Genomic DNA, 964,812 nt, shown 5'->3' with positions numbered 1-964,812 from the left:
ACGGGACATGCCGCAAAAGTTCAGCTTATTGGACGCAGTGGCTTAAATTCCCCAACAGGGGAGGAAAAAAAAAATAAGAATTGTCATGTGTCTAGTCGGATCATGCTGCCCGTTTAAAGTATTTGAGCTAACGAGACTAACGAAACTCCTGTTACGCAGGGGCCGTTCAGGGGCGTAGATATCGATGTTTGCCAATATGTTATATGAATCGATTTCACCTTTGAGCAATTTTGCAACAAAAGTGGCTTGCGACGCATAACGCCGGTCCTCCAGAGTATCGATCCCCAATAAACGACAGCGTTCCACATATGGAGGCAGGTTTTCCGGATCACGCCAGGGAAGATTTCTCAGGGCATATCGCACGAATTTCTTCTGCACGGATTCAATTCGAGTGATCCAGCTTCTGTGAAATTGACACCATACCACAGCAGCAAATTCCAGAATGGAACGTACCAGAGCACAGTACAATGACTTCAAGCACAGTGGGTCTCTGAATGCTTGGCTCATCTTAAGAACAAACCCAAGCTGTTTGTTTGCTCTCGAGACGATGTCGTTAATGCACGTTGAATGTCAGCTCTTCGTCTAGCAGAACACCCAGATCACGGACACATTGCATTCGTTCTAGTGTGGTTCCGCACAGTGTATATGGGAAACGAATTGGATGTCGCTTCCCACTGAACTATATAACATGGCACTTTTCTACACTGAACGTCAAACAGTTTCTTGAGCACCACGATTCGAAGGTATTTAGTAGCACCTGCAGACAATGACAATCGTCCAATCCACTAACAACGATGTATACTTTGGCGTCATTGGCATAAAAGAGTCTGGTCCCTGGAGGAAGAATGAGAGATGCATCGTTGACGAAAAGCGAAAACAGTAGTGTTCCAAGGTTGCTCCCTTGTGGCACTTCCCGAGCAGGAGAAAATAGCTGAAGAATAACTAACTCAGGTATGGAAAACCGAATACCTACAACCTGAATGAGGTATTAAGTAGCCCTGCATAAGAGGTAAAATACCTAAAATAATAACTAGTGTGTATTCTGTGCATAGCGCGTGAATAATGACATCAGGTATGGTAATACCTAAATAATAATCGGTGATTTTTCCATACAAATAGCGAGTTTTCCATAATTGAATAATACCTCAATCAGTCCTCAACACAAAACCAATAACTCGTTGAGGTATTGTATCGATACCTACAGAATACCAAAACAAGTTATTTTCAATACCTGGACAACCGACCAGTACCTTGTCTTGGTATGATACCTGATTTTGGTATGCTCCAGTTATGTGGTAGTTATTCATTCCTGCTCGGGTTCGGATAGATTTGTGAACGGCCTCGATTCGCACGTGCCGATCTTCACACACAGTGATCGTCTGGTAAGGTATGATTCGAACCAATCAATAAAGCCAGCTGTTACACCACATTTTGCATTTTGTTTATGGAGAAGGATTCGATGATCTACGCGGTCAAATGCTGCTTTGAAATTGCATCCATGGCACGTATGCATTCGGTTGAAAATCGACAAGGTTGGTGACGACGGATTTTTTAGGGGAGAATCCATGCTGATCTGTAGAGATGTAATGTTTGCAGCTATTGAGCAGGGAGTCGTTGATGATGATTTCAAAAGCCTTCGAACACACGCATAGTGAAGTAATACCACGATAATTACTCACGCCATGCTTATCAACTTTTTTAAAAATTGGAAAGAGATAAGATCTTTTCCAACTGCTCGGGAATACACACTGCCTAACAGAGCGATTGAAAAGAATTGTCAGCGGTATTTGCAAAGCTGAACATTTCTTCAAAAGGGCTGCTGGGATTCCATCTGGTCCTGGGCTGTATGAAGACTTCAGCTTTGATAAATACTGATCCTGCTACATTCTGCTCTGAAACCACAAACTTGTCGTAGTTGAAGGCGTCACGTGGAGTATCTTGTGAGGCAAGCTCAACCTGCGCAGACCCAGCTACGAAATTGTTGAAGGCGCGTTTGAACTGTGCAGCAAAAAGTTCACATTTATCGGCGGCACAGTTGGTTGTTACCTCATCAAGGTACATTGATGTTGGTAGGCCGTCTTTATTTCTTTTGGAGTTTACGAATGACCAAAAACGTTTTGGCTTGGTTCGGAGGCTCTGCTCTGTTCGAAACTTGTATTCTCGAGTTGTCCTGTCCAAATATAATTTGGCTTGTTGCGATCGATGATTACAATAGTAACGCAAAGCAGACGATCGGCGGCGTTTCAGCAGACCAAGTCGACCATTGTACCAAGGCGGTTTGCTGGGCGGCCGTCGCGGCGGGACGTGTGTCGTAACTGCTTGCAACACGGAGTTAGTGAAGAATCCAACAGCCTCGTCAATATCTTCCATTAACTCGAGCTGGCTCCAGTTGATTTGCATCAGTTCTGCATTCAAAGACTCGAAATCAGCTTTTCGAAAGTTGGACAAGCGACTTGGACCTCAATCGCTGGATGATGATTGTCAAGCGCTGTCAGCGCTACACCAGCTTCGGAAAGCGAAATATTCTGCAAAACTGCGTCATTAACAAGAACGAGATCGAGTGTCGAGTTGCTACTGTTCACCACAGTATTACCCTGGAAAAGCCCATGGAAACAGAATCCGTCCAATAGTGCCGAACTCGAAGGACACAGCCGGAAACGATGCAGATCTACCGAAAGCTGATTGTCTATATCCACGGACCAGTGGACATGAGACAGATTGTAATCGCCAAACTGGAGCACCAAGTCATTATCCGACAGGTTGTTGTGGACAGCAGCTATAGAGTCGATGTGACGATGAATGACATCAAGGCCGTTTTTTCGATCTGGCGGGAGGTAAAACACACCGATGCTTACGTTGTTAGCAGGCAGTATGACGTTTACCCAAACTTGTTCCAATCGGTCACTAACGGGCGCCGGGTTCAACGAACAGTTTAAATGTGAAGAAACAGCTATCAAAACTCCTCCACCCCTTGACTTGTTGCTATTATGTGCGCTACGGTCTGTTCTGAATACAGAGTAATCGGCCCCAAATAGTTGTGAAGAAAAAACACGATCATCTAGCCCAGTGGCGTAGCCAGAAATTTTCTCTGGGAGGGGTTTTCAATGGTCGTCGCAAAGCGCTTTATACTGAAAATTTGTTCCACAAATTTAGGCTCTGGGGGGGGTTAACCCTAAAACCCCCCCCCGTGGCTACGCCAAAGATCTAGCCAGGTCTCGGTTAGCACAATCACGTCGTAATCCAGCTCACTGACGGCCAAGAGGGGGATTGTGTTCATGTCAAACGACAGAGAAAGGATACCCGTTACGTGAATAGATCACCTTATAAAGCTGCGTTACGGCGTAAGATCTACCATAACCAATTTTGATTTCGTAATTTTCCAGCTTGGTTTAAATGCAGGAAAATTATAAAATCAAAATTTGGTTTACGTTTCTGTGTTTTGTTTTTTTTGTATATTGTTTTCCACTACCAATATACCATTTTTTCCGTGTTATTTGCTTGATTTTAACTTCAACTTAAATAAAATAACGATTTGTTTCAGTGCTGTACAGGTAAATAAGGTTGTAATTGTAATGTACGTCAATTAACATTTTAGTGGCCACCCAATAACGGGAATGCTTTTAGCAGCTGATTAAAAACAATAGAAGCGTCCATAGAGTAAACAATTTTTAGACAAAACCATCGTCTATCTATCCACAAAGTCAGCGTATTTTTTATTTTGTGTCAACTTATTCTGTTCTGCAGAAAACGACATTGAAACAGGAAGCACTACCAAAACGCCTTGGACGGCTCTACTGATTGCTCAAAACAACCGTAAAAAAGTTAATAGTAAACCATTATAAAACTAGAACCCGCCCGGTTTTGAATGAATTCCACATTTCGGCATCCCAAGAAACAGATCCTGAAGGAAATAGAGGAAAACTAGCAAAACCAATAAGCATGATATCATTTCACATAATAAAATCTTCTTTTGTGACATGGGCTGGAAAAATCAATAGAATGCCTTGTTAAATAACAAATATTTACATCAAATCACATTTACACATTGAACAACATGTAAATGGTTCGTTATAAAAAAATAGTACAAAAAAAGTTCAACAATGAACCGCAGTGCACAAATTACATCGACACGTTTTGGTGATACAGAAAAATAACATTTTTTGGAAATTTCTATAAATGTCATTTACGGGAAAAGGCTACAACCAAAGCAAAAAAAAAACAAGTCAGTATCCCCATTTTTTCTTATTACTGTTTGAGTGTATAGATGCTAGAGGTAGCTGAGAAACCATTTATTTTGACCAACGTACGATTTCACAGACGCAGAAAATGCGTGAAAGTAAACTCTGAAAAGTCGTACAAAGCAGTTGCTCCAACATCACTGCAAAAAAATACTGTACAAATTACTACGTTCAACTTTCTTAAATTTTATATTTTCCATGGACGTACATTGTTAAACCTTTATGATAGTTAAATTCAGATTGCCATTTTTAAAGATCATATATTTTTAAGAGCACATTCAAAGCATTCCCGTTATTTAGTGACCACCCGTTATGTATCATAATCATAATATTTATTGTTTCAGGTAAAATCAGGTAATTGGTCAATTATATAATTAAATATATTCAAATTATATGATACTTGGGATATTGGGAGGGGTAGCCTAAGGAAGCTAAATGAACTAGTTTCTGGACTGGGGTGTCACGAGATAACAACCATCGTGTTGTCTTCCGAAGGTCTCCAGTAAATTTAGCTTACTCTGCTACAACAAACCATCAGGTAGATCATTCCCTTCCTGTATGACTCTGCAGCCATACCCGAGCAGAGGAAAATATCATAATAATAACAACGGAATCACAAAACATGTTTTTATATCTCGGTTTGTTATTATTAACTTATTAAGTCATCACCGTTCCATAACATATTCTGTTGGGCAATCTTATTTTGTTATGATCGTGCTCTTGGTATATTGGTGCCAACTTATCAGCCTTTTGTTTTATAAGCACATTGAAAAGTATACCTGTTTTTTGTCCCCGTTTCAGTTAGGTATGAATACGAAAATAGAGAGTGTAATAGAGTGTTAGCCATTTTATGAAACCTTTTGGATGAACTGGTGGAATTCAACGACGGACAACACATTTTCGACAAAAAGGTAAAAAAATAAGTCATCAAGAACTCCATTGATTATTTTTAGACATTTTATTTTTATTGATTTCACTACATCGAGCCCACATAGATTAACTAGGATAAATGTGTTAATCAATGAGGTAGTAATGTAAATTAATCTTATAAACAATGAACCACCTAATAAAGGGTTTCAAAACGACGGTAGTTTTTCATCGTGAGTTGTTTGGAAAATAAACTAGAACTATTGTTTGTCTCTGTTTTCGATAAGAAATCGCTTGCGACAACAATAGCGTCCCAATTATGAATGAAACATTTAACAATAGATCCTATTGTTGCGTATCCCATTGAATGCATATGGGACTTTGGAGGAGTTTCTATCCGCGACAGAAAAAAAAGCAAATTTTGTTTTCAGATTGTTATTAATAACGAATTCATATCAAAATTTGTTATTGAAATATTTTCAAAATTCGCTGTTATTAAGTTGTTATTGAAACTAACAAAACATGTTATTTAACAGGTCTTCCAGGAACATTTTTTTGTTATAATATTTGTTATTTTGCCGCTTATGACAGCCAAGTTTATAACAGGATATGTTATGTAAATAACATGAAAATAACTCGTTCCGCTACTCAGTTATTTTTCCAAAATAACACATTTTATTATGCTGTTGCTATTCCCTTCTGCTCGGGTACACACCAAACGCTTTCAGCAATATTTTGCTGAATTTTGCCGAGCTGAAGGGTCTAGCAAAACTTTTTGCTGAACTTTCTGCAAAGTTTGCTGAATTTCAGTAAAACATTATTGCTGATCAGCAAAGTTTACTGAACAAATCAGCAAATTTTACTGGATTTCACCAATTTTTTTGCTGAAACCTTCAGCTTGGCAAAATTCAGCAAAATTTTGCTGAAACCCTATATCGATTTTTGGTGTGTAGGGTTGTGTTTCTACTCGTAGTAATCCAACTTTGACTGTTTCGGGGAAAATCGGACGGTTGAAGGTTAAGACTATTGCTCGGGTTGGTTCCTTGTTGGTCTTAAGAATTCGTCGTGCCGCAGTAACTCTTTGGGGATGTAGCTGTTCTACGATGTGCTCCTCGCTTTTCTTCATCAGATCGAGGGATATTGTTACACAACGACTCGAATTAAGGGTTGGGTCAAGCTTGATTTCTATTTCCGTACCATCACATAGTTTGGACATCTTCAGCAGTTTTTCCATCTGAAGCGGTTTCCTCGTACATATCACGTAGCGACTGCACTGAGCTTCGCTTTTAGCTGACTCAATTGGTCCAACAAGGTCTTGAATACTCTTTCCGATGACGAAAGGCTCGGTTGGTAGGCTTATTCCACCTTTTCCTGTCATGATCAAAGTGGTGATAGCTCCGAACTCATTTCTCCCACACTTGTGGAGGCCATATGCCGCTGTGCTATCTCAGTGCACGCTGATCATATGGCTGGTCAGTGGTCACCCTAAACGCTAATGTTAACCGCGTGTAGTGGCAGCAGTCACCTGCTGCCTACCCCGGGTGCGGTGGGAGAGGGAGTTAGGGATGGATACTAGCTTGGTTCAATCGGTATTTTCACTGAATCAATGGCGACGCACGGTTTTCCACTTCACTGCACTGCAGGGTTCGTCACTTGTTAGTTCAAATCTTTTCGCTACTTAATATCGTCAAAATGGGGAAGTACTATTATGTACCGCGAATGGAATCGCACTTCTGAAGTATGATACCCTGGTATCGGGCTCACTTCGAGACGCGATAGTTACGTTACACACACTTGTAACACGGGTTTTACCGCCGCGGGGCGTAGCGCTAGAGAGTTTCTTGCCGGGAGGCGTAGCTCTACTTTCTTTAGGGAAACAGAAAAAAACTTCCAGACACATACATAGAGGTTAAACAGAACGACTGTTATCTTCGGCTGCTGAACGTGAACTCACTGTTATGTTCGCATGAATAATGTATTCACTGTACTCCATTCTCCACCTGTAACACAGTGAATACATTTTCAAAGTAAAAATTTCGGTTTTGAACGAGAAAGCTGCTTTTGAGTTTTCAATTATGACGAATATATTGTCGGACCGCCACCAAACCGGACGACGCACAACCGAGTTGGGACGTGACCTGGCTCGCGACGTTTTCTGAATCATTTCTGGAGTGTCATTAGCAATACAGCGGCACTAGTCGCGAAAAAGCTACGACACTTGTGGACCAAGAAAATGACAATTTTTGATTGAATGTCGTCTCCATTCCAACCGGATAGACAATATCAATGACAAATTCTTCAACCATGGTCCGTTGCACAAATTTATTCTGGCCTGCCTACTCTCACACGAAATTTGACGTTTGAGAGGTGCCGACACCGCTCAAACGTCAAATTTCGTGTGAGAGTAAGCAGGCCAGAATGAATTCGTGCAGTGGACCATAAGGTTTTATTTTGATTTTGTTTTCAGCTGTGTTTCCAAGGAGATTTAGAAACACATGGAGGCGCAAGGGTGTTGGTACCTTGTTGGTTGCTGTCGGTCCATGTTAAGAGCCATCTTACTAATAGAGTTAATAAACTATAGAGGACGAATGTCGCTGCTGTTCCCTTTGTTCTCGTTCGCAAACATGTCGGGTATCTATCTGTCAAACTGCATACTTTTTAGCTTTGACACTTATATCACTGCCTATCTCCGCCAGCAAGAGATGTTGCGGCAGCGACGCCAGCGACATTCTTCCTCTATAGTTTATTACCTCTATTATCTTACTCCATGGCAGATAACTTCTGTTTGCATCACTTCCGTCTTAATGAACCAACTTTTAAAAACGCTAAAAGTCGATGAAAGTGCGTTAGATTCGTGAGTGTTTTCGCTGAAGTATCAAGCAAATACTGTTTAATTGTTGTTAATGTATGTCGTCTCTGGTTTGACAAAACAGTGCCACTAGGCTCGGTATTTCCGGAGCTAAAATCAATAACTTTGAAAGGACTGTGATATTGAATAACCAGCTAGTAACCAACGTAATAAATTTCCATTTGTTTAATTTATTCATCATTTTTAATTTTTAAATTAAGTAATAAATATCTTATATTTTCCCTTTTGGTTTGAATTGTTATTTTTTTTTGCATTTTTTCTGTTATTTCATTTTTTACTTAATAATCAATAATCGTAATCATAATAATAATAGTTGTTTTCTTCTTTCACTACATGTTTCTTCTTCTGCTCGTCATTTAACTTTCATCCACGCTCGTACAATATGTTCGCATGTTTCGCTTCGCATTTTGAGTACAAGAATTTCCTCCCTTCGTTAAGTGTGGTAAGTAATGTTAGTTTCTTTTTGCATTAATTGTAATTTTCATGTTTCCCTTTTTGCATCATTCAACTGTTCCTTCTTCTGCTTCTTTTTAACCATCAAATCGCGACTATGTACATTTAGAATTGTTTCCAACACTCTTCTCTCGTCTTGATTTTTTCTTATTCTTACTTTTATTCCTCGCGTTCTCGGCAGCGCTTGCTTGGTTGAGTGTCGATTGTTTATACCCTGCCCATGTATTGGTTTACCCCCACTTTATTCGTCTCGATTTTTACACATCGTTTTTACTCTCGTCAGCCATTGTTGGTTGCGGTTTTGCGTGAGTCTGTCTGTGTATGTGTGTGTATATAGTTACCGTTTATTTGTAAGTCGTGTCCGATCAATGGAAAATGTAATTGTGTTTTGCCTGTTTCGAAATGTGAAATTCCATAACTTTGCTATATTCGATAAAATTGCTGCTTGCTCTTTGCTACTATTTCCTTTGCTTTTTTATGGAACAAATGAAGAGAGGAAATGCTGATCGTTTCGCCGATCACGCTCGAGTGCGCTGGATTGGGGTTCGTTTCTTTTGTATTTTCAACTAATAAATTTAAGATATTCATAAATCTCTTTTACATTAATTATGTTCTGAGTAGTTTCATTAAGTTGCCACTTATTACTCTCATTCTTTTTTTGTTTTGTTGATTACTGACACTCGTATTGTTCGAACTCGTTTGAGCTTCTCGCCTCGTGGTTGGCGAGGGAGACAGATCTCAAAATTTTAACTAACATAAAGATAAAAATATAACTGTTTCTCATATTTTTGTTTCGAGTTTGTATCGATTAGTATACTAAATTCAGTGCGCCAATTAATCCAGAAACTGCCAGACTGCTGGTGAAAAGGGGTTTGTCTGTCTATTGGTTTGGCTGACGTCTTATTGGCACATCTGACGGACTACTTTACTGTATCATGGAACCTAACTTCAGACTGTTTGACTACATATTTTCAAGTCATTTTGACAAATTACGCACAAGTAAGATAAAGACAAAAATATCTTCTTCCTTGTTGACCTTGTTGTCGGCCATGTTAGCTCTGTCAAAATGATCTGGAAATTGTCAAACGTTTTAAGGTTAGGTTTATTGGTGTAATAAAGGGTTGGCCAATCATTACCCAAGTAACCATGCTGTTGAAGCTGTACGTATTTTGCGTATATAAAACGCATATATTGGCATGCATTGCCCTACATTAACCATTAAAGTTGAATTAAAGTTGCAAGTGGTGCCACTATTGCTGACTTACGATTATACTGGTATAATCGTAATTCAACAATAGTGGCGCCACTTCCCACTTTAATTCAACTTCAATGGTTTATATAGAGTAATGCATGTCAATATAGGTATATGCGTTATTTATGCAATACGTACAACTTCAACAGCGTGGTTACTTGGGTAATCAGCGCTGATCAGGGCCTACTTTGCCGCATGGCGTCTTGTGAGTGTGGTGACATCTGTTTGTTTACGTTAGTTCCCTGGCAGTGGTGAGCAGATATGACGACGTCACCGGATTCGTTTGGATGTGTGTTTGTGTTTAGATCAGAAACGGGATTTGTGACCGAAGTTTACCGAAGGAGCAGTCTCTGGATTTGTGTGAGATCGTGTAGTAAGATGAAAACGAATCAAGAGATCTAGTGGTAACTTTTATCATTAATCGTAGCCTATTCCTTTTTGCTTCCGATTGATTTTGAAGATTTAATCTGGTGAGCATTAGATGTACATTTGTATGTGAGTGGTTTAGCGGTAATAAGTCAACGATTTTGCTTTGTTCAGTGTGTATATTGTGTGTTCGTGTGTGGTTCATATGCTGGCGTTATTTCGAAATGGTTGCAAATTATACTCGATATAATTTATTGAGTTTTGTTTCACTAAATTTAATTTTATTCTATACGTTTTGTTTTAAAAACCATTTTGGCAGTGCATCAAAATTACAATATTATTTATAAGGGTTTTTACTTGGTATTTCATGCATAGTCGCTATATTGTTTCGTTTCAGTTTCTTGCATCGTATTTCCATCAACAAATAGTGAAAAGCATATAACTGAAGGTTATATAGATTATGTTATCAGTGGAGCTAACTTAACTGAATTGAGTTCGCCACCTGATCGATGTTGAACGAACGCGTTTCGGGAGAACATCTGTCACCGGGAAGTTCTCTCCTGGAGGACCAGATTAGGGACCAGATGGCAAAAAATCTACAGAACAGAACAGAACGTCGTAGAGTCTTGGTGTGACCTTTCGATGCCTGGGTTTAAACCTATAGGCTTGAACTGTAGGGTTGACGATGGGCACATAGTGGATGGCTGACCTTAGCGCTACTATAAACCGGCATTCGTTGAGTGCTTAACTTGCTGTTCGGCATTCGTTGAATGCTTGATTGGACGCCCGTTATTGGATGTTAATAACGACGCCCAGTCCGATGACTGGGTGACGGTCGGGTGTGTGACGCAACTGTGCGTGTGATGCTTCAATGCCAAGGCGATCACAACTCATAGACTACAAGACTCCACGCTGGCTTTGAACTAGAACACTAAGCCCCGCAGTTGGTCGTACTTCGACAATGTTAGTCAGATGGGAAATACGAATGCCTGGACGATACCTACAGCATAGTCATGACCAAGACGAGAGGCTCAATGGCACCCAGAAGTGTTGCCCTGAGGTGCAGAGAATGATGGAATCCCTTTTCCAGCATCACGAGATGCGTCCATGGGCTCTTGCTCCGTACAGACAAGTCGGCTGAAGCCTGGCCGACCAGGTAAGTGTGACAATCGATGAACTAATCGCAATAGTGAAGTTGAGGGGTAAACAAGGCACCGGGTTCGAATGATCTTCTGGTTATAGCTATCGAGGCGGCCATTGAGGCTCGCCCTCACTTACTCAGAATTGCTATGCAGAAGCGCCTGGACAGAGGCAAATTTCCGGAGTGGCGGAAAGGGCAAAGGTTGGTTCTGTGACCGAAACACGGGAAGCCACCCGTAGACTCTACAGCACTGGACACCTCCGATAAGCTGTTGAAGTGGGTTATCCTGCCAATGATGTCGACGGTCTACACTGAGAGGGTAGACTGGGTATACGGAAGGGACAGTCGACGTGATGACCAAAAGGCTCCAGAACAAGCGGCGAGGAATCCGCTATTATGCGGTTGTCACGTTAGATAGTGTCAGATGAACCGCTATTTTGAGTGTCATACACCACATGGGAGCCCCGGGAAGGCTGTGGAAAATCTATGACACCGAAGAAGGAGAGAAGCTACCATAGTGCCGAGCGGGTACCCTAGAGATCAATCTTCAGCCCAGATCTATGCAATGCAGAGTACTACGGTTCTCCTAACCACCGGATGTAAAATTACGCTACGCCATTCGCTCGTGGAATATGGCGAGTCAATAGAGGCGCTTAAGTGAACTGCGACGCACTCGATAGGTATTGTAAACGATCATTTCCAAGCGTTGCTGAAGGGCTGCCTACTAACAACTTTCTCAAATTTTCTATCACCGACTGCAAGAGAGTTCGTGGGGCAATATCAGGCTGGATTCTTGGGTGAACGCGCTACAACGAACCAGCTGTTCGCCATCCACCAGGTATTGCAGAAATGCCGCGAATACAACGTGCCCACCAGGAATGGGAACACTCACTTTCAAAGAGTTACACTCACTTGCTATTTTCTCAGTTCAGAAGTGTGTAATCAAGAAACGATGTATGGACTACTTTTGCTTTGTGGTTTTGTCTAAAACTTTGCCGAATAGAGTCGTCACACAAATCCCAAAGTCGTGACAGAGCTGTGAATGTAACTCTCCACGAGGTGAGTGTAAAAAGTTGCCTATCCCAAACATTTCGGCCATCCCCTGTATTTTCGTGGTATTCTAGAAGATTTCTGCGACATGCAAAAAGAATTCCCAAGTAACCACTAGATACATAAGTCTGCTAATTTCATTAAATGGGCCCTTCTGCAAAGTATAATGGTTAAATTGAGCTACAGTGTACTAAATCACTCCTAAATTGCACCACAGGCCCACTAAATGCCAATAATCGGATTGACGGTCACTTGGGTTCTCAAATATGATAAGACAATCCCCCTATTTCTAGTTAGAGTTATCCGTAATGAAATTACTTCGTCAATTCAGTTTAAGTTTGCTCCATCAAACGTATTTTTTTCTAAAAACTTGGCAGTCGTAGACATAAACCAACCTCAATTCTTCCAATAAGAATTTGATAACTAGAAACGTTAGCGGATGCATTTAGAATATTTTCCGTCCGTATCGTTCACTTATTTCTCCACCTTCAATGATTACTATTCGCTTCATTCGGCTTGAGGGTTTCGTATAAAACAACAATTCCATATTTTCAATACGTTTGTATAATTTATCAAACCTAAACGATTCCGATAACAATAATGTTCAATGATTTACAGCTTCTGCATTCATACACTTAGGCTAGTATCACAACCGAACTAAATTTTATGATAAATGTTATGCTTTTCAGTTTACCTGTTAAATAAGCTATACCTGTTAAACAAGTCCCGAACGAAAATCATCTCATTTCAAATCAAAAACAATAATTTTACACAGAAAATTTGTTCTACTTTTTAGTAGGTTTCGATTTTTCCCTATATAAATTCCATCTGCTTCCTAGTGACTGCCGGCATCTGTCTGTGGGATTGAGTTTGACGATTTCATATCTAGGTGCTAACGACTGGCCTTTTGAGTTTTTTTTCTTTTAGTTGTAATACTTGTTGCTATCGTTCTTTATCGATCGATTCCTCTCAGCAGTGTTTATGTTCGTTTTTGTTGTTGTTTTTATTAAAAAAGAACTATTCAACAAGTTTAGAGTATAATTATTTTTTGTTTTTTTTTCGAGATTTTTTTCCGCAGTAAGGGCTTAAAACGTTCTGATCTTTGCGTTCGGAAATTTTCAATTTGTTTTTTTTTCTCTATACAGGGTCTTTGTTAAAAATTAATGATTCAATAGTATTTTTGGGTTCTGATATATCTAGTTATTTTAGATGTTTTACTATTACACCGTTTTATCACTTTTTACATTTTTGTTTTAGTATGTGTGTGTTTTGTGTTTTTATATTTACGTGTATCTTAATTATTTTAATCATATTGTGAGAGAGCAAGAGAGCCGGATCGAACCCAGCATGTCACACCCTTGCTCACTGCCTAAGTATTTAATTAATTTGTGCAAAGACAAAGCTACTTATTTCATATTTTCTTGTATTTTTGTAAAATAAAATATCAAAAAGTGTACAAAAAACTTAATTTCGATTATTTACCATCCTTACGTGTTGTATTTCACTTATGCATTAATTTTATGTATAGTGTATTGACTACTTAGTATAATATTTTATCTTTTTAACGAACTGGTCCTTAACTGCCGATGTCTTCGCGCTATCGGAAGATCAGTTCGCTTCGGGGTTAACCTATATTTAGAGTTGGGCTGTCGTTCTCCAGAATGTCTGGAAACTGTCGGCCAAACATAACTTCCGAAATTTCTACCCACGGTAACATTCGGTTATTTGATTAGACTAAAATTTAATTTCCTACTGCTCATGTTTCTTACTGTTAGGCTTAGGTATACTACAAATAGCAAACATTATCCTAAATTTAGCTACTTTTTCATTTAGTTAAAATAGGCTTTGCTTAAGGTTACCGCTTTGTTTTGCTTCGGGCCATTTTGAGTGTGTTTGTTTGCGTGTGTTTTGATAGTCTTTCATACAAACCCGAAGTGTAAACAAACAAACGAGCTTGCATCACTTGATCGCCCCGGTTTACAGGCGATTCGTTTTTGACGAATGATTAACGAAAAACCTATAAATAGTACACATTTATATCTACTTGAACAAAAACAGCAGGCACACTTACCAACGCAGCGTCCGCATTCGACACTAGTGGCTGCGATCACTCACTCACACTCGCTCACAATCATCCCTCTCTCTCTCGAATCACAAAACTCTTTCGCTCTCGCGTTCTCCTTCCCTACTTTCGCCGATGAAAACGATTGTTTGTTTGCTGTTCCTTCTGGCGGATGTAGTCGGCGCATTTGCGAGCCCTGGTACGCACGACCCTTACCAGCCCGTGGATACGTAGCGAGTGGCTCACGTTCCTGCGCCAGCGGGCCGATCCAGTGCGGGCACCACGCCGACCGCTTCCGGACCCGGTTAGACTGGCACTGCTACTGGTAGTGGTGGCATCGTTGAAAGTTCCCGTGCCACCCGTACATTCCTCGTTAGTCGCGTTGCTGCTGTAGTACAGCGGACAGCCGTACAGCTCTTGACACTGGGCACAGGGCTGCGGTGGTTGTCCGTTGGACTGCTCTTCCGATTGCGCAGGCGATGGTGAATGATGCTGGCATTGTTCTTGCTCCCGTGCGAGGTTCGAGTACGCATGGAAGTATAGACGGTTCTGGGCCGTAAGGTTGATGTGATAGGACTTGTTGTAGAACTGAGATGCAGCTGCTGCTGTTGCCGACGAAGCGGTTATGCTGAATGGAGCCTGCTGCAGATTGAGTGAGACCGAACTTCCCAAACGCTGTCGATTGTCAACGTTGACATCCAGGGTGTTGTTGTTGATGCTGGTTGTCGAACGAGTGGTGTTCAACCGAGTCCTGGATGTTGACGTGTTCAACAGCTTATCTTCGCTGGTGTTTTGATTGATGTTGCGATAGGTTTGATTGTAGCTGCCCAGAAAAATGGACGAAGATGACGTTGACGATGGTGACGAAAGGTTCTGGCTGAGGTTAACCGAGTTCCTCGTCAGATTCGTTTGCTTTTCGAAGCGTTTCAGATCCGGAGATATAATGGAATACACGTTCGGTGGTGTAGTGCTTGTTGATGTAAAGATGTTCCTTTGTTTCAGTTCCAGTTTGTTTCCAGCGGAGCAAGACAGCGCCACAGAGTTGTTCAATCGTTCCTCGCTCTTACTCATGCTACTTTTTCGGCTACTCTTAGGCGTATCACTGGTTTTGATCAGATAGTCGCAGTTATCTACCGTGCATATATCGTAATTACTGTGGTCTAAAAAATGATTTGTGCAACAGTTTTCAACAATTTCACTCTCGTGATGGAAAATTATTGCATTTGCTTCATCGTCGTTCTCGGCCCGCCAAATGGAAACGGTTTTGAACTCGGACGATGCTGACGGTGAAGATTTCTTGAGCAATTCTTCAATCTTACAGCTGGATGAACTACTTTGAATAGCAGCCGGTATTGGTGGCAACGGTTGTTCCTGGATACAGTTCGGGCTGTAGTCGTTGTCGCTGCTATCGTCGCGACGCCTTTCACTGGCCGTCTCGCTCACGTCTGCTCCGCCGGATTCGGTTCCACTTCTTCCGCGACCACTGCTTCCGGCGTCCACCAAACTCGATATTGAACTGATTCGGGATTTGTTGGATTTGCTTTCATCTAACCCGGCTAGAAAGTTCCACTTGATTCTTGACGGCGAGTGGAACACTTCCGGAATGTTGACGTCAATGTCGTCGAACTCGTAATCGTTGGCCGCAATCTCGGACAGTTGGCCAATATTTTCAATCGTTATTTTGGACGGTGTAAGGATCATCTGACTGCCCGAATTGCCGTTTTTTGCCCCTCGTTCGCCGACTTGCTGAAGCTGTCGTTGAGTGGTGGATGTTGTTGTGCTAGTCGTAGTCGATTCACCCGGTTGATCGCTCGACGTGCTCTCGATGATCGACAGGATGGATCCGTTGATGCTGGCATCCTGCTGACTGTCATTGTAGTCACTACCATCACCTGGCTGAAGTGGTGGCAATGGAAGTGGCTGCAATCGAGACTTCTGCCCTATTATGTGTCGTTTCTCTTCCTCTTTTTGTTTCATTTCTAGTGCCGTCTGAATCTGCGTTTGGGCCTGTATCTGGCGAATGTTCTCTCCACTTATGGAGCAATAGGAGTTTTCGCTTTCGTCGGCAGTTGTGTAGTAGCTGCACTGGAATCGTGCTGGGTTGATGTTGAAGTTTGAAATGGTGGCGTTTGAACCGCTATCGTGTAGGAATGATGGTGATTCGTGACCTCCTCGACCCCGAAAAGTCTGTTGTGAGTGATGAGAATGGTGAGAGCAACAGCTGACACCACTGAGCGGCGTGGCCCGCTTGGAACGACTTCCGCCACTTCGTGGAGTGCTTCGGTTGCTTCGGTGACTGACACGCGATGTACAGCTCACGTTCGACGGCCTTCGGGACACACTTCGGTTCACGACAAAGAACTGTTGAATCTCTTCGTCGTCGTCCGTAGTGGTCAGATTACCTCGCGAACAGTGGCAGTTCTCGACGTACATCGTCGAAGCACTTTCCGCATGGCGCTCGTCTTCGGTGCAGGTTGCCGTGGTACCAGCGGCTTCCTCTTCCGGTGTTTCCTCATCATCGGTTCTCGTTTGCCTAGCGTGGCAGCTGGCGCTGCTAACGCTACTCGTTTGACGACGGTGACGGTGATGGTGATGGTGATGACTGTGACCCGAACTGCTGGCAGTTTCACTGCGCAGGCTGGTTCGGCTTCTGCTCAAGCTGTCACATTTCCGGGTCGTACCCGGAGTCGTGTTGCGGCTACTGCCGCTGCACGGTGCGTGATGGTGATGCTTCGATGACATGGATGATGTTCTACCGTCGTTGATGGGTGCTCGCTCCTCGTCTTCATCGTCGTGCTCTATGCTGACGTACTGCGAGTTGGCAAACGAGCTAGGGGTCAAGGCGGTGCTCTTCAGTCAAGGCCCTGTGTTCTGGCAGACAGGTACTTGCTGATGATGGTGATGAGGCGCACAGGTAGCAGTTCGCATTTGAGTATTTCTTGCGTTTTCGGAACAACGCTCGGATGCAGCTGCAATTCCGCGGGGTAAGGGGTGGGAAAAAAGAAAATTGTTAGCGATCTTTTTTTCTAATACATTTAAAATGTTAACTATTATGAATTGATGGGGCAGCACTGCCTTATTGTTCCGAAGAAACATATATAATAACAAACATGTCAAAGAGCGCATGCATTCATGATATATCGTAATAATGTAAATCTATTTGATTGGAAGTATTCATGCTTTGCTGGAAAATACTTAAAAAATTGTTCAAAGAAAAACTTCTACTGAGTAATGAAGGACAACCATGAGTCGATTTAAGTATTTTTTATAGTGGAATGATGTAGTGTAACCCTACTGTGATTGTGTTCTTAGTGATTATGTTGTGTAATGTGTATCAATCTATTTTGTACTGTTTTATTCGTGTCATTCAATGCTCCATTTAAAAGTTGCGTCTTACCAGGTTACGACAAACCTTTCCAGTGTTGGTGAGTTTGGATTCGTGTATCCTGAATATTGGTTTTTAACTGTTGAAAGTGTGTAGGTCAGTGGTTTTCAAATATAAGCAAGGTATTGTGTTAAGTTTATTGACTAAAATTTTAAAGTTTTACAATATTTGCATTGCAATGCGTTACAAAGATTTCATCATCTGGCTGTAGAATATCCATTCGTCCTCAAAGGATATTGGGAGACCCTTGTACTTTTCAAAAGTTTCAGAATCGAAGATATCTTCTTTGAAGCTCGGAGCTAAGGCTAAATACTAATTTCATATTTGTGTTGTAGGTGTAGCAGTCGCCTACGAATTTTACCTAAAAACTGAATCCGAATCCGTGCTCAGATTTGCTCTAACACGTCACAATTTTGAGCTATACCTCAATTTATAGGGCAAAATGTGCGATTTTGGGCTTTTTTGACTGCAAGCCATTAAGCAAGGAAATATTTTTTTTAAGCAATCAAAAGGTTAATTGGTCAATTAACATCTAAAATAACGACTCATGCAAAATATTTCGTTTTACCAAATCGAATTTGATAGTTTTAAGCGATTTATGTTAGGTACGATATTTCCCATACAAGTCACCCTCCAAAAGTTGCATGCAAGTTTTCATACTAACATAAAATGCTTAAATCTATCAAATTTGATTAGGTAAAACGAAATATTTTGCATGAGTCATTAATTTAGATGTTAATTGACCAATTAACCTTTTGATTAATTAGAAAAAAATATTTTCTTGCTTATTGGCTTGCAGTCAAAAAAGCCCAAAATCGCATATTTTGCCCTATACATTGAGGTAGCTCAAAATTGTGACGTGTTAGAGCAAATCTGAGCACGGATTCGGATTCAGCGGCCCAAAATCCTTCGGAGACACATAAGTTTGCTCTTGAGACAAAACAATGTTGCGCTGTGGTACCAATTTATCAACATCTAGAACTAAAGTTTAACTAGTCTAATCGCCGAATGAATGGGAGAACTGCTGCTAGAAAGCGAAAGTGGATGGTTTTTTTAGTGATCCATTTAAAGCCGAATGAGTTACGATAGCACAGAGAGTTGAATAAAAGTCGGCGGAATGAAAAGACACTAAAGCGTGCGTTGATGAACTCCATCGAAGACCTTAAGAGTCGCCGACAATTGCTAAACCTCAAGTAGCGTTCCTGTTAATTTTGTGCTTCTCGACGTACCAAATTTTATTACTTCAAGTATTCGTATCTCCAACCAATAGACAATCAGGTCATTTCTGGGCCATTTATCTTACCCCTCTATACGTGGGTTGATCCAGACGATAGCAGATTGATAGTCAGATTCCTTATAGGTCTAGTGGCATCGCCCGACTTCCAGAACCCATCCCGATCAATGTTGGTTCCTTTCTTCTTCAGACTCTCTTCGGCCATTTTCAGTCGCTTGATCTCTAAAGAATGCGCAGCTGCCCTAACACCAAGCCGTTCCGATCGGTGCAGGGCTGTCGAATCGAGTAGCAGCAGAAGCCCTTTCCGCGAGTGACTATCGTAGTTGATGTCGCGGGTGGGCCAAAATCTGAGAATCAGGACACCACGCCGCCAGTGATCACAACCAGTGTACGGTGAGATTCAAAAGGCTTTCGACGATGGTTCGATCAGTAGCTTATCAGTTAGGCATGGTACACGAATTACGTAACGCTAAAATCGACGATTTCAGACTCCCCCTCCCCCCTTGTAACGATTTTTGTATGAAAACCAAAAATATTTTGTATGGTTACATTTATTACGTTTAGCAATTGTAGATGTGTTTTGAGATGCTCGTGACATTTTTTTCGCATCCGCCCGTTTGTTACGCTGACGATTCAGATTGGTGCTACGCCATCCGGATGGTTTATCCCGCGAATGAATGGTTGTGTTACGTGTAATTGCTACGCCATCCGGAGGTGTTTTACGCGTGATTGCATGCCATTGCCATTGGTGCCGACGTTCGTATCGAGAGTGCCGACATTTATACTCAGATTCGCGTTTTACCATCTGGTACTGAGCGATTCCAAGCAACACCATCAAAATTAAGGAAAATTTTTAATTCATGATTTTCTATTGAACTGAAACTTTGCACAGTTTTTCAGTTCCATCTAAATCGCCATTTTTCGATATCAAATTTTTATTTAGAGCCACGACTAACTTTTCAAAAGGGTGTATGTGAAAATGGTTCAAAAATATTCAAAAATATGCACAGCAAAAACGGATTGTTCGATTGTTATGAATTTTTCAGCAAAGTTAGATAGCTAAATGGTGATTTCTAAGAAAATATACACTGTGAAAAAAAATCTATTTTATCATTGAAAAACATCATTTTTGTCACAAAAACTCAAATATCTCAAAACCCTATCTTTTTACCAACTTGAATTTTTTAGGGAAAACGGTCCATTGTATTAACAATCTACCATAAAAATTTGGTGATGGTAAACTAATAAACAAAAAAGTTATAACATTTCAAAAATTTCACAATTTTTACATTTAGTAAAAAAAATTTTTCTGTGTAAATTATTTCGGCCGGGAATCGCGATTTGATGCTGATTTTATTGTTCAGCAAAGTTAGATAACTAAATGGCGATTCCTAAGAAAATATGCACTGTGAAAAAAATCTTTTTTAACATTAAAAAATATCATTTTTGTCACAAAAACTCAAATATCTCAAAACCCTATCTTTTTACCAACGTAATTTTTTAGAGAAAACGGTCCATTGTATTAGCAATCTACCATGAAAATAAACAAAAAAATTTCGACAATTCAAACATTTCACAATTTTCACATTTAGTAATAATTTTTTTTTAGTGTAAATTATTTCGGCCGGAAATTGAAGTTTGATGCTGATTTTATTGTTAATGGCCTTGCGTGAGTAAAACAAGTTGTTTTTATTATATATTATATATACATATAATATACTATGTACCGTAATGTTCCGATTTTATCACGCCCTCCGCGCATTAGTCGTTTATTCATTAATTTGCTGTTACATTTGAGGACAAGTGTTTTCCCTCTTCTTCAAGATGAATGTTGAAAGCGTGTTTTGCAACGTTAAAAATATTGAAATGGGTATAGATGTTGAAGAATATTACAGGGCATTTTTGAAAAGGGGCGTAATTAAATTGTTTAAACAGATGTCGCTGATGGCAATTTCTCAGTTGTTGTCGTTTTCGAACTTCCTGCGTCCTGCTTTACCGATGATATACAGATGGCTCGTTTGTCAAATTTTAGACGGCAGGACGTGCAAATGCGTAATTTTGTACACAATGTGGACATTTGGGCATAACCAGTCTCTTTCAGTTTATCTATGGTGCTTTCGGTGAGATTTCGTAACTCTTTTGAACATTTTTTTTCATCAAACGGTCTACAAGAGAGCGTTGAGTTGAAGACCTTTGAGAAAGCGACTGTTCATCTTGTTCGTTAGATTATAATAAACAAAATCACTTATTAATTTTAACTTACTTGGTGGCTGAAGAAAAAAAAAATACTATACAATTTTTAATATTCATAGCGGTAGTATTTTTTTGTTTTTTTCGTGAGCATTGTCAGGTATGTATACAGACAAACAAACGTAACACTGGCGAAATTTTCATTGACCACGCCTTCAACGATCATTTTGAATCTTGGTTGTGGCTTTCATAACAAGAAGAGCGCCCATCGTTTTTCTTTGCGTTTGACGTTTCACACTAGCGCCTTCTGATGACGATATTGCACAACGCAGTGTTTCGTGAAACATTTCCACCAGGTGGTGATAGTGTGAACTGGGCGATGAATTTTCACTAAAATTGTTCTAGGCGTTTCGTCTGTTTGTCTGTGGTATGTACCTCTTATGCATTTGTTGTTGTTGAAGTTACTCGCATTCTTCCGATCATAAAGTCTGTTCTCTACACACTTAATTTTGATTACCGAGTTCGGTAATTTTTTGACGAGATTAAAACTGCTGAGCACCGAACTCGTTCAGCAAAAATGCATTGTTTACCTTTTCCATACGATTTTGACAGTTGTTTTACTGAGCCTCAGTAAAATCGATTACCGAAACTACCGAGATCGTACTGCTGTTATAATCTCGTCAAAAAAGTACCGAACAGGCAATTCAGAAATAAGTGTGTAAGAGGGATTTTTTTTGCGGATAAACTAGACGTATACGCGTATAAAAAACTTTTATTATACAGCTTTTGTCTTAAAAATAAATTCAATTCCATTTTTCTTATAATCAACAGCTTTTCAACACTATCAAGGGATTTTTTCACCAGTCACGTACAATAAAAAGTATGACAATCTCAATATTTTTGATCACAACACTGGATCGCGTCTAAGTTTCAAATAGATACTATAGTAATTACGAATAATCAAACTAAAGTATCATGAAAACAACTTGTTTAATTCAGGCGGTAGCCTTTACAATAAAATCAGCATCAAAATATAATTCTCGAAATAATTTACACAGAAAAAATTTTTTTTTTGTTACTAAATGTAAAAATTGTGAAATGTTTGAAATGTCATAACTTTTTTGTTTATCAGTTTACCATCACCAAAATTTTATGGTAGATAGCTGATATAATGGGCCATTTCCCCTAAAAAATTGAAGTTGGTAAAAAGATAGGGTTTTGAGATATTTGAGTTTTCGTGACAATATCATATTTTTTCAAAGTAGAAAAAGAAATTTTTTACAGTGTATATTTTCTAAGGAATCATCATTTAGTTATCTAACTTTGCTGAAAAATTTATAACAATCGAACAATCCGTTTTTGCTGTATAGCTTTTAGAATATTTTAGAACTATTTTCGCATACACCCTTTTGAAAAGTTAGTCGTGAGTGAATATGAAGGTTTAATATCAAAAAATGGCGATTTATATGAAATTGAAAAACTGTGCAAAGTTTCAGATATTTTTGAAATGGTCGCTCAGGATCGACTGACATGACTCCGTGGAATTCCTCTACTTGATTCGGTAGTTTTTCGGTTTCAAAAAGTTTGTAGTGTGACTCATTAACAAGCTCCTGATTTGCGGTGTGTACGTCTTTGGCTGTGATATGCCAAGCTATCAGTGATTCACGTGTGAAGCCAGAAATCAACCGAGTAGCTGCACATCCGATGAAGCGACGATTATTCTAATGATGACGGAGGCAAGACGACGAGCAAACTTGACAGAGCTGTTAAACGTTTCCATGGTGATGGAAGCGCTACCTGGATGTTTTCTGGTGAGATTGTTCTAATTACATATTTATTACCACAAACATTGAACTAAATACGCGCCAGATTCAAAGATTATCTTTGAAACAGGAAGTGTGTTTGCAATATCATTATCCATTTGATAACGGTACTGCACACATGCACACATACTGCACATATTCATCTAATTTAACTTGTTTTGAGTTCGACGAAAAACTTTGATGCTTAATAATATAAACAAAACATAATATACCAATTCTGGGGGGATCATTTGGTACTGTAATGTTAATTTTAATGTTATAATTTTTGATAATTTTGAAATATGTATTGCTGTAATAAGGGGGGCGGATTAGTATTTTCTTTTCGTTTCAGAGAGCGAGTAAAGGCGCTTAAGCCTAGGCATAAGGGCCAGGGCATCAGGGGTAAATACCTGTGTCCCATCCCAGGATTCCAAGGACCAAGGAGTGACATTAACCTTCTTAGCAACTTCACTCCCACCGTTAATATTTCATATTCATGCTTCGTATACGGAACGGTTGGTACGAGATGTCCCCGTTCTTTGATTTCAATTACAATAACAACGCTGCACAGTAGGCCTGACCGCTTTAATGTTTGTAATACATCTCAGATGTGCTGCAAGGATTAATAATGACAAGAAAAATGATGGAATTAGTCGATTCCACCATTTTCCAGGATTCTTTCAATGAATGGCTGTGTATGTGTAGACTAGACTAGACTAGACTAGAAAACCAAAAATATTTTGTATGGCTCGTAACGCTAAGCTAGACTCCCCCCTCCCCCTATAGCGTTACGTAATTTGTGTACGATGCCTTAAGGCTGCAGTTACCCGACAACCCTCCTTATTTCGGATTTCAATACACAAAATTGCATCATCTGTGCGAGGTCTGTCTGGACTTGTCACCGCTTGCAATCGTTTGGGACCGATAAGCTTCTACCCTCCACTGAGCCTACATAATTAAGCTTAATGAATTAACTACATCGGCTGTTTTCCTACTCTCCGCACCGACCAATGTGGCGCTAGCTTCTATGCGCGAAAAATCGCTAAAAGTAAATCGCAAAAATATTGTATGGCTTGTACCATCTAAAGGCAAGTTTATCGAAGTGGAATACTTTATTCGAAAAAATATTTGGTAGTGGTTGTGCACAATGGTGACCACTATTAAGCCTACCAAATATTTTTTCAGTAAAAGCTTTCTTTTTCAAGTAATTCAAGTTTAGATGCTTTTCACCATACAAAATAAAATGGATTTACTCCTGCTGATCAACTGTGGGTGTGCGCCAAGCGGGTAGTCCATTGGCTGAAACCAAATGCACGAGGTTCACAGAATTTCTGTATCAATTTTTAGCCGAGCTTCAATTTATGTGTTTGTTTAATTTTCATATTTTTTGCTGCGAGGCTATGTTTCATCTTGCACTCTTTTGTGCTGCAGATATGAATGACATCTTCATTGTAAATGTCATTTTGTAAAATATAAAACCTTGAGTGTTTTGTGGTCAAGAGTAACTAAGTTGTTTCACATAATTATATAGTGGAAATGGATAGGGTAGAAGCACTAGACTTCGTCACTGCTCTAGTATTCACCCCCTCTATATAAATTCAATTTTTATGTATGAAATGGCAAAGATTAGAGCAGAATTTTAGGGGGGGGGGGGCGAAGTTTAGAGTTTTACCCTAGATATTTTAAACTACCTCAATCATATTGGGTTTGCTAGTTATAACTACCCTTTATCGATGCGTTTAGCTGTGAATATTCGATCTATGTGCCAGCACGAGAAGTAGAGGTGGAGGGGAAGATCCTCGACGAAACGCTGACGTGCGAGGATATCAAGAGCGGATTCGGACGCTTTAAGAATAGATCTATCCCCGATGTGGCAATCCTAGATTGTAAGCGGCTGTCTAAGGCTTCAATTGAAGGGAGTAAGAAAGTGTACTCGCCATTAGCGTTTTTTCGAGTGACTTTCCCAGGTTCCGTCCTCCCAGAATTTGTAGCCATTGATGGTGCTTTTTACCCAGTGCGTCTTTTTAGGCCGAAGGTATTCAATTGTACCAAATGCAAGCAGTTTGGTCACAGTGATAGCTCATTTAGAGGACTCTTGCACACAGGAAGCTAAAAAGTGTAGCTACTGTGGCGGAGATCCACATGACTTACAAGATTGGCCAGCTTATAAAAGACGCATTCAAAATGAGAGTCGCTCTATCATAAGGCGCTCCAAACAGGCATATGCGGAGATGGTGAAATCTTTTAAAACACCAGAATCCGTGTCTGAATCAGCTGTCCCAGTTGAAAATCCCTTTCACGAGTTGTCTTCTGATGATCAGGACGATGACGAAACTGATGAGGGTGGATCTTCTTCGGAGGTACACGCACCTGGAAAAAGGAAGTTATCATCTTCCCCAGGATTGCGCCGAAAGGTTTTTTTTTTTTTTTTTTTTTTAATTTCTTTGTATTTGTGAATTTTAACTTATTGCTAATTCTTCACACGAAAGGTTTTTTTGAAATCTTCCCTCAAAAGTTTGCCTAATATGAAAGGAGGCGGAGTAAATTTAAAAACTCCGAACAAACAGGCCCCTTATTACTCAGTTCCATGCTGCAGTAAATACCTAGTGAATCCGCCTCCAACTGTTAAGTATACTTCAAAAAGAAGCATTCGACAAAGTAGCAAAAAAAAAAAGGCTAAAAAAGCTCCACGAACTTCAACTAAGCCCCCCAAGCCCAAACGAGGACTGCTTACTTTCAGGGTTCTTGTGGATCGCTTATACATATCATGCCTTTGGCTTTCCGGACACTCTTCGAGGCATTGTTGATATTTTATCCCAACAGTAGAAGAATATCTTCGGAATTTGATACAATCATGGCCCCTCCTTGCTTCGATCATATCTTTCGGAGGATAATTCATCAAAAGAGGTGCAAGATATGATCACTGTACTGCAGTAGAACTGTCATAGTTTAAAACCTAAATTAGACCTGTTTAAATTTTTGGTTCACAACTCAGATTATGATATATTTGCACTTTGTGAAACATGGCTCTCTTCTGAAGACGAACTCAACTTCCACGATTTCAATATTATACGCCGGGATAGAGATGACCATTATGGGGGAGTACTATTGGGGATAAAAAAATGTTACTTATTTTATAAAATTCCGATCCCGACTCATCTTGGAGTAGAAATTGTCGCCTGCCAAATAAACGTAAAGGGTAAAGATCTTTGCGTAGCATTCCTCCAAGTATATCAGTTAACCGCCGTCATCTTTGGAATACAGTTTCTGCACTATCACATCCAGTTTTAATTCTGGGTGATATGAACTCACATGGTACTGGGTGGGGCGAACCATATGACGATCGTAGAGCGGCTATTTTCTATGATTTGTGCGACGATTTCACTTTGAACGTTTTGAATACAGGTGAAGTGACACGCATTGCATCCGACGGTAAAGAAAGTCGGCTTAACCTTTCTCTGGAAGCAAGTTCACTATCATTCGATTGTTCGTGGAATGTGAGCGAAGATCCTCATGGTAGTGGTCACTTGCCCATTATAACCACCATAAACATGAATGGAGATAGGTCAAAGTAATAGCTATTCAAAAGCCTGGTAAACCAGCGTCTGATCATAATTCATACCGCCCAATTGCTATGTTATCATGTTTAAGGAAATTATTAGAAAAAATGATCCTATCGCGACTCGACCATTGGGTTGAATCGAATAACTTGCTTTCAAATACACAATTTGGGTTTCGCAAGGGCAAAGGAATAAACGACTGTCTGGCGTTGCTTTAAACAGATATTCAACTGGCGTTTGCGGAAAAGGAGCAATTGGCTTCAGTTTTCTTCTATATTAAGGGCGCTTTTGATTCAGTTTCCATAGAAATATTGTCAGAAAAACTGCACAATAGTGGAATTCCAGGCATTTTAAATAATTTCTTGTAAAATTTGTTGTCAGAAAAACATATGAGTTTCAATCTCGAACAACTGACAACTTCCAGAATTAGCTACATGGGCCTACCCCAAGGCTCTTGTTTAAGTCCCTTGCTTTATGATTTCTACGTGAAAGACATTGATAGCTGTCTGGAAGGACAATGCACGCTAAGACAACTTGCAGATGATGCTGTGGTTTCTCTCAAAGGCCCACATGCAGAAATGTTGCAAAGACCATTGCAAAATTCCTTAAACAATCTTTCCATTTGGGCAAGAAATTTAGGGATCGAGTTTTCTCCGCAAAAAACTCAACTGGTTGTGTTTTCTAGAAAGCGGAACCCAGCCCAACTGAAACTCAATCTTTTGGGAATAGAAATCGACCAGTTTTTGACTTCGAAATACCTTGGGGTCTGGTTTGATTCAAAAGGCACTTGGGGTACCCAAATCAAGTATTTGGTGCAAAAATGTCAACAAAGGATCAATTTTCTACGCACAAAATAAGTTACCGGAACATGGTGAGGTGCTCACCCGGAAGACCTTATAAAACTTTACAAAACGGCTATTCTCTCTGTTATTGAGTATGGCTCTTTCTGCTTCCACTCAGCAGCAAACTGCCACCTAATAAAGTTGGAACGAATTCAATACCGTTGTTTGCGTATTGCTCTCGGCTGTATGCACTCAACGCATAATGCGAGCTTAGAGGTCCTTGCAGGGGTGAAACCTCTCCAGAACCGCTTCTGGGAGCTATTGCTAAGGTTACTTATCAAGTGTGGAGTGAGCAACACACTTGTTATTGAAAACTTCGAAGAAATGCTCAGTCTGAACATTCAATCAAAATTCATGAGAATTTATCTGTTCTACATGTCATCTGACATAAGCCTACCAAGTTATAATCCTCCCCGTGTATACTTCACTAATGACAGTACCTCTGTTAAATACGATCTGTCCATGAAACAAGCTATTCATGGAATACCAGATCAACTTCGATGTATATCTATTCCTCGCATTTTTAACGAAAAGTACCAAAATGCCAATTCCTGTAAGAAATTCTTCACTGATGGGTCTCGTATAAATGGATCCACTGGTTTCGGTGTCTTCAATGAAAATTTCACCGCCTTCCGCAAACTTCAGGAACCTTGTTCGGTTTATGTTGCTGAGCTGGCAGCAATCAATTTCGCTTCGGGGATGATTTCCAACATGCCCGTAGACCATTTCTCCATCTTCTCGGATAGCCATAGTTCGATTGAGGCACTCCGGTCGATGAAACCTGTAAAACATCCATCTCACTTTTTTACAAAAATAAGGGAGCAGATGGGTGCACTGGTCGAAAGATCATACAAGATTACCTTTGTATGGGCCCCCTCACATTGCTCAATTTATGGCAATGAGAAGACGGACTCTCTCGCAAAGGTGGGCGCACAGGAAGGTGAGATCTATGATAGAAGAATTTCACATGATGAATTTTTCCATTTTCTTCGCCAGAGTTCTCTTCAAAGTTTGCAAAATGATTGGCGAGATGGCCAGCTGGGACGGTGGTTATATTCCATTATTCCTAATGTTTCCTTGCGAGCGTGGTGGCATGGTTTGGATGCAAGTCGAAATTTCATTCACGTAATGTCAAGGCTTATGTCCAACCATTACTCGGTAGATGCGCATTTACACAGGATTAACCTCGCGTTGAGCAATGTTTGTACTAAGTGCGGTTCCGGTTATGATTACATCGACCACGTAGTTTGGCAATGCCCGGATAATGACGCCTCCAGAGCACTACTTTTGGATACCCTTGAGGCCCGAGGTAGACAACCCTTTGTTCTTGTGAGAGATGTGTTGGGCACTCGCGATGCCACTTATATGCTATGGATTTACGACTTTCTTCGTTTGTCTTGTATAAAGGTTTAATTCTCTTGTGTTTTCTCCCCCAGTTTTTTCTCTGTTTTCATCTTTGTGTTGTTCCTGGCCATCCAGCAGATGAAAAGCCTGCTACAATCTGGTGCTGAATCACTGTGAAGACAACGAACACGCCATTACGTTATACCTTCCGGATGAGCTTCAGAGAACCCTTACCCCAGTCCTTACCACTAGAACTAGATAAAAAAAAACTACCCTTTATCTCCATAATTTTGATATTACCGGATGTCATGGACAATGCATGGTATTCCAAGTAACCAGAAGTTCAGATGTGCGGAGACTTAAGGAGAAGGAGGAACATCAGAGAATACAAATATGGCTGCCATAATGGCCGACTTGGATCCCTACTCACGTTTTCAAGAGCTCCAATCTTAAAAATTCGTAAACAAATGCGTTCGATTTGGAAAAGCTACCTCTTTTTGCAAGTAAACAAAGCCAGGATAAACAAATGTGGCTTTTTTCGATGCCTCGATGTTTCAGCTTAACCCTTTGGAGCCGGAGGGGTCATATATGACCCCAACATAGAAACGGCTGTATAATTTCATCCATTCGATAAACCAGAATACTGTCTTCGGCAAAGTTGTTGCAAATTGAATCTTCTAATAGGGAAAAATGGGAATATTTGTATTTGGGACTTTATTGATAGTGTAGAATTAGCGACTAGTTAAAATACACATAAATAAAAACAAAAAAAAAAAACTTTATTGATAACCTAGAACATCCTAAACACCATGAAATTTGGAAAAACGAAATAATTGACATACCAGTTGTTCTAAAAGCTGAACTTGGATGTGGATTACGTTTATATGTATTTATTTGGCCTTTGTCAAGAATATCAAAAGGTGTTTCTTATTCTGGGATGTTCTAGGTGTTCCAAACTGTCCTATAGTGAAGTCCTCCAAATCTACAAGAACATTTTTATGTATTTTTGCCGCAAATATTTGCTTTGCATAAACTACTGGGATCCGTGAAGTTCTTGACATCTACAATGTCATTTAAAGACACTATAGGGATATTCCAGGTCAGCCAAACTACCTTGGAGTTTAGGACTTCAGGTCTACACGCGTAACAGTATCCATTTCAGTTATACTGAGTAACGCCACATAATCAACCGCAGTTACTGGAGCAATCTAAAACCTACTAGTTTATTATAAACCTTTGGGACATTCAGGGTCGTCCAAACTATTCTATGATGAAGTCCTTCAAATCTACAAGAATAACTTAATGTGTTTTCGTTATAATAATAATAGTATTGCATAATCTGCTGGGATCCGCGAAACCCTTGAAATCTTTAATGTCATTTAAAGACACTACAGGGATATTCCAGGTCAGCCAAACAAACTACCTTGGAGTTCAGGACTTCAAGTCTACACTCGTAACAGTATCTATATCTGTTATACTGAGTAATGCTGCATAATCATCCGCAGTTACTGGAGCAATTTGAAGTCTACTTTATATTATTATGAACCTTTGGGACATTCAGAGTCGTCCAAACTATCCTGGAGTTTAGCCCTTGATAGTAATAGTAGTTATTCTCACAATGAACTTTGAATTGTAATCTGTTAACCCCCTGGCATATCATGAGTCAAGGTAGTTTTAAGATCACGTTTGAGATATTCCAGATCAACAAAAATACTTCGGAACCCATAGCTTCAAGTCTACACCTGTGATAATAGCTTTTGCCACTACTTTAAGTAGTGTTACATAATCCACTGTACCAAAGTAGTTATAGGAGCAACAAGCGTTGTTATATGTTTTTGGGATATAATGGACTTTCTTACTGTTATGAAGTTTAGTGGATAAAAACAGCCATCGTAATTTTCAGAAGACTTACTGGACATGATAGATTACAAATCGCAGCTTTTAATTAAAGAAGTTACCGTTACACCCGCAGACTTAAGGATCTATACTCAAGAACAGATTGGATGACCTAGGATATCCTGACTGATCTGATGCTGTCTATTGAACTTTCAGAAGACTTACTGGACATGATAGATTTCAAATCGAAGCTTTGTATAATGAAAGAAGTTGCCTTTACACTCGTAGACTTTAGGATCTAAACTCAATAACAGTTTGGATGACCTAGGATATCCCCACTGATCTGTTACCATCTATTAATCTTTCAGAATACTTACTGGACATGATAGATTACAAATCGTAGCTTTGTATAATAAAAGAAGTTGCCTTTACACTCGTAGACTTAAGGACAAACGTCTTGACATCCTGCGTTAACAGTGCATCAAAACTTCAAACGCACAAATCTCAAGAAGCATTTTATTATTCAGGTCTTGCTCGCTTGAAATAAGCTTAAAATAAGAAGATCAGGTGTGCTGGTTTTGTTTACGAAGAGATTTGTGCCCTCAAAATCGTGAGTAGGTGCCAAAGTCGGCCATTTTGGGATTCTAACAAGTCTGTCCTTAAGGAACTGAACTCAAGAATAGTTTGGATGACCTAGGATATCCAGAAAAAATATTCTGCATGATAGTCTACAATTTTTATGCTAGTGACCACCAAAACTACAGAAAAACGAAGAAAAAACTCCATAATAACACTTGGAAAAGTTCCGGCTTCAAAGGGTTAAGCAGCTATGATAAGGTTTTCCTGCTGCCTTTTTTTGAGTAACTTCAGAACTTGGAAGTTCACTGTCGTATAGCCTTCCTAAGCTGCTTTTAACGAAACTTTCAGAACATAATAAGTGTCTTTGCAGACTGTGCAACATGTCTGAAATTACCTTCAAATTTATAAGTTACACCTACGACCATGTAGAATTGAACCGAATCCTCCTGCGTGACAGCCTGTGTAGCTATTGTAGTGCTGTTGTAGATACTTGAACTTGACAATGCTAAACCAAAACTTCACTCCTGTGCAAACATAGCCGCCGAAAAAGAATTGAATGAAGTCGTATTTATTGTCTTCTATTAAACTTTGTTTATTGAGTTGTTTTTTTTAGCAAAACTAACAATAAAGTCTTCCTTAGAACCTTGCTTAGAACATCAAGTTTCTGAAATGAACTTCTAGGTACTAGAAAGAGTAGCATCGTGACCAGTTTATCCTTCAAACAATGAATCTTGCTGGAGCTTCGCACAGAAGTATCACTGATAGCCTTAAGCATAAGCAGCAAGAATGTTCCATTCAGAACTTCGTGGAACTTAAAAGCACAGACAAACAGACATATCATTTGGAATAAATTGCGATAAAATTAATCGTCACCAAAACATAATCGCCCAATGCTAAACAAGCTGTGTTACGCAAACCACTCAGTAGGTGGCGGTAGTGAGCAAACGTCAAACAGGAGCAAAAACTATGCGAGCGCCGTGACCGAGTGAATTGCGAACTACAAAATATTTGAACTAAACGTTAAAAGGGTAACGATGAGAAGTGAGTGGAGTGAGACGTCTGTTTGTCTGTGTTAAAAGTGTATATTCTCATGAAAACCGGAGCTTTTGGTTACTTAGAATTTAGAATGGTATTCTAAATTAATACCAAATTGCTAAGTATTTATACGAGAGCAACAATATTTCGTTGCTTTATAAACATTAAGGGAAAATTTATAATCTTTTTTTTATTTGAATCTTCTAAATTGAAAACCACTGTCTGTGTAATTGTTCTGTAAATGTATGGTATAAAGTGTTCTTGTAAAACTGCAGTCTTCATCCAGCAGCTTTAAGGTTCAATCCATTTCCCAAAAGGATCGAACTGAAACCATTAGATATGCCATACATACCTACTTACAGCATGCGAAAAAAATAATCATAATTTGACTCAGTCGGACACCGAAAAAGGATCGCGCACAAACGAGGAAACAAGGGGAAAACTCATTAAACTATGCTCCGGTCAGTGTATGGGATTGGTCTCCGAATTAAACCCTCCTATGGTCATCCCGAAAGCGCACCCATTATTTTAATATTACACATATCTCACAATCGGTGGTCTGGTCGTCAGCTGGTTTCTACTGGTAGCAATCCACAGGGAGGTGGGCGATCCCCTACCGCCGCGTCCACATTCACAGGGGATGCGGGGGTTCCATGCGGTCAACCACTTGACCCACGCCATGCAGCTCTTGATTACGTTTAAGCAATAAATCGAACATAATTAAAACTGAAAACTGGTGTATGAAAGCAACAGCAGCGTTGCGCGCGCTCGATTGGTCTCATTGCATTGGGTCAGCACGCCGCGCGCTGCCTGTAGATTGCCTCATTTTGCAGCCCAGTATTATTATTCTGCGGAAAATTAAATGTGGGATAGTCTCTGGGCGGCCCCCTCCCCAGGAGCGTGTATTTTCTGCATCACAGGTGTCGGAGGTTTGCGGTTTCGGTGGTTTTTCGATTGTGATGTTTTTTTTTGTTTGTTTCTTGAAATCCATTGACCTATTGTGTGCTGTACCTTGATTGGAGTACGATTCTCCATTTTTAAGCAGGGAATTAACGTTTGTGGCATATTTACATGTAGGGTATACCGCTAAGTTCTTATGATTAATATGTCTATTAAGTCACTAGTTGGAGGCAATTTATTAAGAATTATTATAACATATACAAACATCGACTCTTTTAACACCTCTTTCAGGAGGTATTCAGTTTGTATGTTAATCAGATTAGTAACAAATAGAGAGAATTGAATAACGCTGTTCATATGGTGATGCTTTCGACAGCCATAGTTCGTCGGAAGGATCATTGTACTTTATATAATAAATTTCTACTAAAAATAGAAATAAATTTGGGTATCCTAGTTAAGTTTAAGTTCAGTTGTAAAGTTCTCCTTTTTTCAGAATATTCTCGATTGATTCTTGATAAAATGATTCATAGAGATGATACATGTATTTCTAATTCATGGTGTTCTATTTCTCTATACGGTTTCTGTTATCACGAAATCCGGCTAAATAGTCGAAGCCCATTTTTCTATAGTACACATCATTTCCAGCATTTTGAGCATTTAGGATAGCCTTATTGATCAGGCTTCCAGTGCCTAACTTTGAACCTTATTGTCAGATATTTTCACATGTAAAGCTCTAAAGAAGTTGAATGTTCAGCATACCGTAGAAATTCAAATCTGCCAATGAATGATCATAGGCAGGGCGAAAGTATTGTGATTGCCGAAGCTCAGGAAAGCATGGATTGGAACGGTATGCGAAGGTTTTAAGCAATGTAACGTGGCACAAAACTGCAACACCTCCTACAATGACCGGAAAAAAAAAAATAATTGAAAGGGGTGGTTACCTGGTAAAAGAAGCACTTCGAAGATTTGTTGAATGGTAATAATGAAGGAATACGTACCTACACTGCACCTGCCTACGGGCAGTGCAACAGATGTAACGATCATATATGAAATCCAGCAGAGGCTAGTCTTGTCGCAGCAAAAACGTGATCTTTGTGTTCGACGTTGACTGCACAGGGCATACCAGGTAGGTATGCAGGCCATTGTGGATTCGACTTCGCAGTTGCTATTCTTTCGTCAACCAATCAAGTTGGATCTAAGCCTGCGGACTGGAAAGAGGTCCTAGAGAGGTTCGTAGTAGACACAACTTGCGTGTTAACAAGTCAGGTATAGCTCCAGACTAACCCAAATACAAAAATGTCGAAAAATTCCACGGGGCGCACTCTAAATCGTGCTATTGGATGAGAAGAACAATCTGAGAAAGTTTCAGCTCAATCGGTGAAAAAATGAACTGGAGCAAATGAGTTGAAGGTTTACATAGGATTCTCAGCCCATATATATGCGAAAAGGAAGACCTCACGATTTGGCACAGAATCAAAAAAAAAAATAGTAGTTGATACTCTAAGGAACAACTTTGTAGAAGATCATATCATGATAAATCCTAATTTAGTTGCTGTTTTAGTTAACGAAAGCTGGGTGAGGACCTCTGACCCCGTTTACTTTCGGTCGTTGCATGTAGCACGTGTTTGCCGTTCGAATCTTGTGCGCTACATCATAAACAGCTATGTAATTCTTCATTGTCTCGATACCGGTCCACGTGCGTGAACAATTGAAATGATCGACAAAATAGCCGCCTAGGATGTAGCGCGTAAGTTTCGAACGGCAAACACATGCAGCACGTGACAACCGAGAGTAAACGGGAACGGCTTCAAGCCCGTTTGCAGTTGATCATCAATATGACCTTGACCTTCTTTTCTCGATTAGCCAAGATAGCTGTGTACCTAGTGTCGGTAGCGGTTGTCTCAATTGGTTTAGAATAACACTACGGCCCGCTGTTCCGGTGGTAAGAGTACACTAACAGGGCTATATGCTTATCGTGCTGGCTAGGGGTTTTAATAAAAACCTAACCGCTAACGGAGCCTGCGTGAGTACCAGGGCACCCTCCACAGTATTTGCCCTCACTGCGCTAACCGTAGCAATGACGCAGTGGACCTTAAGTCTCAATTCCGAGGCTTAATAAAAGTGGATAAATGCATGTTTTCATGAACGGAATCAAGTTTGTTACAAGTAAACCTTCATCACGAAAAAGGTGCTTCTGCCGTTTTGAGTCGAAGGTTAAAAAAGAAGGACTGGAAGTGGCACATATTCAAGAGCCATGGTCCAATAAACGGAATATTCTAGGGGTTCTGACACAAAATAGTAAACTATTTTATAATGAGCCACAAGTTTCTCCCAGAACTGCTGTCTTAGTACGTGTAACTTTAAAATGCTATCCTATTACAGAGTTTATCAGAAGGGACATTCTTGCTATCATGGTAGAGGTACCAACCACTAGGGGTAAAACTGAGATCGCTGTGGCTTCAGCTTACTTTCTTGGTGATGTTCTTGAGGTACCTCCTCCTGAGATAGCATCTTTTGTTCAATTCTGTGAAGAAAACAACAAATCGTTTATCATTGGCTGTGACGCCAATGTGCACCACACGGTTTGGGATAGTACGGATATTAACAGTCGAGGTGAGTCACTATTAGAGTATCTGTCTTCCAACAATATAGACATTTGCAATAATGATGATAAACCTACTTTTTCAAATGCAATCAGACAAGCGAGGTCTTGGATCTTACACTTTGCAATGCTGCAATCTTTGACAAGATCACAAACTGGCACGTGTCAGATGAGATTTCTTTTTCTTATCATAAATACATAATCTTCAATTGGAGTGGTGGAGATTATTATAGAATTGCATTTAGAAATCCCAGGAAGACAAACTGGGATCAATATGTAGAATTGTTGAATACGCATATATTTGCAATTGGAGAAACTATTGATTCAACCCAACAGTTAGAATCATTTTATCAAAGGGTAAATGACAGTATCATGAAATTCTTTAACAGCAATTGTTCCACCATACAATCGTCTTCTACTAGAGACGTGCCATGGTGGAACTTTAAACTGGATTGCCTTAGAAAATTTTCTCGTAAAATGTTCAATAGAGCGAAACAAACGGGGAATTGGACTCAGTATAGGAAAGCCCTGACTGAGTACAACAACGAAATTCGAAATTCTAAAAGAAAATCTTGGGTACTGACATGTGAAAACTTAAACAGTACTCCTGTAGTTGCTGGACTAGAAAAAACGCTTACAAAAGATCATGCAAATGAATTGAGAAGTCTGATGCGTGACGATGGAGCTTTTACCAAATCTCCTCGTGAAACTTTATATTTAATGATGGAAAATCATTTTCCAGGTTCGGTTCTAAGTGTGGATTCCAATGATACTATATATCTCCTATTATAAACTCTACGGAGTCAAATAATACAGTAAACACCGCCTCAAATGTAGCTGATGAAATTTTCACGAAGGCCTGAGTGGAAAATGCAATTAGATCTTTTCAGCCTTTTAAATCTGCAGGAGATGATGGGATATTTCCAGCACTGATTAAAAACGGAGAAGCGGTGTTGGTTCCGTCACTAATTGAGATGTTCAAAGCTAGTTTGAGATTGAATTTCGTTCCATCAAAATGGAGACTTTTATACCAAAAAAGGGGAAGCGAGACAAGACACATCCGAAAGCATATAGACCAATTAGTCTTTCTTCAGTTTTGTTGAAGACTATGGAAAAGGTTTTGAAAAATTTTCTCAATTCTTCTTACATAGAAGAGCATCCCCTATCTGACTTCCAGTTTGTTTATCAATCTGGTAAGTCAACGGTTACGGCACTTCATTCGCTAGTAACAAAGGTGGAAACAACGTTGCGCCTTTTTAGATATAGAAGGAGCATTCGATAATGCCTCCTATTCATCTATGAAGCGTGCCATGGAGAATAAAAGTTTCGACAAATGTATCATAGTACAGTGCTTGCAAAAAGAGAAATCACCTCTGAGCTGGGAAGTTCTTCTATAATAGTAAGGGCAACAAAGGGTTGCCCTCAAGGAGAAGTTCTCTCACCACTAAAGTGGTTCTTAGTTGTAGACGATCTTCTAAGAAGCTTGAAGGAAAAAGGTTTCAAGGTTGTGGACTTTGCAGACGATATAGTCATAATAGTAAGAGGAAAGTATGACGAAACTGTTTCGGAGATAATGCAAAGGGTCCTAAACTATTATAATACTCATTCATGGTGTATTAAGGGGGGCCTTAGCACCAACCCATCAAAAGCTTTTTGGCTTGGAGGGATACAAATTCATCCTAGTGATCGAGTCAAATACTTTGATTGATTCTGGATGCCAAACTGAACTGGAATGTTCAAATTGAGTCCGTTATCGGTAAAGCAACAAGTGATTTTTGGTTATGCTCCAAAAATATTGGCAGAAAGTGGGGCTTGTGGATTTATATTGCCGTAATCCACCCAAAAGTGACGTATGCTTTGTTTGTCTGGTGGCCAAAAACAAAAGAGGCTACCACGCAATCAAAGCTTCAACGTCTTCAACGTCTTGCGTCCATTGCTGTAACAGGAGCGATGCGCAGCACTCCATCAAAAGCTTTAGATGCGATTCTCAATCTGCTACCTTTGCACGAGTATGCAATTAGAAGCACTAAAGGAACTGCTGAGACTTTATCGAGTTGAAAAATTTATGCCAGGTGATCTTGTTGGTCATCTGAGCATTTCACAATACTTCCAAAATAGGCCTGTAATGAAAATGATTAAAGACTGGATGAAACCTGTGGAGACCATGATGTTCCCTACAAGTTGCACGAAACAACTCGTGCAGATTTGGAAGTCGGAGATCCCACTGTTTGTCAAGGATCAATTAAACTCTATACAGATGGCTCAAAAGTTGGAATAAAAACGGAAGCAGGAATCTACGGCAGTGGAATACAGATTTCAGTGGCGATGGGACACTATTCTACGGTATTTCAAGCGGAGATTCTTGCTATTTTGAAATGCGTTAATATCTACCTTGGGAGAAAATACAGATATGCAAATATTTGTATTTTTTCAGGTAGTCAAGCTGCACTGAAAGCATTGTGCGCTTACAAATGTACTTCAAAGCTTGTCTGGGAATGTATTCTTTCACTGCGCAGGCTGTGCCAAGGAAACTCTGTAAACTTATACTGGATTCCAGGTTACTGAGGCATTGAAGGGAATGAAATGGCAGACGAGCTTGCTAAAAGTGGTTCCAATTTACAGTTTGCTGGCCCATTCTGTGGTATATCAAACTGTTCAATTAAAATGGACCTGAAATGCTGGGCTGAGCAGAGGGTGATATCCAATTGGATGGATGTCAAAAATTGCAATCAGTCAAAACGATTTATAACACCAAATGCTTATAAAACGAAAAACCTCTTAGAGCTCAACAAGAGAGATCTATACATACTAGCGTGGTTCAAAAAATCGTTTTTGCTCCACACCGCTTATTCGATTCATAATCAGATTCTAAGTCTTCTCCCAAAAAATGAGCTGATTTGGTTGAATATTGAGAGTGCACAAGCCCTTCAAAGTTTGATCATGATGATTACACTATTCGATAGGCATCACTGCAATTAGCCTTGAAACATAGTAGTCATGATTTATGTGTGCTATCTTTGGCGCCATGTGCAGCAATATTGCCTGCTGGGAAGCTGAACGATCACTGTTAAAGTTTCACCAGTTGGATGAAAATCGATAACTAATTAATGAGGCGTCCGATTTGAATGTGGTCTTCAGCAAAGTTGTAGCTGATAAAGTAGCCTAGGATTACCAAGGGTCAACTTATACCCTAGGGTACTTGGGAAAATGCTACGGTCAATTGAATGAAAAACGTCCTTTTCCCATACTAATTCCCATACAAACTTTGAAGGGCTTGTGCACTCTCAATTTTCAACCAAATCAGTTCATTTTTTGGGAGAAGACTTAGAATCTGATTATGAATCGAATAAGCGGTTTGGAGCAAAAACGATTTTTTGAACCACGCTAATACATACACTGGCCTAGTAATTGGACACTGGCCGAGCAGTGAAAAATATTGGCTAGATTCGGAGTGATATCTGTCGTTTCTATAATACGGAACGTGAAACCTCGGGACATCTGCTTTGCCGCTGTGGTGCTTTATACACGCGCAGGCAAAGATTTCTAAATAGTGGTTGATTGCAACCCAGTAAGATCTGGTCTACAGAACCTGGGAAGGTCTTGGAGTTTATTGATTCCATTGCACCTGACTGGGAGACGACGCGTCGTGACAGAAGCTGTTTACTTGACATATGGTAATTAGCCAGCTAGATGCGAATATCAAAACGAAACATGCCACAAAAGTTCGACTTATTGGACGCAGTGGCTTTATTTCTCCAACAGGGGAGGAAAAAAACGGAAACAGAACCCAAGTAACCAAAAGTTCGGTTAAAATAGCATGTTTGGGCTTAATCAGCTATTCTAAGGAAGATGAATAGCATTCTATTCAGCCCACTTTTTAAGTAATTAACCGAACTTGGGCTGCAAAACGGTGAGTCGATAAGGAGAGCGTCCAATATAGCTCTGGTCCTCACAAGTTCCTACCTCATGCTTCCACGGGTCAAGCGATGACAAAGACCGCCAGCTAAGAGTTGTGTGCTTAGCTGGTAGTGCAGCCTGGGCACTGTTGTCCTTCTGACTTCAGCTAGATTGAGGAGGTACCGAGTGTCTGTTCACCAAGGAGGTGCGGCTCAAACAGCGTCTGTTCTGGCATCCAGCGACTGAGTAAGAAACGCTGCACCACGCCCAGCTAGATCCAAGGTGGTAGCTTCATCAGCGTGGTCGTCCCAGTGTTGGTTGGGACGTTAAACAGAACTAGCACGATGGCCCTCCGGCGAGACAGGAGTGTTGGCGTAGGCCCAATAAGCCACCCGTAAAAATCCCCATTGCGAATAACATAGGAGAAAATACGACTCGATACAATCGGCAAAGACCCACGCGACGAAATAAGGACTAAGATTGGAAACTTGGAACATGGAATTGCAAGTCACTAGGTTTCGCAGGATGTGACAGGATAATCTACGACGAACTACATCCCCGCAACTTCGACATCGTGGCGTTGCAGGAACTTTGTTGGGCTGGACAGAAAGTGTGGAAAAGTGAGCATCGAGCGGCTACCTTCTACCAAAGCTGTGGCACCACTAATGAACTGGGAACAGGATTTATAGTGTTGGGCAAGATGCGACAACGTGTGATCGGGTGGCAGCCGATCAACGCAAGGATGTGCATGTTGAGAGTTAAGGGCCGTTTCTTCAACTACAGCATCATCAACGTCCACTGCCCACACGAAGGGAGACCCGATGACGAGAAAGAAGCGTTCTACGCGCAGTTAGAGCAATCATACGATGGTTGCTCGCCGCGTGACGTGAAAATCGTTGTCGGCGACATGAACGCGCAGGTAGGAAGGGAGGAAATGTACAGACCGGTAATCGGGCGAAACAGCCTGCACGCCGTATCGAATGATAACGGCCAGCGATGCGTAAACTTTGCAGCCTCCCGTGGTATGGTAGTCCGAAGCACCTTCTTCCCCCGCAAAGATATCCACAAAGCCACCTGGAGATCACCCGACCATCAAACAGAAAACCAAATCGACCACGTTCTAATCGACGGTAAATTCTTCTCGGATATAACCAACGTCCGCACATACCGCAGTGCGAATATAGATTCGGATCACTACTTAGTCGCTGTATGCATGCGCTCAAAACTTTCGACAGTTATCACCACGCGTCGAAGTCGAACGCCGCGGCTCAACATCGAGCAACTTCGTAACGTAGAAGTGGCTCAAGACTACGCGCAGCAGTTAGCAGTGGCCCTACCAACGGAAGAGCAGCTTGGCGCAGCTACACTTGAAGATGGCTGGAGGGACATCAGCCATAGGTAGTACCTCGGCTACAGCACTAGGCTTCGCGACTCCGAATCACAGAAACGACTGGTACGACGGCGAATGTGAACAGTTGAAAAACGAGAAGAATGCAGCATGGGCGAGAATGCTGCAACACCGTACGAGAGCGAATGAGGCACGTTACAAACAGGCGCGGAACAGGCAGAACTCAGTCTTCCGGATGAAGAAGCGCCAGCAGGAAGAACGAGATCGTGAAGCGATGGAAGAGCTGTACCGCGCTAAGGACACACGAAAGTTCTACGAGAAGCTGAACCGCTCGCGCAGAGGCTTTGTGCAACAAGCCGACATGTGCCGAGATAATCACGGGAATATTCTCACGAGCGAGCGTGAGGTGGTCGAGAGGTGGCGGCAACATTACGATGAGCACCTCAATGGCGACGTAGCAAGCACCGAAGGTGGCGTGGTAACAGATCTAGAAGTATGTGCACAGGACGAAAGACTTCCGGCCCCTGATCTTCAAGAGATTGAGGAGGAGGTTGGCCGGTTGAAAAACAACAAAGCCGCTGGAGCAGATCAACTACCATGCGAGCTTCTAAAATACGGTGGAGAAGCACTGGTGAGAGCACTACACTGGGTCATTACCAAGATTTGGGAGGAGGAAGTATTACCGGAGGAATGGATGGAAGGTATCGTGTGTCCCATCTACAAAAAGGGCGACAAGTTGGATTGCGGGAACTACCGCGCGATCACACTACTGAGCGCTGCCTACAAGATACTTTCTCAAATTTTATGCCGCCGTCTATCACCGATTGCAAGAGAGTTCGTGGGGCAATATCAGGCTGGATTTATGGGTGAACGCGCTACAACGGACCAGATGTTCGCCATCCGCCAGGTGTTGCAGAAATGCCGCGAATACAACGTGCCCACACATCACTTGTTCATCGATTTCAAAGCGGCGTATGATACAATCGATCGAGAACAGCTATGGCAGATTATGCACGAATACGGATTCCCGGATAAACTGATACGGTTGATCAAGGCGACGATGGATCGAGTGATGTGCGTAGTTCGAGTATCAGGGACACTCTCGAGTCCCTTCGAATCTCGCAGAGGGTTACGGCAAGGTGATGGTCTTTCGTACTTGCTATTCAACATTGCTTTGGAGGATGTAATAAGAAGAGCGGGGATAAACACGAGTGGGACGATTTTCACGAAGTCCGTTCAGCTGCTTGGTTTCGCCGATGATATTGATATTATTGCTCATAAATTTGAGACGATGGCGGAAACGTACATTCGACTAAAGAGTGAAGCCAGGCGAATCGGATTAGAGGCTTTCCACAAAGCAGCACGAAAAAAATCCACTTTTTTTAATTTTGCATTTTTGATTTGCATATAATTTTGCACAGCTGTTCTAATCAATATAAATAACATTTTTTTCATATTAAAACTTTTTATGGAGTCTCGACTAACTTTCAAATAGGGCCTATGAAAAAATGGAACACATGCGAATGAAAAATCATATCTCTGAAACTGCTTGTTTGATCGGAAAATTGTCTTTGGCAAAGTTGTAGATTAATAAATGGTGGCTCTCAGAAAAATACACAATACACATTGAAAAAATTATTTAGTTTTTCTTCCGAAAAAAAATGAATTTTGTTACTAAAAATTAAATATCTCAAAAAGCTATTTTTTTGCCTTCGTGATATTTTGTGAGAATAAAGTTCATTCTGTTAGCTACCATCTGTAGAAATTTTATAATGGTAAAAAATGTACAAAAAAGTTATGGCACTTTGAACATTTTCGGTTGTGTGTTTTTTAGAGTGTATGACGAATTCACAAAAACTCGCCGTAGGGGTTTGGCAAAACTATCTCAGAATCCGATGGAATTTCTTAGGTTTAAAGACTATGTATTTTAAAGCAAGATTGCATACGTTGTTTTTTTTATGTATCTAGACTAATATTTGAAAAGGGCTAAAGTATTTGACCGTTTTTTACTCAATATAACTTAAAAATGACATTACCTACAATAAAGTTATGTATGGGTGACTTTTAGATGATCATGTGAACTTTTATAACATTGAAAAATGTCAATAAGCTTTAAAAGTCAAAAAAATGCAAATAAGAAAAATTATTTCAATTTGCAAAACATGACATTTTTGTTATTATTGAAAATTTTGCCATATATCGCAAGATGGGCACTTTTGAAGAAAAGTATTTTTGAGGTACCGTGATTTCGGGTGAAATTGATAATTGGGGTGAAATTGATTGACGTGAGGGTCATTTTCATTTGTTAAAAATATTGCTTTAAACTTAAAACAATTTGTATAAATTGACCATCATCTGGCTAAAGGATTATTGAATGATGAGTTACATGTTTTACAGTCAATTAGTCACATATTTCTGTATTAAATTAAATATTCGTTATTGCGTGTTTGGCGAATCTCAAATACCCTTTCAAACTTTTGTTACCGTGGCTGTATCGCACATGTAATGAATATTCGAATGGATGCTTTTAGCTGCCAAGTATTTGCTAAACACGATTTCATCATCAAAAATTTTATAAATATTCGAATTTATACATAAAATTGCACTTTTCCGGAAGTAATCCCTTTTTCAGTATGAAAAGTGCATACTTTAAGGCGTTTTCATAAAATTTACTAAATTTAAAACTTGAATAATTAAAAATTGAGAAACTCGTCAAAGTTTTGCGTAACATTTCGCATACTGGGGTGGTTAATTCAGGTGGAAAACATATTTTTGGCACATGCAAAACATATTTGTGGTTCGCAGTGCAAAGCAAGAAATTAGGCCCAGTGTATCGATTTCCAGAAAAGATTATAAGTTTCCAGCTTGGTTTACAGTGACTACGATCGTGTCGATTACCGGTGCGCTGCAGCGACAAGTGAGACGGGGTAGGAAACATCCAGCATAGCTGGAAAAAAAATATGCAGAGCCGAAAAAACTCCGGCGGAATCCGAGGTGGAACAGTTTTCCGCTGCGGGGGTGGGCCTTGAGCTACACAATAGCATTCGTTGCTTTGCGTTTGCGTTGATTACAAGTAAGTACGTTGAAATATTATAGTGAAGCAAAGTGTACTTGTGAAATTTACACAAGCTGTGGCTGCTGAGCTCGATTTCCGAGTGATTTAATTGAATGAGAATTTCCCCCGAGCTCCGCTGCCGCCGAAGTTCAATTGAAGATCACTTTTGGTACGGTTAATATTTATCTGAACTTTGAGTAGTAAGTTCAAAACAAGTACGAAGCAAGTTCGAAACGGAACTTTTCAAGATGTTGGTATATGTCCAACTGAACTTTATTTGTGCTTTAGAGCCACGCAAAAGTTCAACATGAGTTCGGTTAAATTTTAATTGAACTCTGCTCAAAAGTTCAAAAAAAGTTTTTTCTGGAGATCTTTTCTACTTTAATGTCGCTTTGAAGAGAAGTCTAAAGCTTGCACATGTACTTCCAAGTTCATAAACAATTCATGAGTAACTTTTTGGAGAATTAAGTTCAACGAAGCCGGAATTGAACCAAACTTGAACTTCTGAGTTCGTTCTTCAAGTGGTATCCGAACTTTTGGTTGCTTGGGAAGTCCTCATCCAGATTTCGTTAGCCAAAACAGCAACAAAATTATGATTTATCATGATATGGCCTTTTACAAAGTTGTTCCTTGGGGTATCAACTAAATTTTTTCAATTCTGTCAAATCGAACACGCCAAACCGGCATGCTGAATAAGAGACTGGAGGTCATCCTTGTCGCATATATTTGGGCTGAGAATCCATATTCCATACAAACCTTCAACTCATTTGCGCCAGCTTATTTTTTAACCGATTGAGCAGAAACTTTCACAGATTCTTCTCATCCAAAGGCATAATTCTAGAGGGTGCCTGGCGAATTTTGTCAATTTTTTTCTCACCATATAGACACTCGTGTAGACAGAACAAAAGAGAGTGGGCGGACTCCTTAGCGAGAAACCGCAAATACCGGCGTCTCCTCTACAATGTCTCACGTCGCCTTTAAATGAATTTTAAAAATAGTCCCCGGCCGCCAAACATTCTGAAATTTTGGATTTCGACTAATTTTTAGACGGAGAATACGATTATGAAATAATCTGAATACCCCTAAAGAACCCAATTCCGGCCGAGTGTCTTAGGGTTCGTTCAAATATTACGTAACGCTAAAGGGGGAGGGAAGAGGCCTAGCACTGTGTTACGCTTCATACAAAATTTCAAAATTTCCCGTACAAAAGTTGTTATGTGGGGGAAGGAGGGGGTCTAAAATGGCCATATTTTGCGTCACGTAATATTTGAATGAATCCTTAGTTAAGGTACCCAAAATGGATGCCCTGACCGTATGCGATAATTAGCGGGGAATCATGTTAGTGTTGGTACATTTTTTTCAAAGTGATCCTTAGCCGGATACAGGAGAAGGTTGACGCAACTCTCCGACGGCAGAATTCTGTCCCGGACGATCTAGTGTGGACCATATTATCACGCTCCGTATACCGTATCATCTTGGAGCAAATCAGTGAATTCCAAGAGCCTCTCTACCTGGTTTTCATTGAGTACGAAGAAGCTTTCGACCGACTCAATCACGAAAATATGTGGGTGTCTCTTAAAAAACCATCGGCCTCATTGAAGCACATCATAAGGCATTTTCGTGCAGAGTATTGTACAATGGTGTCGAATTCAAGTTTACGGATTGCAGTTAGGATTTCGACGTCCATTGTAACCTTTGAGAACCAGATTGAGTCCTTTGAATCCTAGGGGACTGGAAGCGATTCTCCTACTACAAGATCTAGGGTTCTTCAATCGGCGTAGATTCACGGAGCGAGTTTCAACCCACCAAGAACCTACAAAAGTAATGAAAAGTTTTGAGCTTCGTTCACTCGTATTTTTTTTTTTGAATTTTTCATTGAAATTCTTATCTATTCTATAGCATTTCAATATTCCTCAAGTATGGTTTCTTCATTTCATCGTTTTTGTTTTTTTTTTTCTAGTCATAAATCTTTTGTTTCAATCATTACTCAACTAACAGCTCTCGAGAGATACCTTGTTCCCAAGCACCGGCATTCATCACTCACACGGTTCCAACCGAGAACTCAACGATGCCATTTCCGTCATCCCGCCAGCCTGTTGGATAGGGGGAGATTGCTGGCTACTCAAAAGTGGTCCGAAAATTAATCCACGCAGGAGCGCAGACCGTTACTGTGACGTGATGTGATGTGGTTGGTGGCAGGTAAGTGGCGTGGATGAATTTTGTACTTTTTTTTTGTTTGCATAAACGAGCCAAAGCGGGTAGCAGAGTCCCGGGTTTTGTTATTGGCAAGTTGGGACACCCATCTATAGGTAGGAACGTGTTTTTGGTTATGATTGATTGATTGCTTGATTGATTGATGGCCGTTGCACAAATAGCAGCACCCAGGCCCAGGTATACTGTATGATGAGTGTGTTGTGGTACACACTCGTTTGGTCGGAATTGGCTCTGGGGCTACCACGCGGGGAGCCGGAGGTCCTTAGGGACCTGCTGGAGGTGTAAACCAACCGGACCGGGCGGTGCGGTGAAGCAGGACATGTAGGAAAGAAGAGAAAAAAGTAGAAGAGAGAAGAGAAAGTTTTGCTCAGATGAAAAGCTAGGAATGTTGGTATGTTTTCATTGATTGAACGGGAGTGAGTGCGGTTCAAAATTTGGGGAAGCAAAAGTTTTTAATTGCAAATGCGTGGATTAACTTTCGGTACTTTCGGTTGAAATGAATTGCCTATGCGTGGTAAAGGCACTCGTTGGTTACGTTGAGTAGGTTTTGTTTGAAATTCTTGGTGTTAATTTATTTCTAATTGTTCTGCTTTCCATTAGTTTTTCATTTTTCTCAGTTTGTTGTGTATTGTAACATTACGGATTGTAAACATTTTCCTGATTCTTTTTGATGTTTTAGGATTTTTTTCAAATAGTATACAAATGCTTGAATTACGATTATGTACATCCCATTGCATTATCCATAGAAACAAGATCGAAATGTTTTGGCTTTTTTTGTTTTCTTATGCTGGCCTCGAAAGGAGGCAATCGATGCTCCGAAAAAGGGGGGTTAGGTTGAGGGGGGTAGACAAGAGAAAGGGCTATGGGTCCGCTCGTCCTTTGTACTTCTTCCTGCGTATATAATCGATTCGTGCTGCAAAAATCATCATTTTGCAACTCGATGCATATAGGATAACTAACTATTGCCATCGTCTTATTAGTATAAATTTGAAAAGATGATAACAAGTATAATGAAACATAGTACAATTTATTATTAAAGTGACAACATTATCCTTTCCTCAGATAGAGTTTATTTTTGTCATGATTTCTTTACCTGAACGTTAAGGTGTTAACTGAGAAAAATAATAACAACATTTAGACAAAGGCTCGAACATTATACGTAAACAAAATCAGAATAAGTAGCACCGAACCAATTATATAGATATTTTCATATCCAAAAAACTTCGATCACGTTTTTGTGTCTGATGCAACACTGTCCAATGCTAAATGTTCCCCAAATATTTCATTCCACTCACATCCCATTCATATCAGCACTACAAATCGGAACCTAGAAGAAAAATATTCATATACCTGAGGAAACTATCCGTCCGTGCGCCGAGTGCCGTCGAAAACTGTCCCGTGGGGCTATCCCACTACTGCCGTTGGAGCATCCACCACTTGTTTCATGGCGGTCACCGCCACCGCCACTACTACCGGCACCGAGGGGTGCTCTCCGGCCCACACCGGGTGTCCTTCGTTTTGGCATCGGTGAGCAAGTTGTACTAACCACGGTTGGTCCCGTCGTTCCGTAGTTGTACCGACCGGAACCGATTGTCAGGGCGTCGGTGCCATAGCCGGTACTAAAGTACTGCGTCCCCAGGAGGTTGGTGCTATCGCCCACCGGGTATGGGCCCATCTCTCCATCCAGCGTACCCGTCGTGCCGAACACACGCGATGTGGGCCCCAGCAGGTTGGCGTCCCCTACCGGATAGGGCCCCATCTCACCGTCCAGCGTTCCCGTCGTTCCGAACACTTGGGATTGCAAAATTGGTAGTCTCGATTGGATGTTGTGAATTGTTTTTTTTGAGTGAATATAAATGGCAACTCTAACACGCAGGTGTCGTTTTATTTGCGGTATCACACACTGCTAGGTGGTTTAGTGTGAAGAATGAACACAACTTGGAACTGGTCTACTACTGATAGCGGGCGGGCGCGGTCTACGCTTCGCCGTGGTGACTGAGATAGAGGTTAGAATGGCAGCGCACAGTAGCATCAGCTAGCAAACGTAACGACGAAGACGTGTTTGATACAGAGAGCGCACGTGGGATTGTCCTGTGTGAGCTCTTGGTGAGGGCTGGTGCTGAGGCAGTTTTTTTTGCTGTATACATAAGGTTGTGGGACACTTTTTCTCGCTTCTGTACAAAAGCTTTCGCGATGGGTGGTTGGTTGGTTGGTCATTTCAACTTTTGTGCTGACTTGTTTCATGGCACAAGTTTGTATTCGTTTTTTTTTATTGTACAAAACTACGACCCGCTTGAGACACTTTCGGTTGGTCGCTCAGTGCCCAAGCGAACTAACTCGATTCACTTCTATATGGTGTGTAGAATGGTTTATCTTACAGCTAGGGTGAGGTGGAACTAAAATGATAAAGAAATACTATAACTTAAGGAGTGTTTGTGCTTGAGCCAGTGATTCTCAAAAAAAAAAAAAAAAAATGTGCAGTATTGTGCCATGTAAAGTATTGAATTTGTTTGGACATAAACAAATTCCATAGAATACAAATCTACAAGCCAAAACACATACGAAAAGTTCTGAGACAAATTAAATTTGATTCCCTTCTACTCATGACTGTTTGCTCATTTGCTCTACACCCCAAATATGACTGACATTTATATGCGTCTAAGAGATAGCTTGTATCATTCAGGATAATGAATAATCGACTTTTAGCAACAACAATGAACTCTTACTTAATGGACGATGAAAAACTGTAACCATACTTAACCCGTACTCAGCGTTTAACGCCGGTAAAGTAGCAGGGAAAGCAGTATTCCGTCATTATTAAAGACGACGCCGAATTACAGATAGCCTTACGTATTACAAGCGTTTCATGAGAGGTGAATTGTCTCGGAGAAATGGGTAAAAACTTTGGACCTCGGGTCTAAACAAGTAGGCTGCCACCACAACAATGACATGCCAGGAAGTCTTCGGCGTGCCAAATGTGTGATTGAAGGATCAAGTTCGACCGGAGACTGGACGGTGCCGGTATGACCTGCGTAGTCAACTTATGAACCTTGGGACCACTTCTCAAGTCCACACGCCAGCTTCTCTGTAGTTTTATAGACGATATAAGCGATAGTCATTGAAGCGGTGTTCCAATCAAAACATCTCTACACATCCTCTGTGTGTTACACTGTGCAAAACAACTAGTGTGTTCCACAGATTCTTTAAACCCTGCGCACACCAAGCAGTCCGGAAACCCGCATGATACTATCTGGAGCAGCCATGGTCTGAAAAGGGCTAGTGCTATGTGGAAAATTACTTCCCATGGCACGTACTTTCCAGCTTACTAGGGTAGATGTCGGTCTAAAGTGCCTACCCCAAGCTAGGCCGCCATACCTAAGTATGGAAGACGCGGCACTCACCAGAAACTTGCGTTTACTGGTATACACCGCAGGATCATTGGACATCATCCAGGACAGTGCCACTATGGCTGAGGAGGCACCTTTGTAGGAGTAATCGACATGGCTACCAAAGGTGATCTTATCGTCGAACGTCACCCCCAAGTGTTTGGCGAAGTGCGTCGAGGTTATATTGCAATGACCTTTCCCAATCAATGCATGCTGCTCTGACTTCTGGTTGTTCACAACGACCATTTTAGTTTGGTGGTGAGTCAATTCTAGTTTCCTTATTCCCTTATTCACAACCGCGATCTAGTTTGCAGTCATCTACACCTCTTCGAATCATTCAAAGTATACTACAGTAGCAAAGCTGGTGATGGCCACGCCCACAAAGCCTTGTGGTACTCCTGAAGTCATGCAAAAGAACTTCGGATCGAGCTGTGTCGTATCTCAGTACTCGATTCAAAAAAATAGTTTTCGAAAATCTTCAGGCTTTACTCATAGCTAGGAGCATAGGAACGCATCCCCTACTGCGAGGATAGCAAATTCCATCCTTCTTACGCTGGGGAGGTATCTCCGCAGTTTTAGTAACCAGAAACATAGATAGTGTCTAAGGGTGCTTAGACACTATCTATGTTTCTGGTTACTAAAACTGCGGAGATACCTCCCCAGCGTAAGAAGGATGGAATTTGCTATCCTCGCAGTAGGGGATGCGTTCCTATGCTTCTCCTTCCGGAAGCCGAACTACTTGTTCGAGAGATCATCTACACCCCAAGCATATTGATCTATATACCGACGGGTCACCGGGTGGTTTCTTCGCCTTTTGCAATAAAATACCATGATTTGCCGCCTCCAAACCTTTGTGAAAACTCATTTACTCAGATATTCACTCCATAATAGATCTGAACATCTCGGCAACCTTTCACAATCCCCAAAAGCATATCGATTACCCTCCCATGATGCCATGATTACCCACCGAAAGTTGACCAAGGACTCGGGACATGACGCGGGATGAGCCCCTCGATGATCCCCTTCAACATCACTGGAGACTGCTCGATGGGAGTAATTAAACCGCGTATCTTAGCCATTGGAACCCGGCCAAGAATAACACTACGAACCACTTGTTTCGGAGGTTGAAGTCCACCAAACTGGGATCCCATTCTTACGACTGTGCCAAGAGGTGAATAGTCGAAGGGGTACGATGCTTACGGCAGAGCAAAATCATGACGTACTGCTGAATATACTGAAGTCAATCCAGACTGAGATCTTCGCATTCGTGGGGAGCCCACATAAGATTCGCCGCTGCAAAAGCCGCGCTCAAGACCGAGATACGAACCCGTGGGGTGACGCCTACAGGATCGTTATGGCCAAGACGAGAGGTGTGATGGCTCCTACAGAGCAATCTCCAGAGATGTTGGAGGGGATTATTGGAGGACTTCTTCCGCGTCATGATCCTAGTCCATGGCCTCCTTTCGTAGGACAGCCGGGGACTGGGGCTGGTGATGAGGAGAGGGTCACGGATGTGGAACTTGTGGGGATAGCTAAGTCCCTTAGCGTAGGTAAGGCCCCAGGTCCGGACGGAGTTCCGAACCTGGCCTCAAAAGTAGCTATTGCAGAGGCTCCCGAGATGTTCAGGTCTGCTATGCAGAAATGCCTGTACGAGGGAGTTTTCCCAGAAGCTTGGAAGAGGCAGAGCCTGGTACTATTGCCAAAGGCGGGGAAACCACCCGGAGACCCGTCGGCATATAGACCAATATGCTTGATTGACACGGCGGGGAAGGTGCTCGAAAAGATCATCCTCAATAGAATGTGAGGGCGAAAATGGTCTTTCGAGCAACCAGTACGGCTTCCGAAAGGGGAGGTCCACCGTTGTCAGTTACAAAAACCGCCGAGAAAGCACTCGAGCCTAAGAGGAGGGGAATTCCCTTCTGCGCGGTAGTGACTCTGGATGTAAGGAATAACTTTAATTGCGCCAGCTGGGCTGCTATTGCCGATGCGCTCTTGCGTCTGGGGATACCGGCGTACCTGTACAAGATTCTCGAAAGTTACTTTCAGAATCGTGTACTAGTTTACGACACGCAGGTGGGTCGGAAGTGCTTTCACATAACCTCAGGAGTCCCACAAGGTTCCATCCTGGGTCCGGTGTTATAGAATGTCATGTACGACGAGATGTTGAGGTTAGAGTACCCAGTGGGAGTGGTGATTGTCGGATTTGCCGACGACATTCCCAACAAACATTTTTGTTGTATAAGAGTGGAACAAACCACTCTTAAGCAAACTTGAGCTTAAGAAACTGTTATTCAGCTAGTTCTGTTTCTTGGGTTAGGCTCGAAGTCTACGGTGAAACGATCGAGGAGGTAAAGTTGACTACCAACCACTCGATCAAGGTTGTGGAGGCGTGGATGCGGTCCAGGAAACTGGAGCTGACTCACCACAAGACAGACAACCTGAAGTCGGAGCAGCAGACGGAGATCAGTGTCGGAGAGTGCACTATCCTGTCAAAGCGCTCCGTCAAACACTTGGGCGTGATGATCGACGATAAGCTTACCTTCGGTAGCCACGTCGATTATGCCTGTAAAAGAGCTTCCACAGCTATTGCGGCACTGTCCCGGATGATGTCCAATAGCTCTGCGGTGTACGCCAGTAAGCTTCTGGCTAGTGTTGCTACGTCTATATTTAGCTATGGCGGCCCGGCGTGGGGCACCGCGCTAAGTACTGAATGCTACCGACGGAAGCTGGAAAGTACTTACAGGCTTATGTGCCTGCGGGTTGCGAGCGCGTACCGTACCGTGTCACACGACGCTCTCTGCGTCATTACTGGTATTGTGCCTATCAGCATTCTTATCAGTGAGGACATGGAGTGCTTCGAAATGCGCGGCACAAGAGGCATACGCAGGACTGCAGGATGGCCTCTATGGTCAAATGGCAGCGCGCGTGGGACAGTTCTATAGGTTGATACCGAGGGTAGATAGTTGAATTAATAGGCGCCATGGGGAAGTTACATTCCACCTAACACAGGTCCTTACAGGTCATGGTTGCTTCCGACAGTATCTACACAGCTGAAAGTCTCTCTAATAAAGACAAATCAATCAATCAGTATCTACACCGTTTCGGGCATGCGGATTCTCCCGAATGCCCAGTGTGCAATGGTTTAGAGGAAACGGCGGAACACGTTTTGTTCGTGTGCCCGCGTTTTCGCACAATGCGTGACCGCATGCTTGCCACATGCGGGGAGGACACAACTCCGGACAACTTGGTCCAGAGGATGTGTAGGGATGAGTTTGGTTGGAACGCCGTTTCAACGGCTATCACCCATATCGTCTGGGAGATACAGAGGAGGTGGCGCGTGGACTCGGAGAATGGCTAGTCCAGATGCAGTACAAGAGGTGGTCCAGGGGTTCGGAGTCGGCTTCGTAGGTCATACCGGTGCCCTGCGGTCGAGATCGACCCTTACAGCGATTAAGTGGCCGCGGAGAGAAAGTTCCGGTAACGGTGCTGTCGTGGCGTCGGTCTACTGGGTTGGATCCGAACCCGCGGTTGGAAAGGGGTCCCCGGCAAGGGTCGGGGCAGGTGGAGACCCTGCTGTCAGCAACCTTCTGGTGCAGCTGATAGGGCCTGAAGGGTAGTGATACCCTTGCTTTCAGCAGGTCAGATCAGGTTGCACGTGGGCATCAGTTCTTGATGTCTGCAAAGCAGTTGAGCGCGGGCGGGGTTGACCCTGCCCGCCTTCCGAGGACAAAGGGAGTGGCGAGGACCTCACGGGAAACTGGCTAAGCGCCAGCATGTTACCGTGATGGACTCTCCAGAGCGAGTCATCGATGTTCGTTGCTGCTAGGCTACGCAGCTAACCTTGAGGGTGCGATGTGCACTAGACCCTCTCTGAAGCAATACCTTCTTGGTGGTTCCGGAGAGACGTAGGGTTTGGCGACCATAGGAATGTGTTTAGTGGGTACGAGGAGAGAGTAGTTCTGGCTTTTACTTTTGTTGTAGAAGACGGCCTCAGCCCCACACTACCCTAACCTTCCTGTTAGGGTGTCTGTTGAGCTGATTATCCCCCTATGGTTTAGAAGAAAAAAAAAAAAACAGGTGGAAGAAGAAGAAGCCAAAGAAGAGGCCAGGCAGAGTAGTTTTCAGTAGTAGGGATAGGGGTGACATTCTCTTCATCAAGACCGACGAGATCAAGTACTCAGAGGTCCTGAAGGCGGTCAGCAGCGATGCTGAGCTCCGGATCTGGTACCTTTGACTGGAACACCACGTGCAAGGGCCCCGCTTACAATTATTTGGCGGAGAAAGTCCTGGGCGAATGAGTAGACGACATTCACAAGACGCGACACGCGAGACAAGACATAACACTTATCGTTCTTACAATCGTCAAAGGGTTAAAATTACCTTTGTTGTCGACCGGTTTCGGGTGCGATGTTACCCATCCTCGGGACAATGTCCGACTGGCTACGTCGAATGATTGTACGTTGTTCGTACTCGTCCGAGATGAAGAGAAATCAGTTGATCGTCGTCGTTTTTACCAGGCCAAAAAGACCTGATGTAATAGGGGGGTCATCTTCGTTCATCAATGGCTGCGTTTCGTTTAATATGAGCATAGGCTCCCAGGCATTGAGATGCGAAGCCTTTCTAACTGCCTTGATCAGTTTCGCATTCTTCCAGTCTATGCTATGCGTAGAAGCTACCGTATGTGCTGCAACTCCGGATTCGTTGGGTTTGTTGTTTTCCACTGCGTTTTTATGTTCTTTCAAACGTACCTTGACCTTGCGGCGTGTTTGACCGATGTAAACCGCCGGGCAGTCGTTGCAAGGTACCTGATATATGCCAGATTGCTCTTCCGGTGGGACTTTGTCCTTCAAGTTACACAGTAGATCGCGTAACGTGTTGTCGCTCTTACACTCCCGTTCAAAAGTTTGGGGTCACCCCCTCAAAAACATGTCATTTTTTTAGGCCCATATCTCCGCCAATTTGCGTCCGATTTCAAAACCCTAGGTTCCATTCTAAAGATAATAAGTCAAAGAAACTTTGAACATGATTTAAAAGAAACTTTTTCAAAAAAAATTGTATGTAAACTTAACCCAAAGTTGCCAAATTTTCTAAGAAATGAATATAAACTTACTGCAGTGTTGCTGAAAGTTGGGTCGACCAAAATTTAAGATGAGAGCGGTAATATGACCCATTTTCTATTAGCTTTCATTTGCTTTTTACAGAACTTAGCTAAAAAATCTAGAAAAAAAGTTATTAAGTAAATTAATCCTTGATGTCATCGACCAAAAGTTTGGGGTCACCTCTCAATATGATGTATCGGTCAAAAGTTTGGGGTCACTATCGTAAAACATGGAAATGTGATTTGTTGATATCTTTGTCATCTTTCATTAAATTTTAATTCTTCTTGGCTTATTTGAAACAAAATGAATAATACTTACTGCATAGACATTGAACCACACATATTTGTTGAAATTTACATACTCAAACTTAACGTAAAGTTGCCTCATTTTTTGGGGCGTGGTAAAATGTGCTAACTTTACATAACATTTTTATATACAAAAATCGTTAAATACGTTAAGTTGAAGACATCAAACGTAAATTTAGTTAATTATCTTTGAAATGAGCCAAAAAGAATTAAAATTGAACTACAGATGACGAAGATATCACCAAATCACTTTTCCATGTTTTACGAAAGTGACCCCAAACTTTTGGCCGATACATCATATTGAGGGGTGACCCCAAACTTTTGGTCGATGACATCAAGGATTAATTTACTTAATAACTTGTTTTCTAGATTTTTTAGCTAAGTTCTGTAAAAAGCAGTTGAAAGCTAATAGAAAATAGGTCATATTACCGCTCTCATCTTAAAATTTGGTCGACCCAACTTCCAGCGACACTGCCGTAAGTTTATATTCATTTTTTAGAAAATTTGGCAACTTTGGGTTATGTTTACATACAATTTTTTTTGAAAAAGTTTCTTTTAAATCATGTTCAAAGTTTCTTTGACTTATTATCTTTTGAATGAAACCTAGGGTTTTGAAATCGGACGCAAATTGGCGGGGATATGGGCCTAAAAAAATGACATGTTTTTGAGGGGGTGACCCCAAACTTTTGAACGGGAGTGTATGTACAACATGAAGTCCTTGTCGTCGGAGTGTATTTTTAATTGGATTTGTGACTTTCGGGTAGAATGGGAGACTGATTCTTTTAACTTCTTCTGTTGCAGGTTGTAGGGTCGTGATGTTCTGCCGGCGTATTTTCCGTTTATGTTTTTGGAGAATTTTGTCTACGAAACCCTTATCGTAGCCGTTAATTTCAGCTGCTTTAAAGATCCGAGACTCTTCGTTAAATTCAATGTTATCCATGGGCACGTTGTGGAGTCTGTATGCCATTGAATGAAATGCAGCTTTTTTCTGTGTGCCGTAGTGGTTAGAGTAGGCAGTAATGTATCGATCGGTTGATGTTGGCTTTTGATAAATACCAAACTTTAGCATGTCATCATCGTTTCTACTGATCAGTAGATCTAGGAAGGGTAATTTTCCATCAACCTCCTTCTCGACAGTAAAGTTAATAATGCTGTGCTGGGAGTTAAGCATTGCTAGCGTTTGGTCCAAATAGCGCTCTTTGAAGGCCGGGGGGGGTTGCAAAAACATCATCTACATAGCGCTGCGGAACAGGAATAGCTTAGTCTTCCGGAGGGAGAAGCGTCAACAGGAGGATCGATATCGCGAAGCGATGGAAGATCTATACCGCGCAAAGCAAACACAGAAGTTCTACGAGAAGCTGAACCACTCGCGCAAAGGCTTTGTGGCACAAGCCGTCATGTGCCGTGACAATCACGGGAATCTTCTCACGAGCGAGTGTGAGGTAGTTGAGATATGGCAGCAGCATTACGAAGAGCACCTCAATGGCGACGTTGCAAGCACCTTCTGGCCCCTGACTGAAAAATAACCTTTGACCGGAAAGGATAAAAGTCGTTCATCGATGTTAGTTTCTGTAGCCCTTGCCTAGCAAGTAGTTCAACTTGGATGGTAGGCTATGCCTGCACTCACAGCGTCCAGCTGGCAGCTCGCTGCAGTATGGACTACAACAACAGCAGACAGCGCCGAAGGAAGGGGCAATCAGACCAAAAGGTGAAAAACATTATACTTCAACGACAAGGTATTCAGGGAGGCGCTCCAACGTGAGCGGTACTTACTCGGTGTAATCGGTAATCAGTTGGAAGCGATGCTGTAGCATACATGCCACTATTCTTAGGAAATTCCGCCCTAGAAATGGGAGAACATCGGCGTTCTTGTGGACGCAAGCTATTGCGAACCTGCGCTGCGCCTGTCTACGGTCATGCCGACGGATTTAGTGAGCACGTACTGATGAGGAGCGGGATGAGCAACGAGTGCCGTTTCCGGCTACCAAAGTCGCGCTCAAGACCGAGATAAGGACAAGCAAAAGTGCCTGTGTAAAGTGCCAATAGGACCCCGTGGGGTGACGTCTTCAGGGTCGAGACACTCGTCTGCGTGCGTGCGTGTACGTATGTATGTGTATGCAACAGTACGAAATAAAACTTGCCACTTTTTTATAGCAAATATCACCTGATTGAGCCAAAACATTTACTAATAGATTGTGGTTCAGCTCTATCGAAATTTGTTTGGATAATGTTTTTTTTTAACTATTTCGGAGATATTGAAAAAGGTGTGTATGTTTCCACAAAAGAAAACTCATTCCCACCAGAAAGACAACTTCATCGCTAGGTAAATTAGAATGACCCCATTTTGCGTTGAGAATCACTGGTTCAATTTATACAAACATAAAATTAAATAAAATAAACTGCAGATATTTATAGTGCTGATATTTCTTGACGCATAGTGATCAAATAAAAGTAAAGAAAGTGGTATTCTGCAACCGAGATGTTTGCTGATCTACGTTCTACGTTTTTTTGTCATCATCGTTGGATAGTGGAACCACCTCACGCCCAACTCTCAAATAGTAGAGGATTCTGGCGCCACACCGTATCACATGGCTCTTGATGGCGGCACGGCGTACGTAGTTGTTAGAGGATGACAAGGCCACTATTTAGGTATTCAAAGTGTGCCACACTACTGGCTATAAAAACATATGTGTGTATTAGGGGGCCTACACACCAGTCAAACGGTTGGTCAAACATCGTGTGGCCAAAAAACAGTTCGCTCAGATTGACGCAATGTTTGTCACAATCTATCAAACATAGCTCAAGTCTGAGCGAGTTGTTCGACCGTGCGGCCAGGTTTGACCAACCGTTTGATTGGTGTGTAGCCCCCCTTACAGGATGTGTCACTTTTGGCGGCATCGTCGCCTGGATAACGTGCGGTGTGCTGCTGGTGGTATGGTGGTGTAGAAGGCAAATGCGGTGAAGTTTTCTGTGAGTTTGCTGATGCAATGCAGATTTTTAATGCTGCGCCAAAAAAAAAGCTGAGGTTGGGCTATGCTTGTGGGCGATATGTGCAGAGCTGATGGAGCAGCGTGGCGAATGGCGATTGGTGTTTCCTTGCTCGGCGGGGAACTTTCTGTACGTGAGATGAAATTGCTAATGGATGGTGCATGGCGATAATACATTTTTATTGGAAGCATATTTTTGCCACAAGGGTATGCAATTTGGCAAAAGAAAGCTTTAGGGTTTTGATAAGAATGCTGTTTGTTTGCTTTTTCATGTTGATAGAAGTGCAACGAACTGTCGGATAGTGGATGCAAAAAGTAATGTAAACTGAGCACCAAGAGGTGTGGAGTCTTAATCTTAAAATGCTGTTTTACTGCTCTATGGCACGAACATTTGGTTGCGCAACCAAACAACGTATGAAGTCAACGAGAAAATATGCTAGAACACTAATCCCGAGATCATCACATCACTAATCCCCATTTCCGATTCATCCCACCCACACTACTTCCCACATTTCCGCTTGTTCCCTACAATTTAGTGCAGACCTGTTCAGCACTTCTCATTTGCAAAAAGCCGTGTAACGATCGGTGTACGTGTTTAGAATTTTATCGCACCGCTGCAGTATCATAGCATTTCCACATTTTTCCTACACCACATTGCCCTTTGGCCGGCTTCTCCCGTGAAGATAACGCACACGCTGCCCTACGTGTTCTCAGGTCATGGTTGCGCTCTTCCGCCGCGTCACGGTCGTCGATGGAGGTGCGCGGCGGTCATGACTCACAGTCCTAGTTCAGGGGGCGTATCCTCCTGCCAACGCGTATTCAATCCTCCTGACTGCTAGTGTGAGGAAATCTGCGCTCGTAAAGCCGGAACCCAAAGACGAAACAATTAAGATAAAAACCGGAGGAACTGGGGCGTGCGTGTGCCAAAGGGCAAGACAAGATTGCTGCGAATGAGAAGGAGTGTACGCTCGCTATCTACTACCCCTAGATACTGGAAACAACGGCTCGGCAGGCAAAGACGGAACCGGAGACGAACAAGGAAATGAAATGAAATTGATACGTTTGAGTTGCTGGGCAAGTGGTGACCAGCGACCCGCAATGACGGGACATCATCTTTGGTGGAGAGAGGGCGGGGAGAGAAACGTGGGAATTATGCTGGCCTTCAGCGATTTCCTTCTTTGTTACATCTGGAAGAGGGGGATTCAAGACGGACAGCGCGGTTTATACAATGTCTTCATTGCAGGATGTGCCAGTGAAATTATGAATACATTTTTCAGATTCAAGTATAAATCTTGAATTAGAATGATTTTTGTAAAACACTTAACAACATTCGTCGAACACGACATAAATACATAGGTTTAGTTAGACAAAACAGCTTATCCCAGGTCACAGCTGAGGAATTTGTCACCCCAGATGATAATATTCGGGTCATTATTTGAGGATCAACAGCAGATATGCAAACGACAGCAACTACGAGACGAACCAGCGCTCCACAAAGACCACAGTACACACGTAGTTCCGTGAGGCAAATCGCTACTGTGCTAAAAAGTACAGTAGCTTACTAAGCATCCTTAACCAGGATATTTTGCCATAGGCCACATACAATCAGATCATCTACTGTGTATTCAACTATGGTGGATCTTGTCAAAACGCTTAGATTTTGGACGCACCCGCAAAGAGACCGCAAAGATCGTGTACGCCTCAGAAAACAAAAACCAGCGTGAATGCGAAGCTAACTGGATAGCCGGATATTGCAAAAGTTAGTCGATTAATACAGTACAAGTAAGGAAATCTATCAACCAGGCTTCCGGTGAAATTGTGAAGCCCGCTGAACTCCGTGATCTATCGGAAGTCAAAATAACTAAGATTGTCGACGTCAACGCCCACGCACCTCGGTTGAGTACTCTTGCGCAAAGATTGTGGCTAAATGTACAAGTAGAGGATCAAGGGCTGACTTTTCAACTTCAGCTTAATAAACCTGCACAGTCCTCACTCCGGAAGCACTGATGATGACAAAGACGCATTTAATGCGCAGCTCGAACGCGAGTACGACCGCTACCCAAACCTCGACGTCAAGATCATCATAGGAGACCTATGCATGCACCCTTAGGTAGGCCAGGAGCAGGATGTCAGACCAACGATTGGATAGTTCAGCGCCCACCAACTGATGAACGAAAACGGCCTACAACTCATTGGCTTCACCGCCTCCAAAAATATGACCATACTTAGCATCTTTTTCCAACGCAGCCTCCCTAATCGGATATAACCACAACAGACGGAATCACAAATCGATCACGTTCTGATTAACGGATGATACATCTCCGACATTATCGACATCGGGACCTATCGTGGCGCTAACATCGACTCCGACCACTATCTGGTGATGGTGGCGAGCTCGATGTGGCCCCTCTAGAGAACTGCTGGAGAACAATGAAAGCAGCCATCAATGATGCAGCCGAGAGCACTATCAAGTATGCGGAAAAGAGTCGACGAAATGAATGGTTCGACGAGGAGTGCATAGCGATTTTAGATTTGAAGAACGCAACATGGGTGGTAATGCTGCAGCAAGGAACCTGGCAGAACGTGAAACATTACCAAAAGAAGCGAAAACAGCAGACCTGCCTCTTTCGGGAGGAAAAGCACCACCTGAAAGAAGCGGAATGCGAAGTAATGGAACTGCTGTGCCGTTCCCATGAAACACGGAAGTTCTACTAGATGATCAACGCATTTCGCAACGGCTTCGTGCTGGGAGCCGAATTATACAGGGATAAGGAAGGGGGCCTCTTGACGGATGGACGTGAGGTGATCGAAAGGTGAAAGCAGTACACTAAAACCTCTTCTTATGCATGTTATTTTTATGCACTTTTAATTTATGCACCTTTTATATGCCCTGCATAAAAAGAGGAAAAGCTACTCAGAACCATTATTGCGCATAGAATATTTAATAATGACGGGAAGTATTGCAACGGCGGCCAAGGGGTGTTTACAGAGGAGAGCAAAGGAAGGTTACAGGTTCATTTTGGAGTGTTTCCGAAGGTCTCATGTGCGTTTCGTGGGGTCCGAGTGGGTCTTAAAGGGGTTTCGGAGTCATTTAAGGATATCTCAGAGCATTTTAGGCTGGTTTCACAGGGGTTACGAAGGCGTTTTTAGGGGTTTTGGTTTAGGAAGATTTTTATGAGGCATTTCAGGATGTTTCAGACCATTTTCGGCGTGATTCAGAGGCGTTACGGAAGCGTTACGGAGGAGTTTTCGGGGTGTTCGGAGCTTCTCAGGTGCGTTATATGGGGTCCGAGGGGGTTTAAGGGGCATTTTGGAGGCATTTTAAGACGATTCAGAGAATTTTCGGCGGGATGCAGAGGCGTTACTTAAGCATTACGAGGAATTTTCGTGGGGATCAGAGCCTTTCAGGCAGTGTCGCGAAGCATCAGCGTACAAGTCACAAAAAAGCTGATAAACACCAAACTTGTATCACCCTGTCTCTGCGGTTTCTGATTCGCTCTCTCTGCAGTCGCTAACACCAGAAAAGACAGAGTCCCATCCAGTGTTGGTAAAAACTCAAATTCTCAAATCTCATGGTTGAGTTGTTTCACGCGCGATTCTTGACTCGCCAAACTCACCGCCGAAAAAATCATGCATGAGTTGACTCATGATTTCACTCATTTCTTTATTTCTTGGTGTTCTTAATGTTTACATCGAAGTTTTTAGGATTGCATGATAGAACAAAATCAAATCTAGCGTACAACAACATTGAATGCCGTTCAAATTGATTTGGATTCGTTTTACAAGCGAACGAGACTTCGGCGCTTGACTCGTGAGTGCGAGATTTTGCAAGAAATTCTCGCGCGTGAGAAAACGATTCAGAATCGCGTGCGAGTTTGCTCACGCGGGAGCGGTTCATGAGTGTGCTTTGAGTGTGAGTTTACCAACACTGGTCCCATCAATGTCACCCAGTCACCCTTGTTTTGCTACAATCATATATCATGGATACGGCTCATGTGAGTGCATGAGCCAGCATATAAAACTATGCATGTGTATTATCACAAGCACGGTACTACGTCATAAATCCTGTTCGTTTTGCATAGCTCAGTTTAAACGCACACATTGAGCGCACCACGCAGTTCGCCCTGGCTACGGCAAACGCTCTCACTTCGCCCGTTAGGGGAACAAAGCCCAAAATGCCAAGATGGGGTAAAATGGCCCAACTCATAAAATCATTCCTGAATGGGACTTGATCATTACTATTGGTGAATGGTGTCAAGATATGTTTGCATCGAACATTCTTCTACATAGAAGCTAGGCCACCAAACCCACGAAAAATCTTTTGATTTCCCAATGAAAATTGGCAACTTCCGGTTTTCGTGCTTGCAATTAAGGTTTTCTGGCGATTTTATTACCAGCCAAGTCCAACGAGATTGAGGCGCACATGGAGACGCATGGTTGTTGATGTCTACGCTTTCCATGTTAGGGGCCATTCAAATATTACGATCATCGTTTTGCGGGGAGGGGGGTAACACTCCATTTATTGAATATACCAAAAAAGCAAGACAGAGGGCGGAAAGGGCCCATATAGCCGAGGCGGTAAACGCACGGGTATTCAGCATGACCATGCTGAGGGTGACGGGTTCGATTCCCGGTCGGTCCAGGATCTTTTCGTAAAGGAAATTTCCTTGACTCCCTTGGGCATAGAGTATCTTCGTGCCTGCCACACGATATACACATGCAAAATGGTCATTGGCAGAGGAAGCTCTCAGTTAATAACTGTGGAAGTGCTCATAGAACACTAAGCTGAGAAGCAGGCTTTGTCCCAGTGAGGACGTTACGCCAAGAAGAGAGAGAGAGAGAGAGGGCGGAAAGGAATCGGAAATGCCCGAAAACTGATGGACGTAATTTTTGAATGTTTTCATGAAGTGGCATCTTACCCCATGGCAGATGGGCTTTTTGCACCACTTCCGTTTCACGAACCAACCAGTTTTTTAAGTCGCTAAAAATCGATTAAAATTCAATAGTTTAGTGAATATTTTTGCTGAAGTATCGAGCAAATATTGTCTAGTTGCTGTTACCACTTTGAAAGCCTAACAAATGAGGCTAATTATCATTGAAACCGATGAATGTTTGAAAAATGGCATTTTACCCCACTTGACCCTATGCATCGTTGCTCAGAGAGATTGATTCTCTCGCAACCCGCCTGAAACATTCTCAGCATCTGCTATCGCTGCAAAGCTGCGAAGGGTGGAACCCACAACATGTTTGTCATTCCAGGCGTGACATGCTAGCTGGTTCGTATCACTTTGGGAAGGGTGACTCCAGAAAGCGGTTCAAGTGATTGACTCGTGATGGTCGCGATTATTCGCATGACTGCTTTCAGGTGCGTTACATGGGGTCTGAGGGGGTTTAAGGGGGATTTTGAAGGCATTTCAGGACGTTTCCGAGCATTTTCTGCGGAATTAAGACGCGTTATGAAACCGTTACGGAGCAGGTTTGGGGGGTGGTAGGGGGGTGCGTTACATAGAGTCCGAGGGGGTTTGAGGGGGTTTTGGAGGCATTTCAGAATGTTTCAGACCGTTTTCGGCGTGATTAAGAGGCGTTACGAAAGCGTTATGGAGGAGTTTTCGGGGGGTTTGGGGCCTCCCAGCGGCGTTACATGGGGTCCGAGGGGGTTCAAGGGGGATTTTGAAGGCATTTCAGGACGTTTCAGAGCATTTTCTGCAGGATTAAGAGGTGTTACGAAAGCGTTACGGAGGAGTTTCGGGGGTTTTCGTAGCCTCTTAGGTTCGTTACATGGGGTCCCCGGGGGGTTTAGGGGGGTTTTTGAGGCATTTCAGGAAGTCTCAAACGGACCGAAACGTCGAGAATAATCAAAAACTAGTGTTTTCCATTCCCCTTAAGACTGCGAAGCCAAACCGTTACAGTACATAATCTCAGTCGTATCCAGAAAGAAACATTTCAGGAAGTTTCAGAGCAGACTCTGAAATACCTTAAAACGTCCCTCAAACTTTGCAACGCCCTTCAAAGGCTCCTGAGATCCCTTTAATTGCTCCTTGGAACGCCCCTGAAACCCACTTAATACTATTGAAATACCCCAGAAGTCACCGTAATCTCATGAAAACACCAAAAAATCTTGGCAGAACATCCTTAAAAGGCTCCTCAAATCCCCCGAAACAATCCCTTAAAACGCCCCTGAAGTTCCTTGGAACCCCCTTTTTGGGCTCTCTGGCAGTTTTCTGGAAATCCGTTTAGCCCCACCTCAACTGCTCAGGAGCAAGCCGTGTTCTCGCAAAATAGATTCTCTAATTGAAGCCCAAACTTAATTTATGCTTAAATTTCCCTCTTTATATGCCTTTTTAAATTTATGCATATTTTTAATTTATGCAGTCCCAGCCATGTGCATAAAAAGAGGTTCCAGTGTACTTCGAAGAATACCTGAATGGCGTGGAGAACGTAGGCATGGGAGACCACGACAATGGAGGGAACGACTACTTCAATGCAGCAGAGGACGGAAATGAGCCATCTCCCACGCTGAGGGAAGTTAAGGATGCCATTCTCGAAAGGGTGAAAAAACTTCGAAAGACAAAACGTCGAATGCCAAAACGTTGAATGCCAAAACTTCGAAAGAAAAAAAAAACGTCGAAAGAACAAAACGTCGAAACGTGAACGATTGGGCTCATTCTAAAAAAATAAAGAACTGACTATTTACTTAGATCACTCGTTTTCGACGTTTTATCCTTTCTACCTTTTGTCCCTAAGCCGCTATTCACCAGCTCAAAACTAACAAAGCAGCTGAAAAGGTTGGTATCGCAGCTGAACTCATCAAGATGGGCCCAGAAAAATTGGCCACCTATCTGCACCGGTTGGTAGTTGGGATCTGGGAAACCGAAAGCTACCGGAAGAGTGGAAGGAAGGAGTATCATTTGGAATGTGAGAACTTCATAGAGATCACCATTATGAGTACTGCCTACGAAGTGCTATCCCAGATCATCTTCCGTCGTCTGTCACCTCAGATCAGATCATCACCGTATTGTAAATCCTCCAGAAATGCCGTGAATACCAGGTCCCAACGCATCATCTGTTCATCGACTTCAAACTGGCATACGACAGTATCGACCGCGCAGACCTATGGAAACCATGAACGAAAACGGCTTTCCTGGGAAGCTGACTGAACTGATTAAAGCAACGATGGACGGTGTCCAAAACTGCGTAAGGGTTTCGGGTGAACTGTCGTCGAGTTCATTCGAATCTCGCCGGGGATTGTGACATTGTCGATTGGCCGTGTCGATTTTTGCAAAATTGCGAATACACAATCCCGAATAGTCACAAATGGTTGCAAATGGACCTAAATGAAGCCCTGCAAAATTTAAAAATTCTAAAAAATCGGTAAGCTAGTCCGCAATCGACTTGAAGTTTTATATGGGAATTTTAATTTTTCAGTATGGGGAAATCCAACTTTTCAAACTTTTGAAGAAAAAGGCACATTAAAGCAACTCTAAAAATCCGCTCCCCCCCTGAAGATTTAGTGCATATATTAGGGAACATTTTGTTAGAAGACAACTTTTTACTTGCACTTAAGATAAGGGCGTTATTAAATTTCGAAACAATGGACATTTTATTCGCATGATTTCTAGCTTCTTTAATTGGCATCACTGCACGTTTTGCGTGTTGAAGAGGGTGGTAACAGCCATCTGCGGCGTCACCACCCGTCGCTGGATGGAGACGCAAGTACCTGATAAAAATGAGATAGTTACAATTGTAAATATTCTTGCGATATTGCTTTATAAAAACTTGGTATCTTCGGCAAAGTTGTTGGCATGGTCAAAAGCTGTCCCGTGATGAACTAAATCATTGGCAAATCAATCGCTGGGCGGCGCTAGTGTGCATACAAACTGCATGCAAAAGTATTAACGTATATGCGTGTATCTCAATAACGTGATAATTTAACTGTGTGGTGTCTTCGACAAAGTTGTTGGCTGGGCCATGGGCTGTCCAGTGACGAACCAAGTAAGTAGGAATTCAACCGATAGGTGGCGCTAGTGTGCATACAAACTGGATGCAAAAGTACAAACGTATATGTGTGTATCTCAATAACGTCATAATTTGAGTATGTGGTGTCTTCGACAAATTTGTTGGCTAGACCACGGGCTATCCAGTGACGAACGCAATACAGTCTTGACTCCTACTACACGGTTAGTTCGGGGGTGCAGTAGGAATCCGTGTTGTAGGAATCAAAGAGCTTATGGGATTTCGCCTAATTGGTTGGTTGGTTAGTGGTTGCTTATGTTCACTCGCTAGTAGAAGCACTCATAAGTTATCGCTTGCGATATCTAAAGATCTACTTCATTTGGAACAATGCTGTCTTCGGCAAAGTTGTTCAGTAGGTCAAGAACAATCTGGTGGTTAACCAATTAGTTTGTGATTCCGCCGCTAGGTGCTGCTAGTTGTCAAGTAAAGTTTCAAACTTCTCTAGTTCGCGATCCAGATCAGATAGAAAAGTGCCGTCTTCGTCAGAGTTTTTCGGGAAGTAAAAACCTATCTGGTGATTCAATATTTAGTTGGTGATTTCGTTGCTAGGTGGCGCTAGTTGTTAAGTAAAATTTTAAACTTCTTTAGCTCGCGATCCAGAGCAGATAGAAGAGAGTCGTCTTCAGCAAAGTTCTTCAGGAAGTCAAGAACAATCTTGTGATATAACAATTAGTTGGTGTTTTCGCCACTAGGAGGCTCTAGTTGTCAAGTAAAGTTTCAAACTCCGCTATCTCGGGATCCAAAGCAGATCGAAAAGTATCGTCTTCGACAAAGTTCTTCAGGAAGTCAAGAGCTATCTAATGACTTAACATTTAGTTTGTAATTTCGCCGCTAGGTGACGCTAGTTGTCAAGTAAAGTTTCAAACTTCTATAGCTCGCGATCCAGATCAATTAGAAAAGTGCCGTCTTCGAGTTTTTCAGGAAGTAAAAACCTATCTGGTGATTGAACATTTAGTTGGTGATGTCACTGCTAGGTGGTGTTAGTTGTCAAGTAAAGTTTCAAACTTCTGTTGCTCGCGATCCAGAGCAGATAGAAATGTGTCGTCTTCGGCAAAGTTCCTCAGGAAGTCAAGAGCTATCTAATTAAATAACATTTAGTTTGTGATTTCACCGCTAGGTGGCGCTTTCTGTCAAGTAAAATTTTAAACTTCTCTGACTCGCTATTCAGAGCAGATAGAAAAGTGTCGTCTTCGGCAAAGTTCTACAGGAAGTCAAGAGCTATTTAGTGAATTAACAATAAGTTTGTGACTTCGTCGCTAGGTGGCGCTAGTTGTCAAGTAAAGTTTCAAACTTCTTTATTTCGGGATCCATAGCAGATAGAAGAGAGTCGTCTTTGGCAAAGTTGTACAGGAAGTAAAGAACAATCTTGTGATTCAACATTAAGTTGGTGATTTCGCCGCTAGGTGGCACTAGTTGTCAAGTAAAATTTCAAACTTCTCTAACTCGCGATTCAGAGCAGATAAAAAGGGTCGTCTTCGACAAAGTTCTTCTAGCAGTCAAGAGCTATCTAGTGATTGAGCTATAAGTTTGTGATTTCGCCGCTAGGTGGCGCTAATTGTCAAGTAAAGTTTCAAACTTCTCAAGCTCGCGATCCAGAGTAGATAGAAAAGTGTCGTCTTCGGCAAAGTTCTTCAGGAAGTCAAGAGTCATCTTCTGATTAAAAATATAGTTTGTGAATTTGCCCTTAGGTGGCGCTAATTGTCATGTAATGTTTTAAAACTTTATCTCAGGATCTATAGCAGATAGAATAGTACTGCCTTCGGCAAAGTTCAACAGGAAGCCAAGAGCATTCTGGTGATACAACAATAAATTAGTGATTTAGCTGCTAGGTAATGCCAGGCTGCTCGGAATCCATAGCAGATAGAAAGTGTTATCTTTGGCGATTTTCTTCAGAAATTATAGACTATAGAACAACCTGGTGATTCAACAATTAGTAGGCAGTTCGCCGCTACGTGGTGGTAATTGGCAAATAGAATTTTGAACATCTCTATCTTGGATCCAGACCAGGGTTGACAATCGTCGTTCTCTTCGCCATTGCTAGGTGGCGTTAGTTGTTAAGTAAAATTTTAAACTTCTGTAGCTCGCGATCCAGAGCAGATAGAAGAGAGTCGTCTTCGGCAAAGTTCTTCAGGAAGTCAAGAACAATCTTGTGATTCAACAATTAGTTGGTGATTTCGCCGCTAGGTGGCACTAGTTGTCATGTGAAGTTTCAAACTACGCTATCTCGGGATCCAAAGCAGATCGAAAAGTTTTATCTTCGGCAAAGTGCTTTTGAAAGTCAAGAGCTATCTGGTGATTCAACATTTAGTTGGTGATTTTGCTATTAGGTGGTGATTTTGCCTCTAGCTCGCGATCCAGCGTAGATAGAAAAGTGTCGTCTTCGGCAAAGTTCTTCAGGAAATCAAGAGCTATCTGGTGAATTAATAATTAGTTGGTGATTACGCCGCTAGGTGACGCTAGTTGTCAAGTAAAGCTTCAAACTTCTCTATCTTGGGATTCAGAGCAGATAGAAGATGGTTGTCTTGGGCAAAGTTCTTCAGGAAGTCAAGAGCAATCTGGTGATTCAACAATTAGTTGCATGAAGGGCTTGCATTTTTAAGAAAAATGAAATCTTTCGTTGTTTAGTTTTGCTCTTCGCTCAAGTGCGCTAAGCAACGAAGCCCAGACAAACAGACGTAACTTTTAGAGGGAATTCATCAAAACTTTTGCCCGGTATATTTTCCATGAGCACACAGCCACCTGTTCGAAGAACCGCTCGAGATACTGTCGATTGCATGATTCAGCAACGTGTACACTGGCAAACGTCAAAACGATCGAACACTAGCGCCTCTGGTGGAAGGATTGTGGAAATTAAATGAAATTTAAATTGATCTTCAAATGCACGTGCCTGGATCTGGATCGCGAGCTAGAGAAGTTTGAAACTTTACATGACAACTAACACCACCTAGCGGTGACATCACCAACTAAATGTTGAATCACCAGATAGGTTTTTACTTCCTGAAAAACTCTGACGAAGACGGCACTTTTCTATCTGATCTGGATCGCGAACTAGAGAAGTTTGAAACTTTACTTGACAACTAACACCACCTAGCGGTGAAATCACCAACTAATTGTTACATCACAAGATTGTTCTTGACTTCCTGAAGAACTTTGCTGAAGACGATTCTCTTCTATCTGCTCTGGATCGCGAGCTAAAGAAGTTTAAAATTTTACTTAACAACTAGCGCCACCTAGCAACGAAACCACCAACTAAATATTGAATCACCAGATAGGTTTTAACTTCCTGAAAAACTCTGACGAAGACGGCACTTTTCTAACTGATCTGGATCGCGAGCTATAGAAGTTTGAAACTTTACTTGACAACTAGCGTCACCTAGCGGCAAAATTACAAACTAAATGTTAAATCATTAGATAGCTCTTGACTTCCTGAAGAACTTTGCCGAAGACGATATTTTTCGATCTGCTTTGGATCTCGAGATAGCGGAGTTTGAAACTTTACTTGGCAACTAGTGCCACCTAGTGGCGAAAACACCAACTAATTGTTATATAACAAGATTGTTCTTGACTTCCTGAAGAACTTTGCTGAAGACGACTCTCTTCTATCTGCTCTGGATCGCAAGCTAAAGAAGTTTAAAATTTTACTTAACAACTAGCGCCACCTAGCAACGAAATCACCAACTAAATATTGAATCACCAGATAGGTTTTTACTTCCCGAAAAACTCTGACGAAGACGGCACTTTTCTATCTGATCTGGATCGCGAACTAGAGAAGTTTGAAACTTTACTTGACAACTAGCAGCACCTAGCGGCGAAATCACAAACTAATTGGTTAACCACCAGATTGTTCTTGACCTACTGAACAACTTTGCCGAAGACAGCATTGTTCCAAATGAAGTATGTAGATCTTTAGATATCGCAAGTGATAACTTATGAGTGCTTCTACTAGCGAGTGAACATAAGCAACCACTTCTACATAGCGCCTCTATCGGCCAAATTGCCAACTAATTGGATGTTAGTTCGCATTGTGTAGTAGATCTATTCTAATACTACAACTTTGCCAAAGAAAGTATGGTGCTATCTTGTAATACTCCTGATATATTCGCTCACACCCCCAATTAGGCGAAATCCCATAAGCTCTTTGATTCCTACAACACGGATTCCTACTGCACCCCCGAACTAACCGTGTAGTAGGAGTCAAGACTGTATTGCGTTCGTCACTGGATAGCCCGTGGTCTAGCCAACAAATTTGTCGAAGACACCACATACTCAAATTATGACGTTATTGAGATACACACATATACGTTTGTACTTTTGCATCCAGTTTGTATGCACACTAGCGCCACCTATCGGTTGAATTCCTACTTACTTGGTTCGTCACTGGACAGCCCATGGCCCAGCCAACAACTTTGTCGAAGACACCACACAGTTAAATTATCACGTTATTGAGATACACGCATATACGTTAATACTTTTGCATGCAGTTTGTATGCACACTAGCGCCGCCCAGCGATTGATTTGCCAATGATTTAGTTCATCACGGGACAGCTTTTGACCATGCCAACAACTTTGCCGAAGATACCAAGTTTTTATAAAGCAATATCGCAAGAATATTTACAATTGTAACTATCTCATTTTTATCAGGTACTTGCGTCTCCATCCAGCGACGGGTGGTGACGCCGCAGATGGCTGTTACCACCCTCTTCAACACGCAAAACGTGCAGTGATGCCAATTAAAGAAGCTAGAAATCATGCGAATAAAATGTCCATTGTTTCGAAATTTAATAACGCCCTTATCTTAAGTGCAAGTAAAAAGTTGTCTTCTAACAAAATGTTCCCTAATATATGCACTAAATCTTCAGGGGGGGAGCGGATTTTTAGAGTTGCTTTAATGTGCCTTTTTCTTCAAAAGTTTGAAAAGTTGGATTTCCCCATACTGAAAAATTAAAATTCCCATATAAAACTTCAAGTCGATTGCGGACTAGCTTACCGATTTTTTAGAATTTTTAAATTTTGCAGGGCTTCATTTAGGTCCATTTGCAACCATTTGTGACTATTCGGGATTGTGTATTCGCAATTTTGCAAAAATCGACACGGCCTATTGTGACAAGGTGGCGAACTCTCATGCCTACTATTCAAAATCGCTCTGGAAGGTATTATACGACGAGCCGGGCTAAACAGCCGGGGTACGATCTTTACAAAATCCGGCCAATTTGTGTGCTTTGCGAACAATATAAGTATTATCGCCAGAACATTTGAGGGGGGCAGAGCTGTGCTGCCGTTCTACGCATAATTGTCCCACGTTATATGGGATTCCCATATAACATGGTACAATCGGGCGTAGAACGGCAGTGTACACCCACCTGAAACGCGAAGCAGCAAAGATGGGACTGTTGGTGAATAAAATGAACGGGGTTGCTTTCGAAATGGTGGAGGATTTCGTCTTCGTCGGATCCTTACTGACGGCTGCCAAGAATGTCAGTTGTGAAATTCAAAAGCTCATCATCAATAAAAGTCGTAAAGATTCACCTTCGCTCCAAATGCATCGGTGATCTTCTACGAGCACGAGACATGTACCAAGCCCGAGGAGAACGCGTGCTAAGGATGATCTTCGACGGTGTTCAGGAAAATGGCGTATGGCGGGGAAGGATGAACCACGAGCTCACTTCACTTTATGGCGAACATTGCCAAAGCCCGTCCGCTATGGTTCTGTATTGCCGTTATCTCCCTCAGCAGAGCTTTCCACCAAAAATAAAACGTAAAACCCCATACCTTCTTTATGGACGACTTGAAGCTGTTTGCAGAATCAGTATAGAGACTTGTGAAGCAGTGATATTCGGATTGAGTTCGAAATTGAAAATTGTCGGTCATCCCATCATTTCCGGGGTTGAGTAGTGGATATACATATTTCCGCAACGTCGAACAAAAGTTGATTGTGAATACAACGATCAAGAAGGAGCTGCAGACAAGGTCTTGCATCGTATCAGTTAACCTCGACTCGACCATTACAACGTTGTTACCAAGATTGCGTGCCTATTATCTATCTATATATATAAAAATGCTGTGGCATACGTGGGATCGCGCATAACTTGCGAACGGGTGGTCCGATTTGGGTCGTCCAAGTTTTGATCCGTTAGTTTTCACCCAAGGAAGGTTTATGAGGCCTAAAACATGGGAAAATTGAGAGTTTTTGAAAATCGGGTTTTCATACATTTTGAACGGGGACTTGGTCGCTTGGCTAGAGACTTGAAACGTCAAAAAACGCAGTAGGCAAGACAAAGTTTGCCGGGTACAGCTAGTTAATTGTAAAGTACAATTTGATGGGAAAAATTGTTCCCTACTGCAGGTAGCAATTGGACTCGATTTTGAAAAAAAGTTGCATAAACTGATATCCCCGTTCGTGCCAACTGGCTCGACATTCTGCGGTTTACGTGAAAAGAATAAAACGGCTAATTCTGATCAAAATCGCTGTATCGTTCGACCAAAATATCCAATGATCGTTTTTCAAGATATCGCAATACCACGTCCTGGCAAAGATCCTGGAGGAGAACGTTCTTATATATTATGTTGTTTCTCCGCCCGGCGTCTCTGTTGTGGTCCCTAGGCGAGTATGTGTTTGAATATCTAAAGACGTTTTCGGTTTTGTAGCGTTTTTTTTTTTTAAACTCTTAAACACTAAGCAGCCTTCAACAAGTTGTTGCATATAGGCCTGCAAGGAACTACTGCCTAGTAATGTATGTATTTCAGCAAATGAAGAGTGGCGATTCAACTGGCACATCCTGTACCAGGCGGGGTCGAACACATTCTGATTCCAGACATGAGCAGCAGCAGGTTCCATCTGGTTAACCCAGGAAGGCCCAGGGCACCTTCCTCACCCCCTCTCTCACAAAGCAACACGCAAGCGTCTTCAGCACCAACCGGAAGACAAGGATAAAGCAACTTCCCCGACTTAGAATGGGCCAGCGAGCAATGAGCGTTAAATTTAATGACAACTACAATCATTCGACGAACCCGACGAAATGACCTCGCCCCCTAGCCATGTCCGAGTATCCCATTTTTACTAAACCGAACGATGATGACGATGATGGGCTTGGTAGTGACGGGTCTCGTCTGGTTGGAGCACTGCAATGATGGGACACGGCCGCCGAGTGGAGTGGATTTAATCTTAAGCGGTCGCTTAATGAAAATGGTTAACCTTGGATGCGTGTGTGCGAGCTGGCGTTGACAGTTGATGTGTGATAAGCTGGTGAGATTTTTATTTTCGGTCGACCAACTGGCTTATTGATGCTTTCGGATGATGATGATGATGGAGCCAACTTGATTGACTGTTTGCGGGTTTATGTGCAGTTTTTGGGTGTGGGGGGCGTGACTGGTGTTGTGAATGTTTCTGTTTGGGAAGGAGGGCATGCTTATTAAGCGTATGAATATCTACTGTAACTGTGATGAAATTGTGAATAACTGAAAAGAGTAGTCTGTACAGAATTTAAACTTTATGCTTTTCCTACATACTACATATGCATGTGAGTGAAAACTACTATATCTTCAATAATAACACAAATAGAGAGCAGTTTGGAATGAAATTGGTTTCAAATGCATAAAATGTTCATTTAAAAATATCATGTGCCCTTAGCTTTGGACATTTTGTTTAGGTGGCGTTTCAGCTGTCTTATTAATCAAGTAAGTATTAATTCAAGATGTCAAGCAAGGACTACAGTCTCGGGGCCTGATGAACCCCGCTGCTTGCGAGTCAGCCGCGTAGTCACCGGGTTAGGGTAGGACCACTACCCCAATACTTCAAGGTGTCAAGCGACCCGTGGCGAGGAATGAGTGATCAAGTTGGTGAAAAAGATGCTCGATCGTTAACGGAGCCTGTGGGGTACCTGGGCGGGCATCCCCCACAGTATTTTCGTCCCTTACTTCGTTAATGCAGGGCTATGGCGTGGTGGGTGGGCCTCCATTCCCGTGCTACTCGTGGGATTAGGCATGAAAAACAATTTGAATATAAACCAAAATCAAACAGGAGGAAGTGGTAGTGGCGACTGGCGAGGCCAACTCCTTCGCAAGAAGCGGGTTGTGAGGTCTCCGATAAGGAGAAAAGGAGTAGGAGCGGGAAGCTGCGCACGCAGCTCCAGCGGGGGAGCTCCGATCCATACCTTGGCTAGCCAGCCGGTGGAGATACCGAACGAAGCGTGGTTGATGAGGGTCATCAACCAAAAGAGAAAGAATACCCGCGATCGAGGTGGCTGAGCAGCAGTTTGGCAAGATCATCGACTTTGCGCCCACAAAGTCCAACATAAGTAAGGACCTGGAAAAAGCCCTGTAGCGACTTCGTAAGTCGATCCACGATACCAAGCTGGATCACGTGAGACTCGTGAAGACTACAAAGGTTAGTTCAAGTCTACCCAGAAGGAGGCTTTCGCTTTCGCAGGAAGCCCAAAAAGTGCGGCGGATGCAACTGCTCGTGATAAGCACTCGCAGAAGCGGGTGAGGCAGCCGTCAGGTAAGGAGCTGTCTGGCGGTGCCTGCAAGGCTAGGAAAATACTAACCCCCCAAGTTCGGCAGTAATACCGGCAAGTCAGACACCAGCCTGGCGTCCCGGAAAGCTGGGAAGGGTAGGCCTGAAAATACTGGACCGTCCCGGATGGAAGGAAACATAGGGTTACGGCCGTTGTTAGGCCCTCAGCAACCACAGAGTAGGGTGAACCAAGGGGGAGGAGCCCCCTTTGGACAAACGTCGAGTGGAAGAGGAAGATGAAAAAGCCGCAGGTCGCGAAGGACAGGGACGAAAATCCAAGTAGGCGTAAAAGCGTAGGTGCCAAGCGCGAGAAAGGCATCACGCTCGTCATCAAGACCCAACAGTCTACACGGGAAAAAATCCGCTGCATGAAACCTGCTAAATGAGTCATGATTGCGCGTAAAATGTGTGTTTTCATTTTATAAATATACACCACAAAAAAAGGTCATAATTTCATGACTCATGTTGCCGTAACGTCACCTTGGCGTTACGTTTTTCATGTTTATTGACAAAAATTTGTAAGTTAAGTCATGATATCATGCCCATGCATACCAGAACTATTAACTAGATTCATAAAACCAGAAGCGGTATTCATAGAACTAGTAGTTGCCATTTATGGTTCCAGTTTTATTAGCGAAATTTGGTAAGTCGGTTCATATTATCATGAAGTACGTACTCAAACTATGAACTAAATTTATGAAAGCTTCAGCATTACTCATGGTGCAAGTATTTGTCATTTATGGTACTGCCCAAGCAACACACATGTTATAATAGAGTTACGACAGCGCAAGTGTATAGAAGTTTATTTTACGTAATTCTAACATTGTGTTGAAATAACGTAAAATAAACTTCTATACAACCAAAACTTGCGCTGTCGTAACTTTTATATAACATGTGTGTTGCTTGGGTGGATCGGTTTGCGAAAAATGGTAGTACTGGTCATGTTATCATAAAACATGTTCTAAATGTATTACGTAATGTTATAAAAACATAAGCAGTATGCATGGTTCTAGTATTTGTAATTTATGCTATCGGATTAATTGGTGCAAAGTGGCATTTAAGGTCATGTTATCGCGAAGCACGCACTCTGAAATCATGAACAAGATTCCTGAATATTGAAGTAATTTTTATGATTCTGGTATTTGTCAATAATACCGTATTTTTTCTTCTGCTGATGAAGCTGGCCAAAATTTTGTGCCGGAATTGTGCGTGAGCTTGATTGTTCTGCTGCTGATGAAGCTGGCCGGAGTTTTGTGCCGGAATATGGAGATTTTTCACTTTCAACTTCTGGACTGTAGTTCAATAATTATATAGCACAGACAAACAGACATATTACTTGGAAGAAATTTGTTTCAAAAACATCGTTTGGCATCACACTAGCACACTCTATAATGCACAATCCGAAGCATTCGTTTGCAGGTGTACTATCCTTCGGCTCGATGTAATAATTTAGCAGGTGACGACTCCCCCGTGGCGTTGCCCATTCATGAAAGATGAATAAAGGTTCACGATTGAGTCATTTTATGTAAAAATTGATCGGCGTCGCATTCATTTCTCTCCAAAAGTGAGACGTTATGTAGAAACAGCAGCGCCACCATGACACATGTGAACACAGTCCGAACCACACTAAATTTTCAAAATGACCGTTAAATCGTGCGACAATTGCGATTTGAGTGGTATGTCTGTTTGTCTGTGTATATAGTTTACTACTATTTAAGTAAGAACAATTCACTACACTTTTTCGAAAACCAAACAAAAATCTCACCGGAAAACACTGCCGCTCACAAAAGACGCCTTGACAGAAGTGACAAAAATGGCGTAGGTGATTCTGCGCGAGGGTTTGCGTAACGCTTACAGTGCCTATATTCGTTTGTTGTGATTCATGATTTTATGACTCTGCGTTATGTTCATACGACTCAGCGTCTAGTTGAGATGACTCAGCGTCATAGTTTTATGACTCAGAGCCATGCTACCATAACTCAGCTTTTTGGTATTCAATTTATGAAAACGAGCCTAATTTTTTCATAACGCTTTTGACGGCCATGGCTTTTGTTGATGGAATCAGTTATTATTATTCATGATAATCGTTGTTAACGTCACGATATCATGACTTGTAGTTACAATATCATGAAGCGACAAGTTTTATGATTTCATAACATTTTAGTCATGGATCCGGCAACGAATTTTTTCCCGTGTAAGTACTCGGACGTCTTGAAGGCGATGCGAAGCGACGCCAAGCTCGTGGATCTGGGAGCCGACTCGTACTCGTACGGGCGAGATGATCCTGGAGCTGCAGCGTGATGGGGAACGCAAGGGCGCCACCTACAAAAGTTTGGCGAAGGGGTTGAGGTGAGGACTCTCACACAAGAGGCGACTCTGAAGGTGAAACACCTAGACAAGGTAGGCTGGTGCGTATGCCATTTACGAGCCACCGGAGGTTTGTTTCAGGTGTCTGGAACCTGAACACAAGTCATAGGACTGCAAAGGTCCTCACAGGAGCAAACTTTGTAGGAGATGCGGCGCCGAAGGCCATAAGGCACAAGGCTGCACGAGTCCACCCATTTATCTAATCTGTACCAGGAAGTTCGTGAACAACAGGCATCCAACAAGTGGTCCAAGGTGTCCGGCATTCAGAAAAGCCACAGCTGATAAATAACAGTGCAGGTAACCCAGCTGAACGTGAGCCACTGTGACGCAGCCCAGCAACTGCTTTGTCAGGCAGTTTATGAGGACAGATATCGTCATCATAGCGAACCCGTACCGAGTACCCGTCGGTAATGGAAATTGGGTCGCGAATGGGTCCGGAAATATGGACGACGGGTAAATACCCCGTGGTGTCTACTCTTTACGAGGGCTTCGTGGCCGCCAATGTTATTGGGGTCTTCTTTTGTAGCTGTTATGCGCCTCCGGTTTGGTCTATCGAGCTGTTCACGCAGATGATGGAATGTATGACGACCGTGCAGACATGGCGAAGGTTAATGATAATAGCGAATGACTTCAATGCCTTGGCCGTGGAATGGAGCAGGAGTTTCTCGAGCCAGCGCTACAGCGGGTCAGATCATGCTAGAGCACTGATTCCCAACCATGGCTCTCGGGCCTTCCCAGTTTGTTGTCACCCCGCTTTTAGTAGATCAATCGAAGCGTGCCTGCAAGCAATTGGTGGTCACAAAACGAAAGTTGGGAAACTATGTGATAGAGCCACTGATCATGCTAGTAGATGTCGATCTAGCTTATGTCGGTACCAAAGGTACATGTAAGCGGATGAACCCATGTCATTCAGTACCGCCCGAACAGCCGAAACGGAGCGGAGTCGATCATCGACGTTAATTTTTGTAGTCCTGGTCTAACAAGTAGTTCGAACTGGAGTGTAGACGATGCCTACACACACAGGGTTCATCTGGCAATTCACTAAAGTATTGACTACAACAACCGCAGGCAGTCAGTGGGTAAAGGATGCAGCGACTAGGCCAAGTCCAAACCCTCCTAGGTGGAAGTCATCATATTTTAACAACGAGGTATTTAAGGAGGTCCTACGCAGTCAGCGAAACCCACTCGGCCTAAGCGGGGACGAGCTGGTTCATTTGCGTTCATTCGATGCGACCAAGGCAATTTCACCCAAGTAATGGGAGACAACCGGCGTACTAGTGGACTCAAGCGATTGCTAATCAGCTAACACGACTGCCTACGGGCCCGCAGGTTGATGCAACGAGCACGAAATGAGCGACGGGTGGTATTTGCTGCTGCCGAAGTCACCGAGATAAAGGCAAGCCAAAAGGCCTGTTTGGAAGGTCTCCGCCAGAGTGCCAATGCAAATCCGTGGGGTGATGCCTACAGGATCTTGATGGCCAGGTCAATAGGTGTCATGGCTTCCACAGAGCAGCCTCCAGATATGTTGAAGGCAATCATCGAGGGGTTCCGCATCATGATCCTAGTTCTTGGCCTCCTTTCGTAGGACCGCTGGGGACTTGAGCTGGCTATAAGACGAGGATCACCAATGAGGAACTTGCGGGGATTTCACTTCCACTTTGCTCGTAGGAGTCGGTCATCAATACATGAGGAATTCTGATCCGTGGAAGTTCAAGATCTTTTGTAGTCCACCTGATATAACTCCAAACGGTTTTCTGGGATTCCATTAGGAGCTTCTTCTGGGATTCTTCAAAGAGTTCCTTAAGGCATTTTTCCAGATCATCCTCGTGGGACATGCCCAGGAATTTCTCCAGCAGGAATTCACTTAGTAATCCTTAGTAGGAATTCGTGGAGGAATGATCAGATGGCTTTCCTGGAGTAATGCACAGATGAAATGCCTGGAGGAATCCCCAGAAGGAGTTTTAGAAGGAATTCTCAGAACAAGCTGTATAGTGAAAATTAGGTTACATAAAGTTTTGTTTACAGAAAAAAAATCTGCAAAATTATCAAGACAGCTGAAATGTTACTTTAGGTGTCTGTTGAAGTTTTAAAACTAAGAAAATGATACATTTCCACCGAAACAGTCACATTTTGTGCATTCATCTGCTCAAATAATGATCTCAAATATTATTAGAGAACATATTAGTGATGGTTTATAATGGTGTGTATTGATTGGAAAAAGTATGAGTTATATATGAAAAAACGTTGACAAAGCTTAGAGTTGCAGTAAATTACATGTACTTATGGTAGAAAGGGTTATTCACATTAAGTCACAGTATAGTATAGAATATTTAGCAGTATAAACGACAACATCGAATGCACACGAATAAAACGGATTTTTTCTTCTAAGATATCGGAGACGTGAGATATGAAATCATAATGTATATTCGAAAATTTCAAACTAAAACTAGAAGTGACAATCAAAAGCATCCCTACAAGTTTTTTACTTGTTTTGTAATGTTTGTAAAAGCTTTGTGTGTTGTTGTATGGTAGTTTTTGCTTCCCTCATAGGTAGATAAAGATAATTTACACAGAATATAAGTAAAAGTATACACGCTGCACTGAACAAAATATGTACGTAGTTTTTGTTCATGTTATCATATAGTTTTGTTTTAATAAAAGAGATTCGAAGAAGAGTATCAAACAGTACAGTAAAGTACAAAAGCCGAAAGATCAAGTGTGACAGTTTTTACAGATAGACTAAATAGAGACAGACATACAGTATAGTCTAAACGGGACACAACTAAATATATGTATAGGTACAAACACGCTGACAGAAAACAATTGGTATCTCTTACGTGAGTCGTGCTGGGTCTTTTCCTCGGAGATCATCAGCGCGGCACGTTCGATGCCCGAGTTCATACTCTGCGGCTCCAGGTTATTTACGCAGTTTAGCATACTCCTGAAATTCGCACACTCTACGATTATGTAATAAGTGAATATTATCAGATTACGGATAGGTTGGTTTGGAGGGTTTTTGGAGGTTTCTTTTCTGCTTTTCTTTTTTTGCTTTGGTTTAGACTTTTTCTTTTGGTTTTATTTCGGTGACTTCTTCGGACGATTGTTACCGAATGCTTTGGGTTGGTTGGATTGAATTTATAGCAGTTTTGTTTGAATTTGGGTTTGAGTGTTTAGGCAGATTTTTACAGCGTTTTGTGTTTTATTATACAAGAATTGCGGTGCTCTATTTATATTGGTTCGTGTGCTTGTAGAGTTGATTCAAACGCATAGTCTTGAACCCAGGTATGTTTAAAAGGATTCTGAAGTACGGTAGATCTGGTGTGTAGTAAGCCAAACTTGCTGGCATGACAGTTGCGTGTGTCAGTTGACAGGTTTCGGGGTACAACACTTGGTTTCGGGTTTGTCCTAAACTGGTAATTGCTACTTAGTTAGTGGTTTGTGTTGTTGTGTTTGGTGTGCTCGTCGGTGTTGTTCTTAATAGAATGTACCAAAGTGTGTGAATAAGCTTTATTGGTAATTGGCTGTGCGTGATAAACGACATCTTGAATTCGAATGGTGATGGATGGAAAGGTCTTCGGTACATGCTATGTCGGGGTGCCCTTCTACAGTTATTAGGCGTTGAGCGATTGGGCTATTTACAATTAGCAGTCAAGCGTATACTAATCAAAAGGCAAGGTATTGCGTGTTGATTCAGCTTAACCCGTAAACACCCGGGACGATCTACTTTTGGAAGAAATGCAATATCTTCTTTGTTTTAAAACATTTTACCCCGGATTTTTTTTTATAGTCAAGGGGAATAGTTGTGCTAAGAAGTGCATGGTACCTCCCCCCTTTGCACCCTCCCCCCTTTTGCGGGGAGCCGAAAATACGTGGCTTTTTTTTTGTATTTTTTATAAATTCTGCATGTTTTTGCTCAAATTTCATCGTTTTGCTAATCATCAATAGTTTTCACTGATCCTAGACATGCTATGTATTACTACCCATCATAAACTGTTGAAGTTTTGATCCCAGAGCTATTCTAAGGCCTCCAAAATACTCCGAAGTTTGTGACACAAAGCTAACATTCTCAACCAAATTTTATGCACGATGAATGATCACAGAACATGGTCTACGGTACTCAAAAAGCCTCAAAACACCCCTAGAAAATTTGCGGTACATGACTTGGGTGATCTAGGTCATCCAAACTACTCTGGAATTTATTTTCTTAAGATCTATATGCATCTACCATCGTTTGTGTTCACTCTGTTCAAGAAATTTAGTTACGTTGATGTCCATTAGATCTCACTATGCTATGAGCAACTTTATATTGTGGTAGTTGGTCATTCCGTGAAATACAAATGGCCTCCAATACTCTTTGAAGTTTGGGTTACGATATCTACATACTGTATCATGCTTTAGTTGTGAAAAATGTTCGTGGAATGTAGTCTATACTGATGATGGAACCACAGTGCATATCTATAATGCTTTTGGTACACTCATGGGATATTCCAGGCTTTCCAAACTATTCTGGAGTTAGGAACTTCGAGGCCTACAGGCGCTACTCTTGTTTTTCTTTACTCTAACGGCATGATTCTTTCACGATTGTGTCTGTTGCACCTTAATATATTACGAGTATCTCCATTTGTTGCTACTTGGGTGTCTACTGGCATACAAATGGGCCCAATGTATTTTGAAGTATGGGTCGCAATATCTGTAAATCTTAGAATATTTTTATTGTAGCGAATGCTCGCGGAATATAATCTACGCTACTCTTAGAACCTCAGAGTGCAATTCTGGTAACTTAGCAACATTCACTTGGTGATCTAGGTCATCCAAACTGTCCTGAATTAAGACCTTCAAGCTCTACAAGCTCTACTCTTGTATCTCTTTACTTTATCGATGTAATTCTTCACCTCTGTTGTAACTCATAACATGTTGAGTATTTCTTTGTGTTCCTTGTGCATTCACTGACATACAAATGATCTTTATGGTATTTGGAAGTGCCGGAAATTACCCAAGAACTCCTCTAGGCGTTCCTCGGAAATTCCTCCAGGAGTCCATCAGAAGTTCATCGTGATGTTCTCCAAGAATACCTGTACGAGTTTCTAGGGAATGTCTCAGGACTTCCCGTGAAATTCTTCTGGAGATTCCCAGCAGTTTCTCGAAAATTTCATGCTGGAATTCCTCCGAACGTTCCTCAGCAATTCCTCTGAAAACTCCCCGAGGATTCCACAGAAGTCCCCTAGAATTCTTCCAAGAATCCTTCCCTAAGAATTTCACCAGAGAACCCTCTAAGATTTATGCCAGAGTTTCCTCCAGAAATTCTTCCAGGGAATACTCCAGGAATTTCTCTAGGGATTTTTTCCGGGTAACTTTCTCGGTTAATTTCTCAAGAAGTTCCTCCAGGAATACCTCCAGGAATTTCTTCTGGAATAACTGATAATTAATCTATGAATTCATCAAGGGATTCCTTTAGAAACTCCTCCACGGTGTCCTACAGAAATACTTCCAGGAGTTCCCCCAGGAATACCTCCAGGGATTCCTCCACAAAATTATCCCAGTATACCTCCAGCAATTCCAGCAGGGGTTCTTCCCGGAATTCCTCACAGGGATTCCTCCTTAAAGTCTTTCAGGAATTCTATCAGTCATTCCTCCAGGAATTCCTCCAGAAATTCTTTCTGGATATACTCCAGGATATATTTTAGAAATAACTACAGCAAATACTCCAGGAGTTCCTTCAAGATTTACTCCAGGAATTTCTCTAGGAGTTACTCTACGAATTCCTTCTGGAATAACTACAGTAAATCATCTAGGAATTGTTCCGGAAAACACCTCAAGAATTCCTTCATGGAATATTCTAGGAATTCCTCCAGGAATAACTGCAGGAATTCCTACACGAATTGCTGTAAGAATTACTACAGGAATTTCTCCAGAAATCCCTTCAATTCCAGTTCTTGTGGGAAATACTTAACGTGAATTCAGAATTACTTGCATGAATTACTCCATGAATTTTTACAGGAAATACATCATAAAATCCTCCAGGAATTCCTCCAGTAAATAAAAATTGAACATAACTTCAAAATTTCCTCGCTGTTCAAGGAAATTCTTCAGGAATTCCTCTAAGAATTTCCCTGGAAAATTCATTAAAATTTCCTTCACAAATTACTACATGAATTCTTGCAGAAAGTACTTAAGGTATTCCTCCAGAGAATTCTCCAGACATTTCTTCAAGAAACTTTTGAAGATATTCCAGGAAGTATTCTTGTAGGAATTCTGGAAGGAATTCATGAAAAAAAATCTTCAAGGAATTCCTGGAGAAATCCCTAAAGAGATTCTTGGAGGAATTCTTGAAAGATTTCTTGGAGGTATTGCTGAAGGAATTCATGGAAAGGAATTCTAGAAGGAGGTATTCCTGTAGGCATTTCAGATGGAATTTCTGAAGGTATTTATTGAAAATCCCTGAAGGAATCCCTGGCAAAATTCCGGGACGGATTCTTGGGGGAATTTCGACACAAATATTGGAGAAAGGTCTTGGAGAAATTCTTATTAGAGTTCCTGTTGGACTTCTTAAAAGAATTTCTGGAAAATTCCTGGACGGATTCTTGAAGGAATATCTGGAAAAATTCCTGGAAATTTTGGAGAAAGTTTTGAAGGAATTCTTGAAGTATTTCCTTGAGAAATATTGGAGGAATTCCTGGAAGAAGTCTCGGAGCAGTTCTTGGAGAAATCCTTGGAGTTTTTCTCGGTGGAATCCCTGCAGTTGTCCCGGGAGTATTTTCTTGAGGAATTTCTGGAGGTTTCCTGAAGAATCTAGGAGGTATTCATAAAGGAATTTCTGAAGGATTTTTTAAATGATTTTTTGAAGGAATTTCTTGAAAAATCCGTGGAGGAATTTCTGGCGAAATTCTTGAATGGATTATTGGCATAAATCTTAGAGGGTTCTCTGGTGAAGTTCTGAGGGAAGGTCCAGTAGGAGCTTTTGAAATTCTTGGAGGGATTCTTGGAAGAATTCTAGGGGACTTCTATGGAATCCTCGGGGAATTTTCAGAGGAATTGCTGAGGAACGTTCGGAGGAATTCCAGCATGAAATTTTCGAGAAACTGCTGGGAATCTCCAAAAGAATTTCACGGGAAGTCCTGAGACATTCCCTAGAAACTCGTACAGGTATTTTTGGAAAACATCACGATGAACTTCTTAGGGACTCCTGGAGGAATTTCCGAGGAACGCCTAGAGGAGTTCTTGGGTAATTTCCGGCACTTCCAAATACCATAAAGATCATTTGTATGTCAGTGGATGCACAAGGAACACAAAGAAATACTCAACGTGTTATGAGTTACAACAGAGGTGAAGAATTACATCGATAAAGTAAAGAGATACAAGAGTACAGCTTGTAGAGCTTGAAGGTCTTAATTCCAGAACAGTTTGGATAACCTAGATCACCAAGTGAATGTTGCTAAGTTACCAGAATTGCACTCTGAGGTTCTAAGAGTAGCGTAGATTATATTCCGCGAGCATTCGCTACAATAAAAATATTCTAAGATTTACAGATATTGCGACCCATACTTCAAAATACATTGGGCCCATTTGTATGCCAGTAGACACCCAAATAGCAACAAATAGAGATACTCGTAATATAATAAGGTGCAACAGACACAATCGTGAAAGAAACATGCCGTTAGAGTAAAGAAAAACAAGAGCAGAGCCTGTAGGCCTTGAAGTTCCTAACTCCAGAATAGTTTGGAAAGCCTGGAATATCCCATGAGTGTACCAAAAGCATTATAGATGTGCACTGAGGTTCCATCATCAGTATAGACTACATTCCACGAACATTTTTCACAACTAAAGCATGATACAGTATGTAGATATCGTAACCCAAACTTCAAAGAGTATTGGAGGCCATTTGTATTTCACGGAATGTCCAACTACCACAATATAAAGTTGCTCATAGCATAGTGAGGCCTAAAGGACATCAACGTGACTAAATTTTTTGAACAGAGTGAACACAAACGATGGTAGATGCATATAGATCTTAAGAAAATAAATTCCAGAGTAGTTTGGATGACCTAGATCACCCAAGTCATGTACCGCAAATTTTCTAGGGGTGCTTTGAGGCTTTTTGAGTACCGTAGACCATGTTCTGTGATCATTCGTCGTGCATAAAATTTGGTTGAGAATGTTAGCTTTGTGTCACAAACTTCGGAGTATTTTGGAGGCCTTAGAATAGCTCTGGGATCAAAACTTCAACAGACTATGATGGGTAGTAATACATAGCATGTCTAGGATCAGTGAAAACTATTGATGATTAGCAAAACGATGAAATTTGAGCAAAAACATGCAGAATTTATAAAAAATACAAAAAAAAGCCACGTATTTTCGGCTCCCCGCAAAAGGGGGGAGGGTGCAAAGGGGGGAGGTACCATGCACTTCTTAGCACAACTATTCCCCTTGACTATAAAAAAAAATCCGGGGTAAAATGTTTTAAAACAAAGAAGATATTGCATTTCTACCAAAAGTAGATCGTCCCGGGTGTTTACGGGTTAATTATATGTAGCGAATGGTAGAACACGGACCTGTACATTTAGTAATATATTCATGTTTCTTTTCTATAAATTAGTAATCTTAAGCAAAATAAACGAATAAAAATTACAAACAAATCTTTTACGTAGTTCAACCACATAGTTCCAACAGTCGATTTATATACCCATGTGTTTTACCCCTATTAGCCATTGCCACAATCTTTTCCTCGGCCTGGACAACGATATCGATGGGATCACAACAACTCCGCACACAAAACCCTCCCCGAAGGTGTTGAAAATGACTATAATTTCTCAAGTGAGACGCGTGACCTCGGCACCTTTCCGAGGATCTCACGTAATACACCTCTATATTGCTGCTACTACCAACCCCTATACTTGCCCATTAGCTCTAACTTTCTGGGATGATGGCAGGCTAAAGCGTGAAATATGAGTACTTGTTCACCGGTGTTGATTTACATACATACATACTAGCGGAGGCAACGGCGGCTATGGTGGTACTGCTAATGCCTAGGGTCACGGGAAAAGGTCTATTTACACAGTACCCAGCCAGCAGTAGGTTAATCCAAGCATCGCGCAGACGGAAGTGTGGAAAAACTTTTGCTCAAATATTGGTAAAGTTTTCCCCACCTGGGTCTGTGACCGGGTGCGGTTTGGTTCTGCTGGGCTGGGCGTGACGGTGGGGAGCAGGTGGGGGGAGGGAGAACGAATGCGGTGGCAGTCTAGCGAAAGCACAGCATTCTAAAAAGTTGTACGTTCTAAACGTCAGAGACACGACTCCGGCGAGAATGAACTGTACTTTTTTCGGAGCTGCTGGAACAGTGGTTATCAACCTGCTTTAATGGCGTATCCCATGAATGATGATTGAGAATTCAGGTAGTAGGAAAATCAGTGAAGTTCTCATATAGGCGTACTCGGTATATTTCTGGCAGCTTTGTTCTCTTCGTCATTGGGTGTTTTCTTAAACATTTTGAACTCAAAGTTTACCTTAAATCTTTGACAACTAAACTGAATTACACGACCAAGCTTCAGGCAATTTGGACGACAATAATCCCTCAGGACCAGTCCATAAACTACGTAGAGGGGATCTGGTAAAAGTCTACGGTTCAGAAAAAATAAAAAAAAAATATGTCTATTGAAAGGGGGTGGAGGGTGTATGCGAAGGGGAAACATGAGTCAACGTATAGTTTATGGACAGCGCTTTACGAAGAGAACACAAATCCTGAAAAGTTGTGGAGTTTTTCGTGTTTTTTTTTTCTGGTTTTTTTCTGGAACTCCTCCAGATATTTAATCTGGGATCATTCAAAAAGACCTTTCCGAGACTTCTCAAATTGGAAATTTTTAAGACTTTAATGTGTTACTCCTCCTAGTGTTTCCGGAAGATTTCAAGGAATTGCTTTTGGGATTCTGAGGTTCCTCCAAAAAAGATTTTTTTGGGATTCTTCAAGAAGTTTCTCCTCAGATTCTTCAATGATTGTCTCCTGGGCTTCCTCAAGAAGTTTTTTTCAGGGCTTTCTCCTGAAGATCCTTCTGATTTTATTTCTAGATGTTACTTTTGGAATCTCAGGATCTAAAGGAAGGACACACGAAGGATTATGCCAAAAAAGTTCAGCTTATTGGACGCAGTGACTTAATTTCCCCAACAGGAAAAAAAAAGGATCTACTGAAGGAATCTCAAGAATAAAATAAGGAAAAATCCCTATATAAACGATTTCCTTGAGCAATGAATTCCTCCTTTCTGGAGAAGTGAGAAAACAAGCAAGATAAGAAAGATTCGGTATTCTGGAGTATTTCCAGACGTAACTGCAGGTGTAGAAAAAACTCCCTGAAGCAACTCCTTGAGGGATCCCAGAGAGAACAGATTCTAGATTCGGAGAGGGACCTATGCTTGGTCTCAGAAGAAATATCTGAAGAAATCCTAGAACAAATTCCTAGAAAATCGTCATTTCATATAGATCTCTTTGAGAAATTCCAGACAGATTGTCTGCAGGACTTCAAGTGGAAATTTCTGAAAAGAGACAGAAGAAACCCTAGGAGGAAAGAAAATCCAGAAGGAACCCTCAGAAGAAAAAAACTTTGAAGTATTTGAGAAGGATCTTCTGGTGGACTAACAGAAACGATTTCTGGAGGAATCCCAGAAGGAATTCTTGGAAAAATGACTAAAAAAAATGCATGATACATGCAAGAACAGAAATTCTAAATGAAGTGTCTAGCAGAGTTTCACGAATCGCAGATTAATCTTCTGACTAACTAAACCAGATGACGAAGAGCCAAGAAAGTGGCAAATGTGACAAAACCCGGAATATCCTTTACCAAATTCGTCCTATATCGTCGTGAATTAACATGATATTTGTCAGAAAACTGATCACTTCTTCGAGTTAAGCAAGTGGTCGCAAGATACCGGAATGTGACCAGAAAAATGCTCAAATTAGCCTTTAATTACTATGTATGGTAAATTCTTGAAGGTTGTCATGCCGCAAGGCAGATTTCATGAATGATCGGAAATTGGGCATTTCCCCGAGGCAACCAGGTGTCTGAAAGATTCCGGAATAAAGTTACAAAAAAATCCTGAAATAACTAAAAATAAACTTATTTTGTAAATTCATGATGTTTGGTATGTCGAAAAGCATGTATTGGCATGCGTACCCTCACCCGGAGTCTATCTCACGATACCTCGGAAAAACACCGGAGCCATGTGGCCCATGACGTTTTTGTTCCAGATATAGAAGCTTCAACCATTACTGGTTAGTTTTATTTAAACTTTTTGAAAATTTGTCCAGAACTAACGGAAATATGATGCTTCAGGAACGATAAAGTTATTAGGGTTGAACAAGCGGAGATTTAAGGGACAATTTGGCGAACGTTTATAATCATTTTAATTCCCAGCTAGGTGATTACTGTTCAACATCTGGAAAATAACATTGTTTTGTTTTAAACATAAGAAATTGAATCCATTAAACGCCTCAATGTCGAAATCCAGAATGGAACAAATGTCCAGATACGGATTCTACGATTTCAGGGAATCTATTCATATAACAAAACGAAATTTTATGAATTTTTCAGGTTTTCCAGAGGAGTCAATTTCAATTTATCGATTTGGTGAAATTTTTTGGATAATAAATCTTACGCATTTTCCCTTTACATTTTACTTAATTTTTGAGGGCTTTTTTCTGGATAGTTTATGAAAAGTATTTCATAAAAATTGGACTTATTGCCTAATTTCGATGTGAAATTTTTCGAAAAAGAATTAAAATTGAAAAATAAGCCCAAATTTTATATATTTCTAAGAAATACCACCAAATCGTCTAGTTGTTTCTAGAATTTTTCCATGCAAAACTTTTTAAAAAATAATGCAAAAATTGGTTAAGGAATATTATTAGATTTTTATCAGATTTTTTTGGGGCAATGTCAAGAAATAGCTTTGACATTTCAACCGAAATTTTCTTTTAAAAAAGGAATACCATAAAACATGCAGGCGTGCAATCAGTATTACCACAGACCGCATGACCGTTAAATTCCATACATAGTTTTGAAATTGGACTTGGACTTGTCTGTTCTTCTGGTGGAGTAGTAATTTGAATAAAAATCTTACAAAAACCCGAAACTACGATTACTTATCAGCAATCTTTTTGTATATATAATAATGAATTTTTGTCTGTTTGTTTGACCTTAATGGACTCGGAATCTACTAAATCGATTGGTGTGAAGATTTGCATGCAGAAGTTTTTTTTTAGACAGGGGAAGGTTCTTAACATTGATTGAGATTCCTCTTCTCTCTCGAAAGGGGCTGTCATGCAAATAAATTGGCGGGCGACTTCTCTATGAACAGTACGACGTTCGTCAGGACAGTTAGTTTTGAATAAACATGGGCGGTACCGATTATCCGGGCTATTTCGATGATTACTTTTCTAAAACTTTTTCAAGCATGAGGAATTCCTTCAAAGATTTGTATAAACATTTGATTCATCCAGAATTTGTTCTGAAATTCCTTTAAGAATTTCTCACGTTATTCTCTACAGTCTACTTTACATGATTTCTTCTGGCGTTTCCCAGTTCATCCAAATTTTCATCCAGCGGTTGTCAACGTATAAGCGAATATAAATAGTCTCTTCCTAAATTTTGCCGGTTATCTCAGGGTTTCCAAATTTTCTTCCGATTTTTTCCATAGATATGATTCAGAGTTTCTCGCTGGATTCCTCCCAAAAATCCTTCCGAAATTTATTTAAAGTTGTTTTTCAGGAATTTCCCTTTGTAGAAATAGCTATCCAACAGTTTCGTTTTTTCCCGAGATTCTTACAGAAGTTCTTCTAGGATTTTTTCCTCAAAGATTTCCGACATTTCTCTTGGATGTCCTCGTGGGATTTCTCTTAGAGGTTCTCAGTGTTCTTACTTAATATTTCCGTCCGGTTTTATTCCCAGAACTGTTTTTCGGATACGCCCCAATTTTTCCCAGGATTACTTTCGAAATTCCTCTCGAATATTTTCCAATAGATCTTGCGGAGTTCTCTAAAAAAAAACAAAAGAAATTCCGGAAGGAGCACCCCGAATTTTGAGACAATGTTCTTGAGTATTTCCGGACGAGTTCTGGAAATAACATCGAGAAAATCTTTAAAAAATATCTCAAATTCTTTAAACAACTGCGAGGAAAAGCCTGGAAAAAGCTCTAGAAGAACACTAGTTTACAAAATAAAACGAAAGTCTTGAACTTCTGTCATTGACCAAAATTTTTGAAGCACAATTTTGCGCTGATTTCGAAACCGCGCTTCAAAAAATTTGAAGTAGAGCAGTTTTTGAGTTTTAGCTAAATATTGAATTTTAAAATTTTTAAACATATGGAATTTACAAAAATTTAAATATCTTGCGTTTTGTTCAACCAATTTCAAATCTATTTCTATAAATTAAAAGCTGAATACAATACCATTTGATCATCTGAATGCAGTTTTTGCGTCAGATTGATGAAATTCAAGAAATTGGCGAGTTTTTGGGACAATCTCCTTAAATTTTAGCCAAATTTCCAAAAATATATGAAGAAATGTATTTTTTGAAATAAGAAAAAACAATCTAAAAATTCTTTCTCAACGTTTATTTGACATATCATATGTAGGCGAGTTACAGTAAAAAATTCAGCTCAATCGGAGCTTTGATAACGGAGAATGAGATGTGTAAAGTGAGCGACTATGCTTAAAAATAGAACAAAAATCAATTTTAAATCATCATCCTTGTATGGAAAGTCGAAAAAATTTCCGCTTTACTGTATTTTTTTTCCTTCACGTTTTCGAACTCAGGGCATGATTCTACACCAAAAATGATCATCAGCTTACCGAGTTCAAAAATGCTGTAATCTAGTGGAATCCACGGAAAGAACTCCAGGTGAAATTTCAGCAATAGCACCGGCAGAAATTCCAAAAGGCAATTCGATGGAAAGCTCAAGAGAAAGCGTAGAAAAACTCCGAAACCATCGGCAGCAATCTTCAGAGAGAACCGGGAAAAACTCTAAGAAAAACCTCAGGTGAAACTTCGAAAGGTGGAACTTTGAAATTAATACTTTAGAAAACATCCTGGCTGAAGCTTCTGTAGATATTCCGGGGAAAAATCTGGAAGAAAAGTCACGGTAATTTCGGAAATTTCTTGAAGAAATTTCGGAAACAATCCAAAAAAGAAATCTTGAAGAAAATTTGTGAAAATCTCCAAGAAGCCCCAAGAGGAACACCGGGAGAAGCTTTCATGAGAAATCCCAAGAGAAATTCTAGGAGAAATTCCGCAACAACATCTGAGAGAAGCTTTTGTGGAGATCTCGATATAAATTCTGAATAACAAATCTATGAAAACATCTTTGGGGAAAACGTAGAAAGAACTCTGGAAAAAATCCCACGGACTCTTTGAACAATACCAGAAAAAACTTTAGAAAAAATTCTGGACAACAATTCCGTAGGATTCTCGTGAAAATTCCAGGAGTTCAGTAATCAAGGAAGAATTCAAGAAAGAATTCTTCAAATCTTGGGAATATGACGGTAGGAATCCGGAAAAATCGCCAGGAGGAACACAACTAAACAACTTCCAGAAAGAAAATTTGAAACAATTTCTGGAAAATCCTTATAGAGAAATTTCTAGATGGATTTAACATTCCAGATTCAGCCGTGTCCACATGGAATTGAATACATCTTGTCAGAGTCGCTGGCTTGCCGGATATGTATATCTACTAGATTTGGAGCAATCTCCTTGCAAATTAGGTACTTCTTGAAATACCACAGGTCTCATCTGACCTACAGTAGTGGCAGTATAGTTACCTCATGCAGATAAAAATAGTATTCGTTATCATTTCTTAGGTTCATTCTAAACAGAATCGCTTAAATTATTGATTATTTTGATTGAGACTCTGCTATTCAGATATGAACTTGTTTCAAACTAGTGCACAATGGGTCCAGAGCCGTATTTACGAAGACAAAAATGTTTGTGCCTAAACCATAAGTTTTAGATACATGGTGTCTTTGGGAAACTTTCTTCTTATTTATCGACCTTTTTTCTCATTGTTGTGAAATTAGGGTGGTCCCTCTAGTTTCGCTGATCCAAACATCTGCTTTTTAATAGTTTTATGTACGTTCACAAAATGTTCTACAAAGTTGTAAAAGAACTTATTTGGAGCAAGTTTGCCGAAGAAAGCATTATTCTATCTCTTATGGTTCCTAACTTATAATTTTTTAAAAGATTCATGTTAGGGTGATCGATGAATTTCAGTTTTCCTGAAATAACTTTTAATGCGTTCGTTTCTCGTAAATACTTCGTCCCGAGCACTTTTAGAACTATCAACGACGCATATTTTTTCCAAAGAGCTCAAAGTTCTAACTCTCATAGTTAAAAAGATATTGGCATTTTTCTTCGAAAAATCACTTTTTTTTTCAAAATGTCATATCTCAAAAAGGAGCAAATGGATTTTTAATCTCCCGGTTGCATTAGAAAGGTCGTACTCTGTTCTATTTATGGTGAAAAAACTGTAGGTACCTTTTTTGTTTAAAGCTTTTTATTGAATTTTGAAAATACGATTTTTTCATGGAAAAGCAGTTCTAATTTTGAAAATCGATGAGATACAAACTTGGCGTCTTCGACAAAATTGTGAGTTTTTGGCTGCTATAAAGGTGCCCAAAACAAAGTATTGCGAAAAAATCAACACATAAAATTATATTGAGTAAAAACTGATTTTCATATGAAAAATGACACATTTCAAGCAAATTCAACTCGTCTTTGTTAGATAGATCAAAGTAGCTTGGGAAATGGTCATCCATTTCATTGTAGAACCAATGTTTATTTATACTGTCATCACTATTTAGGCACAATGTTGATAAGATATTGTAAATCATGTAACTTTGATAGGCTTTTACGTTAACATAAACATATACTAGTGATTGACTTTTGCACTATCCATACATTGAAGTGATAGAATTGAAATTAAATTGATGGAAATCGGCTCAAAATCACATTTTAAGTTGAGTTCATTGACGAATTATGGATTATATGCAAATTTAAACATTTTCCACATGGTTACTTCGATCTATCTAACAAAGACTAGTCGGGTTTGCTGAAATTGTTCCGCTTTCCATACGAAAATCTGTTTTTACTCAATATAATTTTTTGCGTTGATTTTTTCGCAATACTTTGTTCTGGGCACTTTAATAGCATCCAAAAACTCACAATTTTGACGCCAAGTTTGTATCTCATCGATTTTCAAAGTTACAGCTGCTTTTCCATGAAAAAATCGTATTTTCAAAATTCAATAAAAAGCTTTAAACAAAAAAGGTACCTACAGTTTTTTCACCATAAATAGAACAGAGTACGACCTTTCTAATGCAACCGGGAGATTAAAAATCCATTTGCTCCTTTTTGAGATATGACATTTTGAAAAAAAAAGTGATTTTTCGAAGAAAAATGCCAATATCTTTTTAACTATGAGAGTTAGAACTTTGAGCTCTTTGGAAAAAATATGCGTCGTTGATAGTTCTAAAAGTGCTCGGGACGAAGTATTTACGAGAAACGAACGCAATAAAAGTTATTTCAGGAAAACTGAAATTCATCGATCACCCTAACATGAATCTTTTAAAAAATTATAAGTTAGGAACCATAAGAGATAGAATAATGGTTTCTTCGGCAAACTTGCTCCAAATAAGTTCTTTTACAACTTTGTAGAACACTTTGTGAACGTACATAAAACTTTTAAAAAGCAGATGTTTGGATCAGCGAAACTAGAGGGACCACCCTAATTTCACAATAATGAGAAAAAAGGTCGATAAATAAGAAGAAAGTTTCCCAAAGACACCATGTATCTAAAACTTATGGTTTAGGCACAAACATTTTTGTCTTCGTAAATACGGCTCTGGACCCATTGTGTAGTGGATTCAGATATTAACCCTCCAATATTTTTTTTTGATTTTGATCTAAATATCAATTTTCGTCATTTAAAATTTATTCAAACATGTTTTAAATTCGCAATGTGAATTTCGGTTTTTAATTTTAATAATTTTTACTTCTGAACATCACTACACTTTTATATTTTTTCCTGGAACCCTTCTGGTTTAAAACCTCTATAATAAACGCAAAAAAAAATCCTGGAAGCCTATTTGGGATAGTATTTTTTTTTAAAACGAAAACATTTCGAGATTTGGTGGAAAATTTTATTTTTCTTGTAACTTAAAGAAAAATAATTTTAGAGTGTATTCAACTCTCATAAACTCTTTCACCATAATAGAATGATTGAGGAAAAAATTTAAATACGTTACAATTAATTTGTCTCTTTGATTCAATACAAAAGAAATAATGATATCAAAAGGTGACCAAAATATCAATTTTTCAATGATATACAACAATGTAAATACGCTTCAATCATTTTGAGATGTACAAAACAGTCCTAGATATCAGCCACAAATATACAAATTTTGATTGCCCGGGAATAAAAATACAAAATCGATCAAACTATACCCCGTTAAAAGGCGGGGTTGGGCATCAGAGGGATAAACATAAAAAAACTCTCAACAAAAATGAGAAGTATCTCTAAATAGAATAAATTAATAATGGATTACACCAAAAATTTGATCGTTTGATCAGCACCAACCTGTGATCAGATTACACTGAATTCTTTTTTTACACGACTTTTTTTCACGCGATTTTATTTTGCACGACTTTTTTTACGCGATTTTCTCGAAGTTACGCCACTGCGCGATTTTGGTCATTTGCGGAGGGCAAATCGCGTAAAAAAAATTCCCTTTGGATTTTTTTTGCGCGAATTCTCGAAGTTACGCGAACTTTTTTTACACGATCTTTTTTTTTTGCGCGAACGCATCCATCGCGTAAAAACAGAATTTAGTGTATAGATTCAATCTTAAACTGAATGCTCTCCAAAAATTTGGAATGAGGTATTTTTAAAACCTAAACCATTAACATTTCAAAAAAAATTGAAAAACTTGAAGGGTACCAGATTCTAATTAAACATTATTCACGAGCTGCAGCAGGGATCATTTAATCCTCCTAAGATGTTAGGTTTTCCGCATCACGATGGCGTAGTGCACGTTTAGCTTGGCTGTCTGGGTCATATAGACCCCAACATCCTTATAGGGTTAATTATGAACAACAAATATTTTTTGACATCATCAACTTCCCCAAGCATCATTTTTTCAGCCAAAATGACTAGAAGAGGTTCTTAGGACCATCATAAAATCGAAATAAAAGGTATTAGTTTTTATGGTGGTTCGCAATACCTCTACAAGATTTTTTGGTCATAAAAATGTTAATTGGGTCGGAAAGTCAAAATCCAGAACAAAGCATTGCGGAAACACTTTTTGATGATAAAAGAAACGCGTTTTCCTCGACCGTTTTCACCATTTATGAAGTTCAGAAAGATAAGCAGGGATAACAGTTCCAAATCTTACGGATATTATCAAAAAATACTTTAAAGATTATTTTATAATTCGATCCCAGAATTTTTTTGGATGCGTTTTTCGTCCCTAAGTTATGCTCAATTTTGTAAAAAAATGTCCATAAGTTTTTTTGAGACCATATATCAAAATCGTAGCAGACACAAAGTTGTTTTCTATCAAAATATTTAAATATTTTTTCAAAACTTCAAAAAGCTGACAAATATAAATTTATTAATATTTTGTTTTAAGTAACATTTTTTAGTCAAATAGCCAAGAAGAGGTTCTTAATACCGCCATAAAACCATGGTATTTGGTTTTATGACGGTTCTAAACATCTCTTCAAGACCAGTTTGTCATCAAAATGTTACTTGGGTTATTTTTAATAAGAGAATTTACCGCTTTGCGGCATTCTACTCTGAACTACATTAGTGAAGAACTTAACCTAAATAGTAACCAGAAAATGGTCGGCGTTAAGTCAGAGGGGACCAAGTAACAAAATTGACGAAAATTAGATTTTAAGGGCATCCGATTAAGAATTACTTAAGCTACTTGGAACATTCACCCAATTTTCTTAATGTTACTATTAACGAGAGTTATATCACAATTTCCTTTTGATTGAACTGCAAAAATCGATAATAGTGTGCAGTCAGAGTGGACCATATGCTTGATGTCAAGAGAGTTGAAAAAATATGTATTGGTTAGAATCCAATAAATAAAATAATTTATCATCAAAATGTGATACGTTTCCAAATCGTATGACTCCCTAACGTATTTTCTGATGATTATTGATAAAAAAAGCACGTGAAATTTCCTTTTATTATGGTCAATATCGTATTTTACAGATCATCGTGTTGAAGCATATTGTGACATTTCGCGTGCAGACAGAGTGGACCATGTGTCTCTAAGAAAAATAGTTGAAATTACCTTATTCTTCGTAATCCTTTCCAAATCAAAATATGTTTGTTTAGTAGCTGTTGGGCATCATATTGAAATGTACCAATACCCGTTTCATGAAGAAATTGATTTTACCGATTATTTAAGAATTGTGTACTTGGTTTACTCTGTCTGAACGAATTTTTGAAAAGTGCCAGTCCTCTGAATAAATTATTATGAACTGTGTAACTACAATATTTCAAAAACGTACCGAACTATTAGAATACATTTAAAAGTAGTTAGCTATTAAATGTTCAAATTGAAAATCCTTAAATAGCTCATAATTTGACTACCCTTCATGTGATATTGAACTGTTGTACTTGGTCCACTCTGACTGAACATAAAAATTGAAAATGGTTATCAACAATGTAATAACAGAAATAACAAATTGCAAACTTCCTGCTCACATTATACACTACTCCTATTGACTGTTTTCCTGCTTGTGCATTATTTTTTCATCAAATATGTAAAAACATAAGTGAAAACTGTAGTTGGTTGAAGATTTTCCAAAAACCGTTCAGTCAGAGTGGACTAAGTACAATCAATTACTTAGCAATTTCTCGGTTTCAAGCATTATTTTACGTTTTTTCGCGATCAATACAGAGCGATGTTGTGATGAATAGTTATTAAGATATATGACAAAAATTCAAGAACATTTGTTGAAAAACTCAAAATTTATAGAGTTGCAAACTTTAAAGTCGTTTTTCTAGAAATTAAGTAAAAGACACATGGTCCTCTCTGACTTAACGCCGACCAAATAGAAAAAATAAAAAAATATAATCTAACTTGTTTCATAAAAAAGAAAGAATTTATTTAGAAATAGTATGTTTCGGTATTCAAAGAAAAGTCAATTTCGGACAGCTTTAAATAAACAAAAAGAGCCCTTTTTACGAATAAAAAAGGACATATTTAAAGAAAATAACTTACAAGTTGTCTTTAAAAAGAAACATTTTTGAAAATTTTACGGCATGTCCAAACTTATGCTTATCAAACAATTGCCCGATGTTTTCGCTCAAACCTGGTTGAAAACCACTGTTCAAGATGCTTATTGTTTACCGGTAAGTTAGGTAAGGTGAGGCGAGGCAGGCACGGGAGGGCACGGCTCACGCGTGGGTGATTATTCGGGGAAATTATTTTTGAGAAAGTGAAAATAAATTATAATGAGTTGTGTACTTTGCGGGCGACGCGACGGAGGGGAGAATGGTACGGTTGATGCTTGACGGGGAGGCGTTCGGAACGGATGAAATTGAGCGAAATAATTTTTTCATTGATATACTCTGGCTTTAAGCTTGGTTTGTAGCAAGCGGGTGGATTGTTGAAATTTGAATAAATTGGTGAACAGTGATATGCAGTGATTAGAAACATTAAATAATAGAACACATATTTATTAAAAGTATAATTATTTAATCTTAACGGATAAGTACTTAATCTGAACAAGAAATACTCATAAGGAGAAGTTGATCATAAATGGGAAACAATTAACTTAAATAAATTGAAAACGGCGTTTTTTCTATGATAAGAAGCATTGAACAACATAATCTACAATCTTTCATCGTATTTCTCTCCACCAGTAGGCTTAACATTAGTCGAGGAATCTGGTGGACTGGAGTTGTTTGAGTTGTTCATCGGAATTGTATTGGTATCGACGGTGTCTCGGCTTTCTGTGTCTTCGCTAAAATTAGGAAACAATAAGGCATAAAATAAATAATAAAAACAAAAAAATCTAATGTTCGGTGTATTTTGTGAGTAATTAGTAGTTAGTATTAGCTTGGATAGTAGAAGTGCACATTTGGTTGATACCATCTAAAATTGGTTCTAACGAGTGCTCAAACGGGCAATATTCTGACGTGATCAGCAGGGAGCAAGCGCAACCAAGCCAAGCCAAGTGAGAAAGAGAGGAAATCTAAAGTCAACTGTTACACCAAAAAGGTTACCTTTACCAAAACATTGTGCTAGTAGTTTGCTAGGGGCGGCAAGCAATGCTCGGAAGAATGTCCTAAGTTGGGTAGAACATGGCGGCAGAGATTGAGTTTCGCTATGGTTCGGTTTTCAAAATACATTTGGTACCGGCAGTTTGTTTGTTTCGAGTGTTACCGATAGAGTGCGGAGATGGGAGAAGAAAGATTTGGTTCGTTCGTGTTAGGATTTGAGTGTTTTTGTTGTTTTCTGAAGGATGATGATGGTGATGTCTGTGGTATCGATGATCACACGCGCTCATTCAAACCTGTCTCGCAAAACTGTGGAAACAACGAAAATTTTAAATTTTGTATGACATTTTCATTTTTTTTTAAAACGTGTAGACAAATTTCAAAACTTGCATTCTTCTTATGGCGATAGCTTTAGTAGAAATTCCTGCTTACAATCTTTTGGAGGAGTTTGTATAGAATTCAAACTAGGATTCCTCACAAAATTCTTTCCTTTTTTTGCTGATTGTGCCTGGTGTTTCATTCTGCATTTCAATTATCTCCCAGAGCTCCTCACTGGATCTATCCCTTGTGTTCCCGGGATTGCATTCAATGTTTGCTCCGGAATTTCCCTAGGATTACCTCCCAGGTTTTCTCCCAAATATGTTCACAGGATTTCTTCCAGGATTGTTTTAAGAGATTGCTTCACAATAGATCCATCCGGAATTTTCGCCACGACATTCTTCAAGAGTTTGTACCAGGATTTCTACAGACGTTTCTCCCGATTTTTTTTTTCAAGAGCTTTCCCTGAGGTTTTGACAGGAGCGACTTTCGACTTTACTGCAGACGTCCCCATAGAGATATCTTTCAGCCATGTTTCTCTTAGAAGTTTTCCAGGATTACAATATTTCACTGGCATTTCCTCCAGGAAAGTTTTCAAGTGATGTCCCCGAGTTTGTCTCTTTGTCTCAGATTTCTTTCAAGTTCCTCTGGGTAACTTCTGCAGAAGTTTTTCCTGAGATTTTCTCTGCAATTATAAATTACATGTTTGGTTTTCAACATAAATTATGCATTTACTCCTTTAAGGAATGTTACAGTATTTTCAAATTTCATATTTCTTTTTCGAATGAATTTTGTTTTCAAATGTTTTATTGAGTCTCTGGGGTTTTCAGAGATTCTCAAACGATGTATTGGCATTGGCGTAGCTGTGAGGGGGGGGGGGGGGGGGGGGAGGGGGGTGTAGTTGTCTGGTATATGCATTGATTCCACATGGTGGACTTCCAGAAAGAATTCCTGGAAAAATCTGTAGAAGAATTGTTGGGGAAATTCCGTGGAACTATCTCGGGAAGAATTTCTGGAGGAATCCTTGAATGAAAGAATCCCTAGAGAAAACTTTGAAGAAATTCCTGAAGGAATTCTTAGAGGAATTTCTGAGGAATTACTGGAGAAATCATCGGAGAAATTCCTGTAGAAATCACTGGAAAAATACTTAGAGGAATCCTTGAATGAATTCCTAGAGGAATATCTGGAGGAATCCGTGAAATAGATCCTGAAGGAAATCCTGCAAGAATTTCTTGGATAAATTCCTGGCGGAAACACTGGAAGAATTCCCAGAGAAATCTTTGGGAAATTCCTGGAGGAATTCCTAAAGAAACTCCTGAAAGTATATCCTAAAGAATCCCTGGAGGATTTCATGGAGATATTCCAGTTGAATTATTGGAGGAATTCTTGAAACAATTCCTGGATCAATATCTGGAGAATTTCCTGTAGGAATTCTTGAAGAAATAATTCTTGGAAGAACTCTTTGTTAAATTCTTGGAGGAGTTTCTGGAGAAATGCCTGAATGAAATCCTTGTGGAATGCCTGGAGGTATTACCTGGAGTAATTCCTGGATAAATTTCGGGTGGAATTTTTGGGGGAATTTCTGAAGGAATCCTTGAAGGATTTCCTTGAGGACTTCTGAAGAAATCATTGAAGGAATTCCTAGACCTAGAAGAATCTCAGGAGGAATTCATGCAGGAATCCTTGGAGAAAACTTTAAATAAATTCCTAGAGAAACTCTTAGAAAAATTTTTAGAGGAATTTCAGAGGAATTACTGGAGGAATCATCGGATAAATGCCTGGAGCAATCTCTGGAAAAATGTTTAGGGGAATCCCGGAAAGAATTCCTGGAGGAATGTCTGGAGGAATCCGTGAAATAATTCCTGGAGAAAATCCAGCAAGAATTTCCTGGATAAATTCCTGGAGGAAACCTTGGAGGAATTTCCTGAGAAATCTTTGGGAAATTCCTGGAGGAATTCCTGAAGAAACTTCTGAAAGAATTTCCGAAAGAATCCCTGGAAGATTTCATGGCAAAATTTCGGTTGTATTTCTGGAGGAATTCTTGAAACAATTCCTGGAGGAATTCCTGGATCCTGGAGGAGTTCCTGGAGAAATGCCTGGATGAAATCCTGGAGGAATGCCTGGAGGAAAACCTGGAGTAATTTCTGGATAAATTCCGGGTGTAATTTCTGGGAGAATTTCTGAAAGAATCCCTGAAGGATTTCCTTGAGCATTCTTGTAGAAATCATTGAAGGAATTCCTAGAGGAATCTCAGGAGGAATTCATGCAGGAACCCCTGGAGAAATTCTTGGAATATTTCCTGGAATAATTCCTGGATAAACTCCGGGGGGAATTCTTGGAAGAATTTTCGAAGGAAATCCTGTGATAATTCCTGGTGGAATTCTTAAAGGAGGAGTTCCTGGAGGAAATCCTGGAGGAGTCCTACAGAAATCCCTGGAGGAAGTTCTGCAGAAATGTCTGGAGGTATTCCTAAAGGTTATTTCTGGAGGAATGCCTATAGCAATCCCTAGAGAAATTCCTGAAGACATGCCTGTATTAATTGCTGGAGGAATCTCTAGAGAACTTCCTTCAGAAATCTCTAGAGGATTTCCTGGAGAACTTCCTGCATAAATTCCGCGAGGAATACCTGGAGAAATTCCTGGAGGATTTCCTTGAAGAATCTCTGAAGCACTTTTAGGAGGAATCCCTGGCGAAATTCCTGGAGGAATCCCTGGAGGAATCTCAAGAGGAATTCCTAGAGGAATATCTACAGGAATTCCTAAAGGAACCTCTAGAGGAATTCCTAGAGTAATCTCTAGAGAAATTCCTGGAGGAATCTCAAGAGGAATTCCTAGAGGAATCTATAGAAGAATTCCTAGAGGAAACTCTAGCAGAATTCCTAGTGGAATTCCTGGAAGAATCTTCGTAGGATTTTTTAGAGCAAATCCTGCAGGAATTCTTAAAGGGATCCTACAAGAATTCTTGGAGTAACTCCTGGAGGGATCCCAGGAAGAATTGTTGAAGAAATCAAAGGATCAATTACTGAGGGAATTCCAGGAGGAGTTTCTGAAGAAATCAAAAGAAATCGCTAAAGTTCCAGAGGAAATCCTGGAGGAGTTTCTGAAAGAATTCCAGGTGCAATGCCTGATGGAATCCCAAGAAGAGTTCTTGTAGGCATTCCGGCAGTTGTTCCTGAAAGAATCACAGAAGAAAGTTCCGGGCGAATCCCTGGAGGGATTCTTGAATGAATTTCTGAAGAAATTCCTTGTGGAATTCTTAAGGGTATCTTAGAAAAGCTTTCTTAGCGAATTCCTTGAAGAAGTTCTATACTAATCCCTGGATAAAAAATCTGAAGAAATCCATGTCTACAGTAATTTCTGGATGAATTATTGAAGGAGAACTTGTATGGGCCCCTAAAGGGGAATTTGTACAAAATTTTCAAGAAATTCCTGAATTATTTTTTAATAATCTCTTGTAAAATTTTCTGAAAGAATTTCTGGAAGACATTCTTGCAGAAACACTTCGAATCATTCCAGATGGAATTATTGGAAATTCTTGTAGAAATCCCTGAAGGAATGCAGGAAAGATCTCTGGAGAAATTTCTGAAAGAAACCTCGAAAAAGGTACTGGAAAAATCACTGGAGAAACCTAAAGATAACCCAGGACAAATTCCAAGAGGAAATATCTGATGGAATCCCAAGATAAATTCTTGAAGAAATCTCTGGAGGAATCAATGATGAACTCACTGCAGCAAGCTATGAAAATAAAACCCTGGAGGAATGGTTCATTCTCATATAGTTTACGAAACTAGGAACAAATTTAATACAGTCATTGAGGTATTAATATAATACAGTCATTGCCGATTTACGTAAGAATACGTGCGGAATCACTAGAAAAAAATCTGAAAGAATGTTGGATGATTTTTTGTAGGAATCCCTGAAAAAAGTTTTTAATGAATCTCTGGAAGATAGCCTAATAAAAAATCCCTTGAAGATTTTACGAAGGAGGAGGTTTTATCAAAATGAATTCTAGAAGAAATTTCAATATGAGTTTTGCTCTGCAAGAATGCCTGCTGCAATCACGTAATGAAATTATGCAAGAATCTCTGGAGGAATCCCTGCAGGAATATCTGGAGAATGTAAGTCCGGGAGACATTTCAGCAAGAATTTCCAATAAAATTCATGGAGTAATTCTTGTAGGAATTCCTGGAGTAATTCGTAAAGAAATACCTGAAGGATTGCCTGTAAGAATATGTGGAGATCTCCTGGGAGAATTTCTGAAACAATACTTGGATGAAATTTTGTGGGAATCTCTGAAAAAAAATTTTTAAGGAATTTCTGGAGGATTTATAAAAATCTCTTGAAGGCTTCTTGAGGAAATCCCTGGAGCAATTTCTGAAGGTAATTATAGAAGAATTTTACAAAAAAAACCTCTGGAAAAATTCTGGATGAAATAAATGGCAAATTCTCTTTCGGAATACCTGGAGAAATTTCTGGAAGAATTACAAATTTATATTTTGGAGGAATTTATGAGGAAATTCAAAAGTTTCTCTAGAGGAGTTCTAGCAGAAATTTATGGAGCAAACTCTAAGGAACATGAAACAATTTCGAAAAAAAAAATAGTGGAAGATTTTGTAAACGACGAGAGAGATTTCTTCTTTCTAGAGGAATCTATAGAAAGTTTTTTGAAGAAAAATTTGGGTCAAATATCTGAAGAAACCTAAAGACGATTTAAAAAAAAACGAGGAAGAATTTCTAAAGGAATACTCATAGGCATTTCTGAATGAATTCCTGGAAGGATTTCTAAAGGAATCTTTGCAGGATTTTCTACAAAAATCCATACAAATCCAGGGGTTCCTAAGTAAACTTTAAAGATATTTTTGCAGGAATCTTTTTAAGAATTTCTGAAGGAAACTCTGGAAAGTTTGTAAAGAAATTCTTTAAAGATTTTATATGAGAAATCCAGCAAAAATAAAAAAAAATAGGAAACAGAAGTATGAATCCCTATGAATTCCGGCTGTTCGGGCTCGAAAGAAGTTGATCATCAATATTAATTTCTATTCCCGATCAGCCTAGATAGCCGTGTAGTGTCGGTAGCAGTTCCTTCAACTGGCTAAGAATAACACTACGGACCGTCTGTTCCGGTGGTAAGAGTCCACTAACAGGTGACCCCTAATTCATGGTGTCAAGCGGCTTAATGCGTACCGTGCCTAGGAATGAATGGTTAGGGGGGTCTAATAAAAACCTAGCCGCTAACGGTGCCTGTAGAGTACCAGGGTACCCTCCACAGTATTTTTGCCCTTACTGTGTTAAACGGAGCAATGACGCAGTGGACCTAATTTGTCTCCGGGATAATCGACTACTTTTCTTAAGTCTCAATTCCGAGGCTTACCAAAAGTGGGTAAATGTATATTTTCATGACTGGAATCAAGTTTGTACAGGTAAACCTTCATCATGCAAAAGGTGCTTCTGCTGTGTTGAGTCGAAGGTTTAAAAAAGAAGGACTGAAAGTGGCGCTTATTCAAGAACCATGGTCCAATAAACGAAAGATTCTTGGTGTTCTGACACAAAATAGTAAACTATTTTATGATGAGCAACAAGATTCTCCCAGAACTGCTGTCCTAGTACGTAAAACGTTAAAATGTTATCCTATTACAGAGTTTATCAGAAGGGACATTGTTGCGGTCATGGTAGAGGTACCAACCACTAGGGGTAAAACTGAGATCGCTGTGGCTTCAGCTTACTTTCCTGGTGATGTTCCTGAGGTACCTCCTCCTGAGATCGCATCATTTGTTCAATTCTGTAAAGAAAACAACAAATCGTTCATCATTGGCTGTGACGCCAATGCGCATCACACGGTTTGGGGTAGTACGGATATTAACAGTCGAGGTGAGTCACTATTAGAGTATCTGTCTTCGAACAATATAGGCATTTGTAATAATGGTGATAAACCTACTTTCTTAAATGCAATCAGACAAGAGGTCTTGGATCTAACACTGTGCAACGCTGCAATCTTTGACAAGATCACAAACTGGCACGTGTCAGATGAGATTTCTCTATCTGATCATAAACACATAATCTTCAATTGGAGCGGTGGAGATTATTCTAGAACTGCATTTAGAAATCCCAGGAAGACAAACTGGGATCAATATGTAGAATTGTTGAATTCGCATTCATTTACAATGGGGGAAACTATCGATTCAACCCAAAAGTTGGAATCATTTTCTCAAAGAGTAAATGAAAGTATCATCAATTCCTTTAACAGCAGTTGTCCCACCATACAATCGTCTTCTACTAGAGACGTGTCATGGTGGAACTTTAAACTGGATCGCCTAAGAAAATTTTCTCGTAAAATGTTCAATAGAGCGAAACAAACGGATTGGACTCAGTGTAGGAAAGCCCTGACTGAGTACAACAACGAAATACGAAAATCTAAAAGAAAATCTTGGGTGCTGACATGTGAAAACATAAACAGTACTCCTGTAGTTGCTAGACTACAAAAAACGCTTGCAAAAGATCATGCAAATGAATTGGGAAACCTGAAGCGCGACGATGGAGCTTTTACCAAAACTCCTCGTGAAACATTGGATTTAATGATGGAAACCCATTTTCCAGGTTCGGTTCTAAGTGTGGATTCCAATGATACTATATCTCTGGAAGGTGAAGGATGTCCTAGTATAAACTCAATGGAGTCAAATAGTACAGTAAGCACCGCCTCAGATTTAGCTGATGAAATTTTCACGAAGGCCAGAGTGGAAAATGCGATAAGATCTTTTCAGCCTTTTAAATCTGCAGGAGTTGATGGAATATTTCCAGCACTGATTTAAAACGGAGAAGCGGTGTTGGTTCCATCACTAATTGAGATGTTCAAGGCTAGTTTAAGATTGAATTTCGTTCCATCAAAATGGAGACTTGTAAAAGTTATCTTTATCCCGAAAAAGGGGAAGCGAGATAAAACGCATCCGAAAGCATATAGGCCAATTAGTCTTTCTTCAGTTTTGTTGAAGACTATGGAAAAGGTTTTGAAGGATTTTATCAATTCTTCTTACATAAAAGAGCATCCCCTGTCTGACTTCCAGTTTGCTTATCAATCTGGTAAGTCAACGGTTACGGCACTTCACTCGCTAGTAACAAAGGTGGAAAAAACGTTTTCAGCAAAAGAAATAGCTCTATGCGCCTTTTTAGTTATAGAAGGAGCATTTGATAATGCCTCCTATTCATCTATGAAGCGTGCCATGGAGAATAAAAACTTCGACCAATGTATCATACATTGGATTCATACTGTGCTTGCAAAAAGATAAATCACCTCTGAGCTGGGAAGTTCTTCTATAACAGTAAGGGCAACAAAGGGTTGCCCTCAAGGAGGAGTCCTCTCACCACTAATGTGGTCCTTAGTTGTAGACGATCTTCTAAGAAGCTTGAAGGAAAGAGGTTTCGAAGTTGTTGGCTTTGCAGACGATATGGTCATAATAGTGAGAGGAAAGTATGACGAAACTGTTTCGGAGAGAATGCAAAGGGCCCTAAACTATACACATTCATGGTGTATTAAGGAGGGCCTTAGCAGTCGTAATTGTCCCTTTCACTAGGAGAAGGAAGATCAACCTAAAAGCTTTTCGGCTTGGAGGGATACAAATTCATCCTAATGATCGAGTCAAATACTTAGGTTTGATTCTGGATGCCAAACTGAACTGGAATGCTCAAATTGAGTCCGTGATCGGTAAGGTAACAAGTGCGTTCTGGTTATGCTCCAATACTATTGGCAGGAAGTGGGGCTTGAAACCAAAAATGATAATGTGGATTTATACTGCCATAATCCGCCCAAAAGTGACGTATGCTTCGTTAGTTTGCTGGCCAAAAACAAAAGAGGCTACCACGCAATCGAAGCTTGCGAAAATCCAACGTCTTGCGTCCATTGCTGTTACAGGAGCGATGCGTAGCACTCCATCAAAAGCTTTAGATGCGATTCTCAATCTGCTACCTTTGCACGAGTACGTGCAATTAGAAGCAAAAAAGGAATTGCTGCGACTTAAACGAATTGAAAAGTTTATGCCAGGTGATCTTGTAGGTCACCTGAGCATTTCACAATACTTCCAAAATAGGCCAGTAATGAAAATGATTAAAGACTGGATGAAACCTGTGGAGAACCATGATGTTCCTTACAAGTTGCACGAAACAACTCGTGCAGATTGGGAAGTCGGAGGTCCCACTGTTCGTCAAGGATCAATCAAATTCTATACAGATGGCTCAAAAGTTGGAATAAAAACGGGATCAGGAATCTACGGCCCTGGAATACAAACATCAGTGGCGATGGGACACTATCCTACGGTGTTTCAAGCAGAGATTCTTGCTATTTTGAAATGCGCAAATATCTGCCTTGAGAGAAAATACAGATATGCAAATATTTGTATTTTCTCAGATAGTCAAGCTGCACTAAAAGCATTGTGCGCTTACAAATGTACTTCAAAGCTTGTCTGGGAATGCATTCTTTCACTGCGCAGGCTGTGCCAAGGGAACTCAGTAAACTTATACTGGGTTCCAGGTCACTGCGGCATTGAAGGGAATGAAATGGCAGACGAGCTTGCTAAAAGTGGTTCCAATTTACAATTTGTTGGTCCAGAACCATTCTGCGGAATATCAAACTGTACAATTAAAATGGATCTGAAATGCTGGGCTGAGCAGAGGGTGATATCCAATTGGATGGATGTCAAAAATTGCAATCAGTCAAAACGATTTATAACACCAAATGCTTATAAAACCAAAAAGCTTTTAGAGCTCAACAAGAGAGCTCTATGTACATACACTGGCCTAGTAACTGGACACTGTCCGAGCAGGTATCACTTGAAAAATATTGGCCAGATTCAGAGTGATATCTGTCGTTTCTGTAATACGGAATGTGAAACCTCGGAACATCTGCTTTGCAGTTGTGGTGCTTTATACATGCGCAGGCAAAGATTTCTAAATAGTGGTTGCTTGCAACCCAGTGAGATCTGGTCTGCAGAACCTGGGAAGGTCTTGGGGTTTATTAATTCCATTGCACCTGACTGGGAGACGACGCGTCGTGGCAGAAGCTGATTACTTGACACATGGTAATTAGCTGGCTAGATGCGAATATTTAAACGGGACATGCCACAAAAGTTCAGCTTATTGGACGCAGTGGCTTAAATTCCCCAACAGCGGAGGAAAAAAAAATGAATCCCTAGGCCTAGAAGGATTTTTGAAGGAATATGTGGAGGAATCATTGAAGGTATTCTTGAATAAAATTTCAAATTTTATCCTTGAAAGATTTTTTGGAAGAATATCTGCAGAAGTTTCTGAGGAAAACTATAAAATATCACTTTTATAACTTTTGGATGAATATTTTTACTTATTTCTGAATAAAATATTAGATACCTTCCTGAAAGTCTTCCTGCAGGATTTTGTGTATGAATCTTTCGAGAAATTCCAAAAGGAATCTGAAAAATAATTTTTGATATGGTTTTTTTTATTTGAAAGAATCCCTAAAGGAGTTCCTGCTAGAATTCCTAGAGAAATTATTTCAGAGTTTTTTTTTCAAGAATCCTCCAGAGGAATTTCTGAAAGAAGTTTTGGAAGATTTTCTGAAAGAAACCCAGCAATAAATTCCGAAACTTGGTGGAATCTTAAAAAGTAATTGCTGAAATATTTTATTCTGGAAAAAAAAACAAAAAAAAAAACAAAAAACTCACGGGTGAGACTGAGCTGAATGATTCCTGCTAGATTTACAAGAGTTCAAGCGCAAAGAAACAATCACTGGAAAAAACAATCGTATTAACTGAAAGAGCTTTGTCTGAATATTTTCCAATACCTTTTGTCAACACAGTAAAATATTTTAATGAGTAAGAAGAGTGAGAATGTTTAAAAATTTAAAAATTGGACAGGCTCTTGAACATCTTTGAGAGTCTCAAAGGATGACTTTACGGTTATCGAGGAAGGGGAGGAATGTTAGTACGATGTCCGTTTTTACTAGAGATCGAGTATACATTTGCGCCTACACAGTTGTCGTGGGAACGAATTTTTGTTAGTGTGAAGGAGTGGAAAGTCACATGATTTCACATGATTCACCTTGGCAATGATGCGGGGTCTGTTTTAAATAATTCAAAATTCTTACGGAAATCCGAGTGAGGACCACTCGAACTCCTGCAGAAATTTTTATATAAATTTTATTAGGAATTTCCCCACAAAACCTTCATGGTATTCTAAGAAATTTTAGAATTTTACAAATTTCCCAAATGCAGAAGAACGTGCCTAATTTTTCGTTATATCCACATGCTCATTCTCATGAACTCATTCAGACAATCCTAAACAATACACATTTTTAGCACTCGCCTAAACATTCGTAATGTATGATTATGTACGATATGAAAGCTAATGATTTTCAAAGTTGAAACCGATTGACGCAAGGACAAGTGTAATAACGGGAAGCAGCAACATGTTTCGTACACATCGACCTATTAAACTATCAATCTCGCACTATTTTGTTAGTGTTTCTTCCTCAACACAAACAACAACTACAACAACAAACAACAGAGCTCTGTGGCTAATGAACGAACTTATTGATGCAATCAATCCCAATTCAATTCAATTCATTTACAAACATCGAAATCAACTGATAGGGTAATCAAAATGCGCATATGTGCAGGCCGGCAGGCAGGTGTAGGTACTGAGTGGCGTGGACCATGAGCAGTGAGATGAGCCATGGCGGTATGGAAAGCCAAATTGGAAAATATGTGATTAAAACAGAGCGTGAGAGAGTGAGGAAAAAAAAAATCAGCTTGATTAAAACGTGTTCAGTGGCGTTCGGTGAGGTGCGGTTTTTTTTTTTGCTCGAATCTAGGCGGAAATTGGGTGTGGTTTTGTGGTAAATCAGTACACGAAGCCGAGAAAGGAAAATGAAAAGCACGTGAAACGGCGAGGATTGGCGCCAATTGTCCTCGCGCTTTAAAACTGTTGTAAATTCATGTCCACGCGGTCAGTCTACTGCTGCACACGGCGGCGTGTGGACTATTATCTCGGGAATTATCATATGAGTAGCAGGCACATTTGTATATGAAATAATCTGATAATATTTGCTCGATAATTGTCATTGATGTATCGCGTTTGAATTTTCTTCTGGTCTCCTCCCCGTGTAAATACGGGAACCTCCGGACTCGCTCACTGAGTCACTAGGCCACTAACGGTTTACAATGGGACAAGAACGAGATTTCGTTGGTCAAATCCTGTAGTGGTCTGGGCATTAATTTGCTTCACCTGGCAAAATGTATACTTATCTCAATGTAATTGGATTTATTTTAAAGTTTTTAAGAAAACTTGAGTGAGTTTTTGAAAGTCTTGAATTCATCAATTCTTTAACCCTTAAAGGATGTGGACAATTTTTTTGCATAGATTTACCTATAACTTTTGACCCAGTGGGTGGATTTTCAAAACCAAAATGTTTTATCAAGGGGATTAGTTGTGCTATCATATGCATATATGGAGATTATGTTATGCTAGAACATTTTGGAGAAATAGCTGGAAATGTAGTGTACACCACTTGTTCTTCATTCGATTCCGCGTTATATTTCTATGTACATGTGATATATTTCAATGGAAATTGCACAATCTTCTTTGTTTGGGTTGGGGCTGTGAGACAGAAATGTCTTATGTCCTTTTACAGCTGTAACATAGATCTCCAGGTTATCCAAAACGTCCAGAAGTTTTGAACTTTATCTACTGAATACAAATAATTGTGTTTACTTTTTTAATCACTTGAACTTGCTGAATAACATTCATATATACATTTTGAAACATGAAATGATGGTAGTCATGACCTGGTGATGTTCTAGGCAACTTAAAATAGCTCTGGAGTTCTGATTGTAAGGCCTTTATCTGTAATACTATATCAAACTTATGTATGAATGTCAGAACTGATTTCGTTAGATCCATACATGTAAATCAGAGTATGAAAGACTAACTGCACATCAATGGCGATACCTTAGGCCATCCAAATCATTCTGGAGTTAAGGCCTTTATATCTATACCCGTAATAACGCATCGGGAGCATTTCAAACTTGATATAGTACGTTTTGGTAGTCATAGAGGATCAGTTGCATCATATGATACTTGTATACACATCATAGAGGCACCCTGGACCATTCGAACTATTTTGAAGATGAGAAATATGATTTGAATTTGAAATGGTATATCAACAAAAGTGCGCAAACATCAGAGTTTGCCCATTTGATTCATACACATAGTGCAAGCCATGGGAGAGGAGTTTCCAGAGCATCAGAGATATCTGAGGTCACTTTTCAGTATTATGTGGTTAAGGCCTTCAGATCTACACTCCTAACAAAGCACCCTACACGTTCAAATCTTGGTGCAGTGTGTTTTAGTAGACATAGATGATAAGTTCGACCATATATCATATGACTTAAAGCTTTTCTAGATCATCCAAACCATTCTGAACCTAAAATATACGGTTTTCATTTGTAATGACCTATCAAGTGCACTAATATCAGCATTTATCTCATTTAATTCAAACATATAATACAAGTAGTGGGAGATAAATTTCCAGCTCATCAGCGATATCTGAAGCATCATTTTTTATATTATATGGTTAAGGCCTTCAGATCAACGCTCGTAACAAAGCATCAACTACACGTTAAACTCACTATAACGCGTTTTGGTAGTTATAGATGATCAGTTGATTCACGTGAAAATTGAATATACATCTTAGAAGCTTCCCGGATCATCCAAACTATTCAGAAAATGAGACTTATAATTTGCATGTGTAATGGTCTATCAAAAGAAGTGCACAAATATCAGAATTTGCTCATTTGTTTTATACATATAATGCTAAAAATGGGAGACAAATTTCTAGTGCGTCAGGGATTTCTGAGGTCGCTTGACATAGCATATGGCTAAGGCCTTCATATCTACAACCCGTAGCAAACCATCGGCTACGGCTCGTGCACAAGAAAAAAAGACAAGGGAGGGGTTTTTCGTAGTTTTCGTAAAAGCGGAGTGGCACCTAGTTTATGGAATTTCGGAAATGTGAGGGGTTTAACCCCCTAAACTCCTTCCTTGGGCACGAGCTTGCATCGGCTACATTTCAAACTTAGTGTAGAGTATTGCAGTAGACATATTAGATCAATTCAATCATATTTCTTGTATGTTAGAGCACACATATCAGATTTAATACTTATTTTCATATATGTACTGCAAGTAATATTATGCTTTGAATTTGTAGACATTCTTTCAAAGGAACTTCTGAACAAAACCCAAATTAAAAGTTGTTGCAACGCGCATGGAATAACATGAATCGCTGTGGTTCATTTTTTTCTTTGTTCACGAGATCCACTGGCGTAGCAACGGGGTGGAAAGGTGGGGGTGGGGTTTTAGGGTTAATTTGTGGATCAAATTTTCAGTATAAACCGCTTTGCTACGAAAAAATCTGCTATTGTTTCACTTCACTCTATCAGCATAATTCTTTCACGATTGTGTCTGTTGCACTTCATAATATTACGAGTATGTCTATGTGTTGCTATTTGAGAGTCCACTGGCATACAAATGGACCCAATATATTTTTAAGTATGGGTGTCAATATCTGTAAATCTTTGGATATTTTTATTGTAGCGAATGCTCGCGGAATATAACGGTACTCTTACCTAGAGCCTCAGAGTACAATTCTAACTTTGCCACATTCACCGTGTGATCTAGGTCATCCAAACTATTCAGGAATTAAGACATTCACTCTGCAAGCTCTACTCTTGTATCTCTTTACTTTATCGATGTAATTCTTTCACGATTATTTCTGTTGTATCTCATAATATTTTAGGTATATAATTGTGTTATTTTTGCATCCACTTACATAAAAATGATTTTAATAGTATTTTGAAGTGTAGGAATTTACCCAAAAAATTCTCAGAAATTCATCGTAATATTCTCTCCGAGAATACCTCTACGAGTTCCTAAGAAATGCCTGTAGGAGTTCCCGTGAAATCCTTCACAAGGTTCCCGGCAGTTTCCTGGAAGTTCCTTCAGGGGCTGTTCTGGAATTCCTCAAGAAGTTCCTCGGAAATTACTTCAAGAAACTTTTGAAAAATCCTGCAGGAATTCCTCGAGAATTCCTCCAGGAATTCCACGGGATTTTCTCCGTGATTTCTCCAAAGATTTCTCCAGGAGTTCATGCAAACCATATGTCTCATTTTCGGAATAGTTTGGATGATCCGGGAAGCTTCTAAGATGTATATTTAAGTATCACGTGAATCAACTGATCATCTACGACTACCAAAATGCATTATAGTGAGTTTAACGTGTAGCCGATGCTTTGTGACGAGTGTGGATTTGGAGGCCTTAACCATATAATATAAAAAAATGACGCTGCAGATATCGCTGATGTACTGGAAATTTGTCTCCCACGACTTGTATTATATGTTTGAATCAAATGAGATAAATGCTGATATTAGTGCACTTGATTGGTCATTACAAATGAAAACCGTATATTTTAGGTTCAGAATGGTTTGGATTTCTAGAAACTTAAAGCTTGATATGATATATGGTCGAACTTATCATCTATGTCTACTGAAACACACTGCACCAAGTTTTGAACGTGTAGGGTGCTTTGTTACGAGTGTAGATCTGAAGGCCTTAACCACATAATACTGAAAGGTGACCTCAGATATCTCTGATGCTCTGGAAACTTCTCTCCCATGGCTTGCACTATGTGTATGAATCAAATGGGCAAACTCTGATGTTTGTGCTTTCTGTTGATACACCATTTCAAATTCAAATCATATTTCTCAACTTCAGAATAGCTCGAATGTTTCAGGATGCCTCTATGATGTGTATACAAGTATCATATGATTCAACTGATCTTCTATGACTACCAAAACGCACCATACCAAGTTTTAAATGCTCCCGATGCGTTATTACGGGTGTAGATATAAAGGCCTTAACTCCAGAATGATTTGGATGGCCTAAGGTATCGCCATTGATGTACAGTTAGTCTTTCATACTCTGATTTACATGTATGGATTTAACGAAATCAGTTCTGACATTCATACATAAGTTTGATATAGTATTACAGATAAAGGCCTTACAATCAGAACTCCAGAGCTATTTTAAGTTGCCTAGAACATCACCAGGTCATGACTACCATCATTTCATGTTTCAAAATGTGTATTTGAATGTTATTCAGCATGTTCAAGTGATTGAAAAAGTAAGCACAACTATTTGTATTCAGTAGACAAAGTTCAAAACTTCTGGACGTTTTGGATAACCTGGAGATCTATGTTACAGCTGTAAAAGGACATAAGACATTTCTGTCTAACAGCCCCAACTCAAACAAAGAATATTGTGCAATTTCCATTGAAATATATCACATGTACATAGAAATATAACGCGGAATCGAATTAAGAACAAGTGGTGTACACTACATTTCCAGCTATATCTCCAAAATGTTCTAGCATAGCATAATCTCCATACATGCATATGATAGCACAACTAATCCCCTTGATAAAAACATTTTGGTTTTGAAAATCCACCCATTGGGTCAAAAGCTATAAGTAAAACTGTGCAAAAAAGTTGTCCACATCTTTTAAGGGTTAATTTTAAAATTGAAATGTTTCCAAAATACTCCCTTCTGTAATTACTTATTGCAATATTTTGTGTATATGCTTCAGATGGCATTCGATTAAATTGTAGAGGATTCGGGACATAATGGACACCCTGTGCAAATGTGTGCTTTAAGAGGTTATATATGTTAAAAGGCGTGAAAATAAGGAAAACTTTGAATTTTTGTAAAAGTACAGGGGATGGCCTATATGTTTGGGAAAGGCAACTATTTTTGGTCAAATTTTGACTGTTTGTCTGCCTATTATAAGTGCATCATTGCATTGGTACACATTTAATTGGTTGATCTTTCACGAAGCTAGTACTGTTCAAAATTTCATAAAATTCGATTCACTGGTTTCGGAAATATGACTATTCAAAACTTAGATGTCTAAAAAATAGTGTTTTACAAGAACGGTTAACCAATCCTGCTCAAATGGGTACCAATGAGCACATTTAATAGGTTAACACACAGTCAACATTTGAGAATTTTTGATGCACTCCATGAAAAGTTACAGCATGTCGATTTTTTTTGTGAGAGAAGACCCATCCCAAACATTTTGGTCATCCCCTGTATGTAGTCAAATTTCTTATTTTTTTTTCTTACGTCATATATAGCACAATATTAAATGCGTAAAATCAGCTTGAGAACTTGAAAAAATAGTACTAATTCCTAATTCATAACAGTTTCAGTAAAACTGGTGAATATTTCTATTTTCTAAAATATCATTTAGAGGTTACGTTAGGGATTTTTTTTTATTAAAAAGACCCTATCATAAAATTAAAAAAAAAGAATAATTTTTTTTTTAATATTATTAATATTTTTCAACTTTTGATTTTTTTTTAATTTTTTTGTATGGACTGCTATATGGTGAATATTGTGTTTATGTTGACGGCATAGCCTTTTTTGAGTTGATAAGAGGTTATTTTTTCGAGCATTTTTTATCAACATTTGCCAAAAAAATATATGCGCAATTTTTTTTTTCAATTTCTAACCACGATAATTTTATCTGTTAATCCTATTCATAAGTGTTATCTATGCAGTGGCATACGTGGGACCGCACGTTATGCACTTGCGAACGGAAGGTTCAATTTGGGTCGTCTTAGTTTTACTCTGTTAGATTTCACCATTTCGATCTTGTGGCCGTCCTTTTCATGCTCATGTTACATCTGTCAAAATGACCCGAGAGTTGTCAGTCATTTTGAGGTTAGGTTCATTGGTGTAATAAAGAATAGAAAGTCCAGAACTTCCCAAAGCTTAGTAAATTAAATTTTCTAGCTCTAGCATAACACAAAACTTCAGACTAATCAATACAATGCAATGTAATTGTCAAGGTAATTAAAACAATTTTCTAATTGGAAGATTTTGTATGAAACTCCGGCACTGTGGTGCATAGTTGCTCGAATAAACGTCGATTGTTGTATAAAATTGCCAATTTTGAGATGCTATGTAAATATATTTCCTTAGATGAATTGAGGTTAAATTTTGACAGCAATAAATACAAAATTCAGAAGTAAAAAATAATACGACTTTTGGGCAGTTTTGTATTCTTCGTCTTGCTTCCAAGCTGAGTTATGTGTATGTTCAAATTTCAGGCAATTCGGCCCACAAAAACTCCCCATGACGAAGAGAACAAACCTGCCGATAATACCCTTCGTCACCCTATGATGTTTTGAGAATTTGCATAAAAGAGGGTCATTTTTCAAAAATTGCACTGGCGGAACCCCTAAATGATTTTTTAGAAATCGAAATGTTCTACAAGAATGCTTCAAATATGCATATCTTACGTTTAAGGATTGAGCACCTTGATATTTCGAACATCGATTTTTTTTTGGGACAGCCTATTCAACATACTTTTAGAACAAAACGGCTTTGGTGCATATCTGCCATAAAATTTTTCAAAATTTTAGTCACACGGTTGTCCTTATCACTTCAGTTAAGCTGAATAAGGGCGGGATTATAAAGATGTTATTAATTGGTTTAAATTTTCACCTATATGGTTTCGCATGCCGCATACACTCATCTCTGAGCTAACTACTAGAGATGTATGTGCTATCACAATCGATGTATCTGTTGGAAACCTCAACAGGAAATACGTTTATTGTTCGGTGTATTTACCGCATGATGAACCATCCCCTACGGATGCTTTCAAGCAAGTCATTGCATACTGCACTTCAAAAGGCCTTCCGCTAATTGTTGGTAGTGATGCTAATGCTCACCGTATAATCTGGGGCAGCTCAGACATCAATTTGAGAGGCTCCAGTTTGATGGAATACTTAAGTAGTACAGATCTTGGATTAGTTAACATAGGCAACCACCCAACCTTCATGGTATCTGCTAGAGAGGAAGTGTTAAACATAACGCTTTGCTCTAGCAGAATTAGTCACGAGCTGACCAATTGGCATGTGTCAGATGAAGAATCTTTATCTGACCACCGCTACATCTTGTTTGAACATGCGAATGTTACTTCGCAAACTTTGCGTTTCAGGAATTCCCGGTCAACCAACTGTGATCTCTTTACCGATTTGATTGCAGCCAAAATTCATGGATACTCACCATCCATTGACAATCCAAGTGATTTAGATGATGCCGTTGATACTACAACGGCATTCATCATGGAAGCTTTTGAAGAAGCTTGCCCTCTGCGGTCTGTGAAGACCACAAGAGGAATCCCTTGGTGGAACTCTGATCTGGCGAAGCGCGAAGCTCAGGAAGCAATGTAGAAAGAGTTGGAACAGACGACGTTCTGCTGGATCGGAGGCTTTCAGGTCGGCTCGCAAGGCCTACCAGAAAGCTCTTCGGTCTGCTGAACGATCCGGCTGAAAAAACCTTTGTACAAATACTTCCAGTCTGAGTGAAGCCAGTCGGTTGAATAAAATCCTTGCAAAATCTAAGGATTTTCAAGTAAACGAACTTCGTTTGCCAAATGCTGATTTCACTTCCTCTCATGAGAAAGTTTTGAAATGTTTGTTCAGTACACACTTCCACGGATGAACTTGATGTCTTTTCTTGTAGCTATGATTTTTTAGCTTCGGCTTGGAGTATCATAATTTTAGAATCGATTGAATGGGCACTTAATAGTTTTGCTCCTTTCAAATCTCCTGGGGTAGATGGGATTTATTCTATTTTGCTTCAGAAGGGATTTGATCACTTCAAACTTGTTTTGAAACAACTACTTGTTTGCAGTTTTACTACAGGGTATATTCCCAAATCCTGGCGGGATATTACTGTAAAGTTTATCCCGAAAGTGGATCGTGCGTCGTATGAAGAAGCAAAGAGCTTCAGACCTATCAGTTTGACCTCTTTTCTTCTGAAATGCTTAGAATGCATTGTCGATCATCACTTCCGTCATGTTCATCTGGCCAATGTGCCTTTTCATGTGAACCAACATGCTTACCAATCTGGAAAGTCCACTGTGACTCTTTTACATAAAGTTGTTTACGATATCAAGAAGGCAATCGCTGAAAAGTAATCCTGCTTGGGTGTTTTCTTAGATATCGAGGGTGCTTTCTTCAACGTGGCTTTCGATGCCATTTTGGAAGTCGCACGGGGTCATGGTATATCACCAATGATTTCCAATTGGATTCACCAAATGCTCAAAAACCGGCATCTCTTCGCGACATTGCGCTAATCTGCGACTAGGAAATTGAGTGTTTGTGGATGCCCCCAAGGGGGAGTCTTATCCCTGCTTTTGTGGAATCTCGTAGCAGATACGCTCTTGAGGCAACTCAATCATAGCGGTTTTCGTACTTATGGTTTTGCTGACGACTACCTAACATTGTTAGCTGGTATGTGCATCAGCACCCTTTTCGACCTGATGCAAAGCTCTTTTCAGGTAGTTGATGGTTGATGTCGCTAATATCGCCTTTTGGTAAAGCCAAGTAAAATATTTATCATTCTTTTCACAGAAAAGCGAAACCGTAATAACGTTCGACCTTTGCATCTTTTTGATTTTGAAATTGTGTGACTGAACACTGTTCAGTGAACAGGTAAAGTACGTTGAGTTTGTTTTCCTGTACAACATAGAGAATCAATAAATATTGTTTGGCCTTAGGCAATGCCGGTGAACCTTTGGTACAACTTGGGGTCTAAAACCCAAGTATATCAAATGGATTAACACAACTGATGTTCGTCCAATATTGGCCTATGGCTGTCTTGTGCGGTGGCAAAAAAGCAAAAGTGAGAACAATCCAATCAAAACTAGATCGATGGATGTGCTAAATGGCATTGTCTGGGGTGTTCTCTTCAGTGCTCGAAGCTCTCTTTGATGTTGCCCTACTACATATTCATCTTAAGGACAAACTTCTTAACATCCCGCTTTAACAGTACATCAAAACTTCAAACGCACAAATCTCAAGAAGCAAGCTTCACACAATAAAGTATTCTATTATTCTGTTCTTGCTCACTTGTAATAAGTCTAAAATAAGAAGATCAGGTGCGCTGGTTTTGTTTACGAAAAGATTTGTGCCCTCGAAATCGTGAGTAGGTGGCAAAGTCGGCCATTGTGGCGGCCATGTTGGGATTCTAACAAGTCTGTCCTTAAACAAGAAGCAGTTTCTTGCACTTACCGCTTATGGGTACTCGGTTTACTAGAGGAAATTTCTGTGAACCGCAGATCAACACACACCTCATTGTTTCCAGTTTTGATGAACTTGGAAAAGTGGTCCTTGCTCCAAGTGATCTTACGATTGCTTGTAATTTTTCTCAAAATCCCTTCCCAGGAAAAGTGGATATTTGGTTACCCGGAGAGAAGTATTTCAGACGGTGCTGGTGTCCACTCTCGTGAGCTAAGGCTACATCAGCCTTACTCACTTCGTAGACACTGCACCGTTTTTCAGGCTGAAATCTTTGCTCTTATGTGTGGAGTGCAATCAGCACTTCAGCAACACGTAATGAACAAAGTCATATATGTACTTTTTTCAGATAGCCAGGCTGCTATTAAAGCACTTGCTTCGGCAAACTCTAGGTCAAAGTTAGTTATCGCTTGTCGAACTCAAATCGAGGAGCTGAATTCAGCAAATGCTGTTCACCTTGTATGGGTGCCTGGCCATTCTTCAATCGCTGAAAATGAATGATGAGTTAGCTTGCACTGGAGCATCACATGACTTCATTGGCCCTGAGCCAGCTATTCCGATATCGAAGTGTTGGGTAAAGCATCAGATTGACATCTGGGCTGCCACTCAGCACAACAATATTGGAATAGTTTGGAGTCATGTCATCTGTTATAATGTTTATTATTCGTTTCACCCAAAATAGCCAATCCAACTAAGCATATCTCCTCTCCAATATTTATCATTTTTTTCTGCGTAACGTTAAACCCAACGGCTTGAATTAAATTAGTGTTGCCCATTTCGTCCCGGATATCCATTATGTCCGAACCTTCTATAACATTTTAGCAACAAGCATGCATTGTTAATTATTTTTCTTTTCAATTTATAAATTGAGTTGAGCTTAAGTACATTGAAAGGATTGGTTGCAAATGACAATTTAGCCTAGAGAAATGTATTTGGTTTGGATGCTTCTATTTTAGATATAGAATTGATCTAGTCGTTGCCGTAACATATGAAAGTTTATTATTGTTATTATTATTATTATTATTTTCTCTAAAGCTAGGGTATCGCGCCACTTGGGCGTTGGCTTCTATATTCGTCTGTTTTCCACTATAACTCAGTCAATTTTGAACCAATTGACTTGAAATGTTGTACACGGGTAGATACTATACCTATCTCACCACATTCCAAAAGTTGTGTCAATTGGTTCAAATTTGACTGAGTTATAGTGGAAAACAGACGAATATAGAAGCCACCGCCCAAGTGGCGCGATTCCCTATGTGTATTGATGACGACTGCTTTGTGGAGTTTTTTGGTACTTTTGTAGCATTTTCAAAGAAACGTTGGAAACGTAAGATTTATACATAGTTCTTTTTGATCCTCGAAGGAGACTTAAACGCTACGGAACTATCCGAACGCTTTACACGCCCAGACCACTATATTTGTCGGCCAACAAACCTAAGTTTCTGTCCCGTTGTGCAGCGACCAAATGAGTCAATGAGCACCAATGCTGGTGAGGAATGAGGAAGGATGGGAATTATGGGATCATGATGGAGAATCCCACTCGGAGGTGGACAGCAAGGACAGGCGGGAAGGCGTGAATGGACGTGGGTGATTAATGTGGAAAATATGAAAACAATTTCGATATCGATATTTCTGGCGATAATTGACAACTAATAATTTAAATTATGCATCATCGCTAGCCCTCTACAGTGGCCGGGAGTGGAAAGAATTATAAATTTAAAATTGAAAAGTTCGAAACTTAATAATTCAGAAACGCAACTGGGTAACTCATGCACCAGAACAGGAATAATCGAACGTTCGAAATAAGCCGGTAAATTGAGAAAGAAACAGAACCCAAAAAAGTGCGTTCACTGGCTGACTTTTGCGATCAGTTTTGTCCAGAATTTTGGAAAAGTTTGAAAATGGAGTCCACAGGGTATTGGAGGAAGTGGAGAGTTTTGGAATGCGGAAATGTTCCAGGAATGGGACGGTTTGAAGGATTGTGGAATGTTGTTGGATCAACAGAAAGTAACTTACCCGTACAGTCTACTATCACGAATATGTCTATGAATAAAACAGGAAAATGTTAAGTTATTGTTTCTTGTTTTGTGAAAATTATATAAAGTACAGATAATTGAAGAAAAATAGAAAATGAATGTAAATATTGTGCAGATGTTCCCACTGGATTGAAATTACGAATTGTCGACTTTTGTAAATTGTGATACCGGCGCGTACCTGTAAACTGTATATCTCGTTTAACCAAATTCTTCCCTTGTTTAAAGTCTAATTTGTATCTCCTAGCGTCCTTTTATCCGGACTGTTAATCCAGTTGGTTAATCCAGTCCAAAAATAATGCAACTCCACCTATTCGCTGTCCAGCTTTGCATTGTTTGATCAATTCTAGACTTACCGGCACCTGATCAGAGAGCAAAACATCAGAATCGACCAAATACAATAGAAGCGAAATTGTATTGGTAGCCGTGACGAGCATGCTTGACTCCGCCACAGGACAATGGTCACGTAAATTTCTGCAAAATCTCGGAAACCAGGCAACAAACGATTGGAATCCGCTTCTATTAGGCAAAACGATGCGATGGAAGAGCGGACAAGCAGACGTAACCGTTAGTAAAAAATAAATTCCCGATCACTTCATACAATTTTGGGTAATACATGCGCCTTTTTTTTTTTTTTTTTTTTTTTTTTTTCTAATAACAGAATCAACTTTGACAAGGTGAATCTAAGACTTACATGAAACGTTTCGATTGATTTTTTTTTGCAAGGGCTAATAGGTATATGTTTTTTCACTAACTAGCCCAAGCTTTTATATTTTTTACGAATTTTATTGAAATAAATTTATATTTTATTTTTTATGAAGTCTTAAAATAAGACTTGTTTGTGGTAAAGAAAACATCCAATAATCTTTTGTATTTCATACGTATGGTTTCGTAGATACGATTAGGTTTTTTTTTAAAGTTTTTGGTAAAACTATTACAATAGCCCAGCTTTTATAACTTTTGAACCGCGAAAAAAAAAGTTACCAATATTCAGGCTGCATACATCTAGAGCGTTGTTTAAATATTCGGTTTATAAATGCCATAGATTCAGCCCTTGAAAGTTAAAAAGTGCCAGAATAAATTTCTCAGTGTTACGCCTGTTTGTCTATGCTAACGACAGCAAGCTTTTGCGGAAGAAAGTTTTAAAATAATGGGGAACAATATTTTCTCCCCCGTCCGTTTGACCTTTTGGTTGGCAGGGAAGTGGGAGGTATGTACGTATTCCTTCCTGACTGACTACAACAGATTGCAAGGCACCCAATGCTGGATTGGGAGGGTTCCGGTTCGTTGAAAGTCAATTGGTCGAATATTATTTCAACGAATTGGTGTTTAATAGGGTATAAGTACTGTAATATTTCTTGAATGCATCTGGGTATTATTAGGAATTTTGCTGTTGGTGAATGATTTACTCCCGGTAGGCTGATTTGTTTCCTTTTTTCTTTTGGTTTACAATACAGACTTCAACATTTTCGTTAAATTAGGTAAACTAAGCCGACAACAATGTCTGATTAAAAAAAAACAGTTTCCTAAAAAATTAAAATAAAATAATTTGAAAAAAAAATATACAAATGTAGAAATTAGTTTAAAGTAATGGATTTTTCTAAAGAAACATCTGATCTTAAAATGATTCGAAATTTGCTCTAAACAAACTGGAAAATGGTTCGTACAAATACAATATTTTCCTAGTTAAATGTTCTGCAACTCGCCTGGAACGGAACCCCGCCCTTCACCTGGGTGGGAAAAAGTTTTCTGTCGAGTGGTTTGCGAAACCCGAAATTGGAATTGGAAGGTATCGCCGTTGTCGTCGTCGTCGTCGATAAATTCGGGCAGCAAAGTTTTTGGCCCTTTCGATAACGTATGATTGGTGGAGTGAGTGGCCCGAGGAAGTTGTCGTTTTGTGGTGGAAATGTGCAGTATGTGTTGGAATTTTTCGTGTTTTTTTTCTTTCTACCTTTCATTTCATGTTCGAATCTTGCGGTCGAGAGACGAAACTGAATTGTTTATTATGATAGTTTGGAAGTTAGTTTTGGTTTATGATGGCAAAGTTTTGAGATTTTTTTTTGCGATTTGGTTGGGTTGATTTCTTTTCAGAGTCCCCGGAGGGAAATGTGGATCATAGTTTTCTGATTCTGCTGATTTGAGAAGATGCTTCGAATGATGATCACAATACGGTTAGTGGGTGATTTAATTTTATAGGGGGATTTGGGAAAGTGCTATTAGTTTTTATGACCTTACGATTTGCAATGGCTTCGATGTGAGAGTTAATTAGTTTAAATTAGCAGTTAGTAATTGGAGTGGTTTAGGATTAAATTTTCTATAACTTGGATCTTTTATTTGAGAGGTGGTCTATTTGTGTGGTGGATGTGAGTGTGGTTGTGCATGTGAAAGATAAATGGTACGAAAAGATCTTACCTTCCATTCCCGTGCCTAAATAGAGCTAAAATTTCTTCGAATGTTTTGTTTTTGGTCTCAGGAACCTTTTTGTATGTAAATATCCAAAATATTGCTAAAAATACACTAAACGGTAGGAATGTATAATTTTCCAAGGCAGTCTGAAAGAGAGAAGAAAGGTGAAAATGCAACATTAGTTCAGATCAAAATATCATGATTTATTAGTTTAACCCTCTAATACCCAAATTTTTGATTTTGATCTAAATATCATTTTTCGTCATCTCTAATCGATTTACACATGTTTTGGAAGATGATTCTTTTCAATTCTCGATTTCGTGAATTTCAGTTTTTGATTTTTCTAATTTTTATTTTTGAACATCTCCACACTTTTATATTTTTCCTGGAAGCCAATTTGGGGAACGGATTTTTTGAGATGAAAACATTTTAGGATTTTATGATTATTGAAAACTTCATTTTCCGTGTAATTTTAAGGAAAATAATTTTAGAGTGTATTCGATTCCTTTAAACTGTTAAACAGGAATAGAATGATTTGGGAAAAATTTAAAATATGTTAATTGTAGCGATTCAATACAAAAAAACAATGCTTTCTAAAAGGTGACTTAAACATCAATTTTTCAATGATTTAAAAAAATGTAATACGCTTTAAAATACACCAAAAACCATTTTGAGATATACAGAACAGTCCTAAATATCAGCCAAAATTATAAAAAAATAATTTTCCACGAAACAAAAATTACAAAAATGCTCAAACTATACCCCGTCTAAAGGCGGGATTGGGTATTAGAGGGTTAAAATATATAGCTTTTGTTTTGTTGTTCAAAAATAATTGTTTCTTCAAGTCTTTTATCTATTCATTACCTTATTTTTATTTATTATTTTAAATAAATTTTAACTTGAAACCTTGCATCGCTAACTTGGACAACAATCCATCATATGAAAAAAGAAGTTTTATGGGCAAATTCTGCCAAACAACGTCTTTGGTACATATTTCCCAAATGGAGGAAAACGTTCCTCTGGAGCCGACTTTCTGATATCTGATAGTTATTGGAGGGGGCTGATAAGTCTGATGCATGAAATGCTGAATTTTGGAAACTAACTTAAGTGTGCACAGACCACGTAAATGAAATATTAAAGTCGATTGTTAGGATTTATTTTTGAAGAACTGTTTCACAAAACTCTGGAGCCGTTTCACATTTGTTTGAGAAAATGGTTTGAGTTGACTTTTTGATTGGAATCAGTATCAAAACTATTGCAACTATACCGTCCTTAAGGCAAAACTGGAAACATTTCCTCATACCTTGATCCTTCTTCTACATGTGTACGAAAACCGGTTTTGAAAATATTGCTTCGTTATTTTTAAAAAAAGGAAATGCATCCAGTTTTGGCTTAATAGTTTTATCAGATATTCATTGATTGATTGATTTGTCTTTATTTAAGAGACTTTCAGCCCTTGGCTGGTTCGTCTCTATCCTAAAAATCAGATATTCAAGTGTTTATGGTGGGCCTCTTTGAAAATAAATATTGTTGCTCCAAACATTTATCATTGAAATTGAAAATTCTTCCAGTTTTTTTATGTTTTTGTTTTCTGGCATTCAGGTTTTATCGCCATTTGTGAATTGGTGTGTATTTGAGCCCTCCGAGTAACGGATTTTTTTTTATTGTATGGGTTTGGACCGAAGAGTCTCAGGTTTTCATGAAACTTTTCCCACAGACAGGGTGCATAGATATATGAACAAAAAAAAATTGATGATGATTAACCTGGGCTTGTTAGGGGAATATCTGTAAATAAAAAGAAAATCGGGTTAAGTACGGTTCCTTTGAATTCCACTAAGAATTTGCATCCTTTGACAGATACGTATTTCGACCTCAACTGTAAGGTCGTCTTCAGTGTCTTGTACTTGACTCGACTCAATTGACTGTACTTGTCGAGTCAAGTACAAGACACTGAAGACGACCTTACAGTTGAGGTCGAAATACGTATCTGTCAAAGGATGCAAATTCTTAGTGGAATTCAAAGGAACCGTACTTAACCCGATTTTCTTTTTATTTAAAAAAAATTGAGAAAAATTCAGGGTCGCCTATTTTCTCGGAAACACAGGTGGATTTTTTTTATTTACCCCTGATACTACTTTGAAAAATCATAACTCAAGAACGAAGCATCGTAGAAGCAAAGTTTTTTTTTATAAGAAATGAAAGAAAATTTTCTCAGAAAACTAAAAAATATATGAACTGGACAAAGTTTTCCACAAAATTTCCACAAAAAGTTTTTGGAATGCACTTTTTTCGTTCCTTAGTTATGGCCAATTTTGCGAAAAAATACCATATAATACAGGCTTACATGGTCATTTTTCTCAAAATTGATCATAACTCTAAATTTTTTACGAATTTGGGCATAGTTTTTCCGGCTTTTCTTTAAAAATTTTCTCAACAGTGGGAAATTTTGTGGAAAACTTTTTCCACTTCATATTTTTTTATATTCCTGAGAAAATTTGCTTTCATTTTCATTAAAAAACATTGTTTTACAATGTTTTGTTCTTGAGTTATGATTTTTTTCAAAAAAAAAAGGCTTATATGTCACATTTGGACATTTTTAAACATAATTGGCCATAACTCAAAAACGAAAAAAAGTGCATTCCAAAAATTTCAGCAATTAAAGCTTATGAAAGATCCTTCTCAGAAATATTTTTTTGAAAATTTCCACGAGTTCGGTCATAGTTTTTCCGGCTTTTCTTTACGAATTTTATCAACTTTGGAAAATTTTGTGGAAAACTTTGTCCAGTTCATATATTTTTTAGATTTCTGTGAAAATTTGCTTTTATTTCTTATAAAAAAACTTTGTTTCTACGATGCTTCGTTCTTGAGGTATGATTTTTCAAAGTAGCATCAGGAGAAAACAAAAAAAAATCCACCTGAGTTTGCCGGGAAAATTCAGGCGACCCTGAATTTTACTCATTTTTTTTTGTTCATATATCTATGAGCCCTGTCTGTGAAAAAAGTTTCATAAAAATCTGAGACCCTTCAGCCCAATTTGTACGATAATGAAAAAAATGCCTAATAGTTACAAGTTACTTGGAACTCGATACCCTTTGATACCTTAGCAAAATTGCATCGTGGAAAAACGTTGATGAAAATTATCCACTGTGTAGCTTCTCTTGACAACTTGTGTATTGTGAATGTTTTTAAAAGTCGATCAAAAATGACTAACCATAACCATGTTTCATCAACATGGTATTGGTTCCATTCGTTTTTCATTGTTTTTGTGAAATTTGCACATTTCCCGGGATCTCGGGAAATCCCGGGATTTCAAAAAAAAAATCCCGAATCTCCGGTTTTTTTGTCCGGGAAACAAGATCCTCTAGCTGGAGGGATTCCTGTAGGAATCCTTGGAAAATCTTGAGACAACTTCTTGGAGGCAATCCAAGTGACATTTCAGGAGAAATTCCTACACAATCGGAAGCAGAAATCTTGAAAACTCCCCGAAGGAATCCTAGAATAAGTCCTAAAATAATCGTTGAAAGACTTGAGGTAAAACAATCCCTGGAAAAACTTCAACTCCCTTGAAAAAAGCAATGAATAACTTCTTGAAGGATTTCTTGGATAAAAAAAGAATCTCAGGACATATTCCCAAAAAAAAAAACGCAATATGAATTTTGATAATTTCTAGGCTTTAGTATTCATCGCTATAAAATTACCTTGGAGAATTTGCTGCAGCTGGAGGAATTTCTCTTTAAATCCTTGAAGTAATTAAAAAATCTTCACCAAATCCTGAAGAAATTCTTGGGTGCATCCCAGGAAAAGATGATGGAATGATTTCTGAAATTTCTAAAGGAATCCATGAATATTTTTTGCAGAGATGCAGAGTGGAATTTCTGAAGGAATCACTATAGGAATTCCTAATGCAATCCCTGGAAGAATTCCCAGAGGAATCCCCGAAGGAACTCCAGGAGGAATTCTTTAAGAAATTTCTGGAGGAATTTCTGGAGGAATTGATGCAGGAATGACTGAAGGAAACTCTTCGAAATTCTTGAAGGAATTCTAGGAGGATCCCTGAAGGAACTTCCGAAAGTATGAAATAGATTTTCAGCCCGCTGCTGGTTCATCTCCGAGAAGAATTCCTGAATGAATCAATTGATGAATTCCCATAGCAACTATGGCTGGAATTACAGAAGTAATTTCTGAAGAAATCTCTTGAGGCATTTTCGGAGAAATTCTTTAAGGAGCTTTTAAAGGATTGCCTGGAGGATATCCTCGAGAAATTTCTGGAGGAATCTTCGGAATGCCTGCAGGAACTTCTGGACAAATTTTTGGTGGAGTCCCTGGAGGAATCTTTGGAGGAAACCCTGGAGGAATTCTTGGAGGAATTGGAGGAATTGGAGAAACCGCTGTAAGAATTTCTGGAGAAATACCTGGAGGAGCCAGGAGAAATTTCTAAAGAAATCACAAGAAGAGTTCCTAGAGGAATCCTTACAGGAATACCTTAAGGGATTCCTGAGCCGAGATTCTTGAAGTAATTCCTGGAAGAAATCCTGGAGGAATGCCTGGAGGAATTCTGGGAGGAATCCTTGGAGAAGTTTCTGAAGAAATTCCTTGGGAAATTCCTGGGGAAATTCCTAGAGAAATTTCTGGAGGAACTCGTGAAGTTATCACTAGAGGAATTTCTGAAGAGGTTCCTGGAGGAATCCTTGGAGGCATCCCTGGAGAAATCTCTGGAATCACTCCTGGAGTATTCATTGGAGGAATTCCTGAAGGAATTCCTAAAGGAATACCTGGAGGAATATCAGGAGGAACTTCTGAAGGAATGCATTCGTGGTGGAGAAATGTCTGGAGGAATTTCAGAAAGAAATGCCTGGAAGAAGTCTCAGAGGAATCCCTAGAGGAGTCTCTGGAGGAATCTCAGACGAAAACCCTGGGGGAATCTCTAGAGAAATCCCTGAAGGAATCTCTAGAGCAGATCTGGAAAGAATCCATGGAGAAATTTTTGAAGAAATCTCTTGAAGAATTTCTGGAGGAATTTGTAGAGAAAATTCCTGAGGAATCCTTGGAAGTATTTCTGGTGAAACTCCTGAAGCAATCCGTTAAGGAATTCTTGGAGAACTCCCTGCAGGAATTCCTGAAGGAATCTATGATGCAATTTCTGGTGGAATCTCTGGAGGAAACCCTATAGAACTTCTGGACAAATGCCTGGCGGAAGTTCAGTAGGAATTCCTGGAAGAATTCTTGGAGGAGACCCTGGAGGAATCCCCGGAGGATTTCCTGGAGAAGTCCGTAGAGGGATTCTGGGAATAATCCCTGGAGCAATTTCTGAAAATAAACCTGAAGGATTTCCTGGATGAGTTCCTGGAAGGAAGCCTGGACGAATTCCTGCATGAATCTCTGCATGAACTTCTGGAGGAATCTTTAGAGGAATTCTGGAAGGAATCCTTGGAGAAATATCTGAAAAAAAAACCCTTGAGAAATTTCTGGAGGTATTTCTAGAGGAATTATTGGAGGAATTCTTTGAGGAATCCTTGGGGAAATTTCTAGAGGAATTACTGGAGAAATCCTCGGAGGAGTTCATGTAAGAATCCCAGGGAAAACCCTTGAAGAGATTCGTGGAGGAATTTCTGGAAGGATCTGTGAAGCAATTCCTGGATGAATTTTTTGAAGAATCATGGGGTATTTCCTAGCGGAATCCTTGGAGGAATTTCTGAAGGAGTGCCTGGAAAAAATCAGGATGAAATCCTGGAGGGATGTCTGAAGGAACTCTTGGCATACCTGGAGGAATGCTTGGAGGAATACATGGAGGAATCCCTGGAGGAATTCGTGGAGGAATCCTTGTAGGAATTCCTGGAAGAGTTCTTAGATAAATTCCGAGAGAAATTCCTGTGGAAATTTCTGAAAGAATCTCTGGAGGGTAATCTTGAAAAAAATATGTAAAAACTGCTCTAATTTCTGGAGGAATCCCTGGAAGAATTCCTGGATCATTTCCTGGGGTAATTCTCTTGAGGCATTTTCGGAGAAATTCCTTTAGGAACTTTTGAAGGATTGTCTAGAGGATATACTGGAGAAATTTCTGGAGGAATCTTCGGAATGCCTGCAGCAACTTCTGGACAAATTCTTAGTGGAGTCCGTGGAGGAATTCTTGGAGGAATTCCTGGAGAAAACCCTGGAGGAATTCTTGCCGAAATCCCTAGAGGAATTATTGGAGAAATCGCTGTAAGAATTTCTGAAGAAATACCTGGAGGAGCCAGGAGAAATTTCATAAAAAATCACAAGAAGAGTTCCTGGAGGAATCCTTACAGGAATACCTCAAGGAATTCCTGAGCCGATATTCCTGGAGTAATTCCTGGAAGAAATCCTCCAGGAATGCCTAGAGGAATTCTGGGAGGAATCCTTGGTGAAGAAATTCCTTGAGAAATTCCTGGAGAAATTCCTGGAGAAATTTCTGGAGGAACTCGTGAAGTTATCACTAGAGGTATTTCTGAAGAGATTCCTGGAGGAATCCTTGGAGGCATCCCTCGAGAAATCTCTGGAATAACTCCTGGAGTATTCCCTGGAGGGATTCTCGAAGGTATTCCTAAAGGAATACCTGGAGGAATATCTGGAGGAACTTCTAAAGGAATGCATTCGTGGAGGAATGTCTGGAGGAATTTCAGAAGGAATGCCTGGAAGAAGTCTCAGAGGAATTCCTAGAGGAGTCCCTGGAGGAATCTCAGATGAAAACCCTGAAGGAAACCCTAGAACAGTTCTGGGAAGAATCACTGGAGAAATTTTTGAAGAAATTTGTAGCGAAATTTTTTGAGGAATCCTTGGAAGAATTTCTGGTGAAACTCCTGAAGGAATCCGTTAAGGAATTCTTGGTGAAATCCCTGCAAGAATTCCTGAAGGAATCCATGATGCAATTCCTGGTGGAATCTCTGGAGGAAATCCTATAGAACTTCTGGACGAATGCCTAGCGGATGTCCAGTAGGAATTCCTGGAGGAGACCATGGAGGAATCCCCGCAGCAATTCCTAGAGGAATTCACGGAGAAATCCCTAGAGGGATTCTGGGAATAATTCTTGGAGGAATTTCTGAAAATAAACCTGAAGGATTTCCTGGATGAGTTCCTGAAAGGAAGTCTGGACGAATTCCTGCATGAATCTCTGCATGAATCTCTGCATGAATTCCTGGAGGAATCTTTAGAGGAATTCTGGAAGGAATCCCTGGAGAAATTTCTGAAAAAATCCCTTGAGAAATTTCTGGAGGTATTTCTAGAGGAATTATTGGAGGAATTCATTGAGGAAACCTTGGAGGAATTACTGAAGAAATCCTCGGAGGAGTTCATGGAAGAATCCCAGGGAGAACCCTTGAAGAGATACGTGGAGGAATTTCTGGAAGGATCTGTGAAGCAATTCATGGATGATTTTTTTGAAGAATCCTTGAAGGAATTCCTAGATCAAATCATGGGTTATTTCCTAGCGGAATCCTTGGAGGAATTTCTGAAGGAATGCCTGGAAAAAATCAGGATGAAATCCTATAGGGATGTCTGAAGGAACACTTGGCATACCTGGAGGAATGTCTGGAGGAATATGTGGAGGAATCCCTGGAGGAGTTCGTGGAGGAATCCTTGTAGGAATTCCTGGAAGAATTCTTAGATAAATTCCGAGAGGAATTCCTGTGGAAATTTCTGAAGGAATCTCTGGAGGGTAATCTTGAAAAAATCCTGTAAAAACTGCTGTAGTTTCTGGAGGAATCCCTGGAAGAATTCCTCGATCATTTCCTAGGTAATTTCCGGAGGAATTCTTGAAGGAACTCCTAGAGGATTCCTTGAAGAAATTCCTGGATGAAATCCTGGGGAAATACCTGTAGAAATTCTTGAAGGAATCTATGTAGAAACTCCTAGAGGAATCTTTAGATGAATTTCTGGGGGGATCTCTTGAGGAATTTTTAGAGGCACAGATAACAGGTTTTTATCATGTAAAAAAATATTTTAAAAACTGGGTAAACTAAAACAATCGAATTCGTTGTATTGTCATCTATATAACGAATTGTTGCAGTAACAGCTATCTAACAGGAATTGTTTGTCAGTTGTACTCAAGCATCATAAATGCGAACGTTGAGCCATCTCCAAATGATAGTCAGTTAAGTTACTTTTTTTATACTGATGACGGTTAATAGTGTTTACACACATTTCGTTTGTTAGCATAAAAATCTGTTATCTGTGCTGGAGGAATCTGTAGAGGAATTCCTGGAGAAATCTCTGTAGGAAGTTTTAGAGGAAAACCTGCATGAATTCCCAGAGGAATCCCTGCAAGAACACACATAACACGCGGCGCGAGACAGGAAGAAAAACTGCAAGAACTTCCAGAAAAATCCCTGGAGGTTTTTTTTTTGAAGAAACCCTGGGAGAAATTTCTGAGGGAATTACAGAAGAAAGTTCTGAAGGAATCCCACCAGGCAGTGCTGAAGAAATCGCAGAAACACATCTTGGAGAAATCCTGTAGGAATCCTAAGAAGAGTTCATGGAGGAACTCCTGGACGAATCCCTGTACCAGTTCCTGAAGGAACCCTTGGAGGAGCTTCTGAAGAAACCCCTGAAAGAAGCTTGGAAGTAATCATAAGAAAAATTCCTGAGGGAATCTCTGAACAGTTCCTGGACGAAGTCCTGGATTAATTCCTGGAGGAGTTCCTGAAAGAATTTCCGAAGGAATTCCTGGAAGAATACTTGGAAGATTAAAAAAAAAACAATCCTTGGAGTTGTTCTTGAAAGAATCACTGAATGAATTCCCTAGTGAATCCATGTAGAAATTCATGAGTGAATTCATGGAGAAACTCTTGGAGGAATACCTGGAGGAATTCCTGAAGAAATCCCATGAGGAATCCCGGAAGCAATCCCATGAAGATTTCCTCAGGATATCGCAGGAGAGTGAACGAATTTCTGAAGCATTTCTGTAGGAATCTCTGGAAAAAAATATGAAGGTATCCATGTCTGCAGTAATTTCTAAACGAATTATTGAAGGATTTCTTGGTTGGACTCCTAAAGGATTTTTTGTTCATTTTTTTATGGAATTGCTGGATTATTTTTAGAATAATTTCTATTAAAATGTTCTGGTACAATTTCCTGCAGAAATACTTCGAATAATTCCAAATGGAACAAATTGAAACGAATAATTCCAAATGGAACAAATTGGAACGAATAATTCCAAATGGAACAAATTGGAGTAATCTCCAGCGGAATTCTTGAAGAAATATATACGAATTCGTCTATGCATCCTTGCAGAAGTATCTTTGAAAATTTCTGAAGAAATCGTGGGAGGAATGCCTGCAGCATTTCTTGGCACCAGCCCTGAAACAATAATTATCCTACCGGAATCTCGCAAGACGCCCATGGAGGAATTCACGAAAAAGAAATTCCTGGAAACGTCACTTGAGGAATTCCACAAAATTTACCCATTTGGTTAAGCTTGTTATTTGGTTAAATTCTATGAAAATACTGAAATGATGCTTTTTGAGAAATACTTGGCGAAATTTACTGTGGCTTAAAAAAAAAACAGTTTGATAATTATGGTTAAAATTTCAAAATTTTTCAAAAATGTTAGAATTTCTTGAGATAATTTTTCTGCAGCTCTGAATTATTAATAATCCTAAGTTTCTCAAATTAAGAATTAAAAGAAAAAAAATGGCAGGTACGGGGGACATGTCACCCTCCTGCCCCCTCTGGTTACGCCCATGGATCTTTGAACAACTGCTGAAGGCAGCATTCTGAAATATTGTGGGATTCTCAAGATATTCACTTGAAAAGTACTGCTCCATAAATAGAACGCTGAGGTTCAGAAAACCACGTAATCCAAGATCCCAAACACCACTCTACATAATCAGATATATAGTACTCACCTTTAAACTTGGGAAACCAATTCCAACAACGAAGTTCGCCATCCAGTTGACCAGCACCGCGATCGCCATCGCGCTCGGCCGCGGCCCCTGGCTGAACAGCTCGGCAGTAATCATCCACGGAATCGAGCCCGGCCCGACGGCGAAGAACACCACGAACGCCAGCGTAGACACCACCGACAGGTAGGACATCCAGTCGATCATTTCCTGCACGTAACCAAAAAACTCCTAAACTATGGCGTGTAATAGTCCGTTTGCGTTCCCGCATTTTAAAGGCTTTTTCTCGGGGTATTGGGGGCAGAGCGTTCATGATTAACAAAAATTTTAATCATGATTAATCATTGATGATTAAAATTTTTATTTCAGTGATTTTTGATTATGATTAATGATTAATTCGATTTTGAGGATGATTAAAGATTATGATTAATGATTAAATTTGGTTTTATCTGTGATTATTGATTATGATTAATGATTAAAAATGGCTCATTGATTAAAAATCATGATTAATCATGATTAATCAATCACAAAAACTGGAAGTGATTAAAATATACCTATTTGTTGTTAAAAATATTTTTAAAGTTTCAAAAGTAAAAGGTAACTCTGTCTGGGAGATTTTTGAAAGAAGAATCATAAATTATAATATTTAGAACAGCATTTAAACCAACTTTAATTGAATAATATATTTTATATTTTGAATCATTTTTTGGTGATGAATGATTAATGATTGATTAACTTGTTTTCTTATGATTATGATTACTGATTAATGATTAAATTGCGAAAAAAGTGTGATTAAGATTAATGATTAATGATTAAATGAGATTTTTCTGTGATTATGATTAATGATTTTTGATTAATCTTAATCATTAATCATTAATCATGATTAAATTTATGATTAATCATTAACGCTCTGATTGGGGGGAAGTTTGTTTTTATAGTTTAGTTATATTTAGATTCTTTTTAGATGTTAGTCAGTAACTGAAGACAAATACAAGGACTGTTGAAATTCAATCCGGAAATGAACCATACCGAACCCAAAAGAACCAAAGACATAACCTAGGATTTGTAAATAAAGGCGCGGATCATGTTTTCGGTCCGTGTTTGTCCCATTCTAGGTACAGAATAGTATTAGTTGGAATAATGAACGTGTTAGCAAACAAAAACTTCAGAAACATAAAAAAATACTGTCGTTCTAGGGTTAGTTGTCATTGAGCATTACGTTGTGAAAAGTTGCATAATTCCCTTCGGATCAGTTGTGACTTGATTTTTTGAAGTAGTATTGGTTTTGGTTTTTGATTGAACTGAATTGCCTATAGTAAAATTTGAAGCGGTACAATACTGATATAAAAAGGGCTTTGTCTCGATTTTGTTCGAAGAAAATGAATGGTTGTGGGTTTTGAAGCCAGTTGATTTGGTTTGCTTTGTTTCGATTGGCAACACTGCAGCGTGGTCTTTGTCTGATAGAAGCTGCTTGATCTTTTTTTTTACAGTTTCGTGGATGGTTCGTGTGGACTTTTACCGTGGGAAGCTTTTCAGTGTGTATATAGCTAATTTCGCAGCAATATTGTGAAGAAAAGCTCAAGCAATATTGATATTTACACTGTTATGTATTGAGTGAGTCTCTTATGGGCAATACACGGAAACTAAAAACCATTTTGATTCTAATTGAATCTAACATTTTATCTATGCTTTGTTTTCCGTGCAGAGCTTGACGTCTAAGCTTTGTTCCGTGTGTCAGTGATAGCGTGATGACGTGTGCAGCAGTGTTGCCAATTTACGCGTGCTCGTAAGCAACGGATCCGAGTGAACGAAAACACTAAGACAAATCAACGCCTTCGGAAGCGGTGAAGTATTCAGGGATTTGTATTTGTTAAATTAACCGTTTTGTTTTTGCATAGCGCGCGGTGTAAATAATGGTAATTTGAGGTGGAGGTTGAGCAAACTAATTTGATTGTTTTCCGTTTTTTGTGGTAGCTGAATTGTGAGGGAATGATTCAGAATGTTTGTCCAAATAAAAAAAAAAAACGAAACAGAAACGTAAAAACAGTGAATTGAATGGGGAAATATTTTACAGCTCCCTGAGCAGGGGTCGGAGGATGCTATTTTTCCAGGCCAACGTTTGAGCGACGACGTCGACGGCATAGGGGAATGCGCGGAGCGAACCAAAACACAAAGGAACATAAATTGATTCCGCGAAAACCGGACGGTCTATTTTTCCGACGAATTCCGCAAAGCCACTCTGGGATAATGGAGTTAATTTATGGCTTTTTGTCGATGAACTGATGACCCAGTCGGTAGAGCAAATGGCCAAACCAACGACCGGCGACCGCGTCGTCGTCGCCATCGATGTCCTCATCGATGGGAGAGCTTATGTAACCACCCGAAATTCCGCATGGCGAAAACACGTGGCTGGCCACCCCCTTGCGGCGAGACTGAGAGCCAGGGCAGGGGTGCCAGAAAAGGATTGGATTGATTAAATTAATTTAATCGAAGTGGCACGCAAAAACTCCCGTTTCAACTCTAGTCAAAAGGATAAAAAAAACTCGAGGGGAAGTCAGTGTTAAATGCCCCATACAGGTAAAACCACGTTGGTTTATCATTTGTTCATGATCCATCAGTAGAAGCAATTCAGTCTCCATCCAATAGACATTTCAGGACAATTTTTAGTATGTCACATAGACCATTTTACCCAGCCTGCGAGATCCAACGACGCACAGAGACAATGATTCCTCATCAAACGATTGGCTGGCCATTGGCAGTGCCCTGCCCTCCCGATCTACTGCTGCTGCTGCTGCTTGTAGTTTATGGGTGTCTGAGTCTGACGGCCAACGCTGGAGGAATTGTTTGAGAAGAAAACAAATCGAACAATGAAAATGACAAATGGCAATCAGGAGCGCTTTTTTTGGAGCAACGCAACGGTTTGGTTCTGAACCCGAATTGTTTGTTTGTTGCATGTGGTGGTGGACAGGTTTTTTTCTTTTCTCTCCCCCCAAAAATGGGTTATGGGGCATACGGAATATATTTGATCGAAAGTATCAATTCTAGCGTAACATTTGAAAATGGCCTATCTGCTTTTTGTAAACAAATATGTTTTTGCCTCTGTAAAGCCTATTTGCATTAACCCACGGACATACGCAAAGCAGATAGGCCCTTTTCAAATGTTGCGCGAGAATTGGTCTGGGCTTGGGCCGTAGTCTTAGTTTTTATTTCACCAAAAACTGGGATCCTTCGACACAAACCATACAACTACAAAGAATAACTACTTAGACTAATTGTTACCTTTGATAAAGAGTATGTTACACAAAAAAAGGTTAATGGAATAAAATTTAAAAAAAAAGAATATGTTGCTTATTATCTCGGAGAACTCCAACAGGAAATCGTATAAACAATTCCTTGAAACATCACTAAATCCTTTATATCATTCTTGGATGAGGTTTTCATGGCTTTCTGATGTTCTGAAAACTTGTTCAGTATGTTATTAAGCATCTATTTCTGAAGACGGTGTTGCCATATTGTTATTGTTTCTACGTGATTTTTTTAGTATTTCTTTGAAAAATGACCATTTTGTATAATGAGATATCCAGATATCACGCAAACTTGCAAAAAAGCCAAAGCATAATGTAAAGATGAATAAAAATGCTATCTCATACAGGTAAACTAATAAGTTGCTCTTAGTCTCTTCATACTTAAATTGTGTTTGAATATTATAAATTTCTCACTTTTGAAATAAACACTGAGATCGTTAAATCTATTAGAAAATGGTTTTCGTTGCTTGGGATGTTCATGTGACTGCGGCAGCGCACAGTGGTTCCATTTGTTCAGGGAAGCGGTCATAAATCATTTTCTTCGTTTTTTGAAGGGCAGAATCATTATAAGTGACCAGAAATAGCATGTTATGACTAAAAAAGGATATTTCAGTTCATTTTCATGATCATCACTTGAAAAATATGAACTTTGGCCTTTTTATGATACATAAATGAAAATATCATTAAAAAACCTTTATTTTGCACAGAAATCAGTAATCAAATATTTTTAATTATTATGAAGATTGGGTCGAATTTTGAGGAATTTCTGCTAAGTATTGCACGTTAAAACATGTATAGCACGACTGTATCATAATAGATTCTTGTGCATAGAAACAGTATTAGAATTATAATTGTGATTTTATTAGTAAGTTCTATTTCTACTGCAATAAAATAAATATTTGAAACTGAATATTTTTTCAGAAATAAGGTAGTTTGCATTGTCGAAACACAGAAAAAAATCATCGCATATCGAATTAGTATGTATAACTACAGTACCTAATGCCGAAAAGCGATAATTCTGAAACAATAGTAACAATAGTGCAATTACAGAGTCAATTACTTCTGGAAATTATTTCAAACAAATATTCAGGATTAATTCACAAAACGTACGTAAAAGGAAATTTTTCAACCATACAAATATTGCTTTACACAGTTATATGTCATATAATTCATGGGCCTGCGTTTTGCACAATAAAATAGATCCAAGTATCTGTCCAGTCGTATTTGTTTCTTATAATTGCATTGCAACTGCTATCCAGTAATATAGTACATGGAATTTAAATCATGTATAGCTCTAACCCAATAAAAAATATATACAAATACCCCTCGTCATTGCAATTTAATCAGCGCCTGCTATTTTAAAAGAAATCAATTTGTACACTAAGATTTAACGTTAATGAGTTTATCAAATATTCCGATTTGGGAAGGGAATATGAGGAGAAAATACGCTCTTTTAGTAAATATTACTAAAAGAGTGTATTTACGCCTTCTTCTTCCAGCACTACAGTATTAGGTACTGAATGGATTTTGAGGAAATTTTTTAAATGTTGGCAGCAAATGCAAAACTTCTTATCAAATTCCACAATTACAGAGGTAAGTTTTGACGAGGCCAAATACGAATGGTTGTTATGCAACTATCGAGGTATGAATACCTCAATACCTCCAGAAGTGTATTTTTTGTTCATAATAAAAAAAAACATTTCCAAAGATTGTTTTCAAATAAAATAACCCTCAATTATTGTAAAAAGCTTTGAAATATCTCCTGTAAAAATTTCAGTCATTTACCAACATTTAAGACAATTCCAGAAAATCTAGTATAAATATATAATTTTGTAAAAATAAAGGGGAAATTTCAATACATCCCGCAAGCTTGTATGCAGATATTTGCAGCTACAATCTTCACAGATTGATTCTCCTACTCAAATCTGATCATTTGCTGGCGGACGATTGATTAAATGTGGTTAAGAACATGTTTGAAATGTTACATGAATTTGTATTATGTATATATTCTATTGGTAAAATTATGTGCCTATAACTCACATCCCCATTGGTCCAAAAACATCCAGATCCGGTTTTTAGCGCTTCGAATTGGAAGATAAACATCTATTCTGATTCTCTGCGTTGAAAACCAATTGAAAATCTACTTGCTTTTGTTATACGAAGACGCGGAGTACAACTCAAAAGTCATGTGATTTTTCGACAAATTTAAAGAATGTAAAATTGCATAACAGTACCCACGCTCTCATGCCAAATATGCAACAGAAACTTACATAAAAATGGATTTTCTGCATTCTTGGGAACATTATTGATTTATAAAAATTATACAAACTCATAAATTAGACAATCAATTTTTCGATTTTTGGCCTATGGCGGTACCACTGTGCAGCGTTTATAAATAGACAAAAATATTATGCTACTTTTCAATGAATATTAACATTTTCGAAACTTTTTGAGACTTTTCGAGGTGTGGCATGATATAAAAACGACTCTTTAACATAAAAAAGCAAAACCTAAAAATGAAAATATGGCATCACTGTCTCATGCCGAATGATGTATTTTGGGATACTAAAAAACGCATATGAACATCCCAAGCAACGAAATCCGGTTAAAATAGATTTATCGAATTTAGAGTTTAATTCAACTTTAAAATGTGAGAAAATGATAATTTTCAAACATAATTTAAATATCGAAGAGACAAAGAACAACTAATCGGTGGGCCTGTATAAGAGAGCTTTTTTATTCAACTTTTCATTATGCTTTGATTTTTTTTTGCAACTTTGCGAGATATCTCATTATTTAAAATGAACATTTTTCATAGGAAATCTTAAAAAGAACGTAGATACAATAATAATATGGCTGCACTGTTTTCAGAAATAAAGATGCATAAAAACATATTGAACAAGTTTTCAGAACATCAGAAGCCATGAAATTATCCAAGGAAAATATAAAGGATTTAGAGGGTTTTCAAGGTTTGAAGGGGTTGTGTATACTAAATTTATTTTTCAAAACAAAACCCCCTCCTCTACCCCCTTCGTACGGGATTTTCCTATACTTTCTAAATTCCTAGTTTATTGGGTTTTCATTTTTATTTAACAACGGAGAAATATTTTTAAAATATGTTTCCATACGCATTTAGTGGAGGATCAAGATATCTCCTGATTTTTTTTTTTCAGGAGGAAAATGGTTATAAGTTTTTCATACACAGTGAATCAAACAATTTACTTCACAGCGACATTTTCGTCATTTTTTTTTTGTTTTATTCAAATGCTCACTAAAATTTTCACAGTGAGTTATCTATACATTGAAGGTGATTTGCTGGAATTTTGAGTAAAATCAGATGAAATTTAAAACAAAGTTTTAGAACTTTTAGAAAAACTTAGACGACATTTGAACAAAGTTTTAAAACATTGTATCTCAATATGTACAGTCGGAACACGCTCGTTGAGCCACTACCTCAGCCCAACCAACGAATTCGATTCGCTAGTTGAGTGAAGTGACAGCAGCACAAGGGGCGTGCGTATTGTTTTTTTTTTTTAATTATGTTTATGTTGAAAGTGAAAAGTAAAATTTATCAATTTGTTTTACATTTAGAGCAAATCTGATACGTTTTGCAAGATACATATATGGCCATTGCGAGAAATAATTATTTTCTCCCATTTTTAGTCGGTGAAGTGAAAATAGATTTAAATGAAACCACCAGGACCAAAATGCAAGCACAAAACGCTTTCAATGATTGACAAAATAAAGATTGCCGATGTTTTGAATTTGTTTCGAAGTAATTGTACATATTGTTTTTTTTTTTTTAAGAAATATGAAAAAGATATTCTTTTCGATTATCAGTAAAGTTTAAGAAGCCAAAAACTCATTAGCTCACCCCTCGGAATTACAGATTGGTTGTTATTTCCAGTTTGACATTGAATTATGACATTCAGGTGCTTTTAGTTCGCTGACAGCTACTAACGGAGCCCCAACTAAAAAGCCACCCAACTATTAAGCCCCCAACCAGCGGTTCATGACTGTACTGGATCGAACATATTCCAGCTTATCTGTGATGAGGCTTATGCTTAAGGCTTTCATATGTAACTTCGTTTGGGGTTTCATATTCATCACAAAAAATATGACATCTCAGTATGTGTTCAATGCATCATTTGGAAATTTATCATATTTTGACAAAAGTGCCAAGTGTTGTCAACGTCTAAAAACTCTTTTATTGTAATATTTTTTTACAGAACCTACTAAACAATATTTGCAGAACAGATTATGTGCATTTTTAGAAGAATGAATGCGCTTTTAAAACTGGAAATTGCTTGGCAGATTACACAGCGCAACATTTTTTGTCTCAAGAGCAAGCTTATGTGTGTCTGACAGATTTTGGGCTGCTGAATCCGAATCCGGGCTCAGATTTGCTCCACCACGTTACAATTTTGAGCTATACCTCAATTTATAGGGCGAAATATGCGATTTTGGGCTTTTTTGATTGCAAGCCATTAAGGCGAAACTGGAAGCATTTTCTCATATTTTTGGTTTTTGATTTTTTATAAAATAACGAAGCAATATTTCTAAAATCGGTTTTCGTACACATGTAGAGTATGCATCAAGGTATCTCCTGAATTTTTCCCTGATGGAAAATGTGTTTCGTTTTTGCAGAAACCTTTTTTTTTATTTCTTTTTATTTGTGAATTTTAACTTAAGCTATTTCTTCACACATTGCAGAAACCATTTTTTCGTGAAATTTTGTTCAAAAGTGGTTTCTGCAAAAACGAAAAATATTTTTCACCAGGAAAAAATTCAGGAGATACTTTGCTCCATACTCTACATGTGTACGAAAACCGATTTTGAAAATATTGCTTCGTTATTTTATTAAAAATCAAAAACCAAAAAGTGAGGAAATGGATCCAGTTTCGCCTTAACCCTTCAGCACGCGCGCTGTTGTAAAAAGTACAACACTACCAAAAAACCTCGCTCGTCTTATGCGGCGCGAGCGCGGTGCAGTTTCGGTTGCTCGATGGCGCGCATCCTCGAAGGTTAAGCATGGAAATTTTTTTTGAAGCAATCAAAGGGTAAATTGGTCAATTAACATCTAAATTAACGAATCAGGCAAAATATTTCGTTAAACCAAACCAAACTTGATAGATTTAAGCATTTTATGTTAGTAAGTAAACTTGCATGCAACTTTTAGATGGTCATTTTTATGGGAAATATCGTGCTTAACATAAATCGCTCAAAGCTATCAAATTCGATTTTGTAGAACTAAATATTTTGCACAAGTCGTTTATTTAGATGTTAATTGACCAATTTACCCTTTGATTGCTTCAAAAAAATATTTCCATGCTTAATGGCTTGCAATCAAAAAAGCCCAAAATCGCGTATTTTGCCCTATAAATTGAGGTATAGCTCAAAAGTGTGACGTGCTGGAGCAAATCTGAGCCGGGATTCGGATTCAGCGGACCAAAATCCGTCAGAGACACATAAGTTTGTTCTTGAGACAGAGCAATAGTTAATTTTTGTTACGCTGTGTTATATGTGCATAATATGGTAAATTTAGAAAAAAAAAATCCAACAGCTACGCAAGCAGATTTTTTAAATTTTTTTGTAGTAAAAAAATGAAGCTATACAAGATTCCATATTGAACTTTCTAGTGTTAATTTCCCCTCCAATAATTTTGATAAAAAATTGAAAAAAATTACTATTCATTGCGATACAAAGTATTAAAATTTTGTTTATTATTCGGCCAAGTTTAACTAAAAGTTCTATAACTTTTAGAAAATTTATTCGATCTTGCTCAAAACTTCACCAATGTTTCTCTCGTTTATAATCTATTATTAGTTGAATTTTTAGAACTTTTGATTCACGTATAAAAAATTATAAACATTTGAATGAAAAATGATTTTGACGACAAAATCGCTGTACGGACAATTGTTTGATACGCTGTAACATTTATTTTTTTGAAATTTCTTTTAAAAATGGTTGCAGATGTAAACTTTAACATCTGTGTAAGGAAACTGATTATTATTTTTTCTTCTTTATTTAATAAAAAAAAAAACAAAAAATGAGAAATCGCTCCCGTTTCACCTTAAGCCTGAACACATAGCGGAACCTCTTCGGCACGCATACCCTCGAGTAGGGCAAAGAGATGAACCAGCCTAGGGCTGAAAATCTCTATAATAAAGAAATAATAATAATAATCGAGTAGGGTAGTTAAAATTTTCAGCCATTTCTGCGGTGATTTAATGGTGGCCAAAAGAAAAATTGGTTTATATTGGAATTACCGTAAAACGGGGCATCATTGATCAACGGGGTAACATTGATCGGCTTGACCGACCTCATGAAATGTTCAAACAAGCATTTTTCATTGAATCAGTTTCTGCTCTCGAATGGTATTTCGCAATCTGTTATTATTTTGCTATTAAATGACAGGTTCATCATGAAAATTGAAAATTGAAACTTGTATAAAAATGCGCTTTTTCAATAAAATATACGATTTATTTAAAGAAGGCTATCAATTCCTTAAGCCATTGCACAGTGTACAAATTCGAGCGAAAAAACGGACGCAATTCAGTTCCAGTCGCTAAGCAATCGACAGATACCCATTCTTAAGCAAAACATTCCGGGGAATCGAATGGTGCCAACCCCTTTCCTGAAAATCGTCGCCAAGTGTCTCATTTTGGCCATTTTCCCCTAAATTTGTCAAAAATGCTTGAACATATTAAACTTAAATACAAAAAAGTTTGGAGGAACCCTGTATGTTTCAAAAAAACTACATGTAGCAACTTGGTTTAGTAAATGTTTTTCACTTTTGATCGCAATAAGTGTCTCATTTTGTCCAATATCCCCTATAAAATAAGAATATTTGAGAATTCCGGATAATTTTAAACAAAAACCATGCAAAGTAGTTAAAAATCATGCTACTGCATGGAGAAACGCCAAACGGGTTCTGTCTTGTCCATCACATTCAGAGATGTTGTCCCATTCTATCAAATATCCCTTATAAATATGGAATATTTGAGAATTTCGGATGAATTTCAACAAAAAAAAAACCAAGCACAGCCATTCAAAAGCCGTGATACTGAATGGAGAAACCCCAAACAGATCATCTCTTGTCCATCGCATTCAGTGATGTTGTCTCATTTTGTCCAATATCCCCTATAAATTAAGAATATTCAAGAATGTCAGTGAATTTCAATAAATAAAAAACCATACTAAGTCGTTCTAAAATCTGATATTTTTTGTCTTTGATTATTTTTATGTATTTTTAATTTGTAGAGAAAAAAGGACAGAATGAGACATCATTTCTGAATATAATAAACAAGAGATGATCTGTTTGGGGTTTTACCATTAAGAAGTACGACTTTTGAACGATTGTGCACGGTTTTTTAAAGAAATTCATCTGAAATTCTCAAATATTCCTAATTTATAGGGGATATTAGATAAAATGAGACAACATCTTTGAATGTGATGGACAAGGGACGATCTGTTTGGGGTTTTCTCATTCAGTATCACGACTATTGAACGACTTTGCATTTTTTTTATTGAAATTCATCCGAAATTCTTGAATATTCGTAATTTATAGGGGATATTGGACAAAATGGAACACCATCTCTGAATGTGATAGACAAGACACGATTCGTTTGGGGTTTTACCATTAAATAGCAAGACTTTCAAGCTTTGCATGGTTTTCTGTTCAAAATCATCAGAACTTCTCAAATATTTTCATTTTATAGGGGATATTGGTTAAAATGAGACACTTATTGTGATCAAAAGTGAAAAACATTTGCTAAACCAAGTTGCCTGTCATTTGTACATGGAGTTTTTTGAAATATTAAGGTTTTCGCCCACCTTTTTTGTATTTAAGTTTGATATGTTCAAGCATTTTTGACAAATTTAGGGGAAAATGACCAAAATGAGACACTTGGCGAAGATTTTCAGGAAAGGGGTTGGCACCATTCGATTCCCCGGAGTGTTTTGCTTAAGAATGGGTATCTGTCGATTGCTTAGCGACTGGAACTGAATTGCGTCCGTTTTTTCGCTCGAATTTGTACACTGTGCATTGCTACCTTTAGGCGTTATTCGCGGTTTGGGGGATTTTAATATTAAAATAACTCAAAAAGTACATAACTTATCAGAATTTGGACAACATGTTCGAAATCAGAGACCTCAAATTTAGTAAGTAAGGGTATTTTCAACACATACGAACATTGTTCACTTAGGTGATCAATGTTACCCCAAATCTACAAAATCAAAAATTAGATTAAAAAGTTTATTTAAATATGTTTTAAAGTTTCACGATATTTTTTCGTGTAGCTAATCACATACTCAGAGGGAGAGTACTTGTTTTAAAAAATATGAAACTTGTAACGTTTGCTTTAACAAGAGAATTATTGAAGAAAAATCGAGAGTTCTGATCAATGTTACCCCAGATTACGGTATATATTATATTCACTCACATGTGCATCTTCATGATGTCCTGCAAGATGTGTAAGAAGGTAATACGCATACATAGATTGTATGTCTAAGGTCTAAGAAAATTCCACATACCCCACCTACTTTGGAAAATCATAACTTAAGAACGAAGCATCGTAGACACATTTTTTTATGAAATCATGAGCAAATTTTCTCAGCAATTGAAATAAAAAATTCAAAACGAAAATTGTTTTCCACAAAATTTTCCACTGTTGAGGAAAATCAATTGGAAAAGTCGACAAAAATATTTACAAAATCCGAAAAAATGCAAAAAAAATATTTTTTTTAAGGAAATTCTATAAAATTTTCAAGATGTTTTTCGTTTCTGAGTAATGTGGTCGAAAATCAATTGTGTCTACGATGCTTCGTTCTTAAGTTACGATTTTTCAAAGAAAACGGCTCATAGAGGGGTAACTCTCGCTGAGACCGGCCCACTATTTACACCTTGTCTTCAAAAATAATTAAGGTGCCGATTTTCTGAAAGTCCTCGCTAAAAAAGTAAGGAAAATGCATTTGGTCACTCAAATTGATGGACCCCCTGTTAGTTAGAGCCGCAACATTTTTTGCAGACACCTCGATTTTGGTCAAATGGTGGCTCATTTAAACCGTTTTAACTGGAAAGTTTTTCCAAAATCACCAAATCACTTTTTCATGTTTTACGAAAGTGACCCCAAACTTTTGGTCGATGACATGAAGAGTTAATTTTCTTAATAACTTTTTTTCTAGGTATTTTAGCTAAGTTGTATAAAAAGCAGTTGAAAGCTAATAGAAAATGGGTTATATTACCGCTCTCATCTTAAAATTTGGTCGACCCAATTTCCAGCTACACTGCCGTAAGTTTATATTCATTTTTTGGAAAATTTGGCAACTTTGGGTGAAGTTTACATACAAAATTTTTTGAAAAAGTTTCCTTTAAATCATGTTCAAAGTTTCTTTGACTTATTATCTTTTGAATAAAACCTAGGGTTTTGAAATCGCACGCAAATTGGCGGAGATATGGGCCTAAAAAATGACATGTTTTTGAGGGGGTGACCCCAAACTTTTGATCGGAAATGTACAAAGGCACCTGCCGCAAAATTTGGGCAAATCGGAGGTTCGTTTCTGTTTTTGACTATTTCTCAATGATGTGGGCATTGCTTTTTAGTGTTTTGAAAAGCTTAAGCCTTCAGCTTTCCATTAGTGGGTTCAGATGTTAAATTCGTGTTCGTAAACACTGCGAAATAACACTGCATTATGTAAACGGCCGACACCGGGCCCAGTGCGCAAAAGTGACATGGTTTACAAAACGGTAAATAACTTTTGGAAGGAAAAAAAAAGACATCTCTAATTTTTTTTATATGTTATGTAAAAATGTCTCAGATTTCAATAGATGCAAAAAATTTGAAAATCGGTGGTTGCCATCATAGTGAAAAAATGTTTTGGAATAAAAATCCAAGATGGCGGCCAAAACCAATATGGCCGACCCAACTTATTATTATTGTATATAGTAGTTCTATCTTTCCTCGTTTTAACAACAATTCGTTTTGAGGGGGTTTTTGGAAAAACTTTCGAGTTACAACGGTTTGAATGAGCCACCATTTGACCAAAAATCGAGGGGTCTGCAAAAATTTTTGTGGCTCTAGCAAACGGGGGGTCCATCAATTTGAGTAACCAAATGCATTTTCCTTACTTTTTTAGCGAAAACTTTCAGAAAATCGGCACCTTAAACATTTTTGAAGGCAAGGTGTAAATAGTGGGCCGGTCTCAGCGAGAATTAGCCAGAGCACATCTGGACAATTTCCATAAATTTGGTCATAACTCAAGAACGGAGAAAACCCACGTTTTGAAAATTCCACAGAATACGGCTTATGTAGTTCTCTTCTAAAGATATTTTGTCTGACAATTTTTCCGGACTTCCTAATTAGTTTTTTCGACTTTTCCAACCGCTTTTCCTCATCAGTGGAAGATTTTGTAGAAAACAATTTTCATTTTACATTTTTTTTCAATTGCTGAGAAAATTTGCTTATGATTTCACAAAAATTAATTGCGTCTACGATGCTTCGTTCTTGAGTTATGATTTTTCATCGTTGGTGATTGATTTCCACTGGAGTTTTCCGGAAAATTAAGCAACCCTGATTTTTTTTTCAATTTAGTGTTTGTTCATATATATGTGAACCCTGCCTGTGAAAAAATCAAATAATTCTGAGAACCTTCGTACTAATTTGTACGATAATAAAAAAATCCCCTTAATATAGTAGGTGGAACATATTAACCTTCATGACCTTACGATGTGTCAAAAGGTTAACCCCTAGAATGATAGATTAGGGTCTTTGAAATAAAAGTTCCATATATGAAAACTCGATCAAAAAATATTTAAAGGTTGCACGCATCAATTTTACGAAAAATGGGAAGTGAGATAGAAATTCGTTTTTTTCCACAAGTTGATTGATTGATTTATCTTTGATTGCCCTTGGCTGGTTTGTCTCTATTTTTCCACAAGTGAAGCGTGTTTATGTTTCCAGCTAGTTATAGAAGATGTCATTATGAGAAAACTTGCTGAACAACATTTTGTTCTATTTGCTCGATTTCTAGATATATGGGCCTTTATTTGTAAACGGCTCTTTAAAATCAGTTATTTTATAGTAACTTTTTTTAGACATTTTTAAGAATTTTTAAATATTCTACAAGGTTATTCAATATGACAAAATACTTATTTCTTATGAAGACGGCAACATTATAGCTATGATATTTTTTAGATATTCAAGAATTTATGTGAAAAATAGCATTTTTCACTGCTTTGTAACATTTACTGAGGCGAAATGGAGTAAGACTTTTAAATTTAGTATGAAACAAGTTCATAATAGGTGTATTATTTCTGTCATTGAAAGAAACGTGTATTTTACCATTAAGTACAACTTTGTAGACACATTCCACGCACTTCTACACTGCGGTTTTTGAACTTCATTGAACGATATTTCCGAGCTCTTGCTGTCGATTTTGATTCTTTTTGTACCAAAATGAAGATAATTACTTATATTCTGCGAATAATACCTGAAACTTTGATACCTGTTTTAAGAAAGAAGCAAATTTCTTGTCGTTCGGTCAAAATTCGTCATTTTCTGCGATGGTGTCCCGTTACGCTGTATTTCTTGATTTCTTTCGAACTAGAAAGGTCCAATTTCCAATTAGAAAGCATAAAATGAATCTTCTATTCAAATGTGATCGTTTAGTATGCTGGTTAGCATGTATTTAACAACATAACAGTTTTTGGAAGCAAAAGTTTAATTCTCGTTCACAACGTAATGCGTGGAATGTGTCTGTAGAACATTCGAAAATCTCTAAAAATGTCTAGAAAAAAAATACAGAAAAAAATACTAGTTTTAAGGGGTTGTTCACAAATAATGGCACATTATCTCTAAATATTGCGCAGATAGAAAAAAGTTTATTCGGCAAATTTTTTTATAATGATATTTTCTACAATATCGCCGAAGACATAAACACGCTTTCTGCACTTACAAAACTACGAATTTCACTCATACTTTTAGTGATAATTTTCAATAAAGGGCTTCAACAAACCAAACAACTTCTTCAGAGAAACCGAACCTCTCAAATCAGGTCAAAAATAATTATGATCATAAAATTGGGCCTTTGGAAACAGCGCGGACCCTAATGTATCGTTCTAGTGGTGAGCAAGTCAATTTTTTGACACTTTTTCTATTTGAAACACTCTATTAATACAGCCTTAATCTCCTCTTCAATACGAATAACTGCTCATTCACTAATATTTGATGTCTCAATTCTCTGTCAAGATATTTCAAGTACTTTTGCATTGAAATTGCCCTTGTGAATGGTACTTTTAGAAATGGCTTTCATGTTTCAAAAATAATAAAGAATTTTTGTTCGGCACATTTTATTGAAAAATATAAAAGAAATTATTGTATATAAATCTAAAAAGTTCATACGGTCCATTCACAAGTCATAGTTTTAAAACAAATTTCTCACAAGTATGTCTGGAAGTTTATAGACTTTTTTTGAAGCAGCCAAATATTGATTTGAAGTTGCAATCGGGGTAAAATGGAATATTTCTTGTGGGTTTACGAGACTACCACCGTTTTTTCCCTTGTCATTTTTTACATGACAAATACACATTTGATGCCGTTCTAAGCCAGCCATTTCTAAAATGTGCCTTTTTGGGTTCTCTTTTTTCTTCCTTACAAAAAACTAGTCCACCCTAGTCCACGCACACACGTTTTCGGTCGATGATGGAGATGTACGCTCCATGATATTCGCGGGCTCGAAGGTATTAACTCTTTGCTCCCCGTCGTCGTCGTCGATTCCGATCCGATCCGTTTCGGTCTGGTCACTTTCCGTAACGATAATGGGGGGGACGATACAATTTATTTAAACGGAACTCGTTAGTTCTGCACGGTGGCGGTGCATCATCGTCGTCGGTCGACCATTCTCCCTGATGCATCGCGTATCGAAATAAAACGGGGAGGTCGAAGTTCGAAACTCAATTTGGTGAAATTAAAAGACAATAACGCGCAGCCCGTCGATGAGCGGCGATTGGTGGGTTTTTATTTTGGGGGAGATTTTTTTTTTAAACTGCGCTTTTTTTTCTGGTGGGGAGATGTGCGCGTTAATTCCGTTGAAAATTGGCCGCATTCAGAAATCACCCTGTAAGGATTATCATCAGAGACGGGGGGACGAAAAAGGGACGGCGCGACATTTAATGCTTCTCGTGAATGGGAATTTTCAATTTGAATAATCAATTAATAAAGTAAAATCAGCAATGTTTATCATTTTCGTTGGTCGCCTTGGATGCTGTCGGGTAGGGTTAATATAAGTGGAACGAGGGAGAATAATTTCACAAACCGAAATCAAGAGAAATGGGTCTGCATTGTGGGATTGTGTGTGACGGTCGGGACGGGGAAATGACGAAAAGAAATATGAAATATAAATCATAAATCAAACGAACGTGAGAAAGTGAGTGTGAGTGTGTTGTGATAATTGCGTGACGAAAATTGTGTTTCGATTTTTGTTTCGTTATTTCCGAACGTTTGAACGTTCAGTTTAGTACAATGGGTGGGGTAAAAAGCCTAAAAAACCGAGAGTACGTCCTGTTTATCCTATCCTACAGGGGCAAGACGCTTAAACGAACGAATCATTTGGAATTTTGAATAAAGTATGCCTTAGAATGGCTAGTAGTTTTCAGTTGGTCGTCTGTCGTTCTTATGTCAATGTCGTTGTTCATGTTCAAGTGTTCAGGTACAATAGTTACGTGTCGTACAATGTTGCTTTTTTCAGATATTCCAGAGTTTGTGCATAATTGAATATAAGATCTGCGACGATTGGTTTGAGAAGGTATCCAGGTAAACATTTTTAATTTCAACAGTTTTTACATTACTAGGCATAAGACGGTACTAGGTATATCGCAACAGCTTCTGGTACGTATGCAGAGTGTCAAGGATTGATTCGCTGGCCCATACCATCTAATTTGTAGTTTTCTACGATCTCAAATGTTCATTAGACTGAGTCAACATTTATAGGGAAAAATGAGTAATATGTGATCGTATCAACCTGGAACATTTTATTTTCAAATCCATACTAGTGTCCGAAACTGTTTAGCAAAATTTGGGTTCGATTGGTTGTGCCTCCGTATGCCGCATTGCGATTGAAATTTGTATGGGATATAGTGTGGGAAAACCTGCTAGGTATTTTGCATTTTTCTCATAAGAGGTCTAATTTTTGCTTAAATTATTCATGTAATGCTGTTTATGCATGATTTACGTTTTGGAGGATACTTTGACTAAGAGATGCCAATTTTTGGCCAGCGTGATACCAAATTTACCATGTGAAATCATTTCCGCTAGAATGACCAAGAGTTAAAACTGTTTTCACAAGCGTTGAATCACTTTGCGGTTTCGACAGAGTTTTTCAGCAAATCCTAGGCTATACTTTACATGATTTGGGTAGACATTTGTTTAAACTTACGGAACAAAAAGTGCAAAAAAGTACGTTTTCCCTTACCACATTCCATATGAATTTCAACCGCAGTGTGGAAGACGGGGACGCAACCACTTTGCATAGCCATCGCTAGAAGTAGAAACGAAAAAATACGTCTCCCTTTCAACTTCCAATCCAATCAAGATCAAACTTGCTAGATCAGTTGATAGTGTTTCGAAAAATCCATTCGGTTTATTCATTGTTATTGATTTGTATTTGAACCAGCCTTAGGCTGAAAATCTCCCTAAAAAAATCTTATAATAATAATTTCTGGCACATTGTCAAAAAACGTGAAAGGGTTTAATCGAGGAAAATGAAAAATTTTCAATCTCGAAGATTTGGCTAAATTTTGAAATAATTTTCCATATACATAATGTAGCTCATCTCATGAACTGATCATTACAAAATGAATTAGTAAATGGGCTGCTAAAAGGATTTTATACTTGTGAGGGATGGCATGAACAATTTTTCAACAGAAGTATGAGTAAACCAAAAAAAAACAGTATAGTTTACTCTTAAAATTGATACTGAGTTTTGTAGATCATGGAAATTCTCTGAGATCCACAATTTTGAAACGCTAGAAGACTTATTTAATCAATCAGTTCCCCGTTCCATTTGTTCAGCAGGCTGCTCCCAATTACATCCTACTCAAAACAAAAAGTTGAAGCGCTGTTTATTTTATTTTTTTGTTTTTGTATTTTTAGCTAGAAGTGAGTTCATATGATAACAAAAATGACGGAATTTATCAGTACCTTTATTGCTTCGCTGTCAAATGAGATGAATTTGGGAGCGTTAGCTTACTAATGGCTGGCTGAACTTATCACAAATTGAGAATTGAACTGTCAAAAAAATCGATGTTTGAAAATCAACCCTTAGAGGTATAAAAGATATGCATATATAGGGGAAGGCCAAAATGTTTGGGATATGCAACTTTTTTTCTTTCACAAAAAAGTTCAACATGCTCTAGCTTTTAAATCGGCTGAGAACAGATTTTTTTATCGCAGCTGCCTTTTTCCGAAAATAACTAACTGATGCTAAATTTTACATGAACTTGTGGCAGAACTCGTCAAAAGTAGTGTCTTCAATTTTATGAAAACAATCAAGAGAATTTTCATTTCATTAATGTCTACATTCTTGAAGTTTTTGATCAAATATAACACAAGTTTACAAAATAAAACGAAAGTCGTGAACTTCTGTCAACGACCAAAATTTTTGAAGCACAATTTAGTGCTGATTTCGAAACCGACCTTCAAAAAAATTAAAGTAGAACAGTTTTTGAGTTTTACCTCAATATCGAGTTTTGTAACTTTTCAAAATATGTAATTTACTAAAATTCAAATATATTGCGTTTTGTTCAACCAATTTTAAATCTTTTTCCATAAATTAAAACCTGAATACAATACCATTCGATCATCTGAATACAGGTTTTGCGTCAGATTGATGAAATTCAAGATATTGGCGAGTTTTGGGGACAATCTTCTTAAATTTTAGCAAAATTCCCAAAATTTTTTGAAGAAATGTATTTTTTTTAATAAGAAAAAAACAACTTAAAAATTCTTTCTCGACGTTTATTTGACATATCATATGTAGGCGAGTTACAGTAAAAATTTCAGCTCAATCGGAGCATTGATTACGAAGAATGAGATGTTTGAAGTGAGCGACTTTGCTTAAAAATAGAACAAAAATCGATTTCAAATCATCAACGTTGTATGGGAAGTCGAAAAATTTTCCGCTCTACTGTAATTTTTTTCCTTCGCGTTTTCGAACTCAGGGCATGATTCTACACCAAAAATGATCATCAGCTTACCGAGTTCAAAAATGCTGTAAACTAGTGTAACAACTGAGGGGATCAGAATCAAAGGGATGTAAGAGACTATTTTGTCGATTTTAAGCTGAGCATACCATGAAATTTTTCAGATTTCAAGCTTTCAGGAACTTTATTAAAACTGTTTCTACGATGCTTGAAAAAAATTACAATAAGGCAAAGAAAATTGGGTTGATTTTGACATTCTGTATATTTTGTATGGGATGAAAAATTGGTCAAAAACTTTAAACCAAGCTCATTTACTCGAAAGTGGGTTTTTGTCACTTACACTTCTTTGCTTTTAACCCCCTCAACTAGGAGATTCATCAAATGTTGAACCATAAGTACTGGAATTTTCGTTTTAATTTGCTTTTTTCGTGTATAATTTCACGGTAGTAGAAACATATCCAGTGATTGCCTAGAAATCAGGATAAATGTTGAATGATTTTCTTTTTTAAATCCAATGAGAGTTTTAGAAGGGTTTCGGGGGGTTTCCCGGGGGTTTCAGGAATATTTTAGATGCGTATCAATAATGCTTTTTAGGGAATTTCATGAGGGTTCTGAAGGGATTTCCGCGGGAGACTCATCTGAAATTCCTAGAACGCTCCTCCGAACAAACATAATTGCTGTACAATGGATGAACAAACCGCTTTGAACTTGTTAAAAAAAAATGTAGTCGAAAAAGCTGTTATTTAGCTATCATCGTTACTTGAGCTGTAACTCTCTGAGAGCCATATAACATCCCTGAAACGCCCATGAATCCTTCTGGAACCCCCTGAAATGATCCTGGAACTCTGCTGAAGGGTCTTTAAACCCTTTGGAACGCTCTTGGCATTCTGGAAGCCCTTGAGATCCCCTAGAACACTCTTGGAACGCGCTGAAGCTCTCGTAAGGCTCTGAAATCCCTTGAAAACCCCTGCAGCACTCCTGAAACTCCCTGGAACATCCCTGAAGCCCCTTTGAAAACTTAAACGACCCTGAAACACCCTGGAACGCCCTTCAAGTCTGTTGAATAACCTTAGAACGCCACTGAAGCTCGAAAACCTTGCTAGAAGTTCCAAGGAAGCGGTAAGAAACTCACTTCGAAAATTAGCCAAAATTGGCCCCTGAGATTTTCTATTAAATATAAAAATGGTAAGAGATGCCTGTAAGTGTCGGCGTGTTGGCCGATGAATTTCTGATTGATCTCGAGTAGAACCTTATAAATCTGGAGTTGGTACCCTCCCCTATTTTGGCCATTGCTTTGAAATATCTGAAAAAAAAAACCCAAGTTAATCCACCTAGCGGTGCTGGCGCCTTTCTAGTGGCTTCGAAAAGCCATTTCAACAAAACTCAAGTAAGTGACATGTTGATGAATACAGTTTCTTACCGAATTTGGAACTGCCATCTTGCACATTCTGGTCGCCATTTTGGACTCCGGACATCTTCCCCATACCAAATATATACACCCATATTTCATGGATTTAGGACCTAAAACTCCATTGAATAGCAGCCATCTTGAATATTCAGCCGCCAACATGGGTTTTAGACCGCCATCTTGGATATTCTGGTCGTCATTTTTGCACTCCGGACATCTTCCCCATACTAAATATACCCATATTGCATGGTTTTAGGGTCATAAACTACATTAAGTAGCCGCCATCTTGAATTTGGAGCCGCCATCTTGCACATTCTGGTCGCCATTTTGGACTCCCGAAATCTTCCCCATACCAAAAACATACACCCATATTTCATGGATTTAGGACCAAAATCTCCATTGAATAGCAGCCATCTTGAATATTCAGCCGCCAACTTGGATTTTAGACCGCCATCTTGGATATTCTGGTCTCCATTTTTGGACTCCCGACATCTTTCTCATACCAAATATACCCATATTGCATGGTTTTAGGGCCTAAAACTACATTAAATAGCCGCCATCCTGGATTCTAGACCGCCATCTTGGATATTCTGATCGCTATTTTTGGACTCCGGAAATCTTCCCCATACTAAATATATCCATATTGCATGGTTTAGGGCCTAAAACTCCTTTAAACACCGCCGTCTTGAATTTGGGATCACCATCTTGGATTTTAGTCCGCCATCTTGGATATTCTGGCTGCCATTTTGGGACTCCGGACATTTTCTCTTTACAAAATATACACATATTGCATGGTTTTAGGGCCTAAATCTCCATTAAACTGCCACCATCTTGAATTTGGAGCCGCCATCTTGAATTTGGAGCCGCCATCTTGGATGTTCTGGGGGCCATTTTTGAGTTCCGGGCATCTTCCTCATGCCAAATATATCCATATTGCATGATTTTAGAAGCAAAATTTTCTACCGCCATTTTGGATTTTAGACCGCCATCTTGGATATTGGGCCGATATTGGGGATTTTCTGGTCTACAGTATTAAATTCTGCACAAAATTCGTCAACCATGCTGAAGGTTACAAAAATCGGCGCAGCTTTATGTGTCGCATGATGGGGCTTGGTTCAGTTTTATATATGACCAGTTTCACCGGTGCTGGTCCGAATCACTAAAAAGGCCATAACTCCGGAACGCCTTGACCGATCCTAACCATTTTCAATAGCAAACAATACGGTAAAATTCTGGTTCGATTCGTGCTAAAATCCGTATAATCGGTTAATGGGAAGTGCCTTAAATGTGAATGACCTTTTTTGTACACAGACATAGATACACACATACACACATACACACATACACAAATACAGATATCATCTCAATTCGTCAAACTGAGTTGATTGGTATATGTAGCGACCCTGCGAGCCTTAAGGCAAATAGAATTCTATCGAAAATTCGTTTTTTGAGTGAACATACATATAGCCTTTCAGTACATTTTGGTGTATGAGAAAGGCAAAACGTAGTTTTAAGATCGTCATTTTGGCTAAATGTACGATATCAAAAAAGAAAAGATGTACCATACCTATTTAGGATATTTAGCTACCATCAAAATGGTGTCCAACCATTTGGCCGAATGTCGTTTAGTCGAACGCCATTTGGCCGAATGCCATCTGGATGAAAAAGTCGTTTGGCCGAATCATGATCAAAAAGTATTCAAGAAAGTTATGTCATTCTAACTGCCGATATGATCATTGATATTCAGGTTTTAGTTGGTGTTGAAACTGCCAATATTTTATCAAAGATTTTTCCTTCTTTTAATCATAGTCTGTTCTTTCGAGTTATACTGGGACGGGGAACTGTAGCATGGTCACTTAAGTACATCATTCATTCAAACGGCATTCGGCCAAATGGCGTTCGGCCAAATGACCCAGAATCCATCAAAATTTCACAAATATCCGTCCAACCATTTCGAGAAACCATTTAAGAAACGGCACATTCCACGCACTTCTACACCGTGGTTTTTGAACTTTATTGAACATTTCCGGTCTCTAAAGTTTGTATGAAAAATTGCAATGGGATTTCTTGATGTTTCACCTTAAGCCAGGAGCTAGATTCTTCCTCCGAGTTTTTTTACGGGTTTCGAGCTGTGATCAAAGTTACATTTACTTTTACCTTGCACTTGTTCTTTATTTAGCCATACTATCTACCTCGAGCCATTTCTGCGAGTCAATTCCTGCTTCATAAAAGGTAATTCTAGATTCTGACTGCATACATAGATGGAAACATTCAGAGAGCACTTTCATCGCGATATGCCTCTTTCTTCTCCATGAAATATCTCTCTTCCGGAGGTGCTGAACTGGGGATGGGAAATGTTTCGCCCTCTCCATTCATATGGGTGTACATAGGTATTACTTCGGAAAAGCAGCCAGCAGCAGCTAGGTTCGTTGCCGGCACCCGGAAGCCCTATGTTGGGGAAATCTTTTTCGCCATTTTTCCAGAGGCTCCCCTCCGGAACGGGAAATAAATCTGCCATTTCCTTTCATCTGGTTTTCGGGCTTCCGCTTCCGGATGCTTTGCAGCAAGAGGCAGAATGCGCGATGTGACCACGGGTTGTCGTCGAGCGTCTCCTCTTTGGTTAGCAAGAAGGTCCAGACGAGATGGATTCACTGCTGCACCCGACTGACAATGTCAGAATTAGTGTTTTTCAACTGACTTTAGGGTAAAAAATGCCATACCTAAGTCTTATTATAACTTCTACATGACTTGAAAATCGTGCATTTTTTTTAATCTATAGATTTCTGTTCTATCATTAGACGAACATTTTCACCACAAAATACGAATGCTAAAGATTATACCGAAGCTTCGAATGCTCGAATGTTGGAGTTTTACAGGCACATACCTGGTATGAACTTTCATTAGAATTTTGGTTTGCTGACAAGTCTACGGTCTCTCATTGGCTTATTTATGGACTATCTTATGGTTTTCAAAACATAACTTGAAAACCACTGATCCAACCCGTCCGACCACCAGACGACGATGTCTTAAAGGAAAATGTGTTTACGTGGTGATTTTTATTTATTGCCATCCACCAAACCAAGCCGTATACCTTTTAGCGTAGTTGGGTCGGCTTCTCCGTGGATAACGACGGTTGTTGGTTGTTGCAATTTGCTGGCCGCAGAACACGGACGGACACGGTTTGGCACATCGTATCTTTTCAGCGATGGTTTCCCACCCGCCCGCTCCGAAATCCGTTTAGTGGTTTGCGGCGGGAACATAAATTTCTGCAACAATTGAATTGCTCCGGAAAGGATGTGCAATTGCATGCCAGTTGGGATTATAGGCGTTCGCTGCTTGAAAGGATGTGGAATTTGAGATCGAATGGCAAGTGCAATTTGTGGGGTTTCGGCAATTCGTCTTCGGTTGCTTCAATGCTTACAGTTGGATGTGTTTTCAGTTGTTCATCCAAATATTGTGAAATTTCAAAGCGTTTTTGAAAGTTACTGCATTTTTTTTTTAAATATTTACCGATTTAACAGCAACAAGTGCGAAACAACAGATCAGAATTAGAACTTGGGATGTATTAACCCTAGCCCAACAGGGTGAACTGGCACAATTACTAGCCAATGAAGCATGTCGTATGAAGCTTGAGATCCTAGGACTGACCGAACTTTAGAGAACACAAATTCACGTCGGGCCGAATTCTGCGATACTCTGACCTACAAGGCTAATATGCTCCTCGTCTCCGTGGAGTTGGTTTCCTGCTCAACGCTGACACCCACGCTGTGCTCATCACCATGCGCTCAAGTAGGAACCTATTAACGATTACATAGTTGTGGTCATATTCAGAAAACGGTTTCGAAACATTACCATGATCTAATGTTACGCGCCAACCGATGCTGCAAGATAAAGAGAACATTTACAGTCAACTGAATGCTGTCGTGAATAACATTCCGAAAGGTGATATCAAAATCCTCATGGGCGACTTTAATGCGAAGGTTGGTTCCGACAACTCGGACTATGAACACGGCATGGGACGCCATGGTCTCGAAGAATGAGCGAGAATCGAGAGCTGTTCGCAGAGTTTTGTGGCACCAATGACTTAGTGATTGACGGACCGCTCTTTCCCAATCGACAAAGTGACATAGGTTTTTCGTGTTGGTGTCATGGAAAATCAAACCGACCACATCTGCATCAGCTGGAAATGGAGACGGAGCCCAGTTGATGTACGAAACCAACGAAGCGCCGACATTGCGTTCGATCATCATTTCTTAATCGGCGAAATCCAGCTGCACATTGCTAGGATCCATTCACAGGAGAATAAAATAGGGCGCCAATTCAACACACGCCGAGTGGAAGACGCTGCAGGGAAAAGGTCCTACGTCGAGGAGTTGGAGAACCATTCAGCGGATATTCCGGAAGGAGGAAGCGTAGAAGATCAATGGAGCGCTATCAAAAGGATTTTATCGCCACCAGCGAGAATAATTTGGGTGAGCTACGCACCCAGAGAAAGCAGTGGATCACAGATGACACATGCAGGAAGATAGAGGAGCGAAGGAATGTCAAAGTCGCGAAAATACGAGGAGCCAAAGCCGTAGCCTGTCCGCGCTATTCGGCACTTGAGAAGAAAGTGAAACGCTCATGTAGACGGGACAAAAGAGCGTGAGCGGACTCCCTAGTCGACGAAGACAAGAAAGCTGTAAGTACCGGTGACATTCGTCTTCTCTATGATGCCGCACGTCACATTAGTGGGGCTTAGTTGAATGCTACGATGCCTGTGGAAGACACGTCTGGACAGCTATTGACCGAGCCGTCTGACCAGCTGAAACGCTGGTTCGAGCACTTTGAAAACCTCTTTGAATATCCAAGCATGATCCGCCAAGAGTTCGACGCATTACCCGTGTCAACACCCAAGCTCCATCATTGCAGGAGATAGAAACAGTCATCCGTAGCATGAAATCAAACAGGGCCCCGGGGGACGATCGCATATCAGCCGAAATTATTCTGCAACATATCCTATATCCGCCATATTTCCGGTCGACTGGGTGCAATAAGTCGAGTAAAGGTGACCGAAAAGGGTGTCCTGACTATGCAATAATTGGCGGAGTATCTTGTTGCTTTGCATCGTTCTCAAAGTCCTCTGCAAAATGATCCTTAACCGAATACAGGAGAAAAACAGCCGGAGGAAACTTTTCGTCAAACGAAAAATCCTCCACTGGTCCACTGGGTGTTCCGTGATGTTGTCCATTGCCTAATGTTAATGAATGTTCAGTCTGTGCAACCTCTGGTTGAAGACGGTGTAGTGTTTTTCCGTTCGGTGTCTTGTCCGATCCCATCTGGATCGTTCCTTATCGTAATCGACGAGATCCTGGTAGGTGCGATTGACCGTGAACCAAATCGTGGATTAATGTTGCAGCCCATTACAGTAAAGCCTCTTTTTATACATGTTATTTTTATGCACTTTTAATTTATGCACCTTTTTATGCCCTGCATAAAAAAGGGGAAACCCACTCAGAACCAACATTGTGCATAAGAATATTTAATAATGACGGGAACTATTGCAACGGCGGCAGGGAGTGTTTCTAGGGGAGAGCAGAGGAAGGTTACAGGGGCGTTTCAAGGGGTCTCAAGGGGTTTCAGCGGAGTACCAGGAGATCTCAGGGAGGCTTTTGGGGGTCTGAGGGGGTTTTCGAAGCCTCTCAGGTGCGTTATATGGGGTTCGAGGGGATTTAAAAGGGATTTCAGGAAGTTTCAGAGCATTTTCGGCGCGATTCAGAGGCGTTACGGAAGCGTTACGGAGGAGTTTTCGGGGTTTCGAAGCCTCTCAGGTGCGTTACATGAGGTTTGAGGGGGTTTAAAGGGGATTTTAGAGGCGTTCCAGGAAGTTTTAGAGCATTTTAGGCGGGATTCAGAGGCGTTACGGAGGAGTTTTCGGGGTTTCGGAGCCTCTCAGGTACGTTACATGGGGTTCGAGGGGGTTTAAGGGGGATTTTTGTTGCGTTCCGGAAAATTTCAGAGCATTTTCGGCGGGATTCAGAGGCGTTATGGCGGAGTTTTCGGAGTTTCGAAGTCTCTCAGGTGCATTACACGGGGTTCGAGGGGGTTTAAGGGGGATTTTAGAGGCGTTCCAGGAAGTTTCAAAGAATTTTCGGCGGGATTCAGCGGTATTACGGAAGCGTTACGGAGGAGTTTTTGGGGTTTCGGAGCCTCTCAGGTGCGTTACCTGGAGTCCAAGAAGGTTTTCAGAGAATCTTAGAGGCATTTCGGGAAGCTTCAGAGGATTTTTAGAAACCCCATCACATGACTTTTGAAACGCTACTGAAATACTCTTTGATTTCAAGGTGTTGAAATCCCCTGATACAAACCTAACCTAAAATGCCTCGAAATGCCTCTGAAATCTTCGTAATCCCATTGAAACGCTCTTGAAATCATCATAATCCATTTGAAATACCTCTGAAACCCTTTGAATGCCTTTAATAGGGCTCATAAATCTCCTGAAACACACTTGAAACTCTGTTGAAACGCCCCTGAAATGCTATGAAACGCCCCTAAAACCTGTAGGAACGCCTTTAAAATGTTCCTGAAATACCTTGAAACTCTTAAATTACTCTGAAATTAATGAAATATCTTGGAACGCCCCTCAAGCCCCTTGCAACGTCTTGAAAAGGCTCCTGAGATCCCTTGAATAGCCCTTAGGATCCTTTGAAACGTCCCTGAAACCCTCTTAATACTATTGAAATACCCCTGAATTCCCCGTGATTCCATTGAAACGCCATCAAATCTTGGCAGTTACCCCTTAAAAAGCTCCTCAAATCCTCTGAAACAAACCCCTAAAACGCCCCTGGAGTCCCTTGGAACCCCCTTTTTTGGGTTCTCTGGGAATTTTCTGCAAACCCCCTTAGCCCCACATCAAATGCCCAGGAGCAAGGCATGATCTCGCGAACTAGATTCCCTCATTGAAGCCCAAACTTAACTTATGTATGAATCTTCCTCTTTTCATGCCTAAATGACTTCGAATTGGCTGATAACGTTGCTCTCGTAGCTCAACGGCGCTCTGCAGAGCAAGTTCGATGATCTTGCCAATTGCTCATCAGCGGCAGGTCTTACCATCAACGTCAACAAGACCAAATCGTAGGATGTAAACACGGTCAAGGATGTAAACACGGCTGGGCAATCAGTGGAGATTGTTGAAAGCTTCCCATATCTTGGTAGCCAAATGGCGGCCGATAGTGGCACCAAAATCGACATAGGTGCACGGATCAAGAGGGCTGTCTTTGCGAGATTAAGATATGTATGGTAAAATAAATAACATTAGTCGACGCACCAAAATCCGAATTTTTAACTCGAACGTGAAATCTGTACTATTTGAGAACACTCAACGGTAGTAGGTCTTCATTAACAGATGTCTTCGGTATATACAGTGTATCAAACAATTGTCCGTACAGCAATTTTTTGGTCAAAATATTTTTTTATTCAAATATTCATAACTTTTTTTTACGTCAATCAAAAACGCTGAAATTTGGACCAATCATGAATCATATATTAAAGCTCCATTGGTAAAATTTTGAGCGAGATCGGATAAGTTTTCTGAAAGTTATAGAACTTTTAGAAAAATTTAATAGATTTTTGAATACATATTTAAAACATTATATCTCAGTATGTACTCAATGAAACTTTTTCATTTTTTTGTGTCACAGCTGATACCTAAGGCTCTCATATGCAGGTACTTGAGAGGTTTTCTGTTCACTACAAAAATATGAAAAAATGTGCTCATGATTGATAAAAATTTCAGCGTATTTGATTGATGTATGAAAAAGTTATGATCATTTGAATGAAAAATTATTTTTTATCAAAAAATTGCTGTACGGGCAATTGTTTGATACACTGTAACTATTGGAGAACCAACATGGGAAATTTGGTGTCAGACTCTACGAGCTAGCTGTAATACCAATAAGCAACGTGGAGGAAATCAGACAAGAATACGAGTCAGACTCAATGGCAATGGCCCCAGTGACGAAACAGAACTTGCTATTGAATGCTCGGCATATATAGAACTGCAGACCCTTCAACTTCTTCAGGAGCACCCGCATACTCGTCGATCTAGTGTCTAAGTCACGACAATCATATATATTTTGTGTTTGAGGAACGTGAGACCTGTTGCTAAACGATATACTCTCGCTTGCAATAACTATCAATCCTTTCATGAAAAATTATATGTCAATTGGTTAGTGTACATCTTTTCATGGTATGTTTCATGCATAACATCAACAATTTACAATACGACTAAATACTAGAATATTAGTGCTGTTTAATGTTAGCTAACTTACCTTCATGCCCTATGTTGCAAGTTACCCCACAGATGGGGAAACTTGCAACAAGCATGTATTTCGCACTTCCTGATTAGGTGGCAACGTATTTTGGTAAACCAAGAGCTGCATAGTATTCTACTTGGGGTAATTAGCGTACACGATGCTTCACAGGATGTTTCAAATGTTTAGATTTTCAATGATATTGTTTCAAAGGCGAAAAGTGTTGCAAGTTACCCCATTTGACGGTATTCAACCCCATTCACAAGAAAGGCATCTATTCGGAATGCGAGAGCTTCCAAAAGAATCCTTTTAAGAATACCGCCTATAAAATCCCCAAACTCAGATCATCTTCCGTCGTCTGTTGTCGAAATCGAATGAGTTCGTGGGAAGTTATCAAGTCGGTTTTATCGATGGTCGCTCGACAATGGACATAATCTTTAACCTATGGAAAACCTCCAGAAATTCCTTGAATACCAGGCACAAACGCAATAACTCTTCATGGACTTTAAGGTGGAATACGATAGTTTCAATCGATTGGAGCTATAGAAGATCATGGACGAGAGAGCTTTCCTAGGAAGCTTACCAGAGTGATCAAAATAGCGATGGACGGTGTGCAAAATTGCGGAGGTGTCAGACAGTCCAGTTCATTCGGGTCTCGGCGATAACTTCTACAAGATGAGCTCTGTGAAGTTTGTATTTGCATCCGATCTGTTTAGCCACATCAAGGCCTGGAGCGTAGAGATAATGGGTGGACCAGGTGAATGGCGATATACCGAGCGTTGAGCTTGAAGCTGCTATTGCGACAAATTGTCGACATGGGATGTAACAAGTAAAAGTATGTTGAGCAAACCAAATAAGGTAAGCATTATCTTTCTGAAAGTTAATGCTATCATCATGTGAACAATTGTTCAATTCCATTTCTACATTCAAACAGAACTACAACAAATCCCTATTCCTGATCTTTTCCCAGAATCGGGGCACCGGCACAGTTAAATACGACCACAATATAAATTCCGATTTGTGGTGGGTGCGAATCCGGCGCCGACGACGACGTCCAATGCACACGCTCAATTTTACTATCTACGGTGGAAATCCCGCGCCTCACCATTAACAACATCCGGATGCAGGCCGGCCAACCAACCACTATACACTATTATTCGGAATGTGCAATCTACGGCTGATGATGATGGTGGTGGTGGTGCTGCTGCTGTTAAAGCACAGCAATGGCAGACCCCAGCAGCGACGAGAGGTGTAAATGCGAAAGATCTGATATGGAACTTTTCGGGATTCGGCAGCTTGCAACCGGTCGTTCTAACTACGTATATAGACCGACCCGGTCCGGGTGATGGTGTGGTTGGAGCTCGCTCTCTCTAGTAATATGAACTGAAAATCCAACCGCCTTCTGGTGGGTATTTTACCCGGGATTCCTTTTAGTGGTCGGTCGATTGTGGGCATGGTGAAAAAATAAAGAGATATGGTTTGCCATTTCCCGAGCGATAAATATTGAATTCCTTCGAGCGGTTTTTCGCGTTCCACAACAACATCCCGGTTTTGGGAGCTTGCGGTTTGGCGCTAGCAATTAATCCTGATGAAATCTGGTGAAATATTTTTCTAGGTTTTTGGTTTGCCGATATGGGAGGCAAATTTACGTGCGTTCAACATACTCAGGCGCCTTGATTTTCACGCTTGTCATTGGCTTGCTTCCGGAATCTCTCGTATATTGCAAAACAATCACTAGAGAAATTCCTGAAACAATCCTTAGGTAAACCCAAAAACAATCATTAGAGGATTGAGGAAACATTCTTGGAGGAATTGCTAAATGAAGCTCTTGAGGAGTTTCTAGAACAATCCCGGGAGGATTTCTTGAAGGTAACCCTCGATTCATCCTTGAAGAATACCTTGGGCGATTTTGTAGAGCATGTTATTGAATATAGTTCCCGAAAGAAGATGGATTCTTCAAGAATTCGCAAGAGGGATTGCTTGCAGAAACTTTTGATGGACATCCTTATGTATCCTTGGGAAATTCCTGATCAATTTCGTGGGTAAATTTTTGAAGGATTTTTTTTTGTAGAATTTTGTAACTATTTCCAAAGGACACCCCATAAAAATGTTTGGAGTTCCCTGTAAGAATTCCGGAACGAATCCTTCAGAAATTCCTTTCGGGATTCTTTTAGGAATTTCTTCTAAGATTCCTTCAAAAAGTCCTCCCGTCATTCCTACAAGAATTCTACCTGGGCTTCCCTCAGGAATTCCTCCTGAGATTCCTTTTTTTTTGTCTGTATTAACGAGATTTTTAACCCTAGGCTAGTTGATCTCGGGACCCACGCTTGACTTCCCTTCCGAAGGAAGTACTCACATTTTGTGAGTGTGTCGGGAGTGGGATTCGATCCCAGGTCCTCGACGTGATAGTCTTGTGTTCTAACCAGCACACCAGGTCCACTCCACCTGAGATTCCTTTAAGAATTCCTCCTAGGATTGCTTCAGGAATTCCTCCTGAGATTCCTTTAGAAATCTCTGCTAAGATTGCTTCAGGAATTCCTCCTGAAATCCTTTCAGAAATTCCTCCTAGAATTTCTTCAGGAATTCCTCCTGAGATTATTTTAGGAATTCCTCCTGGGATTCCTTCAGGGATTTCTTCAAGAATTCTTCCTTGGATTCTTTCAGGAATTCCTCATGAAATTCCTTCAGGAATCCCTCCATAGATTCCTTCAGAAATTCTTCCTAAAATTCGTTCTGGTATTCATCCTGACCTTTCTTCAGGAATTCCTCCTGGGATTCGGTCAGGAATTCCCCCTGGGATCCTTCAGGAATTTCTCCTGACATTCCCCTGGGATTCCTTCAGGAATTCTTCCTGAGATTGCTTCAGGAATTCCTCCTGAAATTCCTTCAAGAATTTTTGCTGGTATTCCTTCAGGAATTCTTCCTGGGATTCCTCAAGGAATTCCTCAAGGGATTACTTCAGAAATTCCTCCTTGGATTCCTTTAAGAGTTCCTCCTGGGATTTCTTCAGGAATACCTTCTGGGATTCCTTCAGGAATCCTTACTGGTATTCCTACATAAATTCCTGCTGGTGCTCCTGGGATTCCTTCAGGAACTTTTTCTGAGATTTCTTCAGGAATTTGGGATTCTTTCGGAATTTCCTTCAAGAGTTCGTTTTAAGAAATTCTTCCTGGGATTCCTTCAGAAATTCCTCCTTGGATTCCGTCAAGAGTTCCTCCTGAGATTCCTTCAGGAATTCCTGCTGGTATTCCTACATGAATTCCTGCTGATTTTCCTACAGGAATTCCTCCTGGGATTCTCTCATGAATTCCATCTGGGATTCCTTTAAGTATGTCATCCGAATTTCTTCAGAAATTCCTCCCAGGATTCCTTCAAGAATTCCTTCTGCGGTTTCTTCAGGAATTCCTTAAGGAATCCCTCCTGAGACTCCTTGAGGAATTGCTCCTTGGGTTCCTATAAGAGTTCCTCCTGGGATTTTGTGAGGAACTCCTTAAAGGATTTCTCCAGGAACTCCTTAAGGGATTTATTCAGGAACTCCTGCTGGGATTTCTTCAGGAATTCCTTCTAGGAATCCTTCGGGAATTCCTTCAAGAGTTCCTCCTGGGATTTCTTTAAAAAAAAATCCTGGGATTACTTTAGAAATTCCTCCTGGCATTTCTTCAGGAATTTGGGATTCCTACTGGAACTCCTTAAGGAATTCCTGCAGGTATTGCTACAGTAATTCCATCTGGGATTACTTAAGGAGTTCCATCTGGAATTCGTTCTGTAATTCCTCCTGAGATTTCTTCTGGTACCGTAAACCGGGGTCAAATTGATCTTCGGGTCGAAATTGATCAGACGTTTTTCCGTTAGATGAAGTATGTTTTAAATAGTTTTCCCACATGTATCGTTTAGTATAGGATTCCTACATCACGATACTTGGAAGGAAACTATGTAAAGTATGCTGGATCTAACTGAAAAACGTCTTATCAATTTCGATCCGGAGATCAATTTGACCTCGGTTTACGGTATTCCTCCTGCGATTTCTTCAGGAATTCCTCCTGAGATTCCTTCAGGAATTCCTCCTGAGATTCCATCAGGAATTTCTCTAGGGATTATTTTAGAAATTACTCCTTGGATTCCTTCAAGGGTTTCTCCAGGGATTTCTTCAGGAATTCCTCTAGGGATTCCTTCAGGAACTTCCCCTGGGATTCCTTCAGGAATTCCTTTTAGGATTCGGGAATGCCTTCAAAGGTTGCTCCTGGGATTTCTTCAGGAATTTTGTCTGGAATTTCTTCAGGAATTCTTCTAGATATTACTTCAGAAAATCCTACTTCGATTTCGTCAATAGTTTCTCCTGGGATTCCTTCAGCAATTCCTCTAGGGATTCCTTCAGGAACTCTTCCTGGGATTTATACAGGAATTTGAGATTCCTTCTGGGTTTTCTTCAGGTTTTCTTCCGGAAATTCCTTCAGTAGTTCTTCCTATGATTCCTTCATGATTTCCTCGTAGAATTCCTTCAGGAATTCCTCTAGGGATTCCTCGTTGGATTCCTTCAGGAATTCCTTTTGGGATTTATTTGGCCATTCCTACAGGAGTTCCCAGTTCGTAAATCATTGTGTGGAACAAATCGTATATTTTCATATATTGAATCAGAATTGTATAATAATACGTATATTTGTTGACAATGATTGCGTAAAATCGCATTTCATGCCAAACTAAATTTCATTTGCGATTTTGTTTCATATAGTCGTCTCCGATCATAAAAGGTGCGAGATGCTATCGGTAGGATCGCACAGAATCGGATATAATCGTGAAAAAACATACATTCTTAGTGTTAAGCAGCAAGATCGTTAGCATCGTATATATGATTTCTTTGAATCGTGGAATTCGTCGCTTCACATCGTATATGAATCTACTAAATCGAGCTTGCTTCCTAAAGGTATGATGAAAATCGGTGAAATCGTATACAACTATAACAATATTATATATTGATCGTTTGCGTCACACTTGCGTCGTATACGAAGTGAATGAAATCGTAGAAATCGTATATTCATTTTTGGAGTCGCATATGATTGTTACTGCACTTTTTATAGTCGAATCTTAATCTCGGAAATCGTAAATGGTTTTGTTTACATATTTGTATGGTGGAGAAAAAGAAAAAAATGGTAACACAAACTTGTATTTTTGTTGTTGTTGACACATTCCAACCATGGTAGCAATAATTTCAACCAAATATATAGGTTTTAATACTAGCTGATGACTTACAATAAGTGATGTGTAGATTCCAACAACGATGCGAATTCCGGGCCTCTTGCACGGCACCACTTTTGGTGCCACTCATTGCACAACAACAACGCTCCCACCACAAGTCACGCACCGTATCATGCTAGTTTTTATTCGTTTCATGCCATTCACTTTGAACTCTCTATTTTCAACTTGGCAATATGGCCAATAGAGATAACGCGCAGCTCTCAAACAAAGGACCTAAGTTCGATTCCCACTGAACACCAATTGGTTTTTTTTAATTTGAAAATCTTGAGTTTTTATATCGGTACTCTCAATCGTAATAAGATCATGCATAATCGTATATTTAGACGGATGAAATCGGCGAAATCGTAGAAATTTTTCGAGAAATCGTAAATTATGTTGGATGAAATCGCAGTAATCGCATATATGTTTCGATATTGCCTCCACTTTAGTATGTATATGCCTGTTTCGTGCATTGAATACGATTTCTTTGGTGCTATATATGTGTGACTGTTTCAGTTGCAATTTCGATATAGTAACCAAATTGCTGGCTGGGTTCCCCCCGGGATTTGGGGGAATGCATTGAGAGATTCTTTTAGGAAGTCCTGCAGAAATTTATCCACAAATTACTCAATCCAGGGATCCTTAGGAACTCCTTTGAAGATTTCTTAATAGATTTCCTTCGGAATTCCTCTAGAGAATTTCTTTAAAAATTTCTCCAATGGTTTCTTTTGAAATGTCTTTTGCTTAGGAATTCCCAAAGAATTTCCTGAAAAACTTTTGGAGGTATCATCCAAAAGTTTTCTAGGGAATCCTTTGGGAATTTCTAAGCAGTTTTATGTGTTTTTTTTTTAATTTAATTCTTCTAGAGATTATTTCAGGAATATACAAGAGAATCCTCTAGGAATTCAACCAATATTCCTTTTGGCATTTTTCAGAGGCTCCTCCATAAATATATATAGTAATTGTGTTAGAAAACCTTTTTCTGAGAGTTTATAAAATTTCTTGAAGCACTTATAGATTCTACAGTTTTAGAACTTTCCAGCAGTGTTTCAACGACATATTCTCTTTGTTTTAATAATTTTTCAACAACTTTAAGAAAGGTTTATTTTGAAGTTTTAAAAGAGCTTTTTCAAAATATTTCCTTAAATATCTTCTACAGTAGTTGTAAAATCTAATATAAACAAGTTAGTTCTAATAAAAACCTTAAAACATAAAAGAAAGAATCCTTGGAAGTATTCATAAACCTAAGCCTTTGAAGATTAAAAAAAATATTTGCGTAGGACGTCATACCCATTATAAATTTATGGGGCTGTAATTTCAAATTATGTTTTCTTCGCGCATATAGTATGTTCGGAAACGCTGACATTTTTTCGCTAACTAATGTGTAATAGATACCTTCTCAAACCAGTAGAGTTCCTGTACAAATGAACATTGTTCACTATACTTCTTTCTGTGCTTAGCTTTTTGTTCCTAACTACAATATCCCATTTGTTAAACTCTAGCGAAACATTTGAAAAGTGCTTCCGGATCTGATTATTCCACTTTTCATAATTTCCGTGATCATAAATGCAGAAAAAGGCTGGAAAAGCCACTCTTCAAATGTTCCGCCAGAAATTGTAAACCCAGCGAACTCTATAGAGGCGAGAAAAAATGTGACATTTTTGTTTCACTACCCCCACATGGTAGCTGAAGAAAAAAAAACATCAAACACTTTTCCCTCGGCAGTTGACGAGTGATGACGGATGCTGGGCTGGCGATGCTGACGGCATCATTATCCCTGAAAACCCGGCCCGGAGGCGGAGTGCACAAACGTCGAAGATCTACTAACACACTTTGCACTCTTTGCTTTTCGTTTGAAATTATTATGTGATTTTTTTTTCGTTCTCTCTGGTGTTGTTTGATATATGTACCACCCTGCTGCAGTATGTCGGGGTGGGTATAGGTATCTCCGGGACAGTCACGTCCTTGGTTGTTGCGCCGTTTGTCATGTGATATCGTGTGTACGTCTGTGTCTTTCCGGTTCCGGCGCGAGGTATACCTACTACGTTCGGGGTTTCGTATTTGTCTGGCCTGGTTTGCGTGCTCGGCGCTCTATTGCTACTGCACGCCTGTACAAATGATTCGTTTATTTAAGTAATAATTTTATGTACAAATATTTAGAGAAACAAGCGGAGAAGCAACACTGCATACGTGCTAGATTTGAAAAAGTAGGAGAGAAAATGGAACGAAAAAGGATCCAAACACTGCTAGTGCTACCTGGCGAAACGGCAACGGTGGTAAGGCTCCGTCATGCGATGGACTACATATTTGTAACAATATATAAACAGAGAGCTACAGAGTAACATAGTGGATCGAAACAACTGTGGAGAAATGTAACCTTTATCGAAAGTGTCATGCATGTCTATTTGAATAACGTTTCTGTAAAATAATTGCACTTTGTTTCATAAAAAAATATCAAACTAGTTCATGCAAATCTAAGTAGCGTTAGAGAAACACAAAACTTGAGGTGAGGTTGAAAACAAAAGGTACTAAAAAGGCTAATTTGACTTTAAAACCGTGGAGCTTTGGGATACAATATACGTAACGCTAAATATGGATTTATTGGAAATTCAATATTCATACTCCAACGTATATTCTGTATATTGCTATTGAGTAAATTATACCTTTAATTCTTCTAAAACACTCGACTGAGTGGCCCTGCTGAAGCATTTCTCGACCGAGTGGTCATGCTAAAACAAATTAGCTCATGGTTTTGTTGAAATTTTCGGTAGTTTTCTAAAATTCTTAACAAGATTTCTTCAGGTGAAATTTTCATAAAGCTTCACCAATATTTGTACGCACGTTTCATTAGAGTAATCTCTCTCTGGCAGTAATTCCCACAAATTTTAGACATAACATCAATAAAATCTCTACCATTCTCCTGAAATCTTTAATACTCATTCTTTATCATTGCCGAAGCTACCATTAACCCTTGTAGGATGTTGGGGTCAATATGATTCAGACACACTCGCTGAACGTGCAATACGCAATTGTCGTGCGCATAGCTTAACAGGGTAATGCATATAAAAGGTTTTGCAATGGTGTGATTGAATGTATTGCAATCCGTTACGGGGTTTCGATATTGCAACTTAAATAATGGAAATAATTCATATAACGTAAAACGTAATTGTACATTCAAAAACGCCCGCTGGCATTTCCCGCTTTGACTTGTAGTGAAATACCAAGGGGCTCCATTGAATTCTTCCCAGCAGCAAATGAAGGAGTAGGAGGCGCGTGGTAGTTTAATGGGTTGATTCCATATAATCAGCGCGCAATGTCTTAATTTCTGTGCGCTGCAAATTACGGAATCTTTCCAAATGTGGACAATCGTCGTTTTTTACGCTTTTCTTTTGGCAATATCAGCTGTTCTTGGGCTTTACATGTTCAGTTTTAGATCTAGTTTGCTTGTATCTAACGGAAACCTCCATAATATGTTGAAATCGCGTGAAGGCGTTTTGCCCCCGGGGGGCGTTATGCCCGCAGTTCCCCTACCATGTGGTGACATATAATGACATGATATCAAAAAAGTTTGTTGGTGACAAAACAGATGTTCAATTTATTACGTTCTCATCAGTTCGAGAATAATCGATAATTATTAATCCAAAATCGAAACTGTTCCCGAGCAGAAGAGAATAACAACAGCATAACAAAATGCGTTATTTTGGCAAAATAACTGCATAATGGAATTAGTAATTTTCATGTTATTAACATAACATATTGAGTTATAAACTTGTCTGTCATAAGCGGCAAAATAACAAGTCACATAACAAAAATTTGTTCATGAAAAATCAATTTAATAACGTGTTTTGTATGTGGCAATAACAACTTAATAACAGTGAATTTGGGAAATATTTCAATAACAAATTTTGATATTAAAGAGTTATTGATAACATTCCGAAAGCAAAATTAGGGTAAAAACTAACTTTTTTTACTCATTTTTGGGTAATTATTTTAAGTGTGTTATTCTATTTTTAGAAAATAATAGGTCATATAGAAAAAAAAAATTCGAATTCATTATAAAACTTACAAACATGGACGGGATTTGAACCTGCAATCCTGCTATCGTAAATTTTCAGTCGCCTTTACCAATGAGGCTATCACAGCACTTGCAGTGAGGGACGATAGAAGCTTTACTGGTTCTACGTATTGCCAGTTTCCCTATTCCCCCATTTCATGTTTGCCAGTCGCAGGACAAAAATAGACAGAGATTTGAATGCAAGATCAAACAATGAACCTCTCTCTCTTACCAACAGCGCTATCGCGGTGCGCAGACATGTGCACTGTAACACTAATAACAGTGGTGGCGTTCGCAGGGCCCGTCGTCGGCTGTTTCGGAACAAAGAGAACGACGAAAAAGTTGCTAGTCGACTATTTATGATTGAGCTTCGTCATGGGATGCATTTTGGCGGCGACAAAGATTCTTTCCAGACGGAGACGATTTTTTTTTTTATTTTTTTGTTTTGTTCGCGTTGTGAGAACGGCGATTATACACGTACCTACGTGAGCGAAGGTAAAAGGTTATTATATCATATGCCGATATGATTACTTCTTTAGTTTTATTCTGTTTTAGATTATTTTTAGTAATGAAAAAAGATATTTATGACATAATGTCAAACAATATATGATCGAATAATAATAGATCGAAAGAAAAAAGTTATAATAGACAAATGCAATCATCAATTGAGCAGAATTGTCTGTATAGTTGACATTTTTATTGATTAGAATTATTTAGTAGGTACCATATTTGCTATCTCCACTCTCACTAACATTCATTACTTCGTAATACATAGTCTGTTCGGTACTCTTTGACGTTATAATTAGAGGTTAGAATAGCAGTACTGTTAAAATGACATATAAATTCAACTAAGTTTACTCAATTTTGAGATAAAAAAAAACTCATTTGCAGATGTATCACTTTTTGAAGGTAAAATTTTACTTAACCTATAAGAATTGGGAATCGTAGAAAAGTGATAGGAATTTGGCACCGTAACGGGACTGGGATATTGAAAGAAGGAAATTAACACAAAGATAAACATATCAATAGCTATGATGCTATATTTACCCAAAACTCAAATTATAGCAATGAATAAAATAAAAAATACGGAAGAGTCTGATGAAATTTCTAGAAGTTGCAATGCCTTTATTTTTTACTTCATAATATGAAACAGCAGACAATAAAATAAAGAAGGTAAACGATGTAATGGTTATATCTGCGATGAATTTTCTCCGATTTTGACAATATTGATCTCATGTGATCCAGATTTATTTTTTCCATCAACAACAAATCCGACTGAACCGATCTGGTCATCGTGAGTTAAGAAAAAACCCGAATCGCCATACACGTGGAATTTTCCATAGACCAGCTGCAATTGGCTTCTTTAGTGGTGTTGAGATAATTCCATATTCACAATCTACATGCCAAACTGAGCCGACATCCAAATTTTCATGAACTTTGGGGCCCGGGAACCTATTTAAAAATCGATTTAAAGTTTGTATGGGAGCGATTTGTCGAATCATCCCTCGTCGCATTTCGTACTGGGCGGAGCTGTCAAGCAGTTGCCCAGCTGTCAAAAGGTGATTTCAAAAAATCTTTTTGTAATTGAATTTAGGTATCAAAATAAAGTTTTAAAAATCTGAAAAAAATCATACTGGCTTAAAAAAAGGTGCTCTATCGAATAAAATAAAAAAAATCAATATATTATTCTTAATTAAAAAACCCAATTGGTGATTGGTACAAATTAAGTACCTTACCAAGAAAAAAAATTTTAAATTTAAATTTATACGTTCAATATGTAGTCCGTCCAAAGTCTTACACCGTACATCAAACCTTTTTAATTAGATTTTGTTTTAGATTTTATAAAGGCATTTTAAAATCTTCTCCTGTGTGGTAGGGATAGGATTTTTCAAAACACCATCGTTCTTCTTCTTCTTCATGCACCATCAAATCACCAATAGCATATCTGCCCAGCCTAGGCCCAAAGTATTGACTTCAAAGTAATCATTACGAAGCATAAATGTCAATTTCTTGATTTTGCTTTGGCTGACCAAGCCAAGGTTGACCGTAGCATTTTCATAATTCAAATCTCAATTTGTTCATCGAGCACATGTTCTGTTGTGCTGCACGTGGATGTCAAAGCGTTTTCAACAGTGTAATTACGAAGCATGTTTCACGATAGACCATATCTTTTCAATACGCTAACTCCAACAACGCCGATATTAGAATAGAGGAGCTTAGAAGCAAGTTACAAAAACCCACTTTCGAGTAAATGAGCTTTGAAGTTTTTCCCCAGTTTTTTCATCCCATTCAAAATGTATGGAGTTTCAATATCAACCCAATTTTCTCTGATTTACTGTAATTTTTCTAATCATCATAAAAATAATCTTTGAAAAGTTCCTGTGAGCTTGAAATCTGAAGATTTTTTTATATGTTCAGCTCAAAGTCGACAAAACGGTCACTTACACCTCTTTGCATCTGGGCCCCTCAATAACATAAGGATATGTCCCGAGCAGAAGGAAATAACAACTCCATAATAAAATGCGTTATTTTGACAAAATAACTGAGCAATGGAATCAGTTATTTTTATGTTATTAACATAATATATTATGTATTTAACTTGTCTGTCATAAGCGGCAAAATAACAAAAATCATAACAAAAAAATGTCCTCAGGTTTTGGAGATATCCAGGTGAGTCAGGGTGATGCAATATTGTTGCAATACTTTTTGTGAGTCCGTACTTATGACGGGTTGTGCACCTGAAATATAATAATGCACCTTATGTTTAATATAAGGTATGGTAAATGCCACAAGGGAGATAGAGTGCCATTTTTTTGAATTGACTAGTCTTCTGGTATAAAGTTTATGGTATTTTTCTAATAAACCTTTCAATAAGTTCCTCCTGGAATTTTACCAAATGATCGAAAACATGTAAAATGGCTCGTTGGCGTTGTTGGAATTGTGAAATCAATTTCTTTCGGATACAGGTCTCTCAACTCCGCTGATCAATGTTGGCTCTACTATCTATAACACTAAAACATTAAGCTGAGAAGCTGGTATACTATCAGTTAGGATGTAAGGCCAGAGAGAAGAGGAAGGTGAACAGATGAGATTATGCATAAGCTCCTCATCACGGAATGCTGAAAACAACGTAAATATAATGATGTAGTTTTCATTTCAAAACTTGTTGTCGTTGTGGTATTGATGATTAAATGTTTTCGTACACTCTATAGTTCAATAATAACTAAATTTGTTTCACAACAAAACATATTATTTGAATGTTGATTAATGAATGTATACCAATACCGTGCCCATAACAAAATAAGATTGCCCAACAAACGATGTAATGGAGAAGTAATGCCTTGATAAGATAATGATAGCAAACCAAGATATAAAAACAGGTTATGTTATTTCGTAGTTATTAATTTGATATTCTCCTCTGCTCGGGTTTGATGGTAGATTTATAACAGCATTGTCGTGTTTACCGACTCGAAGTTCCCCCTCGAAAATCGCAATGCAAGGCTTTAAAATCTAAAAACTATTGACGTACGATTTTTGTGTACAAGTTGAGCGACATAGACTTAGTTGCATGTGGTGGATTGTCGTAAAAAATGCAAGTTGTTCCAGAACCCTGGGCTTTGTGTTTAGGGTGGCGAAAAATTTCACCGGCATTTACTGTCTAAAAACGCTTTACTACTTCCTCGTCAGATCAACGCTGGAATACGGATCATTTGTCTGGAGTCCTAACTACAATAATGGTACTGAGCGAATTGAATCAGTTCAACGTCGATTTATCCGTTACGCGCTCTGAAGGCTGCCTTTCAAGTTACGAAAGCCGGTGTCAGTTGATTGACTTGCAACCAGGCATCCAGCATCCGACGACGGCTTCAGGCCATCCTAAATGCTAGGATTGTGTAGGCTAGCTAGCCCCTGGGCTGAGACGAAGGTAAGTTTGCATGCCTCTTAGCCTTGGCAAAACTCTAAACTTGGAATATTCTAAAACCGTTTTCCCGTTATAAAAGATTTTCATGGTAAAGTTAGGTGGGGTTTCATGGAACTCTCAAATCTCAAATGAAATTTCCACTAATTATTTACATTTACAAAATGTTCTCTGAAATTCTTCACGATTTTTCAAAACAAGTTTTTGTTCAACCTTTACTAGAGCTATAATGAATAGGGTAGCGAACCACTTTGGCAGCGGGCGGTATTTTGGGCACTCTTCGCTATAACTCAGTCAATTCTAAACCAATTGACTTGAAATTTTGTACACGGCTAAATACTCTACATATCTCATCGAGTTCCAAAAATTGTGTCAATAGGTTCAGAATTGGCTGAGTTATAGCAGAAAAGTGAGGGTTCGATTCCCGCTCCGGGTGATGAAACTTTTCGTGAGAATAGTTTCTTCTCCGTATCCACTGGTGCATGCTCCGTGTGTCCCTTGTCTAGTGTAAAGTTTAATTCAGTCTGTACAGCCTCTGGCTGAAGACGGTGTCCGCGTCTATTTAAAAAAAAAAAAAAAATTAAATAGGACCCCCGCCGAGATGGTTCTACTTCCCTACCTGAACATAAATTTCCTGAACTTCCAGTAAGTTTTTATTGAAATCCTGGACAGAGAGGATGTTTTCGTAAACCTTTGATAAGATTTTCAGGTCAGGAAATAAATTCCATATTTTTTTTCTGGAAGCATATTGGCAGGAACATCTCGAAACTTTCAAGAGTACACATTTTATTTCAAATATGTAGGTACCAAGATCAATTTTTTTGGCGAGTTGCGGTGGCTTTGGCCCAACAAAAGCATTGAAAACGATTTAAGAGTTATACAATTTTGTACAGTTTTTTACGCTAAAAGGAATCGAAAAAGCTTTGCTAAAAAAAACGATTTTGTTGAAGTAATTTAACGAAATTTGAACTGAAACTTATTACTTTCATAGGTTTTGAAAAAAAAATACGTTATAGAGCACTTATGCTTAAAATCAGGGTTGGAGACCATCTGTTTCGTCACCGACCAACGACGAAAAATTAAAAAAGTTTGTCAGCAAATAAAACTCCATCACTTGCATCATCATCAGCGACCGACAAAGAAACCACGACGAGGATGAACCGAAAATGAAACAGGGAGCTATAGTTTTCGTCATTCTCTGTTGTCTCCTTTTGCAACGACGAAAAACGAACATGTTTTCGTCACATGGCATCCCATTGCAGTCAAAAGGCGAACCAGTCAAACTTTCATTGACGATTTAGCCTCAGTCTTTCGGGGAGGTGTTGAACTAGCTCTGATGGTATGCTTAATTGCTGCCAATCCGAAGGTTTTTGGTTCGATTCCGGATGAAGGCGAGTTTCATTTTGGTATTTTTTTTTTCTGATCTGCAATTCCCGTGAGGCTGATTATTCGTTCGCCTGCCCTGTTCGGTGCAAGCCACTCAACGAAAATGCCAATAAAGAGAAACGGCAAAACTTTTTCGTCGCGATCAGCAAACTGACTGACGGTGTTTGATGAAAAATATTTAAGAGCTGCTGCCTCAGTGACGCAAACTTTTTATTACCCGTTGTCGTCAGTGATTATGCTTCAGCTCCGATGACTATTAACAACCCTGCTTACAATTGTTTGGTCTTTTTATCTCTTTTGTTTTTCCAAACGTCAAGGTAAGGCAACTTTTTTTTCAAACTACATGTAGCAAAGGCTTGAGCGATATTGTTATAAGTGTATTACTTAACTTATGTCAAGTGGCATTGTCATCCCTATAATTTACAATTTGTCTGCGTTCTAAAATCGATTCTGAAATCATATGTTTTAAATCGAAAGTTTAAAAAATGTGATATTTTTATCAATTTTTCTAACGTTTTGAAAACCAAAAATGAGTTCAAGTTGTTGCTCGCATTTGCAGTTAGATTTATACACCCAGTTAAGTCAGAATTTTAGAAAAAAAAAACACCAAAAATCAGCGGAAAATCCAATTTTTGGCAGAAAACCACCAAACATTTGATAATCCCCACCGAAAAAGCTGTTTGAAATTGTGATGAATTTCGGAAAAAAAACGAAAAGAGATAGGAAAACATACTAAAAATTTATAAGTTTATATAAGTATTCCGTAACGTAGGTTTATCAAAACCTATGAAAGCGATAAGTTTTAGTCCAAATTCCCTAAAATTACTTATGTTAACATCAAGAAGAGTTGTTAGAAACAAAATACTATTGGATGGTCTCGAAATTCCTTTTAAAGGTTTTAAACTACAGGTACACACTTATTTTTCTTCTATTTTATTGGAATCGCTTATTCAGCTGTTCTGCTTCCTGTTAAAGTTCACAATACCAAAATTTATATCCGTAGTATTTCTAAATTGTTTAAAAATAAACAAGTATACCAAATTTCAAATTACTTAGATATTAAGTTTTGTTCTATCGACCCCAAAAGAATCGGTATCAAAAGGCCGGCTCCAGAGGCACGTTATCCTCCATTTGGGACATTTGTGCCATCGCCATACATATGAGCCTATTTCATCATTTACCTGAGGGAGAATGGGACAAGGGATGGGAATTGGGAAAGGGAAAGGTAATGAAATAGGAAGGGGTGCCCTAGAAGAGGGAATGAACGCCTAAGCGCAACGAGAGCTCATAGCCCATACCACAACGGGGTTAATCAGTGCCCTGAAAAGGACACTGTAAAACGCATAAGCGTAAAAAGAGCCTATAGCTCATTGGAGGTAGCTTGCGACGCCATGCGACTTTCAATATGACATAGAAAGGCACGTCATCAAAAGCCTCCTCAATATTCAAGAAATCACCCCAAAAGAAAGCGAGAGAGACAGCACATGTTGAAATTCCGTTATTGGAAATTTTTTAGTTAAAAAATGGTTGTTTCAAAATTTAAAGTCCGTATTTCGAGGCTCTTCAAATGACATAAAATTCCCAAAACATGTATGGAGGCTAAAGAAACATGATATTTTTTTTCGATGAAAAAAAAAACTCGATTCTAATAAAACCGATGGTTTCTTAAAATTCTTAGGGCCAAAAATGTGCCCAGAATTGAAATTTAAAAATTCAAATCGTACCAGCATGTTGGTACAAGCCTGAAAAGGGCAGCATAGACATGTGTACCCTAGTTGCGTTTCATCGGCGCAGTTGGTCGCTTAAGCACCGGCAACACATACGGTTCGTTGACTAGTGCATCAATTTTCCTTAAAACAACAACCCATTCTTGCTCCTTCTTGATGACAATGGGTCAAGGGAATCGAATTTGTTCCGCATTGGCAACAAAGCAAGTTAATTAAGTTCTGGTCAAAGTTGATACTACTTACCAATTATATATTATATGATGGATAATGAGTTTGAGGTTCTTAAAAGTAAGCATGGGAAAACTCATTCGCTCACGCGAATGCCGGCGATGCAAAATAGCAAAAAGAACGCCAACAACCCAATACTGAGTGAGAGCACGGCGCACTAACGTTGAGCGCATAGTGGGTAAGGTGCGATGCAAAGAGATAAGAGATCGGATAAGCGTCGAAGCACACTCTGTGGAAACTATATGCAGAACGCATGAACCGCACATAGTAGATGAGTTGCGATGAGTGCGGAGATGCGATGGAGCTGCTTCGACGCATGTGAACGCAAGAGAAAGCAAGAGAACGCTTGTCGGGTATGGATTTTATTATTGCGCTCGTTGTGTATGTAAAGCAATGCGGATTTAATGTGTTGGGAATGTTAGTAGGTAATATAAAATGCTTTAATATGTTGTTGTTTTTAAACATAACTCAAATCTTTCTCAAGTGACTTGCATTTTGACGATCTAGTCGTAATAAAAAATTATCATACTGTCTATCGATTGCCATGTAATAGTACTTTACGCAACAAGGTGCAGAATGACGATTTTTACCGCACGAGCCGTACATTTATCCAACGAGGCTTGCCGAGTTGGATAATTATGACGAGTGCTGTAAAAATCGAGTTCTGCACCGAGTTGTGTACAACGTTTTTTGCAAGTTCATAAATTAGCACTTGAACGAAATTTTTCATCAAACTGCATACTGATGCTCATAGCCATGTTTAAGAAAATCTGATCATAGCAGGTTATACTGTACAGTTGTCACAATTTTTCAAAATTGCATCCAGAAAGCATCAAGAAGTTGATCAAAACTGAAAACAGTGCTGTAATGGTTCATTACGCAACGCAAATCAGTGCTGTAATGAACCAATCATACTGCTTAAAACCAAAGAACACCGAATACAAAATTATAAATAATAATTAATTTCTCCTAATTTTAAAAATAATTCTCATAACATTCAACAAGGTATGTATGGTTATTAGCGTGGGACACAAAAAGACATTTAAAATAGCACAGTTGATATGGGACCAAAATGGAACTCAAAAAGTATACAGGAGTTGAAGTTTTTCCATTTTTTATATTTTCCCATATAAACCGTGTACCAGGCTAATGGTTATGGTTGATGTATAACATTATGGGTTTCACTCATTACGGGCTAAAACAACTTTTGTTGCTACGGTTTGTAAAAAAAATGTTCATACTGACAACAATGAGTCATTTAACTAATCACTCTTAGTAATGTACACTGTACATATTTTTGTGCGAGGAATATGTAAGAATATGAATATGTTATGAATATTATTCAAACATGGAGAAATAATAGTGTGAGTTCATTAAACATCATTCAAAAATGAAACAAAAACAACGTATACATTTTTTAAATTGGATGCACCATCTTTGTTTACTCCTCCGTTCAACATCCATTTTCTCCGAATTTCAAATGAATTTGGTTGCATACGGTGTTTGGCGCAGTTATGTTTCAATAACGGTTGCAATTTGTAAATTTTTAGAGACATGTCATGATTTATTAAAACTTTTACACATATTTATTGAAGAATTTCAATTTATTGCTTGTGTACTTATTAGAGACATCTTTTCTCGTAGATATCGCCGAAAATTTTGTAATAAAAAAAAACCTATACCCTTAAATAATACATACCTGCCGATTTTTTGTTACATTTTACCGAGACCAGCACAATCAAGTAGTCTATAAAATGTTCTAATGCCGAAAATCAGTATAACAGTCTCATATTGATTTAAATTGAAATCAACACTCAGATAGCCCAGTACAGAAAGTAAAAATATGTGTATACAATAGACCTGTTCACTTTGAAACTTTTTTTCTCCGATTCTCCGTGACACATCAAATTATCAATCCACATGTAAATCCAAGTCTTCAGTCCAAAATTGAGCCAAATTGATAAAGATTTAAAGGTGTATCAAATCGATTTTGTGTTTTTTTAGACGTTTTCACAGAAATTTACTCAGAAATTCACTCTACGGTTCGAAACAATGCTATGATGCCAAATTGCAATGAGATGCAGTGCGTAGTTTCATCAACTTATAGCAGGATCGAGACGCAAAAAATGCTATTCCAGGACTCGAACCTTGAATCTTCGAATCCACAATCTCATGCTCAACCAACTGCACCAAATTTAAACTGATGCAGATGAGAGAAAGAAGTGTAATGACGTTTAAATCATGGGTAACTTTGTTTTATTTTATGCTGGCAACTCTGTACAATGTTTAGTATCAACGTGACAAACTTTTGATAATTAGTCAATGAAAACGAATTTCTACACTAAAATGATGTATGGAGAAATGTAACGTAACACATAGGAGCAATAGCTCATAAAATTAGTCACCTAAAACAATGTAAAATTACATAACTTTTACATGAAAAATCGTAAGAATATTGTATTTTTTAGTGTTTTTTTTAACGAAAATTGTTGAATAACTTTGAAATACGCAATTTAAACACCGTAGTGTCTTCGGCAAAGTTGTAGAGTATTGTTCTAACTATATTTTAACGGTATTTTCGGTACCTTTTTGGTGAAATTTTCTGGATATTGAAGTACATTTTCGTGAAAATGCTCGAAAAAACACAAAATCGATTTGATACACCTCTAAACCTTTATCAATTTGGCTCATTTTTGGACTGAAGCCTTGTTTTTGCATGTGGATTGATAATTTGATGTGACACGGGTAGGTCAAAAAAAAGTGAACAGGTCTAGTATACAAAAGACATCGCTCACGCGGATATAATTACATTTTATACATTCTTTTCTTATATAATTAATTCAATAATCTCAATCTTGTACAGTTATATTAGATTTTTTTTTGAACAGGTCGGTTTTTGCTATTGCAACAGGATCAAAACTCGACTGTTATAGCAAAAAAAAAAACGGCTCGCGCAAAACAAAAAGCGGGTGCATTTTATCTTTCCGCTCTTATAGATGAAACGATCATTTCACTACCCACATCCAAAGAAGCGCTTCAACATATAAGCGACTTCATCGATCAAATCACGCGAGTCGTTGATGCGCACGAAATAGGCGAAAAAGGATGTGAAAACAACATGCGCACCCTCATTGAAAACCTCATGCACTATGGCCTATCAAACATCCCTCTTCTCATCTCATAACTTATCGCATCCGATCGCATCTCACCTTACCCACTATGGTCACAGCCTAAGAACGAACGCAACACAAACGGCTCGCAACCGACGCCACCGAAGCGAATCAGGAGAGAAACAAATAGAGTGCGAAACGAATCAGCTTGCATCGGTGTACAACGGAAAGAACGTTCGCTCTCTCAACTACCGAGTGGCATTCAGCTGATTGAATCAAAACACACTCACTGATTCAATTCCCAGTACTGAATGCTACCACTGAACGCTAAATAAACGTTCCAACATGAATGCTCTCGCACCCGACTCAGAACGCAAACATTCGTTCAATCTTGGTTCGTTCGCCTTCGGCACTCAGATTCGGTAGCGATTCATTCGGCCCTCGTTGCTTGCGTCGCCCGGTGCTCGGCGATTAGAAAGAATGGGCAATGAATGTGGAAAGATTTTGCTTGGCTAGGGGAGAAGCACACTCGCATCAGATTGTGTGTGGATGTGAGTGAGGGATACGCAATAAATGAATGATTTTTTCCCATCCTTGCTTAAAAGTATCAATCCACCTAAAAGTGTGATGATTCATCGAGCCTTAAAAGTGGCATTATAAAAGGCTATATTTCCAAGCTTTTCGATGATTTATCAAAAATTAACTAATTGCTCTAGAAGCCTAATTTTTTGACAGGAACTTCTGGCAATTACGAGGATGACACCATCAAATTTTTAATTCAATATTCGCAATATTTGATGAGATATTTCAGATAATGTTTTGACCCAATCTCGCCCCTCTGACCCATCGTCACCACCTACGACGGTATTATTATTAGTAAGTCGCACAATCGTAGGTTATACAGTCCTGGACCGCTGTTAGGAGGGTAGCCTCCTTCCCGACCTTTACCAAAGCACAAAGAGTTGGGCGTAATATCTGACTCTTAGACAAGATTGACGCAATTCTCCAAAACGGTCGAGTGCTGCCCTGGCCACGTCCTTGCGACAGCTGAACAATTGGAAAGAACGATTAACTGGACTCCTAAGAAAGTCATAGATACCGGGTTTTTCGGGCTGTTCGGGCTCGTTTGGAAGTTAACCATCAATGTTAACCCTCGAGCAGTCGCGTCTTTGACTACCTACAGCGACGCCGCGCTCACGCTGTGTGCCACAAGAGTGCATTTTTCATGGTGCGTGTACTCAGTACACGACGCGACCGCTCTCGGGTTAACTTCTTTTTCCAATCAGCCTAGATAGCTGTGTAGTGTCGGTAGCGGTTGTCTCAACTGGCTAAGAATAACACTACGGACCGCCTGATCCACTGGTAAGAGTCCACTAAACAGGTGACCCGTAATTCATGGTGTTATGCGGCTTTATGCTTACCGTGCCAAGGAATTAATGGTTAGGGGGGGTCTAATAAAAACCTAATCACAAACGGAGCCTGTGGTGAATTAGGGCGTCCTCCACAGTATTACGCCCTTACTGCACTAACCGGAGCAATAGTGCTGTGGACCTTGCGTTTCTCCGAGATAATCAGTTGCCCTTCATAAGTCTCAAATTTGAGGCTAAATAAGGGCGGGATTATTCAAATGTTGTAGATTAGCTTACATTACTACCTATACGGTTTCGCTTAATGCGTTTTCGCTATTGGCGTTTTTCAATTGACACCGATTTGGTTCGTCGTTGATGTTTCCTTTTTGTGCTGTGATTGTGAAGAGTGTAATCCTGTCTAGTTTGGGTAGTGGCTACGGCTAGGAAACCTCAGATCAATTTTTAGCGTAAAAAGCGTGCGTAGCCCAAGTGGCTCTACTTCGAAAAGTTCATTTTCGTAGGGTAACTTCTGTATAGGTTACCTTGTAAACCCAGTTTGCTTTTTTCATTATAAATGAAGTGTCGTGCCTCGAGCATGCTATACCTATCTTAGAATAACGTTAACAGTATGTTTCAACATTTCCTTATGGATGCCTTCAAGCAAGCTCTTGTATTCAGCATATTTTCGCTGGTGTTTGGCAGTATTGCTACGATGATTACATCATCTTAAGTAGCGTAAACATTAATTTGAGATGCTACAGTTGGATGGATTACTTAGGTAGTACAGTTCATGGACAACTTAACATAGAATTGCACCTAATCCAACTCTGCATGGGCAGAATTTGTCATGAGTTGACTGATTGGCCTGTGTCAGATGAGGAGTCTCCATTTGACCTTCTTTGCACTTTTGAGTGTTCCTTTGCAAAATTTGCATATTCAGGCGACCCTGCTCAACAAACTAGGGAACCTGTACTAATTGGTTGCGACCACATTTTATGAATAACTCGCTTCCATTGCTACTCCAAGAGCGTTTCATTGTGGTTTTGTACCTACAACGCCCTCCATTGTGGTATACCATAACTATTGCTTTGAAAGAAGCTTGTCCTCTGCGGTCTGTGCGGACCGCAAGAGGTATTCCTGAATGGAACTCTGATCTGTTCAAGCTCAAAATATCTTCGGATAAACCATTCTTTTCTATAGTTACGAATCTCTTGCTTCCGCTTGAGAATTATAGCTATATAAACGATTTTGTGGGCCCTAAAAAGCTCTGCTTACTTCAAATCTCCATGTGCAAGTGGGTGTTTCTCCTATTTATCTTCAAAGGGATTTGAGTATTTCAAACATGTTTTGAACTCTTGTAGTTTGCTATTGGGTATTTTCATGGCGTGAAATTACTCCATAGTTTTATCCCGAAAGGGTGCGTGCGTTGTATAAAGAAGGAATGTGTTCCAGATTCATCTGGTTACCTCGTTCTTTCTGAAATGCTTGACACGCATGGATTACTGCACGAATTTATTCTGGCTTGCTTACTCTCACACGAAATTTGACTTTTGAGCGGTGTCGACACCTCTCAAACGTCAAATTTTCTGTGAGAGTAAGCAGGCCAGAACAAATTCGTGCAGTGGACCATTGTCGATTATCGTCATCTGTGATGTTCGTCTGGCAGACATGCCTTTTCATGTGAACTCACATGCCTCCCAATTTGGGATGTCCACAGTGACTCTTTTACACAAAGTTGTATAAGTTTTAAAGAAAGCACTCGCTCATACGTAGTTTTTGCTTGGGTGATTTCTTGAATATTGAGGATGCTTTCGATGACGTGCCTTTCAATGTCATATTGAAAGTCGCATGACGTCGCAAGCTACCTCCAATGAGCTATAGGCTCTCTTTACGCTTATGCGTTTTACAATGTCCTTTTCAGGGCACTGATTAAACCTGTTGTGGTATGGGCTATGAGCTCTCCTTGCGCTTATGCGTTCATTCCCTCTTCTAGGGCATCCCTTCCCAAGTAACACACTTGTCACCTAAGAGTCACGGCGGCGCAGGTTTTTGTTGCGCAGAAGTCACTGTGACTTACTTCTAACAAATAAATACTTACTTGCTAGAAGTAAGTAACAATGACTTTTACGCAACATAAACCTGCGCCGCCGTGACTCTTAGGTAACAAGTGTGTTACTTGGGTTCCTATTTCATCACCTTTTCCTTTCCTAATCCCATTCCATCCCTTGTCCCATTCCCTCAGGTAAATGATGAAATAAGCTTATATGTATGGCGATGGCACAAATGTCCCAAATGGAGGATAACATGCCTCTGGAGCCGGTCTTCTGATACCTGATACCTGATACCTCTACATTCTTTCAGGCGTAGGTGTCACGAGAACTTGAAGGTTGTTAGTGGAAAGATAAATTCCAAAGGATACGAGAGGTCCACGCTCATGTGCACATAATATTCCGATTGTGTGAAATCAGCTGCCGGGTTACTTAGAATCTTAGACGTATTTCATTTCCCAGTACGGAGAATTGGGCTTTAAAATTAATGACCTCATCTTTTTGATCAGGACAGTACGATGGGATAATCTGATTATATGATTCACCGTGTTTTCTACGGCTGTACCGTAAACCGGGGTCAAATTGATCAGCGGGGTGAAATTGATCATTCGGGTACTACATTGTAATTCCATACTAGGAACTCTTAAGCGTCGTGATGATCTTAAACTTTTTACGTTATCTGGTTCGTAGATGTCTTGAGATGAGTGTAGAATTTTATTTTTTTAGAAAAATGTTAGTTTTGCCTTATTTTTTTTAGGAATTTGCAATGTATTACTCATTTAGCTGAAATCATGGCTACTAAACAATCGATTGCTAATAAGACTTCCCGTAAATTTTCTGTTTTAACATTTTCGTGGAGCCTTGGTTGGAAAGTTATGTAGCTAATAAGAACATGAAATAGTTAAAAAAAAGTTTATTTTATGTTGAAATAGTCATTTATTGTGACAGAAATCATTTATTTCAAATGAAATTGCCTACCTGTAGGCGTTTAAGGGGAAATTTCAAAATTTAATTTTGCATTTAATGTAATAAATTCACTAGTTGTAAGATTTTAAACGCGTTATTCGGTTTTAGAAGGGCAAAATTAAGCGGACAAGGAAATTTTCCTTTCCAACCGATGCTTTATTGTATACTGATCAATTTCGCCCCAAAGTGGCATTTCCAATTTAATGATATTTGGAGTTATTTAACTTAAAGTTTAAATTTGTTGAACAAAATTCTGTCACGTGGTTCCATGGAGATCAACTGGGTACTGATTTTACAGAAATTCTTTTGACAATATTTGGAATTCCACTAATGTTATTCGCAAAAGTTGTTTTAAAGTGATCAATTTGACCTCGGATTACGGTACTAAATAATCCATATCAATCAGCTTTAACAACATTGTGTGACCGAGACTTTCGTTCGTCCAAACTTAACGTGAGTACACACTATCCAAAATAGGAAAGATTCAGTGTGCTACAGCTTTGCTTGAAGCGGAAGAAAAGCACGTTAAAATATGCCTTCGTGTGTATGAGAGTGTTTGTACAACGCAGCGTGCAACAAGAAATATAGGACAAGTAACATCCCCGTAGTTATTTCTGGTGGGTCCCAGAACTGCCAGGCTACAATATGCTAGACATGCAAATTTCGTGTAACTGATTTTTTCCTTCTCTACTTTAACTGGGCGGTAGGAAGGGAGAAATGTTACCCGAAGATTGTGAGGCGACTTGGCGTGGCGTGGCAAGACTTTGTTTGCCTCAAGTTTAATGAAGGTTCTCGCTCGGCAGCCAGTGCAGTGGATGTGGAAGTGACTGACGACTGTTGGCGTGGCTTTGCATCGCATGGCTTAACAGCTGGTTAGTTGGCTGGTTTAACTTTTCATACACACAATGTACGTATAATCTAACTTATGCCCCGGTTCGGTCGGCTGACAGTAGGTAGGTCGGGTGCAGAAGAATGATGATGACGATGATCACGAGATGGTTGCCCGGAAGATGGGAACAAAGTGGGTCTAGATAGGAGTTTAATCTTTTCTGTGGGGAGCGGAAAGTTTGGAATGATTTCGTGTTTGGTTTACTCCCAGTAATTTTTAGTATCTTTTTGTTTGAAAAATAATTACACTAACTTGGCAGGATTTCTCGGAAATCCTTGGCAGGATTTCTCGGAAATCCTTGGCAGGATTTCTCGGAAATCCTTGGCAGGATTTCTCGGAAATCCTTGGCAGGATTTCTCGGAAACCCTTGGCAGGATTTCTCGGAAATTCTTGACAGGATTTCTCGGAAATCCTTGACAGGATTTCTCGGAAATTCTTGACAGGATTTCTCGGAAATCCTTGGCAGGATTTCTCGGAAATCCTTGGCAGGATTTCTCGGAAATCCTTGGCAGGATTTCTCGGAAATCCTTGGCAGGATTTCTCGGAAATCCTTGGCAGGATTTCTCGGAAATCCTTGGCAGGATTTCTCGGAAATCCTTGGCAGGATTTCTCTAAAATTCTTGGCAGGATTTCTGTGAAATCCTTGGCAGGATTTCTGTGAAACCCTTGGCAGGATTTCTGTTAAATCCTTGGCAGGATTTCTTTGAAATCCTTGGCAGGATTTCTGTGAAATCCTTGGCAGGATTTCTCTGAAATCCTTGGCAGGATTTCTCTGAAATCCTTGGCAGGATTTCTCTGAAATCCTTGGCAGGATTTCTCTGAAATCCTTGGCAGGATTTCTCTGAAATCCTTGGCAGGATTTCTCTGAAATCCTTGGCAGGATTTCTCTGAAATCCTTGGCAGGATTTCTCTGAAATCCTTGGCAGGATTTCTCTGAAATCCTTAGCAGGATTTCTCTGAAATCCTTGGCAGGATTTCTCTGAAATCCTTGGCAGGATTTCTCTGAAATCCTTGGCAGGATTTCTGTGAAATCCTTGGCAGGATTTCTGTAAAATCCTTGGCAGGATTTCTGTAAAATCCTTGGCAGGATTTCTGTGAAATCCTTGGCAGGATTTCTGTGAAATCCTTGGCAGGATTTCTGTGAAATCCTTGGCAGGATTTCTCTGAAATCCTTGGCAGGATTTCTGTGAAATCCTTGGCAGGATTTCTGTGAAATCCTTGGCAGGATTTCTGTGAAATCCTTGGCAGGATTTCTGTGAAATCCTTGGCAGGATTTCTCTGAAATCCTTGGCAGGATTTCTCTGAAATCCTTGGCAGGATTTCTCTGAAATCCTTGGCAGGATTTCTCTGAAATCCTTGGCAGGATTTCTCTGAAATCCTTGGCAGGATTTCTCTGAAATCCTTGGCAGGATTTCTCTGAAATCCTTGGCAGGATTTCTCTGAAATCCTTGGCAGGATTTCTCTGAAATCCTTGGCAGGATTTCTCTGAAATCCTTGGCAGGATTTCCCTGAAATCCTTGGCAGGATTTCCCTGAAATCCTTGGTAGGATTTCCAAGAAATCCTTGACAGGATTTCTCTGAAATCCTTGGCAGGATTTCCCTGAAATCCTTGGCAGGATTTCTTTGAAATCTTTGGCAGGATTCCTCTGAATCCTTGGCAGGATTCCTCTGAATCCTTGGTAGGATTCCTCTGAATCCTTGGCAGGATTCCTTTGAATCCTTGGCAGGATTTCTTTGAAACTAGGCCCTTGCTATTTTGCTTAAAAAATTAGCTAGGTTTCTTTGAAATCTTTGACAGGATTTCTCTTGAAATTGAGGTATCCTTCATATAAAACTTAAATAACAATCAACAATCAAGTTGTGAACAAAACAAATTCTAGCGTACTCACTCACCGTCGCATTAATAATGAGAAATCAACCTTTCGTGAAATATCTGTGAGGCAATCGCGAAATCATCCCTCGTCCTTGTTTGCTTCCAGCACGGAGTCGACTCTAACAATGCTATCTATCTATGGAGCGGTGGTTGTTCACAGCTTCAAGCTATAGTATATTTACACATTCAGCATTACTAGAGATTCTAAGGGAGTCACCAGTTTTAACCACCAGTACCTACCATGTCACAGTGGTTCAAAGTAGAAGAAACGATTTAAATTGATTCACTTCGCACGTTACTCATGTAAAAAAGAACGGGAGCGTTTGATTGCTAATGGCTCTACATTATGAGCATCGCAGTTTTAGTTTCTTTTTGTCAAAAATTGTGTTCAAGATTTTACAAACTTCAGTATTTTTCGAATCGTTCAAAAATCATTCCAACACATGATTGGGATGAACCGATTAGTAATTGCTTAGAGTGATTTTGATAATGATTTGCTGTAAACTTTACTTTATGAATACTTGCAATAGATTTCGTGATTTTCATATAGGTTTTAAGATGGATTTCAAGCTGAAGCTTTTGGGCGCTATTTGCTTTAGCAAACGAACCACTCTGCATGCGCGCAACTGAATCGCGGCATCGTGGTCGTCGTCGTCGTCGACGCCATGGCGAAAAACTATTCCATTATGCTTTTCCTCAATTGGATAATTCCATTGTATTCAGTCCATTATCCTTCGGCAAACAACCAGGCAAGAATTGTGGCAAACAGCAGCAGTAGTAGGACCTAGCATCCAGCCAGCCAACGGCGCGCGATGGTCCGTATTTTATGTTCCCGTTGGAGCTCCCCCACGGATTGAGCACAATAGAATCCCTCCCAAGACGCTTTTGTGGAGTCGTTTTTTGCAATAGTTATGCTGCTGTAGATTGCTTACTCCAAAAGACTCCACCAACCCCAACTGGTGGCGTCTTCAGCCAAATCGGAGCAGCAGGAATAAGGTGCTTCATATTTCTTTAATGGGGTAATAATAATTCGCTTGAGTGCTGTCTGTCGAGACACACCGAAACTTCTTGACGGTGGGGCGTGGTGTTTAGCGAAGGAGCTAGTCCTGGTTCCGCCTAATTATCCTATAGATATTCCAAGAGCTGTGTACCAATCTATGCAGAGTACATTGAGGCAATTGCAATAGATTCTTACTCGTCTTCAGAGGATGTTATTTGCGCAAGGAACAATCGACGCAGTTTGTCGATTTATCGTTTCCTTGATTTCGAATTATGAGCTTGTTGTCTTTTGTTGGTGAAAGCATGGGTATGGAGGAAGTTTGGTGATCGTACAATTAGAGCTGAGTAATATCATACAGATAAATTTATAATGCTTTGATTCCATAAAATTACATGCATGAAGCGATCAAATTTAGCATTATTATTACCGTCGTTGGAGGTGTGAATGGGTCAAAATGCATACTTCCACATTCATTGCTCAATAACTTTTGCTTCTTTGCATGAAAAATTCCTTTGATCACTGGAATGTGATCTTTAGTAATGCATGTACAAATGATGAAAACATATTTGGAGTGCACCATATTTCCTTGTTGTTTTAACAAGTGTATGAAAACTTGATGAGAATGGGTCAAGGGAATCGAATTTGTTCCGCATTGGCAACAAAGCAAACTATCTAAGTTCTGGTCAAAGTTGATACTGCGCACCAATCATATATTATATGATGGATAATGAGCTTGAGGTTCTTAAAAGTATCAATCCACCTAAAAGTGTGATGTTTCATCGAGCCGTAAAAGTGACATTTATAATAGGCCTTATCTTCAAGCTTGTTTTTTCGATGATTTATCAAAAATTAGCTATTTGCTCCAGAAGCCTAATTTTTCAACAAGAACTGCTGCCATTTACGAAGATGACACCATAAAATTTTTGATTCAATATTCGCAATATTTGATGCACTATTTCAGATATTTTTTTGACCCATTGTAACTTCCAATCCAACGACGGTATAATTTATTAGTAAGTCGCACAATCGTACATAGGTGATACAATCTTGGACTACTGTTAGGAGGGTTGCATCCTTCCCGTCCTTTACCAATGCACATAGATTTAGGCCAAATGTCTGACTCTTAGACAAGATTGACGCAATCCTCCAAAACGGTCGAGTCCCTGGCCACATCCTTGCGACAACTGAAGGAAAGGAAAGGAAGATGTGCTGGACTCTTAAGAAAGTCATAGATACCTCTACATCCTTTCAGGCGTAGGTCTTTCGGGAACTTGAGTATTGTTAGTGGAAGGATAAATCCCAAAGGATACGATTGGTCAACATTCATGTGCACATAATATTTTCGTTGCGTGGAATCAGCTGCCGGGTTTCTTAGAATTTTAGATGCATTTCATTTATTCATTTAGTATTACATCAAATTCAAGATAAAACTGAATCAACAATATTTCTCCATAATACACGATTCGTGGCTCTCCATCCTCGGTCACGCCCAATGCTCGCCAACTCACGCTCCACCTGGTCTGCCTATCGTGCTCTCTGCGCTTCACGCCTTCTTGTGCCAACCGGATCAGTAGCGAACACCAACTTTGCAGGGTTGTTGCCAAGCATTCTTGCAACATGCCCTGCCCGCCGTATCCTTCCGGCTTTGGCCACCTTCTGGTTGCTGGATTCGTTGAGAGTGCAGCGAGCCCGAGGTTCATATTTCCCCGCCAAACACCATTCTACTGCACACCACCGAAGACTGTCCTTACCAAGCGTCGCTCGAAAACTACGAGCGCTTGCAGGTCCTTCTCGAGCATGGTCCATGTCTTGTGTCCGTAGACGACCACCGGTCTTATTAGCGTTTTGTACATGGTGCATTGGTACGTGGGTGAATCGCAGCTTCTTCTGGAGCCCGTAGTAAGCCCGATTTCCGCTGATAATGCGCCTTCGAATTTCGCGACTCACGTTGCTTTCAGCCGACAGTAAGGATCCGAGGTAGACGAATTCCTCCACCACCTCGAAAGTATCCCTGTCTATCGTAACATAACTACCAAGACGGATCCGGTCGTGTTCGGTTCCGCCTACCAGCATGTGCTTTGTTTTTGAGGCATTCACCACAAGTCCGACCTTTGCTGCTTCACGTTTCAGGCGGATGTACAGCTCTTCCACCGTTCCAAATGTTCTGGTGATAATGTTCATGCCGCAGTAGGTATGAGAGTCCGTCACCTTGTCGCAGTCCTCGGCGAGATTCAAATGAACTGGATAGCTCACCCGAAACCCTTACGCAGTTTTGCGCATCGTTCATCATTGCTTTAATAAGTCTAGCCAGCCTCCCAAGAAATCCGTTTTCGGCCCTGAATCTCCATAGCTCTGCGCGGTCGATACTGTCGTATGCCGCTTTGAAATCGATGCACAGGTGTTGCGTTGGGACCTGGTATTCACGGCATTTCTTGAGGATTTGCCGTACGGTAAAGATCTGGTCCGTTGTCGACCGGCCGTCGATGAAGCCGGCTTGTTAACTTCCCACGAACTCATTTGTTTTAGGTGAAAACGACGGAAGATGAACTGGGATAGCACTTTGTAGGCACCATTCAAAATAGTGATCGCCCTGAAGTTCTCACATTCCAAATGGTCGCCTTGTGAATGGAACAGATTACCCCTTCCTTCCACTCATCCGGTAGCCATTCGGTTTCCCAGATTCTGACTATCAACCGATGCATCCAGGTGGCCAACTTTTCTGGGCTCATCTTGATGAGTTCAGTTGCGATACTATCCTTACCAGCTACTTTGTTGGTTTTGAGCTGATGAATGGCATCCTTAACTTCCCTCAGCGTCCGCCACTGCACTGGCGTGGTCGTTTCCTGCATTGCCGCGGTCTCCCGTATCTACGTTCTCTACGCCATTCAGGTGTTGATCGAAATATTGCTTCCGCCTTTCAATCACCTCACGTTTATCAGTCAAGAGGCATCCGCCCTTATCCCTGCTCCTGCATATATCGGCTCGCGGCACTAAGCCGTTGCAGGATGTGTTGAGCTTCTGGTAGAACTTCCGTGTTTCTTGGAAACGGGACAGCAGTTCCATTTCTTCGCACTCCGCTTCTTCCAGACGGAGCTTTTTCTCCCGAAAGAAGCGCTTCTGCTGTTTTCGCTTCTATTTGTAACGTTTCACGTTCTGTCGGGTCTCTTGCTGCAGTGTTACCGTCCGCGCTGCGTTTTTATCCTCCTGAACCGTTCTGCACTCTCCGGATATGGGATATGATCCCATCTTTGGCATCAATAAGCCATGGTAGCTTGGTCAGATGGCACGGAATTCATAAAATATGATAGGTTGCTGCAAGGGTTTGGTTGGGTGTGGCGAGCGGCCTGATTCTATAGGGACATCGCCAAATTAATCTACATAAAAATGTGTGCTTGCAAAGGCAATAGTTCATGAGGTTCGGTAGGTCATGCGCTAGGGCAAACCCTTTCAGGTCGGTAAGTGGTCAAATTCCTGTGGGCAAGGACTTTAGTCCGGAACAAGGTCAAGCAATCCCACACAGAATGGTTGTCGTTGTCATGGGTTAGCATTGTAAATTTATGAAGTTTGATAGGTCGTGCGCTAGAGATTAGCTCAGGTTGGTAAGTGATCGCATTACAGGGGACATGGCCTACAGTCCGGAACGTGGCCAAGCTATTCCACATAAAAACGTTGTCGTATGAAAATTCATAAATTTTGATAGGTGCACGCCATGGTTTGGCTCAGGTGGGTAATTGACTACTTTCCTGGGGTGTGGCATATCTAACATGGCTATTCTATGTAAACAGTCAAAGAAAATTCTGTAGAGGACCCTAGACAAATCCTATTGAAGAACATAGAAAAAAATGCTGAGAATCCCAGTAAAAAAATTGTGATAAAAATCGTCGAGACTTACAATGCAATTCTATGAGTAACCTCAATAGCACTGTAAACCCTCCAAAGATGTTAAGCAAGACACACCACAATGAACTAACTTCAGGTGGCCAAAAATCGTAAATCGACTTTATTCAATTTGAGATTTAGGTTCGGTAGTTGAAAGTAGACCACTTGGACCAGTAAACCTCAGAGTTTGCTAATCCCTATACTTATCGAGATATTGGCCGCAGAATGAGACCATTGCCAATTTTTGGTAAAATGAATGACATGTTTAACTTCGCATATCTTCGGCTTAAATGAAAAATGTTAAACTATTAAAGTAGTTTCTAAAAGCTTGCTTATTAACCTTTCGAATGGCGTATCAGACATAGAAATGTTTATTGTATTAAATGATGCCACATTCAAAACACAAAATTTTCTCCATACAAACCGTTTCATACAAAAAAAGTGTCGCACAGTTTCGCTTCGGGACTACCTCTACGTCTTTGTTTAGGATCCCTGGAAGACATTGAAATCAAATTTGGCTGCTACTAGCTACTATTCTGGCACGGTAAAGGCTGGGTATGCTGCGCAATTCAGATCCCATTGTGATCCACTAGCCTCTGCCCAGCAACTCCTATCCCTACCTCCACGCGGTACCGGCCGGAAACTATGAGCAACCTTAGGGAAGATCGGGTAACCAACCCCGGTGGGAACTTTGGTCGTAGGCTGACAGGGAAGGGGGGGTTTGCTTCGGCAAACCTGAGCGTCTGTTCTCCAGGAGGAGCGGCTCACAACAGCGTCTGATCCCAATGTTAGGGGCGGCTGATCTACGTCCGAGTGCCAGGGAAGGACTCTAAGCTCAACTGTGCACTATGGTCCTCCGGAAAGTAGGGGGTTGGTGTCAGGCCCTACGAGCCAGCCGTAAAAAAACCATTGTAACGGAAAATCAGCAACAGAATAATACGAACCGAGACCAACGGCAACGACCCCAACGAACAAAAAGGACTTGCGATTGGAAACTCGGTACGTGGAACTGCCGATCTCTCAACTTCATTGGGAGCACCCGCATACTCGCCGATCTACTGAAGGACCGCGGGTTCGGCATCGTAGCGCTGCAGGAGGTGTGTTGGACAGGATCCATGGTGCGAACGTTTAGAGGTAATCATACCATCTACCAGAGCTGCGGAAACACACGCGAGCTGGGAACAGCTTTCATCGTGATGGGTGATATGCAGAGGCGCGTGATCGGTTGGTGGCCGATCGACGAAAGAATGTGCATGTTGAGGATCAAAGGTCGATTCTTCAACTTCAGCATAATAAACGTGCACAGCCCACACTCCGGAAGTACTGATGATGACAAGGACGCATTTTACGCGCAGCTCGAACGCGAGTGCGATCGCTGCCCAAGCCACGACGTCAAGATCATCATAGGAGATTTGAACGCTCAGGTAGGCTAGGAGGAGGAATTCAGACCGACGATTGGTAAGTTCAGCGCCCACCAGCAAACGGACGAAAACGGCCTACGACTCATTGATTTCGCCGCCTCCAAAAATATGGCCATACGTAGCACCTTTTTCCAACACAGCCTCCCTTATCGTTACACCTGGAGATCACCACAGCAGACGGAATCTCAAATCGACCACGTTCTGATTGACGGACGGCACTTCTCCGACATTATCGACGTCAGTACCTATCGTGGCGCCAACATCGACTCCGACCACTATCTGGTGATGGTCAAACTGCGCCCAAAACTCTCCGTCATCAACAATGTGCGGTACCGGCGACCGCCACGGTACAACCTAGAGCGACTGAAGCAATCGGATGTCGCCTCAGCATACGCGCAGAATCTCGAAGCCGCGTTGCCAGACGAGGGCGAGCTCGATGAGGCCCCTCTAGAGAACTGCTGGAGTACAGTGAAAGCAGCGATCAGCGACGCAGCAGAGAGCACCATCGGGTACGTCGAACGGAATCGACGGAACGAATGGTTCGATGTAGAGCGCAGAACGGTTTTGGAGGAGAAGAACGCAGCGAGGGCGGTAATGCTGCAGCAAGGAACTCGACAGAACGTGGAACGTTACAAACAGAAGCGGAAACAGCAGACCCGCCTCTTTCGGGAGAAAAAGCGCCGCCTGGAAGAAGCGGAGTGTGAAGAAATGGAACTGCTGTGCCGTTCCCAAGAAACACGGAAGACACTATCCCCGTGTCGAAACGTCGGGTGAATAATAAAACTCGTGTTTTGAACCCTAATCTGTGACTGGGACTGTGGCAAGGTGACGGACTCTCATGTCTACTCTTCAACATCGCGCTGGAAGGTGTGATGCGACGAGCCGGGCTCAACAGCCGGGGAACGATTTTCACAAAATCCGGTCAATTTGTGTGCTTTGCGGACGACATGGACATTATCGCTAGAACATTTGGAACGGTGGCAGAACTGTACACCCGCCTGAAACGCGAAGCAGCAAAAGTCGGACTGGTGGTGAATGCCTCAAAAACAAAGTACATGCTGGTAGGCGGAACCGAAAACGACCGGATCCGTCTGGGTAGTAACGTTACGATAGACGGGGATACTTTCGAGGTGGTGGAGGAATTCGTCTACCTCGGATCCTTACTGACGGCTGACAACAACGTGAGCCGAGAAATTCGGAGGCGCATCATCAGCGGAAGTCGGGCCTACTACGGGCTCCAGAAGAAACTGCGGTCGAAAAAGATTCACCCACGCACCAAATGCACCATGTACAAAACGTTAATAAGACCGGGGATCCTCTACGGGCACGAGACATGGACCATGCTTGAGGAGGACCTACCTACAAGCACTCGGAGTTTTCGAGCGACGCGTGCTAAGAACGATCTTCGGCGGAGTGCAGGAGAACGGTGTGTGGCGGAGAAGGATGAACCACGAGCTCGCTGCACTTTACGGCGAACCCAGCATCCAGAAGATGGCCAAAGTCGGAAGGATACGGCGGGCAGGGCATGTTGCAAGAATGCCGGACAACAACCCTGCAAAGCTGGTGTTTGCAACGGATCCGGTTGGCACAAGAAGGCGTGGAGCGCAGAGAGCACGATGGGCGGACCAGGTGGAGCGTGACTTGGCGAGCATTGGGCGCGACCGAGGATGGAGAGCGGCAGCCACAAACCGAGTACTGTGGCGTACTATTGTTGATTATGTCTTGCCTTAATGATGTTGAACAAATAAATGTATGTATGTATGTAACTACTATTCTGCAATTCCAATCAAGTTTACGGAGATGATTGAGATATTGCCATATAAAATCACCTTATTGGCCATTAAATACCTCTGAGGAAATATTTGGTCGTCATGACCGCTTTTTTCGCTTTATCAATCATAGTGGAGTCTTAATCTGGCCTTAGATCTCTTAGCGAAGCGTGTTTTCACTTATTAGAATTCATTTTTTAAAAGGGATCAGAAATCCTTAAACGCCTAAAAGTATGCAATGGCCTTGTAATTTAATGCTGTTTGAAACTGTCGTGTTGAAACAACCAATTCAACATGTTTCTATATACTTAAAGCATAAATCCCACGAATAGGAGCAAGACATTATAAAATTGACGCGAAAATATTTTAGGACACCTATTTGTATGGAGCCGCCCCATAGTGCAATGGTGTAGTGTACGAAGCCAGTCTCTTTGGCAAGGATGGGAACACTCACTTGCAAAGTTTTACACTCACTTGATATTTTCTCAGCTCAGAAGCGTGCAATCAAGAAACGATGTATGGACGACTTTTGCATTGTAGTTTTGTTAAAACTTTTCCAAATAGAGTAGGGGTCGCACACGCATACCGAAGTCGTGAGGGAGCTGCGAAGGCAACTCTCCACGAGGTGAATGTAAATTACACTCACCTCGTGGAGAGTCGCTTTTACAACTTTGTCACGACTTTGGTATGCGTGTACGACCTCTGCTCTATTCGGCAAAGTTTTAGACAAAACCACAATGCAAAAGTCGTCCATACACCGTTTCTTGATTGCACGCTTCTGAGCTGAGAAAATAGCAAGTGAGTGTAACTCTATGAAAGTGAGTGTTCCCATCCCTGCTCTCTGGGTCACAATGACTCAAATTTCTTACTATGGTTAAGTACATAATTGAGAATACTGATCAGTGCTGAAAATGTCATTTCAGCATATCGAAATTCAACCACATCCAGCTCATTTTAGAAGCTCAACCTGAGAATATGGTATATAAAAAACTTGTGCGGTTAGATCAGCTCTACAAGAAAGTCATGGAAAAAAACGATATTTTTCGAATATTTAAGATAAATGTCACGGACTTCCTTTGAAAAATGCCAATGATATTCATGGTGAATTCCTAATTATTCCTTAATTCTTGAATAATCTACTAAAAGCTTTAAACCTTTAAATCTGACTGCACTGCACATTATCCTGCAGTATAATGAATCAAAGGTACAATTTATAGAAGCAATCTTTTCTAAAAGCGAAAAAGCATTTCTAGTTCACTATCACATGACCGAACATCGTTTCTAATTGGTGTGAATTCTGATAAACAAGCAACCCATTACGAAAGGGGGGAAGGTCCTCAACTCATAAGTAGTCGTTGCCGAGAAGCTTTGTCAAATTTCGTTTCAGTCAAACTAGAAAGGCTAGTAAAAACGGCAAAGAAGAAAAAAAAACCAACACAAGAAATGGCCAAAAGTTTCCTCCGCAAGCAGGAAGGAGAAAATGGCCAAACCGGAGAACCCGAACAACTCGAACAGCCTATAAAAGTGTGTTTAGTGCACGATAAGAAACCCCGGGCAGAAATTAAGAGAAATGAACGAAAAAAGGCGGAAAACTGGGAAAACTTTCTCGCACTGCGGAGACCTTGACAGCGGGGTGGTGGTGGTTATAGAGGTTCAGCTCGGGTGGTGACATTGTGAGTGTGTGTGCCAAGATTCGGTGATGGAAGGTGCCGCCAGTCAGGTTCTTCTTTGGTATGGCGGCGCGTTCGAGAGTGCCATAGGTAAGTGAATGGGGAAGAGGTTCGGAAGGACCCCATGGAGGGAGGATTGTTTGCCTAACAACCATCACCCGCCGTCTAGTTGGAGGAAAGTGGCACTCAGCGGGATGCGAAGTGGGTGTGGGAAAGCCTTAGGAAAACAAAAACATGCAGAACTTGACGTGCACAAACAATTGGTTGGAATGTTTTCCGGCTTCCGCCGATATGTTGGCATTGGGGTGGATGTGGTTTCTGGGGTCTCGTGATGGGGGTTATTTACTTCAAGTCACATTCATTCATATCACACATTCTCTTGAGCGTTTAGTTCAAAGTCTAGTTGAATCATCTATTCATATGGGTTATGCATTGTATTATGGACAAAGAAATTGGCTTCGACATCATTCCATAATTCAATACAGTTTGTTCAAAAATCTACTCCATTAATCCTTGTCTCAATCAAATTTATGGACTTATTCAACCTTAAATCCTCCACAAAACAGTTAATCACTAATCCGCTTTACATTACCGAAAGAAGCACAACATCAAAGCTTGTGCCGCATTTCCCAGTTCCTCAAATTACCCCCCAATTAGCAAAACCACCCACTTGATTTTGTTTTCCCACCATCGACCACGAGTGAGCACGACCATTCGGGTGACACTCGAACCTTGAGCACAAAAGCGAACCACAACTAATCACCAAGCCAAAACCGATTAGTGTGCCAAACTACATAATTACACAGTTTGTGGCCTTTCCCCCCTTTTCCAAACCTTTGAATTTCCCTTAGCCTTTTAGTCAGGCATGACCGCCCATGCCATGGTGCGCGTTTTCTTTGTGCCCGCAGTAGCGCGTTACTTTTGTACATTTGCTTCTTTCTTACTTTCGCGGAAAACTCACTCACATCAAACGAATTCGTAGCTGTGGATTGGCGGTGTTACATACCACTCTTTGCTGTTGACATCAGACTGCCACCAGCTGAGATTGGGTGAAAAAAGCTGTGTATGTAATACATTGTAGCAATTTACACACGATTTCATTCATTTCTCCTGCGTCAGGCGTTCACTAGTGTGTTGTTTTGATAGTGAATTGCATATGCAGGGGATCAAACTTAAATATTCAGTATAGGAACAAAGTCAAAAATGACAAGGTGGGGTAAAATGGACCTACTCATAAAATCACTCCTGAATGAGATTTAATCATCACTATGGTGGATGGTGTCAAGATATGTTTGCATAAAACATCCTTCTAGAGGTCAATCAGGCAAACCTAATGAAAATTGACAACATCCGGTTTTTCTTGCTAGCATTTAAGGACAAACGTCTTGAAATCCCGCTTCAACAAGACATCAGAACTTCAAACGCCCAAATCTCAAGAAGCAAGCTTCAAACAGCAGTGCGTTTCATTATTCTGTTCTTGCTCACTTGTAATTAGCTTAAAATAAGAAGATCAGGTGCGCTGGTTTTGTTTACGAAGAGATTTGTGCCCTCGAAATCGTGAGTAGGTGCCAAAGTCGGCCATTGTGGCGGCCATGTTGGGATTCTAACAAGTCTGTCCTTAAGGAAGGGGATTGATCAAAACAAGGAGTCGCATGGTTGCTGATACCTACGCTATCCGGGGCCGGGTCACAACGTCCGAGGCCATACAGTCCCGGACATTAAGTCGCGTTTTTTTGCGAAATAGCGTCCAAAAGTTTGGATGCGTCATAATATCCTATGTGCCTTCTTTCCTTGGACTTCGTGGCGTATCTGCAAGGTCGGACGTTATGCCCCGGAAAAATGCGCCATAAAGTCCTGGGACTTTATGGCCTCGGACGTTATGATACTGCGCCACGCTATCCATGATAGGAGTCATTCAAATATAACGGCCATAGTTTAGGGGGGTGGGTTCTGTAAAAGTGTGACACGCCATGTATTGAGTATACGAAGAAGCGTGACAAAGGTGGAAGGGGGTCTGAAATGCCCGAAACATGATGGACGTAAATCTTGAATGTCCTCATTAAGTGTCATCATACCCCATGGCAGATGGCCGTTTTGCACCACTTCCGTTTTACGTAGGGTTTTTGACCCCATTGCCGGCACTATAGGTAAACAAAATTGTTGTTGTTGTTTGTTTATTACCAGGGATTTTAACCTTTTATGGGTCATTCATCCCGTGTAAACAAAATTGTGAAGTACCTCACAATGAAACGACCGTTTTCGTCCACATCTTTCATCTGAATCAGATACCTTATTGCTGTGAACTTGTTGCTAACAGTGATTGTTGTGAAGATTTGCGGTAGATGATTACTCACGGAAGTGCGTTTGGACCAGTTTTGTAGAAATTGTCCAGATGTTGGTTGATTTTCGGCAGACTCTATGTTTTTTTTTTAATCTGTATTTACGAGATTTTTAGCCCTATTCTAGTTCATCTCGGGACCCACGCTTGACTTCCCTTCCGAAGGAAGAACTCACATTTTGCGAGTTTGTCGGGAGTGGGATTCGATCCCATGGTCCTCGGCGTGATAGTCAAGTGTTCTAACCATCACACCAGGTCCGCTCCACATTCACTATTATTAATTTGCACAAAATTGGTCATAACTCAAGAACGGAGAAAAACCATATTTTGAAAATTTTACAGAATATAGCTTATAAAATTTCCTTTCAAAAATATATATATATTTTTTTGGATTTTTTTCGGACTTTAAAAACAGTGTCTCCGATTTTTTTAATCGATTTTCTTCAATAGCGGAAAATTTTATGGAAAACAAGTTTCATTTTGTATTTTTTTTTGAATTGCTGAGAAAATTTGCTTACGATTTCACAATGCTTCGTTCTTGATTTTTCAAAGTAAGTTGGTGTCTGTGGAAAATGTTTGTTTTCCACTGGAGTTTTCCGGAAAATTAGGCGACCCTGATTTTTTTTTCCAATTTAATTTTTGTTATTTATATATGAACGTAGCGTATGAAAAAATTTCATTGAAGTCTGAAAACCTTTGTACCAATATGTACGATAATAAAAAAATCTCCAGAAGCTAAATAGGATTGCTTCGTTTTCAGTCGGTGATGCCCCAGCGTGGTTCGATTTTTGTTTCCCTCCGGTTCGCGCGCAGTGTTGGCAAGTGGGATCGACAGCGAACCAGTGCAGAGCCCCATTCGCTCGTCAGATCGTTGTCGATTGCGTTTGGTATTGTCTCGTTCGAAAATGGAACCAATAGACACATGGATGTTTCAAATCATCCTTCAACCTTCATATATTTACTTAGCGTTAGCGTTAGCGTAGTTACGGTATGCTTCATAAACAGGATACTAAAAACATTCATGTACCTTTTGCTTATCTTACTCGGATTGCTTTTCGGAACAAAGCCGGGATCAAGGATTAGCCTGAAAAGCTGGCGATGGGCACATGGCATTGGTTGTATACAAAGATGGAAGAAAATCACTTCTAACGATAAATGACACACGATACGAACAATCAAAGGTAGCCGTTGCTCATGCGGTAGCATGATGCGACACCCTCGCACTGTGCACGCATCACAGAACAATCAATGCATCTGATGCACGCTTTATCGCGGGATCTATCGTTATCGGATCGTGTTACAAGTCGCGATAAACTTTATTCAACACGATTAATGCCACTTATACACCCGGAACCCGAATTCATGACCAGGAATATTACACTCATATACATATCGTAAAGATTCAGCAACAAGAATGCACAAAAAGTGATTGATAATCGAAATTTATCATTTAGGCTTCATGATAACGATCGCATCGCGGCCGCACATGCCGAGCGATTCATTATTCGCGGAGCATGGTTTGTTATGAATGCTTGACGACAAAATTCTATCGTTGTTGCTATGATCACGCGATGCCTTCCAACCGCGACACATTTGGGATCCTATCATGATCACTAGATTTCCATCCTTGGTTGTATACTTGGTTACTATTTAATATTTTGTAAGCCGGCAATCAAAAAAGTTTTTTTTTCTATTTATTATTTTAATAAATATGTTTCTGCTCAGTGAGAGGCCCTAGCAGAACCGATCCCTCCAGGGTCATCGGAACTTTACAATAAATGCTTGGAACGCGCGAAAAAAAAAAAAAAACAAATTAATCCACCTAGTGGTGATAGTGCCTTTCTCGTGAAATATGTTCTCATGATCTTTCCGTCGACGTAAGCCGATATGTTCCTGAATTCTAAGAATACTTTATTTAGAAAAGCAAATCGTCGTCACGAAACATAATCGCCCAATGCTAACCGCTGGCTGGATGGAGGTAGTGAGTAAACGTCAAACAGGAGCAAGAACGGTGCGAGCGCCAAAGCATCCAATTCGCGAACTGATGCATATTTGAATCAACCGTTGAAGACATAAACAATAGGTAATAAGTAGAGTGAGACGTCTGTTTGTATGCGGCTTAAATTTATTCAAGATTTTGTTCTCTAACACATATTTATCGCTTGCATTGATTTTGTTCACTTTCGTAGTGTCGGCAAATCACCAAACGCTGTTTCTGCAACCCAACCGATAATCTCTAATATGGTCTGAGCCTGTTTTCTTGCTAACCATTTCTCAGGTTTTTAAAAAAATCCGTGGTTTTATGAGTTTGGGTCACTGTTACATTTGGGACACCCGGAACTAGTTCCAAGACACAACCGATAGTCCCAAAAGTGGAACGATACAATGTTCTTACGAATCGTTTATCAGGCTATTGAAAAAGCTGCTATTTCATGTACCATCTTATCCCGCTTATTTGACATTCTTTAATACGACACTTTTTAATTCGTAGCCCGCTCAGTCGACATTGGTCGAAGTAAAAATGTTCAAATGTCACAGTGATCTACACTGTAAATGCGAATGATTTGTGATTGTGCTGATACTCACACATGCGGCAGCTCCTCATGCAGCTGCTAGTTCCCGAAGTTAAAATTTGGTACTATCCTAGGTACTATCCAATATCTGATCCGCCTGAAACTCCGGAAACCAACAATTGTACAAAAAAAAAACAACTTTATAATTAGTACCACCACAATATCTGCAGGATTTGTGTTCAATAGCAAATCCGACAATCAAAACAAAAACTAAAAAGAATTTCCAAATTGCAATGAACGAGATTGTGTAGGATGGCCAGTTTGTCGAAATAAAAGTTTACCCCGGTAATTCGACAGCAATCAGTGTCGAATTGGCGGGGTGTCACGATACCGCATACATGAGTTTGGCTCAATTTTTAATTATATGTACCACTACCGGTGGGACACCCAGAACCAGTTCCGAAACTGTACCGATTGTCCCTAACGTGGTCTGCATGGGTTTGGTTAACTTTTATATTTGACCACTTTCAGCGGAACACCCAGACCTGGATTCGGAACACTACCGGTAGTCTTAGAAGTGGTCTGATACCATTTTGTTGCTGTCCGTTCTTCACGTTATTGAAGAAGCCCCTATTTATTGTGCCGCATACATGCGTTTGGTTTCCTTTTACATTTGACCATTTCCAGCGGGACACCCGGAACTGATTCCGAAGCACTACTGGTTTTCCCAAGTACGGTTTGAGCCTATTTTCTTGCTAAGCATTCATCAGCATATCAAAAATGAAGTGAATTGATGTGTCGCAAACACGGGTTTGGTTCACATTTATATTTGGCCACCTCCGGCAGAGCACCCGGAACCGGTTCTGGATCACAACAAATTCATATATGGTCTGAGATTATTTTCCTGCTTATAGTTCATCAGTGGTTTGAAAATGCCGCGGTTTGATGTGTCGCATGCATGGTTTCGGTTCACTTTTATATTTGTCCACTTCCAGCGGGACACCCGGGACCGGTTCCGGATCACAACCGGTTCAGATGTGGTTTGAGAATATTATCCTGCTTATCGTTCATCAGGTTTTCGAAAATGCCTCGGTTTGACGGGTCGAGTGCACGGGTTTCGTTCACTTTTAAATTTGATCACTTCCGGTGGGACACCCGGATCTGGTTCCGGATCACAACCGGTTCAGATATGGTCTGAGATTATCGTTCATCAGATTTTTGAAAATGCCGCGGTTGGATGCGTTGCATGCTTGGGTTTGGTTCACTTTTATATTTGACCACCTCCGGCGGGACGCCCGGAACAGGTTCCGGAACACTACCGGTTCAGATATGGTCTGAGTCTATTTTTCTGCTTACCGTTCATCAGGTTTCCCAAAATACCGCGGTTTGATGTGTCGCATGCATGGGTTTGTAGCATTTTCATTTTTGGCTCCTTCCTGGTCCGGAACACCTAAATGGCCATAACTCCGGAACGGCTGGACCAATCCAAACCATTTTCAATAGGAAACAATGGGACCAGATTCCGCGTCGAATGAACAGTCGGTCATTGAAATCGGTTGAGGTTTACTGCCAAAAAGTGACGTGAGTTTATCTGTATACATACATACACACACATACATACACATACACACATACACACATACATACACACACACACACAGACATCACAGCGGCCACCTGGCGGTTCGCTACAGTATCGACTACAATAACAGCAGACAGCGGATAGAAGAAGAGGCGGCTAGGCCAAGGCCAAACCCTCGCAGGTGGAAGACATCATACTTCGATGAAGGGGTATTTAGGGAGGCGCTCCGCCGTGAGCGAAACTTAGGGGGGGGTGGGGGTAAGACGGACCGGGTGGGTAAGACGGACCACTAACTAGTTCTGTCACTTAAGAGCTGAAATTTGTTTTTCTTTTACGATTAACTCTATCTTCTTATCAGTTGATGATTATTAAACCACTCCATGAGAGAATACATATGTCAAAAGTGCAAAAAATAAACAATTATTTACCTGGCTACATGCTTTTGTGATGGGATCTAATTTTGAAGCGGCAATAAATAAGCTTTTTTAACATTAAATTGCTAAGTTTTCGCATTTTATTTTGAGTTTCCCAGTTGTTTTAAACTGTTCCGTCCTATACACAACGAAATTCAGGTAACTTTCATGGCTTATGGGTAACCGTTGTGGAATAAATATTTTGCGTTGCGTGGGGGTAAGTCCGCCTTGAGGGTGGGTAAGACGGACCGTGTTGGGGTTACTTTGATAGTGCCATGAGAAACACATTAAAACCCACACATTGTTCACAGATTGAAATCTATGGAGTACAAAAATGATTGTGGAAGCCGTGTAAAGCATTTTATATTGATTTTTTGTTTAAAAAATCATTATATTTGAATTTTTGTTGTTGGAACAGTTTGCACTTCGTAAAATTACCAGAGCATTGCATACTGTTAGGCGTTTACCAGTGTATGGATGTTTCCAATTTACAAAATGGACTTTAATTTGCAAAAACACGTTTCGCTAAGAGATTCAAAGCCAAATTTAGATTCTACTATGATTGATCTACCGAATATAAACGGCCATGAACATCATTTAACACAATTATTGGCTTATTAGCTAATTTTCCACACGTGTCCATCTTACCCACCCTACCGGTCCGTCTTACCCACACTGATGAAAAACATACATTTGGAGATTACTTTTTAATTATCTCAAAAGTCATGGAAAATCAAATTTTATTGCAAAATCGACTTGCAGACTGTAAAGTACCTTAGTTGAAGTAAATAGTATGGAGGTAAAACTTTAATAATCTCATTGTTTACACAGTCAAAATAGAGTGTTTCCTACGCATGTCCGTCTTACCCCCACCCCCCCTAATCGGTTTAGACGGCGACGAGCTGGTAGCGGTGCTCTCACGTGTGATGCGACCATGCCTAGGCGAGTCCACCCTAGAAATGGGAGGCCACCAGCTTACTGGTGGACCGACGCGATTGCGGACCTGCGCCGCGCCTGCCTACGGGCTAGGCGGCGGATGCAGCGAGCACTATCAGAGGAAGAGCGAAACGAACGGCGGGTGGTGTTCGCCGCTGCAAAAGCCGCGCTTAAGACCGAGATAAGAGCAAGCAAAAAGGCCTGCTTTGAGGGTCTCTGTCAGAGTGCCAATACGAACCCGTGGGGTGACGCCTACAGGATCGTTATGGCCAAGACGAGAGGTGTGATGGCTCCTACAGAGCAATCTCCAGAGATGTTGGAGGGGATTATTGGAGGACTTTTTCCGCGTCATGATCCTAATCCTTGGCCTCCTTTCGTAGGACAGCCGGGGACTGGGGCTGGCGATGAGGAGAGGGTCACCGATGTGGAACTTGTGGGGATAGCTAAGTCCCTTAGCGTAGGTCCCTTAGCGGAGTTCCGAACCTGGCCTTAAAAGTAGTCATTGCAGAGGCTCCCGAGATGTTCAGGTCTGCTTAGCAGAAATGCCTGGACGAGAGAGTTTTCCCAGAAGCTTGGAAGAGACAGAGCCTGGTACTATTGCCAAAGGCGGGGAAACCACCCGGAGACCCGTCGGCATATAGACCAATATGCTTGATTGACACGGCGAGGGAGGTGCTCGAAAAGATCATCCTCAATAGAATGTTGCGGTTCACCGAGGGCGAAAATGGTCTTTCGAGTAACCAGTACGGATTCCGGAAGGGGAGGTCCACCGTAGACGCTATCTTGTCGGTTACAAAAACCGCCGAGAAAGCACTCGAGCCTAAGAGGAGGAGAATTCGCTTTTGCGCGGTAGTGACTCTGGATGTAAGGAATGCGTTTAATAGCGCCAGTTGGGCTGCTATTGCCGATGCGCTCTTGCGTCTGGGGATACCGGAGTACTTGTACAAGATTCTCGGAAGCTACTTCCAGAATCGCGTACTAGTTTACGACACGGAGGTGGGTCGGAAGTGCTTTCACATAACCTCAGGAGTCCCGCAAGGTTCCATCCTGGGTCCGGTGTTATGGAATGTCATGTACGACGAGGTGTTGAGGTTAGAGTACCCAGTGGGAGTGGTGATTGTCGGATTTGCCGACGATATTACGCTCGAAGTCTACGGTGAAACGATCGAGGAGGTGAAGTTGACTACAGGGCGCCAGCTGGTCTGCTATTGCCGATGCGCTCTTGCGTCTGGGGATACCGGAGTACCTGTACAAGATTCTCGGAAGTTACTTTCAGAATCGTGTACTAAGGAGTGTATCGTAAAGTAGTTGAACATGTTTAAAATAGCCTGAAAAATAGTTTAATACAACTTTTAAGTAATTTTATTTTTGGAGATACTCTACGAATCCTTGAAAAAAGAAATGGCTTTTATGATTTTCTAAAAATGTTTTTTAACTGGGATTTTAACCTAGATTACTGAACGCATGTTTTTAAATTTTTGCAAACCTTTTAAAAAAATTTAAATTGCGAAAAAAGTTCGATAATGTTCGAAAATTGTTAACTTTTTTGTGCAAATATAATAAGCTCCAGAATACTCATGATATAGGCAAATTATTTTTTTTTCAAGAAAAATCTCCACTGCATTTAAGCGCAATTCTTAAAAATCAAAAAAGGGCAATTTTTGAGGGACCCCTTTTTTCTATGCTCCTCCAAATCATGTTTACGCAAATAAAAAATACATAAAATGAAAAATTCGCATTTTTTAAATAGGGTATGTTTTTTAATTTATGGACGAGTAGGTAAGAGCAAAAAATAGAATTTTATAACCTTTTAAGATATTAAAAGCAGAACTTCAAAGTTTGACCAAAAAATAGACGTTTTTTGGAGTGGACCATTTTGTAGATATAGGAGATTTTTTTTGTCGAAAATATGAATTTTGAAAGTCGGTGTTGAATGATATGTTATGTGTATATAACTGTTTCCAGATTTTTTATCGTACAATTTTTACTCGCTACAGATTTTTGAAATGTTGAACAATCTTAGCAAAATTGCATTTTGTGCAGATTTTTATTTTGTGAGGTGTATTCATTTAACCATATTTTCAATAACACTAAACATTTTCAAATTTTTTCCCAAGGTATTCTAAACTTAACTATATTGTGAAGATTTCATAGAAGAACCGAAATGAAAAGACGAACCCAGCTTCGAGATAGAGCATTCTGAACATTTTCAACTACTTTCCGATACACTCCTTAGTCTACGACACGTAGGTGGGTCGGAAGTGCTTTCACATAACCTCAGGAGTTCTGCAAGGTTCCATCCTGGGTCCGGTGTTATGGAATGTCATGTACGACGAGGTGTTGAGGTTAGAGTATCCAGTGGGAGTGGTGATTGTCGGATTTACCGACGACATTACGCTCGAAGTCTACGGTGAACCGATCGAGGAGGTAAAGTTGACTACCAACCACTCGATCAAGGTTGTGGAGGCGTGGATGCGGTCCAGGAAACTGGAGCTGGCTCACCACAAGACAGAGGTGACGGTTGTTAACAACCTGAAGTCGGAGCAGCAGACGGAGATCAGTGTAGGAGAGTGTACTATCCTGTCAAAGCGCTCCGTCAAACACTTGGGCGTGATGATCGACGATAAGCTTACCTTCGGTAGCCACGTCGATTATGCCTGTAAAAGAGCCTCCACAGCTATTGCGGCACTGTCTCGGATGATGTCCAATAGCTCAGCGGTGTACGCCAGTAAGCGCAAGCTTCTGGCTAGTGTTGCTACGTCCATACCTAGGTATGGCGGCCCGGCGTGGGGTACCGCGCTAAGTACTGAATGCTACCGACGGAAGCTGGAAAGTACTTACAGGCTTATGTGTCTGAGGGTTGCGAGCGCGTATCGTACCGTGTCACACGACGCTCTCTGCGTCATTACTGGTATGGTGCCTATCAGCATTCTTATCAGTGAGGACATGGAGTGCTTCGAAATGCGCGGCATAAGAGGCATACGCAGGACTGCCAGGATGGCCTCTATGGTCAAATGGCAGCGCACGTGGGGCAGTTCCACCAAAGGAAGGTGGACCCATAGGTTGATACCGAGGGTAGATAGTTGGATTAATAGGCGCCATGGGGAAGTTACATTCCACCTGACACAGGTCCTTACAGGTCATGGTTGCTTCCGACAGTATCTACACCGTTTCGGGCATGCGGATTCTCCCGAATGCCCAGCGTGCAATGGTTTAGAGGAAACGGCGGAACACGTTTTGTTCGTGTGCCCGCGTTTTCGCACAATGCGTGACCGCATGCTTGCCACATGCAGGGAGGACACAAACCCGGACAACTTGGTCCAGAGGATGTGTAGGGATGAGTTTGGCTGGAACGCCGTTTCAACGGCTATCACCCATATCGACTGGGAACTACAGAGGAGGTGGCGCGTGGACTCGGAGAGTGGCTAGTCCAGATGCAGTACAAGAGGTGGTCCAGGGGTTCGGAGTCGGCTTCGTAGGTCATACCGGTGCCCTGCGGTCGAGATCGACCCTTACAACGATTAAGTGGCCGCGGAGAGGAAGTCCCGGTAGCGGTGCTGTCGTGGCGTCGGTCTACTGGGTTGGATCCGAGCCCGCGGTTGGAAAGGGGTCCTCGGCAAGGGTCGGCAAGGTGAGATCCTGCTGTCTGCAACATACGGGTGCATCTGATAGGGCCTGAAGGGTAGTGATACCCTTCCTTACGGGCAGGTCAGATCGGGTTGCACGTAGGCATCAGTTCTTGATGTCCGCTCAGCAGTAGGGCGCGGGCGGGGTTGACCCTGCCCGCCTTCCGAGGACAAAGGGAGTGGCGAGGACCACTCAGGAAACTGGCTAAGCGCCAGCATGCTACCGTGATGGACTCTCCAAAGCGAGTCATCGATGTTCGTTGCTGCAGGCTACGCAGCTAACCTTGTGGGTGCGATGTGCACTAGCCCCTCTCTGAAGCAATACCTTCTTGGTGGTTCCGGAGAGACGTAGGGTTTGGCGACCATAGGAATGGTTTAGTGGGTACGAGGAGAGAGTAGTCCTGGATTTTACTTTTGTTGTAGAAGACGGCCTGTCAGACCTACACTACCCTAACCTTCTGTTAGGGTGTCTGTTGAGCAGATTATCGCCCTATGGTTTAGAAGGAAAAAAAAAACACACACACACGGACATCACCTCAATTCGTCAAGCTGAGTCGATTGGTATATGTGACTTGATCCTACGGACCTTCTATCAAAAAATCATTTCTGGAGTGAACATATAGCCTTTCCAGTACACTTAGTGTACGAGAAAGGCAAAAATATGATTTTTTTTAATTCTTAATCACTTAACCTAATTTACAGCTCTATTGTCCACTGGGGCACTACGTGAGCAATTTCAATTTACAGCTGCACTTACATTTTGTACAGCGCCTAGATTCTATTCTACTTTATCGAACTGGTTGCCTTTCTGCTGCTTTCACTTTTTCTACTTTATACCTAGTAGAATGATGAGCACAAAGGATGATGATGGATGGCCGTTGTTCCTTTCCAGTCCGATTGGGGGGTCCATTATGAGTAGCAGTTCGCCGATGTCCAGGTATCCGGGTCCGTTTGAGCCATGGGGCTCAGAAGTGGGTCAGTGTAAGTTGCTCTCGGGGGAAAAGCAACTGACGAAAAATTGCAAGTGCCGGGGCTGGGAATCAAACCCATGACCATCCGCATATGAAGCGAACGTGTGACCAACTACGCCACGGGCCCCGGCTCAAAATTATGAATTGTTCCATAAACAATGAAAACTCTCCATTACTTTGATCTTCTGCACCACTGAAATAGTGCAATGTGAAGTAGCATTGAATAACCGAATTTAAGTTATAACAAAATGGACAATTTTCAATTTTTATGGAGCAATTCATATATTATACGGTGCAGTTTGATAATATGTATGGAGCAGGTAACTTTTTTCTATGGAGCAATACTCAATTTTCTATGGGTACAATTTTCATTTTTATGGAGCATTTGTAATTCAATATGTAGCATTTGTATTTTATTATGGTGCATTTCCGATTTATTTATGGATGCAAAGTTGCACTTCTAATGAGAAAATTTTATGTTTTACTGGTACGTTTGGGGCCGTTCATAAACCATGTAGACTTTTTGGGGGGAGGGGGGGGGGTCTTACCAAAGTCTACGCTCCATACAAATTTCAAATTTTTTGTATGGACGGAAGTCTACGAGGGGGGAGGGGGTTGGGGTCTGAGATGGCCAAATTTTGGTCTACGTGGTTTATGAACAGTCCCTTTTCTATAAAGTATGGAACGTTTTCAATAATTTAGGGATAATATTACACATTTTTATAAAACACTAGCTGTCCCGGCAAACGTTGTCTTGCCAAGCTGTGGCGGTTTGACAACTGTTGAGGTCATCGTAGCAACGCACTCTAGATTGATTTAATTTCGATCACGCTGAATTTCTTCCCGGCTCATAAGAAAATCAGTATTTTCACAATTTTCAGGTTTTTTTTAAAATGATTTTCGTAACTTTTTGTACATATAAACACAGCCACCATGAATACGAATCAAACCATGCAAGATTCATCCTTATCGGTTCAGCCGTTCTTGAGTTTTGTTGCCTCAAAGGGACTTTAAACTCATTTTTATATATATAGATAGATATGTTCATCTTTTATGGAGCGCGTTTTGATTTTCTATGGAGCGTTTATAGCATAAATAGACTGCCTTAAATTGTACAGTGTTTTATTTTGCCGATTTCGTGCGCTTTTTTAATAACGTTTCAACCGTTGATTTTTGCGATATAGTTTCTTCGGAGAAGTTTTCACATAAGACAAAGCGCATCTATTGACATGAAGAGTTGGATGATCAATCCTCCTACAAGTAAGATGCAAAAAAAATCAAAAAATGCTGATAGACGTTTCTTATCCTCGGCAAAGTCGGCAAAATGCAATTTTGAACAACTTTATCAAAGACACCATAATGCAGAATCTCATACTTTACGAGATATATTGCGTTGTATGTGCATGACCCCTAGAAATCATATATTTCATCATAACTTTTTAACGGGATTTTTTACATTTTTTGCGACTTCTACAAAGTTGTTTCAAATGTAAAAATACATGTTTTTGCTGAAGATCAAAACACGCTAGCTTTTGAAATGACAGAGTTATTTACAAATTACTGATTTTTATAGGGTAATTTTGAACTCGTCTTGAGTGCATAATCTTGCTGAAAACCCACACGTTTATCGCTTTGGATATGAAGGCTTTATAATTAGTTTATCATAGGTATTATGTTTAGGAAGAAAAAAGCATTTCATAATGTTCACCAGAATGTCACCCATCTTCTATTCTGTGTCCACAAACCATCTTTCCCAATGCTATTGCCCAAACAATCGATTTGGCTGTAATAAGACCAAAGAAACGATCTCCCTCATTAACTCGGTGCAAAAAGAGGTGATTGTTTCTGACACTTGATGTGTGCTGAATCGGGTGTATTGTTTGCAGCGACAATTACGGGCCGTTGACCACCCACCCCCGAAATTCAGGTTTCGAGACGTTTATGTCACCCTCGCTCGGTGGGACTTGAAACCCTTGAAACCCAATACTTTCTCGATTGCGGACAAACTGGCCGTGTGGGCAGCTTGGCGCTTTGGGATGGTTCCGTGCTTCCGTTTTCCCATGTTTCTTCGGTACCCAAGTTAAGTCTTCTAATAATGGCCCAGTCATTAGCGCCACTGGCTGTTACTGGCTGTATGATGGGCGGCAGTAGGAAGACGATGGCGATTCGATTCAAGGAATTGTCGTCCTTTGCCCGTTCGTGGCTTGCTGAAGCTTAAAGACCGGCCCAATAGGACAACGGCAAAACTCTCCAAGTAGGAGGACAAGAAAATGCGGCAGTGGCACGTTTTTTGGAGTGGGAAAGCAAGGCCATTTGCCCAGCGGAATCGCTGTTTTTGATAATAAATGTTGTGATTTTTTCTGTGTTTTCTTTGGTTTTATTCTCTTGCTGGTTGCACAATAAGGACGGAAGTAACTAACGATTTTTTGTTAATTGGATGTCTTGTGATTCGAATCAAGCGAAATTTAATGAAGCTTAAAAACTAGCAGGAGAAAAACACGTTTTAAAGGAATTATCCGTTGCAAGGATTCAGCCTCCAGGTAACAAAAAATATTAAACAAAATTAAAGAGATTTTTCAAGCTGAAAAACATATTGACATACAACTATGCTTTCCAATTGTACGTACAATACCTAACGTAGTAAAACCCATATTCACACAATAGGACTACGGAACTAATGGCGTCCGGATGACCCACCTACCGACCAACACACAAACATTCACAACTTATGAGTCACGTGATGTTCCTCATTACTACACTAAGGCGGCACAGCTTGGGTATTGTTTTTAATTAAACTCGAAATAAGCAACTTTCTGCACGCAAGCCGTTTGCTGTTGGCTGTTGAATGAGGCCTGCTTCAAGTTAGTTTGGCTGAAGTTTTTTTTCTTTCCCTCGTCTAGTTGCGTGCCAGGTCAGGATAATTTCCCGTGTGACAAGTAATGTTGTCATATCGAATAAACTGTTTACGCTTCCGAGCAGTTCCAGCTGGGATGACATTGATTTAAAGAGGTAATTTGGACCAATTAGTTGCTATTCATATTTTGCTGCCCGTTTCAATGCTTAAAGTTGGAACTCCCAAGCATCGCAAGTTTTTCGCTGCCTTACATCCAATTCAGCTATTTTTTATCCTTGAAAAGTTGGTATATACAATAAGTTTATTGCTTTCCAAAAATTACCACAATTGATTAAAAGATTACTAACGACACCTATGTCAGTAGAGGACCTCTCCGCACTTAGGGTAAAAAATATAATTTGGACATGTATATAATTTGGACATGCACTGCGATGTATGTCTTGTTCCGGAGAGCTAGTAAAAGTAGATACTTCTGAATATCGATTATTGGGTCAAATAGACCCTATGCTGATGACTTACGTTGATAATACGCTTAACAATTAAGAATTTACTTCAAAACTATCGAAAATGTAAAATGTTTCACTAAAACCCCTCAAATGCACAGGTATGCAAGACGACATACACTTCACAGTCACATACAATATTCACCTCAAAATCGTTGAATTGATAATTGTAAGAAATTTAAAAGCCTTGTTGCAATGAAAAATGTTCAATAAAGAAGCATTGGGCAGCCAATCTCTTAACATTCATCTAGAACGCTTAAAATAGGTGGTGTCCAAAATACATTACAAGTTTTCTACTGTAAATATATTTTGGTCATCTGACGAGCTACATGGGGATGCTGTGCGATTGCATACTTGGAGGCGTATTCTGTGGGTCTGGAGCAGGGCTGAAAATCGTCGCCGTACGACCAAAAAAGTCGACGACGAGAACGAAAACTAGATCGTCATCGTTGCTCGTTCCACATCGGATGACTCATTCAAGCCAGCGAATCGTCGTGAAGGGCTTGCGTCGTGACGAAAACAAAATCTTCATTCGCTTTGTTTCGCTCTTCGTCCAAGTGCATCTAGCCGACGGAGTCAATGTTGCCACCAGCAACACTTCGTCGTGACGCCCGCAGTCGGCGACGAAAAGGCTAATCGTCACCGTTGTTTTTTCGGACGAAGATTGTTTGATTGTTATCTTCACGCAGTGGTGACGAGAAGGACGATTGTCAACCCTGGTCTGGAGGTATTTTGTCGATTTTAACAAAAACTGTAATAGTTATCAAAATATATGCCTGTTAAGCGGAGAAATTTGATTATTTACAAGAAAATATATGTTAATTTATGCTACTTTCATGATAAAGCAGTATTCATGGCTAAACATGAAGATAATCGCCCTGTCCAAATTATATATACCTGAGGGTGTCCAAAACATATATTCGGTGTCCAAAATGCAATTCTGACAGGCGATTGGAAATTGTGATTTTCTCAGCTTAAAATGCGTTCGTTAAGCTTTTTATCACCAGGAACGCAAAGTACAATCATATTATAAGCGTAATAGTAACTTTGCAAAATAATCAATTCTTTTCTAAGAAAGCTAGGGTATGATTTTTCTAACGTTCTCTTCAGCCTGTCCAAAATACATGAATTACCCTACCAGCGTTTTGTACATGAGCATTTCCAGCACAAACATGAAAAATGCCATTTTTGGCTCGATTTTTTTATTTGTTTGATATTTTGCTCATGTGCTGCATTTCATGAATCATTTACTTTTGCATCAGCGCATAACCATTTTTCACACCTAACCTTTGAAAAAGGCGTAATTTTATTCTGCAAAAAATATAGTTTAAACTTGAAACCGGTTTGTTGGATTGAAATGATGTCTTCGAGGATGTTTGAGGATATCCTTTTCGGGATGGAGCGAAAAAAGTGAAATCTATGTCCATAAACCACGTGGTCATGGGAGGGTTCGGCCAATGATCATTTTGTATGGACTAATTAAAAATTTTGTATGGACAAATGACCACGCGGGGGAGGGGGGGAGGTTGAAAAGTCCCAAAAAAATGACCACGTGGTTTATGGACAGCCCCTTGGGAGATCGCTCTTTCCTCACCAACCAGTGCACAAAGTGACATGGGTTTCCCGTGATGGCGTCACGGAAAATCAAATCGACCACATCTGCATCAGTCGAAAAAAAATGGAGACGAAGCCTTCTTGATGTGCGGAACAAACGTAGCGCCGACATTGCGTCCAACCATCACCTTCTAATCGGCGAGATCCGACTGCGCATTGCTAGGATCCATCGACAGGAGGAGAAAATCGGGCGCCGGTTCAACACACGCCGACTGGATGACGCTACGGTGTAAAGATCCTTCGTTGAGGAGCTAGAGAACCGGATATTCCAGAAGGTGGAAGCGTAGAAGATCAATGGAGCGCCATCGAGTACGCATTCATCGACACAGGCGAGAATAATTTCAGTGAGCTACGCACTCGGAGAAAGCAGTGGATCACTGATGATACCTGAAGGAAAATAGAGGAGGGAAGGAACGCTAAGGCCGCGATGCGATAAAGCGAGCGAAAACAAGAGGAGCCAAAGTCGTAGCCTGTCAGCCCTATTCGGCTCTCGAGAAGGAAGTGAAACGCTCATGTACACGGGACAAAAGAGCCTCCTTAGCCGGTGAAGGCGAGAAAGCCGCAAACACCGGCGACATACGTCTCCTCTACTATGTTTCACGTCGCCTTAGTGGGACCAACATAAATGCTACGATGCCCGTGAAAGATACGTCTGGACAGTTACTGACCGACTTCGATGACCAGTTGAAACGTTGGCTCGAGCGCTTTGGAAATCTTTTTCAAGTGTCGGCCACGCCACCAACACCTCAGCATGATCCGCCAAGGATTCGACGCATTACCCGTGTCAACACCGAAGCTCCATCAGTGCAGGAGATAGAAACAGCCATCCGTAGCATGAAATCAAACAGGGCCCCAGGGTTCGATCGCATATCAGCTGAGATGATCAAAACTGACCCCGTAGTATCTGCACAACTACTGCATCAATTATTCTGCAACATATGGGAAACTGCGACATTTCCGGCCGACTGGATGCAAGGCGTCTTAGTGAAGGTACCCAAAAAGGGTGACCTGACTGTATGCGATAATTGGCGGGGCATCATGTTACTGTGTGTTGTTCTCAAAGTCCTCTGCAAAGTGATCCTTGACCGGATACAGATGAAGATTGATGCAACTCTCCAACGGCAGCAAGCAGGATTCCCTGCCGGACGATCTTGTGTGGACCATATTGTCACGCCCTGTATCATTCTGGAGCTAATCAATGAATACCAATAGTCCCTCTACAAGGCATTCGAAGGAGCTTTCGACCGCCTCAATCGCATAAACATGTGGGAAGCCCTCAGGCGCAAAGGTCTCCCTGAGAAAACTATCGGCCTCATTGAAGCACAGGCTGGCTGGCAATTGCCCAGGATGGAGATCTTTCAATTTGGCCCTCTACACCACTGTGAGCGCCCAGGACTGAAAGTAAGTTTACTTTGGTGGGATCCGTAAAAGATCCGTAGAAAATCGCCGTACAGATTTCTGAATTAATCCATGAAGCGAATTCTAAGGTAATCCATTATATGTTTTCACAATGAATCATTGGAGAAATTTCTGGAGGAGTCTCTAAAGGAATTTCTGAAAAAAAAACTCTGGAAAAACTCTTTTTTCTTTTTTCAGGAACTTCTGAAACAATCCATAGAAGATTTGCTAAAAGAATCCCTTAAGGCAAAACTGGAAGCATTTTCTCATTTTTTCGATTTTTGATTTTTTATTAAATAACGAAGCAATATTTTCAAAATCGGTTTTCGTGCACATGTAGAGTATGGATCAAGGTATCTTCTGAATTTTTTTGAGGTGGAAAATGTTTTCCATTTTTGCAGAAACCATTTTTTTGTGAAATTTTGTTCAAAAATGGTTTCTGCAAAAACGAAAAACATTTTCCACTACAAAAAAAATTCAGAAGATACCTTGGTCCATACTCTACATGTGCACGAAAACCGATTTTGAAAATATTGCTTCGTTATTTAATAAAAAATCAAAAACCAAAAAGTGAGGAAATGCTTCCAGTTTCGCCTTAAGAAGTTTATGATGAATATTTTGTTTAATGAATTTATGAGATATTTCTAATGCAATCCATTATGCAACTTCGAAAGAATCTATGAAAAATTAACAGGAATTTCTAAAAGAATTTCTGAAAAAAATCCTGGATGAATTTTGTAATGAAAACGTGGATGATTTTTGTTAAAAAATCCAAATGAATGCTAGGATGAAATTAACAAGAATAAATTATTAAAGAATCTACGGAAGATTTATATGGACTAATTTTTGTATAAATCCATTGAAAATTTTCTAAAACGCTCTCTGGAGAAATTTCTGAAGCAATTCATGCTAGTTTTTTTAAAAAGAATACCGAAATGTTCCCTACTATCCAATAAATCTTAAAGGATATAAATGAAAAACCGATGTTTTGAGGGGAAAAAGTAGTATAATTCAATTCAGGGGCATTTCTCGAAGATTTATATAGGCTTTTTGTAAAATTGAAGAGTTTGGAGTTTTAATTGGCCTGAGGTTAACCGTGTGTGGGAATTGAAGTGGTAAGATTTCCAAGCTGTTCAATATGTATTAAGTATTTAAAAGATGAGTTCTAAAAACTAAATCTGTTCTTATTATGTAAACTGACGAATGTTTTTGCCTTTCTCGTTCACCAAAGTGAACTGAAAGGCTATATGTTCATTAAAAAACGAATTTTCTATAGAAGGCTCGGAAGGTCAAGTCACATATACCAATCAATTCAGTTCGACGAATTGAGATGATGTCTGTATGTGTGTTTGTATGTATGTCTGTGCGCAAAAAGAGTTCACTCACTTTTAAGGCACTTCCCATTGGCCGATTTTTTGGATTATAGCTCGAATCGAACCGGAATTTTACCGCATTGTTTGCTATTTTAAATGGTCCGAATCGGAGTTATGGCCGTTTCAGTGATCTGGACCAGTACCGGTAGAACTGACCGTATATAAAACTGTACCAAGCCTCATCATGCGACACATCATACTGCGGCGATTTTGGTAACCTTCAGCATGGTTGACGAGTTTTGTGCGGAAATCAACACTGAAAACCAGAACTTCGACGGTGTCAGCTCAAAATTCAAGATGGCAGATTACGGCTGTATAATGATTGTTTAGGCTCTAAAATCATAAAATATGGGTATATTTGAAATGTAGAAGATGTTCGGTCCGGAGTCCAAAAATGGCGATCGAAATATCCAAGATGGCGGTTGTTTAATGGAATTTTAGGCACTAAACCCATGCAATATTGGTATATCTGGTATGGGGAAGAAGTCTGGAGTCCAAAAATGGCGACCAGAATGTCCAAGTTGGTGGACTTAAATCCAAAATGACGGTTAAAAATTCAAGATAGTGGCTTTTTCTTAAGAGTTTAACGCTTAAACATCAAAATCCAGATAAACAATATGACTTCTAGTGCCATAAAATGGTTTTTGTTAAACGTATGAAAGTTCGATACAGGTAATCTTTGTTATAACGAGCCCCTCATTTTGCTTCGATATTACGTGCAACAATGATTTTTTTCCAGTAATAAACTCCAGATAAACTGGTTGATCGCAGTAGCCTGTTCGCGCGAGTGGACGTATTGAAAATTTTAGCTGTCTGTTTTTTCGCGTTCGTTGATTTTCACTTGGCTTATGGATACCAGATTTCGCTGAGACAAGAGTTTTCAATTTGTTACACAATATCCTGCCTAAGTTCAACGAAGGAAAACGATTCGACGTTGGTGAGTTCAAGCGGTAAGAAGGTGAACCTGCAGGTGAACAATTTACATTTGAAGAAAATGGATTCCCTTCCTCCCGTTGCGTTTTGTTGCGGATCGGTGTCAACGGTGTCATCTCGATTTTGCGATGGACGCCCGAAGCCCAATGAACGCCATTTCGAGGGAATGTTCCAGAAGCTGTTCCCGAATGCGAAGCTTAACACTGATCTCTGGGAGGAATTCATTGCTGATGCGGAAGCGATTTTCGACCATTTGGGAAGTTCCACGCTGTATAAGGCTCACCATGTCAATTTTCCGATTGCGACCGGCCGAAACCCTCTGCTGAGACGATCGGCCATGAATAGCTGAGGACTGGAAATTGTGTTTTTGTGCGAAGTCAGCGACAGACGTGGAGAGGTCGTATAAGCAGCTATAAGAAACAAAAGGACTTTCCTTACTATCATTGGATTGAGGAAACTAAGCAGAATCAAAACTTGAGAAACTGGTGAGTTAGTTCCGATTAATCTATTCAATATTTCTTATCAATCTTTTCAATGTCAAACGCGTTGATAATAAGGTTTGGCCAGCTGGGCTAATTGCATATATACATCTATGCAACATTGAAGTTGTTGTATTAACGAATAATGATTACCATTTTGTTTCCAGGATTTGTTCAGGTAAATTTCCATAATTTATATTGACGTACATACCTAAACAATTGTATATCCCCATATTTCGTATATATTACTCAACCATATAAAACTAAACAAATCGGAGCGTTTGGTACGGTATGTCCACGCATCCTTCCATCCCTGTAGATTCTAGAATTGCTTCGATTTTTAGATTTTTTACAAAAATCTAAACAGTTCTAGCATCATCTTTGCGGTGAACACAACGTAGTAGGCCTGGCCGCTTTGATACTTGTATCATATTTTTGATATGCTACAAGCATCAATACTGACAAGAAAAATATTTGGGCGTAATCTAACCCAAACATTTTCCAGGATGCTTTCTCGTACTGGCTGCGTTTGTGTTAGATTAGATTAGATAAGATTAGTAATAAACTCCAGATAAACTAGGGGTCACTCGAAACAGTGTTTTGTTGCATCATTAGCCTTGTAACCCAGAATTTATGCAAATTGAAAAATATAGTATAAGTTATATCGAAGCACAAAAAACGAAATAACTTTTTCGTGAAAACTCATGTTTTTTTTATTGGTTTCTAATTTCACCGAAATCTTTATTTGGAGTTAATTTAACACTTAAAGTCCGAGGTGGTAAAAACTCCCGCGAACTACCAAGGGTCCAAAAAAAGTAGGAAGTCCAACTTTGACAAGGCATTTCTCGGCCGTTTCTCAACCGATTTCAATACTTTTTTTTGCGATGGAACCGGACAGGTTTCAGGATCATCGTCCATTTAAAAAAATATAAAATAGATGCGTCTACCCAAAGTTATTAAGCAAAACGCACTTCCTACTTTTTTTGGAAGCGCATTTTTTGCGTACATTGATCAATAAAACAAAATTGAAAGCGATGACATATGGTTTTTTCGACTCTAAATCATGCGTACAGCTGGAGTGAACATGTTTATGCAAAATTAGTGATTTTTCAGTACACTGACATTTTACCTTAATCAAAAAACTGCTAAAATACCCTATTTTTCTCATAAAATAAGCAATAAATCAAAATTCAAAGCGATGACATATAGTTTTTTTGGTCTTAAATTGTTCGTAGGATTGTACTCGACATTTTTGATGAACAATGAAAATGTTCTACTTACACTCTTACTTTGTTTTACCCGGAAAACTACGAAAATTCCATACTTTTTACACAAAGTAGTCAACAAAACTAAATTTAAAACAATAACATGTAGTTTTTTAGGCTTGAAATGTTCGTAGCAGTTTGGGGGACATACTTGAAGAATAATAGTGATGTTTTCATTACACTCAAATTTTGATTCAATCAAAAATCAACGAAAGTACCACATTTTTCACGCAAAGTGGTTAACAAAAATAATGGCTTACAATGCAAAGTAATTTTTTACCTTTAAATTATTCTACTGGACGTACTGGAGCGTACTGGACGTTCTTGATGAGTAATAGTGACGTTTTCATGACACACGTAATTTATTTTACTCGAAAAGCTACAAAAATACCATAATTTTCATACAAAACAGTCAATAAACAAAATTTAAAGCCATAACATGTTGTATGGCCTTAGATTTTCCGTTGCAATGTACTGGGCCTGTTTTTGGTAAAATGTTGATGTTCACTTTACACTAATATTTTGTTTTGCAAAAAAAAAAAAAATGTACGGAAATACCACAAAAAAGCGAATAAGCCAAAAGTTAAAGCAATGATGATATGTAGGTTTTCAACTTTGAATTTATCGTATTAGTTTAGTGGATTCGTTTGAACAACCCTAGTGATGTTTTTATTACACTCATATTTTATTTCACTCGGAATACTAGGAAAATACCACATTTTTCACACAAAGTAGTCAACAAAGAAAAATATAAGGCAATGTATTCTGGTTTTTTGCCTTGAATTTTTTCGTGAAATGATGAACATTGAACAATAATGCCGCCTTCATGACACTCTTAATTTATTTTACCAAACAAGTTTGTAAAATACCATAATTGTCTTACAAAATAGTCAATAAAACAAAATTTCAATGTCATGTAGTTGTTAGTCTTAAAATTTTCCGTTAGAATGTACTAGAAATGTATTTGATAAAAATGTTAAGTTCACATCACATCCACATTCTGTTTTACTAAAAAATCACGAATGTGCCGTATTTTTCACACAAATTAGCCAATAGCACAAAATTCAAAACAAACACATGCAGATTTCTATTACTGATTTTTTTGGTACCAGTTTCAGGTTACCTACTACCTGAAAAAAAAATACAAGGCAAACCGAAAATCCACCAGGGATTTTTTTTATTTGTTTTTATTTGAGTCCATTTGCATCTCCTGAACATGCAGTAGCAATCACCAAAAAATAAACGGAAATCCCGTAAAAATGAAAAAAAAGTTACGAACTTAACTGGTTTCCAAGGTTAAGGTTAGGTTATGTGTCTTTATTAGAAAGATTTTCAGCTTTCTTTTATTCCTGTTTCTTGGGATTCCTCTTCAAATTCCTCTCGGAGATTCTTTCGTATACCTATCGACATTTTCACCCTAGATTCAAACAGTTCCTTCCGGAAAAAATCCTGGAGAATATTGCAGGATTTCTGAAATCCAAATATTGTCTTCTGAAGGTTTTTATGGGAATCCTATAGATTTTTTTGGTTTTCCTTGGATTTTTCCTCCTTCGTTTTGCTCCTTGTTCGTTTTGCGAAATTCGTTAATTTCGTGGAATTTATTCTCTTTTCTCCTGGAATATACCTCAGATGTTGGCGTAGTATTTCTCTGAGAGTTTCTCTCGGAATTTCTCTTGAAGGTTTTCCGCTATTTCTTCCGGTAGTCCTCTTGGTACTTCTCCATGAGATTTTTCCGGAATTTCTACGGTTTTTACAGAAACTCTTGCTGGGATTTCATCTAAGGCTTCTCCCGGATTTTAAAGGAGTTTTTCACGAGTTTTCTAAAGGAATTGCTTCTGGGATTTCTGCCGAAGTTTTAAGAAATTTCAATGATTTTTTTTCTGGAGTGTCTCCCCGGATTTCACAGAAGTTTCATCCGGGATATTTCATAAAGGTTCTTGCGAGAGTTTTTTTTTTAGTTTCACCTGAGATTACTCTCGGAGTTTGTGCTCTAGAAGCTGAAATACAGAGCTCCAAACTTAAGCATTTTGTATGAAAATCGGTCAATGCGTCCAGTTTTGTACTTTTCCAGGAGTGTTTCTCGGAAAACCTCCTGCCTGAGATAACCTACAAAAATCAGTGTTGTAAATTCCCGGAGACATATCGGAATGAATCCACGTGTTTTTTGCGAGAAATTCTGCAATAAGGAACGCAAGAAACTTCGGAAGAAATTCTGAGAAGAACTGGGAAATCTCGGAAAAAAGCTATGTTAGGAAATATTTAGAAAATTCACGAAAGAACTCTGAAAATCTCTAAGAGAAATCCCGGAGAAACTCCGGATGAAAACCAGCGAAGAAATTCATTAGAAATATCGGAAAACTCTTTGGCAGAAATTCCAGAAGTAATTATCGGAAATCTCTTAAAATATCGAAAAACCACGGAAGGAACTATTAATAGGAGCAAATAAAAGAAAAACACTTTGCATGGGACTTGGGATGGAAACTTGAGAGAACTGGAGAAAGCCAAAAAAAAACTTCGAAACTGCTCCAGGAAAAAAAAATAAGAGATTCCTGAAAAAAATATATGGTAATTTTCTAAATGATTCTTTGGTGGATTCACTGAGAAAATCTATGGAAGGTTTTATAAATGAACCCTTAGAGAAATAGAACCCCTAAATAAATATCCAAGAAGAAATATCTGGAATATTTTTGGAAGATTTTCAAAAAGAATCCACGACAAAATATTTTGAAAGAATCTTTGAAAGATATCTTAAAATTTAAATGCACCTTTTGGGAAATTTCTGAAAAACAAATGTATATAGAAGAGTTTCTGAAGCAATACCGTAATACGGGGTAACTTTGATAGTTTTTCAGTAAATTTCTCTAATATTATTCCATGTATTTTTCCTGATTGAATAATTTTAAAACAAGTACTGGCGTCTCAGTTATAATTGAAATGTAAGGATTGGACAGTTTTAATTGTTTTGTATGATCAATATTTTTATGTATATGAGCGAGAATCACATTTTCATTTTGGGGCAACTTTGATAGTGCTCTGAAAAACATATTAAATCCCAAAAAATATTACAGATTGCAACGCAAAGGGTATCAGCATGATGGGAAAAGCCGTATGAAACATGTTAGGTTAATTTATTGTATCAAAACATGAAGAATTTTATAAAATTATAAATAACAAAGAAAGTCAGTACTCCACCTGAGTGAGAATCTCAGTGCTTTTAGCTATCAAAAATCATTAGCTGTGTAAAAATATATTTTTTATAGTACATCAACATGTGACTATATGCTGCGCATAGTAAGTTCTCTTTATTTGAGTTGTTTTTGATTTTTTATAAACAAATTTAGAAAACAACGAGTGTAATTGAAAGACCACTATTGTTTATCAAACAAGTCTAGTACTTTTTTACAAATAATTTCATGGTGAAAAAAAATTATAATGCATTGACTTCAATTTTTGGGCGCAAATTGTGGTATTTTCCTAGTTTTTGAGTGATATAAAATATGAGTGTAATAAAAACATCACTAGGGTTGTTCAAATGAATCCACTAAACTACTACGATAAATTCAAAGTTGAAAAACTACATATCATTGCTTTAACTTTTGGCTTATTCGCTTTTTTGTGGTATTTTCGTATATTTTTTTTTTATAAAACAAAATATTAGTGTAATGTAAACATCAACATTTTATCAAAAACAGATCCAGTACATTGTAACGGAAAATTTAAGGCCATAGAGCTACATGTTATGGCTTTAAATTTTGTTCTATTGACCGTTTTGTATGAAAATTATGGTATTTTTGTAGCTTTTCGAGTAAAATAAATTAAGTGTGTTATGAAAACGTCACTATTATTCATCAAGAACGTCCAGTACGCTTTCACGAATAATTTAAAGGTAAAAAATTACTTTGCATTGTAAGCCATTATTTTTGTTAACCACTTTGCGTGAAAAATGTGGTACTTTCGTTGATTTTTGATTGAATCAAAATTTGAGTGTAATGAAAACATCACTATTATTCTTCAAGTATGTCCGACAAACTGCTACGAACATTTCAAGGCTAAAAAACTACATGTTATCGTTTTAAATTTAGTTTTGTTGACTACTTTGTGTAAAAAGTATGGAATTTTCGTAGTTTTCCGGGTAAAACAAAGTAAGAGTGTAATTAGAACATTTTCATTGTTCATCAAAAATGTCGAGTACAATCATACGAACAATTTAAGACCAAAAAAACTATATGTCATCGCTTTGAATTTTGATTTATTGCTTATTTTATTAGAAAAATAGGGTATTTTAGCAGTTTTTTGAGTAAGGTAAAATATTAGTGTACTGAAAAATCACAAATTTTGCATAAACATGTTCACTCCAGCTGTACGCATGATTAAGAGTCGAAAAAACCATATGTCATCGCTTTCAATTTTGTTTTATTGATCAATGTACGCAAAAAATGCGCTTCCAAAAAAACTAGGAAGTGCCTTTTGCTTAATAACTTTGGGTAGACGCATCTATTTTATATTTTTTTTAAATGGACGATGATCCTGAAACCTGTCCGGTTCCATCGCAAAAAAAGTTTTGAAATCGGTTTAGAAACGGCCGAGAAATGCCTTGTCAAAGTTGGACTTCCGACTTTTTTTGGACCCTTGGTAGTTCGCGGGAGTTTTTACCCCATAGGTAGTTTATGTGTTAAATGGATTTTTCGAAGGCACGAGAAAGGCGCCATCACCGCTAGGTGGATTAATAAGGGTTCTTAAACATAATTTTAGTGCGTAGATATTTTTTGTTTGCAAAATATGTAAAAAAAATGCTTGATCGAAACAATGTGAGATTATTTACATTTACAAGCCTTGCTTAATAATGCCCACATTCTAACATACTCCTAGTAATTATCAGTGCACTTTGTTTGGTTTTGTACTAATTGGTGCATTATTAGATAAAATTGAGTGTACGCATTATGTAAGAAAATCTACAAATGCGAATGTTTCTCCGTTCAATACTGCAAATTCATTGCCATCTAGTTATTACCTATATAAGAACCATCAATTATGAAAAAAAAAAATCACAGCTTGTTTCGCCGGTTATGCCAGTGGCTTCTTAACAAATTTCTTCAAAAGGTTCTCGAGAATTGAAATAAGTTTTCCGGTTTGAAAACTAATCGCATCCAATTCTTTTAACATTTCTTTATGACTCAATCGATTTGGTTTGCCTTTGCTCCATTCTAACATTGTATGCAAACAAATCATTTAACCCGATTGCAAATTGCGTGATTAAGTTTTCATTCTCTTGCTCTTTCTTCTGCACACCCAGACACATACGACAGGCATACTTTTATTTACAAGGACTTCAGTTTCGTGAGGTAATACAGGGTGAAAGGAACGCAAAACGATAACATCAAAATCGTTTAGAAAAATGTGCTTGGCAATGGATTGGGTACTTTCAAAAGGATAATGGCATCGCGTTAAGAGCGAGTTTTGTGAGCACATTCTCACATTGTCATGCTATTTTTGTCGTTTCTATTGGCTTACTGCAACTACAACTAAGCTGGAAAGCGAAAAGTGCAAAATATAGATACTACGGATTGTGAAACGTAATCGCTCATCACCATTTGAAATCATTCAAATATTTAGATATTGATATATGATAACACCGAACTAACAAACATTAGAAAATAAAAACACCATCAACAATAACACCAACGGAGGGAAAAGAATGATGCAAAAGGTATGTTGTTAATAAAAAGATAAATTGTTAGAGATAGACAACGAGCATATTGGAAAGGATAGATATACAGATCATCTATATGTTGTTGAAAACAGAACCCGAAAAAACAAACTTAGAGACACTATAGAGGTAGTAGGCATACTGGAATGGAATACATATCGCCGCCACAAACGCGCTCTCGTCGTCGAGGAGAAATTTATTCATAAACCCAAAAGCCCCGGTTCGCTCCCGTTTGATGGCGTGGACTGTGATGATGATTGTTGTCGATAGGTCGTCCGGGGCGGGCCTCGTCGGTTGGTTTTCAGTGCTAGGTATGTGGGTGCTGTTTTCCATTTTTGCGATGGTTGGCATATTTTCACCTCGAGTGCACCACCATTTGATATCGCTCGATCGGTGATGTTATTATTATTTAACTATCATCGGATAGTATAGATAGACACCATGCCCCGAGGTACGTTGCAAACGATGAGATGAAACGTTATTTCCGACATGGTTGGTATTTATTTCTATTTTTTTTGTGGAAATACTACGGTGAAGCCTGCAGTGCAGTTTTTTTTATTTGTTCGGCTAGCCAAAATTCAGGCTCAATTAGATTCATTTTCCGTCTAGGAGTTGGGAAATTGATTTTTGCAATCAACTCACAGCTGTTGGTTCAACTTGATTGAATTTGGTTCAAAGTGGATAATGAACTCAACAATCAAATAAACTAGTGCAATGGTTGAACTTCGGTGTTACGCAGAAACTTCAAAGGAAGTAATGTTTGAACCTTGTATTATTGATAAAATTATATGCAGCGTAAAATTTACGAAAAGAATTAAAACGTCAACTTTTCCACTGGTTATTGTTGCATCTAAGAAAACAGTTCATTTTTAACTTTAAGATATTGAAGATTTAAATAAACACGTGGCGACCAGGTAAGGAAATTATTGGTTGGTTTGCTTTCTTCTCTTCGTTGGCCTTTCCGTATTGCTGTCGCCATTTCAATTTTTTTCTCTCTCGAGTAGCTTGTGCGGTCGCGTGGTTATGGTACGCGCTTGGATACATTTTTGTAGAGGGTTTGAATCTCGTTGGCGGCAAAATTTTTAATATTTTTCTTCTAATAGTACTAGCAGACGATACAGTCGGATAGCGAAAATGAAAAGAGCGATTTCCAGTTTTTAGCTGTGTTTGGTCGTGGACAACAACAGCGACCGATAAACATTTTCCGCAGAAAATAAATGATCGAAGAATCGTTCGGTTGCTCGAAAAACGCTGATTTTTGTCTAAATTTGCTGATAATTTCATTCCCTTGTGGTGACCTATGTTTGCAAAGTTGCGCTCAGCATAATTCATTTTTTGTGAAAATTTACTTTGTTTTCAAATAAGAGAGAAACAGCTTTTAAGATGGTTATTGCGTTTATAAAAACATCCTACGTGCCGCTTAAAAAAAAACAAATAGGAACGTGCTTTAAAAACCAAATAGGAATATGTTAAATAAATCCGTGGGGAAATTCATAGAAGTATCCTGAAGAAAATCTTGCATGAAATTTTGAGAAAATGCATCTGTGTATAAATTTTCACAAGAACCCCTGGAAGAATTTCTGCAGGAGCTTCTGAAGGAATCCATGACAAATTTTCAAATGCCTTCGGGAATTTCCGATACAATCTCTGAAGAAGCTCGTAATACAATCATAGAGGCGTTAGTGAAAGAACGTACCGGTGGAGCGGACCTGGTGTGATGGTAAAATCGCGTGACTCTCACGCCGAGGACCTGGGATCGAATCCCACTCCCGACAAACTCGCAAAATGTGTGTTTTTCCTTCGGAAGGGAAGTAAAGCGTGGATCCCGAGATGAACTATAGTCTAGGGCCAAAAATCTCGTTAACTTTCACGTACCTGACCCCCAACATCTCATTTTAGAAATGCTGGCATTTCGTCAATTTTCATCCAACTTTTTTGAAGTTACCCTCAATCGATCATAAATTGGTGTAAGTTTTTTTTCACACAAGTGGCCATGCAATGTCCGGACCCATTCCGGAGTTATTTCGGATTGTACTGGGGTCAGGTAGGGTCCGAAATGGCTAAAAATTATTATTTCGTGTGTTATTGTGTTTGAACCATAACTAGGGATGTAGTACCGGTAGTACCGGTACCGAAAATACCGGTATTACCGACCAATTTTTGGTACCGGAATACCGGTACTGACTGAACCTTGGTACCGGTACTTTCGGTACCGCGAAATCTCTCCCAAAGTGCTGAAATCCGGTCATTAGTAGCCAATATACAATAGAAATATTAAATGAAAACATTTAAAACCAAGTACTCTGATAAACAAACATTTTATATATGCAACCTTTCTGCAAATCAAGAATATCATAGCAATGATTGATTTAACAAACGTTGAATTTTGGAATCGGATTTACTAGCTTAGAATAAAATTTGTTAGAATGGAGTTTCTTGTTATTTCTTCAATTTTTTTAATCATCAAGGAAAAATAGCTGAATCTTCTTCTGTCTTCAACTTGGAGCAATTTGATTTTTGTACATGTAAGGTTGTTCCTGTTTCATTTTGGACTGACCAAGATACTGCCTGTGAAACCCCACAGAAGCTGAACAATAGCTCCAAAATCAGTTTCATACATGATCTTGTTCCGACTTTTCAAACCCTCTAAGAAGAATACCCTCTTTGAATGAGTGTAATCAGTTTTGTACCTTTTTAAATTAAAAATTAAAAGGTACAAATCTGATTACACTCATTCGAAGTTTCATACAACTTATTTTTTTCTATCTTTTTTATTTATCTATATATTTTTTTTTGTTTAATTTATTCTGACGTCCCTGAAAACCGGATTTCACAAATGCCTGGTAAATTGTAGATTTTCTGTGCAAAATAGATTACTCTTCATTTTAGTAAAAAAAATCCCAGTACCGAAATACCGGTACTCACCAAAAGTGGTCGGTACTGCGACCCTTAACCATAACCATAGATTTTCAGTGGAATTTTTATTGCGAAGAATAAAACACAACTGCGATAATCAGATTTGAATAAGTTAACCCATCCGGATCACCGTGACAGGTTCCGCGGGGGCCTCATTGGGGACACTTTTGGTTTTCATCCAAAGCATGTCGTGCGACATATCAAACTTCATGATTTCGAATGACTGAGTCAGAAACGATACCCTGAAGTCTGTATCAACTAAAATGGCTACCCCGGAACATCTAGCATAAGTTCCACGGGGGTGACATCAGGGACATTTCTGGTTTGCAACTAAAACATGCCGTGCGACATATCAAACTTCATGATTTCATGAGAATGGGGCAGAAAAAAATGACTGAAGTATGTAGCAACTGACATGGCCGCTCCGGAACACCTGAAACAGGTTCCGCGGGGGCCTCTCAAACACAATAACACAAGAAATAATCTCTTTTAGTCATTTGGCAAAACAGACCCCTCCCCCACCCCCTGACCCCAGTACAATCCGGAATATCTTCGGAATGGTTCCGGATATTAAATGACCACTTGAGTGTATTCAACTTGCACCAATTTATGAGATTCTTACATAAGGATTCATTGATGCTTCCAGAAGATCTATTTGAAACACCTTAAAAAAAAATCTGGGATTTTTATAGGATTGATTGATTGATTTGTCATTTTTATAGAGACTTTCAGCCCTTGGCTGGTTCGTCTCTGATTTCTATAGGAGTTTCTTAGAAGATTCGCTCTAAAGCTCCTTTAAAGATTCCACTAAAATTTCAATCAGGGATTTCTCCGGAAACTCGTTAAGAAATCTTTCCAGAAGTTTGTTCAGTATTACCTGCATTGGTCCTTCACATATTCATTCAGGAGGATTCAGCAATGCCTCCAGAAGTTTCATCATGGATTTTTTTTTTTTCAGAAGATCTGTCTGCTGTTCTAACAGGAGTTTCTTCAGATATTCTTTCAGGAGGATTCGGAGATGCCTTCAGGTTATCCACCAGTGATTCATTTCATAGCATAGCATTCCCATAGCAGGTCCATCACTTTCATGTCTAGGAAGTGTCCAGGAGTTCCTTCAGGAATTCTTTCTGAAGTTTCTTCAGTTATTCCTACAGAGTTCCTTGAAAAGTTAGTCCAGGAGTTTCTTCAGGTATTCCTATAGAATTCCAATCGGGGATTTCTCCTATCTTTCCATCGAGGATCTTTCTAGTAGTTCCTTCAAGGATATCTCTTCAATAAAATCTACATAAAATCTTTCTGGGATGCCTCCTGGATTTTTTTTCAAGGAATTCTGGTGTTCTGCAATAATTCTTTCCAGAATTCCTTCTGGGATTACCCTATTACCCAATTTCTGCAGTCCTACATGATTTTTTTTTTCAGAAATTTCTCTCTTGAAGTTCCTTCCTGTATGCCTCCCGGAATTTCTTCCCCCTAGTAATATTTTTTAGTCGAGTAGGTTCCAAGAATTTATAAACTGCATTATAAAACTAAAAAAAATCATCTGGGTTTCACGGCGATTCCCAAAACCTCTAGAAAGCATATGAGAAATCAAAATGCTTCTTAGGCGAGGATCCCTTTCAGATTTTTTTTGTGTATTTTAACTAATGCTAATTCTATAGACAGCGTATCAGGTGTGGCATCAGGCTGCATCAAGACGGAGCGCGGAAGGTTGGGAATCTGAGAATCATAACTCTCAGACACGTGAGTACAAGTATGTGTGTGCTTGGTATGAATGAATGCGTATTTACAAGCGTGCAAACTATGTTGGTAGGAAGTGTCGGTCACATAATGCTAGGTATGTACAGGTATGTAGGGATACACAGAAGAATTTAATTTATATGGATGTATTTGTTTTTCCAGCAAAAAGTTTTCATGTTGCGTGTAGGTAATTGACAGTTTTGATCGAATTGTTACATAAAGAACTCAGACAAGTAACAGGCGGTAACAAGATCGCACTCCAGGATTTGTCGCGAGATCGAGTGATTTTTAAATTTGAAAGCAAGGAAGACCATCATTCACTTTGCTCGACGTCATTCGACAAAATGTTGACAGGTTTGGAGATCTGAGTTTAGAAGAATGGGAAGAGTTAGCAGGGGACAGAGAAAAGGTCAAAAACAAAATCAATGAAGTTTACGAATTAGCGGAATCCTCGGATTCAGATGAATAAACCATAGGGAGGTTGAGAATAAATGTGCGTGTGAATGAGCTGTGTTCTACTTTATTTAGTGAAATATTGAAAACCTTAAATAGTAGAGTTTTATGTATTTCCTTGCTGTGCATGCATCACTCCTGTATGCTATTATATTTTTATTTTGTACAATAACATACTCTCTTTCAGGAATATCAAGGTAAGCTCATTTAACAGATTTGTAAACTGCCTATGAAATACCAACTGCGCTCTAAACTGTCGTGTAGAGCTCCTCGTAACAATCCCACCCTACTAACACAAATTCCCTTTCCTTAGCGTTTACGGAGATAGTTTGGGTGCCCTGTATCGTCCGAAGTGAACGTTAAACTAACATTCCTACCCTTTCCTAGCGATTGTAAGGACGTGGCCAGGTATACAATGTGATGCTTGTTTTGACCAATTATAACACGTAGAAAAATGCGTTAATCCCAAACGTTATTTTAGCGACAATACGTGTTACTTTTCAAAACCTATAGAGCTGAGCATTGTATAGCCACCCACGATGTGTACAATCGCCTATGCTATGCTATGCTATGCTATGCTTTAACTAATGCTAATTCTATACTTAACCTTCCAGAAATTTCTTCGAGGATTCTTCCTGGAATTTCTTCGGGATGCGCCAGGTAGATTTCCAGAGATTCTTTCAGGAGTTCTTTTGGGGATACATAAGTTCCTTCAGGGATAAATCCATAAGTTCCTTCGAGGATTCCTGCAGTATTGTAGTTTTGTCAGGTATGCTACAGAAACTCCTTCAGGAATCTCTCCAGGTATTCCATCAGGGATCTCCCCATTAGTTCCAGGAAGATTCAGGGATGCCTCTAGGTGTTTCATCAGGGACTCATTCAGAAGTTCCCTTAGCTTTTCCAACAGGAATTCCCTCAGGTATTCCTTCAGAAGTTCCTTAAGAGATTATTTCAGGAGGACTCAGAGATGCCGTCAGTAATTCCTCCAGGAGCTCCTTCATAAATTTCCAAAGGAGTGTGAAGAATTAGTAATACTATAAAATTCAAAAATTATAAAAAAACAAAATCGGTGATCTTTCGGAGATTAGTCTAGAAGCTCCTCTAGAGAATTCTCCGGATGTTTCTTCAGGAATTTTTGCAGGATCAGGGATTAGTCCAGGAGTTTCTTCAGAGATTCCCATTGAAAATCCTTCGGGATGTCCGCTTCGAACTCTTTCGGTAATGCCTCTGGGAATTCCTTCAGGGATTTCTTCTGGAATTCCTTCAGGATACCTCCTGGATATCCTTCGGAGACTCCTACAATTTCTTTCAGGGATTCCTCCTGGAACGTTTCGGGAATCATATATATAAAAGCCCAGCGTTGTCTGTCTGTCTGTCCGTAACGCTTTGAAATGTTTCGTTGAAATGTTGTATCAAACCATAGTTGTATCAAATTTTTAAAAGGTACGAGAACATTCTGGATGTTTTTTGACTTTCTAGGGATAATAAGAAGAACCTTCTGGAACGTTCTGGAACATCAACATTCTAAAAATTCTAAGAACGTTCTGGAATGCTCTAAAATATGGAACTTCTTAAATTTCCGAGAATGCCCTTGAAGTTTGTGGACGCTTCAGAAAGAAGAAGAAGAAGAACCTTCTGCAGCATTATGGAACACCTTTTTTTGGCGTAACGTACCAAGTGGGACAAACCCTGCTTCTCAGCTTAGTGTCTATGAGCTCAGTTATTAACTGAGAACTTCGGCTTCTAATAACCACTTCTAAGTTGTTAAACGTTTTAGAAAAGAACCTTCTAGAATGTTCTAGAGTATGAAACTTTATTATATTGGGAAAAAGAACGAGCAAGGAACCAAAAAAAACCTTCTAGAATGTTCTGGAACATAAAAATCCATAAAATTTCCAGAAACCTCCTGAAAGATACTAAACGTTATAAAAGTGAAACAATCATCTGAGATATTCTGGATATCACACTTCCTCAAATATCGAAAACTTTCTGTGCGTTACTGAACGTTTCAATCAGAGAAAGGAGAAGAACCTTCTGGAATGTTCTGTACACTTTTCATTCTTAATTTCAAGAACTTTCTGGAAGTTAATGAAAGTTCAAGAAAGAAGTAAAGGGCCTTCTAAAATGTTCTCGAACACCAAAATTCATTTAATTTCAAGACCTTTCTAGAGATTACTGAATGTTTCAGAAAGAAGAATAATAATCTACGAAAATGTTCTAGATAATCAAAATTCTTAGAACTTTCGAGAAGTTATTGGACAAAAACAAGACAAAGACTTTCTTCAAACTTTTTCAAATTTACGAAAAGTGTCTGAGAGTTTGTGAACGTTCCAGAACGAATGAGAAATACCCTTTAAGAAGGTTCTGGAACAACCAAATTCATTAAATGTTTGAGAAATTTCTGGAAGCTACTGAGCATTCCAAATGAAAATAGAAAAATCTCTAGAATATTCTGGAACATTATACTTTCCAGATGTTACTGAATATTTCAGAAAGAATTAGAAAACTAACCTTCTGGAATTTTTTGGAATAATTTTTTAATGCCGATTATGTTCGGGGAGTTTGTCAACGTTCAAGAAAAAAATGTTAAATGGACCTTCTGAAAAGTTCTGGAAAATCAGAATTCATTAAATTTTGAGAACTTTCTGGAGATTACTAAACGTTCAAGAGAGAAGCATTCTGGAGAGAGATTCTGCAATGTTCTCGAAAACAGTTTCATTGAAGAAGTGTAACTGGAATTTTAAAAACATTTTTTTCTAGCTAACGTGGCTAGCCACGTCGGGTCAGCTAGTTTTATAATAGATTGATATAGATGTGAAATTCCTCCAGAAATTCTGTTAGAAATCGCTCCCGGTATTCCTTCAGAAATTCTGACAGGAAGTTGCAAGCACATCTCCAGGAGAATTCAGGGATTCCGCAAAAGTTTCTTCAGGAACTAGTCCAGGAGTTCCTTCTATGGTTCCTCCTTCCTTTAGGGATTCTTCCGGGAGTTCTTCCAGGAATCGCTCCTGGATTTCTTTCGGAGATTTTTTTTTTAAGAATTCTTCAGGGATTCCTCCTGGATATTCTTTGGGGAGTCCTCCTGGAATTCCTTCATGGGATTTCTCCTGGAATTCCATCAAAGGTTTTTCCTGGAAGTCCTTTGGTGATTCTTCCTGGGGTTCCTGTAGAGATTCATTCCAGAATTCCTTTGGGATATCTCCTGGATATCCATCGGAGACTTCTGAGTTTCTGAAGGAATGTCTGGAATAAGTCCCACTGACAGAAACATCCTGCACGTTCCTTCAGGGATTTCTAGGAAATCGCATAAGGATGCACGCAGTACATCGTATAAAGAACTATATACGGCGGAGGGACAATTTTCATCGCATGGGATGTATTTTTTTTTACTTTTTTGGACTATGAATCTGGCAAAGTCGTATAAACAAACAAATGAACTTTTATAAACTATGGTCTATGAATATCGTAGTTAACGATATGTTGATGTTTCAGTGCGATGATCTTAACTAATTCGATTCGACCAAGTGTGCGAGCGAATTTGCAAAGTGTCAAATGAATTCGTAAAGTTGCTTACTACGATGATTACACGACTTCGCTTGGTACTTTACATTACATACATCCGCATTAGTGTACGAATGAAATCACATAATCAAGGATGGAAGAAAATCACTTCTAACGATGAATGATACACCATACGAACAATCAAAGATAGCCGTTGCTCTTGCGGTAGCATGATGCGACACCCTCGCGCTGTGCTCGTATCACAGAGCAATCAAACATCTGATGCACGCTTTATCGCGGGATCCATCGTTATCGGATCATGTTACAAGTCGCGATAAATTTTATTCATTACGATTATGGCCACTTTTGCACCCGGACCAAAATTCATGATCTGGAATATTACATTCATATGCAGATCGTGAAGCTTCAGCAATAAGAATGCACAAAAAGTGATCGAAAATCGAAGTTTATCATTTCGACTTCATGATAACGATCGCATCGCGGCCGCACATGCCGAGCGATTCATTATTCGCGGAGCATGGGTTGTTATGAATACTTGACGACAAAATTCTATCGTTGTTGCTATGATCGCGCGATGCCTTCCAACCGCGACACATTTGGGATCCTATCATGATCACTAGATTTCCATCCTTGCACATAATTGTAATTTTTTTTTTTTTATCTGTATTAACGAGATTTTTAGCCCTAGGCTAGTTCATCTCGGGACCCACGCTTTACTTCCCTTCCGGAGGAAGAACTCACATTTTGTGAGTTTGTCGGGAGTGGGATTCGATCCCAGGTCCTCGGCGTGATAGCCAAGTGTTCTAACCATCACACCAGGTCCGCTCCACATAATTGTAAAAATAAACTCATTGAAGTGTGCATACAAACCCGCATAAGCTAGAATAGTTTACGTTGGCATAATGTGATTTGATATATGTGATAACAATGAATGACTACGGATGTAGTGCCAAAAAACTACAAGAAATTGAACAATCATCACTTACAAACTCATTATTTTTGTTCTGTGGCCTAGCCAGAAAGGATAGTGGAAACAGAGCGGGAAATCCCGCTTTGCCGTTTTAAATGTCAGATATTGTGCCGAACTCCCGGCGAAGGTAAACCAAGTGCATTTCAATAAACACTGAGGTGAGTTAGAATGTCGTGATAATTAATCAGGTTGTTTCACAAGTAGTGTTAAGTTTTGAGTGGGATTCGATAATCCAAAGGTCATTTGTTCAATACTGAGGTGACAAACATTGTTTTTTTTTCGAATATTATTAAATCGATCAAGATGCTATATAACGTCACAATAGTGCATATCGTACATCGCATAACATATTGCTTCAAGTCATATGGCGTTATTATTTTTCTGCCAATGCACGTATTTCGCCTACACTTTTGCACGCATAAGGCACTTTCGCTCCATCTTATGCGATGTTACATTACCGCATAAAAGTACGTATAACACGGTCATAACCCTAATTATACGTGCAAATTGGTTATCTGGATAGTATCCATTTGGCTTGGTTAGCCTAAGTAAAAATCCTAAGTAAAATCAAGAAAGTAAATCAAGAAACATATGGAAATTCATAAAAAATACTTTATTTCCCTTACGAAGGAAAAAAAAACACCTTTCATGGTTCTGTTTAAGGTGGGATTCGATTCGAAACGCATATGCATCGCACCAGATCCACTCTATATCGCTTTTAATGATATGAGCGATTAATCAATGGATTTGACTGTATGATGTTCATTATTGAAAGTACATATTTTACCATGCCAATAATGCTCATTGCATGCTTAAAGCTGTCGTTTGCGTCAAATATTTACAAACCATGTTCAAAATGAGATGTGATTTCAAAAGATCCTTTCAACCCAGAGGACACAAGGATCAATAATCGACTGTTGATAAATATTTGTTCACTGTGAATGAAACACCACCGTAACACCGTTTAAATTTACTGCCTCGCACATTTATTAGCTAGCTGGTCCATTCATTTGGCCTATGTTTTACATTCCACGCGAAACCGCAAACATTCCAACCAACATACCAATGGCGTATATTTCCCATACAAAAGAATGAAAATGTGCCGAACCAAACGACCCTGTGCCAGACGACGATCATATTCGCGCGGGTGTCCTTCACCTACCCCACCGCAATCCCTTCGGTTCAAAACTAGCCAAACCACAAAATTGAACAGCATTCGCATGCAAACGCTTTCGCCCAATGGGTAATAAATTTCACCTCGAACTATTGAAACAAAGAAATATGGGAAAATAGAGACAGATAGATAGATATAGGAGATGCAAGAGGTATACAGAGAGAGCATGCGTTTCTGGCGACAAGTATTCAATTAATTAGCGATGTCATTTGCCCTCCTCATTCGACCCTAGTTCCCACCTAGCTTGGAGAACCAGGGAACCAATATCCCAAAATCGAATATTTTTAATTATTTTTTGTCATCTTTGTTGCAGCTGCGTCCATGTATCATGGTGGGTGGATGAGAAACATGCAACTGCAGTTTCAATTCACAACCCGAATTTAGGAGTGTCCTTTTTCGATTACAAGCTAGCGAGGAAATTGCCTTCCGAAACATGTGAATATAAGGTAGGTTACCAACCAATTATGGTCATAGTATTTATATGGCACAAATTTCCCAAATTGAGCAGAACATGCCTCTGGAACCGACCTACTCATACCTGATGGTCTTAGAGTCCCTTTGTTCTTGAAAGTGTAACCTTTTTTGCGTTTTTAAATGTCGAAGACTGTTAATCCACATAATAATTCAAAATCTATCTTTTTTTTAAATATTTGGAGAACTCAGTCATAACCAAAAATGGATCTCTATGTGGCATTTTTGTAGCCAATTTTTTGTACGTATTTCTGCGCAATTAACATTATCTGGTATCTACAAAAAACGTAACCAACATGTCCATATTCAGTTCAGCTACCTCACATGATACCGGGTTGTGCTGCAGGTGTTTGAAAAACATTTGTCTCGGTCGCAATAAATCACAAAGAAGGGCAAATGACGATCACTTGGCTCGCGGATGATGTTACGTACGATTGGTTGTTAGCGGCAGCAGCAGCAGTCAGTGTGAGACCACTACAAACTGTCCGTCCAACCTCTAACATCATCCGTTTGCATCAGCTCTGTTTTTTTTTCGTTCCTGCCGGTGAGCTCCCGGTTTGTTTTGTTATGCTATACATGTATAGGGTTCAATAGAATAACAATGGAAAAACTTGCCTTTATTAAAAACGATATCGTTATGAATATTGAAAATATAAACATTCCACCTAATCCGTATAAATGCAGTGTCCGTCGACCGGTTCTATCCATTAGTGGTATTGATACGAGTGTCATCACAACCTGTACGAGTCAAACGAGGAAGAAAAAAGAGAGAGAAAAAATCAGTCGATAAATGTTGCTTTTAAATTTAAATGTGAGTTTGAACAGTTTTTGAGGTTACGTGCACTTGCGGTTGTCAGTTGTACCTTAACCTTTTTTTGCTTGAATTCTTCCAAGCGTTATTATATAAGCTTCTTAAGCTATTGCTATAGTTTTGAAAATGGAAAAAGATACTGGAAGATATTTTACTCGGATGTGCTAGGTCATCGAAACTGTCCTTGAGTTTCCATTATGAAGTCTACGGGTATTATAGTAGCATTTAAAATTATACAAAGCTGTACCTCTAGCAATCTTATACCTGCTTCTACAACTAAACGCAACACGATAAAATTGAATTTGATAACATTATATTTTGAAAGCATTATTTGACTTTTCAGCACACACGCTGTTATATTTTTGTAAAATTCGATGAAAAAATCCACTAGCTTGGGTTATGTTATCCAATCAAACTTGGAATGGGACAAATTTGTGTTGCAACAATGTGGGAAAATTTATGGAAAACTTCGTTCGTTACAGCTTACTGCTTCTCTGTTGCCTACGAACACTAAGATTAAGTTGTTCAAAACTCTTGTTTTACCGTATTTTATCGCGTGTGATTTTTTGTTAATGCAGGTCTCAGCAGATACTTTAAATCGCGTGAGAGTTTCTTTAAACGCTTGTGTTAGATATGTTTTTAAACTTTCACGTTTTAGTCATGTTTCACATCTTCAACCACGACTGTTAGATTGTTCATTCGAGAACTTTTGTAAACTGCGTTGCTGTCAACTAGTTTTTAAACTTGCTAGCACAAAGAAGCCTGAATATTTATATACAAAATTAAATTGTTTACGTAGCGGCAGCGCAAGGTCGAAAAAATCGCGATACCAAGACATCATACCACTAAGTTCGGCAATAGCTTTTTCGTAAAGGGTGTTTCAACTTGGAATTCTTTGCCTAATGATTTGACGCTAATTAATACGGGGGCAGTTTTTAGAAAGAAATGTATAGAGCACTTGGGTTAAAATAGTAATTTAAAATGAAGTTCACTGTTTAAAATAAGACAATAATGGGCGGCACTTCTTCTATCGATGAATTCATTGTAACATTTAAAAAGACAATATGTCTTAAGTTGCTTATTAATGAATGATATAAATAAATAAATAAATAAATAAAAGCTCGCCTGTTCTACACAAATCAGCGTCATAATGATTTCCTGGTGGAATTCCTGATGAAACACTAGGATAAATCCTCAAACAATTGCTAGAGCCAACTCTCAAAGTATTCCCGAGGATATTTCTGAAGAATCCCTTTGACAAATTCTTGGAAAAATCCTTGAAGGACATTTTTAAAATACCCTCAAAACATACTTGTAAAAACTCATAGAGGAATATCTGGAATACTTCCTCAAGACATCCATGGATAACTTCTTGAAGGATTTCTGATATTCCTTTGAAAGATCTGCAAGAGGTATTCTTGAAAAAGTTCATGTAAAAGATCTCTTGGACAAAATTGGGAAAATATTTCTGGATGCCATCTTGGGGAACTTTTTGCCTCATGGACATCCCTTCTAAATAATCTTAGAGAATCTCAATAAAATTCACTGGAGAGTAACTCTCGCTGAGATCGGCCCACTATTTACATCTTGTCTTTAAAAATGCTTAAGGTGGCGATTTCCTTAAAGCCCTCGCCAAAAAGTAAGGAAAATGCATTTGGTTACACAAATTTATGGACCCCCCGTTAGTTAGAGCCACAGCAATTTTTACAGACCCCTCGATTTTTGTCAAATGGTGGCTCATTTAAACTTTTTTAACTCGAAACTTTCTTCAAAAACCACCTCAAAATGAAATGATGTTGAAAAGAGAAAAGATAGAGCTAATGTTTACAATTACAAAAAGCTGGGTCGGCTCTGGTGTACTGTACTGGTGTAGTACTGGTAGTACACAGGGTCAAATGTTTGACAAGGAAAGAACTCAAGGAACAACATCAATTTGAAGCGGAAAACGCAATGGGGCCGGCAACGGAATGAGGAAGCACTGCGGTATGTACTAAAAAATCCGCAAGTATGCCGCTGCGATAAAACACAATGAGCGCGGATTTCCTGCGGTTAATTTGTTTCCTGGAAGAAAGGAATTATGTGAGAATCTGCAGCATTGTTCTTGCTCTGTCTTGCTCTATCGAAAGAAATCTGAGGTTTCCTAGTTCTCGGAATCCTCGGAGGAATTTCTGGAAGAATCCTCGGAGAAATTCCTGGAGGAATCATCGGAAGAATTCCTGGAGGAATTCTTGGAGAAATCTCCGGAGGAATTTCTGGAGAAATTCTGGGAGGAATTTCTAGAGTAATCGCCGAAGAAACCTCCCGAGGAATTCCTGGAAGAATCTCCGGAGGATTTTTTGGAGCAATTCCTAGAGGAATCTCCGGAAGGTTTTCCCCGAGGAATTTCCGAAAAAAATACTGCAGAAATCTCCGGAGGAATTTTTGGAGGAACTATTAGAGAAAACTCAGGAGGAATTTCTGGAGAAATCTCCAGTGGAATAGAAATCTCCGGAGGAATTCCTGAATGGATACCTGGAGGAATTATTGGAGAAATCTCCCTGATACCACTCCTGATGTAATCTTAAAAGAAAATCCTGGAGAATTACCTGAAGAAACTATAAAAGGAACCCAAAAATTTACTCCTGGAGAAGATCTAGAAGAATTCGCTCGGAAATGCCTGAAGGAAGTCCTGAAAGTATTCTTGGAGGTATGCCAGGAGGAGTTCCTAGTGATATGTCTTAAGGAGTGCCTGGATAAATTCCTGGAGGAATCCCTGGATGAGCTCGTGGAAAAATCCCTTGAGGAATTTTGGGAGAAATCTCTAGAAAAAAATCTGCAGAAATCCCACGAGGAATTCCTAGAAAAAAAAATATAGGAGGAATGCATGGAGGAATTTCAAGAGAAATTCTAGGATGCGTTCCCAGAGAACTCCCTGGAGAACTTTCTGAAGGAATTACTGTAGGAATACTGTGGAAATCTCTAAACAATTCCTGAGCGAGTTTGGGAGGAGTTCCTGAAAGAATTCCAGGAGGAATTCATGAAGGAATCCCACGAATCCTTGGGTCAATCCCTACTGGCAGCATAAACTGTCATTTAGTTTTCAGATTTGTGCTTTTGGAAATTCGGGGTATGGCTTTGTCATATCTTAACCTTACCGTACGTTGATAATCACGGAGAGTTCTTTCATATTCTGATTTATCGACCGTATTCTAATCATTTTATGGCTATACCGGTCTTTTTCGATTGTACGACATTTCCCCGAAAACCAGTACCCCGAATGAAGTTTCCCCGAAAGTTATTTCCCCGAAAAACGATTCCCCGAACGAACCGTTTCCCCGAATGGACCGTTTCCCCGAATGTACCGTTTCCCAGAAATATTTATAATACTATTTTTAGTACTGGTTTCTAATCATTTTCTTGATTAATTCCATTGTCTGAACTAGTCATTGAAACGAAGTAGCGGAAAGTTAGCCTGAGTACAAAGTGTGCTGATGTGTAGTCTTTAGAAAGATATCAAGATCATGGAAACTTTCACATCTCATTGATATTGTGTATTCCCTCTTACCATGAATTCTTCGAGATATAATGTTCTTCATGATGCTTCAATGAGGTTTGCTTTTTTTAAAATATGGGTCGTTCTTTTCTGTTGTACTGATTGAAAATGGCATGGCACTCAATTAAGAACACGCTCATCATAATTTTCCCTTCTTTCATTCATAGGCTGTTCTTTCTATTTATTTTTAATTTTTTAATCGATGAAAACGCCCTTTAACCCTTCCGTTACCAACCCCCCCTAACGAGAGTGCGAAAAAACACTCTTTTCGTTATAACTTTTTTGTTTTTCAATATTTTTCGACCAAATTTTGACACAATAAGCGGATATCCTTCTAATTCAAGGATTTGCTAGGGATTGTTGGAATGGCCACCTGGTTCCATAGTTATTCCGGAATCAAAATGGGTCATTCGATTTGGCCATTTTAGAAAAAGTAAATTTTCGATATGAGAGCCGTTCAGTTTTCAGACCTAAGTGCACTAGAATGATAGAAAAATTTGACTAGAAGTCCATCCCGGGCACTACGTGCCATGGAACCCGTTTTACGGATGTTCCGGGGAACCGGTTCCGGGGTCAATTTTTGAATACGATTCAATACCATCATGCGACACCTCAAACTTCGTGGTTTTTCAAGATGCATCATTCTATGCTGTTTTGGCGTTGTCTGAAATACCGTTGGCCATTTTGGAACCGGTATTCGGATTTCCCGGAAATTGGTTCCGGTGGTTCCGGGGTCCAATTTTCGAAAATAAACAAACACCATCATGTGACATATCAAACTTCATGATTTTGAAAATTATGGCATTTTATCATAATGATTGGCCACTTAGGATACATTTGGCCATTATGGAAGCGGTATACAGATTTTCCGGAATCCAGTTCCGGGGCCAAGTTTTGAAAATGGTTCAATACCGTCATGCGGCATCTCAAACATCGTGATTCTCAAAATACATCATTCTGGGCTAATATTGCGTTATCTGAACCACTGTTGGCCATTTCAGAACCGAGAGACGAACCAGCCAAGGGCTGAAAGTCTCTCTAATAAAGACAAATCAATCAATCATTTTAGAACCGGTATTCGGATTTCTCGGGAATCTGTTCCGGTGGTTCCGGGGTCAATTTTTCGAAGATGAACAAACGCAATCATGCGACCACGACCGGAACCATTGATTGCTATCCGTATATTTATGCTTTTAACCAGAAACTGCCACTGTTGGGTATTCATTCTGTGAATGCATCCAGGAATGCCTTCCGGAGATTCCTCATGGAATTCCGCAACCTCTCCAAAGAATTCCCTCCGGAATTCATCCAGGAGATTCCTCTTGAAGGATGTTCTTCCAGTTTATTCAATCCAGCGAGCTTACCAAAAACTCATTCCGAGGATTCCCCTAGGAGTTTCCTCCGAAAAGTGTCACAGGAATTCCATTTAGGAATTCCTCCTGGAGTTTCTTATGGAGATTTGATTCCGGGAATTCATCCAAGAATTCCTTTTAGACATGCTTCCTGGATATAGTACGAGTGCCTCCAGAAAATAAATACAGAGAATTTTCCAAAAACTCGCTTCGGGCGATTTCGCGTAAAATGCTTCCGAACGCTCTTGCAAAAATTATCTCCGCAAACCCCGGAGGTTCCTCCAAGAGTTTCTTCCGAAAATTCAAACACGTATCACCTAAAGAATATCTCCAAAAATTTTTGTTTCCACCAAAGATTCCTTCAGGAGCTCCTCCGTGAATTCCTTCGAAAGTTCCTCCAAGAATTTCTCCAGGAAGTTCCCCCTGAAGTTTTTATGAGTTTATGAAATTTTATGAGAATTCCTTCGAGACTTCCTTCGGGAAATTTTCCAAGGATTCCTCCAGGAATTTCCTCAAAATATTCCGCCAGGAGTTCGGTCGAAAATTCCTCCTATAGTTCATTGAGAAATTTCTTCAGGAATTCTCCCAGTAAGTTCCTCTGGGAGTACCACCGAGCATTCCTCAGGGAGATCCTCCAGAACTCCCTCCAGGAATTCTCCCTGGAAATTCTTGCGAGAGTTTCTCCTGGAATTGCCTCAAGAGCTCCTCCAGAAGTTCTTCAAGGAATACTTGTAGGAGCCCCTCCGAGAGTTCCCCCAAGAATTCTTCAAGGGAGTTCCACCAATAGTTACCGGGAGAAACGCCTGGAGGAATTTCCGAAGGAATTCCTGGATGAATTTCCGGAGGAATTCCTGGAGGAATTTCCGGAGGAGTTCCTGGAGGAATTTCCGGAGGAACTTCCGGAAGAATTCCTGGAGGAACTTCCGCAGGAATTCCTGGAGGAACTTCCGGAGGAATTCCTGGAGGAACTTCCGGAGGAATTCCTGGAGGAACTTCCGGAGGAATTCCTGGAGGAACTTCCGGAGGAATTCCTGGAGGAACTTCCGGAGGAATTCCTGGAGGAACATCCGGAGGAATTCCTGGAGGAACTTCCGGAGGAATTCCTGGAGGAACTTCCGGAGGAATTCCTGGAGGAACTTCCGGAGGAATTCCTGGAGGAACTTCCGGAGGAATTCCTGGAGGAACTTCCGGAGGAATTCCTGGAGGAACTTCCGGAGGAATTCCTGGAGGAACTTCCGGAGGAATTCCTGGAGGAACTTCCGGAGGAATTCCTGGAGGAACTTCCGGAGGAATTCCTGAAGGAACTTCCGGAGGAATTCCTGGAGGAACTTCCGGAGGAATTCCTGGAGGAACTTCCGGAGGAATTCCTGGAGGAACTTCCGGAGGAATTCCTGGAGGAACTTCCGGAGGAATTCCTGGAGGAACTTCCGGAGGAATTCCTGGAGGAACTTCCGGAGGAATTCCTGGAGGAACTTCCGGAGGAATTCCTGGAGGAACTTCCGGAGGAATTCCTGGAGGAACTTCCGGAGGAATTCCTGGAGGAACTTCCGGAGGAATTCCTGGAGGAACTTCCGGAGGAATTCCTGGAGGAACTTCCGGAGGAATTCCTGGAGGAACTTCCGGAGGAATTCCTGGAGGAACTTCCGGAGGAATTCCTGGAGGAACTTCCGGAGGAATTCCTGGAGGAACTTCCGGAGGAATTCCTGGAGGAACTTCCGGAGGAATTCCTGGAGGAACTTCCGGAGGAATTCCTGGAGGAACTTCCGGAGGAATTCCTGAAGGAACTTCCGGAGGAATTCCTGGAGGAACTTCCGGAGGAATTCCTGGAGGAACTTCCGGAGGAATTCCTGGAGGAACTTCCGGAGGAATTCCAGGAGGAACTTCCGGAGGAATTCCTGGAGGAACTTCCGGAGGAATTCCTGGAGGAACTTCCGGAGGAATTCCTGGAGGAACTTCCGGAGGAATTCCTGGAGGAACTTCCGGAGGAATTCCTGGAGGAACTTCCGGAGGAATTCCTGGAGGAACTTCCGGAGGAATTCCTGGAGGAACTTCCGGAGGAATTCCTGGAGGAACTTCCGGAGGAATTCCTGGAGGAACTTCCGGAGGAATTCCTGGAGGAACTTCCGGAGGAATTCCTCGAGGAACTTCCGGAGGAATTCCTCGAGGAACTTCCGGAGGAATTCCTCGAGGAACTTCCGGAGGAATTCCTCGAGGAACTTCCGGAGGAATTCCTCGAGGAACTTCCGGAGGAATTCCTCGAGGAACTTCCGGAGGAATTCCGGAGGAATTCCTGGAGGAACTTCCGGAGGAATTCCTGGAGGAACTTCCAGAGGAATTCCTGGAGGAACTTCCGGAGGAATTCCTGGAGGAACTTCCGGAGGAATTCCTGGAGGAACTTCCGGAGGAATTCCTGGAGGAACTTCCGGAGGAATTCCTGGAGGAACTTCCGGAGGAATTCCTGGAGGAACTTCCGGAGGAATTCCTGGAGGAACTTCCGGAGGAATTCCTGGAGGAACTTCCGGAGGAATTCCTGGAGGAACTTCCGGAGGAATTCCTGGAGGAACTTCCGGAGGAATTCCTGGAGGAACTTCCGGAGGAATTCCTGGAGGAACTTCCGGAGGAATTCCTGGAGGAACTTCCGGAGGAATTCCTGGAGGAACTTCCGGAGGAATTCCTGGAGGAACTTCCGGAGGAATTCCTGGAGGAACTTCCGGAGGAATTCCTGGAGGAACTTCCGGAGGAATTCCTGGAGGAACTTCCGGAGGAATTCCTGGAGGAACTTCCGGAGGAATTCCTGGAGGAACTTCCGGAGGAATTCCTGGAGGAACTTCCGGAGGAATTCCTGGAGGAACTTCCGGAGGAATTCCTGGAGGAACTTCCGGAGGAATTCCTGGAGGAACTTCCGGAGGAATTCCTGGAGGAACTTCCGGAGGAATTCCTGGAGGAACTTCCGGAGGAATTCCTGGAGGAACTTCCGGAGGAATTCCTGGAGGAACTTCCGGAGGAATTCCTGGAGGAACTTCCGGAGGAATTCCTGGAGGAACTTCCGGAGGAATTCCTGGAGGAACTTCCGGAGGAATTCCTGGAGGAACTTCCGGAGGAATTCCTGGAGGAACTTCCGGAGGAATTCCTGGAGGAACTTCCGGAGGAATTCCTGGAGGAACTTCCGGAGGAATTCCTGGAGGAACTTCCGGAGGAATTCCTGGAGGAACTTCCGGAGGAATTCCTGGAGGAACTTCCGGAGGAATTCCTGGAGGAACTTCCGGAGGAATTCCTGGAGGAACTTCCGGAGGGATTCCTGGAGGAACTTCCGGAGGAATTCCTGGAGGAACTTCCGGAGGAATTCCTGGAGGAACTTCCGGAGGAATTCCTGAAGGAACTTCCGGAGGAATTCCTGGAGGAACTTTCGGAGGAATTCCTGGAGGAACTTTCGGAGGAATTCCTGGAGGAACTTCCGGAGGAATTCCTGGAGCAACTTCCGGAGGAATTCCTGGAGCAACTTCCGGAGGAATTCCTGGAGCAACTTCCGGAGGAATTCCTGGAGCAACTTCCGGAGGAATTCCTGGAGCAACTTCCGGAGGAATTCCTGGAGCAACTTCCGGAGGAATTCCTGGAGCAACTTCCGGAGGAATTCCTGGAGCAACTTCCGGAGGAATTCCTGGAGCAACTTCCGGAGGAATTCCTGGAGCAACTTCCGGAGGAATTCCTGGAGCAACTTCCGGAGGAATTCCTGGAGCAACTTCCGGAGGAATTCCTGGAGCAACTTCCGGAGGAATTCCTGGAGCAACTTCCGGAGGAATTCCTGGAGCAACTTCCGGAGGAATTCCTGGAGCAACTTCCGGAGGAATTCCTGGAGCAACTTCCGGAGGAATTCCTGGAGCAACTTCCGGAGGAATTCCTGGAGGAACTCCTGGAGGAATTGTTAGAGAAATTTTTGGAGGAATTCCTGGAGGAACTCCTGGAGGAATTGTTAGAGAAATTTTTGGAGGAATTCCTGGAACAATTTCCGTAGGAATTCCTGCAGGAATTTCTGGAGGAATTCCTAGAGGAATGCCTAGAGGGATTCCTGGAGGAATTCCTGGAAGAACTTCCGTAGGAATTCCTGGTGTTTATCTTCGAAAAATTGACCCCGGAGCCACCGGAATCGATTCCCGGGAAATCTGAATACCGATTCTAAAATGGCCAACAGTATTTCAGATAACGCAATGTTAGCCCAGAATGAGGTATTTTGAGAATCACGATGTTTGAGATGCCGCATGACGGTATTGAACCATTTTCAAAACTTGACCCCGGAACTGGATTTCGGAGTATCTGTATACCGATTCTATAATGGCCAAATGTATCCTAAGTGGCCAATCATTATGATCAAATGCCATAATTTTCAAAATCATGAAGTTTGATATGTCGCATGATGGTGTTTGTTTATTTTCGAAAATTGGACCCCGGAACCACCGGAACCAATTTCCGGGAAATCCGAATACCGGTTCCAAAATGGCCAACGGTATTTCAGACAACGCCAAAACAGCATAGAATAATGCATCTTGAAAAACCACGAAGTTTGAGGTGTCGCATGATGGTATTGAATCGTATTCAAAAATTGACCCCGGAACCGGTTCCCCGGAACATCCGTAAAACGGGTTCCAAGGCACGTAGTGCCCGGGATGGACTTCTAGACAAATTTTTCTATCATTCTAGTGCACTTAGGTCTGAAAACTGAACGGCTCTCATATCGAAAATTTACTTTTTCCAAAATGGCCAAATCGAATGACCCATTTTGATTCCGGAATAACTCCGGAACCAGGTGGCCATTTCAACAATCCCTAGCAAATCCTTGAATTAGAAAGATATCCGCTTATTGTGTCAAAATTTGGTCGAAAAATATTGAAAAATAAAAAAGTTATAACGAAAAGAGTGTTTTTTCGCACTCTCGTTAGGGGGGGTTGGTAACGGAAGGGTTAAGCACATAATACCTTTAAAACGAGTCATCGTGATTGTAGTAGTAATCTGCTAAAGTTCAATGTCAATGTAAAATACATGATCCAGATGACTTCAACTTAAAGTCTTAAAGTATTCCTGCTAGCGAAGGAAGTATAGGAGCACAATTTTAATGTGTGTTAACAGACTTTAAAACAAAAATCAATGTGTTTGACAAACAGATTTGAAGCTAAGCACTCTTCAGTTTTTTTGTAAATCAATGGATCAATCATGGCCGAAGTAGCATTTAGAGTTGACATTTCTACAGAACATATTAGTAGTTAGACCGCCGGCAATATTTTGAAAGAACAGTATATGATGAAAGAAGGGAGAATCTTTGATGAAGATTTCTACTATAATGCCTATAGATACCTACTAGAACAGTCGGTCACAAAATAAAAAAAATATAGCAACAGTAAAATTACTGATGATTGATTGAGCTATTCAACTTGAAAGAACAGCCTATGATTGAAAGAAGGAAAATTTTATTAAATGAAAGGCTATCAATCTAGCCAAAAAGACGCTGCTGGATCTTTAGGCAGAAGTATGTCAGGCCGAAGTACGTTAGGCTGCAATCATTAGGCCGAAAGTATCATTACGAGAGACGAGCATCATTACGATTGAGTTGGAAGACAAAAAAAACAGTTTGATCATATATAACCCAATACTTAAAAGAATAGCCGATTTCTTAAAGAAGGGTAATCTGTCATGGGACAGTCAGTGGTTTGATAAATTACTACCGTCAATAAGCTATGCAATATTACAACTAAATACAACTGCGTGTTATAAAAAGAGGCGAAATTTTCAGATGGAATGTTGGCAGAGTGATCACTTCCCAAGTAACATTGTTAAGTCAAATACACTAGAAGAGGTTCTTAGAATCATAATAAAACCAAAATAATAGATAGACAAATTTATGGCGGTTTTCAAAACCTCTACAAGACTAATTGCCTATCAACATGTTACTTGGGTTGATCATCAGTTCTTCAGTAACCATACGCGCCAACTTGTGACGTAGTTGGGGGGGCGAGGCCTCTCGAATCCAATCAAATACGGAAAATACCGACGCAGTTCAGCTTATTTAGGCATATTCACGTGAAAACTAGTGCATTAAGCTGAAAAAAGTAGAATGTTGTCCAATTTTTGAGAGCTTCGCCCCCCCAACTACGTCACAAGTTGGCGCCTATGTCAGTAACAGTATAACATCAACATCAAGAAATCACCTATGTGAGAAAATGGAAAAGGATAAAAGAATATTGTAAAAACATGGAAGTATATCCCAGTATCCATAGAATTCCCTAGATCCGAGGAATGTAAAACACTCAAAGGACTCAAACATCATCAAAGCCTTTGAAAACAAATTTTAACATCGTTTATGAAGAAAATTAAGAAGACGGACTACTGACCCACTCTACCCTATGAACTTCAGCTTCGCAAGCCGTTCGACTTAACGTGCTTCGGTCTGACGTACTTTGGCTAAGCGTACTTCGTCCTAAACACCGGATGCCCCTAGTTGTGCATTGGGTCAATGTTAAATGGCATATGCAATAATCTTTTCGGGGAAACAGTACATTCGCGGAAACGGTACATTCGGGGAAACATTTTTCGGGGAAATGGAACATTCGGGGAAACTTCATTCGGGGAACTGGTTTTCGGGGAAATGTACAATCGTCTTTTTCTACTCATAGTGTAAGGGAGTAGAGATCAAAGTGGATAATGAAACGATAGATATGATAGTATTCGCTAGGTTGCGAACAACCTACACAGATAAAAATAATGAGATTTACACGTCATGTAAACTTCATTTTAGTCTTGTAAACTTACTGTTATGATGGTTTACATGATATATCATGTATATTTGCGTTATATGTCATGTAAACACTCAGAGTCATGCTGAATTACATGACATACACTACCCGCCATAAATATGGAATCGCATCTTCTAGTATTGCAACACCCCAATTGAATATTGCAGCACCCCAAAAAGTTTGGCATCACCTGAAAACCTTATGATTTACTAAACTATATCTCAAAAACCGTATCCTCTGCAAAGTTTAGACCTTCGGCAAAGTTGTTCAGCAGGTTTATGACATTCAAATGGTGAAATGTTTGGTACGTAATTCCGCCGCTATGTGGCGCTAGTGTGCATTTAAAATGAAGTACTTTGACATGGTTTATCTCAAGATTCTGACCACCTAGAATGTTCGTGTCTTCAGCAATGTTGATCAGAAGGGTTATGGCTATCAAATGGTGGTAAGTTTAGTGCGTAATTCCACCACTATGTGGCGCTAGTGTGCATTTACAACGAAGTACTTTGACATAGTTTATCTCATGATTCTGACCACCTAGAATGTTCGTGTCTTCAGCAATGTTGATCAGAAGGGTTATGGATATCAAATAGTGGTTATTTTAGTGCGTAATTCTGCCGCTATGTGGCGCTAGTGTGCATTTAAAATGAAGTACTTTGACATGGGTTATCTCAAGATTCTGACCTCCTAGAATGTTCGTGTCTTCAGTAATGTTGATCAGAAGGGTTATGGCTATCAAATAGTGGTAAGTTTAGTGCGTAATTCCGCCACTATGTGGCGCTAGTGTGCATTTACAACGAAGTACTTTGACATGGTTTACTCAAGATCCTGACCACCTAGAATGTTCGTGTCTTCAGCAATGTTGATCAGAAGGTCTGTGGATATCAAATGGTGGTAAGTTTAGTGCGTAATTCCGCCGCTATGTGGCGCTAGTGTGCATTTACAATGAAGTGCTTTGACATGGTTTATCTCATGATTCTGACCACCTACACACTTAAAACAGAATGCCGAGATCGGCTGTGCGGATCTCGGTTAAAGTTCATTTGCTGAGATCTCGGTTAAACGCTTGACGTTTAATGTTTGATGATAGCGGCACCCATGGGTGCTGCTATGAATAAACTTGACTTTTTGCTGATATCTCAGTTAAATTGCGATTGCCGAGCGCTCGGCTGTGCGGATCTCGGCAAAAGAATGAAAATTAGCCGAGCTCAACTGAGTGTGTAGAATGTTGGTGTCTTCAGCAATGTTGATCAGAAGGTCTATGGCTATCAAATGGTGGTAATTTTAGTGCGTAATTCCGCTGATACGTGGCGCCAGTGTGCATTTACAATGAAGTACTTTGACATGGTTTATCTCAAAATTCTGACCACCTAGAATGTTCGTGTCTTCAGCAATGTTGATCAGAAGGTCTATGGCTATTAGATGGTGGTGATTTTAGTGCGTAATTCCGCCGCTATGTAGCGCTAGTGTGCATTTACAACGAAGTACTTTGACATGGTTTATCTCATCATTCTGACCACCTAGAATGTTCGTGTCTTCAGCCAAGTTTGTCAGGCGCACTATGGCTATCAAATGGTGATAAGTTTAGTGCGTAATTCCGCCACTATGTGGCGCCAGTGTGCATTTACAACAAAGTACTTCGAAATGGTTTATCTCATGATTCCTAGACCTACCTGTGCGCCGACTATATTTTGCTCGGCGGTAGCGTGATGGCCATTTTTGGCCGGCGGCGGCGGCGACACGCCGGTGGCAACTTTCGGTGACGTGAATCGGCGTGACCAAAATTTGACCATAATGTTACATTGAAAATGCAAATAAGTTATCATTACGCTCTAGAATTTGTAGTCTGAGCTATTTCATGACCATTGATTACATAAACTATTGATTGAATGAATACCTTTCGTAAGTCCTGTTCACATCCGTTGCTGCGACCAGTGATTAGACCTACTGTGGCAATACCCGCATCCTTAGTGTACTTCATGTTGCAAACCTGCATTGCTATTAAAGGCAATACAATAGAGATTTTGCTACAATTTTTGATTCATTTATTTAGAGGGAAGGAATCTCGTTTCTTCAGGGAGGAATCTCAGAAGGAATTCCAGGAGGAACCTTGAAAGAAACTGGAAAAATCCATGAAGAAAATTCTGGGCTTATATCTGCAGGAACTGCTGTATGAAATCCTGAAGGAACTACTGCAGAAATCTCTGATTGTTCAAGAGTCTAGAATCTGTCTTAGAGAGATCCCTGCAGAAACTTCTAAAGGAATCATGATTGAAATTTTCGAGGAATTTCAGAAGGATATCCAGGGGGATTCCATAAATGAATTCAAGAAGAAATCCTAAGGGATTTACAGCAGAAATCCTCGATGGAATTCCAGCGGGGATTTCTAAGGGAATTCGAGAAGAAATCCTTTAAGCAAGGATTTCTGGGAGGAATCAACGAAAAATAGCCAGGAGAAATTCCGAAAGATTTTCCAGCAGGAAACCTCAAAAGAATTCAAGTGTGAGTATAGAAGAAAATTAGAAAAAGAGTCACCAAAGGAATTCTAAGAGGAATCAACGAAAATTACCTTAGAGATAGGAGGAATCCCCGAAGGAATTCCAGAAAGAATCTTCGAAGGAATCTCCCAAGAAATTACAGGAGAAATTTATGCAGAAATCCCAGCAGGAGCCACCGAAAGAACTTCGGAAAAAATCTTCGAAGGAATTTCGAGCGGAATCCTCAAAGGTTTTTCAAGAGGAAACCCCCAAGATTAACTTCCATAGGAATCCTCGAAAAAATTCAAGAAGGAATCCTCGAAAGAACTCTAGGAATAATCCACGAATTCTAGAAAGAATTTCCGAAGGAATTCTTGGAGAAATCACCGAATAAATTCAAGAAGGAAACCCTGAAGGAATTCCAGGAGGAATTCCATGGAGAATTTAAGGAATTTAAGGAATCACCACAGGAATTCCAAGAGGAAACTTCAAAGTTTTTTCCAGGAGTTCCCGTGTCAATTTTAGGAGGAATCCCCGAAGAAATATCAGGAGGAAACTTTGAAGGAAGCCCAGCAGGAATCCACGAAGGAGTTCCAAGACAAATCCCCGAAGGAACTCTAAGAGGATATCTCGAAGGAATTCCCGGTGGAAACCACGACGGAATATCAAGAGAAATCCCCGAAAGAATTTCAGGAGGAATCCATGAAGGAAGTCCAGGAGGAATCCCCAAAGAAATTCCAGAAAGATTTTTTCCAAGTAATTCGAGGATTCAAAATGAGGAACCATCGAAAAAAAATAGAGGAAACCTCGAAGAAATTTCATGAGGAACCCGTGGATAAATTGAAAAGGAATCATCGCAAGAATATTAGGGGGAATCCCCAGAGGCATTTCAGGAGGAATCCCCGCAGGAATTTCAAGAGCAAATTCCGAAAATAATCCTGCGTGAATCCCAAAAGAATTCCAGCAATTATCCACAAAAAAATTCCATCAGGAGTCCAGTAGGAACTTCCAAGGGAATTCGGGTAAGAATCTCCAAAGGATTTCAATAACGGATCAACGAAAAATATCCTCTGAAAGAGTTCCAGGAGAAATTCGTGAGGGAATTCTAGGAGGAATCACCGAAGGAATTCCAAGAGGAATCCCCGAATGAATTCCAGAAGAAATTCCCCAAGGAATTCCAGTAGGAAACCCCGAAGAAATTCTAGGTAGAATCCCCGGAGGAATTCAATGAGAAATTTCTGGAGCAATCTCCGAAGAAATTCGAAGAGGAATCACAACAGAAATTCCACGAGGAAACTATAAAGGAAATCCAGGAAGAACCTCCGAAGTAATTGCTGGAGGAGTTCCCGCATAAATTCCAGGGGAATCCCCGACGGAATGTCAGGAGGAATCCCCGAAGAAATTTTAAGAGGAATCCTTGAAGGAAGTTCAGCAGGAATTTCCGAAAGAACTCGAGGATCAATTCCCGAAATAATTCCAAGAGAAATCCCCAAAAGAACTCTAGGAGGAGACCCCGAAGGAATTCCAAAAGAAATCTCCGAAAGAATTCAAGGAGAAATCTCCGAAGGAATCCCTGAAGGAAGCCAAGAATGAATACTTTGACGGAATTCCAGGAGGATATCCAGAAGAAATTTCAAGAGAAATCTCGGAAGAAATTACAGGAGAAATCCCTGCAGGAATCCCAGGAGGAAGAGGAAACCCCATAGGAAGTTCAGAAGAAATCTCCGAAGAAACTCTAGGAGAAATCCCCGAAGAAATTCCAGGAGGACTCCTGGAGGAATTCTATGAGGAATTCCTGGAGGAAATCAAGGAGGAATCTCCGTAAGAATTCTAAAAGAAATCATCGAAGAAATTCCAAGAGAAAACTACGAAGGAATTTTAAGAGAAATCCACGACAGCGTATCAGGAGAAATCCCCGAAAGAATTTCAAGAAGAATCCTTGAAGGAATGCAACATTAATTTTGTTTGTGCACTGATCACCGGCGCGAAAAATAAAAACCGGCGGCGGGGCAAACTGCGGCGTATGGCCTAGGTGATCAGAATCATGAGATAAACCATGTCAAAGTACTTCGTTTTAAGTGCACACGGGCGTCACATAGCGGCGGAATTACGCACTATATTTACCACCATTTGATAGCCATAGACCGTCTGTTCAACATTGCCGAAGACAAGAACATTCTGAGTGGTCAGAATCATGAGATTAACCTTGTCAACGTACTTCGTTGTAAATGCACACTGGCGCCTCATAGCGGCGGAATTACGCAGTTAACTTACTATCATTTGATAGCCATAGACCGGCTGACCAACTTTGCTGAAGGCAAGAACTTTCTTGGTGGTCAAAATTATGAGATAAACCATGCCAAAGTATTTCGTTGTAAATGTACACTGGTGCCACATAGCGGTGAAATTACGCACTAAACTTTTCACCATTTGATAGTCATAGACCGTCTGATCAACATTGCTGAAGACACGAACTTTCTAGGTGGTCAGAATCATGAGATAAACCATGTCAAAGCACTTCATTGTAAATGCACACTAGCGCCACATAGCGGCGGAATTACGCACTAAAATTACCACCATTTGATATCCACAGACCTTCTGATCAACATTGCTGAAAACACGAACATTCTAGGAGTTCAGAATCATGAGATAAACCATGTCAAAATACTTCATTTTAAATGCACACTAGCGCCACATAGCGGCGGAATTATGCACTAAACTTACCACTATTTGATAGCCATAGACCGTCTGATCAACATTGCTGAAGACACGAACTTTCTAGGTGGCCAGAATCATGAGATAAACCATGTCAAAGCACTTCATTGTAAATGCACACTAGCGCCACATAGCGGCGGAGTTACGCACTAAACTTACCACCATTTGATAGCCATAACCCTTCTGATCAACATTGCTGAAGACACGAACATTCTAGGTGGTCAGAATCATGAGATAAACCATGTCAAATACTTCATTTTAAATGCACACTAGCGCCTCATAGCTGCGGAATTACGCACTAAACTTACTGCCATTTGATAGCCATAGGTCTTCTGATCAACTTTGCTGAAGGTCTAAACTATGCAGGGGATACGGTTTTTGAGATACAGTTCAGAAAGTGATGAAGTCTTCAGGTGATGCCAAACTTTTTGGGGGTGCTGCAATATTCAACTGGGGTGTTGCAATACTAGGCGATGCGATTCCATATTTATGGCGGGTAGTGTATAATGTAAGTTTACATGATATTTTGTGACATTTACATGATATATCATGTAAACTTCTGTGATATCCCACGCCCCAATCATGTGCATCATATGTCACACAATTTTACATTCTCTTTTCGATCTGTGTAGAGTTATGGTGTACTTTATCTTCACCAGGTTGCGATCAGAGTCGATGTTAGCGAAACGCCAAAGCAACACACATGGTTATAAAACAGTCACGGCAGCGCATGTGAGAGCTGTACGGAAATCACTGTGACATACCGTCAAATGGGGTAACTTGCAACACTTTTCGACTTAGAAGCAATATCATTGAAAATCTAAACATTTGAAACATCCTGTGAAGCATCGTGTACGCTAATTACCCCGAGTAGAATACTATGCAGCATTTGGTTTACCAAAATACGTTGCCACCTAATCAGGAGGTGCGAAATACATGCTTGTTGCAAGTTTCCCCATCTGTGGGGTAACTTGCAACATAGGACATGAAGCTAAGTTAGCTATCATTAAACAGCACTAACATTCTAGTATTTAGTCGTATTGTAAATTTTTGATGTTATGCATGAAACATAACATGAAAAGATGTACACTAACCAATTGACATATAATTTTTCATGATAGGATTGATAGTTATTGCAAGCAAGAGTATATCGTTTAGCAACAGGTCTCACGTCCCTCAAACACAAAATATATATATGATTCTCGTGACTTAGCACTCATTACAAAATGTCAACAATGATTATTGTCATTTCTTGAACAGGGAGAGTGAGGCATCTTCAAGTAGTTTTCAGTTTGAAGTGGTGTTTGGCAATTTCAGCTAAATTAACATGATTGAAACACACCTATTCTACTTTGTAAATGTCAAACTCGCTAATTTGGGTATTAAACTGAAATAATTTACTCCATCCATTCATAATTGATGTTGGTGATTGCTTTACAGCGTTCATAAACAAAAATTGAACTTTTAACATGATGAAACATGAATGAAACTTCATAATGTGGTATTTCCTAACAATGTTTGAAGGTCACGTGCAAAAAATGTAGAAAATGAATTGTCATTTGAAAATAACCGCGTTACGTAATCAATAAATGATCCATTTCAGTTATTTCTGTCAAATATATCGTGAAATAAAGATAAATAATAGAAGGTTTTGTCAAATTCAACTGTTGCAAGTTACCCCATAGTGGTTGTCGAATATAATAATGATTTTTTGCATTACTTAGTCGATAAGTTTATCAAACTTTTATCGTTTAGCTAAGCTTACTATTAGGTACCCTAACTGCAAGCAAGGTCATCAGACTTATCGCACTTACCATAAGGGAGAGGTCAAGCACGATTTTCATACTTGTTTTTATGGCATAAAATGAGCAATCCGTTTTAACAGTGTAGCTAAACCATAAACAAAGAAACAAAGCTAATTTTTATACTAAATCGATCTTTGATACACATAATCTCTTTAACCGAAATAGTAGGGCATACTAGTTTTCATTTTTATTAGAAAATGCTTCACATTTAGTGTATGTCATCGTGTTGCAAGTTACACCGCTGTTGCAAGTAACCCCGTTTGACGGTACTACGCAACCCTTACCTGCACTGCCGGCCGTGACTGTTTTGTGACCATGTGTGTCGCAGTGGAAATGTACCCAACAAAAAAAAAATGTGTGTTGCTTGGGCGGTAGGTCCTGACGTCGATAATGTTCGTCCGTCCATCAGGACGTGTTCGATTTGGGATTCCGTATGTTGTGGTGATATCCAGATGGAACGATATGGGAGGCTGTGCTGGAAGTAAGTGCTACGTAAAGCCATGTTCTTAGAGACGGCGAAATCAATCAGTCGTCGGTCATTCTCGTTGGTGAGCTGATGAGCGCTGAACTTTCCAATCATTGGTCTGAACTCCTCCTTCTGGCCAACCCAAGCGTTTAAGTCTCCTATGATGACCTTGACGTGATGGCTTGGGTAGCTATCGTACTCACATTCAAGCTGCGTATAAAATTTGTCCTTGTCATAGTGGTTCCGGTGTGCGGGCTGAGCAAGTTGATTATGCTGAAGTTGAAGAACCGACCTTTGATCCTCAACTTGCATTCTCTTTCGTCGATCGGCCACCAACCGATCATTCGCTTCAACATGTCGCCCATCACTATAAAAACTGTTTCCAGCTCGCGTTTGTTGCCGCAGTTCTGGTAGATGGCATGGATACTTCTAAACGTTCGCACCGTTGATCCTGTTCAACACGCCTCCTGCAGTGCTACGATGTCGCACCCGCGGTCCTTCAGTATATTGGCAAGCATGCGGGTGCTCCCGATGAAATTGAAAGTTCTGCAGTTCCACGTGCCGAGTTTTCAATCGTAATTCTTTTTGTTCGCTGGGGTCTTTGGGGTTGGTCTCTGTTCTTTTCTGCTCTACGGAATAGTTTGGTTGGTCTTTAATATCCCAAAAGTACGAATGACTGTACAATTCCAAAGTGTCTTAGATTATAGCTGGATCACTGGCCAAGCAAAAACAACTGGTGTTACGACCTTAGATGCCAAAGACTAAACTCCAGGATTATTTAAATAACCCTGAGTATCCAAATAAGTCCAGTAACTATAGTTGATTATGCGACGCTACTCTATATAGTGAATATGGTTGCTATTACTAGTATTGACGTAAAGCTCGGATCTCCAGTAGTTTGGATGACTTAGTACATCTCTACAATATCTCTAAATGGCATTAGGTTTTCAAGAAGTTCATGGACCCCAACAGATTATGCAATGTGAAAATTTGTTACTACGAAATAAGTGCTGTAGATTTGCAAGATTGTATTTCAGAACAGTTTGGAATACCTAGATCATCCTAAGACATGAAAGCCGCTCAATGCTCTTAACTCTTAAAATTAACTCATATCTTATCATTTCTATATATATGATCTGAGAGATTCTAAATTAAGCATCTTTACGTCATGTCATTGAAATGATAAAAACATTTCTACGTTGACTTCATTTTTTCAACAGCTGGATAAGGTACAACCGACAATACACAGCGATTCATTTCAATCTAAATGGGATGAATTCGATCGTTATGGTTACAATTTAGTAGTAGTGGTTTGCCATGTGTGTTGTTGCTGGAAACCATTTTTATTCCCAAACAGGTCACTTACCATTATTGCACCGATTCCTATTGTGGCAAATTTAGCACTTTCCTCCGTTAGACCTGAGCTCATGAAGAGCGACGTCGAGTAGTAGAATACCTGAGCGGGCGAGGGGAACAATCGAAATTGAAAACGGCTTTTAGTGATTTGTGGTGACAGATTGTGAAATGGTGGTGAAAATTTAATGGCATTCGGTGCTAATAAGGAAACCGAGCTCTTCACGTTGGCATGGCATTCCCGTTCCGAAAGGGGGGTGTTTAGGAGTTTTCTGCCTTAATAAATCACAATTATGTAATTGTTTGGACAGTGCTGATCTAATAATCGACATTCCCATCGATTGGGGGTAATTTAGCGTGCTGTCACTGGATGATTAACCACGTGACAAGAAGAAGAAAAGAGTTGTGATTCATGGAGTGGGATGCTTGAGGTTTTGGACACTGTTGATAAGACACTGATAATAATTGTGGGGAAAACTTACGGCGTTAATTCCACTAAACTGCTGACTCAGCTGCATCACAATTCCGATGATGAGTGGCGCCCGCAACGTCGGCGAGCATATCAGTTCGATCGTAGATATGCTGCTTTCCGACTGCTGCGCCCGCTCTTCAGCACGCATCTCTTCGATGTCTTCCTCTACCTGATTGGACGCCCTTAACCGCCGTAGGGCTGAGAATTTGTACGTAAAGAAAAACAAAATATGAGTTGTTGAAAGTTTTATTTACTTGATTCTTATAGAACAATATAACTAAGACTGGATCATTAAAGAATAGGAAAATAGGTTGTAACTTGAGTTCCTCTATGACGAATGGAAATTTAGAAAGATAATGTTATCATTATCAAACTAATGTAAACTTTCAGGTTCTTACAGGGGATAGACAAAATGATCGGGATAGGCAAAATTTTAACTTTTCATAAAATGTCCAACTATTTAGCTGTAACTTTTTGAAAAGTGTATCAAATATTCTCAAATTGTTACTGTAAGTTGATCAACAAGTTGTGTATCAGTGGTCAAGATTTTGAAAAGATCGAGCCATTCTGTACGAAGTTATATAGATTCTAGGAAAAGGTAGAGTTATCCGATAGCCAACTTTGAGCTGTTATATCTGCGGATTAAATGAACCGAACGAAATGAAATTTTAGCATTTATGACTTATATAATGAGCTAAAAAAACTTCTGACTAAACTTTAAATTCTTAACACGGAAGAAAATTATAACGATTACATTATTTTTTCAATAAAACACTAAATTATCCAAAATTTCAACAAAGTTTCGGAATTTAAGATGCTAATTCGAGTTTATTTCAATTCCCTCTAATTGACTTGAATATAAACATGTTTTGAAATAAAGTAGCAACATAGCCGGCAATAAATTGTGAAAGAAATGGGATAAATATTTAAAATAGACCAATTTTTTTTAAAAAATCAAAAAATGAATGAAATCGCTATAACTCTTTCTCTTATTCATAATTTCAAGTTAAGTCAAATGTTTTTCAGAGCTCATTATATAAGTCATAAATGGTCAAAATTTCAATGCATTCGGTTCATTGAATCCGGAGATATAACAGCTCAAAGTTGGCTATCAGATAATTTTACCCTTTTCTAGAATCTTCATAACTTCGTGCAGAATAGCCCGAACGTACCTTGTGAGCATTTTTTCTAAACTCAATATTCCCAAGTAACATTTTGAAGGCAAATTAGTCTTGCAAAGGATTTCAGAACCGTAATAAAACCTGATACCTTATATTTTATGATGATTTTAAGAACCTCTCTTAGTCTATTTGGCTAAAAAATGACATTTGATTATGTATAAATCCCAAGATATTCATCACACTGTCCAACAAATAGGACGTTTGTTGGATATGGGTAAATTATAACTACAACCATGTGTTCCTTTTCTGTATGATCCATGCTTTACACCGATGAGCAACTTACCTTTCCGCGCTTCTTCCTCCCACTGTTTCGTAATTAGTAAATATCTAGGTGACTCGGGACAAATAGGTAAGAGTATTAATTGTAATAAAGCTGGACAGATGGCGAGCCCTAACAGCACGGGCCAGCCATCATTTGTTCCTAAAATTTGTTCTATACCCAGTACTTGTGATAATAATAATCCTACGGTCACAGCCAATTGGTTAACGGTACCTAAACCACCTCTTAAATTTAATGGAGCAATTTCAGATATATACATTGGTACTAATGATGTGTTTAAGCCTGTGAATAGAGAGAGAGAGAAAGACAAAACGCAAAATTAATCAGAAATCAAACGATCCAACCATAACCAGCGATAAAATGAGCTTACCACAATTGACACCAATTATAAATCGTCCGAGGAATAGAATTTCATAGGAATGACTCATTTTCGTGAATCCCATCAGGCATGCACCCGCGATACCGAGCACGTTGTTAAGCAACAGGCCACCCTTCCTGGAAGGCAGAGAGGAGAGAAACAGTAGAAAATTAGCGAAGGGTTGGAAGCAACTAAATGAATCGGATATTGAATGTCGTTTTTTGGTTGAAATAAATGTAACATTTTGTCGTTTTATTTATTCCAATGATAGTAGTACAAACAGCAAGTATTATTATTTTCAGCTTTATTTGGGAGATTTTCAGCTTGAGGCTGGTGCATTTCTAAACAGCAAGTACATTTACGTATTCTATAACGCTGTTTTTTTGTGTGGCTATAATTGAGGCTATCTTCCAATCATAAGACACTTTCATTGGTACGTAGTGTGCTGCATATAGTAAGTGGTAGTACATTTAGGGAGACTCATCAGCGCTACTTTTGTAAGTAGCGAGTACAGTTTTCCAGAATCTAATTCAGCTGCAGCTGCAGTTATTTTTGAGAATTTGCTTTCGATCTTAATTATCCTGAATGTTACCTGCAAACACTGTCTCACTGTTGCCTATCTTCCTCTATCGTTATACACCGTGCCTAGGTTGCATTGTATCATAATCTATTACATTGTATCTATCCGTGGCGTCGAAGTGCTTTGGGTGTTCGATGTTGCAAATTATGCAAATTTTCCGGGTTATGATTATCTAATATTTGATTTACGCATACACGTGCACGTATTGTACCATTCGTGGCTGTATCGTAAACTTCAGCCTCCCAAAAGCTACCTACTGCTGGCTTCCGAGTTTCAGACGCAGAGGAAGGATGATGCAGCGCACCGGCTGACAGTGGAATATTCATGTTGTGCAATATTGGGTGATGATAACGTGCTATTAAATGCATCACTGCAAATTGTGTCTGTCCACCAGGTGACGCTGCTCATCGTTGCAAAACATCTGCTGTCAATGTTGTCCCAATTCAAGATGAATGAGTGGATCTTAAAGATGTATTTTTAACCCTCTAATGGATACCTGGGGTCCATTGGACCCCAGAGCCACTTTGAAGTGGTCGCAAAAAAGTTTGGATTGACACATCGGTCCCGTTTTCACAGTACCTTCAAACTACACCACGATGAGTTATTTGTGCAAAAATAACAAATATTTCATGGCGTACTATAAATTATTTTTATGTCAAAGTTGGACCGGGCGATTTTGGTCCCCTGGGGTCCATTGGACCCCACGACACGAATGATTATATCTTGTGATCGTCACTTCCTAGAATAATGCTGTCTTCGACAAAATTGTTCAATAGACCAAGGGCAATCTTGTGACGAACAAATTGAATTGGAATTAGCCCAATAGGTGGCGCTATTGTTTATTCAAATTATGGATTGAAAGTTAAATTTAGCTTGAATATCTTGAGATTCGGAATGTATAGAAAGTTTGTGTCTTCGGCAAAAGTGTTCAATACATCAAGGATTATTTGGTAATGAAAATTATTTTAAAGTTTTTCTGCAAAATGGCGCTATATGCCGAGCATCCTAGATTACCGAGTGGCAAGCGTCCTCAAATAAGTACGCTTCTTTTGAAGTGAATATCTTGAGAATAACACAATATAATTACATTCTGTTCACAATACCAATACTTCCAATTTGGTGGATAATATACTTCAGAATTGACTCACCCGGATACCTCCAGGAATTCCTCCCAACATTTCTGAAGGAACTCCTACCAGGATTCTTCCACAAATTAATACAAGGATTCTTTCAGTAATTCTTCCCGAGGTTCCTCTACGATTTCATCTGGGAAATCCACTTAAAGCCCTCCGGAAATGACTCCCAAAACTACATCAGGAATTCCACAAGGGATTCAACTAGGAATTCGTAAAAAGATTCTTCCACAAATGCTTTCCGAGATTCCTCCACGAAATCCTCCCAGAATTTCTTCAGGAATTTGTCTCCGAATTGCTCCCGGGTTTTCTCCAGAATTTCCTCCCGGGTTTCCTGCATGAGTTTTTCTAGGAAATCCACTTGAAATTCCTCCTGGGATTTCTTCAGGAATTCCTCCGGGGATTCCTCCAGGAATTTTTACCGGTATTTCTCAACGAATTTCTCCCGGGATTCCTGCAAGAATTCTTCCTGGCATTCCTCCAGGAATTCCTTTCAGGATTCTTTCAGGAATTTCTCCCGGGATTCTCCAGAAATTTCTCCCGGGATTCCTCTAGTAGTTGCTTTCGAGATTCCCCTAGGAATTTCTTCCAGGATTCCTCCAGGAACTCCTCACGGGATTTCTCCAGGAATTTCTCTCCATGAGTTCCTCCCGGTTACGGGAAGGAAACGTTGAAATTTACATTCCATTTTATTCGATTTTTCATGAAAATATATTTCGTATCACAGAGAACAGACATCCAAGCCTATAGAAAATTGTCTCGAAAGCTGTCCAAGGATTCAATTTTTTTAGCGTTGACAACACTAGCGTCACCTATGCGGCAAGTTGCTACAATTAGTGGTGAGTACGCATATCTACACTTGTGTTGCCATTTCAAATGAACGTTTAATTCCTTACACAGTTTTGAAACTGAGCTTGGATGTCTGATCTCTGTGCTGTGGAAAATTGTGTAGATTATGATCAAAGTATAGTTGTATATATCCCATAATCTGTAATATAGACACTATAGATTCCATTTCCTTTCCAAAGTGCAGACAACTGTAAGGGGCCGTCCATAGAAGTGGCATTTTAGGGTGGTGGGGAGAGTCTCTGATTATGCTACGAGCCATTTTTTAGGTATGGGAAATAGGGGGAGAAGGCGGGTGTCAAAAATCGTCAAAAAAATGCTACGTCATTTATGGATGGCCCCTAACCAAGCGATCTATCAATTCGTTTAGCCAAACGAGATTTACGGAACGATAACGACTGTGGGTTGTGTGACGTCATTTTCTATTAGTACACACTAAATTCACTATAAAACACTCTAAAATTACGTAATTCAGCTATTTCTCCCCAAGTCTGTAGATTCTATAGTGTCTATATTCAGTAGGTCCATGTCCTGCCAAATAACAGCTGTAGACACCATCTCTATAAATTATAAGCATCCCGCACCAGCGTCTCCCAATAGGAGAGTTCGTATCAAATGGCTCATCAACTGAACATTTTTTAACCTACCCAACAACAGTTCGCATTCAAGCGCCGGTGTGAATAGACGTGCTACTGTGCAGAAGCGTTTATTTGGTGTTCAACTGAATCGTTTTTTATTGTTTCGGCCGGTGCTCGGCTGCCTATTGTAGTGTTGACCTTGAGTCAGTTCATCGTTATCGGTTCAGAAAAAAGGAAAAATGGAATCTCGAAATGTACACGCCAATTGTGTCAAGGTCCAGTTCGGACAACAATCGAAAATGCCATCGGACAAGGAGGTTTTTGCCTTCTTTCGAAAGCGTGGATGGGCTCCGGAATCCCTGAGTGCTATGTTCCGTGAGCCCAGGGAGTACAGCGTATACGTGAAGTTTCAGTCTGAGGAGTTCATGAAAGCAGCGCTGCTGAAGTGTCCGCCGACTGACACATTCGCTTATGACAACGGTGAGACGGCACAGGTGTCATTTGCTACGGCCAGGGGCGACTTCCGATATGTGCGTCTTTTTGGGCTGCCAATCGAAGTTGACGAGAAGCACGTGGCAAACGTGCTGTCCAAGTACGGTAAGATTCATCACATGGTTCGGGAACGGTACGGACAGGATACAGGGTATCCAATACTCAACGGTGTGCGTGGTGCACATATGGAGATTTCCACCGCCATTCCTCCTCAGCTCCACGTGCAACACTTCCAAGTTCGCGTGTTTTGCGAGGGTATGCAGAACAAATGTTTCGTCTGCGGCAGTCCGGAGCATGTTAAGGTGAACTGTCCGAAGAGAGCTTCTGTCTCTAACCGTCTGAGGCATAGCGAAGCAGGCTCCACATCCTATGCTGGAGTGTTAACAGGAGGATTTGCAAATCAGCGACCATCTACATCCGACGACAATCGGGACAAATCTAAGCAAGGGAGCGAAGCTCGTGAGGAAGTGGCGGACCCAACGGCAGCTGCTAAGGAGCCAAGTGTGTCCACACTAACCGGAGCGTCAGACGATGTGCAAGTGACATCGTTTCAAGGAACCAACAAATCTGGGACGCAGGTGCCAGTTCCAGCGGCGCGCACTCATCTTGAGCAAATCGAGTCACAGGGGAGTGCGATGGTGCAGCAAATGGAAGGAACAGAATGGAGTACAGCGAAGAAGCGAGGACGCAAGTCGCGAGTAGACGAGTCCACAGCGGCCAATGTTTCAGATTCATCAGAACCCGAAACTCCGAAACAACGTTTGCTGGAGAAGCAATCAGTGCGAATGCGATCACGAAGTCAACGCAACCAGAGTAAGTGAAACTAATATTGTAAGACTGTGAAATGAACTATTCGATGAACATTGCTACTCTCAATTTGAATAGCGTCAACACAGACGTTAACAAATTGATATTCAAGGATTTCGTCAAAAACTATGATATCGATATACTGTTTTTACAAGAGGTTGTTTTTTTAAATTTTTCGTTTCTTGGATCACATACCGCTCTTATAAATATAAGTGAGGATAGGAAAGGAACAGGTATTTTAGTGAAGAAGAATTTAAGCTATAGCTCTCAGATATTTGATTCGTCCGGTAGGATAACATCAGTCGTTATAAATGGGATTAACTTTATAAATGTATATGCCCACTCCGGGACGAATAAGAAGAAAGAAAAGGATGACCTGTTCCTAAACCAAATGACAATGCACATTAGCAAAACCAATTGTGAATACTCAGTTTTAGTAGGAGACTTCAATTGTATATTAGATCCAAATGATTCTACCAGCTCTGTAAAGAATTACTCGAATGGCCTTCGTAGTCTAGTTGAACTCTTTCAGCTAAAAGACATTGCGCAACAGCTCCATCTAGAGAAGTTCACTTTTTATCGTGCCGACTGTGCTTCTCGGTTAGATCGATATTACGGACCACAGGCTTTCGTGTCTCGGGTGCGTGATGTGAAAACTATAGCGGTACCATGTTCAGATCATCATTCAGTGCTATTGAAATTGTCCGTTCAGCAACAAGATCTCAATAGAGGGTACTGGAAAATCGATTCGACACTACTGTCGGTACCAGAGGTAAGTCAAGCGTTCAAAAATCAGTATCAGCAGTTGAGGGGTAGATTGGAATATATGGATCTCAGCTCGTGGTGGAACCACGCTTCCAAAGCCAAAGTGCGTAGCTTCTACAAGGGTGAATCATGGCGTTCTTATCAGGCAGAGCAGTGTCAGAATAGTGTACTGTACTCTCGATATCAGGATCTGATCAACAGAAGACTGCAGGGAGAAGATGTTGCTGAGAAAATCAAGATGGTAAGGAATCTTATGATGGAACAAGAAGACGCCCGTCTCAAACGTCTCCAGTCGAAAGTTTCAGAATCATCGCTTATGGAAGGAGAAAGAATGAATGTCTACCAGGTGTCCAAACATTTGCATAACCACCTAACACCTGTGATTCAATCTGCGGGAGTAGGTGGTTTGCAAAATAACCGTCCATCGATGACCGAAGTACACAGCTATTATACCGACATCTTTGCGGAAAAACAACTTCCAATGACCGTTCAAGCAGAAACCCCAATCAACTACATCACAAACACGTTAGATGTAGAAGATGCAACTGGACTGACTCGACCAATTACAGAGGAAGAAATTTTGCTCACTCTAAAACAGTGCACGAAAAAGAAATCTCCTGGACCAGACGATCTAACATACGAATTTTACCTAGAACATTTTGACCTTCTTAAACATGACATGTTACAATTGTTTAATTCGTACTTGAGTGGTCAGTCAACTCCACCGAAAGATTTCTCCGCCGGAATAGGCATCATTATTCCAAAAAAAGGAAATGTTCCAACATTGCAAGATCACCGTCCTATTAGTCTATTAAACACGGACTACAAACTGTTTACAAAAATTCTTTCGAAACGGATTGCGTTGGTTTTGGATCGGTTATTGGGCCCAGGACAATGTGCAACCGTGGATGGCAGATCCTGTACAGACAACCTCAAGGACATCAGACGTCTTGTGACACGTTCGGTTGAGTCCAAACGATTCAAAGGATTTCTACTTAGTGTAGATCTAGAAAAAGCTTTCTACAATGTGGATCACGCTTTTTTGTGGAAAGTGCTCCAAAAATTTAGTTTTCCGGCGGGTTTTATACAATGTCTAAAATCCTTGTACAATAAAGCTACCTCCAAAATTCTTTTGAACGGGTTTTTAACACCAGAGGTCAAAATACAATCCTCGGTACGGCAAGGATGCCCGCTCAGTATGACCCTTTTCGTGCTTTACGTCGAGCCTTTGATTAGGAACTTACATGCTAGCGCCAGTGGTGTTCTGGTTTACGGAAAATTCCTGAAAGTGATAGCATATGCCGACGACATTACTATTTTTGTCCGAGGCCAGGACGAGCTGGATTTGGTCATGCAAATCTTAGAATCGTTCACTCAACATGCAAGAATACGGGTGAACCTACAAAAATCATCTTTTTTGAGGCTTAACAATGCAAGATCTGGTCCACAGAAAGTACGTGAGGTGGATGAGCTGACAATTCTGGGTGTCATTTTTGCTGGATGTTGGTCGAAGGTCATCGATAAGAACTATTCAAAGCTAATTAGAAGCATCCAGTTTCGCCTGCTGACAAACGCACAAAGGAACTTAAACATTTTGGAACGTGTGTGGATTCTGAATACATTTGTACTCTACAAATTGTGGTACATTGCACAAGTTTTTCCGCCAAAGAATTGCCATTTGGCCAAAATCAAAAGCATGGTCGGAAATTTTCTATGAAGTGGATCTGTTTTCAGAGTGGCTAGAGATCAGCTCTATCTAGATTACGGTAGAGGCGGTCTGCGTTTGGTTGATCCGGAATCTAAATGCAAAGCTCTTTTTGTGAAGAACATTTTGAACCTGCGTAATGATGTAGCTGAGGAGAAGTATTTGCTGGATATTCCTAATAATGGACGCCTGACGAGAAATGCAAAAGAGTGGATTGAACTTGCGCGATTGATTGACCAGGAAGCCAACCCAGAAGTTCAATCGTCCAAGCAATTATATTACAAGTTCCTCAGAAGTTGCGAGATTTCAGTGAGGGTTGAAGACCATTTTGCGGATGAAGATTGGTTCACCCTTTGGAAAAATACGAGCTACAACTTTCTCTGCTTCGAGGACAGATCCAACATATTTCTACTGTTGTAATGATGTGATAGCGAATAAAGAAAAACTACTGATGTATAAGGTAGGGAGACTTTCTGATGGAAATTGTGAAAGTTGTGGTGTACCTGACTCAAATTTACACCGTGTCACAGAGTGTAATAGAACCAAAGAGATCCGGCAGTGGACGGAACAAATATTGAAAAATAGGCTTAGAGTAAACTTTTCAAGAATAGATGAAATTTTAAATTGGTCGATTGACGAAAATGATCTTCAGCAAAAAGCAGCATTATGGTTAGCAATGCATTGCATCAGTTGGAGTGTCATAGTTTGTTTTGTTTTCAAAAGAGCATTAGGGAAATAAGATGGACAAACAGAAGAACATTTGCGGTTCATTTTGGTAATAACTTGAACATGTGTTAGAATAAGGTAGTTTTAAGTAAGTTTTGTAATGAAAATAAACAATCAATAAAAAAAAAAAACAACTAAGACACCATTTTTCTAAGAAATCAGGATCCTGAGATTTTATGAGATAAAAAATTTGCATGCTATCTAGCACTGCCTAGTGGTGAAATATCGAATCAAACGGTCCATAATCTATAAGTTCTTGACCAACCAAACAACTTTGTCGAAGACATCAACTATATAAGTAATCAGGATCCTGAGATATATGAGATTTAAATTTTAATAGTGTTACGTCTGTTTGTCTCTGATTCCTCTTGGGTTTATTCAAATATTACGAAACGCAAAATTTGACAACTTAAGGGCTCCTCCCTTCTCCGTGCAACAACTTTTGTATGGAAAATTTTGAATGAAACGTAACACAGCGCTAGACCACCTCCCACTCCTTTACGTTACGTAATATTTGAATGACCCCTTTTAACCCGCTGGACATATATGTCTACTCGTCTACAGCAGTGCGATTTACCCTATTGTTTCGGTACGTCTTGTCCTTGTCCGCTTGTTTAGGTACTTTATATTCTGTAGATCGGGGGCATTTTTCAATGCTCACTAGCACCACCTAGCGGAAACTTCCCGAACTAAATTGTTCATCACTAGATAGGCCTTGATTTTCCTAACATCTTTGCTGAAAACATCACCCTTTCAAATAGTAAGGATCACGAGATACGCGAGAATATATGTTGGGGTCCAATGGACCCCAGGGTCCCAAAACGGACCTTCATTTAAGGTATCCTCTTGAGGGTTAATTAAGTGGGAACACATACACTGGGGAAGTTGAAGGAATCGTTTTTACTACACAATGCTCATTCGATTCGTAATTCCGTGTGGTAGAGGGTTATTTTAGCCCTGGTACTGCTAGGCTGGGCTACTCAATCAAGTACAGGGTGCGTGCGGTAATTTTGCACCAACCTTCAACCAGGAATATTTCATCAAAGGGTTGCAATTAAAATATAAATCCCACATCATCAAATGCACCATTTTTCTAGTGAACTGTGAAAAATATAAAACCAATAATAATCAAAAACGTGGTGGTATGAGAAAATATTTTCAGATCCTATGTTTTACACTAGCGCGCCCAATAACATTTCGGGTTCAACTATTTGTTGTGTAAATAAGACGAAATCACTAAAATGTAATGTGTAAAAGCCCGATAATGATACACGAGACGTAATGATACAGATATGCTTCAAAAATTATAATTTAAATAATAATCACAAGTGAGCTGCAGTTGAGTGGTCAGCATCCCCACCTGTGGATCCTTAGGTTCCATGCAGGCTGTCGGCGATTTTTAAAGGAAAATTGTTGGCAAATCTTATCTGATATTGTTTTGATCTTGTAATATGTTAACGAGCCATAATTAAGCACTTCGCCATTCTAGATTTTGATATTATATCTGACGTTTTACCTCTTATCTCAATCAAACCAATATCAGCTTTTGCTATTCAGTAATTCAATTTGTAATAACGTAATGTGTTATTCGTTAGATTTTCACCTACTCGGGGAAACTCTTTTCCTCTTTCGACCTACTTTCGGAATAAACTTTACAGTAATATTCCGTCATGATTTGGGAATATAGTCTGGAAAAAAAAAACTGTTATTTCAAACAAGTATTTTTTTCCCAAACATGTTTGAAATAATAAAATCTTGTCTGCAGCAAAATAGGATAAATCCCATCTGCCCCAGGAAATTTAAAAGGAGTGAAACTATACAATTCTATAGTTCTGAAACTCAGAGCCGAAGCTAGAAAATTATAACTACAAAGACATCAGGTTCATCCGAAGATGAAATATCCACGCATCAGGGGAAGTGTGTACTGAATAAACATTTCAGAACTTCCTCATCAGAGGAAGTGGAATCGCCATTTGGTAAACGAAGTTCGTTCACTCGGAAATCCTTAGATTTTGCAAGGATTTTGTTCAATCGACTGGCTTCACTCAGTCTGGAAACATTTGTACAAATGTTTTTTCCAGCCGGATCGTTCAGCAGACCGAAGAGCTTTCTAGTAGGCCTTGCGAGCCGACTTGAAAGCCTCCGATCCAGCCGAACGTCGTCTGTTCCAACTCTTTCTACATTGTTTCCTGAGCTTCGCCAGATCAGAATTCCACCAAGGGGTTCCTTTTGTGGTCTTCACAGACCGTAGAGGGCAAGCTTCTTCAAAACCTTCCACGATGAAGGCCGTTGTAGTATCAACGGCATCATATAAACCACTTGGAGTGTCAATTGATGGTGAGTATCCATAAAATTTGGTTGCAACCAAATCGGTAAAGAGATCCCAGTTGGTTTACCGGGGGTTCCTGAAACGCAAAGTTTGCAAAGTATCATTCACATGCTCAAACAAGATGTAACGATGGTCACATAAATATTCTTCATCTGACACATTCCAATTGGTCAGCTCGTAACTAATTCTGCTAGAGCAAAGCGTTATGTCTAACACTTCCTCTCTACCAGATACCATGAAGGTTGGGCGGATGCCTATGTTAAGTAATCCAAGATCTGTACTACTTAAGTATTCCATCAAACTGGAGCCTCTCAAATTGATGTCTGAGCTGCCCCAGATTATATGGTGAGCATTAACATCACTGCCAACAATTAGCGGAAGGCCTTTTGAAGTACAGTATGCAATGACTTGCTTGAAAGCATCCGTAGGGGATGGCTCATCATGAGGTAAATAAACCGAACAATAAACGTATTTCCTGTTGAGGTTTCCAACAGATGCATCCATTGTGATAGCATATACATCTCTAGTAGTTAGTTCAGAGATGAGTGTAGCAACGATTGCGTTGTCGACAAGCACACGTGCTCGAGGCATGACACGTGAGTTTGCCATTTCATTTTTATTGAAAGTAGCAAACACCGGGTTCACAAGGTTTCCTGATAGAAATTCCTCTTACGAAAGTAAGGTTCTTGGACTAACGCTACTGGGGCTGTACCATTTTGCATAAGTCTACAAAGATTGATCATAGCTGTTCGTTTGTGCTGACGATTGATCTGAGCTATCCTAACCGTAGCCACTACCCAAACTAGGCAGGATCAACTCTTAACAATCACAGCACAAAAAAGAACAGCAACAATAAAGCCAGATCGGTATCGATTTGAGTGCGCCAAAGGTGAGGATGCACAGAGTACACTGTGTAAAACGCATAATGCGAAACCATATAAATGAAAATTTAAACTAATTAATAACATCTTCATAATCCCGCCCTTATTCAGCATCAAGTGTGAGATTGAAAAAGGGCAGCTGATTGTCTCGGAGAAACACAAGGTCCACCGCACTATTGCTCCGGTTAGCGCAGTAAGGGCAAAATACTGTGGAGGGTGCCCTGGTACTCTACAGGCTCCGTTTGCGATTAGGTTTTTGTAAGACCCCCCTAACCATTCATTCCTAGGCACGGTAAGCGTAAAGCCGCATAACACCTTGAATTAGGGGTCACCTGATTAATGGACTCCTACCACTGGAACAGGCGGTCCGTAGTGCTATTCTTAGGCAGTTGAACTAACCGCTACCGACACTACACAGCTATCTAGGCTGATCGGGAAAAGAAATTAATATTGGTGATCAACTTCATACGGGCCCGAAAAGCCGATTAATGGGGTAAACTGGGGTGTAGTTGATCAGTAGGGTGAACCTGATCACTTAATTACCCGCGGATATCGACTTTCAAGGAAGCAACAATTATATTTTATCCATTCGCATTCCAATGACGTAACATTAAAGTGGAATGGTAACTTCCTTGAAAGTATATATCCGTGGGTGATCAGGTTCATCCCAATGATCAACTACACCCCAGTTTACGGTACGCATGTTAATTTTCAGCATTTCTTTATTATATTTGGTGATATCGCGGAAGAGTCGTTAAAGTGAATTTTGATGCTAAGCCGCGGACCTGTTCAGGCTGTCTATATGCACGACAGCACTTCTGCATGTGTTCTAGCTAATTCTTAAATAAATTTTGTCTCATGCCAGTGAGAAGGAATCCCCTTGTGACAAACTCTTTGCAGGTATTCATAGAAGAATTTCTTAAAAAATGCCAAGTAATAAATTCCGGAGCAGTTTTTGCAGGAACTGCTGAGATAATGTTTAGAAAAATTCCGGCATCCCCGATAAAAACATTTGAAAGAATCTCTGAATAAAGGTTTGAATGTAATATATAATCTATTTAGAACTTTTTAGAGGAATTCCTAAATAAATGTCTGAGAAAATCCCTAAATATATGGAGTTATACATGAAGGAACCTGTGGAGAAATGCCATCGAAAATAATTTCAGATTTGAAAATTGTTCAAAATTCAAAAAAAAAAACACGAAGGAAAACATGCACAAGCTTCTATAGGAATTTTTAAAGGAATTTTCTAAAGAATACCTGAAGGGAACCCAGGAGAAATTTCTTAAGAAAGCTGTGGACTAGTTTCAAGGATTTAAAATAGGCATTCTCAAAAGAATCTCTAGAGGAATATCAGAGGGATGCATGGATAGGAATGCATTCTAAAGGGATACCTGGAGAAATCTCTTGAGGAATTCCATTGAAAGGATCCCAATTGAATTTCTGGCGATAGCCCTGTACGTAATCGTGGAAGAAATTCAGAAAAAAGCACATGGGAAGGATTGAATTTTAAAATAATTCTTGGAAGACTTTTACTGAAGTTACTGAAAAATTTCGTAAAACAATTATTTATGAAGGGATTTCCTTAGAATAATCCTCAATTTGTCGCAATATTAAAGTATAATATCCATGGAGAATTAGAAATATAATTTTCACCACAAAACAGATCGCCACAAACAAATCTCCTTAGCCTCTAACTCGCTGCACCTGTCTTTTACAAGCTCAGAATAATTTTTAATGAGTTAAAAGGTTATTTTAAAAAATATCGCGATTCAGCCTAAAATATTACCAGGGCTGACAAATTCGTGCCCTTACTATATTGCATAAAAATAAGTATTACCTTCCGAACCGGTTGGCCATCCACCCGCCGCTGAAGCCCCCGAGCATACCACCGATGGCAAAGATCGACACCGCCACCGAGTAGAGCTGCTGGATGAACTCCTCGCTGATGTCCTCCCCGTAGCGGTCCTTGTAGACATCCTTCATGAAGTTCTCGATGTTCACCTCGGGAGCATTGATGACGCCGGTATTGTAACCGAACTGGAGCATCCCGAGGACGGCCGCAAAGATGGCATACGTCAGGAAGAACGTGAGACCCTGTTCGATGGGGATGCGGAAAATAAGGGGTTTCCGGTTAGATCAATCACTGTAAGGGTTGGATGAAAATGGATGCATGACAAATTGTCGACAAGAAATCGATAAGATTTTTTATAAATTTAACGCTAATGGATTTACGTTTTGTAATGCTTTTGTTTTTACACAATTACCAAACCCCTATTTACTTAAAAGAATTTTAATCTTTTCGACGCTATTCCTTTTCGGCTTCTTGTCCCGCACTCCATTACAAAGTTATTTTTCCATCAGGCGATTTGTTTTTTCGAGCAAAATAAAACCATCAGTTGGGATAACGAGAAATAAATCTTTATTACGAGATGATATAAATAACATAAAAAAACGGAACAGAAAACAAATCCATCGAAACGCGGATTTGTTGTAAATTCACAACTGGCATAACATTGAGTAACCCAACCAAACAACGCAGTGAATCGATAAAAAACGATTTGCGAAAGTGAAACGAAAACTTTGTTGCCCAACCGACGACCAGTGCAGTGACGGCGATGTTCATTACCTTCCAGCTTGTGGCGAGGTGGGTTGAAGCGGAGTCTAAAACAAAAGAGGAAAAAAAGTAACAAACACATAAAAAACATTAAATAAATGAAATAAAATGGTAAGCCGGCTGGATTTTGCATGTTTGGTAATTTTTTACGCATCCAGTCATGTGCCTCCACAAACAAGCATAAATGTAAAAACGGGAAAACCGAACTCGATGGGAGGGGAAGCATTGGGCTGATATGTGTTGGGTACTGACTTGCTCCAGCAGGCGTAATTTTCGCCGGTGCGTGTGCTCCTCCAGCCGGTCCACGTACTCCCGCAGCTCTTCGATCTCCTCCTTCACCTGTTGCACGGTATCCAGCTCATGCTTGATTTGTACCATATCACGTTTCACCTGGATGGGGGAGAGAGAGCAAGGGTGGAAAAATAAATATCATTATTTCAGTGAAAATGGGGCGGAATGCAAAAGTTTACACTTGACATTCATAATGAATGTGGAATTTTGGGGAACAGTGGAGACGAATATGAAGCATGATATCCTAAATGAGTCAGGTACGGGAAAAATTAAATTGAATGACACAATAACAGTCATTTATGCAATGAGCATCAAAAACACATTTTTACAGTGATTTTTACCGAAACTTTGAAGAAATGTCTGGAAAATAATTTGGTGGAATTTTTAAATTATTTTCAGGATGTTTTCCTTATCGAATTTTTGGATTCCTGAAAGAACATTTGAAAGAGCTCCTGTTCAGACCAGTGAAGAGAATTGTCAGACAAAAGAGGCACAAAACAAGCAACAAAGAAGGTGCGACGATTTGTCTTTATCCCTACTGGTGACAGATAATGACATGATCTCGAAATTTTTTGTTGCAGACAAAACGGAAGCTGAATTTGTTGCGTACTTTTCAACTCGTGAATAATCAATTATTACTAACCCAAAGTCGAAACTGTTTGATGATAGAGCTTCACCAGAGTTGCAGTGTTTACCGACTCGAAGTTACCGTTCGAAAATCGCAAAGCAAGGCATAAAAATCTCTAAACTCGTGGTGTACGATGTTAATCCCATTATTTTCAAGTTGGGACAAACTTATGTCGCATGGGTTGTTTTGTCGCAACAAATACAGGTTGCGACATTGTCATTATTGTTGCGCGACGGTTGAATGTTTATTCACTGGTTCAGACTATTACTGCATATGTGTAACATTTGCATTTGTTATTAGCATTTAGTTTATATTAGGGATTATCGCTCAATTACAAGTTCTTTCAACTAACTTAATACAAATTTGAAATTTGTTGTAGGATTTGTGAAATGGATATCAAGTCGTAACGTAGTCAATGAGACAAAATGTAAAAAAAACATAAGCATAAACGTTTCAATCATTTCATTTATTTAGTTAACATCAAATTCATGATATACTGAATCAACAATTTGCCGCCAAAATACTCGATTTGCAGCTGCAGCTCTCCAACGTCGGTCACGCCCAACACTCGCCAGATCTTGTCTCGCTCAGTCCCACCTACCAGCATGTACTTTGTCTTAGCCGCATTCACCACCAGTTCAACTTTCACTGCTTCACGTTTCAGGCGAGTGTACAGCTCTGCCACCGTTACAAATGTTCTGGCGATAATGTCCATGTCGTCCGCAGAGCACACAAATTGACCGGATTTTGTGGAAATTATTCCCCGGCTGTTGAGCCCGGTTCGTCGCATAACACCTTCCAGGGCGATGTTGAATAGTAGGCAGGAAAGTCCATCACCTTGTCGTAGTCCCCGTCGAGATTCGAATGAACTGAATAGTTCACCCGAAATCCTTACGCTGATCTGCACACCGTCCATCGTTGCTCTTTTCAGTCTGGTAAGCTTCCTGGGAAAGCTGTTCTCGTCCATAATTTTCCATAGCTCTGTGCGGTCGATACTGTCGTATGCCGCTTTGAAGTCGATGAACAGGTGGTGCGTTGGGACCTGGTATTCACGGCATTTCTGAAGGATTTGCCGTACGGTGAGGATCTGGTCCGTTGTCGACCGGCCGTCGATGAAACCGGCTTGGTAACTTCCCACGAACTCATTTACTTTAGGTGAAAGACGACGGAAGATGATCTGGGATAGCACTTTGTAGGCGGCATTCAAAATGGTGATCGCCCGAAAGTTCTCACACATTAACTTGTCACCTTTCTTGTGGATGGGACAGATTATCCCTTCCTTCCACTCCTCCGGTAGCTGTTCGGTTTTCCAGATCTTGACTATTAACTGGTGCAGACAGGTGGCCAACTTTTCCGGGCCCATCTTGATGAGTTCTGCTGCGATACCGTCCTTACCAGCCGCTTTGTTGTTTTTGAGCTGGTGGATGGCATCCTTAACTTCCCTCAGCGTGGGAGTTGGTTCGTTCCCGTCCTCTGCTGCACCAACATAGTCATTTCCTCCGCTGCCTTGGTCCTCCGTGCATACATTCTCTTCGCCATTCAGGTGCTCGTCGAAGTGCTGCTTCCACCTTTCGATCACCTCACGTTTGTCCGTCAGGAGGCTCCCGTCCTTATTCCTGCAGATTTCGGCTTGCGGCACGTAGCCTTTGCAGGATGCGTTGAGCTTCTGGTAGAACTTACGTGTTTCTTGTGAACGGCACAGCAGTTCCAGCACTCCGCTTCTTCCAGGCGGCGCTTTTTCTCCCGGAAGAGACGGGTCTGCTGCTTCCGCTTCTGTCTGTATCGCTCCACATTCTGTCGGGTTCCATGCTGCAGCATTAACGCCCGCGCTTCATCCTTCTCCTCCAGAACCGCTCTGCACTCCTCGTCGAACCAATCGTTTCATCTCCGCTATACGTACCCGATAGTGCTCTCGGCTGCGTTGTTGATGGCTGCTTTGACTGTACTCCAGCAGTCCTCTAGAGGGGCCACATCGAACACACCCTCGTCCGGCAACGCTGCCTCGAGGTTCTGCGTGCATGCGGTGGCGACATCCGGTTGCTTCAGTCGCTCTAGATCGTACCGGGCGGCCGCCGGTACTGTACATTGTTAATAACGGAGAGTTTTGGGCGTAGTTTAACCATCACCAGGTAGTTATCATAGTCGATATCGCGCCACGATAGGTCCTGACGTCGATAATGTCGGAGAAGTGCCGTCCATCAATCAGAACGTGGTCGATTTGCGATTCCGTTTGTTGTGGTGATCTCCAGGTGTAACGATACGGGAGAAGGTGCTGGAAGAAGGTGCTACGAATGACCATGTTCTTGGAGGCGGCGAAGTCGATGAGGCGTAGGCCATTTTCGTTCGTCAGCTGGTGGGCGCTGAACTTTCTAATCGTCGGTCTGAATTGCTCCTCCTGGCCTACCTGAGCGTTTAAATCCCCTATGATAATCTTGATGTCGTGGTTTGGGCAGCGGTCGTACTCGCGTTCGAGCTGCGCGTAAAATGCGTCTTTATCATCATCAGTGCTTCCGGAGTGAGGGTTGTGCACGTTTATTATGCTGACGTTGAAGAATCGGCCCTTGATCCTCAACCTGCACATTCTTTCGTCGATCGGTCACCAACCGATCACGCGTCTCTGCATGTCGCCCATCACTATAAAAGCTGTTCCCAGCTCACGTGTGTTGCCGCAACTCTGGTAGATGGAATGATTACCTCTAAACGTTCGCACCATAGATCCTGTCCAACACACCTCCTGCAGCGCTAAGATTCCGAACCCGCGGTCCTTCAGTATATCGGCGAGTATGCGGGTGCTCCCGATGAAGTTGAGAGATCTGCAGTTCAACGTACCAAGCTTCCAATCGCAAGTCCCTTTTCATCGCAATTGGTATCGGTTCGCATTCTTCTCTTGTTGATTTTCCGGTGCTAGTCTTTTTTACGGCTGGCTCGCAGGGCCTGACACCAACCCACTAGCCCAGGGAGCTGGGCTTACCTTCCCGGAAGCTACGGGTTCTGCATTGGCATTTCCTCCAACTACAGTGCTAAATAGCTCGGCTCAAGCGCCAGTCTTCGCCGGGGGTGGTGTTTTTAATGGGCGCCCAGGAGATAATATTTTACCTGAGCTTCCACCCCACGATCTGCTCATCCTTTTTTTTTTTCAAATAAATAATATCAGTAGGTGTTCTTCAGTTATTCAATTTTTAATAGCTGAATAAGCAACTCTTAGGGTTTTCAAACCTATGTAGGATAAACTAAAAGAGCGTCAACTGAATAATTTCTGTTAAAGCTTTTGTACTAGTCTTTGAAAGTAATTGGAATACAGTCACGCAGGAGAATAAAAGATTGTTTAAGAAAAACTGTCTCTAGAATTTAAAAGTTTTAGAAAACGGCAAGAAGTTTCTTGTTTTTTTAGACTAACCAAAAAATATATGGATTTGTATGGATAAAATAAAAGGTGGAAGAATTTCTAGACATATCATTGTAAATTAGGGTGGCCCACAATCATAAAAAAAACATAAAATTCGAAAAGGGTCAAGTTTTTCTTCCTGAATCAGTTGTTCAACCAGAAGCTACGTTTAAAATTTGAGCGATATCTATTAAATTTAAGGGGACGCTTAACGAGCTTGAAGTCTGTATTGAAAAACGTGGCCAAATGCATGCAGAAATATTATGTTTATGATTTTGCCGCTAGTTGGCGCTGTAAGCGTTCAATTTCCAAGACCTTTGACATTCTTGTTTATTACTATATGCCAAAAAACATTTTTTTATATATTTTTATTATCGAGACTTTCAGCCCGAGGCTGGTTCGTCTCCGCAAAAAACTTTGTCGAAAACCGCAAAATGATCCGACGCCTTCGAAAAAAGTTATTCCCTAGGCAAAGTGAGGCGAAGCATTGAGATTTCATTATTGATATTATTCCTTTACGTGTACTGGAAAAACAAGAATTATGTTTCACCTGTGTAGGCCATCCTATTATAAATATTGAAAAGAAACTTTTATCAAATCTGTAGATTTTTCAAGATGTGAAAAGACGCACAAAATATAAACACAAGCTTAGTCTTGACACAGATTTTTTGCTGTGATGTTTTCTTGATAACTGACCAAACTAACTTGGGCGATTAGTTGGCAGTTTGATGTTCTATGAGTACTTCCACAGTTATTAACTGAAAACTTTTTTAACCAATGGCCAGTTTGCATGTGTACATAAGGCCGTCCCTTATTTTGCAAAAAATGGAAATGTTATAAGTTCGTTAGTGGAAAATGATCGTTTTAACTAAGAAATGATCGTGACAAAATTTGAAGTCCGTATCTCAAGGCTAAGTGGTCCCTCAATGGGCTTAAAGTTGTCAACAATTGTATGGAACCAAAAAACATGAAATTTTTTTGGCGTAAAAATACGCTATTCTTCTAAATCCAGTGAATTTTGGACCCTGAAGGGCCGAAAATGTGCTTAGAATTGCGATACTTTTACTCGTTTTTGAGTTATTGAACAAAATAGGGTAGGTTTCCTTCGGAATCTAAACAAATGGTCAAAAAATGCTGATTTTTCGGTTGTTTTTTTTGTCAATAACTCGGAAACGAGTAGAGATATTGCAAATCTACGCACATTTTTGGGCCCTCAGGGTCCTAAAATCACCGGTTTTAGTAGAATATCGTATTTTTTTTGTCGAAAAAAAAAATTCATGATTTTTTGGCCCCATACCATTTTTGACAACTTTAGGCCCCTTAAGGACAAACGTCATGAAATCCCGCTTCAACAGTGCACCAGAACTTAAAAAGCACAAATCTCTCGAAGCAAGTTTTAAAGAACAGTGCATTTTATTATTCTGTTCTTGCTCACTTGTAATACGCTTAAAATAAGAAGCTCAGGTACACTGGTTTTGTTTACGAAGATATTTGTGCCCTCGAAATCGTGAGTAGGTGTCAAAGTCGGCCATTGTGGCGGCCATTTTGGGATTCTAACAAGTCTGTCCTTAAGGGACCACGTAGCCTTGAGATACGGACTTCAAATTTTGACACGATCATTTCTTAGTTAAAACGATCATTTTACTAATGAGCTTATAACATTTCTATTTTTTGCAAAATAAGGGACGGTCTAGTGTACATCTTGTCTGCCCACTATGCACAAGGAAGTCAAAGAAATTTTTACGAAAAGTTCCTGAATCGACCGAGAATCGAACCCGTCACCCTCAGCATGGTCATGCTGACGTTATGTGGTGTTGCATTTAAAGGACTGTATAAAGAGAAACGTATTAAATGATGCTCAATTTTATTTTCTTAGTTACCGACTACGAAATCGTAGGGTTTAAAAAATGAGCTTTTTAACCTGACGTTTCGACACGGGCATAGCATCTTTCTCAGGAGAAACTGTAGTTGGGAGTCGTAATGTAAATGTATCTTTATAGCATTTTTGCTTGATTCCTTACATAAACATGACCATTTTCAAAATGTTTTATCTAACTGTAACTGTCGCTTATTGTGTCGTTTTTGGTACATGCTGTAAAGTAGGTGTGTATGTGTGTTTGTGTGTGTTTTTTTAATTACTGTTACTCACCTCCGAGACCTCGGTCTGGCAGCTCTCCACCGATTTGGTGAGCTCCTGCAGTTGCGTTCGGATCTCGCAGAGGGCGACCGTGGTCTCGAAGTGCCGGTCACCCCGCTGCAGATCGTCTAACTTGGCCGACAGATTCATGCTCATCACGCTGACCTGCTTCTGCAATCTGGTTCGGTTGAGAGATTGGTGGAAAATTGAGAGAAGAGAAGATCGAGGACGTTAGTATTCTTTTGGTTGAACAAATAAGTTAGTGTTAAGCTAAATTTGACTAAGGCGATTTCGACGGGATGGATGGATGGGATGGTTTTGAGAAAGTGGAAGGATTTCAAACGAAACAAATGATAATGAAACAAGAAACGTTGTGACTTTGATCAATAGATCTTTAAGAACGAAATTGTTCAAGTGGTTCGACAGAAAAGGGAAAACAGAATGATGACTGAGCAATTAGCGAGCGAAATAGATTCTACAAACTAGTATCAAACAGTGGGTCTAGCAATAAATGCAATTGAGTTCAACGTAGCAAATGGTTCCTGTCCTGGAGGTCATTTGCAGTGGTTGATGATGGCGGTTAAATATGTGATTCGAGCATAGCAAATTTTAATATACAATATTGGTGACTGACTAACAAGCGACTTTTTTTTTGTTTCGCAACTATGTTCATGGGGTGTTTCACCGTGAGAAACTGATAAATTGAGATACTGAGAGATTGTCTTCGTCGGATGGAAAACTTTTCTCCCTGGATGGTGACATTTTGTATCTTTTAATGAATAGAAAACTTTGCTGAAAAGTTTTCCACTCAGAAATGGAATGTTAACTACCTGTCATTTGGGGATGGGAGATGCTTTACACGTGTATACATAATGGGAAGGATGATGAAAGCAGTGGGTGGAGTAGTTCCCAAGTCAGGGCTGGCTTTAGGTGATGAGGTGTTTTATTGAGTAACACACTAGTAATGTACTTTTGATATGTTCGAAAATGGCACACATGTCCAAGGTAAACATGGTCCTAGGTTCGCTCACATTATCCCAATCGTTCTGGCCCGGGACTGACATGGGTGCGTAACCTTCATTGTTCCATTCAGCGATAGGAGACGAAAAAGTTGCTAACACTTTTGAGAACTAGCTCTGGGAGGAAACAATTTTACCATTTTGCCCGCAGCTGTCGAAATATATTAAAATTCATAGCTGCTCGTGGCAAGAGCGTCATGCCAGTTGTAATGATGCATCTACTCCTAAATACGGGATAGAGTCTCCTTTGACTGTGTTCGTAGGAAACCTGGGAAGGGAAAACTAGCTAGATGTACTTTTCCTCACTTCTGGAATACTTCACGAGCGCTGCCTGTTTGGTTGTTGAACTTTTCGGTCGTCGGAAAAGAAGGAAGAAGGATCAATTTTTGACTCTGTGTGTGCCAATGAAACTTGTGAGTGATTTACCGGTTTCGTCTTTTGCGTTTGACTTTTGCAATCTGGTCTAATGATGGAAGGGGGGTGGGGGAGGAAATTTTCTCGAGAAACAAGGGGGATCTAGCAAGGAAGATTGAAAGAGAGTGTCAGGCAAGCAAACTAGTTTCAAGTTGCTGCAGCGTTGAAAATAAACAGGAAATGAAAAATGAAATCATATGAATGGAAGAGGGACTTTCTAGTTTAGCTTTGTTGTACATATCTTAATCTTAATGATAAACTTTCTCACCTGTTGCTAAAATGTGCAAACACAATGCCTTTTGTCTTTAGAAAGGTTGGCGTTTGTCATGCTACTTTAAATAACGTATGGAAATAAATTAGATTTTTTTTTTTGCTTATTTCATTTTCATTTATTTAGTTCACATCAAATTCATGATAATACTGAATCAACAATTTGCCGCCATAATACTCGATTTGCAGCTGCAGCTCTCCATCCTCGGTCACGCCCAACACTCGTCAGATCACGCTCCTCCTGGTCCGCCCATCGTGCTCTCTGCGCTCCACGCCTTCTTGTACCAACCGGATGGTTAGCAAACACCAACTTTGCAGGGTTGTTGTCCGGCATTCTTGCAACATGCCCTGCCCACCGTATCCTTCCAGCTTTGGCCACTTTCTGGATACTGCGTTCGCCGTAAAGTGCAGTGAGCTCGTGGTTCATCCTTCTCCGCCACACACCGTTCTCCTGCACACCGCCGAAGATCGTCCTTAGCACCCGTCGCTCGAAAACTCCGAGTGCTTGCAGGTCCTCCTCGAGCATCGTCCATGTCTCGTGTCCGTAGAGAACCACCGGTCTTATTAACGTCTTGTACATGGTACATTTGGTGCGGGGGTGAATCTTTTTTGACCGCAGTTTCTTCTGGAGCCCATAGTAGGCACGACTTCCACTGATGATACGCCTTCGTATTTCACGGCTCACGTTATTGTCAGCCGTTAGCAAGGAACCGAGGTAGACGAATTCTTCTACCACCTCGAAAGTATCCCCGTCTATCGTAACATTGCTGCCAAGGCTTGTCCTGTCTCGCTCAGTTCCACCTACCAGCATGTACTTTGTCTTAGCCGCATTCACCACCAGTCCGACCTTTGCTGCTTCACGTTTCAGGCGGGTGTACTGTTCTGCCACCGTTCCAAATGTTCTGGCAATAATATCCATGTCATCCGCAAAACAGACAAATTGGCTGGATTTCGTGAAGATCGTACCCCGGCTGTTGAGCCCGGCTCGTCGCATAACACCTTCCAGGGCGATGTTGAATAGTAGGCAGGAAAGTCCATCACCTTGTCGTAGTCCCCGTCGAGATTCAAATGAACTGGATAGCTCACCCGAAATCCTTACGCTGTTCTGCACACCGTCCATCGTTGCTCTTATCAGTCTAGTCAGCTTCCCGGGAAAGCTGTTCTCGTCCATGATTTTCCATAGCTCTGTGCGGTCGATACTGTCGTATGCCGCTTTGAAGTCGATGAACAGGTGATGCGTTGGGACCTGGTATTCACGGCATTTCTGGAGGATTTGCCGTACGGTGAAGATCTGGTCCGTTGTCGACCGGCCGTCGATGAAACCGGCTTGGTAACTTCCCACGAACTCATTTACTTTAGGCGAAAGACGACGGAAGATGATCTGGGATAGCACTTTGTAGGCGGCATTCAAAACGGTGATCGCTCGAAAGTTCTCACACATTAACTTGTCGCCTTTCTTGTGGATGGGACAGATTATCCCTTCCTTCCACTCCTCCGGTAGCTGTTCGGTTTCCCAGATCTTGACTACTAACTGGTGCAGACAGGTGGCCAACTTCTCCGGGCCCATCTTGATGAGTTCTGCTGCGATACCGTCCTTACCAGCCGCTTTGTTGTTTTTGAGCTGGTGGATGGCATCCTTAACTTCCCTCAGCGTGGGAGTTGGTTCGTTCCCGTCCTCTGCTGCACCAACATAGTCATTTCCTCCGCTGCCTTGGTCCTCCGTGCCTACATTCTCTTCGCCATTCAGGTGCTCGTCAAAGTGCTGCTTCCACCTTTCGATCACCTCACGTTTGTCCGTCAGGAGGCTCCCTTCCTTATCCCTGCATATTTCGGCTTGCGGCACGTAGCCTTTGAGGGATACGTTGAGCTTCTGGTAGAACTTGCGTGTTTCCTGTGAACGGCACAGCAGTTCCATTTCCTCGCACTCCGCTTCTTCCAGGCGGCGCTTTTTCTCCCGGAAGAGACGGGTCTGCTGCTTCCGCTTCTGTCTGTATCGCTCCACATTCTGTCGGGTTCCATGCTGCAGCATTACCGCCCGCGCTGCATCCTTCTCCTCCAGAACCGCTCTGCACTCCTCGTCGAACCAATCGTTTCGTCGACTCCGTTCTACGTAGCCGATAGTGCTCTCGGCTGCGTTGTTGATGGCTGCTTTCACTGTACTCCAGCAGTCCTCTAGAGGGGCCACATCGAGCACACCCTCGTCCGGCAACGCTGCCTCGAGATTCTGCGCGTATGCGGTGGCGACATCCGGTTGCTTCAGTCGCTCTAGATCGTACCGGGGCGGCCGCCGGTAATGTACGTTGTTAATAACGGAGAGTTTTGGGCGCAGTTTAACCATCACCAGGTAGTGATCGGAGTCGATATTAGCGCCACGATAGGTCCTGACGTCGATAATGTCGGAGAAGTGCCGTCCATCAATCAGAACGTGGTCGATTTGCGATTCCGTTTGTTGTGGTGATCTCCAGGTGTAACGATACGGGAGGCTGTGCTGGAAGAAGGTGCTACGAATGGCCATGTTCTTGGAGGCGGCGAAATCGATGAGGCGTAGGCCATTTTCGTTCGTCAGCTGGTGGGCGCTGAACTTTCCAATCGTCGGTCTGAATTCCTCCTCCTGGCCTACCTGAGCGTTTAGATCCCCTATGATGATCTTGACGTCGTGGTTTGGGCAGCGGTCGTACTCGCGTTCGAGCTGCGCGTAAAATGCGTCTTTATCATCATCAGTGCTTCCGGAGTGAGGGCTGTGCACGTTTATTATGCTAATGTTGAAGAATCGGCCCTTGATCCTCAACCTGCACATTCTTTCGTCGATCGGCCACCAACCGATCACGCGCCTCTGCATGTCGCCCATCACTATAAAAGCTGTTCCCAGCTCACGTGTGTTGCCGCAACTCTGGTAGATGGTATGATTACCTCTAAACGTTCGCACCATAGATCCTGTCCAACACACCTCCTGCAGCGCTACGATTCCAAACCCGCGGTCCTTCAGTATATCGGCGAGTATGCGGGTGCTCCCGATGAAGTTGAGAGATCTGCAGTTCCACGTACCGAGCTTCCAATCGCAAGTCCCTTTTCGTCGCTGTGGTCGTCGCCATTGGTTTCGGTTCGCATTCTTCTCTTGTTGATTTTCCGGTGCTAGTCTTTTTTACGGCTGGCTCGCAGGGCCTGACACCAACCCACTAACCCAGGGAGCTGGGCTTACCTTCCCGGAAGCTACGGGTTCTGCATTGGCATTTCCTCCAACTACAGTGCTAAATAGCTAGGCTCGAGCGCCAGTCTTCGCCGGGGGTGGTGTTTTTAATGGGCGCCCAGGAGATAATATTTTACCTGAGCTTCCACCCCCATTTTTTGCTTAGTTCCCAGCTAAAATGCATTGAATGAGGTTCAACGATTTTTCGTGTTATGTTTTATCAAATGTTCAAATCCTTATAATAAAATTATTTTTATTTATCAATATTAACCTTCCGTAACACGCGCGGTTGGCTACCTGCATCAGCACCACGCTAATGCTGAGTAGAAAAAGCGAGATTTTTTCAACGTGTTGTACAAAATACAACAGCGCGATCGCTCGAGGGTTAATATGCCAATTGAAATTCGTGTTAAACTACATTATTGTAAAGGGGTGCTACACTTCTTCAAATTAAACCAAAACATCAAACGCTCCCAAGAATGCCATTCAAGATGCATCGAGTACAAGATTTTTCAGTTTGATGTTACCATAATTACACTTCATGTTAGCAAACATATGAACCAATATCTACCGATATTTTGTATTTTCTCTCTTAAACTTTCAAAACGTAAATATTGTAATTAACCCTCTAATACCCAAATTTTTTATTTTGATCTAAATATCATTTTTCGTCATCTAAAATCGATTTAAACATGTTTTGGAAGATGATTCTTTTCAATTCTCGATTTCGTGAATTTCAGTTTTTGATTTTTCTAATTTTTATTTTTTAACATCCCCACACTTTTATATTTTTCCTGGAAGCTAATTTGGGGTACGGATTTTTTGAGACGAAAACATTTTGAGATTTTATGACTATTGTTGAAATATTATTATTTAAAAAAAATTTCACAGAAAATTTTATTTTCAGTGTAATTTTAAGTAAAATAATTTTAGAGTGTATTCGATTCCGTTAAACTATTAAACAAGGATAGAATGATTTGGGAAAATTTTAAAATATGTTAATTGTAGCGATTCAATACAAAATAAACAATGACTTCTAAAAGGTGACTAAAACATCAATTTTTCAATGATTTTAAAAAAATGTAAATACGCTTTAAAATACACCAAAAACCATTTTGAGATATACAAAACAGTCCTAAATATCAGCCAAAAATATAAAAATTTTGATTTTCCACGAAACAAAAATTACAAAAATGCTCAAACTATACCCCTAAAGGCGGGATTGGGTATTAGAGGGTTAATTTGGAAAAATATGATAAATTAATATGGTGAATTAGGCGTTGGTTTCCCAGTTACTTATTGATATACAGAATATATACAATATGATCGGGACTGGAAAATTTTGCACTATTCAAATAATGTGTATCTAGGTGTAGCTTTTCGAATAATGCATAAAAATTCTCTAATTTTCACATTTAGTTGACTAACGATTACTCTATCATTGGTCCAGTTGGCAAGATGGGCCTATTATACATGAATTTGAAGCGATTCTGGCAAAATGCGTAGTTCTATCATAACCATTTAAAATCTGTATCATCACATCATCGGGTTCAATGAACCAAATAAACTTTGAAAAAGGTTTGACAAAACTTTAAGTTTTTATAGGTTAGAAAAATGAACGCGATTTATTTTTATTTTATGAAAAATACGAAAATTGGTCTACTTGCAACATTATTCATATTATTTTTTTCAATTTATTTGACGACTGTTTTGTTTTTGCCATTCAGAAAATATTAGCGTTCATTTCAATAAGATGTTTTTGAAGTGTACTAAAATTGCCATCTTGAATTTTGACACGTTGAAACTTTGTCTTTTTTTTATTATTAAAAAAATATTATAATGTTTTTCTTGGTTGTATGACAAAATGTCGAAGGTCAAAAGGTCAAAAGGTCAAAAGTTCGGAAGAAAATAAAAAACAACTAAGACAAAAAGTCGAAAGGTCTTGCATCTATTGAACTTTATGTTCTTTTAGCACATCCAAAGCTATTAAAGCTGGAGATTTATTAGCCGGCCGTTGAATTAATGTGTAATTATAAACAGGAAGTTGACAAAATTACCAGATCGGAACGGGCCAGAATGGCCTTGTGGGTATTTAAACGGACAGTGGAGGATTTTACGGTCATGCTAACATCATCATAACACCTTCTGAATCTGTTTGATTCTGGCTTTATTTATAATAATATATTTATATTAAACTTATATTGTCTAGGGATCCAAAATTCGACCGTTCATAACTGTAGAAGTACTCGTAGAAAACTAAGCTGAAAAACAAGCCCTGTTTTATTGGGAATGTTACGCCAAGAAGAAGAAGCCTTTGATCATTAGACCTTTTGTCCTAGTTATTTTTTTTTTCATTTCGGCCTTTCGACCATTCGGCCTTTTGTCCTAAAACTTAATTTTATTCGGTCCATTGAAACCGGTAACGTAACAGTTTGAAATTGACACACAAATAATTTTGTATTTTACTAATATCCCCTAACTTTATGCAAAATCATGCTTAAATTTGAACTGGATGAATTTACACAATATCCCTCCTAGTCTATTTTAAATTCCTTAATTTAAAAACTGGAAAAGTTCGAGAAAAAATCGGGAAAACCTCTGGAATTCATGTTAGTTATTGGGAGTTCCATCATAGACTCTCGGACGACTTCTAAAGTTTATACAATCCTCTAATGATATTAGGGTGAATAACGTTTAATTTGATTTTTGCCAGCGTGTACTGCGTTTTCGACGTTTTCACCATCAGTCCGACCTTTGCTGCTCCACGTTTCTACCACCATTCCAAATGTTCTGGCGATAAATTAGGTCGGATTTCGTGAAAATCGTGACCCAGCTTTTGAGCCCAGCTTGTCGCTTAACACATTCCAGGGCGATGTTAAACATCAGGCATGAGACTTCATCATCTTGTCGTAGTCCTCGGCGAGTTTTTTTTTACATCGTCCATCGTTGCTGAGCTCCTCGGCGCAGCCGTTCTCGTCCATGATTTTCCATAGCTTCCTGCGGTCGATGCGTTGGGACCTGGTATTTGCGACATTTTTGGGGGATTTGTCACTCGATGAAGATCTGGTCTGTTTCCGATGAAGCCGGCTTAATAACTTCCCACAGCTCATTCATTTTACGTGGACGATGAAAGATTATCTGTGGTGTTATTTTGCAGGCCGCATTCAGAATTCAGAATTGTGATCGGAATTTCTTATACTCCTACTTGTTATCTTTCTTGTAGATGGGGCAAACGATCCCTTCCTTTGACTCCTTCGGTAGCTGTTCGGTCTCCCAGATTAGGACTATTAGCCGGTGTAGGCAGGTAACCAACTTTTCCGGACTAGACGTGTGCGCCACCGCGCCGATGAGAAATCGGCGAGAAACGGCGTGCGGCTTCCCCAAGTTATCAAGAACCAAATAAACTATATTTTTTAAGGAGTGTTCTACCTATGCACTGATGGAAAAAGTTTATGGTTATGTTGTTTGAAGCCGATCCAGGAAGCATCGGCGTGTCGGCGTGGTAATCGGCGGCGGAGGCGTGAAAACCGCACGCCGATCGGCGTATCCCTTCTCAGAAAGACTACCATCATCTAAACCAGAAAATTTCTGCAGCAGCACAAAGCTGGAGGTCCACTTGCTGTAATCCAATCATTAGAAAGTAGTTAACTTTGTTCATAATTCGTAGACATTTTTTGGCATTGTAGATGGGTTACCATCGAGAGCCATACCGGAATTCCAGCGTAGCGGAAAAAATGAACGTTATACCCGAAAACTACAATCCCACGCAAGGAATCCTGGCCAGTCCTGCAAAATATCAGTCTCAGTGCCTGTTTTTCAGCCGAAAATGAATTACTGCGGCGGTCGTTTTCAGTTCCTCGATGTGAGAACTGACAGAGTCCGAGAGCTCCATTCGTGAGCGACTCAACAAGATCAATTCCCAGTCATCCGCACACTACTCATGCTGAAAAGCCATTCGTCTCAAGCGGTGGCTTGTAAGAGTGAGTGCCCCATTACCCCATATTAGGTTGTCCCAAAATTGCACATGGTGAAAAAGCTTGGGGGCTCACCCTGCAAATGATAGCTGAGGGTGTTAGAAACAAACTTTTGTATTACGGCAACTTTCAGAAATGACGTTTAGAGGTCGCCCCAGCGAGATTTTTGAAAAAAGGCCATTTTTCGTAATTAATTTCATACAAATAATTTTTACCGTACAAAAATTGGCAATACCCACTATTTTTATATTTTTTACAGCTTGATATGGATCCAAACTTATTGGGAAAAATAATTAACGACATGTTTTGAAAGTAACTTTTTGATACTAAATTTTTGAATTTACTAAAATTTATCATTTTTTGATATACTGTGCATTTTACCCATCATAAAAAGTATCTGAACCTAATGCTAATTTAAAACAATTTCCATAAAAAGATAGGAAATCTTATGAGGAAAAACTTTGCCGAAGTCAGCATTGCGTTTTTTCTATCCGTTTTAGAGTTATTCAGGATTTACTATTTGGTGAAATTTGAATTTTCAGGTATTTTTCTAAAAATGTCACATAAGAACTTCTTAAAAACACATACAAAGTAAAAAATCACGTATGCTCAACAAGTTTTTGTCTTGATTTATTAGGTTCAGATACTTGTTATGATGGGTAAAATGCACAATATATAAAAAAATGACAAATTTCAGTAAATTCAAAAATTCAGTATAAAAAAGTTACTTTCAAAACATGTCGTTAATTATTTTTCCCAAGAAGTTTGGATCCATATCAAGCTGTAAAAAATATAAAAATAGTGGGTATTGCCAATTTTTGTACGGTAAAAAATATTTGTATGAAATTTATTACGAAAAATGGCCATTTTTCAAATATCTCGCCGGGGCGACCTCTAAACATCATTTCTGAAAGTTGCCGTCATACAAAAGTTTGTTTCTAACACCCTTAGCTATCATTTGCAGGGTGAGCCCCCAAGCTTTTTGACCATGTGCAATTTTTGGGACAACCTACCCCATATGCTACCACGGGTAAAAACACTCAACTACAGAAAATTGATTGGAAATTTAGCCCTGCCAGTTCTCGTTTTCAGCACGCTGCGTGCGAGTGTGAGTACCTATTTCATTTCGCTCCCGTGTTGCTGATCGGAAAACAACATTGACAGGAAAACCAAAACGGAGAAAACGAAAAAAGCAAAATATCGCTATCATAAAGCACTGTCGAAATATTGCAGCACTGGTCTTGGCTAGAAAAATACGCCCAAACTAATACCTAATGAACCGCACCGATATCAAAGTGGAACAAAAATGACTCTTTCGCATCCGACGTTTTATGTTTAAAGAAAACATTTTTGATTTGTTGATTTTGATCGGCCATGTTCTTAGAGGCGGTCGAAACAATCAGTCGAAGGCCGTTCTAATTCGTCAGCTCATGGGCGCTGAACTTTCCAATTGTCGGTTTTAATTCTGCCTCCTGGCCAACCTGAGCGTTTAAGTCTCCTATGATGATCTTAACGTCGTGGTTTGGACAGCTATCGTACTGGTGCGTAGAATCCGTCCTTGTCATCATCACTGGTTCCGGTACAAAAAGTTACATTCAATTCATATTCTCTCAGTTCAGAAGCATGCTATTAAAAAACAGTGTACGGCTTGTAATTTTATCTACAAGGCATCGTACACAAATTACGTAACGCTATAGGAGGAGGGGGGAGTCTACACTGAGGATACTGATCGTATGATTTTCATAGTTTGCATCTTATGAATCAGTAATTTTTATTTTTTTCATCATTTCATAGTTCTCGTATGCTTTTCATACATTGAAAAGCGAAATCCATACGACTTGTCGTATGAAAAATCTCATAAGAAGCATCGTATGAAAATCATAAGATATGTTATGAAACACCATTGCTAAAAAACAACAAAACCTTTTATTGGCTTCTAACCACTTCAACTTCCGAAGCGTCGATGGGCGAATGAGTAAAGCACGCACTCGCTAACCTTGACGTTTCTGGTTCGATTCCAGGTTGCAATTTTTTTTAATTTGTGCAAAATATTTCATAGAAGTATGTATGATAGTCATACGACATAATTTCAGATTTCATACGTTATTTCATACGTTTTTTTTTTTTTTTTTACTTATTCGTTTATTTGGAAGGCTCGGGCGCCACTTGGGCATAACAGAGCCGAAATCATCTTTACATATTTTTTTATGTTGATTTTACATGTTGTTTTTTAAATTTATACTGACTTAATACTAGGTTAGTTTTGGGAGCCGAAGTACTCGCGGCTGTTTCGAGGTTAGGGATAACAAATATATAAAGTTGGAAAGGAGGGAATTAAGGGACTTATACTAAATTACTTGCTATCTTATACTAAAAACCTTGATGGGACCGACTGTCCTGATCTGAAACGGGACTAAACAGAAAGGGCTTTATCGGAAGACAACGACAAGAAGAGGACAAACGGAAAGGGGGGCAACGAAAGACAGGGAGCGAACAACAAAACCAAATTTCGGGCAACGAAAACAAGGAACGTACGAGATCAAATTCTGAGATCAACACGTTTCAAAAACTGGTAAATAAGATCCATGTACTCCAAATCAAGGCCTGCCAACACTTCTCTAACGGGTTTCTGTTGTTTTCCTCGGACCCGGAGAGTTTCATACAGCTCAGATCTGACTTCACGATGCTCATCGCATCCCCACACGACATGTTCGATATCCTGGTAAGCCACGCCGCAGACACAGAGATTGCTTTCCGAGAGCCCAATACGGAAGGTATGTGCGTTTAACAAATAGTGGTTGGACATCAGCCGACACATTACACGAATGAAATCGCGGCCTAAATCCAACCCTTTGAACCATGGCTTCTTCGATACCTGCGGAATGATGGAGTGCAACCATCTACCCATCTCTCCATCTCTCCATTTGTGTTGCCAGCTGATCAAGGTCTCCTGACGGGCTAATGCAAAAAATTCGTCGAAGGCAATTTGACGCTCGTAAATATCGCCTTCGCTAGCGCCCACCTTAGCCAGAGAGTCCGCTTTCTCATTACCCGGAATTGAGCAATGTGAAGGGACCCAAGCTATGGTGATGGTGTATGAGCGTTTGGACAAAGCACTCAAGACTTGGCGAATTCCATTCAGGAAGTACGCTGAGTGCTTCATCAGTTTCATTGACCGAACAGCCTCCAGAGAACTTAGACTGTCGGTAAAAATGAAGTAGTGCTCAGGTGGGAGAGTGCGAATGTACTCTAAGGTATAGTATATAGCCGCTAGCTCAGCAATGTATACCGAGCATGGCTTTTGAAGCATGAAGGTGGCGCTATGAAATTCGTTGTAGACACCGAAACCAGTCGAATCATCGGTTTTCGAACCATCTGTGAAGAACTGTCTGTCCCCGCTAACATGCCCGAACTTACTTGCAAAAATTTGTGGAATACACACGGAACGAAAAGATTCTGGTATTCCGGTGATCTCATCCTTCATGGACAGATCAAAATCCACAGAGGAACTGTCGAAGTCTGAGAAGTTATCACGATTGGTGTTAACCGGAGATGGGCTTACCTCCAACGTCATGTACCAGTAGTACACACTCATAAAACGAGTTTGAGGGTTCTGTGCAAGCAGCTTTTCGAAGTTTTCAATGACCAATGGATTCACAACCTCGCATCGGATGAGGAACCGGAACGATAACTCCGCAAAGCGGTCTGTCAGAGGCTGTACACCAGCAAGTACCTCTAAGCTCATAGTGTGAGTTGAGTTCATGCAACCTAACGCGATCCGAAGGCAACGGTACTGAACCCGTTGAATCTTCAGTAAGTGTGTTTTCGCCGCGGATTGAAAACAGAAGCTACCGTATTCTAAAACCGACAGAATGGTTGTTTGGTACAGCCTGATCAGATCTTCCGGGTGTGCTCCCCACCATGTTCCGGTAATAGTTCGCATAAAATTGATTCGCTTTTGGCATTTTTGTATCAGATACACAATGTGCTTCCCCCAGGTGCATTTAGAGTCGAACCAGAGACCAAGATATTGAGAAGACATGCTATGAGTGATTGTCTTACCCATCAGAACGAGCGGAAACTTAGCCGGTTTGTGTTTTTTAGAAAAGACAACCATCTCAGTTTTCTCCGGAGAGAACTCGATACCCAGCTTGAGAGCCCAAGTGGACAAATTGTCCAAAGTATCCTGTAATGGTCCTTGCAGATCAACTGCTATTGATCCCGTTATAGAAACAACACAGTCATCCGCAAGCTGTCTTAACGTGCAATTTTCCATGAGACAATCATCTATGTCTCTGACATAAAAATTGTAAAGAAGGGGGCTTAGACATGAACCCTGGGGGAGACCCATGTAACTAATTCGTGAAACTGTCAAGTCACCATGAGCAAATCTCATCTGCTTCTCAAACAGCAAATTATACAAAAAGTTGTTTAAAATTGGTGAAAGGCCACTTTCGTGGAGTTTGTCGGAAAGAACATCGACACAAACTGAATCAAAAGCCCCCTTAATATCCAAAAACACTGAGCCCATTTGCTGTTTTTGAGCAAAGGCAAGCTGAATTTCTGAAGAAAGTAACGCAAGACAGTCGTTCGTTCCTTTGCCTCTGCGGAAACCAAATTGTGTATCTGACAACATGCCCTTCGATTCAACCCATTTGTCCAGTCGAAAGAGAATCATCTTCTCCAACAACTTCCGTAGGCAAGACAACATCGCGATTGGACGGTACGAATTATGATCCGACGCGGGCTTCCCTGGTTTTTGAATAGCTATCACTCTCACTTGCCTCCAATCATCCGGAACGATGTTGTTATCCAGGAACTGATTGAACAAGTTCAACAAGCGCCTCTTAGCGACGTCGGGGAGGTTTTTAAGCAAGTTGAACTTGATGCGATCCATCCCTGGAGCAGAATTGTTACATGAAAGGAGAGCAAGTGAGAATTCCACCATCGAAAACGGTCTATCCATGTCATCCCTATCTTCGGAAACGTTACGAATTATTCGCTCCACGGGTACGGAATCTGGACAAACTTTTTTTGCGAACTTGAGAATCCACCGGGGAGAGCTTTCCCTATCCTCGTTAACCGACGACGCGTTACGCATTCTTCTCCCGACGTTCCAAAGAGTTTTCATCGAAGTCTCGCGCGACAAGCCCTCGACGAAGCGACGCCAATAACCGCTTTTCTTCGCCTTGATCAAGTTCTTAAACTTGCGTTCAAGGGAAGCGTACCGCTCAAAGTTTTCGACCGTACCGCGTTTACGAAACTCTTTAAACGCCGCGGATTTCTCGCGATAGATTTCTGTACACTCACTGTCCCACCATGGATTGGGGGGTTTCCTACGAACCGACGGACCTGGTACTGGCCGACGTTGTGCCTGAAGCGCGCTACCGATGATCAGTTCTGAGAGAAACTGATACTCTTCCCGCGGTGGAAGGACTTCTACAGATTGCACACCGTCGATGATTGCTTCCGCGTACTTCCCCCAGTCAATGTGTTTCGTGAGGTCATAGGTGATGTCAATAGATGGAGGCTGATGTGGGCCATTGGAAATAGAAACAACGATCGGCAGATGATCACTACCATGGGGATCCTGGATAACCCTCCATGTGCACTCCAGCGATAGTGAGCTCGAACAGATTGAGAGGTCTAATCGGCTGTCTCTAGGACTGCCATCTTTAGCTGGAGGTGCCACTCGCGTAACTTCCCCAGTGTTCAAAATTGTCATGTTGAAGTCGTCGCAGAGGTCATATATCAAAGATGAACGGCTATCATCGTACAGTTCCCCCCAGCCTGTACCATGGGAGTTAAAGTCTCCCATCAGCAGCCGTGGCTCAGGCATAACCGAGCAGATGTGAGCGAGATCTCTGCGAGATATCGCAGTTCTCGGTGGAAGATAAATGGAGGCGAAACTTAGGCTTCTCCCCCGGATAGTCACTGCACATGCGACGGCTTCAATGCCTGTCATCGGGTGTAAATCGACTCTATAAAATGAGTGCTGCTTTTTGATCCCTAAAAGCACCCCTCCATACGAGTCGGATCGATCAAGGCGGATGATATTGAAATCGGTAAAAGGTAGGGTCACATCAGGTGTCAGCCATGTTTCGGAGAGCGCAAAAACATCGCATTGTAAATTGCTAAGTAAAAATTTAAAAACGTCTAATTTCGGTACTATACTACGACAGTTCCAGTGTAGCACAGAAATCATATCTTCGACCTCGGGGGTTAAATTAGCCATCGAAAGATACGATTGTCGCAAGAAGAGGCATTTTAGAAGCCAGCTGCTTCAAAAGAGGGGACACACAAGGAAGAAGTCCTTTAATAATGTTCTTCACTGAGTCGGGAGCATTGAAGAAGTTCAGAATGATGTCTACGATGCCAGACAGCGTAAACATCGGAGCACCAAGGGGATGTTCCTGGTTCTCTGAATGCTGTCCCTCTGGCTGAGAAGTCGAAAAAATTGGAACATCTGGGATTTTTGATGTTCCTGGGAGCGAAGGAAAGTCCCGTTCATCTTGGATTTTGAATCCAGGAGGTGAACGTTTGGTGCCTTTCTTAACACTCCTAGAATTTGTCACGGTGGGTTGGGGGTCACTGCTAGGCAGATTCCGAGGTTTTTTGGTTGGTCTCTGGAGCCTCATCCGTTTCCTCGTTTCACCTTTGAAAACAAAGGGAACCCCGTCTCCAACCTCAGAGTCAGAGCCCTGATCATCGAGAGACAAAGACGAGTAGATGTTGCGTGATTCAACGACCGGAGCAGCTTTCTTCAGCATCTCGGCGTAGCTTCGCCTTGAACGCTGCTGCAACGACCGTTTTTGATGTTGTTTTTGCTGTATGTACTTCGGGCAGACATTGAGATCATGTGGACGGTCACTGCCACAATAAACACACTTGGGCGGCGTTTTACACGCACCGTCCACATGTCTCTCCCCGCATGTTGCACAGCGAGGTTTGTTGCCGCAGTACTGGGCAGTGTGGCCCAGCTGCTTGCAATTGGTGCAGTTCATAACCTTTGGTACATACAGCCGCACAGGTAGCCGAAGTTTGCCAATCACCAGCAGGTCTGGTAATGCTGATCCGGAGAAGGTCACACAAAACTCATCCGATGGTGTGTAAACCTTTTTCTCGCCCTCCTGGCAGACCGAATGCAGTTGCCGGCAGTCCAGTATCTGGACAGGAGGAAGAGAAGGGTTCTTGAAGCGACCACAGCCTTGCATGATCGTTTCGCAGGTCAAAGATCCTTCGGCGACCTTCCCCGAGATCTCGACCTGATGGCTTGGAATGTAAACGAAATATTCAAGTGTGAAGAGCTCATAGGCCACAATCTCATTAGCCTGCTTTCGGTCACCAACCGAAACCCGAAGCTTTCCTGTACCAACCATGTCAATGGCGATAACAGAAGAAAACCGCTTTGTCAAGTCCTTGCTAATCTGAACGGTGTTCAAACGTTTGCCTTTGGGTCGGAAGAAAACAACATATGGCCCGCCAAAGTCGGGTGGGTAGGCCTTGAGGCGGGGGGACGTCGAAACAGATTTACTGTTGGTGTCCATTGCAGAAGCGTCAGGGTGAAGGGAGACAAAGGGATTAGCATTTACATCGCCATGTTGGCTCGAGCAATCCGATGCCAATAATGTAGCTTCGTTAATGCGGTACGACGTACCCCCGCCATCTTCATCATCGCCCATTGTGGTAGCTAACTACCACCACGGGGCACTCAAAAATTAACACTATCACGGGGACGAGGAATAATCGAAAAACAAGGGACAAAAATAACGCTACAGGAAAAGTGAGAAAAAAATGCTTATATACCAAATTAAATCTAATCAAAGAGTCAGTGGAGAGGGGGAACAACGAAGGGTAACTTTATGTACTTATCTTTGTGCACTCTGTATAGCCACAGGCTCGACGACGACAGCGATCGGATCGCCCGCACTGGGAAGAGGCGAGCTGCTGCTGAGCGCCCGTCACGCTCTCTGCTCTTCTCTCGGTGGGCTGCTGCTGTCGACGACGATGAGCTTGGGTACTCACTGGAAGAACCCGATCACGGCCGCGCGAGCGGCGTGGTATGCGGGGGGTGCTGCACTGCTGTGCTCAATAATCGGTCAATCCGCCACGTGATACAATAAAAACGTGAAATTTTCTCAAACTAACTGAACTTTTGCGGCAAAAATAGTGGCCTAGCCAACCGCACTCGTCCCACTAGGGATAACCACTTAAACACTTGATCACTCGGAAAACTAGCGCTTTGGAAATTAGCTACCGAACTGGGAATATCTGGAGACAAACCGGACGAACGAAAAGTTGCGACTGTCTCACACGAACGCTCGCCAAAGAGTGATTATTTCATACGTTATCGGTATGGATTTCATACGTGAGTGTTATGAAATTTATACAGTAACAGTATGACAATAATAGTTGGTGCTTTGAATTCAAAATCATAGTTCGTAACTATGATTTTCGCAAGAAATTCTTGTGGCAAAAAATCATAGTTGATTCGTATGATTTTCGGAGTTGCAGTATCCTCAGTGTAGCTTAGCGTTACGAGCCATACAAAACATTGTTGGATTTCATACAAAAAGTGTTACAAAAGGGAGAGGGAGACTGAAATCGCCGATTTTAGCATTACGTAATTTGTGTACCATGCCCAAGTTTGTCGAATCAAATAAGGGTCGCACACGCATACGAAAGCCGTGAGAGAGCTATCAAGCACCTCTCCACGGAATGAGCGTCATTTACACGATTCTCTTGACGTGGCAAGTGCCATTATGTCCTTAAGGACAGACATGTTAGAATCCCAAAATGGCCGCCACAATGGCCGACTTTGGCACCTACTCACGATTTCGAGGGCACAAATCTCTTCGTAAACAAAACCAGCAAACTTTAGCTTCTCATTTTAAGCTTATTACGAGTGAGCAAGAACAGAATGATTAAACGATGTGTTGTTTGAAGCTTGCGTCAAGAGATTTGTGTTTCTGAAGTTCTGATGCACTGATGAAGCGGAATGTCAAGACGTTTGTCCTTCAAATAGAAGATCACCAAAAGCGTGAATGTAGCTAGTCTGTCGTTACTGGAGTAGCATCTATAGATTACTGCACGAATTTAGTCTGCCCTGCTTACTCTCGCACGAATTTTGACGTTTGAGCGGTGTCGGCACCTCTCAAACGTCAAATTTTCAGTGAGAGTAAGCAGGCCAGCATAAATTCGTGCAGTGGACCATGGGTGGTCAATCAAAGCAAGCTAAGCTAAGCAAACTTGTAGGTAAAATTACAAGCTAACTAAAAATTCTCCATATACTGTTTAAGCATGCTTTCCGCAGTTCAGATTGTAGCAACTTTTTGCAAGCGAGTATTTTCGTCCCTTGATTTATTGCGCATTTCCCACCCCTTTGAACCCCTTTCGTAGTTAGTTTAGTTAGTATAAGTGTGGAATCGTGAATGAATTTTGCATTGAATAGTGTCATTGTCGTGTCGCAAAAGGCACTGAAACAATTCGATGCAATATCGCAGTTTTATTCACGATCCCGCACTTATAATTATTGCGAGAGGGGTCCAGTAGGGTGGGAAATGCACAATATATTGTTTTGGAGGTTAACATGTATTTACAGCACCAAATACAGAATTTGGTTGAAACATCTTTCGTTGTCAGCAAACTGTTGTGATCCAGCAAGAAGCAAATGAGCTTACGTAGGGCACTTATCGGTATAACTTGGAATTTTGAACACGGCTAGATACTATACGTAGGGTCTGGGACCATTTGGGCAGGAGCACCTATTTTGGGCACTTGCTGCTACAACTCAGTCAATTTCAAACCGAATGACTTGAATTTTTGTACATGGCTAGATACTGTGCCTAGCTGATCGTTTCTCAAAAATCAAGTCAATCGGCTGAAAATTGACTGAGTTATAGCAGCAAGTGCCCAAAATAGGTGCTCCTGCCCAAATGTTCCCAGACCCTATCTCAGCGCGTTCCAAAAATGTTGTGTCAATTGGTTCAACATTGGCTAAGTTATAGCAAAATAACTCCAAAATAGGAGCCCTGCCGAGATGGTTCCACTTCCCTATGAGATTACAAACGATGGATATAGAAAAGATCTTTGGTAACGTCATGCAGTTTTGTCAATCTCTTTGAATTATTACTACAAATGTCTTCCTATGGACAATATTTCAACATTTTTGAGTACCAAAACATCATGCAAACAGACGAAACAGTCGTGATGGACTAGTCGCTCCACCATCAGAAAGAGATTATAGATGATGATGCCAAACTGGTGAATTTGTTTAAAGACTCAGAAATATAGATAGTAATACACAGTAGCTACCAACTTGAATTGATAAACTACAAGAGAGCAAAAGAAGACAAATCGAAGCAGAAAGACTCTGTGATTTTTTCCTTTCAATTCCCGCTTCTTTAAGCAACATTCATTCATATTGATTGCTTTCCGTCCAAATTGAGCTGATAATTTGTAGCTCTGTTTGTTTGCGTTCGCGTTCAGTCTGATTTTCTCATTGACTGAACATGTCTGCGCCACTGGCGACACGAGGCGACTGAATCGTAAAGGGAAAAAGAAATACTCGGAAATTATACTAATAGAAGTAAGGTTGGCATCTGTAAGGAAATATAGGAATCAGAAATGGAGTGGAAAATTTCTCTTGGAAAGGACTGGATTCAGGAATCGATATTCGGTATATTCTAGTTGTAACACACGGCTTCGGTTACTTACCCGTAAGAAATATCACCGTACGACATTGTGAATTAGTTTACTTTACTATTTCCTTCTTCCTTCTTATAATAAATGATTACTGTTCTATCCAGGATTGAATCCTGTATTTTGCTATATTGTGTTTTACTTCACTCGTGAATCAGCGCGTTGTATCTATATAGTCTTTTGAGGGGACCCCCGGGGGATCGAACCGAAAATGGTCGTTTTAGAGATCAGGTTTTGTTTTTGGGGGGAACTCAACGCAGCATGAGAGCTTGAAAGGAACTTTCTATTTCTCGATTGGCTTTCGATTTGGTGAGTTTTTTTTTCTTTTTCAATGATTTTGTGTCTCTGTCTCTCTCCTTAATGATTTTTTTTCTATGATTCTCTCTGTACTACGATGAAGGGGGTTTTCTGGTTTCTACTTGCACCGTTATTGCGAATGTTATGTTTTTCTTGTTTTGGATCACTTATTTACTGAGAAAATCATTGTTTTCTCCTCGATGCATTATTACCGCTATACGAAGCTATAACAGAGAGAAAAGGTTCCAATCAATGGGGTTGGCTGAGGGTATGTTCGAGGTTAAAGGGTTTACGGTAGCGGGAAAAATAATCATCAATATCTCGAAAATATCTCTTCTATCTCACTGGTTGTGCAATCGTCACGCTCTAGGTGTTGTGTTTTTGGGGATTGCCACCCACCCAATACACGGAACATTATCTAACACACCATCTGAATCGCAACGAACATTGCCAAATTGCCAAAAATACGAAAGCTTACATTCGTACTTTCCCAATCGATTACCGGCTTTTCTTCTAATGAGTTGGGCTACAACACGATGGACGCTCGGTAAACTATTATAAGTGTAACACATAAACTATTATAAGTGTAACACATATGATTTTATGTTATTGGCATGAAGAGAATTGTTGGTTTGGCGTTGATTGAAGAAAATTATATTGTAATTATAATAAATTATAGTTATGATTCAATGGTTTCAAAACTTACTAGTCGGACGCTGGAAAGCGTTAGAACCTCTAAATGACACTTTATATATCACAATAGATCAAATATTGGTCGAATTGGTATATTTCCGAAACAAAGAAAACAAAAGAAGACATGAAAATTTCGGAGCGCAAAATATGTAAGAATGTTAATAAAAGAAAGGTTAATGATAAAAATTCAGTTTTACTTTACATATCACACGTTTCATCTGTGACACATTATTTCCACATGGAAACCCACATTTTTGCAGACCAGACTACTCCAAAAGCTTTCAAGATGCTGGACGTTGTAGTGTCAACCATATTAATTGAGCAAAATGAATCGATTGTCATATAATGATTTTTATCTGACACATGCAAATTGATCATCTTTTAACTAATTCTGCTGATGCAGAGCATTATGCCAAATACGCAGGCAAATAGACGTAACACTAAGAACAATTCGACACTGATTTTTCATTTGGGCCTAACTGACACTTTCGAGTTCTCTTCATCGATCCTCTCTTTTTGTTATCACAGAATGTGTATTGCGTTTTCCAAAGATTTCTTGGTTGAAATGCGAAGAAGACGACTATATGTTGCTATAGAAACAAAGAGAATAATGATTTTGTTTGTTTTGATTAAGTTATTAGCGAAAGAGAGAGTCGACGAAGAGAAATCGATCAAGTCAGTTAGGCCCTTATGAAAAATCATTGTCTAATTATCTATCAACTCCATTATACAGTTCACACTACCTGTTGGACACGTTTTCCGATGTGCAATAACATTATCAGAAGGTGCATGTGTTAAATGTCAAAAGAAAATAAAAACGATGCGCGCACCTCCGATTGTGAAGACCACAACTATGAAGATTTAAAATGATCGTTAAAAGCGTAGTCGATGTAAATGTTGTCAGTGTTACGTCTGTTTGCCTGTGTCTCATTTACTTCTTCTGTGGCATACACCATGAAGGTTGAGCGATTGCTTTTATTAGATAGTTTTTACCAAATGCAAAGATAAAATATCAAACTCTCATCGTGGTAATATGTAACATGTTACACTTCAAGGTGCTGTTCACTTATATTTATGGAAGAAGCCCATGTTTTTGATGAACAGGCTCCATCATTCACCCCATTTATGGAACATATTTCTTGAACTCCCATGCCTCGGTGGTAGTCGTGCTCATATCAGCCAGTTTCCACGTCTCTGCATTGCTCAGTCGAAAGGCCGATTTTTCTCGTTCATTTGCGAAAAACGTGGTCCCATTTTTCCCCGGCTACTGTTGTAACAAAGGATGAGTTGAATATAAAAGTAGCACAGGGACCAGCAGTCACAAGAAATATAGAACACAACGGCGCGGCGGCGGTAACCGGGACAGGTTAGCTAGCAACAATGACATTCCAGAGGACCTTTGTGCGCTGCTGTCCTCTTGCCATCGTCGTTGGAGTCCATTTTTCTCCTCAGCAACATTTGTACACGGTGGTGAACGGACATTCTTGTAGTGACCCACTCATGGATGATGGCAGCCGAGCGCACGTTTGCAAAGTGTTGCCGTTTTTGGCGGTGCAAAATGTGCGTCCCTAGCGATTGCCAGAAGCGACCGTCATCATCCGCCGTGGTCACCATCACGACGACGACGACGACACGAGACGAGGGTCTGTCCGTCCATCCAGCGTCCGTCCGTTTGATGCGCATTGTCCCGTCTGTCTGTTTTACTTCGAAGGAGATTGCTTCTGCTGGCTTGGCCAGGACACAAAAGACTGACGAACGAATGGATGACAGCGGTTTGAGCTCTTATCACACTTTTGCCAGCCATTTTTTTTTTTGCTTTTTTGCGCTCTGAGATTGCAACCAAATTCCGCGTGATATTAAAACACAAATCGTTTGTTTTTCTTCCGACGCTGTTTTCTACACCCGCAGCTTGGAGAACTTCGTAGAAGGACGACAATTTGATGTCCTTTGTTGCACTTTATGAAGTAGAATTTTAATTTGCTTTGTGCTTTCAGGGGAAGCAATATTTGAAATTGAGCTCGAATAGGTATTGGACTTTCATATTATGTCTTCAAGATCAGCTCTATTCGTGATTTATTGTTCAATTTTGTTATTATTATTATTATAGAGTTTTGGCACTTCTCAGCAAAAATTGCTGGAAACTTTCACCTACCCCGGGCAATCGGAATGCCAAAGGGGATTAGGCTCTGTGGATCTCATTAGCCGGTTTTTTAGCTTATCCTAATGAGTCTGCTTTTGGATGTACTTTCAGTTGTGATGATTCAGGAACCGCCTAACTATACTACAGGTTCCAAGAATCACCGCTTTCAGGATGCTGTTCAGGTCCTTCTTCAATTCCAGCTCGTCTAGGGACCTCAGGAGAGATTTAGGGACAACTCCGGTTGCCGAGAGGACAACCGGAACTATACGGACGTCCTCCAGGTGCCACATCTGCTTCAACTCCTCCGCTAGGTCGTGGTACTTGGTTATCTTGCCGGAGAACGTTGATTGGACATTATGGTCTAACGGTACAGCGATGTCGATGAGAGTTACTCGCTTCATCCTTTTGTCGAAAACCACAATGTCAGGCCGGTTGGCACGAATGAGGACGTCCGTAATGATCTCGCGATCCCAGTACAGCTTTATGCAACTATTTTCCAGAACCGGGTCCGGCTGGTACTTGTAGTAGGGTACAAATCTGTCGACCAAGTTGTGCTTTAAAGCAAGCTGTTGGTGCACAATCTTGGCAACTTCGTTGTGACGATCGAGGTAAGCTGATCCAGCTAACACTGAACAGCCTGCAACGACATGCTCGATCGTTTCCCCTACTGAATTACACTTCCTACAACGGTCCTCCACGTCCTCGTGCAATATGTACCGCCGATAGTTCTTCGTCGCAATTACCCGGTCCTGGATGGCTACCATGAAACCTTCTGTTTCTGAGAACAGGTCACCCCGCACCAGCCACGCGTTTGACGCCGCCTTATCGATGTGCTCGAGTTCCAGTTGATGGGGGTGTGTCCCATGCAACTCCTTTTGCTTCCACGTTACGATCATCTCGTCGACGGTCTTGATGTCGCAGTTCAGCTGATAATCCTCCTGCGCCAGATGCAGGGCGCTGTAACCGTGGTCAGCTTCACATACAGTGCGGTACATTTCGTGACGGTTCTGGCTTTCTACGAAATATGCCCGCAGCTGCTGGATCTGGGAGACACATAGTGCCTGGATATCGGTGACGCCTCTTCCTCCTACTGCGCGTGGCAGGGTGACTCTCTCAATGGACGACTTTGGATGGCGCATGCGGTGCTTGGTGAACGCCACTCGTACTGCTCGTTCTAACGCCTCGAGGTCAGTCTTGGTCCACTTTACCACCCCAAAGCTGTAGGTCAACAGGGGCACAGCAAACGTGTTGATCGCCTTCACCTTGTTGCCGGCTGACAGAAAGCTCCTCAGAACACAGTTGACACGATGCAAGAACTTGTCCTGCAGTTCCTTCTTGATCGCTGTGTGGCGAATACCTCTAAGTTGCAGGAAGCCGAGGTACTTGTACACTTCGCCTTCAACCATATTCCGAATCTCCTCCTGTTCGTTGACGCGGAAACAGCTGGCGTCCACTACTTGACCCCGGCGAAGATGGACTGACCGACATTTGTCAATTCCAAACTCCATCCGGATGTCGTTGCTGAACACCGTCACAAGCTGCAACAGTTGATGCAGCCTCTGTACTGATTCCGCAAACAGCTTCAGGTCGTCCATAAAGAAGGTGTGGGTTATTCTTGTACTCCTTCCCCCACTTTTCAGTTGGTAGCCATAGTTGCATTGGTTGAGTGCTCTGCTGAGGGGGTTCATTGCAAGGCAGAACCATAGCGGACTGAAGGTATCGCCTTGAAATATACCCCTCCTGATGCTGAGAGTTCTGGACCGCAACACAGCTGTTCCGTCGGTGATTTGTAGGGACGTGCTCCACATCCCCATCGCGTGTTGCATCAGCCTGATGACGTTCCCGTCTACCTTGTACAACTGCAGCACCTTAAGAAGGTACGAGTGCGGCACTGAGTCGTACGCCTTCTTGTAGTCGATGTACGCCATGCTCAGGTTCCTCTGCTTATCGGTGGCTTGACCCACAATGACTGCATCTATAATGACCTGATCTTTGCAGCCTTGCGTGTTTTTGCGACACCCTTTTTGTTCTTCGGTCATCACGTTGTTGGCATCGCAGTGGGTTTGTATCCTCCTCGCTATCACCGACGACAGCACTTTGTACAGACTCGAAAGACACGTTATTGGTCTGTACTTGCTGGGTCAGCTGTGTTTTGGTCCTTCGGCAGAAGATAAGTGATACCCCTGGTAATGAACTCTGGTAGCTGCGTGGGGTCTTCTAGCACCATGTTGAAGCATTCCGCCATCCGCCCGTGGATCGTCGTGAGCTTTTTATACCAAAAATTGTGCACGAAATCGGGTCCTGGTGCAGCCCAATTTCTGGTATACCGGGTAGCCTCGCGTATATCCTGAGCGGTTACTACGACCGCGGTCATGTCTCCAACTCCATCACACTGTCGCTCTTCTTCTGCCAACCACATCCCATCGTCGCTGTGCTGGACAGGGTTCTCCCATAGATTGGCCCAGAACTGTGTGACTTCGCCAATCTCCGGAAGGCCTTCTCCATAGTCAGGCTTGTCGTTTCGGATGCAGTTGTAGAACTCTCTTTCGTTAATGTTGAACATCCGGTTTTGTTCCTTCCGCTTCGAACATTCTCCATAACGCCGCAGTCGTTTCGCAAGAGCACTCAACCGCTGTACATGGGTGTCGAGGATCTCCGTAATGTTGACTTCTGTGAGATCTTGGAGTTCTGCGGGCTTCACAATTTCAGCAACATAACGAACTAGCCTCGTTGATCGATTCCCCTGCTTGTACTGTGTTAATCGACCAATCTTGGTCCGCAATGTGGCGATCCGGTTCTCCAAACGTCGCATCCACGCGGGTTTCTGTGTGCTGGGGCGTGTGCGACCTTCACCGTCGCCTTGCGGGCGCGTTCGCAGTCCCAGCGTCTTGACAACAGCCACCGCAGCTGAATACACCGTAAACTGCAGATCCTCAAGGTGCTGTACGGTCTCCAAGTACTGTGGCAAAATATCCTGGTTTAGGATGCTTACTGCACTTGTTAACCGATAGGAATTCCGCAGCTTTGGTATTCGGTGCCGGGACATGGGGTCTGTCCCACGGAACTGCGTGACTGCTGTGGCCATGTGGAGCGCTAGTTCGTCTCGTAGTTGCTGTCGTTGCATATCCGCTGTTGGTCCTGGAGCAGTGGGTGCAGTCGTATCACGACTCTCACTCGCGTTCGATGCATCCAGCCCGTCAGAACTCCTTCTCGACGTATCGCTTGATCTTGTCCTCTCCTCTCCCAATTCCCTCTGCGCTTCCAGCTTGATGCACTCCACTTCTGCAGCTGTGAGCATATTATGAGACATAATTGCTCGCTGTCGTGTGTACAGCTTGTTCAAGTCAAGCTGGTTCGCAAAGCGAGGGAATCTCTCGTTGAACATTTCCAGCATCCCTGATCTGCCGGACGTGTCCGTCTCCATCCTCGTTATTATTATTATTATTATTATTATTATTATTATTATTATTATTATTATTATTATTATTATTATTATTATTATTATTATTATTATTATTATTATTATTATTATTATTATTATTATAGAGTTTTGGCACTTCTCAGCAAAAATTGCTGGAAACATTCACCTACCCCGGGCAATCGGATTGCCAAAGGGGATTAGGCTCTGTGGATCTCATTAGCCGGTGTTATACTTATCCTAATGGGTCTGCTTCGGATTTCAGTTGTGGAGAATCACCGCTTTCAAGATGCTGTTCAGGTCCTTCTTCAGTTCCAGCTCGTCTAGGGACCTCAGGAGAGATTTAGGGACAACTCCGATTGCCAACAGGACAACCGGAACTATACGGACGTCCTCCAAGTGCCACATCTGCTTCAATTCCTCCGCTAGGTTGTGGTACTTGGTTATCTTGCCGGAGAACGTTCATTGGACATTATGGTCTAACGGTACAGCGATGTCGATGAGGGTTACCCGCTTCATCCTTTTGTCGTAAACCACAATGTCGGGCCGGTTGGCACGAATGAGGACGTCCGTAATGATCTCGCGATCCCAGTACAGCTTTATGCAACTATTTTCCAGAACCGGGTCCGGCTGGTACTTGTAGTAGGGTACAAATCTGTCGACCAAGTTGTGCTTTAAAGCAAGCTGTTGGTGCACAATCTTGGCAACCTACGATTTAAACGGCTACGCAGTCTTGTAATTTGGGAAAACGAGGTTTATTATTTGCCCGACGTTTCGACACTGGGGTTTTGTGTCATCTTCAGGGGTAATTAATTTTTCGTTTTGGGTCTTATGTTTCGTCTAACTGTAACTGTCTTGTCGAGTTGTTGTTGGTACATGACTTATTTGGTTTATCTAGTTTTGCAACGGACTGTACGCGTTTGGCGCAAATCAACTTCTAACAACCCCCCCACATATAATTATATATAATTATATGTGGGGGGGTTGTTAGAAGTTGATTTGCGCCAAACGCGTACAGTCCGTTGCAAAACTAGATAAACCAAATAAGTCATGTACCAACAACAACTCGACAAGACAGTTACAGTTAGACGAAACATAAGACCAAAAACGAAAAATTTATTACCCCTGAAGATGACACAAAACCCCAGTGTCGAAACGTCGGGCAAATAATAAACCTCGTTTTCCCAAATTACAAGACTGCGTAGCCGTTTAAATCGTAGATTAAAACCCTCAGTCGATCCTCCAGAAGAGAGAATCTTGGCAACTTCGTTGCGACGATCGAGGTAGGCAGATCCAGCTAACACTGAACAGCCTGCAACGACATGCTCGATCGTTTCTCCTACTGAATTGCACTTCCTGCAGCGGTCCTCCACGTCTTCGTGCAATATGTACCGCCGATAGTTCTTCGTCGCATTTACCGTGTCATGGATGTCTACCATCAAACCTTCTGTTTCTGAGAAGAGGTCACCCCGCACCAGCCACGCGTGCGACGCCGCCTTATCGATGTGCTCGAGCTCCAATTGATGGGGGTGCGTCCCATGCAACTCCTTCTGCTTCCACGCTACGATCATCTCGTCAACGGTCTTGATGTCACAGTTCAGCTGGTAATCCTCCTGCGCCAGATGCAGGGCGCTGTAACCGTGGTCAGCTTCACATACAGTGCGATACATTTTGAAATAAACGACTAGCTCAGCGGTCGGGTCGGCTCTACCTTACTCGAAATACTCACCGATACCTAAGTGGACCAACACAACGACAGAAGACGGACAAGCATGCATCCTAGGGCTCAGCAATTTATAAATAAAAAGAAGCTTGGCTTCATTTTAATAATTTTCTTTTATTTAAACATAAAAAGAGGAAAGGAAGGGTGTGGGAGGGGAAAATGGAAAAAGGTAACGTTGCGGCCGTTCAGGTTCGGTTGGGGCCCATGCAGATGATGATGACGTAGAGAGAGAGAGACAGAGCGTTTGGTGGCATACCTTATGTGACGGGATACCGGGTGCAGAGGTGCTCACGGAAGGGAGAAACCACATTGGTCCCCACACGAGCGAGCGGGCAACTCTGCCAGTCGAGCCCGGGGGTACCTCCGTATCGTTCGGTTTCCCGCACCTTTACCGTGTGTGATAGCCCGAAATGACGAGCACCGTGGCTCAGGAACGATGACGTCAGGGCTTCAGCGACTTGATCCTCCTTGCCGCTATCCAGGGATGCGTAATGACGGCCACGACCGACCGATCGCCGTTCGTAGATGGCACGTGTTCCCCCCCCCGGAAACCAGGAAATCTCGAGTGTTGGGGTATATCCGGAGTCTCGGTGAAGGCAATGACCACTTCCGGGCTTCCGTGGCTTGATCCTCCTCGCGCCGCTATCCAAGGCTCCGTAATGGCGGCCACGACCAACCGCTCGCCGTCCGTAGAGGGCACGTGTTTCCCCACGGAAACCGGGAAATCTTGAGTGTAGGGGTCTATCCGGTGCCTCGGTGAAGGAAATGGTCCCACTTGGGCGATTCCGGCTTGCGACCAACCTGGGTGGTGTCTTGAGGGTCCTGGCCAAGATTTTTTCGAAAAACGTCCTTTCGTGGTGGATGAGGCCGACAAATTGTCCAACGTGGCCGACCGCTTTAGATGGGGGTCGAACGACTGGCACTAATACCGGGAATGTCCGGTTTTTCAGAACAACACTTTCACTCCGAGTCAACACTGTGTCCCGGTTCTCCGAGACCAACGAGGTTCATCCACCGATATTCAGGAAAACGTGTACTACTTGTGACCAAAGCTTGCTACTTTTCGTGAGTCGAATAAAATTTCCGTCCGATCCTCTTCGTAGCTTAGCACACACTCCCTCCAGATGGGTCCCAACAATTTCCTCTAACGACGCGCTCTCCTCTCTCATATCGCTCTTCTCTTCTGCTCTCAGCCTCTGATGACTCCCGGAAATGGAAAAACGCTCCCATGCCCGTCCGTTGGGGATGCTAGCCGTGCTCCCTTACACTCGGCGACAGAATTAGTTGTTGTTTAGTATGATTAGTTTCATTTATTTTTTGCAGATACCACTAGAAAAACTTCGCAAGCGCGATTTACGTTTGTCCAGCGGTTGTTTAAATTAAACTTCATGCGTAGTTTGTACAAATATATTATTAGACATATTAGCGAAGATATTAAAAAAAATAACAATAATTGGTGTTGAATAAAGCAAACGAATATAAACCAAATAATTAATAAATTGAAAAACCTGATTGAGCCCTCCTACTGCCAATAGTTTAACGTAATATAATTGAACGATGTATTTGATTTTCTCTAACTACCTGAATGGAAATAATATTTTACAAAAAACTATGCCTGCATGTCTGCACTTTCGTGATTGTTGACGGTCATTGGACGGTAACAATTTCATGACGGTTCTGGCATTCTATGAAATATGCCCGTAACTGCTGGATCTGGGAGACACATAGTGCCTGGATATTGGTGACGCCTCTTCCTCCTACTGCGCGTGGCAGGGTGACTCTCTCGATGGACGACTTTGGATGGCGCATGCGGTGCTTGGTGAACGCCACTCGTACTGCTCGTTCTAACGCCTCGAGGTCAGTTTTGGTCCACTTTACCACCCCAAAGCTGTAGGCCAACAGGGGCACAGCAAACGTGTTGATCGCCTTCACCTTGTTGCCGGCTGATAGAAAGCTTCTCAGAACACAGTTGACACGATGCAAGAACTTGTCCTGCAGTTCCTTCTTGATCCCTGTGTGGCGAATACCTCTCAGTTGCAGGAAGCCAAGGTATTTGTACGCTTCGCCTTCAACCATATTCCGAATCTCCTCCTGTTCGTTGACGTGGAAACAGCGTCCACTACTTGACCCCGGCAAAGATGGACTGACCGGCATTTGTCAATTCCAAACTCCTTCCGGATGTCGTTGCTGAACACCGTCACAAGCTGCAACAGTTGATGAAGCCTCTGTATTGATTCCGAAAACAGCTTCAGGTCGTCCATAAAAAAGGTGTGGGTTATTCTTGTATTCCTTCCCCCACTTTTCAGTTGGTAGCCATAGTTGCATTGGTTGAGTGCTCTGCTGAGGTGGTTCAATTTGCACGATACTCCGCCTTCTTGTGCCAACTGGATCTGTCTCGAACACCAACTTCGCAAGATTTTTGTCCGGCATTTTTGCAACATGCCCTGCCCATCGTATCCTTCCAACTTTGGCCACCTTCTGAATGGTTGTTCGCCGTAAAGTGCAGTAAGCTCGTGGTTCATCCTTATCCGCCACTCACCGTTCACCTGCACAACGCCGACGCGTCGCTCGAAAACTTCGAATGCTTGCAGGTCCTCTTCGAGCATGGTCCATGTCTCGTGTCCGTAGAGGACCACCGATCTTATTAGCGTTTTGTACTTGGTGCATTTAGTGCGTCGGTGAATCTTTTTAGCTTCTTCTGGAGCCCGTAGTAGGCCCGACTTCAGCTGATAACACTGCTCGACAAAATTTTACAAGATTTGGTGTTATAGGATGAGAAAAAAATAACAGGGGTTTGGAACCCTAGAAGTGTCAAAGAGAAAGAATTTTTGAAAAATATTGGACCGGGCCTTCACAGTTTAAAACCGAAGTTTGTATGGAGAACTTGGGGTGTTCAATTGATATGTGCAATAGAGGTTCTACCCCATTACCCCGAGTGCCACTACCTCGAACGCCATTACCCCGAACGCCACTACCCCGAAAGCCATTACCCCGAATAGGCCATTACCCCGAAAGCCGTTACCCCGAATGGGCCATTACCCCGAACGCCACTATCCCGAATGGGCCACTACCCCGAATGGGCCACTACCCCGAACGCCATTACCCCGAAAGCATATTTTTAGATGGGCTATTCTGATGATGGGTATTTTATATTTGTATTAATTTAATAACATTACTGACAGCTTTAATACCAGAAGATATCATTGTAAAGAATATCCTTAAAACAAAATAATGGAATAATACGTAATAGAGATGATCTTGTATGAGATAGAGCTGTCAGCAAAGGTCCTTCAAATACTGGCTATCGATATTGGCTCATTAGGCCGAAAAGACATTTGGCCAAAGTATCACTAATAAGTCTAATGATCATTAGGCGAGATCAAATAAAACAAATTGCAAAATAGGCTCGGAAAGAACATTTTATAGTTAGAAAAAGAAAAAAATCTTTTAAGGAGGAATAGACGATTTGGTAATAAAACTCTATAACAGTGTAACTTAAAAAAAAACATTCCTAAAATGTGATTGATAGGTAGGCCGCCAATAAGGTCTGCAAGGATATAACTAGAAAGAACAGCATATAAATTAAAGAATGGCAAATCTCCAATGGGACCATTAATAAACTACGTAGACCGAATTTTGGTCACCTCGGTCCTCTCCCCCTCCTCATCGTAGAATTTCAAAAGACAATTACACCGTCTTCGGCCAGAGGCCGCACAGACTGTACATTACTAACATTAGACAATGGACAACACGTATAACACTCAGTGGCCCAGTGGAGTATTTTCTGTTTTGACGAAAAGTTTTCCTCGACCGGAGCGGGAATCGAACCCACACTCCGAGGCATGCGAGATACCTAAACGACTAACGCCGCTAACCGCTCGGCCACGAAGTCCACGATTTGTTCATACAAAAATTTGTAAATTTGTATAGAGCTTAGAATTTGGATAGACCCTCTGCAAAAGGCAACATGGCTACCAAACAACTCTGTAACATATAAGTCGAAAGAACAGCCCAATTTTAAAAGAAGGAAAAACACCAGATGGAATTAATAGAGATGTGTCGCCAATTAACCCGGTAACAACGTAACTAGAAAGAACAGCCTATAACTTGAAGAAGGGAAAATCTCATATACAGTAAGCAGCTTTCACTCCCAGTAAACTTTATAAGTGCAGCTAGAAGAACAGCCTTTCATGAAAAGAAAAGCTACGGTTTAGTCGCCAGAAAAAAAATAGTTAATTTGGTCCAACTATGCTGGATCTACCTTGCTAAGTGAACTGAACTGAATATCAGAAATCCAGTCCAGTACTACAATCTTGAAAACAATTTTAGGGCTTGGTGTTCTGGAAACTGATAATCGAAATCAAAAGAAATCTAGTTGCCAGTTTGGCCGAAAGTCAATTCTAAAAAATTTTACTTGAAAGAACAGCCTATTATACAAAGAAGAACAAATCCGCTGTGGAGTTAGTTATTCGCATGCAAATAAACTACGTAACACTCAAACTCGAAAGAAAAGCTTCTGATGAAAAGAAGGAAACACTTCTATAAATAAATTAACAGTTTGGCTACCATACAATTCTGCAATAGTACACAGTTGGAAACTGCAAACTCAAAAGAACAGCCTATTTTTAAAAGAAGGCAAATATTTGAAGAAGTGTACTTTGATAACCAGCTCAATCGTTTGCCACCAGTTTACAATCGTACTTGAGGCCAACCAACTTTTGAAAGAAGGGAAAATGTCAGTTTGAAATACTTGTAGTTTTTATAGCCATAGCTATAAGTTCAAAAGAGCAGCTACTTTAAAATATGGAAAATTTGTCTTTACTTGTCTTCTTAATTTCATTGCGTTTGCTGCTTTCGTTTTTACGAACCTTGATTTTGCATGAAGCACAACATACGGGAACCTAAGGGAAACGGAACCTATCTTAAACAATGTGCTCCCATTGTCATGCTATCTAAAACGAAGTAAATAAGAGCTATTTGATTTGTGTTTTATTTTTATAGTTTTTTGACTCGTTACAAAAAGAAAACGGAAAAAATCGGTACATAAATCGTCTGTTTAAGAATAGAATTAACATAGGGGCATAGGATGGAGAAGAGTATTCATACCTACACTAGTTGCTGATTACCCTTTTCTAACTTATAATTACCTTCATGAACTTCTAATCGGTCACCACTTTTTTGGTGATCTCCTGAACAATTCGGGGTAATGGCCCTTTCGGGGTAGTGGCTTTCGGGGTAATGGCTTTCGGGGAAATGGCTTTCGGGGTAATGACCCATTCGGGGTAATGGCTTTCGGGGTAGTGGCCTATTCGGGGTAATGACATTCGGGGTAGTGGCGTTCGGGGTGATGGCGTTCGGGGTAAAAGGGGTGGAGCCGCAAACTCAAAAGAACAGCCTATTTTTAAAGAAGGCAAACATTTGAATAAGTTCAGTTTGACCACTATAGGGAAGGGTGGAGAAGAGTATTCATACACTAGTTACTGATTACCGTTTTCTAACTTATAACCATCAACTTCTAATCGGCCATCACTTTTTTGGTGATCTCCTGGATGATTGGGGGTAATGGACCATTCAAGGTTGTGCTTTCGGGGTAATGACCCATTCGGGGTAGTGGCTTTCGGGGTAGTGGCCTATTCGGGGTAATGGCTTTCGGGGTAGTGGCTTTCGGGGTAATGGCGTTCGGGATAGTGGGGTGGAGTCGTTCCAGGTGTGTTCGCAGAGGTTTCATAGGGTTTCCAGGGCGTTTCATACATCCATGATATTACCTGAAACTCTGAAACTCTTTGAAACACCTACAAACCCCGGAAAGCCCTCCAGAACCATCCTGAAAACCCATAGAAAGCCTTGATACGCCTTGAAACTCTTTGGTAAACAAAGCCCCATATGTTGATTCTTTGTGCTATATCGATTGCTCTTGTCAATCACAGAACAGCAATTACACATTCTACGGTCATCAATGCTTAGCTCACACTTCCATAGAACTAAATTGTAATTTATTTTTAAGATAATATTGTTGTTGCAAGAATGCCATACAAACACAATATCCCTTAAGTTGTGCAGTTAACAAGACGTAACTTTGCGGCGCACAAGTACCCACCTATTACATCCTTTATTAAATATCTCTTTCTTGGCAAGTTTATCGTTGCCCTTTCTTCGCTCGTTATCTAAATGCAAATTCCATTTCTGATCGTCGGTACTTTCGTACGAAGACCGACTGGCACAAGCCATTGCATTGTGCAGTAAATGCACTAAATTCAATTTTTACCCAATTGCCATGCATGAGCCTGGTGAATATTCCATGCAAGTAGAATCAACCCCAATTGGAAATTTGATCGGAAACTGAACTACGTTAAAATACGCTGCTAGATTGGTCCATGAGTAAAAGCTGAGCAGGAGGGGACGGTATGTCTAGTGTTTTTTAAGAGTTTATCCAACGAATGCATTCAAATTTATGCCAAAGAACCCAAGTAAAATTTTTCAGTCGACTAGACTCGAATAGGTTCCTAGAACTAACATAAAACCAAGGTTAAAGATAAGAGGTTTTATACCGATTCTGAAAACCTCTACAAGACAAATTGGGCATCAAAATGTTACTTGGGAAATAGTTTTATAAAAACTTTAGCTATTTTCAATGAACTATGTAAATTGTATACCAAGCAAAAATTGTAAAGGTATTTACAAAAAGGGGTACATTTGTTTCACCAACTCTACAAAAAGGCAATACGTGTATATATAGATGTCTAACTATCGCAACAAACTTTTACGTGAACAAAAGAAACACCGATAAAAACGCCCCAGAACTTAAGATATTATCGCAACAAATGGCCCACTAACCAAAGGGTGATAGAGAATACACGGAGTGCTTACGATGAGTGCCAGCCTCGTAAAACGCATCAAATTGTCAGCATTTTCCCAACTCAATTAGCTAATTGAGCTATCTTCCAATTAGTTCGGTTTCATACCTTCGCCGGTTCCAGGTCCGCGGAAACTTAGGCGGGGTATCTACTTTGGTATACGTTGGGGCCGAGCCAGCAGCATCAGTTCAGCTCAGCTCAACCAGCAGCCAACAGCAATAAAAGCAGCACAGTAAAAGTATATCATCATGTTTGTGCTGAGCTGTCCCACATTTCAACAGGCGAGAGCCAAAGCAGGCTCAGACTGCAAGCACGGATAGCGTAAAAGGATGAAACTAAAATGATTGAATTAGCTTTAATTGCAAGAAAAATTCCGCGGGGTTCTACGGCTTCCTTCGGTGACCGGCCGTTCAGAATCTCAGAGAAGTTAAAAAAGAACTTTTGTGCCTTTTTTCTTTCTTGATGTTCTTACGAGAGAGCATGTCAAGTAACACGCCAGTGACCTCACTAATAATAATGTTATTTCCATGATTTATTCTGAAAAACTTTTAATTAACTCTGCGACATGCTTTCAGTGCTGGACTGGGGATGATTGTTTCTATGCCAAGAATGTCCATAGATTTCAAGTAAAAAGTGAGAAAATCTAGCCTTTGATGATTGTTTAGCATTATTATTGGCTTGACATTGATAGTTTTGGGCTACCGTCATATTCTATTTTACATCTTTAAAATTACCTCATTGTTTTTTGTTGAATAAAATTGAAAATCTTAAGTTTCTCTCCTGGCGGCGTTGGTTCAACTGGTTCCACAGAAATTCCATGCTGGAAACAATGTACGAGTACAAAATTCTGAAATAGGACCGTACAATATTTCAATTAGCCCTATATACGGATATATGGAACGAATGCTCATGAACACGTCTGCAAAATCAAATTCCAACTCTGAAATTTGCTGATACCAAAAAAATACCATAGAGCAAAGTCGATTTGAAAATCTTTTCCATACCAAAACCGAAATCTCTTTTCCTCATCTCTTTCCTCCTTATGTTGGTCAACAACTGGGTCAAGGCTATATGGGAATTCAACCTGGGGCAGAGAAAAATAGTTTAACCGAAAATTAAATTATCCAAGCCCATCTCCGGATTTATCCCAACCGGTCGGTACCTACTCCACATACGTATCTGTCCAATACGATTTGTGCATGCACCCTTGGATAGCGCTGCACTGCTGGCACTCTCTCACTCTCCCTCTGTGTACTTCAATATTGACTTTAGATTTCGAATTGTTCCGCTTCAGCACCGTTACCGTCACCACCCTTCCGGGATCGAGGCCCAATTGATGTTGGTCAACTTTGGAGTACAGTGAGTTGCATAGTTGTTCGCACGGGGATTTGTTCATAGTTTTTTTTAAGTACTCTCATTATTTTTTCAGTTATTTTCAGCTTTTTTAAGCTATTGAAATAATGCACAAAAAAGGTTTAGTCTACACATTTATGACCGTAATACGTATAACCGATACACGAATTTAATCTTAAATCTTGAAAATTTCCTTGTTTTTTTATTTTATACAACAAGAGAAGCTTTCAGCATATATCGCTTTCTCCAGGTTTTGAAAACTTGATTTTGACACCTAAAATCATTTTGAGCATTTCCAGTTCAACGCACGAATCGCGTAGACGTGACCTTTAACCCTTTAATATCCAAATTTTCGATAATAATACAAATATTATTTTTCGTCATCTAAAATCGATTTAAATATGTTTTGGAAGATGATTCTTTTAAATTCTCGATTTTGAGAATTTCAGTTTTTGATTTTTCTAATTTTTATTTTTTAACATCTCCACACTTTTATGTTTTTCCTGAAAACCTATTTGGGAGACGGATTTTTTTTTTAGATGAAAACATTATGAGATTTTATGGTTATTGTTAAATTATTTTTATTTTTATTTTTTTTCATAGGAAATTTTATTTTTCGTGTAATTTTGAGAACAATAATTTGAGAGTGTATTCGATTACCTTAAACTATTTTACTGTGATACTGTGATAGTAAATAAAATATGTAAATTGAAGCGATTCAATACAAAATATACAATGACTTATGAAAGATGACTAAAACATCAATTTTTCAATGATTTTTATAAAATGTGAATAAGCTTCAAAAATATAAAAAAATGATTGTCCACGAAACAAAAATTACAGAAATGCATAAACTATACCCCGTCAAAAGGCGGGATTGGATATTGGAGAGTTAAAATGAAATTTTGCCTATGTATGAGCTTCTATCTGAAAATGTGTTTCGTTTTATTTGTTTTGCACCTAACATTTGATTTTTTTTTCATCCTAATTTTCTTCTTCAAAAAGCTATAACTCGAAAACGGTTTGTTGGATTCAAATCAATGTTTTGGATTCAATCATGTTTGAGAACATTTGAAGGACTTTGAGAAAAAAAAAACCACTGAGAGTAATACTCATCGCGGATCTATGTTAGATGTAATATAATTTTCCAAAAACCTTATCCTTCGATTTTTTTAAAATTATTTTTCTGTAGAAAACTGATTTTTAACCTCAAAATTTGCCAAGTAGTTCAGGATAGTCAAAGGCTTCTATTTTTTTTTCTAATTTTTATTTTCATTCGATTTAAACGATCAAGGAGAAACAATTTTTGAGATTTTTGTCATCAAAATAGAATCTACATACAAGTTCCGATGAGAAAACAATATATATTTGTTTCCTATATCCAACCATACTTAAGGTACAGCGAATCAAAAGAAAAGAAAAGAAAATTGAACATTGTTAATTGTTTTTCGAGATGGTCTAAAAATTCAAATATCTTAGAAATAATTGCACCTTTTTGATAAAAAAAAAAACTGTAAAAAGGTAAAACTGCCTATGAAATCACGCAGCCTGCTTTTTAAATCTTGTAGAGCTATTATTAAATTATCAAAATACATTATTTCATCAACAAAAACACAACAATAAAAAGGTTGGAAATCAAAACTACATCATTCGCGATTTACATTGTTTTCCGTGTTGGTGAGCAAGTGCGTGCATGTTTGCATCTATTCCTCTGCTTACACTCTTTCTGACATTACATTCTAACTGGGACAGAGTCGGCTTCTCTGCTTAGTGTTTCAAATGCTTTTCGAAAATTATGACCTTTTTTTTCGTTTCATTTTTGTGATATTGAAAATTTTCAATGAAAGTACTGAAGATTATTTTTACTTTTATCTTCAGAAAATCACCTCGAAGTTCTAGAGGAATCGGCGCGACACGGACACAACACTTATCGTTCTTACAAACATAAAAAGTAATTAAACATTTACCTTTTCGTCGACCGGTTTCGGGCTCGATGTTGCCCATCTACAGAACGATGTCCAAAAGGTTGGACATCGTCCTGTAGATGGGCAACATCGAGCCCGAAACCGGTCGATGAAAAGGTAAATGTTTAATTACTTTTTATGTTTGTAAGAACGATAAGTGTTGTGTCCGTGTCGCGCCGCGTCTTGTGTGTGTTCTTACGTTAGCACGAAACCTAAAAAATGAGTTCTAGAGGAATCTTCTAACAAATTCCCGGAGTAATTTTCTAGAGGTCTCTTGGCGAATACATTATAGAAATTAAGCATTTGTTAGAATTTTTAGAGGAATCATCTAAAAATTCCTTGAGAATCTTTTAGAATAACGCCATGTGGCATCCTCGAAAAACATTTCGGAGAAATCTTGGAACGAATTTTTGAACAAATGATGGGTGGAATCTCATAATTTGAAGCAGAATTCAGGAGGAATTTCCAGAAAAATCTCTAGCGGAACCCTTAAATAAATTGTGAAGATTTTTCGAGGTAATTTATGGAGAATTTGTGATGGAATCCTCAAAACAAATTTAAAGAAATCTGACGACGAATTTCTGGATAACCTATCCTCGGAAACATCCCTGGAGAAAACATAGAAGGAATTCCCGAAGAAGTCCTTAGGACATCGATAAAGGATTTTTTCGAAAAATCTTGAGAAAAAAAACTGGTGAAATCCCAGTAGAAATTATCAGAGGAAGTTCTGGAGAAGTTCTAGTGAAACTTTTGTAGGAATGCGAGCAGAATGATGTAATCGATGTAATTCTTGAATCAGGGGAAAAAATCATCAAAGTTTTCAGAAAATTGCAATTATCTGGGAAATATTTTCAATATGACAAAAGAGTTTTGCAAAACCTCATACACCTGTCGAACATTCTCAAAAATCTTCAGCTTTAGCATAGCATAGAACTCTTTGTTCGACAACTGGCCAGGTCCCCACGATCAGCGATGATCAGGAGGAAATGTTTATTAGATACCTACTAGCTGTCCCGGCAAACTTTGTCTTTCCATGTTGTGGTGGTTTGACAATTGTTAAGACCATTGCAGCACGGCACTCTATAGTGGTTTCAATTGGATCGTGTTGATTTACCTTCCAGCTCATAAAAATCAGTACTTCCTTAATCACCTACTTTTTTTAGTTGATTTTTGTAACTTTTTCTACTTATAAACACAGCCACCATGAATACGAATTGACCCGTGCAAGGGCCATGCTCATCGGTTGATCCGTTCGTGAGTTTTGTTGCCTCAAAGGAACTTACAACTCATTCATCTACTCATAATATGTCCAAGTTCTTGAGCCGCACTCCAAGACAATTGAAGTAGAACAGTTCAGTTTTTGATTTCCAGATGGAAGAGACTTTATGTATGTATAAATTACTAAAACTTATATATTCTGCTTTGTAATGATGCAATTTGAAAAATTTGAAAAATTTGAAATAATAGCTGGATAAATCTCCAGAGGACTTTTAATGGTCACTGTAGAGATATTTTGGAAAAAAAAACTCTGAGATGAATATATGAAACGCTCTCTGGAGGAATTCCTAAAGAGTTCCTTGGAGAAATTTCTTTTGCTACAAATATCACATTTCTGAAGGAACCGCTGAATATCTGAAAAGATCCGTGAAAGATTTTCTGAAAAAAAATTCTTGGAGAAATTTCTCAAGAAATCCCTGCAAGTTTTTCTTAAGGAAGCTCGCGAGGAAGTTTTTTCTTTAAGAATCTGAGTGCTTGGAAGATGAACTGGAAGAATTTCTGGATTAAATGGATAAAAAAGACATGAAGGTGTTCAGCCAGATGAGGCTGTACAGATTGAACGAAACTCAACACTAGATAACAAACACAAAACAGATTACTAGCACCAGCAGATACGAGCAAGAAACATTTCTTCCGAAAAGCTTCATCACTTGGAGCGGTAATCGAACCCTCACCTCATGGCATGGTATGGTTATGCGCTTGGTGACGCTAACCGCACGCTAACAAGGCCTGGAATACTTTCTAATGAATTTTGTTTTTAGAAATTCCTGGAGGAATCGTTATACTAATTCCTTAACTGCAGAGGAAATCTTTAGAAGTAATCGCTGGAAAAATTCATGAAAGCCGCTTTGGATAAATTTCTTAAGAGAATTCTGGAGAATTTTCTAAAAGAGTTCATGTATAAATTTCTGAGAAATTCAATGAAAGATTTTATAACGGAATACTTCGGAAAATTCTGAATAAATAAAAGAAAAAAAATCCGGAAAACGCCTCGAAGGGCAGAGATGGAAACACTCTCATCGTGAATCAACTCGCGAGTGTAAAAGCAACAAACGGTTAACTCACGGTGCCGAGAGTAAGCCGTGTGTGGGTTTATTCGCACCCGCTTGCTTCACGAGTATGAAGCAAAACAAAAACAAAAACACTCATGAATTTTTATTCGCGAAGAACAAGTGGAGATGCGGGAATTGCATTTTAGTGCGATTTTAATGGCAAAACAAGTAAGAATCCATCAGATAGTAGTGTTTTGTGCTTTATTGTTCCTGAAAAGTTAATCTGTCGGCCGTGTAAATTCGTTTTTTCACAAAATAGAAAAATGTTCAGAGCTGCTTCGCGAGTCAATCACGAGTGCAACCAGCTGCGTTAGCTCGCGAGTGAAGGAAGTGCGAATATATTCTGGCTTCTGTTGTTCACGAGTAGAATAGCTTTGCGTTTGTGTCTACTCAGCTGCATTCCTCACTTTTTTCCATCCCTGTCGAAGGGTTGAATGGAAGATATTCTGAAGAAATACTAAGATTTTTTTTCCTAAGGAAGCCTTTAGAGGAATTTTTTGAAACTTTCTTGGATTTCTGAATGAATTTGCTAAGGATTTTCTAAAAATGGTTCTATAACATTTACCCGAAAACCATTTATCCGAAACACATTTACCCGAATGACATTTACCCGAACGTCATTTACCCGAATGCGACATTTACCCGAATGCGACACTTACCCGAAAAATGCAAAAAAAAAACCGTGGACATGGTCCCCATATGATTTGTCAATAATAAATATGTTATGGCCCGGTGTTATATAGCCGGCTTTCGTTAGACCTTATAACACAAGTTTACAAAATAAAACGAAAGTCGTGAACTTCATTCAACGACCAAAATTTTTGAAGTATAATTTAGCACTGATTTCGAAACCGTGCTTCAAAAAATTTTAAGTAGAGCAGTTTTTGAGTTTTAGCTCAATATTGAGTTTTACAACTTTTAAAAATATTAAATTTACCAAAATTCAAATATCTTGCGTTTTGTTCAACCAATTTCAAATCTTTTTCCATAAATTAAAAGCTGAAAACAATACCATTCGATCATCTAAAGGCAGGTTTTGCGTCAGATTGATGAAATTCAAGATATTGGCGAGCTTTAGGGACGATCACCTTAAATTTTAGCCAAATTTCCAAAAATATATGAAGAAATGTATTTTTTTCAATAAGAAAAAAACAATCTAAAAATTCTTTCTCAACGTTTATTTGGCATATCATATGTAGGCGAGTTACAGTAAAAAATTTAGCTCAATCGGAGCATTGATTACGGAGAATGATATGTGTGAAGTGAGCGACGTTGCTTAAAAATAGAACAAAAATCGATTTCAAATCATCAACCTTGTATGGAAAGTCGAAAAAATTTCCGCTCTACTGTAATTTTTTTCCTTCGCGTTTCCAAACTCAGGGCATGATTCTACACCAAAAATGATCATCAGCTTACCGAGTTCAAAAATGCTGTAAACTAGTGTAATCATCAGGCCAAGTGTAGACGTGTGCGCCGAAGCAGTTTTCACCGGCGGCGGCGTTTATAGTAATTTGAGGCAGCGGCGGCGGCGACGCCGGCGTCACGCCGTTCACCCTATTCGGCGGCGGCGGCGGCGGCGTAATCGGCGTGACCTTATTTTTTCTTATTTTTTTAGCGAGGTGCTACTTTTAGTCATTTGAAAACGTCAATACTGAATAATTTGTTTTCTGCACTTAAGTTAAATTTTCATCAATTTTGTGTGAAAGGTTTAAACGTATGTAAATTAGAGGTTTCAATAAACACTATGCTTATACGAATTATGTTATAAATTTTAGAGAGAAAACTTGAGGACTTTTACCAGGAAATGTTTAAAGGATTCCTCTAGATAGAAATTCACAACGTCGTACACGCAGAAAAATAAATTGTAAACACAATTAAATTCTAGTTCAAATCAACCGATTTTTCAGTTTATTATAGCGACAAACTTATTTCTAGTTTAAACTGAACTGTTCTATTGTTTGATATTACAAATATTTTCATTTGTCGAAATTTGTGACAGTTTGTTAAAACAAACAGAGATATGGTATTTTCAACATGAAATAATGCATTGATTCAAACGACTGCACTTTTTCCACTAACAAACCCGGAATGTGATTGTGTTGGTGACGGCAGCAACTGCGCAGCTCGGAAATCTATTTTTAGACCGACGGTAAGCGGATGGGGAGGAGCCCGACTAAAAAAATACAAAAAGGCGAAACCGATCAACTTTTTGTGGATGCTGTCGTGAGAGTACCTGCGCGTTATCCATCACGGCCAAAGCTGCACTTGGAAGTTGGTGTGATGGATTTGCTACACCTTCTTCGTTGTGGCGATGTTTGGGTAAACATTTTATAGATGTGTGAGTGCTTTCGGACCATGTTTATGGTTTGATTTTGTTGAAACAAATGAAATTTTTGACATTATATGAAATGATGGTAATCGGTTATTTTTATCGATAAACTCTAAATGAAAACAATTAAATATAACTAAAGAATAAGTAAATTCTCAGTTTGAAAATCAACCATGCGTTTTATTGTTTTAAACAAGCGCCATTTTTCTGCGTGTACGTCTCTTCGAAGGATATTATTTTTTTAACTCATTTTAGTCTTGGTAAAATATGATTTTTTTTTGTTCTGTTACGGTTCTTTTCAGAAATACCTCCAGGGATTATATAAAAACCTTTCTTCAGGAATTCTTTCAGATTTTTTTTCCGTTGGCCCTTAAAAAATCCCTATTCTTCATTACACCAACGAACCTAACCTCAAAATGACTGACATTTCTCAGGTCATTTTGACAGATGTAGCATGAGCATGAAAAGGACGGCAACAAGATCGATAAAGTAGAATATGATATCCGTCTTTTTCGCGCATGTGTGTGGTCTGTCAAAATGACCTGTGAATTGTCAAACATTTTCATGGCTAGCTTTGTTGGTGTAATGAAGAATAGAGTTGAGGAAATCTTCAGAAATCACTTCATGATTTATTTCTCAATGTTTCTCCAGGAATATCTTTCCTTGGAATAACTGCACATAGTTCTCCAGTTTTCCAGGAAATTTATTTTTGCGATTCCCCCAAGAATACTTTACAAGTTCTTCTAGGAAAATTGTATAAAGGAGTTTTATTCATCAATACCATTCAGACGTAGTGCAAGACATCCTTTCAAGAATCCAGGAGTTTGTTCTAAATAATTGTTCAAAAATTCATCAGGAGATTTATTCAATTATTCTAGTACCTTTGTTTGCGATTTCTGTACGGATTCCCGAAGTGTTTTCAAAGATTCCTTCAGAAATTTCTTCATGATTTAATTCAAAAATTCTTCAAGGATGTCCTTTAAAAATGCCTTCAAGGATTTTTTTTAACTTCTCAGATATTCCCCCAACGCTATATCAGGAGTTTTTTTTTGGTACCTCTCTGTTGGGGAAATTAAACCACTGCTTCCAATAACTGAACTTTTGTGGTGAATCTTAGGAGCTCCCCAGGGACTTTTCCAGGAGCTCCTCCATCGATTGTTTCTGAAACTGTTTTAATGAAATCAAATTTCTTTAGATATTCTTCCAGGTAACCCTCGAAGAATAACTTCTGCATGTTTTTTTTTTGTAATTTCATAAAATACTACTATAAATATCTGTGGAGTAATATCCCAAAGAAATCCCGGAGTAATCTCTACATGAATCCTAGGAAGTATTCTGAAAGAATCGAAGGAGGAATTCCTAAAATAAAACCTCTTGGCATTTCTTTGGTAACCCCTGACGAAACGTGGAGAGCTCTTGAAATAGTTTCCGAAGGAATCACTGGCAATTTTCTGAAAATTAAAAAAACATGGAATAATGTTTGAGGAAATCTCTTACTGACTTTCATGAACAATCCTTAAACTACTAAGGGAGTCTTAAGTGATATTTCAGAAGGAATTCTTTAGTGAGCTTTAGTTTAGATAATCTCAATAAGGCTGACACAAATTTCGATTTTCTCGTATGTCACCCCCCCCCCCCACGCAAAATTTTGGTAGGAATTCAATAATTTGAGGGGGGACACAAATAATTTTTTGAAGAAATTTAAACATTTCAGAATTGCCAGGAAATTTCTTAATAATTCCTAATTGTTTGGGTGTTTTTTCCATCAAAAACATCAAAAACATTTATTTTTTCATCCCCCCCCCCTTGACGAGTCAACGAGTTTTGTGACAAAAGAAGAAAATGCTATTTGTTCTGACCTAAAAGAATTTCAGAAAGAGTCCTTGAAGGAATTTTTGAATAAATTGTTCGTTTCACTCCTGAAGAAATCCCTAGCGATATTTTTGAACGAATCCCTGCAGGATTACGTGAAAGAATCCCAGTGAATTTCCTGAAATAATTCTAGAAAGAGTTGCTAAAGAAATTTCTCAAGATTCTCCCTCAGAAAACGTTAGTGGAATTCCTACAAAGACTTATTACTAAATATTTAGAAAAAAAAATCCAAGGGAAATCACTTACCAAAATTCATGGAGGATGTTCGGAAAGAATTCCCGGAGGAATTCATAAACATATTTTTGAAGGAATCCCTGAAAGCATGTCTGAAGAAATACTCTAACTTCTGTTAATGATTCTAGAAATTTACAACATATGTAAAAATTTCTAGGAATTGTTACTGAAAATATTTCTAAATTTCTTAAAGAATCCGAGTACAAATTCGTTATGTTAGCCTTGGAAAAATTTCAGGAGGCATTATTGGTAAAATACATGGAGGAATACTTGAAGGAACTCATGAAGCAATCTCTATATGATTTTTTGTTTTAGAAATCACTGAAAAAATATCTATCGAAGCAACCGATGGAGAAATTCCTGAAAGAACCCTGGGATAACTAGGTAAATATAAGGGATAGATTCCAAGAGTGTGACAATTTCAGAAAAGGTCGAATACGAAAAGAATGCCATAGGAAGTAGGTGGGTTGAAAATGGTAAATTTTTGTGTCATCTAATTTTTGAAATCTATCTATATATATAAAAATGAGTTCGAAGTGCCTTTGAGGCAACAAAACTCACGAACGGGTGAACCGACCAGCATGATTCTTGCACGGTTCGATTCGTATTCATGGTGGCTGTGTTTATAAGTAATGAAAAATACGAAAATCAACTAAGAAAGTAAGACCATTGATAAAGTACTGATTTTTGATGAACTGGGAAGAAAATCAACATGATCAAAATGAAACCAATCTAGAGTGCTGTGCCGCAATGACCTCAACAGTTGTCAAACCATCACAGCTTGGCAAGACAACGTTTGCCGGGACAGCTAGTTTCTAATAAATCAAAGGAGCCATTTTAGGAGGTACTCCATAGAAATTCTTTGGAATATTTATGGAAGAACCTAAGATTCCCTCAAGAATATTTCTGTTGGAATATTCAGATTTTTCTAAGAACCTTTGAATAAATTTCTACAAGAATTCTGGACTCTTCATTCTCCAAAAAAAAAAACGATGTTAGAATGTCCGAAATCCATGGATAGTTTTCTAAAAGAATCACCGGAATAATTTCTGAAATAATCCATGGAGATTTTTCTTGGGCACGGATTTTTTTTAGAAAAATTCATAATGAAATTTCTGGAGTGTCCTCTAAAGGAATTTCGATAGATTGCATGGAATATATGCCTTCGAGAATGTCATTCGTAAATTACCATGAAAATGTAGGAGAATGTGTTTGTGAACCTTACTAGAACACCGCCAAGAATTTTGTTGATAATCCGTTACGGTTTACAAAAGTGACTCACCTGGACTCACTCAAAATAGAATAAATGAGTATCTTCAAAGTATTGCTGTAAGAAATTATTAAAGTTAATCACAAATGTTACAAAACATTTACAAGAAGAATTTCTAAAAAAACGCCTAATATTCACAAGAATAGTTAATAGTAATAGATACCGTTAAAAAATTACCATTTTGATTGCTATCAGGTTTAAAAATGTGTTTCGTAGAATGTTGGCGAGAAAAAAAAATCTTTGTCGTTTTCTCATCGGCGTGGGGAATTTTGTTCGGCGGCGTGGAAAAATATGAACAGCGGCGCGCCGGGACAATTTAACTGGCGGCGGCGGCGTGGAAAAATCGTCAGCGACGGCGACGCGGCGCGGCGGCGCACACATCTAGCCAAGTGATCATCAAGCACTCTGGTACAGGACTAACTGGCGGTCAAAATGCAATTTTAATTTGAGGATTTTTTAATGTTTTGTTTTTTAACGTCTCCACATCACAAGCCCGAATGCCAACCCGAAATCATTCAGGAGGTCGCTCAAAAAGTGTTCACTGTGGACAATTTATTGGAAGTTGATAAAACTTAATCAGTTAGAAAAGAGTAATCCTTGGGCAATCTTTAGCAACGTTGTGATTCATGAAAGGTTTACTTGGAGGGAAAAATTAGCATAAGTTAAAATTCCCTAATAAAAAGAAATAAAAAAATAAGGGTTTACGGAAACGTAAGAAGCAAATGCAGTGCATTTAAGAAAATTGCAACGAAGGGAAAGGTTGTTGATTTAAACAGTTTGCCTGATATTCAGCGTGCATATCCGATGGCCAAAGACGATGTACTTGTCTACTCAAATATGGATCCTGAAGAGCTCAGTATGCTTACCTAACCGGCCTTTTTTGAAAATATTGTGTTCTCTTAAAATATGCATAAACATTTGTTATTGGTGCTAATTCTGAATCATATTTTAATAAATAATTCTCCCTTCTTTTTATTATTGGCTGTTCTTTGGAACTATAAAATGCTGTTACAATATAGTTGTTGAAGTGTTTATTTGAGAATTCTTGTTATTGCAAGCTATGACTGTTCTTTCGAAGTTATTCCTTTGAAAGCTATAAGTATTTTAATCTGAAATGTTTCCTTCTTTTGAATGCTGAATGTTCTTTCAAATAGACGATCTTATAACCATACCCTTACGAAATTCGTTTTTATCATAATTCATTTGGTTTTGAGTTCTTGCCCCAGACCTTGTCATATGGCTAGCTTTCTGATAAGCGAGAATGCCCGAAAAGACATCGAGCCATTCGGCTAAAAATCATTCATGCCGAAAGTCATGAGGATGAATGCTAAATTGTCACCAAGAAGTTTGAGATAAATTGAACTATTTTTAGCACAAATGAACATTCCAATGTAATTACTTTTTCATTACCAAGCTATTACATTTTAACAACACAGGCTGCTCTGTCGTGTGCAGCATAGTTGTCCCATGATAATAAGGATTCCCATAGAACAGCGTTTCTCAAACCATGGGTCGCGACCCACTGGTGGGTCGCGGGCTGATTTTTGGTGGGTCGCGAAGGCTTGGGCGATATTATTATAAATGTCTTAATTAATTTATGTCAAATGAAATTGCTTGCCATTTTCTTATATACAAATACTTTCTTGGAGATTTGGCAGAGTTATTTTTATAAATTCGGTGTCTCCTTAGCTCTTTCAAAATTTTGTAACGTCTAAGTCTGGAGTAAAATGAATATTGAAATTACTTTCTGGGTAGTGAAGATTCAAGCTCAGCAGTGAAAATCTGGGTTAAAATACCAAAAATTTAATAAACACCAAAACTAGCAAAAATTACCAAACTCGACAAGAAGCCTTACTTTTACCAAACTTCAATGAAGCAAAATTTCCGTAAAATTCTGCTAAATTTCGATAGTTAAAATTTTTACAAGAACCAGAAAAACTGAAAAGTGATTTTAATGAAAATATAAAGTTTAAATTTGCAAAAAAGTGACAGATTTCTTGAAAATACGTGCTGGTGGGTCGCCAAATTCTATAAAATTCAAAAGTGGGTCGCAAGCTGAAAAAGTTTGAGAACCCCTGCCATAGAACATGGGACAACTATGCTGCACACGACAGTGATTTGGACTACTTATATACTTTTATATACTCGGTCACAATTTAGCAGCCATAATGCAAGGATTCTCTACTTCTTCTAATATTTGCCTTCATTTTGAAATAGGCTGTTATTTTGAATTTGCAGAGTCCAACTGTGTACTGTAGCTGAGTTGGTCGACCAAACTGGAAATAGAGGCTATTTTTCGAGTTGGAATGTTATATAGTTTATTTGCAGACGAACTTCTAACTCCATGAAAGGTTTGTCCTTCTTTGAATAATAAGCTGTTCTTTCAAGTTAAGATTTACACAATTGACTGGTGGCCAAATTAGCAACTTGATAAAATATTTTCCTTTTTTTAGAATAGACTGTTCTTTCGAGGCCTGCTAGTCGATCGATCTATTATTTTTTCGGCCAAATGACCACTTGGTTAGTATGCTTGGCTTACTATCCATTTCTCTACCTATAAAGGTGTAATGACCCATTCGGGGTAATGGCTTTTGGAATAAAGGCCTATTCGGGGTTATTAATTTCGGGCCGTGGCATTAGGGGTAATTTGGTAGAGTTTCTTTTACAGAAATAGTGTAACCTCACTAAGTTCTTTGGTGGTCAAACTATTCCTATCTTTCGGAGATTTTTCCTTCTTCTCTTCAAAGGCTGTTCTTTCGAGTTGTACTGCTGCATATTTTATTGGCGTTCGAACTACTAACTGTATATGAGTTTTTTTTTCTTCTTTCGATCATAGGATGTTCTTTTAAATTACATTTTTACAGGATTGAGTGATGGATTCCAAGTCTACACCTAAGAATTTTCCCTTCTTATAATAACAGGTTGTTCTGTATCGTGAATAAATTGCAATTATCAAAGTTTTTTTTTAATGTTATGTTGATTTGCCAAGGGCTGTTCTCTAATCGATTCGATCTAATGACCATTCGGCCTACAAATAGAGTTTTTCTCTTGTTTAAATCATAAACTGTTCTTTGCTTATCGAAAGAACAGCTTATAAATCAAAGAAGGGTAAATCTCTAGAGAGAATGCCAACAGCAAACACAAAAAATATCAAGCTGCAGTGATTAGTTTTATTCAGGTGTTTACCCTGGAGATTTTCCTGAACAAATCTTTGGAAAATTTTTGAACGGTATGTTCAGAGAAATTTTTAGAGAGATCACTAGTAGACTTCTTGAAGGCATCAATGGAGGGGCTTCGGATGAATTTAATGAAGTAATTTATGAAGTCCTCTACGCAAGATTTTCTGAAAGAACTCGTTTGAAGGATTCCTATGAAGCAACTCAAGAGAAAAATTTCCGGAAGAAATTTTTATTAGGGGAGAGAATCTGCTATAGATTTACTAAAGACATCCTTGGAGAAATTTCTAAACAAAATATCCAGAAATATGTCTGAAAAAATCCTTGGTTAATATTCCGAAAGAATGTCTGGAATACTTCAATACACACTCAAAACAGATTTGTGGGCTCGGCAAAATCGCGCGCACCGAGTGCGCAGCAAAATCTTTAACTGGTATCTGAGCAAAAAGTGAAGTTTGTAAGCTGATTCTCAGCAAAGTAATCACCTTATCTAAGCAATGCAATGAGTCAAAATTTTTGAGAATTGGGCAAAATGGTTGTTCGCTGATTACTCGGCTGCTGTGTGGATCACACACTTTTTCGACCCACTGTGAATTGGACCGAAAGTCCAGCCCAGCCTCTTCTGGCTTTGTGCCTTGGAACTTTCCTGTCCTGGGCGAGTTCCTCCCCTGAGGTGATGGGGTTGCATCAGTCGGTGTCTGAACCTCGGCTCGTTTTCGTCCCCGGAAAGACCGGACATGTGGCTAAACTTGTTATCAACTTTCGTCCAACCATCCACCATGGCCATGGCCATTGATCGACCGTTGGGCGTTGGATTCCAGCCCACTGACTGACTGACTGCTGCAGCCTGATGCCTGGTTTGGGGTTTGCCTCTCTCTGTTTGCTTGAGTTATGCTGATTTTTCCATTTATTAAAAGCTGCACTCCATTTCGAAATGGAAATTACGATGGTGTTATGGGCCTTCCGCCTGTCGTCCGTCCATCGGCTCGGCTGCTGGTCTGATAGTTTTCGATGAGCCCCTCACGACAAAACGAAACGTTTTACACTGCAAACATTAGCATGGGAGGTGGGCAAAGTCAGCCGATTGGACGAGAGTTGAAGGCTGAGTTTGAGTGAAATTTAGAAAAGATACCTTGGATGATGGGCTGGGTGATTGTTGGTTTCTAAAATTTGAATTAATTTCCTTGTAGTTCCTCGATGCGACATGAAAGTTTAAGTAATGAGGAAATGAGATTTTAGACGTACACGGTAAAAAATCTGCACTGTGATATGAACTGATTGGCACTTGAATTTGCACTAATGTTCAATCAGTTTGTTATCAATTACATATCATTTGACAAATAACATCCAATGCCTCTTCAATTTTAATGGAACATCACATCAATTCGTTGTTGACAATGTTTGGATTCCAAAACTAGAATTTAAAAAAATGTGTTCAGCCGCAGCCAGATTCGATACCAGGACCTTCAGAGTCCCGATCAACTGTTTTACCACTACACTACTTCAGGTCTGTTGGAGAGACGTGAATCGAAGCGAAGCACTTTCTAACACCTGTCATCTATATTTACTTTTATGCCCAAGACAGCCATTACCAAATCAACAACTTTTCACTTTGGATCGTATTGCTTTTTACAGTAGTGCAAATCGAAGGGATTTTCAGTTGATTTCTCCGGTGGGTTTGTTTTGGTCCTCAAATCAACACTGACAGCATTGCGATTTAAAAGGAAAAGCATTTCTGATCATGTTGATTAGAAAATTGAATAGTCAAGGGATTTTTCCCTTACATTGAGCGTGCAGATTTTTTACCGTGTATAATACGCCATTTCATTTGAAAAAATAACCAGAATGGATCCTTATTCTCAAATCTGAATACCTAGTAGAAACAGCGGTATGGTATGCTCACTTTTTCTAGATGTGACTTTTTTCAATAAAAATTAAATACTACTCATGTATGAGTTACTTTCCGTAAAGGTTTTTCATGCAATTTGTTTTGTATTCTTCATCTAACTTTTGAAAAGTACATATGAAAAACCCTAATTTTATTCTTCCAAAAATTGTCACTGGGAAATGATTTTTTGGTTTGAAAGATTTTTTTTATTAAAGAGATGTTTCAGGTTAATTGAACGGCCCATAGATAACATACACTGAGAGTAAGTAATACATATTCATTGCGCATCTATGTCAGATCTCAGTGTTTCATTTTTCTACTACAATTTTTACGTACCGTAATCCGGGGTCAAACTGATCACTTTAAAAAAACTTTTGCGGATAACATTAGTGGCAATTCAAATAATGCCAATAGAATTTCTGGAAAATCAGTACCCAGTGGATCTCCATTAAACAATGTGACTGAATTTTGCTCAACAAATATAAACTTTTAGTTAAATTACTGCAAAAATTAAAAAAAAATGAAGATATCACTTTGGGGGCGAAATTGATCAGCAAACAATCAAGCATCGGTTAATAAGAAAAATTTCCTTATCCACTTAATTTTGCTCTTCTAAACCCGAATAACGCGTCAAAATTCTTACAACTAGTGAGTTAGACACTTAAAATGCAAAATTGAATTTTGAAATATCCCCCATTAACGCCTAAAGGTAGGCAATTTCCTTTGAATTAAGTGATTTCTGTTACAAAAAATGACATTTTCGTCAAAAAAAACTTTTTTTAACTCACTTTTTCAAAAAATAAAAGTCTAAACTTATCTCTAGACATCTATAAACTAGATGACGTAATAAGTTTGAGATCATTGCGACGCTTAGAAGTTCTTGGTATGCAATTACAATGCAGTACCTAAATAATCAATTTGACCCCGGTTTACGGTAGCAAACTGACTTCCAGACTCATAATTTGCCAAGTAGGCTGGAATAGCCAAATGCATTTAACTATTTTTTTTCTCGATTTTTATTTTTCAACGAAATAAATAACTGAATAATATGTAACAAAATATGCAATCATAGCAAAATAAGTTCTTCCTGAGCAGGAATGAATAACTGACACATAACTGTAGCATACCAAAGTCAGATATCATACCAAGACAAGGTATTGGTCGATTATCTAGGTATTGAAAATAATTATGTTAACATGTTTTTGTATTTGATAAAATACCTCAACGAGTTATTGGTTTGGTGTTGAAGACTGCTTGATTATTATTCAAGCAAGTATTATTCAATTATGTGATATTAGCTATTTGTATGGAAAAATCGCCTATTATTATTTAGGTATTGCCATACATGTTGTCATTATTAATGATGTGTGCAGAATATACACTAGTTATTATTCTAGGTCAGCGTTTCTCAAACTATGGGTCGGGACCCACTGGAGGGTCGCGGGCTAAACTTTGATGGGCCGCAAAAGCTTGAGCGATATTGTAATAGATGTCTTACTTAACTTGTGTCCTACTGCAAAAAAAAATGATATCTTGGAGAGTCTATATTAACATTAGGAGTTTATAATTTACACTCAAGTTCAGCAATTTGAAATTCAGCAAAAAAAATTTTAGTTGAAATTAGCAAAAAGAAAAACCATATTTCGACAAGAAACCACCGAATGTTTGATAATCTCAACCAAATTATTTGTTTATTTTTAACAAACTTCGGCAAAGTTTAACTTCAGTAAAATTTTGATAATTTGAACTTTTACAGATATCAGAACAGCTAAATAAGGGATTGCACTTAAACAGAAACTGCTGAGGGTGACGGGTTCGATTCCCGATCGGTCCAGGATCTTTTCGTAAAGGAAATTTCCTTGACTTCCTTGGGCATAGGAGTATCTTCGTGCCTGCCACACGATATACGCATGCAAAATGGTCATTGGCAGAGGAAGCTCTCAGTTAATAACTGTGGAAGTGCTCATAGAACACTAAGCTGAGAAGCAGGCTTTGTCCCAATAAGGACGTTACGCCAAGAAGAGAGAGAGACTTAAACAGAAACAAAATAAACGTATGAAGGATAAGATTACAATTTCAAGGAGACTTTCCAGATATTCCAGTTCTACAATTAAAAAAAAAAATAAACTAAGCAAAATGCATGGCTTTAACCCATTAACGCCCGAATTATGCCACAATCACAGTAGATGTCTGATTTTTTCTGGAGTACCTCTACCCCATGATAGAAAGTCATTGCAGTCATTTAAACGGAAATCTACGGTGAAAATTTCGTTTTAATACACAGTGGGGCTTATGCACGTGGAACGTTGAAAAAATATTTTTCTAATTTTTTTTCGCAACTATTTTCTATGAGCTATGTAAATCTATTTTAGATGACTGATCATAGTTGATATTCTCCTAATAAAAAAAGTTACAGTTTGAAATGTTCTAGAAATGGATTACATTAGTAATAACTAAATCAATCTGCTAGTAACTTATCAATGGATAGTTTTCAACAGTTTTTAGACATTTCAATATGCATCATTCTAATAATTTCTATATATAATGGGTTGATATTCGGCATTCTAGTAGTATATCCTGCCCACCGTATCCTTATGGCTTTGCGAGCACGTGGCTCACCCTCTCCCGCCACACACCATTATCTAGTACCGAGCGAAAGATTACCTTAGCACTCGTCATTCGAAAACTTCAAATATTTGCAATTGTTCTTTGAGCTAGGTTTATGTTTCATTTTTTTTTATATAAAGGACCACCTTGTGAGCGTTCTGCTCATCTCATTCTGCCGCGCAGAGCTATGGAAAATCATGGGCGAAAACGGCTTTCCTAGGAAGCTGATTAGACTGATATTGCTGTGTGCATTCGAAACGCAAATATCAAATGCAGGAACACCAAATGCGGTAAGATTTTCTAACAAGTAACCCGATGTCAGTGGGATCATTTACATCCTAGGTTGGTGGTGGTTTTGGATATGGTTGCTAATTTGCCTTTGGTAACACTGTGTTACCGCGTTTGAAGCGCATTTGGGCAACGTTTGCATCTTGAACGCACACAGCAATAAAAGCAACAATGGAGGGTGTGCAAAACTGCGTAAGGGTTTCGGGTGAACTATCCAGTTCATTCAAATCTCGCCGGGGACTGCGACAAGGTGATGGACTCTCATGCCTACTCTTCAACCATGCTCTGGAAGGTGTGATGCGACGAGCCGGGCTCAACAGCCGCGGAACGATTTTCACAAAATCCGGTCAATTTGTGTGCTTTACGGACGACATGGACATTATCGCCAAAACATTTGGAACGGTGGCAGAGCTGTACACCCGCCTGAAACGCGAAGCAGCAAAGGTCGGACTGGTGGTGAATGTCTCTAAAACAAAGTACATGCTGGTAGGCGGAACCGAACACGACCGGATCCGTCTGGGTAGTAATGTTACGATAGACGGGGATATCTTCGAGGTAGTAGTGGAATTCGTCTACCTCGGATCCTTACTGACGGCTGACAACAACGTGAGCCGTGAAATTCGGAGGTGCATCATCAGCGATAGTTGGGCCTACTACGGGCTTCAGAAGAAATTGCGGTCGAAAAAGATTCACCCACGCACCAAATGCACCATGTACAAAACGCTAACACGACCGGTGGTCTTCTACGGACACGAGACATGGACTATGCTCGAGGAGGACCTGCAAGCACTCGGAGTTTTCGGGCGACGCGTGCTAAAGACGATCTTCGGCGGGGTGCAGGAAAAAAGGTGTGTGGCGGAGAAGGATAAAACAACGAGCTCGCTGTACTTTACGGCGAACCCAGCATCGAGAAGGTGGCCAAAGTCGGAAGGATATGATGGGCAGGGCATGTTGCAAGAATGCCGGACAACATGTCTGCAAAGTTGGTGTTCGCGACAGATCCGGTTGGCACAAGAAGGTGTGGATGTGGAGCGCAGAGAGCACGATGGGCGGATCAGGTGGAGCATGACCGACGATGGAGAACGGCAACCACGAACCGTGTATTATGGAGAAATATTGTTGATTCAGTTTTATCTTGAACTTGTTATAGGGGTATTAGGGGCATAATGGACACCCTAAGCAAATGAGTACGTTAGGCCGGTATAACAGTGTAAAACCTAACTTATTATTAGTTGACTTACAACTTCAACTTGTTTCCTACGTCTTTCAATCATTTACAGCAGGTATAATGTCTTTATTGTGAAGAAATAATGAATTGAAAACCGTGTGTTTTTCAGGGCTGTCAAGAAAGGTACGGGGCGAAATGGACACCCATCGGGGCATAATGGACACCCCTGCATATTTTATGCTGTATCTTTGATAATATCGACCAGTTAAGTAATTTGCCTACGGAGATCAATACCACATATATAATACTCCATCTTAGATGAATTTACATAACATCAAAGTTAATTAAATAAATTTTAGGCCAAAATAATCGGATTGATTTTTTCCAAACTCTCAAAAACTCCTAACAGTATGCAATGCGCGTACATCCATCCATAATTGCCAGTGTTCATTTCACCCCGAATCGACTACAACATTAAAATTGCTATTTTAAGTAAATTCTGATCAAAAATGAAATACTTCATCCATTTCTAAATCTTCGTATACATGTAGATAAGCTGACAATTCACTTGTTGGTATGGTGGACACACTCAAACACTCGTAATACCTTATTTGCTACTGCTTCGAAATTATAAGAATTTCACCATATGAAAAACATATTTCAATTTCAATGATATTTTGGTTATTTTGGAGCAATATAAATGGTACTTTTGAAAAATAGAACCATGACTTAATCCTTTACACTTATGCATTAAAAGTTTTACATAAAAGTTAACGGTTTCGGCAAAAACAGGGGTGTCCATTTCGCCCCGGGTGTCCATTATGCCCCTAATCCCCCTACTAAATAAATGAATGAAATGAATCAACATCTCATTCTCATCTATCTTAGCTTCTTCCGAAGCTCACAGTGGAAACAATTTCCACTGAAGATGCGTGATCGTATTTTACGGATGACGTAATTTACAGCTGTGGTTATATGGACCAGAGTCCTTTATGTAGTTCTATTCTCGAGATGCACAAGTTCAAAATTTCTAAGAATCATTTAAGCCGCCTAACGGGAAAACATAAACCAACCCATTCATCATCGGATAATAACTCTCCTGAACGAGCACAAAAAAGAGAGGAGAATGGAAGACTTCATTTTCATTTTCCACGGTATTAGCAATACTTACTAATCTGTGAATAGACCATTGTGCATTCAAGTCTTTTGGCCTCTAACCAAATTGCTGGGCGCTAGGTGATCAAATTACGTTCAATCTATCTACACCTATTTTGCATGAAGCCGACCAATCAGAGGCACGTTGGACCCAAACGAATGTCTTTGAGATGAAAGTCACAATAAACCTGAGTAAAGATAACAAATTGATAGCTCATAGCACGTTTTCGAAAATTACGTTATCATTAGTTCAAGTTGATATTTAGTGAAATGAGACGTCTGTTGGATACCTAGCTGATCTTGTTATCAATCAGTTACCATGCAGTTCTATTTCATTGTAGCGGACAAACCTACAACCAACTAGTTCACTAATAGATAGCTCTTGATGTCTGATCGACTTTGTCGAAGTCAAAATTCTTCTATGCAGTCTGATTCTCGCGATACAGAAGTTCAGAATGTTTAGAGCTCACTAGCGCCACCTAACGGATAAACCCAGAACCAACTAGTTCACTATCCGTTGATCCGTTGATGATCCTTGATATACTGATCAACTTTGCCGACGATGAAATTCTTCTATGTAGCCTGATTTTCGAGATACAGAAGTTCAGAATTTGTAGGGCTCACTAGCGCCACGTAGTGGATAAACCTAAAATGAACAAGTTAACTATCCATTAGCCCTTGATGTCCTGATAAACTTTGCTGACGAGTAAATGTTTCTATGAAGCCTGATTTTCGCGATTCAGTAGCTAAGAATTTTAAAAACTCACTAGCGCTACCTAGCGGAAAAATCTTTAACCAACTAGTTCACTATCGGATAGATTATGATGCCCTGATCGACCTTGCTGAAGGAGTAATTTTTCTACGTAGTCTAATTTTCGAGATCCAGAAGTTCAGAATTTTTAGGGCTCACTACCCGGGTAGAGGCTAATGGCAAACAAAGGTCAAAATAATAACTGGTTTTGCCATAATATCTCGTTTTGCCATTCTTCTGTTATTATGAAAAACTTAAAATGGCAAATCAATAGCAAAATATACAATCATAGCAAATCTTGTCGTTGATATGTTATTCATGAATAATGCTAAATAACACATCAATAACAAAAATTATTATCATGGTAAAACTTGCAATTTAGCACCTTTTATAATGAATTGTATAAAATATCAAAACAATAACATAATTTACATTCCTAGCTAAATTTGCCATTATTTTGATATTGTGAGAAATTATTTATAAACATTAGGCACCATAACATTGTATATTTCAAGCATAACTTTTCAATTCGACGTATCTCGCAAAAGTAAACAAATCCGGATTCTCAGCTGTGTGTTTGATTCGCATTGGATTCTATTTGATGCACATCAATTTATGTTAATTTAGAACTCAAACAATTAAAGAGTATACACAAAATAAAACTGTTTTTACATTGATTGATGAACTTAAATTGTATTGAAGAAAAAAAAATAGCTCATTTTACCTTTCTTCTGCTACTTTGAAAAAAATAACTGAATCTACCATTATTTTAAAATTGAATTTATTATTATTATTTATTTATCTTTATTAAAGAGATTTTCGGATAGGTCATGGTGTCCTGATCGACCTTGTCGAAGACGAAATTTTGAAATTCTTCTATGTAGTCTGATTCTCGAGATACAGAAGTTCATAATATTTAGAGCCCACTTGCGCCACCTAGCGGACAAACCTACAATCAACTAGTTTTCTATCGGATAGCTGTTGATGTCCTGATCGACATTGCCGAAGACGATATTTTTCAATGTAGTCTGATTCTCGAGATACAGATGTCTGGAATTTTTAGGGCTCACTAACGCCACCTAGCAGATAAACCTTGGACCAACTAGTGCGCTATCAAGTAGCTCTTGATGTCCTGATCAACTTTGCCGAAGGCGAAACTCTACTATGTATTCTGATTCTCGAGATACAGAAGTTCAGAATTTTTAGAGCCCACTTGCGCCACCTAGCGGACAAATCTACGATCAGCTTGTTCACTATCGAATAGCAGATGATGTCCTGATCGAGATTGCTGAAGACAGAATACTTCTATGTAGTCGGATTCTCGAGATACAGAGGTTTAATTTTTTTGGACTTACTAGCGCCACCTAACGGGTAAGCCCAGAACCAACTAGTTCACTATCAGATAGCTATTGATGTCCTGATGATCAACCTTGCCGAAGACAAAATTCTTCTATGTAGTCGGATTCTCGAGATATAGAGGTTTATTTTTTAAAGACTCACTAGCGCCACCTAACGGATAAACCTAGAACCAACTAGTTTAGTATTGGTTAGCTCTTGATGTCCTGATCGACCTTGTCGAAGACGAGATTTTGAAGTTCTTCTATGTAGTCTGATTCTCAAGATACAAAAATTCAGAATTTTTTGAGCCCACTTGCACCACCTAGCGGACAAACCTACAATCAACTAGTTCACTATCGAATAGCGTTGATGTCCTGATCAACTTTGCCGTAGACGAAATTTTTATATGTAGTCGGATTCTCGAGATACAGAGGTTTAAATTTTTCAGGACTCACTAGCGCCACCGAACGGATAAATCTAGATCCAACTAGTTCACTATCGGATAGCTATGGATGTCCGTATCAACCTTGCCGAAGACAAAATTCTTCTATGTAATCGGATTATCGAGATACAGAGGTTTACATTTCTTTTGACTCACTAGCACCACCTAACGGATAAACTAAGAACCAACTAGTTCACTATCGGATAGCTATTGATGTTCTGATCAACCTTGCCGAAGACGAAATTCTTCTATGTAATCGGATTCGCAAGATACAGAGGTTTAATTTTTTTAGGACTCACTAACGCCACCTAGCGGACAAACCTACAATCAACTAGTTCACTATCGGATACCTGTTGATGTCCTGATCAACTTTGCCGAAGACAGAATTCATCTATGTAGTCTGATTCTCGAGATACAGAGGTTTATTTTTCTAGAGCCCACTAGCGTCATCTAACGGATAAACCTAGAACCAACTAGTTCACTTTCGGATAGATATTGATGTACTGATCAACCTTGCCGAAGACGAAATTCTTCTATGTAGTCGGATTCTCGAGATAAAAAGGTTTAAATTTTTAGGATTCACTAACGCCACCTAGCAGATAAACCTAGAACCAACCAGTTCACTATCGGATAGTTCTTGATGTCCTGATCAACTTTGCTGAATATATTTTTTTTTCTATGTAGTCTGATTCTCAAGATACGAAGGCGACAGTATTGGAAATGGGTGTTGACGAAACACCTGTCAAAGCACAATGTTTCGTGATCACTAGTGCCACCTACTGGAGCGAATACGTACTAAATTACGTACTATCGAAGAGTCCTTGATCTTCTTAACAACTTTGCTGAAGACACCAGTCTTCCAAAATGCTTCATTTCTCCGCAGTTATCGCAAAAGTTACTGATCTATAAATAGATCACTGGGCGTTCAAGGCATCTGATCTATAAATAGATCACTGGGCGGAAATGGGTTAACTTGAAAGTACATTTTTGAAGGTCTTCAAAAGCGCAAAATTGCCACTATGTCTACAAAGAGTTTGACTCATGTTACATGCTGGTGGGTCGCCAAATTCTATTACAATTTAAAGTGAGTCGCAAGCTGAAAAAGTTTGAGAAGCCCTGTACTAGGTATTTTACCTCTTATGCAGGGCTTCTTAATACCTCATTCAGGTTGTAATACCCATACCTGAGTTTGGTATTCTTCAGCTATTTTCTCCTGCTCGGATTCTGACCATCCTAAGTAAAATAACATCCAAAAGCATATTTTGCAACTATTACTTGTTTTGTTTTGAATGGGTTAGCATTTATTTTATTATAAATAGAATATTGATGAAAAGTAAATGTTGTTATTGGTTTGTTAGGAATAAAAGCAAAAAGAACAGAAAACAATAACTCACTTTGTTCCAGAAAAAGGCAAATAATAACATTTTGCTTAGTTTATTTTTTTAAATTGTAGAACTGGAATATCTGGAAAGTCTCCTTGAAATTGTAATCTTATCCTTCATACGTTTATTTTGTTTCTGTTTAAGTGCAATCACTTACCCAAGTAACACAGAAAACATCTTTTCAAATCCACATTTCCAAACATGTAATATAGATGTTATATATGAGTTCCAGAAAACATATTGTGTTATTTTTAAGCACTAATTTCGTTTTTCAAATACAAACAACAAAAATAAATGTTCTTCACTCATCGGTTCCATCATATATAAAATTTCCTTTTGAAATGCTTTTGTTTAACACTACTAGAGCATCATGACGAAAACATATCGAGATAGCAGCATTTTTTTTCAGCATTCAACATACACATTTTTAGGTATGCTCAGATCTCTGTTCCAAAAGCGAGGCAAGAAAGACAGTTCGAACTCAATCGGCTATCCATCCGCATCAACAAGATATATCCGCACTATATCAAACTATTTGGCTTCGTTTATCATCAATGTTGTGATTGCCTCTTGAAATGAACATTTTTAACACCACCGTCCTGTAGTGAACGTCTGCATCCATTTGTCAGCTTCACATGCTCTATCAGTAAGCTGGGCTGCCTTGTTCTGCTAGCCAGTTTCCTTATTATTATCTTCCGTTGAATACATTTTCAGAAGCACTCTTGGATTATTCCGAATGCGTTAATGGATTGGAAATCCCACGGAAGCTGATAATACCGACAAGGATTTTAATCATCACAAAAGTAAACAACACAATTCTTGACAATAATACTTTGACATTTGACAGTCTAGCCTCATCAAAGAATAAGTTATAATTTAGTTATTTAAATGTTGTAAATGACGGTGCCAAATCAAAATTAATACTTTCATGTGCATATGTTGAAGAAATGTTATTCAGACGCATTATAAATGATGACGAAACACCTAACCAAAATTCATTGTTGGATTGCTGTCTCAATGCATTTTGAACGTTATTTCAACTTTATTGCAAATCAAAGCTTGTAGACATGAATAAATTCTTCCGTAAAACTCTTCACATTACAGTACCGTTCACAAATATCAATACGTGTACTTTATGAAACAAAAATGTGAAATAAATTGACATTTAGTATTTTCCTTCGTTATCCGATTGATCTAAATAAATTACGTAAAAAAACAAGGTAATATTTCATATATTGGTTTAACGTCATTTGTACGAAGTTATCCTTTATCCTTTAGGTTATCCATAATGATGACATAACATGGTTCTGATTTTTCGCGGACGCATCCATTGCGTAAAAATTGAACTAAGTGTATATGTAACAGCTTTAATGTTAATATTTTGATAACGGAAACCGTGTCGTGTACTTTCATATTACTAGTGAATCATATCACCTACCAGAGGTGGTTCCAAGATCCACACCTTACCCTACCCTACTAACAAATACTCCTTCCCGAGACAACAGTGGGGATGCTGTGGATCCCACGGTTTCTAGCAACAACGGTTGTCGAACTAACATTCCTTCCCTTTTTCCGATGACCGTAAAGACGTGGTCAGCGCCGTTATTGGCTTTAAAATATTGAACTCTCGAATTGTGTACATTGAGAGTGTGTAGTTAGTCTCAAGCACCATTCATTGGATCTCTGTGCAACTTCGCTTGTTCTGGTCAATCACGGAGTAGCAACTACGATGTGTACGGTTATCTTTAGTTTGCTTTGCTTTGCTTTACTGAGTGTAACTGATAGCAATATGGTTCTCTAGGAAAAGTTGTTCAGAATTTAGTGCTTCTCAATTTTGTAGAACATTTCATTATGAAAACAATGAAAAATTGTCATTATGATCTTGGGAACCATTTGCAATTTCACAATATGGGAAAAAAAGTTCAAAAATATGAAGAAAGTTTCCCGAAACTAAAACCAATAGTTTAGGCTTAATTTTTTCCAGAATAAAAAAAAAACAAAAAATGGAACAGTTAATAGAATAAGTTTCAATATAACAACATTACCACTACCTCTGATATTTTTATCATAATAAATGAATCATGTACATTTTATTTCGAATCGGTTTAAATATTTCTGAAGAGGCCATTTTCGAAAAAAAATATCTCAATTTTTGTTACAATATATTATATATCACAAGAATCTGGTAATAGCATTGAACTAGAAATTTGAATCTAGTATGCAAAAAGTGTCATCAATGATACCAAAACCAACAATCTTCTTCTTGCCATATGGTCAATGTGTACCTCCGGTAACCTAGCACCTGTTTCTATTTGTCATCGTTTTTTTATTAAACAAATTCAATTCTCTATCACTAGACACTAAACGTGCGAACAGGATTCACAAACAGAAGTCAGCTGAAGATCGACAAGAACAGGCAACAAGTGGAATGGAGTTAACATACAAACAAAACCGTTTCTAAGCTGACGATGGACAATGATAAGAAAAGTAAATGACAACTATAATACTGGGGGGTAATGTCGTTCGCATTCACGTTTTTTTTTTTCAATCATCAAAACAATCACAACATCGAACGGCTACAGAGAGAGTGGCAATCTGAGTGGGTGGCTGCGAAGGGTGTGTTGGGTTGATAGATAACGCGGGAAACAATGGCACAAAGAAATGTGTGAAAACCAATATCAATTGGAATATGTTTTCATAAAAAACGCTTCACAAAGCAGCATTCCGTTAAAAAAGGATGAATTGCAATTCACGCGAGCGTTTGTTCGTTATAATTCGATCTTTGATAAAACATAATTGAAGGATGATTGGCTCTCGTGGCGATGTGTGTGTGTGGGTGGTGAGGGTGCAGAATGTCACACAGTTTTCCACTGCGATTGATTGGGATTGGAACGCACATCTCGGGAGGAGAAATACACACACACCAAACTGTGTTGGAATGAGTTGGAAAAGTGTTAATCAAACTGATGAATGTTTGTCCATCGAATGAGAAGCACGAAAATTGAGACATTCTGCTTGTTTGGTATTCCACTCTGGTGGATGGAATGATATGAGAAGAGATATGATGATTAAAAACTGAAAATTGAAATGAAACGACTTGGAAACTGTTTCTGGTTGCAATGAACATGGATAACACATGGATTTATCTATAGAAAAGTGGGACCATTACAAGTAGTTCAAAGGTACTTACTCGATAAGCAATTGACGCAGTGAGTCCTCATCCTCCCCATCGCTACGATTGCTCTTGCGAGAGCCAATGGAAGCGGTTCCGTCGTTTCCTACGTATCCTGATCGCTTAAGTGAACTCGCACGGGATGAACGATGATGCTGTGAGTGCTGAGCGGATGACGATCGCCCATCGTCTACGCCACTGCTGCGCTGCGAGTCGATCGATTGGGAACGGTAGACTGTGAACGGTTGATGATATCAGAACAGAAGGCGTGTTAGTTTGTTTGTAAATATGGGTGGTTGAAATGGAGAAACTGATCTTCAAAACGATTTTTGAGATTTTTGGCATGCAGCAATGGCTAATAAGCACTTCGAAATAGAGGTTGAGTAAAAAAAAACGTGACTCTGAAGCAAAATAGGATAAATCCCATCTGCCCAAGGAAATTTGAAAGGAGCAAAGCTATTAAGTACCCACTCAATCGATTCTATAGTTACAATACTCCGAGCCGAAGCCAGGGAATCATAACTACAAAAAAAGACATCAGGTTCATCCGAAGATGTAATATCCACACATCCAGGAAAGTGTGTGCTGAATAAGTATTCCAGAACTTCCTCATCAGAGGAAGTCAGATCGCCATTTGGCAAACGAAGTTCGTTCACTCGGAAATCCTTAGATTTCGCAAGGATTTTGTTTAACCGACTGACTTCACTCAAACTGGAAACATTTGTACAAAGGTTTGTCCACTGGGGAGCTTTCCTGTAGGCCTTGCGAGCCGACCTGAAAACCTCCGAACCAGCCGAACGTCGTCCGTTTCAACTCTTTCTACATTGTTTCCTGAGTTTCGCCAGATCAGAGTTCCACCAAGGGGTTTCGCTTGTGATCTTCACAAACCATAGAGGGCATGCTTCTTCACAAGCTTCCATGATGATGAAGGTCGTTGTAGTATCAACGGCATCATCTAAACCACTTGGAGTGTCAATGGATGGTGTGTATCCATGAACTTTGGCCGCAACCTAATCAGTAAAAAGATCCCAGTTTGTTGACCGAGGATTCCTGAAACGCAATGTTTGCTAAGTAACATTCACATGTTCAAAAAAGTTGTTGCGATGGTCAGATAAAGATTCTTCATCTGACACATGCCAATTGGTCAGCTCGTGAATAATTCTACTAGAGCAAAGCGTTATATCTAACACTTCCTCTCTAGCAGATACCATGAAGGTTGGGCGGTTGCCTATGTCAAGTAATGCAAGATCTGTACAACTTAAGTACTCCATCAAACTGGAGCCTCTTAAGTTAATGACTGAGCTACCCCAGATGATATGGTGAGCATTAGCATCACTGCCAACAATGAGCGGAAGGCCTTTTGAAGGGCAGTATGCGATGACTTGTTTGAAAGCATCCGTAGGGGATGGTTTATCATGCGGTAAATACACCGAATAATAGACGTATTTCCTGTTGAGGTTTCAATTATGATAGTACATACATCTCTGGTGGTTAGCTCAGAGATGAGTGTAGCAACTATTGCGTTGATGACAAGCACACTGGCTCGAGGCATGACACGCGAGTTTGCTATTTCATGTTCGGAAAGTAGCAAACACCGGGTTCACAAGGTTTCGTAGATAGAAATTCCCCTTACGAAAGTAAGGCTCTTGTACCAAGTAGCCAATACCCAATCAGGTAACAGGTATCAGTAGGTCGGCTTTAGAGGCACGTTCTCCTTCTTTTGGAAAATTTGTGCCATCGCCATGAACACGAGCCTATTCATCATTTACCTGACGGAGAAGGGAAGGAAAAAGGATAGGACAGGAGAAAGGACAGGTACAGGAATAGGATCGTCATACACGCAAAAGCGTACCACAATGGGTTCAAACAGCGCCCTGAGAAGGGTTATCTGTGCGCATAAAGCGTACAGAAAGCCTATAGCTTTTTACCACAGCGGGTCAAGAACAGCAGAACGTCCTGAAGATTCAGGTTTCTGAAGTCAGTTTCACTTAATAAGTGTTTTCCGAGTACTCGGAAACGCAGTAGCGCAAAAACTGGACAGTTACATATCAAATGATACGAAGTTCCATAATCGGATTCACAGCTATCACAGGCAAATGAATCAGCTTGCTGAATATTCGCCATGTGATAGCTGAGTCGGCAGTGGCCAGTCAATGCTTTGACCAGCATGCTGCAATTCTGCTTTGACAGATTTGTTAGATACTTTGCAACCCCTAGAGATGGCTCAGTACAATACGATTTTGTTTAACAACATGAATCCAAACTATTCCAGTATTGTTTGTGCTGAGTGGCAGCCCAGGTGTCATTCTGAAGCTTTACCCAACACTTGGATACTGGAATAGCTGGCTCAGGACCAATGAAGTCATGTGATGCTCCAGTGCGAGCTAACTCATCAGCCAATTCATTTCCAGCGATGGAAAAATGGCCAGGCACCCGTACAAGGTGAACAGCGTTTGCTGAATTCAGCTCCTCGATTCGAGTTCGACAAGCGATAACTATCTTCGACCTGGAGTTGGCCGAAGCAAGTGCTTTAATAGCAGCCTGGCTATCTGAACTGAAGTATATTACTTTGCCCATTACGTGCTGCTGAAGTGCTGATTGCACTCCGCACATAAGAGCAAAGATTTCGGCCTGAAAAACGGTGCAGTGTCCACCAAGTGAGTAAGACTGATGCAGCCTTAGCTCACGAGAATAAATACCAGCACCTGCTCGACCTTCGAGAAGGGAGCCATCAGTGTAATATACGATGCCGTCTGAAATACTTCTCTCCAGATAACCAGATGTCCACTCTTCCCGGTAAAGGAAATTCGTGGAAAATGTCCTATATGGAAAATTACAAGCAATTGTAAGATCACTTGGAGCAAGGACAACTTTGTCCCAATTCACCAAAAGTGAAAACAACGAGGTGTGTGTTGAACTGCGGTTCACAGGAGTTTCCTCTAGTAAACCGAGTACCCATAGGCGGTAAGGGCAAGAAAGTGCTTCTTGTTTGAGATGAATGTGTAGGGGCATCTGGGGTAATACGCACTGTCGAGGCAAAACGCACCCTCTTGATTTTTCAGGAATTATCGGTTTTGGAGCTTTGAAACCTTGCCAATCTAATAGAACGTCCTTATAAATGAGCACCTGGAAAATTTTACATAGGGTATGTGTACCGTTCCTTGGCCTAATATGCCAACCGCCTTGACAATTTTGACCATAACTCGTGAATTAATAGCAGTATAAATTATGTGTTCACTCTATCACGCACTCTAGGCAGTGCATGTTTCTGCAATTGGAAGCATATTGGCGTAAATATTCAAGAACTTGCTTATTTACATTGAAAAGATTCGATGCGATGGTATGCAATGTTGGTCTACGGTACAAAAACTTGCCTACTAGTGGATACAACGTTGGCCTATTGCTGTCCAAACGCTAGAACACCTTATTCTATGTTTTTTTTTTATTTCTGCTGAAGTATTATCACTGTTTGTTCACCAATCTTGCTTTCAAATAACATTTTCGGAGCCAAATTTTCACATAACTATAGATAAATCTCTTAAACTAAAGTTCTTTCTTAATTTAGTAACGATAACAATGCAACCCCATTATTGTGTTATATTTTTACAGTCACCGCACACAAAATCTTTCTTCCCGTTCGTTCTTTCTGGTTCATTCGCAAGCAATGTGGTTGACGTCACTTTTTCGGTATTGTTGACGTCACTTTATTGATGGGCCAAGATTTGGGTACATAGTGAAAAAAATGTCCTCAATATTCGGCCCACATTTAATTTGTAAAATAGTTATTTTTCGTTGAAAACAAATATACAAGATCAAAATAGCGTCTTTGATCGTCGCATAAAATGTTCAGTTATCGAGAAGTCAATTCGAAATGTTCCAGAATCAGGCCATTTATGATCATGTGTATAGACTACCCACTAAGCCGAAGAATCATGGCGTCTACAAAAGCTAAACAAAGTGACATTTTCATTCAATTTTAATGCTCCAAAATGCTAAAATGAAATGTTACAGTTGTTTGGCGCATAGCTTTCCCGATCTCCAGTTATGCGTGTTAGTTTTTGGTTAACGTTAAGATAGGCCGAATGAGGGGACTATGCCAACGAAGCATCCCGATACCCTATCTGCGTTACGTAATAAGTGAGAAAAATGAATTAAATCAAAACGCAGGTTTCTGATGTAATTTTTCCGATCGTTTGTCGAACGATTTGATGGTAAAAACCGACCAAATATCTTAAGCTGTTGTATTTATTCAGTTAATTGAGGGTAATACTAAGCGTAGAAATAAAAACATAAACAATAATGTACATAAATTATATATTTTAAACAATTTTATTTTTTACTCTTGATTGGGGCAATATGCACTCCATGTGTTGGGGCAAAACGCACCTATAGAAAGCAAGCTGTAATCATATCTATGAGCACTGTGTAAGTAATCGCAAATGAAATTGAGCTATTATTCGTCTTTAAAACCTTAGAAAACATGCATTCCTCTAAAAAGGGAAAAGATTTATAAACTCGACAGGGCATCTTGCCCCAATGTTGTGGTGCGTCTTGCCCCTTTGTTTGAGTGCATTCTGTCCCATTGCTGTAGTGCATTTTACCCCGAGCATGGGTGCATACTGCCTCGCATAAACATACGAAGCCGTAATGTTGGTCTTCACAAAAAACGTTATTTTCAAAAGCTATACTATATTAAGGCCAAAGTTTTGTTGGAGATCGCTTAGAATGCAAGTATTTGCAATGAATGCATGCATTAAAACAATAAATTATTGTCCTTTTATATGCATTTGGACGCATCTTCCTTAACTGGTGCATATTACCCCAGAATCCCCTAGTGGGGCAACGTCAAAGAGAACTATGAGCGGTGCCATAGGAGTTGAAGAGAACGCTCCAGACATCGCCATTAAGCTCACATCCTTTGGAGATGGCCTAACTTTGATTGGACCGTTCTCACTTCGCCCTTTTGCCACCACACAAGACATCCATAGGCCAATATTGGACGAACAACAATTGTGTAAATCCATCTGATATACTTGGGTTTTAACCCCCAAGTTGTACCAAAGGTTCGCCGGCATTGCCCGAAGGCCATACAAGCTTTCTTGATTCTGAACTCAACATGAGGTGTCCAGGAAAGCTTGGAATCAAGAATTACTCCAACGTACTTTACCTGTTCAGTCACATTGATTTCAGAATCAAAGAGACGTAAAGGTCGAACACCATTACGGTTTCGCTTTTCCGTGAAAAGAACAATAGATGTTTTACTCGGATTTACGGAAAGGCCATATTGGGGACACCAACCCTCAACTACCTGAAGAGCGTTTTGCATCATGTCGAAAAGGGTGCTGATGCACATACCGACTAACAATGTTAGGTAGTCGTCGGCAAAACCATAAGTAGGAAAACCGCTATTATTAAGTTGCCTCAATAGCGTATCTGCTACGAGATTCCACAAAAGTGGTGATAAGACTCCCCCTTGGGGGCATCCACAAACACTCAATTTCCTATTCGCGGCTTGACGTAATGTCGCGAAGAGATGTCGGTTTTTGAGCATTTGGTGTATCCAATCATTGGAGATATACCATGACCCCGTGCGGCTTCCAATATGGCATCGAAAGGCACGTTGTCAAAGCCACCCTCGATATCTAAGAAAACACTCAAGCAGGATTGCTTTTCAGCGAATGCCTTCTCGATATCGTAAACAACACTACCCAAACTAGGTGAGATTAAACTCTTCGCAATAACTGCACAATAAAGAACAATAGCAATAAAACCAGATTGGTATCCATTGGAAAACGCGAAAGGCGAAAATACACAGAATACACTGTGTAAATCGCATATTGCGAAACCACATAGATGAAAAATCAAACTAATTAAAAACATCTTCATAATCTCGCCCTTATTTAGCCTCAAGTGAGACTTAAGAAGGGCAGCTGATTGTTTCGGACGAAAAGATAAGGTCGGTTAGCGCAGTAAGGGCAAAATACTGGCTCCGTTTGCGGTAAGGTTATATTAGACCCCCCTAGCCATTCATTCCTAGGCACGGTAAGTATAAAGCCGCATCACACCATGAATTAGAAGTCACCTGTTGGTGGATTCTTACCACCGGAATTCATAGTGAATTGAGACAATCGCAACCGATCGAGAAAAGAAGTAAATATTGATGATCAACTTCATACGGGCTCGAACAGCCGTTAGGAGGCTCCCGGGTATCCCGGGTTTTTCGGGATTTTGAAAACTATATCCCGGGAAACGGGAAATTACCTCAATCTTGGGATTTTTTGTCCCGGGATGAACACTCTAGATACAGGCCAAGTTGTAGTAAAAATGGTAAGAAAAAAAAAGAAGAAGGTTATTCTGATCTTTGGGCTCATCGACATTTTTATTTAGACCATTCGACCTTTTGACCTTCGAGCTTTTGTTTGACAACCGTTCTTGCTGTTATTGTCAAAGTTCTGATTGTTTTCATAACTGTGCACTAGTACATTTCTATACCTGAGGCGATGGAAGAATCAAAATTTCTTTTCGTATGTTTCTACACAGCTGTCCGTTCTCCTATAGCTTGAAAAAAAAAAACTTTGCGAGAAAATCATTTGATCACCGGACGGACGGTTGACTGTTAGTCTGTAACGACTCTTGATTGTCTCAGTCATCTGAAGATGGAAACTTACCTTATTCATGTTTTATTTTAGAGCTGTAAGTATGTGTCCATCTGCATTGTGTTAGATTACCGTCGCAAACCAACCAGAATTGCTTTAGTCTGTGTCAGAGCTCAAGCCCTTTTTGTTATCCCAATGATAGAAGGAGTTCCTCAAATTTGAGAATATCTTCAAGTCATCAAGCTACAGCCTGAAATTTTTCGATTCAATCCACTTATCGAACCTACTATATCTCGACTCATCCCAAAATGATTGCCTCCAAAGACCTCGTTCAAACGCACCTTTGAACCCTCGGTCGAGCCCAGTTCTGATAAGTCATTCTCTGGAGTGCAATGAATCAGCTCCTCATCATGCTTGGTTTTTTCGCCTGCTCTCAAAAACTCGGAAGCTCGTACTGTCTCGTCGGCAGCAACCGACAACGATACGGTCTAATCTTTTTGTCGGATCAGAACGAGTGAAACATCGATTCCATTGAATGTTCATTAATTTTCTATCAAAATCGACTTACCGAGACCATTGGCAATGACCAGCACACTCCAACCGGAATGGCGGATGGATGAAACTGGGGGGGTCAAAGATCGATGACCACACCGATAGTAGCTCATTGCTTATGCTTGGTGCAGGCATAAGAAAATGAGAATGAGATAAGACCTTTTTGTCCGCACACACATACCTGCAGGACTCGGGTGTGGTGCGGTGCGTGCCTCAATGTTCGGAAAGTTCATTAAGAAAACACCGGGCTTAACTGGAAGTGCCTATGAAAAGGTCAGACATGGTTTATCCTTCCGGAGAACTTTGCTGCAGCCTTTTTAGCTAATGAATCAATCTGTATGGCGGCGGCCGTCCGGGGAGCTAAGAGCTGGAAGAATTATGGAGCTACAAAGGAACGATACCGGGAGCTTTACTTTTCGAATAGATAAGATGTTGGATTTATTGCGAGATGGTGAATCTTGGCGAACAATATTGAGTAATGGTAAACTTGTAGCAAACAACATCGGTAAGGTATTATTGTCTTGAGGAAGTCTTAATGTGTGAAATATGGTAAGGGGTGTACTATAGCTATAGTTACCATAGATGAGTATATGAAGACTGAAAATCCCTTTTTCAAAAGAACGAGCTTTGTTGATTGATGCAATAGCTTATGACCTTCAACGTATGACGATGTTATGTGCGTCATAGCAATACATTGAACATTACTTTATAACGTTGAAAAAACGGCAATTAAAGATAGAAATTATGAAATTGATTCTTATGAAAAGGAATGTTTTTTTTACACAGCGTGTTTTACTCGCAAGTATCCTAGAGCACAGAGTTTCTTTGTGCCTGCCATACGATGTACACACGCAAAATCAGTTAATAACTGTGGAAGTGCTCATAGAGCACTGAGCTGAGAAACTTAGTTCTATCTCAGTTACGCCAAGAAGATGAAGAAGAATGTATTTTCGGGAGTTCACGTGTGTTCTACAAAGTTGTACTTTGTGACAAAATTCACCTTCTTCCACTGGGATTCCTGCAGAAGTTACTTCTGTTTGAATTTTACCAAGAATGTCTGCTAGGATTCCTTCAGAAATTTCTAATGTAGTTCCTCCAGAGAAGGATTCCGTGCCGGTCGATGCTGTTTGGGTTACATTATAAGGGTGTGTCTGAGCTGAGTAAATCATCGGCCTCATTGAAGCATTGTACGAGGCATTCTCTTCTGCCTATCCGGGTCATCGCTGAGCGTGAATGAAATCGTGAGCTGCTATGGCAGTCTATCACCACAGACGCACAAACGTAACACTCTTCAAAACAGCTTGACACATGCATTCAACGATCAATTTAAATTTTATTTGAGTTCCGCGATCCTTCCAGCAGAGGCGCTTGTGATCGAATGCTTTGACGTTTGCCAGTGTACTGTATACGTTGCTAAATGGTGCAAACGTGTAGTACTGTGCGTGTTAGACAAACGTCAAATCGCAATCCATCATGGCCGACAGTGTCTCGCTTGGTTCTACCAATAGATGGCAGTGTGTTCATGAACAAAACATCGGGCAAAAGTGTTTATGAATTTCCTCCAAGAGTTAAGTCTGCTTGTCTGTGCTGGTGGGGCAGGGGTGGGGCTTATTTTCGAAGATTGCTCCAGAAATTCTTCTTGAAATGCCTCCGGGAATGCCTGCCGGGATTCCTAAAAAAGTCCTCGTAGGATTCCTCCAAGATTTCCTCCTGGGATTCCTTCAACTCCTTAGAGGTGGTGTTTCTGCAGAAATGTCTCCTATGATTCGTTCACAGATTTCTTCAAGGATTCCTCTTGGAGTACATCCAGAAATTACTGTTGGAATTCCTTCCAGAATACCTACTGGAAATTCTCCAGCAGTTCTTGCTGAGACTTCTCAAGCATTTTCACCTAGAATATCTCTTGAGAGTCCTCAAGGAATTCCTGAAAAACAAAGAAAAAACCGGCGGATTTTCACCAGAAATGCCTGCATGAAACCCAGTAGCAGTCCTGAAGTAATCTCAGCACTAGTTTTCCACAGGAGTTTTAAAATCTTCAGTAGGAATAACTTTTTTTTATTCAGTTTCGTCAACCAACGTAGGCTAGTACATATACATACAATTTTTGAAAAGAATTATTCCTGGAAAGTCTAGAGGGAATCCTGGAGAAGCCTTTTGAAAAATCGCAGAAGAAACTTCTGCAGGAATTCCAAAATAGGGAAGAAGGTAAGCCAATGAATGGTTATGGGGAACCATGAAGAGTGGTCAAAGAGTTATCAGGAAAGGTCAGGAAGCTAAGTAAAGCCTGCGCACTTTAGAATCGGTACACTTTCAACCGGCTGCAGATCAAAAACGGTTTAATCTAGAAAAAAAATGTTGTAAGAAGCAAATGAAGTTTATTTATTATATTTTGTAGGAAAAATGTGAAAAATTCAGTTATTATTTCTTCAAGATAAAATTTTGACCTGATTGTGAAATTCATGCCATTTTATTCTGCACAAACCAATCGTCAACATTTGCAAATTTTACAGCTTACGGGCTGATATTTCCCCAAGAAACAAAATTATATTTATCAAAGATATGCTCAAAACAAGTTACGACATTAAACTCTTGACAAATATGGTTCACAAGACCATAATGAACTTATAGCCTTATTGTCCATTCACGCTATATTCAAAACATAATTTTACTCAAAGTATTTTTTATGAAAAATATTTCCGGGGATCGTTTTTTGGATCTACAATTCCCCAATTCAAGTTCATATCGAAACCTGGATTATTTTTGGAATTATTAGAAGTTTTCCCTCACAGTAGTTTAAAATTAACCCTCTAATACCCAAATTTTTGATTTTGATCTAAATATCATTTTTCGTCATCTAAAATCGATTTAAACATGTTTTGGAAGATGATTCTTTTTTATTCTCGATTTCGTGAATTTCAGTTTTTGATTTTTTTTTAATTTTTATTTTTGAACATCCCCACAATTTTATATTTTTCCTGGAAGCCTATTTGGGGTATAGAGTTTTTGAGATGAAAATATTTTGAGATTTTTCGATTATTGTTGAAATATTTTTATTTTAAACTTTTTTCATAGAAAATTTTGTTTTCCGTGTAATTTTAAGAAAAATAATTTTAGAGTGTATTCGATTCCCTTAAACTAAAAAAACTAGGCTAGAATGATGCGGGAAAAAAAATAAAATATGTTAATTTTAGCGATTTAATACAAAATAAACAATGATTTCTAGAAGGTGACTAAAACATTTTTTCAATGATTTTTCAAAAATGTAAATACGCTTTAAAATACACCAAAAACCATTTTGAGATATACAAAACAGTCCTAAATATCAGCCAAAAATATAAATAAAATGATTTTCCACGATACAAAAATTGCAAACATGCTCAAATTATACCCCGTCTAAAGGCGGGGTTGGGTTTTAGAGGGTTAACAGTCGTAAGGCTAACTCCTCATAATAAGCCTAAAATAAGATAGTTTTCATGGATAAAACACTGAAAACCATATTGATTATGGAACTATAGATGTGATTCTATGATCACAAATAAACTTTTGAGTACATTCAGTTTTATTAAAAAAAAAAAGTTAAACATTTCACTCCATCAAAACACTTCCAATGAATTTCGTCAGCAATACTCCATACAGCTTTCGAGCTACGACTATTTATATTGTTCTGCATCAAATCATTGATTTATTGTAACTAATAGGGTATCGCCAAAGAATAAGAATATCAAGAAAGCCCACTCCGCTGATGATCGGGGGGACACTACCGCAGAGCTATCTGCGGATGAAAGTTCAACCTTCATACAGTAGTGTGCGTTACTGATTGTATGTGGATACCAAAACATTCGCACACCACCTTCTCTTATGATAAATCACGAACACTGTTACATAGAGCTTCCACCTTGAAACGCTTAGAGAGCGCCACTTGTCTTGTCGCTTGACGCTTATATAGAAAAAGACAAGAGAGGGCATTCTTTCTATTTTTATTCTTTGGTATCGCGCTACTTGGGCGGTGGCTTCTATATTCGTCTGTTTGCCACTATAACTCAGTCAACTTTGAACCAATTGATTCGAAATGTTGTACACGGGTAGATACTATACCTATATCACCACATTCCAAAAGTTGTGTCAATTGGTTCAAATTTGACTAAGTTATAGTGGAAAATAGACGAATATAGAAGCCACCGCCCAAGTGGCGCGATTCCCTACTATTCGTATAGTATCCTTCCCGTATGCGTATTTACCGAACTAAAGTTTATGCGAAAACAACTTTTTTGACTTTAAATATCTATGCAAGCCTTTGATTTTTCATAAAACCCTTCAAAGGCTTAACATAGCTATGGGAACGTCCATAAATTACGTCACGCTTTGAGGGGGGAGGGGGGGGGTTTCAGCAAAGTGTGACGACTCATACAAAAATTTCAGAGATCCCATCCAAAAAGTGTGACATAGGAGGGAGGGGGATTGAAAATGGTAGAATTTTGCGTGACGTAATTTATGGACGTTCCCTATATTGGAAATTTAAAAACACTCATGGAATATTTAACCTCCCTTAATCAACAATCATAATACCAACAACTATTCTATACTGCGTAATTGGTGGGTTTGGTAATTATATATTCCTACACAAATCTTGAATCTGACAATGATTGGTTTTTTCTCAATGTGTTCAGAAAAAACTGGCACAATTTACGAATTCAGATCAAAAGTTCATCTTAAAATATAAAAACAGAAAATTTTATATTTTTCTTACAAACTACGATAGATGGGCTTCAATTGCTTCTAACAACACTTTTTTCCAAGCGACACCGTTTTTGAGCGGCAGTTGGTTGAAAGTGTACCGATTCTTAAGTGCGCAGGCTTTAAGCCGAAAGTGATCCATGGAATGCCAGAAGAGATTAAGGGGTGTTTCAAAATGGAGAGTTTGAAGGGGCAGCTAAAGGAAACTAAACAAGCTTTATGAAGATAAGAGTCACAGGTGTATTTAGGGGTATTTTCAGGAGGCGTTTCAGGAAGGTTTCAGGGAGTTTTCAGAGCAGTTTTTCCTAAGAGGAGACCCCCTGTAAATCCACTTAAATCCAACAGGAGAGGATGAGAGAGTTTAAATGGGGTTAAGGGAAGTTCCGAAGAAGCTTCAAGAATGTATCAAGGAAGCTGAAAAGTTTTTTTTCAAAAGTGTTTCAGTGGCTTTTTAGAGGAGTTTAAGTGGCAAGAGAACCAAATGGTATTCAAACGATAAAAGGGAGAGATAGGTTTCAGAAGCAAGGCAGAGGAAAAAGACTTGAGGGTTGAAGGGAAGGGAAAGGAGGGTTTTGGGGTCTGCAGGAGAGTTTTGAAAAAGTTTACAAAAGATGGGTGATAAGAAAAGTTCAAAGAAAAGCCATGCGTGTTTAAAAGGGTCTTAAAGGATAGATTGGGAAACATAAGCGGGCGGGGTTTCAAAGCGGGTTAAGGAGATTCCATGAGAATTCCATGGAAGAAAGAATAGTACAAGAGAAGTTTCAGGAGAAGTGCAAGAAGGGTGGAATGAGTTTCAATGTAAGTTTATATAGGACGGCAAAAAATATTTGGAAGAGGGTTGCAGGAGAGTTTCAGGGAAGTTAAATGAGGGTGTGTAGCAAGGAGAGCTCAAAGTCATATACAGCTTATCGCGTTAGATAATTTTTACCGAAATCTCAACTGCTGAGTGTTCGGTAATGGATTTTTACCGAAATTCTGTAAAAAATACAACATTTCGGTAAAATGTTATCGTGTATCTGTCAAACTCTAACGATGTTCGGTAAATGTTGCCAGTTTTACCGATTTTTTCCGGTAAACAAAACTTAACAGTAAAATATTACCAAAGTCGGTGATTCTTTTAAGTGTGTAGTGGGTTCGGATGACGTGAGGGGAAATCCAGGGTTCAGAAAGATAAAGAGAGTTTCAAAAATATTTCAGAGGTTTGTTTTGGGAATTTTATGAAACTTTCAGGCAGGTTTCAGCTGGTTTAGGGCTGGTTTCAAAGTTTTTTTGTTAGTAATGTTAATGGGTTTTAAGGGTATTAAAAAAGCCATTCCAAGACATTTACGTTACGCTAACAGCGGTTTGAGTAGAATGAAGAGTTTTAAGTGGTGATAGGGAAGGTGGCTTGATTCTTAGGAAAGCCAAATGAATTTTCAGAGAATTCAAGTGAAATTTTCACAAAATTTACCGTAACTCAAGAAAGAAAAAAAGTCCATTCCAAAAATTTCAGCTATCAAAGCAAATTGTATCCATAGAAAATTGAATATTGCTCGATAGGAAAATTAAATAAATAACACCATAAATTGCACCATAGAAAATAGACTAATGCTCCATAAGTATTATAAAACTGCACCACATAAAATACAATTTGCTCCATAAAAAATGAAAATTCTCCATAACTTTAAACATTTGCACCACTAAAGCAGTGCAATGTAAAGCAATTCAGCCCTGTCGAATTAAATTATGAGAATATTCTATCTATGGAGGATATTCATTTTTTATGGATAATACTTATGGAGAATTTTTTATTTTCTAGATGTCCCGGCAAACGTCGTACTGCCTGCTTACTGTGTTTTTGACAACCAGCTCCAAGTGCCGTCCAAAACGGAATTTCAGATTTTCCCGTTTTTCTCACTTTCCCAAACACTTTTTCCAGTTATTTTTTCGCACGAAATGAAGTATGTCCGTTGACCCGTTCCCGACCCTATTCGTGACATACAAACACCATTCCATTTTTATTTATACAGATAGATTCGCATTTTTCTATGGAGCATTTCTATTTTATTATGGAGCATTTCAGTATTATTTATTTGTGGAAAATTTCACTTTTAATGAGAAAATGTAATGTTTTACCGGTACATTTTTTATAAAGTATGGAACGTTTTCAATTATTTATAGTTAACATTGCACATTTTCATGGAACATATGTTCTTTCTTTATGGAGCGTTTTTTGATTTTCTATGGAGCGTTTCTATTTGTTTATGGGTGCAATAAATAGGCTGCCGTTTTCGTTAAAACAAAAAAGGTTATTATGCGGTTTTCTTGTGTGTTTTGAAGATTCGATCAGTTTACCCCGAAACAAAAAGGTCAATCCCAAAGGCACTTACCGTCCGGGCGCAGTCGTATTGGAGGTGAGGTCAGCTTAAGCGTTGATGACAGGGCGTGCGAGTCCAGGGGCCCTCCAAAGACATACTCATACGTAGCTTCCTGACTCAAGGTTGTAACTGGAATGCGGGTGAAATAATCTTGTTGGTTGTTTACGGTTATTATTGGTGGCATGATACTTTACGTGAGCTGATGGCAAGTCGTGGATGAAAAATTTTCAACTGATAATCTGGTTATCAAACTCATAAAGGTACATCCAATGGAGAAATGAGGACTGATTCGATATACAGGGAAGTAGGAACTCATAAAAGGTACTTACATGAACTCATATTTGAAGCAAACACTTAACGAAATCATACCAAGAACAGAAAAGGCACTATTACATCCATCACGGTGGTAAGGGAGGTAACGAGGAGTTTTGAAGGGAGTTGCATGCTTGCGCGGATGAAAATGGCGAAAAAAGTAGGAACACTATTAAACATCTAGAAAAAGTTGGGCACACTGCAAAATTATTTTGGGAACCAACCTGGAAACACTGACAGCGGCTGCAGCACTTGGGTCGAACGTAACGGCGGTGGCAACGGCGGTAACTGTGGCTCCGGGCCGTTCGAGATGGAAGACGGAGGAGAGATCATCGAAGGGTCGCCGTTTGCCGCCATAACATGGAGACGGCCGGCTGGAGGGGTTTCAATTGGCGTTGTTAGTAGGATGTGTTAGTAATGGAACCGACCGAGAAGGAGATAAATTGACATTAAAGTTAGGATTAGTATGTGTTAGTAAGTACATGACAGGTTATATAGGATTCAAACAATTTGATATGTCGTATCGTAATAAGGCTGACACAAATTTCGATTGTCTCTTATGTCACCGCCCCCTCGGAAAATTTGAGTCAAAATTCAACATTTTGAAGGGGGACACCAATAAATTATTCAAAAAATTTTCAAATTTTAAGGTGAAATTAGAGTTGCACAGAAAATTTCTTAACAAATCCGATGAGTTTATAGATTTTGCCGAATTGTTTGGGTATTTCTTCATCAAATACATTTATTATTTATTGTCCTCCCCCTTAGCGAGCCAACGAGTATTGTGACAAAAGAAGAAAATGAGTTTTGTTCCGGCCTAATTGTTAATTGTAATGAGGTATGTATGTAATAACTAAATAATAACGAATGTTATACAGGGGATAGACAAAATTATCGGGACAGGCAAAATTTTCACTTTTCAAAAAATGTTCACTTAGCTGTAACATTTCGAAAAGTGCATTAAATATTCTCAAATTTTCACTGTAAGTAGATAAACTAGTTGTGTATCAGCGTTAGCGATTTAAATTGTAATATGCATATGTATAATATGCAAAAACAACTATGAAAACTTCATACAATACTTGTCTCGTCAAGAATTCCTCCATGTTTACTTTACCTTTAGCCTATAACTAAGGTACATGTGTGAAGAATTTGCATTTGTTGGAATTCGTGAATAAAAAGAAATAAAAGGGACACATTCAGGTTTTCTATTGTAATCTTCACATGAGTTTCTTTTCAAATTCAATTATTCTAATCAATATTAGAAAGAAAAGAAAAAAAATGATAAAAATGAGGCAAGTATCTTCAATGTCCTTATCAACAGTTAAGCGACAAAGCATAGAATCAGAATATGTTTTACTTTAACCTTTCGCGATTGGCTGTAATTTTAAGAAACTTCTTCATTCCAGTCACTAAACCAAGGAATGGGAATAGATTCTCCCTCCTACAGCACATGCATAATTAAAGAACCATTACACGAGTACAAATTTAAAACCCCTCCGTGGGCTATATGTTTTCTTGAATTGTTTGCTAGCGGCACTCCCAAGTTATTCTTCCATAATAATTAAATTAAAACTTTCCAACGTGCACACAGTTCCACCGAAACTGGCATCCTCAGAAATAAAGTGCATCTCTCCATGAAAGAAACTTGCCTTTTTCACAACTATACGTCTGCCAGTACCTACGCTGCACTGCTAACAACCCAAGATTCAGGAGTTTTTGTGTGTTGTTTATGCCCCCGGGCACGATATTTACCTTATTCACCAACAAAGGTTTCCTTCCGCTTTTTACTTGGACTGTTTGTTCCACATTTTCCTCTGGTGATTCTGGTTGGACCGGGAATGTTTCAAGATGCATCCCATGCCCAACGATCGATGGGAGGAGGAGAAGGACGAATCGTGTGCATGCTCCGCCGCTCTCTGTGCATGCAAATGCTTCATATTTCAGCCAACCAACCAATGCAACGGCAACGCAGGGGAAAATGCAAACTGCATACCTAGTCTGCAATGTTTATGACTGTGGCACACAGCTCAGCAACAAGCACGCCCTGGCCCATTCTATTGGGGCAGGGTGTGTTGGTAGAAATATGGCTGTAACGTGCCCAATCGAAATTTGTATGTCTGAAAAATAAATCATTTTTCGTATGAAATGTACAAAGCGCTGTAAACTGTATAAGATAAACGAATCTGCCAACTTTCCAAGGAGTTCCCATGCTGTCGAACCGGTAAACGCACAGGTATTCAGCAAGATCCTGGAGGAATCCTCGGAGGAATATCTGGGAATCCCTGGAAAAATTTCTAGAGGAGTTCCTGGAGGAATTCCTGGAGCAATTCCTGGAGGAATCCCCGGAGGAGTTCGTGGAGGAATACCCGGAGGAATTCCTGGAGGAATACTCGGAGGAATTCCTGGAGGAATACTTGGAGGAATTTCTGAAGGAGTCCCCTGAGGAATTCCTGGAGCAATTCCTGGAGGAATCCCCGGAGGAGTTCCTGGAGGAATACCCGGAGGAATTCCTGGAGGAATACTCGGAGGAATTCCTGGAGGAATCCCCGGAGGAATTCCTGGAGGAATCCCCGGAGGAATTCCTGGAGGAATCCCCGGAGGAATTCCTGGAGGAATCCCCGGAGGAATTCCTGGAGGAATCCCCGGAGGAATTCCTGGAGGAATCCCCGGAGGAATTCCTGGAGGAATCCCCGGAGGAATTCCTGGAGGAATTCCTAGAGGAATCCCTGGAGGAATTCCTGGAGGAATTCGTGGAGGAATCCCCGGAGGAATTCCTGGAGGAACCCCCGGAGGAATCCCTGGAAGAATTCCAGCAGGAGTCCCCTGAAGAATTCTTGCAGGAATCCCCAGAGGGATTCCTGAGAGAATCGTTGGAGGAATTCCTGGCGCAAACCCTTGATGAATCCCTAGAAAAATTCCTGGAAAAATCTCTGGAAAAATTCCTGGCGGAATACCTGGAAGAGTTCCTGGAGGAATTCCTGGAGGAATCCCTGGAGAAGCATGAAGAAAAAAAAATGAATGGAGAAAGAGTTCCTGAGGAAATCCGTGGAGTAAATTCTTAGGGAATCCCTGAAGGAATATGCTAGTCACAGTATAATATCTGCGCATCCTGTATCAATTCGGTTCTCCTACGGCACAAGTCTTCCTCCACAATGCCCCCATCTATCTGCTTCCGCTCTCAAAACGGAACTCATTGTTTGCTCAGTGAGTGCGCTTGCTGTAACCAACGCCGGTTGAACGTGAATAAATAAATATCTGGTTCCGACAGGAAGGCGGCGAAGGCACTGAGCAAGGGAGCAGCGGGGTTGTTTTCTAAATAATATCTTACGGCTGGTTGCCTTGGCATAGAAGAAGACAGCAAAGCGCATACCCCCATTGTTGCTGCTGCGATCCTTGGTCCATTCCGATAAGGAACGGACTGCTCGAGATTGGTGAAATTTTTCGCTCGGTTGACCATTTGCTCTCCGGTTTGCTGCTGGCTCGCTATGGCTAAGGAATCTCCCTTCCCGATCCGATAGCAGCATCATCGTCATGTGCACTCGATATGGGAATTGATTTGCTGGAAAATTATTGGGAATAGAAGCAGTTGGTTTGATGTTGTTGGGAGCGATACATAAACTGCGAAACCTTATCTGGAATGTTCGTTGCAGGTGCCGTGTAAGAATGAAATATTGATCTTTTGTCGGATATCAAAGTAAGGATTTACCTTAAAATCATCTACCTGTGAACTAAGTTCCAAGTTTACTTTTGTCGAGACTAATCTCAGACACTTCGACAAGATTGATGTAATCCTACAAAGGTCGAGAGCTGCCGTGACCACGGATGCCCCGGTCACCTAAGAAAGCTGTAGAAAGCTCTACGACCTCTAAGGCCTAGGAGTGAAGGGGATGTGGGTTTTTACTGAGAATTTAAGATTTTTGCATTTAAATGAATATTCATTTATTGAACTATAATATGGATAATACTACACTAGCAGTGTTGCCAGCTTCTAAAGAAATTTGTAACCATAAAGTAAAACCCATGAGAAAATGAGTAGATGGAAACACCGTAGATAAAGTGCATTTTAGAGGTCAAAGGATTGTTATACGTAGTTCTACTGCCCTTGAATTTTACAAATACAATCATAGAATGGTTTTTCTTCAAAAACGAAAATCTAGCGATGTACATGTTGAACCGATTGAATGTCAGTATTTCTTCCATGTTCAGTACCACCAAATAGCATTCCCTCATGAGTTCAACGAGCCCTTGTCATGCAAACATGCAGTTGTTCTAACGACTCGGGAGCGCAGCGTCTTACACAGACACAAAAACGACTCCAAATTATGCTGCAGTTCATAATTCACCGAAATCGACTTGTTTACGCGACACGGTGCCAATACCAGTTGGACCAACAACCGGAGGAAAAAAAACGGTCGTTTGTCGTCGCTGGCATAGTCTGGCCGTCACAGTTCCAAACGAAATGAAAATCTCCGCAACATTTGTCGGAACGGAGTGACGCAAACATTGCAGGTGGCGGCGCGTCTGTGGTCGGCGGTGTTGGTGGCGGTTGGAAAAACTTGCTACGTTTTTCTGTTGAAAACCCAGCAAATGGCGACTGATGATGATGACGGTTTGAATAATTTCTCCGACCTGGGACGATTACTGTTATTAGTGGGTATTAGGGTACTACACGCATGCACCGGCTGGCTGTGGAATTCCGCTAAGTTGGTGACCTCCTCGCTATCCGCACAGCAACATACATTCTGGCAATTCCATGAATTCGTTGGCACGAAGCTTAGATTAATGAGCTTTACAAATGCTGGTTTAATGCAACTGTAGAATACATTTATTTAGGCAACGGCCACATATGCGGGATGAAAAGGGTACTCATTTTCCAAACCAGTGCTGTGCAGGACATTTCCGCAAGGAAGGAATACACGCTTGACCCATATGCTTGCAAGCACAAATTTTAAACATTTAAATTATAAATGGCACATTCAATTGTTACCCGGCAGGAATGATTTTTAAACTCGCATCTTGCGAACTTGTAGGTACGGGCATTGTAGTGCACTAATAGTAATAGTATACATCCAGGCTTCACTTTTAACAATTCCCGCTCTCATACTGTAATCCGCACATAATCCTCATCAGGACAGAGGCTCTGAGCCGTAAAATTCGGTCAATCGTGCCCAATCTGGATCGAATATTGAGTAGACAGTGTCGATTTCGAGGGTCAGGTGACACGGGTTAGTGATGAATTCGTTTTCCAATGAACTTAATCCGTATTCAGTTTCTGCAGGTTTTCTTGCAAATGTGTTGAACATCGAACGCCAAACCTGGGAGTTTCTAAATAAATTCTAACCGAGCGCAAATAATGGTGAGTCGATAACTTGGCTACCACGTCTCTAGTCCTCACTAATTCCTATTTCACGCCTACATGAACCAGTCGAAGACAAAGAAAGAGTTGTGTGCTTCAGGACAGCTGGGATTACATCCCTGGGGCTTGACGAGCCCTTCAGTTCGAGTCAGCCACGTAGTCGCCGGCTAAGATAGGACTACTATCCCCATTTCAAGGTGTCAAGTGACCCGTGCCGAGGAATGAGTGATCGAGAGTGCGGAAAGATGCTCGATCGTCAGTCTTCCCACAAACTTGACACATGTTCAACTTCTGTACGTTTTCTCGCACTTGTGTTGAACATCAAACACCAAACATCGGAGTACCCGTGTTTGCTGCCGTACTCCGTACCGAAGAGTACACGCTATTTTTTTCTCGCTCATCGGCTGTGTTGGCAACGCACAGAGCGCTGCAACACATGCACAAATGACCGAATGTGTTTAAAATGTGTGCGCGCCACACACATTCCATGTGTTCCCGGCCTCATACTCATTTTTGTGCAGCTCGGTGGAAACGGAACAGTCAAACGTCTCCCGAGCCGCGGCCAAACAGTTTGGCACATGTAAACATGAGGTGAATTTTCGGGATTTTTTCCATCGAAGAGCTGGAAAGCAGATGGAAATGGAAATGTTTTTGACGCATTTTCAACGGCTTCAGCTATTCGATGGAAATAATCTCTGAAAATCATGAAAATTGAATCTTTTTTTCTAAATTTTATAAACAAAAACTAATATGGAAGCGGATTCCATATTCCGGGCGTTCCACAGAATGTGTGTTTTCCACACATGACAAGACTTCATGCACCCGAACACATGAATGTGTACGACCCATGCAACACACAAAATGTGCGGCATGTAAAGAGGGTCGATTTGAGAGCGACCAACACAGCCGCTGTGTCGGTGTGAGTTAGCGTGTACTCAAGTACAAAACTTGTGTACGTACAGAAGTACAAAACGAAAATCGATTCGAGCACAAACCGAGAATGAAACCCGAAGCGGCGTTCGGATTGGCAAACGATTGGTGCCGAACTGTCAATCGTCGTTCGAGAAAGTTCTTTTTTGCACGATTGCTTCCCACTTCGTTTCGCACGGTACACATGTACTGTACAGATGTTCGAACTTGTGTTTGAAACGAACTTTGAACATAAGTACACGTTTGGGTACAGATTTGTGTGTTGCGGTACGAACGCACAGTCAGAGTACAGGCGGAGTATAAATACAGCAGTACTTAGCGAGTTTGATGTTCGTTTGGGAAGACTGTCGATCGTTAACGGAGCCTGTGGGGTACCTGGGCACCCCCCCCCCCCTATCTTAAAGCTGGGAAGGGTGAGCCTGAACGGTTTCTGCGTGAGGAGGGACGGATAGCGCCATCATAGCGGACCCATACCGAGTATCCACCGGCAACGACAATTGGGTCGCGGATGGGTCCAGAAAAATGACGGTGATATGGACGACGGGTAAATACCCCGCCCTCGAGTTGGTGTCTACTATCTATGAGGGCTTCGTGATTGCCAAAATAAACGGGGTCTTCTTCTGTAGCTGTCATGCGCCTCCGCGGTGGTCGATCGAGTAGTTCACGCAGATGCTGGACTATATGACGACCGTGCTGACAGGGCGAAGGTCGGTGGTACTAGCGGGTGACTTCAATGTCTGGGCCGTGGTATAGGGAAGCCGCTTCACGAACTAGCGGGATCAAATCCTGCTAGAAACACTGGCCATGTTAGATGTCGACCTGGCTAATGTCGATACCAAGAGTACCTTTAGTCGGAACGGTGCGGAATCGAATATTGACATTACTTTTTGTAGTCCTCGCGTAACAAGTAGTTCGAACTGGAGAGTAGACGATAGCTACACTCACAGCGATCACCTGGCGGTTCTATACAGTATCAACAACAATAGCAGCAGGCAGTGGGTTAGGCCAAGTCCAAGCTCTCGAAGGTGGAAGACATCATACATCGACGAAGGAGTATTTTCATTATAAGACAATTCACACCTTCAGCCAGAGGCTGAACAGACTGAACACATTACTTATACTAGACAACGGACAACACACAGAACACCCAGCGGCCCAGTGATGATGTTTTCGTTTGACGAAAAGTTTCCCCCGACTGGAGCAGGAATCGAACCCCCATTCCGAGGCTTACGATACGCCTAGACGTCTGTCGCCGCTAACCGTACGGCCACGAAGCCCACAAATGATTTTGGTAGGCTCTCCGCCGTGAGCAAAACCTTAAGCCTGTATACGCAATAATCGAGACACAGAAGTACGGCTGTAGCTCTGTAGTGAATCGGTAAAATTGGCCAAATAATTGACTGACAACTCTTTGGTGTATGTTTATTATTTGTGCCAAATTTCATTAAAATCGATGCATTACTTTTAACTGTGGATGAAAAACAAACAGATGTGCTTTTAAGCATTTTGTACAATCATGACCAATTTTCATTCGCATGGTAGATGGTTCTTTTACGCTACAGTTCAAAGTTCTGTGATGATAATTATGAAATTTCATTAGCAGTTATGATACTTATAGAGACACTTTCTTGTAAAATTTCATCAACTTTTATCAATTGGTTTGAAAGCTACAGATGTTGATAAAGTGAGTGTTAGTGAAAATTTTTCGAGTTTTTCATATGCGATGTTTGCCTATTCATAAATTTTGAAATTCTCTGCCAATTTTCATGAAATTTTCACAAAAGGTAGTTGATTATGTGTATTTTATGTCTGCAAAATTGAATAATTATTGGTATAGTACTTTCAATAGTACAATCGAAACAATAAAGGGTGATGACTAATTGCTGTCTGAGGGACTAAAATCACGTTCAGTCCCAATACATGTTTTGACTATAAAATTAATGATAGTCCATCGATTTTTTTGAAATTTTGCCTATGCAACGAATGTACAGGGGATGGCCAAAATGTTTGGGTGCATCCAAAATTCTTAAATTTTGACTGTTTGTCAACCTATTATACGTGCATCATTGGTACAAATTTGGGCTTGATTGATCAATTTTTCGCGAAGTTAGAACCGTTCGGGTAAAACACTATTATTTAGACAACTAATTTTTGGAGTGTAGAATTAGCAACTAGTTAAAATACACAAAAATAAAAACAAAATAAACTAATTTTTGAACTAGGGTAAAAGCACTATATTTCGCCCCCCTAAAGCATTGAACTATCCAAATTATTGAGTTTCAACATATATTTCCGATAATATCTATGTTTCTTTGGTGATTCTTGCTAATTATCCTTCAATCAGTGGTAACCCAGCTCAAAAGTACCATTAAATAAAGATTTTATTCATTAAAATAACAATTTTCAATATTGATTTGTGATTTATTTTTCGCCCCCCAGAATTCAATCTTCGCCCCAGCTCCGCTCTAATTTTCACCCCCTACAGTTGCCCATAAATTTTCCTTAACTCGATCATGGCTAGCCTTAAAATTTTATTGAATACGAATTATCTCGGCAAGCTTAGTATACTGTCTTCTTCGTTTTTGAGTTATCCAAAGCAAGCTCCCGTCTGAAAGATCAAGAAAAAATGATTTTCCTGTATGCATATTATTCGCCTCCTTGAGTTTAAATTAACAGAATAAAACAATACATACATAGATCAATAGATAGATAGTAAAGTAGAAAACATGGGCAACTAAAAATTACGTAATAATGGGGTACGTACACAAATTACGTCACGCTTTGTGGAGTGAAGTGGGTGGTCTGTTGACGTCCTATGCAAACAAATAGAATGGAAGGGATGATTTTGAAATGGATTTTTTTGCATTACATAACTTAAGGGGAACATCCATAAATTACGTCACGAAAAAAAATATCTATTAGGGGCCCTTAGGGCTACTAATTTTGAAATTATACACTAGATATAACAATATTTGCGAATTCGGCGGTTCTCGCACAGCTGCTGACTGTACAGCAAACTCACTGAGATAATAGTAAAAAGTAACGTTTGTCAGCTGATTCTCAGAAAAAAAAAAACAAATGGTGAATCTGAGTAACAAACTGTCAAATTGCTGAGGGATCGATAATATTGTTTTTTACTTAGTGCTTGGCTGCGTGAATCTTGACGAAAGTTAAAAAAATGCAGGGATTTTGTGAATCCAAAATGAGTGTGCCTAATAAATCTGGCGTTCGGTTTGAATAAGTCCAATCTGCATAAGAATTTCAGCAAATTTACGACTTATTCAAATCGAACGCCAGAAATATTCTTATAAATAAAATGCGTCAAAAAGATTTTATAATTTGAAGCACATGGAATTCAAGTGATTGACAATCTTTCATAGCTGTTGCGAATAGTTAAATGAGAGTTGAATGGAAGTTCATTACTAGCCAAAGCGAAAAATGCCAGCGGACGTTTCGCCCCGTAAAGCTTTCCAGAGTTTGAACAATAGTGTTAGTGATAAACCCTCGTGAGTGAAAGAGGCGCGAAATTTATCACCAATTGTTCACCCCATGCAAAGTCTTTCAAAATCAATTCTATTTTCTCTCCCATTTTTTGTATTTCTCTTCATCAACGTGAACATAGTTTTAAACAAGTTTAGAAAAGTTTGACTTTTGGATTTTTTTTATATTCGACAGAAAGGTCACTTATATCCAGACTCCTCAATTATTTATTTGATTCGGTAAATTTGCGTCACGCAAACCAAAAATTAACGTCTTTTATACAGAATAGCAAACTATCCTTCAAAATAGATTGTGCGGGCATTCCCTTATAGAACACGACAGTTTTGAACGTTCGTCCCACGAGCACTTCCGAAAATCGCCTATTTTTGCCATCACACCAGACTTTACAGTCAAATGTGTTAAAAGTGACAGATTGGCACGTGCTCTTCTGGCTGGCTTGCTCGCATTTCATTTTCGTTGTCTTCCTTGTTGCAACGATGACAGCAATAAGTCGCATCAAAAATGAAGTAGTTTGTGTGATAGCAAGGAGACTAAATTTGACGAGGATCCTTGAAAATTGCGTTTAAAATTAGGTGTCGAATCGACCTTCGAATTCAGTTTGCATAAATGGTACATTTTGCCCCACTTTCCCCAACCTCACAAAGATCAACTTCACCTCATTCGATACCTCCACATCCGAGTTCAGTACGAGAAAGAGAGGGGCGAAAACTGAAACACGCAATACGAGTAGAACGGGACAAGGGATTTCGCCAGGGGCGAAAATTGGACACTTAAAATTTTGTGCTCTAATTTTCGCCACCTATTAAATAGCTAAAAATTGATAAATTTTATCAATTTAGCTGAATAAATCACCTGCTGTGTATTCCTAAGACTTGTATGAATATCAATGTTCATTATTTTGGGTTGGAAGAGTTGATTTTGTATGTCTTCCCAGGTTCTGATTTTCGCTACTGTTTGCATTGCGTTGAAAAAAACATACATCATTGCCATGACTATTTTACAATCGCTAATTCAATCGATTAAGTTTTAGGTTTTGTGGAATATTATTAGTGCACAAGATTGATTTTTATTTGCTCTCTCAGATACGTTGAAAAGCAAACAACAATCTACCTAATTAATCACAAAAACTACGAATGTTTTATAAAGGGGGCGAAAATTGGAGAGGGGGCGAAGACTAGTGCATTTACCCTATCATATTTCGGAAACCAGTGAACCGAATTGAATGAATTTTTTAACGTTTATCAACAATATATTGATACTCAATACGACATTATAAAATGTAATATTTTCTCACGGCGAATTAAGTTATCCCGGATTGAAATTTTTACCCATATAGAGGAAAATAAGTCAAATTTACAATAGCACACATAAATTACTAAATGTGTTCTTCCTTCAATCTAAATAGGCTCTAATATATCTGATTAGAGATAACTTGAGAACAGAAGTGGAAAATCTTTGGATATCAACACTAAAATTTATTGACATTGATGTAAAAAAATATTTTTTTTCGAGAAAAATCCAAAAAGTGTCAATCCATGATAACTTTTTTCAACTTTTAAAAAGTACCTATATTTTAATAGTCTGTAAAGCATTTACATATTGTTAGTGTACGTACAAAATTTCATTCAATTCGGTTCACTGGTTTCCAAGATATGACACCTCAAAAATGAGTTGTCTGAAAAATAGTGTTTTACGCGAACGGTTCTAACTTTGGGAAATATTAATCAATCGAGCCCAAATTTGTACCAATGATGCACACATAATAAGTTGACAAGCAGTCAAAATTTGAGATTTTTTGATACGCTCTATGAAAAGTTATAGCTTGTTGAACTTTTTTGTGAGAGAAAAAAAAGTTGCCTATCCCAAACATTTTGGCCATCCCCTGTAGATGGAGAGGTTTGTGTTCAAAATTTCAGCCATTTCCTTTGCCAAATTCAAAAGTTGCATAGCTGGCAACTGGGTCTCCATTTAGCCGAGTGGTTAAGGCTATGGATCGCCAATCCGGAGACGGCGGGTTCGATTCCCGTTCCGGCCAGGAAAATTTTCTCGACTCCCTCTCGACTAGAGCCATAAAGAAGAAGAAGAAGAAGAAGAAGAAGAAGAGGAGCTGGCAAGCAAAACTAGGGACTGTACAAAATTCAATGGCACACATTCTACTCTTTCATTGCTACAACAAAAAGTACTGCACCGATTCACATGAAATTTTGTCGGTGAAATGAGCACATCTTAAGATGTTATTAGGCCAAATTTGCACAATTTTAATGTATCTATTACATATTTACAGCTGTATTTTTGTGTACCGATTATTGCGGATACAGGCTTTACTTGGTTTAAACGGCGACGAGCTGGCAGCGGTGCTCTCACGTGCGTGCGACGCGACCATGCCTAGCCGAGGCCACCCTAGAAATGGGAGACCTCCGGCTTACTGGTGAACCCAGGCGGTTGCGGACCTGCCGCGCGCCTGCCTACGGGCTGACGTCCATGATTTGAGGAAGAGCGAAACGAACGGCAGGTGGTGTTCAGGGCTGGCATTTCCTCACTCACTGCGCGCAATGCGCAGTTTATAAACGCAAAGCGCAAAGAGCAGGCGGCTACGCAATGATAAATAAAGAGAACGCAGTGAGCAAACTCACACGCAGAGAGCAGTTTGCCATTACACACTGCGTTATTTGTTCTGCTCACTGTGAAAGAGTGTGAAAGTAAATTGACAATGAATGAGGCGAAACGAAGTGAAATCAGAGACAAACAGACGTAACACTGACGAAATTTGCTTCCTATATTTGTCAAGATCCTGTTTACTTTGAGAATTGATGTTTTCGGTAAAGTTGTTAGGCTGATCATGGGCTTAAAGGTTATGGATCGTTTGATTCAGTATTCCACCACTAGGTGGTGCTAGAGAACAAACAAATTTTATATTTCATATATCTCAGGACTCTGATCACTTAGAAAGTTGGTGTCTTCGGCAATGTTGTTTGGTAAGTCAAGGGCTCAAAGTAAATGGACCACTTGTTTCGAAACTCTGCCACTAGGCGGCGCTAGTTACACATTTGCAAGATCATGAAAATGATTGATTTTTTTCATTAAGTATTCAACATGCTGTAATTTTGTTTTCTTTGAACATATTCAAGTCAAGTCAAATGTTTTACAAAGACCAATATGTTAGCCGTAAATGTGCAAAATTTCATTTCATTCGGTTCAATAATTTCTGAGATATTGCAGTTTAATGAAAAATACTCAAATATGAATCATTTAACTAGAATCGCTCCAACTTGATGTAAAATTATCCAATCAACTCCAAATTTGTACCATTTAGAGCTAACTAGTTGTGCAATAAGCGATAAAAATTTGAGATTTTTTGGTGCACTCTATAGAAAGTTACAGCTTGCTGAATATTTTTGCGATAATTAATGAAAGTTGCATGCTTCTTCTAATTGATAACTAGCACCACCTACTGGCAGTATATTGAAACAATTCACCAATCAACTCAAAGGCGTTAACCAACCAAACAACATTGCCGAAGACACCATCTTTCTATGTGATCAGAATCCTGAATTATATACAATATAAATTTTGTTTGCTCTGTAGCGCCGCCTAGTGGAGGAATTTTTAATCTAACGAATCATAATTGATAAGTTGTTAACTAGCCAAACATTTTTTTCCGAAGACATCAACTCTCGAAGTTATCACGATCATGAGATATTTGGTAGAAAAAAACTCGTCTGTATTACATCTGTTTGTCTCTGACATAACAGAAATCACAGACAACAAGATGTGACACTTGTGAAAATATCATACCGTATATCTCAGCACCATGATTACTTAGATAGTTAGGGTGTTTGACAAAGTTGTTAGAATAGTCAAGATCTTGCTAGTGATAGGCCGTTTGGTTATAAATACCTCCACTAGGTGGCGATAGCGATCAAGCAAATTTTATAATCCATATATCTCAGGACTCTGATCACTTAGAAAGATGGTGTCTTCGGCAATGTTGTTTGGTTGGTTAAGGCCTTTCCGTTGATTGGTAAATTGTTTCAATATTCTACCAATAGGTGTTGCTAGTTAAAAATGAGTAGAAGCATGCAACTTTAATTATTTATCGCAAAAATATTCAGCAAGCTGTAACTTTTTATTAAGTGCACCAAAAATTCTCAAATTTTTATCGCTTATTGCACAACTAGTTAGCTCTAAATGGTACAAATTTGGGCTTGATTGGATAATTTTACATGAAGTTAGAGCGATTCTAGTTAAAAAATTCATATTTGAGTATTTTTCATCAAACTGCTATATCTCAGAATTTAGTGAACCGAATGAAATGAAATTTTGCACATTTACGGCTAACATATTGGTCTTTGTAAAACATTTGACTTGACTTGAATATGTTCAAAGAAAACAAAATTACAGCATGTTGAATACTTAATGAAAAAAATCAATCATTTGCATGATCTTGCAAATGTGTAACTAGCGCCGCCTAGTGGCAAAATTTCGAAACAAATTGTCCATGAACTGTAAGCCCTTGTCCTACCAAACAACAATGCCGAAGACACCATCTTTCTAAGTGATCAGAGTCCTGAGATATATGAAATATAAAATTTGTTCGGACACTAGCGCCGCCTAATGGAAGAATTCCGAATCAAACTACCCATTACCAGTAGGTCCTTGACCAGCCTAATAATTATGCCGAAAACACCAACTCTGTAAGTTATCAGGATCCTGAGATATATTGGAAGAAATTTTCGTCAGTGTTACGTTTGTTTATCTGTGATTTCTGTCATACCAACTGCGCAATGAGCAGCGCAATGAGTATGCGTGCATCATGTGTCCTTTACTCTTTGCGTGAAACAGATACATTACACACTGCGCCAAAACGCAGTGCGCCTCAAAGAGCAAAAGATCCGTGAGAATGAGCATCCGAACGCAGCACATTCGTTTGTATTGAATGCGCGCAGCCAGTGGCTCACTGCGTTTTTACACTTTGATGAGAATTCCAGCCCTGGTGGTGTTCGCCACTGCAAAAGCCGCGCTGAAGACCGGAATAAGGGCAAGCAAAAAGGCCTGCTTCGAGGATCCCTGTCAGAGTTCTAACGCGAATCCATTGATGATGCCTACAGTATCTTGATGGCGAAGACGAGAGGTGTAATGACTCGTACAAAACAATCTCCAGATGTGGTGGAGGGATCATCAGAGGGCTCATTTCGTAGGACAGGACTGGGGCTGACGATGAGGAGATGGTAACCAATGTGGAACTTGCGGAAATAGAAAAGTCCCTTAGCGTAGGTAAGGCCCCAGATCCGGACAGAATTCTGAACCTGGCCTTAAAAGTAGCTAGACAAAAGAGTTTTCCCAGAAGTTTGAAAGAGGCAGAGCCTGGTTCTATTGCCAAAGGCGGGGAAACCACCCGGAGACCCGTCGGCATATAGACCCATATGCTTGATCAACACGTTGACAGGTTGATCCCGATGGTAGATAGTTGGGTTAACAGGCGTCATAGGAAAGTAACATTCCACCTGACTCAGGTCCTTTCAGGCCATGGCAGCTTCCGACAGTATCTTCATCGTTTCGGTCTCCCAAATGTTCGGTTTGTGAAGGTTTAGAGGAAACGGCGGAACACGTCTGAAGCAATGCCTTCTTGGTGGTTCCAGAGAGACGAAGGGTTTGGCGACAATAGGAATGTGTTTAGTGGGTCGAGGAGAGAGTAATCCTGTCTGTTGAGCAGATGTTCCCCCATGGTTTAGAAGAAAAAAAAACTAGCAGGGATGATTGCTAGATTGACACTGTACAGTGAAGTTGGAAGGAAGGGAAATCGCTTTTTCATCCCGTAACCGTTTCATGGGATGGCTATGAAGAGATATAAAAATAGAAAAGAAAAATACAAAGTAGGATGAAATCAGAGATTGAACTGAAAACCTTCCACATACGAATAAGAAACGGTAGGTTGGACCACCATTTCCGTCTGTGTTCATATTTAAAAAAATAAAACTATTCAAACCTAAACATAGTATACCAGTTATCGCACTACCTAAGGAAAACTATTTCTACAAAAATAAGAAGAAGACCGACAAATGCCATCGATATGTCAAATGATTGATTAGTTTTCATACTTTACAGAAAAAATATAAAAGTAGAACCAAAACTACATTTACTACATTACGGCGTGTGCTAATGATGGGAACCCTGTGCCAGTTATGGACACATTTGTTAATTTGGGTTCCACTTCGCACTATTTACATGCATTGCTTATGGGATTAGCCATAACTGGTACACTATGGCGAAATAGGGTGCAAGGAAGCCGAGAAGTTGAGGAAAATGATTTATTTCTATCATAATTTGAGCAAATTGTGAAGGGTGACTGAGCCTAACTCACATTTTTAGTGTTCTTTGGCAACGCCACAATAGTGTTCACTATTCAAGGAATCTGACAATATTGTTTTTATTAGCCCTTCAACGATCGTATCTGATTATTGTCTTCTTTTTCTTCTTCTTCTTTCTGTTTTGAGTTATCTGCTAACGGCGCAGTGGGTTGGGCCTGTTACAAGACTATATTCCCAATCTTTACTGTCATGACTATAAGTAAACATTCATTTGTGGGCCTGTTTTGGTTTACTGGGCTGGACATGCTCCATTCAGACGGCCGAAGCAATTTCCCTAGGACCTGTTGCCGGATTAAAAGTAACCAGACCACCATATATGTGGCGAGAAGCAGCTATCAATTCGCTATCAACCGCCATCGCCATCAAGATTGAATTGCACTCCAACAAGAAAGATTAATTTGTCCCATGGGGGTCATTCCAAGTGATGGTAATTATGTGCTAATATTAGCGGCCCATTCGTGATTTGTTAGTTGCGCAATCGTAGATCGAAGCAGAAAAAAAGGCCCATCCGAATGGATTGTGGGCTTGCTTAAATGGGTACTATTAGGGTTAATTTCTTCCTTGATGGGTTGGATTTATGAGCCAACTACTGACCTAGCCTTTTTTATTTGGAAAAATCTTTGTCGTTCAATGACGATTTACCTCTTCGAACTGCATTGTCTAGAGATTCACATATAATCACCACAATCCATTACCAACGTGCAGCCAAAATATGCTGGAATTTCTGAAAACAAAAATTTGCAACAATTTGAAAGATTGTTTCAATGAAGTGTAGCCATTACAAATTGTTTTTTATCTGTAGTAACGAGGCTAGTTCTTCTCGGGACCCACGCTTTACTTCCCTTCCGTAAGAAGAACTCACATTTTCCGAGTTTGTCGGGAGTGGGATTCGATCCCAGATCCTCGGCGTGATAGTCAAGTATTCTAACCATCACACCAGGTCCGCTTCACCTAAATTGATAAAGTTAGTAATTTGAAGTAGGGGCTGTAGTCAAACGAGGTGCAGAAGAAATTAACCTTCACGTACCCGACCCCCGACAACTCATTTTCAAAATGCTGGAATTTCGTCAATTTTCATCCGATTTTTTTGAAGTCGCCCTTAATCGATCATAAATTGGTGCAAGTTTCCTACACTCAAGTGGCCATGTGCTATCCGAAGTCATTCCGGAGATATTCCGGATTGTACTGGGTCATGGGGTGGGAAAGGAATCTGTTTTGCCAAATGACTAAAAAGTGATTATTTCGTGTGTTATTTTGTTTGAGAGGGTCCCGTGGAACCTGTTCTAGGTGTTCCAACTAGCACCAATTAATGATCGATTGAGGGCGACTTAAAAAATCGGAGTAGAATTGACGAAATGTCGGCATTTTGAAAATGAGTTGCCGGGGGTCGGGATGTGAAGGTTGAGGAGAGCATTTCGTATTGTCCATGTCCTTTCCAAAAGACTAATTTTGAGGCTGAATCCTACATCGTATCACAAAGCTATACTTAGCTTATCGTTCGTATTCTGTCGAATCTCGATTCCAATGTCCATTTGCCTTACCGGTAATTAATCTGACCACCGACGCTCGAAAATCGTTTAACTCATTCCGCTAATTCTTAACGCAAGCGGTCGACCTGATGTACCATCCAATCGAATCATCCTTACATAGGTAACTGAACGCAACCGAAGCGCAACCAATCCTCAACGCACAACACGAACTGATTTGAAGAATTTTCTAATCGAGTAGACAATTTTACATTCCATCCAGCTGCTGTTGTTTTCGCGCATTCAGAGGTCCGGCTTAGCAATCTTGGGCCGTCGTCGTCCGTGGTTTTTCAGCTGAGTACTTCCTTTGTTGGGGGGAAGATTGCTCGGAATTCATGTACAGACAGCAGACCATTCTATCATTGATACGAGTTGGAAAGAGCACTATGGGCAACCGTTGATTGAAATAAGGCAAAATTTCGTTTGAAACTTTTCTCTGAAAAAAGTAGCAAGTAACGTTGAAAGTTTTATCCAAGTTTAAAGTCAGTTTTAAAACTTTATTTCATAATTCTAACCACAACAAAACCTCTATTTCACAGATTTGAATTTTCAGTTTTTTCAGAAATTTCCCACTGTGCAGTGCCATAATCGCATTATACTACTGCTGAGCAATAGGCACACATTCACATTTTCGTTTACATCAGAAGAGGTAAAACGACGGCGCACTGGTGGTTAGCTGGCTTCGCTTGCTTACCCATTCATTGTTCCGTTCTGCATCGGAACTCGCGGAGAGCAAGGATGAACCACACCGCACCGCGGCCGCTATGATTACCTCCTCTATCAGTATTCCGCAAAATACTGTGTACCTATTTCAGGGGCTCTCAAGACATCATGAAGGTAACATCCTATGCGATATGCATCACAACAACAGACGCAATCGCAAATCGAACACGTTCTGATTTACGGATGGCGCTTATCCGACATTACCACTTCCTGGTGATGGTCAACTAGGCCCAAAACATTCCATCATCAACAATGTACGGTACCGGCGACCTCCAAGGTACAACCTGGAGCGACTGAAGCAACCGGACAGCTGGAGTACAGTAAAAGCAGACATCAACGACGCACCATCGAACACGTGGAAAGGAGTCGACGAAACGAATGGTTCGACGAGGAAGTGTATGTAGAGCGATTACAGAGATGAAGAACGCAGAACGTGGAACGTTATAAATAAACAGAAGCGAAAACAGCTTACTCGCCTCTTTTGGGAGAGAAAGCGCCGCCTGGAAGAAGCGGAGTGTGAAGAAGAGAAACTGCGGTGCCGTTTTCAGAAACACGGAAATTTTACTAGAAGCTCCACACCTCCGGACGGAGTTGTACCACGAGCCGAAATATGCAGGGATAATGATGGGGGCTTCTTGACGGACGGGCGTGAGCTGATTGGGGTAGAGAATTAAGGCACGAGAGTCTAAAGAGGAAATGCCTACGTCAGTGCAACATAGGACGGAAATGAGCCAACTCCCACGCTGAGGGAAGTTAAGGATGCCATTCATCAGTTCAAAACCAACAAAGCAGCTGGTAAGGATGGTATCGCAGCTGAACTCATCAAGAAGGGCCCAGACAAGTTAGCAACCTGTCTATACTGGTTGATACCCAGGAGATCTGGGAAACCGAACAGCTACCGGAAGCAGGGATGGAAAATGTCACGAAATGTCATGGAAAAAATGTCATGACATTTTTCTATTTACACCACTTTCGGTGTAAATTTCGGTTCGTACACATCACCAGTCCATAGCGTTGATAAGTTATGGATAAACAATGTTGTCAGCAATTAACATTTCCGACTAATTGTGTTGTTTAGTGAATAAAATATTGCCATTTTCTATAGCCTGATCGATAGAGCTCATTTTTCTGAGTATAACGTGATTTTATTTGATTCCAATAGCTTTGTTTTGATGGTTAAAATAACAAAACAGTTTTGATTTTCGTGGATAGAATGACAGTTAAATCGATAAAATGACAGTTCGACCCGAACAAAATTTTTTCCCATACAAACTTTAAATGCATTTTAAAAATAGTTCCCGCACTCCAAAAAATATGAAATTTTGGATTTCGACTAATTTTTGGATGGAGAATCCGATTATAAAATAATCCGGATACCCCTAAAGAACCCAATTGCAGTGATTTAGCAAATAACAAAATGACATTTCCCATCCCTGACCGGAAGAATGGATAACACCGTTCATCACTAAATTTTGTTATGGGATGAGAAAAAAGAACAGGAGTTTGGGACGCTAGAAGTGTCATAGTGGAAAAATTTTTGAAAAATATTGGACCGGGCCTACACAGTTCAAAACCGAAGTTTGTATGGAGAACTTGGGGTGTTCAATTGATATGTGCCTTAGAACGCGCTGCATATATTTAGGCGTTAGACAATAACGAGACTAACCCAAATACCTAAAACGCCTAAACATATGCACGGCACGCTCTAATGCACATATCAATTGAACACCCCAAGTTCTTTATACAAACCTCGGTTTTAAACAGTGAAGGCCCGGTCCAATATTTTTCAAAAAATCTTTCACTATGACACTTCTAGGGTCCCAAACCCCTGTTATTTTTTTTCTCATCCCATAATACCAAATTTTGTAAAATTTTGTCGAGCAGTATAACGTGGGGAGTGGGGTAATCTGACCTATTTACACGAAAGGCGACCATTTGGAATGTAAGAGTTGCAAAGCGATCACCTACAATGCTGCCTACAAAGTGCTATCCCAGACCATCTTCTATCGTCTATCGTCTAAAATCAATTAGTTCATGGGAAGTTATCAAATCTGCTCTATCACCGGTCGGTCGACAACAAACCCGATCTTCACTGTACAGCAAATTCGCCAACATTGCCGTGAATACCAGATCCTAACGTACCAGTAATTCATCGAGTTGAAGATGGCTTACGGCAGTATCGGCCTCACAGAGCCATGGAAAAATATGAACGAGAACGGCTTCTGCGAGAAACACTTAAAAATAATTAAAGTGACGTTGGACGGTATACTGTAGACGCTCGTAGAAATTACTCATGTATCGCCCGACCTGCTATACTCACACGAGAAATCAATGAGAGAGCTGTTTGGGACTAACAGGTATCTTCAGTGTACGAGTATCGATTTTCTTCTATTTCTAGACGTGAATGGTGCCTGCTACATCAGGTTGCAGGTCAATGTGGTGAAGGATACCCGACTAGAAGATTCTAACAAAAATATAACACAATTATAAAAAACCATGATATGTATAACTCATTGTGATATAATCATGTATAATATCTTTGGTGTTTGGAAATATTATAACTCAATTGTATCATATTATGTTATAAAGTTCGTCAAAAACTCATTGTGAATTAATTTAGTTTTGATTCTTTGACATTCAGAACATCATTTTACACAATTATATCAAAATATGATAGAAACTAGTTTTCTTGAAGCTAAAACTTATATCATATTGTGTTATAATTTTGATCTGATTATAACAAAATAGGTTGTTATTTTGATTAGACCGATGTACCTTTTGTTACATTATTATTATTATTATTATTTATTAAAGACACTTTACCACGTTTGGTAGTGGCATTCGTGTCTCTTTTGTTACAATTTCAGTTATTTTTACATTATCCTGCATCTAATTTATAACATAATAAGTTTAGAAAAATTTCATAACATCATATCACAACGTGTTATAATGTTGATATATTTTTCTAGTCGGGTAGGATGCCACAAAAGTTCAACTTATTGGACGCAGTGGCCTAATTTCCCCAACAGGAGAGGAAAAAAGCCTGTCTGCCAAGGCGTCGGCAGTAGTATGCAAAGCAAGTGCGGAAATGTGATGGATCTGAGAAGTATGATTTTACATTAATTTTGAGAAAGTTTCTTCAGAAGCTGCTAAGAAGGGATGGACCTTCAAGTTAAGAAAATTCTTCAAAATGAAACTGCATTGACAGGATGTCCACTTATAAGACAAAATAGAATAAGCTGGGTTTCCAGGTATTTTTTCAGGAGAGAGCTGTAAAAGTTTATGAGTTACAAAAATCTTGCGAAAATGAAACAAAAAATGGATAAAGAATATTTACAGATACCAGATTTCGAGAGATTGCTTTGTATTTACACTGATAAAATCTTGATAATACACATTCCAACAATCAGGGAAAAACATTCAATTCCACAGACCATATGACTGTTGCTCCTCACACAGTTTTGAAACTGGACTTGGATGTCAGCCCTCTATGCCGGTGGTGTGGTATAGTTGACATTTCGATGAAAATCCCACGGAAAACTGTAAATTACGCTATCATATCAACAATGAACCGATTATCTTGCCTATTCCGATGAATATCTCCCAAAAACTCTTTCACTAGTTGGGGATTTCTTCAATGATTTGTTTAGAAATTAGATTGGAAATATATTCAAAAATCGTACCAATATTGTTTCTAGAATTTTCTTGAAATGCTATCCATGATTATTCCTTATTTCTTCCAAGATTTTTCCTTCGATTCCTACCAAAATTTTTTACACAAATTCTTATACAAATCCCCGCAAGATCTTCCTTGAAGTTTAAGTTTCTTTTACTGGAGGCTTGTCGGAGTTTTTTTCCTGGCTTTTTTTCAGTTTTTCCTAATGTCTAAGTTTTTCTCAGGATTTCTTTCGAAGTTTCTCCAGATCTTTCCAACAGGTCTTAGCGGAATTTCTTTAGCTTTTTTCGGAGTTAGTTGGCTTCTTTCCGATGTTTCTCCGGATTTTTTTTAAATTGAAGTAAAAAAATAAAAAAATAAAAAAAATAAAAATAAAATATGTAAATAAAATTTGGAATAATAAAGATAAGTATTCCGACTATGGACATGACAGGAAGTGTTTCATTAGACTGCGTTAAGATAGTGTTCGAAGGTTTATGTTGATCCTAGATTCATGATTTACTGTCTCAATTATTTGGCCAGAACAACTATTTACAAGGAAAATTCAGAAAAAAAAGTTTTATAAGAAATCACAAAAAAAACGCTCTAGAAAAGATCCCAGGTGAAAGCCCAGGATAAATAAAAAAAACTCCGAGAGACATCTCAAGACCAACACTGAAAGTAATCTACTGAGAGAAGTCCTAAGGCAAACCCCGAGAGAAGTATCGCGTGAAAATTTAAAATAATTCCTACGAGATCCTTTAGGGAATATCCTAGCTGAAACTCTTGTAGAAATCGAGGGAGACACTCTAAAAGAAAGCTCAAGGAAATTTGTGGATGCAATGACAGGAGAACCATCGGAAGAAATCCAGGGGGAACGGGTGAAAAACCCCTTTATAAATCCTTGGAGAAGATCTAGAAGAATTACGAGGAATAAATCCCGTAGAAACTCTGGGAGAAATCCCGGGAAGATCTCCTGGGGAAGTCCCAAGAGGAACACCGGATGAAATCATGGAAAATCTTTATGAGGAATCCCGAGAAAAACTCTAGAAGAAATTTCGCGACAACACACACTGTTCCCAAAGGTTTTCATGATCATAATAATTGCGCATCTGGGCATTTTTTTTATTATTGAAGAAATGTAGCCGAAGGGTATCAGATTTTCATGAAATTTTTCCCACAGGCTGGGCTCATGAATATATGAACAAAAAAAATTGAGAAAAATTCAGGGTCGCCTATTTTTCCGGAAAACTCAGATGGAAATTCTTTGTTTTCTCCTGACACTACTTACTTTGAAAAATCATGAAATGAAAGCAAATTTTCTCAGAAATCAAAAAAAAAAATATGAACTGGAAAAAGTTTTCCACAATTGAAAAAAATCGTAAACAAAAGCCGGATAAACAATGCGAAGGTAGTTTCATCATAAGCTTTGATGGCTGAAATTTTTGAAATGCACTTGCTTTTCGCTCTTGAGTTATGGCCAATTATGTGAAAAGTGACCATATATTGAGTTTTTTTTTTTTGAAAATTTCCCGCTAGTTCGGGCATAGTTTTTCCGGCTTTTCTTTATGAATTTCCTCAACGATGGAAAATTTTGTGGCAAACTTTCTCCCTTTCATATTATCTTTTATTCCTGAGAAAAATTGCTTTCATTTTCTAAAACAAAACTATGTTTCTACGGTGCTTCGTTCTTGAGTTATGATTTTTCAAAGAAAAGGCTTATATGACACATTTGGACATTTTCCAATAAAATTGGTCATAGCTCAAAAACGAAAAAAAGTGCATTCCAAAAATTCAGCGATTAAAACTTATGAAATAACCTTCTCAAAAATATTTTTTGATATTTTTTTACGAGTTCGGGTATTGTTTTTCCGGCTTGTCTTTACAAATTTTCTCAACTGTGGAAAATTTTGTGGAAAACTTTTTCCAGTTCATATTTTTTTTTTGGATTTCTGAGAAAATTTGCTTTCATTTTCTAAAAAATGATGATGCTTCGTTCTTGAGTGCTGTTTTTTAAAGTAAGTAGTGTCAGGGGAAAATAAAGAATTTTCACCTGAGTTTTCCGGGAAAATAGGCAACCCTGAATTTTCTCAATTTTTTTTTTGTTCATATATCCATGAGCCCTGCCTGTGGAAAAAGTTTCATGAAAATCTGAGACCCTTTGGCCCAATCCCGTACGGTAAAAAAAATGCTCACATGAAAAGTTGATTTTAGAAGATTAGTGTTAGCTGCTTGGTATGTTGGAGCCCTTCTTTAGAAAGTATTTCTAATGTGATAATGAAGTTATTTTTTCAAGATTGAAGACAGCTTGTTTATATTTTAAGGTGAAGATATGACTAAGTCATGCCTGGAATTTTCAAGAGCACAAATCTGTAGAACCGAATATCGGTTTGTGCTGAAATGTTGATCGATCGGTTACTTGCTGGTGATGATTTGTAAATTGTAAATTTGTAGAAAATGTCATCATGAGAAATCTGTCCCTGCAAACATTTGTTCTATCTGTTAAATTTTTAGACACATTGGGCATTTTTTTTTGAACCAGTTTATTTGTAGTAACTTATTCTAGAAATTTTAGGGAATCTCCAAATATTCTACAAAGTTGGTTTGCATTATAAAATACATGATTTTTTTTTTTAAAGAGCTGGTTCGTTACAATATCGATACAACACATTCAATATCAATTGAATATCAGTTGAAAAACATCATCCAATGCCTCTTTAATATTAATGGAAGTTCACTTCAATTTGTTGTTGTCAATGTTTTGATTTCAAAACAAGAATTAAAAAAAGTATGCCCCCGCACCCAGATTCGATATCAGGACCTTGACTACTTCACATCTGTTAGAGAAGTGCGAATCGAAGCAAAACACTTTCTATTACCTGTCATCTATATTTACTATCATGCCCGAAGCAGTCATTATAAAACCAACAGCTTTTCAGTTATGTTATACGATAAAATACATGTTTTCTTTGAAGACCTAATACTTTTTGAGTTTTATGAAAACTTCATTCACGAATTAAAGTATTTTACATCTAGATTTGAAGTAAACTAGTGTCCAGCATGAGTTGCAACACAATTAACACCTATTGTAAACTTGTTTCAGATTCAAATAAAAACCTTGTTCCATTTTGCCTCTATGAAAGTTACAAAGATATGGAAATACCTTTTGATCAAAAATTCTTCAATATCTCACAAAATACCAAAGCTACACTATTGCAGTCACGAGAAGAAACACGTATTTTATCATATAAAACAACTTTGCAGAACATTTTTCACGAGTGTCTGGAAAAAGTTACATCAAGTAAACTGATTTTAAGAAATCGTTCAGAAATTATTACATCTCTGAAAACTGAGCAGATAAAACTACACAGATCGAAAAAAGAGTGTAAAATTCTGTGACATATGATGCACATGATTGGAGCGTGGGATATCACAGAAGTTTACATGACATATCATGTAAAAGTCATAAAATATCATGTAAACTTCCATTATATGTCATGTAATTCAGCACGACTCTGTGTGTTTCCATGACATATAACATAAATTTACATGATATATCATGTAAACCATCATAACACTAAGTTTACATGACCAAACTGAAGTTTACATGACGTGTAAATCTCATTATTTTTATCTGTGTAAATTTGATTAGGCAAATTTTCTAAACGTGAAATTCTTTACAACTTTTCTGAAGACATAAACACGCTATCTACACTTATGAAAAAAAAATCAAATTTCTCTCTCACTTCTAGGTGGATTTAAAACATTAGTAATACTTTCAATAGAGGGTTCTAATATACCAAACAACTTCCTTGAAGACACTCAACCTCTCAAATCAACTTTTTCATAGGGATCACGAAATTGGGCCTTCGGAAACAGTGTGCCTCGTTGGATAAACCCGAGCAGAGGGGAATACCTTCCAAATACCATGCAAAGAGCAACCTGTGCTCTAATACCAAAAATTGTATTTGCTATGTTATTCTACGAAATTTTATAAGAACATCATAATAACAATTGGAGGTATTTGACCAGAGTTTGGTATTGATGCGGTATTTGTTTATTTAGCAGTGAAAATGACCGAAGAACAAGTTTTGCTATGATATCTTAGAGCTATCTAAAAATGTTTAATTTAATAGCATGAAATGCTATACCTTTGTTATTCAATACCTTCTAAATAACAAAAACTAGACTCAAAATTTTAGGTATGCATTCATTATCGATATAACAAGACTTGTTATTTTCTAGGTGTTTCTTATACTAAATTATGGTATTCGTTTTTGTTATTTCGGCACCAACATTTCAAAAGGGCATAACTGCTTTTGCAACCAATGCCTTCTCACAGAGCTGTGGGTCGTATTTCATTCATCTCACGCAATTCACATCCATTAATCGAAAGAGGAGGATTTTATCTTTCTATTTGTGCTAGTGGATTACTCGAGAGGGATGGGATACGCTCCACAGCTTTGTGAGAAGGCATTGGTTGTAAATGCAGTTACGCCCTTTTGAAATGTTGGTGCCGATTTTGCCTCTTATTACAGCCTTATGAAGGGCATATCGAGGTATAATGGCATTCAAGATTAATACCATTATATGTTATTCAGTTGTTATTCTTTTTTGCTCGGGAATGTACGACTCGTGCTGAAAAAATCAACTTATTTCAACTAATTACATAAATAGTTATTATGCAATGATTTTTTTTCATAATGCAGCTCATTTGAGTTGCGTAATGTTCATAATGCAGCTCAAATGAGTTTCATTATGAACATTATGCAACTATTTTTCTTTATGCAACTCATTTCAGTTGCATTATAAACCAAGTTCGGAAAAGTTGGCCATTATGATACCAAAATGAGTTATATAAAACAGAAATTATGACACTGAATTGCATAAAATTTTGTATGGAACTCGTTGCAAAACACGATTTTTCAGCACTCTTCGAATTTATCAAACTTGGCAAGCCTCGTTGTTTGACGTCGACTCGTGCTGAAAAAATCAACTTTTTCCAACTCGTTACATAAATAACTATTAGGGAAGTGGAACCATCTCTGATGGAACTGATCGGAAGTCAGCTTTCTACAAACAAATAATAAACAAAAAAAAACGAAAGAGTTTTTGAAAAATTGGATTTTTATGACAACATAGATGATTTTTTTCTTTCAATGTTTTTTTTTTATCCTGAAACATCTTTGAAGACAACATTTCAATCCAATAAACTGTTTCAAAGTTATAATTCTTTGAAGAAGTGAATTGCACATTCATCATAAACCCTTTTCAAAAGTTTGATCAGAAAAAAAATGATGTTATAAATACTGATGCAAAAGTTAATTATTCACGACAACCAGAGCAAAATCAAAAAGCATCCAAATTCATGGCTTTACGGGGGCGTCAGAATCATCAATCATTGCTGTCGAACTTTGAAGATGCGAATCTCGAGTTTTACTGCATCAACTGAAAATTTGATCATTTATATGCTTACATGTGATTATCAATTGACTAAGTTTTCAGTTAGATCAGTTCACTGGAACAGGAGATTTGCATCGTTAAAGGTTCGAGGGTAATGATGATGAAAAAGACTGAAGATAGCAAAGTTAATACGGTGTCCCGTATCACCTTAAGAATGTCGAGTCAAAAATGGCTTTTTTCGTATTTTTGATTGGAAATGCTTTGAATATTACAAATTTCCATAATTTTTGATGAAAAATTCCATTGATTCCTACAGATTTCCAGTCCGAAACCTTAATGTTGGAAAGTTTGACTCTGGGTAAAAGCTTTTTCGATTCTTATTCACTTCTTGATTGAGAACCACTGACTTACTCGAACGTTGGTTGTAGGTGGATGGGATATTGGCCACGCTCTAAGGGGCCAGAATTGATAGCCTAACTCTTCCCGGTTTAATACATTCGCACGGCAGTAGACTACTCCGTTCCGCGCGCTATCTATTGAGCAAAGCTGAAAGAACCGAATCGGCTACCCACTTCTCACCACCCTCCGTTTTTCAAGTATTTTGCTCATTTCCGTGTTCGGGGAGATTTTTATGGCTCTTGCAACCAGGTCGGAGGAAGATGAGCTTACGTGGAAAACGACGTCCACGATGGATCCACGGAGGGAACGGGTAATTGAAAATTGCCTGATGTAGAGGAGGGTTGCGTTGCCATAGGATAGAAGTGTGTAACATTTGTTACCGTACTGTTGGTTGTTTTCGAAAACAAGGCTACATGCTGAGCCACTCAAGATTGGACACCAACCGTGGCACGGACTACGAGCTACTGAATCGCTAGCATTTCGAAATGGATGGTGGAAATGTAAAAATGGATTTCTCCAATTTGTTCGAGTTTAAACTGAGATGGGAAGGGTGTGTCTATTTGGGGCTTTGCGGCCAAGAGCTACTACAAAGCAGTAAACTGTGTATGAGTACAAAGTACGGAGTCTTGGATCGTGAACCAATTTCCGCTCTTGTTAGTCGTACTGTTCGGAGGAACAGGCACTGCAACACTGAGCAGCTTTTATACAAGTTTTTTTTTTATTTATATCCTTCTCCTCTCTCTTCTTTGAGTAACGTCCTCTTTGGAACAAAGCCTGCTTCTACAAGGACTTTCAGTTGTTAACGGATTTCTTTCTCTACCAATGATTATTTTGCATTTGTATTCCGTGTGGCAAGCAATTGCCATTACTAATACTTGCAGTTTATCGGAGATGCATTACAAGCATTAAAGCGGCTAGGTCTACCGTGCAGCGTTTTTCATTTCACAATAAAACCGGTGAATGGGTACATCTACCATTAATATTTCAATTTTCTACTGAATCAAAATCACGCCCGAGAAAAATAACGCATCACAACCCCACCTCCGAACTTTCTTTCTTTCGGGATGTCTTAATTTTTGACATCGTCCGTCACCCCAAATTGACCGATCATTGGCGAACAAACAATCAGTCGCTTATCGGCCATTACTCACCACATGTGACACCCAGTCAAATCGGCATATCATCGTGTACCGAGAAAAGCAGCCGAAGCTCTTAAAATAAGCATTTGATTGACATCCGCCAGGGCCTGGCACGGGCCCCCTCACACTTTCCCCGGCATCGTCGTCGCCGTCCTGACAGTAGTAACCCAAAGTGTCAAGTGATTCATAAAGTGATAAATGATTCATAAATTTTACTTCGATCACCACACACCCACGCACCACATGGCACCACACCAAGGACCACGCATTGTTTTCCCGAAACGAAACGAGTGCGAGCTGCTTGTTGTGGTCGAGTTGGCCCAATCCAGTGGAAAAGGACTCTTCAAAGCTCGCACACACGCGCTTCCTCATCCTTCCTCCACGTTGCTGTTGACTGCCTGGATAGGGCACAATACACTTCCATATGGCGTAGGTATTTTGAAGAGACATCGAGAGTAGGTCAATCAGTGTGTTCGATTCCGATAATAATAGAATAGGTGGGAAGCGGCTGGTAGCTTTCTGATTTACAGTGTTCTGTCAAAAAGAAAGGCTTTGTGATTCGTGGTTTCCTAGAAAAAATAACGAGCAAAAGAAGGTTTTGCAAATATCGCCCTGCTTGGGCCAGTTGAAGAAACGGAGTAAAACTGATTTGCTCAAAGATACGCGTTTATGGTTCTAATTATATGCAGGCATCTGTCGTGTAGAACCAGAATTTGGTGTACATACAGTTATCGTACAGTACATACATGAAATCGATTACACTCCACACTGCTTATTGGATTTGTAAGCACTTTCTATACTTTCTCCCAACTTCATCACGACAATGCATTTTTTAACCATTTGTTAACGCATTTGTTAACCCTTTAAAGCCATAATTTTTCCAAGCGTTATTATAGAGTTTTTTCTACGTCTTTACGTGGTTTTGGTACTCAACAGCATAGAAAGGGTAGAATATGATGCAGAATATTTTTTTCTGGATATCCTAGGTAATCCATTTGTGATACGAATGCACCACGAAAATGGTGTAAAGTATCACTAATAAACAAACAAACAAACAAACAAAGTCATCCAAACAGTTCTTGAGTTCAAATCCTTAAGTCTACGGGTGAAACAGTAACTTATTTTATTTTACAAAGCTATAATTTGTAATCTATCATGTCCAGTAAGTCTTCTGAAAGTTCAAAAGACAGTATCAGATCAGTCGGGATATCCAAGGTCATCCAAACTGTTCTTGAGTTCAGATCCTAAAGTCTACGGGTGTAACGTAGCTTCTTTCATTATACAAAGCTACGATTTGTATTCTATCATGTCCAGTAAGTCTCTGAAAGTTCAAAAGACAGTATCAGATCAGTCAGGATATTCTAGGTCATCCAAACTGTTCTTTACGAGTTATTTATTTATTTAGCGTTAATAACAATTATAATAAAACTGAATCAACAATTTTTCACCATAATATTCGGCTGCAGTCCTTATCCTCGGCCGCATCGCACATTTGCATTCAACTTTGTGCTGAAGATGTGGCTTCATCATACCTTAGCTGGAAGTTCTTAGTTGTAGGAAAGTTCAGAAATCCTGAAATATCTCAAAGGTATTTTGGAAAGGGCTCTTAGTTTCACAGAAATTCACGGATCTGGGTGGGTTAGACTAAATAACGTTACTATTTGTAGCACAAATAATGACTACAACGAATGCAGATCTCATAAAATGTGTTTCATAAAAGTGTGAATAAGCTTAAATGTTTTAAAGGCACATATATCATTACTTAGTGTAGCCGCGGCTAGCATTGCAAGTGTAGATATAAAATTGTGCACTCCATGAAAGATTGGCTGATCTAGAGAGTATCACAAATCTATCACGAAGTAACTCTTGAGAGTTAAGAGTTTCATGGACCATATTTGATTGTGTAACGTTACTATCTAAAACGAAATCAGTGGTAGTTTTTATCAACTAAGCTGCATGGCAGTAAGGATGACCCAAAATGTACCAAAAATATATAACAACGCTTATTTTTCCTCGAGCTAGTTTGGTGAATACAGTGGATGTAACACCATTAAACGTACTGACAAAAGCTATTATCACAGATGTAGACCTGAACCTATGATCTCCGAAATAGTTTGATTGATCAAGAATATCTAAAAACTATGTTGGAACGACTCATGAAATTCTAGGGGGATTACGGATTACAGCTGGATTTGTAATGTTACAGTTAATTGTGAGAATAACTACTGTTAACTTCAGGACAGTTTGGACGATCTTTAATGACCCAAAGGTTCTTAATAATATATGGTAGACTTCAGGTTGGTCTTGTAATAGCAGTTGATTATGCAACGTTACTCAGTATAGCAGATATGACTGCTGTTACGAGTGAAAACCTGATGTTTTGAACTCCCTATATTGTCTCCAATGACATTTAAGGCTTTAGGAGCATCGCGGATCCCAGTAGATTATGCAATGCTATTATTTATGGCGAAAACACATGAAGTTATTGTTGTAGATTTGAAGGACTTCATTATAGGACAATTTGGACGACCCTTGATGACCCAAAGGTTCATAATAATATATACTAGACTTCAAGTTGGTCAAGTAACCGCAGTTGATTATGCAACGTTACTCAGTATAACAGATATGGATACTGTTACGAGTGTAGAACTGAAGTTTTGAACTCCAAGATTATTGGGCTGATCTGGAACATCTCTATAGTGTCTATAAATGACATTGTAGATTTCAACCCAAGTAACAATCAGCATGCCTTGAAGGTTTATTCATGTTTTATCCTGGTTTTATACGAGCATGTCAAAAAGCTAGTTGTTCCAAATTAGTTTTATGTGGTAGTTTTTTACTTTGAACCTTTGGCGTTCCATAAAACTATCATATAACTTCTGCTATAAACATCTTCAATTAAAGACTTGCCAGTAGAAATAAATTGGTTTTATCACTTGTTATATACCATTTCAATAAAACTTGTATTTGTGGTTGTTGTCGGAGAGATTTTTTTGTAAACAAATACATAAAACTGTGAGGCAATGTATAAAACCAACAAAAGATTTCGTAGCCGTACCATAAACCAAAATAATGCTGTGATAAAACCGCTAGTTCTATCATAAGCTCAGTTATGACTACCTCAGGACGGTTAGCCCTATTGGAGGAATCATCAGGAACACAGAGTTTTATCAGAAAAATATGTCGCCTAGCCGGGATAATTCATGTAAATACAGCAAAATTATTGCTCATTTTTATGATTTCACGTACAGCTTAAGATCAAATTAAACCATACAACACGTTTCCGTCATTTTATTTCGTCAGAAAAATTACATATTTTTTTTAAACTCCGCTGTATTGAAAAAACCTTTTTTGCACCCAATTCCACCGAGTAAATTAAATGCATTTAACTTCCAAATTTTGCATAGTTTGTGTGGCGCACTTAGTTTTTGTCATTATCACAGTCACATTCACCACAAATTTTCCGTGGCATGTCTCCTGACACGTATTAAATAGGAAAACAAATCTGAATTCCATATCTGCATCTTTCCAATTGATGGCTGGATAAACAACCAAGCATAATTTATTCTGACGATCGAACATTGAGAGTGAAAAATAATCAAAACAATTATTTGACAAGTCAGAAGATGGTTTTATTTAGAAGATTGATAAAACTATGATACAACCCGAAATCCTAAGCCGGTTTGCACACGAAGTCCTGTAGACCCTAATAAGACTGGGCCAACTAGCCAGAACGTGGGCTGGTTGAGGCATGCAAGAACTCGAGAACATTTTCAAGTCGGCATCAATGGTTTTATGTTTAGGATTTTTGAATCGCTAAAAAACTTTGATAAAATTAAAATTGTTACTTGGGAAGCGCTTCACGGATCTCAGTAGATTATGTAATGCTATTATTTATGGCAAAAACACATAAAACTATTCTTGTAGATTTGAAGAACTTTACTACAGAACAGGTTGCAGCACCTAAAACATCCGCTTATATAATACACCTTTTAATATTCCAGACGAAGGTTAAATGAATGCATATGAAGGTAATCCATATCCAAATTCAGCTTTTAGAACTACTGGTATAACAAATATTTCATTTCTCTAAACTTTATGGTGGTCAGGATGTTCTAGGTTGTCAGTAATGTCTCAAATACAAATATTTTTATTTTTCCTCAATAGAGGACTCAATTTGCAACAACTTTGCTCAAGACCTAGCTCAAAACAATTCTGTTTTATTGAATGTGTGAATTTATACAGCCGATTATATGTCGGGGTCATATACGGCCCCTCCGGCTCCAAAGGGTTAACCCGGAGCGTCCAACACAGCTCTGGTCCTCACAAGCTCCTACCGCTTGCTTCCACGGGCAGTGGCGTAGCAAGGGGGGGGCGATGGGTGCGGTCCGCACCAGGCCCCTGATTTCAGGGGGCCTTCAAATCAAGGGAGGTTAATTACACTAGTTTAAATAAAGTTCTTCAAAGAACGAAAGATTTCTATAAGTTCAACACTTCGCAGAACTTTTGATAGGTATGTGGGGGCTCCTTCGTGATTATCAAGAGTTTTATGGAATGGAGCACACAAATGGCACCGAAATTAAAAGAAACATGTGTTAGAGTTAAAATTGAATTTCACGAAATTCAGTATCGATATGGAAGTAAAATTCATGAGCATTGTGAAAACGTCCCTGGTATGTATCCTAATAACAGGACCAAACATAGTTGTTCACTTAGCTTAAGGTAGCAGCTGAAATTTATGGGCCGCAGTTATGAAAATTAAGACCATGTCAGGTCAAAACCGTAATAACAATAGTTTGTCGATTTTGTTTTGCTTTCGTATGAAAAATAAGTGCAATCAATATATCCAACGATTTCATCAAGTATTTCTTTCCAAGTATTCCTTGAAGGGTTTCTGCGAGAATTCCTTCGAGCAACGTAAATACTTACCTTGCTTTCGGGGATATGTATTACGATTTATCTAGCAGTTACTTCAAATACTTCTACAAAAAATCCTCTAAGATTTACTTCAGAACTTTTTCATGGATTGCTTCAGAAATTCTTCTAAGCATTGATTTTGGAATTCTAGAATTGATTCAGGAACACCTTCAAGAATTTCTACAGGAATTTCTTCAAAAACTTATCAAAGAATCCTTAAAAAATTCCTTCAAGGATTATTTTTCACGAATTCCTTCAGGAATACCTCTTTGCATCCCTTCATAAAGTCATTCGAAGATTATGTCATGAAGTTCATCAACGAATCCTTCAGATGAACATTAAGGGATTTCTTCAAGGATTCTTTTGAAGACTTCTCCAAGAAGGAATCTTGCAGGAGTTCTTCATGGAAAATACCTTTGATGAATTTCCGAGATCATGCTTGATCGGGTAGGGATCTCGAATGGATTCTTGTGAGATTTTCTGAAGGAATTTCGGAAGAATCCCCGAAAGAATCCCTGTAGAAATGCTTGCAGGAAGTTTTGAAGGAATTTTGAAAGGAATCCTCGAAGAATCTTGTAGATGAATTCTAACATGTATTCGGAAAGAATCATTGGGATGATTTTTGAGATATCTTTGATGACATTCTTGACGGATTACTACACAGCCCCCACTCGCATAATAGTCCCATATGAACAGGAAACCCAGCAAAGATGGAAATGTTATGCGAGTGGGGGCAGTACAGTACTGTGAAGTTTTAGTAGAAGTACTAGAAGTACTAAACGGCGAACACGATGAAATTGCCACACAGAAAATATTGTATAACTTTTGATTGCGTTCGCTAAAATAGTATATTATGTGTAGCTAATACCATAAAATTTTCATTAAAATCGGTATTGGCGGAGATATCGTTGAAATAAGGAAATTGCCACTTGAGAATCTTGTGCAAACAAACATTTTGGAAAATATCACTTTTTTGCCGTTTCAACCCTGGCGCCATAGGCGAAACTACTGGGGGTGCCGGGGGTTCCAGGCACCCCCTAGAATTTGAAAGCGTTGCTGTGAGATATGGGGCGATGAATGATGAATGGATGAACTAATGAATATTTTGTTTGAAGAGCACCCCCTTGGCAAAAATCGTAGTTTCGCCAATGCCTGGCGCCAAAAATACTGAACCGATTTCAATGAAAACTTTTATGTACGTTAAGTATGTATGTAGAAGTAATTTGTCAAAATTTCATTCATCCAATTGAATGATGCCGTTAAAAAGTTACAGTCATATATGTCGCACTATGTCACAATAAGCAGATGTGGTTTTTGGTATAGTGAAATTCAAACTGCTCTTACTTTGAAAGTACTCAACAAAAATGGCTGAAATTTTCACTGTAAACAGTTTAACACAACAATTGTACACTGTCAAAGTTAAAATAGTGCACGCGGAACTAAAAATGGTCAAAAAGTACCTAAAATTTACCTTGAAGCGATTTGAGCTTTGGATATTTACTAGAAAAAGTACTGAACCGATTTCGATCAAATTTTTACCACTTAATTGATACTATGTTATGGAAATCGAGTGAAATTTTCAAACGTTTTGATGAGGTATCAAAAAAGTTATAGCTTAAGTATTTTTTTTGAAATGGGTGCACAAATTTTCTAAAATCTCATTTTATGATATCGACAATATATGCGCCAATACTCAACAACTCAACCGATTTTAATGAAAATTTTATGGTACTAGCTACACATAATATACTATTCATGGTCAAAAAATTAGCTATTTTGACGAACGCAATCAAAAGTTATACGATATTTTCTGTGTGGCAATTTCATCGTGTTCGCCCTTTATGAGGAATCACGTAAAGGATTCCTGAAGAAATTTTGAAAGCGAAGGAATGTTTGGAAAAATTAATTATGAAATGCCTAGATTATTTTTCAAAGCAATAAATGGTATAAACCCCAAAGAATTCCTCTCAAATTCGTTGATGTTGATTTGCAAAAGAATTTCTATAGATTTCCGTGGAGAAATTTTTGATGGAAGCCTTGGTGAAATTTCTTCAAGACCCCCTGAGAGAATTTGTGCAGGAATCCTTTGGGGATGAATGTGTTCACCCTTGCAGAGAAACGTCCCTGAAGAAATCTTTGTAACGTAGCTTGAAAAAATCCTTGGAGAAAAACAAGTCTCCACTGGAATTTCTTAAAAGATTCATGATCGAATCGTGAAAGAGCATTGAAAAAATGCCTAAGGAATCTTTGGACGATTTCATACAGCAATTGTTGGAAAAATTTCTGAAGAAATCTTTGAAATGCTTGAACAATGCTTCGTAAGAAATCCTTGGAAGTTGAAGGCCTTTCAAACGATTTGTGGCATTGCAAAAAGAATTCTTGCAAGAATTTCTAAAAACAAATCTTGAAAGAATTCCTCTGGGAAATTTGCTCAAGGGATCATGTGGGGTAGGCCCCAAAGGAATCGTTTGTTGAAATATTTAAGGAACTACCTATGGAATTCTTGGGAATACATATTACTAAAGAAATTCCTTCAGAAACACTTGAAGGAGTTCCCGAAGCAATCGTTGTAGTAATTTTTGAAGCACATCTTGGAGGAATTTGTAAAGAAGTCCTTAAAATTATTCCTAGACGAATCGTAAAAAATATCTAAGAAAGAGTTCTTTGAGTTCCTCATTTGGAACAATTGCTTGATGAAATCCTTAGAAAAAAATTTTAGAAGCTTCGTGAAGAAATTTCGGACGAAATTAATGTTATCTCTTAGTAAATCTTTAATGGTATCAATAGGTGGAAACCTTGGAAGAATGCCTTACGAATTCATAAAAAAAAATCCAATAAAATTTCTTGGAGGAATTTCATTGAGAATTCTTGAAAGAATTCTTACATTTTTTTATTAGAATTTTCCTTTGGAAATTTCTTTTGGATCTTTTTCAGTAATTGCTTTGGAAATCTGTGCAGCAATTTGTTAGGGATTATCTTTGAAAATTTATTTGGAAACTTTTCGGCATCCTTTATTATTTAAAAAAAATCTTTGGCAATTGGCTCAACTATTGTGTTCGCAATTCCTTTGGTAAAAATTATCAAGATTTTTTTAGGAACTCTGTTTCAAGTTTCATTGAAAACTCCTACGGCAATTCTTTTGAGAGTTTGTTAGGCAATTCCTTTGGAAACTTCTTTGATCAGTTCTCGGCAATGCTTCAGCAATGGCTTTGCAAACTTGTTCAGAATATTTTTTCTACCGAAATTTCTTTAGAAATTCCATTAACAACTTCTCGTTGGTTTTTGTTTTAACAATTCGTTTGAAAAATTCTTTGGTAATTACCTTGGGAATAAACTTACTTTAGAAATGCATTCGGCGAATTTTCTGTGAGCTGCGCTGTGGATTTTTTTTTTTTCTATAATTATAGCTTTGGTTGAGTTTTTTTTAACAAAGCCTTTGGAAATCCTTCAAGTCATTTTTATTGGATTTGATCCTAAAATTTCTATAAGATTATTTTTGGGGGTTTCTTGGAAATTTTTTTGGAAACTATTTCGGCAGTTCTTTTGAAATTTGGTTCGGTAACTCATTCGAAAATTTCGAAATTGATTTATGTTTTATTTTTAAAAATATCTACGGCATAACTTTTCGAAATTCTTTGGGCGATAGCTTTGGAAATTTATCAGGCAAACTCTACGATATTCTCTTCAGCAATTTTTTTGGAAGTTTCACTGGCAGTCCCCTTGCTTATATACTTGACTATTACTTTTGTAATTCTTTCAATAATTCCTTTCGAAATTCATTAGGCAAGTACTTTAAAAATTTCTTAGATAATTCATAAATTGAGGCTGCCATTTTAGAAAATTTTTCCGTTAATGCCTCAGAAAATTTCTTTCGTAACTCCTTTGGAAATTTCAACTGATAATTTTTTACGGATTTCCGTCTATTGGTACATTTGAGATTTTATTAGATACACCCTTCCGAATTAAAAAAAACCAAGCATTTACAATGGAACGGCTGAAGAAAATCTCAATGAATTACATAAAGAATTTCCGAAAATCTAAGGAAGTTCACAAACAATTTCATAAAAAAAAACACAAAAATTGTTTGAAGGAATACCAGTAGATTTTTTTTATTTGCCACTGTTCTTGGGAGAATTTCTGTGAGAATTCTTGAAAGAATTCTTACAATTTTTTTATTTGAATCAGTTGAATTTTTGAAGAAATCGCAAGAGAATTTATTGAATGAACTTATAAAGAAATCTTTGGAAAAACTCCTGAAGGAAGTTTGTGAGCAATTACTAAAGGCATCTTTGAAGGAATTTTGAATAAATCCTCGGTTGAATTCCTAAAGCAATCCCTGGAAAAGCCCAAAAGTAATCTTCTATAAAGCTCTTGGAGAAATTGTTGAATAAGTTAAGATAAGAATGCTTTATCCGATTGTTGAACCCTTCGTAGCAGTTCCTAATAAGATCTTTGAAGAAATTCTAAAGATTTGTTTAAAGAAATATTTGAAAAATCCTTGAAAAAAAATCCCGTAGGAATTTTTGAAGCGATTTCTGAAGAATTCTCGATGGGTACCCTATATGAAATCTTAAGCTTGCATTAATCATTTAAAAGATGCTTATAGGCACTTTTAAAGAATTCTTGAAGAAAGTGGCAAAACAGTCTGAGGAGGAGTCCTTGTAGAAACTTGTGAAGTAATCATTTGATGTTATCTTATCAAATCAGATATATATTTCTTTATTGTTTAAGCATATACGCTCCTATTTTGATCCTACTGAAAACAAAGGAATGAAGTTGCAATAGACATTTTTAGAAAAGCTTTTAGAGCAATGCTAGCAAAAATTCCTGAAGGAATACTTGGGGAAACTTGTAAAGTAGACGAATTTTAAAGAATTCGTTGGAAGAAATCTAGAAGGATTTTTGGAAAGAATTCCAACAGAAGTTCTTCTCCGAATTTTCTTAGAGGAACTTCTGTATTGATCCTTGGAAGATTTTTTTTAGGTTATTGAATGGATTCTTTTGAAATTTCTTGGAGGATTTCTAGGATCAATCTCTTAATAAAACTTTAGAGAAATTCCTTGAAGAATCTTTGCAGATTTAAAAAAAAAAGCGTTGCAGTAATTCTTGAAGGAATCCTTGGAAGAATTTCTAAAAGAATCTATGGAAGAAATTCTTGAGAAATCTTCAAAGGAACGCTAAGATGATGTAATGAATAATTGAGGAAATGCCAAGTTAAGTTCTTGGATAAATCAATGGAGAAATGATTTACTTCCGTGGAAAATCATTCAGGGGATATTTGGAGGATCTCCTGAAAGAAACTAGGAATGTTTGAAGAAATTCTAAAAGGACTTCGAAGCATTTGCAAGAATCTTTTGAAGTACTATGAAGTGCTTTTGAAAACATCCTCGGAAATAACACTGTAAGAATACATGGAAGAGTGTTTAGAGAAATATTGAATGACACCCTTGCATTAATCACTTGAAAGATTCTTGAAGATAAATTATTATTCAAGATAGATTTTTTCAAAGAAAATGGTAAAGCAATATTTAAAGGAATTCATAAAGGATTACTTGATGCAATTCTTAAAGAAATTGTTTAAAAAAATCGTCATAATTCTTAGAAAAAAATCGTACGGTTTAACACCCAACCCCTTCCCTCCTTGTGCACGGGCTTGGCGCAGGGACATCAGCCTAACATAGCAGAGGAGGTGCCAAGCGAGAAAAATGCGACGCGCTCGTCGACGAAGGGATATTAACCCTTATGTGGCCGACAGGGTACCCGGGTACCCAGCGCCCATTTAAAAAGCACGGTGTAGAAAAAAGCAAAAAGTTTGTCGGACACATAACGGTTAAGGGAGGCGCTTCACCATCAGCGAAACCTGCTCTCGCGTGCGTGAGATGCGACTATGTCGAAAAGTTCATCCTAGAAATGGGGGACCAAGTGATTGTGGTCCTGCGCCGCGTCTACCTACGGGCTAGGCGGCGGATGCAGGAGCATGAACTAAGGAAGAGTGAAACGAACAGATGGTGGTGTCCGCCGCTACAAAAGTTACGTTGAAGACCGAGATCAGGCCAAGCTAATTAGCCTGCTTTGAGGCTGTCAGAGTGCCAATGCGAATCCGTGGGGTGATGCCTATACAGGATCCTGATGGACAAGACGAGAGGTATAATGGCTCCTACAGAGCAATCTCCAGAGATGTTGGGGGATCATCAAGGGTCTTTTTCCGCGTCATGATCCTTATCCTTGGCCTCCTTTCGAAGAACAGCCGGGGAATGGGGCTGGCGTTGAGGAGAGGGTCACCGATATGAATCTTGTGAGGGAAGGAAAAGTCCCTTAGCGTAGGTAAGGCTCCAGGTCCGGACGAAGTTCCACCTTGGCCTTAAAAGTAGCTATTGCAGAGGCTCCCGAGATGTTCAGGTCTGCTATGCAGAAATGCCTGGCCGGGGGAGTTTTTTTTAGAGATTTGGAAGCGGCAGAGCCTGGTTCTATATTGCCAAAAGCGGGGAAACCACCCAGAGACCCGTCGGCATATAGAATATGCTTGATCGACACGGTGGGGAAGGTGCTCGAAAAGATTATCTTCAACAGAATGTTGAAGAACACCGAGTGTATAAATAATCTCTCGAGCAACCAGTTCGTCTTCCGGAAGGGGAGGCCGGCTGTAGACGCTATCTTGTAGGTTACAAAGACCGTCGAGGCACCGACGAACCGACGTGACAGCTGGAACAAATAAATTCAAATTTGTTGTCTCGGACGCCATGATGAAAAATAGCCGAACTCTACCGCCACCTCGGTAACGGTTCGCGTTTATTTGATAGCTTGACCCCAAACCCCCGTGTGTTAATATAGGAAAAGGTTCGCGTCTGTGCTGATTTGCCAGAAGCGTTCGCTCGCTTCGCTGGGCAACCGTTAAATTTGAGGGGGACAGTTTTGAAACACCACTGTCACGTCGGTTCGTCGGTGGTCGAGGTAGCGCTCCAGCGTAAAGGAAGAGGGATTCGCTACTGTATAGTAGTGACTCTGGATGTAAAGAACGCGATCAATTGCGCCAGTTAGGCGGCTATTACCGATGCGCTCTTGCGTCTGGGAATGCCCGGGTACCTGTACAAGATTTTCGGAAGTTACTTCCAGAATGGAGTACTAGTTTACGGCACGGACCTGGGTCGGAAGTGATATCACATAACCTCAGGAGTCCCGTAAGGTTCCATCCTGGGTCCGGTGTTATACAATGTCATGTATGATGAAGTGTTGAGGTTAAAGTTTCTGGTGGGAGTTGCAATCATCGGTTTCGCTGACGAAATTACGTTCGAGGTCTACGGTTAATCGACCGAAGAAGTGAAGTTGACTACTGCCCACTCGATCGCAGTTGTGGAGGAGCGGATGAGATCCAGAAAACTTGAATTGGCTCACCAAAAATACTGAGGTGGTCGTTATGAACAACCAAAAGTCGGAGCAGCAGGCGGTGATCAGTTTAGGCGATTGCACTAGCACTTCGAAGCGCTCCGTCAAACACTTGGGGCTGATGATGTACGATAAGCCACGTTGATTACGTCTACAATAGAGCCTCCACAGCTATAGTGACACTGTCCCGGATGATATCTACACCGTGTCCAATAAGTTCTCATACAAAATACAAATTTAGAAAATATAATTTTATTTCACATCTGTGATTTATATTTTCAAAATAAATGTATGTATTGAAAGCCCACAAAATACTGATTGAATAAAGCATATGGTTTAAAATAACGTTATTTTCTATTTGTTTGTATGAGCCAAGCAGTACACTTCCGTTTCCTGAAATCCGTTTGCTCCGGCACGCAATAAAAATGTTCCAAATGATTCTAATTCTACGGTAGTTAAATAAAGTTCATAAGGTAAAATTTTGAGTTTTTATCCCAAGTATTGTACCAAATGGATATACTCAGGCTAAAACAATACAATTTTAGTAATCATATGGTAAGAAATTAGCAAGTATGCTTAACTAGTACTGATTTCCTTGAAAATGACCGTTATATTAAAGATAAACATCATAAAACATAAATTTTGAACAAAATCCACCACAATAGGGACACAAGCATGTTTTAGAAGTGAGAATGATGTGAATGAACAAGATAAGATGCAGCCATACTTCTTTAACACATCAAATTACATTAACACACGCAATTTAACATTTTTGTTTAATTTACGTTTTATTTTGTACAACATAAAACGGCTTCGCTCCTCACAAAAACAGAACCTGATATTTTTTCTCTTCTGGTCATAGTTGCTACTAGCAATGGTGAGGGCAGTAACCTAATTTGTTTCAACTTAAAACCTTTACTCGTTGAAATGAGACGAAATATCAATGACATGGCGTGCGTGCCAGCTGAAATGGACTTACTTACGACACATAATCGATCAGCAGAGAAGGATAAAGTACAATTAATTCCAAAACATATGCTGTATGTGATCAGTGTTAGTTGGCCTTTCAATAAATAAGTTTACTTTGAAAATCCTAATTGCAAATGTGAAATTAATTCAATTTGATTTTGTATGAGAACTTATTGGACACGGTGTAATAGCACTGCGGTGTATGCCAGCAAGCGCAAGCTTCTAGCTAGGTTGCCTCGTGCATACTAAGGTATGGCGGCCCGGCTTGGGCATGACGCTGAATACCAAAAGCGACCGTGGTAAACAGGAAAGTTCTTAAAGGCTTATGTCCTTGAGGGTTGCGAACGCGTACCATACCGTGTCACACGTCACGCTCTGCGTCATACCTGGAATGGTGTCTATCGGTATCCTTAACGGGGAAAATATAGAGTGCATCGAAGTGCGCGGCATTGGACCCATATGATGTCAAACCCATCATCTTTTTTTAAAACTTACATCTATAGGGTATGTGAGCCATTAGTAATCTCACGCTCCCATATTCATCCTATTCGAAAACAAGCGATTACGGCACCGATTGATTCCGTTCTTTTTGTTTTCATGGGTGCTCACTTCTAACAAAAAATACAAAAATAAGAAACCAAACAAACAGCGCTTCAATCCCTTGTTTTTCGTAGGATGAAAATGGGAGCCACATGCTTAATAAGGGAACCAATACCCTATATATAAAAATGAGTTTGAAATTGCTTTGAGGCAACAAAACTCAAGAGCGGATGAACCGATCAGCATGACTCTTGCAGGGTTCGGTTCGTATTCGTGGTGGCTGTGTTTATATGTAGGGTATTGGTTCCCTTATTAAGCATGTGGCTCCCATTTTCATCCTACGAAAAACAAGGGATTGAAGCGCTGTTTGCTTTGTTTCTTATTTTTGTATTTTTTGTTAGAAGTGAGCACCCATGAAAACAAAAAGAACGGTGTCAATCGGTGCCCTAATCGCTTGTTTTCAAATGAGATGAATATGGGAGCGTGAGATTACTTATGGCACACATACCCTACAAAAAGTTACAAAAATCAACCAGAAAAGTTAATAAATTAATAAAGTACTGATTTTTCATGAGCTGGGAAGAAAATCAACACGATCGAAATGAAACCAATCTAGAGTGCGGTGATATTTTGAGCTCAACAGTTGTCAAACCACCACAACCCGGCAAGACAAAGTTTGCCGGGACTGCTAGTTATCGATACTTGCGTCAGATAAACTTAGTCACTAATAAGAAATCTGTTTTGGGTTTAGCATCCACCCATGAACACCACTATTTGAAGACGACTGTACCGAATCTACAGGACTTCAAACGAGCCAGAAGTAGATTCGGCGTTCACTTCACACAATCTAGCCCGCCTGAACGACAAGGCGTCAAAGTGAAACATTATCACCTCCAAAATTGGGCCCTTTTATGTGTAGTGCGGTGCTTCCTCTCCACACCCGGGCGGACAGGTGTTTAGTAGTTTATTGATTGATAGTTTTATCGTGCCAATGACCATTTGATGGGTGTTTTCCCATGGATACCTACTCTGGAACGGCCGGCAGGACTGGTCGGGTCGCACTCCTTCCCAAATTGAAATGTGGTCAGCGTAGGCTTACCGCTTAAATACATGGCTGAGGTGCTGTTTCCAAATGGGACTTATTGTCTCGATTGACTAGAACATGGGAAAGTCAGTAGACACGAGACTCCCAGCAACGCCATTCGTTTGGAAGTTCTTGTTTCCCGGAAGGGTGAGAGTGCCTTCTGTCCGTTCGTGTGATTGATGGAGTTTTGATCCTGATTTAGGAAATTGATGGGCAGAGTGCGTGCTTGCGTGTTGGAAATGTGTGATGTTTTCGCGCTTTCTTGATGGGGTGCGTTTTCGTTCCGTTGTAATGGTTCGAGGAATCGCTCATGTGTCGGGACTCTTGATGCAAGAAAGGTGCGTGTTGCTTGGGACCTGCACTTCTACCTTGCACGATCGGCACTGACTGAATTGTGCATGCTCGCGAATCAGTAATGAAGTTGTTTTGACGAACACAATTACAACACAGCCAGACATTCAAATTCAAGTACATTTAAACCAGAACCCTTTGTAAATTTTACTACTCATCATCTCGTGCATTTCACAATAAATGGCTATAGGAATTATGAATGATGTTATTCTTGGGGATTGTAATGCAATCACAGCACTAATACTGTCATTTTTTTTAGAATTCAGTTCAGTTGAAATTCTGCCAAATAAAATGTTCAAAATACTGGACAACTGGACTCCACCAAGCAGCTCTGCCTCAATATGAATCAACCTACACAGATATTAAACGCCAATGAAGTTTGATGTGAATAAAAATCGCCATTACTGTCAGTCGCCATCGGCCAGAATGATTGTCAACCGTGCGACAGCACCTGGCATAGCTCACCAAAGCGTCAATTTCCATTTGGTTTTCTCCTAAAAGCATCACCTGCCTGCCCAGGCCGATACACCAACTGAACTGTGGTGCTGTGTGCCGTGCACCGATTGGACATTGACATGAATAGATTGCGATTTTTTCCGTTCAATTCTCTCACCGAGCCGCCGCGTCAAGCTGGCTTTTGGGTATGCCGCCGCCGCCGCCGCCATTCCATCACGGGGGGAATCATGGTTGAACGATCGCCGCCATCATTTCAAAAATCGCTGATTTGAAACGAAAATGAACCACCTACCCCGATGCGATGGCTGATGGATGACGAAGATTTTTACGGATGGTTGTGGCTTTTGCATCAAAGCGGAACAGGTGACACTGTCGACTTCTTTTATTTCGGTTTCGGTTCACCAAAATGATATGTCGCTAATTCGGGCCCAAGCTGTCAGTTTTGGCGGTAATATTGGCGAAAAATCGGGCTTTGTCAGCGCTGGCAGTGAATGTGGGTCTGTCGATTCGGATTGGTGGCATTCACTTTGACAAATGAGCTCATCACGAGAGTCGGTAATTGGTTTATTTTAATTTGGAATTTAGGTTTGAGATAACAGTCATTTAATGCTTTAAAGGCTTTCCAGTAACACCAACAATTCTCAAATTTTGGCTATTAGGTAAATAACTAGTTGTAGTTGTAGTTGTAGTTAGGTAAGATTGGATGTTACCAAATGAACGTAGAACGATTCTGGTGAAATGCTTATGACAGCCGTGTTTGAATTGTTATATATCTAAAATTACGAAATAAAAAAAATCCATCTCACAATTCTATAAGAATATCTATCAGGGATCTTGGAAAATATCCCTCTCAAGATTGTGTGAGAATCCTGTTCAAAATATTGAAGGATTCCCTTTCAGGATTTTGGGAAGTACTCAGGGTTCTTATTATTATTACTTTATTATATAGATGTTCAGCCCTAGGCCAGTTGTTATTTCGCTTAAGATTCTAGAGATTCTAGTTCTAGGGTAATTCCTTTTAGAATTATGAGACAATGCCTCTTTACAATTACGAGGGACAACTTTTCAATATTCTGTGGTATTCCCAACACGAATAATTGAGGGTGTGAGGTTTCCTCTCAGGATTCCAGAGGTATTCCCCTTGGAATTCTGAGAGAATCACTCACAGTTCTGTAAGAATATCTATCAGAATATTTGGGAAATCCCTGTCAAGATTCTGGCAAAATCCTTTTCAGGATAGTGGAAGAATTCCTTTCAGGACTCTAGGAGGTTCTTCTCAGCGTTCTAGCGAATCTTTCTCAGGATTCAGGGAGATATCCTCTCTGGATTCTGAGGGAATCCCTTTCTAGATTCTGGTGGAATTCAAACCCTAGAACAGTTTGGATGGCCTAGAATATCCCAACTGATCTGATACTGTCTATTGAACTTTCAAAAGACTTACTGGATATAATAGGTTACAAGTAGTAGCTTTCGGGCGCGATTATCCAGCGTCACGGGTTCAAGAAACAACAGGACGATGCGTTTCAATATCCAGCGCTTGTCAGCCGAATGGGTTGCTGCACAGTACCATCAGAAACTAGACGAGAGGATAGGAGAGACCAAAGGATCTGTCAACCTGTAACGAACGAAAAGAACGCCGCCAGAAGTCGAATGCTAGTGGCCGGTACCCGACAGCGCAGGAAGCGGTACAGGGTGGCAATATCAGAAGAGAAACGAATCCACCACAGAAAAAAACGGCAACACGAAGAGAGTGTTATTGCTGAAGCGCAGGAAAGTATGGACAGGAACGATATGCGGAGGTTTTATGTAACTGTCAATGGCACGCGGCACAAGACTGCGTCAGTGCCCGCCATGTGCAATGACCGGGAAGGAAATTTGCTGACAGACAAAACAATGCTGGCGGTCAGGTGGAAGGAGCATCTCGAATACTTGTTGAATAATAGCAGCGAAGGAGCACCCAGGTATCAGGTATCAGTAGGTCGGCTCTAGAGTGTAACGTTTTGACGTTTTTATTCTGTTTAAGTAAAATATAATTTGAATTCAGTTAGAATAAATTGTGATATTTTTTGAATATTTTGATTTTGATTTTAGAATTTGTTTTTTTTAATTCATTATTAGTTTTTATGGTTATTTTAGTTAGTTTGTAGTTTTTGACGTTTATTATCTTTTTAAGTAAAATCTTAATTGAATTGGATTCGTTGAATTTGCCTTAGAGTTTGAACCGTTTCATCTAGTATAGATTATCCGTTTCATATATGGTTTGTGTCTAGGATAAGCTAATGACGATTCATGTTACGTATCTTATAGGACTTTTTCGATGGCGTTAAATAGTTTTTACGGCCATGTGCGATTTGAATTTGGCGCACTTGTATATAATAGTTTGTAGATTCAATAGACGACTGCTTCAATAGCAGGAAATTTACTTGACTAGAGAAATCGACTTGACTCCATCACTTGATAGTTGAGTCGGCTGGAGAACAGAAGCGAGCTTCGGCGACCTTCTGCCAGTTTTAAGTTTTGTTAAGGTGTGTAGTGTTTTGTAGTACCGTAATCCGGGTTAACATTGATCAGAATCTTCGATCTTTCTTGAATAATTCTCTTGTTAAAGCAAGCATCACATGTTTTATATTTTTGAAACAAGTACTGGCCTTCTGAGTATTGATTAAGCTACTCGAAAAAGTATTGTAAAACTTTAAAATATGTTTAAATAGGTTTTTTAATCTAATTTCTGATTTTGTTGATTTGGGGTAACATTGATCATGTCAGTGATCAATGTTCGTTTGTGTTGGAAATACCCTTACTTACTAAATTTGGGGTCGCTGATTTCGAATATGTTGTCCAAATTTTTACAAGTTATGCACTTTTTGAGTTATTTTAGGATTAAAATCCTCCAAACCGCGAATAACGCCTAAAGGTAGGCAATGGCTTAAGGAATTTGATTGAATTGATAGCCTACTTTTAATAAATCGTATAATTTATTGAAAAATAGTATTCTCATAAAAGTTTCGGTGATTAAATCCAACTCTAGGATATCATATTGAAGTAAGACAGTGATTTCGAACCTCATATTGTATCTAGTATTCATGCCATGCATGATTTTTTGACAATGTATCTCATTGCGTTACGAAACACACTTATGGAAAAATGGATTTATTTCATTGTTTATGAAATTCAATTATCATGCATTACATGCCATTCGATAGCTGCATAATAATAGATTACGATATATCATTTGATAGCAGAATCTAATCTATATATATAAAAATGCAGTGGCATACGTGGGACCGCGCATAACTTGCGAACGGATGGTCCGATTTGGGTCGTTTATGTTTTGTTCTGTTAGTTTTCACCCAAGGAAGGTTTATGAGACCAAACACATGGGAATATTGCGATTTTTGCGGGTTTACATACATTTTGAACGGGGACTTGGGCGCTTGACTAAAGACTTCAAACGTCAAAAAACGCAGTAGGCAAGACAAAGTTTGCCGGGGACAGCTAGTTCAATGTAAAATGCTTGTTTGAACATTTCATGAGGTCGGTCAAGCCGATCAATGTTACCCCGCTGATCAATGATACCCCGTTTTACGGTAATGTAAATTTGTTAAGTAGTGCCGTTTGAAGTGAATTAGCATTAGCATTAGCATTAGCATTAAGCAAGTCGCACAAATTCGTAGGTGGTACAGCCCTGGATCGCTGTTATGAGGGTTTCATCCTTCCTGTCCGTTACCAAAGCACAAAGATTTGGGATGCCGTTTGAAGTGAATTTAAGATTAATTGTCTTTGTTTTTTTCGTTCTGTAGTGACTTAAATTATGGTTTTTGTCGCCAGGGGCAGACGCTCTGTTCCCTGTGCGTTTAATTGTTGTTAAAAAAGTTAATTATTATAATTGAATTCGTTTTAGTGTATGTTGTTTAATTTTGTGTTCGTCTTTGGACCCTAGCGTTCAAAAGACGCTTTTTATTTTGGGCTTCAAGCCACCTTTTCCGTGCTCTATCGGTGCTCTACCTCGCCCGTCAAACGGAGTGAGGGCATACTTCCGGCCTACCTGCGTGCGGTACACGTACGATCGGGCAGAGTACCGGACTGCCGACACCCCCTCCGCAACGTTAATTCGGCGAGCAGTTAGAAGAGCACATCGAAGTCGACGATTGGCCAAGAGAACCACCGACAACGAAGAAAACCTGCGCAGGTACGTCAATCATGGCCATGATCACACACACACATACACACACAATACATTTGACGAGCATTTTGTGAACAATATACGCGTTAATGAATTCAATTGTTTTAGTTTTTCTATGTTTCTATTGTTTTTTTTGTTGTTTCTTAAATTATCGTTTAATGAATTCACTTCAACGACTCGTACTTGTTTGCTTGTGGTCTTTTTTTCAGTTTTTAGTTTTTATTTGAGTAAATTTCTGTTATTGGTTCAGTTTGTCAGTTTCGTGTATTAGATTTTTGAGTTTTTAGTTGAGCTAGCGGCCGTTCGAGGGAGCCCTTGAGGTAGGAGTCGTTCAAGTCGGGCAAACTTTGATATGAACCGGTGGTCTCTCGTTCGCGAGGGTGGCGCAAAAGCCACCGCGTTTTAACAAACTCTTGAGCAAACTCGACGAACGGTTACAAGAGGCACGTTCTCCTCCATTTAGGAAATTTGTGCCATCGCCATGAACACGAGCCTATTCATCATTTACCTGACGGAGAAGAGAAGGAAAAAGGATAGGGCAGGGGACAGGTAAGGGAATAGGATCGTCATACACGCAAAAGCGTACCACAATGGGTTCAAACAGCGCCCTGAGAAGGAGCGGAGAAGGAGCACCCAGGAACAGGATCAACACAATGGATGACGGTCATGCAGTGGAACCACCAAATCTGGATGAGGTTAAAAAGGCCCTTAAGGAGCTAAAAAACAGCAAGGCTGCTGGGAAGGACGATATCCCGGTCAAACTTCTTAAGCACGGTAGCGAGCAGCTACATCAATCAATCCACCAGATTATTATAAAGAATTGGGAGGATGAAGAATTGCCCACCAGTTGGTTGGATCGCCTCATATGCCCAATCTACAAGAAAGGGCACAGACAGGAGTGTGCCAATTACAGAGGGTTTACCCTTTTAAATTCGGCGTATAAGCTACTGTTGCGTGTCCTGTTTAACAGACTGCGACCTGTTGTCCTTCGTCGGCGAATACCAGGCTGGTTTTCGTGAGGGCCGATCAACGACGGATCAAATGATTATCCTGCGGATAATCCTAGATAAATTTCGAGAATACAACTTGCAGACTCACCATCTGTTCATTGATTTTAAAGCAGCGTACGAATCAGTGAAAGGAAATTAGCTTAGACAGATAATGTCAGAACATGGTTTTCCGGCGAAACTAATTAGGCTGATACGCGCAACGCAGGATGGATCAAAATCAAGTATTCGGATCGCGGACGAAGTGTCTACATCATTTGTAACCTTGGATGGATTGAAACAGGGGGATGCTCTTTCAAATTTATTGTTCAACATTGCACTCGAAGGAGCGATTGGGAGGTCAGGCGTGCAGAGGAATGGCTCTATCATCACACGGTCGCACATGCTCCTCGGGTTTGCGGACGATATTGATCTCATCGGCATCGATCGTAGGGCAGTGGAGGGAGCTTATGCTCCTCTGAAGATGAGACAGCGAGGATAGGCATGACGATTAACTCTACCAAGACGAAGTACATGATAGCGGGTAGAGACAGAAGCAGGCCTAGTGGTGTTAGTGCTGAGGTAGTGATTGATGGGGATGTGTTTGAAGTTGTTGAAGAATTTGTTTATCTTGGAACACTTGTGACATGTAACAATGACGTTTCCCGTGAAGTGAAAAGGCGTATTGCAGCTGCGAATAGGGCCTTTTACGGATTGCGTAGCCAGCTTAGGTCCCGTAACTTGCAAACGCAAACAAAATTCGCTCTGTATAAGACGCTGATTCTTCCGGTTGCCCTCTACGGTCACGAAGCGTGGACGTTAAAGGAGGTAGACCGAAAAGCTTTTGGAGTTTTTGAGCGCAAAGTGCAACGGACAATTATCGGTGGGAAACAAGAAAATGGAGTGTGGCGCAGACGCATGAATAACGAGTTTTACCAAGTTTACGAAGATGTGAATATTGTGAAACGTAGAAAATACGGCAGACTTCAGCGGCCTGGACACGTAGTGCGATTGTTGGAAGAACGAATTGCGAAAACAATATTCAGCAGAGAACCCGGTAGAGGTAGGCGACTTCGTGGGTGGCCGCGAACTCGCTGGCTGCACGCGGTTGAAGAAGATCTACGATCCCTACACGTTCGGGGAAACTGGAGGAACATCGCCCAAGACCGACGAAGATGTTACTTTATTAGGCTCGGCGTTGGAGTAAAGTTACTTTGTAGCCAACAAGATAAGATATAGATACTTGGAGGGCGTACAGAACCTCGAGGATCTGCAGTTTACTGTGAATTCCGCGGCGGTGGCTGTTGACAAGACGCTGGGATCACGGACGCGCTCGCAAGGAGACGGTGAAGGTCGCACACGCACCAGTACATAAAAACCCGCGTGGGTGCTACGTTTGCAGAACGTAGCGGATCGCTACAATGCGGACCAAGATTGGTCGATTAACACAGTACAAGAAGGGGAATCGATCAACTGACAATACTGAAGTTGTGAAGCCCGCAGAACTCCGAGATCTCACAGAAGTTAACATAACGTAGATCTTCGACACCCATGTACGTACAGCGGTTAAGTGCTCTTGCGAAACGGTTATGGAGAATGTTCGAAGCAGAAAGAACAAAACCGGATGTTCAACATTAACGAAAGGGAGTTCTACAACGGTATCCGAAACGACAAGCCTGATTATGGACAAGACGTCACACAGTTCTGGGCCAATCTATGGGAGAACTTTGCCCAACACAGCGACGATAGCGTGTGGTTGGCAGAAGAAGGGCGAAAGTGTAATGAAGTTACCATCCAGGATATACGCGAGGCTCAGGTATCAGAACATCGATTCAGGCGGCACGTTCGCGAGGCTACCCGACATACCAGAAATTGGCCTGGTGCAGCCCCGATTTCGTGCACAATTTTTGGTATAAAAAAAAAACTCACGACGGGCGGATCGCGGAATGCTTCAACAAGGTGCTAGAATACCTCACGCAACTACCAGAGTCCATTACCAGGAGTATCACTTAACTTCTACCGAAGAACCAAAACACAGCTAGTCCAACAAAGTACATACCAATAACGTACCTTTCGAGTCTGTCGTCGGTAATAGCGAGGAAGATACAAGCGCACTGCGATGCCAACAACGTGAAGGCCGAGGAACAAAAAGGTCGTCGCAAGAACACGCAAGGCAGCAAAAATCAGCTCATCACAGATGCAGCATTATGGGTCAAGCCACCGAAAAGCAGAGAAACCTGAGCATCAACTACAAGAAGGTGTACGACTCAGTACCGCACTCGTACCTTCTTCAGGTACTGCAGTTGTACAACGTAGGCTGGAACGTTATTAGGCTGATTCAACACGCGATAGTGATGTGGAGCTTGTCCCTACGACTTACCGACGGAACAGCTGTGATGCGGTCAAGAACTCTCAGCATCAGGAGGGGGATATTTTAAGGCAATACCTTAAGTGCGCTATGGTTCTGCTTTGCGATGAGCTCTGCCCTACCCCTCATCAGAGCACTCAACCAATGCAAATGCTCTACCCCTCAGCAATTATGGCTACCAACTGAAAAGTGGGGAAAGGAGTACAAGAATAACCCACACTTTCTTTATGGATGGAGTTTGGAATTGACAAATGCCGGTCAGTCCATCTTCGCCGGGGTCAAGTAGTGGACGCCAGCTGTTGAAGGCGAAGCGTACAAATACCTCGGCTCCCTTGCAACTTAGAGGTAATCGCCACACAGCGATCAAGAAGTTCGCAGGACAAACTCTTGCATCGTGTCAACTGTCTTCTAAGGAGCTTTTTTGTCAGCCGGCAACAAGGTGAAGGTGATCAACATGTTTGCTGTGCTCCTGTTGACCTACAGCTATGGGGTGGTAAAGTTGATCAAGACTGACCTCGAGGCGTTAGAACGAGCAGTAAAAGTGGCGTCCACCAAGCACCGCATGCGCCATCCAACGTCGTCCATCGAGAGAGTCACCCTGCCAAGCGCAGTAGGGGGAAGAGGCGTCACCAATATTCAGTCACTATGTGTCTCCCAGATTCAGTAATAGCGGGCATATTTCGAAGAAAGCCAGAACCGTCATGAAATGTACCGCACTGTATTTGAAGCTGACCACGGTTAAGGCGCCCTGCAGAGGATATCTCGTAGGGAGAATAACTCTCAGGATTTTGGGAGAACAATCTGTGGAAGAAGTCTACTCATGAATAAAATAATATCCCTCATTCTTCAGAAATCCTCTTTAGGATTCCAGGGGAATTTCTCGTTGGATTATGGGGGAACCTCCGATATCAGGAGTAAGTCCATCGCAGTCTAATATTCAGTATGAAAGTCAACAACAAAATAATATGAACCCAGACCAACGACAACGACTCAGCGAACAAAATGGACTTGCGATTGGAAACTCGGTACGTGAAATTGTCTACTGAAAAAACTACTGAAGGATCGTGGGTTTGGCATCGTGGCGCTGCAGGAGCTCGACAAGATCCTAGGCGCGAACGTTTAAATCCACCAGAATTGCGGCAAGACACACAAGCTGGGAACAGCTTTCATCGTAATGGGCGACATGCAGAGGCATGTGATCGATAAGTAGCCGATCGACGAAAGAAAAGACAGGTTAAAGATCAAGAGTCGCTTATTGAACTTCAGCATAAGCATACTCATTGAAAGTAGGTTGGGAACCCCTGTCCCATATAAAATCAATGGAGCAGTGGTTGTCAACCTACTTTTCTCAGGGTCGTTTACGGTGGTTCTCCCGGACAATCTTCCCGTGTATATTTGGTGGCAAGGCGGACAAATACAATTCAAAATGGCAGAAAAAGATTCTTTGCATGGAAAATAATCTTAAACAAAGAACAGTTGAGGTTAAGAAGGCCATACACAACATTTATTAAATAAACAAGAAACGGAAAACTCTATTTGACGGTTTTTTTTACTTTATTAACTTTTAGCGCTCACCTTGCGGCCGATCGTTGACTTCGTTGGCATGCATGGTCGACGACTCCGGAACATCGTTCAGCGGGCACAAAGGGGAACTTTCTTTCTTCTTTCTCCTTCTACACTTCCAATTTCTTCTCCTCTTCTCTCTTCTTCTTGGGGCTTGGGGTTTTCACTGTGGTTTCCAAACGTTTCGAAAAACCCGGTCGCGTGTCGGTAAGGCCGATTGTAACGGTGGCCAATGTCCCAGTCCGGGGAGTGGTACTAAAGAGCGCGCGTTTGTGGCCGATCAAGCGAGCATGCACCAATAACCGGACAACCACAGGTTTGACGAAATGCCATTGTTCACGGGTCTTCCACAATATGTCCGGTTGGCCACAATAACACTATTCACAAATAACTGCAGTTAATGGCTCGCTTGATCACATGGCGTACGTTAACGATCACCAGCAAAATCTAGGAAGGTTAAAACTAACTAAATTGTCTGGGGTGCACTTTTTTTAACCGTTAGTGGTGAGTTTCCGGTGATCCGTACAACTTTTAATTTGTTTTAGATGTTTAATTTTTAGGGCATTTTAACTGTGGATTTTGGTTTTACATCTATTATTCGTAGTTTTAATATAGGTTCTTATTGAAAACTTCTAGGCTCTAAAGACACTTCCTACACACTGTAACGGAACTACGAGGAACTGCCGCGGTCAGTATGGTGACGATCTAGCTCGCGGACCGACACTATCACGTCACCCCCCCCGGACTTTTAAAAATTACTAGAGGCCTGGCTCTATTCCGCGGCAACTATTTATAGCTCCACATGAGCCAGCACATAAACCCCGAACATACCCCATCATAATTCATAGCTGACGATCATACTTCCATGACGATGATGACGATGATAGCAGACACGATGAAGGACGAAGTTTGACGGTTCGGGAACACAGGCAGAACAAAACTTACACACTAGAATGATTGATGTCCCATACTACTTTAAACATTTACTCCGACAAATTGGCTGCATGCTTAGCCTTAACAAACGAAAAGTCCCTATACACTTGTTCCGCATATAGTAATAAATTTTGTAAATGAATATGGAAAAAAAACTATGAAAAATAAAAAATCTGAATAAATAAATAATAAATAAAATAAAAAAATAAATAAACTTCTCAAAAATAAATAAATAAGAAAATAAATGAATATATGAATAAATAAATAAATACATAGATAAATAAATAAATAAAAGCGGAGACAGACAAATATTTTGACATTTAGACATTTAGAGTATGACAACACGAACAAAAATAACAATATTTTTATTTCTTTTCTCAACCTTCAACTGGCCTTGCCACCAAATATTTTATTGTGACGATTGAACGGTCACACAGGATTGCGGCAAGACACACAAGCTGGGAACAGCTTTCATCGTAATGGGCGACATACAGCGGCGTGTGATCGATAAGTAGCCGATCGACGAAAGAAAAGACAGGTTAAAGATCAAGAGTCGCTTATTGAACTTCAGCATAAGCACAGACCACATTCCGGAAGCCTGTAGATGACAAGGACGCATTCTACGCTTAGGGCGAACGCCATGATACAACCTAGAGCGACTGAAGCAACTGGATGTCACTAGTATACGCGCAGAATCTCGAGGCGGCGGTACCAGACGAAGGCGAAATCGATGTGGCCCCTGTAGAGGACTGCTGAGGTACAGCAAAAGCAGACGTCAACGACGCAGCCGAGAGTACCATCGGCCATGTGAAAAGGATGGAACGAATGATTCGACGTGGAGTGCAGAACGGTTTTGGAGGAGAAGAACGCAGCGCGGGCGGTAATGCTGCAGCAAGGAACCCGGCAGAACGTAGAATGTTACAAACAGAAGCGGAAACAGCAAACTCGCCTCTTTCGGGAAGAAGCGGAATGCAAAGAAATGGAACTGCTGTGTTGTTCCCATGAAACACGGAAGTTCTACCAGATGCAGCAGAGGATGAAAATGAGCCAACACCCACGCTGAGAGAGTCTTAAAAATAAGGTAGGGATAGTATCGCCGCTGAAGTCATCAAGATGGGCCTACAAAAGTTGGTCACCTGTCTGCATCGGTTGGTATTCAGGATCTGTGAAGCCGAACAGCTACCGGAGGAGTGGAAAGAAGGGGTAATCTGCCCCATTCACACGAACGCCAGCCATTTGGAATGTGAGAACTTCTGAACGATCACCATTTTGAATGCCGCCTACAAAGTGCTAGACCAGATCAACTTCCGTCGTCTGTCATCAAAAACGAATGAGCTTGTGGAATGTTATCAAGCCGGCTTCGATAACGGACCAGATCTTCACTGAACAGCAAATCCTCCAGAAATGCCGTGAATACTAGGTACTAACGCATTATCTGCTCATCGACTTCAAAGCAGCGTACGACAGTATCGATCGCACAGAGCAATAGGAAATCATGGACGGAAACGGCTTTCTTGGGAAGCTGACTAGACTGATTAAAGCAACCATGGACGATGTGCAAAACTGCGTAAGGGTTTCAGGTGCACTATTCAAGTCATTCGAATCTCGTTGGGGACTAAGCCAAGTTTACGGACTCTCATGCCTACACTTCAACATCGCTCTGGAAGGTGTAATGCGACGAGTCGGGCTCTACACACTGGGCACGGTTTTCACGATATCCGGTCAATTTTTATGCTCTGTAGTGCATATGACATGGACATTATCGCCAGAATATTTGGAACAGTGATATGCTGTACATTAACCTGAAACGCGAAACAGCATAGGAGGACGGACTGGTGGTGAATGCGTCAAAACTAAAATATATGCTGGTATGCGGAACCGAACTCGACCGGAAGTAATGTCACGATAGACGGGAATACCATCGAGGTTGTGCAGGAATTCATCTACCTTAGATCATTACTACCGTACTAACAACAATTATTACTATAAGGTGGACCTACTATGGACTCAAGAAGAAACTGAGCTCCAAAACGAATAAGTCTTGATTAGGCATCAACTTTTGAGCTCTATGTATGCAACATCTATTAACTACCATGCGCCTCCTTTTTCTTCCATTGCTGCTGTAAATAGTGGGAGTTTTGCTACACCAGGCCTATTGCCCTGTCCAATTTTGTAGCACTTCTTGCAGAAAACACATTTTTGACTTGCTAATTTATTGGATAGATTTAAAAGTAGACGTCTCATATTGAAACTAAGAAGCTATCGTTCAAAACGAAAGACACCCCATGCATGCGTTATACTCCGGTTTCCCCTACTTCCGATCAATTCGTCCATCTCCTATATGATATAATTAGAGTACCCTTAGAGTCTATCCCAGCTGGGAAGCAAAGTCAACAAAAAGTAGCCTTTGATCAACCACGCTCTCGAGTCAACAACCCCAAGCTCAAACGACTTGGATTATCGGGTCCTTAATATCCGCAAACACGGCCACCATGATTAACCACTAATACTCACGTTGTTTGCCCCCGCATTTAAGCCATGTTATCGCGCTCTGTACACGATTAGTACCTATTGGTTGCGTATTAGATGAATTGTTGATTGAAGATAAAGAAAGACAAAGCCGGGAACGATGTAAAGGTGACTTGCGTTTCCTCATAGCTGGCTCAATGATGTTCACCCCCCTATATCGCATCGTACACCCGTTACACCCGTATCGAAAAGGGGGAGAACATTTACGCGCGTTCCCCAACCACGAGGAGCGAGACCGCTCAGCAAACAATCAAACGCAACACAGCAGCGCGCGCTCGACATCCTTTTATGTTGCCGAGTGGAAGCCATTTGAAATTCAATCGATTTAACCCGATAGGACATTGACATACCGATTCAAAGACAAGAGGCACTAATGTAATTGTCACTTGACACGCGATGCCTGCTCGCTACTTGCCGGGTGAGTTGCTGGTATCATCAGTCAATGGTGGTGCTGTGATATTTATACCTTCCTACCAGAGAGTAGGTTGGTATGTTAATTGTGAACTGTGGTTTTTTCTGCGAATTGCTTGTGGATTGCCAAATTTATCTGAGTTCAGGATGTGGTAGTGGCTTCATTAACAAAATGTAGTAATTAGGGTTAATGTTTCAATAATGTTCATACATTTCTAGCGTTTAATATCTGCAGTGATCGATGTTCTCTTTTATTTTTTACGGTCTGTTGGAAAAAAAAAACCTGTATAATTTCTACTATTTACACTCATTGCACAATTATGGGTCACACACAATTATTAGTCACTTTCCACTTTAATAGATAAATACTAATCAATTGCAAGCTTTTATTAGCCATTATCATTTTTCGTTCATGAGTTGATTGTTTTGTGTCACTATACGTATCGCACACGGGTTTATACGTCAAAAAATACATATTTTCAGTAATTTTTTGTTCGTCGTAAAACTATCTGTTAAAGTAACGCTTCGATTGTGAGCATCAGAAAATGCGTGAGCTGCTTTCGTAAGCTCAGTAAAGGCGAGCTTTAGTGATTTTCAAGTACGAAATGGTATCGTCACCAGAACAAAGGTATAATTTACGTTCTAATTGTAGAAATTCATGTGACTGCAGCTAATTAAAGCTTATTTCAGGCAAAATTTAAGTGACTCGTTATTGTGCCAAGGAACACCGAAAATTACACAATTATGGGTCACTTTTTGTGCATCATAATATTGAGAGTTCTGCGTCCATGGGCATTGCATACTTTTAGGCGTTTATCAGTGGTTGTTTTGGAGATTTTGTCCCAATTTTGAAAAATTGATTCCAAATCGTGAAAACACACTTCGTTAAGAGGTTTGAGACCAGTTTTAGATTCTACTATAGTTGATCTATCTAGAATAAGTGACCATTCATTGAAAAAATAGACAAATCATTATTTTTCAGCCGATTCCTCTTGAGTGACCCATCTTCTTCTTCTTCTTCTTCTTGGCGTAACGTCCTCACTGGGACAAAGCCTGCTTCTCAGCTTAGTGTTCTATGAGCACTTCCACAGTTATTAACTGAGAGCTTCCTCTGCCAATGACCATTTTGCATGTGTATATCGTGTGGCAGGCACGAAGATACTCTATGCCCAAGGAAGTCAAGGAAATTTCCTTTACGAAAAGATCCTGGACCGACCGGGAATCGAACCCGTCACCCTCAGCATGGTCATGCTGAATACCCGTGCGTTTACCGCCTCGGCTATATGGGCCCTCAGTGACCCATAATAGGCAACAAATTGACCCATAATTGTTACACAGCCAATTTTGACCCATAATTGTGGTTTTCATTATTCACCAACATTTCAGTAATTTTCACCGGCTAAAGTTAATTTTACAAGCAGATTTGTATATAAAACAATAATAAGGAGTTTCAATGAAGAGAATCTATATATATAAAAATGAGTTTGAAGTCCCTTTGAGGCAACAAAAGTCACGAACGGCTCAACTGATCAGCATGGCTCTTGCACGGTTCGATTCGTATTCGTGGTGGCTGTGTTTATATGTAATAAAAAGTTACGAAAATCAACTAAAAAGTAGAAAAACTGTGAAAGTAATGATTTTTCATGAATCGAGAAGAAATTCAACAGGATCGAAATGAAACCAATCTAGAGTGCTGTGCTAAAATGACCTCCACAGTTGTCAAACCACTGTAACCTGGCAAGACAAAGTTTGCCGGGACAGCTAGTATAAAATAAAAATAATGAAAGTGTTATTTTTGTATGAAAAACGATTCATATTATGAAATGATTGTTCCTTGAGTGACCCATAATAGTGCAATGAGTGTACACCTTGTCTTCAAAAACGTTTAAGGTGGAGATTTTCTGAAAGTCCTCGCTAAAAAAGTAAAGAAAATGCATTTGGTTACTTAAATTGATGGACCTAACCCCCCCTCCCATTAGTTAGAGCCACAACAATTTTTGCAGACCCGTCGATTTCGGTTAAATGATGACTCATTAAAACTGTCATAGCTTGAATGTTTCTCCAAAAACCACCTCAAAACAAAAGGTTGTTGGAAAGAGGAAAAATAGAGCTATTATTTACGATTATAAAAAGTTGTATCGGCCACATTGATTTTGACCGCCATCTTGGATTTTTTTACCAAAACTATGTTTTCACCACTACCACCGATTTTCAAAATTTTGCAACGCCACTTTGGGACTGTCCATTAATTACGTAACGGTTTATGGAGGGAGGGGGGGGGGTTTGAAAAATCTTACGCACCATACAAAAATTTTTGGGTTCTCATACAAAAAATCTTACAGTGGGCGGGGGAGGGTGTGTCGAAAAATCGCTAAAATTCCCTTAAGTAATTAATGGACATCCCCAAAGTGGCGTTGCAAAGATCTGGGGTCACGGGCCATGTTGATTTCACAAGAACCGAAACATTGATTGATTGATTTGGCTATATTATATAGACTTTCAGCCCTTGTTACAATGGCCAAGGACTGAAAGAACCGAAAGTCCGAGGAGAAGACATGAATGGTTTTTGGATTCTATATTTTAAGGAGCACTAATTGTAATGAAGTGGTGTTATGAAGCTCAGGGGTTTCCAATCTGGGGTCACGGCCCATGATAATCTTTTAAGGATCTAAAGTGCGATGGGAATATGAAAATGTTATTCAGATTTTGAGTCTCAAGAAGCAACTACTACATAAAGTGGCGTTGAAAAACTCATTGGTTCTCAAGCTGTGGTAATGGGCCAGGCTGATTTCGCAAGAATCGAAAGTCCGAGGAGAAGGTGTGAATGTTTATGAGATTGTGCGTCTGAATGAGCACCTGGATAAGGTCGAGTTGGCGTTGCAAAACTCAGTGGCTCCCAAACTGGAGTCACAAGCCATGCTAATTTTGCAAGAATCGAAAGTCAGAGGAGAAGGTGTGAATGCTTTTTGAACTATATATCTCAAGAATCAAAAATTGTAAAGGTGTTGTAAAGCTCAGGGGTTTCCAAACTGGGGTCATGGCTCATGTTAATTACTCAATAATCTAGAGTTTCACGAGAAACTTTAAATGGTTTTCAGATTCTGCGTCTCAAAAGCTATAATTAAAATTGAGAGGCGTTGTAAAACTCAGTGGATCTCTAGCTGGGGTCACGAGCCATGCTGTTTTCGCAAGAACCGAAAGTCCGAGAAGAAAGGGTGAATGTTTCTTTGAGATTGTGTGTCTCAAACCTCTGAAACGCCTCCGAGACCCCTGGAGTTTCTGTTGAATCCCTTTGAAAATCCGTGAAACGCCCCCTAGACCACCTGAAACGCATCTGCGACCCCCTGGAACTCCCTAAGAATCCCTGAAATGGCATTGAGTCCCTCTGAATCGTTACTGAGATCCCCTGGAACTTTGTTTTGAACCCCCTGAGAACCACTGAAATGCCACTGAGACCCCTGTGGCCCCCTGAGAACCCCTGAAATCACCTCAGAGCTTCGTTCTCACATTAGCGGTTCTTGATAAGTTCGCGAAGCCCGTGACCACAAATTGAAAACTACTGATATTTGCAACACATCTATATTGAAGGTACTCTTCTTGAGACGAATAATTCGAAAAACATGTTCACTTAGCACTTTTGGTTCTTGTGAAACTCTTGTGGCCCTTGAACCCAGATTGAAAACCACTGAGTTTTGCAACACAACCATATTGTAATCAGTGCTCTGTGAGGTGTGAATTGAAAAAAAAAAACAATTTTATCCGATCCTCCAATTTATATTTTTTCAGAATTTTGCATGGTCCGTGACCATGAATTGGAAACAACTGAACTTTAAAATGCATCTGTATTAAAGATACTACTAGATCATAGCTTCCCAACCTTCGTTTCGCGACCCCCCAACCGCTTGCAGGCACGCTTCGATTGTTTTACGAAAAGCGCAGTGACGACAGACTGGGGGGTCGCGTTGGGAACCGTGGTATCAGGTATCAGTAGGTCGGCTCTAGAGGCACGTTCTCCTCCATTCGGGAAATTTGTGCCATCGCCATGAACACGAGCCTATTCATCATTTACCTGACGGAGAAGGGAAGGAAAAGGGATAGGACATGGGAAAGGACAGGTAAGGGAATAGGATCGTCATACTCGCAAAAGCGTACCACAATGGGTTCACATAGCGTCCTGAAAAGGACACTGTAATAACGCATAAGCGTACCACAATGGGTTCAAACAGCGCCCTGAGAAGGGCACTGTAATAACGCATAAAGCTTAAAGAGAGCCTATAGCTCTTTACCACAGCGGGTCAAGAACAACAGAACGTCCTGAAGATTCAGGTTTCTGAAGTCAGTTTCACTTAATAAAGTGTTTCCCGAGTATTCGGAAACGCAATTGCGCAAAAACTGGACAGTTACATATTAAATGATACGAAGTTCCATAATCGGATTCACAGCTATCACAGGCAAATGAATCAGCTTGCTGAATATTCGCCATGTGATAACTGAGTCGGCAGTGGCCAGTCAATGCTTTGACCAGCATGCTGCAATTCTGCTTTGACAGATTTGTTAGATACTTTGCCACCCCTAGAGATGGCTCAGTACAATACAATTTTGTTTGACGACATGACTCCAAACTATTCCAGTATTGTTTGTGCTGAGTGGCAGCCCAGGTGTCAATCTGAAGCTTTACCCAACACTTGGATGCCGGAATAGCTGGCTCAGGGCCAATGAAGTCATGTGATGCTCCAGTGCGAGCTAACTCATCAGCCAATTCATTCATCAGCCAATATATTACTTTGCCCATTACGTGCTGCTGAAGTGCTGATTGCACTCCGCACATAAGAGCAAAGATTTCGGCCTGAAAAACGGTGCAGTGTCTACCAAGTGAATAAGACTGATACAGCCTTAGCTCACGAGAGTAAACACCAGCACCTGCTCGACCTTCGAGAAGGGAGCCATCAGTGTAACATACGATGCCGTCTGAAATACTTCTCTCCAGATAACCAGATGTCCACTCTTCCCGGGAAGGGAATTTCGTGGAAAATGTCCTATATGGAAAATTACAAGGAATTGTAAGATCACTTGGAGCAAGGACAACTTTGTCCCAATTCAGCAAAAGTGGAAACAACGAGGTGTGTATTGAACTGCGGTTCACAGGAGTTTCCTCTAGTAAACCGAGTACCCATAGACGGTAAGTGCAAGAAAGTGCTTCTTGTTTGAGATGAATGTGTAGTGGGGCAACGTCAAAGAGAACTTCGAGCGCTGCCGCAGGCGTTGAAGAGAACGCTCCAGACATCGCCATTAGGCACATCCTTTGGAGATGGCCTAATTTTGATTGGACCGTTCTCACTTCGCCCTTTTGCCACCACACAAGACATCCATAAGCCAATATTGGACGAACAACAGTTGTGTAAATCCATTTGATATACTTGGGTTTAAGACCCCAAGTTGTACCAAAGGTTCGCCGGCATTGCCCGAAGGCCATACAAGCTTTCTTGATTCTGAACTCAATGTGAGGTGTCCAGGAAAGCTTGGAATCAAGAATGACTCCAACGTACTTTACCTGTTCAGTCACATTGATTTCAGAATCAAAGAGACGTAAAGATCGAACACCATTACGGTTTCGCTTTTCCGTGAAAAGAACAATAGATGTTTTACTCGGATTTACCGAAAGGCCACATTGGCGACACCAACCCTCAACTACCTGAAGAGCGTTTTGCATCAGGTCGAAAAGGGTGCTGATGCACATACCGACTAACAATGTTAGGTAGTCGTCGGCAAAACCATAAGTAGGAAAACCGCTATTATTGAGTTGCCTCAATAGCGTATCTGCTACGAGATTCCACAAAAGAGGTGAAAAGACTCCCCCTTGGGGGCATCCACAAACACTCAATTTCCTAATCGCCGCTTGACGCAATGTCGAGAAGAGATGTCGGTTTTTGAGCATTTGGTGAATCCAATTGGAAATCATTGGAGATATACCGTGACCCCGTGCGGCTTCCAATATGGCATCGAAAGGCACGTTGTCAAAGGCACCCTCGATATCTAAGAAAACACCCAAGCAGGATTGCTTTTGAGCGAATGCCTTCTCGATATCGTAAACAACTTTGTGTAAAAGAGTCACAGTGGACTTACCAGATTGGTAGGCATGTTGGTTCACATGAAGAGGCACGTTGGCCAGATGAACATCACGGATGTGATGATCCACAATGCGTTCTAAGCATTTCAGAAGAAAAGAGGTCAAACTGATAGGTCTGAAGCTCTTTGCTTCTTCATACGACGCGCGACCCACTTTCGGAATAAACTTCACAGTAATATCCCGCCAGGATTTGGGAATATACCCTGTAGCAAAACTGCAAACAAGTAGTTGTTTCAAAACATGTTTGAAATGATCAAATCCCTTCTGAAGCAAAATAGGATAAATCCCATCTGCCCCAGGAGATTTGAAAGGAGCAAAGCTATTAAGTGCCCATTCAATCGATTCTAAAGTTATGATACTCCGAGCCGAAGCTAAAGAATCATAACTACAAGAAAAGACATCAGGTTCATCCGAAGATGTAATATCCACACATCCGGGGAAGTGTGTACTGAATAAACATTCTAAAACTTCCTCATCAGAGGAAGTGAAATCACCATTTGGCAAACGAAGTTCGTTCACTTGAAAATCCTTAGATTTTGCAAGGATTTTGTTCAATCGACTGGCTTCACTCAGACTGGAAACATTTGTACAAAGGTTTTTCCAGCCGGATCGTTCAGCAGACCGAAGAGCTTTCTGGTAGGCCTTGCGAGCCGACCTGAAAGCCTCCGATCCAGCCGAACGTCGTCTGTTCCAACTCTTTCTACATTGTTTCCTGAGCTTCGCCAGATCGGAGTTCCACCAAGGGGTTCCTCTTGTGGTCTTCACAGACCGCAGAGGGCAGGCTTCTTCAAAAGCTTCCATGATGAAGGCCGTTGTAGTATCAACGGCATCATCTAAATTACTTGGAGTGTCAATTGATGGTGAGTATCCATGAAATTTGGCTGCAACCAAATCGGTAAAGAGATCCCAGTTGGTTGACCGGGGATTCCTGAAACGCAAAGTTTGCGAAGTAACATTCACATGTTCAAACAAGATGTAGCGATGATCAAATAAAGATTCTTCATCTGACACATGCCAATTGGTCAGCTCATGACTAATTCTGCTAGAGCAAAGCGTTATGTCTAACACTTCCTCTCTACCAGATACCATGAAGGTTGGGCGGTTGCCTATGTTAAGTAATCCAAGATCTGTACTACTTAAGTATTCCATCAAACTGGAGCCTCTCAACCGCTTGCAGGCACGCTTCGATTGTTTTACGAAAAGCGCAGTGACGACAGACTGGGGGGTCGCGTTGGGAACCGTGGTACTAGATGAACAAAAAAATTGCACTGCTTTCTAGAACTTCCAATGCATGAGAAATTCCCGTGGCATCATATTGGGAACCAATGGGATGTATTCAAGTAAGTTGATCCAAAGGCGTTGAATCCGAAAAACATTGTCATATCGTCATCATACTTGCGGTTCTTGAGATATTCACGTGGCCCATGACCATAAATTGGAAACCACTGATTGTTTTTTCAGCATATGTATCTGTATTTGAGATACTGATCCTAAAGATGATCAATCCAAAAATATTTACCTGATTCCGCTTCAGTTCTTGGGAAATTCGCTTGGCCCATGACCGTAGGTTGAAAACCACTGAACTTTGCAAAACTGCTAAATTATTGATTGTAACTAAATGACTTATAACCTTATTCACAGGTTAGAAACTTTCAAATTTCAATCTTCACAACTTACCTTACCAATCAGGCTAAGGCCGGGGTGGCCTCTGCTGTACATAGTAGCCGCCTCCACTCCACTCGGTCCATGGCTGTTTGTCTCCAGTTCCGCACTCTGCGTAGGGTCCGCAGATCGTCCTCCGATCGGATGACTCTCGATCGTGCACCGATCGGATGACTCTCGAGAACCATTTTAGTCGGGTTGCTATCCGACATCCTGATGACGTGACCCGCCCACCGTAGCCTCCCGATTTTCGCGGTATGAACGATGGTTGGTTCTCTCAGCAGCTGATGCAGCTCGTGGTTCATTCGCCTTCTCCAAGTCCTGCCTTCTATCTGCACTCCGCCGTAGATGGTACGCAACACCTTCCGTTCGAAAACTCCAAGGGCGCGTTGGTCCTCTGCACGTAGGGTCCATGTTTCGTGCCCATAGAGGACGACCGGTCTAATCAGCGTTTTGTAGATGGTTAACTTCGTGTTACGGCGAACTTTATTCGATCGTAGAGTTCTGCGGAGTCCAAAGTAAGAACGATTTCCTGCCACAATGCGCCTCTGAATTTCTCTGCTGGTATCGTTGTCGGCGGTCACCAGTAAGCCCAAGTACACGAATTCTTCAACCGCCTCGATTTTATCACCGTCGATATGAATTCGGGGTGGCGGGCGCGGTGATTCCTCCCTGGAGCCCTTTGCCATCATGTACTTTGTCTTCGACACATTGATGACTAATTCGATTCGCCTGGCTTCACTCTTTAGTCGGATGTACGTTTCCGCCATCGTCACAAATTTACGAGCAATAATATCAACATCATCGGCGAAGCCAAGCAGCTGAACGGACTTCGTGAAAATCGTCTCACTCGTGTTTATCCCCGCTCTCCTTATTACACCCTCCAAAGCAATGTTGAACAGCAAGCACGAAAGACCATCACCTTGCCGTAACCCTCTGCGAGATTCGAAGGGACTCGAGAACTACGCACATCACTCGATCCATCGTCGCCTTGACCAACCGTGTCAGTTTATCCGGGAATCCGTATTCGTGCATAATCTGCCATAGCTGTTCTCGATCGATTGTATCATACGCCGATTTGAAATCAATCGATGAACAAGTGATATGTGGGCACGTTGTATTCGCGGCATTTCTGCAACACCTGGCGGATGGCGAACATCTGGTCCGTTGTAGCGCGTTCACCCATAAATCCAGCCTGATATTGCCCCACGAACTCTCTTGCAATCGGTGATAGTCGGCGGCATAAAATTTGAGAGAGTATCTTGTATGCAGCGCTCAGTAGTGTGATCGCGCGTCAATCTTCACAAACAAATTTTGATACTGAAAAAAAAAACGCTCCCCCAATTTTCTAAATAGCGCTCCCTCTAACTTATCAGGTATCAGGTATCAGAAGGTCAGCTCCAGAGGCACGTTCTCCTCCATTGGGAAATTTGTGCCATCGCCATGAATACGAGCCTATTCATTATTTACCTGAGGGAGAGGGAAGGGAGGAATATGGGATTGGATAGGGAGGGTGAGGGAATAGGATCGTCATAATCGCATAAGCGTACCACAACGGGTTCGAACAGCGCCCTGAAAAGGGCACAGTAAAAACGCATAAAGCGTAAGCCTATAGCTACTTACCGCAACGGGTCCAGAACAAAAGAACATCCTGAAGAATCAGGCTTCTTTGGTCAGTTTAACTTAATCAAGTGTTTACCAAGTACTCGGAAACGCAGTTGCGTAAACACTTTATAATTACATATCAAATGATACGAAGTTGCATAGTCGGATTCTCGGGTTAAGATTTACAAATGAAGCAGCCCGTTGAGGCTTGTCTTGGACAAAATCATAAGTAGGAAAACCCCACCTTACTTATGCTCCCCCAATTTACGCTCTCCCCCTTTTTTGTACTAAATCAGAAAAAGAAAGTTACTAATGCATTTTATGAAGTCAATTCAATTTTGTTCAAATATGTATGTTATGTAATTGAATAGAAAACATGTTTGATTGCATTTACTGAAGGATTAGGAATATTTCAAATTTATCTAATTTTTTTTCAGATAAATTTGTTGGTGCTGCCATCAGATTGGTTAAAGACTTGGTTAACGAAATAAAAAAAAAATAGAAGGGAGTTCCCAAAAGCTTCCGTTTAAACATCTTAGTTCGTCAAAAACTTCTGAATTTAACAATAAATACTTCAAAGAACATTGTTAGACATGTCTACCGTTTGCTAGAAAGTACACTAGAAATTTAATCAAACGTTTTCCCAAGAATTCAAGCAAGAGCAAAGCAAAGCAACATACACGTACACATCGTAGTTGCTACTCCGTGATTGACCAGAACAATCGAAGTTGCACAGAGATCCAATGAATGGTGCTTGGGACTAGCTACACACTCTCAATGTGCACAAATCGAGAGTTCAATATTTTAAAGTCGATAACGGCGCCGGCCACGTCCTTACGGTTATCGGGAAAAGGGAAGGAATGTTAGTTCGACAAGGAGTATTTGTTAGCAAGGTAGGGTAAGATGTGGATCTTGGAGCCATCTTTGGTAGGTAATATGATCCACAAGTTATATAAAAAACACGACACAGTCTTCATCCCGATTATGATTTATTTGGTCGCGATAGTAAGGGTAATGCACGTACGTCAACGGTTGTTCTATATTAAACGCGTCACCGCATCGATCGTTAACACTACCGTGAAAATCGACTTTCCCACGAAAGTTATCGCGCGCTTCTAATTTTGCATTCAATTTTCGCGTCCGTATCTTCCTACCGAGAAAACCGACCAACTCACGGAAATAGTCGTGCGTTTCCCACAATATTGAACTTAGAGTATACGGAGAACAAACTTTCAAGCTTAGACAGCTATTTTCGAATTATGTATTTTACTAAGAGTTGTCCCATGTGTTACCTGTGATCGACAGCCGTTGAGGTAATTAAGCCAATTATTTTAAATTTGCTCAATGATTGTTGCGAACTGCAATCACTTTCTTCTAACATTTTTATCGCTTCAATATTAGGCCTGCACCAGAACTACACACTAAGATCAGCTCGGTTTTTTCCCCATCTTTTTACTGAGTTCTCAACAGCAGATTTAACTCGGTACGCTCGGTTATTTATTTTGCGGATATTCTGTAAATGAGTTACCGAGCTCAGCTCACAAACTGTCAAAAGTTACTGAAGCACGGTAAATATCGTTACTGGTGAACGGTAAATACGATTACCGAGTGTACCGAAATAAATCTGCTGTTGAAAACTCAGTAAAAAGATGGAAAAATACTGAACTCAGTGAAAAAATTACTGAGCTGGAACATCTGAATCTTAGTGTGTACAAGATTAATTTGCAGATATTACAGACTTCAGGAGTCCTCATGAAAAAGCATTGGCGAAATTATCCCAACTTCTTCTAGTATGAAAAGAAAAAAAAAACTTGGAATGATCTCACCCAGTTCCAAATCGTCGGATGACCGCAACAACTCCTTAACACCTTCAATTTTCTGCAATACTGTTTGCTACCAAGTGTGCATCCATTTTTATCACTTCACGAGGAAGGAAAATGTGCACCTGCCCCAAACACGTGTCACTCCTCACTAATTCCAATGCAACGCGACCGAGATTTTTATCGCAACTGCCACAAACAAGCGTCACTTTTCGTTTTTTCCGCCGAACAATGCAACCCGATCGAGATCTCCATCGCAACTCAAATGTTTTCCCAAGAATTCTTACAAAAAAGTAATGCATTAAATATCTGTATGAATAGTGTCAACATTGGTACTGGGACTAGCGCCATCTTAGATGTTATACCATTAATCATTTCAAACTTTATCCAAACTTTTGACAGCACCAGCCGTCTCCTTTTTCCCAGCTACGCTTACGGGATTTGATGTTGTATGTGAAAAAATAATACAGCCAGTGATTGGATGCTTTAGGCAAACGATCAAGTTTTATTTATTAAAGATCAGGAATATGATTCGTAACTTTCAGTGACTTACTAAAGATCATCAAATTACAAAGATACAATGCAAAACGAAAGAAACAATAAATGGCTTCTACGCACTGATGCCCATTTCTTCTCTGTTGTGACGAAGCGATACGACATATCAAATTGGTTATCCTATGTGGAATGACTTGACAGAAACTGAAAGGCAATATCATCTTCTTACTCACCTTAATAGACAATCCAGCCATTTCGAGCATCCACCAGTAGTATAATAGATTGCGCTGCTCCTGCTGATGAGAAGGATGGTCGTTTTTGTCACTGGGATGTGATGAGCATAGATGATTCAGACGACTATTTCGGATAGATGATTTCTGGATTTTACAACCAGGTGTATAGGCCAGATGAAGTTATCTGGGTTTGAATTCAAATTAAGAAACACAACACTTGACACAGTCACTTTAACTATCGAGAGATTCCTACGTAAATTCCAATCAACTACTGAACACACTTCTGCTTAATCACTCTTCACTCAATGTTCGAACCTGCAAAGAGAAGCAAGCAAGCACAAAGAATTTTCCGTTATGAAAGGAAAGAAGAAAAAATGCAACAGCTCAAATCAACTCAAAGACGGAAACATCCCACTAAAACTATTCATCAACACTGTCACTCCCACAAGCCCTCCCGCAGGCTCTGATTTACACAAAAAAAAAAACAGAATCTTACTTTTTCCACCGGCAAACAGCTCCGAGCGTTTATTCTTCACCAAAGGCGCAGCACCGCTCTCTGTTTATTCACAATTTCCCTCAGCAATGCCCAAGCTTTTCCATTCCACACACTTTTAGAAATCGCCCGAAGAAACTCGTCGCGCGACTCACTTCACTTCACCAACCCCCGCTCACCAAGAGTCGTCCGATCTGATCCGATCCGATCCGAGCACAACACTTTCAACACTACACTTCCGTCCGTTCGTCCGTCCTTCCGCTGGTCCGTATCTCCAGAAGGCTTGACCGTAAAGTATATATTTGTGATGGTTGCCTGTCCGTGTCCAGGCTGGTTCTGACAACTCAACAGCGCAACAAACACTCCACCGGACCACCGACCGAGGTAAGGAGACGATGATGAGAGGGCGCAAAAAAAAAACGGTCTTTCAAACAGTTTTCGTCATTCTTCCGGGAGGGAAGTCATGTGCGGGGGTGCGGTGATGTTTCCTGGAGAGCTCCGTTGCACGACGACGTCCTCCTTCGACCAGTGCAGTGTGAATGTTGTTGCTCTAGCAATTTCCGGCTGTTGCACTCTTTGATTGGAGGAATGACTTTGAATGCAGCAACATCAACGGAATTTGACCGGATTCACGATGCGGTTCGGGCACTGTAACGAGAGGGGGAGAGAAAAAGTAGATTGAAATAAGGGTGTTGTACTTGTTGATGTTTGATCTGAATGGTTTTAATTAGGGGAAGTACAAGATGGTACAAGAATCGGAGTGGCTCTGCAAGCAAGAGCACAGCAGTTTCTGAAGAATTTGCTAAAACAATTTTTACAATCTGTTGAAGCTGTTCTGAAAATCATTAGAAAAACTCTGGGAGGATTCCTGCAGATATCCTTGGGAACATTGCTATAATGAACACCCCAAGCAAATGAGAATATTAGGCCTGTATAATAGTGAAAAACTTAACATAACATAACTTATTATCAATTGGCTTACAAGTTTAACTGTTATACGTATTGTTGCCTACGTATTTAAATCATTTACAGCAGCTAGAATAACTTTATTGCGGAGAAATGATGAATTGTATACCGTGTGTCTTTAAGGATTGGTAGGAAAGGTACGGGGCGAAATGGACAATTTCCTGATGAAATATCTAATTAAAAGTTACAGCTTAAAGTTAAAACTAAATACTTCCGTGGGCTGCAAAACGGTGAGTCGATAAGGAGAGCGTCCAATATAGCTCTGGTCCTCACAAGTTCCTAGCTCATGCTTCCACGGGTCAAGCGATGACAAAGACCGCCAGCTAAGAGTTGTGTGCTTAGCTGGTAGTGCAGCCTGGGTACTGTTGTCTTTGTGACTTCAGCTAGATTGAGGAGGTACGATCCGAGCGTCTGTTCACCAAGGAGGTGCGACTCAAACAGCGTCTGTTCTGGCATCCAGCGGCTGAGTAAGAAACGCTGCACCACGCCCAGCTAGATCCAAGGTGGTAGCCCCATCAGCGTGGTCGTCCCAGTGTTAGTTGGGACGTTAAACAGAACTGGCACGATGGCCCTCCGGCGAGACAGGAGTGTTGGCGTAGGCCCAATAAGCCACCCATTAAAATCCCCATTGCAAATAACATAGGAGAAAATACGACTCGATACAATCGGCAAACACCCACGTGACGAAATAAGGACTGCGATTGGAAACTTGCAACATAGAATTGCAAGTCACTAGGTTTCGCAGGATGTGACAGGATAATCTACGACGAACTACATCCCCGCAACTTTGACATCGTGGCGTTGCAGGAACTTTGTTAGACTGGACAGAAAGTGTGGAAAAGCGGGCATCGAGCGGCTACCTTCTACCAAAGCTGTGGCACCACCAATGAACTGGGAACAGGATTTATAGTGTTGGGTAAGATGCGACAACGTGTGATCGGGTGGCAGCCGATCAACGCAAGGATGTGCATGTTGAGAGTTAAGGGCCGTTTCTTCAACTGCAGCATCATCAACGTCCACTGCCCACACGAAGGGAGACCCGATGACGAGAAAGAAGCGTTCTACGCGAAGTTAGAGCAAACATACGATGGTTGCTCGCCGCGTGACGTGAAAATCGTTGTCGGCGACATGAACGCGCAGGTAGGAAGGGAGGAAATGTACAGACCGGTAATCGGGCTAAACAGCCTGCACGCCGTATCGAATGATAACGGTCAGCGATGCGTAAACTTTGCAGCCTCCCGTGGTATGGTAGTCCGAAGCACCTTCTTCCCCCGCAAAGATACCACAAAGCCACCTGGAGATCACCCGACCATCAAACAGAATATCAAATCGACCACGTTCTAATCGACGGTAAATTCTTCTCGAATATAACCAATGTCCGCACATACCGCAGTGCGAATATAGATCCGGATCACTACTTAGTCGCTGTATGCATGCGCTCAAAACTTTCGACAGTTATCACCACGCGTCGAAGTCGAACGCCGCGACTCAACATCGAGCAGCTGCGTAACGTAGAAGTGGCTCAAGACTACGCGCAGCAGTTAGCAGTGGCCCTACCAACGGAAGAGCAGCTTGGCGCAGCTACACTTGAAGATGGCTGGAGGGACATCCGATCCGCCATAGGTAGTACCTCGGCTCTGGCACTAGGCTTCGCGACTCCGAATCACAGAAACAACTGGTACGACGGCGAATGTGAGCAGTTGAAAAACGAGAAGAATGCGGCATGGGCGAGAATGCTGCAACACCGTACGAGAGCGAATGAGGCACGTTACAAACAGGCGCGGAACAGGCAGAACTCAGTCTTCCGGATGAAGAAGCGCCAGCAGGAAGAACGAGATCGCGAACCGATGGAAGAGCTGTACCGCGCTACGGAAACACGAAAGTTCTACGAGAAGCTGAACCGCTCGCGCAGAGGCTTTGTGCCACAAGCCGACATGTGCCGAGATAATCACGGGAATATTCTCACGAGCGAGCGTGAGGTGGTCGAGAGGTGGCGGCAGCATTACGATGAGCACCTCAATGGCGACGTTGCAAGTACCGAAGGTGGCGTGGTAACAGATCTAGGAGTATATGCACAGGACGAAAGACTTCCGGCCCCTGACCTTCAAGAGATTGAGGAGGAGGATGGCCGGTTGAAAAACAACAAAGCCGCTGGAGCAGATCAACTACCAAGCGAGCTTCTAAAATACAGTGGAGAAGCACTGGGTCATTACCAAGATTTGGGAGGAGGAAGTATTACCGGAGGAGTGTATGGAAGGTATCGTATGTCCCATCTACAAAAAGGACGACAAGTTGGAGTGCGGGAACTACCGCGCGATCACCCTACTGAGCGCTGCCTACAAGATACTCTCTCAAATTTTATGCCGCCATCTATCACCGATTGCAAGAGAGTTCGTGAGGCAATATCAGGCTGGATTTATGGGTGAACGCGCTACAACGGACCAGATGTTCGCCATCCGCCAGTTGTTGCAGAAATGCCGCAGATACAACGTGCCCGATCATCACTTGTTCATCTATTTCAAATCGGCGTGTGATACAATCGATCGAGAACAGCTATGGCAGATTATGCACGAATACGGATTCCCGAATAAACTGATACGGTTGATCAAGGCCACGATGGATCGAGTGATGTGCGTAGTTCGAGTATCAGGGACACTCTCGAGTCCCTTCGAGTCTCGCAGAGGGTTACGGCAAGGTGATGGTCTTTCGTGCTTGCTGTTCAACATTGCTTTGGAGGGTGTAATAAGAAGAGCGGGGATAAACACGAGTGGGACGATTTTCACGAAGTCCGTTCAGCTGCTTGGTTTCGCTGATGATATTGATATTATTGCTCGTAGATTTGAGACGATGGCGGAAACGTACATCCGACTAAAGAGTGAAGCCAGGCGAATCGGATTAGTCATTAATGTGTCAAAGACAAAGTACATGATGGCAAAGGGCTCCAGGGAGGAATCACCGCGCCCGCCACCCCGAATTTTTATCGACGGTGATGAAATCGAGGCGGTTGAAGAATTCGTGTACTTGGGCTCACTGGTGACCGCCGACAACGACACCAGCAGAGAAATTCAGAGGCGCATTGTGGCAGGAAATCGTTCTTACTTTGGATTCCGCAGAACTCTACGATCGAATAAAGTTCGCCGTAACACGAAGTTAACCATCTACAAAACGCTGATTAGACCGATCGTCCTCTATGGGCACGAAACATGGACCCTACGTGGAGAGGACCAACGCGCCCTTGGAGTTTTCGAACGGAAGGTGTTGCGTACCATCTACGGCGGAGTGCAGATGGAAGACGGGACTCGGAGAAGTCGAATGAACCACGAGCTGCATGAGCTGCTGAGAGAACCAACCATCGTCCATACCGCGAAAATCGGGAGGCTACGGTGGGCGGGTCACGTCATCAGGATGTCGGATAGCAACCCGACTAAAATGGTTCTCGAGAGTCATCCAACCGGTACAAGAAGACATGGAGCGCAGCGAGCTAGGTGAGTCGACCAAGTGGAGGACGATCTGCGGACCCTACGCAGAGTGCGGAACTGGAGACAAACAGCCATAGACCGAGTGGAATGGAGACGGCTACTATGTACAGCAGAGGCCACTCCGGCCCCCAGCCTGATCGCTTCCGAACCTTCCTTAGAAGGATTTCTAGAAGAAGGCTCCAAGTGAGAACTCCTGGAAGATTCCTAAAAAGAAAAAAAATCGTTAGAGAGATTCCCATAAGGAATTCTATAAGAAATTCCTGGTGGATTTCCAATACGAAGTCCTGGAGGATTCTTACAAGAAACTTCTGGAATATTCCCAAAAATACTTATTTTGGATTGTCACAAGGAACTTCTGAAGGATTTCCATAAGGAAGTCCTGAAAGCTTCCCCAAGGAACACAAAGAGGGAACACAAAGAGGGCACACAGGAAGCGCTTTAGAATTTACAGGAATTCCTTCAGGAGTTTTTTAGTAGAGATTTTTCCAGAAACTCTTTTTTTTTAATTCTTCCAGGAGTTCGTACTGGGAAAACTCCGGGAAGATCCCTGTGTACTTCACATCAGAGCCAACGCAACGTTCCCCAACAAACTTCAATGATAATAGTTTCACATCGATCCTACTAGAGATGCAACCTATCCAACACAACTGCTAGATCTTTGTAGGCTATTCCATTGTTCAGATGAAATCTATCTCTATGGCAGTGATGCCAGTTTCACTCAAACACTTGCCAACTCGCGGCAACAATCCCAGAAGGTTCTAAAGGAAGATTCCAAGAAGGAACTCCAGGAAGATTTCTAGAAAACCTCATAACATTAAGGGCGAACGGGACGATCAAGGAAATATCCGCCATTGCTCTGTTGCTACTAAGATGGTAATATCAAATTCTACTTCATATTTTGCAACAAAAACCTATCATTGTGTATGCTCACTTGCAGTGCATTTGCTAATTGGTTTTCAGCATCTTCAGTGCGATAGAATTCGAGATTACCATCTTCAAAATTGCGCGGCAAATTGATGAAAGAGAGGCAAGATAGGAAAAAAAGCACGGCGTCCCGTTTCACCTTAATACCGTTTGGGTTTGACATGATGTCATTTTTTTTCAAATATACAGGGGTGGCCAAAATGTTTGGGATAGGCAACTTTTTTTTCTCTCACAAAAAAGTTCAACATGCTATAACTTTTCATTGAGTGCATCAATCTCAAATTTTGACTGTTTGTCAACCTATTATATGTGCATCATTGGTACAAATTTGGGCTCGATTGAACAATGTTTCGCTAAGTTAGAACCGTTCGGGTAAAACATTATTTTTAGACAACTCATTTTTAAGCTGTCATATCTCGGAAACCAGTGAACCGAATTGAATGAAATTTTGAACGTTTATGAACAATATGTGAATGCTTCACAAACTATTAAAACATAGGTACTTTTTAAACGTTGAAAAAAGTTATCATGAATAATTGACACTTTTTCAATTTTCTCGAAAAAATGTATTTTTTTTCATAAATGTCAATAAATTTTAGTGTTGATATCCAAAGATTTTCCACTTCTGTTCTCAAGTTATCTCTAATCAGATATATTAGAGCCTATTTAGATTGAAGGAAGAACACATTTAGTAATTTTTGTGTGGTATTGTAAATTTGACTTATTTTCCTCTATATTGGTAAAAATTTCAACCCGGTATAATATAATTCGCCGTGAGAAAATATTACATTTTATAACGTCGTATTAGGTATCAATATATTGTTGATAAAAGTTAAAAAAAATCATTCAATTCGGTTCACTGGTTTCCGAGATATGACAGTTCAAAAATTAGTTGTCTAAATAATGGTGTTTTACCCGAACGGTTCTTACTTCGCGAAAAATTTATCAATCGAGCCCAAATTTGTACCAATTATGCACATATAACAGGTTGACAAACAATCAAAATTTGAGATTTTTTTTATACACTCTATGAAAAGTTACAGCATGTTGATTTTTTTTTGTAGGTAAAACAAAAGTTGCCTATCCCAAACATTTTGGCCATCCCCTGTAGCTTATCTAAATCAATTCCGCTTATGGGTGTTGTTGCACTGAAAATATATTTTGTTTCATTGTACGAAATCGCTCGTTATGTTTGCAAATGTCATTCGTTGTTTTCTGCAACGAAAAGCTTCGTAATGTGCATGAGTTCTTTTCGTACAAAATTGCTCCGACACATTTTTCTGTCTTTTTTTTTGTCGGAATGACATTAAACATGCCTAAAAAAATACCACACATTCGTCCACTTGGATATCACAGGCTTCGAATCACGTATCTTCTGATTGATACCTACCAGTGCTAACCACCCATCTGTGGGCGCTTGTTGGAACCATCCGAAAACAACCAGAACGCTTCCTGTTACCGAGAACGTAACGCACCGGGCTAAACGTAGCTTAAGACGTTCCAATCAGGAACGGTCCCCCGGTTTCGAGAAGGTTGCGCTGTCAAACGCCGTAGACAATGCGAAAGAAGGAGAATGCGATAACTGTCAGAGAGATGATGATTCGGCAATTTAGATGGAAAAGTAGGATGAAGGTTCAGAAAAATAGTTATCGAAATATTCAGTTGTTAAATTGATTCTATAATACCGTTTCGTAGTTGGTAGATTATATCTTATCCGTAAGTTTTTGTACTGATAAAATTTGTTTTGAATTTCTAATGATTAATTACACGGTCCGACAATTTTTTTTGCCCAGCTCCAAATTTTACCTTTTCTGATTCCTCCCGACTAGAAACTCACAAATCTGAAGTTTTTGACCCTCCCCCTCCTGGGAGAGGGGAGGGGCATTGATTTAAAATTTTGAAAAATCGAAAAATTACGAGGTTTTTCGATCGCCATTTTGGCTAAATGCACGATATCACAAAAAGAAAAGGTTGACCACGGAGCTTTAGGGGTTGTGCAACTACCAACAAAATTTCACGAAGATCCGTCAAGCCATTCTCGAGAAACGGTGTTTTTACGAAATGATGTTTTAAAGATTTCTTATATTGCACGTAAAGAATCCAACTACTATATGGAACAATTTCTGATTTAACTATGCCGTTTAGCATCATGGTGTCTTCGAGAAAGTTTTTCTCTACACTAATGAGCTTCTTTTAACTGTAACGGTTTTTCTCCGGTGGACCAAACAAATCAATCAAGACACAATCACTGAGTGAACCACGAACGAAATCTCGCCATAAAACTTGGCTTAAGCGCCAATCCCCAGTGCGAGGATTGCCAAGTCTCAGATCCAGGTTTGCCCGGTAACTCGTCGGCCTCGTCGTGAGTCCACACCGTTCTCGCGAAATATGTTCGCAGTTCACTTTAAATCACAAGCTAAAATCATCAAAAATACTACAAAATCAACCAAAATCACATCTAAAGAAAAAGCAAACTATATTTAGAAATCAAAAATTCTCGTCACATTTACTTCTGCTCTACGATTGGCCAATCAACGATACTACATTGTTTTTTTTTTCGTGTACACTCTTCAATTCTTCGCATGCATCTACTCACGACCTCGACGGACGCCGGCAGGATGAAGTGCTGCTCGATACTCCCGCAACCGACCGCTTTGCGCTGCAGATGATTAACACTCATCACTAAGCTTCTAGGGTTTACACTTTTATATCACTTACGTCGGTTGGTTTGGTGCTCTGCAAACTAGCTGGCACTCCAAGATCTGCGCAGTCCGACATGACGATTCTGTAGACCACCGCCACCCCACTTGATGGGAAAAAAGATTTCATATAACTCTTGCCAGGTTTGATTGCAGTTAAAACCACAGATCTCCAACCTGATCTGTTTGACCGTTGTTGGCGAGGGGTGGGTGGAGGATGGTGAGTGGACGATAGCGCCGACTGCACGATCCGGGTCTGCTCGGAGATGTTCACTCGTCGACAGTAGAACCACGAGTGTCGACAGCTTTCCGTCTGCGAAGCCATCGAAGCGATGAAGCTGGATGGTAGGCTAGCAATTGGCTACCTACAACGAACGCCGTCCAGTGGTATGGAAACGACGGCTTGTCGATCCTACACAGCCAAATGGATCTCTTGGCTGGTGCTGCTGGCTTGGTCGATGTTAGCCAATCGACAAATACTTTCTGCCCCGTTCACGATTTGGGCTCTGTTTATATAGTTTCGCAAGTACCGAAGTCCGGTACCGTGATTTCGGGTGAAATTGATCAGTGGGGTGAAATTGATCAACGAGAGGTCCATTTTTATTTGTTAAAAATAACGTTTTAAACTTAAAGCAATTTGTGGAAAATGGCCATCACCTTGCTCAAGGGTTATTGAATGATGAGATTACATGTTTTACAGCCAATTAGTAACATATTTCGGTATTAAATTCAATATTTTCCGAAACTGCGTGTTAGGCGATCTTCATAGACACTTCCAAACTTTTGTTACCGTAGTTGTATCGCACATGTAATGTACATTCGAATGAATGTTTGTAGATGCCAAGTATTCGCTAAACACGATTCCGTCATCACAAGTTCTATGAATATTGTAATTTATGCATAAAATTGCATTTTTCCGGAAGTACAATATTGATACACATAATTAGTGAGAAAATTGCATACTTTTAGGCGTTATCTTTGGGTTTATTAAACTTTAAACTTAAATAATAAAAAAAATACTAAACTTGTAACAGTTTTGCAAAGCTTTTCGCATTCTGGGGTGGTTAATTCAGTTGGAAAAATAATTTTCAGCACTTACAAAGGCATTTCACTGACTGATCAATTTCACCCCGAAAGTAAAATTTTTGATTTTTTATTCAAAATGATATTTATTATAATAAAATGATTTGCTGTAAAAGTTTCCACCTTGTTGACTGATGAAAACCATGGTCGTACTTGTTTTAAAGCATTGAATCTAACCATATCGACAAACATTCAAAATTTAGACGCAAAAAACTGCGAAAAGTGATCAATTTCACCCGAAATTACGGTACCGCCTATCATACACTAGACGAGAACTCTTGATTCAGAGGTATGAATATTTTAATGTGTGCGCTAGGCGCACTGTGTCGGAATCAAAGATAAACTGAAAACAAAATCATTACACTCATTTTTTCTCGGGGTTAAACGAAAGAAAATTTGTTTTAGGAAATTTTTTTCGGGTTATCTTTGGTAGGTATACTAATTCAATTTTATCAATCCTAAACGCTATTTGCAAATGCTTCAACGCAACATCGAAGACTTTATTGCATCCGATCTTCCACAGACGACTTACTAAAACAATATGCTTCAAATCTACTTTTGAAGACCTAAAAACTCCTGATCTTACAGAAAAAGTTTCAAAACTCTTATTATATGCTTCGAACTAGTCTTCGAAGACTTGAAGTCCCTTCACGAAATGCTCCTGACCAACTACAGAAGACTTCTATATTTCAACATAATATTCAAAAAAAACTAACATCAATTCAACAGACCTCCACCGGATCAACCAAGAAAGGCCCCACGTTGGGCGCCAAATGTAACGGTTTTTCTCCGGTGGACCAAACAAATCAATCAAGACACAATCACTGAGTGAACCACGAACGAAATCTCGCCATAAAACCTGGCTGAAGCGCCAATCCCCAGTGCGAGGATTGCCAAGTCTCAGATCCAGGTTTGCCCGGTAACTCGTCGGCCTCGTCGTGAGTCCACACCGTTCTCGCGAAATATGTTCGCAGTTCACTTTAAATCACAAGCTAAAATCATCAAAAATACTACAAAATCAACCAAAATCACATCTAAAGAAAAAGCAAACTATATTTAGAAATCAAAAATTCTCGTCACATTTACTTCTGCTCTACGATTGGCCAATCAACGATACTACATTGTTTTTTTTTTTTCGTGTACACTCTTCAATTCTTCGCATGCATCTACTCACGACCTCGACGGACGCCGGCAGGATGAAGTGCTGCTCGATACTCCCGCAACCGACCGCTTTGCGCTGCAGATGATTAACACTCATCACTAAGCTTCTAGGGTTTACACTTTTATATCACTTACGTCGGTTGGTTTGGTGCTCTGCAAACTAGCTGGCACTCCAAGATCTGCGCAGTCCGACATGACGATTCTGTAGACCACCGCCACCCCACTTGATGGGAAAAAAGATTTCATATAACTCTTGCCAGGTTTGATTGCAGTTAAAACCACAGATCTCCAACCTGATCTGTTTGACCGTTGTTGGCGAGGGGTGGGTGGAGGATGGTGAGTGGACGATAGCGCCGACTGCACGATCCGGGTCTGCTCGGAGATGTTCACTCGTCGACAGTAGAACCACGAGTGTCGACAGCTTTCCGTCTGCGAAGCCATCGAAGCGATGAAGCTGGATGGTAGGCTAGCAATTGGCTACCTACAACGAACGCCGTCCAGTGGTATGGAAACGACGGCTTGTCGATCCTACACAGCCAAATGGATCTCTTGGCTGGAGCTGCTGGCTTGGTCGATGTTAGCCAATCGACAAATACTTTCTGCCCCGTTCACGATTTGGGCTCTGTTTATATAGTTTCGCAAGTACCGAAGTCCGGTACCGCCTATCATACACTAGACGAGAACTCTTGATTCAGAGGTATGAATATTTTAATGTGTGCGCTAGGCGCACTGTGTCGGAATCAAAGATAAACTGAAAACAAAATCATTACATAACCTGTTGGTAAACATGATCAATCCCCCTAAAAGTGAGATAGAAAATTTACTTTTTGAATTTTTCAAGATACAAAGTTGATGTCATCAAAAGAGTTGTAGAAAATGCTGTTCTGAATAACTTTGTCGAAGATGCCAAATTCGTAACTCCGTTAGTTTTCAAGATACGTTACGTTTTTATTACCAGTGGCTCCTTGGAAGTGTTTTTTCCTCAATAACTTTTTTCACTTTTGATTCCACAATTCTATTCTCACAGTCTCCAATAGGTCAATCATTTTGACTTTCTAAAAGAGACAATTACTTGTACTTTCGCATTTGAATGAGATAATTTTCATGCAATTACCTATAAAGTAGTGCGGGCAAAAGTTCGCACCTAACAGCTTCTACAAAATAACTATTGAGGAGAAAGACATTAATTTCGTTTTTATTGCTCAACGATTCCCTATCATGTACTTAACTTTTTTTTGTAACGGATTTTGTTCTGCCGTGTTATCTAGATGGCCATGAAAACAAGTTCATTCTATGTAAACATTGCACCGAACAAACGACAAATAAGTGAACTTATGCAAAAGCTCATATTTTCTTTGAAAAATATTGGATCATATTTTATTTTTATGTTGACATTACAGCAATTAATTTTAACCCTTAGGATAGGGCTGAGAGAGAAGACAGCTGGCTTCGATTGCGTGCTACTTAATGTCAAGGAGAACCTGTCACAAACTGTCACCACGAGCCGAGCAGAAAACGCACATTGATGATGTGAAGTGGCCAAATACCTATCAAAAAGAATTCATTAAAATTTCGCTTCGTTTGTTGTAATTAAAAAAGATACAAGATGATGATCAGTTTTCCTCAATCAGGGCAACGAATCCATTTATTATCCACGCTCTGTTGCTGCGAATTCATAATGCAAATCATTTTGACCAATTATAAATTTTTAAATCATTGTGCGGCACACAAAATTGTTCAGAGAAATAAGAAGAAGAAATGTAAACATCGGAGCAGTCAGTGAGCGATCTCCTCTCTCTCTCTCAGGAATAGGGGTATAGTTTGAACATTTTTGTATTTTATAGCTGATAGTTAGGATTGTTTAGCATATCTGAAAATAATTAATAATGTCTTTTGAAGCGTATTTCCTTTTTTTATCATCAAAAATTTATGTTTTGATGATCTCTCATATTCAATTGTTTCTTTTGTATTAAATAGCGACAATTTACATATTTCAAAATTACCCCCAACCATGATATCATCGTAAAATAGTTATGCGGTATTGAACACTAGCATTATTTTTTCAAAAGTAACACGAAAAATGAAATTTTCCTAAAGAATATTTTAAAATCAAAACATTTTAATAGTAATCACAAAATCTGAAAATGTTTTCGACTCAAACAATGAGAACTCAGGTGGAGCGTGACTTGGCGAGCATCGGGCGCGACCGAGGATGGAGAGCGGCAGCCACGAACCGTGTATTATGGAGAAATATTGTTGATTCAGTTTTATCTTGAATTTGATGTAATACTAAATAAATGAATGAATGAGAACTCAAATTGGCTTTAAGGAAAAATATAGTAGTATAGGAATGTTAAAAAAAATAAAATTCACAAAATCACGAATAAAAAAGTATCTTCAACCAAATCACGTTTAAATCGATTTAAGATGACGAATAATGATGGTGAGATCCAAATGAAAAACACACATTTCGTTGCTATAGTGAAAGGATAAACATGAATTAACTTGAAATAAATGGACTTTGTACCATTAAACTATCTTTTATCATGTGCGAACTTTTCACCAAGTAGAGTAAGAGGGGGGGGGGGGGGGGTTTGGCAAAAGTTCGACCCTAGTTGAAAATTCAATTTTTCAAGAAATCGAAGCAGATAAAAATAAATGAATACCGTGTAGTGATTCTACCAACCATGAGCTAAAATTTTGTTGAACAAAGTTACGCCAAATATCTTTTCAATTTTGAGTTACAACATTTTTTTTTCAACTTTGATCGAATTTTCTCACTAGTTCCATCATTTTTAGAGATATTATGTACATTTTGCAGAATTTTAGGGTTTTACCTAAAGTTGCCACATGACTAGAACTTTTGCCCCACTATTTGTAAAATATAATTCCCAAATATTTTTTGCAAAAAGTTATACATGCTAAAGCATCTTCAAAATATACCTAGTTACGCTCCAAAATAAAATATCGAGTTCGATTTCATTACAATTCTATTCCATGCGTTGGAAGGACCATTGCATATTACAATTTTTTTTTTATCAAAAACCAACATTTTGTCATAACTTTTAGAAATATTGATCAACTTTCATAATTTTTGGAGTAAAAGACTCCTTTCCAAAAAGGCTTCGAACAACCTTGATACCCGAAAGAAATAATTTGAATTAAGCTCAAAAACTTCAAAAGAAACTCTCGCCCCACTCGAACTTTTGCCCCATTTTACTCTATGGGGCAAATGTACGCATTGAAGTACTTGCATTAAAAGTTTTATTACTAGAGCTACAAAAAGAACTCGATAAAATCTAGTGCTATGTTTTGAAGGTTACATGATAGGGAATCGTGAGGCAATGAAAAACGAAATTAATGTCTTTCTCCTCAATAGTTATTTTGTGGAGACTGTTAGGTGCGAACTTTTGCCCCGCACTACTTCATAGGCAATTGTAATCAAATTATCTCATACAAATGCGAAAGTACAAGTAATTGTCTCTTTTAGAAAGTCAAAATGATTGACCTATTGGAGATGGTGAGAATAGAATTGTGGAATCAAAAGTGAATAAAGTTATTGAGGAAAAAAACACTTTCAAGGGGCCACTGGTAATAAAAAAGCAACGTATCTTGAAAACTAACGGAGTTACGAATTTGGCATCTTCGACAAAGTTATTCAGAACAGCATTTTCTACAACTCTTGTGAAGACGTCAACCTTGTATCTTGAAAAATTCAAAAAGTAAATTTTCTATCTCACTTTTAGGGGGATTGATCATTTTTACCAACAGGTTAAAAGAAGCTCGTTATTGTAGAGAAAAACTTTCTCGAAGACACCCTGATGCTAAACGGCATAGTTAAATCAGAAATTGTTCCATATAGTAGTTGAATTCTTTACGTGCAATATAAGAAATCTTTAAAACATCATTTCGTAAAAACACCGTTTCTCGAGAATGGCTTGACGGATCTTCGTGAAATTTTGTTGGTAGTTGCACAACCCGTAAAGCTCCGTGGTCAACCTTTTCTTTTTGTGATATCGTGCATTTAGCCAAAATGGCGATCGAAAAACCTCGTAATTTTTCGATTTTTCAAAATTTCAAATCAATGCCCCTCCCCTCTCCCAGGAGGGGGAGGGTCAAAAACTTCAGATTTGTGAGTTTCTAGTCGGAAGCAATTAGAAAAGGTGAAATTTAGAGCTGGGCAGAACAAAAGTTGATTTTTTGTCGGACCGTGTTATGTACATGCTCATTGAATATACACTCCCGTTCAAAAGTTTGGGGTCACCCCCTCAAAAACATGTCATTTTTTTAGGCCCATATCTCCGCCAATTTGCGTCTGATTTCAAAACCCTAGGTTTCATTCAAAAGATAATTAGTCAAAGAAACTTTGAACATGATTTAAAAGAAACTTTTTCAAAAAATTTTGTATGTAAACTTAACCCAAAGTTACCAAATTTTCTAAAAAATGAATTTAAACTTACGGCAGTGTCGCTGGAAATTGGGTCGACCAAATTTTAAGATGAGAGCGGTAAAATGGCCCATTTTCTATTAGCTTTCAACGGCTTTTTACAGAACTAAGCTAAAAAATCTAGAAAAAAAGTTATTAAGTAAATTAATCCTTGATGTCATCGACCAAAAGTTTGGGGTCACCCCTCAAAATGCTGTATCGGCCAAAAGTTTGGGGTCACTATCGTAAAACATGGAAAAGTGATTTGTTGATATCTTTGTCATCTTTCATTCAATTTTAGTTCTTCTTGGCTTATTTGAAACAAAATGAATGATACTTACTGCATACACATTGAACCACACATATTTGTTGAAATTTACATACTAAAACTTAACGTAAAGTTGCCTCATTTTTTGAAGCGTGGTAAAATGTGCTAACTTTACATAACATTTTTATATACAAAAATCGTTAAATATGTTAAGTTGAAGACATCAAACGTAAACTTAGTTAATTTTCTTTGAAATGAGCCAAAAATAATTAAAATTGAACTATAGATGACGAAGATATCACCAAATCACTTTTCCATGTTTTACGAAAGTGACCCCAAACTTTTGGTCGATGACATCAAGGATTAATATACTTAATAACTTTTTTTCTAGATTTTTTACCTAAGTTCTGTAAAAAGCCGTTGAAAGCTAATAGAAAATGGGTCATTTTACCGCTCTCATCTTAAAATTTGGTCGACCCAATTTCCAGCGACACTGCCGTAAGTTTAAATTCATTTTTTAGAAAATTTGGTAACTTTGGGTTAAGTTTACATACAAAATTTTTTGAAAAAGTTTTTTTTGAATCATGTTCAAAGTTTCTTTGACTTATTATCTTTTGAATGAAACCTAGGGTTTTGAAATCGGACGCAAATTGGCGGAGATATGGGCCTAAAAAAATGACATGTTTTTGAGGGGGTGACCCCAAACTTTTGAACGGGAGTGTAGATTGCCTTCGCGAAACAACCTCATAAATAGTATCGTCCTTATAGCTAGAATATTGGCCCAAACTAATTGAACTGTGAGTAATTTCATGCAAACAATTACTGTAATTTACTTAAAGCCTAATCGGTGAACTTCATACAATCTTTAGGGCAAAATTCACGCAAAATTGTCTGTCGAACAGAAGTAGCAAGTGTGAGAAGAGTCACCGGAATTGTAAGAATAGTTTATTATGTAAGTGATCAATTTGGTAATATTTTTGTAATTTTAGCTTTAGAGCATCGTTCAATAAAAGGAGAACTGCTAAAAGAACCGTGATTTCCTCTGGGCTACTTCGATGTGACAACACTTTCCACTTTGGTTCTGTTTATAAATAACTTTTACTTCCAACCGAGAGCATGTTTTCTTTCCTCTTCTCGCACACGCACCATCATATGCTCATGCAAACAGGTTGCTTTGTTTTTGCTGCGATCCAATCAATCGTCAGTGATGACTGCAAAACTTTGTACATTCTACGAAGCAAAATTTCCTTTTTACGCATGGTTAGTAAAAAACGTTTGACATTTGTATGTTTTGTTTTATTCTACACAGCTGGAGCTAAAATCTACGAATGAGCAAGTTGACCGCGTGTCGGATTCGTGATTTCGTACATGATACTACTCCATGTGTATTGTTTCAGCATGGTGGTACGAATGGACCGTACATTATACGCAAATTGCTTTCAATTTACGAAAATTAGTTTTACGAAACATATTCGTTGAGGTTTAACGAAAGAATATTCTGAGTGTGGGTTCGGATATCTTTTTGCCACGCTCGAACACCTATTGATAGCAGCTTTTGGTGTAGCAGCTTCAATGCTGTAAAACATAATTTATTATCAAATGGTTAATACTATTTCTATAAACTTACATCTTAGTGTTGTTCGCGGCCTGCAATGGATCCTACACACTTAATTTACAATGCCGAATCTCGGTTTACGTATGCCGAGATTTGCACAGCCGAGTAGTCAGCTAAATGTTTTCGTGAAATCTCAGCTAATAAATCCCGAGAATCAGTATAACATGCCTCGTAGCCAAGCAACCTACCAGTTTGTTTGCTGACTCTCGGTTAAAATTTAGAAACCGAGATCCGCACAGCCGAGCTCGGTGAATAAAACTAAGTGTGTACTTCCAATCATTAACTGATTCTTTTTAACAAATTCTCTTCTTTACTTTTTCACTCAGTGTTGCCAGTTTCACAGACCTAAATCTACCACAACAGGTGTTATATCAGTTTATTCTTACTTGTTGTTAAATCGAATATGACAGATATACGGCCTAAACAGCTCTCATATTCGCAAAAGACAGGAACAGTATTGAATAGATTGGTGTCCTAATCCATTGAACAGGAAACAACAGTCAAGTGTGTGCTAATTATCGAAAGGTATAACCTATCTGATTTTGGCGTGCACGATACTGAAACAGAGTGAGATCTGTTGAGGAGCCTTTTGTCGGTGAATACAAGGCAGGTTTTCATGAGAACAAATCAACAACGGATCACTTGTTTAACTTTCGGATTATGTACATATAAGCATGGCATGATCATAAAGAATTGAGTAACAACCCGCTATGAGAGCTTAAGCTGTATTGAAAACAAAATGGTTTACATACGGATTAAAGGTTTTAAATTAGTTATCTTTAAACAATAGGTGAAGTTTAGTACATTTTCCAACTATAATTTTCACCTGCAATGATGCAAAATTTTCACTGTATTGATTCTAGCAGTACCTCGCCGCTCGACTATGAATTTTTAATAACCCGATGCAAAACACTCGCCCGTGATACAAGGTCCCGGCAATTACTTGGGATGTGCGCTGGAAGGAAACTAGGCCATCCGGCTTCATATCTGACTCGGTGCAACCGCCGCTGCGTAGCTACGACACGGAACGAAACGGGCAGATGGGTACAAGTGCCTGTCATCGCGGGTTTCATCGATCCGATCGATTTATGGAGGCATCACCATCAGGATATTAATGGTGAGTGCTGCTGCGAGATATATTTTCAGGAAACCTCATCGAGTAGGTACCTTCCTATATCGAGCTCTAGCTGGCGGCAGCAGACGACACTTATTTTAAAATTGATGAGCCCAGCCATAAAAGCTAATTCGACACAAAATTTGCATGACATCACGATAGAGGACCCTTTATCGAGTGAATGTGGGTAAGTTACTGATTGCGCCCATAGAATGCGTGTTTAGAAATACGCCAGTGTGCATGTTGTCTTTCATTCGAAACATTTGTGCAATTTCGTTCAATACATGAAAATTATTAGAAAGTAACATTAATTTTACTTTCACCCAAAAAAATCTAAATTACTTTCAATAATATCCAAATGAATTGTATGAAAATATTCATGTAAAAAATTTAAGGAAATTTTATGATTTTTTTTTTCTGTTTATGTTTTAATTCATTGGTATCATTTATTCATTTTCCTATGACCACAAGAATTTGTTTTTACATGATTTTAATGCACTTTAAAATTTAATAAAAAGAGCATCTTCCTGTATCTATAAGATTAAAAAGTTCATGGCCGAAAAGTGTAATCATTTTTATAGAAGCCATTTTCATTTTTAACCTTCCAGGAGGCGCGCCATCAAGCAGCTAAAACTGCACCGCGCTCGCGCTGTATATGACGGGCGAGGTTTTTAGGTAGTGTTGTACTTTTTACAACGGCGCGCGCGCTGAAGGGTTAAGAATCAAAAAATCATAGCAAAATAATAGCGAAAACCTCTTACCCCAAACCCGATAGCCATAGATAAATACTAAGCCCCGGACGTGTTCCAGAACGAGTGATGCGGTTCGGCAGTAAAATTACACGATAATTTATTCAATTTCGCTAATTTATCGGCTGCCGAGTTAATTTTGGATTCAGCAGCATGACAACGAGGACAGACTGCGGAAATTTATGCAGCTTCCAATTTGGCCTGATTGACGGCGATGGTGGGTCGGTAGGTACAGGTAACGCTCTACTGATGGGTCGAAATGTGTATTGGTGCACTGTAATTAGAGAAGTACACTGCTGAGTGGAGCCTGAAGGGTGTTATCCCTCCGCGCCGCTATCATCTCATCAGTCTGTGAATGGCGGAAATTAAATAGTAATTCAAGCCGATTCAAAAAGTGCAACTAACGAAACTAGTTCATTATTCAGTGGCAATTAGTTCGCGGTGCATGGATTTTCATGATTGTGTCTTTAATTACTGGCGAGGTGCTGCAAAAGTTTCGAAAACTCATTATGAATCCATTAAATTCTGGTGAAACCACTAAATTTTGAGACACACGCTATTTATCGCAGTCTTTTTTTAACAAAGGCGCTATGCGGAGAATTTCGGGAAAACTCATTCTGCTGGTCATATGACAGCTTCGTTCCTACCATGCATGCAGGGATAGGTCCAGACTAAATGAGAAAAACTTTCCTCATCGCAATTATTTATATTTTGCGGACGACGAATTGTACTTTCATTCTGAGCATTTTAATTAATATGCGAACTAAACTCTGCCGCCACCACTGGTAGCTCTTGCCCGTTCAGTTTTCATCACTTTATGAATGCCGAATTCAACCAAAAGCTGAGTGAGTTATTTTTTTTTCTCCATCGTCACACCGTTGTTAGATTAATTCTACTGAAAAAGTCTCCCCGAGCACAGTGGTCCAGATAAAAAAAAAATCTAACAAATATTGCAAAATCATAATGAGCCACAAGTTAGTAATTTTTATAGAATTTTTATGGCATTTGGCCGTCGCAGCAACCCATGATTTGATGTACGGTCATACGCACTTACCAGAATTAAATTGAGGAACAACAGCGATGATCCTTACCTCATTCATTCTAATGACGATCCGAATGGAATCGAACAAAACGTCGTTGTCCTTCATGATAGAGAAGTCTGAAAGATTGTTCATTATCGATGATCACCATGCAGGGGGACTAAGACGCAGAAGTGTATCAGCAAAAGCCTCCCAAGTGGTATTATTGAAAGCGTTCCTTGCATCCAGAGTAACTACACAGAAGCAAATCCCTCTCCCCTCACGCTGGAGCGCTGTCTCAGCAGTCTTTGTAACCGGCCAGATAGCGTCTACGGTCAACTTCCTCTTCCGGAAGCCGAGCTGGCTGCTAGAGAGACCATTTACACTCTCGGTGTGCCTTAATAGTCTGTTGAGGATAATATTCTCGAGCACCTTCCCCGCCGTGTCGATCAAGCAAACCACTGCACTGGCATTTCTGCATAGCAGACCTGAACATCCCGGAAGCCTCTGCAATAACTAATTTTAAGGCCAAGTTTGGAAGTCCGTCCTGATCTAGGCCCCTAATTATGCTAAGGGACTTTGCTATCCACGCAAGTTCCTCATCGGTGACCCTATCCTCATCGCCAGCCCCAGTTCCCACCGGTTGGTCCTCCGAAAGAAGGCCAAGGACTAGGATCATGACGCGGGAAAAACCCTTCGATGATTCCCTCCAATATCTCTGGAGACTGCTCTGTAGGAGCCATTGCACCTCTTGTCTTGACCATCACGATTCTGTAGGCAACACCCCACAGATTCGTATTGGCACTCTGACAGAGACCCTCAAAGCAAGCCTATTTGCTTGTCCTTAGCTCAGTCCTCAGCGCGATTTTCACACCGGCGAACACACCTGCCATTCTTTTCGTTCATCCGCCGCCTAGCCCATGTGCAGACGTGGCGCAGGTCCGCAATCGCTTGAGTCCACCAGTATGTCGGTGGTCTCTCATTTCTAGGGTGGACTTGCCTAGGTATGGTCACATCGCATACGCGAGAGCTTCGCTACCAGCTCAATGTAACGTCGACAATTGATACCGCATAAAGTACTTTTGGTACCGGCATGAGCCAGATCGACATCTAGCATAGCCACTGCTTCTATCAGGATCTGACTCCGCTGGTTCGTAAAACGACTTCCCCATTCCACGGTCTAGGCATTAAAGTCTCCCGCTATTAGCACCGGCCTTCGCCCTGTCAGCACGGGTGTCATACAGTTCAGCATCTGCGTAAGCTGATCTAAATCAAACACTTGAATAGACTCGTACAGCCTTGTGCCTTGTGGCCTTCGCCGCTACATCGCCTACACATCTTGTTCCTGTTAGGGCCTTTCCAGTCACATGACTTGTGTCCTGGTTCCAGACACCTGAAGCAAGCCTCCAGTGGCTCGAGTAAGGTCAGTTTGTCCAGCCCACCTTGAGTTTCCCTACTTCAACGGACTTGTTAATGTTTGTCACAGGGAGCTGTACCAAGGCCACTGACCCTGCTTGGCCCTTCCGTAGTCTAACGGCTACGATGGCCACCTGCATCTGGCACTGTTGCCACAGTCCCTCCGTGCAGTTATCTTATCGCAACCCCCTGTTCCCTTCCATCCGGAACGGGCCGGCCATTTCAGTCCACGCTTCCCAGCTTTCCGTGATGTCTAGCTGCTATCCGACTTACGGGCATTACTGGCGACCTTCGGGGTTATTAACCGCCTAGACTTGCGTAAACCGCCAGGCAGCTCTCTTCCTTATGGTTGCCTCACCCGCTTCCAAGAGTGCTTATTAAAAACAGTCACATCCGCCACACCCTTTGGTCTACCTGCGAAAGCGAAGGCCTCCGTCTGGGTACCAATACTGCAAATAATCACCTCACGAGTGCTCAAACAACTTATCAACTGTATTTTTATCGCGTGAGATTGAACTGTGCAATGATCAGCGATGAGCAGAGGCAAAGAGATGTCAAAACAAACATGATGTAACTCACAAACGATTTTGCGCACATCTGGCAGAGCCGTTACACGCTCGCCCGAACAGCCGAACCATACCGAATGGGTTGGCTTTAGAAGCTATGGCACAAACGTTCGACACGCACACAGAAGCAACATTCGCATGCACCGTACATACATACATTTATTTGTTCAACATCATTAAGACAAGACATAATCAACAATAGTACGCCACAATACTCGGTTTGTGGCTGCCGCTCTCCATCCTCGGTCGCGCCCGATGCTCGCCAAGTCACGCTCCACCTGGTCCGCCCATCGTGCTCTCTGCGCTCCACGCCTTCTTGTGCCAACCGGATCCGTTGCAAACACCAGCTTTGCCGGGTTGTTGTCCGGCATTCTTGCAACATGCCCTGCCCACCGTATCCTTCCGGCTTTGGCCACCTTCTGGATGCTGGGTTCGCCGTAAAGTGCAGCGAGCTCGTGGTTCATCCTTCTCCGCCACACACCGTTCTCCTGCACACCGCCGAAGATCGTTCTTAGCACGCGTCGCTCGAAAACTCCGAGTGCTTGTAGGTCCTCCTCGAGCATGGTCCATGTCTCGTGCCCGTAGAGGATCACCGTTCTTATTAGCGTTTTGTACATGGTGCATTTGGTGCGTGGGTGAATCTTTTTCGACCGCAGTTTCTTCTGGAGCCCGTAGTAGGCCCGACTTCCGCTGATGATGCGCCTCCGAATTTCACGGCTCACGTTGTTGGCAGCCGTCAGTAAGGATCACATTCGCATGTACCGATACCATGCCAATAAAGCGATAAGGGTGGAAGCATATTCGTTGTAAAAAGTAGATCGCATCATTTCCCGAATGTTTTCACCAAATAGCAAGCTTGCTGGGTAGACGTCATAACCTGTGCTTTCGCCGGTTTTGTCGCTGTTGCAGTTTCCACGAGCTTCTGTGGTCTTGCTTGGCTTCGTACATTGACTTTCGAAGTCGCAACAGGGCCAGCTTGAGATCCTTGCTTATGTTGGACTGCGTGGACGCAATGTCGATGATTTTACCAAGCTGCTGAACAGCCACCTCCATCGAAAAGAGCCCGTCTCGCTTTTGATTGATGGCCCTCATCAACCACGCACCGTCAGGCTTCCGACGCTGGTACTAAGTGCACAGCTCCGTACTCCTACTTCCTCTCCTCTCCTTAACGGAGACCTAGCCAACTCGCTTCTCGCGAAGGAATTAGTCTCAATACTACTACCAAATCTAGATGATTGTTGAATTTTCGAACTTATAATTTGATCCCACGATTAGCACGAGAAAGAATGACCACCACGCCAGAATCCTGCATTAACGCGGAATGGAGCGACATCCTGTGGGGTGCGCAAGTACACCGCCGACTCCGTTAACGATCGAACATCTTTTTCACCCCCTTGATCAATCATTCCTCGGCACGGGTCACTTAACACCTTGAATTGGAATTAGTAGTCCTTTTCCTAGCCAGTAAATACACGTGTGCCCCGGGGCAGTAGTGTGGGACTAATGCCGTCTCTACAACAAAAGTATAAGTCAGGACTATTCTCTACTCGATCCACTAAACACATTTCTATGGTCACCAAACCCTTCGTCTCTCCGGAACCACCAAAAAGACATTGCTTCGGAGAGGCGCTAGTGCACATCGCACACTTAAGGTTATCTGCGTAGCCTGCAGCAGCGAACATCGATGCCCTGCTTTGGAAACTCCATCACGGTAGCATGCTGGCGCTTATCCAGTTTCCCGAGTGGTCTTCACCACTCCCTTTGTCCTCGGGAGACGGGCAGGGTCAACCCCACGCCCACGCCCAACTGTTTTTCAGGCATCAAGAACTGATGCCTAGTGTAACCAGATCTGCTTTGCTGAAGGTAAGGGTATCACTACCCTTCAGGTCCTAGCAGCTGCACCAGAAGGTTGCGGACAGAAGGGTCTCCACCTACCCCGACCTTTACTGGGGACCCCTTTCTAACCGCGGGCTCGGATCCAGCCCAGTAGACCGACGCCAGGACAGCAACGCTACCAGGACGTTCTCTCCGCGGCGACCTAATCGTTGTAAGAGTCGATTTTGACCGCAGGGCACCGGCATGACCTACGAAGCTGACTCCGAACCCCTCTTGTACCGCATCTGAACTAGCCATTCTCCGAGTCCTCAACGCGCCATCTGCTCTGCAGCTCCAAGACGATGTAGGTGATAACCGTTGAATCGGCATTTCAGCCAAACGCATCCCTACACATCCTCTGGACAAGATTGTCCGGAGTTGTGTCGCCCCGCATACGGCAAGCATGCGGTCACGCTTGTGCGAGAACGCGGGCACACGAACAAAACGTGTTCCACCGTTTACTCTTAACCAGCACGAACAGGGCATTCGGGAGAACCCGCATGCCCGAAACGGTGTAGATACTGTTGGAAGCAACCATGGCCTGAAAGGACCTATGTCAGGTGGAATGTTACTTCCCCATGGCGCGTATTAATCCAACTATCTACACGTTGAATCAACCTATGGGACCACATTCCTGTGGTGGAACTGTCCTACGCACGCTGCCATTTGACGATGGAGGCCATCGTGCTTATGTTTCTTGTGCCGCGCATTTCGAAGCACTCTATGTCATCCCTGATGAGGATGCCGATAGGCACTATAGCTGTTGAGGCTCTTTTACTGGCGTAATCAACGTGGCTACCCAAGGTGTGATTGTTGTCGATCATCACGTCCAAGTGTTTGACGGCGCACTTCGATGAGACAGTGCAATCGCCTACACTGATCACCTCCGCTTCCTGTTCCAACTACCGGTTGTACACAACCATCACCTGTTTTGTGATGAGCCAACTCCAGTTTCCAGGACCTTATCAACGCCTCCACAACCTTGTTCGAGTGGGTAGTAGTAAACTCCACTTTTTTTTATCAACTCATCGTAGATTTCGAGTGTAATGTAGTCAGTAAAGCCGACAATCTCCAATCCCACCGGAAACATCATTGCAGCGGCAGTAGCCCAACTGGCGCTACTAAGGAATGTGATTATCCTTACATACAAAGACACTACTGCACAGTATCGAATCCCTCTTCTTTTACGCTGGAAACCCGGCGGGTTTTGTAACCGACAGGATAGCGTCTACGGTTGACCTCCCCTTCCGGAAGCCGTAATGACTACTCGAAAGACCAATTGTACCCTCGGTGTGCTTCAACATTCTATTGAGGTTGATCTTTTCGAACACCTTCCCCGCCGTGTCGTTCAAGCATATTGGTCCATAAGTCGACGAGTCTCCAGGTGGTTTTTTCCGCCTTTGACAATAGAACCAGCCTCTGCCTGTTCCATACTTCTGGGAAAACTCACTCGCCCAGGCATTTCTGCATAGTAGACCTGAACATCTCGGGAGTCACTGCAATAGCTACTTTTAAGGCCAGGTTCGGAGCACCGTCCGGACCTGCGGCCTTACCTACGATCAGGGACTTAGCTATCGCTGCAAGTTCCACATCGGTGACCCTCTCCTCATGGCCAGCCCCAGTCCCCGGCTGTCCTACGAAAGGAGGCCAAGGACTGGACTAGGATCATGGCGTGGAAAAAGCCCCTCTAACATCACTGGAGATTTCTCTGTAGGAGTGTGGGGCGATCTACTGGGTTGGATCCGAGTCTGCAGATAGAAAGGGGTTCCCGGTAAGGACCGAAGAAGGTGGAGGTCCCATGTCGGCAAGTCCTTCTGTTTGATTTCTGAAAAGGCCTTAGCTTTGAGGAGAACAAATCGCGGGGTACGCAGTATCAGTTCTTGCTACCTGCAGGCAGAGCAATTAGAGATAGGCGTGGTGACACCCCTACCCACCTTCCGAGAACAAAGGGAGTGAATGGTAGGCCACCAAGGAAGCTACTTTGGTGTCCTTCTAAGAGCGTGTCATCGATGTCATTGCTGCATGGCTACGTAGCTAACCTTGAGAGTGCAATGTGTACTAGCATCTCTCCGATGCAATACCTTCTAGGTGGTCCCGAAGAAGCGCAGGGTTTGACGGGCAATGGGGAACATACGATGTTGTGAGTTGCTCCTAACCTGGAGAACAAACGCTTAAGTTGGCACAAGCAAAACATCCCTTCTATGTCCGCCTACTACCAAAGTTTCCACCGAGGTTGGTTTCCCGAACTTCCCTAAAGTTGCTCGGTGAACGGCCGATGCCACGACTCACGAGGAGGTATGAAAGAAGTTGCTGGGACGAGTCTAATGACCTTAATGAGGTCTGTATTACGCGTTTTCCGGCCTTCACCGTGCCAGTGTACAATCAAATTCTGTGATTTAATTCTACAGATATGACGTGTTCTACTTGTGATACAATTCCAGTAGAAACTCTTAGCTTTCAGCAATATAATTTTCTACTTTTTCCTTTCTCAACAACTCGTTTTCTGTTCAACGCACCCAGAAATATAAAGCAACCCCAATCGACTGAAACCATCCTTAACCTCATGTCCTAATCATCGTTGGGAAGTGACACTGCACAAAGGCTGTTACATGCACAATTGCGTCACTTTTGTCGACGTCCGTCGTCGTCGTCGTCGTCGTCATATTCCACTTCCTGGGTCTGGGTGCGTTTGACGTCGACGACGACGTGGTCTTCCTCTATCGGGTTGGCTGCTGTAATCTCGCATGGGCAAAGTTCAGCTTCTCTCTGCCCTGGGAAGGAGGATCCAAGCAGAAGTGGTCATTCTCCATTTCACGATGATGACCATGACAGCCAGCCAGCACCCGGAGCCGACGGACGATATTTGCCTTGCGGGTCATTTCTGAGCGTTTCTGACAGTAGCAGCAGTAGCAGCAGCAACAGTATAGTTCCCAGAACCAGCGAGCAGAAGTAATTACTTGCATTTTTATGGGTGAAAAGTTTCGTGACTGCTGAATTAGGGTCAGGGAGCTTAAATAGGATTTCTCGACTGTTCGTCCGGTTCGAGCTGGTGGTGGGTGAAAGTTTCGACCTGGGGGCGTCGAGAAGGGGCGAGTCCCGAAGAGAAAAACACATTTCATTTTCGTGCTGATGATTAGTGGAAAAGTGGGATGGAAAATTGAGTTTCCAGCCAGAACGAGCAGCTCTCCAAGGTGGAGCGAGAAAAACGAATGGAAACAATGCTAGCTAGAACGGGCAGGACGACCATCGATGAAAGTAAGATTGGGTCATTGATGATGGAATGTGATTAAATTTTGATGACATTGCGGTCTGGATTTTTTCTTGCCCGAGTCTAGACTGAAGCGAAGGCAACCAAAGCCAAGAGGAGGGTTGTAAAATTGGTATTTATTGGGTTAGGATAATAGCTATCAAACTGTTTTTGTTTATGGACTCACATCGATGTTTTATGGTCTGGGATGGCCGGATACAAAACCCATTTGGAATGGAAGTAATATGGGTGTACGGTTGTTTCTTATGGATGTAAATCAACCCTCTTAAAAGGTCAGATTATTTCGAAAACACCCACAAGAACAAACCATGATGGATTTAAAAATGCTAAAATAAGTACCTCAACTTTCAATTGACCTTTTGAAGACTACCACACAACATTACCACACGCAATTAGATATGTAAAGCTTTGATTGTTTCTACACCAAGTGTACACAGATAAAAAATAATGAGGTTTACACGTCATGTAAACTTCATTTTTGTCATGTAAACTTAGTGTTATGATGGATTACATGATATATCATGTAAATTTGTGTTATATGTCATGTAAACTCTCAGAGTCATGCTGAATTACATGACATATAATGGAAGTTTACATGATATTTCATGAAGTTTACATGATATGTCATGTAAACTTCTGCGATATCCCACGCTCCAATTATGTGCATCATATGTCACAGAATTTTACCCTCTTTTTTCGATCTGTGTAGGCTTGGCGCGGCCTCGTGATCGTGAGGATGACATGTTCGCTTTGAAGCGGAAGGACCGACGTGGTTTTCCCCCAAAATTAGGCTGACCATCCGTCCCGTATTTAACGGGACAACAAAATTTTCAAACACTCTTTACTGGAGCATAGTTGACGTTTTTAACTCAATTATTCGTTCTTTCCAGCTGAAATAGCATTATCAACAACATGAAGTTCTGATTTTGGACATTGATTTCCTTCATGTTGAGTTGCCAAAATGTGTCCCGTATTTAAACGGGACAAATCTGGTCAGCCTACCCAAAATGCAATCCGCAGCAAGCAATAGGAACCATCAAGTTCAAGGAAATGCCTTTGAAAGCAAAAATTACGATCTTTCGGAATAACAGTAAGTGGAAACAATCATTTGTGAAACCGCAGCTGATAAAGGCAGAGTTACGCCGGAAAGAAAGCATAAAGCTTCTAGTTTCAGCGTTCATTGGATAGATCGTCTGTGTGACACGCTCTATAAGCAATCGCTCTACATGGTGGACGGTGTCGTAGAAATTACCCTAGAGCAGAGGGCTTTTTTTATAATCTTTATTAGTATCTCAATCAATTTTTACATTCTTCAACTTAATCTAGGTGTTCTGTGTATTATAACACACTATCATCCTAATTTGGTGAAATAAATTTAAGCTATTATCAATACTAATTAATAATATATTACATTTCATTTGCTGTAGCAGTTAAGATTTTTTGCAGGCTTTATTTTTCACCTGCGTGTCAGAAATACATTTTTTCAACTTATCCTAACCCTACCCTAACTTAAACTAATTATACAAAGAACTAATCGTAGCAATAGAAGACTGCAACGATTTTTGACGAAAGTTGGCAATGATTTTAGTTGACATCTGTTCCAATGTTTCAATATTAGAAATTTGATGCAAAACATTAGTGCTATACCAGGGAGGCAACTTCAGAATCATTTTCAAAATTTTATTTTGAATCCTCTGAAGTTGCTTCTTTCTGGAATTGCAACAGCTCGACCATATTGGGACAGCGTACAACATGGCCGGTCTGAAAATTTGTTTATAAATCAAAAATTTGTTTTTGCGACAAAGTTATGATTTTCTATTAATAAGTGGGTATAAACACTTAATGTATTTATTGCACTTAGTTTGAATACTTTCTATGTGGTTTTTAAAAGTTAAGTTTTTATCTAGTAAGAGCCCTAGATACTTAAATTCTTCCGACCAATTTATTGGAGTTCCCCTCATAGTGACAACATGTCTACTTGAGGGTTTCAAATAAAGAGCTCTTGGCTTATGTGGGAATATGATAAGTTGAGTTTTGGGAGCATTTGGAGAAATCTTCCATTTTTGCAAATAAGAAGAAAAAATGTCTAAACTTTTTTGCAATCTACTACAAATGACACGCAAACTTCGCCCCTTGGCTGATATACCTGTGTCATCTGCAAATAACGATTTTTGACATCCCTGTGGCAAATCAGGTAAATCGGAGGTAAAAATATTGTATAAGATTGGTCCCAGTATGCTGCCTTGTGGAACACCAGCTCTTACAGGTAATCTATCTGACTTGGAATTTTGATAGTTTAGTGTTCGATCCGATAAATAGTTTTGAATAATTTTAATAATATATAGTGGAAAATTAAAATGTTTCAATTTTACGATCAAGCCTTCGTGCCAAACACTATCGAATGCTTTTTCTATGTCAAGAAGTGCTACACCAGTGGAGTAACCTTCAGATTTATTGGAACGAATGAAATTCGTTACCCGTAAAAGTTGATGAGTAGTCGAATGACCATGGCGGAATCCGAACTGCTCATTGGCAAAAATAGAATTTTCATCAATATGAATCATCATTCTATTTAAAATAAGTTTTTCAAAAGTTTACTGATAGATGACAGTAAGCTAATTGGACGATAACTAGGAGCTTCGGCAGGATTTTTGTCAGGCTTCAAAATTGGAACAACTTTAGCATTTTTCCATTTTTCAGGAAAATATGCTAACAGAAAACATTTGTTAAATATATTAACCTAAAATGATAAGCAACTTTCTGGAAGTTTTTTGATGAGAATATTGAATATTCCGTCATCACCCGGAGCATTCATATTCTTAAACTTCTTTATAATAGATCTCACTTCGTCCAAATCAGTGCCCAATGAATTGTCGAAAATGTTCTCATGATTGAGAATGTTTTCGAATTCGCGGGCAACCTGATGTACTTTTTGACTACCCAAGTAGCACCTGCAACTAAAATGGAAATGCTCATCGTTGCAAACATGTTGCAACTGAGTTTTCATGAAACAAACAAAATTAAAACCTAATAAAATCCTGTTGTTAATGCCAAACTGAGGTGTAACAGTTTTATAACAACTACCAAAATGAAAACAAACGTCATCATTAGTTGAAACTTGCGAAACCAATTTGTAACTGAAGTATAATCTGATTGTTTCAACAAATCTTAGTTACAACCGTTTACAAACCAAATCAACCAAAACATTGATTCTGATTGTTATAAACATGTTGCACCTGGAATTTATTTAGAACATAACGAACAATTTTGACAGGAGAGGTAGAAGTTCCAAAATGTGCAGCAAAATGTTTTTTGTGATAATGAAAAATATAAAATGCACTTTAAAAAACCAAAATGTTTCAAAAATAACGAAATCATGTACAAATAAAATGTAACCTTTTCTTAACAAATTTATCGACATATTCCAAATTTTAAAAAATTTAAGTGGTAAAATAGAAAAAAATCTGATTGGAAGTATAATATTGACCCAATAAAAAAAATCTGCCTCATTTTCGCAGTACTGAACGACTGGTATCTACCACAGGGAAGATTTGAATATATGGGGTTTTGAGGAATCTTACGTAACGTACAAAAATATTGGGAGTTTCCCACGAAAATTTTTACAATGGGTTAACATTTTTACAAAAAACGTGAAATTTTCGTTACGTAATAAATGGACAGCCTCTTGTCGACGTAAATGGGAAGTACACGTCCAAGTGTCTGCTTATTTGGTTGTTTATGCCCTGCACGGAAAGTTCAAACTACCTTATTTTGGGTCGATTTTACCCTAAAATGAGTATATCAAATTGATAAGTTACCCAAAATTAGGTTGTTTTTCCTCTCTCCCCCACAGATGTTGTCGTAAATAAACAGAGATGCGTCTATCCAACGGGAGTCCTTGAGGCCAATAAGCCAATTTTGGGCAAATGTAGATTTATCCAAATTTGGGTTGAATGAAGGGGGTCTTGGGTTGAATTTACCTACTCTTGAGTGTATTTTTAGCTGGAGGTAGGGGCAATTTACCTTGCGTGAGTTTAATCGATTTACTCAAATGTTGACTTATTCGGCCGAGCTATGGGATTGCGTCAAAAGCATCCAATTTTGGGTAGTTTGGTAATTCCGTGCACCGCGTGCAGCATTGTTGTACTTTGTCAATGCGGATTCCCATAGACATGATTTAGCAAATAGTATCTTCCTAGGTTTTAAAATAATTTTCAGCATTTTACGGTTGCATTAAATAAGCTGCTGAAATACACTCCGTCAAAGCAATATGGCGAGTAATTTTTACCACAAATGCCTAAATTTTCACTCGCAAAATGATAGGTAGACTGAGGCGCGTTGAGAATACGGAGCTAAAATGCGTAACTTATCGATAAATCTGGAACGGCACACAAATTGACGTTCTCGGTCAGCCTTATTTGCGGTATATTTATGCACACAATTTAATAATCACATGAACGAAACTGTTGATGCATTATTACTGGCAGTGACGAATGTGGTGCCTAGTTGACTAGTTGTCGAATCGGTCACCATTTTTTAAGTCGACTATAAGTTGTATCTTGGTTATAAATCGATTGCGTATTAAAACCGTTCATATCACGAATGGATGTTTTATATTGGCTCCACCTCTTGCGCTTTGTTGGTTGCAATTTAGTCGTTAATAAGACGATTGGTTCAAAAGGCATAACTTTCAATATGGTTGCATACAAATTACAGGAACTTATTAATGTCCAAGTGTGTTGCTTGGGTAGTGAGACCTATACTGAAATTATGCGCACTTTCAAACTCACGGTGCCCCCACAGACCGTTATTATAAAATAAAAATGTCCATCAAAACTAAGTTCAGGGATCGAATCCTGGGTCCATTCTGCAACTCTGGGCAAATTTTTAAAATAATCCCTAGGAGGAATCTCGAGAAATCTCGATTTGATGTTTTATACTAAGAAATTTCAAAGAAATCCATGTTCAGATTGAACAATATCGCTTAAATTCCTACAAAAAATGTCCCCATAGTGCTTAAAGTTGTTTCAAACCAGTATATAGTTACTAACGTTACTTCAATTATATATGTTTACTACTCACCTGACTCAATTAACTAAACTGACATAAGTATGTTTTTCTAAGCCATGCATGGGTTTTAGCGTAAGTATTGAAAAAGCGATTTTTTTCCGCATTGTTTTATGAACATATTGAACAACCATTATATATGAACATCCAAATGTTATACATGTTTACTACATCCATTCAATTCTACAACATTTGCACTCCAATTTTCATAACAATATCAGCGTTCACTGTGGAGTTGTGGCAATAAATGTGAAACAGTGTTGAAACACATTATTTTTCCTATGATTTTCTACTGGGTTAATTAAGTGCGTTGTGGTGTGCCTCTGTGCTCTGTTGAGATAAAACCGATCAACAATGCATACTGATAAATCTTTCCTTATCAATGTATGGAAAACTTAACAGATTTGAAAAAAATATGTTTTTAAAGTTGAGTGCGAATTTTAAAGAAAATCAGTTGCATCGTATTTCTCCTCGCGTGAATTATATTCATTCAAAAATGTAGCCAACTTTCAAATAAATAGCGCTATACAGGTAATAGACAAAATTATCGGGACAGGCAAAATTTTCATTTTTCAAAAAAATGTTCAACCAGGTACACCTTTTACAGTTACAACTTTTCAAAAAGTGCTTAAATATTCTCAAATTTTCACTGTGAGTTGACCAACCAGTTGTGTATCAGTGGTTCGAATTTGGAAAACATCGATCTTTTCTGCGTGAAATTATGGATTCTAGAAAAATGTATAATTATCCGATACTCAACTTCAAGCTGTTATATCTCCGGATTCAATTAATCGAATGCAATGAAATTTTGACCATTGGTGTACTACTGGATTTTTATTTATTACATACTAGCTGTCCCGGCAAACTTTGTCTTGCCTTTTTGTTTTGTCTTTCTCGTATTTTTTTTAAACTGTTCAGCTAAACATAGCACCGCACTCTAAATTGATTTAATTTCGGTCGTTTTGATTTCCTTCCCAGTTCATGGAAAATCAGTACTGCATAAATTTTGTTACTTTTCTAGTTGTTTTTCGTAACTTTTTGTTACATTTAAACACAGCCACCACGAACCGAACCGTACATAAGTCATGCTGATCGGTTCATCCGTTCTTGAGTTTTGTTGGCTCAAAGTAACTTCAAACTCATTTTGAAGCATGTAGCATTTTTCATTCAAAAAATGTTCAAAATTGTAGGCTATATCAAAGCAAATCAAAGATAAACTTACTCATCGTAGTTGCTACTACGATTGACCAGAGCAACCGTAGCTGCACAGAGAACCAGGGAGGGTGCAGGTACGTCAAACTCGAACAAACTACGCCTACCTAACATGCATCGAGCGGGCTTTCAACATTTGAAAGTGAATAATGGCGCCGGCCACGTCCTTACGGCTTACGGTCACAATAATAATATCGCAATGAAAATTCGAGTGCAAATTGTAAACATGTTGTAGAATTGGGGAAATTTTTAATGTATAACATGTGGAAGTAAAATATTGGAAACATTTGGAAGTGAAATATGTAAAAAAAATATGAAACAATGATGAAAAAATATATTTTTAAATGCGTTCGTTAAAACCAGTGCATGACTTTAAAATAACATACTTAAGTCAGTTTAATCAGTTAATAGAGTTGGGTGAGTAGTAAATAAGTACAATTGAAGTAACGTTACTAAGTATAAACGGGTTTGAAACAACTTTGAACAGTTTGGGGACATTTTTTGTTGGTATTTAAGGTGAATATATAACGAACACTTTGAATTTTCGAAAGCAAAAATCTGAAGAACCGAGGGTTGGTTTGCGCTGAAAAGTTGATCGATTGGTCTCCACCAGCGGGTCACCAATCGATCAACTTTTCAGCGCATTCCGTGTTTTGGTTCCTCAGATTTGTGCTCTTGAAAATTTGAGGTATGGCTTCGTTATATATTCACGATATTGTCTAACCTGAACATGTATTTCTTTGAAATTTCTAAGCATAGAACATCAAATCGAGATTTCTCGAGATTCCTCCTAGGGATTATTTTAAAAATTTGCCCAGAGGTGCAGAATGGACCCAGGATTCGATCCCTGAACTTAGTTTTGATGGACATTTTTATTTTATAATAACGGTCTGTGGGGACACCGTGAAACTGTTATCCTCTTTCAGCGCAGGAATAGGCTTCTGAGGTTTTTTAAAATTTTTTGTCAATTTCCAAAACGGCTTAGAGCCGGGGTTTAATTGAGAAACTTTATTTGTAATTTTTTTTTTTGTTTCTCAATTCGGTGAAACGTTTTTTGATTTCCTTCTGAAGATCCTGCCAGATTACTTTCAAAGCAGGATCTCGAGTTCGTTGGAATTGTCTTCTTCTCACGTTTTTAAGACGGATCAGAAGTTTCAGATCGTCGTCAATAATAACTGAGTCGAATTTGACTTCACACTTTGGTATTGATGCGCTTCTAGCTTCGACTATAGCACTAGTCAAAGTTTCGAGAGCATTATCAATATCAAAATGTGTTTCCAATGAAACATTAACATCTAAATGGCTATCGATGTGTGTTTTATATGTATCCCAGTCAGCTCTGTGATAATTGAAAGTAGAGCTGATGGGATAAAAAATCGCTTCATGGGAGACTTGAAATGTTACAGGAAGATGGTCAGAATCAAAGTCAGCATGAGTAACCAATTGGCTACAATGCTGACTTGAGTCAGTTAAGACCAAATCAATTGTTGAGGGATTTCTAGCAGAAGAAAAACAAGTGGGGCTATCGGGATATAGAATAGAAAAATATCCTGAAGAGCACTGATCAAATAAAATCCTGCCGTTTGAATTGGACTGAAGATTATTCCACGAACGGTGTTTCGCATTAAAATCACCAATTATGAAAAATTTGGACCTGTTGCGAGTTAATTTTCGCAAATCAGATTTAAGAAAATCTATTTGCTGGCCAGTGCATTGAAAAGGCAAGTAGGCCGCAATGAAAGTATGTTTACCAAAGTTTGTTTCAACAGAAACACCCAAAGTTTCAAAAACTTTGGTTCCGAATGATGAAAAAATTTGGTGCTTGATGCGCCTGTCAACGATGATAGCAACTCCACCACATGCTCCATCTAGGCGATCATTTCTATAAATTAAATAGTTTGGGTTTCGTTTGATTGAAGACCCAGGTTTTAGATAAGTTTCAGTAATAATTGCAATATGCACATTATTAACTGTTAAAAAATGGAATAGCTCATCTTCTTTGCCATTTAGAGAACGAGCATTCCAATTTAAAATGTTCAAAAATTTATTTGGATCCACTACCAAAACGTAATCCAATTACTATTTTATGTGATGTGATCGAGAGTGGAGAAGCAGAGGGAATGGCGTTGAACCCGTTTGCGCGAAGAGGACTGGCGAGATCGCCACTACGAGGGACTGGTGTACCCACAAGCAAACAGAGGCGTGCCTCAAGTTCTTCGAGTAAGGACACAAGTCGTAGGCGCGTTTAGGCCCTGGCAGGAGTCAAACCTGCAGGGGGTGCGGAGTAGAAGGCCACATCGCCGGGAAGTGCAACTCGGCACCAAAATGTCTGCCTTTCACGGCGTATAAGGGCCACACGACGGGCGGGCTCAAGTATTCAGACACGCGAGGAGGTCGAACCAACCGACGATAATGCAGGTTACACAGCAAAATCTGAACCACTGTGAAGCCACACCGCGGTTTTTGCGGCAGTCAGTCTTGGAGTTAAGTACAGACATCGCCCTACAGCCGGACGTATACCGCATACCTCCCGATAAGGGGTACTGGGTAGTGGATACGGCCAAGCTAGCGGTGATCTGTATAACCGGTCGTTTTCTGGTCCAGGAAATAATTTCCACGTTGCATGAGGGCCTCGCAATGGCGAAGATCAACGTGGTGTAAGGGATTGCGTCCCGTGGTCATCGTCGAAGGCTTCAACGCCAGGGCGATTGAGTGGGGTTGGGTAGCCGTTTAACTAACGCTAGAGGCTGGGCTTTGGCTAGACTGAACGCGGATGTCGCGAACGTTCATGAGCAATAAAAAAAAACCTACAGTCGGAACGGTGCAGAATCCATCATTGATGTGATCTTCTGGAGCCCGGGTCTATACCCTAGCTCGGACTGGTGGGTCGCCGATGGATGCACGCACAGTGATCATCTGGCGATTCAGTACTGGGTAGAAGACGGAGGAAGACGGCCACAGCCGAAGGTCATCGACTGTCATCGAGGATGGCTGACCTCGCGCATCAATAAGCCGGCATTTGTGGAGTGATTGCCTATGGAGAGTAACACCTACGATCTATCCAGCGATGATCTAGCCGGAACTCAAAGCCGTGCATGTGACGCTTGCGATGCCAAGGCAATCGGGTCCGGACAGAATCCCGACAGAAGCCATCAAGACGATCATCGAGGCTTGCCAGAGGCGAATTCCCGAAGTAGCGGAAAAGGCAAAGATTGGTTCTACTACCCAAATTCGGAAGCCACCTGGCCAGCCGTCGGCATACAGACCTATCTGCCTTTTGGACGCAGGTGTGAAACTGTTGGAACGGATCACTCTGTCGAGTGTCGAGTGAACAGTCATCTGGTTCGGTTTCCGGAAGGGTCGGTCGACGGTGGACGCTATTAGGGCTGTAACCAAAACGGTCGAGATAGCGCTCCAAAAGAAGCGAACGGGAATCCTGCTTTTGCGCGGTGGTCACGCTGCACTTGAAGAACACCTTCAGTAGCGTCGGCTGGGCCGCCGTTGAGTGCGCCATTCACCACATAGGCGTCCCGGATAGCCTATGTCGGATACTGGAGAGCTACCTTTATAATAAGGTGCAAATCTATGACACCGAGGAAGGCGGTAGGAGCTACAACATCACCGCGGGGTACCACAGGGTTCCATGCTGGACGTGGTACATGGCGAGTCGGTAGAGGAAGTGGAAGTGACAGCAACGCAAGCAAATGGCATAGTGGAGGACTGGGTGAGGTCAAGAAAGCTGGCACTCGCGCACCACAAAACAGAGGTGGTGGTGGTAAACAACCGCAAGTCTGAACAGCAGTCAGCCACAGGCGGGGATCAGCTCTAAGCGCTCACTGAAGCAATTGGGGGTCTTGATCGACGATACGCTGAAATTCGGAAGGCACGTGGAATACGTCTAAAAAAGAGCAAACATAGCGATAATGGCATTGTTAAAAATAATGCCAAATAGCTCCGAAGTAGTCTCGAGCTAGCGTAAGCTGCTCGTGGTAGTAGTAATCTCCATATTACGGTATGGTGCCGCTGCATGGTCGAATGCGCTAGTGATCAACCGAAACGTAAAGCGCCTCCAGAGAACCCACAGGCTGATGTATCTTAGGGTGGTCACTGGTCAACGCATACCGCGCGGTCTTGAAGGGCGCGATATGTGTGCTAGCGAGTATGATGCCCATAGTACTAAGACAAAGAGTACCTACTACGATCGAAGCAGCATAAGAAACGCGAGACGGATCGTCAGAATATCGTCTGTTCAATGAAGTGGCAGGGAATGAGATTTCAGTGCAAGGGGAGATGGTCACAGGCTCATACCGAGCGTGTCTAAATGGACGAGCAGCCTCATGGCGAGGTGAACATTCACTTGACACAACTTCTGTCAGACCATGGGTGCTTCAGATGGTATCTGCACATAGATTCGGTCACGCAGGCTCCCCCGCATGTCCGAAGTGTACAGACCGCGGAGCATGTGCTCTTTGAATGCCCACGCTTCGTGGAGCAAAGGTAGAGTATGCAGGAGATATGCGGTAGAGATATTACCCCGGACAACATTGTTGAAAGGATGTGTACGGGGGTGGACACGTGGGATTCCGTTACTTCCACGGTCTCCCAATTCGTACTTGAATTACAGAGAAACGAGCCGATCAACAGCAAGTTGAGTTGTCCTCCCCATCTGGAGCTTAAGTCCAACGGGTAGTCTATAGTACTGGCCAGGACCCAAGCTTCCAGGGGAAAGAAGACAACTCAAGGCGACAGCTGGTGGAACGCTTACCAATAGAGAGTACTCATGAACGGTCTTTCTTCGTCTTGAAGTCATCCCTAACGGGCATATCGCGAAGGTAAGGAAGAGAGTGAATGATGTTGTAGTGGGTCGAACCCCAGTACCCACCTTTTGGGTATCTGATCAGCAGATTTCCTCATTCCATACAAAAAAAGGACGTGGGGTGAGTGAGAGGGACGTTGTTCTTCCCGCGGTCGAGGGTGAGTCTATGGTAAGCCATCAAACAGACCGAAGTCCACAAGTAACCTTAGTATTATGCAGTATTTTTATTTTATTTGGTAGATGAAAAGGGCTTGAATTGCGTGTGATGTCCTCCTGTCTTGCTTACTGGTGTTGGTGTCGTGCCCATAGTAAGTGGCAACTGAGAGTGAGGGCATGTGAAGTAAGACTGTGACGAGGTATATCATTGATTCCATTATTGAAATTCATTAACCAAAACGAGTAACGAATTGGTGATGTGCTGCTTCTCTAATTTATAGCCTATCCACTACTGTTACGCAAGTGACGAATGATTTGATTTGCAGTCAAACAAAAGTCGTTCCGCGCAAAAGTTAGGCCCACCAATTGCAAAGATCCTCGTTACTATTCGACCGTTATTGAAATTTATGGAAAATGACACTCCTAAAAAGCATAATCGACTAGCGGCTGCCACTTACGCCCTCCAACTCGGATGGAACCACTCGCCGCTGCTTTTTGGCAGCGGAAGACAAACGTTACTGCAGACACACTTTCGGAATTGTTATTACTGTTCTTCGTCGTCGTCGTGGGGTTTGCTTTCGCCCTGGTTGGTGAAGCTTCTTATTGCCACCGCTACGCCGCCATTCAAAGCATCATGCACGCAAAAAGCGGAAACCAGAAGGCGGTTGTTCGCTTCTTGAGTTTTTCTGTTTTCTTCCTCTATGTCAAACGACACTTCCGATTCCGATGCGATGCGACGACGATGATGATGGTTGACGGCAAAGGCAAAGGATGGAAGACGACGCGCCTGGGAAAAGCAAGCAGTTGAGACAGCTGCTGTGATTTCGAGTTGTCATAACAATAATTTTCGCTGGCAGTAGAGCCGGCGCACGTGTCGTTGTCGTCTTCGCTGGTGTAGTGTGCTACTTAAAAATGGATTTGTGTGATTCTTCTGACTGTCGTTTTTTTTGGAGGAAGAGAGGTTCTAGTCTGACGTGGGTTACGTGTTCTGACAAATTTTCTAAAAAATAGAATTTTTAAATTGTAGAAATCAAAATATTCTGGTTTCCGTATCACCTCCATTATCCAAGTATTTTGAGAATTTGATGATATGCATTTGCTGGTTTTGGTTAGCGCATCGTATAGCGTACGCCTGGCAATGGAGGGATGCATATATGAGTTGGTGAGTTCATTTCATGCTGTTAAAGCGCGTTGGTACGAATTTATGCTAATTGAAGAAATTTTTTTGTTAAATGTAAAATTTTTGATCGTTATATTGTAAACAAAACAAATTTCATTTTTTCAAGCTCTGTTTTAGTACAACTTTTATACTATCGTTGTATTCTGATACGTATATATACACTCCCGATCAAAAGTTTGGGGTCACCCCCTCAAAAGCATGAAATTTTTTATGCCTACATTCCAATTTGCGTCCGATTTCAAAACTCTAGGTCTCATTCAAAAGATAATAAGTCAAAGTATCATTGAACTTGATTTAGGTGAAACTTTTTAAAAAATATTTGTATGTAAACTTAACTCAAAGTTAGCTAATTTTCTAAAAAAAAATGAATATAAACTTACGGCAGTGTCGCTGGAAATTGGGTCGACCCAATTTTAAAATGAGATCGATAATATAACCTATTTTCTATTAGCTTTCAACTGCTTTTCGCCGGACTAGGCTAAAAAATATAGGAAGAAAATTATTAAGTAAATTAACTCTTGATGTCATCGACCGAAAGTTTAGGGTGTGTGTGGTTCAAGGTCTGTGCAGTAAGTACCATTCATAATGTTTCAAATAAGTTAAAAATAATTAAAGTTGAATGAAAGATGACAAAGATATCAACAAATCACTTTTCCATGTTTAACGATAGTGACCCCAAACTTTTGGTCGATGAAATCAAGAGTTCATTTACTTAATAACTTTTGCCTAGATTTTTTAGTCAAGTTCGGCAAAAAGCAATTGAATACTAATAGAAAATATGTCTCATCTTAAAACTTGGTCGACTCAATTTCCAGCGACACAAGGGTAATTTTCCAATTGTTGCACAGCTAAAAATTCGCCAATAGTTGCACACCCCATAATAATAACATGGAGTGTGCAACAATAGGCGAGTTTTTAGCCGTGCAGCAATTGGAAAATTACCCTACCTTAAGTTTATATTATTTTTTTTGAAAATTTGTCAACTTTGTGTTAAGTGTACATACAAATAATTTTGTAAAAGTTTCATCTAAATCATGCTCAAAGTTACTTAGACTTATTATCTTTTGAATAAGACCTAGGGTTTTGAAATCGGACGCAAATTGGCGGAAAAATATGCCTCAAAAAATGACATGTTTTTGAGGGGGCGAACCCAAACTTTTAATCGGGAGTGTATATAATGTATCTACATTTAGTGAAAGAGAGGATAACTACTCAAGTAGAATAAGAAAATGACTGTCAGATGAAATCATGGCTTACAAGAGATACTTACGTGCATCAAAAAGCATACTTCTCTCTGTTTCAGTATTATTATCTTATTCTCCCAATCTCATTACTGGAAGAAGTTCTGCTGCAGAAATCCTTGAGATTCACAAAAGAATTTCTGTTCAGAATCCCTCATGGGATCCTCAAAGAAATCACGGAAGAAATTCGTTCTGGAAGCTCGGCAGGACTCCCTGGAAGAGTAATGAAGAAAAAGAAACAAAAAACAAAATCCCGAGTGGAATCATAAGAGAAATTCCTTGAGGAATGTTAAAAATCCGAGAAGTATTTTTGAAGGAACCACAGCATGGATCCTGGCATGAATACCTGAAAGACTTCCGCAAGATTCCCTGAAGGACTATTTGAAAAGAAATACAAGGAGGAATCCCTGAAGGAATGCCAACTAGAACATTTGTCAGTTCAAGATTTTCTAAAGCTATCCCGGCAGAAATTCCTTAAGAAATCCCGGGAGGATTTCCTAAGGGAATTCTGGGAGTCATATCTGAAAGAATCCTGAGAGGAATCTCAGCTAGAAGCACGACTTAAATATTCACTGAAGAAATCCCGCGAGGAATTAATCATAAATTTTTAATTAAAATCCCGGGAGAAATCCCGAGGGACATCCCTGAAAAAAAAATCCGAGATGCATCTGTCAAGGAATATCAGCAGGTATCCCAACACGTATGCCTGAAAGAATTATACTGAGATTCCCTGAATATAATAGAAATCTTTGAAAGCATATCAGGAGGAATTCACAATTAGCGATCACTCTATACCTGAAGGAAGCCCGGGATGGGAGCTCAACAAAAATCCCTCAAAGAACCATAGAAGAAATCCCGGAAGGAATTGTTAAGGAAATCCCTAAAAAAACTCGGGAAGCTTTTTGAAGGAATCTCATCAGAAATTCCGTCCAGAATACCTAAAAAATCTAAGTTTGCCCGATGAAATCTCGGCAGAAATCTATTTTCTTTTATGTTCCTTTTTGGGAGGAGTCCCTAATGGAAAAACATCAGGAATTCCGTAAATAATCTTTGAAAGAGTTCAATCCCTGAAGGAATACCGAATAGAATAACTCAAAGATTCCTTTCAGGGTTTTCTAAAGCAAGCCCTGCAAAAATCCCGGAAGAAATCCCAGCAATTCCGAAAGGAACATGTGAAGGAATCCCGGAAGGAATCCTGGGAAGATTCTAGAGAGGAATGTCTGAAGAAGTTCCGGAAGAATTCCTGAAGGTATCTCGAGAAAACCTCATCTTATCTAACCCTTGACGTCTTACCGTCCATCTAACCGTCTTCCCTACCTTCTATCCCAAAATTCTATCCCATGATTCGTTCTTATCCTCAACTCTACCCTCTACCCTATCCTTCTCCCTACATTCTACCGTACTCTATATCCTAATCCTTCACCATATGCTCTATACTATCCTTCATTCTATCATCAACCCTAACCCTGTACCCTACCATCTACCCAGCCTTCACCCTTTTACTGATCAAGTTCGATCGATACCCGAATAGAAGATTCTATCAAAAATATAACATAATTATAACAAACCATGATATGTATAACTCATTGTGATATAATCATGTTAAACTTCATTAGAGCTTAAAAATATTCTAACTCAATTGTATCATATTTTGTTATAAATGTTGTTCAATAACTCATTGTGAAATAATTTAGTTCTGATTCTTTGACCTTCAGAACATCATTTTACACAATTGTAGCCAAGGTTACTGATAGACGAAAATTCTCGCGAAAGCCAAACAATTAATTTCAGTGTGTATCGTCCCAAATGTTCATCATAGAAACAACAACTCGTTCATTTACTCACAAAGGCGTGAATGAACTCATCCAGCGTGAGTGTGTTGCCCGCCAGCTAACTGGAATGAAAATTGCGAGAGCGCTCTCGAACTATTTTCCATTCAGCTGCGAGAGATAATCTGCTCGAAAATATCGTGCTGATTCTCAGCTTTCATTCCGATTCCCACTCACGGCGATAATCGATTGTGGCATCGGCAGGAGCATGGGGAAGATTTCGTCAGAAGCCCGTTTGTGTGCATTAGGGTTCGGAATTATGTAGTCAGAAATAAAGTTATAAATGTGTTTGGTAGATCGAGGACTGACATTAAGGGTTCGTTCAACAATTACATAACGGAGATAAAGAAAGCCTAGCGCGTAACGCACTCCATGCAAAATTTAAAAAAAAATTGAAAATACAAAAGTTGTTTCGTACTTGGGGGTTTTGGGGCTTAAATTGTCAAATGTTGCTTTCTTTTCGATTGGTTAGCAACTCAACTGCATGAAGATTTCAAATCTCGGAATTGATTAATTGATAAATATCCCGGGAGTGGTTGCGTCGTGTACTGATACACGCATCATGAAAAAATGCACGCATGTGGCACAGCGTGAGCGCGGCGTCGCTGCAGGTAGTCAAAGCCGCGACTGCTCGAGGGACATTTATTGGACGAATGGTGTATCCGGTAATAGTTATTTATGTGACGAGTTGCAAAAAGTTGATTTTTTCAGCACGAGTTGTACATTTATCCAACGAGGCTTGCCGAGTTGGATAAATACGACGAGTGCTGAAAATATCGAATTTTGCAATGAGTAACATACAAAAATTTATGCAATGATTTTTTTATTATATGACTCATTTGAGTTGCATAATGTTCATAATGCAACTCAAATGAGTTGCATAATGAACATTATGCAACTATTTTTCATTATGCAACTCATTTAAGTTGCATAATGAACCAGTTCGGAAAAAATGACCATTATGATACCAAAATGAGTTGAATAAAATATAAATTATGATACTGAATTGCATAAAGTTATTAAATAATTCAAGGATTTACAGAAGATGGATCGCTTGATTCGTAAATGTAACTCTTCCGCTGAGTGGCACAAAAAAGCAAACAATTTTTCCAATTACATTGTTCCTATCTAAATGGTCTGGATCATGATATGTGATGTATTAAATTTTAGTATGTTTGTACAATTTTTGATTCCTCCCTTCTCCCTCAGAGAAGCATGTTCTTTAACTATGTAATATGTATACGGTCCGACCCATAATCGTAGAGGGAGTCCACGCTTCCTAAAATTACATCTTTTTTACTCTTCAAGCAAACATTGCGGAAAACACCATCCTCTTGTGCTTTTACCAGTGCATTTTGTATAACACAAGTTTAACTTGTAATACGAGAACGACCAATCCACGCTCGATGAAATGACCTTGCCAAAGGCACACACCTTCCGGTTCATCAGTTAGGTTTAAAATACCGTTAGAGTTGCTTACCAAGGTCATATTACTGTAGCGCAAAATATGTGTCTCAAATATGTAAATGCATCAAGGTATAAAAATGTGCATCTTTGGTGAGCATTATTTAAAGACACGGTATCGATACCGCGCTGCTTTTCCTTTGAATCGGCACTCGCGGTGATAAATTATTATCAATCGCAGTGAAAATTATCGCCCGCGATAATAACTGTTCCAGTTTTCGCTTTTTTCGAATCGTTCAATTTCGAGCAGCGGTGCGAGAGTTGTGATCGATGAATGAACACCACTTCGAGAGCGTGAGTATCTTTGTTTACAAGCGCCACTGCAACTAGCGAGAGTTTTCCTCAGCTAGACAGTGACAGCTGAGTTCATTGCATTAGCGATCAAAATATGCACGGTGAGCTTGGGAATGCTTATCGGCTAAAAAATCATGGTGAGTGCTCCACGATACGATTATTGGTAACCTTGTGTAGCAAAATATGATAGAATCTAGTTTTCTTGAAGCTAAAATATGATATAAATTTTAGCTTCAAGAAAACTAGATTGTGTTATAATTTTGTTCTGATTATAACAAAATAGGTTATATTATTTTGATTAGACCGGTGTACTTTTTGTTACAGTTTCAGTTATTTTAACATCATCCTGAATCTAGTTTATAATAAAATAAGTTATAGAAACATTTCATATCATCACAACACAATGTGTTATAAACTTGATATATGTTTCTAGTCGGGTAGATACCCATATTGCATAATTCTGTGATGGTATCATAGCTCAAATTACCACTCCGTGGTCACCATCTGGGATTTCAAAATACAGTCAAATATCTGTTTTTGGCTTCTACTCATCGAGTCTGATCGATAGATACCCATGGTGCACGGTATCATACCTCAAACTACAATTTCGTGGCCGCCATCTTGGATTATTGTTCGTCATCTTGGTTTTCAAAAATGGCGTCGGATTTTTATTGTTGGGTTCTACTCATCATACCGTATCGATAGATACCCATATTGCATAGTGTTCGAAGCGGCATAGCCGTTAAATAGCATATATTCTTGAGTGTTGGCAACCATCTTGGAATCCAAGCCGTCGTCTTGAATTCCAATACCCCTATAACCACCTCGACAACCTAAGGAATGTGTTTGCCAAATTTATTTGAAATAGCTTGACCCATTCCAGACTTACTCCGGAAGGTGCGTACATACATATAAATATACAAACATACAAATAGACAAACATACAAACATATAAACATACATAAACATCACAAACATACATAAACTTTCACATCGATTTTTACTTTACCCATTATGTCTGATCGACAGATACCCATATTGAGTTCACTGAGCCTGAAAGTTTTAGACAGCACAGCAGGGTCGACTCTCAACAACTTGGTGCAAGTTTCTCGTTTTCTTCAAGATGAAAGTTGGAGGCGCGTTTTGCAACATTAAAAATATTGAAAAAGCGTAGAGATTTCGAAGAATATGTAAAAGAAGCATTTTTGAAAAAGGGCGTGATAAAATCGGAACAATACTGTATCTGAAGCCGCATTGTAGTTAAATACATTCTGGAGTTTTGGCAGTCATTTTGGAACCTAAACCGCCATCTTGAATTCCAATATCGATATAGCTACCAACAACTTAATGAATTTGTTTTCCAGAGTTATGCCAGAACATACATACCATGTCTGCCGAAGACATGAACTAAAATTATTAACTCTAGAATGGTTGCACTGTTGTATTTTGTACTACACGTTCGCTTTTTGTATTCTGTATTAGTGTGATGCTGGCGGTGGTAGCCAACCACGCGACGGAAGGTTTATCATTGTTAAGAATCCAAGGAAATAAATTTCTTTTGCATTGTAATGAAGCTCATAGACTGTGACCATATGTAATCTTTGCAGCATCGTTTACGCCACCTAGCGAACCAGTCACAAGCTATATTGTCCACTACGAACAAGGTATGGATGTAGAGAACATCTTCTCTAAAGAAAGTATATGTCCTACTGGGCGGATATGGGTTAAGCGCAGGAAAACAAGATTACAAAAATAGACTGTGTATGTTATTCAAGGATCGGTAAATTCGCCTCACTCCATTCATATTCACTCCTCTTTGCTGAAGCGAATCGAGAAAGATGCAGCAAACGGATAGTCGTGATCAAACACGCAATCCCATCACCAGTGGGAAGCGATGCACAAGCTGGTTGACATGGATATTCGTGGCCGATCGTCGCAGTTTGGATCTCAAGCGAATGAATGAATGGCGAATGGTGACGAATGCTGGTGAACGATCGAAGCGGCTATTATCATAACTAGAAGAGAATTTCTGCATGTAATGCATACGTTTTTAGTGTATTGTTGTTAGCAAAGAAAATAATAAACATTTTTTGAAAACTTCAAATATTCGTACGCGCAATATCACTCACGAATCGCATCACCTCTCCATCGCTTGCGATGCGAATGTGGACGAATGTTTAAGGTGAAACGGGACGCCGTGTTATTTTTCCTATCTTGCCTCTCTTTCTAACAATTTGCCTCGCGATTTTGAAGATGGTAATCTCGAGTTCCATCGCACTGAAGATGTTGAAAAACAATCAGCATATGCACTGCAAGTGAGCATACACAGTGATAGGTTTTTGTTGCAAAATATGAAGTAGAATCTGAGATTACCATCTTAGTAGCAACAGAGCAATGGCGGATATTTCCCCGACCGTCCCGTCCGCCCTTAAATTCCATGTATGGCTTTCCACCGTTCGCCGGTGTTTGCTGTCGTCGCTGACAAGTAAACACACAAACTGAAGCGACAACCGTTCGCTGCTGACTACACGGAAAAATATTAAAACCCAAAGAATAAGTTTTAAAAACTCAAATTTGGCTAAACTGCGTTTAGTTTTAACTCAAAGTTGGGTTGTTTTCTCCCTCGCCCCACCGCAATGTTGTCGAAAACAAAGAGAGAAGCACCGACGCATCCGCTGCTCTTCCGTGGAAGAAGCCAAATTTGGGTTTTCTTGAGTTAACCCAAATTTGCGTCATTTGAGGCCTCCGTTGGGTGAAAATAACTTACCAGTGGGTTAATTTTTTTGCCGCTCTCAAACGAGAACTACTCACTCACCACTTTCGCTGTTTGACGCAAATTTGAGTTATTCCACGGAAGACCGGGATTGCGTCAAAACAACTTAAATTTGGGTTGATTTGTAGTTCCGTGTATATTCGAGTGTGGAAGAAGATGAAAAGTGGAAATCAGGAACCCTGATGTTATTGTTATTCAAGTGATATAGGGCACTGCATTGTTTTGATTTTGTATGGGATTTTGACGTTTCTTGGCCTTGTTGTTTACAAAATTTCTATAAGAGTGAAAGAGAAGGAGATAATTTCATGCAGTGCCCTATACCGTTACTATGATAACGCTAACACTTGATAGTCTCACCCGGTAAAAAATAAAGGTCTATTGAAACCTTTCAAATAATAATAAAATATCAGAACAATTCATTACACCAGTGCTAAAGAATAAATTCAAACATCTCACTATTCTCACATCACGATGCATCGCTACCATCCACTTGATTCAGCGTCATTAAACAGTCATTTTAGCCTGCACTTTCACGCCAAGCACTTTGCATAGTGTAAGGTACACGTGTGTATCCTTCTGCCGCGGCTAGCACCACGGAATGGTCATAAAATTTTATGGCCTTCCAACATGATGTCGCGATGCTCGATGTCACTGTTGATAATGTAATGCTCCCATTATTACCCATTCTCGATGGTTGCACTTGACGACCACCCCTCCCTCCTTGGTCCCATATAGCTCCCCGTCGTGGAAGCCCTCGCTTCGGTTCGGCTGCCTAATCAGGTGAGGTGCTACTGCTGTTGCTGCGGCAGATAGATTAGAACCAGTTGACTGACCCTCGAAAAACACGTTCCCAATGTTCGACAACATCGGTAATTAATTGGTTTTCAATGCGACACTCGTGCCACACACGACGCTCTTCCCTGGCCGCCGCTACTGTGGAATCAACAATTATCAGCAATATGTTGCTGGGCACACTGCCAGGAATGGCACGATGTGTGCGATGGTTAACAATATGCGCGGTTCACGGGAATCGAGCGGTCGAATCTGCAACCTATCGCCTATAGAATACACAAAATGCTTACAATTGTAAATTCCCCGTTTTGCTTTCAATTTAGCCCATGTAAATTTGAAAAATTAATTTGCTTATGTGGCCCATATAGCCGAGGCGGTAAACGCACGGGTATTCAGCATGACCATGCTGAGGGTGACGGGTTCGATTCCCGGTCGGTCCAGGATCTTTTCGTAAAGGAAATTTCCTTGACTTCCTTGGGCATAGAGTATCTTCGTGCCTGCCACACGATATATACATGCAAAATGGTCATTGGCAGAGGAAGCTCTCAGTTAATAACTGCGGAAGTGCTCATAGAACACTAAGCTGAGAAGCAGGCTTTGTCCCAGTGAGGACGTTACGCCAAGAAGAGGAGAGAGAGAGGATGTTGACCATAAGAAGTTTGTTTTCTTCACATGCTTCGTGGTCTAATAGCGACTTCTACATATATGTATGCAAAAGGCTTTGGGTTCAATTTCTGGCCCATCACTTCCCAACGATTTTGTATCTTTCCTTCTGCTTTTTCTTTCGCATACAACTCAAGTTCAGTTATATGGTCATTAGACTGGGTCAACAAAGTCGATTTTTCGGAACAAAACTTTTTCGAATCATTTTAGCGTCCAAAGCAACTGTGCAAAATTTGGGAGCGATTGTTCGCTTCCCCGTACTCCTCATAGCGATTGAATTTGTATGGAATTTAGTATGGGAAAACGTGCTTTTTTGTATTTTTATCATAAATTGAAATTTTTCATCTAAAACGATCTAACTAATGACGTTAAAGTATAGCTTAGGGTATGCCGAAAAACTTTGCCGAAGACCGCAAAGTGATCCGACACTTGTAAAAAAAGTTACAATGCACAGATTGCCCGGTGGTTTTTAGGCATTTAACATGTGAAGGAATAACATCAATAATAAAGTCCTAATTTTTGGCCTAAGTTACCAGGTGAATAACTTTTTTCACAAGCGTTGGTCACGTTGCGGTCTTCGGCAAAGTTTTTCGGCATATCCTAACCTAAGCTATACTTTAGCGCAGCGTCATTAGTAACATGGTATTAGACAAAAGAACTCAACTTATGAATGCAAAAAAGTACGTTTTCCCATACTAGCTTCCATACAAATTTCAATCGCAATGGGGAATGCCCATCATTTTTAATTCACAGCATCCAGGTATCAGTAGGTCAGCTCCAGAGGCACGTTCTCCTCCATTTGGGAAATTTGTGCCACCGCACAGCATAGTAGAATCTATCATATGGCTACCTTCGAATTGGCAATCTCCGAGTTGTGCCGCATCATCTTCATACACATCTGAAAACATATTCTGCCTAGTAAACGGCATCAGCGCACTAACGTGAACCTCTGTCAAACAACTATTTCCACTCTAATCTTCGCATGAACTTGCGCAGACGCAGTGAACTCAACGGCCGGCTATGCGTAAGTGATTGATATCATCACTAAGTACCTACCCCCTTTCTCATATCGACCTTAAATCTGGCGTAGCAGGTATCATTCGTGTCTAAAAATAGAAGATCATCATGAGTCACACAATACTGAAGAGTTCTGAGCAAACAATTTTTGGTTCCTTGTGTAACTGTAGACTGTAATCTGGATTTACTTTGTTCTGGCTTGCAGTCTTAATAAGTTGGCCTACGAATTTATTATCTTGGCTCCAACGTTTCGATCCCGATTTGGATCTTCCTCAGGGATCTAATTTTATTTGGTTTACAGACAGAGACATGATACATTAATTATTAAAAGTGGTTTTACATATAACATAAACTTACAAAGAATTATTCGTAGCTGTCCAAAAACATTCAGCCTGTAGTGTTGTCTATGTTTCGTTGTTGCATGGTCCTATGAAAAGTGTTTGTTTTAAGTGTCATATTGTGTGGTTTGCGTCCTAATTTAAACTTACGGTTTGGTGATCTAGTACTACCATTTATACGCCTCCACTGTGTTTTTTTCGCCCACAATTCTATATAACACTTTACTCACTGTCTAGCTGTTCAACTTCAATCGTCTGTAGATGTAACTGTAGACTGTAGACTGTAATCTGTAGTTGATTTGACGATACTGGAGTTGGAAGCTCCAGAAGCTTGAAAAACTTTTCATAGTTTTGTTTCAAACATACTGACTTTCAAATTTTTGGCGTTTAATTTTCAATATTTTCTAAAGAAAATTGATTTTTTTGAATAAAAAACAAGATTTATAAAAACAAATGCAAAACTTTTACCATTTATAGGAAACTTGTTTGTTTACTGAAAGTCAAATTTAGAGAAGTTTGAAAATTACAGCAAATGCAAATTTTGCTTGTTCCTAACATTTTTTTTTATTCCCTATAGTTATAGTCATTTGATGGTAGCAAAAACATTCTTCTGGTCGGATGTGCACCATCATCATCATCATCGTCGTCGTCGTCATCAGCATCATATGATCTCTCTACCCAACCGCATCTATTTCAGGACCCTTTCTCCGCCCATTTTGCATTCAAGCAGCCCATTGTTCGGGCCCTACCTACCACGTCGCTCGGCCAGGTCAGGCAGGCAGGATAGTAACTCGAATGCTAATTCAACCGATCCGGTAGGCATCGTAAGCAAAACCACATGAATAAACTCACACAAAAGAGTAATGACTCGAAAAATGGAATATTAAGCCGTATTTATAGGTGTAGATGTGGTGCCTACGGCTGCCGGGCTAGGTAGACTGGCCGGCCATTGGTCAGTGGGTAAGTTTGCGTAAAAATATAAAACTTTAGGGTTATAACCCTTAAGGCATCATAATCCGGAAAAACATTTATTAATATTTTTGTTTGAATCATTCAGAAGTATATCTTCGGTAGGTATATGTGCAATGCGTTCTTCATTTTTTTTTCATTAGTTCGTGGCTTCGTGGTCATGCGGCTAGTGACACCAAGCACTTATTCGCACCGTGCTGAGGAGTGTAAATTCGATTCCCGCAGCAGCTATCAGGAAAAGTTTTCGGCTGTGCCACAGGGTGTTGCATGCTAGTCTGTTGTCTAGTATCGTAATTCCTTCAAAGAGCGAATATCTCACTGGAACATTGAACGTGACCGTCTCTTAAATAAAAACGCTGAAACCTCTTAATCGTAAGAAAATAACTTCAGGTAAATTTTCTTTGGTATCTGTATTGCGGTAACATTACCTAAATGGAATTCTATTGTATTCAGAGCTGCTGGGAGACTTGAAATAAGGTTTAGGCAAGGTTTTCGAGAGAGGCAGAGCGGAGAATTGATGAGCATTTCAGGCGAGTTAATGTTAGAGCGGGAGAAAGTCTAAGAACTGCTTCCTTAACCCTTTGGAGACGAAATTTTCACCTTTCTGGGTGCAACCTCGCTGGTTTAGAACACGTTTGTGATGGCCGATTTTCACGGCTGGGCACATATGACCCATCCGTCCCCGAAGGGTTAAGTGACCATTAGATCTACAAGCATAACTAGTAATTATTTAAAGAACTGTGAACAAAGTTCATGCTCACCCAGCCTCATGCATACATATTCGGTTGGCCGGGGCTTAGGGATATCAAGAGCTTCGGAGCCTTTAGGATAAGTCTGAGTCTACAAGTTTAACTAGTGATCTCTCACTGTATAACGTATAAGGCTTGTATTCACTTTCTACACGTATTTCATTATAGACAAATACTTTGTCGAACATGTGAAAACACTGAGAACTCTGAACAACGCTTAGAAATAGTTACAACAAAAGAAATGGTTTTAGAACAGTTCTAACAAGTTTCAGTTTCTAATGAAATTTTGTACAACTTTGCCCGTATACAAATATGGCGACCAGGGAGGGGTTTAGAGAATTGTTGAGAAAAGACGGAGGGGTGTCTAGTATATGAAACATGGGTAGTGGGAGGAGTTTAACCTTCGAAACCCTTCCTTGGGCACGGGCTTGGCAGATGGCATAATCATGTGCTTGTAAAAAACCTATTTCACTTCTCGAACGATTGATTCCCTGACTAATATGTGCTTTGAAAAGCAGGGCTTTAACGAACAAAACTTCTTCGAAGGTACCATTCTTTTAAAATGAATTTGTCTGATCCACAACTAACTTGCTCACGAATTTGGACCTTTGAAAAGCGTAGGTAATGCAAACATATCACATACTTTGAAGAAACCCGAGCATAACAATCATGTTTGATATATAATACATCATTACATTTCAATTATGTAGTTACCATAGACTAATTATTTGCCGATGAGTTGTAACCTGAAAGAAAAAGATAAAGACAAATGTTAATAAATTTGATTCAAGCATTAACCATTTAGATAGCAAATGGCTTAGAAACAAGGCTAGTTTTGTATAAACGGTAATGTGTTTTTTTTATGGGCGATAAAATGTACGTCATTTGAACAATGATAAAATCTATCAAATTATTTGGTAAAAGAGAGATGTTCCTTCCTTTTATTGATTCATATAAGATTATTAAAAAATACTCATCGATTTTCCTGTAATCCAACAAAACTGAGCTTTTATTGCATCGCTCATACAAAGTATTTGGGGTATAATAATCTTTTATTAATTTTCTTCAAATTTTTGTTATCGCATCCCCACTGAGGAAGAGCCTGATTCCCAGAGTTCTAAGGGAAGTTGCACAGTTATCAATGTAAAACTTTCCTTGTAGGCTTTGCTTTCGTGCGATGGCAGGAAATGCCCTGACATACAACGTACGTATTGTGAAATCACGAAAGTACCCTAAATTGAATTCAAAGTCAGCATCTTTTAAACATTTGCTGAAATCCGTTGAAGAACTCCTGTCGGCCTATCTAACAAAAAATGTCGGAGAATACTCTCAAAACCATTCTTGAAGTAGTAGTATTTTCTGGAGAAAAAAAAATCCTGGAGCAATTCTTGGAAGAATTCTTGGAAGAAATTTTGGAGGAATCTTTGGAATAATGTCTTACGGGGACTGACTGGATTTACAGAAACTGTATGTATTTTTGGGTTTCAGTCAAAGAAAAGTGTTGATTATTCTAAACCATTGTCATGATTTAGATGATATAGAATAATCAACGCTTTTTCTGTGACTGAAGGCCGAAACAACACCAAGGTTTGGAATAATTCTTGTAAGGATCCGATAAACTTTTTTTGCAAAGAAAGTCTTGGAGAACTTCTCGAAGCAAATCTTGAAACAATTTATGGAGTAATCCTTGAAAAAACCCTAGAGGAGTGCTGGATAGAATTTCTAGAGAAATCCTTGGAAGAAATGCTAGAGGTATTCTTAAATCAATTCACTGAGTATGTTTCTTCAATTTTTTTTTAGGAATCCTTGTAGTAATTTTTTTCAAAACGACTTATCTTACGTTAAGAGATTCCCTTATCTCCCTTTCTTAGATTACTACTACATGACAAAACCATTTTCATTTATTTCTTCAAAGAAAATTATTATAATTTGTTGATTATAATCTATTGGACTACAGAACACAAAACGTAAAGGCGGTTTAGTTTACTAAAAGAAAAGGCAAACAAAGCGAGGCTTTCTTGATCAATCTTTTGGACAATTCCTAGATGCATTTTTAAAGAATAACATTCCCATCCTTGAAATTTCCTAAGAAAACAGGTTCGTTTAGGAAAAAAAAAAATACTATTTCGAAATAAAGCAAACACAAGATGCTTCAACTTCTTGAGGTTTGTGCTAACGTAAGAACCTCGACAAAACATATAAAACGCGACGCGAGGCAGACCACAATATTGTTATTGTTATTAATTTTTAACATTTATAGTTCTTACAACAAATTAAAAGGAATTAAATCTACCTTTAAGATCGACCAGTTTCGGGCTCGACGTTGCCCATCGACAGGACTGGGTCGGACATCGTCCTGTTGATGGGCACCGTAGAGTCCAAAACCGGTCGACTTAAAAGGTAAATTTATTTCCTTTTAATTTATTGTGCGAACTAAAAATGTTATGTTCTGTCTCGCGTCGCGTTTTATGTGCATAACACAAGATGTTCCAGCCAGCAGATTATTCCGAAAAAGACAAACAACACTTAGAGAAAACTGAGTTCAACGATTGGAGCCCAATCAAAAATAAAATTTTGTTGAATTCTTTCTTTCTTTTATTTTCATATTTATTAATATGTTCCTGGTGCAGTCACTTCAAGAATCAATAATTTCTCCAGGAATTTTCAAGAAGTCTTCCAAAATTGTTTTGTGAAGTTCTTACAGGAGTTTTATTTGAAAAACCTCAAAACAGCAATTTTTACAAGTATTCATCTTGGAATTTCCTTAGAAATTCCTCCAGAAATTGATTTGCGAGTTTTTATTTATTTATCACTCCAAGAATTTCTTTAGGAATTTCCCTAAGTCTGAGTTCACAGAGTAAGGTTTTTTTTCATACTAAAGTTTTTTTTTTCAAGTGTCATCCTCTTTTTTCGGGATAATCAGCTAGCTCCAGGAACATCTTTTGTTCGCTTAGTTAAAAAAAAATCCTAAGCGCGTCTGTTTTCTTACAGAATTTCAAGAATCATTAAAAATCATCAATTAAATTTCTGACATTATCAGGTACCGTAAAACGGGGTATCTTTGATAATGCGGGTAACTTTGATAGTGCGACAGGCATTGTATAGTTCATCTTATAACTATGATTCCTTCAACCAGTTAAGAAAAAGGCATACGTAGATCAATATTATACATATGAAAGTTCATCTTAGATATATTTTCATTAAAACCTAGTTTATATACAACGTTTTGGACAAAAATTAAAAATTGTTGATATTTTTGTTATTTGTCAACCCCTTCAAACAATCTTTTATACGACTTCGTTTCAACTATTTTTTCAATGAATGGACTCTTATTCTCGATAGATTCATCATAGTAGCTTTCAAATCTGACCTTGAATCTCTTAACGAAGTGTGTTTTTACGAAATGGAAGCATTTTTGTAAATTGGGACTAAAATCACCATACATCGATAAACGACTATAAGTATGCAATGCCCTTGTAATTTTATGTAGATAAATCTGTGTTGTTCAATATTTGTTAATAAAACATTCAAAAACTACTTAAAAAAGGAAAGCTCACCATGAATAGCATGTAATCATATGTTGTTGTGCCGTTTAACATATACTTTTACAAAGATAATGATTTTGATAGCTAAATTCACTTTGTTTTTCACTCAGTACTTCGCAATTTCATTTTTTTTACGTTAAATTTAGTAAAAATCAATGCTTTGATATAAAAAAATCAACATGATATATTCCACAAGGCTTCTCCTATCACGTTCATACTCCTAAGACTTCAATCTGTGCTGATTTTTCAAGATTTGATGTGTTTTTCAGGGCACTATCAAAGTTACCCCAAAATGAAAATCTGATTCTCGCCAATATGGAAAAATAAAAGTCAACTAAAATATTTAAGATTATCGAATCTTTCAATTGCAATTGATAACTGATACCCCAGTACTTGTTTTAAAAGTATAAAACTAGGGGGAATACTCTTACATGGAAAAATAGTAAGAAAATTCGCTGAAAAACTATCAAAGTTACCCCGTTTTACGGTACCATTCAAAAGAGATAGCTTCTTGCAGAAAATATCATATTTTTCTTGGCATTTTCCCCAGCCTTATCTTCAAAGAATAAATTTCAATACAGATGCATATTTCTAACATCTTTAGACTTTTACTGGAAGGATATAGCCTCAAAAGTCGTTAGTGATTTCCCCTAGAATTATCAACTTTCTCCTGAATTCACCAATCTTCTCTAGATAATTTTTTTTTTTGTTACCAACTTCTAACTGAAATCCCAGTTATGTTTTCTTTTTCTATAGGAATCCCATTAGGCATTCCTGATGAAATTCGAAGAGGATTTTTTTTATAAATTTCTTTCTTTAGAAATTCCAATCTGGGATTGCTGAAAAACATTCTCCAGGGTTTCTTCTCCTTCTGCCATTGCATGAATTTGCTTATTGGGAGGCCCAGAGTGTCGAAACCGGAACGGGGATCGAACCAGCCGTCTCCAGAACGGCGATCCATAGCCTTAATCTCTAGGCTGATTGGAGACCCCAGGTTTCAATTTTTATGTCATTTAAATCCAGATGAACTTACGGATTTCAGGTATCAGCAACTTCACAAAAATAAGCCGCTGCCTATTGTTCCAGAAATTCCTCTTGGGATTTTCCCAAGAGCGTCTGCGGGAATTCCTCCAGAAAGAATCCATCAAGAAATTCCTCATGTGACTCCAAGGATTCCTCCAGGAATTCATCAGAGAATTTCTGGATCACTCCTCGGTTTTTTTTGCGGGGTTTACTGCAGGTATTCTTGATTGGACTCCTTTAGCAATTCCGAAAGGTTTCCCGTATTCCTCCATTCAGAGATTGTTCCAATGATTTTTAAAGGAAATCATTTAGAACTCTTCCAGGAATTCCTCTAAGTATTCCTACTAGAAATATTATTACTAAAATTGCTTCAAACAGTTATGGTGGAAATCCTTCAGAGTATTTTTTTGTGTTTCCCATGCAAGGGCATTTCTAAGGAAAGGAAAATAATTGGTGCAGGTGAAAATGTTTTAGAAATCTCAGTAAGAATTTCTAGAAAAACTCTAGTAGAAACTATTTAAAGAATTTAGCAATAATTTTTGAATGTATTCAAAAAGCAATTTCTAGAGAAATCGTTAAAGAAATCTCTCTAGAAACTATAGAAGCAATTACCTAAGGATCTTCAAAAAGACATCCTGGACTTCCATTATGGAGGAATCCAAGCAGATATTCTCAAATTTCTTAAGAAATTTCAGCAAGACTTCCAGGCGGATTTCCGCCAAGAATCCCTGGAGAAACTCCTGAAGCAACTCCAACAAAAATTCTCAAAGAAATCTTAAGAGGATTTCCAGTTAGAATACTGGGAGCATCTCCTAGACTGATTTCTGAAGAAATTGAAAGAGTCCTGGAGGTATTCCAGGACGAATTGCCCGAAGAATCGAATCAAGAATACCAGGAAGTGCTTTGAGAGGTAATCCCATAAGATTTTTTTGGAGAAATCCCAAGAGGAGTTCCTGGAGGAATCACATAAAGAATTCATAGAGGAATCACAGCGGAAATTCTTGGGGAAGCCCCAAGAGGAATTTTTGAAAAAAAAATCCCCAATTCAGTAATTGGACTCCATCGGCAATTACTGAATAAATTCTAGGATTCCTTGAGCATCCCAACAAAAATTATTAGAAAAATTCAATGTAAAATTTCTCGAAGAATCCTCGTAGAAATTATAACAAGATTTTTTTTAAGAAATCTCTGGAGTAATCATAGCAAGATTATTAATGGAATCTACACTGTAATTGCAGCAATTATTTCTGGAAGAATCCTAGGATATGTACACCATATTGCTAAAATCAATATTTGAGGCCGCAAAAATGGATTACGAATTTGAATCCCAGACAGGTACATATGGTAGTTCCGAAAAAACCCAAACTGTATACAAATATATGTATAAGAGCAATACGAATAGAGTAAATGTAGTTGCAACTCATAAGACAAACCCAGCTGTGCATAGAAAACCGGCCCTTTTCATAAAAATCCGACCTTGTGATCCACCGGAATGACTCTGGCCACAGAGAGTATTCCAAAATTCTCAGTCCACTTTTACAAAAATAAAAAAAAAAGTCATGTTTACGAGTATACAGTAAAAAAATACAAATGCGTTAAGCATTCGTTGAACGGCGACATTTTTTGTTCGCTTGCTCTGACTGACACGAGTTTCCCGAGCAAAGGCGGATAACAAAGTGTTCTCCTTTGAATATAAACTGTGCTTACGGTGTTATCATTTTGATATTTTTGTTATCTTTTTGAATTGATGATAACCAACCAGATGATAACAAATTTAGTTATTTAGAATTTTTGGTCTATCGCGATAACATACAAAAACTAAATGATAACCAAATGTGTTATCTGTTTACAAACGCATATTTCAAAGCTTACCCAAAACTGAGAGTCTGATGACCCTCGGAGCTAAAAATAGATTCCGCTTTCCACCTTTAATGCGACTGCAGTACGAAAGCGTGCCTTTCTATTACTCTCATTCTCACTGAGTTCCATTGTTTAGGGGCTGTTCATAAACCACGTACACCAAATTTTGACCATCTCAGAACCCCCCCCCCCCCCCTCGTAGACTTTTTTCCATACAAAAAATTTAAAATTTGTATGGAGCGTAGACTTTGGCGAGCCCCCCCCCTCCCCCCAAAAAGTCTACGTGGTTTATGATCGTCCCCTTAGGGGCTATTAGCTGCGACCGACAATCACTCGATCAGGGTTCGAGACCCGCCTGAGCGCAATAGTTGAAAAAATTGATTGTAAATTATGAGAACCTTTTTTCAATTGCTGATGATATCGGTAAAGTAGATTTTTAATATTTTGGTCGATAAAATAGCTCTGAATGATAACTAAATTATAACAAAACAAGTTATCAACCAGCTGTATTTTTTTATGTTGATAACTAAATGTAATGTTGAACAAAATATCTATTGTATAACACAATTAGTTATCAACACGAACTCGATGATAACTTAACTTCTTATCATTTTGGTATTCGAGAAGTAAATTTTAGTTATCAATTTTGTTATGATGGCTCTTAATTCAACCTAAATGATAACAAACTCAATTATCAAACGAATGATAACCAGGTAACAGAACTTGTTATCAGTTTGTTTTTCGCCTTTGCTCGGGGTATGTGTGTTGTGTTGATGAACACTAAAGTAGATCAATATTTCTAGATGACATCAAGTTCTCAACAATCCGTCGCAGAATTTTCGCGCCTTCACACACAAAGTATAACACAATAAAATATATTATTTCCAGTTAAAATTTTACAATCTTTAAACAGAGTCGTTTCTACCAACATCCAAACGAACAGAAAAAAAATCTGCTTCCTTCGCAAGGGCCTTCATACAAAAAAAAACGCACTCTTCGCCATCATAATCACAACTGTAAACTGCATTTACCCGACAACAGTAACCCCGTAATGTCTCGTCATAATCGTTAAGCAACAAAACAGCAGGAATAAGAACGACGAGTAGCAAGCCAGTCTGAATACTTTATTTATCGTCTCGTCCGTCTTCTATATTTTCCGGAAAATTTAACGATCTACCATTCGAATTGGTCACACACCCCAAGTCGAGACATTCGCTTGTAAGTTGGCAATTGTTGGCCGTTGGGTTTGAGTGGTCGCTCGGATGTGCAATTTGCCAGAGATATCGTAGGCATTGTCTGGAGTTTTAGGGGTGTTAGAAATTACCTACGTTTTAGCTTATGTCATAGGTATGAGTTGATTAATGAAAACTTGTTTTCATTATTTAAAAATAGGATTCATCCATTACGGAGAATTCTTCAGCGATTACCAGCGATTCAATTTTCAAGCACCGTTGTTGCGCGGTGTCGCCGGTGTCACATTCTAATTTTTTTTCTGACATTGTCGCACTGCACCATTATTGTTTTGCTTTATTCCTTGTTGTTGTTTTATTCACAGACAAACATCGAGATTACGTCATTATCAGTACAAAGTGTGACAAAGGATTGTCGGCGTCATTATATTTCACACATTTTGTACATTCTATGGAGCATTCGTTCAATAGACTGACCAATCCCGGACGGGCAACGAAAACTGGATTTCAAGTATGCAAAGTGGTACTTACTGTAAAGCTGAGTTGTCTTTAGGTCCATGCTTTATGCACCACGTTTTTTTTTTTATCTGGAGGACATTTTATTTTTGGAAGCCTTATCATGCCCTCCGGGAGCAAGTTTAGGGATGAATGCAGTGGCAGCTTTTATCGTTATTGTCGCTGGCTGTCTCGGAAGGATGTGAAACGACGTTGGCAGTTTTATTTATTCAAAACATTGCTTATCGGGATGAATTCGGGGGATGCCAGCTGCTTGGTGTGATGCCATTTCGTGGAATGTAAAGGCACAGCACATACATTTATGGCGCATAAAACTCATGTGGTGCTGCGGTGGGAAATTCCTCGCTGCGCCTCTAATGGAAGCCGTTGGGTTCCGCTTTTATATGCTCTTCCGACCAACCTGCCACTGCCATTAGCAATTTGTTTGGTGCTTTTTGTACCAGCTGGAAAGGCAAGAACAGCATCGCTTAGCCTCGTATGTGAGAGTTTGAGTGGGCGGAACTAGGAGTCAACACTCCCACCATTACCCACCTCACTCGTATGCGCATAATTTGCAATTAAAAGTAAATTTTGTTTGACCTCATTGCTCTGCATCTGGGGTTTTTGCATTCGGATTCGACGGATCATGGCAGCAGTGCTTTGCCACTCCACACTACCGGGAACCATCATAATAATCCCCCAAACGAGCTTTAAATTAGAACCCGGAGCGAGAGGGCTTCAAAGTCTACGAACCTACAGCTGCGGTTGGCTTTGCCCTTCCAGTCTAGTGGATTATTATGGACATTATCGCTAATCTAGAAATGGATTTCTAATTAACGCATTCGGAATGAGCTCGTATTCAAAATAAATCAATTAGCTGGAAAACCTCCGACAGAAATTATTGCCCACCAGATACCGGGGCCCTTCCTCGTTCTGGTAGCACTCATCTCATTCATTCAGCAGGACGTGGAGGGGATGGTTCGAGTGGTCCGTGTTATGGAAAGTAGATATTCGTTTGATCACTTGGGACTGCACATTTACAGGGGGATTAGATGCTGATGGTGTAGTTTGTGGAATTATGCTCAATAGAGTAATCAAAAGCCGATGACGGAACAAAACCTAGTAGTACCTACTGTGCTTGAGGGCCTCTCTGGCTCAGTTCAGTTGGAAAACGCGCTGTTACCGAGCAAAAGTGATAACCAAAACCTCCGTTTGGGAAGGTTTACATGCAGATTCGGCTGATGCAAGTTTTTTTCATTCACTGTATAGATAGAGAAAAAGTCACCCCGGAGTTTTTTGGGGGGAGAGGCTGTTCGATTCCGTATGAAGTTGATCATCAATATTACCTTCTTTTCTCGATCAGCCTAGATTGATGTACAGTGTTGACGGTAGCGGTTGTTTCAATAGGACGTGATTAGTGAAGTACTAGATTGAAAGTAGTGAGCTGGATTTTTGTATGGTGAGATGATCAATTTTCCATTTCTGCAATGAAATGGTGCAAACAGCGTGGGTATTAAGATTTCTTGCTGAAATCGATGCTGCTTGAGCAAAAGTTTGGATAACTGCGCTGTTGAAGTTGCAAGAAGCATTTTGTTACCGTTGAGAAACGCTAACTTTGTTTATTAGTTCTTAAGAATAAATTTGTTAGTATTTGTTGTTATATTGTATGTTATCAGGTATCAGAAGGCCGGCTCCAGAGGCACGTTTTCCTCCATTTGGGACATTTGTTTCATCGCCATACATATAAGCCTATTTCATCATCTACCTGAGGGAGAATGGGGCAAGGGATGGAATGAGTTTAGGAAAGGGAAAGGAGATGAAATAGGAAGGGGTGCCCTAAAAGAGGGTATGAACGCATAAGCGCAGCGATAGGTCATAGCCCATACCACAACGGGTTTAATCAGTGCCCTGAAAGGGAGCATCCATTAAGTACGCCACGCTAAAATTGAGAATTTTCGACCCCCTGAAACTGAAGCATCTCAAATTAATGTTTGATCTACTTCAGATGTTGTAATAATCGTAGCAATACTGCCAAATATCAGCGAAAAGATGCTGAATACAAAAGCTTGCTTGAAGGCATTCATAAGGAATGGTTGTAACATACTGTTAACGTTATTCTAAGATATAGCATGCTCGAGGCACGACACTTCATTTATAATGAAAGAAGCAAAACTGGGTTCACAAGGTAACCTATACAGAAGTTACCAGTGTGTGGATTTTTATCGCGAACCACTGAATGGTCCATGCTCAGCAAGTGATACATTCGCGAATGTAACATTTCATGAACCAACATGCTCGGGAACGCTCCCCGAAATGCTGTTCATTCTCTTGCCCGGTTCGATACGAGAGCGCAATCAAGAGAGAAAATGCTCGATGACGCTAATGAAAGCGATGCATTCGGTAAGATTATTTTATTGCCATAATTCTTTTTTTATTGTGACTACACAACCTGCAACGTCATGAATACAGTTAAATTAAATAGTATTTCACGTTTTTAAAGCGAAAACGCATTAAATACTGATGAAAATAACGATTATTCACAGTTGCCCCAAGCCAACGATGAGCGATCATCGGTAAGTGTTACACTTAGCGATGCCCGCTCATCGCCGCAGCTTGTTTATATCGGAGTATCCTCTTTGTGTTCCTTCGTGAACCATGCGACTCGACGAGAGAACATACACCGCTTGGTAATTGAAACAGAACCAACAGAAGGGAAGAAAAACTGCCGAGTGGTTCACTGATCACTTTTTCGTCCAAACACTGGAAGTTACCCTACGAAAATGAACTTTTTGATGTAGAGCCACTTGGGTTACGCACGCTTTTTACGCTGAAAATTGACCTGAGGTTTCCTAGCCGTAGCCACTACCCAAACTAGACAGGATTACACTCTTCACAATCACAGCACAAAAAGGAAACATCAACGACAAACCAAATCGGTGTCAATTGAAAAACGCCAATGGCAAAAACGCATTAAGCGATCCCATATAGGTAGTAATGTAAACAACAACATTTACAACATTTGAATAATCCCGCCTGTTGGAGTATTAGGAGAGATCAAGTGACAGAGTCCAGGAGTTGTGTGACTGAACAACTTTTAAGCTGAAATATATTTCATATTCACTTTCAATGTTATACAATTTAGATTTCTTACATTTCTGTATACTACTCTCACGCAAACTGGCTCCAACAGACCGACAAACTATCGGCTTTGTTCTAGATGAATTATATTTTATCTATAATAGCACTACAAATCGGCAAACTACTCTCGTTCCATACCAATTGGACACTGTTCCATTTGACAGAGCTAGAAATCTTTGGAAGGATGTAGCAATTGTTTGCCAATACCTATTGTCTACAAATATCTGCATGTGTATTTATTGCGAGGGAATGACCAGTTACTTCTCTTAATCATATCTAGCGCACAGTGTGCGCGGCAACACCGCCCTTATTTTGCCTCAAATTGGAGACTTAAGAAGGACAACTGATTATCTCGGAGAAACGCAAGGTCCACTGCCATTGACGTAACTAGGATTTTTTCCTGGAGGGGCCCAGGGGGGGCCTGACTTGAGATGAATTGTAAGCGGGATGGGCGCCTGATATGTGAATATGCAAATTGGTATTGTAGTTTTGAGTAATCAAAATGACTGTTTTAGATTTGTTCATAGTTTCGTAAACTATATGAGTACGAACAATTCCTCCAAGATTTTTTTCCATAGCTTGCTTCAGTGATTCCATCATGGCTTCTTCCAGAAATTCAATCAAGAATTCATCTAGGGACTCCATAAGACATTTTTTCGGGGATTTGTCCTGGGACATCTTTAGAGGTTCCTCCAGCAATTGTTCCAGTGCTTTTTTCGAGGTTTCCTTTAGGAATTTCTCCAGAGATCCTTTAAGGCATTTCTGCAGGTATTCAGAGATTTCTACAGGGATTTCTCCATATATGCTTCCAGAATTCTACTAGAGATTGCTCCAATAATTACATCTGGAATGATTCGAAGTATTTTTGCAGGAATGTATTCCATAAAATCTTTTAGAAAATTTTACTCAGAGATTATTAAAAAATACTCCAAGAATTGTTTGAAAAAAATTGTACAAAAAACCTTTAGGGATCCTAGTATTCCTTCAACAATTACTGCAGGCATTGATTTCTTCATTTTTTTTTATCCAGGAATATTCCTACTAAAGTTCTTCCAGGTATTCGCTAAGAAAGCTCTCCTGAGATTCCATAGAGTTCCTCATGAAATTGCTTCCGGGATTGCTCATCGGGTTTCTTCAGAAATTACTTCGAGTTCCTCCAGGGATTCACCGGAAATTTCTTCTGTTATTCTTTCAAAAACGAATTCCGGGATTATTTCAAAAATGCCTGCAAGAACTCTTATTGGGATTCCTTCAGAAACTCCCCCAGGAATTAATCCAGGAATTCAGGATTTCCTCAAGAATTTTAGCGGTTTTTTCAGTATTTCCTCTAAGAATTCATCAGAAACTCCTCCTGGAATTCTCTCAGAAATCGAACTTTGTATTTCATCATAAATCTTGAGATTCCTCTAGAAACTCCTCAAGGGATGTCTTCGGAATTTTTCAACAACTATTCCAGGTATTCCTCCTGCCAATCCTCTAGGATTTTATTCAGGCATTTCTCCAGGGACTTCTGCAAGAGTCGGACTGTTGCCCATCGGTCAGACATCGTCCTGTCGATGGGCAACAACGAGCCCGAAACCGGTCGACTCAAAAAGGTAATTATATCTCCTTTTTAACGTTTTGTAAGAATAATAAGTGTTGTGTCTGTCTCGCGTCGCGTGTTATAAGTGTCTTCTGCAAGAGTTTTACCAAGAATTTCTGCGAGAATTACCCCAGGTATTTCCTCAGGAATTTTTCTGGGAATTTATTCTAGAATGGATCCAGGAATTCTTCCAGGGTTTCCTCGAAGAAATAATCTAGGAATTTGTTCTCTAGGGTTTCTTCTACACATTCCTCCAAGAATTATTTCATGGATCCCTCTAGAAATTCCACCGATGATTCCTGCAGTAATTCCTCCTGAAAATCCTTCTGGAATTCCTCCAGAAATTCCTCCTGGCACTCCACCAGAAATTCCTTTTAGAATTCCTCTAAAAATTTCTCCAGGAATTCCTTCAGAAATTTCTCCATGGATTTCTACCAAAATTCCTCTAGAGATTCTTCAAGTAATTTATTTAGGGATTCCTCAAGGTATTCGTTTAGGGATTCCTCCTGGAGTTCTTCCATTAATAGTTCTACGGAATTTCCCCTTTAAGGATGCCTCCAGGAATTCCTCAAGAGGTTTCTTACCCAAGTAACACACTTGTCACCGAAGAGTCACGGCGGCGCAGGTTTTTGTTGCGCAGAAGTCACTGTGACTTTCTTCTAACAAATAAACACTTACTTGCTAGAAGTAAGTCACAGTGACACAGTGGAGAAAGCTGACCAACGTAGAATATCCAGGTAACACACCCCCGACCAGAATCCCAACCGTCCCCATAACTAATGCACCACCATCTCGCTCCCAAATCGCCCGCAGGACCCCTTGTATTTTACCTGGGTGAAGTCCGTAGAGTGCGAGTAGTCGACCGAGACCCTTGCGTGGTCCTACCGCCTCTCAGTCAACCGCAGTTCTCGAATCCTACACCCGAGACTGCAGAAGTAGGTCGCCTATCCTGCTGGATAGAACCGCCCATCACCGTGCCGTTACCCGACGGTGAGTGAGTGCCGCCATTTTGCCCGGAGCTTCGCGGCATCGTCAAGGCAGCGACCGCGAACGCTCGGCAGTTAGGCCACGAACGGAAGCAAACGAGGAAGAGGAAGTGTTTGGGGCTCCGCAGTGCCTCAAACGGGAAATTCTTCCTCGCAAGAAAGAACACACGGGAAGTACTTTCACACTAAAGCACTTTATTCCTCTTAACTTGGCGTTGTCTAAGCCACGTCAACGCTTATAAGTATACTTCACTTCACTTAACACTTGACCGTTAGCCGGGTCAGAATAAACTGTTTTCGCAGTACGTCGGTCCATGTTCGCTTTTATAGCGCTCAAAAATGTTGCACGACAAGAATTCGAAAACTCCAGAACAATCCGGAAATCTGGTGTCACTGCAACACACGCGGTCGGCTCTCTCCGCGCGCGATGACGGCGATGATGATGATGACGCTGAGTTCCCGACGGTGGCGGTGGCGGCAACGCGCGCGTTCACTCACGAGCGCGTGTTTACATCGATGAGTGGCGATGATGGTGGTGCCGGCGGCGGGTGAGCAACTTGCTGCTGATGATGGTGCTCCCGCGTTTGACGTTTTTCATTTTCTCTTGCGTGATAGGGGAAAGTGGGGCACATTTGCCACCGGAGCGTACTTGTCGGTAGCGAACATGCACCCCCGGGCTGGAAGTCATCTGAAGCACTGCAATGTGGATTGCAGTTGTCTTCGATCGGTAGAATGGAGAGTTTGGAAATCGCTCGTCGGTATGTTGTTCCGTCAATCTTCACGTCGACAGCTCGCATCACTCCTTTGTGATGGCTGGGATGCAGCACATAGATCCGTTGGCATGGTTCGTTGGATTCCATACGTTGAACTTCATCCGCTAGCGTCTCATGCTGGATAACCTTCACGATGAGTTCCAGAGACTCTCGTAGCTCTGAAATCGTCGGACGATGACTGGCAACGCGCTGTGAGGCGTTCTTTATTCGGCAGTTTCGAATGAATCGCTGCAGTTTTAGAAATGAGCTGTATTTCGAAAACACCGGCAACTCATCTTTGTTGGTTTCGGATGCAGTGACGATCGGTGTTGCTCTAATCTCCGGGATGTCGTACTCTACACTCTGCAGAAACTTGGGTCCCGTCCACCACAGATCGTTGGTACGCAATGCTTCTGGAAGCCGTCCTCGCGAGACGACGTCAGCCGGGTGTTCCTTCATTGAAATGTACCTCCATTGTACACTCGACGATCCCATGAGCAGCTGTATTTTCTCAATACGGTTCCACACGAAGGCCTGCAGGGATACCAACGGTTTCTTCAGCTTGGCGATGTTGATAACCGGGGAAAGAAGGCCAATCAGGTCGAAGAGCTTCCTGATTTCGGGTAGCACAGATCGCTTGGTCGGAGGTTTCAAATAGTCGGTAAGATTATTCGCGTCGAATGCAAACTCATCCCTCAGTCGACTCCAAGGCAAACCCAGAGTTTTCATGACTCCGTCACAACCGTCACTGAGATTTACCAATTCCTCACGATCTGATTCAGGGATGCGTTCAAGCAGCTTCGGAGAGTTGGAGCTCCACTCATGAACAGGGAACCCAGCGGATTTCAGCATTCCAATAAGCTGGGTCTGGTATTCGATGGCTTCGGCTACGCTATCAGCTCCAGATAAGATGTCGACGTAGCAATCTTCTCGGATGATGTTCGCAGCGATGGGGAAGGAGTCGGCCTCGTCGATACTCAGCTGCAACAAACACCTTGTCGCGAGGAATGGAGCGCACGCTGTTCCATACGTCACCGTTGTTAACTCCAGTACCCGAAGAGGTTGCGCAGGATCATCTCGCCAGAAAATCCTTTGGAAGCTCGAATGGGCTGGAACTACCTTGATCTGCCGACACATCTTCGAAATATCAGCTGTGAAAACAAAGAATTGCTTGAAGAAGCGAACGAGGATAACGAAGATGTCGTTCTGCACTGTTGCTCCCACCAGAAGAGCTTGATTGAGAGCAACGTCAGATGGCGAAGCCTTGGCTGATGCATCAAAAACCACACGAAGCTTTGTACTGGAGCTCGATGGACGAAGTACCGCATGATGGGGCATGTAGTAACGGGGTCGACTCGGTGCATCGCAATCCTCGAAGATCTCTCGGCAGTGTCCCTGGGCTTCGTAGTCGTCGATGAACTTGCTGTACTGGAGTTTGAGAGCAGGATCCTTCTTCATCCGCCTTTCGAGGGAAAAGAAGCGACGCAGGGCTAACTTTTGGTTGTCCTTTAGCTGGGGAGGATATTCTCGGAAAGGCAGCGATACAACATATCTGCCGTCCACGTCTCGATAGTGGGTATCCTGAAACTTCTTTTCGCATTCCTCCTGGTCCGTAGGTTGATCAGCATCGTTGACTTCTTCGACTTCCCAAAACCTTTTCATGGTCTCGGAGAGTGTGCTGGCTGTGGATACGTAGCACTGCTGATCGTTCTGTTCTTCCTCGACGTCACCAGCGACCACCCATCCAAATTGCGTCTCCTGGAGGTCGGGCAAGTCCTCTCGCAGCTGGATTCTTCCCAATTTGAGCAGTCGGAGGAAATGGGATACGCCAAGCAGCATATCGATTTGGCCAGGCGTATTGAACTCGGGATCAGCCAGAAACACGGATGTCGGAATCGGCCACTTCGAGATATCCAGCTGGGTCGTGGGGATGACTCCTGTCACCTCGGGAATCACCAAGCATTCGACCATCGTTGAGAAGTCAGTGTACCTGGATTCGACTGCCACAGACAACTTCTCATGAGCGCAAGTCCTGGATGCACCTACTCCCGTAATTGGTACAAGCGTTGGAGCCCGGTGTACCGCCAGACGATCTGCCATACTCCGTGAAATGAAGCTCATCTGCGATCCAGAATCCAGAAGCACACGACAGGGTACCTTCCTGTTGCAGAGGTCTCGCAAATTCACCAGAGCTGTCATGAGCATCACCGTCTTCTGTTCCAACGGTTGGTTGTTCGGAACAGCCGTGTTTGACGATGATCGAGAAGGTAACTGCGATGGCGACGCCGGTTGGTTCACTGGAGCTGTGCTTGCCTGCTGTACCGGTTGAGCGAGCTTCTCTGGTGATGGCTTCGGGATCTCATGCAGAAGCGTGTGGTGCCTTCGCTGGCACTCCGCACAAGTCTTCCTGGATGGGCACTTGGCGGATCGATGTCCTGGACTTAGACAGTTGAAGCACAGATTCAACTCCTTTACCTTCTCTGTACGTTGCGTTGTTGTCCACTTGTTGAACATAGGGCACTCGAAGTGGCGATGATCCTCGTCGCACAGTAGACAACGCTGAGGCTTGCTCGTCGGGGTTGCAGCGTGCACTTTCTGGCTTGTAGACTTCGTGTTGGATGGCCTGAAGCTTCCTTCCTTCGTTGTAGATGCTTGGTGTTGACGGTTCTGAAATCGCTCCAACACCTGACACTCGTTCTGCAGGAATTGCATGGTCTTGTCGAAGTCAGGCAGCTTACCGTGCTCCTGGGTCCTCTCCCACAGCTGAAGTGTCTGGTCATCCAGTCGGGCCGTGATGATCTTTGTCAGCAAGAGACCAGACATCGCGTCGACCTTTACGCCTTGATACTCTAGTCCTCCGATGTGCCGGTTGACCGCCTTGACCAGCTCCAGCAGGTCTTTGTGGTTCCTCTTCGCAATCGGCTTCAGCTCCAAGAGACCCGCCAGATGGGTGTCAACGATCACACGAGGATTTTCGAACTGGTCTTGAAGCTGCTTCCAGGTCTGCTGGAAGTTATTCTCCTGGATCATTTTTGCTGTAATCCATCCCGACGCTTCGCCGAGTAGGGCCTTGTCAAGATGGTGCAGCTTCATGGCGTCGGATTCGTTGCTGCGCACGACGATGTCCTCAAACATTGCTCGGAACTTCGGCCAATTCTCCACTTTCCCATCGAAGCTGGGAATCGGAGCTCGCAACGGTTGTTGGTGGATGATGACCTGTGGGTTGCCGGTTGCCATTGCAGGAGCACCACCGGCAGTCAGCTTCGTGGAGAGCCGCTCGAGTCGATCCGTCGCTTCGATATGCAGCATGTCGAAAGCCATCTGCATTTCACCCTGCTCCTCGAATTTGGACGGCGGTGTAGCATCCAGCACTTCTCGGTGAGCTGCTTCGTACTCCTGGTAGTGCAGCTCCAGCCTCTTCGCGAAGACCCTCAGCAGTGAAGGCGTGATCTTCGTCAAATCGTCCTCTGCTTCCTGCAGGGTTTGGTTGATCATTGTGACCTTCCTCTTGATTTGGCCACGGTGATAGATGAGGGTCTTGACGTCATCCATCTCTTCCTTCTTCTTGTCCTTTTTCTTATTCTCCGATTTCGGTGTGTGATTCAGAGGCGACATCTCTCTTCGTCACACGCACTTTGTTTGGGTGGGGGGTTACGACCGACGGTTGGTCGAAGTTCTCCTCTTCGGTGTCCTCGCAGGTTGTCACCGAAAGTGCCGATCTCCTCTGACCGACGGGGATCCTCGGCTGGTCTCCTTGTTGACCAGGGAAACGTCGCACTTGTGCCGATCTCCTCACTGACCGGCGGAAAATCCTCCAGGGGAAAGGGCCCCGTTTCCACTGATCACTCCTCGATCAGCAGAAATCCTCCGATGGATGGTGTCTTTGCCGGCGGCAAAGAAGACACCGTTGGTGCCGATCGTCCACAGACCGGCAGGGATTCCTCGACTGGTCGCCTCGATGACCAGCAGGAGTCGATGGTGAACCGGGGACTGTAGGCCGGTTCCACTCCACGGGCACTGAATCCGGTTCGGACGGACCAAATGTTGAGGGCTCCGCAGTGCCTCAAACGGGAAATTCTTCCTCGCAAGAAAGAACACACGGGAAGTACTTTCACACTAAAGCACTTTATTCCTCTTAACTTGGCGTTGTCTAAGCCACGCCAACGCTTATAAGTATACTTCACTTCACTTAACACTTGACCGTTAGCCGGGTCAGAATAAACTGTTTTCGCAGTACGTCGGTCCATGTTCGCTTTTATAGCGCTCAAAAATGTTGCACGACAAGAATTCGAAAACTCCAGAACAATCCGGAAATCTGGTGTCACTGCAACACACGCGGTCGGCTCTCTCCGCGCGCGATGACGGCGATGATGATGATGACGCTGAGTTCCCGACGGTGGCGGTGGCGGCAACGCGCGCGTTCACTCACGAGCGCGTGTTTACATCGATGAGTGGCGATGATGGTGGTGCCGGCGGCGGGTGAGCAACTTGCTGCTGATGATGGTGCTCCCGCGTTTGACGTTTTTCATTTTCTCTTGCGTGATAGGGGAAAGTGGGGCACATTTGCCACCGGAGCGTACTTGTCGGTAGCGAACAGGAAGGAAGCCGTCGTAGTGTCGACGGACGAGAGGGACGAGCCAGCGACGAGGAAGGAGAATGGTGAAAGTGGTTGCGGAAAAGAAGAAGGGGGCCCGCCGACCGTAAAAGGGAAGAAGAAGAGGATAGGAAGTTAAGGTACGAGATAGGCTGTAAGGAAGTGGGGGAGGAAGTAAAGGTACCTGTGTGTAAAAAGTTTTAATAAAGTGGTAGAAGTGTTTGTAATTCGGTACTCAAGTGTTTTCTTGGTCGCGGTGAGTCAAGCGCGTATGCCGACCCTGAGGCAGTTGTAGAAGTGGGGGTCTCATTGATGCCGGATAGGGGGAGGCCCCAATTGTTACACTTGATTGTGAAACGTGGCTGACCTGCAAGAAGTGAATTGTCTATAAAATCTAGGATAAAGTGCACGCTTTTGGAAGAATATGTATCAATTTAGTGACATTGTGTCTACAATTTGGGCCCAGTGATCATTTTATTGGTATTTCTCCTAAAGATCCCTTTATTTGATGGATTTTGATGAAAATTCACCTCATGAGGATTGCATGAGTGGTCATCTGGATATATTCGAGAGGAGTATTTCAGACGGTATCATATGTTACACTGATGGCTCGAAGGTCAAGCAGGTGCTGGTGTTTATTCTCGTGTGCCAAGGCTGTATCAGTCTTACTCTCTTGGTAGACACTGGACCGTTTTTCAGGCCGAAATCTTTGCTCTTATGTGCAATCGGTACTTCGGCAGCGCGTAATGGGCAAAGTAATATACTTCTGTTCAGATGGCCAGCCTGCTATTAAAGCACTTGCTTTGGTCAACTCAAAATCGAAGATAGTCATCGCTTGTCGAGCTCAAATAGAGGAGCTGATTTCAGCAAACGCTTTTCATCTTGTATGAGTACCTGGTCATCGCTGGTAATGAAATGGCTGATGAGTTAGCTCGCACTGGAGCATCACATGACTTAATTGGCCCTGAGCCAGCTATTCCTATATCGAAGTGTTGGGCAAAGCTTCAGATTCACACCTGGGCTGCCACTCAACACAGACAATACTGGAATAGTTGGGAGCCATGTCGTCAAACCAAATTGTATTGCACTGAGCCATCTCCAAGGGTGGCGAAGTATCTTACAAATCTGTCAAAGTGCGCTATTTGAACCCATGTGCGTTAGTGCACTCTTCCAGGGTGTTTTTCTTCCTATTTCCCTACCTGTCCTTATCCCCATCCTTATCCTTTTTTCGTCCTTTTTTCTCAGGTAGATGATAAAATAGGCTTTTATTATGGCGATGTGACAAATGTCCCAAATGGAGGATAACGTGCCTCATACCTGATATTTGATACCAGTACGGAAAAGTGTACCATTATGATACTGAAACGAGTAAGTAAAAAAATATGATACTATATTGCATAATAGTAGTTTACGCAAAAAGGTGCAGAATGACGATTTTTACAGCACGAGTCGTGCATTTATCCAACGAGGCTTGCCGAGTTGGATAATTACGACGAGTGCTGGAGAAATCGAGTTCTGTTCTGTCCCGAGTTGCGTACAACGTTTTTTGCAATTTCATAAATTACCCTTGAGGATAGTTTTCAACAAAACTGTTTCGTCAAACTGCACACTGATGTTCATAGCCAATGTTTAAGAAAATCTGATCATAATAGATTATACTGTGCACTGCCGGTGGAAGCATAATTGTCACATGTGCATTTTTGGCAATATTGAGATTTTGCAGCCTATGATCATGTATCATGGTGTACTATCATATAGGGAAATAAAAATAGGTAGTTTGTTCCGAAAATTGTTGAAAAAAAGCAACGCCGATTTGTCACATTCTGAAAAGTGGACGCATGAACGTCACGTTTCATTGTAAATCCTCCCTCCTCTTCTTGGCGTAACGTCCTCACTGGGACAAAGCCTGCTTCTCAGCTTAGTGTTCTATGAGCACTTCCACAGTTATTAACTGAGAGCTTCCTCTGCCAATGACCATTTTGCATGTGTATATCGTGTGGCAGGCACGAAGATACTCTATGCCCAAGGAAGTCAAGGAAATTTCCTTTACGAAAAGATCCTGGACCGACCGGGAATCGAACCCGTCACCCTCAGCATGGTCATGCTGAATACCCGTGCGTTTACCGCCTCGGCTATATGGGCCCTTGTATATTGTAAATCCTATGAAATTTTAAATCGCTCTAGTCTAGTCTAGTCTAGTCTAGTCTACACATACACAGCCATTCATTGAAAGAATCCTGGAAAATGATTGAACCGACTAATTCTACCATTTTTCTTGTCATTATTAATTCTTGTAGTACATCAGATGTGCATTACAAGCATTAAAGCGGCCAGGCCCACTGTGCAGCGTTATTGATTTTACAAGAAAGCTATAGAGTGGGGACATCTCGTACCAACCACTCAGCCTTTCGAAAAGCAAAAAACCTTGAAAATCGGTGGGGGTGATGATGCTAAGACGGTTAATGTCACCCCTTGGTCCTTAGTTTCCTGGGATGGAACACAGGTGTTTACTCTGTATCCTGGCCCTAATGCCTAGGCTTAAGCGCCATTACTCGCTCTCTGAAACGAGAAAAAAAAGTGTAATGATCCCTTCCCCAAACGATAAATAATATGATAAATACCGTCAATGGGGGTGACAATGGGTCTGGGGGGTGAGATTGGGTCAAAACGGAGAAACATAAAATTGGAAATAGCTCATCAACTATCGCTAATTTATATAGTAAACTTTATATTATTTCAAAGAGAAGATGTTTTACACGTCATGATGCAGAATAAGATGTTTGGCAATAATTGTTTTTTAGTTAAATTTGTGGCTAAACTTATATAATGAAACTACTAGTTTATCACTCTGAAAAAATTTCTTCTTCGTAATGTTTCACACAAGTACCTAACCATAAATTGTCTTATTTGTGGTTAGCTGTAGGTATTACCTGGTTGATGCAACGAAAAAAGCGGGCTGTCAATGCACTTTTCATTTAAAAATTCAATATTTTTGACCCTATGTCTAAATATTAAGAATGGGGGTGAGATTGGGTCAAGCAAGTTATCGAGTACACATAACCTTAACTAAAAATTCAACTTGTTATCCAGTCCCCATTTGACGTTAGAGTGGTGCCATGTTTACCGTATCTTCATAAAAGCACGTCTTTTTATCGAAAAGATGTCGAAGAAGAGTCAAGCGAGTGTGTTCATACGTTTAGTGCCTAAAATCATTTATAACAATAAACTCATGCGTTTGGACAGCTCCTCTGATCATCAGCTAATCTTTAGTGTACTGCAATATCGTAAGCTCACAAAATAGACTTGATGGCGTTTTTCTTCTCCACTCATTTTTCAAATTTCAAGGAAATATCGTGAAACTACCAGACGGTAGTGGCATTCAGGAAATACCGGGGCCATAAAACCGGTAACATGACAAAATTTCGAAAGACGAACGAAAATCGATTTTTTTTTTCAATAAATCTTTCAATGCATCTCTCCCTCATTGTAATCCCCCCTCCTCTCATGGAGGTTGACACTTTAAATGAGGAGATTATGGTGGCTAAAAATGGCGATGCAACATACAAATTTTATTTTATCAAATTTCAACAATTTTTTAGATTGTATTAGTCCTTTTAGGTGAATTAATCATCTTTAAAAATTACCTAAGTTTTCATTCGTCATGGTTACATTGTATTTTGAGTAGGTTTACCAGATATGATCAATAAAATTAACTTGTATTCTTAAATAGGCGACTTTGAATACTTTGACCCATTCTCACCCCCTCTAAGGGGGGAGATTGGGTCAATTTTCAGTCATTTGTAGTTTACTAGACAATTCATATAATGTGATACTTTCTTGCTAAACTATCATTACCATATAGAAGAGTCTAGGGTATGTGTGCCATCAGTAATCTCATGTTCCCATACTCATCCTATTCGAAAACAAGCGATTACGGCACCGATTGACTCCGTTCTTTTTGTTTTCATGCGTGCTCACTTCTAACAAAAAATACAAAAATAAGAAATAAAGCAAACAGCGCTACAATTCTTTGTTTTTCGTAGGATGAAAATGGGAGCCACATGCTTAATAAGGGAACCAATACCCTACATACCAAATAAAAAGTTATTCCGACTTCAACTGCATTTGTTATTTAACAAACAATCTTTGTGTATCCTTTTTTGACCCATTCTCACCCCCAACGACGGTAGTATGGAAAATGTCAGTATAATTATAACAAGTTTCAGACAACTTCACAATGCACATCAGAACAAACTCATAAAATTAGTAATTTGTAGAAAATATTGCAGAATACCTAATTTTCATTTACCTGAATAGACTTGAAATAGCATTAACTAATTATATGTATATAAAACCACCTCATCTCACCAAATTTAAACTTTGTTACACCGCGGATGGACCACAAAAATCCTGCTGGCTTGCTATTGCTTGAGTTGCTATACCCATTGGCCCATGACCGGTCCACAGGAGTTACCACGAAGTTTGTTTCGGATCTTCAAGCTGCTACTCGCGTATTTACGCGTAAAACTTCAACCATTGTTTATGATTGAAGTCTCCGAGCACCATCCGAATGAAGAAGAAATAAAAAGCCTCCGATTCACTCCTCCGGGCAGTCAGTTATTTGCCGGATTGCACCAGTACAAAAAAACACTTCTCGCACAGATTGGAAATGTAGCACTACTAGGCTGCAAGTCCATTCCAAAATCTGCTTTAAACTGGCACAAACAAACACTCCACAGTCCACACAATCATAATTACATTTTTAAATCAATTGTAATTAATCACAATTTTTGAGTGTCCATCATCCAAATTGGTTAAAAAAAATGACAGCAGCACGACCAAAACACAGCACACAAATTTTCTTGCGTCCTTCCTCGCGCGCGGCACACTTCGATTCGAAATTTTAAAATCGCTCTAAAACAAAAACTACACGCAAAACAAGAAAAGCTACCAAAAATTGAGATATGCCTTTTCTTCCAATTTATGTATTGAAAACGTACAGAAAATGTGATAAATCATAATCCATTCGTTGTATTAAGATGCGCTACACGGTTCCATAGCTTCCATATCACTACCATCACTACACACAAACACCTCCATTCAAACCCGAGAAGTTGAACCGGGTTGCGTCTAAAAATAACTTTCGCTTCGCTGCTGAGCTTCGCGTCCTATTGTCTACATGGAATTTTCCACTTGCAAACAGCAACCTGCTGGATGCGGGCTTTTCACTGCACAATGGGTCTAGAGTCGTATTTACGAAGACAAAAATGTTTCTGCCAAGCTCTGTCATTTCATTAATCTGCTGATTAATTATTCTCTATACAATATCAGAATGTTTTACAAAGTAATAGCAAATTTACAAAATAAAACATTCGATTGATTTGATTGATTTGTCTTTATTAAAGAGACTTTTAGCCCTTGGATAAAACATTCGAATCATTAGAACTTTTCGAAAAGTTTTCAATAAATTGCAACTTTTTTGCCTTTGGTCATATTTTAGTCGAGTCCAACGATACATGAAGACCAATACATTAGTCACAAACTTTCAAAATTTAATTTAATTCGGTTCGCTTAGTCCTAAGGTACAGTTATTTGATAAACGGAAGTCAAAAACTAGATATAGATAGAAGGGCTCTAATTTCGTGTAAAGTTGAATAATCAATCAAGCCCAAATTTGGACCAATTAAATCAAACTCGTTGAGGAACAAGTAATCAAAATTTGAATAGTTTTGGTGGACTTTATAAAAGGATACAACTTGTTTTAGGCAATTTTTAAAACTTAGCATGCCTTTGTATATACCACTAGGCGGTGCTAGAGGTCAAGCAAACTTTAAATTTAATATATCTCAGAATTCTGGTCACTTACAAAGTTGTTTGGTAGGTCAAAGGCTTACAGGTAATGGTCCACTTGTTTCGAAATTTTGCCACAAGGAAGCGCAAGTTACACATTTGCAAAATTATGGAAATGATTGTTTTTTCGTAAAGCAATCAAAAGGCTGTAATTTAGTTTTCTTTAATTATATTTAAGTCAAGTCAAAGGTTTTTCAAAGAGCTATATATTAGTCATAAATGTGCAAAATTTAATTTCATTCGGTTCACTTAATCCAGAGATATAGCAGTTTAACGAAGAACACTCAAATATGAAACATTTTACTAGAGTCGCTCCAACTTCATGTAAAACTATTCAATCGAGCTCAAATTTGTACCACTCATAGCTAATTAGTTGTGCAACTAGCAGATTATATTTGAGAATATTCCCTACGCATTATAGAAAGTTACAGGTTGCTGAATATATTCGAGATAATAAGTAAAAGATACATGCTTCTACTAATTTGCAACTAGCGCCGTCTACTGGCAGAATCCTGAACCAATCAGCTAATCAACTGAAACGCCTTAATATACCAAACAACATTGCCGAAGGAACCAACTGTCTAAGTAATCAGAGCTCTGAGATATATGGAATATAATAATTAATTTATCATCAGCGCTACCTAGTGGTGGAATTTTGAATCAAACGGCCCATCACCAGTAAAACCTTGGCTGGCCTAACAACTTTGCCAAGTATAGCGAATATTTAAGTAATCATGGTGCTAAGATGTACGGTATGGAAATTTCGCCAGTGCTACGTCTTGCTGTCTGTGATATCTGTCATACCAGAGACAAACAGACGTAACACTGATGAAATGTTTATACCAAATATCTCATCATCCTGATTACTTAGAGAGTTGGTGTCTTCGGCAATATTATTTGGCTGGTCAAGAACTAACAAATGATGGGCCGTTAGATTCAAAATTCCACCACTAGGCGGCGCTAGTGAGCAAACAAATATTATATTCCATATATCTCAGGGTATTGGAATATGTAGTACAAACTATAAGTTCTCGGCATGTCTTCCTGAGGGTTGTAGTGTATTTTCAGCTGAAGCCTATGCACTGAAAGAAGCAGTAGCAATGGTAACAACTAATGAGCCGACGATCATCTTAACCGATTCAGCAAGTTGTCTGGACGCCATTCAAAAAGGGAAATCAACAAATCCATGGATCCAGGCTATCGAAAGTGAATCTTTCGAGAAAAACATTGTGTTTAGTTGGGTTCCTGGACATGCAGGAATTCATGGAAATGAGGAAGCAGATAAGTTAGCTAATGAAGGACGGAGCAAACCCCCAATCAGAATAGCACTCCCAGCTCAAGATGCTATACGGTACACTAAAAATCTCATCTGGTGTGCCTGGGAACACGACTGGAGACAGGCATGGACACAGCTTCGTCAAATCAAACCAAGTGTGACAAAGTTTCTCGACAGATACAGTGCATCTGAACAGCGAATTTTAACAAGGTTACGAATCGGTCATACTCGCATCACGCACTCGTACTTGATGGATAACACATGTCAGCCGGTATGCAGATTTTGCGGAACGGATCTTAACGTTCAGCATATCCTTGTCGACTGTTTTGGATTTACTTCAGCTAGGAGAAATTGTGGAATTAGTGGAACTCTTTCGGAAATTCTTGGAAACGATGACAACGAAGAAAAATCAGTGATTAAATTTATAAAAGAAATCGAAATGTATAAAAGTATTTAGTTTTAAGTTTTGCCCGACACGAATGCCCACTTTTGGGTAAAATGTCGTAAATAAATTATAATAATAATAATATATCTCAGGACTCAGATCACATAGAAAGTTGATGTCTTCAGCGATGTTGTTAGGTTGGTTACGGCCGCTCAGTTGATTAGCTGATTGGTTCAAGGTTCTGTCAGTAGGCGGCGCTAGTTACGAATTAATTGAAGCATGCCACTTTAATTTATTATTTCAAATATATTCAGCAAGCTGTAACTTTTTCAATAATGCAGCAAATATTCTCAAATTTTTCCTGCCAGTTGCACAACTAGTAAGCTATAAACGGTACAAATTTGGGCTCGATTGGATAATTTTACATAAAATTGGAGCAACTCTAATAAAGTAGTTCTTATTTGAGTGATCTTCGTTCAATGAATTAACTACATCGGCTGTTTTCCTACTCTCCGCATCGACCAATGTGGCGCTAGCTTCTATGCGCGAAAAATCGCTAAAAGTAAATCGCAAAAATATTGTATGGCGAATACCATCTAAAGGCAAATTATTCTAAGTAGAACACATTATTCGAAAAAATATTTGGTAGTGGTTGAGCACAATGGTGACCACTATTAAGCCTACTAAATATTTTTTCGGGAAAAGCTTTGTATTTGAAGTAATTCAAGTTTAGATGCATTTCGCCATACAAAATTAAATCGATTTACTCCTGCTGATCAACTGTGGCTGCGCGCAAAGCGGGTAGTCCATTGCCATATCTCTGGATCAAGTGAACCGAATGAAATGCGACATTGCACAATTATGACTAATACATAGCTCTTTGAAAAACCTTTGAATTGACTTAGACACGTTCAAAGAAAACAAACTTACAGCTTGTTGATTACTTGACGAAAAAAGATCAATCATTTGAATGATTTTGGAAATGTGTAACTAGCGCCACCTAGTAGACCATTAACTGTAAGCCCTTGACTCACTTAACAACTGTAACCGGTGGTTCCATAGTTTCTTGCTGGCTCCACCATCAATCCTTATTCTCCTCCCGAACCCCAATATACCCTTTTGAAAAGTACCACTAGGAACTAATCGAACTCACTATAGTCGATACGTCGCGAGTGAGTGAGCGTTCCGCTTTCCAATCATGCCAGGTCAGAGTGTGTCAAAACCTGAGTAGTGTGAACAAGGCCTAAAAATATTTACTAGACCGATTCTTGTACCAACCCACAGATGGTGCACCGGTAGATCATGGTTGCCAAAATACAGCATAAAAGCATAGTGGTCAAATACAACCTTAAATATGAAAACGGATTTCTTATAAAAGGCTGTATTTGACCAAAATCTTTCTCTTTGTCCACGATTGATCCTCGAACAGTGCAGTGCGCGTGCCTAGATCTTTTCTTGAGGTCAGAACAATAGAATCTCGTGAAGTGAAAGTTGTATTAATTCTTGGTTTTCTTTTCTTAAAATAGGATTAAAAAGTACAAGCACAAGTGTTAGTAAAAGTAAAAACTACTGTGTAAATGTCAAAACTACTGTGTTAAATGTAAAAATCAAAAATGGTTAGTGTGAGCAAAATGGAAAATTATAACCTAAAACTAATTGATTAAAAACTTATAGCTACGAAGAGTTAGACGAAGGACAACAAAAGAACGAAACACAAGAACAGTTTAAAACAAGAAAAAGGTAAATTTTCAGTGTACAACTGTGCCAACAAGTGTAAAGGCTAGGAATGACGTCACGGGTGATTAATGTGGTGGTCAGGTCCAGCGAAAAGGGCCTTTTTCTTTTCTATGTCTTTCTCCAAGACAGAGCTCCAGATCTTCCGGACGGACCGGCTCCGTCAAGGACGAGCGTCGTTGGCCACCTGTACTTGGCGGCATCATTCTCCAACCGCCATTTTGAAAACCCGGTCAACGTCAGAAACCTATTGTTTGATATGGAACACTCTGCGGAGAGCTCAGGCTACAGTGCTTTGGGAAACGGCCGAATTCTCCGCCGTCCAACCGCCCGAATTTCTCCGTTCCTAGGTTTGGAACTCAGATGGTCGAAGCTTTATCGGAAACCATCCGTCTACCATCAACTCCGCCGGCCCAGGGCCGGATCACATCTAAAGGCGAACATAACCTCGAACCCCACCGGCAGAAGGCCGGTAAGCCAGCTATGTAACCCACACTCCGGATCCGCTGCAGCGCACAAGTAAGAACCCCACCCCATGTGACGTCATAGAATACTATGTTAATAAAATTGTAAATACGTATTAGCCTCAGCGTTAGCTTATTTAAGAAAGCAGCCCTGGGTTATATAAGTTTCACTTCTTACCATATTCGTTTTGGTCCAGCTTGGGACATTCATTCCTCGCTGTTCGTTAGATCTTTTGTGTCGGGTGTTACCCCCCCCCCCCCCTTTACTTTAGCTTTCATGCAGTATTAGTTATCTGTGCTTCTACAACAGCAACTTCTTTGGGCATGGTTTTCACCACCCGTTCCTGCTCGAATTGATACGGCTCCACGGTTTGTGTATGAGGAAAGTAAGTTTTGAACGACCCTGAAATCCCACCCGATGAGCAAGCACGTTACACAACGTTGTCGAAGACACCAACTTTCTAAGTAGTGAGAGTCCTGAGATATATGAAATTTAAAATTTGCCGATTATTATTGGTGAAATTTCTAATTAAACGATCCATCACCATCCATCATGGCATCGCAAATAAAATTATTAGAAAGCAGATTTTTGAATCAGTTTAACCAGACGAACCACCCTAACATAACAATAATAGGGAATAGGGTCAACAATTGAAAATAAACTTTCTAAAACACAATATGTGTCTAAAAACTTAAAGCTGAAGCTTAAACAGTTTTGTCTTCGCAAATACGGCTCTGGACCCATTGTGCAGTGTGGCGGCTGTATCACTTCCATCACCAAGCCACGTTTGTGTTGATCATGATGGCTTTCAGCCTCTTCTCTATTCATGTGCAGTTATAGCCGTGCTGGTTAGAGCGCAGGATACCGTGTATCACCATGATAGTGTCTCGGTTCGATTCCCGCCGCCGCCCTTATTTCTTTTTAAACATGTATTGGTATTTGATGCCGCCGCTGCTGCCATGATCAGTCTAAAAATAGAACAAATAATGAGAAACCAGTGCGACAGAGCACACGCACACATGCGAAATTTTCCTTTTCCAGATTCTAGGAAGCCAATACAATTTTTGGTATACTGCCACCTACCAATTTTTGTATTTGCAAGGCCCTAATACAATATTTGTATATGTTTCATACCCAATTGTATTAGAATCTGCCAATCTCAGGTTGCGTGTAGTGCTCAAATTCAAAATTGGTTGATGTTAGAACACGATTCGGCATTTATGCTTCATAGTTGAGGCAATTTTCTTTTTCGAACTTTGGACGCGATTTTCTCGATTGTCTGTTTTTGCACATGTGACATTTATGCGTCCCCCGGAAGTGCAGTTGTCACAATTTTTCAAAACTGCGTCCAGAAACCATCAAGAAGTTGACCAAAACTGAAAACAGTGCTGTAATGGTTCATTACGCAACGCAAACCAGTGCTGTAATGAATCATTACAGCACTGTTAATTAGGTGTGGGAAAGTAGGCCTTTTCCTGTCAGATTTGCGTGAGGTAAAACAGCCTATTACGATGAGAAATTGCAAAAAATATATTTTATAATGCAGAATTAGGAAAAATGAGCCTCATTTTTTAATATTCAATTGCAATTCCAATTCTCCCCCAAACCACGTCGGATTGAAGATTTCTGCATTCTAATTTCACTAAAAGCTCGAAACATTCTGCACAAATCCAAAGCCCAAAATCATAGCCCGCCCTTCATCCGCAAATCGGGGCACGTTCTCTACGTTTAGAGGCCTATACGAAAAAGAGCATCCAAACACGGAGCACAAAGATACCTTCATGTGCGGGCTGGGCGCACGTGAAGAGAATAAAAGACCACCCTGGCAGCCATATTCGGGCGGCCGTGTATGCAACTGTTACTACCGGGGCTCTTCGTGCCCTGCTAAACCATAAACCTTGGCCCTCGTACAAACACTCTTGTGAGGGTCTATGTATGTGGAAGAAGCCCTCGGTCACTACGCCGCCGCTGTTCAAAGAGCTGCACAGCCTTCGATAATGGCGTCGGTAATCACCAGACTGGAGTGGTGGCGGAGTGCCAGCAGGAGCCCCAAGCAAACGAGGATACTTCGCTTGCTCGCTCGTTCAGTCGGTCGTCGTCGTCGTCGTCATCGCAAAAAGATCCTGCAGGAGAGTGTACCGGGCAAAGAGCCTTTGGCAATGGTTCCAACGACCCTTATTGTACTTGCTTGCTTATACGAGGCATCGGGCTTGTGTTGTTCATATACGTGCACCTTTCGGTGTTTTGCAGTTTGGTTTTTTCGGCACCGAACACAAAATCTGCCTATCTCCTATCCTGCTCGAAGTACAATGCAATAAGTCATTGTACTTATGGCTTAAGTGTTTTCCGGCGCTCATAAAAGGATAGCATGTATGTAGTCGTTTTATGCTTTCGCCACACAGTTTTGGGATCTTTGCCGTTGCTGTCGGTCGTTTCGTTGGGTGGGCCGCAGGAATGAGGAAGATGGTAAGCTTTGGGTTGTCGAAGCTACAAATATGAAACCCACATCCAACGATGATACCTTCCAGAGCAGCAGAACAACGAACAGGCTGGAATCGTTAGCTGGCTAAGATTGTTGTTGTTGCTGCTATAGGAGGTGGTGCTCTTTCCAGCTATTGGGCTATTGTTTTTGTACATCAACAGGACGAAAAACTTGCAGCAGCCTGCATCCCAAGAAGAGCTTGCGAGGGAGGTGAGAACGTGCTTTAGCTTTTGGAAGAATTCTATTTTCTTGTTCGATGCTGTTCAGGTCCTTTGTTTTAGGGATCAGACTGAGGAACATTATTCGAATTGTTGAACATTATGCTACGGGATGGATTATCAGTATTGGATAAGTTTTTTTTTTTTTTTTGCTTCAGTTGGAACATTGTAAGCCATTGGTATGCAATCGATTTTGCATTGTGTGTGATCGTAATGAGAATAGGGCATTGTTTCTTTTCCTTCGATACTGCTAAAAGTAATCAGAGTTGGTTTGAATACCAAAGACTGTATTCAGCAAAACATTAGGCACTAAAACTGTTTTAATGTAATGACCTGGGTATTCAGAATGAACATGGCTGATAACAAGGGCGTAGCCAGCTTTTCGGTCAGGGGGGGGGGGGGGCAAGCACCCTTACCAAATTTGTGCCTACTTGCTTCTACATCTATACGCAATACGATGAAATTGAATATAATAACATTATATTCTAAAAGCATTATTTAACCCTTCAGCAGTCACGCTGTTGTATTTTGTACAATACGTTAAAAAACTCGCCTGATCTACATGATTCAAGGTGGTGCTGGTAGCGGTGAGCAATTTTTGGAAGATTAAGGATTTTTAGGACTATAATTTCCTGGAGCAGTCCCTGGAAGACTTCCTGTATAAATCCCTGGAGCGATTCATACAGGAACGCCTGGAGGAAGCCCTGTCTATAGAATCCCTGGAGGAATTCCCGGAGGAATTCCTGGAGAAATTTCCGAAGGAATCCCTGGCAGAATTTTTGAAAGTATACCTGGCGGAATCCCTGTATAAATTAGAGAAATATCTGAAGAGGTCTCATAAGGAAATCCTAGATAAATTTCTGGGGAAATTCCTGGAGTAATTCTGGGAGGAATCCCTAGAAAAAAATCAGAACAAATTTCTTGAGGAATTTCTAAAGGAAATCTTAGAGAAATTTCGAAAATCCTTGGGGGAGTTCGTGGAGAAATCTCTGAAGGAATTTCAGGAGGAATCCCTGAAGCAATTCCTGGAAAAATCTGAAGAGAGAATCCTGGAGAAATGCCTGGACAAACTTTTAAACAAATTCCTGACGTAATTGCTGGAAGAATTGTTGGATGAGACCTAGTGATGAGACCCAACTGGAAATCCCAAATAATTTCCTGGAGAAACTTCTTGGATGAATTCTTGGAGCAATCCCTGGAAAAAAAATACTGGAGAAATCTCCGGAGGAATTCTGGGAGGAATTGCTGGAGAAATTTCCGAAAAAAAAAATTACTGGATGAATTTCTAGAAGAATCTCCAGAGAAATTCATGGAAATTTATATTTCTATATCTGAAAAAATCCCTCAAGAAATTCCTGAAGCGGAATTTCTGAAGAATCTATAGAATCTTTGGAGGAACTTCTGGAGGATTTCCTGGAGGAATCTTCGAAGGATTTCCTGGAGGAATCCATGGGAAAATCCCTGTAGAAAATCGTGCAGAAATCTCGGAGGAATTCCTGAAGCAAATTCTGATGGAATCTTAGGAGAAATTCCTGGAGAAATGCCAATGGAATTGCAAACAAAATTTATGAAGGATGTCCTGGGGTAATTTCTGGAGGAATTCCTGGAGGAGCTCCTGGAGAAAGTCCAGTATAAAATCCTGGAGGAATGCCTGGAGGAATTCCTAGAGGTATTTCTGTGGAAACTGCTGGAGGATTCTATGATGAAATTCCTGGGAGAATCTCTAGAGGGATTCTTGAAAGAATTACTGTATAAGTTTCTAGAGGAATATTCAGAGCAATTCTGGCAGATTTATATTATTTTTCTATTTCTGAAAAAAATCCCATGTGAATTTCTGGCGGAATTTCTGGAGGAATTCCTGGAGATCCTCTGGGGGAATCCTTGAAGGAATTTGTGAAGAAATCTCTGGAGGATTCTGTAGAGAAATTCCTGGAGGAATACCTGGAGGAATCCCTGAAAAATTACTAAAGGTATTTCTGGAGAATTTCCAGCAAGAATTTCTGAAGAAACCCCAAGATGATTTGCTGGAAGAATCCTTAGAGCAACTTCTGGAGGTTTCCTGGAGGAATCCTTGGGGAAATTCTTGGAGAAATTCGAGGAGAAATCCCTGAATTCCTGAAGCAATTCGTGAGGGAATATGAGGAGAATTTCCTGGAAAAGTGCCTGGAGGAATCCCTAAAAAATTCTTGGAGAATTTCCTGGAAGAACTTCTGAAAAAAATCTCAGAAGATTTTCTGGAAAAATTCCTGGAAAATTGCTGACGTAATTTCTGAAGGATGTGCAGGGTCAATTCCTGGATCAATTCCTTGAGTAATGATGAATTAATGAAGAAATTCTTGGGGTAATTTCCTGGAGAAGTTCCTGGAGATAGTCCTGGGTTAAAACCTGGAGGATGGAGGGATGTCTGGAGGAATTTTTGGAGGTTTTCCTTTGAGAATTGCTGCAGGAATCCTTGAATAATTTCTGAAGGAATCTTTGGAGAAATTCTTGCAATAATTACTGGATGAATTTTTGGGGAATCTCTAGAGTAACTCTGGGAGAAATTTCTGAAAAAAATCCCATGAGAAATCTCTGGAGGAATTTCTAGGCAAATTTGGGGAAATTCGTGGAGAAATCCCTGGAAAACTCCCTGAAGATGTTCCTGGAAGAATTTTTAGCGAAATTGCTAGAGGAATCCATGCCTGGAGGTAAATCTACAAGAATTCTTGGAGGAATTTCTGAAAAAAATTTAGAAGGTATATCTAGAGAAAATCCTGGTAGAATTATTGAAGGAATCCCTGAAGGATTTCCTAGAGAAATTCCTGCATGAATTACTGACATAACTTATGATGGAATTCCTTGATTATTCCCTGGTGGAATTCCTGGAGGAATCCCTGAAGAAATTCTGAAGAGGAGATCCGGGAGCAATTCATGGAAGAAATCCTGGAAGAATGCCTGCGTGGATTTCTGAAGGAATCCCAGGAAGAAATCCTGAAACAATCACAGGAGAAACTCCTGGAACAACTCCAGGGGAATTCCTGGAGGAGTTTCTGGAGGAATCCCTGAAGCAACTCCTGGAGAAATATCTGGTTGAATTGCTGGAGGAATCGCTGATAAAAATTTCTGGAGAAATCTCTGCAAGAATCCAAGGATGAATCTCTGGAAGAATGCCCGGAAAATTTCCTGGAAGAATGCCTAGGAGACTTCCTAGTGGAATTCTTGGAGGATTCCCTGAAGTAATTCCTTCAGAAATCTTTGGATGAATTCCTGTAGGAGTCTCTGAAAAAAAAATCCTTAGAAGAATCCCTTGAAGATTTCCTGGATAATTTTCTGTAGGAATTCTTGGTGGAGTTCTTGGAAGAATCCCGGTAGCAATTATTAGAGGAATCTCTGAAGGAATGCTTGGAGGAAGTCCTGAAGGAATGCATTGAGGAAAACCTGGAGAATTTCTTGGAGGAATCTCTGAAAAAAAAAACTTGCATGAATTCTTGGAGGGATCCATGGAGGATATCCTAGAGGCATGCCTGTAGAAATTCCTGGAGAAATCTCCAGAAGAACTCCTGAAGAAATCTCTAGAGGAATTTCTGGCGGAGTTTTTGGAGGAATCTCAAGATGAAATTCCTAGAGGAATTCCTGAGAAAATTCGTGGATGGATCTCTTAAAAACTTCGTAGATGAATACTAGGAAAAATTCCTGAAGAAATCGCAGATGGAATTCTTGGAAAAATTCTGGAGGAATTCTCAGAAGAGTACCTGATGAAACTCCAGAAAGAATCCCGGAAGCAATTTCAAGAGAAATTTCTAAAGAAATTCCTAAACAGTTCCTGAAGGAAGTACTGAATTATTTCCTGGAGGAGTTTCTTAAAGAGTACAAGGATGAATTTCTGAAGGAATCTTAAGAAGAGTTCCTGGGAGAATTTTTGTAGAAATTTTAAAAATAGGTTGTTCCAGAAAGAATCACAGAAGGTATTCCCGTGTTAAGCCCTGCAGAAAATCTTAAAGGAATCCATGGAGGAATTCCTGGAGGATATCCTAAAGAAACGCCTGTAGGATTAACGGAGAAATTTCTGGAAATACTCCTGGAGGAATCTCTGAAAGAATTCCTGGAGGAGTTTCTGGAGGAATCTCTAGAGGCATTTCTGAAGGAATCCCTGGATGATTATTTAGAGGAATCCCTGCAGCAATTCCCAGAGGAATCCCTGGAATAATTCCTGGAGGAATCTCTGAAGAAATTCGTGGAGGAATCCCTTGAGAAGTTCCTGTAGGAATCCCAGGAAGAACGCCTGAAGAAATTGCAGATGGAATCCTTGAAGGAATCCTGAAGGAATTCTAAGAAGCATTATTGGAGGCACTCCTTGAGGAATTCCGTTAGCAGTTCCTGAAGGAATCACTGCAGAAGCTCCTGAATAAATCCAAGGAGGAACCCCGGAAGCAATTCCTAGAGGCATTCCTAAAGGAATCTCTAAGCAGTCCATGGAGGAAATACTGGATAATTTCCTGAAAGAATTTCAAGAGGAACTCCTTAAAAAGTGTTCCTAGAGGAATCGTTCGAGGATTTTTTTAAATAATCCCTTGAGTTGTTCCTGAAAGAAACACAGAAGAAATTCCCGGGGTAATCCCTGGAGAAATTCTTGAAGGGAAACATGGAGAAATTCCTGAAATTACCCATGAGGAATCCAGGAAGCAATCCCATGAGGAATTCCTTAGGAAATCCCAGGAAAACTTTCTTAACAAATTACTGGAAAAAAATATGAAAGAATGCATGTCTACAATAATTTTTGGTCGAATTATTGTTGGACTCTTTGGATGGACTACAAAAAAAAATGTTTTGTACAATGTTTTGAGGAACTCCTGGATTTTTTTTAGCAAATCTCTGATAAAATTTCCTGTAAGGGCTTCTGGAAGATATTCCTGCTGAAATATTTTGAATTATTACAGATTGAATTATATCTCTAGTGGAGTTCTTGAAGGAATATATGAAGAAATTCTTGAAGAAATCTCTAAAGGAATACTTGCCTCCTCTCCTCTTCTTGGCGTTACGTCCTCACTGGGACAAAGCCTGCTTCTCAGCTTAGTGTTCTATGAGCACTTCCACAGTTATTAACTGAGAGCTTCCTCTGCCAATGACCATTTTGCATGTGTATATCGTGTGGCAGGCACGAAGATACTCTATGCCCAAGGAAGTCAAGGAAATTTCCTTAACGAAAAGATTCTGGACCGACCGGGAATCGAACCCGTCACCCTCAGCATGGTCATGCTGAATACCCGTGCGTTTACCGCCTCGGCTATATGGGCCCTACAAGAATACTTGCAGAAATACCTAAAAGAATTTCTGTTGACATTCCTTTAAGAAACACTGAAGAAATTCCTGGAGGAAATCTCGAAAAAACACTGGAACAATCACTCGGGGAATCTCTATAGATATCCCAGGATAAATTCCCGGAGGAATGTCTGGTATAACCCATAGAGGAACTCTTGAAAAATTCTCTGGGGCAATCTATGATGGAATCACTGACGGAAGCTATGTAAAAAATCCTGGAAGAATTCATCGATGCATCCTTGCAGAAGTATCTATAAAAAAAATCTGTAGGAATCGTGGGAGGAATACTTGATGCATTTCTTGGAACAAAACCTGAAACAATCACTATCGGAACCCTGCAAGATGCCCATGGAAGAATTCACGAAGGAAAAACTCCTAGAGAAGTCTCTGAAATTTCTGAAAGAATCCCTGAGGAAGTTTCTGAATAAATGCCTAAAGAAATTTTTGAAGGTGTCCTTAAAAGTATTCGTAAAGAAATCCCAGGTGTTTTGCTCTTAGCATGACGTTTTTTTTGAATTAAATACTAGTGAAATTTCGAGTTGCAGTATCACATAACTGTACTCTATAGCAGCATATGGTTCTACAAAGTCCTTCCTTTTCCCTACCGGAACCGGATCCGGCATATCTGGAAAATTCTGCATGCTGTTTGCATTCCATGAATAAACATCACCAAATTTAGCCATTCAACCAAGCTTGTTATTTGGTAAAAAAAAATCTAAGATAAGATTGAAGTGGTTCTCTTGGAGAAATATTTGGCGAAATTTCCTGTGGTTCTCAAGTAAAAAAGGTTTTATGATTGTGGATGAATACCTAAATTATTAAAATATTAATTGTTTTGAGAATTGTTTTCCGGAACTCTGAATTATTGATAATCTTTGAATTGGCTCAATATTAAAAAAAAATAATCTTGCGGCCAGGGGAGGGCCACGCCCCCCCCTGCACCCCTCTGGCTACGCCTATGGCTGATAATGACGGATTCAATTCCCGGTTGGCGCAGGAACTTTTTGTACAGGAAATTTCCTTGACTTCTTTGGGCAAAGAATATTTCCGTGCCTGCCAGACTATATAATGCAAAATAATGCAAGCTTTCAGTTAATAACTATGGAAGTGCACATCGCTTATGACAAGCATCCGTAGTAGTAGGTCATGGTTGCTTCCGACAGTATCTACACCGTTTCGGGCATGCGGATTCTCCCGAATGCCCAGTGTGCAATGGTTTAGAGGAAACGGCGGAACACATTTTGTTCGTGTGCCCGCGTTTTCGCACAATGCGTGACCGCATGCTTGCCACATGCCGGGAGGACACAACTCCGAAAAACTTGGTCCAGAGGATGTGTAGTAGGCCGTCCCTTATTTTGCAAAATTTAGAAATGTTATAAGTTCGTTAGTGGAAAATGGTCGTTTTAGCTAAAAAATGATCGTGTCAAAATTTGAAGTCCGTATCTCAAGGCTAAGTGGTCCCTCAAGAGGCCTAAAGTTGTCAAAAATTGTATGGGACCAAAAAAACATGAATTTTTTTTCGACAAAAAAAATACGCTATTCTACTAAAACCGGTGATTTTAGGACCCGAAAGGGCCAAAAATGTGCTTAGATTTGCGATATCTCTACTCGTTTTTGAGTTATTGAACAAAATAAGGTAAGTTTCCTTCGGAATCTAAAAAAATGGTCAAAAATGCTGATTTTTCAGTTGTTTTTTTGTCAATATCTTGGAAACGAGTAGAGATATCGCAAATCTAAGCACATTTTTGGCCTATTAGGGTCCCAAAAATACCGGTTTCAGTGGAATAGCGTATTTTTTTTGTCGAAAAAAAATTCATGTTTTTTTGGTCCCATACAATTTTTGACAACTTTAGGCCCCTTGAGGGACCACTTAGCCTTGAGATACGGACTTCAAATTTTGACACGATCATTTTTTAGCTAAAACGATCATTTTCCACTAACGAACTTATAACATTTCTAAATTTTGCAAAATAAGGGACGGCCTAATGTGTAGGGATGAGTTTGGCTGGAACGTCGTTTCAACGGCTATCACCCATATCGTCTGGGAGCTTCAGAGGAGGTGGTGCGTGGACTCGGAGAATGGCTAGTCCACATGCAGTACAAGAGGTAGTCTAGGGGTCCGGAGTCTGCTTCGTAGGTCATAGCGGTGCCCTGCGGTCGAGACCGACCCTTACAGCGATTAAGTGGCCGCGGAGAGGAAGTCCCGGTAGCGGTGCTGTCGTGGCGTCGGTCTACTGGGTTGGATCCGAGCCCGCGGTTGGAAAGGAGTTCCCGGCAAGGGTCGGGGTAGGTGAGACCCTACTGTCTGCAACCTTCGGGTGCATCTGATAGGGTCTGAAGGGTAGTGGTACCCTTCTTTTGCGGGCAGGTCAGATCGGGTTGCACGTGGGCATCAGTTATTGATGTCTGCTAAGCAGTTGGGCGCGGGCGGGGTTGGGCCTGCCCGCCTTCCGAGGACAAAGGAAGTGGCGAGGACCACTCGGGAAACTGGCTAAGCGCCAGCATGTACCGTGATGGACTCTCCAGAGCGAATCATCGATGTTCGTTGCTGCAGGCTACGCAGCTAACCTTGAGGGTGCGATGTGCACTAGCCCCTCTCTGAAGCAATACCTTCTTGGTGGTTCCAGAGAGACGTAGGGTTTGGCGACCATAGGAATGTGTTCAGTGGGTATGAGGAGAGAGTAGTCCTGGCTTTTACTATTGTTGTAGAAGACGGCCTCAGCCCCACACTACCCTATCCTTGATATTAGGTTGTCTGTTTGCAGATTATCCCCCTATGGTTTAGAAGGAAAAAAAAAGGCATTCGTAGTAGCGTCAGGTAAGGAGCAAATAGACGGCGCTCGTATAACCGAGAGATTGTCAATCCCGATTCGGGATTCGCAAAGTTGAAAAGTCGGACCCGGCCAGGCATCCCGGAAAGCTGGGAATGGTGAGCCTAAAAAGGTAGTTGCGACCTTGCGTAGGTCCCCAGGCGCCACAAGTTGAGCGAGTCGTGGGAAGAACGCCCTCTGTGCCTATAACACTAGTGAACAAGCCAGCAGAAGAAGAAATGGAAGCAGGACCTCAACCCATATCTTTCCTTGATACATTTTTGGTGACGTAAAATAACTAATGAATTATATCTTCGTTGTTTATGACCCGATTTTCAAAATGTTTGAATCAATATGACCGGTAACGATTCTAGTTTCTTTATCTGGAGCATAAAATGCTGATGATTAGGGGTAATACACATATTATGTCACGCAAAAATCGTCCTTTTTCAACCCAACCAATATCATATTTTTTTGTACGGGGCCTCATTATTTTTTGTAAGGGTCGTCACGTTCTAGAAGAACGGACAGTTTTGCGTATTAATTGGAAATGGTGTTACCTTTTCTTCGTTTTCTTCTTCTTTAGCATTAACTCCCAACTGGAACAAACCTGCTACTCTTAGTGTTCAACGAGCACTTCCACAGTTGTTGGTTGAGAGCTTTGTCTGCCAATGGCCATTATGCATGTGTATATCAGACACGAAGATACTCTATACCCAATGATGTCAAGGAAATTTCCATTGCGATAAGTTCTTGGCCGGTTGGGATTCGAACCCATCTTGCTAAGTATCCATGACCACCACCTTGGTTATTTTGTGCTCTTGAAATATTGAGTTATGGTCAAGATTATGGTTAATTGCAAACAGAAATTTCTAAGTTATATTAAAGACAAGGTTTCTAGAGTACAAAAACCCAAAAGCTCCATGAAACGAAATGCTTATGCTTTGCATTCACCCTATTGAAACTCAAAGTTCAGCAAATTGGCCGAAAATGAATAGAAACCCCACATTCATGTGAATCGAACCGCAAATGTTAATCGTCAGTACATGTGCAAAGGAATCCATTTTCCCCCGAAAAGAGGGATCGATATGGCTCAATTGCTGCATCCGAATGTTTTCTAAATCGTCCTTGCCGGAAGAAAGCATGCTTCTTAAAAGGTCGATTGATTTCCGACCGCCTCCGCTCCGGCAAGTATAGAGAGTTTCAGGATTTCAATTAATTCAGCTCCATGATAGCTTGCGTACTTTTTTTTGCTTCTTACAAATTACTCTGAACGATTGGACAATTTAGTTGCCAGAATGGAAGAAGAAAATCTGTTTTTCGTCTCGGGACGAATACTGGCGGAAGCGTTCCAATGGATAGGAAACCGAATCCGTCGAAGAATTATCGAACCAACTGAACCGTACCAAATGGTGTTCTTCCGTTGGGGGTTTTTGAATAGGAAAAACGAACTTGGATTCATTCACCTATCAGATATGAGTTTCTGGAAGTGTTATGTAGTTATATATTGGGGGCGACAGAACCGATGAATAGACTCCAAATAGCTGTTCTGTTCTAGAACAAGATTCATCCACGTTTTCCGTAAAAACAGCGACTTGGACTCATTTTGACCCATTCTTCGGTGACAGCTTACAAGAACCTTCCCTTCTGGGATGGACAAACGAACGCCGGGATTTGCCAGCATCACTAATTTATGGCTGATCAATTCGCAACCGGATGGGATGGGTAGCATGTTCTGCACTCGGTTCTCCCTCACTCGGCTCAATGGGTCCCGCATAGAAGCGACGACGAATGTGAGTTGCCCAGCGCTGGCTCAGCCAGACACGAACACTGTACTATAAGCTTCAGGGCGGACGGAAGAAAATATATCTTATTTTAATCAGCTTCATGCTAGCGGCAACGGTCCGCAGTACATTTCTTTCCGGGCGAATTACATTGACTGCAGTGACAAACAGGGCGGCAATGGAATCAAAAGATTCTTGTGAAGTAATAAACGGACGATGGCGAAATTAGAGTTATGGGAACATTTTTATTGGGAATGACTGATGAATAAATCGCAACGGAAATGTAAAGCCGAGTTAAAAATAAAAAAGTGTATTTTCCCAACTAAAATCGCATATCAAGATTATATCAAAATTATAACAACTGCATCAAGAAATAAATCAAGTTGATCTACTGATTCTTCTGGAATACCCCTCAAAGACTTTGCCCATACAAAATTTTCCAAATGTGTATGCACCGTAGACTTAGACCAGATCCCTCCGGGAACTTCTTCCAGCATTATTTCAGGAGCTACTTTAGGGATTGCTTGGAACTATTATCAGGATTCTTTCGTAAACTTCTTCCGAGATTCCACCGCGACTCCATCAGGGATTCCTCCGGAAACTTCTTGTGGGCTTCTGTCAGAAATTGTTTCTGGATATTTTCAGGAACTTCTTCCGGGATTCCTTTGGGAACTCTTATCTTAGAACTTCTTCCAGGAATTCTTTCAGAAACTGCTTGCTTCGGGATTTCTTCAAGAACTTTTTTCATGATTTATCTAGGGACTCTTTTCTGATTTTTATCAAGAGTTCTGACTGGAATTCCTGCAGACCCTTCTAAAATTCCTCTGGAAACTCATTCTCGAATTTTTTAAAAATATGTTTCTAATGAAAATCCTCCTGGAGTATTTTGAGGAATTCTTCCAACATTTTTTGTTTATGGAATTCCTCATTAGGTGTCTGCAGGATGTCCTTAAGGAAAAATTAACTAATTCCTTCTGGTTTTCCTCCAATACAGTTCCTCCCAGTGAATCAAAATTCAACCATCGCGCAACAATAATGACAATGTCGCAACCTGTATTTGTTGCGACAAACAAACCCATGCGACATAAGTTTGTCCCAACTTGAAAATAATGGGATTAACATCGTACACCACGAGTTTAGAGATTTTTAAGCCTTGCATTGCGATTTTCGAACGGTAACTTCGAGTCGGTAAACACTGCAACTCTGGTGAAGCTCTATCATCAAACAGTTTCGACTTTGGGTTAGCAATGATTGATTATTCAGGAGTTGAAATATACGCAACAAATTCAGCTTCCGTTTTGTCTGCAACAAAAAATTTCGAGATCATGTCATTATCTGTTACCAGTAGGGATAAAGAGTAATCGTCTCACCTTCTTTGTTGCTTGTTTTGTGCCTCTTTTGTCTGACAATTCTCTTCACTGGTTCCTCCCGATACTCCAATTTTCGGAAATACGTTCTGGAAGTCGAAAATAATCTCTTAAGTTATTCCAAAAGAAGCTATCGGGAAAATCCTGGATGGAATTTCTGGAGGATTCCGAGATCTCCTTGAGAAATCCCGATGCACTCCCTTAGACTTCCAGAAGAAAACTCATATGAAATATTGGAAGGAGCTCCTGGATGGGTCCAGAGGGAACTTCTGAAGGAATCTTAAACAGAATCTTAGATAAAGCTCCCTGAGGATTTACACAATGGAATCCTAGATGAATTCTAAAATAAGTTTGTGGAGAAACCACGGAAGAAATTCCTGGAAGAAATTCAGGAAAAATCGATGTTGTAATCCTAGGAGGGAATATCGGAAATAATTTCTACAGAAATCCATAAACAAATCTCTTGTAGAATCCAGGGAGTACTTAAATACTCCTGGAGAAATCCTGGCAAGAGCTTTTCAAGAAATCCTACACGGAGCCTATTGAGAGCATACTGGGAATCTCAGAAAAATGTTCTGGAACAATTGTGTGAACAAACCGTGAAGGATGAGGAATTCTTGTGGAATCCCAGAAAAAACTCCTGGAGGCGTGTCACCATCAAGTCATAAATCAGATCACTTCCCCCCATATTTTCAATCAAATCAAATCACACATGAAAAGCTGGAGCTATGCTCTTTAGCAATCTTAGAATACTTTGGATCTCTGAGAGAAGATTTTATGTACACATATACTGGATATACTAGTCTCAGAACATTATCATATAGAAATGTCAATTGATGTTTTCCCAGAAGGATCCCAGGAATAATTCTTGAAGGTATTCTCGTAAAACCCTTGAAACTTTTACTGGAGGCAACCCACAAGGTATCCGTGTAAGAATCCCAGAACAAATTCTTGAAGAATTTCATTTACACAGCAAAAAATCCTGAAAATTACACCCGACCTAAAATAAATTGCATATAAATATCAAGTTGATTTCACTGAACTTTACATTGAAGAATTTCTTGTATGATATGTTGAATACAAGCTTCATACTGAGAGCAAGCTGTAAATTTATAAACACATGGAAAAATGTGTGCGATATGACGGGGTCCTTTTGTTACAGGTGATATGCTCTAACATTTTTAACTGTGTAAGTATTTCCGGAGAACTCCCAAATAATAAAATTCTTGGGAAAAAATCTGGAATTCACCTGAAGAAATTCCTGGATGAACCACTGCAATGTGAAAGAAAAGTCTGGAGGAATTAAAAAAATAATTTCTAGAGGAATTCCTTGTGCATGAAGTACATATTCCTTGAAAGTAAGTCACAGTGACTTCTACCTATCCAAAATCTGCGCTGCCTTGACCATCTATGACATGTGTGTGGCTTGGAAGAATCCCTGAAGAACTATTGCAAACATTCCTGATGGAATCTCTGCGTAAAATTTTTGGGCAACTTCTTAGAGAAATTCTAAGAAAAAAATCTGGAGGAATCCCTATACATAACTCGGAAGGAGATCCCTGGTGAAATTCCTGAAGGAACCCTAGGAAAGGACCTAAAAAAATCGATGGAGAAAACCCTTGAGGCATTCCCTTAACCCTTGAGGCACTTCTTAACCTTACGTAACTCGCGCGGTTGACCCTCACCGCCAGCACTACACCAATGCTGAGTACAAAAAGCGAGATCTTTTCAGTGTTGTACAAAATAAAACAACGCGATCGCACGAGGGTTACACAGTCTCTTGTCATTTTTTTCTGGAATAAAATCTGAACTTTTTGAAGTAGCACAATCAAAACATTACTGTAAAACTCCTTTAATAATCTTGTTACATTTGTAAAGTGGTTGTTAAATTTGTAGAATAGTTTAAGAATTCGACGGGTTCTTAAAAAATCAATGGAAAATTTCTTGAAGAATTTCTTAGAAAAAAAGAACCTCGGATTCCTGAAAGAATCTCAGGATTAGTTTCTGAAGGAATTCCTTTGCATGAGCTGCAGGCGATATTCTTGAAGAAATTTATGGGCCATACATTTTTTAGATGGATTCCCAAGCAAATCCATGGGTGAACTCCTGAAAGATTTCTTGGAGATACTTGACTTCTTCAATAATTTCTTGGCAACTGTATACATCACTCCAAAATTATCTTATAGAATTCCTATACAAATCTCTGGAGGAATTCCTTCAGAAATCCATGAAGTTTGTATGTAATTCTGCAGAAATTCGTGGATGCTCTCCTGCAAAAGATGATGAAAGACTTTATGAAATTTCAAAAGAAATTCAAAACTTTAAACGAAAAGAAAAAGAATCACTAGAGGAATTCCTGGAGCAATCCCTGGATTTATTCCTGAAGAAATCCATGGAGGAAACCCAGTCAGAATTCCTGGAGAAATTCTTGAAGGAATTTCTAAAAGTATATCTGGAGGAATCCCTGAAAAACATATTGGAACAATATTTGCAGGAATTGCTGGAGGTATTCCTGGAGGAATCCTTGGAGAGATTGCGGAAGATTTCTAAAGGAATTTCTGGACAAATTTCTGGAATACTCCCTGGAGGAATCCCTGAAGCAATTCTTTAAGGAATCTCTGGAGTAAATCCTGGAGGAATCCCTTGAAGAATTTCTGGATAAATTCCAGATGGAATCCCTGGAGGAGTTCCTGTAGGAAACCAATGAGAAATCCCTGGAGAAATTATTGGAGAAACCCTTAAAGGCAATTCTGGAAGAATCCCAAGTGAAATTTCTGGAGGAATTCTTGGAGGAATCCCTGGCGATATTTCTGAAGAAATCTCTTGAGGAATTCCTGGATGAATTCCTAGAGGAATTTCGGAAGGAATTCTTAGAGGAATTTATAAAAAAAATCCTGGAGGAATCCCGGAAAGAATTCTGGGAGAAATCGCTGGAAGAATCCCTGAAGAATCCTGGAGGAACTTCTGGCCGAATTGCTGGCGCAAACCTACAAGGAATTGCAGGAGGAAACTCTAGAGGAATTTCTACAGAAATCCCTAAATAAATTCTCGGATGAATTTTTGGAGAAATTCCGGGAGGAATTTCTGGAAGAATCCCAGGAAGAATTCCGGCAGAAATTCCAGAAGAATTCCTGAGGGAATCCCATGAGGGATTCCTGAGGGAATTCCATAAGGAATTTCTGAAGAAACCCCAGAAAGTACTTAGAAAAAATTCTTAGACAAATTTAGAAGGGAATCCAAGGAAGAGTTCATGGGGAAATCTCTGTAGCAGTTGCTGAAGAAACCCCAGGAGGAATTCCTAAGAGAATCCCTTGGAATCCCTTAACAATTTCAGGAGGAAGTCCTGGAATTATTCCAGGAGGAGTACCTTAAAGAATTCCAGGAGGAATTTCTAAAGGAATCTCAAAAAGAGTTCCTGGAGGAATCCTTGGGGGAATTTTTAAGATAGTACCTGGAGTTATTTCTGAAACAATCACAGATGGAGTTTCCGAGTGAATAGCTAGAGGATTTCTTGGAGGAATTTCTACAGAAATACCATGAGGAATCACGAAAGCAATCCCATGAGGAATTCCTTGGGAAATCCTAGGAGAGCTTTCTTAACGAAATCCTGGAAAAATTTCTGTCGGAATCCTTGAAAAAAACTGAATACAATCATGACTGGTAGTAATTTTTTGACGAATTATTTAAGAAAACCTTTGATGGCCTCTTAAAGGACTATTTGTATAAAATGATTGAGGAATTCCTGAATATCTGGTTAAGTTTTCTGAAAGAATCCCTGGAAGAATTTCTGGCAGTAATATTTCGAATAATTTCAGATGGAATTATTGGAGCAAACTATTGCAAATTTATTGTAGAAATATATGTAAGAATCTTTGAAGAAATATTTGGAAAAATACCTGAAGGATTATTGGATATCTATGGGAAAACCCCTGGAGGAAATTTGTCGATGTATCCTTGCAGAAGCATCTCTAAAAATTTCCGAAGAATCGTGGGAGGAATTCCTGAATCATTTCTTGAAACTAAGGCTAAGAAAATCAGGACTAAAGAAACTGAGAAAATCAGGACATTTCATGTGTTTTCTCGAAAATGAGTAAAATTCAGAGGATTTGTTAAGAAATGTTGGCCCTAATTAGTCCAATCAGGACATGTCCTGTTAAATCAGGACGGATGGTAACTCTACTTGGAACAAGCCCTGCAATAATCACTATTGGAATCCGTGACGTCCATGGGAGAATTCACGAAAGAGAAACTCCTGGAGAAGTCCCTTGAGGAATCCCTATTGTTTTCTATATTTATACGTTATATTTATCTATATATTCCTGTTGGTGTAAAATAACCACACGTACCCTATATTGATACTGATTAGCAGAAGAAAAAACACAATGACAGACTTAGGCACAACAGCGTGACATTACAAATCTAGCAACAATAATGACTCAGGTCTAGCCTTGTCTATAATTACCCATCGTTATAATCATTCACCGCTTGGAGCAGAATCGTAGAATCTCTATTACAAACAGACGTACCACGGATGAAATTTCCATCAATCGTGCTTTTGAAGATCATTTCGAGAGTTCCTCAAATCTTATTTGTGAAACTAGTTCACTAGTGGATAGTTGTATTAACACAGTCACGGATTTTCAAGAAACCCATCCTAGGTGTTACGTTTGTTTGTCTGTGGTTCGCTTATCAGCCAATCTGCAACAATTACAGCTTCGTTTAAAAAGTGTGGAACCGCGAGCTTCCTGTTGCAGATCGGGTAGGCGAAATGTTTCATTCAACTTCAATTTTTCAATACATGTGTAGGAAACGTTCTTGGTTTTAATTGTAATTAGCTTTGCAAAAATATGTCAGAGCTTACCAGTAATTTTTATTGTATTGTGACTAAGGAGTCAATTTAATTTAAGAAGCATAAAAGAATAAGTAATAACATCTTTTATCACAAAACAACTTCTTAAAATCCTAAAGATTTATATTACAGATGATTTATATGGACTTTTGTATTTACACTTTTGTGATTACACCCTTATACTGTCTAGTGTCGCCGTTGAATAGGTTACTCAACAGCACGATCGGCCATAAGCTCAGATGTGACAATCGGGTACTTCAAATGATAAGCTTCTATAATAGCATGTGCTCGACGCACTTGAAGCTTGTTTTAATTATTGTCATCCTCTTGATAACGCTTTTTTACCAGACAACACAATGTCGAACATGACATATTTCAACTGGGTGAGACACTAGCCCAGCGGGAGATATGCATAAGATGCACATTCACATTCCATACATTCCGGTTATTTCTATACCAACCTTGCTGTTCGTCACTCAAACAGAACTGACCGGCAAATTGTTGCGCACCTAGTAGAAATCTCCTCACTTTTGCACCTGTAATTTGTATCGGTTCACTTCCACACTCTTTCGCGGTATTCCCAGATCGTAACAAATCGCGATTGAAAACATACATTCGCGACGACGACGACGCGATACACACCTGACCGGTTTTCACTTTCCGATCGTCACGCTTCTTCACATAAACAACAACAAAACTGATCTTACCGACTGGACTGGACTGAACTGGGTGCGCGCGATCACCAAGAGCGATCGTTACCTATACCACCTCACCGGAGTGTGCGTCTACTTTGCATCAAAACAAAACTTCACACAGAATGCAGATCATTTCAGATGTGATCTTTCCAATTTCTAGAACGGTTTGTCACACGTATTCAGCGTTATCGCTTCACTGGTAATTAGCGAGAAATAAATTACTGTAAAACGACCCGGAGATATCTACCGCGGCAAACTGCAATATTCCGTCAAAAACCACGTTACACGTACAACATCATCGAAGCCAAACGAGCACGTTCGTATGCGCCTTCTACACCGTTCGTTCGTTTGTTCACTGATCGTCACTGTTGAGTTGAAGTGGAACTGAGTACCCCATTTGCTTAGCTTGCTCCCCGTGATGTGGAGGTGAGTGAAGCGTTGTTGATGTTGGTAGTGCACTATCATTCATACATACATCATATGGGAAGCGAACTGACAGCCGATACACGGCTGTGAACCAGGGATGCCAGATGTGAAGACATGTCTTCAAAATGAAGACATTTGAAGTTCTGTGAAGACATTTATTTTTGTGAAGACAAAAAGAAGACATTTTAAATTTTGTGAAGACTTTTGAAGACTTTTGAAAGCTGAAAAATAATATTTATTTATGTTGTTATTCTAAACCAATATTTCAAATCTTGGAACAATTTCAGATGAAATGCGTTTCAATTTTTGTAGATAAAATTTTAAACTTTTAAAACTTTAAGCTTACAAATTCCTTATTTTTCGGTCTTCATATTGGCGGAAATTTTGAAGCAGTTTTCAGTTAAAATACGAATCAAATTAGATTACCACCATTTCATGGAAATTTTAGGAAGCATGCTGAACTATTGAATTAGTTTCTGATCAGCAATTGTTTATAGAAAATAAAATTTTCATCAACAAAATTCCTCTGGATTCAACTGAGTATTCTAATTTTTCAAAAATCTCTAAAAGCAGAGGTTGTTTCTAGAATATTACCAAGGTTTTTTTTTCGGAAATTCTCCCCAGAACTCCTAATATTTGTCCAAGCCTTTTAAGATTTCTCCAGTAGTCCCTCGGGAATCTTTCTAGAAGTTCCATGAGATTTTCTTCAGGATTTTATCAGAAATACCTTCAAAAGTTTCTCAGGAATTCTTCTAGGTGCTCCTCGGATATTCCACCTGGAGTACCTCAGAAATTCTTTCAGTTCCATGGGAATTCCTCCAGGAGTTTGCCGAATCTTTTTTTTTCAGCAGTTCCTCGGGAATTCCTCCAGGAGTTGCTCGGGAATTCTTCCATTAGTTCCTCGAGAAATCCTTTCTTGGAAATTCCTCCAGAACTTCCTCGGGAATTCATCCTGGAGTTCCAAGGGAATTTCTTCGGGAGTTTCTCGGGAAATCCTTTCGAAGTTCCTCGAGAATTCCTTTAGGTGTTCCTCGAGAATTATTTTAGGAGTTCCTCGGAAATTCTTTCAGGAGTTCTTCGTGAATTCCTCCAAAAGATCTTAGAGAATACCTTCAAGAATTCCTCGAGAATTTCTTCAATGAGTTCCTTGGGAATTCTTCTGGAGCTCCTTGGGAATTCCTCTGCAAGTTCCTCGGGAATTCCTTTAAGGGTAAATCCTCCAAAAGTTCCTCGCAAATTCTCCTAGAAGTTTCTCAGGAAAGTTTCTCCATGTATTCCTCTGAATTCTTCTAGGAGTTCCGCAAGCATTCCTCCTGGAGTTCGTCTAAATTTTTCCAGGTGTTTCTTGGGGAATTCTCTAGGAGTTACTCGGGAATTCTTTCAGAGTTGCTCGGGAATTTCTCCTTCAGTTGCTCGGAAATTCTTCAAAAGATTCTCGGGTATGCCTCTAGGAGAACACCTCTAGGAGTTTCGGAAATTCCTCCAGGATTTTCTCGATAATTCTAGAATTTTTTCGGGAATTTCCTCCAGAAGTTCATTGAGAATCCCTCTAGCATTTTCTCGGGAATTCTTCTAGAATATTCTCGGGAAATGTTTCAGGAGTTTATCAGAAATCCATCTGGGTATACCTATGAATACCTCCAGGAAATCGTCGGAAACTCCTGGAGTAGGTTTTCTAGGGACCAAGAGTAAATCTCAAGGAACTGCCGGAAAAGAACCTCGAAAAACTATGAAGAAATGCTCGTGAAATTCTTGGAGGGATTCCCGAGAAACATGTAACTCCTCAGAATATTCCCGAGGAATCCCAAGAGGAATTCCCAAGGAAATCCTGGAGGTTTTTCCGAGAAACTTTTTGAGGAATTCTTGAAGGAATTGACGATGAACTTCTGGAGAAATTCCCGAGGAACTCCTGCAAGAATTCCCGAAGAACTTCTGGAAGGAATTTACCGAGGATTTCCTGTGGAAATTACGGAGGATCTCTTGAAGGAACTCCTGAGGATCCTTGGATGATTTCTAAAGGAACTCCTGTAGGAATTGTTGAGGATCTTTTGGAGAAATTATCGTCGATTTCCTCCATGGATCTCTTGAGGAAATTTCCGAGAAACTGCTGGAGGATTTGTCGATGATCGTCTGAAGGAGTTCTCGAGGATCTCCTGGAGGAATTCTCGTAGAACTCCTGGAAGAATTACCGAGGAGCTCCGGGAGGTATTTCCGAGAAACTCGTGGAGTAATTCCCGAGCAACTTCTGGAGGAATTTGCGAGAATTTCCTGGAGGAACTCCCGAGGTTCTCCTGCAGGAATTCTCGAAACTCATGGAAGAATTGTTGATTCGATTCAATTTCGATTCGACCTCCTAAAGGAATTCCCGATGAACTCCTAGAGGAATTCCCGAGAAACTCTTGTAGAAATTTCCGAGGAACTCCTGGAAGAATTATCAAGGAATTCCCGATAAACTTCCGGAAAAATCCCGAGGAACTCCGACAGAAATTTCCAAGGAACTTCTGTAAGAACTGCCGAGCACTTCCTGGAGGATCTCCTGGATGAATTCTTGAGAAATTCCTGAAGGATTTTTTGAGGATGCTCTGAAAGAGTTCCCGAGGATCTCCTGATGGAATTCCTAAGAGCTCCTAGAGGAATCCCCGATGAATTCCTAGAGAAGTTCCCGAAGATTTCGTGGAGGAATTTTTCTCGGAATTTCCTAAGAGCTTGCCTAAGAGCTCCTTGAGAAATTCCCGAAGAAATCCGGGAGGAGTTCCCGAGGAAGTCCTGGAGGAATTGGCTTCTTTAGCGGTGTTGAGATAATTCCATATTCTGAATCTGCATGCAAAACTGAGCCGATATCCAAATTTTCATGAATTTTGGTGCCCGGGAACCTATTTAAAAATCAATTTGAAGTTTGTATGGGAGCGATTTGTCGAATCACCCCTTGTCGCATTTTGTACTGGGTGGAGCTGTCAAGCAGTTGCCCAGCTGTCAAAAGGTGATTTAAAAAAATCTCTTTGAAATTGATTTTAGGTACCAAAATGAAGTTCTAAAAATCTGAAAAAAATCAGAGGTGCTCAGAAAAAGGTGCTCTTTCGTTTAAAATCAAAAAAATCGATTCATTTTTCTTAATTTAAAAACCCAATTGCCGAGGAACTCCTATAGAATTTTCCGAGGAACTCCTGGAGGAACTTGTAAAAGAATTCCTGGGAGAATTCTCGGGAAACTCAACTCCTGAAGAAATTCTCGGGAAACTTATGAAAGAATTCCGGTGTAACTTTTAGAGGATGTTTCGAGGAATTTCTGGCACAATTTTTGAGGATCTCCTGGAGGAATTCCTGAGGATCTTTTGGAGGAACTGCCGAGGATCTGCATGAGGTCAAGCATGAGGATTTGCTGAGGATCTTCTGCAGGAATTCACGAGTAGCTCCTGGGAGAATTCTCGAGGACAACTTGGGTGAATTTCCGTGGATGATCTGGAGGAATTCCCAAGAAACTGATGAATTCCCAGGGATCTTCTGAAGGTATTCGCGAGGACTTCCTGGGAGAATTTCCGAAGGAATTCCTAGAGAAATTCCTGGATTTTTTGTGGAACTCGTGAAAATAAATCCGAGGAACTTGTAAAAAATTTATCGGGAAAAACCCTTAAATTTGCCATGGAAATTCTGGAGAGAAGCATGCATTATTGCTCGATGACCTCACGGTATATTTCTTCATTCAAACCTAAGTGAGAACATGGCATAAATTTTGACTTCTAACAGTATTTTATTCTAAAGCCACAATATGGGGTGTGAAGACATGTGAAGACATTTTAACGTGCCTTGTGAAGATATTTGAAAATTTTACCTGGCATCCCTGCTGTGAACTAGCACTATTACGGCGGTGAAATGCTGTGTGACTTTGTAAGTGGCAAAGATGCTATAAAACAGTCTTCCAGATGTATCGCATCTTGTGCCGATTGGAGATGTACCGTCTAACGAGGATGCTTGCAACACGTGATTGCTTCTCTTGTCGTATCTATCTCTACAAAGCAAAAAAGCGGATTGATGATTTAACAATGAAAGTTGAAATAATCTTCAAAGATAATTTGTTTATTATGCACAAAGTACGAACGAGAGTACGATAGATGGAATGATCATAAAAGGTAAAATTGTCACTTAAAAAAATGATCGAACGGTTGCAGCTTTTCGTACAGTGCATAAAAATTCAACTGTTTTCACTTTTGGTTGATCTACTAGTTGTCTATTAATGGTCCTAATTTGTCTAAAACCAATAATCTGCAAAACCAATAACTGAATTTTCAGTAATGAATTGCTAGAATCCATCTCAAACAAGTGCCTTATCAGTGCAAACCACTGGATATTTCCGAAAATTGTATTGCTGAATGCATTCACCATGGCAAAAATCAGCAAAAATTGCTTGTTATCTGCCAAAAATATCAAGGATGTACATAGATTGACTGCTGGGATTTCTTCAGGAATTTTTGCCGGAAATTTTCCAGGGATTTCTCAAAAATGTCGTCGGTTTTAAGTTAGAAATTCTACTATACTTTCCTCTTGGGATCCCTCTTGGGATTCCTCCAGGAACGTATGCTAGGATTGCTTCAAAAATGCTTCCGGGGATTGCTATAAGAATCCCTTTGGATTTCCAATAAATTTCAAGATATTTATTCTGTGATGCCTTCAGAAAATTTTCTTGAGATTCCTTCAAGAGTTTGTGCTTGGATTTCTCTAAAAAATCAAAGCTGATATTCCTGCAAGATTTTTTTTTAAGAATTTCTACAGAAACTCTTCTAAAGAAGTATGCACAAGTTCTTGTAGTATTTTTATTTCAATAATTTAACTAATACCGTAAACCGCGGTCAAATTGATCAACGAGGTGAAATTGATCAATCAGGGACTACATTGTATTCCATTCTAGCAACTTCTATACATCGTTATGATCATAAAGTTTTTACGTCATTCAGTTCACGGATGCCTAGAGATGAGTGTGGACTTTTCAGTTTTTAGAAAAAGTCAATCTTACATTTCCCGAGCAGAAGAGAAAAACAACAGCATAACAAAATGCGTTATTTTGGCAAAATAACTGCATAACGGAATTAGTAATTTTCATGTTATTAACATAACATATTGAGTTATAAACTTGGCTGTCATAAGCGGCAAAATAACAAGTCACATAACAAAAAATTGTTCCTGAAAAATCAATTTAATAACATGTTTTGTTAGTGGCAATAACAACTTAATAACAGTGAATTTGGGAAATATTTCGATAACAAATTTTGATATTAAAGAGTTATTGATAACATTTCGAAAGCAAAATTAGGGTAAAAACTAACTTTTTTTACTCATTTTTGGGTAATTATTTTAAGTGTGTTATTCTATTTTTAGAAAATAACAGGTCACATAAAAAAATTTCAAATTCATTATAAAACTTACAAACGTGGACGGGATTTGAACCTCCAATCCTGCTATCGTAAATTTTCAGTCGCCTTTACCAATGAGGCTATCACAGCACTTGCGGTGAGGGACGATAGAAGCTTTACTGGTTCTACGTATTGCCAGTTTCCCCATTCCCCCATTTCATGTTTGCCAGTCGCAGGACAAAAATAGACAGAGATTTGAATGCAAGATCAAACAATGAACCTCTCTCTCTTACCAACAGCGCTATCGCGGTGCGCAGACATGTGCACTGTAACACTAATAACAGTGGTGGCGTTCGCATGGCCCGTCGTCGGCTGTTGCGGAACAAAGAGAACGACGAAAAAGTTGCTAGTCGACTATTTATGATTGAGCTTCGTCATGGGGTGCATTTTGGCGGTGACAAAGATTCTTTCCAGACGGAGATGATTTTTTTTTAATTTTTTGTTTTGTTCGCGCTGTGAGAACGGCGATTATACACGTACCTACGTGAGCGAAGGTAAAAGGTAATTATATCATATGCCGATATGATTACTTCTGCAGATGCTGTTTAATTTTATTCTGTTTTAGATTATTTTTAGTAATGAAAAAAGATATTTATGACATAATGTCAAACAATATATGATCGAATAATAATAGATCGAAAGAAAAAAGTTATAATAGACAAATGCAATCATCAATTGAGCAGAATTGTCTGTATAGTTGACATTTTTATTGATTAGAATTATTTAGTTGGTACCATATTTGCTATCTCCACTCTCACTAACATTCATTACTTCGTAATACATAGTCTGTTCGGTACTTTTTGACGTTATAATTAGAGGTTAGAAAAGCAGTACTGTTAAAATGACATATACATTCAACTAAGTTTACTAAATTTTGAGATAAAAAAAAACTCATTTGCAGATGTATCACATTTTGAAGGTAAAATTTTACTTAACCTATAAGAATTGGGAATCGTAGAAAAGTGATAGGAATTTGGCACCGTAACGGGATTGGGATATTAAAAGAAGGAAATTAACACAAAGATAAACATATCAATAGATATGATGCTATATTCACCCAAAACTCAAATTATAGCAATTGCATAGACCTAAATATTCCCACACACTCCGATATTCAAAGTTCAAATATTCAACTGAAACAAAAATGCATTTCACCCATCATTCCCAACAGCTGCCCGGGGGGGATTTTAGATTCAATTTTCATCGTAGGCGCGTCATATTGGAAGCAACGAAAATCGCACCATTCGTTATTGACCTAGTTTTTATAACCCATCATCGTCCGGTGGTGGCCGGGTGCGATCGTGTTGCAACGCGCTAGGTCCGGTCGGTGTGATGCAATTTCAATTACGCTTGGGACAACGATGGGTAATGAACCCGAAAGAATGATATGGAACCGCGACATCCTATTGACCGGGTGCTTTGTTTTGGAGAATTTGGTGCCAAATTCCAAAGACGATGAGGATGATGATGGTAACGATGATGATGATGGGGAGAATGATAATGACGTCGATGGTGGGGTTCAATTCTTTCACACACCCAAGCCTTGTATACGCTCAAGTGAGGCGGGGCTAGAAGATGTAGGCCTTGGTGTAAAGATTCTCAGTAGGTTTTGTGCGAACACGCCCAAGTCAGGCGTGGTTAGGAGATTTAAGTTTTTCGTTGGCATTAAGATTCTTGGTAGGGCTTGGGATACGCCCAAGATAGAAGAGTCGTGATGTTTTCAAGAAGAGAAAGTTTTTAATCTCGAAGAGGACAAGTAGGATACACACTAAACGCTTTCAGCAATATTTTGCTAAATTTTGCCGAGCTGAAGGGTCCAGCAAATTTTTTTGCTGAACTTTCAGCAAAGTTTGCTGAATTTCAGCAAAACGTTACTGGTGATCAGCAGAGTTTACTGAACAAATCAGCAAAATTTTGCTGAATTTCAGCAAAAATTTTGCTGAAGCCTTCAGCTCGGCAAAATTCAGCAAAATTTTGCTGAAACCCTTAATCGATTTTTGGTGTGTAGGTAGAGGTCTAGGTTTTGGACTTATTAGTATTTTCATTTGGTAGGGTTTTGGATACGCCCAAGTTGGTTCGGGCATTGTTAGGATTTATCATGACATCTTCGGCAAGACGAGAATGATCGTAGGAATTTTAGACACGCCCAAGCTGGTTCGGGTATTACTAGGAAATTTAGGCTATAAATACGGAGGCTTTGGCTTCAGTCGGGGCCAGTAGTCGGGGAGTTCGGTGACAACGTTAACGCAGGCAGCACATCGGATAAGTCTTGAGCTCCCATGTGGGACATTTCTAGATACTGTCCAAATAAAGGCTGTAGGTAGGACGTAGTAGTCGGGTCAAGAAGAAGCTGGAAGTGTCTCTAGTAGTTCGGTGAAGAAATACTGAAAATGTTAGGGTAATATAAGAACAAGTGAATCGTTGTAATATAAGTGATGGTTTGTGATACTTCAATATAGTTTATTAAAATTGTGTCGGACTGTAATGAAATGAAAGATATCACATTCCGTGTAGTGTTTAATGCTGCCCCTGGACGGTACAGGGCGCTTCACAATGAATAAAATAAAAAATACGGAAGAGTCTGATGAAATTTCTAGAAGTTGCAATGTCTTTATTGTTTACTTCATAATATGAAACAGCAGACAATAAAATAAAGAAGGTAAACTATGTAATGGTTATATCTGCGATAAATTTTCTCCGATTTTGACAATATTGATCTCATGTGATCCAGATTTATTTTTTTTCCATCAACAACAAATCCGACTGAACCGATCTGGTCATCGTGAGTTAAGAAAAAACCCGAATTGCCATACACGTGGAATTTTCCATAGACCAGCTGCAATTGGCTTCTTTAGTGGTGTTCAGATAATTCCATATTCACAATCTACATGCCAAACTGAGCCGACATCCAAATTTTCATGAACTTTGGTGCCCGGGAACCTATTTAAAAATCGATTTAAAGTTTGTATGGGAGCGATTTGTCGAATCACCCCTCGTCGCATTTCGTACTGGGCGGAGCTGTCAAGCAGTTGCCCAGCTGTCAAAAGGTGGTTTCAAAAAATCTTTTTGTAATTGAATTTAGGTATCAAAAAAATCTGAAAAAAATCATACTGGCTTAAAAAAAGGTGCTCTTTCGAATAAAATCAAAAAATCAATATATTATTCTTAATTTGAAAACCCAATTGGTGATTGGTACAAATTAAGTACCTTACCAAGAAAAAAATGTTAAATTTAAATTTATACGTTCAATATGTAGTCCGTCGAAAGTCTTACACCGTACATCAAACCGTTTTTAATTAGATTTTGTTTTAGATTTTATAGAGGCATTTTAAAATCTTCTCCTGTGTGGTAGGGATAGGATTTTTCAAAACACCATCGTTCTTCTTCTTCTTCATGCAATATCAAATCACCAATAGCATATCTGTCCAGCCTAGGCCCAAAGTATTGACTTCAAAGTAATCATTACGAAGCATAAATGTCAATTTCTTGATTTTGCTTTGGCTGACCAAGCCAAGGTTGACCGTAGCATTTTCATACATAATTCAAATCTCAATTTGTTCATCGAGCACATGTTTTGTTGTGCTGCACGTGGATGTCAAAGCGTTTTCAACAGTGTAATTACGAAGCATGTTTCACGAGAGACCATATCTTTTCAATACGCTAACTCCACAACAACGCCGATATTACTGCGCCACTTGGGCAGTGGCTGGTATTTTGGGTACTTTTCAGCTACAACTCAGTCAATTTCAGAAATTTAGCAAAACCTCGCGCCGCCCAGCAGGGACTTTGTTTTGTACACATTACAGCACCTCCATGTCACGTAATATACCACACCTCTTATCAAATGTGATACCGTAAGCGTACCATACTTTGCGCACCTAGGGCCTAACTTTGCGCACTTTTCAAAAAATCGTTAAATAGTATTTCTGGTGCATTATGCAAACTTTTTCCCACGGAATACTAGCTAATGATATGGGGCATGCACTTTGTCTCAGTTTGGATGTAATGATAAATGGAAGAGGAAGACAAATTGATGAGTGAATATGCAGTTGCTTTCCCTAAAATGCTGTAAATAACGTTGTAGAATGACGTAGGTTTTGTTTCAAAATTTGTTTTAGTTTAGATAGCAATACCATAAAGTATTTGTGCACTCTCAATAATACAATAATAACCAAACTTGTTCCACAACAGAATGTAATATTGAAATGTTATTTTAGGGCTGCATACCAATTGCTTGGTCATAACAAAATAAGATTGTTCAACAAAACATGTTATGGAAACGTAATGCCTTGATAATTCAATAATAACAAAACAAGATATAAAAACAGGTTTTGTGATTTCGTAGTTATTAGTTTGATATTCCCCTCTGCTCGGGTTTTAAGGGTTTTCAATGTGTTTCTTACTTAGATGAAAACGTTGGTACTGAACAATCAATTGCCACTAATATTACCTGTAAACCATCTGTGTTAATATTTTTATGGAACCTTGATTGTGATGTTATGTAGCTATTCTAAACAAGAATCAGTTATTAAAGTTTTGTATTTCGTAAAAGTAATTTAATGTGGCTGAACTTGCTTATTTCATATTAATGACTTCCAGTACCGTAATTCGGGGTCAAATTGATCACTTTTAAACAACTTTTGCGGATAACATCAGTGCCAATCCAACTATAGCCAAAATAATTTCTGTAAAATCAGTACCAAGTGGATCTCCATGCATCAGAATTTTGATCAACAAATTTAAGCTTTAATTTAAATAACTCCAAATATCAAAAAATTGGAAAGGTTACTTTGGGACGAAATTGATCAGTATACAATTAAGCATCGGTTGGAAAGAAAAATTGCCTTCTCTGCTTAATTTTGCTCTTCTAAAAGCGAATAACGCGTTTACAACTAGTAAATTCAATACTTTAAATGCAAAATTAAATTTTGTAATTTCCCCTTAAACGCCTTAAGGTAAGCAATTTCATTTGAAATAAGGGATTTCTATCACAATAAATGACTATTTCATCATAAAATGAACAAATTTTAACTAAATCATGTTTTGATTAGCTACATAACTTTCCAACCAAGGCTCCACAAAAATGTTAAAACATACCATTTACGGAAAGTCCTATTAGCAATCGATTGTTTAGTAGCAATGATATCAGCTAAATTGGCAATGTATTGCAAATTCCTAAAAAAAAATAAGGCAAAACTAACTTAACAAAATAAGTCTACACTCATCTCTAGACATCTACGAATCAGTTTACGTTAAAAGTTTAGGATCATTACGACACTTAAAAGTTCCTAGAATGGAATTACAATGTAGTACCCGAATGATCAATTTCACCCCGCTGATCAATTTGACCCCGATTTACGGTATTTATCTAGATTCTAGGGATTCTTTCTGGAATTCCTTTTAGGATACCTGCAGGAATTCCTACTTAACCCTTCAGGACTTGCGCCGTTGTAAAAAGTACACCACCAGCTAAAAACCTCGCTTGTCGTATGCAGTGCGTGTATTAAACAGTTTTAGTATTAAACAGACGCGCGTCCTGAACGTTTAAAATCCTCCAGAAATAGTGCCGAGAATTCATCCACAAATGTCTCTGGGAATTTCTTTAAAAAATCACAAAAATACCACCTGTCTGCACCGGTTGATAGTCTGGATCTGGCTGGTCGACAACGAACCAGATCTTCACCGTACGGCAAATCATTCAGAAATGTCGTGAATACCAGGTCCCAAAGCATCATCTGTTCATAGATTTTAAGGCGGCATAAGACAGTATCGACCACAGAGAGCGATGGAAAATCATGTAATAAAACGGCTTTCCTGGAAAGTTTACTAGATTTATTAAAGCAACGATTGATGATGTGCAAAACTGCGTAAGGGTTTCGGGTGAACTGTCCAGTTCATACGAATCTCGACGGGGTCTGCAACAAGGTGATGGACTCTCATGCTTATTCTTCAACATCGCTCTGGAAGGTGTGATGCGACGAGCCGGGCTCTACAGCCGGGGAACGATTTTCACAAAATCCGGTCAATTTTTTTTGCTTTGCGGGCGACATGGACGTTATCGCCAGAACATTTGGAATGGAGGCAGAGCTGTACACTCGCCTGAAACGCGAAGCAGCAAAGGTCGGACAGGTGGTGAATGCCTCAAAAATAAAGTGCATGCTGGTAGGCGGGACTGAACACAACTGGATCCGTCAGCGCAATAATCTTATGATAGACGGGGATACCTTCGAAGTGTTGGTGGAATTCGACTACCTCGAATCCTTACTGATGGCTGACAACAATGTGAGTCGTGAAATTCAAAGGCGCATCATCAGAGGTAGTCGGGCCTACTACGGGCTCCAGAAGAAGCTGCACCATGTACAAAACGCTAATTAGACCGGGAGTCCTCTACAGACACGAGACATGGACCATGCTCGAAGAGTGCCTGCAAGCACTCAAAGTTTTCGAGCGACGCGTGCTAAGGACGATCTTCGGCGGTGTGCATGAGAACGGTGTGTGGCGGAGAAGAACAAAGCACGAGCTCGCTGCACTTTACGGCGAACCCAGCATCCAGAAGGTGGCGGAAGCTGGAAGGATACGGTGGGCAAGAATGCCGGATAACAACAATGCAATGTTGGTGTTGGCGACTGATGCAGTTGGTACAAGAAGGCGTGGAGTGCAAAGAGCATTGAGCGTGACAGAGAATTGTTGAATATGTCTTGTCTTAAATGTGATGCTGTGTAAATAAATGTATGTACTCAAATAACTTATCCAGGAATTTCTCTTGTGATTTCTTCCGGAAATTCTGCAGAGATTCTAGAAATATTTTTTGAGAATTCTCCTGGGATCGATCATTGAAGCCAACTTTTTCGCTATACTTGCCGCATCAAAGCAAAAGCGCCACCGTATATGGACTGTAACACAGTGACATCAGTCGAGTTACGTCAAACACACAAGGCTATGGTGGCACTATCGGTTCATTTCATAGCGGCCGCTTTAGTTATTTTAGTGATGTATTCATGCCATAATTTTTCAATCCATTTCTGCTGGAAACCCTCTAGGAATTGCTAAGAAATACCTCACGAAGTTTTTCCGGGAGTTCTCCGTGGTTTTCTCCAGGAATTTTATCTGGAACCCTAACAAGGATTTCTTCAGAGAGTCATTAGAATTTCCTACAATAATGACTCCTATAATAGGAACTATTTAAAGATTGCGATTTGTTCGAAGATTGCAAATTGGAAATCGAGAAAATATACTCATGGTCTTTATCCGGGGACTCATCTACATTAATAACTTGACCGGCAAATCATTTTCGGTAGCTTTTGTTGTTTTAAAGCAATCGGATGTCGCCTCAGCATACGCGCAGAATCTCGAAACCGCGTTGCCAGACGAGGGCGAGCTCGATGAGGCCCGTCTAGAGGACTGCTGGAGTACAGTGAAAGCAGCCATCAACGACGCAGCAGAGAGCACCATCGGGTACGTGGAACGGAATCGACGGAACGAATGGTTCGACGAAGAGTGCGGAACGGTTTTGGAGGAGAAGAACGCAGCGAGGACGGTAATGCTGCAGCAAGGGACTCGACTGACCGTGGAACGTTACAAACAGAAGCGGAAACAGCAGACCCGCCTCTTTCGGGAGAAAAAGCGCCGCCAAGAAGAAGCGGAGTGTGAAGAAATGGAACTGCTGTGCCATTCCCAAGAAACACGGAAGTTCTATCAAAAGCTCAACGCATTCCGCAACGGCTTCGTGCCGCGAGCCGAAATATGCAGGGATAAAGACGGAGGCCTCTTGACGGACGGACGTGAAGTGATCGAAAGGTGGAAGCAGCACTTCGATCAGCACCTGAACGGCGTGGAGAACGTAGGCATGGGAGCCCACGGCAACGGAGGAAACGATGACGCCAGTGCAGCGGAGGACGGAAATGAACCAACTCCCACGCTGAGGGAAGTTAAGGATGCCATTCATCAGCTCAAAACCAACAAAGCAGCTGGTGAGGATGGTATCGTAGCTGAACTCATCAAGATGGGTCCAGAAAAGTTGGCCACCTGTCTGCATGGGCTGATAGTCAGGATCTGGGAAACCGAACAGCTACCGGAGGAGTGGAAGGAAGGGGTATGTAATCTGCCCCATTCACAAGAAAGGCGACCATTTGGAATGTGAGAACTTTAGGGCGATCACTATTTTGAATGCTGCCTACAAAGTGCTATACCAGATCATCTTCCGTCGTCTGCCAGTCTAGAACGGACCAGATCTTCACCGTACGGAAATTCCTTCAGAAATGTCGTGAATACCAGGTCCCAACGCATCACCTGTTCATCGACTTCAAGGCGGCATAAGACAGTATCGACCACACAGAGCTATGGAAAATCATGTAAGAAAACAGCTTTCCTGGAAAGCTTCCTAGACTGATTGAAGCAACGATGGATGGTGAGCAAAACTGCGTAAGGGTTTCGGGTGAACTTCCAGTTCATTCGAATGCCTACTCTTCAACATCGCTCTGGAAGGTGTGATGCGACAAGCCGTGCTCAACAGCCGGTGAACAATTTTTACAAAATCCGGACAATTTGTCTGCTTTGCGGACGACATGGGCATTATCGCCAGAACATTTGGAACCGTGGCAGAGCTGTACACCCGCCTGAAACGCGAAGCAAAAACGGTCGGACTGGTAGTGAATGTCTCAAAAACAAAGTACATACTGGTAGGCGGAACCGAACACGGCCGGATCCGTCTGGGTGGTAGTGTTACGATAGACGGGGATACTTTCGAAGTGGTGGAGGAATTCGCCTACCTCGGATCCTTACTGACGGCAGACAACAACGTGAGCCGTGAAATTCAGAGGCGCATCATCAGCGGAAGTCGGGCCTACTACGGGCTCTAGAAGAAATTGCGGTCGAGGAGGACCTGCAAGCACTCGGAGTTTTCGAGCGACGCGTGCTAAGGACGATCTTCGGTGGTGTGCAGGAGAACGGTGTGTGGCGGAGAAGGATGAACCACGAGCTCGCTGCACTTTACGGCGAACCCAGCAATTAAGAAGGTGGCCAAAGCCAGTAGGATACGGTGAGCAGGGCATGTTTCAAGAATGCCGGACAAGAATCCTGCAAAGCTGGTGTTTGCAACTGATCCGGTTGGCACAAGAAGGCATGGAGCGCAGAAAGCACGATGGGAGGACCAGGTGGAGCGTGACCTGGCGAGCATTGGGCGCGACCGAGGATGGAGAGCGGCAGCCACAAACCGAGTATTGTGGTGTACTATTGTTGATTATGTCTTGTCTTAATGATGTTGAACAAATAAACCAGGTTCCAACACACAACCTGTTCATCGGACTCAAAACGGTTTACGATCGTATCGATCGCACTTGGCTATGGAGGGTTATGGGAAAGAACGGCTGCTGCGAGAAACTTAGATCGCTTTCAATCGTAGTAGCCGATTGTAAACAATTCCTTTGTGTTAAATAACTGTTTATGTTACAAACAGTCAACCCAGGTCAACCCTAGTCAACCTAGTCCAAGAGTGTTCTACCGATAAGCATCTCGTCACTGCGAGTGCGTAGCAGAACAGTTCACTAGAACTGTGTATCGTTTATAGTCTTCTGCGAATCCCACGTGTCCTATCGAATAAATCATCCTTTGACACGTCTCCGGAGATTTTCTTCCGTCCATCAGGAGCCACGACGACGAACCGAATAAAAGGGCAAAATAAAGAAAAGCGTTGCCGCGTAGCTAGGTCGAAAGGAACCATTTTGGACCTTGATTCCGCATAATTTCATCATTACGAGTCACCGCAATCACAATTTCACCTTCTTCGCTGGGCTGGGTTGGGCTGGGCTGCGGCTCGAGTCGGAACCCGTAATCAAATAAATCCGAGCATCCGCACAAAAAGGTGAAGCCGAACCCTTTTTTCTCGACCCTCCGCCCCATTATTGGCGCGAATTCTGACGAAACCGGGTCATAAATCTAAATTTGCGCAATTCAGTGGATCGGAAAAAAAAGAGTAGCGAACAAAAACCGAACGACTCGCTACGCTATCAGTGACCGTGAACTTTTCAAAATGAATCAACAACTGTAGTATGCGAAAATGTGAAGAAAGTTCATAAAATAAGCCTCCTGAAGCCTCCGAGCAACGTGTTAAGCCGGATTCTGCGAAACGACAAAAACGGCCAAAAACCCATTTCCGCTCTTACTGCCGGTAAGGAATAACTCTGTAATGCCTCCTCCAGTGGAACTCCGAAAAATGATACAAAAGTTAACATCGATCGATCAAGAAAAACGGTCAACCAATTATACTGGATCCGTTGATGTTGGTTTGCCACCGTCTTCGATGGGAAAAGGTATGTTTGTGGATGATTAGAAGTTAGATTTGAAAATAATGTATTCATACAGAACACATATGCATTTTCTCTTGATGTTTGTAAATTATAATCATACAATTCTTACATTGTTTACCTGATTGCCCTTAATTTTTGAATAATCTCTCAACCCAGTAGACTACACTGCAATTTTTTTTTTTCATTTTTGGTCAACAATTTAATAAACATGTATTTTATAATTTTAAATTTACTTGTCCCGAACTACTTTCCCAGTCAAACTTATAACGTTATCTAATCCAGGTCAGCAGGAGAAACAACAAGGAACCAAATTTATTCGGCCTTGTCATCAGCGTTCACATCGCGAGCAGCAACAACATAAGCATCTGCAGCAACGTCAGTCTCGAATCCTGTTTGATGGGATACCTCTGAGCTCCAATACTACAACTCGCACCAAACACCAACAAAAGACGAGTGATAATGTCAATCAGCCTAACAAGAAGAACCCGGTGGTAAAAGCGCACCTGGTTGAAATACCCAAAAGAAAAAAGGTTGAAGATAGGCTAGGACTAGGGCAGCATCAGAACCCGAAAAGCGTAACAACTGGCAGCGAGCATGGAACACGGACGTCCACGGGTACGGGAATGTCACTGGCGCAAATCAAATCAAAGGTTAGTCTGGTGGGCGGGAATGCTTTTTGTTAATGTGGAATGTTTGATTCCGTCAAGTGGGGTTCAAGAAATGGGAACCAGATAAATGTCACTTTGAAAATTTAAAAATTCCCATGCCAAAATCCAAAAAAAGCTAAGAATCGACAGCAACAAACCATCTAAAGCTTCTTCCAGTAGACTTACTAGAGACCCAGGTGGAAAAGTGTACGCTTTGTAAAATTCATTATTTAGTAACTATCAAGTTTTATATTGCCATTAATGTTATCTAGAAATGCTATTCAAGTATGACAATCTTCTCAACAAGAAGCCGTCCACCCACTTGGTAAGAGCTCTCAGAATAAATCCCAGCCGGAGCTGAAGACCTACAATGAGGGTCACTGCCCGCGTAGCATCCAAGCGTATTATGTATATCATCCAGAAAAGAAGTGACATTTCTCCTTCATTCCCCGCCGGACGCATCAAAGCAAAAATTAATCTAATTTAATCCGGTCCAGTGACATGGCAAGAACGGACGCACACGCACACACATCGACAGGCACTTTCTTTGGAACTGATAAGGAAACATGAGATAAGGGGATGCTTCTGACGTTACCTATGATTGCTGTTTCTTACAGTTTCTCTCCCCCCACCCAAAGCAGCATCTTCAAACGAGTGTGGGGGCTGATAGTATAAGGATAAAGTATCCTGCTTTGTGGCAACTGACGTTGTGGAAGTGATTTGTTGTTTTACCTGGAAGGAGATGATAAGGAAAAAGATGTTAGCATAAGTGCGTGCAGGGTTGGTTCTTATTAAAGCTCATATTCTTTAAGGCGAAAGAATGATTTGGTTTGAATTCAGTAATAAAACGCAAATATGGTTACAACTGCAGCTGCTACAGTAATAGTTCAATTTTATCAAACTATTTTCTATTTTATTTGTTTCATCAGTTTCGTTATCTCCTTCGTTTAGTTGGTTCCTTCCATCTTCTATATACTATATTTTATCCTCTATCTTCTATATTCTATCCTCTATCTTCCATCTTCCATCTTCCATCTTCCATCTTCCATCTTCCATCTTCCATCTTCCATCTTCCATCTTCCATCTTCCATCTTCCATCTTCCATCTTCCATCTTCCATCTTCCATCTTCCATCTTCCATCTTCCATCTTCCATCTTCCATCTTCCATCTTCCATCTTCCATCTTCCATCTTCCATCTTCCATCTTCCATCTTCCATCTTCCATCTTCCATCTTCCATCTTCCATCTTCCATCTTCCATCTTCCATCTTCCATCTTCCATCTTCCATCTTCCATCTTCCATCTTCCATCTTCCATCTTCCATCTTCCATCTTCCATCTTCCATCTTCCATCTTCCATCTTCCATCTTCCATCTTCCATCTTCCATCTTCCATCTTCCATCTTCCATCTTCCATCTTCCATATTCCATCTTCCATCTTCCATCTTCCATCTTCCATCTTCCATCTTCCATCTTCCATCTTCCATCTTCCATCTTCCATCTTCCATCTTCCATCTTCCATCTTCCATCTTCCATCTTCCATCTTCCATCTTCCATCTTCCATCTTCCATCTTCCATCTTCCATCTTCCATCTTCCATCTTCCATCTTCCATCTTCCATCTTCCATCTTCCATCTTCCATCTTCCATCTTCCATCTTCCATCTTCCATCTTCCATCTTCCATCTTCCATCTTCCATCTTCCATCTTCCATCTTCCATCTTCCATCTTCCATCTTCCATCTTCCATCTTCCATCTTCCATCTTCCATCTTCCATCTTCCATCTTCCATCTTCCATCTTCCATCTTCCATCTTCCATCTTCCATCTTCCATCTTCCATCTTCCATCTTCCATCTTCCATCTTCCATCTTCCATCTTCCATCTTCCATCTTCCATCTTCCATCTTCCATCTTCCATCTTCCATCTTCCATCTTCCATCTTCCATCTTCCATCTTCCATCTTCCATCTTCCATCTTCCATCTTCCATCTTCCATCTTCCATCTTCCATCTTCCATCTTCCATCTTCCATCTTCCATCTTCCATCTTCCATCTTCCATCTTCCATCTTCCATCTTCCATCTTCCATCTTCCATCTTCCATCTTCCATCTTCCATCTTCCATCTTCCATCTTCCATCTTCCATCTTCCATCTTCCATCTTCCATCTTCCATCTTCCATCTTCCATCTTCCATCTTCCATCTTCCATCTTCCATCTTCCATCTTCCATCTTCCATCTTCCATCTTCCATCTTCCATCTTCCATCTTCCATCTTCCATCTTCCATCTTCCATCTTCCATCTTCCATCTTCCATCTTCCATCTTCCATCTTCCATCTTCCATCTTCCATCTTCCATCTTCCATCTTCCATCTTCCATCTTCCATCTTCCATCTTCCATCTTCCATCTTCCATCTTCCATCTTCCATCTTCCATCTTACATCTTCCATCTTCCATCTTCCATCTTCCATCTTCCATCTTCCATCTTCCATCTTCCATCTTCCATCTTCCATCTTCCATCTTCCATCTTCCATCTTCCATCTTCCATCTTCTGTCTTCCATCTTTTGTCTTGTGTCTTGTGTCTTCTGTCTTCTGTTTTCTGTCTTCTGTCTTCTGTCTTTTGACATTTGAATGTCCGTGAACTGAACAAAATCAGAACACCACTGTAAGTAACACTCATTCCCCCCTTCCTTACAGCATGCCTATCATCACATTGCACCATCGCCCATCGGAACACCATCAAGACCACCATCAACAGCAGCATCGTCGTCATCGGCAGCATCGTCAGCGTCATCATCCATCACCACACGACCAACCAGCTCGGTTATAGCCCTTCGCCCACAGTCCCGACAATCCCAATCCAGTCGACAAACTGTGACGAGCAAGTCATCGGAACCTGGCAGTATTAATTTATTCCGTTTCCATCCACTGAGGACCCTTCAATTTTTAACGCTCGAGCTCATGTCCAAACTGAAGGCACTCGATCTCGAAGCCTCTTCACCTTCCGCTAGTGGCAGTCCAGGTAAGTTGAATGGGTTCTCATCGAGTGGTAAATTTAATTTTCTTCTCCGGTCCAGAGCTTGGTTCGCAGCTTATCGGGGTTCTACCAGATGACAATCAGCTTCCGGATACATACTAGCAAGACGATGGTTTAGGGTTTCTATAAGGTAATCCAACAACTTATGCTGGTGCATCTTTGAGCTTTGTTTTTAGGGACTCTTCCCACGTTCAGAAATATCTCCCGGGTTTTCCTTCAGGATTTTTTTCCGGAATCTCTTAGATATTGCTTCTGGGAGTCTTCCCATGATTCCGTCAGTGATTCATCCCGAGTTTTTTATGGGTTTTATTAGAGATTTCTCCCGCAATTTGTCAGGACATTCCTACAGTAACTTCTTTCACGAGTTCTTCCCAAGATTCACACAATGATTCCTTCAGGAATTCTTTCCAGGATTCCTTTACAGATACTTACCAAAATGCCTTGAGGGTACTTCATGGATTCTATAATTATTCTCGAGATTCGTTCAGGAATTCCTTCAGGGATTTCGTTCAGGGGTTCCGATAGGTTTCTTTCCAAGATTTATCTACGGATTTCTTCAAGAATTCCTCCCAGGAGCCGTTCTGAGATCTCCAGGGATTCTTTAATTTATATCTTTCAGGATTCCTTCAAGGGTTTCTCCCGGGATCCTTTCATAGATTCTTCTCAGAATCGCTCATAAGCCTCCAAGAATTTCAAAACAAAATCCAAATACAACAACGAACCAAGTATTAGCTATAGACAAATATTCTACAAGGGGGCAGGAAAATTCCTCAAATTAGTGTGCCTAAATTTGAAGTGTTAGAGGAAATAAGAGTGGTAGAATAAATTGAAATAGAATTTAAGAAAATTGCCAGACATTGAGAACTTTTTTCGTGAAATAATGTCTATTTCATTGAAACTTGGTTGTTGGTCACACTTATCATGCTTATCTAAGGTCATGTCGCATTGGGCATCACTGAACAACTATTAGATTAATAACATTACTCTTTCGCTTTGCGTTCCAGACATCTATTAAAACAACGGCCAGTTGTTATGTTCCCTCCCATCCCGGAAACATTAGTTTGGTAGAACTTCGCACTAAAATTAAGCCATTTCCAAACACCACTAAATAAATTACTATCAATCATGAGTTACAAATCCAAACTCATTTTAATATCCTTCCACCGCGCGCGCGTCCTCTCCCCGGCCAGACCCCGCCACGGAGCACGCCATGAAAATATATAATTCAGAAAGCGTATAACCAGAGGAAAACACAAGAAAACTAATTTCCTCTTTTGTCTACCGTGGCGCTGTGTGTATAGAGCTAGGTACTCCTAGGGAGTCCTGGTACCATCCATCGAGCAACGGCGAAACCGAGAGAATCTATTCCGCTCGGTTGTCGCTGGCTGGGTTTGCATGTTCAGCTTGGTTGCTTCCCAGTTTTGGCATCTCCGCAAGATTGGATCGGAACACAAAAGGAACAACGGAATAAGCTGGCACTTTTACCTTCAACCACCACCCCCACCACCGAAATCAAGTCACTTCGTTCGGTGCCGGTGATGGGAGGTTGGAGGACGAAAGGTGATGCTATAGGAAAACTTTCAATCCGTAAAAGCTCATCCCGTGTCTATGGTAGTTTTGGGAGGACTGACTGCATCGCTATACGGTGTGCAAGTTCAAGGCAACTTTCCTCTATCATGCAAGAGGATGAAGTGAGCTACTTGCTATTCCACTACAACATTGTACAACGATAATGACGTGCTGAACGCTTCCAGCGATTGCGCTCCGGTGTAGTAGTGTTATTCATGAATTAAATTACAATAAAAATTTCCAACGATCTCGTTTTCATCAACGGTGTCATCTTTTTCTGCACTGTTACAATACACGAGCAGAAAATAGGATGCATAGGATCAACATATTTACATTTAATTGTTCAACAGCATTTATTAAGATGAGACATAATCAACAATAGTGCTCCTCAAAACAGGTATACCTCGATTTAGTGGACCCTCGATTATATAGACCCTCAATTTTATGTCCTTCGATTTTATGTACATTTTACCTCGATTTTATGTACATTTTTTTAATGGCAAAATTTTTAATATTCAATCAATTTAAATCTTGCAGTTTGTATCCTGATGACTTATAATGGAGGGGTTTTCAGCCTTTTGACACGCGGAGCACTTCATATCAATACATTGTTGTGTGGAGTACCCATAATAGCGGCAAAGCATACCTCATGACTTACTTAGTTTTATATATTTACCTTAATCTCATACTTCCCTTTTTGATTTCATTTTTTTTTATAAATATCTCTGGCTTTGTGGATGATCACGATAAGCGGAGTATGTGGGACAATTTTCTGGTGATATTTTTTACAGATCCCTGAGCAATGACAACATTTTTGGCAGATGCATGCAAACTGCTCATTCGCCAGACTTTTCCTCGAAGTTTTCTAACAAACTTTTTTCAACATATGACTTTCTCATCGAGAATTGTATTAAAAAGGTCATTGTAATGCTTCGGTAGATTACTGACAAGATGTGTGATAAATTATTTCTAGTGCTGTCATTTTAGAATCCGAGCTAGTTAGTCGAGGTTCTCCGATTTCAGTGTCCCTTCACGTGTTCATTCCCAAGGATGAATTCCTGGAGGAATCTTTGAGGGAATCGCTTGAGAAATTCCTGAAGGAACTGCTGGAACAACTTCTGAGAGAATCCATGAAACAGCTTTTGAATAAATCCCTGCCGAAATTCCTGAAATAATTCTAGTAATATTGAAGATGTCTCTAAAGATATTTCCTCAAGTATCGCTGAAGAAATTTCAGAAGGAATTTAAAAAAATCCTAAGAAGGAATTTCTGGGAAATGCTTAGAGGAATACCCGGCGGAATTTCTGATGAAATCTCTGTGTTTATTTCTACAGGAATCTTTCTACAGGAATCTATGCAAGAATGTCTTCCAGCCTTTCCATAGCAATCCTCTGCAAAGAAGTCTGCAAAATCTTAAGAAAAAGTTGTGAAGTAATCCTCGAAGCATTTTCAGAAGAGTAATGTCTTGAAGGAATATCTAAAGGAATGTAAGGAAATTTCAGAAGATTCCTTAATAATCTCTTACAGAATTCATAAAGCAATCCTTGGAGATAGTTCTTTAGAAAGCTCCCGAAAAAATTTTGAAGGAGTTTTGAGTTTCTGATTCTCAATGTATTCACGAATCATATTCTAAAAAAAACATGGAGAATTTTTGAGAAGGATCATGGACGGTTTTCTAGATGAATGCTTCGAAAAAAATCTGATGGAATCTCTATTAAAGAAATCTGAAGAAATTCGTAGATGAATTTCAGGAACAATCTATGCAAGGTTTTTTGAATCCATGCAACACTTTTGGAAGCTATTCGTCCAAGGCTTTTTTAAGGAGTTCTTGGAGTAATTTCTAAATGACATTCTAAAGGAATCCATAGAAGTTTTTGTAAAAACATTTTTGACTGAATTTCCTTAGAATTTTCTGGATGATTTTTTGAAGTTAATCTACGAGCAGTTTCCAAAGATTCTCCTTAAGAATCCCTGGAAGATTATTTCAGGAAATCGTGTAAGATATTTTAAATGAATCCTGGGATGGATCTCAGCAAGGGTCCATGTAAAAATTATCAAAAAATCTGTGGAAGCTTTTTCAAATTAATCCTTGGAGAAATTTGAAATCTCTGGGGGAAAATCAAAAGATAGTTTTGAAGAATTTATTAGTTGAATTAAAAAAAAGTCAAAATTTGTGAAGGAACCCCCAGGGTAGTTTCTATAGAAATCACTGCAGAAAATTCCTGAATGGATCTTACTTTTTTAGGAGTCCCTGGAAGAATTTCTAGAGAAATCCCAGGAGGTTTTTCTGACAGAAATTCAGATTCAAAAATATCCCTGGAGTAATTTCTTAAGCAAACCCCGGAGGAAGTTTTGGAATAAATCTTTGGGCGATCGTTTGAGAGAAGGCTTAAAGGAGTTTCCGAATGATTCATCGGAAAAACATCTAAAAAAGTCTCGAAAAAAAGGAAATTTCTGCAAAGGGAGAATTTTTACAAAAAAAATCATACACAAACCCTAATGGAATTTCTGAAGGAATTGGAAGTTGCTGTAGGATTTTTTTTTGGTGAAATCCTTGAAAGAATTTTCAAAGTAACCACAGTTCTAATTTTTGGAGGAAGTTTTGAATCATTTTCTGAAAATTGTTTCTGAAACTTTTATTAAAGGAATCACTGTAGAAATTTCTGATTGAATGTCTAAAGAAATTTCTAAAGGAATCTCTGAACGCGTTTTTTGTATGAATTTCTTCAGGAATTTCTGCCCAAATTTATGGATACTTTTTTGGAAAAAAACTGGTGGAAATTCAGAAGTAAATCATGATAAATGCTTTGAAAGAAATTTTTGTGAAATTTATAGAATAGAATAAATTACTGAGCAAATCTCTCAAGAAAATTTCAGAATGAATCCAAGGAATTTCTCAAATAATCTTTGAAATGATTTGTTAAACATCATGGAGGAATCGGTTAAGAAATTCTTGCCAAATCTCGTTAAATAATTCTTTTTAACTCTTCTGAAGCAACACATGGAAGAATTTCTGAAATATTCTGTAACATGATGATTTGATGAGGGAAGCTTTATTCGAAGACCGTCGTAATAAAGTTGAAAATTTTACATTCACTTAATTTTATTTAACACCTCAGAATTGCAACAAAAGGCGACAGAGCAGATAGCGGTACAAACCAACACTACTCATACAGAAAAATCGATTGGCAAATACAGGACAACCTGTAACCACGCTTTATCAAGTGCTTGTCACGAATCTCTTAATTTCCGAAGAAGCTCCTTGCGGAATTGCAGATGGGATCTCTGGAAGAATTAATTAAGCAATTCATGAAGAAATTCCAGGATGAATATATCCTCGAAGACATTTTCAAAGGAATCCCTGAATAAAATTCTGAACTTTTTCATTTTTGGAACATTTATGCAACAAAGTTATTGTTTATGTCCATTGCTCAAAATATTGGTTTTTTAATCAACCATACACAGTTTTGGAGACGAAAGATTTCGATGGTAACACAATAGCAAGAAAGTAGTTTATTCGTTATTCAGCGAGAATTACTAATACATGCCAAAAACTCCGAGCCTTTTATCGAAAACTCAATTTTCATGCGATTTTTATATGTTTTGGTACAAAATTTTAATAAAAATAAAAAAAAATTTTGCTTCGATTTTATGTAAAATTCGATTTTATAGACATTTCAAAAATTGAAATGTCCACTAAATCGAGGTATGCCTGTACTCGGTTTGTCATTTTTATCCATGATTTTCCAAAGCTCTGTGCGGTCGCCACAGTCGTATACCATCTTCAGGTCGACGAACAGATGATGCATTGGGGTATTCACGGCATTTCTGGAGGATTTGCTCTACGATGAATGTCTAGTCTGTTGTGAGCACTACACTGGGTCATTACCAAGATTTGGGTGGAGGAAGTATTACCGGAGGAATGGATGGAAGGTATCGTGTGTCCCATCTACAAAAAGGGTGACAAGTTGGATTGCGGGAACTACCGCGCGATTATACTACTGAGCGCTGCCTACAAGATACTCTTTCATATTTTATGCCGCCGTCTATCACCGATTGCAAGAGAGTTCGTGGGGCAATATCAGGCTGGATTCATGGGTGAACGCAGATGTTCGCCATCCGCCAGGTGTTGCAGAAATGCCGCGAATACAACGTGCCCACACATCACTTGTTCATCGATTTAAAATCGGCGTATGATACAATCGATCGAGAATAGCTTTGGCAGATTATGCACGAATACGGATTCCTGGATAAACTGATACGGTTGATCAAGGCGACGATGGGTCGAGTGATGTGCGTAGTTCGTATCAGGGACACTCTTGAGTCCCTTCGAATATCGCAGAGGGTTACGGCAAGGTGATGGTCTTTCGTGCTTGCTGTTCAACATTGCTTTAGAGGGTGTAAAAAGGATTTCCACGAAGTCTGTTCAGCTGCTCGGTTTCACTGGTGATATTGATATCATTGCTCGTAAATTTGAGACGATGGCGCAAACGTTCATTCGACTAAAGAGTGAAGCCAGGCGAATCGGACAAAGTACATGATGGCAAAGAGCTCCAGGTAGGAATCACCGCGCCCGCCACCCCGAATTTATATCGACGGTGATGAAATCGAGGTGGTTGAAAAATTCGTGTACTTGGGCTCACTGGTGACTGCCGACAACGACACCAGCAGAAAAATTCAGAGGCGCATTGTGGCAGGAAATCGAGCATACTTTGGACTTCGCAGAACTCTACGATCGAATAAAGTTCACTGTAGCACGAAGTTAACTATCTACAAAACGCTGATTAGACCGGCCGTCCTCTCTGGGGGCACGAAACATGGACCCTACGTCCATCTACGGCGGAGTGCAGATGGAAGACGGGACTTGGAGAAGGCGAATCAGCTGCTGAGAGAACCAACCATCGTACAAACCGCGAAAATCGGGAGGCTACGGTGGTGGACGGGTCACGTCATCAGGATGTCGTATAGCAACCCGACTAAAATGGTTCTCGAGAGTCATCCGACCGATACAATAAGACGGGGAGCGCAGTGAGCTAGGTGGGTCGACCAAGTGGATTACGATCTGCGGACCCTACGCAGAGTGCGGAACTGGTGACAAACAGCCATGGACCGAGTGGAATGGAGACGGCTACTATGTACAGCACAGGCCACCCCGGCCTTAGCCTGATCGGTAAGGTAAGTAAGGCACCAGATATCGTATCGTTTATCAGGCTTTTTATGTTTGAGACTTAAACCCTTATAATAAAGCCGCAACCTTGAATTTTGAGCCGCCATTTTGGATTTAAGTCCGCCATCTTGGAAATTCTGGTCGCCATTTTGGTCTCCAGAATTCTATCTCATACCAGATATATGTACCCATATTGAATGATTTTAGTGCCTAAAACTCCATTAAACAGCCGCCATCTTGGATATTGGACTGGTTGCTATATTTCGGGAATCCTCCTTATACCAATTATACCATCATTGAATGATTTGTTAGCCCAAAACACCATTAAATAGCCGCCATCTTGATTTTTGAGACGTCATCTTTGAATTTAGATAATCATCTAGAATATTCTGGCCGCCATTTTCGGATTTCGGGCATATTTTCCATATTGTATTTATACAATACCTATATTGCATGGTTTAAGGCCTAAACCTCCATTGAGCAACCGCCATCTAGAATTTGGACCCACCATCTTGGATTGTGGGCCACCATCTTAGATATTTGGGTCGTCATTTCTGGATTCCAGTCATCTTCCCAATACCAAATATATTGCATTGTTTAAGAGCTTAAAAAACCAACAAATAGCCGCCGTCTCGATTAAGGATTCATCATCCTGGAGTTTAGACCGCCATCTTGAAGATTTGTTTTTTATTCTTAAACACTTGACCTTATTCACAGTTCTTTTGTCCACTTTGGCACCACGTGAGTGATTCCAATAGGCAGCTGCACTTACATTTTTGGGCAACGCCTAAATGTATTCTATTATTCTTTTATATGCATTTTAAGGAACTGGATGCTGTTTGCTTTGACCCACTCAGAAACCCCCCTCCCCTCTAATAGCATTTCGTTCATACATTTTTTTTCCGAAATTTGTATGGAGCGTAGACTTTGGCCAGACCCCCTCTCGTCCCCCTAATAGTTTACGTAGTTTATGGACAGGCGCTTAGAGCGATAGGTAAGCTCAAAAGAGGGTCAGGTGTTAGCTGCTCTCGGGGGAAGAGCAACTGACGAAAAATTGAAAGTGCCGCGGCTGGGACCGAATCCATGACCATCCGCTTATGAAGCGAACGTGTGGCCACTACGCCACGGACCCCAGCAATCCCATCTTGTATATTCTGGTCCGGACTTGTAATTTGGAGTCCGGACTTCTTTCCCATACCAAATATTTCCTTATTACTTGGTTTTGGAGTCTACAAAACCATTAAACAGCTGCCATCTTGATTTTGGATTCCAATTGGAAAAATTATTCAAAAAAAAAAAAATATCGATTGATGTGTCTTTCAATGTTGCAAAGAAATTGCTGAAGGTATTCCCAGTATTTCCAAAATTTTAAAAATATTTACCGAAAAAAATCCAAAGATGTAAAGGTGCCATTAGACTGTTGCATTATGCCAAATATTTGCCATTGAAGTTCGACATTTATCCATCTTGCTATGATTCCTGTTGTGTTGGTCATTTGTTGGGCATGTTTGGCCAAATATTTGTCACGTCTAATGGGACCTTACGCTTTTTAGCTTGCATTGAAGACTAGGTTTTCACTCGTGTATCGATGAAATAAAATAAAAAAAATATTTTTTAAATCAAATAATAGCTGTTAATCAATAATACAGTTCAATATTACTTGAATTCTGTGTATTGTAATTTCTACCCCTATGTATAATTGAACATGATACTACAGGGGATGGCCAAAATGTTTGGGATAGGCAACTTTTTTTCTCCCACAAAAAAAATTCAACATGCTGTTACTTTTCATAGAGTGCATAAAAAAAATCTCTAATTTTGATCGTTTGTCAACCTATTATGTGTGCATCATTGGTACAAATTCGGGCTCGATTGATTAATTTTTCCCGAAGTTAGAACCGTTCGGGTGAAAAACTATTATTTAGACAACTAATTTTTGAACTGTCATATCTCGGAAACCAGTGAACCGAATTGAATGATTTTTTTAACGTTTATCAACAATATATTGATACTTAATACGACGTTATAAAATGTCATATTTTCTCACGGCGAATTAGGTTATACCGGATTAAAATTTTCACCCATATATAGGAAAATCAGTCAAATTTACAATACCACACAAAAAATACTAAATGTGTTCTTCCTTCAATTTAAATAGGCTCTAATATATCTGATTGGAGATAACTTGAGAACAGAAGAAGAAAACCTTTGGATATCAACACTATAAATTATTGACATTGATGTAAAAAAAATAAATAATTTCGAGAAAAATCAAAAAGTGTCAATCCATGATAAATTTTTTCAACGTTTAAAAAGTACATATGTTTTCATAGTTTGTGAAGCATCTACATATTGTTCGTGTTCGTTCAAAATTTCATTCAATTCGGTTCACTGGTTTCCGAGATATGACACCTCAAAAATGAGTTGTCTGAAAAATAGTGTTTTACGCGAGCGGTTCTAACATTGCGAAATAGTTATCAATCGAGCCCAAATTTGTACCAATGATGCACACATAATAGGTTGACAAACAGTCAAAATGAGATTTTTTGATGCGCTTTTTGAAAAGTTATAGCTTGTTGAACTTTTTTTTTTAGAGAAAAAAAGTTGCCTATCCCAAACATTTTGGCCATCCCCTGTATAAATATAATCTCCTCTTTCCATTGCATTTAATTTCAATAATTATTGTGCAATTTAGAACACTGAAGGGAACACAAACTTTCCTAGCTGATTAACCGCGGCAATCTTCACATGTATCAGGTATCAGTAGGTCGGCTCTAGAGGCACGTTCTCCTCCATTTGGGAAATTTGTGCCATCGCCATGAACACGAGCCTATTCATCATTTACCTGACGGAGAAGGGAAGGAAAAAGGATAGGAGATGGGAAAGGACAGGTAAGGGAATAGGATCGTCATACTCGCAAAAGCGTACCACAATGGGTTCACATAGCGTCCTGAAAAGGACACTGTAATAACGCATAAGCGTGCCACAATGGGTTCGAACAGCGCCCTGAGAAGGGCACTGTGATAATGCATAAAGCGTAAAGAGAGCCTATAGCTCTTTACCACAGCGGGTCAAGAACAACAGAACGTCCTGAAGATTCAGGTTTCTGAAGTCAGTTTCCCTTAATAAGTGTTTCCCGAGTACTCGGAAACGCAATTGCGCAAAAGCTGGACAGTTACATATTAAATGATACGAAGTTCCATAATCGGATTCACAGCTATCACATGCAAATGAATCAGCTTGCTGAATATTCGCCATGTGATAACTGAGTCGGCAGTGGCCAGTCAATGCTTTGACCAGCATGCTGCAATTCTGCTTTGACAGATTTGTTAGATACTTTGCCACCCCTAGAGATGGCTCAGTACAATACAATTTTGTTTGACGACATGACTCCAAACTATTCCAGTATTGTTTGTGCTGAGTGGCAGCCCAGGTGTCAATCTGAAGCTTCATCCAACACTTGGATACCGGAATAGCTGGCTCAGGGCCAATGAAGTCATGTGATGCTCCAGTGCGAGCTAACTCATCAGCCAATTCATTTCCAGCGATGGAAGAATGGCCAGGTACCCATACAAGGTGAACAGCGTTTGCTGAATTCAGCTCCTCAATTTGAGTTCGACAAGCGATAACTATCTTCGACCTGGAGTTGGCCGAAGCAAGTGCTTTAATAGCAGCCTGGCTATCTGAACAGAAGTATATTACTTTGCCCATTACGTGCTGCTGAAGTGCTGATTTCACTCCGCACATAAGAGCAAAGATTTCGGCCTGAAAAACGGTGCAGTGTCTGCCAAGTGAATAAGACTGATACAGCCTTAGCTCACGAGAATAAACACCAGCACCTGCTCGACCTTCTAGAAGGGAGCCATCAGTGTAACATACGATGCCGTCTGAAATACTTCTCTCCAGATAACCAGATGTCCACTCTTCCCGGGAAGGGAATTTCGTGGAAAATGTCCTATATGGAAAATTACAAGCAATTGTAAGATCACTTGGAGCAAGGACAACTTTGTCCCAATTCACCAAAAGTGGAAACAACGAGGTGTGTGTTGAACTGCGGTTCACAGGAGTTTCCTCTAGTAAACCGAGTACCCATAGACGGTAAGTGCAAGAAAGTGCTTCTTGTTTGAGATGAATGTGTAGTGGGACAACGTCAAAAAGAACTTCGAGCGCTGCCGTGGGAGTTGAAGAGAACGCTCCAGACATCGCCATTAAGCACATCCTTTGGAGATGGCCTAACTTTGATTGGACCGTTCTCACTTCGCCCTTTTGCCACCACACAAGACATCCATAGGCCAATATTGGCCGAACAACAGTTGTGTAGATCCATTTGATATACTTGGGTTTTAGACCCCAAGTTGTACCAAAGGTTCGCCGGCATTGCCCGAAGGCCATACAAGCTTTCTTGATTCTGAACTCAACATGAGGTGTCCAGGAAAGCTTGAAATCAAGAATGACTCCAACGTACTTTACCTGTTCAGTCACATTGATTTCAGAATCAAAGAGACGTAAAGTTCGAACACCATTACGGTTTCGCTTTTCCGTGAAAAGAACAATAGATGTTTTACTCGGATTTACCGAAAGGCCATATTGGCGACACCAACCCTCAACTACCTGAAGAGCGTTTTGCATCAGGTCGAAAAGGGTGCTGATGCACATACCGACTAACAATGTTAGGTAGTCGTCGGCAAAACCATAAGTAGGAAAACCGCTATTATTGAGTTGCCTCAATAGCGTATCTGCTACGAGATTCCATAAAAGTGGTGATAAGACTCCCCCTTGGGGGCATCCACAAACACTCAATTTCCTAATCGCCGCTTGACGCAATGTCGAGAAGAGATGTCGGTTTTTGAGCATTTGGTGAATCCAATTGGAAATCATTGGAGATATACCATGACCCCGTGCGGCTTCCAATATGGCATCGAAAGGCACGTTGTCAAAGGCACCCTCGATATCTAAGAAAACACCCAAGCAGGATTGCTTTTGAGCGAATGCCTTCTCGATATCGTAAACAACTTTGTGTAAAAGAGTCACAGTGGACTTTCCAGATTGGTAAGCATGTTGGTTCACATGAAGAGGCACATTGGCCAGATAAACATCACGGATGTGATGATCCACAATGCGTTCTAAGCATTTCAGAAGAAAAGAGGTCAAACTGATAGGTCTGAAGCTCTTTGCTTCTTCATACGACGCGCGACCCACTTTCGGAATAAACTTCACAGTAATATCCCGCCAGGATTTGGGAATATACCCTGTAGCAAAACTGCAAACAAGTAGTTGTTTCAAAACATGTTTGAAATGATCAAATCCCTTCTGAAGCAAAATAGGATAAATCCCATCTGCCCCAGGAGATTTGAAAGGAGCAAAGCTATTAAGTGCCCATTCAATCGATTCTAAAGTTATGATACTCCGAGCCGAAGCTAAAGAATCATAACTACAAGAAAAGACATCAGGTTCATCCGAAGATGTAATATCCACACATCCGGGGAAGTGTGTACTGAATAAACATTCTAAAACTTCCTCATCAGAGGAAGTGAAATCACCATTTGGCAAACGAAGTTCGTTCACTTGAAAAACCTTAGATTTTGCAAGGATTTTGTTCAATCGACTGGCTTCACTCAGACTGGAAACATTTGTACAAAGGTTTTTCCAGCCGGATCGTTCAGCAGACCGAAGAGCTTTTTGGTAGGCCTTGCGAGCCGACCTGAAAGCCTCCGGTCCAGCCGAACGTCGTCTGTTCCAACTCTTTCTACATTGTTTCCTGAGCTTCGCCAGATCGGAGTTCCACCAAGGGGTTCCTCTTGTGGTCTTCACAGACCGCAGAGGGCAGGCTTCTTCAAAAGCTTCCATGATGAAGGCCGTTGTAGTATCAACGGCATCATCTAAATCACTTGGAGTGTCAATTTAAAAGACACGGACACCGTCTTCAGCCAGAGGCTGTACAGACTGAACGAAACTTAACACTAGACAACGGACACGACATACATTACGAGCACCAGTGGATACGAGGAAGAAACATTTCTTGCGAAAAGTTTCATCACTCGGAGCGGGAATCGAACCCTCACCCCTTGGAATGGTACGGCTATACGCTTGGTGACGCTAACCGCACGGCCACGAGGCTCCACAATTAACAACACAATTGATGGTGAGTATCCATGAAATTTGGCTGCAACCAAATCGGTAAAGAGATCCCAGTTGGTTGACCGGGGATTCCTGAAACGCAAAGTTTGCGAAGTAACATTCACATGTTCAAACAAGATGTAACGATGGTCAGATAAAGATTCTTCATCTGACACATGCCATTTTGTCAGCTCATGACTAATTCTGCTAGAGCAAAGCGTTATGTCTAACACTTCCTCTCTATCTGAAGGTTGGGCGGTTGTCTGTGTTAAGTAATCCAAGATCTGTACTACTCAAGTATTCCATCAAACTGGAGCCTCTCAAATTGATGTCTGAGCTGCCCCAGATTATATGGTGAGCATTAGCATCACTACCAACAATTAGCGGAAGGCCTTTTGAAGTGCAGTATGCAATGACTTGCTTGAAAGCATCCGTAGGGGATGGTTCATCATGCGGTAAATAAACCGAACAATAAACGTATTTCCTGTTGAGGTTTCCAACAGATACATCTATTATGATAGCACATACATCTCTGGTAGTTAGTTCAGAGATGAGTGTAGCAACGATTGCGTTGTTGACAAGCACACATGCTCGAGGCATGACACGTGAGTTTGCCATTTCATTTTTACTGAAAGTAGCAAACACTGGATTCACAAGGTTTCCTAAATAGAAATTCCCCTTACGAAAGTAAGGTTCTTGGACTAACGCCACTTGGGCTGTACCATTTTGCATAAGTCTACAAAGATTGATCGTTGCTGTTCTTTTGTGCTGAAGATTGATCTGAGCTATCCTAACCGTAGCCACTACCCAAACTAGGCAAGATTAAACTCTTAACAATCCCGAGATATGACACCTCAAAAATGAGTTGTCTGAAAAATAGTGTTTTACGCGAGCGGTTCTAACATTGCGAAATAGTTATCAATCGAGCCCAAATTTGTACCAATGATGCACACATAATAGGTTGACAAACAGTCAAAATGAGATTTTTTGATGCGCTTTTTGAAAAGTTATAGCTTGTTGAACTTTTTTTTGAGAGAAAAAAAGTTGCCTATCCCAAACATTTTGGCCATCCCCTGTATAAATATAATCTCCCCTTTCCATTGCATTTAATTTCAATAATTATTGTGCAATTTAGAACACTGAAGGGAACACAAACTTTCCTAGCTGATTAACCGCGGCAATCTTCACATGTAACTCGAACGGAAACCTTGTCGCATGGGAACACTTTACCACCCAAACATAAGCTGATTTCATTAAATTGTCACTTTATGTAGTTCTTCCTTCAGTTCAAATCTCCCCCCATACCCCATCCTGAGAATCCGCACACCGCACCCCATATAGTTCCTTGACGACGATAACGACGTTTTCCCAAACTTGCATCGAAACTTTCCCATCCTAGTTGAACAAGGGCGCTTCCGTTCGATGTTCCACTTTGTTCCCCATTGGACGCAGCTGGGAAAATGTTTTCCTTTCCGGATCGGTGGGGGAATGGGTGAACTCGCGATACGCCGCCCAGGCCGTCACTATTCGCCTCCCATGATGCCACGATACCACGATACCATCTCCGGTTGCGTTGATTCGAACTCGAAGATAGGAAATAGAGCTTGTAGGTCACGGGGAACTGCGAGCTCTCGTTCGCATGAAGACATTAAATGTAATGTATTTAACTTTTCTTTTATGACTTTTTCTTCCCCCGTATTGCTGCTGCCTGGTTGGGCTCCGCTGTCGACGTCGTTTCAGTCACCTCTACGCCAATCGAGAGTCAGTAAATTCAGTGTTATTCTTTGTTCGTTCTTTGTCTCCTTTCAGAGCTCAAACAGTTGTACAAAATTTCCAAGGAGATTCTAACGGTAGTGAAAATATTAACGAAGAGAGAGGATGAAGATCATAAGCCAACCGGTAATTGTAAACGTTGCGAGAAGGTGAGTTCTAAGCTAATTTTATTCTGCTTCAATTATTTATGGAAATCGTGCGAGAATGGCAGGGCACAGTAATGGGAGAGCTAACGTTATAAGACAAAAAGAGCAGTATGGCTACACCAGAAAAAAAAAAACTTTCGGAGTTTTTTGGTTGCTCTGCAACAGACGAACAAACTCAAATTTCGAGGACCAAGTGATAAATTTGAAAAAAAATCGCTTGCTTTGGTAGGGTTCGAACTCTCGATTCGTTATCACCCGCCTGGTCTGCCCATAACTGCATAACAGTCACATTCGACAAAAGTAGGCATTGTACAAAATAGAGTATAAAGTTTGCAACATGCGCTAGTATGGAGACGATACGAAATTTCAAAAATTTGTCAATATTTTAAAATTCATCCTTTTGCAATGAAATTTTCTACAGCTTTTCTTTTCTGCTGGACGAATAGTTAAAAAAATAATCAGACCAAAATATGATTGATATTACGCTTTGACACCAGTGTGTATTTCCAGTGTGACTGTTATGCGGTTACACTCATCAATTTTAGCCAATGAGACAAAACGACTTGGTATTTGTTTCACATTTTGCAGAACAAACTTAAAAAGTTCATTTGGGTGGATGAAAGTACTGATGATTGGGAGATGATCCCCGGTATTAACTCAATATTGGCAAAAAATGCAAATGTTACAATTATGCAGTTATGGGCAGTGGTGCTATAATCAACTAAGCCACAGCACAAGTAATGATTCTGCGGATTATGTAACTTAACCGGGTTACAACTTTATCCCTCCTACGACTTAGATGTGAATCTCACACACGCTTGCGATAAAGCCTTCGAAATGATGAACGTGAGCCAAGTGTTCCAAAGTACATGGTCATATGAACCACTAGTAAATCGTGTAGCAGCCATTAAAAAGCGTTAATTTTCCAGAAAGCATATTCTGTTACCTTCGGCATGACATTCATTTGTGTATCTATATATATAAAAATGAGTTTCAAGTTCCTTTGAGGCAACAAAACTCACGAACGGCTGAACCGATCAGCATGGTTATTGTATGGTTCGATTCGTATTCATGGTGGCTGTGTTTATATGCAGGAAAAGTTACGAAAATCATCTGAAAATGTAAGAAAAATGATAAAGCAATGATTTTGCATGAGCTGGGAAGAAAATCAACAAGATCGAAATCAAACCAATCTAGAGTGCGTTGCTTGAATGAGCTCAAAAGCTGTCAAAGCACCACAAGATTGGCAAGACAAAGTTTGCCGGGACAACTAGTAAATAATATTTATGAGATAATCCCTTTGCCGTCTATTCCACATTGACTACCAACCTCAATTGATGTTCTGATCCAGAAAAACAAAACCCGTAAACGCCTTGTAAACTACCACCAAAGTCGCAACGCAAAAATCAATATACCACCTCCTCGCCAATCCCCGCTTGGATTAGCCTTTTACATCGGGGCATAATTTATTCAACACCCTTTCGGCTAATGATTGACAGCTTGGCGGTTTTCCATATGTTGGCTATACGACTCTCACAGCCGCCGCCCCTACGGAAACCGATGAAAACAATCGAGGTTGTTACAGACGACGACGACGACTTGGGCTCTACGGCTCGATGGCTGTTTGCTCATAAATTCAAAGACCTTTGCCAATATTACGCCAACATGCGCACACGTATACCTACCTAGGTCGTCGGTTGGCGGCTGGCATACACACACGCCCCAGTCTACGACTACCAACCATCATTGCCGCATCAGGCAGGGACTCGGGGAGGATCCGCGTTATACCACTGAAGGTGGCGCCCACCTGACTGCCTGCGTTCATGGCCACCGAACCGACGACCATCCGACCGACAGACCGACCGACCAGGTGGAACGATAAGTCATAAATCCTGAAACAAATTTGCTTCCAAATACCATTTTTCCGTTTTCCTGGATCTGTTGAGCCGATCTGCCTGCCGGTGAAGTCTCCTTCTCCCTGCCCGGTGGTGGTGGTGGAACCATGCGCCACGTGTACAAATCTATTGGCCAACAGTGGCATTCAGAAGTTATTTGACATTTTTGCTTTTCTCGTACACCAAAGTGTACTGAAAGGCTATATGTTCACTCAAAAAACGAATTTTCGATAAACCCAACTCATATACCCAACTCAGTTCGACAGCTTGAGATGATGTCTGTATGTGTTTATGTATGTGTGTGTATGTATGTCTGTGTACAAAAAAAGTCACTCGCTTTTAAGGCACTTCCAATTGGCCGATTTTTCGAATTAATACATATTACATTTTTTTTATGTTCGACACCTCTCATCGGGTACGAGGGGGTCTCGAAATAAGGAACAAACAAATGAAATAAGAAAAAATATTTTTGAAAATTGGAAAATTATACCCAATATTGAAGAAATATTTTCCAAATATTGAAAAATTGTTACTTGAAAACATTTTTTTCTATTGAAAATAAAGTCATGGGTCGCTATATTTGTTTCACCCCCTCAGTTGCAAATTAAATATTTGCCTCTGCCTTATAGCTCGCATCGAACCGCATTGTTTGCTATTAAAAATGGTTCGGATCGGTCAAAGCGTTCCGGAGTTATGGTCCTTTTAGTGATCTGGATAGCACCGATAGAACTGTCCTTATATGAAACTCAACCAAGCCCCATCATGTGACACATCAAGCTGCGGTGATTTTTGTACCCTCTAACATGGTTGACGAATCATTACAATTGCTTATTACCAAGATTTGGGAGGAGGAAGTATTACCGGAGGAATGGATGGAAGGTATCGTGTGTCCCATCTACAAAAAGGGCGACAAGTTGGATTGCGGGAACTACCGCGCGATCACACTACGGAGCGCTGCCTACAAGATACTCTCCCAAATTTTATACCGCCGTCTATCACCGATTGCAAGAGAGTTCCTGGGGCAATATCAGGCTGGATTTATGGGCGAACGCGCTACAACGGACCAGTTGTTCGCCATCCGCCAGGTGTTGTAGAAATGCCGCGTATACAACGTGCCCACACATCATTTCTTCATCGATTTCAAATCGGCGTATGATACAATCGATCGAGAAAAGCTATGGCAGATTATGCACGAATACGGATTCCCGGATAAACTGATACGGTTGATCAAGGCGACGATGGATCGAGTGATGTACGTAGTTCGAGTATCAGAACACTCTCGGGTCCCTTCGAATCTCGCAGAGGGTTACGGCAAGGTGATGGTCTTTCGTGCCTGCTGTTCAACATTGCTTTAGAGGGTGTAATTAGGAGAGCGGGGATAAACACGAGTGGAACGACTTGAACGTTGAATGCAACGAGCGAGGTTTTTTGGGGCTGTTGTACTTTTTACAACAGCGCGCGCGCTGGAGGGTTAATGTTTGATGATAGCGGCACCCTTGGGTGCTGCTATGAATAAACACGACTTTTTTCTGATATCTCAGTTAAGGACATAGTTGCAGGGGTTTCAAAATGATAGCGAGTATGGCAGAAAGTCCCCCCTTACACCTTACTCCCCTCACCACAGTCATCGAATAGCTTAGAGGCTGGTGAACAAATTATCCAAATTTTTCTTGCTTAGCTTGTAGAAATGCACTCAGGTTGCTACTTGTGATCAGGGATGGGAACACTCACTTAGAAAGAGTAACATTCACTTGGTATTTTCTTAGCTCAGAAGCATGCTATCAAAAAACAGTGTATGGAGCACTTTTACCTTGTGGTTTTATCTAAAACTTTGCCGAATACATTAAGGATCGCATACGCATACCAAAGTCGTGAGAGGGCTATGAAGGCTAGTCTCCACGAGGTGAATGTAAATGATTGTTCGACATTTCCCCGAAAACCAGTTCCCCGAATGAAGTTTCCCCGAAAGTTTTTCCCCCGAATGTACCATTTCCCCGAAAAATGTTTCCCCGAATGTACTGTTTCCCCGACTGTACCGTTTCCCCGAAAAGATTATTGCATATGCTATTTAACATTGACCCAATGCACAACTAAGGGCATCCGGTCTTTAGGACGAAGTACGTCAGACCGAAGTACGTTAAGCCGAATGAGTTGCGAAGCTGAAGTTCATAGGGTAGAATGGGTCAGTAGGCCGTCTTCTTAATTTTCTTCATAAACGATGTTAATATTTGTTTTCGAAGGTCTAGAAGATGTATGAGTCCCTCGAGTGTTTTAAATTCCTCGAATCTAGGGAATTCTATGGATACTGGGATATACTTCCATGATTTTACAATATTCTTTTAGTCTTTTCACTTTTCTCACATAGATGATTTCTTGATGTTGATGTTAAACTGTTACTGAAGAACTGATAATCAACCCAAGTAATATGTTGATAGGCAATTAGTCTTGTAGAGGTTTTGAAAACCGCCATAAATCTTTCTATCTATTATTTTGGTTTTATTATGGTTCTAAAAACTTCTTCTAGTGTATTTGACTAAACAATGCTACTTGGGAAGTGATCACTCTGCCAACATTCCATCAGAAAATTTCGCCTCTTTTTATAACACGCAGTTGTTTTTAGTTGTAATATTGCATAGCTTATTGACGGTAGTAATTTATCAAACCACTGACTGTCCCATGACAGATTACCCTTCTGTGAGAAATCGGCTATTCTTTTGAGTATTGGGTTATACATACATGATCAAACTAGGTTTTTTCTTGGCTTTCAACTCAATCGTAATGATGCTCGTACGGCGTAATGATACTTCCGGCCTAATGATTGCAGCGAAACGTACTTCGGCCTGACATACTTCTGCCTAAAGATCCAGCAGCGTCTTTTTGGCTAGATTGATAATTTTTCATTTAATAAAATTTTCCTTCTTTCAAACATAGGCTGTTCTTTCAAGATGAACTGCTCAATCAATCATCAGTAATTTGACTGCTGCTATATTTATACATGTTTATTTTTTTTGTGACCGACTGTTCTAGTAGGTATCTATAGGCGGTCTAGTAGAAATCTTCATCAACGATTCTCCCTTCTTTCATCATATACTGTTCTTTCAAAATATTGCCGGCGGTCTAACTACTAGTATGTTCTGTAGAAATGTTCCAAATGCTACTTCGGTCATGATTGATCCATTGATTTACAAAAAAAAAACTGAAGAGTGCTTAGCTTCAAATCTGTTTGTCAAACAAATTGAATTACATTGATTTTTGTTTTAAAGCCTGTTAATACACATTAAAATTGTGCTCATAGACTTCCTTCGCTAGCAAGAATACTTTAAGACTTAAAGTTGAAGTCATCTGGATCATGTGTTTTACAATGATAATGAACTTTAGCAGATTACTACCACAATCACGATGACTCGTTTTATAGGTATTATGCGTTTAAAGGGCGTTTTCATCGATTGGAAATTCAAAAATAAATAGAAAGAACAGCCTATGAATGAAAGAAGGGAAAATTATGATGAGCGTGTTCTTAATTGAGTGCCATGTCATTTTCAATCAGTACAACAGAAAAGAACGACCCATATTTGAAAAAAGCAAACCTCATTGAAGCATCATGAAGAACATTATATCTCGAAGAATTCATGGTAAGAGGGAATGCACAATATCAATGAGATGTGAAAATTTCCATGATCTTGAAATCTTTCTAAAGACTACACATCGGCACACTTTATACTCAGGCTAACTTTTCGCTACTTCGTTTCAATGACTAGTTCAGACAATGGAAGTAATCAAGAAAATTATTAGAAACCAGTACTAAAAATAGTACACTAAAACCCCAATTTACGCTCACTTCTTTTGCGCCAAACTCAATTTGCGCCCCCCGATTTACGCACTAATTCCCAAATAACGCTCCCCCCATTTACGCACTAATTCCCAAATAGCGCTCCCCCAATTTACGCTCCTTAGGCGTAAATTGGGGTTTTAGGTATTCGGGAACAAGTAACATGTGATACATATGATATATAGAGGGTTAGGGTAGAGGGTAGGGTAGATGGTTAGGGTAGAGGGTAGTGTTAGATGGTAGGGTAGAAGGTAGGGTAGAGGGTAGAGTAAAAGGCAAGATAGAGGGTAGGGTAGAGGATTAGGGTAGAAGGTAGGATAGAGGGTTGGGTAGAGGGTTGGATAGAGGGTTGAGATGAGAGATGAGACATGAGAGATGAGAGATGAGAGATGAGAGATGAGAGATGAGAAATGAGACATGAGACATGAGACATGAGACATGAGAGATGAGAGATGAGAGATGAGAGATAAGAGATGAGAGATGAGAGATGAGAGATGAGAGATGAGAGACGAGACATGAGAGATGAGAGATGAGAGATGCGAGATGAGAGATGAGAGATGAGAGATGAGAGATGAGACATGAGAGATGAGAGATGAGAGATGAGAGATGAGAGATGAGAGATGAGAGATGAGAGATGAGAGATGAGAGATGAGAGATGAGAGATGCGAGATGAGAGATGAGAGACGAGAGATTAGAGATGAGAGATGAGAGATGAGAGATGAGAGATGAGAGATGAGAGCTGAGAGATGAGAGATGAGAGATGAGAGATGCGACATGAGAGATGAGAGATGAGAGATGAGAGATGAGAGATGAGAGATGAGAGATGAGAGATGAGAGATGAGAGATGAGAGATGAGAGATGAGAGATGAGAGATGAGAGATGAGAGATGAGAGATGAGAGATGAGAGATGAGAGATGAGAGATGAGAGATGAGAGATGAGAGATGAGAGATGAGAGATGAGAGATGAGAGATGAGAGATGAGAGATGAGAGATGAGAGATGAGAGATGAGATATGAGAGATTAGAGATGAGACATGAGAGGTGAGAGATGAGACATGAGAGATGAGAGATGAGAGATGAGATATTAGAGATGAGAGATGAGACATGAGAGATGAGAGATGAGAGATGAGAGATGAGAGATGAGAGATGAGAGATGAGAGATGAGAGATGAGAGATGAGAGATGAGAGATGAGAGATGAGAGATGAGAGATGAGAGATGAGAGATGAGAGATGAGAGATGAGAGATGAGAGATGAGAGATGAGAGATGAGAGATGAGAGATGAGACATGAGACATGAGAGATGAGAGATACGAGATACGAGATGAGAGATGAGAGATGAGAGATGAAAGATGAGAGATGAGAGATGAGAGATGAGAGATGAGAGATTAGAGATGAGAGATGAGAGATGAGACATGAGACATGAGACATGAGACATGAGACATGAGAGATGAGAGATGAGAGATGAGAGACGAGACATGAGACATGAGAGATGAGAGATGAGAGATGCGAGATGAGAGATGAGAGATGAGAGATGAGAGATGAGAGATGAGAGATGAGACATGAGAGATGAGAGATGAGAGATGAGAGATGAGAGATGAGAGATGAGAGATGAGAGATGAGAGATGAGAGATGAGAGATGCGAGATGAGAGATGAGAGACGAGAGATTAGAGATGAGAGATGAGAGATGAGAGATTAGAGATGAGAGATGAGAGATGAGAGATGAGAGATGAGAGCTGAGAGATGAGAGATGAGAGATGAGAGATGAGAGATGAGAGATGCGACATGAGAGATGAGAGATGAGAGATGAGAGATGAGAGATGAGAGATGAGAGATGAGAGATGAGAGATTAGAGATGAGACATGAGAGGTGAGAGATGAGACATGAGAGATGAGAGATGAGAGATGAGATATTAGAGATGAGAGATGAGATATGAGAGATGAGAGATGAGAGATGAGAGATGAGAGATGAGAGATGAGAGATGAGAGATGAGAGATGAGAGATGAGAGATGAGAGATGAGAGATGAGAGATGAGAGATGAGATATTAGAGATGAGAGATGAGATATGAGAGATGAGAGATGAGAGATGAGAGATGAGAGATGAGAGATGAGAGATGAGAGATGAGAGATGAGAGATGAGAGATGAGAGATGAGAGATGAGAGATTAGAGATGAGAGATGAGAGATGAGAGATGAGAGATGAGAGCTGAGAGATGAGAGATGAGAGATGAGAGATGAGAGATGCGACATGAGAGATGAGAGATGAGAGATGAGAGGTGAGAGATGAGATGAGAGATGAGATGAGAGATGAGATGAGAGATGAGATGAGAGATGAGATGAGAGATGAGATGAGAGATGAGATGAGAGATGAGATGAGAGATGAGATGAGAGATGAGATGAGAGATGAGATGAGAGATGAGATGAGAGATGAGATGAGAGATGAGATGAGAGATGAGATGAGAGATGAGATGAGAGATGAGATGAGAGATGAGATGAGAGATGAGATGAGAGATGATATGAGAGATGAGATGAGAGATGAGATGAGAGATGAGATGAGAGATGAGATGAGAGATGAGATGAGAGATGAGATGAGAGATGAGATGAGAGATGAGATGAGAGATGAGATGAGAGATGAGATGAGAGATGAGATGAGAGATGAGATGAGAGATGAGATGAGAGATGAGATGAGAGATGAGATGAGAGATGAGATGAGAGATGAGATGAGAGATGAGATGAGAGATGAGATGAGAGATGAGATGAGAGATGAGATGAGAGATGAGATGAGAGATGAGATGAGAGATGAGATGAGAGATGAGATGAGAGATGAGATGAGAGATGAGATGAGAGATGAGATGAGAGATGAGATGAGAGATGAGATGAGAGATGAGATGAAAGATGAGATGAGAGATGAGATGAGAGATGAGATGAGAGATGAGATGAGAGATGAGATGAGAGATGAGATGCGAGATGAGATGAGAGATGAGATGAGCGTTGAGATGAGAGATGAGATGAGAGATGAGATGAGAGATGAGATACAGTGGATCTCAAGCAGAGGTCACGGGCCATGCTGTTTTCGCATGAGCCTTAAGGCCGAGGAGAAAAAGTGATTATGTATCTCAAGGGGTATTTATTACAATGCTCTGGTGTTGTAAACATCAGGGGTTTTCAAGCTGGAGTTACGGGCCATGCGAATTCCTCAAGAATCTTAAAGGCGATGAGAAAGTGAAATCGGCTTTTCAAATTATGCATCTCAAGCAGCATTATGCAATAGGGTTCCGGGCTTTTTGCCGGATGCTGTTTGGTCAAACTCCATTTGGCCGAAAAGGTCGTTTGGCCGAGTGCCGTTTGGCAGAAAAATGCATGATGAAATAAAGTGACCATGGCATTGTTTCCCGTTTCAGTATATCTCTAAAGAACAGCCCATGATTCAAAGAACGAAAAAGCTTTGATATAATATCGGTAGTTTCAACGCCAACTTATCAATGAAATTCAATACAGTTTCTTACCGATTTTGGCAACACTCGTTTTTGGCAACAATTTCTTACCGTTTTGGGCAACACCCGATTTTGGCAACAATTTTTTACCGATTTTGGCAACAAAAAATTTTGACCAAAAATTTTTACCGAAAAATCGTTTGTATTTGTAAATCTAGTGTTATTTTAGCCTTACTTTTCTTTAAAAAATCAAAATTCATTAAATTTTCCAAAATCGATAATTTTACAAATCATGACGTAATTTATTAACGTCACTTACAGGGATCGTTTTAAAGCTTGTGAATAGTCCATATTTATGATATAAGCCAAATATACGCATAAAAGTTGAAAATAATCCACAATTTTTTTTACTGATTTTGGCAACACCCCAATTTGGCAACATAATATTAACCTCGTGTTGCCAAAATCGGTAAGAAACTGTACTAGAAAGAATAGCCTATGATTAAAAGAAGGAAATACTTCTGATGGTCATATTGGTAGTTAGGATGTCAAAAACTTCCTCTGAATTCTTTTGATCATTATTCGGCCAAACGGCATTCGGAAAAACGACCCTATCGGCCAGATGGCATTCGGCCAAACGACATTTGGTCAAACGAACTTAAACTTTGCTCTTCTTCCTAGCACTTTCGGTTCATGAGATATTCACGTGGCCCGTGACCATAGATTGGAAACCACTGATTTTTCAACATATCTATATCAGAGATACTAATCCTTGAGATGATCAATCCGAAAAACATTTGCTCTTCTTCCTAGCACTTTCGGTTCTTGAGATATTCACGTGGCCCGTGACCATAGGTTGGAAACCACTGATTTTTCAACATACTGTATCTATATCAGAGATAATGATCCTTGAGATGATCAATCCGAAAAACATTTGCTCTTCTTCCCAGCACTTTCGGTTCTTGAGATATTCACGTGGCCCGTGACTATAGGTTGGAAACCACTGATTTTTCAATATATCTATATCAGAGATACTGATCCTTGAGATGATCAATCCGAAAAACATTTGCTCTTCTTCCTAGCACTTTCGGTTCTTGAGATATTCACGTGGCCCGTGACCATAGATTGGAAACCACTGAATTTTCAACATATCTATATTAGGGATCTTGATCCTTAAGATGATCAATCCGAAAAACATTTGCTCTTCTTCCTAGCACTTCCGGTTCTTGAGATATTCACGTGGCCCGTGACCATAGATTGGAAACCACTGAATTTTCAACATATCTATATTAGGGATCTTGATCCTTAAGATGATCAATCCGTAAAACATTTACTCTTCTTCCTAGCACTTTCAGTTCTTGAGATATTCACGTGGCCCGTGACCATAGATTGGAAACCACTGATTTTTCAACATATCTATATCAGAGATACTGATCCTTGAGATGATCAATCCGAAAAACATTTGCTCTTCTTCCTAGCACTTTCGGTTCTTGAGATATTCACGTGGCCCGTGACCTTAGATTGGAAACCACTGATTTTTCAGTATATCTATATCAGAGATACTGATCCTTGAGATGATCAACACGAAAAACATTTGCTCTTCTTCCTAGCACTTCCGGTTCTTGAGATATTCACGTGGCCCGTGACCTTAGATTGCAAACCACTGATTTTTCAATATATCTATATCAGAGATACTGATCCTTGAGATGATCAATCCGAAAAACATTTGCTCTTCTTCCTAGCACTTTCGGTTCTTGAGATATTCACGTGGCCCGTGACCATAGATTGGAAACCACTGATTTTTCAACATATCTATATCAGAGATACTGATCCTTGAGATGATCAATCCGAAAAACATTTGCTCTTCTTCCTAGCACTTTCGGTTCTTGAGATATTCACGTGGCCCGTGACCATAGATTGGAAACCACTGATTTTTCAACATATCTATATCAGAGATAATGATCCTTGAGATGATCAATCCGAAAAACATTTGCTCTTCTTCCCAGCACTTTCGGTTCTTGAGATATTCACGTGGCCCGTGACCATAGGTTGGAAACCACTGATTTTTCAACATATCTGTATCAGAGATACTGATCCTTGAGATGATCAATCCGAAAAACATTTGCTCTTCTTCCTAGCATTTTCGGTTCTTGAGATATTCACGTGGCCCGTGACCTTAGATTGGACACCACTGATTTTTCAATATATCTATATCAGAGATACTGATCCTTGAGATGATCAACACGAAAAACATTTGCTCTTCTTCCTAGCACTTCCGGTTCTTGAGATATTCACGTGGCCCGTGACCATAGGTTGGAAACCACTGATTGTTGCAATACAGCTACATTGTGATAAGTACATACTCCCTGAAGTGCAGAATGCGAAAAACCTTTTTACTTTATCCTCACACCTTTGATTCTTGAGAAATTCGCTTGGCCCGTGACCGTAGGTTGGGAACCACTGAAATTAGCAAAACTGCTAAATTATTAATTGTAAATGAATAACTTATAACCTTTGCATAGGTTAGGTACTTTGTGATTTCGATCTTCACAAACAAATTATAAAACTTAAAAAAAAAACACTCCCCCGATTTACGCACTAATTCCCAAATAGCGCTCCCCCGATTTACGCACTAATTCCCAAATAGCGCTCCCCCGATTTACGCACTAATTCCCAAATAGCGCTCCCCCCAAGTTACGCTCCCCCAATTTACGCTCCCCCCGTTTTGAGCGTAAATTGGGGTTTTAGTGTATTATAAATATTTCGGGGAAATGGTACATTCGGGGAAACGGTACATTCGGGGAAACGATACATTCGGGGAAACGGTTCGTTCGGGGAATCGTTTTTCGGGGAAATAACTTTCGGGGAAAGTTCATTCGGGGAACTGGTTTTCGGGGAAATGTCGTACAATCATGTAAATTACACTCACCTCGTGGAGAGTTGCCTTCAACGCTCTGTCACGACTTTGGAATGCGTGTGCGACCCATACTTTATTCGGGAAAGTTTGAGATAAAACCACAAGGCTAAAGTGCTCCATACACTGTTTTTTGATTGCATGCTTCTGAGATGAGAAAACAGCAAGTGAGTGTAACTCTTTCCAAGTGAGTGTTCCCATCCCTGCTTGTGGTAGACAACTGTATTTCTCATTCGTCGGGAAGCACTACTTTTAATTTTTCGCATTATTTTCACAATTTCGTGCCAAAAAAAAGTTTATGAGTTAAAATTGCATTCATTAATATCACCCCATAACACAATAGTTTTCTACAGTCAGAGAGAGAAAGTGCGAGAGTAGAGAGGAGAGAGTTGTCAAAAAAAAACGTTAATAAAGTGGCGTACAATGGGATGAATTTTAACTATATTGGGCAAAGCATGAATTTAAATCAGATTGAAAATGTTTTATAAGAACAAATGGTGTCGGCGAGCAAATTCAATAGATCATGTGGGTGCAAAAATGCAAAGGTATAACTGCTTTTTAGTATGGCTCATTTTTGCCGATTTGTTTTCGCTTGTTTGACCAAGTTACACCTCACTGTGCGCCGTCCGATTTTATTGTTTTGAGTGGGTGGTTAGAGCGCTTGCCACACAATGTACAAATTCATGCAATGGCAGGCAAAGAAAGCCCTTCAATTAATAACTGTGGTAGTGCTCAAAAAGAAGGCAGGCCAAGTCCCAGTGGTGACGTAGAGTCATGAAGAAGAAGAAGAAGAAGGTATTCGGGGTAATGGTATTCGGAGAACTGTTATAGGATCAAAAAATGGCTACCAAAATATTCAAGATGGTGGTCTAAAATCCAAGATGGCGGCTTGAAATTCTGTTTAATGAAGCTTTAGGCTCTAAAACTATGCAGCATGGGTATATTTTGTATGACTAAACCAGCAACCAGAATGACCTCTAGATGGCAGTCGAGTAACCAAGATGGTGACCAGAATTTCCAAGGTGACGGACTTATATCCAAAACGGTGACTCAAAATTCAAGATTGCGGCATTTTTAGTTTTAGGCTTAAACATCAAAAGCCAGATAAACGATATGATTTCTAGTGCCATGAACTGGCGTTTTGTTGAACGTATGAAAGTGCGATATTCATATTAACATGTCACTTAAATTTGGTTAAATTATAAACAATTAGCTGTCCCGGCAAACTTTGTCTTGCCAATCTTGTGGGGGTTTGACAGCTTTTGAGCTCATTTAAGCACCGCACTCTAGATTGGTTTCATTTTGATTGTGTTGGTTTTCTTCCCAGCTCATACAAAATCAGCTTTTTTTTTCAATTTTCTTAGTTTTTTAGTAGATTTATGTAACTTATTCTACTTATAAACACAGCCACCATTTTTTTCCTCCCCTGTTGGGGAAATTAAGCCACTGCGTCCAAAAGGCTGAACTTTTGTGGCATGTCCCGTTTTGATATTCGCATCTAGTCAGCTAATTACCATGTGTCAAGTAATCAGCTATTGCCACGACGCGTCGTCTCCCAGTCAGGTGCAATGGAATTGATAAACTCCAAGACCTTCCCAGGTTTTGGTGTTGAGGACTGCTTGAGGTATTATTCAATTATGGAAAAATCGCTATTTGTATGGAAAAATCGCCGATTATTATTTAGGTATTGCCATACCTGATGTCATTATTCACGCGTTATGCACAGAATACACACCAGTTATTATTTTAGGTATTTTACCTCTTATGCAGGGCTACTTAATACCTCATTCAGGTTGTAGGTATTCGGTTTTCCATACCTGAGTTAGTTATTCTTCAGCTATTTTCTCCTACTCGGGAAACGACAGATATCGCTCTGAATATGGCCTATATTTTTCACTGCTCGGCCAGTGTCCAGTTACTAGGCCAGTGTATGTACAAAGAGCTTTGTTGAGCTCTAAGAGCTTTTTGGTTTTATAAGCATTTGGTGTTATAAATCGTTTTGACTGATTGCAATTTTTGACATCCATCCAATTGGACATCACCCTCCGCTCAGCCCAGCGTTTCAGGTCCATTTTAACCCTCGAGCAGTCGCGTCTTTGACTACCTGCAGCGATGCCGCGCTCACGCTGTGTACCACAAGCGTGCAGTTTTCATGGTACGTGTACTCAGTACACGACGCGACCGCTCCCGGGTTAATTGTACAGTTTGATATACCACAGAATAGTTCTGGGCCAGCAAACTGTAAATTGGAACCACTCTTAGCAAGCTCGTCTGCCATTTCATTTCCTTCAATGCCACAGTGACCTGGAACCCAGTATAAGTTTACTGAATTCCCTTGGTACAGCCTGCGCAGTGAAAGAATGCATTCCCAGACAAGCTTTGAAGTGCATTTGTAAGCGCACAATGCTTTTAGTGCAGCTTGACTATCTGAGAAAATACAAATATTTGCATATTTGTATTTTCTCTCAAGGCAGATATTTGCGCATTTCAAAGTAGCAAGAATCTCTGCTTGAAACACCGTAGGATAGTGTCCCATCGCCACTGAAATTTGTATTCCAGGGCCGTAGATTCCTGCTCCCGTTTTTATTCCAACTTTTGAGCCATCTGTAAAGAATTTGATTGACCCTTGACGAACAGTGGGACCTCCGACTTCCCAATCTGCACGAGTTGTTTCGTGCAACTTGTAAGGAACATCATGGTTCTCCACAGGTTTCATCCAGTCTTTAATCATTTTCATTACTGGCCTATTTTGGAAGTATTATGAAATGCTCAGGTGAACTACAAGATCACCTGGCATAAACTTTTCAACTCCTTCAAGTCTCAGCAATTCCTTTTCTGCTTCTAATTGCACGTACTCGTGCAAAGGTAGCAGATTGAGAATCGCATCTAAAGCTTTTGATGGAGTGCTTCGCATCGCTCCTGTAACAGCAATGGACGCAAGACGTTGAATTTTCGCAAGCTTTGATTGTGTGGTAGCCTATTTTGTTTTTGGCCACCAGACAAACGAAGCAAACGTAACTTTTGGGCGGATTATGGCAGTATAAATCCACATTATCATTTTTGGTTTCAAGCCCCTCTTCCTGCCAATAGTTTTGGAGCATAACCAGAACGCACTTGTTGCCTTACCGATTACGGACTGAATTTGAGCATTCCAGTTCAGTTTAGCATCCAGAATCAAACCTATGTATGTATTTGACTCGATCACTAGGATGAATTTGTATCCCTCCAAGCCGAAAAGCTTTTAGGTTGATCTTTTAACGGGTTGATGCTAAGGCCCTCCTTAATACACCATGAATGTGTATAGTTTAGGGCCCTTTGCACTCTCTCCGAAACAGTTTCGTCATACTTTCCTCTCATTATTATGACTATATCGTCTGCAAAGCCCACAACTTCGAAACCTTTTTCCTTCAAGCTTCTTAGAAGATCGTCTACAACTAAGGACCACATTAGTGGTGAGAGGACTCCTCCTTGAGGGCAACCTTTCCGTGCCCTTACTGTTATAGAAGAACTTCCCAGCTCAGAGGTGATTTCTCTTTTTACAGCCACCATAAATACGAATCGAACCGTGCAAGAGTCATGCTGATCGGTTCATCCGTTCGTGAGTTTTGTTGCCTCAAAGGGAATTCAAATTCATTTTTATATATTTAGATAGATTGTAAGATCACTTGAAGCAAGGACAACTTTATCCCAATCAGAGAGTAAAAAATTCGAAGATTGAAAGTGAAGATTGACATTCTCATTTTTTCATTCGTGTTTGGCCACATTCATTGTCAGCTGAATGCCTCTCTTTTTTCATTCAATTCTCTGTCACGAATATTTTTTCGCACGTTGTAAAATGTCCAATTTCTGTAAACAGACGCACAATCCGACTTAATGGACAAATAGAGAACATAATTAATATTCTAATTAACTACTATACACAAGTTTTGAGGTAATTGGAAGTATAATCGGGAGTTACGGTCCAGTTTTATTTGTCAGTGAAAATTGTCAGTGACAGAAAAATGAATGAATAGGTGAAAAAATTCATTCACCAAAATGAATTTTATTTTGATCCCTCTGTTGAGAATCTTCAAAATTCACGTTGAATTTCAATCATTGAAAATGAAAATTTTAATCTCTGATCCCAATTAACCAAAAATGGGAACTACGTGGTGTGCGTGGATCTGCGGTTCACAGGGGGGTAACTCTCGCTGAGACCGTCCCATTATTTACACCATGTCTTCAAAAATATTTAAGGTGGCGATTTTCTGAAAGTCCCCTCCAAAAAAGTAAGAAAAATGAATTTGGTTAATCAATTTGATGGACCCCCCGTTAGTTAGAGCCACAACTATTTTTGCGGACCCCTCGATTTTGATCAATTGTTGGCTCATTTGAACCGTTATAACTCTAAAGTTTCTCCAAAAACCACCTAATAACAAAATGTTGTTGAAAAAAGGAAATATAGAGCTACTATTAAAAGTTATAAAAAGTTGGGTCGGCCATATTGATTTTGGCCGCCATCTTGGATTTTCATACCAAAACTGTTTTTTCACCATGCTGGCAACAGCCGATTTACAAAATTTTTACGTCAATCGAGAGCGGGGACATTTTTACACAACATATCAAAAATTTAGAGATGTATCTTTTTTCTATCAAAAGTTATCTGCACTTTTGTTAATCACGCAAAGGTTGCGAAGTAATATTCACATGTTCAAAAAAATAAGTAGAGATGGCCAGATAAAGATACTTCATCTGACAATTGCAAATTGGCCAACTCATTACTAATGCTGCTAGAGTAAAGCGTTATGTCTTACATTTCCTATCTAGCAGATACCATGAAAGTTGGGCGATAGCCTATATTAAGTAATCCAAGACATGTACTACAATCTTAAGTATTCTATCGAACTGGAGCCTCTCAAGTTAATGTTCGAGCTGCCCAGATGATATGGTGAACAGTAGCATCATGCCAACAGTTAGTGGAAGACCTTTTGAAGAACAATATGCGATGACATGTTTGAAATTATGGTTCATCATGCGGTAAATAAACCGATCTATTGACATATTTACTGTTTAGATTCCCAACAGATACGTCAATCGTAACAGCACATACATTTCTGGTAGTTGGTTCAGAGACAGGTGTAGCGACAATAGCGTTGTTGACAAGCACACATGATCGAGGCATGACACGCAAGTTTGTCATTTTATTTTCATTCAACATAGTGTTCACAAAGTTTGCTTGAAAGTAATTCCCCTTACAAAAGTAACTAACGTGGACTAATATCACGTGAGCGGTACCATTTTGCATGGGTTTGCAAAAATTGATCGTTGCTTTTTTTAATGCTTGAGATTGATCTAAGCTGTCACAACCATAGGCACAACACAAACCAGGCAGGGTTAGATACTGCAATGATACAACCTTATCCGTATCGATTGAAAACGTCATAGGCAAATATACACAGAGTACACTTAGTAAAACATGTAATGCCAAATCATACAGTTAATAATTTAAACTTATAATCAACGAACTCATTATTCAACCCTTATTAATCCTCGAATTCGAGACATAATAAGAGTAGTTTATCTCGGAGAAAACGGCACTGTCGCATCGCCTAGTGCGTTTCCTTCCTGACATTTTTTCGAGCGCTACTGTATTCCCAGTGGAAAAAAGTAAGGGGGTACCTCCTTCCTCTTCCTTTCTGCTTACAAAATGATTGCAAAAGCTGAGTGAAACATCAATCAATATCGGTTTTCCATAAGCTTCCATAAGGAGGAAAGTGTGCTCGATAAGCAGCAGCTGCGTGTAGCCTGTTCCATCCCCTGTACCAAACCACTCTTGGGGAGGTTCCCCCACAAGGTTCTTCTTGGCGTATTTTGGCATTCAGTTGAGTTTCCAAGTAAAAGCTCAAACCAACAGATGGTGGAAAAATAACCGACATCCATTGATTACGTAACGCGAAAAAAGTAGCAAGTCTGTCATCCCCAGTTTTGTTTGCCGAATTTTCCGTCGTATTCATGAAACTCTTCCAGGCGTCGTCTGTTTTCCACTTCCGTTACGTAATTCTCGACCGGCACCCACCATGCATATTTACTGGCTGTCGTGTTCAATAATAAACCAACAACAACAGCTGCTGCTGCTACGGCTGTGCGTGGTATTCTGCGAAAGTCGTTTGTGCTCTACCTCCGGATTGGATAAGTAATTATAACGCAATTTGTTACCATTTGCGGTTTTCGACAGCATTAACAAGTCCGTAGTCGTACACACAACAATCAACCTCCCATGTCGTTTCGTTTACTTTGTGCTTTTTGGATTTTGACGTTACTTCGGCATTATGGCTAAATATGGCAATGGTAATAAAGTTTGCCTTCATGGAATATGGTCCGATTGAAAGAAGGCTTTGTGGATGGTTGAAATTCCTTATATCATACGAATCCCACGCCAATTTTTCAGAAATTGCCAGTACTTTCAAGGGCGTTTCAACGACTGGAGCGTTTCAAAAACGTTGATTTTAAATAATTAAGATATATGGAGACATGAAGTCCACCACATGCACCATCTAGTCGATCATCGACTAGAGTTATCTTCAATGGCTAAAATATAAACGACTCATAAGAAAGTGATCATTCGTAATAAATAATTCCAAAAGTCCCAGTGAAGAAATAGGGGTGTAAGCAGTAATAAATAACAAAAGTTCCATAAACAAATAGAAGAATGCATAAATAAATCAAAAGTTTCCATAAATAATTGATTTTTGAGCAATTGAAAAAGTCAAAAATGCAATGAATAATTCAACTGTTGCAATAAAAAAAGCCAATTTTCCCACCAAAAAACTTCGAATTTTCCATAAATAAATTCGATTTTCCCATAATAAATTAAAAAAATCACTATAAAAAATTATCAAAAAAGCAATAAATAATTCAAAAAGTGCAATAACAAAAAAAATAAATTATCAATAAATATCAAAAAACGAGCAATAAACGTAAATGCATTCTGAGCCAAAAATTATACAGACCATGCGGCGAAGCCGCATAGAGGATTGAGGAACTGAGGCGGCAGAAGGCCGCCGAAGTTTCCGATATCCGAGGCACCGCAACTGCATCGATTCGGTTCTAGGCAAACCACAAATCCAAGAATTTGCCCGGTATAATGCAAACATAGATGTTATCCCTTTTTAAGGTCCGACGAGCGATAGCGAGTTCGGACAGCAAGCAATTGCTCGGTAAATTGCAATCATAGTTACGCAAGCTTTTCAGTCGTTTCAGTCATATCAGTGCGATTCAGCATTTCACTGTCTCATCATTTCCTGCATTTGTTTTTTATGGGTAATTTCGTCATTTTTTATTGCATTTTTTGAATTTTTTATTGCTTTTTCGATATTTTTTAATTGTGAATTTTCTAATTTATTATGGAAAAATCGGATTTATTTATGGAAAATTCGAAGTTATTTGGTGGGAAAATTGGCTTTTTTTATTGCAACAGTTGATTTATTCATTGCATTTTTGACGTTTTTAATTGCTCAAAAATCAATTATTTATGGAAACTTTTGATTTATTTATGCATTTTTCTATTTGTTTATGGAACTTTTGTTATTAATTACTGCTTACACCCCTGTTTCTTCACTGGGACTTTTCGAATTATTTATGGGAAATTTTGTATTTATTATGGAACGTTTAATTGTCTGCCTATCTTCAATATGTTGTTCCAAAAATATGTATGTTTTCTAATCACCATATTAGGGGGCATCCATTAAGTACGTCACGCAAAATTTGGGAATTTTAGACCCCCCCTCCCCCCTTCGTACGGGTTTTTCGTATACCTAATACATTGCTTGTCACACTTTCCGAAACCCCCCCTCCCCCCTATGAGCGTGACGTACTTTATGGATGCCCCCTTAGTGAGTTTGGATACGACTTTTCAGAATAACTTACAAGAATATTTCACATTAAATCAGCATTTATGAAGGACTCACTTAACTACATTAAACCGTAGACAATAACTAATATCATTTCTTAAAGCTCACACTCACATTCTGCATATTAAAAAGCTCCACCTACGCATGTTTTGCCAAGCGATGAAGTCAAGCAACTCAATAACATCCTGTAAAACAGCATTCGATCCTTCCGCTCATGCATTGAATCATACACGGAGCAGGCGAAATAAATTTACTGCAAGAGTGCTACAGTTGCGTCTTTACGTAATAACAATCTTCCGGCGTGCTCGATATTTCACTCTTCGGGTCCTAGTGGTAGAGCATCCGGAGCATCTCCGGTGTCGTCGTCGTCGTTTACCCACCTTGGGGCAAAGTATGTGGTAAGTTCATGCCGGGGCAACCACAGAGCCCAGAAAAGCGTACGCCATACGCCACGGGAGGTATTCCCTTTTAAGGAAACCACACGCCTCTCGCCCGGGGTTGGCAACTTTAGATGCAAAGTACCTTCGAACGAACGAAGAACTCGGCCATGTCTGCTTGCCTGCTACCTACTACTAGTTGGATGAGCAATTTATGGGAAATAGCTCAGCATATTCATTCATTCATACAACAACCAACAGGATTGCAGGAGTCAGCAAGCCAAGGCCGCGTCGCTTTGCCGATGAACATCAGTGGTGCACAGTGGGACTGTTCTGCGTGAGGCGATTCAATTCTTTGGCAAACATACTCGTACGTTACGTCATTAGATGTCTTTGAACGATTTGTTGTGACAAACTAGGTTAATACTTTAATACTGGAATAGAACATCTCTTAACTCAAGTTAATGCTTGCTTTCACAATGATATACTCAATCGGTTTGATGTGAATAGCATAGATTCAGTAATAGTGATGGTAACAATGGCAACGGCAGCCAGGAGACGTTTATAGAGAGAGGGGGAGAATAAAAGGAGGTAGCAAGACATTTCAGAGAGTCTCAGGGGTTTCAGGGAGTACCAGGAGATCTCAGAGACGTTCAAGGGGGTTTCGGGGTCCTCTCACGGTTCCAGCTTCAGAGGTTCCAGGGAGTCTTAGAGGCGCTTCAGGGAGTCTCATGCGGCTCCAGGAAAGTTGCAGCGTGTTTCAAGGGTGGTTTTATGGACATTTCTGGGAGTACCAGAGGATACCTGGTAGTCTAATCAGGGGCGTTTAAGGAGGTCCCAATGATGTCTCAGTGGGTCTCAATGGGTTTCAGAGGGTCCCAGGGTGTTCCAGTGGGCTACAAATGGGGTCTCTAGGGCGGTTCATGGGGTCTCAGGCATACCAAGAGGTCTTATTTGTTTTTGGCGAACGACTGGAACTATGATAATCGGAGGAATTTGGCACTCTCAGTCTTACAAAATCAAACGATTTATTTTAATCTGCCCGACGTTTCGGCCATGGGATGTGGCCTTTTTCCCTTGAAAAAGGCCACATCCCATGGCCGAAACGTCGGGCAGATTAAAATAAATCGTTTGATTTTGTAAGACTGAGAGTGCCAAATTCCTCCGAGGTCTTATTGTGGATGCTATCGATGTTAATTGTTTGGTTTTTAGCAGTCTTCAGTGTACAATCAAAACTGCATATGTTTTCTATGCCCGACGTTTCAATGGTCTATACCATCTTTCTCAAAGGATCTATTCAAAACTTGAACGAAATACAGGAAAAACTGCAAAATTTGCACACAAAACTTACAGAAAAATCGTTCTTCGACTGGTGGTATGAAATGCACATAGAATGTAACCAAATTTTGGACGAACTTCATCACCACCATAATCCCGTTAAAATGCTCTTGAAATCCCCGTATTCTAATTCAAATGCCTTTATCCCTTTGCGTTCAGGGTGTTCCTGAAATCTTCCCTGATACGACCCTGACTTGAAATGCCTCTAAACGCCTCTGGATCCTTGGTAATCTCATTGAAGCGCCCTTGAAATACTTATAGTCAATTTGAAATGCCCCTGAAATACGTTGGAATGCCTGTAACCCTTTGAAGCCGGATTTTTTCCATGCGTTTATATATCCCTTTCGTGACGAACCAGCAAAATTGTGCTGTTCAGCATCAACAGATTTACATATTTTTTCATCTATTTATTTATTGTTTTATTTAATGTATAATGTTTTAATAATTGATGATAACTTCTTTCATCATACACAGCTACGATTTGTATTCTATCATATCCAGTAAGTATTCTTAAAGTTCAAAAGGCAATATCAAATCAGTCGGGATATCCTAGGTCACCCAAACTGTTCTTGAGTTTGGGTGACCTAAAGTCTACGGGTATAACCGTATAACTTCTTTTATTTGTATTCTATCATGTCAGTCTTTTGAAAATTCATTAGACTATGTATATGGGTGTCTATAAGTGTAACTGGTACTTCTTTCATTACACAAAGCTATGATATGTCTCACAGAATACAATGAGAGACTATGGCATAGCTTGGGATATTCAGATTAGTTCACACTGTCTTGCAACATGCAACATGGAGTCTACAGTCGTTATAATATCTTTTTTACTGTTTTGAGTAACACAACACTACCAACCGTAATCATTGTATCTATTTCATTTATGTAACGTTAATAACAATTATAATTAAATTGAATCAAAAATTTTTCACCACAACACTCGGTTTGTGGCTGCAGTCTTTATCCTCGGCCACATTTGCCTTCAGATTGCTGCTCGAGATGCGGAAGTTCTTAGTTGTAGGGAAGTTTCGTAATTCTGAAATAACTCAAAGGTATTTTGAGATGGCTCTGAGTTTCACAGAAGTTCACGGGTCAGAGTGGGTTAGCCTAGGTAACGTAACTTTTTATAACCCAAATAATATTGCAAGAGTAGATATAAAGTTGTGTACCCCAAGAACGATTGGATGAGCTAAATTATCACAAATCTTTCATGAAGTGACCTTGAGAGTTAAGAGGTCCATGGATCCTATTTGGTTGTGTAAAGTTACCATCTAGTCTAGAACGAAATTACCTCATGTTACAGTGGTTGTTTTTATCAACTATACTCCATTACAGTAAGAATGACCCACAATATCCCAAATATACATAACAGTGCTTATTGTTCCTCGAATAACTTTGGTAAATGTGGAGCGGACCTGGTGTGATGGTTAGAACACTTGGCTACCACGCCGAGGACCTGGGATCGAATCCCACTCCCGACAAATTCGCAAAATGTGAGTTCTTCCTTCGGAAGGGAAGTAAAGCGTGGGTCCCGAGATGAACTAGCCTAGGGCTAAAAATCTCGTTAATGCAGATAAAAAAAATAAAAAAAAAACTTTGGTAAATACAGTTGATGTAACACTACTTAACGTACTGGCAAAAGCTAGTTTGATTGATCTGGAATATCTCAAAACAATCTTGGAATTACTGATGAAATGCCAGAAGGATTACAGATTGCAGTTGGATGTGTAATGTTACAGTTCATTGTGAGAATAAGTAATGTTACTGTCAACAGCTAAACTTCAGGACAGTTTGGACGACCCTTAATGTCCCAAATGTTCATAATTATATATAGTTGACTTCAGGTTGGTCCAGTAACCACGATTGATTATGCAACGTTACTCTGTATATAATATATGGCTGCTGTTATTGTGAGTGTAGACCTGAAGTTCTGAACTCCAAGATAGTTTGGCTAACTTGGAATATTCCTATAGTGTCTTCAAATGACAGTGTAGATTTCAAGAACTTCACCGATCCCATTAGATTATGTAATGCTATTATTTATGGCGAAAACACATAAAAAATTTCCTGTAGATTTGAAGGACTTATGAACGTCTAGAACATCTCAGAATATAAAACACCTTTTGATGTTCTTGACAAAGGTTAAATGAATAAATATGAACGTAACCCATATCCAAATTCAGCTTTTAGAACGACTGTTTGATGTCAATTATTTCGTTTCTCCAATCTTGATGGTGTTCAGGATGTTCTAGGTTGTCAGTGAAGTCTGAAATACATTTGTTTCCTTAACCCTCGAGCGATTGCGGTGTTGTATTTTGTACAACACGCTTAAAACATTTTGAAACGTTTCGGAAATACCCTGGAACTGCTGGAATGCCTCTGAAATGCTTTGTAACGTCCTGTAGAAGCTTCTTAGATCCCTCTGAATCGCACTTTAAGTCCCTTGAAACGTCCCTGAAACCCTCTTATTGCTATTTAAACAACCTCCTGAAACACCCCTAAAGCCTCTAGGAATCCTCTGTTTTGGGCTTTGTGGGAACTTCTTGGAAACCCCCTTGGCCTATCTTAAAAGCCCAGAAGACATGTTCTTGCGAGTGAAATTTCCTTATTAAAGCTCTGACCTATTTTATGCACAAAATTTCCTATTTGTATGCCCTTTTTAATTTATGCACCCCCACCCAATGACATTAGAGTCTCCAGTGTAATGACAAGGTTTTCTGCAATAAGGCCGAAAAACCACACGGAGGTATCAGTTCAGACATCCTAGTTCTACATTAGGACTAGGACATTTGTTGCAAAACGATTTCGCAATTTGGATCTCATCGATTGACATCCCATTTAGGGAGCATCCCATAAGTACTGTAACAACAGTACTGTCGGATTACACAAGAAAATCAACTGTTTTAAACACACAACAAAAAGAGTGCAAACTAAAGCCGACCGATCAGCAGACGGTTCAACCCCAGACTGACTATAACGAATGATCGTTGGAAAGATCTTTATTGTGCTGAGCCTCACTAGAACGTTCGTTACGTCTCCCCTCGCCAGAACGATCATTCATCTCATTCGATTCTATTTTAATTCTCCTAGGATTTTAAGATTATCGCACCACACTGACGTAGTACATGTTCAGTGTGCCTGTCTGGGTCGTATTGACCCCAAAAGGGTAGTGGACATATTTTGGCCCGGGGAAGGTATTTTGGCTCACCTTGGAAATTGTATTACATTTATCATATAATCTCAAAATCAACGGCAATTTTTAATTGAAAATCTTGGCAAAGTTTTATGGGAAGTTCCAGTTATAATTTGCCAAGATTTTGTAGAGATTATATGGTAGATACAATGAAACTCCCAAAGTGGGCCAAAATACGTCCACTACTCTATCTTACTAGAGTTAAATCAGTGGTGCTCAGGCTGAAGGATACCACGGGCCAAATTTACAATTTGGGATCGACCGGCGGGACGCATAGAAAATCGATGAACAAAAACAACAAAAATAACCATTTTACAACATATTTATTGAAAATCTAAACCGTTCAGAACTTGTGTAAGGGTCAAACTTGCTTCATGTAGTTTTTATTTTTTCGTTAAGTGACAAAAATTGACTAATAACTGTGATTCTACAATCAGAACTTCAAGTTTTTTTTTGTATTTTAAGGAAAACAAAACACAATTTAGATTCATAGGCTTGCTTTAGAAAAAATGTTTGAGTTTCAAATTAAAATTTAAACAAACAATTTAGGAATCGCTCATAGATTGCCTTGAAACCACTTCAGAAATTTCTCATGCAATTTTTACATGCATTTCTTCTGAATCGCTCCAAAAATGCTGGATCTACTTTTGAACTTTATTCTGGTGTTGGTCCAGAAGATTTTCAAGCAATTTCTTTAACAGCTTATCTTGAAATTGCTTATTCAGAAAATTTTCTGGAGTTTCTTTTAGTATTTCTAGAATTTCTTTGGAACGCCTCCCAGAACTTTTCTTGGATTGATACCTTTGGAATTGTTCTGAAGTTACTTCACGAATTTTCATGAATCTTTTCCAAGTATTTCTTCTAGAATAGCTTCCGGATTTTTCCTAAAGCTTCTTTAGAAGTTTTCCTGGAGTTTCTCGAATATTTTAGTGAAGTATTTCCATAAGTCTCTTCTGAAGTTGCAGCTAAAGATTTTTATTAAAGTCTTTTAAAGTTTTCTATGAACTTCAACATAAACCAGAATGTTTCATAAATATTTCTCAAAGTGCCTCCAGGAATGCTCCTATGCTGCTATCGAAATTTATCTTAAAGATGCTCCGGGTTTTTTTCTGCTTGAGATTCTTTACAATTATTTCTGACAGTTTCTTAAAAATTATCTTTTAAAGTTGCTTCAAGATTAAAGTTCAGATTTTCCTCAGGCGTTGCTGCCATTGATCCTGGATTTGTAGTTTTTAGAATATATTTTGTTGCTCCAGGAATTTCTTCTAAAGTTGTTTGAGATATTTCAGCTACAGTGACACCGTGGCACCAGAACTATTTTTTTCGTGACTGGTTTTGTGGCTTAACTATACGACGCCGGAATATTTCGGAGTCGTGAGTTCCAATCTTACCAGAATGGATTGTTCTTTTTGTATTTTTAACATTTTATTTGTGTTTAACTGAAGGAGTTATTCCTAAAAATCGTTCAAAAATTTCTGTAAGTCTAAAAGTGTTCCACGGGCCGCAGGGCTTGGAGGGCCGCATTCGGCCCGCGGGCCGCAGGATGAGCACCACTGGGTTAAATACTGTCAAATATCGTTATCAATATTTCTCAAAAAATATTCCTTTACCATAATTATTTTCGCCCTCTTTTGGTAAATGTTGTTCCACTATGCATCACCACCATCAATGTTCCTGCGTAGGCAACGGCTGATGATAGAAAATTGAATTTATTGTTGAACAAATGATAGGAGTGGTAGCCGTCTTCAGAAAATGGCTTGCTGGCTATGATGACGATCATCAACCATCGCCAACCTCTCCGGTGGCATCAGCCAGTATGTACAGCATTGCCGGCGCTACCGGTTTGGGTGCAGCTTGGAATGCTTGTTTTCTGAGTCCGAAACCGAGACGTGCCGGTGGAACAGGCTGTGGTTCCCGGAGCCATCTTCCCACAGAGCGTTCGGAACACGAGAGTTGTCCTACAACTGCCGGATATGAGGATGAATGGTTTGCTTGCACCACACCGGGAACCTGTAAAAGCCGGCAGCACCCATCAGCATACGGTCGGACGGTCGGTCGGTGGGTAAACTCTCGACTCTCGAGGTGGTTCGGATAAAATATGTGCGGTTTGGTTCTGACAGACGAAGGTCTTGCTGGGAAAGTGCTTCTACATCTAAGGTAATGTGAATGGATTGCGAGAATTGAAGAGTACGGAACTAAGTATCACTGAGCCGGGGTTGGAGCGGAAGCTGATGCCCTCGACAAGGTGTTTGCGTTTACAACTGTAATTATTTTGTCTGTCTAGTCTAGTATGTTTGTGTAACGAACCGACATTTGTTTGATTTAATCTAACCGGTTATAACCCTTATCTCATATTGGTACACATTGTTTGAAGTTGATTGGTTAAGGGTCAAACAGTTAGGATTCCATAATATAGGCGTTTTGCTTTTGCTGTCTTGCTCTTTACGAGTTGAACATTTCAAGGAATTGCGATTCTTCATCTTCAACCTTGATATTTGAAACTTCATTATATTTCCTTAGCGAGAAAGGAACAATGGCAAAAGTAACGAAAGCTTTTCACCAAGCGATATAACCTCTCCATAAATTACGGCACTTAACATTTCCAAGCCTAACTTCAACTGGATTGTCACTGACTCAACGACAACGCACAGTCAAATCCAAAATGCACGAGACCAAGCCCCATCGTGCTGCTTTATAAAGCCATAATATTAATTATACCTAATTGAAAAAGTTTCAACAAACCGTTTTTAAACACAATTTTCCCATCCAATCTGGGTGGCGATTGCGCCAATATGCGTGCTTGTGTGCATGGTTTACTGCGAAAGTGTGCAGATAAAGACCATTTTGTTTCGCGAATATTAGCCCCCGGTGCGGTGGGTGCGGTGCGGTACATTCGCTTATGACCTGATGACTGCCGGTGCTTGAACTTTGGAGAACAGAAAAATATAAGCCAAGCCAAGCCAATTGAGTCATTGAAAACGAATCGAGCGCACACAGGAGGAAAAGTTTGACCATTAACGAATATAATGTCCTAAGCAGAGCGGTGCACATTAGTGCGGCGAACGAACGTAAATCACTTGAATTGAGGCTCACAGCCACACAAAGTTAGCATACGTAGTGGTATAGTAAAGAGCTGCTGCGGTCTAGATTGGTCGTTATCTCTCTTATGGATAGCAAATAACGGGACCCATAGAAGTGTAAGGGAGGTATTTTGGACCACATTAGGAAGTGGACGAACGACATGCCCTGACCACCGTATCATCCTGACTTTGGCCATCTTCTTGATGTTGGGTTCGCCGTAGAGTGCCGCGAGCTTGTTGTTCATTCTTCCTCGACACACACCTTAGCATGGGCCATATCGCGGTTCTGTAAAGGACCATCGGTCTTTTAAGCGTTTTTCCTGAGCAATATTGATGAGTAGACATGAGAGGCCGTCACCATGTGGCAGTCCTCGACGACATCTGAATGAATTGGATAGTTCACCCAAAATCCTTACGCATTTTTGCACACCGTCCATCGTTACTTTGATCAGAAAAGCCGTTCTCGTCCATGATTTTCCATCGCTCTGTGCGGTCGAAACTATCGTATGCGGAGTTGAATTTCCGTCCTCTGGTACACTGACGTAGTCGTTCCCTCCGTTGTCCTGATTTCCCGTGTCATCGTTCTCCACGCTATTCAGGTGCGCATCGAAGTGCTACTTCCACCTTCCCATCTGCTCACGCCTGTTCGTCTCGAGTCTCGCGCTAATATTACTGCACAACTTCTGTGTTTCTTTAGATATAGCATTTAAATTTACATACACTTCCTGGCGACGTACCTCGGCTACAGCACTAGGCTTCGCGACTCCGGATCACAGAAACGACTGGTACGATGGCGAGTGTGACCAACAGTTAAAAAACGTAAAGAACTAAAACACGGTGGAGAAGCACTGGTGAGAGCAATACACTGAGTCATTACCAAGGTTTAGGAGGAGGAAGTATTCCCGGAGGAGTGGATGGAAGGTGTGTGTCCCATCTACAAAAAGGGCGACAAGTTGGATTGCGGGAACTACCGTGCGATCACACTACTGAGCGCTACCTACAAGATACTCTCTCCAATTTTATGCCGCCATCTACCACCGAGTGCAAAAGAGTTCGTGGGGCAATATCAGGCTGGATTTATGGGTGAACGCGCTACAACGGACCAGATGATCGCCATCCACCAGGTGATGTAGAAATGCCGCGAATACAACGTGCCCACACATCACTTGTTCAACGATTTCAAACCGGCGGATGATACAATCGATCGAGAACAGCTATGGCAGATTATGCACGAATACGGATTCCCGGATAAACTGATACGATTAATCAAGGCGACGATACATAGATCGAGTGATGTGCGTAATAAGAGTATCAGGGATACTCTCGAGTCCCTTCGAATCTCGCAGAGGGTTACGGCAAGGTGATGGTCTTTCATGCTTGCTGTTGAACATTGCGTTAGAAGGTGTAATAAGGAGAGCGAGGATAAACACGAGTGGGACGATTTTCACGAAGTCCATTCAGCTGGTTGGTTTCGCTGATGATATTGATATTATAGCTCGTAAATTTGAGACGATGGCGGAAACGTACATGCAACTAAAAAGTAAATCGGATTAGTCATCAATGTGTCGAAGACAAAGTACATGATGGCAAAGGGCTCCATGGAGGAATCACCGCGCCCGCCAGCCTGAATTTATATCGACGGTGATGAAATCGAGGCGGTTGAAGAATTCGTGTACTTGGGCTCACTGGTGACCGCCGACAACGACACCAGCAGAGAAATTCAGAGGCGCATTGTGGTAGGAAATCGTGCTTACTTTGAACTCCGCAGAACAATACGATCGAATACACGCCGTAACACGAAGTTAAATATGTATCAACAAAACGCTGATTAGACCGGTAGTCCTCTATGGGCACGAAACATGGACCCTACGTGCAGAGGACCAACGCACCCTTGGAGTTTTCGAACGGAAGGTGTTGCGTACCATCTACAGCGGAGTGCAGATGGAAGACGGGACTTGGAGAAGGCGAATGAACCACGAGCTGCATCAGCTGCTGAGAGAACCAACCATCGTCCATACCGCGAAAATCGGGATGCTACGGTGGGCGGATCACGTCATCAGGATGTCGGATAGCAACCCGACTAAAATGGTTCTCGAGAGTCATTCGACTGGTTCAAGAAGACGTGGAGCGCAGCGAGCTAGGTGGGTCGACCAAGTCGAGGACGATCTGCGGACCCTACGCAGAGGGCGGAGCACCATACTAGATTTTGCAGTTATTTCTTCAATCAAACCAATATCAGTTTTTGTTCTTCGCTAATTCAATCAGTAATAACTGAATATGCTATTCATTAAAATTTTCCACCTACTCGGGTAGGAAATATTTAAAACTTTATCCCTTCGACGTTTTCACGTTTGATTTTACGTTACATTTTTCGTTCCATCTCACAGCATGATCTCGTTAAATATCTGTGCGTATACTTGAGCTGCATATATGGGCTCTCTACCATGCATCAAATTGGTGTAGCTTCTATCATTTCCGAAAAGCGTCTCTTCATAACAATGCAACAGCATGGATTGCATTCTCAATTAAATTTACCAACGCCAGAACAATACAAATGAAATCGGTGAAACCCCCATCCACTTACACATATCCCTTTCGTGACGAATCATTAAAGTTGTGCTGTCGAACAATAACAGGTTTGCATTTTTTTTTTCATCTGTTTAGTCTTTGTTTTATGTAATGTAAACTGTTTTAATAAATGTGTCATTACTTATACTTGCATGTGTGCAATAATGGCGTTGTATGTGAGATTTACCAGAACAAGTTAAACAAAAAGTGGTTAAAAATCGCAAAACATGAAAAAGTTTTAACTGTTGTATATTTTTTTTCCAACTTATCAAGATAATCCAAGCGACAAATTAAAAGATAAAGAATAGTCCTTCCAAATTAGGAACAACAATTGTTTTTTTGTTAGAAAATCTAAGAGTTCTGGAGAGCCAAAGTTGAGCCATTTGTATGGAGATTTCACTTTTTTGCGCTCCGTCTCGAAAGGGATATTTAGTTATGTCTATACCTACTGTTTTCCGCAGCTAAAGACTGTGCTTCTTCAGAAAACAATGCATGTAATCCATACAACGGCAGCGGAAGGTGTCTATTGAATTTCCAAGCTCGCGCTCATTCAATCCGCAGTCTGAAGGACATACCTTTCTCCTAATGTGGTTTCACCCATCTTACAATAGGGTGACAATGGGTATTATCGGCAGGTTTGTTCTCTTCGTCATGGGGGGTTTTTGTCAGCCAAATTGCCTGAAACTTGGCCATATAATTCAGCTTGGGAAGGATTTGAGACCAACTCTGAGTTCAATATGTTTCAAAAAAAAAAAACAAAGACGAAGAGAACAAAACGGCCAAGAATAGGTAATTTCCCCTATACTGTTGAAGAATAGTTCAAGGCGGAATGTGTGGAGGCAGCGCCGCCACTGGTATTGGAATGTTCATTCCCCGAGGAACATATTTACATACAATCCAACGACACACGCGTGCTTTGCGGCGGTTGCAACAATGCGGATGCCGCTTTTCATGCTAAATTAAGTTCGATTCTGCTAGGTTAGAAATTGTAGTGGAAATTTATGTGACTAACATGAACCGCAAGTCGTCAGTATTTCTATCAAAAATATCCTTTCAGCTGTACTAAAAAGATTCTTAGTATGACTGCTCCAGTAAATCCCAAATTTCATCTAGCCGGGACTAGCTGTCCCGGCAAACGTCAGTCGCCATTTTTGGGTTTTTCATGCAACGTACAATATATATATAGATAGATATATAGATTTATCGCAAAGTAAACATTAGATAGCGTGTCAGACGATAATAAGAAGATATCTTATAATTTGCGAATCTAGGATAGTGTCCAGTCCCAAAAGATGAGATTCACAAACTAAATCAAGCTTAGCATGGTGTTGATGAATGGACGTGAACATGATTTGAAACAAATTTCGACTTCCCTAAGCTGTTGTTCTGCAGGTTTAATTATACTGTGCCATACAAACATACACGATAATGCGAGTGTAAACACATCCACAAATCCTTACTCTAAGGAAGCAGTTACGCCAGTTAGGAACATGAATCAGCGGTGGCCCTCCAGGTTGCACTCATTCCAACAAACCGACGAAACAGGATGCGAAACCGTACCGTCGTCTCCAGTGAATCCGAACGAACGAAACATCGGCGCAATGATTCACTCACCTGAAAAAGAAGATAAAACAAACGCAAAGTTAGTATGTAGGTATACGGATCAGAGATGCGAACGGTGCCGGGGGGAGCAACCGTTGTGCGAGCACGTACAAAGTTATATGAACGGGGAATATCTATTTCATCACTGTTTAAGACTTGTTCCGCCCTCGCCCCAGGGCCAGAAGAAATGGAAGAAATTGGGAATGGCAGCGGCGTCGTTGCAGAAGCACAGAGTAAAATTAATTAATATACATTTTATTTCACTTTGTGTTTCACCTCGTTCACCTCTCACCAACTCGGCCCCGGCCCCTGCTGACACTGTCAGCTGAGTTTCATCTTGAAACCGAGAGAAATGGCTAACTGCTGTGGGACGGTGTGTGTCAAAAGAGGGGGTGAGGAAGTTTACCATTTAATGGAGGTCAGTTCTTTGGAAGCTTTTCATTGCGAGTGCAGTAAATGGATGCTGATCAGTGATTCTCAAAGTGGTATTTAGAACAGAAAAAATATATTGTGCTGATTTCATGTGTAATTTAAGTAGGTAGTTCTATTATACTTGTGGGCTAAAACTCCTGAGCTGTCAATGTTCCCAAAAAAAATAAATTCTTCAACAACTTCAAACACATCCCCATCACACACTACCTCAGCACTTACACCACTAAGCGTGCCTCTGTCTCTACCCGCAAGCATATATTTCGTCTCGATAGAGCAAATCGTTGAGCCTTTCTTCGCTGTCTCCCTCTTCAGGTAAACATAAGCTTCCTCCACTCTACTCGGTCGACGCCGATGAAGTTAAAATCGTCCGCACAGCCGAGAAGCATGTGCAACCGTGTGTTATGACAGTGTCATTTGCATAGCCAGTGCCTCTAGCAGGATCTGATCCCGCTTGTTCTTAAATCGACTTCCCCATTCCACGGCCCAGAAATTGAAGTCATCTGCTATTACAACCAGCCTCAGCTCAGTTAGCACGGTCGTCATACAGTCCAGCATCTGCGTGAACTGCTCGACCGACCACCGCGGAGACGCATAACAACTACAAAAGAAGACCCCGTTTACTTTGGCGACCGCGAAGCTCACATTGGTATTAGACACCAACTCCTCGACGGGGTATTTACCCGTCGTCCATATCGCCGCCAATTTTCCGAACCCATCTGCGACACAATTGCCGTTGCCGGCGGGTATGGCTCCGCTATGATGGCGATATACATCCCCACTCCGAAACTGCCTGACAAAGCAGTTGCTGAACTGCATCACAGAGGTTCAGCTTCAGCTGCGTTACTACCTGCACTGTTGAATGCTTGTTGTTTGTAGATTTGCAGTCTTGAGCCTTATGGTATTCGCCGCCGTATCGCCTATTAAACAGTTTGCTCCTATCAGGGCCTTTGCAGTCCCATGACTTGTATCCTAGTTCCAGACACGTGAAGCAAACCTCCGGTGGCTCGTGCAAGGTCACATGGCATACTGACCAGACCACCTTGAGCTTCCCTACTCTAACGAACATTTTAGCATCCACCACAGATGGCTGTACCAAAGCCACATGTGTCCCTGCGTGTCCTTCCGTAGCCGAAGCGCTACGGTGGCCACCTTGCACAGTTGCCGCAGTGCCGTGACGAGCTCTTCCACGTTAGTAATCTTATCAAGGTCTTTGACCTTCAGATTCACCTCAACGCCCTCACTAAAGATCTCTTCTGCCAGACATTTTTAGACGGCGCCCTTGCGTTCTTTATCGCGCTTGAATGTCAAGATCATTTTACCTGTACAAGTTCGTCTGATACTGCGCACGGCGGCTCCCAGATCCACGAGCTTGGTGTCGCTCCTCCTTGCCTTCAGAACTTTCGAGTACATACTTGGTCTGTTCAGTCTTGATGGCAAGCGAGTGACCTTATTCATGCTTGGCACCTGACCCCCCCCCACCCCCCTACGTTTTCCAGGCCTGTTGACCTATGCTTGTGGTTCCTTCCTTTTCTTCTACCTCTCTACTATGGTCCAAAGGGATGTCCTCCCCCTGACTAGCCCTGTCTTGTGGTTGTTGAGGACTCATTAATGGTCGCAACCCCCCGTTCCCTTCAATCCGGGACTGGCAGAACATTTCAGGCCCACCCTTCCCTGCTTTCCGGGACGCCTGACTGGGGTACGTCTTACCGGCATTACTGCTGGGCTTCGGGGTTGGTAATCGCCAAGTCTTGCAGGCACCGCCTGGTAGCTCACCTGACGGCTACCTCACACGCTTCTACGAATGTTTGTCAAAAGCAGTCGCATCCGACACACTTTTAACCCTTTGAAGCCGTAATTTTTCAAACCGTTAATATTGATTTTTTCTACACTGTTTCTGTAGTTTTGGTGGGCAGTAGCATAAAAACGGTACAATATTATGCAGTATATTTTTTTCTGGATATCCTAGGGCATCCAAACTATTCTTGAGTTTAGATCCCTTAGTCTACGGGTGTAGCGGTAACTTATTTCATTATACAAAGTTACGATTTGTAATCTATCATGTCCAGTAAGACTTCTGAAAGGTTAATATACAACATCAGATCAGTCGGGATATCCTAGGTCATCCAAACTGTTCTTGAGTTTAGATCCTGAATGTTGAGAGAGTAACGCCCAAGTAACACAGAAAACATCTTCAAAAATTAAAATCTCAAAAGATGGATTATAAAAGTATTATAAGTGAAATATAAAACATCTTGCACAGAAAACAAGCTGTAACTAGGGTAATGGAGGTATTTTGGACCCCTTTAGGAAGTGGATGAACAATTCAGCGAAAAAAGAAAGTTTTCCCTTCAAAATATGGATAATTTCAGTAGGCATTACGTAGAGCAACATGTTTTCTGTCGAAAAAGGCCAAACAGAACTTAAAATTGTTGTATTAAATACAATAAATATCAAAACTCCTGAAGGATCTCGGGCTTGTATTTTGGACCACCTGATTTTATTTTGGACCATCAAGTGCACATATTTTGGCCCACCAAACTAAACTTCAATTGATTGATGAAATGAAAGCCACCTCAGCAAAAATTTAAACATAGTTAAAACTACGTGAAGTTTACATCTTTTCTATTCATTTTTTAGGCAGGGAACGTAAAATTACGTAACGGTAAAAAAAGATGAAATGTTGTTGCAATTGCCAGTTTTTACGCATTGTAGTATGATGTTTCATAAAAAAATGTTACGCAAAACGTGTATTTATTAACTATTGCATGACGTCAGTCACCATGCATGAATTACGTAACGCTTTCTAGAAGTGTGAAAGTTTAGTGATTTTGCTAAATATAAAGGCGTTCCACACATATTGTAATGAGTGGAAAGGCCATCAAAAATAAAGTAATTTGAATGAAACGTAAATTGTCAAACGTACATTGTCAAACGTACATTAGATAACACATTTTCTCAGTCATCAACTGATAGCCGAGAAGGACAACTTTTCTAAACTAGGTGACTGAACACCTAAAAACTTCAACTTGTTGAAAAGTTGTTAAAACACAAATCAAATCAAAATTTTTAACTTGGCGAAAAGTTGTTATAACAAATCGAACCCACAACAATCTCATTGTAAAATAAACGTATAACAACCCAGATCACGGGAGGTCCCAACTTATTCTTTTTATCTGTTTTTAGAGTACATTAAATACATTGGCATGAATATTTTCTCCCTTAAGAAGGAACTGGAGAGATGGATCTGACAGGTGGTCCAAAATATGTTCACATCTGATTATGTTGAACATATTTTGGCCATAGCTCAAACCTCCATTTTAGTAAATATTATCGCTCCACCGAGGTTAAGAACAGTTTATTTTGAGTTCTTACAATACCCTAACTACATTCACATGAAATAAATATTTATTTGTTAAATTTAATACCTCTTCGAAGCCGACTACAAATTTGTCACTTTCTTTATTTTTGGTGCTTTTCCGTGCGTTTCATTGGAAGTGAAAACATTTTCTCTATTTTTAATACTGAACAGCATATTTAACTGACATTCAAAATAAAGGCCATCACATAGTTGAATACTTTTCGTGTTCCAATTAAAAATTACCAAGATTTAGTAGAGATTATGTGATAAATATCATGAAACTCCCTAGGTGGGCCAAAATACCTGCCCGGTCCAAAATACCTCCACTACCCTATGTTATCCGATAACATGCAGAACAAAACATGGAATCGGCTCAAAGCAAGTGTGAAATACAATAATTGAACAATTATACAACACTTGCTGTCCCGATTTTTGACATGCAGTTTCCCGCCTTTCTTGCATAGAAAACGTCGAAACCGTGCACAATTTCAACATTTTTTTTACGTACCAAGATTATTGGAGTGGGCTTTGCCTGCTCCGACAATTTGTATGATAACGCTGTGGCTAGTAGGATATCTATTATTGGACTGACGATGGAAATAGTTGGCTCCGAGTACTAGTTGAATTCTAACAGGATCAACGCACCAAGGATGAAATGTGAGATGGAAGGTGGAATCACGCATCCATAAAACTTCTGCTATTTTGTCCGGACCACTTTCCCATCCCTGTTCTATTTGCTATTATCCTTTTGCTTGATGAACATTGAACATCCTACCCTGAACACATTCCAAAACTCAACGCGGGCGGTGTGTGCTGTTCTATATGTAGGAAAAACACTATAAGACGCAAAATCGCTCAATGTACTCGCCTTACCTTAAACAAGGAAATATTTGTACTCAACAATAAGCTTTTAGCTTGAGGATCATATCAATCTTCTCACGAAATCTATAAAATATAATGCGAGAACCTAGAAAATAGCAAAACTGCGCGATTGCTTACGTCAATGTTTTGACGTTTGACAGATTTTGATTCGTTGAGGAATAAGTTGTATTGTAGTTATTTCGGCGTTGCACGAAGTATTTCGTTCTGTTGTATGTTGAAAATGCTCAACTATAACTTATTTTTAGCGCTATTCTAACTTGTTTCACCGCTTATTGCCAGCAACTTTGTGGAGATGTAATTTTAACGTTATTTGAACTTCTTCTTAAATCGAAGTTTTCATTCACCTAAAAAGTATTCAGGTTATAGTGCCGGGTGAAAATATTAATACACAATGAACAAAATAATTAAACTGTCATCTAATTTCACCGATTATTATTCTACAAAAAAAAATTGGTTTCAGTATAAGATTTAACGAATCTCTTTTGAAACAAAAGTAACAACGATTAGAAGAGTCATATACTGAAATATAATTATTGTTGAATTTTAAATCACGGTTTATTTTTTTTGAACGGCGCTATACGCTCGACTGAAAAGCAGCCATGATGTTTACTGATGTGGCATTGGAAAAAAGTCTCACAAAGCAGCACCATTTGATTTGTTTATGATGCATTTTTAATTCAACTCAGAGGCGCATGCAAAATGGGAGAGTAAAATCAATGCTTTCACCATAAATCTTGAGCCGCAGGTGAAACAGTTCTTTTCCTTCACTGACTATGACTAACTGCATAATTTATGATCAAGTTATTTTCATGATGTGTTCATGTGATGGACGTCTATTGGCATTATTCCATGGAAACCATTTCTCGGATTGAGGTTGTATTTTTGAATATATTATTTCTCTTGTTTTTTTTCTGTCATTTGCGATGCATCACATTCTGAACTCACTGTCTGTTTAATAAATGGTTTATGTAAGTTTTATCACTAACCGAAAATCTTAATTTCAACACTAGCGTGCACAGGGGGGGGCAAGGGGGGGCACTTACCCCCCCTTCTATAAAAAAATCTATGCACCATTTTTGCAATTCTTGAACCTTGGATCTTACCACGCAATGGTGAGAATCACTGAGGTATGGTGCACCATTGACACATACAATTTCTTAGTATCTCATGCACAACCATGATCTCAGAATCATCTAGGCTAAACTCACGCACCATCTTCTAACTAATCAGTGATGACAGCACCACATTTGAAAAACATGCACCATTTTGGCATTTCGTATTCCAAAACTGTTTTCCATGTACGTGAACCATTGTGACTTCGGCACCACATTGAATTCTAAGCACCATTTTTGCAATTCGTGCACCCAGCCACACAAAATTGCACTACATATGGAATTTGTTGAGTATAACTGAATCATGGTAAAACTAATGCACCATATAGACATCATGTAGCTTCTTTGCATTCCATGTACCACCATGATGATCACATAAATATCTAAGCACCATCTCACGCGTCATCTAAGCATTTAATTCACATTTGAATTTTATAAGCTCCATTTTGCATTTTCCTACACCAAATTGTATTCCATGTACCTGATCCATGTTGACTTCCGCACCACATTGAATTCTATGTATCAAATTTTGCAATTTTTAATTTTGGATCTAACCACCCAATGTTGAGAATCACTGAATCATGGTGGCAACAAATGCACCCCTGATACATACAATTTCTTAGTATTTCATGCACAACCATGATGTTCTCAGAATCATTTTTAGGCTAATCTCGCACCATCTTTTAAATAATCAGTGATGTCAGCACCATATTCGAATAACATGCACCATTTTGGCATTTCGTATTCCAAAACTGTAATCCATGTACGTGAACCATGGTGACTTCGGCACCACATTGAATTCCAAGCACCATTTTTGCAATTCGTGCACCTAGCCATACACAATGTCGAGTGTTGCTAAATAACGGTGACAACTAATACAGCACACTAACACCATGTACCTTCTTCAAAGCGTCCACAGAATGATCTAGGTATCCACGCATTATGCTGATCTCATGCACTATCTTTTAATCAACTAGGAATCTAATGCATCATACTGATATGCACCTTCATTAAATTTCATGCACCATCAAAGCTTTCCAAGCACCATTTCAGCGTTCATTATATCATGTAGGCATCTGATGCACCATTATGTTGTGAGCATCACATAAAATACTTTTATTTTGTATTCTATGCACCATTTTTGCAATTTGTGCACCTAACAATGCAACATGTTGATAATCTTTGAATAACGGTGACAACTAATGCAGCTCGCAAGCATCATACGCCTTCTTCCAAGCCTTCCATGCATCATTTTGGCATTCATTATACCATCTAGGTATCTTATGCAACTTTATGATGTTGTTTACATTTGAATTTGATGTGGCATTTCGCATACAAAATAGTATTCCACGTACCTGGAACATGTTGATTTCTGTGCCACATTGAGTTACCTGCACCTTTGCACGAATTGCAAGTGCACCATAATATGAAACATGACAAGTATAACAGAATCATGGTGAAGCTAATGTACCATACAAACATCATGCACCACCATGATGTTCACAGAATCATCTAGGGAACATCTCACGCACCATCTTTGAATCAAATATGTGTCTAATTGCGAAATAATGCACCATCGTTAAATTTCATGCATTATTAAAGCTTTTAATGCGTAATCGTGGCGTTCACTATATAATCTAGGCATCTATTGCACCATTATTATTGTACTAGCTGTTCCGGCAAACTTTGTCTTGCCCAGTTGTGGTGGTTTGACAATTGTTGAGGTCATCGCAGCACCGCACTCTAGATTGATTTCAATTCGATCGTGGTGATTTTCTTCCCAGCTCATAGAAAATCAGCATTTTCACTATTTTCATGCTTTTTAGTTGATTTCCGCAATTTTTTTTACTTATAAACACAGCCACCACGAACACGAATCGAACCGTGCAAGAGTCATGCTGATCGGTCCACCCGTTCTTGAGTTTTGTTGCCTCAAAGGAACTTCAAACTCATGTTTATATATATATATATAGATGAAGTTTCGTACATCGAAATAGCATTTCTTGTACGATGTCAACTCTAATGCATCATACTGACATCAAGCACCATCTTTGGATGACATGCTCCATATTAGCATTCAATGCACCATACCAATGAACTGTTATTATCAGAAGATCATATACACCACGGTGACATCATGCACCTTTATTGCCTCACGCAATTTGATTTTTATGCAGCACCAACATTTTTATGTTTACACCATCTCCAAATCTCATGTTTTATCTTAGCATTCTATAAATCAAATTGCAATTACTTGCCACGCATGCATTATCTCGACGTTCCCTTGATCATTAAGGTATATAATGAACCATACTCACATCACACACCTTTTTAAAATTCTATACACCTTCTTGGTGTTCATTGTATCATACACAATTGAATTTTATGTACCATTGTGTGATCGGCGCATCAAAATAGCATTCCGTGGATCATTTTAAGAATCACTTTACCAGCTCGAGAAGTATCTGGAGTAATCCGTGGAGGCATTCTAGGAGAAATCCCTGGAGAAATTTCACGGGGAATCCTTGAAGGACTTTCTGGAGGAATCCCTGAAGGCATTCCTGAAGGAAACCTTGGAAGAAAGCCTGGAGGTTTCCTTGTAAGAATTCCTGGAGGAACTTCTGGAAGAATGTCCGGAGGAATTTCTGCAGGAATCCCTGAGGAAATTTCTGGAGGGACATTTGGAGGAGTTTCTAGAAGAATTCATGAAGGAAGCTATGAGAAATTCCTGGAGAAATCCATGATGTAATCCCTGGAGGTCTCCTGTTAGCCTAGTGGTTAAGGCTGTGGATTGCCAATCCGGAAACGGCGGGTTCAATTCCCATTCCAGTCGGGAAACTTTTCTCGACTCCCTGGGCATACTGTATCATTGTAGTTGCCTCACAATATACAAATTCATGCAATGGCAGACAAAGAAAGCCTTCAATTAATAACTATGGAAATGCTCAAAGAACACTAAGTTGAAGACAGACAGGCCAAGTTCCAATGCGAACGTCGAGCCACAAAGAAGAAGAAGAATCCCTGGAGGAATTCCTGAAGGAATCCGTGAAGGAATTACAGGATGAAACACTGGAAGGGTAACAGAAGGAATCCATGAAGGAATCTATGAAATAATTCATGGAGGAATTCCAGGAGGAATTGCTGGAGGAATTTCTGAAGGATTTTTTGGAAAAAAATTTGTACATGAATTTGTGGAAGAATTACTCAAAAAATTCAATGACGAATCCTTGCAGAAATTACTGGAGAAATCTCTGGAGGAATTTGTGGAGCAATTTCTGGAGGAATCAGTGGAGGCATTCCTGAAGGAATTTTTGGAAGAATCCGTGAAAAAATTCTTAGCGGAATTGCTGGAGGCATTCTTTTGAGAAATATTGGAAGAATTTCTGGAGGATTTTCAGGAGGAATACTTGGCTGAATCCCTGGAGACATTCATAGAGGAAATCTTAGAGAAAGCTTCGGAAAATTCCTGGAGAAATCCTAGGAGGAATTCCTGAAGGAATCCGTAAAGGTATTCAAGGATGAATCCCTGGAGAATTACTAGAGAAACTACTGGAAGAATCCCTAGAGGTTTTTCTGGAGATATTGAAAAAAAATGTAGGAATTCCTGGAAGAATTTCTGGAGGATTTCCTGAAGGAATTCTTTGAAAAAAATCTGGAAAAATATTTGCGGCTTCCTGGAATGATTAAACGAACTCCTCGAGCAAAAGAATTCCTAGAGGGATTTTTGAGGAATTCCCGAAATAATTCCTGGAGAAATTCCTGGCGAAATCCATGGATCAATACCTGAAGAAATTTTTCGAGGAATTCCTGGAACAGTTCCAGGAGAAGTTTTTTTCCGGAGAAATTCATGGATAAATTTTAGAGGAATTCTTGGAGGAATCCATGAAGAATTTTTAGATGGTTTTCTGGAGCAATTAATAGATAAATTTTTATAGTTGTCCCAGGAGAAATTTCTGGAGAGATTCCTTGAAAAATTCCAGAAAAAAATCCTGAAAAAAATCTGCAGAAATTTCTCGAGGAATTCCTGGAAGAGTTCCGGGAGAAAATTCTTCAGTATTTTCTGAAGAAATCCGAGCAGGAATTCCTTTAGAAGTCGTTGTAAAAATTCTGGGAGGAATCTCTGTAGAAATTCCCGGAAGTATTCAAGATGGAATTAACGAAGGAATTTTTGAAGGAATGATGGAGGAATTCCTGGAGCAATTTCCGAAAGAATTCTTTGAGGTATTTTTTGCGAAACATTCCTGGAGAAATTCCTGGAAGATTTTCTTGAGGAATCTTTGGAGAAATTCCTGGAGGAATCCATGTTTGCATTCCGGGAGGTATTTCTGGATAAATTCCTGAAGATTTTTTTGGTGGAATAACTAGAGAAATTCCTGGATGAATTCTTTAAGGAATTTTTGGACAAATGTTTTTGGAGGAATGTCTAGAGGAACTCCTCGAGGAATTTATGAAGGATTTTTTTTGAGTAATTCCTGAAGAAACTCATGGATTAACTCATGGTGAAATTCCTGGAGGAATCCCTAAAGGAATTCCTAGAGAAATACCCAGAAAAGATACGGGAAAAATCCCTGCTGTAATCCTAGGAGGGATTCCTGAAGGAATCTGTGAAGGAATTCAAGGATGAATCCCTGGAGAATTTCTAGAGAAATTTCTGGAAGAATCCTTAAAGATTTTTTTGGAAAAATTCCTGAAAAAATGAAGGAATTCCTAGAAAAATTTCTGCAGGATTTCCTGAAGGAATTCTTTGAAAAATTTCTGGAAAAATATTTGCGGCTTCCTGGAGCAATGATTTAAGGAGCTCCTCGAGCAATTTCTGAAATATTTCCTAGAGGGATTTTTGAGGAATATCTGAAAAAAATCATTGATGGAATTCCTGGCGAAATCCATGAAGGAATCCCTGGAGAAATTTTTCGAGGAATTCCTTGAGGAATTCCTGGAACAGTTCCGGGAGAAGTTTTTTCTGGAGAAATCCGTGGAAAAACTCTTGGGGGAATACCTAGAGGAATTTTTGGGGGTATCCATGAAGATTTTTTTTAGGATTTTCAGGAGCAAAAACTAGAGAATTTTTTATAGTTGTCCCAGGAGAAGTTTCTGGAGAGATTCTTGGAAAAATTCCAGAAAAGAAAATTCGGTAGAAATCCCTGGAAAAAATTCTCGAGAAATTTCTGAAAGAGTTCCGGGAAAAATTTCTTATCTGGAGAAATCCGAGCAGGAATTCCTTAAGGTATCCTTGCAGAAATTCCTGGAGGAATCCCTGTAGAAATTCAAGATGGAATTACTGAAGACATTTTTGAAGGAATGAATGGAGGAATTCCTGGAGGAATTCCTGAAAGAATTATTTGAGGTATTTTTTGCGATACATTCCTGGAGGAATTCCTGGAGAAATTCCTGGATGATTTTCTTCAGGAATCTCTGGAGAAATTTTTGGAAGAATCCATGTTTGCATTCCGGGAGGTATTTCTGGATAAATTCCTCCAGAATTTTTTAGAGGAATTCATTTATGAATTCTTAGAGGAATAACTAGAGAAATTCCTGGATAAATTCTTTAAGGCATTTCTGGACAAATATTTAAAGCTTCCTGGAGGAATGTCTGGAGGAACTCCTCGTGGAATTAATAAAGGATTTTTTTAGCAATTTCTGAAGAAACTCATGGATGAATTCCCAAAGAAATTTCGGAAGAAACCATGGAGAAATCTCTGGATGAATTCCTGGAGAAACTCCCGGAAAAGATCCGAGAATTTTCTGTAGGAATTCCGGCAGCAATCCCTGGAGGTATTTCATGAGGATTCCATGGAAGTATCCCTGGAGGAATTCCTAGAAGTGTTCTGGTAGAAATTGATTGCGGATTATGTGGAGGATTCCGTGAAGGATTTCCCGGAAAAATCCCTGGATGAATGCCTTGAGAAATTTCTGGTGGAATCCAAGGAGGGAGGAATTTCTGAAGGAATTCCTGAAAAAAATCCTGGAGAAATTCCTGGAGGAATCCATGGAGGTATCCCTGAAGGAATTCTTGGAAGGGTTCCGGGAGACATTCCTTCGAGATTGTCTGGAGAAATTCTGACAGAAACTCCTAGAGGATTTTCTGGAGTTATTCCTGGAGGTATTTCTGGATGAATTTTTGAAGAAATTCATGAATAAATCGTTGAAGGAATGAATCCCTGAAGAAGTCCTTGAGAATTTCCTGTAGAATGTTCTGAAGGAATCCATGGATGAATTGCTCGAGAAATTCCAGGAGGAAATCCTGGAAGAGTTCCGGTAGAAATTCCTTTAGGATTTTCTGGAGGAATCTGTAGAGCAATTCCTTGAAGAATCCCTGGAGGAAATATTGAAGAAATTCTGGCAGACATTCCTAGAGGATTTTTTCTAGAAGAAATTTCATGAGGAATCTCTGAAGGAATTAATTCTGGAGGAATTCCTGGAGGTAATTCTGGAGTATTTACTGGAGGAATTATTTGGGGAAATTCTGGAGAAATACATATATGAGGCTTCGTGTAGAAATTTCTGAAGGAACTCCTCGAGGGATTTCTGAAGGAATTTCTGGAGGAATTTCTGCAGGATTTTTTTAAGAATTTCTGAAGAAATGTTTCAACGAATCCCTGCAGGAACTCCTTGAGAAACTCCTAGAAAAAGTTCTGGAGGAATTCTTTGAGGAATGCAATGAGAAATCCTTGTAGTTTTGGTGGAAATTCCCAGAGGATTTTTTCCTTCCTTAAGAAATTTCTGAGAGAATTCCTGGAGGAATTTTTGAGGAATTTCTGAAGAAATTCATGGATGAATCCTCGGAGGAATTCCAGAAGAAATGCCTCGAGAATTTCCTGGAGGAGTCTATGGAGGAATTTTTCGAGGCATTCTAGGAGGAATTCCTGGAAGAGTTCCGTTGAAAATTCATCTAGGATTATCTGGAGGAATGCGAGGATCAATTCTTAGAGAAATCTCTCGAAGATAAATTGTAGGAATTCTGACAGTCATTCCAAAAAGAAAATTTCAGGAGGAATCTCTGGAGCAATTATTGTAGTATTTACCAGAGAAATTATTTGAGGAATTTCTGGTGAAATATATGAGGCTTCCTGGAAAATTAATGGAGGAATGTCTAAAGAAACTTCTCGAGTAATTTATGAAGGAATATCTGGAGGAATTTCTGAAGACATTCATTATTACATCCCTGGAGGAATTCCTGAAGAAATTTCAGGAAAAAATCCTGGGGAAATTCCTAGGGGATTCCGTGGAGGATTCCCTGGTGGAATTTCTCGCGGAATCATTCGAGGAACTCCTGGAGGAATTCCTGGAAGAGTTTCATGTGAAATTACTTTAGGATTTTCTGGTGGAGTTCATGGATGAATTTCGGGGAGAAATCCCTGGAGGCATCTCGGAGGAATTTCTGGAGGAATGTCTGAAGGAACTACTCGAGCAAATTGTGAAGGAATATCTGGATGAATTTTTTGAGGAATTTCTGAAGAAATTTATGAATGAATTCTTGCAGGAATTCTTGGATAAATTGCTGGAAAAAATCCTGAAGAAATACCTGAAGGAATCCGTGAAGGATTTCCTGGACAAATTTCTTGCGGAATTCCTCGAGAAATTCTTGGAAGGGTTCCGGGAGACATTCTTGGGGAACTCAGGCAGAAATTCCTAGAGGAATTGCTGGAGGAATTTTAGTAGTTCTTCCTCGACAATTTTTTGAAAGAATTCCTGGTGGAATTTCTGGAGGATTTTTTGTGGAATTTCTGAAGAAATCCATGGATGGATCTCTTTTAGGAATTCCTGATGAAATTGTTTGAGAATTTCCTGGAGGAATCCATGGAAGAATTCTTGGAGAAATTTCTTGAGGAATACCTGGAAGAATTCCGTGAGAAATTCCTTTAGCATGATATGGAGGCATCCGTGGAGGAAATATTGGGGGAATTCTGACAGACAGACTTTCAGGATTTTCCTAGAACAATGTCAGGAGGGATCTCTGGAGGAATATTAGGAGTATTTACTGGAGGAATTCCTGGAGGATTTATTTCTGGATTTTCTGGAGAAATATATGAGTCTTCCTGGAGAAAAGTCTGAAAGAACTCCTCGAGGAATTTCTGAAGAAATTCAGTAATGAATCTCTGGAGAAATTCCTAAAGAAATTTCTGGAAAAAAAAGTCCTAAAGAAATTCCTGGAGGATTCCCTGGTGGTATTCCTGGAAGGTTTCTGGAAGAAATTCTTTCAGGATTTTCTGCAGGAACGTGGAGGAATTCCTGAAAGAAATCACTAGTTGCATATTGGAGGAATTTCTAAAGAAATGTCTGAAGAAATTTTTTTGAGGAATTCCTGGAGGTAATTTTGGAAGAGTATTTACTGCAGGAATTCTTGGAGGAATTATTTGAGGAATTCCTGGAGAAATATTTGAGACTTCCTGGAGGAATTTCTGAAGGAATTATTGGAAGTTTTTTTAGTGGGGGAATTCCTGGAGGAATCATGCACGAATCTTTGGAGAAATCCTGGAGGAATCTCTGTAGATTGCAACAAGGATTCCGATCAAAATGTTCTATCTAGGAATTCTGACATTCTCCAATTCTAGCATCCCAGGATCAAAATTCTTTCGCAACGACAATATTTTTTTTCTATAATTGATAATTTTTTCGATATTCTCCATTGTATTTGATACGTTTATAAAATTTTATGAGAGTCGAGATAATGACTTCATAATAAAGTTTCGTAATGCCTTGAAATCATCACCATCCGAAGCCTTCTCCAGAATCCCAATATGAAGTACTTGGCGATGTTAGCACCACAACATGTTGAAACCCCTACTTGGGAATTCATATTGGGTGTAACACCATAATTCTATTTTGCACCATGATCATACATATGTTGCACCATTATTATGGTGCCCCCCCCCTAAGCAAGAACCCTGCGCACGCTAGTGAATTTCAACCTTTGCAATGAATCTGCAATGTAAATGTTATATGCAAGTTATATCAACTAGAAATAGCTGAACTACAACCACTGATTGTGTTTGTATTATATTAGTCGTTTGCAAGTTTTTTCCATCTTCGATTAACTTTGGAATAACAAATAAATATTTTCAAGTTTGATAAAGCGTACCTATTAGTACTATAAGCGTAATAGAATACATCTCCCTACATTTTGAAAGATGTTTTATAAGCCGCCATTTTTTGCGCTGTTTTGATGATATAAGTGTTCAATATAACGTAGATAATACAAGAAAAATACAATGGACTAAGCTGGAAAGGTGAATTTTCAACAGTTATACAACTAATGGTGTTACTTGGGCGGTAACTTCTTTCATTATATAAAGCTACGATTTATAATCTATCATGTACAGTAAGTCTTCTGAAGGTTCATTAGACAGTACCAGATCAGTCGGGATAACCACTATCAAGAGCCAAATTTCAGGATGATTTTGATGAGCCTCAATGTCCCAAAGGTTCATGTTAATATATAGTAGACTTCAGGTTGGTCCAGTCACCGCGATTAATTACACAAGTTTACAAAATAAAACGAAAGTCGTGAACTTCTGTCAATGTCCAAAGTTTTTAAGCATAATTTAGTGCTGATTTCAAAACCGTGATACAAAAAAAAATTAAGAAGAACAGTTTTTTAAATTTGGTTCAATATCGAGTTTTACATTTTTTTCAACATAGAATTTACTAAAATTGAAATATCTTGCGTTTCGTTCAAATAATTTTAAATCATTTTCCATACATTAAAATCTGAATATAATACCTTTCGATCTTCTGAATGCAGGATTTGCGTCAGATTGATAATTTCAAGATATTGGCTATTTTAACCCTTCAGCGCGCGCGTTGTTGTAAAAAGTACAACACTACCAAAAAAACCTCGCTTTTTGTATACAGCGCGAGCGCGGTGTAGTTTCGGTTGTTTGATGGCGCGCGTCCTGGAAGGTTAAGGGAAAATCATCTTAAATTTTAGCAAAATTTCCGAAAATATATGAAGAAATGTATTTCTTCATCCCAAGTAACATTTTCAGAGCTGATTGAATTTATTTTAGTTTTATGAGAGTTTTATAACGGTCGTCGATAATGCCATCGGTATAAGTTTTATCAAATACTAAAAGCGTCCTATAAAGCACGAAAAAAAATTTCATATGACTCAATCATGAAGCAACCTGTTTGATTTATAAAAGGTTTTATGGCGGTTGTCAAGAGCTCTTTAAAATGAACCTTGCAGGAGTATTCACTGCGTGAATTTCATGCCAGAAGATGCACTATGTCATATTAGGTGGCTAAAACTACCTCCATCCCTTTCCCCTCTTTCAAAATTTTTGGTTAAAAAATAAATAATAATAATACCTCCATCCCTAACCATGACTCAAATGCATAAGATATTGAAGTATTCGTTGGTTCATAATACGCCTTTTATTTTATATTTCATCTCAAATAAATGTCCTTTCAATAAAATATGATCAATTTGAAGTCGTTCAAATATTACTATTTGCATATTTTGGCCATTCATAGCCGACCATAGTGAAATGCTATTTATGGTCGATCAGAGCGCCATCTCATAAAGAGTAGTGGAAACCAGAAGTCGGCTTATTACAGTCTTAATATGGTAATAACACGACCGATTACACTTATACGGGCTCTGATAAAGAGTTAATAGTTTTATCGCCAAACGCACTTTTTTCTGGGAAGCTGCTGCTGCCATATTGCAATGTGTAACTTTTTCCCAGCGCAAAATCAATAATTTCGTCAGAATGATACATACCTTGATAATTTCATCCATATTTTACTGCAGGCTGAATAAAGACACAATCGGGAAGGCCGTTTATGGGGGATCAGGTGAATAAAAGAATCATTTCACGTTTTCTCGAATGAAAATTTTCTGCAAACAAATATCTAATTTTGAGGCGCGCTAGTTTTTTGCACCTATTTTTACAACTTTAACGGTAAAATTCGTTTCTCACACACTTTCTTACTACGGAAACCACCACCAGAGTCACATATTATTATGAATATCAGCTTGGAATTATCGTGGAACATCGATTCTATGATGGTTTAGATGGGAACGCCAGTTTGTTTACCTTTTCTTGTACAATTGAATGAATACTGAACGTCAAAGTTGTTCGAATAAAAACGAACACCATGTTGGTTTTGTTGCGTTCTTATTGTTGCTCATAATGTTTCTTTGAAAACCTCAATAAGTGTGGTCCACTTGGCGTTCTTATAGCGGTTGTCAGAAGGTTGTAATGGAATAGTTAGCTTTATTAGCAGTTTTATAAAATTTGTCATGAAAACTGCTTATAGAACATTTTAAAACTTAAAATGTTACTTGGGATATGTGTGCCATCAGTAATCTCATGCTCCCATTTTCATCCTATTCGAAAACAAGCGATAACGGCACCGATTGACTCCGTTCTTTTTGTTTTCATGGGTGCTCACTTCTAACAAAAAAGTACAAAAATAAGAAACAAAACAAACAGCGCTTCAATCCTTTGTTTTTCGTGGGATGAAAATGGGAGCCACATGCTTAATAAGGGAACCAATACCCTATTTAACATACAAAAACATTTAAAAAATTCTTTTTCAACGTCCATTTGATATATCACATGTAGCCGAGTCACAGTAAAAAAATCAGCTCAATCGGAGCATTGATTACGGAGAATGAGATAAATGAAGTGAGCGACTTTGCTTAAACATAGAACAAAAATCAATTTCAAATCATCAGCTTTGTAAGGAAAGTCAAAAAAACTCCCGCTCTATTGTATTTTTTTTTTTCGCGTTTTCGAACTCAGGGTCTTTACCAAAAATGACCATCAGCTTACCGAGTTCAAAAATGTTGTAAATTAGTGTTATGAAACGTTACTCAGTATGGCAGATATAGCTGCTGTTACAAGTGTAGACTTGAAGTCCTGAACTCAAAGATAATTTGGCTGACTTGGAACATTCCCATAGTGTCTCTAATTGACTTGTGAGATTTCAAGAGCTTCGCGGAGCTCAGCAGATTATGCAATACTATTATTTGTGGCGAAAACTCATAATTTTTTTCTTCTAGATTTGAAGAATTTCATTATAGAACAGTTTGGACGACCCTGAATGTCCCAAGGGTGTATAATAAGCAAGTAGAGCAGATTGCTCCAGTAACTGCGGTTGATTATGCAGCGTTACTCAGTATAACAGATGTGGATACTGTTACGGGTGTAGACCTGAATTTCCGAACTCCAAGGTAGTTTGGCGACCAGGAATATCTCTGTAGTGTCTATAAATGTCATTGTAGTAGATGTCAAAAGCTACACGGATCCCAGTAAAGGTTATGCAATGCTATTATTTGTGTCGAAAATATAAAAATTATTCTTGTAGATTGGAAGGACTTCACTATAGGAACACCCAGAACATCCCAGAATATAAAACACCTTTTGATATTTTTGACGAAGGCTAAATGAATACATATAAACGTTATCCACACCCAAGTTCAGGTTTAAGAACAACTGGTATGTCAAAGATTTCGTTTTTTTCCATGGTATTCAAGATGTTCTAGGTTATCAATGAGGTCCCAAACACTAATGTTCCTATTTTTCCAACAGAGGATTTAATTTGCAACTACTTTGCGAAGACAGTATTCTGTTTTATCGAATGGGTGAATTTATACAGCCGTTTTTATGTTGAAGTCATATATGACCCCTCCGGCTCCAAAGGGTTAAAGCGAATCTTCGTAGATATCGAAACCTTTGTATTCACGTACTCTGTCGCTGCTGCATTTCTCACGAGTATCACGTGATCCTGCTTGGCATCGTTCATCGACTTACGAAGTCGCAACAGGGCCGTTTTCAGGTCCATACTTATGTTGAACTTCGTGGACGCAAAGTCGATGACCTTGCCAAGCTGCTGGTCAGCCACCTCAATCGCAGACAGCCCTTCTCGCTTTTGGTTGATGGCCCTCATCAACCACGCTCCGTCCAATATCTCCACCGGCAGACTAGCCGGCGAATGGGACAGAGCTTTACCGCTGGAGCTGCGTGCGCAGCTTCCCGCTCCTGACTCCTCACTTCTCCTTAACGGAGACCTCGCCAACTCACTTCTTGCGACAGGATTAGCCTCGCCACTGAGAGAACCTTAACACTCCCTCCCCCTTTCCTAATTAATCCAACTCAGGTCCAGGTACCTGAGAACATCTGTTACCCAGATGTCCTTATAACCATTCCAGAAGACGATTGATGATGACTGAGATATTCAGTCTCTCTAGTTTCGCACTTTGAGAAACACTTCTAAAGATAAACCGATAAGCACCTCACACGGCAGCCAAGCGTGGGACGAGATGGAGCGTTTTATTTCACATTCAAATCTAGCTTTTCAGTGCTCAGTGTGAAGAGCGCTGAGAAGAAATCCCAAAGGACACTACTATTCGAGGGATCAGGGCCGGGCAGGCAACTGGCGGAGAATATCTGCTGGAAACTGAACTGATTAGTGCTGTACAGTTTTGTACCCTGCTGCTCGACCTCGCTTCGCCAGACCAGACCTATCTGGCTGCTGGCTGTTGCGATTGCGAAACGAGGGAAAAGATTAATTTTCTTCTCAATGCCTCCAGGGACGATCATTATCGTTTTGCGTTTTGCACTGCCGCCGCCGAGAAAGGGTTTGAATGGGATTTTCTTCGGAGCGAACGGAGGCGGTGGTGATGCAGCGCAAGCAACACACTATCACTGCCACATTTTGATACGGGCGGAGTCAAAGGATACAGTGAGGATACAATGAAACTCCGTCAGCTCGTTGGAAAATCTTGAATTGATAATCATATTTCATTTTTGGGTAGAGCTTTTCAAATCTCAAAAGTAAAATCAGTTTATCTAAATCACGCCGGCGACGGACATTGCTTGATGATGATACCCTCCGTCTTTGTTTCCTCGTTGGTAAATGACAAATTCTTTGGAATTAGTTTCTTCCCAGCAGTCAAGCAAGAATAATTAAGTGCTAATGAGAGTCGTTTTCCCGGTCGAATAGTTTCCGCCAACTGTGGGGGCAAAGATCGATATCGGTCGTACAGAGGTGTGCATAGGAGAGCCTGACAACCTCCTGTCAATGATTACAAATGATATGGTAGTGACCATGTGTAATCTTACACATAACTTAAATAACATATCTCTGGATATGTCAATATCATAAGTTAATCTTAGATCCACATCTCTTTGGGTTCTATTACAAACAAATACTCCTTCCCGAGATAACTAAGGGTAGCTCAGTGTCTAGTAACACCACAACGGTTATCGAACCAACATCCCTTCCCTTTCCCGATCATCGTTAGGATGTTATCGGTGCCGTTGTGGCTTATTAAATTATGAGCTCTCTAATACTTCATATTGAGAACGATTAGCAAGTCTCAAGCTCCACCCATTGATTCTCTGTGCAGTTTCGATTATTCTGGTCAATCACGGATAATAACCACATCTTGATCACACCTGGTCCACATTTTGAAATTTTCCAACACTTCATTAAAAGTTTTATAAAAACAAAAAATGGCCTCAAGGTTTTAAGGATGCTGTCGCTATACCCTGACCACCCCCAACATGCCACTGGAAAAAGTTTAAATATCCTTGTACAAATACCACAAACCATACAACTTACAGGTTCAATAGAACTACCCCAACTGGGGCAGGAAACTCAGATGGGTACCTACCGAAGCAGACCGGGCCGGCTCTAAACTCAGAACAAGAAACCGGTCCAACCTCGAAACCGTTGATTGATCGCAGTAATTAAGAACAGCCCGGCATGGCAACTCCAGGCCGTAGGGCGGCAGGGTGTGCTAAAGGTACCTACGTCAGAAAGTTTCCCGGTAAATCCTTCCGTCTCTGCCCTTTCTCTGCCGGCGGCGGTGACTGGGGGCGGGCTGCATTGCTTCATGAATATGTTTTGTTTGCCATCATTCCTGCTGGAAGCAAAAAGGCAAACCACCTTTTCATAACATACATATAGGGAAGGAGTTACCTTGTAGTACGTAAATACTTTGCAGAAGTCACGCAATTACATTGTCAAACAGTTGCGAAAGGGCGGAAAGGGGTGCCCTTTACACTGCGTACTGTTGGTTGGCACAGGTGGGTCTCGGAAGGGGTGACTTGGTTGGCCAAACGAATGCCATAGTGCGGTCGGTCATGTTGTGGTAATTAATCTGCTGCTGGTTGAATTAAATAGTTCGATGCGTATGAGGTTTATTAACAATGAGAGTTTTATGTCTTTACATTAGCATAAGTGGATGAGTCAGATTGATTAGCCGTAAACGTAAGAAAGGGAATGTCCCTGACGTGGAGTCGTGGAACCATGCTAGTGAGTCATAAAGCAATAAAGCAGCGTCATAAAATCATGATTCGGAACAAATGACTGCAAGCTTTCTACTCGTCATACAATCCTGTGATGCCTTTCATTGCTTTGTCAAGTAAGTATTTGTTTTATATGCAAAATTAAAACTTCCTAGAAAAGATGCTTCTTTTTATCTAACTCAATTTTCTACTTTCGAATTCATAAGTAATTCATAAATAACGCATTTTGTCTTAAACATTTTCCTCATAATTTAGAGAATATGTGGCATGATTTCATGCCATAACTTATCCTTTTAAGCTCTCAATATGAAAAACCTTACGACAAGGTAATGTTACGGAAAAACAAGTCATGATAACATGCCGATTTTATGGTGTATTTTCATAACATATATAAAACGCACATTTTTCGATACCTCATGACTAATTTGTCATTCGACCAGTTTCGTGTTTCCGTTTTTTTTTTCGTGTACACGTGTGTTTCTAGCTAGTTTAGTCTAATAAATTTGTTCACAGATACTTTTGAACCTATGAAAATCTTTTTGCTCTTTATACATTTAAAAAATGAATTTCTACCTGCCTGTCTGTCTGTCTGATCCATACAGGCTCTAAAACAAGTTACATTTTAGGATTATTTGAAAGTGACTACTTTTAAGGGAATATCCGGATTTCCGGGAATGAAAGGTAATTTTCACTCGCTTTCTTGGTATCATCTCGATTAGTGTTCCACCGGGCCACAGTTTCATTTTCCTGCAAACTCTACTTGAAACCACAGCACGTTCAAATACTTGCACGGCTACCGGTTCTCAAACCACGAGTGACGGTAAGAGACCGCGATTGCCACCTTCGTTCTCCCTGCACTGTGGCTCGGAATGGATGGACACCGGTTGGAAATGCAATGTCAAGACATGTTTTTTATTTGCAAATCGCATATCCTTTTTTTTTATTACGATTTAACAAATGTGATAATTAGTGGAAAATATTAAGGATTCCGTGTGATGCACACGTAATTTTAAAAACTACGATGCTGAAGTAGTGTTTTACATAAAACCTCATAACTAAAACTTCTTGATACTGATTTTTTTTTTTCAAATACCCTATATACCCCCCGTTTGACCACTGTGAGCTCCACGCCTCGCAAATGAATCATTTCATTACTGAAATGCTGCACAGCACGCGTACACCGTCGTCACCGTCATCCGTTCATGTCTCGGGCTAACACGACCTCAAACAAACACAATTATCAGAATACATAGGGCAACGTCACCGTGCTCGTCGCCATCATGTCTTCCCTCTTCATGGGTACCTACCTAGAGGTACATATTCGCATCTTGTAAGGAATCTAATTTTCCCTGGGAATGTCGGTTGTTTGGTCGTCCGTCAGTCACGCAGCGCTGCGTTGTCGTCGTTTCGACACCATTTCGTGTGCAAATATTCGCGTGTCTTGTAGGTACAAGGGCGACGTGGAAGCAAATCTTCTTGTCTCCTCCGGGAATTCATCTGGGCGGGATCGTTGCTACTGCTTGTCTTGCTTATAGTTTTCCATCGTTGGACTGCACAGTGGGAAAAATCGACCCAAAAAACGGATCTTTTAACGCCGCTGGTTTCGGTACGTGAAGTTGACCATTTCTGACGTAAAAAAATACGAGAAATCGATTGGTGCTAAATTCATCCACCGCACGGTACGGGAAGTGGTCCATTTTGCCCCATTTTGCCCTTTTTTAATGCAAAAAGAGAATCAAAATGTACTTTCAAACAACTAACATGACTGTAAATCGTTGAAAATAGCTGCAGGTGTAATTAGAGGTCAATAGAAATCATAAACATCCATATAAGATATTTTTAAAAGCTTATTTTGCCCCATATGCCCCAACAACTTGTGGACATTCACATTTTTTCCTAATTATGAATGGATTTGTAATGTTACTTATTTGAAGTGATTTGTTTGGCATAAACAAAAAGCGCCAGATCTATTTTCACCAGAATCATCTTCGGCAGTTGTCCGATTTGCCCCATTTTGCCCTATTTTCATGAAAAAAAAATAGATTTCAAATGTAGTTATGAAAAACAAATACTGCCATAACACGTTGAAATTAGCTTTAAAAAAAATTGGATGCTAACAGTTATCATGCATATATATGAAAGATATTTTCCCTATTTTACCCTACATTCCCCTAAAACTGCTGGATAATAACATATTTTGCATGGTTTTGTTGGATGCAAAACATGAAGTCCTGGATCATTTTTGATATGTACAAATGTGAGTTATCGATTAATACTAGGATCTTTCTCGGAATGGTATAAATAGCTATCCATCTCACCCCAATTTGCCCTGATTTTTTATGTAATGAATAAATTAATTTGCCCTGATTTTTTGTCATGTAATGAATAAATTAATTTCCCTTATTAGCATTGGCACTGTTATCAAAAAGACATATATATGACTTTTTCTATAATTTCAGCTTTTGATGGGGAATTAAGGGCATAATAAGCATTTTATAAAATATGTCAAATATGCGCTAAACTGATTAAATATAGCGTGTTTTAATGCACCAAATTATATACATACTTAAGATGCCAAATTTAATTAGTTGTGTACATATTTGCCATTAATTTAGATTAAGATTAATGCTTATTATACCCTGAATTCCCCACCAAAGTCATATTCTTAATTGTCCTTTTGATTACATTGGTTTCAGTAGTCCATCAATTCGGACACAAGCAAATATGGGAAATCAATTCATTCATGAAGCGACAACATATCAGGGCAAATTGGGGTAAAATGGACAGCTATTTGTACCCTCCCGTGAATGATTCTAAAGCTAATCGATAATACGCATATGTATACATCAAAAATGATCCAGGACTTCATATATTGCAACCAGCGACATTACAAAACAATACAAAAAATGTTATCATCCAGCAGTTTCAGGGGAATGTAGGGTAAAATAGGGAAAAGATATTTAATATATGCGCATGATTACTGTAAGCTTCCAATTGCAACTAGAACTAATGTCAACTTTCCATAGTAATATATGTTTCTTATAAATAATTTTAAATATCATTTTTCTATGATAATAGGGCAAAATGGGGCAAATTGGACAACTACTGAAGATGATTCTGGTGATAACAAATCTAGCGCTTTTTGTTTATGCGAAAGAAAAACAAATTCAAATCAGTAACATTAAAAATCCATTCATATTTATGTAAAATTCACAATTTCCAAGTTGTTGGGGCATATGGGACAAAATAAGCATTTAAAAGGTTCTTTCATGTATGTTTATGATTTCTATTGACCTCTAATTACACCTGCAGCTATTTTCAACGATCTACAATTGTGTTAGTTGTTTGAAAGTACATTTTGATTCTCTTTTTGTATGAAAAAAGGGCAAAATGGGGCAAAATGGACCACTTCCCGTACCGTGCGGTGGATGAATTTAGCACCAATCGATTTCTCGTAATTTTTTAGGTCAGAAATGGTCAACTTCACGTACCGAAACCAGCGGCGTTAAAAGATCCGTTTTTTGGGTCGATTTTTCCCACTGTGGACTGGTATGGATTACCAACTTTAAACTATGAGGTAATATTATACCCAGGGATGGGAACACTCACTTGCGGAGAGTTACACTCACTTGATGTTTTCTCAGCTCAGAAGCGTGCAATCAAGAAATGATGTATGGACGACTTTTGCCTTGTGGTTTTGTCTAAAAGTTTGCCGAATAGAGTACACGGAACCGCCAAACTACCCAAAATTGAGTTCTTTTGACGCAATCCCATAGTTCCGCCCAATAAGCCAAATTTCAGTAAATTGATTAAACTCAAACTAGGTAAATTGCCTTTACCTCCAGCAAAAAAATATACTTAAGAGTAGGTAAATTCAACCCAAGACCCCCCCCTCATTTAACCCAAATTTGAGTATACCTACATTTACTCAAAATTGGCTTATTGGGCTCAAGGACCCCCATTGGGTAGACGCATCTCTGTTTGTTTTTGACAACATCGGTGGGGGAAAGAGGGAAAACAACCTAATTTTGGGTAACTAGTTTATTCGATATACTCAACTTTGAGTAAAATCGACCCAAAAATTAGGTAGTTTGATTTCTCCGTGTAGGTGTCGCACACGCATATCAAAGTCGTGACAAGCTGTGAAAGCGACTCTCCACGAGGTGAGTGTAATTTACATCCACCTCGGGGAGAGTTGCCTTCGAAGCTCCTTCAACTCTTCGGTATGCGTGTGCGACCCCTACTCTATTCGGCAAACTTTTAGACTTAATCACAAGGCAAAAGTCATCCATACATCATTTCTTGATTGCACGCTTCAGAGCTGAGAAAACATCAAGTGATTGTAACTCTCTGCAAGTGAGTGTTCCCATCCTTGATTATACCTTTTTCTTTCTGGCATAACATGAAATAGTGGTCACAGGCTGGGCATTAGTAAAAAAAATCTCTATTTCATCCATCGATATTTTTCTCAGCTTTGCTTAACATTGAATGAGTAGCTACTTTTCAAATTTGTATTCTGCTTACCCAGGTAATCAGTAAGTATTTGAACAAGCCGTAGAGCAGTCCGTATTATGCATTTGAACTGTTTGTTGCCCTACATAAGCAGTTCGATTGCATAGCTGCCTTAAATTAGCATAAACTGTGCTGTTCAAAAGCTTTTGGCTATTAATTAGCATTTCAACTGTTTGAGGTGTTATTGCTTGGAAGCATTCAGATTGCTTTTTAACTGCTATTGAAATGCTAAGAGCAAAGAGTATGTGAGACATGTTATGTGTTTGACAACGCATGATGTCTTTCTCTCTCTTACAGAGTCTATGCCTCTGTTGATAATTTTGTATGTCTGAGTTGCATATTTTTTTTGTCTGTATTAACGAGATTTTTGACCCTAGGCTAGTTCATCTCGGGACCCACGCTTTAATTCCCTTCCGAAGGAAGAACCCACATTTTGTGAGTAGGTCGGGGTGGGATTCGATCCCAGGTCCTCGGCGTGATAGTCAAGTGTTCTAACCACCACACCAGGTCCGCTCCCAGTTGCACATTCGTTTTTCCCTTTCTCATCCAAAAGCTCCGCAGCAAACATTGCACAGCTGGTTTGAATTCAATGAGATTCTAATAAAGGTGGGGAAGATGATGCTTCGTGCGCGTGAGATCCATGTCTGGTGCAAAACTTGCCACTACTACAAGCAAAGCGAGCTCCCATTAGAACGCGTGTCAAATAGTGACGTCACTATTTGTGTTTACATTTTTCTTTCCTTACTAATACATCTCTTCTTATTCCCCATCTGTAATATACTCTCATTCGTTTGAATTGGGAACATGGCCATCGAAAAATTATCATTTCGTCCAAGACTTCCTCGAAAAATATGTGGCAAACCGGTGGATGCTTTGGCGGGTCATTGGACTATTGAGAAGTGGGAATTATGTGGTAAATCGAAGTGGTAAAGTAATTGCTTTGTACTTAATGGAATTTCTCTGTGAAAACATTGTTTGGGGTGTTGTAACTAAAGCTGCTTTCCACTCACTTATTTATATTGGTGGTAAAATCAGTGCACGCCATCGGAACAGCTGTAGCCTATCCTGGAGTGTGTAGCAGAAACTCGAGCAGCATAAATAATTCAGGAATCACCGGATCGTTAGTTCAAACACCAAAAACTACAAACACATGCAAAAAAGTACCACCTAAATCAACAGAAGTGTATTTTTATTTTGTTTTGCTCGATGAAGCGTTACCGGCGTTACGCTTCTTTGACATTTTGATATGACGTTCCTGAAGGTGTTGCACTTAGGCAGCCCGTTATTTTACCAAAACCTGCCGTTGGGTAGCACTATAGGCGTATATACGGCCAATCAGCATTAAATGCCTTATCATAAGAGCAACTATAATGCTGCAGGAATGCTAATTTAAATGCTTACTGGTTACTTGGGTATGCTAGTCTCTTTCAAAAACTGCTAGGGAAGTGAAACCCTCTCGGCAGGGCTTCTATTTTAGGCACTTCTCTGCTATAACTCAGTCAATTTTAAACCGCATTGTTTGGAATACAGGTACTCTTCGATTCATTATTTTATATGGTAGTGTTGATGTATTCGACGTGAAATTATCCCCAAATAATGATTTCGGTGAAATTCTCAAAAAATAATGAAAAACGAGAATTTTCACGAAAAACTCATTTCGTTTTTTGTGCTTCGATACAGGGGATGGCCAAAATGTTTGGGATAGGCAACTTTTTTTTCTCTCACAAAAAAGTTCAACATGCGATAACTATTTTTAGAGTTCATCAAAAAATCTCAAATTTTGACTGTTTGTTAACCTATCATATGTGCATCATTGGTACAAATTTGGGCTCGATTGATTAATAATTCGCAAAGTTAGAACCGTTCGGGTAAAACACTATTTTTCAGAGAACTTATTTTTGAGCTGTCATATCTCGGAAACCAGTGAACCGAATTAAATTAAATTTTGAACGTACACTAACAATATGTAAATGCTTCACAAACTATTAAAACATAGGTACTTTTTAAACGTTGAAATAAATTATCATGGATTGACACTTTTTGGATTTTTCTCGAAATAATGTATTTTTTTTACATCAATGTCAATAAATTTTAGTTTTGATATCCAAAGATTTTCCACTTCTGTTCTCAAGTTATCTCTAATCAGGTATATTAGAGCCTATTTAGATTGAAGGAAGAACACATTTAGTAATTTTTGTGAGGTATTGTAAATTTGACTTAATTTCCTCTATATGGGTAAAAATTTCAACCTGGTATAACTTAATTGGCCGTGAGAAAATATTACATTTTATAAAGTCGTATTGAGTATCAATATACACTGAATTCTTTTTTTACACGACTTTTTTTTACGCGATTTTATTTTGCACGACTTTTTTTACGCGATTTTCTCGAAGTTACGCGACTTTTTTTTACGCGATTTTGGTCATTTGCGGAGGGCAAATCGCGTAAAAAAAATTTCCTTTGGATTTTTTTTGCGCGAATTCTCGAAGTTACGCGAACTTTTTTTACACGATCTTTTTTTGCGCGAACGCATCCATCGCGTAAAAACAGAATTTAGTGTACTGTTGATAAACGTTAAAAAATTCATTCAATTCGGTTCACTGGTTTCCGAAATATGACAGCTCAAAAATGAGTTGTCTAAATAATAGTGTTTTACCCGAACGGTTATAACTTCGCGAAAAATTGATCAATCGAGCCCAAATTTGTACCAATGGTGCACATATAATAGGTTGACAAACAGTCAACCTGAGATTTTTTGATGCACTCTATGAAAAGTTATTGCATGTTGATTTTTTTGTGGGAGAAAAAAAGTTGCCTATCCCAAACATTTTGGCCATCCCCTGTATAACGTACATTTTGCTTTGATATAACGTACACTAATTTTTTCCTCAAATTGCGCTAATTTTAAGTAACAAGGCCAATGCTGCAGCACAGCATTGATTTGAGTAATTTCATAGTTTATCAGAGTGTAATATAAAAATGTTCAATGTTGTACGTTATATCGAAGCAAAATGTACATTATATCGAATTCGCTATATCGAGGGTACGTTATATCGAAGAATACCTGTACGTATAGTATTGTCTTGTACAAAATTTGTAGTCAATTTGTGTTGAATTGACTGAGTTTTAGAGAAAAACTGCCCAAAATAGCAGCAGGTGTCCAAGTGGCTCATAACCCTACATATTCTCAAGAAACACGAAAAATTGACCACAAACTTAACAAAACCGTGAGCCGAAATCTGTAAGAATAAGGATGGAAGCCTCTTAGCGGATGGACTTGAGGTGGTTAAATGGTGAAAGCAACACTTTAATGAACACCTGAAAGGTGTGAAGGCCGCAGTCACTGGGGACCAAGACAAGGGAGGAAACGACTATGTCAGTGTAGCAGTAGAAGGATACGGAAATGATCCATCGCCATTGCTGAGAGAGGTTAAGGATACGCCGGCTAAAAATCCATAGAGCTGCTGAATTTAAGGAGAAACTGGAAGCATTTCCTCACTTTTTGGTTTTTGATTTTTTAACACTTAAACTACTGAGGGGGTAAAAACTCCCGCGAACTACCAAGGGTCCAAAAAAAGTCGGAAGTCCAACTTTGACTAGGCATTTCTCGGCCGTTTTTCAACCGATTTCAAAACTTTTTTTTACGATGGAACCGGACAGGTTTCAAAATCATTGTCCGTTTAAAAAAATATAAAATAGATGCGTCTACCCAAAGTTTTTAAGCAAAAGGCACTTCCTAGTTTTTTTGAGAGCGCATTTTTTGCGCACATTGACCAATAAAACAAAATTTAAAGCGATGACATATGGTTTATTCGACTCTCAATCATGCGTACAGCTGGAGTGAACATGTTTATGCAAAATTATTGATTTTTCAGTACACTGATATTTCACCTTACCCAAAAAACTGCTAGAATACCCTATTTTTCACATAAAATAAGCAATAAATCAAAATTCAAAGCGATGACATATAGTTTTTTTGGTCTTAAATTGTTCGTAGGATTGTACTCAACATTTTGATGAACAATGAAAATGTTCTTATTACACTTTTATTTTGTTTTACCCGGAAAACTACAAAAATTCCATACTTTTTACACAAAGTAGTCAACAAAAGTAAATGTAAAAAGATAACATGTAGTTTTTTAGCCTTGAAATGTTCGTAGCAGTTTGGGGGACATACTTGAAGAATAATAGTGATGTTTTCATTACACTCAAATTTTGATTCGCTCAAAAATCAACGAAAGTACCACATTTCTCACGCAAAGTGGTTAACAAAAATAATGGCTTACATTGCAAGGTAGTTGTTTGCCTTTATATTATTCGTGAAAGCGTACTGGACGTTCTTTATGAGTAATAGTGACGTTTTCATGACACACTTAATTTATTTTACTCGAAAAGCTACAAAAACACCATAATTTTCATATAAAACAGTCAATAAAACAAAATTTAAAGCCATAACATGTAGTTGTTTGGCCTTAAATTTTCCGTTTCAATGTACTGGACCTGTTTTTGATAGAATGTTGATCACACTAATATTTCGTTTTATAAAAAAAAATGTACGAAAATACCACAAAAAAGCGAATAAGCCAAAATTTAAAGCAATGTAGCAATATGTAGTTTTTCAACTTTGAATTTATCGTAGTAGTTTAGTGGATTCATTTGGACAACCCTAGTGATGTTCTTATTACACTCATATTTTATATCACTCAAAATATTTGGAAAATACCACATTTTGCACACAAAGTAGTCATCAAATAAAAGTGGGAGTCAATGCATTATAGTTTTTTTTGCCATAAAATTATTTGTAAAAAATTACTAGACTTGTTTGAAAAACAATAGTGAACTTTCAATTACTCTCGCTGTTTTCTAAATTTGTTTATAAAAAATCAAAAACAACTCAAATAAAGAGAACTTAATATGCGCAGCATATTCGGGCTGTCCATAAACCACGTGGTCATTGGGGGGTGAAGGAAGGGGGGGGGTTTCGGCCAATGACCATTTTGTATGGACAAATAAAAAAAATTGTATGGACGAATGACCACGCGGGGGGGGGGGGGGGGTTGAAAAGTCCCAAAAAAAATGACCACGTGGTTTATGGACAGCCCCTATGGTCACATGTTGATGTACCGTAAAAAAATATATTTTTACACAAATAATAAATAATGATTGATAGCTAAGAGCACTGAGATTTTCACTCAGGTGGAGTACTGTACTTGTTATTTATAATTTTATAAAATTCTTCATGTTTTGATACAATAAATTAACCTAACATGTTTTATACGGCTTTTCCCATCATGCTGATACTCTTTGCGTTGCAATCTGTATTATTTTTTTTTTGGATTTAATATGTTTTTCAGAGCACTATCAAAGTTTCCCTAAAATGAAAATGTAGTTCTCGCTCATATGAAAAAAATATTGATCACCCAAAACAATTAAAACTGTCCAATCCTTATATTGCAATTATAACTGAGACGCCAGTTCTTGTTTTAAAATTATTAAATCAGGAAAAATACATGGATTAATATTAGGGAAATTTGCTGAAAAACTATCAAAGTTACCCCGTTTTACGGTATTGTTTCAGAAACTCTTCTATATAGGCTCAGTGCACCAGTTATGGCTATAGTACCTCAAATTCGCCATAGTTGATTTTCAATCTTTAACGATACAAATCATCAAGAAAAAATATGTGAACAATAGATCACGTTTATAAAAGATGATTGCACTCATTCAAATATCACATTTTGCTCAAATTATGATATAAATAAATCATTTTCCTTAAAATTTCGGCTTCCTTGCACCCTATTTCGCCTTAGTGTACCAGTTATGGCAAATCCCATAAGGAATGCATGTAAATAGTGCGAAGTGGAACCGAAATTAAAAAGTATGTCCATAACTGGTACAGGGTTCCTATCATTGGCACACGCCGTAATAAATAGTAAAAGTGGGTTTGGCTCAGATTTTATATTTTTCCTGTAAAGTATGAAAACAAATCTATCATTTGACATATCGACGACGTTCGTCGGTCTTCTTCTTATTTTTGTAGAAGTAGTTTTCCTTAGGTAGTGCGATAACTGGTACAGGCACCCTACATTTGTTTTTCAGAAATTTCCCAAAAGGTGCATTTATATATTTTAGGATATCTTTCAAAGATTCTTTCAAAATATTTTGTCGTGGGTTCTTTTCGAAAATCTTTGAAAAAATATTCCTGAGATTCCTTCAAGGATATTTTTAAAAACATCAAGTATTCATGCGGAACCCCTAAATGTTCTATTTCTCGAGGAATTATTTTAGAAAACTTTTGAAATGTTTCCGTGAATTATTCCTTTGGGTTTTCATCAGAAATTCCTCTAGCGATTGCTTGGCAAATTTCTCCAAGGATTCATTTAGAAAACCTTCCATAGATTTTCTCAGTGAATCCACCAAAGAATTATTTAGAATATTATCATATGTTTTCAGGAATCTCTTATTTTTTTTCCTGGAGCATCTTCGAAGTTTTTTTTTCTCCAGTTCTTTCAAGTTTCCATCCTAGTTCCCATGCAAAGTGTTTTTCTTTTATTTGCTTCCATTAATAGTTCCTTTCGTGTTTTTTTTTAATATTTTTAGAGATTTCCGATAATTACTTCTGGAATTTCTGCCAAACAGTTTTCCGATATTTCTCCTGAATTTCTTCGCTGGTTTTCATCTGGAGTTTCTCCCGGGATTTCTCTTAGAGATTTTCAGAGTTCTTCCATGAATTTTCTAAATATTTTGAGGCATGTCGGACTTCGGATACAGAGATATATCTTCACAACGCGACTACTCGGTGTGGAGTTACGAATAGGAATGAATTTTATTTTACTTGACACTTAAGAACTAAGTTTTGAGTACAGCAGAAAATAGGAAGTAGGTAGGTTAAACAAGAATGGCAGAACGACGCGCTAGAGTTGTTTGGTAAACTACTCGAGTCTTGCATATGCGTGTAATTTATTGCGCGCATATGGAAGCACTTTAAGAAGGTTATGGAAACAAGGAAAAGGTTTCGTTACTGACTGCATGTTTTGGTAGGCAAAGAATTTGGATGGAGGTTTCGGGTTTTTTGTGTCACGCTGAGAAAGTGTTTAATTTATGACGGAAAGTTATATTGTTTTATGATAAAGTCCGAGAAATGTTGAAACGAGATTTACGAGATTTGTGGGAGAACTGTGCCACGACACCTCCCTCCTTAGGAAGAATGGTGTAACCATTCTAAATTTTGAGACAAATTATAGGCTTTATGCGGTCGTTTTAGCATTCTGTTATTCTTGATTTTTCAGGATTTTTGCTTAATTAATCTTGTTCGATGGACTTTCAAAATATTAGCAGTTGTTTGATGTTTTATAGTAGCATTTGATTCATCTAGATCTATTATTATATAGGGACCATCTTGTACAATATCTAATTTTCTTCTATTTTCCAATTTTAAATACACTTTATCTCCAATGCTCAATTTTGTTGGTGTTACATCTTTATTTGCTTCTTCTGTTCTTGATAGTTTGACATTCTCGATTTTTCTTAGGATTTCATTGTGTATAAACTGTAGTTTATATCTTATTTCATTTACGTATGAGTCGTGGTTATAAATAGGAGTGATTTGGTCTAGATTTATCTGATCAAATGTATTTACGGGCTTTCCAAATACTATTTCAAAAGGGCTGTAATTGTGTTCCGAGTTGGGAGTAGTATTATAACTAAAGCAGTAAAAAGATAACCATTCATCCCAATTATCTTTAAGATCGTTGACAAAGATTCTCAGATATTCGTTTAAACATCTGTGATTCCTTTCCAACGCTCCCAAAGTTTGTGGGTGATATGCTGTTGCTAGAATGCGATCGATATTGAGCAGTTTACAAACTGATTCAAAGATACCTTTGTACTCTGTACCTTGATCTGTTCGAATTGCTTTCATTGGTCCGTATATCAAAATACATCCTTCCACTACTGCTCTGGCAATCGTGTCAGCTGATTTATCCGGAACAGGTATAGCTATGACGTATTTACTCAGATCGCATTGTATAGTAACTGCGTATCTGTTTCCTTTGCTACTCATTGTGAATGGTCCAATCGTATCTATTGCAACTATGTCGAATGATTTGCATGGAGTTGAAGTTTTTATCATTTTACTTTGAACCGACGAAAAATGTTTGTTCCTTTTACAAATTTCGCAGGATTTGACATATTTAGTAACTAAATATTTCATATTTGACCAAATATATAAATTTTTCAATTTTTTGTACAATCGGTTAATACCAACATGACCTCCGATTGGTGTACTATGGTAATGTTGTAAAATAGCTTGAATTTCGTTTGGGTTGTTTATTTTTCTAGGAGGATGATAAATGATAATTTTAATATTTTTCAAAACTTGATTTCCTATTGTTTTGAAATCATTGATACTTATATAATTAAATATGGTATCGCTAGTCGAAATAGCAATACACTCATTTTCGATTTTATTTTGTTTCATTAATTGTAGGGTACCCTTTTCAATCAGCTTAAATATTTCTGGCAAGTTAACATTGTTAATTGTGAGACCTAACGCTAGAGTTAGACTCGTTTTGAAATTTTTTTCGAGAAGAATTGCCATAGTTGATTTATTTTTATTTTGATGTAATGAAAATTGCAATTTTTTTTGTTTATGTATTTGTTCATTGCTAACTGCTTCATACACGTGGAGTTGATCAGGCTCCGGTACTCTGCTTTGTATGTTATTGTTGACTAAACAAGGTTTGCGTAGCATTGACCTGGTCTGTACTTGTAAAATGTTAATTGACTTTAATTTATCTGATGTAATATTAATTCTAGACAATGCGTCAGCCACAACGTTACTTTTACCTGGGACGAACTCTACTTCAAAGTCGAATTCTTCGAGATCAATCCTCATTCGCGTCAACTTTGAAGAAGGGTTCTTCATTCCAAAGAGGTAAACTAACGGTCGGTGATCAGTACGCACCAAAAATTTACGACCTAATAAGTAGGGTTGATAATGCATGATAGCCCAGTGAATAGCGGCTAATTCTTTCTCAATGATGTGCTTATTTGCTTCGCCTTTTGTAAACGCGCGACTGGCGAAAGAAACAGGTAGATCATTGCTTCCATGCATTTGGGACAAAACTGCCCCGCAAGCGAAATCTGATGCGTCTGTAGTCAATATAAATGGTTTTTGATAATCTGGATACTGTAATATTTGTGGTGAAAGTAGCATAGTCTTTAATGTTTCAAAGGCGGACTTGCATTGTTCTGACCACACAAAAACTGTATTTTTTCTTAATAATTTGTTCAAAGGACAACAAATATTTGCAAAACCAGGAATAAATCTCCTGTAATAATTACACATGGCTACAAAACTTCGAACTTGGTCTGCGTTTTGAGGTTGTGGGTAATTTTTTATTACATCAAATTTTGAATTATCAGGCAAGATACCTTTATCAGTGATTTTATGACCTAGAAATGTAACTTCTGCTTTGAAAAATTTACATTTTGAAGGGTTCAGTTTCAGGTTTCTTTGCCTGAAACATTCGAAAACATTCCTCAAGTTTTTCAGATGGTGTTCAATTGAACAACCTACGACAATAACATCGTCAATGTACAAGAATGCACACTCGGGACTCAAGCCACTGAGTGCTATTGACATCATTCGTTGGAAACTGTTTGGGCTTATATTTAGTCCAAACGGCAATCTTTTATACTGAAAATGTCCACGTTCCTGCAACGAGAACGCGGTGAACTCTCTGGAATTTTTCTCGATCTCAATCTGGTGAAAACCTGACATGAGATCAAGCGTCGAAAAATATTTGGCTCTGCCAAGTTGATCGAGAATATCGTCAATCCTTGGAAGAGGAAATTTATCCGCAAGCAATTTTTTGTTCAATTGACGAAAATCAACTACTAATCTCCATTTCTTTTCGGAAGTAGTTGACTTCTTGGGAACAAGTAATAATGGTGAGTTGTAACTAGACACCGAAGGTTCAATTATATCGTTTGCAATTAAATTATCTACTTGACGACAGATTTCTTCCTTGTGACACTGTGCATTCCGGTAGTTTTTAATGTATACCGGTGATTTATCTTTTAGGCTAATTTTTTGTTGATAAAAATTGTTACACGTTAATAAATCATCCTTTAAACTAAATATATCATTGTATTCGTGACATAATTGTTGTAAAGATTGTTTGGCGGATGCAGGTATATCGTTAAAATTTAGTTCTGCATTCAATTTTTCGATTCTATCTGTATTATTACAGTCAATTTTAGCTATGTAAAAGTCGTTAAGATTGGAAGTTTTTAAATTAAAATTTGCAAGTTGCACAGGATATTCATTAGTGTTTATAATTTTAGCATAAGGTGCGGAACTATTCACAATGGCGTTGGCACAAAACACGCCTGGTGCAAGCTCAGCGGAATTAATTATGACATCTCCATGAACATTAAAATTGTTTATCAATCTAAATACTTCAGATCTAGCTGGTATCCACGCAGACCCATTTAGATTATTGCAAATTGGGATTTCAAGTCGGATGTTATTTACGTATGCTGCTAAAATCCACGTATCGTAATTTATTTCACATCGGTATGTAGTAAGGAAATCTCTTCCCAGTATACCGTCAGTTGGTATCGGGAAATCGTCTTCTATCAGATGAAACAGGTTATTCACAGCTGTATTTTGTATATAAGAAAAACAATTGATTGTTCCTCTGCAAGTAGCTTCACCGGGTGTTATTCCGCGTAAAACGCAAGTATTATTTTGATTAATTGATATTGGACGTGAGATACATCGTGTTTTCAATAATGAAATGTCTGCTCCTGAATCTACCAGGAACGAACAGTTTTTATTAGATACGCTAATTGGCACATTAATGAAATTGGAGGCAGCTACATTGATTGTGTATACTGCCCTACTGTTCCAAAAAAAGGTTGATTTGGTTGAGTCATATTCGGTGGTTGTACTGTATTAGCGTTTGCGAAATGCTGACCTTGGCTTTGCACGCCCGGGGGCGGATTGGGAAAAACGTTTTGCATTGGTGAGCTCGATTGATTGTCAGCAAAATATATTCTGTTAAATTGTCGCGGATAACCGCGTGCATGACCACGGTTGTCTGTTCGGTAACGGTAGTTGTTGTTATTTGGGAACGGTCTACTTTGATTGTTATTAAAACGTATCGGGTATGATCCGTAACGCTGATTACTTTGATGGGAACCACGAGGAGCAACATTATAGTTCCCTCGGTTCTGAGTTTGTCGTTTTTGCATGATTCTTTTTGAATTTACGTGGAATACACGATTCATGCTGTTACTGGACTCGACACTATCCGGTAGCTCATTTACTTTCTGGATTGCCTCTTCGATTGTCGAAAATGTTCCTGCTTGCAGTATTATTTTTTCTGTCTCGTTAGATGTACTGTTAATCAAAGTTTCCAAACCTGCTTTGGTGGCTAACTTTTTAGCGGTCGCGTGAGGAACATTCTCTCTCACGTAAATATTGGTAAGCTTATTGCAAAGAATTTCCACTTCTTGACAATATTGTTGTTTTGACAATCCGCGTTTGACTGATTTAATTTTTGCCAATATCTGTTCTGCAGTAGTTTTACTTTCACAGGCAGATTTGATGAGATCAATCATCGCATCAATAGTAGTCTCTTGGATATTGTTAGGTAATGCATCTCGGGCTTTACCTGAAATTCTCGTTAAAAGGAATAGCTTTAACGTTTCGTGTTGTGCTTGGGTATACACCTTTTTCAAAAATTTTACACCGTCAATGAAAGCGGAAAGTTTTTCGGCATCGCCGTCGAATGGCATCAAGACCGATGCAGCTAGCTTGGCATCAAAAGGATTTTCGGTGGCCATTTCCACTTGTTTTAAATTATTAATTTTGGTTACTTTCCTAACTCGGACACTTTCTTTAATATATTCTATTGCGTTTCTTGATTGTCTAGTAAAAGTAAAAAATTCTTTATCTGGAATTTCGTCTTGGTTTTCTAAAAGAAGCTCATCTATTTCAGCGAATAAAATGATAGCCTTATTAAAATGTGCGTCAAGAGTATTACTGGAAATATTTTGATTTATAGATTTTCTAAAATGCTGTTCTATTTTTAGTAGAATTCCTACTTTTTCGATAATGGCCCTTTTCGGCATAACATTAGGAGATTTATAAAGATTTGTTCTACTTATCGTTTACTGCCAGTGTCCATCGCCACCTGTTGTTTCGCTGCATGTGCTGGTTCTGGAAGAGCGGCGGTTTCAGCTGACATCGGCATAAGTCTGCTCTTGGTCAATGCTACCTTTCCGATGCTTCTCGAGCGGTTTGACACACACGCATTGCACTATGTTCGGGTTCTGGTTGTGTAAATGTTCAACATCGTAAGAGGTGAATGTCACTAAATTCTTCCTTTAGGAATACCCACAGAAAGTATCCCACTATTAAGGATGTTAGCAAAATTGCTACGCTTAGCCAGGTCTTCATCTTTTCACTCATTTCGTCTTATGTTGTCAGTTCACTTAAATCGTTCTTCTTCACTCTTCACTAATTTGACTCCCTCTATGTTTAGCGTCTAAATGTTCGCGTACTTTTGTCCACTGTCTGTTCTTGTTCTTCGATTAATGCGCTGGTGCCGTAGATGTGGTGACGTTATTTAGGCTTATTGCCCGATCAACGACCCTTTGATTTTTGATTCGCTCGTACTTGACGATGAGTCGATACACTAGGAACAAGGTGGCTACACATATCACCGTTAGTAGAATGTATGCGATTAATTCTACCGATTTGGCGGTTTTTTTTTTTTTTTTTATTCTTATTCACTTAACCTAATTTACAGCTCTTTTGTCCACTAGGGCACTACGTGAGCGATTCCAATTGGACGCTGCACTTTGTACAGCGCCTACATGTATTCTATTCTAATTCAACTATATCGAACTGGTGCCTTGTACTGCTTCAACTTTTCTACCCTGTCCACGGTAGAATGATGAGCACGATGATGCTGATGTTTGGCTGCTGTTCCTTTTCCAGTCCGATTGGGGGGTCCATTATGAGTTGCGGTTCGCCGATATCCAAATTCCGGGTCCGTTGGAGCTATATGCTCCGAAGAGGGTCAGGTGCCAGCTGCTCTCGGGGGGAAGAGCAACTGACGAAAAACTGCAAGTGCCGGGGCTGGGTTCGAACCCATGACCATCCGCTTATGAAGCGAACGTGTGGACCACTGCGCCACGGGCCCCGACATGGCGGTTTTTTCACTATGCACTTTTTCTTTTACGTTGCTGGCGTTGATGATACTCACGATCTGCTCGTGAGTCACCGGTTTCGGGGTTGACGATTCGTTTCCCATAGCTTAAGCTGCACTTTGACGGTTATTATTTTTGGACGACGTTTGCACTTCTGTCGCATGGATTTTATACGAAGGCGCACTTTAATCACTTATCTCTCGTCACGGTCAGCCATGAGGCATGTCGGACTTCGGATACAGAGATATATCTTCACAACGCGACTACTCGGTGTGGAGTTACGAATAGGAATGAATTTTATTTTACTTGACACTTAAGAACTAAGTTTTGAGTACAGCAGAAAATAGGAAGTAGGTAGGTTAAACAAGAATGGCAGAACGACGCGCTAGAGTTGTTTGGTAAACTACTCGAGTCTTGCATATGCGTGTAATTTATTGCGCGCATATGGAAGCACTTTAAGAAGGTTATGGAAACAAGGAAAAGGTTTCGTTACTGACTGCATGTTTTGGTAGGCAAAGAATTTGGATGGAGGTTTCGGGTTTTTTGTGTCACGCTGAGAAAGTGTTTAATTTATGACGGAAAGTTATATTGTTTTATGATAAAGTCCGAGAAATGTTGAAACGAGATTTACGAGATTTGTGGGAGAACTGTGCCACGACAATTTCCTACCACAGCTTTTTTCCGAGATTTCCCAGTTCTTCTCAGGATTTCTTAAAGAGTTTCTTGCGTTCCTCATTGCAGAATTTCTCGCAAAAATCACGTGGATTCATTCCGACATGTCTCTGGGAATTTACAACAATGAATTTTGTAGGTTATCTCAGGCAGGAGGTTTTCCGAGAAACACTCATAGAAATGTACAGTACTGGACGCATTGACCGATTTTCATACAAAATGCATTAATTTGGAGCTCTGTATTTCAGCTTCTAGAGCACAAACTCCGAGAGTAATCTCAGGTGAAACTTAAAAAAAACTCTCGCAAGAACCTTTATAAAAAATCCCGGATGAAACTTCTGTAGAAATCCGGGGAGAAACTCCAGAAAAAAAAATCATTGATATTTCTTAAAACTTCGGGAGAAATCCCAGAAGCAATTCCTTCAGAAAACTCGTGAAAAAACTCCTTTAAGATCCGGGAGTAGCCTTAGTTGAAATCCCAGCAATAGTTTCTGTAAAAACCCGGAAATTCCGAGAGAAACTCTAAGAGAAATTCTACGACAACATCTGAGGTATATTCCAGGAGAAAAGAGAATAAATTCCACGAAAATTTGTCCGGACAAAATGCATAAAGAAAAATCAAACGAGAGACTCTGAGAGCAAACATGAGAAAACCTCTGGAAGAAAATCTATAGGATTCCCATAAAAATCTTCAGGAGACAATATTTGGATTTCAGAAATCCTGCAATATTCTCCAGGAATTTTTCCGGAAAGAACTGTTTGAATCTATCGTAAAAACGTCGATAGGAATACGAAAGAATCTCTGAGAGGAATTTGAAAAGGAATCCCAAGAAACAGGAATAATTTCATGTGGTATTTTCCAAATATTTTGAGTGATATAAAATATGAGTGTAATAAGAACATCACTAGGGTTGTCCAAATTAATCCACTAAACTACTACGATAAATTCAAAGTTGAAAAACTACATATTGCTACATTGCTTTAAATTTTGGCTTATTCGTTTTTTTGTGGTATTTTCGTACATTTTTTTTTATAAAACGAAATATTAGTGTGATCAACATTCTATCAAAAACAGGTCCAGTACATTGAAACGGAAAATTTAAGGCCATACAACTACATGTTATGGCTTTAAATTTTGTTTTATTGACTGTTTTATATGAAAATTATGGTATTTTTGTAGCTTTTCGAGTAAAATAAATTAAGTGTGTCATGAAAACGTCACTATTACTCATAAAGAACGTCCAGTACGCTTTCACGAATAATATAAAGGCAAACAACTACCTTGCAATGTAAGCCATTATTTTTGTTAACCACTTTGCGTGAGAAATGTGGTACTTTCGTTGATTTTTGAGCGAATCAAAATTTGAGTGTAATGAAAACATCACTATTATTCTTCAAGTATGTCCCCCAAACTGCTACGAACATTTCAAGGCTAAAAAACTACATGTTATCTTTTTACATTTACTTTCGTTGACAACTTTGTGAAAAAAGTATGGAATTTTTGTAGTTTTCCGGGTAAAACAAAATAAGAGTGTAATAAGAACATTTTCATTGTTCATCAAAATGTCGAGTACAATCCTACGAACAATTTAAGACCAAAAAAACTATATGTCATCGCTTTGAATTTTGATTTATTGCTTATTTTATGTGAAAAATAGGGTATTCTAGCAGTTTTTTGGGTAAGGTAAAATATCAGTGCACTGAAAAATCAATAATTTTGCATAAACATGTTCACTCCAGCTGTACGCATGATTTAGAGTCGAAAAAACCAAATGTCATCGCTTTAAATTTTGTTTTATTGATCAATGTGCGCAAAAAATGCGCTCTCAAAAAAACTAGGAAGTGCCTTTTGCTTAAAAACTTTGGGTAGACGCATCTATTTTATATTTTTTTAAATGGACAATGATCTTGAAACCTGTCCGGTTCCATCGCAAAAAAAAGTTTTGAAATCGGTTGAAAAACGGCCGAGAAATGCCTAGTCAAAGTTGGACTTCCGACTTTTTTTGGACCCTTGGTAGTTTAGGAGTTAATAAATAACGAAGCAATACTTTCAAAATCGGTTTTCGTGCACATGTAGAGTATGGATCAAGGTATCTTCTGATTTTTTTTTTGTAGTGGAAAATGTTTTTCGTTTTTGCAGAAACCATTTTTGAGCAAAATTTAACAAAAAAATGGTTTCTGCAAAAATGGAAAACATTTTCCACCTCAAAAAAAATCAAAAGATACCTTGATCCATGCTCTACATGTGTACGAAAACCGATTTTGAAAATATTACTTCGTTATTTAATAAAAAATCAAAAACAGAAAAAAGGAGAAAATGCTTCCAGTTTCGCCTTAACAAGACGAGCACAGCAACGTTGGGTACCTGTTAGTGTTAGTTAATAGTCGGTGCATGCATAGTCAGGATCATTGAGCAGCTATCGGTGGAGTGGCAGGAAGGATTATACGGCCTACACAGTGTTAATCCAGATCATGTATTCCGCCAACTATCCCCAAACACGCATCAGTTCGTGAGAAGTTATCAAGTCAGCTTTATAACAGTGCTGCGTAATATCAGTCTCGTTAGTCGACTACTGATGTTGCAACAGCTTCACTATCACTGTGGACCGAATAAAAATCAAGAAGACAATCATTACATCCAGTCTTGCTAGCGATCACAGTCCTTGACACCTTTCCATCGAAATTCGATTACCTTTGAAAATTTGCGCCCCAAATCGTATTCTGAGTTAGCATCCTCTGATATTACAATGAAATTTTCTTAGAGTGTAGGTCTTGAGTATATAAGCTACTTTGCATACTTAATTTCTTCAAAACTTATCTTTTCTTAACTTAGACTGTCTTTTGAAAAGTGAAAAAGTGTTGTATGGTTGATTATCACAAAATAAGTCAAGTTTCAAGAAAGAAATATTAAAAAAATATCAGCTAGGTTTGCTTAGTAACGCTAAACCAAGTTAAATGTTTATTAACTCACAAACGTTTCTAACATTTTTCTGTGTTGAAATTATGTGTAAAACTTTTAGAAACATTACCGTCATGCGGGGCTTCTTTGTACACTTTTTCATGGTTTTTCAACTTTATGACATTATAACTCCCAGAGTAGTGAATAGATTTCCACAATTTTTACACATAATAATCGTGAGTATGTATGTAAAATGTATGCAAAATTTGAACTAAATCCATCAATACACAAACAAGTTGTTCATACACCAATCGGAGCTACTTTGGACATGTTTAACTATAACAAAACTGCTTCTAAAATTCCAGGGTTATTTGGAAAACTACATTGTGCCAATACTGTAGTATCATACATGATTTCAATAAATATATGCGCTTTTATATAGTTCTGCGCTACCTTTGGTATTATGAGCAGCGTGATCTTGTTATATAGATAGCCTGAAAAAAGGGATCATCAAACCTTTATTTAGGTGAAACGGTCATTTATAATGTATAACGATACAAATATTCGATTGTATATGCAACATTGATACATTTTGAATGAAATGATCAACCCTTTGAAATTTATGAACTGTAGCAACAATGCTTACAGAACAAATGTTTTGATTCGTTATGTATATTTTATTGGTTTATTCGATGTTTTTTCGCGTCCTGACAAGCAATAAATGGTCTATTTGAAAAATAATTTCAACCAAATCAAGGGAAAACTATTGCTTCATAATAGTCCCAAAGACATCAAACACACGCAGAAAAATAAATTGTAAACACAATTAAATTCTAGTTCAAATCAACCGATTTTTCAGTTTACTATAGCGACAAACTGATTTCTAGTTTAAACTGAACTGTTCCATTTGTTTGATAAATACACATATTTTCATTTGTCGAAATTTTTGACAGTTTGTTAAGATAAACAGAGATATGGTTTTTTAAACATGAAATAATTGATTGATTCAAACGACTGCACTTTTGCCACTAACAAACCCGGAATGTGATTGTTTTGGTGACGGCAGCAACTGCGGCAGCTCGGGAATCTATTTTTAGATCGTCGGTAAGCGGATGGCGAGGAGAACGACTAGAAAAAGACAAAAAAGGCGAAACCGATCAACTTTTTGTGGATGCTGTCGTGAGTACCTGCGCGTTATTCATCACGGCCAAAGCTGCACTTGGAAGTTGGCGTGATGGATTTGCTGCACCTTCTTCGCTGTGGCGATGTTGGGGTAAGCATTTTATAGATGTGTGAGTGCTTTCGGACCATGTTTATGGTTTTTATTTTGTTGAAACAAATGAAATTTTTGACATTATATGAAATGATGGTAATCGGTTGTTTTTATCAATAAACTCTGAATGAAAACAATTAAATATAACTGTGGAATAAGTAAATTCTCAGTTTGAAAATCAACCATGCGTTTTATTGTTTTAAACAAGCGCCATTTTTCTGCGTGCAGATTTGAACCATGTTTTGAATTCAAAAAATCCATATTCAAAAGTGTCCAAAGTAGCCCCGCATATCAAAAGTAGCCCCGCACGACGGTATGAATTATTCTTCCTAGTCCATATAGGACTAAATCTGCTGAATATACCGTCAAGGCGCTAGTCACCGTGGGGGCTCCATTCACCGTGTGCCTTAGAATATGTTTTCATTATTTCTATATTACGATTCAATGATATGACAATTTTCTTCCAATTTCACCAATACAACACTAACGTTTTGGTACGTTTGTTGTCAAAACGCTCATTAGAAACATTTAAAACTATCATTTTGACACTAAAGTTTGTTTACATGAAGCGAGTTTCTGCTCGTTCACTGCATTCATAGTGAAAAAACGAAAACTGCGCTAAGGTGATTTAAGCGATAAACTAGATGTAGTAACCTTTTTATGCCACCAAGAAGCAATTAAATTCACATATCAGGTAAGTATTTTGCATTACCGAAGCAAGTTTAACAAGAAAATACGATTACTCGTACTTTTTAATTGAATCAAAAGGGCACGGTAAATGGATACCCTACAAATCAATGGTCTCCATTCACCGTGTCCCATATTGTCCCATATTGTCCCATATACCTAGAAAAAAAAATGAAAATTTGAACATTCGTTTTTCTAATAAAGTCTTGCAAGTTGTTTCTTGAAATGAATATAAACGAAAAAAATTCCCGTGGCTGCGTTATTTTGACCATTTTTAAACAAAATAGAATAAAATTTCTAATACACGATGAATGGGTCCCTACTACAGAATCAGGCGACCTTACTACCCTCTACTTAATGTACTATATCACCAAATTTTGTGAAAAATTTTCTACTTCTGTGGATATTGCTTTAATTTTAACCTATAATGAAGACAATTAAAAGCGGCACCAACAATGTTTATAAGACTGGTGTTAAATGACAGCCCTTATTTGCCCCGAATCCTTTTAGATCCACGGTAAATTATGCCTTGACGGTATACGTTTTGTTATAACGTTTGTTTTAGTCGATCAGTTTAAAATTTATGTGTGCACTTTGAAATTGATCTCCATAGTGATGAGAGCACTCAAAAACGGGGAGTATATTTCAGTCCACAACCCTCTGACTTTAATTTTCACTGGTTTAGTTTTTTATAACAAAAGACATTGAAAAAAAAATAATTTGGACTTGAAAATAGTTTTCGTTAGAAAAACTTATTTTCCTTAGCAGTGCCCATCTTGTGGTATATGGGTGGTTGATGGAGAACACAATTAGCTATCTTGAGACAAAATTTCATCGAATTAAAAAATGATGCATTTTTCAAATCGACTCATTTTTGGAAATGTTTTTTTTTTACAGTGTAGGACCCTACTTCAATCTTTTTTCGATTTTTTCTCGTTAAACTTGACTTATTTTGTGATAATCACCCATACAACACTTTTTGTAAATGTATTTTTTTTTTTATTAAACCTATTTAATTCGGTAAGGAAGGTTTAGCCCTTTTCAAAAGACAGTCTACAAAGGCACACTGAAAATTGGCACAAGTAGAGATGTGCTCTGCGACTCCCAATTGTGTAGACCTCGATTACCCAGTCAACACACGATCGCATATGATGTTGAATAGGATGCTAAAGTGGAGGCGATATGCGTACACTTTACACGCGGTCAAATGGAAGCATGTACGAATATGGCCTCCACTTTAGCATCCTATTCAACATCATATAAGACTTTGTGTTATCTGGGTAGATAAGCCACTTTGCATACATAGTTTCTTCGAAAATTATCTATTATCGTCGCAGCACCAAACCGAAGTCGCGATTCGCGCGACATGCGAAGTTACCGCTGCCACGGTGTGTTGAAACAGGATTATTATCGCACTTTCATGAACCTAAAATATTTTTTCGTTATAAGTTAGCCTTAGCAGTATATATTAAGATTCTGGAGGATAAAAAATCTTTCATCGGGGAAAATTAAAATAAATTCGATTTTAGTAGTTTATTACTTTTCTCATATGATATGGTATTACGCAAAAATCTGATGAACCTAAACTCCGCTAGAAAAAGTCCCCTTCCTAATAATAAATGTGAATCTATTTAGAGAGAAACGAATACAAAAGTCTTTACAACGAGTTTAAATTTGTTTGGCATTCGTTTCATGTGTCCAGCCCACTACAGTCTGCCAAAAATACTAAATCATTAAATTCTACTTCTCTTCCATTTGTCTGGCACATAGATATTTGTAATGGAGTTAAACAAATACTTCCCATTAGTGCGACTCATACATTTGAGGAAGCACCATATATCTGTGACTCATACCATTTTCAGCACATACCTTTCATGGGCACATTTTCCTGAAATGGCGGGTATTAATTGCACATATTTTGCATCTCAAACCACATCCACATGGATATTTGCCAAAAAGTGTAAGTCAACTATACTGAGTGTACGTGACTTATTTGTAAAAGTTCTGCCTCTGATCTGTTAAGGACTTTCGTCCATACAAATTAGAATTTTCAAAGTCCATACAAATTAAAATTTTCAAATCTCCTTGTTACTTATAAATTGATACCTTTAGGGTTAAGTGGGCTGTTGAGTCTCAAATAACAAAAAGTTGACACAAAAAACATTAGATTGGCGTTGTCATATTATGTTAATGCATTTGAAAATGATAATTCAACATTCTGTTTAAAATAAGGTACACAGGGGCAAGTTAAAACGAGTGAAATAAGATGAAACAGCGGATTAACGTGATATTATCTAGTCATGATAAGCAATTTGAATTTCATTACATTTTTTTTAATCAAACAATCATTTGGTCAAGAATAATTATACAAATGGTATTGAAATCTTTTTCAAAACATCAAAAGTTTTTATTAGGAATTCACCTTACCAATGAAACGCATGCTTGATATATGTCAATGTGAATGACATCTTATAGCATAAGTCTAAAATATATTGAAAACATATCAATTTGCAAGTAATACGATGAATTTCAATAATAGTAGTCTCGTGTAGTGATTTTTTTTTCTATTTTCGTAGTTTTACTTTTCAAGACACTTTGGTCTTGATAAAAACTTCATGCATTATAATGGTTTCTATGTTATGACTGCATAAAATAAAGTTTTTTTTCCCAAGTAAAATTCCTTCTTTTTTGCAAAATGAGTTTGACAACAGATTTAGTATCCCAAGTAACAATTTTGGTTTTATGCATTACTCCAAGAGTGTTATAAAGCAACACTGATAAAACCCTGGTCACTGCAAATTAATCTTCAAAACCTCCACCAAAACCTCTTGTAGATCAGAATATGTCTAGTTGGCCCACCCTGGAGAAGGTTGTGAAATGTATGTATATACTCGCAATCAAAACAAAAAGGTAACACGATCATTGCTTTGAAGACCTTTTGAAAGCCAAATACAAACTGAAAATAAAACAACACGGCTTTTGTGATAGCCATGATAATGCCACTTTACCTAGATGAAAGCTGTTCTCACTAGAAAATGATTTTATCGTAACATTTTTGAATTCATAAATTTCATTCGGCTTTAACAGATTAGTTTCCATGAAAGAAAAACAAATGAAAACAAATCCACACATTTTAACTGAAGTGCTTTCTCCTGTTTTCAAAGTGGAGTATTTATCAGCCAGTGCCTTTGTTCCATATGCGCAACGAGATTTACAGTGAAATATACATGAAAATATGTGAAATTCTAAGTACCCCCTCAAAATTCCTTAAATTTTAAATAATTTTGAAAATTAAAAAAAAATCTCCCCGTGACAATGTTTATTAGAAAATATTTTTTTTATATATTCGTGTGTTTGTGTGCTATTTGTGTGTTTCCAGATGTGGCATACATATTTTGATCACCTAAAGTTGCATCATAAAGTCAGCTAACAGTAGATCTCATTATTAGAATAAATAGCCAAAGAAAGTGAAACTAATGGACGTGCTACAAACAAGTATTTTTCCTTAGCAATGTTGTTTTGCTTTTAAGAAGTCCGAAAAAAGAGCACAATGTTTTGATTTGGCATTTATTGATGCCATACTGTTGTATTAAATGTCACTTGTAGATCGTTTAGTTATTTTTCTGCTTTTATGCTAACCAAGCAGCATTCAGCATTATTTTGACAGCTGAGGCAGTGTTTTCATTTCATCCAGGGTTCAATTGAGGTTGAGTAATTTCTTCTGTTCATTTTCTACTATTTTTATGGATTTGAACCGACCAAAAAGGCCGATCTGTAGATCGGTATACCTTATATTCCGTGAAAGCCGTGATTGACTACTTAATATCTTAATCGCTTTACCATCGTTCGTGTGTTTTCATGTGCCCAATTGGTTGATATGTAGGCTATTTGATGTGGTTCATTTGCGTCTGTATGTATGGCTATTGTACGTACTGGTACTGTGATGTCAAGTGCGCAGACCACTCGACGGGAACTTGTAATCAAGAATATGTATCGGAATGCTTCTCGTATAAATGATGCCGGTGGCGGTGATCTCCGACGGGCCGGCCGTAAGTATTTGACGATGGGTGACATTGACTCAACACCTGTATGTTTCGATAGCGGAAAGCGGTGCATTTCATAATAAGGATGAAACACAATATTTCATAATATTGTTTTGAGAAAAGAACGCAAAGTTGTGCAGCAATATACCTACTTCTGGGCGTCTACATTAATTTGTTCGTATTTCTCGCTTAAAATGTGTTTTCCCAATAACAACATGTAAAAAATGAATACAGAGTGATGTATTTTATAAAACCTTTTTCCCAGGCCGGATAGCAATACATAATGCCATTTCCCCTGTGCTGAAACCGATTAACTTTAAAGTGGCTTTTGTAATAGTATTATGCAGTATTATGCAGTATTTTATCAAGGCAATTTTAAAATCATAATTTCCAGTTTTATTATGATGGCTTTATGAATGGCTAGAGAACCTCTTTTAATTAAACTTTAAATCCCAGCAACCTTTGACTTCATTGTTTGGCTGAGTATGGTTTAGAAAACATCTTGAGGAGCAGAAATAAAACTTGACAATTTTGCATCAATAAATGAACTATCTAAACAAATTAGCACGTCAACTGCTACAATAAAACCGTTATAAATACCAAGAAAAGCTAAAAGGTTGCTGATTTGTTACTTGGGATGGGGAGAAATGTCACTTGTCCTTGCAGAGCGTGACAAAAACGAAATAAAAAGGAATAGTGATTAAAATTACTAGTCATAAAACTGAAAAATCACTGCACTGTACTTACAAAGTGGAAACTATCCATTAGAATTGAATTAAAAAGTCACCCGTACACTCGATACCTTACAACTATCTTCTATATGTTACAACTATTTAGCAATCAAAATCTCTCCAATGATTCCGAAATGAAGCATAAAATAACTAATAAAAAATCTTAAAAAGTTGTATCGAAATCTCAAATTGCGTCAATCTTGCCTCACTTTGCATATTACTGTTTGTTGTTTTTTTTTATATTCTATGACATTTCCAGAACATTGATGTCTTCTTAATCTTGTTCTACATTTTCAATTTTTATATTATATGTAAATTTAGTTAAATTTGTTCTCAGCATAAACAACAATGAACATATTCAACATGAACATATCTAAAACTAAGTAAAAAGAAGATAGAATTAAGGACTGTTCCTTTTAATTGCACTACGATTTTGCATTCTTTGACAGATACGTATTTCGACCTCAACTGTTAGGTCATCTTCAGTGTCTCGTACTTAATCCGAAATTCTTTTTACGTACATGTATTCCGCTAGCATGCCCAGGTTCATCATCATCATATCAAATCTATTCTCCAAGGGCTGATTTCTTAACCTCGGATTAACCGAAAAACAAGGCTTACCCATATAGCTCAACGCTGTAGTCAGAGTGAAGAAATCGGCCCTATGTGTTCAACATGCAAACAAAAGTATTCATAGGATAAATTTTCACTTTTTAGTAAAACATCGAGCCCTGCAAAATCAGAGCACAATATACATAAAAGTTCTTATGATATTCGAAGAGCTATCAGTATTTCTGCCAAACTAGAACAAAACAACTAAATTTACAGTTAGCATGAATGTTGAAAAATACGCCTGAATCAGTCACCATATTTGTCTAATGATTTCGCAATCGAATAATCTTTCGTGGCCGTCTGATCGTCGTTTAGGTGTATCGTTACATGGTTTGGCATGCAAAGTATGTGCAACTAATACCCGCCATTTCAGGCAAATTAGCACATGAAGAGTATGTGCTGCAAATGGCACGATTCACAGGTGTATGGTGTTTCGTCAAATGTATGAGTCGCACTAATGAGAAGTATTTCTCCATTACAAATATCTATGTGCCAGACAAATGGAATGAAAGTGGACTTTAATGATTTATGATTTTCGGCAGACTGTAGTGGGCTGGACACGAACGCCAAACGAATTTGAACTCGTTGTAAAGACTTTTGTATTCGTTTCTCTCTAAACGGATTCAAATTTATTATTAGGAAGGGGACTTTTTCTAGCGGAGTTTAGGTTCATCAGATTTTTGCGTAATACCATATCATATGAGAAAAGTAATAAACTACTAAAATCGAATTTATTTTAATTTTCCCCGATGAATGATTTTTTAACCTTCAGAATCTTAATATATACTGCTAAGGCTAACTTATAACGAAAAAATATTTTAGGTTCATGAAAGTGCGATAATAATCCTGTTTCAACACACCGTGGCGCTGCGAAGTAAATTTCAACTGATTTTTGGCATTGCGCATCATTCAACTAATTAGCACTCATCCGAATCGAGTTGCGATTTATACGTCGATGATGAAAAGTCAATTTTTGCACTCCAGGTCACTTCGGATTTCATCCAAAGGCATAATATGTTGTTTTTTTTTAAAGAGCCAAACTTTTTTTCATCGATTTCTTTAACGTGTTTAATAAAAATGAGATTTCCTACGAAAAGTGTTGAGTTCTACTTCTTTATAGCTCGACGTTCGCATTGGAACATGGCCTTAGTGTTCTTTGAGCACCTCCACATTACTAATTGAAGGGCTTTCTTTGCCTGCCATTGCATGAGTTAGTACATTGTGTGGCAAGTACAATGATACACTATACCCAGGGACCGACCGGAACGGGAATCGAACCCGCCGTCTTCGGATTGACGATTCATAGCCTTAACCACTAGGCTAACAGGAGGGCTAACTGAATGGGTTAGTTATCAAGTATAAAAACATACTTTAAATATACTCAAATTGAACTCTTCACTAGAAAAATCATTTTTTTTAAATACAAAGTCGATTAAAAAAAAAAACAAATTTTGTTAGCAACGCTTTTTTTTCTTAAAAATGACAATTTGGTGATGTTTGGACGGTTGGAAGAAAATATTTTTGCCTATCTTGAGCCAATTTTCATCGAAATCAAAAATGTTATTTTGTAAAATTGACTTTGATTCTTTTTAAATGATTTTGTTAGTGCTCATTTAACCCAAGTAAGATGTTGGGGTTAATATGACACAGACAGGCACGCTGAACGTGTACTATGTCATCGTGGTATAAAAAAACCTAATATCTTAGGAGGGTGTTATATGCAACGCAACTCGTTGCAAATCTCGATTTTTTCAGCACTCATCGTATTTATCGTAATGTACGACTCGTGCTGAAAAAATCATCATTTGGCAGCTTGTTGCATAAATAACTATTATGGGCATTAGACCTGTTCACTTTGAAACTTTTTTTCTCCGATTCTCCGTGACACATCAAATTATCCATTCACATGCAAAAACAAGTCTTCAGTCCAAAATTGAGTCAAATTCATAAAGATTTAAAAGTGTATCAAATCAATTTTGTGTTTTTTTAGCCGTTTTCACAGAAATTCACAAAATTGCTCCGAAAGGGTGCCGGAGATAGTTAGAACAATACTCTACAACTTTGCCAAAGACACTACGGTGTTTAAACTGCGTATTTCGAAGTTATTCAACAGTTTTAGTTAAAAAATCACGAAAAAACACGATATTTAAGTCATGCAATTTTACATTATTTTACGAGACTAACTTAACTAGCTATTACTCCTTTGTGTAACGAACATTCAAATACCGTATTACCCCGCTAATACGACACCGACGGTTGTCGAATAACCGGGGTAAACTTTTAATTCGACAAACTGGTCATCCTACACCACCATGCTCATTGAAATTTGGGAACTCTATTTTTGTTTTTGTTTTGATTTCCGGGTTTGTTATGAAACATAATTTCAATAAATATTGCGGTGGCGCGAATAAAAATCTCGTTCTTTCTACGATTGTTGCCATCCTCAGTTCATCCCGGTTGGTCTCCAGGCGATAAGGGTGTTGAATAGCACTCACTCAGAACTTCCGAAATTAGCGGCTGCAAGAGGAGCTGGTGTGGGTGCGAGTATAAACGCAATATCAAACTGTTTTGCATTTACAGTGTACAACGCTGTAACAGTTGAACACGTTTTGATTCGACATGTGTCGAATAAGCGGGGTACGAATTAAAAAGTGTCGTATAAAAACGTGTCGAACTAGCGGGGTAAGACGGTACATGATAAACTTTTTTTCTTTATTTGTAGCAGTTAGGATGATGAATCTGCCATGACTTACAACCAATCTCCCAAATAATAATGATCGGGGCCAGCCAATTAAGCCCATTCCACGACCAGCTAGATAGTTTACTTGTTGACAATAAATCGTGTCGACGAGATCAGCTGGGCGAAATATTGAGCATCTGTTTGATAACGATCTATTTAGCTAAAACAATTCAATACGATGATGGAACTGCTTCTGGATGCAACATTTTTCATACAACTGTGGATGGAGCTTACTTGTATCTATCTACCCACAAATCAACACAACTACACGATGAAGGGAAACTTCATTCTTACTATGCACTCTACGGTTTCGAAACAAGGCTATGATACCAAATTTCAATGAGATGCAGAGCGTAGTTTCTTTAACTTATAGCTGGATCGAGACGCAAAAAAAATCCTATTCCAGGACTCGAACCTTCAATCTTCGAATCGGCAATCTCATGCTCAACCATCCGCACCAATTTGAAACTGATGCAGATGAGACAAAGAAGTGTAATGACGTTTTAATCATGGGTAACTTTGTTTTATATTGTACTGGCAACTCTGTACAATTTTTAGTATCAACGTGGCAAACATTTAATAATTACTCAATGACAACGAATTCCTACACTAAAATGATGTATGAACATAATGATCGTAATACATAGGAGCAAAAGCTCATTAAACTATTCACGTAAAACAATGTAAAAATACATGACTTTTACATGAAAAATCGTAAATGTATTGTATTTTTTCGTGATTTTTTAACGAAAATTGTTGAACAACTTTGAAATACGCAATTTGAACACCATAGTGTCTTCGGCAAAGTTGTAGAGTATTGTTCTAACTATATTTTAACGGTATTTTCGGTACCTTTTCGGTGCAATTTTCTGGATATTGGAGTACATTTTTGTAAAAATGCTCGAAAAAACACAAAATCGATTTGATACACTTCAAAACCTTCATCAATTTGGCTCATTTTTGGACTGAAGCCTTGTTTTTGCATGTGGATTGATAATTTGATGTGACACGGGTAGGTCAAAAAAAGTGAACAGGTCTAATGGGCATGTAGTGTTTCAGACCGTTTTAGGAGAGGAGATGGTCAGAGACTTTTAAATGCGTTGCAGTGTGTTTCAAGAGATTTTAGAAAAGATAAAGTGGTCTTAACTCAAAGATGAACTTCTCGGCGGTTTCAGAGGCGTTTCAAGACGTTTTAATGCATCTCAGGAGGTTTCAGAAGGGCTTCGGGGACTTCACAGGCTCTCAGGTGAGCTCCACGGGGGGTTTCCGAGGCATTACAATGCGTTTCAAAGCGTTTCAGGACGTTTTGGAAGGTTTCATAGGGGCTTTATAGGCTGTCAAGTGAGCTTCATGGGGATTTCAGGAGGTTTAAGAGGCGTTACATCGCGTATCCTTATGTTCCCGAAGGGTTTTAGGGTGCTTCATTGGCTCCCAGCTGCGCTTCACGGAGTATATTTTAAAGTGTTTCAGGTGCTTTAAAAAGAGGTTCTATATATTCGTGACTACTTGCTCATGCTTGTAGATCCGATAACATGAAAGCATGACTCACATTCAAACTAAGTTTTGCATGTAAATCAGATAACACAGCGCAACATTTTTTTTTGTCTCAAGAGCAAACTTATGTGTCTCTGACAGATTTTGGGCCGCTGAATCCGAATCCGGGCTCAGATTAGCTCCAGCACGTCACAATTTTGAGCTATACCCCAATTTATAGGGCAAAATATGCGATTTTGGGCTTTTTTGAATGCCAGCCAGTAAGCATGGAAATATTTTTTTTAAGCAATCAAAAGGTATATTGGTCAATTAACATTTAAATTAACGACTCATGCAAAATATTTCATTTTATCAATTCAAATTTAATAGTTTTAAGCGATTTATGTTGGGAACGATATTTCCCATACTGCCGTGTGCAGCATAGTTGTCCCATGTTACATTTTGTCGATTTTGACTTTTTTTCGCCAAACGGTCTATTTTTACGTATTCTTTTAGAAACTGCCCTCGGTTAGTACACTTTGTTCGGAAAATCTATAAAAACAACATCAAGTCAATTTGTCCCATGTTCATTTTTGTCATCATAAGCTGTCCCATGTTCCAATTTTCAGCATAAGCTGTCCCATGTTCAATTTTCCAGCATAAGCTGTCCCATGTTCAATTTTGCAGTAGTCCCATGTTCTATTTTGCAGCATAAGCTGTCCCATGTTCAATTTTTCAGCATAAGCTGTCCCATGTTTTTTTTCTCAGCTTTTAAAGCTAAATTGGAGTAAGCTATGAGTAACCAGTGGAGGGTGTAATCAGTAACCAGTCCAAAGATGGCGACCAGAATATCCAAGATGGCGGTCTACAATCCAAGATGGCGGCTCAAAATTCAAGATGGCGACTGTTTAATGGAGTTTTAGGCTCTAAACCATGCAATCTATATATATAAAAGTCAATGTATGTATGTTTGTATGTTAAATTGTATGTTAATGTGTATGTAAATTTGTATGTTTGTTTATTTGTTTGTTAAAGAGGTGGTTATAAGGGTATTGGAATTCAAGATGGCTGCTTAGGTTCCAAGATGGCGGTTAAAACGTCAGAGTGCTTGCTATTTAACGGTGAATCTGTTACGGATACTATGCAATATGGGTATCTATCGATCGGGTTTGATGAGTAGAAGTCAAAAATCAATATCCGACCCCATTTTGAAATCCAGGACCATAATCTAAGATAGCGGTCACGGAATGGTGTTTTGAGCAATGTTTCCATGAAATATGGGTATCTATCGATCGGACTTGATAAGTAGAACTCAAAAATGGATATTTGACACCATTTTGAAATCCAATATGGCGGACCATAATCCAAGATGGCGGCCACGGATTGGTGTTTTGAGCTATGATACCATGCAATATGGGTATCTATCGATCGGACTTGATGAGTAGATGTTAAAAATCGATATTTGACGCCATTTTGAAATCCAAGATGGCAGACCATAATCCAATATGGCGGCCATGTAATGGTGGTATGAGCTATGATACCATGCAATATGAGTATCTATCGATCGGACTTGATGAGTAGAACTTAATAATCGATATTTAACGCCATTTTGAAATCCAAGATGGCGGACCATAATCCAAGATGGCGGCCATGTAATGGTGGTATGAGCTATGATACCATGCAATATGGGTATCTATCGATCGGACTTGATGAGTAGAATTCAAAAATCGATATTTGACGCCATTTTGAAACCCAAGATGGCAGACCATAATCCAATATGGCGGCCATGTAATGGTGGTGTGAGCTATGATACCATGCAATATGGGTATCTATCGATCGGACTTGATGAGTAGAACTCAAAAATCGATATTTGACGCCATTTTGAAATCCAAGATGGCGAATTATCATCCAAGACGGCGGCCACGGAATGGTGTTTTGAGCTATGATACCATGCAATATGGGTATTTATCGATCGGACTTGATAAGTAGAACTCAAAAATCGATTTTTGACGGCGTTTTGAAATCCAAGATGGCGGCCACGGAATGGTGTTAAGAGCTATGATACCATGAAATATGGGTATCTATCAATCGGACTCGATGGGTAGAAGTCGAAAATCGATATATGACGCCGTTTTGAAATCCAAGATGGCGGATTACAATTCAATATGGCGGTGGAATGGTGGTACAAGCTATGATACAACAATCGAACCTCCATGAGTCGATGTTCCTTGACTCGATATCGACTCATGGAGGTAAATTTTTCCATACTGATTTTTTTTTTGATTGCTATGATGGTCCCTTCAAACGGCTTCCTAAAGAATATCGTAGGACTTGGAAAGATATACGAAGCCTATTTGAAATTCAAGATGGCGGACCATAATCCAAGATGGCGGCCGTAATTTCAATGCTGACATCCGATAACATTTTGTAATACATGCGATGCTGCTGTATAATAAAGGTTTTCATCGATCGGGTTTGATGCGATGAACATAAATCGATATCCGATGAGGTTTGGAACACTAAGATGGTGAACCGAAATCGGTAACGGTTGCTCAACATCATTTTAAAATCTAAAAAGGAAGAAAACTATCCCAAAGAAGTATGTAGTAGTTTTACCCATGTTATCATGCAATATTAATATTTTTTTGATCAAAATGTTTTGAAATAACAAACCAGTACTGGATCAGCTTACAAATACATATTTTATGTGGAATAGTCGATATTTACTTATGTTTATGGGTTCTTCAGCAATAAAAAAACATTTTTATTGTTTCTTCTACCACTTTTCATCATTCAATTTGATTTTTATTTAAAAACGTTTTGTAACACTTTTACATAATTTAGTTTTGATTTTTAATTTATAAACTTTTTCTAACACTATTACATCAGTAAGTCTTGACTTTTAATTTATAAACTTTTTGGGTGGGTTAGGGGTGTTGAAAAATCGTGAAAATTCCCTTACGTAATAAATGGATAGCCCCTTACAGTAGGTACTTCGTCCAGAAGCGACCAAATGGAAACTACCCCCCTCAATATCGACCTAATCAACTCAAAATTAGTTTCCCGCACGCACCTCTAAGTTGGGTGGATTAAACTTACTTTATGGTACTTTCTTTCTCCGTGTATGCAATGTGATACCAGTGACGTCATACTCGATTGGCTGTAATGGCGTCGGACATCGATTCTCAACATCTACTCGTCGAACCCGTTCCGAAAATATCCATATTTCATAGGTTTCCATTGATGTCCAGAAAGCGGAAGCCTCCATCTTGGATTTCAAAATGGCGTCGGCCATCGATTTTCAACATCTACTCGTTGAGCCGGTTCATGAAATTTCCATATTGCGTAGGTTTCCATTTATTTCCAGAAACTGGAAGCCGTCATCTTGGATTTCAAAATGGCGTCGGACATAGATTTTCAACATCTGCTCGGCGAGCCCGTTCTGGAAATATCCATATTGCGTGGGATTCCATGGATTTGCAGAAACCGGAAGCCGCCATCTTGGATTTCAAAATGGCGTCGGACATCGATTTTCAACATCTGCTTGTCGAACCCGTTCCGGAAATATCCATATTGCGTGAGTTTCCATGGATTTCCAGAAACCGGAAGCCGCCATCTTGGATTTCAAAATGGCGTCGGACATCGATTTTCAACATCTGCTTGTCGTGCCCGTTCCGGAAATATCCATATTACGTGGGATTCCATGGATTTGCAGAAACCGGAAGCCGCCATCTTGGATTTCAAAATGGCGTCGGACATCGATTTTCAACATCTGCTTGTCGAACCCGTTCCGGAAATATCCATATTGCGTGGGTTTCCATGGATTTCCAGAAACCGGAAGCCGCCATCTTGGATTTCAAAATGGCGTCGGACATCGATTTTCAACATCTGCTCGGCGAGCCCGTTCTGAAAATATCCATATTGCGTGGGATTCCATGGATTTGCAGAAACCGGAAGCCGCCATCTTGGATTTCAAAATGGCGTCGGACATCGATTTTCAACATCTGCTTGTCGAACCCGTTCCGGAAATATCCATATTGCGTGGGTTTCCATGGATTTTCAGAAACCGGAAGCCGCCATCTTGGATTTCAAAATGGCGTCGGACATCGATTTACAACATCAACTCGTCGAGCCCGGTTCGATAATACTCACATGGATTTTTAAAAATTATTTTGGCAATTTCATGAAATGGTACGTTTCACCCCTCCCTCCCCAAAGTCCTCCAGAAATCCTAACAATACTACATGAATTCTAAAAATTCGCCGGGAATGCCGAGAATGTTTGTGTGAATCCTGGACATTCTCCGGGAATCCTGATAACATCCAACATGGGACAGCTTATGCTGAAAAATTCGACATGGGACAGCTTATGCTGAAAACTGAAACATGGGACAGCTTATGCTGAAAATCTCGCATGACATGGGACAGCTTATGCCGATAAAATCCCGAAATTTGCTAGATTTATCGGCATTACAGTCCCACCAGAGTTTTTATTTAAAAAGTTAAAGTAAATTTAATTTCTATGAAATTTTTGGTTCATACTTCAATGATAAATACCAATTCTAACGCTCTCCTGATGAATTCACTTTGATTTTTTATTACACTTGTTCGTAGAGAGGGAAACAAGGCTGGAACTTAAAACGCGTTTTTCTCGGTTTGCTGTTTTGTAACATGGGACAACTATGCTGCACACGGCAGCATACAAGTCATCCTCCAAAAGTTGCATGCAAGTTTACTTACTAACATAAAATGCTTAAATCTATCAAATTTGATTTGGTAAAACAAAATATTTTACATGAGTCGGTAATTTAGAGGTTAATTGACCAATTTACTTTTTGATTACTTAAAAAAAAATCCATGCTTAATGGCTGGCATTCAAAAAAGCCCAAAATCGCATATTTTGCCCTATAAATTGGGGTATAGCTCAAAATTGTGACGTGCTGGAGCTAATCTGAGCCCAGATTCGGATTCAGCGGCCTAAAATCTGTCAGAGACACATAAGTTTGCTCTTGAGACAGACCAAAAGCTAATTTTTGTTACGCTGTGTAATTTATGCTCAAGAAAGTTTATAGTAGGTAACCTTAAATAGAGCCAACCCCCTCATCTTTTTTTCTCTGAACACGCCTAAAACTGTTTCACAATCAAATTCCATTTAGGTTACGTTTCCTTAATGGAGGTTCCTTAAAAGATTTTCCTCAAATGGAGATTCCCGTGTAATAGCATTTTGAACTGCAATTAAATGAGCTTGAATACATATTTATATTAAAAAAAAAAGGTAATGGTTGTACCGGGCCCCAGTATGGTTTTAGCATAGTACATACAGTCTTGTTTGTAGTGTTGTCGTATTCTGGTCACGCATGGGCATGGTATATATATTTTTCTGTTATTATAATTCCAATCAGTCTTGAACGATGAAAGCTTAAATCCCTAATCCTAATTTTAGATTTCGAGCAAAAGCCATTTCATCGCCCTTGAGAAAGCGTATCTAAACACGATTAACCAAACAAAAACCAACCCCGGAGACGTAGGCATAGCCAAACACAGCTTTGACCCTTTTTATCAGAACGTGACTTGTCGAAAAAAGTGCTAACACTCGCCTTTTCTCCCCTCCCCGATGCGGTGTTTGTCATTTCAGGCCAAACTTGTGACCCCGTCTAACAACGGCGGTGAAGGCGACGGCGACGGCACAAAGCAGCCAACGGAGCAGTTCCAGCCGGAAAGCTCCAATCCGAACCCCACCACCACGGAGCCACCAACCGAACCGCACCAACAACGGCGGCGGCTGGAAGGGGAAATTAAGCGATTGCAGACGATGATAAGTGACAAACAAACGCTCCAAGACGGCCGTATCGTCGATCTCAATCGGAAGCTGCAGGAAGCCACCAGTCGCTGCCGGCGTCTCAAACACACCCGGAACGAGTCGGAGAAGCGCCTGCTCTACGCACTGGTCGAGAACGAACGGTTGAGAGTAAGTTTTTCGTGGGTTAGGGGGAGGAAGGGCGGGGAATGAGGAGAAAAAGTTTTAGACGTATCTTGCCGCCACCACACGGGCAACTTGAAGACGTGGTATGTGCGTTCAACTAAATTCAATGGTGTTGAAGAAGGAGTTGAAAATTTACCCAACTCAAATGGTTTTGTTGAGGATTGGCTGTAGTTGAAGTTCTGAATTCCAAATGACCTAAATACAGTGGCAGACATTCGTTTAGGTGAGTCCTGTAGTAAATAGGTTGTTTGTTGACAAGCACACATAATCGAGGCATGACATTCAAGTGTGCTATTTCATTTTTAACAGAAAAAAAGAGAGTTCACAATGTTTCCTGGATACTAAGAAAGTTTCCCTACTTTTAGACTGTCTGTTCAATTTCCAACAAGTCTGCTAATTTTAAGCCTTGTTGTCCCTTTATGCTGAAAGTTGATCTGAGCCATCCCGGGTAGAGGTGAAGTACTGGCGATCAAAACGTGATATTGGTTTGATTGATATAAGACAGCGGTTTTCAGATCGTGTACCGCGGTGCACTTGGTGCACCGCTAAGCCATGACAAGTTATTTTTATTCATGGAACAAGTCTGCCAAAACTCTTCTAATAAATATCATATTTTTCCAAGAACTCGTAATGGATGTTCACAAGAACCTACTCTTCAAAGCATCTTCAATGTATCTTCAATAAATGCGCTAAAAATCTCAGAAGAAATCTAACTAATAATACCAGAGAAGGAATCTATCACTGATCTCGAAAACAGGTGAACACACAATTCCTTCCAAATTGGGTTGTTTAGTGAATGAAATATTGCTATTTTCTGTGGCCTAATCGAAAGAGCTCATTTTTCTGAGTATACCATGATTCTATTGGATTTCAATACCTTTGTTTTGATGGTTAAATTAACAAAACAGTTTTAATTTTCGTGGATAGAATGACAGTTCAATCGATAAAGTGACAGTTCGACCCGAACAAAAAAATTTCCCCATACAAACTTTCAATGCATTTTAAAAATAGTTCCCGGACTCCAAAAATTATGAAATTTTGGATTTCGACAAATTTTTGGGCGGAGAATCCGATTATAAAATAAGCCGGATACCCCTCAAGAACCCAATTGACAAGATGGCCTGGAAATAATTTATCAAAAATTTTGTAAATATATGCCAAAGTTCTGGAAATAAAACTGCCAAGTGTCTTGCTAGAATTTTTTTCAGAAATCCAGTAAAAGTCTTGGAAAAACGTCTATCAAAAAAATTCTAGTAGCGATTCCCTAACCTCAAACCTACCTGTCCAACGAACATAAATTCTTGAATTTTGTCATCAAATTAGCTCGTAATTTGTAGCAAATCACGAAAATTGTCGTTTCCGTTCATTTTCAATTTGATTCTGATCCTGAATTCTCCGCAAATTCCAGTTTTAGAGTCGTTGAAGAGGTAAAAAGTAAGGTTACGAGACGCTACTGCTAGAAATAATTCAGTAGTCTTGGAAGGACTTTACCTAGGTTCTTAAAAACAAAACACCACTAATTCGGCTCAAGATTTCATTAAGCATTTATAAAGATCTTGTCTGAAAGTTTCCAGAAACATTCTGAGCAAGAAATATTCCTAGGCGAAAAACTGTGTCACTTCACTATGCTCCAATAAGTGATCAAAAAACGTAAGACAGTGTCATAATTGCTGGGGGAAAACTAATGACGAGTGTATGCTTGGGATTGCTATGAAAAAAACGAAAGCATTTTGGCAAATTTGGAATTGTTTCTTTTTTTTTAACAATAATGAACATGTGCACCGCGGAGCGATTCATCTCCAAAAAGTGCACCGCCAGCCGGAATGTCTGAAAACCCCTGATATAAGAGATAAAAGATCTGGAAATAATATCTGAAAAATGTTCCTGGAACATCTGAACAATATCAAAATGTGATATTTCAAGATCAAACGAATAGCTTGCTGCTATTGGTTAGATCTTACAAGATCTGAATATGATCTGATGATGATGTTCCAGGAGTAAATTTTAGATATTATTTTGAGATCTTTTATCTCTTATATCAATCAAACCAATATCACATTTTGATCTCAATATCATAATATGCTATTATCGAGCTGGATATGAACCCGGGATATGAACCAGAGCCAGTACCCAAACAAGGCCAGATTAGTCAGTCATATCAGAGAGCAAAAATACATCAGCGATAGATAAGTTGAAGACTAACAACATATTTAAGCGGTCGTGTTTAATGTGTGACATCAATAATTCTTTGTTATTGACCAAACATCTTCGACCTCTTCTTATCTCTTCCTCAACAAAAAAAAATAAGAGCAGTTTCTCCTCAAAACCCAAGCATCGACCATAACCACCCTGAAGAGCGATTTCAGCGTCATCGAAAATCTCACCCATCAACAAATTGACCTTTTGCCGGATCGCAACACTCGGAGCCCTCTCTCTAATGCAGCCTGCCACAACACGAGTGCCACTCGTGGGGAGGAGCACGACAACAAAGCATCGACGAACCCCATCAGCAGCGCCATCATCGATAATCACCATTGCAATTATCGGCACCCTTCCGGAAGCGCAGCAATCCCTTCATCGTCGCCATCGTTATCACCGTCGTGCACTCGCCTCACCTCGGCCGTTACGTCCGATGATGACTGTTATCTAGGGTGAGACTGCTTTTTATTTGTAATCTTTGCTCTTGGGCCATTTACATGGTGTGAGAAAATCACAACTTTGAGCCTCAAATCAATATCATTACTCCTGGAGGAATCTCCGGGGAACTCCTGGAGAAATTCCCCAAAGAACTCCTGGAGGAACTCCCCATGAAACTCCTGGAGGATGTCCTGGAGCATTTCCCGAGGAACTCCAAGGAACTCATGGTGGAATCTACGGAAAACTTCTGGAGAAATCCGGGAAACTCCTGGAGACATCCACAGAACGCTCTTGGAGGAATCCCCGAGGAACTCCTGAAAAATCCCCGGGGAACTTCAGAAGGAATTCCCGGGAGCTCCAGGAGAAAACCCCAAAGTACTCCTGAAGGAATTCCCAGGAAAACTCTTGGAGAATTTCCCAGGGAATCCCTTGGAGGAATTCCCAGGGAACGCTTGGAGGAATCCCAAGGGAGTTCCTGAAAGAATTCCCGGGAAACTCCTGGAAGTATTTCCGGGGAACTCTTGAACGAATGCCCGGAGAACTCCTGAAGCAATGGCAATTGATCCCCAGGAAACTTCTGGATGGATCTCCAGGGAACCCCTGGAAGAATTCCTGAAGGAATCCCCGGGAAACGCATTGAAGAATCCTCGGAGAACTCCTGAAGGAATCCCCGGAAATCTCCGGAGAACCCATGGAAGAATCCCCCGGGAACTCCTGAAGGAATCCCCGGGAAACTCCTGGAGGAATTCCCGGGGAACTCCTGGAGGAATTCCCGGGGACTCCTTGAGGATTTTCCGAGGCATCCTGAAAGAATATTCGTGGCACTACATGTTCAATCGAAAATAAGTCACACCCTACTGAATCTCCACAATTCCGCTAGCGGCAGCAACAGAAATCAACTTCTACCTTTTTCCAGCCCTGGTATGCAGCAGCAGCAATCATCAAATGCCGATACCACCACGACCACCACCAGCACACAGGAAAACCCCGATGCATGCATGGTAGCAGCGGTGGTGGCGGAAAAACTCAGGAAGCTAAGGCGTCATTATGGCTTTAAAAATATCGCTGAAAAAGAAAGTGACGACGGTAATGATGCTAACGACTTGTCACACTCCTCCCCAACGTCTTCTTCCCGCTTCTGCTCTTCATCGACTCCGACAACAACGGAACCACTATCGGTGCCACTAAAGACGACAAAGACACTCGACGACAACATCCTGGATGCTGCTGCTGCTGGTGCTGCGGCGCTCCGATGCAAACCACTGCCGCCACCGCAAGGATGCAAGCGTGGTGCAGCTATTCGCGAGAAAGGTGCAAAAAATGGGTCACATTTCAAATCAGCTCCACCGAAGAGTTCTGCTGCACCGCCACCGCCGGAAAAGCTAAAGTCATCGAAATCTATGCCATCATCGATAGAATTCGTATGATCAAAGTAAGTTAATTTGATTGAATTAAATGTCGTCGGTTTGTAATATTCAGGTGATTTCGATTATTTGACATAATGGTTCAATTGATTCTAAAAGAAATTGAATTCAGTGAGTGGAGCCTCCATGAAAGTTTCATAGAACTACTTCTGCCATATAGGGTGACTAAGGGTATTATCGGCAGGTTTGTTCTTTTCGTCATGGGGGGTTTTCGTGGGCCAAATTGCCTGAAATTTGGGTATATAGCTTAACTTGGTTGGGAAGGATTAGAGGCCAACTCTGAGGTCAACAGGTTTCAAAAAACGGCCGAAAATGTGTACGTAAGTTCCCCTAGTCGTTTTCTCGTAAAATTCGCATGTGAAATATTTGTTTTAAAGGATTTTCAATCCGTTTTACCTTTAACGTTTTAATGGTAAATGGTATTGGTAAATTATGAAAAGTGAATGTTTCAACGGTTACTCCAAACTCTTATCATTCATGCCAACAAACAAAATATGTAGAAGATATATCAGTAAACATCCCAGAGTTTGACCTTTTCTTCAGTCTGCCGTTCGATTGCTCTTAAAGCTACGAGTACAATCCGGCACAAAACAGGCTCCAAATCCACTTGAGCTCCATTGGCAATTTCCACACAATTACAAACTGTTAAGACATATTTCTCCTTCATAGCACTCTCATACCTTACCGTTCAATGCTCTTTTTCTTCCGCTCCATCTCTCAACAGACCAGTCAAGCGCACAATTTTGATTGATTCTGATTGTGAGTTATCCCAATCGGAACCAGAGCGGCGACCCGGCACCGACAATGATGGAGGAGACGAAGGCAATCAGAAGAACCATTCCAATGGCACCGATTGCCCAGTACCATATCTTGGACCCAAAAATAGATCGTCGCTATCGGCCAAATGTATTGCCATGGCTGTGTGTCCCGGGTGGGAGAGGTTGAGAAACTATATTATGTTTTGTAGTCTTGTCTTGCTATCATTCTTGTGAAAAGCTTCTCTAGTAAAAGTCAATTTGCACTTTAAGTTTGTAATTATTTCAAAAATATAGTCGGTTCCTATGTAACTTTGACTCCCATTGCAATGCCTTAATCCAGTACCTATAGGAAAGATAACAGAAACAATGGAAAAACTGGAAGGCCCATTTGTTTTCTTCTATAATCAATGGCAGAATAACTTGCTCAAATGATACGGATATCCGAGCGGATTTGGGAATGGTGACCACCTCCAACAGCCAACGAAAGAGGCCGGACTACAATCCCCAATCTACCAAACCATTTCCATTTGCTGTATAGCCTGTTCGACTAGTAAGGGTTCACCAAACAGTAGGGTGGGGCTAATTTCAAAAAATCTCTCCGATATATGATTTCCCAAGTGGTAACCCAAGTAACATTTTAGGTTTTGTTCGGATCTATAAGAGATCTCCATAACCAATTTTATAAAACTTGCAATAAAACTGATTTATACATCAAAACCTCTTGATAACCTCTTTAAGAGCATCTTCCGGCTAAGTGGACCACTCTCGGAGAGGTTTTGCAAACCACATTGAGAGTAGCAATAAACTCGTTTTGAAACCTAGCTGAAAAATGTTCCATTCTCGTTTGTTGTTGTTTTTTTTTTTTCAACAAAAACTATGACAGCTCAAGATGCAGAGAAGCTTCTGCGATGGCACGTAAAGTTCAGGCAATACATCATTCGTAAGTAGAAAGCGATCATTTCAAAGTAATATTTCAGTAGTTATTGTGTTGGTAGGCTTATGCGCATTCGAATTTACCGTGAATATTGGGGGTGCAGAATCGAGTGAAAAGTGTTAGCTCGGGCTCGCCGGTTGGGGAAATAAAGTGCCTATTAGTGTGTGGGTTTTGGGTTCGCGCGAAAACGGCATTCCGGCTGGTGATGCTACGGCGAAGCATCACCAGTGAAAAGTGCCGATTAGTGTGTGGGTTTTGGGTTCGCGCGAAAACGGCATTCCGGCTGGTGATGATACGGCGAAGCATCACCAGTGAAAAGTGTTAGTCGGGCTCGCCGGTTGGGGAAAAAAAAGGCCTGCCGCGTCGTCGTCGTCGCCGATTTGGCTGTGCTCATTTTCGTACGGGAGGTTTAGTGTGATTTTGGAGGCAAAGTGAAAAAGCCGCTTTTTTTATTCGGACCGGCTGCGTCGTCGTCGTCGTCAATTTGAATGTCCACATCGTCGTACCCGTGTGTAGTTGTAGCGGTTCAGTGTGATTTCGGAGAAGAGGCCAGTTAGTGGAAGATGCTGTAGCACATACGCACTGGACACTTCGAAGGATGATTATTGGTGAGCTCTTTCCATTTTATCATAATAATTAATGCTAAAGGATTTATACAATTCTGCTCTGGTTTTTGTGTATTTATCTAACAAATATTGAAAAGTTCGTCACATCATGTGTCGGCGTTAGTACCCAATGCACATCTAGTTGATAATGAATATGTTTCTTTCATTTTTTGCATTTACATAAAAATTTGAATGGTTTGTCATCTTCGGTGACGACATTTGTAATATTTTAGTCAAAATGAATAAATGTTTTGACTCAAGTCAGAGCGTTGATGATTGATCATAAGTTTAATCATGATTGGTGATTATTGATTAAGATTAATCAAAATCATTAATCATTATCACAAAAAAATCTCATTTAATCTTTAATCATTAATCCTAATCACACTGTTTTTGCAATCTAATCATTAATCAGTAATCATAATCATAAGAAAAAATATCAATCAATCATTAATCATTCATCACCAAAAATGATTCATCATATAAAATATATGGTCCAATTTCAATTGGTTCAAATGCTGTTCTAAATAATATAATTTATGATTCTGTTTTCAAAAATCTCCCGGACAGAGTGATTTATCATGATTTTTAATCAATGACTCATTTTTAATCATTAATCATAATCAACAATCACAGATAAAACCAATTTTAATCATTAATCATAATCTTTAATCATCCTAAAAATCAAATTAATCATCATCAATCATCAATGATTAGTCATGATTAGAATTTTTGTTAGTCATGAACGCTCTGAAGTAAAGGTTGCATGAGAGTCCGTCTTGGTTCGTCGTTGCATCGCGTCGTCGTCCTGTGTGCATGCTCATCTTCGTACGAGGCGGTTTAGTGTGTTTTTGGAGGCAAAGGAAGTGCCGCTTTTTTCATTCGGATCGGCCGCGTTGTCGTCGACAATTTGAATGTGCACATCGTCGTACCCGTGTGTTGCTGTAGCAGTTCAGTGTAATTTCGAGGCCAGTTAGTGGAAGATACTGCAGCTCTGGTTTTTGTGTATTTATCTAACAAATATTGAAAAGTTCGTCACGTCCTGTGTCGGCGCTAGTTCCAAATGCACATTTAGTTGATAATAAATAAATTCCTTTCATTTTTTGCATGAGCACAAAAATTTGAATGGTTCGTCATCTTCGGTGTCGACACTTGTAATATTTTAGTCCAAATGAATAAATGTTTTGACTCATATAAAGGTTGCATGAATTTCTGGAAAAAGAGAGGGTCGGTAAAAGATAGACGGCAAACCATGCGGTAAGATCTTTCTGATTTATTTATCACGTGTTATTTTGTTAATACTTGTGAATTGATCACGTTCAGCATTGTCACGCGCGGAAACGCAAACTACAGATGCGTCGGTGTTTAGCATTGTGTTCTCCTTAGTTGCGAATGAATAACTTATGTAGGGTGAGTTTTGAGGCACGAAAGATCGCGTTCGTCGTCCAAGGTTTAGAAGGGTATTTCTTCGCGAGCGCATTATTAATCGCGAATCAAAACATTACACTCGTTTACCACGACAAAATCCTCAACACATCTCCATTTCCCCTGTCCAAACTCCTAGTGATTTCTCGTAGTAACGCAGAGAATTCCTCGGTTATTGGCCTAAGCGAGAATCACGTCATCACTTCCTTCCCTATCCTCAATTGACCTGCATTCGGACGCGGCCGGCGCTGGTATTGCTTATTGAAAAGTATTGGGATTCCAGCATTTACACAATGAAGAGAAAGCTAATCCCAAGCACCATCTGTTGGTTCATTGTGTAAATGCAGTTGTCCTTGCAATAACAGAGGAGCAACCGCGGGCGGTCAATCATGCTCATGCTCATGCTCAATATTGGGGGTGCAGAATCATAAAATTAATGCGCTTCGAAAATAGTGAATATTATCATCTTGGAATGAAATAAATCAATTTTTGAATTTAGTAAAACTATCTCGAATCACAAGAAAACTCAGCAGAGAGAGTTTATTTATGTGAGCATGTTATGAAAATGGTGACAAACTATCAATTTATTGCTTATTTAAGCAAAATTAACTATTTTCCATTCACGTTAGCTAATTATTCAATATGGCGACGACCATAATCAGCGAAAATAAAACGAAAGCAAGTTTACTTTTATGATGACCGCAATAAACCTAGCAGTGTCGTAGTTTCTGCTTTTCCACCAACAGATGTCGTTACTAATCGAACGGATCGCCATCTGTTGAGAGTTTTAACAGTTTTGTTGTGGTAATAATGATTGCCAGAAGGTTTACATATCGGAAAGTTTTGTTTACTCTTAAAATATGTCTTTATTAATATATTTAAGTATACTATAAAACATTTTATCAATGGTTTTCATAAAAGCAGTCATAAAACTGTGAGGGTTCTATACTATTTCCCGGAAAGACATTTCCCGGAAATCATTTCCCGGATACCCCATTTCCCGGAAAACCATTTTCCGGAATGCTCCATTTCCCGGAATGCCTAATTTCCCGGAAAGGCAGATCTAGGAAAACCTGAGACCTCAGAAGATATTTTAGAATTTTTAAACATGATTTTGTTCTGTGTTTCTTATTACGACTAATTTTATCAGTTGATGATCAATTTACAGACAATCGAGCCTTAAACTTTTTTATATTTTTTTTTCAAGATGGTAGAACTTAATAAACGAATGGAACTCAGATTCTCGTTTCAGTTCACTTAACAAAGTAGAGCCAGCATTGTTGAGCCAAATGGATATATTTTGACTGGCTTTTCAATAAAAAAAAAACGTTCTTCCTTTTCGTCAAAGGCTGTTCTAGGTGCATTTATATAGTTGAACTGCTAACTGCATAGGATATTTGCCCTTCTTCAATTTACAGGCTGTTCTTTCTAACGGTGTAACGTTACAGAATTGATTCGCGCCCAATTTATCAATTCCATCTGGTGTTTTCCCTTCTTTAAAAATGGGTTGTTCTTTCGACCTGAATAAACAATACGTTTTAAGAAAAGGAAAAATATCAGATAACGTTAATAGTTTGGCCGCCAATCAAATACGCAACGTTGTAGCTAGAAAGAACAGCCTATTAAATGAAGAAGGCCAAATTTCCTATATAGAAAGCAGCAAGTGCCAATAAAACAACCAACATGTGTTTATTGGCACTTGCTGCATTCTATATAGGAGATTTGTCCTTCTTCATTTAGTATGCTGTTCTTTCTAGTCACAAAGTTGCGTATTTGATTGGCAGCCAAACTGTTAACGTTATCTGATATTTTTCCTTCTTATAAAAATGTGTTGTTTTTTTTTCAAGTTAGCCTGTTACAGAATTGTTTAATTGCCAACAGTCAATTGCACCTTTAGAGATTTTCCCTTCTTCTAGCAATAGGCTGTTCTTTCAAGGCCTGTTTTTCGATCGCTTTCGTTTCAATCTAGCCAAATGACAATTTGACTTAGTACTAATGTGGCCAAATGTATTTTCGGTCTAATAAGCCACACCAAGTCGTTAGGAAAAAAGTTGAAGTTGGCCTCTTGTTATTTACAGTTTTATAGGTTTAGTATCAAAAAGGCAAAGAACATATGAGAGAAACAATAAGAAGGTATAAGAGGGTGAGTGCTACAGATAAATTTAAAACAGTATACTCTTCTTTGAAATAGAAATTCAAGTTTTGACTTCCTCATTTTTAAAATTTGACATTTCGTCTATCATTTTTTTTTTCATTTCAACGTTTAATTTTTTTTGTTTTTTTGTTCACGTCTGATGTATAGGTTTCAGAAGTGTTGTCGAAAGACGAGCAGACTTTTCTGTTTAGAATATTGACTAATCCGCAACCCGCCTATAGAGCTCGCAAATAGTATGGAAACTTTGAACCAATAGCACTAGTTTACAAAATAAAACGAAAGTCGTGAACTTCTGTCAACGATCAACATTTTTAAAGCATAATTTAACGCTGATTTTCGAACCGTGCTTCAAAAATTTTTAAGTAGAACAGTTTTTGAGTTTTAGCTCATTATCGAGTTTTACAACTTTTTCAAATATGGAATTAACTAAAATTCAAATATCTTGCGTTTTGTTGAACCAATTTTAAATCTTTTACCATAAATTTAAAGCTGAATTTCATACCATTCGATCATCTGAATGTAGGTTTTGCGTTAGATTGATGAAATTCAAGATATTGGCGAGTTTTTAGGACGATCTCCTTAAATTTCAGCATAATTTCCAAATATATATCAAGGAATGTATTTTTTTCATTAAGAAAAAAAAAAACAATTACAAACAATACCATATATAGGCGAGTTACAGTAAAAAGTTCAGCTCAATCGGAGCATTGAATACGAAGAATAAGATGTGAGAAGTGAGCGACTTTTCTAAAAAATAGAACAAAAATTGATTTCAAATCGACAGCCTTGTATGGAAAGTCGAAAGAATTTCCGCTCTACTGTAATTTTTTTCTTTCACGTTTTCGAACTCAGGGCATGATTCTACACTAAAAATGAGTTCAAAAATGCTGTAAACTAGTGTAGTATACTGGTTACAAACTATGCGCAAAATGTAACTGCTACCATTTTATCAGATATTGTTTTCTTTCGAATGTTATCTTTTGAAATTATAGCTGCTAAATGAGTCTGGGAATAGCGATAATAGTTTTCCGGGAAATGTTCCAATCCGGAAAATGGGTTTCCGGGAAATGGGTCATTCCGGGAAATGTTTTCCGGAAAATGTCTTTCGGAAAATGATTTTCCGGGAAATGTCATAGAATCAACTGTGAGTTTTAATTATTGCTGTAATAAAACCTTAATAAAAATCAAACAAAACCAATCTGCAATGGAATTGTTACTTGGGAAGTTATCTACTAGTCAAAATAAGTGAGCTGTACAAAAATAAGCGATGATATTTAGGGGTGGCGCAAAGAGTTCAAGTAAAATTTTTGCTAGAGCAAACCTTCAAAAAACATTTCAAATTTAATTTTCAAACATATTTTTTCTAGACTAAATCGGTGATTCTAGTACCCAATTGGACCAAATTTGTGCTCAAAATTGCGATTTTTTTTCTGGTTTCTGAGATATTTGAAAAAATGTTTATTTTCAGTATTTTTTGGGTTGGATACCAAAATATGACTTTTTTTTAAATATCTCGGAAACCAGTGGAGCTATCGCAATTTTGAGCACAAGTTTGGCAAATGGGTTTCTAGAATCACCGATTTAGTTTAGAAAAATTATGATTGAAAATTAAATTTGAAATGTTTTTTGAAAGTTTGTTCTAGCAAAAAATGCACTTACGCCTCCCCTAAATATCATCCGAAATCGCTCTTTTTTGTACAGCTCACTTATTTTGACTAGTAGATCACTTACCACTTGGGAAATCGTATATAGGAGAGACTTTTTGAAATTAATTAAACAGGGTAACCCCAATTCAAGGTGTTTAAGACTCATGTCGAGGAATGAATGATCGAGGAGGTGAAAAAGATGCTGGTTCTTTAACGTAACCTGTGGGGAACCTGGACAGCCCTCACAGTAATTTGTCCTTTACCATGTTAATGCAAGAAGAGCCCAACAAACATTATTGCTGTACAATGGATTAGTAAACATCAGCTTAATTTTGAAAGTATTGGCTGAATATGCTGTTATTCAGTTATCTTTGTTACATGGGAGATCATGGGTAGAGCGTGGTTGAAGATGGTCATCAACAAAGATGGTCTTTTTGTCATGCGGCAGCTCGATTCCATCGTTGACTTTGTTGGACGTTTGTTGGAAGTCCCGTCTTCCATCTGCACCCCGTCGTAGATGGTACGCAGCACCTTCCGTTCGAAAACTCCAAAGACGCGTTGGTCCTCTGCCCGTAGAGTTCATGCTTCGTGCCCATGAAGGACTACCGGCCTAACCAGTGTGTTGTAATTAATTAGTCCAAAGTAAGCTCGATTTCCTGCCACAATGCGTCTCTGAATTTCTCTGCTGGTATCGTTGTCGGTGGTCACCAGTGAGCCCAAGTACACGAATTCTTCAACCGCCTCGATTTCATCATTGTCGATAGAAATTCTGGGTGGCGGGCGCGGTAATTCTTCCCTGGAGCACTTTGCCATCATGTACTTTGTCTTCGACACATTAATGCCTAATCCAATTTCATTTTTAATCAGATATACGTTTCCGCCATCGTCGCAAATTTGCGAGCTATAATATCAATATCATCAGCGAAAGCAAGCAGCTGAACGGACTTCGTGAAAATCGTTTCACTCATGTTTATCCCCGCTCTCCTTATTACCCCTCTAAATCAATGTTAAACAGCAAGCACGAAAGCCCATCTCCTTGCTGTAGAGTAGATGTGACGCTCAAGCGTAACAATAGCGTGCTCGAATACAGAGGGTAGTCAGACGTTTATGTACTTGGGGATATGTAGAGAGGAAGAGGCAATAAAGAGTTCAGTTGATTGTTACACACCAAGCGACGTGGTTGACTTTGATTCGTCCGAAGACACTACACTTGCCGTAGCCCTCTGCGAGATTCGAAGGGACTTGAGAGTGTCCCTGATATTCGAACTACGCCAAACACTCGATCCATCATCACCTTGATCAATCGTATCAGTTTTTCCGGGAACCCGTATTCGTGCACAATCTGCCCTAGCTGGTCTCGATCGATTGGCACCTCCATGAAATCATAGGCGATTTGGACTTTGTCTTCCCGTACACAGTTAGAAACAATCACCGACTTCGGTAATGTTTTACCGAAATCTCAACCGTTAAGTTTGTTTTACAGGAAAAAATCGGTAAAGGTAGCAACTTTTACCGAAGTTCGTTTGAGTTTGACAGATAAACGATAACATTTTACCGAAATTTGTTAGTTTTTTACAGAATTTCGTTAAAAATCCAATACCGAACGCTCAGCGGTTGTGATTTCGGTTAAAATTACCGGACGCGATTAACTGTGTATGTACTGCGACATTTCAACGACAGCGATCAGACCGTTCGTCCCAAGAGAATTCCGAACCTCGATCATCGCAAACCCCCCCAACGTCTCTAACCCTGGAATACGAGCAACAGTTCGGCTAGTCGCAGAACGCTTCGTGTGGCCGTCTCTCCGACGGGATTGCAAGAACTTCGTCGTACACTGCACTGCCCATAATCGCATAAGAGTAACATTCGACAAAAGTAGGCATTGTAGAAAATGGTGTCCAAAGATTCAACTTTTAATAATATGAAAATGAACCTAAATTTTAAAAATTTCTCAAATTCGTAATCAATCGTTTTGCAATAAATTTTTCTATAGGTAGCACATTTTATATGCTAGACGAATTGTTAGAAAAAAATTGGACCTGATTATGATTGATAACACGCTTCAAAGCCAGTCTATTTTTTTTCAGTGTGACTGTTATGCGGTTACATTTTTCAATGAGACAAAACGACTTGGTATTTTTTTCATAAATCCTAGAACAAACTTTAAATTTTTAGTCAGGTAATCGAAAGTACCGTCAAATGGGGTAACTTGCAACACTTTTCGACTTTGAAGCAATATAATTGAAAATCTAAACATTTCAAACATACTGTAAAGTATCGTGTACACTAATTGTGCCGTCAACACCCCTCGGTGCAGCGACGCCGCTTGCGGGGAACACTTTCTAACAGGCCGCACATGAACAGCTTGTCAAGTGTGACAAGATGTGATAGAAGTGTCAAAGCGATCGAGACATGCAAGTCATCGAATGTTGATTTCGTCCTCGTAAGGTCACAATATCAGAAAAATTTGTTAAAAATTTTAAATACTTATAAATTTATTGGCAAGTCTTATATCGAAACTGTGAATTTGTACTTAAAACTAGTGATCTGAACTGAAGAAATTCTAATCGCAGATTCACAAGGATTATCGATACAAATACTTATGAATTATCACCTGAACTTGATTCAAAACTAAAACCTAAGGCATCTTCGATACGATTCCTCTCTAATCTGTAGTGCGATCACTAAAATCGTAAGTTGTTTACATTTGTTATCATATAACCATCACCACCATAATAAAATTGAATTTTGTAGCTTGAAGCTAACACCATCCAAAACCGTGTTTGCTGTCGAGATTTAGTGACTACCCGTCCCAAAACTAATTACCACGAGTAGAATACTATGCAGAACTTCATTTACCAAAATACGTTGCCACCTAAACAGGAGGTGTGAAATACATGCTTGTTGCAAGTTACCCCATATGTGGGGTAACTTGCAATATATGCCATGAAACTAAGTTATCTACCATTTAACTGCACTAACGTTCTAGTTCTTGGTCATATCATAAGTTTTGATGTAATGCATGAAAAATGCTTTGATAAGATGCACAATAACCAATTTAAATATGATTTTTCATTAAACGGTTGGTAGTTATCATAAGCGAGAGTATATCGTTTCACAGCAGGTCTTACGTCCCTCAAATATAAAATATTTATTGATCTCATCACTCAGTACAAGTTATAAAATGTCAACAACGCTTAATTTAATTTGTTGGAAAGGTAAAGTGAGTCATCTTTAGGTAATTTTCGGTATGAAGTGGTGTTTGGCCACTTCAGCTAAAATAACATGATTTAAACACCCATTCAACTATTTACAAAGTTTGAAGCCGTCAATTTTGGCCTTCTATTGGAATAATTTATACCATCTAGGTTCAGAATAGATGTTGGTGATTATTTTAGAACGTTCATAAACTGAATTATTCTTTCATCAAGTTGAAACATGACTGAAGTTTCAAGATATGGAAGTCTTTTACAATGTTTGAAAATCACTTGCAAAAATGGTAAATTTGAGTTGAAATTTGAAAGTGAACACGTCACGTAATTAATAAATGATTCATTTCGATTATTTCTATCCGAAATATCGTGATATGAAAATAAATTATAGAAAGTATTATTAATTTCAGCTGTTGCAAGTTACCCCATAGTAGTTGTCGAATATGAAAATGATTTTTTTACATTACTTAGTCGATAAGTTTATCAAACTTTAATCGTTGAACTAAGCTTACTATTAGGCACCCTAACTGCAAGCAAGGTCATCAGACTTATCACACTTACCATAGGAGAGAGGTAAAGCACGATTTTCATACTTGTTTTTATGGCATAAAATGAGCAAACCATTTTAACAGAGTAACTGAACAATAAACAAAGAAACAAAACTGATTTTTTGACTAAAATGATCTTTGGTACGCATAATTTTGATAACCGAAGTGGTGAAGCATACTAGCTTTCATTATTATGGGAAAATAGTTCACATTTAACGTATGTCATCGTGTTGCAAGTTACACCGCTGTTGCAAGTAACCCCGTTTGACGGTACTTGTGATTTGATGATGATCCCCGATATTAACTCAAAACCTGCAAAAAATGCGAATGTTACAATTATGCAGTTATGGGCAGTGCATCCCGTGTCAAAAAGCAAAAGTACACATAGGTACAACAAATCACCAATACTGCAGATCACCATCCCGAGCGAGAGATTCGCTCACGGACCCCTTCCGCCAGCTGATGGGTTCGTTTGTGTGTGGAGTTCTTCACCGAAGTTCCCACGAAACCACTAACACCAGAGTTGGTTATGGACCTCAAGACGACCATGGCCAAACTTCGGCCGACACCCATGAGCAACCATTCCAAACACCAACCCTACATCCAGAAAGATTTGGCTGCTTGCTCGCACGTTTTCGTCAGAGTTGGCGCAATCAAACCGCCACTAACATCACCGTACGATGGCCCCTACAGAGTGCTACGACGAAAAAAGAAGGTGTTTGTCATCGACATCAAGAGCAGAAAGCAGGCTATCTCTGTTGATCGCCTCAAGGCAGCACACATCCAAACAACCGAACTACCAAGTCAGTCGACTGATGCCACAAGGGATAATGCGTCTCCATCGAATAGCCGGGACGTAGCTGAGCCACCGCCATACAAGACCAAATCAGGACGTCATGTGAGGACACCCCGTAGAGTTTGGTAAAGGGGGAAGTACTGTGGTGGATTACATCTTACATACAGCAAACACTCAACACATACACACAACATCCATTCATCAATAATGTACACACAGTAGCTACAGAAACGATCGATCATATGTAAATATAATTAGTAATAAATTGACTCTTGAACCGACAACACGCAACTCTTCAATCTCGAAGCTATTGGTCTACCCCAAATTTCTAACCATCAATAGTTACAGCAGGTATGAACAAAATATGAAGAAATGTTCAAGATACATAAAAGTTCGACAGTAATTGAAATTATGATCCCGCACTTTGCCCTGGTCTGCAATAGATGTATTAACAGGCAATAGGGTTGTTTAGTGAATTAAATATTGCTATTTTCTTTAGCCTAATCGAAAGAGCTCATTTTTCTGATTATAGGGTGATTTTATTGTGTTCCGATTTCTTTTGTTTTGATGGTTAAATAAACAAAACAGTTTTAATTTCCGTGGATATAATGACAGTTCAATCGATAAAGTGACAGTTCGCCCCGAACCAAAAAATTTTCCCCATACACATTTAAATGCATTTTAAAAATAAATCCCGGGCACCAAAAATGATGAAATTTTGAATTTCGACTTATTTCTGGACTGAGATTCCGATTATGCAGTAATTTGGATACCCCAAAAGAACCCAATTTAAAATTTTAGATTTTAGATTAAGACACAAGATATCTTACACACAAAATGTTTCGTTTCATTTCACAAAACTCTGTCTTTTTCCCAATACTTTTCTATTCGATCAGCCAGACCTCTTGTAGTACAAAATCCAATGATAAACGTGATTTCAGCAAGACCAATAAATGATTGCGCCAGTCCGGATTCCCAGCTGAACCAAAAACAACATCACCAGCAACCAGCCAGCACCACCGGCACCGTCAGAATACGAACGGCTAATGACATCAGTAGCTGATGGCAGCGAACCTTCTTCTTCACCGAGAAAAGGCAAAAAGGACAGCAGCAACAACGCTGGCAACGGAACCGGCAGCGTGGAAGAAAAATACCCAAGGGATTATGGTGATAAATTTGAGCGGCGTGAAAGTTGCCTGCTCCAGTTGCCTTCGTCGCTGCCGGAGAAAGAGCTTTGCCAAAATCGTCCGATAATAGGTCAGATTAGACAGGGTCGCAGCGCAGTGCCGGTGAGAACGACGACGACGAAGCAACCATGCCAGGAAATGGAAACGGAGGAAGTGAAGGTTTCTGAAGAGAGGAGAGGAACGGAAAGTCAACGTGGCTGTCGCTAACGAGTCGGCTTCCGGCCCACGGCAAACGGAGGAGTTTTCTATTGACTTTGGTAAGTGATGTAAATTTATTTCAATCGGGAAAAGCTGCACCACTACTGTCGTCGCTAATGCCTTCCATGTGCCCCAGCTGGTGGAGGTTGGTGGAAGAACAGAGAAAATGCAGAGATAGTGCGTCACTTTGCGATACGGGAGGAGGTGGCAACACTGATTCCCGCATCTAATTAGCTTATTTCTGGCAGGCAGCTGGTACTAGAATGCACAGTGGTACTGTGATAGCTAATGTCTGTATAAACTGGTCAAATATCAACACAGATCCCTACGATGAATTTTACGATAATTTCACTAAATGAAAATATGTACCACCATAGATTCAACTTATCATCGTGTTGAAAGAATATTGTTGAGAGAAGTTTTACTTTGATAATGATTTTTTGAAGTTCACAAATACCTACTAGAAAAACGAAAAGAAATTTTGACCAGTGACATCTTTCAGGATACCAATCAGAACACTTGAGATACACTTGAGAATCAGAGAGCATATTTGAAAAAGTTTAAAGGCGTAATGCGATGTCACCATGCCATGCCCATAGAAAAGGGAATTTTGCTGCCTCTTCTTCTTCTTCTTCTTCTTCTTCTTCTTCTTCTTCTTCTTCTTCTTCTTCCTTTTCTTCTTCTTTTTCTTCTTCTTTTTCTTCTTGATGTTCTATAAGCACTTCCACAGTTCTTAACTGAGAGCTTCCTTTGACAATGACCATGTGGCAAGCACGAAGATACTTCATGCTCAAGGTAATCAACGTAATTCCGATTACGAAAGGTTCCAGGAATGTCACTTATTCTCTATTAAATATCGCTAATTCAAGATTCGTATTGATCTTTCCCAAAACAAACAGAACCACTGTGAGAATGTTCGCTATTTATCTGGAAGGGATTTACACGGACCGAAGATTTTGTCAATAATGTGGGCTGACAGGGATTGCGATTTTCCGGGGGAAAAAGTTTTCCGCATCCGGTAATTGAAGTTTCACTTGGCAGCAGAGCACAATCGTTAGCTTGCCCCCCTGGAAGTTAATGGGATGTCGAGCTTAGTGGCGCTTCGTGCTCTGCTGGTTGTTAGTTGGATGGTTGGTTGAGATGAGAGCATTTCATTGGAAGTAGGTAGGTATTTAGGTAACGTAAATGGTTTAGTGGCAAAATAGGTTTCCGGAAATCTCCTCTAATGGGTAAACTATGTGTTTGGGGTGCCGTTGGGACTACCGAGCTAACTTATGCTTGCGGAATCTGCCGTAGTTTTCACACATTCACCAAACATAATTAGGCGCAATTAAGGTGACAGTCCAATTCATGATTTTCGACAGAAACGAAATGCCATGGGCGATACTAGTACATCTATGCGGTATCACTTTGTTAATGTTTTCGTGCGCCTAATTATCGGTTTACATGAAAAAATAAGCTGTTAATATGTATGCTTGTTAATCGTCGCTATGCTTGTCTCTGACCTAATTTGGCTTACATGCCTCTTCGAGTGAACCAATCCAAATTAAAATGTGTTTCCAATGATTACATATTTGGTGAATTCAATTGTTCTTCCGTGTATTATTCCGTTCCATTTGTCCTGATGAAATTACTTTGGGTTTCCTTATGCTGTTGAAGCAGCTGAGGCTTACCTGAAAAGATATAAGATGAGAAATACACAATCATTTTTTTTTTGTTTGCAAACAAAGAAGACTTAAAATTATTTTCAATTATACCATCTAGTTAAAATAAAAAGAAAACGTTTAAACATTTTCATTTGTATGAATCTCAGCGAAAGAAATTCTCCCAACCGGCCAGTTTCAATTTATGTCATCAATAACAATCAATCCGCCAGCACAATCAATTTCAGTTGAGAAAAAAGTATCCACGGAAGAACCCACAACTGCAATCGGATCGCTTCAGTCGCGTCACAATTTCCCGCTCAGATGTTCCCCCGCAGGGATCAAGACAAATCCAATCTCGGCACCAATTTATTATCCTTCCTCGCTCCAACAACCGCGCCGTGCCGTGGTCCATCCCGCGGCGCGGTGCGGCGGCGGAACCAGCTATAGATACCAAGACCTCGAACTTTCCCCCTGAGGGAAGCAAATAGGTAATCCTTAAATAGATCACTCACTCGTTACACCGTCGCTGTCGCCGTCGTCGTAGTAGGTACTATATTGGTGAGTACGCGCGATGGCCAACGAAGGAAAAAGCTCCCCTTCCGTGGCCGCGTGTAAGGACGACTAAGGAAAAGCAAGCTTCTTGGCTGCCTGCCTGCGGTGAGCAAGATAAACCGCGCGCTGCAATAAAATATTGGCTCACCTTGATTCAGTTCATGTAAAATCGATTTATTTTCCATAGTAAACGTAGACTTGTACAAACTTTTCTTGCGCTTGAAAACGGCAGAAGAGTATTGTCATCATGAGAAATGGTATTTATGTTGTTTTGTTTATTTATTTAACGGCTTCTACATTTCACCGCCTAGGCATTAAAATCACCCGCCATGGTCCACTGCACGCACTTATACTGGCCTGTTTGCTCTCACAGAAAATTTGACGTTTGGGAGATGCCGGCACCGCTCAAACGTCAGATTTTCGGTAAGAGTACGTAATCGTTCCCCGGCTGTTGAGCCCTGCTCGTCGCAGCACACCTTCCAGAGCGATGTTGAAGAGTAGGAATGACAGTCTATCACCTTGTCGCAGTCCCCGGCGAGATTCGAATGAACTGGATAGTTCACTCTAAACCCGAAATGTTGCTTTAATCAGGCTAGTCAGCTCCCCAGGAAAGCCGTTCTCGTCCATGACTCCCATAGCTCTGCGCGGTCGATACTGTCGTATGACGCTTTGAAGTCGATGAACAGGTGATGCGTTGGGACCTGGTATTCACCGCATTTCTGGAGGATTTGCCGTACGGTAAAGATCTGGTCCGTTGTCGACCGGCCGTCGATGAAGCCAGCTTGATAACTTCCCACGAACTCATTTGTTTTAGGTGACAGACGACGGAAGATGATCTGGGATATCACTTTGTAGGCAGCATTCAAAATAGTGATCGCCCTGAAGTTCTCACATTCCAAATGGTCGCCCTTCTTGTAAATGGGGCAGATTACCCCTTCCTTCCACTCCACCGGTAGCTGTTCGGTTTCCCAGATCCTGACTATCAGCCGATGCAGACAGGTGGCCAACTTTTCTGGGTCAATCTTGATGAGTTCCGCTGCGATACCATCTTTACCAGCTGCTTTGTTGGTTTTGAGCTGGTGAATGGCATCCTTAACTTCCCTCAGCGTGGGAGTTGGTTCATTTCCGTCCTCCGCTGCACTGGCGTCGTCGTTTCGTCCGTTGCCGTGGGCTCCCGTGCCTACGTTCTCCACGCCGTTCAGGTTGCTGATCGAAGAGCTGCTTCCACCTTTCGATCACCTCACGTCCGTTCGTCAAGAGGCCCCCGTCTTTATCCTTGTATATTTCGGCTCGCGGCACGAAGCCGTTGCGGGATGCGTTGAGCTTCTGATAGAACTTCCGTGTTTGGTTGAATAACCTATGCATACCCACAATCCACACGGGTAAATTCTGCTCCCAAAAATCATAAAAACGACTAATGATTTCATGAGCCTAGTTTATTTTTGTTTTATAAAAATACACCATGATTTATAATCACTATAGTATGATCCATTGGCTCGTAACGCTACCAATGCGTTACCTTTTTCCTGAAATCATAAAGATAAATCATATTTTTGAGATTTTGAATCATGGTTTCGGGTGCGCATCGTTTATGAATCTGAGGACCATGAAGTTAAATCATGTTATTGAGATTTCTTATCATGGTTCCGGGTGCGCATCGCTTATGAGTGTGGTGGATTTGAAAAAAAAATTGCAGCCATTTCAGAGGTGATTTAATGATGACCCAAAAGCAAAATATGTTTCGATAGTAATTACTATGAAGAATTATCAATAGCACAGAAAGATGCGATTGGGATGGTGCTGGTGTCGTTTGACCGGAACAGGAATGAAGCCGTATCGGGATCGAACGGATCCGGGGCGAGTAATGACAGCCGCAGCCGGTTAAGCTGGAATGAGAATGATGGCGTGCAATCGGATGTTACTTAGAAATTATTTTTTTTTTTCAATCATTAGGAAGAAATTTCAACACGCTTTTTTTACTCACGCGTTGCTAAACAGAGCCGGTACAGGAATAGAATCGGACACTGCCAGGACAGTGCTTGCGTCGTTTTTTTATGCGGCCGAAACTATGCAGTCGGGATGAGGCTGACGTCGTTTGACGGCACCGGAACTGGAACAAATGAAGTCGGAATGGAATTGGACAAGGAATGGCAGCCACGTTTGATCTAGAACAAGAACGATGGTGTGCAATCGAATTTAGAAATGAGTAAAAACAACGTAAGAAAACATTTTCAGCACATTTCACTCACCAGTTTCTTTGAGAGAATGGTTTCACGAAGAACACACTAGAACGCTAATATCACAATAAAGTGACATAATTATTGAATTTAAAACTATACTTCAATTAAAATAATGGCTTTTTTCATTTTTTACACCAACGATACCACACACAGAATGACCATGTTTTGACATGTGTGCGGAGTGCGTGTAACGCTTGATAATTTGCATGAGTTCTAGCTCATAAAAATAGTTGCAACGAATCATGATATTAGTTGCTCAGATTATGAAACTATGATTCGTGATCATGATTTTATAAAATGACAAATCTTTATGTTTTATAATTTGCGAATCATAAAAATAGGATCAGATTTGTTTCCGTGCAGTCGTTGGAGCTGTAGGGGGCCATCCATAAACCACGAGGTCACAGGGGGGGGGGTGGTCTGCCGAAAGACCACGAAAAGCCACGGAGGGGGGGTGGGGGGTTGTTGTCACCAAACCACGTGTTTTTTTTATTTGGTGTTTTATTTTTCCTGTCTGATCCAAAAGCATAAAATCAATTTTTATTCAACTGACTATACTGATTATTCCTGTCCACAGCACGAAAACTTATGTTGTCCATCTAGAGTCTGTACGAACAAACCACCTGTATCCTAGGAAAAAAATAACATAGGGAAAGGTCGAGCTTTGACAATAAAGAGTCTTTATTAAAGACGTTTAGTGCACTTTAGCCTTCCGTCAGTCGCGCGGTTGGCTACCACAGCTGATGCAGAGTATCAAAAGCGAGATTTTTTCAACGTGTTGTACAAAATATAGGTTGATGAGGAAATTCAAAGAAACTTTTTCTTTTATTTTGAATACTTTTCCGCTTTTTTCTCATAAATATTGAAAGTTGCATGTTTACAAGGTCAGATACAAGTTACAGTTCGCCTAAAATTATATGTCGTATATTTCTCTTCTAGCAGTAATAAAATAATATGATTTGAATTCAGGAAAGGAAAAGTTAGAGTGATTTTATTGACGATAAACACAATTCAACTGGCAAATGGACGTCATCCAGGATAGTGCCGCTATAATTGTGGAGGCCCATGCGTAATCGGGATAACTACCAAATGTGAAGCTATCGACGATCATCACCCCTACCTGTTTCATGGAGCGTTTCAAGGGTACAATCATTGCTTCAATCACCGCTTACAGCTCAGACTTCCGCTTATTTACAGCAACCACCTAAGTTTAGTGGTGAGCCAATTCCAGTTTCATATACTACTGCAATCGTGTGGGCAGTAATCAACTCCATCTGTTCGATCGATTCACTGGTGTCCTCTAGCGTAATACAATTAGCGAAGAAGACAATGCTATCGGCAAGAACTCTGTGTCTGGAGAAGTCAACAACTGCCGGATTGGAAAGGAGGGATTGTCTGCTCTATCCATAAGAAAGATAACCATTAGAAAAGTTAGAACTCAAGCGATCTCTGAATGCCGTCTCCTAGTTTGTGTATCTCCCATCAATTTCCTTCGTATATCAATCTAAAACGAATGAATTTGGAAAGAAGTTATCAAACCATCTGCATCAACGGCCGATCTAGATTGAAAGATGATATTCAACGTACTGGTACTGTTGGTAATGCTCCTTGCTTGATATGGATGATTTGAGAAACATTTTCAAATTCACGTTTCTCAATATTGTCAACCTACCTACATATTATCTCATTTACGCCCATCGAGCGGAAATTTTTGGGATTCAGTGCATGTCGAAAGAGAGGAAGGAAAGGGCTTGAATTAAGTCTGGCTCAAATAAGGTGAACATAAATTGAGGCACAAGTATACTTTGATATTGTTTTTAAAATATCTGTAGGGGTATTCACTAAGCAGCGTAAACCGCTAATTAAAGATTATTTTGATTAAACGTCAAGATCACCAAAGCAAACTTTGAATAGCAAAAAATCATGGCTTACGTAGCAATTTCATCTGTTTAGTGAGTCCCCTTAGTATTTTAAAATTAAGTTGTTGTAATTGTATCATTTTTTTAAGCGCTAGCTATTTAAAATGTTTTCAATCAAATTTTCAGGAACTTCGTATAGAGCTATATAAATTGCACCAAAGATACTTCAATTCAGTGATTCAGTGGTTTTGCTATTTTTTGATCTGACACTGATGTCTGCAGATTGGTATCCATATGCTTGCGAACTGATATTCTGGAGTAAGTTCTTCTTGTAGGTGAATCAGCCAAGATATTCCTCGTACATTCCTCGTATATTCCTCGCACGTCCCCCCAGCCAGCCAACAGAGACCATCAAATTGAGGAACGTGTGTAAAACCAGCAAGGTACACTTTGCTCCACCGCATTCCGTGAACCGTCGAGAGTCGGTTGGATGGTTGGTTGGTTCGTTTGTTGCTTGCTTGGGGATGCTACTGAGAAAGGATTTAATGTTAATCCCGTAGCAGAAACAGCAGTCCCCCTCTCATGTAGCAACGCCATCAGCCATAGAGCAGAGGAAAACTTCGATAAGAATGAGCCGAGTGAACCGAGACTAAAAGGTATTGACGGAGAGCTTTCGTGAGCTTGTCGAATACCGGTGCGATTTCTCGGGTTTCAAATCTTACGTTGTCGGGCTAAGGAGACCCCGGACCCGGAGTCGACCGGGCGCTGTCTTAGAACTGTGTGTAAAGAGAAAAGCCAACTTGCTGCAGGTGTAACGGTACCGACGATACCAAGAAGCAAGATTGATTATTTAATTTTTGAAATACGAAAGAGAAACTGTGAAACATGTAATCGGATCTTGCCTTTATCGAGATGGTTGTGGTAAAACGGTAGGGATGGAACAAGAAGGGGCCCGTATTACTTTCTTTCTGCGGGAATCGATACACTCCTTTATCTTGATATTGGATTGATGTGTAATGAAAATTCTACAGATTGTTGCAACAGCGGGCGCTCGAGCAAACATCAACCAACAGTCAGACAGTGTTGCATGCATGTTGAAACAAAGTTTTCTGCTGCAACGAGGGTTTCAGGCGATTTTAAGTTTACCAGGAATGATCGATCAAATACGGGTATATTCGTGGGTGCTGACTGCTGGTATATGCAGTCTCGCTAGACGCAGTCATGAATATTCATTACGTGATTTGATTACGTGTTACAATGAAAGGAAATGGTTATACGGTTGCCTGTTGAAAATGAATGGTTAGAGAATAGTACGAGTGCATCTTGTCGTCCAACTTTTCGAAAATTTCATACAAATATTATTTTCTGTTTGTTGAGCAAAAGTTTTTTTTATTCTTCTTTCACTTAACCTAATTTACAGCTCTACTTACACTTTGTACAGCGCCTAAATGTATTCTATTCTAATACTCTTAAACTCAAAAACATATTTTAACAACTCCACTTGTTTACACGGGGGAAGGGAGAATACGTCCCAATCCAACTTTACGGACAATACAAAAATTTTAGGGATTTTATTCAAAACAAAAATGTTACACGGGGGAGGGAATAATAAAAAAATCGATTTTATCATAACGTAATACATGGATGCTGTCTTATAAGTTCAATCGGAAATTTAAATTAGGGGGATTATGGGCATAATGGATCCACGGGGCGAAATGGACACCCCTGTTTTTGCCGAAACCGTCGACTTTTATGTTAAACTTTTGATGCGTAAGTGTAAAGGAACAAGTCATTGTCGGCAAGCCTCGTTGAATAAATGTACGACTCGTGCTGAAAAAATCAACTTTTTGCAACTCATTAGGGGCTGTCCATTAATTACGTAAGGGAATTTTTGCGATTTTCCGACACCCCCTCCACCCCTTGTAAGATTTTTTGTATGAGAACCCAAAAAAATTTGTATGGCGCGTAAGATTTTTCAAAAAAGAATTTATTCTACAAGAATTCTATGGAATTTATCGAACTTTGTTTCGAGGTGTAATCGGCAAAATCATTCGTTATACCATATCTTCTCATAAGAATTAAACGTTTCTTACGGTTTCTGTAAGCGTGAGGGTCCGAAACAGCGCGCGGAAACGGTTCACAAGGCGGACAAACTACCGGCGAACTTGGGGGAACCGGGATCGAATTAAAAGACACGTGTTACTTTAACAATTCAATTCGTACTACTATCTTTGGCTATTCATATGGGGGGTTTATATAATTCGGCAATACAAAAGGCTGAAGGCCTAGAAAATTCTACACACAAATCAAATGGAGGAGAGAGACAGAGATTTGGGAGGCTGCAATCGGCGGTTGCATTATTCTCTGGGCAAATGAGATATCTTTTTTCTGCTGCTGCTGCGAGTAGGGTAGCGCTCCTCATTCTCGTCCCAACATAATCCGCCCACCAAATTACGAGTAGGAATTTCCACTCCATGTCTTCCTGGAACGAATTCATCACTGTCGAGTGGGCACCGGCGCAGCTTCCTGACGTCCCGGCGAAAAACACCATTGGCTGTCTTGACCGACACTACTCGGACACGTCCGTCGGTCCCGGGGAAAAGCTCCTTAATACGTCCCAGGAGCCACTGTTGTGGCTTCTCGTTGTCGTCGACCAGTAGAACAAAATCGCCTACCGAAACGTTGGGGGATGAGGCCTGCCATTTCACTAGCCGTTGGAGTGCAAGTACGTACTCGGACTGCCACCGAGCGCGAAAATCCTGGGCGACTCGCTGAACGTAGTTCCACCTTGACAAGGAACTTATCTGCTGCTCCAGATGGTTGACCTCCGGGAGGGCATCGAGAGGACGCCCGATCAGGAAGTGCGCGGGCGTGAGTGGTTGATGATCCGCGGGGTCATCCGAAATTGCAGAAATCGGACGCGAATTCATACACGCAGCTACCTGAGCGAGGAGAGTGCTTAATTCTTCGAAGGTGTAGTTATAGTTACCTCCGATTTTGCTGAGGAACCCTTTCGCCACTTTGATTCCAGCCTCCCACAATCCACCGTGGTGAGGAGATCGCGCGGGTATGAACAGCCATTCCACACGTCTGTCGGTGAGAAAGTCGTTGACCTCGTCGCTGTGTTCGGTCGCATCGATCTGTTGATAGAGTTCACGAAGGGTTCTGGCCGCTGACCGAAGATTCGTGGCGTTGTCGGAGTACATCTTGCTGGGAACTCCGTACCGACTGGTGAACCGGGTGAAGGCAGCGAGGAAAGCCGATGCACTCAGGTCGGTAACTGCCTCCAGATGCACCGCCCGCGTTCCGAAGCAAACAAACAGTGCAACGTAACCTTTCGATGGTACAGCCCCACGAGTTCTTCGTCCGACGATGCTCACAGGGCCGGCGTAATCAACGCCCGTGATGGTGAACGGTGGGAGAGGTTTCAAACGGTCCGCTGGTAACTGTCCCGTTTGTTGCGTAATCCGGGCTTTGGCTCGGTTGCACTTTACACAATCGCGACAAACCTTTCGAGCAGCGCTGCTGCCGCGTAGTATCCAATACCGAGTTCGAGTGGCGGCTAGCAATGACTGAGGGCTACAGTGGAGATGCTCTTGATGATCGTGCAGAAGAATGAGCGAGGTCAATATTGAGTGACGGGGCAGCAAAATCGGATGCTTGTTGTCGTAGCTCAAGTCCGATTGCTGCAGCCTTCCGCCCACCCTAACGACACCGTTTTCGTCCAGAAATGGATTGAGTTGATGTAATGGGCTGCTTCGTTCGACGGCGAGATCTCTTTGTAGTCGGCTGAGCTCGCTGGGGAAATGCTGTTGTTGTGTGTGTTGTAGGTACTTTTCCAAAGCAAAGTTTATCTCAGCTGGAGAGAGTCGTGGAGAGCATCGGAACTCCGGGTGTCCGAAACGAAGAATGCGAGCGGTGATACGGAGAAGGAGCTGTAGATTCGGGTAGTACCGAGCCATCATATCATCCAGGAAACGATTTTCGTAGACCGTGAAGCATACCACAGCTGCGGTTCGCTGCTCTCTGTCTAGCTGCCCTTGCTCGATATCGTCGAGATTGCCGTTCGGGGCTGATTCGTTGTCGGCCTCCGATGGATCCCAGGTTGGCCCATGCCACCAGAGAGTGTTTTGATGAAGCTGTTCGGGAAAGGCACCTCGAGAGATCATATCTGCCGGATTGTGGAGAGTGCCTACATGACTCCAGTTGATAGAGGGTAGATGAGTGGAAATCTCTGCAACACGGTTCGCCACAAATGTCTTCCACCGGCCAGCCATGCCAGGACGACTTTGGAATCGGAGAACGCTCGCACCTCGTAGAAGTCCGTTGCCGACAGAGCAGCTCTCACGTTAGAGATCAATCGCGCGAGAATAACTGCTGCACACAACTCAAGCCGGGGTGTGGTGGTTCTGCCGTTGCCGATGGGTGCCAGCTTCGATTTTGCACAGAGAAGATGCGAGGAAGAATTTCCATCGTTATCAACAGCCCGAATGTAGATGCAAGCGCCCATGGCCACATCGGATGCGTCGCAGTAGCCGTGCAGGTAGAGACGAGTCCAGCTGCGCATGTCGATCACATGGCGGGGAATCTGAAACGAGTTGAGAAGCGAGAACTTTTGCACCAATATTAACCAATCGTTTGTTAACTCACCGGGGGGAGTTGCATCCCAGGCCACCTTCAGCTCCCACATACGCTGCATCACCAGCTTTGCCTTCACGATGATCGGTGCAAGAAGGCCGAGCGGGTCGAATAGGCTGGCGATTTGCGATAGGATGTTGCGTTTTGTGGGCTGAAGGATCTCGGTAGGTTGGTAGGAGAAATGGAGCTCGTCACTGCACGGCTGCCATTGCATTCCGAGGGCCTTGATAGTACAGCTTCCGTTCTCTTCGATTGGGATCTTCAACTCCAAATCTGCATCAGGAACTCCTTCTAATACTGCAGCACTGTTCGAGGCCCATTTCCGGAGATGGAATCCGCCGGACGCAAACATTTCGGTTAGTTGTTCTCGTAGTAGCCTTGCTTCTTCTTCAGACGATGCTCCGGTGAGTACATCATCATCCCCTTTTCCGCCTTCTCTACTGCTGCCGGATATTGTTGCCGGTATGATCCTAGGAGCTCTTTAACGCATTTTGTGGCCAAATAGGATGCGCTTTTAGTCCCAAAGGTGACGGTATTCAGATGATACTCCCTTATCTCCTCGTCCTTGTCCCACCTCCACAGAATTTTGAGGAAGTCACGATCAAGCTCGTTCACCCATACCATGCGATACATTTGTTTTGCATCACCAACCAGCACGATAGATGGGAGGCGAAATCGGATCAAAATATTAATCAACGAGTCTTGAACAACGGGGCCACACATGAGTACATCATTCAAAGAGAACCCACTGGTAGTCTTAGCCGACGCATCGAAAACGACTCGACATTTGGTGGTCGTACTCGATGATTTTACCACACAGTGGTGTGGGAGATATACTGACTTGTTTGACGGAGAGGCATCTTCAACGAGTGACATGTGACCGAGATCGATGTACTCACGGATGAACTCATGATACTCACTTTTGAGCTTTGGGTTACGGTCGAGCTTTCTCTCTATGTGAAGCAAACGTTTCTCCGCCATTGGCCTAGACTCACCAAGCTGATTAGGGTCGAGACGAAATGGGAGACGAACGATGAACTTCCCTGTCTTATCACGAACGGTATGCTCGGCGAAGTGCTGCTCGCATCGCTGTTCTTCTTCGGTGAGATGGTTGGATGCTGTAGCGTATTCTTCTAGCTCCAAAAATTTGCGTACCTGCTGCGAGAGATCGTCATCGGTGGAAGTCAACAGGCAGGTTGAAACGTGAGATCCAATCGAAGTGTTGGGTTCGTGGTACCGACCAGCGACCACCCAGCCGAGTTTGGTGTTTTGAAGTGTGGGTAGGCTGTCGTCGATACTGAGGGCGATTTTGCCAGGCTCGAGCAGCTGAAAGAATAATTCCATTCCCAGTAAAACTTCTACCTTACCCGGGCGATGGAACAGAGGATCTGCCAAGTGTATTGCTCCTGGAATGGGCCAACCGTCGATGTTCGCTGGCTTGCAAGGAAGCATTTTGGTGATTTTCGGCAACACCATACACGATACGGAGGTTCGATAATCCGTGCAGCGAGAGGAGATGATGATTTCGGCACACTTGTCAGCGTGCGCTGGTGTGGAGAAGATGCCTTCGAGGTCCATGTTGGCAGCTACTGTTTTGAGGCCGAGTCGCTTGATGAAATCATCGCTGATAAAGCTGACTTGGGACGGGCAATCCAAAACGACACGACAGGCGTGTGGCCGTCCCTGGCTGTCCAGAACATTGATGGCAACGGTGGCGAGTAGGACGCTAGACGCATCGAGGCAGGATGGTGAGTCGAGGGCCGAAATCAAGGACTGTGCTGATGATCCTGAATTTGCAGGGGCCATGACGGACGATGATGCTGCTGGTTGTGGGCTTGCTGATGACGACGGTGGGTGCAATAAGGTGTGGTGAGGTAAGTTGCATTTCCTGCAGGCACCTGATTTGCAGCTCTCACCGGGATGTATTTTCAGGCAATTGTTGCACAGCTTCATCCTATTGACGTGAGCGAGTCGGTCGTCGTGGTTCATGTGAATGAACTTACCACATTGGTAAAGATGGTGGTTTGGTTTGTTGCAGACGTTGCAAAACGGAGGGTTCGTGGCGACGAATGCGGTAGCACCTCGGGACTGCGGTGGAGTCCTTGTAGGTTGCTTGAAAGGCACGCTGGATTTGTGGCGAACTGGTTGAGCAGATTGCAGAGCAAAACTGCGAGATTCGACGAACTTGAGGAAGCACTGAAGATCGATGTTTGCTTCATCCATTTCCGCCATCTTTTGGCACCACAACTGCTTCGTATCTGGATCAACCTTTTCGCTTAAGATGAACAGGAGCCACGTGTCACGGTCTTCCCTATTCATGGCATGGAGGGCACGAATAACCTCGTCCGACACGTCGTGGAGCAATCGCAAGCCGTGAGAAGAGGGGAATGTCAGCGTTGGCTGCGCTAGAAACCGCTTGATATGCTGATTAGCGATCTCACGTGGCTTATCGTACCTGGATTTCAGCTTCGTCAGTGCCGGTTGGTAGTTGGCATCCTCGATCTTGAGGTGAGAAATCAAGGACGCCGCCTCACCAGCAAGGTTGGTTTTGAGGAAGTACAGCTTCTGGCTGTCCTTCAGCGTTGGATTTTGATGCACCAAGCTGTCGAACAGGTCGTAGAACGATTTGCCATTCCATATAATTACCGCTGAACACGGGCATATTCATCCGAGGCAGCTTTAGATCCGAGAGAGGGGATACGGCGGCGTTGCTGTGTACGACAGCAGATGAACTGGAGCCGGCGGCCATGTTGGAGGACGTCACTCGGCGGAACTTGCTGAGAAGCAGCACTATCGCGATCCTTCACAACCTTTAGCATTTTTTATAAACGGTTTTTCAGCGACATGTAGCATGCTTCAAACTTTCCTTGGCGGTGCACTGCATCATCATACGCTTCTTCTTCCTCACTCACATCCAGAATCTTCTTATGCACGGCACAAAAGGCCGCCCACACCTCACTTAAAGCGTCTAGTTCAATTTGCACATCGACTTCTTCGGCCGCTTCTGGTCTGATTTTCTCCACCGTATCCGAAATACGTTTCAGTTGCGGGTCCAGCGATTTTCGTTCGCGGATTAGTCGATCCATCTTGGTGGATTTTGCGCACTTATTGTTCACAGTCACTGATCGTTTTACACCTCACTTGTTCTGCACCACTGAGATGCCAAATGGCAGAAGCACTCGGGGCCGATACGGCGGCGACGGGGCCAAATTACGGGCACTAGCGGTCACAGATAACGCGGTTCGCGGCGAATTATTCGCGATCCGGCTCGATATGCATATGTAACCATATGTAAGCGTGAGGGTCCGAAACAGCGCGCGGAAACGGTTCACAAGGCGGACAAACTACCGGCGAACTTGGGGGAACCGGGATCGAATTAAAAGACACGTGTTACTTTAACAATTCAATTCGTACTACTATCTTTGGCTATTCATATGGGGGGTTTATATAATTCGGCAATACAAAAGGCTGAAGGCCTAGAAAATTCTACATACAAATCAAATGGAGGAGAAGACAGAGATTTGGGAGGCTGCAATCGGCGGTTGCATTATTCTCTGGGCAAATGAGATATCTTTTTTCTGCTGCTGCGAGTAGGGTAGCGCTCCTCATTCTCGTCCCAACAGTTTCCTTAACCATTTAGTTTTAGATTTGATTTGTCTTTACTGGTACAAAAATAAAGGTCTTGTGATGTGTGGAGAACAAGCATTAAGTTCAAATTCGCATAAACAAAAGGGAAATATGTTGTAAGAGGAGTGAGGGTTTGTTGATCGAGATTTTGCTTTGGAGTAAAAATAAAGTAATTCAGAACAACTTTGCGGTGCGAGAATTTCACCAGCTAAATGTAGTTCAATATTTTTTTATCTGTATTAACGAGATTTTTAGCCCTAGGCTAGTTCATCTCGGGACCCACGCTTCACTTCCCTTCCGAAGGAAGAACTCACATTTTGCGAGTTTGTCGGGAGTGGGATTCGATCCCAGGTCCTCGGCGTGATAGTCAAGTGTTCTAACCATCACACCAGGTCCGCTCCACATGTAGTTCAATTCAAAAATGGGAATATTGTTAATCTATCTATTCAAAAATACGTAAATTGAGTTAACATGAATACAGGTTCTTACAGAATAGACAAGATCTTTCCTGCCTGCAACCTAAGCTGGTTCTTCGTGGGTGTCTCTAAGTAAATATACGACGATATATAGTTGGACCAAATTTCGAACAAACAACAGCCCTGCTAAACAAATAGCCTCCGGTCAAATGATGCAGCATGAAAAATGGAAAATTGGCAATACGAAGCAGTTCAACTTTGATCCCTGCTACGTCCTGCGTCTGTCCTACGACCAGTCAACCAACCCGGCAGCATCCCACCGAACGGAGTGGCAAGCAACCGTCCGTGACTGAACTCGATGCCAATAATAAAGTCAAAAGAAGGCCCTCCTTGTCCTGCCTTCTTCCTAAGAATAGCCTCTGGCCAGGCGAGGGATAAAATAGATCCAAAAAGAAAGCACAACGGACTTTGTGCTAGACCTAGAAAACACCACTCACTTCACTTTTGTATGCTCGATTCCTTCTTTGCCTTAGTGGATGGGACAATCTCACCTACACGTTATATGGCCCAGCCTGTAGTCGCTGCTGGTGGAACGGCAAAAATGTATAATGTCTATGGGAAGCAAAAACAGCTTTTGTTTCGGAAAAATGTTCCACTCCCGTTATGCTCAATTTTCTTCCTCATCTCCAGCAGGATATAGAATGTGTATTATGTGCTCCACGAGTCCTCCTACATCGCCATTCGTCGCACTTGGCTGAACGCTAACACAACAGAAAATAAGAAAATTTTCTCCATTATTTTTTTTTGCTAGCATTGCTCAAATTGCAGTAACACATATTCGCTTTCGTGTCTCCACCCACGAAAGAACCGACTATGGGTGGTAAGGAGGACTGTGGAGACGCCACTGTTGGCCAAAAGGGTAAAATGGGCTAAAATGCTAACTTTATGTAAAAACATGGGCGAATGCATTGAAATATTATTATACGTATCAGGTATCAGAAGGCCAGCTCCTGAGATACGTTATCCTGCATTTGTGATGTTTGTGTCATCTCCATGTATACAAGCCTATTTCATCATCTACCTGGGGAAGAACGAGATATGGGAAAGGAACTAGGAAGGGGAAAAGTGATGAAATAGGAAGAGGTATCCTAGAAGAGGGAATTAACTAGAGCTCATAGTCTACAGGGTGATTGGTTCCGGACTTTACACAATTTTAGGGCAACTAGGTCTTCAAAAGTTATGAAAAAATGCCCAAGGAACATAGGGTCGGATATCACTGCTAAGTGAGTTATTCACATTTTATTTTTTTCATATTAGCTCATTTATGAACCCCAATATCTCAGGAACTGAAGGTCGTACATTAAGCATAAACGCTCGAAACGAAAGCAAATGAATTCATCTTTCGTAACGTCTCTGACATTGATTTGGTAAAAACTACTTCAAAGGCTCAATTTTCAAAAAGTTTGCAAAAAGTGTCTAAAAAATCAGTCTTTTTAAGATATTTTTGAAAAATTTTCAATGAATAAATAACTTCTGTTAAAAAAGTTCTTCTACAAAACATGCAAAAACTTGTTCTCTAAAAATGTTTCCCTGACAGCAAAACTCTATCTTTTGTAGATTACGCAAAAAAATATTTTAAAAGTAACCCTGCATAAACTTCATGCCAAAACAATGGTCATCACCTGTCATCACCCTATCAATTCGCGCGTTCGTGTTTTGTTGCTCCACAGCAAGTTGGACATTTTTGTAGAAGTTGGGGATGGGGATTTTAAAGAAAAGTTGGGGATTTTTAAGGAACGTTGGGAGTTTTATGGATATATTGGGCAGAATAAAGAAAACTTAGGAATCATAAGGTTCTTCGAGGAGCATTATGCCTCTGGGAAATCTAAGCAGCAAATTGGGAATTTTAGGAGAAGTTGAAGGTTTCTAAGAAACGTTGGGGATTTTTGGGAGTTATTGGGGAGGATAAAGGAAACTAAGGAATTAAAAGGGTATTCGAGGAGAATAATGCCTCTGAGACATCTAAGCAGCAAGTGGGATATTTTTGGAAAAGTTGGGCATTTTAAAAGAACTTGGGGATTTGAGAAGATGTTGGGCATTTTATGAGAAGTTGGGGGAAAAGTTGGGGGTTTTAAGGAACGTTGGGAGTTTTATAGAGATATTGGGCAGAATAAAGAATACTTAGGAATCAAAAAGGTCTTCGAGGAAAATGATGCCTCTGGGAAATCTAAGCAGCAAGTTGGGCCTTTTAGGAGAAGTTGGGGATTTTTAAGGAAAGTTGAGGATTTTTGGGAGATATTGGGAAGGATAAAGGAAACTTAGGAATCATTGGGGTCTTCGAGCAGAATGATGCCTTTGGGAAATCTAAGCAGCAAGTTGGATATTTTTTGGAAAAGTTGGGCGTTTAGAAGAAGTTGGGGATTTGAGAAGAAGTTGGGCATTTTAGGAGAAGTTGGGGATTTTTAAGAAAGTTGGGAGTTTAATGGAGATATTGGGCAGAATAAAGAATACTTAGGAATCAAAAGGGTCTTCGAGGAAAATGATGCCTTTTGGAAATCTGTGCAGCAAGTTGGATATTTTTCGAAAAGTTGGGCATTTTAGAAGAAGTTGGGTATTTTAGAAGAAGTTGGGCATATTAGGAGAAGTTGGGGATTTTTAAGAAAGTTGGAGATTTTTAAGGAACGTTGGGAGTTTTATGGAGATATTGGGCAGAATAAATAGTACCACAAAGGTTTAGTCAGTGCCGTGAAAAGGGCGCTGTAGAACGCATAAGCGTATAAAAAGCCTATACATCATTGAAGGTAGCTTGTGACGCCATGAGTCTTTCACGATAAACACATGATCGAAAGCAGCCTCAAAATTAAAGAAACCATGCAAGCATCAAACGTTGTGCGAGTGCTTTCTTGAAAACGTAACAACAATGTCTAAAAGAGTCAATTTGGACAACCCAAATTGTGCATGCCGGGGCCCGTGGAGCAGTGGTGACACGTTCGCTTCATAAGCGGATGGCCCAGCCCCGGCACTTGCAATTTTTCGCAGGTTGCTCCGCAGAAGTGTAAGTAGAGCTACCGATTGGAATCGCTCACGTAGTGCCCTAGAGATTAACTGATGAACGGTGTAACGATATGTTTACATTCGGAAACCCATGGATGTTTTTTTTTTCAATTTCCCTATGCAAAACGATAATTTTTTCGTACATTTCGTAAATATTTTGAAGTGAATACTTTCCTACCGGGAGCTGTTATAAGGGCCTATCCATAAACTACGTAGACTCTTAGAGGGGGACGGGAGGGGGTCTGGCCAAAATCTGCGCTCCATACAAATTTCGAAAATTTTGTATGAACAAAAGTCTACGGAGGGGGAGGGGGGGGGGTGTCTTAGATGGCCCAAAATGAGTCTACGTAGTTTATGGACAGCGCCTAATCTTATGGGTAGTACGGTAGTACGCAGATCGCAAGAAATTTCTTGGCCTATCACGATGCGTGGAAATTTTAGGCAAGGAATCGCTCAAGAAATAATAAAGCATCGCTTTATTCTGGATTCTAGTACGAAGACGAAGCTGAAACGAAACGTCAAATCAAATGGAGCTTGCTGTGTCAAAATTCTTGACCCTTCCGGTCACGGAAAAGTAATGCACTGAACGAAAATTACTTGAGCGATTCCGTTTGAAGTGCATACCTTGCATTAATAGTACAGCAGTTAAAAGTAAAGAGAGAAAATACTAAAATCCAATACTAAAAAAAATCTAATAGAAACAATAAGCTTTTAATTACTACTGTTATTAAAATATCGAACGAACCACAAGTTTGTTTTTAGTTTGGTAGGGGAGGAAGGGGTAACCCCGTCACCTTAAGCATTGGGATTATTCAAAATTTATATAAGAGGTAATTTGATATTTTAACTACACAGAATGTTTGATTCATTAGTATTTTATAAAATTTGTGCATTAAAATTTTCAAAATATGTTTATTTTACCGAATAATGTACATAGCACAAACATATTAAATATTGATGTTGTTAATGCAGTGCGGGTAAGACCGTCACCCCTATGGGGTAAGTCCGTCATACCTTTTTGTCAAGATACTTTAGAAGATTTTAATTTGAAAATGTTTCCAACATATTTTTGATCAGTTGTGATGGTTTACCTATTATTCTGATCAGTCTTTTTTTATATGATCGTTAATTTTTAGGTATATGCGACATGTTGCCAAATAATGAAAAATCTACTTAAGCGATCATGCCGTTGTTCTCCATGTACATCAGTATAACTGGGAAGAACAGCCAATGATTTAACCTTTCACACCGTTGTAAGAAGTACATGCTACTCGTTCGTTCTCTTCTTCTTTTTCTTCTTGCATTACGTTCCAACTGGAAAAAGCCTGTTGTTATGCGTGTTCTCTGAGCACTTTCACAGTTATTAACTGAGAGCTGCCTCTGCCAATGGCCATTTTGAATGAGTATATCGTGCGGAAGGCACGAAGATATTCTCTAGTATATGCCCAAGAAAGTAAAGGAAGTTTCCTTTACGAAAAGATCCTGGACAGACTGGAAATCGAACCCTCACACACACGGTCATACCTCAACGTAACTTTAAGCTTGATATAACGATCGGCTCCGTAAAGAGATAAACGTAATTGCGCCTCGATTAACTGAACTATATAAAAATAATAATGATTCTATTTTGCCCGTCCTCAGGTGATTCCTTGAAGAATCACTGGAGGAATACCCGAAGAAATCCCAAAAAGAGTTCCTGAAAGAATCCTGGCCGATGAGTGACGGGCTTACCCGAAAAGTCAACTTTTCTTAAATTGCACCGTAATTCTTGAAAAATTGTTGAAACTGACCTTTCGATGAATCTTGGCACTAAAGAATAGCACAGATGAGAATACATGATTGATTAAAATAAATTTCTATACTTGTTTTGTAATCTAGAGGCTAAATTCTACCGACGAAAAATTACTTCCACCGTTGGTGCAACAACGTGTGCGTTTGTTTTGTTTATTTTCTTCGCGTTTGACAGGTCAATGTTGGTACCATGTGTCTCAAAACAGTAAAAATGGTAAAAACAAATAAGGTGTGTGGCCAAAAAGCTACTAACCCAAGTAACCAAAAGTTCCGCTTCCCATGACAAAATGCACTTTCAAGTTCCGCGAAGTTCAGTTAAAGTTCCAAATGGAACTTTCTGGCTGCTTAAGAGGCTAACGATGAGCCTTGCTGGAACTTCGGTCACAAGTTCCGACGAGGCTCAATGTTAGCCTCTTAAGCAGCCAGAAAGTTCCATTCGGAACTTTATCTGAACTTGGCGGAACTTTAAAGCTGCTTAAGATGCTACTCGGAACTTTGTCGGAACTTTCAAGTTCATAGAAGTTCAGTTCAGTAGCATTGTGTTTCAATGAAGATTAAATTTATTTTTTTACAGAAAACAACTGTTTGAGCATACACGAATAAAAGACAAATATGAATTTATCAAATCAATGAATACTAGGCTTGACCAAAAAAAAAATTGTCGCACATCGGATTCGAACCGATAGTCGCTGCGTGAGAACCCTACGCTCTACCACAGTACTACACTTGTGGTTGAGTGAAGAGCAGGTAAAGTCTGACTTGAATCGATTTTCTGTCGACAGCTAGTTTTGCACATTTGTACAGTAGTGAAGTTAACTTGACATTGTCAAGTGTCTTCAGCAGCGCAGCGGTAAGTCAGCAGGCTATCACGCAGGAGGATCCAGTTCAAATCTACATAGCAGCATCATGTGTGAAAATATAAGTATCAGAAGCAATTTCCAGACATGAATCGCAAACACCTACCAAACAGGGTGGGGTTGTGATTCTGAAAATCACATTTTTGTTTCTGCATGAATTTTGTCAAAGTTCTGTCAGAAGCTGCTTAGAAGGCTATCCAGCGCGCTTATGTGAACTTTCAAGTTCCAAAATTACTTAAAAATGAAGCTGCTTAGAAGGCTAATGAGCAACCTCGAACAAGCTGCTTAGCTTATAAAGTACCCTTTTATCTGAACTTTTGGTTACTTGGGAAATAACTATTTTCTGGTAGAATCATTGGGGTGACGGGCTTACCCACCCTGACGGTGTTACCCGCTTTTCCCCTATTCCTGATTTTGGTATTCATTAATGTTTTTTTATTTCAAGCTAGCTGTCCCGGCAAACCTCGTACTGCCTGCCTACTGTGTTTTTGTCATACAGCTCCCTAGAGAAGTCCCCCGCAACTTCATCTGTATGGGAGCCCACTTTTCCAGAGATCGGAGGAGTCTCACACTATGCTAAGAACCTTCTCCGGCCCCAAACCCTCCGCATACAAAATTGTACGCCAATCGGTTCACTTTGAATGCTCTCAACGACACGAGCAAATACAATATGTAAAATATAGCATTTTATACCACATCCCCCTACAGATATGACGATGTTCTGGACCATATCAAGCGTTCCAGCATCATTCCGACGAGGCCGAAGCTATTTTATCCTCATATTCGTATTGTACCAGTGTGCTTCACATACACAACACACTATCCTGGGCCGGGCGCATGATGCCGTACTAGGTAGGTGTGTACGAAGAATAGTCTTTTCTTCCGGTGATCCAAGAGTGGTGGTGGTACACGAAATATGCTCTATGATAAGCTACCACCACCAGCAGCAGCAGCAGCAGCCAGCCAGCCCGTCGTCCTTATCGCATGGCTTAAGGCTAAATCCCTTCTGCTCATCGAGGCAGACACAAACACACGGATGATCGTCTTGGAGCAGCAGAGGTTCTAGAGGTCCTCGGGGCCGACGAGAGGGCAAGACAGCCGGCTTACGTTCATTGTCGAAGAAATGTGTTATTTCATTTAGTCGCTCATTTTATATTCCTACTTTATTTAATAGCTGTCTGACCCCATTTCGTGGTTCTTTGGCTTGGGGACATCCTGGCAGTTGGTTTGTCGGAATTTGAGGTGCAGAATGAGTTGAATCCACTACACACACTGACACTGTACACCTTTGAGTGCGTTATGTTATCTTATAATATTCCACTTTATCTGGTTATAAATGTTCTAGCTCCAGGGAAACAAGCTAGGTTGGTGCATACAATTCGTCGCTTTGTTCGGAATCAACAGCAGTCCGTCAGAGCAGTTTCATTCATTACATTCATATACATTAGGAATTGGACATAGATGTATTCCTGAAGAACTCCGTGGAAGGATTCCTGAAGCAATCTTTGAAGGAGTTCTTGAAAAAGTTCTTAGAGAAACAACTTAAGCAATTATTGGATGAGTTTCTTAAACTGTTTTTTAGAATAATTGCTGGATGACTGTCTGACTGTTTCCTGAAAATAATTGTTTAAGAAATCAATAGTGGGTTTTGTAAAGAAATCTTTGGAGAAATTTTTAACCTTCTTAAAGTGTACATCAATACTGCAACATTGGACCATGCTCCAGATTGGGAGAATGCGAAGCTAGTGAAAAACGTTAGAAAAGCTGCTCAACTGAACGCTTCGGAGTTCATGTAGGGGAATTGGGGCCTAAGCGTTTGTCGTCTTTTCCAATAGAAATATGACAAAATCCTTCTTTTTCACCCCGTGACATCGTACATGGTAATATATTCTAAGAGTGCTAGAAGAAAATATTGATAAAAAATACAATTTTCTTACATTATTTTCGATTGCAAATAATGCAAGAAAACAGAATCATGAAAAATAGTGTGGGTAAAATGAACAATCGACGGGGGTAAAATGAACATGTCTTCAAAAACTAGCTTAAATGTTTAATTTCGATATATTCAAGTATAGGTCAACAAATTCAATGTAAACTTTATATGCTACACTTTTAAAACTTTTGATATAAAATTTGGAATGTGCTGGAATCATTATTTTTAAAAAATATACTCAAATAAGCGGTTTTTAGGATATAAATCCTATTTTATAAGCGTAAAATAGTTTTTTCTTAATTTTTTGCTCTAGTTGTGTCAAAATATGTATTCTAGATTTCAATATACCGAGATTGCACAAAATTTTATAAAAAATGGATAGTTTGAACCACCTGTTCATTTTACCCCCAAGTCATGCTGGTTTTAAAGTTGTTCCTAAAATTGGATTTAAAGCATAACCTAAGTTTTTTTTTTCAACTGAATATTGTCTTTTGGGAGTACATTATTGGAATATGACATTACATATGTCATAATTTGCGAAAAATATACGAATGGACCTTAATTCAGATAAGCTCAATTTTACATCAGAGCATATTTTTCACGTGGTTTTTGAACTTTTCGTTATAATTAAGTGGTTTATTTAATTTTAAAGTTCAAAATCTGCAGAAGTATAATGATTTACAGTATCACACAGAATCCAATCGTTAAAACATGCAGAAATACGCTTATTGCTGTAAAACACCACCCTGTTCATTTTACCCCCCCTGTTCATTTTACCCACAATTCCCCTACATCGCCACAGCTGACCGTCCTCTTATGAATGAAGACGATTCTCCAATCAACTCTCCTCTCTTCAATTTGACAAAACTGAGAATACAGTGAAATTTCAATAATATCGACGAATACTGTGCAGTATGATGATATTAGTGCATTGCGTTATCAGTCGGACCTCGTCCTGTCGATGGGCAACATCGAGCCCGAAACCGGTTGACTTAAAAGGTAAATTAAAACCAGCGGTCGGAATTTTCGCTCATTCTCACGAAAATAGTATTCTCCCTCACGCCAATTTTCGGCGAAAATCTGGCTTGAGAAATCTCCCGCACAAAAAGCAGAGCGAAAACATTTTTTCACTCACTCCCAAAGGTGCGAGAATTTCGTTTGCCCTTTGTCGGCCGATTATGTTGTCTTTCCTTGACTCATATGACGCCGAAGATGATTGGTTTTATGCACTATATTTTCTAGACCCTCTGTGTGGTTGGCGTGGTGGTGTGGATAGAGTGCGCGTGTCGCGTATGTTTTTAGTAATGATCCAGGTTCGAATCCCGTCGCGGGCACAATTTTTGTTAATCTGCTTTGAAAAGATTTTCGTGAAAACTGGGTGAGAGAAAATTTAACAGAACGAAAAGAAATTATCTGCAGGTTGAAGCGATTTTCAGTTATCATGAATCGCTACTCTCGAAAGAAGTGCTGGAGAGGAAAAGTGTTCCTCAAACAAAATAGTGAAAATAAGCTCTCCCGCCGCCGTGAGGATAGCCATATTTCGTATCGCTGAAACGAAAATTACGAACCCTGATTAAAACCCTTTTAATTTTCTTGTAAGAACTATAAGTGTTGTCCTGTCTCGCGCCGCGTTCTTTGTGTGAAGCCCCATCATGCGACATATCAAACTGCGGCGATTTTTGTAGCTTTCAGCATGGTTGACGAATTTTGTGAGAAAATCAACACTAGAGACCAGACATTCCACGATGTCGGCCCAAAATTTAAGAAGGCAGCCTAATATGCAAAATGGCGGCTTCAAAATCAAGATGGCGACTCTTTTATGGATTTTTAGGCCCCAGAATCATGCATTATGGGGTATATTTAGTATAGGGATGATATCAGGAGTTTAAAAAATGGCAACCAGAATATCCAAGATGGCGGTTTAAAATCTAAGATGGCGGCTGTTCATTGGTGTTTTAGGCCCTAAAACCATGCAATATGGGTATATTTGGTATGGGGTAGATGTCTGGAGTCCAAAAATGGCGACAAGAATATCGTATTTGGCGGTCTTAAATCCAAGATGGTGGCTTAAATTTTAATATGGTGGCAGTTTAATGGAGTTTTAGGACCTAAAAGCATGCAATATCGGTATATTTGGTATTGGAAAGATGTCCGGAGTCCAAAAATGATGACCATGGCGATCCAAGATGGCGATCTAAAATCCAAGATGGCGACTGTTTAATAGAGTTTTAGGTCCTAAAACCATGCAATATGGGTATATTTGATACGAGGAAGATGTCCTAAGTCCAAAAAGTTGACCAGAATATCCAAGATGACGGTCAAAAATCCAAGATGGCCACTCGAGTTTCAAAATGGCAGCTGGTTAATGGTGTTTTAGGCGCCGTGCAATATGGGTATATTTTGTATGGGGATGTATGGGTTATCTGGAGTCCAAAAATGACTACCAAAACATCCAAGGCTAATGGCTGTTTAATGAAGTTTTAGGCTCTAAAACCATACAATATGGGTATGTTTGGTATGGGGAAAATGTCTGGACTCTAAAATGGCGACCAGAATATGCACAATGCCGGTCTTAATTCCAAGATGGCGGTTGTTTAATGGTGTTGAAGACCTAAAACCGTGCGATAGGGGTATATTTGGTATGAGGAAGATGTCCGGAGTCCAGAAATGGTGACCAGAATATGCAAGATGGTGGCTCACGCTATGTCCAAAGGGAAGTATTATGAATATCCAATGTACCTCAAATATTATTCCCTAGGATCGTTGTTTTGGACTTCTAGTTTCCGAATCTGTTCATCTTGGGTTTTTTTAATTTTTTTGATTTTTTTTCTATTTTCCCATACAAATATCGAAATAGGTCATTTAAAGGTCAATTTCGTCCCATATAAAAATATATGGGAGAAAAACCCAAGATGGATTATTTTAAACCACACTTTTTCTGAATCTAGAGGTCCAAAAATATGGTTCTAACGAATCACTTTTCATGATACTTCCCTTTGGACATAGCGTGCGGCTACAAATTCAATATAACGGCTGTTTAATAGTGTTTTAGGATCTAAAACCATGAATATACAATACACAAGATGGCGGCTCAAAACCAATATGGTGGCTGTTGAATGGAGTTGTAGGCTCTTAAGCCATTCAATATGATTCGGAGTAATGGCTTTCAGTCTGTGGCAATTCAAAACGGTTTCTTATGTTTTCAACCGACGTTTCGGACGCATTTATTGTGCCTTCTTCTTAGGAATTAACTTTGTTCCTTAAGTTAATTCCTAAGAAAAAGGCACAATAAATGTGTCCGAAACTTCGGATGTAAACATAAAAGTCCGTTTTGAATTGCCACAGACTGAAAGCCATTACCCCGAATCAACACATATCACAGTCGTATCTACAGTGTCGGACAAAACAATAAGACCACCAGCCATTTTTCATACATAATGGTCAAGTTTGGCGATGTGATGCTCGGTTTATAGTGAACCAATTTGGCTGAAATTTTGACAGTCGCCATGGAGTTACGTGAATTTTGATTTGTATTTAATTGAGTGAGTTCTGCTCACTACATCAAAAGTTACAGATATACGAAACGACAAAATAATAGGAACACTTTCAGATTGCCATTATCAAATGATATATTAGAATATCTGATACTTGATGATTGATAAACAAATATTAAGATTAAGGATGCCATTTAAACTTGGGGGCATTTTTATTAAATTGACCACAAATATCCATCATAAAAATTTGGTGTCAGAATTTTGTCGCACCGGATATCTCTATCTTTGGAAGCAGTGAACAGAACTCGATCAATTTAATACAAATCAAAATTCCCGTAAATCCATGTCGGCTGCCAAAATTTCAGCCAAATCGGTTTACTAGAAACCGAGTACCATATCGTCAAACTTGATCATTTTGTATGAAATAGGACCGGTGGTCTTATTGTTTTGTCCGACACTGTATAAGAAACCATTTAATATGGATATATTTGGTATGGGGAAGATGACAGGAGTTTGAAAATGTCGACCTGAATGGCAGCTGTTTAATAGTAGTTTAGCCTTTAAAATCACGAAACACCCGAGCAGAGTAAAAAAGCTCAATATTAGCATATTTTTATACGGAGATCAAAAAGTGATATTTGTTTGTTTGAGATAAGAGGTAAAAGTACTGAAAATAATATCTCAATTTTACTCCTGGAACATCATCATCATAGCACATTTAGTTCTTGGTAAGATCTAACCAATATCAGTGAGCTATTAAATTGATCTTCAAATATCAAATTTTACTATTGTTCAGATGGTTCAAGAACAAATTTTTGCTATTATTTTCAATACTTTTACCTCATATCTCAAACAAACCAATATCACATTTTGATCGTCAGTACTTGACTTCTGCCCGGATATGGGTAATGGGTATATTTTATATGTAGAAAATTTCCGTCCGGAGTTCAAAAATGGCGGCTATTTATAGAGTTCGAGGCTCTAGAACCTTTCAATTTGGGTACCGTCAAACGGGGTTACTTGCAACAGCGGTGTAACTTGCAACACGATGGCATACACTAAATGTGAAGTATTTTCTAATAATGATGAAAACTAGTATGCCCTTCTATTTCGGTTATAGAGATTATGTATACCAAGGATCGATTTAGTGGAAAAATTAGTTTTGTTTCTTTGTTAATTGTTTAGCTACACTGTTAAAACGGTTTGTCCATTTTATGCCATAAAAACAAGTATGAAAATCGTGTTTCACCTCTCCCCTATGGTAAGTGCGATAAGTCTGATGACCTTGGTTGCAGTTAGGGTTCCTAATAGTAAGCTTAGCTAAACGATAAAAGTTTAATAAACTTATCGACTAAGTAATGTAATAGTTATTTATGTAACGAGTTGCAAAAAGTTGATTTTTTCAGCACGAGTCGTACATTTATCCAACGAGGCTTGCCGAGTTGGATAAATACGAAGAGTGCTGAAAAAAATCGAGTTTTTCAACGAGTTCCATACAAAATTTTATGCAATGATTTTTTCATAATGCAACTCATTATGAATATTATGCATTTATTTTTCATTATACAACTCGTTTCAGTTGCATTATGAATCAGTTCGGAAAAGTTGGCCCTTATCATACCAAAATGAGTTATATAAAAAAAAAATTATGATACTGAATTGCATAAAAATCATTATTATATTCGTCAACCACTATGGGGTAACTTGCAACAGTTAAATTTGACAAAATCTTCTATTATTTATCTTCATTTCACGATATTTTTGACAGAAATAACCGAAACGGATCATTTCTTGATTACGTAACGAGTTCATTTTCAAATGACAACTCATTTATTACATTTTTTTGAACGTGATTTTCAAACATTGTTAGGAATACCATATTATGAAGTTTTATTCATGTTACATCTTGTTAAAAGTTTAATTTAGTTTATGGGCGCTTCAAAACAATCACCAACATCAATTCTGAGCCTAGATGAACTAAATTATTTCTGCTGAGTACCCAAATTAACGACTCTGATATTTACAAAGTTCAATAGATGTGCTTCAATCATGTTATTTCAGCTGAAATTGTCAAACACCACTTCAAACTGAAAACTACTTAAAGATGACTCACTCTACCTTTTCAAGAAATGACAATTATCATTGTTGACATTTTGTTACGAGTACTATGTCACGAAATCCATAAATATTTTATATATGAGGGACATGAGACCTGTTGTTAAACGATATACTCTCACTTGAAATAACTATCAACTATTTCATGAAAAAATATGTGTCAATTGGTTAGTGTACATCTTAACAATGCATTTTTCATGCATTTCATCAAAAATTTACAATACGACTTAGCACTAGAATGTTCATGCTGTTTAATGGTAGCTAACTTAACTTCATGTCCTGTGTTGCAAGTTACCCCACAGATGGGGAAACTTGCAACAAGCATGTATTTTGCACCTCCTGATTAGGTTACAACATATTTTGATAAATCAATTGCTGCATAGTATTCTACTCTGGGTAATTAGCGTACACGATGCTTTACAGGATGGTTCAAATGTTTAGATTTTAAATGATATATTGCTTCAAAGTCGAAAAGTGTTGCAAGTTACCCCATTTGACGGTATATCTGGTATGAGGAAGAAGTCTGGAGTCCAAAATGGCAACCAGAATATCCAAGATGGCGGACTTAAATCCAAAATGACGGCTGAAAATTCAAAATTGTGCCTTTTTTTAGGAGTGTAAGACTTTTAAGGCACGAACATCAAAAGGAAGATAAACGATATGATTTCTGGTGTCATGAAATGGATTTTTCTTAAACGTATGAAAGTGTGATATTCATCAACATGTTACTTGAGTTTTGTCGAAATAGGTTTTCGAAGGCACGAGAAAGGCGCCATCACTGCTAGGTGGATTAATTAGGGTTTTTATAAATATAAAACAAGTAATTTTTAATTGAATTTGAGAACCGTCAGGGAAAAATAAGAAGAATGGTGATTATTTTTTCCTATAATTGAAATTGATATTTTCTTTTTAGTTTTTCCCGTGTATAGATCAAAAACTGACGATCAAAACATGATATTCATGTCCTAGTTTTAAAAGGTAAAAGTACTAAGAATAATACTGAGAAATGGTTGCGACAACATGTGACCAATAGCAATATTTGATATTTGAAGATTAAACGAATATATAGCTCGCTGCTATTGATTGGACCTTACAAGAGTAAAATATGATATTATGATGCAGCTCCAGAAGTAAATTTTAGATACTATTTTCAAGCCATTTCAAGCCAAGCCACAAATCAATTCGGCATCTTCGGATTAGTTGTTACTCACTAGACCAACAATACACCTGCCCTACACTACAAATTAAATAATAAATCCAGCTTTCGTTTGGTAATCCTTTCCGCCCTAGGAGTTCCAACTGGGCACGGGAAAAAGTGACGGCAGCGACAACCAACGGAGACAAAAATGAATATCTGTCGGTCTCTCAAGTGGAGGCTGAAACCCCCGCGTGACCTTCCCCTCCAACCAACTGAATCCTGATGGAACTCGGGTGCGGAGTTGTGCGACGGCTAGGTACGACTGTTGATGAATGAAGCTTGGTTGATGCGAAGGTATGACATGGAGCGCAAGGGGATGAAGGATGGGTGCCTTCAAGTGCTCTGATTACATTTCGAAGCGCGGGGAAAGAGTAATGTCACTTTTACTCAGTGAAACGGCGCAGCACAACGGTTGGAGGACGAATGAGAGAATCGGTATAAAAGGAAATACCATTACAGGAAGTTTCAGTGCTCGTCTGTTAGAGGCAATTATATGCGAAATTTTTGGTCTACGTAGTTTTGAAAAAGTCCTTGGAAGGACAACGGTTTGGATTTGGTCCAACGTTTCGATAATATACATTGTCATCTTCAGGCTAATCTGAAAAATTTAATTATAAAATGTTCAATCTTAATATTTTGTGTTGCATCGTTGTGTATCACTTAATTCTTTCTTCGTCTGTAGTCTTTGTGTAAGATATTTCCAAAAAGACGCATTATACCCCAATATCCCCCAGATGGAAATGGATTTTCAAGAGTGCGCTACTTCAACCCAGGACCAGGACGACAATGATGACAACAACGGCTCCAAGAGGTTGCGCGATACTGATACCGAATGACGATGATGGCGACGCTGACGGTTATGATGACGATGATGATGAACAATAAGTACAGGTGGATTTCATAAATTTATTGCTTGAAAAGCGAAGTATTGTCAAGTGCTCCTGCCGCCTGCCACCGCCCTCCACCCTTCGTCACAACAGCAAGAGCAAGAGCAAAGAGATCAAGGAATTACATTGCAGCTCCAACCTGGTAGCCAGCGCGCGGTTGGCTACAAATGATGATGAATTCGTTCGAAGGGTGCTCCCGCCCTGCAAAGGAAGTGGGTTGGAGATAGAGCCAACAAATGGCGGAGTTGTGCACAAGTTTTGTTGTTGAAGTGCACTTGTTGTACCTGATTTGTACGAATGGGACAGTTCTCATTTCCATTGGAAAACTGCGATGGTAAATAAAACTGTTGAGACCGGTAAGCTTCGGTTGCAGCAGAAATGCAAACGGGTCGGATGCTGTTTTGTGTTTTCAGTTGTTTCGGTTCTGTGAAACAAACGAGAAGAACATTCAACTGGTTTATAGCAATTGAATGAATTGCTATTCGTTGAAGTTTTTATTCAATTGGCTTGTGAACTATTTCTTGCTTGGAAAAGTCTCAAAAAACATGAGCAGTGCTTCCCAAACTGTGCGCCTCGGCGCCCTGGTGCGCCGTGAACCTTTCTCAGGTGCGCCGCAGGCTTTTGTTTTGTGACGAAAAAAAGAGCAGACTCTTTATTTGAATTGCGGAATTGTTCAATAAAACTAGTGTCGCTTCACCATTTTTTCCAGAATCTTTCCCAGTCTTCGACTGTTCAATGGGATTTCTGTATCCTTTTTAAACATTTTGAACATCTATTCAAATCAAATTTTGGAATTTTTAAACTTTAAGTTTTTGAAATTGTTCTTATGTTTCAGCTTAGTTTCTGATTTTACTATGGCTTGTCGTCCAAAGTTATTACAAAACCATATTTACACTCTTTCCAGGTTTTCGGAACAACATTTTTTGCTAACATCACTTTCATTGAACAGACAGTGTGAAGAGCTAGTTTTAACCTTTTGGAACCGGACTTTTTCACCAGTACTGCCGCAACCTCGCAGAACTCGAACAAGTTTGTTATGTTCAGTTTCATCACTGGGGCCACTCCGGCCCCAAAAGTTTTTATTTCTGTATATTTTAACTACTGCTAATTCTACACTCGGCTTCAAAGGGAAATTCATAAAAATAAAAAGTTCAATATAAGCCACCGTGGCATATTCCTTATATACTCTTTATGTCTTTCCAATTTTCCAAAATATATAAAAGTATTTGAAAGTGTTGCTTTTCAATTTCCGTTAAAATTTGAAACTTTGATCAAGATCTGTAAAATTATTTTAATTCAATCAGAACTCTTTAATTATTGCAAACGCTTTAGAGCGTTTGGCTTATTTATCAAAAATCAGCAGCTTGTTCTACCTGTACATCTGAGGTTGTTTTTGCTTATTTATAAAGTTTCTACCATGTAATCAACATGCTTTTTGAAGTCTTGCAAATATTTATGTTATCTCTGAGAAATTTATTTAAAAATCAGAAATTTACATAATTTTCCAAATTTTGTCTGGATTCTAAGAAAACATTATATAAGTTGTTTTTCGCGATTTTGTCTTTGAAGTTTTGATATGAAAGTTGTGTTAAAATTTAAAAAAAATGTAAAAGACTTCGGTGCGCCGCGAAATTTTTGGAAATGTCAAAAGGCGCCGCGATAGCAAAAAGTTTGGGAACCTCTGTACATGAGGATCAGTCACGTCAGAGGAACCAAAACGTTACAGTTTTAGTCAGTTTTGGTTGAAATGTATTACTGAATGTGGTCAAGCTTTCTTAGAAGCAAGAATCTTTTGTGCATTGGCCTTAAACTGTGGAATTGATTTAAATGTTTCCACATGTATGTACTGTACCCAGCATAAACACGTGTTTGAGGATCAATTTGAGATTTTAACTGACCAAGAAAAATGCAAAATCATGTGCGTTGGTGGAATCGAGTTCAGGGGACGGAGATGGTCAAGTGGATCCGTAGCTTGGAGGAAAAAAGCGCTAAACTAGTGGATTGTGTGTCGTAGGTTCGATTCCCACCGGAGCACGTAGATTTCTTTTCGCAATTTCAATCTTAATTTGTTCATCAAACACGTGTTTCCTAAGTGAAATTACGAAATTGGGCTCCACTAAGAGAGTACTCACCCCTTTTTCTTGAAGTCATCCCTAACGGGCGTAACACGCAGAGAGAATGGTCGACCCTCACATAACCCGAGGTCCCTCCTCTTGGGTATCTGATTTGCATATTCTCCCTCGTAGATTTTTGCCCATAAAAAATTTTCGAATTTTGTATAAAGACTTTGGTTTGCACCGCCTCCCCTCGCCTAAGAGTCTATATGTAGCCTATTACAACGCCCTAATCGATTTCGCGGCCTTGTAATGCTATAATAATTCATGTTCCAATTTGTACACCACTTTAATATTATTTGCCAAGACTAATTCTCAATCTCGTTTTGTGCATTGGAAATGAAACAACAGAGCGAAAAGCTTATCATGAGCACAAACCCTTAGGCACTCTTCTTTACTCGATGGATCGCTTCTGATCGTTTTCGGTAAAATCAGTTTTAAATATTTTTTGCTCCACTCTCTCTCTCTTGAGTTTCAAGATGATGAGCGCCTACCTGATATTTGCATATTGCGCTTCTAATTTCTGCATAGGGAATGCTGGGTTAGTAGCTGCTATTGAACGTTAAACCTATAGAAATTCTTTGTTCAAATTTATTGCGCAGTAGAGTTTTAAACAATGACTAGGGCGATGAGTCCTCTGAAAGAAGAACATCACTTGAGTCTTGATCTACGATCAGTGCGGATGTGCCTAACTGAAAGTTAATACGACGCTAGTGGAAGTTATTAAGAATTCGATAGTGATAATTTGAGAACGTTATTAATCCGGAAGTGCGAAGATTACACAAATTAAGAATCGAATAGGTAAAACTTTTGTAAATTTCAAAGTTTATACTGTGTTAACGATAGTCTTAACCGTTTTTATAGTGAAGAGCGAAATCAACAAAGACCTCAAGCTGGGCTTGCGGCTAAGCAAAACCACGATGGCAACAGTGGCAGCGGCAGTGCTCGTGAAATTGAAGGAGCAAAAGTTAACCCAGATTGAGCCTTTAAATTTGCGGGCAGTCCGACAACGATGCCATACGCGACTGCTTACTTAAAGGTCGAGTGGCACTTGCAATGCCAGAGAATGATGTCCCAGAGGCAAAACGGCACTCGACAGTCGGGCGTCCCAGAAGGATGGTAAGGGTGGTTCCGAAAAGCCGAGCCGGCCCGAGTTATAGGCAGTAGGGGCTGCTACCTTGTGCACGCAAAAAAATCCGTTCCTATATACGTGAACTCCCAGTCACGGCAACGGGAACAAATGGGAACTATGCATAGCAACGATAACAACAATAAGAAATGTACACCGTGAACTAGCTGTCACGGTTTCTAGAACGCCCATATTGACAGCTGGAACTAGTTCCAGTTCACGGTGTATATTTGCCTGTTCTCATATTTGCGTTTGTTTGTTCACGTTTATCAGAACGGTTTTCTGAGCGTGTGTAAGTACTCAGTCGACACAGGTAGGGGTGGCTATAAGTGGACGCTTCTTGGATTCTAGGTGGAAAAGAAGACCCAAAAAAAGGCCAGGTTGAGCAGTTAACAAAGAACACAAGAGTGAACTTCTCATCATCAAAGCCGACAAGTACTCCAAGTACTCGGAGGTCTTGAGGGTAATGAGGAGCAACGCTAAACTCACGGATCTGCGACGTACGCATGATACCGCACATTGCACATTGCAAGGACCCCGTCTACAAATGTTTGGCGGTGGAAGTCGTTAGCGAAGGCGTAGAGCTATCACTGCTGAAGTGACTCTTCAGTGAAAAAAAAACCGAGATATGATGCGGAGGAGCACGTCATGGTACTGTGGTAACAGTCCGCAGATACAGACCGGAACTCCAGCTCTCCGGTAATAAAAAGTCCCGTTAGGGGAACAGGTGGCCTTGATTCGACTACCTATAGTGAATATCAATAAATTCGTAAGAGTAGGGAAGTCCACGGTTGGCTGGGCATGCCCGAGTCACCGCAGACACGCTTCACCTGTCATGAGCCGGAACTCGAGTCGTAAGAATGTTAAGGCCCTGGCATGAACAAGCTTCGCGTGAGCGATGTGGAGTTGAAGGCTATAAAGTACAAATGATGCAATGGTAAATCTGCGATCAAAAAGTACCCCAATTAACAAGTCACAGTCACAAGCCTCAGCTGGAAAGTCACAATGCAGGTAACGCAGCAAAACTTGAACCACTGTTACCCAGCCCAGCAACTGCTGTATCAGACAGTCGGTGAAAAGGGGATGGATATCGCAGTCTTAGCGGCACTCTAGTGGACGGTGAGGCTAACCGATAAAGAACTTGCAGAACTACCCTAGATCCAGATGGAATACTGAAGCTGGCCTTAACATCATTTACTACAGAGACTCCGAAGATGTTCGGTCTTCAGATCTGCTGTGCAGAGGACGCGTCTATCCAGAGATTAAGGAAAGGCGGAACGTGGTTCTTATCCCAAAGGCGGGACAACTACCCGACAGGTCTCCGAGTGGTTCCCCATCTTTGGCAAAAGGACCAAGCTCTATCGCTTCCAAACCTCTGGAAAGACTTCCTCGTCCAGACATTTCAGCATCATTGATCTGAAAATCCCAGGATCCTCTTCAATAACTACTATTTTTCAAGATTACTCCGTCCGGACCTGGGGCCTAACCGATTTTGCAATTCTTGCAAGTGCATCGGTGACCCTTTCCTCATCGCCAGCCCCAGTATACAGTGGTCCTAGCATAGGATACCCAGGACTCGGACCGAACCATGACGCGGAAGAGCCCCTCAATGGTTCGGTAGAAGCTATTACACCTCGAATTGAAAGATTACCATCCCGGGCGATTTTCCGCCATCGCCTTGACCTGTGATCAGGAAAAATTTCATTCGGCTTGTTTTATTTCGTTGTTGATGCTGCCCTGCCATGGGCCTCTGGGCCTGCCTCTGCTGCGATGTTCTGCTTAGTTCCAGTCTAACGTATGCTTGCAGGCTTCGTTCTCGCCCATGTGTAGAGTGCGGCCGACCCACCTCCACTTTCGCTCCCGAATATCTGTCGCTGTTGGCTTTTGATGACATCGACGATGGAGCTTCACGTTAGAGATCCAATTGTGGGGTCACAATGCACGAAGTATATATTACAGGTATCTATTCATGAAAACATCCATACATTTCTTAAACTCGCAAAAGCAGCTCTCGCCTTCTTGATCCGTGAAATAATTAGCTTGAGCACCATTTTGTGCTTTTTTCTCAATCCTTTGAAAATTTTGAAAACGGAAGACACATCAAACGTCAAGTTCCCTGTGGGAAAGACCAAGATAGCATCAAAGGATGCCCAGGCTAATATCCCAAATAACATTTCGATGACTAAATATTCTTGAAAACGTTTTACGAGCAGCTAAAAACCAAAGTTCTTTTATTTTGGTTTTATGATGGTTCTAAGAACCTCTTCTAGTCTTTTCGACTCAAAAAATATTATTTAGGATGGCACTGCATAAAATTCTCTCTTTCTCGTTCACTCTTACTGAAATTTTGTAAACAACAAGGTCAAGAAACGCCAAAATCCCATACCAATTCAAAACAGCGCAGCGCCCTAGGGCACTGAATGCCGCGGTTGCTAAGATAAATGTTTTTATGTTTTTAGAAGTTTCAGGACCTTGCTTTTCGCGATTTGGAAATTTGCGTCAGCTTTTGGACTTAGAAAAATGTGGACAGTTTTTCATGGGTGGTTCGATTCAATTCGACATGTGGGATTTGATTTAATTCGTGTGTGTTGGGAAAGTGTGCTGATTGATGATATTATGACGACACGTTGGCACCCCTCCAGCAGATCCTTCTATGATACCACAGGAATTCTATCCGAGATTCCTCTAAGAAATCCTTGGCGGCTTTTGAACAAAATTGTTCTAGGGCTCTACCCGGAGATTTTGCCATAGGTTTATGCATTTAGGATTCCTCTGGGCTTCTTAATGGAGTTTCTCCTGAAATTCCTAAAGAGGATCCGTCTTGGATTCCTTCCCAGGATTTCGCCAAGAACTACTCCTAAGATTCTTTTAGAGATTTTTTCTGGAATTTCTTAAATTACTTCAGAGGTTCCCGAATTTCTTCCAAATTTTCTCTAGAAACACTAGTTTAGCAAATGCAATAAAAATCGTGAACTTCTATCAGGGACCAAAATTTTTGATGCATAATTATGTGCTGATATCAACACCATACTTATAAAAGATAAGTAGAACAGTTTTTGAGCTATTCCTGAAAATTGAACTCTACTGTTTTCAAAAATATGGAATTTATTAAAAAAAATTCCCCTCTCAGCAGAGGGCGCATGCGACTTGGAGACAAATATAGAACAGTTTCTGCGAGCATTGGTTCCACGACCCACATGCTTGATTCACAGCTAAGAATCTGGTTCGAGAAAAAGCAGAACCATCGCTGACTTTAACGAATCACCCCAATTTAAAAAAGAAATTTATGCTTCACAAATAAATGGAATGATGGAATTGGAATGAGTACTTACATTTTTATCGAAGATTTAGCCTATTTGCCTTATTTAGGGTTCTGTTGGTCTGTAGTGAAGTGTGGACAATTTTGGGATCTATTTAAAAACACGCATAAATCTTCTTAAATTTGAGCAAAATTTCCAAAAAATAATTAAGATTTGTATTTTTTATTAGGTAAGAAATGAAAATGAATCAAAAAAATATTTTCCAATGCACATTTGAAATATTAGATGTTAGCCAATTACAGTAAATTTTTTAGCTCAATCGGAGCATTGGCTACGGAAAAGAGATGTTTGAAGGGTTCAGCTTTGCTTAAAAAAGAACAAAACTCGATTTTTTTTTTTCATTCACGTTTTCGAACTCTGAGCATGATTCTACACTTAAAATGATCATCAGTTTAGCGCGTTCAAAAATGCTGTAAACTAGTGAAATTCCTCCAGGAATTCATTTTAGGACTACCCCAGAAATTTTTCCTGAGATTCCTCGGGTAATTTCTTCTGTGGTTTCTCCACAAATTTAATCTAGGATTCCTCCATCTGAGATCGTTCTTGGGGTTCCTTCAGAAGTTCCTCCTGGGATCCTTCCTAAGATTTCTAAAGGGTTCCTCCTGAAACTCCTATCAGGATTCCTTCAGATATTCATTCTGGAACTTTAGGGGATTTCTTCCGTGATTTCTACAGGAGCTCCAGGTATCCTTCAGAAATTCCATCCTAGATTCAGAAATTTTTCAGATTTATTTTATGACTTCCAGAAGATATTCCTGGAAAATATGCCTGGATCCAACAATTTTGCCAGGGATTTATTTCGGGATTCCTTGAAGAGTTCTCTCGTGAAATGCTTCCGGAATTCCTTCCAAAATTCCGTCTGGGATTTCTATTAGGAATTTCATGCGAGATTCCTTACGCAGTTCCTTCTGGGATTTCTTCAGGTATTTCTGATATCCTTCCAGGAATCCTACAAGAGCTTCTTTCAGTATTCCTCCAACTTCTCCAGGAGTCTTTCAGTAACTACTTCTGGGACTGATTCAAGAATTCCGGAAATTTCTTCTGAGACTCTGTCAGGATTTGCTTCTGGAATTCATTCAGGAGCTTCTTCGTGGATTTGTTCTAAAACTTCTTCTGGAATTCCTTCGGCAACTCTTGCCGGGAAGTTCTTCTGGAATTCTTTCAGGAACTGCTTCATAGATTTCTTGGGATGGTTGCTTTAAACAAAATCTACAAAAAAAATCACTTTACATTTGGTTTCAACTTGGTTATTTAGTCTCACATAACTAGAAGGAACCAGCAACTTTAGCTTGAATAATGACATTTCTTGCTATAAATAATCGTTTTCAATTCCAGCAAACACTCTTAGCAAATTTATCCCAACCGAAATAGTAATGCAGAGATGCTTTCAGGGATAAACTGGTACTAAACGTACAATATAGCCTAGCCACCACATTCAATGCGACAACCAACAACGCCGTAATGGAGCAATCCAATCATGTAGCCGAGAGGTAATGGCTCCTTTAATCCTACGAACCCCTCTGTTCTGTCCCACCATTAAGCCATAACGACTGCTGATGGTGCTTACCATTTTCGGGGATTCACCGCATCGGCACCAACTAGTAGCAGCATAACGACAACTTTAGCAGATGCTTTTCAAGGTAATCATGACCTGGTACACCTTTTCCCAAAGCATAAACCTCGTAAGGATGTGTCTTGAGTGACCTCTTGGCACCCCCTTGGTAAGGAAACCAAGAGAGAGGAACTGTGAAATAAAAATTCTGCTCAAGTGGATATTTAATTTGTCATCGCTGGAGCAAACTTGACTAAAAGCGAATTGAGAATTTTCAGAGCATTATCTGAAGAATTTTTCTGCACAGTTTATTTTATACTCGACAACTCATCCTGAACCAATCAAAAAGTTTCAATGCACTTCAAATGGATATCACTTTAGTTCACCTCGACTTTCTCTTATGTTGCTTCGTCAGTCGCAGTCGCAGTTACCTGCGAACTTGTGCAAACTGAAATATTTTAACTTAATTAAAATTCATCGATCGGCGAAATATCTACTTTCAGTTCTTCGATAGCAGCAGTGCAGCATCGATTCCCAGAAAAAGGGTCGTAGTCTATCTACAACTTTTATCGGAAAAGTTAGTTATCTCATCCTTCGGAGAGATACGCGATAAGCGTGCCAACCAGTTAGTCAATCAGTGAAAACAAGAAAGAATCCTCCTAGTCTTGTCCCATCCACCTGTTAGCAAAACTTCCAATGCTAATGAGAGCCTATGATTCAATTGCCTATGTTAAAGTTGAACCTCCATCCAAGATACAACCGGATATTCCTGGAGGAAGGTACAGCGACTGGCGGGCGATGGCCTCCGTGGAATGGTGCTGGAAGTCGTGCTGGGAAATTTTTCGCAAATTTAATTAAAATTGTTGATTAATAGGAAATTTTAGGATGCTACCTGTCGGAAGCACAAAGCTGCACTCTGATGCGACTATGTGCTGTTGCTGCTGATGCTAGGCCCCAAATATTCCAGGGAAGCATCGCCGGTTCATCAGTAGACAGGTGGTTGTCGTTTGTGTGTACACCTTCGTTAGACTTGGTGTTGATGCGAGTGCTGTGTACTAAAGCATTCCAAGGGGCGTATGTAGGGGGTCAATTTGCCATTCCCTGAAAACCAGTGGGGTTGGTAAAAAATTGAAGGGAAGGTTATTCCACCAACAGTGCTTTGCAATGAGATAACTAAACATTTTCAATCCTTTGAAGCAATGACCTAACTACGCTAGTGCAGCATCAAAAACAAGGAACTTTTACACCCGTAAGGACTGCTGAAATTTTAATAAATGCCTAATAAACACACAGACAACCAGGACACCGCATCGATCGGTTGGGTACGTAAACGTAGGCTGGCAGTCTTCGTTGTTATTCATTAGACAAGATTAATATTCAGCCAACCAGGAGTAAATTATTAATTTGGTGCTACGCTGAAGAAGACGTAACATCAGCATCCTCGTTTTGAGCGCACCGTACCATCAAAGAAACCCCTCCCAGAAGGAAAACGAAGAATTAAAATTTATAATTTGATCCGTAAGTTATACTGGATGCCGATGAAGCCCAGCTTTGAAATTTCCAAAAGTACCCGACTTTCGAGATAATGTACCGCTGTTGGTTAACTGTGCTGCATCCTTCGCGTATTGACCAGTAGTCGTCGCACTGTGTATTGCCTTATTCGACCGGAATTGAATTTTAAATATTAAATCCAATAGGTGGGGCAACCAGCACAACGAAGAGAGAAGCCTTTCTCTTTATTCAGGCCTCCCCAGGGCCAGGCTCAAAGTATCACAGATGCACGGAACCTCAGTCAGCCCCGTGTATGAGAATGAACTGACCAAAAAGAGGCAGAGCAAAAAGAGTGGAATAAATTTCATCCATCCTGACAAAAGAAATCCACTGCACCACCGACCGACCGACCGCGCCGTGCTCCGGAGCAACACAGCCACGGCACGGACGGGATCAGGTTCCAAAAGCCGGATGATATTAATTTCAATAGTAATGGCAGCTCAGCAGAGACAGGACAGGAGCTGCTGCCACCATCATCGCCGCCGCAGGAAGTATGAAGCGCAATGAAATGCGAATGATGATAATATGATTTTCACAGCCTCTTGAAGTTGATGCAGCGGAATGAATGCGATCTAGGATTGAATGGCGTGGGAAAATTCATAATTTAGGCAAAAAAATGTTATAGTTGCAATAAACAGAAGATCGTAAAACAACGCTTTTGTGAAGCAAAATCAATTTAATGTGCCTTTCAAATATTCATATTTCGAAGTTAAGGAGGATAGCAGCTCACAATTTTTAACTTATTTGTGAAAATCCCTAGAGAAATTTCAATCACTTAAGGAATTCCTAAAGATATCCTAGGATAAATTCCCAGAGAAATTCAAAAGACCTCCAAGAACCCATGCAATTTTTCAAGCTTCCATCGTTTTCAATGATAAATAGTCTCATTCAATAGGTATTCAAAGTGGTAGCAGCAACTAAGCAATATTTGCTTGATACATAATCACTAACTTTCAGTCCTGAGCACCCATGGTGGTGCAAAGGGCAAAGTTGAAAGATCTCCATCCTGGGCAATTGCCAGCCATCCGCCTTGACCTGTGGTCAGGTCAAATTTCTGTCGACTTGCTTTATTTCGTTGTTGAGGCTGCGCCGCCATGAGCCTCTGGGTCTGCCTCTGTTGCGATGTTCAGATGGGTTCCAGTCTAACGCTTGTTTGCAGATTTCGTTTCCGCCCCTGCGTAGAGTGTGGCCGACCCACCTCCACTTTCGCTCCCGAATTTCTGTCGCTATCGGCTTTTGATGACATCGACGATGGAGCTCCACGTTGGAGATCCAACTGTGAGGCCACCATGGACGAACTATATACCGCAGGCATCTATTGATAAAGACGTGCAGCCATTGAGTGTTCTCAATTGGTTCACACCAAGTTTTACTGGCGTACAGCAATACAGATTTCACGGTCCAGTTGAAAATTTGTATTTCAATGCGTCGACTAATCTGATTATTTTCCATATATTGCTTAAACTCGCAAAAGCAGCCCTCGCCTTCTTGATCCGTGCACCTACGTCGATCTTGGTACCGCCATCGGCCGCCATTTGACTACCAAGATATTGGAAGCTTTCAACATTCTCCACTGGCTGCCCAGTTACCGTAAAGCTGGAAGGGTTGAACGTGTTTACATCCATCGATTGACATTATTGATGGTAAGACCTGCGGTCGAGGAGCGATTGCCAAAACCATCGAGCTTGCTTATATATCAGAGTGCCGTTGAGCTAAGAGAGCAACGTCATGAGTCAATTCGAAGTCATTTAGGTACTCCATGGTTTGCTTCGGCACACCTGAGCGTCTGTTCTCCAGGAGGAGCGGCTCACAACAGCGTCTGATCCCCATGTTAGGGGCGGCTGATCTTCGTCCGAGTGCTAGGGAAGGACTCTAAGCTGAACTGTGCACTATGGTCCTCCGGAAAGTAGGGGGTTGGTGTCAGGCCCTACGAGCCAGCCGTAAAAAACCATTGTAACGGAAAATCAGCAACAGAATAATACGAACCGGGACCAACGGCAACGACCCCAGCGAACAAAAAGGACTTGCGATTGGAAACTCGGTACGTGGAACTGCCGATCTCTCAACTTCATTGGGAGCACCCGCATACTCGCCGATCTACTGAAGGACCGTGGGTTCGGCATCGTAGCGCTGCAGGAGGTGTGTTGGACAGGATCCATGGTGCGAACGTTTAGAGGTAATCATACCATCTACCAGAGCTGCGGCAACACACGCGAGCTGGGAACAGCTTTCATCGTGATGGGTGATATGCAGAGGCGCGTGATCGGTTGGTGGCCGATCGACGAAAGAATGTGCAGGTTGAGGATCAAGGGCCGATTCTTCAACTTCAGCATAATAAACGTGCACAGCCCACACTCCGGAAGTACTGATGATGACAAGGACGCATTTTACGCGCAGATCGAACGCGAGTACGATCGCTGCCCAAGCCACGACGTCAAGATCATCATAGGAGATTTGAACGCTCAGGTAGGCCAGGAGGAGGAATTCAGACCGACGATTGGTAAGTTCAGCGCCCACCAGCAGACGAACGAAAACGGCCTACGACACATTGATTTCGCCGCCTCCAAAAATATGGCCATACGTAGCACCTTTTTCCAACACAGCCTCCCTTATCGTTACACCTGGAGATCACCACAGCAGACGGAATCTCAAATCGACCACGTTCTGATTGACGGACGGCACTTCTCCGACATTATCGACGTCAGGACCTATCGTGGCGCCAACATCGACTCCGACCACTATCTGGTGATGGTCAAACTGCGCCCAAGACTCTCCGTCATCAACAATGTACGATACCGGCGACCGCCACGGTACAACCTAGAGCGACTGAAGCAAACGGATGTCGCCTCAGCATACGCGCAGAATCTCGAAGCCGCGTTGCCAGACGAGGGCGAGCTCGATGAGGCCCCTCTAGAGGACTGCTGGAGTACAGTGAAAGCAGCCATCAACGACGCAGCCGTGAGCACCATCGGGTACGTGGAACGGAATCGACGTAACGAATGGTTCGACGAAAAGTGCAGAACGGTTTTGGAGGAGAAGAACGCAGCGAGGGCGGTAATGCTGCAGCAAGGGACTCGACAGAACGTGGAACGTTACAAACAGAAGCGGAAACAGCAGACCCGCCTCTTTCGGGAGAAAAAGCGCCGCCTGGAAGAAGCGGAGTGTGAAGAAATGGAACTGCTGTGCCGTTCCCAAGAAACACGGAAGTTCTATCAGAAGCTCAACGCATCCCGCAACGGCTTCGTGCCGCGAGCCGAAATATGCAGGGATAAAGACGGAGGCCTCTTGACGGACGGACGTGAGGTGATCGAAAGGTGGAAGCAGCACTTCGATCAGCACCTGAACGGCGTGGAGAACGTAGGCACGGGAGCCCACGGCAACAGAAGGAACGACGACGCCAGTGCAGCGGAGGACGGAAATGAACCAACTCCCTCGCTGAGGGAAGTTAAGGATGCCATTCACCAGCTCAAAACCAACAAAGCAGCTGGTAAGGATGGTATCGCAGCTGAACTTATCAAGATGGGCCCAGAAAAGTTGGCCACCTGTCTGCATCGGCTGATAGTCAGGATCTGGGAAACCGAACAGCTACCGGAGGAGTGGAAGGAAGGGGTAATCTGCCCCATTCACAAGAAAGGCGACCATTTGGAATGTGAGAACTTCAGGGCGATCACTATTTTGAATGCTGCCTACAAAGTGCTATCCCAGATCATCTTCCGTCGCCTGTCACCTAAAACAAATGAGTTCGTGGGAAATTATCAAGCCGGCTTCATCGACGGCCGGTCGACAACAGACCAGATCTTTACCGTACGGCAAATCCTCCAGAAATGCCGTGAATACCAGGTCCCAACGCACCACCTGTTCATAGACTTCAAAGCGGCATACGATAGTATCGACCGCGCAGAGCTATGGAGAATCATGGACGAAAACGGCTTTCCTGGGAAGCTGACTAGACTGATTAAAGCAACGATGGACGGTGTGCAAAACTGCGTAAGGGTTTCGGGTGAACTATCCAGTTCATTCGTATCTCGCCGGGGACTGCGACAAGGTGACGGACTCTCATGTCTACTCTTCAACATCGCGCTGGAAGGTGTGATGCGACGAGCCGGGCTCAACTGCCGGGGAACGATTTTCACAAAATCCGGTCAATTTGTGTGCTTTGCGGACGACATGGACATTATCGCTAGAACATTTGGAACGGTGGCAGAACTGTACACCCGCCTGAAACGCGAAGCAGCAAAGGTCGGACTGGTGGTGAATGCCTCAAAAACAAAGTACTTACATGTACTTACATGCTGGTAGGCGGAACCGAAAACGACCGGATCCGTCTGGGTAGTAATGTTACGATAGACGGGGATACTTTCGAGGTGGTGGAGGAATTCGTCTACCTCGGATCCTTACTGACGGCTGACAACAACGTGAGCCGTGAAATTCGGAGGCGCATCATCAGCGGAAGTCGGGCCTACTACGGGCTCCAGAAGAAACTGCGGTCGAAAAAGATTCACCCACGCACCAAATGCACCATGTACAAAACGCTAATAAGACCGGTGATCCTCTACGGGCACGAGACATGGACCATGCTCGAGGATGACCTATAAGCACTCGGAGTTTTCGAGCGACGCGTGCTAAGAACGATCTTCGGCGGTGTGCAGGAGAACGGTGTGTGGCGGAGAAGAATGAACCACGAGCTCGCTGCACTTTACGGCGAACCCAGCATCCAGAAGGTGGCCAAAGCCGGAAGGATACGTTGGACAGGGCATGTTGCAAGAATGCCGGACAACAACCCTGCAAAGCTGGTGTTTGCAACGGATCCGGTTGGCACAAGAAGGCGTGGAGCGCAGAGAGCACGATGGGCGGACCAGGTGGAGCGTGACTTGGCGAGCATTGGGCGCGAACGAGGATGGAGAGCGGCAGCCACAAACCGAGTATTGTGGCGTACTATTGTTGATTATGTCTTGTCTTAATGATGTTGAACAAATAAATGTATGTAATGGTAATGGGCTGCCACAGCAATCCACGATTTGGTTCACGGTCAGTCGCACCTACCAGGATCTCGTCAATTACGATGAGGAACAGTAGCGGTGATAGTATACATCCTTGCCTCACTCTAGCAACGACCCGGTCGGATCAGACAAGACACCGTTGTTCAGTACTCTGTACGAAAATGCCCTGTACTGTGCTTCAAGGAGGCTGAAGATTTTCTCAAGGACAACCTAACGCCTGAGAGCTTCCCACATGTTTTTGTGATTAAGCCGGTCGAAGGCTTTTTCGTAATCAATGAACACCAGGTAAAGACTGTTGAAATTCATTGATTTGCTCCAGAATGATACGGAGCGTGACAATATGGTCCACACAGGATCGTCCGGTACGGAATCCTGCTTGTTGTCGTCAGATAGTTGCGTCAATTTTCTCCTGTATCCGGTTAAGGATCGCTTTGCAGAGGACTTCGAGAACGATACACAGTAACATGATGCCCCGCCAATAGAATGATTGCTGTTTACCTTTGTATTGATTGCTTCCAGTTGGCACCAGCAGCGGAAAGTATAGACAAGAATCTTTATGGCATCTAGCTTCCAGCGCTGACAGCCCGGTGACGACACCATCGCTTGTATTCAATGCATCGTCTGTGCTACTCTCGGTTGTCAACATTCTCAAATTCTCACCTCAAGCTCACGGAAGCATGGTAGTCAAGAACTGTCAAATCGTATAAAAAATCGCGAAAAACGTTAATTGTTAGAAAACGGAATAGTTTTGTGAAATAAGTTAGTGAATAGAAATCAACAATGGTTTAAAAAGGCATGTTTCTATGTTTACTTGATGTTCCGGAACAACTTCTTCATCGCGAAAATTAGATCTTTTATCGCATACCGTCAGGTCACCCTTTTTGGGTAGCTTTACTAGGACGCCTTGCATCCAGTCGGCCGGAAATGTCGTGGTTTCCCACATGTTGCAGAATAATTGATGCAGCAGTTGTGCAGATACTACAAGGTCAGCTTTGAATATCTTAGCTGGTATGCGATCGACCTCCGGGGCTTTGTTCAATTTTATGTTATGGATGACGGTTTCTATCTCCTGCATTGAAGGAGCTTCGGTGTTGACACGGGCTATGCCTCGAACCCTTGGTAGATCATTCTGAGGTGTTGATGGCGTGGTCCACAGTTTAAAAAGGTTTCCAAAGTGTTCGAATCAGCGTTTCAACTGTTCAACCGGGCCGGACAAAAACTCTCCAGACTGTCTTTCACGGGTATCGCAGCATTCAGTCTCACTATGGCGACGTGAAACATTGTAGAGGAGACGGTGTTTGTGTCTTTCTAGCCTTCGTCGGCTAGGAAGTCTGCCCATGCTCTTTTGTCCTGTTAGCGTTTCAGAGCCGAATAGCGCTGATGGGTGACGGCTTTGGCTCCTCGTGTTTTCGCTCGCTCTATCGCGGCTTTAGCTCCTCTATTTTTTCACAGATATCAACTGTGATCCACTGTTTTCTCCGGGTTCATAGCCCACCTAAATTATTCTCGCCGGTGGCGATGAAGGCGTTCTTGATGGCGCTCCATTGATCTTCTATGCATCCGCCTTCCGGAATGTCCGCAGCCCGGTTCACGCACGGAGCGTGTTCTTCTCGTAGGTCAGAGTATATCAGAATACATTGGCTAGTTGTGCCAGTTTACCCTGCCGGGAAAGGATTAATACATTCCAAGTTGCAATTCTTTCATTTTCGGTTTCTGTAACGGTTTTTTCGGTTTCGGAGACAGTAGGTTGTTGGCCTAAGGTCTCCTATCCACCGTGGTGGGGCTGCCACCTTAGGTATAGCTTCCGGTGGAGGAGCATTCCATACTCAGCCACTGGATGCCAGAACAGACGCTGTTTGAGTCACACCTTCTTGGTGAACAGACGCTCGAGACGTACCTCCTCAATCTAGCTTAAGTCAGAAGGACAACCGTGCTCAGGCGACACTATCAGCTAAGCACACAACTCTTAGCTGGCGGTCTTTGTCATTGCTTGACCTGTGGAAGCATGAGGTAGGAACTTGCTTGATACTTCAGCAGAAATTCACGATACTTATGCATTTTCATCGATTTTTAGCGATTACAAAAAATGATTCGTAAAAGTACTACAAAAAAGTCATTTGACATGGGGTGCCACTTAACCCTCCAGTAGTCGCGATATTCTATTTGAAACGTTGAAAAAATCTCGCTTGTTGTACACAGCGTCAGCGCTGTGCTGCCGGTGGTAACCGACCGCGCGAGTTACGGAAGGTTAATGACGACGTTCAAAAATTAGGTCCATTATTTTTCGTGCATTTCAAACCAGATGAAGAATGTTCCGACGAAACGCCTGAAGACATTTCCGAAATAACTGCTGGAGGAATTTCCAAATGATGGTTTGAGCAGAGTTGATGTACACGTGCTGTAGTCCCATGTACGTGGGGCACATTGCAAGCGATCTCCCAGGAGCTCTGTACATTTTGAGACTGAAAATTATGCGCCTCATTTTTCTCAAGATGTGTCTCATGAGCTTCGTCTCATGCGCTGATTAAATTAGAAAACTTCACGGCAAAAACTTTCTAAACGAACGAGAATTGACTCCTTAACCTTTGCATTGAGAGTCCCTAGTCGAATCGCATAGACCAACCAGACACATGAGTTGTGTACGGAAAAAAATTGTTGAGGTTTTTCGTTACCAAGAAGTTGTTTTTCACCTTAGATATCAACAGCTCACGCAGCGCATGAGACGAGCTCCCCGGGAGCTATGGTCCAATGCACGAATTTACTCTGGCCTGCTCACTCCCACAGAATATTTGACGTTTGAGCGGTGCCGACACCGCTCTAACGTCAAATTTCGTGTGGGAGTAAGCAGGCCAGCATAAATTCGTGCAGTGGACCATTCTTTATGGTCCACTGCACGAATGAATGCTGGCCTGCTTACTCTCACGGATAATTTGACGTTTGAGCGGTGCCAACACCTCTCAAACGTCAAATTTCGTGTGAGAGTAAGCAGGCCAGAATAAATTCGTGCAGTGGACCATTGCACCAACGAACCTAACCTCAAAATGACTGACAATTCACGGGTCATTTTGACAGATGTAACATGAGCATGAAAAGGACGGCAACAAAATCGATAAAGTAGAATATATGATCCGTCTTTTTCGTGCAAGTGTGTGGTCTGTCAAAAAGACCTGAGAAGTGTCAAACATTTTCATGGCTACCTTTGTTGGTGTAATGAAGATTTTGCCTAGCTCGCACCCACTAGATTTTCGTGAGCCTCCTAGCAGCGCAGCACACTGCGATTTTGAAGAGCTGGGAGACAATTTGGTGGGAGGCTCGCTGTCACATTTATGTACACATGAGCAATCGGAAACTCTGGGTTTGAGGACCTGCCGAAAGATTTCATAGCGCAATTGCAGTGGAATCTGCTGAAGAAGAGAACTCATGAAACAATTTCAGAAAGAGATACTGTAGGGGTTAAGAAGAAATTGCTAAGCTAGTTTTGAAATTATTTCCTTGAGGAATTTTCGTATGTCCAATTAGAGGAACTGCCTGAAGAATTTTCTAAAGTAAATTCTGAAAAAGTTTGCGAAGGCACTCCTTGAGGAATTTCCAAATGAACTCCTGAAGTGATCCCGAAGGAACTTTTGCAGGAATTGCCGATAAAACTTCCGGAAGATCTTCCGAACATTTCCTGAATTTATTTTCAAAAATTTCCTGCAGAAGTTTTTGAATTACCTCTTCACGAAATACCCCAACGAACTTCAGTTGGATTGCACATCTGAGGTTTCTAACTCCTAAAAGAATTCCCTTAAGAGCTTATGGAATTTCTAGATCAACTCTCGGGGGACTCCCAAAGAAACTTATTGACGACTTCTCTAGGGAAATTTTGGATAAATTTCCAAGAACCAATGAATCAAAATTCAACAATCGAGCAACAATAACGACAATGTCGCAACCTGAATTTGTTGCGACATTCTACCCAATGCGACATAGGTTTGTCCCAACTTGAACAGAATAGGACAAAAATCGTGCACCACCAATTTAGCGATTTGTGAGCCATGCATTGTGATTTTCGAGCGGTAACTTAGAGTCGGTAAACACTGCAACGCTGCTGAATATGGATCATCAAAAAGTTTCGATTTTGGGTTAGTAATAATTGATTATTCACGAGTTGAAAAATACGCAACAAATTCAGCTTCCGTTTTGTCTGCAACAAAAATTTTCGAGATCATGTCATTATCTGTTACCAGTTGGGATAAAGACTAATCACCGCGCCTTCTTTGTTGCTTGTTTTGTGCCTATTTTGTCTGACAATTCTCTTCACTGCCAAGAACACACCAAGAAAAATTTTGAACGAAATCCAGAAGGAACTATCGCAGGTGGAATGTTGGTGAGTTCTACAAAGTTGTTCCTTGTGATAAAATCCATCTCTTACTGTTTTTTTTCCTTTCATTGACATAGCGCTTCACGTGGAATGGAGCCTGAATATCAACCAGAAATCCTAAAAAGATTTACTGGTGGTGTCTTTGGAAAAATTCTTGGAGGAATCATAGGAGAAATTAAAGATCAATTCTTGGAGTGATTCTAGGACACCTACAGAAATCATTGCCGGAACTCCTCATACTGTTACAGCTGAGATTCCTACAAAAAATCCTGATGTGATTCCTCCAGATATTTCTTCCAAATTTCATACTGTGATTCTTTCAGAGATTTAAAAAAGGAATGCCTCTAAAATTTTCTTAGACTTTATCCAGTTATAAGGCTAGAAATTTTGTTCAGATTCCTTCAGGCATTCTTTTTTGGGATTGTTCCAGCAATTTTTCTGTGAATTATTTAAGAAATTCTGGTGGAATTCATCAGGATTTCTTGCTAAAATTTTTCAGGTGATTCCTTATGGGAATACTTGCAGGTCTTGTGAAGTAAACCCAACTGAAATTACTGAAGAAATTACAGCAAGAATTCTTAAGGATATCTTAGTAAGAATTTCTGATATTCATTCAGAAATCTCTGGAAAAATCACAAGAGACTTTTTCATAGAAACCTTTGGAGGAATCACAGGAATGATTTGTATTGGAATCTTTTCAGAAATCTCAGGAGCAACCCCAGCAAGAATTTCTAGAAAAACTCCATCAGGAATTCCAAAACAGATTTCTCCTGTAATAAATCAAATGATTTCCCCATGGATTCTTTCAAGAGTTTCTCTTCGCATTTCTTCAAAAGTTTCTTCAGGAATTACTCTACGAAGGATTCCCAGTGAGGATTGCCTGACGAATCTCAGGAAAAACTTCTTAGTGGATTCTGCCAGAAATTTCTAAATAGTTCCCTGGAGCAATCCCAGCGAGAATTTCTTGAAGAATCTCATGTCTAAAAAAAGATCGGAGGTAAGGAAGAAATCATAGCAGGAGTTTTTGTATGAATCTCAGCTGTCACTGCGTAAGGAATTACAGCAATAATTTCTTCAGGAATTCCATGCTTTCCCTAAGAATTTCTCCAAAATAACTGAACAAATCAACCAAAATTGTTAAGATTTTTATGCCATGTTTAATCCTTCCAAATTCATCCACCAGAATCAATAAAACTAAATAGCAGAGGTGCATCCACTTTCAAGAAAAATACAACCGAAAATTCTTGAACACAGCTCCAATCCGACGACGTCGGTTTGTCAAACCTAATTTGCTCGTGAGCAAAGTTGCATCCTCGAGTCGAGTTAGTTTGAGTGCTTCGCAAACCACAACAGCTCGGAGTGGAACGGAACGACAGTTTCCCATTCTGAAGAGTGCTGGTTATGGTGCCTATCTTCAACGCTATCTGGCTGGTTGTTGTTGGTATGGTACTATTTCCAATGCTGTTGCTGCTGCTGCTGGTGGCAGGTCTGGTTCATCTCTGCAATTGAATTATTAGTTGTACAAATAGGTTTTCCCTGACGGCGGCGGCGCTGATGCTGTGGAGATGTTGCTGATGCTGCCAGAGCCCGAGGTGTGGTACCTCGTGGGTGGGAACTGTACGAGAAAGTCAGAGTCAGGACTGGTGGATGCTGGTTGACTTGAAATTGGAGTTATCGATATGATTTTCCATTTCAACACCCGCACACGGCGTGTGTATGGGAAAAGTTTATAACAAAAAAAATAGGCATCGTCAAATTTTTCGCTATTCAAAAATAGAGGCTTTCAGCTTTCATTTGCAGGGTCCCTCAAAAAAATCCACCGAGGGATCCCGAACAACTTTATCAGAATACTGTTTTTCCCCATACAAAATGCACGGTTCCAAATTAATCCCTATTTCTACTTAACAAACATACCCAATTTTTGTATGAAAAAGTTCCCCCGATGGAATATTTCGATGTTGGGCTTGAATGAAAGCTGGTAGCGTCAACTTTCACGTAGCGTAAAAATTAGCAATGCCCATTTTTTTGTAATAAATTTGCTCTACCAGACACACCGTGCGCAGACTGACTGGCTGGTGACAAGGACACTCCGCTGGGTGGTGATGCCAATCGAGGTTACACTCGCAGTGCAGAGAGCAAGGAAGCATCAGCTTTCTGTGTGTGCTTGGGAATGGAGGGAAGGATACTGGATGGGTTGGGTCATATTGAGGGACTGCGTAATAAAACACACTTTTCGAAAGAAAAATACAATTTCAGTTCACTGTTCCTAAAAGCATTAAGGTATACCGGGGCAAGTTGAAACGGGTGGTGCAAGTTCTGAAATAGATTTCAATTCAATTTGGAAAATGTTCATTTCCCAAAAGTTTGTTTGAATCAAAAATTATGTATTAAGTATGGCATTCAAACTGAATATCATGATTAAATAACATCACATTGATCCGCTGTTTCATCTTACCCCACCCGTTTCAACTTGCCCTGGTGTACTTACTTTGGCATAAAAATAGTAGTCTACGAAACAAGGTGCAGAATGAAGATTTTTACAGCACGAATCGTATATTTATCCAACGAGGCTTGCCGAGTTGGATAATTATGACGAGTGCAGTAAAAATCGAGTTCTGCACCGAGTTGCGTACATCGTTTTTTTGCAATTTCATAAATTATCGCTTGAGGATAGTTTTCAACATAACTTTCTCATCAAACTGCACACTGATGTTCATAGCCATGTTTGAGAAATTCTGATCATAGCAGGTTATACTGGACAATTGTCACAATTTTACAAAACTGCGTCCAGAAAGCATCAAGGAGTTGATCAAAACTGAAAACAGTACTGCAATGGTTCATTACGCATCGCAAATCAGCGCTGTAATGAATCATTACAGCACTGGTTATTTGGTGTGGGAAAGTAGGCCTTTTCCTGGAAGATTTGCGTGAGGTAAAACAGCCTATTACGATGAGAAATTGCTAAAAAAAATAAACAATCAATTAAATAAAAGTTTTAATAACAAACGCAGGTCAAACAAATAAGCGGGACAAGCTCAAGTGCTGTTTTGCTTCAGTAAAGTAAACTGTGAAAACCTGTGTTCAGTGTACATAATCAAAGATGCCGTCTCAATTGTAGGCCTAAACTTCTTAAAACTTGTTATACTAACTTGGTAAACAGAGCCCTATGACCCCGATGAAGCACTTCACCCCGACTTCCCCCACCACACATAGAGTCGTTCGTCATCGTGTGGCATATCTCATCGTTTGGATGGTTGGTTGGCATGACGTTGATATGTGGAGTGACATATTTCAGTTTCACTCCGCCGGAGCCAGGGGGCACCACTTACTAGGAATGTATACATTGCAAGGAATTGTGAGGTGAGGTGGTCGCATGCAGACGACGATGGAAAAGTTTGCCTTTTGTCGCACGTTTGCTTGCTAGTAGTAGGTGCGGTGGATCCTCGTCGGTCGGGGAGCTTTTGTTGGAAATGCAGCAAGACATACTAGTGTGAGGCACATGATGAAGTGCTTGCTCCTCTCTTGTGATGTTTCAATCGTTCGGCAGAGGAATTTCGATGGTTCGAAGTTCATCAAGTGTGGGAAGATAGGTAGCGAACGAATGCAAAAAGACTGATATTTATTTTGGACAGCTATTTGACTTATTGAGCATTGATCACATGTCCCGTGTTTGATTTTGGAAGCAGTCGTTGATAAGCCATTGATTTTTCTTATTTGTAGAAAACGTTAATAGAAAAAAAGGAAATAGTTGGTAATCCTCTTTGAATTCTTCATTTCCTTTACAAAAAGATGAATTCTTAAAGTGTCACATAACGCGTAACAATGATTGCGGGTATAAGTTTAGTTGAACTCAGTAATTTATGAATAGAGATGCGACTAAGTCCACAATTCTATGCCACACATTCCAACCCGCTAATTCTCTTCAACCTCGGGAGCATCGTCCAACACTCGCCGAATCAACCTCGACTTGGTCAGCTTACCTTGCCCGCTGTGCTCCACGTAGTCTTGTACCATCCGGTTTTCTTTCGACCACAATCATTGCAGGGTTGTCTCCGGCATTTCTGCAACATCCCTGCCCACCGTGTTCTTTATGGTTTGGTAACCTGTTGGATACTAGGTTTGCAGTAGAGAGCAGCAAGTTAGTGATTCATTCTTCACCGCCACTCATCGATCTCCTTCACGAAGCCAAAGAACATCGCTCGAAAACTCCAAGTGCTTGCTAGTCCTTCTCGAGCATGGTCCAAGTCATGTCTGTAGAGGGGCAGCGGTTTTATTAGCATCCTGTGCATGGTATATTTGGTGCGGGGAGTGAAACTTTTTTGACCGCAGTTTATCCTGGAACTCATAGTTCTCGGATTATGTGTCGCCATAGGTATTCACGGCTCACACGGCTTGTTGGCATCTCAATAAAATTCAACTGACATGTTGATGAATGCAGGGCCCATATAGCCGAGGCGGTAAACGCACGGGTATTCAGCATGACCATGCTGAGGGTGACGGGTTCGATTCCCGGTCGGTCCAGGATCTTTTCGTAAAGAAAATTTCCTTGACTTCCTTGGGCATAGAGTATCTTCGTGCCTGCCACACGATATACACATGCAAAATGGTCATTGGCAGAGGAAGCTCTCAGTTAATAACTGTGGAAGTGCTCATAGAACACTAAGCTGAGAAGCAGGCTTTGTCCCAGTGAGGACGTTACGCCAAGAAGAGGAGAGGATGTTGATGAATATCACACTCTCATCCGTTAAAAAATAGTTATTTATGCAACAAGTTGCAAAATGACGATTTTTTCAGCACGAGTTGTACATTTATCCAACGAGGCTTGCCGAGTTGGATAAAAACGACGAGTGCTGAAAAAATCGAGTTTTGCAACGAGTTGCATACAACATTTTTTGCAATTATGACAAAATACCCTTGAGTATGATCATTTCTGACTATCCCCACATGTCTCATGAAAAACCACGTATGAGCATCCGCACAAGCGTTATTTTTCCAATCAGGTAGGCTATGTTCATAAGTGTCACAAGTACTCAGAGTCACGTCGTCAACAAGTGTTGTTTGCTGCTACTGCTTCTCATTCTACGTCTGTTTGGTTGATCAAATTAGAATGGAAATCGCTTCAATTCAGATTAGATCTGTCCAAAAGACATAGTAGCATCCACATAAGACCACGATAAAACATTAGTGTTTCGGAAAACTTGCGAAAAGTGTACCCCTGCCAAAGTGCCGAAAAGTAATACTTTTCGGCACTCTTAACAGTGCTGAAAAGTACCACTTTTCGGCACTCTTGAGCTAGTGAAGAAAAGTTAGCCATTTCAGCACCGTTTTGGCGATTGAAAAATGCAATCTTATGCCACGTAATTGCAAAAAATCCATTTCATGCATCTTGGAATTTAAACCACTTATTTTCGCACTTATGAAGATTGAGTGCGCAGTCCAGTGGTGAACTAAATGTGGTATATATATAGTGACACAAATTCGTCGACATCTGAGTGCTTCTTTTATACACGCATATCGCTACAGTTCAAAGCAACAGTCATCAATAAAATATAAAAAGAACTCACTAAACGGCGTAAAACGATACATTACATATTTTTAACCAAGGCAATGTTTGATTATTTTAATCGCAATTTTATGAAACGATCACTTTACGATCTTTAGTGAAAAACCTTATATTTTCTTTTTTCAAAAACTTGAAGTTATATTGAATGTTATTTATGCATTTTCGTAGAACACATTTCTACTAAACGACACGCATAGATAGAGATTTTGAAAATATTTGCTGGAGCTCTACTGTTCATCAATATGATTACCGATCTCAGGCGATCTTTTATCAACAACTTCCTCCAATATTACGAATAGGTATTGCCAATTCTTTATAGAAAGGGTTATTACCAAAGCTTCGATAAGTGAAAACAGAGATCAATGTTCATTACAACCTAAACTCGGACGAGCATACATGAAATCGTTGAAACAAGATTGATAAAAAGTAGTTCAAATTTTACCAGTGCACTATATGAGGCAATTTGACCCCATTTAAAATCTATTACTCACCTCCGTGTATCCACTGTAAAACATCACGTGGTCTATGGACGGTCCTTGAGAATAGACCACGTCTTGTTAGCCAACATTGGTGTGTATCTGAATTGATCCATTGAAAAACAACGTAGGTAATCGAATTTTTCTAATGACTTATGTAGTTCAAATATTTTGGACCACACTAACAGCAAAAAATACACAATTTTCACTAATTTCAATACCACTACATGTTCTAAGGGCCCATATAGTCGAGGCGGTAAACGCACGGGTATTCAGCATGACCATGCTGAGGGTGACGGGTTCGATTCCCGGTCGGTCCAGGATCTTTTCGTAAAGGAAATTTCCTTGACTTCCTTGGGCATAGAGTATCTTCGTGCCTGCCACACGATATACACATGCAAAATGGTCATTGGCAGAGGAAGCTCTCAGTTAATAACTGTGGAAGTGCTCATAGAACACTAGGCTTTGTCCCAGTGAGGACGTTACGCCAAGAAGAAGAAGAAGAAGAAGACATGTTCTACGAACTCCCAAATTAAAACGTTTGTCAAAATCTACGTTGAACAAACACATCGTAATAGCTTATTATCGGCTACATTTTACATGCTTCCCAGAATCAGCAGATTTAAGAAATTTGAACCATCTTAATATAATATTCTTAATCACTTAACCTAATTTACAGCTCTTTTGTCCACTAGGGTACTACGTGAGCAATTCCAATTGGATGCTACACTTATACTTTGTACAGCGACTAAATGTATTCTATTCAATCCCACTATATTGAACTGGTTATCTCCTGGGCGCCCATTAAAAACACCACCCCCGGCGAAGACTGGCGCTCGAGCCTAGCTATTTAGCACTGTAGTTGGAGGAAATGCCAATGCAGAACCCGTAGCTTCCGGGAAGGTAAGCCCAGCTCCCTGGGTTAGTGGGTTGGTGTCAGGCCCTGCGAGCCAGCCGCAAAAAAGACTAGCACCGGTAAATCAACAAGAGAAGAATGCGAACCGATACCAATGGCGACGACCACAGCGACGAAAAGGGACTTGCGATTGGAAGCTCGGTACGTGGAACTGCAGATCTCTCAACTTCATCGGGAGCACCCGCATACTCGCCGATATACTGAAGGACCGCGGGTTCGGAATCGTAGCGCTGCAGGAGGTGTGTTGAACAGGATCCATGGTGCGAACGTTTAGAGGTAATCATACCATCTACCAGAGTTGCGGCAACACACGTGAGCTGGGAACAGCTTTTATAGTGATGGGCGACATGCAGTGGCGCGTGATCGGTTGGTGGCCGATCGACGAAAGAATGTGCAGGTTGAGGATCAAGGGCCGATTCTTCAACATTAGCATAATAAACGTGCACAGCCCTCACTCCGGAAGCACTGATGATGACAAAGACGCATTTTACGCGCAGCTCGAACGCGAGTACGACCGCTGCCCAAACCACGACGTCAAGATCATCATAGGGGATCTAAACGCTCAGGTAGGCCAGGAGGAGGAATTTAGACCGACGATTGGAAAGTTCAGCGCCCACCAGCTGACGAACGAAAATGGCCTACACCTCATCGATGTCGCCGCCTCCAAGAACATGGCCATTAGTAGCACTTTCTTCCAGCACAGCCTCCCGTATCGTTACACCTGGAGATCACCACAACAAACGGAATCGCAAATCGACCACGTTCTGATTGATGGACGGCACTTCTCCGACATTATCGACGTCAGGACCTATCGTGGCGCTAATATCGACTCCGACCACTACCTGGTGATGGTTAAACTGCGCCCAAAACTCTCCGTTATTAACAACGTACATTACCGGCGGCCGCCCCGGTACGATCTAGAGCGACTGAAGCAACCGAATGTCGCCACCGCATACGCGCAGAATCTCGAGGCAGCGTTGCCGGGCGAGGGTGTGCTCGATGTGGCCCCTCTAGAGGACTGCTGGAGTACAATCAAAGCAGCCATCAACAACGCAGCTGAGAGCACCATCGGGTACGTAGAACGGAGTCGACGAAACGATTGGTTCGACGAGGAGTGCAGAGCGGTTCTGGAGGAGAAGGATGCAGCGCGGGCGGTAATGCTGCAGCATGGAACCCGACAGAATGTGGAGCGATACAGACAGAAGCGGAAGCAGCAGACCCGTCTCTTCCGGGAGAAAAAGCGCCGCCTGGAAGAAGCGGAGTGCGAGGAAATGGAACTGCTGTGCCGTTCACAGGAAACACGCAAGTTCTACCAGAAGCTCAACGCATCCCGCAAAGGCTACGTGCCGCAAGCCGAAATCTGCAGGGATAAGGACGGGAGCCTCCTGACGGACAAACGTGAGGTGATCGAAAGGTGGAAGCAGCACTTCGACGAGCACCTGAATGGCGAAGAGAATGTAGGCACGGAGGACCAAGGCAGCGGAGGAAATGACTATGTTGGTGCAGCAGAGGACGGGAACGAACCAATTCCCACGCTGAGGGAAGTTAAGGATGCCATCCACCAGCTCAAAAACAACAAAGCGGCTGGTAAGGACGGTATCGCAGCGGAACTCATCAAGATGGGCCCGGAAAAGTTGGCCACCTGTCTGCACCAGTTAGTAGTCAAGATCTGGGAAACCGAACAGCTACCGGAGGAGTGGATGGAAGGGATAATCTTTCCCATCCACAAGAAAGGCGACAAGTTAATGTGTGAGAACTTTCGAGCGATCACCATTTTGAATGCCGCCTACAAAGTGCTATCCCAGATCATCTTCCGTCGTCTTTCACCTAAAGTAAATGAGTTCGTGGGAAGTTACCAAGCCGGTTTCATCGACGGCCGGTCGACAACGGACCAGATCTTCACCGTACGGCAAATCCTCCAGAAATGCCGTGAATACCAGGTCCCAACGCATCACCTGTTCATCGACTTCAAAGCGGCATACGACAGTATCGACCGCACAGAGCTATGGAAAATTATGGACGAGAACAGCTTTCCCGGGAAGCTGACTAGACTGATAAGAGCAACGATGGACGGTGTGCAGAACAGCGTAAGGATTTCGGGTGAACTATCCAGTTCATTTGAATCTCGACGGGGACTACGACAAGGTGATGGACTTTCTTGCCTACTATTCAACATCGCCCTGGAAGGTGTTATGCGACGAGCCGGGCTCAACAGCCGGGGTACGATCTTCACGAAATCCAGCCAATTTGTATGTTTTGCGGATGACATGGATATTATTGCTAGGACATTTGGAACGGTGGCAGAACAGTACACCCGCCTGAAACGTGAAGCAGCAAAGGTCGGACTGGTGGTGAATGCGGCTAAGACAAAGTACATGCTGGTAGGTGGGACTGAGCGAGACAGGACAAGCCTTGGCAGCAATGTTACGATAGACGGGGATACTTTCGAGGTGGTAGAAGAATTCGTCTACCTCGGTTCCTTGCTAACGGCTGACAATAACGTGAGCCGTGAAATACGAAGGCGCATCATCAGTGGAAGTCGTGCCTACTATGGGCTCCAGAAGAAACTGCGGTCAAAAAAGATTCACCCCCGCACCAAATGTACCATGTACAAGACGTTAATAAGACCGGTGGTTCTCTACGGGCACGAGACGTGGACGATGCTCGAGGAGGACATGCAAGCACTCGGAGTTTTCGAGCGACGGGTGCTAAGGACGATCTTCGGCGGCGTGCAGGAGAACGGTGTGTGGCGGAGAAGGATGAACCACGAGCTCGCTGCACTTTATGGCGAACCCAGCGTCCAGAAGGTAGCCAAAGCCGGAAGGATACGGTGGGCAGGGCATGTTGCAAGAATGCCGGACAACAACCCTGCAAAGTTGGTGTTTGCTAACCATCCGGTTGGTACAAGAAGGCGTGGATCGCAGAGAGCACGATGGGCGGACCAGGTGGAGCGTGATCTGGCGAGTGTTGGGCGTGACCGACGTTGGAGAGCTGCAGCTGCAAATCGAGTATTATGGCGGCAAATTGTTGATTCAGTATTATCATGAATTTGATGTTAACTAAATAAATGAATGAATATTGAACTGGTTGCCTTTGTGCTTCTTTTACTTTCCTACCCTATCCATGGTAGAATGATGAGCACGATGATGCTGATGTGTGGCTGCTCCTTTCCAATCCAATTGGGGGTCGTCCATTGTGAGTTGCGGTTCGCCGATACCCAAATTCCGGGTCCGTTAGAGCTATATGCTCCGAAGAGGGTCAAGTTTGAGCTTCTGCAGGGGGGGGAGAGCAATATGCGAAAAATTGCAAGTGCCGAGGCTGGGATTGAACCCAGACCATCCGCTTATGAAGCGAACGTGTGGACCACTAGGCCACGGGCCCCGACAACACCTTAATATAGTAAAATCAAAATATATGAAAAGTGTAGTGCATGTCGCATTACTCAATTGCCATTGAGGGGCAATAAAGTATCGATTTTGATACAGTTTTTGTTTTGTTTTCTTAGAAAAACAAAACAAGAGTACTGATATTGACCATGCATCGGAAACCTAGCATCACCCTTGTTTTACTGCTAAATTCTCCCCAGTAGGAAGTTTAGGACCCGGGTTTTAACATTAGCAGCAATATCATTTCAACAATGGGACATGTGTTCAGTAATAAGGATTCTAGTATGTTCCTTGTGTACTAGCCAGTGCTGAAAAATTCATTTCGTTATATCTAAATTCAATCACCTACAGCTCATTTTAGAAGCTGAACCTGAGAATATGGTATATGAAAAACTTGTGCAGCTAGACCAGTTCTACTAGAAAGTCACGGAAAAACCACTATTTTTCAAATATTTAGGGTAAATGTCACGGACTACCTTTGAAAAATGCCAAATGATATTCACGGTGAATATCATTTAGCATTTTTCAAAGGTAGTCCGTGACATTTACCTTAAATATTCGAAAAATACGGGGTTTTCCGTGACTTTCTAGCAGAACTGGTCTAGCCGCACAAGTTTTTCATATACCATATTCTCAGGTTCAGCTTCTAAAATTAGGTGTAGGCGATTGAATTTAGATATGACGAAATGAAATTTTCAACACTGGTACTAGCACTTTCCAGTCTTCGAAGAGTTAGTACATACATGGATCCCTAACTCAATTTGATTTCCTTTGCATTGAGTTTAGCCTCAGATTGTGAGGTTTTTAACTATATGCAAAGTAAAGTTGGTAAACTCAGTTTTATTCAAAAACTGGAAGTCTCCAAAACACCAGTAGTAAGGACTAAATACTATTATTCCTTGAATTAACATTAGCATTAGCATTAGCATTAGCATTAAGCGAGTCGCACAAATTCGTAGGTGGTACAGTTCTAGATCGCTGTTATGAGGGTTGCCTCCTTCCCGTCCGAACCAAAGCACAAAGATTTGGGACTAATCTCTGACTCTTAGACAAGACTGAGGCAATCCTCCAATGGTCGAGCACTGTCCTGGCCACGTCCTTGCGACTGCTGAGGAATGGGAAAGGATGGTTAGTTTTGGACACCTATGAAAAATGTAGACAACTCTACGATCTCTCAGGCCTAGATGTCACGGGAATTTGGGTGTTGTTAGTGGAAGGGTAAACTCCAAAGGATACGCTTGGTTAACGTTCAATCACACCATTGTTAGACTGCTTCGAATCAGTTGTCTGCCCGATTCATCCTTGTTTCCTCGTCGTCTTGATGGCATTTGGTTGAATTATCAGATTCTTCGGTTGATAATCTGAAATATAAAATAATATTAACATCGTACGTCAAATAAGCTACATATTAGTGATACGCTCGCCACAGTTGCGTATTTTTACAATACTATTTATATCATACGATAAATTTACCTCAAACCTGCTGAAATAAAATGTTGATTAGCAGTACATTGAAACAAAATTAACTGCAAAACACAGAAAAAGCATCAAACTTTGATCTTGGAATATTTATAAACACGGTAAATATCAAGATCAAAATTTGATTAGGTAGATCTTACACCGCAACGTACCATTATAAGGTGATCTACCCACGTTACGGGTGCTATTATTCCTTGAATTAACAGAACACATATTCCAAAATTGAAAAATAGGACGACACTAGATTTCGGTTTGGTAGATCTATCACCGCAACGCAACCGAAAAAGGCGATCTACCCACGCTACGGGCTCCGTTAAAGATCGAGCATCTTTTAAACCCCCTCAACCATTCATCCCTCAGCACGGGTCGCCTGACACCTTGGATTGGGTTTACCTGTTTGGTGGACTTTTACCCCCGGAACAGGTGGTCCGTAGTGCTATTCTGAGCCGGCAGCTACACGGGCATCAGAAATATATTTAGTGCACTGAAATCATCATAATCTGTGATTTTTAGCCATTTTGGTTAACATTTTAGGTTTTGTCCAACCTTTGTATGGAGGCCCGCCACTGTACGCCGTCTTGAACTGTGAGCCGCCATCTTGGATTTGAGGCCGCCATCATGGATATTCTGGTTACCATTTTTGGACTCCAGGCATACCCATACCAAACATATCCATATTGCCTGAAATTAAATTAAACAGCACCCATCTTGAATTCTGAGCTGCCATCTTGAATATAAGGCCACCATTTTGAATTTTGGGCCAACATTGTGGAATTGATGATCTCCAGTGTTAATTTTCGCACAAAAATCGTCAACCATGCTAAAGGTTACACAAATCGGCGCAGTTTGATGTGTCGTACTGTCGTATGATGGGGTTTGGTTCAGTTTTACAAACAGCCAGTTCTATCGGTGCTGGCCCGGATCACTAAATTGGCCATAACTCCGGAACGCCTTGACGGATCAATAATGGTCCGGATCCGCAAACATTGCGGTAAAATTTCGGTTCGATTCGTGCTAAAATTCGAAAAATCAGCCTATGCGAAGTGCCTTAAAAGTGAGTGACTTTTTTTTGTACACACACATACAGACATCACTTCTATTCGTCGTACTGAGTTGATTAGTATTTGTGACTTGACTATCTGAGCGTTCTATCGAAAATTAGTTTATTTTTACTGAACATATGGCCTTTCATTACACTTTGGTCTACGAGAAAGACAAAACTGCTTTCTAATTGCTTTTGCTCACTCGTACTTCCCAAGCAACACACATGTTATAATAAAGTTACGACAGCGCAAGCTTTGGTTGTATAGAAGTTTATTTTACGTAATTTTAACATTGTGTTTAAATAACTTAAAATAAACTTCTATACAACCAAAACGTGCGCTGCCGTAACTTTTATATAACATGTGTGTTGCTTGGGTTGTATGTAAGATCTCTTGAGTGATATTTTTTTTTTCTTACACTCGATTAAACGTAGGAAATCGCTATGTGATTTTTAAGATTCTCTTTTTTTTTGTTATTACATTATTCAGAATTATTACCTTCGCAAATAGTTTAATTTATAATATTGAAAATTACTTTTCATGCAGTTTAAATAACCTGTACTTTAAATTTATGCTCCCTTTTTATGCCCTGCATAATAGGAGGGTGAGCGATATTCAGAACCAATATTGTGCATAATAAAATGTAATAATGACGGTAACTATGGTAACGGCAGCCAGGGGGCGTTTATGGGGGCGCGCAAAGGGATGTTGTAGGGGTTCCCAAAGAGGTCCCAGGAGATTGCAGGGGTGCTTCAAGGGGGTACCAGGAGATCTCTGGAGCGGGTCAAAGTTCTCAGGGAGCTTCAGCGGTTCTAGGAGGTCTCAGGAGTGCTTAAGGGGGTCTCATGGGAAATCCAGTGGGCCTCATGTTCCAGGGGAGTTCTAGCGGATCTCCGGGGCATTCTAGGAGGTGCCAGGGTGTGCCAGGAGGTATTACTGGCGGTTCCAGGAGGTCTCTGGGGCGTTTCAAGGGATTCTGGGGCTTTCAGGGGAGTACTTTGAGGCCTTAGAAGCAGTTTAGATGGGTCCAGGGCCTCTAGTGATTCCAGGGATCTCTGAGGCGATTCAGAGGGACTGAGAAGCGTTACAAGAGGTCTTATAGGCGCTTCAGCGGCTTCCTGGGTGTTTCAGGCAAAATGAAGGAGTCATGCGGGTAACTGGAGAACCAAAAGTGTGAGAATGTATGGACATTGATTTTCGGAGCAGTTTTCAGGGGTGTTGGGGAAGGTGCGTGACATGGCGTCCGAGGCGGTTTTAGGGGGTGGGGGGTTCGAAGGCATTGTAAAAAGTTCCAGAGAATTTTCAGCGCGTTTCTGGGGCATTATGTACGAGTTTTCGGAGGCTTCGGAGGATCCCAGGTGTTTTTCTTGGGGTCCGTAGGGGTTTTAGGGGGAATTCAAAGCCGTTTCAGGAAATTTCAGAGGATTTTCTGAGACCTTTTCACGAAAACCCTTGAAACGCCCCGGAAATGACTTGAAACGCCCATGAAACCTCCATAATCTTTTTGAATGCCCTTCAAATCCTCGTAATCCATTTAAAATACTCCTGAATACCCCTGAATGTCTTTGAAACAGTCGAGCTATCAATCGCTAGAACCGAATCGATAGACAAATCATAACAAAGTAAACAATTGACATGGATTCGATCACTGGTCTGCTGATTGAGAGGCACACACGATACCCCATGGAATTTTAGTAAGTTGAAAGACACAACATAAATGTGAAACTGTATCTACGTTTCTGACAAGATGGGTATGTTGACGCCTTACTCAACCCACCTGAGTTTACATCATGGATTGTTTACGTACGTCGATGATTTTCGTCTGCACGTGTAAATCTCTAATTTTTCAAGAATGTAGTTATTTATTTTCAGTTTTTTTTTCATTGATTAGTCATGATTAATCAAGAATATAATTCAATGAGCCTGTTTAAACCTATAAATCACCATAATCATTAATCTTAATCATTAATCACAGAAATTAGAGTTTTATTCATCAATGATAAATCACGATTATTTTTTTTTCTTAATCACGAAAGCTCTGGTTTATTCACAAAATAAACCGGCAACACAAATATCTACGAAAGCATAACAACATATTTAAAATTGGTCAAGCGATTAAAAAGTTCTCGGGTCCTAAAGTTATTTTTTTTTTTTTTTGTAAAAAGAAGGAAAAAATAAATTAAATCTTTGAAAACTCATAATTTACATGACTTTCGTGACGCGTGACTTGTTTTACAAGTTTATTTGAAATTTAATTTGTTAGATATTCATAAAAAAGATTGAAAATCGGTTTTAAAATTGAAAAAGTTATGGCACTTGAAGTGAAAATACCTTTTTATTACTCGAAAATTTATTTTGGAGGCGTTTGCGCCACCTCTAAATCTCTATTTTTGGCTCAAACTCAGAGGTTTCTTTTTTCATTCCATTTGAATCCAAAGGTGATTATTATGAATTCCAGGTTTCAACAACTTTTGAAAAAAAAAGCCGCAGCCTACTGGGCATTATTTTATACTGTACAACAGATTTTAGAAGTTCTCATTCCAGTTAACAACTGTTCAATATGCCTGAGACCCATACCGGAAATCCATTAAGCAAACATTTGGATTAGTAAAATTTATCAATAAAAAAATACAGAATTTCATGAACTGAATGGAATGATCCATGGCAAGGTCCATAAAATATAGGAAATGATCCATGAAATCATGGACGACTTCTTCGTCCAGCTCACACTATGGATTCATAGACAATTTAGTATTTTTAATGAATCATCTCCTAACTAGAATGGATCATATCTTGTATTTGATGCATTGTTTCTTATACATAATTGATCATTCAATGACTAATTTCATTTATTTCATGGAGATGTGTGTAAAAATTTGGAATTGATTATTGATATCTTTTACGAAAAGATGGATCAATTCGTTAATTTTTCTATGAATCCAAATCGCTGCTTCATAGATTTTTGGCATGATTTAATGGAATATTGAAAAGTTATCAATGGAATGTTTCATGCACTATTGTTTTTCACTATACTATTGTTATAACTACGGTTCCTTTTATATGCAAAAATATATATTCCCGGATTCAACCACAGAAAATTTTTAACTTCTGAAATATTTAGCCAGTGAAACTAGCTGGGCTCTAAATTTAAGCCAACACTTTAGTTTAGCTCTGGTTGTCATCTCAATAAAATGTAACTTAGAGGACATTTATGGGGAAAGTGTACCCAATAGAAACTGTTCAGCTGCTGGCTACCATGAGTCAACAGTTCATCGCGTCAACCCATAGCAAAGAGAAGCCAAACGAAGCGAAATGAAACTCCATCATAAATACATCGCTCAGCGAAATTGAAAAAAAAATGTCCAAGGCAACTCTAACGTGTGCATATGTTCTCGCTGTCAATGCAGCCCCACGAGCTACAACACCCATTTTTCTAACAGCCCCATCCAGCTAACAGAAACTATGTACCCGAGCAGGTATAAATGACGCGTCAAAATTAAGACAATGACCAAAATTCATTTCTTTTCTTCTGGGTCCCCACTCACTGGTATAGAGAGCCAGGCTTCTCAATTCTCAGTATACTGTGATAGCTAAATGATCGATTTCTTTTACATTCTACTCGAATAGAAAAACTCCTATTTTAAATGCTATTCTCTGCTCGGGTGTTGGTTGACATTCATGGCCCAAAGAAAAGTGAACAAAAATGTTTGGCGAACCAGACTGCAATGCAATTCATTGCACTATACACCAGAAATGGCGCTGGAGCCAGCCCAGCAGTGGGAAGTAGTAGTTCATAGATGCACGTGTGAGCCACGAGCACTTGGAAGTGTATATTTATGAAATTTTCCTCAAACATATTAGATGAGCGAAATGCTAACAGCTCCGGGGCGCTTTTGGGGATGAAAGACTACTACCACACACTGCACTGCTACACTGCTAGTGCTGCAGCACTGTGACTGCGACATTTTCGACGCGGTGCGGTGGTGGCCAGTGTTGCCACAGGTACAGATTATTCTGTAAAAGTACAGATTTTTTCAACTTTTTGGTGCAGATTCTGTACGGTACAGATTACAGATTTTCAGGAAAAGGTACAGAATGGTACAGATTTTTTGAAATTGAGAAAAAATCATTAAAATTCAAATTTAAAACATTTTTAATACTGATATTTTAGTTTTTAAAGTTCAGAAATTGGTAACAGTATACTCAAATTAAGTGTTTTTCATAGTTTAGCCTGAATGTAATGCTCTTTTTTGTGTATTTTAAGCGATTTTAAATCAAATGTGGTACAAATTTGGTACAGATTTTGGGTACAGATTTTTCGAATGTCTGGTACAGATGAAAAAGATTTTTGAGCCTCCGGTACAGATAAAAATGTGGCAACACTGGTGGTGGCTGTGAAAATCTGGGACCATCGCATCGCATCGACCGCCCCGTGTCGCGTAGTGTCGGTTTGATGCGGTTGGGTAGGGACTTGTGGAAATGAGGGAAACCCATGGAGGGAAGGATTTTCGCTTTTTTTGTCGTTGTCCTTCGTCCCGGTTGGGAGTTCATCGACAAACAACAGCCTGCGCGGGAAAAAGGTCAATGTACGGATTTTTGTTTCACTTTTGAATAAACAGTCAAATGGCGCTCGGTTTGTCTTCTTATAAAGTGCAGTCAAGTTGAAATAAGCAGGGTGCGGATCGGAAGAAATGTGATTTTTGCAAGCTGTTGTGCGCAATTTAAGGTCTTAGTGATACTTTTCAAAAGCTGGGTGAGATTGTTCTTTCGATAAATGCTGTTTCCGGAATCATCAACCAAGTAAGTATTCATATGTTTGTAATAGTAGTTTACGCAACAAGGTACAGAATGAAGATGTTTACAGCACGAGTCGTACATTGTAATATCATTGCAACGAATGCTGTACAAATCGAGTTCTGCACCGAATTACGTACAACGTTTTGACGTAGGACTACGTCTCTCTTTTCTATACCGGGTGTCATTCTAAATTTTCAGAAATCGGCCGCGTTACGTTTGAAGTGGAGATTTTGAGCGTTAATAGCTCAGCCATTTCTCGTTGAATTTTCAAAATTTTGGCACCAATCGATTGGAAATCTTTACACCAATTATGTCCAATATTATCATTTGCTGATTTTCAATAACAAACTATTGAAAAATTGGGAAAAGTGAACCCATGTTTATTCCAGCCAATCACGATCGAGCTCATTTCGGACGCTCCCGTCGAATATAAAAGCTACTGCTTCTTCGCATCTTCCCTCATTTGCCTTTGTCGTGTCGAGGTGAACGCATCGAATGAGAGCTGCCCACTTTCTTCGTTTGCGTTTTCGCTCATTCTTCTTTGACGGTCGTGTCGGCTCGGTGGTGGCGGTGGTTTTCGGCAAGGGTGCTGTTGCACATTCACCTTCTAACCGTCTAACGCGGCAGACCAAGGAAGTGTTTAAACATCGGATTGATCGACGGTGGTGGCAGAGGCAGCAGCAAAATCCGGAATCGCACTCACGGCAGCAAGCGGCGGGCCAATTTTTGACGGCTTCCAGCAAACAGCACGGGGATATCCAACACGCATTGCGTGGCATGATGGATTGATTTCAATTTCTTCCAAAAACCGTCCATTATTCAAACGGTTCTTTGCAGGACCATCGAAAATGCTTCTTAGAGAGTTAATTGGATAAATTTCCTCCATAGACCGAGAAAGTGTAGTGAAAACCAATAGTGAAAGATTGAATTCTTGGTGGTGGTTCAGCAACAGTGAAGGCGATCACTTATCTCATCCACGGCAGCGAGCGGCGGGCCAATTTTCGACGGCGTTCAGCATTCAGCTCGGGAAAATCTAACACGCATTGCGTGGCATGATTAATTCATGTCAATTTTCTGTCTGAAATCGTTCAATATTCAAAGGGTTCTTTTCAGGACCCTAGATAATTATTCCCCAAGAGTTGTGAATCAGATAATTGTTTCATACCATCACTTGGTAGAAGTGTGGTGCAACCGAAAACTGAAAAATTGTATTCTTTGTGGCCCCGCAACTATAATGATACCGGCCACTAATAATTCCACTAGGAATTTAGCAACGTTTTATCCTATCCAGACCATTTTTCGTGAAACATTGTTTAATTTAATCATTTTTCGAATTAAAATATGTAATCTAAATCTTCCAATATTTTGGTAACTTCATTCATTAAACGAAAAATTTTCCATTTCTCGGTTGAATAACCGCTTCAAGCGTCTGGTGCATGCGGGGCGGGTCACGCAAACGAAATAATCTGGAAAGCCAGCCGAATGGGAGGAGCTTCATCTGCAAATCTAGGGGCATAAAACCTGTTCCCTCTGATTTTTTTCGTCATTTTCATTGGATCAGTCAGGAAGGGTGGAGGTGGATATCACGTCGAAGGCTGCGCAGCAGCACGTCAACTGCGACGAGTGATAGCACCAGAAATCTCATCCACTGATCACGGCTGCGGTGGGCCCAGCAATGGAAGTTACCTCCGCAGCTGGGTAGCTGCGCACCAACTCAGCGACGGCTCTCGGCTATCTATCTGAAAGAACGAGGAATCTCATTCACGGCAGCAGGCGGCGGCAGTTTTCGATGGCTTCCCGCATTCAGTGCGTATAATTTTTAATTGTCTTTCTAAAATCAACCGTTATTTGAACGGACCTTTTCAGGACCAGAGAAAATTATTCCTTAAGAGTTATGAATAGGATAATTTTCGGATAAGTGTAGTGCATTCGAAAAGTGAATGGTTGAATGCTTGGTGGCCCAGTAACAGCAAAATCGGTCACTAATCATCTTTCTACCCGAAATTTAGCAACGCGTTATCTTATTCGGACAATTGTACCTGAAACAATGTTTCATTCTAATATTTGTCGAACTAAAATGATCCTAACTATTCAATACTTCAATTAGTTTATCCGTTCGATTAGAAATTGTCTCAAAGAACGGTTGCAGTCGTTTGAAGCGTCTGACACAATGTGGGCGGGTCATGCAAACGGAATAAACTGGGAAGCCCGCCGAATGGGAGGAGCTTCATCTGCTAATCTAGGGGCATAAAAGCTGTTTCCTCAGTTATCTTTCGTCATTTTCCATGGATCAGTCAAGGAGAGTGGAGATGTCACCTCTCAGCTAAGGAGCTGTACACAAACTCAGCGATGACTCTCGGATATCGTGGTGGCAGCACCAGGAATCTCATCCACGACAGCAAACGGCCAAATTCAGTATGGGTAAAATCGCATTGCGTGATGAATTAATGCAATTGACTTGCCAAAATCTTCCGTTTAATAAACGGTATTTTCCAGGATCAGCGAAAATGATTCCTCAAGAGTTATGATTCGGATAGCGGAAGCGACAGACTAAAAGCTTGGTAGTTCAGCAATAGTGAAGTGGCTACTAATATGTTCTTCCTGGATAAAAACAACGTATTGTCGAAAGAGTTTCACGTTAAACTTTCGTTGAAAAGATAGATAGATAGATTGAACGCCGTTCAATTACACTAGTTTACAAAATAAAACGAAAGTCGTGAACTTCTGTCAACGACCAAAATTTTTGAAGCACAATTTAGTGCTGATTTCGAAACCGACCTTCAAAAATTTTTAAGTAGAACAGTTTTTGAGTTTTAGCTTAATATCGTGTGTTACAACTTTTCAAAATATGTAATTTACTAAAATTCAAATATATTGCGTTTTGTTCAACCAATTTTAAATCTTTTTCCATAAATTAAAAGCTGAATACAATACTATTTGATCATCTGAATACAGGTTTTGCGTCAGATTGATGAAATTCAAGATATTGTCGAGTTTTGGGGACGATCTCCTTAAATTTTAGCTAAATTCCCAATTTTTTTTTATAAAATGTATTTTTTTTCAATAAGAAAAATCAATTTAAAAATTATTTCTCGACGTTTATTTGACGTATCATATGTAGGCGAGTTACAGTAAAATCGGAGCTCAATCGGAGCACTGATTACGAAGAATGAGATGTTTGAAGTGAGCGTCTTTGCTTAAAAATAGAACAAAAATCGATTTCAAATCATCAACCTTGAATGGAAATTCGAAAAAAATTCCACTCTACTGTAATTTTTTTCTTTGGCGTTTTCGAACTCAGGGCATGATTCTACACCAAAAATGATCATCAGCTTACCGAGTTCAAAAATGCTGTAAACTAGTGTTATCTAATAATTTTATCCGCTCGATGAAAGTTCTCTCGTAGAACAGTAATTTAACCATTTCTCTTCAAAACGAAATAACTCTTGAACTAGTCAACATCTTTCCAAGTAACCGAACCAGCTGAATAACAGCTTCTTGAGCTAAAGTTAGCTTAAGAGTGATTTGTTTTACTCTTATATAGCAAAAATGCGTGTTGGGTTGTGAATGCGTTCAGTGGAAGCGATCACACAGCAACTTTACATCAGTTCAGCATTTGTATTTGACACATTCTACGGACCCCGTATCATCAATGTCGATTTTTCAAAGTTGAGTTATGGCATATTTGACATGTTTATCACATTCTACATTACTTTTGCCATCCAAAAATGTATTCGACATGATATTAGTATTACAATAAATATAAATTGAACGACGATTAAGATTAACATTAAAATCGTGATTTTAAGTCTTTTAGGCACACTTTTTATCCAAACTATCGTATTTTAAACACCAACACACTGATTTTTCAAAAGTCTTCCATCATTTGTAGATAAATGTATGTAGATTTTTTAGCATAAAAAGAGTTTTAATCGGAAGACTTTACAACTCTAAAATATGACTTATCATAGTATGGGTTTTTATTGCGTTGTAACGTCACGAAAAATTAACATTTTTAAATTTTAGTCAAATACGGAAAACGTTACAAATATGAAATTTTGTATGCTCTTTGTACTCGAAAAGATCTTTCAAATGAGACTAAAACAAAGAAAATCGGTTCACGGAAGCCTGAGTTTCACCTGGTTGAAGTTTGCGTTGTAACGTCACGAAAAAAGTTATGTGGAAAAGACCAAATCTTTCTGGCTCGGACGGCTTCCGAATTGGACAAACGTAGTTCTATATTCAAAACAGTTTCGTTCTCGTTGTGTATGAGCTCTTTTTCAAGATATCGTTTATAAATTGCGTACCATTGCCCGTTTATAAACTACGTAGACTTTTGAAGGACGGGGGAGATGGTGTTTGGCCAAAATCTACGATGTAATTGTACTGTGATATTTTAAAATTTTTGAATCGTAATCAAATACCACTCAAACCGAAAATTTCTGTGATATCTGTAGCCAACAGACGAAACAGTGACGAAATTACAAAATTATTAAGTTGGTCAAAGACTTACAGTTGATCTATAGTTATATTTAAAGTTCCACCAACAGGCGGCGCTAGAGAACTTACAAATTTTAAATTTCATACATCTCAGGATCCCTATTACATAGAAATGCGATTTCTTGGGCAAAGTTGTTTGGTAAGTAAAGGACTTGCGGTTGATTTACCAAGAGATGCGAGATATTGCCACTAGAAGACGTTAGTTTCCATTTTGCAAAAGCAGTAAAGGGATTAGAATTTCTTTAAAAGTATTCTACAAGCTGCAACTATTTCACTTTGGGCGCATTGTATTCAAACCAAATAGTAATTATAATAGTGATTATAATCAAAGATCAATATATAATCCTTAACTTTTAAAATTTAATTTGGTTTGATTCACTTATTCCTAAGATATAAGAGTTAATAGAACAACAGTCAAAAATATGATTCTGCTTAAAGCGCTCCATATTTGTGTAGAGCTAACCAATCAAGTCCAAATTTGTAGAAATTACAGATAACAAGATGAGGAACTATCAGTCAAAATTTGAGAATGTTTGATATATTTTATAAAAAGTTACGGCTTGTTAAATGTGTTTTGGGTTATTACCCAAGGAACAATTTAAAGTCATAAATAAGCATGCAAGTCGAATTATTGCTGGTTTATAATAATCTTAGCTGAACAAAACCAAATGCTGAATAATAAGCCAAAGAGATGCTATTTACATTCTAAATAAGCCAACATGCAACATTTGGCACGTATGTGAACAACGATTTAATTACAAGCTAAACAAACGTCAGCAATTTTTGTTTGTTCGATTTGCTCTTACTAGCTTTAATATAAGCTGAAGAAGAACTTTTTTCTACGCGTTAAAAAGCTTATGTTACACAGTTTCCGATAGCTGATTATTATGGTTTACTAAAGTTGAACAAATGCTTTTGATGTTCAGCTTCAGCATTTGTGGATACGTTTAATAATGGTTAAACAGTAAGCTACTTAAACGGATTTATGATTTATTTGTTCGATTATTACTCTTCGATTGAACAACAGATTAAAGTGATGATAATAGAGCAGTTCTTTAGTGTTCAATATGTGTTGAAGTTTGTTGTAGACCAATGCTTAATATTTGAAACATTTGCTAATTTTCGTAGCAATTTGTAAGTTGCAGCCATCTTCACAACTTTTTTTTGGTAAATGTTTCCAACCTTCCATAAATCAAAATATTTATCTTTCCCAGCTTTGTGAAGATGTTTCGCTCTCAGCGAGCGACTTCCCAGTTCCAGGATGGCGTAGATGGCAAGGCATGCGACGGGTGATTGGGAGATCACGAGTTCAAATCCCAAATTGAGCAAATTTTTAGAAGAGCTGGTGTGTTTTGGGTGTGTTACAAATGTGTTTGGATGGGACCTCGGATGGGACAGAAAAAAGCATGACGGGACTATAATTGCTCCTCGCACTTTTTTGTTTTGTTTTCAGTAGATTATCAAAGCTGAATACAAGTTTTATATGAGGCTGATATAACACATGTTACTTCCGACTTTACAGCCTGTATCGAAGTAATGAATATCAACGGTTTAGTCTATGGGACAAAATTAGATGAATATGGGTGGTACTAGGCCGAAGATGGGTAGCATTAATCTTCATGAAGGAGTATTCATACTGCTGATAGCAATAACTAGGTGCTCCGAGCCATTTATCACAAAACGGATTTTCAATAGAATAAAGTTGCTCTTGGATCAGTGAAAATAATGCAATAATATATTCAAAAATTCGGGCAATTTTGGCTGATTATTCTGATTCTAAAATGATGCGCATTTTCGTGACGTTACAACGCGAGCGGAACCCTGTTTGAAACTGAACGGGCGTTGTAACAACGTCACAAAATGTAAAAATCCGAAAACGAATCCGAAATATATATGTTTTATTTCACTGCATTGAAGAACAAACCAATAAACTTCAATGGTGGGAGAAATTTTCAGTTTAAAATAAAAATCCGAGCAAATTTTTCATGATGTTAGTTGCGCGGTAGAGGAAGTCGAATTCTAGCGCGTTGTAACGTCACGCTACAAATACGCATTTTAAACAAGTTTTTGTAATGAAAACTTTATGTTAAACAGGTCAAACATATAGGAAATTTTACGAGGAGTCTGAATATGACAAATATTTTGAGGTTTACAGTCGTTTTTATGAATTATAGTGAAAAATCTGACTACGAATGCGTAGAAACGTTGTAACGTCACGGTAGAATGTGTCTTATCTCGACGGCGTGATGAGTTATATGCTGAAAGTTTTAAATAGGGTCTGGGACCATTTGGGCAGGAGCACCTATTTTGGGCACTTGCTGCTATAACTCAGTCAATTTTGAACCGATTGACTTTATTTTTGAGACACGATCAGATAGGAACAATATCTCGCTATGTTCAAAAATTAAAGTCAATTGGCTTGAAGTTGATTGAGTTACAGCAGCATGTGCCCAAAATAGGTGCTCCTGCCCAAATGGTCCCAGACCCTATCTGGCGGTGTAAAATAATGAATCCCAGCGCGCTAGTCTTTGGAAAAAAAAAACTAGAAGAATATGGGTGTTTTGTATCAGCGAAGATGGGTGCCGGTGTCATTAACCTTCATGCAGGAGTATTCATACTACTGATAGCAAAAACTTGGCCCTCCGAGCCATTTATCACAAAACGGATTTTCAATAGAATAAAGTCCCCCTTGAAGCAGTGAAGATAATGCAATGATGTATTCACAAATTCGGGTAAATTTGGCTGATTATTCTGATTCTAACATGATGTGCATTTTCGTGACGTTACAACGCGAGCAGAACCCTGTTTGAAACTGAACAGGCGTTGTAACGTCACGAAATGTAAAAGTCGATTATCCAAAAACAAATCCGAAATTTAAATGTGTTATTCCATTGAATTGAAGAACAAACCAATAAATTTCAATGGTGAAAAAAAAATTCAGAATATCATAAAAATCCGAGCAGATTTTTTAAGATGTTGGTAGCGCGTTGGAGAGGGTCGGATTCTAGCGCGTTGTAACGTCACGCTACAAATACGCATTTTGAATACGTTTTTCTAATGAAAACTAAATGTTCTATAGGTCAAATATATCAGAAATTTTACAAGGAATCCGAATATGGAAAAATATTTTAGGGTTTACGCTCGTTTTCATGAGTTATAGTGGAAAATCTGACTACGAATGCGTCAAAACGTTGTAACGTCACGGTAGAATGTGTCATTTTCATAACAACAAACATTGCATTATGGAAATATAAAAGTCGGAATCTCGTTCCAGCCTTTGTCCTATGTCAACATTGCGGTTATGGCTCAGACATTACCCACTCCTAGTTTTTTGCACTTTCATAAATTACCGCTTGAGGATAGTTTTAAACAAAACTTTTTCATCAAACTGCCCACTGAAAGTCTGACCATAGCAGGTTATACTGTGCAGTGTGCAGTTGTCACATTTTTTTTTTCAAAATGGTGTCCAAAAAGCATAAGAAGTAAATCACAACTAAAAACAGTGCTGTAATGGTTCATTACGCAACGGAAACCACTGCTAATTTATTGGTGTGAGAAAGTAGGCCTTTTTCTGGCAGATTTGCATGAGATAAAACAGCCTATTACGATGAGAAATTGCGAAAAGGAATAACAACAATACATAATGTAATCTTTATATTTTGGCATTCTAAGCCTAGCGAATGGGACCATTTAACGATTTTCGACAAAGTTGACAAAGCATCATTTCTGCATACGTTTGGCTAAGCTTTCCATACTATCTTTAAGCTCACATTTCCACCTTAGCTTCTGGGAGTTCAAAACTACAAATTTAAGTGAGACTTTGCATTATTCGAGTTTATATTTTTCATACTATGATCAATGATCCCATTCATCTGTTTGGCATATGATTCGACAACCTTTTCGTGAGTTCCCAATATTTTGGCTTACGATTGTCCCTTCGTCCCTAACCACACACACACTGGCCATGGGAATTTGAGGACTTCTACTACGATCCTACCAATGGAGTATTTTGCGACGCTTGGTGGACTCGCTACGAAGACATTTTCAAAATCGATAGCAAGCATTAAGTGTAGAAGAAAATCGTTTGATATGGAGTTGCAATCGATGCGATGTATAAGCAAATGAATGTTTCGCATCTGTCCATTGTCGATTCGTAAACATTGTCTACGGTTTAGATGAGCATGAGAGCATAAAGAGACGTAAACTTAAGAACCGAATGAGAGCCGTTCACTGTTTTTCCTTTCTCGTACACCGAGTGTACTGGAAAGGCCATATGTTCACTCCAAAAATGACTTTTTGATAGAAGGCCCGGAGGGTCGAGTTACCGATATACCAATCAACTCAGCTCGACGAGTTGAAGTGATGTCTGTGTGTGTATGTTTTTTTTTTCCTTCTAAACCGTAGGGGGATAATCTGCTCAACAGACACCCTAACAGAAGGTTAGGGTAGTGTAGGTCTGACAGGCCGTCTTCTACAACAAAAGTAAAATCCAGGACTACTCTCTCCTAGTACCCACTAAACCATTCCTATGGTCGCCAAACCCTACGTCTCTCCGGAACCACCAAGAGGGTATTGCTTCAGAGAGGGGCTAGTGCACATCGCACCCACAAGGTTAGCTGCGTAGCCTGCAGCAACGAACATCGATGACTCGCTTTAGAGAGTCCATCACGGCAGCATGCTGGCGCTTAGCCAGTTTCCCGAGTGGTCCTCGCCACTCCCTTTGTCTTCGGAAGGCGGGCAGGGTCAACCCCGCCCGCGCCCTACTGCTGAGCGAACATCAAGAACTGATGCCCACGTGCAACCCGATCTGACCTGCCCGTAAGGAAGGGTATCACTACCCTTCAGGCCCTATCAGATGCACCCGTAGGTTGCAGACAGCAGGATCTCACCTACCCCGACCCTTGCCGGGGACCCCTTTCCAACCGCGGGCTCGGATCCAACCCAGTAGACCGACGCCACGACAGCACCGCTACCGGGACTTCCTCTCCGCGGCCACTTAATCATTGTAAGGGTCGATCTCGACCGCAGGGCACCGGTATGACCTACGAAGCCGACTCCGAACCCCTGGACCACCTCTTGTACTGCATCTGGACTAGCCACTCTCCGAGTCCACGCGCCATCTCCTCTGTAGTTCCCAGACGATATGGGTGATAGCCGTTGAAACGGCGTTCCAGCCAAACTCATCCCTACACATCCTCTGGACCAAGCTGTCCGGGTGTGTGTCCTCCCCGCATGTGGCAAGCATGCGGTCACGCATTGTGCGAAAACGCGGGCACACGAACAAAACGTGTTCCGCCGTTTCCTCTAAACCATTGCACGCTGGGCATTCGGGAGAATCCGCATGCCCGAAACGGTGTAGATACTGTCGGAAGCAACCATGACCTGTAAGAACCTGTGTCAGGTGGAATGTAACTTCCCCATGGCGCCTATTAATCCAACTATCTACCCTCGGTATCAACCTATGGATCCACCTTCCTTTGGTGGAACTGTCCCAGGCGCGCTGCCATTTGACCATAGAGGCCATCCTGGCAGTCCTGCGTATGCCTCTTGTGCCGCGCATTTCGAAGCACTCCATGTCCTCACTGATAAGAATGCTGATAGGCACCATACCAGTAATGACGCAGAGAGCGTCGTGTGACACGGTACGGTATGCGCTCGCAACCCTCAGGCACATATGCCTGTAAGTACTTTCCAGCTTCCGTCGGTAGCATTTAGTACTTAGCCCGGTGCCCCACGCCGGGCCGCCATACCTAAGTATGGACGTAGCATGTATGTGTGTATGTGTGTAACGTGTGTGTATGTGTGTATGTGTGTGTATGTATGTGTACAAATAAACTCACATCACTTTTTGGCAGTAAACCTCAACCGATTTTAATGACCAACGGTTCATTCGACGCGGAATCTGGTCTCATTGTTTCCTATTGAAAATGGTTCGAATCGGTCCAGCCGTTTCAGAGTTATGGAAATTTAGGTGTTCCGGACCGGTACACCAGGCAGGGGCCAGATATGAAAACGCTACAAACTCATCCATGCGACGCTTCAAACTACGGCATTTTCGATAACTTGATGAATGGTAACCTTAAAAATGGTCTCAGACCATATCTGAACTGATAGTGTCCCGGAACCGGTTCAGGGTGTCCCGCCGGAAGTGGCCTAACATAAAAGTGCACTTATCCCATGCATGCGACATATCAAACCGCGGCTTTTTTGAAAACCTGATGAACAATAGGCAGGAAAATAGTCGCAGACCATATCTTAACCGGTAGTAATCCGGAACCGGTTCCAGATGCCCCGCCGGAAGTGGCCAAACATAAAAGTAAACTAAACCCATGCATGTGACATATCAAACCGCGCCTTTTTCGATAAGCTGATCAACAGTAAGCAGGAAAACATTCACAGATCATATCGCAACCGCTAGTGTTCGGGAACCGGTTCCAGGTGTCCCGCTGGAGGTGGCCAAGTATAAAAGTTAACCGAACCCATGCATGCGACATATAAAATGGTGATTTTTTTATATCCCGATGAACAGTAAGCAGGAAAATATTCTCAGAACATATTTGAACCGGTAGTGATCTGAAACCGATTCCAGGTATCCTGCCGGAAGTGGCCAAATGTAAAAGTGAATTGAATTCATGCATCCAACATATCAAACCGCGGCTTCTTCGATAACCTTATGAACAGTAAGCAGGAAAAAGTTCGTAGAACATATCTGAATCGGTGGTGTTCCGGAACCGGTTCCGGGTGTCCCACCGGAAATGGCCAAATATGAAAGTGAACCAAACCCGTGCATGCGACACATCAAATCTGTTTTTTCGATAACCTGATGAACGGGTAGCAAGAAAATAAGATCAGACAACATCAGAAACTACCGGTACTGTTCCGAAATCCATTCCGGGTGTCCCGCCGAAAGTTAGCAAATATAAAAGGGAACCAAACCCATGCATGCGACACATCAAATCGCGGTTTTTTAGGTATCTTGATTTAGAAAAAGATAGTTTCCGATCATATTTGGGACTACCGGTAAGTGTTCCGCAACCGATTACGGATGTTCCATAGAAAATGGCCATACGTAAAGGAGAACTAACCTATGAATACGACACATAAAATGACTTTTTATGTAACAAGAAAAATTATAGACCATACTTTGGAAAACCAATAGTGTGCCGAAACCGGTTCCAGGTGACCCACCGGAAGTGGGCAAATGTAGCATTCTATTGAACCAAACGTATGCACGCAGTGAAGAACGGTCAGCAAGAAAATTGTCTCAGGCCATATTTAAGACTACCGGTAGTGTTCCGGAACAAGTTTCGAGTATCTCGCTGGAACTGGCGAAATGCAAAAAAGGAACCACACTCATGGATGCGGTACATCAATTTGCGACTTTTTAGGAAAACTTATTAACACTTTGCATGGAGCTGGTCTAAGACCAAATCAGGAACAATCGGTACAATCCCTGAACTGGTTCTGGGTGTCCCACTGGAAGTGGTAAAATGCAAAAGTGATCCATACGCAAGCAGGCGATACATCGAAACGTGTTGTTTAGGTAACCTAATGAACATTAGCAATGAAATATACAGACTATATTTGGGAGCCCCGGTAGTGCTCCGGAACCAGTTCGGGGTACCTCACCGAAACTGACCAAATGTACCATGTGACACATCAAACCACGGTTTTTTAATAACCTGAGAAACGGTTAGCTAGAAAATAGGCTAATACCACATAAAAGCTATCGGTAGGGTTGCAGAACCAGCGTTTGGTGCTTCGCCGGAACTACGAACGTGAATAAAACCAATGCAAGCTATAATAATATAATAATATATAATAAAGAGAACAAAATCTTGACAAATTAAACCCAAATACAAACAGACTAACTATACTCACTACCCATCGTTTTTTTTTTTCAACGATTGATTCAAGTATTCATCAGTACTTAAATTAAACGCTACTCACTTCCACCGTTTACTCACTTCCACCGTCTAGCTAGCCGTGAAAAAATCTCACCAAATCATACAATTTCAGATTCCTGAGGTATATATACAGTAAATATATACAGTAAATATACAGTAGGATGAGTCAACGTTGTATGGTAAAATTTAAAATTAATCGCATCAACCCCGAACAAAAGTTTTCCAATTCCATTTTGCATCTAAAATTACAGGATTAAATTTTGATGCAACTGGTTGCGCCCTCGCGCTCTGTAATGTAATTGAAGTTTGTATGGGAAATTTCACATGCTTGCATTTTTTTTTTTGGTCAAATTTTACATGAATGTTGTAACCTATGATATGATAATAAAATATAGCCTTAAGTGTGCAGAAAAGACCGCAAAGCGATCTGTGATTGTGTAAAAAGTTATATCTTAGCTTGTAAGTATCGTTTTGCTTACGAAACATTGAAGACGAAGTTCAAGTAGACACCATATATACAGACTTGAAAGCTGCGTTTGACCGCGTTGACCATGCGTTGCTTCTTGCGAAGGTGGAAAGGATGGGTGCTGCATCGAGTTTTGTTCAGTGGCTTAAATCGTATTTGGTAGATCGTCGTCTGTGTGTCAAAATTGGAACAGCTCAGTCCAGATACTTCTCAAACGTCAAACCCCTCTGGTGTTCCCCAAGGCAGCAACCTTGGCCCACTTCTTTTTTCTTTGTTTTTCAATGATGTGTGTGCTGTACTGCCTCGAGGATGTCGGCTATTATATGCGGATGATCTGAAAATTTACCTGATCGTGAACTCGGCTCAGGATTGTCGGGAGCTTCAAAGACTCGTCAACGTGTTCGCTGAATGGTGCGGGATTAATGAATTGACGATCAGTACGAGTAAATGCTCGGTAATCTCCTTCACGCACAAAAAAGATCCAATCAATTGGAGTTACAACATTGGTGGTGAACAGCTGGAAAGAGTTTCGGTGGTAAAGGATCTTGGAGTTCACTTGGACTCCAAACTCTCCTTCAGAGAGCACTACTCCGTGATTATTGCAAAGGCAAATCGGAATCTTGGATTTATCTTCAGGATCTCCAAGGAATTCAGAGATCCATACTGTCTACGTGCATTGTACTACTCGCTGGTGCGATCCGTTCTTGAGTATGCTGCTGTGGTATGGAGTCCGTATACTGGCACCTGGATATCGAGAATAGAAGCCGTCCAATCTCGGTTCATTCGTTATGCGTTGAGGTTTCTTCCCTGGCGTGATCCTATAGAATTGCCCCCATATCAGAACCGCTGCCGACTTCTCGGAATGGACACACTTGCCAGGCGACGTCAGCTGGAGAGAGTATTATTTGTGCAAAAAGTGCTTGTCGGTAGTATAGATGCACCTAACATTCTTTGCAAGATCAATATCAATGTAGCATCTCGTAGCTTAAGACGCTCTAATTTTATTAGATTACAGTTAGGACGCACCAATTATGGTCAGAATGAACCAATTCGTGTAATGTGTTGTTTGTTCAATCGTGTGTATGATTTGTTTGATTTTTCTGTTAGTTTAAATTGTTTCAAGCAACGTTTGTTAATTTCAAATGCGTTAATGTAATTTTAATTTAAGTTTTATTCATGTAGACACTGTTGTCAGATGAATGATGGGGAATAAAATAAATAAATAATTTGTAAGAGATTCATAAAAAAGAGATTGAAAATCGGTTGAAAATTAAAAAAGTTATGGCACTTGCAGTGAAAACACCTTTCTATTACTCGAAAATTCAACTTTGAGGCGGTAAATATCTGAATCTCAATATTTTTGGCTCAAACTCAGACGTTTCTCTTTTTATGTCATTTGAATCTAAAAGAGCTTACGAAATCCAGCTTTCAACAACTTTTGAAAAATAAGCCGCAGCCTAATGCCCATGGGCCTGCAGACATTAAAATTACATCGTTGATGACGGTCCAGCAGTGGAACCACCAACACTGGATACGACACAAAGGCCCAAAATCAATTAAAAGCAGCACAGATCAGGTATACATTTTGCATTACCGAAGCAAAGTTAACAAGAAAGTACGACCCACGGTGACTGGTGACTTGACGGTATTTCGATGTATCAAACTTACGCAATGATGATATTCAGCAAATTTAGAATTCCATATCCGTACCTGCAAAGAAAAAGAAAAGTTTGGGTAATTTCAAATTTCCATTGAAAATGCTCGCATGGTTCTTCTCTCGTTGCCGTACAGATCAATCAGTTTCAACCGTTCAATCTCTTTCCCATCATCCCGGTCAGATGGAAAGTTTGTTCATTCTTATTCTATACTCAGTAGCAAAAGTTGCACGGAAAACTTTTCACCCTTTTGCAATCGATCCCCTAGCATGGGGTGGCACAGCTTACGACGGTTTCGGTAGCAGAAAAATTCAGTCATGCACAAAACTTGCTCAATCAACTGATAGAAATCAATATACAACAAAGTTTCGCAGCGCGCCAAGCGCAGAAAAAAGTTCCTTTCTTACGTCCATGCTGCACATCTGGAGATGCGCCAAAAATTGCAAACAAGCAGACACGATCCCCGTATTCATCCGTCCATCTATCCATCCATCGCCCGTCGTCGTTGTCGCCGTCGTCTTCGTCTAAGCTTTGTAAAGTAGGTACGTACCTCCTAGCTATTCCTCTCGTTTCTTTAGCATTGGACACGTCGTCAGCCAACAACGTTGGCGGCGTCACGTCGGTGCAGTTGGAAAAGAATAATATTAAAAAAAAAAAAAAAATATGCCCCAGACTGACGGACTGGAACATCATATGTGGCCCCACAGATCTGCGCTGCAGATGAGATGCAACGAAAATGAGGAAAAGCACAAATGCATAAAGGAAAACTTTACACTAGGGGATGGAGTGAAAAATTGCACTCGTCGTGATTTTTTCGGAAATTGTTGTCCTACTATTCGCATTTACAGATAACAAACATGCTAACATTCTTCTAACACACAAATTTGTTTGTTTTTGAAATCATTAAGTAGTTATCTATATAATCTGTAACACAGGTTCGTAAATAGGGCCCACGTAACCACAGCTGTAAAGACGTGGGTAATCAGCAAGATCATTAGCGAGGGTCGTAGAGGTCGTTATTTTGTTTATCTATTTCGGGTTTCTCAAGGTTTTTTTTTATCTATTTCGGGTCATCAGTGACTGTACACAATTTGAGCGCGATCAGTTATGCCTACCTTTGCGCATCGCAATTGAAATTTGAATGAGATTTTATATGGGAAAATTGACTTTTTTGCATTTTTCCTGTATAAGAATAAAATGATCGATTATGTAAAAATATAGCCTCAGATGTCCTAAAAAAATGCCGAAGACCACGATTTGAGTCTTATTACGAAAGTTATAACCTACTGATTGTCTGAGTGTGCTTAACATTTAACATGTAAAGGAGTAACATCAATAATAAAGTCTCAATATTTAGCCAGAATTGCCAAAAAGATATACCTTCTTGCATATGCATCGAATCGCTTTGCGGTCTTCAACAAAGCTTCTGGGCACATCCAGGGCTATACTTTTACATTATCGATTATATGGTGGTGGTGCCAGCACTGGTCAGCAACCAAACGACAAAGTCGTTCCAATCGACACGTTTCAAATAGGATTACGTCAAGCGAAAGGAATGACAGAGCAATAATATCATTTGTCATTGTAGTAGGGGGATTAGGGGCATAATGGACACCCTAAGTAAATGAGTACGTTAGGCCTGTATAACAGAGTAAAACTTAACATATTATCAGTTGACTTACAACTTTAACTTGTTTCCTACGTCTTTCAATTATTTACAGCAGGTAGAATGTCTTTATAGTGAAGAAATAATGAATTGTAAACCGTGTGTTTTTTAGGGCTAGCAGGAAAGGTACGGGGCGAAATGGGCACCCATCGGGGCATAATGGACACCCCTGCATATTTTGTGCTAATTCTTTGGTTGCATCGACCAGTTAAGTGATTTGCCTACGGAGATCAATACCACAGATATAATACTCCATCTTAACGAGTTTACATACCATCAAAGTTAATTAAATAAACTTTAGGCTAAAATAATCGGATTGATTTTTTCCAAACTCTCTAAAACGCCTAACAGTATGCAATGCGCGTACATCCATTTGTAATTGCCAGTGTTCATTTCGCCCCGAATCGACTACAACATTAAAATTGCTATTTTAAGGAGAAACTTCAAAGTATACCAATATGGCTGCCACAATGGCCGACTTGGACCACTACTCACGTTTTCAAGAGCACAAATCTTAAAAATTCGTAAACAAATGCGCTCGATTTGGAAAAGCTGCCTCCTTTTACAAGTGAGCAAAGCCACGATAATCAAGTGCGGCATGATTCGTTGCTTCGTTCGTCAGATTTGTGCCTCTAAAGTTTGTATGCAAATTTGCAATGGGATTTCTTGACGTTTCACCTTAAGCAAATTCTGATCAAAAATAAAATACTTCATCCGATGCTAAATCTGCGTAAAGGATGTAGATAAGGTAACAAATCACATGTTTTTATGGTGGACACACTCCAACACTCGTAATACCTCAAATAAGGTTCTGCTTATTTGAGGTATTACGAGTGTTGGAGTGTGGTGCTGCTTCGAAAGGTGCTGCTTCGAAATTATAAGAATTTAACAATATAAAAATATATTTCAATTTCAATGATATTTTTGTTATTTTGGAGCAATATAAATGGTACTTTTGAAAAATAGAACCATGACTTGTTCCTTTACACTTATGCATTGAAAGTTTTACATAAAAGTCAACGGTTTCGGTAAAAACGGGGGTGTCCATTTCGCCCCGGGTGTCCATTATGCCCCTAATCCCCATACGAAGAGTAAAATCTAAATCTAAAATATATTAACCAGAACTTATTTTATTTTTATTTTTGCTGTATTTTAGAGACTTTCAGTCCTGAGCTGGTTCGTCTCTTTCGAAAAAAAAGGGTTTCCTGAAGGAGCCCCCCAAACAAGAATAGATTACATATTTTTACAGAGTTTTGAAATATAATTGTCGAGTCCATAAAGAACTTAAATTGCTTAAGCTATCTAAGCCTACAGGGAATAGACAGAATTATCGGGGCAGGCAAAATGTTCACTTTTCAAAAAATGTTCTACTAACTGCAACTTTCCGAAAAGTGCATCAAATATTCTCAAATTTTCACTGTAAGTTAATCAACTAGTTGTGTATCAGTGGTCAAAATTTGGAAAACTATATTACACGAAGTTGAAAAGATTAAAGAAAATGATATAACTATCCGACAGCTAACTTTGAGCTGTTATATCTCCGGATTCAATGAATCAAATTTAATGAAATCTTGAACATATATGACTTATATAATGAGCTATGAAAAACTTTTGACTTTACCTTAAATTTTTTGCGCGGAAGAAAATTATAAAGATTAGTTTATTTTTCCAATAATACACCAAATTATCCAAAACTTCAACATCGTTTCAAAATTCAAGATGCTAATAAAAGTTCATTAAAATTCCCCCTAATTGTTTTGAATATGAATTCCCTGTTAATAATTACAAGTTAAGTCAAACGATTTTTAGAACTTATTATATAAGTCATAAATGGTCAAAATTGATAAAACAGCTCAAAGTTGGCTAACGGATAATTATAATAATAATTATTATACCTATTACGATGGGCCCATATAGCCGAGGCGGTAAACGCACGGGTATTCAGCATGACCATGCTGAGGGTGACGGGTTCGATTCCCGGTCGGTCCAGGATCTTTTCGTAAAGGAAATTTCCTTGACTTCCTTGGGCATAGAGTATCTTCGTGCCTGCCACACGATATACACATGCAAAATGGTCATTGGCAGAGGAAGCTCTCAGTTAATAACTGTGGAAGTGCTCATAGAACACTAAGCCGAGAAGCAGGCTTTGTCCCAGTGAGGACGTTACACCAAGAAGAGAGAGAGATACCTTTTACTATAACCTTTATAACTTCGAACAGAATAGCCCATTTTTTTCCAAATTTTGACCACTTGCCAATTGAGCCAATTGAAAAACTTTTTTTTGAATAGTAAAAATTTTGTCTGTCCCGATCATTTTATCTATTCCCTGTAAGTGTTCTAATCACAGGTTGAAATCACAGATCGTAAGTTATTCTTAAAATAACTATTGCTAAGGATAAGGAGTTTACCGTGAAATACATTCCGATACCGATTTTTGTAAGTCATGGTATAATTATGTAAACTTAAATGTAATTGAAATAAATATTTCAGCTTACAGCTGATTCACACAAACCCTAAGTTGTGAGGTGCTTATAGATATCGGCAATGACCCCTTGTTCCCGTAATATATGGTATAGGACAGTTTTGAGCAACTTTCAAGAAAAATACGAAAAAGTATGTTTTCTCAGGTAAAATCCCATACAAACTCCATTCGCAATGCGCAAAATGTAGGCTAGACCAATTATGCCCAAAGTTTGCACAGTTGTTTGTTGAGGTCCCAAAAAACTCTGGAACTGAAAAACTAAACAAATCTGGGCAACTTTCAAAAGAACTCCGAATTATATACAGGAAAGAACTCGTGAGAAATTGATGAAAGAAATCCTAAAGGAACTCGCGAAAAAAAAAGTATTTTGTAACAGAACTCCTGAAAAAGTTGCAACATCTCTTCCAATTTTACTTTCTGAAAAAAAATCTAGGGAAATACTGCAGGATTCTAGCAGAAACTTTTTGTAAAATAGGTGAAAAAAAATTTCCCTAGAATTTTTTCTATGAACATCTTGTGTATTTCTTAATATTTTTTTTTAGAATATCCCTTAAAAAATCTTTAAGCACCTGTGTAAGGAACGTTCCAATTTGCCTTAGAGGATTTGGAAGACCCGTAGGACTATATGGAGAAGCTCTTGTAGAAGCTTTTGTAGAAATTCCTGAAAGGATTCTTTTCAATCCTGAAACATCGCGAGGATCTTTTTGAAATTCTTGAAAGAACTTCATGACATTTTTCTTAGAAGATTTGATTTTTTTTACATATCTCTCTGAAATAATTTTTATAGGTTTATTATCATATCACAGACAAACAAACATAACACTCTTCAAAGCGGCTTGGCACATGCATTTAACGACCAATTCAAATTTCATTTGATTTCCGCAATCTTTCCACCAGAGGTGCTATTGAGCGATCGCTTTGACGTTTGACAGTGTACACGTTGCTGAATAATGCAAATGCAAATATGAAAATTACAGGCGATTTGTGTAATGGTGTGCGTGTTAGAAAAATGTCAAATCGACATCCATCATGGCCGACAGTGTCTCGTGCGGTTCTACCAACAGTGTGGCAGTGTGCTCATAAAAAAGACACCGGCCAAAAGTTTTTGGTGAATTTCCTCTAAGAGTTGCGTCTGTTTGTCTGTGGTTCTGCATACAAAAAAACCTTTTAATGTATAAACTCTTTACAGATATCAATGAAAATACTTTAAATAAATATACAGAAATATAAAAATTGTTGTTTGTCAATAAAATGAATGTATTCTTGCCATACAAAGTTGTGCCCATACATTCTGGAACTACCATGAAAGTTGGGCAGTTGCCTATGTTAAGTAATCCAAGATCTATGCTACTTAAGTACTCCATCAAACTGAAGCCTCTCAAGTTAATGTCTGAGCTGCTCCAGATGATATGGTGTGGAAGGCTTTTTGAAGTGCACTATGCGATGACTTGTTTGAAAACATCCGTTGGGGATGGTTTATCATGCGATAAATAAACCGAACAATAGACGTATTTCCTGTTGAGGTTTCTAACATACACATGAATTGTGGTAACACACACATCTCTGGTGGTTAGTTCAGAGCAGAGTTGATGTACACGTGCTGTAAGTCCCATGTACGGGAGCCACATTGCAAGCGAGCTCCCAGGAGCACGGTACATTTTGAGACTGAAAGTTGTGCGCCTCATTTTTCTCAAGATGTGTCTCATGAGCTTCGTCTCATGCGCTGATTAAATTAGTAAATTTCACGACAAAACTTCCTAAACGAACGAGAATTGAAACCATAACCTTTGCATTGAGAGTCCCTAGTCGTATCGCATAGACCAACCAGACACTTGAGTTGTGTACGGAGAAAAGTTATTGATGTTCTTCGTTACCAAGAAGTTGTTTTCACCTTAGATACCAACAGCTCATGCAGCACATGAGACGAGCTCCCAGAGAGCTATGGGCTTAGGATTTTCGTGAGCCTCCTCGCAGCGCAGCACACTGCGATTTTGAAGAGCTAGGAGACAATTTGGTGGGAGGCTTGCTGTCACATTTATGTACACATGAGCAATGGAAAACTCTGGTTCAGAGATGACTGTAGCAATAATTGCATTGTTGGCAAGCACACATGCTCGAGGTATGACACCCGAGTTTGCCATTTCATTTTTACTGAAAGTAGCAAACATCGGGTTCACAAGGTTTCCTAGATAGAAATTCCCCTTACGAAAGTAAGGTTCTTAGACCAAGGTCACTTGGGCTGTACCATTTTGCAAAAGTCTGCAAAGATTCATCGTTGCTGTTCTTCTTTTGGGCTGAAGTTTGATCTAAACTATCCTAACCCTACCCAAACTACCCAGGTAACCACTAAGCATTAAAATAAGCCGTACAGCAGCCCGTATTATGCATTTGGGTCGTCTTGGTTTTGTTCTGTTAGTTTTCACCCAAGGAAGGTTTATGAAACAAAAAACATGGAGAAACTGAGATTTTTTGAAAATCGGTTTTCCATGCAATCCGCGTACGGGGAGTTGGTCTAGAAACGACAAAAAACGCAAAAGGCAAGACAAAGTTTGCCGGGTACAGCTAGTTGAGGATAAATTCAACGAACGCCATCGGCACAGCTGTAGCATCGTAGAGTAGTAGCAGTAGATTGAGAAGTAAGATACTGAAGGATCCTAAGTTCGAACCCAAATCACTACTAAAACAAGCAAAAAGTAATACCTATCACCAGCTGGAGTGTGGAAGGATGAGGAAGCGGAGAAGCGAACTGAGAGACCGAGAAGCAGACGTAAATATATTTTTGTTTTGTTCGAATATGCGTTACTGGCGTTACGCTTCTTTGACATTTTGTCATGTCGTGCCCAGGGATGGCAAAAATACTTTTTTTCTCTTTTCCGTTCATCGAAACCGACAGTAAAGTAAAAACAAAACAACGGCAGCACCAATACCATCAGCAGCCGCGCCGTCGGCAGTCAAGCTGGCGCTTGATAGTTTTCGCTTCCTCTCAAAAATATTTATGAGCAATCATGCCGAGGCGGGTGATTGCGAAAAATGTCAAATATGTTCAACTGCTAATAACTCACTTTGTTTTAGTGAATAATTTGAATCTGTTTGCACAAATAGCTAGAGCACACTTCTAGCTTTGTGATGCATATTAAGAAGCTTGTCTAGAAGCGGCTTGAAACGCAGAAAAATGCGAAAATGGGAGAGACAGAAATTTCCGTCGTCGTTGTGCTCGAGTGCCGGCGCTCTCGCGCTTGAAAACCGTTTCGAGGAAGAAGGCTGCTGGAAAAAAAATGTTATGACATTTATTTTTCGAACAGTTTGAGTTTGGCTGGGCCTGTGATGTTCGTATGGAAAAATGTCAAATGTACAGCCGGTAACCGTTTTTTCCAGTACATTTCTCATCCCTGGTCGTGCCTGAAGGGGTAGCCCTTAGACAGCCCGTTATTTTGCATTAAAGGCGTATATACGGCTAATTAGCATCAAATGCCTTGTCGTAAAGGCAATTATAATGCTGAAGGAATGCTATTTTAAATGCTTACAGGTAAGTTGGGTAGGCAAGAATAAACTCTTAACAATCACAGCACAACTAAGAACAGCAGCAATAAAACCAGATCGGTTTCGATTGGAAAACGCCAAAAGCGAGGGTACACAAAATACACTGTGTAAATCGCAAAATGTGAACCATTTAGGTGAAAATTTACACTAATCAACAACATCTTCATAATCCCGCCCTTGTTAAGCCCCAAGTTTGAGACAAAAGAAGGGCAGCTTATTGTCTCGGAGAAACACAAGGTCCACTGCACCTACTGAGGGCGCCCTGCAAAATACTGTGGAGGGCGCCCTGGTACTCAACAGGCTTCGTTAGCGGTTAGGGCCAGTCCATAAACTACGTGTAGACTCTGAGAGGATGAGGGAGGAGTCTGCCCAATGTCTATGGTCCACACAAAGGGAAACGGGAGAAGGGGTTCGAGATTACCAAAATGAGTCTACGTAGTTTATGAACAGCGCCTTAGGTTTTTATTTGGTCGCCTGTTTAGCTGACTCTTACCATCGGAACAGGTGGTCATTCTTAGCCAACTGAGACAACCGCTACCGACACTACACAGCTATCTAGGCTGATCGAGAAAAGAAGTTATTATTAATGATCAAATTCATACGGGACGAACAGCCAACAATTAGAAGATATAGAAAGAGCAAGAACTGCCTGCTAATTTGTCTAACGGTCTCACTGCCATATGCAGCTTAACTATAACATGTTCTATGTAGAAATCATCTACATAGAGATGAGCGGAAGTTACATATGTCGATTCGGCAACGCTGTTTGCTTTGTTTACAACAGATTCCAACACTTGCCACAATGCTAGATGTTCAAACTTTTTGCGTGACTTTGTTGTGGTACGAGTTGTTTTGTTTACGTTTGCTAATTATATTCGAACTTTTATTCCCAAATTTTGAAAAAGATAACAGCGCGATCGAAGAAATCTGAAATGCATTGCAAAGAATAGCGCGAATCAAATCAGCAGAAGTGATTCAAGCAGCAGCAATGAAAGTTTTTTTCGAGAAGAGCAGCGACAAAATTTTCTTCATGAGCATAAGCTTATGAAAGCAGAATTAATCAAAAATAATCTTCTTACTAAATTTACATACACACTCAATCCTGAATTGGTTGTTCAGCACTTTTTTGACGAAAATAGAACAGCAGAACTATTTCGGTAGCTTCGGTAATCGATTTTACTGAAGCTCAGTACACCAATTGTCAAAACCTGGTGCAAAAGATAAACAATGCAGTATAGCTGTATACAGCTGTTCTATTTTCGTCAAAAATTTGCCAAACACGGTATTCCAAATTAAGTGTGTATGCCATCAATTTCTCGATAATAAAAATAAATATTTGTAATATGTTTATTGTCGATTGCAATACCGTTCAAACAACGCCTTCCGACAAACGATAAACATGTTCATTTGGCTCACACTTTGACAGTTCTCTCTGCTCGATTGGCTCACAATGGCCGCCTCCGCACATCTCTATAATGTAGGATTATTAGTTCTATGGTATTCCAATGGGACAACTATGCTGCACACTGGAGCTCCTTGCCCTCAATATAAGACACTTCGTGGACGATATCGACATAGTCGAGAACGGCCATCGGGTCGTTGAAGAGGTTTTCATGCCTTTTAAGAAGGGACTAGCTACACACTCTCAATGCGCACAATTCGAGAGTTCAATATTTGAAAGTCAATAAGGCTGACACAAATTTCGATTTTCTCTTATGTCACCGCCCTCTCGGAAAATTTTGGTCGAAATTCAACATTTTGAGGAGGGACACCAATAAATTATTCAAGAATTTTTTAAATTTTATGGTGAAATTAAAGTTGCACAGAAAATTTCTTAACAAATCCGATGAGTTTATAGATTTTGCCGAATTGTTTGGGTATTTCTTCGTCAAATACATTTATTATTTATTGTCCTCTCCCTTAGCGCGCCAACGAGTATTGTGACAAAAGAAGAAAATGAGATTTGTTCCGGCCTAACGGCGCCGGCCACGTCCTTACGGTCATCAGGAAAGAGATGGAATGATAGTTCGACAACCGTTGTTACTAGAAATCGTGGAATCCACAGCAGCCCCACAGTTGTCTCGGGAAGGAGTACTTGGTAGTAGGGTAGGGTAAGGTGTGGATCTTGGAGCCACCTCTGGTAGGTGATATGATCCACTAGCTATATAAAAATAAACGTCGCGGTCTTTATCACGGTCTTTATCACGATTATGGGTAAGGGTAAGGGTAAGGGGTAAGTGTAAGGTTAATGCACATACGGCAACGATCTTTCAATATTAATCGCGTTACTTAACCGTGAACCGACCACAGAATTAGACGCACGCTTCTCACTGCACGGATTGGATTAACGATTAACACTACAAAGCCTAAGTCAATAATTGCTGGTGGTCAACGTCGGTCATGGACGTGGTAGTAATGAAGAAAGGGTTGTTATATTGTGAAAAGTTTGATATTGTGGATGATTTGTTTACTCTAGTGGCGTGCGGTAATGATGTTACCCGAAAGGTGGGAAGACAGGTGCGGCTGTGAATCGGGACTTTTTTTGGTTTCGAAACCAACTGTAAACCCATATTTAGGCTGCGAACGAATGCAAACTCGCGTAGTAGGACTCTAACTCTTCCGGTCGCTCTATAAGGTCAAGAATCTTGGGCGTTGAATGAAAGAAAAGAAAAATCTGGAGCAACATTTGAAAAGGGCCCAAGAGGTCTTGTGTCTTTTTTCTAAACAGCAGCCCGCCCACGCAAATGAACACCGTTATCCGAAAGATCGATTTTTGCTCTATCTGATAACGGTCTTAGTTTTTGTGAATAAGCTGAGGGGGGCTCAGGAGCGACGTGTGAAGTCATTGTTTACCAATGCTTGTATGCTCTTTTCAAATGTTGCTCCAGAAATATTCTAAAAATATTTAGCAGTGTTGCCAGTTATAAAGTAAATTTTGTGACATCTTTAAAATACCCAATGACCCCTAATATGCATTTCAATTATGCACATACTTCTTTATCCCTACCCCTATGTTTCCGGTGTCTTGAAGCAACAACTGGATTCCTTTATGTGGATCGATCAGTGTTATCTTGTCTGGTCGTACCTAATTCTTAATAGTGAATGAGCACTTGTGAAATGCCTCAAACTACTGAACACCTAAAGAAGGTAAACATACATCTAGTACTTGTATTTTTACCACAACAGGTAGATACTGTGGTTTTTACATTTGATTCTGTTTACAGAGATGTAAAAAAAAGCTCTGAGTATACCAGTCACCCAATAGAACCTCCCCCAACCACTCCTTCACCCGCGGGAAAAGATGATGAATGATGTTTTGCATCACCAGCACCGAGCGCGGAGGAAGCAGCAGAGAGGGTAATCCCATTTCATACTCTCCCGCCATCCTTGACAGAATCCGCGAATCTTTAGAAGATGATACGATGGTGAAGGCACATGTTGTTGTAAGTGGGTGGGGTATCCTCCGAAAAATTTCACTCAATCTTTTTAGATTGTGTTACAAAGTGTAGGTATATTTTTTCAAAGAAACCATGTTGTTCCAACCCATCCTTTCGGGCTGTGCAGCAAGCCACCACGATAACATTCAATCGCGATATGGAACATTTTTCCTGGTAGGAGCAGGGCTGAAGGAATGCGCACCGAACAAAATGTCTACATTTGCACGGTTTTAAAAGACCGGAAGAGCTCACAAAGAGATGTTTATCAAAATGAGGGAAATCGCTTTGCAGCGTGTCGACGTGACGGTTGATGGATGAGGCTTCTGTTTTTACGTTTCCTGACTGTTGAATCTCGTAGCCTGAGGCACAAATTAGGCTTATGTACAAATCAGATGTTTACCTACCTCACCGATGTTAATTATTCGTATCCTTCGTGATGTTTTATGATATATTGCAACATGATCCTTTGGCACGTGCACACTTACTCCTATGGGGCCATTGATACAACAAGACGATCACTTTGTAGACATCTAGTACCTGCCTCCAACACCCATTTCGTTACAAAAAACATGTATGGAATGTATGGTGTACACTTTTTAGCTGCTCCCAAATCCTCTAATAAGGTGTGCAATGGGACAGAACCAACCGTATTCATATCAGACCCTATTACGTTATTAAGTCTATGCTACCATAATAACGACTTGTTCTCAAGACAACCGTAAAAATTCAGAGGAATTTGTAGCATTATTGGCCACAAACGGTTATCAAACTAGCATTGCTTTCCATCTCCTTTAAATTTATCATTTTTTAAATGAAACATTCTAAAAAAGTTAATTCTGTTTCAAAAAATGAGCTAGCGATATGCTTGTGAAACATAATTGATTCAATTTTCAAGCAATCTGCTTCCACCTCTAATCCATTGTTTCAATTTCGGACAACTGTATAAGTACACCGAACCCAATCTTCTTCTGGTTGATTTAAACTCCAACAATCTTCTCCGAGCCTCCCATTGAGAGACGGTAATATTTTCGATCAAAAGTTTAAATTAGTTATCCAATCCCCTGCTCCGGCAGCTGTGTGCCCCGCAACCGTTTAGCCCCCTCCCATCACATCGTGCGCCCACACAATCACTCCATATTCATCTAATCCTCTTTCCAAACTTGTGGATTCCCCCGGCTCGAAGACCAACTTTTAACGCGGCAGGAGATCATTTTTCAGATTTCTTCGGTGCCTCCGTGTTGTTGCTCCTCCGTTGATCGGTATAGGGAGCACAAAAAAAAGTTCAGACTCCGAGATTGCATTTCATCACTGCTGCTGGTGAGTGGCTCACATCGTAATAATTCCCACTTGGTTCCCATTTCTACTCTGTGTGGTCTGGGGTTTACGAGAAAATGCGAGGCTTGGAAAAGTCTAATCGGATATTAGTGACATACATTGACATTGATACATTTGAATGTTTAGTAAGTACCAGAAAGTTATGTGGCAAGGAATCATTTTATGCATATTTTTCTCTAAAGATATACAGAGGATGGCCAAAATGTTTGGGATAGGCAACATTTTTTTCTCTAACAAAAAAGTTCAACATGCTATAACTTATCATAGAGTGCATCGAAAAATCTCAAATTTTGACTGTTTGTCAATCTATTATATGTGCATCATTGGTACGAATTTGGGCTCGATTGATTAATCTTTCACAAAGTTAGAACCGTTCGGGTAAAACACTATTTTTTAGACAACTCATTTTTGAGCTGTCATATCTCGGAAACTAGTGAACCGAAATGAATGAAAATTTGAACGTATACAATATACAAATGCTTTACAAACTATTAAAACATAGATACTTTTTGAACGTTGAGAAAAGTTATCATAGATTGACACTTTTTGGATTTTTCTCGAAAAAATGTATTTTTTTTTAGGTCAATGTCAATAAACTTTAGTGTTGATGTCCAAAGATTTTTCACTTCTGTTCTCAAGTTATCTCTAATCAGATATATCAGAGCCAATTTAGATTAATGGAAGAACACATTTAGTATTTTTTGTGTGGTATTGCAAATTTGATTTATTTTCCTCTATATGGGTAAAAATTTCAACCCGGTATAACTTAATTCGCCGTGAAAAAATATTACATTTTATAACGTCGTGTTAAGTATCAATATATTGTTGATAAACGTTAAAAAATTCATTCAATTCGTTTCACTGGTTTCCGAGATATAACAGCTCAAATAAGAGTTGTTCAAAAAAATAGTGTTTTACCCGAACGGTTCTAACTTCGCGAAAAACTATTCAAACGAGCCCAAATTTGTACTCATGATGCACATATAATAGGTTGACAAACAGTCAAAATTTGAGATTTTTCGATGCGCTCTATGAAAAGTTATAGCATGTTGATTTTTTTTGTGGGAGAAAAAAAGTTGCCTATCCCAAACATTTTGGCCATCCCCTGTATGTTTTGGGAAGTATTTTTTGTAGTAAGATCCTAAAAGAGAACCTTTTGAACTAACATATCTGTGTTTCATGGAAATCATTAGCGCGTTCCTAGATCCTAGATTTTGTATGCGACCTTCATTTCATGGCAAAAATAATGTCTACTCCAGGGAAAGGTGCAGGTTATGCGAACTATAACTATAACTATATCACATAGAGTTTATGAGTTCTAATTATTATTATTATTATTATTATTATTATTATTATTATTATTATTATTATTATTCTTTACAAGCTGCCCCGGCAAACGTTGTGTTGCCATTTGATCGTGTTGATTGTCTTCCCAACTCTTGCAAATTTTGGTAGTTTCACATTTTCTCTTCATTTAAGTTGATTTTCGTAACTTTTTTTACATATAAACACATTCATTCATTTATTTAGTTAACATCAAATTCATGATAATACTGAATCAACAATTTGCCGCCATAATACTCGATTTGCAGCTGCAGCTCTCCAACGTCGGTCACGCCCAACACTCGCCAGATCACACTCCACCTGGTCCGCCCATCGTGCTCTCTGTGCTCCACGCCTCTTGTATCAACCGGATGGTTAGCAAACACCAACTTTGCAGGGTTGTTGTCCGGCATTCTTGCAACATGCCCTGCCCATCGTATCCTTCCGGCTTTGGCCACTTTCTGGATGCTGGGTTCGCCGTAAAGTGCAGCGAGCTCGTGGTTCATCCTTCTCCGCCACACACCATTCTCCTGCACGCCGTCGAAGATCGTCCTTAGCACCCGTCGCTCGAAAACTCCGAGTGCTTGCAGGTCCTCCTCGAGCATCGCCCATGTCTCGTGTCCGTAGAGAACCACCGGTCTTATTAACGTCCTGTACATGGTACATTTGGTGCGGGGGTGAATCTTTTTTGACCGCAGCTTCTTCTGGAGCCCATAGTAGGCACGACTTCCACTGATGATGCGCCTTCGTATTTCACGGCTCACGTTATTGTCAGCCGTTAGCAAGGAGCCGAGGTAGACGAATTCTTCTACCACCTCGAAAGTATCCCCGTCTATCGTAACATTGCTGCCAAGGCTTGTCCTGTCTCGCTCAGTCCCACCTACCAGCATGTACTTTGTCTTAGCCGCATTCACCACCAGTCCGACCTTTGCTGCTTCACGTTTCAGGCGGGTGTACTGTTCTGCCACCGTTCCAAATGTTCTAGCAATAATATCCATGTCATCCGCAAAACAGACAAATTGGCTGGATTTCATGAAGATCGTACCCCGGCTGTTGAGCCCGGCTCGTCGCATAACACCTTCCAGGGCGATGTTGAATAGTAGGCAGGAAAGTCCATCACCTTGTCATAGTCCCCGTCGAGACTCGAATGAACTGGATAGTTCACCCGAAATCCTTACACTGTTCTGCACACCGTCCATCGTTGCTCTTATCAGTCTAGTCAGTTTCCCGGGAAAGCTGTTCTCGTCCATAATTTTCCATAGCTCTGTGCGGTCGATACTGTCGTATGCCACTTTGAAGTCGATGAACAGGTGATGCTTTTGGACCTGGTATTCACGGCATTTCTGGAAGATTTGCCGTACGGTGAAGATCTGGTCCACGGCCGTCGATGAAACCGGCTTGGTAACTTCCCACGAACTCATTTACTTTAGGTGAAAGACGATGGAAGATGATCTGGGATAGCACTTTGTAGGCGGCTGTCAAAATGGTGACCGCTCGAAAGTTCTCACACATTAACTGTCGCCTTTCATGTGGATGGGACAGATTATCCCTTCCTTCCACTCCTCCGGTAGCTGTTCGGTTTCCCAGATCTTGACTACTAACTGGTGCAGACAGGTGGCCAACTTTTCCAGACCCATCTTGATGAGTTCTGCTGTGATACCGTCCTTACCAGCCGGTTTGTTGTTTTTGAGCTGGTGGATGGCATCCTTAACTTCCCTCAGCGTGGGAGTTGGTTCGTTCCCGTCCTCTGCTGCACCAACGTAGTCATTTCCTCCGCTGTCTTGGTCCTCCGTGCCTACATTCTCTTCGCCATTCAGGTGCTCGTCGAAGTGCTGCTTCCACCTTTCGATCACCTCACGTTTGACCGTCAGAAGGCTCTCGTCCTTATCCCTGCAAATTTCGGCTTGCGGCACGTAGCCTTTGCTGGATGCGTTGAGCTTCTGGTAGAACTTACGTGTTTCTTGTGAACGGCACAGCAGTTCCATTTCCTCGCACTCCGTTTCTTCCACGCGGCGCTTTTTCTCCCAGAAGAGACGGGTCTGCTGCTTCCGCTTCTGTCTGTATCGCTCCACATTCTGTCGGGTTCCATGCTGCAGCATTACCGCCCGCGCTGCATCCTTCTCCTCCAGAACCGCTCTGCACTCCTCGTCGAACCAATCGTTTCGTCGACTCCGTTCTACGTACCCGATTGTGCTCTCGGCTGCGTTGTTGATGGCTGCTTTGACTGTACTCCAGCAGTCCTCTAGAGGGGCCACATCGAGCACACCCTCGTCCGGGAACGCTGCCTCGAGATTCTGCGCGTATGCTGTGGCGACATCCGGTTGCTTTAGTCGCTCTAGATCGTACCGGGGCGGCATATACATATAGGGTCAAGTGAGGCAAAACGCCATTTTTCAAACTTTCATCGTTTTCAATGATAATTAGCCTCATTTATTAGGCTTTCAAAGTGGTAACATCAACTAGACAATATTTGCTCGATACTTCAGCAAAAATATTCACTAAACTATTGAATTTTCATCAATTTTTAGCGATTTTAAAAACTGGTTCGTAAAACGGAAGTGGTGCAAAAAGGCCTTCTATCATGGAATAAGATGCCACTCCATGAAAACATTCAAAAATTACGTCCATCAGTTTTCGGGCATTTCCGGCTTTTTTTCCGCCCTCTGTCCCGCTTTTTTCGAATATTCAATAAATGGAATGTTACCCCCCTCACCGCAAAACGATGGTCGTCATATTTGAATGACCCCTAACATGGAAAGCGTAGACATCAACAACCATGCGCCTCCATGTGTGCCTCAATCTCGTTGGAAACGCTTGGCTGGTAATAAAATCACCAGAAAACCTTAATTGCAAGCACGAAAAACCGGAAGTTGCTCATTTTCATTGGGACATCAAAAGATTTTTCGTAGGTTTGGTGACCTAGCTTCTAGAAGAATGTTCGATGCAAACATATCTTGACACCATTCACCTATAGTAATGATCAAGTCCCATTCAGGAATGATTTTATGGGTTGGGCCATTTTACCCCATCTTGGTATTTTGGGCTTTGTTCCTCTAAACACAGCCACCACGAATACAAATCGAACCGTTCAAGAGTCATGCTGATCGGTTCATCCGTTCGCGAGTTTTGTTGCCTCAAAGGGACATCTAACTCATTTTTATATATATAGAGATTAGATTCCCAAGTAACCACAAGCATTATATCATAACATTAATTCCATCGTATTATAGTTTAGCTAATGCAACATAACTTTTATTTTACATCTGTCAAGTAATGAAGCGTTTAATCTACATTATGAAAGCATTGAAGCATTACGAGATTTTGACAGTTCTGTATAGTTCTATAGAGCCGTTGTTAAATGCTTCATTGCATTACCATGTTAAAAGCTTTATAGCAATCAATAATGCAAGTATTTATTACTTTATATGTGCCTTTACTAAAGCTTCCATCGTTGTAAACAGAAAAATATCGCTCAGTTCGAAAAAAAAACTGTAAAACACTTTTAGAAACAGAACCATTCAAAACAAACCAAAATTTTCATGGATTGCTGCGGAGCACTTAGATTATCACGCTCTGATGTTGCTGTGTGAAATTTTATATTATGTATGGTTTTTTGGGTTTCTGGTTGGGACATGAAAATAATCAGATTCTGAGGGAACAAAAATTATGTGGGGTATCGGTTTCCTTGTTTAACCCGATTTCATAAAAGAAAGAATTGAAGCGCTGTTTGTATTGTTTCTTATTTATTGTATTTTAGGTAGAAGTGAGCACATATGAAAACAAAAACAAAACAGAATCAACACAGACGAATTTATATTCGAGAGTAACATAACTGATGGCATTCAGACCCCGGCACATTTTTTAGAGTTGCTGAAAACACAACTCAATAAGGCACTAGCTAAGTATACTTTACTTTATGTTGCACATTTTTCCAGGTGCAAAATACATGGTATCGTAGCACACAGCATTAGCGCGTCCGAGTATCATCGTGGTCAGTTTCAGCAGTCTAGGTTCAATTCCCGAAATACAATAAAAAACATCAAAGTGAGAGTATTGGAAGAAAAAAATAGATAGAAAAATGATAAACATACTTTTTTTCTTTTTTGACATGATGCATTAAGTGTGCATTCCATGCGATTTGATTGCATTAGCTATAAGGTACAAGCATTTTATATGCTTTAGCAATCACCACAGTAAAGCTTGCTGTAAATCAACAATAGTAGCGCCACTTTCGACTTTAAACCTACTTTAATGGTGCCTATATGACAAAACAACTTTATATCGCATGTCATATAATACACTATACAGCGAAAATAATGCTCTATATAAAGCGTCATGGTTACTTGGGATTATCGAGATTTTCAGCCCTCGGCTGGTTTATCTCGTATGAATTCTAAGATGCACACTTTCCACATCAAATTTTGATGATATTTCATATACCCGAGTAATTACTCAATTGTGCATATTCTTCAGAAATCTTCAGTGTGGTTTTTTGATTACCTGAAATTTTACCAGGAATGGGAATAGAATTCTAATGAATTGTAGTCTCAAATCCCTAATATTACTCAATAAACTGATTAGGTTAATTTGAAAACTCTCTCTATCTTCAGCAGATGTGCGTCTACAAATGTTTCATTAGAGTTACCATATCTAATCTACCAAAGAAAAGACAAAAGAAGAAAAACTTATCAGAGAGTTATGCATCTCTGTCTACTCTTTCAAATTCTGTGCAGCTTTTTTGCTTTGTGCAAATATAAAACTAGTTTTTACCATCTTTTTACAGTTCTTTCCATCTTCCAATTACCTTGTAACCTCTGGCATTCTGCTCATCAAGCATCCAGAAATAAAAAAGGACAGATCAACAAAGTTTGGTTCCCAAAAAGGCACATCACTAGATAAATTATCTCATCCATAATCATGAGACCCCTTGCATACGCTTTTCTGCATTACCATCTTCATCTGTAGCGTAGTCGGTACTGCGCAATGTACAACCTTACAATAACGCAGTTTGCATTTCTAGCGGTATGCACGGTGTCACTTGCATCTTTTCCAGTCTTGTTCCAAACCATGGAGCTAGATTCAGCAGCTTTTTTTATCATCATGGCGATTTTTTTGTTTACCCATTTAAGTGTTGATAGTGTAGTGTTTTTCTTTTTTCAACTTAATTCTACACTTATATGGGAAAAGGTTTGAGTTTGCAATACCTCCCGTTTCATTTGAGGGCCCCACAAAATGTTACTCCACGTCCACGTTCAAAAATGTGAAGCATTAGAAGAGTGTTGTATTTTAAATGTAATTTTCAGTGTTATATTTGTAATGTTGAAATATTGTATTCACATGCGTTTTCAAAAGGGCCCAAGGGGAACTCTAAGGTACTTCAGAGAGTCTCAGGGCCGTTTTAGGAGGTCCTAAGCGATTTCAGGGAGATCTGGAGGACTGGAAGAGATTTCAGGGGATGTTTGAGGGAGTTCCAGGAGGTCTCCAGGAGTGATTTTTATTCGTTTGATCTCTACAAAGATAAGACTGCTGTATTATATGTTTAAGTAGGATTAGAACTAAGCCGATGCAAATATTATTTTTCGGTTCAAGATAGGAGAATTCAGGGCAAAATGAACACCCGGGCGAAATGAACACCCCTGTTTCAGCCGAAACCGTTAAATTTTACATTTAAATTTTAGTATAGAAGTGTACAAGCCAACCAATACATGGCGACCGTGACAGGACTAGAGCCTGTCACTACAATAATGAGTATGACAAACCCAGAATCGGGTTCAAGGTTATCTCTCTAAGTCTTAAGACTTTTTTTTATTCTTAATCACTTAACCTAATTTACAGCTCTATTGTCCACTTGGGCATTACGTGAGCGATAACAATTGACAGCTGCACTTAGACTTTGTACAGCGCCTAGATGTACTCTATTCTATTCTTCTATATTGAACTGGTTGCCTGTGTGCATCTTTCACTGTTCTACTCTATTAATGGTAGAATGAAGAGCACGAGGATGTGGATGTGTGGCTATTGTTCCTTTTCCAGTCCGATTGGGGGTCCATTATGAGTTGCAGTTCGCCGATGTCCAAGTATCCTGGTTCGTTTGAGCCGTAGCTCAGAAGAGGGTCAATGTCAGCCGCTCTCGGGGGAAGAGCAACTGACGAAAAATTGCAAGTGCCGGGGCTGGGAATCAAACCCATGACCATCCGCATATGAAGCGAACGTGTGACCAACTACGCCACGGGCCCCGGCTTAATTCTTAAGACTTAGACTTGAACAACAAAAAACAACAAACCGTACTTTCCTTTTGAATTTGATTTAATTTCAAACTACACAGTTCGAATAAAACCTGTAAAATTATGACGGATCGAATGTAACAAAAGGACCCCGTCATATATGATGGAAATTTTTGTGAGATCTTAAAATTACATTGCAGATATCTGTTAGAAAATATAAAGAAAAGTTGAGCTCCGAACGAGAATTGAACTCAGATCCTTGGGGTGTGAGTAGCACGCCCGTGCTCTCTAGGCTATCTCAGCTTGTTGCAGAGCAGACAGTCAAAGTTAAACTGCTTCTACCATAATGCACGCATTCCAGACATGCTCCGGCTACTGCAGAGAGTACTGAGAGAAACAACGGGGAAACCGCCACAGCTGCGAGCAGCCGTTCGTTTAGCTGATGACGGAGAGTGGCTGGCATGATTTATAGCAGTTGCATGTAAATTTAAAGCGAATATGCTTTAAAATCTGTAAACAAGCCGTCTGACCAGCAGCGGGCTGCTCGGCTGACGTTAAATGTTGGTGATTTACATTTTTCTGCCGCAAATTTCAGTTGATCTGCATTTTACGTGCTGTTTAACTTTCATATTTTTTTGCTGTGTAGCTTACTGAAATCAAAATTAGTTGTCTAAATAATAGTGTTTTACTTGAACAGTTCTAACTTCACGAAAAAATAACCAATCGAGCCAAAATATGTACCAATGATGCACATATAATAGGTTGACAAACCCGAGCAGAGGAAAATATCAAATTAATAACTACTAAAAAACATAACCTGTTTTTATATCTTGGTTTGTTATCATTATCTTATCAAGGCATTACTTCTCCATAACAGCTTTTGTTGAGCAATCTTATTTTGTTATGAGCACGGTATTGGTATAAATTCATTAAATAACATTTAAATAATATGTTTTGTTGTAAAACAAAACAATAAAAACAAACCCAGAATCGGGTTCAAGGTTAGCTCTCTAAGTCTTAAATTGAACAACAAAAAATATCAAACCGTACTTTCCTTTTGAATTTAATTTAATTTCAAACTAATCTTATTGGAATCAAAGAGTGTTAGGAGTGCGCACATATTAGAACAAAATGTATGTAACCAATCGGTGCCATAGCCGCTTTTTTTCGTATAGGATGAATTTTGGAGCATAGGATTACTAATGGCCCTGAGAGCGCAGTAGGCGTAGCCGCGTGCAGACGTGTTTTGTTTTGCTCGTCGCGTTTCTTTCGCGTTCGCCAATATTTTTTGTAATTCTGCTGACGGTTTGGCCGGTGCTACGCCATCTGGATAACTTCCGCGTGTGAAAGAGTGCTTGTTCTGTGAGAATTTCAATAGTGGATTTATTGATTCCGAAAAGAATAATCATTTCCAAATGCGATTTCAAAGACTGTGTGTGTTTGAATGACGCTGCTAAAGTAGTTCAGGTTCGGAAACGATGCTGAAATCCGTTTCGAGAGTGTATGTGCCGTCTTTTTCGCGTTTTCACGTAGAACGCTACGCCTTCCAGTAGTTTTTCATTGTAAAGTCCCTATGACTGCAGTTTTGTTCCGTGTTTTTTTTACATATGTAGCTATTAAACTACCGCCATGCCATCAGTGATTCGTGAGGGTTTAGAGAATCATCCCATGTGGCTCAACATTCATAATTTCGTGGGAGCTAAAATGACGTGTGTTCAAATGATGATTGACTGCAAGCGCAACGGTGGCGAGACGAAGAGGAAGCCTGTGTCTGACTGCACAATGAAGACGTTACCATGGTGATGGCAGCGCTACCTTGGATTGGATGGATTCCGGTGAGAATGTTCCGATTACTTTTAATACAACAATATGAACTAAATACACGCCAGATTCAAAGATTCTTTTTCAATCAGGAAGTGCGTTTACATTATCATTATCCAAATGATAACGGTAACGTACACATGCGGGGCTTATTATAAGTGAAAGTGACTTCTGAATGGACGTGTCTCTCCAGCCATTCTGAAATGGGTCTCTGAATCTGCAATAGAGCTATCACCTTCTAACTTCCGGACTAAAGCTTTTTGCAAAAGCATCAAAATGATATTGCAGAAAACTTTCTTCCATAATATCACTGCCGGGCAGTGGGGGTTAGTTGGATCACACACACACACACATAGGATTACTAATGGCCCTGTGACCCTAATTAAAGAATCAGTCGAACTACATTCTACCTTCAGTCGAAGAGCTTTCTGCAAAACAAAAATAAACATGTATTTATACGTAGAACTGTGTCAGCAAAAGAGTGGAAGCGATTTACGAGCACAGCACTATAACCTTTTAGTGCACAAAACTAAGCTTTATTGTGTACTTTGTACTATAAATCTACACAATACACTTTCCACCGAACCAATCAGGTTGTTCAAACTGAGTCTATCCTAATTGCTGCCGGCACGTTTCAATTGCATTATTGTGCGAAGCGATTCGTCTGCCACAAAGAGCTCTTGTGTAGGTTGTAGGTGGTGGTGGTGTTTGCTTTTGGTTCGATGAAAATGGATATTTTCTGCTGCTGCTGCCGCCGCCATCCAGAAGGGAGGACCACGTTGACGTGACATCAATGACCGACCGACCAACCACTGTGCAAAGCACTGACCCACTCTCAAGAAAGGGCTTGGGTCGGGGAAGCACCAAAGCAGGTGTGGACGGAATCCGTTGATCAACAATGACAAAATAAACAAAAATTTATCTGCTCGTTCAGGAGAGATGAAAACAAATACTTCTATTTATCTACATTTGTTCCGTGCAGATCTATCTCAATTTCTGTGACACTGACCAGTGTCTCCCGGGTGGGATCTGAAGACAAGTAGGTACACTCTCGTTCAAAAGTTTGGGGTCACCCCCTCAAAAACATGTCATTTTTTTAGGCCCATATCTCCGCCAATTTGCGTCCCATTTCAAAACCCTAGGTTTCATTCAAACGATAATAAGTCAAAGAAACTTTGAATATGATTTAAAAGAAACTTTAAAAAAAAAAAAATTGTATGTAAACTTAACCCAAAGTTGGCAAATTTTCTAAAAAATGAATATAAACTTACGGCAGTGTCGCTGGAAGTTGGGTCGACCAAATTGTAAGATGAGAGCGGTAATATGACCCATTTTCTATTAGCTTTCAACTGCTTTTTACAGAACTTGGCTGAAAAATCTAGAAAAAACGTTATTAAGTAAATTAATCCTCGATGTCATCGACCAAAAGTTTGAGGTCACTATCGTTAAACATGGAAAAGTGATTTGTTGATATCTTTGTCATCTTTCATTCAATTTTAATTCTTCTTGGCTTATTTGAAACAAAATGAATGATACTTACTGCATAAACATTGAACCACACATATTTGTTGAAATTTAAATACTCAAACTTAACGTAAAGTTGCCTCATTTTTTGAAGCGTAGTAAAATGTGCTAACTTTACATAACATTTTTATATACAAAAATCGTTAAAATACGTTAAGTTGAAGACATCAAACGTAAATTTAGTTAATTATCTTTGAAATGAGCCAAAAATAATTAAAATTGAACTATAGATAACGAAGATATCACCAAATCACTTTTCCATGTTTTACGAAAGTGACCCCAAACTTTTGGCCGATACATCATATTGAGGGGTGACCCCAAACTTTTGGTCGATGACATCAAGGATTAATTTACTTAATAACTTTTTTTCTAGATTTTTTAGCTAAGTTCTGTAAAAAGCAGTTGAAAGCTAATAGGAAATGGAACATATTACCGCTCTCATCTTAAAATTTGGTCGACCCTACTTCCAGCGACACTGCCGTAAGTTTATATTCATTTTTTTAGAAAATTTGGCAACTTTGGGTTAAGTTTACATACAAATTTTTTTGAAAAAGTTTCTTTTAAATCATGTTCAAAGTTTCTTTGACTTATTATCTTTTGAATGAAACCTAGGGTTTTGAAATCGGACGCAAATTGGCGGAGATATGGGCCTAAAAAATGACTTTTGAACAGGAGTGTATGTATAACCATGTTGGGGGGTAAGCATAACTTGGTCTGTGTGTGTGCGTGGTTACGAATCGAAGTGTCAAAGGAAAACCAATTTTGCCACCCTCAAATGTGCTCTCTTTTGTTGAGGTGCCAACAAACAATGGATCGTATCAGCAGAAATACAGAAAAAAAATCTACGCTTAACTTTTTCGAAACCTTCTTCGAAACGAACAACTTAAACAACGTTTTTTTTAATGATAAGAAATTTAACTTCGACAAAATCATACTAGTCTAGCAACAGCCTGTTCACCATAGTAAAAAGTTAATTTGATACAGCATCGTATCTAAAAATTTATTATGATTACTATTTTTTTTAATTACCAATATTTAACGGATTTCACAAAGTAGCAACAGTATCACTGAAACATTCCAAAACTTCACAACAATGTCATTTCTAAAGCTTAAAATACATGAGCTGTTTCTAATGTCTGAATCATTGTGCAAGTCCGTGTGCTTGGTAGGTACATGACATCGATGCAAACCCGAACACCAGCACTAGCTTCCATCAGTGGGAAACCAATGTGAAACCACCAGTAGTGAAACTACGGAAATATTGGGCGGCTCAAGCATCGAATCGAGAGCAGCGATACGGCTATTGTTTCTCATTTTGGAGACTGTCGCCCCAGGATCAACTAACCGAGCCAGCCAAGCGAGGAGGCCAACAGCCGCCAGGATAGAGGCGAAGTATAACTTGCAGAAGACCTACGCAAAGTGCAACCCACCAGCACTTGATGTGATTTATCTTCGGCAACTCACTTCGCATAAATCCACTGGTACAGCCGGCGCAAACACCACATGATACTCGTCGTGTACTACGGTCCAGTCAGGAGCGTACAATGTAGTGTGCACCGTGTACACACATTCCTGGAACCGGCGGGGCGCGTGTAATGAGTGAACGGGAGTTAGTATGCCACAGAAGTGAAATCTATAGGACCGGGCGGATGTACCGCCAGAATTGGATGCAGTGTACGAAAAGATAAATTTGTGCTTAGAAAGTATTCCAGGAACAACAGTCCACGGCAAACCGATGGAACAAAATGATGCAAGCTGCAAAATTTTCATTGATTCCCAATTTTATTTGTATAAATTGAATGCAGTTTCATAAAAATGTAGTGAAAGACGCTTTATTTGAAAATGAAGTAAAGTTAAAATTGATTGAACCTTCCAGAAAAAGAAATGTGGGAATAAATTATAGGGTGACTAGAGGGTATTATCGGCAGATGGCAGACGTTAAAACTTGAAGTATATTTAGGCAAAGTACGTTTAATTGACAAAATATATTTATTTTATTTATTTATTGGAAAAATTACCACTGTTTTGGTGGGATTCGGACCCACAACTCCATTTCGCTAGTCGAGGTGCTTTAACCAACTAAGCCACAGAACAAGTTATGATTCTGAAGAATAGAACGTCAAACTGTATTCAAGCACACCCTAACCGGGTCCGTCCTTCACAACTTTATCTCTCCTTCGGCTCTTACATGTCAACTTTCTGCCATGGCGATGGCGACCCAGCAGATAATAATTAGTTAGGCTAGTTATTCTACTCAGCAGATTGACTTCATCCTTAACTTTGCGGCCCAAGTTGCGTCCTCGAAGTCAAACATTAGCAACGACTTCTATCAGGCCCTGACGGGAGCCTTCGCATTCGCGAGTACTCGAGGGCACGCCAGACGTTATTGTTTACGAAAAAAACGCAAATGGGTGCGAGGCAGCCATCAGGTGAGAAGCTATTTGGCGGCCGCGTAAAAGCCGGCTAAGGAATAGGACTATTACCCCAATTCAAGGTGTCAAGCGACCCGGGTATAGGTGAAGTACTGACGATCAAAACGTGATATTGGTTTGTTTGATATAAGAGATAAAAGATCTGAAAATAATATCTGAAAAATGTTCCTGAAGCATCTGAACAATATCAAAATTTGATATTTCAAGATCAAACGAATAGCTTGCTGCTATTGGTTAGATCTTACAAAATCTAAATATGATCTGATGATGATGTTTCAGGAATAAATTTTAGATATTATTTTTAGATCTTTTATCTCTTATATCAATCAAACCAATATCACAATTTGATCTCAATATCAAAATATGCTATTATCGAGCTCTTTTCCTCTACCCGGAGATCCATGCCGAGGAATGAGTGATTGAGGGGGTGAAAAAGATGCTCGATCGTTAACGGAGGCTGTGGGGTATCTGGGCACCCCCCCACAATATTTCGTCCCTTACTGCGTCAATGCAGGGCTCTGGCGTGGTGAACCTGCTTTCTCGTGCAACTCGTGGGATTAAGTATAAAGACTAACTTAAATATATAAACCAATCAATCAGGAGTTAGTGGTAGTGGTGAGGCTAACCCCTTGGCAAGAAGTGGGTTGGCCAAATCTCCGTTGAGGAGAAGCGAGGAGTCAGGAACGGGTAGCTACGCACGAAGCTCCAGCATGGGAGCTCCGATCCATTCCCGGCTAGCCTATGGTGGAAGTATTGGATGGAACGTGGTTCATGAGGGTCAGCAACGGAAAACGAGAAGGGCGATTGAGGTGGCTGAACAGCAGCTGGACAAGATCATCGACTTTGCGTCCACGAAGTCCAACATAAGTAAGGACCTGGAAACGGCTCTGTTGCAAATCCGTAAATCGATGGATGATGCCAAACAGGATCAAGTGCGACTCGTGAAAACTGCAGCAGCTGCGGAACCGGCGAAAGTTAAGGTAACGAAGTCTACCCAGACGGAAGCCTTAGCTTTCGCAGAATATCCAAAAGGTGTGGCGGATGCGACTGCTTTCGATAAGCACTCACAGAAGCGGGTGAGGCAGCCGTCAGATGTGGAGCTGTCTGGCGGTGCCCGCAAGGCTAGGAGAATACGAACACCGAAGGTCGGCAAGTCGGAGCCCCAGCCAGGTATCCTTGAAAGCTGGGAAGGGTGGGTCTGAAAAGGCTGGCCCGTCCCGGATGGAATGGAACAGGGGGTTGCGGCCGTTATTAGGCTCTCAGCAACCACAGAGTAGGGTGAACCAACGGAAGGACCCCCCTTGGATGAAAGCCGAGCGGAAGAGGAAGAAGAAAACCCCGCAGGTCGAGGAGATCAAGGTCGCCAAACCAAGAAGGCGTAAAAAGTAGGCGCCAAACGCAAGAGAGGCGACGCACTCGTCTTCAAGACCGAACAGTCCAAGTGCTCTTTTCCCGACTGGAACGGGAATCGAACCCGCCGTCTCCGGATTGGCGGTCCATAGCCTTAACCCCTAGGCTAACTGAAGTACTCGGACGTCTTGAAAGCGATACGAAGTAACGCCGAGCTCGTGGGTCTGAGAGCCGACGTGCGCAGTATTAGGCGTACTCGTACGGGTGAAATGACCCAAGGGCTCAAGTGCGACAAGGAACGCAAGGGTACCGCCTAAAAAAGTTTGGCGGACGAGGTCTTTGGTGAAGGGGTCGAGGTGAGGGCTCTTACAGCAGAGGCGACTCTGAAGGTGAAAACCATAGACGAGGTCACCGAAGCGGAAGAGCTCGTCACGACGCTGCGGCAACAGTGTGAGGTGCAGGTGGCCATAGCAGGCGTATGGCTATGAAAGGGGCCGGCAGGGGCACAGGTAGTCTTGGTTCCTGTGGCGGACGTAAAAAAGTCCGTGAAAGTAGGAAAAATGAAGGTAGGCTGGTGCGTAAGTCCTCTGACCTTCCATGAGCCACCGGAGGTTTGTTTCAGATGTCTGGAACCAGGACACAAGTCATGGGACTGCAAAGGCCCTGACAGTATCCAACTGTGTAGGACTTGCAGCGCCGAAGGCCATAAGGCACAAGCTTGCACGAGTCCACCAATTTGTCTGATTTGTACCGGGAAATTCGTGTACAACAAGCTTCCAACGGGTGGTCCAAGGTGCTCGGCCTTCAAGAAAGCCGCAGTGAACGAATCACAATGCAGGTAACGCAGTTGAACTTGAACCACTGTGACGCAACTCAGCAACTGCTTCGTCAGGCGGTTTCTAAGTGGAGGACGGATATCGCCATCATAGTGGACCCATACCAAGTACTCGCCGGCAACGGAAATCGGGTCACGGATTGGTCCGGAAATATGGCAGCGATATGGAAGACGAGTAAATACCTCGTCCAGGAGTTGGTGTCTACTACCTATGGGTGCTTCGTGGTCACCAAAATTGGTCTTCTTTTGTAGTTGTTATGCGCCTCCGCGTTGGCCGAACGAGCAGTTCACGCAGATGCTGGACTGTATGACGACCGTGTTGACAGGGCGAAGGCCGGTGGTAATAACGGGTGACTTCAATGCCTGGGCCGTGGTATGGGGAAGCCATGAACCAGCGGAGGTCAATCTTGTTTAACCTTCCTTTTGCGTCACGTTGACAGCAGTTCGTTGACGTAGTTTACGGTTTGGGTAAAACATACCCTAATGCCAAAGGAGGGTTAAGGAACTGATCATGATTGGTGTCGGTCTGGCTAGTGCTGGTATACTAGCATAAATTTAGCCATAACGGAGCAGAGTCAATCATCGACGTTTGTAGTCCTGGCCTAACAAGTAGTTCGAACTGAAGGGTGGATTATGCCGGCACTCACAGCGACCGCCTGGCGGCTAGCTACAGTATCGACTACAATAACATCAGATACCGGGCATAGGAAGGGGCAACTAGGCCAAGGCCAGCCCCGCGTAGGTGAAAGACACCATACTGCAACGACGAGGTTTTTAGGGATGTGTTGCAGGATGTCTCCAGTTTCCAGCGTAAGAGGAGAGGAATTCGCTACTGAGTAGTAGTAAACCTCTGGATGTAAAGAACGCGTTCAATAGCATAGCATTAGTGGACAAATTTTTGTCCACATGATTCATGGATGCAAGAAGGCGAGCCCCTTTGATGCAAGAAGGCGAGACGCGCAGCGGGCAAGTTGGGCGAACCAGACAGAACGATATCTGGAGAACATTGGGAGTGATGGAGAGTTAAAAATGGCAGTCGCAAATCTACTATTGTGGAGTGATATTGCTGATTATGTATTATAATGAACAAATAAATGTAATCTAAGATATCAGAATGCAATCAATCAAACTATTTGAAAAAAATGTAAATTAGAAATGTCATTCTCTTTTGTTTTGTTAGCTCTAAGACCCATACATGGAACCAGGATTATACATGTTCTCAATTCTTCATCACAACTCTCCATTTAACACCACTAGGTTCAAATCGGTCACGCTTATCTCACACCCCATTATACCCAACCGGCTTGGACCTTCCGCCCTCCTCCGTTGTCCCTTACCAATTCGCACATCTCTAACACATCACGTATCGATAAATTTATGGGACCCACAAGAGCACATATTTAACAATATATTTTTATTATTCGCTCAACTGACGCACAACATCGAAACATGGAAACCGACGTCCCATCCTCCCTGGGTCCACCCACCTAGCTGTGCAACTACCCCAGCTCGGCCGGGTTTGAATCATATAACTTTGGAAAAGATTGACGCGTAACCCCATACAATCGACCGGCCGCCCAGGCACACACTCGCATTCAGTTCAGTGTTCGTTCAGTCAGTGTACGTACAGAGATCCAACCCAAAGAGCACCGGAGAGATATCGCACGAACTCTGGAAAATCTCACACCTCCGTGCGCCCGCAAATCCTCCCGGTTCCCCAAGGCAACCGATAGGAGGCCGCCGCTTCCACTTTGCCGCCCTTTTTAACTTATCGCAGGGTGCTGTCCAAACTAAATAACGGCAGCCGGGGAAGGCACCCATAGAACTCATGCCAGGCAATAAATAGGCATGTGTTATGTGTTATTCATAATCATGTTATACGTACTCTTATACGGAAAAGTTACATCGCATGAAATGCAGCAAAAGTACCTTATGCGTACAAAAGGGAAGACGACATACGCGTATTGACGAGACAATATCAATAGTATATGAAGCGTTATATTATGCGATTTACGGTGTGCTCTATTGCGATGTAATGTAGCATCTTATGAAACCTAATGAAAACTTTCTTGCCTCTTCAATGTCGAACAGGTGGCTTTAATATATAAATTAGGCACTACCCCATTTGGCATAATGCCATTTGGCATAACACTGTTTGGCATAATGCCTTTTGGTATGAAGGCCATTTCGCATAATGGCCATTTGGCATAATGTCGTTTGGTATAACACGAAGAACAACTTTCTTGATAAGAATGTGCATAATATTTGATATGCCAAATGTCCATTATGCCAAATGGCCTTTATGCCAAATGACATTATGTCAAACGGCATTATGCCAAATGGCATTATGACAAGTGGGGTAGAGCCCAGAAGTTGAGGCCATGGTTTTTCCATGTGAAACAGAAGCGGTAATCATTCTTTATTCAATCACATCGGATTGGAATTCAAAACTGTCGCAAAAACTTTTAGTCGTGGATATCGTTCCATGGGCAAACTGGGACTGCCATAGCAGCAGCAGTAGCTGTGTGACGAACTACCAATTCTTGTTTGTGACAATATGTCACTTTTGTTTTGAAATTCATCAGATAGAAATTTAATGCACATTTGATAGGACCTGATGCTCGTTCGACTGCTGCTGCTGCATTCGGACAGGACGAACCCAGTTTTTGCCTCATGACGCGGAGAACATGTGCACGTCCGTATCAAATACATGTGGGTCACTTGCTTGGGAGAAAACCACATGGTACCATCATGTGGTGCCATCGTACGAACTTACATATGCATGTATGTATAGATGTGGATATGCATATGGGAGGGAGTATCTGATTTGGGGTTCCCTAGTGAGTACAAAGGCTCTGGTAGTGACGCAAATCGGTATGCATCATTTGAATGCATTTTCAAATTTATTGACGTTTGGATTACGCTTGATATAGAAATATTGCTTATGCTGCTGGGTTACTGCATTCATGTTGCAATGATTAGGTACTGTAGCCAAATTGTTTTGAATTGGAAATGCTTTCTGGGATGCCTGATACATTATAATGTAATGTTCATGGTTGGTTTGATTTGAGCTTTGTGTCAAAACCGAATAATTTTACTAGATATTTAGAGTGAGAGAGAATACTCAAAGAATGTTACAGGAATATTATGTATAGTCCATTGGCATTTGAAACAATACTTACCTTACCGATCAGGCTAAGCCCGGGGTGGCCTCTGCTGTACATAGTAGCCGTCTCCATTCCACTCGGTCCATGGCTGTTTGTCTCCAATTCCGCACTCTGCGTAGGGTTCGCAGATCGTCCTCCACTTGATCGAGCCACCTAGCTCGCTGCGCTCCACGTCTTCTTGTACCGGTCGGATGACTCTCGAGAACCATTTAAGTCGGGTTGCTATCCGACATCCAGATGACGTGACCCGCACACCGTAGCCTCCCGATTTTCGCGGTATGAACGATGGTTGGTTCTCCCAGCAGCTGATGCAGCTCGTGGTTCATTCGCCTTCTCCAAGTCCCGTCTTCCATCTGCACTCCACCGTAGATGGTACGCAACACCTTCCGTTCGAAAACTCCAAGGGCGCGTTGGTCCTCTGCACGTAGGGTCCATATTTCGTTCCCATAGAGGACGACCGGTCTAATCAGCGTTTTGTAGATAGTTACCTTCGTGTTACTGCGAACTTTATTCGATCGTAGAGTTCTGCGGAGTCCAAAGTAAGCACGATTTCTTGCCACAATGCGCCTCTGAATTTCTCTGCTGGTGTCATTGTCGGCGATCACCAGTGAGTCCAAGTTCACGAATTCTTCAACCGCCTCGATTTCATCACCGTCGATATAATTTCGGGGTGGCGGGCGCGATGATTCCTCCCTGGAGCCCTTTGCCTCATGTACTTTGTCTTCGACACATTAATGACTAATTCGATTCGCCTGGCTTCACTCTTTAGTCAGATGTACGTTTCCGCTATCTTCTCAAATTTACTCAAATAATATCAATATTACCAGCGAAACCAAGCAGCTGAATGGACTTCGTGAATGTCGTTCAACTCGTGTTTATCACCGCTCTCCTAATTACACCCTCTAAAGCAATGTTGAACAACAAGCACGAAAGACCATCACCTTGCCGTAACCCTCTGCGAGATTCGAAGGGACTCGAGAGTGTCCCTGATACTCGAACAACGCACATCACAACATCACTGTATCCATCGTCACCTTGATCAATAGTAGTAGTTTATCCGGGAGTCCGTATCCGTGGAAAATCTGCCATAGCTGTTCTCGATCGATTGTATCATACGCCGATTTGAAATCGATGAACAAATGATGTGTGGGCACGTTGTATTCGCGGCATTTCTGCAACACGTGACGGATGGCGAACATCTGGTCCGTTGTAGCGCTTTCACCCATAAATCCAGCCTGATAATGCCCCACGAACTCTCTTGCAATCGGTGATAGATGGCGGCATAAAATTTGAGAGAGTATCTTGTAGGCAGCGCTCAGTAGTGGGATCGTGAGGTAGTTCCCTCAATCCAACTTGCCGCCCTTTTTGTAGATGGGACACACGATACCTTCCATCCATTCCTCGGGTAATACTTCCTCGTCCTAAATCCCAAATTTGAAACAATACAAATGGAGTTATACAATGCACAAAATCATGAATCTGTTTGACGCCATTTTCTAAATTTATATCTATTGCATCAAGATTCGTCGGGGCAGCCGCTTGACTGGGCATTGCTCAAATCTATGGCCAGGCTGAAATAATTTCGTGAACGTTGATGATGGTGACCATCTGGCAATTCGGTATAGGGTTGAATACGGAGGAAAACAGTCACTGACCTCGCGCTTCGACAATCCTGCATTTGTGAACAAAGATATTAAGGTGCATAAGTGGACGTGCCTCGATAATCCCTGCCAGTGAGCCAACGCAGCCTACCCATGGGGGTAGTCATGGCCAAGACGAATAGCTCGTCGGCACTTCGAGATGTTGCAGAAGATCGTGAAAACGTTTTTCCTGTGCCGCAATATAAGACCATGAGCCCTCGTCCCCTACGGCCAAAGCCGGGTTTTCTTGGTGGTAAAGGAGGAACTTATCGCAATAGCGAAGTCGCTCATGGTAAACAAGGCACCAGGCCCAGGTGGTATTCCAACTGTAGCCGATAAGGTGGCCATCGAGGCTCGCAATGACATATTCAGAATGGCTTTGCATATTGTAGAATAAACGAACAGGTTACAGACAATAATAATAATAAAAAAATAAATAAATAAATAAATAAATAAATAAATAAATAAATAAAAGCCTTGATGAAAACTCGTTTTGAGAAAGAATACTTCTCTGAATTTCTTTCCCTTATTGGTTGATTTGCACATCCTTTGATTGGCCAAGAATACCTAAGCGTGTGATATATAAGGTGAGCATTAATTACGGTACATCGAGCTCACTCTCGATTCGGACGCCGAACAGCGAGCATCTCCTGCAGCAGTAAGAGTTGGACCGAAGTCCTGCATCGCATTCCTACTTAAAGGCGTGCGGCGTAGAAGAACTCGGCGGTGCGGATAGCCCTCTTTTTCAAGCAGCGCTTTCCTACCACTGTCGAAGCTTCAAGATGATGCCAGTTAACGACACATAGTGAGATCAACGAGAGCGGTAATCTCAACACTCTGTAGAAGTCTATCCACCGAGCGAAGATTACGGTTGTTCCGGATGTGATAGGCACTGCTCAATTACTCCCTAGGAACGGGTAGTTCGACGAGTGCCAGAGTGCCACTAGTGGTTAACGGACGAGAAGTATATTGGCAAAAGCCGAATGCTGGTGTCGGGGACCTGACAGCATCGTTACTAGATCTACTGTTTGGAATAGAATGATATGCGAAGGTTTTACGAAACTTTCGATGGCGTGCGGAAAAAACTTCTACGAAACTTGCTGACAGATAAAACAATAGTGACTGCCAGGTTGAAAGAGCAATTCAAACCGAATTGATGAACGGTGGGAATGAAAGAACGACAGACAGAATTCAAATCGACGACGATGTGTGCAGGCTTTGGACCTTCAACGACGAGGTCAAGGCAGCCATGAGAGGGCTGAAGAACAACAAGGCTGCTGGGAAAGACGAGCTCCCGGCCGAGCTTCTCAAGTACGGTAGTGAGCAACTGTTTCAACTCTTATACCGTATTATATTGAAGATATGGAAAGAAGAAGAACTGCCTGTTAGTTGGTTGGATAGTCTCATTTGTCCTTTATACAAGAAACGGCATTAACAGGAGTGCGCAAATTATACAAGAAAAACTCTTCTCAATTCAACGTACAAAATTTTATTCGGAATTCTATTTAACAGGCAGAGGCCGATTGAGAAGTCCTTCGATCAACGATAGATCATATGTTCACTGGGTGATAGCATCTGTTGACCATGATGGATGAAGGGACGGTTGGTTTCGTGGAAGGCTGTGCACACGTTAGCTTTTTGCAGTTGAGGAAGACCTAAGGACTCTACACGTTGAGGGCGACTAGAAGCGGTTGACCCAGTCGCGAGACTGGCCAAAGAAAATCAAGCAGTACTAATTCATTCCAACTTGTTTCCAAACCAAAAGCAATTCATCGTAAAAAAGCATTAATTTACTTTAAATCAACATCAAGACATTGCTGATTTGACTTGTTATATCCGTCATCTCGAGTTTTGAGCTTGAGTCCTTCCGTAAAGTTTTGCACAGTACCTTCGACCGCATGCCAAGAAATTTTTACCACCTTTGTGTCAAAATCAATCTTATTTTTCGATGAAAGCTTTTTTTGAAGGTTCCAATTCACGGTTACTCAATATTTTTCAATTGGGTTGAGTTTTGAAGTGTATGAGATTTTACGTTTTTTGGAAAAATGCAGTACAATTTCTACATAGTTTCCTGCATACAAACGCAAGCATTCTCCGCCAAAAACAGGGGACAAAAATCAATTCAAATCAATACACAATATCTAAGCTTTTGAATAAGGGGTGCCAGCCATTTTTCCTGACATTTCCCGTAGTGAAAAAGATGAGTTGCTGTACATGTATTTCTAAAAGTTCGGTTTTTCAAACCACAAATTCATATTGTTGACCAAACTATGTATTTATTGCCAAACTTCGATTTTTTTTTGCTCTTAAGTTGATCTGCAACCTTTCCAGGTTGTAATGATGCATAGAACCGAATACTTGAAAGCTAACTTAGGTCTGCGGGGACGGTCGCTTTAATGTACATTGACAGAATTTCAGCACGTTTGTGCAAAAACTTTTCGAGGACTTCTTGTTCCCTTGACTCTATTTTAAACACAATGTCAAAATATATCCCGAAGTAAATATTTTTCGAATCCTTACACAATAAGCTTTCATTTGCGCCAGAGATTGCCACGATTCGTTGAAAATAGAGAAATTTCTATCCAAAATGCGGTGGCTAGATTTTGCTGTGTGCATACCTTACATACGCACATTTTTCATAGTTTTTGTAGTGTAAATAAAACCCCAAACATAGCTGCATATGAAAGCCTTAGGTATATGATGTAACACAAAAAAAAAATTGAAAAAATTTCATCGAGTACATATTGAGATATAATGTTTTAAAAATGTGTTCAAAAATCTTATAAGTTTTACTAAAAGTTCTATAACTTTCAGAAAACTTATTCGATCTCGATCAAAATTTTACTAATAGAGCTTTAATATATGATTCATGATTGGTCAAAATTTCAGCGTTTTTGATCGACGCATAAAAAAAGTTATTAACATTTGAATGAAAAATTATTTTGACAAAAAATTTTCTGTATGGACAATTGTTTGATACACTGTACCTAAACAGAAGTAAATACCCCACGGGAAAAAAAATCTATTCCCAAGATTATGAATATGACTCATAGTTTCCCGATATTTTTATGTTTTTATGTTATAAATATACACCATGATCATAATTTATGATTTAATGATTGATTTCACCATAACGCTATGCACCCGTTATTGTTTTGGCTTTGGCCGACCAAAAATTGAAAATATAATCATGAAGCTATGATTAAATAAGCTGGGATCATGAGAAGCATTCATAAGCCAGAATAATTTTCATAAACCTGGGTGCAGATTAGGGCAGTTCAGACTTCAAACATGTTAGAAACTCGAAGCTCCTATATGTTAATTACAATCCTTAGTGCAAAACTAGAGTCCTGTCAAATTGTCAGCCATTTTGGTGGTGATTTAATGGTGGCCCAAAAGCAAAATAGGTTTATATGGGAATCACTATGGAGAATTTTCAATGATAAAAGTTGCCGAAGACCGCAACTCATTTCGACTCACGAGACAGAAGTTATTACTCAATATTCCTTCATGCATGCTTGAAAACAGAAGACCACAGCTCGACCGACACGCAATCATAGAATGCGTGTTAGCTACTTGCACATCTTGCAGGGCATCGTGTATGAAGATACGCATGCGAGTGAGAATTTGTTCAATATCTATTTTGCCGATTGTCGAAATAAGTTTCGGTCTTCGGCAACATTCATCATTGAGATCTGAAGAATTCAATTTGACTTTGATTCTAGGACTTTATCCATGTGTGAATGCTCTACAACGCGGAGAACTTTTTTTTTGGAAATTCTCCATAGTAATTCTCCTACAAACCTGTTTTGCTCTTGGGCCACCATTAAATCATCGCCGAAATGGCTGAAAATTGGACAGAACTCTAGTTTTGCACCAAGGATTGGCTTGAACATATGGGAGCTTTGCATTTTCAACATGTTTGAAATCTGAACTGCCCTAGGCAGATCCTGATGCTTTACCACCAGATTCATACAATTATGGTATGGCTATGCATAGGATTCATGGAATCAAAAAATAAATTTATGATTCCGTCGTCGTCGGACCTATATGCTTCTTAATCAAATTCATAAAATTATGGTTGAGAGAGGTGGATCCATGCATACATTTCATGAAATTAAGTATAACTTCTATGATTTCGTCGTAGTCGGTCCCTCATCCCTGCACATTTAGGTTCGTGGCACGAAGTCTTTGTAGGATAAATTGAGCAATTTTCCACTATACCGATTGAATAGGCCGCTATCAGCTTCACCTCCCCTATCGACTCACCGTATAGCACAAGCGTAATCTGGTCATTGATCTGATGATGTCCATGGTCTGTCGTCCTTTCTAGCTCGTTTGAATCTCTCCGGGGACTGTGACAAGATGATGGACTCTTATGCCTGCTGTTCAATATCATCAAGTAAGTTGCTATGCGACGAGCCGGGCTCAACAACCAGACTACGATTTTCATTAAATCCGGCCAATTTATTTAATTTGCGGATGACATGAATAATATTGCTAGAAAATTTGAAACGATGGCAGAACTGTACACCCGCGTAAAACGTAAAACAGCAAAGGGTGGACTGAAGTACACACTAGCAGGAGGAATCGCGAACGACAGGGTGCCTAAGTAGTAGTGTACGATAGTACAAAACAAGGTAAGCCATAAATTACGAAGGCGCATCTGCTGCGGTAGTCTGCCTACAATGGGCTCCACAAAAACCTACGATCAGCTAAAAAGACTCACTCATGCATCAAATGCACTATATACAAGACGTTCATCAGATCGGTGGTTCTCTACGGGATCTGGCGAGCATTGGTCGTGATCGAGTTTGGAGACTTACAGCCACGAACCGTGTACTTTGCCGTTATAATGTTGATTCAGTTTTATCTTGAATTTGTACTAAACTAATTGAATGAGAGTGAAGAATTGTATAAGGCTTATTTAATTAATTCAACTATTTAATTCAATCATTCAATAAGGTCTAGACAATTTGGAACTCGCCCAACACTAAATAGAATTGGTGGTGGTGAACAATCGCAAGCACAAGGCCAAGCAACAACGGGCGGTGCACGCTATGTCTGAACCAGCAGATTATAAAAATCGAATGTACATCAGGTTTTTTGCCACGGAATATCAAAATACATGCTGTATTATCATATGCAGAAACTTTTAAAATATTTCATCGGGGAATTTTTGAGATTTTCATCTTTTTAGCTGTTTTTCATACAAATTTGCTTGAAATTCCCGTTTTCCGTCAATTTCTCTCCCATACAAAATGTATGGAAAAATTTTCACCGATAGAATATTTTGAAACCTTCTGCAAATGAAAATATAGCTTGAATACTGCTGTTTGATGAAAAGAAACCCGATGTACATTCGATTTTTATAATCTGCTGGTTCAGACATGGCGTGCGGTGGTCACCACGAGCAGGTGTTTTCTCCAAAACGATCACTAAAGTAGCTAAGCGTCATGATCGATAAGCGAAACTTCGGTATCGACGTGGAATACGCTGACTGTTTGCAGCTGACCAACGGGTACTAGTCCTAGGGGGACTAGCAGTGATTGACCGTAAATTGGGTTGTAATAGATCATCGGGGTGAAGTTGATCCCTATCGAACCCTATGGACAAGCAGTGTGTTACAATCAGAGATGCCATATATAAAAATAGGGAATATTTAAAAAGAGATTTAGACGAAATTCATGGAAGATTGCCTATGGTGATTTCGGATGCAATTTAATTTTCTAAACAGATTAATAACAAAAATAATACAATAAGATAGTCAATGAAGGAAGCCCTGCATACCAATTTTGAGAAATCAATTTATGACTTCTTGGATTCCGGGAGTAGGTACATAGTAAATTCTGAAAGAGCTTAATGGGTCTTTCGATGAAAATATATGTAAACATACATATATCTTCAATTGTATCCTAAAAGAGGAAATTGCAGGAACATCTTAATCGTTCCGTTATAAAACATTCTCTCCTCAGCGAAAATGCTGCCACAAACATATGGCAAAAGCAGTCAACTTCAAAATTCGAAATGCATGTTATTGTGGCTGCGGCTTGGCAGAAACCAGCTGCAGCTCCATTCCAAACTTGGGTACACAAGTCAATATGTGATGTTTGCATGTAGCCAGACACAGCTCAACTCCTATCGCCTCCCAACCATTCCAGAACTATCGAAACTTCAAGAGGCTGGACGGCAGTCGGTGGTAGTGCGAAACTTTTTCTCCTAATTGCACCATTTCTTGCTGCACGATTCCTAAGAAAGTGACCACCGAGCGAGCGCCATAAAACCGTAAAAGCTGGAGACTGGGGGACATAAAAGTTGAATTTTATGACATTTCTCGGTATCGCTGCTACGTCTGTGGCGCCCGCGTTCACCCTCGTTGGCGCCAAATAAGCTTTGTTGGCGGTGCAAGGCATTGTTATTCAGCTTTGTTTTTCACAATCATCACAGTCGAATTTGAAAAAGGCGACACTCGAACGCGTGACAAACGTTGCCCGAAAGCGGCGGCAGCTACGACGGAACGACTAATTTGATGGCCGATTCGCGGAACATAAGCAGCAGCACCCCTCGGGTCTCGGGAGAGAGTCTGCCATTTTATTTTACGGTTGGGCGAAAAAAGATGATGGCTTGCGACTGAGCCGAGATTTTGATAGCAGATAATTTTCTAATTGCATATTCTGCCTGCACGCGGTGTAGATAGCCAGCAGGAGCAGCTTAACGACCGGCACCACTCTGCTGGTCACCAACCGAAACCGTGAAGGGCACTTGGCGGTTCCGGTGGGGATTATCGTTTTTGGCAGATGGCTTTTCTCGTCATTTGGCTTACCAAGCTGCAGCCTGGGTGTTGGGGACTAGATGGTCGTACCTGAAAGCAAGATAGAAAACAAACAGTATTAGAGCTGGTGTTGCTTAAACGTGTATGAATGTTCTATCATTTTTGCAGTATATAAAATAGAAACACGTGTTTGATGAAAAAATGGGATTAAAATTGCGAAAAGAAATCCATGGGGAAATCCTAAGGGAATTGAACCCACGACTCTCAGTTCGCTAGACGCGTTTTGCCTTCAAGCTATGGAGCCACTTGACCATCTCCGTCACCTGAAGGCGTAGAACTGAATTTGATTCCACCAATGCACATGGTTTTGCATCTTCTCACAATCCAAATCCTCTTTTGGATAGAATTAGATGAACATCTAATCTAAGCTCCACCCTTTAGAACTGCGTCTCTACTCTGGATACACCCGCTGTCCAGGTCACTAGGAGCGGTTTCGGTATGCCTCGGTATCATCCGGAAAACTATCGACTGCCGATGTAGGTGCACGTTGCAGTTAGTGTTAATACCCTGCTCGATGCGCAGCAGTGGATAGTGGCGTTCGTTACACTGGTTCATGTTGCACTGCATGCTGCGTGCACTTCCGTATTCGTTGATACACAGATAGTACAGCCTTTACTTCCATACCGCCACATATCTCTTCGGCATCCTTTTGAAGCTCTCACAGTTCCAGATACAATGATCGAAGCGGCCGCAGATTCTGCAGGGCTTCTTCTCCCAATTCGGAACCTGGATGGCGACTCTGTTGGTTTCGGCAAAATGCGTGTGCAGTAATCCTTCTTGCTCCACATTTCCCTTTTCTTCCTGAACGCTTGATCCGACGCGAGGACGCTGAATCGCAATGCTCTCGCAAGAATGCTCGGAATGCTCTCGCTAGAATCCTTGACAATCCTCGAGAGAAAGTTAAACAATGTTCGGCCGGAGCCGGCTCATGACGCCCGTTCTCCGGTAGCGCATCCATTCTAGCAGCGTACTTACCGGCAACTTCCCTGTCAACCCCTGGATAAGCATCGATGAGATGCATTATCAGACCTATCGCTTCCAAATAATCGGTGAGCTGCTGAACGACGACACCGAACTCGTCAAAAGGGTGTCAACTTTTCTGTTCATGGGGACGGTGGCTTCCGCACGTTCAACTGCAGCGTGTTCAGCAAGTATTCAGGCTTACTATGCTGTATGCAGCATCCGGAATGTTTTGATGATTTGCGCTCGGAAGTAGGAGCCTGCTTCTTACCTCTTCCTACCGTTTCTAGTGATTGACCCTTCAATCGCCCTTGAAGTCGCGCCAGATTCTCGACGTTCGCTAACCCGCACGTCGGTGTGGACGTCTCGTAGGCGCTGAATAGTCGATGCTCTGCCATTTCTCGAACCTTCCCGTAAATGTCGGAAGCTTTTTTTGACAGAAACTGTCGAGCGAAGAGTTGGCCCTTCGTTGGATCACGCACGATAACCTCACAAGTGCGTAGCAGAGGGGAGCCAAATAAACTATTCTAATAATTAAAGTTTCATTTACAATTATCAAACTATTTCTACTTGAGAACCATAGAAAATTTCGCCAAATATTTCTCCAAGAGAACCACTTCAATCTTATCATAGAATTTTACCAAATAACAAGCTCGGTTGAATGGCTCAAATTTGTGATGTTAATTCATTAAATACCAGGGAACATTAATGTTTTCTGTTGTATTGTATCAATTTACAGTGTCCCTTAGTTGTACATTTGTAAGATTCTATGTGCTCGTGGTGTGTTAATCCCTCTATAATAACTAATTTTCCTTTATTTTTGTAACATGGCCTCTTGGAATTCCTCAAGAGATTCCTCTAGGTATTCCTTCAGAGATTTCTACAAGTATTCCTTTAGAGTAACCTCAAGTAATGCCTCTAGAGATTCCCCCAGCGATTCCTCCGGGAATTAATTCAGGAATTCCTCCTGAAAGTTCTACATTGGTTCTTCAAGTAAATTCTCTAGGAATTTCTCCATGGACTTCTCTAGAGATTCCTCCAGGAATTCCTACAGACATGAGTCCAGGAATTTCTCCAGGCATCTCTCCAGGAGTCAGTGATTTCTATAGGGATTTCTCTAGGTATTCCTCCAGGATATCATTCAGAGACTTCTCCAGGAATACCTTCAAGAATTCCACCGACAATTACCCCAGGAATTAGTTCAGAAATTCATCCAGGAATTCCTCCAGGAATTGCTTCAGAAATTACTTACTGCAGCAATTTCATCAGAAACTTCTACAGGAAATCCTCTAAGGAATCCTTTAAAAATTTCCCCAGGAGTTCCTCGCGGAGTTTACCCAAGAATGCGAGCATGATTTCCTCTCGAAATTCCTCTAGGAATTCCTTCAAGGATTGCTTCAGGAATCCTCCAGGAAATCCTCCAGAGATTCTTGCAGAAGTTCCCCGTTTTCGAAAACGTTCCAAAATTTGCCTTTTCAAAACAAACGGGGCAATACGCCCCATCAAAATGAAAACGTCCAGCTCCGTGACGAAACTGTCCCAGGGGATAATTCCACCACATGCTTATCCTAGGAGGGTCTTTCAACAAGTGTTTAAATGCATAAAAGTTGCAAAGTAACACAAGCGAACAGAACTAGCTTCGTTTACAATGAAGTCAGCTCACAAGAGATAAAATATTACGCCAAAAGCCTCGATTTCAGACTTTTTGATATTTTTATTGCTTTTCTGTACCAATCCACTAACGGACCAGCTTGATGGCAATAATTCTTCAATATTTGAGATTTCTAATCGATCACGCATGCGAAAATCACTTTAATCACTAGAAAATGAAGAGGGGCGTTTTGCCCCGGTGGGGCGCATTATACCCTTTTACCCTATTCCTCCAGGCATTTTTCCAGGATTTCATCCAGATTTTTTTCCAGGGACTCCTCCAGGAATTCTACTAAGAATTCCGCCACGAATTACTCCAAGGATTCCTCAAGAGTTTTATCCAGGAACTAATCAAGGTATTCCTTCGGAAATTCCTACAAAAATTCATGCAGGAACTCCTATAGCAATTTCTCCAGGAATTTCTCCAGGAAATCCCCATTCAGAAATTATTTCAGGGATTCCTCCTGGAATTTTGCCAGAGATTCTTCGGGGATTTCTACCAAGAGTTTATTTTTCCTCAAGAGATTTCTTCAGTAATTTCTCTGGGAATTCCTTTAAAAATTTCTTTCGAAATTTCTCCAGGGATTCCTCTAAGGATGCTTCCAGATATTTCTCCAAGAATTCCTCCAGAAATTCCTCTGGGAATTGCTCTAGAAATTTTTCTAAGAATTTCTTCAGAAACTTCTTCAGGGATTTTTTTTCCAGAATCTCCTGGAATTCATTCAAGGATTCCAGGGATAGATCCACGAAATTTTTCGAAGAGTTCCTCTAGGGATTTCTCCAGGAATTCCTCCTGGGCATTTTTCTAGAAGTTCCTCCAGGCATTCCTCCTGAGATTCCTCCAGAAATTGCTTCAGAGATTCCTCCAGCACAGTTAAAATTTTCGTGTAATTTTGCGTTGATTTCGATGCACATATTTGGAGCATCGAAATAAACGCAAAATTGCGTCAGATTTTAAAATTACACGAGCTATATAGCGAGTCGTGTAAAATTCAGTTTCGTTGAAATTTAAACGATTTGCTCAATTTGTATGCTACTGCATTTTTCATTGAAGTTTCATTTTTATTTTTCATGCTAACTATCTAATCGTATAAAAATCAATGGACTAGTCCCTTACGTGAAGGATCAAACATCCTTTGCCCTGTTTTGCCATAAACTGCGCCATCATTCCTGTCCAGGATATAAGCGAATTTCAAAACAAAGCACCGGGAGACGCGCAGCGACTGCAGTTGAAAGTGCCGCTGGTGTGGGTGATTTTTTGACGGATTAGATGGAATTCTTCGTAATCTGCACTTACCCGATCAGCCATTAGCCAGTGTGGACTCACCAACCATCCTAAACCACAAAAATCGCGGCACAAAACTTGCAAACAACGCGTCTTCCGGCGCATTCCATGAAATTAACTTTCTCGGTCGCTGGCAAAACAAAACTGAAACAGGTGACGCCATTTGCATTGACTCCACAGCAAAAGTTGTAAATTTACACGACTTGAAATTTATAGCTTTGTTGACAGAAAATCGGATGCTTTTCAATGTATTTTTCAAAACAAAGTTGGAAATACAATCTGATGGTATTTTGAGTTGATTCAAGAGTAAAATTGCGTGTTATTTAATGCTCCAGGTATGTGCATCAAATTAAACTCAATTTTAAATCATTTTTTCGATTGAATTCGTTTAATTTCATAACAACAACGATTTACATATCGTTTAAATTTAAATATTTTTTTCTGTGAGGAATTCCTGATTTTTCACTTGCGGTGCCATATTCTGCAAACACTGCATGTGTAGGGAAGTGGAACCATGGGCGTAGCCAGAGAGAGGGCAGATACCCCCCCCCCCCCTGGATCATCAAAGATTTTCATAAATTAAGAGTTCCTGAAAAAATGTCTCAAAAAATAAACTATTCTAATAATTAAAGTTTCTATTTACGATTATCAAATCATTTTTACTTGAAAACCATAGAAAATTTCGCCAAGTATTTCTCCAAGAGAACCACTTCAATCTTATCATAGAATTTTACCAAATAACAAGCTTGGTTGAATGGCTAAGTTTTGTGATGTTAATTCATGGAATACAAAAAGAGCATGCCAAATTTCCGAGATATGCCGGAACCGGTAGGGAAAAGCAGGACTTTGTAGAAGTGCTACAGCTACACGAAAATCAACCAACAACATTTCCACAAAACTGGTCATAACTCAGGAACGGAGAAAACCCACATCTTGAAAATTTTACAGAAAATAGCTTATGTAATTCACTTCCAAAAATATTTTTATTAGAATTTTTCTGGACCTCGAAAATAGTTTTTCCGACTTTTCAAACCGATTTTCCTCAACAGTGGAAAATTTTGTGGAATACAATTTTCATTTTGTATTTATTTATTTTTTGATTGCTGAGAAAATTTGCTTACGATTTCACAAAAAAAACATTGTGCCTACGATGCTTTGTTATTAAGTTATGATCTTTCAAAATAACGGCTCTTATAGCACATCTGGAAAATTTACACAAAAATGGTCATAACTCAGGAACGGAGAAAAACCACATCCTGGAATTTCACAGAATATAGCTTATGAAATTCCCTTCCAAAAATATTTGTTTTTTAATTTTCCCGGAGTGCAAAAACAGTTTTTCCGATTTTTCCAACCAATTTTCCTCAACAGTGGAAAATTTTGTGGAAAACAATCTATATTTTGTATTTTTTTTTCAATTGCTGAGAAAATTTGCTTGATTCCACAAATAAACATTGTGTCAACGATGCTTCGATCTTGAGTTATGATTTTTCAAAGTAGGTGGTGTCTGTGGAAAATGTTGGTTTTCCACTGGAGTTTTCCGGAAAATTAGATGACCTTGATTTTTATCAATTTTGTTTTTGTTCATATATAAACATATATGAACCCTACCTGTGAAAAAAATTCATTGTATTCTGAGAACCTTGGTACCGTCAAACGGGGTTACTTGCAACAGCGGTGTAACTTGCAACACGATGACATACATTAAATGTGAACTATTTTTACATAATAATGAAAGCTAGTATGCTCCACCATTTCGGTTATCAAAATTATTTGTACCGAAGATCGTTTTAGTGGAAAAAATAATTTTGTTTCTTTGTTTATTGTTTGGCTACACTGTTAAAACGATTTGCTCATTTTATGCCATAAAAACAAGTATGAAAATCGTGCTTTACCTCTCTCCTATGGTAAGTGCGATAAGTCTGATGACCTTTCTTGCAGTTAGGGTACCTAATAGTAAGCTTAGCTAAACGATAAAAATTTGATAAAGTTATCGACTAAGTAATGTAAAAAATCATTATCATATGCGACGACCACTATGGGGTAACTTGCAACAGTTGAAATTAACAAAACTTTCTATAACTTATTTTCATTTCACGATATTTCAAGTAGAAATAATTGAAATGGATCATTCAATAATTACGTATCTGGCTCATTTGCAGATGTCGACTTAAATTTATCTTTTTTTTTGTACGTAACCTTCAAACAAAGATAAGGACTTTGTTGAAAGTCCTGAAAGAAAATTTTGAAATTTTATCATGTTTTAGCTCGATTAAAGTTTAATTTAGTTTATGGACAATCTTAAAACAATCACCAACATCCATTCTGAACCTAAAAGAGTAAGTTATTGCACTAGAATGCCCAAATTTAATATTTAGATAGCTGAATGAGTGTTTAAATCATGTTATATTAGCTAAAGTAGCCATACACTACTTCGAACTGAAAATTACCTAAAGATGAATAACTTAACCTTTTCAGCTAATTACATCAAGCATTGTTGACAATTTGTAACTAGTACCGAGTCATGAGCTCTACATATATTTAATATTTGTGACGTAAAACCTGCTGTGAAACCACATATCCTCGCTTAATAATAACTATCAACCCTTTAAAGAAAAAATCATATATCAGTTGGTTAGTGTACAACTTTTCAAAGCATTTTCCACGCTTTACATCAAAAACTTATAATATGAGCAAGAACTAGAATGTAAGAGCAGTTTAATGGTAGCTAACTTAGCTTCATGACATGTGTTGCAAGTTACCCCACAGATGGGGTAACTTGCAACAAGCATGTATTTTGCACCTCCTGATTAGGTGGCAACGTATTTTGGTAAATCAATTGCTGCATAGTATTCTACTCGTGGTAATTAGTGTACACGATGCTTTAAAGTATGTTTCATATGTTTAAATTTTCAATGATATTGCTTCAAAGTCGAAAAGTGTTGCAAGTTATCCCATTTGACGGTACCAATTTGTACGATAATAAAAAAAAACAGTGTTCCGATAGTGATTGTTTCAGGGTTTGTTCCAAGAAATGCTTCCAGAATTCCTCCCACGATTCCTTCAGCAATTTTTACAGATATTTCTGCAAGAACGCATTGACGAACTCCTCCAGGATTTTTTTTCGTAGCTTTCTTCGGTGAATCCATCATGGATTGCTCCAGAGATTTTTCCAAGAATACCTCTATGGGTTTCATCAGCCATTCCTCCGGCAATTTCTCCTGAGATATCTTTACAGGTTCCTCCAGTGATTGTTCCAGTGCCTCTAGGAATTTCTCCAGGGGTTCCCAAAGGAATGTCAAAAGATTTTTTTAGATATTTCTGCAAGTGTTCTTTCAGATGTCAATTTCTTGATTTTGCTTTGGCTCACCAAGCCATGTGGGAAATTACACTCTTGAAAATGCTTTGACATCCATGTGCACAACAGAACATGTGCTCGATGAACAAATTGAGATTTGAAATTATGAAAAAAAATCCACGTACACCGGTGAGACTCGAACTCACGACTCCCAATTCGCTTGACGGGCGCTTCTATTCCTTCAAGCTACAGAGTCACTCGACTATCTCCGTCGCCAGTAGGCCTAGAACTTTCAGAGATTTCTTTAGGGATTTCTCCATATATTCCTTCAAGAATTCCATTAGATATTGCTCCAATAACTCAATCTGGAATAATTCGAAGAATTTCAGCAGCAATATCTTCCAGAAACTCTTACAGGAAATTTTATCAGAGATTAGCTAAAAATAAATCCAGGAGTTCCTTAAAACATTATACAAATATTGTTTTGGGAGTCCATCGAAAGATTCCAACTCCTGTAGAGATTCCTTCAGGAACTGCTACAGCGATTCCTCAAAGAGTTCCTCCACGAACTCTTCTTAGAATTTCTTCAGGATTTCTCCAAGGATTCCATCTGCAATTTCAATTATTCCTGGGATCTGCAATTTCTTCATGAATTCTTTCTGAGTTCCTCCAGGAATTTCTCAGGGGATTCTTCCACGAATTTCTTCAGAGATTCCTCCAGGAATTATTCATCTGGGAATTGCTGTAGGGATTCCCCTAAAATTTTATTCAGGGATTCTTTCAGAAAAAAACACTAGAGTTTCCTCAAGGAATTCTTCTAGAGACTTTGTCGTTAATCCCTATAGGCATTTCTCTAGGATATCCTCCAGGGATTCCTCCAAGAGCTTCGGCAAGGCCATTGGCGTATCTAGGATTTTTTCCCAGGGGGTGCCTAGGGGGTGCCAGTTTCAGTGGCTTCTAGGTTATTTCGCTTTTTTTTTGTAAAAGAAAGTACCGATTCACCCTCAATTTCTTAGTATAATGATATACTGCGTCGCGGAAAAAAATAGAACGTAAATTTAAACGCGCTATATTTTAAAGAACTGTTTTTTTTTTAAACCCAAACCGTTGTACTGATGTGAGGTTTGGAAACTTGATAACTTGATTGCGTATAATACATGGAATTTGTATTTTAGAAATTGTTTTGCAATTTATTTCAATTGAGACTTTTTTTGCAAATCTTTCAGAAATTTCTTCGGAAATATCTTTGGATCCCCTTCGGCAATTTCTTTAAGAATTTATTTGGTAATATGTTTAGAAATTGACACTAAACACCTTTCACGCATCTTTTGAAAATTTTATCGGCAATAACTTTGAAAAATGATTGGGAAATTCTTTTATAAATCGCTCCAATAATTGTAATGAAAATTCTTTGGAAAATTTCTTCTAGATTTCTTCTGTAATTATTTAAGGAATTCCTGCAGCAGATAGTTTTGGAATACCTTCGGCAATCCCAATATTACTTGCATTGAAAATTTATTTGGGAATTTTATCAGCAATTTCCTTGGAAATTTTGGTAACTTCAATTATTACTGTGGAAACTTCTTCGGTAATTCATTTGGAAATTGATTCGGCAAATTCCTTAAAGATTTCCTTCGAAAACTTATTTGAAAAAAAAAAATCTTTGGTGGTTCTTTAAAAATTCTGTCACGGTGATACTACGACAATTATTTTTGAAATTCTTTCAAAATTTTATTCAGGAACTCCTTTGATGATTTCGGAAAATACTATGAGGATTTCTACGAAATTTTTCTGTGAATGTTTGTGAAAATTTTTAAAGAATATATTTCGGCAATTTATTTTGAGATTGCATTTAGCCAATTAAAAAAAAAGCCTTGATGTTTTCTTTAGAAATTCCACCGGTAATGAATTCCTTTGCAACTACTTTGAAAGATTTTTTTATCTGTATTAACGAGATTTTTAGCCCTTTTTACAATTTCTGTGGTAGTTTCATTGGAATTTTATATATTTAATTTCTTTAGTTTTATATTTAATTTCAATAGCTATTCTTCTGAAATTATTTTAGCAATTTTTCTAGTTGTTTTGCAAATTTCTCAGGCAATTTCATCGTGATTACTTTTGCAATTCTTTATGATTTAATTCTAGTTATATCTATTGCTTCCCTAAATTGCTGAATTGAAAAATCAGAAATTCTAAACTGGGCTTGCTTGAATTCTATGAAATTCACGGGAAAATTCCCGACAAATTCCAAACGAAATTACTGGAAAAAATTCCATCATGGACCTGGTGTGATGGTTAGATCAGTTGACTATCACGCCGTGGACCTGGGATCGAATTCCACTCCCGACAAACTCATAAAACAATGTGAGTTCTACCTTCGGAAGGGAAGTAAAGCATGGGTCCCGAGATGAACTCTTCGTTTTTGGACGTGTACGAACAACGTACGAAAATCAACGCAGTCAGTCGGACATTGTCCTGTAGATGGGCTAGATCACGCCCGAAACCGGCAATTTAAATCTTTTCTTGATGATTGTAAGAACGATAAGTGTTGAATGTCTTGTCTAATGTCGCGTCTCGTGTGTGATGCTGAAGGAACTTGCAAAGAAATGGTCATACTGTGGTCTAGCGAACACGGAGTCGTGGGTTCGAACCCCACCCATCTCTCAATTTGTCAATTAGCTATTATCTGTGCCTTCTAATTAATTATAAGTTTTTCCCGTACATCCCACAACGATTTCACTAGAGATTTTTCTAGTAATACCTCCTGGAATTTCTCTGGAAATTCCAACTATTCCCAAAATTCGTTTAGGGAATCCTCTAAGGATTTATATTGAAACTTCTTCAGCTGGAATTCCTTGAAGAAGACCAAGCGGAGATCCAGGAGTAATATCATGATTAATTTCTAGAGCAATCCATGAATAAAAACTCTAGAGGATCTCCTGGTGAGTCTTAAGAAAAATCCCTGGAAGAACCAAAGGCATTTCTGAAAGTATCCAAAGAAAATTGCCTAGAAGAATCCCAGCAAGAATACCAGAAGAAGTCCCTAGAAGGATTCCTGCAGGTATCACAATAAGAATTTCTGGAGGAGACCTAGGAGGCATTGCTAACATATTAGAGGCAGCAGAAATCGCTTATGAAATCCCAGGAGGAGTTCCTGGATGAAAGTCAAGAGCGGTTCCTGGAGGAATCCAATGACAAATATTTGGAGAAATCCCAGAAAAAAAAATCCCCAGAAGAATTCCGTGAGGTATTTCAGTAAGTATTTCAGGAGGAGTCCTAGAAGGAATTGCTGGAAGAACCACAGCAAGAATAGCTTGAGAAATCCAGCTGAAATTCCTGAAGAAGACCATGAGAAGCTTATGAGAGAATCCTTGGTTAAAAATTCCTGGAGGAATCACCGGAGAGCTTCTGAAGAAATCACAGGAATAATCTCAAGAGGTATTATTTGCAGGATTCTGGGATGTATCATTGTAGAAATCTCAGCATAAATCCTAGGAGTACTTGTTGGAGGAAACTACACAGGAAATACCTGCGAGAATCCAAAGAAAAAATTCTTGAAATACCTAGAGAAGTCCCTGCAAGAACCGGTAAAAGTATTTTGAAAGAATTTATAACGAAGGCCCTGATTGAATCGCAGAAGGAATTTCTGAAGGGATCTCAGGAAAATTTTCCGGAAGAATTTCAGTCACAATGCTAGGATAAATTCGTATAGGAATCACTAGAAGAATTTCTGGACGTATTCTAGTAAGAATTTATGGAGGAATTGCAGGAAGAACCGCAGGAAAACTTGTTTGAGGCATCCTTGAAGGAAGGCCAAAAGGAGTTTATGCAGGAATTTCTGGAGGAATCTTTGGATAAAATCTTTGAAGGAATTCCTGGATGAGCGCTTGGAGAAATCCGTGGTAGAACAATCAAAGAAATTTCTGCAAGAATTCCAGGAAGTTTGCCTGGAAAGTTCCCGGAAAAAAAGCCAGGAGAAAAATCTAGAAGAATCCGAAGCATAATTTCTAAAATTCCACAGTTAGTATTTCTGGAGCAAGAATAGCTGGAATAACCGCAGGAATAGCTTGAGGAATCCCAGCTGGAATATCTGGAGGAATTCTTAGAATCAGGAATACCGGGGGTATCCTAAAAGAAGTTCCCCTAAAAATGCCTGGAAATCTCAGGAGGATTTGCCGAAAGTATTGTAGCAAGTAAGTATGCCAGGAGAATTCTCTAGAAGTATTTCTGGAGGAGTTCTAATGGGGATTGCTTGAAGAACTCCAGCTGGAATTCATGGAGGAAGGGCAATAGAAGTTCTTGGAGGAATCTTCTGTGGAATTTCTGGAAGAAACTCTGGAGGAAGTCCTGGATAAATCCTTGAAGAAATCTCTGGAAGAATCACCGAAGGGATTTTTAGAAAAATCCAAGGGAGATTTTCCGGAAGAATTTCTGGAACTTCCCCAGTAGAATACCTGAAGGTACCATATTGAGAATTTTTGGAGGCGTTCTAAGAGAAATTGCTGCAAGAATCGCAGCAGGAGTTGCTTGAGGAATCCTAGCCACAATTCCCGGAGAAAGGCCAATATAAGCTCCTGGAGGAATTCCATGAGAAATTTCTGGAAGCAGATATTCTTCCAAAATCTCTGAAGGAATTCCTAAAATAATCACCGGAGAAACTTCTGAAAGGATAACAAGAAGATTGTCTTGAATAATCCCGCAAGAAATTCCTGAAGGAATCCCAATAGAATTTTTTAGAGGAATCCCTAGAAGAATTCCGAGAATTTCCTAAGAAATCCTAGGAGAAAATGCTGGACCAATCTCTGCAGTAATTTCTAGTATGCACAGGGGATGGCCGAAATGTTTGGGATAGCGATAGGTAACTTTTTTTCGCTCACAAAAAAGTTCAACATGCTATAATTTTTCATAGAGTGCATCAAAAAATCTCAAATTCTGTCTGTTTGTTAACCTATTAAATGTGAATCATTGGTACAAATTTGGGCTCAATTGATCAAGCTTTCACAAAGTTAGAACCGTTCACTATTTTTAAGCCAACTAATTTTTGAGCTGTTATATCTCGGAAACCAGTGAACCGAGTTGAATGAAATTCTGAACCCTCTGTACAACCCCATCAGGACTGCCTGGAGAATCCTAAGGGAAGTTTATTGAAAGAAAAACCGGTAGGAATCCATAAGAAAACCTAGAGAATTCACTGTATAAATAGATTGGAGTATTTCTGGAGTAATCCTGAATGGATCATTGAAGCCGACTTTTCCGCTACTCACCGCATCAAAACAAAAGCGCCACCGTATATGGGCGGTAACATAGTGACAGCAGTCGAGTTACGTCAAACACACAAGGCTACGGTAGCGCTATCTGTTCATCTCATAGCGGCCGTTTTAGTTATTTTAGTGATCCATTGATTCTGACCAATAAGCGAAAAACATATCTAAAGGTCCGATCTGCAAAAGAGAGGCTCTCTTTGTTCTGGTTCTCTTTAAATTATTACGATGTCACTGTGAACATTTTGACAATTTGATGTAAAGATCGGCAAAGGATTGTTTAATCAACCTTCCGATGCAAGAAGTAAATCAAATTTTATGAATACAAGCACGTTATAATCGAAAGAGAGGTGACTTAAAGAGAGCCTCTCATATGCACTTAGGACCTTTAGAAATGTTTGGCCTGAATATCCTAAATGCCAAAACGTACAACAAGTAATTTAAGTAATTCTGAGTGTGCTTAAGTTTTGTTGAAATGTGCCATTAATAAATATTAGAATTATTGTGTTAAGTTTTAAATTTTAGGTGTCTGTCAAGAAAAGATTCTAGGGGGTGCCAAATTTGTTCTAGGGGGTGCCAGGCACCCCTGGAACCCCCCTAGCTACGCCAATGGGCAAGGCTTAACTCGGGAATTGCTTGTGTGATTCTTTCTGGAACAACTTCATCTAAAAATTCCTCCTATGATTCTCCCAGGGACTCTTCTTACGAATTCTTCTGGAATTCCTCCTTGTAGCCTTAAGGATTTATTCCAGGAAATATTTCAGTGTTTCCTCCAGGTACCGTTTGTTTAGGCATTCCCTTAGAATTTCTTGCATGAATTCCGAAAAAGGAGGTGAGCGGCCACATACAATGAAAAGGCAGACGGAGACAACATCTGCAAGAAAGCGTTGGATTGGAATCCGTCAGGACATCGCTGCAGAGGCAGAGGGCACGGGACGACGAAGCATCAACAAAAAAATAAAGGAAGGCATCATTATGCCATTCACGAGCTAGACGAACTTCAAGTCATAGCGCAATTCAACCTTCATCGTGCATTAACTAACGCAAGTAGTTTACGATCAGCGTGTCTGTCTTTGTCTAGCAAAGCCTAACCCATCAATAGAGCTTGCTGAAGTTTATTCACCTTTCTCTTTCAAACATGCAGGCGGAATAGGATGTGTTGTCATCAGGAAAGGTTTCCCGATGAAAACAAATCCCATCCCGCCTGCATGCTTAAAAGAGAGAGGTGAATAAACGTCAGCAAGCTCTATTAGGCTAAATATCATTTTATCTATATCCACAAATTTATTAGTATGTTTAGGACGTAAGTCTTACCCCACCAGTCGATATTATCCCATATTATTCTATTATTTTTATCCAACGGTAATATAACAATGGAACCTCCTTCCCTTTTGTCCCTCCAGAACAGGAGCTCATTCTGTTGGAAAATATATAGAACGCAACTATGTGGTACACAACAAAGGTACATGTCCTGTGTCATTTTTTTATCACGTTGTTCCTTTTTTCGAAAATATTGGTCGGCGGTAGCTGCTGAGACAAGGTGCGAATTTGGCAAAAAAAAAAAATACACAGCACATCTATTCCATTTGCAGAACAATGAATAGCCATGGTAAACTGCAGTGCTGCTGAAAGCACTGAGTCTGCTTCTCAACCGAGTGGATTGTGAGATCAGAGCAGCACCTAGCTAGCTAGTGGCAGCATTACCTAACAAAGGTATGGTAGGTAGGTAGGACATGTTCTTGTTTTGCAACATTCAGCAGAACAATGGACCACCATGATTGACGATGGCCACTGACGACAGCAAATCGACCTGCCTGCCTGCCGTTCGGTCGTGTGGGTACCACGAATGAGGATTTGCTATTTGCTGCTTGTGGCAGGTGCTGACGTTGGCAGGATTAAATCAGCCTGGTGGAGAATGGGAACAGTATTTAACACTCACTGCAACCAGCAGATATGTTCAAATGGAATGTTTTGTTAAATTGAATTAGTGGAGGGAAAAACGTTGGTTTTCTGGTGCTCAAAATTAGAATCGGAATTGGCCTGCAGCGTGTGACGTGATGTCACAGAGAGAAAAAACATGCTCTCGATTGATCACGTTTTCAACAGTTGATTCAAATATTCAGTAGCAGGCCAATATGCCACTTGCGGTGCTCGCCTAGTTTATGTTTATGTTATTGTTTAATGCTTACTCACTACCACCACCTAATACTCGACCAAATCTGTGGTCATATTAAAAGCAATCAACAATGGATTCCCTTATTTTGTCTAATTACATTTTTTAAAAGCATTAAAAAAGGGACCGAAAGAAAAAAAAACTGATGTTACCTCGAAAGATCAAAATTTAAATAATAAAAAAAAACTTTTATTTATAACAAGATATATTCCAGTTCAGATCTAATACCATATAGAAGAATAAACTAGTCGCAGCCTTCATGTAGGGTGTGGGACCATTTGAGCAGGAAGTCCTATTCTGAGCACTTTTCACTCAACACTTTTCTACCAATTTACTAAAAATTTTGTACACAGTGAAATGCGTACAGTATATAACCTCGTACAAAACTTCAAGTCAATCGATATAAAACTGACTGAGTAAAAAACGGAAAGTGCCCAACATTGGACCCCCAGCCCAAATGGTCCCGTACCCTATATCACTGACGCATTCAAAGGTGCAAATTCAATTTCAACACTCTGTGCCTTATGGGACCACAGCAAACATAAACGCAAGATGAGACGACGAGAATTGGAGAGCAAGCGAAAAAGCAGCACATTTTTTTTGCACATTCGTAGAATTTTACACCACCTACCTACATTGTAGGTGGAACGGCGAAAAAATGGCGAAATCTACAAAGCAGGGAAAAACAACAAGCTCACCACTATTTGCGATTGCCACAAAGTACTCAGTATATTGCATGTACTGTTAGTTGCTGATGAAAGGTTGAAATGGTTTATTTGAAAAAGCTGGATACAGTCTAAGGTAAAAAAAGAAGCAGAGAATAACCTTTTGGAGTTTAACGAATAATTGACATAGCACTACGCCCATCGTGCCCTTCCGGGAGATATAAAGTGTACATTTAACGCGGACAGGGTTGTAAAATGACAAATCATTTGATTATTTGCCTATTTCACTGCTCCAGCAAGAAATGTTTATCGACGATATCGTTACTTCACTATAACTAATCAACATTATTGGTGGTTTGTGTACACGGATGGAAATTTGTATTATAAATGGTAGAGTTGGAAAATGTCATGACATTTCTGTGACATTTTACAACCCTGGGCGCGAATATAGTAGTTTACGCAACAAGGTGCAGAATGAAGATTTTTACAGCACGAGTTGTACATTTATCCAACGAGGCTTGCCGAGTTGGATAATTACGACGAGTGCTGTAAAAATCGAGTTCTGCACCGAGTTTCGTACAACGTTTTTTTTGCAATTTCATAAATTACCATTTGATGATAGTTTTTAATAAAACTTTTTCATCAAACTGCACATCGATGTTCATAGCCATGTTTAATAAAGTCTGATCATAGCAGGTTATGCTGTGCAGTTGTCACAAGTTTTCAAACCTACGTCCAGAAAGCATCAAGAAGTTGATCAAAACTGAAAACAGTGCTGTAATGGTTCATTACACAACGCAAATCAGTGCTGTAATGAACCATTACAGCACTGCTCATGTGGTGTGGGAAAGTAGGCCTTTTCCTGGCAGATTTGCGTGAGGTAAAACAGCCTATTGCGATGAGAAATTGCAAAAAAAATACTTTTTGCAATTTCTCATCGTAATAGGTTGTTTTACCTCACGCAAATATGCCAAGAAAAGGCCTACTTTCCCGCACCAAATTAGCAGTGCTGTAATGGTTTATTATAGAACTGATTTTCTTTGCGTAATGAATTGATTTTCTTTGCGCACAGAACTTGATTTTTACAGCACTCGTCGTAATTATCTAACTCGGCAAGCCTCGTTGGACAAATGTAGAACTCGTGCTGTAAAAACCTTCATTCTGCACATAGTTGCGTAAACTACTATGTATATCGTGCGAGTTGATTCACTTCCGTCCTCTACTGCAGTGACGTGGTCGTTGCCATCGCTGCCTTGGTCTTCCGTGCCTACATTTTTCGCGCCGTTCCGATACTCCGTTGCGGTGCCGTTCCATCACTGCACATTTCAGTTCAATGCACAAAGCCGTTGCAGGTTAGCTTCTAGTACAACGGGCGCGTTTCTCGAGAAAGGCACCGTACATCAATTTTCTTCGCAATCCTCTTTTTCCACAATCTGCCACGATCCATGCTGCAGCATTTTCCGTGCTGTGTTCTTCTCCGCCAAAACCTCTTGGCACTCCTCGTCGAATTTCGTTGATGGCTGTTTGAACAGCACTCCAGCAGTCCTCAAGTGGGGCCACATCTGACAATGTTGCCTGAAGATGTTGATCGTATGCATTGACGGCATCTGGTTGCTTCAGTAACTAAATAGATCATATCGAGCCACTATAGACTCAAGCTATAGTCACTATAGCTATAGATCACGCATTGATGGTATTCGATTGACTTCAGTGTACGTGGTCTAGTCGTCGGATCACGCTTAAATAAGTCCTAACACTCGCTGTACATTACGAAGTACATAAGAATGAAGTACGTCAAAACGAAGTACGTTACCCGAGCAGAGGAAAATATCAAAATAATAGCAACGGAATCACAAAACCAGTTTTTATATCTCGGTTTGTTATTATTAACTTATTATGTCATCACCGTTTCATAACATGTTGTGTTGGGCAATCTTATTTTGTTATGATCGTGCTCTTGGTATATTTCCTTTAAATAACATTTCAATAACATGTTTTGTTGTAGCACAAGTTCAGTTATTATTGTGTCATTGAGACTGTACAAATATTTGATCATTAATGTAACAACATAACTAGCTTTGCAATCAAAACTACACCATTCGAGATTCTCGTTGTTCACAGCATTCCGTGAGGAACGGTAAATGAAAATATTATTTTGTCATCAGTTCCTCTGCTTACTGACATAGCCAACTTAACAGCCTTTTGTTTTATAAGCACTATGAAAAGTATACCTGTTTTTTTGTCCCAGTTTCAGTTAGGTATGAATACGAAAATAGATAGTAGTGTAATAGAGTGTTAGCCATTTTATGAAACATTTTGGATCAACTGGTGGAATTCAATGACTAACAACACATTTTTGACAAAAACGTAAAAAATAAGTCATCAGAAATTCTATTGATTATTTTTAGACATTTTATTTTTATTGATTTCACTGCATCGAGCCCACTAAGATTCACTTGGATAAACGTGTCAATCAATGATGTATAATGTAAATTAATCTTATAAACAATGAACCACCTAATAAAGGGTTTCAAAACGTCGGTAGTTTTTTATCGTAAGTTGTTTGGAAAATTTTTGATAATAAATCGCTTGCGGCAACAATAGCGTCCCAATTATGAATGAAACATTTAAAAATAGATCCTATTTTTGCGTATCCCATTAAATACATACGGGACTTTGGAGGAGTTCCTATCCGCAACAGAAAAAAAGCAAATTTTATTTTCAGATTGTTATCAATAACGTATTCATATCAAAATTTGTTATTGAAATATTTTAAAAATTCGCTGTTATTAAGTTGTTATTGAAACTAACAAAACATGTTATTAAACAGGTCTTCCAGGAACATTTTTTTGTTATGGTATTTGTTATTTTGCCGCTTATGACAGACAAGTTTATAACAGGATATGTTATGTAAATAACATGAAAATAACTCTTTCCGCTACTCAGTTATTTTTCCAAAATAACACATTTTATTATGTTGTTGCTATTCCCTTCTGCTCGGGTAGGCTAGGACCGTCCTCTGTAGCAAAAGTAAAAGCCAGAACTACCTTTTTCCTCGACCTACTAAACAACATGCCCATGATCGCCAAACCCTTTATTTATCCGAGCCCAATAAAAAGGCATTGCTTCAGAGAGGAGCCCTCAAGGTTAGCTGCGTACCCCGCAGCAACGAACATCGATGACTCGCTTTGGGAAGTCCACCAAGGTAGCATGCTGACGCTCGGCCAGTTTGCCGAGTGGTCCTTAGCACTCCCTTTGTCCTCGGAAGGCGGGCAGGGTCTACCACCCTGCCCGCGCTTAACTGTTCTGCAAGCATCAATAACTAATGTTTACGTACAACGTGATTTGACCTGCTGAAGGCTCAGGCCCCATCAGCCAGTACAGCACCAGGAAAAGCTGCTGACCGGGAGGCGTCCACCTGCCCCGGTCCTTACCGGGGTTCTCTTTCAAACCGCACCCTAGCAGAAGGGAATAACAACAGCATAAGGAGCTGTGTTATTTGGGCAAAATAACTGAATAATAAAATCGATTATTGCTAAGTTATTCCCATAACATATTGTGTTATAAACTTGTCTGTCATAAGCAGCAAAATAACAAATTCCATAACAAAAAAATGTTCCTGGGAAACCATTTCAATAACTTGTTTTGTTAGTTTCAATAACAACTTAATAACAGTGAATTCGGAAAATATTTCAATAACAAATTTAGATATTAATATGTTATTGATCATAATCGGAGAGCATAATTTGCTATGTTTGATATCATACTAAATAAGTTATAATACTTATTATATAAAATTATTTGTCTCACAAGCCCGCCAATAACATGAGGTTCATCACACTGACGTAAGAAATATTTTCAAATGATCAAAAATACTGTATTCAGCTTTTGATTCATTCTAAGAGATTTGAAGTCGCAAGATAATCGAACTTTAGTAATTTCTATATTATCAAATTGATTTGATTGATTTGTCTTTATTAAAAAGACTTTCAGCCCTTGGCTGGTTCGTCTCTATCCTAAAATATATTATCAAATACGACGAGCTTCCATCTGTAATTTATAAACTGTTCTACTTTAATTGTTTTCGGAGCACGGTTTTGAAATCAACACGTGTACTTGAAAAAAGTTTGATCGTCGATAGCAATTTGTGACTTTTGTTTTTTTTTTTCAGCGTAGAAACTGAAGAATTTTTAGAATGCTCAACAGTTTTTCAGAAAAATTTTGGGATATTGGAAATATTGTACAAATTACTACAATTTTTCTGGAAACTTTGTTTTAATTCCTCTGAATTTTCCCTGGATTCAAGAATATGTCGAATATCCCTCCTGGATTCTACAAGGATTCCACCATTTTTTTTTCTATAATTTCTGCTGAACTTCCTCTGATGATTGCTACAGGACTTTCACCAAAATTTTTTGCAATATTTTTTTTCTAAAATTCCTCCATTTATTTCTCCAAAGATTCCGTCAAACTCTTCCTTATATGTTTATCAAGTGACTTTATCATAAAATTCTTCTAGAAATTCGTCAACAGATTTGGTTATAAGCTTTTCCATAAATGCCTCCAAAAATCTTCCAGAAATTTCTCCGGGAGTTCTTCTACGGAAACTTTCATGGATTTTCAAAGAATCCTCTAGAAATTCCTCCAGAATACTGCATAGAATCCCTTCAAGGATTTCTTCAGAATTTCCTGTGATCATCAGTCCTGAAGTTCATCTTAAGATTTCTCTGAAAATTTCTTTTAGGATTTAACCAGGAGTTTTTCCGAAAGATTCTCCAGGAGTTTTTCAAAAGATTCTGAACAAGAATTCTAATAATTGCTCAGAAGAATTACCTTCGAAATTTCTTAGAAAATTACGCGAGGAGTTCTCTTGAAGAATTCTCCAGGGATTTATCGAAAGTTTCTCCAGAATTTCCAAGTGCTTATCCGAAAATTATTTAAGGAATTCTTGAAAGGAGTCGTTCAGAAAATTCCTTCTTAACTGAATACAAAAATGGAACAACACAAAGGGACAGGTCATAATTGTCGAATTGTTGTTGTGATTTCATAACTTATTACTGTTGTGATATTGCGGATAAGTGGATCAATACTACAACAACAACTTAACTTGTACTTCAACAAAACATGTTATTTAAATGTAATTTCAATGATGTATATCAATAGCTTGATTATAACAAAATGAGATTATCCAACATAATTTGTTATGGAAAAGCTATGCCTTGATAATTTAATACCGTCAAACGGGGTTACTTGCAACAGCGGTATAACTTGCAACACGATGACATACACTTAATGTGAAGTATTTTCTAATAATAATGAAAACTAGTATGCCCTACTATTTCGTTAATTGAGATTATGAGTATCAAAGATCGATTCAGTGAAAAAATAAGTTACATTTCTTCGTTTAATGTTTAGCTACACTGTTAAAACGGTTTGCTCATGTTATGCCATAAAAGTAAGTATGAAAATCGTGCTTAATCTCTCTCCCCTACGGTAATTGTGATAAGTCTGATGACCTTGCTTGCAGTTTGGGTACCTAATAGTAAGCTTAGCCAAACGATAAAAGTTTGATAAACTTATCGACTAAGTAATGTAAAAAATCATTATAATATTCGACAACCATTATGGGGTAAATTGCAACAGTTGAATTCTACAAAATATTCAATTATTTATCTTAATTTTACGATAATTTTGTCAGAAATAACCGAAATGGATCATTTATTGATTACGTAACGCGTTCATTTTCAAATGACAACTCATTTTTTCCATTTTTTGCACGTGACTGTCTAACATTGTTAGGAAATACAATATTTTTGAAGTTTTATCCATGTTTCATCTTGTTAACAGTTCAATTTAGTTTACGGACGCTTTAAAACAATCACCAACATCAACTCTGAACCTAGATAGGAAAATTATTTCAGCTGAATTTGCGATTTTGATACTTACAAAGTTGAATAGATGTGTTTCAATCATGTTATGTTAGCTGAAATTGCCAAACACCACTTCAAACTGAAAACTACTTAAATATGACGCACTCTACCTTTTCAAGAAATGACAATAATCATTGTTGGCATTTTGTAACGAATACTGAGTCACGAGATCCCCATATATTTTTTATTCAAGGGACGTGAGACCTGCTGGGGCCCATATAGCCGAGGCGGTAAACGCACGGGTATTCAGCATGACCATGCTGAGGGTGACGGGTTCGATTCCCGGTCGGTCCAGGATCTTTTCGTAATGGAAATTTCCTTGAATTCCTTGGGCATAGAGTATCTTCGTGCCTGCCACACGATATACACATGCAAAATGGTCATTGGCAGAGGAAGCTCTCAGTTAAAAACTGTGGAAGTGCTCATAGAACACTAAGCTGAGAAGCAGGCTTTGTCCCAGTGAGGACGTTACGCCAAGAAGAGGAGAGGAGGAGACCTGCTGTTAAACGATATACTCTTGCTTGCAATAGCTATCAACCCTTCCATGAAAAATTATATGGCAATTGATTAGTGTACATCTTTTCAATGCATTTTTCATGCATTACATCAAAAATTTACAATACGACTAAGCACTAGAATGTTAGTTCTGTATAATGATAGCTAACTTAGCTTCATGTCCTGTGTTGCAAGTAACCCCACAGATGGGGAAACTTGCAACAAGCATGTATTTCGCACCTCGTGATTAGGTGGCAACGTATTTTGGTAAATCATGTGCTGCATAGTATTCTACTCGGGGTAATTAGCGTACACGATGCTTTACAGGATGTTTCAAATGTTTAGATTTTAAATGATATTGCTTGAAAGTTGAAAAGTGTTGCAAATTACCCCATTTGACGGTAATAACAAAACAAGATATAAAAACAGGTTATGTGATTTCGTAGTTATTAACTTGATATTCTCCTCTGCTCGGGCAGGCTCGAATCCAGTAGACCAACTTAATCACTGTAAGTGTCGATTTCAACCGCATGACCTACGTAGCCGACTCCAAACCCTTGAGCCACGTCTTGTATAGCATCTGAATTAGCCATTTCTCGAGTCCACGCACCACCTCCTCTACAGCTTCAAGACGATGTGGGTGAAGGCCTTTGAAACGGCTTTCCAACCCAATTCGTCATCACACATCATCTGGACAAGAATGTCCGGAGCTGTGTCCTCCCCGCATGTGACAAGCATGCAGTACACATGCGCCTGATAATGTCGGAAGCAACCATGGCCCGAAAGGACCTGAGTCAGGCAGAATGTTACTTCGTCATGGGGCCTGTTAACCTAAACGTCTATCCTCGGGATCAACCTGTTAGTCCATTTTCCTTTGGTGAAGCTACACCAAGAGCGCTGTCATTTGACCGTGGAGGCCAACCTGGCAGTCCTGCGTATGCCTTTAGTGCCGCGCATCTCGAAGCACTGTACATCCTCGCCGATAAGGATACCATACCAGTGATGACGCAGAGCGCATCCTGTGACACGGTACAGTACCCGCTTGCAACCCTCAGGCCATTACCCTATAAGTACTTTCCAGTATACCACGGAAGCTTTCGGTACTTAGCACCGTGCTCAAAGCCGGGTCGCCATACTTCAGTCAGTATAGACGAGGTGACACTAGCCAGAAGCTTGTGCTTGCTGGCATACACCACAGAGCTCTAGGGCATCATCCGGGACAGCGCCACTAAAGCTGTGGAGGCTCACTTGCAGACATAATCAACGTGGCTTCCGAAGATAAGCTTTTCGTCGATCATCACCCCAAGTGTTTGATGGAGCGCTTCGAAGTTATGGTGCAATCACCTACACTGATCACCGCTTGCAGTTTCTACTTTCGGTTATTCACAACCACCACCTTAGTTTGGTGGTGAGCCAATTCCAATTTCCTTGAGCTTATTCACTCCCCCACAACTGCGATCGGGTGGGCAGCAATCAATTCCACTTTTTCGATGATCGATTCACCGTAGACCTCTAGCGTAATGTCGTTAGCAATGCCGTCGATTGCCACTCCTACCGGGGACTTTACCTCACCACCTTGTCGTACATGGCATTCCACAACACCAGACTCAAGACGGAACTGTAACTACAGCGGTTTTGTTACAGCTACCGTTGGCTTGATGAGAGGGTCACAGAATCTGACCCTTCCCAGCGGCTAACGAGACTCTGTATTCGACCTCACATGTCTTGGATCGTACGCTTATCGTCGGCACACTTGAGTCAAACTCCTGTTTATTCGTGCACTTCCTTTCTCTTTCCCAAGCTCTTCACCTTCACTCATCTTCCACCCACTTTCTTAATCTAGTCTGACCATTTCCTCGGGGTCCCTTTCTCCTGCTGCCATCATCTACCAATCCTCTCCTTCTTCGTCCTCTCCTTCATCCCTTTGTCGCCTATCCGAATCGGGTGTTCCTCGGCTTTTGGAGAACGAGCTATCGCTGGACTTCGGCCGGGTGTTGCGAATGGCCGTATCCTCATCTGCCCAAGACTTCGCCGGATGTCGGCGGAAGGTGGCCCATTTTGGAGGTTTAATCACCCAACACCGTAACGCTGCATCAACAGTTCAGATTCCAGTTACACACAAATAAATTCGTAGTCCTACGTCAATATAACATCACGGAAAGTATCATATATTACACAGTTAACCCGATATTCAGCAACGCACACGTACGGCCACTTCCACCTGCACCACATCCGTCCGCTTTTCAGATGCTGGTGGCGGTGGAAGACAGCCAGCACAGCAATCAACCTTCGTAAAGTAACATGTGCAGCACCGCATACAGAGGAAATGAACCACACCTTCGTTTTGGGATTTACACTGAGAGTGAAGATACGGCATGGAAACCGTACGTACCTTCCTACTTCTGTAGGTATTCTCGGATGCAGGTGTGAATAGAGATGTGCTCGGACCGGGGTTCACAGCCGCCAGCAGAAGAGAAGACGGTCTGCCACCAGGACCACTTGCCTCACTGATGAAGGAAAAAAAAAAACGAATCCCAAAAATTGAAAGACTGTTAGGAAAAGTACACGATATCATTACATCCAGTCCAATTTGGGAATGGAAGAAAGTGGGTAAGCTTTCGGAGTGCTACACTGATAAAATTGCAAACTTTAACTTTATGTAGCTAGCACCCTTATAATTCATAAGACTTCCCGAGAATTGTTTTTATGTTTGCGAATATAAACATCATGAGGAGATGTTTTACTTTTATGTTTGCGCGAACATACGAATTATAAGTGTGGTAGTTATAGTCAAAAATCATAGAAGTTCACTTATAACTTCTAAGTTTGGCTCAGTCAAGAATTTGAACCATTTGAACCAAATTGCAACGGTCATAATCAGATAGGGTAGCGAACCACTTGAGCAGCGGCCGGTATTTTGGGCACTCTTCGCTATAACTCAGTCAATTCCAAACCAATTGACTTGTAATTTTGTAAACGGCTAGATACTCTACGTGTCTCATCGCGTTTCAAAAATTGTGTCCATTGGTTCAGAATTGGCTGAGTTATAGCAGAAAAGTGCCCAAAATGGGACCCCTGCCGAGATGGTTCCACTTCCCTATGTGACCGCCTGAGCCGTGACAACAAATCCTCCGCCTGATTGTTTGAGAAGCTTTCGCTTTCGGCTGATTCTTTTTCATAGCAACGAAAAAAGTAAGTGTTACAATAAAAATTAAAAAGAAAAGCAATAATAACTTTGTGTGTTATACAGGGATACGCTGAAAGATCCGTCGGAAACCTGCAGAAATCATCCGGACAAGGTATCTACTCCTCCAAACGAAATGTGAGTGATACAGCCGCAATCGACGTTCTTGTGAGTTTTCTGCCTTTGCCGAACAAACTGCAGTCGGCTTTCAAACCGAGAACTAGAGAATGGCCGGGATGTGGTGGCAAAAAGCTGGGACGCAAAGCATGATTATCCGGATCCTCTCCGCGGTGCACTCGTCCCACCGTGTGCCGTTCGATGTAATAAATCAACTCCCGGAACGTGGATCATGGAGGCATACTATGTCCCGCAAGCTCGCCCGCAGGAGGAATTCCGGCAGATCATTTTTTCGTGGTGTACTGATCCGGTCGAACGAAGTAATTTTTGCATAGTTTACCATGCATAAAGCTAGATACGTAGATGGAATAATACGCGCAATAAAAAGTAATCAAGAACCACTTTTGTTTTGTTTTGGAATTGGGAAAATTTAATTAGAAGATGATAACAAAAAATAGTGATTTTATTTGAATTACACCAATATTGATTATTAGAGCACGGGCTATGAATGTCATAATACTCACACATAAGTTTTATTATCTTGATAAATAAGTTTCATTTTGGTTTTGATCATGATTTTTATTTGTGTTAAATCGAATATGTTTTATGTACCCACACATAACTTTTATTTATGAAGTCCTATTGCAAAAAAATATGTAGTCTCACACATAAAAGGTATACGGATATTATCTTCAGTGTAGGGCTGTTTTTCGTTTTGTTGTGAACTGGCACGGCGAGGGAAATGGAATAGATATAAAATAAAGATGGGCGGTGGCCGGTGTGTGGCTTTGGGTTTTCCTTGCCGGAGGTGTTTTTTTCCATCAATGGTACTTTGTTGACCTCAGACCCGGATTCCATTTCGTCAATTGGCGAACATTTTACTTCCACTTTTAATTAAAAGTTTGATTGAGTTTTTTCCTCAACTTGAGGTTCATTTAATGCTGACACTGATACTGATTACGCAAAACAGGATAGCAGTAAGATATAAACTAACTGTTGACTAACCACTCGATGCAGTTGCATACAATAGGTATAGATATCATCATCACATCAGAAAAGACCACAATCATATCATAGCATGTTATTGATAACACTCGTTTACAGCATTTTTGAACCCTGTACCTCAGATTGATGAAGAAAATAAGGCGGAAGAAAAGAGTAAGGCGGATTTTTTCTACATTCCATCAGAGAGTATAATGTTCATTGTCAGTAAGGGGTGATGCACAAATTATGTCACGCAAAAATCGACCTTTTTCAACCCCCCCCCCCCCCTCCCCCCTATGTCACACTTTTTGTATGGGACCTCAAAATTATTTGTATGGGTTGTAACGCTCTGCAAAACCCCCCCTCCCTCCTTCAAGCGTGACGTAATTTGTGTACGGCCCCTAAGAGCTATCAATGCGACTCATGAAAATTCTACACTGAGGAATTAAAACAAAATTCATATTGGTGAATAAAAGATAGAAAAGAAATAAAGATTTTTTCTACGCTTCTCTCGGTATTTCTCTTTGAGGTTTTCCCAGGATGCTTCAGAGTTCTTTTTAAGTTTCTCCGGGAGTTTTTTTTTTCTGTTTTTCAGGATTCCTTTCAAAGTTTTCCCTAAAAGCGTTAGCGAAATTTTTCCAGGGATTTCTCCATGTTTTTTTTTTTTTGCAAGGATTTTCTCGGCTTTTGTCCAAGAATTTCTTCCGAATATCTGAAGTTTTCCCAGAATTACTTCCCGGAGTTCCTTCCAAGATTTTTTTCAGTACCCAAACCTGCGGTTTCTTTAATTGCAAGTACGAGATTTTTTCAGACGTTTTCATGGGCTTCATCCCTGATTCATTCCAAAATGTTTTTCAGGACTTTCTCTGAAGTTTTTCCTATGCCTAATTCCTCTAAGAATTCACAAGCGAAATCCCCAAACAGAAATCACTAATTGAGCACAAGGATTTCCACTAGCTGTAACTTTCAACTTGTAGAAATCCCAAAAGCGGCCATGGAAGAATCTGGCATTGTGTTGGAATGGCGTCAAAAAAACTTCTATACAATCAAAACATGCGCTATCGTAACTCTTATATGAAGCCACAATAGATCAAATTAATGGTCCCAGTGGCATTATGTCCCCAACAAGGAAAAAAAACTAAAAAAAAACTCTTATATGACATGCGTATTGCTTGGGTGAAGAACATCTTGAGAACATTCCGAGAAGAAATATCAAAGAAATCCCGGCAGAAGCTGTTGGAGGAATTTTGGTAAAAACATTCATTGGCAGGAACTTCTACGGGAATCTGGGAAGAAGTTTCAGGAGAAACTCCTGGAGAATTTAAAAAAAAATCCCATGAAAACTCACTGTATGAATTTCGGAAACAATGCAGTAAAATCCCGCGAGAAGATAAAAATCTCACGAAATACTGTCGTGAAAATTGAAGGTGTTCATCAGTGGAAGTCGTGCCTACACGAGCTCCAAAAAGAAAGTGTGGTCAAAAAAGATTAATCCTCGCACCACGGCGGTCCTCTACAAATGCGAGATATGGACCATGCTCGAAGAGAACCTGCAAGCATTCGATATTTTCGAACGACGCGGGCTAAGTATGATCATACGCGAAGTGTAGAAGAACGGTGTATGACGGTTTGGAAGGATGAAAAACGAACACACTGCACTCTACGGCGAACCCAGAATTCAGGAGGATGCGGCCAAGAAAGGTGCATCCTACAAAGCACTAGTCCAGGAAATACTTGGAGAAAAGGTACAGGTAAGAGCTCTACCAGCGGAGGCAACTCTCCAGTGTAAAAACTTGGACGAAATCTCCGACGCAGAAGAGTTCGCAGCCGCACTCAAGCAGCAGTGCGAGATAGATGTACCAAGTGCATCGATCCACCTGCGAATGAACCCGTCTGGTACGCAGATTGCCACGTTCAAGCTTCCCGTAGGTGAGGCGAACAAGGCGATAGCAGTCGGCAAGATCATGGTAGCTTGGTCAGTGTTCCCGCTCAGCATATCCCTTTCGTGACGGACCATAAAAGAATGATTATCTCAAATTTTCTCTTATAAACTTAACATCCTCTAGAATAAAACTTTCTTTACTTCGGCTACTTTATCCACCTATGCACTTTTTGGGGTCAAATTGGGACCAGCACAATTGCACACTAAGTTTTTTTCGCCGAATCTCGGCAAACAGATTGCCGAGATTGGCACCGCCGAGTGCTCGGCAACCATCTCAGCAAAAAATTAGATTTGCCGAGATTTCGGCAAGCACAAAATTGACAGCTTTTAATATGTTTGCCGAAATCTCAGCAAATAAATTTGCTGAATCTCGGCATTTTATTATGTTTTTGTTTTGGAATGGAAGAAAAAAGTTAAAATTAATTTGAAAATTTCGCACCCGATTGGAAACACAATATAAAGTAATTACTATACGTTTATTTATCTACATTTATGAATATATTAATATAACGAAAAATAGTGAATATGATGCCGAACACTTTCATTGTTGTTACCTCTTCTAGTCAGGCAAAAGCAAACAGCTCCTCGATCGTGGTTGTGGATTGGAGTTTCGAATTCGTGTGGTCGTCATTCTGTAATCATGTGATTTTGAATATAATTAGCTAGAATTTGAATAATTACAAAAGGATTATGCTTCAATACTTACTCTTTTTTAGCACTAAGCGTAATATCCGTAATTAGGATCCCCTCCACACCATGTATTACTGATTTATTTTGTTTTTTTTTTTTGCTGCTACGTGCCGGCTGCAAAAGTGACGTTTGTATCTTGGCAGAGGAACAAACAAAATATGAATACTGAGATCTCGGTAATCTCGTTTGCTGATTTCGGCAAAATCTGTGTTTGCCGATTGTCTCAGCAAAAAATGCTGTCAGTTTCCAAAGTTTTCATACGACTTGCTGATATTTCGGTAAATGATTTTGGGCAACCTCGGCAAAAACGTTTTGTTTGCTGAGATATCAGCAAAATCCTGAGTTGCCGGTTGAAATCAGTATTTTTTTCTGCAGAGCTCGAGAACCAGTTTTAAGTGTGTAACACTTTGTTGCGATTTAATAATTATTATCAATCTTCTATACCATAAAACGCCTAAGAATAGGCAATTACCAATGGAACTTGGACCGCCTTGGGGACGGAACAGCACAATTGTGCTGGTCCCACTTTGACCACCCAGAAATCTTGTGCTTTTCAATAAAGCACCACTTTTTCTTCGCCGTTTTGCAGAAATACTCTTTTTCTATCGATTTTTATTCCTGCATACCTGGATTAAACAAATATTTATAAAAATACGACAGATAAATTTTTTTCAACTTCTAGGGTGATTGTTTACTTTTTGTTTAACTTATCGTGGCGGTTTTTATAACCAATTCCAAAAAAAAAACTGAGGCTCAGAAATACAAGTTAGAGTAATAACTCGATCATAAAAATTATTTACATCACATATTTTGAGGAAAAAACAATTGAAAAAAAATGTGTAAAACCAATGTCGAAAAACAGCACGATTGTGCTGGTTCGTCACGAAAGGGATATACAAGCCGTCAGTGGCGTGCTTCAAGTGCTTTGAGCTAAGTCCTGGGCATGCAAAAGCCCTAATCGGAGTAAACTCGGCAGGAAGTGCGTAGTAGAAGACCATTTTGCCAGAGAGTGCAACTCGGCACCAAAATGCTTGATTTGCACGGCGAACAAGGGCCACACGACGGGCGTGCCTAAATGCCCAGGCACGCGAGGAGGTCGAAGTGCTAAACGATAATGCCAGTTACACAACTAAACCTGAACCACTGTGAAGCTGTGCAGCAGTTGCTGTCGCAGTCAGTCTCGGAGTCAAGTACAGACATCGCCCTGCTAGATAACCCCTACCGCATCCCACCCGATAACGGGAATCGGGTAGCGGATAAGGCTAAGCTAGCGGCGATCTGTACAACCGGTCGTTTCCCGATCCAGGAAATAATTTCCAGGTCGCACGAGGAATTCGCAATAGCGAAGATCAATGGGGTGTATTACTGTAGTTGTTATGCCCCACCCAGTTGGCCGACGGACCAGTTCTCAGCAATGCTGGATGCGTTAACAAACACGCTAATAGGGTTGAGTGGTCATCGGCGGAGACTTCAACGCCCAGGCGATTGAGTGGGGTAGCCGATCGACTAACGCGAGAGGCTGGGCACTACTCGAGCCTTGGCAAGACTGAATGTGGATGTCGCGAACGTAAGTGAAAAAATGACCTACAGTAGGAACGCTTTAAGCTCAGACTGGAGGGTCGTCGATGGGTACACGCACAGTTACCACCTGGCGGAACAATATAGGGTGGAACATGGTGGAAGGAAAGCGCAGCCGAAGATCATCGACAGCCATCGAAGAGAGCGAAAGAGGTTGTTTTCAAATTTCTCTTAAAACTTGTTGTACTTCCCAAGTTGTCCTCAAGGCGAATTGCTCTCTTCTTGTAGAATTCTTCAAGTGCACGATAAAACGATAATAAATTTGTCAGTGTTGTTGCTGATGCAGCTTTTATGTCGACAGAAAAGATGGGTGAATTAAATTGAAAAAAAAAACACAATGAAAATGACACATCATAGTAATGGGGATTAATTTATTACACAAATCGCAAATATTTCCGTGGTGTAACAAGGAAGCCAAATGCCAAGCAAAATTCATCGTATATATGTTGCAAGATACATCCAAAAATTGCAACGCGCCTACATTATAATGTACTAATAAAATATTTGAATAGTAGTTAACGCAACAAGGTGCAGAATGAAGATTTTTACAGCACGAGTCGTACATTTATCCAACGAGGCTTGCCGATAATTACGACGAGTGCTGTAAAAATCGAGTTCTGCACCGAGTTGCGTACAACGTTTTTTTTGCAATTTCATAAATTACCTCTTGAGGATAGTTTGTAACAAAACTTTTCCATCAAACTGTACACTGATGTTCATAGCCTTATTTAAGAAAATCTGATTATAGCAGGTTACACTGTATAGTTGTCACTGTTTTTCAAAAATGTGTCCAAAAAGCATCAAGAAGTTGATCAAAACTGAAAACAGTGCTGTAATGGTTTATTACGCAACGCAAATCAGTGCTGTAATGAACCATTACAGCACTATTTATTTGGTGCGGGAAATTAGGCCTTTTCCTGTCAGACTTGCGTGAGGTAAAACAGCCTATTACGATGAGAAATTGCAAAAAATATTATTCCTGGTCATGAGAACATTGTTCTTGAGTTTTCTCAACATGGCTTCCATTGAAATCTAGGCCGGTGGTCGGCCCATTATCGATGGTTTTAATCAACATCACCATGAGATCGTCTTAAATTGCTTTCAACTCATGCCAGAGCTAAAAGCATCACTCGAGAATACTAGGATTTATAACGTTCTCAATGCAGCCTGGTTGGCCTCCATCAAGAACGTCTTAAATTTATTTCATCTTAAGCAAGGGTAATAAGTATTACTCAAGAGTACTCAGGGTTATAACGTTCTTGATGTAGGTTTATGCAAACTCCGCCGAGAACGTCATAAATCATGTACGCCAAATTGTAAACAAAAAAAAAATTGCACCGCGGTGGATTTTCCGAATCTCGTCCGATAAATTTAATCATCAGGGTACCGTTGCCAAACAGGCAGACCTTTTTCGATAACCGGCCTTGATGTGGTGCATACCTCATTCCTCCGGTCAGCATTTCCAACAGGTAAGTAGTTATTGATTTTGAAGATCGATGATTGGAATTCCGATTGCACGGGAATCGCAAGAACTGTTGCTTTTGATCAAGAACGGATGATTGAAGATAACTACAAGAGCCTTATAAAATTGAAAATAAGTTCAACAGTTCTTGTTGTGTTTATGGTTTTATGAACTGAACCTCAAGTATTCTTGGAGGTGTTTTTAAAACCACATATTGACTTAGAATAGTTGTGCTCAGCTGAAACTCCGATAAGATCAACTAGAATATGCAATGTTCCGATAAAACTATCATAAAAACAAATAAAATCAAATAGAATCAAGATTGTTACTTGGGCTGGGAAGCATTGGGAGTGACCGAGAAGGGAGAGTGGCTGCCACAAACCGAGTGTGTTATAATTTTGTGATGTTGTGCAAACAAATTTACCTTTGTAATAGAGTCTTGTGTTTCAATGTTTGGTGTTTGATCATCTTTTCGAAGTATTCAGAGTTTGCTAGAAGTACTCTGAGTTCTTTGGTGGCTGTCGGTAAAACTACTCCAATAGAAGAGTGCTTACAAATGCTTTACCTATCACGTTGATAAAATTAGCAAACCACTCAAAATGTCACGTCTCGTTTCGATCAACTTTTATTCATTACCATTGCTTAGGTAACCACAAAAGTTGTTTTCATCTCGTGATGGCAGTAAAACTCAAGTTTCCGTCGGTTCAATACCATCTGCTTTTCTCTAGCTAGATAGATAAGTAACATAATACGCCACAAAACCACCAACCTCAGAAGTGGATGCTATTTTTCCTCGTCTGTTCCCAAGCCCCAAAACGATTCAGTGGTATAAAAATGCTTCTATCGTTCCAACTCCAAGCAATCCATCGTAGGGCATCCCATTATTCGTTCGGTTTCATTTTATTATTCCTTCGATTTGATTTCCGGCAGAGGTCCTGCCAGTTTTCTACATTCAACATTTCACTCTTGACTCGCAGCGATGCGCAATCTTTCCGCACCAAGAAGGCGAGGCCACTGATTTTTCTTTTCATTTTCACCTCTTCCCATCAAGAATCCCGCTATCTCCAACGAACCACTCTTATTTTTGCATGGCTGCAGCAGCTGCCGAGCTTTAATCTGGCGAAAGATGCACCTTGCGCGTTTGATAAATTTTCTGCACTCGTCATCAACCAGTCAGTGCAGTGCCTTGGAGCTGGAGCCGGAACCAGAAGCTCCCAATTCCCAATATACCACTGCTGATTGCTGCACTCGGGTCGGGTGCGGCTACACTGTTTCCGCTGAGCCCTTTTTCCCTTATTCAAGATTCAAGCTGGTCGTCATCGCTCGCTCCCGCCGAGAACAGAATTCAATTTCAGCTACACAAAGAGTAGTTTGCTTTTTTGATTGAACTGTTGAATTGAATTTTTCACTCGTACATTCGTGTTTCCCTGCGCAGGGAGAAACCGTGAAGCGATGTGAGGTTTGTCTGTTACATAGAGGTCGTTCAAATATTACGTGGGAGAGGGAGGGGGTTAAAATGGACAAATGTTGCGTTCCGGCTCGTTCAGGATCGAAGGTAACATTGTATTGCCAAAGCAACACATATGTCAAATAAGTTACGTTAAAATACGTCACTGTAACTTCTATACAAGCAGAACTTGCGCTGTCATAACCCTTATATAACTTGCGTGTTTCCTGGGTATGGTAGGTCCTTAGCCGCAAGAGGATAGGGCGGGTCAAGGAGAAGATGCGTCATGGACCCTAGTGAATAGGAAGAAAAAGTCAGAGGAACAGAGGCACAGGGACCCCGGATAAAAACTAACCATAGGGTATATGGTGAAAACCATTCCTGTACCATACAGTGTACCAGCTACAATATAGTGTATTGTAATGGAATGGTTCGCTAAAAGCTTTGCACATTGGTAGCTACTATACATTTACATCCGATCTTTATGTAACAATATATTATACTGTTTTTCTTACGTTTGAACCATTCTCTCAGTCGGAATTCGCTCGTTGAGCCACTACCTCCACCCAACCAACGAATTCGATTCGTTAGTTGGGTGAAGTGACGGCAGCACAAGGGGCGTGCGCATTTTTTTTATCATGTTTAGGTTGGAAGTAAAAAGTAAAATTTCGTAAATTTTTCAATTATTTTCACATTTAGAGCCAAACTGATACGTTATGAAAGATACATATATGACCAATACGAGAATTAATTATCTTCATCCATTTTAGTCGGTGAAGTGAAAATACAGATGATTATGAAACCACCTGGTCCAAAGTGCAAGTACAAAACGCTTTCAATGATCGACAAAATAAAGATTGTCGATGTTTTGCATTTGTTTCGAGGTAATCATACATATTGTTTTTTTTTAAGAAAAATGAATGAGAAATTCTTCTCGATTATCAGTAATGTTTAAGAAACCAAAAAACTCATTTGATCGCCCCTCGGAATTACACATTGGTTGTCATTTTCAGTTTGACATTGAATTATGACATCCAGGTGCTTTTTAGTTGGCTGACAGCTCAACTAACGGAGACCCAACTAAAAAGTCACCCAACTATTAAACCCCCAACCAGCGGGTCCCGACTGTATTCCGAAACAATCTTTTTCCGTGCATTTTTAATTATTTATTCAGTTTATGATTTTTTCCGTGCTTTGTTTCGTTGATGTTCGTGACATTTTTGTTGCAAAAGAAATGAAAGAGAAAAAAGTGAATAAGTTGAAACATCTATTTAAAGTCAATAAAATGTTTAAATAAAGTGGTAAACCAGGTGTCCTAAGGACTGCATATCCAAGATATATGGTGGGCTAAGTCAACCCGGAAAGACGCAGGCCAGATTACCGTAAATCAGTGGATGAGTTCAACACTATTTTTTCTCTTCTTCTCTCATGTGAAATTGCCTTGTACAACAACCGAATTAAATGAGATTTATCTTTGACATTTTTAACATAAGAACAGGACTGGACACTGAAACGACTTCTGATATAAGTTCGTCTTCGCTTTTTAACCTAACTTATAGTTGAATCGAACTTGACAGTTTTCTCATGAGTTGTTATGTACATATTTCAAAGTTCAGTCAAACTGGAGCCTCAATATTGCAATAACGGTTAAGCACGCTGTAATGATACTTATGTACCTCGTCACCCACTTCATGCAACTACATTAGTGGTCTAATAACACTTAGCGCGCTAGGCATAGTTCCATCATGCCGCTCAAAGTGTTGCCACAAATAATGCTTAGTTTGCAGAACCCAGTTATCTGGCTGGTGGAACATGGGAGCCTAAGCTTCAACTGTTAATGCAATCAGAGGCTACTCAGACTTAGACGAGTTTGGGTTAGTTTGGCTAGAACTGCCATTATCGTAGGAACATGACGAGATAATATAACATTATATGGTTTATCTAATGTAAAACAATACAGCATAACAAAAGAGAACCATTCCAAAACCATGATTAAATTTATAACCAGTACGTAATGCCTGAAGTTCATAGGCACAATATGTGTTGAAAAATGGACAAATTGAGTGGAAAAATTGCGAAAAAATCCACGTAGTTCTGGTGGGATTTGAACCCACGTCTCCCCAAGTTCGCTAGACAGGGCGCGTTAACCAACTCCGCCACAGAACAAGGTAACAATTCTGTGAAGTAGAAAGCCAACCTGAACCCAAAGCCCATCTCACCCCACGTTCTTTCCTCGCAATTCACCATCTCCTTCTGTTGTTCGTAGGCACGCTCAGAGAGTGTTGGAAGTGGACATCTAAGAACCGAAGGAGATGGTGAATTGCGAGGAAAGAACGTGGGGTGAGGTGGGCTTTGGGTTCAGGTTGGCTTTCTACTTCACAGAATTGTTACCTTGTTCTGTGGCGGAGTTGGTTAACGCGCCCTGTCTAGCGAACTTGGGGAGACGTGGGTTCAAATCCCACCAGAACTACGTGGATTTTTTCGCAATTTTTCCACTCAATTTGTCCATTTTTCAACACATATTGTGCCTATGAACTTCAGGCATTACGTATGTCTAACATACCATTTCGGTTGGTTATCCGAAAAACAACAACATTCGTGTTATAACCAGTAGTGAAATTACAATTAAAAACAATACATTTACGGTACATTTTATTGTTTGAAACCATACGTGTATCATACAATGTACGGTATATTAAAGCCCACGTATCAGTATTTCGAACAATTCATTTACAATAAAATATATGGTTTTGTAAAAAAATATATATGGAGACAAATATTTTTTTATATTGTTACGATACTTAACAACCCGTATAGTATATTGTAAAAATCTTATTTATACATTACATCTTATTGTTTTTGTATTTTTTATTTTTACAATGGTGTTTATTGTAACAATATGGTTCTAAATAGTACTGTAACAATACAACATTCGGTTTTTCTACTGTATTTTTTATTCGGGACACCAGGCCAAGGGAAGACAGGAGGATAATTAGGTATCTAGCGCGAGAAGGGTGACACTCTCGTCATCAAGACGAAAGAGTCAAAGTTCTCGGAAGTCTTTAATGTGATGAGAAGCGATACCAAGCTCGTTGATCTGGGAGCAACGTACGCAGTATTAGACGTGCAAGGACGCCGCCTATGACTGTCTGTCGGAAGATGTCCTTGGCGAGGACGTCGAAGTAAGGGCTCTTACAGCGGAGGCGAATCTGAATTGAACAACCTAGACGAGATAATGGACGCAGAAGAGCTCGTTTCGGCGCTGCGGCAACAGTGAGAGGTTCATGTGGCCACTCTCCGGCAACAAAAAGATCGGGCAGGAACACAGGTGGCCTTGGCAACTTGTATCGGACGCAAACAAGTCCGCCAAAGTAGGAAAGCTCAAACATGGGCTGGCGTCGGTATGCCAACTGAGCCGACACATGAACGACTGGGGGCTTGCTTGAGGTGTCTGGAACCAGAACACAAGTCGGAGGACTGCACCCGTTAGGGTTACCAAGCAGGTAACGCAGCTGAACCCGAACCACTGTGACGCAGCCCAGGAATTGCTATGTCAGGCTGCCGCTGAGTGGAGGACGGATATTGCCCAACCGCCGATAATATTCCGTCCATGAATTGGTCCAGGGTCCAGTTTACGTGGTCACCAAGGTAAACGAAACAGGAACTTGTAGGTTGTAGCTGTGATGCGCTTCCCTGTTGGTCGACTGAACAGTTCCGAGATGCTGGACAGATGTAGGCGATGCGGCGGCGAAATCCATAAAGCACAATGCTTTACGAGTCCACCCACGTGTTTAATTTGTTCCAGGAAATCCGTGAATAGTGAGCACCCAACGGGAGGTCCAAGGTACCCGTCCTTCAGAAGAGTCGTAGGTGACAAATCACAATGGAAACGCTGCTGAACATAAACCACTATGACGCAGCCCAGAAACTACTTTTTCAGGCAGTTTCTAGGTGGCGGACGGAGATCGCCATCATATCGGAGCCATACCGGTAACGGAATTGGGTCGCGGATGGGTCTGGAAAAATAATGGCGGCGATAAGAACGACGGGTAAGTACCCCATCCAGGACTTGGAGTCTACTACTTACTAGGGGTTTGTGGTTTCCAAAGTAAACGGGGTCTTCTTCTGTAGCTGTTATGCGGCTTCGTGGTGGTCGATCGAGCAGTTTACGCGGATGCTGGACTGTATGACGACTGTGTTGATAGGGCGAAAACCGGTGGTAATAGTGGCTGACTTCAATGCCTGGGTCGTGGAAAGGCGTGGTCGGATGCTGCTAGAGGCACTGGCTATGTAAGATGTCGGTCTGACTAACATCCGTACCAATAGTACTTTTAATCGGAACGGAGTGGAGTCGATTATTGACGTTACCTGTTGTAGTCCTGACCTAACAAGTAGTTCGAACTAGAGGGTAGACGCTCCAAGCTACGCTCACAGTGATCACCTGGCGTTTCACTACTTACAGCATCGACTACAGCAATAGCAGGCAGTGATTACAGGAAGAGGCCAAGGCTCAGCCCTTGTAGTAGGCATCATACTTCAACGACGAGGTATTTAGGGAGGCGCTCCGCCGTCAGCGAAACTTAATCGGTGACGAGCTGGTAGCGGTGCTCTCACATGTGTGTGTGCGATACGGCAATACCTAGGCAAGTTCACCCTAGAAATGGGAGATTATCGGGTTACTGGTGGACTCTAGTGATTGCGGACCTGCACCACGGTTTCTACGGTAATCTGAGGAAGAACGAAACGAATGTTGTTCGCCCCTGTCTGCATTGAGGGTCTCTGTCACAATAGATCTATATACTGGTCGTACTGTCACCCGAACAGAAAAATTGTTCTCTGTCAGAGTGACAATACCAACTTGAGGCGATGCTTACACGATCGTGATGGCCAAGACAAGAGGTATAATGGCTCCTGCAGAGCAGTCTCTAGGGATGTTGGAGGGGATCATCGAGGGGCTGTTCCCGCATCATGATCTTATTTCTTCATCTCCTTTCATAGGGCAACTGGGACTTATGCGAGGATTGCAAATATTCATACCCGTAACATATGGTCCCAGGTCCGGATGGAGATCCGAACCTGGCCTTAAAAATAGCTTTTGCAGAGGCTCCCGGGATATTCAAAACTACCATGCAGAAATGCCTGGACGAGGGAGTCTTCCAGAGGTTGGGAAGCGGAAGAACCTAGTACTATTGCCAAAGGTAAACCACTCGGAGACCCGTCAGCATAAAAACCAATATGTTTGATCATCACAGCGGGGAAGGTGCTCGAGAAAATCATCCTCAACAGACTGTTGAAATTCTTCGAGGGTGTAAATGTTCTCTCGAGTAACCAGTTCAGCTTCTGGAAAGGAAGGTCGACTGTAAATGCTATCCTGTCGGTTACTAAAACTACCGGGATGTGCTCCAGCGTTTCGACAGCTACCGCAGTAAACTGGAAAATGCCTATAGGCTAATGTGCCTGAGGGTTGCCAGTGCGTACCGTACCGTCACAAGATGCGCTTGATGTCATCACTGGTAGGTGCCTATCGGCATCCTTATCGGGGAGGACTAGAGTGCTTCGGAATGCGCCGCTCGGGGCAAACGCAGGATTGCCAAATTGGTCTCTATGGTCCAGTCTTGTTAGAGATCATAGTCATTGGAACCTTTTCGTCGATATTCGGCCTTCTTTGACTCCGACATTCGCAACACATGCAATCAAACTACCGTACGAAACAAAAATGTCAAACGAATGAACTTCACCACGATTGCGTCTTCTAGAGACGGTTCGGTTTTTGTTATTCCTGTCTTCTTCGAAAATGAGACCTGTGTTGGTCATATGTGTGTCATATTCAATGCAACATGCAAGAATAAACTAATATTAACATTCATAATCGAAATTGGTTGAAAAGCTACGCGAAAAGCTAGAATTAGGCAAAGGTTCTATCGCTCGTGTTGTATGTAAGAGCTAACGGTAGCGCACGAATGTAACAAAGCAAGCTGCACGCGACTGCGGCAACGAATTGAAGGTAGTAAAAAGTGTCGAATGTTTACAAGACTGCTATGGTCAAATGGCAGCGGGCGTGGGACAGTTCAATAAAGTGAGACCCGCATGTTGATTCCGAGGGTAAATAGTTGGGCTAATTATCGCCATTACACCTGATTCAGATCCTCTCAGGTTATGGTTGCTTTAAATAGTATCTACATCATTTCGGCTATGTGGGTTCTCCCGTTACAGGGTTGACAATCGTCCTTCTCGTCACCACTGCGTGAAGATAACAATAAAACAATCTTCGTCCGAAAGAACAACGGTGACGATTAGCCTTTTCGTCGCCGACTGCGGGTTTCACGACGAAGCTCAATCATACATAGTCACCCACCAACTTTTTCGTCGTCCTCTTTGTTCCCTGGAAACGAGCGACGACGGGCCAAGCAAACGCCAACTGGGAATAGCTTTTATTGGCGTTTCGGCACTTATGGTGGTGTGAAACCTCACTAGCTCAGTTGGTAAGAGTGCTGGATTGGCAATCTAGAGGTTCATTGTTTGATTCCAGGTGCAATTATTTTTCTTATTGAAATCTTTTTTTGTGTGTTGCTGGTGGCAGCATTGACTTCGTCGGCTAGACGCACTTGGACGAAGAGCGCAACAAAACGAATGAAGATTTTGTTTTCGTCACGACGCAAGCCCTTCACGACGATTCGCTGGCTTGAATGAGTCATCCTATGGGGAAAGAGCAACGATGACGATCTAGTTTTCGTTCTCGTCGTCGACTTTTTTGGTCGTACGGCGACGATTTTCAGCCCTGCCCGAATGTCCAGTTTGTTCATTTTTAGAGGAAACGAAACCCGTTTTGTTCGTGTGTCCGCGTTTTCGCATAATCCGTAACCACATTCCTGCCACATCCGGGCAGGATAGAACTCCGAACAATCTTGTCTAGAGGATGTGTAAAGACGAATTTGGCTGGAATGCCGTTTTATCAGCTTATGATCCATTTCGTCTTGGAGCCAAAGAGGAAGTGGTGGCGCGTGGACTTGAGGAGTGGCTAGCTCAGACGCTGAACAAGAGATGATCCAAGTGTTCGGAGTCGGCTACGTAGGATATACCAGTGCCCTCCGGTCAAACCCTTGAAGTGAATAACTGGCCGCGTGGAGAACATGCTTGTGCCCAATTGTCAGTAACTCCTTTCGGTGCTAGCGGTGCTAGGTCCTTAGCCTAGAGGAGGTCAAATCGCAGTGCACGCAGTATCAGTTTTTGATATTTGCAGAGTAGTTGGGCACAGGCGTGGTGGTTGGCCTTACCCGCCTCCCAAGGACAGAGAGAATGGTAAGGCCACCTGGAAGCTGGCAATGCACCAGCAAGCTGCCGTGGTGGACTCTCCAAAGACCGTGTTTTCGAAGTTCGTTTCTTGAGGGTGCTATACACACTAGTCCCTCTCCAACGTAATGCCTTCTTGGAAAGGAGTTTAGTGGGTGGGGTGTAGTCCTGTCTTCTACTTTGTCTGTAACAGCGTAGGATGTTCCCAACCCCAGCTACCTGGAACTAGACCGTTCAGGTGTCTTAGAGAAGAAAAAAAGAGCGATGTTGAAGAGTAGGCATGAGAGTCCGTCACCTTGTCGTAGTCCCCAGGCGAGAACCGAGTAAATTGGATAGTTCATCCGCAACCCTTACGCAGTTTGGCACACGTCCCACCATTATTCAGTCTGGTCATCTTCCCAGGAAAGCCGTTCTGTACCATGATTTTTCACAGTGCTGTGCGATCGATACTGTCGATTGCTGATTGAATTTGATGAGTAGATTATGCGTTGGGACCTGTAACTCACGACACTTCTGGAAGCTTGGACGTGCAGTGAAGATTTAGTTCGTTGTAGACCAGCCACCGATATAGCCAAGTTGGTGACTTCTGACTTCCCGCGATTTTTTTTATTTTAGGTGACAAACGACGGAACATGATCTGCAATAACACTTTGTAGGTGGCATTCAAAATGGCGATCGTTCGGTAACTGTCACATTTCAAATGGTTGGCTTTCTTGTCGAATGGGGCAGATTATCCCTTTCTTCCAATCCTTCGGCTGCTATTGGGTTTCCCAGATCCTGACTTTCAACCCATGTCCTACTTTTCTGGGCCCATCTTGATGATTTCAACTGCGATACCATCCTTACCAGCTCCGATATTGGTTTTGAGTAGCCCGTCACTTACCAGTTCAACGAATTTTAACATGTTTTTTCGCAGGGCTATGATTTTTTTCCAAAAGTTGTTCGTAAAACAGTTGTTTTAAGGGTCAACAACACATTAAAACACATAAAATAGAAATTCCGTAGTGTCTGTCATGACAAACTTTTCGAAGCACCTGTCCGAACTGGAACCAAACGACGGTACCGCGCTGAATCGAAGTACAGGTGCGGATGCAGCGCAAGCTGGCTGGTTCCGTGACACGAATATAGTCACGTTTTTTTTTCTTCTCCGGCAGAGTTTATTTTTGTGATGCTGTGGAAAAGTGCACTTTTTTCTGCATCCCTTTTTCTCCGCCACACCGGCGATGCAACGCGCGACGTGTTGAGGGGGAAGAAGGCATGACTAGCTAGCAGATAGCAATATGGGCTTTACTCGGCAAGTGGTGAATGGGCACTCTCTCTGGCTCTTCAAGACGCCATCAGACTTCAGCACACTGCACCGGTCGATAGCTAACGCCATCGCGCGAGACGGTGACAGCAGTGGCATGGGAAATTGGATGTATCAACAAGAGGGCCCAGCCGGGCTAGAGAGCTCACATACGTATAGCAAGCACTGTTGGATTGGTCGGAACGGAGGACCCAAGTAGCGAAAAGTGTGCATTAGGATGTTGACATAAGGTAAAAGAAAATTGGCGGATTCCTTGTGGGAATTGTGGCAACTAGGGCTTCTGCGAATGCAGCTCAATATGTGTATAACGTGTCACTGTGTCTGATGGGACACATTGAAGTTGAAGATTTTTTCATCACGGAAATGTGGACCTGGATTCTTGACTTTAGAGATCAATTGATGATTTGATTGACTGTGATGCTGTGAAGCAAGTTAAAAAGGTCTTGACAACTTGGTCTGTTATTTTTGATCATTTTGTTCTAAATTGAACTAATTCGAAGCATCTTGGAGTGTTATTTTTTTAGTACTTTATTAAATTCGGTTACATCGTTTTACATAACAATTATCATACTCACTATGTACACCATGGATGATGTCAGAAAATACCAACAAATCCATTCCACCAGAAAAAGGAGTGATCATGATGTGGGATCAAAGCAATTGGTTAAAGCGCTGGTCAAGCGGACGCGGAGTCGTGGGTTCGAAATCCACCAGAACGCGATTTTTTCACAATTTGCCAATTAACCAACATGCGGTGTCTTCCTATTTTCAAATTCTCTTATACATACATACTAACAAATCTGGTACATGCCAGTAAAGGGCAACATAGACATGTGAACATCAAGATTAACATGTAAAAAAGTTCTACAATCAGTTTCGAAGGGAATCATGTATTCTAAATAATTGAAAATCTATAGAAAATGGGTGAGGTTATGAAAGTTTTAGGTAAAACTCACATTACATTATTAGACAATCGTGTTTTAAATCTTATCTTTAAGCAATCAAAAAGATAAACATTCTGGAAATTTATCTTTCCGAGGAAATGCGAAATTCCCACTGCAAATGGAACACCTCCTCAAGCAAATCCCAATCCCATCTCGTTGAAGACGAGTTGATTGCTTCCGGTATAATGCCACTACCGATGCACCGACCTTCTTTCTCAGCACCAGCCAGCACGATGAAGTGACGATGGAAAACGAGACGGGATGTATTTAATAATAATTACACCACCTCAGCAGCAGAGTGGTGTAACCACTCTCCAACTATCTATCCATGCCAATCCAAGGACACACTCGAATCACTTCGCCCAGGTGCATTCGAAAAAGCATTCCCCAACAACGCAGACCGAGATGCCAAGAGATTCCCCATTCGAGAAGCACACTCGATATGGGATGGGACCTGGCTTAAATGCGACCCGGACGGAATGAAAGTCGGAAAACTGGAACGGATGTCAGGACTGAATCGAGCCCGACGCCAAGGAAATTAAAAATGATAATGAGCATCACCGGGTTAGCGAGGCATCAGCATCGCAAAGACGGGCCGGGACGGAGATCGTTGGGCGACCGGGTCGTGAAGGGAGGAACGATATCAAACAAGGAATTGAAAAACGACGACGAAGGTATAGAAGAGCACACAGGACACGATGCGATGGTCTGGTTGGGCAGAAAGGCGAGAAAGCAGCAGAAATGTGGCTGATGTTTAATTGCTTGGAAATGTTTTTAATATTAAAATGTGCCTGTCTGGATTAAAGCGTTTCAGCTGCTGGCTGGTAGGAAAGGGGGCGTTGTCTTAATGGATTGCTTGTTCACAAGGGGAAGATTTCATCAGCAAAATGCTTTCGCAAGAAGTTGTGATTTTAGGGTCTCGGGTAAACTGAGATTTTTGCTGCTTAATTACTGCGATGACGACGAACAGGACAAACTCAGATTAAAGCACGTCTTTAAACTGTTTGATCCATGAAAGACAGCCGTTGATAATTAGCTTCATCTCATCCATCAGTTTGTTTAATTTTTGTTATCTTAAAAAAGAAGTTAGTTTTATCCATTTTAGTAACGAATACCAAAATGCTTTGACATCCATGTACACATCAGAAACACGTGTTTGATCAACAAATTTAGAAATTGAGATTTGAATAACAAAAAGAAATCCACGTGCTCCGTGAGGAATCGAACCCACGACTCACAATTCACTAGATGAACGCTTCTTTCCTCCAAGAGCCTTCAGAGCTTCTTCCGCAAAACGCCTCCCCCAAAAACTCCCTCATACATACATAGCGTACTGTCATTTCGGGTGAAACGACACATTCGGCCAGATGGCATTCGGCCAAATGGCGTTCGGTTGAACGACATTCGACCAAACAGTCGGACACCCATTTATACTGCCATAATGGACACCCGGGGCGAAATGGACACCCCTGTTTTTGTCGAAACCGTTGACTTTTATGTAAAACTTTTAATGCATAAGTGTAAAGGAACAAGTCATGGTTCTATTTTTCAAAAGTACCATATATATTGCTCCAAAGTAATCAAAATATCATTGAAATTGAATAATGTTTTTCATATGGTGAAATTCTTATAATTTCGAAGCAGCATCAAATAAGGTATGACGAGTTTTGGAGTGAGTCCACCATAAAAACAAGTCAATTGTTACCTTATCTACATGTATACGAAGATTAAGCAATGGCTGAAGTGTTTTATTTTTGATTAGAATTTACTTAAAATAGCAATTTTAATGTTGTAGTCGATTCGGGGCGAAATGAACACTGGCAATTATGAATGGATGTACGCGCATTGCATACTGTTAGGCGTTTTAGAGAGCTTGCAAAAAATCTATTCCATTATTTTAGTCTAAAAAAGTTTATTTAATTAACTTTGATGTTATGTAAACTCGTGTAAGATGGAGTATTATATCTGTGGTATTGATCTCCGTAGGCAAATTACTTAACTGGTCGATGTAACCAAAGAATTAGCATAAAATATGCAGAGGTGTCCATTTCGCCCCGTACCTTTCCTGACAGCCCTGAAAAGCATACGGTTTACATTTCATTATTTCTTCACAATCAAGACATCCTACCTGCTGTAAATTATTAAAAGACGTAGGAAACAAGTTAAACTTGTAAATCAACTGATAATATGTTAAGTTTTACTCTGTTATACAGGCCTAAGGTACTCATTTGCTTAGGGTGTCCATTATGCCCCTAATCCCCCTAATAACTATTAAAGGGCCCATATAGCCGAGGCGGTAAACGCACGGGTATTCAGCATGACCATGCTGAGGGTGACGGGTTCGATTCCCGGTCGGTCCAGGATCTTTTCGTAAAAGGAAATTTCCTTGACTTCCTTGGGCATAGAGTATCTTCGTGCCTGCCACACGATATACGCATGCAAAATGGTCATTGGCAGAGGAAGCTCTCAGTTAATAACTGTGGAAGTGCTCGTAGAACACTAAGCTGAGAAGCAGGCTTTGTCCCAATGAGGACGTTACGCCAAGAAGAAGAAGAAGAACTATTAAAGTTAAATCTACTGATATTTTATCCATGATTTTTTCCTTCTTTTAAACAAAGGCTATTATTTCTAGCTTAACTGTTTCTAGTTTCGCACAAATTGTTGATACGGCAGGAATGAAATTGCTCTCGTCGTGAAGCAACTCAGGAGTGAAAAACCAAACAGCTAAACGCACCAGCATGCATCATGAGTATGAAGCAAAACAAAAACACTCGGGAAGTGCATTTTAGTGCACTCGAAACGACTTGAAACGCCATAAACCCCGCTGCAATTTCTGAGTCCCACACACTTGAGGCGAAACTGGATCCATTTCCTCATATTTTGGTTTTTGATTTTTTATAAAATAACGAAGTAACATTTTCAAAATCGGTTTTCGTGCACATGTAGAGTATGGATCAGGGTATCTCCTGATTTTTTTTTCGTGGTGGAAAATGTTTTTCATTTTTGCAAGAAACCATTTTTGAACAAAATTTCAAAAAAACAATGGTTTCTGCAAAAATGGAGAACATTTTCCACCTCAAAAAAAATCAGAAGATACCTTGATCCATACTCTACATGTGTACGAAAACTGATTCTGAAAATATTGCTTCGTTATTTAATAAAAAATCAAAAACCAAAAAAATTAGAAAATGCTTCCAGTTTCGCCTTAAGAAAAACTGCAGTATTTGGTGAAAAAAATCACTGAAACTGGTCTTTAAACAAGATAACCACAGTACCGTAATAAATTGATGAAATCACAAAAGAATAACGGTGCAATAAAAGAAACCACCGAAGCACCGGTGAAATTAGACAAACTTATAGGAGATCTGTGAAAATATTACCGAACAGATCGGCGGTGGGACCCACTCCTGAGGCAAAACGCCTTCATGCTATTTTAGTCTAGTCTAGTCTAGTCTACACATACACAGCCATTCATTGAAAGAATCCTGGAAAATGATAGGATCGACTAGTCCTATCATTTTTCTTGTCATTATTAATGATTGCAGTGCATCAGGGATGCATTATAAGCATTAAAGCGACCAGGCCTACTCTGCAGCGTTGTTATTGTTATTGTAATCAGAAAACGGGGACATCTCGTACCAACCGTTCCGTGAAAAGTGAGAATAATATACCACTTCGTTGGAAGTGACTTTGCTAAGAATGTTAATATCACTCCATGTCCTCTGGAATCCTGGGATGGGACAACGGTATTTCCCCCGTATGCCCTGGCTCTCAAGCCTAGGCTTAAGCGCCTTTACCCGCACTCTGAAACGAAATCAAAAGTTATGGTACCCAGCCCTCCCCAAATGAACATTTATTCGTAATATTTGGTTGTTATTTACACGAGCATAAAAAGAAAAAAAATCAGAAAGATCTCACCATATTGTTTCCAATTGAGGCCTTGGCAATAAAGCAAGATTGTTTCAAGCTGATCAGGTAAAATCAGCGTCAGCATCACACTATAGCAATCTCGCTTTATTAAAACTCAATCAAGATACTTTGTGTGGCAGCTTTTTCTCGTGAACCAAAAAATATCACTTGGAAGTCCACTTAGACTTGCACTTTCATTGTTATTTAGTGATTGATTTGTCTTTATTAGAGAGACTTTCAGCCCTTGGCTGGTTCGTCTCTTTGTTATTTAGTGTGGACACTAACTAACACAAATTGCGAAAGCATTTTCTGCACCACAAGATAATACACGGAGCAGACCCACTTTCATTCGCGGAAAAAACTAAAAGCTTGGCATCAAACCGTAACACCACCAGTCTTCCCATGAACCATGCGGGAGAATCACTTCTTCAAGTAACAATTTTCTTCTCTACCGGATGGCGTAGCACCGCCAGATATTTTCCTCTCAAACCGGCCGAATGGTCCACTGCACGAATTTATACTGGCCTGCTTACTCTCACACGAAATTTGACGTTTGAGAGGTGTCGGCACCGCTCAAACGTCAAATTTCGTGTGAGAGTAAGCAGGCCAGAATAAATTCGTGCAGTGGACCATAAATAATAAACACGGAAACGAACTAAACGTGACAGCTAGTTGGAAAATCCAACCGTTCGCGCGCGGAGCCTACTGCGATCTCCGCAAAACGCCTTCATGCTATTTTATAATATAAATTTAGTTTGCTTCAGATTCATGCCAATCAGATGTAGAATGAAGCCGGTAAAACCAAAGAATGACTAGAACATTCAAATGAAAGGTGTAGGAAACGATGATTTTCCACATTTAGAAAGAAAGCGCTCGGAATTTGAGCGATTGCGTGCTTGGTTCAATCCATTAAGCTTCACGTACCCGACTCATTTTCCAAATGCTGGCATTTCGTCATTTTTCATCCGATTTTTTTTGAAGTTGCCGTTAATCGATCCTAAATTGGTGCAAGTTTATTACACTCAAGTGACCATGTAGTATCCGTAAAGGACCACCGGTCTTATTAGTGTTTTGTACATGGTATATTTGGTACGTGGGTGAATCTTTTTAGACCGCAGCTTCTTCTGGAGCCCGTAGTAGGCCTGACTTCCGCTGATGATGCGTCTTCAAATTTCACGACTCACGTTGTTGTCAGTCGTCAGTAAGAATCCGAAGTAGACGAATTCCTCCACCACCTCGAAGATATCCCCGTCTATCGTGGCATTACTACTTAGACGGATCCGGTTGTGCTCGCTTCCGCCTACCAGCATGTACTTTGTTTTGGAGGTATTCACCACCAGTCCGACCTTTGTTGCTTCGCGTTTAGGCGGGTGTACAGCACTGCCACCGTTCCAAATGTTCTGGCGATAATGTCCATGTCGTCCGCAAAGCACACAAATTGACCGGATTTTATGGAAATCATTCCACGGCTGTTGAGCCCGGCTCGTCGCATCACACCTTCCAGAGCGATGTTGAAGAGTAGGCATGAGAGTCCGTCACCTTGTCGCAGTCCCCGGTGAGATTCGAATGAACTGGATAGTTCACCCGAAACCCTTACGCAGTTTTGCACACCGTCCATCGTTGCTTTAATCAGTCTATTCAGCTTCCCAGGAAAACCGTTTTCGTCCATGATTTTCTATAGCTCCGCGCGGTTTATACTAGTTTGTACATAATGCTTGGTTTCCGGCTTCGAAGGGGTTGATCCTCAGGGAACCCTTCTTGAAGCTCTCCGAAGCCATCGAGAACCCCTGAAATGCTTTGAAAAGCTTGAAACCCCTCTCCAATCTCTCTAAGAACCTAGAATTTTTTCATAAATTTCCAGGAACCCCTATTTAAACCCACTCTGAGACATCCTTAACCCCACTGAAACAAACTTGAAGCGCATAAGAGACTGAGACTCTCAGAAACTTTTCGAAACCCACGGGAGCCCCTTAACCCTCTAATGCCCAAATTTTTGATTTTGATCTAAACATCATTTTTCGTCATCTAAAATCGATTTAAATATGTTTTGGAAGATGATTCTTTTCAATTCTCGATTTCGTGAATTTCAGTTTTTGATTTTTCTAATTTTTATTTTTGAACATCCCCACACTTTTATATTTTTCCTGAAAGCCAATTTGGGGAACGGATTTTTTGAGATGAAAACATTTTGAGATTTTATGATTATTGTTAAAATATTATTATTTCAATTTTTTTTCACAGAAAATTTTATTTTCCGTGTAATTTTAAGGAAAATAATTTAAGAGTGTATTCGATTCCCTTAAACTATTAAACAAGGATAGAATGATTTGGGAAAAATTTAAAATATGTTAATTGTAGCGATTCAATACAAAATAAACAAGTACTTCTAAATGGCGACTAAAACATCAATTTTTCAATGATTTTTAAAAAATGTAAATACGTTTTAAAATACACCAAAAACAATTTTGAGATATACAGAACAGTCCTAAATATCAGCCAAAAATATAAAAAAAATGATTTTCCACGAAACAGAAATTCCAAAAATGCTCAAACTATACCCCGTCTAAAGGCGGGATTGGGTATTAGAGGGTTAAAACGCTTCGAAACCATTTCTAAAACACCCCTGAAACCACAAGTACTTCTCTGAAACTTCCGGAACCACCTGAAATCCACTGAAACGCCCTCAAATCCCTCTAAAACATCATCATGTTTTCAAATAACATAGAACATACATTTCAATCGTTTTGTAAAGCCAAAGAATCTCGAGTGCAGAATTCAATTACCTGAAAATAAAGTATAAGGATATTAGTTATACTGTTAACTTAGAGAAGAAAAAAAAACTAAAAGCTTTCATCCATAACAATGCTTTTACTAACAATAAAATTTGCAGTTGCGGAATACTCAGAAAAATGACCACGTGGTTTATGGACAGTTCCTAATCTGTTTGCTGATTTTAAGGCAGCGTTGGATTCAGTGAATAGTAATAAGTTATGGCCGATTATGATTGAACATGGTTCACCGGCGAAACTGATTAGACTGATTCATGTGACGCTTGACGAAGTACGGATTGCGGATTAAATTGTGTCATCGATCCTAAGCTTGGACGGACTGAAGCAGGGCGAAACTCTATCGAAATTACTGTTCAATATAGCTTTGGAAGGAGTAATAGGGAGAGCTGGTGCAAAGGAGCGGAACCATTGCACAATGGGAAAAAATAGGTATAAAACGTAAATAAACTCAATATCTCTGCTCGGAGTGAATGGATTTGAATGAATTTTCGACACAAACTGCAAAAATCTCTACGGTTTCAGATAAGGACGGTGTGATTCGCCGCACGATGCTGCGAATCAGTCTACCAGGTCGGCGTATGATACAATCGATTGAGAACAGCTATGGCAGATTATGCACGAATATGGATTCCCGGATGATACGATTGATTGTCGCCTTGGATGGATCGAGTGATGTGCGTAGTTTGAGTATCAGGGACACTCTCGAGTCCCTTCGAATCTCGCAGAGGGTTACGGCAAGGTGATGGTCTTTCGTGCTTGCTGTTCAACATTGCTTTAGAAGAGGGTGTAATTAGCAGAGCGGGGATAAACACGAGTGGAAAGATTTTCACGATGTCCGTTCAGCTGCTTGGTTTCACTGATGATATTGATATTATTGCTCGTAAATTTGAGACGATGGCGGAAACGTACATCCGACTAAAGAGTAAAGCCAGACGAATCGAATTAGTCATTAATGAGTCGAAGACAAAGTACATGATGGTAAAGGGCTCCAGGTAGGAATCACCGCTCCCGCAACCCCGAATTTATATCGATGGTGATGACATCAAGGTGATTGAAGAATTCGTGTACTTGGGCTCACTGATGACCGCTAACAACGACACCAGCAGCTTACTTTGGACTCCGCAGAACTCTACGATTGAATAAAGTTCGCCGTAATACGAAGTTGACTATCTACAAAACGCTGATTAGACCGGTAGTCCTTTATGGGCACGAAACATGGACCCTACGTGCAGAGGAAGACGGGATTTGGAGTAGGCGAATGAATCACGAGCTGCATCACCTGCTGAGAGAACTAACCATCGTCCATACCACGAAAATCGGGAGGCTACGATGGGCGGGTCACCTCATCAGGATGTCGGATAGCAACCCGACTAAAATGGTTTTCGAGAGTCATCCGACCGGTACAAGAAGACGTGGTGCGCAGCAAGCTAGGTGGGTCGACCAAGTGGAGGACGATCAGCGAACCCTACGCAGTGTGCGGAACTGGAGGCAAACAGCCATGGACCGACTGGAATGGAGACGGCTATTATACAGCAGAGGCCACCCCGGCCTTAGCTTGATCGGTAAGTAAGTAAGGCTGTGGTGGGCTAGGCACGTAGCTCGTATGCCGGAAGAATGACAAGCTAAATCCATATTCAGCAGAGAACCAGGGGGGCCGTTGGCTTCGTGGAAGGCAGTGCACACTAGACTGTCAAAACAAAAAATCGATGTTCGAAAAGTCAAGGTGCTCAACCCTTAAATGAAAGATATGCATATTTGAAGCATTTTTGTAGAACATTTCGATTTTCTAAAAAAATCATTTAGAGGTTCCGCTAGGGCGATTTTTGAAAAATGGCCTTTTTTCATGAAAGATCTCAGAAAAATCATTTTTTCGTAATATTTTTTCAAATTCTAATTTTTTTCAATATTTTTGTATTTTTCTATGGTCCTCTAGGCATACTTGAAGGGGATAAGTTTTTGAAGTATTGTATTTATATTGACGGCAGAACCATTTTTATGTTGATAAAAAGACCAGTTTTTGAGAATTTTTCATCTAAATTTGAGAAAAAAATGCATGCACGATTTTTTATTTTCAATTTTGAAAGTTTTATCTGATAGTACTATTTGTATGCGTCATTTCTCTAAAAAAAGATTTAAAATATCTTGTCTAGAAGCTGAGATATTAGGATTTTGGTAAATGAACAATATTTCAAATTTTTGCAAAACTTTGTATATTTGGAATATTATAAGGTTTTTGTGACACTCCAATGTACGTATATTAAAAGAAGTTAAAAAAAAAACAGCTTTTCTTGTTGTATGGTCAAGCTAGTTTTAACATGGATCTTTTATTCTGGGCTGGTTGGCAGTAGATTCATGAAGGCGTTTATCTTAATAACTACAAATATGACGGTTATCGTGGTTACTGGTAGCAACGCATTTAGTTCGAGATAGGAACAACCATTCCATGCAGAGATTATATAACATTGATAAAATCAATAAAAAACCATAGTTAAGTCATGATTTTTACTGAAGACCTGAACTTGAAATGTAATGGACAATTTGGTATGATACTCGGCAACAGGGGTGCATAGTTAATCGGACAAACGCCGATTGTCATACAAAATTGCCAACTTTGAGATGGTTTAACTATATTTTCTTTGATGAATTACACACAAATTTTGATACGAAACCGACACGATGAAGAATTTTGCGTACCGTCGTGCGGGGCTACTTTTGAAATGCGGGGCTACTTTGGACACTTTTGAATATGGATTTTTTGAATTCGAAATATGGTTCAAATCTGTTTGATGTCTTTGGGACTATTATGAAGCAATAGTTTTCCCTCCATTTGGTTGAAATTATTTTTCAAACAAACCGTTTATTGCTTGTCAGGACGCGAAAAAACATCGAATAAATCAATAAAATATACATAACTTATCAGAACATTTGGTCTGTAAGCATTGTTTCTACAGTTCATAAATTTCAAAGGGTTGATCAATTCATTCAAAATGTATCAACGTAGCATATACAATCGAATATTTGTATCGTTATACATTATAAATGACCGTTTCACCTAAATAAAGGATTGATGGTCCCTTTTTTCAGGCTATTTATATAGCAATATCACGCTGCTCATAATGCCAAAGGTAGCACAGAACCATCTTCAAACTCATATATTTATTGAAATCATGTCTGATATAGTATACTACAGTATTGGTACAAAGTAGTTTTATAAATAAACCTGGAATTTGAAATGCAATTTTGTTATAGATAAAAATGACCAAAGTAGCCCCCATCCGGTTCTGTATGAGATGTGTCCGATTGGTGTATGAACAACTTTTTTGTTTATTGATAGATTTAGTTCAAATTTTGCTTACATCCTACATACATACTCACAATTATTATTTGTAAAAATTGTGGAAATCCATTCACTACTCTGGGAGTTATAATGTCATAAAGTTGAAAAACCATGAAAAAGTGTAAAAAGAAGCCCCGCACGACGGTATAAAAAATACAAAACATTTCTGATCACATGTGTGGGCGTAAGTGCAAAACTGATCGAACAGCAACACACGTGTAAATCAAAAGACTGCCGTTGTCCGATCACTTTGACACATTTTGGTTGCCCTATCGTGCCTAAGCTTGTGATTAGACACAATTTGTATTTCGTATATGCAAAATTCAGCATATTTGCAATTTCGTGTCAAAATATTAGCTCAATTCAGCAAAGAAATAAACGTTTAGCAATCATAAGATCGCGTATTTCCTCGAAAGCCTATTATTGTCTATTTTCTAAGTTTTTTTTAAATCAGTCCTGACTTGACTTGACTTGATCAGTCCTGAATTGTCGAGAATTCCACGATATAATATCGAAATTAATGCGTTGCTACCCGTCACTGTTGTAGTTATTCAAATAAAAGCTCTTCATGAATCTACTACCAATCACACCAGAATTCAAGATCCATGTTTAAACTAGATTGACCATCCAATAAGGAAAGCCGTATTTTTAGGCCTAACTTCTTTTAATATACGTACATTGAAGTGTCACAAAGACCTTACAATATTTCAAATATACAAAGTTTTGCAAAAATTTCAAATATTGTCCATTTATCATACTCGGTAAGTAGGCCTTGACCAGGCTAGACGGTCTTTTTCTACTTGACAGATTTTCCTGCGCTTTAAATATTTTTTTTCCTATTACAGGTTTTCGAGGATTGAAATCAAAGACGATTGAAGCAATTTTCAAGTTTGGACTATTGTGCAGATACAGGAGAGGAGTAGCAGCTTTCAAGCATACTTTGTGAGGATTGCGTTTGGGCAGATTTGTGCGGATTGCATTTGGGTGGATTTGTACCGTGAATTTCGTTGCAAGTTGAAGATTTAGTCGACAGTTTACTTTGGAGTGTTACCCAAAACCTTAAGTATACTTTTTATTTTTTTTAGTTTTTTCATCTTTGCTGTAGCTTATAGTTTTATATCACAACAATTCTGTTTAATTGAGTGCTTGTTAAGATTTCATTATGGAAACTGATGATAGTGAGGGGGGGTCAAAAGAAAACATAATATTAGCCGAAACCTCTTCGTTGGTGAAACCCTTTCGTGTGAAAGTTTACCCATCCAATTTTAAGGGTCCTTTTGTTGTCTACTTCCGTAAAAAGGAGAGACCTATTAACGTTTTACTGATTTCCTCTGAGGTTTATAAAAAATACAAATCCGTCAAGGAAATCAAAAAAATTGCTTTGGACAAATTACGTGTGGTTTTTGGATCTCGAGATGAAGCCAATGCTCTTCTAGAGTCCAAACTTTTTGCCAATTCCTATCGTGTGTACGCGCCATGTGATGCATGCGAAATAAATGGAATTATATATGATGAATTTTTGGATTGTGAGGATGTAATTAATCATGGCTCAGGCTTTTTTAAGAACCAATCCATCTCTCCAGTTGGAGTTTTGGATTGTGTTCGTTTGTCAAAATTAACTTTTGACGGACATAGTTCAAAATATGAACATTCGGATTGTATTAAAATAACATTTTCCGGATCTGTACTTCCGGACTATGTAAAAATAAATGAAGTAATTTTTAGCGTGAGACTTTATTATCCAAAGCTCATGCACTGTGATCGATGTCTTCTTTTTGGACACACTTCCAATTTTTGTTCAAACAAACAAAAATGTTCAAAATGTGGGGAAGCGCATTCCACATCTGATTGTGACAAACAGTCGGATAAATGCATTTATTGTAAACAAAAACACAATTCTTTGAAAGAATGTGTTGTTTATATTGAAAAACAAACAAAATTCAATCAAAAAATTAGGAACAAAAATCATGTTTCGTATGCTGAAATAACAAAATCGAATGACATTTCTACTCCCAATTCATTTGAAATTTTACCAGATGATGAGGTTGGGTCATCTGTTAATTCAAACAATTTCGTTTATAAACCTCCTATTAAAAGGAAAAAAAACATTGAATAAATCATCTAGTAATCAACATAATTATTCTGAACCTCAACCATCTACTTCTTTTGATGTAAATTTTCCTCCTCTTAGTACTTCTGTTTTTACTAAAAATATTCCAGGTTTTAGAAAAATTGAATCTGATCAAATTCCAAACAATAATGATCAAACTTCGAACAGTACTCCTAATGAAAACACTAATAATTCTATTTTGGGAATTTTGGAGGAGTTAGTCGACTTTTTGGGAATGAGCGAATTTTGGAAAAAAATTATCAAATTGATTTTACCCTTTTTGGCTTCTCTTTTGGAAAAACTGAATACATTTGGACCCCTTATTTCTTCCTTTTTCTCATCGTAATGGCTTCCAAAAATAACAGAGACGAGCTTCATATTCTACAATGGAATTGCCGTAGTGTTATTCCAAAAATTGATAGATTAAAAGCATTGTTGGCAAATTATGATGTAGACATATTTTGTTTAAATGAAACATGGTTAGTGCCTTCTAAATTTTTTCGTATTCCAAATTACAATATAATTCGTAAAGACAGGGAAATTGCATTTGGAGGGGTTTTGATTGGGATTCGGAATGATATTGAATTTAAATACTTGGATTTAACATTGCAAGTAGAGGTGTGCGCCGATTTGAAATCGGTCGGCGGCGGCGTTTTGCACTTTTTTGGCCGGCGGCGGCGGCGTGATCGGCGTGACGCCGAATGCATTTTCGGCGGCGGCGGCGGCGGCGTGAAACGGCGTGGCCATAGTTTTTAATTTTTTGTTAATTCCGTTAATCAATATCAGTGTTTTATTTCTTAGTAACTCATCATGTTGAAGATGCAATGACATCTTCATAGTTTATTTATATGTTTATTTTTTATTTTCACATTTTTTTTTCAACTTTTTGAAATAATTGTTATGGTGAATCATCTATCAACTGCACAAAAATTAATCCAGAATGGCCTTCTAAAGAAATTCCCGGAATAAATTCTACAGGAATTCCCGGTGGAACTTCTAGAGGATTTTCCGCATAAACTTAAAAAAATCCCGGAGGAACTCGTATAGGAATTCCCGTAGGTACACTTAGAGGAATTCCCGAATGAACTCCTAAACGAATTTCCAAAAAACATCCTAATGGAACGTTTGGATAAACTCCTGGAAGAATTCCGGAAACAAACTTTAGAAGAACTCTTAGAGAAATCGCCGGAGGAGCTTTCAGTGGAACTCACGGAAGAACTCCTAGAGAAATTTCCTGAGGAATTCTTTAGGGGAATTACCGGAGGAACTCATAGAAGAATTTTCGGAGGAAACTCTGGTCATTCCTTGTGCAACTCGCAGAAATACTTTTAGAGCATTTAGTAAATAATTGCCGGAGGAGCTTTCGGAGGAATTTTCAGAGGTACTCCTAGAGGAATTGCCGAAGAAATTCAGACAGGAATTCAAGGAAGAACTCGTAGAAAAACTAGCAGAGGTATTCCTAGATGAGTTCCCGAACGAACTCTTAAAAGAATTCTTTAAAGAACTCCCGGATGAATTCATAAAGGGATTCCCGGAAGAACTTCTAGAGAAATTCTCCGAGATACTTTTAAAGAAATTGCTGGAAGAACTCCTAAAGGAGCGTTTGAGGAAACTCCTGGATGTATTCCCGGAAGATATCTTGAAGGATCTCCTTGGAAGAGTTCTCTGAGGAACTCCTAAAGGAATTACTGAAGGAACTTTACAGGAATTTCCGGAAGAACTTCCGGGGAATTCTTAAAGGAATTTTCGGAGGAAACTTCGGCGTACACAGTGCAACTGCTAGATTAAACTCATAGATCAACTCGTAGTGAACTTGCCTGGGGAACTTCTTCCCGGTGAATCTCGTAAAGGTATTCCCTGAGATGTTCGAATTCCCAGAAGTACTCCCAGACGAATTTCCGAAAGAACTTCTAGAGACAGTCACGGTGAAACTCTTTGTGTAATTTCCGAAAAAAAATCGATAAAGATTCCCGAAGAAACTCGTGGAGGAATTAACGGAGAAATTCCTGGAGGAAATGCTAGAGAAATTCCTACAGGAACTTCTAGAACATTCCAGAGAAACCTCTGGAAGAATTTCAGGAAGAAATCTTAAAGAAATTTCTTGAAGAATTCCAGGAGGAACTGCTACAGAAATTACAGGAAGAACTCTCAGAAGAATTCCCGGAATAACTTCTAGAGTAATTACCGGAGTAAACTTCTGGTATTACCAGTGCAATTTCTATGAATTCTTAAAGGAATTCCCGTAGATATTCGTATAGAAATTCCCGGATGAACTCGTTGATGAACTCGAGTAGGAATTCCCGGGGGTGCTTCTTGAGGAATTCCCAGGAAGAACTTCTAGAAGAATTGCCAGAAGATCTTCTAAAAGAATACCCGGAGTAACTTTTAGAGGAATTTCTAGAGGAAGTACTAGAAAAGGTCCCAGTGAAACTTCTGTAGCAATACCCGGAGAAACTCCTAGGGGATGTCTCGGAGGAAACTCTCGGAATTCCAGAAGAACCCTCTAGAGTTCCAGGAGGAACTCCTAGCGCAATTCCTGGCGAAACTGCTGGAAGAATCCTCAAAAGAGTTACTGGAGAAATTTTATCTCTTCTGGAGATGAACCGGACAAAAACATGTTTTTTCAGAATCACTGCGACATGCGAAGTATAGAATTTAAAACAATTACCGGTAAAACTAAGCGTAATTAGATCTATTATTAGCGTTCAAAATGTTAAGAACTGTTATAAATTTGGACCATAAAAATGGACCACCACTGAAAACGACCTTACAAATGCTATGTATGCAGATGACTCCAATAAATTGTTTGAAATATTGTAATGAAATGAATCAAGAAATAATATAATTTTTCAATGCGTTTTTGAGATCGGCGTAGAAAATTAGAGTTCGGCGGCGTAAGCGGCGGCGCGCCGAAAAATAATCGGCGGCGGCGGCGTGAACCAAAAATCGGCGGCGGCGCCGGCGTGGCGCGGCGGCGCACACCTCTAATTGCAAGTTCAATCACAGATTGAATTTATTGCTGTTTCGATTAAAAAAGGAAAATATAATTTTTCTATTGCTTGTTTATATATCCCTCCAAGTGTTAGTTTTTCTTTGGATCAAATTAGAGATATATTGCAACAAATTCCTACTCCATTTTATATATTAGGTGATTTCAATGCCCATAACTTTGCTTGGGGTAGTGACAAAATTGATGGAAGAGGTTCATTAATTATGGATTTGATTGATGAATTCAACTTAAATATTCTCAATGATGGTTCATTTACTAGGGTTGCTGTGCCTCCTAGTAATCATTCGTGCATTGATTTATCACTTTGCTCGAATAATTTGACTTTGCAATCTTCTTGGTCAACTATCAATGATCCAAATGGTAGTGATCATTTACCTATTTTGATTCGAATGCACATTCCCATTCGAAATAAACTTATTAACGAAACATGTGTTTATGATTTGTGCAAAAATGTAAACTGGACAAAGTTTTCTGATTTAATATCTATTTATGTTGTTAACAGTGTGGATTCGGATTCACCAATAGACAGTTATAATAGTTTTTCAAAATTATTAATTGATAGTTTGCGTAAATCTCAAACTAAAAAAAATGTTTCGAGTACTCTTAGAAGACAGCATCCTTCTTTTTGGTGGGATAATGAGTGTTCCAATGCATTGAAAAATAAATCCAACGCTTTTAAACATTTTCGTAGATCAGGCTCCAGAGATAGTTACTTACTGTATCGTAAAGCTGAAGCTCAGTTTACCAGACTTACTAAATTCAAAAAGAGAAATTATTGGAAAAATTTTGTAGAAAATCTGGACAGTGATACTTCATTGTCCACTTTGTGGTCTGTAGCACGAAATTTAAGAAATTATAATTCTAGTGTTCCTACTGTTCTAGAATATTCAGAAGAATGGATTGAAAATTTTGCTTCAAAAATATGTCCCGACTTTGTTGCTCCTTTCAAAAATTATAAAACAAAATCATTTAATTATTTCCCTGAGCTTTGTAATCCATTCTCTTTGGCTGAGTTTAATTTGGCTTTATCTATTACCAAAAATACAGCTCCAGGTATTGATGACATTAAATTTATTGTTTTAAAAATGTTGCCTGATGAAGGAAAACTTCATTTACTTTCGATTTATAACAGCTTCTTACTTCAAAATATTATTCCTCGTGAATGGCGCTTCATCAAAGTAATAAGTATTCTTAAACCTGGTAGAGATCCTTCATCAGCTGACAGTAGAAGACCTATCAGTTTGTTATCGTGTTTACGCAAACTAATGGAGCGAATGATCTTAAATCGCCTTGAATTTTGGGCTGAAGAAAACAACATTTTTTCTCCTTCTCAATTTGGATTTAGACGGGGTCGTGGTACGCGTGACTGTGTTTCACTTTTAGCTACGCAAGTTCAACTTGCATTTAACTAAAAACAAGATGTAGTTTCTACTTTTCTGGATGTCTCTGGAGCTTATGATTCTGTTCTAATCGATTTGTTGTTCAGTAAAATGAATAATTTGAAAATTCCAAACATAATTTCAAATTTTTTGTATAATTTATTCTCATTCAAAATTATGCATTTTTTCCATAATAATTCTCCCAAAATAATACGTTATAGTTACTTTGGCCTTCCACAGGGATCATGTTTGAGTCCATTTTTATACAATCTATTCACTAGTGACATGGCATCCATTATTCCTAATGGTTGTTATTTGCTTCAATTCGCCGATGATAATGTTCTTTCCATACGTGGAAAAAGTAGAGATGTTATTGAACATTTTATGCAATGTGCCTTGGATAATTTGGATATGTGGGCTCATGAAAATGGATTTACATTTTCAGTTCAAAAAACAAAATTTATTTTATTTTCTAGAAAACATTCGCCCATAAGCATTAATTTATTTCTCAATGGACTTGAAATAGAACAAATTGATGAGTATAAATATCTTGGTATTTGGTTTGATTCTAAATTAAATTGGAACACTCATATTATATACATACAAAAAGTGTGTTCAAGAAGAATTAATTTTCTTCGTACTATTACTGGTACATGGTGGGGTGCAAATCCTTCTGATTTGATAACACTATATAAAACCACTATTCGTTCAGTAATGGAATATGGTTGTTTTACTTTTGGAAGTACTGCGCAAACTCATTTTTCCAAACTTGAAAAAATACAATACCGTTGTTTGAGAATTTGTTTAAAACTAATGAATTCCACTCATACTCAATCTGTTGAAGTTCTTTCTGGTATTATCCCACTGAAAATTCGTTTTCAGGAGCTAAATTGCAAATTTTTGATAAATTGCACAAGTTTACAAAATAAAACGAAAGTCGTGAACTTCTGTTAACGACCAAAATTTTTGAAGCAAAATTTAGTGCTCATTTCGAAACCGACCTTCAAAAAAATTAAAGTAGAACAGTTTTTTAGTTTTACCTCAATATCGAGTTTTGTAACTGTTCAAAATATGTAATTTACTAAAATTCAAATATATTGCGTTTTGTTCAACCAATTTTAAATCTTTTCCCATAAATTAAAAGCTGTATACAATACCATTCGACCATCTGGAAACAAGTTTTGCGTCAGATTGATGAAATTCAAGATATTGGCGAGTTTTGGGGACGATCTTCTTAAATTTTAGCAAAATTCTCAAAATTTTTTAACAAATGTATTTTTTTTTAATAAGAAAAACCAACTTAAAAATTCTTTCTCGACGTTTATTTGACATATCATATGTAGGCGAGTTACAGTAAAAATTTCAGCTCAATCGGAGCATGGGTTACGGAGAATGAGATGTTTGAAGTGAGCGACTTTGCTTAAAAATAGAACAAAAATCGATTTCAAATCATCAACCTTGTATGGAAAGTCGAAAAAATTTCCGCTCTACTGTAATTTTTTTCTTTCGCGTTTTCGAACTCAGGGCATGATTCTACACCAAAAATGATCATCAGCTTACCGAGTTCAAAAATGCTGTAAACTAGTGTTGTTTTGCAAATAATCATCAAATCATAAGCACTTTGGAGTCGTTATACCAAATTAATCCTACTAATAGAATATTGGATTCCTTTATTCATTGTTCAAATCAAGATCTTTTACATGTGCATTCGAATGGGTTTTATGATTTTAAATTAAGCATACATACATATGAACCATTAATTGACTTGTCCTTATTTTATGAATTGCGACAAATACCAAAGCTTGAACATTCGAAATTTGCAAATTTACTATTTAAACGTAAATTTGATGGATTCAACCCTACACAAATGTATTTTACAGATGGCTCTCTAATTGATGGCACCGCAGGTTTTGGAATATATAACTTATTTTCAGCTCATTTTTATAAATTACAATCTCCGTGTTCTGTTTTCATAGCAGAACTCATTGCTTTGTATTTTACTTGTAACATGATCAAAGATTGTCCGCCCAATTTTTATATAATATGCTCTGACAGTTTTAGTTGTCTGAGTGCTTTGAATACTATCAAATTCAATTTCAAATCACATCATATCTTGTTGATGTTGAAAAAAATATTGTTTGATTTGCATTATGAAGGATATGTTATTAAATTTGTTTGGGTTCCTGCTCATTGTAATATTTATGGCAATGAACAGGCGGATTTATTGGCAAAATTTGGGGTTATGCGTGGACAAATTTATCATCGTGATATATTTCCTTCTGAATATTTTCCCAATCTGAGAAATTATTCTCTAAATGCTTGGCAAATCAATTGGAATTCTAGTGATAAAGGGCGATGGTGTCATTCAATATGTCCCAAGGTGAATCATTTTCCTTGGTTTAAAAATGTATCTGGGAGTAGAAATTTCATTTGTGCTTTTTCGAGATTGATATCCAATCATTATATTTCTAATAGTCATTTGTATCGTATCAACATTGTAGATTCAAATTTATGCGAATGTGGCTTATCGTATGAAGACATTGATCACATTATAATTAATTGTTCTCGGTTTATTGCACCGAGGAAGATATTATTTGATAGCCTAATTGCAGCAGGTTTTTCAATTCCTGTATCTATACGGGATGTTTTGGGCTTAAAAAATGAACATATATTGAAACTTTTGTTCAAATTTCTAAATGAGATTGCCTATTTTGTTTGATACTGTTCCCCTTTTTTTGGTATTCTTTATTTTCAGCCTTGAAGATTCGTTTCTGATGACCCCCTGACCTCTCCCCCTCCCCCATTAGGATTTCTGGATTTCCGGAGACTCGTTTTACGATTTGGCATGCTGTCCTTTTTCAAGATAGCGGCTCCGTTATGGTTCATTGCCGTGTGAGCCTTTAGTTTTAAGTTATTTTTGTAATGTTTTTTTGAAAAGAAAAAGAGGTTTTGTGCCTCTTTGAGAAAGATTTCGTTTTTGAAAATGCCGAAATCACTCAAAGGGGTTTTTCCCTCTTTCTAAATTGCAAGTTAAAATAAACAATAACAATAACAATTGTCCATTTACCAAAATCCTAATATCTCAGCTTCTAGACAAGATATTTTAAATCTTTTTTAGAAAAATGACGCATACAAATAGTACTATCAGATAAAACTTTAGAAATTGAAAATAAAAAATCGTGCATGTATTTTTTCTCAAATTTAGATGAAAAATTCTCAAAAAATAGTCCTTTTATCAGCACAAAAACGGTTCTGCCGTCAATATAAATACAATATTTCAAAAACTTATCCCCTTCAAGAATGCGTAGAGGTCCATAGAAAAATACAAAAATATTGAACAAATTCAGAAGATGAAAAAATATTACGAAAAAATGATTTTTTTGAGACTTTTCATGAAAAAAGGCCATTTTTCAAAAATCGCTTCAGCGGAACCTCTAAATGATTTTTTTATAAAATCGAAATGTTCTACAAAAATGCATCAAATATGAATATCTTTCATTTAAGGGTTGAGCACCTTGACTTTTCGAACATCGATTTTTTTTTGGGACAGCCTAGTGCACACGTTTTTTTTATCTTTCTAGATTTCAGTTGGTGTGTTTCGGTGATGTATCGGTGCATCACCGACAAACACCAATTGAAATCTGAAAAGATAAAGTAAACGGTGATAATCAAAGCAACGATAAGACGTTTGCTGTTTGCTATTGAGGAGGATCTAAGGACTCTAAATGTCCAGGGTAACTGAAAGCGATTGGACCAACATCGTAATATTGCGAAGCATAGTGGACATCAACATGAATAAATTTCTTGGACAGAGTGAACAAAAATGATGGTAGAATCCTGAAGATCCTAAAAAAAGCAATTCCATAGTAGTTTGGATGACCTAGATCTAGATCACCCTAATCGTGTATCATGAACCAATTTATTCCGCGACCATTCGATTCATCGTGTAAAAATTTGGTTTAGAATGCTAGATTTGGGACACAAACTTCTGAATACTTTGGAGGCCTTATAATAGTTCTCAGATAAAAAGTAAACATATTACGATGGGTAGTGATGCTTATCTACTATCTGAGGAGATCGTCCGGGGTATTGGTGGAGTATCAAATTTAAACTGGTTTAGAATTTTTTTAAATAATGTAAGAAAAACATTGTGTAACAGTCAGCAAAATTTGACTCATACTAGATTTGAATAGTTGTCCTACAGCGAATTCTCGGCCTGTGACAGGTTTTGATGAAAACCCCCTAAATTATTATGCATACTTGAACCCTTCGATCCAACTGCATCAAAACGCAAGCCGTAACATTTTTGCCTTTAACGTTATTGTTATGACAGCCCAAGACTAAGACCTACTCGGCTTCAGAACCCATAGACCTTCCACAAAACTTTTCGATATCAATAAAACTGCTACTTTATAAACATTATGAAGCAAGCATTTTTCGGTGTCTAGTCTTCTGTTGTGCTTTCACAATGAAGAGATTCTTCGAATGTTTGAACCCATCCAACTACGGCGTTAATAGCCAAAGAAGCACAATCTCCCATTGCGACGGAATCTTCTTTATGGAAGCTCCCAGCTGTACCACCATGGCGATAGTAGTTAAGAATGTATAAAACTTCTGTCTGTCCATGAGCACATCTCACAACGTACACACCGGAGAGAAGGCACTAAGTGGAGAAAACACCCCTCATCCTTTTGGCCTAATGGAAATATCATAATTTTTAAATGACGTTTTCTTCGCACTCCGATTCCCTTTTTTATTGCTATGCTGTTTCGTACCCGATGACGACGCGCTGGACTGGAATCTCCATCAACGGTGGAGCTACGCTCGGATGTTGGCAGCACAGCTCCACAGGGGCGTTGGGCTTTGGGCAGTGCGATGGCCACCATGCCACATCTTTTCCCTCGACGAGTCAGAACAGAACGCAACGCTTTCGTTTGGTCGACCAACTTTATCCCTGTCAGGAGCTTCGACGCAAAAAAAAAAATGGAAAGCAAAATAAAGGCTAAAAAGGATCCGCAGCTCGACAGTGTGATGATGGGTCTTGCTTTCGCTCTCTATAAGCATCGCGTACTTGGAAGCTTTTAGAATTATTATAGAGCAGAAATGGTATTGCACAGCAGAGCGAGAGAGTGAGCCCCCGCTGCAGCAGTTGATGGTTTTTGTTGTTTGGTGAGGGGTTTGTAGCCCAGTTTGGCATGAGCTCAGCCCGATGGGACATTGTTATTTCTCATTTTTTAGCAGGCGGTACTTTCTTTCCCCGTATTGTCGGTTACAATAAAAAAAAAATGAGTATATTCCGTTGTGCAATTATCCAAAGTCAGTGATTAATCATCAGCACTCTTGCGCTGGTACTGCATAAAGTTTGATTGATTATTTAGCTTTAAGATCAAGTTTTGGAATTTTCAACCATTGTTCAATCAGATGATGTTCATCGACTGCAAACAGACAGAAACATAAACCCAGTGGAAAAAAAGCTGTATACTTGATTTGAAACATAAATAACATCCTAGAACACCAATGAGAATGAAAAAAAATGGATACACCAGTGCTGATTTTGAAAAGAAGGGTTTAAATTCATAGTTCATAGTTTCACATCTAGAAATGTTCTAGGTGTTCCAAACTGTTCTGAAGTTCAATCTATCAAATCTGCAGCAGTAATGTTGTGAATTTTAGTAACAATTTGTAACATTATATAACCTTCTTGAATCCGTGAATCTCTTTGAACCTCATTAGCCAATCATTGAACTTATTAGGATAATGCAGGTCATCCTAACTATGTTGAAGTATAAAATTTCAGAACCCGTAACTAAACTTATACAGAGTAACGTTGCATAATATTCTAGTCTAGTATAGTTTACACATCCATCTTTAAAAAAAATCCAATTTACAAAAATATAACAGTGGAGAACGTATCACAATTTAATACTTTTTTCTATTTCAGATTTACAAGCAGGCAATCAGCGATCAAAACGGCGAAGTATCTCTTTCTTTAGAAATGTCAAGATTACCGTACGATACAGTGACAAGTAGACCACGTTTTCCGCGTCGATTTATTCGTGCCGAGTTGCATAATTTTGATTTCTTTTTCGAACATTTACGATAATGTATTTCTGTTCCTCACACCTTCCACTTATATTACGCGTTGCGACAATTCACGGATAATAAATATGTACAACGGTTTTATTATCCGCAATCTTATTAACACGGGAGCGCGAAAAAAAAAGTAATACAGGCAACGATTCTAGTTGTTTAGTTGTCCAGTTTTCTCGTAAAGCTACCGCGCGGGCTTCGGTTTTTCAGCGTTGGCAGTAACAGTAAACGGAGTTGCATAAAGTTTATTTTCTGACTGAGAAACGATAAGCTTAAAACGTGCGTTATTACGAGTTGATCCGACATAAGCGTGGTTTAAAAAATATTCATACCCGGTATATAATTAAATTTAATACACAAACATACAATAAAATTATTGTATTCTTCCGACAGCCGGCTGGCGGAAGACTTAATCATATCAAGGGTTGCCTAGCTCACATCACTTACCAATGTGAATCCAGATCTATGTGCCTTTCTATTCCTTCCCTTCCCACTAACAAACGTCCTTCCTGTGACAACCGTGGGGATGCGGAGGTACACACGGTCTCTAGTAGCCAGGGTTGTGCAGTTTCAGGATGGTTAATGTCGAATGACACTCGCTCTAACCATCACTTCATACGACAAACGCAGTCCATCAAAACATAATCGATTCACGCAAAAGCCGCTCAAGCCAACCCTCGTTCAATGCAGAGTCAATCACATCCAACAGCAGCGATCGTCTCTTGTTTTCGAACCACACGATGAAACACCGAAGCGAGTTTTTGTTCTACGCTTTGCATTCTATTCATATGGCGTGCTATGTTTGTGTTTGCTGCGCCATGCAATACTACTTAACAAATTGACCTTCATCCTGGCATTTTCAGACGAGAGTCACCCAGCAGTGAGTGACATAGCTCTGCGTTAGAACGACTGTTGAGAAGCGTTCGGCTACTCAAGAGATTTGCGGAGAAAGAGCGTGGCGGCGGCAGCCACCGTATCAATGCGTTCGTCTCGAATGTGTTCGTTAGCAACATAGAGACGGTTGGCTGTAGCTTTGATGGAGGAAGAAGGGCAATGTTGATGTTGCGGCTTTTTTGTGTTATGATGCCCAAGCAACACACATGTTATATTAAAGTTACGACAGCGCAAGTTTTGGTTATATAGAAGTTTATTTTACGTTATTTCAACACAATGTTAGAATTACGTAAAATAAACTTCTATACAACCAAAACTTGCGCTGTCGTAACTCTATTATAACATGTGTGTTGCTTGGGTGGTGGTAATGCACAAGACTGCTAGTAGCAACGGATGTCACACCAACATTCCTTCCCTTCCCCGATGACCGTAAGGACGTGGCCGGCGCCGGTACTGACAATATAAAGTTTTGAACCTTCAAAATTGCACATTGAGGATGGAAAGCTACACCCAGGTCCCATCCATTTGGTTCCCTGTGCAATGTTGACTGTTCTGGTCAGTAACGGAGTAGCAACTACGAATTGTACGGTCATCTCATGCTCATGCTCATGCTCTGCTCATCTTTAAAAAAAATCCTGAAAAATGAAAAGTAGAATATGTTTAACATTTTTCTTGTCATTATCAATGTGTGCAAGGCATCGAAGATGCATTACAAGTAGGGGCCTGTCCATAAACTGCGTAGACTCTTAGAGAAGGAGGGGGGTTTAGGCCAAAGCCTACGGTTCATACAAATTTCTAAAAATTTAAATATACAGAAGGATGGGTCAACATTGTATGGAAAAATTTAAATTTAGGCGTATCACCCCCCAACAAAGTTTGTAACCAATACTAATTAAATACGGCCTAAAGTGTACAGAAAAAACTTTTTCGAAGAGCTCAAAGTGATCTGTGAAAAAAGTTTTATCCTAGCTTGTAATTGTCATCTTGGTAAGGATCGGCCTCCAGTGAAGTGATCAAGCAATCACCTGAGAGGACTATACGTTGAACATAACGTCGGAATAAGTGCTATCAATGAGTTTCCCAATTCGATGATGACTTTGATAAAATTCTTGGTTTTCTAAATAAAGTATTCAGAAATTCGTAGGTGGTACAGTCCCAGACCACTGTTATGAGAATTTCATTCTTCCCATCCGTTACCAAAGCACATAGATTAAGGGCTGATCACTGACTCTAAGGCAAGATTTATTGCGTCGACTGTACATATTCGACGAGAAAGGCACTATCACCACTAGGTGCACCATGGATTAATCTGGGTTTTTTTAGTTAGAAAAGGATATGTCATTCCCCTTGCGAAGGCCTGGTCTTAAGCGCCATTTTTTGTTCTATACAGAGTAACATAACTAAAACTATTGGACTTACTTGAAGACTTCAAGATCATCATAGGAGATTTGAACGCTCAGGTAGGCCAGGAGGAGGAATTCAGACCGACGATTGGTAAGTTCAGCGCCCATCAGCCAACCGAACGAAAACGGTCTACGACTCAATGATTTCGCCGCCTCCACAAATAGGGCCATACGTAGCACCTTTTTCCAACACAGCCTCCCTTATCGTTACACCTGGAGATCACCACAGCAGACGGGATCTTAAATCGACCACGTTCTGATTGACGGACGGCACTTCTCCGACATTATCGACGTCAGGACCTATCGTGGCGCCAACATCGACTCCGACCACTATCTGGTGATGGTCAAACTGCGCCCAAAACTCTCCGTCATCAACAATGTACGGTACCGGCGACCGCCACGGTACAACCTAGAGCGACAAAAACAACCGGATGTCGCCTCAGCATACGCGCAGAATCTCGAAGCCGCGTTGCCAGACGAGGGCGAGCTCGATGAGGCCGCTCTAGAGGACTGCTGGAGTACAGTGAAAGCAGCCATCGACGACGCAGCCGAGAGCACTATCGGGTACGTGGAACGGAATCGACGGAACGAATGGTTCGACGAAGAGTGCAGATGGGTTTTGGAGGAGAAGAGCGCAGCAAGAGCGGTAATCCTGCAGCAAGGGACTCGACAGAACGTGGAACGTTACAAACAGAAGCGGAAACAGCAGACCCGCCTCTTTCGGAAGAAAAAGCGCCGCCTGGAAGTTACGGAGTGCGAAGAAATTGAACTGCTGTGCTGTTCCCAAGAGACCCAGGGTCGGGCAATTTCGAAAGGAAAACATGACGTACGACGACTGTAGCAAATCGTTTCCCATGCGAACGGACTGCTGTGATGCTTCATCTCTCACCCAGCAACACACTCGTTCGTTGCTGCTACAGAAACAAGTGTATATGAAACATGGGATGATACACTTGGATTTTCGTTTCATTTATGAGTTATTGAAATACTTCAACATGCTAAAAACACTATTTAAACCACATTTTTAAATAGTGGTGCACGCCAATAGAATGATAATTATGCTTTATGAAAGAGGATAACAAATTTGACCACTTAAATCCAATTAACCGGCGCCCGTAACCATTGAGAGACTAGCGCGCACCAGTGAGACACTAATGCTCTGACGGGTGAAGCACAAGCAATGCGACCGGGTGGGAGACTACCGAGTGCTACGATGAGTGGAAAAGTTTTTTTTAACGACCGAGTCATTAGAAAAATGTATGAAACACTTCAAGTGATTCATTCAAATGTTGCATGAAAGTGTATCATTGAAACGAAATTGTACGCCCCTGCAAGGAAGTTCTATCAGAAGCTCAACGCATCTCGCAACGGCTTCGTGCCGCTAGCCGAAGTATTCAGGGATACGGTCGGGAGCCTCTTGACGGACATGACGGGATCGAAATGTGGAAGCAGTATTTCGATGAGCACCTGAATGGCGTGGAGATTGTAGGCACGAAAAACCACGACAACGGAGGAAACGACTACGTGCATTGGCAGAGAAGGTAAATGATCCAACTTCCACCAGCTCAAAACCAATCAATCACCTGGTAAGGATGGTATCGCATCTGAACTCATCGAGATGTGCCCAGAACAGTTGGGCACCAGTCTGCACCGGTTGATAGTCAGGATCTGTGAAACCAAACAGTTACACAGCGCAACATTTTTTTTGTCTCAAGAGCAAACTTATGTGTCTCTGACAGATTTTGAGCCGCTGAATCCGAATCTGGGTTCAGATTTACTTCAACACGTCCCAATTTTGAGCTATACCTCAATTTATAGGGCAAAATATGCGATTTTGGGGTTTTTTGACTGCAAGCCATTAAGCATGGAAATATATTTTTTAAGCAATCGAAGGATAAATTGGTCAATTAACATCTAAATTATTGACTCATGCAAAATATTTCGTTTTACCAAATCAAATTTGATAGATTTAAGCATTTTATGTCAGTATGTAAACTTGCATGCAACTTTTGAAGGGTGATATGTATGGGAAATATCGTACCTAACATAAATCGCTTAAAGCCATCAAATTCGATTGATAAAACGAAATATTTTGCATGAGTCGTTAATTTAGATGTTAATTGACAAATTTATCCTTTGATTGCTTAAAAAAAATATTTCCAAGCATAATGGATTGCAGTCAAAAATCGCATATTTTGCCCTATAAATTGAGGTAAATACAGTACTGGCCAAAATTATAGGCAATGCTCATGATACTATGTTTAGGTTGATAAATCTCCCTTTGAGATAGCTTTATTCAAATGCAATTATTTTAGTATTATTGTCTATTTACTACATATTAACAATACAACGTTTTTTACTCCAAACGATTATTGACATAGAAAAACTAATTAAAATATTGAAATTGGTCAAAAACTGTCTGGCCAAAATTATAGGCACTATGTTGACCTACTAAAGAAGGTATGATGTCCTATCTCAGAAACTTTTTATCATCGAGGTTATAATACTTTCACGAGCCTTAAATATTCTTTTAGCACGGTTTGGAATCGGGATCATAAGTTTATGCCATTGGCGTTTGGTGAATTTTGAACAAATATCCATGAAAGCTACAACGAATACCTGGCGATTTTTAGTTTGATAGTTTCACAACTGCTGATCAATATACTTCAAGTGTTCTCAATACGATTGTTGTCTAGGCTAGTTGACGATCAAGCTAGGACAGAAATTCCATGGCTTTGAAACCAATCAATTGATGTTTCACCTTGTGATATGAAGCATTCTCTTCATGGAAATACCAGTTATCATCATTATAACTGAAGTTCTCATCAAAGTGTTTATCCTAGACAACAGGTATTGTTTTGATATATTGTTTGGCATTCAGCATACCCCCAGATGATGTCAGGGGATCAATATCTTTAAAAAAAAATCATCCCCACAGACTGTTACTACCCCAGCCCCTTGCAGTCGTGTTGGATGCTGAATAGCATGTTGCGTTATTCTGTTCTCCACCTTACAGACACCCCATATTCCAGTAAATTTCTTCAAAAAGGATAAAATCACTGAATACAGCATGGTACCGTTGTATTTGGCTCCAATGGGCATGTTTTTGGCTCCCTTCGAGGCGTTCTTAATTTACTTGTTGTCTTAGACTGAAAACCGCTCTTTTGAGTAGCTGTATAACTAATAACGGAAAGTGGGACTGGATACTAACAGTGTGTGAGACTGCATTTCTTCAATAGAAACTGGACTGCCGGTTTCATAGAAAGATAGATTGAATTCCATTAGGTATATCAGAAACATTTCCAATGTTCACGAGAAATATCTCAATAAGAACTTTAGTCGTAATGATGGTTACAGGTATTTTGAACAAGCGAACGCTTCATTTCACAATTCAAAATTAATCAATTTCAATGCCATACAACAAAACTTACCCATTACAATACCTGGAAGTTCATATTCTGTATGGCTTGCCCACTAACCTACACTTAAAACCTTTTGGAAACGTATGGAGGGCATTTATTATTAACTGCAAATTTATAAACTAGAAATCACAAGTATCTCGAGATAGCTATCATTGACATTTGATAAAATACACCCAAAATCAAACTTACAAACCAATGATCTCGATCCTAAACAATACTAACACCTCTGCTAAACAGAATATTGAAGGATCCTGGTGATGTTATTAGTAATGTCTGAGATAGAACATCAAACTTTCTTAGGAAGGCCGATAAAGTGCCTATAATTTTGGCCAGACAATTTTCGACCAAATTCAAGATTTGAATTCTTTCTCCTTCGTTAAGTTTTGCTTGATGTTTAAAACAATGCAATTTTATTTCGTGATCAATAAACACTTATATTCGAATAATGGCATTTGAGTTAAGCTAACCCGAAGAAAGGTATATCGAACTATGCATCGTATCATCATCACTGCCTATAATTTTGGCCAGTACTGTATAGCGCAAAATTGTGACGTGCTAGAGCAAATCTGAGACGAATCCGGGCTCAAAAAAGCGGCCCAAAATCTGTCAGAGACACATAAGTTTGCTCTTGAGACAGACCAAAAGTTAATTTTTGTTACGCTTTGTTATCGGAGAAATTGAAGGTAAGTGTCAGCGCTCTTCACACAAGAAAGGCGGCCATTCGGCATGTGAGAACTTCCGAGCGATCGCCATTTTGAATGCTGCCTAAAGTTCTATACCAGACCATCTTGCGTCGTCTGTTAAATAAAACAAATTAGTTCGTGGGAAGTTATCAAGCCGGCTTCATCGACGGCCGAGCGGTAAAACAAAACTGTTTCTGAGGCTCCCTCCCAGATTTTATTAACGAATCCAATGAGGTTAGCTGGTTATCAATTTTGTTTGTTTGTGGGAGAAAACACAAAATGAGATTGGATGGTCGTATTGAGTTCTCAAATAAATCATCCAAAAAAAAGCGTATAATTTAAATTCCTTTTTTGATCCCACCCGTGCCACTATCCGTAGTCTCCTCTAATGCTTTTATTTTTCCTCACCCATGCGGACTAATTTGACACTCCGTTCCATTTTCTACATTTCCATTTTCTACAAATCCCACCAATCGGATCAACAAACCGAGAAGGACAACGCCAAAGATGAATGCGCATCACCACCACCAGTAAGTCCATGCGGTGATGAAGTACGTGGGAAAATCCTCAACGGCGTCACACATGTCAACCGATGAAACTGACGACGATTGACGACAACCAATTCTTCAATTCTTTTAGCACACACGCACGGAACACCCCCGTTGCGTTGCGTTCCGTTGTTGGTTGGACCGCCAAAAAAGGACGACGGCGGCGGGGTTCGACGAAGGCTATTTATAACACGTGTGGGATATCTTTCCGTTTCGTTTGCTTTGCTGATCGATACCAACCTACTTGGTGTGACAGCTGGCTGGCTGGCTGGCTGGAGAAGACAGAGCACAGCTAGAGCGAAGCGGACGCCTGGTGCTTTACGATGATTGAGAAGATGTGATTTTCCGTTTGATTTGTCGGGAGACGCAAAGATGAGCTGCTTTTCAAGAAAAGAATATGTATTTTGAGATTGAATACCGTAAAACGGGGAAATACTGATTTTTCGATGCTTTAATTCTGTGATGTTGCATTGTTGACAATATAATCAGACTGGCAAAAATACGCCCTTTCCCCACCCCCACGGAAAGTGTTAGTAGGATTTCAGCATTTTGAGGACGGACAAAAATAAATTTGGAAAATTTATGAAGACGTCGGGATCGCCCAAAAAATTTACTAACAAATCCGAGAGTATTAGAATTTTTCATAATTATTCGGGTATTTTTTTCACCAAATTCATCATTTATTATTTCAAACCTATTCCGTATCCCACAACCGCCCCAATCCCATCCTTGACGAGCGCACAAGATCTGTGACAAAAGAAAAAATGAGATTTGTTCTGGGCCTTACTTGGCCGGTGCGCGTTCCGCCAGAAATAATAATACGTCGAGTTACTGTGCATTCATCCCAAAGAGTAGTTTGTTTATGTTCTATACAAAGAGTCAACAAAACCAATGTTGCCATATCCTACGGTACGAACCAAAGAGCGCATCAAACAGACCCAAACGAATGGGAACCAGTTTATTTGCCGGGATTGTCAGCTTGGGAAATGAAAAGAACGTGTGCGGGAGAAGCAATCCTCTCGATTGATCCCCAGCATCGTAGCAGGAAAAGCTCAAACCATAAGTGGCCTTTGTCGAATGTGAAATATTTTCGATCACAATAAACGGGATGGAATTGCTCACTTTCAATCCATACGGCGACGACGGGTTGGTAGGTACCTATCTACCTACCTAACGAACGGATGCGAACGATGGGAAACAGCACGGGTTGTGCCATCTTAAATAGATGGAATTTCCTGTTCCTTTTCCTTTTCTCCTGACTAGCAGTTGGAAATAATTCTAATGCAAACCCGACTTAGCCGATTGGCAGGCAGGAAACGATTTCCCGTTTGCTGCTGACCAGTAGAAAGGCCCATTGGAGCGGAATGGGTGCGATGCTTTTGAATCATTGAATGATTCTGTGTTCTTCGAAGTTTAAGAACAAAAATGAAAATGTATTGAAAGGATGTCACTGCGAAACGTTAAAGATGTCATGTTTTCTTTAAAAATATTACATTGTAAATGATCAGCAGCCCGTTAGGGAAAAACAAATCCATCTTTGTGCCAAGTATAGTGATGACCCGAAAAAATGGCTCTAGGCTCGTCTTACAAAAAGCAAGCTCAAAAAATACAAATTCATAAAGGAATAGCCTCCTAAAGCCCTATCTATGTGGAGCGGATCTGGTGTGATGGTTAGAACACTTGACTATCACGCCGAGGACCTGGGATCGAGTCCCACTCCCGACAAACTCACAAAATGTGAGGCCTTCCTTCGGAAGGGAAGTAAAGCATGGGTCCCGAGATGAACTAGCCTAGGGCTAAAAATCTCGTTAATACAGATAAAAAATAGCCCTATCTAGATTCTTGTTTTAAACCAAAAAATATGGTTTAAGAGTACACATAAATCATTTTTTGAAGTTTTAATTGGCCGTGGTTAAAAATATATAAGTTTTAATTTTTCAAATCTTTTGTCCCGCCCCTAGCTTATGGGCTGCAAAACGGTGAGTCGAGAAGGAGAGCGTCCAACATAGCTCTGGTCCTCACAAGTTTCAACCTCATGCTTCCACGGGTCAAGCGATGACAAAGACAGCCAGCTAAGAGTTGTGTTCTTAGCTGGTAGTGCAGCCTGGGCACTGTTGTCCTTCTGACTTCAGCTAGATAGAGGAGGTACGTCTCGAGCGTCTGTTCACCAAGGAGGTGCGGCTCAAACAGCGTCTGTTCTAGCATCCAGCGGTTGAGCATGAAATGCTCCCCAACCGGAAGCTATACCTAAGGTGACAGCCCCACTACGATGTATAGCCAACAACCTAATGTTTCCTAAACCCAAAAAAACCGTTGCTGAAACCGAAAGTGAAAGATTACGAACTGATTCAACGGCAACGACTTATAGCGCGAAACAACGGACATGAAATGGAACTTGGAATGTATTAACCCTAGCCCAGCAGAGTAAACTGGCACAACTTGCCAATGAGGCATGCCGAATGAAGCTTGAGATCCTGCTCAGCGCTCACGCCCACGCTGCGCTCATGAAGTGGGAACCTATTAATGAGTGGATAATTGTAGCCAGATTCAGAACACGGGTTCGAAACCTTACCATGATCCAATGTTACGCGCCAACCGATGCTGCCGAATTGCAAGATAAAAAGTACTTTACAGTCAACTGAATGCTATCGTTTCCGGACAATATTCCGAAAGGTAATATCAAGATCCTCATGGGCGACTTCAACGCGAAGGTTGGTTTCGACAACTCGAACTATGAGCACGTCATGGGACGCCATGGTCTCGGAGAAATGAGCGAAAACGGAGAGCTGTTTGCAGAGTTTTGTGGCAACAATGACATGGTGATTGGGGGATCGCTCTTTCCTTATCGACCAGTGCACAAAGTGACATGGGTTTCCCGTGATGGCGTCAGGGGAAATCAAATCGACCACATCTGCATTAGCCGAAAATGGAGATGGAGCCTTCTTGATGTGCGGAACAAACGTAGCGCCGACATTGCGTCCGACTATCATCTCCTAATCGGCGAGATCCGACTGCACATTGCCAGGATCCAGCGACAGGAGGAGAAACCGACTGGAAGACGCTGCGGTGAAAACGTCCTTCGTCGAGGAGCTAGAGAACCGTGCTGCGAATATTCCGGAAGGTGGAAGCGTTGAAGATCAATGGAGCGCCATCAAGAACGCCTTCATCGCAACCGACGAGAATAATTTGAGTGAGCTACGCATCCGAAGAAAGCAGTGGACCACAGATGATACCTGGAGGAAGATAGAGGAGCAAAGGAACGCCAAAGCCGCAATAGAGCGAGCGAAAACACGAGGATCCGAAGCCGTAGCCCGTCAGCGCTTTTCGGCTCTCGATAAAGAAGTGAAACGCTCATGCAGACGGGACAAAAGAGCGACGAAGGCGACTCCCTAGCCGACGAAGACGACTCTCTAGCCGACGAAGGCGAGAAATCTGCAAACACAGGCGACATCCGTCTCCTCTACGATGTCTTACGTCGCCTTAGTGGGACCAAGATGAATGCTACGATGCCCGTGAAAGATACGTTTGAACAGTTACTGGCCGACCCAGCTGACCAGTTGAAACGCTGGTTCGAGCTCTTTAAAAACCTTTTTCAAATGTCGGTCACGCTATCAATACTTCAGCATGATCCGCCAAGGGTTCGACGCTTTACCCGTGTCAAAACTGAAGCTGCATCAGTGCAAGAGATAGAAACAGCCATCCATAGCATGAAATCGAACAGAGCCTCTGGGGTCGATCGCATTTCAGCTGAAATGCTCTAAGCTGACCCCGTAGTATCCGCACAACTACTGCATCAATTATTCTGCAACATATCGCGAAAACTGCGACATTTCCAGCCGACTGGATGCAAAATGCCTTTTTTATTTTTTCATTTTTTTCGTGCAGAGTACTACACAACGGTGTTTTATCCGATCCCATCCGGGTCGTTGCTGGAGTGAGGCAAGGATGTATACTGTCACCGCTACTGTTCCTCATCGTAATCGACGAGATCCTGGTTGGTGCGATTGACCGTGAACCAAATCGTGGATTGCTGTGGCAGCCCATTACCATGGGGCACCTAAATGACTTCAAATTGGCTGATGACGTTTCTCTCCTAGCTCAACGGCGCTCTGATATGCAGAGCAAGCTCGATGATCTTGCCAATCGCTCCTCAGTGCACTAAGGGCCAGAATCGCAATCTAGCGGAACAAAATTAATTACTCCAAAACGAAGCATTTCCGACACATGGTATCTTCGACAAAGTTGCTTGACATCAGCAGGAGCATCTATTGATAAGAACGTAGTAGTTCGCAACTCGTCCGCATAGGTGGCGCCACCATCTAACTTCTTTGTTTTACGTTCTAGAGACTTGGCGTCTTCGGCAAAGTTGTTCATTTTGGCAAAATAAACAACTCTTCCTCAGACGTCAAAATTCCACAGCCTACTGTTTTCGAGTTATTTTGAAAATAAAATACATCCAATGAAAAACCAGTTTTTCAATATTATTTTGACATTTTTACTAGAAACCATGTGAGTTTAATTTTTTTCCCAATGCAAATATGTCAAACCAAACACATTCAATGGAAATATATTCAACATTATCATTAAAAATTTTAAATTAAAATACAAATTCGAAAAAATAGTGTGAATTTCAAGCCTTAATATCTCACAAAGCGCAAAAAATCGCAACTTCAAATTTTAAGCAAATACGAAGCAATACTAGGTGAACATACTGTCAAAAAATTGGAGAGGTATTTTTTGGTGTTTTTGAGATAATAGCTTTTTAGTAACACCATGAATATAAGTAGTGCCAGCGTGTAACTTTTTACTGTTACACATTAGAGAGTTTATGTCTTCGAGAAAGTTGTTCATTTTGACTAACTAAACAACTGTTTCTTAGACGTCAAAATTCCACGGCCTACTGTTTTCGAGTTATTGTGTATTAACTAAATTTTATTTATACAATTTGTCAATAAAACATATTTTGATGCAAGAGTATGAACTGTTTTTTATTGTTTTTGATTTTACGATACATAGTAGGTCATGAAAATGTCAGTTTCGTGGAGCTCCAGTTTCACAATCTCTAGAGATTGATCAACGTCCTTTCCATCCAGGAACAAATCCACGAGCTCTCAGCAAGATATTTTGCGCTCTAAAATTTAAAATAATTGACAAAAAAGGTTAAGCTTAAAACATTTGGAAAATAACATGCAAAACATTAAAAGTTACCTTGAGCCATGCTGACAATAGTATACTGACATTTTCATGACCTACTATGTATCGTAAAAATTAAAACAATAAAAAATAGTTCATACTATTGCATCAAAATGTGTTTTATTGACAAATTTTATCAATAAAATCTAGTTTATATACAATAATTCGAAAACAGTAGGCCGTGGAATTTTGGCGTCCAAGAAACAGTTGTTTAGTTAGTCAAAATGAACAACTTTCTCGAAGACATAAATTCTCTAATGAGCAACAGTAAAAAGTTACACGCTGGCACTACTTATATTTATGGTGTTACTAAAAAGCTATTATCTCAAAAACACCAAAAAATACCTCTCCTAATTTTTGACAGTATGTTCACCTTGTATTGCTTCGTATTTGCTGAAAATTTGAAGTTGCGATTTTTTGCGCTTTGTGAGATATTAAGGCTTGAAATTCACACTATTTTTTCGAATTTGTATTTTAATTTAAAATTTTTAATGATAATGTTGAATATATTTCCATAGAATGTGTTTGGTTTGACATATTTGCATTGGGAAAAAAATTAAACTCACATGGTTTCTAGGAAAAATGTCAAAATAAGCTTAAAAAACTGGTTTTTCATTGGATGTATTTTATTTTTAAAATAACTCGAAAACAGTAGGCTGTGGAATTTTGACGTCTGAGAGAGTGTTGTTTATTTTGCCAAAATGAACAACTTTGCCGAAGATGCCAAGTCTCTAGGACGTAAAACAAAGAAGTTAGATGGTGGCGCCACCTATGCGGACGATTGGCGAACTACTACGTTCTTAGCAATAGATGCCCCTGCTGATGTCAAGCAACTTTGTCGAAGATAGTATGTGCCGGAAATGCTTCGTTTTGGAGTAATTAATTTTGTTCCGCTAGATTGCGATTCTGGCCCTTAGTGCAGTGGCAGGTCTTACCATCAACGTCAACAAGACCAAATCGTTGGATGTAAACACGGTCAACCCTTCCAGCTTTACGGTAGCTGGGCAATCAGTGGAGAATGTTGAAAGCTTCCAATATCTTGGTAGCCAAATGGCGGCCGATGACGGTACCAAGCTCGACATAGGTGCACGGATCAAGAAGGCGAGGGCTGCTTTTAAGAGTTACAGAAATGTTACAGAAATGTATGAAAAAACAACCAGATTAGTCGACGCACCAGATAGATGTGTCAGATAGGAACATTTTTGAATCCCCAGTGCGAAAAATGTCGAGTTCCATCGCGTCAAGGTCGACCTCAAATGTCAAACTAGAAATATTTTTCATTTCGAATTTTCTTATTGAACTTCAACGTCGTTTTACGTCCACCTTTGGCTGAGCAACAAAAAAAATCTACTGCTAAGACAATGAACAAACTAGGGTAAGTGTGCCCATCGTTGTGGTATTAAGGTAAATTCATTTTAAAAACAATGATCGTACCATCTAATGAAGGGTTGCAAAACGTTAGTTGGTAGTTTTCTATACAAATTTGCTTGGAACAATATAAAAACTATCGTTTCTCTCTGTTTTCGATCATAAATCGCTTACCACAACATTAGGCACACTGTTCCTATTATGGAGGTAAAATTTAATTTTGGTTCCTATTGTTGCGGTATCCCATTGAAATCATATGGGATACCGCAACATTAGGAACAGGTGCAATCTCATAATTTAAGCATAATACATCTATTAAAAATGCCTTTTGGAAATATTTCAGCCGAAAAAGTGCTCAATTGCCACTACCGCAACATTAGGTACTACCACAACGAAGGGAACAATTACCCTATACATTTTTATATTTTTGTACACTTCTATTGATTGAGGAGAGGTGTTTCAAAAAGCATATGTTTCTTGTTTTGACGGTAGAAATTTTTAAAGTTCTGTCAATGGTGGACGTAAAAAAAAGGGCAAGGTGTATTCCTTCGTTTTTCTAGTTCGAGTTAAGTACAATTCCGATTAGAATACCATGCTTGATCGTATTATTGAATAAAAGCGAGATTTCTTCTGTAATTTTAGGGCCCTATTCTTGAAAAAATCTGTGGAGGGATCTCTTTGGATAAATCCCTAGAAGAATCTCTAAAACAAAATCCTAAATGAATGCCTAGAAGAAACGAAATGCAACAGGAAGTTCTAAAGGAATGCCGACAAAAACTTCTGTAGATACACTACCCGCCAAGAAGTTGTCCTTTAATTACGTAAGGGAATTTTTGCGATTTTTCGACTCCCCCTCCCTCCCTTGCAAGATTAAAGAGAACCCAAAAATTTTAGTAGGACGCGTAAGATTCCTCAAAAACACCCCTCCCTCCTTCGCCCATAAATCATTACGTTATTAATGGACAGTCCCCAAAAACAATAGTTTCAAAAAATTTTAAGTAGAGCAGTTTTTGAGTTTCAGCTCAACATCGAGTTTTACAACTTTTTAAAATATGGAATTTATTAAAATTCAATCAAGATCGTTTTGTTCTACCAATTTTGAATCTTTTTCCATAAATCGAAAGCTGAATACAATACCATTAGATCATCTCAATTCAGGTTATGCGTCAGATTGATGAAATTCAAGATATTGGCGTGTTTTAGGGACGATCTCCTTAAATTTTAGCAAAATTTTCAGAAATATTTGAAGAAATGTATTTATTTTTTTCAACAAGAAAAAAACAATCTAAAAATTCTTTCTCAACGTTTATTTCACATATCATATGTAAGCGAGTTACAGTAACAAAAATCAGCTCAATCGGAGCATTGATTACGGAGAAGGAGAAGCGTGAAGTGAGCGACTTTGCTTAAAAATAGAACATAAATCGATTTCAAATCATCAACCTGGCATGAAAAGTCGAAAAAATTTCCGCTCTACTGTATTTTTTTTCCTTCGCGTTTGGAACTCAGGGCATGATTCTACACCAAAAAAAAATGATCATCAGCTTACCGAGTTCAAAAATGCTGTAAGCTAGTGTAAAATGGAATCATTTGCATCACCCAAAATAAGAAGGAAAATGGAGTAAACCTTGAACCAATCAGGTTGTGGGTACGAGTTGCATTAACAAAAGAATTAGGGGGTCATAAGCAGGTCCTGATTTCCACTTTTCATCTTCTTCCACATTCGTAGACAGTCAGCAGCGAACGGTTGTCGCTTTAGTTTGTGTGTTTGCTTGTCAGCAACGACAGCAAAGCGGAGTAGCAACTACGAAGTGTACGGTCACCAATGCTCAATGCTCATGCTTGTCAGCAACGACAGCAAACTCCGGCGAATGGTGGGAAGCCACACTTGAAATTACTCATTCGTCCACATTCGCACCGCAAGCGATCGAGCGGTAATGCGATTCGTGAGTGATACGATTGATATTGTGCATACGATTTTTTTTATGTTTTCGAATTGTTTTCTTTGCTAATCTATCATTTCAACAACAATACACTAAAAATGTATGCATTACATGCAGAAATTCTCTTCAAGTTACGATAATAGCCGATTCGATCGCTCACCAGCATTCTTCACAATTCGCCATTCATTCATTCGATTGCGATCCAAACTGCGACGAACGGCAACGAATATCCATGTCGAGCAGCTTGCGCATCGCTTCCCACTGGTGATGAAGTTGCGTGTTTTTTTCCTTCTAAACCATAGGGGGATAATCTGCTCAACAGACACCCTAACAGAAGGTTAGGGTAGTGTAGGTCTGACAGGCCGTCTTCTACAACAAAAGTAAAATCCAGGACTACTCTCTCCTCGTACCCACTAAACCATTCCTATAGTCGCCAAACCCTACGTCTCTCCGGAACCACCAAGAAGGTATTGCTTCAGAGAGGGGCTAGTGCACATCGCACCCACAAGGTTAGCTGCGTAGCCTGCAGCAACGAACATCGATGACTCGCTTTGGAGAGTCCATCACGGTAGCATGCTGGCGCTTATCCAGTTTCCCGAGTGGTCCTCGCCACTCCCTTTGTCCTCGGAAGGCGGGCAGGGTCAACCCCGCCCGCGCCCTACTGCTGAGCGGACATCAAGAACTGATGCCCACGTGCAACCCGATCTGACCTGCCCGTAAGGAAGCGTATCACTACCCTTCAGGCCCTATCAGATGCACCCGTAGGTTGCAGACAGCAGGATCTCACCTACCCCGACCCTTGCCGGGGACCCCTTTCCAACCGCGGGCTCGGATCCAACCCAGTAGACCGACGCCACGACAGCACCGCTACCGGGACTTCCTCTCCGCGGCCACTTAATCGTTGTAAGGGTCGATCTCGACCGCAGGGCACCGGTATGACCTACGAAGCCGACTCCGAACCCCTGGACCACCTCTTGTACTGCATCTGGACTAGCCACTCTCCGAGTCCACGCGCCACCTCCTCTGTAGTTCCCAGACGATATGGGTGATAGCCGTTGAAACGGCGTTCCAGCCAAACTCATCCCTACACATCCTCTGGACCAAGTTGTCCGGGTTTGTGTCCTCCCCGCATGTGGCAAGCATGCGGTCACGCATTGTGCGAAAACGCGGGCACACGAACAAAACGTGTTCCGCCGTTTCCTCTAAACCATTGCACGCTGGGCATTCGGGAGAATCCGCATGCCCGAAACGGTGTAGATACTGTCGGAAGCAACCATTACCTGTAAGGACCTGTGTCAGGTGGAATGTAACTTCCCCATGGCGCCTATTAATCCAACTATCTACCCTCGGTATCAACCTATGGGTCCACCTTCCTTTGGTGGAACTGTCCCACGCGCGCTGCCATTTGACCATAGAGGCCATCCTGACAGTCTTGCGTATGCCTCTTGTGCCGCGCATTTCGAAGCACTCCATATCCTCACTGATAAGAATGCTGATGGGCACCAAAGGCTGAAATAACAAAAGGCTGAAACACGAAAGGCTGAAATTACAGAAGGCTGAATACATCAAAAGGCTGACTGAAATAACATAAAGCTTAACATAAGCAGTGATTCGACTAGTTTTTTCAAACGCACCAGCCTAAAGGCTAATCTCAACACTAACAATTCAGACGAACAGATCACGCCAATTGGGAATACAGGTCGGACTCGATTATCCGGAGTTAGGTTTTGGTGCTTCTCAAACATATATCTGGAGAACGGAATACTTTATAAAGCTGAAATTTTGACATTTTATCAAGCCAACCTTGATTAAAGATGAGTAAAAATTTCAGCTTCCTACAGCATTCCGTTTGCGAGATATTATTTCGGGAAGCGCCAGAATCCGACTCCGGATAATCGAGTCCGACCTGTAATCACATGCATTCATTGATTTTACGATCTATTTGAAAATTTGCTTGTTGGTCGATTACCCAGCCGTGGCACTCGTATTGTTTTTACTTGAGCTTGACTATTGACCGTCCTACCGTCCCTTGTTCATGGTTGGCCAAACTAAGCCATTTTGTGGGAACATGCTTCGGTTACTATGTTCTGAATCGGAAAGTTTTACGACTAATAATAAGACAGTATTTTTCAAAAGAATAGCATATATTTCAAAGAAGGGAAAATCTCTGAAGATATTGTTTTAGTCGCCATAATGACAACCAACTCCAAAACGACATGACTCAAAAGAATAGCTTATATTTAAAGAAGGATAAATTAACGATATGAATATTATCAGTTCCTTTTTGTGTTTGTTGGTATGCACCATTAGCCTTTTCGGTATAAGCTCAGTTTCGAACCTAGGGCCCATGCTGAGGGCTACGCGTACGATTCGCGTTCGCACCATGAACTTTTCATTATGAAAACTTTTGCATTGAGTATATTCGTGCCTGTTACACGATATGCCTAAGCTGAGAAGCAGGCTCATTCTCAGTTCCGGCGTTACTCCAAGAAAAGGAAGAGGTGCTATAACTTATTTATGCATTTTCGAATTTGCAGCCTTTTCAATTTTCAGCCTTTTGTGCATTCAGCCTTTTGAAATTCAGCCTTATGTTACAATCCCTGGTCATAAGTGATTTGGGCTTCAAAGACCGGAAATGATCACATTTTAGGGTAAAGCAAAACTTTTTAGGGTACTGCAATATTCAGTCAGTTCAGTAAATAGAAATACACTAGAACGCCATTGGCGCTGTACTCAGTTTTCCTATTTAATTATTTTAATAACCTTAGTTGTAATAATGGATTATTTTCAAGTGCCCATCTTGTAGAGGACCTTTTGTTTTGGTAAACAAAATTTATTTGACACTTATAGTACCGCTACTGACGCTGTAAGGACGAGGCGAACTAGATGTTAGTCACACGAACAGTCGCGACATTAGATTTCCGTGGCTGGTTATTCTAATGTTCAGTATGAGTGCTTCAATATGCGATTCCTTATTTTTGGCGGTTAGTGTATCTCTAGAAGAGTTCATGGGTAAATCCCTAAAGTAAATTTTTGAAGAAATCTCTATTTAAATCTCCAAAAAAAAATCAAAGAGGTATTCTTAGATAAATCCTTGAGGAATTCCTAGAAGAATCATTGCAGGAATTTATGTAGAAATCTCTTAGAAATATCTGTTTTGATTCCACATCCAATTCCTGGAAGTATCCCAGGAGAAATTCCTGATAAAAATATGAGGGAATACGTGGAGCAATTCTTGTCACCAGAAATGATTTGAGAAATTCTAGCATGAAATCCTGTAAAAATCCCAAAAATATTTTTTGGAAGAATCCTTACATAAATTTGGAAAAAAAAGTCTCAAGAGAAATTCAATACAAAAGCAATATTCCTGTAGGAAAACCAAGATGAAATCCTGGAGGAATCCCAATAGGAACCCCCGGGAAATCTATAGAGGAATCTTGGACAAATTTCCAGAGGAATTTCTGCTAATATCGATGGGGAATCCCTGGAGAAATAACTGAAAACATCCACAGATAAATTCTTGGAAAAATCCCAATCAGAAATTGAATCACATCCAAAATTTCAGAACGAGTTTCCGAAGAGTTTTCCAACAGGAATCCTTGGTGGATTCCCGAAATTAATTGATGGCGAAACATTTGGAGAAATCTGAAGAATTTCCAGGGGAAAGTTTTGCAGGAATCCCAGGTACTTTCTGAAAGAATTCCGGGTATAATTTCCCAGCAAGAAATCTATGGCATAAATCTCAGCCATAATGCCTCGAGCAATTGCAGCGATACCTCCAGGAATCCCTGGAGGTATCTCTGAAAGTAGAAGCAAATTTTGAATTGTTCCATAAATTCAACTCAGTTAAAGAAACGATTTCTAACTCCGTGTCATATAATAGGGGTGTCTTTCTCATTGTCACATTAGGGCGAAACTGGATCCATTTCCTCACGTTTTGGTTTTTGATTTTTTATAAAATAACGAAGCAATATTTTCATAATCGGTTTTCGTGCACATGTAGAGTATGGATCAAGGTATCTCCTGATTTTTTTCCTGGTGGAAAATGTTTTTCGTTTTTGCAGAAACTTTTTTGTCTGTATTAACTAGATTTTTAACCCTAGGCTAGTTCATCTCGGGACCCACGCTTTACTTCCCTTCTGAAGGAAGACCTCACATTTTGTGAGTTTGTCGTGAGTGGGACTCGATCCCAGGTCCTCGGCGTGATAGTCAAGTGTTCTAACCATCACACCAGGTCCGCTCCACTTTTTGCAGAAACCATTTTTTAACAAAATAACACAAAAAAATAGTGCATGTGCATGAAAACCGATTTTGAAATTATTGCTTCGTTATTTTATAACAAATCAAAAACCAAAAAAAATAGGAAATCCTTCCAGTTTCGCCTTAACAGGCAAGGTTTGACGTTTGTCCTGTTTCCAGTGAATCAAAATTTAACCATCGCGCAACAATAACGACAATGTCGCATCCTGCATTTGTTGCGACATTCTACCCAATGCGACATAGGTTTGTCCCAACTTGAACAGAATAGGACAAAGATCGTGCACCACCAGATTAGAGATTTTTAAGGCTTGCATTGTGATTTACGTGCTTTAACTTCGAGTCGGTAAATATTGCAACGCTGCTGAAGATGTATCATCAAAAAGTTTCGATTTTCGGTTCGTAATAATTGATTATTCACGTGTTGAAAAGTACGTAACAAATTCAGGTTCCGTTTTGTCTGCAATAAAAAATTTCGAGATCATGTGATTATCTGTTACCAGTTGGGATAAAGAGTAATCGCCGCGTCTTCTTTGTTGCTTGTTTCTTGCCTCTTTTGTCTGACAATTCTCTTCACTGGAAGTAACTAAGAAGTGTACCCGATGTTTCGACTGATTTCGGTGTCTACTATGAATTATAGCGCCAGTTTCATGCATCAAAAACCCTGTTCTGTATACGTTGATTTGATTTCAAGTAGGGTAAATTGATACAGGAGATACTCAAAATGACTGGGACAGGTAAAATTTTCACTTTTTGAAAAATGTTCAACTCGCTGTTACTTTTCGAAAAGGCATCAAATATTCTCAATTTTTTACTGTAAGTTCATCAACTAGTTGTGTATCAGTGGACAAAATTTGGAAAAGATCGAGCCATTCTATACGAAGTTATAAAGGTTCTAGAAAAAGGTTTAATTATCCGATAGCCAACTTTGAGCTGTTATATCTCCGAATTCAATGAACCGAATGCAATGAAATTTTGATCATTCATGACTTATATAATGAGCTATTAAAAACTTTCCACAAAACTTAAAATTCTTTACACGAAAGAAAATTATTACGATTGGATAATTTTTCTAATATTACACCAATTATTTCAAAACTTCATCATCGTTTCAAAATTCGAGATAGTAATTATAGTTCATTATAATTCCCTCTAATTGACTTGAATATATTTATGTTTTGAAGGAAAGTAACCAAATAGCCGACATTAAATTGAAAAAGTAATGGGATGCATATGAAAAATATATAAATTTACTAAAAAAAACATAGAATAAATGAAATCGCCATAACTTTTTTTCTTATTAATAATTTCTTATTAAGTAAACTGTTTTTCAAACTTCATAATATAAGTCATAAATGATCAAAATTTCATTGCATTCGGTTCATTGAATCCGGAGATATAACAGCTCAAAGTTGGCTATCGGATAATTACACCTTTTTCTAGAATCTTCATAACTTTGTGTAGAATGGCCCGATCTTTACCAAATTTTGTCCACTGATACACAATTAGTTGATGAACTTACAGTAAAAATTTGAGAATATTTGATGCCCTTTTCGAAAAGTTACAGCGAGTTGAACATTTTTTGAAAAGTGAAAATTTTACCTGTCCCAGTTATTTTGAGTATCCCCTGTATCTCAGTCTTGTTGCTCCACTTGTCCACCTCGTGCCCCTTCGAAAATCGTCTGTTTGTATCGTTACAGGTTGTTTGTCCACTCTTCGTTTGTCCAGCAGCAATACGCCACATCATGCTGTTAAGTGTCAACGAAAAGCCCTCATCACCCTATCCTTTCCTCAAATATTATTGTTACCCCTAACCTCGACTAAACCGCGAGTTTTACGGCTCCCCAAAACTAATATAGTTTTAGTCAAACACATAACATTGTAAGAAATAAAAAAATAACTGAATTCGGCTCTATTATGCCTGTTGGCGCATGAGCCTCAAATAAATGATTAAGTAAAAAAAAAGTAGGGAAAATCGCCAATTGTTGCACACCTTCAAAACTCACCAATTGTTGCACACCTCATAAAAAAAAACATGGAGTGTGCAAGAACTGGCGAGTTTTTAATTTAAGGTGTGCAATTATTGGCGATTTACCCTATCAATTTCTAAAAGTCTGAAAAAAATCATTGTGGTTCAGAAAAAGTACGCTTTCGTATAAAATTTTAAAATCAAAATTCTTAAAAATTTTAAATTTGGTGTGACATCTAAAAAGACTGTATTTTTTTTAAATTAAAACATACTTTGCCGGGGTTGGTTAACTCATAGCATTATTTATCGAAGCTAATACAAATTGGATGCTGAGCGAAAATGATTCCATACCTGCACGTCGAGCTCCATACAAATTTATCAAACCTATTTTTTGAAACGTGTAGGAATTTTACCACTAGCATATGTCGAAATGCGACTAGTCGACTACCCATTGGGCAGTCTTTTACGGTCAAGCAAACCAATCCTGCCTGGCATCCAAGTGGTGTCATTTTTACTCTGGTACACCACTCGGTCACCCTCCAGGGGACATTTGCTGGCCGACCACCTTCATATCGGATGATTGCGTTGCTGCGCAGAGAGATAGCAGCCCATTCTGTGGGCAAAGAGTATACGCACTGTGCATTTTTTTTTTAAATTTTAATGTATGTACTTGAAAATTTAGAAAAAAAAAGTATTTGCATTGGAAAATTTTGCATAAACAATTATAGCAATCTGCTGAACACAAAATACATAAACAATGTTAGGGGCCGTTCATAAACCACGTAGACTTTTTGGGGGGAGGGGGGGTCTGGCCAAAGTCTACGCTCCACAAAAATTTCATTTTTTTTATTCTTCAATCACTTAACCTAATTTACAGCTCTTTTTGTCCACTAGGGCACTGCGAAAGCGATTCCAATTGGCGGCTGCACTTACACCACGGAGAAAAATAATAAGTAAAAACAACCATAATTTGGTTTAATTCAACCGGAATTTCGGTTCAAATTTGGCACAAACGAAATAACAGTTTGATTTTACTGCCCACGGCAGTTGAAACAAACTGCATTTTTGGGTAACTATTTTGAGGGATATTCCGTTAAATTCAACAAACACTAGTTTGGTTGTCCTACCACGTTAGTTGTTACTAGAGATGGGTAACTCACTCGCGAATCGACTCAAAGAATCGATTCGCGAAACCGAGTGAGTGAGCCATGACTTTTTTCAAAAGAGTTGCGATTCGCTGATGTTCATTTGCGAAATGCGAATCCTGCATTTCACTACGTCATGCTCAGACGTTTGTGCAGATCGTTAATATCCATACCATGTAAGTGAATTTTCTCGAAAGCTGGGTAGATTTGTACGAAAAGGAGTTGGTTCATATCGAAAATCGACATTTTCTTTAAATCCCGGAAATGAGTTACTGAATCGATCAAAAGAGTCGACTCTTTTTTCAGAGTGAATCGAGAGCGATTCACTCTCAAAATTGAATCAGTTTTCCCATCTCTAGTTGTTACCTTTTGACAGTTCATGGAACAAACTAAAAAGTTAGTTATTTCAACAAACTAATTTAGGTTGATGTTACCATTATTTGATTTGAAGTAAACTGATAATGCCGTTTGAAATAAACATTGGGTTTGTTAAAACTGCATTTGATTTTCAGTATTGCTTACTCAATGAAAAAAAAATAATAAAAAAAAATTATTTTGTTTGAATTTTATTCAACTGGAACAATGAAATTTTGATACAAAATTTGATCTTTAGTTTTCATCTTGGTTTTCATTTAAACTTTACGGGCGCTGCTAGCCGGAAACGTGTTTTGCTTTGCAACTGCAAAACAAAAAGCATTCTTCGGAGTGACCTGCCAGATTTGATCAGACACAGTGATAGCACAGACGAAAATTCACTTGTCGGTGGACACTCCGTTCTGCGTGAGTGAATCGAGTAGATATTGGATGAAAGCTTTCTTATATGGTTAAACCTTTTGATTTACTGTTATCCACTCGGGGATTCCTAGTTTCCTTGGTTGGTCCGGAAGAATCCGATCTTTTCGTGATGGCGTCCTCCTGGCCATTGGAAATATACGCTGAAAACGATTAATAAATCATCAGTAATGATACATTAAACTTGAAAAATAATTTAAAACTTACTTGCTAGTGGGTGATGCACTTTTTCTCCATCCAGATTGAAGATTTGAAGGTAAATATCCAAAATTTTGATGAAACTTGGAGAATTGAGGTTTTCTTTCATTTGATACTTCTCAGCAGCAAACAGACAAAAGAAGAGCAAAATGAGCAAACCACTCCGTCGGCGAGACAAAGTAATAACAAACCAAAATATTAGTTGGTTTCGAACCCAATCTCCGGTTGTTATTTCCCCAATTAAAATGTTGGTTTAATTCAACCGGCAGCTTTAGTGGAACCAATCTGATATTTTAGTTTGATTCCTTGATTTCTAATTGAAAATAAACAACCTAAATTTTAGTAAAAACAAACTGCGTTCTTGTTTGAAAATAACAAATTTGTCCGTTTGTTTTAACAACCGATGTGTTTGATTGTTGACAGTAGAAACAACTATTTTTTTAGTTAATTACAAACCGAAGATGTCGATTTGAATCAACAAAATTCAGGGTAGTAACTACTATTTTTCAATAGAAGAAATCAACAACCATGTTTGTTGTTTCAAACTACAGTGATTTTTCTCCGTGACCTTGTGTAGCGCCTAAATGTATTCTATTCTTATGTACTATATCGAACTGGATGCCGTTGCGCTGCTGTCACTTTCTATCCTGCCCATGGGTAGAACGATGAGCACGAGTATGTTGATGTGTGGCTCTTGTTTTTTCTCCAGTCCGATTGGGGGTCCATTATGAGTTGCCGTTAGCCGATATCCAAGTTTCCGGGTTCGTTAGAGCATATGCTCAGAAGAGGGTCAGGTGTCAGCTGCTCTCGGGGGGAAGAGCAACTGACGAAAAATTGCAAGTGCCGGGGCTGGGATCGAACCCATGACCATCCACTTATGAAGTGAACGTGTAGCCACTACGCTACGGGCCCCGGCTTCCAAAATTTTTGTATGGACAAAAGTCTACGAGGGGGGAGGGGGGTCTGAGATGGCCGAATTTTGGTCTACGTGGTTTATGAGCTGCCCCTTAGTCGGACCGGCCTTATTGAAAGTTGCCATGTTTAAACCGCTTTTTGATATTCATTTTTTTTACCAAGAGCACCAGGTGTAAAGTAAAGACTTTAGACAATAACTGATAACATCATGAGTTTCAAGTCGCAAAATTCTTTTACCCAACGAAATGGACCTAACACCGTCCCAAATGTATGGAGCAGTTCTTTTTTTTTCACGAACAGCCCGTGTTAGTTCTCACGCTCTGTATGAACTGAGTTAATTTCGGTTCTGACCCGTGGTCCACTCGGTCGGCGGATCCCCACTGCTGAAACCACCCGGTGTGTATGTGGAGAAACTATTATGGTTCATGATGATGTTAGTTTTCGGACAGTTGATGATGGCCATACTGCTGGTGGAAAGTGTCACCATCGGATGGCGCATATTTCTCTTGGCGCCTATACCTACCTACTACACTCGCTCACACACCCTCTGCACTTTGGGCAGGGGTGTTCAACCTTATTTTGCGTGGTGAGACTTTATTTGGTAATTTTCCTAGCGAAAGTAGGAAAATGTGATAGAAACCGAAAAAATCCATTGCGATTTCTTTTTATACCTGCGAATAAATTGAAAAAAAAACTCCGGAATTGTCTGATGTATCAGAAACTACGTATTTGGAAAATCACCTTTGACTTTTGTTCCATAAAAAACCAAAGATTCCATTTTTTTTAAATGGCAAAAGCTTAGCCAAAAGTTGAAAACAAACAATTCAGGTCCTACCTACGTATCATTTTTCAATGTGCATCAGTACAGTATGGAAGATTATAAAACTTAATTCTTCAACTTAAAGAATCTAAAACTACAATTGTTCAACTAAACTTGATCAGAATTTCGTAGAATCACTATATCCGATCGCAAGGCCACTGTGGTCGCTTGGGAAGTACGTAAAAAGTGGGTATTGCTGGTGGTAGTGACAAAATTTGAGGTTTACAATCAAGTAGTGCATTGAAAACCACTGCCATAGATCGTGTGCGGACTGCGGTGGCAGAAGATTAGCTTTTTCGGAGGGGAGCAAGGCGTGCCCAGGCCAGAAGGGAAATGGCAGATTTGAACTGGCCTGGACTTAATTTGCTACGCTTGATTATACTGGAAGTCATCAGCATCAGAGGAACGATGTCGAGTTGAGTCGACCCTCGGCCACGGCGGGTTCCACCACGCGCGCGCTGTTTTCCCCTGCCATGTAGCTACCTGATCCTCCTGATCCTGATGATGGCCGAATGTTACCTCCATGCTGTGGCATCATAGGTGATATTTGTTTTAATGTGGGAAAGGTGTTGCGGCGAAGGATGGGGACTGAATTAGCGCAAGTCGTGCAAGTGATGTGACATTTATATTAGAGGAGAGAGAGGAAAGGGGTGCGGAAGCTTTGTGTAATATAAATTGTCAATTATCGCTCGTCAGCATGGTTGGGTGGGTTAATGCGATTAGTTGAACAAGACGTTTTGAGTGCTGCGGTGGGTTTTGTCAAGCAAGGCACTGTGTATACACGAGATGAGTTATTTTCCTAGCTCAACGGTAATGTCACAGAAAGTCATGATGATGGAAAGGAGGAAAGGAAAGGTATGCTTTTGGTCCAATTTCATATGGATTATTGACATTGAAAGACTATAGTGTATTTGAATACCTGCGGTAAATGTGACGCCGGAGAGAGCAAATGCGTAAGATATAGAAGAAACCCCACAGAATCTAATCTTGCTGTTTTGCTACTCTTCGTATTGGCGTAGCGTCCCCTCTGGAACTAAGCCTGCATCTCAGCTGAGTGTTCAAAGTTAAAATCTTCGAGCATTCATTGCCGGCAAAAATGTTTCCATTACATAAAGATCCTGGACCACCCGGGAATCGAACACGCTGCCATCAGTATAGTGTTTCTGGATACTCGCACGTCTACCACAGCGGCTTCATGGATCCTACTATGCTATACTAATTGAACCCTAATACTAACAACACCATTTTGTTTGACGACATGACTCCATACTATTCCATTATTGTTTGGCAGCCCAGCTGTCAATTTGAAGCTTAAGGCGAAACTGGATCCATTTCCTCACTTTTAGGTTTTGATTTTTTATTAAATAGCGAAGCGATATTTTAAAAATCGGTTTTCGTGCACATGTAGAGTATGGATCAGGTTATCTTCTGATTTTTTCACGCGAGAGAAAATATTTTTCGTTTTTGCAGAAACCATTTTTGAACAAAATATCACTAAAAAATGGTATCTGTAAGAACGAAAAACATTTTCTGCAACGTAAAAAATTTAGAAGATACCCTGATCCATACTCTACTTGTGCACGAAAACCGATTTTAAAAATATTGCTTCGTTAGTTAATAAAAAATCAAAAACCAAAAAAATGAGGAAATGCTTCCAGTTTCGCCTTAACCCACCATTACATAATAGCTTGATCTGGTCTAATGAAACATTGAGGATCTTTCCTTTGTATCGTTCAAAGTGGCCGTGTGCAGATCAGTTGCATCTGTTATTGGCGATCCTTGGTATTGGCCGGAGGGGCTATCGGTTCGTCCATTTGAACCTAGTCCAAAAAACGAGTCTGCTGTGCGGCTTCCAATCAATTAATAAACCCATCAGCGATTTCGTCAGGCGCTGGACCAACCAACTACCTCACCGTTCTGTCTATCAATCGTCCCGACGAAGTTATCCAACCTCCCGACGAGTCTACGCCGCGTGATTGCCTCGGTGTCCGGGAAACGTACCACTCAGCTGCACTTCCTGTTTTGTTGGGTAAGTCGAACAGTGGTATATGTCCTGCCGAAGCCGGGAAAGACGCTACACTCCCCCTGATTGGAGGCCTACATTTCCAGCCAAATGTCCACCCTGCCGGTTTTATCAACCGGTCCGAAGACGTTCACAGTTCTTCCGATGAGCCTACGCTACGTGATTGCCTCGGTGTCCGGGAAACGTACCACTCAGCTGCACTTCCTGTTTTGTTGGGTAAGTCGAACAGTGGTATATGTCCTGCCGAAGCCGGGAAAGACGCTACACTCCCCCTGATCGGAGGCCTACAATTCCAGCCGAACGTCCACCTCGCCGGTTCTTTCAACCGGTCCGACGTCATTGACCATCCTCACGATGAGCCTTCGCTACGTGATTGCCGCGGTGTCCGGGAAACGTACCACTCAGCTACACTTCCTGTTTTGTTGGGTAAGTCGAACAGTGGTATATGTCCCGCCGAAGCCGGGAAAGACGCTACACACCCCCTGATCGGAGGCCTACAATTTCAGCCAAACGACCTAGCTGGTTCTATCAACCGTTCCGAAGATGTTGACCATTCTCCCGATGAGCCTACGCCGCGTGATTGCCTCGGTGCCCGGGAAACGTGCCACTCAACTGCACTTCCCGTTTTGTTGGGTAAGTCGAACAGTGGTATATGTCCCGCCGAAGCCGGGGAAGACGCTAAACACCCCCTGATCGGAGCCCTACGATTCCAGCCAAACGACCACCTCGCCGGTTCTATCAACCGGTCCGAAGACGTTCACAGTTCTTCCGATGAGCCTACGCTGCACGATTGCATCGGTGCCCGGGAAACGTACCACTCAGCTACACTTCCTGTTTTGTTGGGTAAGTCGAACAGTGGTATATGTCCCGCCGAAGCCGGGGAAGATGCTACACACCCCCTGATCGGAGCCCTACGATTCCAGCCAAACGACCACATCGGTTCTATCAACCGTTCCGAAGACGTTCACCACCCTCCCGACGAGTCCACGCCGCTTGATTGCCTCGGTGTCCGGGAAACGCACCATTCAGCTGCACATTCTGTTTCGACGGGCCGGCACTTACAGCCAATCGTTGCCGGACATTCTCATGGTTCATAGGCTGACCAAGCACTGCTAATCTACTATCAGAACACAGGCGGCATGAACACTAAATTGGCTGAGTACACCTTGGCCTGTAGCGACTCCAGTTACGATATGGTTTGTTTCGTTGAGACTTGGCTCAATGATAACACCATTTCTCAGCAAATTTTCGGTCCCAATTATTCGGTTTATCGGTGCGACCGCTCTTGCTTTAACAGCAGGAAACTTTCCGGTGGCGGAGTTATCTTAGCAGTAAATTCACGATACAATTCTCGTCTTATATGTCCACCATCTAGCATTGGTATTGAACAAATATGGGCTGCGGTTAAATTTGCGGATTGGACGCTATACGCTTGCGCAGTTTATTTTCCACCAGACCGTATTGATGACGCTGAACTAATAGATGCCCACATAGAGTCCATCAACTGGGTTATAAACGAAATGGATATCAACGATAACATGATGGTCCTAGGAGACTTCAATATGCCTTTCGTGAAATGGATACGCAACAGTTCAGGCTTCTTGCATCCAGATTCAAACCAATCTTCAGTCAGTAATCTCTCCTGCAAGTTACTTGATGCTTATAGTACTGCTGGTCTGAGCCAAATCAATAGCGTTATCAACAGTAATAACCGAATGCTGGATTTGGCCTTTGTGAGTAAGGAACTCCTATATACCATCGATCTATCGCAAGCACCACTGCCTCTTGTGAAATACTGCAAACATCATCCTCCTCTCCTACTTGCGCTTCAGGCCTCGATTCAAAGATCAAACTCAACAGATGATGAAACGTACTACGATTATAAAAAGGCTGACTTTGAATCCATGCCCACTAACACACATGTTATATAAAGGTTACGACAGCGCAAGTTTTGGTTGTATAGAAGTATATTTCACGTTATTTTAACGCAATGTTAGAATTACGTAAAATAAACTTCTATACAACCAAAACTTGCGCTGTCGTAACTCTATTATAACATGTGTGTTGCTTGGGTGAATCATTTTCTTGGCTCCATAGACTGGAATAATCTTTTGCTTGGATGTGACACAAATGAAGCGACCGGTCTTTTTTCGAGTATTTTTCTTTACGCAATAGACCAGTATGTTCCCAAAAAAGCTGCCAGATCACCCAAACACCCTGCTTGGACTAATCCAACCCTGAAGAGATTGAAAACGAAAAAGAGGCGTGCCCTGACGTCGTATTCAAAACATCGATCGATTCGTAACAAACATCGTTACGTCGCGGTTAACAACAGATATAAACGTCTGAACAAAAAACTCTACTTTGCTCATCAATTGGAAATCCAAGTTAAATTGAAATCAAATCCCAAAAGCTTTTGGCGGCATGTTAATGAGCAGCGAAAGGAGTCAGGTCTCCCTTCTACTATGACAGGCAATAACTTAGAAGCGACGTCAGCTGAAGGTATAGCCGAGTTATTTCGATCACAATTTCGTGGCGTTTTTGTTGATGAGCAACTTTCCAAAGATGACGTGTCACTGGCTATTTCTCAACTTCCTCAGAGATCAGCTCTTGGGCCGATCCCTCTGATTTCAAGTCAGCAGGTCGAATCTACAGGCAAAGCTCTGAAAACATCGTCGAATCCCGGTCCTGATGGAATTCCTTCAGTTGTACTGCGCAACTGCATTTCATCTGTGTCAAAACCACTATCGACAATTTTTAACCTATCACTTTCGAGCGGTGTATTTCCTTGCAACTGGAAAGAATCTTACGTTTTCCCGGTTTTTAAGAAAGGAAACAAAAGGGAAGTTTCTAATTATCGCGGTATTGCTTCATTGAGTGCAGCTTCAAAGTTATTCGAAAAGCTTATTCTTGACCGAATGATGCAGAAATGCTCGGATTACATCTGCGAGGAACAACACGGATTCACGCCAAAGAGATCTACCGTCACCAATTTAGTCATACACACATCTTCCATTATTCGTGAAATGGAGTGTGGCCACCAAACGGATGCTATCTACACGGATTTTTCAGCAGCTTTCGATAAAATTAATCACCAGATCGCAGTTGCGAAGCTTGCCTGTCTTGGATTCGACGAAAATTTTGTAGCATGGATGGAATCTTATCTCACGGGCCGATCTATGACTGTCAAAATCGGACCGCAGTGCTCATCTCCTTTCAAAACGACATCTGGTGTTCCACAAGGTAGTCATCTTGGACCGTTCATATTTTTATTGTACCTGAACGATGTGAACCTATTGCTGAGCTGTTATAAGCTATCGTTTGCTGATGACTTCAAATTGTATTTCACTGTGAAGGACGTGGCTGACGCACAGTTCCTACAAGAACAACTAAACATTTTTGCTAAGTGGTGTAATATTAATAGGATGATATTGAATCCCTCCAAGTGTTCAGTTATAACTTTCACGCGCAAAAAACAACCAATTGTCTATACGTACACGTTAAAGGGAGAGGTTTTGAACCGAGAATCGGTTGTCAAGGATCTAGGTGTCCTATTAGATTCAAAGCTAACTTTCAAGGATCACATTTCGTATGTAACATCGTAAGCTTCGTCACAATTAGGCTTCATATTTCGTGTAGCAAAATCGTTTAAGGATGTTTATTGTATGAAAGCTCTATATTGTGCATTAGTCCGCTCTATTCTCGAGTACGGCTCGAATGTTTGGGCTCCATTCTATCAAAATGGTATTGGAAGGATCGAAGCAGTGCAAAAAAAGTTCGTTAGGTTTGCCTTAAGATTTTTACCTTGGGACGATCCAGTAAATCTACCTAGCTATGAGGACCGTTGCCGTCTTATAAACTTGGATACTCTTGATCTTCGTCGCAAAGTGTCAAAAGCGACCTTTATTTCCGATTTGTTGACCTCTCGCATTAATTGTGCACAGTTGCTGAGTAATTTAAACATTAATATTCGCAGTAGATTCACTCGCAATTACTTTTTTCTTTGTTTACCCAATACTAGAACTAATTATTGTTACCATGCCCCTTTTACAAGTATGTGTCGTACCTTTAATCAGTGTTTCAATGTGTTTGATTTTAATTTGAGTAGATTCACGATTAAGAATAAGTTTAAAGAACTTTTGTCTTGTTTATAGAATTTTAAGGGTGTTGTGCCAACATGTTAGAATAAGTTTGTTTTATTATTTTATATGTATGTTAAGCAAAATGTATCATTTGGATTGTATTTATCTGTTGATATGAAAAGATGAGGAGGTTTTGCGCCCGTTTGAGAATGAGCGGTGTTGTTTGTTCAACTCAAGCGGGCTTTTCCCTGCTCCTAAATAAATAAATAAATAAATAAATAAATAAATAAATAATGAAGTCATGTGATGATCCAGTGTGAGCTAACTGATCTGGCTGTCTGACGTATTATCCAATTTCGGAATTAACTTTACAGTAATATCCCACTTAGATTTAAAAAAATACTCTGTAAAACTGCAAACAAAGCTGCCGCAACACACGCGAGGCTTTCATCGTGATTGATGATATGCAGAGGCGCGTGATCGGTTGGTGGCCGATCGACGAAAGAATATGCAGGTTGAAGATCAAGGGCCGATTCTTCAACTTCAGCATAATAAACGTTAATAGTAGGGACAATGGAAATTCGCGGCAAAATTTCTCAAATTTCGCGGGCCATCATTGAGAATTTCGCAGTGATTTCGCGGCACCATATTTTTGACCGTATCGTTGAAGAAAACATCAATTTTGCATGCGAAATCAATAAATCACTTGGATTTTGCGAAGCGTAATCGTAAATTTACAGAAAAAATAACAAATTTGATGAAAAATCAGAAAAAATGTAGATACAAAAAGCAAAATTTTTATTTTACCAGATTCAGAACGGTTAATTACCTTACACTGTTAAAAGTTATCAACTAATTTATGTTTAAATATTTAAAATTGGCGGAATTTTTATATTGTTTTCAAAATTTCCTCAGATTTCGCGTCATTTCGCGGGATTTTTCAAAATTCGCGACCATTGCCAAATTTCGCGGATTTCGCGGCTTCCGCGAAATCGCGAATTTCCATTGTCCCTAGTTAATAGCCATCACTCCGGAAGCACTACTGATGACAAGGATGCATTTTACGTGAACTCGAACGCGAGTACGACCGCTGCCTAAGCCACGACGTCAAGATCATCATAGAAGATTTAAACGCTCAGGTAGGCCAGGTGGAGGAATTCAGTCCGAAGATTGGTAAGTTCAGCGCCCACCAGCAGATAAACAAAAACGCCCTACGACTGGTTGATTTCGTCGCCTCCAAAAATATGGCCATACGAGCACTTTTTCCCACCACAGCCTTGTTACACCTGGAGATCACCACAGCAGACAGAATCTCAAATCGACCACGTTCTGATTGACGGATGGCACTTCTCCGACATTATCGACGTCAGGACCTATCGTGGCGCCAACATCGACTTCGACCACTATCTGGTGATAGTCAAACTGCGCAAAAAACTTCCCATCATCAACAATACAACCTAGGTACAACCTAGAGTGACTGAAGCAACCGGATGTCATCTCAGCATACGCGCAAAATCTCGAGGTCGCCCTGCCAGACGAAGGCGAGCTCGATAAGGCCCCTCTAGAGGACTGCTGAAGTACAGTGAAAGCAGCCATCAACGACGCAGCCGAGAGCACCATCGGGTACGTGAAACGGAATCGACCGGCCGAAAGATTCGACGAAGAGTGACGGTTTGGAGGAGAAGAATGCAGCGCGGGCGGTAATGCTGCAGCAAGTGACCCGACAGAACGTGGAACGTTACAAACAGAAGCGGAAACAGCAGACCCGTCTCTTTCGGGAGAAAAAGCGCTTCCTGGAAGAAGCAGACAGACGGACGTGAGGTGATCGAAAGGTGGAATCAGCACTTCGATCAGCGTTTGAATGGCGTGGAGAACATAGGTACGGGAGACCACGGCAATGGAGGAAACGATAATGCCCATGCAGCGGAGGACGGAAATTAATCAAATCCTACGCTGAGGGGAGTTAACGATGCCATTCATCAGCTCAGAATCAACAAAGCAGCTGTTAAGGATGGTATCGCAGCTGAACTCATCATGATGGGCCCGGATGTCACCTAAAACGAATGAGTTCGTGGGAAATTATCGACGACCGGTCGACAACGGACCAGATCTTCACCATACGGCACATCCTCCAAAAATGCTATGAATACCAGGTCCCAACGCATGACCTGTTCACATTGGCGAATCTAGCTGTTTCTTTTTTCTTGCTCACTCTCCTTAACAAGCATGAGAAAGAGCGGGATGCAAAGGGGTGCCGCGGCACCCTTTTCCATCCTTCTCTTACTCGTGTTTGTTTAAGAGAGTGAGCAAGAAGAAAGAAAAAGCTAGATTCGCCAATGCCTGTTCATCGACTTCAAAGTGGTTAGCGGTATATGGTATTCCGGAACTTCCTCATCAGAGGAAATGAATTCACCATTTAGCAAACGAAGTTCGTTCACTCAGAAATCCTTAGATTTTGCAAGGATTTTCTTCATTCAACTGACTTCACCTAAACTGGAAGCATTTGTTCAAAGCCAGATCGTTCAGAAGACCGAAGAGTTTTCTGCTAGGCCTTGCGAGCCAACCTAAAGCCTTCGATCCAGCCGAACGTCGTCTGTTCTAGATTATAGTTCCACCAAAGGGTTCCCCTCGAAGTCTTCACGCAGCGCAGGGATGGTGTTTTCTAATGTGCACCCAGAAGATAATATTTTACCCAAGCTTCCACCCCTATATCGACTGTTCGTTATTCCGAAGAAAAAACTTGCAATTAGGTACAACAACTTTCTGACGTAAACCCAAATTAGTTATAACACATACATATTTGATGCTAATATCCACTACAAAGCATTTGTCCTAAAAATCCATCGACACGTTCAGTGCAAAACAGGTCATGAGAAAAAGCATATAGCATCCAAATCGGTATGAGGGGAGGATACTGTGTGACCCAACTAAAGCACACATTGAACATACACACCGACACCGACATACACTGAACTGATCTCGGTGCGGCTGGCATGGTATCTCGTGTGGCCCTCACCCCGTGCTAAATGGTGTTTTGTGATGAGTGAGTATTTTTTCGGTTGTCCACGCTTCGGACATTCTCTGGCCATATAGCTGGGGTTAAATAATTACCTCTGCCGCATACGCTGCCCGACCGGCCTCTGCGGCCCCAATAGTGTGGTGGATCCCTGTGTTTCCCGCTCGGACCGCCTGTTTTGTCCAGCAATAAGCCTATTTATCAACCCCTCCGCCTTCCTTCTTCATCAACAGCAGTCGTCACAGCTACCTCGACCCCGTGTGCTTCTGCGGAAGTTCGTGCTCTTGCGGATGGTGCCAAAATCACGCAAGGTCCCCCTCGCCGCCATTGTGATGGGTCAAAGAGGCGAAAGGAAGCGCTTTCGGGACAAATGGACAACTGCGGACTTGTCGTTTCAGCATCAGTAGAGAAGCGTGGGGGAAAAAGCACATCCTGCGGAACGTTACAATGTGCCTAGGCCCACTGCCTTATGATCTATGAGATCAGTATTGTTTGCACATCATTCTCTGCACGCCATCAAACCTTCTAATTGCTTCTTCAAGCGCAATGTTGAATAGTGAATTTGGAATCGCGTCAACCAACTCTGCTTCAATGCTTCTAAGGCTACAATGAAGGTTAACACTTTATATGCGATCCGAGCACTAGGTTTAAATCCATTGTGTAGTCAAATAGATTGGAGGTGGTTCTTAAAACCATCATAAAATCAAAGTAAAAGCAGGTGTTAGCTTTTATGACGGTCCATAAAACCTCTACAAGACCAATAGGTCGGATCCAACATTACTGCATTTGTCTAATTAGATCCGCCGGACAGTCATGATCTGACATTACCTGCCAATGCTTATTTCCAGATAGCTGGTAGTTTGCATAAGAGGGCACTTTAAGAGCTAAGCAGCTTATTTGAGGTTGCTCTTTTAAATCTACAAAGCAGCTTCATTTTTTAAGTAGATTTATGCATATGAAAGATCACATTATAGTCACATAGTTTCAGCTATCACACTCTTTTTTGCTGCTTTCTCATGCTGTGCTGGATTCGTTTTTTGACACTTCAAACGAAAACTTTCTCTAAATTCTTCTAAGAGTTCTGCAGAGAATTTCTCTAGGAGTTTCACTGGGAAACCTCGAGAAGTGTTATTCCCAAAACAGGAGTTCCTCTGGGACTTCTTTCGAGGGCTCCACCGAAAGTTCGTCTAGGAGATTCATCGGGAATTACTCAAAGAGTTCCACCGGTAATCCCTCTGAGCTTTTTACCAGAAATTCCTTCAAGAGTTCCACTAAAACATTTATTTACAGGGAAATCGTTTAGAAGTTGCACTGGAAATTTATTTGGGAGTTCCGCTGAGAATTCCTGTAGGAATTCCCCTAGAAATTCTTTCTGGAGTTCCAATGCAAATTGTTATAGAATATCCATCGAGAGTTCGTCTAGGAGATCCACTGGGAAATCCTCTAGGAGCTCTGCTAGAAATTCCACTAGAAACCTAGGAGTTTCCCTGAGCATTCCTATAGGAAGTTTACTTGGAGTTCATCTAGGAAACCCATCGTATTTGTTGTTCTTGGAATGCCACTGGCAATTCCTCTGGTAGTCCCACTGGGAATTCCACTTGGAGATCCACAGGGAGTTCTGCTTAAAGTTTCACCGAGAGTTTCACTACAAGTTCCACTGGGAATTCCTCAAAGAGTTCCATTGGAAATTTAACTAGGAGTTCCCCTGAGAATTCCTTTAGGAGATCCATCCGAAGTACATCTAGGAGTTCCACTGGGAATTCCACTAGTAGTTTCACTAGCAATTCCTCTAGGAGTTCTCCTGGCAAATCCAATTGAAGTTCCACTAGAAATTCCTCTTGCAGTTCCACTGGCAATTACTCCAGAAGTTCCACCGATGCCGGGGCCCGTGGCGGAGTGGCTGCACGTTTGCTTCATAAGCAGATGGTCATGGGTTCGATCCCATCCACGGCACTTTCGTCAGTTGCTCTTCCGACCAAACCCCCCTTCCTGAGAGCAGCTGACACTGACCATCCTCTGAGCCCATGACTCAAATGGACCCGGTTATTTGGACATCGGCGAACGGCAACTAATAATGGACCCCCAATCGGACTGGAAAAAAAGGAACAACCAACAGCCAACACAGCATCATCCTCGTGCTCATCATTCTACCATGATAGGGTAGAAAGTGAAAGCAGCGCAACGGCAACCAGTTCGATGTACTATAAATGAAATAGAATACATTTAGGCGCTGTACAAATTGTAAGTACAGTTTCCAATTGGAATCGCTCACGCAGTGCCCTAGTGGACAAAAGAGCTCTAAATTAGGTTAAGTGATTGAAGAATAAAAAAAAGTTCCACCGGGAAATCTTCTACAGAAGTTTCACTGCAAATATCTTTTGAATCTCTTAGAAAGCCTCTACAATTCACGAATAAAAAAAACTAAAAAAAAAGAATTCCTCTAGTAATTCTACTGGAACTTTTTTTTTCTAGAAATTCCACTAGCAATTTCTCTAGGGAATTTCACTGGATATTCTTGAGGTTCATAGAGAAACCCACTAGAAGTTCCACTAAGAATTTCTTTCAGAAGTTCCCCTGAGAATTCTTTTTTGGGGCTCATCTAGAAGATTTCTGCATGGAATTTCTCTGGAAGATCCACTGGAAATTTCTCAATTTCTCCACGATATCCACTGAGAAATCCTCTAGTAGTTGAATAAGGAATTGCTCTAGAAGTTCCACTGGAAATCTAAAAGTTTCCTTGAGAGCTCTATTTGGAGTTCATCTAGGAGATCCACCGTGGGTTTTTCTTGGAAATTCACTGGTAATTCCCCCAGAAATTTCACTGGGAATTTTTCTTGGAGATCCACAAGGAGTTTTACTGGGAATTTCTCGAAGAGAGATGAACCAGCCTCCGGCTGAAAATCTCTTTAATAAGGATAAATAATAGAATTCTTGAAAAATCTCCTGGAGTTTCCCTGATTATTCTTCTAAAAAATCCATTGGATGTTCGTCTACGAGCTCCACTGGGAATTTCTCAATTTGTCTATGGGAACTGGCAACACCTCCAGGAGTTCTATTGGGAATTCCTCAAGGCGTTCCACTGAGATTCATCTAAGAATTCCCCTGCAGCTTCTCTTAGAGTTCCTTTAAGAATTTCAGGAGTTCTTCTTCCTCGTCCTCTTCTTGGGGTTATATGGGCACTACCACAATTATTAACTGAGAGATTCATCTGCCATGTCTGTCTGTTTCAGAGGGTATTCTAAACGAATTATAGGCTTTTCGATATGTTTAGGGAGTTTCCGGGGGACCTGTTGTAAAGTTTAAGGGAAGTCGGAGATATTCTGAGGCGTTTCAATGCATTCCATGGCGTTTCAGTAGATTTAAACAGGTTTCAAGGGTTTCTGTGGGCTCCAATAGAGTTTAAGGGGTGTCAGGCCATTCGGGCGAAGGTCATTAGGCCGAATGGTCATTAGGCCGAATGGTTACTAAGCCGAATGGTCATTAGGCCGAATGGTCATCAGGCGGAATGGTCATTAGGTCTTCTTCTTTCCGTTACGTCCCCACTGAGACAAAGCCTGCTTCTCAGCTTAGTGTTCTATGAACACTTCCACAGTTATTAACTGAGAGCTTCCTCTGCAAATGACCATTTTGCGTGTGACAGGCACGAAGATACTTTATTGATGCTGAATCTACTGATATTTTACCCATGAATTTTTCCTTCTTTTAAATATAGGCTGTTCTTTCTAGTATCATTGCTAAAATAGTTTAGCCATGAATTTTTCCTTCTTTTAAATATAGGCTGTTCTTTCTAATATCATTGCTAAAATAGTTTTTGGCGCTGAAACTGCTGATATTCAATTCATAAATTTTTCGTTCTTCAAAACATAGGCTATTCTTTCTAGTTTCATTGTTAAACTAGTTTTTGGCAAAAATGGTTGGAAAAGGTAAAAACAACGGCTAACTTTCAATTCGTCCTGATGACCATTCGGCCTAATGATCATTCGGCCTAATGACCATTCGGCCTAATGACCCAGCATCAGTTTATGGAAAGATGACGGATGTCTCAAAGGTTTCACTGAGAAGAAATGAAAAAAAGTATCCATAACTAATACAGGGTTCCTATCATTGGCACATGCCGTAATAAATTCTTACTGTAGATTTGGCTATATTTTTCGTGTTAAGTTTAAAAACTAATCTATCATTTGACATATCGACGACATTCGTTGGTTTTCTTTTTATTTTTTGTAGAAATAGTTTTCCTTAGGTAGTGCGATAACTCGTACAGGCACCCTACTATTTTTCTTTTTCCAAAAACAAAAACAGAAGTTCAGTGATCAGTTTACTAAACGACCATTCGGCCGAATGGATTGACAACATGTATTCTACCTCAATGGAGATTCCAGTGTATAGTAGATTCATTTTTGTCGTGTCAGCTATGGTTGATAATAAATTTAAAAAATAAACCAGAAAAAGTAGGCAAATATTAAACTGTGTACACCCATTTGCCCGTCTTACCCGGATCTCTTCTAGCAGCAATAGCAGCAGCAACGTACAAAGATTTGCTGACCGGTCTTCCTGTCTAGTTCCCATAACTAACATGCTGGCTGTGAAGAGGCATTGTACAGAACGCGCAGAGACATCAGAGTCCGGGAGGCTGGAAACTAGGCCACCCTGTTTCGCACGAACACACACATACACACACGGACGTACGGACGGACGGACGGACGATGGCCACACAATCCCTCCATTCACGAATATTTTATCGCATTTTTGATATGATGTAAATCTTGTACATGATCCAACCAGTAGTCTCCGCTGGGACTTGACTGCTGGAGACGATGTTGGGAGACGGAGACGCAAACGGAATGAAGGACCGGGGGCAGAGGGGCGGACGAGGAGGCCAAATGAATGGCGATGACGATGACGCCAGGATAAGTTGGTCCGGAATTAGCTCGGTCGTGTTCGTCCTACTGGAAATGGACGGGCCGAGATTGTTCGGCTGTAATGATGATTTATCTTCGTTCATGCGAGAACTGTGCCGGGATTTCTTCGACGAGAGGCGGTTTTGACTTTTTTTTTTCGCCGCTGCTGAAATGAGGGCGTAGTTGAACTCAGAACAGATTTGGAACTATTTTACGGCAGATTGTTGTTGTTGTTGTTGAATAAAGATGAAAAAATCCTCATTTTTATAGATTAGGTACGTAAATATCAAATGGTTTTGATAATATTATGGGAAAGCAGCTATTGACATGGAATGAGTTTCGGAAGTCAAAGTATGTTTGTATGTATGTATGTATTATAGTCACAAAGGTTATTTTTGATTGCTCGTTTCATTATTCAAGCATAACTATTCTTACACGGGTATTTGTGTATGGGAATGGAATCATCCATTAGCACCCCTATTTGAAACACTGTACACTGCAAATTTTGTTTGCTGGTATTTAGCAAATTTTGCTGATTTTTTTTGTGCTGATTTCATTCAGCAATATGAATTTACTGAATATCAGCAAGTATTTTTCAACTTGCTGAACCATCCAGCAATTTTGACAGTTGATCAGCAACGTTGTGCTGAAGTTCAGCAAAAATTTTGCTGAAATTCAGCAATTAATTTTGCTGATTTTTTTTGTGCTGGAAGCGTTTCGAAAAATTTGGTGTGTACATAATTTAGATTTTCGCTAAAAGTATCAAGTATCAGTACAGAGAGCAAATTATAAGCACCTCAAATATTATCTATTCAGTTTACAAACAAAACGCTTCCATAAAGACCACAAACTTCAAGAAATCCGTAAGCCTTTGTATGAACTGCAATGGTAGAGGCAAATCTAACTCGACGAGTCAGTACCATTGATCAAATTGATAACTACCATGCGCCTCCATTGAACAAGACAGCAAAAAACATACATATGTATGCATATGTGGTGTGTGGCATAATCTTTCATCAGTTCAAATCTTTCAATCGAGTGTCATTGTGTGAAAATCATACAAAAGCCACACACATTAAGCAGTTTCTGCATTATTCACATAATAAGCACCCATGTTCTGTCTACAATTTCCTACTGCCAGATAAACTACAGTGATAGACAAAATTTTTAGCCCAGGCTAAAAATTTTTCAAAAAAGTGTCAGAAACTCATACAAAAGATTTTATGATAAAACTTTATTATCGTAGTGATAGTATATCTAGTACTGTTTTATAAAAACGTGATACATCACACTTACATATACACTGAAACAAAAACGAGGATAAAAACCCTTCAAATGTCATTTTTGCCTAGACATTCGTTTAGCCGAATTGTACAATTTTTAGAATTCCATAATAAAAAGCTATCACATTTCGAAAAATATCCAACTAAGTCATTTTGTATGGTGATCTGCATTATAGATCGACTTGTAAATCATGAATTAGAATGTTTTTGGGAATGTTGTCATATTAATTGTGCATGCATCTTAATATTGTAAATGTTTCCAAATTGAGATTTGATGTAGTTATTTTTTATCGGAAGTATTTCAAAAGAATCTAATGAAAGTTTCATGACCAAAGCAGGTTGAAAAGTTACGTAAAACAATGTTTTTAACAGAAAAAATAACGCAAACCATCAAAAAATCACGTATTATTTTGATGAAATATGATGGTTTCACTTTTTTTTTTTTTTTTTCCTTCTAAACCATAGGGGGATAAATCTGCTCATCAGACACCCTAACAGGAAGGTTAGGGTAGTGTGGGGATGAGGCCGTCTTCTACAATGCCGGTAGAAGCCAGGACTACTCTCTCCTCGACCCACTAAAACACATTCCTATGGTCGCCAAACCCTACGTCTCTCCGGAACCACCAAGAAGGTATTGCTTCAGAGAGGGGCTAGTGCATATCGCACCCTCAAGGTTAGCTGCCGTAGCCTAGCAGCAACGAACATCGATGACTCGCACTGGAGAGTCCATCACGATAGCATGCTGGCGCTTAGCCAGTTTCCCGAGTGGTCCTCGCCACTCCCTTTGTCCTCGGAAGGCGGGCAGGGTCAACCCCGCCCGCGCCCTACTGCTGAGCGGACATCAAGAACTGATGCCCACATGCAACTCGATCTGACCTGCTGAAGGCAAGGGTATCACTACCCTTCAGGCCTTATCAGCTGCATCCGTAGGTTGCAGACAGCAGGGTCTCACCTACCCCGACCCTTGCCGGGGACCCCTTTCCAACCGCGGGCTCAGATCCAACCCAGTAGACTGACGCCACGACAGCACCGCTACCGGGACTTCCTCTCCGCGGCCACTTAATCGCTGTAAGGGTCGATCTCGACCGCAGGGCACCGGTATGACCTACGAAGCCGACTTCGAACCCCTGGACCACCTCTTGTACTGCATCTGGACTAGCCATTCTCCGAGTCCACGCGCCACCTCCTTTGTAGCTCCCAGACGATATGGGTGATAGCCGTTGAAACGGCATTCCAGCTAATCTCATCCCTACACATTCTCTGGACCAAGTTGTCCGGAGTTGTGTCCTCCCCGCATGTGGCAAGCATGCGGTCACGCATTGTGCGAAAACGCGGGCACACGAACAAAACGTGTTCCGCCGTTTCCTCTAAACCATTGCACACTGGGCATTCGGGAGAATCCGCATGCCCGAAACGGTGTAGATACTGTCGGAAGCAACCATGACCTGTAAGGACCTGTGTCAGGTGGAATGAAACTTCCCCATGGCGCCTATTAATCCAACTATCTACCCTCGGTATCAACCTATGGGTCCACCTTCCTTTGGTGGAACTGTCCCACGCGCGCTGCCATTTGACCATAGAGGCCATCCTGACAGTCTTGCGTATGCCAATTGTGCCGCGCATTTCGAAGCACTCCATATCCTCACTGATAAGAATGCTGATGGGCACCATACCAGTAATGACACAGAGAGCGTCGTGTGACACGGTACGGTACGCGCTTGCAACCCTCAGACACATAAGCCTGTAAGTACTTTCCAGCTTCCGTCGGTAGCATTCAGTACTTAGCGCGGTACCCCACGCCGGGCCGCCATACCTAAGTATGGACGTAGCAACACTAGCCAGAAGCTTGCGCTTACTGGCGTACACCGCTGAGCTATTGGACATCATCCGGGACAGTGCCGCAATAGCTGTGGAGGCTCTTTTACAGGCATAATCGACGTGGCTACCGAAGGTAAGCTTATCGTCGATCATCACGCCCAAGTGCTTGACAGAGCGCTTCGACAGGATAGTGCACTCTCCTACACTGATCTCCGTCTGCTGCGCCGACTGCATGTTGTTAACAACCGTCACCTCTGTCTTGTGGTGAGCCAGCTCCAGTTTTCTGGACCGCATCCACGCCTCCACAACCTTGATCGAGTGGTCGGTAGTCAACTTCACCTCCTCGATCGTTTCACCGTAGACTTCGAGCGTAATATCGTCGGCAAATCCGACAATCACCACTCCCACTGGGTACTCTAACCTCAACACCTCGTCGTACATGACATTCCATAACACCGGACCCAGGATGGAACCTTGCGGGACTCCTGAGGTTATGTGAAAGCACTTCCGACCCACCTCCGTGTCGTATACTAGTACGCGATTCTGGAAGTAGCTTCCGAGAATCTTGTACAAGTACTCCGGTATCCCCAGACGCAAGAGCGCATCAGCAATAGCAGCCCAACTGGCGCTATTAAATGCATTCCTTACATCCAGAGTCACTACCCCGCAAAAGCGAATTCCCCTCCTCTTAGGCTCGAGTGCTTTCTCGGCGGTTTTTGTAACCGACAAGATAGCGTCTACGGTGGACCTCCCCTTCCGGAAGCCATACTGGTTGCTCGAGAGACCATTTACGCCCTCAGTGAACTTCAACATTCTATTGAGGAAGATCTTTTCGAGCACCTTCCCCGCCGTGTCAATCAAGCATATTGGTCTATATGCCGACGGGTCTCCGGGTGGTTTCCCCGCCTTTGGCAATAGTACCAGGCTCTGCCTCTTCCAAGCTTCTGGGAAAACTCCCTCGTCCAGGCATTTCTGCATAGCAGACCTGAACATCTCGGGAGCTTCTGCAATAGCTACTTTTAAGGCCAGGTTCGGAACTCCGTCCGGACCTGGGGCCTTACCTACGCTAAGGGACTTAGCTATCCCCGCAAGTTCCACATTGGTGACCCTTTCCTCATCGCCAGCCCCAGTCCCCAGCTGTCCTACGAAAGGAGGCCAAGGACTAGGATCATGACGCGGAAAAAGTCCTCCAATGATCCCCTCCAACATCTCTGGAGATTGCTCTGTAGGAGCCATCACACCTCTCGTCTTGGCCATAACGATCCTGTAGGCATCACCCCACGGGGTCGTATTGGCACTCTGACAGAGACCCTCAAAGCAGGCCTTCTTGCTTGCTCTTATCTCGGTCTTGAGCGCGGCTTTTGCAGCGGCGAACACCACCCGCCGTTCGTTTCGCTCTTCCTCTGATCGTGCTCGCTGCATCCGCCGCCTAGCCCGTAGACAGGCGCGGCGCAGGTCCGCAATCGCGTCGGTCCACCAGTAAGCCGGTGGCCTCCCATTTCTAGGGTGGACTCTCCTAGGCATGGTCGCATCACACGCACGTGAGAGCACCGCTACCAGCTCGTCGCCGTCTAAACCGAGTAAGTTTCGCTCACGGCGGAGCGCTTCCCTAAATACCTCTTCGTCGAAGTATGATGTCTTCCACCTACGAGGGCTTGGCCTTGGCCTAGCCGCCTCTTCTTCTATCCGCTGTCTGCTGTTGTTGTAGTCGATACTGTAGCGAACCGCCAGGTGGTCGCTGTGAGTGTAGCCATCATCTACTCTCCAGTTCGAACTACTTGTTAGGCCAGGACTACAAAAGGTCACGTCAATAATTGACTCCGCTCCATTTCGACTATAGGTACTCTTGGTACCGACGTTAGCCAAGTCGACATCTAAGATGGCCAGTGTTTCTAGCAGGATCTGACCCCGCTGGTTCGTGAAACGGCTTCCCCATTCCACAGCCCAGGCATTAAAGTCACCCGCTATTACCACCGGCCTTCGCCCTGTTAGCACGGTCGTTAAGCGGTCCAGCATTTGCGTGAACCGCTCGATCGGCCACCGCGGAGGCGCATAACAGCTACAGAAGAAGACCCCGTTTACTTTGGCGACCACGAAGCCCTCATAGGTAGTAGACACCAACTCCTGCACGGGGTATTTACCCGTCGTCCATATCGCCGCCATTTTCCTGGTCCCATCCGAGGCCCAGTTGCCGTTGCCGGCGGGTACTCGGTATGGGTCCGAAATGATGGCGATATCCGTCTCCCACTCAGAAACCGCCTGACAAAGCAGTTGCTGAGCCGCATCACAGTGGTTCAGGTTCAGCTGCGTTACCTGCACTGTGATTTGTTACTCACTGCGGCTTTCTTAAAGGCCGGGCACCCTGGACCACCCATCGCATGTCTGTTTTTCGAGGTTTTCCCGGTACAGATCATGCAGATGGGCGGACTCGTGCAGCTTTGGGCCTTATGACCTTCAGCGCCGCATCGCCTACACAGTTTGCGCCTGTCGGGGCCTTTGCAGTCCCACGACTTGTGTCCTGGTTCCAGACACCTGAAGCAAACCTCAGGTGGCTCGTGGAATGTCAGGTGACAAACACACCAGCCCACCTTAATACTCCCTACTTTAACGGACTTTTTAACATCCGCCACAGGTAGCTGAACCAGAGCTATCTGTGTCCCTGCTGGCCCCTTCCGCAGCCTGACGGCTGTGGCGGCCACCTGAACATCGCACTGTTGCCGCAGTGCCGTGACGAGCTCTTCCGCTTCGGTGATCTCGTCTAGGTCTTTGACCTTCAGAGTCGCCTCATGCGTAAGAGCCCTCACCTCCACTCCATCTCCAAGGACCTCTTCTGCCAGCCTCTTGTAGGCGGCGCCCTTGTGATCTTTCTGGCGCTTAAGCTCCAGGATCATTTCACCCGTACGAGTACGTCTGATACTGCGTACGTCGGCTCCAAGACCCTCGAGCTTGGCGTCGCACCTCATCGCCTTCAAGACGTCCGAGTATTTCGACTGTTCGGTCTTGATGACGATAGCGTCACCTTTTTCGCGCCTGGCACCTGCCTTCCTACGCCTTGGCTTGGCGACCTGCGCTTCTACCTGCGGATTCCCCTTCTTCTTCCTCTTCCGCTCCACCTTTGTCCAAGGAGGGTCTTCTCCTTGGACCGCCCTGCTCTGTGGCTGCTGAGGGCCCACCATTGGTCGCAACCCCTTGTTCCCATCAATCCGAGACGAGCCGGCCTTTTCAGGCCCACCCTTCCCAGTTTTCCGGGAACCCTGGCTGGGGTCCGACTTTCCGGCATAACCACCGGCTTTCGGGGTTATTATACGCCTGGCCTTGCGGGCACCGCCAGACAGCTCCTCACCTGACGGCTGCCTCGCCCGCTTCTGCGAATGCTTGTCACGTTTGTCGCGAGCATTCGCTTCCACACTCTTCGGACTACCCGCGAAAGAGAAGGCCTCCGTTTGCGTAAACTTAGACGCTTTCTCCTTTGCGGGTTCCGCCGCTGCCACAGCCAGCACCGCGACCGCGTGCTCCTGCTTGGCCTCATCGACTGACGCTCTAAGCCGAAGCAAGGCCGTTTTCAGGTCCTTACTTATATTCGACTTAGTTGTCGCGAAGTCAATAATCTTGCCAAGCTGCTGCTCAGCTACCTCCAATGCGGGCCGTCCTTTTCCTGCTACTTGGCTGATGGCCCTCAGCAACCACGCTCCGTCCATAACCTCCGCCGGCTGGCTTGCCGTGGAGTGGACAGGAGCTCCCACGCTTGAGCTGCGTAAGCAGCTTCCAGCACCTGACTCCTCGCTTCTCCTTGATGGAGACCGCATCAACCCGCTTCTTGCGAAGGGGTTGATCGCACCACTACTACCTGTTGCACTTGTTTTAGAATTTTGTTTACTCATATTTGATTCCCACGAGTCGCACGAGAAATAATGTCCACCACGCCAGAGCTCTGCATTAACGCGGTAAGGGACAGCATACTGTGGGGGGTGCCCAGGTACCCCACAGGCTCCGTTAAAGATCGAGCATCTTTTTCACCCCCTCGATCACTCATTCCTCGGCACGGGTCGCTTGACACCTTGAATTGGGGTTAGTAGTCCTATTCTTAGCCGGCAACTACGCGGCTGACTCGCAAGCGGGGGGGTGGTTTCACTTGCATAAATCACAGCGTTTACTACTATTACGTCTTCTAATAGCTCCCAATATCTGCTAGACTGTATTCTGATTGAAATAACATACATTGGATGCCTTACATTTTGAGAAATGGCACCCAAAGTATTCAAATTTCTAGCATGAACTACTGTTTCATAATGTAGACGTTCTATTCTAATAAAAATAAAAATGAATGTGGTTCAAATCTAAGACTCATTTATATTTCTTCAGATTGAATGAATGAATGAATGTTTTGACCATGTCATGCATTTTTGTATGAACATCTGCTTTAAAATAAACAGGGTTCAAACATTCCGACTCTTCTAGCAGTTCTTTCGCTTGGCAGTTTTCTAATTCATTTAGTAATGCTAGTATTACACAGTTATACTTCAGAGGCATTAGGATACGTCTTTATTACTACACAGAACTATTTAGCTTTTAACGATCCCATTTTGATGTTTAATCAATCGAAAAACTATATATTTTATTTTCTCAAGACATTTTATGCAATAATTTAAACATTTCCAACAATAATTCGGCAATGATTTTTTATAAGAGCCTAACTGACTTGATCGGTTTCTCTTCGTCGACTCTCTCTTTAGCTAATAACTTGATCAAAACAAACAAAATCATTATTCTTTTTGTTCCTATAGCAACATGTAGTCGTCTTCTTCGCATTTCAACCAAAAATCTTTGAAAAACTCAATACACATTCTGTGATAACACAAAGAGAGGATCGATAAAGAGATCTCGAAAATGTCAGTTAGGCCCAAATGAAAAATCAGTGTCGAATTCTGTGTCATTTTTTAAAAACAACTAATCTAGCTTACATTAGAGTGTTTACAGAAAGCATTTTCCTTAAATAAAGTAATTTATCATCCCAAGTAACCACGGTGCTGAAGCCTTATTGTATGCAGATATACGGTGTATTTAGAGCAATCATAACTTTACATGCAAATTTAAAGTTGATTTAAAGTGGAAGTGGGCAATTATAGAATCAAATTAAGATTATGCTGGTATAATCTTAGAGCAGTCGTATAATTGTCCATTTCCACTTTAAATCAACTTTAAGTTTGCATGTAAAGTAATGATTGCTCTAAGTACACCGTATATCTGCATGCAATAAGGCTTCAGCACCGTTGTTACTTGGGATCGTTTCTCCTTATAATTTTTTGTAATATTTCTTTAAATTTCACTTCACAAATAAATAAACTTGTAAGGTCAATTATCTTGCTAATTGCTAATAAACTAAATGCCTTGGGGTATATCCTCGAAATACACTCACGAAATTACAAAAAATATATTGAAAACCAATGTTTCATACACCTCGGCTAAACGAATGACATTTGAAGGGTTTTACCCTCGTTTTTGTTTCTGTGTATATGTAAGTGTGATGTACCACTTTTGCATAAAACAGTACTAGATATACTATCACTGCCATAAAAAAGTTTTATCATAAAATCTTTTGTATGAGTTTGCTGACACTTTATTGAAAATTTTTGGGCCTCGGCTAAACGAATGTCCATCACTGTAGTGGCTCAGAAAAAGGTGCTCTTTGCAGTAAAATGAAAAAATCAATAAATTTTTCAAAATTTAAAAACGCGATCAATACTTTTTTTTTTGTATGAATTTTGGTTATTGGTAAACCACAATTATTGGAACGCCGATTTAGTTATCTATTTGAAAATTTGATAGTTGGCCAAACTCAGTCCTTTTAGCATTGAACGAATATGTTCCGTGATTATGATTAGAATCGAAAAATGTCAAATGTGTTATGACTGTGATAGATTATTTACATAAATTGCAATCGTCAGATTTAACACATTGTAGGATGATGTTTAATAAAAAAAAAGTTATGCGAAACGTGAATTCATTAGCTATTGCATGACATCAGTCACCATGCACAAATTACGCAAAGGTAACTTCATTGAACGATATTTCCGGGCTCTTGCTGCCGATTTTGATTATGTTCGCACCAAAATGAAGATAAGTACTTATATTCTTCGAATACTATCTGAAACTTTGAAAACCGCTGCTAGAAAGTAGCAAATTTCTTGTCGTTCGGTCAGAATTCGTCATTTTTAGCGATGGTATCCCATTACGTTGTATTTCTTGGTTTCTTTCGAAGTACAAAGGTTTTTTTTAGTTAAATTTTCTATTCAAATTTGATCGTTTGATATGCTGGTTAGCATGTATCTAACAACATAACAATTTTTGGAAGCAAAAGTTTGATTCTCGCGCAAAACGTCGTGTGTCATAAGGTCATTCCGCACATACCTTAAGCTTTTGGGAACAGAAATCGACCAGTCTTTAACTTCAAAATACCTTGGGGTCTGGTTTGATTCAAAAGGCACTTGGGGTACCCAAACTAAGTATTTGGTGCAAAAATGTCAACAAAGTATCAATTTTCTACGCACAACTACCGGAACATGGTGGGGTGCTCACCCAGAAGACCTCATAAAACTTTAAAAACGACTATTCTCTCTGTTCTCGAGTATGGCTCTTTCTGTTTCCTCTCAGCAGCAAACTGCCACCTAATAAAGTTGGAACGAATTCAATACCGTTGTTTGCCTATTGTTCTCGGATAATGCGAGCCTAGAGGTCCTGGCAGGGGTGAAACCTCTCCAGAACCGCTTCTGGGAGCTCTCGCTAAGGTTACTTATCAAGTGGGGAGTGAGCAACACACTTGTTATTGAAAACTTCGAAGAATTGCTCAGTCTGAACACTCAGTCAAAATTCATGAGAATTTATCTGTTCTACATGTCGTCTGACATAAGCCTACCAAGTTATAACCCTCCTCGTGTACACTTCACTAATGACAGTTCCTCTGTTAAATACGATCTGTCCATGAAACAAGCTATTCATGGAATACCAGATCAACTTCGATGTATATCTATTCCTCGCATTTTTAACGAAAAGTACCAAAATGTCAATTCCTGTAAGAGATTCTTCACTGATGGGTCTCGCATAAATGGATCATCTGGTTTCGGTGTCTTCAATGAAAATTTCACCGACTTCCGCAAACTTCAGGAACCTTGTTCGGTTTATGTTGCTGAGCTGGCAGCAATCAACTTTGCTTTGGGGATGATTTCCAACATGCCCGTAGACCATTTCTTCATCTTCTCGGATAGCCTTAGTTCGATTGAGGCACTTCGGTCGATGAAACCTGTAAAACATCCATCTTACTTTCTTACAAAAATAAGGGAGCAGATGGGTGCACTGGTCGAAAGATCATACAAGATTACCTTTGTATGGGTCCCCTCGCACTGCTCAATTTATGGCAATGAGAAGGCGGACTCTCTCGCAAAGGGGGGCTCACTATTGGAAGTTTATCTATGATAGAAGAATTTCACATGATAAATTTTTCCATTTTGTTCGCCAGAGTTCTCTTCAAAGTTGGCAAAATGATTGGCGAGATGGCCAGCTGGGACGGTGGTTACATTCCATTATTCCTAATGCTTCTTTGCGAGTGTGGTGGTATGGTTTGGATGTAAGTCGCAATTTCATTCGCGTGATGTCAAGACTTATGTCCAACCATTACTCGCTAGACGCGCATATACACAGGATAAACCTCGCGTTGAGCAATGTTTGTACTAAGTGCGATTCCGCTTATGATGACATCGACCACGTAGTTTGGCAATGCCCGGATAATGTCGCCTCCAGAGCACTACTTTTGCATAACCTTGAGGCCCGAGGTAGACAACCCTTTGTTCTTGTGAGAGATGTGTTGGGGATCCGCGATGTCACATACATGGGATGTATTTTCGACTTTCTTCGCTCTGCTGGTATAAAAGTTTAATTCGCTTGTGTTTTCTTCTCCAGTTTATTTTTCTCTGTTTTGTCCTCTTTGTGTTACCAAGCTGCTCCTGGCCATCCGAAAGACCATGTCCCACAACAAGTTGGCACCGAATACGCTAGCAAGATGCGATTCACCCCCGGATGAGCTTCAGTGAAACCTTTGGCCCAATCCTTACCCTGTCCATTCCTTTAAAATGTGACCTTCTAACCTCGAGCTGCCACGAGTACCCTGGCTTCCACCCATTACTTACAGATATCATGAAAAAGTTATTACTCTGTATACTATTAATTACATAAAAAAAGATCTTCAGCTCCGCAAAGCGTTATACGCGATTGAGCCCCAAATAAATGAACTAGATATAAAAAAACTAAATTGGGAGTGAATCATGGAATTATTTTCAATCGTAAAATTCATGCATCCGAATTCCAGCCTAAGCTCAATAAATGTTTTTTTGAATAATTAGTATCTAAAAATCAAGACTCTGGCTCTGCTATGATTTTTGCCGCTTGAGCTTGTAGATTTTGATTTCATTATAATAAGTTTTAAAAAAGACACTACATCGTCCTCAACCAGAGGTTGCACAGACTGATCAATCACTAACATTAGGCAACGGACAACACGGGTCACCCGCAGTGGACCAGTGGAGGATTTTTCGTTTGACGTAAGTTCTCCTCCGACCGGAGCTGGAATCAAACCCTCTTTGTAACTTCGTTCTTCATAAAAAGTTGTAGGCTTAACAAAGCACTCAAACATATTTTTACAAATTAATAAGAAGCATGTGTGCTAGATTTTTTGTATGATGAAACAGCTGTCAGCATGCGACAGATACCTATTAGCTTTCCTCTTACATCATCTCTACAGAACACTATGATCTCTCAGTGTATGTCTAAAACGTGAAACATACCTTATTTTCGCTTGCTCAGCTTCGCTCAGTGTTCACCGCACCATACAGCAACAGTAATCAAGATGTAATACCCCAAAAATGTCGAAGACTTCACCACACAAATATGTAACTCGTGCAATTTCCACGACCAACCACTCTGAGATTGTACTGTTATATCGCTTTTCCTTTTCCACTTTTTTCGCGTCAGTTCCACTTGCACTACGGTGTCGTTATGTTACGCCAGCGCTGAGCCTGTGTATGTTTATAAAGGATATTCACACACTACAAATTCCAGCAGGAAAATTCTTTGAAGTTTTGATCTGCCCAGCAGTTGGAGAACTAGGATCTTCAATTTTTTTGTTCACTCTATTTAACCTACATTTCCTAGATGTAGATGAGTTGTTTTACACACACACTTCACTAGATCGTAATGTTCATAACGTCTGCTTCATGTATTCAAAATAGCTACCACACTATCTATTGTTTTCAATCTGACTGACACTAGTTAAACGGGGAAATGGGGGGAACAATTTTCACTCGTTCACAGACGCGATTCAAGGAATTTTCACTATGAGTCCGATTCTCATGCAGAATTCAAAGCCCACACGGCGAACGATGTCGTCACTCGTTTCCAAGTGTATTTGAGAAGCGATAAAAGCACACGTTGTTTCGTCGTTTAATAGTTGTGTACTTTTTTTCTGTCTTCACACTAGTTTTTCACGCGATGAACTTATTGTTCTGAATTCGGGCTCTGTTTTTCGCATAAACACACTTCACACGTCGAGTGCCACACTTTGCATGGTTTGAGGATAGTCGGACGAGAGAGAGAGCACAAGGTGCGAGTTTCGAGTGAGTGGGTGGTGGTGGGTGGCGTTTTCCCCTGTGAGTTTTTTGCAGGCAACACGCGATACACGAGGAGCACCTCGGTGCTTCACTCAGAGCGACGAAAACAAACCGTCCGTTGTGGTAATTGGAGCGGCGGTAGCGATGCTGGGGAGTTTGCACAAGAGAATGAGACAAAAATTCGAATTTGCACGTTTCCTTTCCCTGCGGCCCTCGTGGTACTGTCCTACACCCCGATGTAGCGGTTCTCCGCAGCCTGGGCACAAGGAATCGGCTTTTCCACTAGCAGTAAACCGATGGTGGCTTTCACTCACACTCGCGGGTTCTCTGTCAATTTGAGGTCTTACGTTTCAGTTGGACCACCTTGCGGCAGCTAGTGCCTTCGTGTAGCTCTCGCTCTTGTTGCGCTTTTCTCTCTCGCTCTTGCACTGGTCTACACACAATCTTTTATCGATATTTTCGGGGCTGCGTCAAGGGCCAGCAATTTTGGCCTGGCAAAGGTTCAGGTTTTTTGCACTGAATCATGACAGATACTATACGATGACTAAAAATCTTGCAAGCTATCCTTTATTTTCAATTAGTCCAATCATCTGCACTGCAGATGAACTATCTATCTTGAGCAACAACGCAGACGAAAAACTCGGTTTCCCAGGGAAAAAGGGAAAACTAACATACACGATTCACACAGATTTTCTTCGTTCTGGTGCGACGACCCACTTCACAGACTTTGAGCTTTTGTCCGTTCCGTACTGTAGTCCTACCTCAATCACCAAGTCTTCGGAAATGTACATCACTTTAGCCACCTTTTAAGCACCATTTCAGGCCAGTTTGTTACTAGTTCAACCCAGAAAATCAGGAAAATCACTTCTGCAACGGAGCAGAGCAAAGTCACCAGTCTGCGGAACCGCCCTAAACAGTTACACACCACACTCCAGTGGAGCAGTAAGCGAAGAGTCAGCCAAAAACAGGCAAACCGTTGTCCTGTTCTCGTGAATCGCGAGAGGCTGAGGTAGCTCGCTTCAATCTCCTTGCGAACCGGTTCGTGAGGAAAGTCACAGAATCTCCTCAGAAGCACATACCAGCGCAAACTAGCACCTACACACGTGTATGCTGTTTTCCTGAACAATTTCGCAAGGTTTTCTCCCAAGTGGCACCTCGTGGACGTGTGGAGTCGTCCTTTCTCAGTCTCGGGGAACTCAGTCTCTCGGTGGTTCAGGCGGTGTGCTGAGCTCTGGTCGTCGCATCAATCGCAGCCACCATCAGCTGAAAGGAAGAAAACCGTTCGGATTGTATCCTGATAGAGTGCCCAAAGGCAGCTGAATAGTGGGTGCCTTAATTCGATTCCAACTGGCCAAAACTTTCATCCATCAGCTTGATTTACGTAGGCGAAATTCCAGTGCGTGTGGGTTTAATAAGATAAGGAATCCTTAGAGACACAATCAATTAGTTGTTATGAAAAGTGAATGTCCACCTAAAATGTTATTCTTTAGTTCAGTAGAAAAATTTCCGTGACTACTACAATACGCGAATTACACAGCGAAATAAAAGTTAACTATTGGTCTGTCTCAAGAGCAAACTTATATGTCTCTGACACATTTTGGGCCGCTGAATGCGAATCCGGGCTCAGATGTGCTCCAGCACTTCACAATTTTGAGCACAAAAGCACACAAAAGCGTCGGTCATATTGATTCTGGCCGCCATTGAATTTATATACCAAAACTTTTTTTTACATCATGTTGACAATCTCCAATTTTCGAAATTCTTACGTCTACCGAGAGCTGGGATTTTTATACACAGTATTTACGAACACTTACACTCTCGATCAAAAGTTTGGGGTCACCCCTTCAATATCATGTAATTTTTGGGCCCATATCTCCGCCAATTTGCGTCCGATCTCAAAGCCCTAGGTCTCATTCGAAAGATAATAAGTCAAAGTAACTTTGAACATGATTTAGGTAAAACTTTTACAAAAATGTGTTTACATATGTAAACTTAACCCAAAATTGCAAAATTTTCTAAAAAATGAATATAAACTTACCGCTGGAAATTTGGTTGACCAAATTTTATGATAACAGCGGTACCTATTTTTTATCAGCTTTCAACTACTTTTTACCAGAGTTGCTCTCTATCACTATCAATGGTAGGCAAACCGCCGATTTTGATAGGCTGACTGCGATCCAAGTCAGCGTGTGCTCTGTTAAGTCAACGTCATTTTTCAAAATAGCACTTTAGTTGCTCTGAAAGTGCTCTGGAGTGCGGGTCAGTATCAAGTCGTTGCCAGTCACTATCGTTGTGATACCCGGGTAGACGTGAATATCATAATCATATCTGAAAACGATCAAATTTTGATGTCATATCTTAATATGATATTGATGAGATATTCAAAAAGTTGCCAAATATCTGCTCAATATCTCATCGTGATATGATTTCAAAATTAGTACTTTATTTGATCTTTGGAAAGCCTAGTGCAACCCGCTGTATAAATGTAGAAATTTCCCCACATTGCGCATAAAAACTATTTTAAGTTTTCAACTTTCATTATGTGCCGTCCCCAAATAACGTAACGCTTCAGGAGATAGGGGTTCAATAAATTCCGTAACGCTCCAGGGGAATAGGGAATACAGCCTAGCGTTACGACCCATACAAAAATGTTGGAGGTATCATACAAAGGCACATTATGGAATCCGCTAGATCCTAATGAACCAACCACCGAGTTCAAAAATATCGAATTTTGCGTTACATAATAAATAGATGTTCCCTTATGTACACCACAAATTTTACAAACGAGCGCTGGGACAAAAAGGAAGTAGAAGTGGCCTTCATTTTCAATAAGCGGTTTTATGGTTGCGGCAATTGAACAAAAAAAACAGAGTAATCGGCACAAAAAATGCACATAATCGATATTTGGTTTTCTTCAAAAAAGGCATCAACATATATACTGATTTTATCTGATAGATTTCTTAATCACAGTTTATAATTATTTTATTTCACTGTGATTAAACCAGCAGAGGCTTTCCAATTGAGCCCGATGACAACATGAGCTGGACCTCGATGTCGAGCTTGCATTTGTGGTACGAATCCAATAAATGAATCACCGGACAATTTGAAAACTGTATCGGCCCGCTAAGCAAAATACGTCCATTTCGAAAAACGGACCGTTTGATTCTAGATTCAACAAAACATACCGCTGCAGACGACAAGCTTTTTGAGCTTCAACCAACGAATTGCGTAGCGATTCTGCCTCGGCATAGGCGAAACTACTGGGGGTGCCGGGGTAATGGATCATTCGGGGTAATGGAATTCGGGGTAATGTCATTCGGGGTAATGGAATTCGGGGAAATGTCCTAAAGCCCTCAAACACCATTAGGTTAGGCAAGGAATCAGGCAGGAGCCAGGCTCTTTGCGTCATTTCATTGCAGAGATTTAGAATTTACCTTCTCACCATACAAAAATTCAGCTCATTACTACAATCTAGTACTTCACTGATTGCGTCCTATTGGTGGAAATTCGTCCTGTTTTAGGCGCAAAATAAACTAAACATGTTTCTACGCATATCGTTTTTAAAGTTTGGATCTTTATTAAAAAATCAGAGAAAGAGCATAAAATGTGAAATCATCTAGAGAAAAGTGCTCTCTTAGTTTAGGAAAATATGCAATTCCTAATTAAGCCTTAATTCATTTTTATTTTCCATACCATCACGTCAGTTTGCAAATTCTGGGTGTAAATTGTATTAATATTCTGCAATAGAACGTTTATCATTGACAAATCTTAAAAATACTTCTCAAGATCAAAATTAGCTCTTCACATTTCCATCTGCAACATCCAGAAGTCGGAAGATCTGAAAATTACTGCTCAAGATCAAAATCAGTTCTTTGACACATTCATCTATAACATCCGAAAATTGTAAGATCTGAAAACTACAATTCAATATCATAATTAGTTCTTTCACACACTCATCTACAACATGGCGCGACCAACCAACACAACTATCATTAACCGTAAACACCTTGGAAAACGTAGAACTTGATGCTCTTGTTACCTCCTATTTTCAGATATGAGTCGTAGTGCAGTGATAATGTCACTGCTCATAAATCACTAGGTCATAAGTTCGATTCTGGTCGCGGCCATTTTTTTTTTACTCTAATCCATCTGTCAGATCATTTTATGATATTGGTTAGATGTGCTACAGCCCAGATCTCCCCAGATATTGGTCTGATTTTATAACATCAAAATGAGATATTATTATGTTCTTCCCCATACTAATTTTTGATCTTATTTTTGATCTTTTATCTCTTATGTCAAACAAACCAATAGCTAATTATGATCTTAAGTACTTCACTGAGGAATATCAAATAATGATATTGTTCTGATTTTTACTTCTACTCGGGTATTGATCATCCCACAGTGATAGTGACGGTGGTGCAAAAACAGTAGTCAACAGACATGACTGACATTTCGCGGCTCTGCTTTTAATCCAACTTAGTTAAAAAATCTAGAAAAAAAAAAGTTTTTAAGTTATTTAACTTTTGATGTCATCGACCAAAAGTTTGAGGTCATCCCTCAAAATGATGTATCAGCCAAAAGTTTGGGGTCATTTTCGTAAAATAAAAACTAAAATTGAATAAAAGATGACAAAGACATTAACAAATCACTTTTCCATGTTTCACGATAGTGATCCCAAACTTTTAGTCGATGACATCAAGAGTTAATTTACTTAATAACTTTTTTTCTAAATTTTTTTGCTAAGTGCGGGAAAAAAGCAGTTAAAAGCTAATAGAAAATAGGCTATATTACCGATATCATTTTAAAATTTGGTCGACCCTATTTCCAGCGAAACTGCTGTAAGTTAATATCAATTTTTTAGAAGATTTGGCAACTTTAGCTTAAGTTTACATACAAACATTTTTGAAAAAAAAGCTACACCTAAATTATGTTCAAAGTGTCTTTGACTTATTATCTTCTAAATGAGATCTAGGGTTTTGGAATCGGACGCAAAATGTCGGAGTTATGCACCTAAAAAATGGCATGTTTTTGAAGGGGTGACCCTAAACTGACCCAAGCAACACACTTGGCTTGGACATTAATAAGTTCCAGTAATTTGTATGCAACTATATTGAAAGTTATGCCATTTGAACCAATGTTCTTATTAACGACTAAATTGCAACCAAAAAAGCGCAAGAATTGGAGTCAATATAGAACATCCATTCGTGATATAAACGGTTTTAATACGCAATCGAATTATAACCAAGATACAACTTATAGGGCACTGCATGAAATTCTCTCCCTCTCTTTCACTCTTACAGAAATTTTGTAAACAACAAGGCCAAGAAACGTCAAAATCCCATACAAAATCAAAACAATGCAGTGCCCTATAGTCGACTTAAAAATGGTGACCGATTCGACAACTAGTCAGTTAGTCACCACATTCGTCACTGCCAGTTATTATGCATCAACAGTTTCGTTCATGTGAATTATAAATTGTGTGCATAAATATACCGCAAATAAGGCTGACCGAGAACGTCAATTTGTGTGCCGTTCCAGATTTATCGGTAAGTTACGCATTTTAGCTTCGTATTCTCAACGCGCCTCAGTCTACCTATCATTTTGCGAGTGAAAATTTAGGCATTTGTGGTAAAAATTAATTCGCCATATTGCTTTGGCGGAGTGCATTTCAGCAGCTTATTTAATGCACCCATAAAATGCTGAAAATTAATTTTAGAATTGAGAAAGATACAACAATGCTGCACGTGGTATACGGAACCGCCAAACTACCAAAAATTGGATTCTTTTGACGCAATCCTATAGTTCGGCCCAATAAGTCAACATTTGAATGAATCGATTAAACTTATGCAAGGTAAATTGCCTTTACCACCAACTAAAAATATACTCAAGAGGTAAATTCAACCCAAGACCCCTTTCATTCAACCCAAATTTGGGTAAATCTACATTTACCCAAAATTGCCTTATTGGTCTCAAGGACCCCCGTTAGATAGACGCATCTCTGTTTATTTACTACAACATCTGTAGGGGAGAGAGGAAAAATAACCTAATTTTGGGTAACTAATCGATTTGATATACTCATTTTAGGGTCAAATCGACTCCAAATAGGGTAGTTTGAATTTTCCGTGTAGGACATAAATAACCAAAAAAGCAGACACTTGGACGTGTACTACCCATTTACGTCGACAAGGGGCTGTCCATTTATTACGAACCGAAAATTTCACGTTTTTTGTAAAAAAAAATGTAAACCCATAGTAAAATTTTTCGTGGGAAACACCTAATATTTTTGTACGTTACGTTAGATTTCTCAAAACCCCATATATTCAAATCTTCCCAGTAGTAGGTACCAGTCGTTCAGTACTGCGAAAATGAGGTAGATTTTTTTTATTGGGTCAATATTATACTTTCAATCAGATTTTTTTTATATTTTACCACTAAAATTTTATAAAATTTGGAATGTGTCGATAAATTTATGAAGAAAAGGTTACATTTTATTTGCACATGATTTCGTTATTTTTGAAACATTTTGGTTTTTTATAGTGCATTTTATATTTTTCGTGATCACAAAAACATTTTGTCGCACATTTTGGAACTTCTATCTCTCCTGTCAAAATTGTTCGTTATGTTCGAAATAAGTTCCAGGTGCAACATGTTTATAACAATCAGAATCAATGTTTTGGTTGATTTGGTTTGTAAACGGTTGTAACTAAGATTCGTTGAAACAATCAGATTATACTTCAGTTACAAATTGGTTTCGCAAGTTTCGACTAATAATGACGTTTGTTTCCATTTTGTTAGTTGTGATAAAACTGTTACACCTCAGTTTGGTATTAACAACAGGATTTTAATAGGTTTTAATTTTGTTTGTTTCATGAAAACTCAGTTGCAACATGTTTGCAACGATGATCATTTCCATTTTAGTTGCAGGTGCTACTTGGGTGAATGTTTCAGCTTTTCAAAACACTAAAAAAGTTTTAAAAGAAATGCCCGCATCATTGAGAAACAGTTGAAAACCGGAACGAACCACCGATTTATCCATTTTTTGCTACAGGTGTATTTTTGTATACACGCAGGTGTAAACTTTGAAGCTGTTGTGAGGGGCCCAGAATCAAAAGGGTGTAAGTGACCATTTTGTCGATTTTGAGCTGAGCCTATCAAAAAAATCTTCAGGTTTCAAGCTTTCAGGAACTTTTTTAAGATTATTTTTACGATGATTAGAAAAATCACAATAAATCGTAAAAAATTGGGTCGATTTTGAAACTCCATACATTTTGTATGGGATAAAAAATTTGTGAAAAACTTTAAACCTCATTTACTCAAAAGTGGGTTGTCACTTACACCCCTTTGCTTCTAACCCCCTCGTATGTCATTGCCAGTGCACATGAAAATGTATGAAGCAAACGAGGGATGATTTACAAAATTTCAGATAACTTTTGATAGAAAAAAAAATGTTGGTATATTGTGCATGAATGTCATAGCTTTAAATTGGGTTCTTTAGGGGTATTTGGATTATTTCATAATTGAATTCTCTGCCCAAAAATTTTTCGAAATCCAAAATTTCATAATTTTTGGAGTTTGGGAACTATTTTTAAAAAGCATTTAAAGTTTGTATGAAAAAAAAATTGTTCGGGTCGAACTGTCACTTTATCGATTGAACTGTCAATTTATCCACGAAAATTAAAACTGTTTTATTAATTTAACTATCAAAGCAAAGGTATTGGAACGCAATAAAATCATGTTATACTCAGAAAAATGAGCTCTTTCGATTAGGCTACAGAAAATATTAATATTTTTTTCACTAAACAACCCAATTGTTGCAAACATTTTGAAAATCGGTGGTTGCCAACATGATTAAAAAAAGTTTTGGTATATTAGTTCGAGATGGTAGCCGAAATGAATATGGCAGACGCAACTTTTTATAACTACAAAAAGTACCTCTATATTACCACTCGTCAACATTATTTTGTTTTGAAATGGTTTTCGAAGAACTTTCGTGTTATAACGGTTTAAATGGCCAATTGTTGGGGCCAAAACCGAGGGATCCTCAAAAATGGTTGTGGCTCTAACTAACGGGGGGTCCATCAATTGAATAACCAAATTCATTTCTATTACATTTTTGGGGAGGACTTTCAGAAAATCGCCACCTTAAACATTTTTGAAGACAAGGTGACAAGTGGATCGGTCTAAGCGAGAGTTACTCACATGAACACTTGTACAAACTGTTGATGGAGCTACAATGATAAGCATATCCATTGCCATTGTGAATTTCGCTACTATTTACAATAACATAGAAGACCCGCTCATCTCGCCGCACCTGGCTAGATCCTTGCAAGCATTTTTAAAGTCCTATAATTAACATACCGTCCCTACACAGTTATGGATCACACACAGTTACGGATCACTTTGTTGTTTAAAGTCGAATATCTTGCTCAAAACATATATTTCGGCACGAAATTCATTCTTGTAGCACGATCCTATTTGTTTTCTGAGATAAAAAGTCATTTACAAGAGTTCAATCTAAAAATAAAATGTATTTTAATGCAACGATAGTGTTGTCCTCTCACATCTGTCAGTAAACAGCCGAATTCCATAAGAAGCTACTCATGCAGCGGTAAGCTCTAAAAGTATCGAAATCCATCAATTTTGATATAAAAATCGCTCGTACACGTTGGATAAGATATGCATGTATCTATTAAAAGAAGTTTTGTTTCATTCTGGGATTCAAATACTAAAATAATGTGACTTTCAACAGTGATCCATAATGTGACCCAAAAACTGATCGTTTGACGCTATTATGGATCACTTTAAACAAACATAGATTTTTGTTCCACTCAACGCTCTTGATACAATATTCTTACCTTAAAGTATCAAAAGTAACATGTAACCTTGAAAACCAGGTGTGTTGAAACACAGAGTTGTAATAATAACACTTAAAATGGAGAGCATCACTGAACCCTAGTGGCGCACCTCTATCGAAGTAAATGGATTCGGGACTTTTTATTGTTTTCTCTTTATTCATGTTGTAAAATCGGGTACTCCATCAGTAAAATAATGAATACACAGCGTAGTTTAGCCTATCAAACGCAAATTTATTATTAGAGTTGGAATTTTGAGTAATTTTGCACTGATCCATAATATGGCAAAAATTGATCCATAATATGTGGGACTCTGTGAAGCTGATCCATAATAGGGCATTTTGTAAACAGTGAAATATTCCTTTTTTACGCGGAAATGTCTTGCGATTATACATCAAATGGATCGGTAATGTATAGTTCGAATCAAAACATAGCCAACGGTGCTTTCAAAGTCGTAGTTTTTGTTTTCTTTTATTTTTAATTGAATTTTGAAGGTCAAAAATACCACTAAGTGATCCATGACTGTGTACCCATGGTATAAAGTGTCTAAACCTGAAACAGCTTCCGATAGATGATAGGATTGTAAAAATTGAAAACATTTAAACATGTATGATCATGTCTTGAGTCCGAATATGAAATGAACTTTTTTCTCAATTAGTTATAGCTTAACACTAACAATTTTAAACCTTCATTGGCATTAGGGTCATTTTAACCCAAACCGTACACTACGTCAGTGAGCTGTTCCCTACGTGATGTGTTGGATACTTAACAATGGAGGTAGGAGGTAGGTTACTCACCTGATCGCAGCACCACCGATACCCGGACCACTCGATGCTGACAGCCACGCTCGTCGCAGCCGACAGTCACCCGGTGCCGACGACCGTGCCAGTCACGGTCACCAGCCGATGTTGGAAGGCGTCGACAGCTGCACACGTTGCAGCTACCAACCGCCCGAAGCCGACGACCGCGCTCACCACGGTCACCAGCCGACGATGGGAAATGCTGATCAGTCACACGCAGCCGAAGACCGTGCACACCACGGTTATCAGCTACACCAGGAACTCGCTTGCAGCCGTGCCTCACAGCTGCCAGCCGACGTATTCACCGCTCGAAGGACCACGGCCGAAATGCCGGAAAACTCGCTTTATGGCTCGTCGTTGCTTGGTTGTGAACGGGTACGCCAGGAGTGACGCCCAATGCCAGTAGAGGAAAATTATTGAGGGGAAAATTATTTCTGTAACTCTTCTCGGCATACACTCCTGGGCCCCGCAACACAGCAAGCACAACTTCTTCGAAGCAACCAACTCCTTCGCCGCCGCAGCACCGCTCAGACAACACAACGTATCGAACAGCCGAGCAATCGCTGGCAACGCCGAACAGGTCTCGACGCGTTCGCCTCCTTCGCCGCAGCTGCACCGCTCACACAAACGTCTCGAACAGTCGAGTAAGCGCAAAGAACACTGCGAACTCGGCATTACCCTTTAAAGTGCAAAAAGTACCCATTTTTTGCAGATGTATGGAGCTGTCAAAAAACAGGGTAATTTTAAATTTTGCGAAAAGAGTAAATTTTGCCCTGTTTGATGAATGGAGCTCTTACCCATTTGTGGGTGAAAAACATCTTGAACTTTTTCTCTGTCCTCCTTTCGGTAAAGCAGTAGGAACAGATCTTAAATTAGATTTTCGTCGAAGTTAGAAAACTGAAGTTGCAGAAATGATGGTAAGTACTGTTTATACATATTTGAAACATGCTCTAATCATCGAGAAAATAACTCTTTTTTTGCAGGTTTTATTTGAAACGCCGATATCCTTCCAGAATTTGGGATCTAGCTTGGGATGCCAAAAGATTCCCCCACCATAAGAAAGATCCTCCGGAACATCTCGACAAGCGAACGCAGCACAATTACTTTCCGGGGACAATTACTGCAGTATAGTTCAAAAGCGAAGTAAGGATTGGTGCAAGATCGGCCTCACAATGAAACACTTTAAAACAATGTTTTCGCATTACAAGTAGTGTTAAAGTGTAGTCATTTATGATCATTTCCTATTGTATTTAGATAAAATAAAGTATTCTCGTACGTATTGTTTTAAATTGTTCATTCATTTATTTAACATTTCCTTTAACCCTAAAAGGGATACCTTCATGGCCTCAGTTTCGCCACCTCGCTGAGTGTGTTCCATCAAAGACGAGCTCTGAAAGCGCCTGGGGTCCAAATGGACCCCAGGTATCCCTTTTAGGGTTAAAATTAAAAATCTGCAAAATCTCTTCGAACAAAATAAAAACAGAGTAAAATTTACTCTTTATTGCAGTCGAATTCATTCAGAATAATGGGTAAAATTTACACGGTGAACTGACGTACGAGCGCTTTACTCTTTTAAGGGTAAAGGTCGTTTACTCTTTTTATGAGTTCACCTAGTTACTCTCGAAATGGGTACTTTTTCACCCTTTAAAGAGTACTTTGATCTTACAGTGAAGGGCCACGCCGAACGGGTCTCGACACGTTCGCCGTTCCACCGCAACGCCGTCTCGATGAAAGCTGCACACTTGACGCTGACCCACACTCGGGTTGGATGAAGAGGGAGGAAAGCCAACCGATCGCCTCGTTGACCAGGTTGGGTACCACAGTTCGGTTCACGTTTAGAAAAAAACTACTTCCTTGCGATCCGCTTTTGTTGAAGGTATATTTAAGACTGATAGAAATTCTTACATTGGGGTTCCTTATATATGATTGAATTCAAGAAAAAAAAAAAAGATAAAAAAGGAGCAGCGCTCGCTGCGCTGCGTTGTTTGCTCCGCCCACTTGTAGCACATGTCGCTGCAAATGTTTCGCCGTCGTCGACTCGTTGTAAATTTAAATGGATGGCGAGGTGGGACTCGTGACATTTTCGCTTGCACGCGTTAGGCGCGTACATGCTCCCGCCGGTTGGAATGTCATTCCAAAACTTGGCTCGTCAGTATCCTCTATCGGTAAGGGTGCCAACTTCCGAATTGAGCGTCGAAAAATTCCCGCTGCAGTCTTCACGTCGGCGACTCTCACCACTCCGTCTTGGCCCGGGTGCAGTGCAGCGATCCTACCTAGCCTCCATGATTGAACCGCCTGATTTTCCTCCATCATTAGCACAATGGTACCCAGTTTCACATTAGGTTCACTTTTTGTCCATTTTGCCCTTGATTGAAGCGATGACAAATAGTCTCTTGACCACTTAGCCCAAAATTGTTCACGCAAATGATTCATGTACTGGAAGCGGGACAAGCGATTCAACGGAATTCACGGTGTACGATGGCTTCACCACTGGTTCCAATGGTCTTCCGAGCATCAGATGAGCAGGTGTAATCGGAAGAGGTTCATTGGGATCGTCAGACAGCGCATACAATGGTCGGGAATTCACTATAGCTTCGATGCTGGTCAAAACGGTTCCAAACTCTTCGAAGTTCAGAATCGCGTTACCCAAGGTTCGATGCAGGTGGGACTTAACTACCTTGACACCTGCTTCCCATAGACCCCCAAAGTTTGGGGACCTTGGCGGGATGAATTCCCACTCTATCTCCCGTTTGAGCAGGAAATCATTAATCTTTGCTGACTCGGTCTGATTACGGAACATCATGTGCAACTGGTGGAGTTCTCTAGATGCGCCAACAAAATTCGTCGCGTTGTCCGACATCATTTTGCGCACCATCCCACGTCGGTTGACAAATCTATCCAAAGCCGCGAGAAAAGCTTCGGTGGTCAAATCCGAAACTAACTCTAGATGAATCGATTTCGTCGTAAGGCACACAAAAAGGGCGATGTATGCCTTAATGTGTTTTGGCTTATATCGACCTTCCTTCACTGTCACGGGACCGGCGTAATCTACACCGGTGAGTTCGAAAGCTGCTGCCAAATTCACTCGCTCCTCTGGTAGATTCCCCATTTCAGGTTGAACCTCTCTTGGTTTAGTGCGGAAGCACTTTACACAGCTGCGTGTCACCTTTCGAATGGCTGATCGAGCATTGACCAACCAATATTTCTGCCTTATTGCTGCCAACAGACCAGACGGTCCCTCATGAAGTCTGTCCTCGTGATATTGACGAATCAACATCTCAGTCACTCGATGATTACGTGGAAGAAGCAATTGGTGTTTGGCGTCGAATGGCAGCATGGAATTCTGTAGACGTCCGCCGACGCGCAAGAATCCTTCTTCATCCAAAAATGGATGGAGGTTCGCAAGTCGCTTCGGCATTTCCATTCGTTGAACGCACTCAATCTCTTCGCCTAGCTTGCCTTTCTGCAGTACTCTCACTATATACTTTGTCGCCTTCCGCATATCCTGTATTGATACGAAACGGCAGTTTCTGCGTTCCTCTCCTTTCATACGCACCAGTCGAGTGAATCTCACAACTTGCGCTAGCACACGTTGTAGCTTGGAAAAGGTACCACACCGCTCGAACACTGGCTCGTCCTCTACTTCGTTAGCCAGATTACACACTTGTACTTCTCTCATTTCTGGCAACTCCTCGTCCTTGATCATCGGAGCCTCCGGAATTTCGTAGTCAGCAACTTGCAGAAACGATGGGCCTACCCACCACATGTCGGAGCGGCTCAATGCTCCTGGATAGCATCCTCTAGATACCAGATCCGCTGGATTGGCTTCAGATCTGACGTATTTCCACTCATAGGCACTGGTCAATTTGTTGATCTCCATGACTCGGTTTTTAACGTAGACTTGAAGTTGGTCTGGGCTCTTCTTTATCCATGCCAGCACAATCTGACTATCCGACCACAGCTTGACGTCATGAACTTCGATTTTCAGGATAGGGAGTACTACGTTAACCAATCGTGCAAGTATCACGGCGGCACATAACTCTAGTCGGGGAATGGTAAGACGACGTAACGGAGCGATCCGAGACTTACTACAAATCAGTCTGACAGACACTTCTCCATTCTCTTGGACACAACGCAAATACAGACATGCACCGTAGGCGATACACGATGCATCAGAGAAGCCATGTATCTCTATACGACGCACTCCAGGAGTTACGATACATCTTGGTACCTGTATTTCACTTAGCTGCACCAGTGACTGATGGAAGATCACCCACCTACTCAACAATTCGTTTTCAAGGGTTTCGTCCCAATCCAAACCATCGGCCCACAGTTGTTGCATGATTGATTTAGCCAACACGATCACAGGAGATATCAGACCAAGCGGATCGAATAATTTGGCTATCTGGGACAGGACACTCCTTTTTGTCACCTTCTCATCGGGTAACACTTCCGGATTCCTCCAGAAGAGAAATTGATCACTTCTCGGATTCCACAAAACTCCCAAGGCTCGAATCGTTTCGTTGGCATCGGTATCTTCTATGCAGACAAGCTTCTCCCGGTCTTGTTCTGGAACACCTTCTAGTACGCCTTCATCATTTGAGCACCACTTTCGAACAGTAAACTTTCCCTTCAGCATAACCTCTTCAATGTCGCTTCGCAGTTGTGTTGCAGATGCTAGCGTTGAAGCACCGCTCAGTATATCGTCCATGTAACAGTCTTCTAATATGGCCTCTGCAGCTTCAGGAAACTGAACGCGCTCATCTCTTGCTAGTTGAACCACGGACCTCACAGCTAGAAATGACGCAGGGGAAGTCCCGTAGGTAACCGTTGACAACTCCATCACTCGCACCGGTTCCATTGGATTGTCACGCCAGAAGATCCTCTGGTAGTGCGTCTGGCTTGAATCGATTTTCACCTGTCTATACATTTTCTCAACGTCAGCCGAAAACGCATAGATGTGCTTTCGGAAGCGCAGCAGGATAGAAAAGAGGTCACTCTGGATTTTGGGTCCGACCATCAAAACTTCATTGAGGGATAATCCGTTAGCCTTCGCCTTGCCGTCGAACACAACACGTAGTTTTGTGCTGGTACTCGAGGGCTTGAGCACAGCATGGTGTGGGAAATAGTAATTCTGTTGGTTGGGCGGATCGTCTACCTCACGGATCTCGTGGCAATGTCCAAGACCTTCGTACTCTCTTATGAACGCCTGGTACATCCCCTTCATCTCGGGTTGGTTGGCTAGACGTCTCTCGCTTGCTAGAAATCTCTTCATTGCTAACGAACGGGAGTCTCCCAGTTGATTGATGGACTCGCGGAACGGTAATTGAACTACGAATCGGCCATCCTCTTCTCGACGGTATGTCTTGCTGAAGTGCTCTTCGATCGCTTCCTCTTCACTCGTTTGCACCTTCTCTTCTGGAAGCTCTTCTTGTTCAAAAAATCTTTGGATGCTTTTCAGCAATGGATCCTCATTAGTGGCACACAACACGTTAACGACTTCATCTCCAGAATCCTCCATGGCACCGGCGACAACCCACCCAAATTGGGTCTCATGCAAGGCAGGTAGTTCTGCGGAAAGTTTCATCTGAGCTTGCTTCAAGATTTCGAAAAAGTGCTCGGCACCGATCAATAGATCCACATCTCTCGGTTGGTTGAAACTTGGATCGGCAAGCACTATTTCGGCTGGGAATTTCCAGTCTGAGATGTTAACCGGAACGGATGGGATCCTACCAGTCACCCTCGCGGTAACCAAACAGTCCAAGTCACTTTCGAAATTGGTGTAGTCGGAAGACAGCTTCAGGATTACGTGATGCCGAATTTGGGATCTGGCACCACCCACTCCTACAACCGGAACGTTGGCCGGGTATCTCGGAAGTCCAAGCAATTTCACGGCCGCTTCGGATACAAGGTTGACTTGGGATCCTGAATCGAGTAGTGCACGCAACTTGAAGCTTTTTCCACTCTTCGAGGCAACGTTCACCAACGCCGTCATCAGAAACACATGTTTTGCTCGCCGATCGATACCGGAACACGCTGTTGAAACAGGCTCCTCAGGCGCAGTAGACGCTACTGCCGTCTCCACCTCTGGCTGCTCGGACAACACGCTGGAATTTTGCTCCTTCGGTTCAGGCTGGAACTGCTGCTCAAAATGCAGCATCGAGTGATGCCTCCTGGAGCACTTCAAGCATGACTTGTCGGATGGACAAGCCCTGATCTGGTGACCCTTCCGGAGGCAGTTGAAACAAAGTCCGGACTGCTTCACCTTGCTGACACGCTGATCGACGCTCATGCTCTGCTCAGGAAGGTCGGGCACTTGTAGTTGCAGTGCTGGCCTGCACAAATGTCACACACATTCTCCGCTGGGCTGGATGTTGCAGGAAGGGATGATCTGGGTGAGAAGCTGGTCTTCGGCGTTGCAGGAGGTTTGGCAACTGCTTTAGAAGAAGGCATTTTATCCACTTCGCATCTTTCGAGGACCTGGCAGTAGTTTCTGAGGAACTTCAAAGACCCGTCAAGGTCAGGCAGTTCACCGTGATCCAAGGTAAGTTCCCACTGCTTCCGCGTTTCTCCGTCGAGGCACATGGTTAGAAGCTTCACCACAATCAATCCAGCTGTACCGTCGACTTCTTGTTCCATGAACCGCAATCCTTCCACGTGACGATTGCAGGTATCGATGAGGTTTCTCAACTCCTTAAAACTTTGCTTGGGAATGGGCTTCATCGACAGCAGACCAGAAATATGGGTGTCGATGATCACCCTCGGGTTCTCGAATCGCTCTTCCAACAACTGCCAAGCTTGCTCGTAATTATTGTTGTTGATGATCTTCGCATCCAAAATGCCGGACGCTTCACCAATCAACGCCTTGTCCAGATACTGCAACTTGGTTGCGTCTGAGTCACCACACTTTCCAACTAGGTCGTTGAAAAGAGCCTTGAATTTAGGCCAACTCTCGTACTTCCCATCGAAGGTTGGGATCGGAGTTCTCAGAGGTTGTTGGGTCACGATCACTTGAGGAGCTCTATTGTTTGCCGGTTCTGCACGGAAGAAATCCACTAGCTGATTCAGCTTCACCAGCGCATCTGTATGTAGCTCGTCGAACTCGTCCAGCTTCCTGTCTTGGTCGTCTATGCTCTCGGTTGGACACTGCGACATGATCGAATCATGTTTCGACGAGTACTCCGCATAGTGCAGCTCCAGCTTCTTCTCGAGGGCCTTCAGCTGAGAGAGGCTCGTCGTTTCGGGATGCTCTGTTGCTTCATTCAACTTTCCGACGATCGTCGTCACCCGCGCCTTCACTTGTCCACGCTGATGAACCAATTTCTTCAAGTTTTCCATTTTCACACTCTTCACTAATGTTCACTTCTAGGGCTCTCGCTTCATACACACTCCACTTCAGTTCACTAAGGGCTTTCACTTTTCTATCACTTTGGGTACCACTGCGCTTGACACACTGTTGACTGTCTTGATTGGAGGGCAACGAATATTCGCGAAGGAATCAAACTCTCGAAATTCACGCGATAGGAGGATTGGTCACACACAAACTTGTTCAATCTCGAATGGACGTATCACACTGGTACAATCCGGCTCGATCCGGACCAAATGTTGGATACTTAACAATGGAGGTAGGAGGTAGGTTACTCACCTGATCGCAGCACCACCGATACCCGGACCACTCGATGCTGACAGCCACGCTCGTCGCAGCCGACAGTCACCCGGTGCCGACGACCGTGCCAGTCACGGTCACCAGCCGATGTTGGAAGGCGTCGACAGCTGCACACGTTGCAGCTACCAACCGCCCGAAGCCGACGACCGCGCTCACCACGGTCACCAGCCGACGATGGGAAATGCTGATCAGTCACACGCAGCCGAAGACCGTGCACACCACGGTTATCAGCTACACCAGGAACTCGCTTGCAGCCGTGCCTCACAGCTGCCAGCCGACGTATTCACCGCTCGAAGGACCACGGCCGAAATGCCGGAAAACTCGCTTTATGGCTCGTCGTTGCTTGGTTGTGAACGGGTACGCCAGGAGTGACGCCCAATGCCAGTAGAGGAAAATTATTGAGGGGAAAATTATTTCTGTAACTCTTCTCGGCATACACTCCTGGGCCCCGCAACACAGCAAGCACAACTTCTTCGAAGCAACCAACTCCTTCGCCGCCGCAGCACCGCTCAGACAACACAACGTATCGAACAGCCGAGCAATCGCTGGCAACGCCGAACAGGTCTCGACGCGTTCGCCTCCTTCGCCGCAGCTGCACCGCTCACACAAACGTCTCGAACAGTCGAGTAAGCGCAAAGAAGGGCCACGCCGAACGGGTCTCGACACGTTCGCCGTTCCACCGCAACGCCGTCTCGATGAAAGCTGCACACTTGACGCTGACCCACACTCGGGTTGGATGAAGAGGGAGGAAAGCCAACCGATCGCCTCGTTGACCAGGTTGGGTACCACAGTTCGGTTCACGTTTAGAAAAAAACTACTTCCTTGCGATCCGCTTTTGTTGAAGGTATATTTAAGACTGATAGAAATTCTTACATTGGGGTTCCTTATATATGATTGAATTCAAGAAAAAAAAAAAGATAAAAAAGGAGCAGCGCTCGCTGCGCTGCGTTGTTTGCTCCGCCCACTTGCAGCACATGTCGCTGCAAATGTTTCGCCGTCGTCGACTCGTTGTAAATTTAAATGGATGGCGAGGTGGGACTCGTGACATTTTCGCTTGCACGCGTTAGGCGCGTACATGATGTAAAAGGAAGGTTAAACCGATTTTCAAGCGAAGTATATGATTTCATAATTCCCAATTTCTGTAACCAATGGTTCGAAGCAGCCATATTATTACTGTAACTTTCAAAAACTTTGTATTTTAAACAAACCTCCAGAAAATAATGTCTTTGTAAAAAAATTATAAATTTAAATCTACAAAAAAAGTTGTAGGGGAACTGCGGCCATAACGCCCATAGGGGGCAAGTTGCGCCACCTATCTTTTAGGTAAACCACGTTATTTTCAGTACTTTTTTCAACTGCAATCGTTAAAATAAGAATAAAAATGTTTCTTGTTTGAGTTTATATTTTTACTAAAAAAAATTGTTCAAAAACTCCAAAAAAGATTTTTGTTACTTTCAATCCCGCATAGAAAAATACGATCAATGGAATCGTTCATATTATAAGATATTTGTTCGTGGAATAATTACAACAAAAGTTATAATAGTTTAATGATTGGACGATTAAAGCTGAAAATTTAGCATTATTCAGTATGTTTCATGAATCATACCAGTTTTCATGATGATTCATCCAATGGTACATTAATAATTTTTAATAATATGGTTTTGCACGCTCCGCAAATAACGATACTTTTGGCGAGTTATTTTTCAACATTCAATCACTGCCACACTTTTGAAATGGGTCCATTTGTGTTTCTGTGTCGTTATAATCGTCGGAAAGCACTTTTGAGTTCTAGCTTTTAGACTACTGTAGTAAGAAACTACTTTTGGAGACCGCCGTGCACCAGCCTTTGACTAATATCACTGGATAATTCTCACGAAAACTCACCTTCATTGGCTGCCACAGCATGCGAGGGGACCAAAAGAAGATCGGTCATTGATAGAGGAAGGTTTCTTATTACGCTTAGGAATTATCCTACCCCAGCTTCCTTCATTTTAATCTCACCTATCCACTTCTCCAGGTGAAGAATTTTCACGAATTTAAGCCACTCGCGAGCACTGATCCGATTTAGAGTAGGAAGTAAACACCGCGCGAGAAGCAGTGAAAGCAACCTCGGGAATCACACGGTTCGATTCCCAATTCAACAAAATAAGTACAAAAAAAAACCCGCAAAAGTAAACAATGATTCACGTAATCGTAGACAAATTTGACAGTGCCCCGCAAATGCCCGCAGGGGTGTGCTTTTTTCTCAGTCGGCAAAACAGATTTGATGAAATATTTCCGTTTTGTTTTTATTATTTGCTGTATCATAATGTTGATGATAAAGCGATCATAACATGTATGATTCCACAAAAATTTTGTTCGAGAAAAATGGCATTTTTGAATGGTAACGATACTTAACAACCCATTCGGTCTATCATCGAAACACCGAAAATGATAACTGCTATCATGAATACGATATGTCGTATCATCTATGTATCATCCAGTTTACGATAACACGTATGATCAGAAAATGATACACTGTTGAATTGGTGTATGATACCGTTTTATTCGGGATGTAATTTTGGCCTGTTAAATTTTTGCACTTTTTTACATTATTTAAAAGAATTTTTTCTCGCTACCCTCACAAAATGTTTTGCACACTCCCGTTGTTTGTGTACCAAGCGGAAAAAGTATCGAATTTGACCCTTGTAACTTTTTAACAAGGGTCCAAACTGTTGAGGCATAGTGGGGTAAAATGCCCACCCCTAGTTAATTACATTAAAATAGCCATTCAAATCCCAATTATGGTATAAATTATGTAGAACACAAGTTGGAACCAAGCAATAGCACATTTTTACTATAAATAAGTTTACTAATCACACAGCCGTGCATGATTTTGTAGTAATTATTGAGAAAACAACCCACTGTACTGTTTAAATGGAATTAAGCCATAACTACAGGTGATCCATAATTATGTAATGACTGTATACCATTAACAAATAATAACAGTTGACAATAAACCAGGCACGCAAGTATTTGTACACAATTGGCTTCTTTAACGGTGTTGAGATAATTCGGTATTCTGAATCTGCATGTCAGACTGAGCCGAAATCCAAATTTTCATGAATTTTGGTTCCCAGGAACCTATTTTAAAATCAATTTGAAGTTTGTATGGGAGCGATTTGTCGAATCACCCCTCGTCGCATTTTGTACTGGGCTGTCAAACAGTTGCCCAGCTGTCAAAAAGTGGCTCAGAAAAAGGTGCTCTTTCGTATAAAATCAAAAAATCGATACGTTTTTCAAAATTCAAAAACCCAATTTGGCATCCTGGCGTTAGCTGTGGCTGTGGCAAATTTGAATTTTTCAGTATTAAAACATAAAACGGGTTGATGGTTATTCCATTTGGAAGAAAACATGTTGGTGTTTCATGTTAGTGCCAAAAAAGTGTGTATTATGAAGTGATTCGTGGCTAAAATTGGACTCTTCCTTAACGTGGGCGTCTTACCCCCAGTTCCCCTAATTATAGTTTATCTAGCATCAGCTATACGCGAAAAAAAAATTGCACTTCATTGTTAGCATAGAAAATTGGAAACATTTACAAACATTTAAAATTAATAGTTTTGGCCAGTTAGCACGGCAGTATACCACTATGCACAATTTACCTACGATTGGCTCTCCCGCTCTCGCAATTTGAAGCCAGCTGCTGGTCCGGTGAGGTGGCATGTAACACCAGGGGTGCTGGGAAGATCAACCAAAAGCGAGGATGACGGAATAACCTAACGCAACGTGCGGGGAGGGGTGGCAAGGTGCGCCGAAAATCGTCCGTTTTTCACACAATCAATATCTTCTGCTCGGGAACTGTTTTCAATTTATCACCTTTCGCGTACAGTTGCCGCTGGAGGTTCACCGTGATTCAATCAAATCGTACACCATTGGGACACGGTCCACATAGCGGAACCTGCAGGGTCGCCCATCCCCCCACTTCGACAAATGTTCCCACATTGGCCATTACTTCCAGTCCACATCAGCCGATTGAACACATCACTCGAAACGAAAAACACGAATCTTCCGTTATCGTACTCGAAACGCACCGACAAACGTAATCCTACGCGGATCCCATTCCACCTCGTGAAAAACTCTTAATTTCCACCACACTTTAGCAGTAACACTGATTTCCTGGTGGTGGGATGTCTACCTGACTGACTGGACTGGCCCGACCGACCGAGTGACTGACTGACTGACTGAACGTGAACGAAACGAAACTAGAACTGGCACTGCTGAAGGCAAGGACTCGTCTCGAGTCCTCGTCATGATGCCGCTCAGCTTCGGAAAATGGGAAAATCTCTCTCTCGGTCGTCCCCACAAGGATCCCGCTCGCGCGCCCACTCTCGACGACAACGACGGAAAACGAGAGATTGAGTGCCCCACCATGGGGAGCCGTGTGCGAAAGAAGAGATTTCAGCGGTCTCCAACATCCCGCTTTTGAGGATGAGAGTAAATTTTGCAATACGATGCAGAGGATATGAGGAAAACGTTTTTAGATCGGGTGGAGAAGATGTTGGGAAATCGTTCATCCGCAGTGAGCCAAAGTGAGAAGAATGACTGAGAAAAGCTAACGTCAAATAAACAGGATTTGGTCCTTTTGCATAGGGTAAAAGCCATTGGAATGGATTTGTTATGCTTCACATAGTTACACATTTTTTTGCGTTACATATTTACATATTTACATAGTTACATATACTGATTTATCGACCGTATTCTATAATTAACTTGATGATTTTGTGGCTATATCGGTCTCTTTCTACTCATAAGTATAAGGGAGTAGAGATCAAAGTGGATAATGAAATGATAGATATGATAGAATTCGCTAGGTAGCGAACAAGTGTGAAAATTTTTTATAGAAGGTGAAATTAGGCAAGTAGGCCATGTATTGAACGAATACATCGAATGCGTGAAACTTCTGCCGTGCGACCTGTGCTTATAAACAGATCGGCTTGGTTGGTAGTTCATACCACCTTACCAAGACTGGCAAAAGTTTCAGGCACCCGACTGCCTAATGTATTGTTCTGTTTTCATCACAAATTCTATCGATCGGTAGCTTTTTCGGAATTCGCACTCCGTTCATAGAGGTATGTCTATATCGCGGCGTGTTCTTCCTATTAGCTTTTTCGATCTTATAGGATAGATCGCTTTATCTAAAAGAATTTAAATTTTGGTCGGATGTCGGATGGATAGGGTAATGTCTGAGGCTCGAAAAATCAATGATTCATAACAAGATTTCTGAAAAAATTGCTGGAGTTTTGGTGATTCTGGGAGCTTTTTTAGCAATTTGCAAAAAGACGTCTACTGGGAGTTTTGGAGGAACATTAGGTTGAATGCTCTAGTCAAGTTTAACAGAAGCTCGTGAAGAAAACCAATGGTTTTTTAGACTGAGTGTGCATAAGATTTAACACATCAGATAAGACGTCCTGAAGATTTTTACGATTGTATTTTTAGAGAATTCCATGGAAAAAGCTTTTGAAAAACTCTGAATAGAATATTAATCATAAGAAATTTTTACAAACATGCAAAATTTTCTTGATTCATTATGGATGAGTATCAGATTGACGAAATTCTTGAATCAGTTATTAGTGGAACTTCAGCCGACATTTTTTTTTTTTTTTGCTAAAAACTGATTTCCAATCGGAGCACTCACTGAGCGTTGCGGGCATAGTTATTGAAGAGTAAAGGCTTTCTTGGTAGAATTTTTGGAGGATTTTGTTTTTGCAGAACATTTGAAGAAATCCTTTCGGAATCCTAAAACAGGACACTCGTGCTGAAATCCTCACCGGTTTTCCAAGGGTGCTGTATGTCCAGGAACTCTTACCAATTTTTCGAATGAATTAATACTTTTCAATATATATCTTTTGCTTAATGTTCAGAACATTTGGCAGATATTTATTTATGAAATGTTTCCATTTTCATAAATATCACCCTAGGGAATAAAATTTAGTGATGATTTTATCTAAAAATTTCACTAGTATTAATCCATTTGTATCTTTACATGATAAGTTCCATAAATTTTTCAAAGAGTTTCTGAGAATTTTCTTTCAATTCTCATAAATGATCTTTTGGATTTTCAGGATTTCTACCATAATGTTGATTATAAATTATTTCAAAAGTTTCACCAAGACTGCTCCTTTTGTTTCGTAAAATAGTATACACCCTGATTGATAGTAAATCAAAGAACTATTGATCCAAAACTTTTTATTTCAATTAAAAAAAACAAGTCTGTTTGCAGCATGCTCTTGTTAGATTTAGATGTTGTAATGGATGTTGTCATGGATAAGTAATAGTTAAAAATCAATTTATCGAAGTAAATACACTTTTTCTTTCTTGCAACAAAAGTCATGAATAGTTGATTTTTTCTGAAAATTTCATCAAAACCATATGTTTTGAATGGCGCGGATTTCAAATGGCTTGGCGTGGATTTTGCGGTTTCTTAATCGACACTTTTGTAACAGCCCTGCAAATGAAATATGCATTTGCATCGGCCTTATTGATGTATTTTTTGAGGAATATATGTTCAAAATAAACTGCATCTGTCAATAACCCGAAAATAGTAGGCCATGAAATTTTGAAGACTATGTATGATTTTTTTTTTAAACAAATAACTTTTTGAAGAAAAAAATTCTCTATAGTGTCACGATGAAAAGTTAGACGGTTTTTACTAAAACTTACTAAAACTATTACAAAAGATCGAATATCTTAAAAACACCAAAACGATTGACAGTATGTTTACCAAGTATTGTTTTGTTTTTTTTTTTGCTAAGAATTTCAGGTTGCGTTTTTTTTTTTTTTTTTGAGCTTTATAAGATATTATAATATACATACATTTTAAAAATAACACCATTTTTCCCCTTTTTTAAATTTTTTTCTTCAATTTTTAATGTTAATAGTTCACCAACTTCTGTCCAAAATTAATTGTTTAATACATCGGCATCAATATTATCATATTGGCATAATTACTAGTCAAAAGTCTGGCATTTTGACTCACAAGCTCATAAACTGATTTTCTAAATGATCGTTTTTAAAATAATTAGGTATGGAAAATAGGCTACGAGAAAGGAGTGGGTGTCTAAATTCGGCCGAAAAATACTTTGTCATTCATGGATGCCCACCCTGAAACGATAGCATAAAGCGAGTGTGATTGCTGAAGCACAATAGAGCATGGATAAGAACGATATGCGAAGGTTTTATGCAACTGTCAACTGCACCAAATTCATATAAAGATATAAAGAGAGGAGTCTCCAGTTAGCCTAGTGGTTAAGGCTATAGATCGTCAGTCCGAAGACGGTAGGTTCGATTCCCGTAAAAAAAATGCTCGACTTCCTGGGCATATTGTATCATTGTACTTGCCTTACAATATACAAATTCATGCAATGGCAGGCAAAGAAAGTACTTCAATTTATAACTGTGGAAGTGCTCAAAGAACACTAAGTTGAAGCAAGGCAGGCCATGTCCCAGTGGGGACGTAGAGCCATAAAGAAGAAGAAGAAGAAGATATGGGAGGATGAAGAATTACTCACCAGCTGGTTGGATGGCATCATATGCGCAATCTACAAGAAAGGGCTCAGACTAGAGTATGCCAATTACTTGGAGATTACCCTTTTGAATTCAGCGTATAAGATATTGTCGCATGTCCTGTTCATCAGATTTAGACCTCATGAGGAGCCGGCAAATATCTAGTTTTCTGAAGGCCAATCAACAACGGATCAAAAGAAGTAAATTTTGCAGACTCACCATCTGTTCAGTGATTTTAAAGCAGCGTGCGATTCAGTGAAAAGAAATGGGGTTTGGCCCCCTCCATAATAATTCCAGTATAAAAAATCAATACCGACAAAAGTGTCATACAAATATCGTTCAATGAAGATCACAATCCGTGGTGTAGAAGTGCTTATAGAATGTGGATTTTTTGAACGTCTCCTGTTCTTATTGATGTCATTCGTTTGTGAAATGGAACCATGCATGTTTTACTGCAGGCTTAATTCCAAACCCTTAAAACATGTTGAACGTTTACCCTATCGAGTACTTGATGAGCGAAAAATCCCATAAAAAATTGTTTCTCATCGCAGGATTCTCACAGAGCTCATTCGAAAACGTCAAGAACCGATTCGCAACCGTTTAAATTGGCAAACATGCTGCATTACTTCCACACCACGACAATCTCATTCTGACACCGTATCCTTGTGATCGGTTGACATTCGTCCCTTAAAAACAAACACACCGGATTAGGGCTGTCGAACACATGGCCGAGACACACTAGGACGCTAATCCAAACCGCCCTACCGACGGACATCCTGCAGTCGTCGTGTGAAAACTCTATCCCGTTTTTCCATCTCCCTTTATTAGTCCCCGGGTGGCGCTTTTCCACGATTCCTACATTTCATTCGTCCGCATGCCTGAACACAATCGTTACCCTAAAACCAAGCCTCTCATCGCCGCCGCATCATCCTAGCTGGGGACTAAAAAATCCCACCGCAGCAAGCTTTACTTATGGGTAGTATAGACGGTCAGACACCGAGAGCACATTCAATCACAGTTCAAAGCGATGAGTCGTGCCAGGAAAAGATTTCCCACAAGTAGGCGTTGCTTTGGGTTGGGAGCATTTCGGCCTACTTTGCACGTAGATTGCGGTGGTGCAGAGATGTGACAAACGACAATCTTGTGATTAAGTCCCGGTGTTTTTTTTTTCTTTAATGCTTCATATCACACAGAAGGGGTTTAGTATCAATAATATCACAAGGAAAATATAGTATTAGAACCGGTTTAAATTTGAAATGAAGCCAACAATGCACAATGGTTCCAGAGGCATATCTAGCTTGGCAAACAATAGTTTTAACACGCCAATCCTTGCATAGACTTGTTATAGGGGAAGGTGGGGTAATATGCACCTCCTAAGCAAACGTTGCACTATAGCTAAGATTAAGATGATTTTATGGGTGTCTTGCGTTTTGAAAGATAGTTTACTTATTTAACTAAGAGACGCCAACTTTTGGTCCGCGTGATATCAATTTTATCGAATCAAATTAACAATTTAAAAAAGTGTTACGTTTTGGGTGCTGAAAAACTGTTGGGGGCAAAACGCACCTTGAGGTGGGGCAATACGACCTCTGGCATTTTCCGCTTTGAATTCTAATGAAATACCAGGCGGCTCCATCTTACTATTTACAGCAGCAAATGGAATGAGTAGGAGGCGGATGGTAGTTAGGGGAAGGTGGGGTAATATGCAAATGTGGAAAATCATCGTTTTCCACGTTTTTTTCGAATACTCTTTGCATTCTTGGGCTTGTCCGGCTCAATTTTACGTCTAGTTTGCTTGCATCGAATGGAACTTCACTTATTTAATGAAATAGCGTGAGGGCGTTTTGCCCCAGGGGTGCGTATTACCCCAGGTTACCCTAATTTGTCTCGCGTAGCATGTTGTGTGTGTCGTGTACTTCTTACGTTATCGCCAGAGAAAATAGGTAGAGAAGCGAAGAGTGTGAAGCCAAAAATACCTTATCGAACCGTCAAACTGATATCTTATCGAACAAAATCAACAAACCTTGACGATTGCCGCATAATTCAAGATAAGTATTGCGATCATTTCAAACATTTTTTACCAATATTTTTAAATATCAAGGATATTACTGTAAATAACATTGATTCTTTAAATTGATGAAAATTTATTCTTTTTGGCATACCATTTAGATGATTTCTTGTTAATAATTCAGCAGCATAAATCATTTTCTAATGCAGTACACGAGAAAGACACTACCCTCGATAGGTGGATTAATCTGTTTTTCGGCAGTTGCCAACATTCGAGTGATGAAATCAAAACAGAAAAAGTGTTGCCGTTCAGACGGCTGTTCACTCTTCGCTTCTCTACCTATTTTCTCTGGTTATCGCAACTGTAAAAAGTAAATATGTAGGCCTTTTCAGTTGACAGGTCCGCGCATGCCATTGTTTACAACTGCCGATCAAAGGCGCAAACGCTAAACTGTCATATTCATGTCAAAGGCCCGAAAAATCAGCTGATTTAAGACGTCAAATGAAAAGGCCCATTGTTTAAAAAACAGTTTGAAAAATGACAACCTCTGATTGTAAAAACTATAACAAATCTTGTTGCAACCGAAACAATGGAAATGCTTTTTGCACAGACAAACAGACGTCTCACTCTACTCACTTCCCATCGTTCCCTTTTTAACGGATTATTCAAATATTCTGTAGTTCGCAAATCGCTCGCTCATGGCGCTCGCGTCATTTTTGCTCCTGTTTGACGTTTGCTCGCTACCGCCATCTACTCAGTAGGTTTGCGAACTAATGCGTAATTAGCATTGGGCGATTATGTTTTCGTGACGATGATTTTTATCACATTTTATTCCAAGTGATACGTCTGTTTGTCTGTGCTTTTTGATTTCACATCAAATATTGTAATATTTATAAGAGATTTTTCAGCGCGATAGATGGATTCATATCATGTTTACTCTGGTCTGGCTATAATCTGTCGATTGCCCACTGTGTACGCGGGGAATGGGGAGCATGCAAAAACGACGCGTCGTTGTCATAGTTAGTCTCCCTGCAGAGTGCTTTAAGGGAATTCATGGGCGCCAACTTGAGGTGACCCCACAATCTTTAAAAATTATGGCGTAATTCTTCTGTTGCTAAAATGTTCATAATAAATTTCAATACCTTAATACCTTAAATCAATTTACAGTGAGGACCCAATCGGCTGTCAAGTAATGGCACAAATTTCCCAAATGGAGGAGAACGTGCATCTGGAGCCCACCTACTGACCTGATACGATTATATTTTTTAAATCAATTATTTGGCATTGGCATTAGCATTAGCGTTATGCAATTCGCACAAGTTCGTAGGTGGAACAGTCCCAGACCGCAGAGAAATGCCTCCTTCTAGTCCGTTACCAAAGCACAGGGATTAGGGGCCCATAACTAACTCTAAGACTTGACAAAGATTGACGGGATCCTCCAACGGTCAAAAGCTGTCCTGATCACGTTCTTGCGACAGCTGAAGAATGGGAAAGGAAGATTAGTTGGACACCTAAGAAAGGTATGTAGATACCTACGTCCTCTCAAGCCTATGTGTCGCGGGAATTTGGGTATTGTTAGTAGAATTCCAGTACTCTTGAGACGAAACTGTTGAGTTCTTTTGGCGTCTCTCGGACATCCAGCAGCAATATCTCTAAAAATTACACGGAAATCACGCGAAAATGAAGACGCATTCCGGCACTCCCATGGAAATAAGACAAACTCTCACAACAGTCGCGAATTATCCTACTCAACGCTTCGTGATCTGCTACATCATGAGGTAGGAGAAAACTGACTCCGTTTCCGCTGCTTTTCCGATTCAATTCCCAAAGTGTTCTAAGCCAAATACATCCTCTGCCGCATACCATAACACATACTCAACAGTTTGTGGTTCATTCGCCTTCTCCAAGTCCCGTCTTCCATCTGCACTCTGCCGTAGATGGTACGCAACATCTTCCGTTCGAAAACTCCAAGGACGCGTTGGTCCTCTGGACGTAGGGTCCACGTTTCGTGTCCATAGAGGACACCCGGACTAATCAGCGTTTTGTAGATAGAATTTATCGGCTAGTGTCGTTGTCGGCGGTCATCAGTGAGTCCAAGTACACGAGTTCTTCAACCGCCTCGATTTCATCACCGTCGATAAAAATTCAGGGTGGCGGGCGCGATGATTCTTCCCTGGAGTCCTTGACATCATATACTTTGTCTTCGACACATTAATGACTAATCTGAAACGTGCATCTCTAGTCGGATGTACGTCGGAGTATCTTGCAGGCAGCGCTCAGCAGGGGACTGTTATGGTCTTCTTGTTTTCTTACCCCGCATTAAAATTATGCTGCTGTGTTGAAAGATAGGTTGTCAGCTTGAGCCCTACGCTTGAGCCGCTGTTATGCTGGCTACGAAAACATTGCATTGGTGGGATAGGGGGCTTTGGGACAGAAGGTCGAAGGACAAAAGGTCGAAGGACAAAAGGTCGAATGGACAAAAGGTCGAATGGACAAAAGGTCGAATGGACAAAAGGTCGAATGGACAAAAGGTCGAATGGACAAAAAGTCGAATGGACAAAAGGTCGAATGGACAAAAGGTCGAATGGACAAAAGGTCGAATGGACAAAAGGTCGAATGGACAAAAGGTCGAATGGACAAAAGGTCGAATGGACAAAAGGTCGAATGGACAAAAGGTCGAATGGACAAAAGGTCGAATGGACAAAAGGTCGAATGGGACAAAAGGTCGAATGAACAAAAATTTCAGTTGACCAATTTACCAGTTGGTATGTCTCACTTATAAGACAATTTCTTTTATCTTTGTTCCCGCTCATTGAGAGAAACATTGTAGTGCTGTTACAGAAAGCATATGCATTTCAGCCACTTACATTAGGCTTAGGCTTTCCTCTAGAAATTAGGCATTTATAAATTTAGGCATTTCCTGTATATTTTTTCCTTCTTTTGTTTATAGGCTGTTCTTTCAAGTTGTGTTAATGTAGTATTTATTTAATGGCAATTTAGTTTGATTTTTTGTTCAGGATTTTTCCTTCTTAAATTTTAGGCTGTTCTTTTAACTTTTGTTACTGAAATAATTATTGACTGCTTAGGGACTTATTTTTCAATTAGAAAGTTTGCCTTCTTTTTTCCAATAGCTGTTCTTTTTAACAGTACTGCAGAAATATTCATTGACTATTTGTGCTTAGTGAACATCCCCTCTTGGATTGATAGGTAGATCCTAATAATTATACTGTATAAGTAAACAATTTCATTTTATTTGCTCATTTGTTTTATTTTTAATCGTCGTTTTTCTGTCGAATTCTGATCATTTTTTCGTGTCTTCCAATTTATTTATAGACTACTTAAACTTTTTGCCCTTTTCGACCTTTTGTTCCATTCGACCTTTTATCCCATTCGACCTTTTGTCCATTCGACCTTTTGTCCCATTCGACCTTTTGTCCATTCGACCTATTGTCCATTCGACCTTTTGTCCATTCGACCTTTTGTCCATTCGACCTTTTGTCCATTCGACCTTTTGTCCATTCGACCTTTTGTCCATTCGACCTTTTGTCCATTCGACCTTTTGTCCTTCGACCTTTTGTCCTTCGACCTTATGTCTTTCGACCTTTTGTCATAGATTCGGGATAGGGATGCCAATTCCTTGGCGCTCAGTTGTGCGATCGCGCAATAATTTGCGCAATCCAACTTGTCGCCCTTTTTGTAGATGGGACACACGATACCTTCCATCCATTCCAACGGTAATACTTCCTCCTCCAAAATCTTGGTAATGACCCAGTGTAGTACTCTCACCAGTGCTTCTCCACCGTATTTTAGAAGCTCGCTTGGTAGTTGATCTGCTCCAGCGGCTTTGTTGTTTTTCAACGGGCCAACCTCCTCCTCAATCTCTTGGAGGTCAGGGGCCGGAAGTCTTTCCCCAAGTTATCAAAAGTTCCGCTTACCATGACAAAATGCACTTTCAAGTTCCGCGAAGTTCAGATAAAGTTCCATTCGGAAGTTCCATTGAATATTAGGCTTGAGCAAAAAAAATTGCCGCCCATCGGATTCGAACCGAAATTTGCTGCGAGAGAACCTTACGCTTTACCACAGTACTACAGTTGCGGTTGAGTGAACAGCAGGTAAAGTCTGGCTTGAATAAATTTTCTGTCGGCAACTTGTTTTTTTTACAGTAGTGAAGTTAGCTTAACTTTGCCAAGTGTCTTCAGCAGCGCAGCGGTAAGTCGGCAGGCTATCATGCAGGGGGATCCAGTTCAAATCTACATAGCAGCGATATGTGAATATATAATTATCAAAAGCAATTTCCCAGACATGAATCACAAACCCACCGACAGATTTGTGATTCTGAAAAACACATTTTTGTGTCTGCATGCATTTTGTCAAAGTTCTGTCAGCAGCTGCTTAGAAGGCTATCCAGCGTGCTTATGTGAACTTTCAAGTTCCAAAATTACTTAAAAATGAAGCTGCTTATAAGGCTAACGAGCAACCTCGAACAAGCTGCTTAGGGGCTGTCCATTAATTACGTAAGGGATTTTTTGCGATTTTCCGACACCCCCTTCCCCGCTTGTAAGATATTTTGTATGAGAACCCAAAAAAAATGTATGGCGTGTAAGATTTCTCAAACGACAATGGCGCAGCCGGTAGTATTTTTTGTGAAACTTTTGAGTGCATAATTCTATTTTCGTAAATGTTATCGCGTTAAGAAATGTAATTTTGTTGTTGGTGCATGGAGTTGTGAAGGGGTTGGGAATTTTGAAAGGGAATTCGCTGTGGGCGTGTGATGGGAATGCATTGACGGAGGCGTGGATTAGGGACCGCAAGAGAAGGGCGCTTTAGAAAAGGGCGCAATTGTGTCGCGAAGGAGATGGGTGGAAGTGTAGCGGAAATAAATTAGATGGCTTAGAAACAAGAAGTGCAACGTCGGGAAATGGGAGCAAATGGGTCGCGAGGTAATAAATAGATGAAGTGAGAGAAAGAGTGAGAAAGATGGGAGATTTTGGAAAATTAATTGTGACGCAGCGAAAATGGCAAATGAAAAAAATGATGAAAACTAAAAAAAAAGAGATGTCTGTTAAAAAAAAGAGTCGAGAGAAAAAGCAACGGATTGACAAAAAAAATGAATCGAGAGAAAAACGGAAAAAAGGAGATGTCTTTGAAAAAAAAATAAAGCGAGAGAGAAAAAGCAAAAAAAGGATGGCTTTAAAAAGAATGAAAGGAGAGAAAAAGCAAAAAAAAAAGATGGCTTGGAGAAAAAAAAATATAGGGAGATAAAAAGCAAAAAAAAGATGGCTTGGAGAAGAAAAAATGAAGCGAAAGAAAAAGCAAAAAAAAGATGGCTTGGGAAAAAAATAAAACGAGAGAGAAAAAGCAAAAAAAAGATGGCTTGAAAAAAAAAATTAAGCGATAGAAAAAGCGAAAAAAAAGGTGGCTTGGAGAAAAAAAATTAAGCGAGACAAAAAGCAAAAAAAATGGCTTGGAGAAAAAAAAATGAAGAGAAAAAGCAAAAAAAAAGATGACTTGGAGAATAAAAAAAAATGAAGCGTGAGAAAAAGCAAAAAAAATGAGGTGGAAAAAGAGAAAGGAAAAACAATTATTTGACTTGGAAAAAATTGCGACATCTTAAAAAAAATGAGTTGAACAAGGAAATGAAAATAAGAGAGATTGACATACCTTGAGAAAAAGGTTGTGAAAAGAGCGAACAAAGGAATGGCGAAACACACGAGGAAGTTGATTCGGATAGCAACTGGACTAAATTTGGATTGAATTTGGGTTGGAATAATATTGAAATTGGATTGGATTTTAATTGGGTATTTTTGTCGGATTTGCGTTGGTTTAGGATTGGACATAAATTTGATTTGAATTAGATTTGGATTGGATTTGAATTGGATTAGTCTCAGTTTAGCTTATTGGATTGTATTGGATTTGGATTTCAATTGGAATCGGATTTAATTTGCATTGGCATTCCATTGAATTTAGATTGGATTCGAATATGAATCGGATCTGGATTGGATTGAAATTGGATTTGAACTAGATGTTGATTGGATTTGGATTGAATTATTGGATCTGGATTGAATTTGAATATCAATAGAATACAGGTTGAAATTTTATAGGAATAGATTTGGATCGGATATGGATTTGGATTGGATCTGGATTAGATTTGGAATTCAATGGGATACATGTTGAAATTTTATTGGAATAGAATTGAAATTGAATTAGATTCGGGTTGGATATGGATTGGATTTAGATTGGATTTTGATTGAATTTGGATTGGATTTGAATTGGATTTGAATTGGATTTGAATCAGATTTGATTGGATTTGAATTTTGTTGGGATTGAATTTGGATTGGGATTGAATTTGAACTAGATGTGGATTGGATTAAGATTGTATTTGAGTTGGATATGGATTGGATTTGGATTGGATTTGAATTGGGTTTGGATTGGGTTTGTATTGAATTTGTATTGGAATCGGATTGGATTTGGATTGTATTTGAATTGGATATGAATTGGATTTGAATTGGATTTGAATTGGATTTAGATTGGATTTGGATTTGATTTGGATTGGATATGGATTTGAAATGGATTTGAAATAGATTTGGATTGGAATTGACTTGGATAGGATTTGGATTGGATTCGGAATGGATATCTATTGAATTTGGATTGGATTTGAATTGTATTTGTATAAGATTGGATTTGGATTGGATTTGAATTGGATCTGGATTAAATTTGGATTAGATTTGGATTGGATTTGACTTGGATTGGATTTGGATTGGATTCGGATTGGATATCTATTGAATTTGGATTGGATTTGAATTGTATTTGAATTGGATTTGTATTGGATTTAAATTGGATTTGGATTGGATTTGAATTGGGTTTGGATTAGATTTCGATTGGATTTCGATAGAACTTGGTTTGGATTTGGATTGGATTAGAATTACGTTTGGATTAGATTTGGATTAAATTTGGATTTAATTGGATTTGAATTTGGTTTGGATTGAATTTGGATTCTTGTTTGGATTGGATTTGGATTAGAATTGGATTTGAACTAGATGTGGATTGGATTTGGAGACCATGAGCGGGACAGCACATTGAGCCGAACCCAATGCGAGAACGGCGACGGTAGATCGGTGGCTTGGACAAGAAAGCTCCGATTTTAACCGAGTCGATGGAAGAAAAATAGCAGCGGAGTTCGGATAAAAACGATCAGGTCATTCTGGTTACCATTGCAGTAGCGACAAGATGTGATTTCTAATACCATCTTTCTAGTGACTTGCAATTCCATGTTCCAAGTTTCCAATCGCAGTCCTTATTTCGTCGCGTGGGTCTTCGCCGATTGTATCTTGTCGTATTTCTCCTATGTTATTCGTAATGGGGATTTTTACGGGTGGCTTATTGGGCCTATGCCAATACTCCCTGTCTCGCCGGAGGGCCATCGTGCCAGTTATGTTTAGTGTCTCAACCAACACTGGGACAACCATACTGATAGGGCAACCACCTTGGATCTAGCTGGTCGTGATGCAGCGTTTCTTACTCAGGCGCTGGATGCCCAGGACAGACACTGTTTGAGCCACACCTCCTTGGTGAACAGACGCTCGTACCTCCTCAATCTAGCTTAAGTCAGAAGGATAACAGTGCCCAGTCAGGCTGCACTACTTTGCCTTTGTCACTTCTTGACCCGTGGCAGCATGAGGTAGGAACTTGTGAGGACCAGAGGTATGTTGGACGCTCTCCTTATCAAGTCACCGTTTTGCAGCACCCACGAATGCCCCGGAAATGTCAACAAATACCTCAAACCTCCTGAAGCGCTTCTGAAACCTCCCTGTAACCCCCATAAAACGCCCGCCCGGAAACAACCTGGAACCCCCTGAAATCCCTAGTATTTTTCTACATCTACCGTGACTTAACTTTTGAATAACGAGGGCCGGGTAAAAAAATGTTTTTTTTTTCTGTTGTGTACATTTTCCACTGCGATTAGTTTTTTGATCTATTGTATTGCCACGTTTTAATGTTTTTATTCATATCAGTGTGTCATATGTATCACTATGTGTTTAAGCGATTTCCACTTGCTGACTGTAGGAATTGTCCCAGTACGATATATTACCCGTTGCAAGAAAATAGAGAGCGAAAAAGGTGCAAAATCGCTAATAGACCTCCGCTGGTATGTTTAATCGTTATGGTGTCTTCTACAATAAGTGCGCGAATTGGCCAAGGAATACTGCGCCGAAAACACCGAAATGATTTTTCTTACAGGCGGAGATGTATGGGCGCTTGCGCGTACAAATTTTCGCGCAACGCATAATAACAGATCGAAAAGATGGAATTGAAACCTTTCTATCAGAAATGTAGTCCCTGTAGTTGTTTTCAGGTGGAAAATGTTTACCAGTACCGTCGTGCGGGGCTACTTTTGAAATGCGGGGCTACTTTGGACACTTTTGAACATGGATTTTTTTGAATTCAAAATATGGTTCAAACCTGTTTGATGTCTTAGGGACTATTATGAAGCAATAGTTTTCCCTTTATTTGGTTAAAATTATTTTTCAAACAGATCGTTTATTGCTTGTCAGGACGCGAAAAAACATCGAATAAACCAAAACAATATATATAACGTATCAGAGCATTGTTTCTACAGTTCATAATTTCAAAGCGTTGATCAATTCATTCAAAATGTATCAACGTAGCATATACAATCGAATATTTGTATCGTTATACGTTATAAATGACCGTTTGACCCTAATAAAGGATTCATGGTCCCTTTTTTCAGGCTATCTATCACGCTGCTCACAATACCAAAGGTAGCACAGAACCATCTTAAAACGCATATTTTTATTGCAATTATGTATGATACAGTATACTACAGTATTGGTACAACGTAGTTTTCTCAATAACCCTGGAATTTGAAATGCAGTTTTGTTATAGATAAAAATGTCCAAAGTAGCCCCCATCCGGTTCTATATGAGATGTGTCCGATTGGTGTTTGAACAACTTTTTTGTTTATTGATGGATTAAGCTCAAATTTTGCATACATCCTACATACATACTCACGATTATTGTGTATAAAAATTGTGGAAATTCATTCACTAGTCTGGGAGTTATAATGTTATAAAGTTGAAAAACCATGAAAAAGTGTATAAAGAAGCCCCGCACGACGGTATAATAGAAACCCTTTCTATTCATGGATTTTCACTAATTTGCTAGTTTTTTACAAACTAACATTTGTTTAAGCAATATTTCAAAAAAATATGTGTCTAGAAAAATTATAAACATTTCAATCCTTCCTGTTACTGTGTATAAAAATAAAACACGGTCTTGTACCATTTGGGCAGGTGTACCTATTTTATACCTAAAAAAACTTAATTTTTGGCACACGATGAGATGCGTACAGTATCTAACCCTACACAAAAATTTAAATAAATTGGTATGAAATTGACTTTTTTTTATTCCGTGTCGGGTATTTTCATCACTGCGACCATTATTTTGATCTATTGTGATATATTCCCCATTTTGTTTTTAGCTTTATCCATATGACATAACACTATTGGAAGTGATTGTCAATGTTGGACTTCACACTTAAATTCAGAAATTGATCTCGGTAAACGGTTTACCGAGAATTCAACAGCTGATATCTCGGTAAAATATTTACTGACTCTCGGTAAAATTTCGGTGTACGGTAAGATTTCGGTAAACCATTACCGAGTCTCGGTGAACTTTGCCGAAATCTCGGTAAAAAGTTGGATTACCGAGATCTCGGCAAAGTTTTAACGACATCTCGGTAAAACTTTTACCGAGATTCAGTGAAAATTATTACCGGATTCTCGGCTGTTGGATTCTTGGCAATCCGTTTGCTGAGGTCGGCGATTTAATTTAAGTGTGTTGTACACTGCAAATTTTGTTTGCTGGTATTCAGCAAATTTTGCTGATTTTTTTTTGTGCTGATTTCATTCAGCAATACGAATTTACTGAATATCAGCAATTATTTTTCAACTTGCTGAACCATACAGCAATTTTGACAGTTGATCAGCAACGTTGTGCTGATACTCAGCAAAAAATTTGCTGAAATCCGGCAATTTATTTTGCTGATTTTTTTTGTGCTGGAAGCTTTTTAAAAAATTGGTGTGTAGCATTACTCCAGCACGGTATTGCGTTCTGAATGAAGTGCACTACCCTACTGGGATTTGTTTTTCATATCTTGGAATGCTTCAATCTATCATATGCTGATGACCTGAAGCTTTACTACGTTATCCACGGACATCGGGACACCAGTTATCTTCAGCAACAACTTGAAGCATTCGCTGACTGGTGCCGCCTAAACCGGATGGTGTTGAATGTAACGAAATGCTCAGTCATCTCGTTTGGACAAAAACGATCACTTTTACATTATGACTACTGCCTGGATGACACCTATTTAAAGCGGCAAACTACTGTAAAGGATCTGGGTGTTATGATGGATGCTAAACTTGATTTCAAGGATCATGTCGCTTATATCGTTTCTAAGGCATCCTCACAGTTGGGCTTTGTATTTAGGTTTGCAAAAAAGTTCAAAGACGTATATTGTCTGAAGTCACTTTATTGTTCGCTGGTTCGACCGATCCTTGAATATTGTTCTGTTGTATGGGCCCCTTTTTACCAGAACGAAATTCTGCGTATTGAGGCTATTCAGCGCAAATTTATCCGCTTTGAGCTACGACACCTAGGTTGGCAGGATCCTTACAATCTCCCTAGCTACGAAAGTCGTTGCAAGTTGATTCGTCTTGAGCTACTTCAATCTAGAAGAAGTGTTGCGAAAGCTTGCTTCATAGCCGACCTATTACAAGGTGATGTTAGTTGTGCTTCTCTTCTTGAACAAGTTGGAATTCATGTCCCTAGTCGTAGTCTTCGTTTTCATAATTTTCTGTACATTTGTCCCGCTAGAACTAATTATGGACAAAATGAGCCTTTACAGAGTATGTGCCGCGTTTTTAACCAATGTTACGATGTTTTCGACTTTAGTGTTTCTCGTGTAGTAAATAAGAATAGATTTAAGAATGTATTGTGTTAGAGTAAGATGGGCGTACATTAAAGTGACCAGACGTCCCGCGTTTCGCGGGACAGTCCCGCATTTTGACCAAATGTCCCGCGGCAAATTATGTCCCGCGAAATGTCCCGCGTTCGTCTTAAATCATGAAAATGTCCCGCGTGTGAAAAAAATTAAACAAGCATTCAAAATATTGTAGTAACTTCAAAGCCAAAATAGTCAAACCGGTTTGGTACAAAGGGGCTGTCCATTAATTACGTAAGGGTTTATGGGGGGAGGGGGGTTTCTGTGAAATCTTACGTGCCATGCAAAAATATTTGGGTTCTCATACAAAAAATCTTACAAGGGGGGGAGGGAGTGTCGAAAAATCGTGAAAATCCTCTTACGTAATAAATGGACAGCCCCAAAGCACAAAGCATCACATCAAACATATTAACGGAGCTTTCAACATCAGAGTTCAAAAACTGAAAGATTTTTGCGAGGAAGTACATAAAGATTCTAGATTACAGTAAAGTTTGAACTGCTGAAAGCTTTTTTTTATCGAGCGATTGCAGTCCCTGCATATTTTTTTTTGTAAGACAAAAATCAAATATTTGGTTGATTTTTATGCACAGTATAGAATAGAAAGTAGCAAGAGTACAATTACAAAAGTAGTAGACGAAACCGTCTCAAGTTCAAACTTCAGGGTAGAAAACTACTTTTTTGTAATTGCGTTGCGTTTTCCCCTACTTTTCACTCGCGGTTACAACGATAAAACGGCCTACTTTTCTTCATTAAAACAAAAGTGCCGAAAAGTATTACTTTTCGGCACTCTTAAGAGTGCTGAAAAGTAGCACTTTTCGGCACCTTTGCCAGAATCCACTTTTCGGTAACTTTCGCGGCTACCGTAGACACAGCTGATGCATCTACATCCTCTGAGCAGCTCGAATCCGAATTAGCACTTTTCGGGTTCTGATTAGGGCTGCAGCAGATCGGCGTAGAAACATCAGCTGAAACTAATGTAACTCTTGCCCATGCTACGGTATGACGACGACGGAAGCTTGCAAATTTCTGACACCTACCCTTTCATAGCCTACCTGATCGAACAAAAGCACCACATTGACGCGTATGAATGGTGGCACGTGGTTGCTCTTGATACATGTTCGTGTAGCAAGAAAAGATTATACTGATTGGGTATTTTTTTTGCAATTACAATAAACTTTGTATGCAACTCGTTGCAAAACTCGATTTTTTCAGCACTCGTCGTATTTATCCAACTCGGCAAGCCTCGTTGGATAAACGTACGACTCGTGCTGAAAAAATCATCATTTTGCAACTTGTTGCATAAATAACTATTATTACTATGTAAGTGCGCACTGTGCACTGTCAGATGAAAAATCTGGAGGGAAATCGTTGACTGAAGTTAAAATCTTTCCAAGCCCTGTATAGTAAACTTTTTTCGGAAATCTATTTTGACTGCGTTATTTTTTTTTTCAAATGGGTGAATATCAAAACCTTCATTTACTGGCACTTCAAACAAGTACGCTCGAAAATTAAATTTATCCAATAAATAAGTTAATCAATGTTGACATAAAAGCATCCGAGCTACTTAAGGAAATAGTACGCAAATGACGAAATTGGAGAAGCAGAAGCTAGATTGGTTAAAATTTTCAGGAACTTTGGGGGGTAATAATAACCTCAAAAAAATGTAGAGTTCACGTCATGCTTGTCAGGCAAAATGCTGTAATAAACGATTTTTGTTTCAGTTGTGTACGAAGTTTGAACCACCTTAACCGTTATGTGTTCGACAATTATTTTTTTTTGCTTTTTTTCTACACCGTGCTTTTTAAATGAGTTTTGGGCACCCGGGTACCCTGTCGGCCATATAAGGGTTAACCAGAGTGAAAGCAATTGAGAGTTGAAATATTAAAACCTTTTTTGACAGCTAGATTTAAATTATCAGGTTTCTTTTGAAGACTGTAAAAAAATGTTTATGAGTTGGTCCCACTTCTGCGAAGCTCACAACGCAGAAAGATATGCTTGTTAGAAGAAATTAGTGCTTCGTATTCTACGAACAAGAAAAAAATCGTTACGTATTCGTTATCAAAAAAAAGATCATGATTTCACCTTACTATGCATCTTTCCAAATTAATGTCCCGCGTTGGAGCTCTGATCATCTGGTCACTTTAGCGTACATGTCATTGGGGTTTGTATTTTAACCTGTTGACGAATAAATAAATAAATAAATAAATATTTCAAAGGGTTCTAACAGCCCTTTGTCGCTGCACCTAATTCTATTATTGAAATTGACTTATAACGGGGCTGCCCAAAACAGGTGCACCTGCCCAAATTAGTATCTACAAGACAACACTACTCCGTTATTAAAAAAAACATAAATTGGGGAAATGATTCAGTTTTACTTTAACCTTAGTAGGATTTTGGGGTCAATATGATGCAAACAGGCTCACTGTACCTACGCTGCCGTGGTGTGCCAAGCCTAACATCTTTGGAGGGTTAATACAAGCATGTTTCAAACATCAATACCAAATCGAAGCATTGAAATCGAAACACCCATATATTCCTATCTTAGAAAATGTCCTTTACGCTTTATGTCCATCCACTCGAACCGACGAACACAAGAAAAAAAAACTGTGCCACCCGGTGAGTCGCCATAAATCTCTGAAAAACGATTTCTGAAAATTTAGATTTATTGCCAAACGTCTTTGACGCTGACACCGTACCAATGCAATGAATGGTTTGGTGGTTAGACATATAGCCGTTCCCATCAAGCTGCCATTAAGGACTGACTGTGTGCATTACAGTGTTCTCTTAAATTGTGGAACATAATAGTGAGCAAACACCGTGATATTGATGATCAGTTAGAAATGGGAAGAATCAAATGATAGCTCAATATAGGATCATTTTTATATAGGAGGTGACAAACTAAAGGTGTAATTCCACATGAATTTGCTTGCCGAAATCAAAACTAAGTACAACCATCATCATTTTTAAACCTAGGAACAAAAACTGGAATCTATAAATCTATATTCAGTTGAAATCTGGATAGAGTTTGAGAGATTGAAATTTTGAATGTTTTCTTCTGGTCACTTTTTCATCTACGCGTTCAAAAGTTAGATCCACTTTAGAGATCAAATTTATTGTTTACTCAAGAAAATTATTTTCTTTAAAAACAAAAAAATCATCGATAAATATATTACATGAACAGTATCTATGATCTAGTAAAGGCTATAGCCGAATCGATTAGCAAAAGCAAAGCTGATATATCATTGTTCCCATAAGGCACACTACATAGGGTAAATCCTTACCCTTACATGTGGTACAGGATATCGGTACCGAAAGATGTATAAACGCATGCCGCTATTAAATTTTATTACTTTACGATTATTACCATCCTCCGTGTCTTTGAGGATGAATGTCTTACCAACAAGACGGTCGATGGAGACCGGAAAATCCTACGCCAGGAGTTCCTGTAGGTGTGTAGGTGTCCTCAATGTCCCAATTGGCGATGATCCTGATGATGACCGTGTTGGGTGGGTGATGGCTGCATTGCATAGCATAGACCGCATAGACACATCAGCGAGAGAAGGAAGTGTTTCGAATGTGTGTCATGTTCCTGTTATTTCACAGTGTATCCCGGTCGTAAAATTTACAGGGTTTCTGGTGCAATGAGCTTCCCTTCTGCAAAGTGTTTAGCCACGTTTAACACCATCGTTCACAGGCGGTGAATACCGTTATCATTATGGGTTATTTTGAATCTTGAGTGGAGGTCCTTGTGTTGCTTGAATTTGCGTTGCTTGAATTGTATTTGCCTTGCAGTTATATTCGATCTTCCTTTTCTTTGAGTAATGTCCTCACTGGGACAAAGCCTACTTCTTAACTTAATGTTCTATGAGCATTTCTACAGTTGTTCAACTAAGTGATAGACTGATCAGGAATCAAGCCCGTCAACTTTAGCATATTCTTGCTAAATACCGGCGCGTTTACCACTTCAGCCCTAAGGGCCCTTCTGGTATGGTCCGTGGATACAGAAAATTATCGATGTTTCTTCAAATCGTTCGAGGAATTATATTTCGAATACTTATCAAGCAAAATTGTACGCAAACTGTAGCTGAGGAGGTTAGAAGCAGAAATGTGTAAGTATCAAATATGGTCATGAACACGAATGACCGCACAATTCGCAGTTGGTAGGGTGATTCAGGTAATTTGAACAGACCGTTACGCGTATATAGGGTAAAAGGGTATAATACGCCCCACCGGGGCAAAACGCCCCCTTCATTTTCTAGCAATTCAAGCGATTGTTGCATGCGTGATCGATTGGAAATCTTAAATATTGATGAATAATTGCCATCAAGCTAGTCCGTTAGTTGATTGGTCCAAAAAAGCAATAAAAATATCAAAAAGTCTGAAATCGAGGCTTTTGGCGTAATATTTTACCTCTTGTAAGCTAACTTCATTGTAAACGAAGCTAGTTCTGTTCGCTTGTGTTATTTTGCAACTTTTAATGCAGTTAAACACTTGTTAAAAGGCCCTCCTAGGATAAGCATGTGGTGGAATTGGGTTGTTTAGTGAATAAAATATTGCTAGTTTCTATAGCCTAATCAAAAGACCTCATTTTTCTGAGTATAACGTGATTTTATTGGATTCCAATGCCTTTGAATTGATGGTTAAATTAACAAAACAGTTTTCATTTTTGTGGATAGAATGACAGTTCAATCGATAAAGTGACAGTTCGACCCGAACAAAAAAAAAACCCCATACAAACTTCAAATGCATTTTAAAAATAGTTCCCGAACTCCGAAAATTATGAAATTTTGGATTTCGACTAATTGTTGGGCGGATAATCCGATTATGAAATAATCCGGATACCCCTAAAGAACCCAATTATTCCCTGGTACAGTTTTATAACGGGGCTGGACGTTTTTCTTTTGATGGGGCGTATTGCCCCGTTTGTTTTGATAAGGTAAATTTTGGAACGTTTCCGGAAAACGTTTCAAAGCTTCCATTGCCGCCCCTCCAAAGGTAAAGTTCTCATGCAACACTTCACTGACTTTAGAAACAACGATTTGCAGTGGACAATAGATGGAATAAGGCGCCAATTTTAGATATATTGGCATTTCTGCTTAAGGGGGGCATATTATACCTGTTTACCCTATTTTCGACACTTCCATTTGATTTTGCCGTAAATGTCCAAAATATATACGCGTAACGGTCTGTCAAAAATACCTGAATTCCGCTATTCTGTGTTTTATTGGAACAATCGAAATTGCACAGAGAATCAATGAAACAACGTCAATAACGGCGCCGGTCATCGAGGATAGGAAGAAATGTTAGTACAGTCAGTTTTTTTTACGCGGGGGATACGTAGCGCGTAAAATAAAAACTAAGTTCAAAATTCAAAAAACCGCGTAAAAAAAATCTCACCATTTCTCGACGAATCATACAAAAATAAGACGATGGATTTTTTTTTGTATGGAGTTTTCATTTACGCGGCCGCGTAAATGAAAACGGCGTAAAAAAAGACCTGACTGTAAAACAAACGTTGTTTTAGAGAGAGTTTCTGCTTCTTCACGAAGGAAAGTTAGTTAGTATGGTGGGGCCAGAGTTTGAAATTTTCATTTTCAATGAGTGAAATTCAAAACGAATTTTGAAAATTCTCAACCAAAATTCATTTTGGTGAATGAATTTTCTCACTTATTCATTCATTTTTCTGTTACTGACAATTTTCACTGAGAAACATAACTAGACCGTAACTCTCGATTATACTTCCAATCACCACAAAGCTTGTGTACAGTAGGTAATTAAAATACTAATTATCAGCTCTATTTGTCCATTAAGGGGTTATATGTTGAGGTCGAGTAAAAAGTCGATTTTTTTATTTGTTTATCTTAAAGTATGGGTTCCTAAGAATGTTCTGTCAAACTTTCATAGAGATCCAAGCAGTAAAAGCAAAGATATAGCGTTTTGCGCCACGCTCCCTTACGGGCGCGTAGTGCATACTTGAAACATTAGACGCGATTATCTCGGAAGTATGTTTTCCAAAAGATCGTCCTTAGCACCCGTCGCTCGAAAACTCCGAGTGCTTGCAGGTCCTCCTCGAGCATCGTCCATGTCTCGTGTCCGTAGAGAACCACCGGTCTTATTAACGTCTTGTACATGGTACATTTGTTGCGGGGGTGAATCTTTTTTGACCGCAGTTTCTTCTGGAGCCCATAGTAGGCACGACTTCCACTGATGATGCGCCTTCGTATTTCACGGCTTACGTTATTGTCAGCCGTTAGCAAGGAACCGAGGTAGACGAATTCTTCTACAACCTCGAAAGTATCCCCGTCTATCGTAACATTGCTGCCAAGGCTTGGCCTGTCTCGCTCAGTCCCACCTACCAGCATGTACTTTGTCTTAGCCGCATTCACCACCAGTCCGACCTTTGCTGCTTCACGTTTCAGGCGGGTGTACTGTTCTGCCACCGTTCCAAATGTTCTAGCGATAATATCCATGTCATCCGCAAAACAGACAAATTGGCTGGATTTCGTGAAGATCGTACCCCGGCTGTTGAGCCCGGCTCGTCGCATAACACCTTCCAGGGCGATGTTGAATAGTAAGCAGGAAAGTCCATCACCTTGTCGTAGTCCCCGTCGAGATTCAAATGAACTGGATAGTTCACCCGAAATCCTGACGCTGTTCTACACACCGTCCATCGTTGCTCTTATCAGTCTAGTCAGCTTCCCGGGAAAGCTGTTCTCGTCCATAATTTTCCATAGCTCTGTGCGGTCGATACTGTCGTATGCCGCTTTGAAGTCGATGAACAGGTGATGCGTTGGGACCTGGTATTCATGGCATTTCTGGAGGATTTGCCGCACGGTGAAGATCTAGGTATGGTAGTCCGAAGCACCTTCTTTCCCCGCAAAGATATCCACAAAGCCACCTGGAGATCACCCGACCACCAAACAGAAAACCAAATCGACCACGTTCTAATCGACGGTAAATTCTTCTCGGATATAACCAACGTCCGCACATACCGCAGTGCGAATATAGATTCGGATCACTACTTAGTCGCTGTATGCATGCGCTCAAAACTTTCGACAGTTATCACCACGCGTCGAAGTCGAACGCCGCGGCTCAACATCGAGCAACTTCGTAACGTAGAAGTGGCTCAAGACTACGCGCAGCAGTTAGCAGTGGCCCTACCAACGGAAGAGCAGCTTGGCGCAGCTACACTTGAAGATGGCTGGAGGGACATCCGATCCGCCATAGGTAGTACCTCGGCTACAGCACTAGGCTTCGCGACTCCGAATCACAGAAACGACTGGTACGACGGCGAATGTGAACAGTTGAAAAACGAGAAGAATGCAGCATGGGCGAGAATGCTGCAACACCGTACGAGAGCGAATGAGGCACGTTACAAACAGGCGCGGAACAGGCAGAACTCAGTCTTCCGGATGAAGAAGCGCCAGCAGGAAGAAAGAGATCGCGAAGCGATGGAAGAGCTGTACCGCGCTAAGGACACACGAAAGTTCTACGAGAAGCTGAACCGCTCGCGCAGAGGCTTTGTGCCACAAGCCGACATGTGCCGAGATAATCACGGGAATATTCTCACGAGCGAGCGTGAGGTGGTCGACAGGTGGCGGCAGCATTACGATGAGCACCTCAATGGCGACGTTGCAAGTACCGAAGGTGGCGTGGTAACAGATCTAGGAGTATGTGCACTGGACGAAAGACTTCCGGCCCCTGACCTTCAAGAGATTGAGGAGGAGGTTGGCCGGTTGAAAAACAACAAAGCCGCTGGAGCAGATCAACTACCAAGCGAGCTTCTAAAATACGGTGGAGAAGCACTGGTGAGAGCACTACACTGGGTCATTACCAAGATTTGGGAGGAGGAAGTATTACCGGAGGAATGGATGGAAGGTATCGTGTGTCCCATCTACAAAAAGGGCGACAAGTTGGATTGCGGAAACTACCGCGCGATCACACTACTGAGCGCTGCCTACAAGATACTCTCCCAAATTTTATGCCGCCGTCTATCACCGATTGCAAGAGAGTTCGTGGGGCAATATCAGGCTGGATTCATGGGTGAACGCGCTACAACGGACCAGATGTTCGCCATCCGCCAGGTGTTGCAGAAATGCCGCGAATACAACGTGCCCACACATCACTTGTTCATCGATTTCAAATCGGCATATGATACAATCGATCGAGAACAGCTATGGCAGATTATGCACGAATACGGATTCCCGGATAGACTGATACGGTTGATCAAGGCGACGATGGATCGAGTGATGTGCGTAGTTCGAGTATCAGGGATACTCTCGAGACCCTTCGAATCTCGCAGAGGGTTACGGCAAGGTGATGGTCTTTCGTGCTTGCTGTTCAACATTGCTTTGGAGGGTGTAATAAGAAGAGCGGGGATAAACACGAGTGGGACGATTTTCAAGAAATCCGTTCAGCTGCTTGGTTTCGCCGATGATATTGATATTGTTGCTCGTAAATTTGAGACGATGGCGGAAACGTACATCCGACTAAAGAGGGAAGCCAGGCGAATCGGATTAGTCATTAATGTGTCGAAGACAAAGTACATGATGGCAAAGGGCTCCAGGGAGGAATCACCGCGCCCGCCACCCCGAATTCATATCGACGGTGATGAAATCGAGGCGGTTGAAGAATTCGTGTACTTGGGCTCACTGGTGACCGACGACAACGACACCAGCAGAGAAATTCAGAGGTGCATTGTGGCAGGAAATCGTGCCTACTTTGGACTCCGCAGAACTCTACGATCGAATAAAGTTCGCCGTAACACGAAGTTAACCATCTACAAAACGTTGATTAGACCGGTCGTCCTCTATGGGCACGAAACATGGACCCTACGTGCAGAGGACCAACGCGCCCTTGGAGTTTTCGAACGGAAGGTGTTGCGTACCATCTACGGCGGAGTGCAGATGGAAGACGGGACTTGGAGAAGGCGAATGAACCACGAGCTGCATCAGCTGCTGGGAGAACCAACCATCGTCCATACCGCGAAAATCGGGAGGCTACGGTGGGCGGGTCACGTCATCAGGATGTCGGATAGCAACCCGACTAAAATGGTTCTCGAGAGCCATCCGACCGGTACAAGAAGACGTGGAGCGCAGCGAGCTAGGTGGGTCGACCAAGTGGAGGACGATCTGCGGACCCTACGCAGAGTGCGGAACTGGAGACAAACAGCCATGGACCGAGTGGAATGGAGGCGGCTACTATGTACAGCAGAGGCCACCCCGGCCTTAGCCTGACCGGTAAGGTAAGGTAAGGTAAGTGAAGATCTAGTCCGTTGTCGACCGGCCGTCGATGAAACCGGCTTGGTAACTTCCCACGAACTCATTTACTTTAGGTGAAAGACGACGGAAGATGATCTGGGATAGCACTTTGTAGGCGGCATTCAAAATGGTGATCGCTCGAAAGTTCTCACACATTAACTTGTCGCCTTTCTTGTGGATGGGACAGATTATCCCTTCCTTCCACTCCTCCGGTAGCTGTTCAGTTTCCCAGATCTTGACTACTAACTGGTGCAGACAGGTGGCCAACTTTTCCGGGCCCATCTTGATGAGTTCTGCTGCGATACCATCCTTACAAGCTGCTTTGTTCTTTTTGAGCTGGTGGATGGCATCCTTAACTTCCCTCAGCGTAGGAGTTGGTTCGTTCCCGTCCTCTGCTGCACCAACATAGTCATTTCCTTCGCTGCCTTGGTCCTCCGTGCCTACATTCTCTTCGCCATTCAGGTGCTCGTCGAAGTGCTGCTTCCACCTTTCGATCACCTCACGTTTGTCCGTCAGGAGGCTCCCGTCCTTATCCCTGCAGATTTAGGCTTGCGGCACGTAGCGGCGTGCAGGAGAACGGTGTGTGGCGGAGAAGGATGAACCACGAGCTCGCTGCACTTTACGGCGAACCCAGCATCCAGAAAGTGGCCAAAGCCGGAAGGATACGATGGACAGGGCATGTTGCAAGAATGCCGGACAACAACCCTGCAAAGCTGGTGTTTGCTAACCATCCGGTTGGTACAAGAAGGCGTGGAGCGCAGACAGCACGATGGGCGGACCAGGTAGAGCGTGATCTGGCGAGTGTTGGGCGTGACCGACGTTGGAGAGCTGCAGCTGCAAATCGAGTATTATGGCGGCAAATTGTTGATTCAGTATTATCATGAATTTGATGTTAACTAAATAAATGAATGAATGTTTTCCAAAAACTTTGATGCGGTGACTACGATTGCGGAAACAGTTCTTAACCGATTTCAACCAAATTTTTTTGAGTGTTCGCTATTCATGTGTCGTGTCCTTGAACGACCAACATTTTTCAAAAAAAAAATCATATCGGTGTTATGATTTTTTTCATACATTTTTTGCATTTTTTTTTTTTTGGAAAAAAAAATCGTCCCCGTTTAGGATTTTTTTTTTAATATTCCGATCTTTCAAGGACACGACGACACGACACATGAATAGCGAACACTCAAAAAAATTTGGTTGAAATCGGTTGAGAACTGTTTTAAATTTTATTAAAAATACTCTGAAATCAAATCGAATAAACTTCTAAATTTTTAGATTTTTGATTTCCAAAATATGTTTAGCTTAGCTTAGCTAGCATAGACTGACTGCACATATCTATGGTTGATATTCCGTGATTGACCCGAACCAATGACAGTTGCACAATGAATCAACTGAATAATTGACTGGGAGTGGTCAATATTCTCACTGTGCGTGCACGCTTCAGAGACTCTCTTTATCGGTACAATAACGGTTGGAAGAGGGAAGGAATAATAGTAACTACCTTTGTTAAGTGAAGGCCCGCGTTTACCGCTGCGACTCTACCAAAGGCTGCAGGAAGGAGTGTTTGTTAGTAGGAAAGGTATCGTTGGGTCTGGATTCACTTTGATAAGTAATATGACCTTCGTGTCATGCTGGTTGCCGCGCTATTGTTTGCTTTACGCGGAAAGCAAACAAAGTTGCTACTTTTACCGAATTTTTCCTGTAAAACAAACTTAACGGTTGAGATTTCGGTAAAACATTACCGAAGTCGGTGATTTTTTTAACTGTGTAGCGACCAAACCCAAACAGAAATTACCCAATCATCTCTCTTTTGAATTCTTTACCAATGCGAGAACTCATAAATAAGTCCGAAGTTGGCTTCTTTAATGGTGTTGAGATAATTCGATATTCTGAATCTGCATGTCAAACTAAGCCGAAATTCAAATTTTCATGAATTTTGGAGCCCGGGAACCTATTTTAAAATCAATTTGAAGTTTGTATGAGAGCGATTTGTAGAATCACCCCTCGCCGCAGTTTGTACTGGGCGGAACTGTCAAACAGTTGCCCACCTGTCAAAAGGTGATTTCAAAAAATCTCTTTTAAATTGATTTTAGGTATCAAAACAAAGTTCTAAAAATCTGAAAAAAATCATAGTGACGCAGAAAAAGGTGCTCTTTTGTTTAAAATCAAAAAATCAATACATTTTTCAAAATTTAAAAACCCAGTTGACCAAAGTTCATAGCTATCGCAGCGCAGTCGCAGTTGACAACTGGTAAACCTCAAGAATGTTGCACCGCATCAGTAATGAAACAATAATTAATTGATTACGCTTAGAGATCCTAAGGGTTTTTTACCGGAAGTTTTTGGGAAACATACAGCGGATACTCAAAATAACTGGGACCCGGGAACCTATTTAAAAATCAATTTTAAGTTTGTATGGGAGCGATTTGTCGAATCACCCCTCGTCGCATTTTGTACTGGGCGAAGCTGTCAAGCAGTTGCCCAGCTGTCAAAAGGTGATTTCAAAAAAAATCTCTTTGAACTTAATTAACCTCATAAACCTTAATTTGCCTCATAAACCTTCTTTGGGTGAAAACTAACAGAACAAAACTAAGACGACCAAAATCGGACCTTCCGTTCGCAAGTTATGCGCGGTCCCACGTATGCCACTGCATTTATATATATATATAGATTATTCCTTCCATTTGTTTACTGTAGAATGTTATCTTTTGGAAGTACTGCTGCCAGAATTGTCATTGAAAATTTTCCTTCATTGAACAATGGCTGTTCATTTAAGATGTAGTGATAAAACTGTTGGCATCATAACTGCTAATATTTTTTAAGGTTGAAGGATTCGTCATTGACATAATCGTCATCATTGAAAAGTCCAAAGCAGTTTTCTCGCTCAGGGCTTAAATTTCCGCAATGAAAATGTATTCACTGTATTACGGACACAGAAAGCATTACAGTGAATACATTTTCAATACAAACATTCAAGTTTTGAGCGAGAAAACTGCTTTAGAATTTTCGATGATGACGGTTATGTTAATGATGAATCCTTCAACCTAAATGTTTTGTCGAAGATTTTGAAATAACGCTGAAAGCCCTGCTTAAATTCTTCAACGAGTACCAACAAAAATAAGTCAATTATTATTGTGCATTTCAAAAAAAAGGTTCAAATTTAATGAGTCTTGGAATAGCGATATGTAACAGTTTTCCGGGAAATGTTCCATTCTGGAAAATAGGTTTCCGGGAAATGGGACATTCCGGAAAATGGGTTTCCGGGAAATGGGTCATTCCGGGAAATGTTTTCCGGGAAATGTTTTCCGGAAAATGTTTTTCCGTGAAATGTCATTGAATCTATCTTTGGAAATTATTTCTCTACAGAACTATGCTCTCGATATGGACCAGTAGGTCTGTGCCAAAAAGGGAGAAAATAAAAAAAGAACTCTGCTCCCTGGACCTGTAGGACGCTACACTGTATCAGTAGTGTGGCAACAAACCATTGATAGCGGTTGTAGATCTTCAGGTCTTCACTCGTGGAAGTTCTTGGAGGACCTAGAACATCTGTGGAAATTAGTTTCTTACAAAAAAATTGTTCATGGACCTGTAGCATGTTACAACGTATTAGAAATCAACAACAATCCATTGATTACGTTTGTAGATCTTACGGCCTTTACACGTGGAAGTTCTTGGAGGTCCTAGAACAACTTTGAAAATTATTTCTCTACAGAACTAAGCTTCCTGGACCTGTATGATGCTACACTGTATTAGTAATGTGACAACAAACCATTGATAACGCTTGTAGATATTTAGGTCTTTACTCACGGAAGTTCTTGGAAGTCCTGGATCATCTTTGGAAATTATTTCTCTACAGAACTATGCTCCCTGGACCTGTAGCACCGACGAACCGACGTGACAGCTAGAACAAATAAATTCAAATTTGTTATCCGCGACGCCATGATGAAAAATAGCCGAACACTATCGCCACCTCTATAACGGCTCGCGATGATTTGATAGCTTGACACCGAACCCCTGTGTGTTCATATAGGAAACGGTTCGCGGCTGCGTTGATTTGACAGAAGCGATCGCTCGCTTCGGTGGTCGACCGTTAAATTTAGGGGGTGGGGGGGGGGGGGGGGTGGGTACTCTTTTGAATCACCACTCGGTTTGTCGGTAATGTGGCAAAATACCATTGATAACGTTTGTAGATCTTAAGGCATTTACTCGCGGAAGTTCTTGGAGGTCCTAGATCATTTTTGGAAATTATTTCTCTAAAGAAATATGCTCCCTGGACCTGTAGGACGCTACACTGTATTAGTAATGTGACAACAAACCATTGATAACGCTTGTAGATATTCAGGTCTTTACTCATGGAAGTTCTTGGAGGATCTAGAACATCTGTGGAAATTATTTCTATACAGAAAAATGGTTCATGGACCTGTAGCATGTTACAACGTATAAAATATGTAACAACAATCCATTGATTACGCTTATAGATCTTAAGACTTTTACTCGCGGAAGTTCTTGGAGCTCCTAGATCATCTTTGGAAAATATTTCTCTACAGAACTATGCTTCTTGGACCTGTAGGACGCTACACTGTATCAGTAATGTGACAACAAACCATTGATAACGCTTGTAGATCTTCAGGTCTTTATTCATGGAAGTTCATGGAAGACCTAACATATCTTAAGAAATGAATACTCTTCAGTACAATGCTCAATGGACCTCTAGGATGTTACAACGCATCGGTAATGTAGCAAGAAACCATTGGCTATGTTTGTAGATCTTAAGGCCTTTACTCGTGGAAGTTCTTGGAGGTCCTAGATCATCTTTGGAAATTATTTCTCTACAGAACTATGCTTCCTAGACCTGTAGGACGCTACACTTTATCAGTAATGTGACAACAAACCATTTATAACGCTAGTTCATCTTCAGGTCTTTACTCACGGAAGTTCTTGGAGGACCTAGAACATCTATGAAAATTAGTTCCTTACAGAAAAATTGTTCATGGACCTGTAGCATGTTATAACGTATTAGAAATGTAACAACAATTCATTGAGTACGCTTGTAGATCTTAAGGCCTTAACTCGCGGAAGTTCATGGAGACCTAGCATATCTTTAGAACTGAATACTTTTCAGTACAATGCTCAATGGACCTCTGGGATGCTACAACGCATCGGTAATGTAGCAAGAAACCATTGGCTATGTTTGAGATCTTCTGGCCTTTACTCGCGGAAGTTCTTGGAGATCAAAATTGGAGGTCATGTTTGAAAATTATTTATTTACAGAACAATGCTCCGTAGACCTGTAGGATGTTGAACAGTAGGTGTTGACAGTCTCCTTGATCCTTCGTTTCGTCCGTCTAGACAGTCCTTAACA

At 40.2% G+C, this 964,812-nt stretch overlaps 10 protein-coding genes and 2 long non-coding RNA genes across 33 annotated transcripts; 3 read left to right on the top strand and 9 right to left on the bottom strand.

Annotated features, from left to right (window-relative positions):
* Positions 1-16,985: 16,985 nt before the first annotated feature.
* On the bottom strand, positions 16,986-933,948 carry LOC109428702 (glucose transporter type 1). 22 transcript variants are annotated; one of them, XM_062852201.1, is made up of 21 exons: positions 933,256-933,948; positions 911,472-913,556; positions 429,868-430,512; positions 429,372-429,686; positions 359,978-360,127; positions 359,454-359,591; positions 345,221-345,437; positions 281,806-281,971; positions 275,605-275,742; positions 274,576-274,832; positions 261,906-262,030; positions 261,539-261,817; positions 260,085-260,272; positions 259,616-259,705; positions 238,925-239,047; positions 132,846-133,070; positions 122,992-123,131; positions 120,563-120,589; positions 79,628-79,731; positions 47,472-47,912; positions 17,007-17,267 (listed from the first exon to the last, which is right to left on the bottom strand). In XM_062852201.1, the coding sequence occupies exons 5-21, from the start codon at positions 360,108-360,110 to the stop codon at positions 17,155-17,157; spliced, it is 2,904 nt and encodes a 967-aa protein (XP_062708185.1). In that variant the 5' UTR covers positions 360,111-360,127; positions 429,372-429,686; positions 429,868-430,512; positions 911,472-913,556; positions 933,256-933,948; the 3' UTR covers positions 17,007-17,154. The 22 variants fall into 22 exon arrangements, 20 of the variants coding, with proteins under 20 accessions (XP_062708200.1, XP_062708185.1, XP_062708186.1 ...); XM_062852202.1 differs by having other exon boundaries at positions 933,260-933,948; XM_062852199.1 differs by lacking the exons at positions 911,472-913,556; positions 933,256-933,948 and adding exons at positions 529,197-529,271; positions 529,443-529,799.
* Positions 437,693-438,456, bottom strand: LOC109408352 (uncharacterized). The gene is made up of 2 exons (XM_029879735.2): positions 437,952-438,456; positions 437,693-437,892 (listed from the first exon to the last, which is right to left on the bottom strand). Exons 1-2 carry the CDS (start codon positions 438,255-438,257, stop codon positions 437,740-437,742), a joined length of 459 nt encoding a protein of 152 aa, XP_029735595.1. The 5' UTR covers positions 438,258-438,456; the 3' UTR covers positions 437,693-437,739.
* LOC134287154 (uncharacterized) lies at positions 479,241-479,566 on the bottom strand. Its single transcript, XR_009997077.1, has 2 exons — positions 479,485-479,566; positions 479,241-479,423 (listed from the first exon to the last, which is right to left on the bottom strand). It is a non-coding gene; the product is annotated as an uncharacterized LOC134287154 (long non-coding RNA).
* On the bottom strand, positions 481,773-499,238 carry LOC134286662 (uncharacterized). Its single transcript, XM_062848314.1, has 2 exons — positions 495,521-499,238; positions 481,773-481,798 (listed from the first exon to the last, which is right to left on the bottom strand). The coding sequence occupies exons 1-2, from the start codon at positions 499,236-499,238 to the stop codon at positions 481,773-481,775; spliced, it is 3,744 nt and encodes a 1,247-aa protein (XP_062704298.1).
* LOC115270318 (uncharacterized) lies at positions 544,745-546,296 on the top strand. The gene is made up of 2 exons (XM_029879734.2): positions 544,745-545,567; positions 545,847-546,296. Exons 1-2 carry the CDS (start codon positions 545,444-545,446, stop codon positions 546,245-546,247), a joined length of 525 nt encoding a protein of 174 aa, XP_029735594.2. The 5' UTR covers positions 544,745-545,443; the 3' UTR covers positions 546,248-546,296.
* On the top strand, positions 546,486-661,313 carry LOC109424246 (uncharacterized). Its single transcript, XM_062848313.1, has 7 exons — positions 546,486-546,536; positions 548,895-549,219; positions 563,897-564,009; positions 655,675-656,007; positions 658,336-658,673; positions 659,576-660,091; positions 660,808-661,313. The coding sequence occupies exons 1-6, from the start codon at positions 546,486-546,488 to the stop codon at positions 660,084-660,086; spliced, it is 1,671 nt and encodes a 556-aa protein (XP_062704297.1). The 3' UTR covers positions 660,087-660,091; positions 660,808-661,313.
* On the bottom strand, positions 682,202-684,013 carry LOC134286661 (uncharacterized). Its single transcript, XM_062848312.1, has one exon. It carries the CDS (start codon positions 684,011-684,013, stop codon positions 682,202-682,204), a length of 1,812 nt encoding a protein of 603 aa, XP_062704296.1.
* LOC134286660 (uncharacterized) lies at positions 684,037-684,834 on the bottom strand. The gene has a single exon (XM_062848311.1). The coding sequence runs from the start codon at positions 684,832-684,834 to the stop codon at positions 684,037-684,039; it is 798 nt and encodes a 265-aa protein (XP_062704295.1).
* On the bottom strand, positions 684,840-687,301 carry LOC115269884 (uncharacterized). The gene is made up of 2 exons (XM_029878681.2): positions 687,129-687,301; positions 684,840-687,084 (listed from the first exon to the last, which is right to left on the bottom strand). The coding sequence occupies exons 1-2, from the start codon at positions 687,299-687,301 to the stop codon at positions 684,840-684,842; spliced, it is 2,418 nt and encodes an 805-aa protein (XP_029734541.2).
* On the top strand, positions 922,607-923,228 carry LOC134288191 (uncharacterized). Its single transcript, XR_009997806.1, has 2 exons — positions 922,607-922,865; positions 922,932-923,228. It is a non-coding gene; the product is annotated as an uncharacterized LOC134288191 (long non-coding RNA).
* LOC134286658 (uncharacterized) lies at positions 924,365-928,240 on the bottom strand. Its single transcript, XM_062848310.1, has one exon. The coding sequence runs from the start codon at positions 928,238-928,240 to the stop codon at positions 924,365-924,367; it is 3,876 nt and encodes a 1,291-aa protein (XP_062704294.1).
* On the bottom strand, positions 928,237-929,286 carry LOC134286657 (uncharacterized). The gene has a single exon (XM_062848309.1). It carries the CDS (start codon positions 929,284-929,286, stop codon positions 928,237-928,239), a length of 1,050 nt encoding a protein of 349 aa, XP_062704293.1.
* Positions 933,949-964,812: the final 30,864 nt, after the last annotated feature.

This window comes from Aedes albopictus, chromosome 2 (genome assembly GCF_035046485.1).
Source record: "Aedes albopictus strain Foshan chromosome 2, AalbF5, whole genome shotgun sequence".
NCBI classification, from domain to species: Eukaryota; Metazoa; Arthropoda; class Insecta; order Diptera; family Culicidae; genus Aedes; species Aedes albopictus.
Note: the sequence above shows the minus strand (reverse complement) of the source record. Positions and strands in the feature narration are given on the sequence as shown.

Bases quoted from the DNA above. Each gene is read 5' to 3' on its own strand.
- LOC134286660 (XM_062848311.1), bottom strand. From the start codon at position 684,834: ATGTTTGCGTCCGGCGGATTCCATCTCCGGAAATGGGCCTCGAACAGT.
- LOC115269884 (XM_029878681.2), bottom strand. From the start codon at position 687,301: ATGCTAAAGGTTGTGAAGGATCGCGATAGTGCTGCTTCTCAGCAAGTT. The intron at 687,085-687,128 runs GTAATTATATGG...CCTGTTCGACAG, and splicing joins GAATATGCCCGTGTTCAGCG to CTTGGTGCATCAAAATCCAA.
- LOC134286657 (XM_062848309.1), bottom strand. From the start codon at position 929,286: ATGGAAAACTTGAAGAAATTGGTTCATCAGCGTGGACAAGTGAAGGCG.
- LOC109424246 (XM_062848313.1), top strand. From the start codon at position 546,486: ATGCTATTCAAGTATGACAATCTTCTCAACAAGAAGCCGTCCACCCAC. The intron at 656,008-658,335 runs GTAAGTTTTTCG...AAATAAGAGCAG, and splicing joins TCGAGAACGAACGGTTGAGA to TTTCTCCTCAAAACCCAAGC. The intron at 658,674-659,575 runs GTGAGACTGCTT...ACCTTTTTCCAG, and splicing joins GATGATGACTGTTATCTAGG to CCCTGGTATGCAGCAGCAGC.
- LOC134286658 (XM_062848310.1), bottom strand. From the start codon at position 928,240: ATGAGCGTCGATCAGCGTGTCAGCAAGGTGAAGCAGTCCGGACTTTGT.
- LOC109408352 (XM_029879735.2), bottom strand. From the start codon at position 438,257: ATGGCTTCGCAGACGGAAAGCTGTCGACACTCGTGGTTCTACTGTCGA. The intron at 437,893-437,951 runs GTAAGTGATATA...AATCATCTGCAG, and splicing joins AGAGCACCAAACCAACCGAC to CGCAAAGCGGTCGGTTGCGG.
- LOC109428702 (XM_062852201.1), bottom strand. From the start codon at position 360,110: ATGGCGGCAAACGGCGACCCTTCGATGATCTCTCCTCCGTCTTCCATC. The intron at 359,592-359,977 runs GTTGGTTCCCAA...ACAACCAACAAG, and splicing joins GCCGCTGTCAGTGTTTCCAG to ATTATTTCACCCGCATTCCA. The intron at 123,132-132,845 runs GTGAGTACTATA...TCTCTCTTTCAG, and splicing joins TTGGTTTCCCAAGTTTAAAG to ACTGCCTTGGAAAATTATAC.
- LOC134286661 (XM_062848312.1), bottom strand. From the start codon at position 684,013: ATGATCTCTCGAGGTGCCTTTCCCGAACAGCTTCATCAAAACACTCTC.
- LOC115270318 (XM_029879734.2), top strand. From the start codon at position 545,444: ATGCCTCCTCCAGTGGAACTCCGAAAAATGATACAAAAGTTAACATCG. The intron at 545,568-545,846 runs GTATGTTTGTGG...TATCTAATCCAG, and splicing joins ACCGTCTTCGATGGGAAAAG to GTCAGCAGGAGAAACAACAA.
- LOC134286662 (XM_062848314.1), bottom strand. From the start codon at position 499,238: ATGTCGCCTCTGAATCACACACCGAAATCGGAGAATAAGAAAAAGGAC. The intron at 481,799-495,520 runs GTACGCTCCGGT...TTTTTCTTTCAG, and splicing joins TGCATGTTCGCTACCGACAA to GTTACAACTCATCGGCAAAT.